General features: G+C 41.3%; 9 protein-coding genes, 2 long non-coding RNA genes, 1 other non-coding gene and 2 pseudogenes across 34 annotated transcripts; 8 read left to right on the top strand and 6 right to left on the bottom strand.

Moving 5' to 3' along the window:
- The first annotated feature begins 27,282 nt into the window (after positions 1 to 27,282).
- Positions 27,283 to 30,504, top strand: LOC109698912 (tubulin beta-2B chain). The gene is made up of 4 exons (XM_020183351.2): positions 27,283 to 27,556; positions 28,381 to 28,489; positions 28,759 to 28,869; positions 29,186 to 30,504. Exons 1-4 carry the CDS (start codon positions 27,500 to 27,502, stop codon positions 30,244 to 30,246), a joined length of 1,338 nt encoding a protein of 445 aa, XP_020038940.1. The 5' UTR covers positions 27,283 to 27,499; the 3' UTR covers positions 30,247 to 30,504.
- A 32,304-nt stretch (positions 30,505 to 62,808) lies between these two features.
- LOC109698918 (tubulin beta-2A chain-like) lies at positions 62,809 to 66,057 on the top strand. The gene is made up of 6 exons (XM_074084839.1): positions 62,809 to 62,895; positions 62,953 to 63,061; positions 63,370 to 63,480; positions 63,663 to 63,772; positions 64,360 to 65,331; positions 66,043 to 66,057. The coding sequence occupies exons 1-6, from the start codon at positions 62,809 to 62,811 to the stop codon at positions 66,055 to 66,057; spliced, it is 1,404 nt and encodes a 467-aa protein (XP_073940940.1).
- Positions 66,058 to 69,258: 3,201 nt separating this feature from the next.
- On the bottom strand, positions 69,259 to 71,505 carry LOC141425704 (uncharacterized). Its single transcript, XR_012450768.1, has 3 exons — positions 71,330 to 71,505; positions 70,213 to 70,297; positions 69,259 to 69,764 (listed from the first exon to the last, which is right to left on the bottom strand). It is a non-coding gene; the product is annotated as an uncharacterized lncRNA (long non-coding RNA).
- Positions 71,506 to 71,606: 101 nt separating this feature from the next.
- LOC141425703 (tubulin beta-2A chain) lies at positions 71,607 to 76,017 on the top strand. Its single transcript, XM_074082976.1, has 4 exons — positions 71,607 to 71,766; positions 73,327 to 73,435; positions 73,744 to 73,854; positions 74,765 to 76,017. The coding sequence occupies exons 1-4, from the start codon at positions 71,710 to 71,712 to the stop codon at positions 75,823 to 75,825; spliced, it is 1,338 nt and encodes a 445-aa protein (XP_073939077.1). The 5' UTR covers positions 71,607 to 71,709; the 3' UTR covers positions 75,826 to 76,017.
- A 437-nt stretch (positions 76,018 to 76,454) lies between these two features.
- Bphl (biphenyl hydrolase like) lies at positions 76,455 to 109,096 on the bottom strand. 3 transcript variants are annotated; one of them, XM_074082978.1, is made up of 8 exons: positions 108,952 to 109,096; positions 103,782 to 103,885; positions 96,482 to 96,648; positions 94,194 to 94,347; positions 88,424 to 88,555; positions 84,778 to 84,901; positions 80,141 to 80,251; positions 76,455 to 76,837 (listed from the first exon to the last, which is right to left on the bottom strand). In XM_074082978.1, exons 1-7 carry the CDS (start codon positions 109,056 to 109,058, stop codon positions 80,149 to 80,151), a joined length of 891 nt encoding a protein of 296 aa, XP_073939079.1. In that variant the 5' UTR covers positions 109,059 to 109,096; the 3' UTR covers positions 76,455 to 76,837; positions 80,141 to 80,148. The 3 variants fall into 3 exon arrangements, with proteins under 3 accessions (XP_073939079.1, XP_020038976.1, XP_073939080.1); XM_020183387.2 differs by lacking the exon at positions 80,141 to 80,251; XM_074082979.1 differs by lacking the exons at positions 80,141 to 80,251; positions 84,778 to 84,901.
- Positions 96,959 to 100,367, top strand: LOC109698926 (importin-5 pseudogene; annotated as a pseudogene).
- Positions 109,097 to 110,967: 1,871 nt separating the features above from the next.
- On the top strand, positions 110,968 to 127,877 carry LOC109698850 (activity-dependent neuroprotector homeobox protein 2-like; annotated as a pseudogene).
- Positions 127,878 to 147,958: 20,081 nt separating this feature from the next.
- Positions 147,959 to 179,449, bottom strand: LOC109698943 (ribonuclease P protein subunit p40). Of its 5 annotated transcripts, none has more exons than XR_012450766.1 (9): positions 156,421 to 156,611; positions 155,214 to 155,358; positions 153,926 to 153,994; positions 153,054 to 153,149; positions 152,240 to 152,365; positions 149,861 to 150,059; positions 149,600 to 149,734; positions 149,023 to 149,167; positions 147,959 to 148,177 (listed from the first exon to the last, which is right to left on the bottom strand). XR_012450766.1 is itself a non-coding variant. In XM_074082973.1 (9 exons), the coding sequence occupies exons 2-9, from the start codon at positions 169,556 to 169,558 to the stop codon at positions 147,979 to 147,981; spliced, it is 1,002 nt and encodes a 333-aa protein (XP_073939074.1). In that variant the 5' UTR covers positions 169,559 to 169,598; positions 179,309 to 179,449; the 3' UTR covers positions 147,959 to 147,978. The 5 variants fall into 5 exon arrangements, 4 of the variants coding, with proteins under 4 accessions (XP_073939074.1, XP_073939072.1, XP_073939073.1 ...); XM_074082973.1 differs by lacking the exons at positions 149,023 to 149,167; positions 156,421 to 156,611 and adding exons at positions 169,526 to 169,598; positions 179,309 to 179,449; XM_074082971.1 differs by lacking the exon at positions 149,023 to 149,167.
- On the bottom strand, positions 165,895 to 169,516 carry LOC141425702 (uncharacterized). The gene is made up of 2 exons (XR_012450767.1): positions 167,599 to 169,516; positions 165,895 to 167,203 (listed from the first exon to the last, which is right to left on the bottom strand). It is a non-coding gene; the product is annotated as an uncharacterized lncRNA (long non-coding RNA).
- Positions 179,450 to 179,848: 399 nt separating the features above from the next.
- Positions 179,849 to 181,514, top strand: Ppp1r3g (protein phosphatase 1 regulatory subunit 3G). The gene has a single exon (XM_020183406.2). The coding sequence runs from the start codon at positions 179,849 to 179,851 to the stop codon at positions 180,902 to 180,904; it is 1,056 nt and encodes a 351-aa protein (XP_020038995.2). The 3' UTR covers positions 180,905 to 181,514.
- Positions 181,515 to 186,108: 4,594 nt separating this feature from the next.
- Positions 186,109 to 186,216, top strand: LOC141426060 (U6 spliceosomal RNA). Its single transcript, XR_012451169.1, has one exon. It is a non-coding gene; the product is annotated as a U6 spliceosomal RNA (small nuclear RNA).
- An 11,960-nt stretch (positions 186,217 to 198,176) lies between these two features.
- Positions 198,177 to 351,777, bottom strand: Lyrm4 (LYR motif containing 4). Of its 3 annotated transcripts, none has more exons than XM_074082975.1 (3): positions 351,184 to 351,721; positions 311,751 to 311,871; positions 198,177 to 198,584 (listed from the first exon to the last, which is right to left on the bottom strand). In XM_074082975.1, the coding sequence occupies exons 1-3, from the start codon at positions 351,267 to 351,269 to the stop codon at positions 198,516 to 198,518; spliced, it is 276 nt and encodes a 91-aa protein (XP_073939076.1). In that variant the 5' UTR covers positions 351,270 to 351,721; the 3' UTR covers positions 198,177 to 198,515. The 3 variants fall into 3 exon arrangements, with proteins under 3 accessions (XP_073939076.1, XP_020007010.1, XP_020007013.1); XM_020151421.2 differs by lacking the exon at positions 198,177 to 198,584 and adding an exon at positions 238,610 to 243,373 and having other exon boundaries at positions 351,184 to 351,777; XM_020151424.2 differs by lacking the exon at positions 198,177 to 198,584 and adding an exon at positions 280,828 to 311,646 and having other exon boundaries at positions 351,184 to 351,770.
- Positions 351,778 to 351,899: 122 nt separating this feature from the next.
- On the top strand, positions 351,900 to 861,756 carry Fars2 (phenylalanyl-tRNA synthetase 2, mitochondrial). Of its 12 annotated transcripts, XR_012450764.1 has the most exons (9): positions 352,037 to 352,192; positions 468,164 to 468,796; positions 502,710 to 502,869; positions 518,081 to 518,212; positions 639,041 to 639,201; positions 684,438 to 684,589; positions 794,121 to 794,165; positions 798,249 to 798,449; positions 825,224 to 825,340. XR_012450764.1 is itself a non-coding variant. In XM_074082963.1 (8 exons), exons 2-8 carry the CDS (start codon positions 468,185 to 468,187, stop codon positions 715,738 to 715,740), a joined length of 1,386 nt encoding a protein of 461 aa, XP_073939064.1. In that variant the 5' UTR covers positions 352,033 to 352,192; positions 468,164 to 468,184; the 3' UTR covers positions 715,741 to 730,509. The 12 variants fall into 12 exon arrangements, 10 of the variants coding, with proteins under 10 accessions (XP_073939062.1, XP_073939064.1, XP_073939063.1 ...); XM_074082963.1 differs by lacking the exons at positions 794,121 to 794,165; positions 798,249 to 798,449; positions 825,224 to 825,340 and adding exons at positions 714,993 to 715,027; positions 715,607 to 730,509 and having other exon boundaries at positions 352,033 to 352,192; XR_012450765.1 differs by lacking the exons at positions 794,121 to 794,165; positions 798,249 to 798,449 and adding an exon at positions 706,888 to 706,958 and having other exon boundaries at positions 825,224 to 825,352.
- A 156,725-nt stretch (positions 861,757 to 1,018,481) lies between these two features.
- Positions 1,018,482 to 1,027,382, bottom strand: Nrn1 (neuritin 1). Of its 4 annotated transcripts, none has more exons than XM_020185021.2 (3): positions 1,027,143 to 1,027,382; positions 1,022,824 to 1,022,968; positions 1,018,482 to 1,019,688 (listed from the first exon to the last, which is right to left on the bottom strand). In XM_020185021.2, exons 1-3 carry the CDS (start codon positions 1,027,195 to 1,027,197, stop codon positions 1,019,460 to 1,019,462), a joined length of 429 nt encoding a protein of 142 aa, XP_020040610.1. In that variant the 5' UTR covers positions 1,027,198 to 1,027,382; the 3' UTR covers positions 1,018,482 to 1,019,459. The 4 variants fall into 4 exon arrangements, with proteins under 4 accessions (XP_020040610.1, XP_073939061.1, XP_073939060.1 ...); XM_074082960.1 differs by lacking the exon at positions 1,027,143 to 1,027,382 and adding an exon at positions 1,025,180 to 1,025,249; XM_074082959.1 differs by lacking the exon at positions 1,027,143 to 1,027,382 and adding an exon at positions 1,023,678 to 1,023,780.
- Positions 1,027,383 to 1,051,112: the final 23,730 nt, after the last annotated feature.

Below are 1,051,112 nucleotides of genomic sequence, written 5' to 3'. Positions count from 1 at the left end.
CTTGTCCTGAAGTGCTCCCCAATGCCACCCTCTTAGGGAAACCTTGTCAGGCTCCAGGCAGGTTGGCAGATGGTGTCCTGGCCTTCATTTTGACCTCCCATAGAGCAAACCTTTTAGGAACCTTCTCCCTCCCAACAAACAGTGCCACCTGCTCACATCTCCCACACTCATCCCTGCCATCCTCCCCTCCTACACTGCTGCTGCCCTGTTCCATACCTGGCCAAACTCTGGACATGTACCAACCCTTCTGCATATCTGTCTTCTCTCCTCTAAGAGAGCTCTAAAGGAAAGGGACAGAGTGTTTCATCTGCAATGCAGTGCACAACCTGGGACCCTGTTGGTAATAGGAATAAAGCAAATATTGATTAAATGTTTAAGTGGGTAGACAGGCCTGATCAGAGCCTCAGGACTCCAGTCCTGACTCCTAATTAGCTTCCTGCCTCTATCTAGTTCTCTGCTACCTTAGCAGTAAATTGAGAAGGTTGGCTCAGGTAGTCTCTAAAGCTCACCTCCCAGGGCTAATATCTTATGAAAATCAGATAAGAATGTAGACTGGAACAAGATCCTCATTCTACCCAGCCCTGAACAGTAGAGTGTGATTCTGCAGGAGGCCACTAGATGGCATGTGGGAAGGAAGAAGGCTAGATGACAGAGTTGCTTTTGATTTCAGAAAGCCAGCTTTGAGTCCATGGATTCCTATTCTTAACTGGGAGCTCCGTCAGTCTTTTCTCTAGGCTCTGCAATTGTCATACAAGCAGCGCGTCCTGTTGCCCCAGTCGGGCACAGCCCACAAATGCAAAATCACCCACAGCACAAAGCAAAAGAAGCAAGTTTGAAGAGAGGGTAAACTGATCGCGGGAGTTCTGATTCATCTCTGTGCTCTCTCCACCAACAGTTTGAATTGTGAGCCTTTGTGTGGTGTGCATTTCATTAGGAAACAAAAATCACAGGACTTTTTTTTTCTCTCAGTGCTGGGGATGACACCCAGGGCCTCATGCATGCTAAGCACATGCTGTACCACTGAGCTATACCAACCCCAGTAAAAGGATTTTAGATGGTGGATAAGAAAACTGCTCTGTGCAGACAACCCCTGTCAGTGTCCTTTAAAGTCTAGAAAGTGAGTCTGGCTTTATTATGAGGCCGTCCACAGATGGAGCTGATCTGCTGGGTGAACATCTGCTCACAGTGAACCATGGAACTTTCAGGATGTTGACAGCATCTGGGAATCACTCATGAGTTGAGCCCTCTGGACCTTTAAGCCAAAATCAAACCCAAACTTGGTTAAATTTCAAGGTTGGTAATGTGGTGTTTGGGTTAATAATAAACTAGTTTATGCTATGGTAAACATTTTAACCTTGATGTGTCAATGGCCTGATGTGGCAGTCTCTTTTTAGCTTATGTTGAATGTCTAGCTTAGGGTGGGAGAAGAGGGGTGGGGGGAGGGGCTCTGCTTCCTGTTTTCCTTCAGGACCCTAGGCTGATAGAGCCCCTGCCACCGCCACCAGGGATCCCAGCAGCAGAGGCCAGCGCTGGAGTGTCAGATCTGGCTTTTTATGCTCTGACCTACAAGTGACACATCCTATTCATTCATAGCCAACCAGCTAGAAGCCATTGTCTTGCTGCCTACCTGTAAAGTGTGGGGGCCTGTAAAATGAGGGGAGCAGACGGAATGCTTGATGAACACCACTGTGTGCCTGCCACAGTAACAAAAATCACGATTTCAGGTGGAGCTCAGAGGACGAGCATGTACTTAGCATACACAAAGCCCTGAGGTCAATCCCCAGGACTGAAAAAAAAAAATTTTTTTTTAATGACTGAGGGTTACTGTATCTGCCAAACAATGTTTCTTCAGATTTTTCCATGAGGAACCCCTAATGGCCTGGGGCCAAAAAATGTTACCCAAAGCTGTGTTTACCCCTCTAAATATTCAAACTATTTTAAGTCTTTTTGTAATCTTAAGTGCATATATTAACATACATTCTGATCCAAATCTGTTCCTACCACCAAGCCCACCAAGTGACGGGCAGGACACCTTGGAGTGCCCTTCTACTCCTGCTATTACCAGCTGGAAGGTAACACCTCCACTCAGGCATGAGTCCCCATCTCCTCTCATCTCAGGGACAGACATTTCTCCAGCATTGTTGATTTTCACTTCTCTACTAGGCACTCTGTTATTTTTCCCATCCTAAAAAAAAAATAATCTTCCTTTGGCTCTTCATTTACTCTGACTACCTCTTCATATCTGTTTCCCTCTTGTTTTGGAAAAACCCTTTTCTGGTGTAGGAGACCCAGCTGCCAAAGACAAAAGGGGCCAAGAGACTAAAAAAAGAGGCAGAATGGATCCAGGATTGCAGAATGGGTAATTTCTTAGGGCTTATGGACAGAATGTGTCCAAGACAGGAAGATCCCCACATCCCAAGGCAGGAGGAAGGGATTTACCTGCTAAATTAGACAAAGGTGGCCATGATCTGTCCACAGCTCCTGGCTTTTCTCAGAAACTATTACCATGTCAAACATCAGTTGAGAAACAGCACAGCAACAGTGGCATTTTAACTACTATGTTTATCCTATAGGGTTTGGAATGCATGCTAGGGTCACCTGGCCAGCAAGATGGCAGTTACAGTGAAGATGGCTATAGTCAGGAAAAGCTGGGTCCCTATACCTCTCTATCAAAACTCCTGGGCAAAGGTTTTCTGTGTGCTGTCTCCTATTCCTGTGTTCTCATTGTCTCTCTCTGTCTTTCTCTGTCTCTATCTGTGTCTCTGTCTCTGTCTCTCTCTCTCTCTCTCCCTTTTGGGTTTTCTCATTTTTGGTTTTTGAACTTTTTGATGCAGCGTCTGACTATATATCCAAAGCTGACCTGGAACTCACATCTTCCTGCCTCAGTCTCCTGAGTGCTGAGATTATAGGTGTGAACCACTGTGCCCAGCCCCTTTCTTTCTTAAACTCACTTCAGTTGAGTTCCCTACCCCATACTTCACTAAACTGCTTCTGCCAAGTTCACCACCAAAGTCCTCCAGGTTCCAAAGTCTATAACCAAGTCTTAGTCCCTTCCTCACCAGATGAGTCACAATGACTCGCAGGACTGTGTTGCCTTGGTGTCCTTGTCCCTTCTGGCCCCTCCTTTTCAGGCTTCTGGGCTGGCTCTTCATCACATGCCTCTCAACATCTCTGTTCCCTCCTGGAGCTGCTGTCCTGCTGGGTGACCTCCCCAGCACGTAGCTTAATGCTTTCTTCATGCAGCTGACTTCCAAATTTGTGCCCCTGAAGCCAGCTTCCAAACCCCAATGCTATATAGTCATTTGCTTGTCTGACATTACCTTTTGGTATGCTTGAGATCTCTCTCTTAAAGTGGGGTTCCCCATAAAGCCTGCTTTTTCCACTGTCTCCCCATCTCCAAAAGCAGCACCTGCCTTTTTCCAGGTGTTGATGCCAACATCCTCAGCATCTTCACTAACTTTTCATCTTCTGTCATACCCTACCTTCCATTCATCAGGAAATCCTGTTGGCTCTGAACAAACTCACCTCTCTCATCACCTGGACTTGTGGGCTAGCCATCTAACCGGTCTCCCTATTTCTGACTATTAACTCTCAATATAAGAGAACAACTTTTTTAAAGTTGCTTTTCTTCTTTCCTCATTTTTGACACAGAAAGATTGAATTCTTATACCACAATGTCCTACCCTGAGTTTCTTTGGAGGGCTTCTAGGATGTTAGACTTTTTTGTGGCATAAGAACCTTAAACAGACCTATCAGTCTTTGTTAGCCATCTCCCCCCTGCAGCCACCAAGTTGCTCTTGCTGGAAACCTTCTTCTGCCTGGGTGTGTGAATCCACAGATGGGTCTTGTTGGCAATAATGGTGCTGACAGGTTTCAGTTCTTACTGCACCCTTAAGCTCCTGTTTTCCAGGGTCACAGTCCTGCCTCCCAGGGTCACAGTCCAGCCTCAAGTCTAGCTTGAATCCTCCTTCTGCCCCAACCTCCAATCAGCATGAACCATAAGATCCTAACCAATCAGATCATGCTGAGTCCCACTGAGGGGTATTTAAGCCCCTGCCCCTCTCTCCCTTTCTTGGCTCTCTGCTCTCTTCCTCTCCCACCTGGCAATAAAGAATCTCTTGGCCAGATCACTCCTCTCCACGTGGTCATTTTGTGGCCTATATTTCCTTACAGGTCTTGTTACCCCTGTCCCTCAAACAAGTGGCTGTTAAGGCCAGGTTCCCAGCCCCACTGAGGAGGACCCTTTTTATTCATCATTGTAGTTCATTACAGTGAGGGCAGGAGGGGGAGAATTGGGGCTTCTGCCACCTCTGCCTTTGCAGCAGCCAAGGTCAGGGTAGAGTGAAGTGCCACAATGTGGATGGGTAGAGGCTGAGCTGAGAACCAAGGTGTCAGCCAGGTAAGTCAGGGCCATCTTGATACTTCATTGGTTAAGAAAACTGTATCCCAGACTTACAATGGTTCAGCTTAATGATGCAAAAATAATTGGCATGTAATAGATAACATACTTGAGATTCTGAATTTTCATCTTTTCCCAGGCTAGCGACATGTGGTCCTATCCTCTGTGGAGCTAGCCATAGCCGGGCAATCACAAGGGAAAACAGTGGACACACTACAGTGTGCTGTGACGCTAAATGTGTGTGGTATGTTATGTATTGTAACTCAAGTTCCACTAATAATTAGTTTCAAATTGTGATGGGTCTATTGGAAAGTAACCCCATCATAAATCATAGAAAATGCCCACTGTGGTTGATTGTGTCTATAATAAGTGATCCTTGGACTAACTTGCTTCCATCCACTTTAAACTTTTCCCCCCTCTGGATCAAACTGATAAAATCATTATGCTTTTATTTTGTGACAGGGCCTGATGACATCACAACTTGAGGCTTTCCTTTCATGCTAAGTGGTGGCTGCTGTTCCTCACAGTCTTTTGTGCGTACTTGTGAAGCCTGAGCCCAGACAGCTGGGATGAGGAGGGGGTCAGGAAGAGGCAGATGTGCATGGAGATGAGGCAGGCTAGAGTTAAGGAAAATGCATGCCTTAATATTATATTTTAGATTGAACATTCCTTTCTTTCTCTGAGCGTTCCATTCAATTGCAGGTGTGTTAAGTTGCCCATGCAGAAGCAGGCCTGGGGAGCAGGAGACACAGCACTCAGGAGTGAAAGGTAGCTGGGCCTGGAGTTACCAGGTAAGAGTCAGGTAGGCTGGACAAGGGAAGCAGATGTGAGCAGAGCTCCCCACAGAATCCCAGGAGGTAGGCACGGAGAGAACAGATAGAGCAGGGTAGACAGATGCAGAGACAGGGAAATTATGTTTATCATTTAAATATTAACAGAGCCAGACTCAGACATTAGAACCAGGAAGAAAAACTGAACAACCAGAGCAGCAAGCTCCCCTTTCACCTCTTTTTAAATGTTAGGTTAGGAGAATAAGGAGACAAAAAAGGGCTACCTGTACCTGCCTTTCTCTTTGAGATGTAAAGAGTTGCAAACTCTCCCACTAATGGGCAAAGAGACAAAACAATCTGGCAAAGGGAAGTCCTATAACTCACCTGTTGCCCCTGCCTATGTTTCAGGTAGGCCTAGATCACATCCCCATGTTTTAAAATAGTAAACATCACCCATCTTAACCACCCAGAACCATCGCCTAATGATTAGGAGCTGTTAAACAATATGATAAGACATGATCACATGTGTTCTCCCAGCTCAAAAAATAAAGGCATAAATAAATAAATGACAAATAAGAACCACCTACCTGGGAAGCAGGAAATGTTTCCACATTTCCCCCCCCCCCACTTCTCCCCACTTTATCTTGTTATTTTAATAAACATATCCTTGCTAAAACTTCCACCTTGTAAGACTCCTTGTTGTGAGACACCTTGAAATGATTTCACATGTGGATCACAAGTACCTGTGATTTTGCATGGAAACCAGAAGCTGAGGGAACCCCCTCATTCCTCCTTATGCAATGACAAGAGAGATGTCCTAAAGCATTCAGAAGCAGAGCCTTGGATCCCACATAGCACTCAGGGCCTCCCCTCCTGCAAGGGGCAGACTAAAGGATGTGAGGAAGCCTAGGGGTGCAGCGAGGACAGGGTGGGGAGGCGAGGCCAGAGGAAGGTGTGAGGAATGAAGCACACAGCCTGGTTCAGGGAACTCAGAGGTTTCCAGACAAGGTGGGCCACATGCCTTCAGTAGCTTGAGAAGTGACCATCATCTCCTCCAAATCAGTTCTGAAGAGGGAGATGTTTACCACAGCAGACCCCAAAGATGGACAGTGGCCCTGGGGCCGTGTAACTGATACTGCATTGCTGATCCTGAGTTTTTGTGCAAGCGAAGTCAATGATTGAAGATGCCAGACCAAGAGTTAAAAGTAAAGCCATCTGTGTACCAGCAAAGCTCCCACACTCATGGGAGGAGCTAAAGTTAAGCCACAGTATAGCTGAAGTCTAGGAGTTATATAGGGCTCTGCCTGGCTTAAGTCCAACTATTTTTGAAACTATATTTGTGATTGGTTGGCATCAAGTCAACTCTGTTGAACCTGACCATCTGCTTATCCCCATCCTTACTGAACAGAACAGTCTAAGATCTGATCAGTTCATCCTGGCCTTGGGGCCTACTAACCACATCTTACAGCTGCATTCTGCTATCTTGGTAAGAGGCTTGTTATTTTATTTCTCTGAGAAGCCTGCTTTTCATGCTTCTTTAGATGTCTGTTTCTAGAAATGTCTCCCTCTTCCAAAATGGAGTCACCTCTGTCATTGCTCCCCATATACTACACAAAGCCTGTGGGAGCTGTATTCCACCCTCTCACTTTAGGTTTTTAATCTGATACCTTGGAATTCCCGGTACAATCCTAGTGTTTAGTATTTTAATTAAGTGTAGGTCCCCTTATGATCTTATTTTATGGCCATTCATGTTTTTCAGACGAGCAAATGCATGCATATTGGAAGAGAGGATCCTTTCTCTGATAGGCACCTTTATTTGGACTGGGAAATATGTGGTCATACCTATGTGGTTGGGGGGGAGGAGAAAGTGATTGAGGCTCTGGAGCAGACATACAAGTAAGGCACAGTGGCACCCAGGAAAAGTAAAAAGACACAAAAACCATCTATCCCATGAAAGGTGGAATTTATAGCCCTAAGTCCAAGCCAGGGCCCAAGATCATCCTGTCTCCTGGGTAACTGATGTTTCGTTAGAATCCTCAGCCTGACTTCAGAGCATTGTGCTAGAGATGTGTACTCATGGAAGGTAGCAGAACAAAAAGCTCTCGTGCTCTCTCTCTCTCTCTCTCCCCCCTCCCTCTTCCCTCCCTCCTGCTGAGCCAATCATGTGATGCAGAGGCAGAGATTCATCACAAGGCTTTGCAAGGGGGGAAGGGGGCAGGTGAGCTGGCTGCTCAGCACAATTTGGGTTTTTTTCTGAGAATGTCAAAGCCTTTTTCCAGCATCGGTGCACAGACGCTGCATGAGTCACAGCCTGTCTGCAAGCCCAGTCACTTGCCCTGCCCCTCTGACTCTCCACACAGGGCCCTTTGAGTCCCAGTGGATTCTAAACCTCCACCAAGCTGTGGATGATTCTTGACACAAAAGAGGCTCCTTTGCCGAGACTGTGGCTGCCCTGGAGGAGCTATTTCTGTGCTTGTTTTTTCTTTCTGGCAATGAAAACAAGCATATCCACCCAATAAATAGACAAGGCCCATGAAAGCAGCTGTATTTCAAGGAGAATCGGGGAAAAAGCCAAGGAATAAATGAAAAGATCCAGTGACAAAATGCCCATTCGCTGGGTTCACTCACAAACATTTACTGAAGCCATCTGTGCATCAAGCACTGTACTGAGTGCTGTGAAGATACAAAGATGCCCTCAAGAACAGTGACTACAGACGCCCCTCCACTGAAAGGAGAGGCAGACACCCAGACATAAAATGCAGCACAGTTAAGCATCCTCAGTTCCATGACATCTAAGGAACCAAGGATGCCTGGGACGTGTATGTAATCTGCAATAACACGAAGGAATCTTCCATATGAATGCTGGGAAAAGCCTCTCTGTAAATTCCCTGACCCCATGGGACTCATGTCATACAAGACAGTGGTTACTCTTCGGAATGGGACTGTCCACTGTGACGTTCATCTGGCTGTACACCTAGCCTCTGAGCAGTTTTTAAAATCTATCCTTCAGGGCTGACAGTGTGACTCAGCCAAACACAGGAAATCCCCAACATGGCCCCAAATTAAAAACCTATCCAGCATTTAAGAATCTATTTATATATGTCTATAGTAATCACTTCAAACTTTAATACCTCTCCACCTGAAAGTTCCTCTGAGTCGCTAACCTCAGTCTATAAAATGTGGCGGTCAATCTTAATGATTCTAACGATGACAACTGGTTTTGTTCAGAAAACCAGTCTTTGAAATCTGAGTTGCCAAGCAGTCTTTCATTTTTTCTCATACATATGTTTATCCTACAATTATTGAGTGCCTACTGTGTGCTAGGTCCTGGGACACTCAAAAATGAAGCAGACAAACCTTTTTTAGTAAAAGAAATGGACGAGCAAATAACTATAATACAATGTTAGAAATAAACATGACCTAAGAGGCTCACAGAGGGAGTGCAGAGCTGTTAGGAGGGCTTCCTGGACAGGGAGAGGGGAGGGCCAATTAGGAGATGAGGAGTCAAAGGAAAAAAGTAGGCGGCACGGGCATCCAGGCAACATGATGAGGACAGTTCTGGAAACTGCAAGAAGAGAAGATGGATGCACAACTGAGCAAAGCCAGAAACACAGAATGGAGCAGCTTAGGAAGCCATTCCAGAAAACAAGAGAGAGATGGCCAGGTTAGCTAGGCCAGCAGGGAGAGGAACAAAGCAGAACTGAATTCAGAAAAACACTACCAGTTGACTGGATCCCATGAAAAACCCCCGGGGCACCCACTTAGACAGGCAACCTTATCCTACAAAGGAAGGAAATTCTGACACCTGCCACAACACAGATGACACTTGAGGACATTATGCTAAGTGAAGGAAGCCAGTCACAAAAGGATAGATGTTACATGAGTCCATTTACATGGGTACAGTCATCAAATTTCCAGACACAGAGAGTAGAATGGAGGGTGGGAGCTGGAAGGAGGGGGAGTGGTGAATTAGTACTTCATGGGAACAGAGTTTCAATTTTGCAAGACTAAAAAGTTCAAGAGATGGATGGTGGTGATGGTTGTACAATATGAACGTACTTAACGGTACACCTAAAATGTCTAAGATGATAGATTCATGTACATGTATTTTATCACAACTAAATATAAAAGATGAAATGAGGGTCACTTTGGCTTAGAAAGTGAGTCATCTTAAGAATGTATGTGTTTAACTTTGAAGTCCCACACCTTAATGTGGTTCTATGTACTTACTGCCCAAAATGTAACATCCTCCTCCAAGATCCCAAAACAATTCACAATTTGTCATTGATTCTACAAAGATCTGATTTTGCAATTCTTTCAGTCTTCTAATGAGTTTTATTTCCAAGAACCCCATGAGGCCCAATTTCTCCACAGTCCCGTCTTGAAACTACTTGTAAGAACTCACCATTTGAAGCTTCTGTGTACAGTAAGAACTGTGACTTGGTAATTTGTGTTCTCTAAGCCAAGTCCCATCCTAAAGCTCCTCCTCTACAAACTTTTTATCCCTCGAGCAGCCCCCAGAAGGGGATGAGGGAGATGCTGTCCAGGGAGCAGGAAGCCAAGGGTCAGATCAGGTAGAAACCTGCCCCTCTCCTCCCCTCCCCCTCTCCCCCGGGGGCTGTGACCGGTGGAGACAAGAAACCAGGATTCCTAGCAAAAGCCTGAGGTTTTCTCACTCAGTGAACAGAGCTCCCTTGTTCTTCATTCCATACAGAGACAGCAGAATTGCAGACTTCTCTCAGTTCTGACTCTTCCATTTTTTCCTCCAACCATTTTGGCACATTATTGTGTGATCTGAATGTGGCCCCCAGATTCACATGTTGAAATCTTAATCTCCAAAGTGAGGGTACTAGGAGGTGGAGCTTTTAGGAAGTGATTAGGTCCTGATGAATCTGCCCTGGTGAATGGGATTAGTGCCTTTATAGAGGAGGACCCAGAGAGCTGCCTTCCCCTTCCAGCAAAGTAAGAACAACACAGTAAGAAGGCACCATCCATGACGTACAGTACCCTCGGCAGACACTGAATCTGCTGGACTTCCCACCTCCAGAACTGTAAGCAATACATTTTATTTATAAGTTACCCAGCCTAAAGCATTCTGCTACAGAAGCCCTCATAGACTAAGATGGTCTCCCAGCCTATCACATATCAGTTTGATAATAGTTATATAGTTGATAATCATATATAGTTGATAATAGTTGATAATCATCAGGCACCTGCCACATGGCTGGAGCTGCATAAGATTTAGGTGTTCCCATCAAAACTGTGGAGGAGTGTGAATATTCCTTGGTTTCACCACTTAATTTGTCATTTGATTTCAAATGCAATGTTCTTCCTACATGGCTCTTCTGCCTCATTTCTATAATCCACGTTGATTTAGGAAGGGTATTTAAGGCTTCCCTCTGGGTTAAAGTGGATGTGACAACATGCCTGTCGGTGTCACATCCTGCTTCTCTTGTATACCTCTAGGCTTCTTCCCTCTGGACCTACCATAGGAGGAAAAACCAGGTTTCTAGTCTAACAATATCAATACAAGTAACAGCATCATCACACAGCACTTCTTGTATAATATGTGCCAGCCCCTTCCCCATCTCCCCCTCCTCCCCACTCACCCACTGGTCCTGCTACCCTCCCCCACCAGCCTCCCAGATGTTGCACTGTGCCTGGTTCAAAGCCATCAGAGGCTGAAGAATGAGCAAGAAACTACCTCCAGCAGGCTCCCTCTAGCAAAAATCCACTGCCATGGAAATTCTTGCCTGTAATTGGAAGGAAACCTGCTCTTTTATCTTTCAAATCTGCAGGGCTGACATAGGACTGAGCACAGAGAGAATGCTGCTCATTAAAATCCTAGTAGAATCTTCAGACTACCAACTGCTAAAGGCAGAAGCTAAATGATGTATGGTCCAGTTTACATGGTAGAGTAAATTGTTTCCTCACAGCTGGAAATGAAATCCTCCACAATAGTTAAAGAGCTCCCTATTCTCTGGCATTCTACCCACCATACCCTAACCCTTTCTGCCCAACACACTGTTCTGGAATGGGCCCCTCTGTCCACCTGCATGTTTATCATAGGGGGCTCTATGGTCTGCACATGCAGCAGACTCTAAAGACTTAGACTCCGGCCCAGAGTTGGAGTCAAGCAGGATTCCTTTCCTGGAATTTGGGATCCAGAGAGATTCTACCTGCCTCAGGGAATACCTGGGCTGTAGCCAAGAGGACAGACTGGGGGAGGTACATGAAGATTTTCAGGGGGTTCAGAGTCATGGGCAGCTTTAAGGAATTCATTCCCAGATCTGAAACCTACACATGGGCTCTTTCCTATAGAGTGGTTTTGGGAAGACAGCATTCTGCAAGCTCCCCTTTTCCAGTCACCCTTCATGCTCACAAACTCACCATGGGCATTGCTCCAGAGAGTGGAAACTCACTGACACCAAACAAGGAACAATTTAAGAATAAATCACTCCTTTATGCCAAGAAAGTCAAGCAGAGAGAATTTGGTGAGTGACACAGAAGGGCATGGCCCATCTCATCCCAGAGTCCAGCCCTTAGCAAAACTCTCTCTCTCTCTCTCTCTCTGTCCTCTTGTGAATGGATTTGGGTTTGGGTTTAGGTTTGAACAGAACAGATCCTGAAAGTATCATAAAGGAAAAAAATATATACATACTGTGTAGGGGAGCAGAAGAAGCACAGTAGATGGAAATCGTATATAACAGAAATTAAATTATGTGTGGAAACAATGGTTTAGGGTTTTACCTTCACTTCTTATAGCAATATAGCTTAAGATGACAATAGCTTATGAGAAAGAAGGGCTGGGGGCTGGGGCTGTAGCTCAGTGGTACAGCTCCTGCTTAGCATTCTTAAGGCATTGGATTCAATCCCAGAAAGACAGAAAAGAAAAAAACGTGAAGATTCACACATAAAAGGAGAATGATGGAAGAGACATGTCAATGACAGAGAACAGGCCTGGGGAGCAAACAGAATGAAAGATACATGCAGCTCGCTTGTTACACACACATGCACATACATGTGCACACACCAGCACATCCACATCCACACAAATACACACGTGCATCCATCTACACATCCATCTATACATAAATTGTTCCCCAAAGGCCCCAAAGTTCTCCAAAGGTTGAAGGCCTGGTCCCAATCTGTTGTGCTATTGGACGGTAGTGGAAGGAACCTTTAGGATGTAGGGTTTAGTGGGGCAATGTTTGAGCATGTGTCCTTGAAGGGTATACTGGGACCTCAGCCCCTTCCTGTCTCTCTCTCTCTTTTGCTTCCTGACCACCATGAGGCAAGCAGTTTCCTCTGCCATGCACTTCCACCATGATGTACTATCTCATCACAGGCCCAAAAGCAAGAGCCAACCAACCATGGACTGAAACCCACTATGAGTCCAAAACAACCCTTTCCTCCATCAAGTCACTTATCTCAGGTATTTTGTCACAGTGACAGCAAACAGACTAACAAACACAAATGCACACACATGTATACATGTATGTGCATACATTCATATACATACATGCATGCATGTGTGCATATATGTACACACATGCATACACATACAAATGCATGTGCACATACTTGAGTACTGGCAAAGGAGAAATGAGCCTTCAACTATACTCAGCCTTATTTGTGGATTTCTAGAGTACTTTTGTTGTTGTTTTGTGGGTTGTTTTTTATTTGTTTGTTTATTTGTTTGTTTTTGGCAGCTCTGGGGTTTGAACTCAGGGCCTCACACTTGCTAGACAGGTGCTCTACCACCTGAGCCCCTCAGCCAGCCCTGGAGTCCTTTTGATAGTTAGGCTGACCACACTTGAGAATAATTTGGGGAGCTTTTTCAAAGAAAGAAGTAAAAATGGCCAAGAAATACATGAAGAAATGCTTACCATCCCTGACCATAAAGGAAATGCAAATCAAAACCACACTAAGATTCCACCTCACTTCTGTTAGAATAGCTAGCATCAAGAATACAAGCAACAGGGGGGCAGGGGGAAAGGGGGAGAGGTGGCCCAAACAATGTATACACATATGAATGAATGTAAAAACAATTTAAAAAAAGAATACAAATAACAAATGTTGACTAGCAAGGATGTGGGGGAAAAGAAGCCCTCACACACTGCCGGTGGGAATGTAAATTAGTGCAACCACTATGGAAAATAGTAGGGAGGCTCCTCATAAAACTAAAACTAGAACTGCCATATATCCAGCAATTCCACTCCTAGGGATATACCCAAAGGAATATAAGTCAGGTTACAACAAAGGCACCTGCACACCCATGTTTATTGCAGCACTAGTCACAATAACCAAGCTATGGAAAGAGCCAAGATGCCCCACTACTGATGAATGGATTAAGAAAATGTGGTATTTATACACAATGGAGTTTTATTCAACTATGAAGAAGAATGAAATTTTGTCATTTGTAGGTAAATGGATGGAACTGGAGAACATCATCTTAAGTGAAGTTAGCCAGGTTCAGAAGGCCAAAGGCCACATGTCTTCTCTTATATGTGGAATAAACATCCAATACAAACACAAGTGATATATATACATAGAAATATATAGAGAACGTGTACCCAAAGGTGGGACTGGTAGAGGAGACTAAGGAAGGAGGAAAAGAAGGAAAGAAAGTCAGTGAATGAGGATGAAATACATCACATCTGTGTAAGAACAAGACACAAGGAAACACACTGAAAGCTGTTAAACAAAAACACAGGATAGGGGGAAAGGGCAAGGAAGGCAGTGGGGTTACATTGACTTAAGCACAATGCAGGTACATGTATAATACCAAAGTGAAAACCCCACCGATGAACTAACAGACACCTAAACAATGAAGAACAAGAATGAAAATCAGTCAGGGTGCTGGTGGCCATGCCTGTAATCCTAGCTACTCAGGAAGCAGAGATCAGGAGGATCGTGCTTCAAAGCCAGCCCTGGGCAAATACTTTGCAAGACTCTATCTCAAAAACCCCAACACAAAAAAAGGTCTGGTAGGGTGGCTCAAGTGGTAGTGCCTTCCTAGAAAGCATGAGGCCCTGAGTTCAAACCCCAGTACCACCAATTAAAAAAAAAAAAAAAAGAAAGTCAGTCATGCCAAGGGGAAGGCACAAATGGGACAGGGAGGGTAAAAGAAGGAAGTAAAGGAGGTAAATATGGTTGATGTACTGTTTATATAAGAATGAATACAGAAATTTTAAACTTGTTGAAATCACCATAAGAAGGGGACTAAAGTAGAAAGAAGAAAAATGGTGAGGATGTGCCAATTCCAGATAAAATATATACATACATGGAAATGTCATAGTGAAACCCCCTATATATCTTAGACAAACAAAAATGTCTTTTTTTCAAAGACAAAAGACAGGAAGATAAAACAGGTCCTGTCTTGGGGTAGGTACCAGTAAGAGAGGGGAGGATATAAGGAAAGGGTTAAGGAGGGCAAATATGTGGAAATACTATGTACTCACGTATGAAAAAGGACAAATGAGAACTACTCAAACCATTCAATAGTGGGGGAGAAGGAGTATGATGGAGGGGGAAATTTTAACTAAGATATATTGTAAGTACTTCTGTAAATGTCACAATGTACCCTCAGTACAACAATAATAAGAACATTTTAAAATAAAATAAAGTAAAGAAAATGATTTTGGAGAAAACCGGATAGGTTCAAAAATGGGGAAGAGGAAGCAAGGCAAGAAAAAGAGGGTCAAATAAGTAAGGTCAAATAAGTTACCCAGGAGAGAACAAGGAAGGTTATGGAGGTAACAACTATGTCCCTAAAGATAGAATATTTACCAAGTCTGTCACTGCTGATTTTAAATATTAGGAATCTGAAAAGTGGAACATAATTGAAAGGTCATCCTGGGACTGGGAAACTGAGGCAAGAGCACTTCCATGCTTGCTCCTGGCCCCACAGACACTGGCACACAGGCATTGGTCCCAGGCCTCCACACTCCCAGGCCTGTGTTTCCTTCCCCACAATCACATCCTGGGTTCCTCCAGAAAACAGAATAAGACCAGCAGTTGGAGATTCCAAGAGGCAGATTTGGGGTCACCTTGAACAACAGAGTCATTTTGCCATCTTCAGTCAGTAAGTGGTGTCTGGAAGCACCTGCCTTCCTTCAGGTAGGAGTTTGGATGAAGTGCTTTCTGGTGCTCATTCCGAGTCTAAGACCCCATGCTTTGTGACTAAGAGTGCTTTTATACAGAGAGTCTCCACAGATTGTTTAAGAAGGTAGTCAAAGTTTTTGTTCTTGGTGCCTACTATGACTTGAATGTGTCCCCCAAAGTTCAAGTGCTGAAAACTTCAAGCCCAGTGCAACAGTGTTGAGAAGTGGAGCTTTTCTGGGGTCATTAGACCACGAGTGCACTATTCTTGAAAACGGATTGATGTCATTCACATGGAAATGGGTTCCTTACCAAAAGAGTTCAGGACACCTCCATCCCTTCCTCTGTTTCCTGTGACCTCCTGCCTTCCACCACTGGATGGCACAACAAGAAGTCCCTCACCAGCTAGCAGAGTAGCTCAAGTGGTAGAGTGTAAGGCCCTGAGTTAAAAGCCCAATACCACCAAAAAAATGTATACTAAGAAACCTCTCACCAGGTGTGGCCCCTTGATCTTGGACTTCCCAACCTCTAGAACAGTGGAAAAATAAATTTTTGTTCCTTATGAATTACCTAGTCCATGTGATCCCATTTTAGCAGCACAAAACGAATAAGACAAAGCATTTGAAAGTAACTTTCAGACCCAAGCATGCCTCTGTGTACATCCTATAGACAACTTACTGAAACAGTTGACTGTACCCCTAAAATCTCCAAACACAAGCCCACAGCCAATGCTTCCATGTGAGAACAGCAAAGATCTTTACAATGACCACAGTGAAAAGCATGTGTCCTCTAATTGGTACAAACAGGCCTGGGGTCTTACACTTTTTATGCATAGAAACATGGCAAACCTAGGATGGTGTTAAGCTCTGTAATTTGTTTATTATTAATTTACTTAGGGTTAAATTTTAAATAAATTAAAATAAGAACACCACCCTCCCCAAAATAAAATGGACACTTAAAGATGAAGCCTTTGCAGAGGACTTGGCCCAGTGTATCTCAGCAAGAACTCACCAGTATGTAGCCATTTCAAGTCAACACCATGAAAAAAGTTGAGCGCATAATAGAACAAAGGCAAACTTTGGTGTGAGTGTAACCAGCAAGCCCCAGCTCCTACTGTGACGCAGGGATGCAAAGTGTGGATTATTGCAGCCTTAGTCTTAGAAGGAGCTAGATGAGAGTCCTAGCAAGACGGACTCAAGAGAGACCCACATGTTAAACACGAGGGATGAAGTGGCAAAGATGCTTTTCTTGGAAACAAAACTCCAGTTATACGTGGTCAATACTAGTGAATAGTAAGTCCAAGCGTCTAAATTCAAATACAAAAGAAAAAAAGACTTACCTTCCAAGCTCCATCTCCACTTAAAAACACCACAGCGCATCCTCTGATTGGAGAATGAAGTATTGGCAATAGCGCAGCTAGTGTGATGAGATAACATGGTTACATTCTTCCTCCCATACGAGTCCCTCAGTAACTAACGGTAAAGAATTAAGGGAAGAAACAGACAAAGCAAGGTCAATAACACTCTCTGAACAAATTCTGGTTCAATACTATGTACCGCTCATGCAGGCAAGGGGCATGGAAGCAACAGGATCTTCAGAAAGTCAAGTTCAGAGTAGAGCCACACACACCATTCTAGTCCACTTTGATGTATTCCACCAGCTCCATAATAACAGCCTGGGCTCTCGTGGTGCCAGCCTCAGAAGAGTTCAAAGCACCTTGCATCCGTGCTATCTCATCTCTTCCCACCGTCCTCCGTGGAGTGAGAGAGCAGGCAGGACGTTATGATTCCCATTTCCAGATGAAGAATGCAAGGCAGGCATGTGTTGGGTGAGTTGTCCAAGGCCTTATGACTGGAGTCTGTGAAAGCTGAGAAAGTAAATCTGAGTGGACAACTCTTAGTGAAGCAACTCAACTGCCTCTTGCTACATTCTACAATCAAATTATCATAGTAAAAATAGTAGCCTGCTCAGACTGCCTACCTAACCTTCCCCTAGCTAACTTAGCAATGAGGCACCTTTGTCTTTCTCTGCAGCAGTATTTTTTGGGGGGCAGGGACAGTACTGTGGTTTGAACTTTGCATTTGCTAGGCAGGTGCTCTACCACTTCAGCCCCTTTTTCTCTAGTTATTTGGAAGATACAGTCTTGCTTTCTGCTCAGGCTGGCACTTTCCACCATTGCTGGGAATGACAGGCATGTGCCACTGCACTCAGCTATTAGTTGAGATGGCGTCTCTCAAAGTTTTTGCTTGGGCTGGCCTCAAACTGTGATCCACTGATCTCAGCCTCCCAAGTAGCTAGGATTATAGGAATGAGCCACCTGTACCTTGCTTCTCTGTGGAGTATTTCTGTGGTATGATGACATACGGAAGAATCCAGAGGGTAGAACTTCACTTTTTCCTAGCTATAGCTATGGAATAAAGGAATAATTTCTTGTTGTCATTACAGATGGCAAGCACTGTTTACTTTGAGTTTTCCAACCCAGTTTGGCTTTTGACTAAGTGAAGATCCTAAAATGATAAAGACAACAATTCTTAGGCCAAGATCTTCCTTTGTTTTCTCCCCAGAATCAGTCACTTAATTTTCCTAGCCCAGGTCATCTCTAGTAATTTGAAGAAAGAAAGAATGAGAAAACAGAAAAGAGGGGATGGAAAACCAGCCTGTGGATGGAAGAGTATTATTATTGAATGTGTGAGTGTGACTCAGATAACCGGGTTGCACCTAATCTAACATGGCATCACAGACACTGTGTTATAGTACCATCAAAGTCATCTTACCCTTTAATTATGAAGTCTCACCACACACTCTAGTTAGCAGAGAAAAGAGGAAGGTATGGAAAAGAATAGCACCATGTTAAAAAAAAAAGTCTAATAAAGAGGAAAATAAATAAAGAAGAACCATCAAAGGCAGGAAACCTCAGCCCTAAGGAATCATGCTTTTCTAATTTTACAACTTCATCTTCAGGGTTAGCTCCAGGAGAGAACAGACGTTTCATCTGTCCACTGCTAACTTTCTGAGGTCTTAGACAGAGCCTAACACACAATAAATATTTGTCAGGTGAATTTCATGGCCTCTAACACCATGTGCAAGGCTGAAAACTAGATATGCCTGCCCAGAAGCCCCCAAGGTTTAGGAAGTCCTCTCTCAACAGGGCTCTTCCTTCTGTCCATCTAGGAAGGCACCAATACCAATATGACATGCTCTGTTTTCTGTTGCTGTGAGTAAACACCACAGACTGGGTGGTATAAAGAAAAGGTTTATTTGGTTCAAGGTTCTAAGACTGGAAACCCTAGACCATGGCGTGGGCATCTCAGCATCTGGTGATCGCCTTCCTGCTGGGTGGTAACAAGGTAGAGGGCATCACTTTGTGACACAGAGAAAGTGTGCCAGTTCCAGTCTGTCTTCCTCTTCTTATAAAGCCACTAAAGTCATCATGGCACCCTACGCTTATGTCCTCCTTAACCCTGATTTCTTCCAGAGGCTCCAACACAGGAATTTGGGGATTAAGTTTCCAAGTGAGTTTTGAAGGGACATTCAAACCATAACATTGTGCTTGGTCCTGAACCTCCAGTCACAGTAGCTTTGGGGGCATCATGAACAAGCCCTGGTCTCTCATCCTCACCTCCCATTTCAGGAGGGCCCACTCCCCCACTCCCCAGACTCTGTGGTCTTAAAGAGATCTGAGCAGTCCACATGCCTCTAAGGGTGCTTGCTCATGCAGTGTGTTGCCACACTCACAAATGTACATGATTCAAGGAAGTTTCCAGGACAAAGGATGGAGGATGAATGGTGGTACTCCGGATCACCTGATTCCAGAGTGAGGAAATTAGTATGACGTGGAGGTGAGGATGTCCTCACTACACTTCAAATTACAACAAGGCTGTGCAGTTTTCCCTCCATTTTGAGGTACCTTGACAATTTCTTTTGAACTTTAAAAATATGGATTAAAGGTTTTCTTTTTCTTTCCTATTTTTTTGGGGCGGAGGGGGCTGTACTAGGGTTTTAACTCAGGATCTCATGCTTGCTAGGCAGGTGCTCTGATGCTTGAGCCGCTCTGCCAGCCCTGTTTTGTGATGGGTTTTTTTGAGACAGGGTCTTGCTAACTGGGCTGCCCAGGCTGGCTTCAAACCTTGATCCTCCTGATCTCTGCCTCCTGAGTAGCTAGGATTACAGGTGTGAGCCACCAGCACTTGGCTTATTTTCTTACAAATCTAGTATTTTGCTAATTACTGGAATAATTGTCACTAAAATAAAACAGGCAGATAATACTACAGATTCTTCAGAATCTTCATTGGTGACTCAAAATGCACAATTTCAGGTCAGTTGAAGCAAAAAAAAAGAAAAACAATAAAATGGCAAAATGGAAATGGATTTGATTTGTAGGATATCTGTACATTTTCTGTTACTATAACAAAATATCTGAGCCTAGGGATTTTGTGTGGAAAGAGATTTACTTAGCTCATGGTTCTTGAGGGCCAAGAACATGGTACCAGCAACTGCTCGGCTCTAAGAGAACTAGATTAATTTCTTCCACTCATGATGCTCCCAATGACTTTATCCCTTACACCTCTTAAGCTTCCATTATCTGAGCACCACCACCTGGAGGACCAAGCCTCCCACACATGAGCCTTCAGGACACATGCTCAAACTGTAGCATCCCCATAGCAATAGGGGATGAACCCTTTGTTTACCCACTGTCACACTCAAGGTCTGTGAGGCACCATGAGGGAAGTGGTAGCTCCAGAGCCTGACGAGATTCTTAGTGCAAAAAGTGAGACTAATAGGCCAGTGCTGGGATAGGATGAAGGTGGAGTGGTAATCTCCTTTCAGAAAGCAAAGTATCTGATTCTAAAAGGCAACCTCTCTAGGGCCAGGAAACACATCCTTGTTCCACATGGAGGCCTGTGTCACATGGCCGGTATCTTAAGTGTGAGGCCCAGAGGGAATGAGAGGCAAGGAGAATGAGAGGGAATGAGAGGGAAAGGAACAAGGAGGCCTAGAAGCCCCCATGATGAGAATGTCCTGGGAATCTCCTCACTGAGGAGTCTTGTACACATTTTTAAAAGTCCAGGATCTCTACTACCTTTGGCATTCATCAGTGTAAGGGGAAGGCTGACTTTCTCAGGTTTATTGCTGAAGCCTCCCAGAACCCTTGTCCTAGGCAGACCTTGTTTTAGACTCCCCAGGAGTCTAAAACATACTGGTCCTGGGGAGTCTGAAACAGGACCTTTTGGAGCACCTGTCTTCCATAAGAGAAGAGAAATTCAGAACTGTGGCACTTCACTCACATGAGTGGTGGGCAGAGCAGAGCTGCATGGTGACCAGGAGCTCTCTCTGGAAGTCACTGGTGTACCTGTATTCATTTCTGTCCCAAGCTGGCATGTTTCACCTTCCATTCCAGCAAGGACAGCGGGCCAGCTGACAGAAGCTTTCTTGTCACGAGGAGCAATCCTGTAGCTCAAATTCATTCAGTTTCTTCACTTTGCTGCTTCTGTTTCCACAACCTCTGCAGCTGGTTCCTTCTGCCATTTTTTTTCCCTATTTAAATCAGTTCTGAATCAGCTTCTTTTTCAAAACCATATTTCGTTCCATTGAGGTCATTAAGGATCTGGGCGTTCCACTGATGGTTCTGTCTTTAGTTTTTCCAGCAGACTTTTGGCTGAATGTCATGCCCAAATATCCCTTATCAGCCAGGCTTATGTTGGAAACAAAGGATGTAGCAACATTTATCTCTGAGTGCTTTGTGTCTTATTCCTCCTCTGATTTCTTTCTTTTTCCCTTTGGCTTTTTTTTTTTTTCCGGCAGTACTAGGGTTTGCACTCAGGGCCTCACACTTGCTAGGCAGGTTCTTTACCACTTAAGCCATACTCCTAGCCCTTTCTCTGATTTCTTTTTTTTAAAAATTATGTCTATGCTGAACATGTACAAACTTTTTCCCTAAAAAATAAAAACAACTATTGACATAGCACTTACACTGTATTAAATATTATAAGTTATCTAGAGGTGATTTAAAGTATACATGAGGATATCTGTAGATTCTATGAAAATAGTATCCTATTTCAGGCTGGGCGAAGTGTCTCACACCTATAATTACAGCTACTCAGGCATAGGTAGGAGGATCAAAGTTCCAGTTCAACCTGGGCAAAAACAGGAAATCCTACCTGAAAAATAACTAAAGCAAAAAAGGGCCTTAGGCATGGCTCAAATGGTTCAAAATGAGTTCAGGATCCAGTACTGCCAAAAAAAAAAAAGGAAAGAGAGAGAGAGAGAGAGAGAGAGTGGTACTGCACTTTATAAAAAGGACTGTGCATCTGAGGATTTTGGTGTCTGTAAGGTGACACCTTGGAATCACCCAGAAGTGACTGATACATTATCGTGCAACCATTGCCACTCTCCAACTTCAGACTTCGATTCAGCTTGTAAAACTGAAATTCTGAGTCATTCACTCTCCATTCCCCTTCCCCAATGCCTGGCAGCCCTCATTCTACTTTCTGTATCTGTGAACTTGACTCCTCTGTACACCACATATGAATGGAACCATATAGTATTGTCTTATTGTCACTGGCTAATTTCACTTAACTTAATGTCTTCAACATGCAACCAGGTTGTGCATGCATCAACATTTCCTATCTTTTTTTTAAAGGCTGAGAAATATTTCATTGTATTCACAGACTGTGTTGTGTTCATCCATTTATCTATCCCACCTGGGTAGCTTCTACCTTTAGGCTGCTGTGAATAATGTTACTATAAACAAAGATGTATTTATATTTTTGCTGAAAAGCACTGACTCCTTACTTGGGAGGAAAGCTTGGCATCTCTGCCTCCACTTTGCTCGTGTTGTCCTTTGTTCTGAGCCATTCTTTCCAGCAGCCACCTTGGAATCAAGAAGGGCAGAACTGGTAACACTTCATGAAAAGGGACTAAAGCTACCCCTATGGCTAGAACACCCCTCCTGTATTTATAACGATGAGGCTTCACCTGGAGCAAGAGTAATCATGTGTTGGGAACCACATTGCTCCCCCCAAATGATGACAGTGATACCAACTTCTCCAGAACCCTAGAAGAACAGGGACTGAGATAATGGTCGACCAGTTCCCACCTGACCAATTCCGACCACCAGAACACACCTGTGACTGGGACTGTTTATACCTTTTGTCTCCTGCACTAATTTTTTAACTATTTAAAGCTAAAGCCCATGTCTGTACCCTGAAGATGGCTGAAAATGGGCTGAGTGCTTACCCTGCCTCTTCCCAGGGCATGTTCCAGAGCGGTGTAATAAATCTCCTTTCTCTGACCTTCAACATGTTTCTTTATTTGGCATATAGGGGCAAGTGGCCAGACCTGACATGTGGAAGCCCAGGTGTTTGGGCCTGGTGTCCAAAATTCTGGTTTCAGGTGAACAAACAGGAATTTGAGGTCCTGCTTTCAGTGATTTTGGATGTACATGTGAGGCTAAACCTTTGCTAAGTTTCCTTTCCTACAAGCTATTTTGAAAGAGGCAAGTTCTTCCAGACGTTTTTCTTAATGCATTACTTTCTTGACTATATGGTTGCCAAATAACTTCTAAGGTAGGCAGGGCAAGCCGACCAAGAACAGTTTTTGTTTTTGCAGGGAGGTAGTCTTAGTGAATAGGACTAATTTGCTCAGGCAAAGAGCAGGGGTTGGGGTGTGTAGGTGTGTGTGTAGCCATCTGAATACACATTTTATTTAATTAGCAAGCAAAAGTCTAGGGAAGCTTTGGAAGAGAAGGGGTGAGTCCTGGAGACACGGCCAAGCTCAGTTGCTAGTGAAACACAGTTCCTAAGCTTTCTAATGTGGGTGACAGCCTACACTGATATTACAGCAATCTGCCCCCTTTAACTTAAAATGGCTCCCCCATCCTATCTTCCGTGTGGGTACTCATTCATTTCATAAAGGGATTTATTTGTATGCCTGTCGCCTTCACAGACAGCACCTTGCAAGGGCACACTGTCTTATATTTTAATACTTTCTTCTCTGTTTTGGTTTTCTTCAATCTGGCTCTGCACCAAGAAACGCCATTTAGCGAGGCTGCACGGAGTCAGCATTCAGTGAGGCTGGCCCTCCCCCATCCTGTCTGAGAATCTTACAAATCATTGATGGGGTGGGGGAGGGAGGCTGCCCACGAGGGCCAAACGGCGTCCTGGAGAGTCGGGGTTCTACTCCCTCAGCCGATTTGTGTGGCCGGGAAGGCAAATCTCTTCCGTGAAAGCTCGGCACTCTGCGACTGGCTCAAGGCCATTTCCATCCAAATTCACGACCACCACCGGCAATAGGAAAAACCCCAGCCTTAGGTGAAACAAAGGGGAAACGGTCCCGCACTGCGCTGCATTCCTAGACTCGGCATTTTCTCTGCTTATTCTAGTCTTTTGTTACCCGGGTGGCTGGTCCCCTACAGAACTCCACGACTGCGGACTGCGGAAGGACAGGGGTTGGTTCTGCGGCTTGCGCCCAAACAGCACCTTGGACAAAGAGCACCAGGGCAGCTCTGCTCTGCCAGTCGCTTCTCACCCGAGCAGGGAAGGCGGGAGAGGGAAGGGGGAGGGCAGTGGGAGATAAACAACCCGAGTGAGAAAACAGATCCCAGGAGGTCCTCCCCGACCCCTCCCACGGTTACAATGTGGGGCTGCGACCCCTTTCTAGCCCCAGTTCCCTGGGAATTTTACTCCCCTGCATAAATGTTAGGATTGGTAGCGTTCCAGTATTTCTAACTCTCAGAGAGCATTGAGAAGGGGGGTGGGGGGGTTAGGAAATAATGACGGATTTGCAGTCTTTGCAGTCTCTTTCAATTCCTTTTCATTCATAGGCAAGTGTGCGTTGCCTAGGAAACCGCGGGCATCCAGGCTGGCGGAGACTAGGCTAAGTGGGGTGCGAACTTGTGCTTTAAGCCGCAGACGCGAGTCCGCCGTGGGGAGAAATCCTAAAGTAAATATCTTGTAATTTCAATAACCGTGTTAAAACATATTTTGCAGCAAGAAACTAGTGCTCCCAAAATCTACTATGCATTTACGTATCAGAATTTTTCAATTGCTTAAAATAATGATTCTTGTGTGCAGAATGCACAGTTGAGGATTTACTGAAAATTCTAAAAGCAAATGTAACTTTAATAGTTTAGGAGCCATCTTGCTCATCTCAGCCACACAAATCAGTTACGCATAAAAACGAATGTTGGGTTTTATTTTACACAGCAGGATTTCTATGACTGTCTGTAGAAGGGGAAAAACTTAAATATCAGCACATCATTAAAAACTGATTGTACGTGATCTTGAAATACATTGTCCCGAAATCTTCATGTCAGATACAAAATGACCTAAATTGCCAGGAACTGTGTATAATGAACAGACAAAAGGAAATACTGCGGACCCAACTGAGAGCAATTTTTTTCTTTAATTCCCAGTAGCTCTTCCTGCAAGCTACATGAAACAGGGTTGATTAAAAAGGGGCGTAGGGGAGCCGTAGCTCCAGCAGTAGAGCGCCTGGTAGCAGGTGTGAAGCCCTGACTTCAAACGCCAGTAGCAGTGCCATCAAAAACAACAACAAAAAGTTAGCAGATAAACTGAAAGACTTTGGAGTAAGACGTGGTTGTTATGAACATTTCAACACAAAAAAACCCCTAGCTCTTTGTGAAAGTAAAAATGTGCAGCAGCATACTTCCAATGGCGAGTGGGGGTGGGGCACGGAATGCCTGCTCCGAAGGGGTTGGGGGTGGGAAACACTGCCGCATAAAGCACGAAAGAAAAGCACCTCTTGGGCCAAGAAGGCTGGATCTCCAAAGACATACGGGCTTTCAGAAGGATGATTTCAAAGCTCTTTCTATCCCAAACCTCTCCTAAAAGAAATCCGAGAAGAAAGAGTCTGTCCTTTCATCTCTACAATCTTGAGCACAGGCACTCCACGAAGATCTGACTCCGAAACAAGCTGAGAAGTGAACCTTAAGACCGGCTCAGTTTACTGGCGAGGAGCCGAGCCCCCAGAGCCCCTAGAACTCTGCGCATTTGGGGGCTGCTTCTTGGCTCTGGTCGCGAGGCGCTGACCGCTCCACGCCTAGTCTACACTCGCAGCGCGGGTGCCGCCCTCTCTCTGTTACTTCCAGGGCAGCTCGGTCCCATAGGAGCCGCCACCTCCGAGTTGACACCTGCTACAGCCCTTTCAAGTCACCTTCCCTGAGGGCTTGGGCGCCCTTTGTAATTCCATCCTGTGCCCTATCTTTAACTTGTTGGGTGGCCTCCGTAATTGTTCGCCCTTTCTACATCTGTAGGATCCGGATTAGAAAATTGGGGTTCAGGGCCCAGGTCCTTGGAACCCCGCTAGTGGGGCATATGTAGGCAGATTTTCTGCTGCTCTGCCTTTCGCCGGTTCCCACCTGACCTGGTCACCCGCAATCGCGTCATAGGAACTCTGATCCTCGAGCTCCAGTCTGAGCCCCCTGGATATTTGGGGACAACTGGGTTTTTGTTCTTGCTATTTCTCTTTGTACATTAGAAATGAGTTTAAGGTTCCCTCCTATCCCCCAGCAGAAAAGAGAGGCGATGACAGCTTGCTGATAGTTCTGGGAGGGCCTCACTCAACAGCTGCGAGCTCCGCTCCGCAGCGGGACCCCGGATCATTTGGCCTCTCTCGTTAGAGGATGGAAAAGGGGTCACGTAACCTCGCAAACCACCCGTCCCAGCTGGGGGTGGGGACTCCCTTCAACCATGGAATTACAGGGAACAGGTTCAGCAATGAACGTTTCTGCCATCCTTTTCTCTCCCTTCCTCAAACGCGCGCGGTTTAACTTCTACACACACGCGCGCGAACACGAAGTGTAACAAAGAGACCTGCTCCTTCTTCGAACACTTAGAGAATGCGGATGGGAAAGGAGTGTAAGTGCTTCGCGTCTGCGCACGCGTCCGTGTGAGCGCGCCTGGGTCTGGGGTGGCCTTTCCTTCCCGGTGCTGCAGTTTTTAGGCGTATCCCTCACCCCACCCCATCCCCCATCCGCAGCACAAAGGCAGCGGCGAAGGAAGATAATGTTCGCCGCGCCATACACCCCCTTACTTGACAACAGGGGAACCGAACCCTAAGAAGAAGAGCACCAACAGAGTTATTTTCCATACTCAGTTTGGAAACATATCCCACGCTTTTGTGCCCTTTGTTCCACTGACAGACCCGCCCCTAGGGCAGTCCACGCTGCTGCGCGCGGCCAGCCACACCCACTCCATCACTTGCTAGGAAAAGCCAACCCGCAGGGTGGAGGGGTCGTTGGTATCAGCCTAGGCACCAAGTACTCTTGGGTGGGGTCGGGCAGAGCTGGAGGGGACTCAGAAGTCACCCCACCCCTTGACCGCTGTGGCCGTGGCGGAGGAACTAACAACCCTCCACAAAGACAAAGACGAAAACAGCTGATGAAGGGGGCGGGGTCGGCACCCTGGTGCTCTGGAACCACGAGTGTCTGTAGTCGAGGCCCTTCGGATCCCTAGCTCCCGATGACACACAACTGCCTGCTGGGATCACCTGTCTTCCCCTAAGGGTCTCTGTAACGAGGCATCAGAGCCTGGGCAGTCGTTGGCCTCCAGGGAGGGGGAAAGGGGCAGTAATCTCACCAGGTGCGAGGCGAACTCTGGCGGGCGGCAGCAGAAGAGCCCCAATTTGCGCTGACAGCGCAGCCTGCGACACTTAAATCCTCCCACTTGCCCGCACCGGGCGTACCTGACGGCCTGTCCACCTGCTCCAGCTCTCCCTCCTCCCCGCCCAGTGCCAGCTCTCCTCCCACCCCGGGCCCCAGAGCTAGTCACCCCAGTCTCCCCACTCTCCAGCCCTCAGCTTCTTCACGTACACCCCCACCCCACGTTCAGCCCTTCCCCAATCCCTAGACAATGCTCACTTCCCCACCCTACTCCCAGGAGCCCCCACCCCTCTCCCGGTCTTCCCGCCGGCGCTGATTGGCCGTAGGTCCGTAGTCCAGCCCCCTGGACTGTCCCTAGGGCTCTGAGCATTACGTCAGCCAGGCCTGGAGAGCGCCAGCTTGAAGGGGACTGGGGGGCTTGGGCTGGGGGCGCGGCCTGCACGGGCCGCCCCACCCTCCCTATATAAAAGCCGGAGCCCGCTGGGCCGAAGCTCTCAGCCCGTCGATTCCCGAGCGCAATCCTGTTGACCCGAAGTGGGTGTGGAGGGAGAGAACCGACAGACCCACAGACACACACCGGAGCCAGGAAGAAGCTAGCGAGGCACCATGCGCGAGATCGTGCACATCCAGGCCGGCCAGTGCGGCAATCAGATCGGCGCCAAGGTGGGCGCCCCGCTGGGGAGAGGGTTGGGCCCCCGAAAGAGCCGAGCTCAGCGTCCCTCTGGGTCCCTGGGCGCGGTGCGGTCCTAGCTAGGCCAGGAGCTCGCCAAATGCAACCCTGGGAGCTGTTTTGTGCAACCGAGTGGGGCGTGGACTCGGACTTTCAGGGAGGGAGTATCTTACTCATTTTTACTGCAACTCACTTGGAATCCCGGTTGGTTCCTTTCCTGCCCCTTCGCCACTTGGACTGGTTTGCGTGCTTTAGGAAAGGATGAGGGTGTGTCTGTGAGGCAGTGCTCGCGCCTTTCTTCGGGAGGGGCCGGGACACGAGGACAATTGATTTTACTCGCTTGAACACTAGGCGAGCTGCGGGGGAGGGGAGGAGAGTGATTGTCTCGCGGTCACAGAACGTGCTTTGAATCTAAAACCACCCTTCTTCAGCAACCTTGCCTCCCGGTTCCCCCGCACCTCCCCCCTCTCCGCCGACTGGGGGCCCTCTGCACTCCGCCTCCTGCCACAACCCCAGATTGTCACCAAGAGCGCTGAGCTTTGCAGCTGCGGTTGACCCGCAGTGTCTGTCTTTGGCTGGACCCTCCCTGCATAACTCCTACCTCCCCTTATCAGCAGCTGTTTGCCTGAGAAACGCCCAGTTTTAACTTTCTGACCCTGAAAAATACAAGCCCTAAAGCTGTGCTTGGGTTGCACAGACCTTTAAAGCTCCTGAAATGTTGAGTCGTCAGAACGAGGAGGGGGGTGCTTTTCATTGTGAATGGTGGCCTCTCTAGGGGCGGACGTACATGGTTAAATACAGCCTTTTTGTGTCTCAGTTTTGGGAGGTCATCAGTGATGAACATGGTATCGACCCCACTGGCAGTTACCATGGAGACAGTGATTTGCAGCTGGAAAGAATCAATGTATACTACAATGAAGCCACTGGTAATACTTTTAAATGCCCTCCCCCACTTCAGTTTTCTACCCTTCACTCCTTTTCCGTGGTCTGGCTCCCAAAAAAGGGTGGAGTAGCCATTTTAGGATAACCACTCTTTGACTGGGGTGGACTCTTCTGTGCCAACCAAGCCCTTAGAAAACCTGTAGTGCGTCCTTCTTTGTTTGGGAACATCACTGCCTGCAAGAAGGGCTGTTACCAAGCCCTTCTCCACAAAGCTCTCTGCCTGCAAGTTGAAATCAACTTTTGTCCCCTGCAGGTAACAAATATGTACCTCGGGCCATCCTGGTGGACCTGGAGCCAGGCACAATGGACTCGGTCAGATCTGGACCATTTGGCCAGATCTTCAGGCCAGACAACTTCGTGTTTGGTGAGTGCCTGGTATGGCTGATGGCATGAGGGGTTCATTTTATACTGGGCACCTCAGGGTGGAGAAATATGACTGCCAGATGAAGACTGAGTCTCAGTGTACATTTACAAATTAATGCTTGCTTGTACCTTCAAAAGCCAGGCGTCCTAGGCTTCCTTATTTATAATTATATGTGTGGTCAAGTATTTTACATTTGTTCATTTGGTGATGACCTGAAGTCATCTTCCTGAGCAGTGATTCATTGATCTGTATTAAGGGGTTTAAGGTAAGGAATTTAATACGACAGTGGCTGACATAAGAATTCTTTCTCTGGCAGGCCAGAGCGGTGCAGGAAACAACTGGGCAAAAGGCCACTACACAGAGGGAGCTGAGCTGGTGGACTCGGTCCTGGACGTGGTGAGGAAGGAGTCAGAAAGCTGTGACTGTCTCCAGGGCTTCCAGCTGACCCACTCGCTGGGAGGCGGCACCGGGTCCGGCATGGGCACCCTGCTCATCAGCAAGATCCGTGAGGAGTACCCAGACCGCATCATGAACACCTTCAGCGTCATGCCCTCGCCCAAGGTGTCCGACACCGTGGTAGAGCCCTACAACGCCACCCTCTCTGTCCACCAGCTGGTGGAAAACACGGATGAAACCTACTGCATCGACAACGAGGCCCTCTATGACATCTGCTTCCGCACGCTGAAGCTGACCACGCCCACCTACGGAGACCTCAACCACCTGGTGTCGGCCACCATGAGCGGGGTCACCACCTGCCTGCGCTTCCCGGGCCAACTGAACGCAGACCTGCGCAAGCTGGCCGTGAACATGGTGCCCTTCCCGCGCCTGCACTTCTTCATGCCTGGTTTCGCACCCTTGACCAGCAGGGGCAGCCAGCAGTACCGCGCCCTGACAGTGCCCGAGCTCACCCAGCAGATGTTCGACTCCAAGAACATGATGGCCGCCTGCGACCCCCGCCACGGCCGCTACCTGACGGTGGCCGCCATCTTCCGAGGCCGCATGTCCATGAAGGAGGTGGACGAGCAGATGCTCAACGTGCAGAACAAGAACAGCAGCTACTTCGTGGAGTGGATCCCCAACAACGTCAAGACCGCCGTGTGCGACATCCCGCCCCGCGGCCTCAAGATGTCGGCCACCTTCATCGGCAACAGCACGGCCATCCAGGAGCTGTTCAAGCGCATCTCGGAGCAGTTTACCGCCATGTTCCGGCGCAAGGCCTTCCTGCACTGGTACACCGGCGAGGGCATGGATGAGATGGAGTTCACCGAGGCCGAGAGCAACATGAACGACCTGGTGTCCGAGTACCAGCAGTACCAAGACGCCACAGCTGATGAACAGGGGGAGTTTGAGGAGGAGGAGGGGGAGGATGAGGCTTAAATAAACCACCCGAAGCAGGTTAGGGAAATGTGAGAAGGAAGGCGAGGGGGTGGGGGGCTTACCTGTGAAGATATCTTGGCAGTTGAAGGAAGGAAGCATGGTCTACCTTAGGTGTGTGCGCTGGGTCTCTGGTGCTCTTCACTGTTGCCTGTCACTTTTTTTTCTCCTTTTGTAATATTGACGACATAGATGTAACATTTGAGATATTTCTGAACTGTTGTTGTAATGGCTAAAATCACATAAACGTTTGTGTCCTGATGGTGTCCTCTTTTTCTCTTTTTTCTCTTTATTGAAGACTTCATTATCGATTTAAATGCAGCTTTCTGAACACATTGATTTCTTCCTTGAAAAAAAAGGAAGGATAAGTAAAACCCCAAATGTATTTACTTGTTCAGTATGGTAAAAATTAAGCCAACGATAAACTTATCCAATTTAATAGGTGAGAGCAACCTGGTTTTTAAAATTCCATTAAGAACATATTTTGTTAGTTGAAAGTGTACTAACTTGAAAGCACATTAAATATGTTTTTCTGTAGAAATCCTACCATGCCTTTACAAGATAAAAATTTTTTGAGTAGTTACTACATGGTCACAGCACTAACTGCTAAAAGACAGTGGAAAGTTAGTTTCCCTTCCTCCTGTGTTCCTTGAGATACTGTTTGCCTCCCTTGAAGCAATGTTAGTAACGATATTATCTTAATCTATATCTTTCTTATATCCTTGCAGAAAAATTCCATAGTTTTTCATACCTTTGTAGTTTCTTCACATTCAAACACACTTTTTTGCAGCCTCTTTCTTCAATTTTTATCTTGTATGTGTGTGTAGAGGATCAAACCCAGCAGCTCTGCACATGCTAGACAGGTGCTCTGCCACTGAGCCACATCTCCAGCTAAAACCATGTTGAAGAGATGCTAGCTTCCCTCCTTTACATGGATTCATAGCATTCATCATGTAGTTGTGCAGTGTTTTATTCAGCCAATTCCTTACAATGACATTTAGGTTGTGAGTACTTTGTTAACCTATAGGGTCACAATGAATAATATGGGCACCTGTCATTATGCAGGTGAGAGTACTATCCTATGAATTTCTGTAAATGACTATGCCTTTTTAAGTTAATGAAGTCATCTGTACTTAAGAACAGATGTAGTTAATTCTCAAGTAGTTTTTTCTCCCAGCAATCATGCCTATACACATCACAAACTTTATACTTAAGTTAACTTCATTTGAGTTTGCATGGAAATAGAAATTTGGGATAAGTAGGCAAGCAATAATAATTTTCATAGTTTATTGCATTCTTATCATGAAGTCCTGGGATATAGGACTGGGATTTGAACTCAAGCCTGACTCTAAATAGTCAAAACTTAACAATGACTCCATGAATTTTCAGTTAAGGTGCTTCTATGGAATAAATTAATGGTAAGACTGGTGATGGTGGTGTTGTTAGTGATGGTGGTGCTGAGATTGTCAAAATGGTGCTCATACTCCACTGTTATCTGGGCCAGTTTCTCATTTGGGGAGAGAAATGGAGTATAAGTAATAAACATAGAAAGCTTAATTATATACTCCTATAAGAAGAAAACATTCAGTTTTTAGACATTCAAAATTAGGAAAAATGTTTAAATCTGAACATATCTTTTTTCCTTTTTGCATGGTTGTACTACTTAAAGAAGATGAGTGTAAAGAATTTTCATTTTAAAAGAGGCTGAAATGTATTTGAAAACAGTTCCAAGAAAAGTGTGAGCAGTATCATTCTAAATAGTGTAAAAATAAGTTCATTGTACCAGAGGGCTCCCTGAAAGGGAAAGAGCAAGTGTTATGTATCACAAAAGCGGGACTGAGGGGGGGACTGAGGGGTGAGTAGGGTCAAACAGGTCAGGCGCTTCAGCTTCAATTTTCTATATTTAACAGGAAACTGGCAGGTGTCATTCCTGGCTGAGCAGGTGTAAAGCTTCCAACAACCTCATCGAAGCATGGCATTGGTTTTAAATGCCCTGAACATTTGGGGCAGCTGCCAAGGCTCCCTGGACCTGTCCTTGGCCATGAGTTCCCTACAACCTGTCAGACCCATGATAAGTAGCTTTGGAAAAGTGAGGGATGGCTGCCAAGTGCCTCTTGGCTTACTGGAAGTGTGCTTTCATTCCCACCTTATGAGAAAAGGACAGGCAGGCACCAGCCAGCTACCCTGTCAGCATACCCACGCCTGCACACTGCGATGGCTTATTGTGGCATGATTGGAACACTGGGTGCCAACTGACCATTCAAACTGGTGCTCTGGGATCTAACATCAACTTCAAGTGCATACGTAAGAAAACAGCTCAAAAATTAGTAAAATTTTCAGATACCTGGATTAAGAGAGACTACTTTGGAAACATTTGTTTCCTTTGTTAGGTTACCATTATGTGATGAGATTTGGTGGTGGTGACAGTGATAATGGTTCTGCTGGTGATGTTAGTGATGTGGTGAGATTGGTGATGATAGTGATGGCAGTAGCAGTGGTGGTCGTAGTCATGACAGAGATGCTGGTATTATGATATAATGCTGTGTGTTTTCAACAACTCCCCCCTCCAAAAATAATGTTCTGTTCCTCCCCAATATGCCTACAAGAGCTTATTCACTTATGCATAAACACAATATCCAAATTATGAAATCCACATTAAGGTTAAGAGGTTAGGATTGGGCAGGGGGAGTTGAAATCATCTTGAGGTCCACCTAAGGACAAGTGAGAAGGCACTAAACTCCATGTGCTCCAAATTGTTCTCTGACTACTTCAGCCCAGGGATGGCCTAAGACTATGTGGGATTTCCCAGTTTGTCACTAAAAGTGTCTTAGATTAACCATCCTTTTGTTTAATTGGGTTACTGTTTGAAGGATGATGTTGAATTTCCTGGTTCTAAAATTCCACATATACATGCTCTAATGTAATTATGGTTGCATGTTAGCATGGTAGACTGCCTGCCTGGCAAGCTTCAGGTCTTCAGTTCAAATCCCAGTACAGCCAACAACAATATTCTATTGGGGGTTGTGATTGTGGAAGCAAGTAGAAGTTAAGGAAAGCTGGAGTACCACCTTTTACTTACTCATTTTAGTTAGTATGTAACTTGTATGTTAGACAAAGCTGTTTGAGGACGCCTATAATGCTGCTTTCTTTTTAATGTGAAATAAAAACACATTTTACATTCTTATTACGAGTTCCCAATTTTCTAAATTTGCCTCAAAGTCAAGCCATTCACTTGGAAACACCCATTTGTGACTTTTTCTTAACCTCCCGACTCCCAGCTTCCCTGACCTTCTACCTTCCCCTGAAGTTTCTTTAAAGGCATCCTGGCTGACACACAGCAAAAGAAGCTAATTTGGGTGAAGTCTACTTCACTCAAAATGCTTCATAGTCATTCTTTTTTAAAAACTGAGATGTAATTCACATACCATGAAATGTCACCACTTAAGAAGACACAGGTCAGCATTTTTTAGTATACTCACACAGTTGTGCAACCATCCCCAGGGTAATTCCAGAATATTTTCATCACCCCAAAAACAAACCCCATCTTTTGGCAGGCATGGCCCATTGCCCTCTCCTGACTCCACCTCTCAGTTCCTGGCAATCACTAACATTTCTGTCTGTGGATTGGCCTGTTGTGGACATTTCATATAAATGGAATTATTATGTTACAAGTTAGTATGTAACTTGTATGTTAGACAAACATACAAGTCTTTACGGTCTTTTGTGTCTGGCCTTTTTTCACTTAGCATAGTGTTTTCAAGGTTCATCCATGTTGTAGCGTGCATGAGAGCTTCATTCTTCTGGTTGAATGGGAACATGCCATGGTATGACTAGACCACATTTCCTTTATACTTTCATCTTGAAACAGGAGTTTTAGGTACCAGGCCCAAACTCCTGGGGTTTTACATATGAGGTCTAGCCACTTTCCCCAACATGCCAAATAAAGAGGTGAGTGTGGTGAAGGGCAGAGAAAAGAGATTGATGTGACTTGTGCGCATCACGGGAAGAGGCAGAGTAAGCACTCAGTTGACTTTAGTCAACTTTAGGGTACAGTCATGCGCTTCAGGTTTAAATAAACAAAGAGAGCAGGGGGCAAAACGTACGCATAGTCAAACAGTCCTGATCAGTGGTTTTGCCTGGTTGATCACTATCTCAGTCCTTGTTTAGGGAAGTTCCAGAGAAGTTGATATCACTGTCATCACTTGAGGAGAACAATCTGGTCAGGATAAGTAAGCCATCAGTGCCTGACAGGTGGTCTGTCCTGTGGGGGTTTTGCTGTTCCTTTTTTTTTTTTTTTTGGAAACATGTTTTTGATCAGTCCTATTCTTATTGGATTCCAAGGTGGCTACAAGATGAATGGCTTAGAACAAAGGACACAGATACAAAAATGGAGGCAGGAATGCCAAGCTTTCAGTTAGTTCATGCACTCAAGTAAGGAGTCAGTGATTTTCAGCAAAAGTAGTTTAAGTAGTTACCTCTGTGGTGAGCATTTGGATCATTTCCACCTTTTGCTGCTATGAACATTTCTGTATAAGTCTTTGTGTGTTTTTTCATTTATGCTTGGTATATATCCAGGAGTGTAATTACTGGGTGGTATGGTAACTATGGCCATAATTATTTTGACTTCTACCTAATGATGCACACGTTTTGGGATTTGCCCTGAGATGGAATACAGAATAGATAAGCCTTGGACATTTTGTACTTGTACATCATAAATAGTCTTAGGGACTGGAGGTGTGGTTCAAGAGGTAGAGCGCCTACCATGTGAGCACCTGATTTGCAAGCATGAAGCCCTCAGTTCAAAGCCCAGACCCACCAAAAAAAAAAAAAAAAATAGTCTTAAAGTCATAGAATTTTGGAAATTGAGGGAACTTTTGAGATCTTTTAGTAGGACCCTGTCAGCTTACAAATGAGGAAACTAAGGTCTCAGGTAAGCAATGTTTCCAAGTTACTGTATCAGTTGGGCTGATGTTCAGTTGCTAGTGTTGCTAGTATTGGAGTATTTTTTCCTTTCATTAAAAAACTGTAGCTGCATCATATCCTCAGGGTCCTGGATGTCTCTTTCTACTCTCTTATCATGGCTGGTGCCTGTCACCCTCAAGTTCTCTGGCCCCAGCATGTCCATGCAGCTCTCTTCTGGGAAAGAAGGAGTAGGGAGAGGGAGGGTAAAAAGGCCCCTTCCAGCTGAGTCTGCCTCCTTCAAAGATCTGTGCCAGGACTCCTCACTGACTTCTGCTTGCAGTTCATTGGCTGCCCGTTTTTCACAGGGGGCTGAGCAAAGTAGTCCTTTAGCTGGGCTAACTAGCTCTCCAACAATTTCAAGCTCATTAGGAAGGAAGCAGTGCAGAAAGGACCCTGGATAGGTAACCAGCGACTTCTTCCATAATTAGAGTGACTAAGAAATAATAGATACTGTGAAAGATGTGTTTGATCTTCCTCCATATATCCTGGCATACCACTCCCCAAATCCTGGGAATCTTTAAAGTGTCTTTTTTGTATGCATACTAGTGAGTTGATTGAAAGCTGGGATCCCTAGATAGGGGCCCCTAGATAGCTTCAGGATGGGGGTGACCACTGGAAAAACCAAGATATAATTAGAATGTTAAGACTTTCTGTCTCATCTTCCAACCTCCAGGGAGTTGGTCAATGATACAATCAATCATGCCCCCTGTGTGATGAAACCTCCATAAAAGCCCAAAAGACAGGTTTGGAGGGCTTCCAGAGGATGTGAGGAGAGTCCTGGAGGGTGTGTGCCAGGTGAGATGCAGCAGCTCTGCATGCCTTCCCACACGCCTTGCCCTGTGCATCTCTTCCTCAGATGCTCAGCAGTATCCCTTACAATCTCCTTTACAACAAACCAGTAAACGAGTGCTTTCCTGAGTTCTGTAAGCTGCCCTAGCAAATTAGTCGAATCTGAGGAGGGAATAATAGGAACCCATTACCTGACATAAGTCAGAAGTATCGGTCGTAACCTTTTGCTTGCAATTGTCATCTGCAGTGGGGCATGCTGGGGAACTGAATTCTCAGCCTGTGTGAGCTGACGCTATCTCCAGGTGGTTGGTGTCAGAACTGAGTTGAATTAGAAGTTCCCTAGCTGGTTTCTATTGTCAAATTGATTGTTTGCTTGCTAGTGGGGAGCAATCACAAGTTTGGGGGTCACAGAAGTATTCTGTATTAATAGAGGTAAGAGAACAGAGGGAAAAGAGTTTATTTTTACAGAGTAATGTCGTCAGGACTGCTGAGCTTTTCCAGTCTCTGTAAATGTAAGTTTGTAAGTGTTTCATGTTAAGGAGAACCTTCATTTTCTGAAGCAGTCAATTCAGTATTTCTTGGTCCACATTTCTGGATTAAAAAACTTATTCTCCTCACCTTTAGGTCTTTCTAATTGTTATTCAACTGTCGCAATGCATGTACATGACTTCTAGGGAAATCCCTTTCAATGTCCCACACCAAAATGTTCACGTCAGATTATGCTGGTCATAAACATTCATCAGCTAAAGCAATGGGATTTTTTTCACAAACGTGTTTGCTGTGACTTGAATGCCTGGTCGCCAAGGAGAAAGGAGCAAAAGTACCTTGTTGAATTGGCTGGGAGGAAAGGGAACCAGGGTACACATAAGGCACGAGCAGCTGTGGCCACTGTGGTCACATGGAGGATGTTCCCAGGAAGAAAGTGGTAGATGACCTGGACTAATGTATATCAAAGAACTGAAAGTAAGTGGCACAGAATGTATGGGATGCCCACAACCAGAATCTGGGTGGCCAAGAATCTGGCAGGTGAACTGAGAGAGACTAGCCTTCAAGTGACAACAAGATGATACAGCAGGCAACAGGTCAAGTTATTCGAAGTATAGTTCTGAAGAGCAAAGTCTACCTGTGTGAGCCAAGATCTAGAGTAGACCCTTCAACTTCTGGGTTTGTTTTTTTTTTTTAAGCTCTCTGACTAGATACACATATGGCATGGTTTGGATGTTGTCTATCCCCACCAAAATTCATGTAGAGGTTTAATTTTTTGATGTTATGAGAGGTGAGGTGGTGGGATCTTTAAGAAAAATACCTAGGTCACAGGGGCACTGCCCTGGGAAGATATTAATGGGATTCTCATGGGGTAGGTTATTTCCCTCCAAAGACTGAACCTAACCCTTCCCCATCTATGGCTTCTCCTCTCTGCCTCCTGAGTGTTGTGAGTTTAGGCATGTGCCATCACAGACCTTTTCTATTTATAAGTGATTATCTTGGGTATTTGTTACAGTAATGGAAAACTGATAACACACCCATCTCCCACCTTCATCTTGGCATATATTATTTTCCTGCTTCTGTCTCCTTCCCAAGTGCTTCTTAGCTCTCAAGGTTAAGTTAAGTTTCACCTTTTCTGAGAAATCTTTCTTTACCCTGATGCTTTATGTGGCAAATTCTTTGCACTTTTGCTATCATAAGAGCACTGCCTAAGAGTCATGCAATTTCAGTGCTGGTCCATATTTTTGCTTCAATTTGGCTATTGTTTATTCTTTTCCTACTATTTTTTCAAATTCCATTTATACCTCCACTACTAGTTTAAGTATGTTTGTTTCTCAGTGGTTGCTCGGGAGTTTTATGTGTGTGTATGTGTATCTTTAATTTATTGCAATGTTCCTTTAAATAATACTAGACACCTCTCATGGAATGTGAGACCCTTACAACAGTTTACTTCCATTTGCTCTTGCCTTTCATGTTCTTGTAGCATATTTTATTTCCACATATTTTGAAAACATATTGTTACTGCTCTTGCTTTAAATAGCTATCATTTTAAGAGATTAAAAACAGAATAATGTATTCATCCACATATTTACCATTTAAGATCTCTTGGTTTCTTCAGGTGGATCCAGTTTCTTCCTTCTGCAGAACTTCTTTTAGCTTTCTTATAGTGCAGATCTGTTGGCAACAAATCTCTCAACTTTTATTTGGCTTTAAAAGTCTTTATTATTCATCATTTTTTGATATAGAATTTTAAGTGGACAACTTGTTTTCTGTCAGATCTTCCAAGATGCCTTTCTATTATCTCCTGATTTGTGTGATGATGAGAAGTCACCAGTAATTAACAATTTTGTTTTCCACTATAAAATGGTTTATTTTTCTGTCTGGTTGTTTTGAGTATTACCTCATTATCATTATCTTTCCAGCAGTTTTAATATGATGTATCTTGGTGGGTTTTTTTCTCTATGTTTATTCTATTTGGACTTCTTAAATCTGTGAGTCTTCATCAAATTCATAAAATTTTCTACCATAATTTCTCCAGGTATTTTTCTGTTGCCCCACTTTCTTCTGGAATTCCAATTACATGCATTTATGCTTTTTAGCTTTATGTTACAGTTTACTGATGATCTATCCATGTTGACCTACGGATCATTTAACCTCACTATAAAGCAATGCCCCATGCATCAGGAGTTGTTTCCATTCCAACGGTCGAGAACAAATCCTATTTCAGCCCTGTCGGAGCTCTAGGAATTACTTTCCAGCTGTTCTTTCCTTCTTCTCATCTTCCTACGTTGCATGTGCACATCAGTTCCTGCTGATCTCTAGCTCTCTTCATGAAGTTCCTTCCAGTCTGTGCTCTTCCCTGTGATTCTAGCTGACTTGAGCTCTTTGAATTCTGATCTTTGTCTTTTCAACTCAGTGAGATCATAAAGCTCTATTTGAGTTCCTTCTTACTGCTCTGCAGCCTGGACACTGCCTCAGATAGTATCCTAGGGAAATCTTCTGGCAACCTCATTTATTTTCCTTTTCTCAGGGGTGGTGTCATCCATTGCCTGATGTCCAGTGACCTGAGAACCATCATGGCATATATTTTTCTCAGTTTATTAGTTGCTTCTGTCAGGAGAGTTTTTCTTTCTCTCCCTCTCCCCTTCCCCCTCCTCCTCTCTCCATCCCCCTCCTCCTCTCCCCCTTCCTCTCCTCCTTTCCCCCTTCCCCCTTTTCTCCCCCTCCCCCCCTTCCCCCCACCCCTCTCTCTCAGCCTAGGGCCTAAAACATGCTTGCGATAATGGCTTGTCCTCACCATCATCTCCACTCTTCCACTGGGCCAGGCTCCTAACCTACTTTGAAGGGTGTGTTTAATTCCTGTTGCTCTATCTTGGCAGAAATCAAAAGTCTTCTCTTCATTTCCTTTTGATGGGAAGATTTTTATTTTCATCTACTAATTCTTTTATTGCAGCATCTATATAATTTATTTTCTCTTGTATGTCTTTTAGTTTTTTAGTTTAGGCTTCACTTAGAGTTTTTTTTTTTAACCTCTTTTCCAGGTTCTTTCACCTTTTTTACAGATCTTTTTTCCTCAAAGAATCTTATTTCAGAGTTTTCTAATTTCATTTTTCTTTCATATCTGTTTTCTTTTCCTTGATTTTTAAAAAAATTTATTTATTTTGGCCATACTAGGGTTTGAATTCAAGGCCTCCTGTATGCTAGGCAAGTATTCAACCACTTGGGTCATGCTCCTAGCCCTCCCTTGACTTTAAAAAGCTATTTAGGTTATCATTTTCATTGGTTTTGGATTTATTGTGTCTTTGACTTACTTTTTATCATCTAAATACACATCATTCTGCTCCTAATTTTTCTTGTATTTTAAAGCAATTTTGTATTGAATTTGATCACAATTCTCTTTCGGTTTTTTGTTTGTTTTTTGTTGTTGTTTTGTTTTGTGAGGTTAGAGCTTCACACTTGCAAAGTAGGCCCTCTACCACTTGAACCACACCTCCAGTCCATTTTGCTCTAATTATTTTGGATATGTGGGTCTCTCGAACTACTTCCCTGAGCTGGCTTTGATCTCAGCCTCCCAAGTAGCTAGGATTACAGGTATAAGCCACTGACACCCAGCTTCTGTTGCTTTTTTAAAAAAAACTGAGTTAAATTAAATTTTTTGGAGCTGGAGATCAAACCTAGGACCTCTCACAAGCTTTGCAAATGCTCTATCATTGAGCCCACCCCCAACCTGATCCTCATTTTTAATTGAAATGAATTTTCCCACAGTTTTAGGAGGAAAAGACCTCCAGAATTTATGAACCCCATGATGCTATAGTTCCCCCTTCTGTGGTTTTCAGAAAATGATTTTTTTTTTTATATTGCTTGCTTTCAAGATCTGTATCAGTACTCCCTCCCTCATTTTTACCTGGATCTTTCCTTTGTCCTTTTTTTTTTTACCTCTTTCCTTTGCTGCATTCAATCCTGTACAATTTATGCTGGGAATCTGCTTCCAGCATTTTCCCCGTCATTGTGACCCTTGTTCTGAAAGGAATCTTGGTTGTTTAGTTTGAGAGTTTACAGAATTTGTTTCCTGTTCTACTTGGAGGATGAGTTGGTGAGAGGAGACAGGTGAAGGGAGATTTGGACCTATGACCCCACTGCCTCTTTCTCCATGCATTCCAGACCAGGCCATTTCCCAACTCTCCTGTCTCTTGTACTTCCAGCTTTCATGTTTCTATCTCATTACCCATTTATGTTAACAAGTATTTGCTGGCTAGCTGCTGTGTGTGTGTGTGACATTGTGCTAATGACATTAGAGTGAATAAATATATTCTAGCCTTCTTGGAGTTTCCAAGCTAGTCAAGGAGAAAAACATAAGCACAGTTAAGTACAATCAGGCTACAATGCTGCGAAGATGCTACGGAAACCCAAAGAAGACATCAGCTTGCTCTTACTGCCTTGCAATCGGACAATTTTCATAGGGGAAGCAACAGTCACATTCCTCAAGCTAGAAGGTCTGATGGGGCTCTCTTATGAACAGGAGTTCTTATAGGAGGGTGGACTTAAACAACAGCTCTTGAAATGGCCAGCATATGTTATTAAAGAAACTGGAGCTAGATAATTAGGGCTGTCTCCTTTGTAGCACTTCTTGCTTCTCATCATCATCATTAGCCTGGCCTTTTGTGTGTGTGTGCTGCTGGGGATCAAAGCCAAGGCCTAGTGCATACTAAGCACACACTCTACACTGAGTGCATCTGTCCTTTTTTGTTGTTGTTGTTGTTGTTGTTTGTTTTGCTCTTCCCCTAGCAATTTTGATAGGCCCCTGAGAGGAAAACAGTACAAGTCCATTTTTTCCTCTTTGAGAATGACACATCAGATTATAGTTTTCCATTCTGCTGAAAAGGGGCCTGCTAGGAACCTTTTTCTGCATTCTTGACTTGTGACATCCATACCCAACTCTTTACCATCCCATCCCCTGGGTAGCTCACAGGCTGGCATTTCCCACTATCATGCCCCTTCATCTGGATAAAAGGCTAAGGGGCTGATGTGTGTGCTGGCATGGGGAAAAAGCAGGCCATCTTCTGCCCAGCTTTCCCCATAGTGATCTTTGTGGGTAGTGCACCATGAAAGAGCACCAAAGTGTGGGTCTTGCTTCTATTCATCAAAATGCTAATTGTTTTTGAGTATTGACTACTATATGTTTTGAGTATTGACTTCAAGAGTTCAGTTGGAAGTTTCAGAAAGACAGACGATGTGTTCTCTTTAAGATATAAAATATTTCCTCAATGCATTATGCTATGGCTTCCTATAGAACCAGAAACTCAAAATTAACCCAGAGGCCAGCACATGGGAGAGACATGTGTGAGTTAAAGGGCCTCCTTAAATCAGCCCCAGTAAAGGCCACCCAGAAGGGGGACCATGCTAAGGGCAAACACTGCCTGAAAGCAGTGACTAAGAGGAGGAGGAGGAGAAGGCCAGTGGAGAAAGGCTCCCAGGTATTCACCCCTGCCTTCTGGGCTTGCTGTCCCCCTTACTCAGGTTCTTTAGGTCATGCCCAGGCCTTGAGGCAAATCCTGTAGAATCACTATCGTTTCTAGCCTCTAGGAATTCACTCACACCCCCAATGCCCTTTGCAAGCAAGAGGTTAGAAACTTGAAGGAGTTAGAGATGTTTTCTTCTCCTTCTCCTTCTCCTTCTCCTACTCCTTCTCCATCTCCTTCTCCTTCTTCCCCCTTCCCCCTTCCCCCTTCCTTCTTCTTTCTTCTTCTTCTTTTGCTGTACTAGGGTTTGAACTCAGGGCCTATACCCTAAGGCACTCCCTCTTTTGTGAGGTTTTTTTTTTTTTTCCGAGATATGGTCTGGGCTGGCTTTGAACCATGATCCTGCTGATCTCTGCCTCCTGAGTAGCTAGGATTACAGGCGTGAGCCATCAGCATATTCTAAAGCCAAAAGCAAAGAACTTCCAAGCCACAAGGTTCTCATTCTAACTCAACCATCCTATAGACTGGCACAGCATGTCTAGCTCCCAGGGTTCCTCTCCCACTTCTTGCTTTTCACCCTGAGTGTGGTGCCAAACAGAGCGACTCAGAGGTCAGTCTACAGTGGGCCTGGGATGGAGCCTTTGACCCTCTGGGTTTATTTATTTTTTTTATCATAAATTTTTTATTAGGATATACTCATTATAGGGGGGGGATTCACAGTAACAATTCCGAAGTGTCTTGTATTGCACATTATCTACATTGCCCCCATCGTCTCTCCCCCTCTGCCCCCTCCACCCCACTTAAAGCAATTGGAAGAGGTTTCTTAGTTTTTTCCTATAGGTGTATGAAGTCCATCTTACCTTAATCTTCTTCCTTCACCCGCCACCCTCCCACTAGTACCCCATCACCCCCCACACACTGTGCCTGTTTTATCATCCTGGTTTTCATAATTAAGATTTGAGTTGACATTCAAAGGGGTGTTTCAGTGTATGCCCTCTGTGGGTGTGCTTTACTTTGGTCTGCTCAATCCCTTGGAATACTCTCTCTTACCCCTTTTCCTCCCGCCCCTCCCTCTCCCCCCTCCCATTTTCAACAGCATTTAATTTACATCCTTATATCCTCTACTATCACATCTGGTGGTTTGCGATATTACCGATGCTCTTATCTTTCTCTTCTCCTTTCCCTCTTTCCCCGAGTTCCATAAGGAGTTCCACTGTAACAAACATGTTCTATAACTGAGTTTGCCAGTTGCCCTCTGGTTTAGACTTACTCCTTTCTCTCAACCCTGGACACAGCTCCTGGCTAGTCTGCTGGCCTCAAACTGCCCAAGGGGTTCTGTTTTTCTCCCTCAGGCTGATCTTGGGCCAAGGTGATGACTGCACTTCCACATTTAGACATTCAGTATTTGTCTTTGAGTTGTTAAGTCATGTGAACAGACTTGACTTAAGGCTTCTCTTCTTAGTCAGCTATCACAAATACCTGAGATAACCAACTTAAAGGAGGAAAGATTCATTTTGGCTGATGGTTTCAGTCCATGGTCACTTGTTCTGTTGCTTTGGGCCTGTGACAGCATAGTACATCATGGCAAGAGCACATGTTGGAGGAGGCTGCTTATCCAAGATGACCATAAAACAAAAAGAGAGAGAATAAAGAGGAACTGGGGCCTAATATCTCCTTCCAGGGCCCATCCCGAATGACCTGCTAGGCCCCACCTCCCAAAGGTTCCACCATTTCCAAATAGTGCCAAGCTGTAGATCAAACCTTCAACACAGGCCTTGGATCTTGGACATTCAAGATCCAAACTCTGGCACTATGTCCTGAAGGTCTCTGTGGTCCTGGCCCAGCAGTCCTTACCTGCTGTGGCCCTGCCCTGCCCTGTCAGGCCACTCAAGCAAAGCTGCTTGTCCAGGATTGCTCTGTCCTTCAGTGAAGCCCCCATCTGCCCCTGTAGCATGGCTTGAGTTGGGTCCTGAATGATGTACTAGAGGTTATGGGACTCAGTGGAAGCCCCTGAGCTTTCTTACCTCTTTTTTTTTTTTTTTTAAATTTTCTTTAAGATAGAGTCTCACTATGTACCCCTGGCTTTCCTTGAACTTTGCTACATAGCTCAAACTCGCTCTGAACTTGTGATCTTCCTGCCTTGGCCTACTGAGTGCTGGGATTACAAGTATGCCACATCAAGTTTGGCCATCTTAACTCATTTTTAAATCTCTCACTAAGTCTCTAATTCCTCTGAGTGGTCTCTTTAATGATAAGAAAAAAAAGCTCTTTTTGTTTGATGCAATACCCAGAGGATCAAGAAGTTCTGCCCTCTGACCAAAATAGTAAGCAGGTAGCACTTGTCTTACAAGCTGTATGACATCAGCCAATTATTTAACCTCTCTGGGCTTTAGTTTGTTCACCTGTAAAACGCAAACGTCATTATGCCTACTTAGTAAGGTTAAACACAATAGAGCACACTTGGTAAACAGCAGTGCTTACTGTTATTATGGACTGTTGTCAGCATCCTTGTTGATGACATTGAAGAATCCTCACTCCTAAGCAGAGTCCTGAGAAGGAAGCCTCCTGCCCAGTCCTCCTCAGGAGCCATGGTCAGTACCCAGGTTAGAGAGCAGGAACTCGGTGATGTCACATAGTAACTAAGGGAGTAGGGGCATGAGTCACACTCTGGCCTCTCCCCACAATATTGTGTTAAATCATACGAAATTGTTGGAGCTGGGGAGAAAACCATAGGTTTCTTATTAGTGTGACCCTACTTTCCTTCAAAAGCAGAGAAGTCTGGGAAAATAAGGGTCTCTCAGTCCTCCAGCTCTTCTCTCTTGTCCCCAGCTCTCAGTCTGACTCATGACCTAGGGCAGAGCTTCCCAGCCTGTGCCTGCCTCCTCAAACTTTCAACTATCTACTTATCATCTGGGGAGCTCATTAAATGCAGGTTCTGACTCCGTGGGTCTAGGGTGAGGCCAGAAGTCCTTCCCTTCTAGCAAGTACCGGGTAGATGCTAGATGGCATGCGGCCAGCTGTCCTGTGAGCACTGGCACTCCAGAGTGTTGTCTGTACAGCTTAACTCATTCCAGCTCCAGAGAACCTGAGTTGATCCCTTCCCTTGCAACATCAGCATATTAAACACACAATAAAGCAAAGCATCAGTAGGGCAGTGACATCAAATTCCCCCAACCCACCTGTTGCTGCCTGCCATTAAGTCTGTTAAGAATTTTTTCCCCTTTCTTCACTGAGCATTTATTCAACAGCCATTTGCTGAGCATCTACCATGTGGCAGACACTGTGCATGAAGCGAAATTCCAATCTATGCTTTGTGCTGCTGCCAGTGATTATCCAAAATAAAAATCTGGACCTCTTACTCCTTAAATCTTCCATTTCCCACAGAACAAGTACAAGTGTTCTAATATGGAGGGCTTTGGTTTTTGTTGTTGTTGTTGTTGTTTTGGTGCTAAGTGCACAGTTTACTCCTGAGCCACAGCGCTAGTCCTTACCATCTGACAGTAAGATGTTTCATACCATCTGACGGTAGACTTAATCCTCAACGACAAATCCTATCTCAGGTTCTGTCTTGGACTAGAAATATTTTCCTGGTCTCTGCTGCCTGATTGCCAGCTGGCCAGAGTCCAAGCTTTGGCTTTGATTCCCTCCCTCTGCCTTACACCCCTCTGAGAGGGAGGGAACCTGTTGTCGACTCACTGATCACTTATCTTGTTCAAGGTAAAGCTCCCCACCATCCTTTCAGAGAATCTACCTCGATTCCTTCCATTTTACATGGAAATTCTACCAGTTTCTTACTCCACTAAACTTGAAGCTTCCAAGTGTAGAAAATGTCTCCATCATTTCCCCTTCAACAAATTTGTGATGAGCTGCATTGTGGTCTAAGGGCCACGCCACCTGGTAAGAACTCTGGCCCGCAGGTTTTTCCATCTGAGATGCTGATGGACTTGACCTGCTTCCAAAGCATTAGCTCTGGCTGCACAGCAGCTGATGAAGGGCTAGGTTACAGACTGCTGAGGAGTGAAAAATGTTCCAGGGTGGATGTGCGTCATCTGTGGTATGTAACATTCTACAGCCCAGCTGTTGGGACACCATCAATAAAGACTCTAATAGGACAGGGTAAGGAGAACACCAAGGAGCCAAGAGAAGGGGGCAGGGATGTGTAACCAGTGTCTACCAAGAGCCAAGCCATCCTCAGAAACAGAATGTGCTGGAACCTTAGCTCTACTCTGCCCTGAAAATCTCTTCACTTTGGATATAACGAGTTAAAAAGGAAAATCAAGCTGTTTGCTGCCTCTAAAGCTAGTTCTGTCTTGCTTCACCTAAGGCTTGGAACGGCTAATCTTTCCTAACTTAACAGCTGTTGTAATCATTTCACTTTTATGTCACTGAATTGCTAAAAATCCATTCTTTCTTTTTATGAGGGAAGTATTTTAGAATATATTTGATTTTCTTGTTCTTTTGAAATCACATCTCCCATTCAAAAGTCACACACAACAACAACAGAAAACAATGGAATTTTTCTAAGTCACAAAACAAAATCCACAAAGATGTAACATAATGAAGTCATCAGCTTTGTAGTAAAAACTCATAAACATTCATGAAGCCATCTTTCCAGGGTCTTGAAGAAGGGATACACATGTTGTGGTGGTGGGATAAAGAGGGAAAAAGAGATTATTAAATCTACTTTTGACATTTTTGTCAAAATTTTGTCAAAAATTGCATTGATTTTTGTAATTCTGATGCCTGAAATAAAGAATTACACTTTAATTTTGCAGCAAAAATATGCCAGGCTTTCAGCCTCTCCAAGTACACTGGCCATTTATCTCACCCACTGGCCCACTGCCAATTTGGATCCTAGCTCTTTCCTTTGTTCACCTACCCTGGACCCTCAGTGCAAACACTATGGCCATCACTCTACCGGGGTAAAAGCAATGGTAAATTCAAAGACAGTTCTGATTTTGAACAGGGTGGGAACCAAGTCCAGAGTTGAGCATCCCTACTTCAAACATCCAAAATCCAAATGCTCCAAAGCCTGAGACTTTTTAAGTGTCCACATGATGCCATCAAGTGGAAAATTCCACGCCATGAAACTTTGTTTCATGCACAAAATTATTTAAAAATATTCTATAGAATTACCTTCAGTCAATGTGTGTAAGTATATACAAAACAAAAAATGAATTTCATGGGTGCACTTGGATCCCATCCCCAAGATAGCTCATTAATGTTAATATTCCAGAATCTAAAACCCAATACGTTTCTGATCCTAAGCATTTTGGATCCAGATACTTGTCCTGTATCTTTGAGTGTCTTTGTTCAACTTGGGCTACTATAACAAAGCACCACAGGCTGGATGACTCATAAACCACAGAAATTTATTCCTCATAGTTCTCAAAGGTCAGGGTGCCAGCATAGTTAGTTCTGGTAAGGGATCTCCCACTTTCAGGTTGTGGACTGCTGTCTATCTTGTATCCTCACATAACAGAAAGAAGATGCGGGAGCTCTCCCGGGTCTCGCTTACAAGGGCATGAATCCCATTCACGAGGGCTCCACCCTCATGACCCAACTACCTCCCGAAGACCCCACCTCCTGCATCACTTTGGGGATTAGGATTTCAACAGATGAACTTTGTAGAGACACGACAATCAGCCCACAACAGAGAGTGCTTTCTTGCCAAGTACTGACTGGTAATAATGGGAAGGACAGACAACAGGGGAAGACACTGCCCTCACATAGACTAACTGGTTCTGCCAACTTTCTAGGTCATATGTGAGTCACCTTGGGTGGCAGTACTGAGCTAGCACCTTCCTACTCATGCTTCATTCACCATGACATGTTTTCTTAGGACTCCCAGGGCAGCCAAGTGAAGGGAGAAAGCAAAAGCTAGCAGTCTGAAGTTGCATAGGTATTATGCAACGTAGAGGGAAAGTAGCCTAAAGAAGGAATGGGGCTCAATGTCATAATCCCCAGGAGGCCTAAATGCTGCAGTGCAGGAACGCTGTCCGGTCCTTCTCTTCTTCCTCCATGACTAAGCAAAAGCCTCTGGGCCTGTGTCTAAATTATGGGGCAGGGCAAGAGTGAGCTTGTAAACCCCAAATCTGATTAGAATAAGAGCCAAAGTTAAGGTCAAGTGTTGTCAAGCAGGCTGGGGAGAGGACACATGGTCCAGCATGTGGTCCAGAAGTTAGCTGGAGTTTTTAGCTCCCACAAACTTGGACTGAGTCTTCAGAGGTGGCTGGGGTCCCTGGAGGGCTCATTCTCAATCTTGCCTTTAAAGTTGCTCATCTCTCCAGCCACTTGGCAGCTCTGGAGTGGCTGAGGGGTCAGCTATACTCTTAAAATATGATCTAGCCAAACTTGGTGGTGGCTCACATCTAGCTACTGGGGGAGGGAGTGGCAATCAGGAGAATTGCAGTTCGAGGCCAGCCTCAGCAAAATGTTTGTGAGACTCCATCTCAACCAATAAAAAGCTGGGTGTGTACCTCAAAATAATAATAAATGAGTGTCACTCAATAGAATGAAAGTCTTTCCAGAAATCGTATTTAAAGGAAACACTTTCTAATAAAATATGGTAATTAAGGTAGTCAGGCATCCTGGCTCATACCTGTAATCCCAGCACTAAGAAGGCACAGGCAGGAGGATTTTGAGCTTGAGGCTATTAAATACACATACATATACATGTATATATGTATAAAGTCACAAAATACATTCCTTGGGACTCAACCTGGTTGTAAGACATTTACCCACTCACAGAACAGAAACCTAGGAGAAGGGGGGTAAACCAGGGTGGCTGATTCAAAGCAGGTAGAATCTACAGTGAATGTACAGTGAGCATGTGTCATGTCCCTGAGATGGATAAGGGGGTGGGGTAAGTTATAACTGATTGTCTTGAAAATACTGTCTTAGGGGAACAGCTCACAGAAAACCTAATGGAACTCTAAAATGTGGCTCTATAGAGCAGAAGTTGCTCCATTTTCCCATATCTAGACACTGGATGTTTTATGCTTATAAGATATCCCTTGTAGAATTTCAAAGCTTGTTTTTCATAAGTAATGCTCAGTAAATATTCATTACTTGATCATTCTTGAGCATTTTTGTATACATTTCCAATTATATTTATATAAAGATGCAGTAACCATAGGTCATGCAGGTTGTATGAGCGCATGTAGTGTACGTGAATAGACTTGTGACTGCTATGAATCCACAGCTGCTTAAAGCATAGTAGGTAATATTACCGTTTTACTTGGCATTTGTTACTGTATAATTGAAATTTCTTTCTCTAAGCATAGTATGCATGTGATACCATAATAGCTTAAAACGTATTCAACATAGGAAAACAATGTGTGTGTGTTTAGAATTTTCCAGATACTTCATGTAACTCTTTGTTACTTGGAAAAATACTAGTAATCATGTTACATCTGCTTGAGTATTTCTTGCCACAAGAGTATATACAGTGGTCAACAACGGTTAAAATTTGACTTTCAGTGATTGTAATAAAGATTATTGGTGGTTTTGATTTAAAAAAAAAAAGCTGGGTGTGGTGGTACAAGCCTGTTATCCCAGCTACTCAGGAAGCAACAGGAAGATCACCATCTAGGCCAGCCTACGCATAAATGCAAAGACCATATCTCAAAAATAACCAAAGCAAAAAAGGCAGGGGTGTGTGGCTCAAGTGGCAGAGTACCTGCCTAGCAAGTGTGAGGCCCTGAGTTCAAATCCCAAAAAAAATGTGATCAATATCCTATGTGACCATGTGCATGAAGATGTGTGTCTTACTTCCCCTCTTTCCTCATGCTCACTTTTAAGTTAACTCATCTGTTTACCATTCCCAGTGATCTTCATTCTTTTGTGTAGATCTGACTTTTACTCTGCTTTCATTTTTCTCTAGCCTGAAAAATTTAATGTGGCTCATAGCTAAGGTTGAAAAGTTCCACAGTAGGCTGTAAGCTGGAGGGCCAGTGAAGATGGTGGCAGTGACTCAACCCAAGGAGCCTGAAGCCACAGAGCAGGAAGATCATTGCTACAGACTCCAATTCCCAAGAGTCTCCAAGACTCTCTGAGTTTTGGACACTAAAGCACCTGGAGTCTGATGTTGGAGGGCAGCAGAGGGAAAAAGTCACTCTACACAGGGAAGGAAGAACAAGAGAGAGCGGGTTTTCCTCTGCTACCACTTTTCTGTTCCATTTGGGCCTCCAGTGATGGAATGGTAACCAGACCACATTCAGGGCAGGTCTTCCCCACTCAGTTCCCTTACCAATCTTCTAAAACCCTTCACAGACACAATCAGAAGCAATGTGTTGCCAGATCTCTAAGTACCCCTACATCCAGTCCTGCGGACACTCCAAATCAACCAGGTCCAGACTGAGAGGTTCTGAGACAGCCTCACAGAGCCTCACTGGGTCCCAAAACCTTGTGGGAGCTCTTTAGAAAGTTGTCCACGTTTTTCACTTGGAAGGGCACAGAGGTAGCTGAGAGAGAGCCAGTAGAACAAAACAGGCCCCGTAGTCTAGACAATGAGCCAGGGCAGGATAAGCCCAAAGGAACTTTACAACGGGGGACTCAGGGGACAGTGGGCATCTCAGCCAGGAGCCAGCATGGACAGAAGATATTAAAGGGAACTCAAGTCCCCATGCTCTACAGTTGCCCTTCTCTAGCTTAGAATCAACCTCAAAGATTAACCTCCATCAACTGTGTTGAAGTTACTACTTCTACAAAAAAGAATAAGAGCTTGTGAGATAAAAATGAAGGTAAATTTTAAGAAAACATTTAAAAAATTTTAAACAACTGTGTCTGGGTACTAAAAATTCATGGACATTGTCAAATTTAAAAACATTGCCAATTTCATGAAATATTACATTTGATTTGTATGTTTAACCATCAATGAGAATGAGAATCATATGTCATTGAAGAAGCATTGCACCACAGTACAATGAACAGAATTGTGCCAGTGCAACAAAACATTCACAGTGTCAGATACGCTTAAATCTGCAAACTCGTGGGTGCTGCCATTTTTGCCTTTCAAGTGTGCATATTTACAGAGGTCAAGCACTAAATAGACTACTTAAGAGACGTGCTCTTCTAATTCAGGCTGAGCATGGCATATGTGTATATTATTTATTGAAGTTACTCTATTTTCATGTGTATTCCTGCCCACCCAAGCCTCCTGCCCATACTGTTGACTGGCTGCTGGAAATAAGACCACAGCACTAGGCTCAACCTAGTTCCAACCCTCCTTACTATCGACGTCTCTCTTCTCCTGCCTAACCATCTATGAAATCAACAGACACTTCCTTAAATCTAGACTCCACATGAACAGAGGCAAGTAATTCTCCATGTTATGCTATTTCTTTTACATATTAAAACAGCCTCTGTTTGCTTCCCTGCAGGTGTGACATCCATTTTTAAAATAACTTTCATTAAGAAACAGTTACACAGGATAAAGAATGCTATCCCAAATTCTATCACTCTAACGTAACTGCTAGTTTCATATGTTATCATTTGATCCTTGCTTAACTACATAGATATTCTACATAATTTTATAATTCTGTATCATTTACTAAGCATTCCCCCCAGCACGGTATATCGGTTTGCAATATTTAATCTACAAACATCATAAGTCATGAAAACAATGACTTGGCTGCTATAGAATTCAAATATCATCTCATTTCTATTTTCTACTTTTGTCATTTATTTATTCCTTCACTCACTTATTCAATAAATATTTATGGTGTATAAATATAGATAACATGGTTCTTCTGTCCTTAAGTTCTTACAGTCTTCAAGAAGACATCAATACCATGATGTACTTTGCATGTGTTTATCCATTTGGGCCCTGTATTCAGGTTATATTTGCACAAGAGTCAAAATAGAAACAGGTTTTTAACGTTAATTGTGCACAAGTGGCCAGGTATGTGTGTGTTGGTTGATTGAGATTACTCCCTCAGGCTTTCAAAGCAGACCCATGCTAAGGTCTGGAAAACTTGCCGTCCACTTTGGTGCTGTAATCTCCAGACAGCACATGCTTCCACTTCCGGCCACAGGACAGGTCATCAGATGAAAATGTTCTTTTGAATGAGAAAAACAATTAGGCACTGAAAATGTGAGAATAAGAAACCACAAGCTAAAAATAGAACTCAGCAGCCTGCTTAATGAAATGTTATTTTAACTGGCGAATTTGAAGGTAGCATTTTTACCATCTTTCACCCTTTCTGCACTGCTTGGTATTTGTAATGAAGATGCTCTGCTCACTAACTATGCCACTTTAGTCTTACACTCTAGGCTGCCTATGAGGAAATTCTGTTTTATGCTTCAGGCTAAAACTTTTTTTTTTGGCGATACTGGGGTTTAAACTCGGCCTCCTGCTTGTGCCCTACACTTGAGCCATAGCTCCGGTGACTTTTGCTTTAGTTTATTTTTCAGGTAGAGTCTCACACTTCTGGCCAATCTCAGACTGTGATTTTCCTACCTTAACCTCCATGAACCTTGGATTATACACATGAGCCGCTGTGCCTGGCTTGTTTTTGAGCTGGGTCTTGCTAACTTTTGCCCAGACTGGCCTTGAATTTTGATCCTCCTGTCTGTACCTCCTGAATAGCTGGGATTATAGGTATGAGCCACCAGGCCTGGCTTCTACTTTTTTAAAAAAATTAAATATAAAAAAACACAAGTTGAAAAGATAGCAGAGTCAATCCTTCCTCTAACTTCAATAGTTATTAACATTTTGCCATGTTTGCTGGTATATAAGTATATGTGTGTGTATATTTATTTTTTACTGAATTATTTGAAAGTAGATTATAGACATCACAGCACTTGACTGCTAAATGTTCCAGCCCACACCTCCTAAGGACAAAAACTTTATATTATGTCACTACAATGCCATTACCACACCCAAGAAATGTATCATTGGTATTCAACAGGATCGTCTAATATCCAGCGGCCTGTTCTGGTGTCCCAAGTATGGCACCGCCCTGCTGCCTGGGTTTGAGTCCTGTCCCTGTCTGCCCCTTCCCTGTTCAGAATGCAAAGCCTGCCTGGGTGACTGTCAAGTCTGGAGGCTGTGCTGGGCCCTTTCACCCAGCGGCTCAGGCCCCTGGCAGCTAATGCCTTCCCACACCTCTAGAATTGAGTCCACAATTCCCCATCCCTACTGGCCAGACCATAGTGAGGCTGATGCTTTGTGAACTTGACCTGTGGCCATGCTGCAGCTGACCACTGCAATTTGAAATGGCAAGTGAAGATGTAATAGGCTGGGCCACACACCTTTCCAATTTGTTCTTTGTGCATCATGTTACCAAGAAAAATGGCTTTTAGCAACACCGTGAACTTGAATTTCATTAATATTTATGTCAGAAGAGAGCTGCTCACAAAAGTGAAGTGCGTTTCAGTTTCTCATAAAGGGCAAAGGAAATGCTCTGGATGAACAACGATCAAATTGTCAAAGGTGTGGAGGGATTGGGCTTCTATGACTCGAACTCTTTGCTTATGTCACCTCTCAGGCTAAGCCTGCCTCTTCCAACAGAGCCAGAGAACCAAATTCTTTAATCCAGGGGCCATCCGCAGTGACCATCATGCATCATAAGCAAAGACCCTGCACCAGGACAAGCAGGTCATGTGATACATGCCAGAGACAAGCCAGTCCTAGTCCCTGTCCTGGCTACACACAGTTCCAAGGACTGGCAAGGACTATGCAGGACCCTTTGCCCATGGGCAGGGGTGGAGGCAGGGCCCTGGCATTTCTCAAGGGTCACCAGTTCAGGTGAATAAGGAGGACTCATTTCAGGGACAAAAAGCTTGAGAGAGAAAGAAATGCAAGCGTGTGAATAAAAATTGAATGGTCTGGATGTTCTGACATGGGAGCTGCTCAATGAATCAGGACGGACCTTCAGTGAGTGGAAATACCACCTTTGAAATAGAGTCCCATGGACAAGCCGTTGGGCTTTCTGTTTTCACCACATTAACATCCAGCAAAGAGCTGCAGCATTGTTAATGCAGGAAGTGAGGGGGTGAGTAGATGTTCGCTGCATTCTCCCTTCCTCCCTGTTTATGCAGACAGTCCTGGAGGTGGAGTGCTGGTTGCCTAGGAAACAGCTTGGATGTGAAACTCCAGAATATGTGCTGTTGGTGGCTAGAGATGCAATTACTGATTTTTTGCTGGCATCGTGTGATGAGGGGGGTGGCATTTTCTTAACCCCTCTGAGCCTGTTTCCTCACATGTAAGGAGGAGATAATTGTGTGTGTGTGTGTGTGTGTGTGTGTGTGTGTGTGTGAGAGAGAGAGAGAGAGAGAGAGAGAGAGAGCAAGAGAGAGAAATACTATAGCTAGCTGTAGCACCAGCAGGCATTCAGTGTCTTTCCTCCCTTATTTTCTACCCACCTCACCATAATGCTGCAATTAATAGACTCCAACTGGATAAAAAGGAGTATACACGATATAGAAATGATTTGGGTAGTAAACAAGAGGTTAACTCAATGCTTGCAGCTGGAATGATATATAAAGCTTAAGATGTTAGATGATCAATCTTTTGTAAATTGAAAAATCATTTAAGCTGCAAATACTTCCAACTTATCACTTGCATAAATTTGAAAAAAATAAATTTAACATTTTAGCTTTTCTTTCAATAAACATAGTTGCATAGTAGGGGTTAAATTTCCTCTTACAGAGCACTTGCTTTTTCTCTGCTCCAGTTCAGACCCAAATGAGAAATGACAGAAGGCAACAGTAATACGTCCGCGTGATTATTGATTACATGTATGTTACCGACCAGTGTAGCAACAAAGAGTCTTTTAATACCATCCCTCCGTATTGGCAAGGATCTACACTCCAATCATAGGCAGAGCTGAACAACCTCTGCCACCCTCAGTATTAGCCTCTCCATGGAGGCTGAATCCCCCCATCAAGCTTGCGGTGTGTCATAGACATTGCAGAGCACATCCTGTCTGTAAGCAGACCACCATCAAAGTCATGTAGTACAATTAAAGGTTGCTAATCAAAGTGGGCCAAAGACCAGAGAGTTAAAAGTAGAGGTTTCCAGTTTAGTTAACAAAGTGGATAAATGATACCCCCTGCCGGAGCCCACTTTCAGGGTTATGGGCTCTCATCTCCCCTGGGGCTGGGAGCTAGGGCTCTCAAGGTACTCCTCTTAGAGTTGTCTTCAGCTAAAGAGAGTAGCACTTCCAAAGTCACAACCCCCTCTTTGGGGATGGCTTGCATACAAGGAATGGTCAATGGAGGGAGTACGCAAAGGGGTATCTCCTTGCCTCAATTTGGGCCCTCTCTGGAGGGTCATCTGAGTTCCAGATCACCCCTTGGGATTAGCTGAAACTGTTATGGGACTGCACAATTCAACTCCTGTTTTCCCCAATCCTATTCCCTTCCATTTCTAACATGCTTCACGTGGAAATCTCTCTCTGAGTCTGTTTCCTAAAGAACTGACTTGAGAAAATTAATTTGAAAGCAACCACATCACACATTTGGATTGTGAGAAGATGATAGACTCCACGACAGAGAACTATCCCTGAAATTCATGTTCTTTAGTCATTTTTCTTGATATAGCTATATAATCAGGTTTCTCTCCAGCTTTCATTTTTTAAACTCACTTTGTAGAGTTCCTGTTCATCTGATGTTGGACTTTCCAGGGTATTCTTATAAATTCTCTCCTGTTTCCCAACCCCTTATCTTCTTACGATACTTTCTAGATTTGTTTAACTTATCTTCTAATGTCTCCACTAAGCTTTCATTTGTGCTATTACATTTGCAATTCCCAAAAACTATTTTATTTTCAAAATTTTATTTTTTATATCATTCTATTCTTATTTCATAGATTCACTGTTGTATCTTATCTGAGGAGATTCATGGTTTTAAAAGAACTTTGTTCTCCATACATAATATCCTGGTTTTTTTTTTCTCTGTTTGTTTGTTTAGATTTCTGTCTTTCATGATAGAGGCTTTCTTCAGGTGTCTTGCAATTTTTGGTAGTCAGCTCATTTTGAAGAGAGAAGCACTAAGAAGTTAACTGAAATCTGTGAGCCCATGGGCAGATTTATTGACTGTAGGCATCACTGAGTGAATTACAAGTGATCTTCCTGATTATTTTCTTATGGAACCATCCTGTGGTTGGTGTATAAGTCCTCCCATCCCTGAATATTCACTATCATGATCAAATTCTACTTGTCAACTTGATGAAGGTATGGCGCCCAGAGGTCTGGTCAAATAGTAGTCTATGTGTTGTTGTGAAAGTACTTTGTAGACATGATTGACATTTATAGCCAACTTGATTTAAATAAAACATTAATCTCCATGATGTCATCCAATCTGCTCAAGACCTAAGAGCGAAAACTGAAGTTTCATGAAAAAGAATTCCTTCAGGATTGTATCACAGAACTCTTGCCCAAATTTCTAGCCCATTGTCATGCCCTTCAAACTTTGGCTCCATTGGTTCTGTTTCTGGAGAAACCTGACCAATAGTCTTGTGCAGTAAGTCTTTGCCATTCTGTCAATCAAGAGATGGTACGTACTTTGCTCTCTCTTGAATCTGGGTTTAGCTAAGAAAATGGCACATTAGCAAATGTCCAAGCAAGGGTAAGAAAACCATTTGTGAATTGGGGCTTGCCTTGTCCTGCAGCTGGAGACCCATAAACACATAGACTAATCTAGAAGATAATTGCCAGACATGACAGCGAGGTTTTCCTAGAACATCAAGCCCCAACCAAACTGATCCAGAACAGAGAAACCACTCAAGGCCTGGCAGAGTGGCTCAAGTGGTAGAGTGCCTGCCTAATAAGCATAAATCCCTGGGCTCAAACCCCAGTACTGCCAAAAAGACCAAAAACCAAAACCCAAAAAACCAACACTTGGTCAAACTGCAAAGTTCTAATCACCAAATATGGGAGTGTCTTTTATGCAGCAAAAGCTAACTAATATAGTCACTATCACCAAGTCTTTCTTCTTGAGCTGACCATATTCCTCAGAGAAGAACTCACCAGCATCCTGAGTTTCCTTCCTGGCTGCTGGCATTCAGAAATCTGGGGGTTTGGCATTCAGTGTAAATACTCCCTTCATCCCCTGAATAAGTAGGGCCAAATATAAAGTTTTAGAGGGGCACAGTGTTATCAGAGCAGACTCCCTCACTTCTGATACCAAGTGCAAGTTTGAGTGATTCTCAAAGCCAACTTGAGTTGAGAGTCAATGATTTGCTAGAAGGGCTCACAGAACTCCCTGAAAGCTGTACTCTCAGTCGTGGAAGGTGAAAAATACATATTAAGATCAGCCAAAGGGAGATACACATACACATGAGGTGAAGTCCAAGAGGGGTCCAAATGTAGCGGTTCCAGTTGTCCTCTCCATGTGGAGTGCTGCATGGTGTTAACTCCTCCCCTCTTGTGACAGTGAAGTGTGACAACACACATAGAGTACTTCCAACCAGGGTGTCCTGGTTTTTACTGAGGTTTCACAACATATTGCTCATATGACTGGTCTTTGGTGCCCAGCCCTGCCTAGAGGTTGGGCTAATATCTGTAGTCCAAGTTGCTGGGAAATAGGAAATGATAACACGTGGTCTAAAGCCCCCATCATAAATTGCATTCTTATACTGTCCAGTAGCCAAAGCTCCCAAGCAAACAAAGATTCCCCTGAGGCCTAGAGATCACCTCCCAGAATCCAAGGGCAAAGGCCAGACCTCCTTTTGGATAACACTAAGTCTTCATGCCACAGGTTACTCCCTGGCATTTGGCCAAGGCTTTCTTCCAGCGAAACAACCATCTTTTTTGGTGTCTACGTTTGGTATAGTATTTATTAGATGGAGCAATAGCAAACAACTATTCCATCCTATAAAGGCTTTACATGTATTTTCATATTTTAGTACTAATGTGAGTATATTCTTTTCCTCTTGCTATGGTCTGTGTGTGTCCCCTGGAATTCACGTGTTGGAAAATTGGTTCCCAGTGTGACAGAGTTGGAAGATAAGGCTTAATGGGAAGCATTTGGATCATGGGGGTTCCACCCTCATAAATCAATTAATGTCTTTCTCATGAGAGTGAGTGAGTTCTCATGGGAGGGGTAAGTTATCTCTAGAATGGGTTCAATTTCCTTGGCTTTCTCTTGCTCCCTCTCTTGTCATATGACTCCTTTGAACTTAGACCATGTTATTATGCACTACATGTTACTAAGCTGGGTTGATGCTCTTTGACTTCTCAGTCTCCAAAATAAGCCTCTGCTGTTTTTCAGCTCACTCAGCCTCAGGTATTATAGCAAAAGAAAACCCCTTCCCATGACCTACTACCATTTGTAGCTTATGATAAACTTGTGCAGAACTATTTGGTTCTGAAATTAAATGATGGTTAGCTAAATCCAGTTCTTCCTCAAGTCAGTCATTTTATTACATCTTGAACAGGCTTTAACTCAATCTATTTGATCATTGGTGTCAGTATTATCACAAGGCCTGTTTATATAAGGTAATTGAATCTTATTGGAGATAAGACCAGTGTTATACTATATCTCAGTACAGTAACTTAAAAAGTAGGAACCAAAATATGCTGCCATATTACCATAGTCCCACCTGGTCATTAACAATCATTCTAGTCCATTGCCATATTGTATGGTCAAAATATCTCCCCAAGTGATGACACGACGCTCACTCAGGCTTGCAGGTTTCCATTTAACTCTGGTTTCAAAAGCATATGATCTAGCAGAATATGGCTCAAACCTTCCAGGCATCTGTTATAAATGAGCTAAGAGACAATACAGTCTCTTTCTCTGAGTCTCTTAAGGCACAAATGTAAATAATGACTTTCCTTCATTGCATCAACCACTATTCATCCTTTTACTCTCAGCTACCTTCTTCCTACTCTCCAGTGATCACTTTATTTTTACCAAATGTTTTTCTTTGGAAAGGATGTGAGGTTTGACCCCTGTGTTGAAATAGCGCACAAGCCATCAGTGCAGCACATGCTTCTCCTTCTGTCCACCCTCATTCATACAGGGTATGAATATGTATTCCTTGGCCCAAAGAAATGTGACTCAGTGGCCCACAATGGTGCGAAAAATCTTCTATTTTAATCCTTTTTGAGTCTCTTAAACATTTGTATCTGCCACCAGTTAACACCTAATCCATAGTTAGTATGCTTCCAACAGAACCCGTTCATAGCCTCCAGGGGTCACCAGCATCAGCCCAACTTGGCAGCTGTGTACATAGCTCTTCCCTGAAGGATCTGGTCCATAGCCATCCACAGACTCCTCTCTTGTGGCAGACTGAACAGCTGGCATTTTCTGCCTCAGAGGGTGAAAGAAGAATATATCTAAATTAAGCCCACACATACTGGGCTGAGTGTACACACAGTCACTTATTTCATGGATCCACGTGGCTACCTCAACTAAGGGATACCTACTTGCCAGTTCTACATGCTTTCTGATCCTGCAAGAGGGTTATTTAAATAGGCATTGACATTTCTTACTTTAAAGTATCCCTCAAATTCCAGTGATTTCCAAAGAGCTATGCTCCATATGGGCATCCCTTTGGTAGGCCAGTTTTCCATCACCCATCTTGACTGTATGGCCAGGTCATTGGCCACTGCCCACAAGTTAGCAAAGACCTAAACATAGAGACAAACAGCCCACCAAGCTATTTGTTTTTACCTTCTTTGGTCAGAATGGCAGTCTTTCCAACATGATTCTGTCTCTTCACCTTGGAACCGTCATCCATTCTTTGTTGGCCAACAGAGAGTTGTGTATAAGATAGCTATATGGTTCTTAGCTCTATGGTAGACAGTGCTCCTTGCATTCCCCATGTACCATAATCCCGTGTGAAACATTTCTATTTTATTATGGAGCTCTTCTGAGCACTCTCCTCCCCATCCCAGCTTCCCTCTGACATAGCCCAAGTTGTCATGGGTATTTCAGGTTTCAAGATTATTCTGTGCCTTCAGTCACAGGGCAACTTCAGTTAATTGCTAGTAGAAGGAAAGGCCCAGTGGTCATCACTTAGGGACACTCACAGGCTTTTGCCAGAAGTCCCATCTGCATTCCACACAAGGATAGTGTACAGACAACTTGTCTATTATGGTTTGGATATGAAGTATTCCCCCACAAAAGGCTCATGTGTTGAAGGCTAAGGGCTGTGACCTAAGCAAGGAATTAATCCACTAACAGATTCAAAATTTGATGACATTATTGGGAAATGGTGGTGACTGTGGGAGATGAGGCCAGATTGGAGAAAGTGGGTCAACATGAGTGTGACTTTGAAGGGTATATCTTGTGCCCGACCTCTCAACTCTCTCTACTTCTTAACTACCATGAGGTGAGCAGCTTTGCTCTAATCTCGTCTCCACCAAGATATTCTGCCTCACCTAAGTGAGGCATCCACCACTTCATTTTCATATCCTCCCCAGCCGGATGGCAACCCCTGATAACTTCAATAGGCTTTCGAATCATGGTGTTCTTATGCCAGGGAGTTCAGAAGCATCTCTCTTTCCCTTCCTGATGGTTGTACTCACATATGTGCATTTGCGCTAGGTAGCCAGCCAAAGACCTGGGTCCCTTTGCTAATGCATATCCTGATTACATTGTGGGCCTATTATTTCAGGTAATTCCAAATCGGATTTCTCCGATTTCTTTGCTTTCTATATTTAAAAATTCCTATCAGCCAGGTGTGGTAGTACACACCTGTAGTCCCAGCTACTGAAAGAGGCTGAGGCCAGCAGATCACTTCAGCCTATGAGTTTGAAACCAGCCTGGACAGTTTAGCAGGACATCCTCTCAAAGTAAGTTCTCCAAACCAGAGTGAATAAAGCAGATGTTTTAAAACCTTCAATGTTGGGGGACCAGCAGAGGCTCTTATCAGTGCACCGCATTTCTGAAAGTGCTGCATCAAGATCTTTGTTTCACCGGGCGCTGGTAGCTCACACCTGTAATCCTAGCTACTCACAAAGCAGAAATCAGGAGGATTGTGGTTCAAAGCCATCCCAAGGCAAAGAGTTTGGAAGCTCCTACCTGGAAAAAACCCGACACACAAAAAAAGGGCTGGTGGAGAGGCTCAAGTGGTAAAGCACCTGCCTAGCAAGTGTAAGGCCCTGAGATTAAACCACAGTGCCACAGACACATTTAAAAAAAAAGCAATCTTTGTTTCCACTCCACCATGTCTGCTTTATTCATCCCATTAATAATCTTTGAGAGACTTCTGTCTTACTGGGCCAAGTCCTCTGACTTTCCACTCTTAATGGGTTCTTTTTGGCAGCACTGGGGTTTGAACTCAGGGCCTCACACTTGCTAGGCAGGCATTCTACCACTTGGGCCATTCCTTAGCCCTCAACTTTCACTCTTTCCCATTCCCTTGCATATTTTAGTTCTCTGTTGTTTCAGCTTCTCTATGCTTTTTTGATAGAAGCATGGAGATTTGTGACTTTTGCTTGGACCAGCTTGAATCAGCCTCAGGATCCATCCCAACACTCTCTTACCTTTACTTTGACTATTACAAAATAATGATAGCCAAGGAATTGGTATTAGCTTGTTTCTGGTTGCTTTTCATTTCCTTATGTAGCAATTGAACCAACTGCTTAAGGATGTATAGCAATCATTTTGCCTCCAGTGACAGCACGGCAGCACAGCTCTATTTCTATACCATAGGTGGCCCTGAAGCCATCCAGAAATCAAAGATTCATCACCTCCCACATTTTCATGCTTCTTCCTTTCAAAGCACATGTTTTAGTAAGTTTGGATGAGTCTGGTGAATCCTACTTCTGATGCCAACGCTGTGAAACATTTTAGCCAACTGTGAAGTTAGAGAGAATAGGTCTCAAGACCATCCTTACTTCTAACAACAACTGCAAGTTCAAGGGTCCCCATGATCACTCTTGGTTTAATAATTTGCTAGAAGATTTCACAGAATTTTTGGAAAACTGCCACACTCACAGTTATGGTGTATGTGTGTTTTGCAGGGATTGAACCCAGGGCCTCAAGCATGCTAGGCCAGCACTATACACACAGCCTCAGTGACAGTTTTTATAGGGAAAGGATCAAAGTCAGTTACTAAAATTTAAAGAAGAGCATAAAACCAAGATTTGAGGGTTGAAAAGAAGTAAAGAGCAGCCCTGCAATGCTGCACCTGGGCATCCGTAAGAGAGGAGTTAGGGTGAGAGTAGCAATTTGACAGATTTTCCAGTTTGCAGTCTGAATACTTTGGTGATGCCAGAGACATCAGAGAGGTCTAAGGGAACATATACATTAAAGAAAACCCTTATCTGTGTGATTTTGGATGCTTGCAGATTCTTGAGACCAGAGCATTCTCTCAATTGCCATAGTTAAATTAAATTAGTTAATTAGTTTCAATCTAGGTCTGGATTGTTTTTATTTGTTTATGACCATAGGGTCATACCAATGAGGGTCTTAGATAAATTCACACATGTATTATGTAAATGTGATGACATATAACATCATGGTCTTTCTTCCATCTATGAGGCAGCAAGGAGACCCCCCCGCCCCACACACATACACACATGCACCAGAGACAACAGCGGATGTGGTAGCCACCTATACAAGGACATCTCCCAGTCCCTGTTCCTGAAGGAACTTCACAATGGAATCTGCATCTTTGTGACAGCCAGAAAATTCTACTACTGCTCATGTGTCCTCCCAGACCCCTTCCCTCTTAGGGCCATTCTTCCTTGGTCAGGGCCTGGAGGCAAAGATATATGACAGTGATATAAATCTGTGCAGTGTGAGGACTGCCTGGGATCAGTGCCAGGGCCAGGACTAAAGCCCCTGGAGTCAGCAACATTCAGCTCTACTTAGAGAGGGAGAGACTCACTGCATCCTAGCCTCTAGAAGATCAGCCACGCCCCTCCTCCTCAGGGCCCCTCCCGGTCTTCCAGCCTGTGGCCACAATATGGCTGATGCTCTGCGGAATTCCAAGCCCCTCTGCAGCAGCTGCTTCAGAAAATGGAGGCAGACGCTCTCTGAGCTCTTGTCTGCGGTCTGGGCACGATGACTGCTGTTCCAGACCGTGATGTGATTCTCTTTTTCATCTCAGTTTTGGGAGGTCATCAGCGATGAGCATGGCATCGACCCCACTGGCAGTTACCATGGCGACAGTGACTTGCAGCTGGAGAGAATCAACGTGTACTACAATGAAGCTGCTGGTGAGTATGAGGATGGCACCTTGCTTTCCACACTGTGCCAGAGGAAAGGCCTAGGAAAGTACGGATTCAAGGAGATGCTGTCTGCACTTAAAATGCCAACTACGAACAAAACGCTTTGTAGTTGCTGAGGACACCTGCATGTCTGACATGATGAGGCATGCTCAGTATGTCATTTTCTTTTTCCTCCTTTTGTCTCAAATGCTGGCATTTTCTGTAGTGAATTGTGCTGTGAGAGCCACATAGAATCACGAGCCCTGCCCAGGATTTCTTTGCTGAGTTCAGGTCTAAGTCAGCTCTTGTTCCCACAGGCAACAAATATGTACCTCGGGCCATCCTGGTGGACCTGGAGCCAGGCACCATGGACTCAGTGAGGTCAGGACCATTCGGCCAGATCTTCAGGCCAGACAACTTCGTGTTCGGTATGTCGTCATGTCATCATGGTGCAGGGAGCTGGCCAGATGACTCAGCTTCCTAACAGCTATGCACCCCACAGTTCCCAATTCTCAGTAACCTGGTGAGCCTGTGTGCATGCGTAGCCCCAGTCCTGGCCTAACTCCACCCAGTCCATAGGGTGCTGACTCTGGCCACCCTCTACCCTCAGACATCAGTGTCAGCGTGATAGTGCTGACCAAGCCCTCCATGACTGGGCAGACTCTGAAGGGAAAGAACAGAGAGCAAGCACTTCTACACATAGAGACTCACAGGCTACAGGTAACTTCAAAGACCAGGAACTACAGATAACCACATCAGGGCACCAGTGCAGCTTATGACCAAGGTTTACCATGGGCTTAGTGCCTATCTTCTCCTCTGAAGGAAAATGTGCTTACCTGACCTTTTTTTTTTGGCAGTACTGGTGTTTGAATTCAGAGCCTTGCACATGCTAGGCAGGAACTCTACCACTTTAGCTATGCCCCCAGCCCTTATTTCTTTAGTTTATTTTTCATATATAGTCTTGGTCTTTTGCCTAGCATAGTCTCAGACAGCAGTCCTCCTACCTCCACCTCTCGGGAATTATAGACTTGTGTGACCACACCCAGTCCTTCCAATGCCTGCTCAATTGCATCTAACTAGAGCATTTGCAGAATGTTCTTTGTTCATTTTAGGAGAACCTTGGTTTTGTTAAAACATATCCTTTTTCTCAACTTGGTTTTTTACTTTGTTATGATCCCCAAGGTTTTTGAGGGTAGCTGAGACATTGAAAATGTGGAACAAAAGCATATCTAAAAAAAATGGAAGTTTTTCTAAGACTAGTTCTGCCTTCTGCACTGTCCAACTGACATAAGCCACGCCCCTTATAGGTCTGCATCTACCATTCTCTTTCTCTGGCAGGCCAGAGCGGTGCAGGAAACAACTGGGCAAAAGGCCACTACACAGAGGGAGCCGAGCTGGTGGACTCGGTCCTGGACGTGGTGAGGAAGGAGTCAGAAAGCTGTGACTGTCTCCAGGGCTTCCAGCTGACCCACTCGCTGGGAGGCGGCACCGGGTCCGGCATGGGCACCCTGCTCATCAGCAAGATCCGTGAGGAGTACCCAGACCGCATCATGAACACCTTCAGCGTCATGCCCTCGCCCAAGGTGTCCGACACCGTGGTAGAGCCCTACAACGCCACCCTCTCTGTCCACCAGCTGGTGGAAAACACGGATGAAACCTATTCCATCGACAATGAGGCCCTCTATGACATCTGCTTCCGCACGCTGAAGCTGACCACGCCCACCTACGGAGACCTCAACCACCTGGTGTCGGCCACCATGAGCGGGGTCACCACCTGCCTGCGCTTCCCGGGCCAACTGAACGCAGACCTGCGCAAGCTGGCCGTGAACATGGTGCCCTTCCCGCGCCTGCACTTCTTCATGCCTGGTTTCGCACCCTTGACCAGCAGGGGCAGCCAGCAGTACCGCGCCCTGACAGTGCCCGAGCTCACCCAGCAGATGTTCGACTCCAAGAACATGATGGCCGCCTGCGACCCCCGCCACGGCCGCTACCTGACGGTGGCCGCCATCTTCCGAGGCCGCATGTCCATGAAGGAGGTGGACGAGCAGATGCTCAACGTGCAGAACAAGAACAGCAGCTACTTCGTGGAGTGGATCCCCAACAACGTCAAGACCGCCGTGTGCGACATCCCGCCCCGCGGCCTCAAGATGTCGGCCACCTTCATCGGCAACAGCACGGCCATCCAGGAGCTGTTCAAGCGCATCTCGGAGCAGTTCACGGCTATGTTCCGACGCAAGGCCTTCCTGCACGGGTACATGAGGACATGGAAAGCACCTGAAGTACTCGGGATGATTTGGGACTTCTCTGAAGATCAGGACTGCACAGCTAAGGAGACCCTCAACACTGAAATCTCCCCTATCTTAAATGGTCTAGGCCCAATAAACCCCTTTTTAAAATTGCACTTTAATGATCTTTGTGTGTGTGTGTGTGTGTGTGTGTGTGTGTGTGTGTGTGTGTGGTGCTGGGGTTTGAACTCAGGGCCTACACTTTGACTCACTCCATCAGCCCTTTTTTGTGAAGGGTGTTTTTTTTTTTTTTTTTTTTGAGACAGGGTATTGAGAACTATTTTCCCAGGCTGGCTTTGAACCATTATCCTTCTGATCTCTACCTCCTGAATAGCTAGGATTATAGGCTTGAGCCACTGTCACTGGCCTTAATTATCCTTTATCACTAGCTAAAAGAAGGGCTTTCATGTGGGAGGGCCTTCCCCCAAAGTATTCCTTCGGTTTTGTGGTGATTGTTTCCCTCACTCTAGACTGCTCTTGAAAAAGCACAGAGCATGGTGTGGGGACAGGGAGAAGCCATTTCTGCCTCAGAGGCTAAAATACCACCAGTGTGGTGTGGGGCTCTGATGGGGCATGGCATGCTGGGAAGGGGCCTCACAGAAGAGCCAACCAGGCAACGGCCCCTGGGCCATGCTCCCTGGCACAGCTCTCCTCCTCCTCCTGCCACCTGTTTACTCTAAACTCTCCCCTGCACACTCTGAGCAGAGGCCTAAGTATTAGACTCAGTACAACCCACTGGTTCCTCACCACCAGGAGGAAAATGTTGACATCACCTTTTCTGTAATTGCTATTTGCCTTGAAAGTGAAACAGAACAGATCTTGGGCTCTGGAGCTTCTGAGACAAATGACCAGGGCTCATTCTGCACTGGTGTGGCCTCTGCACTGAAATTCCTTGGCAACCCAGAACTTGGTGAAGTATAAATGAGCTTGTGTTCAGAAAACAGGTGACGAGGGAACCAGAAAGCTGGAAAGTGATAGGAACAGGCTCTCTGGGATTCTTGGTCCCTCACAGAACCAGGCAGACTACTGTCCTGGGAGTCCTAGGGCCCAGATCCTCTCTGCACGGAATCATCCATGGATCTACAGATCCTTGGGGTGGGGGTGGGAGAGAAGCATCCAAATGATGCCTCAACTCCCTGCTGAGGAGTACTGCTGCTTTTCCTAGGAAAAGGTGCACCACCTTCCTCCTCATGAAGTATCACAGGGAGGTGTGCACACAACAGGATTGGCACAGAGGTTGGAGCAGTTTTGCCTAACAGGAGCACCATACAGAAAGTGACTGTGTTTAGTAAGCTTTCTGTCACTGTAACGTAATACCTGGGGATAACCAACTTATAAGGAGAAAAGTTTATTTTGGTTCAGTATTGGAGGTTTCAGACCATGGTCAGCCAGCCTTTGCTTTTGGACCTGTGGCAGCATGGTACGTTATAGTGGGAGTCCATGGTAAAAGAAGTTATTCACTTTATGGCAGCCAGGATGTGAAAGGGTGGGGCAGGATCCCAGTATCCCCTTCAAGGGCACACTCCCAATACCTAACAGGACCACTGGGCCCTATCTTCTAAGGGTTCCACCACCTCCCAGTAAAGCCACAGACTGGGGACCAAGCTTTTAGTATATGGGTCTTTGGGGGACATCCAAGATCCAAAATACAGCAGGACACTAGAAGTATGGGAAAGATGGAGGAAGGAAATATTGATCCCAATGTCAATAGTTACTGCTTACATAACATTTACTATGAAGCAGGTGGTATTGTAAGGGCTTCCACATTCAGTCCTTATTCCTTCAGTCCTTGTAACAACCCCAGGGTATAGGTACAGTTGACCCTTGGTATCCATGATGATTGATGACAGGCCCCTTTCAGATACCCCAATCCTCAGATGCTCCAGTCTCTTACATGAAAATGGCATAGCATTTGCCTAGAACCTATACACATCCTCCTAAATACTTTAAATCATCTCTAGCCAGGCACTGGTGGCTCACACCTGTAATCCTAGTGACTCAGGAGGCAGAGATCAGGAGGATCATGGTTCAAAGCCAGCCCAGGCAAATAGTTCCATGAGACCCTATCTCGAAAAACCCTTCACAAAAAAGGGCTGGTTGAGTGGCTCAAGGTGAAGGCCCTGAGTTCAAGCCCCAGAGCTGCAAAAAAAAAAAAAAATCATCTCTAGATTACTTAACTAATACAATGTAAATACTATGTAGGTCATATTGTATGTTTAGACAATAATGACAAGAACAAAGTCTGTACAGGTTCAGTAAGAGGCATTTTTTCCCAAATATTTTTGATTCACAAAAACATGGGCAGATGAATCCACAGATTCAGAGGGCTGACAGTATTATTATTATTCATATTTACAGATGAGGTGATGGAAGCCCAGAAAAGTTAGGTAATTGGCCCAGGTTACACAGCTAGTAAGTCACAGAATCAGGATTTGCACCCACTCCATCAACCTCTATACTGGTGCTCTCTACCAGTCAAAGAACGGAGAGGGATTCATTCCAGTCATGTGAAACAGAATTTGCCCAGAGAATTCAGTTCTATCTAGATGCTCTAGATTAAGGGAAGAGAGGTAGCAATTGGCAGAAGTTACATGAATCTGAGAACTTGTGAGATTATGTCTGATTTAAGTCATGACATAAGAAGATACACTATTTACTTATTTTTAATATCAAGGCAAAAACATTTAAACTGTGTTAAAAATTAACAAACAAAAACACCTAAATAGCTCATAAGCAGGAAGAAAAAGGAAGGTAATACATCACACATGAATGGTGGGAGTAAATACTATTTAGAAAATAGTAGAAAGACATACTTGTACTCTTTAGTACTTCCTACATTTTTAAGTCTTATGACCAGAAAATATGTATATAAAATATATGGGTATATAATTCATGTGTATGTAATATATATATATTTGAGGGGGAACAGATTAATAAGAACTTGACATCTGACCAGGAATAGCACCTTCTGTTTTTAAAGAACCAGATCAGCACTCGTAATAAAAATAGACACAACACATTCTAGAAGTGGTGGAAAAACATTACCATATATTTATTCTAAATTATGACTATCATCTAATGCACAAATTTGTAAACTGTGGTGGGGTTAACACTGATACCAATGTTTCTAAGTTCCAGAACACTGGTGATTGGACTAACTAAACCTATTTCAAGTAGATTCTGTCTGACACTGATGAGAGGGCATCAGTTAATAATATGATCATACTTAACATGCCACGCACCCTTTGGGCACCAGTCACTAGGAAATTCTCACCAGAACTCTTACTTCTAGAGCCATCTGCATGAGGCATGGACAGACAGACAGAAGGGTAAGAACCTTCTTAAAAAGAACCTTTGTAAAAGACACACTTGCTAAGCCTTCCAGGTGGAACCCACTCTCTAGTCTGAATTTTGTCATCACCACCCCACAAGGCCTTCAAAGTGGGGGTGAATGAGCTCAAACACTGTTGGTGGCATCAGATCTACAGCAAGAAATGACCTGTGACTGGAGAACATCAGTGTCCCTTGCCATCACCTATCCAACAGCCAGCAGAACTGCTCCCTTTTAGACAACAAAAATAGATAAAATGGGGGAGTGAGCCAATCACCCCCAAACTCCTCATAACAAGTCTGTTCTAGGGAAGGGGGAGAATGGCTTGCTCCATTTTAAACTCCTGTTGTTCTGTCAGTGCCGTACAAAACAGCATTGCTTTGTGACAGTGTGGGGGCTTTGGATATTTACACTGGAGAGGAGAGCAGGAACTCACAGCCCTCAGATGAGTCACCTTGGGCAGGGCAACATTACTTCAAATCCATGTGTGTTTCCCTGATTGGACTGTAACAGACATCAGGGGCAGGCACTGGGTAGCAGGCAACAGCACAGTGGGAAGAACACCTGCTGCCAATAATGCACAACGTAGATCGTCCACAGGAGCCTGGGCATGCCCAGGTTGTTTATTCATTTACTGTGTGCCCACTCAGTGTCCAGGGCACACTCTGTGCCTCTCATCCTCACAGTGTAACAAAACAGATTTCCACCTTCCAGACATGGTAAGACAGAGAGGTGAAGAGACTTGCTGAAGGACCCAAATAGGAAGCACAGATCCAGCCCTGGGGTGATCTAATGCCCACCTATAAAAGGACCCCCACATCCCCAGGGTCATCACTTCCAAGTCACATTCTCTGTTCCTCTTGGCCTTAAACGTCTACCTTGAATGAAGCAGCAAAGGCCAATGGGTAATTATCACCAGAAAATCCCTGTGTAATCACTGATGTTACCCAGACCAGGGCCATTTTGGAGGGGTCTGGAAGGTTCCAACTGATCCTGAGGAGCCCAGAGTTGGAGGCAGATGCAGAAGTTGTAGGCCAAGTCCTGAATCCCTGGCCATAGTATGAGTGGGACAAGCTGGCCAGTGGGGACCAAGAACCTGGGGAGGGAGAGAAGAGGAGAGAATCTCAGACATTCGCCTGAGAGGAGGCACCAGGCACCCTCCTGCCTGCTCAGAGGACCCTAGAGGGCTGGCTTCCTGGGAGACTAGACTTAGCCCAAGAGACTGCTCATTCCTATCTGGCTTTTCACTTCCACCTGTGATACAGACTATTACTATGGCAAGTAGAATTCAGATTTTAATGACAGCATCACCTTGGGCTTGATGGAGGCATTTTTGCTCCATAAACTCAACCTGCTTTCATATATAGCTTCCCATTTCCTGCTCACAAAGGACACCTATAATCATCATCGTTTTATGTTTGGAGAAACTGGCTCCAGACAGGCAAAAGGTGGAGGCTCCTGTTCACCTGCCCTCTGGTTTTGATCATCTTGAAGAATAACTCAGGTTGGTCCTAAGCTCATCCTGCCTAGCCTTTGAAACTCACCTGGGCTTTTCTCCTTATAGAGAGAATGAAGATCCTGCTCTTCCTAGCATTGTGGCTGCGCAGGTCATTCAGTCTCCTTTCTGCCCTGTAAAATTGGGGGAGTATTAATGCTTACTCTACAACAGTGCTTGTCAGTAGAAATATAATGTGAGCCCTGGATTTGAGCCATGTCTGTATTTTTATTTTTCCTACTTTTCATATTTTTAACAACTGAAATTGATTTAAAAATATTTCACACAATATACCCAAAACATCATTTTGATTTTTAGTCAATATTTAGAAATAAGCAATGGAGTATCTTACATCGTTTTAATTTATTAAGCCCATGAAAGTCAGCAGTATCTCAATTCAGACCTCTATGTTTCAGCTGCTGAATGGCCACAGCACAGGATTTTGCAGGTCTGTAAGGTTCTCTTGTGATTGGGTGACTGAACATATAAGGCTCACTGAATCACTGAGACATCCATTTGGCTATTCCGTTATTCCTCCTCTTTCTAACCTCCCTCTTCTCTCTCTCTCTCTCTCTCTCTCTCTCTCTCTCTCTCTCTCTCTCTCTCTCTCACACACACACACACACACACACACACACACACACACACACACGACACGCCAACAGAATTTTCCACAGTGAAGGAGCTTTTGCAAAGATTCAAGGACTCAAGAGACCCAAGCTGACTTGTGACAAACCCAACATCAAGCGCTTTTCCTAGCCCCTCCCCACCCACCCAGCTTAACTTGCAGAGGTGCAAAATCCCTCTCCCACCACCTTCTATCCTCACTGTCCTTGAAGATAGCTGCCCACCACCTCCCCGGGAGTCCCCTACTTCTCCCCACACTGCTCCCGGTTTGGCGTTCACCTCGCCGCGAATTCCCACCCAGAATATAAAGAGGACGAAGCACGGTCCCCAAGACCCTGTCCAGACGCGGGAGCCCTTGGCTCACAGCTGAAAACCCCCTAAATGAAACGCGTCTGGGCTCCCCACTGCAAAAGGGAACTCCACACCTGTCCCCCATCCCGGGGAGGCCAGGACAGTGTTTGCAGGCAGTTCCTCCCCCTGGGCTCTAGCCCCTCAGGGGATTCAGAGTGAGCGGGATGGGAGGGGGATTGCAGCCCCACCGAAGGATACAGCTAGGGTTGCGACCGCGCCCTCGGATGGGGAAGGGGCGGCTGGAGGCCTGGGCCCGGGCCCCGGGCACCGCCCTTGGCCGTTGGATGCCAGGGCTGGGCACCCTGCCCGGATCCAGTGGCGGCGGCGACGGGCCAGAGCGCCCAGCATCTCGCACCGCGCCCTGGCTCCCCCTCGCGGTGCCGCAGTCCCAGCCGCACCGCCCCCGCAGCTCCGCCCACCATTACGTCAGCGCGGGCCAGGCGGGTCTGAGGTTATAAAAGGCTAGGCTGGGGAGTCACCACAGGTCCCCGCTGTACAGATCCTTCCAGTCCTCGCCACGTGCACAGCTCCGAGGGAGTGCGCATCCACCTGCTCCGCAGCCGGCACCATGCGGGAGATCGTGCACATCCAGGCGGGCCAGTGTGGCAACCAGATCGGCGCCAAGGTGGGTGCACCTTAGGGAAGTGGGCAAACGGGGTCTCTGGCCCCTGCCACAGGTCACGAGGTCTGGGGCGGGGAACAGCCTGACATGGCCTTTGGCTTCCCAGGGGCGCATTCCACTTTGAGGCCACTGGGTGGGGCCCAGGAGGCCGCTCCACCTGCCAGGATGCCCGCGGTGACATGTGTATGTTTTTAATCAGGGTCCTTTAAAGTGCGTTGCGACGTAATCCTTGTACAGGGCGCAGTTAGCATTCCTCTGGATGTATTAGTCTCTGAAATTTGGCTGGGACTGTCATCCTATGTATCCATAGGCTCCTGTGTCTGTAACTTGTACATTTTTGACGTCGTTTGAATGAAAGATATGCAGTGTTACTAGGCTGACCAATGTTATAAAGGCTTCTCTTTTGGCTAATAGACCCGTGTCAGATCCTTGAGAACAATTCTTCCACATTAATGCAAAATTCTCAGCATGAGCTTTAAGATGGGTCCCGTCTTCATTAAGATGGTTGTTTTCTAGCACAGGGCTTCTCAGCGAGTGCTCTGAGGACCCCTGGAATCGTGGAGAGCTGGGGGTGGGGAGAGGGGGGATCTGCGAGGCCCTCCTTTTCCAACATTATATCTGTGTGAAGACATACTCTCTTCATATAATTCAACCAGAATGTCCCACTGCGATAGATTGCAGAGCCAGAGATTTACAAAACTGTAAAACAATTCTCATATTTGTTAGAAAGTATAATTATTTTTCAGATGTGGGTTTCTTATTAAATGAATTAAGTTTTAAATTTAGCTTCTGATGTGGTAAATGTCAGTACATACAAACCATACAAGCTATCAAGACACGATATAAAAGGTGGCAGTGGGCTTTCCCATCTGTGAGGGTAGATGACTGCATTGGGTGGGGGCTGTAAATTCCTGACGCAGTGGGGAGGCAGCAGCGGGCATGGTGCATGGTGCATGGGTGTGGGCGGGCCTCTGTACAAGGACATGGTCTCTTTCAAAACCGCCATATTGCAGACCCCAACCTCCACGCCCCCTTTCCTGCTGCTAATTCATCATGCCTCCTCATGATGGAGGGTGTTTTCCACTGCAGCCCAGGCACCCTGGGCTGTGCCTGCGATCCCTCCTCCTCCATTCCAAGTCGGGGGTCAGGGCCCAGATGCCAATATATAGGTCGTAGGCATAAAACTCCTCTGCTAAAAGCAGAGTGGATATGTGCCAGGACCCATTGATCCCTGGAGACTGCTCCAGGGTGGGGTCACCTGAACCTCCCTTCTACCTGCACCAAATTATCAGCGTGGATTTAACCTCACTCAGCAATGCTTAGAGTGAAAGAGCCCGGCTCCTGTCACAGCCTTCAGAGGAGATCTGTGCCCCCTCCTCCTCCCAGGCCCCTCCCGGTCTTCCAGCCTGTGGCCACAATATGGCTGATGCTCTGCGGAATTCCAAGCCCCTCTGCAGCAGCTGCTTCAGAAAATGGAGGCAGACGCTCTCTGAGCTCTTGTCTGCGGTCTGGGCACGATGACTGCTGTTCCAGACCGTGATGTGATTCTCTTTTTCATCTCAGTTTTGGGAGGTCATCAGTGATGAGCATGGCATCGACCCCACTGGCAGTTACCATGGCGACAGTGACTTGCAGCTGGAGAGAATCAACGTGTACTACAATGAAGCTGCTGGTGAGTATGAGGATGGCACCTTGCTTTCCACACTGTGCCAGAGGAAAGGCCTAGGAAAGTACGGATTCAAGGAGATGCTGTCTGCACTTAAAATGCCAACTACGAACAAAACGCTTTGTAGTTGCTGAGGACACCTGCATGTCTGACATGATGAGGCATGCTCAGTATGTCATTTTCTTTTTCCTCCTTTTGTCTCAAATGCTGGCATTTTCTGTAGTGAATTGTGCTGTGAGAGCCACATAGAATCACGAGCCCTGCCCAGGATTTCTTTGCTGAGTTCAGGTCTAAGTCAGCTCTTGTTCCCACAGGCAACAAATATGTACCTCGGGCCATCCTGGTGGACCTGGAGCCAGGCACCATGGACTCAGTGAGGTCAGGACCATTCGGCCAGATCTTCAGGCCAGACAACTTCGTGTTCGGTATGTCGTCATGTCATCATGGTGCAGGGAGCTGGCCAGATGACTCAGCTTCCTAACAGCCATGCACCCCACAGTTTCCAATTCTCAGTAACCTGGTGAGCCTGTGTGCATGCGTAGCCCCAGTCCTGGCCTAACTCCACCCAGTCCATAGGGTGCTGACTCTGGCCACCCTCTACCCTCAGACATCAGTGTCAGCGTGATAGTGCTGAGCAAGCCCTCCATGACTGGGCAGACTCTGAAGGGAAAGAACAGAGAGCAAGCACTTCTACACATAGAGACTCACAGGCTACAAGTAACTTCAAAGACCAGGAACTACAGATAACCACATCAGGGCACCAGTGCAGCTTATGACCAAGGTTTACCATGGGCTTAGTGCCTATCTTCTCCTCTGAAGGAAAATGTGCTTACCTGACCTTTTTTTTTTGGCAGTACTGGTGTTTGAATTCAGAGCCTTGCACATGCTAGGCAGGAACTCTACCACTTTAGCTATGCCCCCAGCCCTTATTTCTTTAGTTTATTTTTCATATATAGTCTTGGTCTTTTGCCTAGCATAGTCTCAGACAGCAGTCCTCCTACCTCCACCTCTCGGGAATTATAGACTTGTGTGACCACACCCAGTCCTTCCAATGCCTGCTCAATTGCATCTAACTAGAGCATTTGCAGAATGTTCTTTGTTCATTTTAGGAGAACCTTGGTTTTGTTAAAACATATCCTTTTTCTCAACTTGGTTTTTTACTTTGTTATGATCCCCAAGGTTTTTGAGGGTAGCTGAGACATTGAAAATGTGGAACAAAAGCATATCTAAAAAAAATGGAAGTTTTTCTAAGACTAGTTCTGCCTTCTGCACTGTCCAACTGACATAAGCCACGCTCCTTATAGGTCTGCATCCACCATTCTCTTTCTCTGGCAGGCCAGAGTGGTGCAGGAAACAACTGGGCAAAAGGCCACTACACAGAGGGAGCCGAGCTGGTGGACTCGGTCCTGGACGTGGTGAGGAAGGAGTCAGAAAGCTGTGACTGTCTCCAGGGCTTCCAGCTGACCCACTCGCTGGGAGGCGGCACGGGGTCCGGCATGGGCACCCTGCTCATCAGCAAGATCCGTGAGGAGTACCCAGACCGCATCATGAACACCTTCAGCGTCATGCCCTCGCCCAAGGTGTCCGACACCGTGGTAGAGCCCTACAACGCCACCCTCTCTGTCCACCAGCTGGTGGAAAACACGGATGAAACCTATTCCATCGACAACGAGGCCCTCTATGACATCTGCTTCCGCACGCTGAAGCTGACCACGCCCACCTACGGAGACCTCAACCACCTGGTGTCGGCCACCATGAGCGGGGTCACCACCTGCCTGCGCTTCCCGGGCCAACTGAACGCAGACCTGCGCAAGCTGGCCGTGAACATGGTGCCCTTCCCGCGCCTGCACTTCTTCATGCCTGGTTTCGCACCCTTGACCAGCAGGGGCAGCCAGCAGTACCGCGCCCTGACAGTGCCCGAGCTCACCCAGCAGATGTTCGACTCCAAGAACATGATGGCCGCCTGCGACCCCCGCCACGGCCGCTACCTGACGGTGGCCGCCATCTTCCGAGGCCGCATGTCCATGAAGGAGGTGGACGAGCAGATGCTCAACGTGCAGAACAAGAACAGCAGCTACTTCGTGGAGTGGATCCCCAACAACGTCAAGACCGCCGTGTGCGACATCCCGCCCCGCGGCCTCAAGATGTCGGCCACCTTCATCGGCAACAGCACGGCCATCCAGGAGCTGTTCAAGCGCATCTCGGAGCAGTTTACCGCCATGTTCCGGCGCAAGGCCTTCCTGCACTGGTACACCGGCGAGGGCATGGATGAGATGGAGTTCACCGAGGCCGAGAGCAACATGAACGACCTGGTGTCCGAGTACCAGCAGTACCAAGACGCCACAGCTGATGAACAGGGGGAGTTTGAGGAGGAGGAGGGGGAGGATGAGGCTTAAGAACTTCTAAATAAATCATGCATCTTTAGTGAACTTTATTGTCCTGCAGCATGGTCTTTTATTTGTATACCACGGTGCTCAGTTTTGCCTCTGTCAGAAATTTACTGTTGATGTAATCATGTGGATCTCCTTTAAAGATTACAGTATTGTCTTTTAACATATCTATACTAATAAAGAAGCATGTGTATTATACCTGTGATCCTTATTTCCCTGTGAATGCTTTTTATTTCACTAAATGTTTCTGAAGTACCAAGGTTCATGGTTCAATCTTAGCAATGTAGGATTTCTGCTTCCATGTGTTTTAATGGCATTTCTGCTGTTTTATTAAAGAGATGAAAAGTATGTATTTTTTTCATTTGCCCTGTCCCAAAGTATTAAAATAAAGGAATCTCTCCAAAGTGAGTCAGCACTGAAGAGCAGTTTGGGGACAAAGAAAACCTTCTTCCCTTCTTTGCTGTCCAGATACCCTATGAGTTTGTTGAAGTGAAGACTTATGTAAGAAATGCCTTCTACTTCTCTACTTCTTTTGGACAATGTGATAAATACAAATAACGATTAAGTGCACCTTTACCTCTCAGATAAAAGGTATGCTGTAAATTCCAGATCCCCTAAAATAGCAGACACCCAAATGTTTCATGTAAAATTTACTTGAAAATAAATTACACTAGGAATTTATTGTAAGAGAATGGTAGAATCTCACAATTCAATGTTAAGTGTTCATCCTTGTAGCTGGAGGTTGTTTCAACATGTCATGATGCCCACTTGATTACGATCAGCATTATAGGGTGGAGAGAAGGCCTGGGAAGGCCTGGAACTGAGGCATGATGTAAGGGAGAGAGCTGCTGAGTGAGGGGTCTTGGTATCAGTAGCAACAAGATCAAGGCCCTCTCTATAGAACTACCAAGACAACAGTCCTCAGTGTTTTCATTGCAGGAAGTCTTCTACTAACTCATTGAACTCATTTGCAAAGCGTAAATGCAAGTTGTGTTTACCTTCTGGCATCAGATGCAACCTAAAAAATAAAAATAAGTATTTTGATCAATGGTACTGCACTTAAAAGTCTTCTTCTCTCTCCAACATTTCATAAAACTCTAAAAAACTGTCATATTTCCCTATGACTAGCATTGGAAAGGTGTGTACAGAAGCAATGTAAGCTTTCAGTGAAAATGGACATGGGGAGCCCTGCAGATCTGAGCACCATGGAGCTGACTGTAAGGTGTTCATGTTATGGTGACAGACACATTGTGTTTGGAATCACATCAGGTAACAAATGGTTTGAATGGACAAGAGTGCAGGAAGTGATTTAGTAGTTATTTTAAAAAATCCAATTTAGCAAAGTTGATTTTGGAAGAGAAGGTTGAAAAGGATTAAAAGCAAGACGTGTCCAGAATCCACTGGGGTTGGCAGGTGAGTTTCTTGTGTTACCTGCCTAGGGGAAAGCACAAATCATCTACAGAAGCCTGCTGTTCAAGTTTCTCAGTCATCCTACTGTGTCTGGAGTATGGAGCAAATAAGCCTGAACGCAACCACCAGACAGATGCAAGATTCCTCAGAACAGTCAGGGTGAATGGCAGGGCCCTATCAACAAGCCTGTGCTCAGAGCCACTTCTGCAGCTGTCACAGCTTGTCTTGGGGGCACCCTCTGGAATTTAGTCAAAGGGGACAGTTAGTAGTTTCTTTAATAATAAAGACAACTTTCTCTAAGTTCTATATTAGCTACCAAAGTATACCAATAGAGAAAAAAATAAATTAAAACTTGGAGGATGCAAGCACAAGTTCAAGCTGCTGACAAGTGGATGTTAAAAGGATGACACTGGGGCAAAATTCTAGTGACCACATTGTGTACATCTCTGATCTTTCAGAGAAGCTGGGGCTCAATCTCTCAAGAACCTCAGTGGCTCTAGAGAGGACTCCTGGGGAAGGAAGCTGTCATTGGAAGATGTCAGGCCTCTTACAACTCAGCCATGTTGGTGGCAGGGGTGGCGACCAAAATAAACAATTTGAAAGAACATCTTTTGGAGACCTTTGAAAGGTTAATAATCAGATCATTCTAAGTTCAACTTTTGTTATTCAGAAAAGACATGCTGCAGCAACCCCAAAGACAGGAGCCCAGTTCCTCTGCACAAGTCTTGGGGCTTCTACAGATGCTCAGGAAGACAGAAAAGAACCAGCTGCCAAGAGAAGCAATAGAAGGGCATATCCAGGCTAAAATGCACCCCCTGACCTGAGCTATGTGGGATTCTGAAGCAGAGGCCAGGGCCTGACCAACTTGAAGTCCTCTGGACAGAGCCAGTCTGACTATCCCTAGCTCTACCCTGTTTCTATAATTTGCTGGTTCCCAATATGGAGGGAAAGAGACACCAGCTGTGAATCCCTTCTTTATAGCCATTCAGTATTGCCTGTAGTCTTTCTATTGAATCTCTAGTACTTGTGGAAAATGAAAATTGGTCCTCTTTACAAAAAAAGTAAGAGACCCGCCCTGGATGCCAGATGGGTAGGTGAACAGACACACAAAGAGTATGAAGAAAACTGTTCTCCTAATACCTTTTGAGGGTGATTTGAAGACCTTAGCACACCTTCCTCCTTCAGTTCTGACACAGGATTCACTGTATCATACCACCTAGCATATGTTCCTCTTTAGGAACAGGACAACAGACAGGCATACTGGCTATCAAGGCCATGCAGTGACTCTGCTCTTGACCTAATTCTCACCCAGACAGCAAAAGGATCTAATCAATGCCCCAAGAGAGTAGTTTTCCACGAACATTAGGACTCCTCCCCTCAAACACATGGCTCAGTTGGCGATGAGGGTGTACATAAGTGCCTATTTGCCAGGTGGGTTCCTTGTGGCATCTAGCACCTTTAGGAAGAGACATGACTCTAGGTCTTTTGGGCAATAAGAAGCTATGTAGTGTAAATCTAGTGGTCACCTCAGCTCTGCTTGATCTAGTCCTTCCAGGTCAAAGTGGTATAGGGGAAACATTGAACTCACCATGCTACATTTCCATCCTCACTTTCTCTTTTTCCAGCTTTCAGACCAGACTCTTTAGTGACAAGGCCATAAGGAATGTGCTGCTGCATAGCCCTTGTATGTCTTCACTTTGGATAAATGTGACAGAACACTCATTTGTTTGTAAACCTATAAAATGGCCAGAATAGAGTGAACGCTTCTGTTTTCAATGGAAACCAGAGAAGCTGCTGTTCTTTGTGCCAGGATATCTTCCATCATGAATATGGATGGCAGCATGACTATAGGGAGGCCCTGTCCTCATGAGGCATTCCTTCCAGAACCATTGTCCTCATGAGGCATTCCTTCCAGAACCATGCAAACCTGATGGCCCTTAACAGCCCCTTTTCATTTAGAAATGAAGCTTTTTCTTTTCTCATTCTGCCTCTAGTTCTAAACCCTTTAAGAAAAGGTAATGATGGGTGAGGCGTAAGCTCCTTCCAGCTGGTAAAGCTGGGAGAGGGCCTGGACCCCAACCTTTACCCCATAAGGCATTTGGAAGTCAGGACATCTCACTGAGAAACTCCTTTTCTTAAGTCCAACCAGGTCTCACACAACTGCCACAGAGGCTGCTTTCTCAGCCATGCCACAACAGAGTAGACCACTTCTGCCAGCTCTACCAGACTGATGCTCTGCTAACGTGTGTGGAGGACAAAGCCTTTCCAAACCCACTGGGGCCCTAGGGATCTGGCTAGGGTCTTCCAAGTGTGGTGATAGCTTTTTTCCCTGGCATCTGGACATAAACCATCAATGGGTTAAATGTATGGGCTCTATGGAGTCAGGACAAGTCCGATTTCACCATCATGGACTCTATTTTGGCAGGTTCTATCATCTCCCTAAGCCACCATTCCTCATATGGAAAATGGGGATAGTGACACTATCTACCCCATGGGATTATTCTGAGGATGAAATGAGACCATGCATGTAAGATAGGTAGCACAGAGTCTGTAGGCACACAGTAAGCATTTAGTAAGTGTCTTCTATGTTTTTATTATACACTGTACTTGATAAAAAGCCTTAGGAATGTTCTAATTGTGTGCAGCATATTAAAGAGATCCTCCAACTCAGGGGAGCACAATTAATTTACATTTGTTCACTGACAGAAGACCTTTTCTTAAGAAAGATTAAGAAGATTGCAAGAGTCTTCTCTTAAGAAAGGCTTTGCAACCATGGGTAAGAGTTGTCTAGAGTCAGACTTAATTTTGTAAGCACTGGCTACTTGTTTGAAGTGAATCCCATCTGATCACAAATGAAGTCTAGAGCTGACTGCCTCCCATCCACCTGAGCCATCCGGGTAGGGAAAGTCACCTGGGACATTAAGAGCAGGAGCCCCCAGGCAGTACATGATCCAGAAGTAGACATTGCAGCAGGCACCCTTCCCATGGTATATACCTCCTCCAGTAAACTGGCCTTGCTTTTCTACAGAGCAGAAAAAGGACCTTAGTCACTGGTGTGAACCTGGTTTTCCCAGGTCAACTGCTGTCGCTCCAGCTAGTATACAACTCCCATAATCTGCTCCAGAGGGTTGGGGCATCTTATCATTGGAAGCCACTTTTGAAGATCCCAGGAGGCTTCAGAAAGAGGCCCTTTCCTCCCTTCTGCCACCCAGAGAGAGGACAGCACCTAGCCTACTACCTAGATGTCCCTCACTGCCAAGCTGCCAGCACACCATCCAGTAAACCCCAAGACCAAAACCTCTAGAGAGAGGTTTTGTACTACTCATTCCTTCCTCACTATGATAGTAAATATCTAACAACTTGACCGGGCTTCAGTGTGCCCAGAAATTTGGTCAAACAGTATTCTGGTTGTGTTTCTGGTTGATATTAGTATTTGAATCAGTAGACCAAGTAAAGCAATTGCCCTCCCTGATATGGGTGTGGGTGGGGCTGGGCCAATCTGTTGAAGGTCTAAATAGAACAAAAAGGCTAAGAGAGAGAATTCCTCCTGCCTGATAGCCTTCAACCTGGAACATCAGCTTTTCCCAGACTTTGAACTTGAGCAGAATCAGTGGCTCTTCTTGGTCTTGAGTTGGCCAGCTTACACCATCATCTCTCCTGGTTCTTAGGTCTTTGGACTCAGATTATAGCCCTGCCATTGGCTCTCCTGGGTCTCCAGCTTGCTAATTCACCCTGTAGATCTTGGAATTTTGCAGTTTCCATAACTCCAAGTGTCAATTCCTCGTAAGTTTTTGTACACACACACACACACACACACACATTGATAGTTCCGTTTCTCTGGAGAATTTGAATATTATGGTTTGGATATGAAGTGTCTCCCAAAAGGGCTCCTGTATTGGGGGTTTAATTCCTAGCTGGTGGCACTATCTTGGGAGGTTCTGGAGACTTTGGGAGATGCAGTGTAACTAAAAAGAAGTGGGATACTGTGGGGGAGGGGTATATCCTTGGTGGCTAAATCTTTTCCCAGGCCCTTCTCTTTTTCTATGCTTCCTGTCCACCATGAGGTGAAGAAACTCCTCTACCACAAGATCCCACAACCATCACGTTCTGCCCAAGTGCATGGGGCCAAGAGGGCATGGAATGAACCCTCTGAAACTGTGAGCCAAAATAAATCTTTCTTCCCTTGAGTTGTTCCTGTCAGGTATTTGGTCACTGAGACAAAAAAAAGCTAACTGACACACCTAAATACTCATCTACTAATATTCATAATGTGCTAAAGTTGGGGCAGAGGGCAGGATATTTCACAGGATGCTCCCTAAGAACAGTATAATTGACCTAGCTGTGCAGTCACAACCCCTTCTGAGCTAGCCCAGTCCTACTGCCTCCCAGGGCCTATCCACCCTGACCCAAAGATATAATGAGTGCCAACCTCTGCTAAGGAGAATGCTCTGAGAGCAAGCTGGGGCTGGTCACACAGGGATGCTGTGCCGGTAACAGGGGCGCCCACAAGAAGCTGATGAGCTACACAGGTAAGAAGCCCCATCAGTACTCTGAACATGAAGAGGCCCCGAGGTGGGGGCCAGAGCAGAAGGACCCAAAGAGCAGGGCCTGTTCTTGTCACTGCTGAAATCAAAGCAGCTCTCATTGTGTGTTTCATATCCCAGATGTCTACACAAGAGTTTCTTAGGGGGAAGGATTCAGCTGCCTGAAAATAGTTTGAAAACCACTGAACTTGAATGATCTGCAAGGCCTCTTTGCTTCCAAGTGACTCTATGATTTCTCTCCCACAATGAGAGAAAACAGAAAGGAAGGAGACAAATCAACATAAGCTGGAAGTAGGTCTCCTACTGAGGAAGGAAAGGCAGGTTGGTGCTTGTGTTATACATGATATGTCAAGTTCATCAGAAGCTTGCCACACTGAGCTGCTTCCCTATTGTCAGATGGCATGGTGTACGAATCACAGTATGATTTTGGAACTATAGGAATCCAGCTTCCTTTTTCACATAAGAGGATAAGCCAATCATGTTCTAGGTAGGTTCCTCCTCAACATACAGGGTCTTTTAGCAGAGGAAGTGGAAAATACAGGCCAGTTTTAGACAATCATTGGTAATAACAATTTACCTTCAACCCACTTGTTCCAAGAAGACTGTTGTAAGAAAATGATCTTCCATAAAATAGTCTTCTGGAATGATTAATATGCGCATTTCTCCCATATTGATGTATTCTGTTGCTAGGAAATGGATCTGGGACAGAATTCCTAAACTAAACATTCCTGCAGATTGACTTTTTTTTTTTTTTTTTTTTTTGGTGGGACTGGAGTTTGAACTCAGGGTTTTGCGCTTGCAAAGCAGGCACTCTACCACTTGAGCCACAACTCCAGTCAGATTGACTTTTATTGAATTATTCCCTTTAAGGGAGCACAGTGTACAAAAACCTGTCACTTCTGAGATGTAAGATGAGTAACCAGGCCACCTAGCATATTATTCCAGGCATCAAACCATCACACTAGGAGCCTATTTGTGAGAGGCAGCTGTGCTGCAGTGTAAATGCATGATAGGAGGACGAAACAATCCAGGATTTGTGGTTTACAGCTATCCAACCTGAAAGATCACCTGACATCGAGAAGCCTTGATTTCTCATCTGTAAAAAGCATATGTTTTTCATAAGTTTTCAGTGAAGTATAATTAGGTATTTTATGTAAAATGCTTTTTAAAATATAAAATGTTGTATGGAAAACCACATTGTACAAAAATATATAAAAGTAAATTAAAACACAAAGACTGAGATTATATAGAACTTTTGGAATGATTAATAAAAAGTAATTTTTAATTTTGTGCCACAAAATTATAATGTTTGGATTTTGTAGCACAACCATGAAGTAGTATTCTAGTTTCATTAAGGTATAGTATAAATAGTATAAATCAATTTATAAACTTCTAGCAAAAACCTCTGTGTCCATCCACAGTGCATTTTTGTGCGTGTGTGTTTGGTACAGGGGTTTGAATGCAGGGCTTTGTATTTGCTAGGCAGGCACGCTACTACTTGAGCCACATCTCCAGACCCACAGTGTAACCCACTTTTCAGTGTAATCCATGTGTTCTAGCCACATGGATTATGTGCTATGTATGCTGTGTATATTTTTTGATTGATGGTTGAATTGGTACAGGAGGCAAAGTATGGAATAGAGATGCCTTTTAATTTAAAGAATGCTCTCTTTACACACACACATACACAAATTGAGAAGGTTTACAGTAATTATATCTTGCCAGAGAATAAGAAACATCCCCCTATGTTTAAATACTCTTAGAGAAACCCACTGTTAAAATGTACTGTGGAAAAGAATCATTGGGAGGCAGTAGAACTGTCTGGGAGCTGCCTTCCCTGCTACATAGCACAGCTTTAAGGATAGGGACTACAAAGAAGGGTGCTGAGCAGTCCTGGCCCTCAACAGGCACCAGGAACAGGCACAAGGGGTGAAGGAGGGAGGGAGGATTTTCTTAAATTGCTAAGAAGTCCAATTTCAAAAGAATTCCATAGAATTCCAAAGACTTCTGAGTAATTTAGAGATGTTGGGAATTAACATGCAGTCTCTGAAGGGTCAAGGCTTATTTGGATGTTCATTTTCTAATATATTTGTTTAATAATAAAAATCAGGCCACTGATCTCCCCATAATACCTCATTCTCATCTCCAGGATATGCATCCGTGGCATGTGAAGGAAAAAGGAGCTTATTCAATTCTGAATTTCTATCCTGATAAAAAGTACTAGAAAAGTTGGCTCCAAAGTATTTAAAACATAAATTTCTATTTCATACAAAAACTGATGAGATTGAATGAATAACAGAAGTTCTGCTGACATATCATATAAGGTTTTCTGATGTCCAAGGATGGCTGGCAGAAATAAGGATAAAAAGAGCTAGTGAGATGAACCTACCATTTAATCTAGTGAGCCATCCCTACGGCTGGGTACTACTTTGGTGTGTACACATTTTAGGCTGAAACAACATGAAAAATTTACAGCTTAATTTTAAGTGAGAAGAACTAAAATGATTTAGAGTTGAATGTAGAAGATGAGTATATCCATGCACAAAAATGCAAATGATGCTAGTATTTAAGTGGGTGGCAAGCAATGGAAAATTTGTTTTCCTGTCCTGATTTTATATTTTTTGTTTTTTTGTTTTTGGGCTGGGCAGGTAAAAACCAAAAAAAAAAAACTAAAAATTCCCAAATTACATGAAATTGCTTCAGTTAATAACGGCTGGTACAAATCTAAACTGTCATCATGTTATAGACCTTAGTACCCATTATGCATTTGTCCTTCATAATAGTAAGACATTTATCAGAGTAGCCCTTGCCTTCTAGCCACTGGTTTCCCACAGATCAGGGTTCCTGTCCTCCATGTTACTACAGTACCCTAAACACAGTGATACAATTGGCCCAATGGGGGTATGCACCCTAGAATCCCCACTTCTACTTCTTTTCCCTCATGTGGCTTCTCTCATTCATTCCAAAGCTTTGGGGACAGGGGTGCTGAGGTGACTGGATTTACCGTGAATCTTTCACATGCTTGTGTATGAAGTCAGCATGAAAACGCGGGACTAGAGGATCCTTCTCTCCGTGTACAATTAGGGTGGGGCACTGAATCAGGGGCAGCAAGTGCCGACAGATGTTACCTAAAAGACAAACAGCACGGAAATCTACCTTAGCATAACCCTTCCACAGGGTGACAAAGAAACAGAGCTCACAGGGTTACACTGATAGTTTGGATCTGTAATGTGTCCCAACTGCCATGAGTTAAAGGCTTGGTTCTCAGAGAGGTGCCATTAGGAAGTAGTAGAACCTTTAAGAGGGGGTCTTGTGGGAAGTCCTTAGGTCACAGGGCATGCCCTTCAAGGGGATTGTGGGATGGCAGCCTTCTTCCCTTTTGTTCTGCATTGTATGTTGTAAGCAGTTTTGTTCAGTCACTTGTTCCCACCAGTAACACCAAGCAATGGGACCACTTGATTATAGACTGGAACTTCCAGAACTATGAGCCAAAATAAATCTTCTATCTTATAATTTAATTATCTTAGATAATTTAGTGAGATGGAAAGCTCACTAAAATATGCCCCTCTCTAGATCTCAATTTCCCTGTCTGTGAAAACAGGTTTGGGTTTGGGGTTCCTTCCAGCTCCCAACCTTCTTGGGGTTTTCATCTCCATATCTGTGCTCTTTTTTATTTTTAAGCTCTACTAGTAAACAAAAGCTTTGATTCAAATTCATAATTCATGTAAAATGGTAGGAAAATCAAACAAAGAAAACCCCACAACTCTTTATATCACACAGGGGCAGCCCATCAGCCACTGGGAAGACACCTGACACTGGAAAGCTTTTCCCTGAGGTCACATCGCAAATGGTCATGAAGCCCAGCCCACCCTCAAGGTACATGGTCCTCACAATGGCTGCTTTTCACTGCTAGCACTCCTTTTCACTCCTGACTAACACACCTCTGAGAGACACTGAGAACAGCACTTCTGAGGCACTGATAAGAGTCTAGGTTCCAGGCTCCTGGCTCTGAAATCTTGGTGGCTCCTTAACCACTAGAGCTTCAGTCTCGAACAGGAATAGTCATAGTTCCCAGCAGTTGTTTCAAGGCTAAACAGAGCACCACAAGGGTTCTGGGCATCCATGAGGCAGGCTCCTTCCTCCACCCTCCTCCCATCTCTGTCCTGTATCAAAAGAAAAGTGGTGTAGCAGCACTAGCTGGGAGGCAGACATGCAGGGCTGCCCACTGGGCACCAGGCCTCTGTCCTCCTCTTAGGCTGGTGGTGGTTCCCCACCAAATAAGCAGTGACTCGTTGACCAGGGAAATACTTCTCTAGGTCTCTGAAGCTTCCGTCTCCTGTCCCTGGAACAGCATGCACCTACCAGTTGTATAATTAAATGATGATTACAAAAGCCAGCATTCCTGAATGCTCACTGTGCACCAGGAACTATTTAAAGCACCGCATAAACCCTTATAGTACTTACACATTTTACCTCACTTGGTACCAGCAATCATTTGTAAGGAGTGCTTCTGTAATAACTGTAACAGCAATCATTCATGAAACTTTACGTGGCACTACACCACAACTGCACATCTATCACCCACTTAAGCCCTCCACAACTATATGAGGTAGGTATTAGCATGTTCAGGTCACAGACAAGAAAGTGAAGTGCAGAACACTGATAGCAAGCTACATGGCAGAGCCAAACTTCAAATCCAGACCATCCTGATTCCAAAACTGCAATTAATCCCTATGCTAAACCAAGTATATATGAACTTCAGTATACAATTATGAAAAAGGACTCCTGACAAATTAATTAGCATGGGAGGGGGATAAATTGTTCAGTCTTGCTGTGAGATGATTTCTACACGGCTAGATCGTCTACATTGTGACGTAATTTTTTTTGTTTTTTTTTTTGGAGGGAGCACTGGGGCTTGAACTCAGGGCCTCACACATACTATGCAAGCACTCTACCTCTTGAGCCACTCCACCAGCTGATGACATAGTTTTGAAATGCTGATTAAACTAATTTTGTCTTCGGTCTTCCTATCCCTTTGTTGCCCTCTTCAGTGAAGTATAAAAGTCTGCATTTTTCAGTGTAAATTCTTTAATAGAGAACTGTCTCAAAGATCACTTTGTTTTAGAGTAGAGGCAAGCAGGTTTCAAGAACTTGTTTCTATGGGCAAATAATTGCATTTGAACAGGATCACAGTAAGGCATATATATACTATTTTGAACTTAAAGTCCTTTTTGTTGTGAAAGTTTTGTTTGTTTTTAGTAAGGGAAGTAATGGAGTTTATTAAAGATTATGGAAAAAGTTACAGACAGCCATGATGGGACAGGTATTTGGAGGAAGCAGAGAGAGAAAAAAAAGGGCTCATTGTGAAAGTTTTGATATGACAGATGATGTGTGCTAGAAATGACTACCAGATAGATTAAATTAGTCCTTCACTCACAAGCATTCTGTAATGAATGTCTCCAAGAGTGAATCATCTATTCCTTCTGTTATTATTAAAAAAAGAAAAGAAAGAAAACTGAGAGATTCTAAACATAGCTTGCTACAGTTTGGATCTTAAATGTCCCCCAAAGGTCCATGTATTGAAGGTCTGTATACTGGAGTGGCTCTTTTGGGAGGTAGTGAAACCTTTAAGACATGGGGTCTAACAGAGGTCTTCAGATTACTGGGGGTGTGCTCTTGAAGGAGACTATGGAACCTCAGCCCCTTCCTCTTTCTCTCTTTCACTTCTGCCATCAGGAAAGTCGTTTTACTATGTGCTCCTCACATGATGTATTGCCTCACTACTGGCCTGAAAGCAATGCACCTCCCTAATCATGGACTGGCACCTCCAATACTATGAAGCAAAATAAACCTTTTCTCTTATTAAGTCGGTTATCCAGGGTACTTGTTATCCAGGATACTACCAGAAAGCTAACTGACACTGAGCTATATAAAACCAGACTTTAATTCAGAAGTATCTTTAATCATCCCAAGTCTTAAGAATCTTGCTGATTCTTCAGATAAAGAAAGAGAGATAGGCTAGCAGAGTGGCTCAAATGGTAGAGTGCCTGTTTAGCAAGCATGAGGCTCTGAGTTCAAACTCCAGTACTGAAAAAAAAAAAGAAAAGAAAAAGAAAAAAGAAGAGAGAAATGGAGATATGTATTCATGGCTAAGGTCACATAACTTGGTTCTGAAGATGGGAAAGAATTCAATGCTCTCTTCTCCACACTAATTCTGCTGGGGTTGAAGATCATAACAGACAGGGACTTCCTCTTGCTTTGTTCTAGTGAGAGAAGATGAGTAGTGGGGTGACACATCTAAATGGTAAAAAGGGAAAAAGTACTGTCTATATTGCAGTTCATTTGTTTTCTAGTTACCCATTCTTAAATTACAAAGTAGAAACGCAGGCTTCTGAAGAAGAGTTTTGTCATCACACACACACACACACACACACACACACACAGAAAGGCCTGAAGGAAGAAAGAACAGACTACTATCAAAGGCTCAAAAATGTTAATACAAGCCTCAAGTTGAAGGCAGGTTTGCTACACAAAGCACTCGTGCTGCATGCAACACACATCAGTATGTGAGGACAACAGTGGGCTCACTGATCACTGCGGATGCTACAACATCAGGGCGAGGGAACCATTAAATAGTCCATGCCACCTACCATCTGGCAGGTGTTTAAACTGTTTTATGCCATCCACCCACTTTTCACAGGTTTTGGCAAAGTAGTCATACCCATACAGGGTTTCTAGAGGCTTTCTTGCTTTCTCACTCCATTTAGAAACGTCTCGGATACCTGAAAAACAGAAGTGTGGACAAGAATGGGTTTAGTTTCATTATAAGGTACTAACTTTACATATCCCAGGTACAGGGCACCTCTAAGCTTCATGCTCCCTGTCCCATCTGCTTGGAAGGCCTCCCCGTCCCTGCAAGGCTCACTCCTCACATCTTCCAGATATCTGCTCACAAGTCAGACACCCCCTGACCTTAGTACTCACTACTGCTTTGCAGAGTTTCCTACATTCATGGCTCACTTGTCCTGAAGTGCACCCAGGACAAGGGCTTTTGCTTTGTGCCCTGCTATACACTGGGGATAGGCCGGTGTCTCCCACAAAACAGACATACAGAAAACAGTAAGAGGATGAAATCAGACCTACACTGAATACTTTCTGTTAAAGGTGTAAGATAAAAGAAAATATTCCTCTCATGGGGGTCATCTGAGTAGCAGTGGCATTACAGTTATCCCTTGGTGTAGAAGGACCTGGATCCAGGAACCCCCATTGATTCTAAAATCTTGGATACTCAAGTCCCTTCTATAAAATGTAGTATTTGCAGAAAACTGACACACAGCTTCCCACATATTTTAAATAATCTCTAAATATTTACCCAATATAATTTAAATGCCATATAAATAGATTACTGAATTGTTTAAGGTATAATGACAAAAAAACTCAGTAAATATTCAGGCATAATTATTTTTTCAAATATTTTCAACCATGGCTTCTTGAATCCACAAATGCAGAATCTCACAGATACAGATATAGGTACAGACTTCTGGTACATTAAGAAAAATATGCAGATCATTTATTAGAAGTTCTGCTACTGAAGAAATAGGGTGTTTAAACTAACTACTAACTTCAAACTATATTATAGATGATTCATTAGTAGGAAAGAAACGATAGCTAAAAAGTACCTTGAAAATGGTCCGTAAGTTTGAATATAACCGCTTTATTTAAAAGGTTTTTTTTAATTTAAATGAAATGGGGTTGAAGTGAACATAATTTTGTTGACCATGTTGTGACTTATAGATAAAACATGCATTGGTAGAATTCGTGTGATAGTCTTTTGTGATACTTAATTTTTACATATCCCAGTCTCCGTATGTATCTGCATAAACAAAGTGAAAAACAAACTCCTGCTTTGCTCTTATTGAAGGGTTTCTAGGACTATATGTCTTCTCCTAAGATTTAAGTATGTTCATCCTTTGCTTGTATTTTGTATTTAAAAAAAAAAAGAATAAGAACCCCTTACTGTTGAGCATGTTGGTTATTATTTTTTTCTTTTAGGGATATACAAAGCAAGTTATTCTTTTTTCTGTATCTTTTTTCTTTTGTAAACTTGTTTTGTCTAAAAATGGCTTTTATAACCCAAAAAAGCATCCCAAAAATGTGATTACTTAGCTCAATCTTTTCCATACTTCTTTAAGCACTGTGATAAAGATTCCAGTGCTCTTGAGCATATTAACTATTGCTTATTGAGAGTCCTCAATAGGGTGCTAAAGGACACACCTGAAAGACAAGACAACACTGACCAACATGAACTCACATCAAACAACAATCCACACAGAGCTCTGGATGGGGCTCAGTGCCTGGCAGGCACTCAGAGTGTACTCTTGGACAGAAATAACTGAATGGACATAGAGAATCAGCCTGAAATAAAAAACAGAGAGTTGTCCTAGCTATTCAGGAGCTGGAGGTTGGGAGGATTGTGCTTTGAGCAAGCCTGGGAAAAAGTTTTGAGACCTTCATCTCAAACAATTCAAAAAAAAAAAGCTGAGTGCAGTGACACAGCCACCTGTCATTCCAGCTACATGGGGAGCATAAACAGGAGGCTCATGGTCCAGGCCAGCTGAGACATAAATGTGAGACTCTATCTCAAAAATAATCAAAGCATGACTCAAGTGGTAGAGTGCCTGCCTAGCAAGTGTGAGGCCCTGACTTCAAACCTCAATACCACCAAAAAAGCAAAAAACAAACAAGAAAAAACCCAGAATGTTGGGAGAGGGGAAGAGAGAGAGAAGCTGGCAAGATGGTGTGAAGAAAGCCAGTAAAAAAAACATTCCCTATAGAGGTGCCGGGGCAGCTCAGTGGTAAATCACGTGCATGTGTGAGGCTCAATCCCTAGCACCTCTTTCCCCGTGAGATAATGAAATTCCCTGTAGACAATTCTACTTGGGCTATCAGGCAGACCATGCCCATCTGTGAAGGGCCCTCTTGCAGGAGAACTGGATCTTTTTTAAAAAAGCATTCTGATGCCTTGATGGAAGGGAAGAAAGAGAGCTCTGAACACAGAGCAAAGGCAGGAGAGTGACTCCACAGCAACGCTGCTCGAGGGGAAATGCAACCATCAGCAGAGGAGCAACCACAGATCTTCTCAGTTATGCCCACTGTTCAGTTTGTCTTCAGATTCACGTGAGGTGTCTGCACACATGACAGTCAGCAACTTCACTGTGGGGTCCTACTCTGGAGATACTGTTATTCTTGTGCTAAGGAGGCAGTAGGAGGATGTTCACTATTCAAAGCAACACTGGAGATAAACCAGCTGTCAGCAGTAAAAGAATGCACAGTTAAACCCGCCATACTTGTCTAGGAGTGTCTTTGAACTACAATACAGCAATGAAAACTAATGCACTGCAGCTACAAGAAGTATGATGAATGTAAAGTGGAAAAGGCAAGTCAGAACAGACAATAAAGAGCATGAAAGCATTTCCGCAAAGCTCAAAACAAACTGTAGGTTGTTTAGAAATATAAACACATGTGATAAAACTGCTTTCACAAAGGCATAAGGAGGATGTGGAGGGCGCCGTGGCGTAGAGGGTGAGCGGAGAGGAAGCACACGGACACAGCAAGGGTGTTAGTGTGAGCAGTCCTGGGCTCCATGGTGGCTCCATGCACATCACAAATCACATATGCCACATGGGCTGAAGCACACCTGTCAAAATTATACAGGAACTAAGAACAGTTAGGAAAAGAAGTTCTCTCTGATGTGTAGGCCCAGACATCTAAGAACCAAGTTGGGAGCTGGTGGAGTGGCTCAAGTGGTAGAGCGCCTGCCTAACAAGCACAATGTCCTTAGTTCAAACCCCAGTACTGCCAAAAACAAAAGTTAGCCAATGTTCAACATGATTTTTTTTTTTATGGTGATACTAGGGTGTCACCAATATCTGGAGTAAAGAGTAAAAGAGTTAATACATGAAATGTGCTACCTACAGCTCCTCGCATGTAACACACACTTGAAAATATTCTTTGTATTTATATATTTACTTCTGCTGGTTTATTTCAAGAAGATAATTTTGCCCCCAACCATAATTACCACCAAAAATTATGTAGTAATTATGCTTCATAGTTAAGTTCCCAAAATAACTATCTGAATCAAACCGTATACTGATGCAAAAACAGAATTTGGATTCCAAAAGAAACTGATATATTTCTCTTTTTTTGAGCACAGACTCTGTGCTAAACACTGGAAATGTAATGAAGCAAACTTGCTCACTCATCATTATTTAGTGAATGAATCCAGTAAACATTATGGACTAGTTACCACTAATGTGAACTTGGAAGAGAGATGAACTTTGTCTTCAAATGCCTGAAACCATGGATAGTACTGAACTCTACATATATATTTTGTTTTCTATACATCCCTACTATGATAAAGTTTAATATATACATTGGAATGCCTCATGACAATCCTAACCTCCTCAATGGGTTAATCTATTGATTAATTCATAGCTATTAAGAGGCACGGCTTGATTAGAAGAAGTAGGCCATTGTGTCTTTGAAGAGTGTATCTCTTCCCTGGCCTCTTCTTGTCTCTCTACTTCCTGTCTGCCATGAGGTGAGCAGCTGGGCTGTGCCACAAACTCCCATAGCCATGATGTTCTGCCTCACCAGACTCAGCAATGGAGCCAGCTGACCATGGGCTGAAACCTCTGAAACTATGAGCCAAAATCAATCTTCCTTTAAGTTGATTTGCTCAGGTATTTTTTCACAGCAAAAGAAAACTAACACAAAGGGTATGACTACAAGCCCTGCAAATGTTTAGAAGGAAATGAGAGAATACTATAAACTCTAAAAGTATCCACCATCTTTGACAAGAAGTTATAGTAAAAACTGATTCAGTAGAGTGAAGCAAAGAAAGCAGAAGTTTCTTTCAGTAAGTCCAGGGAAAGGACAGAATGGTAATGTAGTAACTACAGGGAAGAGGGGCAACATTTGGAAGGAGGAACCATGCCCACCTTCACAGTCTGAGAGAAAGGGTCCAGTAGAGGGGAGTCACTGGTTCAGGAGAAGTAAAGGCATTCTGGGCCAGAAGCAGTGGATGGCCTGGACAGCAACACAAGTAGAAGGGCTTACTCTGCACAAAAGAGATGTGAAGCAAGGAAAGAGGACAATGACAACAATTAAGAGGACAGACAAGGATTGGTAACTAAATCGCACTTAGTATTTCTCTAAAACATAGGAAGACTATGAAGAACTGAGATTCTTCAACAAGACATGATCACCAAGTAGCTCACTAAGTCATGTGAACTGCAAAACAGCAGGAAAAGACTAGGTTTGTGGTAGCCAGTCCAACTTTTCTGTACAGGACTAGAGAAAAAATTTTCTGGCTTTGCAGGCCAAGAGGCTAGTAACACACATGATAAAGATGCTTGTACCTATGAGGAAAGAAAATGCCTGATCCACCTAGATCCAATTGCCTGAGATGGGCCATCTGTGTTCTGTTGAAACACACCTGGGATGCAAAGCTACCAGCCTCAAGGGGCCCCTGGTGGGTCAGGCTGGCAAGTGGAGGTGGCAGAGCAACTAAGGTCAGTTTCACTTTTTGCTCTAGTAGCCCCAGATCCTGGAGCAATCTTCTCTCCTGAGAGCCTGGCCATCTCAATTTGGGTAGCTTGCTGGAGGCTGAGCAATTCCATGGCTGGGCACCACTGCAGGCTCTGCACAGCAATGCTGGCAGTGGAAAAGAAATGAAAAGGGGGAGTGAGTAGACACCCCAGCTTGGTGTCCATGGCTTACAGAACTGGCTTTTTCAATTTGTGCAAGGCTGCATTTGACCCACAGGCTGCAGTTTGCTGGTTCCTGCTCTAGTGCCTCTAAAGATCTCAAGGAGAAGCTTGAAGGACACCTTAAAAATGCAAGTTGCACAGAAATTCTTTTAACCAAAATACAATGTTTTGTATTTGAATTCAATGCTCCTATTTACATTCACATTTACTTTTTCTTTATTGTTATTATTCTTTGAGAGAGGGTGTCACTATGTAACCCAGGCTGGTCTCAAGTTCATGATCCTCCTGCCTCAGCCTCCAGAGTTCTAGGATTTCAGATGCAGGCCACCACACCCAGCTTTTATATTATTTTAAATGAGATTATGAATAACACTTTACATAGCTCCCTCCTTCCCTCAAGTTCACTATCAGTGGTGTAAAGGTAACTACTGCTTTTCCTGAATCGTACAAGTTTCACTTCTAGAAATAGAATGCCATCTAATTCCAGACTGGTTAAATTATATGACTTTCTTGAGAACTCATTATTCTTTCAACCTGAGAGATAAGAACTGTGTGGATGAGATATGACTTGTCAACACTTATCACAGTAAGAGATGAGAAGAGGAAGAAGAAGGATTGTCATCATACATCTCTGGTTTGCAGAACTTACCCTGATAAATCCTGTCATCTTCATCAGTGACATAGGCATTCGCTCCCCAAATCACCATCTTGCTGATGTAAGATGGGTATTTTGCAGCAGCAATGAGAGCAGTGATGCCACCGTCACTCCAGCCCAGCAGAGAGACCTGCTTAAACTGCAGTGCCTGGGATACACAGCAGAGATTACTACTTGCACTGCTAAAGGAACCAAGTCAGTAATGATCCAAATAAATACAGGTGCAGGGTCTGGAGAATCAATTAGTAATAAAAGAAAAACCCTAGAGTCTTCCACTTGAGACGATGCTGCTTTCCCTCAATTAGCTGTGGTATAAAAATAATAGTCATAAAAACTTCAGTACATAGCATTGTTTTGAATTACGTGGGAACTATTCCTTCTAGTTGGATTAAATGACAAGGAACAGAATCAGTGGGGATCAGCTATACTTTGAAATGACAAGCACTGTGTGTCTGTGTGTGTGTGTGTGTGTGTGTGCATACATGTTCCCATGCAGGCCTGAACAAGGCTTTGAGAGAGATTCTGTGGAGGAAGACATAAGGGAGGGCATCTGGTGAAGTCACTGACTGCAAATGTGGGAAGAGATGGCTGGAGATAAGGCAGAGGAGAGTGGCAGCATGGGGAGGCTGGGTAAGACCTCAGGTGAATTAACCAGGGTTCTCAAAATGTGTTTGGCAGTGAAAACGGACATAGCATCTGGGAGAAACTGCCTAGAGGTAAAATAAAATGACTGAGAAGATTAAAGCAGTAACAAGTACTAGTCCAAGGCACTTGCTGATGGGATATATGCTGACATAACTACTATGGACAATGATGTGGCACTAAGTTATAAAATGGACATGTGTATCTTCTGTAACCCAGAACACTGTCTCCTAAATTCATGCAAAACTTTGGCTCATGTTTACTAGGAGCTATGTCCAGAATGACAGCATTGTTCATAATATCCACAAAAAAAGAGAGCTAAAATGTCCATGAGCAACAGAGTGTTCACTACACTCCTATTTGTGATTAAAAAAACTTTAATTATGTAACATCGATGATAAGTAAATGAGGCACAGTACATCCACACAATGAATTATCCCCTTCTTATGTACAAGGGCACATTCCAAGTTCCTCAGTGGATGTCTGACAACATAGGTAGTAATAAAACCCATGTGTACTATATTTTTTCCCTGCATATACATATAGTACAAAGTAGATACACTGGACAAAGGATAATTCAGATCCTACATGGGATGGAGGGACAAAGAGTGAGATTTCATCACACTACTCAAAATGAGAGAAGGTGGCTGTAGATAACAAACAATAAACTTACATTTCAAAAATCTAGATGAAAGTATTATGAAAGTTTTCACTATGAAGAAATGATAAATGAGCCAGGCCTTGGTGCCTCATGCCTGTAATCCTAGATACTTGGAAGGCTGAGATCAGGAGGACTGCAATTCCAACACAGGGCAAATTTGTGAAACGCCCATCTCAGCAGAAAAAGGGCAGGCATTGTGGCATGCACCTGTTATCTCAGCAACAGTGGGAGGAGTAAAATGGGAGGATCACAGTCCAGGCAAACCTGGGCAAAAAGTGGTATCTCCAAAATAACCAGAACGAAAGGAAAATATAATGGGAAAGAAAAAAACAAAAACAAAAAAAGAACTGAAGGTATGGCTCAAGCAGTAGAGCACCTGCCTCACAAGCATGAAGCCCTGAGTTCAAACTCCACTACCACCAAAAAAGAAAAAAAAAAAAGATAAATTTTGAGTAAATATGTTTAGCTTGAACATTACACATTGTATACATGTGTCAAAATATCATATTATCCCATTAATGTGTAATTTTTATGTTTCAATGTATCAGTTAAAAAACAAACTTAAATTTTAAAAAAGACTAAAAACTTTATTTCTAGAATTTTCCACTTAATAGCTAGACTGTAAGACTTATGTACTTCCTTTTTTTTTTTTGCAGCACTGGGGCTTGAACTCAGGGCCTATACCTTGAGCCACTCCACCAGCCCTTTTTTGTGGTGGGTTTTTTCCAGATAGGATCTCACAGACTATTTGCCCTACCTGGCTTTGAACCTTGATCCTCCTGATCTCTGCCTCCTGAGTAGCTAGGATTACAGGCCTGAGTCTGGCTTGTACTTCCTTCTTTAGATCTATTTGAACTCTTTGGCCTTTCTATAGGAATCGTATGGTATTGCCTTTGCATTGAGAAATAATGACAAAATTAAAATAAACAAATACAGGCCCAGCCACTCTCCCTCCCCTTAGCACTTTTCTGGGACTCACCTTCATCAAGTCAACAGCATCTTTTGCATCTCTTTCAAAAAAGTCCATTGGGAAGTCTCGATCTGGGGGTCTGGAATGCCCATATCCCCGAGGATCCCAGGCAACTACTGTGAAGAGCGTCTTACTTAGGCTCTTAAGCTGGGGTGCAAAATCAGTCTCTCCACTTCCTGAAAACAGACACTTAGCTAGACTCTGCTTTCATTGTACCAAATATACTGTTTTCCACAGAGTGGAAACAAAAGCACTAACCATCTCAAAGCTTTTGGTTTCTACTGAAAGTTAACCATCAGAACATAATCAGGAAAATAGTCTTGGAATGGTTGAATCCATTCATCCAGAGGTCAACTTCCTTTCCTAGTGGAGTCAGACTTGTCTCCGATCTCCCTCCAGTGGCTATTTTGAGAAGTACAGGGGCCCTGAGTCTTAATTTGGTCCAGTATTTTAAGCTTTTAAGAATTAATGGGGCCGGCCCGCCAGCACGCCTCACGGCTCCTGCTTCCCCTCCCTCCTTCTCTCTCTCACGCCTAGCACAATGGCGACGGCCGCGGCGGAGCAGCAACAGTTCTACCTGCTCCTGGGAAACCTGCTCAGCCCCGACAATGTGGTCCGGAAACAGACGGAGGAAACCTATGAGAATATCCCAGGCCAGTCAAAGATCACATTCCTCTTACAAGCCATCAGAAATACAACAACTGCTGAGGAGGCTATACAAATGGCTGCCGTTCTCCTAAGACGTCTTTTGTCCTCTGCATTTGATGAAGTCTATCCAACTCTGCCATCGGATGTACAGACTGCCATCAAGAGTGAACTACTAATGATTATTCAGATGGAAACACAATCTAGCATGAGGAAAAAAATTTGTGATATTGCTGCTGAATTGGCCAGGAATTTAATAGATGAGGATGGCAACAACCAGTGGCCTGAAGGCTTGAAGTTCCTTTTTGATTCAGTCAGCTCTCAAAACATGGGACTGCGGGAAGCTGCTCTTCACATATTCTGGAATTTCCCTGGAATTTTTGGGAACCAACAGCAGCACTATTTAGACATCATCAAACGGATGTTAGTTCAATGTATGCAAGATCAGGAACATCCATCGATCAGGACATTATCTGCAAGAGCTACAGCTGCATTCATACTTGCAAATGAGCACAATGTTGCGCTGTTCAAACATTTTGCAGACTTGTTACCTGGGTTCTTGCAGGCTGTAAATGACTCATGCTATCAGAATGATGACTCAGTCCTAAAATCCCTTGTTGAGATTGCAGATACTGTCCCAAAGTATTTGCGTCCTCATTTGGAAGCAACTCTACAGCTAAGTCTAAAGTTATGTGGAGACACTAGCCTCAACAATATGCAACGCCAGCTTGCCCTTGAAGTGATGGTGACTCTCTCTGAGACTGCAGCTGCTATGTTAAGGAAGCATACTAATATTGTTGCACAAACTATTCCTCAGATGTTAGCAATGATGGTTGATCTGGAAGAGGATGAGGACTGGGCGAATGCTGATGAACTAGAAGATGATGACTTTGATAGCAATGCGGTTGCTGGCGAGAGTGCGTTAGACCGAATGGCTTGTGGCCTTGGTGGAAAGCTTGTGCTACCAATGATCAAGGAACGCATTATGCAGATGCTTCAGAATCCTGACTGGAAATACCGGCATGCAGGATTGATGGCCTTATCTGCCATTGGTGAAGGGTGCCACCAGCAGATGGAAGGAATTTTAAATGAAATAGTGAATTTTGTTTTGCTTTTCCTTCAGGATCCTCATCCCCGAGTAAGGTATGCAGCCTGCAATGCTGTGGGGCAGATGGCCACGGACTTTGCACCTGGTTTCCAGAAGAAATTTCATGAGAAGGTGATTGCAGCTCTGCTCCAGACCATGGAAGACCAGGGCAACCAGCGGGTGCAGGCGCATTCTGCTGCTGCTCTCATCAACTTCACTGAAGACTGCCCCAAGTTGCTGCTCACTCCATACTTAGATGACTTGGTGAAACACCTGCACTCCATCATGGCGCTCAAACTTCAAGAGTTGATTCAGAAAGGCACCAAGTTAGTTTTGGAGCAAGTTGTGACGTCCATTGCATCAGTTGCAGATACTGCAGAAGAAAAATTTGTCCCCTACTATGATTTATTTATGCCATCACTGAAGCACATTGTTGAGAATGCAGTTCAGAAAGAGCTCAGACTTCTGAGAGGAAAAACTATTGAATGCATCAGCCTTATTGGTCTGGCTGTTGGGAAGGAAAAGTTCATGCAGGATGCATCAGATGTGATGCAGCTGTTGTTGAAGACGCAAACAGACTTCAATGATAAGGAAGATGATGATCCTCAGATCTCTTACATGATCTCAGCATGGGCCAGAATGTGCAAAATCCTTGGAAAAGAATTTCAGCAATACCTTCCAGTGGTTATGGGCCCTTTGATGAAGACTGCTTCAATCAAGCCTGAAGTAGCCCTTTTAGACACCCAAGACATGGAGAATATGAGTGATGATGATGGCTGGGAATTTGTGAACCTTGGAGATCAGCAAAGCTTTGGTATTAAAACTGCAGGACTGGAAGAAAAATCAACTGCTTGCCAGATGTTGGTTTGCTATGCTAAGGAGTTAAAGGAAGGTTTTGTGGAATACACTGAACAGGTTGTCAAACTGATGGTCCCTTTACTGAAATTTTACTTCCATGATGGTGTTCGAGTGGCAGCAGCAGAATCTATGCCTCTTCTTCTGGAGTGTGCAAGAGTCCGGGGTCCTGAATATCTCACACAGATGTGGCATTTCATGTGTGATGCTCTAATCAAGGCCACAGGCACAAAGCCGGATTCAGACGTCCTCTCAAAAATCATGCATTCTTTCGCAAAGTGCATTGAGGTCATGGGAGACGGATGCCTTAATAATGAACACTTTGAAGAACTGGGTGGTATATTGAAAGCAAAACTCGAAGAACATTTTAAAAATCAAGAGTTGCGGCAAGTTAAAAGACAAGATGAAGACTATGATGAACAGGTTGAAGAGTCACTACAAGATGAGGATGATAATGATGTTTATATTCTGACCAAAGCGTCAGATATTTTACACTCAATATTCAGTAGTTACAAGGAAAAGGTGTTACCGTGGTTTGAGCAGCTGCTTCCATTAATTGTCAACCTAATTTGTCCACATAGACCATGGCCAGACAGGCAATGGGGATTGTGTATCTTTGATGATGTCATAGAACACTGTAGTCCAGCCTCATTTAAGTATGCAGAATATTTCTTAAGGCCTATGCTGCAGTATGTATGTGACAACAGCCCAGAAGTCAGACAAGCAGCAGCATATGGCCTGGGCGTCATGGCACAGTATGGTGGAGATAACTATCGTCCTTTTTGTACAGAAGCCCTTCCACTGCTTGTAAGGGTTATTCAGTCTGCTGATTCTAAGACCAAAGAAAATGTCAATGCTACAGAGAACTGCATCTCAGCAGTAGGGAAGATTATGAAGTTTAAGCCTGACTGTGTAAACGTTGAAGAAGTCCTGCCACACTGGCTATCTTGGCTTCCACTACATGAAGATAAAGAAGAAGCTGTTCAGACTTTCAATTATCTGTGTGACCTGATCGAAAGTAACCACCCAATTGTTCTTGGCCCAAACAATTCCAATTTGCCCAAAATATTCAGTATAATTGCAGAAGGAGAAATGCATGAGGCCATTAAACACGAAGATCCTTGTGCCAAACGTCTGGCTAATGTAGTTCGCCAAGTACAGACTTCTGGAGGACTGTGGACTGAATGCATAGCACAGCTCAGTCCTGAGCAGCAGGCAGCCACGCAAGAGCTCCTGAACTCTGCTTGAAGGGCCTTAATACCACCCACCAGAAAACTAACTCCAAATAAACGTTTACCCTTTTGTTTAGGTTTCTTTGTTTTGTTTCTGAGCAAGAGAGAGCGTAGTGTTGTGTGTAGGCCATTCTTCTGGAGAGCCACAAGCAGGAGGAGCAGCCCTTTGTGCAGAGTGGAATTGCAATGGATTTCTATCAGACTACTGAGGGAGTTCCTGTAAGCCCTACGGTAGCACTGAAGAGTATTTTTCTATTGGTATATGCACCCACATGACGGGAAGGGGAAATAAAATTAAATTTTTCTCAGTAGAAATAAGGACATTTAAAAACAGCTTTAAGATCAGTTAATCAGCATAGATGTGTGTTAAAACAAATTGCTATACACCTAGTGTTCATTCTACTTAGAAATTGGAGTGTGAGTCTTTTTGTGGGATAAAAAGGAGCCTTCTGCCCAGCAAACCAGTAAGTGCAAAGATTGAAAAAAGAACAAGCATGAGGATGTCATATTTGATGTCACTTTGGTTCTTTTTCCCAACAGGCTTATGCAGTGACTCAGTTTGGAGGCTTTTCTGCTTCCAGCCCTTGAATGTGAAGTGTTGTTGGCATGTCTGGCAGTAGTCTCATTGACTCCTCAATAAATGGCGTCGAAATACAAAAGAGGCTTGTGTAAAAATTCAGTACTGTCTGGCTTGGATTCATTTTAATGTTTTTAATATAAGAATGATCTAATATTTTTTAAAAATAATATCTGTGGCTCTGAATGTTTTTCCCCTAATATTTTCCTCGTGCAATCCAGTCTTAAGCATCTAGATTTTACTGTCTTCCGCATTAATTTAAGCTAAGTTATTATACTTCTGTTCCCTTCACAATTGGTATCCTCCTTAAGGTTTGCAAATTCAGCCAGTAGTTTTTTTAAACTAGGATTGTTCTGGTTACATCAAAAAGATTGGCTTAGTGTTTTCATTGCAAATTGTAACTGCTGTAGAGCCACACACAACGTTTGAATTTTTAATTTTGCAATGAATATTATGGCTAAAACTTACTGAAAATTTCAGTAAAATGTGTGAATGTTCTTTCTTTATGTATTAACTTCATAGCAGTAACTGATTTGGTGTTGTTTCTTTAGTTTTCTTAGGGATCTTAAATAGATTTCTGTTGGAAACTTCAGTGTTAACGTTTTTATAGTTTGTACTAAATTTAACTGTGATATAAAAATGGATTTTATGCATAGATCAGAATTTAAAATTAAAGTTTTCTTTAAAAAAAAAAAAGAATTAATGGAATCTATGGAATCCTATAGAAACAAATCTACAGAGTATGGAGGCACTGCTCAAGCAGGAAAGAGCCTGCCTAGCAAGCATAAAGTCTTGAGTTCAAAACCCAGTACAAAAGAATGAAGGAAGGAAGGGAGGGAGGGAGAGAGGAAGACACCTACAGATACATTTCTGAGTTATTTTTCTTCTTATTAAAGAAATTACCAACAAATGAAACAAAACCCAATAACATACGTATACAAGTTATTAGGTTTGGTATAAGTTATTCCAAGTAGAATTCTAAAATCTCAGATGGCTTTTTACTAAGCTAATATGAATAGTCCTGAAGACTGGATTTTGTAATTATAATTTAAAAAAAAACAGAAAATAAGTAAAGCAGTAAAGTTGGGAGGGGGTGGAATAAATAAAATTAGGGGTTTTTTTTCATCAAAACAGTATAAAAAGCCACACTAACAAGAAAAACTATATTCTTGAATCTATGGTGGCCTTGACTGGCAGTCCCCAGCAGGCCACACGGTCACTAGATCTGTGGTACACTTATATCCACAGGACAGCATGGGAGGCCACTCTCCAAGAGCTCAGTCCAGTAACAGGTCAGCATTTACCTGTAAGTCAACTTGATTTCTGAGGACTCAGAGCTCAGGCCATGAATGGACACTAAACACTATGTCTGGTAGACTCGCTATACTAGAAAGGGTCTTTCCAGTGGTATGGGATCACCTAACATTATCAAGGTCCTCCTTGGAAGGTACTCCTCTCTCAAAAATCAGGTGAATCATTCAGGATACCTCCCTCCCCCCACCCAAAAAAAATCAATGGATTTCCAGCCTGTATCTACTGCTCTCACACACGAGTTTTTCTTGTGTCCCCAAGCCAGAGGGACTTGTGTAAGGAACTACTCTGAAAGAGTGGCAAGAGGTAGAGAGATGGAGAAAAAGAACAGACTGAAGGGCCAACTTCCCAAACAACAAGACATTTGTTTTCTGTATACATTGGACTTGAAAAATCAAAGCCAAGAATACTAAAACCTTACACAAGTGTTTAAGGAATACATTAGTTACTAGTATGTGATACCTGAGTGGCCTAACAGGGAGGGAAACTGGGTACTGGAGAACAGGATAGGAGACTCACTTTTACATTTTTTTAAATTTCTGAATCATGCTAACATAACAAAATTTAAATTTAAATTGGTAACATAACAAAATTCAAATTGATAAACGTTTTATACATGGCTAGTGATTACAATACTAAAATCATGAAAATCTAACTTTCTAAATTGTTCTCACAGATGACTTCAGTTGGGACACTGCCTACTAAAGTAACTGTACTCCTCCATTACAATAGCTTCAGGAAAAAGGGGTAACAAATGCCATCCAGACAAAGACGCCTCACTGCTGCTGCATCAGCTGACACCTGCTCAAGTAGAACTACCAATTAACTGAAAAAGTTAGCACTTTACTTTTAGAACAAAGAAGCAAGTCACAAGGAAGTAGGTATGGACTGGGATTATTTAGCTAAATAATAATTTTAAAAAGCAACAATCCTAAACTCCTTAAACTAAGGTTTAGATGTCCAGGGCTTTTCCCCCTGGACTTTCTACATCTGATCCATTGTTCTGTAAAAAAAGGTTGAGATCTAGTGGGCTTTACTATGCCCTACACATTGAGAAAGGGTAATATGCTAATTTGATTTTCAGAAAGACTTTACACCACTGAGTATGGTAGTACACTTCTGTAATCCCAGCACTCAGGAAGCTGAGGTCACAAGTGTGAGGCCAGTACATCTCTCTACATAGAGAGATCTTGTTTCAAAAAAAGGACTTTAAGCTTTTTTTTTTTTAACCTCTTATTTCAAGCGACCATGTTAACACTCAAAGTCCCAAACTGGGATGGCTGGTCATTAACTTTCCTTTGTCTCTCATCTTCCCCTTCTTCCCACACCCCTTTCCTTGACCCCATCACCCTCCTAAATTATAGGAAACTGGGTGATATGCAATGTACTCACAGGGGAAAAAAACTGGGTACTTAGTGGAATAAAAAGTACACACAAAAAGTGGTCTACTTTTCTAAATCATTCAAGTGTGATTGTAGCAAATATCCCTTAAAATATTTCAGCAAAGCACTAAGATAAATAATCAATACTTGGCATCTGGTATTGTGACTGCATAAGAGAGAATATGAGCATGAAAACACATTCCATTAAAAACATTCAGACCTAGCATCCCAGGAAGCAGCAGGACTGCGTGACTGCCATCTCCGGTCAGCTGATAATGCAGGTGGACACCATTTACAGCCACTTTGCCAGAGGTTACCGCTGTGCTGGAAGAAAAAACAATCCTGAAAGAAACTCACTTAGCATGCCAAACTTACAAGTTGAACATGGCAGACTGCCCTTACATGCAAGCCAGCTCCAGTGCCCCTCAAGCTTCCACATTGTTGTGATTTATACCTCAGCCTTCTGATCCTGCACAGTGACATGTTGCATCTTTTGCAACAGACTGCAACGGTGAACTGTGTCTTCCTGTTTGAATCGGAGGCACCCAGCCCGGGGCTCACCCGTCAAAAGCACTGAGATACTTGCTGAAGTCAGTAGTCATCCATTATAGGCCCAGGGCCCTGGGAGTGGGAAGTTAACAGTACCCATGTGCAATGAAATGTGAGAGCCAACACTGTGAGAGCCTGGAGCCATTTCTCTGCACCCAGAAGATCTAGAGCAGCTACAAGGACCTTCAGCAGCCTTGGTGATACCCCAAGGATGAGCCTGAACCTCGGTAGGACCCTGGTCCTGAGGGAAGGACCTGATCTCAGGCTGTTCTTTAGGTGCACGGTTTCTTGAGTCACCTGGTCAGCTGCAGAGGACTCTAGCAGGAACACCCACTGCACTGACACGGCCTTGCTGGTTAATAGGCAGATATATTCCTGTGTGGACTGGTAAGGAGTCACGTCCATAAGGCCCCCCTCTCAAGAGCCTCTCGCCATCCAGAATCTACAGGACACTGCTTGGCCCAGCACAAGGACAGTGCTATTGCCAGTGTTTATCCTGTCTGAGGGGTGTGTGTGCTATGCAGGTGTTCTCTCCTAGCTGCTCATTTGGAAGCTCCAGAAGAGACTGTCCAAGGAGATGCACCAATATGGCCTGCACCGGGGCTCCAACAGCCTCCCTACTTATCTGCCAGACAGAGGACAGTGATCCATCAGGACACAGTCACGGTGGCATGCCAGGACAGATGCTAGTAGGAAACACATGACTACCTCTGTCCTTGGTCTAAATGATAATTGAGAGGCAGTACTTTTGAAAAAACAAGGTCCTGTTCCTCTGTCAGTTTCATCTGATTTGCCAACTTCAAGTAAAGAGCACAGGGAAAAAATTGTGCTGAATATCAGTACATCGAATCTTAACACAGGACTTCTGGGAAACTAACATGGAATTGGCAAGTAAGAAGGCCTGAAATAATATAAGCTTATTATCTACAGAAATAGTCCTAGAGGAGCAATAGTAAAGCCATTATGCAAATAAAGATTCTAGGAATAAAGACTCATTTCAGCACGCTCCATTGATTGGTGCACCTGCTTCGCTCTACTCTTAGCAGGAAGGACAGAGGATTTGCTCTGCAAACCCTCGGGGCGGGGGAGGGGCTGAGTTATGACTGAGGGAAAGAGCTTGAAGCCTGGATGGGATGAAGGTGCCCACTGGCACAGACAAGGCTCACAAGAGCAGCAAGGCGCCCAGTACCACCGATTCCCTTCATTACTCCTCGTGCGCTAGAGACCTGGCAGGGGCTTCTGTTCCTGCAGACCAAGTGCATGCTGGTAAAAGTCATCTCACACTCTGGACCTAACACGTGATGGGAAACTCACCCCTGAACTCAATGCACAAAGCCCTCTGCTTTTGGAACCAGGCGCTGCTGCCAGAGCTCTCTGCAAGTCTACATCTCCCTGGGCACTGCTAGCAGGCTTCTTTCCTGTGGCTTCCATGTCCATTTCCAAGTCTCTTCTGTGAAGAACCTAACTTCCCTCTGCACTCACTGTACCTATTTGATTTCCCCTTCCAAATGTCCTTTTTCAATTCTCACCATCCCATATTCACTTGACTGCCTAAAAGGAGGATAGGGACAAAATTGGGTGTCTAGAGTTGGGCTTAATGGGAACTTGTGTTGGGGAAGGGTTTTCAAAGGCAGAGGACCTGGAGGGTGGCTTCAGAGGAGAGACAAAAAAAGATGATGTCAGGGTTGCATATGTATCTGAGAGGGAAGGAAAAGTAATTTTTGTGGTGAACATCTGACAAAAGATCAGGGGAGAGCATTTCTGTCAGATAATCTGTCATGACCAAAGGCCCATGCTCAACAGGGCAGGTATGATGGCAGTGAGCCAGGATTGGCAAACAGTGAAACTTGGCTAAGGGGAAAGAAAACTCCACAGTTCTTTGTCATCTCATACTGCAGCTGTCCCACCAAAGGGACCTGCACCATCCCTTGGGGTTAATGGAGGCTGCCATACCTTTCATGAATCTGCAGGGGGTGGGGTGTGAGTGGGAATCTGCAGGGGGCGGGGATAGAGGACCATTTATGAACAAAAGCAAATCAATTTCAAACATAAGGGAAAGGTTAATTTGAAAAATAACAGTGTTTCTAAAAGATGATTTATTTCCACAGAAATACAAGAGCCCAAATGAGCAAAGAGCTTTTGCTCCAGCTTAATGAGGTGTCTTAGAGCAGCACTCAGGCTTGGACTTAATTGTGGGTAGGCCCTGCAGACCAGAGCTGCCATGACCTAACGTGCTTCCTTCTGGAAGCAGGCAAGGAACACCACAAGGGTCCTGGGGGTGCGGAGCTGCTCCCCTTAAAGAGGGAAAGACTATGTGGGGGCGGAGGGAGGCAAGGACATCACAACTTGGGGAAAATAATTAAACTAAATCCAGTGTTTGTCGCTAGCTGTCAGCACTCTGTCTGCTGAGACCTTTCCATGCCATTACTTTCACTGAGGTGCACATTAGGTTTGATCTAATGTTACCATGGAGGAAGTGAAGACCAAAGATCAGGTAGTCTGCCGTGCCAAGAGGAGCACCTGAAGTCAGCCTCACACTTCGCTTACTGATAAAAATGGGGCTACTGAACAAGACACACTGTTGCTTTGAAAGTCCTCAAGTTTATGCTCAGCTATTTTTTATAAAGTAAGCATTAACTCTAATACTGTGCTAGCTAGCCCCAAGGCTTGAATTTGTATGAGTTTTGATGACTTATTTTTATCTATTTTATTTTATTTTGGCAGGACTGGGGTTTGAACTCCACTTCAGGCTTGCAAAACAGGTGCTCTATGACTTGAGCCACACCTCCAGCCCATTTTGCTCTGGTTATTTTGGAGAGAACTATTTGCCCTGGCTGGTCTCGAACTGCAACCCTCCTGATCTCAGCCTCCCAAGTAGCTAGGACTATAGGTGTAAGCCACCAGCACCCAGCTTATTTTTATTTCTTGAATATATTATACTCTTACTTATATATCCACTATTTCACACCTGCTAATTACTTAAATTTATTATGTTTTAGGCCTTTCATTCATGGTTTCAAATCCTCAAACTCTGCAAGACAGGAGGCTCAGAAATGTTAAATAACTTGTCCACATTCACACAGCTAGGAAGTAGCATTAGTACAGATAATAATTCAAATAGAACTCCAGAGGCCAAGCTTTCTCTCTAATCTCACGGCTGAACAGAGTCCCCAAAGGGGCTCAGGAAATGGGGTGCCATTCAGTCTGACTGACAGATAGGACATGGTGGCAGGCATGGGGAGAAGGATGGGATCTGATTCTCTGACAGGGTATCTCGGGATTGCACTCAGAAAAAATTTTCAGACAAACTGTTAGATTCTGTAAATTATTAATATTGTAACTCCATATACCATACTTCAGCGGGAAAAACTTTTTTTGACCTGACACAGGAAAAAAAATCACCTTTGAGATTATGAAACAATAAAAGGGTCAAAGTTCTAAACTGCAGACTTAGAAGTTTTACCACACAATTTGGTCATAGGTTGGACACTGGCTGTGCTGAAGCAAAGATTTTTTTCAGGGCTGCTTTTACCTACTGTCACCTCATTTCAAGATTAACCAACAGCACTGCTTGTTTTCAGATTACATGGCACATCCATTTCCAAGTGTATTTATAACATGCCAGTACAAAATCCAGAGAAACCTGTTTCTCCAAGAGGTTCTAGGAAGAATGGTCTATAGTGCAGCTAAGTGAGTACCGCCTTCCTGCAACCAATAAATAGCCGATGAGAGTGCCACATGGGTACAATCCCTTCCTGCCAACAGAACACTGGATAAAATACCCATTTTTCACTGCTGACTTATGTAACTGCAGCCACTGATATGTTTTCCCACCTGCATCAAAGTCCTGAAAAATCTCCTAACAAAAGTAATGAAAGAACCCCAAACCAATTACAAAACGCAAAAGCTGGTCAATCACATTATGAAAATTTAAAAAGCTGGTCGCATCAGTCCTCTCGTGTTCTTCCAACTTAGGTTAGACATTTCTTCATTAGCTCAAGTTCTAAACGCCAGGTAGCTATCTAGCATTTCAGTTTTTTCCCTGGTCATTAATGGAAATGACCCATCCACAGTTAGCTGCATACACGCATTGTGTTTGTGTGTGAATGTGTATAAGTATGTGTAGGCATGTTATGTAAAGAATGAATAACTGCAAACTTCAGGCTGCTCTATCCACATTTTCTGCCCCAAAACTCTTAGGACCACGACACAGCAGGTCAAAGATGAATCTAGTTTTTTGTTGCTGCTGTTGTTTTATCTGAAGTGGGGGAGGAGGGGAAGGGAGAAGAGAAAAATGCAGATTTCTGGACATATCCACGAGCTAAGTGAGAGCCATCAGGCTCGGGATTTTGAGTTTTCACAGGTGATGCTCTCACACATTAATATTATAAAAGCACAGGGATCTGGGATCCCGCCGCTTAAAGCGGGATCCACAGGTCCCCAGGGCGATTCTCTCGTGCATTACTGTTACAATGGCCACGAGACTTGGAACTAGCCACTTAAAACGGGACTCCAGAGCTAACAGGACATTCTCGGGCTGACTTCTGATACGGACGGGAGGCAGGGTAGATTACGGCCTCGCGCCCCTCTGGTGTGCAGTCTGGACAAAGCGCCCCGCAGAACAGCGAGTCAGGAGCGCGTCCGAGATTAAGGGCAAGTTTATCCCTGGGTCGCTTTCGTCCGCACTGACGAGGCTGAACGACGGCCCTAGGGCTCTTAGGTTCCAGGGTCACACAACCCCGGCCAGGCGCACCCGCGCCCACCGCCCATCTGGGCCGACGCCCCTCCCGTCATCCCCGAGCGCGCGACGCAGGGGCTCCCCGATCGGGGGGTGCCATTACCCGAAGGCGGCCGCCGGCCGAGCCCGGGTCACGTGGATTCCGGGCTTCAGGGGCGAGAAGAGTACCCGCAGTGGCCGCGCACCGCGACAGCACACCACAGCCGCCATCGTCCCAGGTCTCGCCGCCAGGAACGCGCATGCGCTGACCCCAGGGTCACCTCGAAGCCCCGCCTCACCCGAAATCTAGCCCCGCCCCCCGGAAGTCACGCCACGCCCTCGGCCCCCTCCAACGCTGTGCTCAGTCCCCGGCCTTCCTTGCCTTGCTAGCAATTGCCAAGGTGACCAAAGGCATGGGAAAGTGAGGCTGTCTTGCCATCCTGCCCTCCTCAGACAGCATCTTAGAAGGAACTGTGACGATGTTATCCACCCACCCCCATCCTGCTAAAAGTGAAATGGAGTACATTTGCATTTTTCTGTATCATTCATTTGTACCCCTTAGGATAGTTACTATAAAAAATCCCAGAAGTTAGTGTTGGCCAGGTTGTGGAAAAATTGGAATTCTTGTACACTGTTAGTACACACCTGTCATTCCAGTGATGCGAACCATAGCACCACCAAAAAAAAAAAAAATGAAGTTCACAAAAGGCATCCCCCAGTGACCTACTTCCTCCAACCAGACCCCATCTCCCACCGCCTCCCAATAAAGCCATCAAAGTGTGAATCAATGCTTGGGCCACACAGCTGAAGAGTAGCATTTGCACTGCTTAATTTCACGATATTGTCTTGGACTATCACAAATTACAGATCTCACTGTCAGCCCTTTGGTTTCTTTGTAATCAGCTGCTTCCAGAATCTTGGACATTTAAACTACTTTTATTTACACTAGTACTATAATCAGAAAAACCTTTCTTTATAAATAACACACTAAGATGTACTTCAAAGTATTGTTTAAAACCTTCTGTGAGAAGAGCTCCTTTTCTTATTCCTGAAGTCCTGACTTCACGACAGACTAAAGGCAAAGACTATGGCCACAGCAAGAGGAAAATCTGTGCTTAGAACCAGGTGGGGACCATCTGCTCTCGCACGTTCCAGTCTGAGTCTCCCTGCTTACTCGGTTTCTGCCCAAGGCTAGTAGTGGGGCTCTGGCTCTGTATGGAAACTCCTCAGTGGAAAATCTGGCTCTTTTTGGGCGGTGCTTAGAGTGGGGGTGAATGAAAGGTTCTGAGCCTCGTTGGAGGGACAGCAATGCTGAGGCCTCTCATCCCCAGGAGCCAAGGCGCAGTCTGGGAGCCTCTTTTCATCACCAGCTTCCCCTCTTCTGCCAGCAGCAGAAGAGTGAAGGGGGTTTGCGCAGAACATGCCAACCTGAGCGGCAGAGGCAGGCAGGCTGCCTCATTTATGCAAATGCACACATCATTTCAATGGCCTGTATCTGAAGTATAAACCTTTATTTTAAAAAATCCATTAACAACACCTTCCAATGTGTCTCTAACATTGATTATTCAGCCTCTCTGGGATCTCAGAGAATTTAGGATGTGTTAGAATGGGGGTACAGGAACCCGTTTAAAAATACCCAGACTCCTCCAGCAAAGTCTGGACACCTCCCCGCTACAGTTTGTCATCGACTGCGTGCACAAAGGCTGTGTGGCAGCTAAACTGAGGCTGGCCTGTTACATACAGAACTCCTCCCTGCTGGCAACAGTGCCCTTTCGAGGAATTGCGTGGCAATGTGCAGAGACATTTTTGTCTGAGGGTGGGAGGAGAAGGAAATGACACTAGAGGCCAGGGAGCTTCCAAATGTCCTACGAGCACAGCTCGGCCCCCACAGCAAGGAATATCCGACTCGAGATACCAATGGAGCCCAAGTGGAGAAACCTCCTTTGCAGCCCTACTTTAGCTCTATCAGGCTGTTGTGTCAGAGTTCCTCCTGCAGGAGCACTGGTTGCCCCTGGCAATGCTGCAGCTCAGCCTGTGGCACCAGCATCCTGCCTGTGAGCCAGTCTGAGCTGGAACTTCGCTAAAGCTCCTCACATCTGGCCCTAATCTCAAGCAGTTTATCCCAGCAGGATGACTGGGATCTCCACCTACACCTACACATTGGTCCCATGTCTGTCACTCTGCCCATGCCACAGGCAGAGGCCTCCAGACTATTGCTCTGCCCCAGGTGCCTGACCAGTTCCCACCCTCTGGCACCTGTATGCAGATGGCCAGCTGCCTGCCCAGCCTGCCCTCCCTGCAGGGTGCTGGCGAGTGCTGCCCAGGGTCTATTTGTTGGAGCCACTTTTCCTGCAGCGAATGAGAATCAGGTATTCAAGTCAAGCAGTGGAAAACCTGCCAGGTTTACAATGAGCTCTTCCAGTATCTACCAGGTTCCCATGGAAATGGCTCACAAGCAGAGTGAGTCCATGTCCAGCAGGAAACTTGCACCTGAAAAGCTGGTGGTGTGGGCACCATTTCTGAAGTGGATGAGGGAGAAGACCCTGTGCTGCCTTTCCTGCAGTGCTTGGTCTTGAAGGAGGAGCTGATACACTACTTGCTCATGCATGACTTGGGTGCCTCTTTGTGAACTTTCCAGGGTGTCCGGGATCTCTTGCAGCACAGCAGAAGAGACTGTCTGTGGATGATAGTAAGAGAAATTTCCAGCTGGACCCAGATGCTAACAGCAACCTGTTGTTCCTCCATCTCGCTTTATCACTATACTGCCAAGGGAGAAGCTTAGGGAGCCAGAGGTTCCCCTGGCTGTCCTCACTGGGATACACTCCAAGTCCTTGGTGATAAGATGAGGTCTCAGCCCCAAGTTGCTCCCAAGATCCCCAGCAAACAGAAGCTGACTGGCTCCTTCTGTTTGGGCACATTGGTAACAGCTGACACCCAAGAGCTGCACCTGAACGAAAGGTACCACACGTCAGGCCCACAGTCCACACGATGCTCAGGCCTCTGGTCTTCGAGTGCATGCACTGCTGTGTGGTCTACACTGGCAACACGACTCTGGCAGCCATTGTGATCCATTTGCTGTGTGGTAGAAGAGCTCCCAAGTCCAAGTCCTGCAAGTCCAGTGGGTTTTATTGAGAGCAGTGATCTACTGCTAGTCAGCAGGAAGTGATTCTTGATTCCACCTTTCCTAGAGAAAGCTGCAGGAGGGCCATTTGGGGGCATTTACACTAGAGAGATGGGGAGGAGCCCTCACTCCTCCTAAATGCTGATAGGACGCCAGGTCCAGAGAAAGGGACAATCACTTGCCTTTGAAGAGACAAAGAAATGAAAGCAAGACACAGGGACTGGTAGCCAGTGATGACTTGCTCCAGGTCTTAGCATGGATCCTAGAAAATACAAAGGCCATTAATATAAGGGAAAAACAAAACAAAACAAAACAAAACTGTTTCTTAAAGGTTAAAGAAATGGGATATTGTCTTCATTCTTAAGGGTGTAGAAAATTGATGTGGCTTGCTTTTTTGGAAAAAGAAGGTGTGTTTGCATGACACCAATAATACCCACAAGTTCTTTGTATTTCTAGTCTTTGATGTATTTGAACTTAAATATTAAGCACAGATTGTACCACAAAACCTGTGAAAAAGTCTAGGGTCCTAGGCTTTGGTTTCCAGCTGACTTTGGAGGCCCTCTAGTGCTCTGGAAGCTGCCAATGCTCTGCAAGAGTTCCTGGTAGTCAGAAAGATCCTGGTAAGGAAGCAAGCAGATTTACTGCAGTTCCATTTGTAACACTTATTCTCAGTCATGTAAACTAAGTCTTTTGTTAGTCCATGCACACCTTGTTTTTCTAGTAGTGTCAGTATCGAATTTTTTTTAAGTTAATCAATAATTTATACAGTAGTCACAGTTACAAGCAGTTCTTTGCAACAGCTACCAGGAAAGTTTGATGATTTTCTCACCCTATATGTTCTTCTCCTTCTAAGAAGTCCTCAGTTAATTTATAACTTGAAATAATGGAATTGCACATAATTATTATGTGACTCATAGAGTATCTGATACTGAACTCAACAGATGCTATAATTTTGAGAACTATGATTATCATCTAAGAACTCTGAGCAGAACTTAGAATTTTACTGTACAAAATAAGAAAGTTGGTTTATTTCACATTCTTTGAATTTTCTTCTCAAATAAAACCCCAGGAAATTGAATAATTAGCACAATTGAAGGTTATGGCATGAACTGGAAGAAAAGTCCTTCTGAAAAAGTAAAAAATACAAAGCTACACAGAGTATGTCATTCCCTCCAAACCTCCCTGTCCCATTCAGAGGTGATCCTTATCAGAGCGGGGCCTGCAGCCTATTCTGGAAATACATATTCCATATTCTGGAGGTATACAGATACATATCACATCAAAAGGATCACAGTGTACTGTAAGTATCACTTTGTGACTTAGTTTTTCACTAACAACAAGTATCAAAGATCTTTCGGAGTCACTACACACGAGCTTCTACTTCTCTTTGAGAGTGGCTGTACAGTACTGTGTAGTTTAGATGAGTCATACTTTAGCTGGACACTTCAGCTGGACACTTCAGCTTTTCACTCTTACCAACTCAAGTGCAAACAACTTCTGAAGCTCCATCTTTGAGCATGTGTGTGAGGATGGATAACTAAGAGTAGAACTGCAGCCTAAGTCAGGTGTTTTCCATGGTGGTGGGCAGCTCACCTTCCACCAGTGTCCTCAGTTTATACTCTCGCCAGAACTGCATGAGATGCATGATTCTGCCTTGTGTCAACGTCTGTTATTACCAGTCTTTCAAAAATGTCAGTCTAACGGATGAGAAATTATAATCAGCTCATTTTGATTTTTCTCTGTTAGTGAGGCCAAGTATATTTTCCCAAGTTTGCTGACTGGTTGTACTGCATTTCTTCTTTACATTCCTTGTCTAATTTCTTTGCCTTCCCCCTCCCTTTTGTGTTTTATGTTTTGTTTCAAATTTGTATGCTTTCATTATATATTCTGGATGTTAATCCTTATTTATTGAGAAAAATTTCTCCTTTTCAAGTTCCTTTTCATTTCCAAGAAGTCAAACACAGCCTTTTTCTTTGTATCTTGTGACTTTTGTGTCTAAAGAAATATTCCTGGATCTGATTTGGGACTCTGCAGACAACAGATTCCCCTCCAAGGAGAGGATTTGCTGCCCAGGCAGGAGCAGAGTCAGGAAGGAGTCCCAGCCTCAGCCCTTTCAGCTGCTCAGCTGTTGGGAGATGCCATGCTTAAGGTGCTCCCTCCCAGGCCACCTGCACCCGACTGAGAGAGGCAGGGTGGAAGCCCTGGCCATTTCAGATGGACAGGGACAAGTCTGAGGGGCATCTGCTAGACACTCCCAGTTTTCTCAAGCTCTTTGTTGGGCTTGACTATTCCCTCTGACTTCTGCTTTTTCCTGCTTCCTACTGCTTTCCTGGGCCTCAGCCTCCAACTCATCTGCTGCTTCTGAAGAAACCAACTTGCAAGACTCTTCTCCTCTCTTTCTCCAAACTTCCCTCCTCCTCCTCCTTCTTCCTCTTCTTCTTTCCTTTTTTGGCATGGGAGTGAACCCAAATTCTCTTCTGTTAATCTACTTGACAATCCTTGCTCAAATACTGCCTTGTTTTAAACTCTTTCATCCTCGGCTATCTTTTTACATTTCGTTTTTTTCACACAAATTTAACAATGACCTTGTTGAATTCCATAAAGAATCTGATTGGGCCAGGTACCAGTGGCTAACACCTGTAATCCTAGTTACTCAGGAGGTAGAGATCAAGAGGGATCGTGGTTCAAAGCCAGCCCAGGCAAATAATTCTAGAGAGCCTATCTCGAGAAAACCCAACACAAAAGTAGGATTGTGCAGTAGCTCAAGTGGTAGAGTGCCTGCCTAGCAGGTGGGGGGCCCTGAGTTCAAACCCCAGTACCACTAAAAAAAAAAAAAAAAGAAAGAAAAAGAACCTGATTGGAATTTTATTGTTTTGTTTTTTGTTTTTGGCAGCACTGGGGTTTGAACGCAGGGGCTCACACCTGCTAGGCAGGTGCTCTTAATGCTTGAGCCATTCCACCAGCTGGAATTTTAATTAGGATTGCACTCCACTTAGGAGACCGGGCAGCACTCACGGCTTTAGTGTAGCACGTCTTTCTTTCCATCCACAAACACGTTTCAGCACTTTAGATTTCTTTCATGCTCTTGAGAAAATTTTACCATGCTTGACAATCCAGACATCTAACATCACCTCATTATGATTTTAATTTGTATTTCCCCATTATTAGAAACATTGAACAATTTTTTGGCCTATTTATTGGCTATTTGAATATTCTCCTTGGTGAAATATTTGTCCAAATATTTTGTCCATGTTTTAAGAGACTGCCTGTCTTTTTGAGTTGTAAGGTTTCTCTAAAGTATCCGCATTCAAATCCCTTGTCAGAGCTGACAGAATGGCTCAAGTGGTAGAGCACCTGCCTAGCAGCATGAAGCCTTAATTTCAAACCCCAGGGCTGTCAGAACAAAACCAAAACAAAACAAAAATCCTTTGTCAGGTACATGTGTTACAGCTTTTTTTTCTTTCCTTTTTTTGTGGTCCTGGGGACTGAACCCAAGGCCTCCCACTTGCTAGGCAAGTGCGCTATCACTTGGGACACACCCAGCCCATTTTCTCTATTCTGTGGCTATCTTTCCACTTTCTTAATGGTTTCTTTTGATGAATAGAAGTTCCCTAAAGAATTTTCCAATTTTTACCCTTAAAGTTAATGCTTTTGTATCTTGTTGAAGATTACTTACCCTTAAAGACATGAAGAAGTTCTCCTACGATATTTTCTAATACCTTTATAATTTTGTCTTTCATGTTTATATCAGTTATGTACCCAGAGTTGATTTTTTTGGTATGGTGGAAGGTAGGAGTCCAGTCTCACTTTTTACCACAGTATACCACCTGTTGAAAAGACCATTATTTCTTCACTGTACACCAATCTCTATCAAAATTAGGGTTTTTATATATGTGTCAATCCTAAGGAAAAATCTTTACTGATCTTCTTTATATAGCTTTATAATAGTTTCTGATAAGAATCTCATAATGGGTCAGGCTCCGTGGCTCAAGCCTGTAATTCTAGCTACTCAGGAGATGGAGATTGGGAGGATCATGGTTTGAGTCCAGACCAGGCAAAAAGTTTCCGAGACCCCATCTCAACCAATGGCTAGGCATGGTGGAACACATCTGTCACCTCAGCTAATCAGGGCATCACAAATAGGAAGATCATGGTCCAGGCAAGCCCAGGCATAAAAAGAGGCCCTATCTCAAAAATAACAAAAACAAAAAAGGGGGCATGGCTCAAGTGGTAGGGTACTTGCCTAGCAACCATGAGGCCCTGAGTTCAAGCCTCAATACTGAAAAAAAAAAAAAAAAAGAATCCAATAAGGCAAGGCCAGCCCTTCCCTACCACGAGTCAGGTCTCCTTCAAGAGCATCTTGTTCCTGCCTCCTCTTTGCCTTTTCATACGGAAATGGCAAGTTCTGCTTCCCACATGCACTCTCCACACCCCCTCTCAACCTAACTAAGTGGAACTCTGGGTGGGACTGCAGTGATTCTATAGAACAATTTGAGAAGAACTGACATCTTTATGATATCATGACTACCAAATCACAAAGCAAATGGTACATTTCTTCATTAGCTCTTACTTCATGTCTCTCAGTGAAGGTTTATACTTTGAGTTGCTCCTATCTTTTGTGAGATTTATTACTACTAACTGATTTTTAGGCTACTTTAAATGGCATCTTTTTTAAAAAGCTCCCTTTCTTATGATTTTTGGTAGGACAGACAGATACAATTTATTTTTCATATATTGATTTGTAACTAAATCATACACTATTACTGATTCAAGAAGATTCTTTTGAATTTCCTGTGTACATATCCCATCACCTGTGAATAATGGCAGCTTTGTTTCTTCTTTCTCTTGCTCTCAATAAAAGCTAGGGCCTCCAGAACCATTCTGACCAGACATGGTGGTATAAGCTTCCTTGTCCTGCATGTTATTCTCAAAGAAAAGCAGTTAGCATTTTGTTTAGAAATATATCTGCTCTGGTTGTTTCAAGGTACCTTATTGGATAAGGAATTTCTTTTCCAGGTTGCTAGTATTTTTAACAATGAAAAAATATATTTTATCAATTGATTTTCTGCATCTATTGAAAAGATACAATTTTTTCTCCTTTAATAAAATAATGGGATGAGTTATTATGAAAGTTTTCCAACAGTTAAACTGATTTTGCATTCTTAAAATAAACCCAACTTTTTTTTTTCATTGATAGATTCAGATTGTGTTTTATTTTGGATTTTTTCATCTTTGCTGTTATTTGAGATTGCCTGTAATGTTATTTTCTTACAGCTTGTTTTTCAGGTTTAGGAATCAAGGTGATGCTAGCATAAAATAGATTTGGGAGAGTTCTCCCTCTTCCAATTCTTGGACAAATCTTTATAAGACTGAGATAATTTCTTCATTCAATATTTGGTAGAAATCATGATTAAGCAATTTGATTATGAGGTTTTTCTCTGTGGGAAGATTTGCTTGATCACTGATTTAATATCTTTTAATGGTTCTAGGAATATTCAGGTCTATCTCTATTTGAGTCAGTTTTTTAAAAATACTTTTTCTCCTAGAAATTTGTCCATTTTGTCTAAATCTTATGATAGTTAGCAAAAAGTTGTTCCTAGTATTTTTACCTACTACTTGATATCTGCAAGACTGATAGTGACGCCTCCTTATTCATTATTTCACACTTGTCTCCATATTTTTTCCTTTCTTTTTTTTTTTTTTTTTTTTTGGCAGTACTTGGGGTTTGAACTCAGGCCTCATGCTTGCTAGGCAGGTGCCCTACCATTTGAGCCACACCCCAGCCTTCTGTTTTCTTGACCAGGCTTACTTACTCAATTTCACTAGCCTTTTAAAAGAACCACCACTAGCTTTATGTTCTATGTTTTATTTTCTGTGTTACTAATCTATGTTCTTTTCCTTATAACTTACTTCTTTCTATTTTTGTTATGTCTATTTTGTTACTGTCTTCAGATAAATGTTTGGCTAATTAATTTTAGGCTAATTTCTAGACTTTCTTTTAATACACACACACACACACAAGGCTGTACTAATAAGTATTCCTTAACAAAGTACACCTTATAATTTTTAATCTGTAGTGTTTTTGTTAGGCTTCTATTAAAAATACTTTTTAAATTCCATTTTGACTTCTGTTTTGACCCAAAGGGTATTGAAAAGTATGTTTGTTACCTTTTAATTTCAAAACTAGAAAAGAGACCATTCTTTATATTATAATCCTTTAAATCTGCTTATACATAGTTAATTTTGAAAGTGTTCTGTGTCGTTTTTCATTTATTTATTTGTTTTTTGTTTTGGGGGTGCAATACTGGGGTTTGAACTCAGGGCTTCAGGCTTGTTGGGCAAGTGTTCTACTGTTTTAGTTATACTTCCAGCCCTCTTTGCACGGGTTGTTTTTGGAGATAGAGTCTCGATCCTCCTACTTTAAATTTCCCACAGTAACTGGAAAGACAGATGTGCACCATCACACCCAACTTGAGATGGGATCTGGCAAATTTTTTTTTTTTTTTTTTTTTTTGCCTAAGCTGGCCTCAAACCATGATTCTCCCCATATCAGCCTACCAAGAAGCTAGGATTACAGGCATGCATCACTGGTACCCAATTTGTTCTGCCTGTTTTTGAAATGTGTTTAAAGGCAGGTGTTGGGTAGTCACTTGCTACAGTGTACTGTTTCCATCAGTCAGCGTGTTAAACACGCTCTCCAGTTCCTCTCTATCCGTGCAAATGTTTTTGGTCTGTTCTCTATCGATTAAAGAGAGATGTGTACTAATATCTCGAGGTTTTGAGCTCTGTTGATTTGTTGCTTTATATATTTTAAGACCATGTTAATAGGGGTATGTCCATATTTAAAACATTCTGGTAAAATGAACTTTTAATCATAAATATTCCTCACTGTTTGAGGTGATGCTTTTTTGCTTTAATGTCTATCTTGTCTCTTTGTTTCTTGCTTCCTCTGGTGTAGGTGTCCCTTAAAGTCTGGCAATTCTTGCCTGCTTGATTTTTATTTTTATCTTTGATTTTGAAATCTTTCTTTGAAATAAATTTTTGTTTTTTGAAGTCTCCATGATTTGGGGCATATGATGCTGAGAAAGTTGTGGGGTAGGTTGATTCCTCTGTGTGTCGGGGTGTGTGTGTGTGTGTGCACGCACGTGTGCTTGTGCATGCTTTCTGGTTCTCTTTATTGGTCAGCTAGTGATGGGGTTTTGACATACCTCTCTGACTCTGGACACCAAACTTCCTGCTTCAGCTTTAGATGTGCCTGCATCAGTCAGTCAGCAGAAAGGAAGTACAGGAGGAGCCATCATTTCTATTCAGCATAAATGAGGCTCCCAAATGACCGTCCCCAACAGTGCCTATGTGCTCACAGTACTTCCTCAGCATTATGTTTTAGGTTATCATTTTGTTCTGTTGTATGTCTCCAAAGGTATAATTCTGCTAGCTTTTTGATTGGTTCATTGATTTATTGATTTATTTTGCACTACCAGGGATTGAACTTAAGGCCTCAGACAGGCTAGGCGAGTTTCCATTTTTCTGTTTTTTTAAGACTTCCTCAAAATAACATTAATATAATACTTTTTAATGATCTTGTGTTTTGTTTATCCATTGCTATATGTATTTTCTCATTTCATGCATTCTGATGAAGGAGTCAGTTCAGTTTACCAATATCATAATATATGTGTGTAATTGCTCATTTTGTTTTCTGTGTTCACCAAGCTAGTTTACTCCAAATCTCAGAAGCAAATTACACTGCTTTGGTTTTTGTGATTCATGATATTTGTTTTGATATGTTGATATTTTGAGCAGCTGCTGTATTACCTACCTTCAAAGTCTCCACATCCTCTTCTACATTCTTTCTTACAAACAAAGACCTACATTTTTCTTCAATATGTGTATGAAGAAAATAAAATAAAATTTCTTATTTTCTAAAATAAAATTAACATATTTTCAACCTGATATCTTAGAATTACTTCCCTGAATCTGTGGGCAGAGCAGTAAAATAACGTTTGCAACTCCAAATCACCGACCCTGACTTAGGCCAGCACCAGGAAGACAGAACAAGGTTAGAGAACTGGATACCGAGGGCCCAATCTAACAGCGTACACTTGCTCTGGCTGCCCGCACCAAGGCCTAGTCATATTCAAGAGAACATGGATGAGTGGACTCCAAATTTCTGTCCCTCGGGCATCAAATTTATGAGAGTGGATACTAAGGTTAAGGATAAGTGTAAAGGTTATAGCAGGCAGCCTTGAAAGGAAAAGGAAACTTCCGGTTCCAGGAAGATGGAATAAACATGCTTTGCTTATTTCTCCTGCTAAGGACAACAGTCAAATACATCGATCCCTGGGAAGGAGGAAAAAGGAAGGCAGACCAGCTGGAACTTCAGGGTCTGAGCAAACGCAGGATCATGACTTTCTGTTTACCTCATATATCTCAGAGTTGGAGCTGAAAAGCTAGCAAGTCAAAAACATCAGCAAGCACAGACAACAACAAAAGCCTGTTCTTTATAGGCAAAGGACCAAGCAAGGGGCAACCTACCAACATAGAAACCTTTGGTCAGTGCCCATTGTATTCCAGCCAAACACCATAGGAAGAAATGCATCCTCACCAGCACAGGCCAGTGGACAACCTGGACTTCCAACCTTGTGAAAGGTGTTGAAACAAGCCAGCAGGGTGATGTCAGAAATCACCAAACAGGAAGCCAAGACCTTCCTACCTGACAGCTGGAAATGAGCTCCTCCACTCCCAGGCTTAGTAGGCCAAAGGGTTGCTTGTATTTGTATACCACATGGCAGTAATAAGATACTCACTTCCCCTCCCCACTGGGGAAGTGTCGAGGAAGCCTCGTGGAAAGCTGAGACATTCACTGCTGTCCAGTGGACATGAGGCACCTCCACCTCACGTTCATGTGGACGTGAAGATACGTTTTGGGCTGGGAAAGTAGACAGCTTCAGAATAGGAGATGGTCACCAGAAAAACTGAGCCATGATTAGAAAGGCAGAACCTTTGACAACCTTTCACTAGGAAGGAGAGAGGGACCAAAATTACATTCAATCACTAATGTGATTTAGTCCATTGTGCTAATATAATGAAACTTCCATAAGAACCCATAAATGGTGGGGCTAGGAGAGTTCTGGGTTGGTGAAAACCAGAAGCACTAGAGGGAGGTGTGCCTCAAGAGGGTCAGGAGGGTCAACACTCCTCCCCTGTACTTTGCTTTAGGCATCTCTTCCATTTTGCTGTTTCTGAGTTTAATGAACTATAATAAATGGGTAAATCCAAATGAAATATTTTTCTTAGTTCTGTAAGTCTTTCTTATGCATAACCAAATCTCAGTGGGTAGGGGGAGGGCATGGGACACTTTAATTTGTAGTTGGCTGGGCCAGCCTGCATTTGCAGCTGGTATCTGAAAATGAGGACAGTCATATATGACTAAGCCCTTAAACCTGTGGAGTTTGATGATAGCCTGTGTAGTTAGTATCAGAATTGAAATGAATTTTGGGCACATCAAGTTGGGGACACATTTGGTACCAGAAGTGGAAAAAAGTTGTGTCAGAAAAAGATACCACACAGTAATCAAAACCGTGACAAATGCAATAGGATTTCCTTCTCCTCTTGAGTTTCCTCAACTATGATAATTGAAACAAAAGTAACATTGTCTGATGTGTTCTAAATTATGAAGAGGAAATGTTTAAGATTATATACAGGAGAGGGTAAAGAGAGGGTTTCTATACGTCTCCCAAACTGGTAAAATGAACCATCAGTAGACCATGATAAACTATGTACAGATAATGTAATACCTAGAATATCCATATTTAAAACCAAAGAGAAACTCAAAAACATTACAGAATGAATCAAAGCAGAATTCTAAAACATGTTTTAGAACCCACAAGAAGGCAGGAAAGAGGCAATTGTGTGTTGAAGGCTTACTCCTCAGCCTCTGGCACTATTGGAGGGTGTGGAACACCTTTAGGAGGTGGGGCCTAGTAGAAGAAAGTAAGGTCATTGGCCCATGAAGGGAATATTGGGACCCTGGCTTTCCTCTTCCTTTCTTTTGTATGTCCTGGCCATGAAGTGAGTGGTTTTGTTATGTCTTGTGCTCCCTGCCATTGTCACCAGAACTGAAAGCAATGGAGCCAACCAACCATGAATCAAAAGTTCTAAAGCTATAAGCCAAAATATACCTTTTCTCTTTATAATTTGATTATCTCAGATATTTTGTAATAGCACTACCATTATCACCTAGAGTTGTATTCTCAGTCCCTAGAACAGTGCCTAGAATGTGCGAATGAATGAACAAAAGACAGACAAATGTTTCATGGCATATTCATATGGTATGATGTGGTTACTTACATTAAATACATGAATTATGTCAGGAAACTGTGCATGCGAAATAATGTTAGAGGAAAAAAAATACAAGCAAGTAAGTTCTACATGATTACAAACATGTAGAAATCCATGCCACAGGCATGAATCTAAAACTATGTTGAAGTAAGCCATTGTCTATTTATCTGGTGTCAGACACTTTAGGTCTTTGTAGTTCTCAGGTCACTCTTACAGTATTCTAGTTATATCAATTCCAATGTTAGTATAAACAATTGCATTTCTATTTTAGTGGTCAATTTTTAGTTTTTCTTAACACTGAGAAAACAGTTTAAAAACAAATGATTCCTAAAAATCTATGTATATGTTGGTTGTTGGTCAACAGGAAAAATTTAAATGTTAGATTTCCAAGTTCACCCCTCAAACCATACTTACCCTGTAACACAGCTAAACTACAGCATCAATAGCTTAACCACAATGCAAAAATAGCAGAAGGCTAGGTGTGGTGGCACATGCCTGTAGTCCTAGCTACTTGGCAGGCTGAGGTAGGAGGACCACTTAAGCCTATGAGTTTGTGGCCAACCTGGGAAATCAGCATAGCAAGACCTTATTTCCAAAATCAAGTAAATAAATAAAAAGTTTTCAAAACAGCAAAAGAGATTTGTTTCCTTGTTCCATGGTACATTTTTGGACTTGTGAAAATTATTAGCAAATCAAATTATCCCCTTCCTATCCACCTCCCACCCTGTTTCCATTCCTACCTCTTTCTTGGGTCCTGCTAACTTTTTTTTTTTTTTGAGCCCCAACCCAAGCACCTTATGATTGTCTAGAAATGTGGGAAGTGTGTGTGTGCACGGCTTTTCTTTAGCTCTCATCGGACTCTTAATGGCTCCTGGGTCACACGTGATAAAGATGTCCTGGTCCCAGCCTCTCCTAGGGTTCCGCAGCATCCTTGTGGGCAGTCTTCAGCACTCGTAGCTCAGTGACAGGGCTTTGTGCGCATGCTCAGTGTCGATAATTCCTGGTAAGGCGGCTCACAGAGACCAGGGAGATTGGTGCTCAGAGGCCTGGGAGCCAATTCCACGCAGGCTCCAGAGCCAGGAGCGTTTGGACTTGGACTGCACCTTGCCAAAGCTTTAAGTTCTGCATTGCTTTTTTCCACTGTGCACAGCTGGGCTAGTTGTTTCCATGAGTAAAAACCAAACACAGAAAGCCTGTGTTGGCCAGGGTCACACAGCAAGCACTCAGGGCTGCTCCTCGTACAGCTGCAGACTGCAGACCCCTCGCTGCTCGTTTCCCAGGTCTCCACGGATTTGATGATTCCGTGCCCTTCTGCATTTGTCCTCCCAGGCCGCTGGGCTTCTGCTAGTGCACTGCAGGTCTCTGTCCCATGTGAGGTAGGCAGGTTTTTATAAACTGATCAGTAAATAAAATGAAACTGAACTCAGTTGCTGAGCTGGGTGAATGTGCTACCTGCTGTCCACACTGTAGAAAACCCAGGGGATAAGTAAGGAGCTTGGCTAGCCACCGAGAGCCGTGATGGTCGCAGAACACTCAGGTGATGTAGATTCACAGGCCTCTGTAACAATCCTCTGTTCAGAATGCCAGGTGGTTGTACTCACACTGTGTCCCCAGCACCCTGATCTCTGGTTCCAGAAAAGAAGTACTGTGCAATTATTCACAGTCCAGTGGGTGAAGCAAGCCCCACAAGGCTGGAGTGAGTTTCCTGTAGGTCTCAACTGGCTGGTCACAGAAAGATGTCTACCCCTGACCTTGTGGTGACTTCTAGGTGATGAAAGAAGTCCAGAGCGCCCTGAACACAGCTGCCGCCGATGACAGCAAGCTGGTGCTGCTCAGCGCTGTGGGCAGCGTCTTCTGCTGCGGCCTGGACTTCATTTATTTCATACGGCGGCTCACGGACGACAGGAAGCGAGAAAGCACTAAGATGGCAGACGCAATCAGGTAGGCAGAACCGGGGTGTCTGAACCCTGGACTTGGGGTCTGGTGTTCAGCTACCAGTCCTGAATAGAATAAAGGTGCTAGTGGCAAAGTCCTTGATCACCTAGGTGCCTGGCATAAATTCCTGCTCACCTTGTGCAAAGGGTTTTCAAGAGCTGGCTTGAATTTACCCAGCAGTGCTGGGGCTGTTCTGTGTGTGACACAGCACTGGGTCTGTGAACAGTTCCAGGCGAAGCCACCAGAGAATGTTAAGATGAGTAAGACTGTGATGAAGAAGAAGAAGGGTATCCACCTCCTCAGTGCGGGCAGAGGGCCAGAGTAACTGCAGTGAGAAAGCTAGCTGGCACAGCCTCACTGAGCGGGCAGGGTGCAGAAGTAAGGTTTGTTGACCTTAGTGTCCCCTGATGAGGTACACTGAGATGGTCATAGCCTCCATCGCTCATGGGACTCCTGCCAGAGAGCAACCCTCAGTCTAGTCACCAGGAAGCCTCAGACCAGCTCCAACTAGGGAGGGGGGCAGTCTGCAAGTGCCGAGCAGTGCCCCTCAGGAGCACCAAGGATGGAGGAGATCAGGGTGTGATGGGACCCTGGCTGGGATACTGTGTCAGAGGAGGGCAGAGTGGGGAAATGGCAAGATTGGTTCAGGGTTTGTGATCTACTGAATAATGTGGTATCAGTGATAATTTCATAATATATATAATGGTATATGGCATGTTAACCTAGGGAGATGGGGAAGAGTTAATGGGAACTCTCTTTGGTACACTTTTTGTGATTTTTCCACAAGTCTAGTCTCATTCTTAAAATTTTTAATTTTTTTAAAAACTGAAATGTGGAGGAAGAAGGCTCAAGTAGAACACACTGCAGCTCCATCTGGTATCGGTGCCCCTCTCTTCTCTGCTGGATGTGCCCTCCCATCTGTGGGCCTCCATGGCTGCTCTGGTGGTGGAGCTTGTCCTAAGGGGCCTGAGACCCCATCACTATGTACTGATCAGACCAGAGTGGCCGCCATTGTACAAATCAAGAGACTCTGCTTTACCCATGTCCCAGGCCTTGCATCCTTCCTGGGGGAGAGGGGACATGACAGTAGAAAAGTCTTTGGTGCCTTATAGGTACCATGAATGGAAGGAGGTGCCTATCCTCAGGAGTGAGCCTCTGCACTGGCACTCTGCCTCAGGAACCCCATACCACCAGGCCTTAGCTTCTGCAGGCGCCATGGCAGACTCAGTCAGAGGCCCCCAAGGTCCTCGTTCCTCCTGCACCTGGGGAATGAGCCATGCAAGCAGATCAGCCTTGATTGTCTCCCTTCAGCAGACTGGACATTCAGGGAACAGTAGCTAAGTCACCCTTGATAGGTCGGAGTCCATGCTGTAGGGCTCCATCCCTCAAGCCATGCCACTTGGCTCATGTGTCAGTTGTGCCAGGACAGGGGTGGCCAACAGTCAAGACTGGCCAATGTCAGGGGTCTCACGTAGTTGTTGGGTATCCTGTCCCTGGTGGGTGTTCCGTGGCAGATGTGAGAAGATACAGCGGACTGCACTCTGTCTCATCATCCATCCCTCTGTCCATCCACACACCACCACCCCAGATCTCCTCGTCCCCAATCTTCCAGGCTCCTGGCCATCCATCCAGGCCACCACTGCCGTCTGCTAGTACTCTTCTAACTTTGACCTGCTGCTTCTTTTCCAGATGGATGGCAGCCTCCATTTGGTTGGGGCGTTTTCCTTTCTGCTTCTTTTATAGTCACTGTCCGGGTGAGGCTCCAGGGAAGTAGCGAAGTTGACACCCACACACTGACCACTCAGATTCAGTCACAGGAAGCCCCTCTATATGACCACAGATTTGGGTGACACAGGCTACTTGTTCAGCAGATGATGGGGTCCTGGCTCCTGAACCCCTTGGGATGTCCACATCTGCTGCTTACCTTACTAGTTGCCCAACTGTGGGTCTGATAACTCAACTCACTGTAGAGTTTCCAATGTGTAGTCACTTGATGTCCCCTGGCTATATACTCTGTCTCCAGCAGAACCCAGTCAGTTCTTCACTGAGGACAGTTGGCTTTGCTTTAGGCCCCAAGGGCTGCACTAGGACCCCTGTGTGCTCCTCACAGCTCCACATGGCATCTTGTCCCACTCTCTCCGTGGTCAGAGACCTCTGGCTCCACCATCCAGTGGCTTCTGTCCTGACCTCTGTTTCTGCTTAGCAGGGGCTACTTTCTCTTTCCCAGAGCTCCTGGGAGCGAGGTGACCTATTGCCTGGGGAACCAGCTAGGGGGTTAAATTGGTGTCTTGGGAGTGCTCCCAAGTCAGTGGCTGCCCTGTCCAGAACTACAGTCAGGTCCTGGAACAGGTGTCCCAAGAATTCCAGCCCTTGAGTCGTCCAAAGTCCCACCAGCACTGTCTGACTGTTCCTCCCAATCCTTTAGGGGAGGAGATGGAGGCCCCGGGAATGTTGTCATCTTGTAGTAAGAGAACATCCACGCTGTCTTCCAGCCATGACATTCTATGTGGGCCATTTCTATGGCAAACAAGGTTGGAGTGTGAGGTTCAAAGTTTGAGGGCATCTGCCCAGATGTCCCTGTGGCAAGTTTTAAGACCCCCTGCCTCCTCTCACCACAGCCTGATAGACCTTCCTGGGCAGATGGTTCACTCCGCCTGGAGCTTGGCCACTCCAGCTGAGAAGTCCTAGGGCCGGGTGGGGTCTTAGTCCTCTGTGATCTCATAGTTGCTCAAGGCACCCCACTGCATGTGGCTGTTGGGCACAGGGGCCTCCAAAAGCCATGCCCAGGTCAAGCCACCCAAAGAGCTCCCAGTTAACTGCCACCAGCACTCCCACATCCTGGGCAGTGAGCAATTCCTGGGCTGGGGGCAGATCTGTGTCTGCCCCACACAGTGCTTCACACTGTCCAGATAAAGATGTGGAGGCCACATCTGTTTTGTTTTGTCCTTGCTGAGCTGTGCCACCTGACACTACCTACCTCCAGGTAGTCGTTGTCGGGAAACGCACTTCTGAGTTCCTTGTGAGTTATCACTGAAGTAGGTTGTTGGCTAACAGTTACTGCCAAATCTGGCAGTGCAGAACCCTTTTCACCAGGACAGCTAAGTGCGTTGTTAGTTACTTGTCCAGTTCTCTCCTGCTGTAGGATCTGTGTAGATGTATGGTGATCAGGGCAGGAGGGGCTGACCTGAGGGAAATAGTAAGTAAACTTGGACAGTCAGACACCTTTTGGGCAAAGGCGTCTTGGAAATGGAGCTCTTGGGCCAAGTGCTATCGGCAATGGAACTCTTTTAAAGACTCATAAATGGCTTGAGGTCATTGCAGGATGGTCGCCTACGCCTTGGTCAGTCCTGTCCCCGTAGACAAGTCCTGAGTAGTCATTGGAACCTACTGTGCAGCTCTTCCCAACTGGGTGGTTTTGCCCCACAGCCAGGGGACATGTGAAATGTGGGTCAGTAGAGACCAGAGCACCCTCCGCATCCTCCAGCACACAGGACAGTCCCACACCACTTACCTGGCCCAGATGTCCCCCACGCTGGAAGCCTCCTGTCCACAGGAGTGAGATGCTGCACTGCACACGACATAAATCTGCACTGTGTGAGCAGGTGTTTGCTAACCCCAAAGACCTATACTGTGACAGCTCTTGTGGAAAGCGATGACCCAAACAATGCCCTTCCTTTCATGAGCTTCTGGTGTATTTGAGCCTTCGACAGCTGGAGGCAAGACTGGAATGAGTTTGTTTTTCCCACTTGGGTGTGCAGAACTCTGCCAGGAGAGTCAGCTGGAGGGGTGGTGATACCAAATAAAAGCACCTGTAAGGAGACAATCTGTGCGAGCTTTTTGTCCCCAGTGGACATTCACAGATCACCTGCTGTGCACCAGGCACCCTACAAATCATGGTCCCATCTCAAGGACTCCTCCAACCCTCGCACCACAAGCCAACACTCTCGGAAAGGATTCTGGTCATTGCATCTGAGCCCTGGGGAGCCTCAGTGGACGCAAAGGGTGGTGCAGACTGACAAAAACCCTAATCTATGAACCTTGTTGCTCTCACATCCTGCTCAGGTATGTGGCCAAAGTGCCCGGCAAATGACTGATGTCCTTCCCAGAATTCACCCACAAGAGCTTCTCTCCTGCAGAACATGGAGACCCCAGGGAGCAAGTGGCAGAGCCCCTGACATGGCTGCCACCCCCAACCCCCTTCAGGACATCTTTTTGACTGAACTAAGAGATCTCCACTTCAGTTTCCTCTGACATTTCTTATGTGCCCATATAGTTTCATGCTAACTTTTTAAAAACATTTAGACAATTTTGTAGTGAATCTCCCAGAGACTGCCTCTTGCAAGTCAGTTATTTGTGTAGAAGTTCAAAATCCCCATTTAAAAACTTGATAATTGTATGCACAGGAACGGGCTCCAGTTAAGCATGTTTAATCCTGCTCATCTGACCAAGGAAATGTTTTCCTTAGCAGTAGTTTTGTTTTGTTTTGTTTTTTGATGCCTCTGGTTTAAACCCACCCACTGTCTGTGTTTAAGCAGGAAAGCATTACAGCCTTAGGTCAGTCCTGTCATTCACACCATTGGGTAAATTCAGAAGTGCCCTTGGTTGTTCTGCACATCCAGTCATCTGGAAGAGAGAAACCCCAGTCCAGAAAGACTCCAGTAATAAGGAGGTGTGGAGCCAGCAAGGCTGGGAGGAGGAAGATGGGCACCACGACTGTGTGCTGACCAGAGGAAGAGCTGCTCTGATTGGCCCATGTGGAGAGAGCGAGGAAAAGGAATAAAAGGGAGGTAAATGGAAGAGAGTAGTGTTGAGGCTGTCAACTGACCTCCAAAGGACAGAAAATAACGTGCAAAGAGTGACTGAGGCTGGGTGTGGTGGTTCATACCTGTAATCTTTGGTACTTGGGAGGTTGAAGAAGAAAAATCATGACTTTCAAGTCAAGTTGGACTACTTGGCAAAACCCTGTCTCAGGAAAACCAAAAAGAAAAAAAATAAGTGACTAGGCCTCCAGTAGGGAGGCCAGAGATAGAGAGAAGCAATGCCCAGGAATGCTGGCTCTTCCCTACTTACCTGGCTCAATGGGCCTAAGAAGGTCATTGGCCCTCACTGCCTTGAGGACGTGCTTCATGCTTGATGAGAGGGACAGGTGTGGTGTGGTGTGCAGTGTGTATCAAGAAGGAAAGAGGCCTACTACAGGAAGATGGAGTTGTTCTAGAGCACTTCGCACTGCACAGGCACCAGGCCCCTGTTCAGTCATCCTCCTCACTGCCTTCAAATCTGCCTTAAAGAGCCATTAACAGCCCACAGCAAGGCTGTGATCCTAAACTCCTGTTATTTATGGACCAAACTTTCATTGAGAAGGGGCTGCTCGTTCAGCCTGGAGTTCAACAGAACATTCCAGACTCTACCTGCTCATGGCCTTGACCGGAGCTGTGCTCAAATAGCTGGCTGCACTTTGGGTGATGATTCAGAACAGATGCCTGTCTCCCACCTCTGCTCTCTATCTCTGCCTCTGTTACAAGGGTGGTGAATCTGGTGCTAGCTTGCCTGTGTGCTCTGAAATCCGGTTGTATGGCTAATTGGTTCTTTCACGTGTTACCTTTTTAAAAACATCACCTTTTCCTCTCAGCAGAGCCACCTTCACAAACAGCACCTTCCTCCACATCTACTCACCTGGTCCTCCTCTGTGCATACCTAAGAATTAGAGGAGTGGACTCCAGGATGAAATTCAGTAGCTTAACACTCCCTGTGAGGGTCTATAACACCAGCACTGAAACCACTCTTTACTGTTTGCACAGCCCCTTCATGTCACCACGAGTTTAGTTCCCACATGTTCAGTGGGCCTTGTTTTTTTTTTTGTTTAGTAGATGTGTTGAATAATCAGTCTTCTAACAAAATTGCATTCAGCAAGCTACAGGATGAAATGCTGTTTCATATTAACTGATACAACTCTCACCTAACCTTTGCCAACATGTGAACAACTTTCATGAGTAATACTAAATTTGTGTAGATAATAACCTCGAAGTTTTTGTTGAGTATCAGTGAAGTGGATGTTCAGCTCAGGCCTCCACACCAGCCCATGAAATGTGCTGGGTCCAAGGCTGGTCCAGTGGTGGGTGAGGGCAGTGTGTAACCCCTAAGCTCACTTGAAATAGCTTATGAGCAATTTTGAAGTTAAGAATGTGTGAAATACACAGCCATCCCTCCGGATCCATTGCGGGGTGTGGGGGTGGGAGTGGTTCCAGGGACTGCCCCAATGCGTACCAGAATCCATGATGCTCATTTACACCCCTTATGTAAAGCAGTATGGTATTTGCATCCTCCACACGCCCTCTCTATATTTCGACTCATCTCTACATGCCTCATCTCTACATGCCTAGTACGATGTAAATGCTGTGTAAATGCTGTATTGTTTGGAGAATAATGACCAGAAATAAAACCTATGCAGGTTCAGTACAGACAAAGGGTTTTTTTGTTTTGTTTTTCTGAATATTTGCAATCCAAGTTTGGTTGAATCCACAGATACAGAAGCCACAGATAGGAAGAGCCAACTGTACTTTAAGTGTGACACACAACTATAACCAACTTATCTTTGACAAAGGAGCTAAAAATATACGATGGAGAAATAGCAGCCTCTTCAACAAAAACTGCTGGGAAAACTGGTTAGCAGTCTGCAAAAAACTGAAACTAGATCCATGTATATCACCCTATACCAAGATTAACTCAAAATGGATCAAGGATCTTAATATCAGACCCCAAACTCTAAAGTTGATACAGGAAAGAGTAGGAAATACTCTGGAATTAGTAGGTATAGGTAAGAACTTTCTCAATGAAACCCCAGCAGCACAGCAACTAAGAGATAGCATAGATAAATGGGACCTCATAAAGCTAAAAAGTTTCTGTTCATCAAAAGAAATGGTCTCTAAACTGAAGAGAACACCCACAGAGTGGGAGAAAATATTTGCCAACTATACATTAGACAAAGGACTGATAACCAGAATATATAGGGAACTTAAAAAACTAAATTCTCCCAAAACTAATGAACCAATAAAGAAATGGGCAAGTGAACTAAACAGAACTTTCTCAAAAGAAATTCAAATGGCCAGAAAACACATGAAAAAATGCTCACCATCTCTAGCAATAAAGGAAATGCAAATTAAAACTATGCTAAGATTCCACCTCACCCCTGTTAGAATAGCCATCATTAGCAACACCACCAACAACAGGTGTTGGCGAGGATTCAGGGAAAAAAGGAACCCTCTTACACTGTTGGTGGGAATGTAGACTAGTACAACCACTCTGGAAAAAAATTTGGAGGCTACTTAAAAAGCTAGACATTGATCTACCATTTGATCCAGCAATACCACTCTTGGGGATACACCCAAAAGACTGTGACACAGGTTACTCCAGAGGCACCCGCACACCCATGTTTATTGCGGCACTATTCACAATAGCCAAGTTATGGAAACAGCCAAGATGCCCCACCACTGACGAATGGATTAAGAAAATGTGGTATCTGTACACAATGGAATTTTATGCAGCCATGAAGAAGAACGAAATGTTATCATTTGCTGGTAAATGGATGGAATTGGAGAACATCATTCTGAGTGAGGTTAGCTTGGCCCAAAAGACCAAAAATCATATGTTCTCCCTTATATGTGGACATTAGATCAAGGGCAAACACAACAAGAGGATTGGACTTTGAGCACATGATAAAAGCGAGAGCACACAAGGAAGGGGTGAGGATAGGTAAGACACCTAAAAACTAGCTAGCATTTGTTGCCCTTAACGCAGAGAAACTAAAGCAGATACCTTAAAAGCAACTGAGGCCAATAGGAAAAGGGGAACAGGTACTAGAGAAAAGGTTAGATCAAAAAGAATTAACCTAGAAGGTAACACCCACGCACAGGAAATCAATGTGAGTCAATGCCCTGTATAGCTATCCTTATCTCAACCAGCAAAAATCCTTGTCCCTTCCTGTTATTGCTTATACTCTCTCTACAACAAAATTAGAAATAAGGGCAAAATAGTTTCTGCTGGGTATTGGGGGGGAGAGGGAGGTGGCGGAGTGGGTGGTAAGGGAGGGGGTGGGGGCAGGGGGAAGAAATGAACCAAGCCTTATATGCACATATGAATAATAAAAGAAAAAGGAAAAAAAAAGTGTGACAGACCTGACATGAGTTGTGGAAAAAGATCTGTTGACCATTTTAATGGGTTGCAATTCAAATTTGTTTGTGGCTTCCATGACTGTTGGGAGAAGCAGACAAGTGCCGAGACTGGCTGTAGATGTGCACGAGGTTGTCTATTTTCCCTGTGTATTAGAATCCCTTGGAGGGCTTTAAAAAAAAAGGGGTGCCCTGGCCACATGAAACCCATTTAATCACACATAGCCTTTGGGGTCTGGAATCCAGGCATCTGGGGTCCTTGACCCAAGCGCAAGTGGATTGACTTGTCTGTTCCCTGGAGGGCTGGTGTCTCCAAGGCCTCTGTCCTTGTCCTAGATCTTCTGCTGTACCCTTACCGGTCACTTCTGGATCTGTGGGTCTGTTTCCTAGTCTACTTTTTTTTTTTCAGTACTGAGTCTTGAACTCAGGACCTACACTTTGAGCCACTCCACCAGCCCTTTTTTGTGATGGGTTTTTTTGAGATAGGTCTCTCAAACTATTTGCCTGGACTGGCTTTGAACCTTGACCCTCCTGATTTCTGCCTTGTCAATAGCTAGGATTACAGGAGTGAGCCACTGGTGCCCAGCTCTGTCCTATTCTCTTCTGAGATACCACCAAACTGCATCAGGTCCTACTCCAGGGACCTCACTCTAACTTCTTCACCTCTAGAGAGGCCCTGCCTCCAAATATGTCTCATTTTGAGGCACTAGAAGTGAGGAATTCAATATGTAAATCTGGGGGAGGGGTGTCACAATTCAGTTCCCAACAGCCTGTTGAATGTGGCCATTATGAAGTCACTGACAAACTTGGCAACAGATTGCAGGCCATGAAGAAGAGAGGAGAGAGAGGAGAGGAGAGGAGAGGGAAGGGGGAGGCGGGCTGGAAACAATGGGCAAGAGCTGGGAGAAGAAGGAGCCTCCAGGTTCAGGAGGGACTTGAACAGGTCCCTGGACTGAAGAAGGGAAGGGATACAGGTGAGGGTCGCAGATCCCTGGGGGAAGGGAGGGCTGCAGAATAGATGGTCTCAGCCTTGGGTTCAGTAGCTCTGGGACTGTTTCAGACCCTGACACATCTTGGCTCCACCCTCTCAGGAATAGCAACTTGCCTTCAGAAACAAAAACCAAAAAACCAAGCTGGTGAAGGTGGTGAAGGGGGACACTAGGTGACTGACCCTGTGACTTAATGCAACAGAAATGTCAATTGTGATGATTCAAAGATTATTCCCTCCTTAGCCACAAAATGTTTTCTGTATTAAAAAAAGTTTAATTTCCACTTACCTGAGGTACTTAGAGTGGTTAGATTCAGAGACACAGAGGTAGAATGGTGGTTGCCAGGGCCTGGGGGAAGAGAGGGTGTTAATGGATACAAGGTTCAGTTTGGGAAGATGAGAAAGTTCTGGAGATGAATGGGGCAATGGCTGTACAAATGTGACTACACACACACACATACACACATGCACACACAGCTTTTGCTTTATTGTACTTCATAGATTTTGTTTTGTTTCTGTGGTACTGGGAATGAACCCAGGGTCTTGCTCATGCCAGGCACTCACAATGTCACTGAGCCACACTCCCAGCCTTGTGGCTATATTTAGTATCACTGAAATGTGTACACTTAAAATGATGAAAACGATAAATTTCATGTTGTATGTTTTACCACAATTTAAATACACAAATTGTTTTAAAGAAAAGTTTTCATAGTTTATGTTCTTAACTTGTGTTCATATTTGAATACTGGAGACAAAACATCTCTAATGTTTTGTTCAACAAAATCTTGTTTTTAAAAACAAAACAAAAACATCAAGAGGAACATTGCCCTGCAAAGTCTACACAGTACAAAAACTCCTTTCCAAAGTGTGGAAAGGACTCTGGACTTCAGCAAGGCAATCTTTTCAACCCACGATTCCAGGTGCCTATGGGGGCACCTGCCACGGGCCAGGCATGGGTGGCAGGAAGGAGATTTGTTTGTGTTATTACGTCGCTCGTGTTCTGCTTTGCTTTGTCACAAATGCTATCTGATACGAGAGGCAGATGATCCTATAATTTGTGGTGTTCCCTGCCCTTTGATGCAGAGCCCAGCCCATCCCCTGAAGAAGCTTGAAATGCTCCATCTGGCACTCTGGTAGGTCCTCTGTGTCTTGGTTCTTCTTCCCACATGGGGAAGAGGATATCACCATGTGCTTGTCTCAGAAGTGCCTTCCAAGATGATTGGGGGGTGGGTAGGGTTGAAGGGAAACTGGGATTCCAGAAAATTCTGAAGGAACACTGCATTGGCAGATTGGAATGGCATTGCACACTGTAGTGAATTATCCATTGCTGTCTTGGGTTTTGGCAGAAGCACTGGAAAAACTGCTGCTGAAGGATCCAGAAAGTGGGAGAAAGCAAGGAGGGATCAGGAAAATGGCAGAGTGTGGGAAAATTGAGCCAAGCTGCTGCACCCCAGCTCCCAGCCTCAGGTTTCATTTTTCTGTGACAGAGGAAGCTCAGGCCCCCATGCCAGGAGAATGTGGCCTTGTGGTTTCAGCTGGCCTGGACCACGTGTGATTGTGGGATGGGGCCACTGATGTCCACTGCTCAGAGCAGTTATGGCTCTTGGTGCCACCAGTGTCCTGGGGAGCCAAGACTACTTTCCAGGCACACTAGAGATGTCTGCACTCTTTCTCAAGTGGGGCAATTGAATGTTGTGGGTACCAGGTCTTTGATGGAATGAATTTGTATACAAATCAAATGTTTCAGTGGATGTTCCCTCTCTGGCAAGCCCATTCCAGCTACCCGTGGGCTTGTTTTTCTTCAAGATCTGGAGTCCTTTTAAAGTGCCAGGTGGCTGCAGCAGAGGGCTCCAAGGCTACGTCAGGCCCTGGAGAAGGCAGCAGGCCACCCAGCTCCCCTTTGGGCTGCAAGTGCAGGTATTAGAAAACCAGTTCATTTGTCCATTGGCTCCATGTGGTTCTGAGTGATTTCATCGTGGGGTCTTGGGTTTGTGCCAATCAGCAGAGTGTCTCTGCCACCTTTCCAGAAGGAGAAATAGGGTAACTCATTTGGTTCTTCCTCACTCTCTGGGCTAAGTGAGGCCAGGAGCTGTTTCTGAACATCCTAGAGTGCTGTGAAAGCTGTCTTGGTGAAAATGGACACTCTGGTTCCTTTTGAGAAATGGTATTTTATGAAAGGGTTTTTACCACCAATTTACCTGAGATACTTCTAGGTATTTCAGAGGGCTCCCCTTCCTCCCTCCACTTTATACACAGACACTGAGAGGGGGAGGTGTTGCTTTCTCCACACACTTGTCCTGGGACCTGCTGTGGCACTGAGTCTCCTGCCTGGCTGTCACTGCTGACTCTGGACACAGTGAAGAATAGTCAGGAAGGGACAGAAATTTGGGAACTCTCATCCCACAGGTCCAAGGAGCCCATGGCCAAAGCTTCCCTGTGTCACCTGGAAAGGCAGGTGGGATTTGATCCAAGAGGGGCTTTGCTGCTCTCCGCCACCATCCAGGTGGCTTCTCTACTACCCTGTGGAGGGCTGAGGGCCCAGCTCAGCAGCAGAGCCCAGCTCACCAGCCCTCTGCGTGTCTTTCATCTCATGCCCCTTCTTCCACCCCTGTGCAGTCCTGCAGGGGTCACACCTTCCTAGGTCACTTTCTCTGCACCACTGTTGCCAACACTCCTTTGCTACACTTCCATGGAACCGCAGCTGCACAGCTGTGTACACAGGAACACCAGGCTGGGGACTGGCCGCTGCTAGGTCCACAGTAAAGGTTTCTGTCCTGGCACAGCCACACATCCGCATCACTCTGGCTCTGCAGAGGCACAGTTCAAAGTAAAGGGACACAGGTGCTTCCTGTGCACCCACCCTCCACAGAGACCACAATAATGGATCTGTGTCCATGGAAACCAAAGTGAAGGTGAGGTTCACTGCACAGATTTCTGGGAAGCAGGGGCACGGGCGTGCCGACCTCATGGGCTCCTAGAGAACTAAATGAGTCAATGCCTGCAGTTGCACAGTACTGCCCAGCCCGAGGTAAGCTGTGTATACTTTATCCCCTTGTGTGTGGGCACTGGCCAGAATTCAGGCCTCAGTCATCGTGTGTGCATCTGCACACATGTGCCAAGCAAAGTGCAAGCTTCTCCAGCCAGGCGATTTCTGGGCTCAGCAAGTTTTCCCTTGAAGATCTGAGACACCCGACAAACACTACATCCACCAGATGACCAGGACCAACATCAGCAGTCACAAGAGGCTGTGCACCTTGACAAAATGTGATGATGGAGGCACTGCACCTCCATGATCTTCCTCCCCACTACCCTGACTGTAGTCTAATAGTAAAGAAAACATCCAATTCCCATAGAGGGGCTTCCTACCATACACTTGACCAGTTCTCTTCAACACTGTCAAGGTCATCAAAAACAAGGAAAGCCTGAGACGCTATCACAGCCAAAAGGAGCCTAAGAAGACAGAAGGACAAAAAGTCATGTAGTATTCTGGCTGTGAGCCTAGTTTAAGAAAAGGACATTAGGGAAAAAGTAAGAAAGTCTCAGGGCAATGCATGCAATGCGAACTACTCTAGAGGCAGAGATGGGGAGGCTATTGGTTTGAAGCCAGCCTGGACAAAAAATGAGATCTCATCTCAATAAACAAGCTATATGTGGTGGGCCACATCTGTAATCCCTGATATGTAGGAGACATGGTTACAAGGATCATGGTTGGAAGCACAAGACCCTATCTGAGAAATACCTAAAGCAAAAAGGGCTGAAGGCTTGGTTCAAGTTACAGAGCACTTGCCTAGCAATCACAAGGCCCTGAGTTTAAACCCTAACACCAGAAAAAAGTCTGAATAAATTATGAGCCCAAGTTAACAATAATATGTTGATATTGATTCATTAATTGTAATGAATGTACCATACTGAAGAAAAGGACACTGAGGGGTGATGAGGCTCACTGTATCTATGAAGACAGCATAATGAAACCCACTAAAAAGGGGCAAGTGTGGGGGAAATAAAAATATAATGGAGGGGTGAACTTATTTAAAGTACACTGTGATATGTATGAAAGTATCACGATGAAATTCTTCCAGATTATCAATGTATGCTAATTAAAAAATAAAATGTACCATACTGAGTTGGGAACCTGGCTCAAGCACAAGGCCCTGAGTTCAAAACCCCAGTACTGCCAAAGTACCATACTAGTAAAATAATAGGAGAAATTCTGTGTGTGTGCGTGTGTGTGTGTGAGCACGCATGTACTAGGGAGAACCTGTTGCAATTTCTTCCAGCGTGTTCTCAGTGGCAACGCTCCTACCTTCCCATCTCCAGGAAATCCATGCTTAACTCTGACCTATGGATGTCATCCACCCCACCCCCCACTCCCTTCCACCCTTGTGGACTTTTCCTCCCAGTCTTCAGTGCACAGAATTGCAATAACCATCATCATCGACCCCCTCTATCATTAGGACCTGGCACGACCACACTTATTTTGAACTTGCTCAACAGGCGTCCTACCATTTCAGTCATGCCCTGGCCCTTACTTATTTCTCTAAATGTATAACCCCCAGGAAAGAGCCATTCAGCAAGGAATTAGAATCATGACAAGTGACACCTACCTATATGGTCCTCCCCACTATCCCAAATTCATGTTTACTTTTCTCATTTTTTTTTTTGGCAGTACTTGGTTTGAACTCAGGGCTGCAGGTTTGGTAGGAAGGCGCTCTACCACTGAAGCCACTCCACGAGTCCCCATTTTTGTATAGATTTATCAGTATGTCTTTCTAAAAAAGCATTTATTTTTATTAGCATGTATCAATTGTACAAAGGGGTTTCATTGTGATATTTTCACACATGCATGGGCTTTGATCAGATTCATTTCCTCTAGTACTTTCTTATTCTCCTTGCCCCCCCCTTTTTATGATGTTAATGGATTTAATTATTCTATTTTCACACATAGAAGTACACACTTTTTAGTTCTGCTTTAATTTTTATTTCTAAAGAATGATAGGTTCTAGGGAACAGAAAAACACGGTATGTGTGCTACATCTTATCACCCAATGGCAACATTTTCTATAACTACAACACACTGTCAAAACAATTGACATTTGTACAATCCACTGGCATGACTGAAATCCCCAAGACTCTCCTGGTGCGTGTGTGCAGACTATAATTTTATTACATGTGCAGGTCCAGGACTGACCACAGGATAGGTACAGAACTGTTTCATACCACAAAGACCCCCACCACCCCTTGACAGCCACCCCCACCCCCTCAACAATACTGTCTTCTGACCCAAGAACATGACACACCTTCAAATTTATGCAAGTCTTTTTTAAAACTTCATTTTAATTAGTATATATTCATTCCACAGGGGCAAGTCTTCTTCTTCTTTTCTTTATTCATATATTCGTATGTGCATACATTGGGTCATTTCTCTCCCCTGTCCCCTCCCTCTCCCCCCCACCCCCCTCACTTTCAGGCAGAACCTGTTCTGCCCTCTTCTCCATTTTGTTGAAGAGAAGACATAAGCAATAATAAGAAAGACATAGTGGTTTTGGCAGTTTGAGATAAGGATAGCTATACAGAGAGATTCCTAGCATTGCTTCCATGCACAAGTGTATTACAACCCGAATTGATTCATCTCTACCTGACCTCTTCACTATTTCCCGGTCATCTTCCCATATTGACCTCAGTCACTTTAAGGTTACTGTATTAGCTCCTTGCAGTGGGAAAATCAAACATTTTCCAGTTTTGGGTGTTGTATCTATCCCCATTTCTCCCGTAAGTGCTCTCCCCTTATCATGTGACCCAAGTCCAACAATATTACTGCCTTTGCCCTAGATCTAAAGTCCACATATGAAGGAGAACATATGATTTTTGGTCTTCTGAACCTGGCTAACCTCATTCAGGATGATGTTCTCCAATTCCATCCATTCACTTGAGAATGATAAGATTTCATACTTCTTCATGGCTGAGTAGAATTCCATTGTGTATAAATACCACATTTTCTTAACCCATTCATCAGTAGTGGGGCATCTTGGCTGTTTCCATAACTTGGCTATTGTGAATAGCACTGCAATAAACATGGGTGTGCAGGTGCCTCTGGAGTAACCTGTGTCACATTCTTTTGGGTATATCCCCAAGAGTGGTATTGCTGGATCATATGGTAGATCTATGTTTAGTTTTTTAAGAAGCCTCCATATTGTTTTCCTGAGTGGATGCACTAGCTTGCATGCCCACCAGCAGTGTACGAAGGTTCCTTTTTCTCCACATCCTCGTCAACACCTGGTGGTGGTGGTGTTGGCTGTTCTAACAGGGGTGAGGTAGAATCTTAGTGTGGTTTTGATTTGCATTTCCTTTATGGCCAGAGATGGTAAGAATTTTTTCATGTGTTTTTTATGCCATTTGAATTTCTTCTTTTGAAAACGTTCTGTTTAGTTCAGTTGCCCATTTCTTTATTGGTTCATTGATTTTAGGAGAGTTCAGTTTTTTGAGATCCCTGTATATTCTGGTTATCAGTCCTTTGATGTGTAGCTGGCAAATAAATTCTCCCACTCTGTGGGTGGTCTCTTCAATTTAGAGACCATTTCTTTTGTTGTGCAGAAGCTTTTAATTTTATGTAGTCCCATTTCTCCATCCTTTCTCTTAGTTGTTAAGCTTCTGGGGTCCTATTGTGGAAGTCCTTGCCTATACCTATTGCTTCCAGAGTATTCCCTATTCTTTCCTGTACTAACTTTAGAGTTTTGGGTCTGATATTAAGGTCCTTGATCGATGTTGAGTTGATACTAGTTCAGGGTGATAAACATGGATCTAGTTTCAGTTTTTTGCAGGCAGATAACCACTTTTCCCAGCAACATTTGTTGAAGAGCTGTCTTCAACAAAGGGTGTCTTTGGCACCCTTGTCAAAAATAAGGTGGGCATAGCTTTGTGGATTCATATCCAGGTCCTCTATTCTGTTCCACTGGTCTTCATATCTGTTTTTGTGCCAGTGCTATGCTGTTTTTATTGCTGTTGCTTTGTAATATAGTTTGAAGTCGGGTATTGTGATACCTCCAGCATTGATCTTTTTGCTGAGTATTGCCTTGGCTATTCGTGGTCTCTTGTGTTTCCAAATGAACTTTATGGTAGATTCTTCAATCTCTGTGATGAATGTCACTAGGATTTTGATGGGAATTGCATTAAACATGTAGACTGCTTTTGGTAGAATAGCCATTTTTACTATGTTGATTCTACCAATTCACAAGCACGGGAGATCTTACCACCTTCTGTAGGCTTCCTTGATCTCTTTCTTCAGGGGTTTATAGTTCTACTTATAGAGCTCATTCACATCCTTTTTTAAGTTTACTCCTAGGTGTGTTTTTTTTTTTTCCCGAGGCTATTGTAAATGGAATTGTTTCCATATATTCTTTCTCAATTTGTTTGTTGTTGGTGTATAGAAAAGCTAATGATTTTTGTAAGTTGATTTTGTATCCTGCCACCTTGCTGTAGCTATTTATGGTGTTTTAAGAGTTTTTGGGAAAGAGTTTTTTGGGTCTTTAAGGATCATGTCATCTGCAAACATGGATATTTTGACAGTTTCTTTACCTTTTATTCCTTTTATTTTTTCTTCTTGCCTAATTGCTCTGGCTATGAATTCCAGGACTATGTTGAACAGGAGTGGGCACCCTTGTCTCATTCCTGATTTTAGGGGAAATAGTTTCAGTTTCTCTCCATTTAGTATGATGCTGGCTATAGTTTGTCATAAATAGCCTTTACAATGTTGAGGTACATTCCTTCTATTCCTAGTTTTCTTAGAGCTTTTATCATGAAGTGGTGTTGGATCTTATCAAAGGCTTTTTCTGCATCTATTGAGATGATCAAGTGGTTTTGTCTTTGCTTCTATTAATGTATTACATTTGTAGATTTTTGTATGTTGAACCACTCCTGCATCCCAGGGATAAAGCCAACTTGGCCATGGTGAATGATCTTCCTGATATGTTGTTGGATTTGTTTTTTGCCATTATCTTGTTGGGGATTTTTGCATCGATGTTTGTTAAGGAGATTGGCCTATAGTTCTCCTTTTCGGAGGTGTCTTTTTCTGGTTTGAGGATGAGTGTAATGTTAGTTTCATAAAATGAGTGATGCAGTGTTCCTTCCCTATTTTGTGGAAAAGTTTAAGGAAAGTTGGTATTAGTTCTTCTTTAAAGGTCTGATAGAATTCAGCTGAGAATCCATCAGGTCCTGGACTTTTCTTTTTTGGGAGACTCTTTATTGCTGCTTCAATTTCATTTCGTGTTATAGATTTGTTTAAGTTGTTAATAATCTCTGGGTTCCATTTTTGATGGTCATACGTAACTAGAAATTTGTCCATTTCTTCAAGATTTTCAAATTCATTGGAATATAGGATCTCATAGTAGTTTCTGATAATTCCCTGGATTTCTGTGGTGTTAGTTGTTATCTCCCCTTTTGCATTTCTGATTTTACTCATTTGGGTTTTTTCCTCTCCTTGTTTTAGTCAGATTTGCCAGGGTTCTGTCAATCTTGTTTTTTTTTTTTTCAAAGAACCAGCTTTTTGTTTCCTTGATTATGTTATGTTTTTTTGTTTCTATTTCATTAATTTCAGCCCTTATTTTTATTATTTCTCTCCTTCTGCTTGTTTTAGGTTTTGCTTGTTGTTTTTCTAGGAGTTTAAAATGCAGCATTAGGTCATTGATTTGAGATCTTTCTGTCCTTTTAATATATGCACTCATGGCTATAAAATTTCCTCTTAGGACTGCCTTTGCTGTGTCCCATAGGTTCTGGTTTCATTTTCATTAACTCCCAGGAACCTTTTAATTTCCTCTTTTATTTCATCATGATCCACTGACCATTGGGCATTGTGTTGTTCAGCTTCCAATTGTTTGCATGTTTTCTACTGTTGTTTTTGTTGTTGAGTTCTAGTTTTAATGTATTGTGATCAGACAGACACATGGGATTATTTCTATTTTCTTATATTTGTTGAGGATTGCTTTGTGTTCTAAGATATGATCAATGTTGGAGAAAGTTCCAAGGGCTGGTGAGAAGAATGTATATTTTGTGGAAGTTGGATGAAATATTCTGTAGACATCAGCTAGGTCTATTTGATCTATGGTGTGATTTAGTTCTAGAATTTCTTTATTGATGACCCATCTATTGGTGATAGGGGGTATTAAAGTCTCCCATTATTACTGTGTTGGAGTCTATATATGCTTTTAGGTCCTTCGGAGTATGTTTGATGAAATTTGGTGCACTGATGTTGGGTGCATATAGGTTGATAATTGTTATTTCTTTTTTATGTATTTCGCCTTTTATTAGTATGGAGTGTCCTTTATCTCATTTGATCAATGTAAGATTGAAGTCTACTTTGTCTAAGCATTGCTACTCCTTCTTGTTTTGGGGGGCATTGGTTTGGTAAATCTTCTTCCCAGCCTTTCACAATAGACTGTGCTTGTTTCTGTAAATGAGATAGGTCTCCTGTAAACAACAAATTGTTGGATCTTCCTTTTGAATCCTGTTTGCCAGATGGGTTCTTCTGATGGGGGAGTTAAGTCCATTAACATTCAGTGTTAATATTGGTAGGTATGTGGTGATTCCTGTCATTTAGTTGTTTAAGGGTTTGATTGTGTGCAACTGAATTAATGTTACTCTCTGATTTCTTGTCTTTTCTTCTCCTGTGGTTTGGTGTTGCCTGTCCTCTCATGGTTTTGTTTGCTTTCATTTTTTGTGTGCAGAATTCCTTGAAGAATTTTTTGTGGTTGGGTTCATATATTGCTTTAGTTTCTGCTTATTGTGAAAGACTTTTATTGCTCCATCTATTTTGAATGATAGTTTTGCTGGGTAGAGTATCCTAGGGTTGAAGCTGTTTTCATGCAGTGCCTGGAATACCTCACTCCATGCCCTTCTTGCTTTTAAGGTTGCCTTTGAGAATCTGCTGTGATTTTGATGGGTTTATCTTGTATGTTTTTTGTTTTTTCTCTCTTATAGCTTTCAATATTCTTTCTCTATTCTCTGTGCTTGTTGTTTTAATGATAATATGTCATGGGGTAGTTCTATTTTGGTCAAGTCTGTTTGGTGTCCTGGAGGCTTCCTGTACTTGAATGGTCATAGCTTTCTCTAGGTTTGGGAAATTTTCTGTTATTATTTTGTTGAATATATATGAATCCCTTCTTCAGTGCCCATGATTCTCAGGTTTGGTCTTTTGATGGAGTCAGTGAGTTCTTGCATTTTCCTTTCACAGGTCCTGAGCTGTTTGACTAATAGCTCTTCAGTTTCTCCTTTAATTTCCATTTTATCTTCAAGTACTGAGATTCTGTCTTCTGCTTGTTCTAGTCTGCTGGAGTGGCCTTCCACTGTGTTTTGTATTTCTGTTTCATTCTTTTTTCTGAGATTTTTCATATCATGGGCCACTTCCTCTTTAATATTATTTTCATCTTTAATTCATCTGTCTCTCTATTTATAGTGTTCTCTGTTTCACTTTGGTGTTTCCTTAGGGCTCCTATGAATTCATTTATTTGTTTTTGTGTCTTCTCATATTCTTTATTTTTGGTGTCTTGAAATTTCTTGAGTGCCTCTTGTAAGTTTTGGTTAACCATGTCTAGTAACATCTCCATGAAATTCTCAGTGATTACTTACAGGATTTCTCCTTTGAGGCTGTTCTTGTGGGCATCATTGGGTTCCTTGGCATTATTTATCTTTGTTTTGTTGGAATCCGGAACTGGGTATCCATTTTCTTCATTTCCCTCTGAATCCTGTATTAAATTATTTTTTGGGGAAAATGGTCTCTATCCCTTTTTTCTTGCCATCACTCCACTTGGTACTGTGCAACTATGCTCTTAATAGGCTAGTTGGTGGTTTCAGTCACCTGTTTTCTTTCCCTTGGTTTAATTTTGTTTTGTGGCCGTATTGGGTTTGCATGTAAGTGTGTGTGTGTTATTTCTGTCCTTGGTCTAGGTGTAATTTAGTATTTGCTAATTCACAATAGTAAAACTAACAGCAATAACAAAAATCCCAAAGAAATCAACGTGGAGAGATGAACAAACACAAATAAACAAACACAAATAAACAAGAAACAGAACAAACAGACAAACAAAAATTCCAGGTTCAGGAACAATAGAATTTCAGTCTTATTTTGAGTTCTGGTGTTATTCCTCCAGCATCCAATCCTAGTGTTGGTATTTAAGCAGAAGCTCTGTCATAGTCTCGCCAGGTGGTTGGGTAGTGTTGGTTTTTTTTCTTCTGTCTTTCAGAGGCAGCTGCTTGGTCAGCTCCTCCCTCAGTGGGGTGTGGCAGTTTAAGTTTATATGTTGTCCTCAGGTTCCAGAATCAGCTCTGTAGCCTCCAGCTGTCCAGATTTGGAGTTAGGTTTTCACTGTGCTTGATTACTGGGGGCTTGTTTCTTTGCCTCACCCCCTTTCTCTGGGGCAAGGTCAGTGACCCATCAGCCAGCCCCCTGCTGTCAGAGTGTTGTGATGGTTTGTTGATTATTTTCCAATTTTGCAATGTCATTTGACTTTGCATGTTGCTCACTGGCTCAGGAGATGAGCTTTGTGGACTGCTACCTGCCCTATTTCAGGCAGCGGCTTATCACCCACCTGCTGTCAGCCCTTCTGCCTTTCCAGCCTTTGTTTACTGAAAGTTTGCAGGGAGATCAGCTCCTTGCTCCTCCCCCTTCTCCAGTGTGCTTTCAGCAACTCTGTCTCTCCGCTGTTAGTTTTCAGTTCTTGTTTATTGTCATTTTTGGGGTTTTTTTTTTTGGGTGTGGGCATGGGTCAGTCTGCCCAGGGGGCTATGCTCATTTATCCTAGGGGTTTCTGGGGGGAATACTGCGTGATGCTTGGTGCTCACCTGTTGGTCTGCTGAATGTCTCCCAAGCAGGTTTGGAGCCAGAGTCTGGCAACATGGCAGCCCTGCTGTTTTCTCAGTGTAATGTGATATGGAGAAGCTTTCCATGGCCTAGGGGTTCAGGGTGTTGAAGTTTTGATTCTCTTTGCTGCTTTATTTCCACCAAGTGTGGCTCAAGTGCCTCAGTGAGGTTTTGGAATCAAAGAGCTCATGCCATCTGGTTCTGCACCCTAGTCTCCATTTTGGATCTCTGTAAGTCATCTTTATCGAGCAAATTTTGTAGTTTTTGCTGTAAAGGCTTCTTGATTTTTGTCAGATTTATTCCTAAGTACTTGGTATTTTTTTTATGCTACTGCATGTTTTCAATTTCACTTTATTTCTGTTTCTTGCCTTATTGCACAGTGAGAGCAGACATCCTGATTTTGCTGGCCTTATTTTTATTTGCTTGTTTTTGCCATTTGGGGAACAGTTTTAATCAACTGTCATGTGACACAGCTGAGTTTTGCACAGAAATTACAGTGACCACTTCGGCCACTTCCTTGTATACCTGAATAACATTTAGTGCACAGCAGAATTCAGTAACACCTGTACCATGGCTGTAATATAGCCAAAACAAGTCACATGTAGCTGGGAGTTTTCAAAATGTATGATGTGTCATGAGTGAGAATGTTAATAAAACAAGGGGATGACATTTCAGTTGGGTGTCCTTTATTTCTGTTTCTTACCTGACTGCAGAGTCTAGAACCTCCTATGAGGTGGTAAGAACAGATATCTTGCTGGCCTTTAACTTGAGATTTTCCTGCTGGGATTATAAGCACGAGTCACCTACCTGCATCCCCTGCTTGCTCTTGCCATTAGGGAAAAATATTCTGCCTTTCACAATTAGTTATGTTATATGTAGGGTTCTTGCAGAACCCTTAGCCTTCATCAGATGGAGGAAGTTCCCTGTATTCATTTGCTGGAGTTCTTGAAATGAATGTGGGATTTTTTCAAGTGCCTTTTCTCTACTGAGGTGACTCTGTAGTTATTTCTCAGTTTATATGATGAATTACATTGGTTAATTATGAATGTTAACTCAATCTTGTATTCCTTGGATAAATTCCATTTATTATATGTTACTCTCGTCCTGTATTGCAGATATCAAATTGCTAAACTTTTGCTTAGCATTTCACTCTATATTTTGTTTGGACAACTATCTTTTAAAGAGACTTGGGTAAGAATAAATCCTGCGTTTATGAACATTATTATTACTGCTTCCTTGCTCTTCATTCTCGTGCCTTGTCTGTCTGCCTGAAGGATTTCCTTCACCTTTCCTTGTAGTGCAGGCTGCTGGTAACGTCTTTCAGCTCATGCAAAGCTGAAATGTCTGTTCTCCTCTCTTCAGTGTGTCTAGTCTGCTGTATGAATCAACTCTACTTTCAACTTCAATTGTAGTATTTTTCATTCCTCAACTTCTATTTGGTGGTTCCCCCAATCTGCTTGGTTATTTTTGTAAACATGCTCTTTAATCATCTTTTTAAAAAATATTAATATCCTTTAAATTGCATTCAATAACATTTTGAGCCTTTGTAGGCCTGCTTCTGGTCATTGTTTCTGCTGTCTCTTGCTGATTTAATGTGCCTGTGATTTTGATTACAAGCTTATATTGCTTGAAACCCTCGCTGAGTTCCCCCAAAGGCAAGAGGAACTTGTATACATATATTTATGTACACTTTCCTTTTTTTTTTCAGTACTGGGGTTTGAACTTGCACTTGCTAGGCAGGTGCTCAGCCACTCGAGCCATGTCTCCAGCCCTATTTCAGTATACTCATGGGTTATGGTTCCCTCAGCACAGGCAAACTTCCTTGCAATTCCAGGGCTATGGGATAAACATGGGAGGGAAGCAGACAGATTTGTTCACAGACTGCCCTTACACTAGGTCTACCCTTTTGGGCTGTTGACTCTTGAGGTCCCCTCCTGGTTCTCCTACCTTGGGCCCTAAGCTTTGTCAGCCATTCTGCTGTCCTTTCCTTACCCTAGGCTCTGAGAAGCAAAGTTCTGGTTGGCACGTAGCAAGTCTACTAAGGGTAAAAAATCATCATCAATACTCTAATTCCTCTGAGTTTCTGCTTTCATTAAAAATTACTTTGCCTTTGGGAACTGTTGCTCAATGTTTAGCTCAGACATATTTAAAAGGCATTTTCCAGATGTGTCCTAGAATCTATTGTTTTCAGCTGCTTCCCTTCAGCCATGCCAGAAACTCAACTTGTTCCTTAACAACTCACAGTATCCAGTGTGTCCTGACTCAGAGGCAATAAAGTCAGATCGCACACATGTAGGACCCAGGATGGCTGGGGTCATCTCAGACCCACTAGCAGCGTGAACGTGGAAGCTTATTTAGCACTCAGTGCCTCAGTTTCCTTCTGAGTCCACATGAGAATGTGATGAGGTAATTTATGAACAGCCCTTACCACAGACTGGCCCTGGTAAGGACCTGAAGAAGCTGTAATGATCAACAGCTCACCCCTCACCAAATGGCAAATACCTCTGGTCTTTGCCATTCCAGTTTATGCTACAGTGCAGCAGGCATGACTCTGTGCTTGCACTGATGGACAGAAATCATCCAGGAGTTAGTCACAGACAGACAGCCCAGCTGCCCACACAGACGGCAGAGCAGAAGGCAAGTGAATATCAAGCTGAGAATGTCATCACTACACAGGCCTGAGTGCACACACAGCCCTTTACAGTTAATCTGAAAACAAGCACTGATAAACAAACATGATTTTCAATTCTGTATTCTCATGGTGGACAGTCATCATGTGCTCCAACAGCCATCTGAAGCCAATAGTCCTGGTTATTAAAAATCACGAAGTTGTACAAATGTTCTCCTCCTCTGTGAAAACCATGTTCATTCTCCCTCCAGGAAACAGGGCTGTCTGCAAAGCCTTGAACTGACAAGGTAGCCCACGGAGCCAACTTTGGTTCATCAAAGTAGTGACTGAAAAAGAAAGATAATTCTTAATAGGGAGTTAGGAATGTCCATATTTTAAAAATTGACTCAAGATAAGTGGTACTTCTGATATTCTAATGAAGCTTAGACTTTAGCTTTATTTATAAAAACTGGGAGATGGCAGATTAAATTCCTGATGCTATACTGTGAGTTCCATAAAGGTCAACCAGTATACCATGCACAAAACAAACTCCAGCAGGTTCAACACTTCCAACCCTTATTCTGGAAGATTATTTAAGAATCATAGAACCAGGCTGGGGTGTGTGATCAGTGTAGAGCACTTGTCTAGTGTGTGCTAGTGTGTACAAGATGCTGGGCTAGATCCCTAGCACTGCAAAAAAAAAAAAAGAATCAAAACCAAAAAACCCTACAAAATTTGTAAGAATTTCCCTCACCTGGCACCAGTGGCTCACATATGTAATCCTAGCTACATGGGAGACTGAAATCAGGAGGACTGCAGAATGAGGTTAGCCCAGGAAACTAGTTCATGAGACCCCATCTCCAAAAAATAGCTACAGCAAAAACAGACTAGAGGTGTGGCTCAAGCAGAAGAGCACCTGCTTTGCAAGTGCGAAGCCCTGAGTTAAAACAATAATCCCACCAAAAAGGAGAAAAAAAGAATGTTCCCCCCCTCCATTAAGAGTGATGTTCTTGTTCTTATTTGTTTAATGAAACTACAGAATAATGCACCAGATTTTTTTAAAACCCAAACTTCTTATTGAAGAAAATCATAATACTAAACTAATAATTGTGAAAAGGGATGTTAGATTTTAAAAAGGAAAACATTGAAAACTTAGATATTTTAAAGGAAAAGATTGAGAGCATATGCTTACTAAATGGGATTCTGCTCCAGTTGGTCTTTAAATATGGGACTTGAGTGTCCTCGAATTAGGTACAATGGCACACTGTAGTTATCTAGAACCTCACCAAATGACATCTGTGCCCAGCGATTCGCAGAATTTCAGCACTGGAACACATCTAGGAATGACTCAGATTCAGAGATGATCAACTTTTCCTCCCTATTTCTTCCCACCCCATTTCAGAATGAAACATTTTGCAGAACTCTGATACTAAAAAATAAACCCTAATTTGCCCACAGAATACTGCTGTTTTCAAGTGATGCTACAACTTGGACTGCATCAGAACAGCCCAGGGAGCCGAACCAGGAAGGAGCAGCTGCCTTTCAAGAAGCAAACCCAGCCTCTGCTCTTCTCGTAGGGACAAGTGCGTAGTAATAGCATTTTCCTATCAGCACGGATAATTATGCTGCCTAAAATGATAATGTTACTTTACTTTGGGCCCAAGCAAGAAAGAAAGGGAACTACGTGAAGGACCCTGCCTCGTGCAACACTAGCAATGTCCTGGCATGGCACCAACAAGCGAGACATAAAAGGCAAAAAGAGTTCTCACCTCAGTTGTTCCAGGAGGACACCAATCTTCTCCGGAAGTATGAAGCCAGTGATTGTACACAAGTAAGCTGTGGCCACCACTGTGCTCGGCTGAGGACAGCAATAGGTTGATATGAAATTATTAGGCTCGTTATTTCTGTCACACAAAAAGGAAAGAAAGCATATTTAGAACCACTACATAATCACATCTGAAGTATTAACACGTATTGAAAACAAGCAGCAAGCCAGAGCCCCGCACAATCCTGGGAGTTCAGATACCCACAAGTCGGCATTACAGAAGACAGCACCCAGCCAGTCGAAGAGCTCCGGGGCGCTGCAGGATGTCTCTGGCTGTCCCCCGAGCTCACTGCTCTGCAGCACTGGGCACTGCACATCTCTCACTGTACTCAGGGCTACTTTTGGCCAGTGCTCCTGAATCTGGTATTTGGAGAAGTATGACATCATCGTTGATTCTTCTGTACCTGAAAACATACCAGGTAAGACCATGTGAACATTGTGTACAACTTCAGTGAATCCCTGAAATAACTCCATTCCCATGGAATTATGAGAATCAGGTAAGATTAAGTAAAATGAGAGCTGTGCAAAGCACTAATCAAATTAAAACCATTTAAAGCTGGTTTCAGCTCCATGTGTCAAAGCTCTCCACACTTTTCCTGTAAATGCACAATGCTTTTACAAATATTAGCCCCATATTTGTTTCATTTACTCTAATCAGAAAATTTTGGGCTGGCAGAGTGGCTCAAACAGTAAGAGCACCTGCCTAGCAAGCATGAGGCCCTGAATTCAAACCCCAGTGCTGCCAATAAAAGAAAAAAGAAAGGAAATTTTAACTTAAAACATAAAACCCAGAGTATACTCTATATACAAATGTTAGTGAACTCTACAGAGAGGAACATATACAAGAAACAGAAAAGGAACTGAATGATGATAGAATCTCATTTTAAGCTTTCCTTTGAAAATCCAGTTTTCAGGGAAGTTTGCATAGCTAACAACCTTGGAAGATAGAAACAGGGCCCCTGCTCCAGAGCACAGGGCAGGACTGCTTACTGTCTGGTACAGTAGAAATACCATTTCCCTCCCTCTTGGTCAAAAGTCAGGAGGCTTACTGCCCATTATAAAAAGTTACATTTCCTTAAGATCTGGGTTCTGTCCCTGTCATGCAACCCACTGCATGTGCCAGCACCACTGGACCAAATTTGTGTCACTCTTGGGAACCGAGACTTGGTGAACTGGTGCAAATGCTGATTCTATATGTGATGGTTAATTTTAGGTGTTGACTTAACTGGATAGAAGGGAAAGCAGTTTCTGGGTGTGTCTGTGAGGTATTTCCAGAGGCAAGTGGCCTGTGAGTGGGTAGAGTAAGTAGGGAAGATCCATCCTCAGTATAGCAGTTCACCATCCAACTGGTGAATTCATGCTCTCCTGGAGCTGGGACATGCAGCTTCTCCTGCCCTTGGATATCAAAATTCCAGGTTCCCTCCCCTTGGGACTCCAGGACTTGCACCACAGGCTCTGCAGGTTCTCAGGCCTTTGGCCTTGGCTTAAGTGACACCATCCTGGGTCTCCAGCTTTTAGGTGGCCATGATGGGACTTTTCAGCTCCACAAATGCATGAACTATTCCCCCTAATCCCTGCCTATCTATTTTTCAGTCTCCCCCCAACCCCCTTCCTTCCTTCTCTCCCTCCTTCCTGGCTTTCTGGAGAGCCCTGACTAATGCACGACAGCTACTGATCCTGCTGTGAGGAATGAAGTCCTTTGTCTCTGATCCAGTAGTTACTCCTTTTCTGCCAGCATCTATAAGACTGTAGCAGGCCACTGTGTTAGCTGGCAAGCAGAGTAAATCTCAAACTTTTCATAGTCCCTAAAAATCTCTTATAGCAATTAGCAGTTGTAGGAACAGAATGCTACATAGAGCCCACTGCATGGATGGTCCTCATGGAAGACTTCACAGGACCAACTTCAGGAAGTTTCTCTGCCCTCATGTAGGGGGAAAAAATGGCACAAAAGCCAGGACCCAGGAAAGCAATCTGGAACACCCCATGACCAAAAGTCTCTCATGGGGGCATTTCCACAATGGACTCACGTGCTTCCCTATCCTGAAAAGGAGGGTGCTACACCACCACAACTCCTAACGATCGGTTCACTGTAATCTTCCACAGATACGCTTGTAAGAGGAGCAATGCATGTGGCAGTTGTAAGCAGGTTAACACACCTGATGACATAAAACTCTGAACTAAATTTAGTGTTAAGTCACAACAAATTTAAACTGATACTTAATGGTATACCTGAGTTACTACGATCAATAATGACAGAGAGATCACATGCTGTTATAATTGGTGTTAATTTAAAATATTCTAGCCAAGGACGTTTTAGGTAAGCTGGAAGGGGAGAAGCAGACAAAAGTTAGCTTCTCTGAAGTCACTCTCAAGATCCTGGGATCTACATGTACCCAAGAAGATTGAGGCAGATGGCTTCAGACCTAGATTATCCCCAGCTGTGGTTCTCAGTGTGTCAGAAGGTTCAAGCAGCTTCCTGAATGTTGATGCACTTATGCACACATATCAATCCCCCATTACTCCTCTTTAATTAGTAATTAGATTTCAAAATCATCACATCATTACAATCATTTATCCTTCATACCTGTACGATGCCACGCCAAAAGAAAATCAAATTTCAATGGCTTCTTTTCTTTGAAGGACCAAGATACTCTTTCATACTTCTTAGAATCCGGGTTAGAGGATAAATCCATCAAATCAATGGAAACAACTTTAAAAATGGAAAAAGGAAGAGATATTCCATTCATATACACAAAGCTTGCACTGTGAATAAAGTGTTATGCTTAAGAAGTCAGAATTTGGGGGAAGTTTACAAATAGCACAAATTACTTTCTTCTTCACTCCTTTTGATTCATCAAGTCAAAACTATCCTTCAGTGGGCATTCCTAGCAGTGAGCGCTGCTAACAACAGTTGTTTTAAGTTCTTCTCTTTCTGAGGTCAAAGATCAAGGGCAGAGGTGCTCAGGCGTCAACTCTAATCTACTTAGGAATGCAGCAGCCTTAACTACTGATGCCCACAGCAGACACCATCAGCAGAATCACATCTCTCCACCCCTGGGTGAGTTTCTACTAGTCATCATAAAGGCCTGGGGAAATTCTTTATAAGAACTAGTTGTTGACTTCAACACTGGGTTCATTACTTTGAACTTTTGGCCCCAAACATATCTAATGACTAGCCTGATCCTATGTGCTTTATAAAATGCAGCAGACAATGGAAGAGAAGTACAGTCCACAGACTCCTGAAGCCCAACCCACAGCTCCTGGAGTCAAAAGTTTCAAAGGCAAGAAACAGCTGCACTTTCCCAACAGAGATCAGAGTGGCTCAAACATTTAGGTTCCGGCTGTGGCAGGAAGATATCGGGCTTGCTAGACACTGATGGAGCACACATAATACTTACTAAACTTCATGGCTTTTTTGCCAGAATACCGAGATGGACGACCTTGAAGTCCAGCTTCTTCATAAGTGTCTTTATCCAGAGATAAAATTAACTTCCCTATAAATCAAGCAACAGTTCCCATAAAAGAGATGCTAAAAACATCACTTATGTTCTCTTACTAAGAAAGCAAGATAACTGAGCAGTTAGAAATCAGTGTAGTGACTGCATGAGGACCTTGTTTATAATACATGGATATTATCTACACATATACTCATGCATGTATATTATTTATAGTAGTGAAACTAGAAATAATTTAAATTTCCATTGAGAAAGGAATTTTCAAACAAATCATGGTATACCCATTTTTTCAAATATCTTTAAGACATTAAAAACTAAATTAGGGTCAGGCATGGGAATACACATTTATAATACCAGCACTTGGAAGGCTGAGGCAGGAGGATTGAGAGCTAGAGGCCAGCTTGGGCTACACAGAGAATTCCAGGCCAATGAGTACTATGTGGCAGGGCCCTGTCTCAAAACCAAATAAATAAACAAAGCTAAAAAAATAAATAAATAAATAAACAAAATTTGTAAGTTAGAACTATATGCACTGTTATGTAAAGATGTCTCTGATATGTAGCTTGGACAAAAATAACATTGAGAAACAATGTAGTATTATATAACATACATTTTAAAAAATGTGTTTATAAATGCATAGAAAATTCTGGAAGAATTAATACCAAACTATTCCATCTAAGAAGGGAAGTAAGTTTGGAGGAAGCAGAGACCTTCATTTTGTTCTATATACATCTCAATGATTTGACCTTTCTTTTTTTTTTTTTTAAACAGTAGGCATTTCTTTTACAATTAAAAAGAAAAAAGAATTTTGTTACCATTTGGTAGCAGGGCAACAGTGTTATCCTCATCAATATTGGTATTGTATGTGAGTGCATAGCACGAGCCTGTAAGAGAAAAGTCCAAGGATATCAAGGTAAAGACCACACACCTTCAAAATGTCAATGGATTACTTTCACAAGACAACAAACCTTCCAGGGAGGCACGGTCAGTCCCTGGCACTGCCCCACCTCACTCAGTAGCCCCAACACACAGCGTGGGTGTGTGAATCACACAGGAGGCCAAGCTCCAGCTAGTTCACTCACTAGGGTCTCATTTTCTGTAAGTTTACTATTATCAGGCAGAAAATGGACACAGAACGGAACCTGAACCCTCGGGGATGCTGACAGAAAGGCACAAAGTAAAACACCAGGTACATGAACACAACTTAGAGGCAGAGTTCTAGGTTAATATTCAAAAGCTTCTCAGCCTTTCCTCATCTGTTACTCGGGGATCGAAGACCTAGTTCACAGATGCAGGATGTAAGGTATTTAACAGTGCCTGCCAAAAGTGTCCATGCCATTAACAAAATAGTCTTGGACTTCACAGTGGATGAAAACAGTAACGTTGATGAAAACGAAGACAGGCTGTCCAGTTCCATCTGCAGCCCCAGCAGCGTTTGACTGAGTAGCACTGATGTAACTACAATTCTTCACAGGTCAACTGGAGAGGACAAACGTAGGAGCTACAATGAGGCTAGTCCGTGGCCCGTGTACAGTGGCTCAGGAGGTGAGGGTGGAACCCCTAATGACACTCTGAAATACAACTTCAAACAATGGCTCCTAGAAACGACTGAACAAACCTGTCAATCTAGCAGATGTGAGACACAAAATCTAAGAAGACACTGAACCGAAAGGAGCACCTGGCCCAGTAACCAGCAGCTGTGGCTGCATCTGACACAGCCACTGTGGGGACAGCTGAGAGCACAGTCTCTTTGCAGTGACATCCCCAAGATCAGCACATGTGAACAGAGATGGCAGACTTTCCTCTCTGTGGATCCTTGTTTTATGATGACAGACATTACATTACAGCACCTCCATCCTAGGCTTGGAGACAAGTGTAATAAAAAACTGCCACCTAACGAGGATGCAGGAAAGAGTAAGATGGGATGCAGGAAAGAGTAAGATGGGATGCAGGAAAGGAGATGGGAACGAAGCACTCACTTGACCACACCACTATCCCCACAGGCTCTTTTTAAAACAAGAGGAACCCTCTTACAGTGCTGTGGTCTCCCTGTAGTTCCTCACTTTGACTGTTCATTACATGACAGTACAAGGTTTTTCTTACCTTTCTTTACAAAGGTGTTGATGAACTCCTGTGTTATTAATTCATGAAGAGGCAAATTCTTCACAAAGTAATAGGGTCCAGTTTCCATGACCAGGCTTTTCAGTTCTTTCGGTAGCACCCCACATTCAGGAATGAAAAATGAAACCTATTGGAATGCATAATCCAAACAAGGTTTTAGTGAACTTTTATGCAAATCACTCACTATTTCTCCACAGGTTTTACTGGAACATGCAAACACACCCAACAAGTCTCTTAAGTTAACCAACCAAACTCAGGCAAAGAGAAATTTGAAAATTCAAGTTTTTCATTTCTGCAATGCAACACACGGTACTGGAAAGACACTAGGCAGAAACATTTTAACTGAAAGGTCTTGCTTGCATTTTACCTTTTTCAAATGAGCAATGTATTTTACGTTCTGTTCCTCTCTTTTTTTTTTTTAAGGAAATAGCCCTTGAATAGGGCTAGATTTGTGTACCCTGGTAGGAACTTCTCCTGGCAGTATAAAGAATGAAGGAGCATTTAATCACTAAGAGGCTGCCCAGAAGCAGAAGTGCTTCTGGAGGTTTCCATTCTAGACAGAGAAATTCAACAGGTCAGACCCGACAACTTAAGGCATCTATCCCTAACATGCCTCCTGGGATGCGCTTGCCAACCAAACCAGAGCTGTCAAACCGAGCAGATTCAAATGCGGCCCAAGGGCTGGCAGCTTCAAAGACCCTCTCCTGAAGCTCCAACACATCCGTTCCTGAGGGATCTCAGAAATCAATCCGGCCGGTCAACTTGAAGGGTAAAATGCTCAAGTTCTTATCGTTGAATTTCCCTGGAGTTTCTGGAATATCAGTTTATAAAAGCGGGCAGCATGCGGGGGCTGGTTCAGTTCTGGAAAGATGCGCAGGTGGGAGAGGGAATCCAGCAGCGGAGGGACGGGGTGGTGGGGAGAAGACCCAACCACCTAAGAGAGCACTAGAGCTGCACCTCACCGCCTCGCAATTCCCGGGACTCGCGCCCCGTGGGCGGGTACAGAATTGGAGTAAGTAGCCAACCGAAGGACAAGCCCCGTCCCGTCTGTTCCTGGGCCCCGCCCTGCGCTACAGACAAGAGCACTGAGACTACATCTCCCAGCATGCACCGCGAGGGTCCCGCCACGCGAAGCCGAGCGCAGCTCCCACCATCCTCTCCACCGGCGACCTAGCGCGGCCTGCCTCACCCGGTAGTTATGATAGTGCGTCTCCACAAGATGCCGGTGGCGCGACTTGTCGTGGCCGAAGTTGGATTTCTCGCAGACCAGTAAGTGCCGAGGCGTCTCTCGCAGTCTGCGCAGCGTGGCCATCCTCACCACGACGCCTGGCGCTCTGTCCCGCCGCGAGCTCGGCGCGCCCCGCCCCTACTGTCTGCTCCGCCCCTGCTCTCCGCTCCGCCCCCACCCGGGCATGCGCAGTGCGCGGCCGCTCGAAGCATGGGATACCTGCGATAGGTGGAGGTTAGGTGAGCATTGCGGGGCTTCTGAGTTCCTTACGCGGTGAAGAACTCACGCAGAAGCTCTTTGGTGGGTGTCTAGAGCCGCAACTGCAGTCTCAGAAGGAAGCTGGCCCTTGCCTTTTCAAAGCCGCTTTTCCTTTATCCCTTCCATCCCTCGGGGCTGTGGTCACTTCTCCCCAGGACCCCCAGGACCTGGGCGGGACTCCCCGAGGAGCTGCGGCTGCGGCCGTTGTAAGAAGCAGGGAACGTCACAGCGCAGAGTGCAACGCAGGCGGGAAATGCAGCCCACAGTTACGGGACCCCAGCCCACGTTGGGGGGTGCACGCCAACGCTGCTTCTCTGACTCCGCACGGTCTGGTTATGCAGGACCTTGTCATCCTGCAGTGGACCTTTTGGCTTTATTAACACACTGCTCCTTTCCAAAACGTAAGGAAGTTTGTGTGGGAAGACAATACACAATTTATGCAATAGGACGCCTTCGGAGCCACTTTCAAAAGCCCTTTTAAATATCCCTTAAACCACTTTCAAAATTTGTTGCAGTGGTAAATCTCGTGTCATTTCCCCACTGTTTTTAAAATTAACTCCAAGTATTACATTGCTCCATGCTTCAACTGGAGATTCACAGCTCCAGTTCTGCACAAAGGTTCTGCCGCCTATTAATACTGCCCCAGGCTGGTGACCAAGCCTTTAGCATTTGAGCATAATAAATTGAGCCTGGTGACAAATTGTACCTTATATTCACAGACACGTGCATTACCAAAACTGGGCATGACTTTCAACAATTTGGTACGTTAGTCCTAAAACACAGGCCACACCAGATATTAAATTACAATGGTGCCCACGTACCAGTAGGTTGAAAAGAGACTCTGCTACCCACACGGTGATTGGGCTCAGCCTATGAACTGGGGAAGGAGAGGGGTGCAAGACATTGAGGCCTCTGCAGGGGTCATTGTTTCCATTGCTGCTGCTGGTGTCAGTTTCCTCTCTGCTGTCTGAGGATAATTTGGGCTGTGAGGTCAAGTTCAGGCTCAGCAGGAGGGAGTCCTCCATTCATACCAGGGCCTGTAATGGCTCCATCTCCCAGCACTGCTGCTGCTCAGTGTAATGAGATGGTGGTAAAGGACTCCCTGGCAGGGTTCCAAATAGCACAGCCTGGTCACTATGGTGCTTCTGGGTCTGAGAACACTTGCTTTCCTTTCACAAACCATACATCTCAAGATAGGATATTTTTGCAAGTATGTAGATACTATAACTGGGTTATGGATTTGTGCGTTGACCCCTGCAAGCATTAGTTTATTTAAAAGCCTAAAGGAGCTCAATTAATACGTGCATAAATTAAGATCTCTCTGGCTCCAGTATTCAGTAATTATATGAGCTCAGTAAAAGCTGATTAATTCAGACCACTTCTTCCATATTTCTAATTATTCCATTTGGACTAAGCTAAACTTTATATTATATAGCAAAATTTTAATATAGATAACTCAAATTTTAAAAAACTCGAATCCAGGCACTGGTGACTCATGCCTGTCACCCAGCTACTTGGGAGGCTGAGATAGGGAAGATTGCAGTTCAGGGCCAGCCTGGGCAAATTGTTTGAAAGACTCCCATCTCCAAAATAACCAGAGCACTGGAGATATGGCTCAAGCTTTAGAGAGCACCTCCTTTGCAAGTGCAAACCCCTGAGTTCAAATGCCAGTCCCATTAAAAAAAAAAAAAAGAAAGAAAAATACTTTAAGGAACAAAATTAATTTAATATGCTAATTTGAAACTATTTTATCTATTTAGTAAAAGTTTATGACCCAAGGAACTTCAATTAGGCAAAATAGGATAAATAGTGCTAACCATTTTGCTACTTATTTATTTATTTGTGGTACTGGGGCTTGAACTCAGGGCCTACACCTTGAGCCACTCCACCAGCCCTTTTTTGTGAATGTTTTTTTTTTGAGATAGGGTCTGTTGGAAATATTTGCCTGGGCTGGCTTTGAACCGTGATCCTCCTGATCTGTGCCTTCTGAGTAACTAGGATTACAGGTATGAGCCACCGGCATCCGACCTGTTTTGCTTTTTTCAACAAGTATTTACTGATCCCTTCTATGGTCTAGGCTCTGTGCTAAGTGCTGGAACATAGCAACAACATACAATCTGTCAAATAGGCATGGCATGGTATGTTAATTTAAGAATAAAATAAAACTGGGAGTAGTGGGGCACACCTGTAATCCCTGCACTGGGGAGGCTGAGGCAGGAGGATCACAGGTTTTAGGCCAGTCTGGGCTACATAACAAGTTAGAGTCTGTCCAGGGCTATACTCAAAAAGTGGGGCTGGGACGGTAGCTCAGTGGTAGAGTGCTTGCCTAGCATGTGCAAGGCTCTGGGTTCAATCACCAGCACCACAAAAATTAATAAGATAAAATGAAAGTGAAACATAAGTTTCTTGTAGTGTTGGTTTTTGCCTTATTTTTCCACACACTTCAAATATGTATGCCTTATATGTATATACATATATATACAATATATATGCAAATATATACCCGTGTTTATGTAAATGGGTGATAGACAGATAGATGGAAAGAAGTTTTTAGTTTTTCATGTTAATTTCAGGCTTTTATGTATCTATTGGAAAGGAGAAAAGGAAGGGGGGAGGGAGGGAGGGAGGGAAGGCCCTGCCTCCAGCAGCTCAGAGGCTGATGAGGGAGGTGGACAGATGTGTGATGACTGCAGTGCTATGGTCGATGCTGAGGCAGAGTTTGCACTCTGCGTTAAGCACAGCGGAGGACAGCCTCGGTATCCCGAGGTCCAGAGAGATAAGATGCCCAGGGCATGACTGGCTGAGGTTTCGGGATGAACCTGGGTGGGCTGATGAAGAAGGGAGGCAGCCCAGGAAAAGTGTCTTCGGGAACTACAGAGAGCTCCGTGGGACCAGAGTCCGCACAGCGGGCAGAGTGGAAAGCACTGTGGGTTCTCGTTATTCACAGTAGTTAGGTGCCGTGACCTTGACTCAAACCCAAAGTAGTGAATATGGAGCTGTTCCTCCTAGTTAAGATCCTCCGAACTGCTGGTCACAAAACTTAAGCCAACCAAAGCACCATTGTGTTATTTAGGTACATTTACCAAACCTACTAGTCTCAAAGTTGAAAACCTCTTCTATGTAACCCCTCCTGTTGAGCACCTAGCAAGCATTTTTAAATATTCTTCCACAGCCTCCTGATCTACAGAATCTGCCTTGCCTGCAGGTTTAATGTTTGTCATGTCAAATCATCTTTGACACAGGTGAGCCAGCTTTCTGCTTCACAGTAATGCTGCCTACAACATTTGTAAAAAATCAGATGCCAGCTCATGAATCCACAAATGTAGCCACTTTTCTGTACTTTTTTTGTGCACTATAGATGCTACTTCAGCATGTTCTTGAGAGGCCTCATGCATAAGGGGCCAATTTCCCCTTCTTTCTTTGGGATGTACTGCTTTATAGCTTCATCAACATCGACTTGCCAACAGCCCTGAACCTTCCACCTGGAGGAAGCTTATCTAACACACGTCTGCCACAGACACCAGAGCCCCTTGCTCTTAGGGACGCCAGACAGAGCTTCAGCACAACTCTGAGGGGCCATTTAAAACAGCAAGATCAGCAACAAAAACCTGAAAGATGAGAAAAGCATGGCTGAATAGACCACGGAAAGACACTTGTGTAGAGGCTGAGAATGAGAAGGTCTTGCTCACCCTCTGCTGGGGACACCTACATCCCGTGACTCAAAATTCTTCCCCCTGCCTCAGGCATGTCTGTGAGTGATGGTGAAAATGATGGGAATTCTGACTTGGTTGCAAACCAAGTGTAGTGGGAATTTGCACACACAAATTCTGTGAATAACGAGGACCAATTATAAGGCTAGAGAAGAGGGGGGAGGTGGGCCAAGGGAAGAGGCTTGCTTTTGTCCCAAGAGCTGTGGATGACCAGTGATAGCACTTCCAGTAGGGGAGTGGCATGTTCTGTGTTTTGGGAAAAGCACTTTTGCTGAGTTAAAGTGTGGCTTAAGGAGAGGAAGACAGGTCAGGAGGGAGCAGTGTCTGGGCAATGGTGAGTGTGAATGAACTGGGCCAGGCACCTGTCAGAGGAGCAGGAGCCTTCAGGTCCTGGCAGTGGGATGGACTTGAGAGGTAGAAGGAGAGAAAGAGGACAGGGAGTGCCCAGGACAGGGAGTGGCTGGCTGGCTATGTGGTGGGTGTAGGGCCATAGTAGAGAGACCTGGCCTGGGCATTAGAGACTTGGGTCTAAGTTCAAGCTCCATGTCTTAGATTTGTTCCGTAACTTCTATTCCAGATTCTCATCTTAATATATAGATTCCATATATTGGAATAATAGATGGACAGTCCCTTAGAGTGACTTTGAAATTGGATGAGCGCTGATACCTTTTACCTAAATTAGCAAAGTAGCATTTGGGGTAGGAGGGGAAAGGAAGAGTCCATTTGGATGTGGTATGTTGGACTTGCCCATGGTCACCTGTGTACAAATATCCCATAGCCATCAGGTACATTCCCCTGAGGCAGGAGGAGAAGCTGGGTAGGGACACATGGACTTGGGATCAGGAGCAGACAAGTGGCTGCCATAGTCAGAGATGAATAGTTCTAGGATCACAGGGCCACAGAAAAGCCTGGGGAGTTCCAGCATTTAAGATCAAGAGAGCAGCAGCAGGGGCAGAAGGAAAATCGAGAGTGATAGGGGAAGTGATGGGGGAGTCACAGGGGGAGTAATGGGGAGAATCATGGGGGGAGTCAAGAGAGGGTGTCCAGGAGAAAGTGATTGGTGTTGGGCTCTGGAAGCATAAAATGACAGTCACAGAACTCAACCCAGGAGATCTTTCCATCTTTCCCAGCATCTATTCAGATGAAGAGATCAAAATTCAACCAGCTACAGTGAGTAGCTTGAGGTCCTCGTGTGATTCCATAGCAGGACACCCTAATTTCTAATGAGCAATAAAATTATATTTCTTTAACAAATACTCTAAAATTCAAATTTGTTCCTGTTCAGCCACACTGGAATTTCTCCCAATTTGATGAAATTAGTGAGATTTCTGCTGGGTAAGAACCGTTAACCTCTCTGTGCACTAGGATACTGCAGTCAAACTCTGCATCTTGAAATCATTTTTGCCATCCACACAGATCCACTCTTCTAGGGCTGATCTCTCATCCTACATCCAGCCTGTCACCACCCCTTTTCTCTGAAAGTTCTAGGATCTGCCCTACCCCATTACCATTTTGTCCCTACTCCCATCATCTCCTTCTTTTTCTCTCTCCCTGTTTAGAATTGTTTTAATTGAGATATAATTCATAACCTTTAAAGTATAAAATTCAGTAGTTTTTAGTATATTTGTCACTGGAGGTGAATGGCAGGCTCTTGGTGTCACTGAAGACACTGTGGACACACAGAGGAGTTTTAACAGAGCAAGGTTTAGTGAAGCAAGGCAATATACACCTCCATAGGAGATTGAGGGCAGGCAGCTCGACTGAGCAGTCAAGTGTCAATAGGAAACACAAGTCCACCCTCCCAACGGAATGAGGTCCGGCCACCCGACCAACCAGCCGAGTGCACTGAGCTCTCCGGCCTTGGGCACTTTTATGGATAAAGTTACGTTAAGGCTATGTACATACCTGCGGCGATTTCTGAGAAATGGAAGGGCTTTCCCAAGAACAGGATAACGGGAAGTGGTTTACCTAATTAGGTGTCCGTATAGCCAAGATGGCTGCTGGGGGACTGTTGACCACTATAGCAAGAAGTCTCAAACTGGTCAGCCCTAACTCCAGGATAATGATGGCGCACAATGTTTAGCAAATGTACCCGGATACAGTGTTGCACTCTAGTTCCATGTTGGCACTAGGAGGGTAAGCACAAGGTCCATGCCACTTTGTCATCCCTTAGGAAGAATTGTGACTAATCTATGGCCAAAAGCTCTGAAAGGACTCTAAATTAACATGCTTGTTTATATGTGTTATTTTTGTAAATACGTAAAAGCAATTGTCTCTTCACATTTAGATGTTATCTCAGTCACCTCTAACTAAAAATGCAGGCATTCAAAAATTAACTCTCACGCTCTGTATTAAAAAAAAAAAGTTGGCCATTTTAAAACTCAAGCAGCTGTTTTGGTTGTCTAATTGGGGACTTGTAAATGGGACCTTAAAGTTTGGTTATTTAGATCATGGATCTTAATCTGTTTCACTCTGTCGTAAATATAATTTGGATTTAACTCTTTTACAATATATTGATCCATTAACAGATGTGTTCTTGTAAATTGTTATATAAGAAAGTTTAAGATCACTTTTATTCCACAAAGCTTCAGTGAAATATGAGGATACTAACAAAATAATAAGCATATTTTATTAAAAAAAATTTTCTCTAAGTTAAAAATTTTGCAAAAGTTATTCCAAAGTACAAAATTTTGAAAAAAATCAACAAGTAGGTCTATCAAATGCTGAATTGTTTTTCAGTACTTTAACTACAGCTATTCTAAGTCTTTGCCATTATAGTTTTGATCCTTCCCTGGAGCATTTGCGGTTGGGCTCATAGAGAATGACTCTTAACAAGTACTGATCTGTCAAATGAGTTAGGTTTTAAGTACTTGCTTCTGTTGAGTTTTGTTTTGTATTTTCCTTGTAAAATTTTGTGACTGTTGTCTGTTGATATTCTACGGAAGTACAACTTCTAATAACAACATCTTGAGCAACATTGTTTTTGAGATACTAAGATGTCACTTATAAAAAATTAAAGTTAATGGACTCCAGATAAGCCCAGCCTAAGAGTCACTTCTTCTACACCTCTTTGTTTTGGCTAAAAAGGGTCTTATTGGCACTGCGTCCCACATGACCTGTCTGTCACTTCTCCTCCAATGCAGAATCAGATCGGACTTAACTGGGACATCTTATCCCAGCAACAAGAAAAGACTTACCAGGACAAAGCTTAATCTGGGTGATAAGAGACTATCCAGGGACAGTCCCTCCCTCTTGCTCAGAAAAGAAGTTCTCAGATTCCAAATGGAGTCACTTATGCCAGACCTCTTTCCAAAGTAACTAAAGCCAAAAGGTTGTAAAGAAATGGATCATAAGCATGGTTACCTGACTCTAAAGCCAATGCTTTGGATGGAATTGGAGAACATCATTCTGAGTGAGGTTAGCCTGGCCCGAAAGACCAAAAATCTTATGTTCTCCCTCATATGTGGACATTAGATCAAGGGCAAGCACAACAAGGGGATTGGACTATGAGCACATGATAAAAGCGAGAGCACACAAGGGAGGGGTGAGGATAGGTAAGACACCTAAAAAACTAGCTAGCATTTGTTGCCCTTAATGCAGAGAAACTAAAGCAGATACCTTAAAGCAACTGAGGCCAATAGGAAAAGGGGAACAGATACTAGAGAAAAGGTTAGATCAAAAAGAATTAACCTAGAAGGTAACACCCACGCACAGGAAATCAATGTGAGTCAATGCCCTGTATAGCTATCCTTATCTCAACCAGCAAAAACCCTTGCTCCTTCCTATTATTGCTTATACTCTCTCTACAACAAAATTAGAAATAAGGGCAAAATAGATTCTGCTGGGTATTGGGGGGGGGGAGAGGGAGGGGGCGGAGTGGGTGGTAAGGGAGGGGGTGGGGGCATGGGGGAGAAATGAACCAAGCCTTGTATGCACATATGAATAATAAAAGAAAAAAGAAAAAAAAAACCCACAAAAAAAAAAATAAAGCCAATGCTTGTCTACCTTCCACCTGGACAAAAATTAGACTTTCTATTACTGGCTATTCCTATAACTCTATGCCCCTTTCTGTGTATGGATATTAACAACCTCTTAAAAACATGTGGGCTATCCAACTCATGCCTCAGCTAAGAGGCCTCAAAATTACATCAGACATAGGAATGGGGAGCAGGGAGGAATTATTTATTTCTCCCTAATCTGCAAAATCCTGTCACTAGAGGTGGCTGATGCTCTAGACATCATAGCCCCAATCCTCATGGATTTTCAGGGACAAATCATTCTACTAACAGTAGTGGTCCTAAAAAACAAAAAGGCTTTAGATATGCTCACTACTGCACAAGAGGGATCTACTCTATTCTTGGGAAAGACTGCTGCCTTTGGGTTAATAGATCACGACAAGTTCAAACTAACATTCATAAACAAACCCACCAAACCTCTCAACTTAGAGAATGAGCCAACTGAGGAAAGCTGTCATGGGAAAACATGTGGTCATGGTTATCCTGGCTTCTCCTTCTTGGAACCTTCAATGTCTATTTCACTTCTTTTAGCCACTGGGCCTTGCTTTATTAATGTTCTAACCAGATTTGTTTCTTCTCGTCTGTAAGCCATAAAGCTAAATGATGCTACAACCTGGGTTTTATTCCCTTCAGTGTGGCCCTCCACTGCCTCTTAGCCCCCTGGATCAGGTTTTTGCACAATTTTATTGCAGTATTCAGTTGGGCCCCACCGTGCACCCACAGACTGCTCCATACCCCTCTGCCACAGCAACAAATGTGTAGGCAGGGATTGGTTTGTTGTTCTGTCAGGGAGGAATGTAGAGGAAAGCCCCTCACTTACAGAGGCATGGCAGAAACAAAATACCAAGAGCCAGGTGCAATAAGGAAGGAGGGGCTGAGTGTGTGAGATGGTTCTGCATGTGGAATTCAAATCATGATCTGAGAAAGAAACAACCAATCAGTGAAATTCCAGGTCAATGCTATGAAAATCTGTATCCAACCCTGTATCAGCACAGTAGCAGCACTATGCAACTTAGTCTTGCTGCAGGGTAAGACCAATCCTCCAGCAGAATAGTAAACTGCTCAGGGACTGAGATTTACTGCATCATTTCATTGATTTATCTGGGATCACTGTTAAGTAATGCTTGCAGAGCTTTATTTAATACTCCTCCCATGACTTTTACAATGCTAGTGCACATGTTCAGAGCTCAGAAAAGCAGATAATGAATTAGCACTGCTGTAAAAACGGTTTCAACCTCACAAGCTGCACCCCTTCCCTAGGGAGTCTTTTGGATCCTAGGGGGTCCAGGCACCTCACCTGGAGAACAATTGTCCGGTCCTATATAAGACTTGCTAAAATTGCACACACTTTAACCTGAAGGGGGCGCTCAAGGCCTTCCCCCTCATCCCTGCCCTCCCATTCCCAACCTTGGGCCAAAAGATGCCGGAATGGAAGACAAAGGACCCCTTAGTTTTGCTTATTCAGTTATTTATGTGACCTCACCCTCTACCGTAAGTCCCTGATACAACCGCATCATCTTTATTCCATTTACTCAGGGCTCTGGCCCTCTCAGGAGTACAAATAGGGCCCTCTGTTACTGGAGACAGCATGAATCTGATAGGACCACTGCAGCCACCCGGGCCTTTCTGTGCCTTACGGGTCACTGGTGAACACGGTCCTGCACAGTGCCTCGTGGATGCTGTTCCAAGCTGTTAGCCCTCCCTGGATGCTGTCAATGGCACACCCAGATCTGTGCCCTCAACAACCTGGTCAAGCCCACTGTCCCATGGCCCTGGGAGCAGGACGCACCAGGTCACCTCTTTAACCTCCCTCCCATACTTAGCCTCGTGCTCCCAAGTCACAGCCCATGCCAGGGAATTGCCACACACCAGTCCTCCCCACCAGCCTGGACCTCTTTGTCTTTGTTGTCTTTTTTCACCTCTGAGCCCAGGCTGTGCTCAGCTTGGGCATCCCTAGGGAGACTCAGTGGGCACTGGTGTCCTGACTTTGAATTCACTGAGGACTCTGATTTGTTTGCCTCCAGCTGCTGCCTTTCCCTTTCCACCCATTATTTTCCCTGTTTTACCAGTGATTTATGCATTGCTTCAGCTTTACATCTCTGCACCATTCAAGTCTGTCAAGTCCATCAAATTGTTTTAATGCCTGCTATTTGTTTTCCATTTTTTCTTTTTCTCCTTGAATTTCCTTCATATTCCTTTAAGGTAAAAGTTTCTTGCTGCCAAGTTATTTTCTGTGATTTTTTATTAAATGGTTTTAATTTAAAAAATAAAAGCACATGGTGAAAATTGAAAATGATAAAAGTATACATATGGAAAAACAAGCAAGACCTCTAATCTCTGTCTCTAGAAGGAATGGTGACAGTGGCTTCCCATATTTCCTTCCGGAAGTTCTCTGTGCACATAACAAGCAGCCCTGACTTTGGTTGCACCCGTAGGGGCTTGCTCTGCACAGTCCTGGACCTTTTGTTTTCTTCTTAACCCTGTATCTTGGGGGATTGTTTCATGCCAGGACATGAAGAGCTAGCCCAGCATTTGTAAGAGCTCCACTGTAACATAAATCAAGCTGTGTCTGGTCTTTTCCAATTATAACCAGTGCATCAGTGAAATATGTATGTACACAAGAAGTACGGGATCAAATTGGAGAAAAAGAGTTGTTAGGTCAAAACTATTTACTATTTAGTCAACACTGGGGCTGGGGATGTAGCACAGTGTTACAGCACTTGTCTTGCATGCATGAGGCCCTGAGTTCGATACCAAGCACTGCAAATAAAGAAAAAAGAAAAGGTTAATAGATACTGTCATAATGCCCTCCAACGAGGAGAATGTTGGGAAAATTGTTCCCTGTGTGTTCCTTGTCTTTTGGTTTTATTGTAATTTTTACCATGAAGAAATATTGGAATTTTATGTGGATAAATTCACGTTTGGCTTCTGGTTTTTGTTTCTTCCTTAACTCAGCTCTACTCCAGTTCAAGATTTTCTTCCTCTCCTGTGCTTTCTTCTAGTCCCTTTGGGTTTTAATTTTGGCATAAAAATTTTAACCTATCTACCATTTGAGAATTAGAATGGAGGGAGAACTCCCCCCATAGCCAAGTAGTTATAAGATTTATCAGATGATTCGTATTTTCCCGAGTTTGGATGTCTCCTCTGTCACTTACCTTTCTGTGTTCTTCTAGGTAAAGAACAGTCAGGTGCAGTCACAAGAGGAGACACAGGAGAGGCTCAGGAAAGAAAGGTTTATTATCTTCACAGGTCCTAGAGGCATGGCATGCAACACGCCCATGTGAGGAGGCCTCAAGGTGACCAGAGGCAGAAAGCAGCAACAGCCAGGGAAGAGCCCAGGCCAGAAGCCTAAACTGAAGTGTCCGGGAAAGGCACAGCATGGCAGGGTAAGCAGCGTAGGGCTGGCTGGTGTGAGCACTCTTGGTGGACTCTGAGTGGCAGGAGAGGTCTCCAGGCACCTGGCACCTGCCCTAGGGTGATTAGGGCAGAAGAATATGGTCGTTGTGGGGACAGGGGCCAATCAGGGGAGAACAGATTCATACCAGTTAGTTCTGTACCAAAGGCATGCTCCAGCTGAGCCCTTGCTGTCTCTAAGAATTGGCTAGACCCAGGAGGGGCAGTGCAATGGTTTGGCTAAGTGGCTCCCCATGGTTATATGGGGATGCTGTAGAACCTTTAAGAGGTGGGAACTGCCACATGCCAGGAGAGAAAAGGAAAGAGGAGGTCCCACTGGGAGAGTCCTCAGCAGGACCCATGTAGTGCTGCCTGACCCAGGGTGGAAGGGACTGTGTACTAGCTGGGCAGAGGTCATCCACAGCACTCCAGAACTGGAACTGCTTGTTCCCAGCTAAGCCTCTCATGGGTTCATTTCTTCTCTCCCTCTCTTCTCAACAGACATAGGAATTGCTTAGGGACATTTTCCCCCAGTACCCAGTCAGCCTGAATGGGATTTTTGAAGCTGGGGTGAATTGGGCGGCAAGCCTAGGTTTTTTAGGGAGGCATTTAGAATGCCAGAATCTAAGAGATGGGAGAGCCCGTTTCATCTATTGACTCAAACCTTGGTCCCATGAGTCACTCAGTGCAGCACCAGAGGCCCAGGCTGGGTTTTACGGGGTCCCTGTTCCCCTCAGGGAGACCCAGAGGAAGGTGATGAGAGTCAATCTTCCATTTTCCACCCAACCCAGCAAGCACCTCCCCTCAGCCCATACTCCCGTCCTCCCTGCCCCCTTCACAGCAGTTATCATCATCCAGTGTCATTTACAGCCTGTGGTTGTTTGGGCAGGATCTGAGCCGACTAAAAGATAAACTCATGACCAGTGGACTCTGCCTGCTCCTTCTGTGTCCTGCACCAGCTGTGGCCCATGCAGATATCTGAGCAGCCAGTGAGGACAGTGCTCCTGATGTGTGTGGTTTCCTCTCCAGACAGACTTCATGTGGGCACCACTGTGCACCGCGATGGGGCGGCTACGTCCCAGACCAGACCTAGCCCTTTCCAGGCTGGACATCTCTAATCTGAAAATGTGAAATGCTCCAAAATCCAAAGCTTTTTGAGAAATGACTTAATGACACGAGGCTACAAGTGGACAGTTCCACACCAGGAAACTTTGTTTCATGCACAAAATTATTAAAAATATTGTCTGAGATGACCTTCAGGCTGTGTGCATAAGATGAATGTGAAGCATTAATAAATTTGTGTTTAGACTTGGGTCCCATCTCAAGATACCTCATTATGAATATGAAAATACTGCAAAATCTGAAAAAAAATCTGAAATCTGAAACACTTCTGCTCCCAAGCATTTTGGATAAGGGATCCTGAACCTGTACCATTGGCCACCCTGACCTTGCCCACCCCTCTAAGTGGCTGCTCCCCTGGCCCTCGTCAGATGAGGGAAGGGCTGAATTTTTTTCCATCTGTAGGACTCTCTCCTGCCTGGACCATCATGGAACCATTCTCCATCTGTGTTGGGCTTTTAACAATAGCTAAGGCAGAGGATTGCGAGTTTGAGGCCAGTCTGGGATCACAGGAGACACTGTCTCAAAACACAAATGGGACCAAACAACAATAACATAAACAAAACATACCTTAAGGAACACAAGTTTTAGAATATTCCTCATTCAAAGTCAAGGTTTTTGAACATTTATCCAATCTGTTTGGCTGGAAAAAAAAAAGGCAGAGACAAATGAATCAGTCTTTCCATCTGGCTCAGAGAAGTGACTTGTCCACCTGGAACTGATTTGGCTCACTAGAAAACTGGATGTGATATCTGTGTTTGTATATTTGTCTTTATTCTTCTTTTAAAAACTACTTTATTTTTAAAAAGGTTCATAGACTTTATTTTTTAGTTTTACAGAAAAACTGAATGGAAAGGACGCACACACTTCCCATACACCCTCTTTCCCCTGACGCTCACCCACCTCACTGCCTCCTCTGCTAACCTCATATGCTAGTATGGCCGGTTCTCCCAGTTGATGAACCTCATTGGAAGGCCACAGTTCACATTAGGATTCACTCTTGGTGGCGTACATTCTATGGGTCTGGACAAAAGTGTATGACATGTATCCACCAATAGAGTATCACAATAATTTCTCTGCCCTAAAAGTCCCCTGTGCTCTCCTGTTTACCCCCCTTTCCTGTGGTCTGCACTCTCATCCCTCCTTTCCAACCCCTGATCTTTTTATGGCTCCTATAGTTTTGCCTTTAGAGTTTGAATCATGAAGTCATTTCAGATTGGTTTCTTTCATGTAATAATATGCATTTAAGTTTCCTCCATGTTTTTGATGTCTTAATAACTTGCCATCCTTTCTTTCCCTCTTTCTCTTTCTTTCCTTCCTCCTTCACTCCCTCCCTCTCTCCCTTCTCTCTCTCTCTCTCTCTCTCTCTCTCTCTCTCTTTCTTTCTTTCTTTTTGAGACAGAGTTTTGCTCTGCAGCCCAGGTTGGCTGATAGCCCATTTCTTTGATGGATAATATTCCATTGTTGGGATGTACCATAGTTCATTTGAAGGGCATCCTGGTTGGCTAATTTAGGTTTCAAATTAATTTTTATTTTATCATTGAAACATACATATATGCATCTGAAGAAAAAAGCAAAACAATACAGATAAACTTGATAATTCCCTCGTCACTACTCAGCTTCCTCCAATTTCCTCACATTCCTCAATGTACGGAGTGAATTATGGGTCTGTCGCTGTGTAACACATTGTCTCAGTAAGCACTTTGTATCCTACAGTTTCCAAGACCTGGGAATTTGGGAGTGTTTGATTAGGGTGCTAATGGCTTGGTTTTTCAGGAGGCTCCAGTCACCCAGGGCTACGTCACCTGAGGGCTCAGGTCGGCTGGAGCAGCCCCTCCACTGCTCACTCATGTGCTTGGTGTGGGGATGAGGAGGCCCCAAGCTTGCCTGAGTCCTCACCTCGTGGCGTCCACCAAGCCCGTGAGAGCTGAGAGAATCCTCACTCAGCTTCTTCTATGACTGTCCTGGGAAGTCACACACTATCACTTCTACAGTCTAGTCTGACGCAGGTCACAGGAGGGGTGTGAACACAGGAGGTAAGAATCTCTGGCGACTGTTGTGGACACTGACCACCATAAAGAGAAATTCATGGATTTTTTTGTGGCTTTTGTGGGAAAGTTTATATTTAGAAAAGGGAAAAATGACAATCTCATAAGTCTTAAAGTAGTATTTAAGCTTTACTGATACACACAATATAAGCAGTATTAAAACAAATCTTAGGCAGGTGTGGTTACACATGTCTCTAATTCCAGAACTCACAAGGTGGAGGCAAGAGGATAATAAGTCTGAGGCCAGTTTGGTGCTATCTAATGAGACCTTATCTCAAATGACCCAAATAAATGAATAAATAAATACATGAAAATAAAACAAATATGATGCCACTTCATAGCAAACAATTTGTGTTCAGGAATTTCAAACATCATAATAATAGGAAAATTAAATTTTTAAATATTACTATATCATATGAGGACCAATCTGTTAATGCCTGGATACAAGAAGATTGCAGGAGTCAATTAATTTTCACAGATTTAAAATCTCCCCACTGCTACCACAGTGCTGGATGTGTGAAGGAAGGTCTGTATTTTTATGTGGCACTAAGTTTTACTTCTCTTTCTAAAAGATCTATTTCCCTCTTGCCCATGCTCTGATTCGTGCTGGGTGTGGGCTCACATGTCTGACCTGAGCTTTGGCTGTCTCTGATTTATAAACAGATATTTGCCTTATAGTACTGTGATCCCTTCACTCCCACTCCACAGGAGGTCAAAGTTGAAGTTCTAGTCTGTTTTGAAATATGACAAAAACACGGTCCCTGGAGAGAAAGAGGTAAACAGGGTGAAAGGTTCCGGCAGCAGCAGAGGTGCAGACACACCTGAAACAGAAGACACCCTTGGGATCATAACACTGCAGAGCCACTGTTTACTGTCCTGATTCAGGGCCTTTTGACCCTGTGCAAGGGTAAACTTTGGAGTACAACAGTGTGATCATTCGGAAGAAAACTCACGTCAAAACTCTTGTTGGTGTCTCCTGCTGTCACAGGTACAAATGTCCCATGACTTCTGGGCACTCGTCCTCTGCACTATGGTCCAGTTTGGTCATAAACCTGGGGTCCTCTGGGTGATGTTTAAGCTAATCTCAAGAGTTTAGATGCCATGGGACATTATTTAATCACATTGGGAATACTTAATAAACATTACTGAGTATATAGTATGTGCACAGATTTATATTTCCCGTGACAAGTCAAATCAGTTATATGATGTATTTACTAGTGTATCATTGGTCTCCCAGTCCCAGACACTAGGATGTCAGCTCCCTGAAGACAAGGATTGGTGCCTGTTTTATTGACTGCTTTGTCCCCAGTACCTGGAAGAATGTCTGGTATATACTTAGCATGTAATAAATATGTGTTGGATGAATGAATGAAGAAGGCACAATGCTAGTAGGTACTAGCAGCAACACACAGGCTCCATGGAAAGCAATCTGCATGGGTTTTCTGATTTTAATGTCCACAGCAACTCCACAAAGTAGGCACTGACATACCAACTTAGAGATGAGGAAGCTGTAGCTCAGGGAGGTTATGTAATTGGCAGAAATGCAGGCGCTGGGATACAAATGCAGACTCACCATGGTTGTTAAAGGTCTTATAATGCAAAGGGGAGCCCATCTCAACAAAGAACCATTCTGCTCCAGATTCCTGTGGCAGCAGGGCATGGTGGCTCACACCTGTAATCTCAGCACTTGGGAGTCTAAAGCAGGAGGATCACGAGTTAGAGCCCAGCTTGGGCTACATAAGGGCCCAGAAGGAAGGAAAGGCCAATGGCTGTCTTTCCGGGAAGCATCCACTTAGCAGCTCAATTACACAATCACCTCAAGGACTCCCAGTTTTGTTGGTGGTAGTTGAGATGCTCCTCAGTTCTTGGGGACAACATTTAAGATTAGGACACTGTCCCAGGTGCAGCAAAAGAACCACAAAGTGTAGGAAGATAGCAAAGAGTGACCTATTAGCAAAGCATAAAGGGTGAAGTGGGAAGGTCAGCCAGGGACCCAGTGGCATGGAAGCTAACAGGGCTTGAGACCCTATCCAATAGGGTGGGGTTATTAGATAGTCTGAAATCAGGGCCCTCCGTGTGGGCCTCCCCAGATGATTTGCCCACTGTACAGAGGCTGCCAGGTGTTGGAAGGCTTGGTGCCCTATGCTACCATAGCACTGGGCCACTACATCAATTCATCCCTTCCTAAGCACTAAGCTTCCAAGACCTATTATTAGGCATAACTTCATGATCATCCCATAGGGCTGTGTGAAGGTGATAAGTGCCATTTGCTGTGTGTGTGACAGGTAGGTGTCAGCTATAGCAGATATTCTAGTCCTGGCTCTTCTGGGTTGGCTGAATGATTTGGTTAAATAAATCATCTGGATCTTGCCCAGCTTTATTTTCCAAGCTCTTAACATTCTTCCTTTCTATTAGAAGTCACATATGTGAGAGAAAAATGATCCTGGAAAGCAGGGTCATGTTTTTCTTTTCCTAATTCATTGCAAGTTTATTCTTTGCCCTACTTCAGTTATGTTGACAAATAGGGCCTAAGGAGCTATAGAATTTGGTTCCCTTAAGTTATAAGGCTTTTTTTTGGAAGTTTCCATTGCTGCATTTAAGTCCCTGAACTATCACTGTGATTTTAATGTAAACAAGCTAATTTGTTTGAAAAAGCTAACCAAGAGCTAAAGAAATTCTTTCTAAAATGTTTCTGTTCTTTTAAAATACTTAAAACTTTAAAATATCTTAAAATACTTTGACATATTATATATAGTAAAGGATGGGAGGTTTTTCATCTGCTCTTTTGGATTCTGTGGCTGGGCCTAAGAATTAAATTTACAAGGCCTCAAGTTTGCTAGGCAGGTGCTCCACCACCTGAACCACACCCCCGCCCTTATTTTTATGTGTACTCAGAGTCCTTCATGTATAAGAAATAAGGACCCAGAGAAGTGGATGGGGCTGAGAACTTACGCACCTTGTTAACAAAGAATGGCAATAAGTATTACAGTCAAGCCCACATCATCCTGGCCATTTAGCCTGAGCTCTTTATATACCTTATTGTCATATAATATGACAAGGTCAGAGTGGAACCTGAAATTCTCCAGGTCTGGGTTCTTTCAAGACCTTTGTCATTGTTCACATTGGCATGTGTTCATGTGTGTTCGTTTTGTGCCCTTTTATTTGTAAGATGAGGTCAGGTTGTGATCTGATGTAAGTCTGTAGTCTGGCTTTGGCAGCTAGAAGGCTTGGTTTGTCACTTGACCAAGTTAATCCAGATTTTTGGTGTTGGGCAGCCTAATTAAGTGAGCAGCTGAACTATTCCAGGTTACACAAGGGAGGCTTGTGAGCCGGCTGAAACATCTGGTGATTTTACAAGTATTTGTGCCAGAACCTTCAGGTGGAGGCCTGGGAGAGAAGTCATGTGCCAGAGCAGAAATGTGGGATGGGGGCCAAAGACCACCGATGGCTTACACTAAGCATGCTGGAGGCAAGGCAGGAGATCCCAAAGTGAGGTGCTTAGTGACTCCTGCTATTGGAGTCTCTCCCTGGCTTCTGAGGACCCTCACTTCTGTTTCCTCCAGCCCTTTGGGCTACCCTTTCTCAATTGCCTTTGCAGGCTCATCTGTCTTGCCAGTAATTGTCAAAGTTGGTCAAAACTCAGTTATAGGCCCTCTCTTCCTCTTCTGAACTCTAGACCTACTGTGCCATAATAAAAATATGTGTAGCTTAGGGAAAACCCAGCCTCTAGCTTCACTTACTTTTAGCTAAAATTTTCTTGGAGGGTGTGTGGTCCTGGGGTTTGAACTCAGGGCCTTGTGTTAGGCAGATGCTCTAACACTTGAGCCATGCCCTCAGCCCTAATACTTGTTTTTAGTTGACTTTAAAAGCACTGATTTTGGAGGATGTGTTTTCTGCGTTTTTAGTCTTTCACCAGCTCTAGTGTAGATAACGCCTCTGACATGGGCAGCTCGTTTATAGCTGTTGCCTAGGTGACTTTTCAGGGACTTTTAAGGACATTTTTGTCAAGACCATCAACTCTTCACTTTGGGCCTGTGCAGATGTCCAGTGGTTAACATTTGGGCATCAGGAAGCCAAAAACCCCACCCTCATATTATGCTATACCACCGTCTATACCACATGTGTCCTATGAAGAATTGGGAAGGCTGATTACGTACGGGCAAACGACTGATTACTTCTCCTCCAGTCATCTTCTCCCATGCCTTAAACCACTCCTCCCCCTTCTCCTTCTTCTTCCTCTGCCCCTTCCTCCTCCTCCTCCTTTTTAGACAGGGACTCACTGTATACCCTGAATGACCTGAATTCTCTATGTAGCCCAGGCTGGCCTCAAACTCAAGATCCTCTTGTCTCAGCCTCCTGAGTGCTGAATTTTCAGATCCGGGCCACCATTGCTGGCTCCACTCTGCTTCTTTATCTCATAAATCCTAAACTTTATCCTCAGGGAGCAAGATTTGAGACTTGGGTCTCTTAATTCATGCTTGACAGCCCTGTGAATAAACTCTTTCTTGCTCAAAACTCATCATTTCAGAGATTGGCATGCTGCACACAGGGCAAAATTGGCCCCGTTAAATTTCGTGTACATTTGGTCCTGTCCCCAATTCCTGGCGCAGAGATCGTAAAAGTCTTGGAATCTCTGAGTGACAGGAAATTTGTCATCTCTTGTGTGGTTTTTGTTATTTCGTAAACACCAAATCTTTTGTAATTTATAAAGAGCCCATCCTTGGTTTATGTTAATGAAGTGACTTAGCCTGTGATCTGAATCCCTGGTCCAGATCCTCAGAGAATACCTAGGCCCTAGATAATCTCAGATGTGCTGATTACCAGAAAGAACAAGTGATTAGAAGACAGAACCTCAGCCCCACCCCCTGACCTCCAGGAAGGGGAGAGGGGCTGGAGGCTCCTAAACCCTTGAACAACAAGGTATGTGGCACTTCCTAGGTTGGTGAACACACAGGTACTGGGAAGAGGTACACCTGGAGTGCTCAGGAGAGTCATTGCTATGGTTTGAATATGAAATGTCCCCCACATCATAAAGTATTAGAATGCTTGATTCTCAGCTGGCGACAATATTTGAGAGGTTCTGGAAACTTTGGGAGGTGGCACCTAGATGGAGGAAGTAGGTTTCTGGGGATGCGTCCTGGGGTAGCCCCTTCCTGTCTTTCTCTGCTGCCTCTCCACAATAGGTGAAGATGCTTGTGCCATAAACTCCCACCATCATGATATTCTACTCAAACCCATGGGGACAAATGACTGTTGACTGAATCCTCTGAGACCATAAGCCAAAATATATGCTTCCTCCCTTAGGTTGGTCACACACAAAAAACTAACTAATAATCAAACCTGATTGGTGGGGGGAGACCCTGAATTTGCAGTTAGCCAGGCAGAAATGTGGTAGTCTGGATGCCTCATTTGTATCTGGCATCTAAAGTGGAGGTTATTTTGTGAGACTGAGCCTTGTGGAATCTGACACTAACTTCAGGTAGTTACTGTAAGAATTAAATTGTTGGACATCCAGTTGGAAAATCAGAGAACTGATGTGAGCTAAGTGCAGCGGTCAATCTTGATCGTCAGCTTGACTGGATTGAGAGGTGCCTAGGAGATTAGTAAAGCACAGCTCTGTGTCTTTGAGGGATTTCTAGAGACAATTAGATCATCAGAGCTCTGACCTAATGAGTGGTTTAATCCACTGATGAATTTCAGTTTTGGAAAAGACTATTGGGAGGTGGTGAACTGTGGAAGCTGGGGCCTAGTTGGAGGAAGTGGGTCACTGAGCACCTGCCTTTGAAGGATATATCTTGGCTCTGGTCCTTTTCTGTTCCTCCTCTCTGCTTATTGGTTGCCATAAGATGAGCGGTCTCTGCCACACACTGCCACCACCCTAATATTCTGCCTCAGGCCCAAAGCAATAGATCCAGCTAGCCTTGGACTAAAATTTCTGGAAGTACAAACCAAAATAAATCTTTCTTCCCTTAAGTTGTTTATTCAGATATTTTGTCACTGTGAAAAAATATCTGGCTAACACAACAAAGCACCATTTGGAGTCAGTAAGAACCTGAAGACCTATCCAACCTGTTCCCAAATGCAATTCTAATCTTTTCTTTCCTGCATTCTTCTCTTGGTGCCTTAGCCCCACTGATCTCTACTGCTCCTACCCAATAGCTCAATCCAAATCCTAAGAGCCCCTGCCTCTGTCCCCACTTGGGTCCATGGTGTGTCACGTTAGTTTTCCCTTCTACATAGCTGTCAAATCTATCTACCCCACAACCATCTATCAACTTAGGTATGATCACCAGTCACTTCAATGATTGTGATAGCCTTTTATCCCATTGTTTCTATCCCCAGCAATCTACTCTTCATTCTGTGTCCAAAATGATTTCTTCAAAACTTAAGTTTATTTTTTTATACCCACATTTTAAACACCGCAATGACTTCTCACTGCTTGAGACTGAATGGCTGCCCCCTCCCTCCCTGCCCAGCTTGGCCATGTTGCCCTGGTGCTATAAGGATCTTCTTTCAGTCCCACCCTTCCATATAGCCTCCAACAGAGCCTTTAAATGGGCTGGAATGGTGTCCCCTTCAGTCCTATATGTTAACTCCCAACATCCCATCTTAGCATTTGCCAGAGTGGCTGGGTTTGTATCAGTGTTGCTCTTCTCCAGTATACTGAGGACACCATGAACATGGGCACACCTAATAACATTTCACCAAAGACAGGAGTGTGGGTTGGGACTGGGACCAGGGCACTTGCACGGCCCTGAAAGTGATGCCTCTTTAAATTCTGTGTTTCAGGTACCTCTCTTGCCTCCTCTAGTCCTGGCCCTGGAGTGGAGTGAACATGTCTCCAAAGTGTCAACCCAACTTCAAAATCTTTTAGAAGTCCTATTTTATCTTTAACTTAGTTTATGAATTTTGTGTTTAACTGAATAATACATCAATGTTTATTTAAATGTAAAAACTATGTGTTCTTCCCAAATGTTGATGTTGCTCCCGGAAGACCCACCAGTGGATCTGGGCCTTCTTGTAAGCCCATGCCCAAGTTGAGATGCATTTGTGGAGTTCCACACTGGGCAATGGAGCCAGCAGGACCTCTTTCTCACAACACACCCAGCTCAGGCTTATTAGCAGTGGGCAAAATCTTCCTTCTAACTGCCAGGGTTCAAATCCTACTACAACCTAGCTGTGGGTCCTCAGCTAATGGTCTTTTAGGTCTTTCTAGGTCTTTATGTTCCACGTGTAGAGTAGAGATAACATGATTCCTGCTCCACAGGATTATTCTGCAAAGATTACTCAAGAAGAACCATTGACTCTGATGAATGCTCAGTAATATTAGTCATTAATACAGCCCTACTCTCTGCTCACCATCTCTGTATATTCCCCCAACCCCCCCCCCACACACATGGGCCTAAAGACCTGGCCCCTTTAAATTCTGCCAAACCAGAATATAAGCCCCAGTTTTAAAAGTATGGGTAAATTAGTCTTAATTTAGTGGATCCATGTTTCCAGGATCTCCAAGTTTTTATATAAGTTTCTGTACACACATCCTCATAGGTTAATTATCAGTTTCCAAAATGTGGGTCTCTAGAGCCCAAGATCAGCATCTCCTTGTAAAAAGTATTTTCAGGCCCCACTCCAGACTTACTGAATCCCACACTTGGTATGGGGTCACAGCAATCCGATTCCGCTAGAGATGCTGATGGCCCTAAAAGCAAAACCAAAGCAATCCACCACTTTTGGAAGTCTTCCAAAGCCCTAAATACCGCCAGACACTCCTCTACCCCTTCTTGGCCCTGGTTTGGCTTTGGCCCCTTGCAAGGCCTGAGCGGTCTTTCTGGGCCTGGGATCCGACGGCAGGGGGTTGGGAGCCCTGGCTAAGGCGTCCTGCAGCAGAGGGAGGCTGTGCGCGCCGCGTGGGTGTCAGCCACCGCAGGGCCCCCTCTTCTTCCCCACCCAACCCGGAGCGCAGACCCGCAGGCGGGACAAGGGGAGGGGCTGGGACGTGCTCGCAGGCCTGGCGAGAATGGCCTCCGGCTGCTCTGGGCTGGCAGCAGTGCAGGCTCTCGGCGGGTCCCCGCGCGATCCCCGCCCCCAAGTCCACCCGCACCGCCACTGGGCAGGTGGGTGAGGGCTACATATCCAGCCTCCTGGCTTTCGGGAGCTGCAGGGGAAAACGGCCTGAAGTTTGCGAAAGGTAGGAATACGAGGAAGGGGTTGCAACTCCATACTCTCGGGCAGAGCAAGACCGACCTCCTTCCAGGCTTCCGGTAAGCAAGTTTTCCTCAACTGCGCTGCTGCACTGGGGACTCACCTAGGAGGAGACTGCTGGACGACGACTCTCCTCGTGAAGACGGACCAACTTCTCGGGCAGGAAGACTTTGTCCACGCTCTGGTCTACGAAAGTTGAGCGCAAGCTTTCTTTCCATCGGTGACACTCCAGAGGTGGGACAGCCCCGAGCCCTACGCGGAGTGTGTGGGTAGGGGGTGGGGTATCAGGGAGCCTGCGACCTTCAGAAAGTCTCTCACTTTCTACCCCAGTACTCGGGAACTCGCCCCCAGGTGTTGCGGCGGCTGCGCCTCCCCGCCCCTGACCCTGCCCTGCGGTCAGGTTCAACTTCGGAGCCGGCCCCAGGCCCGCACCCTCCTCCCACTCGGTCCTGGGCAGCAGCAGCTAAAAGCTGGAGGCTCCGGAGCGGAACTGCCTTCTCTCCCCGAGCCGGATCGACTGCGGGCAGGAGGACGAGCCCCAGCGGGCGCTATGCGCTCCTTCCACCTCCCAAAGAAATAAGTTTCCCGAGGAGTCTTAAGCCAGGGCTTCTTGGCAGGACAAGTCCCAGGGCTGGATGGTGTCATGGAGCCCCCCGGGGCGCAGCTGCCAAATTCATATGCGCCGAGACATGCGCCCTTGGGAGACCCCCCGACCTCCGAGGAGCTGCCAGCCCCGGAGGTCTTCTGCGTGGAGGGTGACACTTCGGCCCTGAGCCCTGACGCTCAGCTCAGGAACAGGCCTCTGTTCCCGAAGGAAGAGGCCGATCTCCCAGAGCAGGAAGAGCTGCCATGCCGCCGCCCCCGCGCTCGCTCCTTCTCCTTGCCGGCCGACCCCATCCTGCAGGCGGCCAAGTTGCTGCAGCAGCACGCCCTGCGGCCTAACGCGGAGGGCGGGGAGCGAGCTGAGGACGCGCGGCACAGCCCGGGCGACTGCTGCGCCAAGTGCAAGAAGCGGGTTCAGTTCGCCGACTCGCTGGGGCTGAGCCTGGCCAGCGTGAAGCACTTCAGCCAGGCCGAGGAGCCGCGGGTGCCGCCCGCCGTGCTCTCGCGCCTCCGCAGCTTCCCCATGAGCGCCGAGGACCTGGAGCATTTCGGGGGGCTGTTGGCGGCGGCAAAGGCGTCCGCACCACTCCTGGCGCGACTTCCCCAGCTCCGACCTCTCTTCCAGCTCCCGGGGCCGAGCGCCGCGGCCGAGCGCCTGCGGCGACAGCGCGTGTGTCTGGAGCGCTTGCAGTGCACCGCGTCGTCCGGCGCCGAGGTGACCGGTTCTGGTAGGGTGATCATTTGCCCTGGACCCAGGACTGTGACCGTGCGCTACACCTTCACGGAGTGGCGCACCTTCCTAGACGTGCCGACCGAGCTGCAGCCTGAGCCACTGGAGCCACGGTCACCAGAGCTGCCGTCGTGGGTCCCTGGACCAGGGTCTGGGGATGCCGAGGAGGAGCCGGCCGTCGAGCGCTTCCACTTCTCCCTGAGCCTGCCCCCCGGCCTGCAATCCAAGGAAGGGGAGGACGGAGACGCGCGGGACGTCGCTGTCCACTTCGCCATCTGCTACCGATGCCAGCAGGGCGAGTACTGGGACAACAACGACGGGGCCAACTACACGTTGCGCTATGAGTGCTCCACCGACCGGCTTTGAGCCAGAGGCGCTTCCGGGGACTGTGGAGGGTAGGAGCTGACCAGGGAAGGGCTCCACAGGGACTTGCTGGGACGCTTAGATGGGCATAGTGGATCTGGCGTGAATTTGAAGACAGCAGGAAGGAACCGTTGAAGTATAAACGCTCAGCACAAGCAGAGCCACAAGAGCAAGCATTGTGGGTCTGGGTAGTGCTCTGAACCTCTCTGGTCTGTCTTCTTCCTAGACGACCTCCAGAATCCCCAGACTCCGTCAGAATGGGAAGAAATCCCCAGGGCCCCCACGCAGAAGCTCCCACCAAGGAAAAGGCTCCCCACCCCGAGCACGGCTCTATGACCTCGGGTTTTGTTTTTAACTCGGGATTTTGTATTTTCATCCTTGTAACTTGATGGAGACGTCTGGAAAGGACAAAACACTTCATCCACTAAGGGAAGGCGCAGGCATGGGACCTTCCCACCCAGGCTTGTTTCTAGGAGAAAACTGGGTGGGAGGCTGGGTCAGGCTGTCCTTTTCTTTTTATTGGGAACTTAAAATGTTTACCCAGACTTGACATTATTGACTTGTGAGATTGTGTACAAACGTCTTTTTAAAAAGTAAAGGCCACTTGCACACATTTTTCTGCTGTGGGGTACTTTATATTTTACTTCCCCAGCATTTGGGGAGGCCTTGGCAGTCAGGCGATCATTGGCTGACAACATGGTCACTTTAACAATTGTTTAACAGAATATTTACAGATTTCCCTCCTTCAGTCTCTCCTCTTGGTGTGGAAAGGCCAGATTCCCCATTAAAAGTGTTCTTTACTATGTTTTGTAGAAAGCGTCCTGTCCCCTGCCATCACAGGATGTTTAATGAATTAAAATGCCTACTGTATTAGTAGGTCTTGGCTGTGAGCTGCAAGAGTAAGTCCCAGGTGTCTAAGTCCCTTTTGTGCACACCAAGCACATAGCTTCTGGACTGGGCTATTAGTAGTCAGAGAAGCTGTGCTCTTAGAGGCTGGACTCCCAAGTGCAGGGGGTGGGGATGGAGGGTGGGAAGATGACTTTTTGTCCCTCTCAGAGCCACAAGGAGGAGTGGTAGTTTGATGGATAATGAAGCATTCTTGGCAAGTAAATGCTGCTCAGAAATGGGCACTCTGCACAGCAGGACCAGAGCCACAGGGTCAAGACCACCTTCTTCACTCACTGCTGGTGGCTGTGGATGCCAAAAGGACTTGGCCATGTGAGAATCAACAGCTGGGCATCCTGGGTGTAAGAACTTCACTCCTTCACACCTTGGTCATCCCTTCCTTGATAATTTACTTTTTAAAAAGTTTTCCTATTTTCTAGCCCAAGGCTAATATAATCATTTTGGGGATGGTGGCCAGGAGGGAGTTTTGCATTGTTGCTCTGTACCATGGACCAAATTTGGCCAAAAGTCTGTTTTTGTAGGGCCAGAGACCTATGAATGATTTTTAAATTTTTAGATAGTTGAAAAAAATTTAAATAGGAACACTGTTTTGTGACATAGGAGAATTTCATGAAATTTAAACTTGAGTTTTATTGGAACACAGCCCTGCTGACTCAATTATGAATCCTCTTCCGCTGCTCTCAGGTTACCATGGCAGAGTTAGGAAGATGGAACAGAGACCGTATGCAAAGTGTACAATACTTACTGACAGCTCTTTTATTGAAAGTAAGCTAACCTTGATTTTTTTTTAACACTACATGCTGAGAGTTATAGTTAATAAGGCACTTAACCTTTTAGTGAATTTTACCACTTGAAACAAATATCCTTTGGCTAAAGGTAAAACCTTCCATTACTGACACTAATCTTGGTTAGAATAAACACGAAGACATTAAAAGAACAATTATTACTTCAAACTTTAAAATATGACCAAGCACTAGTGATTTAACATAGCTTTGCTTAGTGATTTAATGACCTGTCACACTAAAGAGATTCTTAGCTGCTTCTTATAAGCAAGTGTGTCTGCAAATCATTGGATCATGTATTCCCATTTAAAGTGTTTCAGAAGCCTGGCAATTTGTATGGAACAAAATTTCTCCTTGGAAAACCCCAAGTTTATGAAGCCAGGTGGGCAGCCTGTTGTCAGACCAATCTGGGAGGCCAGTATCCTGCTCTGAGAGTGGGCAGTGGACTCTGGGGACAGAGAATCTGTCCAGCAGCAGTGAGGGCCCTGGCTCAGGTGGCCTTCTTAGAACAGTCGTTACTCACAAACTTCCATTCAAGGGCAGGGGAACTTCCTCCTAGGATCTCATGTGTGTAGACGGCTTTCATTCTGATCATTCCTCCACCTGCTATGTCATTCCTTCTGCTCTGACCCAGGGCAAAGGCTTCCCGGGAACACGGTGGCTTCAACTTCAGCTTGTCTATATGGTATCTGATCACAGAGAGGCAGGGCTTTCTCTGCATTTCATTTTTGGAGCATTTTAGTGTTGGACCCTCATACATTATTTCACAGGTTTTCCAAATTTCAGCTTTCCAGCCCAACAACTGTTGTACATCTTAGTAGCGAAGACTCATTCCCTGACTCAGTTGTACCTTGAAGCCACTTATCTTAGCATGACCTGTGTCACCTGTTCTTTGTCAGAACTGTAAGGAGGAGCCCAAGGGAGGAAATATGAATTTTTTTTCTTTTTGTGGCATCATGGACTGAACCAAGTGTGCCTTTCTGGTTCACACTATGGATCCAGTTTTGTAGGTTTGTGGTAAATTAACAAAAGACACTGATAAGCGGTAAGCTGTTTGTAGTTCAGTCTTTGTCAGTCAGTTTCCAAGATGCTGGGACCTGATGGGCTGGACCAGAGATGTGCTGCTAGAAGTCATTAGGGCTAGGGGTTGGGAGCAGAAGGCTGATAAGCTAGGTTCACCCTGGTGGTCTGGATTGCCGCTCCTGCAGAGCCATTCTGGCTTCTTGTAGATCAGTGGGCAGGCAGGACCCTGCCCAGTGGGTGAGACTGTCATAATGCAGCTTTATATTAATCTCCCAGAGTTGGTTCTTCGAGGATAAGTACTATTGCTTCAGACTCATTCATATCTAAACTCCCTGAACCTTTCTAGTGCACATTGCACTTGAATTTTGTAGAGTTCTTTGACATTTACTGTATGTGAGCAGGCAAATTTTGGGAAGGAAAAACAGTCTCTGTTAAGCTGAATGTAGATTTTTGACATGGCAAAAGTCGAAGGCTTCCTTTTAAAACGTGCTAGAAGATTTGCCTAGTGAATCTCATAGAAGAGTAGAAGTCTGTTTAGCTTACCACAGCAGAGCCAGTTTAACCGGAAAGTCTACATATATGTAAACCATACATCCATATTTGCAAACCTCTCTAGTATAAGACATTTAAGAACATTGAGCCAGTATTCTTTTTCCCTGACTGTAGTCACACATCCATGCATAGTACTGGCATTGCTTAGGTCCTGTCCTTTGAAACTTGTTACCTGAAGTCATTTCCCAAGGAGAGTCAAGAGCATCCTGATATAGACTGAAATGGGAAATTCAGTCTGAAAAGTCTGAATTAAATAGAGAGTGAGGTCAGGAGGATTTCATAAACTAAGCTTGAAACTTAATCTCCAAGATGAAAACTTCCTTTTTTTGGGGGGGGGGGTTGGTACTGGGGTTTGAACTCAGGGCCTGATGCTTGCTAGGCAGGCACTCTACCACTTGAGCCACTCCACCAACCCTGAAAACTTCCTGAACTCATCCTGCAGATGACTTTTCTTAAAGTGTCATGTCAAGGAAGCATTCATGATAGCATGTGAGGATTGATACTACTTTTAGTTACAATAGTGTCATAGGACACTAAAATTCTCCATGATTTCACCTCCTTTGATGGCTGTGTTAGATTTTCATCTCTGAGATGCACATGATAATCAATTTATCCAGTTGATTGGCCCCCAGTTTGGGAGGTTTCAGTCCATTGTTTGCCCTGTTGTCTTCTGTGGTCTTGCGGTCAGGTGGCACATAATTGTGGACAGTGTGTGGTGGAGTAAAGCCTTACCTCATGGCTAGGAGGGGAAAGAAAGAGAAGAGTTAGACCATCCTTTTCAAGGTCATGCCCCCAATGATCTAAAGACCTCCCACTAGGCCCCACCTCTTAAAGTTTACATCATTTTTCAATAGCACCAGCTGAGAACCAAGCTAGTAACATAGGGCCTTTTGGGACATTCAAGATCCAAACTATAGCAAAGGCATTTTGTTTATCAGCAGGCTGTTCTGGAGAAGTTACATTGGCATCTTTTTGTATCCTGAGTACATGAAAGAGGCCGCTATTCCCCAAGGAAATTTAGGCCTTTTTCCTAGGTTTTATATTATTTAAAAATAAATGTGTGACTTTATGTTTAAAATCCCTTTAAATAGTTCAGAGCATTCATTCTATTTGTCTTCCTTTCAGTCTGGTGGCATATCTTTTTTGATGTTGCATAAACCAACAAAACCAGAAGCCTGTGTGACGCTCAGGTCACAATTTGGTGCGGACTTCAAGATGAGTGAGGTTCTGTTTGCTGAATCAGCAATGTAATGCATAGAACCAACTGAGTTTGGAGGTCCCTAGGATATCTGAATATATTTTGGATATTAAATTGCAGATAAGTGCTTGATAAAATATTGCAGGCAAGTGCTTAATAAAATAAAATACACAATATGTTCTTTTGAAAAATATAACAGTGCACATTTAGAAACATCTGTGATCTTCCTCACACCAACAAAAATGATCTGAATAAGATACTGGTCCTTTTACCCAGAATTCTGAGTTATTTTGGACTTTGCTGTTCACAGAGACATTAAGAATGAATTTATGTATTAGTGCATCATGCCCTGAAAGACTGGTTTTTCTGGCAGAGGAAACAATACAGTCAAGATGGATAGAAAAACACTGAGTTTTGAGGCCTGCCTGCCATGACTCGCCACTATTTAGAACTGTGAGCAGGTGTGTGAATGGATTCAACGCCTGCTTGGGCCTGTCTCCCCCACGTCCTGGCCAATAGGATGCTGATGGCCACTCTGAAGTCTAAGGCACAGCTTTTTTGAGATTTTTATGACAAATTTTAATTTTGAAAAAGTTTTAACTTGAAATTTGTTTTATGAAATAAATGTCTATGGTGCAATATTAGAATAACGTATAAAATTTTACAACTAGTTTTATGAAATAAACATGTATGGTACAATGTCATAGTAATGTAAACAATTTTACAGACCTGTGTGACCATTAAAAATGATCACTGCGGCAGCACATATACTAAAATTGTAAACAATACAGAGAAGACTAGCATGGCCCTTGCACAAGGATGACGCACAAATTCGTGAAGCGTTCCATTTAAAAAACAGAACAAAACATTGATGGAGGCAGGAAGATCATGCGTTTGAGGCCAGCCTGGGCTCTGTAGTGAGACCCTCTCAAAGAAAACTTCATTGGTGATAAATAGCTTCAAAAGAGGACAAACCAGTGCATGGGTACGCATGCACTGATTAAAATTTCTTTTAATTTACTTTTAATGGGCACATAATAATTGCGCATGTTGATGGGTGTAGTGTGATATTTTGATACATGCATCCAATGTGCAATGATAGAGTTTAGGGTGATTAGCATTTCCATCTTCTTCAGTGTTTATCATTTGTCTGTGTTTGGTGGCCATGAATTCCCTTCTATTTTTTTGTTGTTGTTGTTTTGTTTTGAGGAGGGTCTTACTCTGTAGCCCAAGCTGACCTTGGATTCTTGATCCTTGATTTTCCTGTTTCTGCAACCTGAGGCCTGGGATTAAAGAGAGCTTTTTGATCCTTGGCTTTTGATGTTAACCACATCTAGATGGTTCAGAAGATCTTACACAAAGCCTGCTATATACAATTATAAATTGTCAATTTACAAAATAAATAAATAAATAAAAAAGGAGCCTGTGCTCTAGCCAAGCTTGTTAGAACTAAGATTTCTATGACAACCATCACTCTCTCTGTAGGCACCAGCATGAGGGTCCAGGGACACCGGGGATCAGTTGTCTTCATGTGACAGCAGAGGTGGGAGTGGAAGGTAAGGGAGGCCCAGGTTAACGTGCAGTGATGACCCTGCAGCATTTCTGAGTTTGACTGTCAAGTTAGCACAGGGCATGGTGTTGAGGCTGACCACCACTGTCATGTCACTGAAATGTCCAAGCCATTTCTTTAGGGTCTAACAGTGCCACTTTGCATGATCAGGTGCTTTACTGGCATTTACTGGCATTTACTGGCTTTACCTGGGCATTTTGGAGATGGCCTGTGGAGGGTTCCTACTTGCTGATGGACGTGGCCCCAACTGGGGATTGAAGGGGAGGGTGGTCTCAGAACTGGCTGGGTGTCTGCCCTCTTCACTGATACCCAATGGTTGAGTGCTCCTTTGTCAGATATGCAGCAGGCAGCAAGAGCAGTCCACTGCATTGAATTGCTGTATTTCTATGTAATTACATGGAATTTTATACAGTGCCGTCTAAAAAGGTGACAGAAAAAAACCTCATGAGCTTACATTTTAACAGAAATATGCCCAATGGAAGACTAGTGAAGAGCAGCAGATTTCTAAGGATGTGTTTTTGGGAGCATTCTTCAAACTGAGAACCATGGCAGTCAAAACTCAGCTCTTACTCCTCCTCAAGTTGTAATAGTTATAGCCTAGTAGTTTAAAATGTCTTTTCAATCATGAGGATTTTTTGTTGTTGTACTTTCTATTCGCTGCAAGGCAGCATAACTATTTCTGTTTGTGTCACACCTAAAACCTACTTAGCCAAAGCCCTGATTAGATGAAGAATGGAAAGCAACTTGGTACTTTAAAGGCAATCATTGGAGGGCTGGGGATGTAGCTCAATGGCTGATTGTTTGCCTACCAGGCATGAGGTTCTGGGTTTTATCACCAGTACCACACACACACGCATACACACACACACACACACACACACACACACACACACACACAAAGGCAATCACTGGGGCTGGACATGGTTCAAGCTTCAGCCCTGTCTAGCAAGTGACCTGACTTTTAAACTCCAGTACTGCCAAAAAAAAAATATCATTGAGTCTGGAAATGTGTGTGGTGGTCACAACTGAAGAAGGTATGAGGTATAGGTTGGGCATCCCTAATCTGAAAATACAAAGTGCTCCAAAATCTGTAATTTTTGGAAGACTGGTATGATAGAAAATTCTACACACATCTAGGACGTCATATGATACTTCATGGTCAAAACACGGAGGGAATTAAAAATATTGCATGAAATTATCTTCAGGCTATGTGTCTATGGTATATATGAAATATCAGTAAATTCTCTGTTTACACTTGGGTCTCATCCCCAAGATAAATTCTATGTATAGGCCGACATCCCAAAATCTGAAAAAATATGATTTCTGGTCCCAAGCATTTTATGTAAGGGATACTCAATCTGTACTGGAGTTTGGTGGATAGGGCCTGCAGGTGCTGTTACCATTCTATGACAGACATCCAGAGAGCTCATGATAATACATTATCAGCCTAAAACCTCAGGGCTGAGACTGGAAACCCCCAAGTTCATAGCATGCCCACATTGACTTCCTGGTTTTGACTGCTGTGACTGTGGAAGACAGCTTCATTGAGGAAAGCTGTGTGAAGGGTGCAAGGGACTCTCTAAGCTACTTCTGCAATTTCTTGTGTTTCAAACCATTCTGAAATATGAAGTTACAATAATAACAACAAAATTAAATGAAACCTTAAAAAAAGCCCTTACTCTTGTGCAGTGGGGAAGTGTATACAGCAGTGCCAATCACTGTGCTGCTGCAGTGGTGCCTTTAGCTGGGGGGCAGTGACCCAGTGTGGGGATGATACATGTTCTAGGGCATCCATACCTGCAGTTGACATCTGTGCCCTTGGCTAGCTGTGGGCTTTGAACAAGTTTCTTAACCCAGTGAGGGTGAGTTTTCACACTTGCAAAATGGGGACATTAATTCCCACCTAACTTAGATTGTTGTGAGCCCTGAGGGAAATGAGTTGCGAAGTGTCAAGCACAGAGCTGATCTCAACACCTTTCTCTCCCTCCCTTGGCTTTGCATGTTGCTTTTTACTGATTTCATTCTGAGAACAGACATTGTCTGACTTCATCTGAGTATGGGAAACAAAAATGAATCTTCCAGTTTGGGGAACAAATGACAGTTAGCCCCACCAAATGCTAACTAGAGAAACTGCTCAAGTTCCCCGGTCAGAAAACGTGCCGTTTTCTCCTTGTTCATACCATGGTATGCATACTGTGCACACGTCGTTATGATGCTATATAACATATAATACATATATAATATATACATATACATATGCCAATCTGCATAAAGAAAATTGTTGCATTTTCTTTAAAGATTTTCTGCCTTCTCTTAAGAAGACACTCTGGGGCCTCTTGTTTGTTGACTGCTCATTGTCACTGTGGGCCACCCTTTCCTGGCAATGCCCAGCTCGCCAGAAATGTATTGTTCTTTTTGCTCTTTCCCTGTGGCAGGAGTGGCGTGACCCTGGGATATGGTGGAGACAGAACCGGGCTTGGCCAATAGGTCGCTTGCAGGTGGGCAAGTGGGACCTCCACGTGGATACTGCTTCATCTGCATCCACAGCTACATCCTCTGCACTCACTCTCCCTTCTTACTTTCTCTCCAAATCCCAGCCAACTCCACATGCCAGGAAATGTGTTTCCTCAGTAAAACCAGCAGTGAACACCTGGGGCTGGCCCTGTGAGACTGGCAGGGGAGGGCTGGTAGGCTATGTGCTCTGTCTGTTTCTCCTTGGTGAGCTTTCCTTGTGGTGGGGGCAGGGATGGTGTCCAGTTCTAGGCTGCTGCCTCCCACAGCCCAGAGCTGCTTCTCCGTGCAGAGCTTGGCCCATCTCTTCCCTCTTCACATCACACTGGCTCTCTCAGAGAGAGGTGGACAGGAATTCCCCGTGTACAGGGTTTACAGAGGTGTGGCTTGTGATAGAACCCTGGCACTGATGAATTTGGAATCTTACCCAGCATGTGGAGATCCAGGTGTCCCATCTCATATCACCCTGAGGTAGGCGTCCATCAGATCAATGGTGGCAAAGTTCCAGGGTCCTAATGTGCCCACGATGTCTCTTGCTTGCTGAGGGGAATGGCTGATTTCAAGATGGCTAGACACACACAAGTCTCTTGCCTCACTCCTCACTAGGCCCAGTGACCCACTGGGTAGGCGGCAATATTCACAGTGACTGGTGACATGAGGTCATCTGTCAGATACCTCAAGGGGGTGGGTCATGGCTTCTTCCTTCTCCTCTTGGGCCAGCAGGAGGCCACAACCTAGGCACCGCACTTGCTTTGTGGATTTACCCTGATATGCTTTGAATATGATTTGTCCCTTTGAAACTCACATTGAAATTTAATCTCCTTTATGAGACAATAAGAGGTGGGACCAGGTGGGGTCTTTATGAGGTGATTGGGGTTCTGTCCTCATGACTAGGTTCATGCAAGAGTATCTTGAGAATGGCTCTGCTATGAAAGCAGTTTGGCTAGGTGTCTTGTATGTTACTTGTCTGTTGCCATGTGATATCCTGAGCTGCTTCAGGACTCTGCCATCACCAGACATGGCCCCTGGAGCATGGACTAGAAGTGTTAGAACTGTGAGCCAAAATAAATCTAATTTAGAACTGTGAGCCAAAATAAATCTATTTTTTCAATTTACCCAGTCTGGGGCGTTGTGTTCTTAACAACAGGAAATGGACTATGATAGATAGGAAGGGTCCATCCTGACTGTCACACTCAGCAACACCGTTCCACAGGAGCCAACACCAATTTTCAGGCGACACTGTTTCTACTGATCTTCCTATTTCTTATTTCTTACATGGCACAAACCCTGGGTTAGGAAGAGGGGTAAATGCCCCTTGGAGACTCAAGGTATCACTCCTACTTTACAACTGAGATAATGTGCCCTTAATGAAAAAGACTGAGCTCAAATTTGAACTCAGGTCAATCTGACCCAGGCTGATCGCTTCTAACCACAACCAATAAATACAACTCAGTGATGATGACACATACAGAGTTCACCCATAGGAAGGACATTTTGCTTGGCTCCTCCTGTCCTCCCTGGTCTCTCCTATAGGTATAGCCCTAGACATTTAGGTGCTCACATTCTGGAACAGATGCCAAACTCCCCTCCCCTGCCTCTTTCTCTCTCATTTATCTATTTATCTGTCTGCCCTCAAAGTCCTAGTTACCTATCTTTTCTATAGGAGTGATACCATGAGCAAGTCCCTTGCTCATTGGGGAACTTACCTATTAAAAAAGGTGAACTTAGTTCTTGTAGGCCTCAGCATGGCTTCATATTTCAATGAAACACAGCATGCATCAATGTTGCAAACTGCAAATTGCAGAATGAACTCAACCAGCTTGAGCAAACAGTAGAGTTGGTTTGAAGGATACTGGGGTACCAGGTGAAGTGGGGCTTCATACTTCTTAGAAGTGTGAATCAGCAGGGACTCTGCTCATCTCTTTTTTCCTCTGCAGCATTCTCTTCTCCTGCAGTCTGGATTTCTCCTTTTCCCTGTGGATGACAGGTGGCTGTCCCATACCTCCCTAGACCACATTGCTTGAGTTCTAGCAAGCAGTCCAGAGCAACTCTCTTGGGGAAGGGGGGTGGTAAAAGGAGAATGATGGGAGGGGAGTGAATTCAAGTATGATATATTTGATATATTGTAAGAACTCCTATAAATACCACAATGTATCCCCACCCAGCACAATGATAATAAAAATAAAAACAGCAACTCTCACTGCTAATTCTGAGTTTCTAAGCAAAGCTATGTGGCCCACTTTGGGTCAGGTGTCCATACCTATTCCATTAGCTGTGGTTAGAAGTGATGTTGGGGACATGATGCAGAGTAGTTATTGGAGCTAACTCCTGTTGGGAGGCAGCAACAGGGACCCAATGAGATGGGCTGATAACCCATAGTGCCTCTACTGCAAATAAAACACGGTGAAATACAGACAGAAAGGGATGCATTCTTACCCCACATCTAATTTCAGTGAGGGGGAGCCCATCTTGTCAGTCTTTCAGGATCAAAACATTGTCAGTTATCCCTCCTTCACCCTCATTCTTTATCCTACATAGCAACCACACATCGGGGCCACATTTGGAAATGACTTTTCATTCATTCTTTTCTCTACACCCAATCCACACTGCCACCGTCCTCTGCCAGACCTTAGTCCCCTGTTCAAGTGACTGCAACAATTTACTGGCTGTCTCTCCTTGAGGCCATTCTGTTTCTACCTGTGGTCCACAGCACACACACAGTTCCCTTGCTCAGCAGCTCCTTTTCCATCCAGAGCAACTCCTGGTTCCTAGCCTAGTGACTTCTTCAGAATCTCACTCTCTTCCCTTCTTAGCCCTAGGTAATTTATCTCTGTGGACCTTGTGAAGCTATTTACATACATGCCTTAAGTATAGTGCTAAATGTATTGTAATTAAGGGAAGAATCTATGTCTGGTCCCTTTCTATGTCCCCTATGGTGTTTGGCAGATTCTAGAATGATCGACATTAAGGCAGTGAATAGTTATTGCTCACTTGTCTGTATCAAATTCAGTGGAAGAACTTTGTGTTATGTATTAAAATCCTTACAGCAACCCTGTCAGGTAGATAGGATTTAGCTCCAGTTTATGGATGGGAAAGCAGAATTTTAGACACTTCTTACTCAGGATCTTGCTGCCAGGAAGAAGCAGGACTGGAAGGTGAAGGGACAGATGACTTCCTAGGCCATCCATAACTGGGAGTTACTTTACCATCTGTCCCTATTTATGAGAAGGCTCTGTGAACCAGGATTTGGGGCATACCCACAGTCCTCCAATGGTATGTTCTCCATTTCCCTGCTGTAACCTTGGAGGCTGAGACTGGGAGGATTGCAGTTTTGAGGCCAGTCCGGGGAAACAGTTCAAGAGGTCCCATCTCCAAAATAACCAGAACAAAATGGACTGGAGGTGTGGCTCAAGTGGTAGAGAACCTGCTTTGTAAGCATGAAGCCCTGAGTTCAAAAACCCCAGTTCCACCAAAAATAAGTTAAAAAAGAATACATTCCTGCCAGGCATGGTGGTATATGTCTGTAAAAGAATACATTCCTGCCAGGCATGGTGGTACATGTCTATAATCCCCACACTCAGAAGGCAGGAGAATTGTGAGTTTGAGGCCAGCCTGGGCTATAGACTCTTTCTCAAAAAACAAACAAAACAAAAAACTAAACAAAAGATCCATATTCCTGTTGGAAAGACATGCAAGTGAAGGGTAACTGCTGGGAAAGAAGAGGTAGATGCCCTTCTTTTCTGTAGGTATAAATTTTGCGTTGGTAATGGCAGAGTCTAGAGGAAGACAGGGGGAAAAGTTTTAAGTTTAGAAAAAACTGGAAACACACTTTCTGGGTCAGATGCTGGCCCAGAGACTGCTGAGGATTCTAAGGTCAAGGGCCCTCCAGAAAGGCTGCTTTTCCAAGGGCCAGGCTGGTTTCTTTGCCCACTTCAATCCCAGGCGTGGGTTCTCATTCCTAGTGACTTTTTCCTCCACCAGTCTCACAACTCCCACCATGCTCTATTACCTTTTCTGAGGTTTTCAAGAGACAGGGTATCCCTATGTTGCCCAGTTTGGCCCCACCTTTTGGATTCCAGTGATCATCCCGTCTCAGCCTCCTGAGTAGCTGGGACTACACACATACACCACCATGTCTGACACTGACATAGAATTTTTTTTTTTGGCAGTACTGGGGTTTGAACTTAGGGACTCTTGCTTACTAAGCAGGTGCTCTACCACTTGAGCCATTCTGCCAGCCCCACACTTTGTTTTTTTTTTTAAAGATAAGTTTTGATTTAGTATCCTGTGCTACTGAGATACCCCTTCTGCATTTTGGACAAGCTTCAATTTGTATAATACCACAAGGAAGTATAAGGTTATGCTTTAAATATTTTGATGCATGCTAAACCTGACAAATAATCTGAAACATTTGAAGTATGAATGTACTTGAGTGGAGTCTTAGCTTTAGCATTATAGTCCTTGGTCATATATCTTGTGTGCTGTATATACCACGTATATGCGCAGAACAAAATGTTAAAACATCAAGAACCACTTATATTGCTATTAATCTGTCTCTGGTTAAGATAAATGAAATCACATGAACTCACTAAGCAATCTAGATGAACTTCTAGTGAAATGCTTTAACAGTATATAAGACAGTTAAGAGATAACCCCAAAGTAAAGAAAGTAACTTTCTGGCTGATGGGAAGCTTCTTTTTAGTACCACTGATGTTTCTAAGAAAGCTGATTTCTCTGGTAGGAAGCAGGCACAGGTTGTTTCTTGGAAGTTTTTCCTGTGGAACCAGCTTCTCACAGAATCCTCCACACCCTGGGGAGGTGCAGTCAGGTGCCTGATGATGCACACGGGCCACGCTGGTCAGTACAGATGCATCCGGTGTGAGACTAGCTGGTCACAAAGACTCCAACACGTCCAATTCCAGCTCTACTGGAGTTAGCAACTCTTGTGATTGAATTTTAAGACAGCAAAACATTGTTTGCTATCACTGCTGTGGTGGCAACAGTCCCCCCAGGTAAAGAACAATAAGGTTCATCACTGAGCAATCTCCTCTGGTTCTCTTCAGGGTCTTTGCAAAAGCAATCACATCTATCCTACTCCCTCCCCATGTGGACATCAACATGAGAAGCAATTTCCATCAATGGCTCCCTGAAGTACAACTAAGGCTGCAAAGATTGAAAAGTGAAGGTCTTATTGTTTTCAGAGGGGAGGTGAACCACTGTCCATATAGCTTCTAGGTAAACTCTCAGGAAAAACAAAATCTACGTCATCATTCACTGCTTTCTCCTAAGTTTTTCTCCAGATCCTTTGGTTACAATTGGCAAACATTAGGTTACAGGGAGCCACTGTGGACTTGGGATACACACAGAACTTCCTGTTGGCTGCTCCCTTTTGTCTGTAATGAGCATCTGTGCGAGCTTCGCCAGCTTCACCTGTGAGATCTCACTGGATGTGCTTGTCCAATGATCCAGGCAACGCACTGCTCTGAGTGGCTTCTGAATCATACCCTGGGCCACTGACATAGGTTACAGGTTAGCATATTCAATATTTACAAATGTTGTTCAGACTGTATGGCTGTTGAGAGTTAATCATCTGAGTTCAAGCCCCAGTATGGAGTTGGGGTAGAGATCTGATCATCTGGGTTGAGGCCGTATTTATCAAGGGATTTCTTGTCCCTGACTGTGGGTTAGGCCCCAAAGAATTCCCAAATTCAAAGAGAACATTAACCTGAGTGTAGGAAAGCTTCCATCTTCTGCTTTGTGTTGAGCCCTTGACTTTTCTTTGGCTTCTGCTTTATTTATATCTTTGCCTCAGTATCTAAGATGTCCTTTAATCTAGAAAGCTAGTGGTAGTTTTGTGAGGTGCAGTGGTCCCTTGGTATCTGTGGGGAACTGGTTCCAGGACCCACCATGGACACCGAAATCTGTGATGCTCCAGTTCCTTGTATAATAAGGCGTAGAATTTGCATAGAACTTTCACAGTCCTCCTGTATATTTTAAATAATCTCTAGATTACTTATACTACCTACTACATTGTAAGTGCCATGTGAGCAGGTTATGCTGTATTGGTTAGAAAATAACAAGGAAAAAAAATTACATGTTTATACATGTAATTTTTCCTGAATATATTTTGGCTGGAGCTAGTGGCTCAGTGGTAGAATGTTTGCCTAGCAGGCATAAGGCAAACTGTTTTTGCAGTGCTGGATTTGATCCCCAGCACTGCAAAAACAAACAAAAAAAAAAGCTGAATATTTTTGGTCTGTTGTTGATTGAATCTACAGCTGTGGAACCTAAGAGTACAGAGGGCTGATTGTACTTAACAAAAAAAGCAGCTCATTCTGTCACAAAATGTATCTTTGCACTTTCTTGTTAACTTTACTTCTTAGAACCACTGTAGCTCAGTGGCAGAGTGCTTGCCTAGCATGCTTGAGGGTAGCAGGGCAGAGTGTACAGAAACCAGTGTATATCAATTCCATAATGCCCCTTTCAGTTACACAATCCAGACAGCAAGAGCCATCAGTATGACATTCATGTACTTCATCATATAAAGTTTCCCAAGTACTAAATCATTATACCCAGGCCAACCCAATGTCTTTGAAGGTCTAGGGATTGGTTCTTGTCTAGGCCAATGTTCCCCCCGCTCCCCAGTGGGTTTTGAACTCAGGACCTTACACTTGCTAGGCAAGGCTCTTCCACTTGAGCCACACGCTCAGTTCTTTTGCTTTTAGTTTGTTTTTCAGATGGGATCTTGTGCTAACTTTGCCTGGATTAGCCTTAGACCATGATGAGTACAACATCCAGCCTTGGCCAAAGTTTTTTGCCTCTGGAAAGGTGAACTCATTTACTAGTTGCTGATACTGAAAGTGATCTGTAGACTTCAGCCTGAGTTCTACCTTCAGAGTAGTCATACTCTGGAGAGTTCTAAGGCCACCTGTGGTGGGTGGCACAGCTCTCATTCCCTTACCCCAAGCCCTGGAGCTGGGTAGAACGCTTCATTATACAAACACCACTTTATCCAAAGCTCTGGAATTAAGCTGGGGGCCTCTGCATTCAGTGAATACTCAATGTGAGGCTCTGCCTGGCAGACTTGCATCTGCAGTGTGTGTGGGGGGCAAACATGACTTCTCTTTGTGGCTTTTCCTGTCACAGAATTCTCCTTCATATCTTTCTGCAGAATCCAAATGCAGTTCATTTTATCTGAGTTACAAAAACTAGCTCTGTATTTACCAAGGCTTGGCCATGTCAAACCCACTTACGTGGTTTAATTAATACAAAAGCAGCCTTCTGGTAAAAGTCTGTGGAACAAGTTAAGTTTGCTCTGTGACTGCCTTTGCCGCCAAACCTGGAGGAAAGTCTCCCACAGAACTGTCATTCTGCTTGCAATTTGACTTTTTTAGGGGAGAGGTTCAAACCTGGACTTTGGTTTCTAAGTAGCAGTTGCCTAAATTAAGTGTAAATCAGAAGTGTCATCCATTACCATCCCTGTTGGATGGCAGGTACCATGTACTCTGATGCAGAGTGGAAAAGGAGGGCCACAACCACCAGGGCAAGTGACAGTCATCGAGGGATGAGACTGCCTTTTCCGCATCACCTGTGTTCACCCAGGCCAAAACCCCAGCCATTCTAGCACTGCATCTTTGAGGAGTGCCTCATTTGGAGGGTAAAAGACCTGGAACCCACTGTGATCTTCATCAGTCTTGCAGGTGCACAAGACTATGCTGAAATCCAAAGTTGCATTGACAAACAGAATGGTTACACACTTCACCTACTTAAAATGCATCACCATGACAAAATCTACACTGTATCGAGGTCATGAGCACCTGTGACTTTTAAGGTGAGGGTGACAAGGGTGTGGGCCCAGACTGCTCATGCTCAAATAACTATTCATGAATGACCATGAAAACTGAAATAAGGTGGCACTGTAGCAGGTGTTGCAGGACCTGCGCTATTTATGAGCCTGTTCAAACTTTAATATGATGTCTGACTCCACTTAGCACTGTACACAAAGGGAAATCAGAAACCACTCCATCTGGGTCCCTTGTAAACTCCCTAGAAGTCAAGAAAGTGATGCAACATACTCCTATGTTTGAAACCTGCTTCCCAGGATCAAGTGGTACAAATGCCCTCTTTATTGTCTATAACATACTCAGAGCAATGGTTCCCCAAACCAGCTCATCACTGTAAACACTTTCAGAATGCATGTTAACTGCTATGTCTCACCCCTCACTTACTGACTCAGAATCCCCAGGGAGGGAAGTACCAGAGATTTGTCTGTTTAAAAACACTCTGATGACCAGTTATACCTATACTTGCATACAGCAAGTCCTAGGTTTCGCTCAGTGTGTATCTCTCCCCTCTTCCCACCCTGGGAATTGTCAGACTCAAGATTCTCATGTGCAAGGGGAGGGAGGAGGGCTTGGGTGTCTGCAGTTGCAGATCCTGCACCTCACTCCGAGTGGCCAGGCTGTACAGGACTCCATCCTAGTGTGCACCCACATGCCCGCCACCTTTGCTGTTGTTTTGAGTTCAACATAAGTCATAGTGTATCCTGAACCCCTTCATCCTAACCTACTCCCCACTGTCCCCAAAATTTCAGCTGGTACTTGGACTTGCCTTCATAAAAGGAATCTTCAGTTCCAGGTGGGACCCTCCGTTTGGGTTCCCTCTTCTGAAGGCCCTGCCTAGGCAGGAAATGAATGTGCATTAATCATAATGGGTCCAATTGTTCCAAAACAATAGGGAAGCAATTCTGTTTATTGTTAAGGATCAAGAAACAACGTTTGCAAATGCTTCACACAAATGTGGATGAGCTGCAAGATGGGATGGGGTGAAGAGAACACACAATAATACATAGCATTATTCTGAGTAACTTCCAGCATTTCATTCTAACCCCTGACAGCCATCCTTTTACACTAAGGCTGCAATAGGATGGAAACGTGACTCAGTTATCTGTACTCCTGTAGGGCAGGCAGATCAAGAGGCTAAGTTCAGCCAGTGTTGGAAGTCCCCAGCTTGCACACAGAATGGATGCTAAAGATGGTCCACAGCTGCTGTTAGTGGCTAGTCCCTGGCTCCCTAGGTCCTGGGCTTCTCTTGATTCTCAATGATAAGCTTGTCAGTTGAATATAGTTGGCCAATATGGACCTGAAAGGCAAAGAAAAGGCACAGGTCAAGCACTGTGGGACTATGAGCCGTGAATGATTAGAAAGACCATTTCTTTGTTTTTTGGTGGTACTGGGGTTTGACCCTAATGGCCTTGTACTTGCTAGGCAGGTGCTCTACTATTCTTGAGTCATACCTCCAACCCTAGAAAGAGCATTCCTAACTTCTTTTTTTTTTTTGAGACAGGATCATGCTATGTAGTCCAGGCTGGCCTTCAACTCTAAGCTTGATCCCTAACATTTAGAAGCAAACTCCTGTCATGGCAGGGATGCTCCCTTCTGAAACTGAACTGTGGGGCAAAGTAAATCACCAGATATGCTTTTTCTAGTTCCCTGCACCCACCCCACCGCCCTATCCCATTTTCCTTGCTGTGGGAAGTTAGAGATCCACACAACCATTCCCTGTTTCTAAAAGGGCACTGGTGACCAGCCTTGGTGTTCGAGGCTTTCTTGAGCCCCTTAGCACATTCGTGCACGTATGTGCACAAAGCCCCTCACCTGACAAGACTGTTTTCCCCTACAATGGCTTCTCCCATCAGAAAAGGCTTGCTGCAAAATCCTCAACAAAATAATGGCAAACCAAATTCAACAACACATCAAAAAGATTATTCACCGCAACCAAGTGGGCTTCATCCCAGGAAAGCAGGGGTGGTTCAACATATGAAAATCAATAAACGTAATAAACCACATTAACAGAAGCAAAGTCAAAAACCACTTGATCATCTCAATAGATGCAGAAAAAGGCTTTGATGAGATCCAACACCATTTCATGATAAAAGCTCTAAGAAAACTAGGAACAGAAGGAGAGTACCTCAACATATAAAAGCTATATATGACAAACCTACAGCCAGCATTATACTTAACGGAGAAAAACTGAAACCATTCCCTCTAAAATCAGGAACCAGGCAAGGATGCCCACTATCTCCACTCCTATTCAACACAGTACTGGAATTCCTAGCCAGAGCAATTAGGCAAGAAGAAGAAATAAAAGGAATACAAATAGGTAAAGAAACTGTCAAAATATCCCTATTTGCAGATGACATGATCCTATACCTTAAAGACCCAAAAAAACTCTACTCAAAAGCTCCTAGACCCCATCAACAGCTATAGCAAGGTAGCAGGATATAAAATCAACCTAGAAAAATCATTAGCATTTCTATGCACTAATAATGAACAAACTGAAAAAGAATGTATGAAAACAATTCCATTTACAATGCCTCAAAGAAAATCAAATACCTAGGTGTAAACCTAACAAAAGATGTGAACGACCTCTACAAGGAAAACTATACACTTCTGAAGAAAGAGATTGAGGAAGACTATAGAAAGTGGAGAGATCTCCCATGCTCATGGATTGGTAGAATCAACATAGTAAAAATGTCGATACTCCCAAAAGTAATCTACATGTTTAATGCAATTCCCATCAAAATTCCAATGACATTCATTAAAGAGATTAAAAAATCTACTGTGAAATTTATATGGAAACACAAGAGGCCACGAATAGCCAAGGCAATACTCAGTCAAAAGAACAATGCTGGAGGTATCATATACCTGACTTCAAACTATATTACAAAGCAGTAACAATAAAAACAGCATGGTACTGGCACAAAAACAGACATGAAGACCAGTGGAACAGAATAGAGCACCCAGACATGAAGCCACACAACTATAACCAACTTGTCTTTGACAAAGGCACTAAAAATATATGATGAGAAAAGACAGCCTCTTCAACAAAAACTGCCCGGAAAACTGGTTAGCCATCTGCAAAAAACTGAAACTAGATCCATGTATATCACCCTATACCAAGATTAACTCAAAATGGATCAAGGATCTTAATATCAGACTACAAACTCTAAAGTTGATACAGGAAAGAGTAGGAAATACTCTGGAATTAGTAGGTATAGGTAAGAACTTTCTCAATGGAATCCCAGCAGCACAGCAACTAAGAGATAGCACAGATAAATGGGACCTCATAAAACTAAAAAGCTAGGGCTCAACAAAAGAAATGGTCTCTAAACTGAAGAGAACACCCACAGAGTGGGAGAAAATATTTGCCAGCTACACATCAGACAAAGGACTGATAACCAGAATATACAGGGAACTTACAAAACTAAATTCTCCCAAAACTAATGAACCAATAAAGAAATGGGCACGTGAACTAAACAGAACTTTCTCAAAAGAAGAAATTCAAATGGCCAGAAAACACATGAAAAAATGCTCACCATCTCTAGCAATAAAGGAAATGCAAATTAAAACCACACTAAGATTCCACCTCACCCCTGTTAGAATAGCCATCATCAGCAACACCACCAACAACAGATGTTGGCGAGGATGCGGGGAAAAAGGAACCCTCTTACACTGTTGGTGGGAATGTAGACTAGTACAACCACTCTGGAAAAAAATTTGGAGGCTACTTAAAAAGCTGGACATCGATCTACCATTTGATCCAGCAATACCACTCTTGGGGATATACCCAAAAGACTGTTACTCCAAAGGCACCTGCACATCCATGTTTATTGCGGCACTATTCACAATAGCCAAGTTATGGAAACAGCCAAGATGCCCCAGCACTGACGAATGGATCAAGAAAATGTGGTATCTATACACAATGGAATTTTATGCAGCCATGAAGAAGAACGAAATGTTATCATTCGCTGGTAAATGGATGGAACTGAAGAACATCATTCTGAGTGAGGTTAGCCTGGCCCAAAAGACCAAAAATCGTATGTTCTCCGTCATATGTGGACATTAGATCAAGGGCAAACACAACAAGGGGATTGGACTATGAGCACATGATAAAAGCGAGAGCACACAAGGGAGGGGTGAGGATAGGTAAGACACCTAAAAAACTAGCTAGCATTTGTTGCCCTTAACGCAGAGAAACTAAAGCAGATACCTTAAAGCAACTGAGGCCAATAGGAAAAGGGGACCAGGAACTAGAGAAAAGGTTAGATGAAAAAGAAATAACCTAGAAGGTAACACCCACGCACAGGAAATCAATGTGAGTCAATGCCATGTATAGCTATCCTTATCTCAACCAGCAAAACCCCTTGTTCCTTCCTATTACTGCTTATACTCTCTCTACAACAAAATTAGAGATAAGGGCAAAATAGTTTCTGCTGGGTATTGAGGGGTGGGGAGCGGGAGGGGGTGGAGTGGGTGGTAAGGGAGGGGGTGGGGGCAGGGGATAGAAATGAACCAAGCCTTGTATGCACATATGAATAATAAAAGAAAAATGAAAAAAAAAAAAAAAGAAATGGGCAAGTGAACTAAACAGAACTTTCTCAAATGAAGAAACTCTAATGGCCAAAAAACACATGAAAAAATGCTCACCATCTCTAGCAATAAAGGAAATGCAAATTAAACCACACTAAGATTCCACCTCACCCCTGTTAGAATAGCCATCTTCAGCAACACCACCAACAACAGGTGTTGGCGAGGATGCGGGGAAAAAGGAACCCTCTTACATTGCTGGTGGGAATGTAAACTAGTACAACCACTCTGGAAAAAAATTTGGAGGCTACTTAAAAAGCTAAACATTGATCTACCATTTGCTCCAGCAATACCACTCTTGGGGATATACCCAAAAGACTGTGACACAGGTTACTCCAGAGGCACCTGCACATCCATGTTTATTGCGGCACTATTCACAATAGCCAAGTTATGGAAACAGCCAAGATGCCCCACCACTGACAAATGGATCAAGAAAATGTGGTATCTGTACACAATGGAATTTTATGCAGCCATGAAGAAGACAAAATGTTATCATTTTCTGGTAAATGGATGGAATTGGAGAACATCATTCTGAGTGAGGTTAGCCTGGCCCAAAAGACCAAAAATCGTATGTTCTCCCTCATATGTGGACATTAGATCAAGGACAAACACAACAAGGGGATTGGACTTTGATCTCAAAATAAAAGCGGGAGAGCACACAAGGGAGATACGAGAATAGGTAAGACACCTAAAAAATTAGCTAGCATTTGTTGCCCTCAATGCAGAGAAACTAAAGCCGATACCTTAAAAGCAACTGAGGCCAATCGGAGAAGGGGACCAGGAACTAGAGAAAAGGTTAGATCAAAAAGAATTAACCTAGAAGGTAACACACATGCACAGGAAATCAATGCGAGTCAACTCCCTGTATAGCTATCCTTATCTCAACTAGCAAAAACCCTTGGTCCTTCCTATTATTGCTTATACTCTCTCTTCAACAAAATTAGATAAGGGCAAAATAGTTTTTGCTGGGTATCGAGGGGGTAGGGGGGAGAAGGAGGGGGCAAGGTGGGTGGTAAGGGAGGGGTTGGGGGAAGGTGGGAGAAATGACCCAAACATTGTATGCACATATGAATAAAAAAAATAAAGATAACCATGGTATTTGTTTATCTACCCTCCCCCTCCCCCAAAAAAAGGCTTGCTGTATAAAGCAGACGTGCTTTGTCTATGCTGGGGTGGAAAGGGTGTTACATTAAGAGTAATGCAAATAAAGTTAGCTGCTGTCCCTGGTGGGGTTAAAGACAGGGTGGACCTGGGATGATGTGTCTCCCAGAAGCTGCAGATATTGTGGCCGCTGCTGGTCTGCAGACCACATTTTGTCCTGGCATTAGCTGGATAGGGTTTCTTGTCTTTACTTTTTACTTTGTGATACGGCTTTTGACACAATCCTAATGAGTGGAGGCAGGGATTAGTTGGGGCTCCCTTCTTGACAACCTGAAATAGCTGCTGGGTGAGCTGGAGCCTATGTCCCCTACTAAAGAAGGCCAGAGATTTTACCCACCCTGAATATTATATGGTTTTCATTTTCATAGTATCCTTAACAGACCTATGGGCCACTGTCAAATGGTTTCCAGTAAAGAAAGGATAAAGTAGCAATGATTCCTTAAAAAATAACCTATACCAGTATTTTGGGGGAAATGTCCCCATAATTAAACTAGGCTATATGAGCTTTTTATCTAGCAGTGCAAATGGTTTGATTACCTGGGAGCTTGTTTTATACTTAATGTTGTTGTTGTTTTATACTTAATGTTGTTTTATACTTAATGATGTTGTGGGGGGTTCTTCAAGTACCCTTCATAGAAGTGTCAACAGTTACTGTTCCCTGAGCACTTGGCTGGGTTTACCATCATTCTTTTTAAGGTTCCAATGCAGGCAGAAGTATGAGATGGTGTAAGGAAGAGCTCTTTTAACAGAGCTCTTCTAAAACAGATGGGTTACTTGGGGCAGCAGTAAGTTGTCCTTGTGAGCAGCAGAAAATGAGGACTGAGGAGGAGTTTATATGTTGGATGGTTTTGGACCAGCTGAGCACCTTCAGACTCTCAGCTTTTGCAACTAAAAGCACTGTCCATACCTCCAGGATCCACCTTGGACACATCTCCTAACAGCTATGTGGACTCTGAATGATTCAGTGTTGATCTACTTCTGACACTGGAAGAAAAGGTGGATCCTCACAAAGTGCCTTGGCATGAGAATGAGGACTCTCTGCTACCTACCAGGTAAACTACCTACCAGGTAACATTCTCCTCATGCTCTCTCTGGTTTCAATCTTCATTATAAAATGAGAGGCCTGGACACTACTAGGTGATCGTTACAGTTCTTTGCTGGTCCAATAATCTGGGCTCTTAACTAAGTTGGTAAAAAGCCAATGTGGTATGCCTATGGGATGAGGTTCCTGAACCAGTGTGGTGCCTCTTTGGTGTGAGTACCTGAGCCAGTGGAGCGCCTCTTTGGTGTAGGTACCTGAGCCACTGTGATACCTCTGTGGTGAGTCTATGAGCCAGTGTGGCACCTCCTTGGTGTGAGTCCCTGAGCAGCTGGTGGGAATCTGGTTATGGAATCATCACTGCACAAAGAAGGGAGAGTGAATGTGCTACAGCAACTGGAGGTGTGACTGGCTTCCTGCCCACTCCAGAAAGGGCGGCTTTCTACCTCTTCACCATCTGCTACCCATAGGTGAGGTAACTTACCAGGTGTAAGTTAGTGAAGCCTGCTCTCCTCTCTGTGCAGCCTGTCTGGACCATGTGTGGTCTATGCATATGGCCTATATGAGACATATTCTCAAATTCATGTCTGTCTTCTCTTTTTCATGCCCACCACCACCAACTGCTTTGGGGCTCCTTAAAGGCAGGGCTAGTAAACTGTGCCCTGTGTACTTAGGTCTGGGACAATCTGGGCAGATAACAGCATCCAGTAGATCACAGAGCAGAAGGTGAGCAAGGAACCAAGAGCAGGTAGCTTTGCAGTGCAGATGGAGACAGGCAGGGGTCTTCCTTCCAGGTGGAAAGCTGGTCACCTTTAGCACAAAGTGAAAGGTGTTGGTTGAATCAGAGACCCAGCAAACCATGGAGGAGCCCTGGGTGCTCAGTGCCAGCTGGTCACTCAGCACTGAGCAGTGAGCACCTCCAGTACCAGGCATTGGGTCAGGGGAGCCTTGATGTATGATTCTTGCCTGCAGCAAGCTCAGTGTCCTGGAGAAGGATAGAAGAGGAATGAGAGACCTGCCCTATGATCTAAAAAGTGCTGGCCAATGTGGATCACAGGGTATAAGGAAACAGAAGGGGTGACAGCCCCACAGAGTTAGTACAGGTTTCTCAGAGGAGGTGGCTGGGTAAGGAAGGTCTCAGAGGGGTACAAGCTATAGGTGAGAAGGTGGAGCTGAGAGAGGGGCAAGAAGCACATGATGGGTTTAGGCTTCCAAGACTGTCAAAGACCGTAGGGTCTGCAAGCCTGACAGTGGAGGGGTGGGCAGGGGCAGACTAGAGCTACATCATGGATGCCAACTCATCTTTGGGGAAATGAAGGTCATTAAAATGTTACCAATAGAGGGTTGCCTGACTCATCTATGTCTGAAAAGATCCTTTTATCTTGGCACCAAAGTGAACAAGACGGGGACAAGGCTGTAGCCAGGGGTCCAGGTAAGAGGACAGTGAAAGTGTAGGTGTAGGTGACATGATTTTGGTTGAAAAGAGAGGTGGCAGCAGGTGTTGTGGGAGCGGGTCAGAGGTCCACATGGTAAAGCACAGAAGGTGAAATCAATAACAAGATTGAGACCAAAATGCGGAGAGACTCTAAGGATCAATGTCTTCACTTTGTAGTAAGGAATGGTGGCCCAGAGAAGTCAATGTAAGGAGGAACAAAACCTTGAGCCAGGATCTCCTGATCTCTGCACCCAGTGCCTTTTTCAAAATGCTGCTGCTGCTGCTTTGCTTGTTCCCCAAGCAATGCTAACTTCTTTATAGCACCAATACACATCACTGTAGTAAAGTTGCAGTTACTGCAAAAATCATGAACTGTATTATTAAAACTTGAGAATTATGGCTTACCTAGTATGCTCCTCTCCTAGAAGGAGAGGTCAATGTGTATAGCTATAAATCTATACCGTTCAGCCTCCTTTGCAGCTAGAGGTGTTCACTGAGATGTTAGCTGCCATCATGAGTGGAGTATCTGGAGTCCACCCCAGTGCCCTGTAATGGGGAAATGGGCATCAAACTCAGGGCCTTGCACATGCTGTGTAAGGCAAGTTTTATACTATCATCTCTCCCCACTTTTGCCTCTTTTTTCCCTGGAATATGAATTAGGTGGCTGGAACACCAGCAGCCACCTAGAGTGATGAGATAAAGTTTGATATATGAGTCAAGAATTGGGACAGATGAGGTAACTGAATGACCACAAAGCCACTATTTTAGCCCTGATACCTTACAGTTTATGTGGAAGAAAAACAAACCCTTGCTGGTGGCTCATGCCTGTAATCTTAGCTGTTCAGTAGACAGAGATCAGGAAGATTGTGGATGGAAGCCAGCTTGAGGCAAACACACCCTATCTTGAAAAAACCCCATACAAAATAGGACTGGCGGAGTGGCTCAAGTGGTAGTGTGCTTTCCTAACAAGTGTGGAGCCCTGAGTTCAAACCCTAGTACCAAAAATAAATAATTAAATAAATAAAAATAAAAACTGAACCTTCTGCTTTTTAAAGCTATTGCTATTTGGGTTACTTGTTATACAAGTAAACTAACTAATTGATTTGAATGTACACTGTGAACTTTAGTTTTTGAGCATATGACTACTGAAAACAAAAGTTGAGTGCTAAGGTAAGATATAGTCTGTAATGAATGGAAACAATGTCCCTATTACTAGAAGATGCTATTAACATACTATCAAAGTTTCCAAGTTTTAAACTGCAGAGATTTAAGATTCTTTTCTTTTCCTGCCCAGATATTTAATTGCTTTATGGGCTGTGGCTGTTAATATTTTGGATTTTTCCTATCTAGTCTATTAATTCATATATAGGTTTAAAATGTGTGTGTATACAAACACAGTATTTAAATTTGCAACTTGCTTTTTCCATTTAACTTCATATCATGATATTAATATCGCATTATGGAGATGCATTACGTGTTATTTAGCTCTCATAAGATGAACATTTACATTATTTCTACTTAATGCTAGGACTGGCACATTCCTATTGCATCTGACTTTCTGTTATGCAAGTTTCTATATATGTAGCATTACTAGGTAAGTGTAAATACATCCAGGCTCCTGATGGCTATTACAAAGTGGTTCAATTGTCTGCTCAACTGGCAGTACCTCAAGTGGCCCATCTGAGGCTTCAGCAGCATGTGTCCTGCGACAGAACCAATGTGTCTCACCCCACACAACATGCTGTGTGAACCTGGGCTTGCTAAAGGCCAGTCTCTGTGCATAAGATAGAACAAGGACACTGATTATTTGGCTGTGTTCCAAATAAAAGCGCTTAGTGCGATAGTGCACCCGACACTTGCCTTTTTATAAATGCCACCAACCTGGAGGACAGACCTCTGTGGGACAGGTGCTCTCTTGCCCCACACAGCTGTGAGGTGGGTTCAGCCCATGCAAAAGCCTCCATAGAAAATCCTGCAGAATGAAGGGACCTGACCTGAAAACAAACCAAACCTACAGTTCACCTTCACTGAAGGGTGAAGTAGATCTTTTAAAAACAATCCTGTCATTTAAAAAAAAATTTTTTTTGTAATGCTAGAGATGGAACCCAGAAGTTTACACATGCTAGCATTCTGTCGCTAAGTTATATTCTGAGTCCTTAAAAAAATCCACTCAGATACACCAATTTTATGGCTTTTGGGGCAAAAAATGAATCAGATCTTGATGTTAGTGGTGTTAAGAGGGCATAAAGATGAATATGCTTCTTTCTGTTCAAAAATCTGCTCTTCAAAGTCCTCCCTGAGGTTGTCCACCCTCTGTCACCCAGACAGCTTCTTACAACTGCCTCTAGATTGTGGGTTTCCAACTTCAGTGTCTTTGCCTAATCTACCAAAAAGGCTCACTCCATGTCTACCCTACAAAAGCTTGCCAGTGTCAAAACTTCCCTGGTCCCCTCTCTATAAGGGGCTCTTTCCCCCTCAGAACATTTAATGCACACATGATGCTCATGTGACCCTGTACTGCAAATGCAAGTGAGCACTGGGACTGATGGGAGGAGGTGGGAGGGTGGATTGCACTGTTGGACTGAGCTGCCTTCACAACACAGGTTAGGACAGTGCCAGGCTGTGGACAGCAGAGTATGAGACCCCTATGAGAACTTGACATGAGCACAGCTATGTCAGATAACCTGCAGGCTGGGATGGACACGGCCCCCAAACGCAGAAGAGGGCAAGGGCAAAATGCAGCATGGCTGCTTTTCCTAAGATGTTTACATCCAGAGAGTATCAATCGCAGGTTCCCCCTGTTGATAACTACAGTGTCACGCCCCCACTCCAGAACTGTTGCTCTACCTCCCTGCTTGTCACTGTATATAATAAACTCACTGGAGGTAGATGAGGCTGTTGTGTGTCTCCATCAGCGTGCCCAGCCCACCTGACTCCCACTTTCTGCATGTTTGTCTTCTGTCTTCTGTCCTTTCTTAATCTCCCGTCGTTCCCAGTTAGGTTTCTAGGATGAGCTCATGCAGGCTGCGAGACCAGGCACAGGAAAGCTGCTCAGAACATACAGTCATGTGCTGCAGAATGATATTTAGCATGAAGATGGACTATATATATGATGTTGGTCCCATAAGTTCATATTGCCTGGTGATATGATAGCATATGGTAATTTGTGTAAGTGCACTCTACAATCTTCTCACAGTACAAAATTGGTTAGTGACATTTCATTAGCCAATGAATGATATATAGCCTGTCATTAAGTGATGTGCAATTCTTCCTGATAACTAAAAACACCATTTTCTTGCACTCTATGGTTAAATGGTCTGCTACTTTTAAATCCCCCATCTACTGGGGATTATAGGATGCTTTGGTAGTGAGCTTCTAGTAGAAATATGGAATCGGTGAAGGCAAATCAACAAAAAATAGCAACAGGACCATTTTCTGCAACAAGAATGTTCACTGACTGTTAAACAGAACCAAATGATTCAAAATGGACTGAGCAGGGGTTTTAGGCCATAATCCAGTGCTATAAGGGATTAAACCAGAGCAATTACAGAGGCAGCAAGGGAAATACTCAGTTCACACAGGGAGGAAATACTAAAAAGGTATCTCAATGAGGGCTATGGAGTGGAGGCCATAAGCGTGTGTAACTTCTGTTGCATTTATTTGGCCTGTAAAATGTGTCAGCACACATTGGGAGGCCAGACAGGATCAGAGTATGCTGCTTTCGAGCTGCGGGTGACAGCGTCTGGTGAAGGGAAGAGAGGAAGTGCAATGAATAGCTCCAATTTACAGTCCCTGCAGAACCCCAAACTGACTTACATGGCCACAGTAGACCGTTACTGTGCATAAACTGGTCATTAAAGCCAATCACACTTTTATTCTATATACTTTAGGAACTGGTATTCGTGTCCATTAAAAACATGCAGATTATTCACTGAAAGTGGGTGGGATGACTGCTTGGCCCACAAACACTTATGAGCCACGAGATTCATTCGACAAAAAAGAACCTGCTGGCAAGAAAGGAGCAGGATCCAAAAAAATATGGAATCTTCATTGCAATCCATACCTGAGACCTGAGAGGGAAATGGACCCAGACTGGAGCTGGTGTTCCGATTCAACCTCTGCTACTTCCTTGCTCATTTAACAGGGTGGCTACGTGAGTCAAATGAGACACTAGATATGAAGAAAACTTACAAACTGCCCCAGCTGCTTCCACGGCCCAAATACACGAACTGTTTAAATGCTGCTGGAGGATTAAAGAAAAAGTGCCAGGAAATGCTGGGCAATGGCTCACATCTGTAATCCTAGCTAGTTGGGAGGCTGAGATAGGAAGGATTGTGGTCTGAGGCTAACCTGAGCAAAAATAGCTCACGAGACCTCATCTCAATCAATGACTGGGTGCAGTTGTATGCCTGTCATCCTAAACTACAAGGGATGCTGAGATGGGAGGACTGCGGTCCAGGATGGTCTGGGCAAAAGTGAGACTGTATCTCCAAAATAACCAGAGCAAAGCTTTAAGTTCAAACTCAAGTACCACCAAACCAAAACAATAACAACGAAACAAACAACCCCCCCTGCCCGAAAACCCGAAATCAAACAAAGGTGCCAGGCACATGGCAAAGGCTTGTTATTAAGTATTATTTACACGCACAGTATTGTGCAAGGCCTGTCTCATTCAAGATGCGTTTCATGGGGCTCCAGATCCTGACCTCAAGGACCTCACAGGCTCCTCACCCTCAAGCTCTAAGGGTCTGTGAGTCTGTAATAATCAAACCCGCACTGTGGAGAGACAGCATCAGTGATGCCTGCCACCATAACTTTTTTTTTTTTTTTGGTGTGGTGGAGGTGTGAACTCAGAGCTTTGTGCTTGCAAAGCAGCAAAGCACTCTACCACTTGAGCCACATCTCCAGTTCATTTTGCTCCAGTTATTTTGGAAATGGGGTTTCGAGGACTATTTGCCAAGGCTGTCCTCAAACTATGATCCTCTCAATCTCAGTCTCCCAAGTAGCTAGGATTATAGGTGTGAGCCATTGGTGTCCAATGAACCACTTGGTTTTGAACGTCAGTTTTCTGGTTTGGACCTTAAAGACTGCTGAGTTGATTCCTTCCTTCTCTCTCCTGCGGGGAGATGGTTTTCCTACCCAGGGAGGGCCCATAATTCTTCCAGCTAGCACAGCAGTCTAGCCTGGTATGGAAAGGAAGAACACTGATACTGCGAAGTTACAGGACAGAGCAGGATGTCTGGTTTTGCTGGTAAAGTCAAGGGATTGACTCTCACTGCTCTTTTACCCAGGCAGGGACAGTTCCTGGGGTAATGGGGGATGGTTAAAAATTCTGCCCTTGGCATTGTGATGATACTATTATTATTAATGATGAGGAAATGCTCACTTAATTAGCATTTGCTATGTACCAGGCACTGTTCTTTTTTTTTCTTTTATTATTCATATGTGCATACAAGGCTTGGGTCATTTCTCCCCCCTGCCCCCATCCCCTCCCTTACCACCCACTCCACCCCCTCCCTCCCTCTCCCCCCCACCCCCTCAATACCGGCAGAAACTATTTTGCCCTTATGTCTAATTTTGTTGTAGAGAGAGTATAAGCAATAATAAGAAGGAACAAGGGTTTTTGCTAGTTGAGATAAGGATAGCTACACAGGGAGTTGACTCACATTAATTTCCTGTGCGTGTGTGTTACCTTCTAGGCTAATTCTTTTTGATCTCACCTTTTCTCTAGTTCCTAGTCCTCTTTTCCTATTGGCCTCAGTTGCTTTAAGGTATCTGCTTAAGTTTCTCTGCGTTAAGGGCAACAAATGCTAGCTAGTTTTTTAGGTGTCTTACCTATCCTCACCCCTCCCTTGTGTGCTCTCGCTTTTATCATGTGCTCAAAGTCCAATCCCATTGTTGTGTTTGCCCTTGATCTAATGTCCGAATATGAGGGAGAACATACGATTTTTGGTCTTTTGGGCCAAGCTAACCTCACTCAGAATGATGTTCTCCAATTCTATCCATTTACCAGCAAATGATAACATTTCGTTCTTCTTCATGGCTGCATAAAATTCCATTGTGTATAGATACCACATTTTCTTAATCCATTCGTCAGTGCTGGGGCATCTTGGCTGTTTCCATAACTTGGCTATTGTGAATAGTGCCGCAATAAACATGGATGTGCAGGTGCCTCTGGAGTAACAGTCTTTTGGGTATATCCCCAAGAGTGGTATTGCTGGATCAAAAGGTAGATCAATGTCTAGCTTTTTAAGTAGCCTCCAAATTTTTTTCCAGAGTGGTTGTACTAGTTTACATTCCCACCAACAGTGTAAGAGGGTTCCTTTTTCCCCGCATCCTCGCCAACACCTGTTGTTGGTGGTGTTGCTGATGACGGCTATTCTAACAGGGGTGAGGTGGAATCTTAGTGTGGTTTTAATTTGCATTTCCTTTATTGCTAGAGATGGCGAGCATTTTTTCATGTGTTTTTTGGCCATTTGAATTTCTTCTTTTGAGAAAGTTCTGTTTAGTTCACTTGCCCATTTCTTTATTGGTTCATTAGTTTTGGGAGAATTTAGTTTTTTAAGTTCCCTATATATTCTGGTTATCAGTCCTTTGTCTGATGTATAGTTGGCAAATATTTTCTCCCACTCTGTGGGTGTTCTCTTCAGTTTAGAGACCATTTCTTTTGATGAACAGAAGCTTTTTAGCTTTATGAGGTCCCATTTATCTATGCTATCTCTTAGTTGCTGTGCTGCTGGGGTTTCGTTGAGAAAGTTCTTACCTATACCTAGTAATTCCAGAGTATTTCCTACTCTTTCCTGTATCAACTTTAGAGTTTGTAGTCTGATATTAAGATCCTTGATCCATTCTGAGTTAATCTTGGTATAGGGTGATATACATGGATCTAGTTTCAGTTTTTTGCAGATGGCTAACCAGTTTTCCCAGCAGTTTTTGTTGAAGAGGCTGCTATTTCTCCATCGTATATTTTTAGCTCCTTTGTCAAAGACAAATTGGTTATAGTTGTGTGGCTTCATATCTGGGTCCTCTATTCTGTTCCACTGGTCTTCATGTCTGTTTTTGTGCCAGTACCATGCTGTTTTTATTGTTACTGCTTTGTAATATAGTTTGAAGTCAGGTATCGTGATACCTCCTGCATTGTTCTTTTGACTGAGTATTGCCTTGGCTATTCATGGCCTCTTGTGTTTCCATATAAATTTAACAGTAGATTTTTCAATCTCTTTAATGAATGTCATTGGAATTTTGATGGGAATTGCATTAAACATGTAGATTACTTTTGGGAGTATCGACATTTTTACTATGTTGATTCTACCAATCCATGAACATGGGAGATCTCTCCACTTTCTATAGTCTTCCTCAATCTCTTTCTTCAGAAGTGTATAGTTCTCCTTGTAGAGGTCTTTCACATCTTTTGTTAGGTTTACACCTAGGTTTTTGATTTTTTTTGAGGCTATTGTAAATGGAATTGTTTTCATATATTCTTTTTCAGTTTGCTTATTGTTAATGTATAGAAATGCTATTGGTTTTTCTATGTTGATTTTATATCCTGCTACCTTGCTATAGCTATTGATGATGTCTAGAAGCTTCTGAGTAGAGTTTTTTGGGTCTTTAACGTATAGGATCATGTCGTTTGCAAATAGGGATATTCTGACGGTTTCTTTACCTATTTATATTCATTTTATTTCTTCTTCTTGCCTAATTGCTCTGGCTAGGAATTCCAGTACTATGTTGAATAGGAGTGGAGATGGTGGGTATCCTTGTCTGGTTCCTGATTTTAGAGGGAATGGTTTCAGTTTTTCTCCGTTAAGTATAATGCTGGCTGTAGGTTTGTCATATATAGCTTTTATAATGTTGAGGAACTTTCCTTCTATTCCTAGTTTTCTTAGAGCTTTTATCATGAAATGATGTTGGATCTTATCAAAGGCTTTTTCTGCATCTATTGAGATGATCAAGTGGTTTTTGTCTTTGCTTCTGTTAATGTGGTTTATTACGTTTATTGATTTTCGCATGTTGAACCACCACTGCATCCCTGGGATGAAGCCTACTTGGTCGTGGTGAATAATCTTTTTGTTGTGTTGTTGAATTCGGTTTGCCATTATTTTGTTGAGGATTTTTGCTTCAATGTTCATTAAGGAGATTGGCCTATAGTTCTCCTTTTTGGAGGTCCAGGCACTGTTCTGAGTACTTTTACAGGCATATAGAGGCACGTTCTGCCTTCCTTGTTTTGCCTTAATCTCCATCTTTGGAAGGCATGTGCTTGCTCTGATGGGCATGTGCTTCCCTTTCTTGTATGAGAAGCCAGGTAGAGCACTTGCCTACCAAGTGTGAAGCCTTTAGCTCAGTCCTGGTACCACAAAACAAAACAAAACAAACAAACACTCGGTGATGTTGAACATTAATGAAAAAGATAGTAGCAAGTCATAGCAACAAAAAACACACCTGGACATAACCTTAGTAAGAAATACCTGGGATGTTCAGAAAGAAACCAGAAAACTTAGAAATCAAAAACAAGTTTTAATGAAATGAGATATACTATGTTATGTCCCATTTCAGAGTTAATAATCTCGTGTGTAGGGACAAGAGAAACCAGATGCAAGAGTGCACTCTCATTAGCATGACTGTGGGTCTGGTTTACACCAAGTATTCCAGCACAATTAGAAGTAGGGATCTCTTTCATTGTCAGGTGTTCTGTTTGGATGAGGACTTAGATGGTTTCCCAACTCTTCATCCTGTGCTCTTCATGTCTGATGTCAATTATAGAAGGAAGCCCTCCTTATGATGTCCTGATGATCTGATTTGAATTCTAGACATTATTGTCAAGGAACTGAATCCACTTTAAGGGACCTCCGAGAACTGTGGCTTCCAAGGCTGTGGGAGTTGGTTGAGGCTCCCATTTCAACCAAGCTTCTTGTTCTGTCCACAGGAATGAGTCCATTCTGAATGGACTGACCTTCGAAGGCAGAAGCTCCCAACAAAATCAATGCACCAGAACCACAGGGGCCAGCTTTTCAGGGCACGCACAATCTAACCCTCGCTGTGGATTCTCACGAAGGGAGCGTTCCATTGCTCCCTTCTTCTTTTTCAGTACTGGGATTTGAACTCAGGGCTTCACTTAGGCTCTACCACTTGAGTCACACTTCTGCCCACTGTTGCCTTCTTGGTTGACATCCCTGCATGAAAGTTACAAGGATGGCTAACCTAAGGGGAGTCATGCTATTATTTTTGAACCATTATCAGTTTTTTTTCCCAGTGAGAAAATACTATTAAAAACAAACACCAGAGTAACTTCCCCACTAGGTGTACTTTGGGCATAGTCTTTCCAGATGACAAAATCAAATGGAGATGGGGCCTGTCTTTGTATCTTATGGTGTTGCAATAATAAGCTACTGCCTGCTACACTGCCAGCAGAGAGGGAGGGAGTGTGTCTCCCTGTCTTCCACACATCAACCTGCTATTAAGAAGAGACATGTGCTGGTCTAGACTACAGCTCGGGGTGGGGAGACAGTTATAAAACAGGAGATAGGCACTTGCTCTCCCAGTATATTTCCCCACTTCTGCTGGGGCAGGACAGGGTGGGTCATTTGGGGACAGTGGACATAGACAGAGCCACTGCTGGCCAAGAGTCCCTGGCCAGTGGAGCATTACATAACTGAGATGAAAGCATCCAAACAAATAAGCACTCGGTGCTGCGTGTCAACACTAGGCAACTCCATCACCCATCCCTTCCTGGAACTTGGCAGAACTCAGAGTAAAACCTGGTACTTCCCCAGCATGGTGACAACAGAGCACAGGCAAACCGCCAGGGAAAATGTCCCTTCAGAGCTCACATTCCTGCACTCAGGGCAAGACCCAAGCTGGGTTGCACATCAGCTTCAGGTCACCAACAGCAGAGCAACAAGGCCAGAATTCTGGCTCCACTATAATTAGTGACAAGGCAATGCAAATGCTTGGGCCAGCCCTTCCTGGGATGTGTGCCCAAATAAACAAATTCCTGACTGTGTATGTTCTGAGGAATATCTTTGACAACCACTGGGACAACCAGGCTGCCTTTTGTTATTTTATTTCTTCAGAAGGACATCTTTTTTCAGAGTCAATGAGCTGTGACGTATTTCCTTCCTCCCTCCCTCAATTGGAGATCAAACCTAGGGCCTTGCACATTGTAGGCAAGTGCATTGCTACTGAGCTACAGCCCCAGCCAGTATTTCCATTTGATGAATATAACTGAGATGGCAATCCCAATGAAACCCTTGGAGAGCAAGGCAAATACTGCATTAGGTGAGCACCACTCCTGATGCTCTGTTTGGGAACAGGAGGCCTGAATGTGCTTAATGCAGTAATGGCTCACAGCACCCTACTCAGCTGGACACTGCACAGCCCTGCCACTCACACTGCTTTGTGTGACTCTCCAAGTTCTTCACTTTGTGGGCTACCAGATTTGGGGACACCGACTTCGAGATGTCATCACTGTGAGAGTTACAATATCCAGAGCACTGAACCCAAGCCAAGGTTATAGCACCAGAGAAGTGAGACTCAGTGAAAAACAGTTTCCAAAGAAGGAATCAAAAGTCTTGCTTGTTATTATTTTTAGCTTTTCTAAATCTTCTCTTCATTATTTATTTATTTTTAATTTTTGTTTTTGGATTTTTTTAGTCACATATTCCTATGTGCATACACTGTTTGGGTCATTTCTCTGCCCTGTCCCTTGCCCCTTCCCTCTCCCCTCAACTGCCCTTGCTTTGAGGCAGAACCTGTTCTGCCATTTTCTCCAATTTTGATGAAGAGAAGACATAAGCAATAATAAGAAACACAAAGCATTTTTGCTAGTTGAGATAAGGATAGCTATACAGACAGATTCCTAGCATTGCTTCCATGCACAAGTGTATTACAACCTGAACCGATTCATCTCTACCTGACCTCTTTACTACTTCCTGGTCACCTTCCCATATTGACCTCTGATGCTTTAAGGTTATTGTATTAGCTCCTTGCAGTGGGAAAATCAAACATTTTCCAGTTTTGGGTGTTGTATCTATCCCCATTTCTCCCGTAAGTGCTCTCCCCTTAGCATGTGACCCAAGTCCAACAATATTACTGCCTTTGCCCTAGATCTAAAGTCCACATGTGAAGGAGAACATATGATTTTTGGTCTTCTGAAGCTGGTTAACCTCATTCAGGATGATGTTCTTCAGTTCCATCCATTCACTTGAGAATGATAAGATTTCATACTTCTTCATGGCTGAGTAGAATTCCATTGTGTATAAATACCACATTTTCTTAACCCATTCATCAGTAGTGGGGCATCTTGGCTGTTTCCATAACTTGGCTATTGTGAATAGCACTGCAATAAACATGGGTGTGCAGGTGCCTCTGGAGTAACCTGTGTCAATTCTTTTGGGTATATCCCCAAGAGTGGCATTGCTGGATCATATGGCAGATCTATGTTTTAGTTTTTAAAGAAGCCTCCATATTGTTTTCCTGAGTGGATGCACTAGCTTGCATGCCCACCAGCAGTGTACGAAGGTTCTTTTTTCTCCACATCCTCGTCAACACCTGGTGGTGGTGGTGTTGGCTGTTCTAACAGGGGTGAGGTAGAATCTTAGTGTGGTTTTGATTTGCATTTCCTTTATGGCCAGAGATGGTAAGAATTTTTTCATGTGTTTTTTTATGCCATTTGAATTTCTTCTTTTGAAAACGTTCTGTTTAGTTTAGTTGCCCATTTCTTTATTGGTTCATTGATTTTGGGAGAGTTTGGTTTTTTGGGCCCCCTGTATATTCTGGTTATCAGTCCTTTGTCTGATGTATAGCTGGCAAATATTTTCTCCCACTCTGTGGGTGGTCTCTTCAGTTTAGAGATCATTACTTTCGTTGTGCAGCTTTTTAATTTTATGTAGTCCCATTTGTTTATCCTTTCTCTTAGTTGCTGAGCTGCTGGGGTTCTATTGAGGAAGTCCTTGCCTATACCTATTCCTTCCAGAGAATATTCCCTGCTCTTCCCTGTACTAACTTCAGAGTTTTGGGTCTGAAATTAAGGTCCTTGATCCATTTTGAGTGGATACTAGTACAGGGTGATAAACAAGGATCTAGTTTCAGTTTTTTGCAGGCAGATAACCACTTTTTCCGGCAACATTTGTTGAAGAGGCTGTCATTTCTCCATCGTATGTCTTTTGCACCCTTGTCAAAAATAAGGCGGGCATAGCTGTGTGGATTCATACCCCGGTCCTCTATTCTGTTCCACTGGTCTTCATATCTGTTTTTGTGCCAGTACCATGCTGTTTTTATTGCTATTGCTTTGTAATATAGTTTGAAGTTGGGTATTGTGATACCTCCAGCATTGCTCTTTTTGCTGAGTATTGCCTTGGCTATTCGTGGTGTCTTGTGTTTCTAAATGAACTTTAAGGTAGATTTTTCAATCTCTGTGATGAATGTCATTGGGATTTTGGTAGGAACTGCATTAAACATGTAGATTGCTTTTGGTAGAATAGTCATTTTTACTATGTTGATTCTACCAATCCACAAGCACGGGAGATCTTTCCACCTTCTGTAGTCTTCCTCGATCTTTCTTCAGGTTTGTAGTTCTCCTTGTAGAAGTCACTCACATCTTTTGTTAAGTTTACTCCTAAGTATCTGTTTTTTTTTTGAAGCTATTGTAAATGGAATTGTTTCCATATATTCTTTCTCAATTTGTTCGTTGCTGATGTATAGAAAACATGATTTTTGTAAATTGATTTTGTATCCTGCCACCATGCTGTAGCTGTTTATGGTGTTTTAGGAGTTTTTGGGTGAGCGGTTTTTGGTCTTTAAGATATAGGATCATGTCATCTGCAAATAAGGATATTTTGACAATTTCTTTACCTATTTCTATTCCATTATTTCTTCTTGCCTAATTGCTCTGGCTATGAATTCCAGGACGATGTTGATAGGAATGGGGATAGTAGACACCCTTGTCTCATTCCTGATTTTAGGGGAAATAGTTTAAGTTGTTTTCCATTTAGTATGATGCTGGCTATAGGTTTGTAATATATAGTCTTTACAATGTTGAGTTACATTCCTTCTATTCCTAGTGTTCTTAGATATTTATCATGAAGTGGTACTGGATCATATCAAAGGCTTTTTCTGAATCTATTGAGATGATCAGGTGGTTTTTGTCTTTGCTTCTATAGACAATGTATTACGTTTATAGATTTGCGTATGTTGAACCACCCCTGCATCTCTGGGATGAAGCCGACTTGGTTGTGGTGAATGATCTTTCTGATATGTTGTTGGATTCGGTTTGCCATTATTTTGTTGAGGATTTTTGCATCGATGTTCATTAAGGTGATTGGCCTATAGTTCTCCTTTTTGGAGATGTCTGTCTGGTTTTGGGCTGAGTGTAATGCTGGCTTCATAAAATGAGTTAGGCAGTGTTCCTTCCCTTTTTATCTCGTGGAAGTTTAAGGAGAGTTGGTACTAGTTCCTCTGATCGAAACTGAGAATCCATCAGGTCCCAGACTTTTGTTTTTTGGGAGACTCTTTATTGCTGCTTCAATTTCATTTTGTGTTATAGATTTATTCAGGAGATTAATATCCTCTTGGTTCAATTTTAGGTGGTCGTAATTATTTAGAAATTTGTCCACTTCTTCAAGATTTTCAAATTTATTGGAATATAGGTTCTCAAAGTAATCTTTGAAGAGTCCCTGGACTTTTGTGGTGTTTGTTGTTATCTCCCCTTTTGCATTCCTGAATTTACTCATTTGGGTTTTTTCTCTCCTCATTTTAGTCAGATTTGCAGGGGTCTGTCAATCTTGTTTATTTTTTTCAAAGAACCAGCTTTTTGTTTCATTGATTCTTTGCATGGTTTTTTGTTTCTATTTCATTAATTTCAGCGCTTATTTTTATTATTTCTCTCCTTCTGCTTATTTTGGGTTTTGCTTGTTCTTGTTTTCTAGGAGTCTGATATGTAGCAGACTCATTGATTTGAGATCTTTCTGTCCTTTTAATATGTGCACTCATGGCTATAAAATTTCCTCCTAGGATTGCCTTTGCTGTGTCCCATAGGTTCTGGTAGGTCGTGTTTTCATTTTCATTAACTTCCAGAAACCCTTCAATTTCCTCTTTTATTTCATCATGACCCACTGACAATTGGGCAATGTGTTGTTCAGCTTCCAATTGTTTGCATGTTTTCTACTGTTGTTTTTGTTGTTGAGCTCTAGTTTTAATGCATTGTGATCAGACCGAAGGCATGGGATTATTTCTATTTTCTTATATTTGTTGAGGATTGCTTTGTGTCCTGCATGGGTTGCTGAGAAGAATGTACATTGTGTGGAAGTCTGATGAAATATTCTGTAGACATCAGCTAGGTCCATTTGTTCAATGGTATGATTTAGTTCTAGAATTTCCTTATTGATGACCCATCTATTGGTGACAGGGGGTATTAAAGTCTCCCACTACCACTGTGTTGGAGTCTAAATATGCTTTTCGGTCCTTCAGAGTATGTTTTATGAAATTTGGTGCACTGACGTTGTATGCTTACAGGTTGGTAACTGTTACTTCCTTTTGGTGTATTTCCCCTTTTATTAGTATGGAGTGTCCTTCTTTATCTTGTTTGATCAGTGTAAGATTGAAGTCTACTTTGTGTGAGATAGGTATTGCTACTCCTGCCTGTTTTCGGGGGCTAGTGGCTTAGTAAATATTCTTCCAGCCTTTCACCCTAAGCCAGTGCTTGTTTCTGTAAATGAGATAGGTCTCCTGTAAACAACGGAGTGTTGGATCTTCCTTTTGAATCCTGTTTGCCAGATGGTGTCTTCTGATGGGGGAGTTAAGTCCATTAACATTCAGTGTTAATATTGGTAGGTATGTGGTGATTCCTGTCATTTAGTTGTTTAAGGGTTTGATTGTGTGCAGCTGAATTAATGTTACCCTCTGATTTCTTGTCTTTTCTTCTCCTGTGGTTTGGTGTTGCCTGTCCTCTCATGGTTTTGTTTGCTTTCATTTTTTGTGTGCACAATTCCTTGAAGAATCTTTTGTGGTGGTGGCTTTGTGTTCATACATTGCTTTAGTTTCTGTTTATAGTGGAAGGCTTTTATTGCTCCATCTATTTTGAATGATAGTTTTGCCGGGTAAAGTATGCTAGGGTTGAAGATGTTTTCATGCAGTGCCTGGAATACCTCACTCCATGCCCTTCTTGCTTTTAAGGTTGCCTTTGAGAAATCTGCTGTGATTTTGATGGGTTTACCTTTGCATATTTTTTTTCCCTCTCTTACAGCCTTCAATATTCTTTCTCTATTCTTTGTGCTTGTTGTTTTAATGATAATATGTCATGGAGTAGTTCTATTTTGGTCAAGTCTACTTGGCGTCCTGGAGGCTTCCTGTACTTGAATGGGCATAGCTTTCTCTAGGTTTGGGAAATTTTCTGTTATTATTTTGTTGAATATATACGAATCCCTTTTGCTTGCACCTCTTCTTCTTCAATGCCCATGATTCTCAGGTTTGGTCTTTTCATGGAGTCAGTGAGTTCTTGAATTTTCTTTTCACAGGTGTTGAGCTGTTTGACTAATAGCTCTTCAGTTTCTCCTTTAATTTCCATTTTATCTTCAAGTTCTGAGATACTGTCTTCTGCTTGTTCTAGTCTGCTGGATTGGCTTTCCATTGTGTTTTGTATTTCCGTTTTATTCTTTTTTCTGAGCTTTTCCATATCATAGGTCACTTCCTCTTTAATATTATCTATTTTCGTCTCTAATTCATCTATCTCTATTTATAGTGTTCTCTGTTTCACTTTGGTGTTTATTTAGGGCTCCTATGAGTTTATTTATTTGTTTCTGTGCCTTCTCATATTCTTTATTTTTGGCATCTTGAAATTTCTTGAGTGCCTCTTATATGTTTTGGTTAACCATGTCTAGTAACATCTCCATGAAATTCTCAGTGATCACTTGCAGGATTTCTTCTTTGAGGCTGTTCTTGTGGGCATCGTTGGATTCCTTGGCATCATTTACTTTTGTTTTTGCTGGAGTTTGGAACTGGGTATCCATTTTCTTCATTTCCCTCTGAATACTGTATTAAACTATTTTTTGGGGAAAATGGTTTCCATCCCTTTTTCGTCTTCCCATCACTCCACTTTGTACTGTGCAACTATGTTCTTGATAGGCTAGTTGTTGGTTTCAGTCACCTGTTTTCTTTCCCTTGGTTTAATTTTGTTTTGTGGCTGTATTGGGTTTGCAGCTAAGTGTGTGTGTATTTCTGTCCTTGGTCTAGGTGTAATTTAGTATTTGCTAATTCACAATAGTAAAACTAACAGCAACCACAACAAAAACCCCAAAGAAATCAATGCGGAAAGATGAACAAACAAACAAGAAACAGAACAAACAAACAGACAAACAAAAATTCCAGATTCAGGAACAATAGAATTTCAGTCTTATTTTAAGTTCTGGTGTTATTCCTCCAGCATCCAATCCTGGTGTTGGTATTTAAGCAGAAGCTCTGTCATGGTCTCGCCTGGTAGTTGGGTAGTGTTGTTTTTTTTTCTTCTGTCTTTCAGAGGCAGCTGCTTGGTCAGCTCCTCCCTCAGTGGGATGTGGCAGTTTAAGTTTGTATGTTGTCCTCAGGTTCCAGAATCAGCTCTGTAGCCCACCAGCTGTCCTGTTTTGAGTTGGGTTTTCACTGTGCTTGATTACTGGGGGCTTGTTTCTTTGCCTCATCCCCTTTCTTTGGGGCAAGGTCAGTAATTCATCAGCTAGCCCCCTGTTGTCAGCATGTTGTGATGGTTTGCTGATTATTTTTCAATTTTGCATTGTCATTTGACTTTGCAGGTTGCTCACTGGCTCAGGAGATGAGTTTTGTGGACCACTACCTGCCCTATTTCAGGCAGTGGCCTATCACCCGCCTGCTGACGGCCCTTCTGCCTTTCCTGCCTTTGTTTACTGAAAGTTTGCAGGGAGATCAGCTCCTTGCTCCCCCCCCTTCTCCAGTGTGCTTTCAGCAACTCTTCCCTTCTGCTGTGTGTTAGTTTTCAATTCCTGTTTTATTTTTCAGTTTTTTTTTTTTTGTCTGGGGGATGGGTGTCAGTCTGCCCTGGAGGCCATGCTGGTTTATCTTAGGGGTGGCTGGGAGAATACCATGTGACGCTTGGTGCTCACCTGTTGGTCTGCTGAATGTTTCCCAAGCAGGTTTGGAGCCAGCGACTGGTGGTGCAGGAGCCCTCCTGGTTTCTCAGTGTAACGTGGCATTGAGAAGCTTTTCACAGGTTAGGGATTCAGGGTGTTGAAGTTTTGATTCTCCTTACTGCTTTATTTCTGCCAAGTGTGGCTCCAGCATCTCAGTGAGGTTTTGGAGTCATGGAGCTCATGCTGTCTGCTTCTGAGCCCTAGATGCCATCTTGGATCTCCTCCTCTTCATTTTTTAAAAACAATTTTGTGAGCATATATTATTTGTACAGGGGGTTTCACTGTGACATATCTATCCATATATGCTTACAATGTACCCTGGTTAGGTTCATTCCCACCATCTTTCTCCTTCACACCCTACTTAAAACGATTTACACGTTTCACTGTTGTATTTTCATACAAGTACATAAAGTACATTGACCATATTCACCCTTCTCCACCCCATAACAGGACCTGTTTCACATTCCTGTCCTTTATTTTTAAAGTGTATATTCATTGTTCAAAGGGGTTTCATGATGATATGTACTTTAATCAGATTAACCCCCTCTATTAGCCCCCTTAATCCCTATTAAACAGCTTTCAGTGCATTTTGTTATGCCATCTTCCTACACAAATGCAATGTTGTTCACTCTCTATCATTCTCTTCCTCTCCCTTTTCCCCTAGTTCCATTGAATAGTCCCACTATTGTAAACATGGTCTCTCTCTCTCTGTATGTATATGCATAAATATATGATCATGTTTGCATTTGCATATACATTTATCTTTTGAATCTATCTTCCACATATGAGAGAAAACATACAGTCTTTTGTCTTTCTGAACCTGGCTTACTTTGCTTAATATATTTTCCAGTTCCACATATTTACCTGCAAATAACAAAATTCCATTCTTCTTTATGGTTGAATAATATTCCATTGTATGTACGTACCACATTTTCTTAATCCATTCATCATCTGTAAGGCATCTGGGCTATTTCCATAGCTTGGCTATTGTGAATAGTGCGGCAATAAACATGGGTGTACAAATATCTCCATTGTATCCTGACTTACATTCCCTGGAGTGGTATCACTGGATCATATGCTAGTTGTTTTTTGAGGAACCCCCATACCGGTTTCCAAAGTGGCTGTACTAACATATATTCCTACCAAAAGTGTATGAGTGTTCCTTTTTTCCTGCATCCTTACCAACATTTGTCATTTGTTGTTGTGTTCTGGATAATCGCCATTCTGACTGGAGGTGAAATCTTAATGTAGTTTTTTTCTTTGTCTTTGAATGGTGATTCTTCTGATCTTTGCCCTGAGTAGCTAGATCACAGGCGTGAGCCACTGATGCCTGGTTCTTAATGTAGTTTTGATTTGCGTTTCCTTTATAGCCAAAGATGTTAAGCATTTCTTTGTATATTTATTGCCCATTCGTACTTGTTCCTTTGAAAAATGTTTATGCAGTTTATTTGCCCATTTCTTCATTGGGTTGTTGAACCTTTGGGAGTTTTTTGAGCATCTTGTATATTCTGTTTATTAATCCCTTTTCAGATGTATAGTTGGCAACAATTTTCTCCCATTCTGTGTACTGTGTCTTCAGTATGGTGACTGTTTCCTTTGCTGGGCAGAAGCTTTCTAGTGTGATGATGTCAATCCCTTTCCTTGCTGAGCTACTGGAGCTCTATTCAGGAAGTTATTGACCATGCATATGTGTTTCAGTGTTTTCCCTATTCTTTCCTACAGTAGTTTCAAAGTTTTAAATCTTACATTAAGATCTTTGATCCACTTTTTTTTTTTTTGGTGACACTAGGGATTGAACTCAGGAACTTACACTTGCTAGGCAGGCACTCTTACTACTTGAGCCACTTTTTATTTTATTTTTTTAATTTTAATCAGGCTTGTGAAAGGTGCCTATTTATTGCCTGGTTTAAAAAAACTCTCTGGAGTGAATTTGATGCTTTCTGGGTTTAAGTCACCAGGAATAAACATGAGGAATGAGAAACAATGAGAGTCCCTCTCCCTAGCTGTGTTTGTTCCTCTTGTTGAACCAGAGCTCTCTGGAAGTTTCTCATGGGCAATTCTACACACACTTCCTGACTGGATGCCACTGCTGGTGCCAGCTGACCTACCTCTGCTTTCACAAGCTGACATCAGTCAACATCATGCAAGAAATGGTAGTAAAAGCAAGCAGGATCTAATTCACAGTTTTCTACAACTTGCTCTGTCTCACACTTAACATCCTGAGCAGCTTTCTATGTTGGGATGCACAGGTCTACTTCTTTCCAACAGCTGCACTGAATTCCTTTGCTCATGGCCCACAGGGAGCTTTGGCAGAATACCCAGGATTTTATAGGAAGGTTTAACATGACACCTTCTCACTTCCTCAGGCTTGAAAGCCTGCCAGGACATCACATCTCAAATAATACTGGGCTCACACAGAGAGGACATCTGATTATTTGGGTTTTCTCTTCTTCCCCCAGCCCCAGCACTGAGGTTGAAGAGGGTACCAAAATGGTCACTGGAAAAAAAGAAAAATACCAGTGAAAACCAGACTGCCTGGCAGGCCTCAGAGGCTGTAGAGGCAGCTCAACATATGGGATCCCATCCCACCCCAGCCATAAGGAGACAACAGCCATCAGGGCTCTGCTCTAGGAAGCTCTCAGAAAGAGGTGATCATGGGAGATGCAGGAAGTGGGGACAATGGATGTCAGCAGAGATGGACACTTGGCAGTCCCTCTACTTAACACTACTACTCTCCACAGTCCCAAACACTTCCACAGAACCCAAATTCCACAATCTAGGAGACGCTAAAGTACATGTATAAGCACTCAAGCTTCTCAGAAATGCCTAGTGGAAGAGGACCCTTGGCCAAGGTATAGGGCAAGGCTGTATTTACCAGAACTGCTATAGTAAACTACTCCATACCCTCAGTAGACAGCTGTTCCACAGGACCCTTTGCATTACCATGATCCATTCCCCTCCCAGGTGCCCTGGTCCTCATACTTAGGGTCCTCCCTGCCTCCCTGTTCCTCACACTTACAAAGTTCTCCTCTTGCATATAGCAGGAGAACCTCCTGGATCCTGCCCCAGCCGGGTAGCTATGATTCTGAGTCTCATATGATTCTGGGCTATGCTCTGTCTCTTGGATGGTTCAGTGTAGTGCATGTCATTCGTGGGTGGGCAGGTGCTCTGGAGGATGAGTCTGGCCATTATTGAAAAGGTTTGTGTTACAGGCTGCTGCTCTTAATACTCGTGTTTCATTATTATTATTTTTTGTAGGGGAAATAATGCAGGGAAGATGCAAAACACCTGAACCAAGTGACTTACATTTGCTCTGGGAAGTTATTCAGCATGAGGGTGAAACAGAAGGCAAAAATGGAGCCTGAAAGGACCTCAGGGGTCCCATGAGTCTGGAAGGAGGATCTTCTTCTTCTAGTGTCTGTCCAGTGTTGGTGGCTCTTTGGCACTGCTCAGCCATCACAGGGCAGAGAAGCAGGCAGAGAAGTTCTCTCTCCTGCAAAGCCCATTCCAATCCTTGATCCCCAGAGCTGGCTTAGGATGTGGGGAATTTGCTGTGGGTTCAGTAGCCTTACCGATGTCCTTGAGGCCATTGCTGAGTATCCCTTCCAATTAGACAATGAGGAAGAGGCTATTTTCCCTTTCTTTTGGTTTTTATTTTGGAAAAAAGATATTTTTTCCCTAGAAGATATGTGATATTTGCAAGTTCATATGTCTTTAGTCTCTTCTCCTCTCTTCTTTTTTCCCCTTTACCAAGGCTTCTGAATGGGTTTAAAGTATGGCTTCACACATAAGCTTCACCCATGGGGTGGAATCTTCAATCACCTCCATTAGGGAAAGGGCATGCGTTTTAACCATGACTTCAAGAAGGCAGCCATTTAATGAGGAATAAACAGTGTGTGGACTTCATGCTGACACCAGATGGCCCTCTGCGAGGAAGCCTTCCTGGGTCCACCTTCAGTTTAGCTCCCATGGGCACAGTACAAGAAGTACTAAAGCCCTTTGTCAATACTCAAAGATTGTAATTGAGTACGTCTAGGATGAGGCCACCAACTGTGGTTTGGGAAGCTGCTCTGCATATTCTTGACTGTCAGCACTCTCCCTGTCCCCAGCACTTGACAGACTGCTGTCATTTTCTTTTTTGGCAGTACTGGGATTAGAACTGAGGATCTTGACCTTGCTAGACAAGCTCTCCATCACTTGAGCCACACTCCAAACAAACCCTTTTTGCTGTAGATTATTTTCCAGGCTAGCCTCACATAGGATCCTCCTACCTATGCTTCCTATGTAGCTGGTATTACAGATGTGTGCCACACGCCTGACTTGTTGGTTCAGATTTTGCAAATCTGTAGAGCTTAATATAGTGGGTTAGTGATTAGAAGTGAATAGGGGAGTTGGAGAAAATGTGGAGTGACTGTGAATGGGTATGGGGTTTCTTTGTGTGGCACTGGAAATGTTTTAAAATTGGTTCTGGTGATGACTGCAGTCTTTGAATATACTAAAACAGTAATACACTTTAAATGGGAACATTTCATGCCACATAAATCTCAAAAAAGATGTTAAAAGACTTGCAATTCTAGCCTCAATACTGACTATACTTGTGTTGTTCTACGGAATATGTGTCAATTTGGCACTTGAAATATGGCTAGTCTAAACTGAGACGTTGTATAAGTGTAAAATAAACATGGAGTTTCAAAAGAAGAATGCAAAGTATCTCATTAATATTTTTTGTATTGTTTACCTGTTGAAATGACAATATTTTTGATATACTGGGTTAAAGAAAATGTATTATTAGAATTACATTTGCCTCTTTATTCTTAAAAATGTGGGTACTGGGTAACTTAAAATTATACATCTATCCTTGCACTTATACCTAGTGTTATAGCTCTAATGGACAGTGTTGATGCATTATCATCCCTTTATGTTTGTTTATTTTTAGAAGGTCTTTAATATATGACAAAATATACATGGTTAAATTAAAATTTAACATTTCAAGGTTGGCTTTTGTAAAAACTGTATGTTATCAGGAAAATGCCAAAAGTGGTACAGAGAGGCCCGCATCCTCTTCACCCTCTATCTCTGATGGTAACAACCTGCAGAACTGCAGTACAACATTAACCAGGAGTCTGAGCTGGGCATGGTGACACAGTCTGGAGGCAGTGGCAGGAGGATCACGAGTAAAAGGCTAGCCTGGGGCATACACTGAGAGCCTGTATTAAAAAAACAAAATACAAACCCCCAGAAAACTAACATTTTCTGGTGGAGCACTAATCATGCTTTGGTGAGGTCCTAGGAATCTGGGGATGCACTGGGAAATGGTGTCTTAAAAGCTGTTGATCCTCTATAAAGTAAATATTGCTCCTACTAGAATAATAAAAATTAACTAGAAGTAGAAATGTAGGTTTCCTGCTGTCTGCAAAGCAATATTTTACAGAACCTGTAAGTGTACAGAGCACTGCTCATACCCCTAACTCCTGGTGTCACAGAGTTGCAGATGACGGTCACGCTGTGGCCTAGAGATACAAGTCACTTCTCCAGTGCACAGCGATGTGAAGCAGTCAGGCTTGGTGGTGGTGGAGCACACTCCCCTGGGGAAAGTTATAGTGAGAAGGCTGCTGGGCTACTGGACAGCCAATGGAAAGAGACACCTTTAACTTTTGCCTCTTGGAGAAACAAATCATCTCTGAAGACCTTAGGGGCCAGGTTCAACAACCTGACAGTTACAAATAAGAGGATTTCAAGATTGTGCCTCCCTCCTCACCACCATCCCATGAACCGGTCTTCTGAACCAACTTACTGTTCTTTTTCCACACATCTGATGCTCACATGACCTTAGTTATTATGTGGGAGAAGACCACATCCATCAATTCTACTTTCCCTCACATCTTCTGAGGGAGCCCTCACTTCACCTGCAGGACAAGGTGTGGCTGCCAGTACCAGGTTGAGAGGGGTGCTCCACCAGATACAGGGCCTGAGGATCTCCGGGGCAGCGTGCTCGGCTTCGTATCTTCCAATTCCTGCTGTGCCTCCCCAGAATCTCTGACGTGCTGCTCAAATTGAACTTGTTCAAAGCCGCCTGAATCGCAATAAAGGTGACCTCCATGTGCCTGCTGTCTCTGAGGGATGAGGGGCAGGAAGCAGCCACCACGTTACCCACCCCTCAGCCATAACTCTAGGTCATCAAGGGTCATTGCATATTGATGTGTAGTTTCAGGACTGTGTCTGCCTCATTCCTTGCTAGGGGCAGGGAACACAGGAGGTAAGTGGCATCTGGCTCCAGGGCTGTGCTGAGCTAACCCTGGGCTTCTCATGAGGATTACTTGTGCAAAGTCCTATTGCTGCTGTAACAATTTTACCTAAGGTGAGTGCTTTAGAACAATGCAGACTTATTCTCTCGCTGTTCTGGAGGTCAGGAATCAAAACTCTTGATTCATTGGGCTAAAGTCAAGGTGTTAGTAGGACCGACTCCTTCTGCAAGTTCTAGAGGAGAATGTGTTTTCTTCTCTTTTCCAGGTTTCAGTGGCTAACTATTTCCCTTGGCTTATGGCTCCTTCCTCCATCTTCCAAGGATAATCACTCCTCTGTGCTTCTGTCACCATGTCCTAGTCTCCTGCTCTGTAGTCAAAACTCCCCTCTCCCTCCTCTTACTAGGACATCTGTGATTACAAAAGGGCCACATGGATAATGCAGGCTAATCTGCCCACCTTGAGGCCCTTGGATTCCATCTGCTAAGTTCCTTTTGCCAAGAAAGGTAACATTCACAGGCATAATAATGTAGGCATTACTCAGCTTACCAAACCTAACTTTATAGTTTTGTTGAAAACAATAACTTTAAAACACAAACATACCTTACTGTAAAAAATGGGAAACTATATAGCTCTAGGATCATCCTTATCCTGCTAGCCACACTGAAGGGAGAGAATGGGAGATAAAGCAGCCCCACAAGGCCAAGTCAAGGAGACCAAGCACCACGGAGAAAGTGTGGAAGGGTGGGAAGGCAGTTGTGTTACTGAAGGACTCTATTTCTCTGGCTGTTATATTCTTGGAATATGCCTTTCTTATAAATTACATTTTATTTATTTTTTAATTTTTATTTTTTTATTATTCATATCTACATACAATGCTTGGGTCATTTCTGCCCCCTGCCCCCACCCCCATAAATTACATTTTAAATATGGATTAGGTTCCCAAGCTCTGACTACTCTCCAGTAAGAAGTACTGACTTTGAGGGATTCTAGGAATGAGGATCCCTTCTACCTCCAAATCCATCTCTCTGTTTCTCTGAGGTAGATGGAGCAGCTGATGTGAGGAGGTCCTGGGCTTGGAGGAAGATGCTGTAAGGGAGTTCATAAGAGCTTTCTTCCTTGGGGGCCATGCAGGGCCTGGACACCAGTCCTGGGGATTCTGGGATGAGCGTGGCTATAGGCGAATATGCAGATCTTTACAATGGCCTCTCCTAAATGAGCTCTATCAGCCAAGAAAGGGCTGGAGAGCAAAGCTGCTGCTCCCTGCTCCAGAGGCTGGGATTATTCAAGGGGACCCAGGGTAGGGAGACTGGCACTGCAGCTGCTATCCCACTGGACCTCAGGGCTGGGAACCCTTTACTTTGACCATCTACTGACCAAGGCTAATGAGAGTCTGCTAACAACCAGACCTGTGCAGGTACTGACAAAAGAAAATAGAAAAATGCCTAAGGGAATGGAGGAGTTGGGAAGAGAAGAGAATATACTGGCTGCAGAAGGCTGAAGTTGCCAAGAGATGCAGATGACAGATAAGAGCACTCAGATGTAGGAAGAAACAACTAGGGAGCAATGGACTTACAAATTTTATATTTTAGAGGGAAATAGGAGGTCTTGGCAAGAAAAATTATTTTTACAACAGTAAAAATGTGTTCTTTTAGTTATAAGCATCAGGCAACTATTAAGGGCATAGAAAAGTAGAGGTCAATATAATTCTCTTTTTTTTTGATGGTACTGGGGAATGAACTCAGGGCCTTGAGCTTGCTCTAACTGCTTGAGCCATACCCCTAGCCCAGAAAAGTAGAAGAGAATTTCTAAATAAGCAAAAAGAATGAAGGAATAGTGACTTGATAAAGACAACAAAAATAAGGAAATGAAAAAGAGAAAATAACAAAAGTAAATGAATACAACAGAAGGAGTAAAATCAACCCTATTGGCTATTATAGGAAATATGAATAGAGGAACTGTGGCAGGTTGAGAAAACAAAACAAAAGTGACAGAGATGGAAACCTAAGAGCTGAGTGAAGATATACTAGGTACTTTTTTTGGATGGCATTTCTATTAATAGTAGACAAGGCATATTTGTAAAATGAATGATGAGCAACATTTACAAAAAAATATCATATTCATACACATTTCTAAATCTGTACTAAATACATGGTAGCTTAGTATAGTTAGGAGCCACACAACATTTTTTTTTTTCATTTATTTATTTATTACTTTTAAATTGGGTTGTCTTTTTTTTTTCATTTTTCTTTTATTATTCATATGTGCATACAAGGCTTGGTTCATTTCTCCCCCCTGCCCCCACCCCCTCCCTTACCACCCACTCCGCCCCCTCCCTCTCAACCCCCGCTCAATACCCAGCAGAAACTATTTTGCCCTTATTTCTAATTTTGTTGTAGAGAGAGTATAAGCAATAATAGGAAGGAACAAGGGTTTTTGCTGGTTCAGATAAGGATAGCTATACAGGGCATTGACTCACATTGATTTTCTGTGCGTGGGTGTTACCTTCTAGGTTAATTCTTTTTGATCTAACCTTTTCTCTAGTACCTGTTCCCTTTTTCCTATTGGCCTCAGTTGCTTTAAGGTATCTGCTTTAGTTTCTCTGCATTAAGGGCAACAAATGCTAGCTAGATTTTTAGGTGTCTTACCTATCCTCACCCCTTACTCACACAACAGTTTTTAGTCAATGAGAGTTTGTCCCTGCCCCCACGTTTGTGTACACAGTATGATGAAGTTCACACAATGATAAAAATCACCTAATGACACAGTTCTTACAGCGTGTCCCCACTGTTAATACATGCAGTGAAGGTGGACTATGGGAGGTCCACGTGTTCCTAAAAGGTGACAATTAGCCAAGGGGAAAAAAACGCCCCTTCTCCTTCCCAGGAAACATCTGTTCATACCAGGGAGACATTTCTCCTTTGAAATGCCAACAACTCCGTCCTCGGGCAATAAAACAGGCTATAAAACCCAATTTCCAACATGACCCATGGGACCACCGGTGTCCTTCCCACCACATTCATGTGCACACAGTATGATGAAGTTCATACAATGACAAAAATCACCTAATGACACAGTTCTTACAGTGTGTCCCCACTGTTAATCCATGCACAACTACACATAAAACCTGAACTATTAGAAATGAAAGGAGAAATGGTAAGGTAAAATTATCATAGGGAATAGTGAAGTTCCTCTTTCAAAACTGGACAGAGCTGGCATTTTAAACAAGGGAACAACAAAGGATTTGAATACAATGAAAAAACGACAAATACACCTCAAGAAAAACGTATTTATAACCATTTATGAAAACTGATCAAGGAGCTGGCCAAAAGAAAGTGTTAAAAAATTCAAATGAGCTGGTGAAGTAGCTCATGTGGTACAGTGCCTGCCTAACAAGCATGAGTCCCTGAGTTCAAACCCCAGTACCACAAAAAAGAAAATAAAAAGGTTCAATTGAGGAGCTAGTTCAATTTCTTCTATAATTGATTTGTTCAAGTTTACTCCTTGTTATTTTTAATTACATCTTGAAATTCTTTGCCACACTGTCCTATAGTTTTCTCTACATAAATCATTACAATGTAGTTGCTGCAAATGACAGTGCATAAGGATATTTAGACCCAGAGAATTTACCGTGTGAAAAGGAAGAATAGGATATAAGCCATAATTGTAGGACATTAATCGTATTCCTCAGACTCATAGCTTTATCCTCAATTTAGACCTTTATCTTCAAGTCCACGAGTTTAACTAAAGCAAGTTTCCATGACTACACCTAAGTCCTTGTGGCTTTCGCAACATATGCACAGCAAAGGAAGAAGGCAATCTGCACCAGTCTTTATCCTCCTTGCCCCTCAGGGGCTCTGTATGAGGGCCACTTGCCTGGCCTACAAAGCAATACATATTCAAGACAGTAATGTTTACTAGGCAAGTACTAGCCCAGATGCTTTGCTTATTTCTCATGCTTGCCCCTACCCTGTGCAGTATGTAATATTTTTATATACTTTGGGCTGGGGGGTGTATCTTAGTGGTAGAGTGCCTAGCTCTGGGTTCCATCCCCAGCACTGCAAAACCAAATGAATGAACAAACCAACCAACCCAACCCAAGAGAAAACACCTTATGGGTAAACAGAGTCAGAGAAATTTAGCAACTTGTGCACATTTGGTAAATGAATCACGGCGCTGAGATACTCTGTTTTAGGTATTCTGAGTCCAAAATCTTGTTTTCATTATAGCACATGTCCTCTGAAAGTGTGTCTTCTATTCTCTCTATTTAACATTTTAAATGAACAACATGTTATTCAAAGAGAAGAATCCTCTGGTCACTTAGGCTGGCCAGCAAGGGCTAAGAGTGAAAGATGGAGATGTGGTGTCTAAGCATAACTTGGAGGAGCACATTTCAGCCCCAGCTGCTTTCAGAAATGGAAGTTTGGGATATTACATGAGTAATGCTGAGTAACGAAAACAAAAGGCTATCCATGTCTTGGGTCACATAAATAAGAGCTTATTTTTGTGAAGATCCATGGGGAACAGCAAGCCATGTGCCCAGGTTTTTCTGAATTTATTCAGATTTGGCCATAAAAGAAAGCTGGCAGAAGCAAAGGAGAAGTATAAGACTCATGAAATGGTAATTAAAGGAAAAACTGAAGAACTATTAATTAAACAACTCAAGACCTGTGAAAAGAAAATGCAAGAACTCACTGACTCCATCAAAAGACCAAACTTGAGAATCATGGGCATCGAAGAAGGAGAAGAGGTGCAAGCGAAGGGAATGCGTAATCTATTCAACAAAATAATAACGGAAAATTTCCCAAATCTAGAGAAAGATATTCCCATACAGATGCAAGAGGCCTCCAGGACACCAAACAGACCAGATCAAAATAGAACTACTCCACGACATATCATCATTAAAACAATAAGTTCAGAAACTAAGGAAAGAATATTTAAGGTTGTAAGAGAGAAAAAACAAGTAACATACAAAGGTAAACCCATCAAAATCACAGCAGACTTCTCAACAGAAACATTAAAAGCAAGAAGAGTGGGTGAGATCTTCCGGGCACTGAATGAAAATAACTTCAACCCCAGGATACTCTACCCAGCAAAGCTATCATTCAAAATAGATGGAGCAATAAAAGTGTTCCATGATAAGCAGAAACTCAAACAATATGTGACCACAAAGCCACCATTACAAAAGATTCTGCAAGGGATCCTGCACACAGAAAGTGACACCCAACTTAACCATGAAAAGGCAGGCAGCACCAAACCACAGGATAAGAAAAAGCAAGACAGTAGAGAGTAACATCAAGTTAGGTACACACAATCAAACCTTCAAACAACTAAGACAACTAAATGGCAGGAATCACCACACAACTATCAGTACTAACACTTAATGTTAATGGACTTAATTCACCATCAAAAGACACCGTTTGACAAAAGGGATTAAAAAAGAAGATCCAACAATTTGTTGCTTACAGGAGACTCATCTCACCGACAGAAATAAGCATACGCTTAGGATGAAAGGCTGGAAGAAGATTTACCAAGCCAATGGCCCCCGAAAACAAGCAGGAGTAGCAATACTTATCTCTGACAAAGTAGACTTCAAACCTACATTGATCAAACGAGGAATTGTTTTATTCCTCGTTTATTATTTATTAGTATGGAATGTCAAAGAAGGACATTCCATACTAATAAAAGGGGAAATAGACCAAAAGGAAATAATAATCATCAATCTGTACGCACCCAATGTCAACGCACCCAATTTCATCAAACATACCCTGAAAGACCTAAAAGCATATATAAACACCAACACAGTGGTTGTGGGAGACTTTAACACTCCATTATCATCAATAGATAGGTCATCCAAACAAAAACTCAATAAAGAAATCCAAGATCTAAAATATGCAATAGATCAAGTGGACCTAGTAGATGTCTACAGAACATTTCATCCAACCTCTACACAATATACATTCTTCTCAGCAGCCCATGGAACCTTCTCCAAAATAGATCATATCCTAGGGCACAAAGCAAGCCTCAGCAAATATAAGAAAACAGAAATAATACCGTGCATACTATCTGACTACAATGCAGTAAAAGTAGAACTCAACAACAAAAGTAAAGACAAAAAACATGCAAACAGCTGGAAACTAAATAACTCATTACTTAATGAAGAATGGATCATCGATGAAATTAAACAGGAAATTAAAAAGTTCCTGGAACTCAATGAAAATGAAAACACAACCTACCGGAACCTATGGGACATGGCTAAGGCAGTCTTGAGAGGAAAGTTTATAGCCATGAGTGCATATATTAAAAAGATTGAAAGATCCCAAATCAATGACCTACTGATACATCTCAAACTCCTAGAAAAACAAGAACAAGCAAATCCCAAAACAAATAGAAGGAGAGAAATAATAAAAATAAGACCTGAAATCAATGAAATAGAAACCAAAAAAACCATACACAGAGTTAATGAAACAAAAAGTTGGTTCTTTGAAAAAATAAACAAGATCGATAGACCCCTGGCAAACCTGACTAAAATGAGGAGAGAAAAAACCCAAATTAGTAGAATTAGGAATGCAAAAGGGGAGATAACAACAAACACCATGGAAGTCCAGGAAATCATCACAGACTACTTTGCGAACCTATATTCAAATAAATTTGAAAATCTAAAAGAAATGGACAGATTTCTAGATACATATGATCATCCAAAACTGAACCAAGAGGAAATTAATCACCTGAATAGACCTATAACACAAAATGAAATTGAAGCAGCAATCAAGAGTCTCCCCAAAAAGAAAAGTCCAGGACCTGATGGATTCTCTGCTGAATTCTATCAGACCTTTAAAGAAGAACTGATACCAACCCTCCTTAAATTGTTCCACGAAATAGAAAGGGAAGGAAAACTGCCAAACACATTTTATGAAGCCAGTATTACACTTATCCCAAAACCAGGCAAAGACACCTCCAAAAAGGAGAACTATAGGCCAATCTCCTTAATGAACATTGATGCAAAAATCCTCAACAAAATAATGGCAAACCGAATTCAGCAACACATCAAAAAGATTATTCACCATGACCAAGTAGGCTTCATCCCAGGGATGCAGGGGTGGTTCAACATGCGAAAATCAATAAACGTAATAAACCACATTAACAGAAGCAAAGACAAAAACCACTTGATCATCTCAATAGATGCAGAAAAAGCCTTTGATAAGATCCAACATCATTTCATGATAAAAGCTCTAAGAAAACTAGGAATAGAAGGAAAGTTCCTCAACATTATAAAAGCTATATATGACAAACTTACAGCCAGCATTATACTTAATGGAGAAAAACTAAAACCATTCCCTCTAAAATCAGGAACCAGACAAGGATGCCCACTATCTCCACTCCTATTCAACATAGTACTGGAATTCCTAACCAGAGCAATTAGGCAAGAAGAAGGAATAAAAGGAATACAAATAGGTAAAGAAACTGTCAAAATATCCCTATTTGCAGACGACATGATCCTATACCTTAAAGACCCAAAAAATTCTACTCAGAAGCTTCTAGACATCATCAATAGCTATAGCAAGATAGCAGGATATAAAATCAACATAGAAAAATCATTAGCATTTCTATACACTAACAATGAGCAAATGGAAAAAGAATGTATGAAAACAATTCCATTTACAATAGCCTCAAAAAAATCAAATACCTAGGTGTAAACCTAACAAAAGATGTGAAAGACCTCTACAAGGAAAACTATACACTTCTGAAGAAAGAGATTGAGGAAGACTATAGAAAGTGGAGAGATCTCCCATGCTCATGGATTGGTAGAAACAACATAGTAAAAATGTCGATACTCCCAAAAGTAATCTACATGTTTAATGCAATTCCCATCAAAATTCCAATGACATTCATTAAAGAGATTGAAAAATCTACTGTTAAATTTATATGGAAACACAAGAGGCCATGAATAGCCAAGGCAATACTCAGTCAAAAGAACAATGCAGGAGGTATCACAATACCTGACTTCAAACTATATTACAAAGCAATAACAATAAAAACAGGATGGTACTGGCACAAAAACAGACATGAAGACCAGTGGAACAGAATAGAGGACCCAGATATGAAGCCACACAACTATAACCAACTTGTCTTTGACAAAGGAGCTAAAAATATACAATGGAGAAATAGCAGCCTCTTCAACAAAAACTGCTGGGAAAACTGGTTAGCCATCTGCAAAAAACTGAAACTAGATTCATGTATATCACCCTATACCAAGATTAACTCAAAATGGATCAAGGATTTTAATATCAGACCCCAAACTCTTAAGTTGATACAGGAAAGAGTAGGAAATACTCTGGAATTAGTAGGTATAGGTAAGAACTTTCTCAATTAAGCCCCAGCAGCACAGCAACTAAGAGATAGCATAGATAAATGGGACCTCATAAAACTAAAAAGCTTCTGTTCATCAAAAGAAATGGTCTCTAAACTGAAGAGAACACCCACAGAGTGGGAGAAAATATTTGCCAGCTACACATCAGACAAAGGACTGATAACCAGAATATACAGGGAACTTAAAAAACTATATTCTCCCAAAACTAATGAACCAATAAAGAAATGGGCACATGAACTAAACAGAACTTTCTCAAAAGAAGAAATTCAAATGGCCAGAAAACACATGAAAAAATGCTCACCATCTCTAGCAATAAAGGAAATGCAAATTAAAACCACACTAAGATTCCACCTCACCCCTGTTAGAATAGCCATCATCAGCAACACCACCAACAACAGGTGTTGGCGAGGATGCGGGGAAAAAGGAACCCTCTTACACTGTTGGTGGGAATGTAAACTAGTACAACCACTCTGGAAAAAAATTTGGAGGCTACTTAAAAAGCTAGACATTGATCTACCATTTGATCCAGCAATACCACTCTTGGGGATATACCCAAAAGACTGTGACACAGGTTACTCCAGAGGCACCTGCACATCCATGTTTATTGCGGCACTATTCACAATAGCCAAGTTATGGGAACAGCCAAGATGCCCCAGCACTGACGAATGGATTAAGAAAATGTGTTATCTATACACAATGGAATTTTATGCAGCCATGAAGAAGAACAAAATGTTATCATTCGCTGGTAAATGGATGGAATTGGAGAACATCATTCTGAGTGAGGTTAGCCTGGCCCAAAAGACCAAAAATCGTATGTTCTCCCTCATATGTGGACATTAGATCAAGGGCAAACACAACAACTGGATTGGACTATGAGCACATGATAAAAGTGAGAGCACACAAGGAAGGGGTGAGGATAGGTAAGACACCTAAAAAACTAGCTAGCATTTGTTGCCCTTAATGCAGAGAAACTAAAGCAGATACCTTAAAGCAACTGAAGCCAATAGGAAAAGGGGAACAGGTACTAGAGAAAAGGTTAGATCAAAAAGAATTAACCTAGAAGGTAACACCCATGCACAGGAAATCAATGTGAGTCAATGCCCTGTATAGCTATCCTTATCTCAACCAGCAAAAACCCTTGTTCCTTCCTATTATTGCTTATACTCTCTCTACAACAAAATTAGAAATAAGGGCAAAATAGTTTCTGCTGGGTATTGGGGGGGGAGAGGGAGGGGGCGGAGTGGGTAGTAAGGGAGGGGGTGGGGGCAGGGGGGAGAAATGAACCAAGCCTTGTATGCACATATGAATAATAAAAGAAAAATGAAAAAAAAAGAAAAAAAAGAAAAAAACCCCAAAAAACCAAAAAAACAAACAACCACTTGGGAGGCAGAGACAGGAGGACTGCGGTTCAGGGCCAGTACAGGTAAAAGTTAGTGGTGAGACCTTATTTCAAAAACAAGCCAGGCATGGTGGTGTGTGCCTGTAGTCCTAGTTAGGTGGGAAGCAGACTGAGGTAAGAGGATCACAGTGTGAGGTCACATCTAAAAACCAAAAAGCAAAAGGACTGGGGGAGCGGCTCAGTGGTAGAGTAATTGCCTACCATGCATAAGGTCCTGGCTTCCATCCCTCATACTGGGATTGTGGGTACAGATCATGACTGATTCAGTTAGCCTTTCTTTGAGGGCTTTAGAATATTCTGATGTTTGAGTCATGCTTCAGACATTTTAATAAAACTGTGGCAAATACACATAACCCTTAATCTACTTTGTCTCTACAGATATCACTGTTCTGGACATTTCCTATCAACGCAATCATTCAATATGTGGCTTTTGTGTCAGACTTCTCTCATTTAGTATGTTTTCATGGTTCTTCAGGGCAGTTCTTTACTTTTAAGGCTGAATGACATTCTGTGGTTTGCAGACACCACATTTTATTTGTCCTTCCCTCAGCTGAAGGACATCTGGGTCTTTTCCATCTTTGGGTCATTTTAAATAGTGCTGCTATGCACATTTGCAAACAAGTCTTTACTTGAGCATGTGTTTCAGTCCTTTTGGAATGGACTGCTGGGTCATACAGTAATTCTATGTTAACTTATTTAGGAAGCCACAAGCTGTTTTCTACAGGATTGTAAACGCTGTCAGGACTGTAAATGCTCCACAGGTGAATCTAATGTCTGGCCAAGGTTAAGAACCAGGTTAGCTAGGATACAACTATCATTTTTCTTTTAAGTGTTTTGAGACAGGATCTCGCTATGTAACCCAGGTTGGCCTAGAACTTACTATGGTAGCCCAGTCTGGCCTCAAACTCTCTCTTTTGGTGGTACTGGGGTTTGAACTAAGGCCTTTGCACTTGCAAAGCAGACACTCTACCTCTTGAGTCACATTTCCAGTACATTTTGGTTGGTTATTTTGGAGACAGGGTTTTATTTTTTGCCTGGGCTGGCCTCAAATGGTGATCCTCCAGATCTCTGTCTCCAAAATAGCTAGGATTACAGGCATGAGCCAGTGCCTGGCCTGGCTTGAAACTCTTGATCATTCTGCCTTAGTCTCAAATGCTAGGATTCCAAGTGTGACCATACCTGGCCTCAGCTATCAATTTTAATAAGTGTCCAAAAAAGATGAAATCAGCAAAATCCAGAAATAAAAAATGACTTCCTTCCAAACTAATTACAAAGAAAAACAGTAAGGGAAATAAAAAATAGGCCTGGCATGGTGGCTCATGCCTATAATCCTAGCTACTGAGAGTGGAAATTGGGAGGACCATGGTTTGAGGCCAGCCCAGGCAAAAAGTTTGCAAGAGCCCATCTCAACTAATTAGCTGGGCACAGTTGTATGTGCCTAACATCCCAGCTCTGCAGGAAGCATAAATAGGAGGATCATGGTCCAAGTTGGCCCTGACACAAACATAAGACCTTATTTTAAAAATAACTAAAGCAAAAAAAAAAAAAAATAAAGAGAACACATATCATCTAGAATCCCAATTCAAGCACGCATACCCTTGGAAAATTTTTCTACAATAAAAAGTTAAGAAACAGAAAGTGTCAGCCCCTGCAAACTAACAGAGGAGAATGCAGTCAAGTGAGTACTTGTGAAATCTCCCCCTACTCACTCTCTGCCCCTCCCTGACCACTCTCCAGGACTGGGAAAAGTGCAGGTCCCTTCCAGGTGCTTGTTTATGGTAAGAGAATTTGGCTCCCTAGGTGGGAAATTCACTCTGCATGCCTCAGGCCTTGGCTCCTTCAAAGACAAGAATTTTCTTTTAAGTTTTTGTACTGAATCCACTCAAAAGAGCTTTCCAGCTCTAGAATATGAAACAAACCAGTATTTCTCTTCTGTGTTTATATGTATTGTCTTAGCCAATTTTAAGGATACAGTTGTGTGGCATTGAGTACATTCACATTGTTGTGCAAGCATCACCACCATTCACATCCAGGACCTTTTCACCTTTTCCAACTGATATACTACCCATCAAATACTAACTCCCATTTCTCACTCCCATTCCCTGGCAACCATCATTCACTTTCCTCTATAAGTTTGGCTACTCAAGAAACCTCATAAAATTAGAATAACACAGTATTTGTCCTTCTGTGACTGGCTTAGTTCATTTGGCATAACATCTTCAAGGTTGATCCAAGTTATATCATGTGTCAGAATTTCCTTTTTTTTTTTGGTGGGACTGGGATTTGAACTCAGAGCTTTTTGCTTGCAAAGCAGGAGCTCTAATACTTGAGCCACATCTCCAGTCCATTTTACTTTGGTTATTTTGGAGATGGGGGTCTCATGTACTATTTGCCTGGACTGGCCTTGAACCTTGATCCTCTTGATCTCAGCCTCCCAAGTAACTAGGATTATAGGTGTGAGGCAGCAGCATGGCAGAATTTCCTTTCTTTTAAGGCAGATTAATATTCCATTGTGTGAACATGGCATTTTGCTTAGGCATTCATCTGCTGATGTATGCCTCCTGGCTACTGTGAATAGTGCTCCTACAGACATTGGTGTTCTCTGGGGTGTATATCCAGAGATGGAATTGTGGACTCACATGGTAATTCTATTCCACACTTTTAAACCAAGTCTATATTCTTCAAAATGGTAAGTCACCTAGTATCCAGGTGCCTTCTAGAATGGGGCTGGGTGGGGCTGGAGAAGGGGGAAGGCAGGATAAGCAAAGAAAACCCCAAATGCAACAGAAAATAAATATGATGCTAGCCATGACCATGGACTTTATTGTGAGTGTGGGGGATGTCAGAAGAGGAAAAAGTAAAACGAAGTTTAAGTGAGTTAAGCAGAGGGGAGGTTTTCAGATTTCAAATAGAAGTACTAGAGATGTTTAAGAATAGTTAAAAGTTAGCAATAAGATTAATCCTTCAGACATACAAATTTTGCTCTCCACAATCATGTAAGTCCTTTAAAGTCTCAAGTCTTTTGAGCAATCAGATAAGGCTTCAAAGTGGGTGCTATAGATAAATTCTGAAAATTTAATCTCAAAAGAAAAATATTATTGTTCACTAAGCACCTCTTATGTTCCAGGCACTTAGCCTAAGCACTTCATATATGTATTAAATCTTATCCTTGTTAATGCTCTCAGAATACAGGAATTAAAATCTCTGCTATATGTATACTATGTTTTCTTTATCCGTTCATCTGATTTAGAAACCTAGGTCAAGTCCACAGTTTGGCTATAAAATGTGCAGGCATCACTTTGACATTCTGGTTTCACTTCCTTTGGACATATAAATAGTAGTGGGATTTCTGGGTCATATGGAAGACACTTCATACTGTTTCTTATAATGGTTGTCCTAATTTACATTCCTACCAACATAGTGCACGAGTTCTACTTTCTTTGCTTTCTTACCAGCATCTGTGATGTCTTTTGGGTCTTTTTGATGATAAGCATTCTATGTTTTGATTTGGATTTCCCAGATGATTACTGAAGTTGAACATTATTGTAACTGTTGGCCACTTGTATGTACACAATGAAATACTATTTAGCCATAAAAAGAATAAAATCCTGTCATTGTAGCAACATAGATAGAACTGGAGGACATTGTGCTAAGTGAAATAAGCCAGCTTAGAAAGACAAACACCACATATTTCCATTCTTGTGCAGAAGCTAAAAAAGTCAATGTTTCAGAACAAGAGTAGAATAGTGGTTATCAAAGGTGGCGGGGGGCAGGAGATAGTCAGAGGTTGGATAATGGATGCCAAAATACAGATAGGTAGGAATAAGTTATAGTGTTCTATAGCACACTAGGGAGGGTCGATATAGTTTACAATAATTTATCATTTAAAAGTAACCAGTGAGGAATCTGAAGGTCCCAACACAAAGCCTGATCTGATAATTATACACATTACATACATGTATCAAAGTATCACACTGTATCTCACAGGAATGTACAAGTATGTGTTGACTAAAAACTTTAAACAAACCCAAAACTCCCTAGGCAACAAAGCCCTTGCTAGGGAGCATTAGTATGTCCTAAGTGACAATAGTGAGTGACCTGGAGAGCTGGCTTAGCCATGCTGCTAGCCCAGTGCTAAGACCTTTCTGGGCACCACATTGCCCTTTCACCTCATTCAATGGAGAATGGAGTCAAAGTTCAAACCATCTCACCTCTGGCCTTCTAGAAATACTTCAGGTAGGCAACAGAATATCAAGTTCTACTCATGTATTTATCAAAAATACAAAATGCAATAGGAGACTGAGAGCATGAGGAAAGTATATATTTGGTTGGTTTTGAAATTTTGGTCTTGACTGATACTTTTGCTACAATTATGTCTAATAAAACACAAAATTTCTTTTTAAAAAAAATAAAGCTTAACTAAACTTTGGTGAGATTTACAATATACATTTATAGGAAGAGGAATTCATATGTATATCATGAATATATCCAAACTACACAGGTGTTAGTGAGGAGACCAATCTGAAGGTTTTGATACACTAGGATGTAGATTGAGCAGTTCAGGGTTTTGACAGGATTTATGCTATGTGGCTGAGGACCTTGGGTCTGGAGCATGAAGGTGAGCTTGACTGCCTTTGTATATATGAAAGGCCTAGCATTAGCTTGCTGGTCACTTCTCGGATGCTCATCCATTCAATGGAAGTGTGATAACATGACACACGCCCTATAAGACAAAAAGTAACACAAACTGAAACCAAAATGTAGATCCTTTCTTTTTTTTAATGCTTTTTCTTACTTGGCAGGACAGCTCCTCATGCTGTCTTCCACCTCTTGCAAAATTAACATAATAGATTAAAAGCCTATCAGCATGTTTTAAAAATGTCTACTTCTACGTTTAAACATTGTTGGTCTTCATAGAAATCATGCCAAGAATCTCCCTGTGGGATCATGATTACTTTTAGTTATAATTACGTTGGACTTTGTTTTTCAATCCAGAGTTTTCGTGTCTGAAAACCTGTATTTTTATAAAACTTAATTGAGTATTTATTATTTTTTGGAATTAAAAAAAGCAGATTGCACTGTTGAGAACTCTAGCCCTTCCTAGGAACAGTGGAGATGGGAAAGGAAGCATGGCAATGTAGCTGGGAGTCCTCATGGTTCCATATCTTTTATTAAAAGGATGATGTCACAGAAACAGTAAAGTATACTGGCCTAAGCAATGAGATTTTAGCTTGATTTGCCATTAATTTGCCTTCTGACCTTGGCAAATCACTTGGGCTTTGTGCCTTGTTTTTTTCATCTGTAAAATGGAGAGTGTGATGATTTTCAATGCCTCTTCTTACCACAAAAGCCACTCTATGGGCCTACCACTCCACATAAATGAAGATGTGTCAAACAGCCTAGGCGAGAACTTGTACACACAGGAATAATTCTTCTGTAGTCTTGTATGTCCACAGCAGCAACACAGTACTAGTGTGGGAGGAAATCTCATTATGTCAGAATGAATGCTAACATCGGTCATTTGAGGGCTGAAAAAAAGTCTTACTGGTTACTTAGCAGGGCCTTCATCTTATACAGCAAGAAACTGAAATTCGAAATGGTGAAGGATCATGTCCAAGATCTCAATGCTCAAGGGAGGAATTTTAGAGACCATCTCACTCAGGACTCTCAAGAATCTGAGGTAGGCTTTTCAACCTTTGAAGCCCTCTCCACCCCTTTACCCCCAAATGTGCACCTCACTACCACTGGGGCATATATATCAGGGTATAAAGAAAGACCACAATTAATATTGGTTTAGAGCTCGGTCTTTTAAAATTTCTGTTTTGCTAAAAAGCTTCTGCTCAACAAAACAAATGGTCTCTAAACTGAAGAGACCACCCACAGAGTGGGAGAAAATATTTGCCAGCTACACATCAGACAAAGGACCGATAACCAGAATATATAGGGAACTCAAAAAACTAAACTTTCCCAAAATTAATGAACCAATAAAGAAATGGGCAAGTGAACTAAACAGAACTTTCTCAAAAGAAGAAATGCAAATGGCCAAAAAAACACATGAAAAAAGGCTCACCATCTCTAGCAATAAAGGAAATGCAAATTAAAACCACACTAAGATTTCACCTCACCCCCATTAGAATAGACATCATTAGCAACACCACTAACAACAGGTGTTGGCGAGGATGCGGGGATAAAGGAACCCTCTTACACTGCTGGTGGGAATGTAAACTAGTACAACCACTCTGGAAAAAAATTTGGAGGCTACTTAAAAATCTAAACATGATCTACCATATGATCCAGCAATACCACTCTTGGGGATATACCCAAAAGACTGTGACACAGGTTACTCCAGAGGCACCTGCACACCCATGTTTATTGCAGCACTATTCACAATAGCCAAGTTATGGAAACAGCCAAGATGCCCCACTACTGATGAATGGATTAAGAAAATGTGGTATTTATCCACAGTGGAATTTTATGCAGCCATGAAGAAGAATGAAATGTTATCATTTGCAGGTAAATGGACGGAACTGGAGAACATCATTCTGAGTGAGGTTAGCCTGGCCCAAAAGACCAAAAATTGTATGTTCTCCCTCATATGCGGACATTAGATCAAAGGCAAACACAAGGGGATTGGACTTTGATCACATGATAAAGCAAGAACACACAAGGAAGGTATGAGGATAGGTAAAACACCCAAAAAACTAGCTAGCATTTGTTGCCCTCAATGCAGAGAAACTAAAGCAGATACTTTAAAGCAACTGCGGCCAATAGAAGGGGACCAGGAACTAGAGAAAAGGTTAGTTCGAGGAGAATTAACTTAGAAGGCAACACACATGTACAGGAAAGCAATGGGAGTCAACTCCCTGTATAGCTATCCTTATCTGAACTAGCAAAAACCCTTGGTTCTTCCTATTATTGCTTATACTCTCTCTTCAACAAAACTAGAAATAAGGGCAAAATAGTTTCTGCCTGGTAGCGAGGGGTTGGGGGGGTAAGGGAGGGAGCGGGAGGAAGGGGGGAGAAATGACCCAAACATTGTATGCACATATGAATATAATAAAAAAAGAAAAAAAATTCTGTTTTGGTGCTGGGGGTAAAATCCAGCTCCCTGCATGTGCCAGGCATGTGCTCTGCCACTGAGCTACACCTGCAGCATGAGCTCAGTCTCTCTGTTTCCACAAAGAAACTGAGACCAGAGAGATGAGTACCAGGTCAAACTGGAAACCAGAGAGAGATCTGAACAGTAGCTCCACTGGTCTCCCAGGTCACTCATCACAAATCACTGAGGGTCTGTGGCATGCTCCCTGTGGCCATACAAGTATGATGGATTCAGAGCAATGAATGAAACAAGTATGGCAGATGGTTTTTACCAATGACAGCCCTGTACCTGACATGCTTCTCTTATAATGAGACTTGATACTTTTCCATGGAGAGTTTAGGTCTGCTCTCCTTGAACTGGGAAGTTCTATGACCTTGAGCAATATATCCTGACAGTAGAAGTGATACTGTAGGATTTCTGAGGCTACATCCTAGAAGTGAGATGACTTCTGCCTGGGTTTTTTCTTGGGATTCTTGCTCCAGGAACCCAGCTATCATGTTGTGAAGCTCAGGCTCCATGGAGAGGCTGTGTATGCATGTTCTGGCTGACAGTAAGTGAATGAGATGATTTCAGCTCCCAGTTTTTAGGTCTTCTAGCTGAGACTTGGTTGCTATAGAGTAACAAGGGGCATCTTTGCCATGGCCTGCCTGAATTCCTGACCTGCAGAAGTGGAATGGGTAATACATGAAGATTGCTGGGAAGTAACTTATTATGTAGCCATAACAGCTATATGAGATTAATTGTTAGATTTCTTGATTTTCATTTCATACACCCCTTCCACAGTTTATAGTTAGAGTTAAAGGCCATCTACTTTAAAATTTTTCCCTGTAAGTCTGACCTAGCATCTGTATTAGGAGATAATGTAAACTGATGACATCTCTTTAGGGCTAACAACCATGCTCAGATTTGAAGAGCCCAGTATGCTTTATTAACTCTGCCACTTAACTTTAGTTTATGACTACCTTTACCTAAAAAGAACTTGAGCATCTCTATTTATGACTCCTCAGTATCTCAGTCTTCCAGATATCTCACAGACTATATTGTAGACGTGGTCTATGGCCTTTTCCCAGCATTCCTATTCCCTTGGCTCTACCCTGACTCACCCTAGGGCTACATTTAGGACATTCCAGCCTTTCCTCTTCCAGGAGCTGAATGCCATGTGCATTGTTTTGGAGCCGGTGTGGGGACCACCACTATGCCACTTCATGCTCAGAATGATTCAAGAATGATGCTGATAATTCATTTGAAAGGATCAAGTGGTATCTATTGGTGCTCAAAGGCCATATGGAAGAGCCTAAGAACTGCATCACCAGCAGATCTACAGTTTGAAGTGGAGCCTGACATCTTAGCACACCACTATCATTTTGGATAGAATGCCATCCTTGCATAAATGACCAAATTTGCCTGCTGGCTCTAGTGGCTCCTGGAAGCTTCTGGGGCAAGATTTTGCTACTGGAGACAATTTTCAGGCCTGTAATTGTATGAGCCCATGTGAATTATAGGCAGGTTCTTATAGGTGATGTTAATAATTCCTACTTCTTCAATGTAATGTGTTGGTGACTGTTATACAAAGACACTGACAGTTTGACAATTACAACAACAGTACTGAGTCCTTGGCTTTGAGATGCAGCTGGCATGGGTCTACATGTAGAGGGCCCAGAAAGTATACACAGCGAGTGTATAGTCAAGAAGAAATTGGCTTTACTGTCTTTCTATCCTGTTTTGTCTGTTCTTTCAGCATTTTTAGAGTGATAAGGGTTTCCCCTGCAATCCTGAAAGCACAGGCAATTTGGTGGAGGCAAATTTTACCCCAGAAAAAAATGAATATTGAAGAACTGTGGGGTGGATAAAAAATCAGGCCCAAGAATTTATCAGCAGAATAAATGTTCACCAGCAGATGGCAGTAGAGGACCATGGGAAATAATTCTGGCAGCTGGTTCTGAAATGCTGGCAGGTAGCTCTTAACAGCTATTGTATAAGTGATTTATGTATTTGGATTCTGCTCAATGTTATATATGCATTACTGAATAAAACATTCACAGTGTACTTTCCACCAGCAGCTGAGCTTCAATTCCAAGCTTCTGAGGTCCAATTCCCAAGGCTCAAAGGAACCCCTGACATTAAATTGCTTTTCTTTCTCAAAGAGCTGCTTCATACCCCAGAAAAAGAAATACTTAGAGAGGGAGAGAGAGAGATTTGATGTGACCACATTGTCAGAATGGCTTACATAGTATATGTGAGGAAAACCAAATGCCTGTCAGAGGGCTTCCTCAAGGCCAGGCTGTCTGGGGCCCTCCCACCCTGCCTGCTGCTCCCACTTCCTTCTGGTTGTGCCTTGCTCAGCATTCACACCCTTGCGCTGACATGCGGCTGGCCCTGGGTGATGGCTCACTTCAGCTTGCACAGGGAAAGGTGTAGCTTATTTGGGAGAACTATGTCAACTGAGGTATATTTCTGATGGGGGGAAAAAACTCAGCTTCCCATAGCTCTGGGAGCTGGGAAATCTCTTTCACATTGTAAACAACACAGAGCTAGAACTATCTGGAAGCTGAACTGTCTCGGAGCTGTGTGGCACTCCAAGATGCTGAGCCTTTCCTTCCAGGCCTCTGTAACCTCTTCCTGGCAAAGCTCAGCAAAGCTCCGCTGGATGGCTTCTCAGGTCTCCTCCAATTCTGATGGGTTGGATATTCCAAAGTGCCACAGTGAGCAGGTACAGACTGCAGAATTTCTAGCACAAGCTCCAGGATGGAGCGGCCCCCAGAGAAGGAACTATCTCTCACTGAGAACAGGTCTGGGAGACAGAAAGGCAGCCTTTCTCACCTGCTGGGAGCTGGAAGATACCTTCAGAGAGCAAAATCAGATGGGTACATACCTCTGGCAAATGCCAACCCATTATTTCAAGCACACAGTTGGTATGGAGGTATTCTGTCTTCTTAGTTGGAGTCTGAGGCAAGTCTTTCCTGCCCTTTCCATATACATTTTGTTTCTTTATTTGGATAAAGCAAAGATAACGCAGCTATGGTTCATAGAGATAATGGCTTGCATTTACTGACTGTTTCCTCTGGGTCAGATGGAATGTCAACCACTTAAGCACACTATTTCTTGTATGTTGCACAACTGGTTTTGAAGGAGAGGAAGCTGAGGTCTATAAAAATGAGAAGATGTGCTTAATTTTACATGGCTAATTCCCTGTGGAGCCAGGACTGAAATCTGAAATGAAGTGAGAACTAGGACAGAGTGTCTATCTGTCTCCTAAGCCAACAGTCTTCATCACTAGGACAGTGAAGGCAGTGGCTGTGGTACTTTTCTTTGACAGCTAAGGCCCTCCTGACCCACAAAGTAAAAAGAAGAAAGCTTTATCTAAAGGGAGAGCAACAGGACCCTAGCCATTATCAGGATGTGGGGGAGGAGAATCTCAGGAGAGATTCTTGCCAATGAGTAGACAAATCATTTCATTTCTTCATTTCTCATGCATATTGACAAGTAAAACATGAGGAAGAGCACCAATATGTCATTAGTAAATACTACTACTGCTGGTGGAGTGGCTCAAGTGGTAGAGTATCTGCTTAGCAAGCGCTGAGGCCCTGAGTTCAAGCCCCAGTGCTACTTCAAGTCTCATTTATACCCATGGCTTCATTATCAATGTTCTAATAATATTGGCTGTTAAACCTACATTGCTATACCAGACCTATCTCTTGACTCCCAAACCAGCATATTCAACCTATAGATTATCCCTTGAGTTCATGTATCCTTTTCATTCCCATGGTTATTCCTTTCTGCCAGCACTCAAATGATCTCTTGCTTGAATTAGGTCTTCTTCCTGGACACAATGCTTCTATGGTCAACTCTCTATCTCTTTTCTGCTGGGAGCCTGTAATCTTAGCTACTTGGAAGGCTGAGATTGAGAGGATTCAGGTTTGAGGCCAACCCAGGCAAACAGGACTGGAGGTGTGGCTCAAAGCAAGCTCAAGAGCACTGAACCCTGAGTTCAAACCCAAGCTCCCCCCGCAAAAAATCGGTAATTTTTTTCTCAGTATTGCAATTCCTTTAACACAGTTTATATTATCACTTCATTATTTAAAATACTACAGTCCCCTCTCACTGCATATGGTGCTTACAACACTGTACTCAGACCTGCCTGCCCTGGCAGTCTACAGGATATAGGACATTCACTCACCCACATGTCACTAGCCTGTAAGTTTAGTGCCTTTCCTCTTCAGTTATAGTACATAAATGCATGTGAACAGAATGAACTGTGTGAAGTGCTGACAGATCCCTTATTGATGCCCTTGGCCTTACAGAGATTAGATTTTACTGGAAACAAGGAATAGGCCAGGCCTACAGCAGATATTTACATTCACGTTACATCTCATGTCATCTTAGGAGGGAGATAACATTATTATAATTTTTAGTGGTGTGAAAACTGAAATGCAGATTAATTAAATGTGGGAACTTGTCCAGGGTCACAGATGGCCAAGGGAGAGCCAGGATTCAAACTCAATTGTTTGCTTCTCCAGTACCGCCAGGCTATACCTGCTGTTTGTATGGGATATAGGTTCCCATCTTTCACGGTGGACCCACTGTGGTGGATGCTTCTCTTGATCCATTCCATTGCTGCCCCCCTTCTCTTCCTGTCTCCCCAAAAAGCACCAGGCTGTTCATCCCCAGAGATTGGCATCTGCAGCCTATAGCATCAATCATACATCACAACAATGCCAATGTGACCAGCAAGCAGTGTAGCTGGGGCCTTCGGGAAAAGGTTTCCTTGCTCTTAAAAAGCCACATGTAGTATACATTATTAAAATGTCACACTATATTCCACATATAAGAACAATTAATAAAAAGTTAAAAAGAAAGAGGAAGATAGAAGTCAGGAACTTTTCCTTTTTTTTGACTGATAAACATTGCCAAGTTGAAGCCAGGGGTCTCTGCACCACTGAATTAACCATTCCAGGGCTTGTTATTAGATAAAATAATTCTAAAACAATTCTTACATCAAGCATTTGAGGGAGGTGGGAGGTAGAGGCAATACCAAAGGTGGCCATTTTGGACCAGTTTACAGAAAAGCAGAAGAGCATGAAAGAACACAGAACTGAGATCAACAGAATATTTTTGCCTTCATTTGTCCTCCCAGAGGAAGGGACTCTTCCTAATCAGGACACAAACCCCAAAAGCTGGCAAGAAACCATTGCCACTGGTATTACTTGACTAGATTTTGGGATTTTACGCTTTAATGATGCCCCTAATTTGGTAACAAGAAAACTTTGTTGTGATGTTTGTGTTTCAGTTAAAAAAAAAAAAAAAAACTTGTTAGCAATTTAAACATCTACTTCTGTTCTATGTGAATTCATTTTATTTCCATAACAGAACAAGGGTGTGCTTGGTTAACTATATTAGAATTCAAACGTGTATCCCTGGTCTAGCTGATGTCACAGATACCACAACATTTTAATCTACCAAGAAACAATCACTTTGGAACTTCACCTCAAGTGTCAAGACCAGAAGAGGCTAAGTGTCCCCTTTCCCTGACAATTAATGTGAGATTATGGTCGAAATTGTGGGTTATCAGTGTCTACAACATACTGTCCTAGGCCAAGCAAGAAAGCAAACAAACAAAACAAAAATTAAAAAAAATCCTTGGATTTGCTTAACCAAATTTTATACGTTAATATAACTGTTTAAATTTTTGTTTGAACAAAGACAGGAAACATAAAAATTTCCCAGTGGCAAAATGTTCTGGTGTAGATAAGTCTGTTGTTCTCCTTTCTCCCCATCTCACCTTCTCTGGTGTTAGGGAGCCAAGTGAGGCACTAACTGAGGATGGAATTAGGCTCTTCTGTCTCACACCTTTCTTTCCTCTTTTGTTTTCCCAGGGAAGTAACAATGTGTTACTTTGTTAAACCTAATTTTCCTGGAAGCTCTAGGCCTAATTAACAGCTGTACTGATGAGCAAGAGATTATTGTTCAACCTTTCCTTTGTAAATTAGTTGGCAGCTGCAGTTGGAGAGACTTCCCTTCCATGTGGAATGGGAAAACAATCCCAGTTTTCTTTCAGTTCCTCGATCAGAACAAGCTCTTTAGCATCCAGATTTCCTATGTTCCTAGTCTGACTCTCTCAGGACACCTGCTTTCTACTCTTCTCTTCACCTACTTGTACTCATTGCCAGTCCAAGACTACTTGTCACTAGCTTGGAGAAGACACCTTAGCCTAGTGTCCCTGCCATGGTCTCAGGTAGCCCTCCTTAACAGCATTTATTAGTGGTTGTGATAGAGCTGCCATTGTGTTTGCTAGTTTAACATGTGTTTGTCCACACTGTGCTCCTGGGAGCAGAGACCTACTTGGCACTGTTCAACATTTGGTGCTCCAACACTGAAAATGTGAAGTAGAAGCAGAGGCCTTTACAAGTCCCAAGGTTATCAGATGCCTGCAGTTTAACAGGGTTGTGACTTCATGGTGCTGTGGGGGAGAGTGCAATCTCAACTCACACCTTGCCATGTCTCCTAAATAGTTTTTTTTTTTTTTTTGGTGGTAATGGGGTTTGAACTCAGGGCTTCATGCTTGCTGGGCAGGCACTCTACCTCTTGAGCCACTCCACCAGGTGTTTTGTGTTGGGTTTTTTCTAGTTAGGACCTTGTGAGCTATTTGTTCAGGATGGCTTCAAAGTGCATTCCTCCTGATCTCTGTCTCCTGCGTAGCTGGATTACAGGCATGAGCCACAGGTGCCTGGTTTCTAAATATTCTTAAGAGTAGGAGAAGGATGAAAAAAAGGTTATTAACAACATTTTCTAATGAAAGAAAAAATTTCAGATTAGGTGATAGGTAATAATCTTTTATCTAGTGAGGAGACAGAAGACACATGTACACAGTTTTTTTTTGGTTGTGGTGCTGGGGTTTGATCTCAGGGCTTTATGCTGGCTAGGCAGGCGCTCTACTGCTTGAGCCATGCTGTGATTATTTTGGAGATATGGTCTTGTTTTTTGCCCAGGCCTGCCTAGACTACCATCCTTCTCTTTTATCCTTCCTACTGTTATGGGATGATAGGCACACACTACCATGCCCATTTTTCCATTAAGATGTGGGTCCAGCAAACTTTTTTTGCCTGGCTGGCCTGGAACTCTCAACCACCTGGGTACTTTGGGATAACAGGCATATGTCACTTGGCACAACTACTTTGAGACAGGGGTCTCGCTAACATTTTTGCCCAGACCTGCCTTAACCCATGATCCTCCCAGTCTCAGCTTCCCACTATATCAGTAACAATTTTTGAAACTGCTTTCCATTTATAGGTACGTGAAACATATATACTGAAAAATGCCAATTAAACCTATAAATACACATGTAAAATTTACCTTGTCATTTATAATGCACCTACCAGGCTGAAATTAAATATGAGTTTTAGATTTTCCTTTTCTGAACTTGGGTTTTAATTTCTTGATTACCTAGAATAGTTCCTTTAACAAAAATTCACTTTTTGACATAATGCTTATTTGATATTTCAAAACTACTTTAAACCGAAACTCCCCATTAATTACTGTATTTGTAGGGTTGTAGGATGACACTGTATTTCAGATGAATGACCGGATGAATAATATTTAGGCAATTTACTTTTTGTTGGAGGTACAGTTCTGGGTGCTCATTAATAACTCAAGAAACTTCCCTTAATAGGTATGATATTTTACGTTTTTCAAAAATGTAAGTGAAACAGGTACTGTGGTGATGATCATGAAGAAGGCCTGCAAGAGAGTAGGATGTGTGGGAAGAACATGATAACAAAGAAGCCATGCCACAGGAAGACTGCATCCAACACTCTCCAGGTGTTTTATGGCATCACCTCATTATTTCTTTCAGGTCCTGAAGACACAGGGATCAAAGATGGCATATAGCTCATTACCTCAGTAGCTGTAGAGTTTGAGATTCAAACCTTCTTAGATGAAGCTTCCAGAGTCACAGCTCAAACCACTGGTCCTTACTGTTATTCCACAGAGACACTCTCTACATTACATTAACACCAGGGGAAAAATTAATCTGAAAACCTTGGCATATCTTCTAGGGAAAAAAATAGCAGCAAATACTTTTTCATGGGCATTATGTTTGTTTTTACAAATACACTGGATAATCATGCAATACTGCCTGCGATGAATGTAATCCAGGGCATACTCCTTCGTACCTGGTCCTGTGATTGCAGAACCTTTCATCTTGCCTTTACTGTACTGTTTGCTCATGCTTGCTAGGCAGGCACTCTACCACTTTAGTCACTTTGCCAGTCCTGGTGTGCCTTTTTTGACTGTGACCATCACCATGGCACCTATACGAGAAGCAGAAAGTCTGTTCAGCTATCCCTTGATCCCCTTCACTAACATGATGATGTACAGATTTTTAGCTCTGGTGTTATCTGTATAGTTGATCACTATTCCTACCAGAAGATCCAGGGAAATCTTGAATTTCACACTGGAGGATCCACCATATCACTGCTTCAACATCTTGGATGCCCAGAAAGGCAGGAGTTTCTTCTTCTTCTTTATTTTATTATTTCTTTTCTGGGACTGGGGTTTGAACTCAGGGCTTCGCACTTGCAAAGCAGGTGCTTTACCACTTGAGCCATACCCCTACCTCATTTTGCTGGTTATTTTGGAGATATGGGGGGGCGGTTCACAAACTATTTGCCCAACTGGCCTCAAACCTGATTCTCCCAATTTCTGTCACTCAAGTAGCTAAGATTACAGGCGTAAGCCACTAGGTGGGAGCTTCTTATGTCTTAAAAATCTTTGGGGTGAGTGGCCAGGGCTTCGAATAACTCCTCCCCTGAGCTATGACTGAAATAATAAAATGATGAGATAATGGAAGATCTACAGCAATTTATATGTAGTATAAATTATTTACATATGTGTAAAAATAAGGCACACAGTTCCATTTAAAACCATAATCAAGTACACGTGTGCTTATTCATACACATGTGCACAACACAAAGATGTAGGAGCCATTCCAAGGACATATCTTGCCAGCTCATCATGGAACTAAGTTTGTTACTCCTATGAATCATTTCCTACAAATAAAACATCTGTCTCTTAAAAATAATGTCAACAAACTCTAGGAAAACTGTAAAAAAAAAAAAAAGACAAAGGCTAAATGCTAAATCTTTATGCACAGAAACAGATGAGCCACCAGTGTGCCTCTGGCATCAGGTCCTCACTGGCATTCAGATGGTCACCTTTGTCTCAGGCTAAATGAAATGGGATATTAAGAGCCAGTAATGTACCACAGTCCATCTGTTTCATAAAAGCTCAGCATGTGAGTTTTGTGGAGGGCAGGTAATTATTAATGGTGGTGAACAAGGCACCTATCATTTAAAGCAATTACATTCTTTATTTTTATTCTCAAAGTTTTGAATGGAAGAACCAATATACAGACAAATCAACCAAACCTCCTGTCTTTGCTATTCTTTCTTCTTTTCCAGTCTTATTTTCCCCTATCACTGCATCTCATTTCTTTCTGTGTAACAAAGCCTAGGTACTTAAAGGCCATCAGATTTGGGTTCAAGACCCAACTTTGCGATCTTCTGTGTGACCTTCTTCCTATGTAAAATGCAGGAAATAATACGGCTTCCGCCTAGGGATGAGAGGTCTGAGGCATGTCAAACCCTGAGCACAGTGCCTGGTATACAGTAGGCACTCATTAATTGTCAGCTGTTCTGTCTTGTGGGCTCTCCTTCAGCACCTTGCAAAGTATGTGAGTTATCAAATGTACTTGAGTTTTGGGGACAGCAGAATGCCAGGTGTTTATCAAATTATCTGAATTTCCAGCTTCGAGTCTCCCCTACAAGCCCATGACTCTGTCTTGTAGGGTCCCTTAGAAAGAAAACATTCTAAACAAATGCTAAATTGTAGCAAGAAAGCCTGAGATCATTATATACAAGGATATACAGAATCCTCTGATTCTAAGTTACTGGCTCTTCTCTAAATCTATATTATAGAGAAATACCTGCTGAATGTTATAAATGATGGGGCAACTATTTACCTAAGCTATAGAATAAACCAAGAAGGTAAAAGAAAGAAAGAAAAAAAAAATCCAAACATCCCTGCAAATTAGTGTTCTAAATCTTCAAACCATTAATTTTAATCAATATCAGACTGGAAGTTTTAAATGATTTTCTACTGAACCTCCCCACCTCCATCATGTAATTATCAGAAATACTGATTTCATTCCATACATTCAATCTTAGAATACATTCTGTACATTCATAGAATATTAGCTGATTAAGTTAACATAAAAATGAGACTCAGTGAAATTAAATAGCAGAGGGACTTCCATCCACATAAGACCCACAAATTGGTTCTATATAAGGTAAACTTTTAATGTATCACCAACACCCCCCTCAATAGCCCCACAGCCCCAGGGGAGGTAAGAAAGGAGGTCACAAAGGGAGAAAATATATAAGATAGAGACTAAATAGCATGTAGGAACTTACATTACACAGGAGAAAGATAAAAAACCAAAACAAAACCCTTAATAATTTTATGGATCGAAAAAAAAGTCAAGCTCACAGGGTAAACCTAAATTACATCATGTTAGAGGAGGGCTATCAGAATGCAGATCCCTTCATACCAGTTTGGGACTTCTATAAACAATGTCATTTTAACAGGATGCTCAGTTCAACTGGTGTATGGAAGGAAGAATGGTACAGAAACCTGCTTCATTCTGTACAGAGTCAGCAAGCCCAACCTTGCCTATTATTAAAACTGGCTATTCATAAATAGTATTACAGAAACATAGGGCAGGCATTCAGACTTCATCATTACTAGGCTAATAATGAAATTCTTGGCTACCAGGATCATATACACAGAAAGGCATTTACTGATGCTGGTAACTTCTGTTGTCTCAGTAACTGGTTTTCAATGGCTATGTGTGTACGTGTGGTAGACAATCATGTAGATGTTCAAGGCCATACATTTTTGTGTCAAGATACTGGAGAACCTACTAGAAAGTGGTATCTGCTACTGGTCCTGCCATTATCTTGTTGCATAGTGTTGGCCTGTGTTCTCAGTGGCAAAAGGTAATAACCACCTCTCCCAGCTACTTTGAAGGTTAAAAGGATAATGAACATGAACACATTCAGAAAGGTTTAAAGCATTAAGCAAAGCAAATGCTTAACTGGTATTTTACAGCTCTCAAAATTATGTGTGCCCCGAAGAGTCATACATGATCCAATCCCTATGAACATATCAATTGATTTCTATGGCTAAAAAGGGCAGAGAGAAAAGTCTTAAGATGTATTTGGAAGCAGGCTGGACAAAACTCACTTTTTTACTTCACATGCCATTCTCTGGAGGTAATCATACAGATTTATAACCTTAATTGCTCAATAGTGAATTTTTCTCTTGCTTCCTTGTATTTTTGTTTTGAGACAGGCAGTCCTTATGCAGCCCAGGCTGTCCTTGAACTTGTGATCCTCATGCTCCAGCCTCCTGAGTGCTGGGATTATAAGCTTGCACCACCATACCCAGCTAATGCTGAACTTCTCAATGGGAATGTGAATTATCCATCTTCTAGAATGTTTGCCAAGGCAGGAGGCAAATAAAAATGAACAGCTCCTTACTGTACTAGCTGTGAGAAAGATGACTGTGCCCCACAGATACAGTGTGAACTCAAGAGGAAAGGCAGCCATCCACAGAGTTAGGCTAATAGCCCCTTTTCTGGTGATGTGCTTTCATACACAAGGCCCAAGCTTCAGGTGGAGAGCACCTAAGCCCTGGGAAGGGTGCAGGAACAGAGTTATGTGCTAATGGTCCAGGTCTCTGCAGGGGCCTGGGGCAGGCAGATATTGAGTGACAGCTCTCAACACAGAAAAATATTTCCTTTAGATCAACAAGTATGACCTAGTATGGCAAAAATCACCACTTACTGCCTTAATTTATTTTATGAGTGGTAGTTTCACTTAAAAACACACATTTAAATGAGGAAGGACCAAGGTGTCTGCTTGAGACACTGGTAATTGCCAGGTTCCGACTGTACTTCTTTCACCTGAGAAGGGAGATTCACAGCAACAGCTTCTCACACAATTAGATTTCACAGCCAGTGAACATTTTCAAATGTTCTCAGTATGAGCTCTGCAAAATGAAGCAACTAAATGGTGTCTAAAGCTAAAAACAAAAAAGCACACTGAAATTTTATATTTTCAACAGTATGCCTTAACTAAAGAAGAAATCATGTAGGTTACTTTAAAATAGAAACAACATAGCAGAATTCCCAGGGGTGGCTTCAGATGTGAGATTTCATTTTTATTTCACCTGGCTTAATAATGAAAACATGAAAGGCGGTTCCCAATTTCTCCAAGATCAACATATTAGTCCATTTAAAGAAATGCCATAGGAGGCTGTTCCTACTTTTATTTAGAAGACAGGTTTCATTGGCTCTTGCTTAAAATCAAATGCATCCCTCAATTTTAACAGTGCCTGAGCCACAGCGGGATAACATGAGTGGAGTTTAAATGAAACCTGTAGGTAAAAACTGCAATGGGGACATCTAGCAACTGGCTGCCAGTCACCACTCATCCCCATGGGCACTGTTGGTGGGCCAGCCAGGTCTGATGAAGAAGACACAGGCCTTTGAGAGGAGGGTGGTATTTAATGCTAAGGCAACACAAAGCACAAACCCCTCTGTTTGCTAATGGGGCACAATCAAACAGAAGGAAAAAACCAAAAAAGTAAGAACAGCCCTCCCTCCAAGTTACATGTGTTTACGTAAGCATGTACATGTGTATGGTTGAATTACACATTATGTATGTACATGCATGTACAGATCTATGGATTGTAAATGTACATACAGATGTAACAATAACAAATCAGCTTCCAAAATATTTCAAGAAGTACAATCTGGCCAGGTGTGTTGGTGCAGGCCTGTAATCCTAGATGTTGAGAGGCAGAGCAGGATGACTGTAATTTTTTTTTTTCCTTTTTGTGGGACTGAGGTTTGAACAGAGCTATGTGCTTACAAAGCAGGCACTCTACCACTTGAGCCACACCTCCAGTCCATTTTGCTTTGGTTATTTTGGAGATGGGGGTCTCAAGAACTACTTGTCTGAACCTTGAACAACAATTCTGCCAATTTCAGCTTCCCAAATAGCTAGGATTATAAGCTTGAGCTACCAGTTTCTGGCCAGGAATACTGTGACTTTGAGGACAGCCTGGGCTACATGGTGAGATCCTGTATCAAAAAAAAAATTAATCAAATATGCATAAAAACCAATGGCAAGTCATACTGGCAATGAAAACCAAATGTTACATCACAATCCTGCAGTGATAACCATATTAATTCCCAAAGCACTGGCCATATAGTGAGCTAAGTGGCTGCATGGCCACTATAGCACTGAGGTCCTGCTGGGGAAGCAGAAGTCCACAGAGTCAGTGTGCTTGCACTGCCTTTGCTAGGTTTGGAGAGGGGCAAATCCAGAAGAAAAAAGATTTCTAAGGACCACATGTCCATTAGTTTGAGCAAGAGTATTTTAAAGGTTCATTAAGTTTACTGCCATATAGGTGGGAAGAACTTGGTACCTTCATGATGTAGACAGGATCAGAACTGTGACCTCAAATGGGCCACATGAGGCTGGGGTTAGGGTGAAGAACACAGAAGTTCTAAAGCCTTTGTATGGGAAAGTTATGGAAAGGCTTCAACAGGTCTGTGACTTGGGTAGAGCCACAGTGATACTACCTGCTGTTCTTTCCAGGGGAAATGGGTAGCAGATAGGCAGGTCAGTCAACATGACAGATGGGCCTTAGACACATATTTGGGTGCAACCACCTCTAGGGTGGTCCACAAAGAAGAGGAAGGCGGGAGGAGGTGGGGGAGAGAACCAGACTGTACTAAATGCTCGAACAAAGAGATGTGTGAAAACAAGGGCTTACAGAGGAGACTGGGCAATGGTGGGAGGGAGGCTGAGAGCCACGTGTTTCAAAAACTAGACAGAGGGTTTTCAAAAGAGAATGTTCAACATATTATTAAGACCAAAGAGAGGTTATGTATGACACTATTTCACTATAATTTATCCATTGTATTTACAACAAAGATGACACTTATAACCTTGGCACGTGCAGCATTTGAATGAAAACACCTCAGTGGTTCTTTACTGCCTCCATGAGTACTATCCCAAACTCATCTCAAGCTTTCTCTTAAAGGAAATCTACCTTCTAGCCTCCAATGGAGAAAACACATACATTAATGAGGTCTTGGGTCTTCTCAACTGATACCTGGTTCAAGAATTTTCTTGCTGGGCATCAGTGGCTCACAACTATAATCCTATATACTGAGGAGGATCGTAGCTCGAAGCCAGCCCAGGCAAATAGCTTGTGAGAACCTATCTTGAAAAAAATCCATCACCAAAAAGGGCTGGTGGAGTGGTTCAAGTATAGGCCCTGAGTTCAAACTCCAGAACTGCAAGTACCCCAGTACCTTACAGGTTGGGTGTGAAGATGTATGTCTATAATCTCAGCTATTTGGGAGGTGGAGGTAGGAAGATCACTCTCTGGGGCTAAAGTGCAAGACCCTATCTGGAAACAAAAACGGCTGTGGGTGTGGCTTGAGTGGTAGACCTAGGTAAGCACAAGGCCCTGAGTTCAAATCCCAATTGGACCCAAAATAATTTTTTTCTCTTACATGTCATACCTAAGTTGCATGTATCAAATGTAGCCATGTCCACTTGACACATGTTGCACTGGTTAGGGATCTGCTATATTTCTCCTGATCCTCATTTCCCTATGCCTGTGCCTTTCTCATTAGAAGCCATCATCTCTTCCTGGAATGTTTTCCTTTCTTTCCTTCCTAAAATTGCCTCTGTCTTTTTTTTTTTTTTTAAGATGAAAGTTTATTTTGCCTTTTGCCTAGAAGCAAAACTAGTGAAAATCAAAGTATAAAAATAAATACAATTTACATTAATGGACATCTGCTCAAAGTAAAAATAACAGTAAAAATAATGATATAAATAAAAGATCAGAAGCACAAAACATGTCAGGCACTTTTTGAAACATAGCTGTGTCTCAAAATATATGAGACACATATATATGTTAAAAAACATATACAATAAATTACACATCTCTAAAAACTGCACTCAAGTCTCTTTCATTAATCTAAAACTAATTAGAACTTTTCCCAAAACATAATATTTCTTTTAGCTAATTTGCATTAGGACACACAAAACTTTTAGCTTGTACTTTCTTACTGAAGAGGCTTGATATGAGTAAGCTGTAGCCTGAGTTTCCAAAATGATAAAGCAGTTTATCATAAAAAGATCAGAATCTGGTAAGACATGGCCTGTAAAAGAAACGATTGATAACTTGGGCTTTTTAGGCTTATTATAATATGTTTTTTCTGGGCTCACTCATTCAAGGAATTATGAGTGTCAATAAAGTCAAGTTTATAGCCAGAGTAGGTCACCATTTCTTGCCTACAGCTAGAAAGGAAAGTGGTATCTTAAGTGGAACAGAAAGCTGGAGAAAATCTGGACTCCACCTTGCTAAAAGGCATTAAGGAGAGAGAGAGGCTGCATTTTCAAAACACCAGTATTTAAGATTAAAGTTAGAAGGATTTAATATACCTAGTCCTGATTCTTTGCTAGAAGCACAAAGCCCTTTTGGAAAGTGTGATAAAGTGACAGTGACAATGTCTCCTGGTAACATCTGCTGGTCCGTATTTCTTGAGAATGTCAGTGATGGAAAAGCCTTAGCACCAGGGCCTCGCAGTAGTCCAGGTTTCCACGAGCAATGGTTCTATGCTACATGGAATCCTGGTTTCTCTCCAAAATCAAGCATGCTACAAAAAGACTGGCAAAATCAAATCCTCTGACTGACTGGAAGCCTGTCTGCAATGTGTACTTCCAACCACAGAGATGGGTGTTACCATGCATTCCTAGGTTCAGGAAGCCAGTGCTGTCTTCTCCAAGTCTGCTGCCTCCACAGGACCATCTTGAAACCTACAGTCTGCTCATAACAGCGACAGTGAAGGTCTAGGTGGTTGCTGTCTGTGCGGGCACCTGCTTTAAGTCAGAGCACATGGGAACATGGGAACATGGGAAAACATACTTCTGCAGTAATTTCTCTTTGTATAGAACAGTATCTAATTTGCTTCTCAAATTCAGAAATCAATATATAGACCTGAATATAGAAATGTATGTTTTAGTACTTATTTACAATGTGTAAATATTTGTAAGTTTTCAATATTTTGTAAAAATAAATCCCAATGTCCTTTTAAGTTTACAAAAAGGGTTTCTGTAGACATATGGGAACATAAAACACATTGGTGCAACTTGAGCACAGAGATGAGACAAACACTACCACTAACTTGTTTCACCCAAACCAAGTTTCCGAGAAGAGAGCAGAGCAGGAGCGTCCAGATCTTTTAAACATCAGCCTATAGCTGATACTTTCAATGTAGATGTAGCTCTGGAGTCTACCTGTGATCTCTCATTTCTCTGGATTCCTTTAGCTTAGTGACTGCTATTTTTGCAACTCATAAGGTGAATGGTGCTTTTTTCGTGTGTGTGTGTGTGTGTGTGTGTGTGTGTGTGTGTGTGTGTGTGTGTGTACTATTCCTTCTTGCCCAACAAACTGGATTCTAAGCTCCTGGAAAAGCATCAAACTGGAGGAATTTCAGTCTGGCAGACCTGGCTTCAACTCCCTTGGCCACTATCTTCTCTGGACTGCCATCAGCTTGGCTGAGAGCTAGAGGGTAGACACTGACACTGTATGGGTGTTGGTCTCAACTCAGATGAGGTGTGGGAAGGCACCCTGCTCAGGATTGGCTCCAGGGTCCTTCACTGACCACTATATTCTTCTCTTCCCTCTGCCTGTTCCTCCCTTCGCCTCCAAGTCAACTACTGGTCCATACATAGCTGGCCTTCTGTATCTGCAGGTTCTACATTAAAGGATTCATCCAACAACAATGGAAAAAAACACCCTTTAAAAATTGCTTCCGGACTGCCATTATTCCCTAAGCAATATAGTATAAAGGTATTACACTGTATTAGGTGTTACGAGTAATCTAGAGATTTAAAGTATATAGGAAATACAGCATTTTATACAAGGGACTTGAGTACCTGTGGGTTTTGAATCTGTGTGTATTGTATGTGGGGGGATGTCCAAGGATTGACTCTATGCCTAGAGATGAAAATGTACTGAAAATATGATAGGAAGAAAATGATTTAGATAAGAAAAATGGAATTTCAGGAATGGCTGTGTTAACAGCACATAAAATTATGGCCTAATATCTCTGGACTTGGCCTTCCTTTTCCCACTAGACAAAGGAATATACTACTGATCTTGTCCTAACCTAGTAAGCTTGTTGAAAACTTAACACTGATAATATGTCTAAAACCAGAAGTTGATAAATTACAGAATTATCAGAATGCTCTAAACTGTGATTAATGGCATATGAATTTAGTTCTTTTATTAAACAACAATATTCTGATCTAGTGAATGAAAAACTATGTAAATTAGAACCAGGTTAGAGGAACTCTTATTTCCTGTTTGTTCTTTGGTTGGCAGAAGAAATAGATTTCCTTTCTTTGCTTTATTTAGACTTTTTTATCGCATTGTCTTACCTGTCGCAACTTTATATAGATTATTAGATGAGTATAAAACAGCCATACTGGCAATCATTTGGAGTAACTCATGACATCCACTCAAGTGGGATAGTATAATATTAAAATATAGTAGTATATTAATTATTTTTGTTACTGCAGGGGAAGGCAAATAAGGTTTCAATCAGTGAAGAAAGCAGCTTACAAGGAGCTGTATAAAACATGTAAATATTTTAGTGATGTATATTCATTATAATACAGCTGGATTCAAATGACATTTTAAAAATAAAAAAACCCTTCATGTTTCCCATTGAAAGGAGTGCAGGAGCTCTGTACAAGCAGGAGCTTAGCATTGTATAAGATATTTATGACAAGTGTGTGCCATGAATTCTCCATCAATGTTGGGGGCAGAGAATAGGCCAGGCCAGGGGAAGGTGGCCAGGTGCAAGCACTGGAGGCCCTTCTGGTTGGAGGTGGCTCTCTGTGCAGACAGTACTGGGTGTCCATAATGTCAGGGAGGTGATCATGGGGTTAAATTAGAAAGGGGCCAAAATTTATCTTTAGAGAATCTGAACCTGCTCTTAAAAAGACAGTTTTACCACTTCCTGTTCAACATTCTCAGGATTTATAAACCCTGAAAAGATTGTTAAAAGAACAAGGGCTCCTGTACCCCAATCAAACCTAAACACAAATCTTACAGCCACACAGGGCTGCTTTGTGGGGTGGTCCTGGAACTTAAGTTGTAAGTGTGAGGAGACTCTGTAGTGTGTCCATGAAGTAGCTCTGAAAGCTCTCCAAATGATTTCACTCAATCAACAGGCATCACAGCTGAGCATTTAATGTGGTCTTTGTGTCCCCTCTACATCTATTTTATTTATTTAAAACCCAAACCGCCAAATGCTCCAGCTTTGTAAAATTTCCAAGCAGATAGCAAATGAGTCTTATTTCATTTATCTGTCCCATTTATGTGTCCCTTCATTATTTCCATAGGGATGACACTGTTGACCCGCAACAGTGAGCCTTGGTGTAGATCTGAGTCAGGGATAAGACATGTTAGCTCAGAGTTTTTTTTTTTTTGTATGTGTGTGTACATACAACTGTGCGCACATGAAATGAAAAACAGAGAAGGAGAAGGTGCAGGTGGTGGGGGAGATCTGTTTGCTCACATTTCATGGTACTGGAAAAGGTTAAGGGTTAAAGCTTGTATGAAACTATCTGTCTTGTCCTGCTGTTGCATCCTTTAGATTCTGCTTGTTTATGTCTATGGCATCAAAACATCATGAGGCTAAACAGCAATATCTAAACAACATTGCATTTTAATAGAACCATATATAATGCTGATGTTTCATAAACATTCTATTTTAGAATGTCAAAGTAGAGAAATATTTGAATTACATACCTATTCTGTTGTTACAAAGAGAAAAAAGATGGAATTTTCACTTGTTAATTAGCCCTCTGGATATTTCGATTTATAAACAGTGTTCATGTCCTTTACCCATTCTTAAAGGTTGATCTGTAGGAGTTACTTATATATTATGGATGTGAATCTTTCTTCATATTATCTTCTTTCATTCTGTATTACCATTCTTTAAATAATGGTGCATGTGATACTACAATTTTAATATGGTTCAATGTATTATGGTTTTATAGTTCACACTTTTGGTGTCCTATTTGAGAAATCTTTACCTGCTCCAAACTAATGAAATGTTCTCTGTTTTCCTCTAAAACTTAGTATCTTACCCACTGAAATCTACAATCTATTTTCATGCTTGTTACGAGGAAGGGGTCAAGACACTTTCTCTTCCAAATAGCTACTCAATTGCTTGAACCCATTTATTATTGCAAAGTTCATGCCATGCTCACTGCATTGCTATGTACTACTGCCATAAGTCAGGTGAATGCATGTACGTGTCTAATCTGTTTCACTATCAGTTTGCCTATCCGTGTACAGATGCCACACTATCTCAATCACCAGAGCTTTTGAATAGTTTTGACATTTGGAACCAGTGGAAATATTTCAGCTTTGTTCTTTTTCTTTAAAAATGCTTGGCTATTCTTGGCCCTTTATATTTTCATTTGAATTTTTGAATGAGTGTCTCAAATTTCTACAAAAGAAAATTTGCTACTAATTAGACAGGGACTGCATTAAATCTACATATTAATTTGGGAACCACAAAAACCTTGCAATATTGAGTATTCCAATCTACAAACATGGGACATCCCTCCATCTATATACAAATACATGAAAAAGTGCCTATTTTCATGAGTCCAAAGGGAAAGTCAAAAGAAAATCATAGTATCTATTAGAATGGTTAAAACAAGCATACAAACAAAAGTGAGAAAACACTGTGTGCTGGAAAGGATGTGGAAAAACTGGGATGCACATTGTTAATAGGAATGCAAACTGATGCATTCCGTTTGGAAAACTACATGGAAGTATCATCTAAAGCTGAATATATGCAAACCTGCAACCTGGCAGTTCTTTTTAAAAAAGGGGAATAAACCAGTTCTTAAAATCATAATAACATGTCAAAAATGCGCATCATACTATGTGACCTACTAATTTTACTCCTAGGATGACAGTACACTAAAAGACATGAAGGTTCTTATGGGCACTCTTTGAAATAGACCCAAATTGGAAACAACACAAATGCTCATCAAGGCTAGAAAGGATGAGAAAAGTACAGTGTATTTGTGAAATGAAAATGTACTATTCGCACCCACATGCAACATTGTGGAGGAATCTCACAATACTCAGCCAGAACTCATTCACAGAAAAGACAAGAGGAGAAAAACCAGTCTACGTTAGAAGTCAGGATTGTGGTTATTCTTAGGGTAGAGTGTCTACAAGGAAACTGTAGGTATTCCTTGGGTGTTGGTGACTTTAATATATAAAAATACACTGAGCTATAGTTTGATGATATTATATACATTTTTATGTGTACATGGTTTAACTAAAGTGTTTCTAAGGGAAAACAATTGGGCTTTTCATTTAGAAACCAACTCACTTTCAAGCAATTTTCCCTACCTTGGCTCCTCCCTTCTCTAGAACAGGTATACAACCAATTATCTAAAGAAAATCCTCAAAAAAATTGACAAGCACCAAGTAAGTTCTATGGAATTTTTCCAAATTGGAAATTAAAAATTTTAATGCAGTACTTTTTAATATTATTTCTTCTAGCATATCAAACTCTTCATCACCATCTAATTAGAACCACTTTTTAAGCCTTTTTAGATAAGAAAAATGGACAAATAAAAGTTTAGAAGACACTCCCAATTTCAATGAGTTTGCCTTAATCACCCATTAAAATGATCACTTATCATTCTTTTCTGTTATAGTGATTTACCAATAGTGTTAAAATGGGCATAAATGTATATCTGTGTTTATTTTCTAATGAAATGCAATATTATGGAAAAGGCACAGCATCTTTAAGGGCACTTTCTGTCATGTTTTTGCAGATTAGCTACATTAACATCTTTTGTCCTAATTTGTTTTTTTCAAGTTTTGTGTCAATAAGAAAGTGGATACAATTATAGAGCTCCAATAAATTCATTTTTAGGTAGATACAACCCAATTTCCTTGTAAATTTTTAACAAATGTTAGTTTATTTCCTTTCAGTCTGCTTCTAGGAAATATGCCTCTGTGACTGAGCTTCATAGTTCTATAATTTACCAAATGGAAAGATGAAATGAAATTAAGAATTATGGAAAAGGCTTGAGACTTTAGAAAAAGGTGCACACTGAATTGCTGGATGGATAATTTTAGCATTTAAAAAATTATAAAATTGTAATAGAACTGAGTCAATTTTCAATAAAAATAATTTTAAAAAAGTCCATATATATCAGAATAGCTGGTGCTGTGAAAGAGCTATCTGAGGAATATTTTGTTCTGTGTTTATATTAACCCTGGTTTAGGTAATGCACTGGAAAAATAGAAGTTAAAAAAAAAAAGAGTTTTTAAGGGAATACATTACAATACCACACAGAGAGATTTGTGGAAGTCCTGAAAGCCATTCATGGAAAAATTTTAGCTACATTAAATATTTAGATGTTTCATTTAAGAAAGTATAGAGGTTACCCACTATGGTCACATCATGATCTAAACAGCACAGAGCTGAGAGAATGTTTGATACTTGCTTTAAAAAGCCACATATCACACAGTATTAGGGCCTCCTTTTAAACTGAATATATCATACATTAGTTTTACTCCTTCCAAGGTGTGCGTTTGATGGCTGATTTCGGGGGTTGTGGAGGAAGGGAGGTAGCTGCGGTAGTAAGCCTTTTTCTACCTGTCCCTCTTTGTTTCAGGACATAGATCAGAGAATAGAAGAGAGAAAAGTCACTTTACCCCAAATAACCCATACTGGGACATACACTACCATCACTACTACCAGATCAGACTTAAGTACAGAGAAAGCAAAATGTTGGTCTGAGCTTCATATACTTAACTTTTGGAGACAGAGGAAAATGACATATAATTTCTTTACAATGAGGAATGAAATATTCTTTAAAAAGAAACTCATTTAAATGAATGAATATTGAAAACTGGGACCACTTGTAATTGACTGAATGAAAGTTGAATTATTCTGAGAGTCTGATAATTTTCTTTTGATATAACTTGTTATATTCAAGGGACAGGAACACACACACACACACACACACACACACACACACACACACACACACACACACACACACACACACACCCCTCTCAAAAAACAAACATCTTAAACCATCCTGGAGCTGGAAACAGTTGGGTTTCTAGAAAGGGCAGGAGCTGGGTCACATTTGCATTTAAGTCCCTTTCCATTTACTGCATATATGATGACAGTATTGTCGGAGGAATACACACACACACACACACACACACACACACACACACACACACACACACACACACACCCTCAAAAAACAAACATCTTAAACCATCCTGGAGCTGGAAACAGTTGGGTTTCTAGAAAGGGCAGGAGCTGGGTCACATTTGCATTTAAGTCCCTTTCCATTTACTGCATATATGATGACAGTATTGTCGGAGGAATGAAGGGAAAACACTGAAAGCAGCCCAATATTTAAGCCCAAGGCTGATGAACCTGCAGAAAGCATTTGGGGGCATCCTGTCCAAATGATAATACAATTAGAATTTGACAAAAAGTACTGTTGACCCTCTAGAAGTGATTACTTCCTAAAATAAATGTATGACCATTTAGTTTTGGGGTTACTTAAAAAAATGGCAGTGGTAGAAGCCAAGATGCTAATTCTTGAGAATTACAAATGGTAGATTAAAATAAACTGCTCTAAAGGAGTCCACAACTATGCCTTTCCTTATTCAAAAGACATATTCCAATGACACTGCTTATAAAATTACGGCTAGGGCTAGAGGTGTGGCTTAAGCTGTAGAGCACCTGCCTCACAAGTGTGAGTTCAAACTCCAGTACCTGCAAAAAAAAATTACAAGAGGTGCTATTTTCCCCTTAGACAAATTACCAAGGATAAATATTTTTGGACTGGAGGTATGGTTGACATGGTAGACCGCCTACTTTGTGAGCAAAAGGTCCTAAGGTCAAACCTCAGTCCCACTCAAAAACAAACAAAAAACCCCAACGTGTATTTTAAATAAACTAGAATTAAGCTTCATATTAAAAATCATATTGTGATTCTCCTGTATAACAGCAAAGCAACTTTTTGGTGTATGTTTAAGTTGTTTTTCTCTAAGTTCATATTCCTAAAATACACCTACTTTTACCACAAGGTTAGAGCAGTCCCTGTTGTCTGAAAGATCAGTTAACTCTACTCTCACTATCCAATCCAACCAGCCTATGCTGGGGCTTGATGCCTTTTATTTAGTTGACATAGACACCCTTTTACATTGGTTCAAACATTTTTAATAAGACAAATCTTAAATTAGTCTTTTTGTTGCAAAAGTAACATATGGACAAGGTAAAAAATTTAAAGCACAGAAAAGTATACAATAAAAAGTTTAAGTTTCCTTTTCTCATATCTCTCTGGTTCTCCTTTCTAAAGACAGTCACCGTTAGCAAGAACATTCATTCTTGTTCTATGAATGTGTTGTCCCGACCTATAAAAACACAGAGGTCAATGCTGCATCCACTTGAATTTGACTCACTGCTCCACATTCTATGCCCTTTCTCTTCCCCTAATAGTTCTTGTAGCCCTAGTAAGTACATTATCATGTATTTACTTTTTAAAAATAGGTATTTTTCAACTTGTTTCACCTTCTTTTGCCATTTTAACAGCATCTTCTCCTTTTATAGCTATAATAGCACTTAGTGTGCAGCATAAATTATAAAAACACTTGTCTGATGAATGTTTTTACATTCTAAATCAAACATATAATTCACTTTGCTTTTCCTGCTATCATGGAAAAGGATCTCATATACTAACAATCCAAGTCACAGATTTCTTTTTTTTTTTTTTCATTTTTCTTTTATTATTCATATGTGCATACAAGGCTTGGTTCACTTCTCCCCCCTGCCCCCACCCCCTCCCTTACCACCCACTCCACCCCCTCCCGCTCCCCCCCTCAATACCCAGCAGAAACTATTTTGCCCTTATCTCTAATTTTGTTGTAGAGAGAGTATAAGCAATAATAGGAAGGAACAAGGGGTTTTGCTGGTTGAGATAAGGATAGCTATACAGGGCATTGACTCACATTGATTTCCTGTGCGTGGGTGTTACCTTCTAGGTTAATTCTTTTTGATCTAACCTTTTCTCTAGTTCCTGGTCCCCTTTTCCTATTGGCCTCAGTTGCTTTCAGGTATCTGCTTTAGTTTCTCTGCGTTAAGGGCAACAAATGCTAGCTAGTTTTTTAGGTGTCTTACCTATCCTCACCCCTCCCTTGTGTGCTCTCGCTTTTATCATGTGCTCATAGTCCAATCCCCTTGTTGTGTTTGCCCTTGATCTAATGTCCACATATGAGGGAGAACATACGATTTTTGGTCTTTTGGGCCAGGCTAACCTCACTCAGAATGATGTTCTCCAGTTCCATCCATTTACCAGCGAATGATAACATTTCGTTCTTCTTCATGACTGCATAAAATTCCATTGTGTATAGATACCACATTTTCTTAATCCATTCGTCAGTGCTGGGACATCTTGGCTGTTTCCATAACTTGGCTATTGTGAATAGTGCCGCAATAAACATGGATGTGCAGGTGCCTCTGGAGTAACAGTCTTTTGGGTATATCCCCAAGAGTGGTATTGCTGGATCAAATGGTAGATCGATGTCCAGCTTTTTAAGTAGCCTCCAAATTTTTTTCCAGAGTGGTTGTACTAGTCTACATTCCCACCAACAGTGTAAAAGGGTTCCTTTTTCCCCGCATCCTCGCCAACACCTGTTGTTGGTGGTGTTGCTGATGATGGCTATTCTAACAGGGGTGAGGTGGAATCTTAGTGTGGTTTTAATTTGCATTTCCTTTATTGCTAGAGATGGTGAGCATTTTTTCATGTGTTTTCTGGCCATTTGAATTTCTTCTTTTGAGAAAGTTCTGTTTAGTTCACATGCCCATTTCTTTATTGGTTCATTAGTTTTGGGAGAATTTAGTTTTTTAAGTTCCCTGTATATTCTGGTTATCAGTCCTTTGTCTGATGTATAATTGGCAAATATTTTCTCCCACTCTGTGGGTGTTCTCTTCAGTTTAGAGACCATTTCTTTTGATGAACAGAAGCTTTTTAGTTTTATGAGGTCCCATTTATCTATGCTATCTCTTAGTTGCTGTGCTGCTGGGGTTTCATTGAGAAAGTTTTTACCTATACCTACTAACTCCAGAGTATTTCCTACTCTTTCTTGTATCAACTTAAGAGTTTGGGGTCTGATATTAAGATCCTTGATCCATTTTGAGTTAATCTTGGTATAGGGTGATATACATGGATCTAGTTTCAGTTTTTTGCAGACTGCTAACCAGTTTTCCCAGCAGTTTTTGTTGAAGAGGCTGCTATTTCTCCATCGTATATTTTTAGCTCCTTTGTCAAAGATAAGTTGCTCATAGTTGTGTGGCTTCATATCTGGATCCTCTATTCTGTTCCACTGGTCTTCATGTCTGTTTTTGTGCCAGTACCATGCTGTTTTTATTGTTATTGCTTTGTAATATAGTTTGAAGTCAGGTATTGTGATACCTCCTGCATTGTTCTTTTGACTGAGTATTGCCTTGGCTATTCATGGCCTCTTGTGTTTCCATATAAATTTCACAGTAGATTTTTCAATCTCTTTAATGAATGTCATTGGAATTTTGATGGGAATTGCATTAAACATGTAGATTACTTTGGGGAGTATCGACATTTTTACTATGTTGATTCTACCAATCCATGAGCATGGGAGATCTCTCCACTTTCTATAGTCTTCCTCAATCTCTTTCTTCAGAAGTGTATAGTTTTCCTTGTAGAGGTCTTTCACATCTTTTGTTAGGTTTACACCTAGGTATTTGATTTTTTTTTAGGCTATTGTAAATGGAATTGTTTTCATACATTCTTTTTCCGTTTGCTCATTGTTAGTGTATAGAAATGCTAATGATTTTTCTATGTTGATTTTATATCCTGCTACTTTGCTATAGCTATTGATGATGTCTAGAAGCTTCTGAGTAGAGTTTTTTGGGTCTTTAAGGTATAGGATCATGTCGTCTGCAAATAGGGATATTTTGACAGTTTCTTTACCTATTTGTATTCCTTTTATTCCTTCTTGCCTAATTGCTCTGGCTAGGAATTCCAGTACTATGTTGAATAGGAGTGGAGATAGTGGGCATCCTTGTCTGGTTCCTGATTTTAGAGGGAACGGTTTTAATTTTTCTCCGTTAAGTATAATGCTGGCTGTAGGTTTGTCATATATAGCTTTTATAATGTTGAGGAACTTTCCTTCTATTCCTAGTTTTCTTAGAGCTTTTATCATGAAATGATGTTGGATCTTATCAAAGGCTTTTTCTGCATCTATTGAGATGATCAAGTGGTTTTTGTCTTCCAAGTCACAGATTTCTTAATGGCTCTCTCTTTATTGGCAGGAATGCCTGTTTATTTGGATTATTAGCAGCTGGGTTCTAATCAAGAAATCTATTTCTGCAGAAATACACTGCATTTTATTTTTAGCTAGGAATTGAGTATACCTTTTTTGTATGCCTGTTTAAAATACTTAGCTCTTCTGAAACATTATAGCCATTGATAGAATATGACAGATAATTTTATCATGGAAAGAGATAAAGGAAAAAAAGATTTGTGCCATAAACCAAGGAGGTTCTCAAAAACTAATGGGGCCATGACAAAGGGACACAGGAATTGGATGAAAGGGTTCCCACTGGCAAATGTGGGACAATGTGAACACAGAAAGGAATAATGAATAATGGTTTATACTTGAATAAAAAAAGAAATTCGTGAGTCTCCACAAAAACAAAACCAAAAAAGCAAGAAGGTTGAGGGAGAAAAGGGACTGGGGTTTGAATTCAGGGCATTGTACTTGCAAAGCAGGTGCTCTACTGCTTGGGCCACACCTCCAGTCCCTTTTGTTTTTTTCTTGCTTTGATATCAAACCTTATCACTTATAGGACAACAGTCAGATCTAGTCATTTTGGAATTCTATGGGGAGGTCAAACTTGCCAGAACAAACCACAAGGAATCTACTGACACAAGAACAAAAAGCATAGGCAAAAAACTCTTCTGAGGGCTGGGCTGCAGTTCAGTGGCAAGGCATTTGCCTAGCATGTGCAAGGCCTTGGGTTCAACCCCCAACCCTGAAAACAGAAACCCAAAACACCCCAAACTACTCTAAGTCACTCATATTAAGCCACAAAACAAATACCATCAGGTTAGTAGAAAAAAAAGTCTTAAGACAAGGGTTGGGATTGTAGCTCTGTGGTCTTGCTAGCACATGTGAGGTCCTCGGTTCCAAGCCTAGCACTGGAAAAACAACAATGATGATAACAATCCCTAAAACATTCTGATTCTTTGCAGAGCATAGTGGTGCATACCTATAATCTCAGTACTCAGGAGAATCAGAAGGATCAGGAGTTCAAGGCCAGCTTGTGCTACATAATAGCAAGACTGTTTCAACCAAACCAAACTATCTCATCTGGGCACAGAAGAGCATCTTCAAGCAGGTCGCCCTTTTAAAAACAAGAAATTTTAATGGTACTTGTAATGGCATAGCCATGAGTATAACTATACAGTAGAACTGAGGTTACAAATAAATTTTAGTGGGTAAATTCCTAAATAGGAAACTTGCACATACTGATGACTGGATATGAAATACACACCTATTTTCTTACCTCCACACTATACCCATTTTCTCTGCTAACTAAAACCTTGAAAAAGTGTTTCCTATCTAGGGTTGTAATTTGTAATGTACAATTATATGCATGACTATTTGCTGATTTCTGCCACCATTCTGAAAGCCTCAAGGCATTTGTTCATCCATTAATAAGTAAAAGGCTGGATGTGTTGGTGAATTTTATTTGTCCTCTTAATGGGCCATGGGGCATCAATGTATTTGGACAAGGATTATTTTGGGTTTTTCTGAGAAAAGAAGATGGCCCTCTCTGACATGGGTGGGCCTCATCCAATCAATTCAAAGCCTAAATAAAACCAAAAGGCTGATCTACTAAGAGAGAAATCTTCTTGCCTAACACATTCTAAGAGCATTGACTTTTTCTTTGTATGTTTGGACTTAAACAGAAACACTGGCATCTTCTGGGTATTGAGTGTCCCGATTAACTTGCCCTATAGGTCTTGGCAGCCAATTCCTTAACTCTCATCTCTACCCTCTGCCCATGTGCATGCACACCCCTTCTACTGGTTCTGTTTCTCCGGAGAATCTAATGTTGAATCTAACGTGTCCACCATGAGTGACTGGGAATACAGTGGTATTAGTAACAGCTATTTGGATGCAAGGAGGTAGGCTATGTTTTGAAAGAAAACTGATGAGTTTGGCTTTGGCCATACCAAGGAGGTCAGTGGTATTCAACAGCATAAATTCTCAAAGCAGAGAAAACACATAAACAGATTCAGTTAAGTGAAAGATGTGACCATCACATTCTATATAGTTGAAATCACCTCACTCAAATGGCTCCAATAAATCTTGGATAGATCTCTACTTTTTGTTGTTGGAGGTCGGTGCTGGGGATGGAACCCAGGACAAGTGTTCTTCCACTGAGATACATTCCCAGCCCGTTACAGCCAATTTAACAGAGACATTCTATTTCTTTGCAGAATGATTTCATTCTCAGTATCAATACTACTTTATAAGAGTCTAATACACTCTATAAAGAAAGGAGTCTAAAATATTTACTAGAGTGGAACAGAAGTAATACTTTATTATAACAGTCTAATATAATCTATAAACAAAAGTCTAAAATGGCATGAAGGTAATAATACTTAAAAAGAAAAAACAATAATCAGGAAGAAGGTACAACTCAAAGAGTCCATGGATCAGGTTTAGGAATTAGCAAATTCCTTGAAATACACTTATGTGCATTTTTCAAGAGACTATGCAATGCTTAAGTGAGATTCATGAAAGGTCTTTGAGTCAACATACTACTAGGCATGGAAAAAATTTTTCTTTTTCTTTCCTTATTTCTTTTCAATATGGCCATGTAAGTAACAGTATTTCATCCAATCACCTTCAGACTGCCAATTACTTCATTTCCCTTATTCCAACCACCTTTTTTCCATGCCTCAGATCATCTTGTTTCTTTATTCCATCAATTTTTCACAGGATTTCACCTAATCTCTTACGTAGCTTAGCTATCCGTAACATCTCTGGTGTGGTCATTGTGGTAAAGACTGTCAAAGTTGTGTTTCAGGGGACCAAATACAAAAATGATGGTTAGCATACTAAGCAGTACCACGTGTAGAATATTAAAATCAAACACATGCCCCTTTCTTCCAAATCGGGCAAGTGTAAAATCTTTTTATATTGGATATATATGTTCACCTACCAATTCTATTTCCAGCAATCTATCTTAAATGAACAGGCAGGTAAGTGACCAAAGCTATATTACTGACAAAAATGTTCATCACAGCATTGTTTAAAGTAGCAAAAACTGGAGTCTAAAGTTTGATACTAGGAGATTTGTTACATAATTAATGGCTAGTGTGCTGAGCAGTAAGTACCCTGTGTGTCCTCTTAAAAATGATGATATAGTTATATTAATTACTGACTTGGAAATGTTAACTTTAAATGAGGAATTCATAAAGCTAAGTTATCAATGATAAGTAGGACTCCCCATTCAATGAAAAAACATGCATTCTTATGCATCTGTCTGTAGAAGCTAACATTCTTGAAGGAAATAGAAGAAAATAATATTATTTCATGATTAAAAGAGTAGGAACAATTTTTTGCCTTCAAATATTATTACAAAGGTTATGGATTATTTGTGTAATAAAAAGGCAACATTTCCCTTAAACCAATCCTCCCAATGCCAACAAAATCCCTCACCATCCATCAACATGATTATATCCCTGTCTTGTTTCCACTCTAACTCTCCTTTCCTGTCAAGAAAACATTGAAACGCTGTTTCACAAAAGTCTTCCATCCTTTCCATTTCTGCATCTACCAGTACGAATCATTAAAGCCATTCAGCATCTGGTATTTGGAAGATCTATTCCAGTCCATAGATATGCCTCTCAGCTGAGAAACAAAGCAAGGATGATTGGGTGGCTAGGTTGGGGTGGAAGGAGGAATACTGAAGGCTAAAACACATCCAGGAGATGTTTGAAAAATCAAAAATAAATGAAGAAGTTTAAACTCTCCAGTCTTGGTATGAGAATCAATAAATAGTTGTTATCATCTTCTGATGCTTGTTAAGTACCTGTACGAACATTTTAGGAGTCAAGAATTGTGACAAAGAGCTGGGCACCGGTGGCTCATGCCTGTAATCCTAGCTACTCAGGAGGCAGAGATAAGGAGGATCAAGGTTTGAAGTCAGCCTTGGGCAAATAGTTCGCAAGACCCTATCTCAAAAAAACAAAACAAAACAAAAAAAAAACCATCCTAAATAAAAGGGCTGGTGGAATGGCTCAAAGTGACAAAGTACCTCTGAGTGATGGAAACTCATGGGCAAACTGTCAAGCTTTTAATGCCACTGTCATTGCAGGTGCTGAGATCAAACATGGAAGGTTTACACAGCATCTTTAAATTGTTATTATTATTGTAGGTTGAAAGGATAAGGGAAGAGTAAGTGGGACAAGCCTACCTCAGGAGTCATCCGTTTTTAGTAGAGAACACTGTAAACTGCCACTCCAAAGGAAGAGAGTCCAAAAAGCTAACAATGACACCCATGCCAACTGTGTGGTGTGTGCGCAGGCCTGCTGAGCCTGTGGCTCTGGCCATGTCCTTTAAGAGCATTTCTGGCAGCAAAATACAGAGTCCTCTCCACACACACACCATAGGCTGCAGATAGGAGCCTCCCTATCTCCAAATGGTACTCTGGAGACACACAGACAACCCAGTCACAGGCCTACCTAGAAGGGTGGCAAGTGATCTGAAAGCTAACAGTGGAAACATGCTGGGAAAGTATGCCAAGACACAGACTACTACTGTATGGGAGATGATTACTTGAAGAACAATAACTTCTAGAAAGCCTACAAACAAAAAAGCAGAAGACAAAGGATTTGCTAGTGCATTTCTAAATGCTTTTGAGGGAGATGGAGCCCTGGACTATCAAAAAGGATGAGCATACAACTAGCAAAAACCCTTGGTCCTTCCTATTATTGCTTATACTTTCTCTTCAACAAAATTAGAGATAAGGGCAGAATAGTTTCTGCCGGGTAGAGGGGGGGGGGGGGAGAGGGAGGAGGCCGGGGGGAAGAGGGGAAGAAATGACCTCAAACATTGTATGCACATATGAATAAAATAAATAAATAAATAAATAAATAAATGAATGAATAAATTAAAAAAAAAAAAGGATGAGAATAGTTCCATGAGTAGTGTTTTTACTTGGAAGCTAGAATCAGTCACTGCCTAGCTCTTACCTTATTGTGCAAGGCAAGACATGCAAGGAAAGTCTCTCTCCCCTAGGATTGAGCAGCTCATGATCCTGATCTTCTGGCTTTGTGAGGTTGAAAGCCCCCTCTGTGAAGTGAGCTGAAGGACTCTTCAACGTCACTGATACCAGGCTGCCTATCACATAGGCAACAAATGTGTGCACCTGAGAGTAACCCTGGATAAACCTTCCAGCTTCATGTGCTTATAGTTCCTTGCTTTCATCAATGATTTTTTTTAGAAGTTGCTTAGTTGATAAGAAGTTATAGACAACATCACTGATGTATGGTCACTGTGGTAAAGACTGTTTAAGCTGCTTTTCAGGAATCTGGTGATAGCCTTGTCTAGCTCAAGCAGATTAGAACCAACAACTGTGCACTGGGAACTGCTGAGATAGCCTTTTGACATCAGAGGGCCAAAACAGTTACCCTGAGATCATGTTAGTGCCACCCTTTTTGGAACACATATCCTAGGAAGAGCTGTGAACTTTGATTACATGTGCATAGTTATTTACTTCAGTTTCCTTACCTCCAACCACCTTTCCCCACAACTCACACCACCTTGTTTCTTTATTCTATAAATAGCCCCAAAGTCGTATTTTTGGGGAGGTGCATTTGTGAGTTGGGGATTCTATCGCCACCTTGTGAATAAACTGTCATTTTTAAAAGCTCATGGCTCTAGATTGGCATATTGTGTAGTTGGCAAAACAGGCCTCATCTGTTTAATAACACATGCACCAGAAATCATTCTCATGCTTAAAGTAAAAACCCCGACATTGATTCTAAAGAGACACGTTAAAGCACTTGTGAGATTAAAATTATTCCTGCAGAGTTTGCAAACTAGTTAGCTACCCATGGTTATTTAACAATGGAATTTTGATGATTTTTCAGAATCACTTCACCCCTTCCCCAGAGCTCTCCAAAATATACCAAATAAAACAATATGACATCACTTCAGAGACCTATAGGGTAACATCCGTTATGTTTTACTCTTCAATGTGACAAGATAAAAACTTCCACAAGTGATTTAGAGTCAAGCTGGATAGCTTCTTTACTGCCAATAAATCCATTTTCTAATTATGCAGAAAGACATGTTTGGTTTTGGCCCTGATTACATTAAAAATACCATTTTTAATGGTATCATTGCCTTAATGTGCATTATAGAAACATGACTCACTCCCCAAGTGAATCAAGCCATTAATAACAACTCTTTAATTGCTGCCTAATGATTTCTGCAGACATGTAATAGAGTATTTTATGGCTGTTTTCAACCATTTGCCCTTGTTTCTTTCACTATGAATTTGCTCAAGATATAATGAAATTTCTCTTGCTTTGTGCCATAACATGTTTGTTAATATCAACATACCAATTAGATATCTCCACACTGTTACACATGCTGTCTATCAAGGAACTAAAACCTTCTGTTTGCAAGATTCTCTCTGGCTACCTTTTAGCTAGCCCAAAGTTCTAACCTGTGTAGTGGCACATTCAAGTACGTTCTCAAGATGTGTAGGGCTAATGAACCATGAGGTGTGAATCAGTCATAGAATAAGAACAAATAACTACATTAAAGATGCCACATTTAAAAAAGTTAAATATAATGTGTAAAATCACAATCTTTTTCTTTTAAATGAGTGGTAACATATTAACACATTTGAAATTCAACTAAATTATGCTATTGAACAGAATGGCTAGTGACTATAAATGTATATTATTTTGAATTTTCAGCCTTTTCTATTTACAAAGTTCCTAGTTACTGAGTGCTAACTGTATGCTTATCACTTTTATGGTCAATTTTCCTGAGTGTAGGGATCTTTAAATATGTATACAAAAGATGAATTTATTTGATAAAAAGTCATCCAGTAAAGCATCAATTTTGAAAATATAGTAGCAACCTGCTTTAATGCAGGTTAGACAGAATTGCTTTCAATATGAAGTTGTCTTAGATTGTCCTCAGCCTTAATTGCTGAGGAATAAGCACACATGGGAAGTGTGCTGTTCCAAGGGCAGGGTAGGTGGGGGATCATGACTACTAATACCTGTTTTTGTCTTGAGTTCCAGGATTCTCTGAGAAGAGAACTGTGACCCAGTATGCAAACTGTTGTCTCCTATGTAGCTCTCCATTGTTGTCGGGCCCCATGGCTCCCCTAGAAGATTCTCTTAGAAATATTCTCTACTGTTCACCACCTCCTCTGCCCCAAGTTAGGGTAAAGGAGAAATAAACAGTCTTCTACAGCAGGTGATCGTGTTTAGATCTTATAGTGAGAGCATAGCAGAGTATTGAAAAATTATTACAATATCACCTCCACAGAGAAAACCCACTAATTTTACTCCTATGTGGCATCTGCCATGTTACTAAGGATAATGTCACCTTTAAAATCAGTTACTGTGGTTAAAATAGGGAATATATTAATTTCTCCCCACTCCTGGCTTCACCCAGAGGTGATAATGAATAGAACTAGAGGCAGGGACATTTTCACAAAGACTCAAATTTCAAAAATGAAAATGAAGGGTTTCTTTTTTTAGTGTGTTTCATCCTGTCTGGTGTCACTGGGACATTCTTTGTTAGAAGGAAGGGGTTATTTAAAAATTAGTGATTAGTTCAAGGACACAGGAGGAAAAATAAATCTTGATGATTTCTTAAATCTTATCTTGGGCAACTACTCGCTTTATTTTCTTTGTTATTTTGTCTTTACAAAATAAAGGTTGTAATTGATTGTTGGAAGGTACACAATACTAAATTAAGGGGAATAAAAATATTTATTATCTCATTTCTCTTTTAAACAGATGTAATGCTTTAGACAGTTTTGAATTCTAAAAAATATTGAGAAAAGTTGAGAATATAAAATATAAGCCAGCATTAGCTTCAAATTGGAAACTTTCATTTTATACAGCTAATCATGAAAGGTCTGCTCCTCAACCAATTAAGCTTAAAGAGATCATACACATAATTAATGCACTAAAATGTAGCTGTTCATTCATGTGCAGGTGAAGGATGCCTTGCACTTATTGAGAAGCTAGATTCTCAGACCCTTGCTTTGCAAATTCTTTAAAGCAAGCAGTAAAGGAGTGGCATTCCAGACCCTAGTGTGCAGATTTTTGTGGAAAAATATAAATACATGATCTTAAATATTGTCTTGTTTTATGAGTTCTGGCCCTGTGCAAGAGGAGCTCAGGGCCAGTACAAAGACAGAAAGGTCCACAGGACAAATGTCTTTGGCTGGGCCATGGCATACTTTTAATAGTGCGTTGCTAATTTTAAACAAAAATCTAGTTTCACACTAAAATGGGAAGATCTGGAAACAGTCTTCATTTCTATCTTTGGTTGAACTAACAGCCATTCTCTTTAAAACACACAAAAGCCATCCAGTCAGTCTCAACTCCACTCACTTGCATTTCTACCTATGCTGATGTCACTCTTCTCTTTCCTGCCTGACTGATGGATTCGAGAGGTAATGGGTGGGAAGGAACTCCTTGACTCTTATTCTTCAACTGGATAGTGATGGTGGCAGTGGAGAAAAAGAATTAAGAAAGACCATTTTTCTGAGGATTTCAGGACAAAAGGATTAGTGCCACTCTAAGGAGGGGGATCTGCTCCTGTTTTTTATTTTTGGTGGTACTAGAGTTTGAACTCAGGGCCTTATGCTTGCTAGGCAGGCACTACTCCACTTGGGCAACACCCTCAGCATTTTTTTGTTTTTTGTTTTTGCTTTAGTTATTTTTCAGATAGGGTCTTACATTTTTTTTAGAGCTGGCCTAGACCCCATCCTCCTACCTAAGGCTCCTGCATAGCTGGGATTACAGGCATGAACAATCATGCCTGGGCCCTGTAATGGTTTTAAAACATGACTACAAACTTTTGTGATGGTCCTCCCATTGAAAGGAGATAGTCTATGTTCCAACTACTTTAATATCAACTTGTGATTGCTTTGATCGGTAGAATATAGCAGAAACAACACTTTGTAACTACCAAAGCTACATGACAAAAGGTCATCCAGCTCTACCTTGTCTTCTAGCATACTCTCCTCTGGAGTTCTGACTACCCTATAAGAGTGATTACTCTGGGGCTGCCATGATGTGAGGAAGCCTAAGCCACAAGAAGAGACCATATGTGGATGCTCTGGTCAGCAGTTGCAGCTGTTCCTGGCCTAGGCAACAGACTTATGTGAGGGCTCCAGGGGAGTCCCAAACCCAGCCAGATGAGTTACCACAGGGGTTTGGTCTCTCCAACTGAGGCTAACATTCTATATTGTCACTACCAAGTCAAGGTCACAATTCCTGAACCACAAAAATTACACAGATTTTTGACTGTGGAATGCTAAGAAAGTTCCTGAAATGGCTTCTTTTAGGCTATCAATTCCATTGTCTGTTAGCCCCTCCTGGGTACGCTTTACCTGCGCTACAAGAACAGAGCACTCACATGTCTGTAGCCTGTTCCGCAGCTCCTCAGATTATGGAGCTGCTTTTATTGTATTCTGACAAGCAGCATGGCTTGGAAATACTTCTAGCTATTACTTGCCTAAGGGTTGAAGCACCAAAGAAGTGTACTTATGTTATCATCTGACAGAATTGCTTTTGAAAAGAAATTTCCCCTTCATCATGGAAAGAAGGATAGTGACAGCTGATTACAAATTTCTTTTGCAACAGTTCAAAGTTTTGCTGAAAGTGAATCTCAGAACTCCAAAAGTGGGAGAATCTAATTTTATCTATATTGGCATGGAGGCTATGGTATTCCTCCTGAAAGATTCACGTATTTCCTCCAGCTGCCCATCACATAATAGGAGCTGTGTTGCACAAAGAAGCACATTTCTTTCAATACTTTAAAAAAAACTTATTTTTAATAGCATTCATTCTATTTAGGGTTGCTGGCTCTTTGAGAATATCTCAATGTATAAATGTCACAAATATGTAAGAAACTTGAGAATGACAGGATGAAGGGGAAATATATTAAAGTGTTAACTTGATGACTCCATCAAGAACTGAAGGACTACCAAACTCTCCCATCTTTTTCTTGTGTGTTTAAAAGAACTCTTCTCTTAACAGGTGCAACCGCTGCTGAAGTCACAGATGAGTGTAGTAAATTCCTCAACCTTACATTTCTTTATTATTTAGCATCTTTCTTCTTTTGGCAGTACTGGAGATTGAACCCAGGGCCTTGGGCATTACTAGGTAAATTTAGCACTACCACTGAGCTGCATTTTCAGTCCTTTATTATTAGAGATTTTTTTTCAGGTGACACAAGTTGATGGGCTCTTAAGGATGGAAGACAGGAGTTTTCCTAGTAATGCAAGGGAGGTCAGGGATAATCATGTTTTAGAGGAGTCCTACTTCTAAACCTTTTTATTACTTGGAACTAGATCAACTGACCAGAAATCCTACCCTGGCTCTCCAGGATGGTCCCTTCCCAGTACTGACTATTGTGTGCACAAGCTCCTGTACAATGATCACTTGAGTGAAGGATGCTTGGTTAGGGCTTATTTTTGTCTTGCTGGTCTGGCTTGAGGAATTTTATTTAAGATGCTTCTTTAATTCTTTTAGCCACAGCTGTCAAATATGTTCATATGGCAGGTAATTTCAATGACTAACCAAAATTCAAGATGCAACGAGAGTCACAAAATACTCTGATTTACTATTTTCTCTGTACAGTTTTGAGAGGTGAAAGAATAAGTTATCGCACTGTCATAGTGTCATTTTGGACTCTTACACACAAGTCAGATCAGATGCATTTATACAGAGACCAGAAGTGATTATTATGAAACGAAGAGAGAGTTTTCTAGTAGTAGGCCTCACATAGTCCTCAAGGTTGTCACTTGCGGGGCTGGGGACATGGCTCAAGTGGTAGAGTGCCTGCCTAGTAATTGCAAGGTCCTGAATTCAAACCCTAGTGTTGCAAAAAAAAAAAAAAAAAGAGTCTGCTCTTCATCCTGACTCCCACTATACCCACACATGCCACCACTTCTTTTTCTTATGTAATTAATTAATGTGAGTATCTGTCTCTCCCACCAAGATTGTCTGTAGCTAAAGAGCAGGGACTACTGTTGTCTCTTTGTTTTAATATCCTTGGTGTCTAGGAGAACACTTGGCAATATTTACTGAATGAGTAACTCACATATTCATTTGCATATTGTCTCTGTTGGCAGAGTTTCATCCTTTGAAGGTCAATTTATTTTTTGGAATCATCAAAAGTTTTTTAGAGTAAAGTATGAAGAAAAGCCTTGATACTACTCAATTTTCTTCTTAAACTAAACTAAACTAAAGGCCATTCTGGAAAGGAGGGTTACTGGAGTAAATAGATAGGCCCTCCAAGGCAAGGAAGTTGAAGTCACCTGGATGTAGAAATTCTCATATGGTTCTTAATCATAACATACAGATTGGAGAACATTATACAGAATGTAGAACTGTGGAGCAATGCAATAATGGGGATAGTGTCAAAAAGATAATCTGGATCAACTAAGAGCCTGCCAAGAGCAGGTTGAAAATGAAATTTCCTTAGGATAAAAGCATGACTGTGAATTAGCAGAAGCAGACAGCCAGACCCCATGTGGAACGGAACACGGGGCCTCCCTCTATACTAGTGTTCTTTGAGTGTGCTGTAGTTAAAGTATTTAAGTGAAAACTTCTAATCTAAATGAATATATATGTAAGGCTGGTCTATCTAGTTTATTTTTTTGCAGTGCTGAGGTCTGAACCCAGGACCTTGCACATGCTAAGCCAAGTGTTTTACCACTGAGTTATACTCCAGTCTCCTCTTTTCAACTGTGCTGTAATTTATACACAGTCAAAGACACACATTATCAGTGAAACGATTAACTTTTTAATGCCTCATAATTCCCTTCACATAACTTCCAAAAGGTTAAAATGAATTTCCTCTGAATTAATGTCAATCATGTCAAAAATGAGAAGAAAAATCCAAACTAGTGTAATCAACAAAATGATTTTCAGTTAAGTCCAATGAAGTTTTATAATTTCAAAAGTTTTTTATTTTTTAAAAAAGATTATATACAAAAATATGAGGGTTGATTTTATGTAGTTCCTGTGAATGGCAGGGACCAAAGAATCAATACTGCGTAAACCATAGTAAGTCACATTCTGTATCTAATACAAATGATTCTGAAAGTGAACTTTAAGGACCACTTGACCAGTAGCCTGTCTCTACTTCTTAACTGTCATGGGAACTGTGATAGTTTGGATCGAGAATGTTCCCTAAAGGCCTATGTGTTGAAGGCTTGGTCCTAGTGTTTTTGGGAGTGGAGGGATCTTCAGGAGGTGGGGCCTAGTGTGAGGAAGTCAGGTCACTGGAAGTGTGCCCTTGAAGGGGATATAGGTACACTGACTTTCTCTAGTTTTTGGCTGACATGAGTTGACCTGCTTCCATGAGGTACTGGTCTACCACAGGCTCAAAGCAATAGGGCTCAGTGACCATGGACTGAAACCTCTGAAACCATGAGCTAAAATAAACCCTTTTCTCATTTTAAGATGATTATATCAGGTAATTTTTCATAGTAATGGAATGCTGACTAACACAGAAACAAAACATTTTTAACCACCATAAAGATAGCTAACTACTGAATAACCCACTCTAAGTATCTAAAAGCACAGGGACTGCTACAGACATTCTTATACATGCTCAGCCAAGTCTATATCAAATCTTCCTACCAGAGTCACCTTCTCACTGGTTTACTTTTCATGGATTTACCTACCTAATGCTACCTAATAAACACTTGTATTTTTCTGTTCTGCCTTAGAGGCTTCTGTTGATGATGCTCCTGTAATTACAGTGAAAACCCAGAGGTACTCACGCATGCTTACTTAGGACTTTCTACACACACAGGACAAGACAATGTTCTAGACAAGACAACTGTTCACATGAACATGGTATATGATAGTTTATCATACACTTTCAAACACTTAGAACATACCCCAACAAGAAGCCAACTAAAGATTTTATGAGATCTGCTGGCAATCCCCACAGATACCTAGGATCCTGGTTTATCAGTCATGGCTTACCCGAGTAACACTTCAGCAAAGTGAGCATTTAACTGAAATTTATAAAACCTGTTCCCATCAAGTGTACCCCCCTCACTTCCCCACCTCGGAACACTTATTGCTATCTAGGCATCATGCCCAAAACTCCAACAGAGGAGCAGACAGGTTTCAGAGGGAATGAAAAGAGAGCCCAGGACAGGTTGGGGAATCAGGTAATTTGGCAACAGAAAGGAGACCTGTATCAGTCAGTTTACTACATATTTTATAGCCCCAGGAGGAAAATGCTGTTCTCCAAACAGTACTGAGTCTGTGGCAAAGTTATGAAGACAACATAGGGAGGGAAGCTGTGTTCTTTCTGCAGCAGGTCATACTGCGGTCCTATTTCTGAGGCTGGCCTATATTACAATGTTGCTGAGGAGACAGACAGAGGTCTCAGAGGTTTGCTCCCTTTGGATATGTTTCTGACCCAGACCAAAGGGAAGTCTATGACAGAGTAGAAAAAGAGGAAAAAACTGTTGGAGCTAATTGTGTTACTCTCAGCTTTCAAGTTACAAAAAGAAATGGTTTATTTTGGCTAATGATTTTAGAGGTTTTTAGTCCATATTTGCTTCGGCCTATAAAGCTGTATCATGGAGGGAGTGTATGGTGGAACAAAACCACTCACCTTATGGCAGCTGAGAAGAGAAAAAATAAGAGGAAGAAGAGTAGTGTTCCACTATCCTCTTTAAGGCATGCCCCCAGTGATCAGAAGATCTCTCTCTTGGCCCTACCTCCTGAAGTTTCTAACATCTCCCAATAGTATCAAGCTGGGGCCAAGCCTCTACCACATGGGCTTCTGGAGGACATTCAAGAGCCTAATCTCTACAGTAGTATTGGAAATTTCCTCTTCAAATTGTTCTGCTGAGTAGGAAAATGGACAGGGCAGTGCCTTAGTCCCAAAATTGCTTGGTTGTGTTTGGATGTTGTTAGGCCTCAGTGGCACAGCCATTAAAGAGGAGGCTGGAAAACATGCAACCACAATTTGCTAGGTCACCTCATGGTTAAGAGAGCGCTATAGTTTTGAAAGATTTTTTTATATACATGACCTTTACAGAACCAGAGAGAAGGAGGAGAAATGAATAAAATGGGTAGGATGAAAGAGGTCCTTTTGGTATACCTCTCTGATACAAAGGGGTAAAAGAAAGTGAATTCTTTTAAAGGAAGTTTTGTTGGAAGTTTAAGCTTGCTGTTCCAAAACTAAATAAAGCACAAATTTGCACACGTACACACATGTGTCTGTGCATGGGTACATGATCTTGTAAGATTAGAAAATGATATACAAATCATGCTTTCACTGATTTTCTTTCACCTGATAGTAAATGCTGACTCTAATAATTTAGAGTCAGGACTAAGTTGGTTTTATCTTTATTGTGATAAAATATAAAAAACAAAATTTACTGCTTAAATTGTTATTAGGCATAAGTTCAGTGACACTAAATATATTCACATTACTCTGCTACTATCACCACCATCCATCTCCAGAACAATTTCATCAACCAAAACTGAAGCTCTGTCTTCATTAAAAACCAACTCATCATTCCCTTCTACCTGTAGCCCCTGACAACACCATTCTATTTCTTTGTCTTTGTGAATTTGATGATTCTAGGTACCTCATATAATTAGAAACAGTACAGTAGTTGTCCTTTTGTGACTGGCTTATTTTACATGGCAGAATGTCCTCACAGTTCATTCACATTGTAGGATATGCTAGAATTTCTCTACCATTTGACTATATAAAACATCTTGCTATGCACATAGGAATAAAAATATCGGCTCATGACCCTATTTTCAATTCTTATAGGTATATAACTTGAAGTGGAGCTGCTGGATTATATAGGAATCCTATGTATAATGTCTTGAGAAGTAGCCTAAGTTGGTTTTATAATATTGTGCTCCCTCATACTTATAATACATCTTAGGCTATGGCTCTGCTTACCAATAATTTCTTACTGTGCTTAATCACAGGAGATACAACTATTGCAGATGAAGCCTTATTATGCCAGACATACAGGTTAATTCATTTCCTTTATTTTCAGCCACACACCAGTTTTTATTAGGTGGAAAAAAATAAGGTAAGTCTCAACATAGAACCACAAATTATGACTCAGCTACATAAGCAGATCTGTTTAGTGGACTAAACTATGTTAGCATCTCATGGGAGTTAGTTATGAATGAAATCTAAGGAGCTAGCAATCCTAGTTGCTTCTACTGAACTTCTGGATTTTTCTGAAGTAATTCCCTTCAGTACACAGCTCAGTGTTCCTGTTCACACATTCTCTGCTTGCAGTTTTAGGCTCTTCAGCAACTGTGTTAATGATCTTTCCAACACCTGGCTTAGACCCAGCACCTAGCATGCTCAAATTGGATTTGCTCGCCTCCCTAATGTCCCTTATGAAAGTTGTGGCTTGGATCTCATTGTCATTTAGAAAATGTCCAAGCCCAACTGTGACTCAATCTCCTATCCTGCTTTTCTCAGACTGTCATTGCTGGCCTTGTTCTTCCTCTTCAATGACTTTTATTCAATGGTCCCAATGGCCTCTGCCAGCTTGGCCTTAGTGACCTATCACTGCTGTGACACTCTCGAGGGTGTATCTTACTCCTACTGCTGTCTTATCTTTGCTGCTCCCTGTTTGGGGAAGATGGCACCAACCTCTCTCTCTCTTTTCCAGCCTGCTGTGGAACACTGCAAAACAGCACTGATGGTTCTTGCTACTGAAGCCTGTGATTGAACTTTAACTGCATTATCCCTGCTGCACAGCTATCCCTCCACCCAATTTCTCAAATATCCATTACTACAAACCCCTTTCACTGCTCTAATGCATCACATTTCACTTCCACAACCCAGATGTTCTACAGTTTTCTCTTACATTTTTTGAAAGGATTAGGACCATTTACAATGAATTCTCAAAAAAAAAAAAAAAAGAGAGAGATGAATTCTCATGCCAAGAAAAACAAAAGCATTAAAGAAAATACTGTTACATCTAATAATTACAAGTTCACATAATTTCATAAACTAGGGTGAAAACTGAATGACAATGTAAGAGAAAGAAAGTATGAGCATCTTCAACTTCTTTGCCTCAGATTTTTTCTGTATGTCTTTTTATCTGTTCTCTCCCCTCCTCCTTCCCTGGCAGTCATTTAGGAAATCTTACTTCCCCCAGGTAGCTTTAAGACCATGCTCTATGTCCTGTGAATTATTTTCTATTCATTATCATAACTTCACTGATCATTTCTGCATTAGTTTTTTCCACTTAACGTAGGCAACAAATATCATACATCCTCAGACACTTGCTCTGTCCTTTCCTGTTCTCCTATACCAAACTGCTCTTTTCCACTTGGTACCTCTGCATCCTTACCACTCCCTACATCTCTGACAGGTGACTGTTACAAATGTTCTCCTGACTACCCCCTTCACACACCTCTGTACTGAGTTACCTGTAAGCAGTGGACATGGCCAAACACCATGCTTTGCCTCTCTTCTCCTTGCTGTTCTTCTTGGCCTCTTTGCTCATTCCTTCTAGGCAACAGAGCCCACTTTTACCTCTCTTCAAATGACTGAGTAGCCTCTAAGCTGACAGCTGGCATTTTTAATTGCCTGGGATGCACCAGTACATTGCTGGCATCTGACTCAACCTGTCTCCAGAACTTTCTCTTCCTTCATATGGATCTCTTTTGTTCCGTACTGCTGTTAGCAGCATTCACTGAACAAAGTCTCTCTCTCTCTCTCTCTCTCTCTCACACACACACACACACACACACACACACACACACACACACACACACACACACAAAGTTATACTGATGTAACAAGTCATCTTGGCCTCTAGGGAGGCAGCTCAGATTGTTGACCAGTGCTATGTTTGCAATCAGGCAGAACTGCCTTCAGGTTCTGTTACTATGGATTATTAAATCCAGACAGGTATTAATTAATGAGACACTTCTGAAACTTTTTGACATCCTGTAGAAATAATGAAGACTAAAATCAAACCAAATGTGTTAACATTTAGAATAGATTTAAGTGTAAATGTGGTAACTGGTTTTGTAACAACTATTTCTGTATTGTTTTAGCTATTCTTTAAGGTGTTTGAAGCATTTAAAAGCAGCAGCTTTATTAGATTAGCAACTGCTTTTTAAATTGGTTAAGGAAACATAAATTTGCTTTTAATCAATGCTTAAATGTTTACCAAAGATCCATTTTAAAGTTTCATTTATTGGATATGTAAGATTAATAAACTGATCATTAAATTGAGAACAAACTTATCCATGGCCATTAGCCCTCTAGATATTAAAAACCATCTAACATCAAGATGTTAGATGTACATCGTGCATGTATCTTTTTTTTGTCTCAATAGGGTTTAGGACCATGGCTTTAAATAGAAGAGGCTAGCTGATTAGGATGAGCTTGAACATGTGTATTTTAAAAAGGTAGCTCTCCTTTTCAAGAAAACTGCTCAGGTCATCTTATAATCAGGATAGAGAACAGAATAACCATTGTGTCTGTGCATACCATTAAATTATCAGTCAACTCTCATTTTGCTTGGTATCAGCAGATGTTCTATACTCTCTAGATAAAATGCATTGAATTTCAAGAAGGCTATAATTTGACGGTGTAGAAAATTTTATGTTGCAGAGAGATTTTTATTGTAAAAAGTTTTAACCTGTAAACATGCTTTTTTATTTTTAATGATTTACCATTTACCACAAACAATGATAGAAATTATAATGAAAAGATAAATCTTAGATTTTAAATGAGAATATTTGGAGCACATACTATTTAATTACTAAAGGATTTTATTCCTTTCTGATTCCTTTCTACCATCCCCGGGGTTTTTTCTGTGTGTAGAGAAGCTTACAGAAATTGACCTGTAGCCCATGAGAATTTATTTAGAAAGGCACTCAGGAATTGGGTCTCTAGCTGGTTAAGTCAGAGCTTGTGGGCCAGTGGTTGCAGGAAAGAAAGAAAATCAGATGTGCTGCACTGTGATTTTTTCCCTTTCCTATGATATGCCCTCTACTTCTGTAGGGCACTCTCCTGTTGTTGGGACACAATCGTAAATATTTAAGCACGCAATTCTGCACCTTAGGAATGAATTTTTATTTTTTACCTTAGCGAAAACAGGTTATCTAGTATCTGGTAACACAGTACGTGATAGGTATTAATTATTGTATTCATACAACTATTCAGTGAAAAAAGATTCTTCTTTCAAAAGGGACCACACACCAATTCAGTAATTCTAAGACCCAAGCTGGTAAAAAAATTTTTGTAGAATAAACTTACTATTGAGTAATTCTGCTGTGCCTGTACCCAATTTCCCATATGGAGTTTCACATCCAACTTATTTCTCTACTCCCACACTCCTCCCCACTCAGATCCATGGAACCCGATGTTGGCATACTGTTGGTCATTTCTCATCTTTTGGCTGTGGGGCTAGAAATACAATGGGGAAAGATGAGCATGACAATTGAGTAAGAAACTCCAGATCTTAATCGTTAAGAATAAGAAGTGTAAAAAAATCTATTGTACAAGATGGTGACTATTGTTAACAATAATGTAGTACTGTACACTTGAAAACTGCTCAGAGAGTAGATCTCAAATGTTCTGCTTTTTTTTTAAACAAAGTCTTTGTGTTTTATTAAGACAATTTGCTTCCTTTGGTTCATTTTGTCTTTATTAGGTTTTTCTTGGCCACACTGGAGCTTGAACTCAGGGCTTCATGCTTGCTAGATAGGCACTCTACCACTTGAGCCACAGCTTCAGCTCTCAAATGTTTTTAAAGCCACAAAAAAAAAAAAAAAGGGTGTGTGGTGATAGTAACTGGATTAATTAAATCATTTTACAACATACACTTATATAAAAATATCATGTTGTAAACTAAGTGTACACAATTTGAATCTGTCAATTCAAAAAGAAAAAAACAAGAAACACTTGGCTGTCTTGGTGCATACCTGTAACCCTAGCGCTTAGGAGGCTGAGGGAGGAGAATTGTGAGTTAGAGGTCAGCTTGAGTACATACAAATACACATATGGGGGAGGGGGTAGGAAGGGAAGGAGAGAAAGAAGGAAGTAGGGACGGTGGGAGGGAGGGAGGAAAGGAGGAAGGGAACAAGAGACCCTGTCTCAAACACCAAAAAGAACTAGAGTTGTATTTTTCCCTTGTGCCTCAAAGCTTTTATGTAAAGGACTAAGGGTAACCTATTTTTTTTTTTAACTTCAGACTTGCTTTCAATGAAGACAGGTGATTTTTCATATATACTTCTTCCTTTTTTGTGGTGCTGGGGATGAACCCAGGGCTTTGAACATGTCAGGAAAGTGCTCTACCACTGAGTGACACCCCTTTACATATATCCTTAAAAATAATGGTCTTGAAATGTCTTCATTGTAGGTGCTAGGTATTAAAATAAATACACCCTGAAATCAAAAGCAAGGTATAAATGGTGTATAGCATGGAATTTCACAATTCCCTTCCTTCTTCAAAAGAGCTGTTCCCTTAAAAGAAAAAGTTGTATTTTTCTTTTCCCGCTTTGGAAGGTAAAAGATATTAAATGAGCTAGGGTTCAGATGGGACCTACTGCAACAGGCATGAGTCCATAAGGTTTGATTTTGCTCTATGGAAATGCTGTTAAAAGCATATTAAAAAAAAGGATTTGCTTATATTTTATACAGATCAAACTTATTACCATTCAGAAAATGGATCTTGTTCTCTAAAGAAAGTAAGTGTATAGAATATAAATAGCTGGAGTTCATGGTTTTGAGTTGAGGACAAGGTGATGCCCACTAATTCATACAGCAAACCCTTGCTGAGTGCCTACTGCAAATCAGGCACTGTTTAGGGTCTGGTGCTAGCAGTCCTTAATCTCAAGGCACCTCTAGAAGGTGGCAATGAACAGGAATCCTGCAGATATCAGTATAGAAAAACAGGGAGCAGTGGAACAAATGCTCACGTCACACCTCCAATTAAATCCTAAACACAGCTCCCTCAGAGCAGGATCAACCAAGGATGTGCAAGGTCCCTGGCTCTTGCTCACAGCAAAGGACGCTGATCTCACAGGCTCTGCTTTTTGTCACTTATGACCCTAACTTTAGCTGGCAAAGTACTATCTGAGCCTATGCTTATGGATATTCCTTCTTCCCTGCCCAGAGTGTTTCCGTGCTCCTGTACATATGCTATTTTATTACAATCATCTCCTAAGTTCCTTGAGGGCCGAGTCTGTGTTCCATCACAGACTTAGATGAAAGTCTGGCACAAAGATAAATCTTGGTTTAATGAATGAACAAGTTATCAAGTGAATTAAGGAAGCTGTGTTCAGGGCTAAGGACAGACAACCTAATGGTTGCAAAGAAAAATTACCCAAGAAACAGGTTGTCTTCGTGATAGCTTCTAGAGACAACTGAAAAATATTGGGAAGCAATGGGCTTTGGGTTCAAGTTGCTTGTATTGAAATGAAAAGGGAAGACAAATACACACTTACCTTATCAGAGATGGGCAATATAAAGTGCACAGTACAATACCTGACACAAAGCAGGCACCTAACAGGGTAAAAGCTAGCCCAAAATAATGTAGGACAGGGTAAAAGCTAGCCCAACATAATCTAATCTCTGCCCATGAGAACTCCACAGTTCAAGAGGAGAGACTGACCCACAGGGAAGGTGATAGTAAGTGGCTTCCTCAGGGTCATGCAGCTGCTTAGTAGTAGAATTGAGACTTTAACCAGGTTTGTCTGGTTTCCATATCTGTGTTCTGAACTACCACACTCAGGCTACATGTCAAGACTAGAGACAGACTAGAGAGCTGTCTGTGCAGGAGGCAGATGTGTCACGGTGGTGGGCGTGACCTTAGGGAAAAGAAAAGGGCCAATGAAGGAAGCATGGGCCATGCCTAGTTCTTACAGGGAGAGAAGAAGAGGGCCAGCAAAGGAAACTGGGACAGAAGTGACAGGAGGGGAGTCCTCATACCAAACAATGTGTGGAATTAATGGAGCCATGTGTGATTCTGGAAAACTGAAAACTCCAAGATTAAGAATTCATAATGGGTTATGACGGAGTGTTTTCAATGAGTCTTGGGGTAAGATCATGAGTTTGTTCAACTGGGAATGAGAAATGAGAAATGAGATAAGATTAGTGAGAAATGTGCCTGATTATATTTAGGATTTATTCTTATTAAAGGGGGGGGGCTCCACTGTGGGATGTACAAGTTAGCTAGGTGATAAGGGAATGAGAAAGATTACCATTTTGCAACCATTAATTCGAGAATTGACTCAGTCAATGCACACTGATAGGTCTGAAAACCACTGGATGAAAAGCTGCTGGGGGAACACATTATTTATGAGTTACGAAGGGTAACAGGACATTTACAGTGGAAATATCTGGTTGATTCCACTCTAACAAATGACCCAAGCTAGAATGAACCAATAATGGTATTAGTGACACTCTGGGCCTCTTGATATAATGCAACGGAAAGAAGGCCATTTTACCTGTGGTACTTTCCTGCCAAGTGCTTACTCAGAGAACATCATCAGACAACAACCTGACAAATTAAGACTGAACATTTTGAATTGAATGTCAGTGTCATGAAAGTTAATAAAAATTGCAGAGAATTCTTCTATGTTAAAGACTACAGAGACATGACTACAAAATGCAACGTCTGATCTTGCACAGATCATGGATTAGGGAAAAAATAAAGACAAGCCAAACACCCCAGAGCCTTCATTTGCTTAATAAATGATGCACATTCATTCTTTCTGACACCTGGGTGTCTCTCTCCTCTAGGATTGGGTGTCCTTTTAAAGAGCCCTGCAAAGTCACTGTTTGACTTCGGGCAAGTCATTTCAGCTCACCAAGCCTTCTCAGTTTCCTCTGTGAAAATGATGGGTTATTTCTTCCTGAGTGCTCACTGCTCTTTGTCCTAGTTTCCTTCCTTAGAAGCTCAGCAAAGCAAATCTCTCAGGGGAAACATACTTGCATTAATGTGAATGGTGATGCTGACTTTATGGGAACATATTGTCCAGGCTTTGGAAATAGCTTTCTTCTATTTCCTCTGGAATGATCTGGCTCTGTAGCTTAATTTTATAAGGTGACTCTGACTCAATTCTCAGTCTTTTACTGTGCAGTTCCTCCTTTCTCAAAGGAAAAAAAAAATCCTCATAAAAACAATTTACAATACATCACAATATTGACAGAAATCTTAAGTCCTTATGTCTGAAGTTATCTGTGGGCTTGATTTATTATAGAAGTTTCACTATTATAACCAGGCAATTAGGAAATATTGATAAATGCAAATGTATTATTGATGTCAATTAAAAAAGCCCAAGATTGATGAGCCTCCCACAGTGCTCTGACACAAGCTGTTAAGAGAGTAATGCCCATCAATACACATCTAGCCACTATAAGTGCAGAGAAATGTTATGCTACCCAGGAACAAAGAGTGCTTTCACATGAAAGTGAGATTATTTAAACAGATGCGCAGGTGGTCGACAGGAATATCTAACAGAACCTCAATGATTGGCCTACAGAAAAAAATGCAGAATGCTCACTGGTGATTCGTGAAGTAGGCAAGGAAATTATTTAAGAGGAGTCAAAGAGTATGACACATTGACTTAGCTACAAAGTGGGCCAAAGGCCTGAGCTGTGGCATATCAGTACATAAGTGAAGAGCATATGCCATCCCAAAACCTCAACAGGGCAGTTTTTAGGACATTACATTAGAATGTACTTTAATACTCTATGCACACTATATTTTGGAGAACCCATACAAAGTCTTGAATTTATTTTAACATGAATAACATAATCAAGGATCATTTTGTGTGCATAGAAAAGAGAAAGGACTTGGGCCTGAGTTACTAAGAAAAATGGAGGTGTTGGGAATTTGGAAGGAAAATTTGTTCAAGAAAGGAAGAGAAACCAGTTGTAGTGATCCATGCTTATAATCCCAGCTACTCAGGAGGTGGAATGAGGAGGATATTGAGTTTGAGGCCAGTCAAGGCAAAGTTAGTGAGACTTTCTAAATAAAAAACAAAATAAAAACAGAAGGGCTGGGGGCAGGGTTCTAGTGGCATGTTCAAAGTTGTGGATTTACTCTATAGTCTTGCTCCCCCAACCCCAAAGGAAAGGAAGTTAACAATTCAGTTTTGGTCATGACAATGGGTAAAGCACCCAAGTGTGAGCATTTCCTAGTCCAGAGGCCAATATTTTGAGGGATAAGGACCAAAAATGAAGTTTCAAAACAGGAGGTATGGAGAATTGCACACAGAGACTTGTACATGAATGTTCACAGCAGCATCATTTATAAGAGCAAAAAAGTAGCAACAAGCCATATGATCATCAATGGATGAACAGATAAATAAAATGTGGTATATCCATACAGTAAAACATTATTTGACCTTTACTAGAAATGAAATACTGGCACATTGCAACACTGATGGATCTTGAAGACATTGTGCTAAGTTGAAAGAAGCTGGTCACAAACATAAATTCCACTTATATGCAATGTCCAGAATAGGAGAATCCAGAGACAGAAAGTAGACTGATAGTTGGTTAGGGTTAGTGGAGCGTGGACTTGGTGGGAGTGGCGGGGGAGGGGATGAGTGATAAAAACATTCTAAAATTAATTGTGATAAATGCATAATTCTTTGACCATTCTAAAACACACAGAATTGTGTTTTAAATGGATGATGGCATGTGAATTTTATTTCAATAAAATCGTTATTAAAAACTGTTCTACAGCCAGGTGTGATGGTAAAAACCTGTAATTCCAGATACTTGGGAGAGATAGGAAGACAGAAGATAGAGGGAAGCCTGGGCAAAAGTTAGTGAGGATCTATTTCAAAAAACCAATCCAGGCTTGGTAGTACATCTCAAATGTGAGAGTGCTTGCCTAGCTAAGTGTAGGCCCTGAGTTCAATCCCCAGTACTGACTCCATTCCCCCCACAAAAAAGTTCAGTAAATTGTGAAAAATATGCTCTTGTGAAATTCACATGGTACTGTTCTTTCATCCCCAGAATGAAACTATCCCAGAGCTTTTGTTAACATACCAGACCCTGAGTGGTTTTGAAATTGAGAAAAATCGTATTTGGAAATTTTCAGACTATTCCCCTGGAAAAGCTTGCTGCCCTAGTCTGGTCAACCCACTCCAATTTAAGCCCTGGACATATCTTTGGGTGCTATGACACTTGACCCAGTGCATTAGCATTTGCCACAAGGTTGCCTCCAAAAAGTCATTGCTTTTTTCTGCTTTCCAGGTGTCCTTGCTACTCTCTAGGTGATCTGAGACTTGATAAAGAGAATAAGGTGTGCAGCCGATGCCTGTAGATAGTTCCAAAATAGACCAGAGTTCACAGCACACTTATAACAACAATCTTGAACAAATTTTATCAATATCTTTACTGGTGTATTGCAATCTTCTTTTCCTCCCACATAATATTCCTGAGAGAAAAGTATGTGCCTCCCCTAGTAATTTCACCTGCACTTGGAATTTTATTTGGGAAAATACTTCCTAAGAAGACAAAGGACAGTGGACAAGCCTGCTCCCAGAAGTGCAGGACGAATGAGCTACAATTTATATGGGCAGCAAACTCATAGCTGTACTAATTAAGAAAAAAATCCCAAAAAACCCAAAAACCTCCCAAAAGAACTTTAAATAACTTCTTGAAATGAAGAGTCCATTCTTGAGGACATGTCTCTGTGGTTCTTTTGACAGTAAATCTTGTTATTCTACTGTTTAAAATACTATCATGCAACCACACCCTGAATCCCAAAGAGCATTGTATCAGGAGGATGCACTCTACCCTACTGGGTGGAAGCATATGGAATTTTCAGTTGCTATGTGTTTAACTTATAAAACTTAAAACAGTCTGAATCTCTAAAAATACACAGAATAAAATAATCACTGGAACAAAGTTTGTTTAGAGCTCTAGAGATCAGGGCAGTCATTATATTATCAAAAATAACCTGCCCACAAACTACTCTTCTGGAAAGCAGGCTCTTTGTGCAGGGCTTACAGGCTGAGTAGCCCTGGTCAGGGTCTCTTCCCAGCTCTGTGTGAGTTACTGGTTCCCAACAGTGGCTGCACTCTAGTCTCGTGGAGAACTTCAGAAATACTGATGCCCGAGTCTTACCCCCAGAGTTTCAAGTCCAATTGGTCTAGAGTGACTCAGTCACCAGGAGCTGGAAAAGCATCCCAGATGGTTCTAATGTACAGACAAGGCTGAGAACTGCCAGTATAAGGTGAAAAGTCTTGTCTTTGAAGATCTCATTAAAGGCCAGTCAGCTTTTGGTCCTCCCACTAAGACAGTGTAAAAGAGAAAGTTGAACTAAACATTATGTGCATTATAACATATAGGAGAAACACATTTAAACTTAAGAATAGTATTTTTTCTTTTCTTGGGGTTAATCTATCATGGTTATTTGGAGAGTGGTTATGGCTTTTCTTTTCAAATGTTATAAAGTGCTTAGGTCGGGCTGGAGGCCTGGCTCAAGTAATAGAGCACCTCCTAGCAAACTAAAAGCCCTGAGTTCAAATCCCATATCACAAAACAAAAAAAGAAAAAAACAAATTATAAAAAATTAACATGTTTACGTAGTAGAAAACTCTACTTGTGTAGGAGCTAAGTGATCTGAGGAGAGGACAAGTAACCAGGCAAGCCCTGGTCCTGCATTCCTAAAGGGTTCTGGGAGTGCTGGGATGGGGGGGAAGGCTCTTTTCTATATGCTCTTTCCTGTCAAGACAAAACTTTAGATCCCTGATATTGGCCTGGAAACATGCTAAAGCCTCCAACTGTCATCAACTGGGGGTTGACCTGCTCATGTCACAAATTCTTTTTCTTTACTTTGAGTGGGTCATTTCATTGGTCAGACACAATTCTCTTGCAGCCTGTTGTTCCACTCTGGGGCTGGCCTCCTGGATTACCTCCTTAATCTGTTTGATATCTTTCTGATATCACTGGCAGTGACCCTCTGAGGGCCTGGAGTGACTGTACCTTATTTCACTGAATGCTACTGAGGACCTAGGACATAGGAAAAGGATAGTCAGGATTCATAAGCGGGGCTGTGGGTTCCTTCCTTAGAGACCCATTGACTGGAAAAGTTGCTAATTCTCAATAGAAAGGAGTTAGCTGAGGTTATAAAGTCTACCTAATTTTAATTTTTATAAAATTCATCCTGCTAAAATGCAACTGAAAATGCTGGGGGTGTAGTTTAGCAGTAGAGCACATGTAAAGCATGTGTAAGATCCAAGGTTTCATTTTCAGCACCATGAGGCAACACAGTGGTGATGGAGACCTGAAGCCTCATCTCTCTGAGGGGGCTCTAAACTGCCCTGAGCTTCAGTTTCTTACCTATAAAACGAAGACCTGTTGCAGGGAGGGTTGTGTGCATGAAACTGTCCATGCTTGCAGCACTGATACATAGGGGGAGGTCAGTAAAGAGTTAAGTTAACCCCTTCCACCTCCAAAGTCACTGAATGGTCATAACCAGAATCTACTTTTACAGGCTCTCAATCAACCTCTAATTACATTTTTCTGATAAATCTGAATTTTTATAATGAACTTGTGTAGACAAAGTATTGTGGCAAAAACATTAGTCCAAAAATCACATCTGTGATCTTTCATATGATTTTCGGGTATGTCTGCATTCACATAAAGGATTCTCTGGCAGGTAGGGGTAGATCACAGTGTTGAAGATCTTTGTGTTTACACCAGTGTATTCCATGAAGCTCCAGAGAGGCAAGGGAAGTCTGGCTCAGTATGCAGTGCTTGGATTCTGGACTTGCCTTTGATGCTCCACCTATCACAGGCAGGCTGACTTCACAACCCCAACATCCTTGTGTACAAATAAGAGGAATATGAACTTTGTATACCAATCCAAGAGGCTGCTGAAGGATGATCTGGGCACTGAAAGGGTCATGTAGTCTGACTCAGCAAACTGTCTTTTCCATTCAGATCTTTTGCCACTAATTACTTGTTATAACAAGATTTTCCAGAATGGCTCTGGCCATCCCAATCTCCTAATTTCTAACTGATTTCCCAAGAAAATATGAACAGATTACGGTTTAGCCAGCTTCTCTTACTGTAACAAACACCTGAGAAAATCAACTTAAAAACATAAAATGTTTATTTCGGCTCAGTTTTGGAGATTTCAATCATGGTTGGTTGACTTGTTACTTGTAGGCCTGTGGTGAGGTAGTAAATCACGGAAGGAGTGCACAGTGGAGCAAAATCCTTAACTCTTGGGTGCCAAGAAGTGAGTAAGAGAGGCATAGGAACCCACAATCCTTTTTGAGGGTATATCCCCAGTGCAACTTCCACTTGGCCCCACTTCTTAGGTTCTACCATATCTCCAAAGACCAAGCTGGGGACTAAGTCCCCACAGGCCTTTGGGGGACATTCAAGATCCAAACCACAGCAAACTGCCATAAGTTTGCACGCATGTCATGGTTGCTAACTGCCTCCAAAGAGAGAACTGTTATAATTAGCTATGGTTCTAATTATTTTATGGTGTGGATGAAATGCTATTAGTCTAACACTTTGTACTTTGCTGATAAGTTATCCCATAAATAAAATGAATGACGAGCTACTATTATGAAATTTAAGTATGGATAATTCAGTCCTTTAGCATGCAATTCACTTGGCAATATGTTCTAAGCATGATCAATGTGTAGGGTACAGTGATAAGTGTGAGGACAGACAGTAGAGTCCCTGTTCCCAAGGAGACAATTCTATCAAACTAAAATTCTATTGAACTTTTTTTTTCAATGCTGGGGATGGAACCCAGACCTTATGTGTTTCAGACAAGTGCTGCACCACCGAGCTCCACTCATAGCCCAACACTAATAATCTAAGAAGCCACATGGTCAACTCTTATTACTTGTCCACATCTATGGATCCTTGCTTGAACTTGTGTACCCAAGGCTTGTTCTTCATCTGCCAGCAGAAAACAATGTGATGAGAACATTTAAAGTAAGAAAGATTATGTGAATTGAATTTCTGCTTTGTCCTCTGGATTCTATCAGGCGAATACATGTTTATCAGCATGTGATAAGTATTTCATAGTGAAACTGTCACTGGTAATTTAGTCTTCCCAGCTTTACCCAAAGTACTGAAAAGCATCTGGGAAAGCTGGACCTTTATTACAAGTGCCTTATGCCAAGAGCCCACAGACTGGTAGAGCTTCTAGTGTGGTTGGCGTGGCCACAACTGCAGAGCAGAACCATCTGAAAGACAAGTGATGGCTGCCTTCCTGCACACTTAGAAGTCTGAAAATAAACTGGGAATGTCTCCATTGGGACTGACTTTGCACTTAGGTTTTGAAGGACATGCAGAAACAATGACTTGAGGCACTGATGAAGCTGTGACTGTGTTCACTTACAGAATATTGCCATGGGCCAAGCACTGTGTTGCAAGCTTCACAAAGGCACTGTCATTCAGTCTCCCTAATATCCCCTCAACAGTGTGGACAATTATGCCTATTTTACAAAACAGGAAAGTGAGTCCCACAGAAATTCATGTGCCTGCATGTCAGAAGACTTGTGATCAAGAGGCTGAGCCTCAGTTCACATGGCCAAGTAGAACTTTGACTAGAACCAGCCCTGAGCTCCAGCTGAACATTCTTCTTTCTGTGTCTTTCCATCCAGCCAGTCTGCTCTTATTAAGCATTAATGGAGTACTTACTACATCTATGAGGCACTAAGAGTACACAGTGAATAAGAAAACAATCCTGTCTCTCTGCAAGCTCATAGGCAATGCCACTGCAAAATCATGTGATAAGTGCTATAGGGTAAAGACACATTTGAGAGCTTTGGTGGCCCAGAGGACAACCAGGTAAAAAATGGCACTAAATGTCTCCCTAGGGAGCTGGCAATGGCAGGGAGCTCACTAGGTGTGCACTATGTGCCTTGTGTGCTGCTTAGGCCAGTGGACATGGAAGACCCTGTCTGCAAGGATCGTGCAATCAGCTGAAGAAAGACTCACTGTTATGAAGCAACTGGCAGAGGCTCGAATGAAACAGGACTGTCATGAGACAGGCTGCACATAGTACAGAAACAGACAGGAGCAAGCCATTTTCCTAATGGCTCCCTCAACTGCTGGGAGAGAAAAAAAGCCTGGTCATTGATTGACTTGCCAGAAAAAATGGGCTGAGTTTCAAAAATCATTTTCTGCAAGAAAACAACTATATTATGAAACACATGAACACCTATACAGACAGCTGCAAACTAAATACCAGCTAAGAGTTATTTAAAAAAAAAAAATTAAAACACCAAGTTTGGCTTTGCTAATAGAACCTGTTCAAAACAAGAACAAACTTCATTTTTGTCCTTTCTCCCCCACTATACTCCTTCTAGAAGCCCTGCTGAGGCCCAGGGAGGGCAAGCTCATGAGGAAATGAGTTATCCCACTCTATCACCTGTAGGAGAAGGCAGCTTCTGTTTCATAGCTCACAGCTCCCTGAAGTCACCATGATCCACAGAACCTTCCAGCCATCACTGAGTGTTAAAAAGCTTGCCTTTTCTCAATTAGGCCCTGCTGCTGCAGACTGTGAAGAGCCAAATTATATAAGCCGGCATTATGTAACCCAGTTACTCCCCCATGCACAACATGGGTACTGTTTGTGAGTGCTGAGCAGTCAGTAACAGCTGTGGCCAGAGGCACAGCCTACCCTTCACCCATTCACAAGGGTGATGTCTCTGGGATTAACAGGCATTATCATTTATCTTCAGAATCAGAAAGTATCAGGCATGAAGGAATCTTTGAAATCCATGGAGCAACCTTTTCCATACCACTGGAGGAAGCTGGTATGTGAGGGTTGGCTGTCAGCCAGTAGGGTGGGAACAGGACCCTGGTCTCCTGGTTCCTGGGCCAGCAGTCAGTAACTGAGTATTGAGCTGTTGTGGCTCTTCTATATCTGTGAAGGCAACTCTGGAATGTACTTACTCATGAAAGGGAATAACCTGTTGAAAGAAACCCAAGTCTAATTTCAACTCTGCTGTTCAACTTAGGTTGTTACGGGCTATTAGAGGTCTTAGAAACCAATGTGCCTAATTCCTTACTTTTTCTAAGTGTGGCCTAGAGGGCTGTAGTCTTCCTGGTGCTGTTACTTCTAATTTGTGGTAGACTACGAAAGGGAATCCTTATGACCTTACTTTTGCTCAACTGTGCTGAGAAGCAGGGGGAAGGGGAGAAGTACTTTCTAGGCTGCATGAAGACAAAATGCAGCTGAGCGTGTGGTTCAAATGGGGTGTGGGGGGAGAAGGGAGGGAGAAAGGGAGAGGGAGAGAAAGAGATATGAATGGAGAAGAGAAAAATACTGAAAATACTGATTCAAATCCATATTATGAATTATATGGAACATCTTAGAGAAGTTTTAGAGCTTTTAATATTCATAATTGATGAATCCATGAAACAATGGCCTTAATTACCAGATTAGGGATGAGGTAAAATTTCTGACACACCATTTGGCACTGATATTTCAAAAATATTTCAAGTACAAAAGTAATACTAACTTAAGAATGGTAGGGCTTAGGATGTGGTTCAGTGGTAAAGCACATGCCTTGGTATGTGAGGCTCAGAGTTCAATCCCAGAACCATAAAAAAATGGCAATGGTAGTCCTTTGCTTTTAATAAAAATCTGAATGGTTATGTTTTTTAGAGAGATTAAGTATCACGACCAAGGAAAGAGAACTACCAAATAAGTGTTTCAATGAGGTGTATCTTGCTCAAAAATTCTGTTCTTCTCTTACTCATCCCTCAAGGGGAAAAAAAAGTAAAACAAAACAAGCCAGTTTTTTAGACTAAGAGATGTCTGATTTGTAGAAATCCTCCCAACAGCACCAAGGACCCTATCTTTCATACACACACAGGCAACATCCATCCCATCTGAAAAGAAAATTCAACTGCAGACAGTAGTGCTCAGGAAGTGAGCACATCTCCTCATATGCACACCAGGCAGGTGTGAGGGAGGTCATTACTTCCCAGAATCTCTGAGAACCACAAATTAACATAAACCCCTTTTGTTGCCCTCCCTAAAAAATGTGACACTGCTCCTTTGTCATCCTGTAGGAGTATCTTCTACATAAACACTGGCATCAACTTTGATTACTTGAAAGGACAAGCCAAGCAGAGAAGGCATCAAAAGGTTTCTACTGAAGGGTCCTTCAGTGGTGCTTGTCAAGAAAAGCACAATTGGAGCTGCCGCCTTCAGATCTGTGGGGAGATTCTGAGCAAACATTTCTTAAATAAGGTTGCTGAACTTTAATGTTTCCAGAGTGTGGTTTTTGTACTTTTTGTTTTCAAGGCAAAAAGAGTTTTTTTTAGGATAAAGGAGACTAGCCTCTAGAAATCAAGCATTCATGAACGTACAGAGAGTAAATTGCTACCTTCTAATAAGAATGCTCAATGAGAGCTTAGACAAAGGAAAAAGGGAACACACATCTTGTTGCCTTCTCTCATCTTCAATGCCTTCTGTCATCACAAGGCCACTTAACAGTGAAACAGTCTCCTTAGAGCCAGGCTCACATGTGGGAATGGATATGGGTCCACCATTCTCCTAATTGTGTGTCCTTGGAAAATTATTAACATGACAAATCTCCATTTCCTCACTTAAAAGGGAGGATAACAGTGTGTTTCTCAGAAGGCCTGTTGTGAGAAACAAGACGACGTATCCAGGAGCTTAGTATAGTCTTGGTACATGGAATGGTACAGGATGTGCTGACACACGTCACTGCCACGATCACTATCACTACCCCCCTCCTCCTCAATATAGCTGTCTCTTTATGGATGTAAGTTAGGCAAGTAAGCAACTCACCCCAGAACCTGAGGTAATGACTACTTGAGCTGAGATCAGTACTTCTGCAGATTCTTGCCTAAGAGACTAATGTGCTTTCTATGGCAGAGTTGATAATGTGCTTCCAAGGGGCCTCAGCACAAGAAGTTCTTCAAGGAATTCCATAGTCACCATGGCTATGGTGACTAAATGGGAGATGGATGGATACCATAATAGAAATTCCCCAATGAAACTCCTACAGTTTTTAATACATGGCATCACTGCAGTCTTCCTTGTGAGCTTTTCTGCACATAAGAATATACTAGAGAACTATGTAATATACAAAAGAGGCAGAAGTAAAGGAGGTTTCTTCTGAAAAGGAAATGGAATCTTGTTTTATGCACATCAATCTTGGAGGAATCAAGCAAATTTAATGGGTAATCTCCAACTAAATGAGAGGCTTCCCTTCAACAATAGAACTCCCTCCATGGGAATGCTATTGCCCCAGACTTGAGGTCTTACTAGAATTTCTAGAAAAAGGGAGAGGAAAGAAATTACTTAAAATTCTTGTATGAAGAGGCCTTTTAGTTTCAGAGGAGCTATCAGACTGAAAAAAATATGAATGTCTTACATAGGACAAGCTGTAAAACTAAATAGTCCTTTTCACTGGCTAGACCTGAATAAGAAAATAAGAAAGAACTAACTTCCACAATGATAATGGACCTCATCCCAATTCTGCCTTCGAAGAGTTTATCATATCATTCCACAAATAGATGGCACAGAGTGGGTACTCAATAAAATGTGTGTGTGGAGTTGCAAAATACAGTGTTGCTGAGGGATCTAGTAGATTGCACTTAATGTGGCTGAGAAGCCAGCCAAGGAGTAGGAAAAGGCCAACAAGAAAGCAGCATTAACATTCAGCAGGGGTCTGGGGGAAAGTAATTTAATCTTTCTCTTGCCTTTAAGTTATCCTATTACTGGTCAACAACTACCATTTCATTTTCTGGTGACCACAGATTTGCACCAGTCCTCATAACCTACCTTCTGAGGAACAAAGAAAACTAACAGCAGAGATGCTAGCAACATAAATGAAATAAACTGAAAAAGATATAAATTCACCAGCTCAAGCTTCAAATGACTTGAAACTTCCCACCCTTAAACACAAGTATACAAAGCATTTAATTTTATTTTTTCCAATTAAAAAAAATCAATAAACAAGCTATACTTCATTATGGGGGTGGTAGTAGGTATATTTTTTTTAATTTTGAGAAAACATATAACCATAAAATTTACCATCTTAATCATTTTCAAGTATGTAGTTCACATATATATACATTCACATTTTTGTGAAAGAGAGCTCTAGAACTTTTTCATCTTCCCAAATTGAATCTCTACCCACTGAACAACTTCCCTTTTTCCTTTAGTCCCTGGAAATAACCATTCTACTTTCTATTTCTATGAATTTGATTATTTAGATACTTCACATAAGTGGAATCAAATAGTGTTTGTCCTTTTATGTCTGGCTTACCTAATTTAGCATACTGCCCTCAAGGTTAATTCATGTTTAGCTAAATGTAAGATGATTTCTTCTCCTTTCTCTTTAAAGGTGAGTAATATTCCATTGTATGTATAGATCACATTTTATGTATCCATTTATCTATCAACAGACACTTAAAGTGCTTCCATGTTTTGGTTTTTGTGAATAGCATATAATTCTGTTCATTTGTTTTTAATGCCCCTAGACACTGACTTCCCTTTATTCCATCCAAACAACTGCCAAGTACACTTAGAAGTGTCCCCAAGGTATCAAATTAGTACTTAAATTGAATGTATACATGGAGGGTTCACTGTCTCTTACCCTACAAAACCTAAAAACAAGCCCTGGATGAGAATTGTGGGGAAGATTGCCCTTTTATTCAGGTTTTAATCACCACTGAGTGTGCTGGCAGTGACAGGCAGGAACAGAAGGCATCACTGCTTACAATTAATTGGTGGATAGTTCTCTTGGTCATTTTTTTTTTTTATGGTACTGGGGTTGAATGGTCATTTAAAGATGATCATGAAATAGCAAAAAGAACAAATAATAGTTTCAGACTCACACCTACCACCACCCAAAATACTAATAAACTGAGCAAATTATTTTGTTTTTAGAGACCTAAAAATATTTAATAAGCTAAGAAACACTGAAAATACTTCATGTATGAACTGTCTCAGATTAATAAGACTATTTACATATAATAGTATCAACCCCTTTTATCTTAAATGGCTATATATACATACTATCTGCTCTTCTCTTCTCTCCCTTATTGGGTTTTGAACTCAGGGCTTCATGCTTGATAGACAGGTGCTCTAACACTTGAGCCACACCCTTCGTTCATACTAGCTACTCCTAATTGCTTACAACTGGTTTGTAATACTTCCACTATTTGGGCTGCCTAAAGAAAGCACTAGCTTAAGAACAGTCACTGGGTTATAAAACACTGAGCATGGGGAAGTTGACACAAGATTAGTGTCATTCCACAATCCTGACACTATCTACAATTAGAACATAAACACTTTATCTCTCTTACTGTAAATTCACACAGTAACAATGTGTTTCTTTATCCAAATGCCTGAATTATAGAGAAATCTTGTTTTGCTGAATGCAGTCCTTCTATAAATGCTTATTTTAGCAACCTCTTATCTTTGATAGGGTAACCAAATAGTATTCAGATGCAAATTTAGTGCTAAATCAGTAGCCTACTTAAGATGGTGGCCTGGAACCTCTCAATATGGCTGCCAATCATAAATTCACCTGATTAACTATGAAAAAGGTCGGTGAAATATGCTCTCTTTACAACCACTGCACTCCAAACAATTTCTGTTATCTATGTTTGCTGCTGTATGAGAACTTAGAAGAACTGAAGGGTCACTTCACTCTAATGATCCCAGTGGTAAGATATAATGGTAAATACATGTAAATCTTGCATAGCTGTATTATTTTTATACTATAGTTCAAGAAGAATTGCTGTTTAGGACTTAGCTGAATATTACTGAAGTTGTGATAGTAATTCATATGCTCAAGGGAATCTCATCAAAACACAGACACCTAGTTTGGTGATCACTACACTTCTGTATTCCTATCCCATCCTGTTCAGTGTTCCATTCTTAACAGTTTCCTCTATTTCTTGCTCTCCTACAGATATGTGATGATTAAGTGAGATATACAACAAAGATTACAACTCTAGTTCAGAATCCTTGGAAAATAATTTCTCTTGATGAACACAAAATCACCATGAGTTACACAGGAAAGGAAGGTTCCCAGATGCTGGAGATGGTATAGATCTTTAGAAGTCACCTGGAATAGCAACGGAAGCAGAACTACAAAACAAGATGCATTTTGGCTTAAAAACCAATGGAGTATGGCAAACTACAGAGTTATAATAAATTGGAGCTATTAACTGATACCAATTCTAACTAATCCTTTATTAGTAGGAATCAGAGGAAATTCCTTTAGACAGCAAAATGGAACAAAGGACAAAGACAAAAGCAAAATCTGCATGACTTTCTTATTCTTCTAATGAGAAAGATCTAAGGAACTTGTTTCTTGTCTAAGGTAGAAACATTCTATTCTGGGTACTTCTTTGTTGCCTACTTTGAGAGTTATTAGCCCAAACCCCCACATAGGCAGGGTTCTGTCCATTCTGTCTATCTCCACCTGGCCCATACACAAAAAGCCTCCCCAACCTCTCTGACTGGGAGCTAGGTTTAGTGAAGGCTAGACTAGAACTTGCTTTTGGCAAAGAGAATAAATCCATAAAAGCTGCCAGGGTCAGTCAGTCTTTCTAGAGCCCTTTTGTACAGAAGTAACAGTAGGTTATTGAAAGTTAGAAGAATGGAGCCAGGTGCTGGTAGCTCAAACCTTTAATCCTAGCTATTTGGGAGATTGACATGGGGAGAATTGAGGTTTGAGAGCAGCCTTGGAGAAAAGTTTGGGAGACCTTATCTCAATGAAAAAAGCCTGGTATGGTGGTACAAGCCTGTCTCCCAGCTACGGCAGTTAATTTAAAATGGGAGGATCAAGGTCCAGGTCAGCCTGGGCAAAAAGCAAGACCCCATCCTATCTCCAAAATAACCAGAGCAAGAAGGGCTGGAAGCATGACTCAAATGGTAGAATACCTGCCTAGCAAGTGTGAGGCCCTGAGTTCAAACCCCAGTACCACTTTAATAAAAGGTGATACTTCTGTTGGTGTTGGATATGATGTGTATAGCTGGAAAGAGATTTGAGATTGACCAGACTACAATTTTCAGGGGGGAGAGCTGGTCCCAGAACATCAAGAGAAGAACAAGTGCATGTCTGGCCATAATTATGGAGAATGAGCAAGAGGCTGACTTGCTCACTAGGAAAGAAAAACAACCTGCCACTTCTTGAAATAAGAGTAATCCTTAAGAGCTAAGGGAAGGCTAATAAGAAATGCTATCTAGAATCCCTCAGGGTTGCCACAATAAGGACTAAACATCTTGTACATATAAGGATGGATGGGAGAAATGAATGGCGTCTGATGCTGAGATGCCGAGCTAGGTTGATGAAGTCCTTAAAATATCTTGGGAACAAAATGGCAGGATGACTTAGAATATATTTGCCCTTCACTTTTCCACTGATTCAGGAGCTCATGTTCTAGAACTTTTGAGTTTGTGCTAAGGAATTAGGAGACAGGAGCTCATGTCCAGCCATGAGGTCTTAAATAACGCATCCAGCTTTCCTGCATCTTATTTTTTTTTAACCCTCTAAAGTACACAATTTTTGCTTAGAGACTTTTTAAAAAACTGCAAAATCTTCCCAGGTGGTCTCAGCACCAGAGATGACTAAGTTAATGAGAAAGCTGCACTCTGAAGAGTAACCAGAAGGCAAGTTGCAGGGTGAAGAATGGGGGATTTCATGTGGGACACTGTCTTTACAATGAGTGTGTTTGGTGGCTGGCAAGTAGCTGTGGGCTTCCTGTGTACAAAACCATGAGGCAGAGATTGGTGAGCACCTTGGTGGACAGAGCTTGAGTCAGACTGCTTCAGTGGAAGAGGGACTTGATGGGAAAGCAGGGTTATCCCAGAGCCCATGTTCTTGCCCACCAGTTAGTGGTGACCATGACAGGTCAGATCCCTCTCCTCATGGCCCCTACTGTCTCATGGGGATGGAAGAAAAATAGATAAGGTAATAAGTAGTTTTATTTTAGGCACTGATAAGTGCTGTAAGGAATAAGAGAAGGGTGGCTGTTTCAGATAGTATTGTCAGGGAGGCCTTGTGAGCAGGTGAAATCTGAGTGCATGCCTGGTGAAAAGGGGAAGACTCATGGGAGTCTGGGAAGGGACTGCTTGAGGCAAAGAAGTTGAAGGGAATGAGCTTGGTGTGCACCAGGATCAGCAAGAAGGTAATGGAAACAGTGTGAGGGAGACGAGAGCTTTGAGGGCCTTGAAGGACCTCAGAGACACTTCAGGTTTTATTGCCAGGGTGTTATGGTGCCCCTGGAGGGGGCTGGGTAGGGAGGTAACCTGATCTGATTCTTTCTTTGAAAAAAGATTACTCTGGCTGTGTGTGAACAGAACACAGGGGACACAGGGAGGCAAGTGAAATAGCAACCACAGCAGTCAGGGCAGAGGCCAGTGTGAAAGAATACTGACTCTCAACCTCATTTTAGGCTTCTGGTCTAAGGTCAACTTACACCAGCTTACAGCGGGGTCATCCTGCTGGATGGTACACTTGGATCAGGAAGACTTGATATGAAAGTGGGTAAGCAGAAAGCAGCCAGCTACTGAGGCAGCTGGCTAAGTATTTCTACTCTGGAATGAGCATGCTGTCTTTTGCCAGACCTCTCTGAGGTGGTGAAAACATGCTGTTCTACTAGGTTATTAAGGAAGCCCTGCCCCTGGAAGTAGGCAGGGTGCATCCCTGTCAGGATGGTGCAGTTGCAAGGCTGTCCTAGGGAGGCACTCTCACCTTGCTTATTATCTACCTGCTCCAAGGATGCTCCTCTTAAGTTTTTCAGTGTGGATTTGCTGGGGATAGTAGCTCAGTGCCCAGACTGGTGTGTGTGTGTGTGTGTGTGTGTGTGTATGTGTGTGTGTGTTTAAGTTTATTTATTTATTTATTTATGGTGCTGCGAATCGAACTAAGGGCCTTGTGCATGGCCAGGCAAATATTCGACCAGAGAGTCATCCCTCAGCACTGGTCTTTTTTTGGAAGAGTAGTTATAACATTTCAAACCAAGATGTGACACAGAAAATTAGATATAACACAAGAAATTGTGGCAGTGGTTATTTACAGGCACTGTTTTCTAAGCATTTTATACTCTGAGCAATTTTATACCAAAGAAAAACCAGCCTGGTTTGGGAATGCTTGCCAATTTCTACATAAAATGGAATCTTTGAGTTTATGTAAAATACAGACTCAGGATGTTTGCTTTTCTAAGTTCTACTGCTAATGTATCCTTTGAAATTCAACTGCAAAATGCCACCATTCCAGAGTGGCAACTCATTTATCTGCCACTCTCAAAGTACATGTGTATGCGCAGACCAGACTTTTTCTGACTACCCTATTATATTTTCATGCCTTTAGTTAATAATCATTACATAGGCCTTTCTGAATGTGGTACAATTATTTTATTGCTAGATAAATGCAGAATTCAAGGAGGATTACCAGAATTTGAAATATCCTGGAAGGGAATGTTCCATTATGTAGGCAATAAAACCAGCCTTAATCTTGATATAAAATTCAAGCTACAGTTTTTAATGTTGTTTCCTGTTTGAGTTCTGTTCCAAGTCAGGCAAGAAGGGTCAAGAAAAGATCAGATCTGACGAAATGTCAGCCAAGCACTCATCTCCTGAGTATACCAAGGAAGGCCTTCACAAAGCAATATGGCAGAACTCTGAAAATGGTAAGTGATTCATCTCCGCACTTTACAAACAAATTTACTGCAAATAAGAAAGGAAAAACAGATAACAGCTGAAACGGAGCTTATGGTGTGACTGCTGCTAAAGTAAAGAACAGCAGTGAAAAGAGCAATTTTCTCAGAGAGTGAAAAAACCAATCGGTTACTTTAGCATGTGACACTCGAATTCCTTCTGCAGAGGAATCACACCACCTAGGAGACCATGCTGCCCCAGATGCTCCAATACTTTATGAGTGAGAAAAGCATGATCCTTGGTACAGAATGAAAACAAAACACCTTTCAGGGTTCTATAACGGGTCAGCATCCAAGCAGTTGTGCTTTCTACCATCTGTATCCAGACAGACCTTCCATGTGGCAACTTAATTCAGGTTCATCACCCATACTACTCATCTTGAATTTTGATGAAAAAAATACTTGGAAAAGGAGAATACATTTATACTCCAACATATGTTCACATATGCACATGCGGTACATCTTACAAAGATATAGATTGAAAACCAGTCATTATCTTGAATTCTCTCACACTGAACGCATCAACATTTAGGAAACCATGAAAGCTCAGCTTCCCAGAAGGATTAGTTCCTGGAAATTCTGAAAAACTGGTATTTTCTTTTATGTTGTCCTTGAATTCGAATATATGATAGTTCATCTTTCTATGTCTGTGTAAATCATAAACACCAAAATCAGTGATGTCCAATCAAGGGGAAAATGTCAATGTTGAAGGCCATTAATGAAAAACAGTACAGCACTGAAGTCTTCTTACCTGTCGACGGATTACTCCAAGGTCTCTTTTGGCTTTATTCACTAGAGCTTGAATTTCTATAGGATCCTTTACATTTTTATTTTCTCTGAAGGCATCTCTTATCCTCCTGACAGCATAAGTTCTAAATGAATTCAGAGAAAGAAAAGGTGTCAGCAGGTCTGAGACTATGCTTTTAAGTGGATTTAAAAGCTATCCCTCTAAAAATAACTGCCAAATATTCCCCTATCAATAAACCACTTTGATCTTTGCTCATGGGACAGGCAAACAGATTTTAGGAAAATAAATCTATCCCAAACAAGTCACATACAAATGGCTAAATGCCACTGAAATCGTCCTTAGGTTACTGGCTCTATGGAGTTATTCACATCTGGTTTGCCTTCATTAACATGGATAATTAAACCTCTAATGTGCAGAGACAAATCAAGAATTCAGAGGTTAAATGATGCACCTCATCATCATGCACTGAAATAATGGGAAGCTTTCCAACCCCTGTCTCTTCTGGTTCTATTTCTCTTTCTGTAATATAATATGTAAGGCTGTGGTCCACATCAGGATGCTAGTAAAATATTGGGATTATGCCAAAGTTCTTTTCTCCGTCTTGAAAGTGCTCACATCTGTTTGCATGTATGTATACACACACACGAATGCATGCACACTTCTCCCTTTTCCCCCAGATAAGGGGCATTTGCTGTATAGGAAAAGAGTTTAAGGGCAAGGCTTTTGACTCAGACAGGCTTAGGCTGATAACCTTGCTTCAGCTTCTATTGTTTGTGTGAACTTGGGCCAGCCTCTTAACATAAGGCCAGGCTCCTCACCTGTCAAAGACGTATAACATGGCTCAGGGAGGTCAGAAGAATTAGGCTTTATTAGGAGCGTTTGGATTTTGACACAGAGGCTAATACTTAGAGAGACTCAATAAATGAAAGCCACTCTTCCTATTATTATTCTAGTTAGACTCGAATGCAATCAGTATTACCTTTTTGGTACAGTTTGGGTAAGAGGGTAGAGTGGTCTGGAAAATTACCACAGAAAAGAATCAAGCGTCCTTAACCAGACATGCTCCCCATACTCAGACAGTCATGACTTTACCAGTCATCTATTACAGATTGGACTGCATCACACCAGACACTGTTTTCCCTAGTCTTTTTATGATTTGAGACTTTTAAAACACCAGCTAAAGAATCAATGAGATACTATTAGTAACATTTAGCAATAGAATGGAAACAGAGGCAAAGCAAGGAGGAAAAGGAAATACCAAAGCCCTTGATTTCAGAGCACAAATTTTGTTCTAGATAAACATTTCCAAAATAAAACAAAAATTCACATTAAAATGCAAATGGTAGGGCTTTATACATTTAAAAGCAAGAGTCTTATAAATCTTGCAACATTAGGAACCACAAGGAGAAAGGCAGAGTTTAGGAACCTGCCTTTCAGAATGACTCTAATCTCAACCCTCTGAGAATCAGCTGGAGAATTTGAGGAGCTTCTGCGTGCTCAGTATCAATGTTAGGGGCTGTAGTGATTGGAGAGGGAATCTATTTACAGCAGCTACCGGGCAACTTAAATGAGGATCATTTACTTATAAAGGGATATGAGAAAATTTTCCCAAGAGATATATGGCACACAGAGTTTTCTTATGTGGAACTGCTAATCTAACAAGATTTTAGATAGCAGCCATGTAAGTAAGTGCACATCAATTCTGATGCTCTTTTTTTGCACAATTTAACGGCTATTTATATAACACAGTATTTCTGTTCTTCTACTTACTCCAAAAGTTGCAAGGTAGGATTTTTGTTTGTGATGATAGGAGCAGACCCAAGTGTAAAATTATTTTTGTAACATGAATTGACCTCCAGGAATTATCTTTATTTTACTTTATTTTTTGGTGCTAGGGATTGAACCCAAGGCCTTGGGCATGTTAAGCCTGTGCTCTACTGTCGGAGCCAGTAGTGGGACCTTGCCTGTGTGAGTTGGTATCTGGCCTTGTGAGAAAGCTCCAAGGAACTGAGGCAAAAGCCTCGGAACCAGACTGTGTGTGTGTGAGTTGGCATCTGGCCTTGTGAGAAAGCTCCAAGGAACTGAGGCAAAAGTCTCAGACCAGACCTTGCCTGTGTGAGTTGGTATCTGGCCTTGTGAGAAAGCCAGACATCCAGAAAAACAGTATTCAAGGTTCCCAGATGGCTTCGTGTCCTTCAGATGTAAATAAGAAAGTTATGCTGATGGTGTGCTTCTGCTTCTCTGTTCCCATTTTAAAGGAGACATAACAAAGAGTTAATTTTAACTGTGCTTCCCTGTACTAATGTAACCTTCACATGTAATACTTGGCATGCTTTTTTTGACCATATGCTCTCTGTATAAAAGGAGTTTATAAAAAGCAAAGTATACTTCATTAAAGTGGCTATTGAGCAGGATTCAGTAGTTCACCCATTCTTTTATGGCTTCAGTCACCCAGGTCCAGCCGGTAAACAGCTTACACTCTACCACTGGAACTACATCACAGATCCTATCCATTGGTTTAACTTCATTCAGTTATGCAGCATAACTGCATTCAGGACACAGCATGGGCTTTTGAAAAAACAACATGAGTTACAGTAGCCATCACTATCTTGATTTCTTTAGAGTGACTAGTCCAGAATAGCAAAAAAAAAAAAGAGAACTGAGTAAGTTCTCCAAAGTTTTAAAAAATCAGAAAACAGTTTCAGACTCAACAAGTTTAAGGTTCAGAGTTCAGAAAGTTTTGTTCTACATTCTTATTTGTCTCCTGTTTTCCAAAGTCCTTACCTAAAGAAATGCAGCTCTAGATTTTGGGATTAAAAACATTTAAAGCAATCAATGGTTGTGTCAATTCCAGATGCACCTATGAAATGATGATATAATGGTGCCCCTCCTATTTGTTCCTCTGTCTTGAAACAATTTAATATGCAGGAGAAGACATTTCACTGGCTCAGAACCACAAAGATGTTATTGCATGAACAGTGTATTTCTCAGTTATGTGAATTTACATCAAATGATAACAATTTTGTGAAGGTGAGCACAAATATGGGTGAAACCTCGTATTTTATGAGAGGGCTAACCATCAACTATTTCAATCCTGCCTCTGCCTTGCTTTTATCACTGGCGTTTTTTCTTCATTTTTACTGGTTAGCAATGTAAATCATTCATTCTCAAGCAGCCGCTTGGCCATATCACTGAGCAAGAACTTTCCAAAGAAAAATGTACTGATGCTGTAATGAAAAGGGTGACCAGCTGCTACATGATAATGCTTTGTGTGAATATGATCCTCAAAGTGCTATTTGAAATAAGGCATGAAACATACTTAACAAATGAAATACATTTACATGGTGCAGTCCTGCTGAGTGTTAAAGGTCATTATAATTTCTTCATTTTAGCAGGCCACGGATGAAATCCCCAGCACTGCAAAAACACAAAATAACAAAAACCGAGAAAGGGCAACAGGACCAAACAGGAGAAGCAGTGGGCACTCACAGGAGAGTAGCACAATGCTGTTCCACCAAAGTCACTCTCCCTCCACCCTCCTGAAATCTGGCAGTTTCCTAGTGCACCTTCTGTGGTGTTTTCCTTTTCTACCCCTTCCATTATTACCCTTTGGTCTACCAGCAGATTTCAAGTGTTCACAGGTTCTTGTAACTGGCTCTTTTCATTACTGCAAGATTCAAAACTTCGGAGGTTCTTTCATTCACTCCAAAGCTTTGCAGCAGGAAGTAATGAAAGCTCTTCAGTGCCTGAGGTATTGCTTCTCTCCTTCCAGAACCACTTTGGGTCAAATGCAGGCCATAACAACAGCCTCCAGAAGTAGGAGGCTCACATCAGCTTTAGCAACCAAAGTGGGATGTGACCAGTTAATGAAATGTCCCTCATTCTTATTATTCTTCATTAGGATCCCGAATGCTGGCTTCTTTGCTGATTCATCCTGCAAACACACCTATGCCTCTTCTTGTACCTCTCCAAACCTAAAACAAGCTTCCAAGAAAACAAAACAAAACATGCCATCTGATTATACCATGCTGAATGTCTTTGTGTGACTATCTGTTCACTTCTGGAGATCTAGTCACAAGATTCAAGCCTGAATACTCAAAGGGCAACAGTGGTTTAAAACTGGACCACTAATTTTAAATTATTTTAAAAATATTGCAATTTTACCCAAGTGTAGTGGTTGATGCATGTAATCCCAGCACTCAGAAGGCTGAGGCAGTTTAAGGCAAGTGTGGGCTACATGGCAAGATCTCTAAATAAATACATACATACCACATTTTTCATAATGAGAGAAATTATTTGCAATCTTGTACTGAGGTATCATTTGCAATCTTTTCTTTTTGGTGTTGGAGAATGAACCAAAGGTCTATGCATGCTAAGCACATGCTAGACCACTGAACTACACATTCCATCCAATCCAGCCCCATGTTCTTCTTTTGTTTTTTCTTGGTGGTACTAGATTTTGAACTTAGTGCTTTGAGCTAGTGAAGCAGGTGCTACCACCTGAACCACACCTCCAGCCCAATAATTTTCTTTTGCAGTATTGGGGTTTGAACTCAGGGTCTCACACTTGTTAGACAGGTGTTCTACCACTTGAGCAACATTCCAGTCCATTTGCAAATTTTTAACTGAGATATCTACATTTTCTGGATAGAGGGCTTCACAGTTAGTTTAGGCTTCTCCTCTTGGTCTTCTTAGTCTCTTCTTTCTGTGGGCTCATCTTTTTCTGTTGTCTCTTGTATACTGTGTTTTCTAAGGTTGGTATGTGAACCTCTCTTTAATAAGACCTCTGCAATAATTGTGTCTGTGTCCTAGGTATCAACGATCACATATGTGCCACTGACATTTTGGTGTAAACTGTCATACACGTGCCACTGACATTTTCTACTATTTCTCCAGCCCAGACCTCTTTTCTGAGGTCTAAATCCATATTATCCACTTGCCTTTTTGATTTCAATGAAATATTCAGTAAAAATACAGATGCTTCTTCTGAGCATATTCAAAACTGAAGTCACCATTTTCCTTTCCTTTTGCTCCCAACAACCAAAAAAAGGAGCATTTTTGTGTAGCCAACTGCCCAAGTCAGACACTGGGAGATTTATTCCAAATCCCTATATTCCTTTATTCAACTCCCTATATTCAACTAATCACAAGACCTTACTATTTCAACCTTCCAAATCCCTTCTGAATCACCTTCCACTTTTTCAAACCCCTCGGCCCTGATCTTGGTTCAAGCTCTTATCGCTCAGACTAATGCACTAGCTTTGGGATTAGGATGTGTATCTGTGCAGAGTTTAAGCAGATGGATGCCAATGCCTACAAAGAGAAAGCTCAAAGACCATTTGAAGGTCATAAGCATCCTGGTAGGGATAGGGTGAAGATGAGAGGTGAAAACTTCCTTCTTATAAATGTGAGTTCCCACTAAAATGTAAGCCCACAGAGCAGGGTGTTTAGTGTTTCTTGTTCACCACTGTATATAAAATGCTTGGCTCAAAGAAGGTGCTCAATAAATGTGTATTGAATCAGTTAGCTTCAAAATATTATGAGCAGAATCACAAAGACCTTCAAAAGCTACCAATAACCAATGAGGAAAAAATAACAAAATATGAGAAACTGCCTAAGAGAGAATGAAAAGAGTTTGCAGCACAGATTAAAATATGCTGTGAAAGGTAGTGATACAGAATCCATAATTAGAATTCATTTAAGAAACACCTATCACAGGCTTGTTATGTCAGTGCTATGGTAGGTGCTGGGTACACAGAGAACAACAAGATTATTGGCCTCAGGGTCTGAGATATATTCAAAGAGATGAAATATGAAAGAAGCCATTCAAAGTGGACTCAAAGCGGCCTCTGAGAATTGCGGGGGTAATGAAATGGTTCTCCTCTTGATTGAGGTGGTGTTTCCACAGTCATCTGTGGCAAAACACTTAACCGTACACTTAAAATGTACACATTTTATTGTATCTAAATTATTCCTCAAGAAGTTGACTTTATGTCAGGTGCAGTGGCATATGTCTGTAATCCCAGCTACCCAGAAGGTGTATGTAGGAGGACTATTGTCGGAGGCTGGCCTGGGTAAAAATGCAAGATCCTATCTGCAAAATATCTAAAGCAAAAAGGGCTGAAGGTGTAGCTCAAGTGGTACAGTTCAAGACTCAGTACCACCACCAAAAAAAAAGTAATCTAGGGCTAGAGGAATGGCTCAAGCAGTAGAGCACCTGCCCGGCAAAACAAAACAAAACCCCCAGAAATCATATATTAAGAAAAAGCAAAGAAATTAAATACAAAACAAAGATTGCAACACAAGAGAGTATGTATATAGCCGAACAAATAGAAATTAGCACTGAATTACAGAAAGTAGATGCAAACTCAAATTCAAACCTAAAATATAGAAAAATGAAGTAAGCTGAAACGAAGTATGTAAGAAGAAAATTAACCTTCAAAATAAGGCAAAGGTATATAACCTTTGAATAGTAAGTGTGAACAAACTGAATTTCATAGATAATTATAATGGAATTGAATGTCCCAGTAGTGATTATAAAAAATTGAGAAGACTCATTTGAGATTTAATAACCAGAAGACAATGTCAATATTTTTACTTATAAAACCCTGAACTCCAAGGTTGGGAAAAAAACTTAAAAGAAGGACCAAGAAAGAGCCTTAAAGAGATTATAATCAATGGAAAATAGGTAACTATATCCTCAAATGCATATTTTCAAAACCCTCCAGGAAAAGCCACAGTCATCTAAAGTTCTGTTTTGAGGCCCCAAAAGGATAACAAAATAATAGCTTATGGTACAGATAACTTGTGGAGAGTTCTGTGGTAAATACCTAGTATACCTTATCTCACATGATGCTCACACAGTGAGATTATAAAAAATTTAGGGCAAGATCACAAGTCTAGTAAGTGGCAGAGCTGAGTTCTTTCTGAATCCAGCTGACTCCACAGAGTTTGTGAGTTTTCAGTCCTATGCTGTTTTTCCTCCAGAGGTCTATCCAATCTTCCATAAGTACTTGGTCCAAGCTAAGTTGTTTTTCATTTGAAAAGGCATTAAAAAAAAAACTGTCTCTGGCATCAAAGCTTAAAAAGGCATCTTATCTCTCAACACTGCTTTGAGTGTTCCTACAAATAGCTCAAGTGCCAGGCCTGTCTTAAGAAAAGACAAGTAGGTGAGAGCTTTAGAGGGAAGGATCTATTGATATAAGCACTAAGAGTACGTGAAATAATTGTGTTTAATTGTTTTAAAAAGGAAGACAGTGACCAATGAAGGGTAGTGGAGATGATATTACTATGAGAAAACCCACTATGGAGATCAAAGCTTCTGAGTTTTGGGGCAGCTGGAGATAAAACCTGCTACATACTTCCTAGTTTAAAATTCCCCAATGGTTTGCCATTGTCTTGAGACAAGGGTCAGATTCATTACAATGGATGTAATACAGGACTCAGCAGACTCCTGTTCATTTCTGCTACTCCACCTAGCATCTTCCACAAGGCCAAGCCAACCCAGTGGCATGGGAAGGCCTGTCTTTCCTCAGGTTTCTTCCTCTAAGGCTCACTATCCCTGCATACATGGAGCATACATCTCCAGTGGGAGTTTGTGGCTATTTCTTACTTGTTCTTAAAGGATTAGTCCGGTTAGAAACAAACATGACAAAAGATTGAAGTCCTTAGCATATAAATAATTCATATAAATCAAGAAGAAAGATATTAAGACCGAGAGCCATGAAAGATCATTCACAAGAGAGCACAAAGAATAACTAAAGTTAGAACAACAGGTATAAGAATGTTCTGCCTCAGTCATAATCAAAGAAATGCGAACTTAAGATACAATTCATGTCCATTCAACTAACAGCACTGTTTTTGGGTGGAGCCTGGGTGAACTCAGGGCCTTCCTCTTGCGGGTTGCACCCGCTGCCCTTTTTGCTTTAGTTATTTTTTCAGGTAAGGTCTCACATTATTCCCTGGGAGAGCATGGACTGTGATCCTCTTAATTATGACTCCTGTGTAGCTGGGATAACAGGACAGGTGCATGAGACCACAGCCAGCTAACTTTTTGCTGGCTTCGAACTGTGATTTTACAGATCTCTGCCCCACCGCCCCCCACGCCCAGTATCTGGGATTGTATGTGTGAGGCACCGCACCCAGCATTTTTAAAAAAGACAAAGGGACAGGTACATTCTGCTGGTAGGAAAATAAATTGGTACTTTCTGTGGGCAAAATAGCATACTAATGGGCAAAAATTTTCATAATCTTTTACCTATAAGCTCCAGTTTTAGCAATCTATCCTACAGACATAATCTGGATTGTTTACAAAGATAAATGCAGAACGGTGTTCATTACAGAATTATTTATAAGCATTAAAAATAGAATAAACCTACATGTTCAACACTGAAGTGGCAGTGTTCTAAACATATGTGCAGCTTTAAGTTGTTCAGTAAAGTATCTTATTATCACTTGACAGCAAAACAAACAGGACTTGCTTTTTAAAAATGGTTGTAGTATAGTATTTCATTGTATAGATATTAGAATTCATTTTTAGCCAGTCCTTTACTAACAGATATTTAGGTGGCTTCCTATCTTGCTCTTAATTGACACCCCTCTCTACTGCAGTGTCACATGCATTACATCTGAGGGAACAATTCTTAGAAATGGAGTTGGTCAAAAATATTTATTTTTGTAGCTCTGATAAAGTATTACCGATATTCTCTCTATAAAGGCTGTGTGAATCCATTTATCCACCAGTAATGTATGTGTGCCTCTTTCTCTAACATCTTTGCCGATACAACATATCATTAAATTTTTAGATATTTGCCAATGGCTGAAACATAATATTTTATTTTACTTTTAATTACGTTTTCTTATTATGAACAATACTGACCACATTTCTGTAAGTTTAAGGTCATTTGTATTTTTCTGTTTATATCCTTTGTCTTTTCTTAGCTGAGTGGTCTTTCTGCCTGATTTACAAGACTTATTTTAGAAGCTAAGAAGTTAGTCCTCTGTGCAAAGTTGCAGGATTCTTCCTAGTTTGTTGTCATTTGGCTTTATGTTTTTGCCATGTAGAAATGTTTACTTTTTATGTAGTCAAGTGTACTAGTTTTTATGTTAGGCTTCTGGAGCATCCATCACATACATAAAAGCCTTCTGTAATGGGAGATTAAAAAAAAAATTTGCTCATGTTCTTGGTAACTTTCCGGGTTTGGCTTTTCATGTTTAATTCTTTGCTATTCCTGGGATTTATTTTTGTGGAAAGTGTTGAATATGCATCTAATTTTACCATCTAATATTAAGTTTTTTTTAAAGTGAAGGATATAATTTTTTTTGTTCAGGATTATGTCAATTATGGAAAGCATACAGGCATAGGAAAAATCAGAAGGAAATAAGAAAGAAAGCATATTAGCAATAATTACTGGAGATTAGCCTTCCTAAATTATTACAATAACCATTATTTCTTTCTAACTGCCAAGTGTCCTGGTGACATAATGAAATTAGTAGTATACTATAATAAAGAAAAATAAAAAAATAAAGTTACAGGGAATGAAATAAAAATGAAAATGATGTACTAGGAAGTATGAGGCAAACTTGTTTGTTCCCATGAATGTAGCAGAATAGGAGAGACTGGCCTTGGACAGAGCCGTGGAGATATCAGACCAATACTTAAGAGCAGACAGAGAAGGGAGAAAAAAGGGTAAACATGGGGGCAAGAAAGCCAGAATTACTAATAGGGAATAAGAAGGCAACCTTTACATACAGGAGTAAGACTGCCAGGAGGCTATTAGCCACTTCAATGCGAATGGAATCAGCACACACTTGCTGAATGCAGTGTTAAACACAGTAGCAAAAACCTAATTCTTGGGAAAACATACAAAAACAGTAATTTGGTCTAAGAGGAAATTCATACCACAATTAAGAAAATGTATAATGAAATATACAATACATAAAAATCTTATGGAGTCAAAATAACAACAAAAAAAAATCTTGTGTAGTCAAAGCAATATGCAGATAAAAATTAATGATTTTCATATTGTAATACTAAAATAGCTAAATTTAATAAATTATTTCCTTATAGTCTAGCAAAGCAAGGTAGTAGAGTCCCATGAGCAAAAAGGAAACAAAGCTTTTAGAAAATTTGATAAAAATTAAAAAAAAATCAGTAAAATTAGTTAAGGCACTAACATTTAATGTTTTAAATATTATGGTATTTGGCTTATACATCTGGAAACAAAATAACAAGGAAAAAGGTGAAGAGATTTGGAAGTTTGAAGAGAATCATCTCAGAAATATTGTGTATAGATTCTAGAAGTTGCCAAGAATGAGAAAGGGCCATTTGAGTTTGGTTAACATCCAATATGATGGAACCAATTTGCCAAAATACGTGATGTTTTCCCAGCTGTGTTTGGCTGCCTAGGTGTAGTTAGCGAAAAGATAGATGTGTGAGTAAACCCACAGATGCAGTTTTGACAGAAGGATATAACAGAAGGGCAAAGAGGGAAAGAACACTTTCCAGGGCTCAAAGAGGGCAGTACTAGCTATTTTACCCTCATAGTTGCAAAATTCTCAAACAGCCAGTTCTTAAGACAAAGGTTACCCTCTGACTCAGTCCCCTCAAAAAAACCCAATAATCCTCCAGAAATTACAGTAAATTAATGTCTATTAAAACAATAAAATTACTGTGCAAGGAAAATTATGCAAAAATAAGAAAAAGTATATTCAAAATAATGACAAAAAATTCATGTAACTACAGATTTTAGATAAGTTTCTATGAGGATTATTTAAAATAACATTCTCTTAAAAATATTGTGAACTAGTGAAAAAAAGAAAGCAGATGCTCTTCTCTGTTCCTAGGGGAAGAATTTAGGGGCATTTCTGTCTAGGTGTCCTTTGTGTTACTTAAAAATATTTAAGATCTTTAATCTATAATTCATCAAAATTAAAACACATTATCAGTTTTATCTATCTTCACAGCCACTGACATTTTGTTGTCAACAAGATTTTTCTCAATATAAAGTAAAGGCCACCAATAAAATGTGCTTACCTTGTTTGCAGTAAGGCATATAGATCAAGCAGTGAGGAACCTGGCTGCTATTTCATTTGAGTTTTGATGTGGCTATTTAGTATGAAAGCTGGAATCCCAGAGGTGGCAGTTCTGGCTAAGTTGTCTCCCACTAGAAGCTGAGCCTGTACTTCCTTCATGGTGTCCTGCAAACTGCTCTCTTAAGGGGAAGGACAGAGGGAGATTCCAGGACTCATTTTTTCCACATCTACAAATTCTATTATGGAATTGGCCACGTTCTTTTAAAAGTACTATGACATAGATATGCCCCCTACACTCCACCAGACCTAGCTTGACCTACTATCAGAGAAGCAAGTTCAAGCTTTCATTATGTAATACGGTTAAACGCTAGGTTATCAAACACAATTCCCTCAAATTTATTTTAAAATTACAGTGTGAATTAGACAAAGTAAGATATGACCTTTAAATTATTTAAAATTTATGATGAATACCACCAACCTACAGTTTAATAAATTCTGGATTTCTAATTTATGAGAGGAAAAAAAAACAAGTATGAACAATGGGAATGGAAATACCTCCTGGTCAATATGAGGCAGATTAGAAATAGGGAAGCAACTGGGACTCAGGCAGGCTCAAACAGACTAAGGCATTTCAGATTAGACACTCCCTGAGTCTTTTTTCCATTGCAAAATTTCTGCCTGTCACAGAGCTAGGCCAAAAAAGCAAACCAAACCAAACCAAGGCACACAAAGAAAAAACACTATGGAAACTTCCATCCATGTGAAGTACCTGAGAATTAGCATAAATGCATGCTCAGAATAACTGTCAATCACGCTAGCTTGACCCACAGGAACCACCCACTCTTTCCCACACAAAAAGAAGTGGAGCGAAAACTGGTAAAATTTGAATGAAATCTGTAGATTAGCTAATAATATTGTATTAATGGTGATTTCATTGTTTTAACAGTTGTACAATGATTGTGTAAAATGTCAACCATAATGCAAATCTAAGCGAAGAGACTATTATTTGTACAAGTTATACAGGTGTCGCAACTTTTAAGCGTAAACTTATTTTAAAAAGTTTAAAAAAATTGTCAAAGAAAAAAATAAATAAAAGGGCCATGAAACAGAGAGCCATGCAGCAAACATGTTTCCATTCCACCTGGCCCACATGGCCAGGTGAGACCACCATTGCTTTTTGTGATGCCTTCCCCTTACCTTTACTAAACTCTATAACCTTTCTACTTCCACGTGTTCTGCTTGGATTCTTTCATGCTGGACACAAAGAATCTAGGCATCTTCTTATTAGAGATTAACAGAGACTACAAATGAATTTAAACCTCCTTCTTAGTATTTCCTATCGACGCTTCTAAGAAGGAGCCTTTCCTTCCCCCCCACCCCCAAATCCTTTCTGCTGCCATTAGTCACTAGCAACAATAAATGACCAAGGAAGGAGGGAAAAAGGGTAAACATTAAAACAAAGGGTAATGAAATGCAGAATAATTCTCCCTCACTCTTCCTGCACTGGAAGAACAGCAGAATTTTTATTGGGCTATTCAACAATGAAGAAGGCAAAACAAAACAAAAAACTATCAACAACAAACCTAACCCAACCAAAAATTCTAAATAAAAATAATTTGGGTATACAGTAACCTCATCCATTTGGCAAGACAGAAAGCAAGAAGAAAGTAAAAAAGGCCTCTGGACCCGAAGGTCATGAAGGCTAGAGAGTATGGTCAAAATCTAAGTGAGTGTCCTAGCTCAAAAGAACTGCAGGGAACTTAAATATGGGGAGTTAGACATGTCTGCTGCTGAAGACTACTTGCTTAGCAAGTGCAGAGTACTGGGTTCTCAATCCCAGCACTAACAAGCCTACTTGGAGTTCAAGAACTCTGAATTCTACATGTACATTTATGTAAATGCAAACATTAATCACATCCCTGGATTTATTGACAAAATCTGGTAGTCCCTTCTTCCTTTGAGGGGCTTTAATTTTATGTTTCATAGAGAAGGGGCATTTGTAAAGTCTTGTCCAGCATAAAATTCCTCTTCATCTATTGGGATGCCCCAGCAGTATGAGATGTGGAACACAAATCTCTGTACTCTCAGGTCAGGTACCAAATGACAAAACTCATTTTATCTCACTGGATTGTTCTTTTGATATTCTTCTAAGTGCTTAGCCCCAACAATTGCTGTTTCAACTCCATTGAAACAGTTTACCTATTTATTTATTGAAACAGTACTACTTGACTACTTACAATAGCAACTTGCTATTGTGTCTTTCTTATAAGTAGGTCCAAATATTTCACGCATAACATCCTTGCGAATCATCTCATACGTGTTGTGTGTTGGGATCTAATTTCATTTAAAATTTTTATTAGGATATATTGATGATGGGGGGGTTCATAGTGACAATTCTGATTAGACTTATCTTGTACATCAGTTACACTGACCCCATCGTCTCTCCTCCTCAGCCCCCTCTCCACCCCACTTAAAGCAATTACAGGAGGTTTTCTAGTTCTGTTTCATAAAGGTATATGAAGTCCATATACCGTCACCTTAATCTCCTTAGTTCACCCTCCCCCCTCCCACTATTACCCCTCCTACACATTGTGCATATTTTACAGTCCTGAATTTCATAATTAATATCTGAGTTGACATTCAGAGGGTGTCTCAACATATGCACTCTGTAGGCATGCTTTACTTTGCTCTTTCAATCCCTTAGAATACTCTCCCTTACCCCTTTACCTCCCACCTCCCCCTTTTTCAACATCTTTCAGTACACATTCATATATCCTCTACCTTCACATCTTGTGGTATGCAATGTTGGCAATAATGGTGCCAATAGGTTTTGGTTCTTACTGCGCCCTTAAGCTTCTGTTTCCCAGGGTCACAGTCCTGCCTCAAGTCTAGCTTGAATTCCCCTTCTGCCCCAATCTCCAATCGGCATGAACCATAAGATCCTAACCAATCAGATCATGCCAAGTCTCACTGAGGGGTATTTAAGCACCTGCCCTTCACTCTCTCTCGGCTCTCTCCCTCTCCCACCTGGCAATAAAGAATCTCTTGGCCAGATCACTCCTCTCCACATGGTCACTTTGGGGCCTACATTTGGTGCCATGACTCGGATCGGGTTTCCCCACTAATCCTGGTGGGACCCCGATTCCAACTCACCCCACAACCACCCTGAGGACATGACTGGCCAGGACTCATCCTCCCGATCACCCTTGATCGCATCCAACACCAGACATCCTTTTGGTGAGTCCACATACCGTTATCGGGCTCCCTTTGCGGCCTCTCCCTTCGGTTTCTCTGGGGTTTCAGCGTTCCCCCTTTCTGATCATCTCTGGGGCTCAGACGGTAGAGGAAAGACCTCTTTCCCAATCAGCCTCGGCTTGGGTCTATTTCTTTCGTATCGGTCTTAGAGACCGCACTCTGAAAATCCCGGCGCCGGGGGACCCACAGCCCCCTTGGCCTTTTGGCCCTACAAGCCACTAGAACGCAGTGATGACTGCTTCTCATACGCCTTGTACCGTTCTCGGATATTTGAGCTGCGTGGGGATGCCCCACGATTCATAATATCCTCCCAACCCCTTTTTCAGGACCAGGTCCCAAAATGGGGGCCTCCTCCTCTTTGCCATCTGACTCCCCACTGAGATGCCTCCTCGATAATTTAGACACCTTGGGTTTGACCCCAGATATAAAACCAAAAACTTTAACCTGCTTTGCACTCAAATCTGGCCCATTCATCCTTTAGACAACCAAAGTCACTGGCCCCTTTTTGGGTCTTTATCCCAACCTTTTACAGGACATATAACTACTGTGAAAGATCGGGATGATGGGGAGAGTTTCCATTATGTCGAAGCCTTTTCACACCTCTGTCTAAATCTGGCTCTCTGCACCACTTGCAAGCCAAAACATGTGCTTCTTGCCCTCAAACCCTCCCTCTGTACTTTCTGTTCCCCTGCGCAGATTCTATTAGCCTGTAAACCAGTTTCTAAATCAGCCAATTCCTCTCCAAAACCTCCTCCTTCCCCATGTAAACATACTTCTTGCACTGCTTACCATACCTATCTCCTCCTATCTTCCTGAAAAACCTTCCCCGTCATGGAGTTAAGCAAGCCACTCCTTGCCAATTCTGGCCCCAAGACGATTCCAGCTCTGGGAGAGCTCATGCTCCCTTCCTGTGGACTGAGACCAAGCCTCGGATTTATTTGGGTACACCTCATGCTACATTGGTGGAGTCCTGTTTGATTATGGCATCTGACGACTGCTTCTCTTCCCCTGCCCCCACATCTAATGTCCCTTTTTCCTAAGACAGTGACCAGAGAGTGGAGGTTTCGTTTGGCTGAAAGCCTGCTAGTACCAATGAATGGGAGCAACCTAGAGGCATAGATGATGGGTAATCCCATAGGCGTGTGTCATGCCTCCAGGCTCTGCCTTCCCCTCCCTTACCTAAGATGTCAGCACACCTTTTCTGCCTCCTCCATGTTCTCACCACGTGTCCTTTGTTTCTGTCTGCTTTCCCCTTCTTGGGCTTACTGGGACCCTGCCTCCCATGAAAAACTTGTAACATGGTACTTTATGACTTAAGTTATTCCAACTAGTTTGCCAGACCTCTCAGTCTAAAGTAACGTTAAGTCAGCTGCTTTACAAAAGCACTTACAAAAAACTGCAGCTTCCATACTCACGCCATAACTCCGCCCCCACAAGGGGAGGAGGGAAAGCAAACAGGTGCACCTGTGCACAGGATGCCAGCTTCTGTCTACAGCAAAAATGCCTGCCATAGCTAAGAAAATCCATAGAGAGGACCCAGTATATCCTGGGTTGCCAGCCACACATGGTGATGGCTGTGGCCCGCCGCCACTTCCCCTAGAATAAATGCGTACAGAGTACACAGGAAGGTGGAAACGGCGACAGGCCACAGGATCAGGCCTAGGCAGTCAGGGTCATTTGTCCCAGCTGTGTGTGGAGGGAGTGGTGCCTTGCACAAGTCCTGCTCCTAGGCCCACCTCACACCTCAGGTTATCAGACCCAGCCCTTGTAAGCCAATTGTTAGCTCAAGATTATAGTTCCAGAAATAACAAAACCGACATTACTGTGGTCTCTAAACTTCTCATTTAGAATTTTCTATACCTTTGGCCTCAGCATAAATTTTTCCCTCCAGATATTAACACTAATTGTCCTGTATGGTACTGTTATTGGCCCGAAATGCCCTCTGAATGCCGTTCTCTAACTTTACAAATGATTTCTTTGTTAAAAAGGTAGCCTTTATTAAAGAGGTGGCCTGCTGTTAGCTAAAAGACAGGATCCTAACGTTCTGTTCTTTCTAGATGGGACCTGCATCGTCCAGTCTTCTGGCTGGTAGATGTTGGAAGCTTTGTACTGAGGTCGGCCTCAGTATGTCTCGGGTGACCAAGAGAAGTGGCTTTCACAGGGTTCCTTAAATTACAATACCATACTCCAATTAGACCTTTTCTATAAAAGTAAAAATGTAAACTGAGGTCCCCTATACAAATTTCTACCTTCTAAGCCACCCAATACTCAGAACATCTTAAAGAGTGCTTCCCTCTTCAACAGGCAATGGTAGGAAGAGGGCAAGTCGTATGTCCCCTTCCAGTTAAAAACATCTAAACAGCTGTACTGATGCCCAGACAAATACATTCAAGCCTTTATCTCTGTGATCCAAACCTTCAAACTGACATGAAAGGATATCATGCTTCTACCAGACCAGACTCTTATCTCATTAGAGAAGCAATGGGTTCTGGCCCAGGCCACTCAGGTTGGAAATGATTATGTGGCTCAAACAGTAGAGTGCCACTTTACAAGCATAAAGTCCTGAGTTCAAGCCCAGTACAGCCAAAGTAAAAAAAAAAAAATAATAATAACAATAATATTTGGGGCTGAGGAAGTAGTTCAAAGGGAGAATGTCTGCCCAGCATGTGCAAAGCCCTGGGTTCAATTCCCCAGCATTACTAAAAAAAAAAAAAAAAAAAAAAAAAAGGTAAAGAAGATAAGTGGCATTAATGTCACTTCAGCCATCTCATAGTAGAAAAATGTAGTTTAACATAGGCCAGATCCCTCATTCTTCAAGTGAGGAAACTGAGGCCCAGAACAGTTCAGAGACCTGCTCTCCAGAGTGTCAGGTGTCAATGTAAAATAACAACTTTACTTTACAGCAACAATCTAAAAAAAAATAAAGAAATCCTCTTACCTTTCTACAGCATCTTAAGGATGCTATCAGAAAGCATACCACAGTGGACTCAGAGTCACAGGTGAGAGAGGTTATCCCAAAGATAAATTTCTAACAGTCAGTCCCAGATATTCATAAAAACTCAGACTGTGGCTGAAGGGAAAAGTCATTGAACCAAGTAATACAGCTAGTCATGTCTGTATTTATAGCCATGTCTGTATGTCCGGGACCTTACTAACAGGAGAGAAAAAGATAAGAGACACCATGGCCTCACTGCTGCTCTCAGAGAGGGCCCCACCCGACTGGGGCCTGTGTCCTGAACTTGCTACCGTGGTGGACAGGAGGGGCACTTCTGCAGAGAATGCTTAAGGGGGGACAGCCCGGGAGACAGCCCCACCCCCAACCAGGACCCTGCCCTCTGCAAGGGTTACTACTGGAGGTATAAGTGCCCCCATCTCCAGATGGAAGGTGAGGTGCCTCCTCCTATGGATTGATGGGTCCAAGCCTCCTGTCCACACTCCACTTCTTGGCATCAATGTTAAGGAGCCATAATGGCAGAAAAACAAAAGGTCATTTTCCTCCTAGACAGTGGAGCCTGTTTCTCTCTTTTACCTTTTTCTCCTGGTCGCCGGTCCAATGACAAAAGTTATCGTTTGGGGCAAATCTGGCCAGCCCCTAGAGCGCTAGTGTACCTAGCCTCTGGCCTGCTCTTGGGGAGACCTCCTCTTCTGTCACTCTTTCTTCATAATACCCAAAACTCCAGTGTCCTTGCTGGAACAGGATTTACTATCTCAATTAAAAGCTCAAATTCTCCTTCCCCCAGGCAGCCATCTCTGCTGCCCCCTCCTTCAGGAACAAAGAGATTCTACAGTGTGGACTGATGAGATGAGTGTAGGGTGAGCCAGGACGGCCCTCCCTATTCAAATAAAACTCAAAAATCCCTCACAGTTTCCACACCCAAAACAATATCCCCTCAAGCCTGAGGGCTGATGAGGCCTTATGCCTATCATAAGTTCCTTAAAACAACAAGGGCTACTAGTTAGTTGCTCCAGTCCCTATAATAAATTTAATTCTTATAAAAGTTAATTTTAAAATACAAGTTACAAAGTAAACAACTGGAAAGGACATAGATAGGTAATAAATGTATTGTTTGGGAAGTTAAAGGAAAAAGGAATGGTTTTTTGGATGAGAAGGAATTTTGTAAAGAAGGATTTGTCCTAAAGATTGTTTTAAATAGGAAGGATAAGGACAAACCATCAAAGGGTTTAGTATGTTGTATGAAGGTCTAAGTAAGTTTGAAAAGTGTATAATAAAAACTTCAGTGTGTGATAAAGTTAAAGTTGAATATAATCTAAGAGTTGCCTAAAAGATATGTAGGGTCATGTCAAACTAAAATCAAATCCTCTATGTCTATGAAATAACAAGGTTATTTTAATATTGTTCTGCTCTGAGTAACGTCTACAAAAAACCATTACAGAGAAAGATTTTATCAAAGAAATTATTTGTGTTTTCTGCTGATCTTGTTAAGCTTTAAGTACTACAAAATCAGAATTCATTTACATATTTGCTTATGTGTCTTAAATGACCACCTTGTAACAGTGTTATGTTATACTTTATCTAAATATGGTACAAACATTTAAAAGTTAAAGGTGTCAATTTATATAAAATAATGAGCAAAAGCTCTCTTTTATCCAAGAGTGTTACATTTAAATCCTGACAGCCCCTGCCTCCCACAGGTCACCTACCTAGGTGTAGCCTTAAAGGGACAGACTCACTCTGAGTCATAAATGCATCAACCCAATCTTCCATTTCCCAACCCCCACACCATAAGACAGCTTACAGCTTTCCTGGCAGTTATAGGATTTTGCAGAATTTAGATCCCTAGGTAAACAGACACCTTTTTATGCTCCTCCTAATATTCCTATTTGGGTCATAGATAATGTATGGCCACCCATTTCTCTTAGAAAACTTGCCTCCAACGGACTCTGCTCCTCTGGCTGACTACCTGCCTTCTCAGGGAACTTCTCAGAGAGCATGCAAACCAGATCCTGCCCCACCCTATAACAATTTCTGCTAAACCAGGGCATCTTGTTCTCCAAAAACAATCTTCTACCCTTTCCATTGGGACTTCGATGGACCAGCCCTCATCTGGTCATTCTCATGACACCCACTGCTGTCAAGCTCAATGGGTTCCCCCAATGGCGGCACCTCTCAAGAAACAATTAGAAAAATGGAGAAGGGAATTGGAGGACTCTTAAAATTGTCTAGGGAACATTTCACAGTGGTTCTCCTGGCCAATGCCCACCCTAAAGCCTATGTTTCTTGCTCTGCTATTCTTAACCTTCCTCCCTTATATCACACTGCATGTCTGCTATTGCTGATCAAAAGTTTAACCAGTTGTACATCCAGGGATACCAACCACTCCAAAACTGTCCAAACCTGAGGCTCCCCACCAGGTTATAAACATCAAGACCCCCTTACAGGACACCTGCTACAATTCCTTGACTCCCTACATGAGGATAGTTGGCTGATACCCACCATGCAGAGGTCGGAGGATTGGCTCAAGACTCTTTACGACCTATGGCTACAAGTGACCTTCATCAACTTCAGGGAAGAGGAAATTTTCATTTTCGGAGCCTGGGTGTATGCCATCATGTGGCTCACCACCCCAACACTGTTTGCTAACTAACCCTCCCTTCCCCTATGCTGCCCCTTGCCAGCTCAAAGAAGCCAGAACGAACACAACACCCCCCTTCCTTAACAAACAAAAAAGGGAGGAATGTTAGCAATAATGGCACTGATAGGTTTCAGTTCTTACTGCACCCTTAAGCTTGTTTCCCAGGGTCACAGTCCTGCCTCAAGTCTAGCTTGAATTCCCCTTCTGCCCCAACCTCCAATCAGCATGAACCATAAGATCCTAACCAATCAGATCATGCCAAGTCTCACTGAGGGGTATTTAAGCACCTGCCCTTTTCTCTCTCTCTCGGCTCTCTCCCTCTCCCACCCGGCAATAAAGAATCTCTTGGCCAGATCACTCCTCTCTGTGTGGTCACTTTGGGGCCTACATGCAATATTACTGTTGCTCTATCATTCTCTTCTTTCTCTCTTTCCCCAAGTTCCACAGAGTAGTTACACTGTTACAAACATGTTCTATAACTGAGTTTGTATATGATTAAGTTTGTTTTGTATATATGTTTATCTTTGGATCTACCAGGTATGAGAGAAAATATGCATCTTTTGTGTTTCTGATTCTGGCTAACTTCATTTAACATGATGTCCTCCAATTGCATCCATTTCCCTTCAAACCCCATGTCATTATTCCTTGTGGCTGAGTAATATTCCATTGTATATATACCATAATTTCACAATCCATTCATCAGTTGTAGGGCATCTGGGTTGTTTCCATAGCTTAACTATTGTGAATAGTGTTGCAATGAACATCGGTGTGCACGTGTCTCTACTGTATCCTATTTTACATTGTTTGGGTCAATGCCCAGGAGTGGTATCACTGGATTGCATGGCAGTTCTATTTCTACTTTTTTGAGAAATCTCCATATTGTTTTCTATAATGGTTGTACTAATTTGCATTCTCACCAGCAGTGTATAAGGGTTCCTGTTTTGCCACATCCGTTTGTTGTTATTACTCTTGATTCCTTGAAGGAAACTGAGCAAACATTTGCATTTGACAATTCTGTTACTGTTTGACATACCACTTTTTTCATAGAAATAGTAAATACATTTGGCATTCATCTGCCAAAATGTACAAATACATTGGTATGTCAAGTAAAAACTGCCTTCTCAAAATCTGAAGATCAATACAACCTATTCTCTTCATTCTTTTATGGGATTGGCGAAAGTTTACCTGCAGAATCTGCCACCTCTTACTTCAGAGAATATCAGGCTTCAGAGCTTGAGGGAACCTGGCCCCTGGCAGTCCCTGCAACCTTCCAAAAGTCTATAGTCCCTACATGGAGCTCCCAAGCCCAGACTGCCTACTAACCTGGGCAGCCCAGTTCTTGGAAATTCTCTTGGGATATACATGATTTTCAAATGTACCACCACTTCTGGACACATAGGAGCATGCCTTGTTTAAGAAGAAGATGTGAACAAAACAGGCAACTAAACGTTGTTACATGAAGGGAGCCTGTGTGCTTTATGTGAAGAAACATAGGGGAGGAAATCACTGCACTGCAAATAAAACCTATCCCATCTCACTGGATTTTTCTTTTAATGTGATATTCTTCTAAGTGCTTAGCCCCAGTAACTGCTGTCTTTAGATGAAGACCATAACTATGTATACTAGGCTGCAAATGGAAAAATATGACTCCTCACTTGTCTCTTAATATTGAAAACCTCAGAGATAAGAAATCTGCAACACACTTTCATTTTGTGTTGTCATTATTTGACCTAAATCCAAGGCCAACTTTTCAAAATACAACAATGCTGAGAGCAAGAAGGCACTTGGTTCCAATATTGTTTTTAATGCTATGAACAGTAAGTCCTGTCCAGAATTAACAAACAGCAGGTTTCAAGTCGGTGTTCAGCTGGAGGCATGGCTCAAGCAGGATAAAGACCTGAGTTCATATCCCATAGCATTAAAAAAAAAAAAAAAAGGTGGTGCTCAATAATCATTTTAATGTAGGATAGAACAACTTAACTGAGCTCCATCTTAACTACCCCAAATTTAAAAGTATCTACCTTGCATTAAAAGTTACACAGTATGATCAACTATCAGAGTAGTAAAGCAGGTGAAAATCAGAGCTGACATATAGACTGGCATTTTTCAGCATTTGTGGTATGGAAATGCTAGTCATGATGGAAGGGTTAGAAACATTCACAAAGAACATTTGCATATTAAACAGTGAAGAAGCCTGGGAGCAGGAAAAGACAAAGTAAGGTTTCTGGATCCATTGACTGAACCTCTCACCACCCACCATAAAACTTATTTTAGGAAGTGCTGATCTGGACAAAACTTCTGCCCAGGCAGTATTTTCAAGCTTCAGAGGTTGGAGATGAAGGGGCAGGTACAAGGGCCAGTAGTAGCAGTTCTTACTGTCAAGTCCTAAACATTCATTACAGGCTACTGGCAGAGCACCATAACAACTTCAAATCTTCTCTCCACAATAGCTAACTGATCCACTAGGCTTCCTGAGAATCAGGAACATCTTCACCTACTATACTTCTGTCTCATTCAACCCTAGATGATCTTACATGTTTGCCAGTTCCATTTGCCAGCTCTTCAGTATCATCCCCACTACTTCTCCCAAAAGGTCTTCTAATCAAAACAGATTCCAAAGGCAGGTCATGGTAGTCTTTGGGACTGCTCGGGATCAAGGGCAGTCCTGGCTTTGAGATGGTTACTCTGGGATATGAAGCCTAGTCTTGATAAGTGTCCTTTACCCACTGCTATTCTAGACCTCTTTCCCTAGCTTTCTCCAACACTCTGGTACCAAAACCAACCATTTTGCTTTGCTTAAGAAGGATGACACATGAATAGCAAAATATAGTGAGTAGGATTCTGTGTAATACTGTAGTGGTTGACACAAGGCATCTTGCATTTTTCAAAAGTCACAGAGCTGTCCAAGTAATGAGCCATCATGTAAATCGTAAACTTTAGTTAACAATGTATCAGTATTGGTTCAACATTTATCACAAATGTACCACAGTGATGAAAGATAATAGTAACTGGTAATGCTGTGGTATATGGTATTTCTATATACCACTGGGGTATATGGAAATTCTCTGTACTCCCAGTCAATATATCTATAAATGTGAGACTGTTTATAGATTTCATTTATTCATTTGGGATGAAGTGTTATAGAATACTTATTCTGAGTGTATCAAACATCCCTAAGATGTACTTTTGCTGGATGTACCCCTCATGTGCTCATCATCCAAAGGCATGCCACTGGCTCACAGGTTTGACCACTTACATGTGGAGGTCCCAGGTGCTGATGGTTACTAACAATTCAAAAGAAAACTAGACAAGGTCTTGCAATTCTTCTGATCCTGGGAAATTACAAATTGCTCTAAGAACAGAGAGGAAGGAGAAAGTAACTCAGCCTGGGAGCTTTCCAGGGACATCTTTGAAGGCTGAAGAGAATTTTGTGGCAGAGGGGAAGCCATTCTGCAAAGGGCGGCCAGTAACAAATTTAGAAGTCAAAATCCCAATTTCTATTCAAGTGGAAAAATGTACAGAAAAGAAGGAGGAAAGGAAAGTTTTGGAAAAAGGAGAGAGGGACTGTTAAGGAAAAGATAAAGACTACCTTTTTCCCTTAACATGGGGATTTGAATACGGGATGGAATTCTCTGGTGAAATTGATAGGCTGAGGAATAAGGAAACCAACAGTCAGGTTATAGTTTTAGAATTATAGGTTGCAAGCTAAATGCAGTTTCCACTAATGAAAATATTAAATTCCTGAGCTCCCACCATAGGTGATAGTTAGCCCTACTCCCAGACCACATTGGAGCCCCAGGGTTCCTGCAGAGCTTTGTCTCTGGCATTCCTGCTTACCCCACCATATACCACAGGTATGCACTCTCCATGAGGCTCTTCATCTCTCATAATCAGGAGCCCAGTCTCTAGTCATCATTGCTACCTCATAAAATGTACTATGCTTTGTCATAACTACTTATTTAAATAAACAACAACAACAACAAAAAATCCCACAAAACCTGAGACCTGGTAGCGAATGCAATGTTTCTAGTCCATTGTAAATCAAATTTTAGCTATATTTGGCTAGAAGAATTATATTCATCACAGGCTAAACTAAAATCCATCGACTATTTTCCTAATAAGCAATTTGGGTAATATTTTTATGTTTTGCCTACTAAGTACATGTTTATATCTTTTCTTCATTGCAAATTGTTACTATTAGACAGTTCTGGGAATAATTTACATATACCTCCAACTGTTGTTAGACATAAGGTCAATGAACTTATCCCCAACATTAAATACAAAGCCTATTCTTTTAGTTCTGTGTCCAGACTCTACTGAATTATGAAGTGGTTCCATCAGAAAACAGTGTGTTCACAGATAGACTGCCACTGGAAAAAATGTGGAAACAGAAAATGTTCTCACTAGTTTGAAACACACACATACACACACACCTATTTAGAGTAAGAAAAATATATTATTACCACGTGAAATGCTAAACTCTATTTTTTAAAATAATATTTGAGAGGGAATTATATGGCAACAAAACCATGATCGCTTTTTAAGAACAAAGCATAGTCAAGTATCTCTTCTTCAGCACAGAGGGAAAACCACTTGCCTTATGCAGATATTGAGGTTTTAAAGTGAGAGGTCTTCACAGAAAATGTCTCCGAGCTTAAAATATTGTAAAATTTAAGATAAAATTTTCTCAAACAAAAGTTTTATTTTTCAGTACATGTTTAATGGCTCCTAACTCATACTGACCTTATAGACTTACTTAGTTACCAGAGGTCTACTTTATAACTTACTTTAAGGTCTCAAGTGTAAGTTAAAAACAAACAAACAAAAGATCCACAATAATAGTTCATTAAAAAATTTCCCAGTACAAAACTGGAGGGGATCTAAAAGGTCTTAGGGACCTCTGGCTCTGTCCAGGGTGAATTCCTCAAGTGAGTCAATTCTTGGCTTTCCACTCAGCCTAGGTTTTGTACAGGAGTTTAATTTCACATCCAATGTGTTTAAAATATATCAACAGTTAAACTGAAATAAAAACTATGTATGGAATACTGGCTACAAGGCAAGTCCTCTACTCCTCTAGCTACTTTAAGATGTATCTACAGTGTGTGCCAGAGACCTGAATCTTGGGTCTTTGCAAAATGTTTCACTACTGTGGCCTTGTGCCACCATTATAGGATGCAGAAGAAATTGCATTTGAAACTGCTGTGGAGTCATGTGCCGAAAAATGACATTTTAGTCAAGGAGGGCTAAGGTTGTATTGCCTGGTGATATAGCAGCACCTTAGCTTGTAAAAGCACATTCTATGATGTTCCTGCTACAAAACTGCTTAATAACCCATTCATTAGAAGGATCCTTGCCGTTAAGCAACACATGACCATTTTTAGAAAGAGGCTGTAATTCTAAGCAGCTGGTTGCTTCTATGTCATAGCCACTCATGTCCTCTCTTTGAACAGGTTATTGGTAAGCTCAGAGCCACACCTGAGACCCTAATCCTAGTCACCAACCATCCTGTCTTCTAAATATCCCATTTACAAAATAAGGCCTCATTCCAGGTTTTATTTTAGTTTACCTATTCTTATTTTACTGATGTTCTTGCTTAAAATCACACATATACAATTGTGATTCACTGGTTAACAAAAGCAAATCAAACCAAATTAAGAATAAGATTAAATGCAGCTTGATTTCAGTTTATGAGAGAAAAGATGGGGTCTTGAGGATTGAATGCAGGGATTCACATATGCTACACAAGGTCTCTAACCACTGAGCTTCATCTTCAAAATCTCTTATTTACTGAGAATTTAAAACAACACTAAAAAAGATGGTTTTACCACAATACAGCAAAAACGATATTGTCAAGAGAAGCCAGAATCATGCAGTATGTGTTCTACAGAACAATTCTATATTCATATTTTAAAAAGAAAAATTTCAGCTGGCCCACATGGTAGGGTAGGGTATCTGCCTAGCAAGCATGAAGCCCTGAGGTCAAACCCAAGTCCCACCAAAAAAGAAAAAAAAAAAAAATTCTCATTAGAGGATTTGTGTTTAAAGACATCATTGATTACCCAAACACACATACAAGATACCTAAATTAAGTCAGATCCACAGGCATTTAAATAAGAGAAGGTTCAAGAGCTTTGTAAATAATCCATATTTGTTCAGTCAAGTTGACTTACTCTTTTTTTTCCTTATATAAATAAGTAACTTAATTTAATTCAGTGAGAATAGTGAAGTGAATACAGATCTTTGAAAAACAATAAAATGTTAACTTTATGATCCTACTTATTTTGCTGTAACTTCCACATGATAGAAAAGAAATTCAAATTTTGACCCAGGGTCAATTCTTAATATTCCCGGTAGCAGAAAACTAATCCATTAGACTACCTGAATTTTACAAGCAAATTCAACATAGTTCATGCAGCTAAACATAAAACCACTGTGGTTATAGTTATTCATACTCCCAGCTTATTTATTGGGTTTCCCTTCAGCACGTATTTTATTTGTATTCTGCATACCCAAATTTTGACAAATTTTAGCTCCTTTAGGCAGAACTAAAGGAACTGTGCTTCTTTTAACCCTTTATGTTTCTTTCACACATGAGTTCAGGGAACGGTACAGCAGACTTGGGATGTAAGACATTCTGGTGGCTGTAGGAAGGATGCCTGGCACAACAAATAACTGCTGGCAAAGAGATCAGCAAGAGACTGTTACAAAATCCAGACAAGAACTGATGAGCTAGAGGCCATTATTGGAGGAAGGAAGGAAGACCATGTCAAAAGCTACAGATAGACCAAGTGGGCCAAAGAGAAAAAGTAACAGGAGGAATAAGTGGTAAGACTTCAGGAAGGTGGGGTGGAAATGGGGGGAGAAAATGCTGACAGTGGAGAATGTGAAGCCCATCCCCACTTCAGGCAGTCTGTTAGGGTACCCAAACCACACCACCCACACTGGTCTTTCTTCTAGAGGGTTAGAGGCTCTTTCAGAGTAATGACATATCCCAACAGAACCTGACTTTTTGTTCTATGGAGCTCACAGAGCACAGAGCCTGTGACATTCCTACCATCCCCATAAAGAACATCTGGACACGAGTAGACAGAGCTATGAAGGGAAACTGATTGCCTCTGCAGGGATGATGCTCACACAGCACTGCTCTGGCTGATAAGGTAGAAGCCTGTGGCCCAGCACCATTTCTTTCCATTAAGATAAACAGGGCCCAAAGGTACTCAAAACACCAAAGGAAGATCACCTTTCAAGGCTGCGCCTGTTCTGCTCTGCCAAACCTGGCCTCACCCGAACTCTGCTGCTGAAAAGCTTTCCTTCTTATGCTGTATGAACCAAACTTTAGTTTCCTGTCTTCTTGGTCTCTCTCTACACCCACTCTCTCTCAGATATAATCTGGCCTCTTATCTTTACCTTTTTTCTACCTTTTGGTCTCCTAAAAGTGGATACTATCTGCTTGCAGGAACATTATTTCTCATTAACACTGCCCTTGTCCCTCTGCTGTTATTTTGGAACATGGCATTGTAACCAAGTTAATTTACTTCCAATTTCTAAAACTGCACCCTTTGTGATAATGCTGCCACAGGGTATACATACATAATACAAAACATTTACTTAGGCACTCTAAATTAGAAGAGCAGCTGGGAGCAGTATCTATTAAAATATCAATAGTGAAATGACAGTTTTTAATTATCTGCTTTACCCTCTGTCTCACAAAGGTGAATATAGGAAGGGCCAAGGCAACCTGAGGGGAGAAGAGTTCCAAAGTCAAGATGCCTCTGGGCACAGTGCTCACTGGGCTTACCTATCTCCAGACAGGACCATGAGCACTCAGCAGTAGTACAGTGTTCAGTGTGGGTTTTAGCTTTGTGAGCAAGGCCGGGGAAAGGATGAACTGTCAAAAAATTAATTAGTTAGGAAATAACAACTAGAGTCCAAATTCTGACACATACACTGAAGACAAGGGGCATCAAATACAGTTGCCCCTCTTTATCTTCAGGTTCTTCATTTGCAGATTAATCAACTGCAGACTGAAGAGAAATAAAATTGTGTGTGTACTGAACTTGTATACATTTTTCCTTGTTGCTACTCCCTACAACACCACAGATCAGCTATTTACATAGCATTTATATTATATTAGGTATTGTAAGTAATCTGGAGATGATTTAAGGCACAAGAGGATGTATACAGGTTCTACGTAAACACTATACCACTTTATATTAGAGATGTGGACATCAGGATTTTGGTATCTAAGGCAGGTCCTGGAGCACACACTGGTGGACATCCAGGCATGACTGTATAGAAATGAAACTCTAGAAGACTGTGTTGCGATATAAAATTCCAATATTTCTGTTTACTAAATCCACTGAAGATATTAGTCTCATAAATGCCTTTGCTGTGTCAAATTCTGTACCTTACTAAGGCTACCTACAGTAGGAAAAGGAAATAGGACTTTGGTACATTTTATTCCCTGCTATATCTCCCAGTGTTCAGACCAGTGAAACACACAGCATATGTTTTATAACAATGTCTTTGTTACCATGCACAAGAATGAGAAGAAGATAGGCACTGGAGATCATTGGAATCTACTGTGTTTGTGACAGACAACTGCCATGCTATAAAGATGACACATGGCACAGTCTGATTCAGGCATTTTGAAGGCTCCAGAGGCTTTCATCTTCTTTAGTAAGTCCATAAAATAAGATTACTTCAGCTTAAATAAGAAAGTCCTAAGCGCTTCCATTTGTTTTACCAATGCCTTAATTTCTAAGTGCTTTAAGAGTAAAGTTTCACACACAAATTTTCTGATTTATAATTTACAGCCTTACCTTACACTTTTTATAACCAGTCCTGCTATAGCCAAAGCCTGTGGCAGGGAAAAAAAAATGAACATGCAAGATTTCTGCTCTTAAAGAACTCAAAATATAGCACGAGTCAGCGATTCCTTCAAGTTCGAATTCTGCTCAGTTCCTCTGTGTCTGCTTTACCCGCACTTGACCCCAGTGTTGGACCTCCACTCTGGACTTCCCTTTTACTTACTGAGTCAGTCAGTCATTGACTCCAGAAATGCTCACGACCAGGATGCACAGCGAGCTGCTCTCAAATCCTGTCATCCACAGTCCCCCACTGTCTTGCACATGGCAAAATCTCTAAGAATAGATTATATTAAGGATATGTGTGAGTGTATGGGAATACATGTATACTCATATGTATGTATATATACATATGTATACACATACACATATATAGTATATATAGTATACTATATACACGTATATGGCACTGGGCTTTGAACTCAGGGCCTTGCACTTGCTAGGCAAACCCTCTACCACTTGAATCATACCCCCAGCTTTAGATTCTTAGAAAATAAAGAGGCTCTCTTTTTTAACATTCCAATATTCTGAATACATTTTTCTCTATGCTGGCAAATGAAAATATAAAGGAAATGCGAAATGAAAGCAGGCTGTGCTGCAAAGTCTACCACTTTCCTCCATTCTTCAACAAGAAAAAAAAAAAAAAAAGCAAGCGAGGACACAGCAAAAATAAGCACTGAATTCTTTGTTCTTCCCAATGGTCAGGAGGATGCAAGGAAACAATTCCCTGCGATAATAATTACATGCCTGAAGGAAGAAAGCTTTAAGAGACTGTGGATCAAAGTTAATTACTATGGAAATAATATTATTGCCAGATGACTATATACAGTAGCAATAGAGGTTATGAAAGTAGTTTTTCATTTCAGTTATTTTAAATTAATTACACATAGAGGCTTATTTTTCCATACATAATCTTACACACTGGTCCTTCTAACCTTAAATCATCAGTGAAACAGATGGTGGCATGTTAATAAAACTCAACTACAATCATTAAGCAGACATTTCTCAAGGACAAGGCCTTTCTTCCCCCACTAGATTGTGCTTATCATCTGAGATGTCTCAAGATTTACTGTTTTTTTTTTTTTTCCTCTTTAAAAAGACAGGGATTTTTTGAGGGGTAGGAGGTGCTAAGGTTTTATCCCAGGACTCCAAAACATGCTAAGAGGATGCTCTACCTCTGAGCTATACCCCAGCCCAGGAAATTATTTTAAGAAACTACATTTCTAACACATCTAACTTTAGTCTACTTCCTTTTTAGAAAGAAAAAATGCTAGTAGTAGCTGGGCACTGGTGGCTCACATCTATAATTAGCCACTTGGGAGGCAAAGATCAGAAGGGTCACAGATCGAAGCAGCTGGGCAAAATAGTTTGTGAGACCCTAGCTCAAAAAACCCAACACAAAAACAGCTGGAGGAGTGGCTCAGGTGGTGGAGTGCCTGCCTAGCAAGAATACTGCTCAAAACAACAACAAAACACTACTAGTATGCCACATCTGCAGTACAGCCCCCTCCTGCATCTCTGCCCCCCTTATAAACTGTCTAAATCTGAAGTCCTCACAGGATGGGAGCTAAAGGTAGGAGGGCAGGAATGTCTGGGGTAGCTTGTGAGTTCATCCACAACACACAGAGGCAGAAACCTGAGGGGTTTTGAAGGCCCCTAAACTCAAGATTTTCACTCTGGGGTGAGAAGCAGTTCTGCTCTACCTTGGGGTAGAGGGCTGGGACCTGTTGTCTCCACATCCACTAGCATGAGTCCCTGAGAGGGCTACAGCAATAGCAGCAGCGTAGATAGGCAGTTAAAAGTGGTAGTGTGTACAAATGGAGATTCAAAATACAAGGCACGAAGCAGTTTGTGCTGAGTGTGGGTTGCAGAGCAGGAAGTGCCAGAGTGATCCTACCTGGAGCATTCTGGGACCAGTGCTCAGAGAACTCTGAGGTAGGGTGAGACCAATGCAAGGGACATTCTCCTACTGCTGCTGCTGCCCTGCTAATGGTCCTCTCAAGGTCAGTGACATGTGACTGTGTGTTAGCTCTTTGCTTGCTCACATACATTGCCCACGATGATGAAGAAATCATTCTGACTTAATTTGCGGTTTGGATGAATTTCTGGGAAAGGAAAGAGATGGAGATAAATTTGGTTTGCAAAAACTGAATCCCATCTTAAAATTGAGAGATCCAACTGTATTCAGCTACATGAAGAGGAATGAAGAAAAACAAATAATGTGACTATCTGGGCTCTAAATAAGCCACCCTGGTGGTTTAGCAGTCTCTCTCATGTCCACGTGTTAAAAAGGTGTTATCATATGCATGATGGTCACCCATCCAGTGCCACCACTATGAAAACAAAGTTGACTCAAACGTGGTCTTTTTTTTTTTTTTTTAACTCTCATATATATTTCACTTTATTACATAATGCTGTATTGTTTCTCAAAATGGTTGCACCAATTTACATTTCCACTAGTGGTGCATAAGAGATCTTGTTGCTCTATAACACTAGCTGGCATTGTTACACTTTAAATTTTTTTTCCTATCTACTGCTATATAATGTATTTCATTTTTTTTAAATCTTACTCATTTTTGTATTGTCATCTTATCTAAAAAGAAATTGAGTTTTGTTCAAAAGAGCAATGTTATTTGCCCAGGGTCACAGTGAGTAAACAGAACACTTATTTTCTACTTTCAAATTCAATCTATTTCCACTCATCAGTGTTTCTTTATGACCCAGTGTCCCTAATTTTCACCCAGCAACTAAAGACTTTGTTTTCAGGCCTCCTTCCCTTTTCCCACGTCAAACATGGTTTTTATGCTGGGGAAGGTGATGGGTTAGTATACGAGTGGCAGATGTGGTGGGGAAACATAATGGCAGGACTATGCACAAGGAAGGGACACCATAAATGTGATTTATAAGGTTGTCACATACTTGTGCCCCTCCCCTACATTCACCTGGTACTGATGCTGGGGTGATAGTAGTGAACAAGACACACACAGTCCTTGACCTCCTGAAGTGTATGGCCAGACCAGTAAGGGAAACATTACTCAGTCACAGAAAAATGTCAGGCTACAACTGATGACTCCTGTGGAGAAGTGCACAGGGCAGGAAGGCACCTTTACTGAGCCCCAGGTGAGTGAGCAGGGCAGACAGGCATGGGCATGAGTCTAAGAAAAGCCAGGGTGATGAGAGCACCTGGACAGGAAGGTGGTATGACACATGGCTAGAGAGGCAGGGGGATGTAGGACTTATGGCTGTACACTGCAGTCAAGGATCTGGACATCAAGAGCAATGAGAAGCAACTACAGGGTTTTGTTTTCCTTTTCTTCCTTTCTTTTAAAATATTTTTCATAAGCGAACAGGTGGGGTTGGAAGGTTGCAGAAAGCTTACCCAGAATTAGTCTGTTCTACAAGCTGAATTTTGAAGGATGAGCAGAAATTTGCTATAAAAAGGGGAAAAAATGTGTGCCAAACGCAGGGATTAGTATGTGATCACGAGTCCTTTACAAAAAAACAAAACAAAAAAAGCCATGAGCATCATTAGGAAAACAGTGGAGTTTGTTTGGAAAGAGGGCATATCTTTTGTAGGGGTTCCTCCTACTCATTAAAAAAAAAAAATGGACTAGAAACAGTGATGCCTACAGCAACCTCATCCATTTCAGGCTCACTGCATCACATGACTGTATCCAGAGGCCATGTGGGTGACTGTTCTGGAGCACCGTGGGTTTGAGTATGTGCACTCTGTGATGTTTGCAAACCAAAAGCATCTAAGGAACATTTATCAGAACATGTCATAGCAAGAGGGGCATGGCTGTGCGTGCTTTAAGGTCAAACCCAAAACATCCAGATGCTTTCTTGAAATGTCACTGCACACAAAGGTACTCATAGAAAATGTTTTCCTTATAACCAGAGGCACTGTCCTCTGCATATGATGCTCTGCTTGGAATGAGTTTTCTTCGTCCAATTTTACTCTCCTAACAAGTTCAAACCTTTCTCTTTAATCCAACATCTTCAACCAGTTACTAGAACAGCCAATTCTATTAATCAAAATTTCTCAACACCAGCCATCAGACCCCACCCCCCATACACATTCCATGGGTGCTTAAACTTGAGTTTCTTATATGAAATGTAGAGTTTTTGCATAGAACCTATGTACATCCTCCCATACACTTTAAATCACCTCTAGATGACTTATAATGCCTAATACAATGTAAATATTATATAAATAGCTGTTTTACTGTATTGCTTAGGGAATGACCACTCTACATGTTCAACACATTAAAGATTGCCTCATTCATAATACTCATTCATAGAACTGAAAGGAATAATAAGGCAAAATTAATCAAGAGTCAAAATTTCAGTAAGTTTTAAGTTCATTTTTTGTTGTTTTACCAAAATACCTGAGGCTGGGAACTCTTTAAAGAAAAGAAGTTTATTTAGGCACAGTGGCTCCAACTGTTTGGTCACTAGTAAAGGTGCCCTTGGCTACATCACAACATAGCAGAGAAATGGTAAGAGAACCAGCTGTTGAGAAGGGGCCAAGTGTGTGGTGGCTTTCCTTCATAACAACCCAGTCATGTAAGAACTAATGCATCCGACAAGATCAGCAATAATCCCTTCCAGGCAGTGCTCCCTTGACCTAATTATCTTTCATAGGCCTCAACATTGCCACATTGGGTGCCAAGTTTCCAGCACATCTCCCTTGGGGATGTCCTTGGGAGACACGTTCAAACCATACCCAAAACATAGTACAAGCAGAGAAGGCAGAAAGAAAAGTAAGAGGGAAATTTTACTATCAAGTCACTGTGGCTTTCACTTTTCTTGTATTTTTTATAAAAGATCATTTCTGTGAGGTGTTTTTTAACCTCAAAATATCTGAATTAAAAAACGATTATACTGTCACACAGAATTCCAATGAGTACCTATGAAGCCATACAGGTAATTAATATGCTACAGTGATATATTACATCATGAGCTTTATAGCTTTTAATCTGCTGCTTAAAATGAGAGGTAGAGAGCAGCAGAAAGAATCCTTTTCTGAGCATTCCTATTACTCAGACAACAGTCCAGAGGACCTGCCTGAACTTAGCTAAGCACAGCTAAATCTACAAATACACAGCTTGGTTCATGCAACTTACGTAGCTTTTTTTTTTTTTTTTTGGTAGAGTAGAAGTGTGGTTTGAACTCTGGGCCTCATGCTTGCTACGCAGGCGCTCTACTACTTGAGCCACTCTGTCACCTTGCAACTTATCTAGCTTTATTACTTAATTTGGTTTTAAATGTTAGAACTTTCCTAAATTAGCGAAGTACCAGTTCATTGAGGAAATTAATGCTATGACAAATGTGAAGACCTATGGCTGATGAAGTGAGAGTCAGTGTCAGGAATGGGGTCGTAGAGAAGAAACATGACATGAAATACCTTTCATCCTCAGAAAGTCTGAATATGGCTACTGATGGGAATCATTAAGAGGTAGTCAATTTTCTATATGCTCCTTAAAGTCATTTTCAAACACAATGCTCTGTGATCACACTTTAAATTAAGAATATCCTATTTGCTTATACTTGCTTTTTGTGACCTAACTTGACCTTTCTTACATTCTCAACCTTTATTTTCTCTTTGCTTTGATTTCCTCATTTATCAGTTTTAATTGTAAGAATTATTTCATTTTATTGTATTTTTATAAGTTTTAAAAATATTTTAGAGGCCAAGGAAGTATAGATAGAATAACTACAATTTGGAAACTCTTGTAAACTAAAAAAAAGTCAGCAATGACATGCAGATCCAATAGCATAATTCTTCCCACTATAATCTACAGTAAAAAAAAAAAAACTACTACTTTTCACATCAAAAATACAATTTTCTCAACTTGAATGTCTTAAATGTTTTCTTCTCTAGGTTAACTATACAATTTTTACTTATTTTTCAACATCATTATCATCCAGACATGGCAGACATTAGTTACCATACATTTAAAAGCTTGTTTTTGAAATTCTAAGCCTAATTAGTGATAACATACAGTCACTCAAAACTCTGAGTAACTATGTTCAGGCCTACAGAAATCCTTCTAGCTGCCTGTGGGGCACTATGGAAGGGCTCAGGAACAGAGGTTCTTTCTAACACAGTGCTCCAGGCTGCATATGCGCCCACTGGCATAAATTCAGATCAAATGTTAAGACTTAATTTGTGAAGAACTAGGAAGATTTAGCAAAGTAGTCTTCTTCTCTTTTGTTTTTCCCTTCCTGTAATGTGTCCTTAACTATCATGCAATAAAAAGTTAAATCGATTCTCACATTTCATAGTGAGGAAAATTTGTTTGGCCATTTAAAACAAAATTCTATGGGTTTGTCAGTATCTTATAATATACATATACATCAAAAAGTATTACTCGAAAGTTCAAAAGAGGGAAAACTGGTTTTTCTTTAAACTGAGGAAAAATACCTAATAATCTTGTTAAGAACATACCAGTGGACTGAGGGTGTAGTTCAGTGCTAGAGTGTGCTTATCATGTGTGTAGACAGTTTGATATCCCTAACACCACAGAAGGGGGCGGGGAAAGAAAAATACACCAGCAAGCAAAGTGTCTCAAGTGACATGACAGCTGTCCCAGGTGATGTGTCTGGGTAGCTCTAAATTCAATCAGGGGATAAAAGGTGAAAAAGAATGGGAGGAAGGAATTCCCCACATAGCAGCAATTTCTGGTTAGTATGAGCTTCTAGTTTGAGACCAGATCAAAGATTATCTGGAGGGGAGGTTGAAGTTACATTTTTTGAAATGAAGGATAAGTTGAAGAATTTTAAATTTCTAAATGAGAAGAGATATAAAGAATTACAAGTGATATGGAAGGTAGGACTACAGGGTTGAAATAATCATTATGATGTTATTGAAAATATTTTTATAGTATTGTAATATGTAACAGCTAAACTAGGAAACATCTCCTGCAACCCAGTACATTATGCAAATCTCCTTGATTTGGGTACTATTTCAATTTGCATGTTTCCCCGTAAGTTACATACACAGACATACATTGTGGGCTTCCAAGAAATATTAGGACCAAACTGATCTGTCCATTTGTCCCAAAGAGGAAGAACACTTGGGATTAAGGTTTTCCATGCAGCTGTCCTGCTTAGAAAGTGAAAGCTGCTTGGTGTTAATTACTATTCACATTGGGAGCAGTGGCACATGGGGCAGAAGAGGCAGCAAATTATGCTTTCCGTTTTGCAGAGTAAGAAACCACAGGTGCTGAGCAGCCAGCTCCACAGCTTGTGAGTTTCAGACTTGGGACTTACTGTATCTGCAGGGTGAATAGTTACACTTACGACATCCCCCGAAAAAAGCTCAAAATCTTTTCTTTTTAGGACCAGCTACTTCTGTATCTCTAAATCACTTAATGGCACAGCTCCAGTATTCATTTACCCTTTCTGTGCCTTGGCTTAGCCTGGGTGGTTTTGTGTCTGTAGTCTGGCACCCAAGTATTAGCATTCTAACAATGGCCATTATTTGTCAGATGTTATCTATCAGATATGTGTTTCCCTCTACCTTCCTGACTCCTGTCTTGATTAGGGGTCTGATTTCTCCTCTGCATTGTCCTATCAACTCCCATTTGGAGTCCTTATTTCTAGCCCCTTAAAATCATCTTCTCTGCAGCTGGAGACTGATCTTACCTAAAATGCAAATCTGGCCATGTCACTGTCCATTCCATAGGTTCTTGGTGGCTGCTTGTCAGCTAAGAATAAAGTCGAGGTTCCCCAGCATAGCCCCTTTCCGTACAGCTCTGTGTCATTCAGCTCTCCAGCAACATTCAACTTTTGCCTGTTATTGAGTCTCATGCTACTTCATGTCTTTGATCCAATGTCAGCTTTTGGGAGATCTTCATTCTACAACTGGTGTTTATTTCTATCACAGCACTTAACACAGACTGCAAAAACTATCCTACACATGCTTATGAAGTGACTCATGGTGGCACCTTGCTGAGCTCAAAGCTCTCACCCTTCTAGCTCCAGGGCTTGGTAAAACACCCGGCAAAGTAGGCTTTAGAAGTTTTTTTGAAGTTCTTATTTAGAAGGACATCTAAGAATGGGGCCTATCTAGGTGAGGGAAAAGCAGAGGTGGGGATTGTGGGATGGGAAAAATGGAAAAAAATTATCCAAAGGAGGTCAGGATTGAACCGAATCTTGAAGGAAGGGGAGGCAGTCTGGACGAGGGAGAGCAAGGACATACCAGGTAGAGAAGTACTTACAAAGGTCTGAGGACCAAGAGGACACTGCACATTTAAGAAATTGTCAATGACGATGCCAGATGGCTGCATGTTTGAGGCTTGTCTGGCTGCAGAGTGGCGAAGCACACGAGGCCCACGCTACTAAATTGTAGTCTTGCAAGAGAATTCCAAAATACTTATTTCATTATTGCAATTACTTTAGGCATCAACATTTTCAGGTTGTTTCAAAATGTGTAGTCTACTTTTGATTACTTATTCAGCAGTAGCTGTTGACTTTTTTAATAGTTTACTTAATCTCTCTGAGTCTCATTTTCCTTACTGGGTCATAAAAATAAGACTTTCATAAGGTTGTTGTAAAAAATGTATTAATAAATGTATAGAGCATAAAATAATGGTGGTGTATAGACGTGATCAATGGATATTGCAGTTACTGATTTACTACCAGTGACAAATACTGGCTGAGATGAGAAGAGAGAATGGGTTACCCTTGAAAGCTATAGGATACAGTCTTACTATTAAACACATACTTTCTAACAAGAAAGTTTATTATCATGGAAGACAGTAAACCTCAAGTTTTAGGTACATGGTTTCAGACAACAGTGAAAAATGACTACCAGATTACTGCGGATATATTTATAGTAGACAATAAATTTAGTCTGAAAGCGTATACTCAAAGTGTAATATTAGCAATTACTTTCTAGTGTTACTATCTTATTGTTGCTTATGCTGAAACTTTTCTGCCTACTAGGCATGGCTTCATCTTCTGGCTTTTACTCCTGCTGACTCAGAATTTAGTCACTTGAAAAAATTTTGCCTTTTTGGCTTCTCTGTCACTTCTAGATGGAGTTTTCAAAATGGAAGGGTCCTTAGAGATTGTCTAGTTTTACAAACAAGGAAACAGAAACACAAGAAGTTGAGTGATTTAGCCAAGCTTAGGGATTCTGTGAGGGCTGTTACTTGTCTTTCCCACAATGTGCTTTCAGATGTACCCTTCCTTTTTCAGTGTGAACTTCCCGCTGACTCCCAGTTCTTTTATTCTGGGTAAACTTAAAATAACAACATATCTTCTAGACTGTGATGAAAATGATTAGTTTCCACTTATTTGCATGCATATTTTGTATATTCCCTTAATAATACGTACTTAGTACGAAATGTCTGTGAATTCCTTCATTATGCTGTTTATACCTATATATCCTTCAAAGCCAGTCATTAAATTAAACCATGCTCTCCCATTAATGTTTCTTCTAGCCATGTGGCCAGGTGGATATGCTCTCACTAGTATGACCTAGATGCTGTTCTCAAATTTATACGATGAGTATATTTTTTAGGAGGGTTTCTAAAAATAGAGTTACTGCTTGTGAGGTTTAGTGTTACTGTCAGAGACAGAAGTTGTATAGAGCAGCTGGAGGGTGGGGTAGGGTGATGGCGAGTGGGGACCTATAACTAGGTCTTTCCAGAGGTAGGCTCTGTTCCTAAGATACTCAACCCATAGCCCAGCCAGTCGCCTAAAGTGAGGTATGATGAGCCGGTCTTATCAGATTCTTGCTCTGGGAATGTGGCTCAAAGTCAAACTCAGGTAGAATGCAGAAAGACAATGAACAAGCTACATACAGAAACAATGGCTCAGAAGTTACAAGGAAGCAGAAATATGTGGAAGGAGGGGCTCTGACATAGAGAAAAAATACACAAAGAGGAAGTATAAGGAACTCAAGCAATCAGGGGAACTAGGCAGGCATAGAAAGTGTGGACCGTATTGGAAATGTAAGTTTATTGTTTGAAGGAATCACACTAGTATACTATCACAAGTACTCCATTAGTATGTATAATCTTTGTGTTTTTACGTATCCTTCAAAAATCAATCGAATTAAACAAAAACATTTTTTGAAAGGAAGAATTCAGGCTCATTCTGCTGGTAAAGGTCCAGTGGGTGCGACCTTGGTCTGCTGAGTCAGGATAAAACTACCCTTTTAGCTCCTGGAAACCTGTGACACCCTTTCCTCTCGACACTTAAGGTACGCACCCCCTGCCCCCCATCCCGAGTAGAACGGAGGATACCTGGGAATGAAAAGGAGCGCTAGCGCAGGCTTTGGGCTTTGTGGCCGCGGATTACCGACTGGCCCCTTGCGCTCTCAACTCCTCTTGTTCTCACGGGAAGCTTCACGTAGACAACACGCGGGTCCGAACCTTACCACTCGTATCGTCGCGTGCATCGTTCCGTACCGCGGACACGCGACACTATTCAGTGCTCCTGGAGTTGGAACCAAGGTGTCCAACGTGGGGGAAAAGTCATAGCATTTAAATGTCTCCCCTTGTATAATGAAGGGCAAATGCTCTGTTCATCCCCACGAGGTTTTTGAGGACCAGACCTGTGGGCAGGACACGCTTTTTGGCGGCGCATCCGCAGTACCTGACCGAGGTTCCCCGCCCCCTGGCGACATTCGCGGGCAACCAGCGTCCCCAGCCTTCCCGGTCCCCGGGTCACCTGTAATTGTAGGCGCTGAAATGCTTGCTCTCTCTCAGCATCGCCCGGTACAGATCTAACACTTGTGCGCGGCTGGAGGCTGCCATTTTGGAAGGGCGGGGGGAAATACCAAAAAAACCCCCACAAAAACAACAACAAAAAAATCCAAACCAAAACCAAATGGGTCCTCTTCCCGGAGGTCCCAAGTTTAACCCAACTCTAATTTCAACCTATGCAAAACCCACGCACTACACTAAACGCAGCGGCTCTGCCGCACTAATGGGCTGGGATGCGGCCCAGGTGTGCGCAGCGCGGGCTGCGGACGGCGCTCGGCGTCCCGCGGCGCTGGGGAGGCGGGCGCAGGCAGGGCTGCCGGCAGGCAGGACACGGGCAGCTAAGGGGGCGGTGCCCGCGACCCGTCGGGGAGGCGCCCGGGCTTACGTTGGAGGCGGGGGGCCACCGCCACCTCAGAACTGGGCCTGGGAACTGGAGAGTTGGGACCACCCCTGATCACAAACTATGCTCTTTAAGGATTAAAATCTGAGGGCCAAAGACCAGCAGTCCAGTCATCAACCACCTTCGCGAACCACCCGGGGGCGTGTCGGAGACAATGGTCTTTGGCGCCTGCCCTGAGGCCGCGTTGCTCCGGTTACCAAGCGCGCTCCGCTAGGACGCCCCGCCTCCTCCAGCTATGGTCGCCCTCGGCGTTGCCTGAGACGCCGTGAGCGATTGAAAGGATAAATTTATTTTGACTGAGCTCGCTCGGCGGGTCGGTTTTTTTAGTGTCCTTCTGGATGCGGATTGCAGAGTGACAGGTGCGGAGGTGTCCGACCAGTGGCTTCCTGGAGTTCCGTCTTTGTTCAGGGCAACTATCTCTGGGGCTTTCGGTGAAGGGCCAGCTTTCTCAAAATGGTAGCGCCCAGCTGTCTTGGGTCCCTGTAAAGCGAGAGCTTTGTCAGTGAGAGCGAGCCAGCTTGCCGCCCTTCGGAGTTTGAAAACCCCCGAGTCTGGGCTTCCCGGGCGAGCGGTGGTGAGTGTTGGCTGTGCTGCAGCGTGGGGGTCTGACGTAGGCGGTTGACGTAGGCGGTTTGCATTTGACTTTGAATTTCCCCATTTCTGGGATGTATCTTCAGGTTCTGGAGTTTTTACTTTAAAATCAAGAGTCCCCACAGTCCTGTAGGCTAAATAAGTGCGTAGAGGACGCGGGAAGCCCGAGGTGAAGACGTCGTCATTAATTGGAGGGAACTTCAGGGAGTTAGGGGCCCTTGTGGGATCATTTCAGACTCAGGAAGCTAAGCAAGTTTTCTCCCACAGTTTTTCTCGGAAAACTTAGATTTTCCAGCTCACCTAAAGTGGTGAATAAAGTTTCTCGTCTGGTCCTTGAGCGTGGGACTGGACTCCGGGAAGCTCTAGATAGTTCTGATTACTGTGTTTAGAAAGCGCTTTTAAAAAATACTGCTTTATATAATCGCCCGTGGGAAGAGCTGTAGTTTTCTGTCCCAAACAGCATTACCTTATGTTCTCATCAGTTCTGGTATTACCTGGTTTTGAACTGACATTTGCTCTGCACTGACGCAGCTTTGTATTTTCAGAAATTTTAAGGGCAGGAAAAACACGTCTCTGACTCTACCATACTGTAGTGTACTTGCTACCCGATGGGTTTACATCCAATTCATGATGCGGTAGTACTTAAAAATATCTTGAAGATAAAATGCTTTTATGAAGACCTTTTTAAGTCTCCTGTCTGATTTTTTTTTAAGGCTTTCGACATCTGTGGATCTCAAAATAGGTTTTTTGATTTTGCAGGGTTTAGAACTTGTGTCAGCCTTGTTGGTTGGATAGGTCATTGCCTCAGCTTTCCTGGAAATGCTTTTAATACTTGTTCTTTCTTTAGGATTTCTTAAAGGATCCAAGATTAAGGTACTTTTACATTACTGTAGAGCAGTATTCAGTGCTGCGTTCTTGTGAGCTAATACCTGGGTATATGTGTTACTGGAAACACCACATTAACACAAGTTACAGGTAGAGAAAGCTACCAGAGTGAGAAGTAAAACATGGAAAAAATTTAATTGGCTTAAAAATAGTAGAGATTACATTTTTATTGTATTTTGCTTTCATCTTGAAAGTGAAATTAAAATGATTACTATATAAATTGTTTATGCCTCATTATAAAGGAGTTTTTGTTGTAATCAAATGAAACTTTCTAAAGTAAATATGTATAAAATACATATAAAAATATGTATTTTTTTTTTTTAGAAAGATAAGCTCTGCTTTATTTCATTTTATTTATTTATTTTTTTAAATTGTTTTATTATTCATATGTGCATACAAGGCTTGGGTCATTTCTCCCTCCTGTCCCCACTCCCTCCTTCTCCCCCCACCCCCTCAATACCCAGTAGAAACTATTTTGCCATTATTTCTAATTTTGTGGAAGAGAGAGTATAAGCAAAAAAAGGAAGGAACAAGGGTTTTTGCTAGTTGAGATAAGGATAGCTATACAGGGAGTTGACTCACATTAATTTCCTGTGCCTGTCTGTTACCTTCTAAGTTAATTCGCTCTTTTTTTCTTTTATTATTCATATGTGCATACAAAGCTTGGGTCATTTCACCCCCCTGCCCCCACCCCCTCCCTTACCACCCACTCCGCCCCCTCCCTCTTCCCCCCACCCCCTCAATACCCAGCAAAAACTATTTTGCCCTTATTTCTAATTTTGTTGTAGAGACAGTATAAGCAATAATAGGAAGGAACAAGGGTTTTTGCTAGTTGAGATAAGGGTAGCTATACAGGGAGTTGACTCACATTAATTTCCTGTACGTGTGTGTTACCTTCTAGGTTAATTCTTTTTGATCTCACCTTTTCTCTAGTTCCTGGTCCCCTTTTCCTATTGGCCTCAGTTGCTTTTAAGGTATCTGCTTTAGTTTCTCTGCATTAAGGGCAACAAATGCTAGCTAATTTTTTAGGTGCCTTACCTATCCTCAACCCTCCCTTCTGTGCTCTCGCTTTCATCATGTGCTCAAAGTCCAATCTCCTTGTTGTGTTTGCCCTTGATCTAATGTCCACATATGAGAGAGAACATATGATTTTTGGTCTTTTGGGCCAGGCTAACCTCACTAAGAATGATGTTCTCCAATTCCATCCATTTACCAGCGAATGATAACATTTCATTCTTCTTCATGGCTGCATAAAATTCCATTGTGTATAATACCACATTTTCTTAATCCATTCATCAGTGGTGGGGCATCTTGGCTGTTTCCATAACTTGGCTATTGTGAATAGTGCCGCAATAAACATGGGTGTGCAGGTGCCTCTGGAGTAACCTGTGTCACAGTCTTTTGGGTATATCCCCAAGAGTGGTATTGCTGGATCAAATGGTAGATCAATGTCTAGCTTTTTAAGTAGCCTCCAAATTTTTTTCCAGAGTGGTTGTACTAGTCTACATACCCACCAGCAGTGTAAGAGGGTTCCTTCCCCCCCCCCCAATCCTCGCCAACACCTGTTGGTGGTGTTGCTAATGATGGCTATTCTAACAGGGGTGAGGTGGAATCTTAGTGTGGTTTAATTTGCATTTCCTTTATTGCTAGAGATGGTGAGCATTTTTTCATGTGTTTTTTGGCCATTTGAATTTCTTCTTTTGAGAAAGTTCTGTTTAGTTCACGTGCCCATTTCTTTATTGGTTCATTAGTTTTGGGAGAATTTAGTTTTTTAAGTTCCCTATATATTCTGGTTATCAGTCCTTTGTCTGATGTGTAGCTGGCAAGTATTTTCTCCCACTCTGTGGATGTTCTCTTCAGTTTAGAGACCATTTCTTTTGCTGAAAAGAAGCCTTTTAGTTTTATGAGGTCCCATTTACCTATGCTATCTCTTAGTTGCTGTGCTGCTGGGGTTTCGTTGAGAAAGTTCTTACCTATACCTACTAACTCCAGAGTATTTCCTACTCTTTCCTGTATCAACTTAAGAGTTTGGGGTCTGATATTAAGATCCTTGATCCATTTTGAGTTAATCTTGGTATAGGGTGATATACATGGATCCAGTTTCAGTTTTTTGCAGACTGCTAACCAGTTTTCCCAGCAGTTTTTGTTGAAGAGGCTGCTATTTCTCCATCGTATATTTTTAGCTCCTTTGTCAAAGACAAGTTGGTTATAGTTGTGTGGCTTCATATCTGGGTCCTCTATTCTGTTCCACTGGTCTTCATGTCTGTTTTTGTGCCACTACCATGCTGTTTTTATTGTTATTGCTTTGTAATATAGTATGAAGTCAGGTATCGTGATATCTCCAGCATTGTTCTTTTGACTGAGTATTGGTTGCCTTGGCTATTTGTGGCCTCTTATATTTCCATATAAATTTCATGGTAGATTTTTCGATCTCTTTAATGAATGTCATTGGAATTTTGATGGGAATTGCATTAAACATGTAGATTACTTTTGGGAGTATTGACATATTTACTATGTTGATTCTACCAATCCATGAGCATGGGAGATATCTCCACTTTCTATAGTCTTCCTCAATCTGTTTCTTCAGAAGTTTATAGTTTTCCTTATAGAGGTCATTTACATCTTTTGTTAGGTTTACACCTAGGTATTTGATTTTTTTTGAGGTTATTATAAATGGAATTGTTTTCATAAGTTCTTTTTCAGTTTGCTCATTGTTAGTGTATAGAAATGCTAATGATTTTTGTATGTTGATTTTATATCCTGCTACCTTGCTGTAGCTATTGATGATGTCTAGAAGCTTCTGAGTAGAGTTTTTTGGGTCTTTAAAGTGTAGGATCATGTCATCTGCAAATAGGGATATTTTGACAGTTTCTTTACCTATTTGTATTCCTTTTATTCCTTCTTCTTGCCTACCTGCTCTGGCTAGGAATTCCAGTACTATGTTGAATAGGAGTGGGGATAGTGGGCATCCTTGTCAGGTTCCTGATTTTAGAGGGAATGGTTTCAGTTTTTCTCCGTTAAGTATAATGCTGGCTGTAGGTTTGTCATATATAGCTTTTATAATGTTGAGGTACTTTCCTTCTATTCCTAGTTTTCTTAGCGCTTTTATCATGAAATGGAATCGATCTTATCAAAGGCTTTTTCTGCATCTATTGAGATGATCAAGTGGTTTTTGTCTTTGCTGCTGTTAATGTGGTTTATTACATTTATTGATTTTAGTATGTTGAAGCACCCCTGCATCCCTGGGATGAAGCCTACTTGGTCGTGGTGAATGATCTTTTTGATGTGTTGTTGAATTCGGTTTGCCATTATTTTGTTGAGGTTTTTTGCATCACTGTTCATTATGGAGATTGGTCTATAGTTCTCCTTTTTGGAGGTGTCTTTGCCTGGTTTTGGGATAAGTGTAATACTGGCTTCATAAAATGTGTTAGGCAGTTTTCCTTCCCTTCCTATTTCGTGGAAGAGTTTAAGGAAGGTTGGTATCAGTTCTTCTTTAAAGGTCTGATAGAATTCAGCAGAGAATCCATCAGGTCCTGGACTTTTCTTTTTGGGAAGACTCTTGATTGCTGCTTCAGTTTCATTTTGTGTTTTAGGTCTATTCAAGTGATTGATTTCCTCTGGTTCAGTTTTGGATGCTCATATGTATCTAGAAATCTGTCCATTTCTTTACGATTTTCAAATTTATTTGAATATAGGTTCTCGAAGTAGTCTCTGATGATTTCCTGGACTTCCATGGTGTTTGTTATTATCTCCCCTTTTGCATTTCTGATTCTACTAATTTGGGTTTTTTCTCTCCTCATTTTAGTCAGGTTTGCGTGGGGTCTGTCGATCTTGTTTATTTTTTGAAAGAACCAACTTTTTGTTTCATTAATTCTTTGTATGGTTTTTTTGGTTTCTATTTCGTTGATTTCAGGTCTTATGTTTATTATTTCTCTCCTTCTATTTGTTTTGGAATTTGCTTGTTCTTATTTTTCTAGGAGTTTGAGATGTATCAGTAGGTCATTGATTTGGGATCTTTCAGTCTTTTTAATATATGCACTCATGGCTATAAACTTTCCTCTCAGGACTCCCTTTGCCGTGTTCAATAGGTTCCGGTAGGTTGTGTTTTCATTTTCATTGAGTTCCAGGAACTTTTTAATTTCCTCTTTTATTTCATCGGTGATCCATTGTTCATTAAGTAATGAGTTATTTAGTTTCCAGTTGTTTGCATGTTTTTGGTCTTTACTTTTGTTGTTGAGTTCTAGTTTTGCTGCATTGTGATCAGATAGTATGCACGGTAAAATTTCTGTTTTCTTATATTTGCTGAGACTTGCTTTGTGCCCTAGCATATGATCTATTTTGGAGAAGGTTCCATGGGCTGCTGAGAAGAATGTATATTGTGTAGAGGTTGGATGAAATGTTCTGTAGACATCAAGTAGGTCCATTTGATCTATTGTATATTTTAGATCTTGGATTTCTTTATTGATTTTTTGTTTGGATGACGTATCTATTGATGATAATGGAGTGCTAAAGTCTCCCACAACCACTGTGTTGGCGTTTATATATGCTTTTAGGTCTTTCAGGGTATGTTTGATGAAATTGGGTGCATTGACATTGGGTGCATATAGGTTGATGATTATTATTTCCTTTTGGTCTATTTCCCCTTTTATTAGTATGGAATGTCCTTCTTTATCTCGTTTGATCAACGTAGGTTTGAAGTCTACTTTGTCAGAGATAAGTATTGCTACTCCTGCCTGTTTTCGGGAGACATTGGCTTGGTAAATCTTCTTCCAACCTTTCATCCTAAGTCTATGCTTATTTCTGTCGGTGAGATGGGTCTCCTGTAAGCAACAAATTGTTAGATTTTCCTTTTTAATCCATTTCATCAAACGGTGCCTTTTGATGGGGGAGTTAAGTCTGTTAACATTAAGTATTAGTACTGATAGGTATGTGGTAATTCCTGTCATTTAGTTGTGTTAGTTGTTTGAAGGTTTGATCGTGTGTACTAAGTTGAGGTTATGCTGTACTTTCTTGCTTTTTCTTTTCTTGTGGTTTGGTGCTGCTTGTCTTTTCATGGTTAAGTTGGGTTCACTTTCTGTGTGCAGAATCCCTTGCAGGATCTTTTGTAATGGTGGCTTTGTGGTCACATATTGTTTTAGTTTCTGCTTATCATGGAAGCCTTTTATTGTTCCATCTATTTTTAATGATAGTTTTGCTGGGTAGAGTATGCTGGGGTTGAAGTTATTTTCATTCAGTGCCCGGAAGATCTCACCCCACGCTGTTCTTGCTTTTATGTTTCTGATGAGAAGTTTGCTGTGATTTTGATGGGTTTCCCTTTGTGTGTTACTTGTTTTTTCTCTCTTACAGCCTTCGATATTCTTTCCCTAGCTTCTGAGCTTGTTGTTTTAATGATAATATGCCGTGAGGTAGTTCTATTTTTATCTGGTCTGTTTGGTGTCCTAGAGGCCTCTTGGATCTGTATAGGAATATCTTTCTCTAGATTTGGGAAATTTTCTGTTACTATTTTGTTGAATATATTACGCATTCCCTTTGCTTGTACCTCTTCTCCTTCTTCGATGCCCATGATTCTCAAGTTTGGTCTTTTGATGGAGTCGGTGAGTTCTTGCATTTTCTTTTCACAGGTCTTGAGTTGTTTAATTAATAGTTCTTCAGTTTTTCCTTTAATTACCATTTCATCTTCAAGTTCTGAGATTCTATCTTCTGTTTGTTCTATGTAAAGTTAAAATTGCTGGGTTAGTGTACTCATCTGTTAGTACAAAGAATGGTTGAGGTTAGGAAAGTGATAGCTTTCTAGAGTTATATAGTATTTGTATGAGGGCATGATTTGGACTGGGGTCTTGCTATGGAACCAACAGTCTAAACCAGTCTAGAGTTTAATCACAGTAACTGAGCATTCGTTAGTTTCAGGAGATCCTATAGCCAATTTATTAAGCTCTAATCCACTGTCTGGTTGATTGATTGGTTTATTTTATCTTTAATGTATCATGCATTAATAATAGGAAGGGATTTCATTTCTATAATTCCATATATGCAACAGAGTACCTTGAATAAGTCACCCCCCTCCATTATATTGCCATTCTTTCTCCCTCCTCTTTTAAACAGTGTTTGGTGAGTTCATTATGCTGTCTTCATATGTACATATGTAGCATACATTATTCTGATCCTTAGTATTCTTCTTTTTCCCCTCCCCTCTCCTAATGAAGTTTTCTATGCTTTGCTTGCCTTTTGCTTTAAATGTGTTTAAGTCACATTATTGGTTGGATTTCTCAGAATCTCCTTTGAATTTATAAGTTGTCTGATTCTCATGTCATTTTATTTTCCTTTGCTCACATAAACTAGTGTTTATTTGATTTAAGGAATTTCTGTTTTAATACCAGTTAATGCTAAGGTGAGTGTCCACAAAAATATTTTACGTGAAGTGATTTCTCAGTGTGTTGGATATTATTGCCTTGAACGTCTAATGAAAAAATCATATTCTAGAGCTAAATCTCCATTTTACACATCGTCATTGGAGAGATAACTTTTTTTTTAAACCAATAACCGTATTTGGAATTGTAAGTAGAATTGGTTTAGAAGTTGTGAATGAACCTTACCCATATGTCCTTGAGTATGCATTCTATTCCAGGCCTAGGTTTTTCTTAGGTAAAAGCTATTAATTAGGGGGTATGTATCTACTATCACTTAGTTCTTAAGATATAAATATTTTCTTAATCACTTATCCATAGTTATCAGCACCTATGTAAAATCAGGTATTACCTTGTGTTAAAATTAGGGTTGTCTTTCAGTACTTAATTTTTGTGAGGTAAAATTTCTCTTACCATAATAAGTGGTATGAAAGCCATTTACTATCCTTAAGCTTAAATATCAAAATGTGTAATAAAAATCTTGTTTGGAAGAAGTAATTTATTATGTACAAGTTACTCTCTTGCATGCATGGATCTAAATCTTTGTCACACAAGCTTTTGTTTCTTATTGATCAGTCCAGTAGAATACAAAAATGGAAGAGATAATAGACATGAACACACTGCAACCCTTTTCCAAACTCATTCCTTAACACGTATGGAGTATTGGTCATGTGCCATACCTTATATAAGATGACAAAGTAACAGTGATGAGAGAACTGTATGGGAGTAGATAAATAATTTGATACTTTATTTTTGATAGGTGCAGTGATATGCATAATATTACCATATGCCAGGGGACTACAGAAGAGGGATATTCACCTAGGACTGACCTAAGGGAAGACTTTCAATGGTAGAAGATAGTTTCACAATGAGTAGTAATGAATGTGGTAAGTTAGAGGTTGCAGATTGTATTTAAGGCATGGAATCAGGGAACACAATTTATTTAGACAACTCTTAAGTAATTTGTAGGTTTGGGAGGTGGAAAGGGCAGGGGCTATCAGAACACAAAAGTGGATATCCCTGAATTAGCTTTATTTTTGTGACGCTTCCTCCTGTGTGTGTGTGCTTTTTTAATAAACTGTTTCTTCCTGTGTGCAGTGGTTAAGACATAAAGGAAGTAGAATTTAACAGTTGACCTATTGAAATGGAGCTTAGTTACCCAAGTGTTGGTAGTTTTTTGTTTCAAACCATGATTTTGAATCCTAGATTTCAGGAGCACTGAAATTTTTTCTGTATATCTGTGCATTCAGCAGGTTGCAGAGCAGTCTGGTTCTTCCAAGTCTTTGTTCTTAAGGTAACTTGAGGGCTGTCAATCAAAAAGGAGATTACAGCTTGAATACATTTGCATGTAATTACCATGTGGGATAGGAAGTACAAGGTGCTGAGGAAGTACTGGTCAAGTGATGTGGGTACTCAGTGCAGGGACAGGTCGTAACTGTACCTGATGCCTGGACCCACCTCAGACAGCATGGCTTTAATATTCTGTGGCTGACTGGACACAAAAAGCAATGAATTAGGGGGCTTTAAGGAAGAGGTAGTATTTGTGTGGGGTTGGAAAGAATTTAGATTTGAGCTGACTCTTGAGAATAACTGGAGGATCTGAATGTGTGGGTGTGGTGCTAAGATGGCTCCCACAGGAGAAAAACTTATTTTTTACCTTGGAAAGGGTGGAAGAGAGGCTGTGAGTGAGGACTAGGGAGCATATAATCATGGCATAGAGAATACCTTGGTGGGAGTGGGGTGGGAAGGGTCTGTTCAGTGCTGGATGGTTCCCGAAGGAAGTAAGGGTATCTACTGGGAAGGTACTACATCAGCTCCCACATGTGCTAGGCAGGAGTTGAGGTGAGGCCTTATGTGACCTCAGTCATTCTTCCATGAGCTGACAGGAAGCTGAGAGGTTGGGTGACTTAGCCAGAGTTCCAGAGCTGAGAAGCCTCTGGGGTGGACATTGGCCTAAGATGTGAACTGTCTAGCCGTGTTGCTGTCCTGCTTCAAATATGGTCTTCACTGCCTGTTCATTAATTTTTCTTGGATAGCATGGGTAAATTTTAGTCATATTTGTTAATTTAGTTGGGTTGTCACTTATTTGTAAAGAAATATGTATAAGAAATAGGATACGTATTCAGAGACTTTCAAATGTTGATTTTTGTACTAGCCTTTTAGTCTTTTAGGATAAATTTGCACTTTTTTCCTATTAACATCTCGTTGAAAAGACTTTGTACTGTTTTTAGGTTGCCTATATTTGTGAAACATTTCCTCTTGGGATTTTCTGAGACTCACATTTCTGTAGAAGCTCTTTTTCAAATAGGTGGGAGAAAATATATTCTCCATCTTTGAGAAATTTTGAAAGCCATGATATGTTGCACTGAGATACTCTGCTTCATTGATTGGAGTCCCTTACTTGTGGGCAGCAATGATAAAATTGACAATTATTTGTGGAGGGAGTATCAAATGTCACTTGGTTCTAGAAGCTCTTATATTTACTTATTTTTTATTTTTATTTGTGTATTTCATAGGACTGGGGTTTGAACTCAGGGCTTCCTGCTTGCAAAGCAGGTGCTCTTCCATTTGAGGCACACCTCCAGTCCATTTTGCTTTGGTTATATTGGAGATAAGGTTTTAGGAAATATGTTCCTGGGCTGGCTACAAATCATGATCCTCCCCATCTCAGCCTCTCAAGTAAACAAACCAAAGCCTCCACCAGCCTGGGAATTCTGTCACCCTGTGACTTATAGTAATGTTCTGTTACAGAATACCTTCATCTTGTTCTTCTTAGTACATAATTATTGTGTTTCCTATCATCCATGTATTTTAGAATGGTGTGTTCATTAGACTACTGTAATGATAATTGATAACTTATTTATTTAGCATTTCTTTTTCAGGATCTTTGCCAGGTGTTTTACCAGCCTCATGCTTGCTAGGCAGGTGCTTTACTACATGAACCACTCTGCCAGTCCTATATTTTATTAATTTTTCTAAAGAAAAATTTGATGTTCTGGGTGACTTCTTTGAATGGGGAGTAATAGCTGCCTTGGTTCAGATCAGTTGGTTGCTTACAGATAGCACTTAGGGTTTGCACTGCTGATATTTTGTTTAAAACAACAGTGTCTTAAGGTATGCAGTTATGTAGTACTTAGTCCTGTGGGTGTTTGTGTGTGTGTGTGTGTGTGTGTGTGTGTATGTGCACGTGTGTGCGTGTGTTGCTAGGGATGGAAACCTGGCAGCTTCCATGCTAGACAAGACCTCTGATACTGAATTACATCCCCAGCATGTAGTTCTGTGATGTTAAGTGATTTTTCAGAAGGATAATATGTCTTCAAAATTATGCTAGAGACTTATCAACAGTATAGATAGCATGATGTCTTTCCAATTACAAAAGATACTTTTATATGATTTAATATCTTATAACTTTTTAATGTAAAAATTTATTTGTTGAGTACAATGGGAACAATTAAACTTGGCCAACCTGGAATCTGAATGTGTATTTGTGGGCTGGAATTTACTAATAATATTTCAGAGTAATAAGAGCCTGGTTTATATGAAATGGATTACAGTAATATTGGCAGACAGTAGAACAGAGTTAGCTTCAGTTAATGAGGATAAGTTTATTGTAAGAATTATCTTTATAACAGATCCTGGAATTCTGTAGTGCAGAAGAAAGTAAAATGGAGAAATTGTAAGAAGCTTAGCAGGCAGCATACTCTCTTCCATCCTTTTTGACATTTTTGAGATAAGGACATGGTGTTAACATTCTGCTACTGTAACAGAATATCTGAGATAATTTGTAAAGAGAAAGGGCTTATTTTAGCATATACTTTGGATATTTCAGTCTGTGACAGATTGGCTCTATGGTAGAGTATCATGGTGGGAACCCATTGTGGTATAGATCTGTTCACCTCATGACTGGGATGTGAAAAAGATCTGAGAAAGAAGAGACTGGGATCCTGCAGTCCTGGGTACACATCTAAAACCTCCCACTAGGTCCCACCTCTGAAGGTTCTACCACCTCTCAGTAGCACCAAGGTAGGGACCAAGCCTTTAGCACATGGGCCTTTGGAGATGCTCCATATCCAAACTCTGACAGATATGTCTCTGTTTCAAATCGTTGAAAGAAGTGCCTGTGCCTGATTGTTTATAACTTTAAACCTGTTAGAGATCTCATTCTCATGCTTGACTTCCGTGTGCTCTAAGATGGTGGATCTGATGGTAAAGTGGTGGAACTCTCCTTTGCAGAGCCCCTAAAGTCCCTACTTTTAAAAGCTTCCAAGTTAGCTATCCCAGATTGATGCATTTCACAACATGCATGGTGACCACTAGACCTATCCAAACTGCTTCTTTTTTTTTTTTTCATGGTGGTACTAAGCTTTGAACTCAGGGCCTTGTGCTTGCTAGGCAGATACTCCTCCATTTAAGCACACCCTACACTTTATGCTTTAGGTATTTTTTGCTCAGAGTCTCACCATTCATACTCAGGCTGGACTGGATTGACATTCTCCTGTTTATATTTTCCACCTAGCTGGGATGACAGGTACATACCACAATGCCAGCTTTTATTGATTTATATGGGGTCTCCTGACCTTTTTAGCCTGGGTTGGATAGAATTACAGGCATGAGCCATTGTGCTCATGCTTGCTAGGCAGGTGCTTTACTACATGAATCACTCTGCCAGCCCTATATTTTATTAATATAGGCTGATTTTTTGATGCCCCTCAGCTAAGAACCTTGCTTAGAAGATTCTGAGGGTGCCCAGTTGCACTGTTTGCTAAATGTCCTTTCTTATGCTCTTGAAAGCTATTTGAAAATAAAATGTTTATCATACTACTGGTCCTCAGTGTGTACTTTAGATGTATATGAATCAATGTCTCCACACTATAGATAGTAATTTCTATGCTACCTCCCCCCTCCAAAATTCTCCAGCACTTTTAGGATAAAGTCTAAACTCCCTGCACAGCATGTAAGCCCCTTCATATGGCCCCTGTCTACTTCTCAGCCCCATACTTTTCCTTATTCCTTTATTTTTCACTTGTGGTTTTCCACTTCTTCAGTATTTCTTTCCCCTCTCCTCTGAGGACCTTTGTCAGTGCTAATCTAGTTGTCTGCAGTGCACTTCCTTCTCTTCCTAATTATTTATCAGGTCTCAGTTTAAGAGAACTTACTTGAAGATATCTTCTTAACTTGAGCAACTCTCCCTCTTTTATGTTTCCTTTTTTTTTGAAGAAGGATCTGGCTATGTATGTAGCCCAGGCTGGTCTTGAACTTGCCATCTTCCTGCCTCAGTCTCCTCAGTGCTGGGATTACAGGCCTTTACCACCACAACTGGCTGTGAATTGCTTTTCAACTAAGACTGATTGAAATTGTAACAGGAAACCCCAGTGGCTTTATTGTCTCCTGTTCAGAATCCAGAAGGGAGTTAGAGTTGGTTGGCTTGAATGATGTTGCCAAAGACCTGGTTTTATTCTGTTCTCTATCTTGTCTTCTAGTGTCAACTATATCTTTAGGGTGAACTCCTTTTGATTGTGGAGGCTACCGATGATTCTCAAGATGTTTGCTTACTGAACCTTAGGGAAGGAAGAAGGCTGTTGAACTAGGAGTTCCCATTCACACCATTAGTCCTCATCAAATTGCATAGTCATCCATTTCTGAACTAATACCTGGCCAAGCAGGGAGGAGCTGATGATTATTTTATATTTGAGTTGTCTACCTAACTCTTAGAGGTTGGGGGTAGCTGCCGCTAAAGTGAATAGACTGTGAAAATTGGGGGATGGATGTGTATGCACACAATGAGATGGAGGTAGTTATGAAGAGAAAGGGGAATTATTTTTTGTAAAAAACAACAAAATTCGCTAGAGCAGTTTGTCCAGAGATATGCATTTCTTTGTGTGATTATTTGGTAAATGTTTTTCTCTGATAACGCCTTAGATTTCACAAGAACAGGGACTATGTCTGTTTCTGATTACCATTGTTTCCCCAATACTTTCCATCTAGCTTTGCATATGGTAGTAGATGATTAATGCACATCTCTGGTTGAATGAACCAATCAATCACATAAGCTTAAGTAACTCACCTGTGAAAATTATTGGATGACTTTAACAGATAGTGTTAATTGCCTACGCTTCAACCGTACTTCTTCCTGGCCATCAGAACCCTGGCTTTGTTTGAGTGGTCATGTGTATAGGTTCTGAAAATAAATGATCTTAGGCAGTTGTAGTGATTTAGTTGATACTTGGTTCCAATAGCCAGGGATAGCCATAAGATGGATTTGGCTAATGAGACTAAAAGGGAGTTGGTGGGAAGGTTTCTGGGAAAGGTTTTGCTTTTCATTAAAAGTTGGATATCCACCAAAGGGGGCTTGCTTTATGTCACCTTTTCTCTCATGCTTATGATACTTGTATGTTGAATGCTAGAAGCTTAGCAGCTGTCCTGCAGCCACAGTTAAAAGCATGAGGGAGAGAACAAATCTACAGGAGATTCGCCTAAATTCTTGGCTTTTCTGAGCTGCCTAATGAACCATGGAACTGCATGCCTATAGAGCTCTTGTTGACTTGGCAAGAAATGTCTTTCTGTTTTAAGCTGTGATTACTTGGACTTGCTATTCCTTGCAATTCAACATATCATGATATAGTCCCCAAAATAAAATAGAGCCTGCTTTGGTCTTGCCTAACATATTTATTTGGAATTTATTGTTATATAATTTGGTATTACCTTTGCTACTTAGGATGTTTTGGGATAATTATTATTTATTTTACAGAAATCTGTTACCCATACACCCAGACCAAGCTTTTTGTCACTAAGGAATAAGGATAAGTTATTGCTGTCAACCTTTAGAGACTCTCTAAAAATAACATTTTAGAGAAGCTTTGCAATGCAGAATACTCATGCTATGGAAAGCAGAAGTGTTTTCAAAGGGGACAGGACAAAGGGTTGATTTTTAAGATAAAATGGGGATTACATAAGTTATTTTGAAACAATAATCCCTTGCCAGGGGACTAATAAGGGTGTTCTAGGATCAGTAACAAGGGTGGCAACAGTCCATGGTTGATTAGTTATTGGACTGATGCCCTTGAAGAAATTTTCTTTGTGAAAGTTAGCTGTTTTGGCAGTTATCATGTGGTAGTTCTTGTTATCTAGCATATGTGCTTGAAATCCTTTCTTTCTAACCACTTTGCCTTAGTAATTTAATCTTATTTGTTGTTAGGGCTTGACACAGTAACACCATTTTGGTTTTGTCAGTTTTTACATCGGTTGAATGTTGATTTCTTTCACCAGAATGTCAGTTTCATGAGGTTAGGACTCCCTGTTTTGTTCATCTCTATAGGCAATAATACATAGGAAGTGCCCAGTAAATATTTGTTGAATGAGCAGATGAAGGAAAGTAAGACTGAAATTCTTAGATTTCTGTACCTTCCATCCTTCTTACCCATCTCCACTGTTACTTTTTAGGTAACAAGGGGTGTTTTACCATGGCATAGATTCTTTTGACATTTGTTCCTATTGCACTGCTCTCTGTGGGTCAGGGTTTAGGTTTTGATTTTATACTGGTAGGCTTTAATTTGCCTTATCTCACTCAAGTGAAAATATAAATGGGAGTAGCATTGTCACTTAGCATATTAACTGAGCAAGCATCATGTTAGTTTCTTTAGAAGAGCGATGCATATTTAAATATTTCTCTCTGATGATTTATTTGCCAAGAATTTTGTGTTATATTAAATGAGTGCATATATTAAAAAGACTGAAAGATCCCAAATCAATGACCTACTGATACATCTCAAACTCCTACAAAAACAAGAATAAGCAAATCCCAAAACAAGTAGAAGGAGAGAAATAATAAAAATAAGACCTGAAATCAATGAAATAAAAACGAAAAAAACCATACAAAAAATTAATTAAACAAAAACTTGGTTCTTTGAAAAAATAAACAAGATCGATAGACCCCTGGCAAACCTGACTAAAATGAGGAGAGAAAAAAAACCCAAATTAGTAGAATTAGGAATGCAAAAGGGGACATAACAACAAATACCATGGAAGTCCAGGAAATCATCAGAGACTACTTTGAGAACCTATATTCATATAATTTGAAAATCTAAAAGAAATGGACAGATTTCTAGATACATATGATCATCCAAAACTGAACCAAGAGGAAATTAATCACCTGAATAGACCTATAACACAAAATGAAATTGAAGCAGCAATCAAGAGTCTCCCCAAAAAGAAAAGTCCAGGACCTGATGGATTCTCTGCTGAATTCTACCAGACCTTTAAAGAAGAACTGATACCAACACTTCTTAAACTGTTCCATGAAATAGAAAGGGAAGGAAAACTGCCAAACACATTTTATGAAGCCAGTATTACACTTATCCCAAAACCAGGCAAAGACACCTCCAAAAAGGAGAACTATAGGCCAATCTCCTTAATGAACATTGATGCAAAAATCCTCAACAAAATAATGGCAAACCGAATTCAGCAACACATCAAAAAGATCATTCACTATGACCAAGTAGGCTTCATCCCAGGGATGCAGGTGTGGTTCAACATACGAAAATCAATAAACGTAATAAACCACATTAACAGAAGCAAAGACAAAAACCACTTGATCATCTCAATAGATGCAGAAAAAGCCTTTGATAAGATCCAACATCATTTCATGATAAAAGCTCTAAGAAAACTAGGAATAGAAGGAAAGTACCTCAACATTATAAAAGCTATATATGACAAGCCTACAGCCAGCATTATACTTAACGGAGAAAAACTGAAACCATTCCCTCTAAAATCAGGAACCTGACAAGGATGCCCACTATCTCCACTCCTATTCAACATAGTACTGGAATTCCTAGCCAGAGCAATTAGGCAAGAAGAAGGAAGAAAGGAATACAAATAGGTAAAGAAACTGTCAAAATATCCCTATTTGCAGACGACATGATCTTATACCTTAAATACCCAAAAAATTCTACTCAGAAGCTTCTAGACATCATCAATAGCTATAGCAAGGTAGAATATAAAATCAACATAGAAAAATCATTAGCATTTCTATACACTAACAATGAGCAAAAGGAAAAAGAATGTATGAAAACAATTCCATTTACAATAGCCTCAAAAAAAAATCAAATACCTAGGTGTAAACCTAACAAAAGATGTGAAAGACCTCTACAAGGAAAACTATACACTTCTGAAGAAAGAGATTGAGGAAGGCTATAGAAAGTAGAGATATCTCCCATGCTCATGGATTGGTAGAATCAACATAGTAAAAATGTCGATACTCCCAAAAGTAATCTACATGTTTAATGCAATTCCCATCAAAATTCCAATGACATTCATTAAAGAGATTGAAAAATCTGCTGTGAAATTTATATGGAAACACAAGAGTCCACGAATAGCCAAGGCAATACTCAGTCAAAAGAACAATGCAGGAAGTATCACGATACCTGACTTCAAACTATATTACAAAGCAATAATGATAAAAATAGCATGGTACTGGCACAAAAACAGACATGAAGACCAATGGAACAGAATAGAGGACCCAGATATGAAGCCACACAACTATAACCAACTTATCATTGACAAAGGAGCTAAAAATATACGATGGAGAAATAGCAGCCTCTTCAACAAAAACTGCTGGGAAAACTGGTTAGCAGTCTGCAAAAAACTGAAACTGGATCCATGTATATCACCCTATACAAATATTAACTCAAAATGGATCAAGGATCTTAATATCAGACCCCAAACTCTTAAGTTGATACAGGAAAGAGTAGGAAATACTCTGGATTTAGTAGGTATAGGTAAGAACTTTTTCAACGAAACCCCAGCCGCACAGCAACTAAGAGATAGCATAGATAAATGGGACCTCATAAAGCTAAAAATCTTCTGTTCATCAAAAGAAATGGTCTCTAAACTGAAGAGAACACCCACAGAGTGGGAGAAAATATTTGCCAGCTACACATCAGACAAAGGACTGATAACCAGAATATATAGGGAACTTAAAAAACTAAATTCTCCCAAAACTAATGAACCAATAAAGAAATGGGCAAGTGAACTAAACAGAACTTTCTCAAAAGAAGAAATTCAAATGGCCAGAAAACACATGAAAAAATGCTCACCATCTCTAGCAATAAAGGAAATGCAAATTAAAACCATGCTAAGATTCCACCTCACCCCTGTGAGAATAGCCATCATCAGCAACACCACCAACAACAGGTGTTGGCGAGGATGCGGGGAAAAAGGAACCCTCTTACACTGTTGGTGGGAATGTAGACTAGTACAACCACTCTGGAAAAAAATTTGGAGGCTACTTAAAAAGCTAGACATCGATCTACCATTTGATCCAGCAATACCACTCTTGGGGATATACCCAAAAGACTGTGACACAGGTTACTCCAGAGGCACCTGCACACCCATGTTTATTGTGGCACTATTCACAATAGCCAAGTTATGGAAACAGCCAAGATGCCCCACCACTTATGAATGGATTAAGAAAATGTGGTATCTATACACAATGGAATTCTATGCAGCCATGAAGAAGAATGAAATGTTATCATTTGCTGGTAAATGGATGGAATTGGAGAACATCATTCTTAGTGAGGTTAGCCTGGCCTAAAAGACCAAAAATCGTATGTTCTCTCTCATATGTGGACATTAGATCAAGGGAAAACACAACAATGGGATTGGACTTTGAGCACATGATAAAAGCGAGAGCACACAAGTGAGGGGTTAGGATAGGTAAGACACCTAAAAAACTAGCTAGCATTTGTTGCACTTAACGCAGAGAAACTAAAGCAGATACCTTGAAAGCAACTGAGGCCAATAGGAAAAGGGGACCAGGAACTAGAGAAAAGGTGAGATCAAAAAGAATTAACCTAGAAGGTAACAACCCCACACAGGAAATCAATGTGAGTCAACTCCCTGTATAGCTATCCTTATCTCAACCAGCAAAAACCCTTGTTCCTTCCTATTATTGCTTATATTCTCTCTACAACAAAAGTAGAAATAAGGGCAAAATAGTTTCTGCTGGGTATTGAGGGGGGGGAAGAGGGAGGGGACTGAGTGGGTGGTAAGGGGGGGGAAGAGGGAGGGGGCGGAGTGGGTTTTAAGGGAGGGGGTGGGAGCAGGGGGGAGAAATGAACCAAGCCTTGTATGCACATATGAATAATAAAAGAAAAATGAAAAAAAAACTAGCTTTATTGGCACTATTTTAACAATTTCAAGTGAAGAGCCTCTGGTAGTGAATAAAGTTTTTGTTTTATATTTTTGGATAATGCTGGAGGGATGGAAATGATAATTTTAGCAGATTATTGTGCTTGGTTACTAAGCACATTATTTAGAATTCATTTGGAATCCATATTTTCTTTCTAAAATAGTAGCCTCAGGAAGGGTTATATGAATTATTGACACAAGTTATTGATTTAATTGGAGATACTTTTAAATAAATATTTTAATTTCATCCTGCTGTAATCTTAGGTTTTGATATTTGGTTTTACTGTATCTAGGGAGATTTATTTTGCATTTATGAAATGATTGTCAACACTGTATCTGTGAAAGTAAGAGAGAAAACTGGACTAGAATTTTGTTGATTTGGTTGCATTTCACAGCTATATCAGATTTTCCGTATCATTTTAGGAAAATCGGATTCATTTCCTAAATCTTGAGATTGGTGAGAATGAGTGCCATTAAATAATTATGCTGGGACAACAGGCATAAACATGAACTATCTTTGGGGACACTGAGACATTTGGCCGTGGAGTTTGATACACCAATGTATAATGACTGTTAATCTATATGCCCTTGTGTTTTAGGGCTGTAATCAGGGAGACTTGTCCTAGATTGTTTTGTTTGCAAGGAGGTAATAATTTCAAGAAACAACAATTGGAACCTAATAATTGACCTCAGTTCCCTTTTTATTCCCCATAGAATGGCTGCATCCTTGCCACTCTCTGCCTAGAGGTGTAGTTCTTTGATTGTATGGATTGTTCTGGATCTCCAAACTGCTGCAGCTTCATGGGTAATAGGAAAGTCAGGGTGAGGGGTGTATTTAAAGGGTGTTCATTGCTTTAGGGTTGAATTCACTTTGTGCATGACTAGTTGGCTGCACCGAGTTGAAGGAAGGGAAGTGTTCTATTTCTTTTTTCATTTTACCTAGTTCAGAAGTTGTGGCTACATAGTTATGTCTAATCATGATCTTATTTTATATTGCTTGAACTTCTAAAGCTTCTAAATATTAACTGGAGCATAAGAAAAAACAATCAGGCATTTTAGTACTGGTACTGTTAGCAGGAGATTTGCAGACTTTTCAGGTCTATATCCTCTGTAGCTCTGCGGCCTGAGTTGGAAGCAGCTTATAGTCTTTCCTGGGTTGAGATAGTCCTTGTCTGTGAATTCCATAAGATAGTCCTTGTCTGTGCCTCCCATAGGAAGGAAAAATGATTGTGTGTCAGCATAATGTAGGAATTTTCCTGAAGGTGACAGACAACTCAGAATTCCCTTTCTTCTCAAACAATTTTTAACTGATTTCCAGGCATTGCTTAGGGAGTCTGATATACATTCTTACTTGGTTCTCATGCTAGCTGAATGAATTAGACATTGTTATTCATATTTTGCCAAAAATAAAACCAGAAGCCCACCCTGAAACTTGTAGAATTTAAATAGTAGCACAGTTCATATGGATTTGATATTTGAACTGAGGACTTTTAATTCTAAAATGTTTGCATTTTCCAACTGTCAAGCCATATTTGATTTGGTAGAATGAAGGCCCAAAATAGCGTTGAAAAACTAAAACCTAGTTTATATTTAATTCTTATTTTTTGTGAAAGGCATCCTCCTACACTGGGCAAACTTTTTTTTTTTTTTAAAGAGCTCTGGGTAAATATTCTTTTTCAAGACCTTAGTTGCTTAAGACTTAGGTTATTCTGCTTTCTCTTTGGTTCTATACTTGAAAACATACAATTGTTACATAGATGCTTAAATATAATTACACTGAATGATCATTGTTGTGCATACAATATGCATTCAATGAATGTTTGCTACTTGATCAGCAATTAACTGAAACTTGAGCTCCAGTTTTGTATTTTTGTAGGATTCTCTCCCAATCTCTTTTTTTCAACTTCAGTATGTTTTTTTTTTTTTTTTGCTATATGTAGGTTCTATAATTTTAGGTGGAGGAATGTGAATTCTAATGATTCATGGTACTGACAGCTCAATCAGTTACAAGTATAATTTCCAACCTGCATGCTAGACAGCTAGGGGAGCCAAAGAAAGAGGGGTTATGAATCCTTGTTCCCCCAACATCATCTATGCCCCCACCATCAAAGTTTCTAACACATTTATGTCCTCCCATTTTTTCAAACATAAGCAGATTAAGAAGTGATTGTGAAAATATGCAGGACCAATAGCTCATTAGTGCTCTCAGGTCACTTTGAATTATACAGTGGACATTTTATATCTCATCTCTGGGAGGTTGTGTAATTTTTCAAAGTTAAACTTACTTTCTGAATCAAATAGCTTGGGAACCGCTGGTGAGGTTGTAGTCAGTCCAAGCTGTTTATACCATGTTCACCATCTAGTTTCCTCTCTTGGTTATAACACTTACTCTTTTCTGCCTGCACTCTGTTGTGGCAGAAGCATGTACTATTGTCAAGCTATGATGATCTTGGTCAGGCCATCCTTGGTTCCCATCCTCTTTGTAAGTACAATCAATAACTTTAATGTAGCTTCAATTTTGTTTATGTTTTGAACAACATATTATTAGTAGGTAGATGCTGAAATAAAATTTTAAATTGGCTATACTTTGCATTGGATTCAATAATTATTTGCATAGGATTCCATAAATATTTGCCAGTTGACTGGTCCAAAAATCAGTGGAAAAACCCTCTAGTGCTCTAGTTGAATGATTTACTTATATCCCTTGGTTTCCTTATTTCTTTTCTCCTCAAAATTGGATTTCTTTCATTCTGCAGTATTCTTATATTTGAGGCTAAGTACTATGAACTTTGAAATGTGTGTGCTTGTGTTCTGATAGTTCAGCTGTTTTTGCTTCTCCCCTCTTATGGTCCTGCTTCAAGTGTTCATCAGTTCCCTTTGACATTGATGAGATCATCTTGTCAGCTTATTATGCACTAGGTGCTGGGCATTAATAAGTTCCTTGTTTAATACTCACAACAGTCTTATAGAAGGAGAAAACAGGTAGTAAGTGGCCTGGTTTGAATTTAGAGTCAAACATATTTTATTGTCTGAGCTTCCTCCAAAGTCTCAACTTTGAGCATTTCTTTTACTCTTCCTATATTTCATCTGATTCCTGTGCTCCTACTATTCCAGTAGGACTTAAGATCTTTTGCCTTCCCAGTTCTGCATTGTCATATCCCTCTCTTAGCCTTTTCCCCTCCTTACCTAGCCCAGATTCTGTGTTCCCTACTTTTAAGTATCATCCCGATAGCTCTGGTTAGGCTATAGTTCACAGTCCTAATTATTCCTCTACTGTGCTTTGTTAATGTGCTTTTACTAGCAGGACTGCTATGCAGTATAAGGTAGAAACCTTGCCGGTACGTGTGTATCTGGCTATCCCCACCCTGGAAATTACATTTCCGCTTGTGATTTGATGATATTGCATATGTAATCATACGACCCATGGGATGTATGTCAAGTACAACCCTCTCCATCCCTCAGTGTCCCTTTAAAATTGTGTCGACCAGGAGCAGTCCTCTTCTGCCTCTGGTTGAGAATGTCTTCCTTTACATACTGTGCCTGCAGAGGTCCCAGCCATGGAAAGGGTGGTGTTCTGGTGTTTTTTTTTTTTTTTTTTCTCCTCTCACAGCATATCCTTTTCTCTTGAACAGGCAGTCTACCACTTAGACCTCTGCCAAGACTTGGGGGGAGAAGAGTAAAGGTATAGAATGGTTCTATGTTGCTGCCTGACTTAGTACTCTAGATTGTCTAACAGGCCTTTTTCTGGGTTCTTCAGAAACTCCTAACTCCAGTTTCCTTGAATTAGGCAATTCTTCTTTGGCTTGCTATGTGCCCCCTTTGTCCCTGGCTCTTTTCTGAGGTCCTTCCACAGAAGAAAAGTTACTGTTGTCTTTCACCTGCCCACATGCTTTCTTAGGAAGACTTACAGTGGCTCAGGGCAGGTGCTCTGCTGTATTCCCTCTGGCCTATGAGACATAGAAGTTCCCATTGCTTCCCACAAGGAATCCCCTGCTCTTGCTGTGAGCCTGCCTCAGGGTTCCAGTGCTGACCTGGTGCACATGCATGGTCTACCTTACTGTGTAGAATATACATCAGCCTCACTTTCAGGGGAGTCAAGTGAAGTTCCTGCTCTTTGAGCTAAGGAGGTAGCTACCATCCCCCTTTCAAGGAGGGAGGGAAGCCAGAAACTTCATCAACTTTCCTCTGAAGGAGTTCTTGTAAAATCCCTCTCCTTCTCCACTCTGTTCCCTTTGTTTGGATTTGCCCTAGTCTTAGAGTTGCAGAAATGATTTTTACCCACATCTTTTCTAAATTGTACATTTTGGCATGTGGCATTTATTCATGTTTGCCTAGTTCAGAACTTCAGCTTAATGTGCTCTGATAGGTTTTCTGAAAATGATACGTTCATTATTTGAAAATCCCAGCATATTAGAAAAGTAAAGACAATTAAAACACCCCAAGTTTTATCATCTAGAGATTATGGTGGTTAATATTTGGTACATTCTGATCACCTCCCTATATATTTTTATGTAGATAATTGGAAGGACAGATGGCTAGAAAGTCTTACAAAGATAGGCTCATACCACACCAGGTATTATCAGTTTTTAAAAAACATGTTTAATTTCACTTACATATAATAGAAGAACGAGGAATTATAAAACTGAAGAGATTGCTAAACTTCAGGCCAATGATGGAATGCTGATACTGTTAGGGTATGAGGCCGGCCACCTTCTGAGAGGACAAAGGACACTCGAGACAAAGGAGGTCACACAGCGAGGTTTATTTCTAGCCAGCTAGGGTCCGAGCATCCGCCTGGCGCAGCAGGTTTCAGCAAGGACCCTGAGAGAAAAGTTTAAGCAGATCTTATACTCTTTAAAGCATCAGTCATCATCATATAGGAATTCCTCATGCCCCTGGGGTCACATTTTCCTGATCTTGCCCACATCCTGATCTTGCCCACATCCTGATCTTGCCCATATCCTGGTGGTGGGGTAATATTATTTATTGGGAACTCAGGAAACACCAGAGGCTTACTTATCAGGTTACAAGGAATGTGTTCTCCCATAAATTAGGGGCTCGTAGGGGAATAGAAACCTAAGGTTTAGATAAGAACAGCCCAGAGTCCTGCTTTGGAAAGTTTATTTACAAGTGGAGACAAAGAAAGGCAGGAATGGGTGCTTATCTCTGCATGGTGCCTTTCATCTCGGTCCCGAACTTGTGCATGGCTCTAATGAGCAATTCCTCACAGCTCTGTCCGAGGTTACAGCTTTTAATTGACAGTTTACCATATTTTACAACCCTGTTTCAAGGCTATCTTCCTCTTCATGAGGTTACCCAAGGGTCATGCCGGTTATAGCTGATTTCTAGGCTAGGTGGGCTGCAAGTTAAAGTACCCCAAAAATACTTGGGTCATTATGACTTTTTTGACAGGATGTTTCAATTTTTTCTGGTGTATATATTGCTTTAAAAGATGGAAGAAAAGGAACACCCCTCACTTCCTCCTGCCTGCCTTTCCTGTGCTCCCCTTTGGTTTGCTGTATTTTACTTTTAGGTTGTTAAGATCCTTAACTTGACCTTTCCATCTATACCAGTAATTTCACTGTTTTAAACGGTTTTAGTGCTAATCAGCTACTTCTTTTATCGCATTTTTTTTATTTCTTGGATATGTATTTTGATCAGTCTGTTCCTGTTCCTCTCCCCCTCCCATGGCAAAGTTTATCAGTATTGTATTCTTGAGTTCTTGCATTTTGACAATATGTGTTACGTTTATACTGAAAGAAACCTTGACCATCCTTAAAATTTATGTCATGACTTTTCTCTATCCTTGGTGACTTGCTCTTTCTTCCCCATAATATGGAATCTGTTTCCATACTTTGAACAACCCAATTACCTTTTAGAGCCTGCATGTTGAATTACTCATCTGTGAAGTTCAATAACTTCTCTAGGATGTTAGTGTTGATCATTACATATTGTCTTGGAGCATGTCTGTTCTTTTGATTTGTAGACTCAGCTAGGTCTTAATTTTAGAAAAGATCTCTCTTGTATGATGTCTTTGGATATTTTTCTATTTGTTTGATTTTGGTTCTTGAATGCCAGTGGTATGTGTGATGTGAAGTTAGATCTCCTTTGTCTTATGTATCTAGCATCTTCTTTCTTGTTACTTCTGTATTTGTATTCTTTTTCATTTCTTCTTTTGAGACTTTTCCCTGTTTTCCCTTCCTGCCTATGTTTTTATTTATTTATTTATTTAATTTTTTCTATAGTTTTTTTCTTAACGTATATTAGTTGTATAGGTGAATTTCATTGTGACATTTACATATATGCTTACAATATATTTTGATTAGATTTACCCCTCCACCATTCTCTCATTCCCCACTGTCCCTTCAACAATTTCATAAGATTTCACTGTTCTATTTTCATTCTGATAACACACTCATTTTATATTAGTTTCATGTTTTTCTTCTATTTTTTTGAGCTGTACCAACTGGTTTCTTTTTCTCTCATTTTTATTTTCAGTTGTCTTGTAGTCTGTTCCCTTTATTTTGTTCTTGAGGTGCTGGGGTGGATCCCAAGGCCAGCCTTGTGTATGCTAGGTGGGTGCTTTTACACTGAGCTATCCTCCTAACCCTATATTCTCTCTCTCTCTTCATCTCTTATATGTCTTTTTTGACTTGCTCCTCCCCAAGACTACTTTATTTATTTATTTATTTATTTTTTATGGTATTGGGGTTTGAACCCAGTGCCTTGCACTTTACTAGGCAGGCATTCTACTACTTGTGCCGTGACCCTAGCCCTTTTTGCTTCAGTTATTTTTCAGGTAGTGTCTCAAATTTGCCCAGGCCAGCCTTGGACCACGATCCTTCTACCTTTGCCTCCTGCATAACTGGAATAACAGGCATGTATCACTATACCCAACTTGTTTTTGAAATAGGGTTCCAGTAACTTTTATGCCCAGGCTGGCCTTGGGCCTCAATTCTTCTATTTCTGCTTCCCAATTAGCTGGAATTTTAAGCTCCAAATGTGACTTAACTTTATCTTTAATTCCTTATATTGTACAGAACAATTTCTCTGATCATTTTATTTCCTAGAGCAATTTCTCTTGGAGCATTTCTCCGTTTCTTTATTTTTATTTTTATTTTTTTGTTTGTTTTCCATCTACCAGTGTCTATGAATTGTTTTCTCAGCTCTGGATCAAAACTCTCTCTGCTGAAAAATAGTCACTGTACAGCTTCCATTCTGGGCTCTTCAGTTTTTATATTTGGGTCAGTATGGCTTTATGTTAAAAGGTTATGTTGTAATGTAGTGACTTTTTTTTTTTTAAGCACCCATACCCCACCTAACATTTGTAATGAGTCAAGATAGGTTCTGGATTTTAAGGATGGCATGTCTTTGCTGTTTCTTTGTCAGTTTTGCCTCCCCTGCAAGCTCCTGGGTAGTGTGTATAATACATACATAAGTCATTATATTGTTGCTCTAATTATATTGCGGCTAAACATCAGGTCCTGAACTCTTCTTAAGAATATGGCCCACTTTATTCCTGTGCATTACCACTCCCTCATTTGTTATCTGCATTTTTTCATCCTGAAATGCTCGTTCAAAATCTTCATACCTCCAGGCCCAGCCTTTTGCACAGGAGGCCTCCACTGAGTAGAACTTTGCCATCAAGACCAATGATATGCTGGTAGGTGAACAAAAACTGGCTTTTATTAGGAGGGGTGGCTGATTTATAGTGTTTGATCATGGTGTGTTTATGACCAATTTCAGGCTATCATCATGAAGCCAGTGAGTGAAGAATTGGGAAGAAATGTCCACAGTCTCTGAGAAGAGTCACTCTGAAATCTGTTTGATTTTAGCTATGTCTTCTCTTCCCCCAGGTGGAGCACTCACTTCCTCCACTGTTTCCCAATAGTCTTATTGTCTTATGTTGTAGTGGGCACCTATGAATTTCTCATTTTCAGTAGTCTGTAAGCTCCTTGAATGGATATGCCCAGTTCTTTTTAAATTGCCAAATAATCAGTTTGTCCTTAAATAATCACCATCAGTGCAATGGTGATGTCAACTGTGAGGTTTCAGATTAGAGCATGCCCATAGATCTTTTGATGTTTATATGCTATTTTCTTATATACCTCTGTTTCTCACACTTCTCATTTAACAATAATTATATAAAAGCATTTGTTAAGTTGCTGGTTTTAATAGCTGTATAAATCAGATGGTCAACTAGCTAGTATTTTTCTTTCTGTCAATCAATGACCATTGTTTGTTAATTGATCATATAGTTCATTTTCCATTTCACTAGTTGCAAACACGTTTGATACAGATTTCCTATATGAATCTCACTGAAATTTAATAGTATTTGTTTGCTACTCAATAATCCACTGTACCTCCATCAAGTGCCTCTTAGAGTCTTGGTCAGATGATGGCAGCCCCAAGATTTGGAGCTGTTTATACACAAAGAGCAGGAAATAACTGTGTGATGCTATTTATACTCTTTTTTTCCTCAATATTTTTGCAATAGTTTCTCAGTTCATTAACATGGGGAATGTTATCTTTGATTGAAGTCAATATTTAGTAGACTTAAATAATCTCTCAATTCGTATCTTGCCTGTTTTTTCACTTTCTAATTTCCCACCATACAAAAGATGCCTTTCCAGTGTCTTTGAGTTGGGTTGTCTAAAGTTTTGCTCTGTTTTAGAGTTGTTTCATTCATGAGGAGGACACCAGAGATAAAAATACAGGCAGGGGACTGGAGGTGTGGCTTAAGCTGTAGAGTGCTTGCTTTGTAAGCACAAAGCCCTGGGTTCAAACTCCAATCATGCCAGAAAAAAAAAAAAGAAGAAAAATATTTTGGGTGCCACCTGTAATCCTAGCTACTAAGTAGACTGAGATTGGGAGGATCTCAGTTCAAGGCCACCCTGGGGAAATAGTTCTTGAGACTCCCATCTGCAGAATAACCAGAGAAAAACATGGGCTGGAGAAGCAGCTCAAACTGTAGAGTACCTGCCTTACAAGCACAAAGCCCTGAGTTCAACACCCTTTAGTCTCACAACAAAACAAAACAAAACAAAAACCCAACCCCCCCCCCAAAAAAACTACACACATGTAGGGTTAGGGACAGGGGACAGCTTTGTTTAGCTTCCACCTTGTGTTGTATACTTTACTTACATAATACTTTTACTTTTTAGTGGAAACTCTGAGAAAGCCAGCACATCCTTCCTGCCTAATATTATGAATAAATGAAAGCATGCAGTGAAGCTGAATTTACTGAGTCATTGAAGGTAGTCTTTGAATCCAAGGCCATAGGACTCTAAAGCCATGTCATATGCTTTATCTGGGATTCATATTCCTTCTTTGCCCCTCAGCTAAGTATTCCCTTCTTCCCTAGAACTGGGGGATTGAGACTTTTGAACGTTTCTCTTTTACCTTGATTTTCAGATTAATTCTTTTAGATTCATGTTTTCTGTCTGTCTTCAGCGTTTGGCATTATGGCAATTGTAAGTTAAAAGCTATTTTTTTTTTATAATTTTCATCAGAGATCTTTTGTTATTAGCTTTAGAAAATTATGGATTTTGTTCTATAACTGTGAAATTTTGACAAATAATTTATTGGTTGCTTTTCTTGTGGGTGGAGAAACAAACTAAAGAATGCTTCTCTGCTTTCTTGCCAACAACTCATTTGGATTGTTCACAGGTTGACACAGCTCTATTTATTGAGTACCTGCTGTATACCTGATTCCCTTAAATACTGGTAAGATGCTGATGAGCTTTACTTAGTTCATTTTACATATGGAAAAACTGAGGCCAAAAGAATTCTCCTGAATAAGCCAGGATTACATAGCTAATCAATGGTAAAGCTGGAATTTGAACTCTACGGTCTTCTCTCTCAGCAGCTGCCTTCTCCTTATATTTCTGTGTCAGAGAGCATTTGAGTAACCTAACCAAGCTTTGAGGGGCAGACTTAATCTTTGTCTGATCCTGTATTGCTTGAGTTATCCCCAGCCACATTAGCTGACAGAAAACCACTTGGTTTCATTTGCCCACTGGTTCTCTACCCTGGCCTCACATTAGACAGCTATTAGCCTTTGAAAAACTACTGATACCTGTGTTCTACTTGTACCAAGTCATTAAAAACTTTAGAGGTTCTGGCATCCTGGCAGTTATGTTTTTAAAAAGCTTTAGGAGCTGAGCATGGTGGCATTTGAGAGGATAAAGTGGGAGGATTGCTTGGGTTTAGGAGTTCAAGACCAGGCTGGGCATCTTGACTCTTAAAAACAAACAAGCAAACCAAAAGTGTTAGGGACTGTTGTGTGCCACCAGGATCAAGGACCAATGTCAGCAGGCCCAAGTCAGACAGCTGCCTGAAATTGTTCCTGTGCAGGTATGCCCTTGCCATTTCTTATCAGCCTTGTGGTAATGAACCCCTTAATTCAGTAGAAAATGTAAGTAACACAAGGAAGAATAATCATCACCTCCACCTCCCCATCCAGCATTCCTGGTACAACTCTGAGGACTGGCTAGGTGCTTTCAGAGCTTCCCTTCGTAAGCTGCTTTGATATAAAAGAAGCTACTCATGAGGTTAAGTAAGTCCTTTACTTGAACTTTCCTTTCCTTAAGCAGTTTGAGAATTGACCTGTCTGTACTCTTGGAATATCTGGCAGTGAATATCACACCAGGACTTCTTGCTACCTGATTTAACCAGTCTTCTCATGATGTATGTGCCTTATTCTTTCAAACTTTTAACAGCAAGTCTATACAGCTAACTCTAATGTTGTATACACAACAGCCTGAATTTATATCCTAGCTTGGTCTTCAGCAAACCTTTAGGAACTTTCTGAAAAGGCCAGTATTTCTTGCTTCTCACTTCTTTTCAAAATAGTTTTATTTTTGTTTGGCTGGTGGGCAGCCACCCCATGGCTATCAGGGACTCTCCCCTTGACTTTCCACTCCACCCCCTCCTTTCATGGTTACCATGGCAACTCCCATGCACGGCGATTGTAGACTTCCAGTTTCACCCTCCTCCTTCCTCTTCCCCTCTAGTTACCATGGCAACTCCCGCTGGCAGGCAATGGGTCCTGACCTATCCTACGGATCCATATTACCCTGAGCTCCTCCCCACCAAACCTCGACCTATCCCAACGTCCCATAATACCTTAAGCGCTTGACTTCACCCAGGCTATAAAAACTGGGCTGCCATTTCTCAGGAGACTTCTCTGACCCTGCTCTTTGGGGACGGTGAACCTTGCCCGAGAGCATGCTCTCAATAAAGCGTGCTTTAAGCCTGTTTGCTTTGTTATTTGTCTCCAACTTGGCCTTCCCATCCACGTTGACCTAACATTTGGTGCCAAAACCCGGGAGGAAGCGAGCCTCACCTGACTACAGGCAGTCGTGGCCCTGGGCCAGGTCCTGGCTTGAGGCCCTTCCTCCTCTCCAGATCCACGCTCTGGCTCAGGCTTGGGTGAGTCTCCTACCCCGTTTTGTTCCTCCTCAGGCCCCTGGCCTAGTCATGGCTGCGCCAGGATCAGCCCCTCCATTTCTCCTCGCACCTGGGCACCTGGCGAGACATCTCCCCTGCTCAGGCTGCCTCCTCCGAACCAGGTCTCCTCTTTTAGTGAGGGACGCTTCTCTAAAGGTTGAGACTCTCCGACAATTCGGGGATGGGGTCCTCCCAATCCAAGCCGGACTCAGGGACTCCTTTGGTCCTGTCTCCTCTCAAACTTCAAAATTTGGAACTCTCTCCAGACCTCTGCCACAAGCAGCTCATTTTCTACTGCACCATGGTATGGCCACAATACACCTTAAACAGCAACTCAAAATGGCCTCCACAGTGCACTTTTTATTTTAATATCCTCACTGATCTTGACAATTTTTGCCGTCAAACCCATAGATGGTCTGAGGTCCCCTATGTACAGGCCTCCTGGGAATTGTGCTCTCACCCCTCTGTGCCTCCAATGTTCCCATTCCCAGATCCTTCTCCCCAGAACACCCAATTCCTCTGGGTCCCCTCCCCCATACCCCAACCCTTCTCCTTTATCTGAATCCACTGAATTCCTCCCCCCTACCCCCACTGACCACAGCCACCCTCATCATCACATCCGGCTTCCCCTTCCCCTTCCCCTTCCCCTCCCCCACCCACAGAACCTTCCCCACCCAAGCAGCCATCTCCTTTGGCCTTGCCTCCCACACCCTCTGCTGCACCTACTCCCTGCCCTCCTACATCCCCAATAGCCTCCCACACTAGCTCACACTGTCATTCCCCACTCCCTCTCCTTTGTCCTCTCCAAGAGGTGAGAACATGTCCATGTCCAAGTCCCTGTTCCTTTCTCCCTCCAGGACCTATCACAGATAGAAAAGTGCCTGGGGGTCCTTCTCCGCCAACCCCTCTGCTTATGCCAAAGAGTTCCGCTACCTATCTCAGGCCTATGACTTAACTTGGCATGACATATTCGTCATTATGGCCTCCACCCTTACCCCTTAGGAGTGGGAATGCATTAAGGTGGCTGCCCGACACTATGCTGATCAAACCCACTTAGCTGACCCCACAGTCCCAGTTGGGGAAGACGCAATTTCGGACCACAACCCTAACCGGGACTATCAACCCAAAGCTCCAGGACACCGCTGGAGAGGCATAATGATTTGATGCCTCCTACAGAGCATGGACACAGTGTCCAACAAAATTGTAAATTTTGACAAACTCCATGAGATAACCCAGGGAGCTGATGAAAATCCGGCCCTTTTTCTTAACCGCCTCCAGGAGGCCCTCACCCAATATACCTGATTAGACCCTACCTCCTCTGCTGGGGCAGCAATCCTGGCTGGACATTTTATATCTCAGCCCACACCAGATATTAGAGCTAAACTAAAAAAGGCCAAAGATGGCCCTCAAACCCCTATACAGGATTTGATGAAAATGGCATTTAAAGTTTTAATGCCCGAAAAGAGGCAGCAGAATCAACCCGCCAAAAACATCCCCAACAAAAGGTGGCCCTCCAAACCCAAGCCTTGGTGGCAGCCCTGCGGCCGGCTGGATTACAGCCCCGAGTTAAAGGAGGAACCTGAAACCTCCCATCAGCCCCTCCAGGAGCCTGCTTCAAATGTGGCAAGGTAGGCCACTGGGCTCACCCGTGCCCCAAACTGAGATCTCCAACTAAACCCTGCCCAAAATGCAAACAGGTGTGTCACTGGGGATCAGATTGTCCTGGACAGGGCTTACCCCCTATGGCTCCTCGTGGAGGCTCAGCCCTACCAGCTATCCAGATCCCTGACTTTCTCGGACTGTCAGAAGATTGACAATGCCTTGACTTGGGGACCCCAATCACCCTCGCCGAGCCCAGGGTCATGCTCCAGGTAGCGGGTAAGTCCATCTCCTTCCTCTTGGACATGGGGCCTACCTATTCTCTGCTGCCTGCCCACTCAGGTTTAACAGTTTCTTCATCAGTCTCTGTTATGGGAATTGAAGGCTCTCCCTTCTGCCCAAATAAAACTCTGCCCCTTCCTTGCTCTGCTAGAGGTATAATATTTCCACACTCTTTCCTTATCATCCCATCCTGCCCTGCCCCACTTCTAGGTCAAGATATTGTAACAAAGCTTGGGGCCTCCATAACCATCCCTCCCCACTTACCAGAACCTCTAGCTTCCCACTTACTCCTTCTGGCCTCTGCCAGCCACCTAGCCTCTTCGCCTCCTGGGCCTGCTCTGCCCACCTTTCCTCTTCCGGTCAACCCCATTGTCTGGGACATCTCAGTCCTGGTTATGGCTACACGCCACCCGCCCATCCACATTTCTCTTAAGGACCCTAACCAATATCCCTGTAGACCCAATTCCCTATTTCAGAAACTCATCAAAAAAGGCATAAAAACAATAATTACCAAACTCCTAAATCAAGGTCTTCTTATACCTATAAATTCCCCATGTAACACACCTATCCTTCCAATAAAAAAGCCTTCTGGGTCCTATAGATTAATCCAAGATCTGCACATTGTAAATGAAGCTATTATCCCCATCCACCCATTGGTCCCAAATCCTTATACAGTCCTCTCGAATGTCCCCCCCTGATACTACTCACTTTTCTGTCCTCAATCTCAAGGATGCCTTTTTCACTATCCCCCTCCGTCTGGACTCCTACTTCCTCTTTGCCTTTACCTGGGAAGACCCGGATACTCACCTTACCCAACAGCTAACTTGGACAGTTCTTCCCCAAGGCTTCCGTGATAGCCCCCACCTCTTTAGTCAGGCTCTGGCTTGAGACCTGGTCATGTGTAATACAAAACCCAGTACACTTCTACAATATGTTGATGACCTCCTTCTGTGCTCCCCCTCCCAGCAGGACTCTGAAACAGGAACAGCCAACCTCCATAACTTTCTAGCCTCTAAGGGATACTGGGTCTCCCCAGCCAAGGCTCAACTCTGCTTACAAGCTGTTTCTTTCCTGGGCTTCTGTCTCACCCCCACCTCAAAGGCACTTACCATGGACCAGGTCCAAACCTTAAAGGACCTCCCTCCTCCTAATGATGCCCAAGAAATTTTATCCTTCTTGGGCTTCATTGGGTTTTTAGACACTGGATTCCTAATTTTGCCTCGTTGGCCTGCCCACTGTACCAGGCTGCCAAGGAGACTCCCACTGGTCCACTCACCTCTCCGTCCATGGTCCGTCACTGTTTTTCTTCTCTCAGGGACACCCTCCTTCAGGCTCCAGCCTTGGCCCTTCCAAACCCTTCCAAACCCTTCCAAACCATGCCACCTATTTACAGATGAAACTTCTGGAATAGCCAAAGGGGTCCTTACCCAACTATCAGGCCCTATTCACCAACCAATTGCTTACCTCTCCAGGCAGCTAGATACCACTGTCAGGGGCTGGCAGCCGTGCCTCTGAGCCCTTGCAGCAGCGGCCACTGTCACCAGGGAGGCTCTTAAGCTATCCCAACTACAACCAGTAACTGTATATTCCCCACACAGACTTTTGACCTCTTCACCCATTCCTCTCTCTCTCTCATTGGAGCTTCCTGCCTACAGACATTTCAACTCCTGTTCATTGACAATCTTGATATAACTCTCACTACTTGCTCCCCACTCAACCCTGTTTCACTGCTTCCCACCCCCCCACCAGTAGCCTCTAACCCAACCCATTCCTGTCCTGAAACAGTGGAGAGTCTCATGACCCCCAGGCAGGATCTTACCAACTCTCCCTTACCTTCTCCTGACCTCACTATGTTTGTTGACGGGAGCTCCATCCTAGATGACCAGGGAGGCCGCTGAGCCACCTATGCTGTAGTCACCATCGACCCTCCTCGGGTACTGACTGCTCTCCTCAAAGAAGGGGGAATTATGTACCCCAATGGGTGGATCTTCAAAGACAACCGTCTGATCCTCCTCTTGGGCCAGACAACAGAAGTCATCACTGTCGTCCACAACTCACTACACATAGGCCCCAAGGCCCTTTTCTCCTTCCTGGAACCCTTGTTTCACCCCAGGGTCCTCCAATCCACCATCCTTCAGGTCCAGGAGGCCTGCTCCGTTTGCTCTCAAGGAAACGTACATGGCGGACTCCATCTCCTCCAATCCCTCCACTAACTCCGTGGTAGCCAGTCTGGTGAAGATTGGCAGATCGATTTCACTCACATGCCTAAGCACAAAAAACTCCGATACCTTCTTATTTTTAAGAAGGATCGAATGGATCGAAGCCATTCCTACGGCCACAGAAGGGGCTAAAATCGTAGCAGACACTCTCATCCATCACATCATTCCCCATTTTGGTCTTCCACAAAGTGTCCAGTTGGACAACGGCCCCGCCTTCATCTCCAAGGTCACTCAACTAGTCTGTAAACACCTGGCCATCACGTGGAGACTCCACACCCCATACCATCCCCAATCCTCAGAACTGCCTACGCCAATTAACTCGGGTAACCTTCAGCCAGATGATGCTCCAGGTTCATGACTAACAGCTCCTCCCCATGGGGTCCAGCTGCACCGGTCAAGTGGCCCAAGACACACCTAGCCCCTAACTTTGCCCCCTTTCAGCAGGAAGTAGCCAGAACCGATTCTGTGCTCCTATACCAAAGAGCCTGGGATGTTTGGCCGGTGGGCAGCCACCCCATGGTGATCAGGGACTCTCCGCTCGACTTTCCACTCCACCCCCTCCTTCCTTTCATGGTTACCATGGCAACTCCCGCGCATGGTGATTAGAGACTTCCCGTTTCACCCTCCTCCTTCCTCTTCCCCTCTAGTTACCATGGCAACTCCTGCAGGCAGGCAATGGGTCCTGACCTATTCTACAGATCCATATTACCCTGAGCTCCTCCCCACCAAACCTCGACCTATCCCGATGTCCCATAATACCTTAAGCACTTGACTTCACCCAGGCTATAAAAACTGGGCTGCCATTTCTCGGGCGCACCTTCTCCGGCCCTGTTCTTTGGGGATGGTGAACCTTGCCTGAGAGCACCCTCTCAATATAGCCTGCTTTAAGCCTGTTTGCTTTGTTATTTGTCTCCAATTTGGCCTTCCCATCCGTGTCGACCTAACAATTTTGGACTCATATCAACAGTTAACTTAAAATGAAATTTTCACGTGATATTATTGGGAAATGTAGGCAATTTGAAAAATGATTATTAAAGGCACTTACAGTCTCCTATATTATGTTATAAACTAGCCAAAGTCCAAATTATAATTAGTGTTTTGGGACATAAAGTAGAAAAAGAGAAATTTGTGGGTAGGATGGTAGGTATTTCATGAAGTCATGGCAAATTGAACAAACAAGGGCCACTTGAGAACTAATTTGAGGGCTCTTGGGCCTCAAGAGTGTTGGGAATGTGTGAATTGTCTGGAGTGGTGGTTCTTCACCCTGGCTGTGTAGAATCATCAGAAGTATATAAAATTACAAATGTCAGGGAAAACCCCCTATTCTCCCATCAATCAAATAAACGTCTTTGGAGGTGGTGCCTTGGCAGAGATAATTTTCAATAGCTTCCCAGGTAATTCTACTGTTCAGCCAGTAATGAAACCTGCTGGTCCTAGTGTTGCCCTGAGGATATGTGCCTCTGATAAAATCATAGAAATTGACCACTCCAATTTGGGAGTCTTGAGAGGAAGGTCCTTTTCTTACTGTTCTTAGTTTCTCCAGTAGATGATAAGATTCATTTCTTTTAAAATTACAGACAGTCCTTGACTTTACTATGGTGGGAAAGCAGTACACTTTCAGTGCATTCAGTAGAAATGGAACTTAGAATTTTGAATTTGGATCTCTTCCCTGGCTAAGGACATGTGGTAAGATCCTCTGTCTGTGGTGAGTTGATGGTTTAGCCCAGCCATCACCCTGGGGAACAACTCAGGATCTGCAGTGTGCTGCTGCATTATTAAGCTAGGATGTACTGTAGGTTAGGTGCGTTAAAAGCAGTTTCAAATTTCAGTGTTTTCAACTTGCCATAGGTTTATGTGGCTGTAACCCCAGCATGAGTTGGAGAGCATCTGCACTCCAGAATTCAAGCTGCTCTTTAGTTCAGATTGATTTTATCTCCCCAAATAAACACTGGCCAGTGTGCACAACTGCTAAAATAAAGATGAGCAAGAACCCCAGTCTGCTTTTAGGAGATGTTGACAGGGAGATGAGGCTCATTATGCTAGGGGTAGCTGTTGGTGAGTGGAGGTGTCCAGGAGGAGCAATGGCTGGGTGTTAAGGTTTCTGTCTCCTGACTGTATCTGTATAAATCAGGCAGCATAGGAACAAGTACTAAAGATTGTTACACCTTGAAATAAAATCTACTTGTGCTACCTCAGTTCAGAACAGCTAACCTCAGAATGCTGTGGTGCAAGGAGAAATCATTTTTCCTAATGTGTTGTTGAAACCTTATTCAGCTAGATGCTGCTCTGTAGTTAACACCACCTTTTAGTCATTTCTTGATCACTTGGTGACTGAGGAGCAGGATAAGGTATAGGGAGTGAGTGCCATGCAGTGTCACTTAAAGTCTCTGTGTTTTCAGATGGGGCTGGTCAACAATATTTTCTTAAGATAAATTGGTACTTGTCAGATGTAGATATTTGTTTGTGTGAGAGACTTAAAAAATCAAAACATGAAATAAAGTGGCAGCTTATAATTGAAAAATGGCTTGCTTTTAAAACAAAGTAAATTGACCCCAGAGGTTTCAGAATAATTACAGTTTTCAGTTACCTTGAAAAAAGATGAGCATCAATTCCAAATGTGTGGTTGTAGACTTTTTTCAAGTTACAATAATACAAATCTGTTTACCAGAGGGGTACAAGTTGAGAAGCAAAGAAAATACAGTAAAACTTGTTTAAAATGCCAACTTTCAAATGCCTTATATTTTTGTTCTTAAAGAGATTATTTCCCAAATAATCTTTGTAGGGTATAAAGAGTACTGGAAATACTGAAGCTGATCTCTGTTTTTGTTTTTAGACAGGGTGCTATTATGTAACCCAGACTGACCTGGAATCCAAGGTCCTCCTGCCATAGCCTCTCAAGTGTAGGGATTATATAGGTAGGTATCACCATACTTGGCTTAAAATCTGTTTTTATTGCATCAGAAATACCAGGTTTTGTGTGAATGTAATTAAGATTTGAAAGGTATTTATAGGATTTTTTTTTTTTTTTTTTTTTGCAGCACAGGTGTTTGAACACAGGGCCTCATGCTTGGTAGGCAGGCACTCTTGTTAGAGCCACTCTATCAGCCTGTAGTTTTTAATTTTTATTGAATCTGTATTATAACTTATTCATAATATAGAAGAATATTGGCCATTTTCACTTGTTCAGTGTTAGTCATTCTTTTTGTATTAAAGTCCTAATACTGTGTTGTGAATTTCACAACCTTTATTTTAAGAATATCACTGTGTGCAACCTGCTTAATATCCCTGCTTAATAAATGAGGGAATTGATGAACAGAATTAATGCTTATGAGTTGATATCTTACTCTTGCTCTGTTTATAATATAACATTAATTTAAAAAATATTTTCTCCTTAAAGCTATACTTCATGTGGATTCTTTTTTTTTTGTCTTTTTTTTTTTGGTGCTGGGATTGAACCTAGGTCCTCATGTCGTGCATGCAAGGCAAGTGCTCTACCACTGAGCTACATCCCAGCTCTTCAGGTGTAAAGTGTAAATTACAACTCAAATAAAGCAGCTAGTGGTTGGCATTTCCAGTTATTATTGTGTGTTTCTGAAATGCAGAACAATTGAACATAGCCTGAAAGGTCAGAACTCACCTGGGCTCTTCCCCAGCTTATGTGATTCATGTTCAGATCTGTTTTCTCCTTATTCCAGGGGTACTGTAAAGATTGGGAATGTAGTCTCATTACTCTGCTTTCATTTTCTGAAATAGAGTATATGGGCTTGGTATTGTTGCCATGAGCATAGTCTGATACTTTACTTGAATGTCTACCATAGTGACATTGTTTTAAAAAGAAGCTTAATTTTTATTACTGAAATATGTTTGGAGCAAAAATTTCTCTAACCAGTAGATATTTTGATGTGTGAACTTAAAATACATTCCTTAATATTATCTCCCATAACTATTTGATCTCATTAGGTTTTTTTGTTTACTTGGCTTTGGTCCTTTCTTCATTAAGGCCTTAAAAAAAAAGTCAAAGCCTGACATAAACTCACATGATTTTCACATTTGACTAAAGTAATTTGGTAAGAGACATAGCATTGATATCTGTTCTAAAAACTTCAGCTCTTTCCAGCAAAAGGGTCTACTTTTCTCCCTCTGAAAAAAGTGCAGTCTGAAGGGAAATGCCTAGGTAATTTGGCTCCGTCTGAGGAGAGAGAAAGATAGATTATGTCTTCAGTCATCTTCAGGAGGCCTTGTGTTCATAAGAGGACATGGCTTCAGCTTTTCTTTGTGACCCTCCTGCCTTTTGTCCATTCAGAGGTCTTTAGTATGTACCCTATAGATGTTTTGTGTAGGTCTTCAAAAGAAAACTTGGCGTGAGGATGATGGGGGTCTAATGAGCAGTGAGGGATGTGATATTAGAAAGCAACAAGTTGAAAAGAGAATGAGAAAAAGAATAAAAGATAACAGAATGTGAAGGTGCATGTAAATAGAGTTCAGTGAGTGTCTGGGTATATCATCTGGAGCAGTTTCTTTATGTAAGTAGACATGTATATATAGTAATAAATTGGCTTATATTGCTGCAGAGGCTGAAAAACCCTAATCTGCAGTTGGACCTGGAGACCCAGAACCTATTTAAGTTTCACTTTTTAAGTCCAAAGACTTGAGAACCAGGAGAGCCAATGGTGTAAATTTCAGCCCAATTCTTAAGACCTGAGAACCTGGAGTGCTGATGGGATAAGTTCTTGTCCAAGCTGCAGTCTGAAGGCAAAAGAAGACTGATGTCCCTGCTTAAAGACAGGCACAGAGAGAGAATTCTGGAATGTTGTTTTTGTTCTCTTCAGGCCCTCAGTGAATTGGATGATGACCACCACTTTGGGGAGCACAATCGGCTTTACTGTCTACTGATTAAAATGCTAATCTGACTGAAATGCTAATGCTCTCTACTTACTGAAATGCTGATGTACCTTCATAGTCACACCAACAATAGTTTGTGACCCAAAAATCTGCACACCCCAAGGTGCAGTCTTGACATATGAAATTAACTACAATACTGGGCAAAGAAGGCACTCATATCACCTGGGTGTATGTACTCCAGGTCTGGAGTTTCTTCTCAATCCTGTCTTCTGAGGACTGAGCATGTTTCATTCTTCTACCTGTGAGCTACCTGGCACCCAACTATGTTTTCTGGAAAAGGATTCTCCAGGTTGCTGTCATTCCTAGTTGCTGGATGTTGCTCTTGAAGTCTTTGGGGTTGTTTGCCTTGGAATGTATTCAACCTGTGATGAAAATTCTTCAGTTACCCATGTTAATAGTGGATGGAAGGACCTAGCTAGTTAAAATTCACAGTAATTCAGAAACTCATTTAAAGCTATCTTTCCTCTGCTAAGAAGTAACAAAATTAATAGCTTTTCCTGTATCTGCCCACTCAGAAGTTGGTACTTCAAGAAATGAAATTATAAAAAAGGCAGGTTATTTAGAGGCAGCAGGAGAACTACCTTGGGTGATATATGAACTGTTGTCTAACTTCCCCATTGGAATATATTTGGGTGTCAGTTAAATACTTTGCTTGGTGTTTCAAGTTAATGAGACAGCTGCAGAATGCACTGAAATCAGTTTTTAGAACATGCTTAGCCCATTCCATCTGAGCACCTTGGTACTTCAGTTCCCTTTAGCTTGAAACTCTGGTTTCTGTCTTTTAGAATGACTTATCTTTCTAATCTTGCCTTAAATATTATTTCGCTAGACAGACCTCTCCAGCCATTTTTCTTTATTTAGAATTGCGGTTTCCACCCCCTATTTATTAGGTTTCTAATGATCTTTACTTGAATCCTTAATTTTGTTTTCTGCCTGTGCCCACAACTACCATAGTGCCTATCACATAAAAGGAACTCAGCAAACATTTGTTAATGAATGAATGAATGAATGAGTGAAAATTCTGTGATTATTTCAGAAAAAAAGTATCTAGAACAGTTCTTTCCAGGAGACAGTCTGTGGTGAAGGAAGAATATTATTTCCGTGATGTCCAGTATGGCAGCCACTATGCATATATGGCTTATGAGTGCCTGCAATGTGGCTAGTGCAACTGAGGAGCCAAATTTTTAATTTTATTTAGTTTTTAATTCATTTAAGCAGCCAATGTGACTAGCGCTACTATATTGTATAGCATGTTTTCAGAATGAGATTTAATTAATTTCTGACTTACAAATAATATTGACTGCTATGCCATTGAACATAGATAATTTCTGAAGCTGAAAAGGCCTTTTTAAAGTAGTATGTGTACAATTCATTTTACAATATATCATAGGTATGTTTTATGGTTTACTTTAGAAATATGTAGGGGTAGAAGATCTTAAATCCTTAGTGTCAGTTTATGATTTAGTGTTATTATTATATTTTTTCTATTGTTATAATTTTAATGACATATTAAATTTACTGGAGCCATCCTGGGCTTAAGTTTGAGGGAAAAGTCATTAAGGAATAAGGTTGGGTTTTCTTCGTATTCAAGCCTTCTGAGGTTTCCTTGCTAATCATTGTCAGTAAGTATTTATATACATTACCTTGTGACTACGTAGCATGGCTTAGTCCTGGAGGATAAAAGCATGCAAGTGAAGAGTAGGATTTAAGAAAAGAATTACCACATTAAATTTGAATAATGGCACTTTCCAAGTGAAGGTAAGATTTAATAATTAATAGAATAAACTTTAATAATATATTAAAACTGTCAGACTTAAGCTACTGTTTTGTTTGTATTGTCTTACTAAAGTGAGTAAAACATACAAAGAACCTGTAGTTGCCCCACGCACAGGAAATCAATGTGAGTCAATGCCCTGTATAGCTATCCTTATCTCAACCAGCAAAAACCCTTGTTCCTTCCTATTATTGCTTATACTCTCTCTACAACCAAATTAGAAATAAGGGCAAAATAGTTTCTGCTGGGTATTGGGGGGGGAGAGGGAGGGGGTGGAGTTGGTGGTAAGGGAGGGGGTGGGGGCAGGGGGGAGAAATGAACCAAGCCTTGTATGCACATATGAATAAAAAAAAAAAAAAAGAACCTGTAGTTGCACCTTTTACTTTGTTAAAAATAAAATGTTTAAAAATCATGTTTCATGATGGATTTTTTTATTGTGGTAAAGTAAAACAGAAACATTTTAACCACTTTTATGCATACAGTTTATTGACATTAAGTACATTCACATTATTGTGTAACTGTCATCACTGTCCATTCTCCGGAACTTTTCCATCATCTGAAACTGAAACTCTGATCCATTCTCTCCATTCTCTGCACTCTCTGCCCTGGGTAATCACTAATCTACTTTCTGTCTCTGAATTTGATCACAGAGTTTTAGATTCCTGTCCAAGCCAATATCTAATACTGATATCTATGTGTCTGCAGAGGTCATCTCTTTAGTGACAATATCTCGCTAAATGCATGAGAAATGATGAACATTTCTTTTTAGGAACTTGAAACCATTGCAATTTAGTCACTGCTCTTAGCTATCCTACCTTACATGCCTAACTTAAGTGTAATCATTTCTCTCATTTAAAAAAACAGTAATTCTAGAAAATTACCTTCAAGTGACAGATGTTAAGATTGACTTTCTTAATGTGGTATCTATACACAATGGAATTTTATGCAGCCATGAAGAAGAACGAAATGTTATCATTCGCTGGTAAATGGATGGAATTGGAGAACATCATTCTGAGTGAGGTTAGCCTGGCCCAAAAGACCAAAAATCGTATGTTCTCCCTCATATGTGGACATTAGATCAAGGGCAAACACAACAATGGGACTGGACTTTGAGTACATGATAAAAGCTTTAGCACACAAGGAAGGGGTGAGGATAGGTAAGACATCTAAAAAATTAGCTAGCATTTGTTGCCCTTAACGCAGAGAAACTAAAGCAGATACCTTAAAAGCAACTGAGGCCAATAGGAAAAGGGGACCAGGAACTAGAGAAAAGGTGAGATCAAAAAGAATTAACCTAGAAGGTAACACACACGCACAGGAAATTAATGTGAGTCAACTCCCTGTATAGCTATCCTTATCTCAACCAGCAAAAACCCTTGTTCCTTCCTATTATTGCTTATATTCTCTCTACAACAAAATTAGAAATAGGGGCAAAATAGTTTCTGCTGGGTATTGAGAGGATAGGGGGGAGAGGGAGGGGACAGAGTGGGTGGTAAGGGAGGGGGTGGGGGCAGGGGGGAGAAATGACCCATGCCTTGTATGCACATAAGAATAATAAAAGAAAAAAAAAGATTGACTTTCTTTCATATGTGCTTAATATTCAAACCTTTTATCAGTTTCCACTGAGAAAGGCAAAAAAAAAATCAGTGATAGTTTTTAGTGTGACCTAGCTTATCAGTATAATGTCATTGTGTGCACTGGGCCATGTGAATTAAGTACATTTGAAGAAACTAATTCAAGATGGCTTTTTAGTCATGCAGTGAGCAACAGGAATTTTGAGAATTTGAAACAAAGTATTCCCTTCACCAGATGACTTGCTCTGGATTGCTGTGGGTGCATCTCTGTGCTCAGAAGACCAAGGAGCAGAGCAGGAATTGAATTGGCATGGGTGCTTTGGAGAAAGCAGTAGCGAGTGGTCAGGACAAGAAGCCTGAGTTAAGGACCATGGAAACAGTCTGTGGCATTTGGGGGAAGGAGCAGTCATTGTGAATGGACACAAGGGAAAGCTTTCTGAGGCAGGGGGTGTTTGTGGTAGGTGCTGAAGGCTACAAACTGTTTTAACTGGTGCTAGTGGGGAAGGAAGATCACCAGGAACTGATGCAGTCATGATGGAGAAAACCTGGAGAGTTTAGGCTTAGAGTTGGGGAAGCACTTAGGGCTGGAGTGTGAGATGCAGTCCCTGGGAGAAAAAAGGAGCTTGTGCTCACATGCAGCACTTTGATAGGCCAAGTGGAAGGAACCCTGACCTTTCACAAAAACTTGTGTTTTTGAAAGGTAGGTCTGGGAATGGAGCATAAGGTGAATTGGAGAGGGTAATTATCTTATTTACTTTTTATATGAACAGTTTTTCTTTTTTAATGGTCTCACTTTCCTTTTTTTAAAATTTTATTTTTATTAGCATATTATTGTTGTACTGGGGGTACATTGTGAAATTTACTAAAGTGTTTACAGCATAACTGAGAGTCACCCCTCCATCATTCTCCTTTATTCCTCTTCCTCCCATACTTAGAACATTTCAGCAGGTTTCATTTTTCCATTTTTGTACATAGTATTTCTACCATATTCACCCTCTACCCTTTCCTTATATCACCCTACACACACTGGTACCAACTCCCAGGCAGGACCTGTTTTACCTTCCTGTCCTTTGTAAATAGACATTTTTGTTTGTTTAAGATATCTGAACAGGGAGTTTCACTATGACATTTCCAAGTATGTATGTATTATATCCCCAATTAGTTCATCCATTTTTTTCCTTTTTAGAAAAGGTAATTATGTAAGAAGAAAGTGGTTAAGGTTATTTAATTGTCTAGGAGGAAGATGTTGAGGATTTCCACATTATATCAGAGAGAGTGGAATGGAGGACCAAAGTGACAGAGAAATTATAAAGATAAAGTCCTTGTCAGCTGTATCAGAACAAGGGAAGAGGAAAGGGGGAGGTCAGGAATGACCATAAAGTCATTAGGTTGTAATGTACGTAGCAAAAAAATCCAAAAGACATAAATGCATGTATGATGACAAGTGAGCCTCCTATTTCTGTTTTTATAGATGATAAATTTTGTTATGTCTGTGCCTAAACTGTGTTTATATTCTTTACACAGATGTTAGCTACCTTGAACAATAATCAATGCCTCACTTTTTTTTTCTCTCATTTAATAATATGTTTTGGAGATATCCCATATAACCACATAGAGAACTGCCTTATTCTTATTTTACTTAGGCAGTCCCTAAATATACAATTATGTATTTCTTATCTTTGGCTCTTCCAAGTCATTTAGTGAATATCATTAATGCATTATTTGGCACATATGAATATGTGTATCTATAGGTTCAAATTACTGCAAGTGGGATTGCTGAATTAGATAGGTGCATTTAAGATGCTGCTAGATTTTACCACGTTGTCTTCCATGAAAGTCTTACCAGCAGTGCTTCTTTCTTAGATAGTAGTTATCAAGCAGTTTAGTCTTTCCCAATCTATAAAAAATGTTTTAAAAGATCTCATTGTCCTTTTAATATGCATTTATCTAAGTGAGATTGAGCATCTTTTCATAACTTTTAGATGCATTTGTAGTTCCTTATTGGGGAACTTTCCCTGTGTGATTTGTATTTCTCTATTCAGAAGTTGGACTCTATAGAATGCTTATAGTGTTTTTTTTTTCTTATAAGTCATAGTTCTGGAAGATGTATTGACATCAGATTATGGCAGGAATCATCTATTCATATTTTATTGAAGTTTGTTTATTTTAGTCACCAGTGTTTGTCGACTTCTCACATACATTTGGAGTGTCTGGGGCTGGTTATACCACTTCCTGTTTGTGTTTTAGGATGAACTGAAAAAATAGACTTCCTATTTGAATTAGTCCTACATTCTACATGTCACTGTCACTCAACCCCACCTCTGACCATGGCATGGTATCCTTTAGTGACCTCTTGGTTCTTATTAATGTTTTACTTGGGATTTTGGCATAGAGTTTTTAAATAACATTTATGAACTTGTGGATCTTATTCCTCATTGAAACAGTTTTTTAGAGATAATTGATAGCCTCCTTATAATTAAATTAATACTCTTCCACCTTTCAAAGTCTTTTACCCTCTTCAATTCATCTGTGGCTCTTCACATGCTGACCAGTGTTCTTTCTTCCTCTTACTGAAATTTTCTCCTTCCTAAGCTTCTGTGACATTGAGAACTGAGCTCTGCACTCCTTGGTATTCTTCTTTACAGTGTCTTGTCTCTCTGTGGCCTTCCTCCTTGATCTCCCTACTTCCAGTGTTATGTTATCACTAGTGTGTTCCTCCCCTTCACACATCACTTAACTTGTGCATCTGCATGTCTAGCTGTCACTCCAAATACAGTATGTCTGAAATAAAATTCTTCACGCCACTGAAAAGCCAGCTTTTTCACTGGATGTACTTGCTTCCACTTACTGGTGTCAGCACACATTGAGTGCCTGATGTGTAGCAAGGAGGGAAAATGGGAGCAGGAAAGCAGGAAGAAAATGTAGATTTCTTTTTTCAGGAAACTTGTAGAGAAGAAAGCCATAGTTTAAAGAGGGCCAGGTGTGATTATGCACACCTGTGACCCCAGAATCAGTACCAACAAGGAATTCTATGAGATGAGAAACTCTTGAAGCTACCCGAACCGTGTGCATCTTTACTCCCTATTTTCAAGAGGCCATTCATCTTTGTAGCTGCACTTTTGGGAAACTTGAAGTTGTTTATGCTATAGAAGGCAGAGGATAGAGATGAGTAGACAGGAGACCACAAAGTACTCTGCTTACTAGAATTTCTAGCTCACCAAGTGTAGGTGTCTGTCAGGTTCTCCTCTCTTTTTCTACTCTGTTGTTGTCTTCCATCTTCTTCCTACTCTGCCTTGTTCCCAGAACACTCCCCATGTTTATCAGGTGTTGTCACTGCATCCAAGATGTTCTTTTCCATAACTTATTGGCAATGTCACCGTTGTGACTGGATGAGAGATTTTCTCCTCTGGGTTTTGCTTTCCACCTGTGATGAGCCCAGTGCTTAGCCATCCTATCTTGTCTAACCGTCTGTCCCGAGTGTTTGCTGCTGTCTTTTTTTGAAGTCTCTAGTCAAGAGTTTGAACCAACATCTGATGCCTTATTGTAAGGTCAAGGTTATCTTTACCTCTTTTGCTCTGTGCCCTTCTTACCACATATGCTTTCTCACACTATGGAATTAGATGGCAACTGTTGGGACACACCCATGGCCTTAGGTTTTGAATATAAGCAGGTCAGTTTCCCTATTTGCTTAGCAAGTACTTGTGTGCTGTGCTTGGCACTGTTCTAGATGCTGGCAGTTTGTAGGTATAGAGGGCTTGGAGGCAGTCATATGTCCCTTGTCTCATGCAGCCTACCTTCTCCTCCATGGAGTTCAAGAACATACTCTTCAAAGATAGTGGAAGAAAAATCCCACTGAATTGTCTTTTCAATACATAGGTGAAAATAGCTACTTATCAGTATGTACCATTACTTCACTAATTCTGATTTTAAGTAGCATAGTTATTGAGTCTGTGTTTTTCATGTTAAAGTAGTGCTAATTTTAGGATTCTTATAAGCCATACATACATACACACATGCTACATGCAGGAAGCATTCAAGATGAATTCAAGATACTGCTCTTACAGATTTAAGTAAGCATCTACTATATGTATTTAGTGTCTTCTATACTAACTTAAAATATTCAGTATTTTAAAGTTGTACATTTTATATGGTTTTCATAAAATTGCATTTTCCCAAATACAAATGGCAATATGTGTTCTATTTACATTAAAATATACAAGGACACATTTTGACAGCTACATACATAGCCTGAAAAGACTTAACTGACATATGAAAATTCTTGTCTTAAACCCTGTGAATGTAGCAAAAGCATCAAGTTATTTATTTTAAGTTGAACTTACAAAGTGTTTAACACAATATTGAAAAGAGTGTATTTCTCCCATTTGCTACATTTTTTTCACAATCGACGTGCCTTTCAAGTGGGAGAATTTTGATGGTTGATTCAATTTAACAGCAATAACTGAAATAAACTATAGAATACATTCTATTCTTAAAAACATTGAAAAATGTTAATAAGGTATTTTGACACTTTTAACATATGACATGAATCCATTTCCAGATTTCAGCCCAAACTAAAGGGATTTCATCTCAATTTTAATAATTTAAAGTTTGAGTATTCTGTAGTTTCTTTTCCTCTGCCTTAAAGACTGAAAATAATAGAACTCTTGTATATTTACCATATTGGACACTGGTTTGAATGCTTGCATTAGAGAAAATCTAAAATGAAAGGAATGCCACTTTTTTTGTGGTTAGAGTCCTTCTTGGAAATTAGTAAGAAAGTATAAATTGGATTGCTATTAAATATTGATGGTTTTATGTGTTAAATTGTTTTGAAAATTGTAGGAAATAGACATTACATATTACATTTCTTACAGCTATAAGAAGGCTGACTTTGGGTATATCTCTTATTATATTTAGGAATCTGGAATCTTCAACAGAAGTGTTAGGGTCAGATATTTTTTAACTCCCCATTTATCTGCTTTGTACTGACTATTATGGCCAATGACCTCGTGTATGTTGGGGGGTGGGGCAGTGACACTTGATAGCTTGTTTTCTCATACAGAGTTCTCAGTAGAGCACATTCCAGACAAAGCTGACAAGCTCTTTGGACAAAATATGTGATTTCTCACTGATTGCCTTTAACTTACCACTGTGGCTTACAAATTTCATCAGACCAAAGATTGCCAAGGTAATTTGGATGTGTATCTTATTTTTTATTTAATTTTGCAAGGCTGGGGTTTGAACTCAGGGCCTCATGCTTGCTAAGACTTGCTAGGCAGGTGTGCTACCACTTGTGCAACTTCGCCAGCATGGATATGCGTCTTATTGACAGTTTAAAATCCACAATATTTTATTTCTAAAGCTTTAAGGTTTGAAAATAAGACAACCTAGATGAAATAGTGTGGAGATTTGGAGGTAGAATTTGCTAATGTAGAAAGTAGCTCAGTTTTTTAAGCTGGACACAGTGATTCAGCCTGTAATCCCATCACCTGAGAAGCTGAGACAGGAGGATCTTGAGTTCTAGGATAGCCTAGGCTACATAATAAGACCCTGCCTCAAAAGAAAAAAACAAGCAAACAAGCAAATGAGCACAACAACAGCAGCAACACAAAGTAGCTCAGTTTTCCTACTTGAACTCCAGACAATGTAGGTTGATAATATTCCTGTTCTGCTGACTTGCAATTGGTTAAGTCTTACATGGAAAATTTATTTCCAAATGTCTCCTTAGCAGAAAATATATGAGAATCCACCATCATCCTTCTCAGTCTTTTACACTTTAGAAGTAGGTATACCAATCTACATGGTGTGGTGTTTGTTCACCATTAGGAACAAGACTTGATTAGTCTTTAACTGCCTGGTGCCTAGTTATTTTTATTATTTCACGCTTGCTGACATGGTCTCATACAAGGAACCTGCTTTTATTTGGCACAGGAAACTGCCTCAGCCTTCATTCTTTCATTTCTTGTTAGGAGTGGAATGGGGTGCTGCTTTCAGATAAGTTGAGTATCTTTTAATTATTGTTCCACAATCCAGTGCTGCTTGAAGAGCCACAGGCTTGCGTAGGAGGTAAATGAAGAGGTCGAAGAGGTTGGATGATCTCATTTTCTTATGAAAAATAACCATTTATTCTCTTTGGTACTCCTAATGAATTAAGAGATTTATCTTTTTTTTTTCTTACCCATAGCATTAAATATTTAATATATTTGAAAAATAAGGGTTTTTTTAAAAATAAGTATTTATTTTACTATTATCTGGTGTTATGTATCTAAAATCTAATAAGGTACATTTCCTTCCTCCAAAGAGTATATAGTTTAGTGGGAGACATGAATAAGGCAACAACTACAAAACACATAATATGGATGTCACACAGGTGCTGTGAGGTCAGAAAGCAGGTTTACCTAACCCAGACAGAGGGGTTGTCACAATGAGCAGGGGTTAAGCAAGTGAAAAGGGTGGGCTTTCTTTGACCAAGGATGCTCTGTTGGCATGGATATGTGCTGTGTGGTTGATTTGGGGAGAGGGAGTTAATGGCAAAACATGAGGTTTGTCAGAAAATGCATTGTGAAGGTAAAAAGACTAGTTTTTTTTTTTCTAGAGAAATTTTAGTAGAAAAGTGACCTTGTAAAATTTAGATCATGTTGACTGCAGCATGAATTACTGGTCAGAGGCAAATGTGTTGCTTGACAGTAAAGAACTATATTCCTGGTATGTTCTGTTAATCTAGGAGAGAAATAATGAAGGCTTGAACTAACAGCAATGGAAGAGATGGAGAGATGGACAAATGCCCAAGAAAGGTGGGATTAGAAGTAGTAGGGCCAGAAAACTGACTGGATATGAGGGATAAAGAACAACCACTAAGGACTGCCTCTCAGTTTTCTGGATGGGGTTATCAGTTGGTGGATGGTAATGTTCATCCACGTAGTACCTGCATGAGGTTCTGATGGGTTTTGGAGGTGTTGAGGTTAAGATCCCTGAGAGATACCCAAGAGTTCTTCCTGCAGAGAGGTTTCCTAAGGAGACTGGAATTGGAAAGACAGAGATCGAAGGACCTTGACATGTAATTAGCAGTAGCAACCAGTTGTCTCTGAACATACATAAGACTAAAAAGGGTTGTAGTAGAGGGAGCAGAGAACATAGCCAAAGATGGAAGTATGGGGTTACTGACTGATATGTTGAGTGGTTAGGATATGGGTCCTTGCAGGAGCCTGAGTTGGAGTGTTCAGAGAGATAAGAGGAAGGCAAGAAGGGAGGCCCCTAAACACAGAGTGAAGGTTCAGTTTCAGAGGGTGCAACCACTAGTGTCAAACCTGACAGAGTTACGGTAAGATCAGTGCTGACAAGTACCTATTGGATTGAGCACATAGGAAGCCACTGACAACACTGTTGGCAATAGCTGCAGTGGAGAGTGTGCTGGCTGGGTTGAGAAATAGATGGGTTGGGGAATCGATGACAAGAAGTGTTTTAGTGTTGAAGTCTTGGCACCTTCTTGGGAAAGAAAGAGGTAAAGTCTGTGAAGGGGGTCGGGGCCCTGTGGCTGGATGTGCTTGTCAGGAGGGAGGGTGCTTGTTGTTTTAGAGGGAGACATTTGTGCTTAGGCAAGAGGCAAGGTTCCTATTGCACTGGCTTAGGATAAAGAAGGAAAGATGGGTTCACATGTAGTTGTATGCATGAGTGCCGGGGTAGGGAGTGGGGAAGATTGTGATGTGAATGCTCAATCTCTGGGTAAGGAAAGATAAGTTATTTAAGTTCCAAACTGGGCCATGTGATTTTTGTGGTAATGAGACTAGATTCACTGTATAGAAACTCAGTTATTTAGGTCTTTAAGCCCCAGCAAAGGAAAAGTTATTACTTAATGATATCGTAGATAGCCACTTTCATTAAAGAGTTTTGGTTGAAGACAATTTAGAAACTCCATATGCTATTTTTCATCCATCAGAGAGCTCACTCAAATTTTATTCATGTCATTGGCATTTGGAACTGGAGGACAACAGAGCTGTTGCAACATGAATTTTTGGTGCCAATTTTGGCCATAGTGAAGTGGCTGTGAAGACTGAAGGTCAAGAGTTTGATTGGGTGATGAAAATTCCTTTTAAAACAAATTAGAGGTGACAGGTTTGCCTCAGGTGAGAAGTACTACAAGGAAATGCATCTCATTAGCAGATAAAGCTTCTTGGATCATCAAAAATAAGTTTAATGTTACACACTCACACACACACACACAGAGGTGGAAGGGGGAGCTAGCCCATGCAAGGAATGTCTTACATTGGATTTGCTCTTTGATAGTTTACAGTTTAGTGTCTACCATGACTTCTGTGTACATTTATACATAATTATGCAGGTACTAGTTGCTTTTATTTTTACTTTAGAAACTGGTACCCTAAAAATGCTTCAGTTTAGCCACTTGATATATATGCCTTTATATTTGGGGTCTTTGTCTTGATTAGATTTGTGATCAGGCATTTGTATTTGGCATCCCTGACTTAATAGGTGGATGGGGCAGGAAGGAAGTGAGGACCAGTGGTTAGAAAGGAAAGGAGAGTAAAGGACAAAGAATGGAGGAAGGTGTGTGTGGTGGTGTATATATTTGCCTGTCTTGATAAGGCAGTAGTCTATGGATGACTTTGCCATGCCAGACTTCATATATTGCATTTTTACAATAACCTTGACAAGATAGATATTGAAATTATTTATAGTTTCAAAGGAAGAACTAAAGGGATGTGAGAAGAAATACAAAAAGGCCTAAAAGTAAACAAAAATTGATGAAGAACATGGTAGATGATGGAAACTGTTGCTACAGGTGAAAATTGTTTCTTTAATTTTGTTTTAAAATTTTCACCTTTAGATGTATACATCAAAAGGCTTAAGTTTTGTGATGCTAGTTACCTGGTTGGGGGGGTGAGGGTCAGTTGAATTCTACTTTTATGCATGCTTGGAAATTTTATAAGTTTTTTTTTTTTTTTGGTACTGGATGTTGAACTCTGGGCCTCAAGCTTGCTAGGCAGAAGCTCTATTACTTGAGTCATGCTTCCAGCCCATTTTGCTTTTGCTGTTTTTTGAGGTGTGGTCTTTTTTTTTTTCATTTTGGCTGACCATTGTCCTATTTGTTTTCCACCTTAGGGAGGATAGTACCATCATGCTCAGCTATTGGTTGAGATGGGGGTTTTTGTTTGTTTGTTTTTGGCAATACTAGGGTTTAAACTCAAGACCTCAAGTTTGTTAGGTGAGTGCTTGCCTCAATTCACTTTCTGGGTTTTGATAGCAGTTTCATTTTATAAGCTAGACTTACGGCATTTGTGCTGATGATCCTGATAGCTCCCAGAGGCATGTCAATTAAACCTCCTCAGGTGAACATAGTTACAGTGCTTTCTGCTTTCTGCTCTCTTGTATGTGGAAACACTTAGCTATACCATTAAACCAGGAAATCTGGCTGCTTGTTTGCTTGACATAGTTTATTCCTTCAGTTTGGGGTTTTGTTTTGTATAAGCATTTCCTGGGCCCCTGGAATTTGTTTTTAAAGATAGTGGTGAGGCTGGGGTGTAGCTCATTGGCAGAGCACATTCTTATCATGCACCTGACCCTAGGGTTCAATCCCCAGAAATAAAATAAAAGAAACAAAAAAAGACAATCATTTATTTGGCATTGTCCTGTCTTCTCTAAGGGCAGTCAGTATGTTGGACTGTGATTTTAAGATTATATGGTGGAAAGTTCATCATAGTTTAGAGATGAGTAAGACATGTTCTCTCCTTGATGATATTGTTTTAAAAATTATAAGCACAGGTCTGTAATCCCAGTGTCTCGGAGATAGAGTCAGATTGATTTCTACTTTGAGGTCAGTCTGGGGTACATAGCTCAAACAAAACAAAACAAAACAAAACAAAAAATACAAGGAATGTTTAGATGTAATATTTTAAAAATTGGTAATTGTTTTCTGTTTCTCTATAAGAGTAAGCAGAAAGGATGCATGATACATTGTGGACTTGCTGCTGTGTATGTCTTCAGACTTAGAACCTTCACTGAGTGGCAGAAAATGAGGGGTTACTTGAGGAGTTGAGGATGAAAACTTCCATACTCACTCTGAACCCATTTTTATTTTCATATTTTTTGGTTTTTTGAGACTTCCCCAAGCTGGCCTTGAATTCACAATTCTTCTGACTTAGCCTTTTGAATGCTAGCATTGAAGAAATGCACCACCAGCCCAACCTTTTTAGGACTACCCTGAACATCCCTTTCGGTGGTGCTGGGAATGGAACCCAGGGTGTCGCGCATGCTAGGTAAGCACTCTATCACTGAAGTACCTCTCTGGCACCCCAAATTTTTTAATATAGTTAGAATATATATACACATATATATAATTCTTATAACTATATTAAAATACATATTTTATAAAAATGTGTGTGTGTGTATGTAGTCTTTTTAAATTTTTTGCTGTCTAGGAAATTGATTCTAGGACCCTGGCAGATATTAAAGTTCACAGATACTCAAGTCCCTCATACAAAAGTTATTTATATATACCTTATGTCCATCTTCCTAAAGACTTTAAATCATCTGTAGATTAATTATAATACCTTGCAATATAATAATGCAATGCTTTAATATGTTGTTTGGGGGAAAATGACAAAAAAAATCTGTGTATATGTTGTACAGATAGTTTTTTTCTGAGTTATTTTTGACCCATCCATGGATGCAGTATCCCGGGACTGTGTGTGTGTATTATTTACTTTTGTTTAACTGTAACCAAAATACGTGACAGAAACAACCTATATTTTACCCTTAGTACACTCACACTTGTAGCTAGCAGGTGTTGAATTCTGGAAGCCACAATTGAAAATAATTCATTGTTGAGCCAGGTGTGCTAGTGTACATTTGAAATCCCAACACTAAGGAGGCTGAGGCAGGAGGACAAGTTCCAGGCCAGCCTGGACTACATAATGGGACCCTGTCTCAAAAGAAGCAAGGAAAGAATTTGTAAAGAAAAGTCATTGCTAACTATTTAGCCTCCAATCATTCACTCATCAAATAGGTTACCAGTGTGTAGCATGTTAGGGGTTGGAGACACAAGGACATGACTGGCTTCAAAACTTAAAGTCTAGAGAGGGAGAGAGCAAAACAAAGAGATTAAAAAGTGATGCCTGTGCTTTTCTTTTCTTTTCTTTTATTATTTATTTTTTTTTTTTTCCTTTTTCTTTTATTATTCATATGTGCATACAAGGCTTGGTTCATTTCTCCACCCTGCCCCCACCCCCTCCCTTACCACCTACTCCGCCCCCTCCCTCTCCCCCCCCCCAATACCCAGCAGAAACTATTTTGCCCTTATTTCTAATTTTGTTGTAGAGAGAGTATAAGCAATAATAGGAAGGAACAGGGTTTTTGCTGGTTGAGATAAGGATAGCTATACAGGGCATTGACTCACATTGATTTCCTGTGCGTGGGTTTACCTTCTAGGTTAATTCTTTTTGATCTAACCTTTTCTCTAGTACCTGTTCCCCTTTTCCTATTGGCTTCAGTTGCTTTAAGGTATCTGCTTTAGTTTCTCTGCATTAAGGGCAACAAATGCTAGCTAGTTTTTTAGGTGTCTTACCTATCCTCACCCCTTACTTGTGTGCTCTCGCTTTTATCATGTGCTCATAGTCCAATCCACTTGTTGTGTTTGCCCTTGATCTAATGTCCACATATGAGGGAGAACATACGATTTTTGGTCTTTTGGGCCAGGCTAACTTCACTCAGAATGATGTTCTCCAATTCCATCCATTTACCAGTGAATGATAACATTTTGTTCTTCTTCATGGCTGCATAAAATTCCATTGTGTATAGATACCACATTTTCTTAATCCATTCGTCAGTGGTGGGGCATCTTGGCTGTTTCCATAACTTGGCTATTGTGAATAGTGCTGCAATAAACATGGGTATGCAGGTGACTCTAGAGTAACCTGTGTCACAGTCTTTTGGGTGTATCCCCAAGAGTGGTATTGCTGGATCAAATGGTAGATCGATGTCTAGCTTTTTAAGTAGCCTCCAAATTTTTTTCAGAGTGGTTGTACTAGTCTACATTCCCACCAACAGTATAAGAGGGTTCCATTTTCCCCGCATCCTCGCCAACACCTGTTGTTGGTGGTGTTGCTGATGATGGCTATTCTAACAGGGGTGAGGTGGAATCTTAGCGTGGTTTTAATTTGCATTTCCTTTATTGCTAGGGATGGTGAGCATTTTTTCATGTGTTTTCTGGCCATTTGAATTTCTTCTTTTGAGAAAGTTCTGTTTAGTTCACTTGCCCATTTCTTTATTGGCTCATTAGTTTTGGGAGAATTTAGTTTTTTAAGTTCCCTGTATATTCTGGTTATCAGTCCTTTGTCTGATGTATAGTTGGCAAATATTTTCTCCCACTCTGTGGGTGTTCTCTTCAGTTTAGAGACCATTTCTTTTGATGAACAGAAGCTTTTTAGCTTTATGAGGTCCCATTTATCTATGCTATCTCTTAGTTGCTGTGCGGCTGGGGTTTCATTGAGAAAGTTCTTACCTATACCTACTAACTCCAGAGTATTTCCTACTCTTTCCTGTATCAACTTAAGAGTTTGGGGTCTGATATTAAGATCCTTGATCCATTTTGAGTTAATCTTGGTATAGGGAGATATACATGGATCTAGTTTCAGTTTTTTGCAGACTGCTAACCAGTTTTCCCAGCAGTTTTTGTTGAAGAGGCTGCTATTTCTCCATCGTATATTTTTAGCTTCTTTGTCAAAGATAAGTTGCTTATAGTTGTGTGGCTTCATATCTGGGTCCTCTATTCTGTTCCACTGGTCTTCATGTCTGTTTTTGTGCCAGTACCATGCTATTTTTATCATTATTGCTTTGTAATATAGTTTGAAGTCAGGTATTGTGATACCTCCTGCATTGTTCTTTTGACTGAGTATTGCCTTGGCTATTCGTGGCCTCTTGTGTTTCCATATAAATTTAACAGTAGATTTTTCAATCTCTTTAATGAATGTCATTGGAATTTTGATGGGAATTGCATTAAACATGTAGATTACTTTTGGGAGTATCGATATTTTTACTATGTTGATTCTACCAATCCATGAGCATGGGAGATCTCTCCACTTTCTATAGTCTTCCTCAATCTCTTTCTTTAGAAGTGTGTAGTTTTCCTTGTAGAGGTCTTTCACATCTTTTGTTAGGTTTACACCTAGGTATTTGATTTTTTTTTAGGCTATTGTAAATGGAATTGTTTTCATACATTCTTTTTCCATTTGCTCATTGTTAGTTTATAGAAATGCTAATGATTTTTCTATGTTGATTTTATATCCTGCTACCGTGCTATAGCTATTGATGATGTCTAGAAGCTTCTGAGTAGAGTTTTTTGGGTCTTTAAGGTATAGGATCATGTCGTCTGCAAATAGGGATATTTTGACAGTTTCTTTACCTATTTGTATTCTTTTTATTCCTTCTTCTTGCCTAATTGCTCTGGCTAGGAATTCCAGTACTGTGTTGAATAGGAGTGGAGATAGTGGGCATCCTTGTCTGGTTCCTGATTTTAGAGGGAATGGTTTTAGTTTTTCTCTGTTAAGTATAATGCTGGCTGTAAGTTTGTCATATATAGCTTTTGTAATGTTGAGGTACTTTCCTTCTAGTCCTAGTTTTCTTAGAGCTTTTATCATGAAATGATGTTGGATCTTATCAAAGGCTTTTTCTGCATCTATTGAGATGATCAAGTGGTTTTTGTCTTTGCTTCTGTTAATGTGGTTTATTACGTTTACTGATTTTCGTATGTTGAACCACCCCTGCATCCCTGGGATGAAGCCTTCTTGGTCGTGGTGAATAATCTTTTTGATGTGTTGCTGAATTCGGTTTGCCATTATTTTGTTGAGGATTTTTGCATCAATGTTCATTAAGGAGATTGGCCTATAGTTCTCCTTTTTGGAGGTGTCTTTGCCTGGTTTTGGGATAAGTGTAATACTGGCTTCATAAAATGTGTTTGGCAGTTTTCCTTCCCTTTCTATTTCATGGAACAGTTTAAGAAGTGTTGGTATCAGTTCTTCTTTAAAGGTCTGATAGAATTCAGCAGAGAATCCATCAGGTCCTGGACTTTTCTTTTTGGGGAGACTCTTGATTGCTGCTTCAATTTCATTTTGTGTTATAGGTCTATTCAGGTGATTAATTTCCTCTTGGTTCAGTTTTGGATGCTCATATGTATCTAGAAATCTGTCCATTTCTTTTAGATTTTCAAATTTTTTTGAATATAGGTTCTCAAAGTAGTCTCTGATGATTTCCTGGACTTCCATGGTATTTGTTGTCATCTCCCCTTTTGCATTCCTAATTTTACTAATTTGGGTTTTTTCTCTCCTCATTTTAGTCAGGTTTGCCAGGGGTCTATCGATCTTGTTTATTTTTTCAAAGAACCAACTTTTTGTTTCATTAATTCTTTGTATGGTTTTTTTGGTTTCTATTTCGTTGATTTCAGGTCTTATTTTTATTATTTCTCTCCTTCTATTTGTTTTGGGATCTGCTTGTTCTTGTTTTTCTAGGAGTTTGAGATGTATCATTAGGCCATTGATTTGGGATCTTTCAATCTTTTTTCATATATGCACTCATGGCTATAAACTTTCCTCTCAAGACTGCCTTAGCTGTGTCCCATAGGTTACGGTAGGTTGTGTTTTCATTTTCATTGAGTTCCAGGAAATTTTTAATTTCCTGTTTTATTTCATCGATGACCCATTCTTCATTAAGTAATGAGTTATTTAGTTTCCAGCAGTTTGCATGTTTTTTGTCTTTACTTTTGTTGTTGAGTTCTACTTTTACTGCATTGTGGTCAGATAGTATGCACGGTATTATTTCTATTTTCTTATATTTGCTGAGGCTTGCTTTGTGCCCTAGGATATGATCTATTTTGGAGCAGGTTCCATGGGCTGCTGAGATGAATGTATATCGTGTAGAGGTTGGATGAAATGTTCTGTAGACATCTAGTAGGTCCATTTGATCTATTGCATATTTTAGATCTTGGATTTCTTTATTGATTTTTTGTTTGGGTGACCTATCTATTGATGATAATGGGGTGTTAAGGTCTCCCACAACCACTGTGTTGGCGTTTATATATGCTTTTAGGTCTTTCAGGGTATGTTTGATGAAATTGGGTGCATTGACATTGGGTGCATACAGATTGATGATTATTATTTCCTTTTGGTCTATTTCCCCTTTTATTAGTATGGAATGTCCTTCTTTATCTCGTTTGATCAATGTAGGTTTGAAGTCTACTTTGTCAGAGATAAGTATTGCTACTCCTGCTTGTTTTCGGGGGCCATTGGCTTGGTAAATCTTCTTCCAGCCTTTCATCCTAAGCATATGCTGATTTCTGTCGGTGAGATGAGTCTCCTGTAAGCAACAAATTGTTGGATCTTCTTTTTTAATCCATTTCATCAAACGGTGTCTTTTGATGGGTGAATTAAGTCCATTAACATTAAGCGTTAGTACTGATAGGTATGTGGTGATTCCTGCCATTTAGTTGTCTTAGTTGTTTGAAGGTTTGATTGTGTGTACCTAACTTGATGTTACTCTCTACTGTCTTGCTTTTTCTTTTCTTGTGGTTTGGTGCTGCCTGCCTTTTCATGGTTAAGTTGGGTGTCACTTTCTGTGTGCAGAATCCCTTGCAGAATCTTTTGTAATGGTGGCTTTGTGGTCACATATTGTTTTAGTTTCTGCTTATCATGGAAGACTTTTATTGCTCCATCTATTTTGAATGATAGCTTTGCTGGGTAGAGTATCCTGGGGTTGAAGTTATTTTCATTCAGTTCCCGGAAGATCTCACCCCATGCTCTTCTTGCTGTTATTTTAAAAGAAAAAACAAACAAAGGGAAAAAGTTGAGAACTGTATTAATTACTTTTCCTGTAGCTGTGACAAAGTACCTGACACAAGCAACTTCAAAGGAGGAGGAATTTATTTTAGCTCATGGTTTCAGAGATTTCAGCCCATAGTCCTTGGCTATGTTGATTCCAGGATTATGGTGTGGCAGAACATAATGGTGGTGCGAATAGGTGCCAGAACCTTCTTGCCTCATGGTTGATGGCAAGCAGAGAGGGAATAAAGGACTGGGGACCAGTCCCTTCAAAGGCATGCTGCCAGTGACCTACTTCCTCCAACTAGGCCCCACCTCCTAAAGTTTCCCCCATCTCTCAAAATACTGCCATCAGCTGGGGCAGCATTCAACACGTAAGTCTGCGGGGGGCATTTCATATTCAAACCACAAATGCACATATATACTTAAGTATGTGTACTGTAAGCAAATCCAAATGTTGTGCCTATGTGTTTTTATATACAGCTGCTGATTGAGAGTGACATAGTGGAAACTCTCTCTCACCTTTGACTTATTAGACTGAGAAGATCATGTGCTAGAGATCTTCCTTAGTCTTTTCAAGGAGAACCACACTGGGTTTGACATGACATTCCCATTTAGGTAATTTCTTAAACAGTTGAGGAGACTGTGAAAATCACTCTCTTCTCAACTTTATGCAGATTTCTTCCCTTAGTTAATTATGGAGGTGATGCTCTGTGTGGAGGAGGCGGGATGGGATGGGGGCACCTTTGGGTTGGAGACAGATTGCTTAGATAACAGGCAGGGGCATCTGGCCATTTCCATGGTCTTAGATAATGAAGGCTATGTTTCTGGGGCTGGGGAAGGGGGAGAATTTAAGGGGGCTGTTCGATCTGTTGGTGTGACTTTGCTAGTCCCTACTCCTTCATCTTCCCTGCATCCTTCTCTGTAATTATTCCCAGGTTGTTAACCTCCAGGGACTGGTTAGTTATAGATGCCAGAAAGAATGCTTAGATGCCTTGGTTTTTAACACCCTAGAACTTTGAAATAAAAATAGCAGCAAAGTGTTACCAGGTTCTTTTAAAAAACCCAGTCCATTGTTTTTTGAGATAGTTTGCCGTTACTTCTTTCTTCCTTACCCTACCCCACCTCCTGGGTCTTTCAAAGACAGCATCATTTCTGGGAAAAAAATTTTAGTAATCATTCTGTCATGGCTGCTTTGTTTTGTATCATCTTCATATATGGTGAATAGAATCAGGTATTGTACAGGTTGGGGTCTCTTATCTGAAATGCTTGGGACCAGAGGTTTTTTTTTTTTTTTTTTTTTTCCTTTTATTCTTTTTGTGGTACTGGAGTTTGAAATCAGGGCCTTGGCCTTACTAGGCAGGTGCTCTAACACTTCAGTCACATATGCCCCTGATCTTTTTTTTTTTCCTTTTAGTAGTTTTTCTGGTAAGGTCTTGTGTTTTTGCCTGGGGCCAGCTTCTGACCATTATCATTCTAACTGTAGCTTTCTGGAATTATAGGTGCACACCACTAGCCCAGCTTATTGGTTGAGATGGGATCTTGCTAACTTTTTGCCCAGACTAGCCTTGAACTATGATACTCCAGATGTCTGCCTCCTGATTAGCTGAGGGTTACAGCCACTGAATCTGGCTGACCAGTTTGTTTTGGGCTTCATTTTTTTCCCAGGTTTTGGAGTATTTACATATACATAATTCAGTATCTTGGGATGAGACCCAAGTATAAACATGAAATTCACATGTTTCTTATGTACCATTTACATATAGCTCAAAGATCATTTCATACAGTGTTTTTAGTGCATTTGTGTTTTGACTGCCACCTGTTGCATGAAGCCATGGAGTTTCCCACTCCATTACTCTCCAGTCTTCCCACTGGAAGACTGAGCTTTGAACTCAAAACTAGGTATGCACTCTACCACTTGAGCCGTGTCTCTCTTTCTCCCCTCCCCCATCACTTTTTAAAAATAGAGTATTGTGCTTTTTGGCCCAGAGCCTGCCTCAGACAGTTATCCTCCTGCTTCTGCCTGCCCTGTATCTGGGATTATATAATGCACCATACCTTGGTGATTTATTAAGATGGGGTTGTTGAAGTCACTGATGATTCTAATCAGAATAGTTTTGTTCTTAAGCTCTGACAAGGGTGGATTCAAGCAGAACACATGGATGAAGCTAGGGAAATAAGTGAGTTTTATTATAGGGGAAAGGGCATTACAGGTTTTTACCAGGTGGAATGGAGGTGCCACATGAAACAAAGAAGGGAAGGATTTTAGTTTAGTTCGTTTTTATGTTGTCGTTAACTTGGATATGGGGAGGAAAATTCTAATCACTCCCTGTCTCCAATGGGAGAAGATGTGCAGACTCATGCATACACCTATGCTAACTCTCAGGTTCCCTAAATCTATGTGGGAGGAAATTTCCACTGTCATTTAACAAAGGATTTGCAATTGGAATGGAGCTTTCTGGGCTCAGAGATGATGGGTCAGGAAGGGGCTAGCGAGGTGCTTTAAATCAGGCTGTATGGGTTGTAAACTTTCTGTAACATCTAGCCTGCCTCAGGGTCTCCCTACCTTTTTGCCTGGAATGGCCTCAAACTTGGTCCTCTCATCTCTGCCTCCTGAGTAGTTGGGATTACATGTTTCTGCCACCACACCTGGCCTCTTACCATATCTTGGTGCACTTTATCTTTGGCATGATCCATACTGGCTTCTCCAAGTATGGGCCTAGGAATAGTAGAGTCTGAGGCATCAGTCAGGCCTGTGTTGTTGAACAAGAACCCAAGTGAGTGTGGCTATAAACCACTAAGATGCACTTTCTGTTTCTGCCAGGCCAGATGAAGCCTGAAACTCTAATGGTCTTCCAGGTGGTACTCATACTGGTGTGTGGATCATTAGAAGGCTTGCATCCCTGGTGTTGGGTTTTTTCACCATAAGGGATGGCATGGTCTAGTCAAGTAATTATGGCCTGAATATTTGCTTGGGTAGTTGGAATTGAAACAAAATGTGCCTAGCTGTTGTGTTCCAGACTAGTTCTCAGAGCTTTGCCAGAACACTTAATTTTTACCCAGTCTTAGGAGGTGGACTGTGAGGAGCGGAATAGGAGAAGCCTATGAGGACATAAGCACAGTTCAATGTTCTGCAGGCTGAGTTGCAGCCCCAGCAGCAGAATAGGGTGAGAATAGCATGCAGAGCAGCTGCTTTTCCTAAGATGTTTATGTCACATAATCTGTAGGCTGAGATTTGGCACAGCCCCAGCTGTAGAAATGAGTGAGAAGACAAGATGCAGCTCAGCTGATTTTCTTAAATTGTTTAATGCAGGTTTCTTCCATTACAAATGTCATGCCCCTCCCCGAGAACCATTGCTCCACTTCCTTGTTTATCACTGGATATAAAATACTCCCTGAAGGAGGATGTGAGGCTTTTTGGATGAAGTAACGCTTTTGGATGGGAGAGGTTTTTTGATGAGGGGTTTTGGCTGAAGGGAAATTGCTGGAGGGAGGATTGTTGAAGGGAAAAGAATTGCTGAAGGAGAAATGCTAAAGGGGAATTGCTAAAGAAGGATTGATAGAATTGGTTGGCAGCTTGTGAGGGAACGGCCGCTGTTGGTTTTCTGCAAGTCTGAGGGCTGAGACGTTAAGAAATCTAAAGAGAGAACATGGGACAGTGCAGATCTGCACCCAGAACTTTATACATAGGCTTTAGAAAAGCTAAAGAGAACATGGGAACATGGGACAGTGCAAGTCTGAGCACCAAGGCTTTAGAAAGCTAAAGATAGAACATGGGACAGTGCAAGTCTGAGGGCAAGGTCTTTAGGAGACATTATGCTAAATAAAAGCTAAAGAAAACATGGGACAGAGCGAGTCTAAGGAAAGAGACTTTAAAGAATAGAAAAGAAGACTTTTACAAGCAAGGTTTTAAAAAATTGTAAAGGAGTAAGGCCTTAAAGAATAAAGATAGAGAAAAGAAGCAGAGTAAAGAGAAGAGATTAATAGAGATAAGAAGCAATGAGGCTGTTGTGCGTCTCCACCTTAGCGTCTAGCACACCTGGCCCCAACTTTCTGTCTGTCTGTCTATCCTTGTCCTTTATGCATCTCATGTTGCCACCAGTTAGGTTCAGTAGTAACAGGAGAAAGAGAAAGCTTGCTTTAGTGGACACTGTTAGTATCTTTGTTTTACAGTTGGGGAAATGAAACAGATTGACCAAGGTCACACAACTAACCAATGAATGAATAGGGCCCCTATTCCAGGCAGGATGGCCTGGGTCCTCAAGCTTTGAAATAGTGATGTATATTTCAAGGTGTAATGGCAAGTGGAGCTGTGTCACAGTTCAGAAATGAGAGGGCCTTGGTTGGCCAGGGGGTTGGGTGTAGAAGGCAAGCTGAGTGCAGGTGTGTGCCCACTGGAAAGGTGGCTTAGTAATAGTGGGGCCATACTGTTCACCAGCAGTGGACAGGGGTAGTTAAGGAAGAAGGCACCCAGGTGTCAGCTGCTGAGAAAGAACCATTGTACATCGCAACCTTTTGCTAAACATTAATAAGTGTCAGGTACTGGGGTTGTTTGCAGTTATTTCATTTAAACCTTATACTGATCCTATGGTACAGGTACAAATTTTACGGCAGAGGAAAGCAAGGTTTGGAGATGTTTGGTATTTTTTTCCTAGGCCACAGAGAGGAGGGTAACATAACTTAGATTTCTGTCAGTTTTGTCTGACTTCAAAACCTGTGTCTGAACTTTCTTTGTTGTGCTGCCTTCTGGGGCAGGGACTCAGGGAAGAAGTTAAGGTATAGACGAGAAATAATACCTTGGTAATAGAGGTTCTTGGGCACAGGGATGGGGAGAGAACATAGGAGAAGCACTTTGCTGACTGGCTAGAACTGGCTACCATCACCCTGGATAAGGTTGGTCTCTGAGATGGGCACTGGGCTCATTGTGCCTTTGGGGTTGGGTGGCCCCAAGCTAAAGTCCATTTCCATCTGGAATAAGGTTTGTTAGAACTGAAGACATGTCCTGACTCACCAGGTCTCATTCCTATATCACCCTGGGAGAGAGGCCAGTTCTGCACATGCACACACTCACAGCTCAACCTTTTGCTTCACTGGAAAGGACATTGGTTTGGGTTTGGCTCACCCCATCTTTGTGATTATTGTGTTTCTTCATTGTTCCATGTGTGAAAATCAGGACTTGTTTCTTTAAACAAATGACTGTACAGCTCTGTGTGACCCCATATAAATTTTTTTAAATGTATAACTAAACATGCAAGGTATGTCTGGGGAATTCTCTGCCTCAGTATGATCATAACAAGGGATTGGACTGGGGTGAGCAGATGGATGATGCTTGTGTTTTAGCAATCATTGACTGGTATACAACACCTCCAGGTAGCTCTCCATGAAGCTGTTCTATGTGACCCAGCCCCCATGCCCTGTTTAGCTTTGCTTTGGTGGAATGCTGATAGCCCACTTCTTCACAGGGTGAGTTAGCTCACTGCAACTTGGCCCCAGGGCTCTTCATCCTAGAGATGAAGAGTGTAAAGGTGGCTTTTTCATGCATTAGAGAAGCATATAGCAGTATTACATAAGGCTTAGAAATAGCAAAACACACCCACATTCACCATCCTTAAAAAATTACCTAAATCTATTGTTTTGTATTTGCATTTCCCTTATTGCAACATAATCTCCATAGTTACCATCTCAATGGCTGCATAATATTCTGTTGTGATGCCACTCCATAAATTGTTTAGTTCTGTTGTTGAATTGTGCATGGCCCCCAGCTTTCACAGCCATTAATAATGATGCTGCCTAGCAACTGTGGTGGGCCTGTTTCCCTCTGTCGATAAAAGAATAAAAGACAGGAGACCAGAAAGTAGCAGGACAGAGAAAGTCTTTATTGCAAAGTGAAAGTTAAGACTTCTGGAGATTGAGAAGCTGGAGCAGAAACTGGTGGTCTGCTAAAGTCTCAGGGATTTCCCCTTTTATGAGTCCCATTAGCTTTTCCTATTACCCCTTCCCTGTGTCTGGGTGGTCTTTCTGGCATTTGCACCAGGATTTTCTTCACCTGTGTTGGGTTAGATTTGGCCCTGAAGGGCTTATTGGGAATTGATTGGGGGAGAGTGTAAAGGTGGCTTTTTCATGCATGGTCAGGCACTTTCTCCCATCGCCATCTTTAGAGTGGCTCTGGCAGTTCCCCTTTTAGTAACACTGTGAGGGATATCTTTGTGTGTGTAGCAATTTCTGTATGTTGAATCAGTTTCTTATGAATTGAATCTCAGATGTAGCATTATTGGGTCAAAGTGTATGACTATTTAATAGATTATGAAACATATTGCCAGATTGCTTTTCAGAAGAATGGTGTCAGTTTCCATTGACATCACAAAGGCATTTGTTCCCCAGATGATCAAGTAGATTAGGTTAGGAATACAGCCTCTCACAGTAGGAGAAAGAGGAACTGTGTGTGTGTGTTTGTAACACTCATTGGTTCTTCTGGCATTGATGTAAACCCCAGTAACACCATGCATTGTCCTTGGTAATTGGAATATACCAGGTGTCTAATATCAATATAATAGTTATCCAATTCAGCATGCAGTAGAGCAGTGTGCTAGATATGGGATGAAAGAAGTTATTTATGTTTTCTGTTTTCCCTGAAATTTGGTCTTTTTATGAAGTCAACATAGGTGAATTGACAAGAACTTCCTTTCATTGTGACTAGGTTCTTAATGGAGCCTTGCTTTTTAGGAATACCTAATGATTTGCAGGTGAGGGTGCTGGTCATAGTGTTGTCAGGTCATGTATTCTCTGATCAGAAGATTTACAAATTCTTTGTGTCCATTATGCATCCATCCAAGTAAGTCACATGGATGTAGAAAGGGAGCTAATAGAGTTTATTGAAGATGAAGGGAAGGCATTGCAACAGGCAGTGGCAAGGCAACATCTCCCTAGGTGGCCCAGGTGGGAGGGAAGCAGGAAGGGGAGTAGAAAGAGTGCTCTGTCTCAAGGCTTTTAAAAGGGAGATAACCTGTGGGAGGGGAAAGATTGGGGGGTTCTGGTGAGTCAGGCTAGGGTGATTGACTGTTACTCTGCCCATTTACTTAAGTTAGCTCTTAGGTATTTTAATAATATGCATGGGGTGTGACCAATATTCATATTTTTACCTGAGAGTTAATGAAGGGTGGAATCACCCCAAGGCTTCTTGTTTTAAAATTTACAATAGCAAAAGGTAGATTTGGGCTTATATAGGGAGTTCAGCCTGAAATGTGCCCAGAATAAGTTACCTGGGGTCTGAGGAGTCCCATGGCATCTTTTCTTATTTTCTAGCCTGCCTCCATAGGAGGTTGGTAGGACCAGCACGGGGAGCATGCTGGATGTATCTGGGCTAGTGCCTAGCCTGGCTACAGAGATCACCTAATCTCACTCACCTGCTAAGGACCTGGGTTTGCCTACTTACTGAATGGAGTGCTTATGTTGACAAGGATTTCAAAGTCACACCTTGGCTCTGTCGAAAAGGTACTTGATTTAGTAGCAATTTGTTCTGTTTTTTGTCACTGCAATTTTCTTTAATTTGTTATCTTTTCCGTTGGATCATAAACACTAAATGCTTTAAAATAGGGACCGTAACTTTTAAAGTTATTATTAAATTATTAATTCAATTTCATCAAGTGTCTGACACATTGTTTTGTAGATGGTGTACGAATGTGGTGGCTTTGTGTCTCTTGAATGAATGAGGGAAATTATTACTTTATCCTCATGGTCCTGAGCATTTTACCAATGCCCTGGGTAAGTGACAGTTCTTGTGTTTATAGGACGTGAAGTCCAGCAGACTTCACAGATGGAAGAAATAATGCCTGAAAAAACCTCTGAGTCCTTTGTGTAACTTCCCACCCCATCTGATGGGACCTCCTTGCTCTTCAGATAAGGAAACAGCCTGGTAGAATGAGGGTCTCCCCCAGGGGCCCACACATGGTGGGTGCCTGTGAACTCCATGTGGGGCTTCTCCATCCCTACTGTGGTGTCCTTTCATTGTTTGGGACCAGTCAGATAGAGACCCAGAGCACTGTAGGCCTGGAGATTTGTGTCAGGCACTGAGAGACTATGTGGGATCAACATTAAATCCTATACAAAATTACAGCTTTGCATTATTTCTGGTGTGAATAGCAACTTTTTTTATTTTCAAGGGAGAATTGTACAGTGTTAGGTGTGGTTCATGATTTGAGTTGTGTATTTTCCACAATTGTGATCCTAATAAAATTCTCATTACGATCCATATGCCCTCAGAAGAGATTTAAGGTTGTCAAGGGAGCATTAACTTTGAGCTTCTTGATTTCTCTTCTGTGACTGAAATCTAAACTTTAATATTGCATCCACTGTGCACTTGCTTTTCTTCGTTTCTTTCCATAACCCCTTGCCCCCAATATGATGTGCACGTCTGGCTGTGTAGTTAAAAATTTAAAGCTAATCACATTGATAGCGAGGGAAGTATTCATGGTGAATGTCAAGTGAAATGACTGAGGAAACCAAGCAAGAAAGAGAATTAGCAGTCTTCTGGCTCTTTTAACAGCCCCTAGGATGTCTGCTCTGGGATTTGAATGATTTGTAGATGACTAGAACCTGACCATCCCACCCGGCCTGAGGCCCCTTTAGATGGATGGTAAGGCCCTATGCTGTTGGCAGTTACAGCTACTGGATAATCAGGTTTGGAATTGGTTGGTATTTACAATTCTGAGGGCTTTCACTGTGTTTCTATAACTTTGGTCTTTGCCCTTGATTTGACTGGATAGCTTATTTGATACATGGTGATAGGGTGTATAAATCTGAAACCACCCCAGTGCTCCCAGTGTGTGAGCATGTTCTTCCTGGGATAGCTCACAGATGATCCAATTACTCCTCCTGCTAGTGAACTTGCAGATAGTGTGATCTCTTTCTGACCCCCCAAAACTCTCATTCCACTCCAGGTAGCACAGTTATTCTGGAAAGAGATGTTAGGGTCTCTGTGTATAAATCTGCCGCATGCAGGGTTGGCATTCCTTGACTTTGCTTGGTTTGAAGGGATTAACATTGTTTTCATGAAATATAAACTTGTTCTCAAAAACTTAAAAAAAATGGAAAAATTGAAAGAAGAAAACTTATCTGAGACTCCTCTAACATGTTAAAATTTTATTTTTTCTATTTTTAATTTCTATGTGGTTGTAATCAGACTAGGAGAATTTTACATTCAAAAATTAATACGTATGTTCTTTGTTATTATTTACTGTCCTTTACAGGAGTATGGTTGTCTAGTGAGAGGTACTCAGTAAAAATTGACTTGGTCTTTTAACGTGTGGGTCAGTGGCTCAGTGGCCAAAAGTGGCTGATTGTCACCTGTTCATTTCTATGTCACCAGTAGCCTGGCTTCCTTTCATTCTCATTCCCAGGCTTTGATGGCAGCTGCTCCTCTATCTGCCTCCTGCATTGTAACTGATCCTCCAGAGAGCCTTTTGTGTGTAAAGCTTTGTATGTTTTTAGAATTAGTTCTTTAGGGTGTTTCCCCAGAGTGGATAATCAGTTTGATATTTTAATTAAACACACACACTTTTATGTTGTATTATATTGTATATGTTGCTGTCTAGAAGTTGATACAAGTACTATCATAAATATATGAGCCTAACAACACAGAATAGTGGGTATTACTGCTGTTTAACCTTATTGACTTTGAAATGGAAATCTTGTGAGATCTGGCCTGCTATGCTGACTAGGCTCACAGCTCTCTTAGCTCAGTGTCAGAAAGTTCTCTATTCACAGACAACTGAGGCTTGAGAGTATAGACAAGAAGCTTATGAAGAGAAAGAACAAAGCTCCCACATGAGGCAGGAGGGGTCCTGAGTGGGGTGCCAGAAAAGTTTTGGTTTGGGGATTTTTAACCTGTTTCCTCCTGGGCCATGTAGCCCATTTTCCATGCTAATTAGGTGTGCAGAAAGATGCATTTTGGTTAGCTGTGTCCACAACCTTCTAATCAGACCACAGTTCACCTGTTCTCTCTCTCTCTCTTTTTTTTTTTTTTTTTTTGGTGGTACTAGAGTTTGAACTCAGGGCCTCATGCTTGCTAGGCAGGTGCTCCTACCACTTGGTGTCACTCTGCCAGCCCTCACCTGTTCTCATTTAGGTCCTTCCCATCTTCCCCTGTTCCCACCTGTTAGAAAAGAAAACACAAAGAAGAAAAAGAGACCAAAACTTCTACAACCAGACCATGCTTTATTTCACAGTGGTGAGGGGCGTCCTGCAGTCTTGACAGGCTGAGATGCAAGCTGTGCCAGGGGCTAGGGGTGAGGAGCTCTTATGGGGTAGGCAGCCAGGGAGCAATAAAGGGAAGTGTCTTTGTGGTCTCAGGCACCTGTGCCTTTGGTTACTTCAGAGGTTACTTAGGCAGCATGGGTGTCTCCGCTTGGGACTTCTGGGACCCTGGAGAGTTAACCCTTTACCACCCACTTGAATTCTTGTATGTGTTGTGGGTGGGTGGGGGCTGTTTGCAAGGGATGTGGGATGTTTGTGGACAGTTCAGGTTATAAAGGAAGTTTCCTGGGCCCTTTGTCCTAACTACACCTGCCTAATTTCAGCTAACTACCTACTTGTTCTCTAAACTTGATAGGCATTAAGTTTTAAATTTCTTTGTACAGCAGTAAGTTCGGGTATTTCAGCAAATGGACTGCTTGATTCCCTGGCTCATGAATGACCTCATCTTGCCTTAAATTGTAGTTGGTAGGCAAGAGTGGCAAGTGGTACCCCTCAGACCCTGGCTGGGGTTGGGGAAATATTAGCATGCAGAGTGCCCTTGCAACCTTGATCTTGAAGGGAGTTAAGTAACAGGCAAGCACTTACCCAGCCCCCAGTGCTTTAGGAGGTGAGTACCATTTAAGACTGAAGTAAATGTTCCTTTGTTTCTGACCTTACTGGTGCTTCCGTTTGAATTGGTAATGATTTGTAATTTATATAGTGAGGGATTTAAAAAATTTATTTCGTTTTTGTACTGGCGTTTGAACTCAGGGCCTTGTGCTTGCTAGGCAAGCACTAAACCATCCCTTTTTGCTTTAATTTAGCCTTGCATCACTTTCTTCCTACCTATTTCTCCCATGGAGCTGGGGTTAGAGGTGTGAAATTATCACACCTGGCTTGTACTTTGAGATGGGATCTCCTAACTTTTTTTGCCTAGGCTGCCCTTAAGACAGATTCTTCTCATCTCTGCCCCCTACATAGTTGTGATTACAGGTGTGCTCCACCACTCCTGGCCCTGTATGGAGGATTCTAGTGAGAGTAGAAAATGTGTGAGATATTTATGGTTAAAAAGTAAAACAGAAATAATGTGGCAAGGATGTAAAGAGTTTTTCAATTTTAAATGATGTATTCTATAGTAGGCATTGTGCTATGCATGAAATAAATAATGGGAAATAGAAAAAAAAACCCAAATCCATTGTTTCTGGCATTCATATTCTATAGTCTAATTTGGAGATCATTGGGTGAATTTGAGGAATATATTCCAGTAGACTCTCTAGAACTTATTGACAGTTGGGTGTGGAATAAAGAAAAGGTCAACTTAAGTTTGACGGGCAGGTTGCTGTTAACTGAGGGTTGAAAGACTTATTTTTAGACTTGGTTCCCTTGAGTGAGATTTGTTTTAGCCTTGAACTTTTATGGTTTAGAGAGATGATTTGCTAATTTTTAAATGCTAACTAATTTATATTCTGATGGCAATTTGAAATTGATTTCCCCGCCAAGAGATGCCATTCCTAGGGAAGAAATCCAAGTGGCTGAGGACAGGGGTGGGAGGGAATTTTGAATTTTGTACTGTGTATGTTTTATCTGTTTAACAAAATGTGTTTTAAAATAGGTTTCTTATGATAGTTGAAAATGACAAAATACCACCAGGTGCCAGTGACTCATGCCTGTAATCCTCTGCTTAGGAGGCAGAGATGAAGAGCATCGAGGTTGGAAGCCAGCCACGGGCAGAAATAGTTCTGAGACCCTGTCTTGAAAAAATCCAACACAAAAAAAGGGCTGGAGGAGTAGCTCAAGTAATAGGGTACCTGCCTAGCAAGTGTGAGGTCCTGAGTTCAAACCCTAGCACTGCCAAAAAAAAAAAAAAACCTATGATAGACTTGACATAAGAAACATGAAAGACATGAAACTTTTGATAGAAGAGTTGAAGAAGTGGAAAAAGGAAGAGGCTTAGGAATATACAATATTGAAAGTACCAGTTCTTTCAATCTGTAAGATCAATGCAATTCTAATTAAAAGAGCAACAGAATTTTTATTGCTATTGTGATAAGAGATTTGGAAAAATGATATAAAGTCTATCTGTAAAAATAAAATTGTTATACTAACCTAGGAAATTCTTAAAATGATAAGTTATGGTGCAACTAAATATGCTGGGTGTTAGGTACATTATGAAGCTATACTTATTTAAACGTTAGAACTGAACAATCTTGCTACTGAAGAAAGGCAAACAGATCAATGGAATAAAATAGTGTTTAGAAATAAAACTGAAATTAGATTATAAGTGATGGTTTTCAAATCACTACTAGAAAAATCTGTTTTTCCCAATTTAAATACTTAGGGAAACAAGAGTAAACAAAATGTATTTTAGCTATTAAAATTTTTTTTTCATGGTACTGGGGTTTGAACTTGGGGCATTATGCTTGCTAGGCAGGTGCTCTCTTTTTGCTTTAGTTATATTTTGAATAGTGTCTTGCTTGTATGCCCAGACAGTCCTGAACCGTGATCTTCCTATTTATGTTTCCCATATAGCTGGGGTGACAATCATGTACCACTACACCCAGCTTTTATTGTTTGAGATGTGGTCTCACTAATTTTTTGCGTGGGCTGGCCTCAAAGTGTGATCCTTCTGATTTCCACCTCCAATGAAGCTAGAATTACAGTTGTGAGCCACCTTGCCTGGCCTTCTATTTCATTCTTTATACTGAACTAAATTTCAGAGAGATAAAAAGAGTTGAGCATAATATCATGAAAACTAAAACCTCTATAAGAAAACAGGTAGATTTTATCATAATTTTGGAATGCTGGAGACCTTTTGCTTAAGCAGGATGTGAATCTCGAAGGTCATGAAGTTACGATTGATGAAGTTTGATTATATAAAGTTTAGCTTTGTTTAAGAAAAAGAAAATCTATATGAACAGCATCAAAAGATTGGTCACAAATAGGTAATTTTTTTCTAACACACATGACCAAGAAAAGAGCTACCAGTAATAATACTTAAAGAATTCGAAGAAATAAGTAATGAAAAAGCTATTAATCCAATAGGTTTTTTGTGTACTCTCTGTGTGTGTGTATGTGTGTGTGTGTGTGAGAGAGAGTTCTTAGTTGAAGAAAAAAGTGCAAATCTTGTTGAAAAAAGTTTCTTCTAAGTGCTCACGAGAGTTTAACAATTTTAATTTACCATCAAAATGAAAGATCTACAAAAGGAGATTTTTTTTTAAATCTAATTTTTAGTGTTATATTCTGAAAGTATAGAAATATTAAGGCTCAAGAAATTTTTGTTGAATGAGTGAAGGAAAAATTGTCCTTGGTAGGGTAAGTTGAGTAATCTCTTGAGTGGAGTTTGACAATCAAATAAAATACATGTTCCCTTTCCTGTAGCAATTCTTCCATTTACAAGTTACACTTTGTCTATACTTAACAAAACTTTACTAAGAGATGTAGGCATCACCATTTGCCATACCAAAGTCCTGGGAATAGTCAGAATCCATCAGCGAACATTGCTTAAATAAATCATGGCACATCTATATGATGTTGTCATTGTCATTGTGGGGAGTGACAGGGCCTGAAAGTGCTGACTGAGAGTGAATTCCAGGGCATGTTGTTATTAAATGAAAAGTGAGATGTGGTATATGACCCCAATGTGTCATGAATCAAAAGGAATGTTTTACTGTACATTTCATAGATGCTCAGGGGTTTTTTTCTACTCTGTCAGAAAGGATCACGGGAAGCTGTTTTAGGAAAAGTGACAAAAGTGACTGAACTGGGATGCTTGGGGGGGGGGTCTCTTTTTTGCATCACATGTGTGTATATGAGTGTGGATAAAGTAGTTTATTCTTTTATGTATGTGGGGGTTTTTTTGTTTGTTTTGTAGTAATGGGATCAAGCTCAGGGCCTCTTGCATGCAAGGCAAATGCTGCACCAGCCTCCTTTACTATTTTTTTTTCCTCAATAGGGCTTATCTGAGTATAAGATTAGAGGACTTTTTCTTTCTTTTCATTTCTCCATATTAAAGCATAATGCATATGTATAAAACCTTATCAAATTTTACTTAGCAAAAAATTCCTAGATATTTTCTTTGTTGATTATGTTTTTGGACTCAGCTCTACTTAATGTATTTATCCTGTCCTCATTAGAGTTTCTTGCCTTTGATGGTTTAATTAGCTACAAAGTTTATCTCTTTTTATCTATAGGTTTAGAGGGTGGGTGAGAACATGATGCTTTATACAGAGGAGAACAAGCGGCTCATTGTTAGAAATGAGAGACTAATAACTGTCCAGATTGCTTTTTTCCATAACTGTAATGTATTTCTGATTCATATCAATTTGCCCATTGTGGTCCCATGTGAATTTACCAGTTATAGATTTTTTGAGGGTATAAGTTTAAATCATTTTCCATGCATCAAAATCTTTTAAATGTTTATAGGTTTTATTTAATAGAAACCATCCACAAACTAAACTTAGCTACATAAAACTCCTTGACTTCTAATGAACTTTGTAAATGTGTACAATATCTGAAGTTTTGTAGATAATTTGGAAATAAGGAAATGCCTTGAGATCATCTTCTGGAAGCAATTCAGACTGTGAATGAATGTGCACTCTTTGTAAATGTGCCCTTAATTCAAAAGGATGGCAATTTCATTCATAGCATTCACTTACTCCCAGAAATTAAAGTATAAAAACTTCAATGAAAATTTCTCTGGGCTTTTCTATCAATCTATAGTGAGTCTCATTAACTCACATTTGTATTCTTTGTGTTTCAGAAGAGTTTTTATTTATTTTTTATCATACACTCTCACTTAAGTTTCATGAAAACCCTGAGAGGTAAGACAGGGAATTGTCTTTATTATCTGATGGCTTATTATTTGATATGTGAAGACATTATTGCCTACTAGAAGAGACATTAACAGTGGTGCAGAATATAAGAGTAAGACAGCAGAAAAATTAAGAGAATAGCAAAGCTTCAAAGGTTTAGCTTATTTCTGGGTCACTGGGAAAATGCCCATTGAGGAGAATTTGAAAAATACCGTTATTCTCAGGATGTGCTACAAAACATGGAGCTGTCCATTCTTGCCCTCTGTTCTGTTCTTTTGTTCCCTAAAGAATCATCTCTCAGATTTTTAAGACAGCACGTGCCCCACAATGCCCACCCTGGTAGAGGTGTTTGAACTCAGGCCTCATTCTTGCTTGGCAGGCACTCTACTACTTGAGCCATGCCTCCAGTCCAAGACAACAGTTCAGATAACAATTTCAAGGGCTCCAACTTGGGCTCAAAGAAAAATTTGAGTGTCTGCTATTTTCAGAAAGTATGGAAGTAAGTACTAGAGACCCAGTGTTTAACACCAAGACATGGTCCCTTTCTGTATGCCCTTACATCTGGAATTTCCCACTGGGGATTCATGGTCACTATACTAGACATGTCCCTGCTTCAGGAACCTTAGGTTTCATGGGTGCATAACATCAGGTCAACAGTCATTTCTAATAGCTTATGTTCATTGGAAGTACAACTTGCCAGAAAGCAATAGATGTGGCATTTAACCCAGATTTGAGGATTCTGGAATGAGTGAGTATGGGTTGATATATCTGAATGGTGATGGGGAGGAAAAACAAATTGATCAACAATAAGCAAAGAACTCACCAAAAGTAATCTTCAATGTTTTTTTTTATACTGGTGATGGTTTAGTGAAGCATCTGAGTCCAGTGTTAGAAATTCACCCACTCCTTATCCCCAGGCTGGAATATGCCACAGTGTCCTTCAGCAGGTCCCAGATTGCCTGTCTGCTGAGACCTGCACATACCCAGAGAGACTGTTGTCAGCTACATCTGGTTTCCTGGGCACTTCCTAAATTGCTGGCAAGTTTATACTGTATACTTTGCTCTTTAACTCATCCATGAACAGCTTGTTGAATAAAGGCCAGTTGATGTGGGTCCATACTTTATCATTTTATCTGATTCCCAGTTGTGTTCACATTATAAATCACAGCTTTTGCAACACAGATCTGCTTGCATTACCACTTAACATGTGTTTGTCTTGTTGGTAACTTGATTAGCTGGCAATTTCTCTTAGGTTTTTAAAAATTTTGGAAGCTCTATTGTAAGTTGAGTTGAGGTGAAGTGTTCTGGAAGGTAGAATTGCACAAGCCTTAATGGGGGCAAGGGATGCCAGAGAGAGAGAGCAACCTAGACAAAGCCTTGCATACAAAAGATCAGGAGAATCTATTGAAAAAAATGGAAGACAGTTCTGTTGGAGCTGATGATGTGGTGGAGGAGAGTAAGGGGATGAGTCTAGAGAGGTACGCAGTGTGGTTAGTTCAGTGGTTCCCAAAGTTTACTGCATACTGGAATCATCTGAAATTAAAAAAAAAATACTGATGCTTCCTGCCCTCCAGACATCTTGTCTTAATTGGTACGGAGTATGATCCATTGAGAACTGTTAAAGGGTTCCCAGATTTCAATATGTAACAAAATTTGGGAACCTCTGAGCCTCTTTTTATAGGGCCTTAGAAATTATGCTAAGGCAATTGGGTTTTTTCTATGCAGAGATTTATGGCATTGGTGAGCTACAGAAAGATTTTAACTAGTGTATTTATAGACTAGGAAGATCATTTTTGTTTATTTGGAGAAGATTGGAAGCAGTAAGGCCTGCCATAAGATAAAGGTGGTGGAGAAAGGGAGGTAGAGAAGGAGCTGGAACCCTGAGTTAATGAAGAGATGACTCAGCACAATGAGTGGTGGATAGGATGAGTTGTGTGGAAGAAGGGCCAGGCAGAGTCCAGGGAAGTGGGGCAGGGTGGAGAGAGTTCTTTTTTCAGTGGATTGCCCTAACAGCCATGCTGAACCATTATTACCAGCTGAACTGGTTTCTCCTTCCCAGAGCTAACTGAGGAAATCCATCAGCTCTTTGCTAATCACTTATCTCACTTACCATGGATATCATAAACTACCTGTAGTGTTTTTGCCTCAGGCTGAGGTGGTCAGTCCTCACGTATATCTCATTTACATAATGTATCTGTGACTCCCTCCCTGTACTGAGATTTGAACTCAAAGCTTCTGGATTCCTAGACAGGCCCTCCACTCTTTGAGCCACATCTACAGCCTTTTTACTTGTTATTTTTGTGATAAGATCCCTATAGTCTGTCCCAGTCCTCCCCTACCCCAGCCATCTTCCTGTTTTTGCTTCTCTCCGTAGCTGGAATGACAGGTGTGTGCCACTGAAACTGGAATGTTGTTTCCTGAGTATGTGTCCTGGCATAGTCAGTGATTGAAGACACTGGACCAGGAGTTCAGAGTTAAAGCAAATGCAAAGTTTATTGAAAGGATAGCAAAGCACCCTTAGGGGTGGGACTTAGTGAAAGAGCTAAACCAACGAAAGGCTGAAGTCCAGCAGATGATATAGGGCATTAACTGGCTTATGTCCAACTATTCTATATTTGTGATTGGTAGGTGCCTAGCCAACTTCTCATTAAATCTAACCACCTGTCACTCCCTCTCCGTATCAAACTGGACATTCTGGGAGGGTCTGGTCAGCTTGTCCTGGCCTGGGAAGTCTGCCCAGCTTGTCCTGGCCTTGGGGCCCACCTCCCACATTGTGCATCTGCATCATGTTACTTTGGTGAGCGACTTGTTATTTCTCTGAGAAGCCTGTTATTTCCCACACTTTACATGTCTGCTTTTAAAGTGCCTCTCATCCAAAATGAAGTCACCTCTGTCATTATTCCCCTTATACCATCATGCCCAGCTGTTTCTGTTGAGAGCAGGTATCTTGTAAGCTTTTTGCCTGGGCAGGCCTTGAACTGCAGTCCTCCCAACTTCTGTCTCTGGAGTAGCTAGGATTACAGTCATGAGCTACTGCACCTGGCCTACGACCCTTTTGCAGAGAAATTCTCACACTTGTGATTCATGGGGGTCTTGGTGGATAAAGGGGTTACCAATGATTTCATGATATCTAAAGAGCTTCTGTTTTCTTTTGCAGAAAAAAGAGAGATGGTTGAGGAACTATAGATCTCCTTATATTACTCTTTCATATAATTGAATTGAAAATTTATATCACTATTAGTTGAAAACTTTTTGTAGAAGTGTGAGGCAAATTTTGCATAGCAATCTAGAGTGTTCTTTGAGAAAGAAATGCAACCTGTAATAAAAGTTCAATGGTGTTCTAGTTTAAGAAAATCCAGTGTATAAAATCTGGATTTACAAAGCAGGCACATCCTGGGTGGAGGGAATTGTTGATGATTTTAATAGTGAATTCTTTGCTTTGTGAAAATACAGTCTTTTAGTAATCTTTTTGTAAGGTTAGGTTTCTGTGTACATTAAATGACCTAGATTTCAGGAATAATCTTTTGGAGTAAGTACCAGCCTATCTGGATATTATATAATCTTCTATGTGTTGTTTTGAGAATCCTGGATGAACACCAGTTAGGATTAAGACTGCTTTGTTTGCATGTAATGCTAGATAATGTCTGGTAAAGGGAATCTGATTTTTTTCCCAGGACCATGGACCCTGGCTTTGGTTTTCCATCCCATTCTTTGCATGCAGCTCCTGTAGAACCTCATAGTGAGATCAAAACCATGTGTGCCATTTTGGTCTTCTGCCATTGTTAGAAATAATGAGGTGCTGTCATGATCTCAAATCCAACACATGCTCAAAGCTGATAGACAATGCAAAATTTACTTCTGCAGAAGGGCGTGTGTGTGTGTCTATAAGTCTACCTATTTAGGTAGAAGGGTAAGAATTACACTAGACTTCTTTTCAGAAACCATGTAAGCAAGAATGAACAAAGCTACCAACCTAGGATTCTCTACCTAGAGAAATTACCTGTCAAAAGTGACAAGTCCAGTAGACTTGTCTATCACAGGATGTTTAGAGAAATTCTTCAAAGAGAAGAAAAAGAGGCCAGAGACCTACACAAGGAGAAGAGTGAAGGACTGAATAATGTGACTACTTGGTTCCCTCCTCAGAGATACTGTGCCATTCTGGACACAGGCATGATAGAGTATTAGAGCTGCAACCTGTACATTTAAGGATAGCTAAAGTGGGTATAGCAAGTTCTCTGGCTCATGAAGGGGAGAAATCATTCCAAAGAAACTGAGCAATACTGTTAAAGAAAAAAGAGAAAATATGAAAGCTATCTCCCCTTCACCTTTAGATATAATAATGCAACTTATACAAAGCAGTCATTTTCATTATAGTATTATTGTGCCAGTTCTGGCATCATTTTGAGATTAATTCAGTTTAATTGTAGATATTACTAGTTCTTAGAAAAGCAAAAATTATTACAGCTTATCAAACTAGAAATGAAACATCTTACTGGTTTGACCTTCTTAGATGGTAATATTGATTGCTATAATCCAAGTAAAAAGACCCTTGGGGTCCCCAACCCCTATTTAATTATTGAGAAGAAAAAGAATTCTTTGACCACTGTGGATGATCTCTAACTTTGATTGGGCCAACATTGCTTAGACCCCTATAGGACCATGGTTCTGGAATTCCCAGTGTTCTTGTAAGTCCAGTTTTGATGATCAGAGGGACTTTGACCACAGTTATCTTTTTTTTAATCTTTGGCTGTTTGTCTATTTTATTTTCTCTACTCTTTTTTTTCTTTGTGTTTTAACTTTTCCCTTATTTTTCTCATTTTTATTTTCTTAGTTTACTTCATGCCTTTCACTTTTTCTTCTTTGTTCTTCAATTTTAAATTCTCACCTCTTTTCTTTCAGTTTTGCTATTCACTTTTCCCTTGTTTCCTTATTTTTCTCTTTGTATTTAATTTGTTAGGATCAAAATGAAACAAATGTAGGGACAAGTCTCTAATAAAGGAAATTTAATTTGGGAATAATAATTTGCAATCTAGGATACACGCACAGGCCAGAATGGTCTCTAGAATGTCTGGAGACAGAGGAAAGGTTGGGGATTCTCTTAGGTCAGAACTTACCCAGGTTGTCTTGAACAGAAGTTCATGGGCACTTTTGGTGCTGCAGGATGGTGGGATTGATCGGCGAGGTGGCAGTTACAGTGCCAAGCTAGCCTCCTTCAGCAGAGTTGGCAGTTCTGTTTTCAGTTGCTAGGAAAAAGATAGGGCAAGTTATAAACAATTTTGACATTAGTGTACTAGCAGGTCACATGTAACACAACATTGTGACCATCTCTACTGGGGAGGAGATCAATACCAACTACCGGCTTCCCAAATCCATCAGCTAGGGCAATCTCCTCAAGGCAAGGTGGCCCTGCATGTCCTTACTGGGACTGAGGTAGCTGTGTAGGTCCTTAACAGTCAGCAAAGCTCCTTTAGCCTCCACAGACCAGCCCTTAATCCCAGATCATGAAGGCCAGGAGTAACCCTGACACTAGGAAACTTTGAGATGATAAAGACCCAGGGAACACTCCATCTGGTCATGCTATGCTTGTGAAGGGGAGATGTTTATTACCTACTGTGGCTGCATGAAAGAGAAGGAGACTCAGGACATGTTCTACTTGATATTGCCACTGTGCAGAACTTTCACTAGAAGGATGATTTAGAGATGATTGAATATGCAGTCAATGTATTACTTAATGATAAGGATGTATTCTAAGAAATGTTTCCTTAGGTGGTGATGTCATTGTGGGAACATCATAGCGCCTGTTTAAATAAGCTAAGATGGCTATGATGTCACTAGGTGGTGAAATCTTGTGGGCCCAACATATTCAGTCTGTTGACTAATACATCATGCAGCACATGACTATATATAGGAGGATATGTATAGGTTATGTGAAAATACTGCATGATTTTATATTTGGGTCTTGAGAGTATGAATTTTGGCTTTCTCAGGGTGTCTTGGAACTAATCCTCCATGAACATGAGGGGGGTGGCTACTCTTTCTGACATGGATAACTCAAAGCCACATGAGAGATGAGATAATCTACTACTTTTTGTGTCAGTCTTCAGTACTCTTTGTGAATAATTTTTTTCCATTTTCCCTAATTCCTTCTCTACCTGAGCAGGACGCAGTGTCTCAAGTACAGATTCTACCTTGTTGAACACAAATGAAGATGTCCAGAGTGCTGGGAGCACTGAGGGTGCATGGAACCTGACACAGTCTGAGGGATGGGGCCTCAGGGCCTTTGGTGGACACTGGGTATTGCCACTTTAGGAGGAACCTGATGCACATCCAAATTGGAGGGTGGTGACTGGCAAAGCATTCTCCATCTTCCTCCCCTGACTCGTGTCAAAGTCTTATGAGCTGGAGTGCAACTGTGGTGTGATGCAATCAGGAAGAACATGTTTTGTGTATTTAGAATTTACTTAGTAGAGTAGAAGAGCCCATTCTTCTATGCTTATGATTTTTAAAATCAATTTACAAGTTAATTTATCTGAGTATATAATATTTTGACTCTGAGAATGTGTTAGAAACTGGGTGTGTCTATAATATGTATAAGAAGTATTTGCTAAAAACGTTTATTGGGAAGCTTTTATATTACATGGTGCTAGAGCTGAAAGATTAAGTAAAATATAGCGCTGTCCTTCTGGATTAACATGCTAGTTGGAAATTCATTCACAAGTATTTATTCCACACTCTTTGTGTGCCTAGCACCAAGCAAATAATGAAGAAGATCTTTGACTTGTTGAATGGTGGGGTAAGTATGCAGGTGGGACACTGAACTCAGCCTGGGCTGTGGGAGTGTCTTAGCTCATTCCAGATGCTATGTTAAAAATACCCTAAGTTGGATGGCTTAAAAACTACAGAATTTTGTTTCTCACAGTTTTGAAGGCCAGGATGTCCAAGATCAAAGTGTTAGAAGATTAGGTGTCTGGTGAAGGCCCATTTCTCTTTGATGGTACCTTGTAGGAAATTCCCGTGGTGGAAGGGGCAAGTTAAGGTCTCTGAATCCTCTTTTATATGAACACACTAATCCCACTCATTAGAGCTATGTCTTCAGGACCTATTTACCTCCCAGAAGGTCCACTTAATACTGTCACCTTGCAGGTTGGATTTCAGCATAATTTTGTTTGTTTGGGAGCAGGTTCAAAGATTCTGACCAAAACAGAGAAATGAGTCAAGTTTTAAGGCAAAGTCTACATAGGAGTCATCTTTTCTTGAAATAGGGGATGCCAGGCTTACCAGTGAGAACAGTTCACTTGGACGTTAAAGGAATAAAAAAGAATGGATTTTTCTTGCTTCCACAGAGCCTCTGCTCTTGGATCCCCTGAACAAAGTGATCATTGTTCCAGTTACTCTCTGGAAATGACTGAGTATGTTTCCTAAGTATTAATTCTGGTAAACTAATTGATCTGTATTTTTCATGGTGCTCATGGACTTAAAATTTGGTAGATTAAAATGGTCTTTCAGATAATGTCAGAAGGTGCTTTGGGCTTCATGTATTGTATTGTTTATAGAAGTAACCTTTGCAGTATATGAGAGGTAGGAAATCTTAGTCATGAGAAGAGGGCAGAAAACTGACTGGAGATGGAGTTGGAATGTGGGGTGTGTTTGGGAGTTGCGTTATAGTAATTAATCATGCACTCTTTATTGTACAAGACAAGGTTAAGACTGCAGGGGTGAAGAGGAGGGAACATTCAAATATGGAAATGGATATGGAGCAGGATTTTATACTGTGTTTTGGTGTATCTACTTTCATCCCTCTTGCTACGTTTTTCTGAGTTTAGTTAATTCTCTCCAATCATTTTTATATCATATAGAAATCTATTGTATAAATTGCTTAACTTGGTGAAGTTTATGTGTTTTTAAAATGCAGGCTGGTTGGATCTTTGGGCCTCTATTTACATCTTCTTGGGAGATGACACTGAGGTTACAGTATGCTGTTTTGGCAGTCACATGGCTCTCTGCTGAGAACTGATCACATGCCTCCTTTGTCACTCCCTGGCTCCTGAGACTGTCATGTTGAGAGACATGCCATCTTGCTGTAGGAAGGAGTTTGTTAGCAGGCACCCGCAAACATCTGCTTCCTTGTCTTTCCTCTGTACCTCACAGTTGTAGGTTGTGAGAAATTCAGGCATTTATCAAAAATGGTTTTCACTGTTGAAATGTTTTTAGTGTTGGATGTTCTTTTTAGATTAAAAGAGCGTTTGAACATTGCTTGTCTCTTCCATGGAGACATGGCGTTGCAGTTTTTCTTGGAACCGCATCCCCTTCCAAGCTGGTGGCTGTGGTGGATGCTTTTCAAATATTTCTTCTTTTCCTCAGTCAGAAGGGGGAGCGATTGCTGGCATACAGTATGCCAGAGCCCTTGAAGCAAATCTGTTTTTGTTCTGAATGGCACAGCCAAGGAACTTGCCAATGAGGTGCATCAGTAGCTTTGCTCCCTGATGCTGAGTGTACCTGGCATGAACTGAGCCCCTCCCTTTCTCTGCTATCCAGTGGCAGGAAGGGCCTGGCTTGGGTCACACCCCTGAGCCTGCCTGGGTGCCCACCGGTGCAGGACTATTTCAGCTGCAGATGGCCTTTTGCTGTTAGACTCCAGCTGGTCACCCTGCCACTGTAGAGCAGGAGCCATAAGCACTTCTGGTAGTTTCTTACAGGCCACAGTCTCTTCGTGTTATCAGGCCATTGTTTAGAAGAGGGACACTATTTAGGAAGGTGCCATGATTGAGGTGCCTTGATGAAAAATTTAAATGAAAAAATTTCCTCTTCTTAATTCTTAAGCACCATCAGGAAGAATGAAACACAAGTGGCCAAACTTCTGCAATGTGAGTGATGAACAAATGATTAAGAAAACAATGAACTTCCCAGTAGTAAAATGTTAAGTTTAGGCCATTAAGAAAAAAAAAAAAAAAGAATGCAAGTCTAATAAAAACACGAAGAGATTCTACACGTCACTAATAATAAAAGAAATAAATATAAGAGCATGCATTTTTAAGTATCAGGTTGTCAGAGGTGAACTAACTTACTGTACTCCACATCAGAGCAAAGCTGGGAAAGAACCTTTCATGTGTCATTGTGGGAGCACTCACAGGATCAGTGTTGATGAAAATCTGTTCAGTAATATATGATGACAGTTTAAAGTATGCATTCATATTGTCCCATGTGATGATTCTCCACTTCCTCCCTTACATTGACATAATAGGACAGACCCCAGAGAAGACCAGCCCAGGTTGTTCAGTGCAGTGTCATTTACTTCTGGTGACTGTCCATGGAATGTGTGCTGTGCCTTCCCTCCTCTCTGAGGGGTACCTCTGTGGAGTTGAGGCTAAGATTAGCTCTGAAGCAAGCCCAGGATGGCCTGATGGGGACAGAATAATCCTGACAGAACAACTGCATAGGTTCTGGAGCAGGGCCCTGATTTGAGGTCAGGAGGACCTACTTTTCATTTTCTTGAATCAAATTTTTAACAACTCTTTGGTCATTGAAGCAACTCAGCCTTGCCTACGTGGCTCTTGTGTGATCCACAGTAGGCCTGTATCTGGAGCAGGTGGTGTCTTTCACCCTCATTGGCTGCAGCAGGGGCAGACTGGATGGGCCACTGGTCCTTCTCTTCTCATTCCCCACACCACCTTTGCTAAAGCTTCCAGTTCTCTGAACAGCAGTCTTTCCCTCCCCTGCCTTTACAAATGTAGGCCTGGAGAGCACTTTCCACATGGAGCCCCTGTGGGAGTCCTCATCAGGTTGGCTTTGATCCTAAGGTAAGGGATATTATAATTGTGTGGTGGCTTTATTCTTTCAAGAGGCAGCATTTGGAATAATCTGTTTACATAGAGTTTATCTGAATTTGCATATTAACCTCTGGTAACTAATTGCAAACCCTCTTTTATGAACTCAATTAATTAGTACAGTTAATCCCAGTTGCCATTAAGGGCATTACACTCATTGGTTATTAAATAGGTTTGTAAAACCATCCTGATAATGGCAAATCAGCTTAGGCTGCTTACAAATGCAAGCACCATGTTGCTCCTTAGCTTGATTCTTTATGCTGGAGTGATATCTCAGTTTCCACATTTCAGGGAAATTGTACCTTCATAAATTTCTGCTAAATTAGCTCTCTTTCCCTAGTATAAGGAAAGAAAAGCAACTAACATTAATTTATTATATTTCATTTTATAGGTAGTGTGCTAATGCTGGTGTAGTTATTCCACATTTATTAATAAGTCTGCATTGTCTGTCAATTTGTTTTATGAAATCAATTTGATTTGAAACACAGAGAACTCCACACTGTTGATTTTGTACATTATTATGTGAAGATTGCCCTTAGGCTTTGCAGTGGAGCATGTGTGTAATTCCATGCTACAATTATGAATTTATCTTCTTCTTGTCTCCTTTTTTTATACTTTTCTTGGAATGATTGGACTATGGAACCTGCCTCAGTTGAGAATACAGAGTCTCTGGAATTGGCAGCTGAACCCTCACTGCGTTCGCCTTGTGTTGATCCCACTTTATTAGTTCCACTCAGCATCATTGCTGTCCTGAGCTTTAATGAAATTGCATACTGACCACTGATTTGTGCATCTTTCTTTTAGGAGTCTTTGGGTAAATATTAACCCTTAGGATATCATATTAATAAATACAATTCATGCTATTCTTTGTAGTCACCTTAAATATTGATTTTAATAGATCTTAAAAATCACTAAATATATGCCTTATGTTTTTGTCAAATCAGATATCCATGTTTTACTAGATTCAAATATAGGCCCGCCTTAGTAAGTGTCCACTTTTCACCTTAAACTAAGCAAGAAAATGTACTGAGAAGATTCTTTATATTGGTTTTCTTTTTAAGGACATGGGTAATAGTTTAATTTTATCCAGAAACTGCTTAGTGTCACTCCTCATTACTCTTGCTTCCCCAGTCCCAAATGGACCATGTTGAGAATGATTTCCTGGGAAATTATTGTATGGCCTTTTACAGTACTCCTGCCCCATGAATTTTAAGCATGAATGATTAAAAAGTAGGAGACTTTTTTTCCCCTTAATAAACATGGAGGTAGGTTTGAGTATGCTGGCCCAAACCTCAGTTACACTGGGGGAGTGGTGTGGCATTCAGGAGGTTTGTGGTTTGAGGCCAGCCAGGACAAAAAGCTCATAATACCCCATCTCAACCACTAAGTTGGGCCTGGTGACATGTGCCTACAACCCAGCTAGGTAGAAAGATTGCTTTTGGCTTGGGGCAAAAATGTGAGATCTACTAAAGAAAAAAAGGGCTGGGGGCTTGGCTCAAGTGGTAGATAGTCTGCCTAGGAAGCATGAGGCCCTTAGTTCAAGCCCCAGTAACCACCGAAAAATGAAAACAAACAAGGGGAGCCTTCAGTTAACCTCTCATTCACAGTGTCATGACATGGAAGAAGAAATAGCTCGAGAGTGAAGATACCCAGGTTCTGACTGAGCTATGTTCCCAAAAGCTTCCTTATGTTAATTAGACAATTTCTTTTTCCATTTCCTCAGTGGATCCCTGTGGTCCATCACACCTCTGAAATACATCAAGCCCACATCTTTTTAGTAGTGTTACTTTATAGTAATGTAAAGGAGGAAAAAATGATGATAATGTATTTATGGTGTCCTAGTTCCTCTGCTGGCTTTCAGAATATTATGGTATATTGACTTAGAAATCCTTTCCTAATAATACCTTGTAAGCCATTCTCCTGGTGAATCCTTCCCTCTCCTTCCCGTTTTCCTTGCAGTGATTATAGTGTATGTATATACAGTACACACATCAGAGTGCAGTGTGGTATTCTCTCCTCAACTACATCTTGTCTATTTCTTACATCCTCTAGACTTCTAAATATTATCCATCCTTATTTTTCTTCTTTTGTGATCTTTGAACATTTCTGGGAGGACCTTCTCGGGAAGGTACTGCCTAGCCATGTAGATTTTTGTTTTTTTTTCAGCTTTATATCTTGAAATAAGTTATATGTCCCATGAGGGAGGAGATGTATCTTACATTGTTTTTGTATTGGTAGCTACATTTGGCTCAGCATTATGTATCCACATAGGAAGCTGTGTTTCTTAAGATGTGTCATAGGTAACCTCAGGGGCAGTCAGGGTAGTATGTGCAGTTACCTCCTTTACAGTACAGTACATCATAGTGGGATAACTATAGCATGTGCTCTCTGAGTTTTAATTTCTCTCAAGGCTTTGAAGGAAATCATTTATACTAGAACAAATATAGGAATATTATAGAATGGAAAATAAGTTCACACATCAGTGGCATTAATGAAATTTCATGCCATTAAATGATACCTTTGGAATATGCCCCATAGCTGGCTTCATTCACCGCACTTTAATAGAGTAAGTTAGATTTGAATTGTTGGAATATGTATGTACTTGAGCATATTTTGTGAGCTCCAAAAAACTTAGTGTTAGTTTGGTAAATATTAAGTCAATGATTATTTATAATAGATTTCTCTTTGATATTTTCAGGTTTATGCTTCGGTGATATTTTGTTAAAAGAGTAAATTTTTTATTTTGCTTGGCTGCCTTAATCATGGCCCTCTTAATGTCACTTCTTTCAAGGTGTGGTTTTTTTTTTTTTTTTTTTTTTGTGATAATGGGGCTTGAACTCATGGCCTACACTTGGAGCCTCTCCACCAGACCTTCTTTGTGATGGATTTTTTTGAGATAGGGTCTCTGAACTCTTTGCCCAGGCTGGCTTCACACTGAGATCCCCCTGATCTCTGCCTCCTTAGTACCTAGGATTACAAATGTGAGGCACTGGCACCTGGCTTTCTTTAAACCTGTCTAATGAGTTCCAATTTTAAGGTGCTGTGTATTTAGATACTCATAGTGAGTCAGTGACCAGAGCCATGGTTCACATTTCTGGGAGTATCCAAATGTCCCTGCCTCCCCCCATGTCCATAAGAAATAATTCAATGAACAAGTGTTTTGCAGGTGGTTGGGATTTTTACTTCTTTGACCATGCAAATTACTATACATCTTGTCTACGTTCATTTCTACTTTCCTTTGTAATGTTAGGGACAATAGTTTAATAGCAAAGATTAGATAGTAAGAAGGACATCTGTAGGAAAACAAGGGTTAGCTGGCCGAGTACTCAGCTGGCATTGTTACTAGGTTATATATAAGATGGAATCTAAAAGGCAGAGTAACACCATTGACAAAACTGGGCCGTATCTTAGGTGTGGGAAATATTCTAACTGGTCACAGCTATTGTTGCTTCCAAGGGTCTGGGGCCACCCCTCTGTTGTCAGTGGTGTTAAAGAGAGCATTACTCTGAACCTATTTTCTCACATTGTCCAGGTCATTTGTGATCTCCATGAGAGCTCAAGTGAGGATATGTGCATGTTTTAGTGAAAGTCAGCTTCAATTTACTACTCACTATAAATATTATTTCATTTAGTTTTCAGAGAAACTCTGAAACAGATTTTCTTTTTAACAGGGTCTCAGGCTATTGTCCAGGATGTCCTGGAACTCTGAAATAGATATTTTGATTCTCTCTGTTCAGACAAGAAACTATTGCCCTGAGATGTAACATGTTTTGCTCAGGCCTCAGGTTACATTTGGAAAGTACCAGAGCTGAGATTCAAGCCCAAGACCGGTGAATTTGGAGACATGCTCTCATCTCACAGCAGTGACAGACACTGAATGCCTAGTATGTAGCAAGCAATGGGTACGTTGGTAGAAATACAAAGGAACACTAAGCCATCCACACTCCAGGAGGACCATACATCCTTTTCATCAGAATGCTAAGGAGTTTCCAAAATGACTTTACTGAAAGCACCGCATAAATGCATGGTATTATATTAGATTGGCAATGGTTTCCTGCCAATATATGAAGTGCTAAGAATCAATAGGAAGAAGTAGATAGTTTTAAAAAAGAAATGAGCAGAGCCATAGAAAAGCTATTGAAAGCATGGAATGTTAAGAAACTAGCAGACTTATTTATGTGCCATTTGGAAGATGCTACTCTAGCAGTTTTGGCTGATTTGATGATTGATGATAAACCTGAAGTAGCTGAGCCACTCAGATTAACATCAGTTTCTTTATTCAAAACTCTGCTCATTCAGACAACCCTAGTTTTAATGTACCTTATGGTATATACCTGTGTTACATCAGATAGAAGGTGTTAAAGAGTCTCGTGGGCAGCACATTAAATAAGGGCAATATTATATTGTTTCAACCCCACTGGTCAGTATATTGCATGTCATATTGGGCCCAATAGAGTAGTGATAGTGCATGAAGGGCAAATAGAGCAACCACTTACCTGGAAGACTCACTATTAAGGGATAGAGAAATGCAGATACCAGAAATTTTTTTATGTAGCAAATTGATTTTTCTTAGCTGACTCAGCTTTTAGGTTTGCACATAGGCCAAATCAAAAATGTTATATTTATTTTATTATATGATCTTTTGAATTTTACCTAAACTCTTTTCTTGGATTGATAACCTCAATTTACTTTCTAAATTGTCTTTGCACTTCTCATCACCAAGTTTGTTTAATGCAATTATATCAGAGAAAATAGAAAAGTGAAAAATCTGGTTGACAATTGAGTGATGCTAAGTATTTTGGTATTATTTGAAGTTGGTTGAGATAAGAGAACTCAAGCATTGTGTGTCAACTACACTCTTGTAGGTTATGCGTATAATTTCATTTCATCTTCACAGCATTCAGAGGAGCAAATTAAGGTTTCAACAGGTTAGGTGACTTTCTAGTTGAGATAGTGTCATAACTTGATCATTTGACTTTCTTTGAAAACTCTTGATGGAGTATGCCACTGTCTGTTTTGAAATGACTAAACTATAATTATCAGCACTAATACAAAATATGAAATGAGAAGGTGTGGTTTGTTTTTTCTTTGCTTATTTTGAGCACCCCAATCATTTTAAGTTAGTGTTTTCAAGAGTCTAGAACAAGTCAGAGGAAGGTTTTTCCTTGCTAGATAACTAGCCCTCTATTGATGATGTATTCACCTAGAACAGAGGTAAGTGTGTTTCTGAATTGTTAGTCCCTGAGTATAACTGGTTTTTTTAAAAAGAGGTTGTTTTTTGCTAACTATTACTTGTTAAACTTTGCTCTCACAAAATTTTGCTTCTGTTGTCTGATTGGCCCATTGATAAGTCAGATAAGACTTAATCAGTCACTAGCCAGTCCAGTCCCTAGCCAGGTGTTAGACCAAGAGCATATCATATACTTTTGAACTCTGTTGATATAGTAATCTATTGTATCTTCCTCTTATTTTGGGTTCTTTAGACCTGATTCGTCATTGAATACCTAGTGGGAGCCTCACCTCTTCCATGAACGTACTCCCTTACCCTCTCTGCTGCTCTCCCACTTGAAATTCTAAGAGACATGATGACTTGTTAATCACATGCTCTTTTTGAAATGTGTTAGTTCCCTAGGTATACCATGGGACTCCAGCCACATACATTTTAAACTCTTTGAGGTCAGGTGCTGTGATTTAAACAATAGCACTTTGCACAAAGTAGGCTTTTGTATTTTTTTGAGCCCTTTCTCACTTCACTTAGTGTAATTCTATTTTAGTAAAACTACATGGCAGTGCAGAGGTATAAAGTTGGTTACACAAGGTGTCACAAAGGGCATAAAGATGTGATTCTCTTATGTTGTTGGTGTGGGTTCTAACCGGTACACTTCCTCTCCTGTGATCCATTTGTCCTTCTGTTAAAATTTAATACATATAAACCTTTAGACTAGCAATTCAACTTTCAGGAGGTTAGCCTAAAACTAATTACATGTACATGCAAAAATTTGTATACAGTATGCATTTTACAGAGGGGTGTGTGTGTGTTTGTGCTGGGATTGAATTGAGGGCCTTGCACATGCAAGGCAAGTGCTTTGCCACTGAGTTGCACACCCAGCCTAAGTTATTTGTTGTAACAAAAATAATGGAATCAACTTGTGTTCTGCAGTACGGAAATGACAAAATAAATGTGGAGCTCTCATGTGATAGGATACTTTAGATCTTTAAAAGAATGAGTTAGGTCTATATGCACCACTGTACTACCATGGAACATTGTCAATATAAATTCTCAACTGACAAGAACAGATGCAGAGCAGTATGCTAACATTGTTTAAAAATAAGTCTGGGGGAGATGGGGATATATGCACATGTGTGTATGCACATGAATACATACACTTTTGCCATGGTAACATACCTATAAAGAATGAAGTGCAAGTTTACTTTTTTTTTTTTTGGCAGTACTGGGGTTTGAACTCGGGGCCTTATACTTGCTAGGCAAGTGGTCTGCCACTTGAGCCACTCCACCAGCCCTTTGTTGTGTTGGGTATTTTTGAGATAGGGGCTTGCAAACTATTTTCCTGGGTTGGCTTTGAACTGTGATCCTCATATTCTCTTGTCTCCTGAGTAGCTAGGATTATAGGCATGAGTCACTGGCGACCAGCTGCAAGTTTACTTTTCAATATTTGTCTTTTCATTTGAATTTTATTTCCATGTATATGAAAAATATTATATTTTTTAAAATCTAATACTTTTAAGTGTATAATTAAAAATCCCAGGCCTATCGATGTAGCAATGGGAAGGTGAGATAATATGTGTGAAGAGCTAAGCATAGTCATAGGTGTCTGTTGAGTATTCAATAAATGGCATGAACCATGCTCATGGTGGCGATGTAATGGTGGTGGAGCAGTAACTATGATGTCAGGATTTTACCATGAGTGGCAGAGAATGACTATTCTGTCTCACATCCCACCCTAGCCCACCTATGTGAGCAATCTTAAAGATGGTGCTCTAAAGTATGAAATGGTTAATGGTTCTCGTGCTTTGGTTCAAACATTGTGATTTTTAAATTTGGTCTCCTCTGTAATATTTCCCCATTTGTTTTTAGCATAAAATAATTGTAATTCATTTACTATTAGGGAAACAATTCATATTTTTTTGCCAGGGAATAAAAAAATATCCAATCAAATTAGGTGCTCTTGCAGATGAGCTGTATTCAACAATGGTGGTGTAGAACCTCTGCCCATTCCAGGTGTATGCATGCTCTACTTGAAGAGCAAGCCTTTTTATCTGTAAATTAAGATTACAATCTGAGGATCTGATACGGACTTTTGATGACTCCTGGTGATCTGATGACTTCTATGAAGTTGATGGAACTAAATTTGGTTTCTTAGGCATATTGACCTTTGAATTATGAGAGCATCAGTTACCAGTCAGGTGTGTCCATCTTCTAGTAAGGAGTAGTTGTCCTGAATTCCCTCGGTTTAGGGATTTTCATTGCTTTAGGTAATTGGTATATTTGCAAAAGTACTTGTCCATTTTAGTTCTGCCTCACTCTGATCCTTCATGATTTGTTAGACTGCCTAAGTCTCAAAGAGGAACAAGTGCTATCCTGGAGACCTGGGGGGAGAGGAAATGGGAATCAGAAATGAGTAAGTGCCAGCTAAAGATCCATAATTAACTGTACAGGTGCTTTATGCTGACATTTCATCTTCAGAGTGCTGGAAGCCCTCTGGAGGAATGGACTGTATCCATAAAGCTATTAATAGATGTGATTTTATTCTCTTTGTCTTGCACTTACATATTGATGTTATTTTTGAGCATTATTGAAATTTGGAATTAATTACATTCACAGACTGCATGTAAAGTTTCTGGCTGTTTCTTCTGAACACATAGTCTTAGGTAAAAATTAACATGTTACTGAGCAACTAGTAACTGGTTATAATTTGAACCACTTTCTACAATGCTTTATCATTGCTGCTAGGTGAAATCAAGTTATATTGGTTACTCAGTGTGTAAAAGTGTCATGAGTGAGTTTTTCACTATTATTTTTGCTGTTTTTTTTAAGAAATCATGTGACCAGTAACCAAAGGGTATATAAAAAGTTAGCAAGTAGAAAGTGAGACATCATTAACATTCACTATGCAAACATAGACCTCATTTTGATATTGTGATAGAACTTAATCTGCACGACAAATATAGTAGGTAATAGATACTTGTGCTTCTCACTCAGTTGTTTTCCCATTTCTGAGGTATATATTTTGGCTGTTATATAGAAGAGAGGGCCAGGAATAGATTTTTTTATTGGGATTGTGCTGACCTCTGAGGTGCTGGCTCCACTCAATTTGTGTCTTTCCAGTCCGTGCAGACTTAGAAGAACTGTGAACCTATTTTTTTTAGCTCAGTTCTTTCAAGATTTCATATGAAAAATGGCAGAGGCATGTACGTAGTTTAACCATTAATTTCCAGCTTTTTTTTTTCTTTTTGTGTTTTATTTATCAGATTCTATCTCCTTTGGGTTTAAAATTAACCAAAAAGTAAAATTGTTTGGTAAGATCACTCTGAGAGGAGCCAGGATTCCTAGTTCTAAATATAGCAGTTTAGAGTTACAAAATTAAGACAGCCTATTTTTCTCTGGAAGAACAAAGATAGGGCAATCTTGTTTTAAAAATCTGGAGGCCTTTTTCATGTGCATGTAACTGGAAGCTCTTAGTCTTTCAAACTATTTCTAAAACCAAAGATATTTCTTCACATAGGTGGCATCTCATGAAATCTATGAGTAAATTAAACTACTTTCAAAAGCCTAGATTTGTGGTTCTTTTTTTTTTTTTTTTTTTTGAGATAAAGTGTAAGTATGTCTGTGTCTCCCAGATCTGTGTGGAAAATGATGCAAAAGACTATTTGTGTGGTATAGGATATTGAAGAAGCCATTAGCATTTCAAAGCTAATATTCTCTCCAGAGCTCAAGTAAACAACTGCTGGCTCTTTTTCATTTGCTACAGATATTTTCCCCAATTTCTTTTACAATCCTTCAATTTTTCATTTTTATGAACAGTCAGAGTTTTAAATTTTCGTGTTAAATTTGTGCATCTTCTGATTTCATTTATTTATATTGTAGGATAGTCATTCCTAATCTAAAATCAGTTAAAGAATTGCCAATATGAGGCAGGCAGCAGTGGCTTATGCCTATAATCCTAGCTAAGTGTAAGACTGAGATTAGAGGCAAAAAGTTTAGGAGACCCCATTTCAGCCAATAGCTGGGTGTGGTTGCATGTACCTGTCATCTCAGCTACGGTAGTAATCATAAAATAGGAGGCTGGCTTGGCAAAAAACAAGCCAGCCTGGGCAAAAAGTGAGACACCTCTTCTTGAACCCTTTTTGAGCAAAAAGGGCTGAAGTATGGCTCAAGGGGTAGAGCGCTTGCCTAGTAAATGTGAAGCTCTGAGCTGAAACCCCAGTACCGCCAAAAAAAAAAAAAATGAAAAAAAATTAAGGATTACTGTTTCCTGAGTTTTTTCCTTTCCCTTTTTAATTTAGAATTATCTGTAGTCTATTTTGACACATGGCATGAAGCAAAGATCACTTCACTTTTCACTTATTTTCTCAATATTATATATATATATATATAATATAAATGTGTATATATGTATGTTTAAGACTGTTCATTGTGTCAATTCTTGTGCCAATTTCCATTATTGTTTTCTTGTATATTATTTCAAAAAAATTACTAGCTCATATCATTTGTTCAGTCTTCCAAATGAACTTGAGGGTCATTCTTACAGTGTCCTTTCCCTTACTTTCCTTTTCCCCTGTTAAAAATTTCCACTGTAATTGTGCATCTTTACATGAAATTAATTCGGATAGAGCTAGCATTTTATGCTGCTCAGTTTTCCCACATAAGGTATATTTATTCAGATCTTATTTCATAGTCATTCATAAAGTTTTATGATTTGTTTCATATAAGCCCTTTTATATATTATAAAATGTTTTGTAAATTACATCTTTATTTCCTGTTATTGCTGGGATTTAAGAATGCTATTGATTTATCAAAAATTTAAATCCTTTTTTGGGACATGGTCTCACTATTGTAGGAAGTGGCTGGTTGTAAGGTGTTTGCTCTTTAGGAATGATTGTTTAACTCATCCAGAGACCACAGCTTACTGTGAAGAAAGGCTTCTGAGAAGTTATTGACATTGATTTGCCCATGGTCAATGATGACTTCTCATATTTTTTGGTAGGAAAATTAGAATTTTAGGGAAAAATTAAGATAGTCTTGAAAACTTCTCTTAAGCAGATTTTTAAAAAGATTATTGCACATTTTTATCCTTTTTATATTTTTGCCTGGAAACTTGCTGAGAAAGAGAAACATTTAAAAATAGTATGAGTTCAGTACTTCTAAAGTAAAATTCAATAAGTATGTCTTATTGTTTTCCTGGGCTTATTGCTACATAGAATAAAAAAGCTTGAATTTTCTTACTGGATTCATTCAGCCCTCCTTTTCTTTCCCCCCATCTCCCTTCCATCCCTCCATCTTATTTTGGTAATATGGGGGATAGAACTTCCAGGCCTCCCACCACTTCAACCAGTGCCCCAAGCCTTTTGCTTTTAGTTTGTTTTTCAGATAGGGTCTTGTGCTGTCTTTGCCTAGGCTGGCCTTGAACTGTAGTTTTTCTGCCTCCCATTCTCCTATGTAGCTGGGACAGGTATATGCCACCAAGCCTGTGTTTTCTTTTTTTGTTTTTTTTAATGTTTTTTAATTCCTCCTTCCCTCCCTTCCTTTTCTTTTTTTTAAATTATCCCTATGGTTTACCTGCTAATGAACTTCTTTGGTTGTATGCTGTTTCCTATTTCATGAAGATAAAAGATGCATTTTGTTTTTACTCCTAACAGAAAGCAGTATCTACCAGATTCCTTTCTTTACCTTTATCTGAAGGCAGATGTGTGTCTTCTTCCCTTTTTCCTCAGCCATCTTTTGCTCTAGCCTTTCAGATGTCCTGCAGTCCCGAGCAGAATCTGTGCAGAACTGGCTGGAGCCTTACTTAGGTGGCTTCTGTAGTAGCACCTTCTCTCATGCTCTGTCCTGTACTCTAAAATGTCCCTTCTCACCCACCCTTTCCACATGCTCCAAAGGTCACCTGTTGATCATCTCAGGCCAACAGTTCCTGAATCCCCATCTTTGTGCTATTCTTTATGATATTTGCCACTTTGTACCTTGTGTTCTGTGTTGTTGAGATATGTGTGTGCCATTTTTCATGGTGAGATCCTGTTCACTATGTGTGTGAATCTCTTGTGTGTTGAATAAATGAGTGCAGGACTGCCTGCACTGCGCTCAGTGTCCTTCCATGCACAGTTTTTCTGCTTAGTTTCCAGTTTTACCAATGTCTCTGAATATGCTGTTACTCAGAAATATTACCTTAACAATGGTAATGATACATGCAGAATACATACTTTTTGGATTTATTGTGCTTTGTTGCTTTTGGAAAAATGAGTTGGAATGAAAGTGAGTTTGAGGACATTCAGGGCTATATACTGAGACCCTGTCTAAAAACAATAATAAAAAAAATATATTTATATATACATAAATAAGGAAGTACATTGATCTCAGTTGCAATTGGTCATTATAAACTTCCATTGTTTTTAGGGAAAGTAAAACTGTATGTTTCTTTGTTGCTGACTGGTTCAATTTTATCAGGCTGAGAAGAAAAAAAAGCTTAAGTTTCACTGATAGCCAGAAATAGTTTTTTAGTGAATTCAGGATAGGTTAAGTTAGGTTAGCTTAAGGATATGCCCCAACTGTGGCCTCCATTTGATTTTTCTTTTATAAGAACAACAATATTAATAACAGCTAAAAACTTTCACAATAATCCAGAGCTTTAATTGAATCTGTGTTGCTATTTAATGACAAGGCCATACCTTGTGGTAAGGTATTTTGCTCTGGTAACAAGTAATCATGAATAATCAAGAATGAGATGATTTTTCACGTGGTTTATTTCTATCAAATAACCCAAGCATGCAGGAAGCCTGCTTGGGGTGTTAGTTAGCATGTGTTCCTGGAAGATGAATATGCATCTTAGCTAGATATAGCCTAAGCTTGCTGTGTTTTATTATGTCAAGAAGAACATCCTAATTAAGATCTGCTTTGGTGAAAGATTAATCCTACTATATTCTTATTCCTAAGGTCTCAGAATGCTTTATGGGCATTCTCACTGTTTCCCTTTCGTATGCATGATTTTCATGAAAATAAGTGAACCTATTGGTTTGAAACAGTTTTCCTTAAAAACAAAAAGTTGGAATTTTCTGTATCATTTTTAGCTTACATTTCTCAAATACTAGGTACCATTAGAGAACTGACAGTGCCATAGCCTTACAACAAAGGTAGAAGTGGGTCTCAGCGAAGTGGCTCTGTCAAGCCTCTCCTGTACAATAGAAGCTCTTGGAAGAACATCATGAGCACTGGGCCTTTCCCTGGGGTTGATGGATCCCAGTTGTTTCAAGGCTAAGCCCTGTCTACCTGCTCTGTCTGGGAAGGTGTTACTACAGCTGTATATTAACCGGACATTGGGAGAGGAGTTGCTCTCTGCTTGGGGGCTTGAGAGGAAATACAACACACAAAATGGAGGGAGGAATATGTTTATTGTTTCGGTATTTATCTGTGTTGTTGCACTTCATTTTCATGCTCTGGGGCCATGGGGAGAGATTTTCTGTCCTGTAAGAGAAGCCGTTTTGTGGGGACCTGTGAGAAACTTTTCCTGGTAGATAGTAGTGGGCAGAGTGTAGTTGTCTGCTAGAGGGTTGTTCCCACAGGAACTGTCACAGTCATTTTATTTTCATATTTTTGTCATGGATATCTTCTATATGACCTCCCAACATTCGACTTTGATGTTGACTTTATTCATTTGTGTAATCTCTATCTAGCATTATGTTTTAGGTTATCCAAAGTGAAAATGTTATTTGATCAAAGGCAAACTATTTACAAATTCTAAAAATGGTTCAGGGAAGTTTCTTCCGTCATTTATCATCACCTCACATCTTCAATCTGGCACAATTCTCAATGATGATATTTTTTTTCCTTTTTTTTGAATTGGTACTGTGGCACTCATAATGTAGTTGTTTATTTAGAATACATTCATTTGGAATGTATTCTAAATAAACAACTGCGATTCTCTTTTTCTTTTTTTTTTTCAGGCTTTATTTTTTCTGACCTTTCTATTCTTTTTTTTTAATTTTAATTTTAATTTTTTTATTCATATGTGCATACAATGCTTGGGTCAAGTTTGATTTTCACTGTTCTGAGCTATTTGAAATGATTATGCCCTTTTCCATTGCTTTTTTTTTTTTTAGGATAGCAAATATGAATTAGAGATAAAGTAACCTTTTAGCTGGATAATGAAGAATTTCAGTTATGTCCAGAAACCTTGAAACATGAAGCTTTTGGTTTTCAAAGCATCTCAAATGTGCAGGAAACCATTTCCTCAAATGGTATCTATTGACTGTACACCCTGTTACTACGTAATAATTAACACACACTTATCAGCTTAACCCAATACCCATCTGTTGTATCAAAGTTTCCATAGGTGTCCAGCCATAGCTCAGATGGGTTTTCTCTACAGGGTCTTACAGGACTGAAGTCAGGTTGTCAGTTGGGCTACAGTCTCATCTGAAACCAGGATCTTCATCCAAATTCTCATGGTGGTAGGAAAAATTCAGTTCCTAGCAGCTGTAATATAGTGATCCTCAGCTCCTAGAGACTTCCCACAGTCCTTGTCACATAGGTCTCACCACCAATAGCTCAAATAATAGTCTAGCAGAAAATTCTCTGATGCATCCCATCTGAGTCTGGGGAAATGTGATTGAGATAGACTCACTTAGGATAATCTTGCCTTTGATTTACTCATAGTCACTTGATAAGGGGTCTGAATTGCATCTGCAAAATCCTTTCACCTCTGTCATGCAATGCATCATAATTATCAGAGTTAGAGCCATCATAACTCAAGAGGTGGGACTATACATGGATGTGGGTCATCAGAGATCCTTTAGAGTTCTGCCTTTGTAATGTGTTAGGAAGAGATTTGGGAGCTGAAGATATTTAGTAGATTTTAAATGATCACTCTTGCAGCTGTGCACAAAGTAGAGTATAGGGGAGTAAAGATGGAAACAGGGAGATCAGGTAGGAGACAATTGTAAAAATCCAGATAATTTGTAAGATCTGAGTGGTACCAGTAGAGATAAGGGAAAGAAGTTAGAATTAAGATGTGATTTGAAGATAGGGCTAATAAATTTGCTTATGAATTCAATATGGGATATGAGCAAAAGAGGAATCAAGGATGACTCCAGGATTTTTGACTTGATCCACTGGAATAGTAAGATGGGGAAGAGCAAATTGGAGTGAGCTGTGCAAAACCAAGAGCTCAGAAGTGGGTGTGTTAGGTTCGAAATGCTTTTTAGATCCAACTATAGATGCTGCTGATAGTTCAGGTTGGGTTTACTAATGTGGAGGTTATTGGTGATCTAAACCAGAGTATTTTCTTATTATGTTGGGAAGAAATGCCTTATTGGAATGCAAGAACAGAGAGGAATTAGAGATATCAACATAGAAACTTTGAAAGAGTAGAGATTAATAGAGTTGTAGCTGAAGAGGAGGTGGATTAAGAGAGGATTTTTATTTTTAAGATAGGAAATACAGCAATTTATCTGACTTTAGGAATCATCAGCAATGAGGCATGATTAAAAAAAAAAACAGTAGAAAGTCTGTGTCTAGTTCATTAGACTATCGAAAAAGGGGGTGTTGATAAGGTATGTTTTCATCTTCTATTTATTAGCCTCATTGTGAATTTGTGATATTGCTGATTTTATTGTACTTATTTAACCAAATTATTTCTTAGGAATAGAAATCTTAGTCATTTTTCTGGCTTCTGTGCAGATTCCAGTAATCATACATATCCTTTCTTGGAGGAAAATTCCATCTTCCTCCTCCTCATTTGCCTTCTTTCTTGCAGTTAGGAGCTTATAAGTGAGGCTGACAGTGGCAATGATTATTTGTGATTTGATCTATTTCCTTCTTCACCCCATGAATTTTCATTTATGATTCAAAACTAATTTCCTTGGATGTACTTTAGTTAAAAATGGTTATTGAATGTGGAATGTGAATGGCTTTAAACCGTTCTTTCTTCAGGTACGGATGGAATGGAAGAACCAGAGCTTCACTTATTTGTATCCTCAGGGATTTGGGAATTCAGTGCTAATAACTGTGAGCTATTAAAAACAGTTCACCAGTGTCCAGAGCAGGGCCCCAGAAAGTCCACGCTGTCCACTCCTAGGAGCTAGCCTTGGAGAAGACACATGAGCAATGTCCTGTCCAAGGGTTCTGGTGTCTAGTTTTTTCTCTGTCTCCACATGCTGTTCTTCACTTTCATTCACAACATGTTCCTAGAAAAGATGATACAACTTTATTGTACAGAAGTTAGACATTCGGTTTATTTGCTCTTGAAGAACTAGAAAAAGTATAAAATTTCTAATTATAAATCTGTATATTTATGCCCAACTGTTATGCAATGTATTTACATGTTATTTTAAAATGTTAAAAGTATGTTAAACTGAAATGTAGATAGTTTTACAAACTCGTTATTTTGTAGCTCAACTTTTGCTTCTGTAGTAATGCCTACAGTAGTAATGCCTACAATCAGTAATACAAATTGTTAGTACAGTTGTAAGTAAGGAATTATTGGTGGTGACCTTGTAAAGGGCAGAACAGGAGCACATAGGATAAGTTGTGATGCTAGTTTTACCTTGTCCTTTTTTTTTTTTTCTTGTAAGATCCTGGCTGCCCTCTCTTGATAAGTGAGTCTGTTGTAAGCCATATTCCTAATGAACAGACTCAGGAACAGCCCTCTATACTTGAGTTTGTGCAATGTTCTGTTGTTGTTTTCATTTGGTATTTTAGTGGATCCTTTCAGATTTCTCTTCACTTTCCCTTATTGCTTGGATAATCTTTAAAAATTGTAGACTTGTTGTTTATGGTATGTCTGCACAGAGTTGATCAGCTAATATCCTACAAGTGTCCAGTTCACTGTGAATGGCTACTTTCATACACTTAGTTATGTCTACTTTATCTCTGTTTGTATTCTTGTTGGCATTCGCACTTACAGTTTTCCATGCACACTCATTTTTAAAAAAATTTTTTTTATTCATATGTGCATACAATGTTTGGGTCATTTCTCCCTCCTGCCCCCACCCCCTCCCTTACCACCCAACCCGCCCCCTCCCTCTCCCTCCCACCCCCTCGATACCTGGCAGAAACTATTTTGCCCTTATCTCTAATTTTGTTGAGGAGAGAGTATAAGCAATAATAGGAAGGAACAAGGGTTTTTGCTGGTTGAGATAAGGATAGCTATACAGGGAGTTGATTCACATTAATTTCCTGTGCATGTGTGTTACCTTCTAGGTTAATTCTTCTTGATCTAACCTTTTCTCTAGTTCCTGGTCCCGTTCTCCTATTGGCCTCAGTTGCTTTTAAGGTATCTGCTTTAGTTTCTCTGCGTTGAGGGCAACAAATGCTAACTAATATTTTAGGTGTCGTTACCTATCCTCATGTCTCCCTTGGCACACTCATTTTTGAAAACTAAAGTAAATAAATGTGCCACCTTATTCAAATCATTGTGCAAATAAGCATTACTTGGCAAAAGAACTGTTGATTACTCTGCTTCACTGTGTGACATGGCGGGCTGTTTTTGTTCATTAACTAATGCTTGAAAGTTCCAGTTTAGCCTAGACAGGGTCCTCTGAAAGTGCTGACTGCACAGAATTCATGCTGTACAGTTGTAGAGGCCTTGTATAGCTAGCATTATACACTAAGTTGAATTTGTAAGATAACCAATTGGTCTTTAAGATCTTTAAGATGTTTTCCAATATGATGATATGATTCTACTTGGGTTGTTGTTCATGTTCTTACACAGAAACTCAGCATTCTTACTTTCACTTTAATTTGAACAAGTTTATTTTTTTTCAAGCCCACTATAGATAAGACCTAGAATTATTTCTTACCTTCCTCTTCATTCAAATAATTGAAGGCAACTTACAAGGTATAAAATTATGATAAACAGAGAGTCCATTGTAGGGAAATGGAAATGGAAAGAAAAATAAGAAACATAGAGAGCATTCCTGAAACATTGAACATTAGGGGCCTGTAGATGCCAAGGGAGGTGGGCAGAAAAAGGCTGGCAGGGACTCTGGGAGGGAAGGAGTGAGCACTGGAAGGAGCTCCTGTAACAACAGGAGCCCTGTGTGGGGAATAGCCTGTGGAAGGGAGACAGCCCTTCTACCCTGCAGATCTCATGCCTCTGGTTGCACATCTCTGCCATCGGTTTGACTTTTTAAAAATTTCAACAATGAAATTACCCCCACCCCCAGTTCCTGAAAGTAATTTATTATCTCAGATCTTAAAGACTTACATAAGTGGTCCTTGTTCATGGTGATGGCTGAGAATATGTATTGCTGCATTTGGAAGTGCCCTCTGATTCTTTGCTGTGAGCAGTTTGGCAGCCATGCCCTTCTTTACCTTCCTTTCAGAGATCATGCTGCTTGTTTGGGGGTATGTGGTCCCCCAAATAGATGCATATATTTCAGCTCACAGAGGTTATTGCATTTGATGTGGCCTAGTTTATGTAAGTGCCAAGAGTGATTCAGAAAGGCTACTGCAGCTGCTTCCTGTGGAGAGGCTGGTTACCGCCCAGGACATTCCCTGTGAGGAGGGCTTGTTCCTTAGTGTCATTGCTATATGGGATTGGGCTCATGGAGGCGAAGGCAGGAAGGGACATACAACAGATAACATAGACTCAGAGAAGAAGCGGCAGAGATTCGTAATATCAAACTAACTTGAGGAAGGCCTTGCAATAGATTATGTCTCATTTTCATATGCAGAGCAGCTCTCTGCCCTTCTTATGTCTAAGGAGCCTGAGTTTCCTCTTGCCTACACTGTAACTCCCTAGTCTGCTGAACAGAAAGACCACAGAGAGCCTGGGAAGCAGGTGGTCTAGGGAGCAGGCTGTATATTGTTAGAGTGAGCAACGTGTCTCCTGAATGCTTTCATCTATATTACAGAATACATTGCCCCAAATGATTAACTCTGCTCTTTTACCCAGAAATAATGAAATCGGTGAGCAGACTTGGCCTGGGTAACTGAAATTCACCCGTCATCTAAAATCAGTGGAGAAAGTTTGTACCTTGTCATTACATTTGGACTTATGATTCTTTCCAGTCTCGCTTTTTTGCTTTGCAATGGCAGTCTTGTTTCCTTTTCTATAAAATAGTATGAATCTTGAGTTAGGATGATGACTAAATGATTATTATGAGATAATGTATGTGAAGTGCTTGGTTAGTGACTCAAGCAATGATAATAATATCATTATTATTTTAATTATTCATCCTTACTTTCACCAGTCATTTTGCTGGAGGTGATCATAAGAAGGTAACTGCCTTTTAGAGATGTTCTTTGGTTTTCTATAGAGGTGAAAATATCCTAAAGAAAGCTGCTCTTTTGATACTCTGGATTATCAGAAAGATACAGGACTGCATAGATTGTAAACCCAATAGCTGCTGTCGTTTGAATAAGTTGAGTATCTCCAAGGGTTTATGTGTTAGAATTTAATTCCCATCATGAGGTAGTAAGAAACTGGAAACTTAATTAGTGTTTAAAAGGGGGCTTTTGGTCAGTCATTAGGATTAGATAAGGTCATCAGGGTAGAACCCTTATGATTGAATATTGGTAGCTTTATAAGAAGAGAGAGATCAGAAGTGACACACCCACACATGGTCTCTTGTCATATGGTACTCTGTGTTGCCTCAGGACTCTGTCAACAAGAATGCTGTCACCACTGCCAGCCCTTAAACTACCAGAACTGTGAGCCACATAAATCTCTATTCTTTTGAAGTTGCTGAGCCTCAGGTATTTTGTTACACTAACTCAAAATGGAGTAATACATAGCTTACCAGAGTATGTTTGATAGGGCATCACCTCATCCTTAGGTAAACTAAATTATAAAAGGCATCTTGATTATCAACTCTCGGTCTCCTTTAAGTAGCAATTTACCCATAGCTTCTTAGACAGCATGTGTAACATGATTCTTTGTTCAGAATAGGCTTATAGAGATTCAGAAAGGAGAAAGAACTTAGGAGAGTAGTTTCAGCTTAGTTTTTGAATTTTGTGTTTGAGAATAGCGGGCAATTAAATGCCATAAAGTGACACAGGAAAGTGGTTTGAACTTTAAAATGCTCCCTTTATTTCATTCTCCTACTTTACCCTAAAATTTTCACATTTATATTAATTATTTCCACAGCTCATATTAGGTTATACTGAGGAAGCTGAATTTCAAATGTCAAAAATCAGAAAATGGGTCTGTAATCTCTCATATGCATTTATGAAGAAAATGGATTTTCAGTTGTTGAAGCATTTTGTCATAAGAAGCACAGATCTTGTTTTTCAAATGCTTTATCACCAAAATCACTAGAGAAAATTCACTAAAAGTCTCTTGAGGGGTGCTGGTGATGGTGGCATGACATTCTGGTAAGGGATAGCAGCATTGGTTCAGCAGTGCCTCCTGAGCCTGGAGGCCCTGTCCACCTCATTTCTGATACCCAGGATGAGCAGAGGTCCAGAAGTTCCTTCCTTGCTGGACCCAACTTTCCTATTTGTAAAGCTGAGGTATGAAGCCAGATGATCATTAAAAACCTTTCCTTTCTTCTAGCTCTGTGTGTATGAGACACCACTCCGTATCTCTAATTCAACCATTCATGAAGCCGACATGCTTATTTTGTTAATTACTGAGGCCCTTGACATTCCTGTGGATAAATTCATCATCACCTCTAGCAACAATTTTTCATTGTATGTATGTTTGTGTTGCTTTGTATTATTGGAGCCTGTAACTATGTTTTGTGAAATGCTAGTTTATAAAATGAGCCAAGTAGAATTGCTATGGTTTCGTCTGGGCCTGAGCCCTGTTTTCCTGTCACTTTTCATCCCCCGACCCCCTTCCATCAGGTCCTAGGATTTACAGTGTACACATACAGGGTAGGATCCATATATCCAGCCTATACTTCTATTCCCATCAATATTTTATAATGAAAACTATCAGGTATTCAGAAGAAGTTGAAATAATTTTATGGTGGACCATCATATAACCACTACCTGGATTTTACAGTTTACCTAATATTGTACTTGTTATAGAACATATTTATCTGTTTATCCCTCTACCCATCATCAAATCCATCTTTTTTGTAAGTAAGTTGCTGACTTCTCCCTAAATGCAGATAACTAGTTAAATAGAAGAGCTCAGTATTTGTATATAATGATGATTTTTTAGGTAAAATTCACATACAAGGTATATCATTCATTGAGTTCTGACAAATGTATATACCTGTGTAATTCAAACCTATCAAGCTACTAGTCATTACCATCATCCCAAGAAGTCTTCTCTGGCTCCTTTACAGTTAATTTGCACCATTATCTGCCACAAGAATGTATTATTCTGATTTTTTTCACCAAGTATTAGTTTTATCTCCTGTTACCTAAATAGAATCATATAGTGTATATTCTCTTATGTATTATTGCACAGAATAGCCATAGATTTTCCTAACAGATGACCATTGTCAATGCGAAAGTTTATTGTGTTTATAGCTTCTCATAGTGTAGCAATATTTCAGTATATTTCTATGCTAGTGGCTCTCAGACTTCAGCTGGCATCAGAATTACCCAGCAGGTTTGTTAGGGTACAGATTGGCCACTCCCCAGCTCTTATTTCTTAGGCCTAGGATGAAGTCCAGCTCAGAGCGCTGGTGATGCTGATGTTGAGGTGGTTGGTCTTGGGAACATACTTGGAGATTCCCTGTTGTGTACAAAATTGTTTTAAGTGTTATACAAAGTACAAAGTTTAAATTTCTTGGGAAAAATAGTTCCTATTACATAGTTATTTTTAAAGTATTTTCATTTTGTATCTTATTTTCTGTGGGATTGCTGGGAATTGAGGTCTTGTGGTCATGGGATTCTTTGCTTTTAAATTATTTTCTATGCCGTTCCCTCCCACGAGTCTGCTTACAGTTTCCTCAATAAAGACTCCAAATACCTGTGATTTTCCATTTTTAATTCATTTGCTTCTGCTTTTGTTATTTCTCATTCTTAGTTTAGTTTCATGCATTTTTTTCTATTTAAACACAAAGCTCAATTTTTACTTTCCAAGATTATTAACATGTTTAATCCTGTTTTTTTTCTGAGCACAGGTCATAAGATTCACATATGCATGCATACACATACATAATACATCCCCAAATTGAAAGAATAAAAAGTCATATAATAAAACCAAGTATCTCTTCTTCTATGTCCCAGCCACTCATTCCCCTTCCTTGTAGGCATCCATTGTTACCACTTTCTAACTGGATTTTATATTTGTGAGCTTGCCTACTAACTAAAATTTATTTGTACCTAAAGTCAATACCCAAGGCACTTCCATGGTCATGTGCAGATGTGCAGAATAGGGGAAAACCTTTGAGTTGCCTGAAATGGGATCATTGCTTCAGCATTTACTAATTCAGTAGTCACAGTGAGTTTGTAAAGAGGAACTAATGAATCTGTTTGTATATGTATTATTTCTATATACTTGGCATTTTCAAATAATTGCTTTCATATATTAATTAATCCTTACCAAAGACCTGTAAGGTTATAGAGAACTATGAGATGACTTCTTGTTGTTGGTTTTTTGTTTTTTTTACCTGGTAGTTAGAGAATATGATGTGGCTGGTTGGGGTTGATGAGGGCTGATAGTATTCTGATGTATGGGCTGAAATTCTACTCTTCTCCAATCTAGCTACTCTGTTCAGAATATAATTTCCCATATAAGTAATAACCTTCTCTGAAATATGAATTAAAGTATTGTTTGATTTCTGTTTTTATAAATGGCTAGCTAATTGAACTTTGCTTTGGTTTTTCAAGTACTTTGTCATTAGATCTGTTATGGATAATGGATGGAGTTGTGGAAATGTCCTTGTGAGTTACAGAAATAAATAAAATTAGATAGTCATAATAGGTTTACTCCTTTGTACTTAAAAAATTTCTTTTAAGGACAAATACATTGTCCTTATTCTAAAGTCACTTAAGATCTAATAGTCTAGCACCATACCTGATAAGTTTAGTGAATGAAGTGTTCAAAACAGTTGAGAAGATTAAGGAGATGACTCGGGTTTCCCTGAGGCAAATGTGAGGATAAGACATGGCTTTTATGAAGAGACACATTTCTGGAATTCTCTGACATTAATGGTAAGATATTTCAGTATGAACAGGAATTTTGCAGAGACCTTGATAGGACTGTGTGTTGAATGAAGCATGGCAGGCTGCTATTTGTTGGGTGAGAGTAGGCAGGGGGAATAGGAACAGCAGGATGGACTGGACTCAGGAAGAGTTATCACCTGATTCCACCATCTCAGTACTTTATTGTCAGTAGACATGACTTTGCATAAGTTAATGTCTTTCATGTGTTATTTTGAGGATTAAATGAAATAATTTGTTTTTTTGGTGGCATTAGGGTTTGAACTTGTGACCTCATGCTTGCTAGGAAAGCATGCTTACCACTTAAGCCACTCTGGGTTTTTTCAAGATAGGGTCTTACAAACTATTTGCCCAGAGCTGGCGTGGAAAGGTGATCTTTCTTATCTCTGCCTTCTGAGTAGGTAGGATTACAGGTGTGAGCCACAGGCACTATGCTAAGAAATACTTTAAAAAGTGAGACAGAAAGGTTTCTAGAGAAGATTATGTTAAGTTACCATTTGTAGGAAGAAAACTTTCAGGATGGTAGCCTCTACTTAGTAATTGTGGCTTATGAACTGGCATAGCCTTTGTGTTCTACAATTTACTCTTTCCTTAGTCAAGACTCTAGGATTTTATATGTGATGACTTTATTTGAGAATCTTAGATAAACTAAATCAGTTTATTTAGAAGTCTTAGGAGAAAAATAAACTGAAAGCTATTTTTTCTGTATAAAAGCAGCATTTGTAATTGTTTGAAATACTTAAAAATATACAATTAGTTGACTAAAAATTTTTAAATTTTATTTGCCATTGTGATTCTGCTTGTTAAATTATTTCTGGATATAAAACTTGTTCTTTTTCATTAGCTGAATATTTTTAATTTTGAAACTTATCTACATGATATTAATAGTATTATTATAAAACTCTTTTAAATGATGAATTTTGTGTATAATTAATGACATTGTCATTCCCCAAGTATTGAATATGTAGAACTACAGTTCTGTTAATACTTCCCCATCCCCCACTTTAGCAGTAATGGAGTTTGAACTCTGGGCCATGTGTTAGTAGATATGTGCTCTACCACTTGAGCATACTTCCAACCCCAGTTAATTTTTTGTAAAAGAACAAAAATAACTGATGAGTAGTAGGTTGCTTTAAGCTGAGGTTAACTACCATCTTTGATATTTCACATGACTTTATTGAGATACTAAAGAACATTAGGGATAATTGTTTTACAGTGTATGGACATGTTGTGAGGTGTGTATGTGCACGGAGAAGATTTTTTCTCTGGCATATTTAGGAAAGCATCTGTACTAGTCGATATGGATAAAATGATTTTAACTTTAAGAGATAACTTTTGAAGTAAAAATAGTGAAAGAGTAATTGGGAATCACTTCAGTTCCAAACATGGTGATATGTTTAGATGCTTATTAATAATATCTTCAACTTAATTTTGTAGGTTCTTTATTCTGCATTCTCTCATGACTTCATTTAATTAAAGATTTTAACCTTTGACTTATTATAGCAAAACTCATTTCTTTTGGAACTGAATACTGTGATTTGTGTTAAAAAAATTTTTTAAAACTATTTTCCATTTTTTTGTATATATCATAAGACACTTTTCTCATCAGTACTCTTCTATTTTTGAATAGTTTAGAAATCCCCAGTGTGACAGAACATCTTCAATTTTTCATTATTGAAAATATGGCATTTATTAGCAAAGATGATATTGATAGTCATTTCTCAGATAAATTATAGTGATGAAAAGACTTCTGAATGGTGTTGTTTATTATTTGGATAATAATTGTGTTTACATTTGCTTCTCCAGAACATTACTTTTTTTTAATCCTTTAGGCCTAGTTTTTTGCTGTTGTTTTTAGAAAAGACACTATCTACACAAAAGATAACTATTATAAAAGATGAAGTGTCAAGGGATTTCTTGGGCTCTCTGATCCATATGCCCTGGTACTGTCTCTCACAGGGCTTGCCTGCTTTGTACAACTGCCAAGTTCATGCATAATTGTCTTGAAAAATTGCATACTCACTTATATTGTAATGGGCCTTTGATAACTAGTGGAAGCCCCAGGCAGCAACATCTAGTGCCAATTTCTTGCTGATGGGTTATAAACCATGCCTTAAACATGTATTGAAACCAATGATAGGTAAATAACTATTTAAGGTAAAATTTACTTAACATTTGCCATGCAAGCCAGGAGTTCTTGTGAATGGCAAGGAGCTGCTGTTATTTCTGAGATGTGCACCCTCTTGTGTGGTAGAGCTTCAGTTTCTTGGCTTAGTCCCCCTCTTTTAATACCTGCCTGCTCCAGAATCAATCAGAAATACAAATTGTAATGAATTGTTACAGAAAAGCGTTTATTCACTACATGCTCGTCAAGGCTTTTGAAGTGTCCTGGGTAGGAGCAAGTTCATTGTTAATCAGAATGTGTAATCATTTCTAGGAATTAGGTGTATATATATTCTGTATTAAATAATAATTGAGTCTAAATGGATAAAACTCAAAGATATGACATGCTGTTTGTGCACCTGTGTGTTAATATGTCCTCCCTGGCATTTCATGTTACTACAAGTTAATGATTTCAAAACCCACTGCCCATTTGGCATCTATTGATTGGTTGTTCCTCTTGTCCAAGTTGTTTAATCACTAGAAACAGTGTAGAAGATCTTTTCATTCATTTGTCCATCCATTTGTCCGTCTGTCCATCTGTCCATCCATCCATCCATCCATCCATCCATCCATCGAACAAGCTCTTCCTTTGTTCAGGTTCTTCGTGTGCCTGACTATGTTATATAAACAATAATAGGAGTGATTTTTGTCCTCAACATGTTAGAAATATACATGGTCATTTGACATGAAGTGTGACTATTTCTATGTTAAGCATGCAGGTTATTTATATTGATTTTAACCAAGCCAGTGGGTTGGTGCTCAGCTAGTTCCAGAATTTGGAGATTCAGCATGTTCTGCACATCAAAACTAGCCTCTGGATAATCTTCCCAGAATAACCTCCAAGTTACTCTCCAAGCTAGTTATCTAGATACCCAGTGTGGCCTTGTCCCTGTTGAGGGGCTTCATTTGCATGCCCACTCCCACTCCTCAGAAAGCAGCCTTGGGCATGGTGACCAGGGCCAGGAGCAGCTTAATCTTTAAGACCTCGTTTGTTTTTGACCAAATTTCCATGTGCTCTTGACTTCTCCAACTCCTTTGGTTCAGGTAATGTAAAGTATTCTGTAGCTGATCTTGTCAGTTTATCTAAAAATAGATTGAGTACTGCGATTGCTTCTCCTGCATTCAGAATATATTCTGTCTACCAACATAACTTTTTAAAATTTTTTCATTGGTATTAATTATATTTCCCTTTTGACTAATGTCACCGTAGGTAGGTAAGGTGAAATTACTTCAATTGAGGTCTATTACTGTTTTGCCACTTAACTAAAATTCTAATACTGCTGTTATTGTAGCTATGTTGATACATGAGAATGAACGAAATTGCTGTTTGTGAAACATGATCATATACAAACGCCTATGTAGAACATGTTTGTAATAGTGGAACCACTCTATGGAACTTGGGGAGGGAGGGGAAGAAAAAGAGTGATAAAGCATCAACAATATTGTAAAACATAACAACTGTAAAGGTAGAGGATATAAGGATATTTATTGAAAGCTGTTGAAAAATGGGAGGTGGGAGGTAAAAGGGTAAGGGAGAGAGCAATGGAATAGGTTGAACAGACCAAAGTAAAGCACACTCACGGTGTGGATACATTGAGAAACCCCTTGGAACATCAACTTAAATATTATTAATGAAAGGACCGTAAAATAGGTACAGTGTGTGCATGTATGTGGGGGGAGATGAATGAAGAAGATTAAGGTGATAGTGTATGGCTGATGGACTTCATATACTTATATGAAATAGAACAAAGAAATCTTTTATAATTGCTTTAAGTGGGGTGGGGAGGGGGTTGAGAGGGAGAGACGGTGGGGGTGATCTAAGCAATGTATAATAGAAGCCTACTTGGAATTGTCACAATGAATTTTCCCCTGTAGGATTAGAATATATCCTAATTAAAAAAAAGAGATCCCAAATTCTGGAAAATAAAAATTTAATTAGAATATTTAAAAATAAAATTCTTAGCAATGTCTGATTTTTTTTTTTTAAAAAAGAAAATGCTGTTTATGGAAAGACTTAAATTCTCAGCTCATTCCCCAAACATATAGGTGTTAAAGAGTAAAAATGTGTATGTGGGAAAGAGCCCACGAGGAGGCAGGAAAGGTAGTTTAGGATTAGGCTAAAGACTTAATATTGGGGGTTATTATGGGTTTCTTAGTAAAGAAATGCTATGGTCTTATGTGTTTTAGATGGGCCTTCTGTCATGCCCAGTGTGGAATAGAGGGAAAGGTAAAAAAGCAGAGGGGCCAGGCTAGATTGAGGGCCAGCTGCCATGTGGAATTAGGACCAAGGGAAACCTGGTCCTGTAGTCTCTGTATTTTTAATTCTAAAATCTGAAGAAAGAGTTGAAAACAAAGTTGGTTTTTTTTCTCATAAATGTGATACTAAAACTTATTTTGTTGCCAAATCTGAACTGATTTGATTTGTGAGTTGTTTTAATGCTGGGAACTATTATGCTGATCTCTGCTGTTTTCTGATATGTATGTATGTGTGTATGTATATGACTTTGAATTTAATTGTGCTATGAAGATGTAAGAAGTGCTGGAGACAACCTGTGTTTAGCAGTCAGAGGACTGAAAAGATCTCTTATTATCAGTAGTGCAGAAAATAAGAGTTGGAAATCTGATTGTGATGTGACTATGAGGTATCTTTTATATGGGGAACTCCACTCACCACATATAACCTAAGGAAAATAAACAAGTTTTAGAATTTTTGCAGTGACAGTGATTATTAGGAAATATTGGAAAATAAGCAAACATTATATAACTACAAACAGCTACTGTGCATTAATAGACTTGATTAGTGCAGAATTGAAAGTGTCCAGTAAAGGACTTATAGGTTATGAAATAACTTAGAATATACCATTCACACTGAATGTCCAAGGTGAATAAGAAATTTAAGAAGCTTTGTAGTTTAATGGTATCTAAAAGTCTGTGGTGAAGATTTTTGCTTATCAGAACTAGCTAAAATCTCATTGATGAGTTTGTTATCAAATAATTCTTTGAAAATCGTTATCCTGAATAAATTTGCTATTTTGATGAGATAGAATTGTCCTGGTACTAGGCTTTAAAAACAGTAATGATGATTATTGAAAAAGCACCAGTTAGTTTTAAGGGTGCTAACCAGAAACTGACTGTTCTGTTATCTGGGACTGCAGGCACACTGAAGACAAAGTTGGTAGGGAACAGGACAAAAATAAACCTACTTCAGGATGTCTGGAAGGGGCGTGGAATTTATTTAGTCTTTATTCCTTATATATGAAAGGGTAGGTGGCTGGAGACATATTTTCTGACCAGTTCAGTAGTACTTTGTGCAAGAATACAAGCTCACTAAAGATAAGCTGGACTGGAAGAAAAGTAAAATTTGTTGTTCTTAGGCAACTGATCCATAGAGCCTCCTTTTCAACTTCTCATGAAAAGTAATTTTTTTGGCATTTGATTTCATGACAGTGGATAGCTGTACTACAGCTCTGTGATCAAGGAATTTTAATGCATCCTGAAGAATAGGTCTGCACATATTAATAAACAATTAACTTGCCATAGTTAATAAATTCCCAGTATTCTAAGACCTTCTGATAGAGTTCAGCCTTAAAAAAAGCTGTTTATGCAGTTACTATGCTTGAAATGAGACTGATTAATCAACATTAATAAATTCTTGATGCTGACTGGGCTACAGTGATATTCAGAAGTGAAACTGCAAGAAGACATTAACGGTTTTCATATCACCAATGGCACTTCTCTTCTTCTACCAAAAGTTGGCCAGCCAAAATAATAAGTTGGATAAAAGGTAAACTTTCTAATGATGTACCTCTTGTATGTTCCTCGAATGATGAGGAGATCATTGGAAAGATACTACATTCTGATAAGTATAAGGAGAGGTGATAGTGATGACAATCACATCATGATCATGTGTGAAAAATACCCACAAACCATACAGTGTGAAAAATGTATTATCAGTGAAGTACTGACCTTGAACCATGCATAATAATAACTTGAGCTAGTGGTTAGAAGTGCAGATTAAGGCTAGTGATTACCAGTATGGTAGGGACCCCAACATACCCATTTCCTTAATATCCTTGAGAAGACCCATATAATGAACCACATATATCACATAGGTATTATGTTAGTTTGAACTGAGTTTTAATAAATATTTTTCCTAGAAATAAGAAACATTTTTTCTGACTAAGATGTAACATAACATTTTAGCATTAACATGTATTAAGGCTTTCCTTCATGGGTATAGTTGAAAAACATACATATGTAAGTGAATCAGGTACTATTAATTTCGTAGAAAATCTGAGTGTTTTGGGAAAGTGGGTGGAGTGATTGGCATTGATTTATAGGTAGGGAAAGAAAATTGGAAACGCAAAGAAGTTTTGTAAGCCAAGCATTCTACCTGTTTTCTTATTAAAAATAATTGCATATACTGGGTGCCATGGCTTATGCCAGCTATTGAAGAGGCAGAGATTGGGAAGATTCCAGTTCGAGGAAGCGTAGCCAGAGAAAAGCTCATGTGATCCCATCTGAACCAATAAAAGTTGGATATGGTGGTATGTATGCATCTGCCCTTCTAGCTATGTGGGGAGTGTAAGTAGGGGAGAATTGAGGTCCAGGCAAGTCTAGGCATAAAAGTGAGATCTTGTTAGAAAAATAACTAAAGCTGGAGGTGTGGCTCAAGTGGTAGAGTGCCTGTCTCACAAAGTGCAAATCTATGTGTGCATCTCTGCATTCTGGTCTAATGTATTGACTTTTCTCAAGATTGTCTGTTTCCTTTATGCCAATGCCAAAATACTTAATATCCACATTTATACTCTTCTATGTTTTGTGGCTCTGTAGTCTACATATATTTGTAGCCTGGAAGATTTCATGAATTAGGCAAACATTTTTCATAAAGGACCAGACAGTAAGTGTTTTAGGTTTTGTGTGCCGTATTGTCTGTTGTCTGCATGTAACTACTCAATCCTGTCTTTGTGTCAAAAAAAGCCAGTAGCCAATATACAAACAAATGGCTTTTACTGTGTTCCAACAAAATTTATTTACAAACACAGACTGTGGACAGATTTCGCCCTTGGGACACATATTTTCTTTACTTAAATTTTTATCTCATTTCTAACATCTAAGGTAATTAATTTTATTGAGTTTTTTATTCATGCATTGCATTTATGTATGTATTTAAGATGCATTGATATATGGTCTAAATTACTCATATAAAACAAGTTAAGGGGGAGGAATGAATTGAACAGCCTTTGGCCTTTGAGAAGTTCTTGGACTGCTCACTGTTTTAAACTTTGTCTAATGGGTAGGCACAGGAGTGTGTACAAATTACTTTGGGCTTTAATTTTCTTGTTGGTAAATGTTTAGTCATTTATTTTTAACAATAATATCTCCCTCATGGAGTTAATGAAAGGATGAAATGGAAGATAACTGTACCATAGGAAGTATTACTATTGTTAGGATTGCTGTCCTTCTGAGTCTCTTGTGTATTCCCAGATGATATATTTCTTATAGAGAAATTTGATAGAGGCAGAAGGAAGGGACTTCACTTCTAAGATAGGGGTATACTTGTTATTAATTTTTTATGTAAGAGTTGATAATAGAAAAACAAGTGATTATTTGAATGGAAAGACTTACAGTAGGAATATAAGTAGTGGCTGGTTGAGTGGATGAAAGGTCTGAAAATGTAGACAAGAAAATAAACTTTCATTAGCAAGCTATGGATTATATGAGGATGTCAGCAATGGGATCTCTGAGTGGGGCACATTTGTGGGAACCTAGAATTGGGCTGTGTGTGTAAAGTTTAGAAACTGAGAAGGAAAAGCATAGTCAGAAACCATAAATAATTGCTTAAATGCCCCTTTTCCAGAACAATTCTGAACTTCATACAACAGCATATGCCTTTGGAAGGAAGAATAGTTTCTGTGTCTCTCCAAGGGTACTGAGTTAAGTAATAACTAACTGTGCTTTTGGCTCAGATGTATAAGGTTGCTTATGCATATTTAAAATTCCTATCCACTGCAGTGACAGCTGCTGAACAATGTAGATGAGAAGATAAATTTCAGTTGAATCCCAAAACACTTTTGAAGCAACTCTGACAAAATAATGCCATAAACCATTAAGTCCAGATTTCCTGGATATCTTTGAAAACCTGTCATATAATCATTTTAGACAAAGGAGCTATGTATGGGCTTCTAATAAGTAGCCCCACACATCCCAACAATTTAGCTTGGGGTTAGTTATTCTCTGTTCTAATTTTGAATTGGTATGCTTTGAGTAGTCACTTGGAGCAACAGAGTTCTTACCTAATGCAGCTTAATACTATGAGGTTATGTATCTACTAGGCATGGTGGCATGACCTTCAAGCAAAATAATCACATCATTGTATGTTTTAAAGTAGCTTAGTAGATAAAAATTCCAAATGCTAGAAGATAGCTCTGAGTGGTTTAGGTGTATGACCTTAAATTATTTATGAGCATTTGGGATATAATATCTAATGACTCTCATTATTGAGATCCCTGAGGGATTTAAAACTGGCTTCTGTGGTAGTGGGGAAAGAACACTGTATTTTAGTGGTCTAGAATTCTTTGCTATTATCTTAACTATCCTGCTTGCAGGTTTAGAATTTGGACAGCCACACTTGGGTCTTTGTCACCTCATCTGAAAGGTGAAGGTTCTGTACTCAATGACTTCCAGCTGTGAAATTTGTTAAATTAAATTCTAGGCCTGCCTTCCTTCCTCCCTCCCTTCTTCCCTTCTCCTCTTCCTCATTTTTCTTCTTCCTTATTTCTCTTCTTTCTTTTATTTGTCAGTGCTTTGTCTTTTGGAAGATCTATGTCCCTTCTCTAGTTTGTTCCATCCTGGGTCTAGTTTATTGTGGATAGGTATTAGAATTTTTCTCTTGTACAAAACAAAGATGCCATTGAAAATGACACGACCATGATAAAGCGAGAGCACACAAGGGAGATACGAGGATAGGTAAGACACCTACAAAACTAGACAGCATTTGTTGCCCTCAACGCAGAGAAACTAAAGCAGATACTTTAAAGCAACTGAGGCCAGTAGGAGAAGGGAACCAGGAACTAGGGAAAAGGTTAGTTCAAGAAGAATTAACCTAGAAGGTAACACACATGCACAGGAAATCCATGCGAGTCAACTCCCTGTATAGCTATCCTTATTGTAACTAGTAAAAACCCTTGGTCCTTCCTATTATTGCTTATATTCTCTCTTCAACAAAATTAGAGATAAGGGCAAAATAGTTTCTGCTGGGTAAGGGGGGGATAAGGGATGGAGTGGGGGGGATTAGGGAGGGGATGGGGGAAGGGGGGGAGAAATGACCCAAACATTGTATGCGCATATGAATAAAATAAAAATAAAAAAAAATAAAAAACTAAACAAAAAGAAAAAAAATAATGACATCACCAGATTTAAGGATAGGGAAGATTTGCATTTCTAAAAATATATCCAGTAGTTCACTGGTATAGTCAGTCACTTTGTACTACATTTGAGTTTTCCATTTATTCTTTTAAGATCACTACCTCCTTAAGTGGTAAACTTTATTTAAAATATTTTAAAAAAGATATTGTTAATGTCCTTTTATGATCTTGTTAAATAATCCAGAAGCCAGAAGTCAATCTCTGTCAAAGGCAAACAAAAATTTGTAGTTATGAGGACAGAAAGCAGAAATATTAAGTATGGTTATTTAATGTATTTTCTCTCCTAATATACTTCAAATGCCTGTATGTGATCATGTGTTCTTAAAAATTAATTAGACTCTTACTAGAGTTCAAGTAGGTGGATTTAAGCTTTTAGGTGATCCTTCTGAAGCTGTTTGGTTTTAGAATGTAGTAAAAAAAAAAAAAAAAGGAAGTCGTCACACTTGAAGTATTGTTCCACATTCAAAATGAAAGCATTATGAAGGAAAATTTCCACAAAGCCAAGCATCTAAATGACAAGAGAAGGACAACTAGAAATTAGGGATCTTAAAAGTGACTTTCAAGATTCTTTTGATTTAGTGCAGTGAACATTATAGGCCTTGATCTTAGTCTGTTTTCTGTTGCTCTAACAGAATCCCACATACTGGGAAATGTATAAAGAAAAGAAATATATTACATTACTGGGGAGTCTGGGAGTCTAACATGAAGGTGCTGGTATTGGGTGAGGGCCTTCCATTGATGTCATCCCATGGCAGAAAAGAGAGGATGGGGGTCCAAGATTTTTTTTATCTGGAGTAGGTTCCCAACATAACTAAATACCCCACTCTTATAATAACAGGTTAATATTCATAAGGCAGAGCCCTTAATGGTCCCACCTTGTAATACTGTCAGATGTCTGTTCAACTTCATCTCATGTTTTGGAGGGGACCTTCACACTAAAGCAGCTTCTGTCGTATTTTCTTAATTGTTTTTCTGGTTGTGTGGAGGTGATGCTAGGGACACATATATGTCAGCAGGAAAATGGGGAGCTGGTTGGAGACACAAAAGACACACTTGCTGCCTGCAGAGTGAAACTTGACATGTATTTTGTATGTGTCCTCTTTCCAGAATCTGTGAGAAGTTTCTACGATGGTTTGCTCAGCTCTAAGGAGGGTCATCCATGTACACATTTGCTTGGCGAGGAAGGCCAGCCATGCCCGCAGAGGCTATCAGCATCAGGCAAGGGACTCCAGGCCAGCTGCATCAGTATTGCCTGCCCAAGTGGCTCCTGGCAGTGTGGTAGAGCTGTTGGGCAAATCCTACCCTCAGGATGACCACACCAACCTCACTCAGAAGGTCCTTTCCAAAGTGGGCCGGAATCTGCATAACCAGCAGCACCACCCTCTGTGGCTGATCAAGGAGAGGGTGAAGGAGCACTTCTACAGGCAGTATGTGGGCCGCTCTGGTACACCACTGTTCTCTGTCTATGACCACCTTTCCCCAGTGGTCACCACCTGGCAGAACTTTGATAGCCTACTCATCCCAGCTGATCACCCCAGCAGGAAGAAGGGGGACAACTATTACCTGAATCAGACTCACATGCTGAGGGCACACACATCTGCACACCAGTGGGACTTGCTGCATGCAGGGCTGAATGCCTTCCTGGTGGTAGGCGACGTCTACCGGCGTGACCAGATCGACTCCCAACACTACCCAGTTTTCCACCAGCTGGAGGGTGTCCGGCTCTTCTCCAAGCACGAGGTGAGTCACAGGACACTTCTAATCATTGAAGTATATCAGGAACATTTTGTGTTGATGTCACTGGTGGTTATCTTAGTAATACCAGTAGTATTGTCCTTGCTCTTATTTTGATTTTATGAATCATCCTTCTTTTATGATATTCCTTGTGTGCGCTGTTGTCCCCCGATACGTGTCAGAAATGTATCTAACTTGATTTGTTGTGTTAGTAACTCCAGAAATTGGTAGACCTTTGTTTTCACTTGCGTGTTCTCATCCTTTCAGTACTACCTGCCTTTCTCTGGGCTACTTCTTGGGAATGGATAGTCCTTGGCTCAAATTCAGCCTTAACCCAAGATGACTAAGTCCATAGTGCTCAGGTTGATGCAGTTCTCAATTTGTAGAAGTTAATTGTGTTTTCGTGCCATCCGAGTAATGAGCTTCTTAAACACTGGGGAACTGGAGACTTATTGGCTCGACCGTAAATTGTTCTTGGCCCTGAGCTCTTTTCTCCTCCACTCCTGCTTTGCGTGATGGTGTAGAATCTCTTAATTGCCAGTGTCCATCAAGTGTGTGTTTGGATGCTTGGAGCCTTTTTTGATTAGAAAGTCTGATATTTTGGTCATTCTCAAAAGCATCAAATTCTTACATCTGTTAGATGCTATCTTAATACATTATGTGTATCTTTTTGTTTTCTTTGCAAATTATGAAAATTGTTAAAAAGCTTGAATCTAGTTCCTAAAACATTTCAACACCACTTTTCCTTCATTCAAATATTTTAAAGACCATTTCCGTTTTTTATGGTAAGGAACAGATGGAATTACAGTAGACTCAGGAAATATTTCACTTATGCCTTTAAGCAGTTTCCTCCCAAACATTGGAACAGTAGGAGTTATTGTAGTCACAAAACTCCCTTCTGCAAACACAAGCTAAATTGGCTGTTAATAAGAAAACAAACAGCATAGTATCCTTAGGCTAATAAATAAGCATTGTTTTAGTCTATTAAATAAGTCATTTAGCTGTTGACAATTGAGGGAGACTGTGTCCTCTCATTCTCTCCTTTTCTTTCCATTTGTTTTAGGAGTGCAGTTACCCTGTGAGTCTATGATAATGCAGCAGTAGGTTGACCTTTCCACAGAAAGGTCAGCAGAGCTGGATCTCAGGGGTGCTTAGATGAGCAGTCTTATTGTTTGGAACAGCCAACTATTTTCTAAGTTAGTAATAATAACTATTTATAAGGATACAAATGTATGAGGAAACTTAAAGGAAATGAACAAAGATAGGTCAGAATCTGGGAAATATGGTGAAATGATAGAATGCCATTTTCAGTATCTGCCAGAACAGCTGCGATGCCAGGGACATGATGTTCAGGTCATGAAATTGGACAGATGTTCAGTCCATCTTATCTTGTTAAAGAAGTAAAGAAGGAACAAGTCTGCATGCCATGAAAGAGGCCTTGAAGGTGGTGAGATACACACTACTGGTTAATGGAAAGAAAATCCAGGCTCCAGGAGAGGGAAGGAAGGTAATTAGCCCTTGTCTCAGTTCATATTTGTTTTGGGTTCAGTCCAATTTAATAGGTAGCATGAATGACTTACCTAGTCTGATAGTGTTACTGTATGTTGTGATTTATAGTTTGAAGACTTATGCACACACATGTATATGAATCTGACCTCCTTATGATTTGATAAGGTGCTTCCACATTCATTGTTTCATTTACTTCTCTCATTAAAACCAGTGAAATGTATTATTTCCTCTTCACCCTGAGAGGTTTGAGGTCTTGACCCTTCAGTGTCAGAGCTAAAAGTGGAGCACAGGTCTTATTCTATTGCCCAGTAGACTAAATTCTGCTGATTTCCATGGAACTGCTTGCTAGTAGTGCCTGTTTATGACCCTTGGAAAGCTTCTCTTTCAAGAATGGTGGGGGAAAAGAAAAAGGGTGTTGGTTTCTGAATTGCTGCCTTCAACTGAAATGTTGGTACTAAGTCTGATCTAATCTTAGCCCTTAAAGTACTTTTCCTTCTGTTTATTCAAGAAAAGGACAATTATAGATTAGGGATCTAAAAGTGGCATTGTTAGTTAGGATTTTATATATAGTTGTAATCCTGCTACATATGTATTTTTAAAAATCTCTTGTTGCTGTTTTTGTATTATTTAATAATTATAATTGTTTTAGTCACTATACAATACACTTCAGCAAGAAGAAAAGTGATTGCAGAGTTCTAGGGCAAAAGAACCAATGATAAGCATAGAAATGGATCTACAGTAACAGTATACTCACTTAACTTTTTGTGTTTTTTTGGTGCTAGGACTTGGACTCAGAGCTTCCTGCTTACTGGACACATGCTCTTAACACTTGAGTGTCATCCTTTTTAATTTTTTTGGTTATTTTTCAGATAGGACATTGTGTTTCTGCCTGGGGCCAATTGCAGACCACAATCCTCCTACCTATGCCTTATGCATAGCTGGGATTATAGGAGTGAACTTCCACGCCCAGCTTCTTTGTTGAGACAGACTCTGTTTCTTTTCTTTTCTTTTTTTTTTTTTTTTTTGTTAAGATGTGCTCCAAAAGTTAGAGGCCAATCTCCTAAAGTTTGCTAGCCTTGAACCACAATCTTCCTGATCTCCACCTTCAAAGTACCTGTGATTACAGGTGTGGCTCACCATGCTTGGCTCCTTGTTTAACTATTAATTGTGGAGAAAAACCCTTGAGTGCTTTGAAAAGAGCAGACATCTCAAATCTGCAAACAACTCTAATATATCAGAGAGTGTTATCAATAGGTAAAGTCTGTAGAGGTTTTTATTTAGGGAAAGGATGGAAACACTAACTCAGATTTAGATTGCAATATAATCTTTACCTTCAAAACTGATGAAGTGAAATAGGAAGAATGTAGAAAATGATCTAAGTTCAATAGAAGTCAGGATAAAGGAAAGAAAATTATGGTAAGTCGACCATGATTTTCAAATTGAGACTGTATACCTAAGTCTAAGTATATCAGTATTCACAAATTTAAATGGGTTAAAGTCAGCAATTAAGAAACTAATTATCAGATTGGACATTTAGAGAACTGGAAACAAAAGCACATCACAGGTGGGAAATGAAGGTGCCCAGCAACAGCCTACCAAAAGAAAGTGGTACAGCAGTATTAATTAGATAACATAGGAAGAAAGGATACAAATTATGAGCATTTATGCACTCACTATTATAATCTTGATACATAAAGCCAGGATGAAGAATTATAAGTTGAATTTGACACATTCATGATCATGTTCGAAGGTTTTAAATGACTTCAATCAGAAACCAACAGATTAAGCAGACAAAATGAGTAAAGGTAGAGAAAATCTGAAAAAGATGATCAACAATTTTTACTTATATTTTTCTTAAAATTCTCTGTGTTATATATCTGTATGTATGAAGATCAATTAATTCAATTTAAAATGTTTAAAGCAGGTCACATTGTTATTAAAACAAGTAGAAGAGAGGTAAGTGAATAGTTTGTGGACATCCCCAAGTCTTTATTCTAAAGAGTAGAGCAAGTGGAACAGCAAAACCAAAATCCATACACAAAATCCATAACACAACTAGGTGGCAAGATCTTCCTGGGATCCACACAAATGTGTGGAAAGTCACAACTGTCAGCTTGAAGTTCTGCACTGTGTCAGAACACAGTGGTGCCTAAGAAAAGGAGACCTTTCTTAGGAATTTGTCAGGACAATCTTTGGACAACCAAATATAATAGAGACACTTTGAAGTGAAGCAGTAGTTAGACCATTTGTTAATGTTTATTAACATCAAAGAAAGAGGATTGATCAGAGTTACATGTCTCCTGTTAAAAGGATGTAATACCAACTATAAAGACTTTCCAAAACAGTTGGACTTGAATTTGATCAAGTTCTAGATTCAATTGCTACTCAAGATGTGATCTGCAGAAATAGGAATTGAAAGTAAGTACTTAGAATGTCTAACACCACAAATGTTTAAAAGTGCTTAAGCCATCTTATTCCAGCATGTTATTAGTGTACTTCTTTTGTTCTTAAGCACTCTTGGTGAGTTACATATGTGGAGCCTATGTACTTGTGTGTGCAGCTGTCCCATGTCTCCATTCATGACTGATTGGTAATCTAAAACTGTCCTTTTATCACAGTTTGAAATACACTACTCTACCTGATAAATGACCCAATTTCTTCAAGTAAACTGCAAGATAAACAAGATAGGAAGAAATAGCATCTAGAAATGAAAAGAGAGATCAGCCAATCACAATATATAGATCCTACCAAGACAAAACATGTTAAGGTAAAAAGATAACATTTAAGACCACTGGAATTTGAATCCCAACTAAATATTGCAAAATAAGTAGCTCATTTTTGTTTTTATTTATTTTACCTGTGATTCTAGTATTATCTTCTTGTAAAGTCCTTTCCTTCAGAGATACATTTTGAAATACCAGTGGCAAAATGCTATAATCTCTTGGATGTTCTTCAAAATAATGTGGTAAGTGCGAGTAAGCATTGGAGGATGGATGTGAAAGGACTGGCTATTAATTGTAATTTAGCTAGGTGTTGGTACGTGAGGATTCATTACCATAACTATGTTTGTAATTTTTCTAGTGCATGATTAAAAAACAAAAAAGGAAGGAAAGCATTAGGATCAGTCAATTAAAAAACACAGGCTGAGCATGTAACATAAGAAGATAAGAAACAACCTTGAGATGGTCCCTGTGCTCATAGGGAAGACAAATCTCAAGACCCTGTCTGGGGATGGAGGGGGGATTGGTACCAGTGGGAGGGTAGAGGATGTGGGGAAAGGGTGTAGGAGGGTGAATATAGGGCAAATACTGTATACACATGTATGTAAATGGAAAAATGACCTGTTGAAACTATTCTAGGAAATGGGAGGAGGGAGGAATGAAGGAGAATGGTGGGAGGAGTGAATTCAGGTATGATATATTCAATATATTGTGAGAAATTTTGTAAATGACACAATGTACCCCTAGCACAACATTAAAAAAAGGCAGTAGAAATGAAAAAAAATTTAAAGTTAGGACATATTAAAGTTAAGAGTATAGATTATACACAATAGGAACAAATAGCATCTTCTGCATTAATCCAAGGTTATTTTATATATGTTTTTACCAAATTGTGAATGACTTGTGTAGTCTGTTTCATAAAACAGAAATGGATATCTATTAGGCTCATTTTATGGGATTAGGTGTGTTAATATCCAAAATAGATAAAGAAATGTTTAGAAGTTTCATCTTCCTGAATATTGTTCTCTTTTTTAATGAGCAGATGGAGAATTATTGAATGAAATATTTGCAAATTTGATTCATTGTTGTGTCCTACCCCATTATTATACAAATATTACTTCTACCATATTAGCTGACAAAAGGAGAAAAAGCATGTGATTATCTCAATAAATGTATAAAAAGAAAATTTGACATTTAATTATCTTATGATATTAAATATCATATCTTATGATATGAGGATGTTAATGACTCATGATAAAAACTTCAGGAAACTAGGAATAGAAAGGAACTTCCTAAACTTTGTAAATGATCCCTGTTAGCATTTAGCAACCATGACAACTAATGGTGACTCATTATAAACATTTCTATCAAAATCAGTCACCATTTAGAGTCACCTGCTGTACCCAGTCCAGTTCATTTCATCACTGTGTGGGAAATTCTACTTCATGTAGTAAAGTAGAATTTGAAAAGGTAAGTCCTGGAAAACATGATCTAAAACTGCTTTACTTTCATATGATATGATGGTTTACCAAGAAAAGTCAATAGAATATCCATACTAATAAGATAAATTGGAAAAGTTATTGGGTACAGGGAAATACAGAAAACTAATGTGTTTTTTATCCACAAGTGATAACCTATTAGAAACTGTAAGAGCCAGGCATGGTGGCTTATGCTTGCAATCCTGTACCTGGGAGGTAGAGATTTGGAGGGTCATAGTTTAGTCCAGGTGTAAAGTTAGGTAGACTCTATCTCAACAAAAATAGCTGGGCATGATGGTACATGGGTGGCTTAGTTAAAAGGCCCAGGGTCCATGTCTACACCTGGCCGAAGCACAAGGCCCTATAACTAAAAAGCAATAAGGGCTACGTTTGTGGTTCAAATGGCAGGAGTTCAAACCCCAGTAGTGCCACAAAAATAAAAAAGAAAGAACATGATTTTATACACACTAGCAACTAGAACTTTGAGGTACCAAGTGTAAATCTTGCATAAGATGTTCAAGATATTTATGGATGAAAATTTGAAATATTACTAAAAGCCATAGAAATAAGAGAAAAATGTTGTACCATATCCAGTTTCATAGCCAGGAAAACATATCACGAAGGTGATAATTCTCTCCAATTAATGTATAAGTGTAGTACAAATCTGATCAGTTTCTGTGTTATATTTTGGAAAAGTAGAAGGACTGAATTTGAACGCTATTCTTAGTAAGATGGTTTAGTAATGGCAGAATGTCAATCAAATAGAGAACTTTGAAATAATTCTACTGCATTTGGGAACTTATTTTAAAATAGAAGTGATGTTAAATTAAAAGGTGATGGAGTCTACATTAGTCGTTCTGAGGTAGCTATCTAGGGAAGATTGACCTCTATTTCACACAAAATCCAAAATTTATTTTTATATGAGTTAGCAATCCATTGATGAAAAGAAAGTCTTTAAAATTTTGGGAGAAAATATAGGAGATTGTCATTATAACCTTGGTAGAATATAATATCTGAAATAGGAGAATCTTTTAACAAGAAAAGTCCTCGAGGGAAAAAAGTTTGAAATTTGACACTACGTTAAGGTAAAACTTTGCCTAACAATATCCATAAATGAAGTTAAGAGACAAGCTAAAATCAGTCAACTAATTAATAAATGAATAAATAAATAAGCTCCATTTTGATTGGGGATATTTGCCTTCTGTATAATTGACAGAAGATTGGTGTTGATCATATTAAAAAGTTTCAGTATGAATATAAAGAATACAGTAGGAAAATATCAGACAATACCAGGCACTGGTGGAGCTCTGGGAGGTATAAAAACTCACACCTGAGATCCTACAGTCATGTACAGATTTTGGAGACACCCTTGAGTGTTTCTCATCTATCAAGAAATAGATGAGAATGCTGAAACACTATTAGTATTAGCTGAAAATTGCAGCAACCCAAATGCCTACCCAAAACATTAACAGACAAATTATGACATTTATATGATGGCATATAGTGTTATGTATCTGTTTAGATGAATAAATCAACATGAATGAATACTAAAAAGCAGTGTTCTGCAATAAAAGAAAGCAGCACTGTTTATATTGTATGATTACATTTATGGAAATTTGAAAAATGGTTAAAATTAGCCAGTATATTATTTAGGGGCTCATTGTATATATGGAGAAGTTATAAAGGAAAACAAGAAAATAATCCACAATAAATTCATTTGTTCCCCTTGTGAGGATGAACTAATGCGATCAGGTAGGGAAGAAAGTGACTTCTAAGATTTTTACCATTTCTCTTTCTAGAAATGGATATGGATGGTGAACATGTATGTACGTAGCTTAGTTATTCTTTAAACCTGATATACTTACACATTTTTTCCTTGGCATATATTAATTGTACAAAGGGATTGATATTTCTATACATGCATATAATGTACTTTGATCAAATTCACCCCCTCTATTACTCTTTTTTATCCCACTTCCCCTCTTTAAAGGTTTTTAATAGTTTCCATTTTTTTGTTTTCATACATGCATGTTAAGTACTTCAGTATGTCCACCCCTACCTTCTCTTCTAGTCCTCCCTCCCCACTAGTTTCTACCCTTAAGCTTATGTGCTTCTGTATATATGATTTACTGTGCTTTTTTAGAAAAGAAAAATGGGCAGATGTCATAAATGTCAATAAACAAGGGCCTGCTTTATCAGTAAATAATAAACCACAATTAAAACAACCAGATATTATTTTAAAACCATCAGATTAATAACATTTAATAATCTTGACACTCTCAAATCTTGAGAGAATTCACAAATCTTATAACCTTCTCTTGGGAATATATATAGTTACTACAGAGTTACTGCAGAGTAATTTGGTAGTTACTAATGAAAAGAAAAATTGTGTGCTATGTGATCTGATATTTTAAAAAAATTTTGTAAAAGATTCGAATATTCATCAAGAGGTGCAAAGATGAATAAAACAGGTACATGTGTTAACATGCATAAGGTTTTAATACAAATACATTGTTGAGAGAATCAAATAAATTGAGTGATACTAAACTATGATGACCTTTTTATAGGCATTCAGAATATGCCCAACAATGTATGCTGTTATGTAGTTGCCTGTGTGCTCTGTCTCTGTCTTTTCACACACTGACACAGCTTTTTAATTACATCAGTATTTAAATAGGGTTGAAAAATACCCAGGACTGTTGAACACAATCAGGGTAATGATTACTTATGAGGCAGCGGAGTGTATGAGTGAGATAAGTCATCATATTCGTTGCTGATTATACAAAATAGTTATGATGGTTAGAGTGCACTATTGTATAGCTTCAAAACTAAATTTTTACAAGACATTTATTGAGACCTTATTTGGGGAAGAATGAGATTTCATGTATTTGATAGACCCACCAGAGGCAGCCAATACAAATCCTGTGTCTGTCTATTCTGATGAAAAAGTGCATTCCTGGGCCAGTGCTTAAAGAAGCTGTTTTCCTCCTGTGCTGAAAGTGCCCTGTTCCATGCTCCCATTCTGTGGTCCTTGTAGATGAACTGAGGAGCTAAATAGACATGTTCTACAGTTTGTTCTTCAATCATGTCTGTGGAGTCCCTGATTCCTGAGTTTGACTGCATCCCCCTTTGATTCAGTCATCTGGGTTATGTCCACAGGACCCTGACAGAACTGCCTCCCCAGTTTAAGGTGCTTTATGAAGAGCCTCCCTTCCTTACTGCTTCTGTCTTCATTATTATTTAAAAAAATTCTAAATGTCTCTGCTTTTAAAAGCTTTATGTAAGAATGTGTGTTTATATTTTTAAAGTCATCTCTATAGTTATTACTCAAACTGAAGTTTGTTGCCTACTCCTGGCACAGATTTTATCTTACAGGAAAATTGGAACTAACTTTGTAGCAAGTTTTATAAAGGTATATTTATTTATTCATTTTATAGGACTCTTCTTTGTCCTAAGATGATTTCCTTGTTACTTTCTTGGCTGTTAGAATATTCTTTTCCTTTATGAAATGTTGAACATAATATTCTGAACATATGTCTGTACTTGGTAAAGTAAAGCATTGCTTGCTTATTCATCAATAAGGACATACTTACCTAGTCCCTGGGAGTTTTTGAAATTTATATTGTCTATGAAATACAAAACTTTAGGTTTTAATAAGTGAAGATGTAGTTATGAAGAACTTACTGATATAATATGGTAAATGTATAATTCATGACTATTCACACAGAAACAAAAAGAAATGTTTTAATAGAAATGAGTGAAGGTATACAGATATAAGCTCTTGATAATAATTTCGACTGCAACATCATGAAGTGATGTTGCATGAAAGTATCTGTCATATATCACCACCACACACCCCTCCCCTTTTAAAATAATCATGGTCATTTACCATTTATTCATTTGGCAGTGTCAGAGAGGTTTCTCCTATTGATTGTGCTCCTCGCCTGTCATTATTCCTCGTGGATGGGTATCCTTCATTTTGAAGAACTCTTTTAGTATACTTTGTGGATTCCTTCCTAGAAACTGCTCTTATTTATCATTAGAAAATTTCTCTTTCGCTCCCTCTGACATTCTCTCCCACTTTCCAGATGGTTCATTAGAACCCTACTGTTCTTGGGCTTCTCTTTCCGAGCTTCCCCACTGTCTCTCTTACAGTGAGCCAAAGGTAGTCTCTTTATTACTGCTCTCAGCCCCGAATCACTTTTCTATCATTCAGTGAATGACAGGGTTTTATTTTCCACCATATGGTTATTGGGTTTCTTTAATAGCCTCATGTGGAGGAGCTTTTTTGAGGGTGTTTTTATTTGGCCTTGATAGATTATGTCACCATGTTTCACTAATCTCTTCATTAAAATCTTTTAGATGGGACTCCACTTTTCAAAGACACACTTTAAATTTTTTCCCTCTGTCCAAATGTTTACTTAGTTATATCTCTTGACAGTGAAGTAAAAAGCAACTTCACAGTTAGGAATCCATGGTCCATTGGATTTGAGTAATACCCCATATTGGAAGACCATTTGAAGAGAGACCTTCTTTCCTGAGGCACAGGGCTTTGGCAGATAATTAGTTGTTGCTTTCAGTAAGGTAGAAACTATTAGCCTGTTAGTCTGAGACCCATTACTAACATAAAGCATTATTGCCCGTGACCCTCACTGTTGCTTTCAGCAAGTCACTGTCTTGAAATGTTTGTGTGTTCATGTTGTCTACAACTGGTTAGTCAACTCTTGAGTCTGTTGTGCTATTTTCTTTGTGCTTCCTCTATCTAACCCAGGATCCTGCATGGAGTAGCAGTTAATAAATGTGGCCCTTGGATGTCTCAATCATTCTGGACTTCTATTGTGAGCCTTTCAAAAGATGGCAGCTAACACACTTACCTGTGTGGCAGATCACCTGTCTTCCTTTCTGTTTGGACATTCTCAATGCTATTTCTCATACTTAAGCCCCTGAAAGAGCAGGTGTATCAGAAAGGGCCTGATCAGGAGAAATCTCGCACTAATTTGATCAGGGAAAGCATGTATTTGGAGCTATTAACTATAAGACAGCATTGATATAATTAGGTACTGGCTAGTAATAAAATAAAGAGAGCTCTGTAAAGAGCACAGGACTAGCATAAAAAGAGCAGCTGTCATTTGAGGATTGCTAACAGTCAAGGTAGAGCCCCTTCCTGATTCTTCTAGTTGTAGCTCACGAATGGCTCAGAAATGGTAGTGGTAACATGCCTGCTAGGGTATTGGCTAAGACCGTCCTGGAAGAGGTGCTGTGCAGGAAGTACTGTGCTATGAAAATGGCAAGAGGAAGCCTGGAGGAAGAAGGTGACCGCTTTGGGAACCACTGAGGGGGCAGAGTGCTGCCACCTGCGTTGTAGGACCTGGAAAATTTGCCCAGGGGAGGCAGGGAGAGAATTCCTTCCTTTGCAGTGTCTCTGCAGTGACCTCTACTGACAGAACTTCGTAATGTGTCACTTGGGAAAGGAAAACCTAGCTCAATTAGGTTTTCACAGAGCAGTCAATGAAGTATCGGTTTGTAGCCTAGAAACAATAAATTTATAACTAGCAATGTCAGCTCAGAGAAGCCTTGAAGGAGATAGGCTGTTATTTTTCCAACAAATGGGTTGGTAGAGAAAGTGACATTTAGGGAAGAAAAATGTTCTTTTTTTATGTCTAATTTAATATTTCTGAATACAAGTAGGTAGGAGGAAGCTCCCTAATTATTGGTTCTTAGTACATGAAATGCATAAAGGATAAATGTTGTTTGGAAGGGTAAAGGCCAGTGCTCCTGAATCAGTAATAGCATCCAGAGAAAAACAGATGAATATTCTTTAAATCTCATTCCTCCAAGATCGCAATTACTATCATTTACATTCTACATTTTCTATTGAAGTCTAAGAAGGCCTCATTAGGTTTTACTGAATTCACATAATTACAGTAACAATGTCTTTTTTTTACTAGCGTAAGTGATGTGTGAAAGTAGCAAAAATATTTTCACAGCAATATTACGCTTTTTCACAGTAGACTTCACACCTCACTAGGGACTGCATTTCTTGGCTTGGTACATATTATGCAATGCTGCTTGTGTAGATTGAAGGGCATGATTTCACATTTGTCGCTTGGGAGGCACGGGTGTGAGTGGTAGGTGAGAGGCTTTATCAGCCAGCCTCAGAACCAGTTAGCATCCTGTAATGCTCACATCTCACTGAACTGACGTTTAGACCCCTGAGTCTACGCATATACGTAGAAGCCTCCTCTGCTGTTTGACTGACACTGCACCCTTTACCAAATACTTTCAGTGTCCTCTTTCCTGAACCTCTCAAATGTCATCCTCTTGACTCATCCTGAGGTAGGGCCCTGTTAAATTGCAAACTTTTATAAATTCAAATTAACTTGAGCGATAAAATATTTTTTCCATAAGTTAGACTCATCATCTAAACACAGTGTTACTTTTTAGCTATATTTTTCAGTTACATAGAGACTTTATATAATACTTTTAGAATTTACATAATTTTATATGTGATTGATAGCATCGTATCAGCAATAATTTCTAGTTTGTCTCTTGTTATTTCAGAATGCAGTGAATGATTTGGACAGACCTCACAAATATACATGCACATACACCAACAAACATATACATACAGTATTGTGTATAGTGTAAGGGGTTTTATAGGATCCTAGGCTAGATTATGTAACTTGTAGTCAGTTTCCATTTCTATGTTGGGTGATTTTCACCCTAAGTCTATAGTAGCTTGTAAAAGCCACTCTTTTCCTTCCTACTTACAGGATGGCAGAGAGTGCTGCTTAACTTGAAAATGACCAGATGTCAGAGATGTCAAGGTTGATTGGAGGTTCAGAATCCAAGTCAGGAGTTTAGATTATAAGATTGTGTAGGAACAAGATAGAGAGTTGAATATGTTTTTGAAAGCCCAGGGAACATTTTCTGCCTAAGTGTGAAAGACTTTCCTAGGGTAGGGAGCATTGTTGAGTAGTAGCCGTTTCAGAGTGAAGTGTTTAGAGTTGGTAAGACATAGTGTTTTCAATGTCAGTCTCAGGCACAGAGTTGGATAGAATGGATCCTGTGAGGAGCACAGCTTATACACATCCAACAAAAGGTATTGTTATATGTTGGAGTTTAGTTAACTTGTTGTATTATTTAAGTTTTATGAGTTAAGCTCAAAGCAGACAAAAATTTATGTTAGACAAATGGGAGGAATAACCATAATAATTCAGTAAGAGAAATGAGGCTTGGGGCACGGTCAAGAGTATGATTCAGTTCAGTCAGTGATCTCATCTTCATAGCTCGTGCATGGCAAGTAGCAACAAAAGATGATGGGAATCTTTTGCACCTTTCATGGCAGTGAACAAAGCATCTGTCTTCCCTCCAGCTGTACCATTCCAGGGGCACACGTGTGATATGGAGGGCTTGGGAGCCCAGCACCTGAGTTCACTCACACTTGGTCATGTACTGGGTGGTAATTTGCTTCGGGTTGGCCTGTGGTCACTCGCCAGAGCCCAGGCTCTGGAAATTTTCCTGACTCTCCTTCTGGACATTCTCCACATCATCTAGCCCTTCATCTTCCTCCACATCATCAAAGTCATCACCATCAAAATTGTTCTCATTGTCTGAGATGAGTCTCTTGCCACAGCAACCGGGCTTAGCACCCCAGACATACATGTGTACCCTGAGGAGGAGTTTTAAGGGAATTTGGATTACCTTCTCCAGGTGGATGGTTCTTAATTCTCAATATTTTTAGGCCTTGGAATCCTAAGTAAGGTAAAGAGCCTTTCAGTTCAGAATCTTACCCTTTTCAGTGAAAAAGAAACTCAGTGATAGTAATAATGTGTAATTTCATGGGTGAATTTTGTTGTTGGACAATGTGAAGTTAATTTCCATCTACTTTGGCAATAGTGGTAGGAATGATTCTTACTTCAACAATTGTGTCTTAAATGTAAATTTAGAATGTAGATATTGATTTCATCATACATTAATATATGCTTGTAGTGTTTACCAAGCAGCCCACAATAATCCCTAATGCAGCTATAGTAATAATGATTTATTATTAAAAGACTATCAGTATTTGAAACCTACACCCAACCCAGATCACTGAAGATCTATCTGCTAATAGTTTCCTTCTCAAGAATTTTGGTGATTCCAACTTTTCAAATGTCTTCTAAGATTTAGGAGCTTTGTTTGGTGTTGTCTGTTTGTATTAGTCAGGGTTATCTAGGGCAAATATCAAAAGATATGTACGAGATTTATAATAAGGAAATGACTCATTTGGGGGGGGGGCGGGGGGCTGTTATTCTAGCTTGACTCTGAAGGCCTAAGAAGAAGAAGAGCCAGTTGAACCGGAGAACCAGGAGAGCCTGTGGTGTTAGTTTCAGTCCAAATCCAAGTAAGAATGCTAGAGGAAACCAATGTCCCCACTTGAATATAGTCAGGCAGAGAGAAAATTCTTTCTTCCTCTGCCTGTATTCTATTTAGGTATTCTGTGGATTAGATGAGGCCCACCACATAAAGGCAATCTGCTTTATTCATTCTGCCAATTCGCATCTAAATTTCATTTAGAAACACCCTTGACAGATGCTTCTAGAATAATTTTGACACTAACATTTACCATCACAACATTCTTGGGCATTCAGACCTCAAAGTGGGACACTGAGTGTCCCCAGTGAATTCTAATAACTACTTAATAGATGCTATACTTCAGTAACTCCTAGTATGCTAGTTAGTTATTAGTGAATAGCCTTTATTATACCCTTATTACCCTTTAGGACTGAATAAAGAACATGAAATTTTGGTTCTTGGCTCTTGCAGCAGCTGTGGGTCTTAATTTGGCGTCTTAAAAATATATCTAATATCAGTGGTTTTTATTCTGGGAAAAAAATACCAGCTTTTTACCTGCTGAAAGGGATATCAAATTCTGTCTCTGTAGCTCACTCTCTGGTGACCTTAGACGATTAAAATGAGAACAGCTCCTGAGGTGTGGTGAAAGAGCCTAGCTGATTGCCTGATGAGTGGAAGGTGCTCAGCAGATAATACCTGCCCTACCCATATACTCATCTTAACAATAAACGTGTCCTCTTTCTATGTTAAGTGTAGAGATACCTGAATGTTGTCACTGTCAACCAGGTATCTGATCCTTTTTAGTTCTGATGTACTTTTATTTTTTTAAGCCATTGCTATCTTTCCTTCCCCTGGTTGACATAGTCATATAATATCTCTTCTGTTGTCTTCTTTTGGAGTAGGTGATAGAACTTAGATGGGGCCTTGTTGCTGTTATATTTCACCCACTGGCGTCATGATTGACCTGTTTAACCCCCTAAAGAAGAAAATGCAATCTTTATTTCTCTCTGTTTTATCTGTCATCATGGCCTGGGAAGAGGATGGTGCGAGATCATAATTTTAAATAGACAGCAGAATGGATGGAGTTTTCTTTTCCTCTAAATAGTGTTTGTTGTTGAGAACCAGTTCACACTAGGATGTGCTGGGGTTTTTGTTATTGTTGTTGCCACTGTTGTATTTGGCCTCAATATCGTCCACATTGTTAGGAAAAACGCCGCTCTCAAAGAAAGCTCACGAGAAAACTCACGTCCATAGAGCAAAGTTTAATGGCAGGCCCAAACTGCCAGGCTGGCCAAGGAAAAGATGGCGCAGCCCTGAGTCTGGGTGAGCAGTGGCTTTTATAGAAGGGGGAGGGTAAGGAAGTTAGTACAGGTGCAGTAGTCTCTGGTAGAGGTGGGGCTATCTTAGAGCGCGGGAATTTGTTTAAGGGCGGGGCTGCCATTTTGGCTGATTCACAAAATGGTGACATTATTCTATCACACATGTTTAATCTGTACTTTATGTACAGCTCCATGTAACTTTGTTGTAACTTCGTTGCTTGGATGGACTGAAGCTTCTGGTGTTTTCTCTGTCCAGGCAGAGCTTGGCAGAATATTAATCTACTTTCTTCTCCCATGGTATCCCTAGGAAAACCCCCAAGGGAAGAAAGGTACTGAAAAGAATACTTGTCTTCAAATGTCAGGGTGAATAAAAACAGGCAAAACTACACTACAGATTTTTGAAGTACAGAGAAGCATTGGTTTCTTTGAGGAGCCTGAGGGTTCAGGCAACTGTCTGATGCTGTACTGACAAAGCCTTGGAAGGTGGCCTTGGTTCATGCCAAGAAAATGTCTGTGTAGAGTCATGTGGGATGGAACTTGCCTCCCTGAGGAGTTTTGTTTGCCCTCACTTCTTAAGAACATGGGTTTCAGTTACTAATCATAGAGCTGAACAGCCTCTGTAATCAACTTGAGTTTTCTGTCATGGAGGCTAGGAGACCTATATAGGCCATGTGGTCTTGTGTGGATCTGTTTGAGTTTGAAGCTGAAGATCATTTCACATGAAGGAGGGTGCTTTCCTGAAGACATTTTGACTGAAAACAGAAGAATTTATCATTTGGAAGATTGGGCATCTTATCTAGTCTGCACCCAGATAGTCAATATTTTGTTTAGATGCTTGGCAGAAGTTGCTTCTCTGCCACCACTTTAGTTTTGCAGCATCTTTCACTAGAAAACATTGACTTCTTTCAGATCTCTTCCCCTCACTCCACTGGCACCAAAGTCTCAGTGCAAGAAAGGAAATGAGACAAGCAGCAGGGAGAAAATAAAGTCTGCTTCTTGTAGTACACAGCTTTAATGCATTCCCTCCCCTGTGCTAATCTCTGTAATTTGATTAATAGGTATCTGGTGCGTTACAGAAATCCAGGGAATGACAAAGCTGGTTCAATATAAATTAGCTGAAACAGGAGTGGACTTCCCACAGAGACCTGAGGACAGAGCTGTATTTAACTGGCCTTTTCAAACACAAGTCTTCTTAAATGAGGAACAGTAGAAGATCCCACTTAGGGTCCTGTTGTTTAAAGAAATTAAAAACTGTGGAAATTATAAACCAAAATCCACTTGAATGAGTCTGCTATCTCTTTAATTTGTCTGTTTGTTCATCTCACTAAGATATCCCAATCCTTCCTCCAAAGTGATTTGAATACTTAATATTTGCTGAAATGCCTTAGTTGGATTTGAATAAGATAATTGAATTTGCTTGTTGCATTCATGGGAAATGAAGGCTTGGGAGTTCCTATAGTAAGATATGTGAATGAGCTCATGTTTTGAAGAGATTCTTATTTCTCTGTCTGCAAACCAAAGATTAATAAACAGTGAGTCTGCCAAATATGTGAGGCAGTATTCTTCACAGTTCCAGGCTATATCTGCCACTTTCTAGATGACTGGCTTGTCCCTGGGGCTTGGCGGTCATCTGCTTAGTCACAGGATTTGGTTCAGCCAAATTGGGTATAGATTGCCTTTGAGTTTGAATGCCATGTGTTCTTGTGAACCACATCCTAAACAGGTTGTATAAAAGAAGATCTTGACTTAGTACTGTTTCTTTTGTCAATAGCTTAGTGAAAGAAGATAAATAAGGTACAAACTATACATAACATAGATAGTATAGTGAGAGAGAGACAGCCAATACACAGAAATGAGAAATCTGTACTTGTAGGTAGTATCAGATGGTGTCCCAAAGAATCTTGAACAAAGCATTATGGTTCCATAGACAGAAAAGAGGGGCATGTGTTTCTAAGATTAGCAGATTTGGGGTAGAGTGTGTTGAGTGTCTGGAATGTGTGATTTAATTGGCTCATGGGGAGGTGATAGGAGATGAAGTTAGAGAGGGAGGCATGAACTGCTGCTTCATGAAGGGCCTCCTATATAACTTCTTTTGTGTTTGAACTCTATTTTGAAATAAATGAGAAGTCATCAGTTTTTAAGCATAAGAATGATGCAATCAAATTGGCTTTTGAAGAATAAAAATTCTGGAAATTAGCTTCTGTGATGTCATACAAGATTGGAGCTGGACAGAGTAGTTAGGATATGATTATAATTCAAAAGAACAATGCAGGTCAATTGAAAGAGATGGCAAGATGACAAATTCAAAAGCATGGCAGGGAGGTAGAATTTACTGGACAATGTTGCTATATGTGGGGTAAAGCAGTTAAAGCTAAACTCTCAGCTTGTTTTCCTGGTCTCATTTGCAGAGTAGAGCTCACAGGAAGAGAAGTGTGTTCTGCTGTGGGGTTAGGGGGAGAGCGTTGAGTGTGGGTTCTGTTTAGATGGAGGATTTGCACATGGAGATGTCCATGAGGCTCCAATACAGCTGGCTAGTGGGGAGATGGAGATTTATGTCACATAACACTAGATGATATTGATTCTAAATTTAGCTGCATTCATCTAGGGGATGTATGCAAAGTAAGGAATGGGGAGGGCCAAAATGAGGCTTGCATATCACAAATATTTAGTGATAGTGGAAGGAAAGGAAACCTGTGGAAAAGACCAAAAAAGAGTTTCCACCTTAATTGTGAACATGAGAGGGGATTGTTACAGCATGATCTTGGAGTTAGAGGGAATTTCATTTGCTGTTGTGTTTGTTTAAAGGGAAGAATCAAATGGCTTCATTGAAGAGAAAGAGCCACAGGAGAGATGACAGGTATAGGAGAGATGGGTGATTTCTAAGGAAGAACTTTGAAGACACAAAGATGGAATAGGATGTTTTCAAGACATAGGGAGAGGGGTTTGTGAGGCCTAGAGCCCAGTCAGAGGAAGGTATGGTTTTAAAAAATTTTTTTTTACTAAGGTGGAAGTGAAGGATTGAAGCCTGGCTACAGTAAATATGATTGTTTATGAAAGGGAATGGAGGAATTTGGGAGGTTTCTTATGGTTTCTTTGGTCTCAGTAAGGAAGAAGTCAAAGCCAATGTTTTTCCCAAGTAGTGGGGATGGGGGGATATATATTTTATGAAGTAAGTTACATGATTAGTGTAGTCTTTGATGTTGATTGGGGAGAACAGTTAATACTTCCTACTCCAGACTTGGGTCTTGACTCAGCATGTGGCTATGGAAGTTGTTGTCAATTAATCAAGTAATTAAGAAGGAGCTTATGAAGTGCCTGAACTATGGAAGGCACTGTGATGATAGTTCCCAACCCTGGGGTCTTGCTGGTACCCAGAGCCCTTTCCTAGTGCTCTTAAGTTGGTTAAAAATTACCTGTCTTTGCTCACAGTGACAGTTTGATGTTACTCTTAGGGCTTTGATCATTCTATTAGCATACTGAATTCATTCAGAGGAGTACATAGTATATATATATTAAAATTTAATAAACCTTTTTATTTTAGAATAATTTTAGGCTTATCAAATTTTGCAAACCAGGTGCTGGTGGCTCACGCCTATAATCCTAGCTACTCAGGAGGCAGAGATCAGAAGGATTGTGGTTTGAAGTCAGTCCAGGCAAATAGTTCACGAGACCCTATCTTGAAAAATCCATTACAAAAAAAGGGCTGGTGGAGTGGCTCAAGGTGTATGCCCTGAGTTCAAACTCCAGTACTGAAAAAAAAATTGCAGACAACAGAGAGAGTTCTTGGACATTTCACACTTGGTTAGTTAATGTGGTAGTCAACTTTTCATAACAACAAATTCCTGAGATAAATAAAATCTTGAGGAAAGGTTTATTTTGGCTTATAATTGCAGTTTTGACCTCCTTGGCTCTGGGCCTGTGAATACACAGTATATCATGGTGGGAGCATGTGGTGAAGAAAAATGATCATCTCCTATTGACTGGGAACCAGAGAGATAAGAAGGGTTGGGGTTTCACATCAAAGACATCACTCTCAATGACTCAACTTCGCCTTTTAGTCCTCACCTCTTAAAGGAACACTACCTCCCAATAGTGCCTCAGGCTGGGGACCAAGCATTTGACACACAGCCTTTGGGTGATGCATTTTGTTTTCTTTTGAGATGGAATCTCACTGTGTTGCCCAGACTGGCAGTATATTCCTCCTGCCAATCCTCCTGCCTCAGCCTTCCAAGTAACTGGGACCACCATGCCTGACTTGAACCAATCTATACATTATTACCTACATTTGATTTTGTTTCTTTATTTCAAAACCTTGCTGTAGACTCTTTTTGTGGTACTGGAGGTTGAACTTTGGGTCTTGTGCATGCTAGGCAGGTAATGTACCACTTAAGCTACTCCACTATCCCTTTTTGCATTAGTTATTTTTGAGATGGGGTCTTGCTTTATGCCTGGACTGGCCTGGACAACAATCCTTCTGTTTGTGCTTCCCTGCAATAGTTGGGGTGGCTTTTTTTGTTGTTGTTGGTATTGGAGTTTGAACTTAGGGCTTCATACTTGGGAGGCTGGCACTCTACCACTTGAGCCACATAGTCAGCCCTTCACCTCCAGTGGCCAGGATGACAGGCATGCATCATCCTATGCAGCCATTGGTTGAGATGGGGATCTCCTGAATTTTTTGCCTAGGCAGGCCTGGAACTACAATCCTCCCAATCTTACCTGTCAAGTAACTGGGATTATAGACTTGAGTCCCTGTACATGGCCACTGTAGAGTTTTTGATTATTTTTTGGCAGTGTAAGTAGCTGATAATTCCTTCCCTTCCTGTTCCCTCCCTTCCTCTTCCCTCCCTCCCTCCCTCCCTCTCTTTTCTTTTTCCTTTTCCTTTTCTTTTCGCAGTACTGGAATGGCTAGGCAAGTGCTCTACCACTAGCTATTAGCTGTGCCTCTAGCCCTTTTGTTGGTTTTGGTTTTGTTGTTGTAGTGGTGGTTTGTTGGTTTTGTTGTTGAGGTAAGGTCTCACTAATTTTTCCCAGTCTGGGCTTTAACTAATAATCCTCCTGCCTCAACTTCCTGGGTAGGTAGGTTTGCAGGCTTGTGCCACCATGCCCAGCTAGAAGCTGATAATTTCAGAAACCAGAGTGAAACCAATAATTTGGATTGTCTCTCTTCATGTTTCTTTGGGGTTCTCTTGTCTGAAACTCTCCCTACCTGTCTCTTTCAGAAATCATAAAATTGAGGGGAAAAAAGTGCAGAAAAAATATAAAAATCAACTGGGGTTTTATCAAGTTAACATACACTGATGTCAGTTATATATGTGTCTTTAAAATGTACTGTGGAGTCAGTTCATCTTGTTAGACATAAGTCTTAAAAACGAGGCTCATGGAGAATGAACAGTGCAGAGTGTTTCTTTGGTGATATGATCATGTACTGTGACCAGTGATGCTGCAGTTCCCTCTCTTCTTTTGCCTCTAGGTGGCACTGATTTTATGCTGGCTTGTAATATTTGTTCTGTACAATTTGGAGCTAGAAAAATCTTTCTGGTTAGTATTGTGTCTGTTCAACTGTGTACTCTGTTTTCACTTCTCTCTCAGCAGAATATGGAGCTAGGAACTTCTGAGTCACTGTTAAGTGTTCAGTTGTTACAGAATCTTGAATGAGTGATGTAGAACTTGTTGATAATGTGATAAGATGTTGCATCTGTATCATGTAACCTGCAGTAAAATTGTTCAGGAAAATCTGTTGTGGATCTCTCTTCTCTTCGAGTCTTTTTTTTTCAGTTGTCAATAGACAGTTGTTCTAAGAAATTCCTTCTCTTCCAAGATCTATAAAATTTCAAAATCATTAATCCTCACACCCCCTAAAAAACTCACCTCATTGTCATATAGAAATGTTTAGCAACTACCTCATATTTCACGGGCCCCTTTGGGTTTCCACTTCTAAACATCGATCCTTATTATGATCTATAAAATGCCCCTTTATGCCCCTGGTTGCCAAAGAACTTGTCTTTTTGTTCAGAAACTAACTTTTTTCCTAATTAAGCTATTAATCTTTTCAGTCAGGGTCTTTCTAATAGAATCAAGTGACTAAATTGAACTATTAAACAAAATAACTTGAGAAATGCTCTATGATGTGGGCAAAGCACAGTAGCCAACCAAAATGTCACTTAATTACTATTGTCTTGTTTGTAAAGCAGTTCCTTTTCTCTCTCCTCCTTTTCCTGCTTCCCCTCTCTTTATTAAAATGCTGATTTGCACAACCTGAATACATAGTTATGCCCTCATCCCTTTCATGTATGCAGTTGGTCTACTTAAACCATTTTGTTTGACTTCATTACCCAGCTGTATTTCCCATTAATGCTATCTTGGATTGTGTCTTCATTACTTGTATCACTTTTCCTTGCATGCAATATCAGGCAGTGCAAGAATGCTATGTGATCTGACCTATAGGACTATAGCCTTTGTACTTTATTACCTCAGATATTGACTTATGAACCTCAAATTAACTAAGTTGGGCTTGTGCCAATGACTCATGCCTGTAATCTTAGCTACTCAGGAGGCAGAGATCAGGAGGATCAGGTTTGAAGCCAGCCTGGGCAAATAGTTTATGAGACTCTATTTCGAAAACAGCCATCACAAAAAGTGTTGGTGGAGTGGCTCAAGGTGAAGGTCCTGAATTCAAACCCCAGTAATGCAAAACAAAAAAACAAAACAAAACAAAAAAATTAAGTTGGTGATATAATAGTGGCTGACTGCCTGCTTAAAAATTTCAAATGTGTACAAGGGAATTGGACTTTGATCACATGATAAAGCGAGAACACACAAGGAAAGTATGAGGATAGGTAAGACACCCAAAAAACTAGATAGCATTTTTTGCCCTCAATGCAGAGAAACTAAAGCAGATACTTTAAAGCAACTGAGGCCAATAGGAGGAGGGGACCAGAAGCTAGAGAAAAGGTTAGTTAGTTTGAGAAGAATTAACTTAGAAGTTAACACACATGTACAGGAAATCAATGCATGTCAACTCCCTGTATAGCTATTCTTATCTCAACTAGCAAAAACCCTTGGTCCTTTCTATTATTGCTTATACTTTCTCTTCAACAAAATTAGAGATAAGGGCAGAATAGTTTCTGCCTGGTAGCAAGGGGCAATGGGGGGGGGCAAGGGAGGGGGCGGGGGGAAGGAGGGAGAAATGACCCAAACAATGTATGAACATATGAATAAAATAAAATAAAAATTTCAAATGTGTTTGAAATGATTTTGCCATGTATTTTAATGTTATAATACAGAAATGCCTTCACATTGAAACTTATGCCTGTTTTGTTTCCTTTCCCAAACATTATCTTAAGTCTGTTGCTCCCAGAAATTCCAGTACTTCCCTGGTCTGTGTAGGTTATTCATGAAGAGGGCACTAATGCTTACTTTCTTTGTGATTTTCAATTAGCCTTCTGTCCCCAAACCTGGGCCTGGCCTTCAACCCCTTAATCAGGAAAGGCAGATATATTTCCCTAACACACTAGGATTAACATAGAATTCAGTGAACATATGTTCTTGTAAATCTCACAGTTTCAAAATACCCTTGTTGAATATGGGACCCTGTGCTGTTTTGAGTTTACATCTACCCTAGGGACAATTTGTGTTAAGGTACATTTTGAATATTTTCTATAACACATCATTATTCAGAGTTTTATAAACCCAACAACAATGTCATAAACTTGGGTCTTCTGTTTCTGGAGAATTCCTTCTGCAAAACACTTGGATTTGAGAAATATTTCTTGACCCTTATCTCTATATTATTTACTTGTTCAACTCATGCATTCCTTTCCTCCACTTCTTCTGTTTTTCTTAGGTTATCTTTTGTTCCTTTAGTTTAGGAAGAAAGGGCCGAAATAATACTTTCAGGATGGCAAATATTTAGCATTAATTTGCAAGGCACACTGTGTAGATGAAGCCAGTGATCAGTAGATATTTAAATGATCAAATATAAAATAAAAAATAACTCTTTGGGAACCACAGAGTGGTCTTAAATAACTCCTCAAATCCTGATATTTTTGTGAGGCAGACTAGAATTAGGGAAAGTTTGGGACTCTTAGAACATATATTACTTAATATTGTATTTTGGGTTGAACATTTTTCTCTTTTTCTGAGCCTTCTTTTCAATTGCAAATGTGTGTAGGTTATCTACACTCTGACTCAGGGACAACTCCAACAACCATTACCTAGACCAGGACTACCCATGTCCCTTCCCACTCATAGATTATTAGTGCTTAGGAATCAGCAGATTCTTCCCTTCCCATAGGTTGGCACCTGAGAAGAGAAAGATTCTCTCTCTCTCTCTCTCTCTCTCTCTCTCTCTCTCTCTCTCTCTCTCTCTCTCTCTCTCTCCTTCCATCTTCCACCTGGTCTCTTCACACCCCTTATGTAATTCCTTTCCCTAACTTTAATAAACTCTATTACCCCATGTATTCTGCCTGGATGCTTCCACATGGGACACAAAAGAATTTGGAAATCTTCTGATCAGAGAGACTGCATCACTACTTTTAACAGTCTGAGCCCCGTTTCCCCTTCACCACTCACAGAATTTTGCATAGGTATGTATTATTATTATTATTATGACCATTTTTATTTGCTTTTAAAGTGTGTGCTTAAAATCTAGGCCTTTTTGAAAAATCCTTTTGGCTGTCTAAATTTTAAATGTAATTGTCTTTTGCCAATCTACTTTTGTTCTTAAGCTCAGTTAGAATTAATTCCTTGCAAATGTTCTTTTTTCATTAGTGAACTACTTTCCCTGGCTTCTGTAGTTAAGGTAGAATTTGTGTTCTGGGTCATTTTGATTTGTACAAGGACACTTAAGAAAATGTCAGAAATAGAAGAAGTCCTACTGGAGAAACAAATGACACAGCCTATTGTGTGCAGCTAATGGAAATTTAATTTCATCACCACTATAGTGTCTCTCAAACATAAAGCTAAGTGAGAAATGTCTATTTAAAAGACCCTGGAATCAGAGTGAGATCATTAGTTTGGTCTTAACTTGTTATCTAATTAGCCAAGTGGTCTCGCCCTTTCTGGATCTTCATCATCTGGATTTTATTTCCTTATTTGGGTTGGCTTAGTTGATCTTTAAAACCCCTTCTAGCTTCAGTATTCTATTTCAATTGGAAATAATAGCTTTCATTGATTACATTGTGGTCGTCTTCTGGGTTGTATTGTGCAGATAGCCTTATTAGTTTTCCTTATTTTAGAGTTTTTCCAGACTTTAATATTTAGGGTATGTTGCAGGTACATTTTGGTCATACTCATATATATATATATATAAATATTAGAAGGTCTTAGTTCTTAAAATTAGCCTTGGTATTGTCCTAAGTTATCATATCTGTGAAATCATGGGCTTAATATGGGAATTATATGCTCTCCTAGTATACATTCAAATTAATACATAACCCATTAAAATAAAGCATTTATCTCTCTGCCTCACTATATTTCAATGGAAAGTTGTACTGAATTTTTGAGAATCATCAGTGGGTTTTGGATTTGTTGTTTCAACCATGCCTTCCCCCTCAAAACTTTTGGCATGTTTTATGTACCTACATGGGCATGCTGGTGGCTTCTGCTCTGTTGAAACTAGCGTGGCATGATTGGACTCCCAGGATTATCATATGGATCCTAGAGAAGACACTGCAATATGTAGATTCCATATACATGTGTAAAGTGGTGTTGATGTGGTGACAGAATCAGCAGTGGGAGAGCTGAACATGACAGTGGAAAGTATTGTATAGAGGACAGAAAGTATTTTTTAAATAATAATACACTGAAATATTAATGTGAGGCATAATTAATATTACCAGGCAAGCACATCATGTTTGGAGATAGGCACCCAGAGTGACCATGGGTACTAGAGCTCTTTCCTTGTGTGAGGACTGAGAACTGCCCTGATGTCACTTGTCATCTACTCCATGCTTTGTTTATGTAGGTAGGGGCAGAATGAATAAATCTTCTTCAAGCATTGTGTTAGGCTTTTAGGCTGAATGAGTGTTGACTTTAGTTATTGTTGCTGGAAGTGCTCATATGTTTTGGCTCACAAAAATTAGGCAAATGATTAAGTTACTGTTTAAGACTCTGACTTCTTAATCACATTTTTCTCCTTGGCTTGAGTGGAAATTTGAGAGAGGATTCAAATTTTTCTATGCTAACAATGTAATGACATTGGTTCCAAAGAGGAGACTATTTAAGCTTCAGAATGCAGAGGAGCATAAAGCTGATTGAATACGCTAATATATATGTTAAAATTACACACATTATATATACCTTATTTTGTATATGTTTATATTATATATATGCACACATACACTTAAAGATGATCATGAAGGTTTTATTGTTTTCATACAATGTTAGAATCAAGGTGTCCAAGTAGGAAATGTCTACCTGGATGGCATCCAATGGGAAATCTGTTGTTTTTCTTGTGCCTTGTGTAAGTGACTTAGAGTACTGTGAAATAGCCATGTTGTTAATACATGATAGTTTTTTTCCTTATTAGTCCTTATATAACAACAGTGTAGTAGGATGCTTTTTTTTTTTTGGTGCTCATTAACTTTTCACACTACTATTGTTTTAACATTGAAATAGTACAAGAACCATATTCTATCATGCAAAAAGGTGATCTATATCTTTTGCAGTAGATAGTGGGCTTTCACTCTATGGGCCATCTTGCTACCTTTTGTTGGTGATTCTAGGTATATTCTGCAAGACCACATTCTAGACCCTTTTTCTAGTTGAATGAGCTTCCACATTGTGCTGGTGGTTCTTTTAAATGTATAATTGTGTGCTTTGGTCCAGGTCAAGTAACAAGCCTTTTGAGTTACCTTTGATCACAGGGGATTTCTCTTGGAACCTTAGAGTTCTGTAACCCTGATAGATTCTTCATTTATTATTGGTTATGGATGACAACTTCTATTTCAATCCACATTTTAACCAGGGTCACTTCATTCTACTATTCTCTGTACAACTACTAATGAAATATTCCCTTCCATTTAATTGTACTAGTTTGCCTCTCCTTATTTCTCACTAACTAACATGTCTTGGGTATAGTTCTCATTCCATGAAAAAACAGCTTTATCTTTCTCTGTAGGTATATAAAAACACTGTGTGCTGTAACAAGTTTAGAATTTGCATTAGGAGATACTGATATTTAAACCTTTTCCCAATCTTCCTTTTATCCTTCGAATAACATTATTGTTTTCTGTATAACTCCTTTATTTATTTTTGTTTTTGACTTGGGGTAGGACCTAGGGGCTTGCACATACTAGTCAAGCACTTTACCAGTGAGCTACCACAAAACTTATAAATTCAAATTTGTAATCTTGTTTATTGGGGAAATGTATAAAATATATGGAAACATCAAAAAGAAGAAAAATTTGAGTAATCTTAGCACCTAGATATGATAAAATTTTCTAATGTTATGGTTTTTTAAATCTTGATTTTTAATCTTAATGTGATGGTCCAATAACATTCTAGTAATGGAAAAACATTGTTTTACACATAACTGTACTATAAAGGAAAATTGGTTTTGCTTACTAATTTAATCTGTTACATTTATTAAATTCATTGCTATTAAAGGAGAATAATGTTCATGAAACCTAGATCCATACATGCTTTTCCCCAAGTACATATTTATTTTATTTAAAAGACATTGAGGTTTTTTTTTCAAATGCATTGTAGTACTGTTACTGTCTTTTATCTAATTTTTCTCAAGAGACATTAATTCCAGCAGTGCTAAAGTTGTTCACTTGTCTTCAATTCTATCATTATATCTTCTCATTGCTACTTAGACTTCATCTCTTGAGAGATTTGGTTTTTGGATACAGTAAAAAGTCCTTTGAACATAAGACTAGAATTTTGAGTGATCAAGATGAGTAATAACACCTTTTAAATTAAGAATCAGGTGTAACGTGGGTCTGGCTTGAATCCCCAACAAAACAAACACACACACACACACACACACACACACACACACACACACACACACGGTATAAAGTATAAATCACCCCTGGGTGATTTATAATAAGATTCAGGAAGTAGTTTGTAAAGTCAAGTTTTAGAAACTTCTATTGTAGACTACATGTGCTGGCTGAAAAAACCAACTAAACATACATAAAGTAATTTGTTACATTCTTAAAGTTTACAGAAAGTGAGAGAATTCCCAAGGAGGCAAAAGTAGACTGAAGTGAGAGCGTGGAACAGGACACACACATGAAATATATTGGGTTTCTGCAGTCACCTGCCTTCCTCAGCTGGACAACCAGAGACCAGGTTTTATAGCAGTGACAAGGGAAGGGGGTTGTCAATTCTGAGATTATATCTGATACCTCTGGAAGCAAGCAAATTTGTCCTAAAATTGTAAGGGTTCTGGCCACACACAATCTTTGAAGGAAAGCATCCTTAACCTAGGCCGTCCAGCTTCCCTACTATTAACGTCCACCAATCTAAGTTCACCACACACACAAGGAACAGAGTGTCTTGTGTGAGTGACAGCAGAAACAACATTCCATTGCTTTTAGTTATTGGAATTTCTGGGCATACAGTTTAAAGAAGTAAAAAAATGAAATCTCAAAAATGTATAAACAGTAACAATATCTTGTTCAAAAGACTGTACATGAACTATTAAGCCATGAAAAGACTTAGTGAAAACTTGAATGAATATTACTAAGTGAAAAAAGCCCATTTGAATAACCTATACACTATACGATTCCAATTACGACATTCTGGGAAAGTAAAGGTATAGAGACAATAAAAAGATCAGTGTATTCTCCATTCAAAAATGAATATGGAATTTTTAAAAACCTGCTGAAATCAACGTAAGAAAGGAATAAGGTAGAAAAAAGAAAAATAGAGGAGATGTACCAATTCAGGGTATAATACATACATACATTGAAATGTCACAAAGAGACTCCCTGTATAACTATCTTAATTTTTACAAAATTGGAGAACAGGAGAGCGGAACAGGTCCTGTCTGGGGAGGTTGATACTAGTGGGAGGCAGGGAGGATGTGGAGAGAGGGGTACAGGAGGATGAATATGGTGCAAATACTGTGTACACATGTATGTAAATGGAAAATGATACCTGTTGAAACTATTCCAGGAATGGGGGAAGAAGGGGATAAAGGAGAATGATGGAGGGGGTAAGTTCAAGTATGATATATTTGATACACTAAGAACTTTTGGAAATGCCACAATGTAACCCCAGCACAACAATTTTAAAGAGTACCCTTAGGTCCTGTTAAATCTACAAAATGCCTTAAATTTAAGGAATAAAATAGCACAGAAAGGGAAGTATGTATAATTTATAGGAAATAAAAATCACTTAAGTTTGAAAGGCAGTATATATTAGGTTTCTCTATATTATTTTTCCTTTGTATTACCTATTATTTTTTCCCTTTGTAATGAATAACTTTATTGTGGCAAGCTATATTTTGGATGGTACAAATGCATGTGCTCTACCATTTGAGTCATACCCCCCTCCCAGTCCTTGTGAGAAAATATTTTGAGGCCATAAGTATCAAATTTCTCATCACATTTTGCCCCATTAACTCTAGAATTCATTAACAATTCTTTGAAATCACTGTGGTATTTGCCAACTGATTATTTTCTTTATCCATCATTTTTTCTAAATACATGAATTAGAATTTCACTGTAAGGAAAGTATCTTTTCAGCATATATTTATTCAATTATTTATATCATTATGGCTTATTGGATACTTATTTCTCTATACGGGATGTAATCTGTTGCTAAACTTACTTTATTATTGTTTGTATTGCTCACATGGACTCAGATTTGGCTATTGGGAACCCCTTTGGTAGTCTCCTGTATCTTCTGACATACTTTTTTTGGTTCAGCCAGATATCCCCAGTTCATCTTTTACTTTCTCTGCTCTAGCTCTGGAACCAGCTATTTCTGTAAGGAATTCTTCTTTTATGAAAGAATTGTATTTAGAAACCCAGACCTAAGTATACTTATTGCTACTAGGCATGTCATTACTCCTAGGTCCTCTCAATGGGCAAAGCTAAGAAATCTATGTACATCTATTTCTATTTCTATATTGAGCTATTTATATTTGTGTTAAGAATGCATTCTTATGGGTAGCTCCAATGCCAAGCCAGCACCACATAACTCCTCCCTTCATAATGCCTCTTTTCTTTTTCTTTCCCCCTACTCTTTTTGCAGTAGTGGGCTTTTTGCTTTACTGGGGCTTGAACACAGGGCCTCACACTTGCTAGACAGGTGATCTGTCACTTGAGCCACACCTCCAGCCCTCCCCATTATCTTTGACAGTGACAGTGAGAATGTGCGTGATTCTTCTAACCACATACATTTATTCACTTGATCCTTCCTAGGATACACTTAAGTTAGTTTTGGAATTGTTAACGCATACCTCTGAAGAAAAAAAAATATTATTATGCAGTGTTTCTATTGTTATTTTGTTCATAACCTTAGAAAAATGAGTTAAACTATTGTTTTACAAAGTTGTTTTAGCTAATTCTTTACTCTGTTCTATGTGGCTGTCATTTATTTAGAATAATGTCTGTTGTTATTTTTCTATATTTTACTTTGGTTTCTCCCCAGCTCTGGACGGATTTTATTTTTCATGTTTTGAGTGGATTAAATATTAACATGCTAGGAGTCAGAACTGTATAAAAAGTTTCACTTAGAGAATTATCACTGCTATTACCCTAACATTCTTTATATCCCATTCCCATTCATACAATTTTAATTATTAATTAAATATGCTTGAGCATATTTAGTTTAGTTTCCAAGTATTATTTTGCATTTTTTCTTTTGCTTCTTAGTTTTCTTTTTAGCTGATAGGATGGTGGATTTTCGTCAGTTGAGCTGTTTTGAATTGGCCTTTTGATTTTGGGATAATAATTCTCTATTGTCTTAGTGAATTTTCTTGTTAATTTTTGTTGATTTTTGGTTGGGTGAAAGATTTCTTAGTTCTTGGGTGCCCTCTTCTGTTGGTGTAGCAAAGTATAAATTCTTGTGAAAATTTTTTAGGTATATTTTTATCTTGTACAACTCTGAATTTTAATTTTGTATTTTTTACTCCTTTCTACTGAATTACAAAGGTTTTCTTTCATTTTCTTCTACCCTTTCTGTACCACTACAATCCTGCTTTTTTACTATTGTCACTTTGAATTGAGCACTCTTACATCTCTTTTCTGTAGTCCCTGAAATGGTCTATGGGGACTTTTTTTTTTTCACATTGAGTGTGACTTACTCTTTTTTTTTTTTTTTAAATTATGATATATTCCTTGTATGGGGGGATTCATTGTGACAATTCCAAGTAGGATTATATTGTACATTGGTTAGATCACCCCCACTCTCTCCCCCTTGATCCCTCCCCTGCCCCACTTAAAGCAATTGCAAGAAGTTTCTTTGTTCTGTTTCATATAAGTGTATGAAGTCCATCCACCATATACCCCACCGTAATCTCCTTCCTTCACTCTCTTCCCACACACACTGTACCTATTTTACAGTCCTGTCTTTCATTATTAATATTTAAGTTGATGTTCCAAGGGGTTTCTCAAATGTTCCCCGCTGTGAGTGTACTTTAAATTGGTTCCTTCATCCCCTTCCACTGCTTACCCTTTTACTCCCCACCCTCCAGTTTTTCAATAGCTTTCAATACATGTCTTTATATCCTCTACCCAACACAGATGTTTTGTTTTATAATGTTGTGATGCTATTTTCCTTTCCTTTCTTCCCCAAGATATATAAAGTAGTTCACTGCTGCAAACATGTTCTACATATGAGTTTGTTTATGATCATGTTTGTTTTTGTGTATATGTTTATCTTTTGGATCTATCTTCCACATTTGAGAGAAAACATGCGGCATTTGTCTTTCTGTGCCTGGCTTACTTCAATTAACATGATGGCCCCCAATTGTGTCCTTATACTTTCCAACCATGTGCCATTATTCCTATAGCTGAGTAAAACTCCATTCTATGTATGTGTGTACACACACACACACACACACACACACACACCCCGTCATTATCACATTTTCTTTATCCATTCATCAGTTGTAGGACATCTGGTTTGTTTCTATAGCTTGGCTATTGTGAATAGTGCTGCAGTAAACATAGATATACAGGTGTCTCTATTATATCTTGACTTACGTTCCTTTGGGTAGATGCTCAGGAGCAGTATCACTGGATTATACGGCAGTTCTAGCTTTAGCTTTTTGAGAAATCTCCATACTGCTTTCCGTAACGGTTGTACTAATTTGTATTACCACCAACAGTGTATACGATTTCCTGTTTCACTGCATCCTCGCCAGCATTTGTTGTTATTGTCCTTGAATATGGTCATTGTAACTACGGTGAGATGAAATATTGTGTAGTTTTGATTTGTACTTCTTTTTATCCAGGGAAGTTGAATGCTTCATGTATTTACTGGCCATTTTTACCACTTCCTTTGAAAAGTTCTCTGTTTAATCCATATGTGCATTTCTTCATTAGGGTGTTGATTCTTTGGGGGTTGAGTTTTTTGAATTCACTGTAGATTCTGAATATTAGTCCCTTATCAGATGAATAGCTAGCAAAGACTACTTATTGGTAGGAATTTTAGATCAAACTTAGAACCTACCTCGCTCATTTTCCTGTTCTCTTTCCTTCATTTTTTCTCATCTTTTCCTTGCTCACCTCAAAGGTTTATAGTGTATTAGAATGTCATATCTCTCCTTATCCTTGGAACTTTGCCTGTTTTTCTGTCTTTTTATACAGTTATTTTGATGTTTGGTCATTCTGCTTTCAAGTTAAGCTTAGGGCATTGTATTTAATAGTTTTTAAAAAATTTGTTCTTTTTGCCATAAATTATTTTTACAAGAAGCACTAGGACCTTGCAGCTGTCATTGTTTCCAGCCCTTGTAAGAATCACTTGAGGTTTGAATTACTTAGGACTGCAGGGTGTTTTTTCTGAAAAGCCGTGGTTGATTTTGTTGGGCATTTAGAGGCACTTTCAGTCTGTGATTGCCTTAGTCCACTTTCAGAGCCCAGTGGTGTTCTTTTTGCCTAGGAATTGTGACACCTGACCACAAGACTGGTTTATGTTTGTGTTCATCCTTGTCACGAGGATGGGTCCTTCAGCACTGTGTATCAGATACTCCATCTTGGTCAGATTCTGGGCTTTCATTTTTGTCTCACTGGCTGTGGTAAATTGTCACAATCCATGTTCTCATTTTCACTTGATGTGTTGGGAAAGCAGAGACTGTCAGTGGCTTTGTGTTGGACATTTTTTTTTCTGGCTTGATCCTTTATTGTAGACTTTGGTTTAGTAATTTCTTCTGGTTTTGTTGTTTTTTTGATGCATTTACAGTTTTTCTGCTTTTTAGTAGTTCTTATCAGGAGTTTGTTCTAATCCAACTCAACATTACTAGAAATAATGATAGTTTGATTCATTCATTAAATAAAATATTTTTTTATTTTGTGGGACTCAGGTGAAAAGAATGATAGAGTCATTTGCTCATTATCTGCTGTGTTGCCAAAGATGGGAATGCTTCATTTTATTGGCAAAGTGCCTTATGACTAAATAAAGATGATGAAATTTGCCTGGTGCTGTGGCTCATGCCTATAATTCCTACTCCAGAGGCAGAGATTGGGAGAATCACAGGTTGAGGCCAGACCAGGCAAATAATTAGAGAGACTTTATCTCAACTAGCACCTTGGTCATGGTGGGGGCTCTTGTCATTCTAGTGATGTGGGAGACATAAATAGGAGGACTGTAGTTCAGGCCATACCAGGCAAAAATGTGAGACTCTACCCTAAAATTAAAGCAAATAGGTCTGGAGGCATGGATCAACTGACAGACCACCTGCCTTACATGTGTTAAGCCTCTGAGTTCAAAGCCCAGTAGCACAAAAAAAGAAAATTTTATTTAATCATTGCACTGTGCCAACTACTTTGTATTTTCATGCATTATTTTTTGTCATAAAATCTCTTAATTTTGTATTATTCTATTTTATAAATTGTTACTTTAGGCTTAGCTACTTTATCATTTGCCTGAGTTTACATAGATAGTAAATAGCAGAAATATGTGTCAGCCCCTGTGCTAAGCCTTGGAGGTAGAGTGTTTAATTCTAACACCTTTCCTATTGTCCTGGACTTTATTAGAATTTAATTCCTAGACTATACTTAGTCACCTAGTCTCAGGTAATACTATAAAGATCCTGTGGGATGGTTTCGAGATATTATTTTACATTCTGAACATCTGACTCACTTATATTTCCAGTAGAGTTGAGAATAATGTCTCTGATTAGGAAATGACTACAGGTTCATGCAAATTAAAACAGAGAGATCAACAAAGTGTCTTAATTCCCTAGAGGCCTTCCATATCAGAGCTTTCCTCAAAGGTGGTTCAACATGCACGTAATTTCAGTATGTTTGTTAACTATAAGATATAATTCTTCTTTCCACATTATAACTCAGAAGAAAATTTGTTTTAATGTTGTTTGGTATAGACTGACTAGAATTCTGTTTTATGTATTTATTTTATTCCTTTTGGTTTATAGTTATTTGCTGGTATACAGGATGGAGAAAGCCTGCAGCTCTTTGAACAAAGCTCTCGTTCTGGCCATAAACAAGAGACACATACCATGGAGGCCACAAAGCTCATGGAGTTTGACCTTAAGCAGACACTTACCAGGCTTGTGACACATCTTTTTGGAGATGGTAGGTACTCAGATATCTTTGTCTTTGCTAACAGTTAGCATATTCTTAATTATTGAGGTTGGTTATATCCTGATAATTTTTGGTATAAGATATGGTTTAGTGGTTTAGTTCTTTGTGGGATGAAACCTATGGACTTTTTGTTTTCGGTTTATTTTAGTTGAGGACTAGGAACATGAAAGTAGAATTAGCTAGAGAAATAAAAATGATTAAATCCTTGCGTAAGAGTGATGAGTGATTAGTGTGATTGGGTTACTTTATTATCAGGTCAGACTTGATTGATGGGGCAAATTTCTTTTTTTGTTGTTTTTTAAAAAAATTATTACCATAAAACATTTGTACAGGGGGGTACATTGTGATATTTACATATGTGCTTACAATATATCCTAGTTAGATTTATCCCCTCCATCATTTTCCTTTTCACCCCACCGCCTTTTTACAACAATTTTAACAGGTTTCATTCTTTTTTTCATATATGAAAAAATACTCATCCTCATTCCCCCTTTCCTTATGGATGGGCAGGTTTCTTAATCATGTGAATAGGTCCAGTGGAAAATTTTATTTATTTACACATGGATGGATTACTTCCATCAACAACAAAAATATTAGCGGTGAGTTTCCTGTATAGGAACAATAGTTATGGTCTCATTTTAGTTACTTGCCTTCAATTATTTTTCTAAGAAAGTTTTTCATTGGTTTTACCCACTTTTACCCCAACTATCTGTAAGTTAACTTGAGATGATAGTTTTGTTTTTAGAACGATGTGAAGCAAAGGTTAGGGTTTTTCCTGCATTGTAACCTGCATTTAAGAAATGCCTCAGAGAATGGGGTGTAGTTTTGTGGTAGAGCGTCTGCCTGTTGTATGTGGGGCTGTGGGTTCAACACCTCAGCACTGCCCAAAAAAGAAAAAGAAAATGCTTGAAGATGGAAACCCAGCATGGTTTTGGCTCTCCTTTTTCTTTTTTTTCTTAAAAGATTTTAAAAACTCAGTATTACTGAGGTGTAATTGGCATAAAATAGACTTTAAAATAGTTTTTAAAGTTTGCAATTTATATAATGATATTCAGTAATCTGAACATATCTGCATAGTCTTTAAGTTTTGGTGTTTTAAGCGCATCTTTGAAATCACCAGCAAGATTGAGATAATAAACATATACCTTACCCCTAAAGGTTTCTTCCTGCCTTTCCTACATCTTACTGAGGCAACCAGTGGTATGCTTTTGTCACTATTAGTTAGTTTGCATTTTCTAAGTCTATATGAGTGGACTCATATGTTTGCACTCTTTTGTCTGTGGGTTCACTGAGTATAATTGTGGGAGTCATCCATTCTGTGATGTGTGTCAGTAGTCCAGTCCTTGTAATTGCTTAGCAGTATTCTAATCCACAGGCAATCCATTAACCCATTGGTAGACAATTTGTTTGTTTTAAGTTTGGGGCTTATTACTAGTAAAGCTTTTGTGAATATTCATATATGAATCTTTTTATGTATGATTTTACTCCTCTTAGAATGTCATTAGAATGAACAGATCACATGTTAGGTGCTAATTTTCCAAGAAAATTAAGTATACTGAATTGTTTTCTGAAGTGGGTATACCATTTTACATTCCTACCAGTAATATATGAAGATTCTACTTGCTTTAGCAACATTTAAGATGGCCAGTCATTTCAATTTAAAAGGAATGTAGTATTCTATTAAATGAGCATTCAGTATATATAAAATAACTCTTCCAAATAAGCAAGCAAAAAGCAACCTAAGAGATAAATGGCTCATCATGCTAATATTTGATATGTCTGGAATAACCAATGAATTTATGAAATGATGCTTACCCTTTGAAACAGGGAAGAGCCAATGAAACCACCTGGAATATTTTTTGTCATTCTTCACAGGGGAAGTAATTGTAAAGTCTAACATTTGTGGTGCTTGCCTGTAATCCCAGCTACTCAAGAGGATTGTGGCTCTAGGCCAGCCCAGGCAAAAAGCCAGATCTGATCTTAAAAATAATCTGGGTGTGGTAGTGCCTGTCCCTTGTTACGTGGGAGGCATGGGGAGGACGATCACAGCCCAAGGCTGTCCCTGAGCAAAAGACCTCCATCTGAAAAAATAACTAAAAGCCAAAAGGGCTAGAGGCATAACTCAAGTGATTCCCTTAGTTTAAGTCCCAGAACTCCTACCCCTGCAAAATCTAATATTTGTAAGTATTGAGATAGTGAAAAAATAGGGTCTAATACTAAGTTCTGGCTTTCTGTGGGAGTCACAGTCACCGTTCCTAGCCTGGACATTAATACTAACTGCTCTTTATTCATCTCTAGATTTCCCCTATTTGCACATGAACTCAAATATGTATTTAGAATAGCTGACTGCCATAATGTCAAATGCACAGTTCATGCAATATTTAAGAAACCACTAAATAATCCTATATATTCTTTATATGCATACGTTTAAAAAAGGATATTACCAACTTTAGAATGCTATCTTTTCTAGAAGGTGGGGAAGGGTATTAGGGAGGGTATAGAGAACAGACTTCCAGAATGTTCATAATGTTTGATTTTTTTCCAAAAAGGTATGAAGTTAAATATGAAAAAATATTATGATTTGATAAAATGTAATAATGGGGGCATGGATGGTTGCTATTTTCTATTCCTGTCTCCAGATTTGAAATATTTCATATTAGAATGGTGTAATGTAATAGTGAACAGGTTTCAGACAGAGATTGGTGATGTAAAAATCCTGTTATAACCAGGCTCTCTTACTTTATGATAAAGGAAAGGAATTGTGATATTTTTAACAGTAATCTACTTAACACTGAAATACAGGGAGATGGATTGTGTTGTTCAGACTGTTTTAGAGGCAGGGTAGGATAGACGAGGTTATAGTATTTTCAGGATGTAGTGTTCTCTTGCTAGTAGATTTGCAGAAAGATTCAGGTTCATCTGAGGGTTTCCCTTGTCACTACAGAGGGATATTTTGGGGCCCACCTTATTCGTGTCTTTCTACACATTTCTGTAATCAAATGATTTGATGTTTGTGAAATTTAGAAACTGGTTTTCCACTGGGTTGCAGGCATCATGATACGGAATAAACCAGATACAATCCCTGTTTTCTAGGAGATACAGATTTTTTAAATCCTGTGCTAAAGAAGCAGGAAGAGCCTGTTAGTGCACAAGGGCTTCCTGCAGGGGGAGCTGTGCTCCAAGGGGGCTCCTGGTGGAGGACAACCCAGGTTATTTGCAGAGGATGAATGAGAATTAGCAGTAAAGGGGCTGGGGGACCAAATAAGGAAGAAAGGAAGGAAGGATAACAAAATAAGTGAGACATAATGTTAGTCATTGAAAACAAGTATAATGCAGTATAACACTGAAGAAAGAAGAAAAGAGACTGAAAGGAAAATAGTCAATAGCAAATCTCATGCTCATTGAGAAATCACAGTGTGGATTGAGAAATATTACTATGAATATCTCTTTTATCCTCTTATTCTGAAAATATTCATCTGGTCATTTAATATTTTAGGTTTCAGTTTGTAACTTTTAAGTTAAAATAATATTTCACTCAAAAATAAAATGAGATAACATGTGAAAGTTACCTTATAAGTTGAAAATGTTAACTAAATGTGTAAATATGATAAAATGAAGGGAAGGAAGGGAAATTAAGGTAGTTAAAGCCGGGAGCCTCTGAGGAATGAGTAAAACAAATCAGGCTGATAGTTATGGTTGCTTTGTCTTTGTTGTGTCTAACAGGGTGAGATTTTACCCCAGACTGGCCTAGCAGTCATATTGGTGTTGAGAGTGGCTTTAACATCCTCACTGAGCACTGGCAAGTGTTTTTAGAAAGAAAACACTGTGCTAGATCTTGTGGAGATAGAGGATATGCATTCGTCTGAATCTGGTCCTGAACTTGCTTTGGTGTTAATGTTTTTAATTCTTGTATTTGTATAGCTTTCAAAACCATGCTTTGAAATGAGAATTTCCAGTTAGCACATTTCCTTATAAAAAACCATTTCTGTGATACATGGTTTTTCTGACTGCGATGTCTGTCTTGATGTAGTAGGCATGCTCATGTCAAAGATTAGGAAAAATAGCAATGGAATTGTAGCTTTTTTTCCTCAGGCATACATTTGCTTTATTACTTTAAAATATTGTTTACCTGGACTTTTTAGATTTCATTACAGATCAGTGTTGCTATTTTTATGAATCTTCAAATTCACTTTTTGTTTGTAAGATGGAGTTAGCAGTGCTGTGGAGTGGAATTTAGTAAAAAATTCACCTGCTTGGAAATTATGTGGTGTTCATGTTGCACTAAAGTCTGTGGGAAAAGCCTGTAGGAAAAGCCTGTAGCTTTTTCTTTCCTTCCAGCGATGATCAGTTTTGACTCCATTCACACCATCACCCTGAAAATGCTGCCCACACACCTTTGCCTTGTCCTGGTGTGTCTTTGCTGTGCGTACTGCTGAGAGCCATGCTAGAAAGGGTGTGTGAGCCTGTTCCTTGGTGTGTTTGCCAGGCTTGTTACATCTGTTGTGCTATTTCTCAGGGCACGTACTGAGCAGCGTGGGAAGATGACCCAAACTCAGGGCTGTTAATGAACTTGAAGAGTCAGGGGGTCTGTATTGTAGAAAACAGACTGTGCTGTGTGTTTTTTCAATGCTTATACTGAATTGTACCAATCTTTTGATGTTTTTTTGGCTGTTTCTCCTGATCGCTCAATAAAAGTGTCTTGTTCCTATTTTAGGCATTTCAGAGGCACCATTTAATTGTTTGTTTGTTTTATTTTTTGGTGGTCTGTTTTTGTTTGTTTGTGCTTATTTATTTATCTATTTTGCAAGCTTCTGAAAAATGTTTTGGTAAACCTGCCTAGGTACCATCAATCTGATTGTCATTTAGATTAATAATAGCAATAATAGTGAAGACAATTGCAGAATAGAGATAATAGTTGATAGAATCAAACACTGTGCTGAGCCTTTTTATAAGGAGTGTTTTCTTTTGACCTACATCTATAATGCAGGCATAATAATCTCTGTATTTCAGATAAGGGAAACTGACAGCATCAGAGACACAGTTTTAGCTCACGCATTCTGACTCCTGAGCCCATGGTAAAGATTGCTTTTTTTGAAAATAGGAACAAATCATTTTAATAATATTCCTGAAACACTAAGGCCTATGAAAACCATGACATGAAAGCAAACTAACTAAAAATGGGGCCTATCTCTAGGTATTGCTTCTGGCTGTTTCCTTCCCCGTCTCTCCTGGTCTCTGACTCCTGGTGGCAAAGCCTCTGCATCATATCCAATTGCATTTTGGGTATCAATATCACTTAAAAACCTCAACTTCAGTCTTTCTGTAATTAATGAATGGGAACTGCTTTTGTGTGAATATTTGTGCTCAAATATATTTGTTTTTATTGTCTAGGCTTTTCACCTTTTATTATTATTATTGAGTTCCTTTGTTCTTGAAAAGCAAAATTAAAAATTAGAACACGTTATTTCCTTGTGGCAGTTTGTTGTTATTACAGGTACTTTAGATTCAGTTTTTTTTCTTTCCCTCAAATGTTTATTATTTTCTGCTAACATTTCAATTGTACCAGCATCCTAAGGCTATTATAAGAGAGGTTATCATTTTAGATTGGAAAGAAATAAAATAATTCTTTAGACTGTTTTTATGCCTGTGGAATTCATTGTCATTTTTCATATTTCTCAAATGTTTTCTGTATATTTCGGACTCTGTTTGGCCAATATCTCCTTCAGAGCAACTAAGGTGAGGATTTAGAGTTCCTAACATTTTAACTTCTCTTTCTATCCTTTAGGGTTTACAACCCTTCTTTGGCACCATGTTTTTGCCAAACATTGGAGTTTCCTTTCATAATGCATTGGCCCTCAGTACAGTTTAGATTAACTAGTCTGAATGAGAGGTGGATTGTACCATTCCCCTGCTGACTAGTTATGTGCCTTCTGGGAGAGACGTCTCTCTCTCCTTATTTAAAAGAAAAGGGCCTATGGTGGTCATTGAAATGTACCTCCCAGCATCTTCTCCAAGAGTTCAGGTTGGCGTGACATTCTTGGGCCAGCTTCTTGAAGTATAGGCTCAGCTTCCAGGAGCCTCCTTGCCCTGGGACATGTCCTTCTCAGGCCTTCCTACAGAATGTGGAAGACTGAATGTGACATGAACAGAAAGGCCTTCTGTAGGGCAATTACGATTACTGTCCATTCCAGAGCTCTAGCAACCATAAGGCTTTGTTGTACCTGATTGCAGTTGGTCTCTCTGCCCAACCTTCTTTCGCTTACCACTTCTGCCTTCCATAGGAGCTAATTCCTCCAAAATTACCTGCTTGCCAACCCGACCTGCATAGGGACCAAAACACGGTGCCATCTCACCAAAACTCCTAGGGTCCTGTGTTGTCAATGGTGTCCTGGTCAGGAGTGAGATCAGGAGGTAATGGTAATGAAGACCCCATGACTTGCATATACACTTACTTTTATATGTTTTTATTTATGAATCCTTCATTCTTTTTGGTGGAGATGTTACTGGAGTTTGAACTCAGGACCTTGCACTTGCTAGGCTGGCACTCTACCACTTGAGCCACTCTGCCAGCCCTTGAATCCTTCTTAATGTAAATAAAGTGAAAGTGATTGAGATTAACATGTTTATAATTGTTAGTTCTATTTTGTTCCTAAAATTGAATCTATTTTAAAATATTTTAAGCTTATCACTTTTAATAATTTTAAATCAGTTCTTTTGGGCTGGCTGATGCTATCTGATTTGGATAGGATTGTCTTTCTGAGAGAACTCTTAGACAGTGAAGTAGCAAAACACTCATTGCCATCATGTAATTTTGACTTGCCTGTGCTCACTGTAGCTAGGATGTAATTCATAGCAGCGTGCTCTTTCTGGGGAGTACTGCAGTGTGTTAACTTTTGTGAGGCTTGGGATCTGTGGAATGGAGATGTGAAGTGTCTTGAGTTATAAGTGGAGGTGTTTGATGGACACAGAACATGACCTTAGGAATCAGATAATGTTTTTAATTACTTCCTTCCTTTGGAGTCTCTAATTATATGTTCAAGTGACCACTTGAAACTCTTCCTTTTAGTTCACTTATGCTCTTTTTTTCTTGCCCTGTTTTTTTTTTTTCCCGTCTGCTTTTTATATTGGATAGTCTCATTTGCTATATCTTCAAGTTCACCAATCTTTTCTTTTGCAGTATCTAACTTGCTGTTAATCCCATTATTATGTTTTTCTTCTCATTCCTGTGCTTTAATTAATATCTTTTTTATATCTTTTCTAGGTCTACTTAACATTTTTAGTTTTCAATGCCATTATAATATGTATTTAATGTCTTTTTTCCTACTAATACTGTTACCTGTTGTTTGTTTGTTTCTTTTTTAATTTGGTGGTATTGGGGTTTGAACTCAGGGCCCCCCCTCCACTTGCTAGGCAGGCACTCTATCACTTGAACCACTCTGCCAGTCCCTTTTTGTGTTGGGTATTTTTTTTCTTTTGTTTTTGAGGTACTGGGGTTTAAACTTGGGGCCTACATCTTGCGCTACTCTACCAGCCTTCTTTTGTGATGAATTTTTCGACATGGGTCTTGCAAACTGTTTGCCTGGGCTGGCTTAGAACTGTGATCCTCCTGATCTGTCTCTTACAGGTATAAACAACCAGCACCAGTTGGTGTTGGTTATTTTCAAGATAAAGTCGGCATACTATTTGCCTGGGCTGGCCTTGAACTGTGATCCTTCTGATTTAGCTACCTGGGAGGTAGCTAGGATTCCAGGCATGAGCCACCAGTGCTTGGCCCTGTTGTTTCTTTTAAGTTGCTATTGATTTTTCTCTACTGAATACTTTTTTCTTCTTTGCATCCCTGATAATTGTCTACAGGATGCTAATATTAATTTTACCAGGTGCTGCCTTGGGTCTTTTGTATTCCTAATAACATCCATGAACTTTTTGAGTCTTCTCACACATTGAGAAACACAATGAGTTTTTTGAGTCTTCTTTCTAAGTCTTCTTAGGCAGGACCTATATAGTGTTTAACATGGAGTTGGTTTCCCCACAACTGATGCAATGTTTTTCCTGGTACTGTAACTGATAACCTGCAAATTATGAGGTTTCTCACTTGGTGATTGGAACCAGCACTATTCCTAGTACTAGGGGAGCTCCCACCATTATTCCCTCTAATTCTTTTGTGGTGCGTTTCCTGGGCAAGGGTAATTTCTCCATGCATACACTGATTAGTATTCCAGTGAATTCTGAAGGGGATCTTCTACAGAGCTACAGAGCTCTCTCCCTATGCATCTCCCTTTTCTCTGTTACTTTGTCCTATGCACTCCTGCCATCCTGACTTGTCCAGGCTCCTAGCTCTCTCTCTCAGCTCAGGTTGATCATTGGGTGCTTTGTATATTCTCTTTTTTTCCTGAAGTGATGTAAAGTCTCATTTCTCAGAGATCAGTGTCCTTGGTCATTGTATGGCTAGATTGATGGAGACTGTGAGCTTTTTGTCTACAAGGCTTCTTTGTATACTCCATAGATATATGAAGATAATTTCCCTTGAGCATACATTGGGGAGTAGGATTGGGGCCCACAGGATCTGTGCTGTGTCTCTCCCAAAAACTGGAGTACTGCTAGACTATCCTCTCTGCTACTTAATAATAGCAGGGGAATGTCACTTTTTCTAGTTTCTCCTAGCCCAGACCAAATTTTTGAATGAGGGGGCTCAAGAAGTTGTGCTGGTGGCCATTTCTAACTTCATTGTGAGGTGGATAAATGATACTGCTTTAAGATCCAAGCCCTAATCAAAAGGATTCTTGTGGAGGGGTCCCAAGGCAATAGTTAGAAGCGCTGCTGTCTCTACCAAACAGGAGACTGACAGCTGCAGTACCAGTTATACCATCACGAGTGGTGGGGGAAGTTGCTAGCCTTTTATTTTTCTCCTATTACTCTGTATATGTCTTAGCAGAGGGAGTTGTTGTGACTGAAACAGTACTAAGGTTTTCTAGTGTATGCTTGGAAAGTCCCACACTAGAGGATTTTATTATCCTCTGGAAGAAGGACAAAATGGTGTTTAGCATTAACTTTGTAGTAGGAATGATTTTATTCTACTTAGCAGTCTGTAGCACTGGACTCGAGTATGTGGCTATGTGGACATATAAGATATATATGGTACACTAAAGAGTCACAGTGGTGGCATTGCCAGGTTTGTAAGGCCCTGGATGGGAATGAAGTGCAAGTCATGAATGACTTTGTGCTGCCTGTGAGGTGGGTTTTGGAAATGGCATCAACATCCATATTATTCCCACATGGATGCTTCAGATACTAAATGTGCCTCCTCTTCCTTATAACCACCAGTGGCATGTTTGCCAAATCTGGAGGACACTGTTTTTCTTTGCTAGGAGAGAGACAGGATGAAACTTGCAGCAAGGGTTGATTAAGAAAGGCAGAAAGACCTGAGAATCTTGTCTGTGGGTACTCAGCTGTCTCACTGACAACAGTAGCGGCTTAAGGGGGCCAAGTTGGTAGCCTTATGAGCAGCATCCTGGATCTTCTTCTAGAACCTGAGCTCTAGTTTGACTCCAATTAATTAGTCATTTGCCATGGCCTCTGTGAAAAGCATTGAACGGATGTTTGTGCAAAATGTTATGTAACACCTATAGAGAACAGTTCAATATTTATTACAATTATAAAAGCATTTACTCTTTGGCCCAACAGGGTATTTTGTTACAGCATTGTTTTTTAATAATAAAATATTGGGCATGTTACAAGTATGTAAGAAGCAGAAGTAGACATTTGTATTCACTTCTGATAATAAAAAGGAAACTAAATTTACTAGAAGGGTTCAAGAGAGGGAGGGCAGACAAAATCAGGGGCTGGAAGTTAAACCTTTCACCAATGCCTTATTATATAGTGAGATGTATCTTGTTAAAGTGCTTTGATTTTTGAACCTTGTGAACATATTACTGTTCAAAAATATTTTAAAGGAAGTCAGTAAAATAAAGCAATACTGAGAAATCTGAAAAAAAAAAGACATGTCACATGTGCTGCTTACTAGATACTTAGTTCAAAGGGTTGTAGGTTTTACACAGAAGCAGAAGAGATCGAATTGTCAGGTGCCTTTCACGGTGTTGGCTGGATAATTTCCCTGGTTAGATTGTATCTTCTAAGATGATGCCATTTTTAAAAAATTTATTTCAGCCAGGGAGTAACTTTCTTCCTTTTTCTTTCCACTCTTCTTTCCTTCCTTGACTACATACCGTCTGCTGTTCAGAAAGCATGAGGATCCAACCTGGTTTCAGATTGCTGTATTCTACTCTTTCTTTGTTACCACTTGAAGGAAAACCTATTGAAATGTTAATGCCTAACAGCAATGGTTAATAGCATATGTGTGTGGTCAGTTTTAAAGTTATTTGCTTCAGTGGAGGGTAGCCCTGGAAGGATTTAACCATGCAAAATTTGTATTCTCTTGCCTGTGGAAGGTGGTTCTGATGGCAGAGTTCCATCTTTAAATATATGGGGTCTAGGAAGCAGCAGCAAAGTCTCTTTAATTAGTCTTAAATCAGGGAAATGAAATGTCATATTGTGTTCATTAACTATGACATCTAGTAAAGTGAATGGGAGGTAGAATGGAATGATAACTATTTGATATTCAGATGGACTGCTCAGGAAGTGAAGATTGGTGGGAAGTGACCACATGCCCACATACTCTGTGTTGTATCCTCAGATGGTTTTGCCATGGATATTGGAAGGCTGGTACACAGAGTAGTCAGGATGCTGTAAAACCTTTCCCGTGTTCCTGGTGTCTTGTGGCAGATAGGGGTAGGTAGTGTTCTGCCAGAATTGAGAAAGAATTAGAGTTCTTTATCACTCCTCCAATGGGCTTATATCACCATCCTGAAGGAGTTTCTGCTTACCATTTCAGAGGTCCCACTTGAGGGATTGCTTCGAGGTTTTGGGCTGTCTTCAGCCTTGTACAAGCTCAGTGTTCTCATTCAGAAGAGCAAGTAGTCAGCATGCAGTTCTCCCAAGAGACTCCTCTATCTCCTGGGAAAGCTGGGCTCTTGTAGGGTCTTGTCTAAAAACCAGTGTATGAAGTAGCTATCCTTTTACACTGTGTGGAGATGAGGCAGCTGAGGTGCAGATAGGTGAATTAACTTAGCATACAGTTTCACAGGACATACGGTAGAATTCTGAGGCTGGAACTAAGATTTGCATTCTAAGATGTACTTTCTTCTGGGGTAAAAATTTAAGTATGTATTTTTTGGCAGTTGCTGTAATCTCACAGAGTTCTGAAGCCATTTATAAAAGTTCTGAACTGCATTTATAAATGTGGTTTAATAAATTTTATCCTTGCCCTTTCCCTCCAAAAAAGAAGGAAAAAGAAAAATCCTGGGCCTTATTTTCCATTAGATATATAACACATATGGATTTTATTTTGATCTATAACTAATAAGAACTTAGTCTAATATACTATGGAGCCATATGATTTGGATTTGCCAACTAAAAATTCTCCACTATTAATGTTCAGTTCAGAGTACATAGTTTTTATTAGTATTTTTACTGATTCCTGATATATGACATCTGAACGAAGCCATAATTTTGACCTAATTATTTAGTATTGCATCTTTTAATAGAAAAAGCATGTCAAGATGCTTTTTCAACTAGGTATAATACAGTGATATTGAGGTCATGAAGCAAATACCAAGAAGAAAGTGTATTTTGGAACTAAGTGTTCAATAAATGATTCCAGTATTAGTGATTTTTTAAAGATCACTGTTCATGTGTCAAGGTGACTTTAAATTGTTAGGATATAAAAGAGAATATATAAAATTTATACATTAATTAATATTATTTGCTTTAAATAATTGCAGTTTGTATTTGAAGTAAAACGAAAGACTGCTCATGTGTGGCATTTGTCAGATTGCAGCTTTTGTCTGTTTATGTAAAGATGGCAAAGGACAAGCTCCATAAGGTAGTGGAACAAAGGAAATGGAGGGTGTGTGGATCTGGCATTCTTTGCTGGGTGGTACTAATTTTAAAAGAGAAACTTAGCAAAGGATCTGAGTTGGTGGGAGGGACTAAAATTGCACAGTCTCATGAGACACAACTTTTGCCAACCTGCTTTTTCTAAAGTTTTTGTATTACTGCCTGTGGATTCTGTTCTAGAAATCACTAATAGTTGCTCATGAATTCTGAGAAACTTTGGCTAGCTTCTCTGACTTTCCATGGTTTGCTGTGGGTGGTTTTCAGTATGGAACAAATACTTGTCATTGTTATCAAAACAGACACCCATACGGTGATTGAGAAAGAAGAAACTTGGCCATAGTGGCCAAGATGTTAAACTCCAAAGAGCAAGAGGTGGCGATGCAAGGTATGGACATGTTTTTTAAGAATTTGCTCAATATTACAGACATTTAAAGCCAAGTCACACCGTTTTTCTAATGACAAAAGTAGTAAAGCAGTAGCCCTTCAGTAAAAGAAGGTTTCTCTTCACTCTGTAGTTCATCCTTTGCAGAGATGCTGTCAGCCCCACAGATGGGTACCAGTAAGCCGAACCATCTCTGTGGAAGCCCAGCTTCCCATGAGATTGTGTGCAGGAGGTGTTTACCTTAGGTTTACAAACACTGATCATGGAATGCTGCTCATCAACATGTGATTATTTTGAGTGCTTACCAGTGTCTTTGAAAATTCTCTCTCTGACTAGCAGAAGTCTGAAGACATTGCAGATATGAGATATAAGTCAATATCAACTAAACTCTTTGATTAGCCTGCCCAAAAGCATTTTTAAAAGGTCATTCAAGAAAATTGTGCAGAATTCACCTAGTATTTCCAAGCACTTAGATAATATTTAACTATATGATGAAGAAATCAGGACATTAACCCTGAATGCTGTCACTGTTTGTGGTAAAATTCAAGTCAAGTATAAAAAAGTCACATAACAAAATTTGTTTTTCTAAATTATTTTTGTAAAATGACTTGTGGTTACCTGCCAGGAGTTACAAAAAGGAATGATAAAAATGGTTTTGTCTGCCTGTTCTTGTGTCCTTGTTTTTTGTCCCAAGGCTTCACACATTTGTTTTTGCTAGCAACATTCTCTCTGGTGCTTTTTTTAATAGGAATATTGCTAGGGTTTTTTTTGTCCCAAGGAAGGGCCAGCACACAGGTGTACAAATACCTTCCTCTCAGAATACACTCACAAATAAGTGACTGATCTTCACATCTGAATATCAACACAGACAAACATGGGCTACTCAGGCAACTTGTGGACATTTTCCCAATGGTCTGCTATGGCAGGGTGAGCTTTTATTCCTTGTTAGAAAAAGATGAGATCTACTCAGCAATAAAAAGGAATGAACTATTGCTATGTACAGCAGTATCGATGAATTTTAAAATAATTAGGCTGCATGAATGAAGCCAGATGAAAGGAGAGTAACCTCTGTATGTTTCTACTTCTGTAAAATTCTAGGGAATGCAAACTAGCCTGTAGTGACAGGAGATCAGAAGGCTGTCTAAAATGTGTTTGTATGTGTGGGATGGGCAGGAGAAGAGGTAGCGACTGTGGTCGAGTGGGGAAGACTAGAAGGAGCATGAGGAAACTTTTGGAACTATGGGTACATTCAGTATCTTTTTTGTAGTTATACAGGGGATTGAACTTAGATCGTTGCACATGCTAGATAAGTGTTCTACCACTGAGCTACATCCCCAATACTTTTTTTAATTTTTACTTTTATTTATGTATGTATATATGTATTTTTTTAGTGGTCCTCGGATTTGAACTCAGGGCCTTGCATTTGCTAGGCAAGCACTCTACCACTTGAGCCACACTCCCAGGCCTTTCTGCTTTACATATTTTTCAGTATTTAAGATTTGCAGCATGTTGATATGGGAAATGGGGTCCTTTAGTAAGACTGTGCATAGTGTTGCCTGAAAGAAGAGAAGAATCATCCCAGAAGGGAAAGGAGCAAAGTGATTTTTCAACTCTTAGCCTTTTTCTGAGTTCCTGACAGTCAGTGGGCACCAAGCTGCTAGGTTACCATCATCTTTTTTCTCTGCTTAAATTTGGCAGATGTTTTATTAACTTCCTGTTAGCTTTAATAAATTTAAAAATAAAACATGCATCTCTGATACTGAAAGTTGGTCATGTTTTCCTAAAGTAGTCTATTTTTGTATTAAAACTGTTGAAACTGAGGGATCTCTGAAATTAAGAGTTGCTATAGTCATCACAGAAAAAGGACCAGATTCTGGGACAAGTTCCTAAAACCACCAGCCGCAAGGCCAGGTAGCAACTGGAAATAGATCCATCAGACCAGAAGGAAGAGTATTTTTATCTATTTATTTTTTGCAAAATACTAGAAGAGTTTTATTGAGAGTAAGAGAGTGAGTGGAAGGAGGAAAGTCCACTCCTCAAGAAACGGAGGGGAGCGTGCTCTGTGCAAGGGCTCTCAAGAGCAGTACCTGTAGCTGAAGAGCCCAAGAACATGTTTTAATAAGGAAAATTTGGTAACGGCAGGCATAAATTGTTTCTAATCTATAACATTAGAGGGGAAGGGCCATGCCTATCAGGGGAAGCTTTAGAATGGGAGGCATTCTGGTCCATAAGTAGAAATGACTGTTGCTTCTTCCGTATTAACTGCTGTTAACATTCCAGAAAGTTTTTATGTAACAGGGTACAGCAAGACCACAAAATCCTGGTAGTCACCCTGATGCGTTTTAAGAAAATAGTCTTTTGTGATTTGCCTATGGCTATTAAATGATTAACTTCCCTTGTCTCCTGATCACTCAGTCCTTGGGCCTTTGTAGTTATACTAGGAGCATATCAGAATTTTTCTTTTGTGAATAATACACAAGTTTGAGGGATAGTATAGTAAAAATATAGTTTCTTTAGCTGTGAAACAATGTCATCGTCACATAGAAACTAACAGAATCACCTGCTCTCTCATGATCTCAGCCTAATATTTCCCTCTGCCATGTGGTTTCAGGGAATTAACAGGTGATTAATTTGGTTTTAGAGGGTCTTAGAACTACACCAAGTGTTTTTCATATTGGAAAAGACATGCCCAGTTTTTCACAAGTTTTAAGATTTATTACCTCACTCTAGTATGTTCTAAATTAGTTTGTTTGCTATTTATTTCACTTAGAATGTAGTAATTGCTATCATTAACTGAAGGGCAAATTTGATCTCAAGAAAGGGTATGCTGCCTTGTAACCTATTTGTTTTTCTTTGGCATTTCTGCAGGGTTGGAGATAAGATGGGTGGACTGCTACTTTCCTTTTACTCATCCTTCCTTCGAGATGGAGATCAACTTTCATGGAGAATGGCTAGAAGTTCTTGGCTGTGGGGTGATGGAACAGCAACTGGTCAATTCAGGTAAAAAAGAACTCCACATTTTATTTTCAGGTTTTCTAAAGGGAAGCTCACTTCCCTTACATCCTCATTTGCATAGTCATTTACAGCATATCTGTACTCTTCCAGGGATGGTCTACTGGTTTCTCTTCATTGTCCACTAGACTTGTGTCTGACACTCAGCTCTAGAAGAACATACCTGTCACATCTCATTTAGAAAAGGCTTCATGTCTTTGAAGCTCTTCCTTCTGGGCTACTGGATTTGTACATTGTGGTTTTATATTTGTTCATATGTTGCTTTGTAATTACCCCAAAGCTGTTTGATGCATGTCACTGAGTGCAGTTTGTCTTCTAAACTATTTGAGGACAAAACTAATGTCATAATCCTATGAAATACAGTTCATAAATACACTAAAATACAATGTGAAGACACCTTGGCTTAGTTGTTCACCGTTCTCAGCATGGGCCATGCCATCAACTACAGGTAAGTGGAAAGACAAAGTACAGGCTAAGTTCTACCCTTATCTATACAGGTATTTGAGAAAGCTCTTTCCAGCTCTTTTCTGCAGGACTACTGGTCAATAAAAACTAAAATGATAGCATCTAAACTGTGCTGTGAGTTTTTCTTTTTCTTTTTTTCTTTTTTTTTGGTGGTACTGGGGTTTGAACTCAAGGCTTCATCCTTGTATAGCTAGGGCACTCTTCCTCTTGAACCACAGCTTCAGCCTTTTTTGCCCTGGTGAAATTGGAGATAATGGTCTCATTTTTTGCACAAGCCATAATCCTCTTAGGTTTCCTGCCATAGCTGGGATGACAGGCATGTACCACAACACTCAGCCTTTTCTGTTGAGATTGGGTCTCCTGAACCTTTTTTTTTTGAGGACTGGCCTAAAATAACCATCGTCCAGATCTTAGCCTCCCTAATACCTGGGATGACAGTCACTCAAATGCTACCTTGCTCAGCTGTTGGTTGAGATAGGGTCTTGAGCCACGATCCTCCTGATCTCAGCTTCTGAAGTAGCTAGGATTATAGGCATGAGCTATGAATTTCTTAAAACATCACTATCTGAATTTAATTAAAACATTCGTTTGGAGGTATAAAATCTCTAGGAAAATTGGAGGGATTTGGCAGTTGAGCTCAGTGCATAAGTGGTAAACACCTAGTGGAGAAGAATGGATGTATACTGTCCTGGGGACTCCTCTGCCCTCTTCCTGAAGAAGGCCATTTGCTATGTGGGTATGGAGGGTAGCTCTGACTGGGATTGGGCACAGAGCCTTCTGCCACCAGATGGATAAGAGAGGTCCTTCCTGTTGACCAGTGCATGTGGATAGACTGTGGGCCAGGTGTGGTACACAGTCAAGGATTGGGAAGTGAGGCTGAGGTGAAACCAAAGAGACAGGGTGGCATGAAGTATAGGAGCTATTAGCTGGGTTGTTGAGACTGGATGTCTGGCCTCTTCTGGGTGACTGTTGTTACCCAGCAAGTCCTACTTTGCCTGCTTCACAGCATGCCAGTCAATTACCTAAACTATTAGTTTTGCAAAAGAGCTTATTCTTAAGGTGCTAAAATGTAAGGAGGGAGGAGCTCCAATCTCAAAACCACCTCCCTGAGGATGGGGCTTAGGGATTTTATGGTGTAAAGAAGCTGGAAGATTTGAAGTGTGGGGATAGGTGTTTGGAGGGATAAGTGTTGTGATCAGTGTTCTGCTCATGTATTGTCAGACTTCATAGCTCTTCATGTTCAGAAAGTGGTGGTGTTAGCTTATCTGAGGGCAGAGTTTTGACCCTCAGAAAGTGCTCTGACCTCAGAAAGTCACCCATTAGACAATTGCATAGGCCCAAGTGAAGGGTTAGTGTTTCAGCTGGTTGAGTACCAGGCAAATTCCTGAAACTAGTTATGCAAATTTTATGATAGAAATTATACATCAGAGGGGTTACCACTAGCAAAACTGGTAGGAGTGAACTGTTTCACTGTGTTGTCTTTAAAAAGGGTGATGTAAGTGAACTAAAAGCAAGTGGAGCTGGAGGCTTACTCAGATTTTCCCTTCGTTTTACTTGTAGGTCCCTTCATAGATTCCTCTCCATTCTGCTGAGGAAGATTGGGGGAGCCCACCATAGGGTCAAATGCTTAATGGACAGTTTTATTTTATTTTATTTTTTCAGGTTTTTAAAATAACCTTTATTAAGTTAACATGTGCATTACAGGAAACAAACACATGAAGCAAAGAACAAAATCATCCATAGCCACAAGCAGTATTAATGGCCAGTTTTAAATATGTGAAGGGCTGACCTAGAGGAGAGAGATGACAGAGACTGAGAAAGGTGATCTGAATCAGTTAGTATCCATAAGAGTTGTGAGACTTGCATTTGAAAGTCCAGAAATCCAGGGGTTTTGTTACAACTCTGTCAACTAACAGCTGTGTGTCCTCAGGCAAGTTGTTTATTTCCTGTGATATTTGGTTTTATCAGAGATAGAGTGGCCACAGTGATGCCATCCTCAAAGTTCCATTATGAAGATTAATTGAGGTGATGCATATAAAGTGCTTAACAAAGGCCAGATGCCAGTGGCTCATGCCTGTAATTCTAGCTACTTGGGAGACTGAGATAAGAGAGGATCTCTGTTCGAGGCCAGCCAAGCAAATAGTTTGTGAGATCCCATATCCAAAAATAACCAGAGCAAAATGGGCCTGGAGGTGTGGCTCAAGTAGTAGAGTGCTTGGTTTTACAAGTCTGAAGCCCTGAATTCAAACCCCAGTCCCACCAAAAATAAGTAAATAAATAAAATATAAGGTGTTTAGGAAAGGGTCTAGCACAGAGTAAGAATTCAGTAAAAATTAATTGCTGATGTTGCAATATTTAAAATTTTTCTAAATTGTTAAAGCCATTTTAAACAGAGGGTCTCCCTTAATAGGAAATGTTTAAACAGAGGCTATCCTGTGTTCTCATAGAATCTGTTTTTAAAATGGAACTAGTTACCTTATTGATCTGTAGCAACTTCTGTATTCATAATTCTAGATTGAGTGATTGATTTTAGAGGGAAAACAAAAACAATAAAAAAAATCTAAAGGAAAAGCCATCCTATAGATGTGTATGCATTTCAACACAAAGTCCTGAGGGGAAAATATGTAAGATTTAATCCTTCCTAAGATGTACCTATTGTCTTTTGCTTGTTTTTTGTTTTTTACACAACAGAGTTACATGAGTTCTAGGTTTCTTCACTGAAGTAATGTGGGAGTCAGAGCTAAGAAGAAAACAGGGCTAGTCAACTTTTAGTATCAGTTATAATGTGGAATCCTGTATTCCTACCTATTTTTCAGTGTCTTCCATGAGTTTTTGTGAGGTTTATTTGCACAGTTTTGGCTGACTATTGTTATCTGAAACTAGTTTTCATTATTGCACATTAATGAGAGTTATTTTCTATAATTAGATCAGCCATGTCAGGTATTCTTGAAGAGAATGACAAAGTAACAAACAAACAGGGAGCTAAAATGCAAAATGTTTCAGTGATTCATAGTGATGCTAGGATCTGCTTCAAGTTGTTGAGGAATTGTATGCATAAAATTTAAATGAAATATCTTGAAGGGGGACTAAAGAAATAGAAGAAGGGATGATTTTATAAAAGGAATTCTGTGTAGGTTTTCCTATTTGAAATTATTATGACCAAATTTTGCTCTGTCTTCTTAGACTTGAATATGTTTTGACTTACGTAGCTAAAAATTTTAAATTCTGTGTCTACAGTCACTAACCACAGACATTATTTGTCAAGTACAAACACTTTTCTGCTTTCTAAGTTCTTATACCTGAAAAAGGACTGGCTACATATATTTCATCCCTCTAGTTCAGCTTTGTCATTCCTTCTGTCTTTTCTCCCACATTTTCTTCCCTCTCCCTTCTTCTCCTCACCTCTTCTTCCTAATCCTTTCTCTTCTAAAGACAGAACTTCTTAGAAACAGTGTGATTAATGGCTTAGATTCTCCTCCTTAAAGGTTTTTATAGAGGATCAGGTAAGTGTTGAAATCACCAGAACCAAAGAAGCTGATTATGGAGCAATGGAAATAACAGGCATCATTTGAGCCTTTATAGTATGCCAGCACCTCACAATGCATGCTTTTCCTGCTGCTCCCTTTAACCTTGATGACAAGGCTCTGAGGTAGATGTTGGCATTATCCCCATTAAGTATGAGAAACATATTGGATCCAATAGCTAGATAATGCTAGTGAAATTTGCTCAAATCTTTGTAATAGTAGTTAACCATGATGCAGTGCTACTTAATAGTAAATTGCAAGATTTTGAAGTGGTTACAAATTGATTTTAAATAAATCATTGTACCTAACATAGACGAAGAACTGAAACAAAATGAAATAAGCAGCAAACAAAACATGACTTATTCTGTAATTAGTTCTCTTTTAAGAAGGGCTAGTCTACCTCCTATGTTATCCCTGTGATACATTGTGACACATTGAATTAAAGTACAAAATTAGATTTCTGATTTAAATAGCCAGTGAAAAACTTTTATATGTTGAAGTTATTGTGGCATATTAATGTGTTTTTTGTGTGTGGGATAAGGGTCTTCCAAATGGTTTATAGAATTTTAGTGTATTTCTTCTTCCTTAAATTACATATCTTCTTCACCATTACTCTCAGGCTCCTTAGACTTTGCAATTTTGATATGAGTAGTGGCCATTTTCCTGATGATTTGGTTGTTTTCTTTTCCTTGGGGAAGTGTTTTGAGTTCTGAGTCACATCACCCACTTGGGGTGACTTAAACTGCTTAGGTTTTTTTGTGTGGTGTATGGAGCATAAACATCTAAAACCATCACCAGGGATGACTATGGGCTGTGGTCATGCCAGAAAAGAGTTTATTATTTATTGATCCCCATGAACTTTAAAAGATTGTACATAGGCCAAGGGGGAGAAGAAGCTCTATAATAGAAAATAACTTTCATAAAAATATAAAACAGAATCTACTTCCTTACATCTTCATTAAAATTTTTTTTAAAAAGTTGACTCTTGGGAAGCCTTCTAAATACATTGATGAATAGTCCCTGTTTTTAAACAGTCATTGTTTGCCTCCTTGCTTGTCATCTCTTTCTTGAAGTCCTTCTAAGGATATAGGAAACTGAATAATCATTGTCCCTCTCGTAGAGATTATCATAGCATGCAGACACAGAAACAATGATTACAGTAACGTGGTTAAATATTTTTTTTGTATGTTTTTTTATTGAGCTTACCTGTTGCCATATTGGCATGCCAAGCACATCTCTTATGGCCTTGAACTGCATTTCTTTATTCATTTATTCATATGTGCATACATTGTTTGGGCCATTTCTCCCCCCTACCCCCAGCCCCTTCCCTCTCCCCCCTACCCCCTCCCATCTAGGCAGAACCTGTTCTGCCCTTTTATCCAGTTTTGTTGAGGAGAAGACATAAGCAATAATAAGAAAGACAAAGTGTTTTTGCTAGTTGAGATAAGGATAGCTATGCAGAGAGATTCCTAGCATTGCTTCCATGTACAAATGTATTACAACCCAAATTGATTGATCTCTACCAGACCTCTTCACTACTTCCAGGTCACCTTCCCACATTGATCTCTGTTGTTTTAAGGTTATTGTATTAGCGCCTCTGCAATGGGGACATCAAACACTTTCAAGTTTTGGGTTTTCTACATTTCCCTATTCCTCCTGTATATGTTCTCCCCTTAGCGTGTGACCCAAGTCTAATAATATTACTGTATTTATTTTAGATCTAAAGTCCACATATGAGGGAGAACATAACGATTTTTGGTTTTCTGAGCCTGGCTAACCTCTCTTAAGATGATGTTCTCCAGTTCCATTCATTTACTTGCGAATGATAAGATTTCATTCTTCTTCATGGCTGAGCAAAATTCCATTGTGTATAAATACATTTTCTTAATCCATTCATCAGTAGTGAGGCATCTTGGCTGTTTCCATAACTTGGCTATTGTGAATAGTGCTGCAGTAAACATAGGTGTGCACGTGCTTCTGGAGTAACCTGAGTCACATTCCTTTGGGTATATCCCTAGGAGTGGGATTGCTGGATCATATGGCAGATCTATGTTTAGTTTTTAAAGAAGCTTCCATATTATTTTCTAGAGTGGTTGTATGAGCTTGCATTCCTACTAGAAGTGTATGAGGGTTCCTTTTCCCCCACATCCTCACCCACATTTGTTGTTGGTGGTGTTTTTGAGGATGGTTATTCTAACGGGGTGAGGGAGAATTTTAGTGTGGTTTTGATTTGCATTTCCTTTGTGGCCAGAGCTGGTGAGTATTTTTTCATGTGTTTTTTGGCCATTTGAATTTCTTCTTTTGAAAAAGTTTTGTTTAGTTCAGTTGTCCATTTTTTTATTAGTTCATTGATTTTGGGGGAGTTTAGTTTTTTGAGCACCCTGTATATTCTGGTTATCAGTCCTTTGTCTGATATATAGCTGGCAAATTTTTTCTCCCCTTCTGTGGGTGGTCTCTTCATTTTAGAGACCATTTCTTTTGTTGTGCAGAAGTTTTTTAATTTTATGTAGTCCCATTTGTCTATCCTTTCTCTTAGATGCTGAGCTGCTGGGGTTCTATTGAGGAAGTCCTTGCCTATACCTATTGGTTCCAGAGTATTCCCTGCTCTTTCCCATACTAACTTCTGAGTTTTGGGTCTGATATTAAGGTCCTTGATCCATTTTGAGTTGATACTACTACAGGGTGATAAACATGGATCTAGTTTCAGTTTTTCTGTGGTTAAGTATTTGTAACAGAGGGATATTGGTTAGACTGAGAGGGAAGAGGAGAGATTAGAGAAAATTGTGTCTGAAGATTTCTCTGGTTATGTTCAGGATGGAATATTGCTGACATAGGTGTTTGAAATGTGTATCTCAGATTAAATTAAGTTCCTTTTTGCGTAGTTGCTCTGTGGCATACCCGGAGCTTCTTTTTCTATATCAATGTGATCCTATTTCTAGTCTCTTTTCTTTGGTAACTGATTGGTATGTAGTTTCTACATGCACTTACATGGTGTAATGTTATTGATCTAAGTTGGTTGACTTTTAAAAGTCAAGGACCAAGGCTACACTAAGTCATGGTTTGGATAAAAGTAGTCCTCTATTTATGTAGTTCTCATGTTTTGTATGCAAGGCAGTGTGCTGGATAAAGGAGAATCTACAAAAATGGATAAGATATGCCTTTTCCCTAAGAAAACGTGTAAAGGTAGTAGGGCAGTGCTATAGTTTAGATCTGGAATATTTCCTTTAAAAACCCATATGTCAAAAATCTGGTCCTAATCTCGGCACTTTTGAAAGGTGTTGGAATCTTTAAGAGGTGGGCTTCTTAAAAAGAAGGAATTTAGGTCACTGGGGCATGCCCTTGAATTGGATATTCTTTTTATCTTTTTATCTTTCTGTCTTTTTATCCTTTTTATCTTCCTGTCTTTGATTTTCTGCCAACATAAGAACACATGTACTCCCAACCTGAGATACTCTATCTCACCACAGGCCCAGAAACAATCAGCCAACTGACCATTGACAGAGACCTCCAAAACTTTTCCTTTTTTTAAGTTGATTTTCCTTGGTACCTTGTGACAATAATGGGAAACTGGCTAACACAGGCAGATAAGATTATATCATCAGAGCCTTGTCATACATTTAAGTGCCATTTATGAGAGTGAGCTTTGTGAGAGGGTAAAACACCACCAACAACAAATATGGGTGAGGATGTGGGGGAAAAGGAACCCTCATTCACTGCTGGTCAGTAAAAGCTTGCTAGCAGATGTGGTTGTGAACTTGGCCTAAACAGTGGTTTTCAGATGTACGATTAGTAATCATGTAGAGAACATACGTAACATATCTACTCATAGAATATCAAAGTCTGTAGGTCTGCTGTTGGAACTGGGATGTATACTTTAAACAAATAACCTACATAATTCTTGTGAAGGGCTTCCACTCATGGGGTTTCATGCTTTGAAACCCCATGTTTAGGATAGTTTGAATATCTTCCCTAATATGGGGGGAGGTTATAATTAAATTATAGTGAGCTGCATGTTTAAAAAGCATGGTGCTATCAGTTTTTAACACTCACATACAGCTTTGAAGCCATAACTACAATGAAGATGATGAACAATTTTATCACCAGCCAGTACTTCCTCATCTTTTTTGTAATCTGTCCCTCCCTCTAATTCTGTCTTCCAGTCACTGCTGATATCTGCTGGCATTTTAGATTGGTTTCCCTTTTCCACTGAAATCATAAGAGTATACATTTTATTTTTTTTGGCATTACTGGGGTTTGAACCAAGGGCCTCATGTGTGCCGAGTAAGCATTTTACTACTTGAGCCACACCCCCCATCCCCATTTGCTTTAGTAATTTTTTAGATAGGATCTCATGCTATTGTCTGGGATTGGCCACTGATGATCATCCTCCTATCTCCAGTTCCGCATATCTGAGATTACAGGTTTGTACCACCATGCTTAGCTTATTCTTTGAGCCTTCTATCTCTGTCTCTCTGGTAGCTGAGATTACAGGTGTGAGCACTGTGCTCAGTCCTGTATGCTTTACGTATGTCTTCTTTCAGTCAGTATACAGTGATTTTGAGATTTTTTTCCATTGTTTTCTGTGTCAATGTTGTACCATGTGCATTACTTTTTGAATAGTGTTCCATTGTATAGACATTCCCCAGTTTGTCTATCCTTTCTTTGATGGCTTTGTTGTTTCTAGTTTTTAGTTAATAAATCCAAAGCTGCTGCTAGTATTTGTGTAAAAGCCTTTGTATGGACATCTTTCCATTCTCTTGAGAAGAAATCTGTAAGTGGAATGTTCTATAAATGTCAATTACATCAAAGTAATTCCCAAGTGCTATTCAGTAGCTCTTCCATGCTTACTGATGTTTTTAGTCTTCATATTCTATGATTGCTCCGAAAAGAGTGTTTTCTACTATGATTAGGAAGTTGTCTGTTTTGCCCTTTTATTTTGTCAAATTTTCTTCTGTTTTTGAAGCTGTATTATTATGTGCATACATTTTTATAGCTGGTATATTTATTCCAGATGAATTACCCCTTTTATTATTATGAAATAACCAACATTATACCTGATAATTCTCTTTTTGAAGTAAGTTTTATTCACATTAGATGTCCATTCCAGCCTTACCTTCCCCATTTACCTTTATATTGTTTACATATACTATGTCTATACACATTGAAAAGCCTCATGGTCCAGTGTTACACTTTTTCCTTTAAATACTCATAAGCATTTTAATGACCTTGAGATTAATGCAATATTCTTTTTATATTATCTAGCTATTTACCACTTTCTTGCTCTTCCTTCACTTTTGAAGATCCGTATTTCATTCTAGTATTTTTTCCCCTTTGGTATGAAAATTTCCCTTGGCATTTTTTTTATAGATCATGTCTGCAGGTGATGAATTCTTTCATGTTCCTTTATCTGAGAATGTCTTTATTTTCTCTTTATCATGAAGGATATTTTGTTGAATATAAAATTATGGGTTGACGGATCTTTCTTTTTTTTCTTAGCAATTTAAGATGTTGTTTCATTGTTTCCTTGCCTCTGGTTTCTGAAGAAAAAACAATCTCAGTATTTCTTTACTTCTATATAGTGGTACGATATTTGTAGGTGTGGTTCTTTCTGTTCTTCTAATTCTCATGTTAGATTTTTTTTTTCTGGCAGTACTGGTTATGAACTCACAGCCTCATGCTTACTTGGCAGGCACTCTGCCACCTGAACCTGTCCTCATGTTAGATCTTTTGATTTTTGTCTCAGAAGACTGAAGTTCTGCTCAATTTTTTTCTTCACTCTCTATTTTTCATATGGGTAGGTTTTATTGATCATCTTCCTGTTCTTTGACTGTTATCTCCATTCTGTTGCCTTGGTTGTAACATTTTTTTTTTTATTTCAGAAACTTTTTTTTTTTCTAAATTGGTATTTGGTTTTGTTTCATGGTTTCTATTTTCGTGTTGAGAATGCCTGTATTTTCTTTGGTACCATGTGTGTTTTTCTTTACTTACTGCTAAGGTATACCCCTCCAAAAAATGTTTTAACTTACCTGGATCATATTGGAATGGACTTCTGTGGAGGTCACATCTTCCTGGTTCTTGCTCAAATAATTCTGTATTGTGTACTGAACAATGTGAAGAGTGAGATGTGTGTACTCTGAGTCTGATTATAATCCTGTGGTGACCATGTGACGGTTATTTTTAGTAGGTGATCAACCTGGTATGACTTGCTTCAGTGTTTCAAATCTTGGATGTAAGTCTTCATTGAACTTATTTGTGAGCTTTAGACAAATGTTAGCTACTTTTCTCATATAACTTACTTTTCTGTCAGGTAAAATACCTGACAGAACAACTTAAAGAAGGAAGGATTTATTTTGGTTTACAGTTTTAGAGCATTTAGTCCACATCACTTGCATCCATGTGCTTGAGCAGAATATCAGCATGATGGGAGCATGTGGCAGAGGAGAGCTGTTTACCTTATCGTGGGCAGGAAGCAGAATGAGACAGGAACGGGCCACAGACAAGATACCACCTAGTACCTACCCCCAGTGACCTACTTCCTCCAGCTAAGTCCCACCTCCTAAAGTTTCCAGAGCCTCCCAAAATACCACCACCAGCTGAAGACCAGGTATTCAAAACATGAGCCTGTGAGTTACATTTCATATTTAAGTCATAGCAGGGGGCTCATCTGAAACTTATGGAACTAGCTCATATCTTAGTTCAGTTTCCTCAGCTTCTGTTGGGTTGGCCTGAGCTGTGCTATACATGTGTTGCCCAGGAGTTATGCCCATTCTTGGGGTGGGTGGAGGGCTTCACACATAGAATTAGGGAATCTTCTTCTGGGCTTTCTTCACCCTCAGATTATCCCCTCATTCTTCAGTTCTCAGAAACCCTCATCTCACATAGAGACAGGTTTTGCTCTGAGTGTTGGTTGCCTATGTCATTGCAGCTCTGCAAGGGGGACCCACCTTTGGTGCAAAATCATGTGAGGGGAAAACCCCAGAGGAAATTCACCCTGTGGATTAACTCTCCAGGTTTGGGCTGTTCATAGTTTTCCTATTCATTTACTTTGTAGAGTCCTTTATTAGTTGTTTTGGGTACATGCACAGAGATTTTAGTTGTAATTTGAATGGAGTCAGACTGTAGTTCCCTTGTAGGAACTGACTATAGATTGGATTGAGAAGACACTCCAGGTGGAGGAATAATTGGATGACAGATATGTGCTACTGGAAACATGGTTGTTTTGGCTCCACTTGTATATTAAATCCATCAACTTTATGAATCAAATTAAACCTAGTGTACTGCTGAAGCAAAACAGCACGTTGATACTGTCCAAGGTCCGCTAGATTCTGCCTTCTTCCCTTCCTTCTTCCCTCCCTTTCGTCTCCTGTCCCTTTCTTTCACCTTCCTTTCTCCCTTCTCAAGTCAACCATGGCCCTTTCATTGGCCTTTCAAAGCAGCAAACACATCTGTATCAGCCCTATGTGCAGGTTTTGCTTGGTAATTCCTCCTCCTTGTGACCTTTTCAAGCTGTCAGAATAGAGATATCTGTTCAAATATTGACTCAGCATTTGAGGTTTTTCCCCTTTCTTTTTTTTTTTCCTATAAAAGCTATTTGCAATAATTGAAAAATTAAGGAAATAAACTGTAAAAAAGAAAGTGAAAATATTTCCACAGTCACTTATTTAACTTTTAAAATCTTGTATACATACATGATTCTACATATGTATGATAGAATCATATCTATTTTATAAAGATAGAATCACACTTTGAATTTTTTTTATATTTTCCCACAATGAATATGATGCATGTCTTTTCCTATTGCCACATATCCATTTCCATCATCATTATAAATGGCCACATAACCATTGTGGTTTCATCCCTCTGGTAACTCCTATATAATGGGTTGTTCACTTGAGCACTTGACTTAGTATTTGTCTGGATAAGCTTATGAAAATGGAATTACTGGCTTTTTCTTTCCATGGTTTATGATGCATGTGGCCGTGTGCACATGGAGAAACACTACCTATGTATTTGAAAGTGCTTCATCCTCCACACCCTCAGAAGCAACACTGAACACTGTCAGTTTCCTTACCCTCTACTTTTAATGGGGAAGGAATTTTATACTGGTATTGTTTTGATTTACTTTTTTTTCTTGTCACTATTGTAGTTGAATATGTTTCCAGAAGTTTTGTGACCCAGTGTATTTTCTAATGGCACTTGACAAGATGCTAGGATATATTCTACATGTATCCTTTTTTATTTTCTCACCTAAAATTATAACCTTATTCTCATATCTGTTAAGTCCCCCATATGCCCTTCCCTGACGTATCAAAGATCTTGAAATCATTTATGTTGCCATGTATAGAGTTTCAGTACTTGAATTCTATTGGATGAATGTGTCATAGTTTATTCATCCAGTATTTTTTTTTCTTTTTTATTGCTGGTACTAGGTGTTGAACTCAGGGCCTGGGCTATGCTAGGCAAGTGCTCTGTCACTTGAGCCACTTTGCCAGCCCTTTTTGTGTTAGTTTTGAGTTAGGGTCTTGCTTTATGCCCGGGCTGGCCTGGATCTCCAATTTGTGCTTCCCTTTGTAGCTGGGATGACAGACTTGAATCACCTCACCTGCCATTGGTTGAGTTGGGGTCTTGCAAACTTTTTGCCTGAGCTGGACTGGATCTACAACTCTCACAATCTTGCCTCCAGAGTAAACTGGTATTACAGGCTTGAGCCACAGCACCCAGCCTATTTATCCATTCTTTAATGGATGTATGATTGTTTCCAGTTTTGCTGCTCTTGCTGTGTAATACTTTCTCTAAGGCATATTTTATCTAGCAGAAGAACTGTTAAGTCAGTATTTAGGAGCATATTTAATATGGATATCCTCAAGTTGTTTCCCAAAGTAGTTTGCCTGTTTTACACTCTCTTGAGTCTTTGAATGAAAGTTCTTTTTGCTCTACATCCTGTTAAACACTTGACCTGTTTTAAAAACTTATTTTGCCAGTCTGGTGAGTTTAAAATCATAACACTGATTTTCATTTTCATCTGTATTTATCTGATTACTATTAAGGCTAAACATACATCTACATATTTATTTGACATTTTTAGTTTCTCTTTTACTCATTTCCCACTGGGCCCCATTCTTCCCCCACCCCTTCCAGGGTCTTCCTGCATTACCTAGGATGGTCTTGAACTTGAGATCTTCCTGCTTCAGCCTTGCAAGTGCTGGCATTACAGGCATGTGGCATCATGCCCAGCTATTATTTCTCTCTCTTTTTTAATTGGTAGGAATTTTATACTCATATTGGATATTAATCATTTGCCATTTCTATGTATTACAATTCTCCAAGTTTATGACTTTTTTTCCCTCTCTTTCTAAGTTGCTCTTTCTCTCTTGAGTAGCATTAGGTTTCTTTATACTACATCATTCTCCAAAACAGTCACTTCGTCAGGAAATGTGAGTGGGTGTGAGTTGACAAGTTCCATGAAGATAACCCTTCTGCTTGTCATACTTGATTCTGGTATTTTAAACCTCTGATGTTATTGCTATATCATTCATAGTATCAGCATTGGGATTCTAAATATTTAATGACTTTCAGGAATCTACCTTTTCTGTTAGTGTTCTGTCAGATTTGGTCCCACCCTCTGTGACAGTTTCTTTTGGCTGTGAAGGTATGTTCTAGGATGAACCTTGAGGTTGTTTGACTAGAAACTATAGTTTGGAGCTTGCCTGGGGATCCCAATTATACCATTTGTTCAGAATTGGATGTATTTCCTGGTATTGTTTTTTCATTCTCCCTAATCCTGCTGCTAACCCATGTCACCCTCCACTATTCCTTTTCCTATCATAAAAGTAAGGATTTAGTACTTGTTTCAAATTGTGGTGTGGTTCTATACTTCTGATGTTTTTGCAGCTGTTATGGTATTTGTTGCCAGCTGTTAGATACATATTTCTATATATATGAAATTTTTGGATACAAATCTGTCCTCCAGGAATTTCTTTTCAAAGTCTAAAATTTTATTTATTTGATGACTACATAAAGTCATTTCCATTTAATTCTTTAGTCCTTTCTCCTTGTATGTAGACTAAAATTTACATTTCCAGTTGTTCTTTTCCTGTATTTGCCTCACTCCTGGAACTGTAAATGACACAATCTAACTATTGGCCTTGACACCTTGAAACTGATGAGGTTGACTATGAGTGTCCAAATAAGAGCTGTGTAAATTTGGCCAGTTTAGATTGCTGAAAATGGCCATTTCTTTCATCAGGCTCTGGAATTGTTCCCAGTTCTACACTTCTCTCTGAATCCATGCACTTAGCCACTTGACTGTGAAATACTTCCACTGTGGGAGGTGCATACTTCTCTGCTCTGTTGATTTGTGGCTTGCCCTGTGACTGCTTTGGCTAAGGGGATGTTAGCAGATGAAGAGATTGAAGTGTACTTTGCATGGTTTTGCCTTTTTTCACTTCGCTTGTTAGGAGCTGAATATGCCTTGTGTGGTGTGCTAGTTTCAGAATGGTGAGAAGCATGTGGCTTGCTCTTGAGTCCAACCCCCAGGTCTGAAGCCCAGCAAGTCTGGACCAGCTGGACCCAAGTCCCAACCCCACAGATGCCTGGTGGTTGTTGCATGCCACTGAAATTTTGTAGTGGTTTGTCCATTTGCTGCAGCTGAATCATAAAATGTACATTGTGGTTGTCTTGGGTATCGTGCTCAGCTTACCAAGAGGGGATAGGTGTGCTTGAGATTCTCTACAACATCATTTTACAGAAAATTCAGGTGAATTCATTTATTTCTTTCAGACATTTGCTGTCCACCTCTCTTTGTAGCTTAGTGGAAAAGGTAATTGAAAAATCTTAACTTTTTCTACTTCCTTCTCAATGTAGAGAAGCCATTGAAATAGTCAGTCAGTATTTTCACCTGGCATTGTGGTAGTCCCATAAGCCAGACAGGAATTAGGGATGGGGTTTAGTTGCAAAGTTCCCCTCATGTGGGTTTTTGAAATACTACTGATACAAAGAAGATTGTGTTGTGTGCTCATGTGTGTGTGTGTGTGTGTGTGTATATGCATGTACAGGTACACATATGTATGCTAAGGTTTGGATAAGTGTCCTACAATGGCCAATGTATTAAAAGGTTTGGTTTTCATTGCATGGTGCTATTGAGAGATGGAACTTTTTAGGGTGGATTCTAGTTTGAGGTTTTCTGGTCATTGTGAGGCATGCCTTTGAAAGGGATATTGGAACCCTGGCCTCTCTTCCTTTGTCTGTCTTTTCTTCCCAGCTGTCGTCAGATGAACAGATTCCATATTACATGATCCCTATCATGATGTCCTGCCTTGTCCAAAAGCAATGGAATCAGCCAACCATAGGTCTGAAACTGCCAAACTATGAACCAAAATAAACCTTTCCTCTTTTTAACTTGATTATCTCAATTAATTGTTACAGTAATTGTTATAGTAAAAATGGCTAACACAGTATGTTTCCAATATAATCTTACTTAAATTGTTTCAGATGTCTGAATTTAACATCTATAATCACTAGAATACCTAGAATCATAGAATATAAGCTCTATTCTTAAATAGGGACTCTTTTGATTTGTATCACTGTTGTGCACCCAGTTCCTAGAACAATGCCTCTCACATAGTAGGCTCTCATAACACATATACAAGATAAATGGTTGAGAAGTTGAGTGGGGGCTCCTCCCTGCTCATGCCAATGTTTGTTGTTCTTTCTCAGGCTCACAGAAATAGTAAAATATGGAGGAAAGCTTACCTGTTTTTCCAGGCTTGCCCTTGGGTCTTTCTGTCTTCAGCTGCTCCTTTAGTTAAGGAGGACAGTGGAGTGAAAGTACAAGGGCCTTAAAGCAAAGCTGTACTGGAGATCTTGGGCAAGTCCTGTGGGACTCAGTTTCTTTATTTATAAAATGAGTGGCCTAAAATGAAATTTCCAGATTTTCTTTTAACTCTCAAATCCTAGGATTTGGCCTCCTAAGCAACAAAGAGATTTTTAATATTAATCAAACCCACAGGAAATTGTGTTTTGTTTTATAACACTGCATGGAAAATTGCATACCAGCAGGATTTTGCTATATATGGTTGGCTAATCAGGTTTTTTTTCCTCCCTTAAAGAAATTTTGAGACCAAAATTAAAAAAAAAAAAAAAAAACCAGATGCTCATATAATTGAATTTTATTTAAACTATTTATGAAACTTTTGCTTCATGGGATCACTGTAGCTTTGCAGGCAGGTAGTGATGTGCTCCCAATGGCTCAATTTTATTTTCTCTCTTGCAAAAAGGCAATTTAGAAGTTTAGGAATTATTTATGGTACTGTGGGGATAAACACAATCTGCTAAGTTATTTTTCTTGTGTCATTTTTTTCAAGGTTCATTTCTATATTTCAGGCTGAAAGCAATGTCTTCATGAAACGACCATGTTATTATGCTCACAGAAAAAATGATGTAGTGTCATTAGGCATAAGTTATGCCAGATTTTTCAGTTGATCTTAACCAAAAGGCCAAGAAGCTATATGCCAGACTTTTAAATTGTGACTTTTAATTGTCATAATTCAGGAATTGAATATCATTAGGTGTTTCAAAATATCAGTAAGAAAAGAAAAATTTGATATTTCTAGGTGTGGAAAATGATGAGTTGCAGAAGTTGGACAGTTTACTTTGTTGGAGAACATCTGAATTAGGAAGAATTAGTTCCACTTGAGGAATGGAGTATGCAGCAGTCCCCAAACTTACTTGACCAGAGAATCCCTGTACAAACAATCTACATCCCAAGAAGGAAATGTTGATCCATTGACTGTTAGGGTGACAGTAAATTAAGGGGCCCTAATAGAAGTGTATTTGGGAAAGTAGTGACAAAATATAATGAAATGATTTTAAGCAGTTTTACCTTGAGGTATGTCTTCAATATGAAAGGAAGCAGCTGACATCAACATCAGTAAGTTAGAACCCTTATTTGGCACTTTAGACTATTTGTCTGTAGAGCTCTGGCAGTTGTGGATTTATGGGCTTAGAAGGCATTAGGAAGGAAAAGCTCTCAAAATCCATTATGTGTATTTGAAACTTCTGTTTATTAGAAGCAGCCTTCCCTTTTAACTTCCAGGACTTCAACAGTGCTTTATTAAGCATCTGTGTGCAGGCCCTGTGCCAGGTGCTGTGCATATAGAGGTAGTTATGCCTTTGAGATATGTTCAGTCCAGTAATGCAGACTGACAGGTAAGCTACTATGTCCAGTGCTCTGTGGTAACAGTGTAAGGAGGAAGCAGTTCCTTGAGAAATTGTGTAAGGAGGGTGCTCCTTGGATGCCATACTTGAGCTGAACAATAAAAGTTGAGTAAGTTAGATGACAGAGGTAGAGTGAGAGGAGATATTTTCCCTGTGCAGCTAGCTCTGTGTTCTGGGAGGAATAACTCCAAAGAACTTCTGGAACACACTAGCAGGCACAGGAATCAAGCCCAGGAGATCAGAATTGAAAAACAGACTGTTCTTGAAGCACATGGAATATAAAATAAAAGACCTTAAATCTCATTCTTCTACTACTAGTAGTAAGCCATTAAAGTATTTTAAATAGAATGATGTGATCAGATTGATGTCTAGGAGACTGGCATTACTGTGGAGTGAGTAGAATAATGACAGATTCAGTACACACATGTGTAAATGGAAAAATGAGACCTGTTGAAATTATTCCAGGAATGGGGGGAGGAGAGATAAAGGAGAATCATGGAGAGGGTGAATTCAACCATAATATATTTTAAGAACTTTTGTAAATGTCACAGTGTACCCCCAGTACAATAATATAAGGAAAAAATAAAGAATGGCGTGTTCAAAGGGTAAGTGAGGAGATGAATAGTCCAGAATCTACATGATGGGATCAGGCACTAAAGCAGGATGGTGGAGGGGAATAACTGACAGCAGGACACGTAGGTGAACTGAGAGCAAACAACAGGACGCCAGGTGGCAGTGCCTTGTAGGAGTGGTCATCATGCTTTGTATGCATGGTCACATTTCAAATGTATATGAGAAATGAAATTATATCTATGACATTTATTTTTTTGAAGTGGAATTGCTACATCATACAGCACATGTCTTTATAAATTGTATAGACATCATGCCCATGAAGTAGATCTGAGTTGAGCCAGCCATATTTGATACATGGGTTGAATGGGGATGAAAGGGAGATGTTGGGGATGGTGCTAAGGTTAGCCTCAGTGGCTCAGGCAGGAGACCATTTCACAAGATGACATAGAAAAAGTATGTAGTTTCTACCCAGGCTTTGGACTCTTGAATCTAAATACTTATAAGACATCCTGTGTAGAAATATCTGGAAGATAGTGGAGCATGAAAGATTGGGGAGTATAAGAGAACTCAGTAAGAGTTTTTGAGGTCATAGATGTAACTATGATCTTAAGATGTAAAATCTTAAGATGATGTTGGAAAAAATCATCATAGAGAAAGAAGGGCCAAGGAGTATAAAATTCAGGAAAGTAAACATTCTCTGGAGTTCTTTATCTATTGAATTTACTAGAATTCATTGGCGTAAGGAGAGAGTGCTACATAATTAAGATCTTTACCTCATTCATGCATTCTTTCACTCAATATTTACTGAATTCCTGGTCCTACTAACTTGAGATAGAAATGTAAGGCTAAAGATTGTTCTTGCCCTTCGGAAAGCTTGTAGTCAGGTGAGGCATTTGGACAGGTCAATGTCCAAATGACATTGAGGAGGGCAGAACACTGTTCTTTGGGGACAGTAGAAATGGCATCTAGTGTGACCTAGGGAAGTCTTCAGAAAGGCTCTTTACATGAGACTTGAGGGATGAGCGAGAGTTGGTGGTGAAGAGAGTGGGAAAGAGAAAGTGTGCTCTGAGCCAGCTATAGGCAGGCATGTTTGATGAGCACTGGAGCCTGCGCTGGTCTTCTGGCCTCTGTTGAAGCAATGTCCCTCTACCGTGGGAGTACAGGAGCAGCCATAGACATGGGGAACAGAGGAGTGTGGCTGGTTTCCACTACTCATTTATTTACACTGAAAACTTCACGTAGTTTCTCTGTGTCATGAAATATGATTCTTTTGCTATTTTCAACCATTTAAAGTTAAAATTCATTCTTAGCTTGCTAGACACATATGACAGAGGGATTGGGTCCTCTGGTCTGTGGGCTATAGTTTGCTGATTTCTCTTCTGGGAAGAGGAGAAGTATGTCAAGGTTATAGAGAAGAAAGGAAGCCCCTGGAACTCTATCCTGCCTTGGTGCTTTCCTGGCCTCCAGTCTACTTTATGACCAATCACCAGATACTGCCTCCTCAGCCATTCTGGTTACCTCTTCATTATTTCTGTGCTTTTCTGAAAAGCCTTTAGTGATTCCCCATGAAGGAATTCAAGGTCGCCCACTGTTTTTATGTTTGTTTGTTTGTTTTGGTTTTGGTTGATTTTTGTTTTGTTTTTTGATGTTGTTTTTGCCTCAATTTCCCTTTGAGAGGGATTTGGGGAGCATTTTGCTCCAGTGATGGTAATGTATTTAGGTCTGATTTAATGTGGCACAAACACTTCTGAGATTTTTAGGCCCCTGCTCATTCGGCATTTGCATATACAGTTTGCTTTCATTCTGAGTTTTTTGTATGTTTCTGAAAGAGTTACTTTCAGAATAATTTACATATGAAAGTTCTGTATTTTCATCTCATTTTTATCCTGCCACTTGAGGTATAGGAAATAAATGAAAAAGTCATCAAATGTTGACTTCCAAGGCTTTATTACCTCAGACAGCTTCATTATGTTTGTGGAAATCTAGTGTGCTTTGAAGGAATTAATCTAGCCTTACTTGCAGTCTGTATATGTTTACATAAAATGAACAAACATTGCATTACGTTTCATGAAAATTCAATTATTCTTGTCCCCAGGAAACATATTTTGCTTACTGTTTAACTCTCAAGTAAGTCAGTATGATGGTTCTTGAACTGTCACACGAATTGGGGATTTTGAGCTCACTGCCCATTTTTATAAGCAATGGAAAAATGGTCAGGGGTGACATTTCATTGTTATGCCTCCAACCCTATATTTGAAGTTACATCTGTCTCACTGGGCTGATATAAAGTCCTCTCTAGGTTTTTCCTAAAATTAAGAGAGATTTAAGGATATTGTTCTACATGATTAATATTTTATCTTGGAATTTACTATGGTAAATATGTGGCTTATTTATTTAGCAGACTTTTTTTTAGTTTATACTATGGACAAAGTATAATAAGAGAGGTAAATGGTAGCACTGGGATGAAGTTCAATAGTAGAGTACTTGGCTAGCACCACAAGGTCCTGGGTTCAGAGAACACACTTCAGGATTTGCAGTGAAATGGAGCATTGCTGAAGATTTTTAGGGAGAAATGATGTCGTGAGATCAGCATAACCTGTCAGGTCCTTCCTGCCCTGGCCTCTGTCTGCCTCTCTGGTATTCTCTGTCTTGTAGTTACTTCATCCTCTGAGGAACTCTTGAGTGTGCCATGTGTGCTGCCTTCATCGTCTCTGAGGGGAGCCCAGGCATTCCTAGCACTCATCTGTCAAACTGTGCTGAGGTTTGTTTATTGCTTTGCTTTTTCACTGTTCATGAGCTATTTAAGGGAGGTGATCAGTTTCTTTATTTCTTTGTCACCAGGGCTTCTCATGTGCCTAAACTTTAGCAGGTGCTCAGTAGATACTTATTCAATGAATGCATTTTGGCAAAAAACTCCACTTCTAGGCTGAAAGATTGGATGGAGCAGGGATGAGAGATAATTCAAAGGAGGATGAGAAAAAGAAATTAAAAGGAGAAAATAGGTTATGGAGACCTGGGAAGTAGAACTGACAGGATCTAGTGATCAACAGATGAAATGGATGAAATGAATGAAATGAATGTTGTCAAGGGAAGCAGAACCATTGAAGATAGGCTCCTGAAGCCACCTGACCATGTCACTCTGTAGAAGCTTTGCTGAGGAGCAGGAATGCCATTCCACGTAAGTCTGACAGGTGGTTCTTCTCCCTTCTCCCCCCTCCCTCCTCCCTTCTTCCTTTTCTTCTTCTTCTTCTTTTTTTTTTTTTTTTGAGATGGGGCCTTGCTGTGTAGCCAGGCTGGCCTTGAACTCTTGATCCTCCTTCCTTAGTCTCCTGAGTGTTGGAGCTAGAAAATCAGCTTGAGGATTAACTGCCTTGGTTTGAAAAACTCTTAGTACCAAAAGTTGTACCAGAGAGTCAATTGTGAGACTCTAAAGCATTCTTTACTTAACTATTTTGCCTAGAGATTTATTTATAACAGTTCAAGAAAGGCTCCAAGAGAATGACATCCATTTATATAGATATGTCTGAATAAAATGGAGGCAAAAGATAAAGGGAAAAATAATAAAGCTGGAATAAGGTTGCAACGAAGAAATATGTTTCTCTCAGTTACATAGATTTGCTTCTGGTTAAAAAGATAGAAACGTAATTAGCTGATGCTGCCTACAGTGTTTGCAAGATAAGAACATACTTATTTCTTTCACAATGTTCTTGAACAGAAAGCTAAGAGAACCCCCCACCCCCATTTATGAGACAGAACATCTTCAAAAATAATAGAAATTCCAAATGGTCCTGACATTCCTTAGTCTCTTCCTACTAGTGTGATAGGATTTGATTTACTCTATTTGACATATGATGAAGCTAATTGTGAGACATTTCTCTAACCAAATCTGCAAGTATTTCCAAACCGCATCGTGTTTGGCTTTTACCACTTGCTCCCTCCTTGAGTCAATACTTGGTGAGTTTTGTATGCATGGCAGGTTGCCAGGTGCCCCAGGTGGTACCAAGGTGTGTAGGAATTTCCAAAGGAGCTGGTGGCCAGTCTGGGCATAAACACATGGATAATATATTAGATTCAAGAGTTGCATGATAACGTAAACAACACAGGAAAACCAGCAAAGTGCTTTGTTCTTTGCTATGCATTGCTTAGACATTAGATGGTGTCTGAACTCAGAAGATGGTGAAACTAGTCTGGGCTGGAAGGGCCCAGGGAGATTTGAGAAGGAATAATATGCTTTTTGAGGAAACATCAATGTTTTTATTATTTAATTTTATGTTGGAAATTGAGTCATTAGTTCATCATCTTAATGAATCTTGAATTTTAGTACATTTAGAAGCATAATATTCCATTTTTTTTCCCAAGGAAGTGTGCTTAGTAATTTTAACAGTACCATTGGTGTTACTAGATATGCCCTCTATTCCTTGGGTCTGTTCCTTGGCTTTTTTGCTGTCATTCCCAATTGCTAAATTGCCAAGTAATTCTTACATTCCTAGTTTACTTTGTATTATTTCAAGCCTTTTGTACTATTCTGAAGACATAAACACTTGTTTTCCAATGAAAGATCTTTATCAGTTACTCTGTATGATCTTTGGATTTTTACTGCTTTGAGGGTGAAATCTACAATCCTCAGTTAATGTGCCTTCAGGTGTGGTCCCTGTTTTGCTCTGTACTGACCACCACATAGCTGCAAAAGCCTACTTACTCCCTGGCACTTGACCTGTCCACTGTGCAGCCTTTCAGTTTTCCATTCCTTCCTTTTGCAGAGATGACCTGTGGGATATTCCCATAGCACCTGTGTGTATTCTCTATGGTGAGCATCACCATCATAACTTATTGTGATTGTGTCTTTATTTAGTGTTTCTGATTCTAGTCTCCCTTTCACGAGACTGTATGTGCCATGAGGACAAGGGTCTTGTGGGTTGTTCTCCACTGACTCCCCAGCAGCTTCCACAGTACCTGGCACAGAGGTTCCCTTTTCCAGTCTTCTTTCAGAACAGCCTTATTTGTTATTTGATTCTTACCCTGTAGATGGTTACCAAGCAGCTTTTTGATTTTTAAATTTTTGCAGAAGAGTCCAAAAAGCCTCTCCAAAGATGACACAAACCTATTTATTGCCTTTCAAAATATATCCATTTTTAGTGCCAAAGGAAGATTCTTGAAGCTTGGGTATGTGTTAGTCTCCAGGAAAGGCCAGACTATGAGAGTGTTAGTTGAGTAATGTCTGATGTAGTTTACTGAGCAACTTCAAAGCAAAGTCATGGAGGCAGTCTCAGAAATTCTAAGCAGCAGCTTTGTAAAAGCCGAGAATGTGGCTTTCATTTCATTGACTTGAAATCAGATTGTTTTCCCCATCCTTCTCCCAATTTGTTTTTATTACTTAATATTCTGTGTCATGCAGATTCTAAACATTTTTAGGAAAAAAGTTCATGAGAGATCTATAAACATCTGCCTTCTAATTTCATTGTTCTTAATTATAGAGCAATGAAAAATGCAAAAGACAGAGGGAATGTGGAATAGAGGAAGGTACTTTATGTGTAGCATAAGGAGATGTGGACAATAGTTTTTCTACTAATGAGCAACTTGACTGCTGTGTGACCTTAAAGGAGGTCTAGGCTCACTTTCTCATCTGTTAAAAGAAACAATTAGAAATGGCATTTGTCTCAGATCACCCTGTCTCTATATATCATGCTTTGTACATTTAACAAGTATATTTTGCATACCTACTATGTGCTAGATACTCTCCCAGGTCCTTGATAAGATCAGAATGCAGAGAGCATTCTTGCCCTTCTCACTTGTGTTCTTGGAGCATTTGAAGAGTTTAACGGTATTTAATCAGTATCAGTTTATTATGAATGTGTTTGTATGTCAGTGATTAAGGAGTGTGGCTAGAGAACATTATGAGTGAAGAGATGGACAAAGGTATTAGCAGGCAGGATTGAAAAGTGGCTGATGGGAAGGGTATTGCTCATGGCCCTTGAGGGATCATCAGGGGAGACAAGATATTCGTAATCCCTGTCTCTGTCTCTGTCTGTCCCCAGTATGTGGTATCTAGGCTGCCAGCATAGTAGCTAAAGGAAGGGTAAGAGCAACCTGCTAGTTGGCCTCGGTAAGAGTTTTCATTGTTGTTTAACTTAACTTTCATTTGTGAGATTTCAAATGCTTGCGATTCTCCTTGTCTTTAAAATGAAATTCAAATCCCTGCTTTTCCAACAAGAGTTGGAACCACCCTTCTCCCTTTCTGCTACATGTATCCACAACACTGGGCAAGCTGGTGGCTCAGTGTCCCCAGCACACAAAGAGCCTGCTGTCCATCTCTAGACCACTGTGTGTATGTGTATTCTCAGCTCAGAAGCTAGATTTTCATTTCTGCCCACCAGCATGGGTGTGTGTGCTAGGTTGCAGTGCCACCAGAGCCACTGGATTCCACTTACTCTGTTTGCCAGCTAGGATCAGAGATAGTTTGTCCTCTCCAAGCCTTCACTATTTTGAGGCACTGTCCACACCTGGAAGGTAAGGGTTGACTAACTTTTACTGATTTTTATCTTTCATGCCTAATACAATGCTAGGGACAAACCTCTGTCCTTCCAATTCACTGAAGTTGTTTAAGTAGACTGTTGCTATAGTCTCCTACGAGATTAATTGTATTTTACCTTTTGGTTTGATTATTTGAGGATTTTTTTTTTTTAACTTTCTGGATCTGAGTTCCTTGACGGAAGGACCCATGTATTATTTATTTCTTTTTTAATCCCCTGAAGTAACTGGTTCCTGGACTCTATGAATGTTTAATGACCTGAAATAAAAAGAACTGAATTCTTGGATTGTTGAATTTCAGAAGTGGGAATAAGTGCATGGTTTTCATTCTGTTGTTTTTTTGGGGGAGGACAGAGTGAAAGAAAAATAAAACATGCATGAACTGAGTTTTTAGCCCAGGCTAAAAATTGAAGTATATAGAAGAGATCAGAGCAAAATTGAGCAGTGAGAGCATTATAGTTTTTAAAGGTTTCTATATCCCTCCCTTCATTCAGAAGTGTTTCCTTCCTACTTTCATATGCAGACCTGTCATACAAATTGTGCTTTGTTTGCTAGAAGCCTTCTGACACTGAAGGGTTTGCTTTGGCATCCTCAGAAGCCAGACTGAAAGTGGAGATAGAATGTTGTGTCATTGTTGGTGGCTTCCCCATGGCTACCATAGTTCCTCTGCCCATGCCTTTCTTATGTGAGCTGATCAGCTCCAGGGCACAGCTTGTGTGTCTGCTCCTGTGGCCAAGTCCCTTTGGCTCTCTTCCCCTTGGCTCAGATTGGCCTGACTCTGCCTTCTGCTCCTAGGATCTGTCTAGGTTTTGTCTCCTGTAATCATTTGGAATGAGGCTTATCCATGGCTGGACATAGAGTCCTGGCTTTGTGGGAAAGGGGTTTGGACAAGAACTGGCTTACCTTATCTTAATCACTCAAGGCCTTGTTAGGGACAGGAAGGCCAGGATCCTGGGTAGCTCAAGCTGGCCTTCCTGCCCAGGGCTGAGGAGCACTGTAGTCCAAGTAGGAGAGTATCTTCCAGCTTCTTGACTAGCCAGACCTAGGCCTCTGCAGTCTAAGATAGCATATTAACTCACAAATGGAAAGAGGAGGAGGTGATCACTATCCCATATATCTGCTAGTAATAGTGAATTATTAAGAGCATAAAATTAGTACCTTTTTTTCCACATAGAGATCAGACCCATAAGACCTGAGCAGTTAGTTATGCAACCCAGTTCATGGAATACTATTGAGGTGGGCATTTCCAACCAGAAACCTGCTAAATGAGGACATTTTTATTGTTTCTTCTTTCTCGCCAAAATGTCTGTTGTTTCCTATTCCCTAGAATGGCAGGGAGTAAAGGATTATTTATTTCCCCTGATATTTTTCATTTCAAGAATCAACATGGGCAGATTTATAGTGTTCACAAAGCATGCTGGTAGCTATTTGATTGCAGGAAGAATGAGATTTTGCTCAGGCAAGTGCACATTTATCTGTTGTGGTAAAAAAGGGGGCCAGGCCTGCATAAATGGTTCAGTTCTACCCTATAGATAAATTTTAACATGGGTGGAGGTGGGAGTTTTCACTCTCTTTTTGTTCTCTCAGATGCATTAGCATCATTCTCACAGATTGCTTTAAAAATCAAAGCAGGGAATATATTAATTTCACTACATGGTGTCTATTCCCACGTGATTTGTTGCTTTATAAAAATTTAATATCCACTCATCACCTATGAGATTTAATAGAACTGGTGACCCTGGATCATGTGGACAGAATGGAGGGAAACAGGATTCCCCTGAGAGCAGATGGCAGATCTGATTCTTAGACATACACTATTTCCAAGAAAAACAAATTAGTTTTATGTATTTCTGGAAATGGTGACTCTTGAATACTTCAGAAATAAATTTGAATTCAGGTTATCTAATTAACCTTTAGCTCAAAACATTGGTATTTTTCACTGCTGTTTTAAACAGAGGCTGTTGGTGGTGATTGCCTCAAAATTATTCTGATCCTTTATCTTTGAAAACAATTCACGAGTTTTTATTTGACCAAGCCCCCATCCCCAGTATATTAGAATGCTCCTTTTATATCTGATCTTCCTGTATCACTTTAGCCACAGTTTTGTTTTTTTACCTTTTTCACTCTGTAGTACTTTTTTCCTCTTGGCTCACAGTGATGTGGCCATCATCACAGGCAAGAGTGGAATGCACCTAGAACAGGAGATATGGCTGTACCCAGAGTACCTAGGTCTTAGAATGATCCAGAAGATTCATGTCACTGCCTTTTTTTCTTCCTTTACTTTTATTTTTAGATTTTTTTTGCTTTTTGTTAAAATTTATTCACAGTCTAATTTATAGAGTCAAATAGTTCTGTGAGGTTTACTACCAAATCCCAGCAATCCTCCATATACCCCTCCAAACCCTGCCTTCTCATTTTCACCTTCCTAGAGGCCACCAGCTTCAACTCTTACAGTCTACTCTTTGCATATTCCAGTGAGTGTATAGAGGTAAAAAATTAAAACTTACATTTTCCTCAAGAAGAATGGCATTAATCGTCTTTTCATGTGCTTATAGGGCATTTATATATCTTCTGTGGTGAAATGTCAATTCAAATATTTTGCTCATTTTTAATTGGATTGATAGTCCTATATTTTAGTTGTAGGAGTTTTAAGTGGCTATAATATCTTTACGGTGTATATGATTTGCACATGTTTTCTCCTTGTCTATGGTTTGTATTTATTTTCTTAATGATGTGTGTTGAAGTACAATATTTTTAAATTTTGATGAAATTCAACTTATCAGGTTTTTTTCTTTTCTCGATTATGTTTTTGGTGCTATACCTAAGAACTCTTTGATTAGCCCAAGTCACAAAGATTATTTTCCAGTATTTTATTCTAGAAACTTAATGTTTTATATCTTGCATTTAGGTATATGACCCATTTTAATTTAAATATGTTTGATGTAAGGAAAGGTTTTAAATTCATCTTTTTGTGGTTATCCATTTGTCACAGAGCCACTCACTTAAAAGAGTATTTCTTTCCCATCTAATTACCTTGGTATTTGTATTTAAAAATCTATGTAGTATATGCAACAGTATCATGCAGTTGGTTACTGGGGATTGAACCCAGGGCCTCATGCTTTCTCAGAAGGCAAAAGCTCTACCACTTGAGCCATGCTCCCAGCACTCATGTGTTCTTGATTATTGTGTTGTAACATTTAAAATTGACTAGTGAAACTTCTCAAACTTTGTTCTCTTTTTTTTTTTCTTCAAAAAATTGTGGGGCATTTGAAGCTTCTTTGTGTTTCAATACAAGTTTTAGAATCAGCTTGTCAGTTTTAGAAAAAAAACTTGTCGAGATTTAACAGGGCATGCATTGAATCTGTTGATTATGTTGGGGAAATTTTCCATCGTAATAGTATGGAGTTAACATGGATAGTCTCTGCATTGACTTAGATCAGAAGTTTGCAAACTTTTTCTTAATGGGCTGTCTAGTAATTATTTTATTCTTGTGGGCCATACAGTCCTGTCATAGCTATTCAGCTCTGCATGGACAACCAGTGAGGCTGTGTTCTAGTAATACTTTATTTGCAAAAACTGGAGATTGGATTGGGGAGATCTGATTTGAACATCTCTTAATTTGCTCACCAGTGTGTTTTGCTTTCCAATCTGGAGGACTTATATTTATTTTATGAAGCTTATTTCTATCTATTTTATTTCTTCTAATGATGTTGGGAGTGGGGTTGCTTTTTTAATTTCATTTTCTAAGTTTTCGTTGCTAGTGCACAGTAATATGATTGATTTTTATATATTTTATATCTTGTATCCTCTAACCTTGGCAAACTTCTTTATTTGTTCTAGAATGTTTTGTAGTCTTCTGGGACTTTTTAGGAATTGTTTTGTCCCCAGTTTCTGAAATTTCACATTATAGACCCTGGCATGGGCCACTTTCATTCATTATGTTGAACTGACCTTCTTGTCAACCATGCAAAAACTAATAGGAAAATTCCTTTCTTGAATTTGGACTTTTTTTTTTTTTTTTGGTTTGCTTTGTTTTGTAAGGGAAAAAGAAAAGAACACTGTTATGTTATTATGTTCCTACTGAAAATATTATAGGAGAAATTTATAATAATAGGTATGATGAAACTTTAATAATGCATATTATCTGTAGATTACATTTCTTGTGCCTGTGGCATAAATATATAAAAGCATTGCAGGGGTTGCTTAGGTATGTGTTATTTATGAACAGATTTCTTTTCTAAAAACATGGTGGATTAAGGCACATCACACGTGTCATTTTCTATTGCTTCTTTGCACAAAAACTGCATTATTGATTCTGCATAGTAGAGTCCCTTAATACCATGTTCAACCCTAGATTGCTCTCATTTTCTTTTTGTTTTATAATACTGATTTCTTCCCCAATCCCACCCCTAATCACCCCCAATAGTGGCAAATTGAGAAAGGCCTTAGAAGGGCCATGTAAAGAGAAGGAACAGAAAAGTCTTTACTAAGGTATTGCAGATGTGCCAATATCTTCTATCACAAAAGGTGTCATAAGGGGTTTTCTTAGTGCAGGGAACTCATGCCAGGCACTGGAGTGGGCAAAGATTCAGCCTTCGACTTTAAGCGTATACATTTGGTTGTTCTTCTCTACTTTTCTCTAAAGAAGTGTGATAGAAATATGGGCTGAAGAGATCTCTTGGAGCTTTAGTGATTGTTTTAGTGATTATTGTTCATTTATTCACTCTTTAACTTATAAACCAATTTATTTGTTTATTCAGACACTTATTGAGCACCTATTGTGTGCAGTTTCCTAGAAATGCAAAGAAAAGTTAGCCTTATTAAGGGGACAGGGTTCCATTTGGGATAGACAGAAATAGTTTGTGTGCTGCTACCCTACTGAACTGAGGAACAAGTTGTGACCTCAGAGCAACTGGCTTGGCCAGCAACTGGTTCCATTATATGTGCAGGACTCACGTTTCCCTGATGGATAGTCATAACTTTGACTGGTTCTTAGGTCAGTGTCTTCATACTCAATAGGGCAGTCTGGGGGGAGTCATTAGAAATCCTGGGTGGGCTTCCAGTTTATTACTGTGTCTCCTCACTTTTGGGAATATTTTGGAGAAGAAAGAATTGCCACCAGAGGCAGGCTTTTCTGAAGATTGCTTTGTCATTTTGTCCCTTCTAAATTTCCAGTATCCTCCCTACATTTATTATTGCCATTGATGAAAACATTCCTTTATAGTGGCTCAACTTTTTCTCAGTCTACCAAATATTCTATTTTCTTCTTTTGTTTATAAGCTCTTATAATACTGGGACTGTATGAAGTTTTTTTTTTTTTCATGTAATTGTGAAATCAGCAGCAGAACCAGTATCTCTCACCTTATATAATGCTTAAAAGTTGAAATGCCCAGGATCCCCAATCAGAGGTATGCACCTCTTCTATATAGATTAAAGAAGAGTTAAATGACTTTGTTTCAGGTGGCTCAATGATTTACTCATGTGTTCACATGATTTGTCCTGAACAAACTGAAATAACAATTTGACCATCTTGCTCTGAAGAGGATGTCTCCTTTTAAGTATCCTTGAAGATACAACTAGAAGATTCAGGTAGGTGCAGTGTGATGCGGTTAGGTTAAGTATGTATCTAGCCTGTGGAGACTGGGAGTTTTAGAGGCATGGCTCTTAATAGGAGCAGGTTTGACTTCAGGTTTGACTAGCAAGGGGAAGAACTCTGAGACAACAGAATTTGCCAAGTGTGTAGTGGTGCTTCATGCACACTTTGTTTTATGCTAACTAACATTTACTTAAAATTAACTTGGTCTGGACACCTACAGATTATAGTTTCAGGTGAGTTTGCTCATTGGCTTCTAACTAAAGTAGACCAGATCAGCCCTGTGCTACTATAGCAGTTTTCCTACTGGCTTCAGACTAGTCTCCAGTTGACCTTCTGTTCTTACTAATGACAGTCCAAAGACCCCTGGTAAGTCTTTGCATTTAGGTTTTATGCTTATTAACTCTGCACAGATGAACACATATTTACTTCTACATTCACTGACCCCTTCTGTAGTCTTCTGGCTTCCTTGGAAGCCAACCTTTTGCCTTTGTATGTGTCAAAAGTCATGTGACAAGCACTAAGGAGATGTCTGTTTTTTCTCTCATAAGTCTAAAAAAATCTATTTTTGGAGGATTTGTAGTATGAATAACATTAGCTTTTTACATTTTTTTTCACTTTTAACTTATTTGTCATAAGGACCTCTTCATAACCACATTCTTTAAAAGGTGTTTACTTCTGTCCTGAAATCTGTAATGCTTCCATTGTTGAGGACTCTATTTTGTCTTTATTTTTAATGTATCTTAATAACTCTATCACAAATAACCCTTTGCAGATGTACCTACATCTTTTTCCAGACTTTCACACACCCCCCCCCTTTTTTTTTAAAGAGATGGGATCTTGTTATGTTGCCTAGATTAGCCTTGAACTCCTGGCATAAGTTATCCTTCTATTTCAGCCAGTGACTGAGACTACAGATACACACCACTGCAAAGGATCAAATACTTCTAAAAACTCATTTCTGACACAACTTCTGCTATGTAGTTCTTCTCTTTTAAGAATGATGGAGAATAGGCAGCTCTGTGAATGCTTCTTTCTCTTTGCCTCTCTGCTTTTTCACAGGCCACTCTGTATGCCCATAGTCCCTTTTCCTTTTCTCCTCTTAATTTCTGCTCATCCTTAAAAGATGTAACCTGCTTCTCACCTCCAGTCTTCATAATCCTGTGTTTGCTCCTTCATTTCCATTCCTCTTCTCACACCAGACCAAGATGGAGCCTGCATCCCCAGTATGTCTAAACTGCCCGGTTTACATCTCACTAGTGCCACTTGCCATACCTATGTGACTGCTGAGTTTCTTTCTTGTCTCCCCCACTGGTTTTTTGAGCTCCTTAAGGGCAAGGACATGTTTTCATCAACTCTGTGCTTCAGTGCTTAGCTCTGAAGCATATTCAACAATTGTTTGGTAGAACAAGGGAGGGTGGTATATTCTATACTTTTTGGGAGGTTCTCTTTGCTTGTTCTGTCAGTTTCTCATTAATCCAGAAGACATGTGATTCCTAATGTTCCTGATGACCCCTATGTATTCAGTGAGAGTTCGTTCTCAGGCCTGCTGGCAAAGGCACCCAGCCATTAGTACCATCATCCTCAAACCTGGAGAGCTTGATGATGACGCAGGTCCCCTAGAGATTCAGATTCACCTGTTGTGGAGAATCTGGCATCAGCTGTGAAACAGCTCTCTAGTGGTATGGAGAGTTGTCAGCCACCCTCCAAGAAACACTAGGTTTGGGAATGGAGCCACTTGGAGTCACTAACTGGCACTGGCCCTTCTCTGGGTTCTTTGAGGTTGAGAGCACATGGACACCTCAGCCATATGCTACAGAGACCTCTTTCTTTACTTGCACAGCCTGTGACCTTCTTGGCAGGAATGGTGAGAGGCACATATTCTTCAGTTCATATAACAGATGTCTTCCAGAAGGCTGACTACAAATGAAAGTTTTATAAGGGGATAAAGGGTACTGGTAATAAATTCTTTTTGTTAAGGCCTATGTTTTGTAAGAATTAGTGTGTCTAAATTAGATGTTTCCATTTGTGGTAAATATTCATTGACTGCATGAATAATGTAATAATTCTTTTCTGAGGGAGTCACCAATTAGCAATCAATCCTTAAGTGGACATTTTGAACTAAAAGTAGCAATGTTTTATTGTAGTTAAATTACTTTAGAGGCTTCAGAAGCTCTGATTCAGGTGATTTCATTCCTGAGAAGTTCTTCATAATTTTTGCCTGAGTAGTTTCTCATAGTAGTATCTGCAAGACCTGCACACTTGTGAGCTAATAATATTTGCCCATAAAGTAGTCTTAGGTGCTGAATTAAGACACAGTAGCTTTGAGATGTTAATGAAATATTTATCAGTGATCTATTTCAAAATGTGCGTGTTTTATATTGCCCCCCTCCTTCCTCATAATGCTCTAGCTAAACATTGTATTTTCCAATCGCTTCAACTTTTTCTCATGGAGGCATCTGGCAAATCACATAACTATCAGACTTTCTCATTGTAAGATAATGACAGTGAACATTGCTCTTTACTTTTATGTTGGTAGTGGTGAATGTTCATGGCATTCTGGGCTCAGTGAGAGGAAATACACGAAGAAAAAATGTCTCATTTTGGTAAAACAGTAGCTATCAAATAAACACAACTTTCCTCTTTCTTCCTTCCAGCCTCCTAAGCACAGACCACCAGTTCTCTCTATGGATAAGTCATTTTATAACTATTACTAAACTATGGTGACTGTTGAGGCACAGATTCTGCCTAGTTTTTAAGAGTATGCTTCTTGGTGTGGGATTGGTATCCATGCTCTGCAGGACTTACTGTGTATGTCTTTCTCTAGACTTTCACAATCCTTGGCTGGGCTCCATTTTAGCTCCTTGTTCAAAAGACAGTCTTCTTAAAGGCAGTGTACCTCTCTTAAACCTCCAGGTACTTCTAGTACCTAGCACGCCTAAGGTACTAAAAATATGGGCATGGGAACCCTGAAACAGTCAATATAAAATTAGTTAATAATATGACTTTAATTGCATTGTATTCATCTGTATTAGCTTGGTCAATTTTTTTGGAAAGATATAGTTTCCTATGGAACTTTGGAGTCACACTGCTAGCTTCATCTTTGCTTTGTCATTTGTTGTCTGTGGATGATGGATGAAGATGAATAAGTGATTTAACCTCCCTATTGCCTTAGTTTCCTTATCTAGTAAAATGGAGATGGTAATACAGTTTTTTTTAGAGCTCTTGAGATTAAAGGAGACTATACATATAAACCAGTATAGTTTCTGCAAATAATTACTTTTTGGTAAATATCAGTTTGGTATTACAATATCACAATAATAACTCTCTGGTCCTTTGTATTTCCTCATCGGGAATGGGATTGGACTAAAGACCTGTTTCTAAGATACCTTATACTTTGCTATTTTACAGTTCTATAATTTTTAGATATGCATTTTGATGACCGCATATATTCATTACCTGAAGAAAGTTATCAGAGGTAAATGATGAACTATATTTCAAGACATTTATTTTCTCAGTAATATGGTAAACCTCAGAATACCATTAAATAGTGTATGTACTTGTGTAATGCTTATTATTCACTTTTTGCCCTGAGAGACTGAGGCTAGTAGAAAATGCCCATAGCCACCAAATATCTTAGCTGGGAGGGACCTCAGAAAGCATCTATCTGTTCCTGTAGACAGTCTATGCTGTTCTCACCCCAAGAGTTCTGGTGATAAGTTACACACTTCCAGATAAGCTGTTTTAAGTGCTAGGATGTCGTGAAGCCCAATGTGTCAGCAGCATCAAAGTTTGTAATTTTTGGAGTGGCATTTCTCATTCTGCCATGCACTTCAAAATAATATTCTTAAACTGGAAACATCACACATCTGTAGTACCAGGGTTAGTTTAAGATTTGAGGGTATGCCAAGTAGATTCTTTATCCCTTGACTGGTGGCAGAGGGGGAAAAAACAGTGAAAACAGAGGAAGATTTGTGTGGTAAAGTAATGTTCTTATCTTATTAGGATAATTGAAGTCCTGTTCATAGTCTCATCAAGTGTTTCATAAAGAGAGAAAACTATTTAAGGAGAATTGATAATATTTTAGAAAGAATACTTATTTTCTAAAATGCATTTTGATCAGAAATCTTTAGATCTGCTTCAAAGAGAGCCATTCATTCACAAAATGTAATGTCATTCTGAATATCAGCACTTGATCTGTCATCTTTTTCCTGTATCTGCAGGATATGTTACAGATTCTGTGCATATCAGTGATCCATTTTATTTCCTAACAACAAATTATTCATATTTTGGGCAAGAATCGGATGCCCAGGATACTATGGTCAGTTCCTAATCTTAAATAGGAAAATGATAGCAAGATAAGAGTAAAACAATAATTTCATTTGTCTTTTTAGGGTAAGGCATAGATGAGGTACCTATCAGAATGAAGAAAGTTAAGAATTTCTGTTTTTGGAATTTGTACCTGTAAAATGTAGATGTATGTATGACTTGGCATTCCATTGCCTTCTTTTCCAGCTGTCATGTGACAAGAAGAGCTGGAAAATCCATCTTCCTGCCAGTCTGGTTGCTGGATTCTAGTCATTTCAAGCCTGAGGTGTTCTGGGTCCATGAAAAGGGCCCCTGCCCGACATGAGTTCCTTACAGGAATGTCTTGATAGAAGTTTTTTAGCCATTGCTGCTCTCATTCTGACCATTCCTCGGGTCCCTTGGTGTCAGGCTCACAGCAAGCTCTCCAGCTGGTGTCCTCTGTTGTTCTCCCACATGCGGCCATCGGTGCCCCATTTCTCAATGTTGCCCCCTCTCCTCAGTGTGGTGCTGTCCTGATCCTACTGTATTCCCACCAGCACATGGTGGGACTACTCCTCTCCACATCATGGAGCCCCACACATACTCAGACTCCTATTCTACCTCTTGCTGGCATCTGCTAGAGAGACTCTGGGGCACGGGGCAGCAGCTCATCCTTTTACTGGATACTGTCTTGGTATGCTGCCTAGACAAATGCTCAGAGCCTAGAAAATCTCTCTCCTTACTCTTGTATGTCATATCAGAATCCAGCAGCTCATTGCTAATTGCTGTTCCAGCAACTCACAGACCATCTGCTGGGCTCTCGAATATTCTGCACGCTAGACGCAGTGTCTCATCGTGGAGCCAGGTTTCAGTGAGTGATGCTGACTCAGGATGGGTACACTGATGATGCTCCATGAAAAAATTACAGACGATAGAAAGAAGTATATGAAATGAGCATCTTACTTTTAACTAGATATCATGATCAGCTTCTCTGAGCCCAGTCTCCTCAGAACTTGATGTTGCTCAGTGTTCTTCAAAATGACTTAATGGCTAACTTGTGGGTTAAGGATTTAGAGGGCCTGTATTTGAATTCTGTCTTTGTCACTCTCAATTGTATGATCTTATATAAGTCACTTACCTGACTGAGTCTCTCAATCTTTTTAACTCAAAAATGAAGAGGGATAATATTGGATCTGACCTCAAAGAGTTGCAAAAATTTAAGATTCATGGAGCTCTTGGAAAGGTTTCTGACACACAATAAGAGTTCACTGTGTGTTACACTTAGATGTGTTACTATTTAGTATATTATTACTATTGTTATCTGTACCTTTTCCAAATGAATTCATTTTTAGTCAAGAAGCAGAATTGTTTTAATTCCCTGCCCAATTTCAACTCTAAACTGAACTTGTATTTGCAGTTGTATAAATGTTATTTTTCATCATTTGCATAGAGAAGATTAAAAGTAATGTTTATATTGTTTTTCTCCTGTGTCCATTTGTATTTATTATGTTAACTAAAAAGTGTACAGCTCAAAAATGAATTTGTTCTATGTAGTTTATATATTTTGTTTATATATTTTGAATCTGAATTTGTTCTAACTAAATTCAGAAATAAAGTTGGTGACTAGTACTGTGACTGTTAAAATTTCTAAGAAAAATAAGTTTTGTTTTTTTTTTTTGGTTGGTTGGTTGGTTTGTTTTTTTTCCCTCCCATCTGACTTTTCTAGTAAACAGACTCATCAATAAGATCTTATAGGTATCCTGTCCTGGAAGAATGTGAGCACAAAATGAGACCTATTTTTTATTCTTTTTAAATGTGGGTTCATGATGCAAAATTGAGCACTTCAAATTTTCTCTCACCTGTCTTACTATGCTATAAATAACTTTGGGTACCATTGAGTAGTCTAGGTATAGCACTATTATATTTCTAACAGTTATCTGTTGTTATCTGCCAGTTCTCTCCTACTTCCCTTGCTCCTTTCTTGATGCTCTCACTGATCAGTAAATGCCTTCAAAGCCAGAGTGTAAGAGTCCATGGTAACTGTAAGTGAACCCTAGCAGGAGTTCTCTATACTCACTGACTGACCAGGAAGTGGCAGTAGAGGGCGCTCAGTCCCTCGTTTCAAAATAAAGGAGTCTGCACCAAACATCTTTCATTTGAGAAGCTAAAAATGACTTGCACATATTAATTAAGTTTTGCTGGGGCCTTGTTTAGTGATCCAGTGCTAGGTGCCTAAAATAAGTAGGTCTTATTTTAATCTTAGGGAAACTGGATATAAAAGGGAATTTCCTGAGAATCCATAGAAGAGGCAGAATTTCAGTAAAAACCTGAAGAATCCTTCTCTTAACTTTCCATACACTGGATAATATCCCAAATGTCCCTTCACTTAAGAAGAACAAAAAGGAAACCCCGGGAGCTTTAATTTCCTCTTGAATAGCTCCTTTGTATGAGATACATGGATTAAATAAATCAGTTCTTTGCTACAGTATACCATGCATGTACTTTAAAATCAGTCCTTTTTGTTAGATTACTATTCTAGTGGTTCCTTTCTTTTAACCAATAAAGATCCTCAAGAAAAGGAAAATAATAAAATAAATGCACCCTTAGAATCCTATTTCCTAGTGCAGGCAAATCATATTCCATGTGATCTTGTCTGCTCATATTATGTGGTGATTAGAGTGGGGCTTCAATCAAATAGAGGATTCCCCAAGGCAGGGTCTTGTCCCACCAGTGCACATGGCATGCCCTGTCTGACACCCGGGTGACTTGAGAATTGAGCCACAGAAGCTGCAGTGTGGTGCAGCAGATGTGCACTGGTGGTTGCCATGGAGATTGCTAATACTGCTGAAACTCAAAGAAAGGGCACTTGCCTAAGCTCAGGAGCCTGCCTGAAAATGAATGAAAAACAAGCGGAGTTCAGAATAGGCCCTCAGCTACTTGTCCCACATGGAGTTTTAATTTCCTTTCCTCTTCCTCCGTCTTTTTCAAAGAATAGATTGAAAATGAGGCAGTATCATAAAGCATGCTCAGCTCCTCCAAACTCATTGCAGTCTGACATATCCCTAGGATAGATGTATATTAATGATGAGGCATGACTAATAGGATTGGGGTGGGGGCTGGGGTGAAATATGTGGCGGCCCTTCTGGAGCCTGTGGACCTCTTGTCACTGGGGCTTACTAGGCACCTTGGGATTTGTCTGCAGCATATGCACTGCTGTTAATGATTGAAAAATTACCACAACAATTAGTCATGGATCACTGAAGGCAGGGCCCCCAAATGTGATGGACAATGTGATTAAATCCATGTATGTGACAATTAACTCTCCTGCAGGTTTATCCACCAAGGAGAGTGCCCTAGGGGTGAAAGCAAAGGAGAATGAGAAGAAGGAAAAACAGGAGAACAAAAAGGAGCAGGAGAGAATATTGCTGCAGCATGGATCTGATACAGCTGGCACTATTGGTTTTAATCTGATCCTGAATTAATCATGGTTTGATTAATCTTAGTTTTATTGCACCTTTCTATTGCCCATTTATTTATATCTGCCTTAATTTTATGGAGGCATGACTGATTAAATTCTGCCCCTTCCATGTTTTAAAATTTTTTAAATCGGGTCTCTCCATTTAATGTGATGTTCTAGGTGGTCCAAGGTGCAATTATCTTGTAAAAGCTAAGCAGGCACCAGACATAGTATGTCATGAATCCCCTTATGTATCACAGCTGAGTAACCCAGAATAAATATTTGTTTGCTCAATATTCTGCCTAAGTGAAAAGCTCTGTGAGGTCAGTCTGATTGTTTATTTGGGTGAAAGAAATAAAAATGTAAACCCTCCAACATTGTTAAGTATGAGGGACATGTAGAAAATTTTGTGCAAAAGACAAAAGTGTTAATATTTGGATGAACTGTTTGCAGATATACATTCATAGCATAAAAGGTAATGTTTGACGTCCATAGACATGTTCGTACGTGGAATTATTTTTAACCAGTATGTGCTGTACTCATTTTAGATGTTACTTTTGGTGTTATCCATATTTACATATCAAACACTGCATTTAAATAATGCCAAGTAGGTTGTGTCACTAACAGCCCAGGCAAAGACCTCAGACTTTGTACCTCATGCACTCTGGATATACCATATGAGTGAAGAATTCTTCATTCCTAATTCATGAGAGGGCACCTGAAGCTTTAGAAAGCATTGAATTATATACACATGCATGGTTTTTCTTCTTTCAGCATTCCTTACAGTTATTCTGTTGCGTTTGTTTAAATGAAATTTGGTAGAAGACTCAGGTTTTTTTATTTGCAAATTAAGTTGGATTATCTTTCTTACTTGCATTTTAGCTTCATCTACCTAGGCATATAAAGATAGAAGATTTATTTGTAATATGGACAGCCGTGTCTTCCAACAAAATGTTAAAAAAAAATTTAAAAAGGAAAGAATTGGCACAAACCAAGAGAGCTGCATACATAGCACACAGAACACATGCTGCCCTCTCAGATCCCTCTAGAGAACAGCATCCCTAAATGCGGAGAGTGCCACTTATTAGAGCACCAAACAAGCAACCCAGGTTAGCTTTGGTTGACTTGGCAACCTGAGCAGCTGCCCTCCTGTAATCAAATGTGTGCTCTTTATGTCAGCTCCATCACCCCCGCCCCCCGCCCCCTTTCTCCCTCTTCAGTTCTGCCCAGGTTTAAAACAAAGATTGGAAAGTATTTCATTCATGAAATGTGTCCTTCATTACCACTGAACTCAAGAATTCTTCTTGGCCAACTGTTACAGTTCTGTATCCACTAATGGCAGATGCCACTGTCCACCCGTGTTAATTTTTGCTACATGTTTAATGATCAGAACTGGCTGACACTTTGTTCATTTGTTTGTTCATCACTGTATTATTTCATTTATTTATTATTTACTCATCAAGTGACATATGCCTGAGTACATGAAGTGGACATGAAGGCAGATGATGGAGAGGCTCACAGACACTTTTGTTTTATGCTGAAGGCATAGTGTAGAGATAAGATAAAGGCAAAAAGGAACCATATACAAATTGGAATGGCAAGTACCACAAGAGGATATGATTGCAGACAGGAGAAATGACTTTCCTTTGGATATTGGGGAAGGTTTTCTAGTGTTTGAGTTAGTCTTTGAAGAGATTCTCAATTCATACATAGTCACTGGTTAAAAGACTAGATTGTTTCTCAATTCTTGAAAGTCCTGAGTTGGATGTACAAGATGGAAGAAAAGTATATTCTAGGTATTTCAGATATAACCAAGGAGGAGGTTTGATTTGAGTGTGTGATGTAGAAACCATTGTTGAGCCAGATCGTGAAGGACCTTAAGTACTCAGCCAAAGAATTTGTATGTTCTTCATTTTATAGTCAGTGAGTTGAGTCACAATAAAAGGACAAATAAGCGGATGTGTCTTGAAGCATGCATACTTCAAACCAAGTTTATTCCTCTGCCTGGAATCCAGAGGCTTCCTGTGAAGCTTCAGGTAGAATCCCACCTCCAGCCCATGGCCTTCAGTACCCTGCATAATGAGCTGCTGCCTTCTGCTCTGACAGTGCCCAACAGCCACTCTTACCTGCCCTTCCTGTTTTCTGTGTCTGTTAGTAGGCTGACCTTTCTTGGCCTAGAATCTGTGTTGTGAACTGGTCTCTATAACTGTGGCACTCCTGTGCCAGGTCTTTTCGCGAACACCTTTCTCCTTATTCAGGTTCATTTCAGAGTCTTTTTTCCACTGTTTGCCTAGCTTCCTACTCTACTTCCCTCCTCTATTCCCTCTGCCCCAGTGGTCCTGCAGTGGTGGTCACTGTTGGTTGCTCCCTTGGTTTTGTTTTCTCCCCTCATTTTTCTCAGGTTGCCATTCTGACCCTTGGTTTTTTAGAGGAAGCTGCTCCTATCCCTTGTCCAGGAACAGACTGAGTTAAATCTAACCATGGTCATTCTCTTCATATCGGATATTGGTTTAAGTCCTGGCTTTGTGATCCAGCACTCTGGACCAGGGAGACGTGAGGTTGAGTGAGTCAACCAAGGGCTTCGGGGAAAAGTGCCCTCACTTCTGAGACAGTGTCAGGATGAGGTGGGCTCCTCTTCATGTCCTGAAAGTTGAAGATTGTGTAGGCAGGTGTGGGGGTGTGGGGACAGGTCTGAGTCTGCTGCCTAAGGATAAAGCCAACACCTAGAAGAAGGTAGCCCTAGGAGAACTATGAAGGGCCAAGTTTCCAATGGAATCTTGTTCAGAGCCCTTTCAAGACTCCTGGTTTTGCAGATGGTATTTCCTTCTCAACTTCTTCCAGTCAGGTTTCCTGTTACCTGAGTTGAAAGCATTCTGATCAGTGTGTTTTCTTTTATATCACACTGCTTTATTTTCTTCATGGCTATTATCAATATGTGAATTGTCCTATTTTTTTCATATTTATTGTCTGTCTTCCTTACCAGAATTTAAGCTTCATTTGGACAAGTTCTTACCTGTGTTGTTGACTATTTAATCAACAGTTCCTACCACAGGGTGAAGGTGGCTGATCAATAAATACTCTTTGGTGAATGGATGAAAGAATGGGATGAGTGAGAAGATAATGTAGCCTTATATCAAATACCATAGAGGGAGCTTGGAGAAGGCTGGTAGACAGAGGGTAGTTACTATTGCAGAGAAGTTCTGAAGGAGACTGCCTAATGGTGGTGGCAGTGCACTGCATGCAAGACCAAACAAGAGGAATCTGATGACCTATTAAAACAATTGCAAAAGTCCTACGCACTGCCCAAGTTTAGGTGGTATTGTATATATAAAATTCCAGAATAGTTTCAACTATAATTCTTGGCTACATTTCAACCTAATTTTTAAGGTCAAGTAACAACTTTGGAGCAGTTAAGCAAAAACCTGCCTAGTTACATCTGCATATGCTAGTCCTAGGGAGACTCCAGCCAGCCTTACTCATGGAGCCCATCCGCTGCAGAACTGTGGTTCTTAACAGGAGGAGAAGGTGAGACAATTGAAAGAATTAGGGATCAGGTATCTTGTTCTCTGTCTGTGGATCCTCCATCTCCTTACTGTAATAAGAACACACACCAACACAGGGTATGCACAGGCAAGTGCACATGTGTGTGCACATTCATATATACTCTACTGAAATTTCCTTGTCCTTGCAGGTTAGACCCCAGTCCTCACACCTAAAAAAGGGATGAGCTAAATAAAGCCAGTAATTGAGGAGGGCCTATAACTGGACTCCCAAAGACAGATACCTCTTTTTACAGATGAGGAATGATGTACCTACAAGACAGATGGCATTTGCTGGCCATCTAGGCACAAGTGTTCTGAGCCCAGTTCAGTGCCCTTTCTTTCAGGACAGTGCCACATGCTACTCACTGATGAGAGAGATTGCCATCGGCTCAGATTTTATGCTTTCACTGCTTGAGGAAGACTTTTTAATTTCAGGTTTTGCATTTAATTTACTTCTGAAGATGAAACCTCAGGTTTTTAACCCGCCAATATGCAAAACTCTGCTACTGACATCTATAAGCCACATGATTCTTGTTTCCTGATATAAAGAGGAAGTTTTGGGTCAGAAGGAAGTATGGCAGTTTCAATTGCCAGGGTCAGCTAGTGTGCAAAATTACTAAATGGAAAATTCCAGAAATACTCATAGTTTTAAGTTACATACCATAATGTCTAGAATAAAGAAATTTCAAGTGGTCTTACTCTGTCCCACTAGGATATGAATCTCCCTTTTTCCTACAGTCCATGCCATCCACTGTCCCTGCTGTTAGTAACTTAGCAGCCATCTCCTCACGTAGGCATTGTCATTGCAGGTCATCATCATCATCATAAGAGTGAGTGCAGTACAATAAGCTATGTGGAGAGGGAGAAAGACCACGTTCATACTATAACTTGGTTGTAGTATATAATTACAATTGCTGTTTTAATTATTTTTTATCTCTTGCTATACCTAATTTATAAATTAGTCTTTTTCATAAGTGTGTATGTATAGGAAAAAGCATAGTATATGTAGAATTCGGTACTGTGCATGGTTTCAGACATCCATTGGGGCTCTTGGAACGTGTTCCTTAAGGATAAGGGGAGACACCTGTACTTCCCTGGGACTGAGGGAGGCTGGGGCAGGTGTGACTGTGTTGTCATAGTCACTGTGCTGCTGAGACTTACCTGCAAAATCCTCTTGCCTCTCCACCTCCCCTCTGAGCTCAGAACCTTGTTTGTCTAACAATAGATCAAACCACTTAGTATATTGTACATGCAGATATCCACAAGGCATATGATAAAACCTCCCCAGAGGCCTTGAGAGTAACACAGAGAAATGTGGGCTGGGAGAAGAATAATGCGTTTAGTTATGTTTGTCTTTATTCAAGCAGATCACTCCAAAGTGTGGATTATTGGTTTAATGTTAACCTGGAGGAATCTTTCTAAGGGGGCAGTGCAGAGCCTGACCTCGACTTGTGTTGCTTATGATTTTTATCAGTGACTGTGATGAAGACATGTTTTATCAAATTGGCAGAAGGCACCAGGCTGGGAGGGACAGCTAATGTGATTAGTGATTTGATCCTGAGTCAAAATCTTAATGGTCTCAAATGAGGCACCAGAAATAACCCAGTGAAAAATTGTGAAGTTAAATATATTCTTCAAATTAAGTTTCCTTGCAAAGCAAGGCATGGTGGTACATTGCTTGTAATCCCAGCACTTGGGAGACTGAGTCCAGAGGATCATGAGTTTGAGGACTGCCTTGGCTACATAGTGAGAGACCCTTTCTCAAAACACACACACACACACACACACACATATATAATTGTGCAAATCCAGGGTGGAGAGAAGTGGAGGATGTAATTTGTCACAAATTTACTTTGAGTTAACTTATGATAAGGCTGTTGAAAAAATGTAGATAATATTATAGAATTACCGAAGTAGTTTCATGAAAAGTAATAGGACAAAGCAGACCCCATCTGACCATTGTCTGGCATGTTTTTCTTTCCTTCTGTACCTAAGATACACTAAAATTTAGATTACCAATTGATATGACATACCTATTTTAAGGAGTTAAGGGAAAATATTCTCATTACAAGTTGAGATATATAGCTTATGGATAAATTATTTGAAATGGAAATGACCATTTCAAAACATATTTTGGGGGCTAGAGAGGAGTATAACTCCTGCCTAGCAACTGTGAAGCCTTGAGTTCAAACTCCAGTACTACCAAAAAGGAAATACTGTTTTTGTGAAATTATCTGGGGCAAGCCCTGCCCTTTATTCTCTGCCTCCTGGTTCTCTACCATTCTAGGCCCTACCTCTGCTAATTGAAAGAAAGCTACCATTTGGGCATCTTCTTTCCAAAGTGACTAAACTCTTTATCCTACCTTGGTCCTCCTGAGTTTAAATGCATGGTGAATTTAAAGTGTTTTGAGGTCCTCTCTGTTAAACAGATTCTACATAATTTATGAAACACTTAAAAATAAAACAACATTGTGTGCTTACATTTGTGGACACATACATTTGTGTGTGGTCTAATGGTTCATTTTGCAAAATTGAAAATGAAAGTACTCTTTCAAACTCTCTTTGCACTTAGCCCGCAGCACAGTGTTGACTGGCAGCAGGCAATGGCAGTTGGTCCTTTATGTGTGTCTTACACCTCTCTTTCAGTTCCCCATCTCTTCCCCCTGGAAGAGAAATATTCTGGCACTAGCATCTCTTGGTCTTAGTTCAGAATGAGTGCCACCTGCCTCCAGAGCCCAAGGGAGTCCTCCCTGTGTTCCTCCCAGGCATACCACATGGAAATGTGGACACAATGCCAGGATAATATGCTAAGAGGGGGGAGGTGGGGCGGGGAAGGGGAGCTCCTTGCTGGAGCTAAGCAAAGCTATAGCCACAGCCACCTATTTATTAGCTAGTTAAGGCTGTCCATGGTGTTGTGAAGGAGGAATAAAAGGCATAGGGCATTTTGCAAGCTGTCAACTGGATAAGAAGCAAATGCTAATTACTACCATGATTTCTTTCCCTTCTTTGTCTCCTTTGGGTCCCCCTGAGTTCATTGTAGTTAGACTTGGGAAGGTGGGAAGCTGTCTGCAACCATTCAGTAGTTAAGGTTTGGTACCCATTAAGTTGACTCTTCAAAGGTAAACAAAAATTTGGTATAATTTTGCATCACCATCACATCCATAATTTTTCAGAATCTTAGTCTTATTTGTTGCTTGTTTTTGCCATGCAGAGCATTGTGAGAACTTCCTGTTATGTTTCTGACTGGTCATTTGAGCTTATCCAAACCTCTTCCTTTCCCTGGTAGCTGGAGTGTGGTTCCCATCCTGGTAAGGGTGCTTGGGCAGGCTATGGTAGGAAGACTCCTCTGCTTCCAAATGCTTTCTCCAGGCTGACTCCACAATGTCTGAGTTTTCAGAGATGCAGCTCTCAGTGGCGGCTTCTTGTTCTTTTGTAAGTATCCACAGATAACTATTCTTGGAAGTCCTTTCTCATCATCAAAAATTTTATCAGAAGCTTAACAGAGAGGCTACTGAACCTGCAATGTGGAGGAAGGAAAGTCACAAAAGCATAGGCCATTTTTCTTATAAACCTTCATTTCTTACTGGTAGAGTGATTAGTATTTCTGCCTCATAGTTTTGCATCCTTACATCTTCTTTGGAATGAAGTGGGAAATGTTGTATTTCAAAAATTCTAGAAAGTACAGTTTCCCCCCCGACCACCACCACCATTTTTATATTTCTGATGTCAGTGTTCATCTTACAATACATAAAATTTTCTCATTATATTGGAAGAATTTTCTTTCTTAATGATAAATAAAATAATGGAATATCTTGTAATCAGTGATGTCTCGGCTTTAGTGAAATATAGATGTATGAGCCAGGACCCTTGCTGGATTTAGTGAAGGGAGATGAGATATGCAAAATTCAACAGTTCCTAGTTAACATTGTGTACCTGGGCTCTTTCCCCTGTGATTCGTTATTGGAAAGCATCAGCCTGGTCAGATATTTGGGATCTTACTTAGTTGATTTCTAGGGATGCTTGTGTCTTTCTTTCTTCTTTCCTTCACCTGAGTAACAGGCACTAAACATTGTGGTGCCAGCCACTGTTCTTACTGCAGGTTCCTGGAGGTAAAGGGTGGTCCACGCCTACAGAGAGTTCAGCATCCACCTAAGAGACAGAATTGTGTGCATGCTTACCATTGACTGTGCAGGCACAGGCAGAAACTATCATAAGTGTAAAAGTGTAGGAAATGCCCAGCATAACAACAAACGGACTAAGTTTGTTATTTTGGCAGAGAATTGAGATGTAAGGTAATGAACTGGGGACTTTACTTTTTGCTTCCCCTCCTAATATTTTCCCTGATCTTTTATTACTTTTGCCTGCTCCCCCAGTCCTTCAATGCCCCATCCTTTCCACAGGATATTTTCTGAGATGCCCTTTCCTTTTTCTAAAAGCAAAATGAAGATACTTGCTGTAGGAAGTAGAGATCCAGGTAAACTTTTCAAAGGAAGAAAAGGAGATGGAGCTTTAAAGAGACCTCTCTGCCCAACCCAGGGATTTCTTACCCATTGTCGCACTGTAACTCCTTTTGTCCCATACCTTTCTACTGACTTGAGACAGAGAGGTCACCTCCATTTTCCTCAATGCCAGCCTTGAATAAACCTGTTTCCTTCCACCAAAAAATAGTTACTGTGATTATTGTTGCAAAGTGCTGGGTAGTGAAAAGAGGAAGCACCCAACCTGGCTCAATGAGGGTAGTGTAGTGGGAAAGCTTCAAGGAAAGAACCACTCTGTCTGAGTCCTCAAGGATGAGGATGGTTTAGCTAGAGAAGTTCAGAATTGGCATTTTGAAAAAAATCAGTCAGGAAAATCATGCTTGTTCTTATTTGTAGAGAATCTTTCATAACCTCTTCTTGGTCTAGCTGATAGCCACCATGGCTGCTGTTGAAGGAATTATATAAGCACATACTTACTTTTGCTGCTGTGGCTCACCTTGAGCCATGCTCGCATCTTTCCAGCTCTGCCTGAGTTCATGAGGCCCTAACACAAGAGCACTCTTGAAGGGCAGCCTTTGGAGGCAGGAACCACCAGATACATACTCTGAACTCCCAAGGTTTTCTGACTGACCATTCCACCAAGTATTCTGTGTGGTAGATTGAGCCTGTGCTCCTCATAGCCATAGTCTCAAAACACCTTGACTGTACTTTTGCTCCTCTCATCACTATCTCTGCTCCAAGTCTCCATCCTCCCAGGATTGACTCCCCCACCGAATCACCTGCAACAAACTCCATGTCACAGGCTCTGGAATCCAAACTAATTCACGTGCATAAAATTGCCATTGTAACTTTTTAAAGCTTGCGCTGAGGAGATTTGGAACTTGCTGTAAAACTGGCTCCACAAAGTGGATCGGGAGATGGCAATGGAGAAGGGGATGGTAGTCCAAGGCGTTAAGACAACCAGTAACTAGCTAGATAGAAGGGAAGTGCACTTCTAAGCCTTTGGTGGTTTGTGCAATCAGATAGAATTGGGATAGACTCAGTGCAAGCCACCAAGGCCAGAATGCTGCAGGGGAGAAAGGACATTTGAAAGTTTAAAATGCCTAGTAAAACTTCCAGACACATAAATAATTCAGTTGTTGGATGGGCAAAGTGAAACACATAGAGAATGTTCAAAAATAATCATGATAATGAGTTGAATTTATAATGCTATAAAAGAATTATATTGGTATAGGTAATGATGAAATGTGGCATTCATTAGTGTAGGACCAGTCAGAAGCTACAAGGAATGGCTACTCTTCCTTGTCAGGTATTTGCTTCTAATCAGAATTGTGTGACTGTTAGGTTTTAGGTTGCAGCATTGTCCAATAGAAGCTGTGGTAGTAATAGGAATGATCTGTATCTGTCTTGCCCCATGTGGCAGTCACAGCCACAACCACATGTGTCTGTTGACCTTGAATTGCATGTGCGTGCAACTGCAGAACTGAATTTTTAATTTTATTTAATTTACTTATAGTAGCCTGTGGCTACTTTATTGGACTGTGAAGGTTAGGGCATTAACAAAGACTCACATGTAACCTCTGGGAATACCTGGGAACAGTCAGTAGGTCCAGGGCAGTAAAGGATAGTTTGCTTCAAACTGTAAGTGCCAGAGGCTCCTCACCTCAAGAAATCACAAGAGTGGCATGGAGGTGTTGTACAAAATACTCACTAGTGTTTTAAGGATATAGCAAGCTTCCAAAACTTAAGAGTGGCATACTTAATTCTGCATCCACCTGAGGGCCAGGGAGAAGGGAGAAAGCTGCTCACCCTTGTCAGAGGGCCTGGATTCCTGGGAACTGTGTTCCTTTTCATTTTCAGGACCCCCTGTGAAAGGCTCCTTAGCATTCAGAGACTGTAGGTGATCTGAGAAAAAGATGTGGCCCTGGAGTACCCTGGCCCACCTCTCTCTCACTGCAGCTCCACTTACTTGGTGGAAACAATAGCAACTGTTTTTTCCACAGAGCGAGAGAACCTGTGGCCTCAGCTGAATCTGTCAAACTTACTTGGTGTCCAGCTCAGGTGAGTGTGGTATTCATACCATATTCTTTGGCTTCTGCAGAAATCTCATTTCATGTTTGTTCATGGACTTGGAGTAGCTGTTTTTTCAATATAGTCTTGAGCATTGTGTCTCAATTTTCTCCTTTGTGAACTGGTCATAGGTGCTTATGAAGTTGTTTTAAATAAAACACTAGATAGTGAATGCAACAGCAGTTTGTAAACATGAAATGTTATTTAGGAGGATGACAAAAGAGAACTTAATTAAGGACATATCTTGGTCAGCATTTTTTGTCTTTGCTCAGGCTTGGATCACATAAATATAGTAAAGGAAAATAAGAAAATGTTCACATTGCAATAGTTTTTATTATCCTTGCGTTATTAAGATTTAATCATGGAAACTGGGTTTGAAATCTCTTCCCAGGAGCAGTGATTGTGGTGGCTAACACCATGACTTTTGGGCAGGACTTAGCAGATTTTCTGTAAAGGGCCTGATAGTAAATAGTTTAGACTTTGTAGGCTATCTATTGCCTCTGTTTGCTGCTGCTGCTGCTTTTATTTTCTCCCTCCCCTCCCCTCCCCTCCCCTCCCCCTTCTCCTCTTCCCCTCTTCCCCCAACTTTTAAACAATACAAACAACATTCTGAACTCAGAACCAAACAAAAACAGGCCTCTGGCCAGATTTGGACAGCAGCAGACTTTTTTTTTTAATTTTCATTTTTTATTATTCATATGTGCATACAATGCTTGGGTCATTTCTCCCCCCTGCCCCCACCCCTTCCCTTACCACCCACTCCGCCCCCTCCCTCTCCCCCCCACCCCCTCGGTACCTGGCAGAAACTATTTTGCTCTTATCTCTAATTTTGTTGAAGAAAGAGTATAAGCAATAATAGGAAGGAACAACGGTTTTTGCTAGTTGAGATAAGGATAGCTATACAGGGAGTTGACTCACATTAATTTCCTGTGCGTGTGTGTTACCTTCTAGGTTAATTCTTTTTGATCTAACCTTTTCTCTAGTTCCTGGTTCCCTTCTCCTGTTGGCCTCAGTTGCTTTTAAGGTATCTGCTTTAGTTTCTCTGCGTTGAGGGCAACAAATGCTAGCTAATTTTTTAGGTGTCTTACCTATCCTCACACCTCCCTTGTGTGTTCTCTCTTTTATCATGTGCTCAAAGTCCAATCGCCTTGTTGTGTTTGCCCTTGATCTAATGTCTGCATATGAGGGAAAACATATGATTTTTGGTCTTTTGGGCCAGGCTAACCTCACTCAGAATGATGTTCTCCAATTCCATCCATTTACCAGCGAATGATAACATTTCATTCTTCTTCATGGCTGCATAAAATTCCATTGTGTATAGATACCACATTTTCTTGATCCATTCATCAGTGGTGGGGAACAGCAGCAGACTTTAGTTTGCCAGCCACTGCTCTAGAGCTTCAGTGTCAAGCACAGTAGCCGCTAGCCATATGTAGCAATGTAAATTTAAATTCCATATCATTAAGTAGAAATGAAAATTCAGTTTTATAGTCACATTAGCCACATTTCAATAGTGCCTGGTGCCATGTGTGGCTGGTGGCCACAGAGTTGTACAGCACAAATATACAACATTTCTAGAACACAGAGAGTGCTACTGGGCAACCCTGCTCTGGAGTCTGGTAGAATCTTAACTTTATCACTAACTAGCCTTGTGGACTTAGACTAGTTATGTATTCTTTCTGAGCCATTGTGTCCTCAGCTGTAAAATGGAAATTATTACATTACCTCTCTCAAGGATGTGGTCAGAATTTAATGAGTTATACATTAGCAGAAGGCCATTTACACTCAGTAAATGTTGACTGTTAATATTATAGATGCAGACATTTCACTTGCTGTTAATTTTAGTAAAGCTTAATTTTGAAAAATGTTATAATTGGGAAAATGGATTATCATCCAGAGGTTATGTTTTAACTTTGGTTTTTAATAGTTGAGTACTGACAGAGAAGTATTCCTGTAAACCTTGACCTGTGTTACCACTCAGAATAAGAACATTCTTATTGCCTGACATTTTTATGACTCATTTTCCTTTTAACCTTTTTAGGTTAGTGGTAAAGGTAAAGGATATTTCACAAGAGAGAATGCGCTGCCATCAGAATTTCAGAGTAAAACACTATGGTTTTTTTTTGGCTTATGAAGGCATCATAGCCAATGCTGTATTCATTGACTTTTTCAATGCTACTGTATTACTTGTTGTTAAGCAACAATACTTCTATTATATATGTAATGAGCCAAATGTGATTTCAGTTGGCCAACATGTTGGGTGCAGTAAGCTTGGAATTGTTTTCCTTCATTCACATGTGTTTTTATCATGTGAATGTACGAGTGGATTACTTAAGACCTAATCCTGCATCCATTCCCACTGAAGAAAAATCTTGGTATAATATTGTCAGCCAATAGTGGCAGTATTAATAGCAATTCCAAATGAACCATTGGTCATTGGATTTTATGATTTAAATATTCAAGTCAAGTGTTTGCTTTTTTTTCATGCTGTGTACATCATACTATTAGAATCTTAGATAGCTCCCATCATAGACAGAAATGGTTGTATATTGGCTGCTCCTGTCTAAAAGTGTTGCTGTTTATTTCAAATGTGTTACAGTGTGTAGTGTATATAAAAAGACAGTGTTCAGCTACAGTAACACTGCTTACTCAGAGAAGGCCTTTTGTTTCTTTGTTTCCCCATTTGCACAGGGTCTGGGCCTCTGGGATAACCATACCTATGGATTCCTTGTCACCATGAACTTGTGGGGACTCGGGCCCTACTGGATTGAGCCTCAGGTTTAGCAGATGGTGCACTCTGCCTAGTGAGTATAGGATAGTGAAGGGCCAAATGCTGATAGTAAGTAGAGAGGTAGAGAACAGCCTCTCATTGAAGGACACCTTGTGGGGTGCTGAAACTTCTTGAGTAAGCTCTATATAGACAAGCTTATGAAGGTGAGTTCATTAGAACCCATCGTCTCAACTTCCTGGAAGAGAGTTAGTAAGAGCCATTCTATAACCATTGGCTAACCTCAGCAAGCATGTGCCAGATAACAAGTCAAAAAAAATTGCCTCAGTGGTCTCATTTAATTCCTGTAACCACCTGATGTAGATATTTGAGATATTTGACACTATTGTTGCTATTCGCACGTCTCTGATGGTAGAACACAGGCTTAAGAGAAGGTGACTCGCCTAAAGTCCCATGTTTTTATCAGTGCCAGGAATGAATTCAACTCAGGTCATTTGATGACAAATCCAGCAATCTTGCCCACCCAGGTTGGTTCTCTGACTGTCTTTGCCACTTGCTGGCTGATGACATAGGCAAAGGTTTAACATTGTGAGCCTTCTCTGGAAAATGAGTGGTTTGACTAGACTTTTGCCTTCTCTTTAGTTATTAACTTGCTATGATTGCTTTAAAAATCCTTGAGTCATGAGCCCTTTCTCAGCACCATTACTTGTTTATAGCAGTTGAGTTCCCTCCAGGACCATGCAATGTGTACTGCTCCATAAATACCAAATGAGCAAACCAAACTCCATGTGCTCCACATTGGCACAGGTATGTGAGCTAGCCTCTGGAGGAGGTGCTTTCCTGGATCCTTTCTCCCCCTGAAGAAGTGCCCTTTATTTGAGGATTATTTCTTTAAGACTTTATTCTTCAGTAGAAAGTAAGGGTTATGGTCAGCTATGTCCTCAGACAAATGTGTTCTTATGTCCTAGAGTTAACCTTTTGCTTTTGTGTTAGGCACTGACCCTTTCTTTACCTCTTCCTCTGAATCTTTTCCCAGCTTTCCCCTGAACAATAGTGATGTAAACACTCAAGCTTCAAGGAAAAACATGCAGATGTCCATTTGTGAGGGTTTAACTGTCCTGTTCCCTGTGCAGAGCTTTGTCATTGGTTCTATAAGAAGGATTCATGCTTCTCCCACTGCCATTTGTACCTGAGGATTTACGAGTGCTGATGTCTACCATCAAACTGCCTGAACTGAGTGTTTCTAACCTAATGTCCCTATATTTGGATTCAGGGCCAGAATTATTTGCAGCACACAGAGCCATTATTTTAACATGTTCACATTAACCTGTTCAGAGGAGTAGAGTACTGAAAAAAGTGTAGAATTTGTTTGTTTTCCATAGATCCCTTTGTTGAGTTTAATGGAGCATAAGAGTTTAGTTGTGATGTGTTGAATTGGAGGTGCCTCTTGAAGGTCTGATGTTTTTGCAGAGCTTCATCCATTATCTTTGGGAACAACCCCAACTTCCATTGCATCCTTTGGCCCTTCTTTGGCTGTTAAACATTTCATACACTGTCTATCTAAGTCTAAACCCCTCATTTCTTTCTGTTCTCTTCACACACACACAGATACACACCCACTTATTTTCCTGGTGTTATGATTTCTTTTAATGTTGTCATTCAGCTCATTTAGTAAATATGTATTGAGCTCTTCTCACATACCAGGTATTTGTACATACTTTTCTCCAGCAATGAGTAAAATAGGATAAAACTGTATCTTTCTGGTGGAGGTTGAAAAGCAACAAAGTAGTAAGTAAATTATATTCTGTTGTGTCACTAGATTATAGATGATACAGTGAAAAATGAGTCAGGGAAGGATAGGAAGTTCTGAGTGTGGGGTTAGGGTGAGGATATTTCAGCCTAAAATAGGACAGTCAACAGATACCTTATGGGGAAATTATGCTTGATATTTCAATGATATCATGATATTTGACTGTCTCCTTTGATTCTCCATCTTCAATCAATTGACAAAGTCAGTTCAACTGGTGTAAAATGGCTTCCATCTGTTCTTTCTTTCTGTTCACAATGCCATTAATTCCAATTCAGGGTTCCCTAATTCTTCCTTGTGCAGGTATATTAGTCTCCAGGCGGGTCACCAGTCACTAGTCTCTTTTTAATTTGATTGTTTTAATTATTCATTCCTGTCATATAGTAATTCTTTTTCATTTTAATGTATAGTCAACTTATATTTGAGTAAGTACATTATGAATGTTTTGTACATTTTAATACATTCCCATCATTTACTTTGGTGTTAAAAATCTTATAAAAATGTCATTTACATAATGTAATTTTTATTAAGTTATTATTTACATAAAAGAAAGTCTATTTCTAGTGTGCAGTTTAATCAGTTTTGGTAAGAATATAAATCACATCGTCTCTACGGTATGTATTGTTCATATCTTGGCATAGAAAATAAAAAGTTCTCTCATCTTCAAAAGCTTCCTTATGGTCCTTGAATTGTTTTCTCTCTCCACCTTAACTACAAGCAGTCATTGATGTGCTTTCTATCATTGCAGTTTGCCTTTTCTAGAATTTCATATAAGTAGAATTTGTTTGATTTCCTTCACTGACAAACTTTTTGAGAGTCATCCTTGTTATGTGTATTAATATTTTGTTCTTTATAATTCTGAGTAGTATTCAGTAGTGTGAATGAGTCATAATTTGTTTATCTATTCATCAGCTGATAGACTTTTGGGTTACTTCCAGCTTAGGGATATTGTGGATGATGTTATTGTGAATACTCATGTACACATCTTCACGTGGATATTTGTTTCTCTTGTGTCAATACTTACGACTATTTGAGTATGCCTTGTCCTCTCCAAAACTCATGTTAGAATTTAATTCACATTGTGAGATCTTAAGAGGGTTGAAACCTATTTTAATTATGGTGTATAGAGGTAGAGCCTGTGTAATCTTAGCACTCTGCCAGCAAGAAGACCATCCCCAGATGCAGCCCCTCAGCTTTTGACCAGAATGGTGACCCAAAATAAACTTCTTTTCTATATAACTTACCCAGTATTGTAAGCAATGGAAATTAGACCAAGGGCTGTATGCTTAATTTTTTTATACAATATTGTTTACTTACTTCTCAAAATGTTTGTTCCATTTTGCATTTCCACTAGCAGTGAATCACCAGAGAGTGGTAGCCAAGATTCCTGCTTTCTGGGGCTCAGACCTATATAGAGTCTCCTAGCATGTTGTATCAGAGTTTGTTTTTATGATCAGTAACATACAGCAGAAGCAATGGTCTGTTACTTCGGAGCTTAAATTATCAAATACACTGAAACTTTCATCTTGGTTGCTTGCTTACTCTTTCTTAAATCATTTATTGGGAAAGCCAGCTGCCATGTTGCGAGTCTCTCTGCACTTGCTTAGGTACTGAGGCTTCTGGCCAACAGCCAGCGAGAATCTGGATCTCCTTGTTACAACTGTGAAAAATGAACATGGAAGCAGATCTCCCCACCTAGTCCTCTATCCAGATAACTGCAGCCTTGGGGAGATCTTGATGGCAACCTCAAAAGAGTCAAAACTACAGCTAAGCAGCTTTTTGAAATCCTGACCATTGAAAACTGAGATAATTAATGTTTGTTGTTTTAAACTGCTAAGTTTTAGAGATAATTTGTGTATATATCAATCCCTAACTAATACAACTGAGAGTTTCATTTTCTCCTCATCTTATGCAGCATTTGATAGCCTTAGTTCTTTTAGCTTATGGATTCTGTTAGAAGTATAGTGGTATCTCACTGTGCTTATAATGTGTATTTTCTCTGATTACTACAGTTGGCGGGCCTATATTCATGTTTTTAGCAGTCATTTGTATTTTGTTTTGGGAAGTCTCTTCAAATCTTTTGCTCATTTAAAAAATTGGATTATTCATATTTTTGTTTTTGTGGTTCTGAGGCTTGAACTCAGGGTTGTCACCTTGAGCCACTCTATCAGGCCTATTTTTGCAAAGGGTTTTTTGAGATAGGGTCTCATGAACTATTTGCCCAGTCTGGCTCTGAACCTCGATCTTCCTGATCTCTGCCTCCTGAGTAGCTAGGATTACAGGCCTGAGCCACCAGCACCTGGCTTTTGTTTTGTTTTATCGTCACCAAAAATCTGTTGTACCATCTGCACAGAACATGAGGATCCATACCAGACATGGCTTCCATAATTGTAAGCATGGCAGTGACAGTTTTAGCAGGATTTTGATTGCCTTAGCCCCAGTTTCTCAATCTCTCTCCTCTCCTGAAGTGACACGGAGGTAATAATCATGTACAATGAATGCTAATCCTCCATTCACCACTCAGAAGCTTTTCCATGTCATTCATTAGTCATTTTTCCTTGTCTCTTGCCAATTCCTAAGAGTTGCATACATCATAGTACTTGGGACAATTCCTTCTGTTCCCTTAGGGAACAATCTCCTGGCATCTGCCTCACCATCGAGCGTTTTTTCACCTGTTCCATATTTATTTAAAGTCACCCCTAATTTTTGTTCCTATCAAAATCTTATTGTGTTTATCACTAAATCACTTTAATGCCTACTGTTTTTTAACTTACCAGGTGTCATGGAGCTAATATTATTCTTATAATATCTCAAAATTTAAGTATAAATCATGATGAATTCTACTGGAGTGGCATTCAGTTAGATTAGCAGAATTTTCACAGTATCCACCTCACAGCATTATTGTAAAGATTTAATAAGATAGTGTATGTCTTGACTTTCCTAACTCTAGAGATGAGTTACAGGACAGACATCGAAAAAGAAAAATGTATCATTCAAACATTGGTATATTACTATAGACTGCTGGGTTTCTTAAAATAGGATTTCCTCACAACTTTACTGTAAGCACAGATTTTTAAATTCTATCAGCAATGAAACCCTATCAGCAAATATTTATTAACTGCTATGCATTAATAAGCTTTGTGGTAGGTCTGTAAATGCTGATGTTGATAGTTAGCATATTCTCTATGAATTTTATTTTCTATTCAACATGTATTTATTGAGCTTTTACTATGTTTAACATGTTTTACTATGTTAGTGAATGGTTATATTCACTAAGTAAATATATATCAATGAGTAAGCTAAGGATCTTATAGTCTAAGAACTCCACGTCTGAGAGGCAGATATGGAAGCTGGGTCTGTCTTTGTGGCAGTATTGATACAGTAGAAATGGTTTATGCAAAGCACATAGGTGGCCCCAAGGGACACTAGGTTTGTTCTGCCCAGGAATGCTAGAAACGGTTTCTGGAGAAGTGAGACTGGGCAGAATTTTGAAGGCATAATGGAAGTTCATTAGATGCAAGCATAAGGAAAGGATGAAGGAAGTGCACAGAGGTACCTTCAGAACTAAAGTACAAAATTATAGCACAGGCTGGATTAGAACGTTTGATCCTCCTGCCTCAGCCTCCTGAATGCTGGGATTACAAGTGTGTATTACCATGCCTGGCTTTCTAAAGTACAAAAGGTTCTGTGTGCTCACCCATCTGTATGTGGAAGACAGGGTAGTGCTGGAACAATACCTGACAGATTTTAGTGGGACAGGACTTTATCTGATATTGACCTATGTTATTTTTGTGACTCTCTTCTTTAGTTCAGCATTGAACCAGGTTATTTATGCTAAGTTTATTGGTGCTTTTGCTTCTTTTTTGGTGATTATCAAATGTATTTGTTACTGTATAATTTGATTATCTAAGTGTCTTTGTTATATAATCACAGCCCAAATTAATGTAGCCTGAAAAAAATACTATACTCTACCTTGACAGGTTCTACATTGCCAAACCTGTGTTCTTTTTCTCTGCAACCTTTTGTGTATGTGGTTTGCTCAGGGACTGTATGTAGCCAGGTTGTGCTGCACTGGACTCAGCACAACTTGTCCCAATCCAGTCACTCACATTTGGAGCTCTTGACTTTAAAAGTGTGCCAGCTGGGCTATTCTCAGTGCCTCCTCTTGCCTTCCTGTGTTGCTGTCTCAGTGGGTCCCAAAGGCACCTACAAACACCTTTTTGGACTCTTCTCCTATGGACTTAATGTTCTGTATCTTTTATACAAATGAGCCACCTGTAGCACTGTGGTTGTCACCCTTATCCAATGTCTTACTTTCCACTCTTTCAGGTACTCATAATCAACTTTGGGCCAAACAAACAGGGTCTAACCTGGAACTTGTTATATAGCCCAAGCTGACCTGGAACTTGCAGTCCTCCTCCTTTACCTCCCAAGGGGAGGCATGTACTACTATGCCTGGCTGAATAATTTTTAAATTTTAAATTGTACACCATTCTAAGCAGTGGGAGAAGTCTCTTTTAACAGTTTATTAATTTATTTGTCCTAGTTTATTATCGTTGTTAATTTCTTACTTGCCAGGTATTGAGGGGGGTAGCGGGAGGGGGTGGAGTGGGTGGTAAGGGAGGGGGTGGGGGCAGGGGGGAGAAATGAACCAAGCCTTGTATGCACATATGAATAATAAAAGAAAAATGAAAAAAAAACAAAAACAAAAAAAACACAGAACAGCAAAAAAATAAATAAATAAAAATAAAAAAAAATAAAATTGGAAATAAATACTCAAAAAAAAAAATTTCTTACTTGCCTAACTTATGAATTAAACTTTTTCATAGGTATGTATCCATAGGAAAAAACACAGTGTGGTACTATTCATGTTTGCAGGCATTCAGGGGTCTGGGAACATATCCATTGTGGATAAGGGGTGACTATCATATATTGCTCTCTGCTTATTTAACTATTTGATAGTTGGTTTTAATTCTCATTTGCTTCTCATCGCTCCAGGTAGATTTTAATACTTTTGAAAGTATGGATTGCTACATCTCTAGTAGTATAGGAGTTGGTACAGAACAACATTTAAGAAATACTTTTGAATAAGCTATTTTTGTGCTTAAGATACTGAATGGAAAATTCCATTATGTGTTGCTGGACTCCTTTGGAAATATTTGGTCAAATGTGTGTTAATTTGGCTGTAATGTCATTTAAAGCAAACAAATAAACAAAAAGCTGTGAAAATGGCCTTGGACCATTACCTTTTGTTACGTGAAGAGTTTCTAGTTTTTTTAAAATATAGTTTACATAATTTTTATTAATTTAGAGATGACAGTATCTGTGAGAAAATGGACTTTCTGTGGTCAATGTTAGTGATTGCTTTTCCCTTAGTTTTGCATGCTTCCTTTGTTCTAAAACATAGACTGACATCTAGCTTTGATAATCATAATATATTTTACATTCCTGAGGGGGGGAATAACAGAATGCTCTTTAGTTTTGTACTATTGGTGAATTTTTAAACTGTGTGCTAACTGCAATCAATTATATAAACTGAGGGAAAAAACATTGTTTGAGATGGAAGATCTGATAGAGTGTTGATAGAATAAAGCCTTTTGTTGTGTGGTTACATCAAGATTGTGTTAGCTTGACCTTAGAAGGGAATAAATAGTCATAGTTTTCAGAGAGAAATTTATGTTTCCACCAGATCACCCACTAGTTAGGGTCTGACTACCTGTATTGCTAACTAGCTCATACCTTAGATCACTTGATGTCTCTTAGCCTTGGTTTACCCATCTATGAATGGGGATAATATATTAGCTATCCATAGAATTGTTTTGAAGATTAAAAAAATAATACACAGAAAGCACACAGAATTGAGTATCTCTTATATAGCAGATGCTCACATTTAAACATTTAAAATAATTTCCAACAATTTTTCTTATGAAGTACTAAGGATATAATGACAATTACTTTATGAAGTACAGAGTGTTATGCAATATCCTATTGCCATTTGCTTTTATCTGTGTCTTGCATTAGTGACATATGCCTTTGTATCATGCTGGTGCTATTGCATTTGGAAAGTAGACTGGCCAGTATTGTCTTAAATAGTGACATTGTGAGTGACTGGAAGGCCAAGGCATGGGAAAAATTATTGGAACTTGTCACAGCGTTCATCCTGAGCCACTCTTGGGAGCATTTCTGTAGTCCTTGCATTGCTTGTTTATCTTTAGCTCCTGTTTTCTATTTCTCCTTTTCTTTATCTATGGTGTTAGGTGGCCTTCAGGAGGATGGTTGAGTTTGGGCTACATACCCAGAGTTTAAATAGTGATTACATTTTGAGGCAGGTTTGCTTCTACAGACTAAAAATCCTAATTTTGGTACCATAATTTTTTTGGCGGGACAATCCCAAAGTTTTGAATTTAGGGCCTTGCGCTTGCTAGACAGGTACTCTACCATATGAGCCACTCCACCAGCCCTTTTTATATGTTAGATTTTTTGAGATAGAGTCTTGCAGACTATTTGCTCAGGCTGGCTCTTTATCTTTGCTTCTCAAGTAGCTGGGATTGTAGGTATTGGACAATGGCACCTTGCAACCATAATATTTTTTAAATGAAGTAGAAACCTTGGTGATCCTACTGTCCAGCCATTCTGAATTTGACAAACATGGCTCCAAAACTTCAGGAAGCCTCGGGAGGTTGCCCAGCAACAGGAATGGAGTCCTGTCTGTGTTGTCTGATGCTCTAGGCTGCTTTACTTCTCAGTGAGCTTTACAGACTAAAAACTGTAGTATATTTGAGGTCCTTGGCATGTTCTCACTGCTTTTGTGTCTCCTCAGTACTAATATGAGCAAAGCACTTTGGTTTGCATTGTAGATGCTTCCTTTTTGTGTGGGGGAACAGCAGATCTTGGATTGGACAACCCCCATTCTTAAGGCCATGCCTGCTAATCCTCTTCTATCTTCCCACTGCCCTGCTTTCCTACTTTGTCTTTGGTTGTATCTCTCACATCTTCTTCTCTTTACCTTTCTTGTTTCTGCCTTTCCAAACTGCCTGCGTGTGTTCACATGTTTGTTAAACAAAATTTCAAAGAGTGTGTATGCTGAGAGGCCTTATTTTCATTTTACTCTTTCTCCTTTCCCCCTAGAGCTACTTCAAGGTGTTCTAAAAGTCTAAAATGTCAAAAGAAAACTAGATGAGGAAATAGCATTGAGAAGTAACTCTATTACAAGCTTCTGTATAGCTCAGATTAATCTCTTTCTTTTTGACCCTCTTAAACAAATGCAGTGCTGAATCATTGATGTGGTAATTGCTCTTCTCAGAAAACACTCCCTAAAATGACTAGCTGCGGGAGATTGTACATTTGGTGACACAGGTCAGCCAGAGTGGAGAACTTTGTTGTTTTCCATACCTACTTCTCATCACCTTAGTTTTCTACCCACTCAAATAATAAAATCCTTTTCCATCTATAGAAACTGCAGAGGTCAACAGTGTGACTTGGGTTAAACCAAGTAAAAGTTGTAGCAAACTTAATTAGAATACACATGTTTTTGCTTTTGAACCAAGATCCTGTGCCAACTGGAAGATGTATATTTGTCATTGTTTTCTGCATTTGTTTCATCTTTCTTTTTCTGCATTGTCATAACTCCCAAATTTTATTGTTTTTCTCTGTTATTCTCTCCCCTTGGTAAGCCCCTATGCTCCCAGTGGAACCAGATGAAATTGTACATGGGGCTTTGATATTTTGCCAACTGTTTTCTGTAATTAAAAGTGAATTGGAAATGGGATTGCTGCCTCTGTTCTGCTGGTGCTTCTGTGGTATAGTCTAATAGAAACACAAAAAGGTGAAAAAAAAAAAGATTTGGCAGGTAAGCAGAGAAAATGGAAGCATGCTTTTCAGGGTAAAGGGCTCCTAATTGAACATAAAGTCTTAAACCTTTGAGTTGTCTCCTCCAAATTTGCTGTTATTTGGGTCAGAAGATTGTTTAGTTAAGTTTTATCTAAAACTATAGTAGTAAACTTGAGGTGGTCATTCATGCAGCTCATCCACACTAATTATCTTCCCATTTGAAGTAATCAAGAGCAGAGATCATAATAGAGCAATTTGGAATCTGAAAGAGATTTTTATTTAAATTTTAATGCTGTAAGCAGGAATAGTAAATAGATCACAACTCATGGATCAGATGTAACTGACTGGTTGCCCAAAGCACAGGGCTAAGAAATTCAAGGACTAGACTGTCAATCCTGTTAAAATATTGCAGCATTGTGAGGCCCTGCCTGAGCAATAACCAACTACTGTCTTCATATGACAGAAAACTTGTCTTGTTAAAATCATATGAAATTTCTAGGACCTGGTTTTCCATTAGGTTCTCCTTTCCCCACTCCCAACTAATTGTTCTGATAACTTTTTTCCCAATTACTTTGTCTGCATAAACCATGCATTTCTTTCCCTCTCATCTCCACCAACACTACCCCCCCTCCACCAACCAGGAGGCTTAGTGCCCAGTTTTTGAATGTTTTACATCTTTCTCTAGTTGCTCCAAGCACAGCTTGTTGCTTAAGTGGGTCATTTGTTACTTCATTGTTTTTAGATGATAACTCTGGTGCTGGTTTATAGGAGTCAGCATAAAATTATTTTAAATGAGACCTTATGAGATGCTCTGTGGCAGGAAGGCAGGGAAGGGGAAGGGAGATAATGAGAGACAATGAAGGAGATAATTAGAGATAATGAGTGCAACAGTGAAACACACAAACAAACAAAAACCCGAATTTGAGGAATGTCAAGTAGCACCCAAGGCGAGACCAGTGAAGGGTCACCTCACCCTAGAGATTAAAATGGCCAATGAAATAATACATGACTATATGGAACAAGCTGTACCCCCATTTCTGTAGTATACTCTAAATGGTATATAAAGAAAGTCCCCTTTGTTCTTGGGGCTCAGCCTTTGTACTTGAGTCTGCTGAGTCACTGCCAGCTTGCTTAATAAACTTGCTTCCCAAAAGCTTTGGTGCCCTGTCTCTCTGTCTGAGCTGTCCTACAACATTTCTGGGTGCTTGTCTGGGAGTGGTGTTTTCACCTCCTTGTCACTGGCTCTCTCCCAGCCAACTGAGGAGGTGACTTCCTGTTACAAAAAGGAACCCAGAAAGGCTCAGGAACCAACTTGGGAGCCTTTCATCAGACTGGTAAAGAAACCAGGTTTGAATTCAGGCCCATCTCAGGAGGCAGAAAGGGAGTGTGATCAACTCCCAGCAGAGACATCCTTATAACCGCCTTTAGGGGTAAAACCATGTTTCTCAAGTTCAGGGAGTGGGGTGGAAGTACTGTGCTATGTTAGAGTGTGTGAAGGTGCAAGCCTGAGACACAGCCCAGCTGCAATGCAGAGTCTGGATTTGCAGGTCCATGGCGAACTCATATGGTCCAGGGTGAGCCCTAACAGGGCCTCCAGTCTGGGGCTTATACACAATCACTACAGCTAAGATACGCCTAAATCCCCCTATGGGGAGCAGCCAGAGATGGACGAAGTGAGTGGTGTTATTTGTTTTCCCCTGTGTGCTGTAAAGGAGACTCCCTTACCTCTGCTCCACAATCCTCACCCCTTCCGTTTCTGTCTCTGTCTGGATGTCTGGCAATAGGAGGAATGGGAGGAGGTCAGAGTAAGAACATCCCCCCTTTTGGTGCATGCTTAAGAACTTTGAAAAGGGATTTATTGGAAATTATGGAGTCAAGCTGACTCTTGACAAGCTTAGGACCTTCTGGGAAATAGACTGGTCTGCTTTTGGGATAGGATGGCCCTTGGAGGGGTCATTAGATAAGGTCATAGTCAATAGAGTTTTTGGAGAGGTTGTAGGAGAGCCTGGACACCCAGATCAGTTTCCTTATATTGACTGCTGGCAGGATGCAGTCCTCAGTTGGCCCACATGGCTTAAGCCCCACCTACAGAAAGCATATAGGGTCATGGTGGACAGGGTGGTAGAAGTTTTCAAGCGCAGGGAAAAATGTAAAAAGCCAGAGAAACCCATATTAGCAGGGAACCCCGAGGAGATCCCTTCCCTTATGCCACTGTATCCCCTCCTTCACAGAAAAGCCTCAGGCTCTCATTGATCTAATGCAGCCCATCACCCAAACTCATAAGCCCACCTAGACAGACTGCTGACAGCGTCTTCGACTCTACATACAGTCTTGGAAAGCATGAAGTAAGGCATGAGTTCTTCCACCTTCCTAATTGCCCTGTGGCCTTGATGGGCAGAGAATTGTTGTGCAAACTAAGGGCACAGACAACTTTTGACTCTGATGGCACAGCAGCCTTAAAGCTGAGAAGATCTGAAGCCAAGATTCAAACTCTCACAGTTGCTCAGGAGGAGGAATGGCAACTCTGTGCCTCTAGGAAAGAGATTCCTGAGATGCCTAAGCTTCCCTTTAAGATTCCAGGAGTATGGACTGAGGACAACCCCTCCAGACTGGCTTGGAACATACCTCCAGTGGTGGTAGTTAAAGCTGGGAGCCATTCCTGTTATCCAGAGGCAATGCTACATTCCTTGCAAGGACCAAGTTGGGATCCAAAAGCATCTTCACAGACTCCTAAAGTATGGATCCTTCAGCCTGTCAGTTTCCCTGGAACACTCCATTACTGCCTGTCTAAAAACCAGGGGCTAAAGACTTTAGGCTAGTCCAGGACCTCTGTTCAGTCAACTCAGCAACTGTCACTGAACACCCTGTAGTCCCAAACCCATACACACTTTGGGGCCTTATCCCGGCTGGGGCAAAGTTCTTTACCTGCCTGGACCTTAAGGACACATTTTTCTGCATTTGCCTGGCCCCACAGAGCCAACTTTTCTTTGATTTCAAATGGGAAAGCCCTAGTACTGGAGAGAAGGGACAATTGACTTAGATTCGGTTGCCACAGGCTTCAGAAACTCTCCCACTATCTTTGGGACTGCCTTGGCATCTGACCTAAAAGCTTTCTTGGCTGACTAGCATAGCTGCTGCACACTCCTCCTGTGCGTAGATGACCTTCTTTTGGCTGGACCAACTCAGGAGGATTGTATGGAAGGAACTCACTTCCTTCTCTCCCTTTTGTGGAAGGCAGGATATAAGGTTTCCTGAAAGAAAGCTCAGATTTGCCAGGATACTGTCAAACACCTCAGGTTTCACCTGTCACAAGGACAACATAGACTGGGTCCTGAGAGGAAACAGGCCATCTGTTCCATTCTGGTCCCCAAGACCTATTGACAGAGAATTTCTAGGGGCTTTCTGCTAGATCTGCAGGTTTCTGCTGGATCTGGATCCCCAGTTACTCTCTCTCGTCAAAACCCCTTTATGAAGCCACAAAGTGGGGAGAACAGGAACCCATGATATGGGGAAAGGAACAAGAAAAATCTTATAAAGAAATTAAGAGGGCACTTACAAACACCCCTGCCTCTGGGCCTGCTAGATGTGATGAAGCCCTTCTTCCTATATGTACATGAGAGATTGGAGACAGCTGTAGGGTTCTTGACCCAGCTGCTAGGTTCCTGGCACTGCCTGGTGGCCTATTTATCACAGCAACTTGATGCACTTTCCCAAGGCTGGCTGCCATGCCTGCGCTCCCTGGCAGCCACTGCCATCTTGGTGGCAGAAGCAGACAACCTTACTTTGGGACAAGAACTCACAGTCTGAGTTCCCCACTCTGTTTTGACTCTTATGGAATATAAAGGAAATTATTGGCTGACATATTCCCAAATAGTCATATATCAAATATGTGAAAACCCGTTTATCCAATTAGAGGTTATTAAGACTATAAACCCAGCCACGCTATTGCCGATTGATTCAGGACCCCTGGAGCATGACTGTTTAGAGGTTATGGATGAGGTGTTCTCCAGCCAGCTGGATTTAACTGATCAGCCCATTAGTCATCTGGACATTGAGTATTTCACAGATGGCAGCAGCTTTGTCCCGGATGGCACACGTTTTGCCAGATATGCAGTAGTGACTCTTGACGCTGTCATTGATGCACATCCGCTGCCAGTCTGGACCTCTGCACAAAAGGCTGAGCTCATTGCTCCCACCTGGGTGCTCCAGCTCGCTGCAGGAGTGCAGGTAAACATCTATATGGACTCTAAATATGTCTTTACTATTATTAATATGCATGGAGCCCTATATAAAGAAAGGGGGCTCATTACTTGGGAGGAAAAAGTGTTAAGTATGGACAAGAAATTCTGGGATTGCTAGAAGCTGTATGGGCCCGTAAGCAAGTGGTGGTCATGCACTACGAGGGCACCAGAAGAGGGAAACAACAGCTGTTTGGGAAAACCAAAAAGCTAATAGGGAAGCCAAGTCAGCAGCCCTCACAGGAAGACACACTTCAGCCTCACTGACAGCTGCCTTGTTCCCTTTATCTGAATGGGACCCATGGTACACACCACAAAAACAGGGTTGGTTTAAGACTGAGGAGGGAAATTTTCTACTGAGCAGATGGTGGAAATTTGCCGATGGTCATATTGCAATTCCAGAGTCACTGGCTCCCATATTTGTCAAGCAGTTCCATGATGGAACTCACTCAGGAAGAATAGCTCTTGAGACCACCTTGACCCAACATTTTTATGTCCCCAAGCTCTCCAGCATAAGTAAAACAGTATGTGAAAGGTGCAGTCTGTGTGCCAAAAACAATCCCCAACAAGGGCCAAGAGCACCACCCGAGGTACAAAGTGTTGGTGGAGCTCCTTTTGAAAACCTGATTGTGTACTTTACTGAGATGCCATGGCCAGAGGATGTAAATATTTTCGGGTGTTTGTCTGTACCTTCTCAGGATGGGTGAAAGCCTTCCCTACTCAGAATGAGAAAGCCTGGGAAGTGACCACATGCCTGTTAAATGAAATCATCCCTCAGTTTGAAATACCTGTGTCTCTTGGATCAGACATGGGCTGGCCTTCATGGCTGAGGTGGTATAGTTGGTGATCAAGGGCTTAAGAATTACTTAGAAACTACACATGGCCATCCATCCCCAGAGTTCAGGGGAAGTAGGACATGTGAACAGGACTCTAAAATTGCAATTGGGAAAACTATGCCAGGAGACCCACTTACAATGGATCAGTTACTGCCTATAGCCTTGCTCAGGATTAGGTCTAGCCCCACCAAGTGGATGGGCCTCTCTCCTTTTGAAATTATTTTTGGGTGCCAACCCCCTTTAGTCAAGTGCTTGCGAAGGGGACCTTAAGGAAATAATTGACCTCACCCTGAGACAGCAGATACAGGCCCGCAATTGACTCCCTCGAAAACCAATGACTGGGTAAGAGAGACTCCTTATTAGCCTGACAACTCCCACACACCCTTATAAACCAGGGGATGCTGTTTGGGTAAAGGAATGGAATGTTCAGTCGCTAAAGCCCCACTGGAGGGGCACTTTTGTTGTTGTTTTATTCTCCCCCACCACTGTTAAGGTAGCAGAGATCATTCCCTGATCCACAACAGCCTAGTGAAGCTAGCTTCCCTTGAGTGGGAGTTCATACCTGAATCAGCTTCACCATGTAAGATCACCCTCTGGAATGCCCGTGACCTTCCGCTGCAGGACCCTGCTTCTCAGGACACCATGAATGAAGAGATGTCACTCCGGAAGCTGACTAATTTACGGACAGCAGAAGCTTGAGGAGTCACCCATTTCACCTTTGAGGATGAATCCCTTCAGTGTTTTCTTCTTGCTAATCTTGGTCAGCTCTCTGCCTGGAGACCCACAAACCTTGGACTGTGACTCATGTATGCAAACTACCCAAGCAGGAAGTGTTACCCAAACTCTGGTTTTCCATACTTAGTATTCTTGTGCAGACACAGTTGTTGGGTCATGCACCCCAGCCATACCACCTACTCAGTGCTCAGTGTGCAGTCATAATGGTCAGTATATCTGTTTTAACCCCATCTATTGCCCTCGGGAGCAATGGCTAGAGGTCCGAAGCTTCACCAGCACTGGGAAGCTTATTAGCCAGACATAGGTTTACAACCCCAAAAGGCCAGTATCTGTATACTTTGATGTGTGTGCTATAAACCAAAAATTCCATCTGTTGACCTCAGGATATTGAAAACACCTGCAGAGGCCTAGCCTGGGAGAAAACTTATATGTCAAATGTTAAGTATATGTGCCAGGAAGACAGCTAGTCATGGAATGACACTGTGAAAATATAAACCCCTAGATCAAGATGATGCTCTTTGACCCCAAAGCGGGTCTGAGCATCAAAGCGGAGAATGTGGCGGAAAAACAGGGAGGGGGAAGGGAGATAATGAGTGCAACAGTTTAAGAAACAAAAGAAACAGATTTGAGGAATATCAAGTAGCACCTGGGTGAGACTAGTGAAGGGTCACCTCACCCCAGAGGTTAAACTAGCCAATGAAATAATATGTGAACATGTATAGAATAAGCTGTACCCCCATTTCTGTAACCTCTAAATGGTACATAAGGAAAGTCCCCCTTGTTCTTGGGGTTCAGCCTTTGTATGTGAGTCCTCTGAGTCGCTGCTGGCCTGCTTAATATACTTGCTTCCTGAAAGCTTTGGTGTCGTGTCTCTCTGTCTGAGCCATCCTACAACAGTTCGGCCTCCAGAATGTTTGTTAGCAAGATAAGTTTTGAGAAATTAGTGGATTTTCTCTCCCTAAAAGCTGGACAGCTGCATAGAATATGCAAGAAATGGAATATGTGCATGCATTAATGTGCTGTGAACTGCAGCAACACAGACACTACAGATTAGGGACAGTTTGGGACACTAGAAGTCTGAGATCAAAGTTTGCAGGGCTGGTTCCTCCTAAAGCCTCTTTTCTTGGCTTGTAGATTATGTCTCCTTTCTGTGACATCTCATGGTCTCCCTCTATGTATGTCTTATGTCCTAGTCTCTTCTTATAAAGGCACCAAAATGGATTATGATCCACCTTAATGGCCTCATTTTAATGAATTACTTCTTTAAAGGCCCTATCTCCATGTGTAGTTTCATTTTGAGGTACTGGGGGGCTAGACTTCAATATGAGTTTCAAAGCTCATACAGGTGGTGGATAAGCTCTAATCCTGTGACCATGAGCCACATTCAGTGGAAAAAATAAGATGAAGAATAACCTCCTTATTCAAATAGGATGGTACTGAGACTTACATAAAATTTTGTGTATGATAATTTTGAAAACTCCACATCTATAAGAATGGTGGCATTATATAAAACATAATGGTAAATATGAAGCTATTAGTGTTATTTGAAATGACTGAGTTCATATAAGGAAAGAGTTCGGTTGCTTGTTCCCAGAGTCCAGAAAAACTGGTTCACACAGAAAAGGACATCAGTGTTGGGACTGGACAACTCCACTGAGGATAGAGCAGTTCTGAAAGAGTGGATCTTTTTGCTTGACCTGTTAAGTATGAAATGTTTAATGAAGGATGAAGGACAAGCTGAACAGTATCTGAAATGATTGACTGTCATGGATTAAATGTCAGAAAAATGAGTACAAGGAACATTGTGTGCTTATTTCATTTAACAATAGAAATCAAGATGTTTCACCAAATATCATTTCATACCTTCAGTTAAACGCCTATGTCAATGATTATCAGTATGAAATAGAAGATATTACCATGGAAAATGAATGCCAGTGACATCATTGGAACTTCTTACAGTTCCCTAAACATATTTTAAATGTTTTCCTCAATGTTACTCTGATTGAGAGCTAGAATGTGGATCATTTTGTTATTCACAGTTTCATCTTAAGTAGAGTTTCCAAAATGTCTCTTTTAAAAATTTAATTCCTGAATTTATTCTCCTTTACCCTAAATTAGTAATTCATTAACCTTTCATTGTAATAGGAGCTGGAGCATCTGAAGGCAATTAAGTGTTTTACATTATTGTTCATTATGAATAAACAAATAGTTTTAGTCCTCTTTCCCTAGGCTGCTATAATTTAGCAATTGTAGCTAATTATACAACTCTCAAGCCAGTTTTGAGAGGGATAAATATCTCCACATAGCTCCACTTAGCTGCCTGTGCTGGGAGTCCAGAGGATGGGGCCCTCAGGGAGTTTAGAACTTACCTTTCTGTCGAACCCTATAGGCAATTTATGCTACTTGTAGTTTAACTAAATGGAATATAGGACATTCCATTAAAAAAAGCTGAAAGTGATTAATATTTTTTATAGTTCAGAGTTCTAGATTGAGAGTATGACCTCTTCTGATGATATAGTAGTAGATTCTGGATTATCTTAGAAGGTACGATTATTTGAGGGATGGTATTTTCCAGTTCTTTTTTTTTTTTTCCCTCTCTCTCCTCACCTATCCTTGTCACCAGACGTTTGGCTGTTTGAGTTTTTAGTCATTGTTCAAAAATGTCAGCAGGGTAAAAGAAATGCCAAGGTGAATGAGATCAGCCAAGTCAACTATTTGACAAAAGAAGTCTGATGGAGCTTATTACTTACCATAAAGCTAAAGGTGTTTTTATTTCTGTGTTTCTCCTCTACATTGTGGGTTGTTTGCAGGCAGAATCTGTTCATTGCTGTGTCCCTAACACCAGCAGAGTGATTGCACACACAAGGCATTCAGAAGATTTTGGCTAAGTTGAATTATTGAATCAGATTAATGATTTTTTTTTGATAGTTTCCATAGGGAGTATAGTTTGCTTTAGCTTGCCTGTGACTAAGTCCTCCAAGCCTCTAAAAGCATCTATCACTTTAACTACCACCATTGTTTAGTCACTGCTCAGCTTGAAACCTGTCTCTTCACATGATAGCATAAAGAGAAGGTCAAGATTGCTGAGTTAAGAAGGAGTCCTTGATTAAACTGAGAAAACCTGAGTGATCCAGGGTGGTAGGAATTGAAATATGGCTGTTGCCTTTCTGTTAAAACAAGTAGTGCTCTTCTCATTGAAGGGGTGTTGGGTGAGGTAGGCATTAAGACTGAGTTCCACTTCACATTGGAAGTTGGATCACAAGGAATGCAAGAAATCAGAACCAACACCTTTTGTGTGAGAGAAGTATGTTGGGAGTTGAAGGGAAGCAAATCAGACGTGTGGGGCCTCCCTGGTGTTTTTATTAGGGAGGTCTTATCAAACCTTTACTTCCTGAGATGAAGGCTGCACTTTAGTGTCCTTTAGTCCAAGATAGATAAATTGTGCAACATGACGAAAAGGAAGAATGGTAAAGGATGGATTCAGAAAGCTTGATTTCTAATCTTACACCTACTGCTGATTAGGTCTGTGACCTTGGTGTAAGTCAAGTTGTCTCTCTGGACCTCAATATCACATATATGAGGTGAGTTCAGCGGATTAATGGCTAATTGTTCCTTTGTATATGCATTTAGAAGATTCAGAATTCTATTGAATTCTGAACAGAGTCCTCGCTGTTGGCTGTAGTTTCAACTTGGGAATCATTTTTCCCAGTTTGCTCCCCTTTGGCTTGTTGATGTCATTGCAGTCAGAAATAGAAAATCAGCACAAAGCCATTTTATCCAGTTCTGTGTGCCAAAATATCTTTGATGAGATCATATTTTGCTCTTTTACTTTTTAAAACTAAATCTGACTCAAATAGTAGTTGCTAACTACTTCAACTTTGGGGATAGCTGTGGCCTACATTTCCTATTCCTTTGGTGCTGGTTTTCAACTTTCCTTGTGCCCTTACTTCCTTTGCAGTGCCTTCTCTTCCCTTCGCATAAATTAATATAAGGGGCATCTGAAATTTTGGTAGAAGTAAATGCTAGTTGTGCCAAGCAGAGGCAGCAGTTCTGAGGGCAGTGTCCCCTGCAAATATGTTGTTTTATGAAGATGTAATTGTTACATGGTTCTACCCATCAGCAATTTTTCCACTTGACATCATTTCAAAAGCTTGTTGAGTATCTGATCCAATTCTCTATTATTCATTTGTGCTTCCTCCCTTTCTCCCTCCCCAGGAAGCTGCTTTCTTTAGCTTGGAAAAGCATGTATGGCTCAGAGAGGAATTCTGGTTATTTGATAATACTGTATTTTCATCATCTTGAGAGGAAGGCTAATGTGGAGGCTAGGGAAGTATTCATAGCGCATAGAAATGCTGCTTATCTTAAGGCTGCCAATAGCCCCTATGATCCTGCTGAAGCAGAATATAGACTAAATAAGAACTGAGGAGGAAGAAAGGGTCTCTTCAGTACAACTCAATGTAAATCAAGGCAGCTGAACCAACTGAAGGTGGGGCCAAACAGGGGGCCTCAGATGGAGACTTGTCACTACAAGATCTGTGCAGTGTCCTTCCAGTGTTTCCCATCAGAGCAAGATAAGGTGCTGGCCTATCTGGCACCAAAGGTTGGCTGAGGAAGATACCCAGCAGCTGTGGTTAAGAGCACAGTCCCTGGAGTCATACAGTCCTGGGTTTATGAGCGAGTTAGGGTGCTTTAGCTGTAAATCTTAGAAATTGATTTTGGCTAACTTACATTGGAAAACAATGGAAAGAGTGGAATTACTGAGTAATTCTCTGATTTGCTGAAAGAGTTGAACCAATAGGCCTCAAAAAGAATGAGAACCAGGGTAACACTGATATCTAGGACAACCAGTTCAAGGAGGTGCCATTGGAATGACTTGAAACAGTACATTTTCTGTCTTTGTGACATTTCATACAAGATCCAAATCCCTGAGAGAAATGATTGGTTTGGCCTTGTTCTTTTTAAGTAAGATGGAGGTTGGAAGGGGTAACTGTTGTAGGCTGGTGTCGAGGGTTCTTGCTTTCGCAGGCCAAAGAATTGGCTCATGAGGCAGCGGATTGACTCGTGGGACAACAAGGTCAGCACACAAAGTGGGGTTTATTAGAGAAAGAAAAGGCAGACTCTGGCAGTGCAGCAGAGTCTGGAAACTGGTAGCTCCCTGCTCTGGTGAAGGCTGGGGCTTTTTATGGATGCTTTAACTCTGGATTAGGGTTGAGGGTTAGGTGGATTCTTTCCATTAGCTGTGGATTTACACACATGGGCTCTGTTCGATGAACTGGTCTGTTTGCTCCTTTTGTGGGGAAATAAGCTTGAGAGCATTCTGCTTATCAGCCCCATGGCAGATTTATGAGGCGTGTTCTTCTCAGGGTGCAGGGCTCATAGTGCTCTCCATCGGGGATGGGATACTGCTCATTCATCTGTTCTCTAGGTTCCCAGACCTAGCAGTGACATAATGTTTAACACAGTTAGCTCATAAAAGAAAATTGGGTCACCCTTATGAAAAGAAGGGGCTAGGGTTGCTAGAAAGACCAAACCAACAGATGAATATAAGTCAATTTGGTCACTTGGCATTTTATTATCTAAACCTCAAAGACTTTGAGTAATGCTTCCAGTACCTCAGCTTTGTATCCAAGAAAACCAAAGGATAAGTAAGTCTGTTGAAGAAATAATACCCATTTTATAGGTCTGGGATGGGGGGGGGGTCATTAAAAAAGACAAAGGTTGTAAACCCCTTAACATGTGCCTTGCAGCAGTAAGAGTGTGGTGATTTCTAATGATCCTAATTGCATTCTGTTAGCAGTCATTAACTGAAAGGGTAAATGCCAGTTCATGCCTTTATTCCTGTCAAATTAGCATTGTCTTGAGTTTCTCACCTTTTAGATAAAGACTCATGATTACTGATTGCTTTACAGTAAGTCAGGATGGGCTTGATGGACTGTCACTTGTCCATCCTGTTATATATACCAGGGCGTCCTCTTGGAGTTGGGAAGGTTCATGTACAGAGAGGTCTACTCTCTGCCCAGCAACACCTTCTTCCAGTACAGGATGAGGCAGCTGAGCCATACCTCCTCTAATGACAGCCTGCAGGTGTCCTCCATGGAGTACTGTGTTGAGATACTAGGGTTGGGGCAGGTAAGCTTTCCACCCCCATTCACTCCTGATGTAGAAGTACTTGATAACGCCATTCATTCTAGCTATCAGCCAGCAGAGCCATGCCTACTCCTTACCTTCCAAGGTAACTGAGCCTCTGGCCTTCAGTCAGGTATAATCAAGAACATTTTCAAACATGTTGTGTGGGAAAGAGGCCAGGCAGTTTTTCAGTAGAACCTATAGATATAGAAAACAGTCTATATACTCTTGCTGTAGGATTTTTCACATTTTATAGGATGTACTGAAACTATTCATTTGTTATGTTTTTAAAACTTACTTTTCAATAGCCCTTTGATAACAATTCCTCCCCAAGAGTTTCTTTCTAAGGAAAAAGGAATTAGTGGATTTCTCAAGAAAGTTAATATTGAATGTGTAACCTTTGCCATTCATATGAAGGCTATAGCCGTATCACTGACTATATTTCAAAGCAAAGTAAATCTGAAGAAGCATTAGCATCTACCTTTAAAATGCCGATATGAAAGTTTTCTAAGGATTGATTTTTGAAGAATGGCTTTTCATTTAGATAAGTAATTGTCATTCTAAGTTAATTTCATTCTCCTTGAAGTTCAAGTTTTCTTATACAAATATAAAAAATGTAGTTATACCTGTTAATATCTTGGCTCTACAAGCAGTAGATCTTTGCAAACAGTGAAAGGATCATGCTGACTTTATGTCACTATCATTTCATTGGTTACTTTCAAATACAAAATTATTTAAATTAATTTCAATATTTTCTCATGGTTTTTTCCATCCATGTCATGAGATCAAAGGAAAACTTTTGGAAGTTCATTCTGTCAACGGTAACACATTTGCTGTGATGGTAAATATATTCAAAAAGGTCAACATTTATGATTGAACTGTTTTTTCAATAATGTAGTAAAAACTTTTGTGGAGTTAAGTATCTTAATGAAAACAACATTCTTACAAAATGAAGAAAAGTACAGCATAAATGTACTTGAATTGATTGTGACATAAAATATTTTAAAAAATTTTAGTATAGTTTAGTAAAATATTAAATAAATATGCATTTTATAATTCATAATATATAACTTGTAATCATATCCAAATAAGCTGTGATCTTCTACTACTTGAATTTGAAGCTGTAGTTGTAAGAATTTGAAGCTACTTACTTATTTACACACAGTAATTGAACTATAAAATTTTTGTGACAGGGCTAAAATTAAATACAAAAATGTTCTTCAGTGTGGCAAGAGCACACTTGCTGTCCTTGCTGCCTGTCAACAGTGGAATGTTAGAAGTGTGTCATCTTTTAAAACCTTTGTATCTCATCCCATCCTACAGTGTTATTGAGCATACAGGTCCTTTAACTTTTGATTGTAGTTTTTTTCCCCAAAATCAGCTTGAAACCTGAAATCTACATATTTACTTAGTGAAGGACCTAAGACTTCAGTATACAAAGCTTTTAGAAAGCCAGATGGGCGTGGTAGTGGTAACTCATACCTATAATCCTAGCTACTTGGGAGGCTCCCAATTCCAGGCCAGCCCTGGCAAAAAGTTCTTGAAAACCCCATCTCACCCAATAGAAGCTGGGCATGATGGAGCCCATCTGTCATCCAGGCTATATATATGGAAGGCAAATGAGAGAATCATGGTCCAGGCTGGCCTAAGCATAAACAGCAAAACCCTTTTGAAAAATACCCACAGATGGAAGGGGCTGGGAACATGGCTCAAGTGGTATTGTGCCTGCCTAGCAAGCACACAGCCCTGAGTTCAAACTCCAGTGCCTCCCCCTCCCCCAAATAAAGCTTTTAGAGAATTGTAATTATTAAAAATAAAATCTGCAAACCAGAAAATACTGTCATGTATTCTCACAGAAACAACAAATAATTCTGCTATGCTTCAACCTTAAAGGTATACCAAAGCTATTAATGATTAAAATGTGCATATAATTTATTGTTCAAAGATATTTGTGAGTGTCAAAGTGGGTGCTACAAATAGTCAAAGTATTGCTTTTTGAAATATTTAGTTATTGACTAATAAACTGGTTTTCTTATATTGATGAATGTAAAGAATCTAAAAAATTGCTCTTTATCAGTTTTGTAACTCTTTTCAGAAGAGTTACATTTGCAACCAGAAGAGTCTTTTTTCCCCATCCTTTGTTTAAAGCAAATTAAGACTAATCCATGGAAACAGTATGTCAATTTTTTTCCTCCAAATCAGAGGTGGAGAACTTGGGGAAAACAGATGCTCAGATTTTGAGGTCTTTTAATAGGTTAGCCAATCAGGATACTTTATTCCTCCCACTGGGAGGAGGAGGAATAAGAAGTCAAAAGTGCCATTCTACTGGATGTTTCTCTACAGATGAGAATGCAAGGCCAGCAAAAAGGAGAACACACCATCATAAAAATCCAGCCTCATACCTGGACCTAACTCTCAAGATTGGGAAATGCCCCATTATTGGTCCACTACATGCAACATTCAGGTGGAGTGCCTACAGTGTAGAAATGGCTTGGACTGAGGATGCCACAATCTTAACAGCCATGTTTCCATGTTTTTGATTGGGATGATCAGCAAATAAGTTTTCATGGATCGATGCTAGCTTCTCCCACCACAGAATCAGATTCTCAGTGTATATCAGCACAGTGAAGTATGACATTTGCCAGTGTTAATAACATGGGTCTGGCAAGGATCTGCTTTGGGAGGGCAGAGAAGATTTAGCTAGCAGAAAGAAAATCATAGATTGCAGTGGTTGATCATTTAGGCATTCCTGGAAAACAGTCAGATGGGAAGTCATTCTGAAGTCTGTGAACAATAAGATAACAGGGGAAATCTGATTATAACAATAATCTTCAGTATTGTTCTTGACTCTCCACAGATAGAGGCTGAAAGTCTAACTATATATTTAAAGACTGCCCTTTTTCCTGGGTATGGGTATACTGTAAGTGGCCTTGATTTTCCAACATGAGATGACTTTCTTCTGGTTTTGCACATTTGAGTGCATACACACCCACTGCTGTCTTAAATTTGAGATCTTTCTAAAAACCCATTCACACAAACATCTAACCTTACCAGCCCCTTTCTGACACCTGCCTTTCCTGTGAATACAGTACACACAGCCTTTCAAAAACAGTAGTTTCAGAATTTGGCAGCCTAGAATGGATGGCTCCAAACACATTAACACTGTGGTTGACAGTCACAGTCATTTAGCTCTGCTACATGTGTCACTTTCACTAACATTTGCCTAGAAACTGGGCACACAACTTAAATATTTATGCTCCCAACCCATTCAGGGTTTTAAGTATTATTTCCTATTACCAGGCCACAACAAAAAGCAGCTCTTTATGTGTTAAAATTCTGGCATTTAGTACCTCTTGACTTTTAACAGCTAAAAATTAGTTTGAAGCATATTCTTTTTCATTTCCTTTCAGCTATTAATTTTCCATACTTTCACTTTTTACTGCTTTTTCAAACAAAAATAAAAGTTCCCAGATAAGAGTGAGTAATTGACAGGCTGGGGTAGAAGGCCAAGGCTCATGATGGTTTTAAGAGAATATAAAGGGAAGGCAAAGGTGTTAATTTTCATTGTTAATAGCTTTCAAGAGAGACAGAGATGGTAACTTGAGCTTAATTTCTAAATGAGGCTCATATTTCAGTAGCCTAGCCTGGCAGGCAGTGACCTCCTGTATGGTAGGTCAGAGTCTGTGGAGTGAGGTGGGCATATCATGATGGCCCATGGCAGGAAGACCAAAGAGAGAGCAGGGGACAAAGGAAAAGCAGAAGGCAGGGAAGGAACATCCCCAGCCTGTCTTTCTTAGAAGTTTTACAGGAAGCATTTGTTATTTTGTTAGGAGTGCAGAAGTTTATTTATGAATGTGTTCAGCCTGATAAAGACCTGGCCATCTAAGTGGGTTATCTAGAATCAGAGTAGAAGTCTGCTAGAAAAGTTTCCTTTTTCTTCCCAAGTTCAGAGAGTTCAGTGAGAAGTGATTGGCATTCTGGGTTTCCATGTGCTGCTATGAAAACTAAGCAAGTTATTAGCCTTTAGTAAAGAGGGGTATACATGTACATCTCACAGTCAGTTACTTTTTCAGTCCCTCTAATTACCTAGCACTGCAGCATGTATCACATTTTCCAGTAGAGTCTTATTAAACTTTGATGAGATAAAAGGCAAAAATGTTAATTATCTTGAACATATTTGAGTCTTTGATATAAACCATAATGCACTGTGCACTGAGCTAGAATTTTTGACTGAAGTGTGGGCGGTCCACCTGTGGAGATATAATATAATTTTGGATACCACATCTAAGAGGGGCTCATCCCCAGGTGAATTCCTCTCACAGAATCTTTCTGTAGTCCTAGTCCTAATTTGTTTTCGTTCCCATTGATGAAAGATGAACAGATAATGTAGGAAGAATTGACTGTGAGTGACCAAGTCTTGGCACCAGGGACTGAACCAAAGGGCAGAATGTGGAGATACCAGAGGGAAGCTGTGGAACAGAGATCCATAGAGGAAACTGAAGCCTCAGCTGGCAGGGAAGCAGGAGAAGGCAGCAGGGCAGTGGAGGAAACTTGGGTGTAATCAATGGTGACAGTACCAGCTGGATGGGGCTGAGGTCAGAAGCAAGGCTGAAAGTCCTGAGGCCTTGAATGGGATGATTTGGAAATTAGCTGTGGTGGTGACTAAACGTATAGAGATTCTTGGGCATGGGTATGAGAATATTCAGCAGTGAAGTCAGGAAGAAAACTGGGCAGACAGTGAGATACAGGATGAATTAGACAGGGACATGAACCATAGTGCTATCATTGGAAATGAGGGGGCATTAAGATTTGAGAGGCTTTGGAGAAAGAAGTGACAATATTTAGTGATAAATATAAGGCAGAAGCCAGCAGACATTTTCTGTAAAGGACCTGATAGTAAATATTTTCAGCTCTGCAGGCTGGTCTCCAGCTGGTCCTCTTCCCTACTCAGCACTGCCGTTAGCAATGTGAACAACCATGGATAGCACATATATATATATGTATAGGCATTGGCACACTTGACTAGAAGGCCATAGTTTGCCAACCTTGATAAAAGGGATTGAAAAACACTTTTTAGCTTTAGAGAAAATTGCCATGAACACTTTCTTCCTAGGCTAATAAACATCCACCATTGACCAGTTCTGTCTGCTCTAGTCTTCCTTAGCACAGAGCTCCAGGATGTCCCACACAGACTTCCAGCTAGACCTCCATCTGATGAATGGTTCTATAAATTTATAAAATTTGTAAGTTTATAACATTTTAGAAATTAGATGACTTTAAGGATATAAGGAGAATAATAGGAGCCAGGTCCATTGGTTCACACCTGTAATACTAGCTACATGGGAGGCAGAAGTAGGAAGATAGTGGTTCAAGGCTGACCCTAGTTCAAGTGTGATTTTCTATCTGAAAAATAACTTAAAAGCAAAAAGTTCTGGGAGGGTGGCTCAAGTGGTAGAGTGCCTATTTAGTAATTGTAAGACCCTGAGCTCAAACCCCAGAAGCCCCCCCAAAAAAATAAAGAGAATAATTAGAAATAAGTGATACAGATATACATTTAAAGAAAATGATCCTAAGGCTGAAGAGCATGTGACAGATATCAGTAGAGTGTGCTTTTCCTTTCTTATATTGGGTGGGTCCCTGGATACATTTTTCACTTTGGAAACTGGGGATTAATATCATTTGGAAATTTTATACATGGTTCTTTCTCTAAATGGGAATCCTCTGATGCATCAGAGCCACCTTCTATAATTTGGCTTCTTAGGGGATTGTCTGATGGGTTCATACTTTACTCCTTCAGAAGAACTCCTTTTCTCCAAAGAATGGACACAAAAGAGGTGATCTTGCCTGTTTCCACGCCATCACTAGAAAGTGGCCAAGCAACCCAGTATCTATGCTTTGGTCATGGCATCAATCCTGAAGCACCCACTGCTTCTTTTTCTTTTGAAAAAACATTGCCTCATTTCAGAAATAGGTTTTTAATCTTGGTAACTCTATGGCTATTTATGTAGTAGAAGGCTATCAATCTGCCAACAGCGATGGTAGATGAGTAGATGGTAGATGGTAATCTCACTGCAGGACATCATCTTGTCTAGGCAACCTTGTCAGAACTGTGGAGCTTGAGCAGTTTGTCCCCTTTCTGACCTAAAAGAGCACTTTTTTTGAATCTTTATCTTGCCAGAACATGACCTGTCTTCCCTCTAGTCTTTAATGTTTCTAAGGCCCCCAAGCAGTATCTGCTGCCTTGTATGTCATGGGTATGTAATGTCCTATTAATGACTGTAGGGCTTTTGATCTGAGTGCAGAGCCTTTGTCTTATTCTTCTTTGTAATCCCTGTGCCTAGTAGAAGGCTTAGCACACTAACCACATTCAAATGAATGTGTATATGAGGAAACAAAACGAGAACTTGACCACATATATAGTAGAATAGGTTCCACGTTTTGTTCATAAGCCCCACTACCATCCTCTTGTCCTTTGGGAAACTCATTGTCAGGGGAGCTGAACTCACAAAAGTAGCAAGCAAGTGAGAAATGAGTTCTCCTTCTCCTCCTCCTCTCCCTGGTGGGGAGGACTTGATGAGTGCCATGAGGATCACTTTACCCTAAGGAAACAGCAGGAAAAGAAGAGCTAGATGGTACAAGTGAGCAGCAGCCCTACCTCAAATTGGATGGATTTTTAATCAAACCAGCAAACTAGGAAATAGAAGGGAAGACAGAGATGCAGAGCAATAACAACAAAGAATAATAGTTGTCTAGATGAGAATTTTGTACCTGAGGAGGGATTTGAAGAATATTGAAATTTCCCTGCAGGTAAAAATGAAGAGAATGAAAGCAGTTGTGCTGGTGAGAAATAAACTATAAATTACACTTAAATAACTTGTGGAATAAATATAAATCTTGCACTTACATAAAATCATTTTAATTTCATTATGTTAATGTTAACAAATTTTAATTTTTAGGTGTACATTCCTAAAGCCCCAGAGGCTCTTAAACACACAATAATAAAAAGGCTAATTAATCACAAACAGGCAACTTTGCCAAATAACTATAGGAACAATCACCATTAAGGAATAATATCTGTCCATAAAGTAGAATGAATAAAAATACATGCATAGACAAAAAAACCCTTCATTATAAGTTATAAAACCCCAAAAGAAAAACAGAAGAATCTCATTATCTTAGGTTAGGTAACTTTTCCAAATGTATTGGGGATGGGGAGGGGGCAACTAAGGGAGAGGATCATTTCAGAGACTTATGCCCCTAAATGACCTTTTCTCTGTCTTTCTTACTAAACTTGTCCTCTTCATCAGACCATTGAATCTGAACTTGTGCATCTGTTCTGTTAACTATTCCAGCTTTTAGAGATCTAAAAGTCAGATAGGCGCATATTTTCTTTTTCCAAGGACATGCTGAGAACCCTAAATAGAATAGAAACAGGGCCTACATGATGAGACCTGTGTCCATGCATGCATGCTCATTAGTCAGTCCCTTTGTAAACATTGGTCCTACAAGTTTCAGGTCCACTTAAGTGAATAATTGAGCTCTCTTTTCCTTTTTTGAGTATATCATAAGAGACTTTAGCCAAGTTCTTTGCTATAACAAAGTATACTTTATCTGTAGAGCCTTTTGAGTTTACTCACATAGTAATGTAATTGTTAAGAGACAATGAGAAAGGGTTGTTAGTACTCTTTAGTTTCAAGAGTCAGAAATTCAACAAACAAGAAAATGGATTTCAGTTACTCAAAAGGTTACTGGAGTTGGCTGGTGTCTGATACCGCTGAATCCAAGTCACACAGCTAGTTAGAGCCAGTACTAAAATTTACGTCAGGTAATGGCCCCTGACTCCCAGAGCAATTCTGCTTCCATTACATGGTGCTACCTTTATGCTACTTCAATTAGTATCAGCTGATTTAAAAACAAAATGAGACAAGAAGGGATGTCTCCTTCGGATTCACTATAGTAATTGATTCTGATTTTGTCTCTCAAAACTTGCATGCTTCACATATCTGAAGGAAACTAACAAATACTTTTGGACTTCTTCGTGAAGGAGTAAGTCATTCTTTCCACCTCCTCTTATTCTATTTCGTGTCCTCGTCTAAGGCATATATGATTTGTCCATCCATTCTGAAAACATTATTTAGCATTTCCTAGGTTACAGATGCTCGGCTAAAAATTTGGGATACAAATGTGTTGAAAACTGTAGGTAATAATCAATTCAAGGGTTGGGGTTATGGCTCGAATGATAGGGCACCTGCCTAGTAGGCCTGAGGCCCTGAGTCTAAACCCCAGTAATTAAATGAGTGAATGAGTGAGTGAATAAATAAATAAGTCCAAATAGAAGGCCTAGGAAATGTTTAAAACATGAATACCTTCATTTTTTCATGCTTTTCAGCAAGCACATAGTGGTTATTAGGAACCATAGTAGGTATTACTGGTGGGCATAAGAAAGAAAACGTGGTAAACCTCAAACAGTTCAATGTGGTAGAAGCACAGGATTCACTTGAGAGGATATGGGTGCCAAGGTGAGAAGGTAGGCTGGTGTCCAGTCATCAGGCATGTTGGGGAAAGTCCCCAGGCATGTTTGATTCAAGACAGCACCATGTTCTAATTGCATTCTTGGAGCTCTGGCTGCAGAGATAGATTGTGGTTAGGGACTGGAGACAAGAAAATCATGGAAAGATTATGTGATATTGTTCTGGGGGAAAAGGATAGACTGTACTAAGCAGTAGTTATTAGAGTGGAGGGAAGCTAGATTCAAGATAGAATCCACTCATTTAATGAGAAGCAAGGGAGGGAGTAGAGTTCAGAGAGATTCTGGGCAACCATCTGGGTAGACACTGGCTGAGATTGGAACTGTGAGAAAAGGGAGGAGAATTTGTGTTATATTCACATTATTTACCTGAAGCAGTGCCTGGCACAGAGGAGGGGCTTGGTAAGTGTTGTTGAGTGATTACACACTTACAAAAAAGAACAGTACACAGTTTGAGGAAGTACTGGTGAGAGAATTCATTCTAATCAAGAAGGTCATGGAAGGCCTCTCTGAGGAGCTGAGTTTGGCCAGAAGTTGAAGAATGATTTAAAGTTAGGGAAGAGGAAGTGGAAGCTTGTAATATGTTTGCATGTGTCTAAAATTCCATCCTAGGATGCACTGTCTTTTTGTTCTGGGTGTTGTCTCCTCCACACCCCCACCACTCTGGGCTTTGCCTCTTAGCCTTCTGTTCCAGAGCCTCTTCTCTGTATCTAGGGAGTCAGTGGGTTGAGATTGTTACAGTAACTACTGCTTATTAAGCACTGTTGTTTACCAGTCTTTGTAGCAGCCTTCAACTGTAGAAAACCTAAGTCCCTGGGGTATGTTGCATGTTCCTAAGTAGGCACTTAACCTTGGCCAGGGTCCTACCAGTTTGCAGGCTAAGAAAGGCTTTATGCACCATTATACAGTCAGAGTTCAAAAAAGAAATAAAAAAGTAATAAAATAAAAAAGTAATAATAAATTACTTTTTTATGAAATAAAAAAGTAATAATAAATTACTTTTTTATGAAATAAAAAAGTAATAAACAAAATTCAGTCTACCTGCCTTGAATTTAAAAATGTTTGATTAGTTAAAATAAACGTGCTGTTTTATCCTTTCCTTTGGTTAGTTATGTTCTCTTATTGTACACAAAGTTTGAGGTTGCTTACAGGAAAACTCACACTACAGTAAAGTAGAAAAACAGAAAATAAATGTAAAAATCAGGACAGGAAAAAATATAAGATAAAATGAATCTAGGTATGTTGTGATTTTTAAAAAGCATTCTGCATACTGCATAATCACAAAATATCAGCCGAACTCTTAAATGAAGTATAAATAATCTGCCAGCCCTCTAGTTAAAACAAGTGTGATTTATAGTGAAATTCTTTCCAACCTAGTACACATTTTAATGGAAGGAAATGTGCTTTAGAGGAACATTAAAAAGGCAAAATTCTTGATTGTTTTAGAGATGTGGGTGACTTTGTCTTGTGCATTCTGTAATAGTAATCGGGAATTTTGTAGTTTAATGTATTATTTAGAATGACTTGGCTACATTTAAAAGTAAATATCTATGAAAATATATTTGAAATGTCTAAATTTTCTCAGTATGAATTTAAAATTTGGACATTCTGGCTCAAAGAATTTACCCCACGTTTTGGCTGAATCTCTGCTTATTGAAACACAAAGTAATCATGATTTTGTTAAAGGCACTGGTGCATTCTGTGATCAGAGACTTTAAGTTCTTTGTCCTGTGTGGAAGAATCCATGGCAGGACATGTGGGTGTAAAGGGAGTTTATTAAAAGTTAGGGAAGGGAAATACAAAGGGGAGCATGGTGGGGCCCAGGTCAGAGAGCATGCTTCTCTTGTCCATGTGCTTTTAAAACTTACACTAATCTATGGGAAGGGGAGAACCAGGTGATTCCTACCCAGTAATCAATGAGTGGGGAGGGACTAGGTGGTCCCTGAACCATAGCGTGGTGAATTTTAAATGTAGTATTTTTCTGTGAGTCTCAAACTTTCCCTAATTTTAGCCTGCCTCAATTTCAGTTTGCAAAATCACTATTGCTGTGAGCAGCTCTACCTGACAGTATTTTCTCTAAAACCAACGTTAGTTCTTTACATATGTTCCAATACAGGCTCATGTTGATATCCCTGTGTGTACATTTATGAGATCAAATTGTACATCATTGGTTCTCCCCCAAATGGCATGAGTGGTTTTTAATTAAGGTTATAGTGTAACATATATGAAGATAGGGAAGTAATTTGCAAATTTAAAAATTTTGAGAGATATGCCAGACATTAATAGTAACATTTTTGTAGTTTCAGAAATAAGGTGCAACAGCATTGCTACTCACAGATGATGAATGAAGCGAACTTTGAATTCCAGGGTACTCTTGTCAGTGGGAATTCCTCCTGGAATGAAATCTCCTCAGGGAAGAAAACTGTAGGTTCCACTCAGACAATGACATTGGTACATCCATTGCTTGGGGATATTGCCAGTTTTAGAAGAAGTTAAAAAACCTGATTCGGCATTCAGTTTTGTCTGTGTGCATTCTACGTTGACAGTTTTGTGACTTCAACCAGATTTTACACCTGAAACAAATTTAATGTATAAGTTAGCATACCATTTTAAAATAAAATAGTAGCAGAAAAATATTTTAAAGTGGATTTGTATTTAGTAACTTGAGTCATATTAATTACATTTGGCAAAAAATTCAACTTGGAGATGCACAGCTTTATGTATATAATTTACTTTGCTGTCTGGGTAATTAAGCATAAGTTGCTGCAACAGGAGAAAAACTAAAACCTCAGAATCTCAGTCACTTAGCACAACAAAAGTTTGTCTTGCTCTTGTAAATGCTAGGCTAGTCAGCAGGAGCCAACTGGGAACTGAGCACTGCAGGCCCATTCCAGCCAGTCAGTGACAGGAAGAGAAACAAGTAAGTGGCACATAGTTCTTGAGTGCCTCACCTTGGAAGTGACACATGCCACTTTCATACATATTTCATGGGCTAGAGCTAGTCACATGGCCCTTGTAAATCTAAGAGGATCAGAGGGTAGCACCAGGAAGATTTACTGAGCAGGATGTTCTCTGATGGACCATCCTGGAAGAGGTTGATAGCAATAACAACAAGGGTTCTGAGTTGTGCAGGGTTTCTTTAATTTTTAAATGGATTTTAAGTGCAAATGTTACATGAAGTTAACATAACCATAATAACAGAGTGGTATAGTGAAAGCAATAGAGACCTGCATGTCTGACTATGGTGCTAGCTTATGTTCATTAATTTCGTAAATTTGTATTTATCACTTAAGCTCTTTCACCTATCTTCTTATTTGTAAAATAGCTAGATCATGTCTAAAATCCCTTAGAATTCCAAAATTTAAATTTCTTTGTTGTGATCTATCTTTCCTCATAGGTACAATGTTATCATAGGGATAATTGAAAGAGTGCTGTAAAAGAACTGTGTATGTTAATAATATAACCTTGCATTTTTTTGGTTAACCAGGTAATTCACTTAGGAATCCAAAAGTAATAGTGAAAACCCTGATTACAGTGGTGCACATGCAACTCTGAATCTGTTAAATATAACAGATTCATTTGTCCACTGCTATACACAAGATTTTGCAAGATGCATAGAGTATAAAAATGAGTTGATCTGGTAGGATTTTGCTTTGGAGAAAGTAGTGGTTTTTTTGTTTTTTTTTTCCCTTGGGAGGTGCTCTGATGGTGGTGTGCACAAGCATTGGGTAGAACAGGGAGGCATGAAGGACTGACTGAGCTGAAAATCCAACAATGAGCACGAATAAGTTTGGAAAACAAGATCAAAGGCATAAAAGAGTTTGGTATATGCTTGGTGTATGTGGAAATGTATGAAGCATTTTGTTAGTGTTAGGACTGCCCTAGTCAGCCAGGTAACAACTTGGCCACATCTGGCTGCTGAGCACTTGTAATGGAGCTAGTTCAGACTGAGATTTGCTTTAAATAAAACATACAGTGAGTTTCAAAACTTAGTTCAAAAAAGGAATGCAAAAAATCTCATTTACAGTTCTTACATTGATTAGATAGATTAGGTTAAATAAAGTACATTAACAATCAATTTCACTATTTCTTTTCACTTAAGTAATGTAGTTACTATAAATTTTAAATTACGTATTTGACTTGCATTCAGTTTGTATTGGGCTGGTCTTTGCTAAAGTGTAACTTACAAATGAAGAATTGGCAAGAGCTAATGATTCAGAGGGTGGCAGAGAAGAGGATGTGGAGAGTCCTAGGGGTTAGTCCCTAAACAGATGGGTCTTTAGCTTTTTAAACTGGAGAATGTTAATTACGAGAGTCACAAGGTAACACGCTTTAGCTAGTTCTGGTTTGTGTGGATGATAGTATGTCAGGCTCTGGACGCAGGCTGCAAAACTGGTCTGAAGACTTGTAGTATTGGGGGCAAATGCAAAGGATCACATAAGGGCAGTGTATAGTCCATGGCTGTCTGGAGGAGGAGGAGCAGGGACGACCCTTTGATTTCTGTCTTGGGTGACTGATAGACCATTGTGTTACTAACAGAGACTTTTGAGTTTGCAAAAGAAGGCTACACATTGGAGAGGATGACATAATGGAGTTTCCTTTTGGCAATGTGCTAGGTCTTGATTGTGATTTATGCAAAAGAGGTTAGAGTACATGAGTCTGTGCAGCTCTTACAAGAGATCAGGGCTAAAACAATGTATTGGAAGTGATCAGGCAGAGGCTACAAGAGTGGGCTTCTGCATGATTACCTACAGAGATATGATATAAGAGGTACAGGAAGCAGAAATGACTAACGGGCTGGGAATGTCACTTAGTTGCAGAGTACTGAGCTAGTCCCTGAGTTCCACCCACAGCACTACCAAAAAAAAAAATAATAATAATAATAAAAAATGACTGCCTGAGCAGCATCAACATTTCAGGAAAGGCCAGAGGAAAACATATTAATATATTTATTCCATCAAGGATCACTCATTTTAATTATAATTAATTTTTTAAAAGTATATGATTTCTATTAATACTAATATGAATGTTGGCATCAATCAAGAATAAGTACTCAAAATTTTTAAAATTGTAATATTTGACTAATAATTTCTAACAAAAGAATTTCTGAAGCAATCAGGAGCTTTGTAGCACTTGTAATTTTGTTGGATATTTAGAAGACTTTCAAATTAATGTGGGCTAATATAATACTTTCAATATTTTAAGGAACTATTTTTTTCTCAAAGAATTATTTCAAGATAAATTTTTACCTTTAAAAGATAATATTCAATATGGTAGATTATCTACAGCATTGTACATCATATGGGAAATCATGATAGAAAAATTGGCCAAGGATACAAATGGGTGGTTTCCTAGGAAAACAAAGCAAAACAAAATTTGCCAGTGTGACCACATTGGGTGGCTGAGTTGTGACTTGTGTAAACAAAGCCAGGGGAACAATGTTGTTATATTAGAGCAGCAAAGAATGTATTCTAGGGGTGTCTTTGGATTTGGCAGCTGGGGGCTTTGGTCAACATACGTGAAAGTAGGACTGCCTCAAGTAGTAATGTGCTTATCTAGCAAGTTTCGGCCCTGCATTTAATCCCTCGTACTGCCAAATATTAAAAAAAATTTTTTTGTTAATTTTTCTGGGTGTTACAGGTTCACACCTGTAAACCCAGCACTTGGGAGCAGAGGCAGGAAGATTGAAAGTTGAAGGCCAGCTTGGGTTATGGAGAGAGACCCTGTCTCAAAAAAACAAAAACAAAAGTATGAAAGTAATTTTAATGGAATGGTATGATAGAAGCCAGATAGCATTTAAATTTAATCGTACTGAGGTATAAATGATAATTGAGAATGTAGAAACAGTGAAAATAGAATACTCTTTCAAGATGCTTGTATAGAAAAGAAGTGAACCAAGCTAGACATCTCACATGTCATGGAGGGCTTTGTTGTGACAGGACATTTTTCAACATGTTGGCTGGTTGAAGAAAGGTATCCTGATTTCAGACAATTTGCTGGGTGAAGATCAAAATTAATGGTGTTAATTTCTCTTTAAAGCTGGTACTGACAACATGGCCAAGGAAGACGATATATCTAATAAAAGAGAAGTGCTGTATTCCAAGTATCCTTTTTGTTTTCAGTATACTTAAAGACAGTATGAGTCTCTCTCTGAATCTAATACCCAATGGGCTCAATTAAAAATAAAATAAAGAAGGTTTCCTTTACATTATGAAATTTAGTTGTCTAGTTATGGATACCAGTACAGTGTTTGTTCCATTGTGACTCACTGGATGGATCTAGGTGGGTCTTCATATTGACCTATGTTGAAAAAGTGGATGCTGTATCTCTTCATAATATTGCTTTAAACAGGAAAATGAAATTAGAAGAGGTAATTCAATATTGGATGTTTTAGCCGTGACCTTTGGTGACTTCCTTGAAACTGCTCAACAGTCCTGGCCATTTCCCCACAATAGCAAGCTAATAGCAATTTTCAGGGGAGGTGATGACACTACTCCCTCTGCACCCTAAACAGAACTTTGCCAGAGGTCCCTGCTGTCCCCAAGGTGAATAAAACCAAGGTGGACATCATGGTGTTTTTAAAAATTTTTATAATTGTTATTATTTCAAGGTCATGAAGCCTGTAGACAGGCATTTAAGAAGATGCTGGTGTGACAGCTGTTATCCACATGCATAGTTATACTTGCTGCCTGGATTCTGTATCTTATTGGAAATAGCTTCATGCAGTTTACAGCTGCCCTAGTAGGCTAAACTTGCATGGTTAATTATTTGGCAATGTGTGAAAGAAATGACCTGTCTCATCCCTACTCTGGAGAACATGTTTTAAAAATGATTGTTAAATCATTAAAATACAGAGAATAATAGACACCCAATTCACATCACCAGCTTCTGAAGGAAGACTTTATACGTACAGCTGCACCCTGTTGTGCATCCCTTCTTTCCCTAGCAGCAATTTATGAAAGGTAGTTATCTACTGTCTTGCCAACATTTTTCACTGTCAAACTGAAGTGTCTGCCAATCTGATGAGTGAAAAATGATGGAACATATTTTTCAAATTACCCAGTAGAGTTTCTGAGAGTGGATAACACATGGAGGATAAGTTCTCAGAGAAATACATCTCCCAATGGAGGTAAAATGTTGATTAAAATTCATGGTAAATTTATTAAAATGGAAAATGAAAAAATATCAATATGTATGTATGTTAGTGAATCAGAATATCTTGAACATCCTATCCTGTTGCCTTTTGATTGGTCACTGAATGAAGTATTTAGTTGCTAGCCCCTCAGGAATCATGGTAGGCTTCTTTGACAGGTGTTATTTAGCAACAAGAGCAATAGCACTGTACCTGCCTCTTTCACATTTAAGAACCACACTAGGGATGAACTCTGGTGCTTAGGAGCTTTTTTAAAAAAATGTACTTATACGACTTCTCAGAAGTCCTCCTTCCTCTTTGTAATTACTTTTGTTTTTCTATTTTGCTTGCTTCTCTTTTTTAACTTTTAAGAGACTAATTTCTGAAATGACTGAGTGAGCCCTAGAGGATTGAGGACAGATCTGATATTTTGAGCTTTTATCTAAGATTTGGTGCTACCAGGCAGTGAGAAGTTATGTATGCACTGCCATTTGATTGCATATGGTAGGCAGAGTAACCCTTGGCAGTTGACAGTGAGGTTGAGCATACATGTTCAATATATGATACTGGTCTTGCCTACCAGAAACAACAACAAAAACATCCCAAACAACAGTGGCTATCTTGTAAAGCAACCTGAATATGAATTCATGAATGGAGAGGCAGGGTCTCTTTATTCCCTGGTATACCCTTGCACCTCATGTAGTTTTGCCAGAGGTGTACTCACTGAGCAGCTGCTGGATGATTGCAAATCTGATCTCCATTTATTTTCTTCCTACAACAGAAATCTGTTGTTGAACAAAGACTTATGTAGCTAGAAAAGCTCTTTAGGCTGGATGATTACCAGTCTCCGTTATAGAGATTTTTAGAACTCCTAAATTGCATAGCCTGTGTGAGTAACCTGTTTCAATGCATAGTTCCTTAGACATTGAGAAATTTCTTTTCTTACATTTTAGCCAAGTGCTTGCTTATTAACTTTTACAAAGTTGAGGAGCATCATCTTCTTAATTATTTTTTGTGGTTGGTCTCTATAAATCTCCTTCAGAGCTTAAGTGAAAAGTTTATGTTGAATTAGAAAGATTATTTGTAAAGGACAAGGACAAAGTGGTATTAACCTTAAGAGTTTGGTTCCATTCAAAGGTTATGCAACCCCTCAGTGACTCCAGATTCCTCTATTATAATACCAGAATGTGAAGGCTGATTTATAGTCAGGATAGATCATTGCTGCACTAACAAATAAACACCCTTAAATCTAATTGACTTAAATTCATTGAGTTTATTTCTCAATTAGCAATAAACCAGTATGGAGTTCTCCACCCAACGTGATAACATCTGGTACTTTTACATCCCCATGGTCCCTAAAGCAAGGTAAGAGAGAACTGGAGGGTCTCCAAGGGCCAGACCCGAAAGGGCTTATATGCTGTCTGCTTAGATACCAATAAAAAGACTACAGTCACATGGGCTCAGTCTGACTACAGGGTTTTGGGACATATAGTGTGTCCAGGAATGAGACTAAAGCAGAGTCTTAGTATTACTTTTAGTGGATTATTCTTACTGGCCTTGGTGGGACTTGACAAAGTTTGTTAATGAAACGGACATTCTGCAGTGGATTCTACAGATTAAGCTCTACCAATTTGGGCAGCCTCATTAACACATTTGTTATCGAAGTTTCATGTGCTTAGACTGGCAGAAATGTGGTTTTGACATCACAACAGATACCTTATTTTTATCCAACTCTATTCCAATGTCCTTTAAGTCCCCCTCCTTCTGATTCCCCTCTTACATTTCATACCCAATGGCTAAAAGATACATTGGACTTACTTGGGGAGTGTGAGCTGTTTTCTCGACTTAAAGGGTGAATTTTTGGCAAAATTTAACATTGGAAAATAGAAGGAATAAGAACAGAAAAATGAGACCCATTTAACCCACTGTCTTGGGGCTGGCTCATTGGCTCAAGTAATAGAGCGCCTGCTTAGCAAGGTGAAGCCCAGTACCACCAAAAAAAAAAACCAAAAAACCCCTAGCCTTATTTCTTTTTTCTTTCCCTACATTTCTACTCAGTTTACCATGTGATATTCTAATTTAGGCCAGGAGTAAAATATTGAAATATTTACCTGTTACCATGAGGCAAGACCAGGTACGAGGCAGAGGAAAGCAGAAAGGAAGAGAAAAACGAACAAGGCCTTTTGGGATGATATGCCATTCAGAGGTTATGCAGCTCTTCAGATTCTTCTGTTGAACCAGAATGTGTAGGCTGATTAATAATCAAAATAGGTTAGGTCATTGCTAACATGTAAACCCTCTTAAATCTAAGTGATTTAATTCATTGAAAAGGAATGGGGAGAAGGAAGGTTAAAGTAAAACATTTATCACCATTGCAGTAAGCTGGACTTTGTAAAGATAAACTTCTAGAATAGTTTCATTTTTCATGCCATGGCCTTCAACAAGTCTGTCAAATTTTTCCTCCTTCAAAATGAAATTATGAGGGAATCCTATAGCTTTCCTGGTCATTTTCAAGTTCAGTCCAGTATACTGGGAAAGCGTCCATCTTCTATCCAAGTTAAAGCATTTTGTCACCCTCAGAAACAGGGGCACGGATAAAGAATGGAAGCTTGAAGCATGGTGATGGTGGAGCAAGGGTTAAAGAGAGATGGTTAATAAGGGCAGAAGTAAGCCAAGGAACAAAGGACTTCTTTCACTGGTGGTAGAGTAGTTGTTTTTTTGCTGATTTCGTGAATTCCTTGGAGATTGCCCACTAGTGACTTTTAAGGCAAAGGAATGGTTGATATTGTATCTGGATGGTGATTGGATCCTACTCAAGATCTCTGTATTTGGTGGTGTACCTCTAGGCTCTTTCTGCTGATGTCAGCTTATCCACTGCCGGGTGTCTCTTGGATGGGGGGGGTAATTATAAATTTATATACAGTTATAAGAACTAATACAAAGAGTTTCCCTGTTTACCTTATTTAATTTCCCTCAGTGGTAATATTTTGCCACAAATATAATGCTGTGTCATACCTGGTTATTGACATTAATAGAATTCATTGGTCTTATGCAGATTTCTCCTATTTTTCTTGAAGTGATTTGTGTATGTATTTAGTTCTACACAGTTTTATCACTGCTAAAGTCAAGATGCAAAGCATTCTCATCACCACAAGGATCCTTCTTGTCATCCTTTCAAAACCACCCCACTCTACCTAATCCCTAACAATACTAATCTGTTCTCCATTTCTAAAATTTCATTATTTCACAACATTTATGAAAATGGAATCATAGAGTATATGTAGCCTTTTGGAATTTTTTTTCATTCAGCATGAATCCTTAGAGATTCATTCAAGCTGTTATATGTACCAATAGCTCATTCCCTTTTATTTTTGAGTAGTGTTCCATGGTATATGTATATTAGAGTTACTCTAACCATTTATTGTTGAAGGATATCTGGTATACTTTCTTTTGATCTCTTGGTCATGGATGGTTTGTCTTGTAGGGGTTAGTTCACAACTCATTTTCTTACCAAATTTATAGGTTAAAAAATCTGGGTTGATGTATACAAAGTGTTTATAGAAAAAGTCCATTTGGTATGTTTTAGTACCATTAATTACTTATTATTGTTATGCTTAAATTCCTATTGCATCCTTGACTTTCCTATGGTGGGAAACCAGTATACTAGCTAATACTGAGTAATGCTGCAGAGCAAATGGAAAATGCCCCTTTTAGACTGTCTTAGGTAGTAAGCCAGGTGTTTTCAGGTTTTGTTGTAAATAGTTGCAGAAAAATGTCACAGGCCCTGGAGAATTCCAGGGTAACATTGGTCATATTCCTCCAATCAACTCTGATTACTTGGCTTTATATATAACTCTTTTAGAGAGTTACATCCTATAAAGAAAACTTGGTGAGTGTGAGGAGGAAAACAGAAATAATTAACTTGGCTTTGGTCAAGAAGTTATGGAGGCCATTGAAGTCTGTGTTTGGACTAACATTGAATGCCATTTCTCTTAGTGTAAATAGTTGTAGGAATCAGATAGTCTGATAGGAAGGACCACATATATGCAACTCAGTAAATTTTATAATACTGGATCAAACCCAAGAAGAAAACAGAAGTCTTTACAAGATACTCCTATTGATTTGTTTTCTTTTTGGAAAGGCCAAAGAATATTTCTACAGCAGTGAAACAATACAATTAATATCTGTCCAATAACATTCAATAATAATATCATCCAGTGTTTCCTGAATTGACAAGGGAGATTGATGCTCCAAGGTGATGGCCAGAAAACATGGTTAGATTGAGTTATTGATGAGATTTTTCTCAGAAATTCCTCTCAGCACTAGAGTAGAAGGCAAGCATTGTTACTCACATTTCTTTTGAGAGTGGGATGCAGTTGTTTTTTTTTTTAGGTTTGTTTTTAAACGTCATCTTTTAATTATGTCTTGGGTTATGATGAGAGATGCAGTTTGGTTATGAGAATAAATTTTAAAAGGCTCAGTGACTCCTTTATCTGTTGCTTAAAACAACTCCCACTAGTAAAGAGTATTTCATTAATTATAATTACTTGGGAATTATGGAATTAAAACACCTGACATTCCTTTATCATTCATATATTTAAGTGACAGTGGCATTACTTACTCTAAGTTAAGTTCCTTTCCTGGTTAAAAAATTATAACATTGTGACAAGAAATACAGCACTATTAACTTGTATTTTGGAAGGCTATTTTTCTAGTGGGGATATGAATGCAACTATTTCAGGTTTCTTAACAGAGAGAAAGCAAGTATTAAGCAATGAGTTAAAATGCTTAAAAGTGCATTAGTGAGCTTTCATGTTCTCCATACCCATACTCTATATATTCTGTGTGTGTGTGTGTGTCTGTGTATGTGTGAGTGTATCCAAGTACATTGGCTAGTGTGTTTTTCCTCTGGCAGCTCCTGGGCTTTATTTTTGTTCAGAAAAGGGCTGGACCAAGTGCCTCCAGTTGGAGCTGACCTTATAAAATGTGTTTTATGATAACTGGGATCAGAGCAACAAAGGGCTATTGTCTCTGTCACAAGGACAGTGTTGACCCTGCTGTCCAAAGTCATGTCTCCTAGGATCTAGTGTTCCTATAATTTGGGCTCCAGAGATTTTTTTTTTCCCATTTCTGCTCTGTTCTTTCTGAATGATATATTTTTCCCCATAGTGAGATCACTGAGATCTAGCTAGTTTTATCCTGTGCCACAGTATTGATAACTTGTTAGTATGGAAACTTAGTGATGCATGTGAGAGGAAACATTTGCCAGTGTCAGCAATGTTGGACGGTATTTCCTCAAACACTACTCATGGATGTGAGTCACCTTGTAAAAATTGTTATGTGAACAATCCATATTTAGTTGAAAGTGATTATTTATGGTCATCCTAGTGTGCTTAAATATGACACAATTTGTAAAAGTCTCACCTACAAATTTTGGGCAGTATATTATTGCCTGAAGCTGAGTCAGAAGGGCCTCTGGAAACCTCTATTATGACCTCCCTGTGACTATGGTCATAAAGGGTAGAAAGGAGAAAAAGCAGGATAGACTAGACTAAGGACAGTGTGAAAATTATGACCATCCAATCAGAATGTTGTAAGCACAACCAACCAGGATGCTGCTTCTACACACCTAATTAGCATAGAAATTGAGCAAAGCCCTGCAGAAAATGAATAAAAACCTTATAGTTTATCACTTCTGAGGGACCCTCTCTGTTTTTTTAATACTTTTTTTTAAGAGTTTATCTTTTTTTTTTTAATTTTTATTTTATTCATATGTGCATACAATGTTTGGGTTATTTCTCCCCCCTTCCCCCTGCCCCCTTCCTTTCCCCTCCCCCCCACCCCCCCTTATCCCTGGCTACCTGGCAGAAACTATTTTGCCCTTATCTCTAATTTTGTTGAAGAGAGAGTATAAGCAATAATAGGAAAGACCAAGGGTTTTTACTAGTTGAGATAAGGATAGCTATACAGGGAGTTGACTTGCATTGATTTCCTATACATGTGTGTTACCTTCTAAATTAATTCTTCTTGAACTAACCTTTTCTCTAGTTCCTGGTCCCCTTCTCCTATTGGCCTCAGTTGCCTTAAAGTATCTGGTTTAGTTTGAGGGAAGCTCTCTTGAGACTTTCTCCTTACCCCAACTTTGGGGGCTGTATTCTCCCACTTTATACTTCTGTATCTCAGTAAACTTTACTTGATCTTGTTGCCCCTGAAATTCGTATTTCAGCTTCCCGAGACAAGAACCCGGAGCTCCAGCCTTCCTTCTGGCTAAAGACCTAAACCAGCAAAGTTGAATTTCAAAGTGTGTATGTAGTGGTAGATGGTTCAAGCAGTAGGAGTGCCTGCCTAGCAAGTGTGATGCCCTGAGTTCAAAGTGTATATGCAATTCAGACAATTTAATACAATATAAAACAGATAAACAATCAAAAATAACTTGTATCTGAACTGGGTTATTATTCCAGCTACTCAGGAGGCTGAGGTAGGAGAATGGAGTTTTGGAGGCCAGCCTGAGCTATATAGGGAGGCACTGTTTTAAAATAAAAACAAATCCCTTCTATCTCAAAAAATGGAAAATGTCCAAAGCTCTTACACTATTAGGAAAGCTAACTTTTTTGTTGTTGTTCTTGGAAGAATCTTTTTTAATTCAGAAAAAAAAGTTTTCCAATCACATACAGGGAGGGTATGAGTAGGAGGAGGTATCTGTCCATCCAGCCCTGGCCCCCAGCCCATGTGGTTTTGGCAGCAGTAAGGGATATGGGGTAATGGCCCAAAAAATAAAAATGGGTTGTGTGTATGGAATGAGGGGGTGCAAAAGCTGTGGGGAGTGGTGAGGGAAAGGGACAGATGAGGTCAGTACTGGGCACACTGCAGGTGGAAGGCCATTTCATAACATTTCTTGTTGATCAAACCACTGTGGACACCTTCTTTGCCCATCAGCAGGACTAGCGTCTTGGCAGTCATGGTGACAGTAATGTTGAAGGTGGGGGCTCTACCAGTGCTTTTGATATGAAGATCCACCTTAAATTCCCCGTCCTGCAGCAGTGAGTCCTGGATCACAGAACATTTCTGGCCCCAAAGTGTCAGCCCATTCACAGAAAACCTTGACTGGTCTTTGCCAACCAGGATATCAACTTTAGCTGGTGTGATGTTGAGGAAGGTTTTCCCAGGGAAGGCGGCCCAGATGGAGGGCAAGTCCTTGTAGCCTATGATGGCTGCATCCTGACAGGGTTAGGGCTGCCTCAGGATGGCAGGCGGGGGAAGGCAAGGAGTTCAGAGCACATGCTGGCGTCCGGACCGCGGCTCTGCTAGCTGTGCAGCAAGCAGCCCTCACACTGCCACTTAGGAAAGCTAACTTGCTGAATGAAAGCTGTTATTTGTAATGAGTTACTTAAGGATACATAATTCTTTTGACTTCTAGCATCTCAGGTTGAAATTTGAGGGAAAAGGCTAAAAGATAAATACTATATTTAGGGCTGGTTAAAGGAAGATATAAGATGTAGTATGAGTCATTGGTTGCATATGAAAGTCAATGTTTAACCTTTAATTCTCAATGAATGCTTTATTTTTTCCAGAGACTCTGAATTACCCAGTACTGTACTAAGTTTGATCCGCTCACTTCATTTTGTTAGGTTGTGTTGGCACCAGTGCTCAGTGATCAGAAGATTTCCAAATTCTTTGTATCCAACCTGGAAGAATCCATGATTGGACATGTGGGTGTTAATGGAGTTTATTAAAAGTTAGGGAAGGGAAGGGAAGGGAAAGGAAAAGGGTGTATGGTAGGGACCAGGTGGAATCTGGAGGCAGACAGAGTGAGCATCTCTTCTCCAGGTGCTTTTAAAACCTATGTTGATCTATGGGAAGGGAAGAGCCAAGTGATTCCCATCCAATAATCAGTGAGTGGGGAGGAGCATGGGCAGTTCCTGGGGTAGGTGAGGGCAGTCACAGAGCTAAGTGGTGGTTTACCACCTTAAAGTTGGAGGTGGGGAGAGATTATGTGTCATCACCAGGCTCCATTGACCTTTGAGCCAGAGGGAGGAGCTGAGGGGACTCCCTGTATACACCTATGTTAATTTTCAGGTGCCCTACCCTTGAGGGAGGAAATTCCCATTCTTCCTAACTTATTTTAATTAAAATGGAGCTCTTATTGTGAGTCAGGAAGGGGTCTCACTCCCAAACTTTCCCTAATTCTAATTTACCTCTGTAGCAGTTAGCCATGAGTGATGGGTGAAGCAGGATATGTGAGGAGATAGGGAAATTATGTTATTTTTAATAAATATTAAAGGGGCCAGCCTCCTGCATTGAAACAGGAAAGTAAAAACTAAAAAGCTGTAGCAGCTAGCCCCTCCCCACCTCCTTTTTGATGTTAAGTTAGAAGAACAAGGAGAAATAAAGGGGCTATCTGTATCTCCCTTCCTCTTTGAGATGTTAACAAGTTTCATGGCTCCTTGAATAGGCAGAGAATTAATCTTGTCTGCTTAAAGGAAGTCCTAAAACTCACCTATTGTCCCTTTGTTTTGGGTAGGCCTGGATGAAGTATGGTTTTAACATTCATTGTAGACACCTAGATCCATTATCTTAATGATGAGAGGTTTCCAGACATGTCAAGTGTATTCCAACTGGCAAAGTATAAAACTAAGAGATGAGGACTACCATTTTGAGTGTCTACTCCCATATCCTGCACTGGGAGCAGGAAATGTTTTTCCCTTTTCCCCCCATTTCTTCCCACTTTTATCTTACTATACTAAATTCCTTTCCTAATAAACTTCACTATTACTTTTCATTACTTTCATATCTTAATCTGAATTCTTCTCTTGCTTGATGCCAGAACTGAGGTATACACTGTCGCTAACCTTTCCAGTAATAATTTTATGTTTCTGCCTCTGTGAGTTTGCTTTTTGTTTTCCTCTTGTTGGAAGATACTTTACCTTTTAAAGTCCTACATGTTCTTTAAGATCATAACTTTCCAAGACCTTGACATTTCCAAACATCTTTGTTCAATCTACTTTAAAGTGACCCCTTCTTCCTCTGTGGCCCTGTAGAATCTCATTTCTGTCATTCATAAAATGTGCACATATGTATTTATAGGTCTTTCTCTGCTTTGAAAACGTACATTCCTTTGGGGCATGAACTATGGAGCTACACCTGCCTGCACTCACATCTTACTTCTAACACTTACTAGCTGTCACCCACATTAGAGTTTGAGAATTCAGGCAGTCATATGCTGCATAGCCCTTAAATCCAGGGTGTTGGCAATAATGGTGCCGATAGGTTTCAGTTCGTACTGCACGCTTAAGCTTCTGTTTTCCAGGGTCATGGTCTTGCCTCCCAGGGTCACAGTCCTGCCTCAAGTCTAGCTTGAACCCTCCTTCTGCCCCAACCTCCAATCAGCATGAACCATAAGATCCTAACCAATCAGATCATGCTGAGTCCCACTGAGGGATATTTAAGCCCCTGCCCCTCTCTCTCTCCCTCTCTTGGCTCTCTCTGCTCTCTCCCTCTCCCACCCGGCAATAAAGAATCTCTTGGCCAGATCATTCCTCTCCACGTGGTCACTTTGGGGCCTATATTTCCTTACAAAGAGTACGTGGTGGCATCCTTGAGCTGCTGTATAGAACCAAGAAATGACTTGCTCCAGAATCCTTGTTATGGAAATTAAATGTTTATGATGGAGGGCACTTTTAATAGGATTTTCTACTACCTGCAGCCCAAAGTTGCAGATAGTTGTGTAACTTTGGACAAATTGGCCAAGCTCTCTAAACTTTGGTTTTTCTTATCTGTAAAGTGGAACTAGTAATAGTGACCAAATAGAGTTGATGTGAGGATTAATGAGATCATATATAGCGACTCATGGTAAGAGGATAATCGCTCCTTCCTTTATCCTTTCTTTATATGCTGTTGTTAACCAGAAAGCACCTACCACATTGTTTTATACAAAAATAAGTCAGAATAAATAGCTTTTGAATGAGTCAGTAAATATTTGAATAAAGCAGTTCAGCAGACTTTGCAAGGTAAGCTGCTATAATAGCTTCCCACAGATTTAATAAGTGAGGGGACAGTCTTTCTGTATCCTTCCATTTGACTTGGCCCTGTGGCTTTTGCCAGCCAGGAAGGCAACAAAACAGGGTCTAACCAGATACTTGCAAAGTGTTTGCATGCTGAGACTTACCTCCTTAATGCAGTTTAGAATCCTGAGCCCATCATGTGAATGAGCCCAAACCAGTTTCCTCTGGGTAATTTGAGAGAACTAATGTGCCCCAGCCAACACCAGCCTTGTGAGTGAGTCCTCCTGAGCATATGTGCATGAGTGAACCCTGTTAGAATGGAAGAACCATCTATTTGAGCCCAAGAATCAATCAGTATTGCCCTAAATGAATAGTTGTTGTAAACCACTAAGTTTTGGGGTGATTCTTTAATGCAGGAAAAAATAAATGATATATGTGATGGCACATCTCTCTCTCTCTCTCTCTCTCTCTCTCTCTCTCTCTCTCTCTCTCTCTCTCTTTCTTTCCTTCTTTTTTTCTTCTTTCCTTTTTTGGTCAGGGTGGGGGGTCCTGAAACAGTGGTCAGTGGGCATTAGGAGTCTCAGATGTGATACGAGGAAAGGATGCCTTATTGCTTTTGTAGTATTCCAGGTTGGTTCCACAATGTGAGTCCAGTCATGAAGAAATATCAGGCATTCTCAAATTGAGCAATATTCTAAAAACAATTGGCCTGAATTCTCTAAAATGCCAGTGTCATGCAAGACAAGTGAAAGTTAAGGAGTCTTTCTAGGTTAATAGATGCTAAAGAGACATGATACCTAAGTGTAATAGGTGATCCTCACTTTATGCCGAATTAAAGGGAAAAAAATGCTACAAGATGACAGAGACATTTGACAAAATTTGAGTGTGGATTACAGATTAGGTGAGGCTATGTATCAATGTGAAATTCCTGAATTTGAAAACTGTGCCATGAAAACATAAGAAAATATCTGTGTTCTTGGGAAATATACACAAAATATCAAGAGCTAAAGGAGCACAATATATGCAACCTACTCTTAGATGGCTCAGTAAATTATTATGATAGGTCATAAATATTTACAAATATTAAAATAAATTTTATAATTATGTCAATAAGTATAAATCTAATATATTATTGAAATATTTGTAAATGTATCAGTAGATATACAAAAGGATAGCAGATATAGCTGCTGTCATATTCTTTTAACTGAGGGAAATTTTTGCTCATGTCTGTTTACAGAGTATGTTCACTATTTTGTAGATTGCATCCTTGAGTGTGCTCAGATAAAATGAGTGTCACATGTGAACCCTTGAAGATGTAAGAGTAAAACCAAAATTGTTATTGCTAATTCTTAGTCCATAATATCAAGGCTCTGACCACCTGAACTGTTCTTTTCTCCTTCTAGGGTGGAAATTTATGGTTCCTCCACTTTGGCTTTTGATTGGTGTCTCTTTTTTGCTGACCCCATTAATTTCTTATGCCCTTTATGGATTGAGGTGTAACACATGCATCATTGAGACCTGTGCATATCAGTCCCCTTCCTTAAAGATGTTTGTTACTAAGTGTAGCTGTGTTCATATCCTTCTTGACTTAAGTAGTAATACTGACTTTGTAGGTGGAGATGTCTACCTTATTTCTGTAGGACTCCACTTCTGAGTTGTTGGACATACTGAAGAAACAGCTAAAGTAAAGACTGTCTTCTTGGGTTATCCTCCTTAATATGAAGTGAGCTAAGTGATGCTTATTTCTCTGCCAGTAGTGCCATGGAGGTGTATCTGAGTCTTCCTATACTTTTGGTATAAATTTCTACAGCATCTTTTTGGGTTAGTTTTTTCAGAATTCTCTAAATTGTTCCCCATCCACTTTCACTGTTATTTATATGGGATGCTCATAACCTGATTAACACTTTAAGTTCCATATCTGGTACTACTGAGGCCCTGACACTTGGATCTATACATCTCCCACTAATGAATGATAGGTAGACTTTATAGAAAGCCATTTGAGACCTAGGAAAAGCTAAAATTTGATATTTAGTAATACAATAAAAAGCTTTAAGAAGGCCAGACTTTATGCCTTGAAATTGTCCTGCCTCCCCAACAGGGCCTTTCTTCCAAATATATTGCTCTATATGTTTCTTTCCCTGTTCCTTGGCATATCAAGTTTTATGCACCTGGCAGCACAGCACCGAAACCATAGCTAATGGTGGTTTAAGTCATGTAGACTTTCACTGATCATTTGAAAGACCAAGAATTTCTAATGTAGAGGCTACTGGCCTCGTTTAGAGGCAACAGGCTATTTGCACTCAGCTACTCTCCTCTACTCTGTACACTAGCTTCCAACTAGTGATTTGTTGCCTCCTTGGTATGTGTTGACTGCTGCTACTCTATTTATATTCCCATGTGATAGCATCTAACATGGTAAGGAAGAGGGGAAGAGTTCCAAAGGATCCTTACCTGAGAGGAAATTCTCACGAATGAGTAGATTTCCATTTACATCCCACTGGTCACATATTCCACTAGACCAGACATTGGAAAATGGACATTCAGCTCCTCTTAGTTAGTAAATCACTATCCAAACTGCAGAGAGAGGAAAGATGGCTGCTGGGAAGGCAATTAACACTATTTACCACATCTAGATTAAAGTCTAAAGGTGCAGAAGGATGAAAATCCCTACATCACACTGGACAAGGATTCTCACTGGATAAGACCACTAGGGATTTTTTCATGTAGTATTGACTAGTGTGGCCCTAGAAACTGCTGTTTCTATAAGTACAGAAACCCAATGTCTAGGACCAGGAAGGAAAGGGAATGAGTCAAGTGAGCTTTTAAAGGGTGATATTACTTATGACTGGATTAGAATGCAGTCTAATTCACAATCTATTAAGGATCACTGCTGTCATGGCCTGTAGAACCTAATCTACACTCTGTTTCATACCACAGAAAACATCTTTTAAAAGAAAGGTTTGCCTTCGGATCATGTGAAGGACTTATTGACAAAGTGTATGGGGCCAAGGATACATAGAAACAGAGAAATTTTTCTTGCAGGAGATTGATCTTTGGGCTCAGCTCAAGAAGTCAATCATCTGGTGGCGAACCTCTTAGGAAACAGTTCAAGAACTGTAGCAGGAAAAAATAAGGGACCAGAGACTATGTCTATGGTAAAAAAAAAAAAATCAGTTGCTCTGGCCTTTGCTAGGCCTGACTCTGCATGTACAGTGTATCACCGGGATACTGGGGTGCTTCTATTCCTGTGTGATTGTCATCATAACAAATTATCAAGGGAAGCAGAGACTTTTGTCCAATACTGATGCTAATTCTAGTCTGGTGAGTTCACTCAGAAGGACTGTGTTTGTATTACAGTGAAATCCAGCATGAGAGGCCTTTCTGGAGTGACCAAACCCAACATTTAGTGGAGAATTCTACTGATACATTTAAGTGCCTCATGATGCAAGCCATTTTACCAGCTTTCATGCAGTATGATAAAGTCATAGTTTAGATACTGGCATTTCCAAAGTAGAAAGCACTCAGATGTAAACAGCACTTCTGATATTTTTAAAAACCTTAAACATAGTTCCTCTAAGTTACTATTTCAAAGTAAATCTGGGGAAGCAATCACTGGGTATATATAATTGAAGTCAAAATGCATAGATTTGAGTCCCACTATCTGTTAAACATAGATGATTCTAATCTGGCATTCCCCTTAGGATCATTGTGAAGATCAAAATCCAGATAATATTAGGTGAAACCTGAAGTGGTGATGCAGACCTGTAACCCCAGAATTTGGGAGGTGAAACCAGGAGGATCAAGAATTCAAGGCCAGCCTGGGCTACAGAATGACACCCTGTCTCTAAAACATTCAAACAAACAAACAAACAGGTGATGTGCCCTCTAATTGTTAAAGTTTCATAAAGCATATAAATTTTAAGGAGTAGGTTGTTGCAGTGTTAAGTGTAGCACTTACCTGGGAAAACTATCATTAAGTTGAGGAATTCCTCAGAATTTGTGCCTTTTGACAAGGAAGGAAAAATATACTTAATATGATATAAACCCTTTTTTTCAGTAGGTATCAGTTTAACCATTTCACTTGACCCTGGTCTTCTGAGAAAACAGTCTATGAGGGTATGCTCAGGATGAAGGGCTGTTTACATTTCCACAACCTAGTTGCTGGGAAGGAAATAAAATAGAAAGGTGACTGTTAGCAGAAGGTGAGAGGCTTACACCCCATGCTGCTGCTATGCACTGCATACAGTGGGGTTTGGTGAGCAGTGGGGAGGGAGGGAAAGGAGGATGAAGGTCACTTTTTCCTCTTGTTCCTTTTTCATGTCTCACTTCTCTCCTTTCTGCCATGTCTTTTTGGAAATGGAATCTCTAAGATCGCTTCTGGTTAGGTGCGGTAGTTTGCACCCATCTTCTGGCTACCCAGAAGGCTGAGGCAGGAGCATTACTGAAGCTCAGGAGTTCAAGGACAGCCTGGGCCACAGAGCAAGGCCTTATCTCAAAAGTAAATAAATAAAATCACTTCTGTTAAACTATCATCTCATAGTATGATAAATAAAATCTGTTGTTATGGATGCAAAATACAAAAAAGCCACTGATTATATTGAAAAGTTCATTCTGAGTATGAAATTCTTCATAATACTATCCATTTAAATGAAGCAAGTGAACTAAAAAGTAGAAAAGTCTTGAAACCTTTCCTTCCATACCATCTTGTCATTGCTTTGCAAATGTTTACTTAGCACTTGTCATGTGCCAAAAACTGTTGGAGCCCCTCAAGCTGTATCAGTGATTAAAACAAGCAAAGATGCTACACTTGTGGAGTACAGGCTAGCATGTGGTCTGATGATAAACAATAAGTAAGATAAAGATGAACAGTTGGGTAAGATGTCATTTTCTAAAGAGGGCAGAATAACAAGTTTGGGATATTGGTTGATAGAGGGGTTTACTCCTCTCCATCATGGAGTATTAGGGGAAGCCTCACTGAGAAGGGGACATTTAAATAGACCTGAAACAGAGTGGGGAAAGATCTTTCCCACTGGACACCACTGACTCAGCAAGTACACAGAAGTGTACCCACATCTTTCAAGGTGCACAAAGACGAGGAACCCACAGGAGAGGCACCAGTTGCCATATGTCTAGTTTTACTGTTAAATAATAATCAGAATTATTTTGCTGTGGTTTGTATTTCATTGAGAGTTTATCTAGAATAGAACCTTAACTCCTTCTAAACTGAGATGAGTCATAGACCTTTGGAGCTTGAATTGAGAAATGCTATTATTGTTCTTTCATTTTGTGCTTTTATTTGTGAGCAAGAAAGTGGAGGTTCACTGCAACAACTGGTCACATAACGGCCCAACTAGTAGATCTTAGTGCTGTCAGAGATGCATGTGGAATTGAGAAAAGAAATACATTGTTTACCTTTCACCAATTAAGAACACAAAAAATTTCCTCAAACTTTGTAAAGGTTTAGCCAATCTGAAAATTTTATGTGATAAAATATTATGCAAAATTTAACATAATTAAAAGATATATAAATATTTTTAATCATGGATTTTTAGAAATTTTATATGTGATTTAATATAAAATATTTATTTTATATAGGTACAATATTCTAAAATTTAGTATTTGAGTCATTTTTAAGTATACAATTCAGTGGCATCAATTATAGTCACTTGTTATGTAATAATCAACACCATTTATTTCCAAAATATTTTTATCACTTCAGCCAAAAATCTGTACCAATGAAGTAACTCCCTGTTCCTCTTCATCTCTAGCTCTTGGTACCTTCTAATCTACGTGGTATCTTCATGAATTTGTGTATTCTACATATTTCATACAAGTGAAACCGTATATATTGTTCTTGGCTTATTTCTCTTAACATATTATTCTCATCCATGTTGTAGCATGCATCATAATTTCATTCCTTTTTAGGGCTGGACAAAACTCTGTCATATATAGATAATCATTCTATTTATCCATTCATCTATTGACATACACTTGAGACATTTCCAACATTTGGCTATTGTGAATAATGCTGCTATGAACATCGGTGTGCAGTTGGTCCCTAAAAGAATGTGGGGGAAGGGGTCAGAGGGAGGGTGGAGAGAGAGAATGAATTACTGTGTCATGGTAAATCTATAATATTTCTGTGCTATTGAAAATCAAACCCAGGGCCTGTGCATTCTAGGCAGGTATTTTGCTTCTGAGCTATATATCTTCAGCCCTACATAACTTTGAGGCACCACCAAAACTTGTTTCCACAAGTTGCTTCATTTTACACTCCCAACAGCAATACATAAAAGTTTCAATTCCTGTATGTCCTTCCCAACATTTGTTTTTATTATTACTATTGTACATGTGAAGTGGAATGTAATTGTGTCTTTAATTTGCATTTCCCTAATTACTAATGATGTTGAGCATCTTATGTTGGCCATTTGTATATTTTCTTTGGAGAAATGTCTGTTCAAATTTTTGCCCCCATTTTAATAGAGCTGTTTGTTGAGTTGTAGGGGTTCCTTATATATCTTGAATGGTAACCCTTATCAGATATGTGGTTTGCAGATACTTTCTCCCATCCTTAGGTTGTATTTTCACTCTCTTAGTAATATCTTTGATACAGTTTTTAAAAATTTTGGTGAAGCTCAATTTATCTATTTTTCTTTAGTTTCCTAGACCTTTAGTGTCATGTGAAGATTTTTCTGTTTTCTTCTAAGAATTTTGCAGTTTTTTAACTCCTAAATTTAGATCCTTGTTCTAGTTTCAATTTTTTCTTTAAAGTGTAAGATAAAATTCTAACTTTATTCTTTTGCCTATTGATATACAATATTCCTAGCACCATTTGTTGAAGAGAATGTTCTTCCTCCATACAATGGTCTTATTACTTTTGTCACAAATCAGTTTACTGTTGATGTGAGGATTTATATCTGTGCCCTCTATTGTATTCCATTGTTTATGTGTGTTTTCTTAGCTGGAATTGAGCTGTTTTAACTACTATGGCTTTACAAGTAGGTTTAGAAATTGGGAGATACATGTCTTCCGTTTTTGTTCTTCATTTTCAATATTGTTTTGGTGATTCAGAGTTTTTTGAAATTCCATTTCTGCAAAAAATTCCATTGGTATTTTGGTTTGATTGAGATCCCAGTGAATCTGTTTGTTGCTTTGAATTACATTGTCATCTTCACATTAAATCTTCCAGTCCATGAACTCAGGATGTCTTTCCATTTATTAGTGTAGTCTTCCAGTTCATTTAGTAATGTTCTGTAGTGTTCAGTGTATAAATCTTTTGCTTCTTTGGTTTTCCTAAGTAATTTATTCTTTCTCATGCTTTTGTAAATAAAATTAAAAAAAATTTTTTTTCAAATTGTTCATTGTCAGTATATGGTAATGTAATTGATTTGGGAGTGCTGATTTTATACTGTGCAACTGTGCTAAATTTGTAAGTTCAAATAGTTTTTATTTTGATTTTTTGGCAGTACTTTGTTTGAATTTATGGTCTCCTGCTTGCTAAGCAGGGACTCTATAACTTGAGCTTTTTGGCTCAAGTTATAGAGCCAAACCGTTTTCAAACAGTTATACTTTTTGCCCAAGACCATCCTCAGACTGCAGTCTTTCTACCTATGTCTCCCATATAGCTGGGATTACAGATGTACCACTATACCCAGCTTCATTGTTGAGCTTCTTTTGCCTGAGCTGGCCTGGAACCACAATCCTCCCAATCTTTGCCTTCCAAGTATCTGAGATTACAGGTATTCACCACTATGTATGCCTGGCCTTATTAGGGTTTTCCACGTATAAATTCATGTCATATGCAAATACAATTAATTTTATTTCTTCATTTCCAATTGGATGTCTTTTACCTTTTTCTTGCCTAGTCTCATTAGAATTTATAGCACTGTGTTGAATAGAAGTGTGAATAGTGAGCATCCTTATCTTTTTCCTAATCTTAGACAAAGTGTTTTCAACTTTTCACCACTGAGTAGGATGTTAGCTGTGGGAGTTTCATCACAATCTTTTTTGTGTTGAGGAAGTTCCCCTTTGTTCCTAGTTTTGTAAGTACTTTTCATCATGAAAAGATGTTGCTTTTTGTCAAATGCTGTTACTACATTGGTTGAGATGACCATGTGGGTTTTCCCTTTATGCTGTTAATATGGTATGTTATACTGATCATTTCTTTTATTTTTAAACTCCCCTGCTGTATTCCTGTAATAAGTCCCATTTGATCATGCTGTACAGCCCTTCTAGTATGCTTCTGAATTTGATTTTCTAGTAATTTATTGAAGATTTACTCATCTGTGTTCATAAGGGTTATTGCTCTGTGGTTTTCTTTCAGTGACCACTCTGAAATTGTATATTACTTTAATTCTTATCTTTAGTTTTAATTAATCTTCTTTCATTGTCTATTATAACATCTGGAAAAATATCAGCATTCCCTTCCTTTTTTATAAGTTGAACCAAGAATATACTCTGTCATTTATTAATATGGTGAGGAATAAGAAGGAGAGGTGTGTAAGGAGACCAAGAAAGCAGAACACTAGTGTGTTAATATTCTAACACCTTTATACTTACCAATAGCAAAAACCTAGTGAAATACTATATTTCATCTCTGAAAAATTGATGTATTTGAATGAGTTTCAACATGAAGTCTGCTTAAATTATGCTCTGAATGAGAATTTACTTAGTCTCAACCAGCTGAAATAGGTTATTAATCAAGAATTGTAGATAAAAGAGTAACTGTCCTTCTCTGCTCTTCTCAAGAGAATAGGAGTGATATTTTCACTGTAGTAGTGTCTTTGAATAGATACTAGGAGTTACATCTGACTTCATTTTAATACCACCTGTTTTCCAGGGTAGTTACTCTAAACCTTCAGAAAGAATTAGCTGGAAAATCTGTGTTTTCTTAAAAGTTAAAGAATAATCACACATAAGACAGTATTTCAGTTTGACTCTTTTCCTTAAATCACTCTCCTTCCAGCACTGACTGGCAGAAGTAGAATGGTGTACTTAGCCTGTTTTTCTGTGGCTCGGGATCCTCACATACTTTTAGATGAAGGCCTGAAGCTGCACCTGCCATACTAAGATGCTACAATTTGGCTGCTTGTGTGCACACACCCGTCTCATATCCTTTCCCGGGCCATTCTCAGCCCTTTGTTAGGTTGATGATGGGTACCTTTTCTGCATGACATAGTACAGGACCAAGGTCTTTGGTGTTGGAGGTGTGAGAAGTCTCTTCACCCCATCCTGAGTGCCTTCCATAGACATAGACATATAGAACATATGTTCTATATCTTGCATCGTCTAAGGTGTGGTATTAAGCAGTAGCATTCATTTTTTATCTTTCCACAGTGCCCTTTGCCCTCTGCCCCAGACCCAGCATAGCCATGCTTTCTGGAGGGGTCCCATCTCCATAGGGTCTCCATGTGAGATGGAAGTACAGACAAGAGGCTGTTTGCAGTCTTCTTGCATTTGGGTGTCTTTGCTAGTACTTCTCTCACTATACCTATATTGGCAGGGCCTGTAGGACCAGCTACTGGAAAGGGACACCTATGGGATTAGAATCTTTTAAGCTTTAAGACCAATTTTGTTTCCTTACTTTCAGACTGATGACTTCTTACTGTCCACTTTTGTTGTTGTTGCTCTTTAAAACTTTCTAGTTTCTGGACTCTCCCCCACATTATTTTCATCTGTGCTGAGGCTGGCCTTCTTAGAAAGATCTTCAGCAACAACAATATAAATAAAATTTTTCTTTCATAGAATGTTCAGTCCAGTGCAGAATGGCCCTTGTCAGAATATCCAACATTTTCCTATCCTGGATGTTCTGTTTAACTGAAGATGCTTATCTGCAGGAAGTCATATTGCTCTGATGACTGTAGTTTACTGGGACCCTCTATTTCTAGAATGAGGGAAAAACATCACCTTAACCCCACTTGCCCTTGAGCATCTGCCAACACATTACAACTTAGAAGTGCCAAAGACCTGAAAATTATGCCTACCTCGGTTGGCAATATCTTTAAGTATCTATTTCTTTATGGCTTACTTTTCTTCCATGAAGAATTTGAAGTACCTTATAAAAGGACATGCAAGAGGACAAACTAAATAGTTTGAATGATCAGGGCAAAGAGGAAAAAAGGATAAAAAATTAAACTGGGGCAAGAATTACACAGAGCATTGCACTGGACACTTTTTTATTGTTTTATTATTCATATGTGCATACAACGCTTGGGTCATTTCTCCCCCCTGCCCCAACCCCCTCCTTTACCACCCACCCCACCCCCTCCCTCTACCCCCCACCCCCTCAATACCCAGCAGAAACTATTTTGCCCTTATCTCTAATTTCAGTGAAGAGATAGTATAAGCAACAATAGGAAGGAACAAGGGTTTTTGCTGGTTGAGATAAGGATAACTATACAGGGAGTTGACTCACATTAATTTCCTATGCATGTGTGTTGCCTCTAGGTTAATTCTTTTTTCTCTAGTTCCTGGTCCCCTTTTCCTATTGGCCTCAGTTGCTTTTAAGGTATCTGCTTTAGTTTCTCTGCATTGAGGGCAACAAATGCTAGCTTATTTTTTAGGTGTCTTACCTATTCTCGTATCTCCCTTGTGTGCTCTCCCTTCTATTTTGTGATCAAACTCCAATCCCCTTGTTGTGTTTGCCTTGATCTAATGTCCACATATGAGGGAGAACATACGATTTTTGGTCTTTTGGGCTAGGCTAACCTCACTCAGAATGATGTTCTCCAATTCCATCCATTCAGCAGCGAATGATAACATTTCGTTCTTCTTCATGGCTGCATAAAATTCCATTGTGTATAGATACCACATTTTCTTAATCCATTCGTCAGTGGTGGGGCATGTTGGCTGTTTCCATAACTTGGCTATTGAATAGTGCCGCAATAAACATGGGTGTGTGGGTGCCTCTGGAGTAACCTGTGTCACAGTCTTTTGGGTATATCCCCAAGAGTGGTATTGCTGGATCAAATGGTAGATCAATGTTTAGCTCTTTAAGTAGCCTCCAAATTTTTTTCGAGAGTGGTTGTACTAGTTTACATTCCCACCAACAATGCAAGAGGATTCCTTTTTCCCCACATCCTCGCCAACACCTGTTGTTGGTGGTGTTGCTAATGATGGCTATTCTAACAGGGGTAAAGTGGAATCTTACTGTGGTTTTAATTTGCATTTCCTTTATTGCTAGAGGTGTTGAGCATTTTTTTCATGTGTTTTTTGGCCATTTGAATTTCTTCTTTTGAGAAAGTTCTGTTTAGTTCACTTGCCCATTTCTTTATTGGTTCATTAGTTTTGGGAGAATTTAGTTTTTTAAGTTCCCTATATATTCTGATTATCAGTCCTTTGTCTGATGTGTAGGGGGAAAATATTTTCTCCCACTCTGAGGGTGTTAGAGACCATTTCTTTGATGAACAGAAGCTTTTTAGTTTTATGAGGTCCCATTTATCTATGCTATCTCTTAGTTGCTGTGCTGCTGGGGTTTCGTTGAGAAAGTTCTTACCTATACCTACTAACTCCAGAGTATTTCCTACTCTTTCCTGTATCAACTTTAGAGTTTGTGGTCTGATATTAAGATCCTTGATCCATTTTGAGTTAATCTTGGTATAGGGTGATATACATGGATCTAGTTTCAGTTTTTTGCAGACTGCTAACCAGTTTTCCCAGCAGTTTTTGTTGAAGAGGCTGTCTTTTCTCCATCGTATATTTTTAGCTCCTTTATCAAGGACAAGTTGGTTACAGTTGTGTGGCTTCATATCTGGGTCCTCTATTCTGTTCCACTGGTCTTCATGTCTGTTTTTGTGCCAGTACCATGCTGTTTTTATCGTTATTGCTTTGTAATATAGCTTGAAGTCAGGTATCATGATACCTCCTGCATTTTTCTTTTGACTGAGTATTGCCTTGGCTATTCGTGGCCTCTTGTGTTTCCATATAAATTTCATGGTAGATTTTTCGATCTCTTTAATGAATGTCATTGGAATTTTGATGGGAATTGCATTAAACATGTAGATTACTTTTGGGAGTATAGACATTTTCACTATGTTGATTCTACCAATCCATGAGCATGGGAGATCTCTCCACTTTCTATAGTCTTCCTCAATCTCTTTCTTCAGAAGTTTATAGTTTTCCTTGTAGAGGTCATTCATGTCTTTTGTTAGGTTTACACCTAGGTATTTGATTTTTTGTTGAGGCTATTGTAAATGGAATTGTTTTCATATATTCTTTTTCAATTTGCTCATTGTTAGTGTATAGAAATGCTAATGATTTTTCTATGTTGATTTTATATCCTGCTACCTTGCTATAACTACTGATGATGTCTAGAAGCTTCTAAGTAGAGTTTTTTGGGTCTTTAAGGTATAGGATCATGTCGTCTGCAAATAGGGATATTTTGACAGTTTCTTTACCTATTTGTATTCCTTTTATTCCTTCTTCTTGCCTAATTGCTCTGGCTAGGAATTCCAGTACTATGTTGAATAGGAGTGGAGATAGTGGGCATCCTTGTCTGGTTCCTGATTTTAGAGGGAATGGTTTCAGTTTTTCTCCATTCAGTATAATGCTGGCTGTAGGTTTGTCATATATAGCTTTTATAATGTTGAGGTACTTTCCTTCTATTCCTAGTTTTCTTAGAGCTTTCATCATGAAATGGTGTTGGATCTTATCAAAGGCTTTTTCTGCCTCTATTGAGATGATCAAGTGGTTTTTGTCTTTGCTTCTGTTAATGTGGTTTATTACATTTATTGATTTTCGTATGTTGAACCACCCCTGCATCCCTGGGATGAAGCCTACTTGGTTGTGGTGAATAATCTTTTTGATGTGTTGTTGAATTCGGTTTGCCATTATTATATTGAGGATTTTTGCATCAATGTTCGTTAAGGAGATTGGCCTATAGTTCTCCTTTTTGGAGGTGTCCTTGCCATGGTTTTGGGATAAGTGTAATACTGGCTTCATAAAATGTGTTAGGCAGTTTTCCTTCCCTTTCTATTTCGTGGAACAGTTTAAGGAGCGTTGGTATCAGTTCTTCTTTAAAGGTCTGATAGAATTCAGCAGAGAATCCATCAAGTCCTGGACTTTTCTTATTAGGGAGATTCTTGATTGCTGCTTCAATTTCATTTTGTGTTTTAGATCTATTCAGGTGATTAATTTCCTCTTGGTTCAGTTTTGGATGATCATATGTATCTAGAAATCTGTCCATTTCTTTAAGATTTTCAAATTTATTTGAATATAGGTTCTTGAAGTAGTCTTTGATGATTTCCTGGACTTCCATGGTGTTTGTTGTTATCGCCCCTTTTGCATTCCTGATTCTACTAATTTGGGTTTTTTCTCTCCTCATTTTAGTCAGGTTTGCCAGGGGTCTGTTGAAGTTGTTTATTTTTTCAAAGAACCAACTTTTTGTTTCATCAATTCTTTGTATGTTTTTTTTGGTTTCTATTTTGTTGATTTCAGCCCTTATTTTTATTATTTCTCTCCGTTTGTTTTGGGATTTGCTTGTTCTTGTTTTTCTAGGAGTTTGAGGTGTATCATTAGGTCATTGATTTGGGATCTTTCAGTATTTTTAATTTATGCACTCATGGCTACAAACTTTCCTCTCAGGACTGCCTTTGCTGTGTCCCATAGGTTCCAGTAGGTTGTGTTTTCATTTTCATTGACTTCCAGGAACTTTTTAATTTCCTGTTTTATTTCATCGATGATCCATTTTTCATTAAGTAATGAGTTACTTAGTTTCCAGCTGTTTGCATGTTTTTTGTCTTTACTTTTGTTGTTGAGTTCTAGTTTTACTGCATTGTGATCAGATAGTATACACAGTATAATTTCTATTTTCTTATATTTGCTGAGGCTTGCTTTGTGCCCTAGGTTATGGTCTATTTTGGAGAAGGTTGCATGGGCTGCTGAGAAGAATGTATATTGTGTAGAAGTTGGATGAAATGTTCTGTAGACATCAAGTAGGTCCATTTGATCTATTGTATGTTTTAGATCTTGGATTTCTTTATTGAGTTTTTGTTTGGATGACCTATCTATTGATGGTAATGGGGTGTTAAAGTCTCCCACAACCACTGTGTTGGCGTTTATATATGCTTTTAGGTCTTTCAGGGTATGTTTGATGAAATTGGGTGCGTTGACGTTGGGTGCATACAGGTTTATGATTATTATTTCCTTTTGGTCTATTTCCCCTTTTATTAGTATGGAATGTCCTTCTTTATCTCGTTTGATCAATGTAGGTTTGAAGTCTACTTTGTCAGAGGTAAGTATTGGTACTTCTGCTGTTTTCGGGGGCCATTGGCTTGGTAAATCTTCTTTCAAACTTTCATCCTAAGCCTATGCTTATTTCTGTCGGTGTGATGGGTCTCCTGTAAGGAACAAATTGTTGGATCTTCCTTTTTAATCCATTTTGTCAAGGGGTGCCTTTTGATGGGGGAGTTAAGTCCGTTAACATTAAGTGTTAGTACTGATAGGTGTGTGGTGATTCCTGTCATTTAGTTGTGTTAGTTGTTTGAAGGTTTGATTGTGTGTACCTAAGTTAAGGTTATGCTGTACTTTCTTGCTTTTTCTTTTCCTGTGGTTTGGTGCTGCCTGTCTTTTCATGGTTAAGTTGGGTTTCACTTTCTGTGTGCAGAATCCCTTGAAGAATCTTCTGTAGTGGTGGCTTTGTGGTCATATATTGTTTTAGTTTCTGCTTATCATGGAAGCCTTTTATTGCTCCATCTATTTTGAATGATAGTTTTGCTGGGTAGAGTATCCTGGGGTTGAAGTTATTTTCATTCAGTGCCCGGAAGATCTCACCCCATGCTGTTCTTGCTTTTAATGTTTCTGTTGAGAAGTTTGCTGTGATTTTGATGGGTTTACCTTTGTATGTTAGTTGTTTTTTCTCTTACAGCCTTCAATATTCTTTCCCTAGTTTCTGAACTTGTTTTAATGATGATATGCCGTGGGGTAGTTCTATTTTGATCTGGTCTGTTTCGTGTCCTGGAGGCCTGTTGCATTTGTATGAGAATATCTTTCTCTAGATTTGGGAAATTTTCCGTTATTTTTTTGTTGAATATATTACGCATTCCCTTCGCTTGCACCTCTTCTCCTTCTTCGATGCCCATGATTCTCAAGTTTGGTCTTTTGATGAAGTTGGTGAGTTCTTGCATTTTCTTTTTACAGGTCTTGAGTTGTGTAATTAATAGTTTTTCAGTTTTTCCTTTAATTACCATTTCATCTTCAGGTTCTGAGATTCTGTTTCTGTTTGTTCTATTCTGCTAGATTGGCCTTCTGGTTTATTTTGCAGTTCTGTTTCGTTCTTTTTTCTGAGGTTTTCCATATCCTGGGTGGTTTCCTCTTTAATGTTGTCTATTTTTGTCCTGAGTTCATTTATCTCTTTATTAATCGTGTTCTTTGTTTCACTTTGGTGTTTATATAGTGCTTCTATGGTTTCCTTTATTTCTTCTTTTGCTTTTTCAAATTCTCTATTTTTGTTGTCTTGGAATTTCTTGAGTGTCTCCTGCACATTTTGGTTGACCCTATCCAGTATCATCTCTATAAAATTCTCATTGAGTACCTGTAGTATTTTTTCTTTTAGATTATTGTTGTGGGCTTCATTGGGTTCTTTGTCATAGTATATCTTCATTTTGTTGGAGTCTGGATCTGAATGTCTCTTTTCTTCATTTCCCTCTGGTTCCTGTACTAATTTTTTGCTGTGGGGAAACTGGTTTCCCTGTTTTTTCTGTCTTCCTGTCATTGCCCTTGGTGTTGTTACTGTCCCTGTACTGTTGCACTGGAAACTTTTGCAATTGTAGAGGTTACCTGCACATTTGGCTCCAAGCTTCCATGGTACCAAAGTAAAAAGTGCATTATTATGATCAAATGTACATTGCTTGGCACCCTTAACATTTGAAGCAATCTAGCCATTCTGGAAGCCCTTTCTCTTTCCAAGACTCAAAAGACATCAATTCATGTGAATAATCACTTCATTTCCCAAAGCTGCCTGTGGAAGGCCATGTGATATAGTAACCATCATCTGGTGCTGTCTTCCTAATGTAATGGGTCAATGACATGGTACAGGACTGTGACTCAGAAGAAGCGTGTCAAGATGGGACAAAGAAAAGTGTTGTAAAGGTAAAATTTGGTACTGATCAGCAAATGGACACCATGTCCTTTCTTGCAACCTTCCATGGTGATTGTCACAGGCAAGCTTTTTGATTAGATCATAATTATTACATTGCTGTAGGCAATACCTACATTGCTGCAGGTATTTGGACTCCAGATTCTCCCTCTTCCAAATAGAGGCCTGTACCCTATTCTTTAACAGACATGGTGGTTGGGATTTCAGGGCCTGATGGAGGTGCCCTCCCTGTTTCCCTTACTATGAACTCTCTCAGACAGAGCCAGTCTCCTGTGTTCAGAAGAGGTCTCAACCTGTCCCACTGACAGCCAGGGGGGACTAAGCCCATGAGTTGTGCATTTCCCTTGAACAACCTTAAATACTTCAAAGTAGTCCTGCCAGTCATTCACCAAGGCCATTGAACTTTTCCAATAAAACAGCTCTAGACCACCCGACTTCCCGCAAGACAACTTTCTAGTTACCCTTCTAAAAGAAGTGACTTGACATTATATGTGCAGGTAGGTGACTGTTTTGATCTTTCGGATGGAGTTATTGAATATTGGCCAATTTGTGTGATGGCTTAAACTTTAGATTACTTGATGTTAAGGCAGTCATTGTGATAACAATTAAATAGGAGAACCAACTATTTTATTGCCATTTTGAATTCAAAAAATTTAAATTGACTCATCAGCATTCTTTCAAGCATTCATCTCACCTCTACACAAAGGCTGGCTCAGCCTCCCCTTGTAGTGTGTTGGAGATGTAGTTTCCAGCTAATGATGTTTTCTCTGTCATCCCTGCCCTTTCAGAATGGAGCCACATCAGGTTGATAAATAGGTCTCCCTCAACTCTGCAACATGTTGCTGCTCAGCCTAGATTGCCGTCTCAGTGAAGTTATGTACCTCCCTCTTTCCTTACTCATGCTTTTGGGCAGTACAACTGATTGCATCCAGGCCTGGCTTCTTAAGGCCTATTATGCTCCTCAGCTCCCTGCTAATTTCTGATGAAGGGAGGAAATAGGAATTGTGCCATTTTCCCCCCATAACTTTTGGTTACTTGATTTTGAACTCATACTTTTATTTTGTATTGTTTCTGGTACTTCTGTTCTGACAAATATCTAATATTTAGCTTCAATTTTTAAATAGTATTTATTCCTTTTTATTTTTTTATTGCTAAGCATCTTGTGACCATCTACATTTTCTGTCTGAGATTGTTATGAAATATCAAGCAGTAAGTCAATCTTTTATCTTCCTCTTTCTCCTCTTTTATCCTTTCAGCCCCTAATTGTTAATATTGTGCAAACTTCATTTTTTAAAACTCTGAAACTTCACTTACTCTTGTTCTGCTCTTCAGCTCTGGGCTATGAGAATTACTCACAGAATGTACTACATGGGAAGTATTTGTTCTTCTCATTAGTGCAGGCCTATGTCTAAAACCATTTATTGTGTAGTTAGTGATGCACATGAGATAGTGTTGGCACTCTTAAGTTTAGGTAGGAAAAGAGATTCATCAATATGATAGTTGCTGAAAGAAGTGTATACAGTGTCCTTGTGAGAAGAGAGATGAAGGCAAACTTAATCTATCCTTGAGGGTCAGAGGAAGAATCTCTCAAGGATATTTCATTTGAGCTTTATGGGATGATGGAAGGAAAGTTAAGTATAAGAAAGACAAAATATATTATGTCAAGAGTATATCATGCTGCTTGGATGACTGAATAATCTGAGGAGGTGCCAACTGATAAACAAGGGTGCTAATATTAAACTTTAATGAAGTTTTTTCCCACCCGGACTCTACACATTTCATCTTGTGGCTTTTTGAATGTTCAAGTTCAGCTAGAATGAATGGTAATATATGAAACAGTTATGTTTCAGAAAGATGCTGAATGCAAAATTAAAACAATACAAGATATTAAATGTGGCTCCCTTGGTATCATTCACTGCCCTGTGCTCCACATACATCTGCTGGTGACAGTGTCCAGATTCATGTTTTAGGAAGAAAGTTGATGGGACTCTCACAGATGGATTGGGCAAGGAGACTGGGTGTGTACTTGGCTGTTTTCCTGAAAAAAGTTTAGGAGAGAAAAGTGTTCTGAAGGCTCAAGTGTGAAGGTACAGTAGGACTAGAGTGAGGGATGGTGTTGAGAGAAATTCTGAGACATAATTGAAAGACCTGCATATGAAATGAGACAGGATTGAGGATTACTCCTAGATTATGCCTCAGGTAACTGGATGGGTGATGGTGCTGTTCAACAAGTTCCAGAAATAAAATGAAAAGCAGTGGTTGGTTTGGAGACTGGGGAAATCTTGGTTAAGCCAGTTTGGTTTATTTCTAGAAAGAGCAATGTTGTGAATAAAATTGGGTGGTGTGGCCTTTGGAGAGATGGAAAGATATTGTGGCATGAATGAGGTTGTACCATATAGTTGGCTTATTTCAAGCTTGTAACTCCTGCCTTTCCTAGTTGAATCCTTACTTAGTTTTTATCTGCAGCATTCTTATACTCAAAAAAGAAGAGCCTCTTGTTGCAGTTTAGTTAGCTTTCTTTAGCTTTAGCGTAATGGGATATGTTTGTAACAGAAAGTGAAACCTATGACTTAAGAGTAATGCTGTGATGAGTTCTTGTTGAATAACACATCACTCCAAACTCTGTGATCATGGATCCAAACAGCACATAATGGGGGTGATCTGTCTCTCATCCACAGTGTTTGCAGGCTCATCTGGGCAGATAAAACAATTGGAGTGAGTCTTTTTCCCTCAGAAGCCTGTTGCCGTGACTAGGGGTACCTGGCGACTGGGTCCAGTTGAAACTTCAGTGGAGTGCCTACATAGGCCTCTCTGTGTTGCTGAGCCTTTTCACAATGTGGCAGCCGAGTTCCATGAGAAAAGCTTCTAGAGGGAAAATCCTGAGAAGTAAGCATTTCAAGAAAACTAGATTTTTCCTAATGTTACGTGGCATTACTACTCCTTACATAATGGCTAAAGTGTTTCAACTCACCAGGATTCAAGATGGAGAAGTATTAGCAATTTGCTGATCATTTTGTATCTCCCCCTACCACATTATAATTTCCCATAAGTAGAACTGTATTAGCTTCTATAAAGAGAGGAAGACCGAAATAGGCTGTAGGGAGACAAAGGCATTCGTTTTTACTAAACACATGACTTTCCTGAAAGCTTGATATACATGTGACAAAGGAAGGTTTCTTTGTTGTTCTCATAGCCTCTTAGAAGAATAATAGTCAAAAAAAGAAATTATTGCATTTTAGCTAGTCCTGAAAATTCCTATTACAACTTTAGTATCCCTATTCAGAAAATTAGAAATCCAAAACTTCCCAAAATCCAAAACACTTCTGGTCCAAAGCTATTTCATATAAAGGAGACTCAACCTGTATCTAAAACTATGTCTTGTTACTCTTGTACCTGTTGTAAAGCCTCCCTCACCTTTGTCCCTCATTTGCCCTATTCTTCCCCTCCCCAAATAAAAAATAAACAACGAATGGCTACTTTTAGTTCTTTAAATCTGTCATAGGCTATTATAGTAATATTCCATTGTGTGGACATAGAATGAGATGTTTAATGAATTCCCTGTGGAATTGGGGTCTATATGGTTTTTTACTATTATAAACTATACTGTAGTCACCTAATTTTCCAGGAGTAGGATACATTATAGAAGTTAAAGCAATGATACATTTGCAGTTTGGATACCTCTGCTCTATTATATTCCTTGGGTTAAATGATTTCAAACCTACTTGTATCTCACCAGCAATGTGTAAGAGTGCTTGCTTCCCTTTAGCTTTGCCACCAAGTGTGTGATCAGATGTTACTATTTTTACCACTCTGGTAAGTAAAAAGTTGGAACTTGGTTCAGTATTATCTTACATTTTTCTTAAGTAAGCTATTTTACTTTCCTTGTCTATAAATGTTTTCATTTTCTTTGCCCATTTTAAACATTAAATTGTTGCTCTTTCTTTTGCTTACATTTAGGGTCTCTTTCTTACTTTTTGAGGAATGGGAAAAAGTTTCTGAAGAATGGAGAAACAAGTGTGGAGTAATGGATGAAAAGGAGTAAATAAACAATTATTAGTTGTTAAAATCAAGTAGCCTAAGCCCACTGCTTGTTCAGTTATAGATACTGCTCTCTGTATAGTTGGATTTATCTAACATTTGACAATATGATCTAAAGTATTTAATGATTAAGGAAAAAGCCTGAGTTATAAAGCAGCATTAACACTCCCACCTACCTTTGTTTATATATATTTTTTACTTGAAAGGAGTTATAGAAAAATGTTTTAGAGTTTTAGTCAAAACAAAATTTTCAGTTAGATAAAAGAAATGAACTCAGGAGACCTATTATGGAACAGGTGATTATAGTTAACAATGTATCGTTTATTGGAAAGTTGCTTAAAGGAGTACATTTTAAATATTTCCACCCCCAAAATATTGGCATGTGAAGAAATGATTATGTTAATTGACTTGATTTAGTTAATCCACAGTGTACACATAAGACATCGTGTTGTATACCACGAATAAGCATGACTTTTATTTGTCAAAGTTGTAGCATGGAGCTGGCGGCTCATGTCTGTAATCCTATCTACTCAGGAGGCAGAGATCAGGAGGATCACAGTTCAAAGCCAGCCCTAGGCAAACAGTTCAAGAGACCCTATATCAAAAATACCCAGCACAAAGCAGGGTTGGCAAGTGGCTCAAGTGGTAGAGCACCTGCCAAGAAGCATAAGGCTCTGAGTTCAAGCCCCAGTACCGCCAAAATAAAATAAAAATAAAGTTTGCACTGTAATCCTTGAACATCACTTTTTATTTTCTCACATTGTGACCCTCATTGGCACCTGGATTAAGTAGTAGTACTGTAAATATTCATTTTATCATGGCTGTTTCTTATTTCCTTTGTCTATCATTTAATGAACATTTGCAAAAATATGAGTTTTTAATGACAGCATTAAAATGTGCTATAGTATTTGAGCATTTCCCTAATTTTGGACACTTATGTTGAGGTATATTGCAAATAATACTGCTCCAATTATCTTCCTTTATATATCTTTTTGCTTTTGTTGAATTATTTCCTCAGGATAAATTCCCCACTGAAATTATCAGATAAAATCTATGAGCATTTTTATAGATCTTTGTATGAATTGCTATTTTCCAAAGTGTTTTAAAAATATATAGTGTAGCCAGTAATAAATGAGACTATTGGAACCAAGTAGACCACCACGATGGAGAATATCATTTTTCAAAATTATTCTTCTTTCAGTAGTATAAAAAGTCCTATCACTGCTGTTAGTTTTTATGTCAAGTAAAGTTGGTCACCAGCCTCTCTTTAAGGTTTTCAGGCATCTACTTAGTCAGGTGTTTGCACTGTCCCATGACCCTGTTGGTCCCGTGGCTGATTATCTACTCATTGCTTAAAGGATCCTTCGTAATCAGTAAAGCATTTAGCTGGCCACTTTTCTTAACACTTCCTGTTGACAGAGCCCTTCCCTCTATCATTTTCTTTTTGTGATGGCATTTTGAATACTTTTTATTCATTCTCCCCTTAAACAAATCTTTTGATGCGGCTCACATTCTTTGAGGTTTCTCTTTTCCTTCTCATGTCATTTGTGAATGGCTCTGTGGCAAAAGTAGACAAAGCAGATTTTTCCTGCTCTACACGTCTTACCTGCTCAACCCCGCCCTGTAGGATCTCCAAATCTCCAAATGCCACTCCTCAGCTTTCCTGTGCTGCACCCCTCTCCTTTTGCTGTTGAAGAGCTTCCCTTGGTCTAGAATTTCCTGTTACCTTTCTCCACCTTTCTAATCTGGATTACCGCCCCCCCCACCCCCCACCAGTGACAAGTTTTCTCACTCTTAGTAACTTACTGTCTTTGTTTCCTTGTACCTGGAATCTGGATATGGATTGGTGTAGTCCCCAGTTTACAGTCTCACCAGGTTGAAAACAAGATGTCAGCGGGTCTATGTTCTCATCTCTACTGAGTTCCTTATCAGCAGGCTGTTAGGAGGATTTATTCCTTATTGTTGTAGGAGCAAGTTTCCAATTTCCTTACTGACTGCTGGTGCCTCTCTAGCACCTCATGGCCTCCCTGAGGTCCTAGCCACTTGGCCTTCTCTGTGGCCCCTCACTGCTTCACAGCCAGCAGGGCTCTCTCCAGTCTGCCAAGATGGAGTCTTATATAAAGCAAGCTAATCACTGGAAGGAATTTCCATCCTTTTCATGTGTCCCAGCCATATTCCAATGCAGGGGTTTCCACAGGCCATGTGGGTAGGATTCTTGGGACCATCTCAGCCAACCGCAGGGTACTGCTCATTCTTCAGTGTCCATTTGGAATAATGTGCTATTTATGAGCTCTTTTTATAGCTTTCCCAGCATTGTGAACTGCTCCCTTGCTTCTTCCCTACAGCACTTTATATCTTCTCTCTTAGTCTCCCTCTTGTATGAGAAGCACAGCCTTAGAATTCCTGGCCCTGAAATAATCTGAACAGGACACTTTACCTTTTGGAGGAAATGGTGCTAGATAGATATGCCTTCTAGGTTTGCTTTCTCTCTGTGCGTTTTTAAGAATAAACACTATGCTATTTTAATAAAGTTTAGGTTCTTAATGCCCAAGAGACTCTGAATATTAATGATCTACTATCTCATGTTTTGAACATGTGTCCCTATTTAGCAAGCCATTTAAATACAGAGGCTATCTTTCTTTCTGTTCTGTAACCTGTACCTCGTGGGCTAAATATTTGAATCAGAGCAAGCAAAGATCACAGAAAAATCACAATTCAGAGTCAGGAACCAGGGCTTAAAAGGGTCTGGACTTTATTCCGAAATAAGAGCCACTACTCCAGAGTGGACTCTAGAAGGCTTCTCTGGGGAAAGTAAGGGACAGGGAGAAGGAAAAGGTAAGATTGGGCACCCACTTAAATGTGTCCATGACTGCTTTCCATTGTGTTGCCATTAGTATGCACCACATCGGTGTAGCTGGTAACTATAAGGGAGTGTTGTACATCTGTCTTTGTGCTTTCATAAATGCTTGTTGTATTTGATTTTCTAATTGTAGCTGGTGCTCAAGATCAAATCGGCTGGGCTTTTGGCCTAGGCTTAGAAAGACTGGCCATGATCCTCTACGACATTCCCGATATCCGTCTCTTCTGGAGTGAAGATGAGCGCTTCCTGAAGCAGTTCTGTGTTTCAGACATTAATCAGAAGGTGAAGTTTCAGGTAAGATGACCTACAAAAACTAAGTAATTAACAATAAAAATGGTCATCAAGGATTGAAAGGATCATGTACTTAGAAAGGAAACTGTTGGGTTTTAAAATAATGGTTTAAAATAGGGGTCCATAAACACTCAGAGGGTTCATAAACCATTGGAAATTATATACACAATAAAGATTTGTCAGTCTTCTTAGTCTAAGCACAGAACTAACTTTGGGCTTTATTAATGACCATTTTGTCATAGTGTAATACCCATCTTTATCACTGACGGTACTTTTTTAAAGTTTACCTTTTCTGATACTAAAATAGACACTCTGGTTTATGAGTACTGTTTGCAGTGTATATCTTTTTATCACTTTACTTTCATTTTATGTCTTTCTATGTAAGAGTCTGTCTTTTATGAACAATATAAAGTTGGGGCTATTTTTTAGCCCAAATTTAAAGTCTCTGTCTTCTAGTTGGAGTGCTGAATACACTTACATTTAACATAATTACTTATCTGATTGGCATTGAGTCTCTCATCTTTGTGTTTCTTCTCCAATATTCCCATCTATTCTTTATTTCTTTATTCCTTTGCTTGGGAAGTGAAGTTTATTGTTTTTGTTTAAGGCTTCCATTTTTTTTTCTCTGTTGGTATTTGATTTCACCACTATATATGATTTTAAATAGTTACCCTAGATTGTTATATGTATAATTGATTCATCACACTTCACCACAGATAAATATTATACAACTTCATGTAATATTTAACAACTTTGTAATAGTATAATTCTGTTGGCTTCTATTTTTATTATTGTTAGATTATTTTCATATATATTATAATCCCATAATATTGCAGTATGTGCTTCAAAAATTCAATTATCTTTGAAAGAAAATTAAACTCTGTTGCTATAATTTCCTTTGATATTTACCCACTGATCATTGTCCTTTTCTGTAGATCTTAGTTTTCTCTGTGGTCATTTCCCTTTGGTCTGAAGAACTTCCTCTTACAATTAAGGATCAGTTTTCTCAGCTTTGATTTGTGTGGAAATGCCTCTGTTTCACTTGTATTTGGGGGGAATATTTTCCATGGGTGTAGGTGTCTAGTTTGCCACATGCTTTTTTTTTTTCACTTCCCTTCATCTCTTTAAACATGTTATTTCATTGCATTTCTCTTTTTACTCTGGTTTTCAGCAGTTTGGCCTTTGTGTGATTTCCTTCTGTTATCTTGCTTGGGAGTTCACTGTGTTAGGTTAATGTCCTTTTTTTTTCCCCCTTTTATTATTCATATGTGCATACAAGGCTTGGGTCATTTCTCCTCCCTGCCCCCACCCCCTCCCTTACCACCCACTCCACCCCCTCCCTCTACCCCCCACCCCCTCAATACCCAGCAGAAACTATTTTGCCCCTATTTCTAATTTTGTTGTAGAGAGAGTATAAGCAATAATAGGAAGGAACAAGGGGTTTTGCTGGTTGAGATAAGGATAACTATACAGGGCATTGACTCACATTGATTTCCTGTGCGTGTGTGTTACCTTCTAGGTTAATTCTTTTTGATCTAACCTTTTCTCTAGTTCCTGTTCCCCTTTTCCTATTGGCCTCAGTTGCTTTTAAGGTATCTGCTTTAGTTTCTCTGCGTTAAGGGCAACAAATGCTAGCTAACTTTTTAGGTGTCTTACCTATCCTCACCCCTCCCTTGTGTGCTCTCGCTTTTATTATGTGCTCATAGTCCAATCCCATTGTTGTGTTTGCCCTTGATCTAATGTCCACATATGAGGGAGAACATACGATTTTTGGTCTTTTGGGCCAGGCTAACCTCACTCAGAATGATGTTCTCCAATTCCATCCATTTACCAGTGAATGATAACATTTCATTCTTCTTCATGGCTGCATAAAATTCCATTGTGTATAGATACCACATTTTCTTAATCCATTCGTCAGTGGTGGGGCATCTTGGCTGTTTCTATTCACAATAGGTTAATGTCTTTCGAACACTTGGAAAATTGTCATCTAGTCTCTTTTCCAACAAATCTACTCCATGTAACAATGATCCCTTTCCTCCAGTTTCCATTAACATGGTCCTCCTCTCTTTCAAAGACCCCATAAGCAGGGCTTTTGGTATTCATATTTGTATAATCACCACGTTTTTAATGAGTTAGATATTCTCAGACTGTATAGATTTTCTCTGTCATGCTCCTCACTTCCTCCTTAACATCTACATTTCTACAACGATGTGTTCAAGGCAAACTAGCCTTTTTATGTCATGGTGCTTAAAATTCTCTAACCATTGACCAATACCAACCACTTCCACATTTTTAGTTATTTGTTACAAACAGTACCTTACTTCCAGATATCAAAATATGTATTAGCTTTCTCTTCCTGCTGTGAGAAATTAAGCCCAATGACTTAAAACAACATAGATTTAGTACCTTACCAAAATCAGTGGGACCAGCCTAACGTGCCAGTGTCTGCAGGACTGGTTCCTTCTGGTGGCTCCAGGGGAGGCTGTTTTCTTGCCTTTGCAGGCTCTAGAGGCTGCTCCCATCCCTTGGCTCATGACTACACATCACATGGCCTTTTTTGCCTTCTACTTCCCGCTGGGATATCATCACCTGTCAGAATGTTTGCCTTTCCCTTACAAGGACTCTTGTGATTATGTAGAGCCCAGCAAGAGAGTTCAGGATAATCTTCCCACCTGAAGACCCTTTTCTAATGTCTTCTCTGAAGACTTTTTTGAGTGTAAGGTAACCTATTCACAGGTTCCAAGGATAAGGACATCTTGGGGAGTATTATTTCACCTGTTACTTCTTCCTTTTTATGCTCAGTTTTATCACAGCAAGCTACTTGGCTATAGGTACAGTAAGAGGGGACTAAGAGACTCATGTCACTTAATGCAGATGTCCTGAAATCCTAGTCAAGACTGTTGCCCCAAGAGAGAGATAGGAGACATGGAAACAAAATCTTGCTACCAGCTGCAAGCTTGTGGCTACTGTGGCCAGTAAACTCTGGGTATCTTTTGGGAATCCTATTGTGTGGAGGCAGAGATTCCTCTTCCTTCATCTCCATCAGGCCCTTCAACATTAAGCATTATGCTTCAGGTTCTCTTGGCGTCTGGGTTAGTGTCCTCTGTAGTCTTCATGGTCTTGTAAATCCATCCCTCCATCTGGGAGGGCAGTCTTCTCAGGGCTGTGAGCCATCTCTCATTTAGAGTACCCTGAGTCCTCATCTAGGCATCTCTGTTGCTAAATATCTTGAAAGCCATTGTTTAGATCCAGTGTGTAGGAACTTCATGGTATTATGTGATTTTAATTTTTGGTTATCATTTTACATATTTTTAGTCAAGGACATTGCCTCTGAAGGCTTTCTTATGCCACCTGGATCATGCTTGAGATGAGTGCATAAGCAGTAACATTGTTTTATCATTACGAGTGTCCTCTTGCACTGTAGGAGAGTTTATTGTCTACCACTTCAGTTTCCCATGCTGTGTTCTCTCTGGGTGAACTTCATTTATTACATTTCTGTCCATAGTAGCTCACCAATAATTCATCAGTATTGCCAGTTTCTCTTCTCTTTCTTGAGGTGTCTTCCAGGCTCTGTTCTGTGACCATGGACTATATTATTCCTCATCTTGGAAACTGTCTCAGTATTTGTTACTCCAACAAGAGTGGTTGAAAACGAGTGGGTGATGCATGCAAACCTTTTGGACTTACTCCATGACAGACATTGTTCTGAAGGCTTTACATGTCTCAATCATATCAACTCTGAGTTGAATTATAATTATTCTCCTCATTTTACAGATGAGGTAACTAGCCAAGTAGTAATCTCAGTAGCAGCATTTGCTCACGCAGCACTTCAAAGAGCTGTTCAGCTACTCAGAAGGCAGAAATAGGAGGATCTCAGATTGAGGCCAGCCAGTACACAAAGTTAGAGAGACCCAGTCTTAAAAACAAGCCATAAGTGTTGCACATGTCTGTAATTCCATCTACTAAGGAGGTAGAGGTAGGATTGTGGTCCAAGGCCAGCCTTGCAAAAGCTTGAGACCGTCTCTGTAAAGCAAACTAAAAGCAAAAGGACTGAGGGTGTAGGGGTGACTTAAGAGGTAGAATGCTTGCTAAGCAAGGCAAGGCCCTGGAGTTCAGTCCTCAGTGCTGCCAAAATACAAAGAGCCATTTCCTAAACTATATCCTGACTTAAAACTCATAGGCAGATTATTTAGAGCCAAAGGATTTAAATTTTTCTAATAATCCAATAATTACTATATGACTTACAGAAAGATAAAATAAAATATTGAGTTTAAATCCCCTACGTTATGAATTTATTAGCAATAAGCTACATGTTAGTGGCTCTAATTTAGTATGTCGGGGCTGGGACCTGAGATTCTGCATTTCTAACAAACTTTCAAGTGTTGCTGGTCCACAAATCACACTTTAAATTGAAATAATGATGAACAAAATTAGTAAGCTTGTGAGAGCCTCAAAATGAGGTCAGATCTTCTGCCCAGGTGACAAAATTCACTTCCTCCTCTGGTGTACTCCCATTTTAAGTTTAGAATTAACTGTTCTGAAAGTAGATCTGTAATTTATGATTCCTTTTACATTTCATCTTGAAAATCTTTTCTTGCCCTAAATTTTGTTACCTTGAATTCCAAACAGAGTTTGCAATACTTTTACAATTTTTAAATTTTTGATGAACTACCTAGATTCCCACCTCCCTTCTTTCCCTGACTCCCTTCCTCCTTTCCTTCCTTCCTATTTGTATCTGCCAGAATGAGATACAGGGATGAGGGGACTCATACAGTTTAAAAGCTTTTGAAAACTTATACTTAAGTCAGTGCACTTATAAGCAATATGCGAAAGGAAGGTGTTATTATTTAAATCAATAAAATACACTAGCAATGATGAAACAGAAAGTTGAAAGGGCAAAGTTTGGTAGGTATTAACAGGACAGCAACTACACATTTCTCCTGCCAACTCATGTCTGAGGTCAGTCATGCCTAGATGCCCAGGGAAAAGTGTATCAGATTTTATCTGAGCCCTTCCTTTGGCAGCAAGCATCAGTACTGAGTACTGTATTGTGTGAGGACCGGGAGCTAATGAAGGCTAGGGTTGGCTCTTTTCCCTTATTTATTTATGCCTCCTGGCAGTCACAATTCAATTTGCTATTCATCTGTACATTAGTTTATTGAGAGCTTGAAATACTTACCATTTGTTAAATGTTACCTGCAAGACACTGAACTAAATAGTTTGCCTATTATTATAGCTTTTATGCATAACAATGGATGGATTGGGTATTATACATCCATTTTATAGATGATTAAACTGAGGTTTGGTACCACCAAGGAAAGTAATCTTAACTCTACTAGTGTCAGAACCAAGGTTTTACTCAAGTTGACCCAAGAGAGCTCCTACTATTGAATCAATAACTATTATTGCCTTCACTAAGGTGCTATGTTAGAAGCTGGAGTCAGTCAGGTGAAATTAACAGCTCTTAACTTCAAGTTGTTTCTAATTTAGAGCAGGAGACAGATTTATCATTATTTATAAAATAATATATATACATATTTATCATTATTTATAAAATAATATGAAACAATGGTGAAGGTAAATATAGGTGATTGTAGATTTTCAATGATACTGACCAATGAATGTGGAGGCCAAAAATTCCTTCTTCCTTTCTTTAACCCTTTTTTACTTGTTAATTCTCCAAATCCTCCCATGTCTCTCCAGAATTGTATTAGAGTTTGAGCCTGATTACTTGCTAACCTCCTTGGCTTGGAATAGCTCCTAGATCTTGTTTTGCTGTCATTATCATAAATGGTATCTGATAGAGACTTAATGCAGAATTTTGCAGTGTTTCTTCATTCTATTCCCATGTAGATCCAGCTGTGAGAATCCTATGAGCTTCATTGTGCTGCAATGAAATTAATGGATCTCAATTGTTTTTTACTTTTTCTGTGTGCATTTTTTCATCTCACTAAAATTTAAAGTATATTAAATATTTTCTTTTGCTGAAAAAGAGGTGCTTATCCTAGAAGAAACTGATAGAAAGAGATAGAGAAAGAAATGGCAAGTTGATCCACCTATAGGACCTTTTATGTGTTCAATAAGCATCCTTGGCTTATTAGTGAGGACAGATGCAGTAATAAGAAAATACACTCATTTGTACTGGGAATGGTTATAGTGCTTGTATATAAGCCATTTACAACAGAGCCTATCATATTGTCTTTAATCCATGTTAACTCTTATTCTCATCTTCACCAGAACCATTCACATTATCACTGTGGTCATCACCACCACAACTACTACAGAACAGACTGTTTTGCGAGTAGCAGCCTCAGTCCTTGTGATTCTATCTTTAGTTTGTTTTTCCAGCACTGGTGTTCTATAACTCGAGCAGTACGACAGTAGCATTTTTAATTGGTCTATAGTCTATGTATCCTATGAGATGAAGCTCCATGTTTATATTAGAGATATAATATGTTATAGCTCTAAACATGTTAGAAGCCTGTGGATTTATGACTGCTTTTGATTTTTGTCAAAATAGGAGATCTCATTATAATTTACATATTCAGAAAATTGCAACCACAATTTTTTTATTAAACTACTTTTTAAAAAAGAATCCTCAGCATCATCTTGCACAGTTTTCTTGTAGTGAAGATTTGCAATGATGTGGTTTTTGTGACTTCTTTGTACACATATGTGATACCCTAGTGTATAGTTTCCTGGTTTTTAACCTAATAGAAATATACAAGAACTTCCTGTTGATAGACAACATGTTAAACCTTAAATCTTGCCAACATCTATAAAACTGACAAATCATGGACAATATATTTTAAGAATTATCTATCAAGTTTGAAATTTGGGTATTTCTATTGTTGAAATAAGAGAGATATTTCCATGTCATACAGAATCATCTAAACTGTATACTAATAATTGATGGATCATAAAAATGTAAAGGAGTTTTAGAATGAGATTATCAGAATAGGCAGGAACTTACAGAAATAAATAATTAACATGCCACTTAGGTGTCAATGGGCAGGTCAGTGTTTTTTCCTTAGGTGTGACTATGAGAAGGAATTACACAGAATGGAATTGCATAGTGGGGATGCTTTCAGCTTCAACCAAAAGAAGACACAATAAAAAATGGCATAAGTAAGAAGAACAATAGTAGCAACTTTCAGTGATGCTATGGCTCTAGAACCCTGCACATTTTTTGGCTCACATTCATTAAAATTGGCAGCAGGAACAGCAGGCTCCTAAAGTGATTTACCTTACTAAGAATAATTATTCAAGAAAGGTAAGTATATTTGTGAAGTGTCTACCTTTTCCTACACAAATGAACAAATACGTCTCTTCACTGTTTCAAATAGGGGATGTTCTGCCCCTGTACTTAGAGGATGGCAGGAGCATTTTGGGTTCATTCATCTGAAGTGGTAGAACTTAAAGGTAATCCATGTTTTGACAGAAAAATGAGAATTACTCTGTGGCTACAATGTGGCACAGCTTTTCAAACTGTACATTTATGTTGTCATTGTTATATGTAATCTTGTGGTCTTGAAAATGAAGAATGTGGTTAAAGAAAGCAGTAATTCAAATAGTGGATAGCTTAATTATTTCTATCACTTGGCTACGTAATGAATCAAATGTTTTCTTTCAGTATGAGGGAAGAATTTATTTTCTTGAGGACTTCCCTCTGTGATGTATAAATTATAATTGTAAGATACAATTCGCTTCCAAGAATAAGGAATTATAAAGAGGTAACCCTTGCAGGAGTCCATCTGTAGGTGTTTGAACTTCAGGTTAACTGCTGGTTGAGAAGCAGTTTTATAATCTTTTCACTCTTTTCTAAAATGATGAAATATCTTAAACAGGAGTTTCTGGGTTTTTTTGCTTATAACAAGGTGGAACTGTGATCCCACCATCTTGCTATCTATCTCTGTGAAATCCTTAGATTTGTGCCATGGATTTTTTTAAAGAGTAAAAAATATTAGAAGTACAGTTGTAACACTTCTGCCTCCCTGGTACAATCCAGTTCCCCTCCATGCTCTCCTTCCTAGAGATTTCCACTCACTTCCATTTGATTCAGTGTTTTACATTCTCATGTTTCTGCACTGTTTACATGTGTACAAAACCAATTTGTAGTATTGCTTCAAATTTCAAATCACTTGGCCAATGTAGTTAAAAAGGAGAAACCCTAAGAGGTTTAGGTAGAAATTTGATAAGCAGATTCTAAACTTTGTAAATGCAGAGAGCCAGTCATCACTAAGTAACCAAGTTGAAGGATTTGCCTAATCTGATGTTAAGCCTTTTTAAAAATCTACAAGAATTGTGAAGATGTGGAACTCATGCAAAGATAAACACATAGGCCCTTAAAGTGCAATGAGGAACCAAGAAGCACACCTGTCCACATTATGCTAGATTTGTGTCAACACTGACACTGCTAGCAATGGTCAGAGGAAACATCATCTTTGAGCACATGGTACAGGGATAACTGAGTATCTATATGGTAAAAGTGAAACTTGACCCCATTGTCCTCATTGTTAAAAGATGAACTCCAGGAGAGGGGTCATAGATCTAAACTCAAAAGGGAATTTATTAGCTTACTACCTTTGAAAAAAGGATTTACCATGAATGATTCTTTGATTCTTAGTCTAGTAAATTGAATTGAGGAGATTGAACTAAATGAACTATGCTTATGTAAAATTAAAACCTAATTAAATGTCTCATCTCAAAAGTCTTGAAATGAATATTTATTTCAAGTGGTTGCTGTAAGGTTGCATTTTATCTAACTGGGAATGTTTATTTCTAGTTTGCTAAGAATTTGTATCATTGATGACTATTAAAATTTATCAAATCCTTCTATATGTTTTGAGATTTTGTCATGATTTTTTGATTTTATTTTGTTATTGTAATAACATTCAGAACTTGTTTTTTGAATGTTATACCAGTCTTCTATTCTTGAAGGGTGTGTGTGTGTGTGTGTGTGTGTGTGTGTGTGTGCACACGTGTGCGTGCGCGCACACACGTGTTAATTTGGTCATACTATATTATCTTTTTTATATAGTTGTTGATTTGATTTGCTAATATTTGTTTAGGATTCCTAAATCTGTGTTTAGGGATAAATTAGCCTATAATTTTCTGTCTGTTATATTCCTCTCAGGTTTTGGTGTTAATATTATGCTATACTGAAAATTAGTTTAGAAGTAGTTCCTTTTTGTAGCTGCTAGAAGAGTATTTTGAAGGTTGGTGAGATTTCTTATGTGTTTGATCAAATTTGCCAGTGAAATCATCTGGGGCTGGAGTTTCCTTTATGGGAAGTTTTTAATCACAAATTAAATTTCTTAATAGTTTTTAAGCTATTCAGTTTTTCAGTTTAATTTTGTGTTAGTTTAATAAATTATATATTTCTAGAGATTTTCCATTTCATGTAATTTTCAGAAGTGTTGGTATAAAGTTGTTTAGAATATTCTTTTTATTAATCTGACATTAAAAAAATTTATTTCTAGTTAGTTAAAAACTGAAACTTTGTGTCCAATATGTAACTGACCGCTCTACCACCACCACCACAAACACACACAGCTCCTAGAAACCACCATTCTGATTTCTGATCTGAATTTGATTCTCTGGATACCCCATATAAATGACTTGTGGCTAACTTGCTTCACTTAGCATTATTTCCTCAAGGATTACTCATGATGTAACATGTATCAAAGTTTCCCTTGTTTGTAAGGCTGAATAATAATCCATTGTAGTTATGTACCACATTTTGTTTGTCTGTCAGTAATTACTGTGAATACTAATGTTGTAGACATGTACAGAAATCTCTCCTCTTTATTTTTATAATTAATACATAAAAGTTGCACGTATTTATGGAGCACCATGTAATGTTTATTGATGTACACATTGTGTAATGTTCAAGTTAGGATAAGCATCTCTCCTCATACATTTGTCATTTTGTTGTGGTGAAATACAAATATCTCTTTTAACTCTATTTTCCATTCTTTTAGCTATATTTATGGAAGTAGAATTGCTGGTTTATGTGGCAATTCAAGTTTTAGTTCTTGTGCAGAACTACCTTTCCATTTTTCATAGTGTCTGAACCTTTTTACATTCTTCCAAACAGTATGGAGGGTTCCAGTATTCTTGTCAAAATCTCTTTTCTTTTTTATCTTTTTTGGTAAGTCATCCTAGTGAGTGTGAAGTGAACTGTCATTATGATTGCATTTTGCTAATGATTAGTGATGCTAAACATCTTTGTGTGTACTTACTGCCATTTGTGTATCTTTGGATAAATGTCTGCATAAGTCTTTGGCACAATTTTTAATTGAATTACTTGGGTTTTTAAAATTGTTTTTGCATAATTGTTAAGGAAATCATTTTCAAATGTTGCTATAGTATTCCTAGAAACAAATTACTAGCAGTACAGATCTGTCAAGTCTCAGGGTTGAACTCTTAGATACCGCATTTAGACTATTACTAGCTACAAGGGAATTGTTATCCTCTGTGATTTTCAAGCTCCATTTTAAAATTATCTCTGCTTTCTAGATATGTCATTTGTTGAGAATAGCCTCACCTAATCAACCCACCTCTTATAAGTTAAGGTTTCTGAGGTTCAGAGGCAGCTCGAGGAGAAACAACTGATTCTGTCTGGCTTTTAAAATTAGGTGTACGTTTATGCACACATGTGACACACCAGTCAGATCTACCCCTGACGTCATCTTTGTGTGGTGGGAAAGAATTGATCTGGGATTTAGAAGCCTTGGCCTGTGGAACTATTTAGCTAGCTACCAACTATTTGCCCTAGGCTGTTCACCTACCACTTTGTCACTGTTCTTTCTCTGGTAAATGCATAGGCCATTTTATTTTCTGTGATCCTATGAGAGCAAGTGGGATTTCCTTGTCTTCTCTACCATCCACTTCAGATTTTAGTGTTAACTCCTGCCATTTGTTTTAAATTACTTTGGCCAGCTTTTAACAAAGACAATTTTGGTTAGGAAAAGAAATCATGACTGTTTCTGGGCCCTTATCCTTCTGGAAAAGTCATGCCACGTGATGGAAATGCCTCAAACTGATTTTGGATTTAAGATCAAGAAGAACCAACAGGAGATGGTAATATGGCATCAGAAAGGATGACTAATAACTTTATAAGTCACCTTCTCTAGAATTACCACTTTCTTTCTTTTTTGTGTGGTACTAGGGTTTGAATCCAGGACCTCATTCTTACTAGGCAGATGCTGTATCACATTTTATGTTATTTTTCAAATAGGGTTTGAAAAATAAGTGAGGGCCTACCTGGTCTGCAGTCTTCCTATTTGTGCTTCCCTGCACAAATAGGTACAGATCTGTCATTCCAACAGCATATGGAGCATATGGCTGCAGATAAGACTGGGCCCAGTGACTGCTCAGGCCAAGGCAGAAGTGAGATTTTGAACAGGGTTGTTTCTTGTGGAGAATGAGTCAGAGTTGAGCCCCTGTGAAAAAGTGGTCCAGGGCAGAGCAGGTGTGGAGGTGTGCATGTCACTGCCTGTGGTGGTGACATTGGGGAGCAGGTAGTATAGCACCAACTGGTGCTGGGGAATTGCTAGAAGGAGAACAGAATGCAAAGACCAGACAGTAGAGTAAGGCCTCCTCCAGACCACATGAACAGTGGTGTAGGGAAGACGAGGCATTATATGACAGGCATCCATTTCTCCCCCTCCGGCTGGCTGCTCAGCTCACAGGACCTGCAGCTGTGGCCCTCTAAAGATGCTCCATGCCCTTGAGCCTTGCTTCAGGATGGTTACCAAAATGATAATTACCATGGAAGACCAATCTCACATTATTAAAAAAGATTTTAAAAATCACACTTGCTCTGAGCTTTTAGTGATCTCTTTTCCCAGATATTTCTGTATGTTAAACAGAAAATGATTTTTCCTTGATCAAGAACTGAAAAGTGAAGAAAAACCAATTAGAATTTAGATATATTATAAGCACTTTTGCAAATGTCACAATGTACCCCAATGCAACAACATAATAAAATTTTTTAGGAATAAAATATTGTAGTACATTCTGTCCACATTTGGAAGATTTTCCTAATGTGTTTGTTTTGGTAGGGATGATATTGCAAGTTGACCTGCATTATTTATTTAAAGTTTTGACAATTGTGAATATTAATGTATACCCTTTGCATTCTGGTGCAGTGATAAAGGCTATAACATTTTCTCTTTATTTCATTCTTCTGGACTTACATTAACATTCTTAACATTGTATTGCCATAGGATTGTATATTCTAAAGGTAATTCAGTTTCCCTCTTTCCACCATTTAGATTTCTAGTTTTGTGTGGGTTTTTTTTTTTTCCTTCTCACCCGGTTTCCCAATTAGCACCTTGTTAACTACACATCTGCTGCACAGAAATCATATTGTGCCGTTTAACCTTTTTAAAGAAAAAGGACAAAATGAAAAAGCACATTCTTGTTAGTAGCTTGATTCAGCTTCAAGAAGTGCCTCTGGGAAGAATCTGGTTACTTAACAGAGTCTGAGCTGGAAAAAGAAAGACCCATGGCAGCAGGGGTAACACATGCAGTATTGCCAAAGCTGTACAGGCATTTCCAGTGCCAAGCCTCAGGGGCACAGTCTGACAGGTAAACTGTACTCATCAGCTTCTACCCCTTTCTTTAGAAAGAGGCACTGAGCTACTTCCATTGCTATGCAACTCTGAAATAATTTTCATTTACTTTCTCATCCTGTGGTTAGCTTTATTTCCTACTAAAGAATCAATAAATAGATTCACTGGCTATTCCTATTTTCAGATTTTTCATGAAGATATGTCAACTTTATGCTCAATGGTTATTCATTTATTATACTTACTTTCACATACTGAATCTATTAAAGGCAAATATGCAACCATTAGTATGTAAATTGAACTTGGGCACTGAACAAATGAGGTAGAGCCTCAAATGTTATTTATTGACTAATCAGTTTTTACTGTAATCAGAAGAGAGCCTATAGAAATGAGTAAAACTATGCACAGTGGGCCTGCATGGATATAAGCAGATGTCAGTTTTACTTTAGTATGACTTAATTCATGTTTCCTTTGTGACTTATGGGTGTAATACCTTCATTTCAAAATGATTTCGATGCTTACTTAGCTATTAAATAATAATAGATAATTTACCAGGAAAGATGGTTGATTCGTGTAAAAAAAAAAAAAAGAATGTCTCTTGGAGCACATAGAGAATCCTACCCTCTTTAACAGTACACAATGTATGAAAACATCACATGGTACCTTCCCCATTAATACTTACAATTTTTATCCTTTTATATATCAGTTAAAAAGTAAAGGGACTGGTAGTATAGCTGAGTAGTAGAGCACATACTCAGCATGCACAAGGCTCATCCCTAGCCCACATAAATAATAATAATAAAAGAATTCTTCTCTCCACCAGCAACACAATTTGGGCTGAGATGGGATGGGCTATAACTCCATGGTAGATGCTTATCTAGCATTTGCAAAACTCTGGATTCTATCCCCAGCATTTAAAGTATAATAATAGAAATAAATAAAATAAATACAGAAGCTGGAATGAAGGCATAGGGAGACCTTTTCTTAATATTCTCCAATTTGGCATTTTCAGATATAGTGTTCTTCCTCCTAGCCCTCTGGTGGTAACACCCCTGCCCACGTTCCACATTCTCACCTGTGGCCTCCTAATCACCTCATAAGTGACCTAGTGGCTCTAGTCCCTGGCTGAGTCTTTCTCCCCACTAGTCTGGGGACAGTGCCCAGTGACACAGTTACTTGACCTTCTCTAAACCAAGAATAAAGGCATTTCTAACTGACTTTACAAATTAGCTTCACAGTCACACCTGGACCAGCCAAGGCACCGTTCTTTAGGTACAGGCCCATTCTCACACCACAATCCTCCATCCTCCTATGTGTACCAACTTCCATGCCATTTCCACCAAGTCCTCTTTGGCTTTCTTGCCCCCTCTGCTGTATTCTCCAAGCCTCCCTTCTGCTCCAACACGCCCAAACCAAGCCCATGGTCAACTGCTCCTACATTTTTCTCCACTAGCACCCTCAACTCTTTCACCTTTTTCATTTTTGCCAGCCTAGTAAGGCCTCTCCTATGTCAATCCCCAAATTAGTCTTTTTCCTGGTTGAAGTTGTTGGCTCTGTGTTGAGCATGACTTAAAAATAGTAAGACGGAACTTACTATATGAGTTCTAGGTTGTTCCTCAGCCTCTTCACCCCTCTCCATTCCCACCCTTAACAACCTCATCTTATCACTGGAAAAATCTGAGGCCATCTGGCATGAATGCCTCCTCTTTTGACTCCTAGTTTGGATGTTTTCCTGTATTCCTCTATCCATTGAGATCTACCCATTGCAAGTCTTTGGGGATGGGATTCAGAAATCTGCTTCTTTACATGCTCCCAGTGATTCTTATGAACACCTAGCCACCCTGCTGTCATAACCACTTAACTGGTTCCCCTGAACCTGCTTCTTTCCATTTCCTACCATTTCCCCCAAGCATGATGACCCTGTCTTGTTTTGACCTTTACGATAGCTCATGTTACTTAAAAGAAGGGATCTTGAACTCCTTAGCATTTTATCCATTCTATTTGTTAGCTAAATATCTCTTCTTATTCAAGTCTTTCTCACCTCTGTTTCCCTTATGCCCACTTCTTGATGACACACAAGATGTGTTTTTTTGAAGCAAAGTATTTATTAATTTATTGATTCCGCATAGTGTCTATTGTGACTTTTACTCTGTGCTCAGCTGTGTCCTACCGTCCTTCAAGAGTTAAGTTGAAATAGATACTTACGAATTGTGTATTTCACTGTATATAGATTTTTATCCACTCCCCCAAAACTGATTATATATATACTGGTTATATATATATTATATATATACTGATTATATATATAATCCATGTATGTGTATATATTTTTCTAGTTATAAGGATCTTTCTTTTTAACAAAGGTATATGTGATGTTCTGAAACCATCTTTTATTTATTCTAACTTGAGCAAAGGCATAAATATTTTGAGAATAATGGGAGTGATATTTCTTACTGTTTAAGAAGGGAATTATGGAAAAAAGAAAGACAAGAATAAATAAATCCTGGTTGTTAGGTTAGAATGAAAGGTATCGATATAAACTCATGACTTTTTAGATAAAGAAAGTATCAGTATGGTAACATACATCTGTATTACCAGCAATCAGGAGGCTTAGGTAGGAGGATCTTATGTTCAAGGTGAGTCTGAGACCTTGTCTGAAAGAAAGTGGAGGGAGGGAGGAAGCAAGGAACGAAGGAAGGAAGGAAATAAATGTGTGTGTGGGGGGAGGGGGGATGTGGTGTGGTGTTTTTCCCCTTCTTACCCTCTGTGCACTCTGAGGGCCTAGAAACAACAATAGTAGTAAGCAACTTTGCTTGTATCTTGGTCTCTAAATACCATTTCCCAGGACTGGTGGAGTGGCTCAAGTGGTAGAGCACCTGTCTATCATGCATGAGGCCCTGAGTTTAAGCTCCAGTGCCTCCAAAAAAAAAAGCCCAAATCTATGACTAGGACAGGAAAAGAAGAAGATTATGAGCCCAAATTCAATATTTTGTTGAACTTGATATGATTTTATGTTATCTTTTTATTTCTTTCTTCACAATCATTTTTAAAGGATTTAATTGCATTCACTTTTTCCTTTAACTATTTCCTAAACTATAGGGTGCAAGAACACATGCACCCTATAGTTTTGGTTCCAGAAAGTAGGCTATATCAAAAAAAACAAAATAGCTTTTATTCATATGTGCATACAAGGCTTGGTTCATTTCTCCCCCTTGCCCCCACCCCCTCCCTTACCACCCACTCTGCCCCCTCCCTCTCCCCCCCCCAATACCCAGCAGAAACTATTTTGCCCTTATTTCTAATTTTGTTGTAGGGAGAGTATAAGCAATAATAGGAAGGAACAAGGGTTTTTGCTGGTTGAGATAAGGATAGCTATACAGGGCATTGACTCACATTGATTTCCTGTGCGTGGGTGTTACCTTTTAGGTTAATTCTTTTTGATCTAACCTTTTCTCTAGTACCTGTTCCCCTTTTCCTATTGGCCTCAGTTGCTTTAAGGTATCTGCTTTAGTTTCTCTGCATTAAGGGCAACAAATGCTAGCTAGTTTTTTAGGTGTCTTATCTATCCTCACCCCTTCCTTGTGTGCTCTCGCTTTTATCATGTGCTCATAGTCCAATCCCCTTGTTGTGTTTGCCCTTGATCTAATGTCCACATATGAGGGAGAACATACGATTTTTGGTCTTTTGGGCCAGGCTAACCTCACTCAGAATGATGTTCTCCAATTCCATCCATTTACCAGCGAATGATAATATTTCGTTCTTCTTCATGGCTGCATAAAATTCCATTGTGTATAGATACCACATTTTCTTAATCCATTCGTCAGTGGTGGGACATCTTGGCTGTTTCCATAACTTGGCTATTGTGAATAGTGCCGCAATAAACATGGATGCTCAGCACCTTTTGATGCCAGTTTCAGATAACACGTGCTCAGCCAGGGCCCCAGATCCCTGCTTCCTCACACATCCACAGCAGCTCAGGAATGGTGTTTTTTAGTGGGTCTGAGCCAATGACCACCCTGGGAGGGAACTCTGAGCTGCACTGAGGTTGTGTTCAACCTAGCTTACCTTCACAGCACCCCAACCTGCAAATAGCCACAAAGAAGCCTAGGGACTTCAGTGCCTTTTGTGTTTTAAAAGAAAAAAGGTTACTTAAAAGAGAAATACAAAGATAAGTAACCAAAAATGGTAGTAGAGCATAAGCTCTGGAGTAAATTACCTAAATTCAGGTCCCAGCTCTACTGTCTTACTAGCTTTAAAATTTCTTGGGGCCCATATTCTCATCTGTAAAATGAGAATAATATTAATTCCTACATGTAGGATAAGGTTGTTGTGAGGATTAGGGTGTTTAAATTACACTTAAAATCCTTAGCACAGTGCCCAACATACAGAGAATGTTAAATAAATCTTAACTCTTACTGCCATAAATGTCTAGGTCCAAATAAATACCCATACTTCAATGAGTATATTAAGGGCTTGCACATAAAATCTCTTCCTGCCCTACCATAAAAGTTACTATATAAATTTAAAGGTAAGAGTAAATGTGTCAAAACATTTTTGACAGCTCTTTTCACAAGAATGACTTTCCCCGCTATGTAACATTTTAATGCCTATTCTCTAGGTTTAGCAGAAAGACCAAGTTGTATTTTCCCAAATCTGATATTTTTCTTTTGTCCATTAAGAGAGACTTTGCATAATATGTGGAATGTGTGCACCTGACAGCCTGTTAACTAGCACCTTTTATCCTGTTGAATCACTGATTTCTCTGATTATCTCTTAAACAAAGAAGTAATCACCATGGCAACATTGCCACTCATTGATTGATGCTGTAAGTAAGACTTCCTCATTCCTGAAACTCTACGCAAAGATAAAATGGCTTTTTTTTTAAACATCATCCTCCATTTGGGATTCAGTACCCATCCTATCCTTTGTTGTTGTTGTTGTTGCTTTTTCTGCCTTTAGTTTCATCTGGGTTTTCTTTGTCAGAACAAAAGGCCTATAGAAGGAAAATGTGGATTTTAAGACAATTTGGCTGTCTGCATTGTTACCCTTGTTTTTCATTTGAAGAAACTGAGGTTCAAAAGTACTTTTACCTTACCGTAGCCTTGTCAAGCAAAACGACAATCATACAGAAACAAATTATCCCCGTTTTAACAGCTTCACCCCTCTAAAGCCAAGGTACCCAAGTGGACTGCAACACTGACCACCATGTGACTCTGCAGCCACATAAGCCTCAGCTTCTCTGTGAGGGGCATAATGCCTCCTACTTACAACATGAAAGTTTCTGAGACCTTGCTTGTGAAATCACCTTGTAAACAGGGATGGAACCAGATGTGCTAACAAGGTGTGAATTATTCTTCTACAGATCAGTCATGTTATAAAGGTTAGGAAAGTCATTCTCCTTAACTTCCCTGTTACAGGTGGCCTTGTTCCATATAGGATCCTGGCTTCTCACTCTGTTCTTAGCTGTAGCTATAAATATATATAGCTGTTGGTAAGTGTAATTAGTGAAAAGTGCAGGTTGCCAAAAACTGCATTTGTTTAGCATGAAGGATAAACAGAACCATTGGGAAAGTTGTCTATTCATTGGTGCTGGAAAATTATCCCTCTAAGTGCATAAAATTAAGTCAAGGATTTGGAATTCACGCCACATGGTAGAGAATAAAGAAAGCCAAAAGACCACAGTTTCTGTAAGGGTTTTAGCCTGCACAGAAGAGCCAGGCACCATTTTCACTGCTGGGCCTGCAGCATCTGCTCTTCAGCCTGTTTACTGAGAGCCTGGTGTATGCCAGCACTAGGGATGGCTCTGGCCTTAAAGAGCACCCCAAGCAGTCGGGGAAAGGAAATCAGTACATAGGTAGCAGTTTCAGAACATTTAGTGCTCTTTTAACTAGCAATACAGAAGGTAATTTAAAACAAAAAATATAATGTACACACATGAAGAAATTAAGGGAGGCCATGGTGGGCAGAAAGTAGATTTCAGAAAGCCTTTAAATGGGTTATTTTGCCTTTTGATAAAAGCCAAAATCAGTCACATGGTTAGCTTGTCAGTACTGCTGCTGAAGCTACCAGTGTGTTGCTGAACATGTTCCCACAGGGTGCCATAATTCTGGGCATCTCCCATACACAGTTTTCAGCCAGGTGTGTGCAAGGTGTTGGGTATACTTATTATTTGCTCTGAGCTCTGAGAGCTTCCACCTGTCGACAGCTGCTTCGTTGAAACTGCTGTTAATGCTGAAGAGGGAAAGAGATGGAAGAAGGGCTTGGTAAGGTGCCCTGTGCACATCTGGGCATGGTGAGGTTTTTCCTGAAGGTGTGAGGCTATTTTCCCACATGCTTTTAAAAGTCATCATGGTGAGATACTTCCCACTCAGATCTACTACAAGTCAGTCTCAGAACCAGATGCCAATATTACTACTATAAATCATAACTAACCTTTGTTTAGCACTTTTGTACTCACAGTAACTGCTAAGTATCTTTCATATATTTTCTGTAATCTTTACAATAATGTCATAAAGAAAGTACTACGAGTAATCTCATTTTGCTCATGGGGACTGAGACTTGGAGAATTTAGAAACTTGTACAACCGTCAGGTAGAATCACAGGAAATAGCCTTGTGTGTGATCAAAAAACAGTGATTTATAAGCATTTTCATATGGTTCAGTCTGACAACTTGTGGCTGAGCCCTTGCGGCTGGATAACTAAGTTTCTGTGCATACTGTCTGTCAGCAAAATAGAATATTCCTTCATATTTGTTAAAAGTCCAAAACACAAAAATGAAGTTTCTGTTGTTATTGCACCCATAACAGAGTTCAACCTTGCAGATCCATGATGGACTTTGTTGACTTGTTTTTGACAGTTGAGTATTTTTAAGGCAAGGTTAACTGAAACTGGAGTAGAGCCTTTTGAGATATATTAAATGAGTGCTTAGCCAAGGTCTAGAAGGCTTTAAGAAATAGTTGTGCTGCAGTGTCTGGTTCATTTCAGCCCTATTTCATTCTTTAGACCAGCAATACTCTACACAAACATCTCACCAGTGAATGAGTGTTCCCATGCTTAAAATTGTGAAAACAAAATAGTTCCGTATGCCAAATATATCACTGTTCTTCCTTAGCATCTGCAAAAAGGAATGAAGTGAGAATAAAGAACATTTCTGTCTTGGTTACATTCACAGATAGCTCTTAGGCCACCACTGTTTATTGAGCACCTGCTGTGTATGCAGCCAGGTGAGCAGTGTTTGTTGAAGAATCATGCATGCTTAAGTATACCCTCTTGGTGTCTCAGTTTCCCTATCTATAAAATTAATAGAAATGACTCTACTTCCAATTGATTTTATTATATGACAGCTTTAAAAGTCCCAGAGAAACATGAATGCAGTTTAAATTATTAATAAACCAAATTGTTCAGTAGCAGAAACCAGCTCACTCCCTCTATATTTACAATTAGAGTTGTTTATTTGTTTACAGATCTTTATATCTTGCTTCCAGGCACTATTCTAAGTATTTTTTGTTAACACTCAACTGCATAGAAACCGTTGCATTAATATTCCTATTTCACAGATAAGGAAACTACTATTCCACTAGGGGAGCCTAGATTGGAAGAGTTCCCTTTTGTGTCCTTAATCATGAGACATTTTACACTTCCTAGAAAATTATTGCTGCTGCCTTAGGCCTGAATGTTTTCTCATTCAATTCTAGTGGAATTCACAGATGAAAGAGGGAGTTTTCCAGGAGGCATCTGTTTCTGTTAGGAACAGCCACAGCCCTAGTTCACCCCCAATCCTTACCTTTCCTAACACATGCATTCACCGCACACCCACACCCATAATCACGCTTGCCTTGTGGCCTTGAACTGGTGATGAAGGACCTACAGGCTGAGTTCCTTCTGAGCAGGTGAGTTATTGGAGCAGAGCCTGTCCATACTAGTCCCTGATCAGAATACTACTTTCCTTCTTCCTTTTACTTTCATAAGCCACTCATCTGAGCCGCAAAACAAATATTCAGAATTCACCAGACTCTCTGAAGGAATTGGGTCATTTCTCTCTGTCCTCCACCGTGAAAACAAACAAGAAAACAAGCAAACCTCAGTCATCCATTTTTCACATGTTGATTACTCTGCATAGGAATTTCATGTATTTTAAAAGTGGCTTTAAGGGTGTTTTTTGAAATAAGTCCTCTCTCCCTTCTTTTTCCTTCCCTCCCATGTTTGCACAAGTTTTGTGTGTGTGTGTGTGTGTGTGTGTGTGTGTGTGTGTGTAATGGATCCTTTGGTAAAAGACCATGTTAGGTTCTGTCGTTGCTATATTTCTTTGGTGCCTATTTTATTAGCTTGTTGGGTTTTTTTTCCCTAACCTTCCATAGGCATGTATCTGCCCTGAAATAGCACTTAATGAAGATGTCTTCAACATAAATCTCTGAAAACAAAGCTACTTACATCATGTGCATGGAAAACATCCAGGGAAGCTCATGTGTGAGGTGCATAATTAGAAAGCAGAGGGCTGTGTTTGTGCATGTGGCTGAGTAGGGAGGTAGCAGGGGTGTTAATAAAATCCTGATTTTCAATTCCTTCTTCTCTGATCAGAATAAGAATTAGGTTATGCAGAAACTGAATGACAATAGCAGCACAGAGAAGAAAAATGCTTTATTTTTATTACTGTAATATCCTTCTTCCCATGTTCTTTATCATACAAAAACATAGTGCTAGAGATTTTTAGGAATGACTGTATATAAAATGAAAACAAAATTGCATGAGGCAAATAAAGATTTACTCTTTGTAGGCTAAAAATAAAAACTTTCCAGATTTCTGATATATATTATTTTAAATTTTTATTTAAAATATTTCATTGAAATAAAAATGTATGTATTCAAGGTATAGAATATGATGATTTCATATACATAAGTGTCATGTAATGATTACTACAAATTAACACATCCACTACCACTCATAGTTATCATTTGTCTCTGTGTGTGTGATACTAAGAATCTGCTTATTTTTTAACCACATTTCAATTAAGCAGAACAGTGTTTTAATTATAATCATCATCCATTTGATTTCCAGAACTTAGTGTCTTATAACTGAAAGTTTGTACTCTTTGACCAACATCATGACTATTTCTCCCTCCCAACACTTATGCGCAACAACCATCTTTCTACTAAGTTCTACTGTTTTAGATTCCACGTATGGGTGAGAATGTGCACTATTTGTCTTTTTTGGTGTGGCTAGTTTCTCTTAGCATAGTGTCCTTCAGGTTCATCCATGTTAATCACAAATATCAGGATTTCCATCTTTTTGTAACTAGATAATATTTTATTGTATACACACATATACACATTTCTTTATCCATTCATCTATTGATGACAAATTGTTTCCATAACTTGGCAACTGTGAATAATGCTATAATTATCAAGATACCTTTCTACATCCTAATTTGCACACATGCTTAAAGGTGAGATTCATTGTTTGTGGAAAAGAATCCCTTTAAAAAGGTGCATAAAATTAAGGCAAGGAGTTATGTTACTCTTTCTAATTTTGGGAGGACCCTCCATACTCTTTTGTGTAATGACTGTAACAGTTTACACTCCTACCAAGAGTGAACAAGGTTTTCTTTTCCTCTACACCCTCTCCAACACTTTTCTCTTGATGACATCTATGTAATAGGTGTGAGGTGCTACCTCGTGGCTTGAATTTTCAGTTCCCTGATGATTACTAATGTTAAGTACCCTTTTAAATACCTGTTGGTCATGTATCTGCCTTCTCGGAAAAGTGTTTCAGTTTCTTTGCCCATTTTTAATTGAGTTATTTTGGTTTTTTACTGTTGAGCTATATGAGTTCCTTATGTATTCTCCATATGAACACCTTATCAGCTATATGGTGATAAAAGAAAAATTCTGAGATTTCCTAAATTACAAAGACCAGAGAATGAAGTGAAGAACAGATAAGTTAATCACTTACAGTTGCTAAAAGGACTGTTTATGTTGGAACCTTCACTTTAAACCCCATCATGACCACCATGGCCACTGTGCCAGGCATGAACGTTTTAGACTTCTAACCCTAACCAAACCAGAAGAAATAAGTGCTTCTCTTTATAGACTATCCTCCCGTCCTAAATATGTCTACTTTCCCTTATTCTGCTCCTCTTACCTATAGCCACCTGCTTTTCTTGTTAAAGATAAAGATATGGTTAAAATAAAAAAATAAAAAAAAGTTCTTAGCTGTGGTCTAGTGGACATCTTCCAGCTGCTGCTGGTATTTGTGGGAACTCATCCCAGGACCTGGTCCTTTCTTTTCTTTGGTTATCATCTGCAGTGGCTCAAAAACCCCTTTTATTTTTGTGATTCCTTGATGTTAAGTGTTTTGATTTAACAGTAGTTTGCAAATATTTTCTCCTATGCTATCGATTGCCTTTCAGTTTTGCTGATTTTTCCTTTACTGTTCAGAAGCTTTTAAATTTCATGTAGTTACAACTGTCTGTTCTTTTGTTTGTGCTTTTGGTGTCCTATACAAAAAAATGATTGCTAAGCCTTAGGTAAGATTTTTTTATTTCTGTGTTCTCTTAGAGGAAGTTTATGATTTCAAATCTTACATTTAAATCTTTAATCCATTTCCACTTGATTTTTATATAGCATAAGACAAGTGTTCAAGTTCATTTTTTTACATGTGACTGTCCAGTCATTTCAATTGAAGAAAACTTTGCCTATATTCTTGGCACTCTTGTCAAAGATTAATTTACCATAGATGCAGGCTTATTTCTGGGCTCTTTATTTTGTTCCATTGATCTATGTTTCTGTTTCTATGCCAGTACCATACTTTTTAGATTACTGTAGCCTTGTAATGTAATTTGAAATCATATAGTGTGATGACTCTAGCTTTGTTCCTTTTATTTAAAAAATGTTTTGTATTTGCAGTCTTTTGTATTTGCATATGAATTTTAGTATTTTTTCTATTTATTTACGAAGTGTTATAATTTTGATGGGGGACTTTATTAACTATAGATCACTTTTGGTAATATGAACATTTTAAAAATATTAATGTTTCTATTCCATGTAAACAGGATAAATTTCTGTTTATTTGTGTCTTCAATTAGTTTGATCATTGTTTTATAGTTTTCAGAGTACAGATCTTTCACTTTCTTCATTAGTTTTAGTCTTGAATGTTTTATTGCTATTTATGCGTTGTAGATAGGAATGTTTTTCTGATTTCTTTTTTGATAATTCATTATTAGTGTACAGAAACACAACTGATTTTGCATATTGATTTTGTATCCTCCTGTTTTACTGAATTTGTTTACTGGCTTGAATAGGTTTTTTTTAAAAGGAAAATCCTCTCATCTGCAAACAAAGACAATTTAACTTCTTTCTTTCCAATTTGGGTGCCTTTTATTTCTTTTTTTCTTACTTAATTGCTTTAGTGAGGACATCTAGTACTCTGTAGAATGAAAGTGAGAGAAGATGCTCCTCTCTTGTTCCTGATCTTGTCCCTGATCTTGGCTTTTCACCATTGAGTATGGTGGACTTGTCATATATGGCAAGCATATGTGGCTTATATGTGTTGAAGTATATTACATGTTAATGTATTTTCCTTCTATACCTAATTTGTAGCGCTTTTATCCTGAAGAGATGATTAATTTTGTCAAATGCTTTTTCTGCATCTTTTGAGATGACCAGATGATTTTTATCCTTCATTCTGTTAATGCAGAATGTTCATCAATTTGAACCATTGTTGCTTCCCAAGGGGAAAAATCCTACTTAATCAGCCTAGGAGTTTTTTTCATGTGCTACTGAATTTGTTTTGTTAGCATTTTGTTTAGCATTTTTGTGTCAATGTTCATCAGAAATACTAACCTGTAATTTTCTTTTTGGTAGTGTCCTTATCAGTCTTTGGTTTTGAGGGCTATTCTAGCCTTGTAAAAATGAGTTTGGAAGTAGATTTTTTTCTCTTTGATTATTCTGGCAGAGTTTGAGAAGGAATGGCATTAATTCTTCTTTAAATGATGAGTGATACTTAGGATTGGCTCTTTGACATATTAAAATCCTAGCAATTCTAAGTTGGTTAAGCCACATTGTTTAGAAGCTTTGTTATAATGTCACTGAAAACCACCATGATGGAGAAGTGATATTCTTTTAAAAATGTGGCTAACTGGTAACTTTATGAATTCCCACATGGAAAACTTCAGATAATAATAGGAAAAACAAATACTTTTAATATTAAAATTTACTTAATTAACGCTTAATTGGTACATTAATCTCTGACAACACTTAAGGATATCTTTTAGTGGAAAGAGAGTAAGTTAACGTACCAGCATTTACTTGGTAGCTCTTTGATCTTTGTGAGTTCATTTGACCTTCTTTGGACTTCATTTTGTTCATCTTTAAAATGAGAACATGCTATTAATGATATGTATAACAGTAAACAACAAAATATATATGTGTATGGTTTTTTTTTTTACTTTCTTGCTATTATGGAAATGTTTCAGACTAATAGGATTTATTCAGACACAGGATTTATTTTAATTGAGGATATTTCAAGTTAGGAAAAGGTGGAATCATAAGCTGATAGATTTCTATCAATGAAATATTACTTTCAGAAATGCAAGGTTTGCAAATAATTTGATTCATTTCAGGAAATCTGTATTTCTCAACCTATAACTGGAAGTTTTTGTTCTGTTTGTTCCTAACCCCATCCTTTGCACCATACTATATTCTATGAAGATTTCATGACTAAATTTGGTAATGTGGCTGGCCTTACTTGAAGATTCACAAAACTTTAATTCTGAGAAGAATTAAAGTTAGAAGCCTGAAACTAGTATTTCTTAGACTTACTTGACTATGGAAACCCCTTTTAAGGAAAACTCTATTTGACACTCATTAGGTTGAATGACCCATACTGCCTTAAGTTCATGTATTCTAGAGGTAGACTTCCCTGTTCAAATCTCTGTTGTATAACATTGGGATAATTACTTAACTTCCTAAGCCTCAGTATTTTCATTTGTAAAAAGGAGCTGATGATATTTGTTTAGAATTATTAAATGGGATAATAAACATATTTAGTGCATGATGTTAAATGGTGTGTATAAATGATGACGTAACACATTTAAATACCACATAACTCTGATTTTCGTAGACAGAGAGACTGGAAGCACTTGAGGCCAGTGAAGGCCACTGGCCATTATTCTCCAATGAAAAAGATAGTCAGGCCTCTTTGGGATGAGTTTCTCCTTACTCATGGACCCTGATTCTTCCCAGAGCAGCCTTATTCTCTCCTGTTCTTAGCATCTGAGCTCAGGGGTCCAGGGTGACGGGTATAGGGAAGCAGTAGGGTCATGGGCAACAGGGCATTGCCAGCTTCTTTTTAAATTGGGCCACTGCATAGAAAGTCCATGCCCAGTGCTGCCTCCTCTTCTACTTCTAAAACATGAGTTTGAAATCCAGATAATGTTAAACCTCCTGATTTTCAAGTGTAAGCAATCATACATATGAAAATGCAATGGCTATGCCTGTCACAGAGCCTTAGAACAGACAGCTCCCAACTTACTGTGGTTTGCCCTATGATCTTTGGACATTGTGAAGATGCTTTATATTCAGTCAGTCAAAATCCTTGGGTTAGGGTGGCAGAACATGCCTATGATCCCAGCACTTGAGAGGCTGAGGCAGGAGGATCATGAGTTTGAGGCCAGCCCAGGCTACATAGTGAGTTCAAGATTGACCTGGGCTATATAGCAAGACCCTGTTTAAAACAACAGATTCAAGGCTGGGTGCAGTGTCTCAAGCCTGTAATACTAGCTTCTTGGGAAGTGGAGATGAGGAGGATCACAGTTCAAGGCCAGCCCAAACAAAAGTTCATGAGACCCCATCTCAATCAATAGCTGGGTATGCTAGTGTGTGCCTGTCATCCCAGACATACAGGGAACCTATATAAAAAAATAATGAGTGCAAAAAGAGCTGATGACAAGGCTTAGTGGTAGAATACCTACCTAGCAAGTGCAAGGCCCCAAGTTCAGCCCCTAGTACCACCAAAACACACACACAAAACACACTTGTAACACACACACATATATCCTCCCAGAGCCTCATACACTAGGCCAGTGCTCTGCCACTGGGCTGTATATCCAGCTGTGGAATTTTTAATTTGGAACTGTTCCCAGACTAACAGTATTCAGTCAGATCCTCTCCTTCTCTGCTGGACAGCGGCAGTGGGCCACATGATCATGAGGGGAAACAACCAACACTCTACAGTGGACAGTATTGCCAGATTCTTTTGGATCCCGTGTTGCATTTTGAATCCTTTCATGTCTATAAAATGCCCATTTGTGTGTGTAAGTGAGATAGTCACCATTTTATTTACTAGGATTTGTGTTGAACGTCTTTATTATAGGTTGTTGTAAATGTTCTGAGCATGTGTAAGCTAGGTGAGGCTAAGCTATGATGCTCCATAGGTTGGTGTGTTCAGTGCATTATTGACTTACAATACTCTCAGAATGTAATGGGGCACAGGAACATAGTCCCATTGTAGTGTGAGGAACTCCTCAAGTGAGGGTGTGGTAAAGAGCCCAAGAACTTGGACCAGCTTGCCTAGTGCCCACTCCAGCTCCACTGCTGCTTTATCATAACCCCAAAACTTTCTCAGCCTTTATGCCTCTGTGTCTATGTAATGAGGGGTTGGCATGAGGCTTAGTGGAAAGCACTAGGGTAGCACTTACCACAAGGTAAGAGCTCCATCTTTAGTTTGGGGGTTAGTATTTGTATGGCCTTGTAAAACGTGCTTAGCAGAGGACAGCTCAGAAAACTACTTTGTCTGTGGCAGTAATCTTTCTACAGCAATAGAAGAATTGTGTTTTACTTTGGAAGCAGCAAAAACCCTGTAGCTTTGCTCAGCAGTGTCATGTTTTTTGGCGTCTGCTCAATTTGTAGGCTGACTGCGGTCACCTCTGCAGATGCGCTGGACTACAGCAGTCCTGCAGTGACTGCCTAAGTGTTAGATCAGTGAGGCATGCTGGGACCAACCATAGCTGAAAACACCAGTGGGCTGCTGTCCCAGTCTGGATGCTGATATCGGACATACATTATCAGAAAAATGTTCAGTGAAAATGGATTATGAATATATATCCTCTTGGCAAATCATTTCAAAATCAATATTTTTCTCCATTTTATGGATAAATATGTATCAAATAGCCTTCTGTACATAGATGCAGAACACACTTGAAAAATTTGAATATTCCATACATATAAATAAGCTGGTGAATCTTAGCAATTAAAAACATAACTCTGATGAAAGCAGACAGGTTCACATTTCAGCCCCCACCTTAGATAGCTGTGAGACTTTGGACAAGTTACTTAACTCCTCCAAGCTGTGGTTTCTCTATAAACTGAGAAACCAGTAGTACTTATCTCCTAAACTTGTTTTTTAAGATTATATGTCAAAATGTATGTAAGCTCCTCACCTCAGTACCTGGAACATCATAAGGCTCAGTATATGTTAAGTAATGCATTTAAGGTTGATAGTACAGTTGTATCTCAGGGCAGGCTGATGTGATGGTAAAGAATGATGCGTGCGTAATCAGCAGCCCTTTGAACAGTGATGAGCCTATTGCATTAGCCTTGAACAGTGGTTCCTAATGCAGCAGGGTTCCCCAAGCAGCTTTCAGAAGAGATGGTGCCAGATGCTCTCCCTAAAAATGGAGACTCAGTTGGTTAGGGTCCTGGGCACCCAGACAGCCCAGTTGAGAACTCATAAGCCCCAACTCATGCTCCACATTCATGGAATCATATTCACAGTCTGCACTTTGGTGTCATCTCGCATAGAGAGGTGCCATTTGTGGGGAGTGGGCAGGCCAAGGGTGTGAGTACTCATTTAAGATCCATCCCCACCGCTGAGAAAAATATTCCCTGCATGTAGTCCACTGATAGGAGATGGGATCATTACACTATACACATACTTCTCTGAACCCAAAATCCCATGTATATAGTACCCATACCATTAGATTTTATATCATTCAGCAGACATAGAGCTATGTAAATTGTACTGACCTGGTCAACATTTTGATTTTTTGAAGGGGAAAAAGATTTTTCTTCACTTTTGCATATGGCCTATTGTGTTTTATGTTATGAGCATTTCTAGAAGACCTTTCTCTTTCACTGAATTTTAAGCTCCTATTGTATATATCTTAAATTTGTTGACGACTAACCTATGACCTTGTACATTATAAGCAAAGATCGGATTTCTTGGGGAATTGAATAAATCATGAGAAATTACTAATCAGTCATCAAGATCACTTTTGAGGATGTATTCTAATGTCATTAAATTGTCCATATCAACCACATATTAAAAATTATAGATCTAGGAAAACAAGTACTAAGGCAACAATACACTTGATAATCAGCCCAGACTTCTGTTCACTGAAAATCTGGGAATGGATGAGGGGACTTGTTGATGTTAATGACATTGAAGCTTAAATAAGAAAGCCCCACCCTCCTTCCTTTTTTGCAGTCATAAATTAATTTCCTAGAACTTGAGGAACAGAATACAATACTTAAATGAAGTCTGGATATCCGAAAGTCACACTTAAGAGACCCAAGGCCAAGCAGCAGAGGAAGGAGAGAACACAAGAGACTGAGGGATCCTGGACTAAGTGGTCAGTTTGTTGTATTTGACAGTTAATTGAATCTGACAGTAAATCTTAGATTATATCAACAAGTCCAATTAACTTCTCTGGAAGGCCACAGAAACACAAGATGTGACTTCTCTCTCAGGCTAGGCAATCCAGGTTCCCAGTAGCCATGTCTACTCAGATGTATTCAGCATACTAAACATAGCTCATCTGTGCCACAGATGAAGCTTGAAGGAGCCTTAGATATTATCTTTAGATTTGGTTTTTAGAATATCTTTTCTGGATCCCCTTTTTTAAAAAGCCCTGAGGACCTTTTCTTCTGGCCCACTCATGCCATGACATAAACTTCAGATTCACATACCCCCTCCTTTTACCAGTGTCCCAACTGGTCATGTTTCTAATGAATTCCTGTAATAGTGTTTGTGCTTTGTTTCTAAAATTAACTGTGGTCTAAATTAATTATTTAAATTAATTTAGCCTATATTTACCTCCCCTAGCAGTTTGTACTTTTCTTGTGAAAAGAATTATTTTCCTAATCTTGGGTGCCTTTTATGGGTTTTTTGTTGTTGTTGTTGTTGTTTTTTTGCACATAGTAGGTAATAAATATTTGTTGAATGAATGAAGAAAAAAGAAAACACAAGATGAAGCCAAAGTATCTGCAGACAACTCATTTTTTTGTAGACATAGTATATTTTTCTATCCCTGCTCAACCCTTTCAGAATGTGGCATATTTGCTTCTGTTGGCTCAAATCCTTAAGAAATCTTACATCTACTATCACTTGCAATATTTTAAATCCAGCGAGTCGGGCCCATTAGCGCATGCCTGTTATTCCAGCACTCAGGAGGTAGAAAGATGAGGATTATGATTTCATGGCCAGCCTGGGCTACATACCCTGCCTTAAAATTAATTAATTAACTAATCTATTGAAAACAATAGAGAAATCTTACATTGGAAGATTCACCAACATGTCAACCCTAAAAGTAGACTGAGTCCCTGTACCAGACTCTTTATTAGCTGTATTTAGTGCCTTTGCTTTAGAGCTAAGAGGGCATTCACCAGTTACCTGAAGGTAGATATATCTATGTGTCTGTCTGTCTATCTACTATCTATCTATCTATCTTTTTTTTTCTTACTTAAATAGTGTCTCACTGTGTAGCCGAGACTGGCCTGGAACTTGTGATCCATGTAGGCCTCCCAAGTGCTGGAATTCATAGGCACACGCCACCATGTCTGGCTCTGCCATTTGCCTTCAGCAGCCAATGAGAATGTGGAGGCAGAGCACACCCTGCCACTGATGCTGACATATCCTGCTTATGTCTTCCCTCCCTTTCCCTTAGGAAGGAAATAGTTTATATTCAAAAGAGTCAGTATTCCTGGTCAGTCACAGCTGGCCCCCAAGTGGTCAAGGCCCAGAAAGGAGAGCATGGCAGGTACATGGGCTTCTTAAAGGCAGCAACTGACATTCAGAGGACATCCGGCACACTGACCAACGCAGCTGCTACTGGAGTCCTGTTTAGAGCCAACTCTTTATGCCACCAGCAGCTCTTCCTCACCTTCTTCGTCAGCTCTCAAATCTTCCTCCTGGCCTTTCTCCGCCTTCTGTCTGAGCTTTCTGTCTCATCTCCTTGTCACACTCTAAGAAAAGGTGAGCCAACCACAGCTTTCCTGAGCACTGACACAGTCAGTATCAGAGCAGTGACACAGTCCTGGTTTATTAGCAACACACAGACACATGAGCAGGGTAGACAGCATACACAGAAGCCACCTGACAGTGAGCAAGTAACAAGTTTATCAACTCATGGGAAGTTCAGAGCTCTTCATCTCACTCCTCTGCTGTTGCTTTGGAAGGTCTACCACCATGGCATCTCCATGCAGGAACTGCATCTCTCTGCCCAGATACACAGTTACCTTTGTTAACTCAGGGACTGGGTGGTAACAGGTAAGAAAGTAGACACAGCAAAGAAAAGCTAGAGAAAATACTGAGGATTCAGTTCTCAAAGTGAAATGAGGAGGTGGTTTTCTTCCTTTCTACTCACCATTTTCAACCTCCCTCTCCCAAAAAAGAAATTGAGAAAGAAATCCATCTTAGAAAACTCTGCCAAGAAGAAATTATATCTTATCTGCCTTGTTAAATCCAGGTTCTTAGGAGCAAAGGTTCTCTCTGTATTACCTCTCAGAGTTGATGACAGCAAGGCATTGAAAACTGTTTTCAATCCTCAGGTTATTTGAGGAGGAAGCTATTAAACAATAGAGAAAACATTTGAGTCCATCTTATGCATGCTCAAGCTAAATTTCTTATGACATTGTAGGGCAACCAAGGGGCAGTAGGACCAGGAGACAGTGGAAAGGTCCTGGGGTGTTCAGAGTATAGGGATACACATTCTCTCAGTACTGTCAGTCAGACAGTGTTAACTGTGGCCCCATACTGTAGCAGTTGGCTATACTCCCAGCAGCTAAACTTGTGGCTAAGGACCTGTGGAAGGGAGTCAGTACCATGTGGCAGGCATAAGTGACTTTCCCCTCCTGCCTGTTCCCCACCTTGATGGAGAGTCTGTTACAACACTGTGTTTTATCTGAGAAAGAAGTAGAAAGAAGTTTGAAGGCTCACAGGTTCATGTTTTGTCTTTTGTAGGGATAGGGGTACTCTAGTGTTGAGTACAGTACCTGGAGAGTGTTTATTGAGTACTATAAGAAAAGGAGATGGACTGGGGGCATGGCTCAAGTGGTAGAACACCGCCTAACAAGTGCTGGACCCTGAGTCCAATCTGCAATGCAGAAAGGAAAAGGAAGGGAAAAGTGATGGAAGGAAAAGGAAAGAAGAAAAGGACACAGATTGGTACTTTGAAGTTTCCCTAAATCACTAGAGGATTTCTTGGAAGCAATGTGGCCATTAGCTGTACAACTTATCAGCACCGTTTTCCCTTCACTTCTTTCTTTAGAGTTATATTGTGAATTGGGTTTTGTAGTTCTTACTTCAATAGTTGATTAGAGTCTGCATCGTAACAGGGATAGAGACCACAGACTCTTCTAGGTCACTCTCTTTCTCTCTTCCTTTTTAGGTGTGCCAGTCAGAGTTCATGCAGAAGACAGAAACCAGATCAGCATTTATGACATTTTAGTGTGAAGAATTGAATCTAAAGAAATGTCAGCCTTTGAGGGAGGGAGCTGAGAAGTCAAAAGTAGAACAGGGAAAGGAATCACAGGGGCAAAAACAGGAAGCCACTCCCCTCCAGGCCTGAGGGAATGAAGGAAGAGGCTGGAATTAAGGCATATCAGCAACTGGATGGAGGGGTCCCTAGAAGCAGAGGCCCGGACCTCTGGAGGAAGAAGAGTGGGTATCTGTGCTCTGAGGAGGGACTTCAGAAGGGGTGCCAGTCACTGGCTGTGTTGGTATCTTTGGGAGGGGTATAGTGTTCTATAGCTACTGGGAAAGTGCAGTGCGATTCAACCATTGCTACTGGTCACACCAGTGTTGCTAATGGAAGGCAGGGTGCTTTAGGAACCTTGAAAGGAACAGGCAACCAGCAGGGATGAGTGGGCCCTTCTTTCTCCTCCAGCTTGCAACCTCCCTCTAGAGACAATTGACAGAGCTCATTGGAGCCTCAGAGTAAACCTCAAGGCTCTTGTCCCTCACTTTGCTGAGCCCAGAGCTTTCTAATCTGCTTCTTCCTCTGCAGCTTGATGTTTGACCCTTGAGCTCTCCAGAACAAGTCTAAAAGACCCTGGGCATTTGCAAGTTTCCAATTCATAATCCCTTCATCCCTTCCTCCAGAAGAGATCTATCCCTTAATCTTCTGTTATATGTACTTAGGAGGGAAATGTGTCCCAGCTCTACTTCTACTTGTGTGCTCTTTCCAATAGGCTTTCACTATTGTCAGCACTTCTCAGATGACCCGTTTCCACTTCCCCACTCACAATGCCAGCTTTCTTAGAACCACAGCCACATCAAGGCTGGTGAAGCTAGGAGGCTAGAAGAGAGCCTTAGGCTTTTTAATTCAATCCACAGAAGTGGTTATTTCCATTGTATGCTGGTCACCCTGCTCAACAGAAAGAGGGATAAAATGTAGCCTTGGTACTTGAAACATGCAAGCAAATATGTAAACTTGCTATACATTTCAGGCCATAATGATAAGTGGCACTACACAAGGAGGTGGGAGAAGCAGCTAGCTCTGAATTCAGTAGTGGTTAGGCCACAGAAGAGCGAGAAAAAGAATAGTAAATGCGTATGTGTTTACTGTATGTTTTACACACACTAACACCTTTACTCCTCATAGCAACCTTATAAGAGGTGCCTGGAATAACCCCCCTTTTGGAGATGCGGAACTGAGCATATAGGGAACTGCTCAAGGTCACAAACTCTAGCAAGTTGTAATAGCTAAGTAACCTCCCTGTGGGCCTGGTTTGAAGATGAAATGAAGTAAGTGTGCCTGGCATAGGGCAAGCACTAAATGGTGACCAGCATTGGGCTGTTAATCTAATACATTTTTAAAAGCTTACACAATGAAGAGTTATCTTGTATTTTCCAATTTATAAGAGTTTTTAATAGATTGTCTCCAATTTACAATGGTTTGGCTTATGACCATTTTGACTTTCTTCTGATGGTGTAAAAGTGGTAGCATTCAGTAGAAACGCTGCTTTGAATTTGGAATGTGCATCTCTTCCTAAGCTAGGTATACATGGTCCAGTCCTCTTAGTGATGCTTGACAGTGCAGCCAGCCGCAACTCCCCAGTCAACCCCGCCATCACGAGGGAAAGCCACCACTGCTCCATGCGCACTATGCCACTGAGCTTGGATGCTCCATGGGTCCTGCATGTTAAATGCGTTTTCCACTTCTGAAAATTTCAATTTACACTGTTGTGTCAGGATATAAACTCATCAGAAATAGAGGAGCATCTGTATATATCCCACTTAACTGTTCTCATAATTCGATGAGTTTAGCATATTATTCTGATTTTATGGAGGTGTTTACTATTTCTACAGGATTGAGGGGTCCTAAGAGACAGGACCCCTGCAGTGGGTTCATCGTATTCAGAGAGGCCTCCAGGAAGGGAGGGGCGCTTTGGTGATTTATGGATGCAGGAGACTGAGGAATCACATGCTGCGCTCAGAGTCCCCTTTCCTCTCACTCCTTACCCTGCACCCTGGAGCACAGTGGCTTCCGCACTTCCCTTTCCCCATCCGCAAAATCTGGATAGCACCATCTGCCTTTCTGTGCTCCAACGATGAGGAATGAAAGTTGAAAAGCCTTTTCATATATGCAGGTAGGCAGTTTATTAGGCAGGTTTTGGAAAGTAGAAAAAAATCTGAAAGTATAACTTTGTAGTTGGTCCTGTGTACAGAAATGCTAATACTTGTTTTGCAGAAGGAAGCTTAATCATCAGTGGCCTGCTATATTACCTGTTGGTTGATGATCAGGCTTACCTCGGTACTGCTGACAACGGTTTATACAATGAAGCTCTAAAAAGCTCTTTTTCTGGCTTGAAATAGGAATAGTTAAAATTCTTAACTGGAAAGAAGCCAAGGGCCATTGGAGAGGCAAGAATTGTGATTTGAGAAGAGGTGAGACCTGGGCAGTTTTTTATTTCTAAATGAAAAGATGGAATTAAAGAAAGAGATGTTAGACATTTAGATATAATAAAACCAAGCAATTGATAGCACATACTATCTTAGAAGTAAAAGTGGTTTCTAAGTTAATTTTGATAAGAACATAATCACATGGGCTGTAAACAAACCAGAAGTGCTTGCATATTAAGATAATTAGTCAAAGAGCTAAACGAATCATTTGAAAAGGAAATGTCATGGAAGGTACCATAGAGATAAATCTTAGATTTGGTCTTATTTACATAATTGTTAAGTAGGCTGAATAGATCACTTCTGGAAACAGTAGTAAAAAACAAGTCATTTCTTATGATCCTGTGATAGACTAAGTGTTTGTGTTCCCACTGAATTGTTGAAATCCCAAGTTGGTTAGAAGATGGGGTCTTTGGGGGGTGATTATGTCCTAGGGGTGGAAACCTCAGGAATGTAAGTGGAGCCCTACTTTATAAGGAGAGAAGAAATAAGGGAGCTTGCACAAGTAGACCTACAGTTTGTTCTCTCTCTCTCTCTCTCTCTCTCTCCCCCCCCCCCTTTTCCCTCTCCCTCCGCCCATCTTCATGTGAGGAGTCAGAAGGCTCTGAGTATCTGACCATGCTGGCATCCAGAATTGTAACAAGAAAGTGTTTTTTGTTTAGGCTGTTGTAACAGCCCAAACTCAGAGCCCTTAATTTTAAGCAAGAGGACCTACAACATAGTTAACAGCACAGTCTGGCCTGAGAAGATCCCATCTACTATTAGATCTTGGCCCTGCTACTTACTGGCTGTTTGGCCACTTTTCTTAGTAACACAGGGCGAATAGCAGTAGTGGCTTCCCTTTGGCAAGCTTACAGTTCATAACTGTATCATGGATAACGATCAATCTTACATTTATTGAACTGCCCAAATCAATGTTTTAGGCAGAAACTACTTCATGTGTGCTCATAAATTTTACTTTGCATCATCTTTACCACAGGTACTAAGCAGATACTGTCCCCATTTCATAAATGAACAAACCATGCAGCAAGCTGGCCTCAGTCAGGTGTCAAGACCTGACCAATCTGGCTGGTGAAGGTACACAAGCCACCTTTAAATTTAGATAGTTCATTACTTACATAGGCACAGAAAGAAGAGAAGCCAAAGGTGCCAGTTCCCACACTCTGGAAAGGGGCCTCACTGAAACAAAAGAGGGCATGTGGGTTTGGTAGGGATGCTTCAACCAGACATCACAGACAGGGTGACTGGAGAATCAGAGATGTATTGTCTCACAGCTCTGGAGATCACAGGGTTGGCGGCCCCTGAGGATCTGTTTCATGCCTCTCTTCTCACTCCTGCTGCTTTATTTGCAATCCTGCTGTTCCTTTGCTTGGCCACATATCATTCTAATCTCCGATTTCATCTGCATGTTGTGTTCCATCTGAGTCTGTGTCCAAAGTTCCCCTTCTTATAAGACACTAGTCATATTTGGTTAGGGGCCATCTCAGTGGCTTCATTTTTACTTGATCACCTCTGTAAAAGACCCTCTCTTCAGATAAGGTCACATTCCAAGGTAATGGGGATTCCTACACCGTTTTTTTGTGGGTAACACAATTCAGTCTATAACAAGGCAAATGATTACAGCCTACACTGTAAAATACTCTGTTGCACAGAGATTATATATTCTGCAGTTTGGTTGTGAATAAGGTGAGGTGGGAAGCCTCATACCTTGTCAGAACCTGGGAAATGATAAGAAACTGCCTCATGAAAGCGTCCTAGGGGACAGGAGGACAAGTAGGAGATGGCCTCATAGTAGCTTCTCACAACTCCAAATACAAGAGGGCAACAGGGCTCCTGTCATGGTGCAAATGAGCTATGGCCTAAGACTTTGCCCTGTGACCAAATAGGATGTGTGCAAGATTCTCAGGACACCATGTTGAAGACATTGCATTATATCATTGGGCTGGTAGTGGGAAAGTAGACTACTATCCAAGTCTGACTTACTTTGTGGATGCTCCTCAAGGCTTACCATCCTCTGGGCACACCAAATTCTTTTGTCAAGAGATTACTGGTTTTGCAGCCAGGTGTGATGGTGCATGCCTGTAAATCTTGCAAATTAGAAAGCAGAGATAGAAATATGGCAGTTTGAAGCAGCCTAGGCAAAAACACAAGATCCTATCTGAAAAAAAAGAAAAAGGGCTGGGGGTATGGCTCAAGTAGCAAATGTGTGGCCCTGAGTTCAAACCCCCAGTACTACAAAAAAGAAAGAAAGAAAATGCAGATATTGACTGATATCTACTGGTCAAGGTCAGTTTCCCCTTCAGAAGCAGACTTTGAGGTGGGGACTAGCATGTCATCCAGTACCCTCAGAATCCACACCTAGGGAAGACAGGATGGGGTGGCAGCAGGACTGTGAGGCTAGAGTAGTTGGGCTGTGACACGTAGCAAAGGCCAAAGCTGACCCACAAGTAGGTCAGAAACTAGAATGGCCTAAACTATTGTCCAAGTTTAGGAGGAGTTTCTAAGTCCAGTCCATAAAAAGAAGGACTTTTAAAGTTTAAATAACTATGACTGCATTGTAAATAGCTTCCACGAGACAAATGATGCTTTTGTGTATGGTTTTAGCATCATAAAGTGCATTCTTTACCATGTAGATATATGTAAAATACAGGTATATAGTGTAAATATGATTTGCTAGTAAAGTATGAGTTTGGTGTGTTTTAACTCTCTTACTAGAGTCATCTTAACTGTGAACTTTTGAATTGCATAACACAGTTTTGAGCATGGCTCATAGACTAGCCCTTATTCTGACTCATTGAAGTGACTTTCACTGGGTTTGTGAATCCTAGAAATTCTAGGCAAAAATCTGCATTTATGAAAATATGTACTTTTCTGGAACAAAAAAAGTCTTGTATTGTTTTCAGAGCTCTGTATCCTCCTCCCTAAAAAAGTTAAGAGCTGTTGTGTAAAGAAATAGAGTTGTTGATTTTCCCATGTAGCATCTTGCCTGCTCCAAGCACACAGGAATGACAGATGCAAAGTAATTAACCATACCTTCCCCAAAAAAAGACATATTGTTGCAAGTAACAGACCAATATCAAACACAAAGCATGGTGTGAGAATGAAAACTGTGGGTTCCTGGATTGTTATGGGTGGGGGAATGGGAGTAGCTTTAGGACTGAAGGATTTAGGACTGTAACATGCAAGGCAGAGCCTATGCTGTGCTTGAAGATGGGTAGTGTGGTGATCATGCCCTCTGAGCTAGAAGAGAGGCCCACAACTGCTGACATCTAAGACCTCTAGCTTGTATGAAGCTTTGATCCCAGGAAGAGAGCTGGGCAGAGACAAAGCCTCCTTATTTGTGAGATGAGCCATTCCAGCCTCATCATCAGCAACCATTTGACAAAAACACAGACCACCACTGTCACCTCCATTTAGGGCCAAGGGTTCAGATGGAAGAACCACAAGAACCTTTAGGAGAAACAGGGTGAAAGAGTATTTGTGGTTATTTCCTAAACAAGAGCCAGCATGTACAAGTTCCAAGCCGCATGAAGAAAACTGACCTTGCTTACAAGTGTCACCATCCACATCAACAGTCAGAATCTAAATCCACTGCAGATTAAAGTAAAATCAAAAAGAAAGCTTTAAAAAAATGCCTCAGACAGAGCAACTGTGACTCACATCTGTAGTCCTACTCAGGAGGCTGAGATCTGGAGGATCATAGTTCAGGGCTAGCCCTGGCAAAAAGTTCATGAGACACCCCCCATCTCAACCAATAGCTGAATGTGGTAGTGCACACCTGTCATCCCAACTATGTGGAAGGCTGAGATCAGTAGGGCTGTGGTTGCAGGTTGGCCTGGAAAAAAATTCCTGAGACACCATGTCCATCAATATATGGCCATGCTGGTATACACCTGTCATCCACCTACTGCAGGAAGCATAAGTAGGAAGATCATGGTCTAGGTGTGCCTGAGCAAAAAGTGAGACCCTGTCTCAAAAATATCTAGAGCTCAAAGTCCTAGAGGCATGGCTCAAGCAATAGAACGCCTTCCTAGCAAGCACAAAACCCTGAGTTCTGAGTTCAAAACCCAGTACTGAAGAAAACCCCAGTACTCCCACCCCTCCCAGTCCCTCAAAGAGATGAGTAGAGGAATAACTGTAAAACAAATCAGGAAATTCTAAATAATAGGCAAAAACAGGCAGAAATGGAATATAAGTAGATACAGAAAGCAGTTGGATCTCAGAAATGAGTAATAAATTCACTGAGATAAAAAAGAAAACAGATGAAACTAATCCCAGTTAAAGGGAGAATGAGTGGGTAAATGCTGTTAATGGAGAATTCACCCAGAATGCAGCAGAAAGACACAGAATAAAAACCTAAAATAGGTCAGTTAACAGAAATGGAAGACAGATTCAGGTACTGCACGATTTGTATTATTACATTTCCAGAAGAAAATAAAAGGAATTGCAGAAAGTAGTGACTAGAATTTTTCAGAATGGGAACAAGATGTGCACCCTCTGATTGAAAGCACACTCTGTTTACTGAGCAGAATAAATAAAGATAAATGCATACCCAGCTTCATCAGAGTCAAACTGCAGAACTTCAGAGATAAAGGCACAAGGCTTCCAAAATGCCAAGAGGAAGACAGATTACCTGTCTGACAGCAGACTTGTCATCATTACTAATAGGTTCCAGGAAAAAATTTCTAAGTGCTCCAGTGAAAAATACCTATAAACCCACAATTTTGTGCACTGCTAAATTATTTAAGTGTGTGGAGCTTCAGACCTGAAAATACCAAGAGTTTGCCACCCACAGACTTTCACTGAAAAAACTGTGAAAGGATTTTCATTGGCCAGAGCAAAAGTTAAAAGGAAATGCTATTGTTTGGATTGTGAGTGTCCCTCAAAGGTCCATGTGTTATAGGCTTGGTCCCCAGCAGATGTCACTGTGGAGAGGTAATGGAAGCTTTAAGAGGTGGGACCCGGTGAAAGGAAGTTATGCCCTTGGGGGAGTGTTCTAAAGGGACAACCCCTTCCTGTTTCTCTCCTTGCTTCCTAGCTGTCAAGAGGGGAGCAGCTTCCTCTGCCACATTCTCTCACAATGTTGTTTCTGCCTTGCCAGAGGTCCAAAGGCAGTGGGTCCCAGGGACTAAGGGCTGAAACCTCTGAAATCTTGTAAGTTGTTTATGTCAACACAGGAAGGAAGGGTATTGGTACTGGGAAAGGCTCAAAATTTTATCCCACTTGTAGCTTAACTAAGTAACTTGCTCTACAGCTTCATGGATGCAGACAGTGACAGGAGATTTCTGCCTCAGAGATAAAGGACTTTGTTACAGAGGTAGTGGAAGTTTCCTCTTCAGGGCCATTCTCCTGACCCCAATCCCATGGTGAACTAGGAGCTGCTGGGAGATGGCTGTATACACACAGGACTAGTGACATAGCTAAAAACCCTCACACTTAGGTACCTCTCAATATTTTGTTTCTTCTTTTATGTTTGTTAGATTTCCTCCCAATCATTTGAAGAGCTATTAGTAAAATTTCCTGGTCTTAGTTTCTGCAGAAGATATTAACTTTGTCATTCTGTTGAGGAAATGAATGAATCTGCCTACCCCACAAAATACTACCTATGTGTTCCAAGGCTGTTTGCTGTACAAACCATTATAAGTTGTATGAAGATCCCATGGGGGAATTGCCTGTCAGCAAAGACACAGAACGCAAGAATCAAATGTAGAATAGAACTTTAAAAAAAAAATTGTTTTGACGATATGGAGTTCGAACTCAGGGCTTCATGAAGCAGAGCATCAGCTCGAGCCACACTTCCAGTCCATTTTGCTCTGGTTATTTTGGAGATGGGGGTCTCATGAACTATTTGTATGGGCTGGCCTTGAACCTTGATCCTCCTGATCTCAGCTTTCCAAGTAGCTAGGATTATAGGCATAACCCTAGCACCTGGCTTATAATTTAAAATACTGTAATTTAAAATTAACTGTTGACTTAAACAACTTCATATGTGCTTATTTTAAGATAGAACTCTAGACAACAATAATAAGGAAGATAGTTGGAAAGAGGGGTTGTTGAAGAAAAAGAAGTTTCTTGTTTATTTAGTAGGTGAACTGAGACATTAATTTTATGCTTTATAATAATTTACATATATAGATACATATTTTTACATATATATACACATATATATTCACACATACATGTATGCATACATGTAAAATAGAAATGCAATTTACAGCTTCTTACACCAGAGTAGTGTAAAATCTGATTAGATAGAATGAAGAAGGAGAAAATTTGCGGAAAGAAAAAGACTGATTATCAGAAAACACAAATAAAGATTATGTGTATGAAACACATCAAAGTGAAAGTAAATAGATTAAACTAGCCTACTAAAAATATTAACCTGCTGCAGTGACCATGACCTTGTTTGAGCATCTCAAATGGGAAGAAATGGTCAAGACAAAAAAGCTATCCTCACTAAAGTCTGACTTTTTGCTCCTAGTACAGATACTGTTCCATCTCACTGATGAAAAGAGAGATCATGCCTACACCATGACTGGCTATGAGGCATAAATGACCATGACTCTTTTATACTAGTTTTTAAATTTGTCAAAAAAAATTAATTAGGACTGGAGGTGTGGCTCAAGCAGTAGAGTGCCTGCTTTGCGAGCACAAAACCCTGAGTTCAAATTCCAGTTCCACCAAAAAAATTATTTGACACACAATAATTGTGTACACTTACAGGCTACAAAGTGATATTTTAATCCATGACTGTTATACCAGTTTTGATTAACCAGTCATGACTTTTATTGCCTAGAACTAAGGAGTCTGTTCCTGTAATCAAGGGATCCACCCACTTCCTAAACCAAATCTGGAGTTCTCTAGCTAGGAAAAGCAGGTTTCAGGTGAGCAAAGACCAGTATCTGCCTCAGTGCTCCATCTCTTGCCAGACCAAAATGAAATATAATAGTATACAGTTGATGTTTCTAAATTTATTCAATTATGTATCAAAATTAAGAATACTCTGCTCACCAAATAAAGAAAAAATAGTGCTAGAAGATACAAATATTTTAAACTGAACAATGAAATACTGCATTTTAAAGATTTAGGATATATCTCTAAAGACATATATAGAGGAACTTCTACATCCTTGCATGCTTTTACTTAAAAGCAAGAAAGTCTCCAAACATGAGTTAATCTTTCACATAAATAAGCTAGAGGAAAAAACAAGAAAACCAGTTAAATGAAAAGTAAGAATGTGTGCACATCCACACCTGGCTTACTCTTGACTTTGACTGGAATGCCCCCAAAATTTTAGAGTTAAATTGGATGTATACTGTCAGTTAAGGAAGTTGCCTTCTATTTCTAGTGTGCCAAGATTTTTTCCCTCATACTGAACAAATGATATATTTACCAAATTCTTCTTCCCTATGAACTAATGGCAGGGTTTTCATATTAATTAGTACATTATTTTGGGTTTGAAACCACTATAATAATTCTAGAATAGACCCTACTTGGCCATTTCGTAATATTATATTAGTATGCTATTGAGTTGTGTTTGCTAAAGTTACACTTAGGGTTTTTCATGTAGGTTATAATATGAAATTGGTCTACAATATTTTAAAAATAGTACCATGCTTGTCTAGTTTTGTCTTTGAACCTCATAAAATTAGTTGAGTTTCACTCCTTTGTGGTTTCACGAAACATTTTAAACACAAGAAGAACAACACTTACCTTAAACATCTGATAAAGTTATACTGTGCATCTTCTGTATAAAATTGTTATTGTAAAGAGAGTTGAAAAGTCATTCCATTCGGTGCAGTCATTGGTTTTCTGTTTTAAGCAAAAATTATTCACTTAATCAAGTTTTCAAATGTATTGTTATGAAAGGTTCATAATATTCACTGTGACTTTGAAAGTCTCTTTTGTATCTATAGTTTGATTCCCTTTTCAATTCTTTAAAAACAAACAAATATAAAAAAGGGCAAACAAAAGAACTAATCAATATGTGTTTATCCAATAAAACTAATTAAATAGGCACATCTCTGTCTAGGTCAAAACACAAATAATATTAGATAGCATTTAAGGTTATGACTCTATGATTGTGGATTATCAGGTCTCTGCCAGACCAGTTTGCCCATTCAGGCCAGTGTCATTTTGCATGGTTGTTAAGCTCAGGGTAGAGGTGTCTCCATGCCTTATTTGCCTGGTATGTCCATTAGCTGTCATTGCTAGAAAAGGAAGAACAGGTAAGTTGATGGACTCTGTAGCCAATACTCACACAAAGCTATGCTATGATGTGCTCTGTTGAACACCTACAGTGTAATAGGGACTGTATAGACAATGGAGATTCAGGTGAACGGAAGAGGTGATATGTGCCCTGCCCTCAAAAACATGAAGAGACATGAAGTAAATACATGAATATGATACTGATGAAAAGTCCTACACAAGAGAAGGACCAGGTGCCATAAGAAGGTGCTGATATCATCTTGGAGGACACGAAGTGAATGTTGTGGCTAAGGCCCAGAAGGGGGGTAGGAAGGGCAAGAAATGGCATATGGAGGAAGTACCCTAAAGTGTTCAAGAAACAGAGTAAACCAAGCTCGCCTGAGCCTGGAGAACCTTGGAAAGAACTAGAAACTTTTAGGAATCAGTTTCAAACTTTCCGGAATCAGTCCTAGGAGCAATAGGAAGCCACTGGATGGCTTTTAACACCACCAGTGGTTTAATCTTTTGTGTGTATGTGTGTTGTGCTAGGAATTGAACCCAGGACTTTGTGCCTGAGCTACATCCCCAGACTCCACCAGTGGATAAACTCCTGTCAGCCTACATCTCAGTAATCATGTGTCTGTAATTATTTTCTAGTTCTCAAAACAAAACTGGATTTCTCCTGCTAAAAAGAGCAAGGGCAACTAGTAGGTATGTCACGTGTGACACCAATCAGTGGAGTTAATGTATCCTTTAGTTTAACCATTACTGTAGACTTGTTACATTTGCTAGTTTAGACTAGATTGCAATATAATAAATTGTGTGAGTTTTTCTTTTTAACTCTGTTTTTTGAAGCCATGTACCATGGTATAATTTTAAACTGTTGGCGGGGGAGGATGTATTATGGCTGGCTGCCTTATTATCATATTGATTGTTGTCCGTGAATTACTGACACAGAAGCTCCATTGGGATATCATCTCCCTTTTCTCTGTGATCTTGCCTCCCATCTATGCTTAGAAAGTGTGGGGCCTCAGCCTAGATTCATGGAAGAGAAAATTTCATATTAATTCTTGGTAATCTCCATCTCTTACTAATCTCCCTAAATGCCCATATTCCTTAAGGGACACAAATGTACCATCAAAAGGAAAAGCCCTGTGTATAAGTCACCAAAGTGTCATTTTCTGTGGTTCATTAACCCAGGTTATATATCACAAAATCAGTTTCCTGATTTTGCTCTAGCAGAGAAACATACGATGCTTCTCAGGAGCTGAGGTATTATTGTTAAGAACCCCTAGATGGTAGCTTTGTTGCACTTGTTTCAAATGTGTGTTCTAAACAGATTGACAACTTTATTGGTATTTCAAGTTCAATAATCATTTACGTGTATTTTAGTTCTTAAGAGACTTTGTTCCTTAAAAGTTTTATACTTTTTGTGATCAGTGGTTCAGCAAAGGATTTATAGTGACCATATTTAGCATAAGTCAATGTATATATTTGTCTTTCTAGAAAATGTACAGCTTTAGCAGATATTCCCTTAGGATTTCATAGTCACATAATGGAGCATTTTTCATTGTGGCAATAACTATATTAGAGTTCATGACCTGTGTATGTGTGTGTATTTGTGATAGACATATACATAGGGGTATATACAAGCACAGTAACTTCTAAGCATATCTAATTTTAATGTATGAATGTATGTCCAATATAGTTATGAACTTCTGAGCAGTAAATGAGGAAAAGAGGAATTAAATTGGGGAAATGGCTATGTTGCATTTATCATATTCTTAAGGCGTAATTTGAAAAATAACCCCAAATGACTACTTATCAACCTAGTTCCTTATTTTAATAATTAGAAATGCTAACAAATAATGACATTAGTAACTGAATATCAGTTTTGACAATCTCTTACTAATTTCTCTATTAAAATGGCTTCCTGAAAGTATCATAAGAAGTTAATGAATTGCATGTTAATTAAATTTGAACTTTTCTCCTCTAGTATTCAAATGGGAAAATGTGAAATATGATATATTCAGATTGCTTTATACTAAATTGAACAATAATGGCAATATACATATAACATGATAATGTTACAAATATGTGGTAAGAATCTGTAGCATTCATAATGGAATTTGCTAATTTTGAATATTGGTTTATGTCTTAAGTTCATTTTGTTCCCCAAAATTCAAATGTTTAAATAATGTTTTATCACATTTTCTAATTAGCCAACTGAAACTTTCCATGAAAAATTTATTCTCATCCACCTAACAAATCCATCTATCTTTTCTTCTCTTGTTTTGTTAGCCTCTTAGCAGATACCCTGCTTTGATAAATGATATTTCATTCTGGTTGCCCTCTGAGAATTACGCAGAGAACGACTTCTATGATTTAGTCCGAACAATTGGAGGAGACCTGGTGGAAAAGGTTGATCTTATAGACAAATTTGAACATCCAAAGTAAGTGAAATGCTTCCTGATTTTATCCTTTACTGTGTCTGTGTGACAAATGGTATATGGAAACATACAATAGAAGCCCAATGCACTGGAGGCAAAAATGCCTTCAGAATTCAAAGGGAGCATATAGTTTATGAGAAAACTCTCATTAGTCCTCTCTGAAAATCTTTCTAAAATGCATTTTTATTCTTTCCTACCCTAGTAAAGTAATTATATGAAACAATGTCTTAAAAATCTTCCAATTTTTTAGTATTGCTTTTGGAAGTGATTTCTTACCATATCACATTGCAGATAACAGAAGAGATGATGCAGAGAAAGAGTGATTTGTGGAAGAAAAGTTGTTTTGTTAGTAGCTTCTCATGCAATAATGCCTCTCTTTGATCCTAGTACTTAAGTGTGTTCCAGACTTAGCTATACCTTCTTGGAGTTTAAAGTCTTAATAGGAGGAGCATATATTAAATAAGTAATTCCACAGATGTGGAGCATAGTGAAGGGAAATGCATTGAACATAATTATAGAACTGATTTCAGTTGGGGAGTCAGGGCAGGCCTCTTGGAGACATTGATGCTCAGTGTAAAAGTATGATTGAGTAATGAAGGAACGGGGAAGGAATATTCTCGAAGGCAGATGTGAATCCTCGGGTGGGGGGACAATGGCACATGCAAAATATGGAAAACAGTAAAGAACATGCAGCTCAAAAGACTAAGGGGAAGTAGATGAAAAGAGATGCTGTTGGGTGGAGACATGTCTGTGGGGTTAGGCAGGGCCAGAACATGCCAGGTCTGAGATGGGATTTTACTCCAGTTGCAGTTGGAAGCACAAGAAGGTAGGAGTGGGAGAGAGGAGTGGTGTGATCTGACTAGTCTCCTTTAAATGACCCCCTTTCACCTCCACCTGTTGGAGGAGGGGCAGTCACCAACTCTGGTTGGACTCTTATCTTCACTCTGCCCCCTCCCTCCTGATTTTCACAGGTATGCCAGGCACATTATCAGGGCATAGACCTTCACATTTCACTTCTTTCTTTCTTCGCTTTTTTTTTTTTAAACAAATCCTGCCTTAGATGAAGATTTTCAGTATTCACTGCTGTTCCTTTGCCTTTGTTTTCTCAGTTATCTGATAGCAAGTTTGCTCAAGCACTTGTGGAAACAATATCCCCTGACTCCATGCATGTTCAGAACTGTCTGTACTGAATGAATGATAGTTTGTTGGACATAAAATCCTTGGCTATCCCTTTCTTTTTTTAAGCATCTTATAATTGTTGCTGTGTTGTCTTCTTGAATGTAACTTGATGTAAAGAAATCTGAGGCCAGTCTTCATCTTTTTGCTTTTTGCCCTAAAGGATTCCTTCTTTGTCTTAAAAGTTGAATAACTTTACAAGGATACTTTTCAGTGTTGACCTCTTCTCCCTGACTGTCACAAATCATATTTGACTCTGCTTTTGTTTTAGGAATTGTATCTTTAAGGATTTGTTCTGACCCATTTCATTCACTCTTCAGGGATCCCAGTAATGTTCAATATCTGCTTCTATACCTATTGTTTTCTCTCTGATGTTTTAAATCTCCACTTCCTTTGGATGCATTCTTACCTGTTATCTTTTCTGCCTCTGACTATTTACACTAACTGTTCTCTTTTCGTCACATTTTTTCCATCTTCACTTCTCCTCCTTTTCTGAGTTCTGAGCCCACATTCCAGCTCCACCTAAGTTCTTGCTATCTCGTTTTTGTTTTATTTCTGTTTTGTGGTCTTCCTTCACAGAGAAATTGTTTCACTTAGTTTCAACAATTCATTGCAAAGAATTTAACCAGAAACTTCATGTGCTCCAATGGCAGTATTTCTCTATGACTTTCTATTAGTAAGTTTTCTTCCATTGTCCTCATTTTTTCCTTAACTCTTTTTTAATTGATATATAACTGGCACCCTTGTGATTATGCTTTGAATGCATTCGGCTTTCTGGACCTGCTGTTTGCACAGGTTTGCCTGGCAGGGAAGGACTGAGGACATCATTTTCACTAGCTTCTTTTACAACCTTAGGATTTCTTATTCTTTACTGATAGGAAGCCAATTCTTTCTTTAAATATGGCTTATCTCTTTGAATCTTCTGCTTCCCACCCAAATCTACACTTGTTAAAAATACACTTTTTCCTTGCTTATTCCAGTATAACACTTAGTGGTAGAAAATTTCTTTGCGCTTTACATCATAACTCCCAGCTCTGAAAATAAAATGCATTTTGTTGGGTCTTCTGCGTTGTGCCACTCTCGGTTTCTCCTCTTCACTACTCATCTTCTACTAAATTGCTATGGCTTTTGGAAGCCTGTAAATACACTGTGAACTTGCATATGGCATCTGTCTCCTAACTTGACAGAGAATGCATGGGTAGCCTGAGTCCCTGACACTACAAAGTGCCAATTTAATCTCACATTATTATGTGAGAGATTTCCAGGGCTTTCCAGACTAAAATTCTGGTTTTTACTTTTGTAGTGAAGACAAAAATATTGGAACAAAACTAATTCCCACCTGGCACTTATGGCTCAGGCCTATAATCCTAACTAGATGGAGGCTGAGATTGGGAGGATCATCGTTTGGGGCCAGCCTGGGCAAATAGTTAGCAAGACCCCATCTCCAAAATAACCAGTGTCAAATGGACTGGAGGTGTGGCTCAAGCCCTGATTTCAAACCCCAGTCCCACCAAAAAAAAAAAAAAAATTAGTTGCCAAGTAGTAACCAATATGCCAAAAGAAGTGACTTATGCTATTTTTTCCACTCTTGTCAGTACTCAGAAAATGTTCCGAATCAAAATTTATGCTTAGTTTTGACTTTATAGTCTCTTGATCCCTGATCTGACCTTAATTCTGTCCCTGACTCTTCACACCCTTTGTTTCAAAAGTGAGGCAAGCAGCCCTTTCTAATTGGAAATATCAGAACCTACTAGGTTGCATAGAGATGTTGAAAATCTAGGAAGTTGAGAGAAAATTCTCTTGTGCTGGGTGTGGGTTAGATATGGCTTTGGGGAGAGGTAATCCCAAGTTTTTCTGATCTGTAGTTGATTGTCATGATGGAGGCAAATGCCATATGGTATGGGAATTAGAGAATAGGTATTAGTGGGCATATGGACCCTGATAACACCAAACAGGCAGAGTCTATTTAAAAAATAGAATTTCAATGGACTATATTAGAAATACTCTATTCATACAGGCCTGCGTGCACAGCTCCATACTCGATACTAAAAGGTGAATTTATCCAGATCCTTCGAAGGAGACAGCTCTTCTGAGTGCAAATTGGGAAGCAATCAACCAAAAATCACTTCTCACTGGCACTGGGCTCACCATCTTTTGGATAATAATTATATACATATTTAAAGACTATCATTTTGGAGCTATGCACAAAATGATTATCCTGCCCAGGGCATACACCATTAATAAGGGGTTTGGTGACTGGAATATGGTTCCAATGGGAGACATGGCTTATTATCCCTTAATATATTCTGTTACTCTCCTTTTTTAAAATAACATAATCCTGATTTTTTTAGCTGAGCAACTTTCTACTCAACTAAAACTACACTTTTGAGACTCCACTATAACAGGATAGCTAAATTATGCCAATGATTATAAGTGCAAGTATCTAATGGTATTTCTAGTAGTTCCTTAAAAGTTGAGTTGAGGCTGTTCTTTTTCTTTCTTGCTGCCTGAGTACAAATGTAATGGCTGATATTTTGGCATTATCCTTTTGGACAATGGTGTGACCTTGGCAATGGAAACTGTAGAGAGAAGAGCAGTGGTGTAGAAGTTGTCTGGATCCCTGACTCTAGGGAGTGTCAGATCAGCACTAGACTTTTAGGTGAAAGAAAAGAGAGCTTGTTTAAGTCACTATTTTCCAGATCTTTATTATTGACATCCAAAGCTAAACCTAGCCATTATAGCCCAGAAGACCATCTCTAAGAAATGGGATACATTATTTAGTAATGATGGCTCACTGGGTAATGATTCTCAAGAAGTATGTAAGGCAGGGTTGGCAAAGTGTTTCTACTAAGGGCAAAGTTGTTGAGAGTTTTTATACTGAGAATCATGCAATCTCTCCTGCCTACTCTGCCATTGCAAAAGCAGCCACAGTTGAAACATGAATGGCTGGGCCGAGCTGTGCTGCACTGCACCCTGAAAGCTAGATTGAGTCTGCCGACCTCAGTCTAGGGAAAGGAGACACAGGTAATTTTTTTAAAGTTCCCCTCCCCTCACCCCCACACACATTAGCCCTCCTTCCTTCCTTCCCTGAGCGTCCTACACTCTCCCTTCCTCCTCACTCCAAGAGTCCCTGGCCTGGATTGTAGCAGTGAATGATCACCTGAACTTGTACTTGTGGTGCATATATTGGCCCCAAGAATTATTTTCTCTAAACAAATAAATGAAATATGGCTACATAATTCAAAAGGGCTTGGACCCCTTCTTTGGCTAACATCAAAAATGTGACATATACTAGGATCAAGTGGAGCATGAAGGATGTGCTCTGATAAACAAGTTATCAAACAGTTTGGGTATTATTTTTTGAACGAGAAAGCATCCCAGCATGTTTCAGAGAATCATCAACTATTGAATATGTACCCAATTTCATAATGTTAGAAAATGGAGAAATTTTGTCTTGTTTACAGATTGCAGTCTGTGCCCTGAGGAGGATGGATGCTCAGGTTAGGAGAAAATGGTATCTTGTTCTAGCTAATCATTCAGAACCTTCTCCCAGAGGATCTCTGTCACTTAATCTGTGGGCCACTTAATACACAGAAGAGTTCTCATAGTACAAAAGATTAATGTAACATCAAAGGTAAGAGTGGTCACCTCTGGGGAAGGATGTAGGTCACTATCTATATATATGTGCTTCTGCACTTTTGGATTATTGTCCTCTGTGCATGGGTTCATAATGAGGAAACTTAAGAAGGTAAATCGGAGTGCCCACATGTGCACCTGATGTCCCTTAGCTCTCATCTAAAGATGATACATTGATCATCTTTAGTCTCTAAATTCGTGAAAATAAGGAATTGTGGTGGAGAGTGTTTTCTTCTATAACACAATTGCTCAAAATGTTTCTAGCCTGAGGCATGGCAAGAGTACAGAGGAGCACAGGGCTACCTAATCATTGTCTCTAACTGCTCACACTTCATTCAAGGTTGCAGCCAGTTTTTATGAATTGTGGAGACAGACTATAAAATAAAGTGGACTTAAATGGGACAGATTTGGGTTGTGTTTAAGACAGACCTTTTTGAAAGTTAGAATTGTGTTATTTTTAAGTGGTTGACTTGACACCAAGAAGGAGCTGGTGGTTAAAAATGTCCCAGGTGTCTGCTGCACTAGGGTCTGGCTTGAGAGATAAGCTACCCTGATGTCCTTGTATGTGAAATCCTTTGAAGACTTTAGAGTTCTAAAACAATGGTTAGCCACTGGAGTAAAAAATAACTTCCCCGATCAATCTAACTTGTTCTTTAAAATAAAAAATAACCTTGGTACAGCTAGGATTCTTGGATTTTGTGGCCAAATACATGACTGGAAGTTCTGGTAATGAAGGGAAGCAGAATGAGACTTCGAATAAAACTGTCATTCTAAAAATGATGTATGTTCTTCCTGAGACTTAAGGAGTACATTTTTAATCAGAAAAAATATATAAATACTTTGCAAAATAGCATTGACGCTGGTCAGCAGAACTCTGCAGCCAAAATGTGACAGTTCTCTGGGTCCTGAGTTGGGAAAATGCTGTGGACAATGGAGGTGGGATGACAACTCTGGTTTGCAAATCATTCCTGGTATTATTTCTCACTGATAAGTGTAGTTACCTGAATATAAAGATTGCCCAGCACTGAAAAGCCAACCACAGCTAATCTTGGGAGTGCTCAGGATGCAGGGAGCTTGTCAGAAGTTGTGTCCCCTTGAAATTGACAGTATGCAATACCAAGGAGATGGCCAGAGGCAGCCAGGTCTGCTTTTAACACTCCTGGCTCCTTCCCTTTCCTTTTCCGTTATTATTGCAACACTGGTGGCAGGAGTAGAAGAACTTTTGTCATGGTTCAGACAGCCCAGAAAGCAATTCTAAAGAACTATTTTTAGCCTGTACTTTGGTTTTTCCCTCCCTTCCCTTTCTCTAAGCCTTTTTACAGCTTTCCATGAGGGGTGATCTCATTACTGCCACATGGCATCCCTGTTTGCTACCAATGTTAGACAAATTGAAACACAATTAGTTAAGTTCCTGAACTCCTTGTTCCCCCTGGTGCCCCAGTGCATCACCATTTGCTGAAGGATTCTTTAGGATTACTTTCAGCACTGCACTGGCTGGTCCCCAAGAGAAGCATCCCTTCTCAAGCAGGAAAGGGGCGGGGAGACTGCTGACTGACAAGGAGACAGGGAGGAAGGCCAGGTGCTTAATCAGCTGCATCTGTACTGATCTGCTCCATCACACTTTTGTGAAAAATGACAGCAAAGCCATCCTTTTCTCTTTGGCTTTCAGTTAGTGAATTTCACAGAGTTCTTTGTGTATTGGTTTTGCTTGGCATTTCATGTACCTTTTCCTAATGTGGAGATCAGACCACCATCTTTCCAAGATACAAGGTACTCTACCTTGATTATGGTTTGTCCTTGCTGAAACTTGTGTTGAGACTTAATTCTTCTATATAGCAGTGTTGGGAGGTGAGACCTAGCAGAAGGCATTTGGGTCATGGGACTACAGCACTCATGCATAAAGGAATACCATCTGGGAGGGCTGAGTTCTCACTCTTTCGGGACTGAGTTCTTCATAGCCACAGTGGATTGTTAGGAAGCAAGACATGCTTCCTTTCTTGCCATGTGATTTCTTCCACAAGGGCTTCCCTCAGCCCTTTTTCATTTTTCTGCTGTGCATGTAGCATAATGTGACCCTCACAAGATATAGCTGCTCAATCTTGAGCTTCCCAGCTTGCAGAGCCATGAGCCAAAATAAATCTCTTTTTTTTTAAAATAAGTTATCCAGTCTGAGATATGCTGTTGCAGCAAGAGGAAACAGACTAAGTCACAACATAAGAGTAACTCATATGTTTTGATGTTTCCCTGTCCCTTGCTCTGACAATTGACTAGATGAAAGCAAGCTAAAATGCTTGCCAAGAGCAACCTGTGTGGGGGAATAAGTCACAGAATTGCCAGCAGAAGTTGGAGGAACAGCCCTATCCTTTCATTTTGGGGAATTATGAGTGTGATGCTAAATTATTTTAGGGTTGTGAGTTTGTTGCTCCAGTTCATAAAGTGACTTATTTTCTCTAACCTACCTCTCATGTTTGATGTCCAGTGCCAGCAATGGAAATCTTTCCCAGTCCTCATACCCTCCCTACTGTCTTTAACGTCAGTGATCTTGTTCTTCACATCCCACAGACAGCTCAGCCTCAAATGTGTCACAGCCCTCACAGATAATGATACTGTCTTAGGATCTGAGAAGTTTGTGAATTCACATACAGCCCAACCCTGTACTAACAGAGGAACCATTATGCTAATTATGGATATTGGAGTTCAGTCTCTAAAACGATCTGTAAGGCAGTTTCAAGGCTGTACAGATGAGACCTACTAAAGTCACTCTTGAACAATTCAAATTTCTGAATAGCAAATATGGGCCTGGAAGACTTGGGCCTTACCTTGCTGGTCTTCTTGAGCAAAAAATAAGCTGGGCTCCAGCATAAAACAAGATCAGGTCCACAACTTACACAGCAATGAAGGCTGGGAAGCCCCTTTTAGGAATCTTGGGCTGGTTATTTTCCTTTAATTGGTCATAATTGAGGTGTAGGAAGCAACCAAGAGGGTGTGTCAAGGATGGCAGGAAACAGGCACATATGGGATTGAGAGTTCAACTTCAGGGTGGGAATGATGGTGTGCATGCAGCACCCAAGCCCCAGGGCACCTGTTTTCTTAGGGGTGTGTTGTAGAGGGCCAGGTGATTAGTGAATACTGTGAAGGCATAAGGGGCAGACAAGAGGTCACAGAGAAAGTGGGCTGCAGGGACAGCCCCTACTGACTTCCCTAGGTAAGACAGGGGAGTGTGGGAGAGGCCAAGTTAGTTTCTTGTGAATCTTGACATTGCAGCAGAATCATCCACAAGACTGTGGAATGTTCTATTAGGAGCTGCTGGCCTGGGCTCCTAATTGTCTCCTTGGAGTGCTTATTGGATTTGGAGTCCAAAATGAGGCTGAATCTAAGGTGAGGGGCTAGTAGGGCGGTTAATTTGAAAATCCATGATCCATTCTATGGCCATACCACCCTGAACGTGCCCCATCTAGTCTGAAAATCCATGATCCAGCATGTCTTTTCAGGATCTTCCATGTGTTTTCTGTTTTCCCTTGCTTGGTAGCCCATGGCTTCATAATAACCTACTATCCACATGTAGTTTGGAGCTGGAAAAGGTTTTGTCATGAGTAAAAATTTGTTGTGTGTCTAGTGAGAAAAAAATCAAGGCAGAATGTTCCATGAGATTTATTATAGGAAGCAGAGAAGGATACCTCCAGGCAATCTAAGACAAATAAGGGATCTCTCTTTTTCTGTGGGAAATACCTGAGACATGTGATAGGCCTTAGTCAGACACTTGGGAAATGAATTCACAGACTCAGACATCATCAGCTGGTGGGTACAAATGAGCATAATTTACATCCATGCTCAGATAGTCAATGTGTTACCACTTAACGTACTCTCAAGGATCCCAGTCTCCTGCAGTATACTTACCTCACCGAAAGTATTTCTGGAAGCCCCAGACGGTTCCTCAAAAAAGCCTACTTCTCCTGCATATGACAATGACTCTAACTGGGTTCCTGAGACATACCACTGAGGCTTTGGAGCCCTTCTGGTATCCTGTAGTATTCCAGGTTTGCGCAGAGCTGTGCCTTCTCCCACTGGTGTCACCTTGTCAGTGGGACTCAAATAGCTGGGGTTTGAACCCCATCTTCCTACCTACATGACTAAGTCCCTCCCTTAAGTCTTCCCTTAGACTTCCTACCAAGTGAAAGATGCAAATAAAGGTTTGAAACTCTCACTTCTGACCTTTCTGAGTCTCAGTTTAGGCAAAGTCTTTTCCATGGACATGCAGTTCAGAAAATCAACAAAATTTGCTAGGCACCAGTGGCTCACACCTGTAATCCTAGCTACTCAGGAGGCAGAGATCAGGAGGATGCTGGTTCAAAGCCAGCCCTGGCAAGAAGTTTGCAAGATCCTATCTCAAAAAAACCCCTCTGACTCCAGGTGTGGCTCAAGTGGCAGAGCGCCTACTTTGCAAGCCTTGGGTTCAAACCCCAGTCCCACCAAAAAGCAAAACAAAACAAAACAAAAACCCTTCACAAAAAAGGGCTGGTGGAGTGGCTCAAGATGTAGGGCCCTGAGTTCAAACCTCAGTACCACAGGAAAAAAAAAAAAACAGAAAATCAACAAAGCCAGTGTCTTTATAATCTTCTATAACCATAACTATTATACAAGATGAGTCTTCTCTGTGTTACATTCTTTGGGGAGAAAAAAAATCCACAATTGTTTTTGACAGATATGGCTATTTTCTTTACCTACACTTTCTCCTGAAGGAAACTGACAATAGTAAGACAAGGAGAAAGGAAACTAACAGCAAAAATTAAGCAGACGAAATACTTGTAAGACATGACAGCTGTGGTCTAGACATTTACCAAGAATTTTATTAGAATAATTGTTTAACCCAGCATTCATTAACTATGGTAATTTCTCCTAGCAGCTTATCTGTCCAGCAGTACATATGGTATGCAGTTTTGAAATTCTGCAGTGGTGATGAGATAAACATTTATAATACATTCCTCTGTAAGAGTGATTGCCACACTGCCTTGTATTTATACCTATTTCTACCCTTGCAGTGTGAGTTACCATCAAGTACAGGTCCTTAGCATTCTACTGTATTTGTGACAAATAACAGGAAGTACTCAGTACACATTTTTTATGATTGAATGATAAACACATTTCACAGCAGCACAATACATATATTTTCTTAGGATGCGACTGGCCTAACATGCCATACAGGTCATAAGTTACTTCAGTAGGCAACATTTTCCATGTGGGTGGGTAGCCAGGCTCTACTGCCAGTTGTGATGAGAGGAGAAGCAGAGTAGTATGAGAGGAAAGTATTCTCTGGAAACAGGTCTTGCATATGTGATAAGTTGGAGTCTTAGTAAACTGCTGCTCTCAAAATTGTTTGGTACAGGCCAAATGGTCAGATGGGGAAAAGTAACTAAACAGGAAAAAGAAAAAAGAAAAATGATTTTAAGAAGGTTGTTATATCCCATACAAAATATAGTTTAGAGCCAGACACTGGTGGCTCATGTCTATAATCCTAGCTACTAAGGAGGCAGAGTTCAGGAGGATCAAGGGAAAACAGTTTGCAAGCTCCTATCTCGAAAAAACCCATCACAAAAAAGAGTGGCTTATGGTGTAGGTCCTGAATTCAAACTCTAGTACCACATACACACACACAAACACACACACACAAATATAGTTTAGGGCTGAGGGTTGTAACTCTTGTAGAGCAATTTTCCAACATATACAAGGCCCTAGGTTTGACCTCCAACACCACATAAATAATGATGATAATAATTAATAATAATACAGTTGAAAACCCCAAGTTTCCAGGAGAAAAACCTGTAGTAATTATAAAATTATTCATGGATACTTGGGAAATCCTTTTCTGATTAGAAGGGGGGAAATTACAAGGTTGACTGGAAATGCATAGAGTCAGACTATAAAATATTTGTGTGTATGTTTCTTTGTTAATTTTAGGTAAACATGTACAGTAAATCTCAGATGAGGAGCAAGAAAAAATTTCAAAGGAAGGAAACATGAATTTGCAAAAATCTTGTCTGTACAGGAAAGGCAAAGAAACCTTGGGTCTCTTGAGCGTGATGTTTCCATTTTACTATGTACCCAAGTCATCCTGCTTACAGTAATAGCAAGAGTGGTCCCTGACATGAGCTGCCAATATCCTCTTCTAGGAGCAGTTTCTTCTCCCATATACATACTGAATGGGAAGCCTCCATATTGGCAGAATGGGACTATCTACCCTTTGGCCAAGTTGATTGATCCAATGGTGGGCACCTAGCAAATTGGGCATTTAAGACCTTCTCTCTGTGATATTTGCATAGAAAACCACAAAGAGCTTGGGTTCTTCCTCTGGTGGTAAAAGCTTTAAGAACCTAGGAACCATCTCTGGCCATAAGAGAGAAGAGATGAGGAAGCAGAAGAACAGGGAGGAAAGATGGAAAGAAAGTACAAAAATGTCTGAATCCCTGGTTTCATTGTGTTTTGAGCCTCAGCTACATCCTTCCTTCCCTGTATTTGTTTCTCTAGTCCTTCTTCAGGTTCCATATGCCAGGGATCATCTTCCTGTTTAAGCTTGTTTGATGTGGATCTCCATCACCTAGGCCAAGTGAGTTCTGCATGCAATTGCAGACTTTTGGCATGGAAGTGGAGAAGAAGGAAGAAGTAGTAGAGTGATGTAGTCAACTTCCATGTTAAAGTACCCTGGAGAAGCATAGGGCTGAGGCTCAGGTGGCCCTGGCATCAAATGTTCAGGATGAATTGAAACCAGGTCTTTCCCCTGAGCTGAAATAGCTAAAAATCCCATGACATTCGGCTTTAGCCCATCTATTCCAGTGAACCTGTACTGAACCTTTGCCACAGTGAGTTACTATGTATCAGTGATACTTAATGGTCAGAAGATACAAAAAATAACTTTTAAAAATGAGCGCTCCTCCTCAAGGAGCTCACAGTTGCATGGGAGGCAGAGACACAAATACTTGCAATCCAGTGTCGAAAGTGTCTTAAATGAGAGCTACAACACTACTATTTCAAATAGAAGTAGCACCTTATTTTTGCCTTAAGTACTCAGCAATTTTGATAGATCATGGTTCAGCTGAATCTTGAAAGACAAATAGAGATTCAATGTGGAAGGAGCCAAGAAATTTCAGGCAGATTGGGCATGTATAAGACAGAAAAACAAATGTAAGAATGTGTCTGGCATGAGTGGAGGAAATGAAGCTGGGGAGTTGAAAGGGATTGTTGCCTGTCCTAGTTCTTTTTTTTTTTTTTTCCTGCTATAATAGAATACCTGAGACTAGGTCATTTATAATGACCAGAGATTTATTTCTTACAGTTCAGGAGGCTGGGAAATTCAAGAGTATGGTGCCAGCATCTGGCCAGGGTCGTTTTATTGCATTATAACACGGTAGAGGCATGATTTGGTGAGACAGAGCAAGTGTGCCATCTCCAGTATTTTCCTCTTCTTCTAGAGCTTCTCAGTGCCATTATGGGGGCTCTCTCTTCTGACCAAATCTTACCCTCAAAAATCCCACCTCCAAATACTATCAACATACAAATTTGGGAATTAAGTTTCCAACACATGAATTTTTGTGGGTGGGTTTTTTTGTTATCGTTGTTTGTTTGTTTCAAACAGCATCTTGCTATGTCGCTCAGGCTGGCCTTGTTTTCACAATCCTTCTGCCTCTACCTCCCTAGTGTTGGGATTTATAGTGTGCATCATCCTAGCCTGCACATGAACATTTAAAAGACACTTTAAACCACAGCAGGCTTGTATTCTCTTATTAAGCTACTTGGTAGAAAGTGTGTAGTTACTGAACTGATTCAACTATTTCAAGGATTGCCTATGGAGACCATGTTGGCCAGAGGTAAGGCTGGAGGCTGGAAAATAAGGTGAGGCATATCTTTATAGTCTGAATGAGAGGAGAGGAGGATCTGAGCTGAGATAGTGCCAAGACCTTTTGGGAAGAAGATGCTTGGTGGAAAAGATATTTAGGAGTTAAAATCCATAAGAAAAGTGGCCCATTCAAGAGAGAGATTGTGGAGCTGAAGAATCTAAATATTGTCCAGAGCCTGATTGTGTGACCAAGAGAGTAGTGTTTGAAATTGAGGTAGGGATGGAGGGAGTGCTGCTCTAGTGAAAAGAGCTTTAGCTTACTTTTGGACTTCCTGAGTTTGAGGTGGAACACATGAAAATGTTACTCTATAGCTCATGAGAGAGCTAGGGTTAGAATGAATACTTGGGTGGGTGAAGCTCCAGAGAGGACAGAGGCCTTGTGAGTTTCTAGAGCAGGGAAGAGGAAAATGAGGAAAGAACTGAGGGAATACTGAGGCTTAAGGAATGGCAAAGAGAAAGAATGAGTGAAGGAACTAAGAAGTGAAGGAGGAGTAGAGTCTGGGGACAAGCACCCTGGAAGGCCCAGTCCTTTGCAGGAGCAAAACTGCACAGTACAATCAGAGCAGGCCCAGACCATAGGACTCTGACCATGAGACATTTTCAGCAGTCAGTTCAGTGATAGAAAATACTTTGAATCATCTTATTTCTTCACAATTTCACCCCTGCTGTCCCTTCACTGTCATGAAACCTAGTGAGCAGAGAATTCTTGAGTTAATGGATATACATAAAGGATCAGGAAAAATGTAAGTGTCCTGACTCTGGAAACTAGACCTATCTCTTAGCTCTTTGTCCACCAATTATGATTTGGAATAATGCTGTAGGGAACTTTCACTTCCTGTCATTTACCTGTTTTTGTTTTCCATTCTTGTATAGCTCATTTAAAGGATGGAATCAGACAACTGACAGGTCTCTTATCAACCCGTTCTGAGGAGGAGTTATTCAGATGTATGATTGGAGATCAGAGCTCACTGGCACAGGGGTGGCCTACTTAAGACAAGCCTCATTAAATTCACTTTAGAAAGCATAGCCAGTGTATCTAACTTAAGAAAGACGTAGCATGCAAATTAAGACCTGAAAATGTGAATGGAATTTGAACCATACTTTGATCAGCATTTCTTAAAATGATTTGGGAGGGAAAAAAATCTTTAAAATCACACGCATACACTTTCCTTCTGTACTGTATGGTGGGGGAATCCATTCTTCTGCTGCATGGAATTGTCACTTCAAAGGATGGATCCACTCCTTGGGAACCAAAGTTCAATACAATAAAAGTACACACAGTTCTTGAAATTAGACTCGACCTCTGCTCTTAAGCCAAAAACAACTCCCCAAGATGAGAGAAAGTGGGCCAGAAAAGGGAGGTGTGAGGAACAGACTGCAGGGAAAACAGAAGAGTTGGTTATATTTAGAAAAAATTTAGCCTAGATTGAATCAGGGAATACGTGTCCACTGAATATCTTACTTTTGGGATCCCTTCTGCTTAGAGAACCTATATAAATAAATATGAGTCCCAAATAATGTTATACCATGTCTGGTGCAGGAATATACCTGGCAATATTAAACAGATCAAGTTCTTGCAAAGATTAATCTCAAAAGAAGCTATTCTTAGCATAGAGTAAGCAAAGGAGATCAATGTACATATTCAAGATGGAAAAATCCTCGGAGTTAATAGAAACCAAAATTCAAGGTCCCTCTAACCTTCAGAGCAGAGCCAGGGCTCTCTAAGGCAGGCTTGCTCTGCCACCTCCTTTCTGAGTAGAAACCTGCCTCCATGCCTGGACATCCCTTAAGGTCTAGGTACCCTCCTGCCCAGCAGGCCAGGGACAGAACCAAGTGGAATCTTGGTCTATGCATTTATAAACTATAATTATACTGTTTCACTGTTTTAAATAATACTTTTACTTATATTTCATCCTTATTACAGTAAGTGGAGGATTTTTTTTCTTGTACTTCATGCTATAATTTAAAATGGCAAGGCAGTTATACTCACAATTGCAAATTGATGTAATTAAGATTCCGTTCAACCATTCTGACACACTTTTTTCAAATAAATTTTATTGTGTTTAAGGTATACAACATGATGTTATAAAATACATGTATAATAAAACGGTTACTATAGTGAAAGAAATTAAAATATCTATCGTCTCACGTAGTTACCCATTTTCTCCTGTGGCAAAAGCAGTTACAATCTATTCATTTAGCAAAAATCCTTAACACAATGTATTATTATCTAAGGTCCTCCTGGTATGTATTAGCTCTTTCCAGTTGTTCATCCTGTATATTTGCTACTTTGTACCAAGTAGCAAAAGTATATTTGTACTTTATACTTTCTACCTACATCTCCCCCCATTTTCAAAACTTTGTATTTGTTTATAAATTGGATTTTTGTATTGTGTTTTTAAAAGTAGTTTTCTACCTGTCCTCCCAATAAAAAATTGAAACTTTACATGTTAAGATACCATGTGGGTGTATTGTGTGAGAAAAGATCCAAGCAAGGCTCTCCATGAACAGGACTTGCCCCACTGCATGTTGCCCCTGCATCCAATCTTAGACAAGGAATATATTGCCAGTCTCTTTTACATTGTTGTTCACTAAGAAGCTGTCACCACAGAAGGCCCGTTCCAATTCTTTTTTTTTTTTTTAAGGTGACATTCACTCTATAAAAAATTCAGTATTTTCAAATGAGCATGTCAGTGGTATTTAGTACATTCACAAGATTGTACAACCATGACCACTGTGTAGTTATAAAATATTTTCATTACCCCAGAGAAATGCCATACCATTAAGTAATTGTTCCCTATTTACTGACCACCCAGGTCCTGGCACCCAACAATCTTTGTTCTGTCTTAATGGATTCCATTCTCTCTTACATTTGTTATAAATCTCTTTTTAGCTTGTTTTCTAGGATTTATTGTCCATTATAATGTATAAGAAATAGAGATAGTTTATGTTTTTGTATTGTCTTGGCTAACATTTTTCACTGACTTATTGCATTACTGCTACATATAAAAAGTCCTATCTACAACAATATCATAAAATAATTACAGATTCTCTTATTACTAAAATTTTTATTTCTAGTTCCATCTTGAATCTACCATGGCATTATGAGAGGATCAAATTTTGATTTTTCTAAACAGTTAACCAACTTTCTGATACTCTTTATAAGATGAATAATTTATAATTAATGTATTTCTTACAGAATGCATCAAACTAATTGCGTTGCACAATTTTTTATAAAGATACTTGAAACACAGCTTGTTCGTGAGGTAGACTGTGTTACCTGTGCTCCCTTTCTTACCAAAAAGTGACCTCACTCTCATTTCAGACCAGAGTAGCCCCTGTGACAATCCTCAGTCCATTTGACTTGTTGAGGCCGTGGTGCCACCAGGGCTAACTGGAAAACAAAGCCTGAGTGCATCTCAGGGACTCCTTCCAGGTCGAATGGATATGCTCCCAAGACTTTGCTGTGGTTTCTGGAGTTCATTTAGCCCACAGATGCTACACATGTGTTTTTTCTCATCTTGTCTTATCAACATATCCTGGAAAGATTGGAATATGCTGTTAATGAGGACTGTGAAACCTTGGCAGAGTGGTGGCTACAGTGTGTGCCTGGAGGTCACCTGAGCCGAGATCCTGGATTTGCCTCTTCTTGCCTGCTGGACTTTGAGCATGTGGTTTCTTTGTCTTTAAATTGGGTTTAATAGCAAACCTATCTTAAAAGGCATTTTGCAGTGCATGGCACATAGTAAATATACAATAAGCGCTAAGTACAGGCAAATGTTAGTGGTGATACTATACTAGTGGAGTGTTTCTTCTGGGAAAAACCTGTTGTAATTAAGGGGCAAGCATTAAATACTTACCAAGAACTGCAAGAGTCTAATGAGAAAGCTTTGTGGGCTGTACTGACTGTAGTGATGCACACTAAAGCCGCCTTTTCAGTTGTTGGGATAGAACGGGAGGAAATAATAACGTTGGACAAGGACAGGACAAGGGACTAAAACACGGCAGGTTTAAGATCAGTAAAAGGAATTTATATTACGCTTTCAGAAAATGTGCATTTGTTCTTTTCTGGAGGCATGGTAAGTGCTTTGGGATGTAGGTGGTACTGTGTCCCCATGGGAAAGTTCCACAGAAGAGTGGTGTAGGATGCTAGGGTGAGTGAGAAATGGCAGAACTGCCATCCACAGCCAGTGTCCATGTGTTCAGGGCCCTGTTTGGTGGTACTTGGAGCCTGGGCAGGCCCTGTGTCTTTGTTTATCAAGGGTTCAATTTAAACCCTGAGTCCACTCCCTAGAGTCTAAATAGCAGAGGGACTCTGGCAACACTCTGTGCTCTGATTTGGAATTCTGTGAGCCGATCATCTGATGCTGTGAGTAAATACCAAGTAGGTGCCATCCCTGTCCATGATTCCCATCATCAATCATTTTTACAAAATGCCATTATTTTGCCATCATCTATTTGTGTTTCTAGACTCAACTGTTCTCCATGTGTTTTCTCACTTGTTTTGGGTTTTTTGTTTTTGTTTTTATTATTTTTCGGTGATACTGGGATTTGAACTCAGGGCTTTGCTAGGCAAGTGCTCTACCATTTGAGCCACACCTCCAGCCCTTGGCATCTGGTTTAAAATAACATTGCAATACCAATTTACAAAAAGCAACCATTTCTTTTGGGGGTAGGATTTTAAACAAGTGTGATTGGGGCTTCGTTTTGTTTTTTGTTTTATTTTTTGAAATACTAGTGTTTGAACTCAGGGCCTCACACTTTCTAGGCAGGCACTCTACTACTTGAACCAGGCATGCAGTCCCTTTTGCTTTTAGTTATATTTCAAATAGGGTTTTGCCTTTATATATAAGTAGGGCTGGACTGTGATCCTTCTATTTACTCTTCCTTCATAGCTGGGATGACTGGTGCACCACCATGACCAGGTTTTATTGGTTGAGACAGGGTCTTGCGAACTTTTTGCCATGGCCAGCCGCAACCCACAATCCTCTCAGTCTCTACCTCCAAGTAGCTAGGATTTCAAGTGATTACAGGCATGAGCCACCCTGATGGCCAAGCTTGTTTGTTTTTTGAATCAGCTTTACTGTTTGGGGGTGTCTAATAAGCATTCCAATACTTAAAATCATATCTGAACTTCTAATACTAGATGTAGCTAAGAAAAAGACAACATTTAAAAGAGTAAAAGTAAAATGTGAAGGAAAGCCATCTATGGGATAGTAGGGTTGAGGTAATCATAGGTGAGCAGCAAAAGCAAGGAGAGCCTCTAGGAACAGGATCTTCGGCCTGGAGATGCCCTGATTGTACAGGGACAGGGTGTCCCCTGGCCACTCTTTTATCCTCATTCTAATACAAGACTCTACAGTCATCCATCCTTTGCTCTTTTAAGTTACGACAAGAAGAGCTACTTAGGTACTAAAGGTTTCCTGGGTGGATACACCAGCTATAAGGCAAAATGGTCTCCTCAGAGCAGGTTTCATTGGCACTGATCTCTTCAGATGGTGCCCCTAGCCTCCTAGCAGGCTCTCCTGATGCCTCCTGCTCAGGCCCTACCCACCATGATGCCACCACTTTTGCCTCTTTCTGTTGCCCCTGCCCACTCTTTCTGTTAATGCTGGGGCCAGCCCCCTCGATGCCAAACATGAGGTCTTTTGGCAGGGAAGCAATAGACAATAGACTGAGGCAAGTATTGCAAACACACAAGCAAAACCTTAATAAGAGTGTGGAAGTTGGGAGGTCTCCTGTGGAGTAGAGAGATCAGATTACCCCCAGCAAAAGAAGGGGCAGGCTTTTTATCCACTTGCTGAGGTGGACCGGAGCCTGGTAATTTCCCACTGGCGTAAGCATGGCATTCTTAAAAAGAAATGTCTTCCTCTGATATGGATTAGTAGTCAGTTTCTCAGACATTATAGTGCCACCCTGGTCCCTAAGATGCACGTGATTGATCTGGACACTGCTATAAAGAGTAGAAGGTAGGAAAGACACATACTATACATTGTTGGAAGAGGAAGGAACACATACAATACCTTGTTGAAGGAGTAAGAAGGTAGGGAAAATTTATAGATTTAAGCTTTGTCCTCAAGTGGTCCCTGTTTGCTCTAGGAGAGAGAACTCAATTTGCCCACAGAGTCACCCCCAGGATAAGGGCCTCTGTTCGGCCAAGCTTAGGTGACTCATGACTGAATGACTAGTACCCAGCTTTGGTCCAGTCAGTAGACTTGGTAATGGGGAATGTGCCCAAGCTTGGTGACTTGTACCAAGGCACGATGAGACTTCTTACAGTGGAACTCATAACTGGCAGGCAGCATGTTTAGCCTTGACATGATAACATCTGCATCTCTAAGAGGCTTTTCCAATCAAATAAAATTATTTATATTCTCCTTCTCTCTTATCCCCCAAGTCAGTTCTCCATTCTGGTAGAGTAACCCTACCTTGAAGGCAGTAATATAAGCCTAAAATGATATGAAGTGCTTAAAATATACATCAGATACTTTATAGCAAGGTGATTTATTGACTGATTGTGATGCTGGGAACCAAACCCAGGGTCTGGAACATGCTGCTCTACCGCTGAGCTATACCTTCGGCCCCAGCTTTTTCATCTTAACCTTCTGTGGGTGTGTATTCTTAGAGCCCTTTCATTCCCTGTCCTGTCCTGGGAGCTGTATAGCAATATAACCAGAGTCATGTTGTTCTCAGTGATTATTTTAAGTTTGCATATAAAATATTATGTTTACACTATAGTAGAAGACTCCCAAAGACATGCAGTCTCAACAACCCTTTAGGGATTTTCAAGAACAAAAAGTAGATTTGCCTAAATAAAGGGAAATTTTCCTCCCTTGGGTCATTTGCATAAATGCCCTTTGGGAAATTCTGTGGTACCTGGAAAGGCCACTTTTTTGTTGAGAAGCTAGACTTACTTTCCTCTCTGTTTTAATCTACATTTAGTTCTTTATTTACAAAGAGGTCATGTGAGAACAGTGCCTTGGGAAGGCTCTCAAAGTGTAGGGTATTGTATGATGCTCATGGATAGAGCATTAGTGCTTTACATGGCTATAATACTTTGCCTAAGCTAAGTGGTTTCTTATCAATTCTCAACTCACCTGGTGATTTTCTGAATATTTTTTTTTTCAAAATTAGGCTCCATTTTGCCATATCTGATCCATTACTGGGCTGAATTGTTTTCTGTTGTTACCGTTTTTATTAGTTGTTTTGTTTGTTCCTTTGTTTAAGATAGTGTTTTACCATATAGCCTAGGCTGGCCTCAAATTCAATATCCTCTTGCTTCTTCCTCTTGAGTGCTGGGATTATAGGTATGTGTCACTACACCAGGCTGGTCTAAGGTCTTCTTGGTTTGAGATTTGTTTGGGGGCTTTTGTTTGTTTTTGTTGTCGTTGTTGTTTTTGAGACAGGGTCCTGCTATGTAGCCCAGGCTGGTTTCAATCTTGTCATCCTTCTGCCTCAGCCTCTTGAGTGCTGGGATTACAGCCGTATACCACCACACCCAGATGGACTAAGTTTTTAAAGACTGTGTTCCTAAGGTATGTTTAAGTTTTTCATGAGTGCCTCTCAAGCCTCTTTTTGCTGTTATCATATGAGGACACTTTTGTCAGCTGCGTGTATGTGTTAAGTGAGAGAGTGTGTGTACATGTACACATGCATGCCACTGAGTGCCTGTTCCGTGCTGTTATATACTGGCACAATGGGAGCACTGTAGCCAGAGTAACTCACTGACCCAAGGTCACTCAGCTATTGATAGCCATGGCAGAACTTAAAAGGCAACAAGGTGACTCTCTCTCCTCTTAAAAAACACTCAGGTTAAACCAGACAGCCAGCATCCCAGCCAATAAAGCATCTGGATTTCTTTCTTTCCATCAATGTGATAACAGCTCTCACTGCTCTGCTCCCCACACAGGCTAGAGATTAACTCCCCACACAGGCTAGAGATTAACCACCTTCTGTATGAGAAACTAAGGAAAGCTCCCTCCCGGGTATGTTTCCTTGCCACCAAGCGCAGATGAGGAAACTCAGGATTGGTGTTAGCCCAGTGAACTAATAGAGCAGATGCATGCTTATAGGAAATGATAATCTTCGAGTTACTGCACTTACCAAGCATGGGTATCAAAGATCTCTCATACAGAGGCCACTGCACAAACTTTGTCAAGTGCAGCTCAAAGCTACTCTTTAGACCACCGCCCCCCCCCTTTTTTTTTTTTTTGCAGTGTAGGAATGGTACCCAAGCCTTGCACATGCTAGGCAGGTGTGTACTACTGAGGTACATCTCCAGCCCTACAACACCTTTCTTAATATCCTTGTCCTCCAGAGAGAGTCATTATCCTTATTGTGCTCTGTACCTACATGTAGGTACATCAAAAGACCATTGGCTATCAGGATACTTATGTTCTCTGGTCTCTCTCCCTAGAGTATAAGCCCCTGGAACACAGGAAACCTGGTGGTCTGTCATCCTTGATGCTCCCAGCATTATGGAATATTTACTGAATGTATAAGATCTCAGGACTTATACCAGTATTACATACACATATGTGTTTGCCTGTGTGTTGATGTGTTCTAACACATGCAGTGCACATGGCACATTTTAGCCATCTAAAGCTTCTCATTTGTGGGGATAAGTTAATCACTGTAGAGACTTAAGCTGGAACTCCATTGGTTAAGACAGTCCATGGAAGTGCTTTTCTGCGTATTCTAAATCCCCAATATGTCTTTAAAGTTACTTGTCCATTGCTGAAGCCTTTTGGTTGCTTGGATGAAAGACCAATGATAGCTTCCTCAAAGGCAAAACTGTTACTCTGGGAGGGAAAAATCTCAAGTTTAAAGCTTTCTGGAATATCTTGTTATTCCTTTCCCATCTAAAGTGGGAGCTGAGAGGTGACATTATGGCACATCCTGTCTCCCCTGCATGTGGAAATCCAACCCAGCATTTCAGGAAGAATAAGAGATGTTTTTTAAATGTCAAAAAAAAAAAAAAAGCCACGAACTTCCTCCTATGCATCTCACTCTAGCTTCTGTTGCAGACCTTGGAGACTGCTCTTCAGTATCATCAGTATCCGATAAGCAAAATTTGTACAGCTACAAACACCTGCAAAGTGGACATATCTGGCATGCTTTGTCCTGCTGTAGGTGCCCATTGTTTTAGAGCCCAGTATGCTCATAAGGCAGACACAGAAAGAAGAGTCTTGTGAGTCAACTCACTGGAGGCCTCAAACTTTCCACACCCTATGTTATGTCATAAAAGATCCCCCTGAGTTCTGATAGCCCAGTGCCTGGCAGCCTCGATGAAGCATGTTCTCATTAGCAGGTGTGTTCTCACTGACTCTGGTTGGATCTGGCCCTGCAGCACACATCATCTTGGTATGAGCACAGCCTCATCCCAGTGAGGTGAGACAAAAGAAAATGACATCAAGGGCTGAGAGCATGAGCTCCAGGAAGAAGCTTGATTGATTCAAAGTTTGTTTTCTAGAAATATTTACTTGAGATTAAGGAAATCACTCCATTCTAAAAAGTTAAAAAGTTTAAAAAAGACAAAAACAATAAAACAACTTTAACTCCCCCATGATCTATCTTCTGACAAACACAAAATTTCTTCCAGGTGAGAGAGAGAAACAGAGAGAAGAGAGGAGAGGAGAGAGAGACAGAGACAGAGACAGAATATGTATGTGGGTAAGACAAAGAACTGAAATAATAATCTAGCTTTGATCAAAACTCCTTGTTAAGGTATTCCCTTTGAAAATGATGTTTAATCAATAAACTCTACCACAGTGCATTGAGGAGTAATTATCTTACACGTGTTTCAATTGAAGCTGTGATTAGAATAAGAGGGGAGGTAAGAGGGGCATAAAACAAATATAAGAAGGAAAATTCTCAAATAGGAGCTGAAATGTGCAGACTGTGGGATATTTAATAAGCATGAGGCTTGTTCCAGATAGTGATGTTGGTACTCCTGCTTTTGCTTGGTACACTTTTTCCCTACTTGGGGCAGCATTAATGGCACTAACAGTGATGTCAAGGTAACTTATCATATGCTTATAGCCATATACCTTTATATCCAAATCCTTATATCCTTATCCATATATCCTTATATCAAAAAATGGAGCTGGTGCTGGCACTTAGATGTTCTGGTCCCAGGTAGGTTGGAGAAGCTATACCTGGTCACCAGAAGTTTCTTCTCCATAGTAGTTAGAAGCCAATCTTCAAGCATGGCCTGCCTGGCACAGTCTATAAGTCCAACCAATAGTTGAACCTGGGTTTTACTAATTCAAGATGAGATACCAGCATCCTGTAAAAGAGAATAGAAGACTTTGGATAATCCCACCAGTGACAAAAATAACTTGAAGAGAGGAGAAGGGTCAAGTGTGTGCTGGTGAAGATCACTCAGTCTCTGTACAGGAGGCAAGAGTGTTTACTGGGGACCCCTGAAAAAGTATTTCCAAACTCTTAGGAACACTGGATGAAAGTGTTATGAACACATCCATAGTGTTCTTTAGAATGCCTTCCTGCTGCAAGGCCACACCAGGGAGAGGTGGTTTGCTTTATTTGCCATTAAGACCAGGGATGCTGTCACTTAAAGCTTAGCACAGCAGCTACATCCTGTTATGCTCTTTCCTTTCCTCTTGGACTTCCCATTATGCCTTGGTTCCTTTTAACCAGAGAACAGAAAGAATTCCACAGATATGCTCAGGTGATCTTAAAAACTCTCGTAGGGGCATGATTCCCTTGAAAGCATTCTTGCTAGGTGATGCTCCCCAGTGCCAAGCTCCGAGGTACCCAACTTGATCTGCCTGTTCTAAATTCAGTATCTCTGGCTGCTTACTTATCATACCATGTTGCTAAGGCTTCAGCCTTTATTCCTACTCCCAGTAGGTAAGGATACAGTTTTTAAATTTTTTATCCTCTGCAAAAGGATTGAGAAAAGCTAGAATGATTGGTAGCTTAATACAGCAGTTGCTCTCTGAATAGGTTTACAAATGGGAATAGCTACATACTCAGCATCACTGAGAATTTGCCTAAATGCAACCTAGAAAATTAAACAATCCCCATAGTGGACTCAGCTCTGATGGTTCTCAAGAAGTGATACTTAGGCAAAAACTATATCTTATCCAATATCTTTGGGTTAAAAGCTAACTAACCAATGAGGACAAGGATATCCTCCCTACCTTTAAGGATGCTTCAATTTGCCTTAGATTCTTTCCTGCAAAGCTTTCACTCATCAGTAAATATTAGCTACCTCAGAAACAGTGAGTGGCAGAAATTGTGCCTCTGGGGCAAAATTAGGGACTGGGCAGAGTGCAGCTACCTGAATGTAGGCAGAATTAAACCAGCCAGAATGTGCTCCAAGTGTCCAAGGAGGAATTTGGCCACAGCTGTGGGCCAATGCGCCTGTTGTTACTTTAGGTTTATTCAGTTAGAGTCACAAGCAAAGTAAATTGAGCAGCATGTTTTGTTTGAATATTACCTTGGAAGAATGTGTAAATAGATTAACAAACCCTAAAGGACCAGTGATGAGCACCAGGCTCCTCCTTTATCCCCATGCTCAGGCTGGGTTTTAAAAATTCATTTCAGAATGATAAGAATAAAAGCAGAAGAGTGGATACACCTTTTGTTTGATGCCACAGAAATGTTTTCCTGCTTCTCCATCCTGGACAGACCTACTGTGTGTGGACTACAATGAAAACAAAAACAAAAACTGCATGTAGTGGCTGTCAAGTTGTAGAAGGGCCTGCCTGAGAAGTGGTGGTTTTGGTGCACTTGAATCTTACTTTTGTCTTGACCAACATGTTGTCTGACACTGTCACTGCGTTCAGTTGACCTGGTGCTTCAGAAGATTGGCATGGATGAACTATTGCAATTGATTGCACAGGCCTCATATTTCTGGAGGCTGCAGGATAAATAAGCCATGCCTTTCAGAAAGACTTCTCAGTTCTACCATTTTTAGTGCCATGTAGTGATTGATCATCTCACACTCCATTCAGAGTGAGGCATTTTGACAAGTTTTCACTCACAGTTAAACAGAGGGGGATGAGGATGATGTCAGGGCACCCTGTTTTCAGGAAGAAGCTGATATTTTTCCATGTAAGTCTTGTGCTTTGGCTGAATGGCAGATGAGTTTTCCAATAGTATAAGAAGCTAGAAGTAAGAGGCCAGAGAAGGAGTAGAGGGAGATGCAGTATAAAAATGGAATGGTTTCCTGGGAAGGGGGTCATGTATCCTTAATCAGAACTTTTAAGTGACATCCATATCTATGGCTTCTCACTGTTAGGAGAGTACATCTAATGCTCCCCCTAACATCCAGGCTATAAGACTGCAATAAGGACTTTATTAAAGAGGTTTACCACATCCAGGCTGCAGTAGCTATGCTGCTGATCAGCCCTGTGACCTAACCTGTTCAGTGAGGGGATCTCATGGCCCACTCCAGCATGACCAGTCTGGGGTCTGTGTCTCACGACCTTGAACATCAGTCAGTAATCCTACTCCAAAAAAAGAGAAGAGGTTTGAAAAAAAAAAAGAATGTCCAAGAGGGTTTTAAGTGGAAATTGTGTACTATGACAGAGTTCCTTGTAAATATTTTCATCAGAGAGAAACTAGGGAAGTGACAGGAGCACCTCCATATCTCATTTGCTTGTCATTTGGCCTGACTCTGAATGGTGGCCCAGATGTATCTTTGGTTTTATTTGTTTGCTGCATTCTTCACCCACAGTTGGTAAAGGCAGAATTGTCCACTATTGCTAACTACTCTTTTGCCAGGGAAGTTCTTCACTTTCTTCCCTTTCCAAATAGGAGACTGACTTTCACCCTTTTCCTGCTTCTTCCTTCCTTCCCTCCCTTCCTGGTAGGGATCTATGTCTCATTCAAATCTGTCCTCTTAGCATGGTGTTTGGTACATAGCAGATGATCAAAATGTATTAGTCAACTGCATTGGTTAAAAACTAGATTGAGAAAATGAGAAGGAAGACATGGGATTAAAACTAGAGTTTAACATAATCAGCCATGTTTTATTAAAATAGAAATTAGTCTGACACTGATGGCTCGCATCTATAATCCTAGCTATGCCAGAGGCAGTGATCAGGAGAATCTCTTTCCGAAGCCACCCTAGGTAAATAGTTCTCGAGACCCCATCTCAAAAATACCCAACTCAACAAAAGGACAGGCAGAGTGGCTCAAGTGGTCGAGAGCCTGCCTTGCAAGCTAGAAGCCCTGAGTTCAAACCCCAGTACCACCAAAATAAAGGAAATTAACATTATAAGCTAGGAAAAGTAGAAAGGCACACATATTTACCAGCCTAGACCTAGAAGATACCTTTCCAGCATATGTCTTGACTAGTGTTATCCAAAAGTGCTGGTGAATAATCCCTTATGTTTTCTATGTCATCACAGAGAATATATAACTTGCACTGTCAGACTCTCCCAAAGCACTGCTTTCTTCATTCAGAAAGTGAGAGGAGCTTGTCTTTTATTTAGCAGCATCACACTTTGAATTCAGCAGAACAAAGACAGGTTCAAAATAGTGGTATGTGTCATCAAAGGGTCAAGTGGAGGAAGGACAAGGATTAGATCCAGGTGAAGCACAAACATGTGCTTTAACTCCCACAGAATAATCAGTGAATGACACCACACACTCAGTGACCCAAACAACCTTCTAGATTCTCCCCATTTTCAGTTCCAACAGTGAGCATGTAACCTGAAGGTTAAGCCATGGAACCTGCTGCCAGATTACCAACGTTTCAATCTCTTTGTGCCTCCATATCCTGATCCACAACATGGAGGCAATGATATATTCTACTGCATTCAGATTGCTATGAGAACTGAATGAATTAATATACACGAAGTATGAGGCTCACTGCCTTCTGATCTCAGTAACAACCGTGTTTCTTATTGTAAGCAAATATACTACTGTTTGATTTATACATAATCTAAGAGATTCAGGAAAATTTCAGAGAAGTTCTCTTCGAGAAAGTCTTATGTGCCTAATGGAAGTGAATTCCCCAAGCTAAAAACTATAACCCGACATCACTTAACAGCCAACCAGACTCTTTGGCAATGTACGAATGTCAGAGACAGGACCAGCATCCTAAGTGGAGCCTCCCATCCCTGCTTCCACTTGCTAGGAAGAATACAAGGTCCTCCAAGTCTATGTCTTCTGTTGTCTGTATCTGTTCAAGCTTCCAGTCCCTCATACCATCTAATTCCCTTTGGATAGCTGGTTTCTTTCCTTATCTGGGTGCTGTGTGCTGAGACTGTATCCTGTGAGGTTCCCAGAGGTAGCCTTGTTCTGCCTATGGCTCTGGGTCCATTCACTGCAGGTTGAAGGATTTGGACCCTGGGGCTAAGATAGATGTCTGATTTTCTGAATCCCAGAGCTCCTTTACCTCCTTTCTGGTGATTTATTCTTTTTTGCCCTCTCCTTTTTTTCCTTCTTTCTCTCTATTCTTCAAAGAATTCAAATCCAAAGCCTAGTTTTTCTTTTTACCCATGTGTACATGAAGTATTGTATTATTCAAGTTCACTATTTTTAAATTTTTTTTCTGAGACAGGGTCTCACCATGTAGCCCAGACTAGCCTCAAACTCAAGATTCTCCTTCCTCTCAGTAACAACCTGAGTTGACACTGCAGGCATGGTCTACCACACTCTGCTTAAATTTCTTTATTCAAATTTTTAGTTATAGCAAAACATTATGTGTGACCATATTTAGTGTCCATCTCATTTACTAGCAAACACTCTGTGGAGACCAGAATTTTGCCTCCACTGCTTATGCTCTATCACAAGCACAGACAACACCTGGCACCTGGTAGACACTTAGTAAATAGCTATTCAATAATCAAATACTATATTAAACAACATTGCCCTGTATATTTATAGTGTCTGTGGATCACCAAAACACCCCAAACCTCAGTTTTTCAGAGGTTCATTTTTGTAATTACAATGACTCTTGGTAAATCTCCTTGAATTAATGGGTCTTGCAGAGTTATGGCTGATGTGAAAAGGTATCTAGTCAGCATCTGTTTGTTCTATGCATTTCTCTCATTCATGCTGTACATATATTTTAAGGAACATTTCTTTGGGTGCTGTGTTTTTTTCTATTTATGTCTTCACCATAAAAATATAAATAGATCATTTATCTCCGGTATCCTTAAAGTAGCTCACATCGTCTCCCTGTTTTAAACTTTTACATAACCAAAGTATCTATCCACAGTATGCGTTGTTTGGAAGATGAGAGGTTGGGAACAACCCTGGAACTTTAAAGCCAGCTTCTAGAGGCCCAAGAGGTTGCATGTAGAGCCAGGAGCTATGTGTTGGCTGCTGGGTCCAGTCCCCGTTACACCATACAGGACACCTCTGCTCTTTGCTCTGCCTGGCATCAGCCTGATAGTACGCTAATGTTCATTCAGATAGATGACAACTCTGTAAAGGGAATGTCTTAGCTATTATCATCTAATACAGAAGCAAACCAAGGCATACAGAGCTTAAGTAACCTGTCCAAACTCCACAGAAGTAGTAAGTGACAAAGCTAGGATTTGAACTCCTGCCCCTGTGATCTTATTTTCTAGGCTCTCCTCAATAAGTCACTCCTGATGGGGAGCCACAGGACAGGGTAGGCAGGGACAGTCTAGGCTACTCATGAGTTGAAGGCAATGGCTGTTGGTGAGTGAGGCCTAAAATGTATCCCTTCTATTGACTTTCTAAGAAAGGGTTTCTTAGATTTCCCACAAGTACTTTGATCATTGGGGATGGTTTCAGTTAACAGCCATATTATTGGGCAAGCAAGAGAAAATGCTCCTCTCTTGCACCCATTCCTTTCACTGTTGGAAGCTCTTTCAAAGTAAAGTCAAGAAACTGAGCCTGGGTTTGGATAGAATCTCTGAAACAAAAGTAATGGGACATTCAGGAAAGGTAGAGAATGGGGTGAGGTAGCCAAGTAGTCTGAAAGATGTCGCCCATGTCTTGAAGGTTGATGATATTTACCCTGGCACTGATTTCAAAGTGAGACCCATCTCTAACAGATGTCTCCTGCTGGAAGAGACCCTGGAGAGGTAGTGTGCTCTAACAGAAAGTGTTGGGCTTTAGGACCAGGTTTTGTGAACTTCAACAAATTACTTCGGCTCTCCTGGCACCTCAGTTTCCTTACCTGTGAGAAGTAAGGTTAATGGACTGTTGATTAAAGATGGCAGATTGAATGCAAGCATTAACCTCAGTTGCCTTCAGTGAAGGTGTTTTTTTTTTCTAGCATAAATTAATTAAGGACTAAGTGAAAGTGTGGGGTGACATCAGCAACAAAATTTGGATGGAGAAGTGGTAGCCACTTTAAGCAGTCCCCAGAAAGCTGAAACTCGAATTGGCAGTGGGAAAAGCCAAGAAGCAGCCCAGCTTAACCTGTACCCTTGCCCCACTCCAGCCATCCCAAAATTCCTATCAGCTGAAAATGTCAGCAAAACCTGAAATGTCAGATTTTTTCCTCAATCCTGGGTAGTAAAAGGACCACTTAGCCCAAGAACCAAAGCCTTCATCTTGATAGAAATCTGAAGATTTCTCCCCTGGAGAAAATAAAGGGGTATTTAATAAGAAGTAAGCCAGGGTAAGGTCTCTGAGGTAGGAGATCCAACAGAAGAGAAAGGCAGAGTGACCCCAAAGCAACAGGTGCCCAGTCCTCTGTATAGACAAAGCAGATCGGAAGGCACCAGTGAGACTTGAGAGAATAGAATAATTGAATACTGAGTGACAGTCCTCACCACTTATACTTACTGAGTGTTCACTGTATGTCATGTACAATAAAATCCTGTTTCTATCCCTATTGGATAGGCAATCATTATCCCTCTTTTACAAATGAAGGTATTGATATGCTCATTGCTTAATCATTTACCCAGAATGATATAGCTAAGGTAAGTGGCAAAATGGAGATGTAAACGCAGGCAGTCCACAGTTATAACTCCATGACCATGCCCGCCCCTCTACCAATAGGGGAAGCAAAGCAATGACACAGCAAGGCAGTGATTACAGCTGGGGAACAAAGGCCTGCATAGAAAAGGGAAAGCAATTCTATCTGCCATGTGGCTCAGCTGTGAACTCAACACAAAACAATATGAATGGTGATCTGACAAAAGTCCAACACATCTATACTGGGAAGATGGGACAGGTGCTCTGGATGGTAAGTGTCAAAGAGCTGAGTACCTTTCTTCTACAATGCAGAAAAAATATATACCATCGAAAGACACATAATAGCTCAGCCAGTGATGTAAGATGGGGGTCCTATAAGGTTACGCTGCCTAGTGATGTCATAGCTGTCTTGAGTTTTGTAACTTGTTCACACAACAAAATCACTGAATGACATGTTACACAGAAAGCATCCCATTGTTAAGCAAAGCATGACTGTAAATACCTAAAATGAAAAAAACCAAAACAAGAAGGAGCAATAAATGTATCTCCTATAAAGATGTAATACCTACTAAAAGAATCTACTAGAAGGATTACAAACAAGCTGCCTTTGGGGAACTGACCGGCAGGAGAGGGGATGGGCTACTGTCTTTTAGAATAAGTTCTTAGAATTATTTGACCCTTCTAATATGTATAAATACAACTTTGATAAAAAAATGAAAAGTAAATATTAGGAATAAATACCTTGCAGTAATGTTATAAAATAAAATAAATCTGTTTTATATTTCTGGGAACTCAGTGTTAGTTTTCCTCCTTCCTTTTTCTTTCAAGGACAAGTTCATATTCTGCACAGGAATTAAAGACAGGTGAGACTGCATTGACTGACCCTCACTTCTCAAAAAGTCCACTGAAAGAAAAGGAAGAGAAGTGGGGAAATACGTTTGCAAGAACCTTTGAAGAGTGCTCATTAGCATCCATGGGCCTTCATGGGTATCTGATTGAGACATAGCCAGAGGCCAGGTTTAGGGTGTTGCCAGTGTGTTTGGGCACCTCAGCAGTGATGGGAAGGGGCAGTGAAGGTGTCTGGTCACATTCTGAGGATCCAGCATTTGGTGGATCGACAAACTCCCCACATACAGTCCAGTATCTCAAAGGGACCTGTTTAACACCTCAACTACAGCAAGAAGCCAGTACCTTGAAAGGCAGAGTTTGGGGTTTATGTATGTAAAAGAGAAAGAAGAGACAAAGTGTGCGTATTTATAAAGCATACCATATGCCACTTGCTGAATGCAATATGCAATTTTATTTTTATCTCTTCTTACTTCAAAGACAAGGAAGGCCTATTAATTAGTAAATCTAGTCAAATGTATACCTATGCATCTATGTTAACATCAAAGGTTCATGTATTGAGAAATTGATTTAAAAATGTTTCTCATTTCTTTCAGAACCTCAACTATTAATGAACCTGGATCCTTTTATTGAAGTATCTTTTATTATTTCACAACATAGGTTGAGTATTTCTTATCCAAAATGCTTGGGACCAGAGGTGTTTTGGATTTTGAAATATTTGCAAGCATAATGAGATGTCTTAGGGATGGAACCAAATCTAAACAAAAAAATCACTTATGTTTCATTTACCTCTTGTACCCGAAGCCTGAAGGTAATTTTATACAATATTTTTAGTTTGCTTGTGTTTTGACTATAACTCATTCCATGAGATCAGGTGTAGAATTTTCCACTTGTGGCTAAATCTTGGTGCTCACAAAGTTTTTTATTTGGCAGCATTTTGGATTTTTTAATTAAGGATGGCTAACCTATAATTCTTCCTATTAACAGAGTAATTGCGAGTTTGATTTTTTAAAAAGAATATATTGATATACTATAATCTTCCACTCAATAATGCAAGTTATCTTCTTATATAAACTCTACTACTCCAAAAATATTAGAGAAAAAAATGCTTTACTGATTCAAATCCACTGATTTATTGAGCACCTATTACATGGAAAGCTTTGCCAAGTGGGATGAAATGACAGACTCCAATCCTTACCCTTGTACGATATATTTTGGAGAGGATAGTCATAATAACTAAGTGACAGCAACACAAGTCTGACAAGAATTCCATGTGAGAACTATAAGTGGGCCCCTCCTGGGGGCTCAGAGAGGGAGAGATCTCATTTTAGGGGTCAGAAATAGACAGAAATGAATTGAGTCCTAGGGATTTGCACTGTTGTATTCATAAAATAGATACATCTCCAGTCTCCTTTCATTTGTTTGCTTTCCTGTTCAATATTCGTGTGTGCCTATGATGTGTCAGGAATCTACGCTGGGGATGTATCAATGAACAAAACAGTAAGTTCTGTCTTCACTGCCCAGAAAACAATGTGGAAAAAGGACAAGCTACATCTCCTTTGCTCTGACTTTACCTCGCTTTCCATGACCATGCAGACATCTTCTGCTTAATCACATATGGCACTAACCTTCAGCAAGGCTGGGTAGTTCTTGGTGGTCTAAGGGTTCAACTGGTTAGGTGCTGGTGTAGGCACAGTATCACTGGTTTCTCTGCAGCATTCATGACATCACTGGTGATTGAGAAGCTCTTTCCCAGACCCTTTGGCATAGAATCCAAGGCCCTCAGGCCTTAGGGAGGAGAGCAGGTGCAGTCCTACTGAGAAAGTCAGGACTGGAAGCCCAGCTATGTTAGAAGCCAATGATGTACCTTGATGGGTCGTGACCTCTTTACCTTGACCACCTTACCTGCCACATCCACATGACTTCTGGCAGATCACTGGGTCAGCTGATTCTCCCCAATCACTCTGTTCTAGTGCTAGCCAATAACAATTTCAGAGAAATCCAAATTTTTGGTATGTTCCTGGAGTTAGTTAATGTTTAAAATATTTATCCTGAAAAGAAAATCAGACTGAACCATCCTGTGTGAGTAAGAGCTCAGGCTTTGTTAGTTGCCCTGAGAATGAAGATTCTGCCTTGCCCCTTAGGATTAGCTGAATGTTTTGTAAGGATCATCCTAACACTCAAGACCTGGAGCTCTGCAGGGGTGGACGTGCAGGCATTGTCAGACTGTGAGAGGCGTTTACATATTCCTATCCCACAGTGTGTCAGAAGCTTCCAACTTCCCTATGCCAGAAAGCAGTCAGTGGGTCCATTTTGGCATCTGTCCTTTTGGGAAGTGTCACTGTTTAGTTTTATGCTTTTTCTCTCACTGTGTCTTTCTAGCCAAATTTTGTCTTTGTTTAAACCCAGAAGACCATGAGCTCCCAAAATGCGATCTGAACTCTCTTTCCTTAATGCTTGAATAATAATCCTTTTCAACTTTATTCATTTTTTTCATTTATTTTTGTGTCCAGGATTCCACCTTTCACTACAGTGGATATCTTTGTTAGTTTCCCTTGGGCATTGTCACAAATCACCTCAAACTTAGTGGCTTAAAACAACACAGATTTGTTAATATTTTTTCGCTGTGGTGCTCAGATCGCTGGGCTGTGGTTAGCATGTGACAGGATTTCGTTCCTTTTGGAGGCTATGAGAGAAGCCTGGTTCTTCTATGGTAGTTAGATGCCACCTACCCACCTTGGCTTATGGCCCCTTCCTCGTGTCACTCCAACCCCTGTTCCTGGCATCACATCGTCTCCCCTGACTCTGACCTTCCTGCCTCCCTCTTATAAATAAGGACTCTTGTTATTATATCGTACCCACTCAAATAGCCCACATTTCCCCATTTTAAGATCCTTAAACTTAAAAAGATTGCAAAGTCCCTTTTGTCATGTAAGAAAATCTACTCATTGGTTTCAGGAATTCAGATATAGGTATCTTTAGGGACCATTCTTTTGTTTCCACAGGAACTAACTAACATTTTTATAATTCAGTTATTATTTCTCTTCCTCATCTTTGTCCCTAGGTATTTATGGGCCAGATTTCCAAAATGTTTAACTTACTTAGCCTGTCATAAATTAAGAAATTTTAGAAAATTTCTGTTACTACTTTAAAATGGGTTGGAAATGATTAAGTTGTCTTCGCAATGGTTGTGAATTATCTCTGAAAACTGGACTTGAATTTCAAGTGTATTGGATATAACCCTAGGAGTCATTAACATTCTAGGAAAACCAGTATCTCTATTTTTCTTGGAAATTATCCTTTTGCCTCCAAATAAAACAAAGTATGAGGAAGAGAATAGTCCTGTGGTTATGGACTTGTGCTTTCCACATCCCCTACTCAGGAGCTCTCATTTGTACCGTGACATCACTGCTCTTCCCTGTGGACACCTTGGGCCCTCTCTCACACACATCATCTCTGTACAACTCGCTTATCTCCCATCTGCCACACAATCACAGTCAGGTGGCCTCACCTGTGAGAGATGTTTGTAGATAAGAGTAAATAAGGTGCTTGAGCTTTCATACACAGTTCACTTTTCATTTTTTTACATTCTAATGCTTGCCCACATCCCAGAGCAATGACATTTTAAAACCAACCCTGGACCAGTAGCATGTTTCTCCTTAACCTTATTCTCAAATAGAGCTGTTTTAAAAATTCATGTGGGATGTCCCAATGAAAATGAAAAACCTGTGATGATCAACCATACCATGTGTATTATAGTTGTCCCAGCAGTGTTACATAATTGTCTTTTGATGGACACTGTAATATTAGATATTTTCCAGGTACTAAATTTGGCATACATAATGCATATATATGTACATTGTGTCTGTGTGGCCAGGTGTTATGGTACATCTATAATCCCAGTACATGGGAGTCAGAGGCAGGAGGATTGTGAGTTTCAAACCAGCCTGAGCTACACAGAGGGGACATGTCTCAAAAAAATGTGTTTGGTATATGTGCATATGTATATGTGTATGTATATGCATATAATGTGCATAATGTACAAAATGATAAAATGAAAAAGCCTTGAGAATTCTTTTCAGATGTTATCCCTTTCTCTTCTTTTTGTAGGGTGTGTATTAAAAAATAGGAAATACCCTTAATGATTATTCAGCTATGAGTTTCCTCACAGCTTTGAAGACTAATCCCTCTATCTTTTAAGAGGAAAGCCTTTATCTAAATGAGGGCCCTCAAGCTTAAATCCCTCTGGATAAACCAAAATTAAGGATTGCTTAATGCAATGAAGCCATCTCTTCCACTTTGTGGTGTTGATCATATTGCCCAATCAAGCCTAGACTAGGACGTGACATGGAAAATCCTATTCAGGAAATCATTTAATTGTTTGCCTTTCTGTCCAAGATTACTGACATCCACTTGATCCGGGACCTGGAGCTGACACCATTGTGATGTGGGAAGGTGATGACTCTGAAACTGGTCCTGGAGGCCCATTCTAGCTTCCTCTGTCCTTGCTAAGTAAGGCGCTGGCTTCAAGGGCCTTGGCTGATCAGTACTGTATTGAGGTTTACACATGTTTACTTACATGAGCCTGGATTGCATTAAAGTTCTTGAAAGGGAGGAAAGAACCTTATCCAAAAATTGATGGTCAAAACCATACTGAGCTGTGATTCAGTGTGGGCACAGAGGCAGACAGCTGAGGTTCAAGGCTTCGGTCCACTACTTTCCTGTCATGTTGCCATGGACAAGTTATTTACCTTCGGTTTCCACCTCTGTGAAATGAAGGACAATAATAAATAATGACTTCCTCTTAGTTGTTGTGAAGAATAAAAATAAGATCTATCAAAAGCACTTAGAACAGTGCCTGGCACAAAATAATGACTCAATATATATTGGTGGTTGTTACTGTTGTTAATTGTTTTTGTTACTTGGCAGAGATGGGAAGCATTAGCACATCTTTCAAAGGTTGTCATCCCTAGTAGTAAGCCCATAATAACATTTGGGTGACCATTGTACTGTTCCCATGTGTCCTTCTGGGGTCTCAGACCATCTTTAATATATACTAACTAGTATATACTCTAGTACATATCAGGTACCCTAACTACATTACCTACAGTACCTATCTACTTGTACCCTTGCTTCTTTAAGAAATGTATATTGCACAGCATTATGTTGCCACAGCCATAATGGCATTTGCATTATATATTCTGAAGGGAAGCTACCAAAAATTTTCCATTTGAAGATCTGTGTTTTGGTGGAGGTATAGCCCAAATGGTAGAATGCTTGCCTAGTATTTGCGAGGCCCTGAGTTCAAATCCCAGTACCAAAAAGCACTGAGTTTTTCCAAAATGAGGTAGATTGTTAGCAAAATATATGGCTGGATTTCTGTCACAGAAAGTTTTGAGGAAGTAAATTTTCTGAAAAATTAAGCATTTGCCCCCCCAGATAAAACCAAGTATTAGATAATTTAAAATTCACTTCAAATTGTTTAATCATCCTTTCTGTTGACTCTGATCATAAAAATATTTTATATATGCTTATGTCCAACTTCAGATGTTGAATTACTGTCTTCTTTGCTGCCAGCTACCCAACACTGATGTTTCTTCACTCCTGGGTTTCATAATTGCTGCCTATAGCACTTTGTAATATATTAAGAGACTTCTATGCAGTATCCATAATGGGTTAGTTGTTTCTTTACCATGATCCTTACTAACAATTCCTGAAGTGGTTAAAAATATGGAGGATTTTTTAGAGTCATACACAGTCCATTGTGATTAGTGCAGTTGTTTAGGCGTTAGCTGTCCCCAGCTTTTCCCTGCTTATTCAGGTGGTTAATTATGGATTCATCAAATGTGAGAGCTAAGAGAAAACCTTTGACACTGTCCAGTCCTACTGTCCCATTTTAAGTCAAGAGAGAGAAGACTTTTCCAACCACTACTAACCCAACTAGTCAATTCAAGAGCTGGAATTAGACTTTGATTCATTTGGTAGCTGACTGAGGAAGAGAAGAGAACTCATGTTTTCTCTACACTAGAACAAATACTTGGCCCTGCCATCCCTGGAGGAACTCACAGTTGAGTGAGATGACCATCAAGTGAGTAGATGATTAGAAAACTGTGTTCCAGTTCCCAGACCATTGCTCATGCCCCTCTGCTGGGATGATGTAAAGACTCAGAGGATACTGCGTCAGCTTGTCCATCCACAGAGTTATAAAGTAAACCACTCCAGTTTTTGATGCCTGTCTTTCCATTTATCCATTCATTTATGTTTCTATCTATGAGTCATTCATCAAAAACACTTATGAGTCCCTAAGCAATGCTGGATGCTGTAGTCACTTATGTATGCAGCTACATACTAGGTGGGCGTCTAGTAATTTGTAGTCTACTTGAAGGAGACAGGCACATAAAGAATGAGGTACAGAGATGTGTTAGAGGAACTGTGATATAAATATGGCAGGGCACATAGAAGACAGTTTAATTCCTGCTGAATCCTCTTGAGGTTTTCACAGGTATTTTGTGTTAGCCAATAGAGTGAACTCTAACATGCACCTAAAATCCTACTTTGCTACTTTCCTCTCCCCTCCCTTGTTTACTTCCTCCCTCTGACCTTGGAGATTGTGTCACTTCTGAAAGCAGTCCTGCTGGTGTGTTGTGTGCCCAAGAATGGAGCACAAAGAGAATGCCAGCCCAGTGCACAATCTGGTTGCTCCCTTCATCCATTTGTTTATTCAGCTGAGTGTCTACAGGGTGCCAGGTGCTGCAGATAGAATGGAAAGTGATGACAGACATGGTTGATGTTCCCTAAGTCCTGATAGTCTATACCAGAGGGAGAAACCAAATTTAATCAAGTAACACATACAAATATGAAATGACAGTTGGGAAAAATGCTGTCACCATGATACTTCGAGAACAGGGAACAGTGGATTCAAGGTTGAGTATGAGGTAGGAGAGAGCAGAGCATTCAACACTGAGGAACAGCCTAAGCAGGGCTCTCTGGCGAGAAGAAACTTGATTCATTAGAGGCCTGGAGGAAGAGTAAACCCAGCTCTAAGGCTGAAGAGATGGGTAAAATCAGACTATTTTGGGCCTCTCAGGCTAGGTAAGGATCTTTCATTTTATGCAGACAATAGGAATCCCCAATTTGAAACAAGATATGTGTATAGTCAGCATTCTGTCACTGTACCAAGATACCTGAGATAATCAACTTAAAGGAGAAAAGGGAGGTTTTTTGCTCACAATCTCAAAGATTTCGTTCCATGGTAACTTGGCCATGTTGTTTTTGAGACTGGTAAACTCAGAAGCACATGCAGGAGCATGTTGCAGAGGAAGCTACTCATTCATGAGAACCAAAGAGAGAGGAAGAGCCCAGAGACACACAATCCTCTTCAAGGGAACAACCCCATTTACCTACTTACTTCCACTAGGCCCTGCCTCCCAACAGCACCACACACTGGCAATCAAGCCTTTAGCACATGGGCCTTAGGAGCAACTTATTCAGGCAATAGCAGAATGTGACATGATCAGATTTGATTTTCAAAATGATGATTGACTACTCTGTAGAGATTTAGAGGGGAAAGTGGGGCTGCAGTACCAAGAGGAGTCACTTCAGAGATGGAGAAGATGATAGTGGCTCACACTAAGGTTGTGTTGCGGGGATGGAGCTAAGTTAATAAAGTTTAAGGTAAATAAAACCTAAAATTTCAGAACTTGCCACTTGGTTGAATTTGAGGGATGACACCAAGTATCTGGCTGGTAGAACTGCAATTCACTGATAAAAAGGACACAACTGAGTAAGATTTGTGTTTGAGCACATTGACCTTGAGGTTTAGTGGAGATCCTGAGGTAAACATGTCACACAGGTAGTTTGAAATCATGTGGAACTTACAGGAGACCTGACGTGTAGTATATAAACTTCTTGGCAATCTTCATTCGGAATGTGTCTGCAGCTGAAGACATGGAGAATAATGACAGGAAAGTGTATGAGAAGAGTGAGGCCTTTGGTGAGTCTTGAGGAACCTGAGCATTTAGTGGCAGATAATAAAACTAAATTGAACATGGGAAAGCCAGGAAAGTGAGAAAGAGTTAAGACTGTAAGTGATGGAAGCCAGGGGAAGGTAGACTTCAAGATGGTCAGAGTAGCTAGCATATCAAAAACTACCTAAAGACTGATGAAATGATGAACAGAGAGTCATTGTGCTTAGCAACATGAGTGTAACTGGTGACTGGTGGTAAATGATCATTCTTGAGGATAGAAGCAAGGTTAGAGTGGGTTGAGGAAAAAAGTAGAAGGAGAAGAAATGGAAATAATGAATAGAGTCAACTTGAGAGGAGAGAGAGACAAAGTCATAGTTGAAGTGGATAGCTGGATCCAGAGAAGTTTCATAAAAATATAATAAACTTCAGTGTGTTTAAGTAGGTGGAAGGAGCCAGGCATGGTGGCATATGCCTATAATTCCAGCACTTGGAAGGCTATGGCAGGAGGATCATGAGTTCAGAGCCAGCCTAGGTTATATAGCAAGACCTTGCCTCAAAAAAAGAAAAGTGGGAAAGTCCAGAAAATTAGAAGAGGTTGACTATATAGGGAAGGAGTACACTGTAATGCAGTGTTCCTGAGAAGGCAAGACAGCTTTCGATCCAAAGCTGAAGAAGGTGAATGGTGGCACTCGGAAGGAAGGACTGACAACTGGATTGGTGCTGATGCTGCAGGTCTCTCAGTTTGGTAGCTAGCAGGTAATGGAGCTCCCATCTGGTAGTTTCTATTTTCTCTGTGAAGTAATGAATGAAGGGAGGCTGGGGTGATTGGGGTCTCTTGAAGAATGTCTGAAATCATTTGTGAGAGAAAATGGAGAAGTGGGCTGAGCAGAGAAGCAGGCCATTGGAGGTGGGTGCGGGAAATAAGGGGTGGACCTACCTACAGCTTGACCTGTTTTGGCACAAATCCTTCCATGGTCCCCGGTGGTTCTGCTTCATGTCATCAACCTTCCTTCACTAGGAAAGTTCATATTGAACTAACCTAACTTCTTGAGGAGTCAGTGTATTCAACTGGACACAATGATGTCTTACCCTGAATGAAAAAGAAATGGAAACATCATTTTTGCTAGTTTGCTTAAATCTTCTTCTCAAACATATCTTTGACATAGATCTAGGCCACTGGTCAATTTTTTTTGACTTCTAACATTGTTTTACTTTACAAAGTTGGTTTTTCATTTGTCTTTTCATCTCTGCCAGCTCTTTTATTATGGATTTACTTTTTATTTGTTATGCTTTCCTCATCTTTGCAATGCATCACTGTTAAACAGCATTCTTATTGCTGTTCTGTATGTGTATTATTACTTTAGCTTTGCAAGGACTTCCCTGTGAAGAGCAAAGTTTAGTTTATGAAATCTGACAATCATTCTCATAATACCCCGTGCTGTGTTAAACCCACTCAAACAGCAGCGTGGCAGGGGTCACCATACTGCCCACTCCCAAAGCTCTACCTGGCCCTCACATTTGGAAAGCACCTCGCTCTCCCTGCCCTTGTCTAGACTGCAGCCTGCAAGGAGCATTGCTTACCCACACTGCACCTACTGCTGGCTTTCTCCATTGGAACTAACTCAGGAATAGCTAGTTCAGATGTGTGGAGATGTAATTCTTCAGTTACCAAAACTAATTATCTAAGAAAAGGGTGCTAAGTAGTCATTTCTCAGGCCCTTCAGTAAGAAGCTAGCACAGTACACACAATTGATGTGTGTAGGGATCAGAGGGAAGATTCTTGGGTCACACTGGCTAGATTTGGTTTCAATGTTGGGGTGCCACTGGCTGGCCCTTTCTGATGCTAAGAAGTTTATACTTCTTTTTACCCCAGTTTTCTTCTCTATAAAATAGATATAATACTTCTCATCTCATATGATGAAAATAAGGATTAAATGAGTTGATTTACATCAAGCTCTTGAACAGTGCCTGGTGCATAAAAAAGTACTTAAGTCCTAAATTTACATCAGCTTAGATACAGTGGTGGTGCTTCCAAAGACTGTTATCCTGTATTGCTGCCACTTGTTGACAGTTCCATGTAGGAAACTCTTTGTTTCAGTCACATACAATTCTAGTAGATTATTTCATACCTAGTTTTAATTAATAGGGTACACAATAATAAGACTATAGTATGTGAAAGTTTATATATCATCTGCCACGTACGTTATAACCAGTATCTATTCCTTTGCATTAAAAACAAATCCCCATGGCCTAATCACCTTTTAAAGATTCCAGATCTCAGTATTTTTAGTGCAGGTAGTCCTCTAAATCCTAGCCAGAGTAACTCTGTCTTGCAGCAAGCTGCCATTTTAACTCTTCCATGTGCCAGAGTACAGCAAAATAAATCCATTCTTCCTCTGGTCAGACAATGTTTACTGACACCATCACAATCCCTGATAAGAGAAAGATGGAGTGCACATAAACATACAAATTTCCCAGAGTCTGGTTTTGTTTGCCTGGGTTATTGGAGACTGTAGTCACCTCTGCCACTTTAACATGAGGTTGGGGCTCTACGTGCAGTTTTGCATTAATTCTATTGTAGGCTTACATAGAGCAGGCAACTTTGGGGTAATGCAAAATTGTTGACCACTCTGTGAGTAATTCCTATTAAACTCTTTTTACTTATCAAAAAAAAAAAATCCTCCTGGGCCTAGAACACCTCTTTGATGTAGGTAGTGTCTTCACCAGCTTGGCACAGATGCTGAAAACACTTCGTGTTTCAGCTGTTTTAAACCATTTAACAGAATCAGGTGACTGAACTTTCAAAACACACATTCTTCTTATAGTCTGTTTGGATGGACTCTTTTGCTGTGAAGATTCAGCATTACTCAAAGCCACCCTATGCTCCCTTGATTAGAGAGCCCAGCATGGGCACTGGAGAGGGCCTGCCTTTGGGCCCCAGCAGATGGCCTTCTGTAGAGTCTGATATCACTAATGACTCAGAGGATGTTTTCCCTGAGATCAAAAGAAAGCCACTGAAGAAGAGGTGGGGAGAACCCTAACGCTTAAAAGAGCAGAGAGGAGGCATGTGAGAAAACCTAAAAAAGACAGAAGTTGGTGTGGAAGAAGGGATGGTGCAGGCGTGAGGCAAATTTGTCATTCCTCCCAGCCCAGCCACTTAGAAGCTTCTTTCCAGAGGCAAGAGGGATGATGAGGTGAAGTTCTGGCAAAAGAACACGAAGATGTCTTTGAAGTGGTTTGAGACATAGAGCTGAGTTGGCCCCGGTCCTGCCCAGGAATCTCTAGGAATGATTTCTCCAAGGCTGTTTGCCCCCAGACTATATTGGCATGTTTCCTGGAGGTGCAGAGGATGGACTGTCCCGATGCTACTCAGTAGCCTGTCAGTGGGCCCTCCATAGATGACTATGTGCATAACCAATAGCTGCCATCCTCTTCACCACCCTCCATCCTCTTTAACCCTCCTTAGTGTCCACCACGGCCTCCTCAGTGCCCATCAGCCCCTGGCAAATCCCTCAACCCAGCCTCTCTCAGCTCTCTGCAACCCTCTTGAGCCCTCATCTGCCCTTCCAACCCTCCTCAGCCCTCTTCAGCCCTCCTCAGTCCCCCTCAGCTTCTCTCCGCTCTCCTCAACACCCTCTTTAGCCCCCTGCAGACCTCCTCAGCTCCCTTCAACTTTCTCTCAGTCCTCCTTATCCATTTTTGCTCCCCTTATCCCCTCTCTCCCCTCCTCTGCTCCTTTCAGCCCCCATCATCCTTCTCAACCCTCCCCAGCCCCCAGGCCTCCTCAGCACCCCCAGCTCCTCCAAGTCCCCCTGTGCCCCCTACTCTTGGCAGCTTGGCCGTGGAAACAATCTGAACACAAATTAAGTGGCAGCTTTGGGGTTCTGGGAAAAAAAGACAAACTTTTTCATTTTAGAAATGGAAAACTTAATGTCTCCTGTGTCAATTCACTTTAATTTCCCTGAAATGGTTTCATCTCTATGCTAATTTTATGCTGGAAATAGGAGCTCCCCTGTGCCTGAGAGCAGAAAAAGGGTCGGAAAGTCAAAAACGATCTGAGTGCCTGAGAGTCAGGTGGACCCTCCCCCAGTCCCATGGACAAAATGTCCTCCATACAGGTAATGCTGCACTGAGACTCTGGGTCCAAGGGTCAGAGCCTGGGAACAAAGGCCTTCCATCCCCACCATGAAGCTGCTGCGAGCCTGGAAAGTCTACACACATCCCATATGACTTGTACCGCTGGTTTCCTTGCTTTAGATCCCAAGGTTGACTCCCCTGATGTCCTCCACTCTGTTTTAAATGAATAATTGGTTCATAAAACGCATCTTCTCAATAGCACAAAGTAAGTCCTTTGACTAAGTGGATGATGTTTTATGTTTGGTCTCAGGTTTGTCTGTTTCTTAGTAGAACCTGCTGTGGAGGGTGGAACCCTCTTCTCAAGCCACTGTGTGCTGTCAGCACCAACTCATGCTTCCTCAGAGAAGGCCCTTAGGATCCTGAGGAGTTTTGTAACTGTTATCCCTGGGGATTCCCAGGGTCTACCATCCGGAAGCCCCAGAGAACTTGGACAAAGAAGGAGTTAGAAGGGTCTCCTCACCTCTTTAAGAGTCACAAAGATTCTTTGTCCTTATTAACTTGGTCCAGCCATCCTTAGTTTTCTGTGTCCTCATTACACCATAGTGCTGGATTTTGCATGTTTTGTTTAGTGTTAAAGAGACAGGTCTGTCTTCTTGTTGCTTCAGAGCCAGAACAAGGACCAGCAAGAGTGAAAGGATAGAAGATTGCTTTCATCTCCAGAGAAAGCTTTCTATGCAAGGGGTTTAAGTATGAGGGAGCAGGTCCCATCACTGAATGTGCTTAAACAAAACCAAGTGGTCACTCAGAGGCTGATTCCCACCCAAAACTCAGCTGGCCAGGATTCCCTTGGAGACTACAGCCCACCTCCCCACGACCCCACACACACACACACACACACACACTTTGGGTCTGTCATCTGGACCCTCATTTAACAAATGGCAGAGAGGGAGATGTAGCATGGTAGATACATGGGAGAACACTCTTTGACCATCTCTGGAGCTGCCGGGCTCTCAGCCCATTGCAGTGCTTGAGCTCATGGGGCACAGCTATGAGAATGCTGGCCAGTAGACATGTGGGGGCCACGATGCAGCTGTCTTCAAAATGAAAGAATTGAGATTCAGTGCTCACATCCTCCCGGGTGGTTTTGGAGGAGACTGTCGAGATACAGAGGTGTGGGTATATGTGGGTGACATGTATTCTGTCTGCTTATGAGAAGGCAGTAAGCTTGTGATTCCTTAACACTCTTTCCCCTCACATGGCAAGACTGAGCTACAATAACATTGCTTAGGGCAGCCACATTAGTGACCCAGAAGAGAAAAGTACATGGTAAAAAGTTTTTGCAAACCTAAGGGGCCAAAATGTGTTAGCCAAAGAATTCCAAGATGTCGGCTAGAGGTAGGAAGCAGAAAGCGACCCTCCCATAGTGAAATCTTGGAGAGACGCTGGAGACACACTTTGCAGGCATAATCACCGAGAAAAGGCATAACTTTGACTCCTCCACATCTCCAGCCTGCGCAGAGAATCTCCACTTCACGTTAAACGGAGAAACGAGGAGGGCCCCCGGGGCCACCAGTGGCCGGCGCCCATACGGCGTGGGAAGACGCGGACCAGGTGAGCTTCGCGGTACCAAAGACAAGCCTGGGCCAGAGCAGCATAGCCCCCTGGACAGACTGACCTCCACCCGGGAAAAAAAGAGAAACTGAGTACTAAACAATAAGAACAGTTAAGACACGCTGGAAAGAGGGTGGGGCGCCCTGAGCGCTGAAGATTGGGGGAAGGGAATCCTTCCTGGGACTGTAAATAAACGAGCCGGGCGGGCCGGAAGAGGCTCTGGCGGGAGCGGGGCGCGCGCCCAGCAACCAGGAGGAGCGGGGACGCTTGTGAGAGGAGGGAAGACCCACTTCCCACGTGAGCTGTAAATAAACACGCAGGCCTGACAACACGGGGCAGTGTCACCTTTCCCAGTGCTTGGAAAGGGGAAAGCCTGTGGCAGAGGCCGCCACACAGGAGAACTCTGAGCAAACAAAGCCTGTGGGACCAGGTGAGTGCTAGCTCACCCCAGAGATCTGCATAAATAACGCCGCCAGCTACAGGCTGAGAGCAGCAGGCAGGCAAGACACAGTTGCAGATACCACTCTCAGAACTGCCTCCAGACGCTTTTTTTTCTTTTTCTCCCTACCTTTGATGAGAGAACAACCGAATTACACCTGCAAGCCGAAAAACTTACTGAAACTGTATTGCATTTGAACTGGGGGCACTTGGTGGGGCTTTTTTTTTTTTTATCTTCTGTGTGTGTGTGAGTGTAGTTTTGTTCTACTTTATGCATCCCCTTTGATGAGACAACTACAGAACAACATCTGAGGCACCAACTCCAGGACTGGAGATTGAGACGGACATCCAAATTATTAAGACTGAAATTGCATGGCATATAAACTTGGAAGTTTTTTGTTTTTTTGTTTTTTTGTTTTTTTTTTAATTTTCTATTTTCCATTTTATTTTAATTCATTTTTATAAATAGATATTACTTTCATATACTTATTTTTTATTTTTTTTATCTTTGATTTTCAATCCTCTCTCTGTCACTCTATTGTCTGTTCAGCTTACTGTCGATTAGTACACTAACACTCCCTGTTTATACCTTTAAAACTCTCTTGTCTGATACCTTGTTCTGCTTTCTCCCTCTTGTCTGTATATTTGTTTTCCCCTTTTCTTTAACTTCTTGCTTTCCATCTCAGCTCACTCTTCCATTCTCAATATTACCATTGTTATTATTACAAGCTAGAAAATACTTAATTACACACAGTACAGGGACAGTAACAACACCAAGGACAATGACAGGAAGACAGAAAAAACAAGGAAACCAGTTTCCCCACAGCAAAAAATTAGTACAGGAACCAGAGGGGAATGAAGAGAACAGAAACTCAGAGCCAGACTCCAACAAAATGAAGATAAACTATGCCAAAGGACCCAATGAAGCCTACAAGAATAATTTAAAAGAAGACATACTACAAGTACTCAATGAGAATTTTATAGAGATGATACTGGATAGGGTCAACCAAAATGTACAGGAGACACTCAAGAAATTCCAAGACAATAAAAATAGAGAATTTGAAAAAGCAAAAGAAGAAATAAAGGAAACCATAGAAGCACTGTATAAACACCAAAGTGAAAGAGAGAACACAATGAATAAATGGATAAATGAACTCAGGACAAAAATAGACAACAATAAAGAAGAAACTGCCAGGATATGGAAAACCTCAGAAAAAAGAACGAAACAGAACTGCAAAACAAAACGGAAGGCCAATCCAGCAGAATAGAACAAACAGAAGACAGAATCTCAGAACTTGAAGATGAAATGGTAATTAAAGGAAAAACCGAAGAACTATTAATTAAACAACTCAAGACCTGTGAAAAGAAAATGCAAGAACTCACCGACTCCATCAAAAGACCAAACTTGAGAATCATGGGCATCGAAGAAGGAGAAGAGGTGCAAGCGAAGGGAATGCATAATATATTCAACAAAATAATAACGGAAAATTTCCCAAATCTAGAGAAAGATATTCCCATACAAATGCAAGAGGCCTCCAGGACACCAAACAGACCAGATCAAAATAGAACTACTCCACGACATATCATCATTAAAACAACAAGTTCAGAAACTAAGGAAAGAATATTGAAGGCTGCAAGAGAGAAAAAACAAGTAACATACAAAGGTAAACCCATCAAAATCACAGCAGACTTCTCAACAGAAACATTAAAAGCAAGAAGAGCGTGGGGTGAGATCTTCCGGGCACTGAATGAAAATAACTTCAACCCCAGGATACTCTACCCAGCAAAGCTATCATTCAAAATAGATGGAGCAATAAAAGTCTTCCATGATAAGCAGAAACTAAAACAATATGTGACCACAAAGCCACCATTACAAAAGATTCTGCAAGGGATCCTGCACACAGAAAGTGACACCCAACTTAACCATGAAAAGGCAGGCAGCACCAAACCACAGGATAAGAAAAAGCAAGACAGTAGAGAGTAACATCAAGTTAGGTACACACAATCAAACCTTCAAACAACTAAGATAACTAAATGGCAGGAATCACCACATACCTATCAGTACTAACACTTAATGTTAATGGACTTAATTCAACCATCAAAAGACACCGTTTGACAAAATGGATTAAAAAAGAAGATCCAACAATTTGGTGCTTACAGGAGACTCATCTCACCGACAGAAATAAGCATATGCTTAGGATGAAAGGATGGAAGAAGATTTACCAAGCCAATGGCCCCCGAAAACAGACAGGAGTAGCAATACTTATCTCTGACAAAGTAGACTTCAAACCTACATTGATCAAACGAGACAAAGAAGGACATTCCATACTAATAAAAGGGGAAATAGACCAAAAGGAAATAATAATCATCAATCTGTACGCACCCAATGTCAACGCACCCAATTTCATCAAACATACCCTGAAAGACCTAAAAGCATATATAAACACCAACACAGTGGTTGTGGGAGACTTTAACACTCCATTATCATCAATAGATAGGTCATCCAAACAAAAACTCAATAAAGAAATCCAAGATCTGAAATATGCAATAGATCAAGTGGACCTAGTAGATGTCTACAGAACATTTCATCCAACCTCTACACAATATACATTCTTCTCAGCAGCCCATGGAACCTTCTCCAAAATAGATCATATCCTAGGGCACAAAGCAAGCCTCAGCAAATATAAGAAAATAGAAATAATACCATGCATACTATCTGACCACAATGCAGTAAAAGTAGAACTCAACAACAAAAGTAAAGACAAAAAACATGCAAACAGCTGGAAACTAAATAACTCATTACTTAATGAAGAATGGGTCATCGATGCAATAAAAGAGGAAATTAAAAAGTTCCTAGAAGTCAATGAAAATGAAAGCACAACCTACCGGAACCTATGGGACACAGCTAAGGCAGTCTTGAGAGGAAAGTTTATAGCCATGAGTGCATATATTAAAAAGATTGAAAGATCCCAAATCAATGACCTAATGATACATCTCAAACTCCTAGAAAAACAAGAACAAGCAACTCCCAAAACAAATAGAAGGAGAGAAATAATAAAAATAAGAGCTGAAATCAACGAAATAGAAACCAAAAAAACCATACAAAGAATTAATGAAACAAAAAGTTGGTTCTTTGAAAAAATAAACAAGATCGATAGACCCCTGGCAAACCTGACTAAAATGAGGAGAGAAAAAACCCAAATTAGTAGAATCAGGAATGCAAAAGGGGAGATAACAACAAACACCATGGAAGTCCAGGAAATCATCAGAGACTACTTTGAGAACCTATATTCAAATAAATTTGAAAATCTAAAAGAAATGGACAGATTTCTAGATACATATGATCATCCAAAACTGAACCAAGAGGAAATTAATCACCTGAATAGACCTATAACACAAAATGAAATTGAAGCAGCAATCAAGAGTCTCCCCAAAAAGAAAAGTCCAGGACCTGATGGATTCTCTGCTGAATTCTATCAGACCTTTAAAGAAGAACTGATACCAACCCTCCTTAAACTGTTCCATGAAATAGAAAGGGAAGGAAAACTGCCAAACACATTTTATGAAGCCAGTATTACACTTATCCCAAAACCAGGCAAAGACACCTCCAAAAAGGAGAACTATAGGCCAATCTCCTTAATGAACATTGATGCAAAAATCCTCAACAAAATAATGGCAAATCGAATTCAGCAACACATCAAAAAGATTATTCACCACGACCAGGTAGGCTTCATCCCAGGGATGCAGGGGTGGTTCAACATACGAAAATCAATAAACGTAATAAACCACATTAACAGAAGCAAAGACAAAAACCACTTGATCATCTCAATAGATGCAGAAAAAGCCTTTGATAAGATCCAACATCATTTCATGATAAAAGCTCTAAGAAAACTAGGAATAGAAGGAAAGTTCCTCAACATTATAAAAGCTATATATGACAAACCTACAGCCAGCATTATACTTAACGGAGAAAAATTAAAACCATTCCCTCTAAAATCAGGAACCAGACAAGGATGCCCACTATCTCCACTCCTATTCAACATAGTACTGGAATTCCTAGCCAGAGCAATTAGGCAAGAAGAAGGAATAAAAGGAATACAAATAGGTAAAGAAACTGTCAAAATATCCCTATTTGCAGACGACATGATCCTATACCTTAAAGACCCAAAAAACTCTACTCAGAAGCTTCTAGACATCATCAATAGCTATAGCAAAGTAGCAGGATATAAAATCAACATAGAAAAATCATTAGCATTTCTATACACTAACAATGAGCAAACGGAAAAAGAATGTATGAAAATAATTCCATTTACAATAGCCTCAAACAAAATCAAATACCTAGGTGTAAACCTAACAAAAGATGTGAAAGACCTCTACAAGGAAAACTATACACTTCTGAAGAAAGAGATTGAGGAAGACTATAGAAAGTGGAGAGATCTCCCATGCTCATGGATTGGTAGAATCAACATAGTAAAAATGTTGATACTCCCCAAAGTAATCTACATGTTTAATGCAATTCCCATCAAAATTCCAATGACATTCATTAAAGAGATTGAAAAATCTACTGTTAAATTTATATGGAAACACAAGAGGCCACGAATAGCCAAGGCAATACTCAGTCAAAAGAACAATGCAGGAGGTATCACAATACCTGACTTCAAACTCTATTACAAAGCAATAACAATAAAAACAGCATGGTACTGGCACAAAAACAGACATGAAGACCAGTGGAACAGAATAGAGGATCCAGATATGAAGCCACACAACTATGAGCAACTTATCTTTGACAAAGGAGCTAAAAATATACGATGGAGAAATAGCAGCCTCTTCAACAAAAACTGCTGGGAAAACTGGTTAGCAGTCTGTAAAAAACTGAAACTAGATCCATGTATATCACCCTATACCAAGATTAACTCAAAATGGATCAAGGATCTTAATATCAGACCCCAAACTCTTAAGTTGATACAAGAAAGAGTAGGAAATACTCTGGAGTTAGTAGGTATAGGTAAGAACTTTCTCAATGAAACCCCAGCAGCACAGCAACTAAGAGATAGCATAGATAAATGGGACCTCATAAAACTAAAAAGCTTCTGTTCATCAAAAGAAATGGTCTCTAAACTGAAGAGAACACCCACAGAGTGGGAGAAAATATTTGCCAATTATACATCAGACAAAGGACTGATAACCAGAATATACAGGGAACTTAAAAAACTAAATTCTCCCAAAACTAATGAACCAATAAAGAAATGGGCAAGTGAACTAAACAGAACTTTCTCAAAAGAAGAAATTCAAATGGACAGAAAACACATGAAAAAATGCTCACCATCTCTAGCAATAAAGGAAATGCAAATTAAAACCACACTAAGATTCCACCTCACCCCTGTTAGAATAGCCATCATCAGCAACACCACCAACAACAGGTGTTGGCGAGGATGCGGGGGAAAAAGGAACCCTCTTACACTGTTGGTGGGAATGTAGACTAGTACAACCACTCTGGAAAAAAATTTGGAGGCTACTTAAAAATCTGGACATCGATCTACCATTTGATCCAGCAATACCACTCTTTGGGATATACCCAAAAGACTGTTACTCCAGAGGCACCTGCACATCCATGTTTATTGTGGCACTATTCACAATAGCCAAGTTATGGAAACAGCCAAGATGCCCCAGCACTGACGAATGGATTAAGAAAATGTGGTATCTATACACAATGGAATTTTATGCAGTCATGAAGAAGAACGAAATGTTATCATTCGCTGCTGAATGGATGGAATTGGAGAACATCATTCTGAGTGAGGTTAGCCTGGCTCAAAAGACCAAAAATCGTATGTTCTCCCTCATATGTGGACATTAGATCAAGGGCAAACACAACAAGGGGATTGGACTTTGAGCACATGATAAAAGCGAGAGCACACAAGGGAGGGGTGAGGATAGGTAAGACACCTAAAAAACTAGCTAGCATTTGTTGCCCTTAATGCAGAGAAACTAAAGCAGATACCTTAAAGCAACTGAGGCCAATAGGAAAAGGGGACCAGGAACTAGAGAAAAGGTTAGATCAAAAAGAATTAACCTAGAAGGTAACACCCACGCACAGGAAATCAATGTGAGTCAATGCCCTGTATAGCTATCCTTATCTCAACCAGCAAAACCCCTTGTTCCTTCCTATTATTGCTTATACTCTCTCTACAGCAAAATTAGAGATAAGGGCAAAATAGTTTCTGCTGGGTATTGAGGGGGGGAGCGGGAGGGGGTGGAGTGGGTGGTAAGGGAGGGGGTGGGGGCAGGGGGGAGAAATAAACCAAGCCTTGTATGCACATATGAATAATAAAAGAAAAATGAAAAAAAAAAACAAAACAAAATGTGTTAGCCATTTGGAAAGATAATAGAAATTGTGTTTCTTTCTTTTATGTGTTTCCTTTGAAGTTTAACTGTAGTATTATCTTTTTTAATTCTTTCACAAAATGATTCTGGCAGAACTCAAATGGGTAAGTGAAAAGCCAGTCACTATTCAGCCACTGGATGGCAACATGGCAGCAGATGAGTGCTTCCTGTTTCCTTTCTCTGGTAATTCTGCTCTTCCTTGAGTAGGAGGAACTGGTGATATGGCTAAATGTCTTGAGGGATTTGGAGAGGAGGTGGCTATAATCACAGAGGCATTGGCATTGAAGAAACCCGGGAGGTGCATCATGCCCCATGATAGGATCTGGAAGGAGCAAAGGAGGGTTCATGGCCACAGAAGGTCTAGCATGCTGTACTTGAAAGAGCTATGGTGTTTCATTTATTGCATTCAACTCACCATGCAGTACAATGTGGGGTTCTTCCTACATGAGATGTGCTATGCTAGATATGGTGGGTTGAACAAAAAAGAATCGAATAACTGCCTTAACTTAGAACACTTATCTCTTACTGAAAAGGAACTCAATGAAAAATCATCTATTTTTGTTTGTTTATTTACTTGCTTTACTATTTATACAAAGTAAGGTACATAACTGCTTAGCAAACACTTGCTGGTTAATGGCCACTGCAGGTCCTCAAATGTGCTTTGTGTTAAAGAGGCACCACCTAGATATACCCATGAATTCACATCAGGAGAGCAATCAGCCTGATTGTATCAGAACAATATTGAATCCTTTCCTCTACAGTATATGGAGCTTCAGGAAACTGGCCAGTTGCAAGGAGAGAGAGCAATTTAATTAATATTTAGTATATGATAGGCTTGCAATGTAGCAGACATATACAGTGCTAGAAAGACAAAGAAACAAAAATAATTAAAGTGTGATGAAGATTGTATCCAACACAATTTGGAAAAGAAAAGGAAGTGTCATTTGACATTAAAAATAGCCCCCTTAAAAAAACTATCAAATACCAAATGTAGAGCTAGCAGCTAAATTCATAGAGTCATAGAATGTCAGAGCAAGACAAGCCCATAGAACATTGATTTCCTGTGCGTGTGTTACCTTCTAGGTTAGTTCTTTTTGATCTAACCTTTTCTCTAGTACCTGTTCCCCTTTTCCTATTGGCCTCAGTTGCTTTTAAGGTATCTGCTGCTAATGACCTTTGAAAGGGAAAGGAGAAGAAGTGTGCAAAAGTGAGCCTGGTTTCAGAGAAGTGTCAGTACCACTCCCCTTCTGTTGATTCTTTGTTCATGCTCAAACATATATTTTCTTTTGTAAGCCTCTTTAAATCCATTGTAGAATGAGACAAGATATAAACAGAGATAAGTAAATTAAATGCAACATGTTAATGGTATATGCACCCAAGCATGATTATGCCTAAAATGCACAAGTACACAAAAGGCTTTCAGCGGTTGGGGCTGGCCATAGGTAGTTTGTCATTGGCCAAGGCCAAGTTATACTTGGATTTTTTCACCCCCCACAATTCAGTCCCAACCAATTAATTTATACACAGCAAGCAATATACCCTAGGATTCGTTGCTGATATTATACTTGAGGAAATCACTTATTCACAAGGCCACGTCCCCTTCTAAAGTTTTAGCTTCCAGAGAGCAGAGAGCATGACTTACTGGTCTTTATACTTATAGTACATGGCCGCCAACTGATACACAAATGTGTAAGGGATGACTGGGTAAACAAGAATTTTTAATGGGGAGATTATTCAGAATAAATGAAATGTAGAATCATAATATTTTATAAGAAATGGCATGTTGGACAAGTTGTTATTACTTTTCAGAAACAGAAACTGTTCCCCTAGCCAAATGAAGAAACTGTTCCCCTAGCTATGAAGATCCTGCTTTCATGGATTGATAAATATGATTCCTCATTAGCACTCACAGTACTAAAGCCTGATTCCTTTCTTTTCTTAATGAATACACTTTGTGTTTCCATTTGGCCTTTTCTTTCAAAACCTTATTATCTGATTTACAAATCCATTTTTTCAGTAGACCCTTTTCTACTCATGGTATAAAGCTTCAACTGGGAACCTTCATAATTGTTACTTAAGACGTAGTCAGGCAGCTTTACTGAATTCATACCTGGAATGTACCTGGAACATTTGATTTTTCATGTCCTTATTATGCCTTCCCAAGACTACATATTTGGAAGACTGTAGTCTGTGCCTGACTATATAAAATATTGGAGTGTTCCTACACCATAATAAATAATGAGTGTCAGCGAACTCATTATGGTAAATCCTTAGGTAATTACTCTCTGCCTTAGGTAGAGGACTTAGGGTAGCATAAGCTAAAATTATTCCATCTCAAGACAAACCCTGAGGTGACTGTTAGAGTTAAATATAATTCATTTGCAGCGTGTTTATTATAGTTAAGTTTAACTAATTTAGAGCCTGTTGCTGGCTAACAGCTGAGGAGGAGGAAGTTTCAGCATCCATGAGTTCCTCAGAAAGAAAAATGAGGCTCCATGGTCGAGTTTACAGAACATGACGCAAGAGTTACTCCCACTCTATCTCCGTCCTTCCTGCCCCCAGAGTTGGATGTGTTTTCTGAACATGGTTGGCTAATGAGTTGTTGAGATATCAGCTTAATGAGTTATGGCAAGAGGAAATTTCAGCATCGGACAGGGGCTCTGCTCAGCTCTCTCCTCTGTTTCTGTTGGAACCTCCTGAAATCACAGAAAGAACCCTTCATGGTGATGTGAATGATTTCTCAGCAGATTGTAGCACCTTCCCCACTTCCTCTCAACATCACAGTGCCAATTTGAATGTTATTTTTTCTAGGCCTTCCAGTTTGGAAGAGGGTTTGCTCTGAAGCAAAGGTAAAAGGACTTCCTCAAAGAACCAGATGCGTGTGCAGTCTTTTTTAAATGTTTCTGCAGAGTAAATGCTCTTTAGGATAGCTTTTTAGAAAGAGTGTTTCTGAGTTAGATGGCTTACTCTACCAGAAACACTGCAGGGGCACCCATGGGAGAAATTATAGTGCTTTGTACAATGGTGACTTCTGAGCTGTCATTGTTTGTCCAAGAGCAAAAGCCAGGAGTCACTGCAAATAGACTGTTTCTGTGAAGGCAGGGGCCATACCAGGAGAAGAAACAAATTTTGAATCATCATCAGGAATGTGGATTGAAGGAAAGCATTTCCCTACTTTTCCACAAAGAAATGGTGTTTTTGCTCTGGAAATAGGTGCACTGTTATACTTGCTCAAGAGAAGGTAGTTTGAAGGAGGAGAAGTAAATGAACTTAGGAATCGGTCTGTAGCTAATAAGAAAGTGGAGTTGGGAAACAGCAAGTCCTCTTCAGTGGGGGAGGGGGGGGCGAGGAAAAAAAGAAGACAGCATTGGAGTCTGTAGAATACACAGCAGGTTCAATAATTTCCTTCACCCAATCCAAAGTGCACAGTTGCAGGGTAGGCATCCCTGTGCCCAGAGGCCACCTGAGACACTATCTAGGGCAGCTACCCCTCCTCAACATACGCTGGTCACATCCTGGCCATTCAGTCCTGTGGGCCCACAGTTTACCCTGACAGTGCCTTCTGACTCTCTAAACCACACCTGCTTCTTCTAAAAATGCCCCTTTTCCATTTTACTCAAACAAATTTGATTGTAGAAATGGTTTGTGATTTCAATGGGCAAGATCCGATAGAAAAACTGAACTGTACGGACTGTGTAATTTCAGGAAGTTAACTTTTCTAGAATTCGGGTCTCAAAACAAAGAGTTGCTGAAGCTATGAAAATTGAGGAATAATTAAGCTTCTCACTACCCCCTTCCCTCCTGCAACACCCCTGTACCCACCTTAAAAATAGCATCTTGAGTTTTACTTAGCTGAGTCACTGCTCAGTGTGATCCAGGGTTGGCTTCAACTTGACCTGTTAGAATGAGGCCACAGTGATTCATGATGAAAGCTAACTTTGGTTGCCTCCAGTGACATATGTTCCTCTCAGGTCTTGCCCTGGAGTTTGGAGACACCATATTTTGCCTTTGGAGCAAGAACACCTTTCTGTAGTGATAGTAATGGAATGAGGTAGGCCACTGCAATTAACGTGTCCCTGTGGGTGCTCTTGCTGTGACACAGAATTCCTGGCCATTTATCAAGGAAAGGTGTGATTAATTAATATAACCACACCTATGGAGCCTGTAACTGAAGGAACTTTACCTCATCTATGTTTTGCAACTTAATATCAAGTCAGTCTACCAACCAAGTGTCCCACCTCTTTGCATCTTCCCATGTCCCAAACTATGCTTTCTACCCAGGAGACAACTGACTGAATACATCCCAAAGGAACTTGAGCAAATACAAACATATTAAAGATGCACCCTGAACTGTCCAGGTTGATTAGAATCGTGTGTGTGTCAGTTTCCAAACAAGTTTGCACCATGAGGGCAGAAGCCACATCTCCTTTTGCTGGGTTCATGATGCCTGGTACTTGTGGGGAGGATCCCTTGTGACTATGAAGCAGAAATGAACTGGTTCTACCTCCAACCCCTACTTCCCAATTTCTGCCATCAAAAGGCTTGGTCAGGACAACATTCTTTCATCTCCTTCCCACAGCACCATAGTAACAAGGCCACATGTTTGGGCCTGTTCATCACAGTGCAAGTGTCTGGGGAAGCAAGAGGTGATCTGTGTTAGCAAGACTGCAATTACAATGGCTTTCTTTTTTTTCAATGGGATTTGGGCAGCAAAAAATTCTATGCTCCCTGCCTGGCATTTGTGAAAAATTCAGCTATACTTATGCTAGTTGAGCTTGTGCCAGCTCTGTGGGAGGGAAGGGCAGGCAGAAGAAATATGAGGACTTTCCAAAAAGTGAAGCTGTTTTGTTGCCATTCTGTTGATGCTTGTTTATAAGCAGTATAGGGCAGAGCTTCCCAAATAGGTGACTTAGTGCACCGACATACATACACAGGCATGTCAACATGATTATCTCCCCAGTACTTTGAACACTTGGGTATGTCTGGGTGATGGGGTGGATTTTAGATGCAAATATAGATATTCTATATATTGATACATATGTCATCCCAAGAAATTAGAAGGTTACATACAACAAGATGTTAATTTGCTCATCTCTGAATGGTAAGATTATGGTCTTCTTTTAATTATTTTATCTATTTAACTTTAAGTCATCTCTTTGAATTATATAGTTTTTCAGCTGAACCAATACTGACCAAAATGTTGAAGTGAGGCCAAGGTTTGGCATCTGCTATATTGAAACACTCTCTTAAAAACCATTCACCCTCAAGAAATGTCCTCTTTTTTTTTTTTTTGTCAGTTTTAAAATGACTATTTTCAGTTGGTGCATTCTTGTCCAAAAAAAGAAATAGGAAAACAGATGTCACAAATCAGAAAAATTGTTACATCTTGATACAATCACAACCATTTATTTTCTTTTCCTCTAAACCTAATATTGGTAACAGCCCAAATAACCAACTTTCATTTCTAGATATTCTCATATAGTTGTAACTTCCTGTAAAGGATGTATTTAGTGGAAATATTAGGATAAATTATACTGATCATATGTGAGTTCTAATTGGCCAACTATAAAGGAAATTGACAGTTGAACCGTTGGAGGTACAGACTCACACTGAAGCAACAGATTTGAAATTGCGATTTTTTGTTTCCCAACAACTGTGATAAGGAGGAATAATTTGATAATTGTCTTTTACATTTGCAAATGCTTATGGTCATTCTTTTTTTTGGAACAATTCTGTAAATGTCTAATTTCTTTTTGCCTAGGCTCTGATTCTTAAGGGGGTGAGTGTGGGCAGGAGGTGATATTTATCTTCTTCTCACATAGGAGTGCCTATAACCTACATGAGATCGATATTGTTCAGCTCTTCTGGGAGAACTATTTTTGCCAGTTTCCAACGTTATAAAACACTTCCATATTTGGAACTGTGGCATTTTGTACTCAGAGGGATTTTTTAAAAAAGAAATTGCCTGGTCTAGTTCCTTCTTTATGCAAATGAAAACTTGAGACCAACACAGGCAAGGGAAGTACCCAAAGTCTCAAGGAGTGGCTAGTGGCAGAGCTGGACCAGAGCCACTTCCCTTTTATTTCTGATGCTTGGTGCTTTTTTACCTAACATTTCCCATTAATTATGGAAAAAAATTTTTTTAATGTTTTCTAAGATTAGGTATATGGCTCTGTGGTAGAGTACATGCCTAGCATGGACAAGGCTCTGGACTCAATGCACAGCTCAGGGGAAAAAAGTTTTCTAATCTGCATTTTTTGGGGAAAAGAAATTTAGAATATACAGTGCCTGCCATAGCATAGATGCTCAGTAAATATTTGCTAAAGAAGGTATTTGATAAACTTACATATATTCATCTGTCAAGTCAATAAAAAATATATCAGTCTGTGGGCTCTGTTCAAAAGAAGAATCTCTCCAGAGTAGCAGAGAATTTTAGGAGACAGGGAAAATATACCCCTTTTCAGTGACAACCTACCAGCATTGTGGTGAGAAAACCATACACATCTATATGCATGTGTTTTGATATCATTATAGTACTGTGTATAGTAATTGTTTAGTCATGAAGAATGTTACTTACTATTCTATGTGTACTAAATTTAGTGTTAAAGAATCTGTTAAATTAGGATAAATCATATGAAAGTGTAATTTAAAAAAAGAAAGTGTAATAAGGCATCACCTAGTAATTGTATAATAATGCTTTTGCTTTAGAATCTTGTGTCTAAGCTTCTCATGTTTCGTTTTGAAAGAACAATTTAGAAGAACAGTGTAAGTACCTGAGAGAGCTGATCTTTACCCAAATAGAATGAAAAGTTCAGAGATAAATAAAAGGCACCTGGACTAATTCATAAGTAACCTATGAAAGGCACACTGTTTTCCATTGATTGACATACATCTCCAGCAGGACGTTAGATTTCATTTTGTTTTGCCTGTTGCATTCCAGCACATGTTGTCCGAATTGCCTCTCCTCCACATAGTGAACAACATCCTGATTGTGATCGTGGCATATGCTGCATTGAACCTCTGGTGAGAATCATTCTTTCTTTCCCACCTAAGGGAAATTTCACTTTTTTCTTCACTGAAGGAGGCATTTAAAGTATAAATTAAAATAAAGACAACCACTGTTAAATTTGGTTAGGCTTATATAAAAAATAATAAAATAGCAATCAACATATTTCAACTCAACTTTGTGACCGCTTTAATTTCAACTAGCCCATGCTTTATGCAAGGAACTTTTCTTAAAGGCACCTAAAGACAAAGGTTCAGTTATCAAAGAAACTCGCTTCCTCAGGGTATTAGCTGGATGAGGGCCTTCTGTCCCTTCTTTTATTGGTGATTTTATTTATTTAATTCTTTTCTTTCTCTCCTACATTCTGTTGCATTTTGTATTCTCTAGATACAGTATACATATTACACTGAGTTCATATTCAGAAATTCAGGTTTTTGTACTCTTCCATTGTCAAATCATGACACTAACAATATGTTTTATTACACATGCTTGTGGTATCCTACTTTGGGATCTTCTTTGATTCTCAATAACATTCTAATAAGACTGTTGCAGAAAGCAGAGCTAGCCATAAGGACATTCACAATGTCACATTAAGGTAGTGTATGCCATTTGCCTTGCGATAATATATTAAATGATTGCAAGTAGGATTTGAAATGGAAAGTCTCAAGGCAATTTAAAAATTCTATATGGAATCATATTTCTGAATGTGAAAGTTTTATTTTGTTCAATTATCTATTAAATGCTCCCAAAGTTAATAGGGCTTTGCCTGTGCTTTTATTCCATATTGGGGAAAGAAAATCTTATAGTCAACCTTGAATGTATGCCCCATCTTATTACTACAAGACTGCCTTCCTCGCTCTGGGATTGTCCCACGATATTTGCTGCTTCCTGTAGTCAATATGGACAGACTTGAGCTTACTTAAATGTTGTCTCAATATTTACCTAGAACATAGAAAATTCCATTTGAGAAAACCACAGGGTACAGTCATTCCTGGAACAACCAAGAGATGGTTATTACTGTTGGCAAGAATTATTTTAAAAATCAATCTCAAATTCAGAGGCATATGTATATATATTTAAAGTGCTCACACATCTAAGATTCTTCTCAATGAATTTCACAAAATGATATTTTTCATAAAAAACATTTAAAATAGCCTAAATTTTAAGCAAACATAGGGTGATGAACTTGTATATAACTAAAGGTGGTTAATGCAAATTTGAATTAGAACAAATTATTAAACCATGTGTCTTGCTTTCTTTTTATATGAGCATGCTCTATATGCTGCAAATGAAAATAACCTTAATTTTAAAGGCCTGGTACATAGAGACCTGTAAGTAAGTAAGCTTTGTATTTAGCATTCTTTTATCTCCTTGTCACTCCTTTCCTACCTTTCTCCCCTACAGGGCACAACCTCCCTGCCTCTGCCTTGCCCTCCACAACAGCTGTCAAAAACTTGACAGTGAGCCAACACAATCAAATTCTCTTAGCCAGACTTCCAACAAAAGAGTATTTAGGTCCCACATTCCAAATACTTTCTAAGTACTGGAGCATAGTACAAAGTCACCTGTGGGGGAGCAAGTCCTGCAGATACTGGGTAGATCCTCTTAGGTACAGTGGCCTCGCAAAGCTTCTTTGAGAAGCTAACCCAGCTTTAGTGGGGACAGAGAATGGTAGGTGCCAACTTAAGGGGAGCAGAGCAAGAAGTTAGTGTCACTGTTCTTTTCCTATGAGTTTGTGTCTAATACAGGGTGTGGGCATTGCTCACACTTCTAGTTTTGTCTGGAAGTTACTTGAAATGACTGTTTCACTCACTTGGTTGAAAAATTCCCAAGGGCAGGCATTCTGCTGTAGGCCTGGCACAAAGGAGACACAAAGTAGATGGGCACTGGTTGAAAGAGGCAGCCAGGTAAGCCAGGCAACCACAATGAGACCATGGATTCAAATGGAGACCTTGAGAATTGCAAGAAACAGATGGATATGGAAAACAGGATGATAAAACCAAGAGAAAAGTAGCCAACGGGGACCAAGGAACTAACATCTCCAAGGTTTTGAGCTGAGCTTTGGGGAAAACCCAAGGGGCAGAGGTAGGAATAGGGGAATCCATCAGAGAATTTTCCAGAGGAAGGTGACAGATGCAATTTTAGATTAGTGGGATGCAAGTTTGAGAAGTTCATCAGTGTTTTTCTCAGAGAAGCCAGGATCTTGAATATGCTCTGTGTCTGACCTCGCACATCCCCTGCTCTTTACCATGCCCACCCAAATAACCCAGATTTCTGGAGATCTCATTGCTGGTAAGTTGCTTTGTAGCAAAGAAAATAAAAAATCTTAAAAGCCACTTTTATAGATCTAACAATGTACCTGTTTTAAAGAACATTCCCATCATCTCTTAAAGGTCACTGTCCTCTGTAGACTTGAGAGGAGAGAAGGATGGGAGGGAGGCAGGAAATCTGAGACAGGCGCCTTGGAAGATGACTCTCCCATCCTGTAGGAGAGTACCTGCCAGCAAAGATCAGCCCACCAGGCCTTGACATCTCTCAGAGGTGCCAGGTTCACATGGAGAAGAGACACTTTTATAACCCATGCCACCTGTTCTGCACCCTAAGCCACCATCCCGGCTAACCTCTTCCTTCTACATAGGTAAGATCTGAGAGAAGATTCACCACATTTCACATGCGAGTCACCCTTCGCAATCTGGGGGCTGCTTGGACATCAGTTTTCTTTCTCATTGGCCTCTGGGACTTCAAGCATCTCTTATTCCTTCATCCTTCTGGAGACTGGAATAAGGAGCTACTTAGTTGAGTGGTGCATAAGCCAGAGGAAATGACTCTGGCATGTGCTCCATAAGGCCTGCAAGTTACAAAGAGAATAATCCATTTCCAGCCCTCATTCTCCAAAGTTTTGGAATGAGCTCTTTGAATTTCTCAAGGACTTCTCTGAAACTTCTACCAGATGATGAAATGCAGGGCTGTCTGCCCGTTTGTTTGATAACTCGGTGAATTACACTGCAGCTTTGTCTCCATCCACAAGTGTCGCTCCTTGGATCAAAAGGAATATCTAAAAGACATTGATTTGTGGTTGGAATAGTAGGCTAAGCTCTAGGAACATCCTGCCAGAGGCCTGTCCTTAGGAAATAGCCTCACAGATTTTTTGCTTGTGAAGAGGTGACATGCTGCAACTGACCTTCTGTTGAAGGCCAGAAAACAGATGACAAAGCAGGCCTCTTACTTTCTAATGTTTCCTTCAGCTATACTTCTTAAGGGTGGTACCCTCTGTCTCCTGGAGACTGTATCTGTGCAAGACATTAAAACTAGGGCCAACATGCAGAATGTCACCGTGATCACAGTGTGCCATGGGGTGACCAGCCTCCTCCACCCTGGCCTTTAAGCTCCAAAGAACAACAATACACCCTCCTTCCCAGTGTTTTCCCACATTGCCTGGGGCTGTTTTTGTTCTCTGCCTCCCCAGCTCTAAATTCTTATGTCTGTTCCCTCTTCCATCACCCCCGCTTTTCAACCCCTCCCTAGGCTGTTGACTTCTCTACAACACTGATCACTTCAGTCCCTCTCTTTCCCCTAGGGACTCCTAAACAGTGCAGTGGCTTTCAAAAGTTTGGAAATAATGGACAGGAATCTATTTACAGTTGAGTTTCTGCATGGCAGTTGTGACAGCTTGTCAGTGATTTGTCACCATGGAGACAGAGCCATCCCTGCTCTGTGGCTAGTGTAAGTCCAGGGCACAGCCTCTCTTTAGAGGAAAGACTCACATTTCCTGGAGCCCCTGAGTGCTTGGGCTCCCTAAAACTCCTATTTCTTTAGCATGACTCCACTCAAATGGGTTTCCTTTATGACAATCTCCTACAATGTTATCCTTGTACTCAGTTATGTAGAATATAACTTCTTTGTTTCAACTGCTCAGATCCTTGGACAGCCTTACTTTTCATAATAATAAAAAAAAAATTTTCATGGAAGCGTTTTCCTAAACTGAACAGTGGCTCTCTTGCTAAAGCTGAAGTTCATCCTCCAGCATAATATGGAAACAGCTGCAACCAGTTGTATGTTAACAGCAGTTTTTCCTTCCTGATACATAATGGAACTTTGATTTTGGCGCACTCTGGTGTAGCACTAATGCTGTTAGGGCCTCCATGAAATCCTTAGAAACAGCAGTGATTGTACACAGAAAATTTGTGTGTGCTTAGGCCTTGACTAAATGTGTTGTGAAAAGTAGTGTTTCAGTCCATGGCCTTAAGTAAAAATGCCCTGCAACACATAACCAGGGAAACAAGGCCACAAGTGGTGGTAGAAGGAGCCATGGGTTATGCAGAACTGTCCACATCACCCACTGCTCCAGGTTTCACTTGCCAGTGTTTGCCCAGAGCAGCAAATGCAAAAGGATTTCTGGGTGGTATCTCCATCCACAAAAGAGCAAATATAGGGAAAGCATTGGATGAGAGTGATGGCAAACTGAATAAAAAATGAACAGTCCTCCCTATGTCTCCCACATATCTGCTCTCTGCCCCGTGTTTCTGCATTGTCCCTCACAGAGCTCACATGGACAATGGTCCACCTTTCATTTATTGCTACCTTTTTAATTACACTTTTAGAAAATTCAGCAAGTACCCATACTCCTACCACCTAACCCACAGCACAGGGTTAATATTTCAGAGTATTTCATCTATTCTTGTTTCCATGCACATCATTTTACTTTTGCAATGTTGCATTAAAACTGTATATACATTTCTTTTTTTTTTTTTCCAGTAGTGGGAGTTAAGCTCAGAGCTTCTAGACAAGTGCTCTACCACTTGAGCCATGTCCCTAATCCTTTCACTTTTAGTTTGTGTTTTTTTGTGGGGGGTTTTTTGTTTGTTTGTTTTCAGATGGGGTCTCACTAACTTTGCCTGAGCCAACCTCAACCCACAAATCTATCTCCACATTATAGGTATGTGCCACATGCCCAACTCATTTTTGAGATAGAGTCTCACTAACTTTAGCCAGGGCTGGTTTCCAACTGCAATCCTCCTGTCTCTATCTCCCAAATAGCTGGAATTTAAATTGCATACACATTTTAATTTGGGGTTTTTTTTTTCTACAAAGTTATATTTTAATAGCTCAAACAATCAGGGAAAAAATTCCTTGTTCTAATAGGAAAAAGAGCAATAAAATAAAAGACTCACTGAACAGTTTATTGAATGCACAGCCAGAAAACAAAATTTAAAAGTTCAACATCTCTAATGATCAACGAAATACAATTTCAGCTAATACCATTTTTCCTGTACAGTTAAAAACAATAGTATCTGTATCCCGTGAGGAAGTCAGGACCTTTACTGCTCTCATGCACAGCTGGGTTGGGTGCAAGTCTCCAGGGGTACATCTTGGAAGTGTCTGTCAGCCCCGAATCACCCGGACCCTTGAGCCAGCAGTTCTGCTTGTAAAAGCCTGTGCTGAAGAGTTTTCTCAGAACGGTTCAAAGACTTTTGCATTGTTGTTTCTTAGAGTGAAAATTTGGAAGCAACCTGAATGTTACCTGTTGAGAAACAAGTACATTATTGTTTATTGATTTGAACAATGAACTATTTTGCTGATATTTAAAACATCTTAAAAGGGTCGCACTATAACAGCAGGTTTAGAGGGTGGAAAAGAGTGTATGTTCTAGTCTCAATTAGGAATATTGATGGGCGTGTCCACAACGGAGAGCCAGATGGCAAATGTAGTTTTCACCGTGGCCATCCCTGGCTCACAGGCCTACAGGTGGCTTTTGCTTTTGTTATACTTTCCCATATGTCCTAAGTTATGTTCCAGGAGTAGTTCATTTGTATAAGGAGGAAAAGGTGCTTAAAAAAGGAAAATGAAGAAAGGTTCACTCTCTTCCAGCAGCATGTAAATCACCTTCACAGCACTGGACAGGGAAAACCATCAGCTTACACACTGCTGGAGGCTTTCTCCCGTGACTGGAGGAAGAAAACAGGCACTGGCCAGCCCTTGTTAAAGTTTCCCCAGCTTCCTTCCAGCTGCCACTTTCACCTTTCCCCTTCGTCCCCCCATCAGTGCCTTGTCCTGAGGCTGGGACACACTGGGTCAGTAGTTGAAGTCATTCTTTCATAAATAATTTGTAAAGTGATTTAGAGCTTTCTGATAGCAGCCTATGGTTTGGTCTAATAAACTAACATGATAAAGAGTTGGAATTAGGACTGCTCATTGCAGACCATGTGCAGTTTTAGTCAGCTCTGGTCAGAATGTAACTTCGGTTCTGTTGAAAGGAGACTTCCCATACTACCATACACCTCAATTTATGCAGCAGTGTTACTTTGAGGGAATCAAAGGCCCCAAAAGAAGAATGCTTGAGTAATTCACAATATAACACATTGATGGAATATAACATGGTCATTAAAAATGGCAGGGACTAGGTTGCAAGTATCAAAAAGTGTTCCAAAGGAAAACCAGGAAACACACTAATATGGTAATAGCAGTGTGAAAGTACACATTTGTATTGAAAGGAAATAGAGGAAGCATAGAAAATGAAAATAATTTGATGGCAGATGAAAAATTGTTTGAATTCAGCAATAAACATTGAATGCTCACCTTATGATAGACCGTGGATATTCTAGTATGACTTTTTAATATGTTAAAGTATAAACAAGTGTAAGGTAGGGGTGGTAGGATTCGTTATCTTTTCTTGTTTGTTTAGTTGTTTGGGTTGTTTCATTTTTGTTTTGTTTTTGAGACAGGGACTCACATATAGCCCAGGCTGACCTTGATCTCAAGGTCCTCCAGCCTCAACCTCCCAAGTGCTGAGATTATAGGCATGATCCATCAAGGCTAATTTAGAATTCAATTTCAAAGATGTTTCTAAGCTGAATGCAGTGGTTCACACCTGTAAACCTAGCTACACAGAGGCAGAGTTGGGAGGATCAGTGTTTGAGGCCAGCCCAGGCAAAATAATTAATGAGACTCTTAATAAAAACAAGCTAGATGTGGTGGTACATATGTGTAATCTCAGATATGTGGGTGGCAGAGTAGGAGGATTGTTTGAGGCTGGCATGGGCAAAAAGCACAAGACTCTAATGAAAAATAGCTAAAGTAAGATGGGCATGGTGGCTAAATCCTGTAATCCTAGCTACTTGGGAAGTGCAAATCTGGGCCAGCCCAGGCAAAAAGTTCTCAAAACCCTGTCTCAACCAATGGCTGGGCGTAGTGTGCTTGACTGTCATGCTACCTATGAAGCAAAGCACAAATAGCAGGATGGAAGTCCAGGCCAGTCTGGGGATAAAGTGAGACCCTATCTCAAAAATAACCAAACTGAGAAGGGCTGAGGGCATGGCTCAAGTGGCAGAGCACCTGCCTATCAAACACAAGGCCCTGAGTTCAAACTGCTATACCACCAAATAAATAAATAAATAAATAAATAAATAAATAAATAAATAAATAAAAAGTGTTGGGGGCATACCTCAAGTGGAGGTCCTGAGTTCAAATCCAAGCACCACAAAAAAAAAAGATATTTCTAAGGGCAAAATTGCTGTACCTAAAAGGAGTATATAATACATTTTTTGGCAAGTGGATTTGTGTAGAATATGGACAGGACCCCAGTGTGACTTACAGTTCTCAGTGAGCCAGATGTGGTTTTTCTGCCCCTGGCCTTACATGTTATCCTCTCATCCATGCACTTGACAGATGCTGAGCCTGCTGTGGACTAGGATGGCAAGGCTGTCTCCTCATGGAGCTTCTAGGATATTGGGGAAGATGGGCACTAAGTAAGAAATGAAGTTCATTTATGGTTCAGTTTCAAGTAGAGACAACTGCAGTGAAGAAAAGGAAAGGAAAGGAGTGGAAATAAGCAGTAGCTTATTTTAAGTAGATTCCTCTGAGCAAGCCAGGGCAGGGGGGAGCAAGCCATGAAGCCTGGGGAGGAAGCAGGAACAGTGTACACAAAGCCACTGAGGTATGGACAAGTAAGTTGAGAGATGAGGGCATGAGCTGGAAAGTGCAGGGCTCTGCAGGCCAAGGCAGGGGAGGTGTGCTGTAAGTGGCAGCGTGGGCAGATTTACTTTTGGAATGTGATCTGGCAATCGAGAATGGGCTGCAGAGATGGGAGGTGGGGGCCAATTGCAGGCTTCTCAGCAGCACAGGTAAGAGGTGAAGATGGCTGGTCTTCAGAGTGAGCAGAGAAATTAGTCAGTCTGTTCTATAGGCAGGATACACAGGACATGCTGATGGGGGTGGTGAGGAAGAGCCAGGAAAGAAGAGGTGCTGGGTTTGCCTGAGGACCAAAGGAGTAGAGAAGGAGTGAGTTTTATTATTTCTTGGTGAACAGTTGCCTAGTCTGACCCTGATGTGCTAACTCAGTCTGGAAGCCACTGCTACCGTCCCAAATTCCCTGGCTGTGTCTTCAGGGCAGAAACAAGGCTTGTTTAGCTAGCAGAGAGATGTGTGCTTAGGATCCAGCCACACAAGTGCACCCCTGCCACACAGAGCAGTTTGATGGAGGCCACCTCACTTCACTTTTCCATGAAGCTTTCTGTGTGTCTGTTTGCCTGTCTTTAGCTCTGTGACCTAGAGTTGAATCCAGTTACCTAATGGTGTCATCATTGCTACCTGCATTCTTGTGTTTAGAATCATGACCCACATCCTCAAAGGATCACCCTAATTTACAACTCTATTACATTCTACCATCTACAGTTTGCCCTGGCACCTGGCCAAGAGCTGCCACCACCCTTTGCCTGCCAAGTACTGTGCACCAGCATGCAAAGCCAAGGAGAAAGATGTCCTCCAGGAATGAAACCAGTGGTGTTCTGGACAGTCTTCCATATCCAGAACCTTACAACTGTGGGGGTTTCTCTGCTGTGATCTTCCTCATGATCACCCCTTTTGTGTAAGCAAATGCTGTGCCTGTCTTCACCTTGCTGTAGGGGAAGCCACCATATAAAGAAGTCACAACCAGAACTTTCATTACCTCTCCCAGCACAGCTCAGACTACAGCCAGCAAACTTCTTTCTTTACTCTAGATAATCCTAGACATCCCATACATTAGAGAAGAGGCAGGATGGATTTTGAAAGGTCAATTTAGTGATCTGATCTAAGCCATCAGATGTTTTTTTGCTAGCAGGAGTCTAATTGTATTCTCTGTGAAGGTATCAAAGATGAGTGGCTGACACTCCCAGCACCCTATCGAAACTTTTGTTTTTTTCTTGTTTTGTTTTTTGAGGAAGGGTCTCTCTGCGAAGTAGCCCATGCTATCCTCAAATTCACAATCCTCAGCCTCCTAAGTGCTGGGATTAAAAGCCCATACCAGGCTTTCTATTTTAACTGAAGTCATCCAAATTGTAAGTTCAGTAACTAAGGGAAAATACCTAAGTCTTTCCCTATACCAGTCTTTAAAAAATTAAGTGAAGCCAGAGAACAGTTTCTTCTTGTGATTTCTTTTTCTATATGAAGAAACTCAGAACTCTTGACCCCAAACACTGTTCTTAGCAGCTCCAGCTGGGCATTAGTTCATCTGGGGCACTGGGGCATGGGGTGGTCATGTATAGGCTGAAACACTGTACTGTTCCCCAGGAAGGAAACAAAGAACCTCATTTGGGAACAAACTAATCAGTAGTTTATTCCTGAGGAGGGTTTCTCCCTCTTGTAAATATCATCGCCTGGGGAGTCAGGTACAAGACTTGAGATTCCCCCTTGGTTTCCTGAGAACCCCTTCTCTTTTTTGCCCAGACTGAGTAATGAACAGAGTTGTACTCACTCAATGGCTAGCCTCAAGCCTGCTCTGTGCAGTGCTTCCAGCCCAGCCTGCCAGAGGGAAGCCTCTTGCAGTACCCTCCAGGCCACTGTTTCAGTGGGAGCAGCTCTATTACAGAGGTGAATGATACTATTTTATGGCTGTGGTATGACAAGTGACATGTTTAGGAGCCTGGCCTATTTGGCCACAGAGTAGGATGAGTCTGGTTTGGGGCGCAGTATAAGCTGGTTACTCTGAGCCAAGGAGGCATTTCAGGTTCTACTTGTAGATTTGGCTTTGGCTGTGGGAGCAGGAGGTGGAGCCTGGGTGGGTGGGACAGGCCATACCCTCTCTCAAACTGGTGCCCAGACTGGCACTTTGGGTGTCAGCTCAGAGCTGGAAGATACTCATTTTGAGTGACTCCCTATTCAGGTCTAGGCCTAACAATAACTACCCTGTCTCAAGGAGAGAAAACGCTCCTTACCTAAGCAAGAAAGGAGACTATCATTTTTAAAGCCTTGTGTTTAGATTGTAAATATTTAGGAAACAATTCCCACAGGGCCATGGGACTCCTATGTGAGTGACTTCTGGGCTGGGAAGCCCACCAAGGAGACAAGTAGCCTATGACATTGGTCTCTGCTTCCCCCCTTCCCCATCCCCACTCCTTGCTCAGCACCTGGGACACAGTGGGCTGTCAATTGGTGTCTGCCAGAGTCACGAAGGTTCAGTGTCATTGATGCTTCCATGACCTTCTTGGGCTGTTTAAAATTGGTCTCAGTCTCAACTTTGAATGTAGCAACTCATCCTCTGTGTACCATTTGGCAGCCACACACTCCCTTGGCTCAGGTTTCCCTTTCTGTCCTTCAAAAACTATTGACAAAGTATTCACCGGGTTAGGCTCTGAATTCAGAATTGACTTAGTAATGGGATTCTTTCCTTCCTTTTTTTCTTTCCAAGTATTGGGGTTTGAACTCAGGGACTGGTGCTTGCTAGGCAGGCACTCTACCACTTGAGCCATGCCCTCAGTCCTTTTTTTGCTTTAGTTATTTTTCAGATAGGGACTTACACTTTTTGCATGGAGTTGCCTCAAACTGTGATCCTCTTAACCTCCTGCATAGCTGAATTTATAGGTGTATGCCATCACACCCAGCTTATTTGTTAAGATGGCGGAGGGTCTCACTAATTTTTTCCTGAGTTGGCCTTGAGCTGCTCTCCTCGCTATGCCCAACCTCTCCCCATCGTCAGTGATTATAGGGATGAACCAACGTGCCAGGCCCGTCATAATGGGACTCTTGAAAACTTTAAAATAAAATATGCAAGCAGAAGCAAATGAGCTTTAAAATGTGCTATTGCTTAATGGTTAGAAATGGTAACACCATGATAGATTGTAGCGTGAAATATATCTTTTTTTAATACACCACGAATATTCATATATTGATTTTATGTCATATGAACATGTGGTATATGTGTTTTGTCCTTGTATGTTGGTCCCAATGTTTAATACCTGTCATAAGAACCTGTCAGTAGAACTGTCACCAGGCCTGCCAGATTGCTGCCACCCCACCCAAGCCTTACAGAGTAATCCAAACCCTTTATTCTCCTCCCTTTTCTGCCATCAAAAACAAGGATCCTTATAGACTCGAGTTAATCAATGCCATATTCCCCTTCCCCAATATGTTCATGTTAGACCCTGTGAAAGAATTTGTCTTTCATCTGTTTCAAAAAATAAATGTTAACAAGTTTTTTGTGCTCTTTGACACAGTACCACTGCATTCATTTACTTTTACACACAGCAAACCCAATCTAGTATTCCTCTTTAACCGTCTTGGGAAAAATGATTTTAAACTTAAAAGATAACTGTCAAATTTCAGCTGAAACCTACCAAAGACAGAAATGTGGCATCTGAAAAGCCCCTTGCAAGGGGCTTTTTGATCTAAATATTTCCTCCTCTTTTGGGAAACCCTCTGCAGACCTGCCTTTGACCCTGGAGCAACCTCTGATTTCAGTGAATCTACTGCTTAGCTGTTATGGAGGGAGGGAGCAAGGAAGTCCTGCTTCCCAGTGTTGCTGTTGAGCAGGATATTAATGAACAAGGTGGCTAATGTGCTCATGCTGTTCCTGAGGACATTTTGCAGTGTTTTGGGGAGTCATCCATCCCCAGCAGTCACACAGTACCCAGTTTTGAAAAAAATTTACAGTAAAAATCTAGTTATCTGTTGTGTAGCAAACCACCCTCAAACTTGAAATGTCAAGTGCTGATTTTACTGTGCTCGTGTATCCTTGCTTCCATTCTGTGATGCAGGGTCTTGTGTGGGGAACCTCAGCCTGGGAGTGACTGGGTGGCTGGGCTACACTAAGGAATGTTTCTCATATGGCCAGCAATGGACACCATCTCTTGGCACTCTCTGGGACTTGGGCTGGATAACCCATGACCTTTCCAGGTGGCCCGAACTTCTCCTTACAGTGGCATCTAGATTGTTAGAACTCTTTATATGTGGTTGATGGCTTCAAGAGTGAGGGAATTTATTACTGTTTTTGTCACCAAGCCTTGAATGTCATGTAGCAGCACTTGTATTGTCCTCTATTTGTGGGAACAATCATTAAGACCACTTATTTTCCAGAAGAAAGGACGCAGCCTGTGCCTCTCAAAGGCAAGATTGTCAAAGTCCCATTGAAAGAGAGTCAGGTAGGGTGGAATACTGTGGCCACCATATCCCAGAAAGAGATTGTACTGCTGTGCTGTAGGAGATAGTAGGCTGGGTACTGTGGCTAAAGCATACCTGAAAATGTGTGCAGGTAGTGGCTGATTCTATAGCTCTCCCAGTAGCTAAGGTCAATGGTACCTGAACAATACACCTGGACACTAAGTTAACACTGTGTAATCAAACCAGTGTTTTCTAGCTGCTTGGAAATTGAAATGTAACTAAAAAAGCTACTGCCAATGTGAGTCAATTATATCATAGCACCTTACATCTAGGCTGGCTTTTTTTCTGACTTAATAGGGATATTACAGTGATGAGAATTTATGGAAAAAGTAGATCCCTTCAGATAAAAATTGTTTCAACTTTGACTACATTGTTAATGTAGGACTTTTTAAAATAATAGTTCTTTGAAGGAATTTTATTTTTCATTCTCTTGATCTGTTTGGCCATGGTAAATAAAATCAGGTAAGTGACTGAGTGTAAATATTCAGCATATTCCTTGAGTCAAGTGTGTATGTGTACATTTTTCTCCATTTTCTAACGGCCTTGCCAATGTGTAGTACTTACGAGTTCTCGATTAACCGAGGAGAGCTCCTTTGTGAAACGCTATGTTAAGTTTTATATTTTACATCTTCTTTCAGTCCCATTTTTTGCAATTACTTTGAACAATTCCTTCTTTTAATTCTTGTGAAAGTTAAGGTAAAGACACTACACTCCCAAGAGCCATGTGCTCCTGTGGCCTTCCCTGGCATCTACTCTGAGCAAGCTCAGATGCCCAAATGATCAAAACATCTCTTAGATCCCAAAGAAGGGCTGCAGACTTGTGTTAGGATGTACTCCTCCTTCAAGGGAAGCTGCTCAGCTTAAGCTGTGGCAGCAGCACTGTAAGCTGGGCACTGACAGTGATAAGCTGCTGTTACCTCCACCCTCCAAGAGCTGCGAGCTCACCACAGGCCCAGCCCTCATGACTGCATGGTAAGTGATGATGGCATTTAGAGTCTATGGAAGAAAGCCACCATACTGCATGCTTCCTATGTGTGGTGTGCCAAGTCCTAACTACATGGTTTTATTTGGTCTTGGTGATAACCTTTAGGGTAGCTATTATTACCACAGTTTTACAGATGAGGAAATTGAAGTTGTGGGAGGATGAGTGACTTGTGGAAGGTCACCTGCATGTAGGTAATATGGCCAGCCTCTTCAACTTCTCTATGCTGTTGATAGAGATTAAATTAGAAGTAGTTCTTCCTTTCTCAGAGTAATAATCCTGGTAGGAAACTAAGAAGCTATAATGGAAAAGTGATGGATTTAACCACATAAAAAGTTAAGGCTTCTGCTCAACAAAACATGCCAAAAAATTGCATCAAGGTTGTATGCCAAACTAGTAGAGTGGGGAGGGAGTATTACCAGGCTGTGATAAAAGGCTAATTTTTTTTTTTCAAAGAACTCCTGTCAGCTGGTGGGAGTGTGAAATACAGAGAGCTAGTGAACGTAGGAGAGGGTAGTCAGTCTCAGGTATGACTGAACAAACACAGTTAGATAGCCACAAATTATACTTTTCCAACTGTTGCATTGGTAAGGCCTTAAATGGTTGGTAGTGCACCTGTCACTCCATATCTGTGAATTCCAAAACTGAACTCAACCACCACAGATTAAAAATATCTGAGAAAAACATTATATCTGTACTAAACATGCACAAACCTTTTTTCTTCTTGTTATTCCCTAAACAATGAAGTATAACAACTATTTATGTAGCATTTGCACTGGATTAGATATAAGTCATCTAGAGATGATTTAAAGTATATAGAAGGCTATCCATGGGTGCTGTGCATATATAACACCATTTTATAGAAGTAACTTGAACATCTGTTAATTCTGCTATCTGTGGAGGTCTTGGAACTAATCCCCAATAAATACTGAGGAATGACTCCTAAGTGCCATTAAATGTAGGGGTAGCAAGTGCTTTCCTTCTTTGTCATCATCAGTACAGATTTGTGGAAAGCAGTTTGCAATATATATCAAAATTGAAGATACATGTACTCTTTTATCCAGAATTTATGTATCCCACAGATACTTAACATAGATATTCAGAGATGTATGTGCTGGCTTATTCATCACAGTGCACATGCAATGGCAAAAACTACTCACGGGAAGGGGTGCTGACTGCTGTCTGTTCCTTGGGATGCTAGCAGTTATGAATGTTTTATACACCAATAAGTAAAGAGTACACATGTGTTGAAAGGATCAAGTTACAGAACACTCTAGATTATTGTCCTATTTTGTCTTTGTGGAAACAAACTTTTTGTGCATAGGATATATCTAAAAAGATACAAAGGCAATTGTTAATAATTATCTCTGCAAGTAAGAACTGAAATTGGGGAGGGTATCTTCCACTTTTCAGCTCATCTTCACACAATTTAAAATTTTTACTATAACACATTTTTATTATAAAACACTAATTATTAAAAATCTAGTATGGAAGATATTATTTATTAGGACTATATTCAGGAAGCTTCCTAAATAAATGGATCATTCCATGATGAAGAACGCATTCAGCCAGAGAGAACAGATATCAACAGCTTAATAAATAATAAAAATTTAAATATTTTGACAAAACCAACTAAAATCTCCTGGGAGTAAGTCTCTGGATAGATGACATTTCACTTAGCAGAACTAGGAAAGAATAAGTTTTTTTTTAAAAGACACTTTCTGAGATCTTGTCTTATTCTGTGTTTGTTAATCCCTGATTTTTTCTATTTACCATTCATTATCAAAGAAATACCAAATCATTGGAAATACCAATAAGTTCACATGCGCTTTCTTTCTAATGACTGCAAAATTAGACACATAGCAATTATAAGATTGTATCTAAGCAATGAGAAAAATTAATGGCTAAATATTAGAATGAATTCTGAATTGACTTACATTATTGTTTGGATACAAGTGTCTCTCCAAAAGGCTCATGTACTGAAAGGCTGGTTCCAGCTGGTGACACTATTTTGGGAGATTTGGGAAACTTTAAGAGATGGGGCCTTGCTGGAGTAACTAGATCACTGCAGGTGATCTTTTGGAGCTCTGTGTGTGTGTGTGTGTGTTTCTCTCTCTCTCTCTCTTTTCTGTCTGGAGGTGAACAGCCTCTTCCTCCACACACTCCCACCACCCTGATGTCCTTGCCCCAACTACACAGGGCCAAGTGACCATGGACTGAACTGCCTGAAACTGTGACATGAGTAGAATAAATCCTACCTTCAAGTTGCTTTTCTCAGGCATTTGACACAAAGCTGACTCACACAAGTCATATGAGAAAAAAGAACTGATGAATGGAGAATTGGGCATTCTGAGAGAGTAATTTAAGCCATTCTTTGAAAGGTACTCAGATTTCTAGGCAAGATAGAGTCACACCCCCTACTGAGGGGAATTATAAACCAGCACTACATAAAACTAGGGAGATGAAAACAATTCTAAGCTGGGAATGTACCTCTGTGGTAGAGTGCTCACCTAGTATGTGTAAGGCCCTGGGTTCCATTCTTAACTCGGAGGGGTGGTGTTTGAAGAAAAGCCCTCAAAGCCTGTGGGCATGGGGGTACACACCTATAATACCAGCTCTCAGGAAGCTGAGGCAAGAGGATCAGCAAATTTGAGGCCAGCCTGGGCTACTTAGCAAGACCCTGTCTCAAAAAACAAAAAGACTTCTAACTCCTTCACATGTTAAGAATGAGAAATGTGGGTCCAGTTTGTTAATTCTATTTAAAAATATCAAGTATTAAAAGCAGTATCCTTTCTACTTCCTGATACTGCGGAATGCATGAAGAATACTTTCCTAGAGCATTGTTCATTATTCACTAGAGAAATGGGTATGACTTTCAACAAAGACAAGTCATGAGATAAGACTAGAATTGAAGATCTTTGAAGTGGTTTCAGGTCATTATTTTAATACTGTGTTCACACAGAATCTGCTTTACATTCATTTGCAAACTTCAAATATCTAATTTCAGGGTGAAGTTTAGTGGAATGGCATTAGAGCCCTCTGAACTGTCTTTGGTTTGATGCGAAGTGAGAGGTCTGAAAAGAATATCAAGCTAAATCCTCAACTTAAAAGCAACACTTATTTTTTTTAATTAAAAAATCATCTGATATTACTTGAATTTTCTTAACAGATTCATGCCATGCTCCTTAGTTCGAAGTCTAGATGTGGAACACAGAGACTGGCTTGCAGAAGAGCAGAATCAAAAGTCCAGCAGTAGTATAACAGTCATGATTTTCACCAGCCCTGATCCAGGGTGACCAGAGAAGAAAGACAAATATGCTGGAAACATTAGCTTTGGAGTGTCTTCCTAACTCAGGAGTGGAAACTCTGCCCTTGCCAACTGTCCCTAGGACCTGGGGGTCAGGGGAGTTATTAGTGTCTGAATCTTTAAACAGCACCCTCCCATACACACACCCCTGTTTAAATGAAATTTGGCCTTAGGGACCTCAAATCACATCTGCCAGGTTCCTGGGACCAGCCTATGGGTTGCAGACCCACCTGATGAGCAGATCAGTAAGGACCAGCCAGGATTATGTTGCAGTGGCAAATAACCTGAAGCGCTCCATGATTAACCCAACAAGTTTGTTTCTCACTAGGCTCACTAGGTACCCTGTGGCTGGGGCCCTCCTCACCGTATTACATAGCAGGCTAGGCTATGGAGGCTCTATTCTTTTTGTGGCAGAGGAGGCCACACTACCCTGGTCAAAAGCAATCAGAGGGCTGCCTAATTGCAAGGTGGTAGGGGTGTTGAGAGCACAAGCAATGCCCTGTGTGCCTGAAAAGAGAAGTGATACGGGGAAGTAACAGGTCTTTTCAGCAAGGACCATAGAAATCATCAGCACTGACATATGTGCCTTGTGCTGTGTGATAACTCAGATTGCTGGGAGGGGCCACAGAACAAAGTCAACTACTGTTATAGGGTCCTTTGGACCCTCATAGGGCCTCTTACCAGGCCACCCCATAGCAATAGCCCCTTACAGGGTAGCATTGAATATGACAGTGTTACTTCTCAGGGATCATTACAGGCTACTGTAATCCTGCTTTCTAATTAGCTTCCTTCTCCTGCCTCATTCCTTCCCTTCAAGTCTACTCATGCTAAGGGATGCTTGACTGATATTTTGAATGCTAGCTTTGCTTACACTACTCCTTCACACAGAAATTGTTGGAGGTTTCCAACTATTTGTAGTTTTTCTGCTCAAGCTCATACATGTATCCTGGAACCTGATGAAATGCAGCCACCCAGACCTTCTGAATCGTGGTCTGTACCTTAAAAGTCACCCAGGAGATGGGCATGCACATTAGAGTTTGAATAGCACATATCCACAGCATTGGTGCTCAAATGTGGCCACACTTTGAATTACCTGGAAAGCTGAAAAGGTGCTACTACCCAGTCCTCAAATCTGGAGCAAGACCTTGTACCAAGATGGTTCCTTTTCTGTTTTATTCTTTATTGAATATTAAAATGTGGCTGGTAAATGGAAGAATGTGCTTGGCTTTGTGTAGCTGACTTTGAGAGGCCTTTATGTATAGTGATGCACTGGTCATCTACTTTTAGTTACTCTCACTGTATCAACTCACCTTGCAGCCAGTGACATAGTTAACAGACACTTGAATTGGGGACAGACGTGAAGACTCTTGACCTATTTAGCCCCTTTCTTGTAGGCATGTGGTTGCCACACCCAAGCTGGGCCAGTTCACATGCAGGCCCCCATCTTTCTGGAGAGGACTTGTTTGTCACCACAGCACCTATTGTCCTAGAACTTCACTCCTGTGGATAGTATTTCATTTCCCAAATGACTTCAAAAAGGATAAATACTTACCTTAATGTTTTCACTCACACAAGCTGTTAATTTTCTACAAGATGTTTATAAGCACAGCAGTAGCAGTTGCTTTTTCATGTGAACATTAAATAAGATTCAAGGTATGAAGGACTTACTGCAAAGGGCCCAGAAGGATCCATGGGATTTGGTGGGCTGTAGCAGACAAATGGCCTGCCAGTTTGTCACTGCAGGCGCCAGCACTGGGAGGCACAGATCAACTAACTCTTTGAGATTACCCAGGCTCTGCCTCTGGCAGCCCTCAGAGAGTTAGAGCCCCACATGTGCCTCTGTCTGCAAAGACTGTTGGTCAAACATGTAGAAACCTGGTATTACTGGTGTGCACCTGAGCCCCATAAGTCATCTCTCTCGTGCTGCCACTGCACCTTGCCTTTGTACAGCCTAGAGGTCTGTGGGGTACATGCCACTGCATAAGTGTGTAGATCAGGAGTCGTGTCATGTCAGCATGAGTGCCAGTGAAGCTGTGCCGGAATCTCTGTGCTGGGCTCTTACTGGGAACAGGATATCACACACACACACACAGCTTTGAGTGCTAAAGAATGGAGGATTCTAATGAAAGGTCAAAGGCAGGTAGCAGGCTCCATCTTACAGTGTCTCAGTGCGCAATATCAAGGGTCCATAGTTTCAGGGCCAGCCATCCTTTTGTTGTTCTTTATCCCCAAAGAACAATAGAGATAAAGGGGAAATTGTTCTTAGAAGGAAATTAATTAAGAGTGGGGAATGTCAACTCTAAGACAATGTCAGTAATAAAAAGTCTGATTGAAATTCTTAGAATGTTTTATTCTTGTGCCTTAGTGGGGTACTCAAGGGTCTGGCTGAGTTGTGGTTTTCTTCATTGCTTGTCTTCATTAACATGTGCAGTAAATATTAAAATAGACCTTGGAGCAATAATGTAGGTAGAAAGTAGATGATGACTTGTCAGATACAAAATTGGAGCAGTTTATGTATGTATGTGTTTTTCTGCCTTTTTGAAATTTATGTTGGCTATTTTTTTTTAACCTAGCCTAACGCTTCTCTGGTTTTTGTTTTATTGTACCATTATTCTTAACATCACCTAAACTTGAGTTTTGATATAATTTCTAAAAGCAGGGTCTTTGAAAGGCAATGCTGTAGGTCATTTTTTAAAGTTTCATAAAGGGTAAGCAAATGAATAACAACAACGTAAAAGGCACTTTAGCATTTTTCTCCTTATTAGCAGTTGCTTTATGCTTTTTAACTGAAATACAGAAAGTGTATTATTTCAGAGTGTTGTGTTGGCAAAATAGATATTCAATCCCATTTCTAGTAGTATTGTTATTCAATGCTAAAATAAATTTTATGGGCAAGCAGTGATTGTAGAGGTAATAACAGTTCTTTTGGTCAGCCTCAGTTAATTGGAGTATTCTATGACATGTAGTATACTCTGACTAGGCTGATTTTTTTTTTTTAATGAGAGCTAACACAGAAAATCCTGTGTTTCTATTCTTATTGCTTATCTTTGTATAGTGATATGCTGTCCATTTTGCCTTAATAAGTAGAGTGGATAAAATATAGCTATAATCTGTCCTTGATAATAGAAATCTTTTCTAATGGGCTATAATGATGAATTTTTCTAGAATTTGGTGGAAAAGTCATTCACTAATTTAATGCAGTGTAGATGGTTCTTGCAGTAAATTTTAGAAAGTATAGATCTCAACCACCATCAGACTGTCCTGAGCTATATTTGGGAAGGTTTTGTTTTACTCATTTGAAAATGCTCAGTCTGACATCTCCTAAAAATGATGCAAAGCAACACCATAAAGCTTGTCTGAGGATCCTGGTTACTTAGATTTTATAGTTAAGAATGTTGATGAATTTACTTTGCGTTTCCTTGGACTTCCATGTCTCAAACATTTGGGACTGAGGGATGACAAGCCCAGGTTGAAGGGGTCCTGGTCAGTGTCCTGGGAGTGGATCAGCAGGTCAGAGAGGACCAAAGAGCCGCCTGTCCCTTCTTTTCCCCTCTGAATGTCACTCACTTCACAGTCATCCCTTGGGGGCACTAGAAAGTTTCACAGAGTGGGATGTTGGCAGAACTCCCATCTATACCTGTTTGACTTTATAGACAGCAGCTTTTCAGGGTTTTTGCATTCTTCTTGCTTCAGAGGAAAATTTCAGGCAAAATTTCATATGGAAACAAAGTGTTTTCCTTCAAATTCTTAATAAGTAAAATTCAGGTAGCTATCAAAAGCCAGCACATCTGTAGAGTCTATGTTAATGGTTCCAAAGGATGACAGACTTCTGACAGCCCCTGAGATGGGAGATTTTCATCTGCGTTATGATTCTGAAGCTATAAACTTCACAATTGCCAAACATCACACATTTTTATATATGTTTACTGTCTGTTAGGAGCTAAAAGGTCCCTGCCCTTTTATTGCTTAAGATTCAAAACATTATTTTATAAAACAAAGTTCATGGGCCCCTGGAGTTCGCTGGGAGGCTCACTAGGAATCTGTCTGCAGTTTGATAATTTTAGAGGAGTGCAAAACAGAAGACTGGTTGCATTTCATGGAACTTTCCCATTGTGTTTTCAGTTTACAGCTGCTATACTTTCTGCCACCACTCTTGGTGTAAGAAATGTCACCTTCCTCTCTTTGTCTAAATTTGGTTTTGTCTAAAGTTGGTTTTGTCTATTTCCCATGACTTCACTCTCCCTTAACCACACCAAGTTGGGTGACCATTTGGGAAAGGCTTTTCAGTTGTCCTACCTGGGCCATACCTTGGTGCAAACCAAGCCTGAGAGTCCCTTAAAGGTAGACACCTCTTCTGTACCCATGTAAAACTGGCCTCAAGGGCCTGTCACCAGAACTCCCGAGGCTTCAGACCCTGGTGTTCACCAGTCTTCCAGAGCTCCCCACAGAGGGCTGCATCCTCAGCCAATGCCACATAGGTGTGGGCCTCTGAAAACCTCTGTTGCCTTCCTGGCCTGTGTCTCCTAGTCTGCCTGATGCCCAACTCTTTCCTTGCCCTCTGTCATTTCCCCCTTCTTGCCCTGGGCACTCCCTTTGATGGATCTTAGAAGCACAATGTGGTACTCTCCTTCCTGCACATGGTGTGGGTAGAGTGACATGCTAACACTCACCAGACTTTTCAAGATGAGTATCTTACTCTGTTGGGCCTGCTATGTCAAAGTGCCATGGACTAGGTAGCTTCTAAATAACATTTTTTTGGGGGGGGTGGTAGAGGGGTTTGAACTCAGGACCTTGCTAGGCAGGCGCTCTACCACTTAAGCCATATTCCCAGCCCCAGAAATTTATTTCTGATAGTTCTGGAGACTGGGAAATTCAAGGTTAAGATATTAGAGGATTTTGTGTCTGGTGAAAGCCTTCTTCCTAATTCTTTGATGGCTGTCATTTTGCTGTAACTTAAAATGGCAAAAGGACAAGGGATCTCTTTAGGGTCTCTTTTATAAGGACCCTATGCCATTCATGTTCTAGTCATCTCCCAAAGGCCATACCTCCTAATACTATCACCTTGGTGTTTAAGGATTTAGCATATGAATTTAGGGAGGGACAAAAACTTTCAGTCCATTGTGATGAGACAAAGAGTATTAAATATTACACTTATACTACAATGGCTGTCTTTGTTACCATTCAACTAACATTAATTAAAAAGGCATAATTCTCTGCAAATGCATTTTGTTTTATTTACATGTTAATAAGTTATATATGCTAAATTTACCTTTTTCATCAGTGATTGGACCAGGTTTTCAGAATAGTTCATTGAACTCCAAAAAAGTGAAACTAATATGTAAATTTTAGCACTCAAATCAACATGTAAGTGGTAGTAGTTAACAGGCCTCTGAGGTGATTCCAAGTTGTAAATTTGTGAACATGATTGTTTTTCAAAAGCAGCCAAAAAAGAAAAATGTAAATAAGAGGGGTGATAAGAAACATCTGAAAACTTAAATTTATTTGCACTGGGAAGTCATCAGTTCCAGCTCTTGGTAATTGTTATAGAATTCTGCTAAACAATTTTCTCATCTGTAAATGGAGATAATAAAAGAGCTCACCCTCAGAGTTGTTGTGAGGATAAATGAGTTAAATGTGTATAGAATGCTATGTGCACATTTATTGTATTGATACAATTACTGTCATTATTAGCACAAAACACAGTGACTTCTTTGTAAACCTATTGGGTTTTCCTAGAACAAATTGAACTGATACTGCACTTGTACGAAAGTAATAAACGCTATCATTAATTGTGGAGAAATGAACAAAACTGTAGCAGTATCACTTGTAGTTGCAAAAGTTGGCCCAAGTTACAGTCCAACAAAATAAACCACAAATAATAAATTAGATGAAAACATGAAATGCCATTTTGAAGAAACTAAAAAGCAGAGCAAGCTATTGGCAAAATTCTTTGCTAAGTGATACACAGAGGCCACACAATATGAGCTGCATATAGAGCAACTCTGAACAGTAGAGTGTTAGTAGACACTCTGCTTTGCACTCTGCTGAAGCAGCTAAGCATACCTCTTCACATAGGTGGGGTAAGTATCCTGAGAGCTACTCGATAGCCTCCTGTTACGTTTATACCCAAAACCTAAGCTGTTAAGTACCTCCAACGTTTAAGTCTTCATTATTTCCAGGTATGCTGTAGGTTGGAAGGAGTACACAGAATCATTTCCAACAGTTGGACTATATAAGCAGAAAAAAGGGGCCAGATATATTTCTGTGGGGCAGTGACCATGCCAGTAGAGAGCCTCTCTGTGATTTTAAGACCTTAGTTAACAAGTTCTTGAATACCCCCCACCCCCTCCTCCTCTTGAACAAAAGGCTACACACCAGCAAAAAAAGGTTGATCATATGTTCCCCAGCCCCACTCAGGTGCTGAAAAGAAAGTGGGACAGTGAGACATACCTATCCAGTGCCTGTGCAGAGGGGCAGTGGGTCCTACACTTCTCTAGTCTACATCAAGGCTTGTGGTTACAGAAGGGAACAATACTCACATGAAATTTTGTTTTTTAGTTCTTTTCATTTTTATTGACATATAACTTCTGTATTATAAAATGCACCAGTCTTACTAATTGAGTTCTGTGAATTCCAACAGTTGTGTATGCCTGGCTAGCCACCATTCAAAACAAGTTAAAAATACTTCTGCCACTCCAGATAGTTCCCTCCTGCCCATTTCTTGTCAGTCCCTTTTCCCACCCCACAGGCAACAAATGACTTTCTGACTTCCAACAGTCCATTAGCATTGCCTGTTCTTGTGTTTCATGGAAGCGAAATCATATTTATTAACCCCCGTGAGTTCTGAAATGAGGGGTGAGATAATATTTCCTTGGGACAGTGACCATGCTGGTAGAGAGCTTCTCCACCATTTCGAGGATTTACTTAAGCATTTTGAGTAGTTGGAACTTCTCATGGAAAGAATCACTTTTTAATTTTGAGGGAAGAATAACACAATTTCATCCAAAGAAGCCAAACAACTGAACTGCAGTGCATACAGCTTGACCTCTGAAAGTTTGCACCTTTCCCTATGTTTCTCTTTGCTCATTTGAGAGAAAATCAAGACACATTCAAGGTCAGAGTTGCTACCAACATCCAAACACAACTATCACATATGAAGAAACAAAGGCAATTGTGGAAAAGATTAGGAATTCACCCAGTGCTGTCAGACATGGATCACCTTTCACACATTCTCTGCCCATGAACTTGAGATCTGACTGACTCCAGATGTAGCTTCCAGTGAGGAATCTTGCCATGACCTGAGTATTGATCCCCATGCCTACCACTGTCTCACCAAGCGTGCTGCCACACACTTGCCTTTGGGCCAAATGATGGTAATAGCTTTTTAGAGTCCCAAGGGAGTGGTTCTAACAATGGGAGTCTGCCCAGCATAGCAAAACCATGATGTGCTCCATCTCAGGGACTCCAAGGTCTGCTACTATGTCTTGACCCTGAAGTAAGTATAGAAATCAGAAGGAGCCACAAGGCAAGGTCACCAATATAGTCACCTCAATGCAAGGTAATAGTCACTTTACAAATGGATGCATTTTTGTTATCCATTGTGCCTCAACTTTTTAAAACCACCAGATATTAGCTCATGTGTATGACAAATGCCTTTCAAGTGGTCCTTGCCTGCCAAGAATGCTGGTCTAGCCTAAGACCTTGTGAACTGATTTAGCTGGAACTGAAAAGTGATAAAAAAAAAAAAAACAGAAAACATTTTCCTCCTCTTTTTTAAAATTGAAATGCTGGATGTGGTGGCACTGTAATTCCAGCATTCAGGAGGCTGAAGCAGGAGGATCATTGAGTTCGAGGCCAGCCTGGGCTATATAGTAAGACCCTGTCTCAAAAAAAAAAAAAGATAAAAAAGAAATTCCAAGGGCCTCCATCTTGAACCACTAGGGAACATCTCCTCCACCTACTTCTGCTCTCCTTGCTTGCTCCTTTTCACACATGCCAAGGAGTCACTTGGATGTGTAGGGCCCAGCAGTAGTTATTCTCCTCCTTGGTAGATGTCAGTGCCTGGCATTCTGCTGGTACTCTTCTGTTTCCCCTGCCTCTCCCAGTGCTTATTTCTCTTCTCTACTGCCCACTGAACATGGCTTCCTTGGTGCACTTGCTCTGGTTTTCCTTCCCTCCTCCTTACCCATGAGGACAGCTCCTAGCTCTGTGTTTCTGAAACCAACTTTTCTGACTGCAGGTCCCACATCTCCAGCCATCTTCCCTGGCCTGGATAATCCACCTGCACCCTGGATTGGGTATAGATACAGTGGGGCTCGTTGTGCCCATGTGGTTCTCTCTCTAACCTAGGCATGAGACCTTACCATCACCTTCCCATTCCATTCTGCACTGCTTGCTTTCATCTTTTCCTCCTTTACCTAGGCAGTCAGCCTTGGACAAGTTCTTACTGCCTCCTTTTTAAGCCACTGTTACCTTGATCTGCAGCTACTTTCCCCATGCTTATGTCCTCTAATTCATTCTAAATATGGCTGTTCAGCTAGTTGTCCTAGAGAGCAGACTAACACCTCCCTGCACAAATGCATATTGCTTCTCCATTCCCTCTACTAAATCAGGTGGTTTGGATCAGTGTGTGAGGCCGTGGTGATCCCCTCTTATTCTCAAAGTTATTTCCTCCTGCTTTCCTTCTTACATAGTCTCTGCTTGACCCATCCAGCATGTTCCCTGTATGAAGGTGTATGGACAACCTTCATACATCTCAAACTTGAGCTCACACCTGTCCCCCAGCTTCTCATTTCTGCATTTTGAGTTCTTGTTCATCTGTCTGGAGAACACTGTCAAAGCCACTCATTATTTCCCAGACTTTTGGGCTTGATCCCTCTTCTAGACCTCAATCACACTTTGCAATTTCTCCCAATTAATAATCGTTCAGCAGTGACATGTTTTTCTTCCTCCCTCGATTAGATGGCAGCTCTCTGAGGCCAGGGACTGTGTAGTGATTGCCATCATAACCCTCCCACACCCTAAGCCAGTATTGATGGTTCTTGAATTAAACCTGGTCAGTGCCATCCCCATTTCTTCAGGTCCCCTTTCCAACCCACTTTTGTGATCTGGCTTTTTAAGGATCACTGGGCCTAGCTGTCAGCCTGTACTACTCACCCTGCACCAGTCCTTATGGTCACCAAAGGAGGGATGACATTAAGCCCAGCACAGAACAGACTGTTGATTTCCAATAATGAAGACTATGTTTAGCTTGCTTTTGAATGAGGCCTTTGGCTACTAACCACAACAAGCCAGTTGCTAATGGCAGACCATGTTTTAACTCTCTGTGCCATTCCTTGCCTAAGGCAGAGAAACACATTCAGCAGCTCCTATGACTTCTGTCACTAGGTCTCCAGCCTTAGATTTACCAAGTATTACTAGATGGAACAACCAAAGGGCTTTTCAAAACAGCTTTCGTGAGACTTGAATGCAGCAGTCTCCCCATCCATTTATGAAGCTCCCGTTATTTCTGAGGCACAGTCAACAAAGCTGTAATAGAACCTGAGCAGCTACAGATCAGCTTCTCCAGCATGCCTTAATGAACCAAATACCTTGTTTTTGTTTTAACTGAGGCACAATCAGTCCAGAACCTGTAAGTCCTTGCTTGTTCTTACCTATTCTTGTTCCTTCGTGTGTCCTTTTTCCCATTCTCTTTTATTAGAGACCTGCTGGATATCATCACCTTGTTGCCATATTTGCTGAAAGAAATGAATGTGTCCATGTAGTTTCCTGCAGGTCCCTGTCTGGAGTTAGCAGCATGGGCCGACCCCATGCCATGCTAATAATGCGGGTGTCACTCATAAAAGCACCTTTTCATTACCAGCTGGGGAATAGCTATTATCCCCATATTATGTGAATTTGAAAAACACATCTGAGAATGAAGTGGAATGAGAACCTCACCACTTACAACCACAAGACCTGAGGGGAGGCATAGATAGGTACAATGAGATTGGAGATAATTTAATTTCTCTTATAGCCCAGGACCACAGACTTGTTCAAAGTCACCCACAACACTTGGTGGGAAAGCCCAGGCTAGGACCTGGGCCTTCTTGATGTAGTCCAGGCCTTTAGCAGACATCAGCATCCCTGGGAGTAGACCATGAGTAATACCTTCCCTCCTCTCAAGGAAGGGAAGAGCATGCAAAAGAGCATTTTCCACTCTGCCTCAAAGTGATGTCCTATTAATGCTGAGAAGCTTATTTTTCCTTCCTTTTGTGTGTCTATCCCTAGTACACCTCTCACAGAGTCCTTACCATATCCCTTGTTAGGCTGGGTTGCCCAGAGAAGCATTGCACACAGCCCCTGACCCAAGCACCTCACATTCAAAACCAGAAGACAGACATTTAACAGGTAATTGGGGTGCAGCCATGGGAGCCCAAAGAAGGGGGGCTTTGGCTGTGAACTCCATGTTGCTGTAATGAATGCTGTGGGATATCACGAGTGCCTCACAGGGAGGGCGACCTGGGAATTGAGCCTAAGGGAATAAATGAGAGTTTCCACATGGAGCACATAGGGAGGATGTTTAGGGTAAAATGAAAATAGGCTTAAGAGTGTATGGCATGCTTGTAGAACAATGAACAGTCTGGCATGGTGGTAAAAATACCCACATAGAAGAGGCTTTTATACATTATCCTGAAGGTAATAATCATTGTAGTAAATAGCATCTTAGTTTTGTGAGAAACTTTCATCCCCTGGATTTGCCCACAACACAAGATTTCCTTGTGGTTTGAGCCTAAATCTACGTCTGCATTGGATGGATTTTTGTTGTGATGGTTTCTGGCCTAATTTCACTTTGTCATAGTATAAGGTCGGGGCCAACTGGGGTGGGGGGTGGTCAATTAGGTACTAAGTGCTCAGTGAGCTTCTGTTTGTCCTGTGGTCCTTTGGGAGTGGGAATCTACAACTGTGACTCTGGCAATCATCCTGAAGGGCATGTTGTGAAGAGGAGCCTTGTCATTGAAAGGACCTCAATTTCATTCAACAGAGATGTGTGGCTACCAGCTGGACAGAACCTCTGCACAAACTCAAAGCAGACATCCTGCTAAAGCTGAGTGCACAGCACCCTCAGTCCTCTGTACCCCAGCAGCCCTGTGCTTTTAAAGACAAGCCTATCAGCTAACTCTAACACCAGGCCGCAAGCCTTCACTTACCTTAATGGGGGCACTTCCTCATTGGTTGAGAAGTAGACAACTCTTGAAGAAACTCCATGTCAGAAGTCAGGAATTACATGGCCATTCATGGTTGCTTCATTACCTAGGGTACTTCTATGAGGAGGAACAGTTTCACTTCTCTGAGTGCTTTCTTCATTGGCTGGGCACTCAGGTGTGGGTGGTGTGAACTGCGGAATGGAACAGAAGTTGAGCATTAGGCCAGAGATCCTGAGAGAAAACCCCAGCAGGGGAGATGGGGGGAGGCCCAGCAAGTGAGTCTTGAGCAGTGGGGAAGGGGATTGTGCTCCTTGGAAGATTTTCCACCCCAGTTGCAACTGTCCCTACACCTGGGTGAAAGAAGATACAGAGTGGTGGTATTAACTGGGCTTCTGTGTTGTAAACTACAGGACTATCTTCTATGTGGAGGGACTCACCTGTGCACAACAGATATTCCTCTGCAGTATTTCTGATTTGCAGTGATTAGGAGTCACATTGGAAGAATTTCCTTCCTTTGGTTTAAGATTCCTAGATTAAAAAAAAAATTTTCTTTCTTAGAAATTTGAAAGCATGCCTATTTTGGAAGTCATCCTGAATGGGATCTGGAACAAACAAAAAAAAAGGACCTTAGGGAAAAGTGAATAAGATTTGAACAAAGCATGTACTTTAGTTAAATGAGTGTGTTGATTAAATGTGGTTCACTAGTGAGAAATTTGCCAACTGATGTGACATGTTAATAATAGAGAAAACCACGTGGGGGCAAGGATATGGTGACCATCTTTCCAAGTATTCTGTAAATCTAAAACTCTTCTAAAATGAAATTTTTATTAAGAAGTAACTGTACAAACTTACAATTAAATAACATATTTAAAACACAGATGAGAAAGACTAAAAAACGTTTTTAAGTATCCACCAGATTGGTTTTTTTCTCCCCCCAACCAGGTTGTTTTAAGTATTAACAAGGCACTGAAACAAAATCTCCAGCACAGTTGAAGTAGCTCTCGCTCTCTCTTTCTTTCTTTCTCTCTCTCTCTCTCTCTCTCTCTCTCCTCTCCTCTCCTCTCCTCTTCCCTTTTTCTCCCCCACTCTGGTTATTTAACTCCAGGCCTTGTACTTGCTAGGCAAGCACTGTACCTCCTGAGCCATACCCCCAGTCCTTTTGCTTTTAGTTTTTCAGGTAGGGTCTTGAACTTTTACCTAAGCCAGCATTGAATGGTGATCCTCCTACCTCTGCCTCCTAAGTAGCTGGGATTACACATGCGTACCACCATGCCCATCTGAAGTAGCCATCTCTTTTCCTTCTTCCTTCCTTCCCTCTTCTTCCCATTCTCACCATGATAGGCATGCCTGACATTGCAGGCGATGTTAATGGCTCCCTAGAGTTCTATACTTGAAAAAACTGATTTATTTAATTACAAAAACAAATCAGGCCAACCCATGTTTTAAGATTGAGCTATCCCTTGAGGTGAGTACTTAGTGCCTCAGAGACCCTGTAGACTTCTTGGCCTCCCAGTCTTCTGAGGGAGAGGCTGGGGGCTGGAAATCCAGCATGGGCCTCTATGGCTGCCTCATCTGTTGCTACCACTGTTGCCCCTACTGAGCACCTGCAGTTGACTTTCCATCTCCTCAGCTCTGAAATATGGACCATTCCTCCCATGAGACACTTGGGACTCTGGGAATTGAATTTACGCCCCTACTTACTCAGCCAGAAAGTAGTAGAGCCAAGATTTAAACAAAAATCATGTCTAGCTGGAGAGGCCACAGTCTCTCCACTATAGTATCTGCCTCTCCTCCAGCTTACTGCCTACCTGTTTGAGTCCTTGCGTTATAATGCTGACCAGCTTGACTGGCCTGGGAAGAGTCCCAGCACTCACTTTGCTGTTCACTGCCCCACAGCTGTGGAGGTCAGATGGTCACCCTGGAAGGCATGCACTAAAGTGTCTGCCACTAACAATGTTCAGATGTACTTTCCTGTACCTATACTATGCCTATGGCCTAAGTATAGGCAATACCTGTATATGCCAAAACCTTTATATACCTGCACCTAGACCTAAAATGGAGCAGCCAAAAAATGTACCTATAGAACTTTCACTATCACCATTGTGACACTTCTACCCAAATAATATTCTGGAAATAAGAGAAAAGGCCAAGTTATAACAGATAACCTGTTCCCTGGCTTATCCTGACCTTAGTCTCTAATGAATAAGGGTAGAAGGCAAGCTATATTATTGCATAGGTGAGGATACACTGTGTACCCAGAAGTGTTAGCACTTTGGTTATAAAATATTAATGCCAATATTATATCTGAGCAAAGTATTACAGTACACAGTTCTATTCCAATTACCAAAACAGAGGAAGCCATGGAGAGAATACAAGTGAATTAGAAGAACACTGTTCATTTGGCCAACTGATAAAAATGTGTACATTATAGATGTTATAGCAGTAAAATAAAGTTTATTTTTGGCTTATTCTTTGTAGGACATACTTGCTCATCTTACAAATTGAATGGAGGTCTAGAGACATCAACACTTAGAAAAATAAATTTACTTAACATATTTATTTTTCATTATCAAATGCATGCACCTGCAGAAATTCATTATTACTGATAGCCTTGCCAATCCCATGTCCATAGGGAGGTCTTGCCCATAAATGACCATTTTTCTAGGTAGCACTGTTCTAAGATAGCTTTCACAGGAACTTTTGTTTGTTTGGTTGTTTGGCTGGTTGGCTGGTTGGCTGGTTGGCTGGTTGGTTGACTGTATGTTTGTTTGGAGATTAAACCCAGCAGGTAGAGCTTGACGCATATTAGGCAAACATTCTACTCCTGAGTTGCACTCTCAGCCCACAGGAAACTTTGCATGGTTGCACAGGCCATTACAGATATGGGGTGACCCTATGACCGCATGGCCCAGGATGATTTGCCCACATGGACGGCTGAGTGTTAGTCCCCTAGAGCAAAGCTGAAAAGCATATTGCTGTCTTGCTCTGTTGGATTTTCCAAAACATATGAAATTTAGTCCATATGTTGAAATCCCTCCTTGGCTGATTGCCTTGTGCAGTTCATACATACGGTACAGCAAAATAAAATTAAAAAAAAAATGTATTTGGGGAGCAAACTTGAATGGGAGAAAGTAGTGCAGTTCTGTGTTGAGAGCATATGTGAGCTGTGTGTGTGTGTGTATGGTATACTGTTCTGTTCTTTCAGAATGCCATTTATAAAATATTTATCATAGCTTTGCTGATTAGGTTCATGTAGAGCCTTTGTTACTGAAAAGGAGCAAAGCACTTTGCTAATGTAGGAGGCCATTGTTGGGGTACAAGAGTGAAGACCAAGGTAGATGACCATGTTAGAATTAAAGTGGGCAGGTCCATCAAAGTTAACAATAACACACAGCTACCTCTGGATTGAACTAGTCTTTCAAAGCCTCCACCAAAGTAAAGGGGTTAGGGAGGGTCATCTGTGGGGTTTATAACTTTTGCCATTGGTGGCTACTGCATAGGGGAATCAGGGGCCTTCTGGAATAGTTGGTCCATCTGACTACTATTGGTCTTCTTCTTATAACTCTTGTAACCTAAAACCAAAAAGAAAACTAATTAACTAAGTTACACACACACACACACATACAGGACGTTTTGAAGATAATGCCTTGGTAAGGAGCACCATAAAAATTGAAAAGGATAAAGCCAACAAAAAGAAAAATCAGGAAGTCTCATGAGCCTCCACTGGGTATCCATCCTGTCTCTGGCTGCTGAGGAAGTGGTCCTCCTGCAGGAACCATATGGAGACAGCAGGGAGAGTAACACTCAGTATGCACTGAGCATCTCGTGCCACATGCTGTTCTCAGTGCTTTCAAAGTATTGGTCTACAAGCCTATATTATCTCCCCATTTAACATTTGTGGAACCTGAGGTTCAAACAGGTTAAATATTTTGCCCAAGGTCACACAGCTAGGATTTTAGATAAGTGTATAATTCAGTGGTTTCTAGTATAGTCATAGTTATGCATTCATCAAATAATCAATTTTGGAACATTGCACCCCCCCCAACCTGGAAACCCTTATCTATCACCCCTCTCATCTCCTCTTTACTCAATGCCCCTTCCCTCAGTAACCACTAAAGTCCTTTCTGTCTCTATGGATTTGCCAGTTTGGACATTATATATATAAGAAGTCATATAATATGTAGTCCCTTGTGACTGGCCCCTTTTACTTAGCATAACACTCTCAAGGTAGCATGTGTCTGTACTTTATTCTTTTTTATGACTATTTCATTATATCGATATGCCATATTTTATCTATCATTGGATGGACATTTGTACTGCTCCTGTATTTCAGCTATTATGGATAATGTTATGAACATTTATTTGTGTGTAAGTTTTTCTGTAGACTTTTTTTTTCATTTCTCTTGGGCATGTATCTAGGAGTTGAATTACTGAATTGTCACATTTTATCTTTATGTTTAGCCATTGGAGGAACTACCCAACTATTTTCCAAATTGGTTGCATCAGTGTACATTCTCACTAGAGTGTATATAGTTCAAATTGCTCCACATCCTCAACAAAACTTATTATCTGACTTTTTCACATAGCCATTCTAGTGGGTGTAGTGTCATCTCATTCTTATTTAGATTTGTATTTCCCTGGTTGCTAATCATGTTGAGTTTTTTTCATGTGCTAATTTCCTCCAGCATTCTTTTGAAATGAATCTCAGATATCACTTCATTCACAAAACCCATGGATGTACCTGTAACAGGAAAAAAGCACTTTCAAAAAAGTATTGCTGTCTATCTTTTAAAAATTCTTAATGATCACATATGTATCTGATAATTCAATATGTATGTGATAATTTTCCTGTTTTCCCTATTTGTTTTATACTTAAAAAATAGTTGATTGAATTCAGATCCAAACAAGGCCCACATTTGCATTTGCTGGTAATGCCTCTTGGGGCTTTGGATCTGTAACTTTCCTCCCCTACCCTCTTTTGCATAATTCTGTTATTGTCAAAGAAACCCAGTTGTTTGCCCTTGGAAGTTTCCCAGTCCTGAAGTTTGCACCTTGCATCCTTGTGGTGTCATCTAACTTGTTCTCAAGTCTGTGATATTTCCCATAAATCAGTAGCTGCATAAATTGGTCAGATAGATTTAAATTAGTTTGTATTGTTAACAAGACCTCCTGGTGGAATCAGTACTTCCCTGTCTCTCTTTTTGTGCCATTAAGATTGGTCACTACATTCAAGTGTTGTCAGCTTAATATAGCTATTATAAAATCCCCATGTTAGTCAGGGTTTTCCAGAGTAACAAAACCAACAGAATATGCGTCATTATAAGAGGGGATTTATTAGATTGACTCACAGGATCAGAGGCTGGATAGTCCCACGATAGCTGTCTACAGGCTGGAAAGCCGTGTGAACTGGTAGCTGCTCAATCCAGGAAGGTGGAAGCCTCAGGACAGGAAAGAGATCCATGATGCACTCCAGCCCTAGGTCAAAGGCCTATTTTTAAGAAGAATTTTTAACCACATATCAGTGGCTCACACCTATAATACAGCTACTTGGGAGGATGAGCTCTAGAATCATGGTTCCAGGCCAGCCCAGTCAAAAAACTTTACGAGGCCCCCTACTCAAGGGAGAAAATCTGGGCATGGTGGCATGTGCCTGTCATGCCAGTGACAGCAGGAAGCCTAAAATGGTAGAATTGCATTCCAGGACAACAAAAGGAAAAAAAAAAAAAAGACCCTATCTTTCCCCCCACACCTCCCAAAAAAATGACCAGAGGAAAAAGGGCTAGAGGTATGACTGAAGCAGTAAAGTGCCTACCTCATAAGCGCAAAGTCCTGAATTCAAAAGTCAGCACTGCCAAACAACAGATTTTTAAAATTATTCTTTTTCCCTCATATTAACTGGGTAAAACTTTGTGGTTTTTTTCCCTGCAAGTATGAGGTAATTAAAAAAAAATCAATTAACTGCTAGTACATGCTCCCATTACCTTAATCTAAGCTAAAGCACCATGAGTTTTATCCACTTGTTGCTTGTGCACCAACTATGTGAATATCAACATGGTGAAACATATGAATAAATATACTTGTGAATAAATGACTGTATGATGCCTGAAGAAGGGCCTTGGGCTCCTCTGAGGTCACAGAACATTTCAGAAAATTCTATACTAAATGCACAGTTTGACATGTCTTCTTATAGTGGGGGAACTCAGATAATAAACAGTAAATATTAAGAGTGCTGAAGCAGGGCACTGTGACAGAGGGGCTATTTCAGGTTGGATGTTCATGAAAGGCTCTTCAGGGAAGTTCAGCTCTTAAGCTGAACTTAAAAGCAGGCAGCATGAGACAGGTAGGCTCAGGCTCCAAGGTAAGAGGACGGCAAAGAGTACCTCTGTTCTGAGCCCCCTGAGGAGGGGGTATGATGGGGAGAAGAGTGGTGAGGCACTCACAGGCCTCAGAAACAAAGGTCAGAGCAGGGCATTATTCTAAGTGCCATGAAGATTCTCTTGGGAAGGTTTGGTCAAAGTGAAAGATGATCATCACCTTGTGTGTCCCCCTTGCCTTCCCAGCAGCCTGTGTCTCTCCCCTTCCACATCCTTTCTTCTGTAAGTGGCCATAGCTGGATTCGAAATTATAAAACCTGGCTGCAAAGTTGTAAATATAAGTGAAAAGGAAACTTCAAAAGATCATATGTAGCATGATACTTGTTTTATAAAATAGAAAACAACTCATAAATTATCAACTAGGATAAAGCTATAGAAAAAAAGGAAAATAGGTGAGTTAGTTAACATTCAGAATGTGATTACCTCAAAGAAGGAAATCCAGAGGATGGGTTGGGTTGGGGAGACCCCATAGTTCAATGTAAGTCATTGTGGTGACCAGTGATGTTTTGTGGTTATATAATATCTTATGAAAAGCAGTGAATGAGTGAACAAGGATATGCAGTGGTCCAGTTTATAAGGATATGTTAGGAACCATGGATCATGATTAGTGCAAGTATGTGCTCCTGGGGTCTAGTATAAAAAGAAGGTCTGGGATGTAGCTCAGTGGCAGAGCACTTACTAGCATGCACAAGGCCCTGGGTTCCATCCCTAGCACTGCACAAAAGATTCTAAGAAACCAATCTGATATCTACATCTGGTTCATTTCTTCATGTACTGAGTCAGCTTCCTAGCTTGTTCATACTGCACCTATATGCAAATGCCATGCATACCATGATGGGTAAGAACTTGGGTTGTGGGGTAATGCTGCTTGAGTTTAAAATTGTGTGGGACCAACTGCACCCCTGGACACCTTGCTGACCCCTCAAGGCCTCAGTGTGTTCATCTGCAATGTGGACTAGTGGCAGCATCACCTCTAAAGCTGTTGGGAACACTCCCTATGCTAAAGCTGTGAACTGTTGCTCCTGAGCCTCTCCTCTGCATTTGTCAAGCAGGAGGAAATTCTCTCTCCTGTTTCTCCTTGCTTCCATCCATTTTTTTTCTTTCTTTATGTAGCTAGGGAAAACCAAGAATGAAGCAGCTTTGTTTTTTTGTTTTGTTTATGAGGAAAAGGTTGTTGAATCTGTTCCTAAGAATGTTTGAATTAAATTCTCTCTGCCCGAGGATGGTATTTTTATCTTAGATGATTGTTCTTTGAACAAGCAGTAAAAAGTAAAATGAAATTGGGAGGCCTCATGCTTTCTTCCTGAAAAGAGGCTTCAGGGCTTTGGGCCAAAATGTGGCTTGAAATGAATTTTAGAAGCAGCCACAGCAGGTGGCTTCTGTTGAAGGGCCTGCTGGTGACAGGCACAATTCCCCCAGGACTGCGGAAACACCCTGCAGAGCAGTGGCCATGCTGGGCTGCCCACTGCACAGGGACCTGTTGGAGGCAGAGGGACTTGGTGGGAATTGAAGGGCACCCCAGAGGGTCACACGGAGACTGCTGTAGGCAAGGGCTTTCCATTTCACTGCACGTTTCTCTCTTTCCGTTTCTCTGCAAGTTTCACATACTCGAAGCTTGGATGGATATGGAATCTGCTCAAATAGGCAACTTCCACAACTGAGAGCCTTTTCTTAAGGAAGGGCTGGGCCCAGGGTTGTCAGCCAACAGAGGCCAGAGGTGGCAGCCATCAGCACCTTCCTTGCTGGATTCAAGAGGTGCAGATTCTCAGGAGCAAACACAACATTTCCATGTAGGACATGCCGGGGAACTCCATTGCTGAACCAGCACTTTTCCTTTGTGGTCATGGGGAAAAGGCCTTTGTGACATGAGTTTCAGGATTGTGCCCATGAGGTATGTAGAAGTCAAGCTCCGGTTCTTCAGGCTGGTCCACAAGTCAAGGATAAGAGTTCCTTGGGATGGGGAATCTTCCTGGTGACAGAGTCTGGCAGGAGCCCATGTCATCCTGCAACCTGGGAGCATGGTGCTCTCCTGGGGATTGACCAGGACTCTGACTGCCTTCGATGGAAGGATCTGAGAGTACCCCACATATGCCTTACTGGCCTCTGTCAACTCTCGTGTGTAGCCGCCCAGAGCCTTTTAGGTCAACTCTGTCATTAGGGAAGTCTCATATTGGGCCAAAGTGCGCCTCCCATAATTTTCACTAATCAGCCCACATTCAGCTCTCTGTAGTAACACAAGATATATGCTTGTCCCCTTCTGAAATTTGTGCCTTCATTGATTCAGCAGGTAACTTACTAAGAACTACCTATGGCAGGCATTGCTCTGGGGGCCATGCAGAGAGCTTAGATAAGAAAACCCCATGTATTGAGCTGGACTTGACACCTTTGTCAGGGTTAGCACCTTCATCCGAGCCCCAGTTTCCTTATTGATAAAATGGGAATTTGTAGTCTCTACTCATCTTGCTGGGAAGTTGTAAGGGGTACCAAATGTAGGGTGTAAAATGCCTGGGCTCACCAGTCACGGGGTGGGTGTTTGTTAATACATCCTCTGATGTCTTCATGTTAGTACTATCTGGAGAGGAGAGGTGTGGGCAGAACTCATGTGCCATGGGCAGAGCCTCACTATGTGGTGGTGCCTCAGAGGCAGTGTGATGCCTCAAGTTGCATGCATGGGACACCAAGCTGCAGCCCACAGTGGAATTGAGGCAATTCAGGCAGGACTGTGGGGGCTAGAGAGGAGAAGACTGTTTGAGAGCCAGAGTCAAGTAGGCAAATTCACACTGTGTGGGATGAACAAAAGAGAGAGGAAACTAGTTCTGGGAGCTTCCATGGGTAGCTGAAAATTGGGGCTCAGGTGAATGGAACAAAGTATATTGTTTTGAAATGACAAGGTGGACCAAGGGCAAGACAGAAAGTGGAATTATTTCTCAGATTCCCAAAGAACTTAAATTTTTCTTCAACTTCCTTAAGTTTTCTTCTGTTTTAAAATTAAAGTATATTTATGTGCAATAAAAATCATCCTTTTTATGCATAGCTCTATGAGTTTGACAAACATAATCATGTAGTCTCCACCAACCTTAATGTAAAACAGTTTGCCTCACCCTAAGATTCCCCTTAAGAACCCTGCCTCCCACTCCCAACCTGTGCAACCACGGGTCTGTTTTCTGTCCCTGTTCTTTTGCCAGAATGCCTCTTATACCTATTCCATAGATGGAATCCTACGGTATGTAAATTGTTCATCCTAGTTTCTTTCATTTAGCATGAGGCCTTAGAGATTCATCACATTCCATTTTGATGCTATTCCACTGTGTGAATGAACCACAGCTTGTTTATCTGTGTCCCAGTTGAGGAGCATTTGACTGTTAGGAGTTTTGGGGCAAGTGTGGGTAAAACTGCTATCAACATTCACATGCAGATATTTGAGTTGACATAAATTTTCACTGCACTTGGGTGAACACCCAAGAGTGGAGATTGCTGTGGAGATTGCTGGGGACACATGGTAAGTGCATATATAACTTTTTTAATCTGTTCGCTTGCTTGCTTGTTTTTAGCTAGCCTAATAGGTATAATGATAATTTTATAGTTTTAATTTGCAATGTGCTAATATCAAATAATGTTGAATATCTTTTCATATGCCTTTTAGCCACCTGTACATCTTTGTGGTATTATCTGTTCATATCTTTTGTCAATTTTTAAATTGAATTTTTTCTTTTTACTGAATTCTAAGAGGTTTTTCATATATTATAAATACAAGTTTATCATGAGAAATATGATTTTCAGATATTTGTGCCCAGTGGGTAGCTTTTTAAAAATTTTACCAGGGTCATTTAAAGAACAGAATTTCTTAATTTCAATGAAGTTCAATTTATCAAATTTTTTTCTTTCTTGAATGATATGTTCTGTCTTATATCCAAGAAATCTCTCCCTAATCCTAAGAAAAATCACAAAGATTTTCTTCCTTAGTGAAGAGGTCAGGTAGAGATGAATCAATTCAGGTTGTAATACACTTGTGCATGGAAGCAATGCTAGGACTCTCTCTGTATAGCTATCCTTATCTCAACTAGCAAAACACTATGACTTTCTTATTATTGCTTATGTCTTCTCTTCAACAAAATTGGAGAAAAGGGCAGAACAGGTTCTGCCTGGAAGCGAGGGGGGTGGGGGGAACAGGGAGGAGGCAGGGGGGAGAAATGACCCAAACAATGTATGCACATATGAATATATGAATAAAGAAAAAAAAGGAAAAAATTTTATAGTTTGAGGTTTATACTTAAATCCAATTTAACTTTGTTTTCAGTACAAGATATGAGTTCAGGTGGGGTTGTTTGATTGGTTGCTTTTGCATATAAATATTCAGTTATTTCAGCATAATGTTGAAAAGATTCCTTTCTCATTCAAGTACATTTTCACCTGTGACAGAAATCAATTGACCATATGCACATGAGTCTGTTTCTGAATTTTCCATTCTATGTGTTTATCTTTTCTTTAGTACTACAGTGACTTGATTACTATTGCTTCATATCATATCTTCCAAACCCTCTAACATTGTTCTTTTTCAAAACTGTTTTAAGCATTAGAGTTCCTTTGCCTTTCCATATAAAATTTAGAGTCAGCTTATTGATTTCTACAAAAAAAAAAAAAAACAACCCTCCTGCTCAAATTATTTTGAAATTGTATTGACTCTGTATACCTATTGACCCCAGACTAATATCTGGGAAGAATTGACATCAAAATACTAAGGCTTTCAATCTATGGTCACAATATATCTCACCATTTATGTAGGTCTTTTTTGATTTGTTTCATCAAGGTTTGCACTTTTTACCATATAAATCTTTATTTAACTTTCTAAGCTTTACAATTAACATATTTCATATTTTGAAATATTACAAATAGTTCTTTTATTATTTCAGTTTCCAAATAAATACAATTGAATTTTGAATATCCACCTTATATTTTACAATCTAAATTCTAGTGACTTTAAAAAAAATTAATTCATTGGAGACATCCATGTCCTTACTTCTTTTTCCTGCCTTATTACATTGGCTAGTACTGCCAGTATTATATTTATTATTTGGTATTAATCAGTTCTTCATGAATTTGTAATCTTGACCATGTTGGGGAAAGTCATTTCTTCATTCATCAGGCATTGACTATCTGCCAAGTGACATGGATTATATAAGGCATTGTAGGGAATATAATGAAAAATAGATATTAAACTTGCTTCTAAGAAGCTGAGAGTATAAGGAACATAAGGTAGCTTCCCAAATGAGAATAATATCAGGGTCATGCCTCAGTTCCTTGGGATCAGGTCCTAAGTGAATGCAGCCATGGGTTGGTGCTGAGGAAGAGACAGGCAGTTTTGCTATCCATTTCAGAGGCCTTCTCAGAACTGCCAAGAGGTCAGAGACAGCCCCTAACTTATTCCCAGTGTTGCCAAGGAGGTGTGGCTTGCATTCAGTAATAAATAAAGCCTGGCCAGGCCTAGGGAGATAGACATACAGTTTATTTTGGTTCTGATAGTAAGAAAAATTTGTAACAACTGTACCTATGAGAAAAATGCTTAGCCAGCCCACTTTTCTCCCCTTCAGAGACTCAGGGACCCTAGAAGGAAGTGGTGGCAGGCATAAAGCCTTCCCCAAACTGCTCTTCCCAAGACTTTGAGGGTCATTCAGAAATACAGGATGGGCCTGAACTCCAAGAAAGGGCAGGAACAATGTGAGATGGGAAATGAGTGGGAGAGATGCAGGGACTAAGGTGAAAATAAATCATGTCCAGCTATGTAGTGGGCAGTAGAAGCCTCTTCTCCTTTCCTGTGTGAAATTTTAATATTGGGGGGGAGGAGAGGTCAGAGGAAGTTATTTCTTGGGTTCAGAGAAGCGGGAGAAGAAGGATGGGGAAGAGGAAGCTCCTGGAACAGAAAAGCAGGTAATGTGGATATGCAAATAGAGAGGATATTCCAGGCCAACAGATGAGACTGGGGGTGCCAACTGAGAGCACTAGTGCTTTGGACCTGGGCAGAGTGGAGCGATTGAAGACACTGGTGGGGAAAAGTCAGAGAGGAGCTTTGTGGGGGCCCAAGCACCAGGCCAGTGAACAGGAAGCAAGAAAGGCCTTGAGCAGGGAGGGAAATGAGATATCAGTTTTGAAGACAGCTTTTAAGGCAGCTGCTGTTAAATGATTCTGAGTGTGACCTCTGTAGCCTGGCTTCCTGGGTTCAAATCCTGCCCAGTAGCTCTGGGAACTGCTGCCTAGCCTTTCTGTGCCTGTGCCTCAGTTTCCACATGTAGACAGTACTTACTTGTAAAGATAGGACAAGTTGATACACGTGAAGCTCTTGGAACCATGCCTGGCAGGTGGGAAAGCACTATAAAAGTGTTAGCTGGTATTAGTTATTATCATTATCATCACTATTTTAGGAACATCCATTGGAAGGAAGGTGGGTAAATTTGAGCAGTTGTTGTAGTAGGACACCCCAGCATTTCAAGCCTGACTAAAAGACTAGGTATACCCTGCCTCCCCCACCATGGCCCCCACTCCATGTTCACTCACTCAAACAGAAACTACTCTGTTTTTCTTTTTAAGATGCACTAGAAGGTGCATATATGATGGCTGGGGCAAACCACCACAATGGTAATCATGGTGACTATAGCAGCATGGGGAAGTATCTAAGCTGTTATGGTAAAGGAAATAAAACCTAAAATCATACATACATGGTGGTCAAAGCAATAAAAAATATGGACTTCTCTGGGGAAGAGTCAGAGACAAATGCAGACAAATGGCAGCACTGTGGCAGGGTGGTGAGTGTATGAATACATAGCTTGTTTTCCATGTATGTTTTTGTAATAGGTAAACAATAGACTAAAGGAGGAAGCACATGCTAAGGAGGCCCCTGGTTCTGAACAGCTGTGGTTTGGCAAAGATTAGGTGTGAGTGGAGGATGCCATCAATTCCAAATCCAACATGGTTTGCAAAGCTGAGGTCCCTTCTGCCCTCCATGGCCCCAGAACTCACCATCTTATCTGTGAGTGGAAATTCCTAGGCAATGACTCCCACATCAGCTCCCAGAGACAGTAGGCCCTTCCCTTCTACATAGTTAGCCCTTCCCAGGGAACTTGGGATAACAGTAGTATCCGTAGGTTGCCTTGGTGATGGCGTCAGTTAAAACAAGTCCAATTCAAATTCCAAGTGCCAATGGTATAACCTTAGGTAAGATTCTTGGCCTCACTGAGCCTTGCTTTTACCAATGTACAATGGAGTGATAATATCCCCTTCTTTTGGGATATGACTAGTAGGTAAAGCAAGAATACATTGGTTGGCCTCCAGGAAACTGCTCAGTGAAGAGTCATGGTCTCTGTAACTGCTGCTGTGGGATGAGGGCAAGGTATTGGTATCATCATTAGTATTATCGGACAGAGCCCTCATCCAATGGCCAGCTCCAGTTCAGCCTTCTCCCTAAGGTCAGACCCCATTCCTCTACCACGGCTTTCTGTCCCCTCCTGACCACTCAGGTCATTGTGTTCATGCCTCTCCCAGGGCATCTGCTACTCCCTCTGTGGCAGTGGTATCACTTATATCCATTACCACACTCACCAATAGCTGTGTGGTGAGAACCCATCCTGCTCAGCCCAGTATTTTCTGGTCCTTTTGGTGTATACCCACCCACGGAGGCAATGCCTGGTGCCTCATGGGCACTCGTTAGCATATTTAATAAATTCCCCCAATTAATTAATTAAGTCCAGATTTAGTGGGTCTGAGGAGTTACTAGATTGAGGGACCCCCGGATCTTATTTTCAGGTATATTTCCTTCCAGTGCACTGCAACAACCAAGAAACTCCCATGGGTTTCTCTCACGTCCTGCTTATTGCCACATGTCCTCAGCAGCTGGAAATGTAAGGCAGGGGCTGCTAACCAAGAGTGACTTCTAAATGAGCTTCCTGGCTTAAGGCAAAGGTCAGTTTTTCTGTGCAGTTACAATGGCTGCCAGGTGAATGAAGCCAGTAGAAGGGACATGGTGGGGGTGAAAGGTGGCTAGGCACTTAGCTTACCATGGGTACTTAATGGATGTTAAATAATTGAAAGAATAAAGTAAGAGATGGGCGAATACCGCACTGATGAACCCAAGGTGAACTGAGGGCCTGGGAACATTTGCAAATTGGTCATTAATGTTTCATCAGCAGTGTGGTGTTCTTTGTTCATTTCAAATGGCAGCAGTTTCCGGTCACAGGCAACTTAAATGGAGGAATTGTGCCTGGCTTACAATTCCATCTCATAATTCCAGTGTCTTTCAAAATAATCTAACAGCTAGCAATGGCCTGATATGGTTTGAGACATGCTTAGAAGGGATTCAGTGCTTTCACTTAGTGACATTTGGAGGGAAATTATGAATTTCCAAGTATTACGGCTTTATTGGGGTTTTTATTTGCTCTTTTTTTTTTTTTGCTGTTGTTTTTGTTTTTTGCTTTGCCTGTTTTTGAAATGATGTTCGCAAAAGCTGAAATGACTGTTTATTCATGATGAAGAGGGGGCGAGGAGGTATAGGGAATAATTCTACTCAGACGCCTTCTTCAAAATGATTTTTGCTGTTGGCAAAGCTCAGAACATACTCACATGATTCTCTGCCTTTAGTAAGTGACAGGAAAAACACATTGTGCAGTGTGGATAGCTATAACTAGCAGTTGATGGTTTAAATCTCAGAGGCTCAGTGTACACAGCTCACTATATTTTATGACAACCTCATTTAGGGAAGATGAGGAACTGAAAGCATGGTGTAGAGGACTAGAAATGGCACTTCCTCTAGGGAGTTCCCCATTTCTGAGTTTCCCCAGAAAATAGCCAGGTACTTGTCCAGGATGAGCTGTGCTTTTGGCAAAATTTTCCACTCTCTGCCATTGTCCTGGCCCTCCATCTGGCCACCCTGTGCTATAAGGTTTGTGTGCCTACTGTGTTGAGACTGTGCCCCCTCCCCAAACCCTGTACCTCTCTTCAGTTCTTCCAGTGACTTTGGAGGTGGTAGGACAGAGACTATCCCTTGTTTCCAGCAGTGGCTGGCATGCCTTTGACAGTGGCCTGACCTGTATGTAGCATGCTAAGCCACCACTCTCCCCAGAAAGCTGGCAGTAGATTACAGTGACTTTGGGCATCTGTGGTGCTCACTCATAATGCAGGTTAGCTGTTACTTCCATTTTTCACAAGTTAACAAAAGGGCACTTAAGCAAAGCAGGCATTTAGTCCCAAGCAGAATCAATCTTCCTGCTGCAGTAAAAAGCCAGGCCCCAGGCAGCTGGTGTTTGGAGTTGATTTTGAGTGTGTGTTGACTTGCCTTTCTCTCAGGGTAACTGGAATGAACAGTTTGTGCTAATGAATGAGCCCAGGAGGCACCAGTTACTCCAGGTGACTGTCCCAGCCCTGCTGCAGGGCAGGGAGATCTGAGCAGCCTGCCCCTGGGGCTGGAGCAGGGTCCTCCCAGAGAGTGTGTGCTGAGAACACTGAAGAGGATCATTGCTGCAATAGGCAGGGCAGCCAGGCACAGACATACAACCTCAGAGTCTGGGAGTTTGCTCAGAAAAGGCAACATGCATCCACCCATACATGCCTTCACAGGTGAAGTTCGTGCCCGTACTGCTTTTGTCTTGGGGAGTTTTTAGACCTGTGCAAAATGCCTTGGACTTCTCTGCATGCAGAGCTCTGCTATGCACTTCTCAGCCTCTTTTCCTTGAGGGGTAGGCATTCAGTTACCCACAGTGCCTCTGTATTTGAGCCCTCCTTTTTTTTTAAATACTGGCTTCCCTGCTTGGTTCTTGACTTTTGTCTGCTTGCTTTTCAGGCACAGGTTTTCAAATATAAAATAACTCACTCTATTCCTTCACTTACCCTCCACACACCTGTCTATCTCCCAAGGGCAACTTCTGAGTCCTCGTGAATCCATAGTAGGGTCCTCAACTCAGTCAGCACACTGACCTGTTGAAGCAGACTATTCTTTATGTGAGGCTCTCCTGTACCTTATAGGATGTTTAGCAGCAGCCCTGATCTCTACCGACTACATGGCCAGAAGCAACACCCCTCACCTCCAGACCACCAAATGTCCCCTGGTGACAATATTTCACTCTGTTAAAAACTACTGGTCTACAGGAATCATGCCAAGGCAGCTGCCCTTTTTAAACATGCCAAACTGAATGACTATGTGGAATATTCTTAGTTATCACACTCTAATATGTACTAGTCAGCTTTCCATCACTGTGACAAAATGCCTGAGATAAACAACTTAAATGAAGAATGATTTATTTAGGCTTACAGTTTCAGAAGTTGAGTCCATAGTCACTTGTTCCTGTTGCTTTTGGGCCTGTGGTGACACAATATATCATGGTGGGAACACATGATAGAGTAGATCTGTTCACTTCATGATGGTTGGGAAGCAAAAAGAGAGGCAGGAAGGTTCTGGGGTCCTATAATCTGCTTCAAGAGCACAATCCTCAGGGCCTCACTTACTCCCACTAGGCACCAAACCTTTAGCACATGGGACTTTGGGGGACATTGCAAACCCAACCAATAGCATATTATTTCTCCACTTACCTGTCTGTTTACCCATTGATCCACCTGTCTGTCTGTGTAACTAACCAGCCAACCAACTAGCTGTAGGTAAATGCCAGTGCACTGGAGCTGGATATATTCAAATTTAAAGTCTGTCTCCGTAATTATTTATAGGATCATGGATTTAATCCCACTGAACTTCACTCTCCCCATCTATAGAGAAGGAGAAAAGCAATGCCCACCTAGTAGTAAATGAAGCAAGAACATAATTAGACTGATCTTGGTGGAGCTGTTTGTTGGATTGGAATAAGAAAAGACTGATTGAATGGCAGAGATTCTGAATAGAAGGCAAAGGCTAAAAACTAGTCAAGATAAGCTGCATTAGGTACATTTAGTAATGACTGAGGTGAGAGGTATTCTGGGGATGGCAGACTTGATAAGATCTAGATATGGGAGCCATAGAGAGTGAAGGACTGTGAGACTATATGAGTGACTAAGAAAATGATGCATTGTGATAACAGTAATGGAACCAGGGAAATGAACAGGCAGGAGAGAAGAGAGCTCAGTTTGGGCCAACTTAAGTCTGTGCCTATGGACATGGTGTCTCAGGAGGTGTTTGGTAGGTGTATAGAAACATGGGCCCCTGGGGTAGGTCAGCACTGACTGACCATTGGAACAATGTGTTTGGACAAAACAAAGTGCATACACAGACAAAGGGTGAAAGGCTGATCCTGTGGGAGTGCCCACATTTAGGTAAGGTGGGCTGTACATGGGAGTCAATGGGTTGATAAGGATGGAAGAAAAAGCAGAGTCTGAGCCCACGAAGCAGCAGTCCAGGGTGACTGGGATTCTCAGCAGGTCTCTGAAGAAGAGAAGACTGAGAGAAAAGAGGTTCAACAGAAAGTTGGGGCCAACTTTCACATACTCACAAAGGTCTAGATGGATGAAGATGGAGAAACCACTCTGAAGAGTTACAAAAGGCCTTTACTTATGTAATCACAAGGAAATAGCAGTAAGAGAGCCCCATTTCTTAGGGATTAAGAATAGAGGCAAGAAGTATAATATGCCATTTCAAGAAGTTGCTCAGCAAATATGAGAGAAATAGGACAGTAGGCTTTAAATGTGTATATAAATATGAATTGTTTTAGGGAAATGCCAGCTATTTTCAGAGGGAGGGGAAGAGATTGAAGAGAGAGGCGTTAATTACTGAGGAAACAGGATGAGTTCCAAGGCACTAAATGTTCAAGGAAGATACTTGGGAGATAGAATGATGCCTTTCTTTTGAGACCACAGGGAAGGAAGGATGGAAAAGAAAGAAGGAAATGTTTTGATGGAAAGATTTCTTCATTTAACCTCAGTCCTGGGTCTGTGTATATAGAAAGGAGAATTATTAGATTGTACATGATCTTTGTCCAGCTAGAATTTGGGGGGTTTTGAGATTTATTTCCCAAAGATGTCAGGGGGAAGTAACGTGTTTTCATCAGTGAATATGTCCAAGCCAGGGCAGGAAAAGAATTAGCCTTCTTCTAAGAGCCTCTGTTTGTTCCAAGTGATAAAAATATTTATTACAAAGGACAGTTTGTACAAGAGTTGACAGTCTTTCATAGGACATGAGTTAAGTCTTCACTTACTCTTATAAAGTGGTTCTCTGGTTTGCAGTAATCTTACCTCTTCTGATCATTGGGAATCAATATTGGTTGTTGTCAATTTTATTATGTGCTTATCATGTATCAAGTACTGTTCTAAGAGGTTTCCGTGGATTAACTCTGATGATCCTCTCAGTCCTAAGTGGTCATTTAAAGATGAGGAACTGTACATAACAAGAAGAAGTTGGCCAAAATCATGGAGCTGCTAAGTGATAGAGCTGAGACCCAAACCCACACCACTGACTCTGAAAACCTCAGCACTAACCACTACACTTTCCCATGTCTGGAGAAAACTTGGGCCTAGAGCCCATGCATGGGAACCTGTGCCACCCAAATGGACTGATGAATCTCAGAAAGTTAGCTGATGTGAGGAGTAAGATCTGAGAATGTGGCAAACCTGGGGCATTTCAGAGAATCTGGGGACTGGGTTTTTAAGGAGGCAAGAAGAGCCTGGGGAACAATACTGATTAGATTGGATAGATCTCAGGGACAACCACCCAGATGAAGATAATCTCTTCCTTCCTCTCTTCTCTACTTCCCCTTCCTTCCTGCCTCTCTCCATAGAGCCCTCAAAACCTACATGCTCTGCTGGGCTGCATCCTGGGCTCACAGGAAGTGTGAGCCCAGTGCTTCCCATGCCTCTCACTTGGGCTTCTGCCCACTTAGAAGCCAGAGGTCCCATACGTATTTTCACATGATTGGGAGATCACAGGGTAAGACAACAAATTTTAGCAGGAAAGGATGTTGGAGAGGACAGACAGAGATCAAGTAGCACACCAAACTGAAAGTTCCACAACCTAGGATGGAATGTCACTGCAAAGCTCAGTGTGACTTTGAGCTCCAAGTACACATTGACCTATATCCCTCTCCACTCCTGACATCAAATGGCAACTCTCATTTTCCCACACTGGGGTATGGCTTTTAATGAACAGATGTGCATAACATGAGAGAGGTGCAGGTCATGTGGCAAAAACTCTCAGAAGGCGTTTCTGAATAGACGCTCTTAGAAGGAGGCTTAATTCCTCTCCTGGCCCCAGCCATATTCACTGATGAAAACATATTACTGCCCCTTGACATCTTTGGGAAATTAGTTTTAAAAAATCCCCAATTCTACTTGAACAAAGATCCCTTTATAATCTAGTGAGCCACCTGTCTACATATATAGACCTATGACTGGGGTTAAATGAAGTCATCTTTCCAACCAAAACATTTCCTGCTCTCTGTGCACATGTTGATGTCAGACAGACCACCCCGTGCCCCAGGATAGGGACCCCTTTGTGGGGATTCAGTGGGTTAAGACTTGGGAGACTCTTGCAGTCGTGCCTGGCATGTAGTGAGCACTCAACAATAATTAGCTGTCATTCTCATCTTCCTCCAGCTTCCAATGTCAGGCCATACATCTTGTGTTCAGAAATTCTTTGTAATTAAATACAGTGGATAAATGACTGTTGAGTTCATCAAAGAGAATTTGAGAAGTTGGAGAGAAGAGCAGACATTGTTGATGGGAAGAAAAAGATGGCACAGTCAGGCAGGGAGCATCTGAGAGGAAGAGGCCAGATCTGTGGGCACATGGAGCTTCCTTCCCATGCATCAGCCAGACTCCTCCAGCTGCCATTTTGAGTCCCTTTATGTCCTCTAATGAGTCTCCTGGTTGCTTCCCTCTTTTTTTTTTTTCTCTAGAAATAGAACTGTATAGCTGGCTGTGGTAGCATGTTCCTGTAAACCCAGCTTCTCAGGAGGCAGAGCCCTGGCAAAGTTAGCACAGACTGTATCTGAAAAACAAGCTAAAAGCAAAAGGACTGGGGGGCATGGCTCAAATGGTAGAACATTTGCAAGTGCCAGGCCCTGAGTTCAACCCCAGTACTGCCAAAGAAAAAGAAGAGGAGGGAGGGAGAGAAGGAAGGAGGGAGAGAGGGAGGGAGGAAGACTATATCATGTACTTAAGTAAGAAAAATTCAAAGTGTTTCAAGGCCTATTCTTCCCTTAACTCTCCCTTGGATTCACATCATTTCCACAAATAGTTATCAAATTCTTCTTCCCATGTGCCAGGTTGAAAAACATGCCACGAACGAGGTAGTCCTGTATTCTGCCCAGCCCCATCCTGCAGGATGGATGAGGAGCTGGCAGGTTGCCTCCCACACTTCCATGGTCAGAAGCACAGGTAACATGAAGGGCTAGCCTTGGATTCTCTGCTTCCAGGATGAGGTTTTGTGTGATTTTAACTTATTTGCACATAATTAACCCTAGGGTCAAAAAATGCTGCCCTTCTGCCTCTGCAGAGATTGAAATCAGAGTTTTGAAGAGAAGCAATTCCTGGGTAGAATTAAAAGCTTCTTGATGAATGTTGCCATCGTGACATGGGGAGGAAATTACAGTCACACTTTCTGTGATGTAATTAAAAAAGCTAAAAAGCAAAGATGAATGAAATACCCACCAGTGGAAATGGGATTTGGTTTTCAACAGAGGAAATTGGAGTTCTGTCGCTCACGGGTGGCGTGGGCCTGACTCATTGCAGATTTCAGCAGGGAGCCACACAGCGTATTTACCTTAACCTGTGCAGCATCATGGCCCCAAAACAGTAGTTATTACTGTAAAAGATGTGACTTTCTTCTCTCCATCCTAACCATTGACTCTTTCCAAAATGCCAAAAATATTTCCCTGACCCTGGTGTGGTCTCAACTACTTTGCTTTCCCTCTTCCCCACTGGCATGTCTTGATTTTAGTAGTAACCCTGATTCTCTGGTCTTCAACTACCTTCACCCAAGAACATAAAAAGATTAGTGGCCCAGAGTTGAGCTTCTTGTTAAGAGCATGGAGTCCATGCTATACTCCCCCATCTGGTTTTTCCTCAATCATAAAACCAAGCCACAGAGCCATAGTTGACATATACTGATGGGTTACCCTAGCAGCAGGACCCCAGTTGTGAAACAACTGGTCGTCTGCTCCCAGCCTAGTTCCTTGCTGTGTCACCCTATGAAGTTCTCTGGGCTTCATTTTCTGCATCTATTAATAGGAATTGGAATAGTATCATCAGAGTTATTAATTAATAACTAATTAATTAATTAATGTGCGTAAGTTTTGCATAAGCCCACAAGAAATACCAGTTCTTAAAACCACCATTGCCATCAGATAATCAGTCATGGGATCCAAGAAAGATAAGCTGGTATGCTAGCAAGGATTTATATGTAACAAGCAACAGGAACACAGCCCCACTTCATTCTCACTAGGATTCTGGAAAGGTGGACTGGAACAGGTGACCTGTCCTGGAGGCCTACATGACCTCTTTCACCCTCAAGCCAGCCTTGGGGTCCTACCTGAAGGTCATGAGCCAAAGGTCTGGAATGTCTGTTTTTCTGGGAAAGGAAGATCTGGCCAGTGCCTTCCCTTAGGGAGAAGAGCTGACCTCTCTGGTACTTGGAAGAAGGAAGCAGGCCGTGGGCCCTTAGTCTGCTTTGCACTGTACGATAAACCAAGGAGGGCATCCAGGAGACTCAGTCCTCTGTTGGGGGGAAGGGCTCCTGGATCTGACCGATGAGATCAGAATTCCTCTTCTGTGAGGGAGAACCAGAAGAAGGCAATGATACTAACCACTTACATAGCACTTAACAGAGCAGGGAGTATGGCTCAGTGGTAGAGCATGTACTTAGTATGTGCAAGGCCCTGGGTTCAGTCACTGGCACCACAAGCGAAACCATAGCCCTTAATATGACCAGAGAATATTGTAACTGCCTCATAGAGATAATCTTAATCTTCATAATAGCCCTTTAATGCTGGTGATCTGCTATTCTCATCTTTTTATATATGAAAATTGGCATGAAGAGAGGATAGCTCATTAGAGCTTGGAGGGTCTCTATAAGTAAGAGAGGAAGAGGTAGATGATAGATAGATAGATAGATAGATAGCAAACTGTATCTATCTATAACATAGGATACTATATGCATCTAAGAATAGATGTTTCTTCTTATTGTTGCCTCAAAAAAGACCAACTCAATGAACTAAATGAACTAAACAGGCTTCCAGAAGATTCAGTCCACATTATTCTAAAACGCGTTGCTTGGTTATTTTGCAGATTATCTTAAAACCCAAAAGGCATTATTAGTTTTTAAACAAAAGTTAGAAATGTATGTTTTCAGAGTAATTCAAGGGTTGTTTTTTTTTAATCACATTATCCCTGCTATTTATCATGTAATTGTTGTCTATATCTATTATCTAACTCAGAGAGGTTAAGTAACTTACTCAACTTGACAGAGCTAGTTAGTAGTAGAACTGTAATCCAATGCCAGACCCTGTGGTTCTGTCAGGTGCCATTTCCACATGTTTCCCCGACAACTCTCCATTTGATGTGGGCTGCTCACCAGATCAATCAGTGGATTAGACCAGGTAAAATATGGGAAGTTCAATGATTGAAGACTTGGTGCTTTTGATTAGGTCAACTTCAAGCCCAGGTTCTGGCTCTATCAGGTGCATTGTTTCTTGCTCTCTATTTCTTGACCTCTTGGAACCCCATTTCTCTTAGGGCTGTTGCAAGGATTGGATGAGATGAAGGCACACAATGCCAGCATGTAAGTGGTGTGTGGCTGTATACACCCCTGGCTGTTTTCTCCCAGGAATTCTTCTGCCTAGTACAGGTCGAGTGTCCCTTGTCTGAAATGCTCAGGACTAGAAGTGTTTCAGATTTGAGATTCTTTCAGATTTTGTAATATTTGCATAAACATAATGCGATATCTTGGGGTTGAGACCCAAGTCTAAACATGAAAGTCATCATATTTCATATATACCACATATGCATGGCCTGAAGGCAATTTTTGCACAGTATTTTAAAGAATAATTTTGTGCATGAAACAGTTTCTATACATTGAATTCTCAGGCTGTGGCATCATGTTTGTGCTCAGAAAGTTTTGGATTTGGGATTTCAGGTTTTTGGATTAAGGATGCTCAGCTGGTAGTGTGACAGTGTAAATTAAAAGGCCATTGCACAGCTGTGAATCTTGTCGCTCTCAATGGCTGTAGTCAATAGCAGAGATGTCCTAGACCTTAAAATGCACTGTTTGGCAAGTGTGCTCCACCCCAGCCTATGGAACACACCCTGTGGGTCTGTCCCCATTTGTGACACCATGCTCTGTGTGGTCTTGTGTTGACATACAAAAAAATTTCAAAGAAAGTTGGGTATCCTAACAGCTGCTGATATTTTTTGCAGGAGAATATTCTCAGGAAGACTGAAGCACCTGACTTGAACCATATGGTAAGGGGAAGGGTGGTAGGTTAGTGTCTGTTGGTACATGGTGAATTATCTCAATACAGAGTAGCTTACCCCAGCAGACACCTTCCACAGTCTCTGCACTCTGGAAGATTCTGGCACTGCTCTCAAGAGATTGCAGTCAAGGTGTCAGCAGAAGTAGAAGCATTTGATAGCTCAACTGGGGCCAGAGGACCCACTTGTAAACTGCACTTAGCTGTGCCAGAACTCAGCCTTCCACCATCAGGCTCCTCATCGGGAAGTACGGCTGCTGGCTTCCATAAAGGAGTGACCCAAAAGACAGAGCAAGGCAGAGGCACAGTGCTGTTCACAGCCTAGCTTGGAGGTTGCAAACCATCACTTCTGCCCTATTCTACTGATGGCACAGACCTGGTGCTGTATGAGAGGATCAACACAAGGCAGGAACCCAGGAGGTGGGGATTCTCAGGGACCACCCTGGCAACTGGCTAGCACAGGTGGAACATTCTTATTTCTGGAGAGCTGACAGTGTTGTCCTCTTCCTCCTCCTTTTCTTCCTCCTTCTGCTCCCAATTGGTTGCCTCTGAAAAGGTCTGCAGCCTTTTTGAAGATCCAATCCACATGTACTGAAGCATCTACCTGGTTATTTTGTGGATTAAAGTGCAAAAAAGCCCAGCTGATGATATTTAAAACAAAACGTTTTTCTAGAAATGTGTATCTCCAGTTTAACCTCAAGGGATCTCTTATTATTTTTTTTTAGTTATATACACCCCTGCTATTTATCATAGAAATGGCTACAGATCTTTAAATAGACCAGCATGAATTCAACTTTTATAAATGTAAAGCTATCATAGGTGCTAGAACACTTCTTTTTTTAATCCAGAAGGATAAGTTATCTAAGAGAGATGGCTAAATACCTAGCAAACCAATCTACTGCTTCAGCTTCTGCAATGTAGAAAAATTGCACCCCACCTCCTTCATCCCTTTTCTGTATTTACCACTCCCATTTGTATAAGGAGGGCTCTGCTTACTCTCCCTTTACGCTAAGCCAGATTATGTTGGATTCAGACATTGATTTAAACTGATGCCATTTTCATTTTTCCCAGTGACTTAAAGGAAAGGAAGAAAACCAAGTATTATAGGATTCAGACATCAGGAACAGAATTTTGGTAGAATTGAGGGGAGACCACATAGTTACTTCACACAGAAGTAAAACTGAGCAGCCAAAACCTCATACACATACATTAGAAACCATTTGAAGAGATCTTAAAAAGCAGTGAGGGAAAACAAGAAACGAAATCTCCTTCAGAAGTCAGATCTGAGGAGAAGGCAAGTAGGCTCTCCCTCCCTTTCTGTAGTGTTTGTGGAGGATGGTAGTAACTGGCTGACCTACCCTCATCTGCAACTCCTTATTCCTGACTCAGACGTGGTCAGGAGGCATAGTTTTGGCCAATGAGAATAAGCAGAAGTTTCTGGGTGAGGTTTCCTGGGGGCTTTTTGCCTGACACACCCTTTGTCCTTTTCCCATGCAGCCCTTCTTCTGTCTTATCTGTGCAATGTTGATGTAAGACCATCTTGCAGGTATTAGACAACACACATGAATGCTAAGGGTGATGGAACAGAAAAAAGGAAGAGCCCAGATCCCTCACAGCAATGTTAACAGCTGCTTTACCTCCACAACTTTTAAATTTTTTAAAAATTTTAGAAAATTTTTAAATTGTTTAAGCCAGGTCAGTTTTTATTATTGTTGCTGAATATAGCCCAACTGATCAGGGCTCTGAAAGGTAGACTCTGTTGTTCTATTGCACATTGTAAAAGGAGATGGGATCCCAAAATGTCTCTGAGTAGAACAGGATCCTGAATGTACATGACTGCAGCCTAAAGTGAGGTCAGTGAATAAGAGAATCAGAATATGTGCACAGATGAATGACAAACATTGTACATCACTGCTGCTTAGAAGACGGCCGCAAGGAGAACAGAGGTTTTCCTGTTTACCAGATACAAAGTTATCTACATCATTGTAAGGGGTGTTTTTGTTGCCAAAAACCTCTAACTTTTATAAGAGCTTAAAGTAATTTTTATCATTATTGCTGCAAAATGTTTTTTATTAAAGGAAACACCATATGGTAACAGCGAGAAGAGTTGGTTACAAGTCACGAAGCTAGTCACAGATTTCTTTCCAGCAGTTAAATTCAAAATACTTTATCACAGACCCTACATTTTGAAAAAAAAAAAAATATCCAAGTTTCAAGACTCCTGAAAACATAAAACTTTCATCAAAGAGTTGTGGAGTTGTTGTTAGTGGTGGTGGTGTTGTTTTCACTTCTTAGAATACAAAACAAAATCTTGTAAAACTAAGAGTTATATTCAAAATATTCAAGAACCAGTAGGGCCTGAGCATGCACTTGTCAGAACAGATGTCAGCTGTTGCAGGTTCCATCAGGAAAAGTATCTCCCTCTAGCCACCCCATTGATTATCTCTACCCTTCTTCTATCCATAGTGGCACCCACTATCTGTTTTCCATCTGACTTTTTTTGTTTTATATACACGGAACTGAGATAGGTTTTCATCACTAACGTTGAGATCCACCCAAGATGTCGTATGTATAGAAACAAGAACCCTCAGTCATTGCCAACTTTGCAACTAGGAGCACTGGCCTATTGTTTGAACATCCCATCTACCCCACCACTACCTTCTGGGAGGCCATAATTAAAACCAAATCAGTAGGCTGTTACTTGCATTTAAAAAATTAAAATTGCTTAGGAGAAGGATCCCAGGCCCTTGGGATTCATGAGGGTCTGAACACAGCATTTTGGATCAGCTCAATGAGAAACATCTGTGACAGTAGCTGTGCTCTCTTTACTCATAGCAGAATGCTGGAGCATTAATCAAAAAGAATGTCCCTGCTGCTGTTGTCCTTGCTTGGATTCAGGAGAGCAGTGAGTGAGTTTCCCTACGCAGAGCCTGAGTCAAGGCAGGAGGGCTCCCCTCACTGCCACTCAGAGACACAGCATTTTCAAGCAATAGCAAGTAAAGTGACCTAGGTTGAGATCTTTCTCTGTTTTCCTCTTCTTGGGGCCTATGTCCCAGTCCTCTTGCATCATTTTATGTCATCTTCTCAATAGCTCTATAAGATACATAGTGTTACTGACACCTTTTTACAGGCAAAGCAATTAAGGCCTAGAAAAATTAACCCCTCTAAGGTCAGATAGCAAAGCCAGGACTTAAGGTTTAAAGGCCCCCTGAATCCATGCTGACAACCACCACATTACATTACTTTAGTTCAAAGTGAAAGGCAGGCCAGTTATAGAGCTCTTGCCCAACATACATAAGACCCTGGGTTTGATTCTCAGCATCCCTAAGTCAAACATAAAAAACAGTAAAGAAACTTAAAAATAAGTTTTCTGGGAGCCTCATGCTAGAGGGTCCTGACTCAGTAGTTGTTTTTTTTTTTTTTTCTTTTGAAGCACACTGACCCTTGAGGCCATTTAAATTTTTCCCTATGAGGTAAGTAAGGAGTAGAGACTTTTTTCAAACTTTGAAAGCAGAAAACTATCCTAATGTGTTTTATAAAAATAAAACTCAGAGTGTTGGTTACAAATTTCAAAATTAGTGACCACAGGATGAAGCAAAGTATTATAGAATTTTAAAATCTTTCTCCCCTACTCCTTCTCCATTGCTTTTTCAAAAAATGCAAAATCCTTCTGCTTGGATTAAGCAACCCCACTGAATCTATTTGCAAAGCTCTCACAAGATGGTTATGGAGTCACAAAGACCTCCCACTCCAGATGCTGTGTTCCCTGGGTTCTTGTGCTGCCCTGCAGTAAGAGAGGGCATCACCCACCTCCACCTAGGCAGAGAGAAGCCTTTGGAGACAAGCCTGTTATCCCAGAAAGCAAGCAACACAGTATTAAAACTTGAAAGGCAAAATCACAACTGAATAGTCTCTAACACAGGGAGCAGGAAGGAGCCCTCCCAGAGACTTTGGCACTCCAAAGACCATATTGCATTTCTTTCCTGTGCTTTGTATTTTCCATACCATGACTTGGAGAAAATAAGTGTTGACATGCTCCGGCCTTCTTGACTTTGTTGCCTGCTCTTCTTACTAGGAGCCTTGTGGAGCCAGAAGATACACAACCACCTACAGGATTTGGTAAAAGGAAAGCCAACTAGCTCCTAACCAGCACATTTTTCTACCAAGCTGGTCCTCTCAGAGGCCCCCGCATGGTTCTCCAGAGATACTTGCTAAGTGGCTACTCTGCTCATCTTCAAAGCATCCCAAGACAGTTGATGTACTGCTTCCTCACTCTGTAAGAACCAAAGCTCACTTTAATTTTTGAGGAGAAAGAGTTTAACAAAGTATAGGAAGAACAGAATCTCTTGTCAGTTTTTTCTCTACCACCTTGCTCTGTGCTGCGCCCTCAGTTACATGGAAAATTACCCTGCACTGACTGTGTGGTTGGTACTCAGGGCTTGAAGATGATTAGATAATGACAAGCATTCATAGCACAGCAGCTTTGGCTTTAGCATTCGTCTCTCTCTGCCCTTCTGCATGTTCTGCTTGTGTTCCCAGGTCTCCTGTTGATTCATCCTTATCATGCATAGGATTAGGATGCCAGACAGCTGGAGAGCATCTCTCCAGAATCATGGCTCAGCTCACATCATCATAAGCACCTAGACTGTGTGTTTGCTCCATGAGGGCCATGGGTCTGTGATTCCCTATGGCTATACACCAGCATTGGGGACCTATGACAGCTTCCTCGCTGGCCACACTGGGTGACTTCTCTCTAGATGTCAGGCTCTCCATGCTCAACAGGCTTCTGGGCTATTTCTCAGATCTCTGGTTCTGAATTTAGCCTTGATTAGCATCTGTTTTTTCTGCTTGGGACAGAAAGTATCTCTGTAGATTTGGCCTTAGAAAAGACAGACCCAAGTCTTTTAATTCTAAGATTAATGGGTACCTTGCATCCAGCCTTGTCCCCCAGGTTTCCTCAAAACTCACCCAAGTTTTCTAGCTCCCGAGGCCTCTCCTGCTGTTTGTTATCAAGAAGCTCACATGCAGTGGGCTCATGGGGCATTTGCTTGGGTTGCAGGATTTCACTCGCCCGCAACTTGGTGTCTAACCATCATGTTTTCCTCTTGTCTCCTATTTTGTTATTTTCTTCCTGTATTGCTACTTTCCTCTATTTCTTATCCCTTTGATACAAAACATGGTTTCTATAAAAGACCAAAGTCTGAAGGGTGAGAGTGGGAAGAGGGATGATTATTCTCAAGAATTCCAATAGGTTGTTGTTATTAAGAACATTTTATTTTTCCCTATAGATTTTGTACCTTCTAAACGCTGACTTCAAGGAGAATTTTGCTGGTGAAATTCTTTTCCCATACAAAGCTTCTTCTTATTTTTTCTTTAGTAGGATTTTTTGTTTTCTTGGTGTGATTAGTTGGTCGGTTGTTTTTTCTTACCCTCCCACAGCCTCCCCTATGTTTTCAGTGTTTATGAAGAAGAGGGCTTGCCTGAGAATATTGTGGTCAAGGGACAGGAATCTGGTAACATTTTCTAAACAGGCAAATTTCCTACCCCATAGAGTTACTTTAAATATCAAAAACAAAGAAAAGAAGAAGCCATACATAGTCTTTGACGGAATTCCTGGATATAAAGAATCTGAGAAATGTGGTCATAGTACTACTGAGAGAATTTTTGCTTTTGCCTGATGGCCAGAGAATTGCTTCCGGGTATATTTGTGTTTGTTTCTATGCATGCATATCATGACTAAGTTTAATTTGTAAGTCAGGCACAGTAAAGGATTAACAATAATAGTGAACTAGAACAATTGTAACAATGTGCTATAATAAAAGTTACTCAAAATTTCTTTCTAGAATTTTCTACTTAGTGTTTTCAGAGTGTGGGTAACTGAGACCTCAGGAAGCAGATAAGAGAGAACCACTGTATAAGAATCATGAGACAGGAGCCAAATATGTAGGACTGATAGAGCAATAACAATATTGGTTATTACTGCCTTGTAGGTTACACCTAGTGATGAGATTTTTGAAAATTTCTCCCAGCTGTAATCTCACTTTCCCTAAGAACCTTGAGGCAAATCCTTTAGGAATTCCAGTATAGTGTTGAATGACAGCTTAGGCTCCTTTTGAACCTTGAATACTTCTCCTCTCTAAAATTCCTGTGGGAGGACACAGGTGACTTTTATCCTTCAAACTGCTACATTGGAAACCATGCACACTGGAATGTGCAGTCCACAAGCTCTAAAGGACAGCAGATGAGCCAAGCACATCACCTTTCTTGCAATGACTGAAAGGCCAGAGAAACACATCAGCACTGCTTCTAGTTTTGTTGTCTGTTTGCAACTATACAAAATAGCTTGAATATTAGAAGGTGAAGTCATGCTTTCTAATGACCTTATGAAAGTTTCATGTTAGCATTTGATCGGTTACAAGCTGATGGGTTAGAACAAAGCCGCATTCTTTCTAATGCAGTTGTTGAGGGTTTATACTTGCACTGAAATTATTTTCATGTTAATATGACTTCATAAAGGAGATCATTGTTGGTAGATACCAGGGAGACATAGAAAGCATATTCATTGAGAACCTGCTAAGTTTAAAGTTAGCTGTCTAACTCTTATGCTAGTCCGCTTTCTGGGACTATAACAAAATATCTGAGCTAATCAGTTTATAAAGAGGAAGGATTTATTTCGGCTTACGTTTGGTGGTTTCAGCCCATGGTCAGTTTGGCTCTGTTGCTTTAGGACTATAATATGGCTGTGCATCATGGCAGGGAGTGCATATGGCAGAACAAAGTTGTTCACCTCATGGCCAGAACAAAAAGAGAAGAGGCCAGTGTCCTATAATCCCTTTTGAGAACACACACCCCCAGTGACCATAACATCTTCCAGGAGGCTCCATCTCTTCAAGTTTCCACAATCTTCCAGTAATGCCACAGCCTGGGGAGTAGGCCTTCAATATATGAGTCTTTGGGGGGACATTTAAGATCAAAACCATAACAACTGTCCTTGGAAGAAGTAAAAAACAAGAGTATTCTATCAATAGGCAATAGGCAGGCATTTAATAAATGCCAGTTGTTTACATTGTTATGCAGTAATGAGTGTTAGATACTAGGAGGATTATATGACTGGGTAACACTTACTGTGCATCCCCTCGGCATCCTTCCACCTCTGCCTGTGGTATAGCAGCACCATAATTTGGGGCATTGGTCTTTGCTCCTCTACCAGGTCAAAACCAATCTGTATACAGCACTCATGACATGACAGGCTGGTTTAGGAACAGGCCATGATGTGAGGGGATCTCACACATGTGGGATCTCCCAGAGCTTCTAGTAATGTTCCTTCTCTCCCAAGAGAGAAGGTCAGGGAAGATGTTTACCCATGGTTGGGAGGCTGGGCCCACTGACACGAATCTGGAAACCACATTGCCCTGTCTAGGACAGCAAAGTTGAAAACGAGGCAGCAAGTCTGAGGCAGAGCCACTGCTGTGGGATGACTTCTCACCTACTCTGCTATCACCAAAACAAGTTTGACCCAGCACCCTTCTGCACCCTTTGAGGCTATTGGATTTAGAAGTTTTGTTACCCACACCCAACAGTATGTCAGCGTCAATGCTGTAGCAAATGGCCTGTTCCAGGATCCTCGGAGATCCACACTGTCATTGTCTCCATTCATAGAAGAAACAGAGGCTTTGCAGGACTCAGGGACATCCCTGGATCATGGAATTAGTAGGTAGTCGAGCTAGGGTACAAACTCATTCCTGTCTTGATTCTTACCCCCTGCCAGAGGTTTTCATCCATTCCCATATCCTGAACAGCATGCAGTCTGGAAGGCACTAGCTTTTCTGGGAGGCAGAAGAAGCACACCATTGGTCTGCCTTTGAGCCCGAGTGCATGAAGGCCAGAGCACTGTGCTTAATAGACTCTGCCTTGTGTCTCAAGCTCCAGGGCAGCCATGGACACCACATGGGATGCAGCATATTAAATCTTTAGCCTCTTTTATTGTCAAATATAACACAGGTGCAAAAAGGGGCATAAAACATAAATATAGTGTGTAAGGAAGAGCTATAAAGATAATGCCTCCAGTCAAGATCTGTTTGGATTTGGCATTTACATGTGGGAGGCAAAGGACATAGCGATGATCATCAGCTGTTCTCCCAGCCCAGTCACATCATTGTCTGCATCTGTAGCATTTGTGCTTTTTAAGGAAATAATGGGCTCATGCCATAGACCATACCATTTATGCCAGAACAAGCAGCCACAAATACACCCATGAAGTGCTGGCCAAAGAAAGAACAATTAAAAACATAAAACTGAGTTAGAACTATGGCAGCTCTGCTCTATTTTCTAGATATTGTGATTTTCCCAAATTCTCAGGGAAAATGGCCTCTAGAGAGATTTCCTGGAAATTCAAGGTTAAGGAGTACCTTCCAGAGTCCTTGGACACAGGGGATAACTATCTCCCTGCCCCTCACCCCTGACCCTTCTCCTATATGGAACACAAGCCCACACCCTTCCTGGGTGGACCACGGCACACCTGCATTTGTGGTAGGCCATCTGAAGTAGATGTGTATTACTGTTTGCCTGTGCCTCAGTGATCTTTTCATCTTTCATAGAGATCCCACATAGATAAATGCCAATTTCTGTTTGTGTGTGTTTCTTATAATTGATTCTTTATTAGTTTCAAAGACAGTAGAACAAAGAGATGTGTTTGAAGAAATCACAGAATGTCCATTTGCTGCAAATATGAGGACAAGTACATCATTGGGCCATGAAAGTCACCTTTGTACCAAAGTGAGCCCTGTGACCCCATATGTAACAGTCAGAGAAGCTAGGGAAAGCTCAGCCTTGAAAGGAACTGATGCCTATGATGTGGTCAGTCAGGCCTGCACCAGGCTGCCTGTAACTATGAGAGGAATTAATCAGGGTAGTCCTCTCCAATTCGTTTGTTAGCCCTTCTTTAGGGTCTTCTATTTAAAAGACAAAAAGATGTCTTCCAGCCCAGATGACTCCTTTCATTATTTTAGTTACTAAAGTAATATATTTCATGCCTTACATTCCCAGGCAGCCAGCACATAATTATCTTTTTACACTGCTGAGAGCAGCCCAAAGCCAGACTTTCTAGTAGGTACAGCCAGAGCCTGCCCTAGTGAACAAAGACAGTGGTGAGATTGCCAAGGGGTCCTTAGATGATGGTGCATGGCAGAGGAGATTTAAAAGTGTGTACATGGGGGAGGTGTGTGCATGTGCGCACACTCTCTCTTATCTCCAATACCGATGATACAGTTAATGTGTTTGACTCTGGCAAGTTCGTGTCTGCTTGCCGTAGTTCATGTGCACTTTAAGTGTAATGCAGACAGTGGCTTTCTGTCCCCCTTGTCATTGAGGCCAGAGTCTTCCAGCCTAGTAAAGTGGCAGAGTATTTAGGGTTTTTTTTCAAACCAAACTTATTTGCAAACAGCTTTTACTCAGACCTGCAGTGACCATTTCTTAAGATCAAACATTTATCTGAAATCTGTCTGTAAGCCATTTTAAGCCCTATCCTGGGAAAACTCCCATTGCTATCCCCCCTCCCCAACTACCACTGCCCTTCATCTCCTTCTCTGTCCCTGCCTAGGGGCAGCAGTCTGCCTCCCAAAGCTCTGGCCCACTCCCCCTCCACCGGCATCTGATGGCCAGGAAGAAAACACCTCTCACTTTGAGCAAAGGCTAGAAAAAAGTGTGCCTCAGGACTCCGATCTAGTGGAAAATGGCATATTTGATATAAAGGGAAGCCAGCCTAAATGGAAAAAATATAAAGAGAAAATAACCTTGAGAGCCTTGGAGCTCTCAGGCCCCCTGGTTAACATGCTGGAGGATCTAGTATGAATGGTGAATGCCAGCACAAGTCCAGCCACGCATCATAGTTACAGGCAAGAACGAGGAATAAAAGTCAAAACTGGTAAGAAAAGGGCAAGCATTTATTTTTAGTGTATACCAGACAATCTGCTAGGTGTATTATGCACACTGCGTGGCTTTGTCCAAATAACATGACCAAAGTTCAGAGAGGTTGAGTAGCTTGTTCAGAGACATCTTACTAGTCACTGGCAGTAACACAAGTAAGTTCCACTATGAGCAGCCAGTCCTTCCGCATTCACCAGTGAAAGTGCTGCCAATGAAGTACTAATACCAGTGAGGTGATGCCAAGGGTCAAACACTGCGTCTTCAACACTTGCCTTCTAATTTATATATGGCTAGCCTGAAATGGTGGCATATTGGGTTTGTTGGTGTTCTGAGGGACCAGTAAATCGCATCCCTTTCCCTTTGCCAAGTTCAGGTGTAACTGAGTAGAAATAGGAATCAGATAGGTGAAGAGCAAAGCACAGCTTTATTATGACAAGGTGAAATGAGAGGATGAGGTTCACTTTATAGCCACAGTCTGGCTCCCTAATGGAGCTTCCCTAGAATCCACTCCCCGCTCTCTGTAGAATAACTATGTGTCCTATGTAACTAGGTCCCTCTTCACCTCCCCTTCATACTCTTCTCTAAAGAATAGGAGCAGTATGAAAGAATGCTTTGAAGAACAGAAGGTTGTTGACCCTAATTGCAGGAGCAAGGGGAGGGGGCAATGGGCCAGGACCAGACCTGAAGGGACTTCTTTGTCTTTTTTGTAGTGGTGGTGGCAGCCTAATGAAGCTTTTTAAGCAGATATGTGAGATTATCAGAATTATATTCTTAAAAGATTATACCAGCTATGGTGGGTAGGGGGAAGAATGTGCTGGAGGAAGCCAACTGTGAGGATGGGCAGGACCAGAAACAGGGAGACTGTAGTGGCTGTCTAAGCCTCGTATCAGCCTGGATGGAAGTGCTAACAGGCCAGCGAGGGTCCTATGTGTTACATCCTGATCCTGCTCCCCGCTACTCCTACGGACAGGTGCTGACCCAGTTTGGAGCAGATACAGCTGCCAGGAGGAGGTGGCCTGAGCTCTTTGAGATGTGCATTCATGCTGTGCTGGGGTCTCAGACCTTGGCCTAACCAAGGCTTTCTGAACAGAAGGTCCTGGGAACAGGTGTTTTCTCTTCAAGGTTCATTCCCAGCATGAAAACATCTTCCTTCTGGCATTTTTACAGTTTACAAAGCAAAATGGCCATAAGGAGATCTGTCTTCCATGTCCCAAAGCTGTGACCTAGGTGCAGCTGTTGGCAGGTTGCCACTGCCTCCCCCTCCTGTACTAGAAAGACATGATTGTGAACAAGAGAACACAAAACACACATTTGTGTGCTAATCCAGCTGTCTGAGGTGGCAGTGGAGGGCATGAGAAGCCTGTGGTGACCTTGCTCCTTGTAGACTTTCAACCAAGTATGAAGATCCATTCATCTGCCATCCAGCAAACATCTACTGAGCTTTCCTATGGGCAGAGCTTTGTGCTGGGTGCTAGGGACACAACAGTAAACAAAGGAGGTGAGCCAGAGTCCTGATGCATTGGTTATGACATTTTTGTGAAGCTTGGCTTGATGAAACATACATCATAAGCCAAACTCAATCTTATAAATGATATTTTCAAACATAATTCTTCATGGAGAGCCTTGCCTCTGTGATTTTAACTGTTTTGGGAAATAATAGAAGTTGAATTCCTTGGTGTGTCAGTCTAGGGAGGAAGGGCAGTGGTGGCCAATGAATTGACTCAAACGAGTAGACTGGGAATTTCTTTTTTGTTGTTGTTGTTTTTTTTGTTTTTTTTCATTTTTCTTTTATTATTCATATGTGCATACAAGGCTTGGGTCATTTCTCCCCCCTGCCCCCACCGCCTCCCTTACCACCCAGTCCACCCCCTCCCTCTCCCCACCTCAATACCCAGCAGAAACTATTTTGCCCTTATTTCTAATTTTGTTGTAGAGAGAGTATAAGCAATAATAGGAAGGAACAAGGGGTTTTGCTGGTTGAGATAAGGATAGCTATACAGGGCATTGACTCACATTGATTTCCTGTGCGTGGGTGTTACCTTCTAGGTTAATTCTTCATGAACTAACCTTTTCTCTAGTACCTGTTCCCCTTTTCCTATTGGCCTCAGTTGCTTTTAAGGTCTCTGCTTTAGTTTCTCTGCGTTGAGGGCAACAAATGCTAGCTAATTTTTTAGGTGTCTTACCTATCCTCACCCCTCTCTTGTGTGCTCTCGCTTTTATCATGTGCTCATAGTCCAATCCCCTTGTTGTGTTTGCCCTTGATCTAATGTCCACATATGAGGGAGAACATACTATTTTTGGTCTTTTGGGCCAGGCTAACCTCACTCAGAATGATGTTCTCCAATTCCATCCATTTACCAGCGAATGATAACATTTCGTTCTTCTTCATGGCTGCATAAAATTCCATTGTGTATAGATACCACATTTTCTTAATCCATTCGTCAGTGGTGGGGCATCTTGGCTGTTTCCATAACTTGGCTATTGTGAATAGTGCCGCAATAAACATGGATGTGCAGGTGCCTCTGGAGTAACATAGACTGGGAATTTCTATTCCTGCTTTTAGTTTATCAGGCAAATGACATCTTCTAGCCTAGGAGTTAGGCACTGTTGTCCTGGGCACTACTTGTTGGGTGATGAGATAGTAAAAATGCCGTAGTTCCCAGCAAGCAACAGACAACTTTTTTCTTTTTGGAAAAAAGCTCAACAATAAGCCTTCAACACTGCATTCACCAACATTCGTTCTGGTGAGAAACCCTTTAAGAGATGGCACACAAATTCAGTTCCAGTTTGGATCCTTCAAAGGCTGCTAGAGTGGAACATCTACCCATGTCCACCTCTAAATAGTCAGAACAGATGAGCAGAGACTTGTCTTCTGCCTGTCTCTAGCTCCATGGTGGGCCTGATGGGAGCTATGCTAGCCTGGAGCACCCCTGAGCTATGCACAAGAAGACAGGTCCTCCCCAAAGACCCTCACTCCCCACCTCCATGTTCCATGGCTGTGAGTCTACATGGTGACCTTGATCATACCGAGTACTACTCATCTGTTGTAAATCCTCGATAACATGAAAAGGGACTCTGAATTTCTTTCCATTTAAAAATTATTTCCTCCACCAAGTTTACTCCAGAGTGCCCTAGTAAATGTTTCTTTTTTATGACATAATGGTGCATTTCTCCCACTGAATACCTTGTAAGTGCTAGAAAACCTAAAAACATCCTCCCATTGGCTGTGCCCTAGCTCTGCTCTTTAGGGCTCCCCTGAATGCATCCTGAGCCCATGGTCATGTTATGAAGGACCGGCCTCACTTAATATCTCCCTTGTGATGTGCAAAGATCCAAGAAGGGAAAGATCAGTGATTTATATGAAACACTTAGCTTCGGCTCTCTACTCTCCTCTTCCAAGAATATGTCATAACCAATGATCAGAGTGCCGGCTTTCTGTGCAGTTAGAGCTAAATCATGGGACGTATTTAATTAAAAGACAAATGGCAAAATAAGGTTGCGGTGGATGCTGTCTAATTGTGGTCTGTTAGATTTTAATTACTTGTTATAAATTGTGAGAACTGATCTGCAGTACAGCTCTGTACACCCCTGTTCTTAATCACAAAGTCACGTTCTCAGCTGCTGACAGGACGAGCCTCACTGTCAGCACAGAGCGACTTGATCTTATACGACAGTGACTCAGCAACTTGCCGAATCCAATTAGCAGCTTTGTGGCTGCTTATTCAGAAGGTCTGCAGCAGTCCTTGGGATGCCTCGCGCAGCCAGGCCTCCCAGGCTGTGGTCTGCTTGTTTGTTATTAGCAATGACCGTGACCAGGGAGGAGAGAACAGACCTGGGGTTCCATGTTGAGTTAGGAAGGTGCTCTCTCCCAGGTACCATCTTTTGCTCTGTTTTTACCAAAGATTGGCATGGGGGCACATAGAGACTCTAGAACTGAAGCCAGAGATCTTCGTGATTGATCATCTAGTCCTGGTGAAGGAATGAGGCCCAGAGCTGTTAGGCACTTGCTCAAGATAACATAGGTGGCTAGGAGAAGGTCCATATCACAGAAACCCAAACCTCCTTCCTTATACCACATGTTCCTCATCCAGGGCAAGTGTGGCAGCCTGGAAGATGGGCAGACCCTGCCCACCCAGCCAGGGAAGATGGGCAACTCGCCCAGCCACTCCCATTGTGTTTCCTCATGTGACCGTGAGCATAATGCCACATAACAGAGCTTGAGAAATGTATGAGACAGCTATGTGAAAGTGCCCAGAACAAAGCAGCCCTCTCTTTTAGGCACTTAAAAGTCCCTTGATTCAGGACATTGAGGCAGAGGAAGGAGGAAAGTAAGGGAAAGAGAGAAAACATATATGTTATATGAAAATGTTATGGATTAAAGTGACTTTTACAAACATTAGAAAAAAGTGGTGATCAGAGAGGCCATTACTTTGGACATCAATTTATTTGGTAGATGACAAAGAGAAAGGGGACCCTCTCGGACATTGGTGCTGGGGGGCCCAGAATTTCTATTTAAACTACTATTCCAACTGTAGAATTATGCTCAGTGTCTGCCAACAGGTATAGATCCCTTCATAGCAGCTTTCTCCTTGGACAGTGCCTATGTTTTGCAAGTTGCTGTTTTTATCTTTAGAATAGATGTGTAGTTTTACCTAAAGACTACAGTAAGTGGCATCTTTTACTGAATTGTAGAAATAATGCACTATGGGACAGAGCTGGCAGCAGTCCAGTCTTTCTTTGGCCACCCAGTACCTACCCATGTGACCTCCCTTTCCTGACTATATCCTGGCTATTGCAAAGGGAGAGGAAGATCCATTTTCTCTTTCTGCCCTTTTGATTTTTCTTGTGGCCAGACTGCAGAGAGTGATTTACAAAAGCAAACTCAACCAAGGGTATATTTTCTACTTCCAACCTGGCCAACACAGTCTCTCAGGGAGATTCTTCAGCCACTTCCCAGAAGTGCTACTGAAGAGCAACAGTCAGGTAGAAACAGACGTGTGGTGCCAACAGAGGGCTACGCAGGTGTCCTGCACAGAGAGGGTTCACAGACAGGGGTGCAGGAGGTGTGCAGTGTTGGCAAATGGCACCCAAACCTCAGTTAACATCAATACACTTTTTTATGTTTTTTTCTTTTTAAGTAAATCCAGGAAAGCAGAAGTTCTTATTAAAGTAAATATATGCATTGTTCATTAAATAAATTAACATAGCTTATAATGTTAATGGTTATAGTAACTGCACTCCCTTTTAAGTATTTGTTTTGTGTCAAGTACTGTGTTAGAATCTTATACACATACAATCATGCACTACACAATGATGTCTCTGTCAAGATGGGCCAATATATGAAAGTGATCCCATAAGACTGTCACCTAGCAACGTCATAGCCATCTTAGTTTGTGTAGCTACACTTTGATGTTCACATAACATCAAGGATGTGTGATGCATTTCTCAGAATCTATCCCATCATTAAGCAATGCGTCACTTTATAAAGTATGTTTCCTGATCCCATTTAAAAGTGTCAAAACTGAAGCTTAGAAAGCTTTAATAACTTGTGCTGAGAGCTGGTCCATGTGACCCCAGAGCTGGGTTCTCAGCCCTGCAGCTTTGTTGCTTACAGGTTGTTGCAGTGACCAACATCCTGGGAAGCTAGGGACTGACAGTAATAGCCAGGACAACAGATCATCTTCCTGAGCTATTTATAACAACATAGGGCAGTTTTAGGAGTTTCATCTAAGAAGGAGTCTACCCCCAGAAAACTGGGACATCTAAAACCATAGTGTTAGAACAGTCCTGATGAAGAGTAAAGCAGGCTTTCATTGGGTTGTGATCTAAATCATCACATTGTAGCTGTCAACTTCTTGCTTCTACTCCTTTTTTGTTCCTTCTTCCTGAAATATACTTTTCATATGCCTTTCACTAAAGGTATGCAAATCATAAACTTCATCATTTTGTCCAAAAATATTTTTATTTTGCCATTATTCCAGAATGACAGCTTAGCTGGATATAATATATAGTGACATTTTGTTGGTGTTATGCCATTACTGCCTGACCTTTTGGAAGCTATTGGAAAGTCTGTTTCCCTGTTAATCCTGTAAATCCTGGTTTTCCTCTCTAGTTATTTTCAATGTGATCTCTTTCTCTGGGGTGTTCTGTAGTTTCATTACAATGTGTGTAATGCAGTGTTATTGGTTTTTTTTATCCCATTAAGGGCTTATTATGCTTCCTGAGTCTGCAAATTTCATTAATTCTAGAAAATTCTCAGATATTGTCTCTTCAGATAGTGCCAAGAGAGAGAGAGAGAGAGAGAGAGAGGGTCTTGCTACCTTGCTATGTAGCCCAAGTGGCCTCATACTCACAATTCTCCTGCCTCTGCCTCTGAAGTGCTGGGATTACAGGTGTGGATCTGACTTCTCTCTCCTATTTTTCATTCCTTTTCTTCTCCCTACTACATTCCAAACAGTTCCTCCTGTCTGTCTCCCAATTTATTAATTCTCCATTCAGCTGTGTCTAATCTGTTAATTAACCAGTCCATTCATTTTAAAATTACAATTATAGTTTTGTTTCTCTATTTTTGTGTAGGTCTTTTTCAGATCTGCTGAGTTTTTTAAATGTTCTTTCATTTGGTAACGTTATATCTTTAAACATTTGAAGCATTTTTGAATGTTTGACTTAATTATTTTAAACATTTTTAGATTACTCTAATATCTGAAAAACTTCTATCTTTTATGTCTAATCACAGTGGCATATGATGGATTATTTCCTCATGTATTTTATAATTCTGGGCTGTGAGGTTATGTTCATTAGGTCATTTCCTGAGCTGATCACTTTCCCGTGTTAGCTATCCTAAGGTTAGAACCTCCCCAGGACCAATTTTCTGTTCATTTCTCAGGTTTCTCTTCCTACCAGGACAGTGTGTCCCAATACCCCTGGAACCCACAACTGAGGCATCTGATCACTTTACTTTTGAAGTTCATCCACAGGCAGTCTTACTGAATTTCACCAAAACATATATAATGAACAAAATTCAACTTGAGAAAATTGATTGTGTTTCTCTCTAGCACACCAGAAATCTAAGCCTAAAATCCTTACATTTCTTGAAGTAAGAAAATACCAAAAAGTGAACACTTCTTTCTCTGAAACTGAAAATGGACAACTGCAACTCAGTAATGTTGCAAAATGTCTTGTTGACTCTGTCCCAAGTTGCTGGTAGTGCTTTATTCACATGCTTCAATTTTCCTAACTGAGGGAGAAGTTAAGAACAAATAGCATAACTCGAGACCTGGAGATGTCTATAGAGTCAACCAAATATCAAAGATAACCACACCACTAGAAAAACTTGCCCCAGTCCCCTTGACCCCAAGCAAAATTGCTTTTTGTGGAATCACATTTTAAAGCTATCCCTCAGGTATCATCAAGGGAACAGACCTGTGAAACAACTACTGGTGTTTTGAGATAAGAACATAGTGGGAACACTGGCCACTAACATCCATGACATAACCACTCAGGATGAGGAGCACAGCTTTGGGGTTGGTAGGACAATTGTACTGCAATCATACCTAAAACTTGAGTAACCTCAAGCAAGTCACTTACAACCATCAGTGAGCTACTATTTTTCTTACCTGCAAAATAGGGGCATAATTCCTGTTATGACAGAACTGTACTAAAAATTAAATGGAATAATGTGTGTAAATTCAGCTCACTGCCTCAGTAACACAGGAAGTGATCCATAAATCATAGCAACCATTAATCATAACGTTCCTGTATGAGGCACAACCCAAGAACTCTTTTTAGAAGATGATGCTGGGATACATTTTGCCTCCTGAGGGCCATGGATTCCTCTCCTCACAGGCAGTCTGAACCATGGAACTCATTACTCTTTCCTCTCCTTCTGTTGCAAGTTCTAAGCCACGCTGATACCTTCACTGATTCAGCTCACTGCCTGCTGATCCACATTCTGTGTTTTCCAGGTCTGACTTCCTGCCTTCATCAACCTCATGTTTCCCCACATTCTGGCTTCTTATCTCATTCATATTTTCTATGAATTATAAGAATAAAATATGTGAAAGACCTAGTACTTAATACATAATAAATCGTTTATTTAAAATACTTTTCTTCTTTGATGTTTTCTTTTTACTCCCTATACTTTCTCAGCTGAGTAATATTTCATATTGAATTCATTATTTTTATGATAAAGTTATAGTCATATTTCTAGAAGCATCTTAAAATTTACTTATCAAGTAACCGTAACTGTATTAGTCCCATTAATACTCAGTTGATGGTAACTATAGTGGATATTAATAAACTGAACAGAACAGACCTGGGACAAGACCATGAGCAGAGTTTAGTGACAAGGAAGCAAGTAAAGTCCCAGCCAGGCCATATTTTATCTGTGGCCTTCACTAAGTCACTTTGTCCCCCTGGGCTGCTCCCTGCTCTGCAGAAGACAGCAACAGACTGTCTGCTTCTCAGCATTTTTGTGTGGATCATAGTCAGCAAGATCATGAATGTGAGTGTTCAGGAAGCTGAATCACTTTATCACTGTTACAATCCTTATTGTATTACTGGTGTTATTAATAAAATATCTGCAATTTTGTAAATCCCATGTAAGTGTTGGAAGGCTTAGAACTTTCTGAAAATCTGTCCATATTTGGAATTTCAAAGTGATTTTCATACATAAGTTGTATATGGTTCTAAGGGAAATTTCCATTGGTGTGGTTTCGTTTTCTTGGTTCTTCAGGTGACCAGGCAGTCTGTACTCCCTAGATAGCATAACGTATTCATTGGGAATATGCCATAACTATGGTAATGTCTATAGTATAGTGAGCATAAGAATTCTAGAAAATTTCTGAATTCAAAGTGAACACTATACCCTCACATGATCTGTGCTAAGTTTCAATTAAATGTGTCCAGTTCTAAAATGCTATTTCAAATTAGTTTTTTACCCCAAGAGTTTTTGCAGGACCAATAATGATCCACATTAGGAAATATGTCTTATTACATGTGGTCATGTTTTCTCTTAACACACATGGGCTGTTATTCAATAGATTGCTTTTCCAAAACAATTAATGTTGTTTGACCATTTACAAAAAAGAAGTCTTCTTGTTATAATAGTAAATAGTCATTTATAATCATAAAGTGCTTTAAAAACTTGTTAGCCCTCAGAAACTCTGCAAGGCAGCTGTACCACCCACTGTAAAACAGGGAAACTGAGGCTTGGAGCCATCAAGGGACTTGCACTAAGTCACTTGTCTCGTAAAGAAGAGCTGTAGGGTAAGAACGCAGGAGTCTCCCTCACCCAACTGCTTACTGCTGCATCTTGTTGCCTTGTGCCATATAAGAGCAGGGATTTCTCTTTCTTTATAAGAATGCCCTGCATCCCCCAGAATTTCAGGGATTCTGACCAGCTGCTGGGGTAGGGGCTGCCAAAGTGGGAGTCAGAGGTTGAGTGGGCACTTCAGCTGCTCTGCTGCATGCACTGTGTAATTTACGGGACACAACTTGAGTGTGACATGTGACAGAGAGATTGGATTTCCATTGCTTAAAAAAAAAAAAACCTAAACCAAGGGCCTCTCAATCAGTGGAATTCAACCAAGACCATATAGCTCAGAGGAGGAGGAGAACTTAGGATTTGAACTTGCTTCCCAGGGCCTTTGTACATGCCATGCCATCTGTCAGGGCTACTGCCCACCACTCTTTTATCTTCTGTCACCTTGGTTCCTACTCTCTTGCAGGTCCAAGCTCACTGATACTTCCATGGGGAACATTCTCTGACCTTTAAACTAATGGCCTTTCTATATAGCCTCAGAGCACCATGTACCTCTTCTTCATAACCTTTCACACATTTGAAACTTATGTTTCTTTGTAATTCTTTAATTAGTACTATCTCCTGTGCTAGACTGTGAGCTCCACAGGGCTAGGATATACATCCATTTTGTTTTGATGCACTTTGTAGATGTAGAGTGAGTGTTCACTATTTATGCGCTGCATGAATAAATAAACTAATTGGATGGATGGATGGATGTCTGACTCTGGAGACAGTGATGTTTAGCTTGACATATGCTGTCTCCAATGTCCTTTCCCACTCTAACCACTTCTGGTCCTGACATTCCCTAGCCAGGGCCATTATGCTGTTCTGCTGCTGGTAGTGAGAGAAAGACTGGAGTGAATCTATGACCAACAAAGAGAAATTCAGGGCACATGTCTAGTCAGGAGTTCTCTCTTTCAGCCCACACTGCGGAAACCCAGACTGGGCTGCCCCAGAAGCCCTCCAACATAAGAGTTTGTAGAGAGAATTCAAGCATAGACCAAAAGCTCTCTAGGGTCCCCATCTTATATCCTATGAGTTCATAAAACATGTTGTCTGTGTGATGATACTTAATGAAGTATCACTGCACTGCTATATTCCAGCCTAGAATGGCATGCATAAAGGAAACTCAACCCCACCAGGCAAAGTCCTATTTTGTCCCCTTCCCTTAATCTCTCATTCACTATTTTTTAAGAGGTGGCCATCAGATTAGACACAAGAGTCCCTCCTCAAAGGTATTTGCAAAATAAGAATGTCACAGGAAATACATATATTATAATTTATATATGTATATATGTTTATATATATATATAAATTTCTCTTTGATAGTGTATAGTTCTTTCAAAATTAACTGACACAGTATTAAACTAATTAGACTATTCAACATATCACATTTGTGGTTATTCTCTCTCGAGTAATGGAGATCAGGATGGATCTATAGCAACACTAGGTGGTGACAGGGCAGCCTCTTCAAGCAGTGAAGCTGCCCAGAACAAGGGCCTCCCATTCTCTCTGAGGATTCCTGAGGAAGCTGAACCTGGACCCGGTTGCTTAATGATGGATTTTGGCCAAGGCTTCTTAGTCAGAAATATCAGACCCCCTTAGGGACCCAACTCGCCCTGCAGCCTCCACCCCATCATTTTGTACTCTACCATCCCTATACCCCAACCAGCCACTATGAACTACTATCTTCTCCTTGAACTTATACATGCATACTGAAAATTATGTCTGTACAATTTGAAGAAATGGCCTTTCCCCATTCCCACTTATCCATGTGTCAAACTCATTTGTTATCCTTCCAACCCCAGCTCACTAGGCACCAGTGTGAAACTGTCTCAATGTTTCCTGGGTAGGTTAACCACCCTGTGCACATGCCATAATCAAACCCAGCTTCACCGTGTGAGCAACCTGCCCTGTCCTGGTAAAGCGTTCATCTGCTGTATGGGTTCTCACTGGGCCATTTATACCTGCAATATACCCTGAATATCTCTGTTGCAATGGAATGGGGGTGGGATACAGTGGCAGCCTCTGCCACCAGTTCCACTTGTAGACTTTTCCCAACTAGAATGAGCATCTTGACTTTCACCCATCACAATCCTACTTGTACTTTAAGATCTAGATTTAATCTCATCTCTTCTGCCATTTATTTAACATTTAGCATTGGTTTCATCGTCTTAACTGTCTTTTCATGATGAGTGTCTTAACAGCCAAATAGATTATGATAGAGTGGTGCATCTCAACAATGGGGTTGCCTTCTGAGAAATGTATCTCAGGTAGTTTTGTCATTGTACAAATATGGCACAGTGTACTTCTACGAGTGCAGATGGCTATGATGTCACTTTTGATATAATCTCCTGGGAGCACTGTCACATATGTGACCTGTCACTGACCAAAACATCATTATGTGGCGTGTTATAGTATAGGCTAGTCCTTTCTGTTACTTTTGGATGCCCTCCCCCTACATTGCCAGTGTGTCATTTACAGACTGGCCACTCTGAATATTCATGTATACCTGGTTTATCTCTCACAGTGCCTACCTCAGCACAGAATAAATAGTTGCTGATCAATTGACTAAGTTGGAACTGTAACACTTCATCTGACACAAATGTTCATTTTGTAATCTGACTCATTCTCAGTGTTAACAGGGTTGGAAAGTTGCCTTGTAATAGCACACAATTAGTTAGTTCTGTTGACTTTAGCACCATAGAGCTAAGCCAGAGAGAAAAATAAAATCCTCTCCTAAATTTTACAAACAGCCAAAAAGCACAGAGCTTTGGAAATCAGTGCACAGGGAGCCATTACTTCAATTTTGTTAGAAATGTAAGAGAATGGTTTGAAAGACAATGGAACAGTTGAAAAGAAATTTGTGAAATATGGTCAAACCCTGCCTTAGCATTACAAGAGGAGATCTGCAAAAAAATAATTTGTATAAAATGCAGGGCATCTTAAGTGCTGAATTAATAGAACCATGGAGATGCTCCACCCAGGGAGGACAGAAAGCCTTACACCATCATCCTGCCATGTGTACAGCCATGGTCTGCTGTTTCTTTGGTGTTGGTTTTCGATACAATGCAAGTTCCCAGCTTTCATTTGTAATAATAGTCTACCAGGTTATTGGGGCCAACACTTCTCCTTGAATTTCTTTTTTTTATTGTGGTAAAATATGTGTGACAAAGTTTACCATTTCAGCCATTTTTGAGAGCACAAATCAGTGGCACTAAGCACAGTCACCTCCATCCATCTTCAGACCTTCTCACCTCCCCTTCAACACCACATCCCATTCTTCACCCACCCTTTGGCCCATGGCAGTCCCTGTTCTACTTTCCATCTCTCTGAGTTTGACTTTTCTGGATATCTCATGCAAGTGGAGTCAGGCAGCATCTGTCCATTGTGTCTAGTTTGTTTCATTGAGCGCAAAGACCTCTGGGTTCATCCATGTTGTTGCATGTGTCATATCAGTGATAATTTTCACACATAAGGAAGTTCAAACTCAGATCATTTGGCTGTGGTCATTCACTTCTTTCTCTGTGGGTCAAAATAGAGGCTGTATAATTTTTAGGTACATAAATAATAATAGCAATTGCTAACTATAAGCCTAAATTGTGCTAAACTACTTTCCTATATTTTTTTATTCAGTCCTTTCAAAAACCCTGAGTCTATTATCTATATCATAGAATGAGAACCTGGATCAGGGATTACAGGCCCAAGATCTATAGCTAGAAAGTAGTAGTGCAAGGCTAGACTACACCCCACACCTCTGTAAGAGAGGCCATAAGACTTTCCCAAATTGGTTATTTTCATACACACAGGCATATGAAGACACTCTACTTGGCCATCCTGCTGGAGGTCAGGATAGGAACTCCTGCCACTGCCAGGCTTGGCAGGAGATATACACTCAGAATACCAGAAGATAGAGAGAGTGATGGGAATAAAAAAAGGGGTGCTTTGAAACTTCCCTGAGGACTTGGCAAGTGTTTGATGTTAAAAAGTACTTCTTGCCTGCAAAACGTGTGTCTCTAAGGAACTCTTAAGTTGCCGACTGAGGCCGACTAGGAGCTAGCCAGGTGGGGGTGGCCCAGCTAGTTTCCTCTCCCAGCACTTGGTCCTGCCTTCTTCAAGGCCTGGACTGGAGTTGTCTCTCCCGGGGCAGAAACTGTCAGAGGAACCATCTGGTCTGGTTTCTTACAACTGACTCCAAGGAACAGAATCCCTCTGGGAGGACTCGCAGACGCGACAGCAGCCGTGAGAAGCAGCTCTGAGGCTCCCTGACTGCTGGCTGTGGACCAGGGGGAGGCAGGGGCAGGATGAGCAGGCAGAGTATCTGAGAATGAGACTGTGAACCTCTTAGTTGTGGCCAAGTATATGCACGGGGGCAGGGATGAGGGACCAAAGACATCCAGAGTGTCTGCTTTGCACAGCTAGAAATCCCCGGCTGCGAGATGTTTCCCTTAGTGGGCCCACCAAACCGCATCTGCCCTGTGAAGCCAGCTTACCTCCCCCCTGTTACCATGTTCATGGGGAGTACACCTTTGCCTCGGCTGGCTGAGGGCTGGCTAATACCCTGTACCTGGATATTTCCTTCAGCAGAGATGCTAGAGCCAGAAGATGTCCCAGAGCCCACTCAGTCCAGTCCTCTAACAAGGCCAGGCAAAGGGACTTGCCCAGACTCGCCTAGTCACATCCGGGGCTTGGACTCCTGCCTCCCACACCTGCATTCTTTCCTTATACAAAGCCACCATCCTGTCTTTCGTAGAAGCCCTAGAAAATATTTTCTCCCACTAACAGTATATCAGAGTTCCTTTTTCTCCATAATCTTGCCAGCATTTATTTTTTTTGCGGGGGTGGGGGAGTTGATAGCTGCCATTATAACTGGGGTGAGATGGTATCTCACTGTAGTTTTGATTCGCATTTCTTGGATGGCTAGTGATGTTGAGCATTTTTTCATGTATTCGTTGGCCATATGAGTTTTGGTGTTAACTTTTCAGAGTTCCTTACATATTCTGAATATTCTGGAAATAATTTAGTGTTAACCAAAACCAAAATAAAATAATTATTTTTTTAAAAAGAAGGGAAAGCTGGGTGTGGTGGCTCACCTCACTGTAATCTAGGCTACTTGGGAGGCAGAGATAGGGTTCAAAGCCAGCCTAGGCAAAAAGTTAATGAGACCCTAGCTTAATCGATAGCTGGGCATCAAGGCACATGCTTACCATCCCAAACTGGGCAGGATCATGGGCCAGGGCGCCAGGGCAAAACCACAAGACCCTATTTGGAAAATAGCTAAAGCTAAAGGGCTGGGGACTTGGCTCAAATGGTAGAGCACCTCCCTAGGAAGCACAACACCCTGGGTTCAAATCTCAGTATTGTCCCCCCCAAAAGAAATGTGGGACCAGGCATGATGGGACACACCTATAATTATAGCACTAAGGAGGCTGAGGCATGAGGGTCTCAAATCTGAAACCAACCTGGGCTACATGGCAAGTTTCACAATAGCCTGGACTATGTAGTGAGTCCTTATGTCAAAAATTAACTAGTGCATTAAAAAGAAAACTCCAGAGCATTACATTAGGAAAAGTGATAAAGAATCATCAGACCCTAAGTCTTACCAGAATTTCATCTTCTCCCCTTCCCTTTTGGCTTTTTAAAAATAAAAATAGGAGAGGAAAAACTTATTGACTTTGTTTTCAAATCCTTTGTTGAAATCCTGCCCAGTTCTGAGCAATACTTCATCACCCTCCTTAGCCTCCCTTTTCACGTGATGCTTGCAGCCAGTTCTCTATAGGAAGGAAGTTCTTGCTGTCTTTAAACCCAGGTCATTTCACAAGACTGTAAAAGATGGGTAAAAAAAAAAAAAACAAAACCCGCCATGGTTACATTCTTCTCTCTTGTCTGCCGCACAGTAATGGAGGCAGACAATCCCCTTGATCTGCAGTTCTGCTTTGGGCAGTTTCTATTGTCCAAGGTCAGCCACAGTCCAGACATGAACAATTCATAAACGGTCAATTGCACCTTGTTCTGAGTAGTGATCCAAGGTCTCATGCCACTCCACTGTCCCACCAGGATGTGGATCATCCTTTATCCTGCGTATCTGCAGTGTACACTACCTGCCTGTTAGCTGACATAAAGATCAACTGTGCAGTGCCACAGTGACTGTGTTCAGCTAGACCTGACTTACTTAATGATGGCCCCAAAGCTCAAGAGTTTTGACACTGGAAAGTTTTTGAATATTCTTTGGCAGTACTCGGCTTTAACTTGGCCTCATGCTTGAGCCACACCCCAACCCCCCTCCTTTTTTTTTTTCTTGCTTTAGTTATTTTTCAGATAGAGTCTTGCATTTTTAGTTATTTTTTAGATAGACCCTGATCTTCCTTCCTGTACATGGATCCTGCATAGCTGAGACTATAGGCTTTTACTATTGCACCTATCTTATCTGTTGAAAGGAGAGTTTCACTAACTCTGCCTGGACTGGCCTTGAACTGGAATCCTCCTGATCTCCACCTCCTGAGTAGCTGGGATTGCAGTCATGAGCCACTACACTTAGCCACAAGTTTTTAATTATATAGTTGTTAATTTTTCTATTTTGTTATTGTTGTTAATCTTCTATTGTGCCTAATTTGTAAGTCAAAATTCATCATAGGTATGTATGCATAGGAAAAAATATAATGTCTAGTCAGGTACATAATCAGCTCACATCTGTCATCCTAGCTACTTGGGAGGCTGAGATCCTGAGGATTGCAGTTCAAGGCCAGCCCAGGCAAATAGCTCCCTAGATCCCATCTCCAAAATAACCCAAGAAAAATGGACTGGAGGTGTGCCTCAAGCAGTACAGTACCTGCTTTGCAAGCATGAAGCCCTCAGTTCAAACCCTAGTCCCAAGTCCACTGGGACTCTTGGACTGTGTCACCCACAGACAAAGGAAGATGGCTGTATTGAGTGTCTAACTCTCCATATCTCTCTCATTGGGTCCTCACAAACCCTGGAAAGCAAGTGTTGGTGGTCTTGCCATACAGGTGAGGTCACTGAGGCACCAGGGTTACATAATTGCCCCCAGATCTTGCAGATAGCCAAGTATGGAGTAGGAACTGGAATCAAGTCTGTCATAACTATAAAGTCAGGTTCTTCTCTGTCCTACCATACCCCATTCACCTCTGTAATTTCAGGAGTGACATGGAACTAGTTCCCCTCCATCCCCTTGTCTTCGTGCCCTTGCCTGAGTCCAGCCCTGCCCATGAAAGTGATGCAAGAAGTGACCTCCCACCATGCACAGTGTGCTGATGTGGACTCCAGACCAAGCTTCTGCATGACACAAGCCGGAGGCAGGTGAAGAGCGAGCTGGGGAAGCCCAGTTTTGTAACTCTGTAAGAGGCACACCCCGCGATGGCATCTTCTCTCCTGTTGAGCCATCCCTGCATGGATAGGTGGTATCTGCAGTGCCTACTGACCATGCATGGTCTATTCTTGGAGGTGTCGAGCACGCCATCCAAGAACACAAAGAAGCTGCTCTGTCGCAGATGGAAAAGCAGACTAATGTGGATACAGTAGGAGCTGGGCTTGGGCTAGATCTCAAAGAAGGAATTTATTTCAAGTTCAGAGCCTACGTGGTTGCCAGGGTAAAACAAGTGGTTGGGTAAAAGAAGTATTCCCTCCGTCACTAGCACTCTGACCCATTGTTCCTTCTTTCCAGTGAGGCTCCATAGCCCCGAGTCCTTTTAGAAAGTCCCCCATTGGCACACTCTGAACTGAGGAGTGCTGATACCCTTCACAATACTTTTGGTAATTGTTAGTTTTATCATGTAGGAAGAAAAACAAGAAAGAACTGGAAAGGGATCCTTTTTTTCTTTTTTTTTTTTTGTTTTGTTTTAAGATATTTATTGCTGAGTTCTTATTAAAAAATGACACATAAATGTGTAGATTTGTGGGCTACCATGTAACGCTGTGATACATGTATGTTTTGTGTGGTCTTCAGATTACCCCAGTTATCATTTCTTTGTGGTGAGAGCATTTAAAGTCTTCTCCTCTAGCTACTGTGAAATATTTAATCCAGTATTGTTAACCACTGTCACACTACTACCTAGTGAGACACCAGAACTTATCCCTCCTATCTGACTGTAAATTTGTATCTGTTGACCATTCTTTGCCTTTCATCCCCTCCCCAACCTAGTAGACACCCCTCTACTCTTACTTCTTTAGATTCCAAATATGGGAGAGAACATATGACTTCTGTCTTTCTGTGCCTGCTTTATTTCACTTACTATGATGTCCTCCACATTCAGTTCATCCGTGTTGCTAGAATTCATCTTCCTTGAACTAAATATTATTCCATTGAGTATGTATATACACCACATTTTCCATCCATTCGCCCACTGAGGGGTGCTTTGGTTGATTCCATATCCTGGCAGTTGTGAATAGTGTTGCAGGGAACATGGAGTGCAGGTGTCTTTCAACATGCTGATCTCTTTCCCTTTAGATTCATAGTAGTGGGATGGCTGGATGACTTTTAAACATTTATACTTTTGACAGCCCTTTACTGATCCAGACTTGACAATTCTCAGCACCTACACATTCTTGTCTTTGGTCTAAAGTTAGGGGTTTAGGAGGAGGAGGCATCAAAACACAGGATCCTTCCCTGCTGGCTTGTCCCACTGTCCTGCCAGCTGTCCCATTATTCCACACAGGGCTGCTCATCAGTCCTGGCTCAGTTTCTTCTTTAGAAAGAGTTGCATGGACCTTGGCAATCACATTGCAGCAGGGATCAGGATCCATGAGAAAATAAGTTCCAGAAAAGACTGAGTCATGTGTCTGGGTTCATGCACCAGGCTTGACCTATCAGAGGAGGGAAAACTAGGCTAGGCAGGACAGTGAAAGGGGGCACAACTCGTTCAGAAGCAGCCAAGAGTGGCAAATATGGCTACCTCTGTCCTATGTTCCCCTCATTGGAGGTTAAGCCCTCAGCAGGCAGGATGGTCAGAATACCTTTTGTGGAATCTGTAGTACCCAGCAGTGTATTAGACAAACAGCACCATCTCAATGCCCACAGGAAGTATGAGAAGAAAAACTGCTGAAAGCATATTTCAGATGTTCTCAAGGTAATACGTGGAGTGTGACTGGCCGACTTCACTGCCAAGCAGGACAAACCCCCTCATGTTTTCGATCCTCACTGGCCCTGGCTATGAGATAGTCAAGGGCAGATCCTAGATTCTCTCCATTTGCTCACCTGTGTCCTGGACTGTACAGTTCAACGCCATTTAGCACACGTGTGAAATCACATGACCAGTGCCTTACTCTGGTTCCAGAACAATTTCATCAACCCAAAGAAGACCTCATTACCCAGTAAGCAGTTTCTCCTGTTCTTCCGGTCCCTGGCAACCTCCAATTTGTTCTCTGTCTCTGTGGGTTTCCCTTTTCTAGATATTTCGCATAAATGGAATCCTACATGTTTTTGAAGTTCATCTGCATGATCTCTTGTTTCCACACATGTATCAGTACTTCATTCCGTTTTATGGCCCAACAATGCTCCATCATAGGTATATAACACATTTTGTTTATGCGCATTCATCTCTTGATGGGCATTTCCACATTTTGGTGATTGTGTATAGAGCTGCTTGTAAATTCTTGTATAAGTTTTTGTTTGAGCACCTACTGTCAATTCTTTAGGGTATAAAACTAGGTATTAGGGGTCAAACCGAAGTACCATGTTTAATATTTTGAGGAGCAAATATAAAAGCTCCTCAAATATAATAGAATAGGAGCTTGTGCTATTTTATATTGCACCAAATTACCTGGCTTCAAATCCAGCCCTACGAGGTTAGACAAGTTACTTGTGCCTCTGTTTCCTTGGCTCTGTAACAGGACAGTAATGCTATTTACCCAGTGGGGCTGTAATGCCGAAATGAATTAATGTGTGTAAAGGGCTCGGAACAGTCCCTAGTAGATAATACGGCTCTGTTGTTTTTTGCTGTGGCACTGCATCATCATGGGGGCATGTGGTCAGGACAGGTGGAAGACCAAGGAGCATTTGGGCTAAAAAGGACTGCATTGGGGTATGCAAAAGCTAGAGAACTGTGATCAGCATGGAGTTGGCCACTGAGGGCATCTGTCCCTTTGAGGAACCCTTTTTCTTACCTGGTCAGTGATACGCTGCAAGAGCCCTCAACTCCAGGAGTCTGTGGTTTTCATGGTAAGCCATTCCTTGACACCAAGGAGACCTGAATTTTCTGTTCATGACCTGAGCTGAGTGGAGAAAGAAAGAGGCGGGTGATGAGGAGATTCATTTTCTGCCTTCACCTGGAGCTGGCAACCGAACTTGGCAAGGGGATGGAACATGCTGTCCCAATCACTATGGTCTTTGTGACCTCTGGGTCACTTCCTCCCTTGGCTCCATGCAGGCAGGCACTGTGTGAGGCTAAGATGCAGCAAGTCCTATGAGGCCCAGTACCCTGCATCCTTGGATCCCATCCTTCCTGGAACTGTGCTCTAGGTAGGAGGGAGAAAGAGCAAGATAAGATGACCAAAGCAGGGTAGTGAAGAGAAGGGAGGAAGCACCAAAAGAGGAAATGAGAAAGATATTGGGGCTGGGACCAAGTAGAGGTTTAACTCCCTGGGCACATTCTACTCATCCAAGAGTGTGACATTACAATTGGGTGTAGGAGGAAAGAAATGAGAGAACCCCAATGAGAGCAATCCAGGAAGTATCAAGAGGCCCTGGAAACAAAGGCTCTGAGCTCAGGTGGTACATAGGAACTGTCAGGTCCTATTGTGCATGGGTGGGGGGTGAGTTGAGCAGGTGCCAGCCCACCTGAAACCCACTCATTTAAGGCTCTAGAGTGAGCAAAGACACAGTCCTACCTCACCTGTCAGAGAACGTGTGGCCTCTCCTGGTCAGGTATAGGGCTGGATGATGTCATCCAGAGAGGCTCTGCCTGGGGTCCACTCACTTTGTTTCAGCTTCTTCACCTGAGAGGTAGAAGGGCTTGAGGTGACTCTGCATAACAGGGGCTGGAGAAATGGAATTCTCATAGAAGAGAAATGTGAGCAGCCAAGCAGAGGAGGTATCAAACTCCACCACACACCCAAAAAGTCAGCTCAGGCAGAAGGTGGGTCAGCCAGCTCACTACCCTGTGGTCTTTTGAATGAGGGCAACAATACCAGTGTGTTGTAGCAACTACCATGCAAACATTAGGCACTGCTGCTGTCTTTGATCACATTCCAGAATTATCCATGGATCATGAGAGCCAAACTGCCACCCCAGAGTAAAGCAGGAGATAAAAGCCATTATACCACATGTATGACACATGTGGTGTGTATATGACTTTCATAGTGTGTATAGCATAATGGTTACATACTTCCTGTGGCCTGCAGGCATGCTATCCTGCAGGCTCCCCAGCCTTGCCTCAGGCTACCCTATTACTGCCCTGCAAACATGGTCAGTTTCCAGGTCATGGAGGTTCTGGCATCAACTCTCAACCCTGTCTACTTGACAGAATCACCTGGGGAGCCCAAAGAAAGCCCAGAAAGCCAGGTTTCACCTTGAGCTGCTGAATCAAACTCCCAGGGCTCAGCGCAGTACATAAATCTGTGGAAAGCTCCTTTCCAGGGGCCTGGGACCAGCAGCCTTGATTATCCAAGTTAACGTTTGTCTAATCATCACCGATCCCCCCACCACCAGCATTTAAAAGATGTGGGTCATTATTATAAGTGACAGTTCTGCAATGAAGTATGGGTAGTGCCTGAATATGAGTTCAGTTCTCCACTGCAGCTGGGTATATTTTGTCCTAGTGCCAGCACAGTCATGTTTGTTACTACCCACCTGCTTCTCTCCCCCTCTCCAGAACACTCAGGACCAGCCACTGTTACCGAATCACTTATCGCCACATGGAGCGCACCCTATCCCAGAAAGAGGTCAAACATGTCCACCAGGCTGTGCAGGAAGCTGCAGTACAGCTGCTGGGTGTTGAGGGCCGCTTCTGATGTCACCACTTGTCACCACTTCATCCAGGCTGTGACCTCCTAGGGGCTCCAGGATTTGCTGAAAGAGGAAGAAACACTGTTTGTAAGCTGAAGTATCAGTCATCTTTTGATAAATGGCTGGTTTCAGGACTTTTAGGAAATAAAGGCTCACTTTTAGAAAATGTTGACATAACATTTGTCTTATTTGGGGGATAGGGGAAGAGAGAAATAACATAAGAGCTCCCTCCTGTTTCTTTTAGAACTGCTTTGCCCATTGGCTCTCAGTGTGGTTAATTGGTCCCTGGGTTCCATTAAGCACCAGGCATGATTTCTCATCTGACAGGCTCTTCCACCCATGTAATGAGTGAAGCCACACTGAGGAGCATCAGAAACTGGATATGGGACAAGCATGCCCCATTTTCATGTGCTCTGCTTTAGTGCTTTTGGAATATAACTGCATTATTACAAATTGGCAGGTTGTGGCAACCCCACACTCAGCAAGTCTATCAGCCCTGGTTTACTAACAGCTCAGATGGTCCTTAGTATTTCCTAGCAGTATTTTTTAAGTAAGGTAAGTACATGACTTCTTAAGCATAATGCTTTTGTACACTGACTAGACTACAATACAGCATAAACATAACTACTATATGCACTGGGAAAACAAAAATTGCATGAGACTTGCTTCATGGCAGTATTCACTTTATTGCTGTAGCCTGGAACCAAACCTGCTCTGTCTGCCTGGACAGAAAGCTTTTGAATTGGCTACCATTCCTTTCTCCCTTCTCTTCTTTGTTTTGCAAAGGGCAAGCTTCAAACTGGCCACTAATGAAATGCCAGGGCTTCCCTTGAAAGTGAAGGGAGTCACTTTCTGAGACAGGCAAGGAGTCTATTTGCTTTTCATAGACCCAGGGTTTAGAGTAAGGGTCCTGGCCCAGGACTTGGGTCTTGCTGTCTTCTGCCCTATCACAGAGGAAAGAAAGAAGCAAGAGCTGCCCCGATTCTAGGAGGCACACAGAGAGCTAGGTCCTCCAGCTCCAGTCCAGTTTGTCTCTGCAGGAGCCCCACCTTCTCCCCCCGCTTCCAGAAGGTGACCTTTAAGGGAGAATCTGGCCTTTGATGTCCCTCCTTTCCATCCTGGGCACTTTGTAGTCTGCCTGCTTCACTCATGACCAGTTTTCATAATCAGATTCGTTCCCTGGCAAGATGCTGGAGGCTGATGGAGGACTGTGAGTGCTGGGATAAATATTTGATGAGGGGAAGCCATTATCAGTGAGCACATGGGGGGGTGGGCAGCTGCTTTCCAAAGGGAAGCAATGGCTTTAATGGCATCTTTCTGTATTGCTAATGTAGACTCTGTCCTTGGATTTTCAAGGGAATTAGGGAAGCCATACTCCAGGTCTGGAACCAAAGCCCTGTCTGAGGTCCTAGGGCCCCTGGGTGAGCTACTTCCAGACGATGAACCTAAGCAGGAACCAGTGGTGCCGTCAGTCATTTCTCTATCAACAGCCATTTCTGTCCCAGCCTTGAGCTGCATTTCCAGACAACCCTTCATCCCTATGACCAGTGGGTACCCTCCAGAAACTACAGTGCTCTAGGTGATAGCCTACACCTGAGCAAATATTTTTTAACTACCATACTTGTATTAGGCTCTTTCCTGGAGCCTGGAGGGTTCTAAGAGGCCTGTCTTGAATATTCCCCTAAACATTTTGTGAGGCATAATTGTTATCTAAATTTTACAAGTAAGGGAATACAGAGCGAAGGAAGTCATAGGACTTGGGCAGGAACACATCCAAGAGGTCACAGGCCTTGTGCTGAAACCCATGACCTCCACATTAAGACCATCTGTCAGAACAGAAGTCCATGGGATACAGGGTTTGTACCTGTCTCTGCTCCCTGAGCCTTTATTCTGCTTCTGTGAAAACCTCAGCTTCAAGGGCTTACACAGAACCCCCAACAGGGTCTGCTCCAGCCCACTGGCACTTTGCCAGAAGTAGACCTGCCCTGCCATAAGTAAACCCAAGGGATATGTAGCTCTTTATGTTTTCATGTAATTCACATAGAAACGTAATGAAAAAGAAAAAAAAGAAGGAACAATAAATTAATCCATGATATGAACAGCCACTTTGCAGTTCAAGAAACATGATTCCCATATGCAGTAGAGCATGGTAACTGATACCAGCACCATCCCTGTGGCCCCCAGGGACACCGTTTCCTCCTTTGCCTAACAGGAGTCATAACAGTGCCTGCAGTGAGGACTGATGAGACATTGCACACACCACACTGAGGGCAGAGCCCAGCCCCTAACAAGCCATCAATAAGGGACCCTTTTCTAAGGAATACTCAGGAAGAGAAAGGAAGCCATGATCCAAAGGAACCAAAACAGATACCGAGGGCATCCACATCTCTGCATCTATACACAATGGCCCTGAAGTCCAGAGGGGCAAGAAACTTGGCCAGGACATAGTAACAGGACATTAGCATTGGCAGCTGACTCACCAGGGCCCTCAGCCCTGTACCATCTGCATGTCACATGCAGGCGGCCTTCTGGATCCTCAGATTCAGAATCCGTTCATTCATATCCATGTGTAGAAAATGTTCAGGAAAAAAATTGCATCTGTACTGAATGGGTACTGACTTTTTTCCTTGTTATTCCCTAAACAATACAGCGTAACAATTTACGTAGTATTTGCACTGTGTCAGGTATTACAAGTAATCTAGGGATGATTTAAAGTATAAGGGAGGGTGCCTGGGGAGTCTATGCAAATAGGATGCCTTTTCACGTAGGGACTTGAGCATCTGTGGGGGATCCAGGAACCACTTTCCCTCAGATACCAAGATGACTGTCATTCTAGCAGTAGAAGCAGTGCCAGCACCAATCAGAGTGGCTGCCAGTCATGATGTCCAGGTGTGGTGCTCTGCATTCCTGCACCCTTTCGGGAGTAGAGGCCACTGTTCCCTGCATGAGAGATGGAGTGCACTGAATAATCTCAATCCATCCTCATACCCCCAACCCAGTACCTCTCCCCATTCTCCAGGTGAGAAATGAACATACTCAAGGGTTCATTTAAAGTCAGGACTGGAGACGGCCTCTGCCCTTGAGCCCAGCTCTTACCTTTACCTCCTGTTCCTCCCATGTACTTGCTTGACCCTGGCAACCCTGGCAAAGGCAGGTTGTCACCACTAGCACAAGCTTCAACCTCCAGACCAGCAGCAGCAGCAGCCAGACAAGCCACAGGACCCTCTCATTAAGGTATGAAGCCATGTGATGTGTGTGTGGGGATCAGTGTGGGTTTTATGTGGAACCATTAGAAGCCTCTCTATCCTCAGATGGGCAGAATGGTCCACAGGCTTGCACTTAGATGTCAGAACACAGAGTTGGAAAGGCCAGCCAAACTCTTTTGTGACAGAGGAAACCCCAAAGAGGAGCAACCTGAGGACCTCTAGGTGTAATCTGAATTCCCTAAAGACTGTAATATGTAGTACCTGCAAGGAGGGAGGATAGGAGGGAGGACCAAGCTTGCTCTGAACTTGGCGATCACTCAGGAGCACTTTGGCTGCAAGTTTTCTAAGTGGCTTCTATACCCAGAAATGCCTCCTTCAAAAGCAAAGAAAGTTAACAACAAAATAAACAAGGCCGTATCACATTCCAAGATGGAGGCTACAGGTGGATTTGCAGCTCAGGCTATAGTGAAGGGGGATCCAAACCCAACTCTGCTGTAAATGTCCCTAACCTCAAGCCCTCCTCTCAACTTTAAAACTGAGATAAGCATGTTTGCCTTTCTTACCTTGACTCAGTGTGAACAGCCAGTAAGGAACAAGAAAACCAATGAGGCTAACTCAATGTTAGCCTCACCAAAACTCTGAGGAAAGAAGCCACCTATCCCACTTAAGAACATGAGGCCTGTCCTCTGTCCAGGCCCAGGGTCCTCCCATTGGTGGGTGGTGGAGGTGCAATTCAGGACCACCTTGTGAGGTTGAAGACCTGGAGCCATCATGCCAAGTGTCTGCCTAGAATGGAGATGGCTCAGAAGGCATGAACCAGCCATCACCCTCTGCAGTCTCGAGCAGAAAACAGTAAGTGCCTTCCACAGTCTTTATCTGGCCTTAGACAGGGCTTGTCAATCTCATACATCAAAGTGATAAAGAGAACATTAAGGTCAACAGAAGAAATCAAGGCAGGCACTTGAGGCTGCTGAAGCAAGCATGACTGATCTGAACAAGAAGTCAGTGAGTAATGCTTTCTGGTTGGCACTTCCCAGCTGTGGTCCTGCTGCAGCTTGTATTAGAGGTTCACAGGCAGGACACCAGGGCTGTGTGCAGGTCACAGCCTGCAGGCTGTAGTGCCTCTCCTTCTGTCCCAATCAAGAATGAATTTTAGTGTTATCATTCGCAGGTAAATGGATGGAATTGGAGAACATCATTCTGAGTGAGGTTAGCCTGGCCCAAAAGACCAAAAATCGTGTGTTCTCCCTCATATGTGGACATTAGTCAAGGGCAAACCCAACAAGGGGATTGGACTTCGATCACATGATAAAGCGAGAGCACACAAGGGAGGGGTGAGGATAGGTAAGACACCCAAAAAACTAGGTAGCATTTATTGCCCCAATGCAGAGAAACTAATGCAGATACTTTAAAGCGACAGAGGCCAATAGAAGAAGGGGACCAGGAACTAGAGAAAAGGTTAGTTCGAGAAGAATTAACTTAGAAGGTAACACACATGCACAGGAAAGCAATGCAAGTCAACTCCCTGTATAGCTATCCTTATCTCAACTAGCAAAAACCCTTGTTCCTTCCTATTATTGCTTATACTCTCTCTTCAACAAAATTAGAGATAAGGGCAAAATAGTTTCTGCTGGGTAGCGAGGGGGTAGTGGGGGAGCGGGAGGTGGTGGGGGGGTAAGGGAGGGGTCGAGGGGAAGGGGGGAGAAATGACCCAAACATTGTATGCACATATAAATTAAAAAAAAGAATTTTAGAATGTCTGCATGTGGGCTGGACATTATTGTAAAGGAATCCATGAAATCTGTTTTTACAGAACTTCTATTGAGAGTGAATCATTGAATATCATCCATTCAAGCCACCCTTCATTTCTATGGGCTCTGCATCCTCCAATTCAACTATCAGAGGTTTAGAAATTTTCTAAAAGCAACTAACCTGTACTGAACATGTACAGGGTGTTTTCTTGTTTCCCTGAGCAATCCAGTGTAACAAGTATCTACATAGCCTTTGCATGGTGTTCCGTATTGTAAAACATCTAGAGATGGCTTACAGTACATGGGAAGCTATGTGTAGGTTTTTGCAAATGCTACACCATTTTATATAAGAAACTTGAGCATCCTCAGACTTCAGGATCCAAGGTGGGCAGAGCAGAGACCTGGGACAAATCCCCTGCCTACACTGAAGGATGACTACACCTTATTAATTAATAAATAGCTAAGTTATCAAAGCAATTCAATGGAGAAACTTTTCAACAAATGGTACTGGTTATTTACCTAAGAAAAATTGAAAGAAAACAACAAAAGAATCTGAACTCCTACTTCACATAAAATTAATTTGAATTGTTACACAGACTTCAATACAAAAGTCAAAAACTTAATGCAAAGCCTACAGAAAATATAGGCACTATCGTTGCAATGTCAGATAGGTAAAGATTTCTTAGGATCAACAAAGCATTAGTAAAGAAAAAATGATGAAAGGTTTAGGCAAACCATAGATTGGGGGAAAATACCTGTAATACATAGAGTTGACAAAGGACTTATATCCAGAATATACAAAGAATTCCTACAACCCAGTAACAATTTTTTAAATTTTTTTTAAAGAAATAGGTAGGCTTGAGAAAAACACTTGACAAAAAAAGATTTATGAATGACCCATAAGATGAAAATGTGCTCGGCACCGTTAGTCATCAGGGAGCTGCATTTATGAAGTTGGAGAAGACAAAGCTAATCCAGTGGATGAGTGCCTGGCTGGGGAGCAAGTGAGTACAAGTGACACAAGGGGCAGGGGCTGTTAGATGATGGAAATGCTCTATAGCTTGAGAGGAGTAGGGTAACATGGATGAGTGCATTTGTCAAAACTCCTCAAATTATAGGCTTTGAGATCTGTGCCCTTCACTGTATGTAAATTATACCACAATAAAAAGACAGAGAGATTACTCATGCTACATCTCACAACCAAATGAACACTACAGCTCCACGGCTCCGTGCCAAGGGAGCAGGGCTTCCAGAAGAGACAAGCAGAGAAGTGGCTCTGAAAGGACCCTGGAGACAAGCTCATCCTGAGTTAACGAGCAGACTGAGATGTGGTGCTCTCCAGGAGGATGGCAACCTCCAGGAGAGAGCTACAGAGTAGAGCAGGCAAGCAGAGGACACAGGTGTAGAAACCATGGGCCCCATGGGTAGCATCTTTCTGGTGCTGCTCACATTGTCCAGCTGGGCTGCATCCTGGGGACAGTGGCTCAGTGGTGGGGAAGGGTGGAGCCAGCACCAAGATGAAGTCTCTGGTTTATCCGCGTTGCTTCTCCCCAAAGTCCTAAGTCCTAAGCTGGAGCAGCAGGGTGATATGAACCTAAGCTGCACCCCCTGCTCCAGCTAGTGTGGGGGGGTCCAGCTTGTAATGGATCATGTCACTGTGACACCTTAGCTGTCACAAGTCATTGTGTCTCCAGGTGGGCCCGGGAAACTGAAGTCTTGATTGTCACAGGGAATTCAGGATAATCTGAGTAACATCTTCAAAAAGAAAAAGAAACCCATTTTGCCTGTCCCCCAAAGCCCTGGCTTTAGACAGCAGGGCACTTCTTCCCTTCCTTCCTCCTCCCTCTGCCTTCTCCCTCCCTCCTTCCCTTCCTCCTTTCCTCCTTTCCTCCCTCCTTCCCTCTCTCTTTGCATCCCTCCCTTCCTCCCCTCTCTTCTTCCCTCCCTTCTCTTCCTGCAGCCTGTTCAGCCCCGTGGAGGAGCCTGCCCTGGCCTAGGAGATGGAATAAAGCCACAGACCCTGCCAGAGGAAAACACTTTGGACCTGCTCACCTGGTCACCTCTTTAATGAGGAAAACAGTGCCTGGCAAATCACTGCTCCCTGGCCAGGGCAGCAGCCAATGCTCCTGTCACTATGTATTAATCACCTCCACAACCTGGCGGGCACAAGCCACAGGGCCTCTTAACAGCTAACAGAGCTTCTCTGTCCCCACAGACCTGCCACCAGAGAACCGTGAAGAAGGAAGCTAAACAGTGCTGGCCTTCTGGCCTCATGCCTCAGTGCTGACTTGCCTTACAGGTCTTGCTGCTCTGTTCCAGCCTGGGCCTCTCTGCCTCTGACCAGCCACCCAGCAGGCTCTAACTGGTGTTTGCTGGCGTCTCGCCCCAGTCCAGGAAAGGAGCTGTGAACTCTTGCAATTCTTGTCCTGTGTGAGCTTTGGGCTTAGAAGAACTTCTTACAAGGGTCACCTAACAGGTTCAAGATGAATTTCACAGGCAGTTTACAAAGTAGCTAAGAGACTGGACTTTGGAGTTGGGCAGATGCAAGTTCAAATGCAGTGACCTTGGACGCAAGTACAGCCTTGACCTCACAGCTGTACTTGCAGGAGGGGGCACTAACACAAGCTGCTACCATGTAGACAGTGAATCAGAGAAAGGACATCTATTGTGGATTCCTAGAGGCCACCACTCCCACTGAAGGGATTTGTAAATTTGAGAAGTTTCAGAAAAATGTCCTGGAAGAATCCCAGGTCTGACCTGATTGGAACGTTAGAGACCATCTTGTCCATCACCCCAATTTTAGCTGCTGAGGTTCATGGGTGTAACATGGCTTACGATTTAGTGGATGGGTTTGATTATAAAATCTGAGTCCCCAACCTAGACTTATTCAAACAATGATCTCCGGAACCAGAAGTCTGAGGGAGCCAGGGCTATGGTTCTACAGTCCCATACTGTCACTGAGACCCAGGCCCTTCCCATGTTTTTACTCTGCCACCTGCAGTGTGTTGACCACATCTTCCCCTCATGGTTTCATTGGGGCTGCATGAGCACCAAGCAGAACATCCTCACACAATGACCTCCAAAATCTGGAAGGGAGAAAGCAAGGGGTCTCCACTTCTCTACATGAATTTCTTTTTGCCATAGGAAAAACATTTCTTATTCTTCCCCTCTAGTCCCTTGGGCCAGAACTGGGCCCCATACATTCATTCCAAGCCTGGGGCTATTTCTAGATGTTAACCCCTCTTGTGTGCCTCCTCTGTTCAACAACCCCTCCTTGTTGAACAGAACCTTTAAAATGGAGGGTGGTGCATGAGAGGGGAGGGGACTTATCCCTGGCCAGGGGACTCATCAAATCAAAGCCTGGAGCCCAAAGAGAACAGTGTCAGAAGCCAGGACAGCTCAGGACTCCTCTCTGGGCCTAGGTTTCCCAGAGCCCATGGACAGGTGAGGGAGTAGAGACAGCCCAGGGCCCAAGGAAGGGACTCAGTTTAGCGGCAATGGGCTTCCCACACTCATCCCTTGGGGCCTTTCTGCCGTGGGCTTGGTTGAAGAGGGTGGCTGGTGTGCCTCAGTGATTAATTGGTCCAAGACATTGGTATTCATGACAAGAATGACTGCCCTCCAGAGCTGGCACCGGGACCCTGTGTACTTGCTGCCGGGTGCCTTTCCTGTGAGTTTTTTCAAGCTCTTCACAATGCTAATTATTTTTGTCCATAACTGGTGGTTAGGTCTGTGGCAAATATTCTTTGCAGAGCTGAGTGACTTCAGTACCCAGAGAGATGAAGACTGGTCCAAACTCCCCCGAACCCCACAGGGCTTGCTGCAGTGTTCTCAGGGACAGGATGTGTCACCAGAAATCAAAATACTAAGCCCTTTTGTCACTTTTTCAAGCCAAATGTCAAGAAAGCAATTATGGGTAACCCAAAGGCTTGGAGGCATGGAATAGCTGGGCCTTCCGGGAGATTGTGTGCAGCTCTTTATGGCTGGGGCCCAGGTTTTAGGAAAAGAGAGCAAGAGGTAGTGAGAGATGGATGGAGAGGTCACAAGAGGGCACAGCTGCTTTGGACATGGGCCACACAAGGGCCAAGGTGTCCAGGGCTGAACCCAGGCCAGCCCCGAACCCAGGCCAGCCCCAAGCCCCGGGTGCCAGCCAAGGATGTGTTTTTATTGCTTCCGCAATTTTTAACACCAACAAAATTCATATGCAGTTTCTCTCCCCAAGGACCTTAGATTTTAAAAGATTTTTATCAACCAAACAGCTGCATTTGTCAAGTAATAATTTATTCATCTTCCTGGTTCAAAAATTATTCAAAAATATACACAACGGCCTTCCAGAGTCTCTCATCAGCAGACAATAGTCCTATAACCATCCGGGTGAAGAAACTTGGCATTTTAGGGAGCCAGAGCAGATTTGTTGTGGATTTTTCATTACACTTTATGACATAGTCACTAATTCATGGACCCTAGGGGCCACCAGTGGGAATCGTCACACCATGCCACACAGGAAGTGAGACACAAAAGTAATTGCTCTGTCCTAGAGCCCTATCAATAAACGGTCAAAAGATTGTAGCCAGGATAAAGCCCCTGCCAGTCAAGAGCCTTGGGCCACGTGCCTCAGTTTCCCCATCAGTGAGATGTTATACTCCTCAGGGTTCTTTGTTGCAAACCTTAAGAACAAGTTCTGCCCATATTAAGGAGAAAATAATGTGTTGAAAGGACACTGGGGAAAAGCTTTGGCATTTTCTCAATAAGTAAGACATAGAACAGCCATGTGGCCGAGCAACATCCCTCATTGAGAGTTGAAACTGGGTGTCCAAATAAAATCTGGACACCAGTATTCATAGTGGCTCCTTCACAATCATCAAAAGCAAGATAGCCAATGTCCACCAACAGATGGACAGATCGACAAAACATGGTGTGTACATATAATGGAACATTCAGCCATAAAAAGGAATGCAACACCAATGCATGCTACAACATGGGTGAGCATTTGCTGAGTGAGGGAAGCCAGACCACAGAATGTATGATACCATTCTTGAGAAAGGTCCAGACGGGCAAATCTTCAGACTGAGAATGCTGATTAGAGTTGGCCAGAGGTCTGGGGGAGGGGGAATGGAAAGTGGCTGTTTAGTGGGCACCGGGGGCAATAAAGGACTGATGATGAGGATGCGGTATCCCATTGAGAAGATACTGTAATGCCCCTGGATGGTGACCCATTCGAAATGGCTAAGATGGAGAGTTTTAGTTTATGTGTACTTTATTACAATAATTAAAAAGCAGACACACAGAGAGATACCAACAACAAAACATTAAAAAGGATGCTAGGCAAGTCACAAAGTGGCTGGGCAAATGAGAGCCACTCCCAGACCCAGTCCTTGAGAACAGGGCTGCAGCAGCCACTGGAGGTGCTATGGGCCCTGATGGCAGGGGCAGTGCCCGCAGTGCTGCCCTGGGGCTCCCTTCCCTCCCCTGTGACTGCCCCAGGTGGATCTAGGGCAGGGTCATGCCTATCCATGGTGCAGGGAAAGCTGAGCCCAGCCTGCCGGTCCCTGTATTTTCATGGGAGGAATGGGAGGGGGGTATCTTTCCCTAACACAGGAGGGCAGGAGAGGCAGTTCAGGATGACCAGGATAAGGGGGAACACACTCTCTGAGACAGGGAGACCACTTGCGAAGTGTCTGGTGCATGGAAATTTAGAAATATTGGCACTCAAGTCACCTCCTGTGAAATGCAGTAGTGAGGGAGGCAGATCACAAGCAAATACTGTTCTCTGAAGAGTTCTTAGAACAGGGGTCACCTTTTCCACCCCTGTTCGTCCTCCTTGGAACACTCTACACGCCTGTACCACATGCAAATCCATTATTCAAAGACGGAGTTGCTCCCTCATCTTCAGTCTAGAAGTTTCTAGACTTTGCCAAGAAGACAGCAGCCACTGCTTGTTTGTCCTGTAGACACAGCCCTTGCCTGTGGCTCCACCATCTGCTTTGCAGTTAAACTCCAGCCCAAACACTGTAAGATGGTGCCAGCAGTAGGCGGCAGCTGTGTGAACCTGGTCTGCCCTCCATGCTGGTGACAGAACCCAAACTCTCCATTCACCATACCTGAGGTGGGTGACAAAAGTCACATGCTTATTTCTAATCTCTAAAACAGACCATCCCAAAGGAAGCAGAAGCAAATAAGGTGATAAGATCAGAATTAGGGTTTTGTTTTTAAGTTTTATGTTGATGTAATTTTATTTTTATTTATATATTTTCATTATCATTGTACTGGGGGTGCATTGTAACATTTATCAAAGTTCTTATAATATATCATAGATGATATCATCTATCATGCTCCCTTACCCCCCCATTCCTGGAATAGCTTCAACAGTTCTCATTAATATAATTTTAAACATTCAGAGAACTTGCAAAAAATAATAGAAGAATCTCCCATCTACCCTTCACCCAGACTCATCACCTGCTTAACCTCGAATCCGTTTGCTTTGTCTTTTTCTTCCCTTTCCCTCTTATCTGTCTCTCCCCTCACCTGTCTTTGTCTTTCCCAGACTGTGCCATTTTGCCTTAAACACTCAATGACCTGGGGGATTTATACACTTGTTTTAGGGCTCCCCTCCTGGCGCCCTGTGATCTGACATCCTCTCCCCCATTTTAAAGGCCCTCAGGAATGCATCCCCCAACCTCTGAGTGCTTAAGGGACCTGCTGAAAAACCACACGCATGCCATTCCCACAGAGTCAGCGGATTACCCTCCTGCCTTCAACTGTGCCTATTCACTCTCCAGGGCCTCAAATACTTCCTGAACAATTTTTTTTGTCCAGAATTTTTATGTCAGTGTACGCATGTACACACAAACACACGTACACACAAGCATACATACCGATGCAGGACTATCTCTTGCTTATGCCCTCTGGAAAAAATAGCCTTGACCCAACACCATGAATTTTCAATCTCAGTTGTATTCAATTATCCATTTATCTAATTTAATTATTTCACAATCTCTTCTTAACATTACATGAAGATAAAAGAATTCAGCAACTTGATTCTAAACACATACATGAAATGAGCCAGATACCATATGCTCGAACTTGCGAATATGTCAAACAGCAACTTGCTGGCACATAAATGTACAAACGAGGAAACTTTGTTGGAACACCTCAGGTTGTATTTTATAAAACAGCATTTAAATATTTGATGTAGTTTTATTTGATATAGTAATATCGTGAAATAAAAGAGCTGCTCTACTCTCTTTTTCACTTTTTTTTGCAGTACTGGGGTTTGAACTTGGGCCTTCACACTTCATAGGCAGGCGCTGTACCAGTTGAGCCACGCCCCCAGCCTTTTTCTGTGGTCTCACGCTTTTGCCCAAGCTGGCCCAAACCTCAGTCCTTCTACCTGCACCTCCTGAGGAGCTGAGATTAACGGCATGAGCCACCACACCTGCCCCCAAATGTACTCACGTTCTGAGGTACTGGTTAGGGTTTCAGCACATGAACTAGGGCCCATAACAGCCCACAGCAGATGGAAGCCTCCCCATCCTTGGTGACTTTGCCATAGTAATACATGTTTGCCTAACAAAGACTGGAGTGATCCCTTCCTAAGAGTGGGAGCCAGGCCCTAGAAAGCCACAAACTCTGTCAAGAAAACCTAGTCCAAGCTGCCACGGGCCCAGGGGTGGGGGTTATCCTCACTCCCTGTTTGCTGGTGATGCCTAACTGGGAGAAGCAGCTCCCAGTGAGGAGGATGACGCACCCTTGCTTCCTCTTGGCCTCTCTGGATCAGCTCAGTCTTAATCTGAACAACACCTACTTTACTCTTTTTTTGTTGTTTTGTTCTGTTCAGGCAGGATCTCACTTTATAACCCAGGCTGGCTTTGAACTTCTGGTCCTCCTATTTCTCCCTCCCCAGTGCTGGGATTACAGTCATGCTCTACCATACCTCTTTTTTCCCTAGTTAACAACATTAGCAAATTTGGACATTGTAACCAATCAAATGGCATAAAAGAACTTAATGATGAAAAGACCCCATTATTCCATCATCTAAAAAATTATTGGAACCAGGTGTGGTGATGCATGCCTGGAATCCTACCACTTGGGAGGTTAAGGCAGAAGGATTGTTAATTTGAGGACATCCTGGGCTACACAGTGAAACTCTGTCTCAAGAACACAAATAATGAAATAATGCTGAGTAATATTGCATTGTGCACGCGTATGTATATGCTACTTTTTTTCTGATAATGGACAATTAGGCTGATTCTGTATCTTTTTCTTTTTTTATTCATATGTGCATACAAGGCTTGGGTCATTTCTCCCCCCTGCCCCCACCCCCTCCCTTACCACCCACTCCGCCCCCTCCCTCTCCCCCCACACCCCCAATACCCAGCAGAAACTATTTTGCCCTTATTTCTAATTTTGTTGTAGAGAGAGTATAAGCAATAATAGGAAGGAACAAGGGTTTTTGCTGGTTGAGATAAGATAGCTATACAGGGAGTTGACTCACATTAATTTCCTGTGCGTGTGTGTTACCTTCTAGGTTAATTCTTTTTGATCTCACCTTTTCTCTAGTTCCTGGTCCCCTTCTCCTATTGGCCTCAGTTGCTTTTAAGGTATCTGCTTTAGTTTCTCTGCATTAAGGGCAACAAATGCTAGCTAATTTTTTAGGTGTCTCACCTATCCTCATCCCTCCCTTGTGTGCTCTCGCTTTTATCATGTGCTCATAGTCCAATCCCCTTGTTGTGTTTGCCCTTGATCTAATGTCCACATATGAGGGAGAATATATGATTTTTGGTCTTTTGGGCCAGGCTAACCTCACTCAGAATGATGTTCTCCAATTCCATCCATTTACCAGCGAATGATAACATTTCGTTCTTTTTCATGGCTGCATAAAATTCCATTGTGTATAAATACCACATTTTCTTAATCCATTCGTCAGTGGTGGGGCATCTTGGCTGTTTCCATAACTTGGCTATTGTGAATAGTGCCGCAATAAACATGGGTGTGCAGGTGCCTCTGGAGTAACCTGTGTCACAGTCTTTTGGGTATATCCCCAAGAGTGGTATTGCTGGATCAAATGGTAGATCAATGTCTAGCTTTTTAAGTAGCCTCCAAATTTTTTTCCAGAGTCGTTGTACTAGTCTACATTCCCACCAACAGTGTAAGAGGGTTCCTTTTTCCCCGCATCCTCACCAACACCTGTTGTTAGTGGTGTTGCTGATGATGGCTATTCTAACAGGGGTGAGGTGGAATCTTAGCATGGTTTTAATTTGCATTTCCTTTATTGCTAGAGATGGTGAGCATTTTTTCATGTGTTTTTTGGCCATTTGAATTTCTTCTTTTGAGAAAGTTCTGTTTAGTTCACGTGCCCATTTCTTTATTGGTTCATTAGTTTTGGGAGAATTTAGTTTTTTAAGTTCCCTATATATTCTGGTTATCAGTCCTTTGTCTGATGTGTAGCTGGCAAATATTTTCTCCCACTCTGTGGGTGTTCTCTTCAGTTTAGAGACCATTTCTTTTGATGAACAGAAGCTTTTTAGTTTTATGAGGTCCCATTTATCTATGCTATCTCTTAGTTGCTGTGCTGCTGGGGTTTCGTTGAGAAAGTTCTTACCTATACCTACTAACTCCAGAGTATTTCCTACTCTTTCCTGTATCAACTTTAGAGTTTGTGGTCTGATATTAAGATCCTTGATCCATTTTGAGTTAATCTTGGTATAGGGTGATAAATGTGGATCTAGTTTCAGTTTTTTACAGACTGCTAACCAGTTTTCCCAGCAGTTTTTGTTGAAGAGGCTGCTATTTCTCCATCGTATATTTTTAGCTCCTTTGTCAAAGACAAGTTGGTTATAGTTGTGTGGCTTCATATCTGGGTCTTCTATTCTGTTCCACTGGTCTTCATGTCTGTTTTTGTGCCAGTACCATGCTGTTTTTATTGTTATTGCTTTGTAATATAGTTTGAAGTCAGGTATTGTGATAGCTCCTGCATTGTTCTTTTGACTGAGTATTGCCTTGGCTATTTGTGGCTTCCCTGTGTTTCCATATAAATTTCATGGTAGATTTTTCAATCTCTTTAATGAATGTCATTGGAATTTTGATGGGAATTGCATTAAACATGTAGATTACTTTTGGGAGTACAGACATTTTTACTATGTTGATTCTACCAATCCATGAGCATGAGAGATCTCTCCACTTTCTATAGTCTTCCTCAATCTCTTTCTTCAGAAGTGTATAGTTTTCCTTGTAGAGGTCTTTCACATCTTTTGTTAGGTTTACACCTAGGTATTTGATTTTTTTTGAGGCTATTGTAAATGGAATTGTTTTCATACATTCTTTTTCAGTTTGCTCATTGTTAGTGTATAGAAATGCTAATGATTTTTCTATGTTGATTTTATATCCTGCTACCTTGCTATAGCTATTGATGATGTCTAGAAGCTTCTGAGTAGTGTTTTTTGGGTCTTTAAGGTATAGGATCATGTCATCTGCAAATAGGGATATTTTGACAGTTTCTTTACCTATTTGTATTCCTTTTATTCCTTCTTCTTGCCTTATTGCTCTGGCTAGGAATTCCAGTACTATGTTGAATAGGAGTGGAGATAGTGGGCATCCTTGTCTGGTTCCTGATTTTAGAGGGAATGGTTTTAATTTTTCTCCGTTAAGTATAATGCTGGCTGTAGGTTTGTCATATATAGCTTTTAGAATGTTGAGGTACTTTCCTTCTATTCCTAGTTTTCTTAGCGCTTTTATCATGAAATGGTGTTGGATCTTATCAAAGGCTTTTTCTGCATCTATTGAGATGATCAAGTGGTTTTTGTCTTTGCTTCTGTTAATGTGGTTTATTACATTTATTGATTTTCATATGTTGAACCACCCCTACATCCCTGGGATGAAGCCTACTTGGTTGTGGTGAATAATCTTTTTGATGTGTTGTTGAATTTAGTTTGTCATTATTTTGTTGAGGATTTTTGCGTCAATGTTCATTAAGATAAGAATAAAAGTAAAAAATAAATAAATGAAAGAAAAATCTATATATAAAAATGTATTAAAATAAAATGAAAAAATAGAAAATTTTAAAAAACCAAAAAAACCAAAAAACCTCCAAGTTCAAATGCAATGAAGTTTCAGTCTTAATAATTTGGGTGTCCATCTCAGTCTCCAATCCTGGAGATGGTGCCTCAGATGTTTTTCTGTAATTGTCTCATCAAAGGGGACGCATAAAGTAGAACAAAAGTACACACACATATGCACAAAAAAAACCCCACCAAGTGTCCCAAGTTCAAATGCAATACAGTTTCAGTACGTTTTTCAGCTTGCAGGTGTAATTCGGTTGTTCTCTCATCAAAGGTAGGGAGACAAAGAAAAAAAAAGAGTCTGGAGACAGTTCTGAGAATGGTATCTGCAGCTGTGGCTTGCCTGCCCGCTGCTGTCAGCCTGCTGTTGCTGGAGGCATTATTTATGCAGATCTCAGGGGTGAGCTTAGCACTCATCTGCCCTGCAGGCTTTGTTTGTTCAGAGTTCTCCTGTGTGGGAGCCTCTAGTACAAGCTTTCCCCTTTCCAAGCACACTGGGCAAAGTGACACTGCACCCGCGTTGTCAGGCCTGCGTGTTTATTTACAGTTCATGTGGGAGGTGGGTCTTCCCCCCTCTCCTGTGCAGTTTTCCTCCCACCGCCACTTTCACAAGCTTTCCCGCTCCTGGTTGCTGGGCGCGCACCCCTGCTCCCACCAGAGGCTCTCCGGCCTGCCCGGCTTGTTTATTTACAGTCCCGGGAAGGATTCCCTTCCCCCAATCTTTGGCGCTCAGTGCACCCCACCCTCTTTCCCGTGTCTTTATTGCTCTTATTGCTTATTACTCAGTTTCTCTTTTTTTCCCCGGGTGGAGGTTGGTCTGTCCAGGGGGCTATGCTGCTCTGGCCCAGGCTTGTCTGTGGGAGTACCACATACTGTGAAGCTCACCTGGTCCGCGTCTTCCCAAGCCATCTGGGCACCAGCGACTGGCAGCCTGGGGGCCCTCCTGGTTTCTCCATTTATCATGAAGTGGAGATTCTCTGCACCAGCTGGAGGTGTGGAGGGGTCAAAGTTATGCCTCTTCTCAGTGATTATGCCTGCAAAGTGTGTCTCCAGCATCTCTCCAAGATTTCACTATAGGAGGCTCGCTTTCTGCTTCCTCCCTCTAGCCGCCATCTTGGAATCTTCCCTGATTCCATATCTTAACTGTGGTGAATGATGTTTCAGTGATCACAAGAGTTCAGATATCTCTTTAAAATGCTGACTTCCCTTTTCTTTGATGTTTATCTAAAAGGTGGGTCTGCTGGACCCTGTGGTAGAGTAGACCCTTGGTATGGGTGGGTACATGGTCCAAGCAGACCGCCATTGAGGAAAATCAGCCCATGCTCAGATGCACACATGCTGTACTGAGAGTGCTTGGTCATTTTTCCCATAGTGCCACCCAACTTCTGCTAAAGACAGGCTGCCTTTTCAACAAATCTCAAATTTTCGCTTTATTGTTTCAATTAAACACACTTGCTTTTACCTTGTTTTTGGGGACCATTTGCTTTGGGGGAGGCAGATTGTCACAAAATGAAGGGCAGAGAAATATTCAGCAAATCACACAATGATTTAAACACAGCTGACTATCGCAGGACTGGATGGAAGCTTTTCCAGTCAACCCAGCTGCAGAAGGTGTGCAAAGGAATTTAAAACTTTTTTGAAATTTCTTTTGACTTTTAACACCTACTATTTTCCAATGGTGTTTGTTCAAAACCATGTGTAATAAGTCATCAAATAAGGAGTGCTTACTGTAGTTCTATTTTGAATTTTTTGGAGGAGCCTCCATGCTGTTTTTCCAATGTGGAAAAACGTGCAAAGGCTCCCTTTGGCAACACCTGTCACCTCTTCTCCTAGCTGATGTAAGATGATACCTCATTGTGATTTTACTTTGCATTGTCAGTGAGGTGTAGCATTTTTCATGGACCCATTGGCCATTTGTAAGTCTTCTTTTGAGAATGTCTATTCAGGTTAATGTCTAGCTTTTAATTGAGTTATTTGTTCTCTTGCTATTTAGCTGTTTGTTTGCTGTTTAGAGTATGCTCTATATTTTGGTTTGTAGCCCCTTAGAGGGTCTATGGTTTTCAGATATGTTCTCTCACTCAGTAGCTTTTCTCTTGGCAGTGGTTGGAAAAGTGTCTAGGCATGTTGACCTTGAAACTGAGACCTGAAAGATGAGAAGGTGCCAGTTGAGTGAAAGGCACTGTGTTGGTCAAGGGCAGTGCCTGGAAAAGGCAGCCAGATCAGGAAGACATGGGGCAATGGGGGAACTGTGGAGTCCAGGACAGCCTGTGGAGCTAGGGTTTAGGGAGAGACCATGCCATGAAGCTGAGGACAAGGACTCGAACCCATCATCTGTGGCCTTGTGTCCAGGTGAGGAGTCTGGATTTCAAGCTGAGGGAAATTGGGAGCCTTTGAAAGGTTTAGGCAGGAGGGAGCCATCACCTAATTTCTCCCCTGAGAAATCCCTCATGCCACCTTATGTAGAATGGAGTAGAGAGCTGGGCAACAGCAGGAGTGAGAGACCAGCAGGATGAGGCTGCAGTCAGGGAAGCAGGAAGTCACAGGGACCTGGACGAGGAGAGTGGGAGAAGTGAGCTGGTTGAGATGGGTCAACTGGGAATGAAGAACAAAGAGAGGATGCCATCGAGGATGGCACCTGGATTGAGTGGCTCATGGCTTGAGCAGCTGGGCAGCTGGTGGATGTACACACATTTGGGATAGAGGCATATGGATGATCTCATAGAAAAATTACAGAGTTGTTAAACTGTTATAATGGGGGGAGAGATTGAACCCAACCCAAAATGCAACTGTGGCATTTGGGTATTTATAGCCTGTAACAGGCAGGATGAGGGGTTCCAGGCATAGAGAGTTACTAATGGGGTGTGGTTAAGTATCGAGAGTGGGGGAGTCTTGCTGAAATGGTTTGGCAGGGTTCTTGCCAACCTGGACCAAAAAGGGGCCGTGGAAGGATTTGACTATGGTTTGGTAAAGTTCGTCAGTGAGAAGTGAAGGACTTCTGAAGGCTTTGGCCTCAGAACAGTAGAAATTTATCTCTTACAGTTCTAGTGACTGCAATCACATGACTGCACAGCTGGGTTCAGGCACTTTCTGGCTGCACATGGCTTCCTTTTCTCTATGTTTTCATGTGACCAAGAGCAATCAACTCTCTCAAGTCTCTTCTCATACACATGGTATTTAGGTTCATTTGTGCTGCTAAAGCAGAATACCTAACCCTGGGTAACTGACAAAGAACAGAGGTTCATTTTCTCACCATTCTAGAGGCTGAGGAAGTCCAAAATTGAGGTCCTTGCAGGTCTGGTGTTGGGTGGGGGTCCAGTCTCTGTTTCCAAGATGGCGCCTTGATGCTGCATCCTCCAGAGGGCACCCTGTGTTCTCACAGGGAAGAAGGCAGGAGGGCAATTAGGATGCACTCCCTTTTCAAACCCTTTTATAAACAGCACCTAATCCCAGTCATGAGTGATGGCCTAATCACCTGTTAAAGGCCCCAACACACTGACAATACCTGAGTTCCCGAAAGGACACATTCAAATCATAGACCTCCTCTACTGTCCCCTCAAATCGATGTCCTTTTCACATGAAAAATACATTTACATTCCCTCCATCCCAATAGCTCCCAAAGTTTTAAATCATTTCAGCATTGACTTAAAGTCAAGTGTAGAGTCTCATCAAAATCAGAGAAATCAAGGCATGATTCATCTAAGGCAAACTTCCCTCCAGCTGTGTACTTGTGAAATCAGACAAGTAACAGGCCTCCAAAATGCAACAGTGGGACAGGCACAGGATACATGCTTCCATTCCCTAAGGGAGAAAGAGCAAAGAGGAAACAGGGAATGAGTCCCAGGTCCAAAACCCAACAGGGTAAGCAACATTAAATCTTAAGGCTAGAGTACATGTCTTGATTTCCAGCCTTACTAGGGTCCCCAAGGTCTCAAGAGCCCCCATGTCTGTGCTTTTGCTGGCTTCAGCCCACCCACAGCAGTCGGGGTGCCTGTTGCTCTCTCCGGTTGGTGTTGCTTGCTAGGTAAGTCCTGGGGTGCAAGGCCAGAGAACTCGCAGTTCTGATGCCGAAGGGCAGAGGAGGGGGAACCTTTCTGTGAGAGAGAAAAAGCAAGAAATTCTCTCTTGCTCAGCCTATGCTATGCTGACTGGACAGTGCCTGCCACACCAGGGGTGGATTTTCTTCATTTAATGCCCCAGATCTCGTGCCAGTCTCTGTGGAAGTACCCTCACAGACATACGTGGGCAGCTGGATCATTCTAATCAAAACAAACCCAAATTTCTGGGGTAGGATTCCCTACCCCAGAAGAGTGAAAATAAATGATGTGTGCCAGCTGAATGGCCCTCAATCCAGTCATATTAACCTCCAAAACCAACCATCTCAAGCCCTAATCTTATTGTGACCTCCCCCTCATGACCTAGTCACTTCTCAAAGGTTTCACCTTCTGATACCGTCACCCTGGGGGGGTGGGTTTTCCACACAGGAATTTTGGAGTGCTGGTGCCCTGCAGTCTAATGTGTGTAGTTGTACAATTATCAATCCAAGGTAAACTGAAGAAGAAACAACAAAGTCTCCCACCTCCCACCCCCCACATCCCACCCCCACCCCCAGCTGACCTTATGTGAGACACTGGACAGGTTAGTTGTAAGATCATTTGTGGTTCTAACCGCCATGATAGTCTGAGCCTGCAGTGGTCGGAGAGAAGGGTAAGGGAAGGAAATGAGGACTCAAAGGTTTCACAGGAGGCAGCATTTAAAAAACGAGAGAGAGAAGAAAAATTATCATTTTCCCTAAAGAAACAGAAACAAAATGGAACTAGGAGAGCAGTTTTATAGTTTTTCAAACAGGAAAAAGCTCAACTTTTAATCTTTTTGAACTTCACTTGACCACATACTTAATAGGCTTAGTAGGAAAAAAAAAAAAGCCTGGTAAGAAATCTTTTTAATGTCAGTCATGCACCAAATAACGTTTTAGTTAGCAGTGGATCACATGCATGGCGGTGGTCTCATAAGATTACAGGGGAGCTGAAAACCTTTCTTTTGTTCAAATACGGTCAGATGCACAGATACGTGCCATGGGTGACGATTCGCTGCAGTATTCAGAACAGTAATGTGCCCAACGCCGTTGGTATCCTAGGAGGTTATCCCACACAGCCCAGTGCTCTCCAGGCTGCTCGCACAGCACAAAATCGCCCATCAGTGCAGTTCCAGAAAGAGCCCTTAAGTGACACATGCCTCTCATAATGATGTCGGCTTATATTTGAAAAGACTAAGGACGCTAGACATTATGCTAATTGCCAAAGCAGAAAGGAAGTCCTGCTTCAAGCTACTCACCTAACACAATAGCTGGTGTCTTGGGCACTCCCTTCTAGCCTTTTGTCACATACATATTTTTTACTTAATCTATGTATTGGTCAGCTTTCTGTTACTGTGATAAATACCTGAGATAAGTCAACTCAATTAGAGAAAAGGTTTCTTTGACTCACAGATCTGGAGCTATCAGTCCATGGACGGTTGGCACACTGCTTTTGGGACTGTGGCCAAAGAGGATATTGGTGGGAGGGGGTGGTAGAGAGAGCTGCTTACCTCATAATGGCCAGGAAGCCAAATGAGAGAAAGGAGACAGGATCCCAATATCCCCTTCAAGGGCACACATCCTTCCACTAAGCTCTGCCTCGTAAAGGCTCCACCGTCTCCCAATGGCAGCACGGGCAAGGGACCAAGCCTTTCACACACAGGCCTTTGGGGAACACTTATCCAAATCATAGCACTATATATAATTTTGTATTCTTTTAAAATTTAAGATTATGTATTTTTCTCTGTTCTCACTTGGTTACAACTTTGTTGACTATGTGATAATACATTGCCTGGATACACCACAATCTACGTAACCATCCTCCCATTATGTCACATGTCACCAGTGTAAGAAATGCTGCAGTGAACGTCTTCATGCATGTGGCTTTTCTCATCTTATGAGTTTGTTTCAGCTAGATTCCTAGGTGGATATTTCAGGGTTGAAGGGCACTATTTTCTTTAAAACAAAAATGTTTCTGATGAGCTAAACAGATACTAGAGGATAAAATGGGGGGCAGATTTGTGCAGACACTAATGAGCCAATTTTAAAATCCTGAGTGACAAGCAGGGCCGTGTCAGCGGGTGTACCTTGTCCTCTGCACACAGGGGTGTTGGGTACTCATCTTTCTGAGCCTGTCTTGATGGCCCCAGGCAGCGCTGCTGAGGGCTGAGCAGAAAGAGGAAGTCAGGTGCTCAAGCTCCAATCCACTGCGAACAGACGAGTTTCCAAGGAGACCTCCCTGCGCCCCTCTTTTCCAGGCGAACAGCCCCGTATCTGAGCGGGTGGCTGGATAGAATTGGTTCAAAATGTGGAGAAAAAAGAAAATGGTTTTAAAAGACAATTTAAGTGCTAACCTCAGGGATAGGCGACAAGCACAACACAGAGAACACTCTGGCCCATTCCTTTTCTGTACCACTTCATGGTCTGATCTTTTCTCTGCAGTACATTTATTTCCATTTTGCTTTAATAAAATAGAAGCGCCCGTGTGCTCCCTGGTGTCTAATTGTATACAGTCTGTGGAGTGTCAAATGTCCCTGCCACACACCCACGAGGCCCTGATGGGAATGCTGCTGAGGCATAATAGGGTGATTACAGAAACAAGAAATGAGGGTCTCAAACTCACAGGCTGAATCCCGGCACAGCTCCATCACCATCAAACTTATCACTGGGGGACTTTCAGAAGCTAGAAGCATGTCACCCTTCACTGCTCACAGGAAGCTCAGAAGTCTCCATCACTCTCCTTTTTCTGGGTTTCCTACCAAGGGTGTTGTCTGTAGGGTGCAGCCACAAACCAGTAACAGCCTTCCTGACAGCTTTGGGCTAATGAGACAGAATGGCAGAATTTATGGCCCAATAATCTGTGTGACTCATAGCCCACAAACTGGGTGTGCAAAAATACATGCCTTTTCTCACTTTCTAAAATGCATTTCCAACTCTAAACTTCCATTCAGGCAGATTGTAACCATCATGGCGGGAGTTCCCAGGGCCTTGCTCCTTCCTGAGTTGGGCTAGAATTACAGGGTTTAGCAAAGTACTATCAGGCAGGATGGTGTCCATCTGGCCTTTCGTCATCAGAACACCCAAGATGTGGCTGAGATACTTATGGTAGGCATCTGGCTACTGCCACTCCTGTGCCCTACCAGGGACAAGGTAGTCCTTCTGTCTGCCTCTGGTCCTATCAGATAGGACACTTCATGTGGCTATTTCCTTTCTGAAGTTTATTCGCCTCCTTGAGACTTGGGGAATGGCAGAAATGGCAGGGGCTTTTCTTAGAAGCTATTGTGTCAGTTAGCTTTCCATTACCATAACAAATACCTAAGATAAATCAACTTAAGGAGAGAAAGGGTTGCCTGTGGCTCACAGTTTTGCAAGTTTCAGCCATAGCTGGTTGGCCCATTGCTTTTGGGCCTGTGGTGAGGCAGAGCATCATGATAGGACTGTGGTGGAGGAAGCTGCTCATGACAGCCAGGAATTGAGAGAGAGAGGGAGAGAGAGAGGGAGAGAGAGAGCGAGAGAGAGAGAGAGAGAGAGAGAGAAGCATCTGAATATCCCCTTCAAGGGCACATCCCAATCACCTAATTCTTCCTTCCACTTAGCCCCACCTCCTAAGGTTCCACCACCTCCCAATATCACATGGGCTATGGATCAAGCCCTTAGCATGTGGGTCTCAGATGTGGGGGGAGTTTTCCAATCATTGTACCTATGCACTTCTTCAAGGTGCCCTATGAATTCCACTTTCCCAGTGTTTAGGGGTTCCTACAAGGTAAAGAAACCAGAAGTGAGTTACTAGGTTATTTGGGTTGTAGATCCTACCTATATCATTATACACAGCTGTTCACTCTCCGTCCCTCTCCCTGTCTCTCTTCTTTCCCTCCCCTGCCCCATTAACCTTAAAATAGCACTCTACCAATTTGTCCCCCTTGCAAGCCTTGTGTCCCATAAAAAAAGGCACTTCTCATCCAAGTGTCCACCATTTCTCAATAAGATGGGACCTGTATCTCTCCCAAATTAAATTCCCAATATAGCAATGAAGATACTGTAATGCCACACCTGGCAGAGTAGGTGGTACTTTCTCCCACTGTGCTGTTGTGGAGAGGTGAACATGCACACAGGATGGATTGTGGTTTTAGGAGATGACCAAAGAGCAAGTAAGGGACATGTGGAGAGGGACATGTGTGCAGGTAAGGCCATGACCCAGATGGGAAAGGGAAGGGCTAGCCTCCTGCACTCAGGATCCCTCCTGTTCTATCCCACATGTGACCAAACACAGTCAGCAGTGGAGCTGGGTGGGATGTGTCTCTGAGGAGGAGCACAAGGCAGGTTTGGGTTGGGGGCCAACAGGCAGGACAGGCTGCTTCTATTGATGCCTGACTTTATAATATGAGGCCCTTTGAGAAGTTTCTTGACTCATGGGAAAGGCCACCTGCCACTTGTGATTGCAGGTCTCTGCATTAAACTTTCAATGGAATTCAGTAATTTATAAAAATAAAAATACAACATGACTAGAATGAGTTTATCCCAGGAAGGCAAAGATGACTTAACATGAAACAATCTAAGAGGGGGCCCCATCATTGAAAGAGGAAAGAAAACTGATTCTAAGATGTTCATAGCAGCATTTCTTGAATAAAAAAGTCAAACATTTTAAATATTCATTAGTAAGATAACGGGAACATGAATCATGATACAGCCATCTATGTAGAGCTACGAGCGCATGTACTAACACGATGAAGAGCAGCATGTGATTATCAAGTGTAATTCTACAGTTGTGTTCCTCTATTTGTGGGGAAATGTGCCAGGCTCTGCACCCAGAGAGTTTCACATGTGTTGCTCTTGCTTTATTTCATCCACTGGGCGGTGGCTGCTTGGTAGCTCACTAAATTCTATTCATTGTGCATATCATTAATATTTTCAAATAAATATTGAATTAGCTATGAAATGAAAAGCAAAAATAGGAAGCAGTAAGGGGAACTATTACCTGGATTTACTTTTGATCTACAAAGATACATTAGGCAAAAGTCTTTGTAGAAAGGAAAATGACATTTTAGGATTCATGGTGCTGAGGATATATGCATATACCCTAGATTTGGGGCAGGGGACTTTTAAACAAAGAAAATATATAAAGAGTTACATTGACAGAGAATCATATTTCAATTCAGAAAACTCAAGTTTAGGTTAAGTAAAATCCAACCAAGCAGCAGACATGCATTCCTTCCCCAACCCCACTGAGCGGGAGGCTGTCAGCAGGAAGATGTCACTGTTAACAGCTCAGAGTTTTGATCTGGCTCTGATTTTATAAGCTCCTCTTTAGAAAATGGAACTAGAGGTGCTATGGTTTGGGTGTGGTTTCTTTCCCCCAAAGGTTCATGTGCAGGAAGCTTGGTCTTTAGTGAACAGACCTTAAGAGGAGGAGGGTGTTTATTTATTTTTTTTATTGTTATACTGGGTGGAGGTACATTGTGGCATTTATGAAAGTTATTGCATTATATCAAATATATCATAGTTGAATTCACCCCCTCCACTATTCTCCTTTATCCCCCCTTCCCAATTCCTGGAATAGTTGCATTTTTCTATTTACATACATGTGTACACAGTATTTGAACTATATTCTCCCTCCCACACCCTTTCCCCACCTCCTCCCCGATCCCACTGGTACCAGCCCTCCAGACAGGACCTGTTCTGCCCTTCTGCTCTCCAATTTTGTAAAAGAAAAAAAAGACATTTTTGTTTGTTTAAGATAGCTATACAGGGAGTTCCCGGGTGATATTTTCATATATATCTGTATAATAACCTGAATTGGTTCATCTCCTCTATATTTATTCTTTCTACTTTAGTCCCCTTCTTCTGGTGGTTTCAACAGGCTTAAAAATTCCATATTCATTCTTGTATAGAGAGTACATCAACCATATTCACCTGCTTAACTTCCTTCTTTTACTCTTGAGGGGGTGGGTTTTTAAGAGGTGGGGCCCAGCAGTTGGTGGGTAGGTGGTGGTGTAAAGGGAGAAATGACAGAGGTGACTCCATTTTGGGTGAGGGAGACACTTTAGAAGCAGACATCTAAAGGGGCGTGGGAAACAACAGCTTTCTCACAGAAATAACAAGACTCACCAAAATAACAAAAGGCAGCTGCAAGATGTGGGCCCGGAGGCCAGGACGAGCTGACCAGGCTCTTCCCAGGATGTTGTTTGATAAGGAGGGGGACAGGCAAGTGGCCGAGTACAGTGAGAAGTTGATTTGGCTCCAACCAGTCACAAATGTAGTTAGAATAGTTGGACCTAAGCCAGGCAGAGCCCAGTATCACTCCTAGACTCCAGCTATTCTATGGCGTAGCTTTTTCACTAACTTCGCCATCCTTTCGATAAACTGCTTGCTTTACTCTTAACTCCTGGTCTGGTGTCTTCAATCATCAATTTCACCAGAACAGGGACTCAGGATCAGCAGTCCATTGTCAGTGGGAGCTCCACCCTGCGTGGGGAGGCAGCCAGGGAGTCCTGATGGAGGGATGCCTTCTCTGCTGCTGGGCAGGGGTGAGTGACCAAACACTTAGGAATGGCCTCTTTTTTGGATGACAAAGACGTAGATCCCTTTTGCTACAGCTTGGATGTCCCTCCAGGATGCAAGCTGGAATTTAATGGCCAGGTGGAGTGTTGCACTGCAGGATTTTTAGGAGGTGATGGGGTAATGTCACCATTGGGAGCTCACAACTCTTGCTAAAAGGATGAGTTCAACCCACTGCCTTTCATTCCGTGAGCTCGTTTGTTCTTCTGCCATGCTGTGACACAACACGAAGACCCTCTCCAGATTGCCACCACCATGCTCTTAAACTTTCCAGCCTCCAGAACCGTCACCAAAATGACATTCTGTGCTTGTTTGTAAATTACCCAGTCTGTTTGAGCAGTAGAAAATGGGCTGTGATACTTTCCCTTGGGACACTGGCTTCCCAGAGGGCTCCACTCTGGCTCTGTACCTCTGTAGTTCGGAGGGTGGACCCTGAAGGTCACAGGAGAGGAGGAGTTGCCCAATGAGCTCACATCCATCACCAGGAGGCCCTGGCTCTCACTGGGCGAGGGTAGTGAGGCCCGTGCCTTGATAGACCAATCAGGACTCCTCCTTTTGGTCCTGCTCTGGCCTCGTCTTCAGACTAGGCTAGACAGATTAATAGATAGGAAAACAGATCCATTCATTCAGTCTTTCACTCAACCCATTTGTCTAGCAGCCATTGTAATAACTGAGTCAGGGAAGACCTATAGGGTCTTTACCACTTTTGATACCTCAGGAACTTTCCATACCTTTCTAGCTTTTTCCTCTCACCCACTTACAATATATTTGCACCCCTCCAAGATGCCCCCTAAATGAAAGCTTATTGGTACTACTTAGTCACACCCACGAATACATAGACAAATTATCGCCAAGTTGGCTCCAAGGAGACTTGCATTCTGTTACCGCTGCCTCTGGGGAGACACTTCAGGCCAGCACTCCCAGGAGACCTGGGCACGCAGGGTATGGGGAGAAGGGCAAAGAGTTTGGCCACTGGCCCTGCAGCGGATACCTGGTGGCTGGTACCTCAGAAACGGCAGGCACATCTGGGAGATGCTGGACCATGCTGAGAAACCCATGGAAGGCAGGCGGCATTGCTGCCTCTGGGCTCTAAATGAGCAAGTGTTTAAGAACTAGGAGTGCCAGAAGAAAACTGCCTGTGCTGTTGTCCTGGTCCCTGTTCAGCTCAAGTCACACATGCACTAAGAGGCTCTTGGCTCCAGGCAGCTGGTAGACATCGGCTGACAGATTTGGGATCTATAAGAGCTGTTGATTTCTCTCGTTTGTGCAATGTCGGAGATGAATTTTAACAGTTAAAATTGGGAAGGAAAAAAGAGAAAGCCGGAGAACTTTGCCAGCATTGCAACACTGGCTGTTTCTTTTAAGGATTTCTTGAAGCTGTCAAGTGCCTGGGCTGAAGGAACCTATTAATGAGACCTTGTCATGTACCTTCTGCAGAACCAAGAAGTACACAGAGCAGAAGCAAAGGGAGGTGGCTGCCAGGACGCTGGCCCTTTGGAGCTCTGAGAGCCACTGCCTTCAGGTCCCTCTTTCCTCTTGGTCACCAGTGGTCCTCCTGGATAGGCCAGGAGCTTCCAAGCTGTGCTGGGTTCTGTCCTGAGGGCAACAGCCTCAGGTGACTCATTAGATCCTGCAGTGATCTGTGAGCCCAGTGCAGTGGGCCCACCCACAGACTGGAACCAGGGGTGATGACGCTAATGGTTAGTAATTGTCCTCTGCAGAAATAGACATGGAAATACAAAGCTCCCTTGCTCAGGAACTCTGACAAGAGATTTAAATTAAAAAAAAAAAAAAAACCCGAAGGATGTGTTGTTTTGGAAGCCACTAAAACTCTTGTCTGCAACCCAAAAGAATTACTACACCTGTGATTTGAAGGCTGACCCAGATGTCCTCTAAAACCAATTGTCCTGTGTCTTCACATCTCTCTCTGTTATTTGTTTTTCTGTGACTGTGACAAAATACCTGAGATGGTCAACTTAAAGGAGGGAAAATTTATTTGGCTCATGGTTTCAGAATATGATTTTTTGGCTCTGTTGCTTTGGATCTGTGGCAGCCGAGTACATCATGGTGAGAGCATGTGGCAGAGGAACCTGTTCAAAAAAGTCGGGGAGGGGCTGCGGCCTAATGTCCCCTTCCAGGATAAGCCTCAGTGGCGCAATTCCTTCTGGTGGGCTACTTTACAACATGGTTGTTAAGGGCGCTGTTAACCCTGGCATCGAAGGCAAAAGTTGCAAAAGACTTTGGAAGGCCTCCGATGCCTGCTTTACCACCTTGTTGATGCCATCATATCTGGCAGCTTTCTCAGGATGGTCAGATCTGTGGCTGACACAGTGGGACAGGGACACAAAAAGCCATGCCCACAGCCTTCCGGTTCAGCTCACCATGACCTCGCCACAGCTATGGCAGCAATGGCATGGAATGTGGTCCTCGTCAATGACCTTGGCCAGGAGGTCCAAGCAGTTAATGGTGCAGGAGCATTGCTGATGATCTTGATGGAGTCAAAACCCTTCTCGTGTTCATACCAACGTGAATACGGGCACCAGTGAGACGGGCAGATGACGGCCTTGCTCCAGGGGAGCCCTAGCTTTTCAAGGCATTGATGATGCCAGTGAATGCCACCCATCACAGTCAGCATCAGCATCACCTGTTTGCTGCTGGAGGAGGGAGAAGGGCGTCTCATTGAGGGGGAGCTTCCCGTTGTCGCCTTGGTGGTGCCATGGCAATTGCCGCAGGAGAAATCACACTGGAACGGGCACACCATGGAGTTGAGGTGGAAGGCTGCAGTGTTGGTAGGTGCTGCTGCTTTGCTGCAGTTAAAGGAAGCCCTGCAATCAGCTGTTGGCCTTGTGTTTACTCTGACCTTCACCTTCATGTCTCAGGATGGCAGCTGGTCCTGCACGAGAAGATGAGAAGATGCAGCTGTCTATGAAATCACACCCCATCCTCACACAGGCACAGCCTCCTCCACCATTACCATTTCCTGCAGAGTGCTACGTCTGTTACACGCGATGAACCTATGTTGACACATCATTGTCACCCAAGTCCACAGTGTGCTTTGGCTCTTGGGGTGGGTTTGAATGAATGTAAGACACATAAGCACCATTACAGTGTCATATGAAGTAGGTTCACTGCCCTAAAAATCCTCTGTGCTCTGCCTGTTCATTCCTCCCTCTTCCTTGACCCCTGGCAACTATCATCTCCACAGTTTTGCTTTTTATGGGATGTTATATAGTTGAACTCATACAGTACTTAGCCATTTTAGATTGGCTTCTTTCTCTTAGTAACGTGCGTTTCATTGCCTGAGAGCTCATTTCTGTTTAGTGCTAAATAACCTTCTGGATATACCACAGTTTACTTATCAACTCACTTCATGAAGGCCATCATGGTTGCTTCCAAGGTTTGGCAATTATGAACAAGGCTGCTGCTGGGTGTCCAGACACATGCCTGTAATCCTGGCTATGTGGGAGGGGTAGGTTGGAGAATTAAGGTCCCAGGCCACCCAGGGCAAAATTGTAAGACCCAACATGAAAAATAACTAAAGCAAGAAGAACTGAGGGTGTGGTATGTCTCAAGTGGTAGAGCACCTGCCTAGCAAGTGCAAAGCCCTGAATTTAACTCCCCATTCCCAACAACCCCCAGAAAAACCAACCAACCAATCAAACAAACAAACAAACAAACCCACAAGGCTGCTGTAAGCACCTGTGTACTGCTTTGTGCATGGACAGAAGTTTCCTTCTTTTTTGGGTAAATAACAAGGAGTGCGGCTGCTGGAAGTGATGCAGCTTTTATTTAGATTTGTGCTTTCAAGCCTGGCCACCCACTTTCATTTAAATCAGACTTGGTGAGAGGAGGGCTTGCACACCAGTGTTACACAGCCCATCAGGTGGTCCTAGGGTGCAGCCAGGGTTGGGAAACACCCCTCTCAAGCTGAAACCACATTCCCAGGTTTCTATGGATTTCTAGCAGCTTCTCTACCCAGAGAAAGACATTTAGACTTGGAGAGCAATAGGAAATGGTTAAATGACCAGCTATTTGTTATGTTTTGTGACACATTTCTATTAGTGGTCTTCATTTGACCAAAAATCAATCTCATTTTTCTAGAAAGTCTCTCATATGACGCTAACCACTGCCCCTTTCTGCTCCCAGGTTGACAGCAGGACCTAGAAGTCTTTCACTGAATTCTAGCATCCCTGGCCCACCTGGGCCACCTGCGCATTCTCACCAAGCTTCAGGGGCAACAGGTCGTGGTGTGACGACTACTGGCTTGCTCTCTGCAGGAAGGGAATATGGCCCAGCAACCTCCCTTCTTGTAACCCCTCATACCCGGCCAGCTCCTTGGGCTAAAACAGATGGCAGGCACCTGCCCCTCTGCCTGTGGCAGTGTGGACATGACAGGATGTGGAGGGTCTCCAGGATGGTAGTTTGCAACTTGTGTTTAACACTGCTACGTTCTGAATGTGTTCCCTGAAGTCCACGCGTTGGAATTTTGATTCCCATGGTGGCGTGTCATGGGCCTAGGGTCATGGCTCTGCCCTTGTGAACTGAGTAAGGACCCTACAGGGCTGAGTGCCCCCCTGCCCTTCCACTCTTCCACGTGGGAAAGCTGCATCCTGCTATGCATTCCAAACTGTGAGCCAATACACTTCTATTCATTAAAACTTACCAGCTTGTCACAGCAGGACTGAGTAAGATGACATCCTTCTAGTGCATGTGCTGCCCTGGACAGCCCTCCTTCCACCAGCCAGCAACACCCCTTCTTGACAACCTGGTCACTGAGGTGCCTCTGAGAAACTTGCAAAGTTCTAAAGGCCACACACTGGTGGGGTGTCTGATGATGAGTGCTCGGTAGGCAAACCTTATAGAAGAAGCACTGTGCTGGCTGGTGTTCCCCTCTGTGTTCCTTATTTGTGCTCTGTTCCTTGCCTCCCCCTAACTGCCCTCCCCAGCCAGTCCCAGGCCAGCTCTGAAGGGCACATGCCTTCCTGGGAAGTAGCTGCTCCTTATGGCAGAGCCACCCTACAAATGCATCGGATAGCCAAGTGTCCAGTCAGAACTGAGTGTTGGTCAGGCTCACTTGTCCTCCCTGCTCTAGTGCACACCTGGAGGGAGCAGGCGTCAGGTGCCCGAGCAGAAGATCTGTTCAAGACAATGAGTGTAGGGTGGGGTTGCTCCTCAGTGTGGAAGGTGACAAAGACAACATTTCCTCCTTCACCTGCCTCTCCTCCTACTTTCTCATGGAGCTGGTGGTACTGAGCGTGTTCACGTGTCTGGGCCTCCATCTCATCATGCTTCTCTGAACGCTCCTCTCATCCACCCAAACTGAAACTGTGTCCATCAAACAAAGACTTTCCAGCCCTTCCTTCCCCCAGCCCCTGGGGGCCACCGTCCTGTTTTCTGTCCATGAAGTTCACATCTCTGTGTACCTCATGTAAGTGGAATCATACAGAATCTGACTTTTTGTGACTGGCTAATTTCATGCAGTGTAATGCCCTCAACTTTCATCCTCGTAGCATGTGTTGGAATTTCTTTCCCTTTACAGGCTGAATAATGCACACACACACACACACACACACACCACACCACACACACACACATACACCATACCACACCCCCCCACACACACACCACACACACACACACACCCCCCACACACACCACCACACACACACACACACCACACACACACACACACACCACACCACACACACACACATACACCATACCACACCCCCCCACACACACACCACACACACACACACACACCCCACACACACCACCACACACACACACACACCACACACACACACACCACACACACACACACACACACACACACACCACACCACACACACACACATACACCATACCACACCCCCCACACACACACCACACACACACACACACCACACACACACACACACCACACACACACACACCACACACACACACACACACACACACCACACCACACACACATACACACACCACACACACACACACACACACCACACCACACACACATACACACACCACACCACACCACACACACATACACACACCACACCATACCACACACACACACCACACCACACACACACAATACCACACACACACACACACACACACACACACACAGCAATTTCGTTCATCCATTCGGCCCTCAGTGTCACGTAGGTGGCTGGACATGTCACCACTGCTGGTATATATCCAAAGTAATTGAAAACAGTGTGTTAAAGACAGTCCTGCAAATTCATGTTTATTGCAGCACTGTTCATAATAGCCAAGATATGGAATCAAATAGATGTCCATCAAGGAATGAATGGCTACAAGTGTGTGTGTGTACACACACACATGTACACACACATGTACACACATACACATGTACATACACATATGTACACACACATATACATGCATATACACATATGTATATATGTTGCCCTTTTTAAAGTCTGGACAGTGTTTGGACACACAATGGGATATTATTTTTTCAGCCTTCTAAAAGACAATCCTGTCATTTGTGACACACAGATGAACCTGCAGGATATTATGCTAAGTGATATAAGCCAGGCAAAGGCAAAGAAAGACAAATGCCACACGACCTCATTTATTTGTGGGTTCCACAATGTTGAACTTACAGAGAGGATGATAGTGGCTTCCAGGGGCTGGGGGAAGGGGCGGGGGAGATGCTGGGCAAAAGATTAAAAATTTCGGTTAGACAGGAGGAATAAATGCAAGAGGTATACTGTGCGACATGGCGAGTTAGGTTAATAACTGTAGATTGCATACTTGAAAATTACTGAGATAGGTTTTAAGTGTTCTCACCACAAAGAGCAAGGTATATGAGGCAGTGCATATGTTAATTAGCTTGATTTAGTCATTCCATAATGTATATATATCAAAACATTATGTTGTATACCATAAATATGTGCAGTTTTTATTTGTTAATTTAAAAGTGTGGGTGTTATTTCATCTAGACAGAACCAAGAAGTCTGGGAGAACAAACCAGCTCCAGCTACCACCAGCACCACCACCAGTACCACCAGCACCACCGTGTGGGTCCATCTGCAGGAGGGCCAGTGCATCGTACCCAGTCCCAGCCTCTCTGCATCCCTGCAGGGCAGTGGCCTCTCTGCTGCAGAACCCAGTTCCCAAAGGCCAGTGTCTCATGAGGACTCCATGGAAGTGAGCGCAGGGAGGGTGTCAGGACCCAGGCAGAGCGATGGGTCTGAGCAGGGAAGGCCTGCTCAGCCTTTCAGCAAGGAAGACAGGCCCTGGAAATAGCTGTCCAGTACCTGGAAAAAAAGCCCCACTGGAGACTGCCCTTCTGAGTTTGGGACTGTAAGGAACTTCAAACCAGACAAATGCAGACTGCAGAAGAGAGGAAGAAATGGAACGGTTCTGGGATAGGACGCCATGAATCTGGCAAGGGGTGGATCAGGCCCCGTGTGATGGTGGTGATGAAATGCAGCAGCCAGGGGTCATGAAATATTTATGAATGAGGAGGAATGCTGCATTCTGCAGTGCAGCACAGGGGAAAGCGAAGTTTCCAGAATACTGTAATAGCAAAACCCTCCATTAATTATCGGAAGCAAGCTGGAACGCTAGTTCCTATGGCAACCGGTCCCAGATGGATTTCATGCTTTTTTTTTTTTTAAGCTGCTCCCATTTACTGTGGAACACTGCATTTGTTTTCCCCTGCAGAATCTGTGCTTGTCCTTTGCAAATGAATTCATCCTGTCCTCACCGTGGCTGGAGTGGAGACAGACAGGCCACAAGGCTGGGGCCTGAGCAAGTTCCAGATTATGCTAAACTAAATGTTCTGTGAGGACACTGATGGTGTTGTGGGTACCTCCACTTCTGGGGTGGAAAAGCAGGCCAGGCAGGGCCAGAGTGCCAAAGGAAAGAAGTAGAGGGCATGGGTGATGCGGGGAGCTACTCCAGCAATCTGCCCCAAGGCCTCTGCAAGCCAGGCTTGCACCAGGCAGGAGTCCTTGGACCCAAGCAATGGACCTGCCACAGCCACAGTGGAATCTAAAACTTGCACATGAAGCAGAGCCTCGAACCCTCTGGGGCAGGGATAGTGGGGAACAGTGGCTTGTGTCCTGGGGTGCAGAACACAGAACTCAGCAGCCACGCAGTCCCCCCGGGGCCCAGTTCTTCCCTGCTCCACCACCAAATATCACATCCCCCAAGGTTGAAAGGAGAGTTTTATTTGATGCTCTCTGAAGCATCTCTTCCAGGACAGTCATTCCTGTGACTGCCTGGCTGTGTGGCCTGCAATTCAGGAACATTCTGTCCCAGCCACTCTGGGGCAGATGGGGAGGTTGGTGATGTGTCCTGGTCTTTTTCCGGGTGACAAATGGTTCTGATCAGTCCTGGCTGGAGCATCTGCTATGCATACAGAAGGAAAGCCCCTCATTTCCTCTCATGGCTGCAGCATGCTTAGGGGCTCTGTTTTCCCTCTGGTGGCCTCAGGAGTAATGTAGTCTTGCTTGATGGCACAGAGCTGAGTCTGCCATAACAGGGCAGACAATAGCGGCCTCCGCTCCATGGGCTATCCCAAGCCCAAATAAATGGCTCCAGCTCCAGAAGTCTATTTTTCTGGCCCTACCAAGCTTTCTAAGTTGCCAGAGGACTTACAAGTGGCATTTGTATGTAGAACTTGGAAGAAACCAGAAGACAGATCACATCAAAATTTCATGTGGTGCTTCTGTCTGTGACTTTCACCTGGAGCCATGGGAACGCAGCTTCTCTCTGGGGATAGGGTGTATCCTAGAGCCAGAGGACTTGGAGACATTTGTCCACACTGTGTGGCCTCCCACTTGGACTCCATCCTCAGGACTGAACCTCATAAAGGCCACTTACTGACCCACCAGTGTGGGTGGGACAGGGGATGTTGGTAAGCAGGAACACTGATGGACTCCTCATGTCACACACCATGCCATGCCTTTGTGGCCTCCGCCTTACCTTCTATGTCTGAGGATCATCTCCCACTTTGCAAGGAGGGGCCAGAGGCTCCAGGAGAGGAAGTCATTTTTGGGCATCAGGGCTCCTCCAGAGCAGAGCAGAGCTCAAAATCCACCAGTGTCAGCCCTACAGCCTGTGCCAGCCCCACACTTGACAGCCACCATCCTGTTACAGCCAGGCATAACACAGTCCCAGGCCCAAGTGGGCTCCCCATCAATGTCCAGGTGTCCAGAGGGGGTATACCATGACCTGTGGGGTGTGCAGGGAAGAACAATGGAAATTCTTCCTTCACAAGTTCAAGTGTTACGCTGATTTTTAAGAAATCATTTAAAAAACCCTCCATGTTTTGGAAACTTAGTTCTGAATTCATATCTTTTTAAAATAAATTTTTCTTTTGGCTGGTGCTGGGGATTGAAACTTCTGCATGCCAAGAACACATTCTGCCACTGAGCAACAGTCCTAGCCCCCAAATTCATATTTCAATGGTAATTGGAGGTGGGCCTTTGGAAGACAATTGGGGTTAGATGGTGTCATGAGAGTGGGGCCCAAATGATGGGATTAGTTGCCTTATAAGAAGAGGAAGAACGACCTGGGTTTGTACCTTCTGTTTCCTTACTACGTGATCCCTCCACAGGTTATGATGCAACAAGAAGTGCCTTGCCAGATGCAGGCCATGCACGTGGACTTCCCAGCCCCCAGAACCATAAGAAATGAATCTCTGTTCTTTATAAAGTACCTGACTCAGGTGTTTTGTGATAGCAGTAGAAAATGGATTAAGTCAGTGTTTCCTCTTATCCCCTCAAATATGAACATTCATGTCTGCTTTATGGTACTTTTATAAGCTCAGCAGCACATTTGCAGACTTTATAAATCAATATGCACTAGCATGTTGGAGTACATGTCCAAATTTATTTTACTGATTTTGAAAGTGAGCAGAAAGACTACAGTCTGCTGTTGGAGATGAAAACTGGCATCTACCCCAGGCTCCTTGGGCCAGGCAGGACAGCTTGTTGCAGCTGTTCTCAGTGTTCCCTGGTGGCTTTGTTTCCTCCTCAGGTTCAGAGTGTAATTATGTGATCCCAGCTTCACTTTCTCTGCCTGTAAACAAAGACACTATTAAAAAGACCTTTGTGGGGTAGGTGTGGGAAGTCAATGAAATTCTAACTTCTCCTAAAAATACCCAGCAGTATCCAAAAGTATCCTGGGATATTCAATCAGCAGTGTTTGGCACACAGTAGGCGCTCATGACTGCTGGTTACCTTCCACTCTCTTTTAGTTAGCTGTGTGTTACTTAATTTCCTAATTCTGCAGCTTCTGCAATTTGAAAGTGAAAGGCGATGCCTACCGTAGACCTGAACGCAGCCTCATCCCTGTCCAGTGACACAATCATGAAAGGGCAGGGCCACAGTGGCTGCCCCATGGCTATGGCTTCTCACTTGCTCCCTGCACCCTTGTGTAGTTATTCAGGTCAGTTACTTGGCTTTTTGGTAAGATGGGGGTGTTAAGAAGGCTGTGTCTCATTAAATTTTAAGGAGGACTAAATGGGTGATCTGTACACCTGCTCAGCCTAGACCTTACTCTGTAGTCCGGCTCAGTAAATGTCAGCCATGGAGAGTGGCCTCTGTCATACAATCCTCATGTCTCCAGGCTCTTAGGGAGATAGCTGTTGCCTCCTTTACACAGGTAAGGAACTAAGATTCCGAGAGGCTGAGCAACTCCTTCAAGGTCACACGGAGCACGGTAATGGAGCAGAGTCTCTGTGCTTCCCCAGGGGCTGTGCTCACTCTCCTACACTACCTACCTTAGCCCACGCTACTGGCCCTGGGATGGCTGCAGGAGGCTGTATTATGCCTCTAACCACAGCGTGGCAGTCATAGGAGACCAAGGAATAGGGGTAACTGGGCTCGCCAATGGGTGTGGTTTCTTGTTGCCTTGGGCTGCCTGGGACCCACAGGGCATGGGAATCAGCAACTTTCTTGCCCAGATCCTAGCTTCAGGGTAGGCCAGACAGCAGGAAGGAGTTGCCCTCATGTCTTGCCCTAGGTCCCCCAAAACTCTGCCAGAAGCCCACCAGGAGCCAGAGGGAGCACAGTGACTGCCTTCTTGGGGTTCCCTTGACTACACTTTGACTTTCTGCTTTGAAGGAAAGATGAGACCAGAGGCCGGTGTCCCTGGAGGCTCTGCTGGACCCCAGACTGACCAGAACTTGGCTGCAAGGCTGCTTCCTGAGTGAATTGGGAACCAAGCCAAGGACTGAGAACCACTCTGTGCACACCCTGGGCCTTTCTCTCACTCCATCCCCTTATGCCACACTGGTGTGAATAAAGGAATCATGGCACATACATATCTAAACTCACACTTTATAAAACCAGACTCAAGAGCTTGGCTCAATCAAAGCCCAGGATGAGAAATTCAGGAGCCCCCAAAAGGTCAGGAAGGGGCAGAGATGCAGTTCAGCCATAGAGCACTAGCCTAGCATGCATGAGGAGTGGAACCAAGGTGTTCCATCCCCAGCACCAATTAAGAACAAAAACAAAGCAAGAAACCCAGGACAAAAAGGACAAAGCCACATGACTAGGACAAGAACAGCTACCTTAAAAGCGGTGTGATTTTGCCACCTGACTTAACCTCTCTGAGCCTCAACTCTCATCTGTAAAGAGAGAATGAGACTATTGTACAAGTTTGTTGCAAGACTCATTAGTAATATGACAGACTCCTGACCTCCTTGGATGTGAGGTTAAGCGTAGAAGTGGCTGCAATGGTGAGACCTGTGATGATATGACAATTGTCGGGTGGGTTCTTCACCACAAGTGCCCTTCATGCAAGGCTCTGAGCTCCTGCATTGGGAGGGATTTCCTGAGTTTTCAAGCATCCTGGCGTCAGAGCCAAATGGATCTGGGTTCAGGTCCTCAGGATTGGCTGTGTGACCTTGGGGACTGTGAGCAGACCTGTCTAGGCCATGCTCCTCTGTAAATTGGAGCTGCTGGTGCTAACAGGAGCCCATGAATGGGGGCTGTGAGTGCCCAGCATGAACTAGCTCTGTAACCATTGTCTTTACTTAAAATAGAACAGCCCCCAGAGGCGTGGTGAGTATTTGCTGAGGGGAGACCAGGTGACCGCCAAAGAGAGCAAGGCCCTGATAACAGAACACTAGGGTTGGGGACAGTGAGGGGCTGAGATCAGGGCATGGGAAGCTGGGGAGACATGGTGGGGGAGGCTGAGACCTTCCCCCTTCTTCTGTGGAGGAGGAAACAGCTAGGACTTCTCTCACAATTCAGAGTGCAAGACACACAATCCATTTTCCAAGTCGACAAAACACACGTGTCAGGCTCTGACCCTATCACAGTCTTCTCAAAGAGGAGCCTTTGTCATGTGGACAGTCCAGGAAGACATGAAAACACCATTTGTGGGTGTTTTCTTTAGTTGATGCATAAAAATTGTACATAATTATGGGGCAAAGTGATACTTTATTATATTATATAATGCTCAAATCAGAGTAAACAGATCTATCACCTCAAACAGTTATCATTCCTGCCTGGTGAAAAAATTCCAAACTCTGTCTTCTAGCTTTTTTTTGCTTGCTTTTTTGAAATAGGGTCTCACCTATGAAGCCCAGCTGGCCTCAAACCCTTGATCCTCATGCCTTAGCCTCATCAATTCTGGGATTACAGGCATGTACCACCATACCCAGCTCTGTTTTAGTTTCTAGAAATGCACAGTGTATTGTCATTATCCATCATCACTCTGTGTGCAGTGAGGACAGAGGCGCACCTGAACTTATCTCTCCTTTCTAACTGTTGGCCACTGGGAACATTGACCAACCTCCCTGCCACCAGCCTCTGGTAACCACCATTCTACTCTTGACCCCATGAGACCCACTTTTTTAGACTCCATGATGCAATGGCAAGGTGCTTATCTTTCTGTGCTGACTGAGATCACATAACACAGTGTTTACAGGTCCATCCATGTTGTCACAGTGACAGAATTTCATGCTTTTTAATTTCATGACATCAGCGGTGTCCCATCAGCTGAAACCCTGCAGAGGCAGCTGGCCCCTTCTGCCTAAAGATGTCTCTAGCCAAGAAGAGCACTTGTGAAGCTGCCAGCAGCATTGCTACCTGGGCTCCCAAGATGCCGGGCCTCCCACTCTGACTTCCTAAGTCAGTCCCGATGGGCATTTGCTGTCAGAGGCTGAGCAGAGCCACTTCTCTACCCAGGGTGTCTTGTGAAGACAGCAAGTGGAAAATAGTGTTCAGGTTACAGGAGTTATTGGAAGTCAGCAGGGAAGGGAAGGCAGGGAAGGAGGACCAGAGCGGGAGGCAGGAGTCACCCGGGTTCCACCATTGCTGTGTTTAATGGGGAAACGGGATTTCCCAGGCAATTACTTTTAAGTGATTATTGAAATTAATGCCTCTCCCAGCAGTGCATCTCTGTGAGGAAATTTGCCTCTCAGAAGGAGCAAAAGAGTGAGGGAAAAAAAGTTAAACATAAGAGCTATAAAAGTGGCAGGGACAGTGTGCTAGGGGCAGCAGGACCGTGGCAGTGACGAAGTGCCTGAGCACAGAGGATCCACAGGACGTGTGGGTCAGGAGGAACCAGCTAGGCAGTGGGCATGTCCAGCCCAGGGCCGCCCTCTCTGTCACAGCACCCCCAGGTGACCAGATTGATGACAACTGGGGACCCACAGCATGGTGCCCAGCTGATGTCCTCTCTCAGGAGGAGAGGTCAGCCAGGAGCCTGGGGACCTCAGCATGGTCTCCCGCTGGCTGTGGTCACATTCAGGGCTCCTTCATCTCCTCACATTTGTGGGTTCCCTGAAATGTTAGGGGACTCACATGGTAAAACACATGTGACTTATGAGCTTCTCCTGTAGGAGGAACCATTTACAGCAGGGGACTGTAATGGTGGCTGGAGCTGTTGGAACCAGATTCCTACCAGCATGAGGGTTATGCGACCCTGAGAAGGCTGTGATGGATTGCCAAGTAGCATGGGTGGTAATTCCTCTGGGTGAGATGCAGGCCTTCCTTCACTTGACACTTGAAAACACTGGGGTTTGTTGCCTGAACATCAGAGTTGGACCCCTGAGTTCCCCATCTTCAAAAGCACCCCCCACCCTCCAGCCGCAGATATTCCTTCCCCTGCAGGCTCAGGTGAGAGAAACCTCTCAGCCTTCTTCTCTTTCCAGTCTGGGTTTGATAATGCTGAGCATCACATTCTCGGAAACATGGACTGGGAGCCAGCAAGAGGCCACCCCTGCAGGACGCCTGTGCAGCATGTGGATCCAAGGGGATGCTCGAACACCTGTCCAGTCCCTGAATCCCTGCACCAGCATTTAGGGAGGAAGGCAGCACAGCTCACCAAGTGGACAAGGAAGCTGCTGGCTGTGGCTCCAGCTAGTCCACCTGCAGGGGACTGTCACCTTGCTGTGCTGCAATGGAATGTGTTGGTGCTTTGTATGGCCCCTTATAGGCTGCATGCTGCCTGGATGAGCCAAGTCCTGGTCCCACCTGCCAGTGGCCCTCTCTGTGGCCTTTCCCTTACTCTAGTCCTTTGGGGATAGGATGGATAGGCTCTTTTTGGCCCAAGGAAAGGATCAGCCACTGGACATCCTGAGCTGCGTGGAAACTAGAAATGAGGGTTGAGCAGGGTGAAGACTGTGGATTTGGGAGAAGGGAAAGAAGCCTGGACCCAATGCAGCTGGGGAGGGTCTCCGTGCCCCTGAGGGTCAGGGATACAAGGTCCCTGAGTGCTCCCAACTCCAGGACTCTGTGAGTGAGCCAGCCAAGAAGAGCGAAACAACAGAGGCTCCAGGCCTGTGTCACGAGGGACAGCTCAGGGCATGGAAGTGAGTGGGTAAGGGGAACGTGGAATGCCTCCTCACACGTGGCCTAAATCTTCACCCATAAAATAAATCCTCAGGCAAATTCTGCAGAATGATTTGGTTTCAAGATTCTTGCATGCAGTTGGGTCTGTGTGAGCAAGGAGGAGTTCCTCTCTGTGTTTCCCCAATGAGCCCCAGAGACCAGAAGAGGACAGATTAGAGACAGGGACACTGAGGAAGCAGGGCCACAAGCCTCTTTGGGTCCTTTGTTGGTGTGGCCTTGGCTCCCTGATTCTTTGTGGGATTCCACGTACACACAGTGTCATTTTGGTGAGAGACCATGTCCTACCTACTTCATAGAGGAGCAAATACTGAGTACCTATTGTATGCCAGCGATCATATTAGAAGACAAAGAAATAGACAACACAGGGTTTTTCCTGCAAGATAATAAAAATTAAAAAGTAAATAGTTAATTTCATGATAACGTACTGGCTATCAGACAGAGGTTTACAGAAAGTTAACAGAGAAGGGACCTATCTAGGGGCCAAGGACAGGCACAGGGAGGGGTGAGAAGTCCTGGGAGAGGCTTCCTGACAGTCTAAATGCCTTCAAGCCTGTTTCTTCCTATCATCTACAATGGGATAGGGTTGAGAAAAGCCAGGTATGACAAAACTCCACCATGCATCACAGCGAGAGGAAAAGATTTCCAATTTCCTGTTCTGTTCAATAGTCGGTGCTATTATACTTAGGGCCTTGTGACTTGTACTAATGAACATTTTTTCTTTCTCATTTTGAACATAAACTCAATAAAAGTTAATTAAAATGATGTAAAGTTCATAAATGACCTTGTGTGAATTAATTAATGTTGATAAAACAAGGTTCTTTTCTTTTCTTTCTTCTTCCTCATCTCTGAAAACCCAAGAAAACAGTTTACAAAACAAGTGGGCTCATGCGTTCAACACTGTTCTCCTGCTGGGACCCACAAGAACTGGCACTGGGCAATAGGGGAGGGGGTTTGCTGAGAATTTGTTACACTGGAACTCAGCAGAGACCCCCCTCTAACAGGTGGAGGGCTAAGATGCAGGGAGTCAGGAGTAATGAGAGTGGGAAGGGGGTGTAAGTTATCAGTCTGTCTAGAAAGCTGTGAGTTCCTGTGTAACGGGCTGCGGACAGTTAGAGCATTTATCTGTGTTCTTTTTGCAGAGCAGATGACAAAATATCAGTTGAATCAGTTGGGATGCAATTGGTTACAAGTAGTGGAACCCCTAACTCATCCTGATTGGAACAATTGTGTGGTTTGTTGTCTCAGCTAATAAGAAGTCCAGCAGGATGGCAGTTCCAGAACTGATTAGCTCGCCAGTGTCTCAAAGACCCAGATTATTTGCAGCTTTCTACTGTGCCAACTTAGATGTTTTGGCTTCTCCTTGTGTAGGCTGCTCTGCTAATGAAGCCAAGTTGACTGCTTTGGTTTCAGGAATGACACACCTGCCCCAAGTACAAAGGAAGTACAAAGGAAGTCTTATCTTGTTTTCGTCTTTTGCTGTTTTGTTTTTGAGCAAGGAAAACCTTTATAGAAGCCACATCTGCAAATCTTTTTTAGCTCCATGGTCCAAATTGTATCCCACGCTCATGCCCAAAGGCAGTCATTCCACCACATCTGACTTTGACCGTGAACTCTCAGGGGTGTAGCCTCACCTCCCTGAAGGACTTGGTAAGTTGGATAAAGATGAACAAAATCAGTATTCTATTTATGAAGAAACAGTGAATGATGGGAAGGCAAGCAGTCTGTCCACACCACACAAGAGCTCTATGTGTACTCTGCATGGACCCGAGGAGCTCAGCATCAGGATTTGGAGACTGTTCATTTGGTCATTTCATTTCTTCTTGCTAGCAAGCAGTCAATAGGTTCATGTCAGATAATTGATAAAAACGAATAACTTTATTATAGTGACAATGGTGGGGAACAGACCACACATGAACAGGTAGAGAAGCCCTTAGAAAAACTATGGAGTGCTCAAAGCTTGGCTGCGGATATGGGAGCCTTGCCTTTCTGTGTCCTTCCTTCCCGCTCAGGGTCCACCCAAGGGATCTGGTATTTCTGTTTCCTCCTCTCTGCCCCTCTCAGATGAGCAGTGAACACAGGACAGAGATTAAAAAGTAGACTTTGTATCCCAGCTCTGCCTCCCTCTTCCAGCTTTTTAACCATCTGAGCCTCAACTTCCTCACCTATAAAATGAGGATGACACTATCCAACAGGGCATTGCTGCTATGGTTATTATTGTCCATTTTATCAGAATGACATACAATAACTTTAAAAATCTCACTGAGAGTGTACATGACTCTGGTCAGGTGGCTCTCCTGCCAACCCAAGGACTCAAGAACCCCATCCTTCCATTTTGTGACGCCATTGCCTTTGACCTACATTTTTTAAGGTCCCTGAAGGATAGTTTAGTCATGGCTGCCTTAGCTTGACTTGGAACCACTTCATTGTTGAAAAGGGGCTGGAACAGGCAACTCTGCAGTGTTCCCGGTAGGGGTGTGGTGCACATAAGCTGGTCTCTGCCTGCACCAGCATCACTGTCATCATTGTTGTTGATAGATCATTATCAATGCCATGTGTTGAAAGGCAGTCACTTTCCAGATGGAATTATGACCATACCCCAGGGAACCATTTCTGACAGACAATGGACTTGCTGGTTTGAGGTGTTGAGGGAACAGCCGTGTCATCCATTATAAAGAGAAGCCTGATTTCTGACTTCCCCACAGTCTCTAGCACAGTGTTGGACACGACAGGTGCCAGCTCAGAAACCGTGGAACTTACTTATGGCAGATGCTGTACTTGGTCTTCTTGGTCCCTTTCCTATTTTCGTGCCCCTTGGCTCCCAGTTTGCTTTTACTCCCAGAATCTAGAATGTGTGTCTTTGTTAGATGGTTCTGGCACGCTTTACCTGTGAGCAATGGGAGTGTGAAGTGCCTGAACCTTGCATCCTTCTGCGATAGCTCTTGTTATTATTAGTCTGCTTTTCATTACTACAATGAAGCACTGGAGGCAAGCTAACTTAATAAAGGCATGAAGTTTGGGTAGCTCACCATCCTGAAGATTGGGGGGCATAGCGCCAGCGTATGTTCAGTGCTAATGAGTCCTTCTTGGTAGATGGCAGCAGTACACAAGAGAGGGAACAATTACATCCACAGGAAGCCAGAGCACCTGGGGTCTCACAGTCCTTTCTGAGGGCAACTGACCAAAGGGCTTCCCACTAGGCCTTACCTCTCAAAGTTCCTGCCTCCCAACACTGCCACACTGAGAACTTTTGGGGGACACACTCAAGTGTCCAGACCATAGCAGCCCTTAACTAGTGGATGGGGGACTCGCCTCCAGACTTCTCCTGTGGGACAAGCCAGTCACGCTCAAGCCCAGGGCCTTCCTGATACTGCATCCTTGCCTGGTTTCCTTGTCCTCCCTGTCCTGTTTCTTTAGTTCCCTTCAGAGGACACTGCCCAACAAATCACTTTCTCATGAATCCTCAACTTGGGGTCAGCTCTGTACAACCAACCTGAGGCAGCAAGTAAATCGAAGAATCAGAATTTCTGAGATCCTATCCCTGTGAACCAAATAGCTGAGAGGGTCTTTGGGAAGACCATTTTTTGCCCCCACCTTGGTGGCGTATAGATCAAAAGATCACAAAGTCCCAGTGCTGGTGGCTCACACCTGTAGAGATTAGGAGGATCGAAGTTCAAAGCCAGCCCCAACCAAATAGTTCCTGAAACCCTATCTTGAAAAAAAAAAAAAAAACCCATCACAAAAAGGAGCTGGAAGAGTGATACCTAGCAAGCATGAGACCCTGGGTTCAAACCCCAGTGCCATCAAAAAAAAAAAAAAAAAAGAGAGAGAGAGAGAGAGTGATTCCAAAGACAGAGTCTGGTATGACATGGGATCTTGGGTGGCATGGGGACTCAAAGGTGTTCTCTAGCAGCTCATCATCCCACATCTACAGCATCAGAAGGTTCTGAGCTCATGGCCAGCTGGTCGTTGAACACTGAATTTCAATCAGCAGACAGGGTCTTGTCCATCAACCACGTTAGACTCACTTTTCTCAACAGGAGATTTATGCTGTGAACTCAGAGAATTTGGATTGCAGAGTATGAACTTCCAAACATTCTTCCTGAGATGAAAGTCAGCCCCAGGTGGGGCACTTCCAGCTGTATGCTGATCATGTAGAAAGCTAACCCTTTCTCTTCTACCCTAAGAGAATAAGATCAGCTATTTGTTCACCCAGACACTGTCCCCAAATGCTTCTTCTCCCTCACTGTCTCACCCTGACCCTCAGAAAGGTAGCAAGTCCTGCAGACTCTGCATTCAAAAGTATTTGAACCTTCCTACTTTCTCTGGTCCCTCTGCCTCCGCCCTAACCAAGGCCATGGGTGTCACTTTCCTGAATTCTATCTCCTGTCATTTTGCTGCTCACCATCCACACCATGGCCAGAATGACTTTGAATAATTGTATTTTCCTAAGATCTCTCATCGGTTCATTTAATAATTATTAGATTTGATTCATAACTACTTTTGCTTGTTTGATATCTTTTATCTCTCCAATACATTAAACATATAAATTTAAAATTTTCTGTTGATTAGACGGTTAGCTCAGTTTCCTCAGTCATCAGTTCTTGCTTCTGTTGAGTTTTTTCATGTCCTTTTTGGGGTTAAGTGTCTTTAAATGTTCGATGTGCTTAGATTGAGTGTAAATCTCCATATTTGCCCTTGAGTGTGGAATTATAGCTGGCTTTTAGCAAGCCTCTGGGATGAGGACAGAAGCTATCGCTTTGGCTTGCATTGTGGGGAATGTCAATACATGCCCATTCCTCTTGGATGTTGTGACCTGGCCCTGTCCCCAGCTTTCACACTGACAGACCCTGTCTAGAGGCAGGAGCATCCCTCCTTACAGTGCAAGCTAAAGGCCATCTTCACAGTCTTCTTCTTCATTGCCCTGATCATACAGTCCTTTAAATACTTACTTGTCTACAGCCAGCCTCTCTTACTAATCCAGGCTCAGTGGAGCAGAGGTTGGTCCGCCTGCTCCACATTTGTACCCAGTTCTTAACACTGTCCTTGACCCATGTTTATTTCACGAAATAAATATCGAATACGCTGTTTTTGCTTCCACATCAAATTTCAGTTAAAGAAAAGGTTCTTAGCTAATCATAGTTGCTGCTATGCAACTATGCAAACAGCTGCTAGAGAGTGCATGCTATCAAATGAGGAGTAAAGGACCTTGTGTTTTCCTTCCAGTCTGTGGGGCAAAGGACTCAGCAAGGTTTCCTGTGCATAGTCCCTGCTTCCCGAGCCTGACTTCCGCTTTCCAGAGCAGGGAGCTCATTTCCCCTTGAACTCTGCTGCCTGCTGCCAGCAGAGAGAGGCAGAGCCTGCAGAAACTGCTGCAGGACCATTATGGAGCATTTGAGATGACACGTTAGTCACTGGGTCCTGGGGTCTCAGCAGGCAGGAGATGGAAGGAAGGAGAGAGCGAGAGCTTCATGCTGCGCCACTTTTGAGTCATCCCTGGGTGCCAGCATCCCACTACTCCCACAGTACAACTGAGCCATCTGTACCCATCTGCCCATCCTCTTCACAGTGGGAACAGCTGCAGTAGGAAAGGGACCTTCTAGAAAAGAGGATGCTAGGGCACTCAAGGAGGAGTTGCTTTAGAGATCACAGCTCCTGTTTTAGAGGTAAGGGACTGGGCCACAGCAGACACTGGCCCAAGGTCATACAGGCAGTAAGAAGGAGAGCTGGAGCCAGAATGCAAAGCTCCTGATCCCCAAGGCACCACCAAGTCTCTCTCTTTCTCTCTCTCTCACCTTTTCTCTGCTTCATCTTGTCCCCAGCCTCTGCACCACAGCTGCCAAGATTTCCATTACACAGTCTCCCTGCCTTCCCCAGCCCCACCACCATGCAACTTGCTCAGCTGTGCCTGGGACTGAAGGTCTTCTGGCCTCTGATCATGTGGCTGTCACTTGGGCAAAGCTCCCAGTATGGAAGCAAGTTACAGTCTGCAGACCAGGAGCAGGCTTTGGTCAGGGCAGGTCCCAGCCCAGGCCCTGAGTTTCTCCACCTGTACTGGGCCTTTGTTTCATTACCAGGAGAATGAGAGTCTGATTCTCAGGTTCCAACACTGCATCCGGGGATAAGCGCACTTTGGAGGCCCCTGGACTAGCGCAAAATTTGTCTTGGCCATTCTTGTCCCCTTTCCTCCCTGGTGATGCATCTCTTCCACTCTCATTCCCCCAAACAAGACCACCACTCCCTTCTTTCCAGTCATCCCCATACCTGGCTTCACCTGGACTCTCGTACCCATGACAGTGTAGGGTAACGACTTGCTTGTTTCTCTGTCTCTTGGTCCTCCCAGGGGGCATCTTCTGCAGAACCTGTCTCCCCACCTGGTGATGCTGTTGCTAAGAAGGGCTCTGTCCTCAGTGCTTTGCTGGCATCTGGCCCCTGGGTGCCCAAGTCAGTGCAAAGGACAGCATGGGAAGCACAGCAAGGCTCCTCCACCCCCAGCTGAGGCCAAGGGCGACAAAGGGGCAGCTGCTCATGCCTTGTTACATCACAGAAGCCCAGCTAACCAGGGCCTGGCGAGGGCCGGCCTCAAGGTAGGTGTGAGAACGGCTGGGCAGAGAGGCCCTTGCCGGACAGGTGACCAGCAGGGGCCGGTATGTGACCTGTCCTTCGGGAAAGTTTTCGAGTGTGGTCTGTGGAACCGTGGTGTCATGATAGGCTTTGGGAATAAAAGGTTCAGAGATGAGCCAAGTTTGAGAAACGCTACTTCCTACAAATCTGTCCCTTTTGTCACTTCGCTGCACTCTTTGGCGTGTTAAAGTCTCTGAGCGACTCAACAGTAAGAAGCATGAATTGTAAAACGGTTTAAAAAAAAAACAAACCATAAACAGCAGAGGGGACCTCCCTTGGCTGACCCCAAGTCCAGCAGGTGCGCGGGACTCAGAGCCGTGGCCTCCGCGGGCCTGCCTCCCATCACCACCGTCTGCGCCAGGCGTCCCTCCGCTCGTCTGGATTTTGTTTACGTCGATTTGCAATTTCTAAAAAAGCTAATAACTAGTGGGGGCCGCGGGCGGGGAGCTGGCCAATGAGACGCCGAGCTGGAGCATTACCGCATCGGCGAGGCCGCCCATTGGCTGGCTTGCCCTGAGGCGATGGCTGCGGCTCCCCGCCCCTCCTCCCGTGGCGCTGGGTCATCTCGCCCGGCGCGCTGGACCTCGGGCCTGGCCGGCAGCCGCCTTGCAGCCCGGTGCGGAGCGAGCCCCGCGGCGCGCGATCCCGGCTCCCCGCACTCATCCGGAGCAAGCGGGCAGGGATGCTCCGCGCTTGGCGGGTTAGCACTTCCCGCCAGTCCGCCCGGTCCTCCTGCACTTGGAGCCTTCCCCAGCTCAGACGAGGCCCACCCTGACATCTAAAACGCTAGAGTCTCAGTGCCACCACCCAGACTAAGGCTGTCTCCAGTCCCCTTTCCGCCGCTGAATAAAAGCTCCCGGTTATTAGCCGGGCACATGGTTCTGGAATGAAGACCACATTTACACTTCCATCACGACTAGATGTGACGAAGTTACATCAGTGGGATGTTTGCGTTCAACCTCCAGCAAGTGTCTTTAAACAGGGAGGACGTGAGTGTGAGTGTGTCTGCGCTCTTTTATGCCCCGTCTCTTCCCGACTACAGTGGAGTCGTGATATCTGGAGCTCAAGCAGCCAGATTGGCCCATGAGGTAGTACACTGAAGATTGTGAGGGAGCAAGGTGGAAGTAGCCTGAGTCCCTGACGATTTTGAGGACATAACCCCAGCCAGCCCTGGATTGCCTGGCTCTGGACAGGCTTTATTTATTTATTTATTTATTTATTTATTTATATTCTTATGTGCTTACAATGTTTGAGTCATTTCTCCCCCTTCCCCCCTGCCTCACCCCACCCCCTCAATACCCAGCAGAAACTATTTTGCCCTTATCTCTAATTTTGTTGTAGAGAGAGTATAAGCAATAATAGGAAGGAACAAGGGTTTTTGCTGGTTGAGATAAGAATAGCTATACAGGGCATTGATTCACATTGATTTCCTGTGCGTGGGTGTTACCTTCTAGGTTAATTCTTTTTTATCTCACCTTTTCTCTAGTTCCTGGTCCCCTTCTCCTATTGGCCTCAGTTGCTTTTAAGTTATCTGCTTTAGTTTCTCTGCGTTAAGGGCAACAAATGCTAGCTAGTTTTTTAGGTGTCTTACCTATCCTCACCCCTCCCTTGTGTGCTCTCGCTTTTATCATGTGCTCAAAGTCCAGTCCCATTGTTGTGTTTGCCTTTGACCTGATGTCCACATATGAGGGAGAACATATACGATTTTTGGTCTTTTGGGCCAGGCTAACCTCACTCAGAATGATGTTCTCCAATTCCATCCATTTACCAGCAAATGATAACATTTCATTCTTCTTCATGGCTGCATAAAATTACATTGTGTATAGATACCACATTTTCTTAATCCATTCGTCAGTGCTGGGGCATCTTGGCTGTTTCCATAACTTGGCTATTGTGAATAGTGCTGCAATAAACATGGGTGTGCAGGTGCCTCTGGAGTAACCTGTGTCGCATTCCTTTGGGTATATCCCCAAGAGTGGTATTGCTGGATCATATGGTAGATCAATGTTTAGATTTTTAAGTAGCCTCCAAATTTTTTTCCAGATCTAGACAGACTTTTTAATGGGCTGCTGAGATCTTCTTTAGTGTTGTCAGATGTCTTTTCTGGTATATATGGTTGTATTATTTCTAGGATCCTCCAGAAAAACAGAACCAATTTGTGTATATGTATGTGTGTGTGCATTTTCTTTCTCAGACGACCCTCAGTCTTTCTTCTTAAGGACTGCAACTGATTAAACGAGGCCCACCTACATTATGACAGGTCATCTGCTTTATTTAAGAGTTTACTGATTCAAATATTAATCTTATCTGAAAAATACTTTCACAACAATGTCTAGACTGGTTTTGGGGAAAAACTGGCACCACCACTATTATGAAATGAATTTTGTCGTCCCCCCACCCCATCCATATGTTAAAGTCCAAACCCTCAGGATTTCAGAATGTGACTGCATTGGAGACAGGGCTCTTAAGGAGGTAACTAAAGTAAAATGAAGCTGTTAGGATGGACCCTAATCCAATCTGTGTCCTTTGAAAGAGAGATTAGGACATAGAGGCACCAGGGGTACCTGGGCACAAACGGACAACCATGTGAAGAGGCAACAAGATGGTGGAAGCACGTTAAGTGGCCTTAGGAGAAACCAGCCTGCTAGCACCATCCTCTCGCACCGTGAGAAAATAAATTGTGGGGTGCAAGTCATCATCTGTGGTATTTCGCATGGCGTGATCTAGCCGAGGTGACACGGTCAGTGGTGCTGCTGTGACCGAACAACACAGGCTCCTGCAGGTTTTAATTCCATGCTGAAGAGCCGGGGCTGTAAAACCCCAGTGCTGGCCATTGAAGGTGGTGGGGAGGGGCAAGGTCAAATTTGGAATTTAGAACGATCTCTCTGAAGCCAGTGATCTGCAGAGAGCGAGGCTGCCAGGAGGGAGGGCAGTTTGAGGACCCATGCATAAGAACAAAAGAAAGACGGGAAGGGGCAGTGCTGGTGGCAAGAGGTGAACTCAGCCGCCTGCCCCGCGGGATAAGGTGGGGAAGGTCGTGGGTCCCCAAGTCTAGTCTGGGAGGCTGAGTGGATGATGATGCTCGTGTCTAACCTAGAGGCAGAGGAGATTTCCTCTTTTGTGGTGGTGGGTGTGAGCTCAGCGTCAAGCAACGAGTTTGCTTTTGTGCATGTTGAATTGGGACATCCCACAGGCATCCTTTGCTATGCTAGCATGGAGCTTGAATCTGGCCGGAAACTGGGTCTCCATGTCCCTGCCTGTCTGGCAAGTAAATTTTTTCCTTCTGTATTTGCGGCTGTCTCAGTCCCAAATTTTCCAATGTGCAGTGCGTGACTTCCTTCCTTCCTCCCCTCTCTCTCCCCCATTACCATTGTCATAATAGGATAAATTTCAGAAAGGACTCAGGTACAGTTGAGCATTGAGGACCTCCCACCACAAGAGGAAGACCCACATGTAATTCACAGCAGACCTGATTTATTGGCTTGGGGTTTTTCTATGTTTTTAAAATTCAGAATCTTTGACTCTCTCCCCCATATATCTGAGACTAGTTTGAATGTTTAGAGGACTGTGCAGCTGTGTGGAGAAATCTGACTGCCGTCTTAAGGGCAGATTTGCTTGGAAAAAAATTCCCCACCCCCCAATCTGGAACCTACTCCCGTGAGTTCAGACCCATTCCCAATCAGGGTCCACCCAGTGTCCTGCCTGGAGGAAGCAGGTAGGGAGAGAGCACAGGGCTTCAGGAGTGGCCGTGGTCCTTAAGATCCATGTTTGAATGCACCTCTTAGAGTGTGACCTTGGGCAAGTGTGCCAGTCTCTCATCACAGACCACCTGCTTACTGCTAGGCCCTGACCAGAGCCTCAGCATTGTCTCTGGACAAAAGGATACAGTGAAATAATAAATATGGAAGGGCCTCGTACAGTGCCCGCCTCCAAGAAAAGCAATAAATATCAGGGTCTCGTGCTTCTGCCGACCTCGCCTCTAACTGCTCTCTATCCCTCCCCAGTTAAATAGAGTGGGAGCAGCAGCAGGCAGCCACAAAGTTCTCTTTGAGGTACTTTCAACCATTTCCTGCTGGAGGAACGTGACATCCTCCGTTTGTTAAAACGTCCCTGCTCCTCCCTTGCCAGGAGCCCCTGGGTCTGGGGTAAAGTCATGCAGGCCCTGATTAGTTTTCTTCTGCCCCTCCCCGTCGTGTTCTGAAGGGGAGCTCAGACACAGCAGCAGGAAGACATGAGGACTTGGGTTTAATTGTGTTGGCTTTCACACCCTAGAGGAACAGCTCTCTGCCTATGAAGCTATGATCTGCCTTATAGGCAGGAGATTTCCTTTTTGGGGAGGTCTTTGTGTTTTTGGTTTCCCAGAGAGATGCAGCAATGTCCAGGAGTCACTACTGGGCTCCTTTCCTACCAGATGTTTGTCTACTCAGTAAAGCAAGGTCCTTGGCAGTGCTACCTGGGATGGCCTCCACCCGGTGGCCACGTGAAGCCTTCTGATGAGGACACTACAGTTTGCAAACACTGACGACAACCAATGAGCATCTCTGCCTGGTGAACCTGAGCTAGAAGCCAAAGGTCCTTGTCCCACACTGGTAGAGCCACCTGGGCTGGTTCCACTGCACTGGAAGCATCCTGTGCTGTTTTCTGTGCAGACTTCAACGTGACAAAGGCACTGCTGTTGCTAATGATGGCTGTAAAACCCCCGTGGCTCCCATTGATCTTCCTATTTGGCTTGTAAGAGCCGGCAGACCACCAATACCCTCCCTCTCCCCCCCCCCCCTGCATTACTTCTGTGTGTCCAGGACTGGACATGCAATATCACACTGACTATTGCCAGCAGTCCCAAAGGCAGGCACTGTCATCATCCCACTTTGTAAGTAGGAAGTTCAAGTTCAAAGTCATCAAGATCTTGCCAAGACCCTACAGCCTTCAGTGACAGAGCTAGATTTCATATCGAAGTCTGTCTGCACAAAACTGGCACTTCTAACCTGCACACTGCTATGTCCTTCTCCTGGGCTGTGACACCCTGCTGGCAGGACCCATCTTTCAATTGCTCTCTGTCACAATGGTCTGAGGGGTCTCCCTGGGCTTCTCCCACCTAGCTTCTCTTCCTGCCAGGGCTCCTGTGCGTGGGCAGCGACTGGAGGCCAGCTCTGCAGCTCTGGCCAGCTGGGAGGACTGGCTGGGAGGCAGGTTGTCTATTGATTGACTGAAATTGGATTTGTTGACACAAACTGCCAGCATTTCACCGTGATGAAAGGCTTGCTCATCGGCCTCATAACAAGCAGAGATTTCCCTGAGGGCCACCAGAGCTGCTGGTGTGGTTCTTTTGTGAGGAGAAGAAAGCAATTAGGAGAACGGGATGGTTATTAGGTCTTATTGCCTCCCTCAGCTCCTGCACACAGCGCATGCTGCATGGCGTGGGATTTCGGACTCCCAGTCCTACGGCTGTGTATTCTGTTTGCACCTCTCTCACTGCGTAAAGCCAGTCAGGGGACCAACACGACTCGTGCATGCTGACTATGAAGCATATGGCGAATGCACACACAGATTTGGGTCACCAAAAGAAACCAGCAGGTGGAACCAGCTTCAGCAGACTTTAAAAATAACAACATCATTGGGATATAAATACAAGTCCACAAATGCATGAGACGCACACATCTCTCTCTCTCCCTTAACTTCTCTATCCCTTTTCACCTGTTGTCACATTCAAAAACATTGAGACTGGTATGGTTTGAATATGCAGCTAAGGTGGCCAGCCCTCCACATCTGCAGATGGGCAGGGAAAGAAGGGAGGGGCGGTGCTCTGCAGAGATGCAGTGCTCTGGAGGTTATTTATTGGAATATGCACAGGAGTTGGGGCAGGTGTGTGAGGGGGAGTGGTGACAGAATACCAGAAATAATGCCACCTTATATTGTGCAAATGTTATTTTTGTTGTGGTAATATATACATATATAAAACATAAGATGTGTCATCAGAACCATTCTTAGCTGAACAGTTCAGGAGTAGTAATTACACTCACACTGTTGTACAGCTGTCACCTCCAGCCAGCTCTAGGACTGTCATTTTCTCCAGCTGAAACTCTGCACCCATTAAACATTAACTCTCTGTCTCTCTTCCCTCAGCGCCTGGGAAACCCATGACAACCGCCATGCTCCTTCCTGTGTCTGTAACTTTGGTGACTCCAGGAACCTCAAAGGAGTGGAATCACACAATTCTTGTCTTTTTGTGACTGGCTTATTTCACTTTGCATGATGTCCTCAAAGTGTGCCTATGTTGTAGCCTTTATAAGAATGTCCTCCCCTTTAAAGGCTGAATCATATTCCATTGTATATACAGCACACATTTTGTCTATCCGTCATCCCTCAATGGACACTTGAGTTGCTTCCGTCTTTTTGCTGTTGTGACTAACACTGCTGTGAACATGGATGTGCAGGTGTCTGATTGGGTGGATAGCCGGACGTGGAACTGCTGGATCACATGGGAGTGCTGGTTTATTTTGTGAGGAACTGACATACCTCTCCCACACCAGCTATACCAGCTTGCCATTTTACATTCCTACTAGCAAAGTACAAGAATTCCAATTTTTCCACAGTCTCTTTGGTACTTGCTGTTTCTTGATAGCCAGCCTCATGGGCATGAAGTGGTATCTCATTGTGCATTTGGTTTGCATTTCCCTCAAGATCAGTTATGATGTGCAGTCTTTTCATGGATCATTTGTATGTATTCTTTGGAGAAATGCCTGTTCATGTCCTTTGCCCATTTGTAACTGAGTTGTGTGGGTTTTTCTGTTGCTGTTACGGTGTTTTTATTTTGAGTTTTACAATGGAGAGGGCTAGAGTTACGGATTTATACTATATTATAGAACAGAAATGTGGGTCAGAGATGTTTGGGAACTTGGTGTAAGTTTCCCAGTTGGTGGGTGGGATAGAAAGACAGCTCTGGCTCCTAATATACTTCCTTTCTACTCTGCTACACTGTCTTCTCTGAGAAGATGAGGTGAGGTCCACACTCTTCCAGCCTTCACATTTCCATGATGACATAAAAGGTGTGTAAAATGAAGGTCACAGATGACAAATTATATGGATATCCAGTAAAGGGATAGGGTGGAGGGCTGAAGACTGTGCCATTTGGGGAAGACTCAGTGACAAAGGGGCAACCAGATCTGGAAGTTAAAGAGCAGAGTGATAGCAGCTAATCTCATCCTGAGTGGGGAGACCCCAAAAGCCAAGGCTGGGGTGCCCACTCTCACTATTTCTGTTCCACATAGTGCTGGAAGCTGTAACCAGAGCAATTAGACAAGAAAAAGAAATAGAAGACATGTGAATGGGAAAGAGAGGTTCAGGTGATAAAGAAATCCGTCTCTATTTGCATATGGCATGACCAAATGCATAGTAAACCCCAAAAACTCAAAGAGAAAAAACCTTCTAGAACTAAAGAACAAATTCAGTAAAGTTACAGGATCCAAAATTAACATAAAAATCAGTTACATTTCAATACATAAGCAATGAGCTATCTGAAAAGAAAACAGTCTCACCCCCAAAAGCAACAACAAAAAAATTAAATACTTTGGTTAATAAACTTAACTAAAGGCATGAAAGCCTTATACATTGAAAAGTATAAAACATTAAGGAAGGATGTTTAATAAGACACAAATCAATAACTGTTAAAATTATTAACATTGTTAATAAGTTATGTAATTAATATTGTTAATATGTACATACTACACAAAACAACCTATAGATTCAATGCAATCCCTGTTAAAATATCATGGTATTCCTTATGGAAACAGAAAAAAAGATCCTAAAATCCAATAGAAGTCCACATAGCCAAAGAAATCTTTAGCAAAACGAGCAGAACTCAAATTACGTAACAAAGCTATAATAAACAGTATGGTACTAGTATCAAAGTAGACACACAGGCCGATGGAACAAGGCGGAGAGCCCAGAAATCAAGGCCACATACATGGTCAGCTTCAACAGAGATGTGAGGGTTACACCAATACATTCAATAAATGCTGTTAGGAAGAATGGACAGGCACATCCAAAAATATATCTGGCTCCTTACTGATCTCATTCCATACACGCGATCAACTCTCACAATAGGTTAGAGTAACTGTCTAACCTAGGTAACTCTCACTTACCCACAAGACCTGAAACCACGCACTACCTTGAATAAAACCTAGGGGGAAATCTCCATGCCATTGGTCTTGGTGATGTTTTTGATATGACACCAAAAGCCAAAAGAAATCATTGAGACTGCACAGCAAAAGGAACAGCCAACGAAATGAAAAGACAAGGAACACAATGGGAGGAAATATCTGCAAACCATAAAAAAAGGGATTAAGGCACAAAATATATAAGGAATTAATGTAATTCAATAGAAAAACTGATTTGAAAAATGGACAAAGGACCTGAATAAACTCTTCCCAAAGAAGACATACAACTGGCCTCAGGAATAAGGAAAAGCTGCTAGATGTTAGTAAAAGTCAGGAAACTTCCGGGTGCCAGTGCTCGTGCCTGTAATCCTAGCTACTCAGGAAACAGAGATCAGGAGGATAGCAGTTTGAAAGTAGCCAGGGCAAATAGTTCACGAGACCCTACCTCAAAAAACCCTTCACAAAAATAGGGCTGGTGGAGTGGCTCAAGGTGAAGGCCTTGAGTTCAAACCTCAGTATCAAAAAAAAGAAAAGAAAGAAAGAAAGTCAGATAACTGAAAAAAATCAAAACAACAATGAAATGTCACCTTGCAGCCTGAGAGAGTGACCGTCATCTAACAGACAAGGAACAAGTGTAGATGGGAGGTGGAGAAGGGTTACTTTTGCACGATGTTGGCAGGAATGTAAATTGGCACAGCTATTTGGTAAACAGTGGAGATTCCTAAAAATATTAAAAATAGAACTTCCTTATAATCTAGCAGTCTCATTGGCAGGTGTCTATCTGAAGGAAATGAAAGCAGTGTCTTCACTGACATCTGCACTCCTGTGTTCATTGTAGCAGCATTCACAGCAGTCAGGTTACAAAACCAACCTCAGTGTGCACTGACAGATGAATGGATAAAGAGACTGTGACACACACACACATGCAGTGGAACATTACCTAGCCTTAAAAAAGAACAAAATCTTGCCATTTGCAACAACATTGATTACATTGAGTGAAATAGGTACAGAACAACAGACACTGCACGATATCACTTACATGCGGAATGTAAAAATGACACACTTGTAGAAACAGAGAGTAGAAGATGGTTACCAGAGGCTGGGGACAGATCAAGTTTTAGTTATCCAAGGTAAGTGAATTCTGTAGTACAGCACTGTGACTACAGTTAACAAGGCTGTATTGCATACGAACTTGTTCAGAGGGTGGTGCTGGAGTGTTCTCACCACATGGGAAAAATCAGCTTGACTGTGACATATTCACGGTGTAGACACATATCAAATCACCTGGCTGTACACTGCAAATGTATACAATTTTAAATTTTCGACTGTATCTCGATAAAGTTGGAAAAGAAAGGATAGTGCAATAGGAAGAAAAATGGCCCTTCAAGATGTCCACACCCTAATTCCTGGACCTATGAATATCTTCTGTTACTTGGCAAAGAGGGATTAGGTCACTTGTGGGTTTTCGGTTGCTATTCAAATGACTGTGACAGGGGTAGGTAATCCTGGGGTACCCAGGGGCAGCAGTGACATCCTAAAAGTCCTCATAAGCAGAAGAGGCAGACAGGACACTGAGAGATGTGAAAAGGGACTCAGAAAGTCAGGTGGCCATGGCTGGCTTGAAGGGTGGAGGAAGGAGACTACCAAAGGTAAGCCAGAGGCTGGGCATGCACTCAGCTATAGAGCACTGCATAGCGTGTGCAGGGCCTTGTCCCCAGCACCATGAACAAACAATGATGAGCCAGTGGATAGAAACGCAAGCAGTCAGGACAGCTTTAGGTCAGTAATGACTGTTACAGTATGGGGAGAAGATTCCACAGGGAGCTGAATTCAATTCTGATTTGTGCTGAGGTGAATGGGCACTTTGCAGGGGAAAGGAGGGAGTAGGTGGGGACACAGGGAAGGGAAAGTGGAAAGGTGACTGGGCCAGCTGTGTCTGTGAGATAGTAGTTCTAGAAGTTAGGCACTCCACGGACACTGGGAGACAGTGGTCCTTTCCTCAGGGGTTGGCTAGAACAAATGGTAAATTTGGGGGGCAGCTTCCAGTTTCCTCAGGCAGGCACTTTAAGAGGGGAAACGGGAGGCCTGAGTCATTTTATAAATTATGTTAGTGTTCACTCAAGATAAAGGCCTAGTTGAGAAGACGTGTCAATGGACTAGAAGAGGGCTAGAGTTTTATCAAGGGGAGCATCTTGTCAGGGCCTAGAGCCAAGGATACAGATGTCCTGTAGAAGCTGGACAGGCAGGAAGCTGGAAGGCCAGACTCTTTCCTAGAGCCTCCAGAATGAAGTGCAGCCCTGCAACACCCTGGTTTTAACCCAGTGGGGCCTGGTTTGGACTTCTAACCTCTGGAACAGTGAGATGATGTGTCAGCATTGTGTCAAGCTACCTAAGTTTAGGTTTGTGGTAACTTGTTATGGCAGCAATAGGAAGCTAATACAAGCAGCCAGAACTTAGAGGAATGGAGAATTAAGACCCCGGCTGTCAAGAAAGGATGGACACAGGAAGGGGACAGTCTCACTAGAATGCAGAGCTTGCTTTGAGCAGAAGTAATCGCTGATCCACATTCTGTACTTTCTTTGTCCTGGCTGTGTGACCTCTCAGGCATGCATTTCCCAGAATCCTCTGACATTGGTGGTGTTATTATCCCTGTTTACAGGTGAAATTCTTAGAGACAGAGAGCAGATTAGTGTTTGCCTGGGTCTGGAGGGAAGGGGTAGAAGAATGGTGACCAAAAGAGGGCTTGTATTTGTGTTCAGACATTGTCCTAATACCAACTTTGAAGATGTTTGCACACATCTGTAAATATTCAACCCAGTGAATTGTATGGTTTGTGACTTGCATCTCAATGAAGCTGTGAGAAAAAAGAATTTGTCCGGAGAGGCCTTAAGCCAGAAGACTGCTTTGGGCCACCCCAAAATATGACATTCGGGAAAAAGAGGACAGGACTGTGAGCCATGGCCAACGAACCAGGGGAGTAGGCTGGCACAAAGCTGTCATAGAAGAAGACAGACACACAGGCAGGTAGACTCTCATAGTCAGCCTCAGAGTCAAAGAGGATGCAGGCAGGAGTCTCACCCTTGATTTTTCTCATTCAAAAAGCATGAGATCAGAGGTCAGTATTCCTAACCCAAGTGCCACTGAAGACCTTTAAACTCTAGGGGAATCCACACTGGACCTCAGGATTGAGGGTGTGAGGCAGGGAGGGGGTGAGGAGAGAGTACCAGAGTCACGGAAAGTCTTGCCACTAAAGATGCCCATTGGTTGGGGCCACAAGACCAGGCTCCTTCTAAAGCTTTTGCAGTCCTCACAGTGAGTGTTATGAGAGCTGGCATGGATGCAGTACTCGGGACTGTGCTAAGCAACTGCTCCTTGCCATATATGTGGACACTTGGAGGATGGGATCCTGCTGCAGGGGAGGTGAGGAGCATGGGGGGAGCATGGGGAGAGCATGGACAGGGGAGAATCAAAAGCAAGTGATGCGTTTAACTTACTCTCTTCATGTATGTGTGCAACTGGCAAGGATCGCCAAGGGCTAGACTGTTCAGGGCACATTTAGAGAGCAGTGAGCAAGGAGGACAAAGCCCATGTCCCCATGGAACTTATGTTTTTGCTCCCCACTGTCCAACACAAGAAGACACGTGTATGTTGACACAATGTGGCCAGTATGGATGAGAAGAACCAAAAAGCAAAATATACATCCAATTTCAAAATTTAGACCAAAAGCACAAAATATCTTTGTAATGATCTTTCATATTGATTACACAGCAGTCTGGATATCTTGGTTTAAATAAGATAAGTCCTTTTTTTCTTTTTTGGTTGGTATTTGGAGTTTGAACTCAGGGCCTCAAATTTGCTAGGCAGCTGCTCTACCACTTGAGCCACTCCACCAGCCCTTTTTAGTGAAGGGTTTTTTCAAGATGGGGTCTCATGAACTATTTGCCCTGGCTGGCTTTAACCCACAATCCTTCTGATCTCTGCTTCCTGAGTAGCTAGGATTATAGGCAGGAGCCACAGGTGCCCAGCATAAATTCTTTTCTTTTTTTTTTAAGAACAAAATTTCTTGTCTTCTGTACCCATCAGGCCTTCAGAGGCCCTTGTGCTGTAGCATGGGCCTTGTGCTTTAACAGGAAGGCAAAGCTGGGTGGCACCTGTACCAGCAGCAGCTTGCTGTGGGTGGGCAGGACTGTAAGTAAAATAAATTCTTGAAATGAATTTTGCCTGTTTCTTTTGCCTTTTTAAATGTAACTACTGTAAATGTAAGCTTGTACACATGGTGGCAATCATAGTTCTATTGAATGGTACTGTTCTAGGTGGAGGTGGAGGCAGTAAGTTAACGGCAATGTCAATGACCGAGAAGATGGCGCCTGGGCAGAGACTTTGGCAGAGCAGCAGGGCAGTAGCTGGGTGGGTGGCAGGGGAAAGTGGCTGGGGAAGACTGGAGAGGCAGCAGACTGGGTACTTGAACAGCTGTGCAGGCTATTATGCCTAAGAATCTACAAGAATCTCACACGAGTGAGAACACAGGGACAGAGGTCACCTGAGGCTCTGAGCCAGTGTGGTTTGGTAAATCTTGGGTATTGCTGGTTTACCAAGTTTGAGATGGAAGCAGGAACTGTGATAAATTCTAAATTCTTTTTTTTGTTGTTGTTGTTTGGCAGTACTGGGACTTGAACTCAGAGCCTACACCTTGAGCCATTCCACCAGCCCTTTTTCATATTGGGTATTTTTGAGATAGGGTCTGGAGAAGTATTTTTCCAGGTTGACTTTGAACCCTGATCCTCTTGATCTCTGCCTCCTGAGTAGCTAGGATTAGAGGTGTGGGTCACCGGCTCCTGGCTGAGTTCTAAATTCTTGTTTTGTTCCCATAAGCCTGAGTTTCTGCCTAGAAATTCCAATGGAGATGAGCAGTTCCCATTTGGAGACAAAATTCTGGATCTTACAACAAAACTAGGGCTGAAAACAGAGTTGAAGTTCATCTTAGAGGAGATCCTGGATCCCTCTCTTTGAGGTCAGGAGAGGTGGGAAGGGAATGAGGGAGATCACATCTAGTGGGTCTCAGCTCTGTCACTTCCTGCGTTTTTATGCTGTGGGATGATGATGGTCATAGATCTGTTTGACGTTATTTCCAGTCCCTGTCTTTGAAGGTGACTGGTCCTAAAACTACCCCAACAAGTGGAATACAGAGGAAGGGGGCTCTACCAGCTCCAGGCCTTGACCTAAGAGCGGCAGCATCTGCCTCTCTCTCTTGGAACCCTGAGCCTCTGTGTAAGAAGTTCCTTTCTTAGGCCTCCATGTTGTGAGGAAGCCCACACATGGAGCAGCTGGGTGGGGGGGAGAGAGAGTAAGAGTTGTCTGAACAGCTTCGAGTCAGTCAAGACCTTCCAGCTGAGGCCCCAAGTACCCTGGAACAGAGACAAGCTGTTCTCCCTCTGCCCTGTCCATATTTCTAGCCCAAAAAATGGTGAGGCATAAGAATAATTGTTGTTTTAAGTTACTAAGTTTTGTAGTAATGTGCTATTCAGCAATAGATAAGTGGAACAGCAGGTGAAATGGGGCCGTCATTCTTGGGAGGATGACATGAAGTGCTAAGCCCAGTTTCTTGCGCCAGATGGCAGCTAACTCAATGTACCTTTCCTTTCCCTTTGGATGGCTTATACCGTAAAGTCAAATCTGTGTCTGGTTTTAGTGCAGCCTGTGAAATGACTTAGAATAAGCTGAAGTCCTATTTCATGTCTACTTTCTAAAATGTATGGAAATACCTATCAGGGACCACAGGCTGTCTTCCCCTGTGAGGCTGCACGCTTTTCCCTCAATTTCATTGCATTCAGAGCACATTCTCCTGGTCTCATCCTTCTCAGAATTTGCTTTATTTGATAATTTCCATTTGGAAGCACTGCCCTAGAAAGGCCCCTAAATGACCACACTGTCAGGAAGGCATCTGGGATTTTTCTTTTGAGTGTGTGGCACTGGGATTTGAACTCAGGGTCTTACGCTTGCTAGGCAGGCATGCTACTGCTTAAGCCACTCTGCCATCCCTTTTTTTGTGTTGGATATTTTTGGGATAGAGTCTCATGAACTATTCAATGATCCTCCTGAGTAGTTAGGATTACAGGTGTGAGTCATGGTTCCCAGCTACTTCTGGGATTCTGATTGTTATTCCCAGTTTTATGATATCACAGATTCAATCAATCTTCTTACCCAAATCTTTTATCAAAAGACTGAAGAAGCCTGTGGTGAGAATGGAGCCCATAGAGATCTCACTGCATGCAGACATCGTGCATTAAAAGCTGGGGTATCTGTTCAAACAGTTATGTGTGGATCACCCAATGCTTCTGCCGTCAGCCCTCATTCTTTCCCATCTGTTTGTGGAAATATCCAGTTTGGTCCTTTACTGTATATTATCCACTTCAATAGCTGGTGTTATTTGCCTAACTGTGTTAGGTGCCACTGAGGCAGGAGCCATGTCCTATTGACTTCACGTTGCACTGAAGACATCCTCCCCAAGGAGATCCTGGATGAGCTTTTTCATTCAATCGATTGGCCCTTTTTCTTACCCCTTCACCTATTTTTGTTCATTATATAATATGTAAAGTATGTGGTGAAAGTCAAATTTGATTTAAATTCTTGTTTTAAGTGAATCAATTATATTTAACCTGGGTTGAATCCTTAATAGTTGGATTAAGAAAATTATACAAGGCAGAGAAGAGCGGCTAAGAAAGGCTTGCCTTAGGCTCCTCCAAACGTGAGCTGTAACCACTGAGATAAGAAGCAGCTCCAAAAAGAGTGGCTGCTTCCTGGAGAGGGACTGCTGGTAAAGGCTGCCAGGCTGAGAAGCAAGAAGCAGGCCATTGGTGAGGATGCTTAGGAGCTGGAACCCTCCTTCAGTGGGAAGGGAATGGAAAATGGGGTCACCATGATGGAAAATAGCATGGAGGTTCCTCAAAAGCTAAAAAGCAGGCCAGGCACGTGGTTCATGCCTGTAATGCTCGCCACTACTATAATCCTAGCTACTCAAGGTGGCTCACACCTGTAATTCCAGCTACTCAGGAGGCAGATATTGGGAGGATCTTAGTTTGAGGCCAGCACAGGCAATAAAAATGCATGAGCCTCTATCTCACTCAATGACTGGCTGCAGTGATGTGTCTGTCATCCCAGCTATGTGGGGAAGCGCAAATAGGAGGATTGAGGTCTAGGTTGCCCCAGGCATAAAATGAGACCCTGTCTCAAAATAATAAGGCAAAAAGGGCTGATGGAGTGGCTTAAGTGGTAGAGTATCCACCTTGCAAGTGCAAGGCCCTGAGTTAGAGAGAGAGGGAGAGGGGGAGAAAGAGAGAGAGAGAGAGAGAGAGAGAGAGAGGAGAGAGAGAACTACTATGTGGTCAAGCAATCCACTTTGGGGTGTACATCCAAAGGAAGTGAAGTCACCATGTGGAAGAGTTATCTGCACTGTCACGCTCAGTACAACCTATTCACAATAGCCACAGTGTGCGAACTGCAGCTGAATGGATAAAGAAAATGTGATACTCTTTTCATGGATTTCCGTTAGTGAAATGGAATATTACTCAACCTTGAAAAGGAGGAAATTCTGCCATTGAAACAGGATGGACATCATGCTGTGTGGAAGCCAGGCACAGAAGAATAAATACTGCCTGATTCCACTTACTGAGATACCTAGAATAGTCAAAGTCACAGAAGTAGAGAATAGAACAGTGGTTGCCAGGGGCTGGCAGAAGGGAAATGGGGAGATGTTGCTCAATCAGTGTGAAGTTTGGATCATGCAAGAGGAATTAGTTAGATCTGCCAAGCAGCGTAGAGCCCATAGTCAACAACGCTGCACTGTGCACTTAAAATTTTGTTAAGAGGACGAATCTCATGCTAAGCGCTCTTACCAAAAACAAAACAAAACAAAGAGACACAAAGACTCTTTTGGAGGTGATGGATATGTCTATCGCCTTGACGTTGTGGTTTCATGGGTGTGTGCGTATGTCCAGAATCACAAACTGAATACATTGGACAACTGCAGTTTATTGATTAATGATTATTCCTCAATAAAGCTGTTCTTTAAGAAGAAAGAAAATGAGCCTGGCACATTCATGGGTGCTTAGCAGGAAACTTCTGTTAACATGTTAGGCAGCAGATTGCTGGGACAGTCAAAGCAGACGTATGGGGCCCAGTTAAAGAAGAGGACATTTAGTGGTTATAAATCTTACTTGTTTTGCTGTCTTTATTGCTTGGCTGATTCATGCTAAATGAAGCAAAGGTTTAAGTCTGTGTTTTGTCTGATTCGTCAATATTCACCAAGACAGTACTGAGAAGCAATCAAAGTATGAAGTGCACCCGTGTTCAAATTGCTGCGATGGCTGGGTTACTTAAGTTGTTTTTTGTTTTGAAGTACTAGGGGTTGATCTCAGGGCCTCCTTTTGGGCTCCTTCCCCCAGTCCTTTTGCTTTTAGTTTGTTTTTTAGATAGGGTCCCCTACTTTTGCCTGAGCTGGCCTCAGACTGAGATCCTCCCATCTCTGCCTCCCAAGCAGCTGGGATTAAGGGGTGTACCACCATGCCAAGAGTTGGGTTACTTCACATCTTGATGACTTGATTTCATCATTTCCAGTGTGGAGAGTTTGCAGGGTTTGTTGGGAGGGTTAAATGAGACTTGTAGAATGCTTAGATCAGTGCCTAAGTGTTAGGCACTGTTAGCTAAGTGATAACTGTTACTGTTTATTTTACAAACTCAGTTAATATTTTCTTGAGGCTGTAAATATTCACACCCTGAAATTGTCTGTTCTTAAACTGAAAAATCTGCTATGAAACTTTACGAAATATGTATAGAGACAAATAAATTGACAAAAAAAAAACTAGCTTAGAAGAAAAGAAACTTAGAATTTTTAGGACATGGCTCCCCAGTCTTTAAATAGCAAAGTCAAAGTCACTGGAAGTCACAGGAAGAGTAACCCTTTCTGATTTTGGACCTGCATTTTTTTTCTGCAATGTACAATTGTTAAATAAATCATGTATTTGTTTATTTTATTTTTATTTCTTTTATTCATATGTGTATACAATGTTTGGATCATTTCTCCCTCCTTCCCTTTCCCCCTGCCCTCTCCCTCCCCCCGACTTCCTCGCTACCAGGCAGAAACTATTTTGCCCTTATCTCTAATTTTGTTGAAGAGAGAGTATAAGCAATAATAGGAAGGAACAAGTGTTTTTGCTAGTTGAGATAAGGATAGCTATCCAGGGAGTTGACTCTCATTGCTTTCCTGTACATATGTGTTACATTCTAAATTAATTCTTCTCAAACTAACCTTTTCTCTAGTTCCTGGTTCCCTTCTTCTATTGGCCTCTGTCACTTTAAGGTTTCTGCATTAGTTCCTTTGCATTGAGAACATCAAATGCTATCTTGTTTTTTGGGGGTTTCTTGCCAATCCTCATACCTCCTTTGTGTGCTCTCACTTTTATCATGTGATCAAAGTCCAATCCCCTTGTGGTGTTTGCCCTTGATCTAATGTCCACATATGAGGGAGAACATACACTTTTTGGTCTTCTAGGCCTGGCTAACCTCGCTCAGAATGGTGTTCTCCAATTCCATCCATTTACCTGCAAATGATAAGATTTCATTCTTCTTCATGGCTGACTAGTATTACATTGTGTTTAAACACCACATTTTCTTAATCCATTCGTCAGTAGTCGGGCATCTTAGCTGTTTCCATAACTTGGCTATTGTGAATAGTGCCGCAATAAACATGGGTGTGCAGGTGCCTGTGGAGTAACCTGTGTCACAGTCTTTTGGGTATATCCCCAAGAGTGGTATTGCTGGATCAAATGGTAGATCAATGTCTAGCTTTTTAAGTAGCCTCCAAATTTTTTCCAGAGTGGTTGTACTAGTTTACATTCCCACCAGCAGTGTAAGAGGGTTCCTTTTTCCCCCACATCCTTGCCAACACCTGTTGTTGGTGGTGTTGCTGATGATGGCTATTCTAACAGGGGTGAGGTGGAATCTTAGCGTGGTTTTAATTTGCATTTCCTTTATGGCTAGAGATGGTGAGCATTTTTTCTTGTGTTTTTTGGCCATTTGAATTTCTTCTTTTGAGAAAGTTCTGTTTAGTTCACTTGCCCATTTCTTTATTGGTTCATTAGTTTTGGGAGAATTTAGTTCTTTAAGTTCCCTATATATTCTGGTTATCAGTCCTTTGTCTGATGTATAGCTGGCAAATATTTTCTCCCACTCTGTGGGTGTTCTCTTCAGTTTAGAGACCATTTCTTTTGTTGAGCAGAAGCTTTTTAGTTATATGAAGTCCCATTTGTCTCTTAGTTGCTGAGCTGCTGGGGTTCCATTGAGAAAGTCTTTGCCTATACCTATTAGTTCCAAAGTATTTCCTACTCTTTCCTGTACCAACTTTAGAGTTTTGGGTCTGATATTAAGATCCTTGATCCAATTTGAGTTAATATTGGTATAGGGTGATATACATGGATCTAGTTTCAGTTTTTTGCAGACTGCTAACCAGTTTTCCAAGAAGTTTTTGTTGAAGAGGCTGTTTTTTCTCCATCGTATATTTTGAGTGCCTTTGTCAAAGACAAGTTGGTTATAGTCGTGTGGCTTCATATCCAGGTCCTCTATTCTGTTCCACTGGTCTTCATGTCTGTTTTTGTGCCAGTACCATGCTGTTTTTATTGCTATTGCTTTGTAATATAGTTTGAAGTCAGGTATTGTGATACCTCCAGCATTGTTCTTTTTGCTGAGTATTGCCTTGGCTATTTGTGGTCTCTTGTGTTTCCAAATAAATTTGATGGTAGATTTTTCAATCTCTTTGATGAATGTCATTGGGATTTTGATGGGAATTGCATTAAACATGTAGATTACTTTTGGGAGTGTAGACATTTTTACTATGTTGATTCTACTAATCCATGAGCATGGGAGAGATCTCTACTTTCTATAGTCTTCCTCAATCTCTTTCTTCAGGAGTTTATAGTAGAACTGCATTATTTATGACAGCCATTCTAAAGCTTAAAATATCACTTGTGGTACAAATTAGATAAATGGACAACTTCACTTCCCCTCCCTCACTAGATTTAGTTAGAGATTTGGATTCAGGAGTCTTGGAGAGTTTAGAAGCTAGAATTTAAAAAAATTGATTTTAAGAATTAGATAATTGTTTTAACTGATACATAATGATCATACATATTTACAGGGTACCCTGTGATGTTTTGATGCATGCGTACATTATATGAAGTCAAGGTGAGCTTACTTGTCATTTCTTCATGGTAAAACATTCAAAATCCTTTTTTCTAGCTTTTTACAAATATGCAGTGTATTATCACCATCTATAGTTGCCCTACTGTACAACATATAAAACTTCTTTCTCTGTTGAAGTATAACTTAGTAATTATGAATTGACTTTTTCCTCCTCCTATCCCTCCTCCCCCCTGGTCTGCCCAGTCTCTGGTAACCACCATTCTATGCTCAGCCTCTAGAAGGTCAACGTTTTTAGGTTCCACATAAGAGTGAGATCATGCAGTACTTGTCTTTCTGTGCCAGCACCGTGCACTTGCCATAGTGATCTCCAGTTCCATCCAGGTTGTCACAAATGGCAGGACTGCATTCTTTTTAATGGTAGAAATGGTATTCCACTGGGCAATGGTTCCACATCTTCTTTACCCATTCATTCAGTGATGGATACTTGAGTTGTTGCCATTTGTGGGACATTGTGAATAGAGCTGTCATGAACACGTGTGTGCAAACATCCCTTCTACATAGGATTTTGTGTTCTTTGGGCATATTCCTAGGAGTGGGATGGCTGGGTCATATGGAAGTTCTTTTTTAGTTTTTGAGGAACTGCCACCATGTTCTTTTCTGTAAGGTCTGTACTCATTCACATTCCCACTGACAGCATGCAACCGTTTTCTTTTCTTCACATCTCTGCCAGCACGTGTCTTTGGTCTTTTTGATGACAGCCATTCTTACCAGAGTGAGGTGATATCTTACTGTGGTTTTGATTTGCACTTTCTGATGATTAGCAAAGCTGAGCATTTTTTCATGTACTTGTTGGCCATTTGTGTGTCTTCCTTGGAAGGAAGTCTTACTCAAGTCGATTGCTGAGCTTTCTTTTTTTTTTAATTTTTATTTTATTCATATGTTCATACAATGTTTGGGTCATTTATCCCCCCTTGCCCCTGGCCCTCTCACTTACCCCCCCTTACCCCTCACTACCAGGCAGAAACTATTTTGCCCTTATTTCTAATTTTGTTGTAGAGAGAGTATAAACAATAATAGGAAGGAACAAGGGTTTTTGCTGGTTGAGATAAGGATAGCTATACAGGGCATTGACTCACATTGATTTCCTGTGCATGTGTGTTACCTTCTAGGTTAATTCTTTTTGATCTAACCTTTTCTCTAGTTCCTGGTCCCCTTCTCCTATTGGCCTCAGTTGCTTTAAAGTATCTGCTTTAGTTTCTCTGCGTTGAGGGCAACAAATGCTATCTAGTTTTTTAGGTGTCTAACCTATCCTCATACCTCCCTTGTGTGATTGCTGAGCTTTCAGTTGGATCATTTGTGTTTCTATTACTGTTGAGTTGTTTGAAGTCTGGTTATTCACTCTTTGTCTGATGCATGGCTCACAAATATTTTTTCTCAGTCTGTAAGCTGCCTCCTTGCTCTATTGTTTCCCTTGTTATGTAGAAGCTTTTTGGTTTGATGAAATCCTATTTGTCTGTGTTTGCTTTTGTTTCCTGCACATGTGGGGTCTTACCTAGCAAAGCCTTTCCCATTCCAATGTCTGAATCATTTCCCCTATATTATTTTCTAGTAGCTTCATAGTTTCAGGTCTTCTGTTGAAGACTATAGTCATTTTGAGGTGGTTTTTGTATATGGTGAGAGATAGGGATCTACTCTCGTGCTTTTGCACATGGATGTCCAGTTTTCCAGCACACTTATTGAAAAGATCCTCCGTTGTCAGTCATGTTCTTAGCGCCGCTGTCAAAGATTGGTTGGCCAGAAACTCTCAATTCTGTTTCTGTTTTAATGCCACTACCATACTGCTTTAATTTTCATAGCTTTGGAGTATGTCTGATGGTACAGAAGCCAGGATTCTTTATCAGTATTGCAGGTAAGTTTTATCCTCCTCCCTTCTGTCTATAGTTCCTCTCTCCCTCCCTTTCTTTCTATCTACCCATCCTTCTGGAATATCTGTCAGTTGAATTCTTTTCCTAAGTTTATGGACTCCAGAGTGAGATTAGATATTTGTTCACTTTGAGTCTTGCAGCAAAGAAGATATATGACTACCTCTGGAATTTAGAGTAAGGGGGTGAGGACAAGGGTGATGTAGGGACAGTTAGGCTTTGTGGCAATGGGGGCAGTGGTAGCTGTAGTAGAAGGACCCTAACTGGCTACCAGCTGGGACATGACCTTCACCAGCCTCCATTGGCCATGTCTGTTTTGAAGCCTGGCTTTCCAGGCTTTGTATCCCCCAGGGCCATGAGTGACATCAGTGATCTGAGAAACTCATCCTTTCTTTGGTTAAGCAATGCTTGTTCCTTGATTACAACCAAGAATCCTGAGTTGCTCATACATACTCACACAGAAGGGGAGGTACAGCCTTATGGCATATTCTCAAGGTTATTGATCTTGATTATTTTGAAATTTATTAATTGTAGCATTAATCAAGTCCAGTGACAGTGGGAACACTGTCTAGATTAAGTTCCCCTAGGTCCTTACAGATCTTATGGTATTACCAAATATGAGAGAGAACATGCTTCTTGTAGAATCTCCTCCATGCTCTTTCTACTCTACTCACTTAAAAATGTACACCTCACAACACCCACTGGGATTTTTGGTCATTCTAGAATAGATGTTACTTAGGAATGCATCAGCAGCAGAATGAATGGATAAATTTTTAGGATAGCATTTTCCTAAAAAAACAAACAAACTGCAGGACTAAAAAAAAAAGCATGGCTTATGAAAATGTAAACAATGAAAGTAAAATAATACTCATGTACTCACCTCCAACCTAGGAACTAGAGAGCTAGCAATATCATTGAAGGATATTTATATTTGTCATTATGCTTTTCTCACATACACATGTATCTTAAAATAACAAATTGTCTAGTTTTTCTTTTTAGGGAGCACTGTATAAATTTCTTCATTCCATGTTTTACTTCTGAGATTAATCCATTCTAGTGTCCATACCTATGGCTCATTTTCATGACTGTGTTGTATTTCATGGACTAAATATAACCAGTAGGTACGTATGGCTGAGATATAAAAAGTTGTACATACTTAATGTGTGGAACTTGATGAGCTCAGGGATAAGTTACGTACCTGTGAACCATCACCACCATCAAGGCCACGACCTTACAAAGTTTCCTCTCACCTTCTGTGTTGTCATTATTGCATGACTCAACTTATTTCTCCATTTTTGTTGATGAGCATTTGATGGCTACTTGTTGCTGATGGCAGTTGTCTGCAAGTTCTGCCATTGCGAAGACACTATGAAGATTTCTGTGTGTTTATTTTGGTACATGCAATTGCTGGGTCTTAGATGTTTAACCTTATTGATAATGGTCCATTTCTACAACAACTTAATACAACCACCAGAAGTACCAAATTACCAGAAAGTTTAGCGTCGGTATATACCTCAGGTCTTAGAATTCAGGCAAGACATGAAAGTAGGGAAAATGGCAGCAAAGTTTATTAGGAAAGGAGTACATTTTGAATAGACTGAAAGTGGGTCTTCTCTTTGAAGCTGGAGTCTTTATGGAGGAATTCTTAACCACTGGTCCATTTGCCTCCCCACCCCCACTCCCTACAAGGGACTCCTGGGCCTGGGTCTTTGTCTCGTTCAGTTAAAGAGGTACTTGTGTGAAACTCCCAGCCTCAGGCCAGCTGATGTTCTGAGTGTGGCTTACTCTTGAGTAAAGAAAGGATTAAGCTTTAGATAGCTTCAAGGTATCCCCTGGCATCTATGCCTGCGCTGATCTTAACAGAGACTGGTCAACTGTGGCTTGGGAAGTTTAATTACAAGTGATTTTCTTCCTCTTGTGGCCACTCTTTTCTCTCCTTTGCTTATTTTCTTTTTTTGAATTTATTTATTTATTTTACTTATTTATTTATTTATTTTTTAAATTTATTTTTTATTTTTGAATTTACTTCCTTGTGTATACATTATTTGGGTGTGGCCACTGCTGTGTTTAATTGCTACCTAACATTAAGAAGTATTAAAATGTTTATCTGAAAGTTCTTTACTCTCTTGTTGTATTTATTCCCAGATACTTCATTTTTTGTTGCTGCTATAATTTTTAACTTTTAACCATTGTATACAATTGATTTCATATCTGGAAACCTTATGAAGTTCAGATTCATTTAAGGTTTTCTAGGGTAGAGAAGCATATTATTTAGAAATAATGCCAGATTTATTTTTAATTTATAGTCCTTATACCTTTTCTTTCTTTCTTTTTTTGGTCTTATTGCAGAATGTAGGACCTTCAGTAAACTGTTCATTGGCAGTGACACTGGCAGGCATTCTTGTTGCATTTGATTTTAAAGGGATTGCTTTTAATATTTCAGCATTTACTATGATGTATAAAAATAAGTTCAAGAAAAGCTTCTGTTTCAGTTTACGAAGTGATTTTAAGAATCATGAACAAGGTTTTGCTATTGATTTCTATTTTTCACATGCATCAAAGGGCTGAAAATATTTTCTGGGTTCTTTGTCTTCTTTTTCTTCTGGAAGTCTGGAACATTGTTTTCATAGTCAACTGTAAAGCATCCAGCCACACTCATGGTGCAATCATCCAGGCGTTTGCCCATCGAGACAACATGAAATGTCTACAGGAAAGTCCAGTGAGAAGGATCAGGAGAGCATCTGCACATAATGGACATTTCCACCAGCCTTTCATCACTCCTTTCAGGTTCGCCATTCCTCTTCAAAGCCAGAGTGGAAGGAATCAGCCAAAGAAATGATCAACGAACTGACCCTAGGATCATGGCAAGCAGAAGGAATTGCTGCTCTGTGGAGAGGTCTTTAGTAAACACAACAAATAATGAAACTGGGGGTCATGCATGACCTAGAATCAGCAAGCTTTAAAGCAAGAAGAGACTAAGGACCATTTGGTTAAACTTACACAGTGTGCTCATTGGCGGGTATGAAATATCCAGTCATTGCTTTCAGACTTCGCACAAAGGATGGAAAGTTCCACTGAACACCCTGGCCATCATTTGTCTGCTGTGATTGTTTAAACACTCTTTTCTGAAATGAAAGGCCTTCCATCCTGGTGGTCTTTCCCTGATGCCCTGTGTGCCCGCCTTCTCTTGCAGGTCTCTCCTTCTGGAATGCTGGCTCTCCACATAAGAGAGTGTAGGTGTCTTGGCTCCCAGAGACTTCTTCAATCCAGACTAAACATTCCCAGGTCCCTCAAGAGCTCCTCAGGAGACTTCTTTTCTATCTGCTCACCAGTTCCTCTTCTGGACACACCCATTCATTGACAGCGTTCCTCAAAGTTAATGCCAAACTCATGAAGTCTCAATGAGGGAGCCAATCAGTGGTCAGCATCCAGGGAAGCTGGCACCTTCTTGTCCTTCTCACTGCCACCCACTCCCTACCTTTCCCATCTTCATGGTCTGAAAGAAAGCTCACTTTCATCTTTTAAAATCAAGTACCTTGGAAAGACGTGGCAGTATAATCACAAGTAAAAGTGGCCCAGAAGAATACACCCATTTCCCTAGTGGGATGATAGGCTTTGTGAATAAGCAACTGCCCCAACACTCAGGACAGCAGATCACGTTGTGGTAAAGACATTAAGTTTCTTTCAGACCAGCCATGACAGCATATGCCTATAATCCCAGCACCAGGGAGGTAGAGGCAGGAGGATCAAGAGCTCAAGGTCAGTCTGGGCTACATGGAGAATTCTAAGCCAGCCTGAGATACATAGCAAAACCCTTTTTCAAAAACAAAAAACAAAAATAACAACAAGAGAGAGAAATTTCTCTCAGGCTTGGGAAGTAGCTTAGAGGCAGAATGTTTTAGCATGTGTGAAGCACTGAGTTCAATCCCTAGCACCACAAAAGAGAAGGAGGAAGAAGAGGAGGAGAGGAAGAGTTGGAACTCAGGACTTTGGGATTGCTAGGCAGGAACTCTACTGCTTGAGCCACACCTCCAGCTTCTTTTGCTCTGGTGATTTTAGAGACAGGGTCTTGCTTTGGACAGCTTTTTTTATTTTTAATCTGTTGAGATGGGGTCTTGCAGGCTTTTTTTTTTTTTTTTTGGCCTGGGCTGGCCTGAAACCTCAGTCCTCCCAATCTCTGCCTTCTGTGTAGCTTGGGATTACAGATGTGTACCACCACACCCAGTTATTGGTTGAGATGCGGTCTTACAAACTCCTTGCCTGGGCTGACCTCAAACCACAATTCTCCTTATCTCAACCTCCCAAGTAACTAGGATTACAGGCATGAGCTTCTGCTCTTGGTTCTGATTTTGTATTCTTAACTTGCTCCAAATGATTTGCCCAGAATTTTTAGATCAAGAATGCTTTAGAAGTTATTAAGACTCTCTGAACAACCTGCTGAATGTGGTCTCACTTCTCACTGTTCATCAAATATGGCCTCCCCGAAGCACATATTTAATTTTCTGTTTGGAACCAAACATCATTTCACCAATTATTCCATTAGTTACTCATCCACTGTCTTAGTTGGTTTTTCTGTTGCTATAAAAGAATAACTGAAACTGGGTAATTTATGAAGGAATGAAATTAATTTAGCTCAGGGTTCAGGGGCTGGAAATCCAAGATTGGGCTGCTGGATCTTCTTGGCTTCTCGTGAGGGCCTCAGGCCACATAATGACATGGAGGAAAAGCAGCAGGGCAAGTGCGTGCAGGTGGAAGAGGCAATGCATGAGGGTAACTCTCTTTATCACAACCCACCCTCCTGTAACTACGCCAGTCCTGCGTGACAGAATTCACTCACTACTGCAAGAAAAGCATTGATCTCTCTTAACCTAATCATGTCTTCAAGGCTCCACCTGATGTCTCCACAACAGCAAATTTCAACATGAGTTTTGGAGGGAACAATTCATAGTGAAACAATAGTGGCCCCTAGATGAGAACATGAAGCGGCCATCCAGCCAAGAAAGGTGACACTGCAGGCAGCAGAACCCTCTGTCCCCCACCGACCCAGGCTCTGCTGCTGAGGCATCCATTCGTACTTTGATTTCTTCTCCCTGCCAACTATTGGCTGCTCTGCCTTTCCCTATTTTCTTCTGACTGCACAAGAAGAATAAAAGGTACAAATACAGCCAGGGAGGACAAGGAATTACTAATATGGGCTAATCCAAGAGGGACTTTAACAGGAGCATACTAATTTTTTGAGAGTTATAAATAATGTAAATAATTTCCCCATGTTTTATGTAAGTAGAATTTTTTGGTGATAAACAGTGAGATTACATATATATATATATATATATATATATATATATATATACACACACATATATTTCCCATCCAAAACTGTATGCAATTAACATTTGGAAGATTGTAATTATAGCTGGCTGTACTTTTTTTTGTAGGTGTTAAAATTGATTTCTTGGCTGAATTATTTTGCGACAGACTTAAACCACTAATTGTACACCTAAAAGAAATTGAGTGTGAACAGATCGAATAACTTTTATTTTACCTTGGATAATAATTTATTGATGCAGATAAAACTCTGTAATTAAACCTGGCATTGCCAGGCCTATAGAGGCCCCACATAAAGGCATTCTGTCACCCAGCTTTGGCGATTATTTTAATTTTAGAATAATGTTCTGCTCTTCTTAGAGAGCATTGTGTACTTATTAAGACTGGCAGAGATAGTGAGTTGCTTCAGTTCAGTACTTCTTTGAATCCCAGATGGATTTAGGATAGATCTTTTTGTAAGAAAGAAGTACTACTCATTCATACATTATAATTAAACACATCCAAAATGGAAGCTCGCATTATTTCTGAAAACAGCTTCTTAATTCAGAAACTTCCAAACTGCCTCAAAAAGAGAAGAAATTGGGGAAAAATGGTGTCACATTTTTATTCTGACCAATACCTCCTAGGCACGTCATAAAAGATAAACCTTTTATGTAAATGGTGCTAAAACAAAAGCACCACAAAGTGGGTGACTTGAGACAACAGAAACTTATTGTCTCACAATTCTGGCAGCCAGAAGTACAAGATCAAGATATTGATGGGGCCAGTTTTAGAGGTAAAAATTGTGGGAGACTCTTCCTGCCTCTGGTGGCTTGTTGGCAGCCTTGGGCATTTCCTAGCTTGTGACTGCATCACTTCTCTGCCTTTGTTGTTACTTGGTATTTTCCCTGTGTGTGTCTCTGTCTTCACACAACTGCCTTCTCATGAGGACACCAGTCATTTTGGATTAGGACCTACCCTATAGAACCTCATTGTTATTTAAGTATACATTTTCAATAATCTTATTTCCAAATAAAGTCAAATCACGAGGGACTAGGAGTCAAGACTTCAATATCTTTGGGGAGGGAGGCACACAATTCATCCCCTAACAATAAGAAAGAAAGTTGCACCACATCTATACATCTACTCAGGAGGCAAACACAAATGTACAACTCACTGCAAGTAAGAATTGCTTTAGACACTCTCAGTTCCCTTTAATTCCTATTAGTCATCAACCTGATCCAAAATGAAAACTGTTAACTCTCTTAAGGGTTGTGAAAGGGTGATACAACATGATGGTAACTCTTTACAGTTTCCACCCAGATTGGAACAAGAAGGAGGAGGTCGAGCTGCCACCGGGAAGCACTGGGGCAGTAATCATTTGTGTCAGAGTGGTTCAGCCCTGCAGCATCCCTACAAGGTCTTCTGCTCTGCTGCTCTTCTCTCGGATGTTCAGCAAAGTGGAGGGGTCCTTTCTGCCAGAGACTACTGAGTGGAGAAATTTCTAGAAGACAGGAGGATGGATTAGCTCATGTTTTCAAACTATAGTTCATGAACACTTGAAGTGTCATGGAGCGTGTTCTATAGTGCCTCATTGTCTGCAGGGTACATAGCATGACTCCAGGGATGCTAGAAACCCAGAACAGTACTGAACTCTATGTGCTTTATCTATCTATCTATCTATCTATCTATCTATCTATCTATCTATCTATCTATCTATATATATATATAGAGAGAGAGAGAGAGAGTAAGAGAGAGAGAGAGAAAGAGGTGACACGATGTCTATGTGATGAAGTGAGGTGAGGTGAATGGTGAGGGCAGCACTAGCTACATAAGGATTACTTGAACACAAATAGTTGGGTACCATGATAGTCAATCTGATAACAAGGGCAGCTCCTAAGTGACTAATGGGCGGGTAGCATATACAGCATGGATACAGCTGAGCAAAGGGATGATTCACATCCCTAGAACAAGATTTCATTGTGCTACTCAGAATGCATTTAATTTAAAACAGGAATAATCTGTTTCTGGAGTTTTCCATTTAATATTTTAAATATTAAATTGGTTTGAAGTAAAAAAAATATCCCCCTCCATACCCAAACCTACTATAGCTTTCTGGATTACTCTCACTTGACTTTGGATAGGATCTTCCTTTCTGGGTAATATCAGGTATTAAAAAATAGTCTGTTTTTTTTTTTTTTTTTGCAGGTACAACTGTTGTCTCAGTGTTGGAATCCCTGAGAGCAAAGCTCCCAAACACTTGGGAGCAGTTACTTAATATGGGAGCTGAATCAGGAGCAGGACTGTGAGAGAAAGAGAAGTAGACGCTAATACAACAGTGTATTATTGCGGTTGCTATGAGCAATGGGTGAGTGATTGTGCTGGGACCCTGAGAAGGGCAGGGAATGCCCTTTAGTGCTACTAATCTGAGGGATGGCGGGTGGAGGGTTTATCCCTAAGCTCCTATCTCCTGCCCCTGGTGTAGGAGTGCCTCTGAATCTCTGGGCTGTGGTGCACATGGGTCAAATGAGTTCATAGGTCTCTGAGAAGGCCCTGAAGCAGAGAGCAGGGTCAGTTGAGTGTGAATTTGCATGGACCGGCCCAGAGCGGCTCTGTCTAGAATCAGAAATGGATGAGAGAGACGTGATGCACATCTCCTGCTGCTCCTGGAGCCGCTCAGATCAGCATGTTCCCTGTGTCAAGTCCACTGTCAGCAAGTCTCCAAGGCAGTGGCAGGTGGCACACCCTTAGAAGCAGATGTCCTAAGTGCAAGTACCAACAGAAGCAGCTGGCCCAGAGGTGGCAATTAGCATTCGCCTCCCCCCTCTACCCATCTGTTTTAGATTTCCCCTGCTCTGAGTGGTGCTTAAGCTGATCTAGTTTGTTTGCCTAGTAGAGTAACTCAGTAACTTGGTGAGAGGTTCGAGCCCTTTGGTGTGCTGCCATGACTGGCCCATGGTTGTGTGGTTGTATCACTTCTCCTGCTGTACAAAGCACACAAGCTCACAGTGCTGCCTTCTGGGAGATGTCTCAGAAGGTGTCCTTCAGGAATCCCTGAATGAAGCCGTATTGTTGATATCAGACCACTGTTGGTCAGCACCAGCTAGTTACACCAATCCATCCACAAGCCAGGAATGAGCTGCACTGTTTCTTCTTCACCAGGGAAGGAGGCCCTGACTCCTGCCCACATAGCTAGAGATGGAATCTGAGAGATGTGTCAGAACCACAAAGGTGGGTGACATGGAGACCTGGACCACTTTAAGCCCTGTGGACTTGATCTTCCCCGATCTGAAGTGCACCGCTTCCATCATACCTGACTAGCTTGGTAGATCCAACCGTGTCCACCTCATGATGTGTAGCTCCAGTTATGCCATCCTATGATGCTCTGATTTCAGGTAACCGATCTCTCTGAATCCATCAGGAGCATCGAAGGGTTGAGCAACTGTGCCATAAATAGTGCCTTGAATGTCATGGACATGATCTTGCCCCAGAACTCTGTGCATTCTGCATTGCAAACCTCCCATTGGATCTTAACCAAAACTTCCCACTGCATCCATTTCTGTAATGGGTTCCCTGAACAATATTGACTCTGCTGAAATATGTGACCTCAGCAGCAGGGTAGATTGGACTGGAACCTGTTTCTGTGGTGCCCTCTTATTCTCTGTGTCTCACTCAAAAATGGCAGACTTCAGATCACCCAAGAAATGGATTAAAGTAATAGTCTCAATTGCACTATAGGCTGTACCCAAAATCCACACACTGTTCTTTTTCCTAGGGCTACTTATATTTTTTTAACTTAGAGTACATGCTCCAAACCATGGGACTCCTAAAATCATCACCAATAAACAATATGGCAGGACTTTGATATTTTAAAGGGCTTATGTTCTACCCCCAGGCACACATATGTTACTGTGTCACCCAGAGTGCTAGCCACTTTCTGTTCACCATGTCCAATTAGCATAATGTCAATAATACAGTAGACTAGCATAAATATAACCAAGAGAAAGGCAATGAGTACTTGTATCCTTTCTATGTAAAAGAGAACTGCTTTGATGTGTCCTGAGGAGGTTTGGAAATGACTTGTTTGTCAAATGGATATTCACAACCCAGATATGAAAGGCTGTATTGATTTGCAACAGTAAAGATGGAGAACAACTCAACAGCTCTGCGATTGGAGCTACAGTTTAGATAAGGTTTTGCTAGTCTACTATTGCTTGTGAAACTCTGTCTGATTGTGGCAGAGACCATGCAGCTGCATTGAATGGGATTGTCCATCCCACATTTGTAGAGTTCCAAGTGGCCCCAGTCTCAGCCATTCCACCTGGAGTGAAGTATTGCCCTGACTTGCTAGCTTAGCTGGGGAAGGGCACTTCTGGATTTTCCTCTTGCTCCTTTCACTTCTTATACTCTTACTGCACAGGTCAAGGAGGCTGCTGAGTTTGCACATTTCTATGCATCCTGGAATGGAGGAAACAGCCACAGGATGGCCCTCAGACCCTCAGATGCACTGTTGAGCCTGTTTTGGCAAGGACTCTGTTCCATAGTCCCATCCTAACTATTGCCATCACGGTATCTTGGGTTTTACAGGCATTGGCATTAGTTTAGACCCTACATACCTTGACAACTCCATGGATTTCCCTTTTCCTAAGGCAAAATTACCCCATTCCTTTGGGGAAGGTTTATGATATTGTGGGGTCTTTTCTCATGGGGACTCAGTCTCCTCTTCAATCATTGGGTCATGGGTCTGAGGACCAGCTCAAATCAGGGAACTAGGAGAGAGATAATCATTTTTCCTTTTGTCAGTTGACATCAGCCTTCTGTTTACTTTCTCTAAATACGTTTTTCTGATTGCACAAGTGTGTCAATTCCTTCATTGGCCTCTCAGTCTATTATAGGGCCATTCTGGCCTTGCTTCTCATTGTGGTGAGATTATTCACTTTGTATCTCATTGTTGAATGCTGCTACCTGGCCCTTGCTTCTCCAAAATATTTTTATTTTCATTGATATGAGGGAGCTCAGTTCTGTCTCTTCTTAATCCCTCCTCTTCTTCCTTCTTTTACAATCCTGGGATTAAACTCCAGGCCTTGTACTTGCTAGGCAAATGCTCTACCATTGACTGATGCCCCCAGGCCTTTTTGCTTTTAGTTTGTTTTTGACATAGGATCTAACACTAACGTTGCTTGGACCATGGACAGTGATCCTCCTCCCTCTGTCTCCTGAGTAACTGGGATTACATGTGTGTACCACCACACCCAGCTTATTTTTGAGATACAGTCTTGTGCTTTTGTATGGGCTAGATTTGAATTGCAACCTTTCTCTGTCTCCCCAGTAGCTATGAACAGCTACATTATGTGGCAGCATTTCTTACTATAAACTATGAGCCGTAAAAGACAACCACTAGATGCCCAACAATACTGGTGACCCCCTCACAAGTGAGTTTCTTTTGTATAAAGGTATGTTCTCTAGACCTCCCAGGTAAGAAGATCAGGGTCTCTGGTCTTACACAGCAAACCATCCCTGGACCATCTTATCTCTTACCACAATGCTCAGCAGACATGGTATCTTTCCCTTATTAAATAGGCTATCCTTGTGTCCACCACCTCAGGGAGACTCTGAACTCTGACTGACACAACTTTCCTTTTGAGGACATTACGTTACAGGTGAGTGCCAGTAAACTTTCCCCTAGTCACTCTTCAGTGCCACTTGTGGGCCCAACACTTAAGATTCAATCCCATACTTGTTTCTCTGGCTTCCACTGGTTCATAGTAAGATCTTCAAGAACTCTGGTGAATTGTTTTCACCAATTGCATTAGCAATTGGATTGCATTTCCCTTCCTGGGGCCCTACTGAGAACTGATCCATTAGTAATCTAGAGACAATGAAGAGAGGTGAATGTGGAGCTTGGGAAGGACCAGGATGTTCTTGTAAGTACCCACATCCCCCACCATAAGGACTTTCTATGGGATCCAGGCTGCTGTCTTCTAGCAAGAAAGATGAGGTTGCTTCCATGGGTCAAGGATACCTGAGGGTTCCAGGTTCTCAGACTCAGTGGGAGCTCAAATTGCAGTGCTTAGAGTCTGTAGTATTTATATAGGTTACAGGATATTTTTGTTTGTTTGTTTATGAGTTCTCATTTAGAGCCAAGAGGGATGAGGAGATTTGGTACTAAAGATTGGGGCAGAATGAATTAGGTGGTTTAGGGTGGAAAAGGTAACCAGAGCTGTGAAGAATAGTGGATACCAGGTGACTTTAAGGTGACTTGGCTATGTAAAAGACTGCGAGGTCTCAATAGTACAATGAAGTGCATGAATGTGCAAGTACAAATGTGACATTGTTATTGGGAAAGAAACAGAAGATTTGATATCCATCTCTAACTACTAGACTAATGTATAACAGAGAAGCAGACAGCCCTCCTACTGAAAACAACTAGGACAGCTGAATAAAATACAAGAAGCCTTTGGAGGCATAAATGGGTACCAAGGCAGTCAGACTTGATGGTCCAACATCACAGAGAGGGGAAAAATGTGAGCCGAACATGTTTTATTGCTTTTCTGCTTGAGGCATTTGGTGATTCTTAAACTTGAACCAGGTCGAGAGGTGCAAAACTCCCTAGAGCTTTGAGTTTCAAGGCCTTGAGGGCAATTAAAACCCTTTGAGTTTCAAGGCCTTGAAGGCAATTAAAACTCAAGGTGCTAAGATCCTGAACAGAGGAAAGAACAGAGAAATGAGTTGGTGCAACACTATTGCTTTTCTCTTGAAGGATTGGTCAATTCATTTCCAGCAGAAAAGCTGAGGGAAGACAAGTAGAAAGTGGTGGCCATGAGCCCAAGAAGCTGGAAGATAACACTTCATGTCTGAGGGCTTCCAACATGGAAGGACCATGGAAGCACCAAGTGCAGTCATGTGGAAGCCTAGAGATAAGGGTGAATTAGAAATAGATCAACCCACTGAAGCCGAAACTGTGTTCCCAGTCAACTGGGTTGTAGGTTAGTTTAGGGTGCCCAGACCCAACTACATACTAGGAGGACAAATAAATCCTTTCAGAAGGAAAAAGCATCATTCAGAGCTTTCATAATATTTCAGCCACAAAGCTGGAGTTCAATTCAAAGAGAAAAAACAAACAATAGAAAAAGACCCACAGCCAACAAATAATGAAATTTATTAGACCTGGATCTTAAAGTAACTGTGACTGATAACAAAGTAAATTATGAGTTAAATGGCTGAAAACCTGCTGAAATGAGCAAGCTATTGCTGTCATTCATTATGATGTCATTGTAAAAAGGAAAATGCCACACACAAAAGAACACATGCAGTCTCACCTACATAAGTTTCAAAAACTGGTTAATGGTGTTAGAGGCCAGACAGTGAGTCAATGGGCGTGGTGACTAGGAGAAGGACAAGTGAGACAGATGTCTAAGATTCTTCTCTGATTAGTGTGTTCATTTTTTTAATGTTTGTCCAGCTGCACACTTAGGGTAGATGTACTTTTCAATAGAAGTTAACAGGGAGAGAACAAGTTGGATGCACTTGCAGCAATAACGAAGGTAGCAATAATTGTTAGGTTAGAAAATCAAACTTGTATGACTTTTACCCCTCTACAGCTACTCCTATAGTTCAGAGCACCACCATCTTCTCTTGCCTGGGTTACTGTGGGGCCTCCTACCTGGTCTCCCTGCTGCCATACCATTTTTGTTTTCTGAAGTCTATTTCCAAGGCAGCTGCGAGAGTGACCCTTTTAAGATTAAAGTTAATTATGTCACTTCTCTATTTTTCATCCTTCAGTGGTTTCTCATCTATCCCAGGATAAAAGTCAAAACAAGTCCCTAAAGGTAAACACAGCCTTGCAGGGTTAGCTCCATTACTTTCTTGACCATGATGGTTAGCTTTCTGTCATTGTCACAAAATAACTGAGGCAATCAGTTACAAAGAATAAAGATTTATTTTGGCTCATGGTTTCAGAGGTTCTATTCCATGTTCACTTGGCCTTAAGTCTTTGCTTAAGGCTCTGTTCTGTGACAAGGCAGAGCATTATGGTGAAAGCATTGGGAAAGGAGGCTGCTCACCTCATGAACTGAAAGAGAAAGAGGATGGGACTCCTATATCCCCTTCAAGGGCACACTCCAATGACCTACATTCTTCCCACCAGGCCCACCTCTTAAAAGTTCTGTCACCTTGCATAGCACCATAGGCTGTTAACCAAGTGTGTAACACATGGGGCTTGAGGGGACACTTACTTGAGCTAGAGTACTGCTTCTTTCTCTCTTACTTCTGTCCCCTTGATCACGCTATTGCATCCACACTGGTATCCTCCATTCTTAAACATGAAAGGCACACTTTTTTTTTTGAATTTTGGTGGTACTCAGAAGCTTGAGCTTGCTAGGCAGGTACTCTACTGCTTGAGCCATGCTTCTAGCTCTTTTTGTTTTAGTTATTTTTTGAATAGGGTCTTGCTTTTATACCCAAGCCATCCTGGACCACAGTCCTCCCAATCTCAGCCTCCTAAGTAGCTAGGATTATAGGTATGAGCCTCTGCACCTGGCTGTGACAGGCACACTTCTGAATTAGGTCTTTGACCTGACTGTTTCTTCTGTCTGAAACTTCATTCTCTGTGTGGCTCATACTTGCACATCCTTTCAGTCTTGGTCCAGTATTTTGTCCATTTACTTTTCTTGGTATTCTTGGCTCCCTTTACCTTGTTCAGCTCCCTACCTCAAATGGTATGTTTCTAGCATAATATGTAAAGGACTTAGTTTTTGTATTTATTGTTTATTGTGTCTCTCCCCTGCGAGATTACAGACTCCATGAATACAGGGTAGTTCTTGTTCACTGATGTATAACACTTGACACTTAATCAATGCTCAATAAATAATATTTATTACATTTTGATATGCAGAAGCAATCTGAGGATAAATAGGCAAATGCAAAAGAGAACCTGGACTAGGTCTTAGAGACTTTTTTCTTGAGGTTAGCAGTGTTTACAAGCTGTAATTAAATGTACATGTAAATATCAATAAATCTATGCATTCTCATTGGATCTGTTTCCAAATTCCTCATTAAGCAATTCTGTTCAGGATAGAATGATTATAAGTAAGAGTGCTGTACTTGATAGAACTGGCTTTTCTGCTTTTCTCCACTATTATCTATTCAGATAATCCTGAGCAAGCTACTGAATCCCTTTGATCTCCTTTTCCTTGTCCACAAATTTGGGGTAATAATACCTATCATGTAATGTTAAGCGAGATAAAATGTGTAAACCCTCCCATATTCAGCAAGTATTTATTGAGCGCCTACTGTGCTCTTGGTACTCTCATAGGCACTAGAGGACAATTCATTCATTCTTTACTAAATATTTACTGAGTGCTAGACAGTGTACTGGTAAGGAGTGTGGGAAGTGTAGGTAAAAAGTAGTTAAAAGTCTCTGCCTCTGTGGGGCTTGCGTATTGGATGAGGGAGACAAGCTTTAAGCAGGATAACATGAGTAAATATTAAGTAAATAGGTGGTGTGATTGTTAATTTTGTGTTAACTTGACTGGGCTAAGGGATGTCCAGCTAGCTGATAAAATGACATATATGTGTAAGTCTATGAGGATGTTTCTGTAAGAGATTAGCATCTGAATTGGTAAACTAAGTAAAGAATATCCACTTTCACCTATGTAACTGGGTGTCCCCCAACCATTGAGGATCTGAGTAGAACACAAAGATAGAGCAATGGTGAATTCTTCCTCTCTGTTCTTAAGCTGAGACACCCATCTTCTCTGATCCTTGGACATTACAGCTTCCAGTTCTCTGGCCATTGGACTTAAACCAAGCACCCCTCCCCACTAGGTCTTTGGCTTCAGACTGGGACTAATTCCACTATCCTCTTGTGGATCAGGACTTGAGGCTTAGACTGAGTTACACCACCAGCATTCCTGGTTCCTTCTCTTGCCGATGGCAGATCTTAGGACTTTTTGCTCTCCATAATTGTGTGAGCCAATTCCCATTGTTTTCCTCTTTCTTAGTTATCTCCTGTGGATTCTCCAGTGAGCCCTGATTAATACAGATGGTGAGAAAAGTATCCAGAGGGTGAAGGGGCTGAAAAGCATGCAGATGGGGGAGAAGAGGAGGTTTCCAATTCCCACCACATGCATTAGTTATATTGGTGACTTAGCCACTTTGTGTCCTCAAAGAGGTCACAGTTCAGCCTGCTTCTCCAATATGCAGTTGTCACCAATTGGCACTGCATGGATTGTGAATAGTGTTGGGTGATGCTGCTTGTGGCCACTGAGGGATAAGCTTTTGGACCAGATGTCCTTGAGAGCCAGTGTCACACCTGGAGGTAACTGGTCCCCAATGGCTCCAGAATGCATACATCCATGCAGACTTGCCAGAGAGCCAGGTGTTCGGTCTCACATGGAATATTTGTTTTCTGCTGCTGCACAGGCATTGACAAAAGCTGGAGAGTTACAGAATGGCAGAAAATTGTTCTCGTGCCTATTCCTAAATCTGCACAATTTGAGAACTTGGGTAGACCCAGGTCCAGTGTGTTTCAAATGCTCATTTTATGACTGTTGTAGGAGTTCAGACTTTCTAGAAAAGGAAAGAAATTCATTATCTCCTCTAATGGATATTATAGGAAGTTTCTACTAAATATTGCATAAAATAAACTTAAAACAATTCTCTGTGCTAGGTTTATGATGAAGTCTACGGCTCCCACAAGAGAATAAATGATAATGGAGAGGGAATTTTTTACCAAATCCAAAAGTAGGAGTCAGTTATTTAATCATTAACTGTGAGACTAGAAATGTTAAAATTGCTGTGCTGAAGGAATTCACTTCTTAAACATATAAATATCATCATGCACATAATCTAAAGATTTCATTTTAAACTGTTCATTTAAAAAAGAGAGAGAAAGATTAAATAATCCTAAAACTATATAGACTTTCATTTTAGGTAAGCAAAAAATTTTGATGGACAAAGAGAGGAGGAAGAGGGGGAGTATGGAGATGCATACGAAAAGGTTGAATGTTCCTAAGTGGATTTCTACAAAGAAGCTGTGTTGCAACCTGAAATGTTCTCCTCACTTCCCTGTGGGGACCCTCATCCTTCTCTTCTCTTCCTTCAGGGTTGAGAGTTGGGTAGGAATTGAAATGTCAAATATGACCCTATAATATTTTGTTGCTAAAGCTTTTGCATGCATCTGCTTGAGTTCCTGAGGTGCAGCCCACATCTACCTGATATTTTTTCTAGGAAATCGAACAAAAGAAAACCATGAAGAAGAAAAACCTAGAAGAAAGTCTGTACTGACAGACTTGGGTTGAGGAAGATGGGAGGGGAATTAAGTTTAAATCATTAATTTTATTTTTCTCAGTTAAAAAGCAATGCAGCCTGTAATCCACAGCTGGAAGCTGAGGCAGTTAGATTGTGAGTACAAGACCAGTCTGAGTTACATGGTGAGTTCAAGGCTGGCTAGGGATGCACAGAAAGACCCTATCTCAGAAAAAAACAACTAAGCAACCATAAACGTGGGGCACAGAGGTACACATCTGTAGTTCCAGCTGCTCAGGAGGCTAAGGTAAGAGATTGCTGGCATCTGATAGTTTAAGCCCAGCCCAGGCAACATAGTGAGACCCCCCCTTCAAAGCAATGCATATTCATGCTGGGAAAAATAAAAAGTAAATACAGTCAGTCATTGCCTAATGATGATATGTCCTGAAACATGCATTATTAGGTGATTTGGTCATTGTACAAAGATCATAACATGTGCTTACATGAATGAAAACAGCTACAATATTACTAGGTGACATAATTTTATGGGATGACTGTCACATATGCAGTCCACTGTTGACCCAAACGTAATTATGGGAGATGTAGATCCATAGGCAAAAGAAGAAACTGAAGTGCTCTGGTAATCCTATTCCAGAAATGACCACGATTCCCAGTTCAGTTGACCTCCTTCAGGACTTTTTGCATGTGTCCATCTGCATATTTATTTTTCCTTCCAAAAATAGAATCATTTTGAACACAGTGTTTATAATGTGCTTTCTCACTTAGAAATATATTGTGAATATTTTCTCAGGTGATTGCATTTTCCCCTGCCAGTCATTCAGAATGGTTGATTCTTCTTGACTTCTGTCTTTTCATCATACCATTTATCCAATATGGTGGCAAATCCTATGGGCCCAGCCTTCACAATGTAGCCAGAAGTATGCCGGTGCTTCCACCTAAGTCCCAGGCACCAAATTATTTCAATTTCACACTTCTCAGTGAGACCTTACCCACCTGCCTTATTTAACATTTTCCTCATCTTCCCAGGGCCCCTCTCCACAAGCATTCTCTATCTTCTTGCCCTGCTTTTTTCCCCTCTGTAGCCCAATGTCAGCCACCAATGTCCCACGTGTTGTACTTTTATAGAATGTGTGTGTTTGTGGCTTTCGTTCCCCATGGTGAGTGAGCCCGTGGTGGGATTCTGTCTGTTGGAGCTGTTGCATTTCTCTCTTCTCTAGAGCAGTGCCTGGCACAGAGCAAAGGCTTGATAAGCATTTGTTGAATGAAGGAAGAGTGAGTCACATGCAGATCGATTGTTTTAGATTTCTCCATGTCTTTTCATGGCTTAAAGGCTTGTTTCTCTTTAGTACTCAGCAACGTTTGGTGATCTGGACTTAATAGCTTGTTTATGCATTCATGTACTGCAGGACACCTTGGTAACTTCCAAGTTTTGACAATTGTGACAAGGCTGCTGTAAAGATCCGTGTGTAGACTTTTGTGTAGGCATAAGTTTTCAGCTCCATTGCATAAATCGCAAGGAGTATGACTACTGTATTCTATGATTAAAAAATTGTTTGTATTTAAAGAAAACCTGCCAAACTCTCCTCCAAAGTGGCCATAACATTTGTGTTCCTATCAGTGAAAAGTGAGAGCTCTCCTTGCTTGTGGTCATTTTTTTATAATTGTCACACTTCACAAAGCATGTGAAGCTTGAAAGGGCACTTGAGCTATGGATAAGTGGGTTTCAAAAGTGAAAAGAAGAGGGAGAAGGGATTCTAGGTCTGGAATTGTGTTTGAGAGACTGTGCAGTCCAAAAAGGACTTAGATATGAAAAGTGATAACCAGACAATTGCCAATTTGTCCTTTGAGGACATAAGCACACCTCTGGGATACCACTGTCCAGATCCTTCTGGCTTTAGTAAGCCCTCAAGCAAACCTGTTGGGGGTTTCTTTCTTATTCTCCATTGGAACCTGTGTAATAAGGTTTTTGGTCTCTCCAAAAGAGAGGTGTGTTATTTGTCCCCTACTGCTGTAAGAAACCTCTAAACCTTGGGATTTCCTAGTGGGAGGAGTGTCTTTGTTATTCATGATGAGCCACATGTGTGTGGAACTCTCTAGAATTTTCCTTCCTTCCTTCCTTCCTTCTCTCCCTTCTTGTTTTGGTGGTACTGGGGTTTGAACTCAGTGCCTCATACTTGCTAAGCAGGTATTCTACTACCATTTTACCATTTTAGCCATGCCTCCAGCCCTTTCTGTTTAGTTATTTTTCAAATAGGGTCTTGCTTTTGCTAGGGGATGTCCTTGGACCTTGAGCCTCCTATCTCTGTTTCCCAAGTAGCAGGGGTTACAGGTGTGTACCACCATACCTGGCCCTATGGCACTGTATATCTTCCTTTGCTTGGGCCTACACCTTCACAGTAATAAACTGTAGTTTGGATATAGCAGCTCCCAGTGAGTTCTATGAGTACTTTCAGTGAACTGTTAAAACTTGGTGGCTTTGGAAACCCCCTGAACTTGCTGGTGGTATCCAAGGAAGGGTAGCCTTGGGATGGTTCCCTCTGGCTAAGCTTCAGGGGGACTCTGCCTGTGTCTCCTCTAGATAACAGACAAACTTAAATGGTTCTGTAGACAAACTTAAATGGTTCTATCTTTCACTTGTTCCACTGAAATCCCAAGAAATAGCTACATGTTGTTGGGGCTTATTGCAGATACGGAAGCTGCTTCTGGGAGGAAATAACAGGGTTCTTATCATCAGCTATACATGTAAGAGTTCAGTCAATATCATAACATAGGTTACATACATATTAAGTGTTTGGACATGTGCGTGCAACTGTGTATCCTGAATTTCTTCTATAAGAGAGGGTCATTTCTGTACCACATAGCAAGGTTGTTCTGCTTGTCCTCAGAGCATTTATAAAACAAAGTCAACATCTATTTGTGCTTACTTTGGTCTTTTGGATTAAACAAATCCTTAACGTTGGCAAAGGGCCTGAGAAGCATTTAGTATTAATTAATTCTTGGGAGTCTCTGGGGAGAAGGTAAGTATTCTTGGGACCTGACAAAATGGATTATTTCATTAAGCAACCATTCTCCTAATTCCTGTGCCACTTTTACCTAAGAGTTCTCTCTGCACTGGGCTGGCCTGGGGCCCTTGTGCCAGGAGAGGTTTGAAGACAGGCACAATATATCAGCTGTATTTGCCCCTTTACCATTCACTGCCAGCTTCATTTCAGGCTTTTCAAATTCCAGGTTTTCTGCTACTTTTAGTAAAAAAAAAAAAATAACGTTATCTAGGATTTTTCTCCAAAGTTATATTGGGATATTCCAAATGAGGACCCACCTGGGGATAGAATTTACTTGAGTTGAATATGGGTCCTGGAGAGACTTCTACCATTTTCCTGGTAATTAGTTTATGTTTTAAATTTGTACTACTGGTTTTGCCCATTGGAAGGCTGTGTGTGCCCCCTTCTGGGTCATGCCCCAGAGGCCTTCCCTGTTGGCTGGAGGTGTGGGTAGACATGATCTGGCAAAGAAGATCAAGAGTTGCACTGCCTGTAGGAAGAATTGGGGTTCTCAGCCTCTGTCCTTGCATGTGCTGTGTTCTTATCTTTCTTATCATGCTTAGAATTGATTGTAAAGTTACTATAGCCTCTTCTAGCCTTTGGGTTGGCAAACTATGGCCCATGTGTCATATCTGGTCCTCTGCTTGTTGCTATAAATAAAGTTTTATTGGAAGACAACCATGCCCAATCACTTACCTGCTGTCTACAGCTGCATTCACGCTTGTTGTGACAGGTATTACATGGCCTGGAAAGTACAATACTGTACTATTTGGTTCTGCAGAGGGAAGGTTTGCCGATGCCTGCCTATCCTGACCGATATAATGAAAGCTTGCAGATTATTAAATTGACAATATAAAAGTAGAAGCCCAAAGCTGATTCTAAAACATCAGATATGTTACATGATAATCAAAGCTGCATAAGTGACCAGCATTGTGAGTGCCAGTTATGTGTCAGGTTGGGGGAATGCTTTTTCTTTAGGGCCCTGGGGATTTAGGGCTGGACAAGGTGCTCCTGTCTTTTGTAAGTTTGGGAAGTAAGCACTCAAGGTGGGAAGGAGGCTGTGACAAGAGACTGTATGAGCTCCGTCAAAATTCATTCATCTATCAGTCGTGTGAGCTGCTGTCACACAGCACATCCACAGCTGAAGAGATGGTACAGAGAACTTATTAGGCAATCACAACATAGCAGTACAAGATGTGGGAGAAAGCTCTTGCCTATTATCTACCCTACCCTTGATTCAGTCAAAGGTAATGCTCTGAGACTGAAGCCAGGTGCACACTAAGGCTTGGTGATTGACCTTCTGGAATGCTTAGGAATCTTCTTCCTTAGGGAGAGCACCTTGGAACAATATCTTCACAGCCCAGATTTGCACGGCAGGTCATAGATCCTTGCTTTCAGCAGAGCCTTGCTGCTTAATCTTGCAACACACTAAAGAGCACATTTTCCTTTGGAAAGAAGCATCTTCTTGACTGTGACAGCACAACTGCAACTCCTTCCTTTCTTTTGGGCTCTGGAGAAGAGAGGAAGGGACTGGTGGCATTTGGTGGGAGGTACATGAACTGAAATGCTGGCAAATGTCGGCGTTTGTAGTCTGCAGTTTGATGTGAACTTGCCTTCCCCACATTTGTATCTCCAACAAATGGATTTGGTTACTCAGTCCAAGCCATCATCTGATTTCAAGTTCTGTTACCTAGGAAACCCAGGGCACACTGCTGGGACAGTCAACCCGTGTTCTGTGCTGACTGAAGCTATTAAAACCCATCAAGTTGGTTTCTGAGAAGCACTGAACATGGACACTTTCAACTTCCCGCCAGGTACTTATTTATTTATTTTACTGCCTTAGCAGCAAAATGAGTTATTGAACCGTTCAGTCTATCGATTGGAGCAGCTTTTCCCCTGCATCTCAAGGATGCCCAAAGCCCCTGTGGAGCTGGTGGCAGCCTGGAGGCTCTTTGTTGATGGTGAGTCCTCACTGGGGAAGCCAGACAGCCATTAATCCTCCAGTCTGCAGGGCCTGGGGCTGGGGCTGTGGTAAGACACGGCACCCCATGCTGGTGGCTCTTGCAGTGTCTTTGAATGAATAAAGAAAGCTGTGTATGGGCCAGCTCACAGAAAAGTACACATGCACACAGAAGTTTGCGTGCAGCTTAATGGAGGAGCTAACCTCTCAGCTAAATACCTTTGAACTAAATAAATTCTGCTTGGAACTAGTTTCTTAAATTTTAGTTTAATCTTCAGATGTGTCCAAGACTCAGTAAACCACTGTCCTGAGGTTTTCTGACACAAAGGACCAAAGGAAGATGGTATTTCACTTTGCCTCTAGAGAGTCTTGCCATACTCATGCGCATTCAGGGTCAGCTCTAAAAAGGTGAACTTGACAGAGACCATACCATGTGTCTCTGGTCTGCTGTCTGATTTTGCACAGCCTGTGAACTAAGAATGATTCTTACATTTAAGTGGGGGCACTGGTTGCCCAAGGAGTTCCAGATGTTGCTTCCTGGCCCCAAACATCTAAAATATTTACTCTCTGGCCTTGCATGGAAAAAAATTCACCAGCCTTTTTCTGTTCATGCAGCTGGGGGAAGGGCAGTAATGTCAAAAGCTCCCACTTGGCTTTCTTTGCTGTGAGGGCTCTCACCCACAGGGTAAGGACCCAGTGCAGTGTGGGTACTAGGCCAACTGCCAAGAATGTCTACCTCAATTGTGATTCAGGGACCAGGGGGACGACTGTGAGGGGGGTTCATGAGCCCAGAGCATCCACTGTGAGCTGAGTCTAGACTAAAATCCCATGCATTATCTGGCCCTATGTGTTCCAAGGTGTGTGTGTGGTGAAGGTGAGGGTGTGTGTGTGGGGGGGGTCATGGCATTGCTTTGTGTGGCTGCAAATGACAACTTAAACCCTGTGTCCATTAGTCTTCAAAATGTTTGTGTGTTTGCCCTTTCCCCAGTGCACAGTTATCTAAGTAAATGTCTCCTTGGGAAAGACTGGGTGAATCATTACTATGTATACTTGCTATGGTAGTACTCCCTCTCTCCCTCCCTCCCCCTTCCCTCCCTCCCTTCCTCCCTCCCTTCTTCCTTCCTTCCTTCCTTCCTTCCTTCCTTCCTTCTTTCCCTCTCTCCCTCCTCCCTTCCTCTTTCCCTCACCCTGGCAATTCAGGCTTTCCTTTAGTCAATGGGTTCTGGATCCAAAATCTGAATCAGATCTGGAAACCAGCAAAGGCCTGTGGGTTGGGTCACAGCTCTCAGCCTCCACCCTTGCCTTCATCATTGATGGGATGATATCTTCACCGGCCACCCATCTTCCTTCTTCCCATAGGCACCATATTTGATGAATGCTTTCCTGAACTCCTGTGGGTCAGACCCCCTGGCCGCCTCTCTGACCTTGTCCTTGCTGTGATAATTGCCTCCACCGGGCTTAAAAAGGTGCCAGAAAGTAGCCTCTATTGCTGTGGGGTCCTTTCATCCCTCTAGTCAGCCTAGCTCTGTGGCAGCATCTCCTACACAGGCCACAAAAGTCCTTAGTGATAGTGGGACTCCTCTCAGCAGCACATTCCTTAGTGCTCAGGAAACATTGTGCCTCTGGACCCTTCTGGGGACCACAACACTCTATTTGTTGTCTCTTAGAGATGGTCAGAATGCATTTTGCATCGTGAGCCTTTGGAGGCCAGGGGCACAATGTTATAGTTTGGATCTTAACGGTCTTCTAAAGGCCAGGTTTCCAGTCTGTGGCACTATTGGGATGCTGTGAAACCTTTAGGAAGTGGGGCATAGTTAGAGGAAGTTAGGTCACTGGGACTGTGTGTCATTGGAGGAGATATTGGGATCCTGGCCCCTTCCTGTTTCTCTTTTTGTCTCCTGGCTTCCATGAAGTGAGCAGCTTCCTCACCATATACTCCATTCATGGTGAGCCAAAATAAACCTTTCTTCCTTTGTAAGTAGATAATCTCAGGTATTGTATCACAGAGCTAGAAAGCTGACTAGCACAGAAGGAATCCCATCTTAGACATAAGCACTGTTTTGGACTGTGCTTGCAAGGTGAATTTCCCTATTCCAGCTCACAATGGCATTTTTGTGTCATCAGATAGTTTCTAAAATTTCACCAATTAAGTAACTTCCCTGTTGGAATAGTATAGCGGTATGCAGAAGACTACTTTACTATATGTGTGTTGGTGTCTATCTCTGGCATGGTTTGAATATGGTGGTTCCTCAGATGTTCATGTGCTGGAAGCTTGGTCCCCAGTGTGGCAATGTGGAGAGGATACGGCTCTTCAAGAAGTAGGGCCAGCCCATGGGATGCCACACCTCTTAAATGGATTAATGTTACGGGGAGTTCTGGCTCCTATGGACTGCGTTAGTACTGTGAGAGTGGGTTGTTAAAAAGCAAGGCCACCCCTGTACTTTGTCCCTTCTGTACATGGCCAGTTCCTCTTCTGGTTCTTCACCAGGGGCCCCCAGCAGGATGCCAGAACTATGCTGTTTGAGCACTCTAGTCACCAGAATCGTGAGCCAAATAAACCTCTTTCTTATAAAGTATCCAACTTTAGTTGTTTTGTTACAGCTACAGAAATGGGTTAAGACAATGTCCATGTCTACCTCTATAAATATGTATGTAATTAACGAAGCAGATGTTCTATATTTTTAAAAGATAGAGACAAAGACAGAGACACAAAGAGATGTAGGTATATTGGAAATCCCTTCTAACTAATAATTACTAATATCAGTGTGGTTTCACACCTCTGAAAAGGATCGGGGAGTGTGACTTGTGCCATGGCAGTGAATGAACTGTCCCCAGGGAGCTATCTGCCTGTGGTCTGCAGTATTTGTGGACAGCACAATCCATGGTTCTCTGCGTCTGCTAATGCTATTCTTGTGGATCACATTCCTTTCCAGAGATCCAAATATTATAAATTTTCTAACCACACTTGCTTTTTACAACAGTCTTTTTTTTTTCTCTATTGGCAGTACTGGGTTTGAACTCAGGGCTTTGTGCTTACTAGCAAGTGCTCTACAGCTTGAGTCAGTCCTCCAGGACTCTATGCTCTGGTTATTTTGGAGATAGGGTCTTGCTTTTTGCCCAGGGTGATCTGGACCAAGAACCTCCTTTTTTAAGCTTCTTGCCATAGCTGGGATGCCAGGAATGCACCACCCCCCAGTGTTTTTCTGTTGAGATGGAGTCTCACAAACTTTTTTACCCAGCCTGGCCTGGAACTGCAGACTCCCAATCTCAGTCTCCCAAGTAACTAGGCTTATGGATGTGAACCCCTGGCCTCCAGCTTGCTTTGCCTTGTAATGATCTTCTCCAGTATTGTTCTTTGTGCTGAGAAGCATCAAATGAATCAGAATGACAATGAGTGTGTGATTGAAGATTAGACTTTGCTACTATTGTGTCATGCAACAGTTTTCATGTTTGCTTTAACTGTATTATAGTTAACATTTTAATTTTTTCATACTCTACCAGGTTTAGAATAGAGTGGGGTCCAAATACAGTGAAATTACTCTATGGCAAAGGTCACCAAAACCTGAAGTTGATGACACTGCAGAAATTGAACTGGTAGGCAAAAGTCCAACTTAGACTATCTCAGAATGGTTTTTTCACCAGCATATGCACAAAAATTCAAAACTTTAGTGCAGGGTTGTATTTAGCAGTTGACGTGTGTGGACTACATGATATGAGACACATACTGTTGGGGACAGGGAGCAGTGGCCACTTGATAAAACAAGAGCTGTATTCAGTGTAGTTTTGGGTAAGGCTAGTTTTTAGGTATTAAAAAAGTCTAAAAGGGCCAGTTAATAGAGTATATATTTACTTTTGTTTCTCTAAATTATATGGTCTTTTATATTAAAGAGTCCCTGTAGTCATACTCTATATTAAAAGAAATACAAATGCTAACTACAAATCAAGTGCTCCTGTCTTCTGCTTAACTCCTGAAAAGTCCACTTACTAAATCATTTTGTTGTTCAGGATGCTCACTGATGAACGGCGTCTACTCTGGGACACTCTCCCAGTCTCCAGCTCCCTCTGTTCAATCACTTCATCATCTCTCAGATAAAACATATTACTCTGGTCCTCTGTATCTGTGGGTTTTACACCACAGATTCAACAAACAGCAAGTGGAAAATACTGGGGACAAATTGCATCTATATTGGACATGTGCAGATTTTTCTTCTTGTCATTGTTCCCTAAACAATACAGTACAACAAGCAGACAGCACTTACGTTGTGTCAGGTGTTATAAGTCATCTGGAGGTGATTTAAGGTATGCAGGAGGGTATGTGTAGGTTCTGTACATACACCACTTTTCATGTAAGGGAGTTGAGCATCATGGATTTGGTATCCATGGGGTCCTGGCACCTGTTGCCCTGGGTTCTGAAGAACGATTGTAATTATCTCCACACTCTGTCTTCTCAGAATTACTTGCCTTACTTCCTCTATATGGGTCCAGTCCTTGGCCTTTTGAGCAAAAGTCTTGGCCCAGATGCACCATTTCTCTGTTCTCTGGTTCTCAAAGCTTCTGGAAAGCAAAGACACAAGTGTGACTATTGCTGCAAGAAGCTCCTACCTCAGTTTCCTCCTCGTGTAGGGCCTTCAAAGACAATGTGCCAGCTTTCACAAAGTATTAGGCTTTCTCCTTCACACAGCTTCCAGAACCACAAGGAAGACAGTTTCTACTTTGAAATATGGATCGCCTCTCATGTCTGTTTCACGAGAAACAGGTGATGTGGGCAGAGATGGTTCAAATTGGCCATCAGCCCATCAGTGCCCACCAGGGCAGATCCGCTCAAACATCAGCTGCTGGTCTCCTTACAGGGCTCCTTATCTGTTGTCATCCATGGTTTATTTATGTTCCACAATATTTACATTTCTTTGTAAGTGTCTAGAGGAATGGGTTCTGCTTTGGGAAGAAACCTGAGACATTCTTAGTAAAAGCTTTGTGTGATGTAGAAAGAATCCTCTTCTGTTTGTGCAATCAGAGGAAAGAGAATTACTACTGGTGCGTGACAATGATCATAAAAAAAGAGCTTGATTTGTGATGGTGAGTGAAGGCAAGCAAGACCTTGGCAAGATGGACTTCTCTGCAATATGGTGGTTGTCACATCCCTTGCTCCTTAAAAACACTGCCATGTCAGCCCCACTCCGTGGATGGGACTGCTCAGCATCCAGGCTGCCTCCTCAGTGTGTCTCTGTGCTGCAGAGCTGGAAGGGGCTGGGGGTGAGTAAATCCTCCCATCAGATGCTGTGGTGTTGATCTGTCACTGGGCAACAAAGTCCTCCAAAACTCAGCAAGCCTTTATTCTCTCTCCCAGTTCTGAGTTCCAAGTTCTGAGTTCTTAGCTGGGGAGGAAGGGTCTGGCTCAGGGTCTCTCTGGAGGGCGCATTCAGTTGTCTGCTGCTCCCACACTCCTGCAGTTATGGGCAGGAACTCTCAGCTCCGCACCACATGGGCTTCTCCACAGGGCTGCCGGGATGTCCCTAAGACAAGGCAACTTGTTGCCCCCAAGTAAAAGACATGAGAGAGAAAGAAAAAGAAGGTTCACAACCAAGGTGGAAGTCATGGAGCCTTCTATAATCTCTGAAAGTCATGTAAGTGACTTGGTATTTCTCCTGCATTCTGTTGCTCACCCAGGCCATCCCTGGTGCCACTTGAAAGGAGGTTATGCAAGGGTGTGGATACCAGAATACAGTGATGGTTGGGGCCATCTCAGAGGCTGGCAACCACATGCATATGGGTGCACATGAGTGCACACATACACACATGCTCCCATGGGAAGTAGCCATGTTTTGATTACATAGTCGTTTTTGCTAATAAGTTGGGATGGGAGGGATTTGTCTCAGCTTGTCTGGTTGTTAATCATGGATGTTGCATGGCTGTCACACAGCTCAGCACCATCTAGTCCCCAGCTTTCTGCTAGCTGAAGCACTAACTTCCTGCTATTTGCATCTTTGTTCTCTTGAACTCACCATTTCCACACACCATCCCCTGGAGAGGAGCTGAGAGCCGTCCCTCCAGCCCTTCATGTCCACCGCCTCTGCAGATGTCAATTCAACTAACTGCAGATCAAAAATATCTTTTTAAAAGTTGCATCCAGATGGAACATGTACAGTCTTTTTTCTTATCATTATTCCCTAAACAATAAAATATGGGAACTATTTCCATATCATTTACATTGCATTAAGTATTATAAGTAACCTAGAGATGATCTAAAGTATACGGAGGATGCACACAGGCTCTATGCAAACACCGTGCCATTTTATATAAGGATTTGGGCATCCAATGAATTTGGTATCCGAGATGTGTAGGTGGAATGTCTTGGAACCAATCCCCTATGGAAACCTAGGGACAACTGTATTACATTCCCTCTCCTTAAAAATAACAGCAGTATCTCTGGGCTTGGTGGCAAACACCTATCATTCCAGCTACTTGGGAGGCAGAGATCTGAAGGATTGCCATTCCAGGCTGACCCAAGCAAAAAAACTTCCCAAGACCCCATCTCAACAGAAAAAAACTCAGTGTGATTGCAAGTACCCATCATTCCAGCTACTATGAGAAGCAAACGTAGGAGGATCTAGATCCAGGCCCACCAGGGCAAAAAGTGAGACTGTCTCTCAAAACTAACCAGAGCAGAAAAAGTTGGAGGTGTGGCTCAAGCGGTACAGTGACTGCTGTATTAATTAATAATAGTAATCATACATATTTATGACATCTTGATACATGTACACAATATGTAATAGTCAGATCAGGGTAATTGGTATATCCATCATTTCAGACATTTATCATTTCTTTGTGGTGGGAACATTAAAAATCTTTTCTACTAGCTATTTTGAAATATATAAGGAATTGTTTTCAAATAGCAATCTTACTGTACTATAGAACATTAGATGTTATTTCTCTTATCCAAATGCATCTCTGTACCCATTAACCATCTCTCAATCCTTTCCCTCTCTCCCCTCCTCCCAGACTCAGAGTCATACTCTTAAAACTGTGCCACAGGGCTGGAAGCATGGCTCAGATGGTATATCTCCTGCCTAGCGAGCACGAAGCCCTGAGTTTAAACCCCAGTATTGGAACTAAAAAACAAAAACCAAAATTGTGCTACCCTGGGGCCACTCAGAAGGGCACATCTTGTGTGATCTTCCCTTAAAAGGATAGTGTTGGCTAAAAGGACTTTGATGCCTGTTCAAAACGCTGATGAAGTCTTGGGTCTCTTCATAGCATAAAGTGTTTATTTTTATGAGACATTTGGCAGGCAATAATTCACTGTCAAGAGTCTTAAGCTCCAGGCAAAATATAGCAGCAGGGTTCCAGCCAGGACCAGTGAGGAGAGGCCAGTGAGGCTGTGTTCTCTTCTTTCTCCTATTGATACCCGAATAAGTGCCCTGATAATAGGGAATATGTGTTTCATATTTAATGAAAAATTTTACTGAAGACCCAATTTTGTTCAGGCTTTGCATTGACAGTACCGACTCCAGCTCTGTACTAAATAGAACTTTCACAGCTATCCAGGATGATAGTGACGTCTCAATGAAGCCCACTTGTTCATGTAGTTTCCTTTATAGAAATCAAATCCATTGTTGAAACTCTGGCTGGCACACAGTATTATGCCATTCCCCAAATTTAGGGATCACCTATGAATTCATTCAAAGGTTTTCCTTAAGCACATTCTGTGCTCTGCACACCCAGCACAACAAGCTGATGTCTCTGTTGCCACCACCAGCAGGCCATGGACCCTATGTACAGTGACATTAGGCACCCACTTGTGTGAGCAGACAAGCTCTGGGTCCCTATCAGCTGTCCAGCAGGGTTTGGTCTGAGGGCCACTTTTCAGGAATGGGAGATAGGGTGAACTGTGGTTGGGAACATGGAATGGGCTATGAGAAACCCCGGTGGAGAAAAGGAGTCCTCATAATGACTCTTATATAAACAATGCCAAGCAGGCCATTAAGGCAAAAAGAGAATGAGGATGTCAACTATGATAACCAAGTGACTGTTTGTAGAGTGCTTCTTAATACCAGGAATAAATGCTTTGAGGGTATTCTCAAATTTAGCTTTCATGACACCTTTATGAAGTATACTCTGTTAGTACCTTCATTTTACAAATGAGGAATCAGGTGGCATGGTTTCATACCTGCAATTCCAGCTACTCTGGAAGTAGAGATCAGGAGGATTGAGGTTCGAGGTTTGAGGCTAACCTGAGCAAAAAGATAGTGAGACCCCTATCTCAACAAAAAATAGGGCATGGTGGCACATGTTTGTGATCTCAGCTACACAGGAGACATAAGTAGGAGGATCACGATACAAGGCCAGCTATGGACAAAAAAATACAGGACCCTATCTGAAAAATAACTAAAAGAAAGAACAGTTAAGGGTGTGGTTAATTGGCAGGCAAGCACGAGTCTCTGAGTTCAAACTGGTCCTGGTGGTACCCCAGTACCACACACAAAAAAAGACAGAGAGAAAAAATATATAAACTGGTCCTTATAATCAAAATTTTAAAAGATTTCTATTACTGGATGAATGAATAGACAAATAGACAAAGTTTTTTTTGCCTTAGAAAGCAAGAAAATTCTGAGACATTCTACAACATAAGTGAACCGATATTGTGCGAAGTCCAGGAAACCAATTACAAAAGGATAAAGACTGTATAGTTAGACTCACATGAAATACACAGACAAGTTAAATCAATAGAGCCAGAAGGTAGAATGGTTGTCTTTAGGGATTTGGGGTGAGGGAATATGGAAGAGTTATTATCTAGTGTGTACATAGATTAAGGTTTGGAATACAAAGAAAGTTCTGTAGATGGATGGTAGATGGTTGTACAACCATGTGAATGGTGTACTTAATGACACTGAACTATGCATTTAAAATGGTTAAAATAGTAAATTATTATGTGTATTTTACCACAATTTATAAATAAATAAATAATAAAAACATATTTTTAAAAAAAACAAACTGACAGAGGACCCAAATCTAGAGTACATAAGATCACTTACAGCTCAATAAGAAGATGACAAAAATTGAGTGTATATTTCCCCAAAGAAGATCTACAAATGGCCAATAAAGATGTGACAAGGTTGCCCATCAACCATGCTCAGGAAGATTCACACCAGAACCACAGTGGAATATAGTCTTGCATTCTAGGATGTCTGCAATCAAAAAGACCTCCATAACAAGCATTGGTGTGGATGGAGATATGGCTACCCTCACACATTGCTATTGGATTATAAAATGGTGTGATCATTTTGGAAAACAATTTGGCAGTTCCTCAAAATATTAAACATCGAGTTACTCTATTGGAATTTCTAAAAGCCCTTCTACTTTTAGAAATCTCATTTCAAGGATATGAAAACACCTGCCCACGAAAAAACTTGAACACAAATGTATGTCAACCTAAGAGGCAAGTTGGGGTTTATTTGGGCCAAAGTGAGCAAGACCAGTTAGGAAACACATTTACTTGTCCAGAGTAAGTGCTCTAAGGTTTTACAAAATGGCAGCTATATTTATAGCTTCAAACCACAAGGGGACTGGGTAATGACTTCCCTTGTTAGTCAGGCATTATGACTGGTGCTGGTGAAAGTTAACCTTGTCTTCTAAGAAGGAGATTGGGTGCAGTCTCAGTCTCTGGGTAATTTGGGAAGAGTCCATTGAGCAGAAGGTCAGTAGAGGTTAACAAGTGACGTTTCAGGAACGTGTGGATTGGCCCAGTCCAAAGGTCAGCTTGCATCTGAGGATGTGGCCCAGTTCAAAAATTCAGCATTGCTCCTGTCTGAGACCAAATTTAACTAGACCTCCCAACTCCATTTTAAGTGCCCCGTACCAATGCTACTCAGTTTTGATTTTGTCATACAGTGGGTAATTATTCAGTCTTAAAAGTAAATGAATTATTGATACATGCAACCACATAGTGAACCTTGAAAACATTGTGCTGTGTGAAAGAAGCCAGACATAAAAAACCATCTATTATATGATTCCATTATATAAAGTTTTTATAACAGCAAATGCATAGAAACAGAAAATATATCACTGCTAGTGAGTTTAAGATTTCTTTTTGGGGTGGTGGGAATATTTTAAACATAGATTATGTTGATGTTTACACAACTTAAGTGTACTAAAACTCATTGAATCATGCACTTAAGAAGCTGAATTTTATGGTATGAAAATTATATATCTCAATGAAGCTTTTTTTGTTATTGTTTGTTTTTTTAATAGGAAGTTCCATGAGGGCAGAAATTTGGTTTATCTGATGCATCCTCAGTGTTCAGAACCCTACCCAGAATAGGGGAGCTGTGTGGAATGACTGCTGTTTAGACCAGAGTGTGTCAATGTTTTTAAGGCTTATAAGATATAATAGGTTATTAATAAATGTTTGTTTACTAAAAGAAAGAAGAGAAAATGAGTTTAGAGAAGCTCCAGTTCATTTACCCAGAAGCTGAGGACGTTGGTACCTATGGCAGCATATCCTCCTTCTTGTATTTCCAGGCTACTATTATTCTGTTCTATCATAGGAGTAATGTAGGGTGATGGTCAAGTCCTTGATTTCTGCCTTCTTATTGGTGGACTTTAAATCTGCTTCCTCTGCTCAGCCTCCTCTTAATTGGTAATATTGGCTGATTCACTTAGCCTCTGTGCCTCAGATCCCTCACTGGCAAAATGAAAATAAAGTTATTTTTCTCATAGGGTTGTGAGGATTTGACAGTGCTATAGTTGGGGTATTGAATGTCTCCAAAGACCCATGTATTGAAGGCTTGGTTCCAACTGTGGTACTATTGTGATGGTAGAGGAGCCCTTAGGAGGTGGGGCCTAGTTGAAGGAAGTTAGGTCACTGGGCGTGTGCCTTTGAAGGGAATACTGGACCTGGGCCTCTCCTTTCATTCTTTGTTTCTGAGCTGCCCTGAGGTGAGCAGCCTCTTCCACCGTGCATTCTTGCCATGATGTACTGTGAAACCACAGGCCCAAAGCAACAAGGCCAAGTGACCACAGATTGAAACCTCTAAAACTGTGAGTCCAAATAAGCCTTTTCTCTTTATAAGTTTATTTTCCCAGGTATTTTTTCACAGTCATGGAAAGCTGACTAAATCAGATAGGATAATGAGATACAATTATCCTTGTCCCATCGTAGATGCTCAATAAATAGTAGTCATCATTACAATATGGTAAGTGACCAAAAAGTTTCTACAGTTTTCACTCTGACTCCTGCACTGGAATGGGGGTTTTCTTCTACACCCTCCCAGGCAGCTATTTTACAAACAAGTTTTCTAGGTAACCAAGTGTCAGAGATGCTAAGTGAAAGTCACCCAAGGCCACATGACTGGTAACTGCTTCTCAATGTGACCGTAAATCAAACAGGAGAGCCTTGTCCTCCTGTCAGCATTTAAGCTTTCAACCACTAGTATCCCCTTAACTCTCAGCAACTCTCTGTTTTAGGCTGAAACTGGAAACTGGTTTCAATTGCTTTGGAGTTACATATCAAAAATAGCCCAGTGCTTTCTGGGTAACAGTTGGTTAGGCTATATAGCAGCAACCCAATACTCTTTGGATTTAATGAAGTAGATGAATGTTTCAACCATGACTTCCTTTAAGGTCTGGTTTGTTTTTTAAGAAATCCCATTTTGGGACTGACACTTCCATCTGATTCTAGAATATCATTACAATATGAGAAGGAATGAGCACTTGCTTATAATAACTTAGGTGCCACGCCACCACGTGAAGTGGAATAGTTTATGTGTCATCTCATTTGTCTCTAACACAGTGTGAGCTTTCGCTTTCACAGCTATTTACATTGGTGCTAAAAGATTATCAAGTTAGGCTGATTTGCAACATTTTAAAAGCCTTCTTATTTTGTCTTGGTTTCTTTTACTAATAAAACAATTCAATTAGGATGATTATTATTGTGAGTCTTTAAAGTACGATGTAGCTATTCCCTTGTCTTCAACATTATAAAACAAACCATGTCCTATTTTCTCTCAATATTCTAGAATGATATCTTTAAATTGCAGATTTGTTTCTCATATCACACAGTACAAGCCTAATATTTTTCTTCAGAATCAGAAGAAAACTAAAATAATACTCCATGAAATAAAAAATATTTTATTTGCTCACTGAATTTTGGATTGTAATTATTTTTAACTATATTTTCTCAGCTGAAATCTAAAAGGACATAGATATAAAATGTACAATACACAGTGACTGAAAATCATCAGACTTCTCAAGACTTCTAATGCCTAAAAGAATTAGAAAATTAAATAAAACTTTTCTTTGGCTTTGACTTTATAGTACCTGACTTTACTTTCCACTGAATTAAAACACAATCCCAAATAAGAATTGAAATTAAAGTGTTCAGAGGTTATACAATGAACCTAAAAGAATACCCATGTTTCCAATCCCTATGAATGGTATGAATACTGGAAAAACAAATATGATTATAAAAATGAGGGAGAACCTCAGCATTCTCAGCATGCAACATTGGCACACAATGAACATGCTACCAATGTTAGCTGTAACCACCGCCATTACTACTGTGTCATCACCACCATGACCATAGTCATCGCACCACCTTCATCTCTACCACCACCATCCTCATGTTTCCAAAATCTCGTTTCCTTAAATAAGTGTCACGAGCCACCATGTTAAAGTTATTTTATCAATATGCTCAATCTCTATGAACTGGGAAAAGGAAATGTCAATCATTATGAACTAAAGTGTATTCACAGTGAAACAGTATAACCTAAGAAGTTTTTCTATTTTAAAAATGAAGTGCTTATATAGGGATGGAAAGCCTACACAAATGAAGATCTGAATTTCACAATCCTTTGGAAATCTTGCTGATATTATGCTTACAGACAGGTGGGAAAATATATGGCAGCCATGGCAGTCTTTGGGGCTCTGTCTTAGTCAATTTTTTTCATGCTTTGAATAAAGGAAGCTTCATAAAACATGGTTAAAAATGTATAGATAAGATAAAGTTAATATGCTGAATAAAATAAAATAGATACTAATTATCTAAAGACCTAGAATATTGGAATCAAATTCACAAAGTAATATTTAAGGGAGATAAATATTATATTTTATACTTGGGTCCAGGTCTCAAATGCACAAGCAAAATACATACAAACACACAAAATATTTCATGGTTTTACAGTAAGGCACACCAAACTTGACTGTGGATCTTGATAAAAAGTAGGTAGAAATCACTCTGGAAAACAGTTTTGTAATTTCCTTGAAAATTACACATATAGTTACCATATAGCCCAATATCTGGCATTTAGATGCAGAAACCAATGTTTGTGGCAGCTTTGTTACTCATCACTCCAAGATGGAAATCACCCAGTTATCTTCAATAGGTAGATAGTTAAATAGCTGTGGCACACCCATTCCATGGACTACAACTCATCAATTAAAAGGAATAAATGATTGAGACACATAACTTGGATAAAGTTCCAAGGAATTAGCTTGAGTAAAAACCAGTCAATCACAAAGGTTACCTACAATAGGATTCCATTTATAAAACATTGTTGAAAGAAAACAAAATTATAGAGATGGAGAACAGGTTTGCATTACTAGGGATTAAGGTTGGAGTGCCGGGGAAGGAAACGAGTGTAGCTATAAAAGGGCAATGTAAGGATCCTTGTGGTAATAGAAATGTCCTGTTTATTGACTGTAACAATCCTGGTTATGGTCCTGGTTGTTACATTGTCCTGTATATAGTTTTACAAGATAGCACTGAGAAAAACTGGGTGAAGTGGGTAAAGGCTATACAGGACCTCTGTGTATTGTTTATTATAATTTCATACGAACCTATAATTATCTCAAAATAGAATGAATTAAAATATATTCACATATAGGTGGAGTTGTTAACCAGTGTGCTAGCAACTGCATGACAAGAGTCACGCAGACTTGATGACTTTAACTGGACCCATCAAGAGAAGATGTGGTAATCTTCCATTTTTATTGGTAGACAATATCTGAATATCCTATTTAGTTCTAAGTCTCACATTTACAGACAGATGCTGAGAAATGGAGTAAATCCAGAAAAAGCTTGTCAGCAAGCAAAAAAAGAAAAAGAAGAAAATCCTGGAGGTTCCATCAAATGAAGAAGCGTTGAAAGAGGTATGAATAGTTAAGTTTGGAGAAGACCTCACTTAGGAAGCACACAGGAGTTGGGGGCAAAAATCTGAAAGATTGGATTGGTGGAATGATAAAAAGCACCTGTCTAGCAAGAGCCAGGCCCCAAGTTTAACCCCCAGTACAGGAAAAAAAAATCTGAAAGACTTTCATCCTGATGGCAGATTAGACTTTGCTTCCCTCTGGGAGGTAGAAGCACTAATGTATAGAAACCATCTCAAAACAGGTCACTTCACACAAGACTAACAAGACAGCACTTGGTTCCCATCTTGCCCTGGAACTATGAATCACCTCCTAAGAAGAAAATCATTTTTGGTTCTTCCTAGGTTTGGTTAGTGTGATTCAGGTTCCTTGAGCCCATTCAAGTCAAATACAGTCAACAGATTGAAATTATTATTATATGAATAATTATGAAATTAGGAATCTGCTCTTGAACCTTGGAGTGCTCATCATTTCATTGATGCCCTATGAATCCTGCCTTGGTGATGAAGATCTAACTCTAACAACTGCATCTCATTTGCAAACATTGTTCAGGATCTTCTAGTGGGTTCTCTCAGTCTAGAAAGCTTGGTTGAAGTGGTATACAGTTTTGGTCTAATAACACCTCCTACCAAAACTCATCGAAAAAGAATTTCTACTAAAAAGGAAGAAATGGTTGAAATGAAAGTGGGCACGTATGTGAAATGAGACCACACACTTTCCAAAATGGCACATGGTGACAAATAAAATACATATAGATGTCTTACCATAGTATTGTTTCTATGAGTTTATAGTTATAAAATCTCTCACTATCCCCACAACAAAATGCTGACTTCAGAATATACATATGTAATTTTATAGCATTCATAGAATAGAGATGAAAACTATTATAAATTATAGAGATTATAGTAGATTAAACTATTATAAATCTGACTCAGGGTCACAATATTAGCCAATAAAAGTATATCAGAAAGATGATTTAAATAAAGGATTAAGGGCTTAGACTTTTTTTTCTTTAAGTTCTGGATCTAGGCAAATTCTAAAAGACCTTCAACAATTCTTCAAGTGCAAGGTTCACATTATCTGTGTGCCTTGTGATTAACAGAATGACACAAGTTCCAGGGACCGAACTGGTTTTTAGGTGAGAAGTTTTACCCACCTCTGTGGCTGTGTGCCTTTGCCAGCAGTATGCCATTAAGGAAAGTAAATGATGTCAACAGAAGTCCTGAGTTGTGCTTTAGATTCACAGAGCATGATCTATCTTCAGTGAAGGGAAGGAAGCTTTCTTGTGATCCTAAACAGGCTTCCTTCCAGCTCTATAAATGACATCTGTCTGTCTGTCTAGACATTAATCTGTGTTTTAGTTGCACTAGCCAAAAGCCATCCTCTTCCACCTAAGACACAAGCAATTTTCTGCTAGCAGACTCTCTGCCTGGAGGAATTGGTAGAGTTTTAAGAAGTAATAGGAGATTCAGGCTTCTCTTCTGTTTCCTCTTCCATCATGAATGGTGCTATACTCCCTCCACTGCCCACAGAAAGCTCTGACTCTTCTGTGCCAGGAAGCTTGGGCGAGCCTGGGCTCTGTGTCTTCCCTTCTGCCCCCAGAGCCCCGGCATGCTGTCCCTGAAAGCAAAACCACTCTTGCAGCCACAGCCTCCCATGTCTGCTCCCCACTGCTTCCACTCCTATAAAATAAGGGTGAGCAGGAAAGCACGACAATGACATATGTGAAGAGCTAGGCAGAGAGTTCCCTTCATGCTTGAAACACTGTTCTCTGTTTTGGTCTCTCAATGAGCCACATGGGATAGGCCTCATGTCGAAATACCAGGGCTGATAGCTCTCATTGAGGGTTTGGTGTTCCCACAGGTTCTGTCTAGTATCTTTCGATCAATATTTATCTTTCCCTTTACTCTGATTCTATTAAAAATAAAAGCTTGTAAATGCAACCTACATACCAAAGTTTTCTTTATAAGTGAATTTATAAAGTCTAGGAAAGACTTTTTTCTGAGTTCTCTTGCTAGTTTCACTTGACAATGGGAACACTTTCCTGCCATCTTTTATAGGCCATCGCACTTGGCCATTATCTTCCCCAACGGTTGGTCACTTAGGAGTGGTTGGACACTCAGCTGAAGAGCCACATTGGAGCAGCACAAAACACAGCTCTCAATATCAAGGTATTCTATTCAACCCCCACTTATGGAGTCTCTACTACAAAGGTCTGTGCTTACACTCACCCAGGTGCAATTTCTGTCAACAGCTATGGATTCAGATAGTAGTGTCTTCTACTGCTGAGGAGGCCTCTAGTGGCCTTGAAAAGCCAGAAAGTCTCTTTAGTTTTTCAGGTGTAATTTAGGTACTATGATCAGGACTCAAATTCATTGATTGTGAACATTCTTGAAAAAGTGTTTGGGCCTCCCTGCAGAGAGAGGCTGTCCTTACAGGTTGATGAAGTGAGTGACTGTGTTGAGAAGACCATGTAACAAGGACTATGGCTGGCCTCTAGGAATTGTGGGTGGCCTGTTGGACTTGAGGGTGTCTGCCAGGCAACAGCCAGTGTAAAGTCAGGTCATCAGTCAATGCATCTGCAAAGAAGTGAGTTCTGCATCAACCCAAGTGATCTTGGGAGTGGAATCTTCCCCAGCTGAGCTTCAGATGAAAACACTGCCCACTGACACTTGATCACAGTCTTGTAGGACCTTGAGCAGGGAACCCAGGGAGTTAGGTCCAGATTGCCAACCCATGGACTCTGTGTGGCGGCTGCTAAGACTGCCATAATGTGACAACAGATAACTCTCACAGGGACTCTGGCTCCTGTGGCGTAAGTGGCTGGGTTCCTCTTTGGGAACTGTCCTTAACCAAAGATGGCCATATTTCCCAAAGCCATGCCTTTCCTCCTCAGGAACAGCTGGAATCAGTGCCTGTCACTGCCTGTCAAGGACTGCTCAGGAGGCCCAGGTCAGGACTCTGTGAAATTGGTAGTGACTGAAACGCAGTTCACCTCCTCCCTCCCTCTAACTCTGCTCTCTTTCTCACGTCATATGTTGATCAGAGACCACTCCAAACAAATTCTATGCCTGCAAATCTCTTCCTCAGATCTGTTCCCACGGAAACTGATTGTCAAGTCTGCAAGTCTGAAGGAAAAAACAATGGAGAGAGAAACAGGTGCCGGTGACCTTGTTTTAATTTGCTTTGTGTCTGTAAACACAGGTTTCTCTGTTATTTTTTCAATAACCTTTCAGAGAATCCTTCAAGAAAAATTAGTAAGAAGGCACTGGGATGCTCTCTAGACATTATTGAAATTCATTGCTTCTATTTTGCAGAACAGGAAATGGAATCACTGGGTGTGTGTGTGTGTGTGTGTGTGTGTGTGTGTGTGTGTGTCTGTGTCTGTGTCTGTCTGTCTGTCTGTCTGTGTGCAGTGTGACTTGCCCGGTGAATTTAGTCATTAAATCAACAGATATTTATGAGAACTGAAGGCAGTCCGTCTGTTAGCTGTGTAAAATGTGCTGACAGATGCATGGAGGGTCATTCCACAGCTATGTAGCTTCCTGATGTGACCTCACTGGTGGGTGAACTGGCTGCTCGGTGAGGCCATCTGGACACTTACCACCTCCCGCCCCAGTGCTGCCCTACATCCAGGAGGGAACTGGATCACTTTTATTCTCTTAGCCCAGAATCTTTGCAAACTTAAGTTGACCACCAAGTCATTCCTGAATGTCTGGCACGCCACTGTATAGATGGCAAGAGACAGGTTCTGTCTTTCTTCTTAGAGTTCTAAGTAAGATGACTTGGTGTGACTTAACATAATGATTGTGTCTCCTGCACACTGCCTACTATGGACCTGGCACCATCTGAAACACTGAATGAATATGAATTCAGTTAATCTTTACACCGATCCTATTTGGTAGCTAATATTAAACTTATTAACAGATAAAGTTATTAAGTGTCCATCAGTGTTTGAGTTGTCTACTGTTTGCACTTCAGAAAAAGGGTCTGGGCTAGAGAAATCATGCTTGGAAGACAAGTGATTCTTTTTTGAGTTATCCATGACCCCCTGGCACTTGCTAATAATTCTTTTTCCCTTTGGAAAATAATCCTTTTAGATGTGGGTATTATATAAAATACATGTCTATTCTTGACTATTCCGGGACCAATTACCAAAGGTTTAAAAATAGCCCAGGCTCATTGCCTCTCTCTCTCCTCTCTCTCCTGCCCACCCCCTGGTGTTCCTCTGTTCACAGGCTTGGCCCCTTGCAAACAGGGGAGGAGATGAGCAGAAACTTGAATGTCATACATGGTTACCTACTCCCACCTCTGCTGCAGACCAGGTGGGCAAAGAGCTGGGGACGAATGGAAAGCCTCATCAAAGGCACTTCCTTTACTAGCCTTGTCCCTCCCAACATGGAGGCCTGATGCTGCCTTTGAGATCTTGTGACCCCAAACCACCAGGTCACAGGACAGCATCATTTATATGATTATTTTATTTCCAGTTGCAAGGTTTCCCTTCAATTTAGCACCAGGACCTTCTTGGCAAAACATCAATTAATAGTTGTCATCCATTGTGTGTTTTAACCTATTGTTTATTGGGTAGCTACTGATATGTGGTATCATCCTGTGTTGAAGACTGAAAAAATGTGAGTTCCAATCTCTTCCAGGGAGGAGTGGTTTGCCAGAAAAAAAAATAAACCCAAGTGGACAAAATAAAAACAATAAATGTTTTATTCTATCTTTTTGGGATAAACTGTAAAATGCATCTTTACCAATTCTCTATTTTATTTCGAATCCCAAGTGTATGAGTTTTCTATGGCTGCTGTAACAAATTACAATAGCTTAGTGTTTTAGAGTGGCACAGATTTATTTCCTTAAAGAGGTCAGAAGTCCAAAATGGGTCTCAGGGCTCTCAGGGCTGTGTTCCTTCTGGAAGCTCTAGGGAGAATCTGTGTTCATATTTTTCCTAGCTTCTGGAAGCTTCCTGCATTCCTTGGCTTGTGGCCTCTTTTCCACCTTCACAACCAGCAGTGGCAGTGGAGTCATATGACATCGCTCTAACACTGACTCTTTGCCTTCTCTTCCATATTCCATTCCACCTTTAGGATGACATTGGGGCCACCTAAATAGTCCGGAATAATCTTACTCAAAGGCTGATTTGTCACCTTCATTACCCCTTACCATGTAACAGAACAGTCTCGCACCTTCTGGAGAGTTAGATATGGCCACTTTTGGTGAGTTGGTGGGGGGGGCACAATATGCTTAGCATGTATATTTTTCATAGAATGCCATGTAGACAAAATGTGGTATAGATTGGTGGATACTGCTGTTTAAAAATATATATATAAGAAGGAAAATGGAAATCTTAGCCATATTTCAATGCTCATTAATGCAAAAACCTGATTATCAGCCTTACTTATCTAGAGGGAAGCTGTCCTAGGCACTGTCATTTGTAATTACAACTCCCCCCACCCCAATAATAAATTTGAGCTAGAAATGTTATCACAGTGACACAAGGATGATGGCTCTCAGTACTAGCAAAATGAGAATCCAATGTAATTAATTGCTAAATTATATGGTAGAGATAATATGTATTTGGAGAAGAAGTTGAGTGACTTTCTCTTCCTTTCATGTCTTCCTGATAATTCACAGTTACCTGAGATGGGCTAAGGACTCCAAATTGATCCATTCGTTTGAAGCCATCAATTCTCCCAGCAATATTTTTAGGTGTCTGACAAATGCAAGGCACTGCACTAGATTCTGGGGAACTCACAGAGAACAAGCCAAAGGTTCTTTGTGCTCTTGGAAATTTCAACCCACTGAGGGTCCTTGTGGGAAAGCTTCTAAGCCTTAGAATCGAATTAGTGAACAAGGCCTCGAAGCATTAGGAAGATTTAGAATGGAGAAGAATGAAGAAGACATTTCAGGACCAGGAAAGAAAGCTGAAGAAAGTCACAAGGCAGAAATGCATGCAAGACCAGTCTCTGTTTTTTCACCTCTTCTCATTTCTAATTCTTCTCTTGGTTCCCACAAAATGATTTTCAAGGCCACAAACTCAAAACAAAGTCTGAAGTGCTGAGGGAAATACATTTTCTGGCTTCAGGGGAAGAGAATCAGAAACTCAACTTTAGGAAAAAGATGATTGTCTATCATGAACAAAGGCAGAGCCTTGCACTGAGTTTGAGAAATGTTGAATGTCAAGGGCAGTTTGTGACATTTCATCAGAAAAAAATGGGGGCACATGGGGATACACATTCCAAAGAGTTGATACAAAATGTTGGGCATCTGAAAGTGAAAACAAGAGGATGCAGAAGAGAACAAAGGATGCTTTTTGCTATCCTAAATTGTTAGATGGTCTTTTGAATCAAATCTCTATATTTTTACCCAGATTTGAGCATCAGGTCTAGAATGTCTAATATTTTATTTTGAGTGATTAACAACCAACTTGTATTGGTTTGGGCTTTTTTAATTGATTGACCATTAATAATTATTTTGATACAATGCTCTGTCTGATAAATTCATTGAAACCCAAAACCCAAAGAACAGCAACACAAACAAGCCTGATCTTTGCAAAGCTGCTAAAGACCTCAGTCGGGGAGGGAGGAGGTTTCCTGGATGTGGCTGTGCATCAATATTATTTAGTAGAAGTAACCTGCTGACTGCAGAAATAGACTAGCCTAAAACTCTCAGTGATTGGGCACAATACAAGTTATTGCTTGCTTTTGTCTCATTTTGATGTGGTCAGCAGGCTCTGTTCCATAGTCATTCAGGGATCCAAGCTTCCTCCATGATGAGGCACAGCTATGTTCAATGCATGGCCTTGTGGAAACTTTGACATTAGCTAGCCAACAGATGAGGGTCAATGCAGAGAGAGGCTGAGAAGGCACATCCACCCTAACTGCCTCAGAGTGGCAGGGACACGTGACAGCTGCTCACTTTCCATTGCTAAGAATACCTCAGATGGCTCCATCTAACTGTAAGAGGGCAGGGGGACATAGTACAATTGTGCACTTAGGAAAAGAAGTCAGTTCAGGAGCCATGTAGCCAGTGTCTACTTGGGTATGCTCCCCAGAACTGTGAATTCTGTTCTTCTGGTTGAAACTCCAGCACTGGGTCGACAGCTTTTCCTTACTTACATTTCTTGGTGTTTACACCTAGATTTGTTGCAAGGAGAGTGATGAGAAAAGGAAAGTAGAGGCCCTTAGAATTCCCAGGCAAGGCAGGTATGGTGGTACATGTCTATAATCCCAGCACTTGGGAGGCTGAGGAGAGAGAATCATGAGTTTGAGGCCAGCGTGGGCTACATAGTGAAATTCTGTCTCCAAAAACAAAAATGAGTCCCCCATGCAGATATCAGACACAGCATTTCAGGTGATTCCCACCTTGGGTTTATTCTACACCCTTATTCTCACTTGGGAAGTTTTACCCCAAGAGGCCTATAGAGAAGGTGGACAAAAAGGCTCTCTAAATATGTCAGTGTTTGTCACTCAGCCCTGTTCATTATATAATGCTGAGGTGCCACAATTTCAAACCATGGTTTGGAGATTGGTAGCCTGCTTGCCTACTGTTGCTACAGAATGAGGTTTTCACATCACAGATGTCATCGCTGAGACTCAAGGTAATGGACATTAGTGATAATCTGCATGAAAAAGCAACCTGGTCCAGCGACCATCATGTGCAGGGGTTCCTCTCCCCCCTGCACATGTGGTCAAAGCCATGGCCTGTCCTGCCTTATGGATCACAGCCATGTTCTTTCCTCACACTTCACCACCCCATCTCAAGGGCCAGAGACCAGAAATGGCACCTTTAGGCTCCATTTAGGAACATCTTTCCAAAGTGCTTATCACAAAGCAGCAGTACTTCCTGCAGGTAGTAGAGATGGGTGTTCCAGCTCCTGGGTCCTTAGCCCCTCCTCCTTCCCCACATTCTTCCCAGAGGCCCCTTTCTAAAGGGAATCTGGGCCACATTAGACAGCAGCTTCCTCCAGAGCAAGAGGAGCTAACAAGTGAGGCAGAGGAATAAATAGTCCTGTGCTCATTATCTCCACTGCCTGGCATTCCCATTAAAACAGAGCTATTGGAGGAGACTTCCCACTTGTAATTGCCACCAAAACGTCTATCACATCCCAGGTATTTCCACTAACGTCTAACCCACCGGGATCATTAAAGAAGGGAAAAGGAACAAATGTATTCCTGGTGTGTGGGGGGTCATCCATCAAGGTCATGTTTGCATGTCTGTTGTCAACCATTACTGCTTCTTGTTTACCCTGGCATCTTCCTCTGCCGGACCTGTTTTGCCTCACAGATAATACGCTTCCATTTCACTGGCACACGGGAGCTTCCTACAAGGGGCTGTTCTAGAAAAATATTTTCTAGCTAGATAGATGTAAATTGGAGATTTTTACTCTACTTATACAGCAAACTGCCTATGTGACTGCCCAAATTATTTCACTTGTATGAGCCTGTCGCCCCACTGTAAAATGGGACAGTAGTCCCCATTGGTACTAGATTGCAAGGAATAGACATAAGAAATGCTACAGAGAAGCAGCTCATCAATAAACATTGGCCTTTCTTTTTTGCCTTTACTTTCTCCCATTTCCTTCTTGGTCCTCCCTCTCTTCTCAGGAGCACTGAGTAGTTTCATAAACAGGACACTAATTAATGAGCTTACTGAGAGCTGTCTTAAAGTTACCCAAATGGAGAGGTGATGAGAAGGTGCAAATTCTATGTCAAAGCAGGTGAAATCGATCTTGTTAGAAGCAAATGACTTTACAGAGGAGGCAAAAGATACTGTGGAAATAGGAAAGAAGGCCCACTCAGGAGGGAGTCCTCTGAGGACTCACTGAGGAAACATCTCTGCTGGTCAGTGCTCACACTTTGCCTCTATGACACATGCACCTGGCTTTTCTTCTCGCAAGGGCTGTTGGCTGGCAGCTGTTGGGATCTGTTCATCTGTGTCTCTGCACACATCATGATACTACACTTGATCTTAGCTAAAAGGCCAAGAAGCAATTTTGCACAAGTCAACAGTAGTAGCATTAATGCTGGCAGGATGGAGGGTTAGAGGCATGGCTTAGTGGTACAGCCCTGAGTTCAAGCTTGTAGGATGGAGCCGTGGTTTGGCAGCAAATCCTGGAGACATTGTGGAGCACTCTTGTAACCCCTAGGAAGCAAATAGTTGTGGTGCGGGAGTGGGGAAGTGGTGGATCAGATCAATGGAGCAACGTTCGCCAAGCAGAAATCAAAAAGAGGTTAGCCCCACAAAATGGCACATTTGGCTTAGAGCACAGTCCCCAAGCAATAGCTTTGAGTTCTTTTGTGGATGCTTTTGAGAAATATCATATCACAATCTCTTAATGGCACAGAGAACAATATTGTGTGGCAAAGTGCAGACATCAACAGCAGGGTTGAGAGAGATGAAGAGATGGACTCAATGTGAAGAGATTCTAGGAATTCCTTAAGAACCTATCTACTGTGCTCATGTTTTCTCCCTTAGTTGTGGGCACATGATATTTAGTAAAAATCTATTTCAAATTAAAAGTGAATAGAATAGTCTAAATCCTAAGAAAGCCTTGAATCATACTTAATTGGAAGCATTTTTTCCTTTCTTAATGGTACAAACAATCATGATGTGTGGGAGAGTTGAGGACATCTTAGACTTAGTGAAATACAGCAGCTCCTAAGAGCAGCCTTTGCTGACACTTTAAATCAGTCCAGGCTGTCATTTTATAGGCTTTCTCATTTCCCAATGGCTCCATCTATCATGAATAATAGTTGTGATAAATAGTAAATGATCTAATTAGCTACTTAATGTCTGATAGACTATAAGTTTGATATGAAAATGGACTTATCTCTCATATTCACTGCTTTTTCCCAAAAACTGGAGAGTAGAGGTTGCTTAAGAAATATTTGTTTGAGCTAGAAGATGTAGCTCAGCAGTAGAGGGCTTGCCTACTATGCACAAAGCCCTGTATTTAAATCCCAGCACCACACACACACACACACACACACACACACACACACACACACACACAAGTATGTCTGATTAGGATGGTCCTCTTGCCCTCTGGGTGGCTCAGAAATAGACAGCTGTGCCAAAATGCCTCGTGATGGCCCAGGCCACAGAACTGGGAAATTGACTGGGTGGGGAAATGCCACATGCCTAGCAATAGGTCACCACTTCCTCCTCGGGCTCACAGCTCCAGTCTGCTTGTACCTCTGGGCATATTCACAATTTTTCTGGAAGCCACCCTATTCCTGACCCCGGATCCTCCCAGGCAGACTCATTGTGTGAAAACAGGCAGAAATAACAAAGCAATTCCCCACTTAATCTCACCATGGCTGACCTCTTCCGTCTGAACAATCTCTTTACAAAGAAATGTGTTTTGGTCAGCATTTCTGCAGGTGAGGCTGGAGTTTTGAGAAGGAAGGAAGGAAGGACATGAGGAGGACTTCACCACATGGTAGCTCTTGGACCCAAAGCCCTTGACAGATGCCTCATGAGGATCTGGGGACCCCGCTGGCTCATCAGCTCAGAGTACCCCTGAGAAAGATTGGCAGCGAGCCCTCGTGAATTGTCGCTTTCCACTTCTGTGTCTGAGAAAAGGGCTGGTCATGTCCCTGCCCTGGCAGTTCTTACTCAGAATGGAAGTCCGGGCAAGGAGTCGGATAGCGTGCTCCCTGCAGAACCCAGATTTCAGGAGAAGGCCTCTGCTTTGCGATTCCAATGACACCCTGCGCTCCTTCCAGCCCCTGCAGGGTGGGATCGGCAGGTGGGATGGCCACCTCACTCTTTCCTTACCACCCTGACCTACTTCCCAGAATGAGGAAGTTTGATTGCCTCCTAACCTGTGAGAGAGGCAACTTCAGTTGACCCTCTGTAGACACAACTTCTGCTTCTGAAGATGCAACTAACCATCAACCAAAAACATAGACTTTAAAAAATTCCAGAGAGTTCCAAAAAGCAGCGCTTGAATTCGTTGCGTGCTAGCACTGTGCTGCACACACTCAGATACTGTGATGCCCAGCCCACCCTGCTGCCGCCTCTGCATGTCACAGATGCAGCAGTCATGTTGTTGGGACATTTTTCTCACATCTGTCTGGGTATGTACGGACTTTCTCCTTGTTATTATTTAGAATACAGTTGAGAGGCTGTTTACGTAGTATGTACATTATATTCAATGTTGTGAGTGATCTAGAGATGATTTAAAGTATTTATGGCGATGAGTGTAGGTTGCATGCAAATACCACATCGTCTTGCATTAGGGACTTGGGCATCTGCAGATTTTGAAATTGTGTAGTTGGGGGCCCAGTGCTTCAGGGCCTGCCCCTTCCCTGCTCTCACTGTCTCTGCAAGGGGTTTCCTTACTCTCCAATATGATTATATATGGTCTTTCCCTCATGGTTCCCCTTAGAAGGAAAATTTACCCAAATTAGCTTGGATTTTAAATGATGCTTCCTTCTGGCTATAAACAGTGTGCAAATCAACCACCAGAGCAAGGTAGAGCCTTGGAACTTTTCTATACAATATCCTCTTTTCCTGATATTAAAAACTGAGGCTCAGGTTTGTTGAGGTGACTGTCCAAGGCCACAAGGTAGTAAATAGCTAAGTTAGGATTAGACACAAGTCAGTAGAGGTCTGTCAAAGCAGATCTTACAACCCAGCTCAAGTGCTTACCTGGAGCAGGGAGGTGGGACTGGTGGGGAGGCTCAAGTGGTAGAGCACCTGCCTAGCAAGCATGAGGCCCTGTGTTCAAACCCCAGAATCACCAAAAGATAAAAATAAAAATAAGTTAAAAAAATTAAAATGGAGCAGGCAGGTGATGCCTATGACTTCAGGGGACCAGGTGTGAGCTCATTCACATGGGTCGTGGCACAGTGGGGTTGTGTGAGCTAGAGACTGTGTGTTTACATGGTGATAGCCTTGGCTGAACTATAGCAGGTTTTTGCTGTGTGAGAATGCCTGCCTAGTGTTTCGACTTTTTCCATTTGATTTTCAAGGAAAACCAGAATCCTCTTATTAGATCAAATTTAAGACAAATACCACAAACAAGGCATTGTGGCACATACCTATTTTCCCAGTACTCTGGGGTATGAGATAGGAGGATTGCAAGTTTGAGGCCAGCCTGGACTACATAGTGAGACCCTGTCTCAAAAAACAAACAAAATAAATAAAAATAAAACAAATACCACACAGATCAACCAAGGCATATCTGTAGGCCAAGTTTAGTTCTGAGATAGCCGGTTTGAAATACGCATTTTTAAAATACATATTTCATTATTATTATTCATTTGTTTTTATTGACATAATAATTATGTGTCTTTGGGGGATAAAATGTGCTATTTCAGTATATGCATACATTGTGCATTGATCAACTCAGGTTACTTAGCTATCCATCCTTTCAAACATTTGTCATGTCTTTGAGAATATTCAAAAAATATTCTACCTATTTTGATTTATATGATAAAATATTATTAACAAAATCGTCATTCTGTATAATAGCACACCAGGACTTATTCCTCCAGTCTTTGTACAAGTTAACCAACCTCTCACCTCCCTCTCGCTCCTGCCCTGAACAGCATCTGGGCAGTGCTATTCTATTCTCTAATTCTATGGGATCAGAGCGCTTAGATCCACACAGGAGCCAGAACAGGTAGTATTTATCTCTCACTGCCTGGTTTATTTCATTTAACATTGCATTAATATAACAAGTATATAATAAGTGTACCACATTTTGTGCATTCATCTATTTGCAGCTTCTGCTATAAAAAAATCTTGTAGACTGGGGGTATGGTTCAGTAGGAGTGAGGGAGAGAGAGAAAGAGCAAGAGTGAGAGAGAGAGAGAGAGAGAGAGAGAGAGAGAGAGAGAGAGAGAGAGAGAAGAGAGAAGAGAGAAGAGAGAAGAGAGAAAGAGAGAGAGAGCCGCCCAAGGGCCCCTCCCTGACTGGTTCTGTTCTTTTTTCCACTACTTCAGGCCCCTCTTCTGCCTCCTCACACTGCAACTCCCCAGACTGTCGCCAAGCCCACAGGACAGGGCCTCCAGACTTGTGAGCCTGGAGCTCCTGCCTCAAGATCCCCAAGGTCCTGCCCACTTCATTTCTCCTCCAACCACCTTCACATTGCAGGTGAAGTTGAAAAATGGGGTTAAATCATGTACTGAGATTCACTGGGGACCGGACTAGAGCCAACACCATCAGCCAAATGCCTTGAACAGAGTCGTGTCTTAAACAAAAGGCTATGGAAGTGACTTTTGCTTTATGTAGAATTTACCTCTTTAGACAGTAATAAGAAGTAAAAAAACAAAACAAAACAAAAACACAAAACAAAAACAAAAACAAAAAAACCCACACACACATAGCTGGAGATCAGCTTTTGTTGGATTGTGAATGTACCTGGCATGCTTTGTTAAAAGCAGTTTCTAGAAAACAGTCTTATCTTTGCATCTTCCTCATGAGCTGGATTCCACGTGAGCACCCCACATCTGCAGCAACAAGTGAGTGGTCCTCCAGCAAGCTCTGTCTGAACCAGGGGTCACCCACCCAGGGGCTTGCAGGAATGTGGCAGGTATGCAGGGGGCTGGGAGGGGTGGTGCTGGACCAAGGAGCAGGCCTTGTCTGCAGGGCCAGCCGTACTTAGATCCAGTTGCTTATGGATTGGAGGTCCAATGTTGCCACACCTTCTGAATTTTCATTAGCAACCTTAAGTTTTATATGAATGCTTTGGCTTATTATTAAAGTTTGCAACTAGTTTAAATAAAAGCAAAACACCCTTCCACCATAAGAGCTCTCTGAGGCGTGGTTCATCACGGGTTGCCAGACAGCAACATCTAGGTTGAAGGACAGAGCCAAGAAATACTCAGATGCAGCCCAGGTAATTCAGAAGTCTGCTTCAAGAGGCATTCTAAAAGCTACTCACTCAGGATGGTAGATTCACACCGTCACATGGGGGCCCACTATTTGAGCCTCACACTGTTAACCCTCAGGCTAAATAAGGTGCTACTCACCACCTATGTCCATTCTTAATATGTGCCAAACTTGTTTGGACAAACCCATGAAGAAGGAAACCCACAAGTCCAGTTAGCATCCCTGGGCCCCATCACACTTGGTATCAACTACACCTCCCTCCCTCCTCTTCTACCTCCCCACCCTCCATTGTCTTAAAGCTGATTCTCTTTGAAGCTGACTTTAATCCCTTGTAGGTGTCAGGTGTGTCCTGGAGCAGAATTCCCCTTTCCTTGCATGGCATTGCAAGGCATATCTAATAAAGGTGAGGTCATTGTGTTTTGTAATTTGTGTTGTTTTGAATCTTGATGTAGCTGCCATGTTGAAGCTCACAATGAAGGAATTCTTTGCTCCTGAGTTGGGGAGCAGTAGCTCTTTCTACTGTCAGTCACATGAAGATAGGCTAGTCCTTGTTCAGGAAAGCAGAATGGAGAAGACAAGGCTTTGGTAAAAGGAAAAAGAACTCTGCTTGTCTCTAATCAAAATCTGGTTTAGTTCAACAGTATTGAGTATAACCTAGGTGTCAGGTACTCACTGTGTCATGCACTGGTCATTGCCTTCTTGAATTTATACTTGAAAGTAGACTTATCTTTCAGGTTGCTCCTGAGTGAAGGAGGAAGTATGGTCATGATGGAAAAAGGAAAACTGATTAGACCCCAAATGGAAGGTGAGGAAGTAAAAGTTCACAGGGCAGATCGTCAGCTTCTTTGTTAAGGAAAAGGTTTTATAGAATTCCAGTTCTATCTCAGCCATGTTGTTTGGTATGAATGGGAGGGTCACATTTCCTCATTTGGGAAATGTACTTACAAGGGACAGCAGAGTTTCTCCTAAGGCCATTCTGGTGGTGGTTGTTGGTGGTGTCAGCACTATGGAGAAGTCCAAAAGCAAAGGGATTTTAGAAGATTGAGACCAAGTTTTTAGAATCCAGCTTTCCCTTTATGGAAAGATTTTTTGCTCTAGTTAATAGTCCTGGAGGATGCAAGGTTTATTTTTTATTAAGTAAGTTGGAAATTTCCTGTGCAGAGATGAATGATTCCAGTAGGAAATATCAAAGAATCATTCTTCTTTTCAGCATCTTTATTTTCATGCCCTAAAGTGAATTGCTCATCCCCCCAAGCTTGCTACTCCTCTATGTTCCTGTCTCAATTTTGACATCACCATCCAGTTAATTGCTCAGGATAAGAACTTCAGAGTGTGGTGAACTCTTTTGTCTCTTCTCCTCATCCTTCCTATATCCCTAATACTATATTCAGATGTTTGCCATTTTGTTAGGTTGTATTTCTCTAACTGAAGCCTCAGGAAACACAGAAGATGTTATTGGAGATAATATAAGAACAGTATTTTTTTGGCCAATAAGTTTGAGAAATACTACATATTATATCCCCCTTATGGAGATTTTCAACATAGAGTAGCATATTAAAGATTCTGATAAGTTCTGTCATTTAGAAACCTGTCTATCTTCTCCAAAGGCAGAATTTTTCTAACCATATAACATCCCTTAGCATTCCTATTAGTCTTCTGCATAATGATGCTTCAGTACTAACTTTGAAGATTCTGTTAGGACTGGGTCCCTGAAAAGTCTCTCCCAAAAGTACCCATTGCCCATTTCTTCTATGATTTTACTCTTACCTGAATCATTGCTCTGGTATTTCAATTATTCTTTTGGCTTTCAGTGCCTACAAATTTTAGATCATTCTTTTCCCTGCATTCAGGATTACATCCTTCAAGGTACAATTGTGACTAAGTTTTCCCCCTACCCAAAGATCTTATGTAGTTCCTGTACTGCCAACAAAATAAAATGTATCTGCTTCCCTTTTGAGGGCTCGAGTCAATGTGGATTAACTGGCATCATTTTTCAAGTCCTGAAGAATGGATAGGCAGAGATAGTCCAACATAATAAACAAGGAGAAAACCCAGAGCATCCTTGAGATTAAAGGCATTGGAGCTGGGTGTGGTGGTTCACAACTATAATCCCAGATATTTGGGAGGCAGAGACAGGAGGACTGTGAATTCAAGGCCAACACAGGGAAAGTTAGTGAGGCCCTAGCTCAGAAACAAAATACAAAAGAAAGGGGGCTGGTGACTTGGCTCAAGAGGTAGTTTGCTTGCTAGCATGTATAAGGCTTTGACTTCAATCTCCAGTACCACAAAAGAAGAAAGAAGAAAGCTATTGGAATAATGACCAAGGATTTTCTGATATTGATGAATGATGACAAACCACAGATTCATGAAGCTCAGAAAATACCAAACTTCTAGGCATATCAAATTCAACCTACTGAAAGCACAATAGACATCAAAAATTTGGGCAAAGAGAGAGAGCAAAAAGACACATCGCCTGTAGAGGAACAAAGATGACGATTACAGCAGACCTCTGCACAGAAACCATGAAAACCAGAGGCAATGGAATGACACCAGAATTCTATACCCAGTGAAAATATCATTCAAAAATGCAGAGAAAATAAAGGTTTTCTCAGCAAACCCATGTTGAGAGAACTTGTTACCAGAAGACCTATTCTATAGGAAGCATTTAAAGGAAGCAGAGGGAATAAGATAGAAGACACAAGTGTGGTCTACCTGAGTGTTGTAGATGGAATACATTAAGGCTTAACAAATCCATTTTCTCATTATTTTAAAATATAATGGTCTTAAAGTGTTGAGGGAAGGGGGAGTGTGGAAAGAACACGTGGCTCTTCTTGGATAAGGCAAGAGATGAGGAATAGATCTGGAAGATGGGTATAAACTTGGGACAGTCCCTAGGTCTGGACTGAAGCTTCAAAAAATGCAGGGAGTTGGGGCTCAGAGGCCAAGGACTTCTGTGTGAGGACAGGTAAGCTGCTTTATGACCAGAGGGCCCTGTCTCTGGATTCTCCCTTTTTGGCCCCTGGCCTTTCTTTCCAGCTTTATTTCTCACTGCTTCTCTTCCTTTATCAACCCAAGACTTTAGACATAAGGGTCTCCTATGATGGCTACATTCCTTGTCCTTTTCTTGATGTGATTCTTCTAACTTCCATCCCTTCCTATTATATTCCCTTCATCCTCAAACATCCAATTAAAACAGAACTCCCTCTAAGCAGTCTTCCTAGTTACAGTGGGTTTCTCTCACCCTTGCAACCCACAACAACTTTATGATAATAGCTATAATAACATAACTTATGTGGCGCTTAGATATTTACAAGGCTATCTCAAGTCCATTGTAAGCGCCACAAAGGCAGCCACCATGGCCGAATCACGTTTGAATTCTCCCTCTTCTAACCATCCCCACCCCCCATGTCCATGGATCAAGTGATGCTGATGGTGGGTGGATTCTGACACACACAGGCTCAGCAAAAATTTGTTGAATGTAATAAAGGATCTTTAGCTTCTTTGGTGTTTCTGCTCTTTGAGGTAAAGAGTTGAATGCAGACATAGGGACTGTTTTCTCCAGGCTCTGACTAAAGCAGGATCTATTTTCTAAGAATGTTTTCAAAGCATCTGGAGACATTCCAACAAAGGAATTGGAGTGCCAGTTAGGAAGGAAGGGAGACCCTTTACAAAAAGGCCTGAGCTCTTCCCACATGCTGAGAGATGGAGAAATGTTGTGCCAGGCCATTCCCTCCAACTGCCCATCTTCTGCACTTGTAGCCACAGTGCAGAAGGAGACTTTCATGTGCTCCTTCCTGGGACTGTGTGAGTTCAGTCCTTTGACAACATGAAACCTAGTTTCATGTTGGCTTGTTTTCAGCAAATTTCACTCTACAACAGGAAAAAAAGACAAGATGAAACAGCAGTTAACCAAAGTGGTATCTTTCTGTTGCTATCACAAAGTACCCAAATCTGGGTTCTTTGTAAGGAAAACAGGTTTATTTTGCTCATAATTTTGGAGGTGGAGAAGTTCAAGATCATAGCACCAGCATTTGCTTGGCTTCTGGTATGGGGAACATGCTGTGACAAATCATGACAAGTAATGGATGCCTGTGAAGTGAGCATGTGTGTGAGAGGCAGGGAAGGTGCCAGGCTTGCTTTATCACAACTCACTCTCTTGGTAACTAATCTGTCTCATAAAATTTAATTCACACTGATAGGTCCCACCACTTCTCAGTTCTGTTACATTGGGTACCAAACTGCCAACATATGAACCTTAGGTGGAGAAATCACATCCAAACCATAACAAAAGGGGACCCTAAGTGAGGATAAGAATGGGGACAGAGAATTGGGCTCAAAGATAAATTAGATGGTGTAGGCAGAACATGTGAATTTTCTAGGAGCATGAGCCAAGCTGGGAGGTCAATAAACCTGATGTGTAGACCAGAGAAACGAGAATGGTGGGATGAGCTGTCCTGAGGTGGAGTTGTCAGAAAAGATAGTGGTCCTATGATGTGGAAGTGTTAGACCTGTACTAAAGGGGTCAGAGTTCCATGGGGGTGCTAAGAGGACCTTGGTCCTTGAATGAGCTTCCCTCTGGCCCTTGAATGAGCTTCCCTCTAGGAGGCTTGGACACTGGCGAACAAAGTCCTCCAATAAGTCAACTTTCACCGAGTGCTTAGAGATCTGAAAGGTCTATTTGGGCTATAAATGTGCCAGGAAAAAATATTTTTGGATTTCATTTCTGGCATGGTAGCCCAAGTACCCCCCATTTTCTGGTCAGAGTCATGAGTTTACACATCCCTGTTAGGACAGACTGGCAGTGTCACATGCTCCATGGAGCAGGCCATCATGGTGAGGACGGACATCTTCAGCAATTTGGTGCAAAATCTACGTGATACTTTGAAAAGTAAGGAAAAATTCTTTTCTACCTTGGATTGTTCTACAGGGGATTTTAATGTAAGCAGAATCTCAAAGTTTCCATTAATTACACTCTCCTTTCCTCATGAAAAAATGTGGTTTAAATAATCCCTATTTTGAAGAGTACCTCCAGAGTGATTATGGGGTGTTTGCCTCTTTGGCAAAGTGCTTGGTGATCATTGAGGTAGTTTGGCCATGGAATCTTCTAGCTGTAGCTTGGACCCTGGAGAGCAGAACCTCAATGGGGGCTGCCCCTCCCACATCCGGCAAGGACTGCAAAGATCCAATAAGTCAACTTTCATCAAATGCTTGGGGATCTGGAGTCTATTTGGGCTATAAATGTGCCAGGAAAAAATATCCTTGGTTGTTCATTACTAGTATGGTGGCCCAAAGTACCTCCATTTTCTACCTTGACACCTTATTAAAAAGTTGGAAAATCTTTATCTAGGTGAGACAGACAACTTTTACTTGTTCGGTGGGTGGTTTTAAAAGCCTGGGAGACTCATTCCTTACACAGTTCTATTCAAACATGTCAAAGGCATTTACCATTCACCCACACATGCTGAGAAGGCAGGAGACAGAACCTAGAAGAAATAAGGGCCCCCAGGGTGAAAGGAGGAATTTTTCTCTGTCGGAGGTAAGAGGTCTTCCACACACCACAGCTGGAGCAATGTGGAGGCAGAGCCACTGCCACCTCGTTTCACCCACTCAGCAGGGAGGGGACAATTCAACCTGGGATGTTCACACGCTCCAGTTTTCACCAAAAGTCTTTCTTAATGCCAAGCCCCCAGCAACTCAGAATGGCTTATGTGGAGCAATAATGGTCCACATTAATTTTTTTGAATCCCATCTTCTAGAGAATTCAAAACCTGCCATGCCAAACCAAAAAGACAAGGCAGTTAAATAACTAGGCAAAGTTACAGAAGGTCATTTGTCTCCAAACATCCACTCAGAGCTTGGACTCTTGGGACAGACACGATGTTCGCGTCCTATCTATGACAATGCCATGGGACATTTACGTCATAGAAAATGGTCTTTGAAATAATTTCTTTGTGTGGCTGGTGATAGTTTCGAAAACCAGTCTCAAACTTTGTACCTACTGACCAGCTCAGGGTAGCCCCTTCTACCCAGTCAACTCAAAACCCTTCACCAGCCCATGGTTTGTTCCTGTTTCATTCTCTCAAAATCTCAACTCTTGACTCCAGATTCCTGATCTTGGTCCTTTCCCTGGCCTCCTGGAGATGGTATCTGACCTTAACTTTTCTTCCTGTGTGTTTTCATTTAGCGAATACTTAAGCTCTGAACATCCCATGCTACCTCTAAGTGTAGAGGACCCTGCTTTCCCTCCGACCTTACAGAAAGCAGCCTTAAACCTTTCTGCCTGGTCTCCCACGCTCATGAGTGAGGCGCTCTGTGGAGACCTTAACACAGGGAGAGTCTCTCTTTCTCCCCGTCTTGGACCCTTCTCTCTCTTTCAGCTCACCACTGGATGAATAATAAGACCAACAATGAGACTGCAAATACTGAGGCTAACTAAATGGGGTTCCACCTTTACTTTGGCAATTAACAGCTGCTAGATTTTAGTGTAAGTCATCATTCCTTTCCTTTGTGCCTGTATTGCAGCCCACCAAAAGGAAAGATAGCCTGGATTTTGTCAGGCTTTCTGTACCAATTTACCTTTGTGTGGAGGAGAAATTTCATCCCCAAAGTGCAGTTTATACAAAAAACTGCAAGTGTCTAGGAAAAGGGACTTATAATGAATAATGAAAGTGCCTTTTTAGCCATAACTGTATCATGTCCTGACATTTATAATGAAACTGAGAGCCTGAAATAGATTCTTGAGGAGCACGGGATTTTCTAAACAGCTAAATTAAGTCTATTCTGCTAAAATTGTGCCCCTGCCTAGAGGAGTCTGGGGGTTCCATGTTGGTGTGATCAGTGGGCTTTGGGACTTGTCCAAAGCACCCTCTTCTATGGCAAGTGGAGGTCACAGGCATACTGCATTCTTTCATTGAGTAAAAATAATCATCTCCATTTCCAAGAAAGACAGAATGCTAACCTTTAGTTATCTGCTTTATTCTTCCTTAAAATTATATCAATTTGGTCTCTCACTTTGAGATTAAGAGACAATTTAGTTAGTAGCAAGATATGCCGCTCCTATATTTATCATTGTTCTTGAATCCACCTTGAAATCCTTGGGTACTGAGTTGGAACATTTTGGAAAATTAATTAAAGGAAGACTTAAAAGTTCTTGCAACTTGAGGAATCATGAAGGGTCACAAGAGGAAGATTGTAGGCCCTTTCGTATTCAGTAGGGAACTCTCTAGACATCTTCAGAGGGGAAAAAAACAACTTGTGAAGTAGGTGTGAAGAAAATTGTTGTATAATTTTGTTTAAAAATTGTGGCTTTCCAGAGGTTCCTAAAGACAACACGCCACTTTAAGAAGTCATTTAGTATGAACAGAAGAGAACCCTTGGAGACTTGAGTGTCTAATTGGAAACAAACTGGGATTTAGAGGCCGCAGAGAAGAGTGGGTGGGAGGATGGTGGACAGTGGCCAGGGTGATGTTTTCCTGGTTGGAAAGCAGCCACCACAGGCTCTTACACTGACACAGAGAGCAGCCTTCTCACCTCTGAGGATGGATGGGAGCAGTAGTGGGAGAGGTGGAGGGGAGAGACAGATCAATTTCACTCTCTTGGCAGAGATGAAGTTGTACCCAGAGAAAAATCTCTGGGGTTAGAGAGAGGCCATTGTTCATGCACAGATGGTGCAAAGATGGAAGGAACCACAGTGCCTCCCAGGGCCTAGCCTGGGAATTATGTGCTCAGCCTGCAGGGGGCACACTACTGGGTCCCCATCTGGAACCACAGCCTACAAATGCAGATCCTGGTCAACCAGGTCTGGTATTTCAAGAAAAGCCAGAAGTCTGGATTTGAAATCGCATCCACTTTAAAAGGTCAAAATATACCTCAGATCTTTTCAAAATCTTCTGAGGGCATCTCTGGGTTAGCACTTTGTAGCCACATAGAAACCGTGAAAGTGATGGAGGAAGGGCAGTGCTGTTATCCCAGAAGACAGAAGGAAATTGCAAGTGCAAGTCACTGGCTTTTATGAGAAAACTTCTCCAAAGTTTTGGAGTTATGGCCAAACACCGAGAGTTGTGAGTACGTCTCAGAAAGTTTCTATTCTCTAGACTGGAAGTTAAAACAAGGGTTGTATTAAATAGTGATTAATAATAGTCAAAGTTGAATGCAGAATCGCTTCTATACATCAAGATGCTAAATACTGATGCTGTTATCTGGATCAGAAATTATACTCTTGGAGGAACTTCATGAATGACCGAATGGTGCATTTTATGCCTCCTGTTTCTGTGGTTTGCATGCTTAAGCACTTAATCTACTTCATCATAAATCAAGGAGCACTGCTCACCTGGTAGCAGCTATGGGAACTTCAGTACAACATCTAGAAAGAAATAATGAGCCCTTCTAGGGCAAACTAGCAGCCTTTCCTTACACCCCATGGGAATTTTCACTGGTATTGGAAGTTCTTCCCACACTCTGAGTGGGAATGTTGTTTTAGATAGTATGCTTATGTCCTTATCTAGCTTCTCAGCCTACAATCACGTACCCTGTAGAGTTATCTGGGGAAGAAAACACTTCTATTGTGTCCTGTGGTGGATAAAATAATGGCCCATGATTCTTACTTCCTTCCACCTTCACCTTTTTGGGCAGAGTACGTTCCCTGCCCCTTGACTTCAGCCTTGGTCACAGGATTTGCTTCAGTCATGTAATGGTAATGATGGACTGTGATGAAAGGCTTGAAAAGACTTGTGTGGCTGGGCTTGTCTCTTGTTCTCCCATCTCCATGAGATGTGCTTTCACCACCTCTTCAGTCCTGAGTGAACAGCCACCCAGCCAAACCCAGCCAGCCCCACAGCTAAAGCAATATGCACAGTAGACTCAGTGTAGATGACCCGTTCCAGCAAGCTGAAGATCAAAGAGAGTACGCAAATGTTCTCTTAAGGAACTAGGTTTTTAGGGTGCCATGGTTTAGATGTTGAGTATCCTCCAGAGGTCCACATGCACATGCTTGGTCCCCCCCAAGCCATGGACCTTTAAGAGTTGAGTTGTGGGGCTTAGGGCCAGGCATGGTGGTTCATACCTATAATCCCAGCTACTTGGAAGGCAGAGATCCAGAGGATTATGGTTTGAGGCCAGCCCAGGCAAAAACTTAGTAAGACCCTATAACAAACAAGACAGAGTGCTAGTGCACACATATAATCCAAGCCATGTGAGAGTCATAGGTAGGAGGATTGTGGTCCCTGGGTGGCCCAATGGGAAAAAGGGAGACCCTAAAAAAGTAAAAAGAACTCAGAGCATGGCTCAATTGGCAGAGTGCTTGCCTGGACCCTGAGTTCAAATCACAGTATTACTGAAAAAAAATGGTGGGGCCTAGTGTGAGGTCTTTAGGTCATTGGCATTACATCCTCCAAGAGGATTATGGGATCCCAACCTGACTGTCTGCCTGCGACATGACAGTTTTGCTCCTATATGTTTTGCACCATGATGTGCCACTAATTACTGGCCTGGCCCCACACTAGTGGGGCTACCTAACCTTGGGCTTTGACCTCCAAAATGTGACTAAATAAACCTTTTCCTCTTTATAAATTAGCCACTTTGGGTAGTTCATTGTAGTAACACAGAGCTGACACTGTGTGTTACTTATTCTAGCACTAGTTCATTGATATAAAACCCTTCTCAAAAAGAATTAAGCATTTTGCCTTTGAACAGGAACTTACAATTGTGTGTAGCTGGGGTTTGAGCATTCCACTCAGGCCTGTGGGGAAGTAGGTGGCATTTGGACAGCCTGAGTTAAGCAACTGGTCTACTTTCAGTCAAGCTACTTTATGTCTACCTGCACTATCAACTAAAGATCAGGTAGAACAGAACCTGGGAACCATTCTCTCCTTAACCTTCTGTTTCATCTCACCCAGCATCCACCAGCCATCCATGGTACACCCTGCTCATTTTACTTCCTACATTCCTCAAATCTCTCCAATGCTTTCCATTCTCATTGCCAAAAGTGCTGGGCCACTCCATCATCTCTTCCTTAGAAGTGTGACAGCCTTATCTCCACTTTTTTCCAGGCCACATCTCATCTTGTACATCTCTCTTCCCTCTGTGAGATATTTCCAGGGCTTCCCATTTTCCTTACAGTAGCATCCATCTTCCCTATCATGGCTCCCAGGTCATTTATGATGTGGGCCCTGCTTGACTTGCTGGCATCTCTCACCATCTCTGCCCTGACACCCCCAACCCTCACATCCCACTTCCCAAAGGAGCCACACCCTCTCAGGACCTCCCCTAGGAGGATGCCACTCTTGTGACATCCTCTTCTCATTCTGTCACAATCCTCATACTCATGATGGCTTCTGAAGCCATCTGAAATCAGAAAAATGGGGACATGGGAAATTATTTTTTCCCATTCCTTCCCCAGTGGAGCTGTGCTGAATCTTCCTTTCCTTCTGCAGACTGACAAGCCGGGTTCAGGGTTTCAGTCTATGGTCAGCTGGCCCTGTTATGTTGGGCCTGTAGTGAGGAATCACACCATGATGGAGAGATTGAGGCAGAGGAGGTTCCAAGAAGTGAAGAAAGAGAAAGAGGAGGGACTGGGGTCCCAATATCCCTTTCAAGGGCATGCCTTCCATGACAAAACTTCTTCTCACTAGGCTCGACATCTTCAATGTCTAAGGCACTGTGAGTCCATGAGGCCCTGTAGGACAGGGTGCTCAAGCAGCCCTACAGTGGGTAGCCACCTATGTAACAAATAAGGCTGGATCTTTACCTCTTAGGTGGTGGCAGGTGAAACAAGATACAGTGAGTTTCTGGTGTTCTGTTCCATGTATAATTGGAATTTTGTCAGTATAGATTGCATACCATGATGCCAGGTCCCTCACCTGCAAGTTGAAGATCAGGTTCACCCAAACCTGTAAGAAATGATGGATCCAAATTCATCCATCTGCCAATCCACTCTTTTCTTCATCTTACAACCACCTCCTAGCTGCCTGCAGGCTGAGATGTGTCTTTTCAAAGTAGGAGCACATCGGAGGCTTTCCAGACACAAGGCATTTTGTCTTTATCCTTTGGTCCCCTTGGCTCTTTCAAAGTTACAGACTTGGGTGTCAACCACTCATCACTTGAGCATTCTTGTTGAGCCTGTTTCTTCACCTGAAAACAAGGAAGATAATAGTACCTGTCTCTTTGGGTTGCTGTGAGGATTAAATGAGTCTGTACAAGAAAATGACATAGATCATTGCCTGGGTCAAAGAAGGCATCACACATGATTGCCATGGCTATTATCCTGGTGCCCTGGGCCTGGGCCACCTTCCATACTTGGCCCTGACCTGTGTTCTTCCGTCTCTTGGCCACCAGTCTAGGTCTGACACCCAAGTGTCATAGGAGCCTACTGGCTGAACCCCACTGAAGCCAGGGGGCACCTTACATATTTGGGTATAAGTTTTGCAAATATGAGATATGAGTCCTGTGTCAATTCGAAGTTGAAACTGAGGTGAAAAGAAATTCATCAAATTTCTCAGAGCCTCACTTCCAGGAAGATGAGTATGGTGTTGGAGCCTGTGATGTCTAAACAGTTGCAGGATTTTTCCCAGAAAATGAAACAAATGAAATCTGCTTTTAAAATTGAACCATGGGTAGGTGGTGGATGGGGGGTGGGGGGGAGGTGGCACAAACAATATATACACATGTAAGTAAATGCAGAAATGATAAAATAAAAGGAGAAAAAATGCATTGAAGATTGGAAGATAAATTTAAGCATTCTTTCAATGAGGGCAATTTAGTAGCTTATCAAAAGTTAAATGCATGACGTCTTAAAGGTTTTTTAAATTTAAAACATTGACAAAAATTATATAAATCATAGGTCTACAACAGGATGATTTGATACACATAAACATTAGGTAATGGTTATCACACTCAAACTAAATAACACATCCACCACCAGAATGGGTTCATTTTATAACTTAAATTTTGTGCCATTTGACAAACATCTCTCCATACCCCAGCCCCCAGCCCCTGGTAACCACCACTCTAGTCTCTGCTTCTAGGAATTCAATTTTTTTCAGAATCTACAAATAAGTAAGATTGGGCCATATCTCTCTTTCATGTCTGGCTTATGTTACTTAGAATAATGTCCTCTGGGTTCTTCTGTGTTGTCACAAACGGCAGGGTTTCCTTCTTTTCCATGGCTGATTCCTAATACTGCTTTGGATGTACATAGGTGTGGCATATGTAAGTGTGTGTACATCACACTTTCCTTATCCATTCTTCTGCCAATGGATGCAGAATTTGTTTCCATAGTTCAGCTACTGTGAAAAACACTGTGGTGAATACAAGAGAGATGTGTCTTTGACTTGCCAGTTTCATTTCTTTGGGTATCCACACAGAAGTGGGGTTGCTGGAATGAGGATCGTCCATACTGTTTTCCACAATGGCTCTACCAGTTTACCTTCCTACCAATGGTGTGCAGGACTTCTTTTCTCCACACCCTCATTGACACTGGTTACTCTGGAAACAGCTGCCCTACCAGGTGTGAGGTGCTGTCTTGGTCCCCTGATGATGATGGATGCCGAGAGCATGTTCATACACTTACTGTCCATTTATACATCTTCCTTAAAAATCTTCTTATTCAGAGCCTTTGCCCATTTTTATTTATTTATTTATTTATTTATTTTTGCTTTGGAGTTGCATGAGTTCCTCATACATTTTTGATGTAAGGTTCGCAAATATGAGATTAAGTTGGCAAACATTTTCTCCCATTCTGTAGGTTATCGTTTCATTGTGCTGTTTTCTTTGCTGTGCAGAAACTTTTTAGTTTGATATAGTCCATTCTTTTATCTTTTTGTGGCCTGTGCTTTTGATATTGTATACAAGAGTCATTGCCTATACTAAAATCATAAAGCTTTTCTTCTGATTTTTTTCTTCAGGGGGTTTATGAATTAAGATCTTAAGTTTTTAATCCATTTCAAGATAATTTTTCTGTAGTACCATACAAGGGTCTAATTTCTCCTTTTTATGTGTAGATATTAAATTTTCCCAGCACCATTTATTAAAGAGGTTTGCCTTTCCTGGTTGTGTATTCTTGGTACCATTGTCAAGGATAAGTTGACCACATATGTGTGGGTTTGTTTTGGTTCCATTTGTCTATGTGCCCAGTTTTATAACCATACTATACTGTTCTGAGTACCATAGCTTTGAAATATAGTTTGAAATAATTTGTATTATAGTTTGGAATCAGGGAGCATGGTTTTGTTCTTTTTAAAAACTGCTTTGGCCATTAGGAATCTTTGTGGTTCCTTATGAATTTGAGGATTTTTTCCTATCTCTGTGAAAAATGCCATTGAAGTTTTGGTAGGGATTATATTGAGTCTGTAAATCATTTTTAGTAGTATAGACATTTTACCAATATTGTTCCTTTCAAATCATGAACATGAGATACCTTTTCATTTGTTTGTATCTCCTACAATTTCTCTCATCAGTTTTATCATTTTCTTCTTTTTTATTTATTTGTTTATTTATTCATTATTTTTTGGTGAGACCTGGGTTTGAATTCAGGGCCTCCTGCTTGCCTAGTGGGTGCTATACCTCTTGAAACACAATACCAGTCCTTATAAAGGTGGTAGTATAATGTAAGAGTCTCTTGTTTTCTTCCCCTTCTAATTGACATTTACTACTTTTTTGTCCTGGACCTGATATGCTTGGGGTGAAAAAAAAAAAAGCATATGCTTTACTTCAGGGAAAGGATTTGAAAAGTTTATGTTTCATTTCCACCATTGGTTGTAACTCTATGTATGGGACAATTCAACAGTCACCAAAAATGGTGTCATCTTCCAATATTTAATGTATTTCTCAAATTGAATGTAGAATAGAAACCTGAGCATCAAATATATGTTTTTCCAAGAACCGAAGTCTCCCTAGTGTCACATGATGGCCTATAGAATTTCCTCAGAGATCCTGTCTCAAAAAACCAAAACCAAACACCTCTTCCATAAAGTGACTCTAATTAATTGTGGTATCATGAAGGAAGGTACTTTGTCTCAGTATCCATGTCTTTTTTTTTTAATTTCTTTTATTCATATGTGCATACAATGTTTCGGTTATTTCTCCCCCCCCTTTCCCCCCACCCAGTTTTATCATTTTCAATGTTGCCTCCTTGGTTAAATTTATTCCTAAGTATTTTATTCTTTTTGGTATTGCTATAAATGTGATTTCTTTTTCTTTTTTTTTTTTTTTTTTGCAGTGCTGGGGTTTGAACTTGGGGTCTATACCATGAACCACTCCACGAGGAGCCACTCCTTTTTTGTGAAGAGTTTTTTCAAGATAGGGTCTGATGATCTATTTGCTTGGGCTGGCTTTGAACCATGCAATCTTCCTGATCTCTGCCTTCTAAGTAAATGTGATTTTATTCATTTCTTTTTGGACTGTTTTTTGGTTACTTAATAGAAATGCAAATATTTGTGTGTTTATTATAAGTTCTGTAACTTAACTGAACTTGTTTATTAGTTTTGACAGTTTTTTGGTGGATTCTTTAGAACTTTCTCCATTTTCGGTCATATCATACTCAGAATAAATTTTTTTCTTCCTTTCTGTTTTGGATTCTTTTATTTCTTTTTCTTGCCTGATTGCTCTGGCTACTTCCAACACTGTGTTGAATAGAAAGGATGAGAAAAGGAGCCCTTTTCTTGTTTCTGAGCTTGGAGGAGGAGATTTTAGTCTTTCTGGGTTGAGTATGATGTCAGCTATGAGTTTGTCACAGATAGCCTTCATGATGCTGAGACATGTTTCTCTGTTCCTAGTTTGGTTGAGAGTTGTTTTTATAATGATTTTGAATTTTTTCACATGCTTTTTCTGTATCTGTTAAGATAATTGTATGATTTTTATTGCAAATATGAGGAATTTATCTTATGTATAGATGTGAAAGTATAGAAATGACCTATGTATAAAGCAATTTGTTACTATAGCATCATTTATAATACCAAAAGTTTGCAAACAATCTAAATGTTTATCCAAGGACAATGTAAACCAACTAGGCTATAGTCATCTAATGATTGGCAGACATTAAGGAGAACAAAGCATCTCTTTGTAGTGATATGGATTGATCTTCAAAACATAGGCAGTACAACAAATAAAGAAATAATAGATGTGTTTTTGTTTATATGTATGTAATCCATCTCTGGCAGAAGATCAAACAATTGTAACCATTGTTTGTGGGGAAGAGACTGGGCCATGGTGTGAGAAGAAAAGTTTTTATAATATGCTTTTTACTTTTAATGTTTGGGTATATGAAATTTGTTCCAAATGCAAATAAATAAATAAGGAAGTAAATAGAAAAATAAATAAGTTGGTGCTAGAACCATGCAAGCACTTAAGCCTATGACCTTGATCAGTCAAGGTCTGAGGAGCCTTCTCCTGGCTCTGCCAACTCCATTTAAAGCTGGGCTAAACTGTTTAGTTGCCCTGAGATGTTTGACCTCTGTGTGAATTCGCCTGTTTATCATCTCGGTCAAATATTGTCCAGTGACCCACACAACAGGCACTGGTTAGTCGGAAAGCATGAGCGAGCAGTGAAGAGTACAATGGATGAGGAACATGAAAATGCTACTTGTGGTGCCAGTGTGCCTCCAGGCCTGACAAGGCATTTGTGTCATTGAAACCTCTCCCAATATTAAGATAGATCAGTGTTAAGCAAGAAACACTTAGTGATGCATTTCCTCTTGGATCCGGCTGGGTTCCTCAGGCTTTTTCATTGCAAAGTCAATAAATGCCTGACAATGGTCACCAAGAGCAACTCAGAGGTCCCTGGGTGAGAAGTGGCCCCACTGTAGATTCACTTTGACAACTGGGTGTGTCTGTCCCATTGATTGTTGATTTGGGGCTTATTTATAAAATCACTTCCTTTCCATTTTTCCAGTTGAATTCATCCTGATACATACAACATGTCACTCCTGACTGGTGGTCACAGGGTTCTCTAATTTCACATGTTTCTGCTGTCCACGAGGATGTCTGCTCTCTGTCTGTCTGTCTGGGCTTAAGTTTTAAGTGGAATTTTGTCCATATCATACAGTCAACATTTTAAGTTGTTATGCCAAACATATGCTCTACACTTGAAAAGTCATCCAACTGTCTTTATGTAATGCACTAGCAGAAAGCTTGTGAATGCAATCTCCATTTTTACGCATGTCCACCTTCCATCCTGCAATGCATGATTGCTGAGGAAGACCTCTAACCCTTTTTATTTTCTTGTCTTTTGGAAACAAAACAATAAAATTATATAAATAAACCTGTTTGCTATCACACATAGTTAAACTCCAGTGTATATGAATGTACACTCAATATAAAACCAAACACAACATGGCCATTGTGCAGTTGTTAACAAATCCTTGTGTAATTCAGTTAAAGACAGAAGTGCAGAAATTATTAAATGGGAAAAGACAATTATTTTAAAGATTGTAGCTAAAATCACATAACACATTAAAATTATTTACCAAGAAATTTTTAGCTTAAAATCATTTCATATGTTATTCTGTGAAAAATGACCAAAATTATGTTAAAATTCCTAAAGGACATTTTCTCGAGATTTACTCTTTTTTCCTCTGAAAAGAATTTGTGAATCCAAAACTAAGAGCACAGAGAGAGGAAACAAAAGGACATGCATAAATTCAGAGCGTTTGCAGACATCCAGGCAGGTGATAGGTTCCTTCTCCAGCCCTTCCCCACCGGCTTTCCCATCACCACCCACAGCCTCCAAATCCCAGGGCTCTTCCTGGGTAGCCATGTAAGTGTGTTGTTCTTCTGGTATAAGTTTTCATGAGTCCAGCTGCTTAGCAATGAAATCACAAGTATTATTAAGCATGTGTTTATGTGTGTCAAAACACTCAGTACTTGAGTGACAACTGTCACTTCCGTCACCCTCATAAACATCCCCTCTGCTAAACAGGTAAATATGAGGGGATTTATGGCCTAATGAATCAGCTAACATGTTGTAGGGGGATTAGCAGATTTCACAGAAGTGAAGCAAAGTGGTGTGTTTTCTACGCTTCCTATTCCGAGACAGTGGCCTGGCAGGTGCCCACATCCTCTGTCACAGCAGCTGTGGACCGACAGGAACATCTCTGGACCTGGCTGTGGATCTTCCTTCTAACCACTCCCTTTCCAGAAACTCTTCCTAAATAGCTGTGCAGTGTTTTGGGTATGGTTTGTTCCCACTAAAACTTAGGTTGCAATTTGATACTCAGCATAACAGTGTTGACAGGTGGTGGGACCGTTAAGAGATGATTTGGTCATTGGGGCTCCATCCTCAAGAATGGATTGACATCTTTTGTAGAGACTGGATTAGATCTTTTGGAGTGAGCTGCATCTCAAGGGCTGGGCTACTTACTGTGAAAGCAGGTTATTAGCAATAGAAAATGGACCTAGACAAAGTGTCACAAATGTGCTAAACAGCACTTCAGACAAATACAGACTACAGTTCTTAACTTGAACCTGGCTCATCTTCAGTCCCATAACTTCAGTGTGAGTTTTCAGGGGTCACATTTCTTGTATTGCTTAGAGGGAAGAACCTCTCCACCATGCCCTCAGGGAAATGAGCCCTGCCTTCATCCTCCCTGGGGCTCATGGAACACCTGGAGCAAGAATTCTGGGCCTGAGAGGAGATCTCTGTGCATCCACTAAGAGGTTAGGTGCTGCTGTTTCTGGAAGCAGAAAAGCCAGGAGTAGAAGTGTGCTCTGCAGATGAAGAAAACAAAACAAAACAGAACTTAAAAAATCTTTTAAAAATAGTTGTTTGCTAAGTTAATTATTTAGCTATTTAATTAAAAATTACTTAAGTTGTGTGCACAGACACAAAACAAAGGGGATATGTGAGCTAGTCCTTTGGAAATATTGGTCTGAATTCTGAACACTTAGAAATGGCCTTGTTTACTTTCAGTTATTTTCTTCAAGGGCGTGTGGGCCCCCAAAACAAAATTCTGCCAAATGTAATGTGACATCCTGGATAAGAAAAGACCCTAGTCAGGAAAAATAGAAACAAATACCAAAACCTATTTAAGGGAAAAATTAGAGAAACCCAAATAAGATCAGGACTTTAGTTAGAAGTAATACACCTATTATGTTCCACGGTAATGTAAGAAGTTAACATGACTGGGAACAGGCAAGGGACATCGGCAAACTTTGATAATATTGCAACTTTTCTGAAAATCTAAAAGAATTCCAAAAATTAAAAGTTTATTACTATAACGTCCCCAACAATGACAACAACAAAGCCAGCCACAGTAGCATATGTCTGTAGTCTCAGCTGCTCTGGAAACTGAAGCATGACAATTGCTTGAGCCTAGGAGTTTGGGACAACATAGTGAGACCATCTCAAAGAATCTTTTCAAAATTAAAAATAGTAAACAATTCTTGAAGGGAGTAGGTGTCCTGTGGCACCCACAGCAAAGGGAAGTGATCTGTGGGCCACCGAGTGGAGAAGTTAACCAGTGTGGGGAACCAGCCAGTCACTCAGTTTGGCACTGGGAAGGGGTAGCTTTTTAACCTCTTTTCCTCAAGTATAGAACTTGAGGTTGTGTGACTGCTGGGGACAGCTGCTCTAGGTCAAGAAGCCATGGCAGTGGGCATGGTGCTGGCACTCAGTAGGTTATCCATCAGTAGATGTTTGCTGAATACAGGGATAGAAGAACACACAGATTGATTTTTCTAGAGAGATTTAAAGACACTGTTTATTATTTCCCTGTACGTGCATCTCTCAGTCTTCTGTGCCTCCATCTTTCTCATGCTTTCTTCCTTCTCAGGTGTTTTTTCTCTTTGAGAGGTAAGAGGTGACCCCATCTTACTTACAAAAAAGGCTTGTTTGTGGCAACTGTAGCACTGGTGACCAGGGTACGTGGCCCTGATGTGACACCTAGGTACACTGTGAAAGTAGTTACTCTACTCCATTACTAAAGGCACACTGGGGAGAAGCCTAATGACTGAAGCAGGCACAACCCCACAGGAGGACAAGGTGACACAGTGGTATGAATTCAGTGGCAGAAGCAAAAGAAAATGTAGGCCATCCGAAGTGGGCATTAACAGATCCGCCTGTGACTATCTGCAGAGACTCAAGCTCACGTGTCCCAGGTGGGGAGTGTGGGGCCCAGAAGGTGACTCTGAGTTTGTCCTATTACTTAGGAGGAGTGGTCTGCTTGCAAGGGGCCCTTTACAGGGTGCTAGCATGGAGGGTACTGGATAAATATGAGACCATTAAGCTCAGTGGAGGCTGGGAAGTCACCATTCTCAGGCCCAGTCTCCAGTGAATGCAAGGGGTAGCAATGTTGGAAGGGTAAATCTTCCTGCCCTGCCTGGGCATCTGTAGAATGATGAGATCCTCTGTAAACAAAAATGGCACCGCTACCACCCGGGTGGGGGGTGAGGGGGGCTCCAGTGTGATGGGAGAAAGAGGGAGTGCCGTGAATGAATCCTGGGTTAGGGAGTTGGAGTTCTCAATTCAAGTTGTGACTGCTGCTGGAAACCTTAAGACTTTATTCCTCACTTGATCTCTCCAGGGACCTCAGAATTCTCATGTATAAAATGAGACGAATGCTGCCTCTCTTGAGTTCTAACATTTACAAATGAACGTGTTGGACTGGACTAGAAATGAAGTCACTTCGGTTTGTGTTTGAGATTTCCCATTAACCTGAGCAAGGCATTTCTTGTTTTCACTGCACATTGCCTCCCACAAAAATGAGCAGGTGAGTTTTTAATCTAAAAAAAGAGAGACCGTGTCAAGGTTGATTTGTCTTTGACCTTCATCTAGGGCAGTAAAAAGGCTGACTTTGAAGGGATGCTTCTGTTACTTTTTTCCTATTGTTTTTTCCTTCTGGTGTCAAATGAAATTGGGCAATGGCTTCAAGATAGCTATACCTTGAGGACACTGTAGAGGAACTGTTCAGAAAGGTTCGTTAATGTATTATTCTATGAATCTGAAGTTCTGGAACCGACTACACCGGTGAATCTCTTGGGTGGCACCAGCTCTGAATTTCCTGACCCTGACTTCTTTTGCTCTTCTCTCAGGTTCAGTTAGCCTTCTTGTACCCCTTCTCTGCTCACATTTTTCTTCATCTAGGAAAGCCTTTCTAGAACCTTTTTACTTGTGAATTCCTGGATAATCGCTCTGGACCCCTCAGTCCATTGGGAAGCATCAGGCCCTTCCTTGCCTCCTCCCTTTCCCATTCCAGGCCATCATGGCTTTGACCATCTGATATTATAACCAGTCCTTCTTGGTGCCTCTTCCACAGCTCCTCGGGTCTTTTGGGGACAGGTCTTTGTGTCCTATTTATCACAACACTCAGCCCTTTAAGTGAATTCAGACAGCCAGGATTGAAAATATTGGGGAAAAAGTCGTGAACTTGTGCAAAATTTCTGTCCTTCTCATGATTCCCTAAGAAGATGGTATGACAGCCATCTATGTAACATTTACATTGTGAGGTGTTATAAGTTGTCAGAGGTAATTTAGAGTATACAGGAGTGTTAGGTTATATGAAAAATACTGTGCCATTTTGTGTAAGGAATTTGAGTGTCTGAGGATTTTGGTAACCATGGGAGTCTTGGCATTTGTCTTTTCAAGATACCACGGAACAATTGTACCAAGCATCCACTTTGAATGAAGGAACTCATGAACACTTATAGTTCTGTTTCACAAAGCAAAGATAAGGGTGAGGATGCCAGGAGTTGGTCTCTGTCACATCGAGTGGGGCTGTGTGATGAGAGAGGCCTGTGTGGCGGGGGGAGATCTGGCCACACGCCATGCACTCTGGACTCCTTTCTGGACTTCTTTCAGTGCATTTTCAAAGGAACTGGGACGCCTACCCCAAACAGTGCATTTGGAGCAGAGTAGCCAATTAGATGTGTGTCTTCCACAACCCCATGTCAGGCAGGAAAACGTGGGGTAGCTGCCAGACACATCTCAGAAATGAGACATGTCACACAAAGGCTTCTCCATGTGGTGCCTTCCAGAGGCAGTGTCACTGCGTAGCTCATGGGTGACATGGCCCTGCCTGTCACCGTAGTCCCAAACGGCATGTACCTGATGACAGACGTGTATGTCAAACCACAAAAGGCTGCAGCCTGGGAGAGAGTGGGGCAGCTACAGCATATCTGAAATATGATGTCAAAATCAGGCCCTGCAGGCTAGGCAGGCCTCACCACCCTGTTCCTCCAGAAATTGGGCTCCCACTGGCACCATGTGGCCTGCTTTGGAAGCCCATTCCATCCACTAACAGAGCTCTAACCCATCAGTCCCAATCAGTGTGGAAAGGGCCTACACGAGGCCAGTGAGAGTGTCAAGATGAGGACTCCACACCCTCTAACACCTGGACATCTCATCTGGAGCTTCTGAAAGTCGATGGAAGGGTGAGGTGGAGGAGAGGAGCTATCTGCTTTGCCGTCATTCAGTCCGCATCATACCTAGGAAGGGCCTGACTCTTGGTACCTTCCCTTCTAATAGTAACTAGCATTTATATTTTAGTGGCTAACATGAGTGGAGAACACATTGTAAACCAGGATCTGTGCTAGGCCCTGTATAGGACTGTCCGATTTAATTCTCATGTAATCCTGTAGAGCAGGTGCTATGATTGTCCCTTTTCACAGAGGTGATGAAGCCCAAATTAGTGAATTAACCCACCAGTGTCCACTCAGTGCTGTGGTTTGAATGTGGCTTGCCTCCAAATGTTCATATGCTGGAAATCTGGTTGCCAATGTAGTCGTGCTGGAAGTTAGGGTCTCTAAGGGGATGAGTTCTCTTCTGGGGCTGGACTGGTTGCCAGGAGAGCAGTTGTGATGAATAGAGATTGGCTACCTTGGATCGCTTCCTCTCTTGCCATGACCTCCCTCCTGTTCCTGTTTGGTGAGGCTACCAGCCATGGGGCCTGTCTAGAAGATGATGCGGGTGCCATGTTTTTATTTCTCCAAAAATGACATCTAAATAAACCTCTCTTAAAAACCAGTTTAATAAAGTACTCAGCCTTGGTGTTTTGTCATTGTTATAACAACACAGAACAGATGAAGACGCCAACTCAAGCAAGACCTGAAGGGAAGATGGGGAGCAGAGCAAAGTGGGGCCAAGTGAGGCCAGGTGACTTCAAGGGCACATGTGGGAGGCATGTCAGAATTGTCTTGAGTTCCTCCCTCTACCCAGAGCCAAGTGACTGGGGAGACTTCACCATCCACTCTCTCAGAGTGAGGGTTTGCAGTTTCAACAGCCACCATCTGAGACCAAGAGAGGAGTAGGTAACCATGGCAACCAGGATCTACCTTCATCTCTACCCCATAGAAAGGAGAAAGGATAACTGATCATTGACATTCAACTTGGGTGTCCAAAAGTTAGTGGAGAAATTTGGTGTTTGAAATATTCCTGCCCCTTGATCATGCCGAGTCTGTAGGCCAAGGGGGACAGAGAGGTCAGGCCTCTTGCTGAGGAGCCAGGGCAGGGTCCTGGGGTCTGTGGGTTTGACACCTGTCAGTGTCACTCCACTTCCCAAGACCTACAGGAGGATTACCTTGTCATACCAGATTCCCTTCTGGTTACACGGCCTCGCTGACAATGTTAGTAAGCAATTTAAGAAGTGAACTATACTGATTTTGCTTATTTCTGAAGTGTGAAGTCTTAGAAGACGTTGCCAAATGAATGATCATGTATATTTCTCAGTTTGCTCCTGCCTTTTTTTTTTAAAGTGTGTTCATTCTTAAGGACTCATTTCTGCTGTGTAAATTTCACTGAGATGCAAAATGGAAAATGAAAACCATCTCCTCTAAACTTACCTAAAAGGACAGGTTTCAAGTGATGATAAGAAAGAATTTCCATGAACTAGTAACTAGATTTTTTTGGTCCACATAAATTCTAAGCTTATAATTTTACCTAAATGCCATAAAACCCAGCTAGAATAAGAGCTGCAACAAACTGGCCCAGCTTTTATTTATAAAACAAAGTTGTCAGTGAAGGCAGGGCAGAATCCCATCTTATGTGTGGATTTGAGGCCAATGTCAGTGCATTGATGATGGAAACAACATGGCCAAAGTTATCTTTGAAAATTCCTTAATTATTCCATAAAGAACAGTGTCTATGATATGATAGATGCAAACTGTATCAGATACCTATGGCCATGAATCCACTGTGTAACAAATAACCCCCAAATCTGAGTGGAAAACAATAGCATTTATTTACTGATATGTGCCTGTGGGTCAGTTGCATCTCTGTCCTACACTTTTTGTTTTGGTAGCCAGTCTTGATGTACCTTGGCTTCTTCCCACCTGGGTGACAGATGCACAGAGCATGAGTCCACCTGTGTAAGTGCTCTCTTAGCTGCTTCTTTATCAACGTTTGCTGGCATCCCTTTGGCCAAAGCAAGTCACATGGCCAAGCTCAAAATCAAGGGGCAGAGAAGTACATTTCCTACCTCCTGAGGCCATGGTCAAATGTGGCTGTTAAGTATGACTACAAAGAATGGAGAAATAAGAGAAATGAGTCAGTGCACCACAAATCCTTAAGGTTTCATATTTTTAACTATAAAAGACATAGCCCTAATTCAGCCAGGGCAAGTTAAATCTGAATGTGATGCTATTTCTCCATAAAGACAGTGCATTTCCTCATTTGGGGCCTGTTTCTTCGGTACTCATGACTTTTGATGGCCAGAGAAACAGCTTTGAGAGCTGACCCAGCTGCCCTGACCATCAACCTTGCCACCCACAGACTCGTGAGATCCCTACCACACATTGTTGGGGAACTTCCTGCCCTGCTGTATACCATGACCTGTTCCTTGCTGCCCATCCCTCCAGTCCCATTCTTGCTTTCTACCATTGCCTTGGGCCTCATATTTTGGGACAGTTCAGCTTAGGGTTTCTGTTTACCCCCAGGAACTAGAGAACATCCTCCTTCTCCCATTCCAAGGCTACCAGAACTGTGGGACTCAAGGTGATTTGGAAGTGAGGCCGGTGAAGAGCATTTCAAGCACAGATTTAGTACAAGTGAGGACACAGTGGCTGCGTGGGACTGGGAAGGTCAAGGTCAGGGAACCCACTCTCATGAGATCTGGAGGAGCATGAAATTGAGGCAAACTGCTTTCAAGTCCTAAAACAGGAGGGTCTGGGAAGGGCACCCCAAAGCCCAGGGCAGCTGCAACCAACACACCCAGCTGCCTACCCACAGGACATGGTTCTCCCCCAAGGCATCAGCAAATGGTCTCAGTTGCCTGGTAGAGTTGTTTTTTTCTGCTTTTCATTGGAAACCCCTGCCTCTGAACCATACTGCCGGGGAAATGTCAGGCTTCTCCAGCAATGCAGAAGAGTGTAGAGGAGGTGGGGGTGGGGGGCCGTTGGATTGACGCCCACAGTGCAGAATATTCATCACACTGTCCCACCATAAAACTTCCAAACAGCCACCACCAGCACACCATGCTTGCCTAACAGGACGCTGGTGAAGATGTACTCACCCTGTCCACCCAAGGGGAGTCACAAAGTCCCGTAAATTTGTCCTTCCCAAGTCAGAGGTGACTTTTAGAAGATCATCCGGGTAACCATGCCAGCTCTAGCTCTTTCGAAGATGCGTCTACATTCAGTCTTGTGTCACATAATGAAGTCTCGGTCAATGATGGACCACAGAGTGACGGTGCACTCGCAGGACTGTAACAGAGCTTAAAGGTTTCTATCTCCTAGTGACGTCATAGTCACCGTCACGTCATCACTTGATCTGCGTCTGTGGTCTGTGCTTGACCCAGAACAACCCACTTGGCATGAGCGACCCTAGGACACCGGCACACGGAAGAGGTACCGGCAGGACACGTCTCAGAACCGCCCCTGTTGTTAAGTCCCATGACTGTGTTCATTCATCTAAATGAAGAATCCTGTTCGCAGTTAAGGGATTATTTCACTTGAGTCGTATGTAGACTTTAAAAATTTGCTGGTCTTATATTATTTCAATGGAACCCAATAGAAAATCACACGGAAGTTTTTACAAGTCTCTTTCTTGCCATATTTTTTAAACTGCCTTATTTCAGGATAGGCGTGATAGATAATTTCTATAATCCCAGCACTGGAGGCTGAGGCAAGAGGATTGTGAATTTCAGGCCACCCTGGACAACATGGTGAGACCACGCCTCAAAAAACAAAACCTCTTTTTCAGTTCTACATAAATGAAGGTGGAAAATCCTTCTAATTTGTTTTACTCCTTTATGGATTTCTATTTTTGTTTACATCCTTTATATCAACCAAACCAAATTCTCTAACTGTAAATCTTAGTGGATACTCAGAAGTAGGGATGGGATGATAGTGGTTCAAGACCAGCCCTAGCAAAAACATTAGTGAAACTCTACCTCAACAAACAAGCTGGGTATGATGACTCATGCTGTAATCCCATCTACACAGGAGGTTTGGCAGGAGGACTGTGGTTTGAGGCTGGCCCTAGTCAAAAACATCAGAAAGCTATCTGAAAAATAACTAAAGCAAAAAGACATGAATGCTCAAGTGATAGGGCTCCTGCCTAACAAGCACAAGGTCTTAGGTTGAAAACCAAGTACCACCAAAATAAATAAGAAAAGAGAGAGAGAGAGAACAAGAGCTCACTTTTATAGCAACCTCATTCCCATGATATTGGCATTAATCTATTCACATGGCAAGTAGTTTGTGAGAGCCTATCTCAAAAAAACCCTTCACAAAAAAGTGTTGGTGGAGTGGCTCAAGGTGTGGGCTCTGAGTTCAAACCCCTGTACCCCATAATAAATAAATAAATCCTACTGAAAACAGCACTAGCCATAAAAAATTATTCTCATCCCACCCTCCTCGGTGTTAGAATAACCTATGAAATGTATAGAATATGTTGTGACATAAATGAGATACATGTATATAAAGCTCCCAAGTAAATACAGTGATTTTTACAAAGTAACAGCTAAGAATTTTGAATTCAAGCCCCCTTATATCCTGGAATTTAACCATTGATTCATTTATTCACTGACAGAGCCAGTCCAGGTGCATGGTGCCACAGGGAGCCCCCAGTCTAGCCAAGGAGCTCACAGTTCCAGCACCACATCTTAGAACCCCCATACTCAAATAACATCTCCCACACCAAAATTCTACCCCCAAAACTGAGTTGAGGAGCCTATCCATGTCACCAAACAGTAAGAAGCTTTCCTAAAGGAATCACTAAAATTCTTTTTCTTTCTTTCTTTTTTTTTTTTTTTGGCAGTACTGAGGTTTGAACTCAGGGCCTCACACTTGAACCACTCCACAATGCCATCCCTTTTCCAAACTGATAATGAGATTAGAATTCCCCCAATTAATGATACCTACTGGACTGGGAGTGTGGCTCAAGTATAGAGCGTCTAGCTAGCAAGCATGAAGCCCTGAGTTCAAATCTCCGTATACTGCCATATAATAATAATGCTGCTGGTGGTCCTGACAAAGCCATCTGATGGATGGGGTATCCAGTGTGCCATCCAGGATTTAATGCACTGGTGTCTCCTCCACATTGCCTGGCCTCTCATAGTGATTGTGGCTAGGTTCCCTATTCTCCTATGGCCATAAATGTCCGAGTTCTGATCCACCTCTTGTAGATCCTCTGATACTTCATTTTTATTAATAAGGTTTGGATGCTATCAGTATCATACACTAGGAAACATGGGCTCCGTAAAATATGGTGTTCAAGGTTCACTATACACATGTATGGAATTATCACTGTGAAATCCCCTCATATTATTAATGTATACTAACTTGAAAATGAAATTTTAAAGAATGGGAGAGAAAACATATAGATGGGGGTCCTGTTTTTAAGAGATGAAAATAGATCTGATAATGAAGCTATAAAACCATGAAGCCCAGGACTCTTCAGATTGCTGCTAATGTGTCACCAGGAACTGGCCAGAAGGCTGGAGCTGCAAGACGCCTGCACTGCAGAGCAGGAGCCAAGCCTGAGACAGGAAAGAGTTCACCTGTATGTGTCCCTCACTGAGTTGGAGGCTAAGTGAGCCCTAGGTTGGTGACAGCCCTCCCAGCAAATATCCATGAACCCCCCCACCATGTTGCTTTGCAAAGGCTAGGGTCCAATGGAGCTGTTACAATGCTATCTACAGGAAAAAACACTTTAGTGTAGTTCAAAAATGAAGTTTGGTGAAGTTGTAACAAATGCTATGTGTAAAATATGACCATTAATACACAAATTACACTATTTTTTTCCTTTTGGAGGTACTGGGGTTTGAACTCAGGGCTTTACACATGCCAGGCAGGTGCTCTACTGTTTGAACAACTCCACCAGCCCTTCTGGTTCTGGTTATTTTGGAGATGGGGGGAGTCTCACTTTTTGCCCAGACTGCCTGAACAGTGATCTTCCTAATCTCAGCCTCTCTGGTAGGGAGCCACTAGTGCCCAGTTAATTTTTTTTTCTATTGAGAATCCTAACAATGTAGATGATGGCTTTGAGCCTGGTGTTTGGGTTACATGGTGAAGTTTTGTGTAGCTTCTGTCACATAGCAATTTGGAAAGTTAGGCATGTTGCTCATCCTCTCTGAGCCTCAGCTTCCTCCTCTGGGTGATGGGGGTGTCACAATGAGATGACACAGGCAAAGCACTTAGCACTGCATCAATCAAACCATGAGATGTAGCACACGAGTAAAAGGTCACTGCTGAAACTGGCAGAGCCTTCTTAGAAGTTCGCTCCAATTATTGTGGTCAAAACTCCAGGCAGGAGATCCAAGATGACAACTAGGGGGCAGAAGCAGACAGCGTGAGCTCTGTAAATAAAAAATTTTGCTGAGATGCTGGAGCCACACTTGGCAGAAAAAAACAACAAAGAAGAATCAAAATTCTGACACCCTGAACCTCCAACCCATATAAAGCTTCTCCATGCCATATTACACTGAGAAAACAGGAGGACTCCTGCACTGCCAGACATCAGCTCCAAACATGCTTGGGAGACACAGACCAACAGGTGAGCAAATAAGCAGCAAGTGGTATTACCACAGCAACCCCTGGGATAAACCGCATAGGCCTCTTGGCAGACTGACCCCTGCCCCCCCCACAAAAAAACTGAATAATAAACAAGGAACTGAAAAGGAACATGCAGCAGAGGGGATGGGGTTCTCTGAGTGCACTGAAGAAGGGGGAAAGGTAAGGAGCTGATCTCTACATGAACTTTCAGTAAACAAAGACTGGAAAGGCATAAGGGCTGACAGTGGGAGGTGATAAGCCACTGCCTGAAATAAGGCAGATAGTGGTCCACAAAGCTCATCTCCTGAGCCAGTGAGCAACATCCAAAGTCATAAGATGTTGCAAAATTGAAAAATAGTCAGCAAACCAGCATAACACACTGACAGCAGAGAGCCAGCTCACAGATCTCAGACCTTGCCCCAGAGAAAGGGCGTGAGGCAAAGAAACAAGCCCCCAATAAACCAACACAGTGAAAAACACAACTCCAAAGCAGGATGGCTAGTGGGCCACAGAACTGATCTCTGGAACCTGAGGACAAGCCACGCCTCACTGAGGGAGGAGCTGACTAAGCAACTGCCTCTGAAAGACAGGAAAAAAAACCTGGTGAGTCTCCCCAACCACCTGGTGAGACTAAGACAGAGCTTCTGCTTAAATACCAACACCAGGACTTGGTGCAGAAAGAGTAACACCAGATCTACTAAGACTGAAATTCTATTGTTCCTGAACTTGGAATTTTGAAAAATTTCTTTGTTTGTCCACCATCTCTCCCTGTTGATTTCTTTGGTTCTCTTTCTTTTCTTTCTTTCTTTATTTGTTTTTCAGTTTTACTACTGTAAGTTAGCTAACACTAAATTACATATAGACCATGGACAGAAACAGCACCAGGTGGAACAATGGGAAGATGAAAAAGGGATGGAAACCATTCTCCCCCCAAAATAAATTAATACAGGATTCAGAGGGAAATGAAGAAAATGGATACCCAGTTCCAGACTCCAACAAAACAAAGATAAATTATGCCAAGGCACTCAATGAAGCCCACAAGAACAACCTGAAAGAAGAAATCTTGTAAGTAATCAATGAGAATTTCATAGAGATGTTACTAGACAAGGTCAACCAAAACGTACAGGAGGCACTCAAGAAATTCCAAGACAACAAAAATAAAGAATATGAGAAGACACAAAAACAAATAAATGAACTCATAGGAGCCCTAAATAATTACCAAAGTGAAACAGAGAATACCATAAATAGACAGATAAATGAATTAAGGACAAAAATTAATATTAAAGATGAAGGGACCCATGATATGGAAAATCTCAGAAAAAAGAATGAAACAAATACAAAGCACAATGGAAGGCCACTTCAGCAGTCTAGAACAAGCAGAAGACAGAATCTCAGAACTTGAAGATGAAATGGAAATTAAAGGAAAAACTGAAGAGCAATAAGTCAAGCAACTCAAGAACTCACTGACTCTGTCAAAAGACCAAAACTGAGAATGATGGGCACTGAAGAAGGAGAATAGGTGCAAGTAAAAGGAGTTCATAATATATTCAACAAAATAATAACAGAAAATTTCCCAAATCTAGAGAAAACTATGGCCATTCAGGTACAGGAAGCCTCCAAACACCAAACAGACTTGACCAAAATAGAACTACCCCATGACATATAGTCATTAAAACAAGCATAGAGAATAGAGAAAGAATATTGAAGGCTGTAAGAGAGAAAAAACAACAAACAAAGGTAAATTCATCAAAATCACAGCAGATTTCTCATGCTCTCAAAAGAGCTTGAGGTGAGATGTTTCGGGCACTGAGCAAAAATAACTTCAACACTAGAGTACTCTTCCCAGCAAAACTATCATTCAAAATAGATGGAGCAATAAAAATCTTCCATGATAAGCAGAAGTTAAAACAATATATGACCACCAAGCCACCACTACAAAAGATTCTTCAAGAAATTCTGCACACAGAAAATGAAAGCAAACAGAACCATGAAAGGACAGGCAGTACCAAACCAAAGGAGAAGAAAAGGAAAGAAAGTAGACAGTAACATTGATTCAGCTGCATACAATCAAACCTTTAAACAAAGACAACTAAATGACAGGATTCACTACATACCTGTCCATACTAACACTGAATGTTAATGGACTTAATTGTCCCATCAAAGGACACTGTTTGGCAAAATGGATTAAAAAGGAAGATCCAATGATCTGTTGCTTACAGGAGACCCATCTCGCTGACAGAAACAAGAACTGGCTTAGGGTGAAAAGCTGGAAGATTTACCAGGCCAATGGTCTCTGAAGACAAGCAGGAGTAGCAATACTTATCTTGGACAAAGTAGACTTCAAACTTACATTGATCAAACAAGATAAAGAAGGACACTCCATACTAATAAAAGGGGAAATACACCAAAAGGAAATAACAATTATCAACCTATACACACCCAAAGTCAATGCACCCAATTTCATCAAACATAATCTGAAAGACATAAAAACATACAGAGACTCCAACACGGTGGTAGTGGGAGACTTTAATACCCCCTATCACCAATAGATAGGTCATTCAAACAAAAAATCAATAAAGAAACCTTAGAACTAAATCACAACCATAGATCAAATGGACCTAGCTGATGTCTACAGAATATTTCATCCAACTTCTGCACAATATACATTCTTCTCAGCAGCCCATGGAACCTTCTCCAAAACTGATCATATCTTAGGGCACAAAGCAAGCCTCAGCAAATATAAGAAAATAGAAATAATCCCATGCATTCTATCTGATCACAGTGCATTAAAACTAGAAATCAATAACAAAAACAACAGCAGAAAATATGCAAGCTGAACAACAGCAGAAAATATGGAAGCTGAACAACACATTGCTCAATGAGCAGTGAGTCATTGATGAAATAAGAGAGGAAATTAAAAGATTCCTGGAAGTTAATGAAAATGAAAACATGATCTACCAGAACCTATGGGAGACAGCAAAGGCAGTCCTAAGAGGAAAGTTTATGGCCAGTAGTGCATATATTAAAAGGACAGAAAGATCTCAAATCAATGACCTAATGCTACATCTCAAATGCCTAGAAAAACAAGAACAAACAAATCCCAAAACAAGCAGAAGGAGAGAAATATAAAAATGAGGGCCAAAATCAATGAAATAGAAACAACAAAAAATATACAAAGAATCAATGAAATAAAAAGCTGGTTCTTACAGACCCCTGGCAAACCTGACTAAAATGAGGAGAGAAAAAACTCAAATCAGTAAAATCAGAAATGCAAAAGGTAAGATAAAAACAAACACCGCAGAAATCCAGGAAGTCATCAGAGACTACTTTGAGTACTTAATTTCTAATAAATTTGAAAATCTTGAAGAAATGGACAGTTTTCTAGATACTTATGACAATCCAAAATTGAACCAAGAGGATATTAATCACCTGAATAGATCTATAACATGAAATTGAAGCAGCAATAAAGAGTCTCCCAACAAAGAAAAGTCCAGGACCTGATGGATTCTCTGCTGAATCCTATCAGACTTTTAAAAAATTTTTTATTTTATTCATATGTGCATAGAATGTTTGGGTCATTTCTCTCCACTTCCCCTACCCTCCCCCTTACCTCCCACCCCCTCCCTCTTCCCCCTACCCCCTCATTACCTGGCAGAAACTATTTTGTCCTTATCTCTTATTTTGATGAAGAGAGAGTATAAGCAATAATAGGAAGGACCAAGGGTTTTTGCTAGTTGAGATAAAGATAGCTATACGGGGAGTTGACTCACATTGATTTCCTGTACATGTGTGTTACCTTCTAAGTTAATTCTTCTTTAGCTAACCTTTTCTCTAGTTCCTGGCCCCCTTCTCCTATTGGCTTCAGTTGCTTTAAAGTATCTGCTTTTGATTCTCTGCATTGAGGGCAACAAATGCTATCTAATTTTTTAGGTGTCTTACCTATCCTCATACATCCCTGGGTGCTCTTGCTTTATCATGTGATCACAGTCCAATCCCCTTGTTGTGTTTGCCCTTGATCTAACGTCTGCATATGAGGGAGAACATACAATTTTTGGTCTTTTCGGCCAGGCTAACCTCACTCAGAATGATGTTCTCCAATTCCATCTATTTACCAGTGAATGATAACATTTTGTTTTTTGTCATGGCTGCATAAAATTCCATTGTGTATAAATACCACATTTTCTTAATCCATTCGTCAGTGGTGGGGCATCTTGGCTGTTTCCATAACTTGGCTATTGTGAATAGTGCTGCAATAAACATGGGTGTGCAGGTGCCTCTGGAGTAACCTGTGTCACATTCTTTAGGGTATATCCCCAAGAGTGGTATTGCTGGATCATATGGTAGATCAATGTTTAGATTTTTAGATAGCCTCCAAATTTTTTTCCAGAGTAATTGTACTAGTTTACATTCCCACCAGCAGTGTAAGAGGGTTCCTTTTTCCCCGCATCCTCGCCAACACCTGTTGTTGGTGGTGTTGCTGATGATGGCTATTCTAACAGGAGTGAGGTGGAATCTTAGTGTGGTTTTAACTTGCATTTCATTTATTGCTAGAGATGGTGAACATTTTTTCATGTGTTTTTTGGCCATTTGAATTTCTTCTTTTGAGAAAGTTCTGTTTAGTTCACTTGCCCATTTCTTTATTGGTTCATTAGTTTTGGGAGAATTTAGTTTTTTAAGTTCCCTATATATTCTGGTTATCAGTTCTTTGTCTGATGTGTAGCTGGCAAATATTTTCTCCCACTCTGAAGGTGGTCTCTTCAGTTTAGAGACCATTTTTTGGTTGAGCAGAAGCTTTTTAGTTTTATGAAGTCCCATTTATCTCTGCTATCCCTTAGTTGGTGTGTTGCTGGAGTTCCATTGAGAAAGTTCTTGCCTATACCTATTAATTCCAGAGTATTTCCTACTCCTTCCTGTACCAGCTTTAGAGTTTGATATTAAGATCCTTGATCCATTTTGAGTTAATATTGGTATAAGGTGATATACATGGATCTAGCTTCAGTTTTTTCAGACTGCTAACCAGTTTTCCCAGCAGTTCTTGTTGAAGAGGCTATCTTTTCTCCATCATATATTTTTAGTTCATTTGTCAAAGACAAGTTTGTTGTAGTTGTGTGGCTTCATATCTGGGTCCTCTATTCTGTTCCACTGGTCTTCATGTCTGTTTTTGTGCCAGTACCATGCTGTTTTTATCGTTATTGCTTTGTAATATAGTTTGAAGTCAGGTATTGTGATACCCCCAGCATTGTTCTTTTGACTGAGTATTGCCTTGGCTATTAGTGGCCTCTTGTGTTTCCATATAAATTTAATGGTAGATTTTTTAATCCAATGAATGTCATTGGAATTTTGATGGGAATTGCATTACTTTTGGGAGTATAGACATTTTTACTATTTTGAGCCTACCAATCCATGCGCATGGGACATCTCTCCACTTCCTATAGTCTTCCTCAATCTCTTTCTTCAGAAGTGTATAGTTTTCCTTGTAGAGGTCATTCACATCCTTTGTTAGGTTTACACCTAGGTATTTGATTTTTTTGAGGCTATTGTAAATGGAATTGTTTTCATATATTCTTTCTCAGTTTGTTTATTATTAGTATATAGAAATGGTAATGATTTTTCTATGTTGATTTTATATCATGCAACCTTGCTATAGCTATTGATGGGTCTAGAGCTTTTGAGTAGAGTTTTTTGGGTCTTTAAGGTATAGGATCATATCATCTGCAAATAGGGATATTTTGACAGTTTCATTACCTATTTGTATTCCTTTTATTCCTTCTTTTTGCCTAATTGCTCTGGCTAGGAATTCCAGTGCTATGTTGAATAGGAGTGGAGATAATGGGCATCCTTGTCTGGTTCCTGATTTTAGAGAGGGAATGGTTTCACTTTTTCTTCATTGAGTATAATGCTGGCTATAGGTTTGTCATATATAGCTTTTATAATGTTGAAGAACTTTCCCTCTATTCCTAGTTTTCTTAGAGCTTTTATTGTGAAATGGTGGTGGATCTTATCAAAGGCTTTTTCTGCATCTATTGAGATGATCAAGTGGTTTTTAACTTTGCTTCTGTTAATGTGGTTTATTATGTTTATTGATTTTCATATGTTGAACCACCCCTGCATTCCTGGGATGAAGCCTACTTGGTCGTGGTGAATGATCTTTTTGATGTGTTGTTGAATTTGGTTTGCCATTATTTTATTGAGATTTTTGCATCAGTGTTCATTAAGGAAATTGGCCTATAGTTCTCCTTTTTGGAGGTGTCTTTGCCTGGTTTTGGGATAAGTGTAATACTGGCTTCATAAAATGTGTTAGGCAGTTTTCCTTCCCTTTCTATTTCATGGAACAGTTTAAGGAGGGTTGGTATCAGTTCTTCTTTAAAGGTCTGATAGAATTCAGCAGAGAATCCATCAGGTCCTGGACTTTTCTTTTTTGGGAGACTCTTGATTGGTGCTTCAATTTCACTTTGTGTTATAGATCTATTCAGGTGATTAATTTCCCCTTGGTTCAGTTATGGATGATCATATGTATCTAGGAATCTGTCCATTTCTTTAAGAGTTTCAAATTTATTTGAATATAGGTTCTCGAAGTAGTCTCTGATGATTTCCTGGACTTCCATGGTGTTTGTTGTTATCTCCCCTTTTGCATTCCTGATTCTACTAATTTGGGTTTTTTCCTCTCCTCATTTTAGTTAGGTTTGCCAGGGGTCTGTTGAAGTTGTTTATTTTTTCAAAGAACCAACTTTTTGTTTCATTAATTCTTTGTACAGTTTTTTTGGTTTCTATTTCACTGATTTCAGCTCTTATTTTTATTATTTCTCTCCTTCTATTTGTTCTGGGATTTGATTGTTCTTGTATTTCTAGGAGTTTGAGATGTATCATTAGGTCATTGATTTGGGATCTTTCAGTCTTCTTAATATATGCACTCATGGCTATAAACTTTCCTCTCAGGACTGCCTTTGCTATGTCCCATAGCTTCCAGTAGGTTGTGTTTTCATTTTCATCGAGTTCCAGGAACTTTTTAATTTCCTCTTTTATTTCATTAATGAACCATTGTTCATTAAATAACGAGTTATTCAGTTTCCAGTGGTTTGCATGTTTTTTGTCTTTACTTTTGTTGAGTTCTAGTTTTATTGCATTGTGATCAGATAGAATCCATGGTATAATTTCTATTTTCTTATATTTGCTGAGGCTTGCTTTGTTCCCTAGGATATGATCTGTTTTGGAGAAGGTTCCATGGGATGCTGAGAAGAATGTATATTGTGTAGAAGTTGGATGAAATGTTCTGTAGACATCAAGTAGGTCCATTTGATCTATTGAATATTTTAGATCTAGGATTTCTTGATTTTTTGTTTGGATGACCTATCTATTGATGATAATGGGGTGTTAAAGTCTCCCACAACCACTGTGTTGGAGTTAATATATGCTTTTAGGTCCTTCAGGGTATGTTTGATGAAATTGGGTGCGTTGACATTGGGTGCATATAGGTTGATCATTGTTATTTCCATTTGGTCTATTTCCCTTTTTATTTGTATGGAATGTCCTTCTTTATCTCATTTGATCAATGTAGGCTTGAAATCTACTTTGTCAGAGATAAATATTGCCACTCCTGCCTGTTTTTGGAGGCTATTGTCTTGGTAAATCTTCTTCCAGCCTTTCATCCTAAGCCTATGCTTAGTTCTGTCAGTGAATTGGGTCTCCTGTAAGTAACAAGTTGTTGGCTCTTCTTTTTAATCCATTTCATCAAATGGTGCCTTTTGATGAGGGAATTAAGTCCATTAACATTGTTAGTACTGATAGGTATGTGGTGATTCCTGTCATTTAGTTGTCTTAGTTGTTTGAAGGTTTGAGTGTGTGTACCTAAGTTGAGGTTACTCTCTACTTTCTTGCTTTTTCTTTTCCTGTAGTTTGGTGCTGCCTGCCCTTTCATGGTTATGTTGGGTTTCACTTTCTGTGTGCAGAATCCCTTGAAGAATCTTTTGTAGTGGTGGCTTTGTGGTCACATATTGTTTTAGTTTCTGCTTATCATGGAAGACTTTTATTGCTCCATCTATTTTTGAATGATAGTTTTGCTGGGTAGTGTATCCTGGGGTTGAAGTTATTTTCACTCAGTGCCCGGAAGATCTCACCCCAAGCTCTTCTTGCTTTTAATGTTTCTGTTGAGCCGTCTGGTGTGATTTTGATGCATTTACTTTGTATGTTATTTGTTTTTTCTCTCTTACAGCCTTCAATAGTCTTTCTCAGGTCTCTGTATTTGTTGTTTTAATGATAATATGTCGTGGGGTAGTTCTATTTTGGTCTGGTCTGTTTGGTGTTCTGGAGGTCTCTTGCATGTGTATGGGAATAGATTTCTCTAGATTTGGGAAATTTTCTGTTATTATTTTGTTGAATATATTAAGCATTCCCTTTGCTTGCACCTCTTCTCCTTCTTCAATGCCCATGATTCTCAGGTTTGGTCTTTTGATGGAGTCAGTGAGTTCTTGCATTTTCTTTTCACAGGTCTTGAGTTGTTTAACTAATAGTTCTTTGGTTTTTCCTTTAATTACCATTTCATCTTCAAGTTCTGAGATTCTGTCTTCTGTTTGTTCTATTTTGCTGGATTGGCCTTCCATTTTGTTTTGCAATTCTGTTTCATTCTTTTTTCTGAGGTTTTCCATATCCTGGGTCATTTCCTCTTTAATGTTGTCTATCTTTATCCTGAGTTTATTTATCTCTTTATTAATCGTGTTCTTTGTTTCACTTTGGTGTTTATGCAGTGCTTCTAAGGTTTCTTTTATTTCTTCTTGTGGTTTTTCAAATTCTCTATTTTTGTTGTCTTGGAATTTCTTGAGTGTCTCCTGTACATTTTTGTTGACCATATCCAATATCATCTCTATAAAATTCCCATTGATTACCTGTAGTATTCTTCTTTTAGATTATTCTTGTGGGCTTCATTGTGTTCTTTGGCATAGTTTATCTTCATTTTTTTGGACTCTGGATCTGAGTATCTGTTTTCTTCATTTCCCTCTGGTTCCTGTACTAATTTTTTTGCTGTGGGGAAACTGGTTTCCCTGTTTTTCCTGTCTTCCCGTCATTGCCCTTAGTGTTGTTATTGTCCTTGTACTGTGTGCAATTAAGTATATTCTAGCTTGTAATAATAACAATTGTTATATTTAGAATAGAAGGGTGAGAGGAGAGGGAAAGCAAAGAAGTTAAAGAAAGAGAGAAAAACAAAGAAGTAAAACAAACAAACAAACAAAAGTTTCAAAGATATAAACAGGGAGAGATAGTGTACTAATCAACAGTAACCTGAACAGGCATTAGAGAGACAGAGAGAGGATTGAGAAAAAAAAAAAATTAAAAAAATAATAATAATAAAAATTTAAAAAAATTTTTAAATGTCTAAGTTCAAATGCAATAAAGTTTCAGTCTTAATAATTTTGGTGTTAGTCCCTCAGCCTCCAGTCCTGGAGATGGTGTCTCAGAAGTAGTTGTGTTGTTGTCTCATCAAAGGGGAAAAAACCAAACCAAACCAAACAAAACAAAACACCATAAATTGTCCCAAGTTCAAATGCAATACAGTTTCAGTAAGTTTTTCAGCATGCAGGTGTAGTTCGGTTGTTGTCTCATCAAAGGAAGGGAGAAAAAAAAAGAGTCTGGAGACAGTTCTGTGAATGGCTATCTGAGGCTGTGGCTCACCTACCCACTGCTGTCAGCCTGCTGTTGCTGGAGACTTTATTTATGCAGATCTCAGGAGTGAGATTAGCACTCACCTGGACCCCCAGGCTTTCTTTACTCAGAGTTCTCCTGGGCAGGCCACCACTGCTACAAGCTTTCCCCTTTCCAAGCACACTGGGGGAGGTGACACTGCACCTGCTTTCTCAGGCCTGCATGTTTATTTACAGTTCACGTGGGAAGTGGGCCTTCCTTCCTCTCCTGTGGAGTTTTCCTCCCACCACCACTTTTACAAGTTTTCCTGCTCCTGGTTGCTGGGCGTGTGCTGCCGCTCCTGCCCTCTCCGGCCAGTGTGTTTATTTACAGTTCTGTGAGGAATTGCCCTTCCCCCATTCTTTGGTGCTCAGGGTGCCCCACCCTCTTTGCTATGTGTCTTTTTTGTTGTTACTGCTTATTATTTAGGTTTTTTTTCTTTTTTCCCTGGGTGGGGGTCAGTCTTTCCAGGGGGCTATGCTGATCTGGCCCAGGGTTGCCTGTGGGAGTACTGTGTACTGCTTAGCTCACCTTGTGGTCCGCATCTTCCCAAGCCATCTGGGTGCTGGCATCTGGTGGCAGTGCAGGAGCCCTCCTGGTTTCTCTGTTTAATGTGAAGTGGGGATGCTATGCGTGGGCTGGGGGTGTGGAGGAATCAAAGTTTTGTCTCTTCTTGGTGGCTTTTCCTGTAATGTGTATCTCCAGCATCTCTCCAAGATTTTACTTTAGGAAGCATGCTTTCTGCTTCCTCCCTCTAGCCTCCATCTTTGAATCCTCTCTATCACACGTTTAAAGAAGAACTAATACCAACCCTCCTTAAACTGTTCCATGAAATAGAAAGGGAAGAAAGACTGCCTTACTCATTTTATGAAGCCAGTATTACTCTCATCCCAAAACCAGACAAAGACACCTCCAAAAAGGAGAACTATAGACCAATCTCCTTAATGAACATTGATGCAAAAACCCTCAATAAAATAATGGCAAACTAAATCTAACAACAAATCAGAAAGATCATTTACCATGACCAAGTTGGCTTAATCTCAGGAATGGAGGGGTGGTTTAACATATGCAAATCTATAAATGTAATACAGCACATTAACAGAAGCAAAGACAAAAACCACTTGATCATCTCAATAAATGCAGAAAAAGCCTTTGACAAGATCCAACACCACTTCATGATAAAAGCTCTAAGAAAACTAGGAATAGAAGGAAAGTACCTCAACATTGTAAAGACTGTATATGACAAACCTACAGCCAACATAATACTTAATGGAGAAAACCTGAAACCATTTCCCCTGAAATCAGGAATGAGAAAAGGGTGCCTACTATCCCCATTCCTATTCAACATAGTCCTGGAATTCCTAGCCAGAGCAATTAGGCAAGAAGAAGAAATAAAAGGAATACAAAGGAATACAAATAGGTAAAACAACTGTCAAAATATCCTTATTTGCAGACTATATATATATATATATATATATATATATATATATATATATATGACCCAAAAAACTCTTCCCAAAAATTCTTAGACACCATATACAGCTACAGCAAGGTGGCAGGATATAAAATCAACTTATATAAATCATTAGCTTTTCTATAAACCAACGTTGAACAACCTGAGAAGGAATTATGGGAACAATTTCATTTACAACAGCCTCAAAAAAAATCAAATACCTAGGAGTAAACTTAACAAAGGCTGTGAATGAGCTCTACAAGGAGAACTACAAACCCCTAAAGAAAGAGATCTAGGAAGACTACAGAGGGTGGAAAGATCTCCTGTGCTCATGGATTGGTAGAATCAACATAGTAAAAATGGCTATACTACCAAAAGCAATATACATGTTTAATACAATTCCCATCAAAATCCTGATGACATTCATCACAGAGATTGAAAAATCTACTCTAAAGTTCATTTGGAAACATAAGAGACTGCGAATAGCCAAGGCAATACTCAGCAAAAAGAGCAATGCTGGAGGTATTGCTCTTCAAACTATATTTGTGACTTCAAACTATATTACCAATCCATAGCAATAAAAACACCATGGTACTGGCACAAAAACAGACATGAAGACTAGTCGAACAGAATAGAGGACCCAGATATGAAGCCACACAGCTATGCCCATCTTATTTTTGACAAAGGTGCCAAAACTATACGATGGAGAAAAGACAGCCTCTTTCAACAAATGTTGCTGGGAAAAGTGGTTATCTGCCTGCAAAAAACTGAAACTAGATCCATGTCTATCACCCTGTACTAGCATAAACTCAAAATGGATCAAGGACCTTAATATCTGACGCAAAACTCTGAAGTTAGTACAGGAAAGAGCAGGAAACACTCTAGAACTAACAGGTATAAGCAAGGACTTCCTCACTAGAACCCTAGCAGCTCAGCAACTAAGAGAAAGGATGGACAAATGGGACTTCATAAAATTAAAAAGCTTCTGTACAACAAAAGAAATGGTCTCTAAACTGAAGAGACCACCCACAGAGTGGGAGAAAATATTTCTGAACTATACATCAGACAAAGGACTGATAAACAGAATATACAGGGAACTTAAAAAACTAAACTCTCCCAAAATCAAATAACCAATAAAGAAATGAGCAACTGAATTAAACAGAACTTTCTCAAAAGAAGAAATTCAAATGGCCAAAAAACACATGAAAAAATGCTCACCATCTCTGACCATAAAGGAAATGCAAATCAAAACCACACTAAGATTCCACCTCACCCCTGTTAGAATAGCTAACACCACCACCAACAGGTGTTGGTGAGGATGTGGGGAGCCTTTGTACATTGCTGGTGGGAATGCAAGGTAGTGCAACCACTCTGGAAAACAATATGGAGGCTTCTTAAAAAACTAAATATAGACCTGCCATATGATCCAGCCATCCCTGGGGATATACCCAAAGGAACGTGACTCAGGTTACTCCAGAGGCACCTGCATACCCATGTTTATTGAGTGCTATTCACAATAGCCAAGTTATGGAAACAGCCAAGATGCCCCACTACTGACGAATGGATTAAGAAAATGTGGCACTTATACACAATAGAGTTTTACACAGCCATGAAGAAGAATGAAATCTTATCATTCGCTGGTAAGTGGATGGAACTGGAGAACGTCATTCTGAGTGAGGCTAGCCAGGCTCAGAAGACCAAAAATTGTATGTTCTCCCTCAAATGCGGACTTTAGATCAAGGGCAAATGCAGCAATGTTGTTGAGCTTGGGTCACATGATAAGGGGAGAGCACATACGGGAGGTGTGGAGATAGGTAGGAAACCCAAAACGTGAAAGCATTTGATGTCCCCACTCCAGAGGAGCTAATATAGAAACCTTAAAGTGGCAGAGGTCAATATGAGAAGGGGATCAGGAACTAATGAAAAGGTCAGGTAGAGATGAATCAATTCGGATTGTAATACACTTGTGCATGGAAGCAATGCTAGGAATCTCTCTGTATAGCTTTGTCTTTCTTATTATTCCTTATGTCTTCTCTTCAACAAAATTACAGATAAGGTAGAACAGGATCTGCCTGGAAGCGAAGGGGGATGGGGAGGAGAGGGAGGGGACGGAAGGCAGGGGTAGAAATGGCCCAAACAATGTATGCACATGTAAATAATGAATAATAAAAAAACAAAACAAAAAACTCCAGGCAGCATTTCCAAAGCGCTGGCACGGGGTCCTGATCTTGAATGCTCTCTTCCTTCCACATTTCTCCCTGTGTGCTAGGACCCTAAGCTCAAAGTCTTAATGTAGGAATTTCTGAATCTTTGCAAGGTTAAGTTTATTACCAATGTGATTTTCTAAGTTTCTGTTTCTAAGTTTCTAAGTTTCTGTTTTTGTGGTACTTGAGCCACTCCACCAGCCCTTGTCTGTGATGTTTTTTTTGAGATAGGGGCTCTCAAACTATTTGCCCAAGTTGGCTTCGAACCATGATCCTTTTGATTTCTGCCTCCTGAGTAGCTAGGAGTACAGGCTTGAACCACCAGAGCCCAGCTATTTTTCTGTTTTCAATGGGAAAAAAGCTGGAATTAAGTCGCTTCAGTGCTTTAGCAGGTGAAGAACATACATGACTAGAGGACGGTTTTAGTTAAAAGGAAGTAAATAGAACTATTTTAAGAGGTTGGTCAATCTAGCCAATGCAACCTTAAGTTGGATCCTGTTGTTCGTGTGGACACCAAGATTCCAAAGCCAGGAAAGACCAAGTTGGAAAGTCAGAGGCAGCTTGTGCGTGCCTCAGGTTCTGAGGCTCAATGTGAAAGGAGATGGCTCTGGTGGCGTTGGTGGTGGGGGGACCTGGAGCATCAGATACGAATTAAGAGATAAAGTGGTTACATTAGCTTCACTCCTACTGGCTGTGTGGGTTTGAGCAAGTCACTTAACCTCTCCAAGCTTCAGTTTTCTTAATGGAGAGTGAGAACTTCTTAGTCTCGTGCCTGAACTGCAGCAAAAGGATAACAAACATGAGTTATTACTATGACTAAGAGATAACTCAGCAAAGACACAGGCCTGCAAACAAAAGCTCCAGCAATAAAGAAGCACAGATCAGGTGGGCTCAGCACATTTAGGCCAGAAGTCCTGGGCCAGCACCAGAGGGAGGCACTGATGCCCCTCTGGCTATCAGCCTCGGCTCCTGCCTTGATGTCAGGCTCCCTTCTTCTCACCTGGGACCCCCCTCTCCCCCAGTCTCCTGACATCCCACAGCATTTTTACTGGTATATTTTTAAGCTCTTTTGGTCACCTGAGATGTAGCCACGGCTGAGATCACAGCTGTACACTCACTCTTGTCTTATAAAGAAAAAGAAAGGAAACTCTTATCACTTGTTTCAAGTCCAAGGCCTCAAGTTCTGGTTCAACCACCTGCTCCGTGAGGCTGCCTTGATCAGTTTCAGGACAAGGATGCCAGGGAGGTAAAATCCGTGATCCGTTAGGGAAGTGGGAGGTCAGCTGGTCTCCCATGACTGGTAGTGCTTCCAAACCCTCGTGAATGTCAATGAGCGCACGCCCTGGTGACTTGGGCAGCTCTTGGAGGAGCTGGCCCCTGGCCAGCCTAGCACAGAAGGACCAGCAGGGGGAGGGAGGAAGTGACTCAGGGCTATCCTCTCTCCGACAATGGGACAGAGCTGTAACCTTTTCTGAGAGGACAGGTAAAAATAGCAGTTATTCTTTAGAAGAGCCCAGGATTTTTATTTTCTGAATCTGATTGTGTAACTGAGGGCCAGGGACCCACAGAGGCCAGGACTATTACATATCATCTGTTTCTGTTCTGGGCCAAGTGCTCCATGTGGGTCCTCTCACCTGCTCCTCCCAAGGACCCAGTGAGGCCAGTGTCACTATCTCTGTTCTGTACTTAAGCCTGCAACCAGTCAGGGGCAATGACGTACTCAACTCATGCCACTAGAAAGGGCAGACTGGGGATCTGCCCTGGTGCCTGCAGGTCTGACCACTCACGATCTGGCCCAGGCCTCTGGCTCAGCTCCAGCAATGACTAAGGTGGATGGCCATGAACTCCACCAGGAGCCAGGACTACTGGGCTCTTTCTTGGAGTTCTGCAGAGCTGCACTGAGAGCAGAGCAGGGCCCCACACAGGAAACTGTGTGTTCAGGACTGACATGGATGGCTAATTTCCTGGTGGCAGCAAACGTTATTGAAAGTTATCGAACAGTGGAACAACATATACTACTGTATTTTGGGAAGAGAAGTCTGGCAATGTTACATGTGGTAGCTCTGAGAGGAAGCAGGTAGAATCTAGAACACAATCTGAAAGGCGTTACAATCTATAGACTGTCACCTGTAATGTCTACTGCCGCCAAAAGGATATCGAGACAAAAGAAAAGAAGTATCAAAGGCCAGACTAGATCATACTGTTTCATACATCTGTGACTGTATCTTACCTGCTTTATGATCCATAGTCATAACCGTGTTTTATCAGCTGTTTTTCATGATGTTACTCTAGAATGTTTTCTTCCCAGAGAATGACTGAGAAGATAATTTAAAAAATGGTGCACAACGGTTTCAAACTTTGCTGTTTTCTGGGGTTTTGTTTTTTACTTCTTTTCTTTTTCTTAATGGAGTGTGCTGGATGTCTCTACAGCTTTGTTGAGATGACTGCAGAACCTAAAAAAGCTATTGCTGCTATTGGTACATAACCTACTGCTATTAGTGGTCTTTTGGTATAAATATATAAACATATATACATAATCAGGATTTTTGGAAACTTTAGCAGCACTGTCAACTTTGGAAAAAGGCATCCCCGTTTACCATGTTGAGTTGGCATTGTGCAGAAATTAATAGCCACATTGGCCTAGAAACATTCAACTTAACTTTTTTCCCATTTGTACAGGGATAATGTGCTATATTAAATATGTAAGGTCTTATCTATGTGGGTTTGATTAAAGAAACTAATAAAGTATTCTCTAAATAATGAAAAAAAAAAAAAGACCACACTACAGGGGTTCTGTCAATAAGACATACGCATTACCTCCTTGACAGGGGTTCTGTCAATAAGACATACGCATCCTCCTTGACTGAGGATGAGACATTTGAATAAAGAGGAAAAGTGACTAAAATGAACTGAAACATACCAAATATATATATGTGTGTATATATCATATCAAATATATAATAACAGGCTACCCACCTTTCAGTAAAACAAACAACTACAAAACTCTACGCAACTCATTGGTTCATCACCCTTGGAGGTTGCCAGGATACCAATTCATTATCCTGGAGGTTGGCAAATAAAAGAAAAGAAAAAGGCACAGACTCACTCAACTGTACCTGTGCTAACTTATTTGGGAAAATCAAATAATTGGTGAGAAAAAGTTCTTTATTGAAAATCACAATCAATAATTAAAGGAGGAGGGATGTGAGAATTAGAAAATCACCAACTTGTAACCCTTATTGAAATCATGGAGCTAGGAAATGACCAGAAGTTGAACCCTCACTTAACACCATATATAGTAATTAACTCATGGATTAATGGATATGTGACTTAAATGTAAAATCTAAAACCTATATAAAACTCTTAGAAGAAAAATGTACTGTGAGACTGGGCTCGAGCTCATGCTTTGGGAAGCAGAGATAAGAGGATTGTGGTTCAGGGCCAGCCACAGGCAAAGCACAAGACCCTATCTCAAGAGGAAGCCAGGTATGATGGTTCATGCCCATAGTCCCAGCTAGACAGGAGGTGTAAGTAGGAGGATCACTGTTCAAGGCCAGTCCTGGGGAAGAGTGCAAGACACTATCCGAAAACTGAAGTAAAAAGGGCTGGAGGAGTGGCTTATGTGGTAGAGTGGTTGCCTAGCCAAACAAACAAATTCACAAACAAGCAAAACAAAAAACTTATTGCAAAAGCTTCACAACATTTGGGTTTAGTAATTTGTCAGATATGATAACACAAGTGGAGGCAATAAAAGAAAAACGAATGAATTAAACTTTGCGAAAATTTTAAAAATTTGTGTGTCAAAAGATAAGCATATGTCAACATGGCAAAAAGGCAACCGCAGAATGGTAGAAAATATTTTGAAATCATGTATTTGGTTAGGGATTAATATTCATATATAAAGAGAACTAAATCAAACAAAAACAGAAGCCAAAATAAACCACTTCAAAAATGGGCAAAGGACTTGCCTAGACAGTTCTCCAAATGACCAACACACATAGGAAAAGACACTTAGCTCACCAGCCATTAGCGAAATTCACATCAAAGCTATGAGTTCTCCCCTTGCACCCATCCTGATGGCTGCCGTTAAAGAAGGAGAATAACAAGTGTTGGAGAGGAAGATGTGAAGCTGGAGCCCTCCTTTGTGCCCTGTTGGCAGGGGTGCAAGTGACACAGTCTGTGGAGAAAAGGTCAAATTACCATAGGACCCAGAAATTCTACTCCTGGGTATAGACTCGGACGGACAGGCAGCAAGTATCTAAGAGATCCTTGTATGCCTGTGACCATGTCAACATTATTCAAAATAACCACAGCATGGAAGAAGCCATAGAGATGAGGGATCAGCAAAATGCAGTCTATAGCAATCATGGAATATTATTTAGTCTTTAAAAGGTGGTAAATTCTGACACATGGTACAACATGAATGAACCTTAAGGACAGTGTGCTAGGTGCCATAAGAAGCCACAAAAAGTCATGAACTATAGGATTCTACTTACATGATTTCTTTTTGCAGAACATGGATTGAACCTAGGGTCTTGTACATGTTGTATAAGTGCTCAACCTCTGAGCTGCAACCCCTCTCCCCTGCCAGTTCTTGTTTTTTCGGGTGTGTGTGTGTGTATGTATGTTTTATTTTGAGAAAGGATCTCACTTTGTAGCTCAGGCTGGCTTCAAACTCACTATGTAGCCCAAGTTGACCTCAGACGAGAGCTCCTCCTGCCTCTGCCTCTCAAGTGCTGGGATTACAGGACTGCACCACCATGCATGGCTTATATGAGATTCTTAGAGCAGTCAAATTCATAGAAACAGAGAGGAACTGGGGGGAGGGAGGAATGGGAGCCAATCTTAGTGGATGGATCCATCCTTCCATTTGCTCATGTTCTTCTAAGCATTAGTGTCTTTCTTTCATAATCCACACCCAGTCTTTCAGAAAATCCTTTTGGCTCAGCCAGCAGAATATGCCTAGAACTTGACCACTCATATTTCTTCCACTATCGCCACTCAGCTTCTTGCCCCCATGAGCTTACATCTAGGTATTTTGTGGCCAGAACAGACAAGGTCACAGAACCTGTTTCCTCTTCTTCCTGGGCATTTCTTTCTGGACTGTGTTCCCAGCCACCCTTGGGACCACCTGTGGCCATTGGACTGGGTTTTAGCCCTTGGAATTTGAGTGAGGGTAAGTTCGGATGTGCTGCTCCACACCTAGCTGTAACAATTCCCACCAGCTTGATGCAGTCCAACCTACCTTCTTTGGCCCTGTTCTCAATAGGGCAGCCAAAGTAAGCCTTTGTATACAACATAATATTTTGATATCTCTCCATGGTGAGCGATTACTAACGTGAGCAATTTAACGTATCCATCACCTTCCATAGGGTATGGAACACATGCTTAAAATCTCCTCTTATAAATTTTCAATATACAGTCCCATATATTATTAGCTATAGACCTCCTGCTGTGCACCGCAGCCCTTACAGAACAAGTCAGATCACTGTAGGAAATGCACAATCACCAATGACCACCAGTGCTGCCGTGTTTGGCCACCCTGACCATACTCCATCCTCCTTCTCTCACTCTCACCATCCACTTGGCGGCCACACTGTCCTTGTGATGATACACTGGGTGGTGCCACCCCTCCACTTTTCAGGACGCTTTCCCTGCCTGAAATTCTCTCTGGACTAGCTTCCTTGTCTCCTTCAAGTCTTTGCTCCAATGTCACCCTTTCCATGTTCATCCTAGCAGAAGTCACAACCCCTCCTCAGCTCTCCCACTCCTCCTGCGTCCACTCTATTTTTCCTTTCCTGGCACAGGAACTCACACCTTCTACTCTACCATGCAACTTACTTATTGTTTATTGTCTTTCTCCCCAACTACTCTAACAGTCCTTCTAGAATGGAGAGTCCACAGGGGTCAGAAAATCTGTATCTGTTTTGTACAGTGATGTATCCCAAGCACTTGGAAGAGCAGGTAGCAATAGTATAGGTCCTAGTAATGTAGGTAGCACTGATTGACCCTTAAGTATTATTGTGTAGGGCAGTATAAGATTATTTGTGTTATTTGTATCCCTATTCTTATAATTACTAGCACCTACTGTGTGGTGTTGTGGGCATACAAAAAGAGATATCCATATTCACTCCACTTCCACGCTTCCAATAAACATCCTGATCTACTCCAATTTGACTTCTTCCCAATGGTGAACAGAACTGACGCCTATCCAGGCCATCAGTGACCCCCAGGTTACTAAATTTTTTTTTTGCAGTACTGGAGTTTGAACTCAGGGCTTACACCTTGAGCCACTCCACCAGCCCTTTTTTCTGATGGGTTTTTTTTTTTTTTTTTTAGATAGAGCCTCAGGAACTATTTACCTGGGTTGGCTCAAACTATGATCCTCCTCCTGCTCTCTGCCTCCTGAATAGCTAGGATTACAGGTGTGAGCCACCATGCCCAGGTTCAGGTCACTAAATCTCGTGAGCATTTTCACGCTGTCCTCCTAACTAGACCTGTAAGACAATATTTGGCTGAATCTTTATCTTGCACTTAAAAGGCCTGGTCCTCTTGAGGTTCACTGTCATGGCAATGCTCCTGCTCTTGGCTTTTGAGTCACCACTGTCCTAACTTCCCCCTTCCTCAGCTTTTTCTTCCCAGCTCCTTTGCCACAGTGCAGCCTCTGTCACCTCTGCTTTAAGTTGTGGCTGTCCTCAAGGGACAGCTTGAAGTCCTCTTACTTTTTGGTTGATTTCATCATGCCCAAGGCTTTGATTGGCATTCTTTGCTAATGATCCTCAAACTTAGATTTGCTCTGTGCTTGGGACTCATATCCAACTGCCCTGTCAACAGAGGTGACTCTGAGACATCTTGAAGTCACTGCAGCCAAATGTGACCTCACATCTTCTCCATATCTGGTATTCTACTGAGAAAGTCCCACCATTGGCCAAGCTCAGAGACCTGAGAGGGAGTTGTGGATCAGGACTGTCCTCACTCTTTACTCCCACCTCTGCAGGCCCCTGCTTTGCATCTGATTCAGTCTGACTCCATCAGGACAAGAACCAACATAGTACATAACACAAAATATCTGACAAAGAGAAGAAAAGGGAATAAAAAAGGCAGGAGGGAGCTGTGTGGTGGCACACATGTAATCTTGGGGGGCTGAGTAGGAGGATTGGAAGTTTGAGGCCAGCCTGGGCTACATATTGAGAAACTGTCTAAAATAAAAAAAAACTAATAATCTTAACCAAACTTACTTTAGGCATAGATTGTTAAAAAAAAATCTGAATTTAGAAGTTAGGTCTAGCCTGATAATGTCTAACAAATGTGCTAATCAAAATATTTACAAAAGCAGCTACAAGCTGCTGAATTTAGATAATTTCGTATCTCCTAGTGTAGGCCAGGAAAAACACTCAAAAATGCAAGAAAAGATCAACAGCCAAGGCAAAAAAAAAAAAAAAAAAGATTAAGATTTCTGGAATTCGTGTTCTTTCTTTCATCCAGCAAAAGGAATGGTCGCACATTTTATTGGGAGGATGGAGAAGAGTCCTTAGGTGTTATCACAACCTCCAGCTTTGGATCAAAGGGGATGACATTGTTAGCAGAGCTTCCAGGGAAACTCTAGTCTCCCTGCAAAAACCAAGTGGAGTATCACCTTTGTGTGGGCAGAAAGTTCTGATAGGGGAACATTCAGGTTCCAAACTGCTGCAGGGACCCAGGAATAGAGCCGTCCTTATTTGTGATCAATCCAGAAAACAGTGCTGGGGTGTGGCTCAAGTGGTGGAACACCTGCCTACCAAGCTGAAGGCCTGAGAACAAACTCCAATGCTGCCAAAAAAAAAAAAAAGCCAGGCAAAAGCAGGCTGCCCACCACCACCCTCAACTTCCGCCTTTGACTCTTAACCTTTACGCTTGGCCCACAATTAAGTTTCTGCAGTTTTAAATGATTGATTCCTTTTATACTGGGGGATGGGCTCAAGTGGTAGAGCGCAAGGCCCTGAGTTCAATCCTCAGTACTGAAAAAAGAAGGAAAAATCTTTTACTGCAAGATGTCCATTTGTGGAAGATCTAAGTTGTAGCTATTTGACTTTCAGATATTCTCTACCTATTTGGTAGAGAATGATTGACAAAAGTAGTATTTGGTTTCTATTGCTGAACTAATAGATTACTACAAGCCTATTGGCGTCAACAACACCAACATATCTATCCTCTTAAACTTCTGACAGAAGACCAATACAAATCTGCCTGGCCAAAGCCAAGGTGTCAGCTGGTGGAGTGGCTCAAGTGGTAGGGTGCTTGCTCAGCAAGCGTGAGACCCTGAGCTCAAACACTAGCACCACCATAAATAAATAAACAAAACCAAAGCATCTGCAGACTGCCTTTCATTTTGGAGGGTTCTAGGGGAAAATCCAGTTCCTGATTGTTCTGGTTGCTGGCAGAATTCGCTTTCTTGTAGTTGTCAGCTGAGGGCCATTTTAGCTCCTTGTGGCCACTGCATGTGGCTTATGGTCCCCTCTCCGTCCTGAAAGCCTGTAATAGTGGATTGAGTCTCTCTCTTGCTTTGAATCTCCCTTTTTCCCTCTAATCTCTTTGGCTGTAGCTGGAAAGGTTCTCTACATTTAAGGAGTAGTGTTATTAGATTGGGCACACCTGGAGCATCATCTCCTGTCTGAAGGTCATTAACCTTAATCACACTTCATATTCCTGGGTTAGGAGGTAGCAATTTTTTGGGTCCATTGTTCTGCCTATCATAAGGATATTTGCTTGATTTGGATAGGGTGAGTGCTGAAGCGATTTTCTTTAGAACGTGAGCTCCTCTGTGACCCAAAACAACATCCTTATATTATAGTCTTTGCCCTGCACTCATGGTATTTAAGCTATTGGCTTAACATAAATTAATTAAAATATAAAATAATTAATATAAATTAATATTGGCTTGGAGAATTCCTCTGTATTTTAGTAAACTCGCAAAGGACGTGATACCTTTCCCACTGAGCTGAATGCACAGCGTTAATGTTATTTTAATTCCTTGCACTCTTTATTTCTGCCGTCAACCACACTGGAACGTCCTTTCCTTTGTTGTTCAGTATTTTCTTTCTGCTAGCTGGGTCTTTGGGAGGAGTTCAGGTCCTAAATTTTCACTATTTTTTTCAAAGGGGAAACATGTCTCCAGGAAAAGAGAAAGGGGTTCTCACTCACCTTCTATGTCCTTTCCCTACACAGTCAGCTTTTTATGTACTTCCATCCTGATTTTTCCACAAGGAAGTTGTTTTGTTTTGTTTTTTTTTAAAGAGATGTTCATGCAATTTCCTTATATCACACTTCATCTTATGAGTATAGGTGTAGATTTTTAAAAAAACCCAGTCTGAATGTTTGCCTTTGTAACACTGGATTCTTGCATAGTTGATGCAATTTGGCCGTTAAAAACCTGAAACAATGGTGTTAGGAAAAACGCTCCTCACAAAGAAAGTTTGGAAGAAAAGTTTCACGTCCAAGAGCAAAGTTTAATGGCAGGCTGGCCGGGGAAAGATGGCGCAGAGCAGACTCTGGCGAAGGCGTGGCTTTTATAGAAGGGGAAGGGTAAGGAAGTTAGCGCATGCGCAGTAGTCTCTGGTAGGGGTGGGGCTGTCTTAGAGTGCCGGAATTTCTGTTAAGGGGCGGGGCTGCCATTTTGGCCAAGATTCACAAAATGGCACGTTATTACTCTATCAAATGGAACTTCAAAACAGCTGCCTTAACAAATACATTGCAACCGGACCCCTTTTTGGTTGGGTAAGATCCAGGAGTTTTAAGATCTCACACTGAAGAAAGAAAAGGACATATGATGCGTTTATTAATACGGTTAATTACCAGACCTTGAATTTGGGTGTCCTCTTTTTGGTCACAGGCTATATTTATTCATCCATTGTCCTTTACATTGGAGAAAAATTCAATGAAGTCTTTCTATAGAAAAGTATTTTAAATATAACTTCAAGTGAAAAAGAGACCACAAAAATAACACATCACATATGATTACACACACATACACATACTACAGTACAGTTTTTCTACAGTATATACCAAATTTAAACTATAAAACAGATATATGTATGCTTATATAATATGTACATATGAATGAAGTTGGATCACGATGACATACTGAGTGCAATCTGTCACCTTCCCTCTAATTCTGAATCTATTAACATACAGAAGATGTGTTTTAAAAAGAAATAATTTACAGCAACCAAGAAAAACGTGAAATGCACCCATCATCGAAAAACCGGAAATGTTGAGACATTCCTAGAAAGAAGATAGAAAATGAATGAGGACAGAAAGCGACAGCCCAAAGCTCACAACAGAAGAGCCAATCCAGAGAAACTCCAAGCCCAGAGAGACTACGTGGGAGAGGAAAGGAGGCGCCCTGGGGCAATGGTTCTGGTGATTAATAAAGAGCTGAATTAAGACAGAGATGAGTCCAGCAATTAACTCTCTCGCTCTGGTGCTATTAGGCAGCCTACTCCCATGTTCGGTCTGGGTAGACTCTGGGAAGCATGCTTTGAAGTGAATATACTTCCTTTTCTCCTGACACATCCTGGGTTAGGAGCCTGGAGAATAGGAAAGCTGAGTTTGGGATGTTAACCACACTGTCCTGCAAGGAAGAATCCATGGCGGACTCATGGGTGTAAATGGAGTTTATTAAAAGTTAGGGAAGGGAAATATAAAGGGAAGCATGGTGGGCCCAGGTGGAAGCTGAGAAAGAGCATACTTCACTCTTCAGGTGTTTTTAAAACCTATGAAGGGAAGGGGAGAACAAGGTGATTCCCATTCAATAATCAATGAGTAGGGCCGGGCATGGGCGGTTCCTTGACCAGGTTAGGGCGTGTCATTACTTGGTTCCAATAACCTTAGGGCCAGGGGGAGGAGCTGGGCAGACATCCTGTATACACCTATGTTAATTCTCAGATGCCCCACACCAGAGGAAGGAGTTCCCATTCTTTCTAGCTTATTATAATTACAATGGAGTTCTTAAGGCTGTCAGGGAGGAGCCTTCCAAACTTTCCCTAATTCTAGCTTGCCTCAGGATGACCCCAGATGCCCACAGCAATGTGGTGGGGGTTGGGGGGAATGGGAAAGATGGCTCCATCCAGAAACTACAGCCATGTGACCTTACAGCATCAGTGTTGTGGTCAATTTGCTTCTCTTTTTTTGTAGGTAATTGCTAAGTTTCTTTATTTTTATTCCTTCCTTTCCTTCATTTTCTTTCTGTTTTAAACATGGTTATAGATCTGATAAACGGATAAAGAAAATGTGCTACATATACACCATGGAGTATTACTCAACTATAACAAAAATGAAATTATGTCATTTGCAGGAAAATGGATGGAATGTTGCTCAAGATAAGCCAAGCCCAGAAGACAAATATCACGTATTTCACTTATATGCAGAATCTTGACCTAATCAAGTCCCTCTTGATTGCAAAAGAGGGACTTTTTTGGGGGGTAGGGGACTAGCATGAGGGGGAAGGAGGAAAAAAGAGGGTAAGGGGGGTTGAATGGGTTGAATGTGATTGAAGGACATTATATGTATACACATAAATATATATATATGAAAACCATGAAATCCACTAAAAACTTTTTAATAAGAGGGAGAGGAGTGTTAGAAATGAAAGAACATAGGGCTGGTGGAGTGGCTTAAGTGGTAGAGCACCTGCATAGCAAGCATGAGACCTTGAGTTCAAACCCCAGTACCACCAAAAAAGAAAAAAGAAAGTAAATGGTGTATGCATAAATACAATGAAATAAATCACATGCCCCAAGAAATTAAGGAACGTGTGGAATGGATAGGGGACAGACAGCTCAATGCCAGTACAGGGTTTACTGTGGAGAAGTGGTGCTGTGGAGGGGTCCCAGCAAGAGAGTGGGAGCCCCCAGCCACTTACAGACTGGGGTTATTCATGAGGTGGGTGGAGAAGCCCCAGGAAGGTCACCAGGTGGGATAATCCTCAATGGCCCTCTGATCCTCCTAGATAATGGCTTAAGAGTGGGTCATTCCTTCTAGGCCAGGTGGGGAGTTTCTAGTAAATGGCTTACGGTGGATGTCTATGTTTCTTTAGGGCCAGGTGCAGAGTTTTCAGTAAGTCTTCTTTGAGCGGGAGGAGGTCCAGTTCTAACATGGCTTTCTTTTGTTCACCCTAACAAGAGGGAGGAAGGGTTAAGAAATAGTAATAGAGGTGTGAATTTGATCAAAGTACATTATATACATGTATGGAGATTGTACAAGGGAAACTCATTTGTATAATTAATTTATGTTACTAAAATGTCTTTAAAAAACCTAAAAATAAATAGAAATAAACAGTGATAGAATTTAATTTAAATCAGTCAAAAGTAAATCAACGTAAAATTAAAAACAAAACGTGTTTGAAAGCATGTATATGTCCACTTAATTCTGGGGATGGGTCTGATGAAGAGCACAAAACAGCTTTGTGTGTTTTTAAACCATTTAAGTTACTGTGTCACCAGAAGACAGATGAGGGGGTTCCTAGAGTTTCCCAGTTTCCAAGCAAAATCACAGGTTCTTGAGATCCACAAACATTGAAAAGCATTTCAAGGTGTCTTGCAACAAGGAGTCTCACAAGGTGAAAGTTTTGGCAACGATTTATTTTAATATAACAGAATAAAATATAGACAAGGGGGGAGGGGGAGGGGAAGAGAGAGAAACATTTCCCTGTTCCCCCCCCCGTAGGAAATGGCAGCAAAGACTCAAAATGGTCCTCAGTCTTAGTTTTATGGTGGAGAGCTGGGGGAATACACATGGCCAAAGACAGTGGGTCCAGTGGCTGAGATGGCTGACAGAGAGAGTCACACCCAAATCACACCCTAAATCAGACAAATAGGATGCTTTAGAACTTCCCTTTCTGAGACATTATTTTTCCACCCATCCAAGGATCCTTGCAGCTCCTTAACATCTATCTCAAACAGGAAAGCAGAAGCAGGTAGCTCCTCTTGGTTTCCCAGCTTCTGTAACTTAGCATCTAAAAGGAGATGGAGGGGGCCAGCTACTCTGCCAGTCCTTGTCCAGTCAGAGTCTGGCCTTTTAAATACTGATTAATATAATCTCCCTGTCTCCTCATCTATCTGTCCTGCCTCGACTGTGGAATTTCTGGTATTATTAGTCAGATCTGAGCCAGGCATGGTGGTGCATGTCTGTAAACCCAGCTCTACAGAGGCCTCATGAATTTGAGGCCAGCCTGAGCTACAGAGCAAGTTTGAGAATAGCTATATAGCAAGATTCTGCCTCAAAAAGCAAAACCAGAAACTCATATCTGAGAAAGAAAAGTAAATCTAGAAGAATAAAAATGCTGCACATAAAAAAAAAATTAGTTTCTTTGAGGCTTGTCAATGAATGCAATGTCAGCTTTTAAAGATTGTGAAGGTTTGGTGGTGTAGCATGTCTGAGGTCCTGAGTGCCATCCCCAGCACTGCAAAAATCAAAACAGAACAGAACAAAATTGTGGAATTCCTCTCTCTAGAGTGGTTCCTTTCCATGTCCTTTCAATCTGACAACTGGTACTTTTCTTCAGCTGGAAATTTTTTTCTTGAATTTCCTCAATTATATCCCCTGTTTCTTCTGTGGTCTCCCTTTGGAGCATCCATGGTGTGAATATGTGAGCTTGTGGATGAAGTCTCCATGTTTTTTAACTTTTTATCATATTTTTCTTTTAACTTTTGCTCTTTCTTCCTGGATCCTAGCAAGGGTGAGTTCTTAATTTTGTCTCTGTGATGGACTGGATATTTGTGTTTCCCTAAACTTGTATGTTGAACTAACTCTCAAGCTGATAGGATCAGGAGGTAAGGCCTCTGGGAGGTGATTAGGCCATGAGATTTGGGCTTTCTGAAAGAGGCCCCAGAGAGCTCTTTCACCCCATCCCCAGATGCATGGGGAGATGTTGGTTGTCCACGCAGCAGGAAGTAGGACCTCCACTGAGCCATGCTGACACCCTGATCTCACATTTCCAGTTTCCAAAACTGTAAGAAACAAATGTCTGTTGTTTATGAAATTTCTGTTGTTTACCCCCCCTCTGTGGTATACTTGTTTTAGGAACTGAATAGACTACATTACACTTGTGACCAAGGACATCTCAATGAGAAAGTGTGCAGAATGACTTCAGAATTGTCTACCCAAGGAAGAGAAGAGGGGAAAACTTACCACCGTCCTGGTCAACAGTCGTTCATGTAGTGTTAAGTTCCTCAAACTTCCAGACTCTTCATGGATGGGCTTTTAGAAAGTACCTCTCATTTGTTTTTGTTTTTTTTTAATTTATTTATTTGCAGTACTGGGGTTTGAACTTAGGGCCTCACGCTTGCTAGGTAGGTGCTCTACCACTTGAGCCACTCTCATTTCTGAGTCAGAGAAGCCGAGGGTAGAAGGGGGTGTGGGTTGGGGTGGCAGGGGCTGCAGGATGATGCCCATTTCTGTTTGGTTACCTCCAGCCCAGCACCTAGGTAGGATCCCAGCTTCAACTTCTGAGCCTCAGTGTGAACCCACTTGTTATCGGCATATCACAGATGTGCAAAGAATGACTACATTCTCAATCTTAACCAAAATCTGTTATTTGGCTTTAGTCTTAGCCCTTAGCAGGCAACATAATTGAATGTCTATCAAAATGTCATTACTCCAATCCCCTGTCCTGTGTATGATCAATGAGCATATGAGTCCCTGTGTGGTCACATGTAATCAACCTGTTGTGCAATTAGTATGGATAAGACAGCAACCAGTTATATTGTTGTCAAATCTGAAGAGTATAGGTAAGCATTCAAATATAGGTAAGCAGTCTAGATGTGATTTAGGGTGAAAAAAAATCTCAAGTATTTATTTATTTTTTGCAGTACTGGGATTTGAACTCAGGGTCTCACACTTGCTAGGCACTCTACCACTTGTACAATGTCCCCAGCCCTTTTTTGCTTTAGTTATTTTCCTGATAAGGTCTGCTATTTTTGCCTGGGGGTGGGGCAGCCTTGGACTTCAGTCCTCCTACCCATGCCTCCCAAGTAGCTGAGGCGACAGACAGATAACACCGTATCCAGCTTGTTGATTGAGATGGGGTCTCAGGCTGACTTTGAACCTCCATATTCCTGATCTTTTCCTCCTGAGTAGCTGGAATGGCAGGTATGTGCCATCATGTCTAACCCTCCCTATGCATTTTAAATGTTGAAATATCATTATCATTTGGTGTATAAACATTTATCATTGCAAAAAACACACTGACGCACCCAAAGAGTGCAAGCATTGCTTGACTGATACCTGTTGCAAAGATCTCCCTCTCAACAGTTTGAAACGACAAGTGACTGAAGAGACAAGACAATTGCGTGCAGCACACAATCCCGTGTTTGATCCTGGCTTGGAGGGAAAAATGCTAGGAGAGACATTTTGGGACAATTTGCAAAATTGATTCCTCTCTTGTGTTTAGTTCTCTGACCAGAAGTTGGCTGCATCTTTGCAGGGACCTCCAAGGTGACTTTAGTCTCTAATTAGAGACTTGCTAATCATGCAAAGGTTTATCACGGAGGGGAAAAAAAGGTTTGTTACTGCCCACAGGAGAGGAATTTGGGAACTACAGCATGTTAGTAATGGTTGACACCGATAAATCACTCTGGGAAGCAAGTTTATAAAATCTAACAGCTCTTTTAAAAAACACACTACCAATAGGAAAGAGAACTGTGCAACAAAGTCTTTTTTTTTTTTTTTTGGCTTCCTCTAAACTGATTGAATCATCAGATTCTCTGGATTACTAACTTCCACCACTTAAGGCATGGGTCCATTGATGGCGGGGAGACAAAAAAAGTGGTTTGGAAGGGAGAGGTATCAGCGGGTCCTCAATTTAGGTCCAGAGTTCTGCTAAGAGCCACTGCTCCTAACACTCAATCCATAATCATCCGTTTGTGTCTGGGGGGTTGGTTCCAGGACCCTCTGTGATAGCAAATTTTGCAGAGGCTCAAGTCCCTTATATAAAATGGCACCGTGTTTGCATACAACCTGCAGACCCTCCCAAATACTTTAAATAAGCTCTAGCTTACTTAAAATTCCTGTTGCTATGTACGTGCTGTGTCAATAGTTATACTGTATTTTTCAGGGAATAATAATAAAAAGCCGGTACACGTCCAGTACAGATGCAACTTTTTCACTTTTGGGATATGTTCAATCTGAGATTGAATCCACACCACAGGACCCACAGATATGCAGAATCAACTTCATCCTCCTCACCAACCCCACAGGGGATGTTCTAGAGAGGAGACTGTGGAGTGCAGAGCAACACGGTCCTTAAACCACCACGTCTTTTAAATATCCTCTCTGGTAGCATAGTTCACCACTTTTCACAGCAGGACACAGAGAAATTAGGTCCATTTGCCCATTCCTTGGTTCATTCATTCACTTTCATTGATTCATGCATTCAAGAATCAGCTAGTGCCTTTTATATACAAACACGTAGGCTGGGTGTTAGATGTGATGCACACAGGAAAGATGGCCTCTGCTCATCTGAGTTCATTAATTGAGCAAATATTTATTCAGCTTCTACGCTACATCAGGCAACGTTCTAGAAGCTTTCAGCCTAGTTGCAACAGATAGTCATTAATGAAACAAATAAACTGAAAGGGGTATTCCATTTTATGAAATGAGCAAGGTGGTATGTGTACCTACAATGTGTGACCAATGCAATCACTCTTATTTGACCAAAGGTTAAAATGCATTATCTCATGAAGATATATAAGAAGATATTAAACTCCCCTTTCAAAACCTACTTAAGCCACCATCACTAAGCTATTCAGCCAGATTACCATATATATCACTGGTCTGTGTCAGAGTTTCTCCACCTTGTCTTTGTTGTGGGACTGTTCTGTGCAGCATCCGTGGCTTCTGCCACTAGATGCCAGGAACAGCCCCTCCCTAGAGGTAATAATCAAATCTGTCTCCAGACAGTCCCAAATGTCTGTAGGGGGGAAGGTTACCCCTGGTTGAGAAATACTGGTCTATGGGGAAAAGTGGTCCACATTTCAACCAGGAAAACACATTTCTGCTCTCCCCAATGTCCTAACCCAGGTATCTCAGGGAGTTTCTTTTTCTTCCATGCTCTTGATTCATAATTCTCTACTCTCAGCCATGCTTTAGGGCTTCCTTCATTTTCTTCCCCTCTGAAGTTCCCTGAGGGGAGAAGACGAGAAGTGAAGGGGATCTGCTTCCAACGGAGGCAAGCCCATCCATTAGTGGGAGAAGAGATGTTGCCCCTAGAGACAAACTTTGCCTGGGAGAATCTGTTCTGCCATTAGTTCAGCTATGCTGGGCTAATGAGCCCACTGCAGACCATGAGAAAGGTGGTTTTGGGTTTACTTCCTTCTCTTCTGGATGGACAATTACTTGTAACAATTTTGTGTCTTAAGACAAAAACTTTTTTGTTACTGTACTGTGTGTGTCTCTAGAAGAGACCAGAGTCTCTGTGAACAATTGTCCCTCCATATTTTTGAGGGACTGGTTCTAAACACTTGTAGATACCAAAGTCCTTGGATGTTCAAGTCCCTTCTATAAAATGGTACAGTGTTTGCATAGAACCTGTGTGCATCCTTCTGTATACTTTAAATTATCTCTAGATGACTTGCAACACCTGACACAGTGAAATTGCTATATTAGTGGTATTCTCTGTATTGTTTAGGAAAAAATGACAAGAAAAAGTCTGTCCCCATTCAGTACCGAGGCAATTATTTTTCTGAATATTTTGATCTGTGGTTGGTTGATGAGGAATTTGTGGATACAGAGGGCCAATTGCACAACCTTCTGATAAACTGGCCTGAGCAGCAGCCTGTATTTAAAGGAATGTTTTGTTTGTTTGTTTCCAGTGCTGCAGATTGAACCCTCGGGCCTGACACATGGTGGGCCAGGTGGACTCCTACAGCCCTGTACACTTTGAGAGGCTCTAGAAGGGCTCTTTGTTATAGGGCTTCTGCAGTGAGGTAAATGTAAGAAACTGTGGGTTAACAAAATCTCAACGAGGTGTTTCCTGTAAGACTTCAAAATGCAAGGTACATGGCGACTGTCAAGACTGGGAGTAAGTAAGTATCGTGTCCCAAATTTGCCTGGGCGAGGGAATGTCTCTTGTATTTTAAGTTAACAGAGTTTCTCTAGGTTCTACTCCTTTCCAGCAAGTGCTGCTGGGGACCTTGGAGCAGAAGTTGTAAGCCCACTCATCCACTTGGACATTACTCACTGTATTCTTGTTCCTCTCCCCGGGGTTTTTAGAAACAGCTTTTCAAAATGTTCTTGTCTGTGCTGTTTAACAGGAAATCAAGGGATAAGTTAGCAGGCATTTCGTCCACATCTAGTTACCATCCACCCTGGTTCTTGCCCAGATCCTGTGGGGATTTTTCCAAACTCCATTTTCAAAGTCTTTCTCTTGACCTCTGGACTCAGTAGAATTGGATAGAACCCAGGCCAGGCTGCCTGGTGTTTGTAAAATTCAAACAAAACATTTGCAAGAGATTGGAAGTGCAACCATCATTAAGACTCCAGGGGGGGAGGGGCAGCAGCATCCCCTGAGGCCGGATGGGGAGTTGGAATTGTTGTCAGAAACAATTCTCAGAACGAATGGATTAAGAAAATGTGGTATCTATACACAATGGAATTTTATGCAGCCATGAAGAAGAACGAAATGTTATCATTCGCTGGTAAATGGATGGAATTGGAGAACATCCTCTGAGTGAGGTTAGCCTGGCCCAAAAGACCAAAAATTGTATGTTCTCCCTCATATGTGGACATTAGATCAAGGGCAAACACAACAAGGGGATTGGACTTTGAGCACATGTTAAAAGCTTTAGCACACAAGGGAGGGGTGAGGATAGGTAAGACACCTAAAAAATTAGCTAGCATTTGTTGCCCTTAACGCAGAGAAACTAAAGCAGATACCTTAAAAGTAACTGAGGCCAATAGGAAAAGGGGACCAGGAACTAGAGAAAAGGTGAGATCAAAAAGAATTAACCTAGAAGGTAACACCCACGCACAGGAAATCAATGTGAGTCAATGCCCTGTATAGCTATCCTTATCTCAACCAGCAAAACCCCTTGTTCCTTCCTATTATTGCTTATACTCTCTCTACAACAAAATTAGAGATAAGGGCAAAATAGTTTCTGCTGGGTATTGAGGGGGGGAGCGGGAGGGGGTGGAGTGGGTGGTAAGGGAGGGGGTGGGGGCAGGGGGGAGAAATGAACCAAGCCTTGTATGCACATATGAATAATAAAAGAAAAATGAAAAAAAAAAAAAAAAAGAAACAATTCTCAGAGACTCCCAAGGGAGTGATGAATCTCTTGGGACAGAGGATGGGGGAAGAGGAGATGAGGTGTTCCTCACGTGGAAATTCTCCCTTATTGCCAACTCTGAAGGGCCAGCATGTGATGGTTACTTAGAGGAGTGACTGTCTGTTATATGCATTTTATCACATTACAAAGAAAAAATATCTCGTTGGAATAAAGTTTGTTTTAAAATAACCATCTGAGTTTTTTGACTCAGATTTTGAAGTTTTTACTGCATTGAGATTTTGTTAACACCCATAGTTTCACATGAAATGAATATTAGCATTAGTTCTACTTTATCCTTGATGACTCTCTGTATTTGTGCAAATGGGTGGGGGCATTGGGCCAGTGGTGATTTGGGCTGTTTAGACAGTTCAACAGTAATGGGACATTAGTTACTGGGGGATGTTGACTGTGGCCAGGGTACAGACAGCAAGCAGAGCCCTGTGGTGATCAGACACCCACCTTTGCCCCCAGAGCCAAGCTTACCCAGCCTCACCACCACCTGTCAATGGCTGCCTGTGTAGGTGAGGGATGGCCACACTGGATCCTTTGGAGGGAGCCTAGCACTTGCTACTTGGTGTGAGAATAGTCTTTCCTTATCCTCAGTTTTGCTTTCCATTGGTTCCAATTATCTGTGGTCAACCACAATTCAAAGATATTAAATGGAAAATTCCAGAAATAAACAATTCATGAGTTTTAAATTACATGCTGTTCTGAGTAGCATGATGCAATCTCTTGTTGTCCTACTCCATCTAACCTGCAACATGATCGTCCCTCTGTCCAGTGTATTTACTCTGTATATGCTACTTACCCTTAGTCAATTACTAGCCACTTACGTTCTCACTGTCCATGGATCCCAGTGCTTGTGTTCAAGTAACATTTATTTTACTTAATAATGGCCCCAAACAGCAAGATAGTGATGGTGGCTATTCAGATACGCCTGAAAGAATGGAAAGTTACCTCCTTTAAGAGAAAAAGGTCAAAGTCCTCAACTTTATTACAGGTATGTATGTGTGTGTGTGCGTGTGCAAAAACATAGCATAGATAGGAAGGGGTACTATCTACAGTTTCAAGCATTCACTTGGGGTCTTGGAAGGTACCCCCATAGATAATGGGGAAACTATAGGTATACTGAAATCATTAAATCTAAGAGAGACCATGATGTGAGCTGAGTGGTGGAGATAAAATCTGGATGTTGAACTGCAGAGGTAAGAGTTGAGGCAAGAGCAGAGGAGAGGCCCAGAGAGAAATCAGGGGGATTGGGAGACAGTGAACTACATGGAAACTGTCTGTTCATCCAAGGCCTATGCCAAAGCATTGCCCAGGGCATCAAAACTTAGAGGATTCAATAATGCTAAACAGTGATTGTGCCCAATTGAGCAAATGTTAGGTGCTGTAAATGAAACAAAACCAGGCAATGTGATCATGCTTGTTTGTTGGGGAGCATTTGGGAGGAGGATGGGTATTACTTTTCAATGGAAGGTTAGAGAAAGTGTATCTGAAGAGGTGATGCTAAGATTGAGACTAAATGACAAGAAGGAGGTATCCATTCAAGATTTTGAGGAGAGGCAGAGGAAATCATGAGTACAAAGGCATAAAGGCTGAATAAGTTTGGGACATCCAAGACCTAGAAAGAGTTGGTAGGAAGTGAGGTAAGAGATAAGACAAGTAAGATCAAGTTGCAAGCATTAAAGAAACTATAATTTTTTAATAAAATTACAGAAGGAAGATGTATACCCTACCTGGCTCGGCTTTCTCTTTGCTTTTCCTCTCTTGCAGACTTTCATCTGTGATTTTCCACCCTGTTTCACCTGCTCTTAGGGAGTTCTTGGGCTCATGGACTTCCTTCTCTTCATAGTGATGGCTATGTTATGTAAAGGCCCTAAAGAGAGAAGGGACAGAAACCAAAAATCCTGCAACTCTGGGGTATGTAAGTGGGAGCTTTGGACTGACCACCTTCCTGAACTGAATGTTTGAAGGGCAGGGTTCACAGTGGTATGCCCTTTGAGCAAAAGTAGATGGCTCATTCACATTAAGTGTGCAAAGAATCAGCAGAGAGGGTTGTTTGCAGTTGTGCTGTACTTGCAAAGAAATAACATGTTTTCTAAAACAAGCCATTTATTTTGAGAAGGACTATTCTGTATCATTTCTTTCCTCAACCCTCTGTCCATAAACACACACAGGCACTTGGGAATCAAAATAATAAGTCATTTTTCTTGTGGAACCCCAATTACTCTCTGTGACCACGACCAAGGCAAAATGTAGCAGAGAGGACCCTGGTTAGTTTATTATGAAAGTCTGTAAGAGGGATAATTATAAGGCAATGAATCATTGTCTTCCATTATAGTCGCAAATACATAGTTCTTGGTTTTCATGTGAATGTTCTCCTTGGCTAGCTGTGTAAAGTGCAACCCAATACAATGGGATTCCCAAAAGTCCTTGGTGACAGCTTTGGATCAAGTGGAGCATGACCCTTCCACTCTCTGCTGGCTACTTATACCACACAAGAAGCAGTAATGCTCACTGGGACCTAGGTCTACCACCTAAAATTATAGTGGCCCTCTGTATTTGTGGGCTCTGCACCCATGGATTCAACCAACTTCAGATCTAAAATATTCAGAAAAAATTATGTCTTTCATGAACATGCATTGGTTTTTTTTCTTATAATTATCCTCTAAACAATACAGTATAACAACTATTTGTACAGCATTTATATCATGTTAGATGTTATAAGTAATCTAGTGATGATTTAAAGTACATAGGAGGATGTGTATAGGTTCTATGTGAAACTGTGCTATTTTACTGAAGGGTCTTGAATGTTGGTGGAGTTTCATATTGGAGGGAAGCCTGATTCCTGTGCCTGCTGCTTCCTGTTTGGGAGGCTCTGGCAGGAAACTGAAAGGTGGGAAGAAAGCTGAAATAAGCTTTCTCCCTCCAACTTCTTGAGGTATCTTCAGCTCTGCCAACAGTAGCTCAGTGTCACAGTGGTCATGTGCTCTGGATAATGGCACTTTTCCCACTTGTTCTTTCAGACGTAAGTCTTAATCCTTTATATAGACTTACCTCTGTTGGAAATATTGAGACCGCTTTCCTCCTTATATGCTTACTAGTCCATTCCCAAATCACTTAATGGTTGACAGGAATCATGGTTTAAAGAATTTAGATGTGCAAGGCATTGCTCTATCCACTACACTTTGTAAAGTGTGTCAAATAAAACACACAAAACCTACTCAAACTCATATGAACATATGTAGACAAATATTGAAGAATAAAGTGAAAGAATATGCCAGGTGCATTATATTAGTTATTTATTACTGTGTAAATCATCTTCAAATAGTAGCTTAAATGATAACAATCATTTTTCATGGCTCTTGTGGGCAAAAAATTTGAAAGCATCTTGACTGGCTGGTCTTGACCTGGGGTCTCCAGGAAGTTAAAGTCAGATGTGACCTGTGGCTGCAAGCACTTGAAATTTTGACTGGGGGTGAACAATCTACATAGCCTGAGTAAAACTGAAGCATAGAAAAATCTCTTCTTCAAAAAAGGAAGCAGGAAAGTTACATATTCTAAGAGTTTCTTGAATGAAAGGGAGGGAATGAGGGAAGGAACACAAGTCTTCCAGGTTCCCCATGGCTTATGAGAAAATAGAACAGGCTAATGAAATGCTGAGTAAGTTGTTCTGAAAGGCATGAAAAGAACATACCAAGGTGAAGTTACTTCTCACTCCCTCTCTCTTATTTTAGCTGTCATTTCATTTTCTCTTGTCTACATTGCTATGGATTCATCTATTGCATTATTTCAACCACTGGTATATATTCCATGACATACATCCAACAATTTTTTTTTTTTTTGGCAGTGCTGGGGTTTGAACTAAGGGCTTCCTGCTTGCTAGACAAGCACTCTACTGCTTGAGCCTAACCTCCAGCCCTTTTTGTGCTTGTTTATTTTGGAAATAGGGTCTCACTTTTTGCCAGGCTGGCCTGGATAGTTATCCTCCTATTTTCTGCTTCCTGCTGGAAGCATGCTAGAACAACAGGCATGCACCACCATGCACCACTTTTTTCCCCCTAGGCTGACCTGAAACTGCTAACCCCCTGATCTCAGCCTCCCAAGTAGGTAGTATTATAGGCAAGAGTTACCAGTGCCCAGCTTCATACATCCAACCATATTATACCTCCACTCTTTTAGGGATGCATACCATGGCTACCTAGAAAGAGTTTCTCGGGGGGAGAAAGGCATCAGCAAGAAGTAGCACAGAGAAGGTTGGCATCAGCAGTCCCTGAATTTGTCTTTTAAAAATTAGAATGTACAAATACATATGTGTAAGGCAGTAGGATTGGGAATGCTCTTTACTCAATAAACATCTGTGCCAGGCACAGTGCTAAGTGGGGGATTGAAGCTGAGTGAGATATAGTGTCTACTTCAGAGTTCTGGTTTACAGACAAAAGAGATCAGCAGATAGCTAATTATAATAAAGAATTTAGAACAAGGTCTGGAGGAATGGCTCAAGTGGTAGAGAGCCTGCCTCACAAGTGCAAAACCCAGAGTTCAAACCCAAGTAGTACTAAAAAATAAAAAAGAAAGTTGGTGATTAAAAAAAATAGAACAAGGGACAACAGAGGGGCTACCTAATAATTTTGGTTAGGAGATTAGATAAGGAATCTTGCAAGGTTGAATCTGAGCAGTCTTGAGGGACTAGAATAGGTGCAAGGGTTGATTGGGTAGAGGTGCAGAGCATTTTACCCCGGAAGAACTGAATAGGCAAAGGCATGAAATAAGGGAGAGATGTGTCAATTCAAGGAAGGCCAGTGAATTCAGTATGGCTATGGTGTATGGGTGAGGGTGCAGAGGGCTGTAGGTGGGAAGGAGGTTGGCAAGATGAGATGGGACCAGATCCTAGAGAGTCTTCAGTGCAGTTCAGAGAGTCGGGACTACTCAGCAATAATTCAGCCATGGACATAAGAGAAGAGAAGATTCTTGAAGAGAGAAAGGACATGATTACAGCCATGCAGAAAGGAGAGAAATCACGTAAGGGACACCAAAACCAAAATGCATATTTCTCTTTAAAGAAATTGGAACTATTTTAAATTTTCTTTTTGGGTGACCTGCAGTTTCTTATTTGCCCACAGTGAGTGTGAACTCTTGATAAAACTTTAAAAATGAGATACATAAGACAGTTTTTAAAAGGTAAGATAAAAATGGGGGAAAGGGAAAAGGCTAATGAGAATGGAGGATACAGCTTGTAGGGAAGAACTTCTCTGGAGGCCATAGGGGGATGGCAGAAAAGAAGTGAAAATGGTTTGTTCCTTCCAAAACTGACACTGAAATTTAATCCCCTTATGTAATACTAAGAGGTGAGACTTTTAAGAGGTACCCTCATGAATGGATTAATCCATTCATTTATAACTGAATTAATGGATTATCTCAAGAGTAGGTTTGGTTAGGTCTTTTGCATGATCTCTGCCTTTTGCCATGTGATGCCCTTGGGAATCTACCAACAAGAAGGCCATCACCAAATGCAGCCCCTAGACCTTGACCAGAACCATGAGCCAAAATAAACTTCCTTTCTTTATAATTTACCTAGTCTGTGGTACTGTGTTATTAACAGCAGAAATGGACTAAGACAGAATGGAAGGAGCAAATTTACACACACTTTCTCTGTGTCTTCATATATCTATATATATAGACATATAAAATATAAAAACCACAACAGTCCAAAGTGATGGGACCAGGAAACTATGGGCTGAAACCTCCGAAACCATGAGCCAAAATAAATATTTCTTCCTTACAAGTTGTTTATTTTGGCTGTTTTGTCACTGTGATGGAAAGCTGACTAATGTGGACAGGAAGAGGTACAAGAACATGAGCGTGTTCATAAGCTGAAGAAGGATGAAACACAGTGGCAAAGACATTTTAGAAGGTCAGAGGCAAATCCAAGAGTCAAACAGAGGGTATGAGGTTAGGGTTGTGAGGGGGCACTGAGTGTGTAGATCTTCATGTGTCCTTGAAAATACATATATTAGAGGATATATAATTATGACTATCTGTGTAAGTGGGTATATACAACTTTATTTTGGACTTTAATTTATAGCATCTCCTGGAAATAGAGATTTGGGGAAAGTAGAACCATTTTTCTTTGCTATCTGTGAAAGTGTTCAAGGGCTATTCAGAAATAGGAAAAAATATACAATAAATCCTATACAGAAAGTAATTGAGAAAATTCAGTCTCTACTACTCCCATTCTGTTCAAAAGTGCAGAAAATACTGCAAAAACTGAGGGAGAAGAATGGTTACTCAAGAAAGCACACTGCCCAAAGGCTGCTAAGTAGGTGGAAGGTGTGTGTAACCCAGTTTGCCCACCAGGTTCACTAAGTGGATATAAGTTCTGGGAGGCCCAGCTGGCACACCGGCCTGATTGTCACAGTCTACAGCGGTTGATGGATGTGCTTCCTCACACTCCGATTCTCTCCTTCCTCTTCAAAGTAGCTAATTTTGAAGAATTTGTGTTTGGCTGGAGTGAAATGAACCACTTTGCTTGGGGTTTCTCTCCCTGCCTAAGGGAGTGTGCTTCAGGTGACAGCCGGGCAGAGGTGACCAGAGGACCAAAACCATTTTTCAAAGTCATTCACTGAAGCTCATGATTCCGCCAAGGAAAGGGGAAGAGTGAAGCAGGCTGTGTACAGGAAATTATGGCAGCTTTGTCACAGGTGGAAGAAGTTAATTACCCGGTCTGCCCCTTCTTCTGCCACACACACTAGCTTGCTTGCTTGGTCTTGCCTCTTAATCAAGAAGAGGCTCCCACAGAGGTGACTTAATATAAACCAAGCAATTTATGAGTTGATTAATCCAGAATGGACAAACATATCCTTTTCCCTCCTTACTGAATTGGACTATTTTAATGAGTTTCTCTCAATGTGAAAAGGAGTAGTTAGTCCCTTGTGGTCTAGCTGGCTTTGGTTTTTCCTATACTTCTCTCTTACAGCATGCATAGCAAGAGAGTCATTCCAGTCATTCCATAAAGATGGGACCCTCCTCCTCCTGGTGCTCTGGATAATGTACAAAATTGGGAATGCCACCACCACTAAAAATCAATTCAACATATGATTTGTCCAGGCGATGAGGTATATAGCTAACATTAGACCCTGTGATTTATCAAGAGAACAACCACCCAGTGATGTATTTCATGAATGTATGATCAAGCCATCTATCACTGGATTGATGAGTTTTTCATATCGGCAGGCCTGTGACTGTTACAGAACCAAAGAACTCACAGCATGTCTATTAAATTACTGGTGGGAAAGGAAGAAAACATGGTCCCCTTGCAACTAAAGGGGGCAAAAAAAAAGAACATAATAAAAAATGTGCTGTGCAAGACACTGCAAAACATCAACACAACTTTTTGTTTGTTTGCCCTTAGAAATGTATTCCATAATGTCCTCTTTCTCTGCAGACACTAACACCCCAGGCTGACATGAAGTTGCTGCCTCCCCCAAGCACACACATGCACAAAGAAGGGGCTGAGAAATCCCCAGCATACTTCTATCTTGAATGTGTTGGTCTCTCTGATATAAGGCATTACTTCAACTACATTGGTGCAGTGCAATTTATGACTTGTTTTAATTTTCTAGTCACAACTGTAATGAATTACCACAAGCTTGGTGGGTAAATTAGTTAGTTCTGTAAATTGAAAGTCTGACATGGGTCTTACTGGGCTGAGATCAATGGGCCACATTCCTTCATGAAGGCTCTTTTCAAGAATTCATTTTCCTGTCTTTTCCAGTGTCTGAAGGCTGCCCAAGCTCCTTGGTTTGTGGCTGCTTTCCTTCGACTTCAATGCCAGTCATGGTGGGTTGGGACCTTCTATCTGACTGACATGTTGATTCCCTTTTCCACATATAAGTATTCTTGTGATTTCACTGGCCCCCGGAAGAATCCAGGAATAATCCAACAATCCTTGACCCTGTCTCAAGGTCAGCTGATAGCAACATAATTCCATCTGCAACCTCAGTTCTCCTTTGTCACATAGCTAATATACTTTCCTATTTCAAGACTCAATTAAGACATGCACATCTTTGTAAGGCTATGATTCTGCCTACTATGATACTTAAATTTCTTTGTTGTTACCTTTTTACTTCTGTTAGCTGTCTTGTGGCTCAAAATGGTGACAACAAGCAAAGTCAAGGAGGGGAGTAGTCTTAAAACAGGTTCCTGAAACAGATTAGGGCTCCGATTTTAGCTCCCTGTCTTGTACTACCTGTTGATCTTGGTTAATCTAACACTGTTTCTTATCTGCAAAATGGGGATAATCTAATCCTCCTGAAAATGGGATGATGTTTGCAAAATTCTAATGCCTAACATTTAGTACTCACTGAAACTTAAAATTTTAATGAAGTTAGGCAGAGTAGTGGAGTAGGGGATTAGGAGACAGAAGAGGGTCTGGATCTCTGTACTTTGACTCTCCCACAGGTGGTTCAGTCCTCCAGGTTACACATCCTAGGTTGGATTCCACCTGTGTAAGCCTCTGGTCCCATTGGTGAGGAAAAGAAAAATTCATCCGTCAGCACTGTTGCCCTTGCTCCAATGCTGCTGCTTTATTTTCCTGTGCTGTCCCTATCACCGCTGGCCTTCCACTGCAGACAGGCCATGAGATTGCAGGCTCACCACACAGAGACCCTTGGAGCTGGCATGCTGAGGGTAGGTGCCCCAATGGCAGCCCGGGTGGAGTGGGGAGGTCAGCTGTGCCCACCTCTGCCTGCCCACAATCACTTGCCAAGTTGGGTAGGGTTCCTTAGGCTGTTGGTTAGATTAGTGGTGATGAGCCAGGGTTGTCCAAAGCTAATTATTCTTTCTTTGAGTACAAGCACCAGTGCTGGGGTTCTTGACACACTTTGGGGAGGGGGACCCAAACTCTTGCTGGTCTTTCCCCACTCACATAGGAGCACACTCTGGCAGCCATCAGGATTAGAGAGGGAGCCACAGACCCAAAGCAAGTGCTAGAAAAGGCTGGCTTTCCAGAAAGCTGCAAGATTACCTGCTGGGTTGACAAAGACAACCATTGTTAAAATACAATATTGCTCCAAATGCAGGAAAATTGGTGCTCTAGATCCTTGGGAAAACAATCCAGTGTCTTTTCATATTAAAAGCACATTTTTCTGCCCAGCAATCCAACTTTGGGAGACTCTATTGTATAATGAAATAAAAATACTAGTACAGGATGTTGTTTGAACAGGAATATTTCTGAAAACAATATTTGTAGAGCCCTCCCCCGACCTTGAAAAAAACCTGTATGTCCATCAATAGGTGGAAAATTAAATAAATAGTAATACAACCACTCTACGAAATATTGTGTAACTATTTAAGAGAAAAGGCTATGTGTTTTGCTATTGGTCTTGAACAATTTGGTTGTAAAGAAATTTATATTCCATTGAACAAACTCACCCTCCCCATGGGTAGATGTCAGTGTTTATATGTCCATGGGGAGAGGTGAGGAAGAATGCACACTGGCTCCCTAATGTTTGTTAGTGGAAGGAGGATTAAATTCAATACCCTTGAATTGCTTCAGTGGCTACAGTAACTACTTTACTTTTTCATTTTTAATATTGGGAGAGGAATATGATATGAATGGCAGGAATGAGGGGATGGGGAAGAGAAGATATGAAGGAAGCCAAAGAGGAAATCTGGCTGGGAAAACCTTGGCTACTTGGGCTGGGGAAGTGAAGGTCAGTGTCTGCCTGGAAAACCTCTTGGGATGGAGATTGGGGCAGTACTTGTCTGGTGACTGACTTAAGGAGTTTGTCCAGTGCATCTGAGAGAAGGGGGATGCAGCTTGAAACTTAGCAAGAAGTTAAATTTGTACACCACAAAGAAAAACTGCACCAAAAAATTAAGTCAGAAAGAGGTTCTCTACTGGATGCTATTTTGAAGAATTCAGGGAGATCCAAGGATCAAGCCGAAGTCAAAGGAGGAAGAGAGTAAATTATTAATACCTAGCACTAGGAAATTGACATGTTGTAGAAAAGCACTCTTCCTGTACTGCCTTGGTATAGGGAAGGTAGGATTGTCTCCATTTTACAGAAGAGGAAATTGAGCTGTAGAAAAGTTCTGCAGCACACCCTAGTTATGCAGCTGCTAATGGAGCTTTTCTGGCTCCAGTCTTGGCTCGTGGAAGCCATACTTAAGGTGATCCTTCTTTCAGGGTACAAATCTGAACCCAAATTTACTTTCTTTTTCTTCTATCACCACCCATTCTAGGGGAGAAAGCCTCTTCCTGGTGTACGGGGCTGGGAGAGTCAGAGTCTGCTAGTGCTGATTCCCACAGCAGGGTTGGGCAGTGCTGGGCTGCATGTCCTTATGTGAGAATTGGGGTTTGGGGCTGAGGCTCCCCAGGCATTGACTTTAAGGAAGGTCCCTTGGGGGTTTCTCTACACTATTCTCTTTGGAGAAGGCAGGGAGGGACACAAGTTACAGCATTGCAAAGTTCCTGGACACTGGCCTAGGGACCTTGCTGAGTTGGAGTGGAGATAGGGGGATACATTGGGGACCAGCTGGGGTCCTCATTGCTCTTTTCCACACTGCTTCCACCATTTGGGACAGTGGTAGAAGGAAGACCATGGACACTTCTGAAGTCCTGAGGAAGGATGAGGAAGGCCCAGGGACTGGGGCAGTGACTGTTCCAGGAAGTGGACCACAGAAACCCAGCCAGGTGCCAGCCTTATTAGGGGGTGACAGAGAGAATGATTGAAGACCTTTCCAGAACCAGCTTTGCTGGCATTTGAGGAGGATTGGGAAAGGGGAAATTTGTGACCTCATTTCTTCCTGGCTCATCAGATTGCCAGGGGTGAACTCTGGTCCTCCTATTCCCCAGTCACGTTGGGGCCCATGGGGTTGTGGGCTGTTAGTCCAGCTGGGGAGGGTTCTCTGGTTAATCCCACCCACTATGAAGGAGTCACATCACCTTCCAGAGTGAAAATATCTCTGGATTTGCAGAAAGAAAATTTGTGTGGGGGTCCTGCTCATGGACAAGTCCTCCTTCCCACTTTTTTTTTTTCCTTCCTGAGTAGGGCTCTACAGTCTCCAGCTCACAGAATTGCCTCCCTCCCTCTCCTCTGATGACCCTACTTCTGGATCTGTTTTCCCTGCGCCTGCCTTTGTTTTTCACGCAGCAGTTTTCTTTCACCAGACTCCTCTTTCCCCTCAATTCTCCCTCCTATGGACCCTGGAATTCCTGGGCAGATGCTGGGGCTCTGGAATTGGCCTCTGTGACATTTGCAAGGTGATTGTCCAATGTCATACTCCAGTGAATTTTGGTGTCTAGAGTCTACTCAGATTGAGATGGAGAGGAGGTCCTCATCGCTTGAAGGGCTCCAAGCCAGTGCCAGTGGTCCATGAGGAGAGTGGTGGAAGGTGCAAAGAGCTGGCAAGGGTGCTCCAGGGTGGGACAAGGGCAGGTGAAGGTAGGTGTGCTGAGGTCCTTGGTGCCTGACTCCCACTCTTCCTCTCCCCCACTCAGCGATGGGACTTGCACGCCCGGGTTAATATCTCCCAGAACTGGCAACAGGATTTACCGAGTTGCTGCTTAAAAACAATAACATCAACTAACAAATGGAGATGTCATCATGATTAAACAGCAAATTACACTCGAAGACGGCGCTATAATAATCTAAACAATCACCACAAGAAGAAACATTGTCTAAAGAGCCAAGACACAGAAAAGCCTGCGTTTCTGAAACTCGCCCTGTCTTCCCTGGGGATCTTTCCAATGCACGTGAGCGTGGTACCTGGCCCTGAACAAAGACAGTCTCAAACAGGCGCCAGGGGTTCCAAACTCTTCAGGCGATCTGGGACTGGGTGGAGTGGGGGCGTTGGAGGGAATCGGTGGTGGGGCACCGTCCTTCTAGGGAAGTTCCATCTGGGAAGCAACTGGAACCATAGTAGGAACAGGGGGTCCTGGGAGAGAACCTTGTTGAGAGAGGCCTGCCCTCCCATTCCCCGCTCCCTGGTCCCTCTGTTTCCTCCTTCAGCCTGGACTTCTCCTAGATCTTCCAGGATTTCTAGGTGGGAAGCCCGCGCTGCGAGGGGAGGGGCGACTCCCTTTCTCCCCAAAACCCCAAGAGAACGAGGCGCGCGTTTCATTTCAGCAAGCGAGGGGCTCAGTTGTACGCGCTGAATTGCCCCCAATTTGCAGAGGAAAAGATACCGGTCGGAGGCGGCGCGCTATTGTAAAAAATGAACGAAGGAGACCCTCTCTTTCTCCTTGTTCCCCTCCCCGTCGTTAAATAGATTCATGTTTAAAGCAAGCTCGGACATTTTAATTTGAATTCTAGGGATTGAGCTCAGGTTAGAATCATCCTATTTATACGCAGATCGAAAATAACCATTGAAACGAAGCAAGCAAAACCCAACTATTTTCCAAAATAAGGAGCGTATCGGGGTGGGTGAGCACCCTGCCCAGGCAGCGTGGATCTCTTTTGGTTTTGGCTGAGACATGGGAATCCGCATAGGAGGGGTTGCCTGGGGGAGGGGGCGGAGGGGACAGCCGGTTAAACTATTCCCGGGAGTGGCCCCGAGCGGCGCGTGCGTGAACCGGAGGCCGTAATACATGCTGCCATTAAGAATCCGCGCAGCTTCTAGTGCTTGGGGCGCAAGGACGCATGTGTTGCTGGAGTCAATCCGTGGGGGGAATGCAGATTGGGCTGCGACCCACTGGGTTTGATTTATGAACTGTTACACTAGCGATTGTTTACACATTGCATTTCAGAGCCCGGGTGCACCCTCCCCGCGGCGGGCAGCGGTCTCACGGAGAGGGAACCTGCTGCAGCCACCAAGGTCTTGCTTCATCCTTCTCCCTCCCCCACACATACCCGGGGCTCCTGCACCTCCTTCCCACCTTCACCAAGAAATCAGATTTCGAGTTCGTGGAACCCATTGAACTACTTGCAGTTCTCCCTCCCCAGCCTACTCCATGCCTGCAGACCCCGTACCCCGGGTCGCCTCTGCCGGTGTTTACTCTGGAATGTTTACTTCTCTGTAAGGCCATGCGGAGCCTATAAATAGGAGAGATGGAAACAGCTCTACTGTCAGATCAATAGGGCCCGGTCTCCTCGCCCTTTCAGCTGTGCTGTCTTATTAATTATGAAAAGATCCACCTGATCCCTGCCAGGGAACACAGCCTCTGGGCCCCTCTTGCTGGAACCCTTAATGGCGGTTCTTTCACAATCTGCCCTGGCCACCGCAGAGGAAGAGGTGAACCATGGTTAGGGCCGGGCTTGCAGGGACCGTGGTTAGGGCTCAGACCCACCTGGGGCGAATGCAGCAGGCTGACCACTGGCATTGTGTCTGCGCGGGCTTTCTCTGCTGCAGTGCAAGCCGGCTTCCTCCAATCTTCACCAAGAAAGGACCTGTGCTTTTTTCATGAATTAATTTTAAAAACAGCCTTTAAAAAATTTTTTTCTTAAGTAGCCAGAATTTGGGGGAGGTAGCAAACTCGTAAGTATTGAGGGTCTACTCTTAAGACAGCAGGTTATCCAGCGGCTTTTTGAACAGGTGAATTTATCACCTGGCATCGGGCATCCTGAGTCACGCTGAGAACTTGGCAAAGGAAACACACTTAGGGCAGGAAACAAAACGACACCCCATTTCAAACAATAACTTTTATTTTATACTTCTCTATACTTTGTAGCAAATCTTTTTTTGCTGAATTTAATTTATAATAAACTTTTAAATTACATCTCTCTCTCTTTTTTAAAATCAAGGCTCTTTTATGTCAAAATCTTTTTAAACTATATTTTAGATTAACATTTAACACCCCCCCCCCCCGTGATCTATGCCGTTGGTTGGATATCGGGTATTACTGTATGTGTAACAGCTAAAACAAGAGAGAGGAGGGAAAATAAAGGCAGTGGACTCGAAAGATGCGTCAACAACAGCCGGGAAAGCCAAACTCTCAGTGACCTTAGCATCATTTCTTCTGACAGCTGTTACCTCTATTCCAGAGATGCCTCAACTGCTTTCCTCCCTCCCTCCTAGACTTAAAACGCAACGTCCACATCTGTCTTTTCGCTTTTCTGGAGGAGAAATATGCAGTGGAAATGATCAAAACAAGGTACTGTGGAAGAAAAGACGTGAGTGCGAATTATTCACCAGATGCTTCCCACGTGGACATCTCTCTTGAATTCATCCCCCTGGCCTTTTCCTCTCCTCGCTTACCTATTATTAGGAGGAGCCCATCATTTTTCATGTTATTAACATGATTAATATAGTAGGTGGCCCAGGGCCGTTCCTGAGATTCTTTTGCCAAAAAAATAAAAATTTAAAAATGGGGGTGGGTTTGCCGTTTTCTTGCTTTTATGTGAAGATGGACTAAAGCTGAGGTCCGATTTTGGCTGTGCTCGCTCGCTCACTGGTTGGTAACATTTGGCAAATAAAACACAAGGAATCAAACGAAATCAAAAAGAGAATCAGGATTTCCCACAATCCTATATGAATGTTTTCAGCGTCACCGAGAATCACAACGTCCCCAAAGAACGAATGGATCTTCCTCTCGGTTTCCGGGAGCATGGAGAGAGTGTGGGTGAGCGCGCGGGGGGGACAGAAGGGGGGAGCTGGCCCAGCACTCAGAAGGAAAGCCAGGTCGCTAAAGCTGCCGAGAGAGACACCAGAAGCACTGGGAGCGTCGGGAGCAGGGGCCCCGCCGCCCCGTTGCCGCTGCCGCAGAGTTCGAATAAGCTGCCTTGGATGTTGAGGTTTTTGGATTCTTTTCTCAGTTTATCCCACATATCTTTCGCCCCTTCCTGGCAATCCGTAAGGGCTGTGACCGTGCAGCTGTGGAAATCCTCCCAGTATCTGGCGAGGAACAGAACAAAACAGAAGAAGCAGATTCACTTTGGGCGCTGGAACACCTCGGATCTGCGTCCCTGCGCCTGCCCGGATTGTGGCTTCGCCAAACCTCCCAGGGCGCCTCCTCCCTACCTCGCCTCCACCACCCTGACGCCTGGGCTGCACGCGGTCGAGACTCGCTGGACTTTAGCCCATCCCAGAAGCGCCGTCCGAGGGGATGGGCTGCCCTGGCCCTGTCTGTTTAACCTCTTGGCTGCCAGGAGGGGTCCCGGCAGCCGGCAGCCGGATTGCACCCACTGCGTCACGCTGGCACCTCGGCCTGCGCAAACAGATTGCATGCCCTCCCGGGGAAAGCTAGGAAAAGCGCGCTAAGCCTTGCAAGCTGCAGCCCATTAATGCCTCTTAGCTTGCAAGATGGGTTACTTGCTCTGAGCGCGGCCCTCCCTCTTGGCTTCTCACATTCTCCTCCCCCTCGCCCCTTCTGTCTCCTTCCTTCTCCACGCCGCGGTACTCTCGCCCTCGCCCGCATTCTCGCCCTTCCTCACCCCACACCTTCCTTTTGTTTCCAGTTTCTCCTCGTTTTCCCTTTCTTTCCTTTCCCCTTTCCTCCGTTTTCCTCTCTTCCGTTCCTCAGTTCCTCTTTCTCCTCCTTTCCACTTGCTTCGGTCCTCCGAGGCCCTCCCGCCTTGCTCTCCACAGTCCCGCCGCACAGATTCCATCCGGAGAGTCCTGTCCGCCTCTCCCCGTCCCCAGGTCGGTAAGTGTTAGTGGTCGAGCATCTGCGGCCAGCTCTGTAGCCTTTTCAGGCTTTTGTAAACCTCAGTGCTCCAGGCCTGCGCGCTGGGTGTTTCCTCTATACCCCGCAATCCCCATCCCCCAGTCTTTTCCGCTGGCTTGAACCCCAGGAGGCCTCTGCCTCGGGGCCTCGGGGTGTAGCGCCCTCTTCTCCAAGACCGGGACTCTTGGGCGGGCGCGATGCCTACCCCTGTCAGCCCCGGAGGGCCCCGATCCCTATCCCCCATCTCGGGTCGCTTCCCAGAGCCTGGTGCTTAACTCAGCTACTTCCTCCTCCCTGGCGTAGCTCCTAGCCCCGCCCCCACAACCTTCATCCAACCTGTCCTTTTTTTATTGTCCCCCTTTCTTCTGGAAACCCAAAATAGATCCCAAGACTAAATATAATCCCAAGCCGTGATCGATTCCTGGGGCGCTGTCTCCTTTCGGAGCTGGGTCGATCTGTGTGTCTTGGTAACTCCGGGCTGCCTCCTACTTCACCCCCGCCAGCAGCCACCTTCTGAGTCATTTGGTCTTATTTTCTAGCTCTTCCTCCTGTTCACTGCCTGGATTGTATGTAAGCTTGTTGAAGGCAGGCATTAAGTTTAATTTATTCCTTGTTCCCATTCCCACCCCATCTTCTGACTAATGGTGTAGTTATAAATGCTTATTGTTCCTAATTTATGAGGACTAGGGACCTGGACACAAGACCTACAGGCTCCACAATTTGTAATAAATAGCAAGATTTAGAGACACCAAGAGGCCCAAGGGACAGTTCCTTTGCACAACTCCTGCCTAATTGCACCTCCCAAAGGATGTGTAAATTTCTTCTTTCTTTATATACCCCAGATGGGGATATAGCCTTCCTAGAAGAGAGAGATGGCTGGAAGACCAGACATCCATCTGGACTGGGAGAAGTGGGCTTCACTGTGGTGTTGGGCAGTCAGCACCATCAACTTAGTGGGGCCTCAGTACAGTTGTGGCCTGCAACCTTAGGGACTGGTCCTCTTCATTTCCCAGGACCAAAATCTTGCTAAAAATTTTAAATAGTGTGGAATAGTCAAGTTCTAGCGAATGATGGAGGATTTGGGAGCTGCTCTATATGTAACTTTATCGTGCCTTCTACATGCATTCTTACCTATCACCAGACATTTGGAACAAAATGCCTTTTGTTTCTTTCCTGATTGGAAGGTACCAGTCACTTGGCTGCTGTGGCTTCTAGTGGGTACTGGGGTATTTAGGAAAGTGCTTAGCAAGATGGTTCCTCATTTAATCATAATTAAATAAATGCCCGTTCCCCAATTAGAAAGAGAAGAAGAACCACACCATATATAAAGGGTGGCATGGAAAATGGTCACTTCAATCTTTAGGAACAAGGGACACCTCTTGTGTTTGCGTTATGGGAAGGAAGGATGGTTGTGTAGGTGGGGAAAGGAAGCTGGGTTAAAAAAAAGAGAGAGAACGTGTATTGCAGAGGATGGAGGCGTTCTAAGGTCTGCAGCAGCTATAATGTGGCAGGTACACCTCCTTGGGCTCTACTGGAGACCTCATTTGCTAGTGGGAGCAGGATTTCTAGCCAATATCTGTAAAAACACCACTGAGCCCAAAGAAGTCCTTTCTCTTCTCCGTGGGCCTCCAACTATCGGGATCTGGGGAGACCAAGCAGATACAGGAAAGGGGGTGGTAAAGCAAGAAGGGTGACTATCCCAAACCTCGGAATGGACTACAAGCTTAGCAGAGATGTTTACTGGATGACCCACCCCCCACCATTCCCGCGCATGCTCTTCTTAGACAAAGTCATTGATACAATGTTGTTTCAGTCTTTCTCCCAGAAACGGGGAGCCCTGGGTCCCCTTCTCTGCGCCTGCATTTTCTTGATGGAGAAGCGTGTATCACCAAAATTAGAGAGTACTATCCCTTTAAGTAAATATAGCATTAACCCAAAGGCCTCCAACCCAGACTAACTGTTCAGAGTATGGGGCAGGCCACTCATAGATTAGAAAGGAAAGTAGAAGATTGTCACAAAGCAGAGATTTTGCATAATGGGGAATTAGAAGCAGGGCCCCCCACCTCTGTGCTAGCCTATGAGAATGAGAAGGACTGGGACTGCAGCGCACAAGTGGATCCTCCTCTGTAGCCCACCCCTGGCTTTGGAGTCCCCCTAGGCAGTTCAGGTTCTAACCCTGGGGTGTGGGTTTCCGGCCAGAGGGCTTGTCGGCTGGCGTTGGCCTGCGGGTGAGAGGCAGCAGGCTAGAGTGCGAAGATTCGCTATGGCGCTGAACGCTGAGTGCAAGAGGGGTGGCCGCGGCACTCTTTGACCTCAGCAGCGCCCCCAGAAGAGAAACCCAGCAGGCCAGAGAGAACACTTACGTGCACACGGTCTTGATGTTCGTCTTGTCGTCCAGTCCCTGCGGATAGTTGGCCATGCTGTCGCCCAGTTTGAGCAAACAGTCCGAAAAGCCCTTAAAGACCGCATCACACTTGCCCGCTGCTCTCACGGCCTGCACCAGGTAAGCTGCAGGGAGGAGGGGACATCGGTCAGCAGCGCCCCGACCCCGTCCTGCCCCCCCACCCCAACGCTCCGCGCACCCGGGACTCTGAGCGCCCTCTCCTATTGCCCAATCCCCGGGCGCGCCAGGTTAAAGGTGACAAAGAGGTGGCCCAGGAGTGACCCATGGGTACCCTGCGCGCCTCTGCAGATGGTTGGTGTGTAGGTTGGTGGGAGGGAGGTGAGTTCGTTCCTTGCCTCCAGCTCCTTCCTCACTCGCGCTTGGTATCTTTTTCTGTTTCCCTCGCCCCCTCTTCTCACCTCCCTCATTTCTTTTATTTCTCTCTTTTCTCCTCACTCCCTCCTTCGTCTCCCAACACTTCCCCAGCAAGCCCTGTCACGTCTCTCGCAGTGCGATCTTCCATTTCTGAGGTGACGGGGGAGGGGGGGGGTCTCAGCAGCAGAGGCGAGGACGGCGTGTCAAGGTGTGGGGTCACTCTGAACCCAACGTCACACTGCGCGAATAACCCTCAGGCGCCTGATTCTTGGTGGGCGCTCAGCAAATAGTGATGAATCAATCAATTCATAAAGTCCTTGGAAGCCACCAACAGTCACCACAATGGATTGTTTTGTTATAAAACTGATTGCCTACTGTGAAGTCTGTGTTTCGCGTGAGACCGGTGGATGCATGCTCCTCCACCTCACTGGAAAGAGGGTAGTTTAGTTATTCAGAGACCTAGCTGGGGTGACGATTGATCCCGGGCGGTCAGGGCCAGTGCCGGTGCGGGTTCACGGGTGTGACTGTGGAGGTGACTGCGAGTCATCTCCGTCTCAGGCCCTCTGCCTCTTTCCGCCGCTCACCTCCTCACACAATCTTAACATCCCGGAAAAGTCCAATACCACTCAGTACTTCCCTCTCCCTCCAGGTCGCAAGCAGGCTGCTAAGCTGGGAGCTAGTGTCACCCCGGACTCAATGCCTCTAGCTCTTGGCTCCCTCCAGATGGTGGGTGAGTGGAGGGGCTGGATAGAAGCTGGGGGGGGGGGGGGAGGGAGAAGGAGGACAAAGTCCAGGCCGCCCCGAGGTCCAGGCTCTTTTAAGTCAGTCAAACCCCGAGGCAAGGGACAGGCGGTTCCAGGCCTGCGAGGGAGCCGCGGTGGTTATTTCTAGCCTGAGGCCAACCAACCCGGCTCGATAACTAGTAGCCAAAAGCACCTGGGACGCCAGGAGGGCGAGAGAGAGAGAGAGAGAGAGAGAGAGAGAGAGAGAGAGCGAGCGAGAGAGCGAGCGCAAATCTGCGCAGTAGGGGCGGAGAGAGGAATGAATGTAGACTGAATCTTAGAATCCAAATAGGCCTTCAACTCCCAGGACTTTGGGCCCAGGTCTCTTCCTCTGCCAGAGCCCCTGCTTGTGTGTGATGCCACCCGGGAGGACTGTACACCTCTCTCCCACGACCCCCCTGAGCCCCACGCAGCCAACGGTCCCTGCACGCAGGCCGGATGCAGACCAGGGGGAAGGTGACCGGGCGCGCCGCAGCCTCCGAGAGCGCGCCGTTTGCCAAGTGCTGCAGGAAGAGCTAGGCGGGTCTCGCGCAGTCTAATCCGGAACGGGAAGCGCTGGCAAAGGGACCAAGGTTAACTTCGATCTCAGTTGGGATAGATACGTAAAGCTTCATAATGCTCCTGGTTTCTCTTACACAAAAAATTAATTACCCTTGCGACTACAATAATACCAAATCGAACACTAGCATAGCATCCTCTGTATAAATGAATCTTTGTTCTAAAAGGACTGAATCAAAATGAAATCTTCCTTTATAATGCATGTTACAAATACAGCTTTGCGGCGAAGAAACAAACGAAATACAGACCACCCCACCTTACCCTGGTCTCTCCTCATCCCTTACCTCCACCCCCAAAACTCGATGTTGAAAAAGAAGTTCCTAGGATGCATTGACAATTTTTTAAAAAGGGGATTTGGAGCCCATGGGGGAGGGGGGTTACGGAAAGCGCTCCCATCACGTTATCCTACCAGGCGCAGCTGGAGAAGACCCTGCACACCGCGCATGTGCGAGTGTGTGCGTGTGTAAAATAAGAGCCATGAAAATTTCTGTATTTTGGAACTGTGACTCCTTGGGCTCTTGCCGGCATTGGGAGGCCGGAGCCTGTGCGCGGGACACGTTTTGCAGACACATGTGTCCCCAGCGGGTCGTAGCTGCACGCCCCTCTCTGTCCTTCCCGAACCTGGTTTCTGAAAGCCTCGAACGGGTGATCCAGGCTCCTCTGTCCTCTCTGGCATCCCAGTCTTGTGCGGTTTCTATTCGTTCATTCAGTCGTTCGACCTCTCATTCATTCCAAACTTCCTCCCGCCGCATCTTCATTCGTTCACCACCCTCTCCGCTTCCCCGCCCCTCCCCAACCCCCATTTCTCTTGCCAAAATGTCAGTGATTTGGGACAGCTCCCAGTCATGAATTAATACAGAGGCTCCGATGCAGGGAAAGTCAGACATTCGGGAAAAATACGCTCAATTTCAATTCCACAGCCAACAAGCGTTCATTTTAAGTGTGAGATTAATGTGTTCAAAACGCAAGTCTCATGTACAGGCGCTGTGTTAATTTTTTGTTTCACCTCTCAATGTAAGGTTATTTTCTAGGGGGAACCAGAGCCCCAAACCTTCCCTGGTTAAAATCCCTATCTCAGAAACAATCGCTGTGACTTTTTGTCTAAAAAACTGCAAGTTAATTGCAAAACACCTCATTCACTTATTTCCAACACTTAAAGGATTTGCTACCATTGGAAATGTTCTTTATTTATTGTAGTTCTTTGGACTAATGTCCAAGATTCAAAACAACTAGATTCAAAGCATTAAGTCATTTCTTAGAATTACAGGAAAACACTAGCATTCCACATCCATACATTCTAAAATCCCTACAATGCTTTTGCAAAAAAAAAAAAATATATCTATATAGATCCTAAAAATCTTGTAAAATGCATAAAAACTCTAATGCAAAGAACCCATTTTAGTGTTCAGACAACTCCAAAACCCTATTTCCTCCGCATTTCTTATGAAGAAAAAATGTTATGCATTCTCTCTTACTCCAAACCAATTCCCTAACCCCTCCTTCCCAATACTGCAAGGATTTGTCTGCAAAGAATGCTACAGCCTGAAATGATAGGAGCTAACAATTCCCTCCATCTCCAGAAAACTCGTTTGAAGAGTTTCTATTTTTCACTTGTCCATTCTATTAATAACCTGCTTCGCTTTCACTTTTAGGCTACATTAATTAATGTTCCGACCTGGCATCGGAGAAGGGGATTTTCTAGTACCTCCTCCCATAACGTTTTCTGTATTCTGGATAGGAAAAAAAATGTGAACTTTAAAAAGCCAGGGTAACTGCGACTCAACATTCCTTAACACAAATGGGGACGAAATAAATCCATCCACAATCCACCCCAAACAAACCAACACAACATACACACGACATGGCATATTGCAAACACTTTTTAACCCTCTCCTACGTATAAAATACAGATGCTGGTGCGTAAAGTCACAGACAAGCGTGCCTAAAAAGTAGATCCATGTATATTTGGCTGAATGTATGTTTCTCAATAGTAAGCATAATAAAATATGTGGTCCGGAGTTCCCCATCATTCTCAATTTGCTTCTCAGCCGGATCTGCGGTACCCGGTGCAAACGCTGCAGCTAGGATATGGGGGGAGGGGGGCGGGAGAATGACAAAGTTCTAAATGCAGCAGTTTGAGCGGAGCCCTGGAATATCTTTGCTTTCTGCTCATAAACTTTCCAATCCTAGCTACCTAGCCATCTTGTTCCTACATTCACCTTTCGACCCTTCAAAATAATATCTTGCAGTATGGCAGGGGCTAAATGCCCCAGAGCGCACGGAACCGGGTCTAACCCCAGAGAGCCAAGCAAAAATGAATGTGCGCTTTGGAAAAAAGAGAAAAACCCCCTTTGGAAAACAGGCGGCCACACACATTTCCTGGAGAACATTTGGAGTCTCTTTCTTTAGGAAAGCCAAACCGGGACGCCCCAAGTCCCCAGGAGTCGATGCCCCCACCCGCGGGGGTTTGCAGGGTTCTCCGCACCCCGGGACTGCGGGCAGCTAGCCCGTCCGCATCCGCGCCTCTGGCCGGGTCTGGCTCTCTCCGGCCGCCCGCCGAGAGCAGGGTCTGGAGGCTACTTACCTATTTGCACCGCGAGGATCAGTGAAATATATCTGCCGTTCAACTTAAGTCCCATCCTACGTTTAGTCAAACCATTTGCGACCGCAGACCTTTAAATAGTTAGTTTAGAGAACGCGGGGGAAAGCTGAAAAATAGGCATTGCCAACAAGTTCCGGGAGCGACAGAGACTTTATGCACCGGGAAGGCAGAGGGAGGAGAGAAAGAGAGGGAGCGAGGAAGAGACCGAAAGAGAGAGAGAGAGAGAGAGAGAGGCCGGGGGGGGGGGGGGGGGAGAGCTGGGAATGGTTCACTCCATTAGGAGGGGGCGGAGGAAGTACAGCCTCACGCCCACGAGCAGGCCTGACGTGGGGGATGACACGGAATGATTTTTTTTTTAATATAGACACCTTGGTAGAGAACCGCCATTTATAGTCATCAGAAGCTGGAATTAATCTGATATCTCCAATTAATGTGAGATCCGAACGAAATCTCGCCTCACGGGGGTGATCACTGCACCATTCCCGCGGCCACCTACCCCCGCCTCCTCCTGGTTCCTGGGGGCCCCCAACCCCGCCCCCTCCCTGCGCAGAACCGGGGCTCCCCCTCCCCTCCCTGCCGAGAGCCGGGGAGTCCTGGCGCGCCCACTCGATTGTTTCAACCTGCTCCCCCCTCCTTTAGTGCAGCAGCGAATCCAGACCCTTTCCTACGATGGCTGCAGCGAGGTTTAAAGAAGCTCAAGTCGAGAGGGAAAGCAGCTACGCCAACTCTACTAATTCAAAAGCCCCCCTCGGCCTGGCGACCCTCGCTCTTGCCTACCCTGTTTTTATCCAGCCCAGCAGCTGAGCTCTAGGCGCAGCCCGGAGCGAGTGAGCACACAGCCCGGCCCCCGGCACCCGCACACAGTCACACACACATGCGCACGCCCGGGAGCCGAGCCGAGCGCCCCCGTTCCCGCCTGCACACACTGCACCCGAGCGCGCTCATACGCCCAGGCCCGGGGGGTTTGGTCTGCACGCGTAGGGCCCCTGAAATATACACCGCGTGCCTTCTGTAAATTTCACTACCAGTCGTGCCAGCCGGGCGAGAGGCCGCATCAAAACACGCAGTGACACCTATTTGGGGGTGGGGAGGACACCCGGGAAGAGCCTCTGCTAAGACAGTTTTGGATACTGGCGATTTACAAATTCCCAGAGCTTTGGGAAATTTCCGAGGCAAGCGCCAGTGTGCACAAAGAATCTGGCTTCTTTCTGATTTTGATGAGCCTCTTGGGGTTATTTGTTGGGCCGCACTCACACGTACGCACACGCACACACGTACATCACGTACGCACACGCACACCGGGATCCACATACACCTGCACTGACTTTTGATGATCCGACACAGACCCTGTGTAGACGCAGCCGACTCTGCAACGAAATGCCTCTGCAGTAGTTTCTGTGCAAGGTGTAATGTGCTATAGAAGATTGAATTAAGAATAAAAAATAAACAAGGTTAAACAAACGCCACTAAGCGCTTTGGGTTTCTTTCTTTTTGCTACACTGCCCCCTCCCCCAGCTTAAATCCTAGCTTCTTTAATCACATGCCAAAGAAGACACTAGTTAACTTTATTCCTTAAGCGTGTGAAGAGAAAGAAAGAAAGAAAAACAACCTACAAACGACCCCCTGCCCCCATATCTTGCAAGAGTAACGGACCTCTCATATTTTGCAAGACTGCACGGGAGAATGTCAAGATATCAAATCAGCAGCAGGAACGCAAACTGATTCAGGAGATAGGACTTTAAATTTGCTTCTCCAGGCATCTTGCCACTGGAGCGCCCATCTACACTTCCTCATACACAACCATTTGGAGATGCATGGACTGTGAAAGGGAGAGAAAGATGCAAAATTGAGGGGGCACATTGGTCGTGAAACGTGAAGGGTTGAGAGTGAAACGTGGGTGTCCGGACTGCAGCACTTTGTGACGTGAAGCGCTTGAACTGGGTGGCCTCTTTCCCGCGTCCCGTGGGATCCGCAGACACCCCACCCCCAGGTGGCAACCTCAGTCCCGGGGGCGGAGCCACGTTGCCCTGCCCCTGATGATGTCACCCGTTGGCTGTGTGGGCGACTGGGGTGCTTGCCTTTGCAATGTCCAGGGGCACCGTCGTGGTACCTGGTGTTTCCTTTCCCGGCGCACGCAGACTGGGACTAGCTGAATAGGTGGGCGGGTAGAGGGCGGGGCGAGGACGGGTGGCGAGAGGGGGGCGTCCCTTGGACCCGCCCCCAGCGGCCTCCAATGGCAGGGCGGGAAGTTGGTCAGAGGCGGGGCTTACACAGTCTGGGAGTCCGCCCCGCCCCTGGGGTCCCGGGCGCAGAACCCGCTCACATTTTCCCTCTTGGGTTGGGCGCTCTCTCTCAGCGCGCAGGCAGTTGCTGAGCCTGGGCTAGGGGTGGCTTAAGATTTTTTTGCCCGCAATGTCCTTGTCTTCCTTCTGCTCACCCACCGGGATCTTCCAAACGTTCTCTGAGGTTGCCCTGAGATCCTCCCCACTCAATCCTCTCTCATTCTGAACTTAAGCGTTAGGGGTGTGGGAGGAGGCAGCACTGAAAGGCTAAATAAAGCAGAAGCGGGGTGTCTGCGGTCGCCCGCGCTGGCTCACAGTCCCGCACCCGCGCGCCCAGACGGGTCCCCAGTGTGCTGCTGGGACCCGCTGAGCTGAGCCACCTCTGGATTCTCGACTGGCCTTTTCCTCTCCACTTTTCTCCCCCTGCGTTCCGGGCTCTTTTGGCTGGTCTTTTTAAAAGTGAATCGAGAAGCGAGCTGAGTTAGTACTGTCTGTAAATGATTTGGGGGATGAATAGTTGAAAGCAGATGCTAACGATGTTTTCGTTTTAAAAATTTCCTTATCGTTTAAATTACAGGTCGTTCTGCAGCGTAGGCTGCAGATAGGCCTTTAGTTCTTTCTAGTTCCTTAATTAAAGGGTACAGCAATCCATAGTGCCAAGCCTTGGGGCAACATCCTTGGTGGGAACTGGCACTAGAGAACGTATCTCTTTTCTTTTATTAATTGGAGAAGCTCACACCATATCATATTTGACGTGAAAGATACTTTGGAGCTGAAGGAGAGAAGCACAGGTCCTAGTCCTTCTCTTCAGATGGCCTTTGTTGGCCCCACACTTCTCTGGGCTGTATTTTTCTAATCTGAACAGGGAAGAGGGCAGGTCTGGGACATAGTCTCCAAAGCTGTTTGCAAGTTTGACATTTGTCGAAGCAGGGCTTTTCTAGAAAATTAGGGATGAGTTGGAAAGTGAGAATATTTAACTCAAGAATGCTTGTTACAGGTTAGTGCCTCACAAAGCTTAATTCTTTTTGCTAAGCAAGTTTATTTAAAGTTTAAGAAACAAATACAGTTCAAGAAAGAGAGAGAGAAAAAAAAGCTATTGACGCTGTTTGAGTCTGGATATTGAACCGAGTCAAAGGAACCCCCCAAAGTAGGTCTGGATAATTAAGGGATATATGTACAAAACTCCTTATCTTTAAAGCTTCCGTAACGAGAGAGCATGCTTAATTTAAGCCTGGTTGGCACCAGCTTCCTTTCTCGGTTTCGGTTTCTCCAGCCCCAGTTTAGATGACAAATAGCCAGTTGATTACCAACTCCCTCTCCCTTTCCATCATAAGTGGACTTCCCTGAAGCTGCCATCTCAAGAAACGTCCCTTTGAAATTATTTGCAAGAACAGTTGCCAGGGCCACTAAGAAATTCCATCTCAATCTACTAGGTTAAAAAAAAAATCCGATGCTATATTAGAATAGATTGGTCTAGCAAGACATCTCTCCTAAATTCAGTCTGCCAGTTTTTACCTTCAACTTAAATCTTTAATCAAACTATGAACGTAAATGTATATAGCTCTTTTCATTGCTGTAAAGGGCTCAGAAAGGGAGTAGCTGTAACCGGGATAAATATGTACACAGCAGTGAAAGAAAGCAATAAAATGTAAACAGTTGGGGGAATATCTAAGTGAAGGAGAACTTGAGTTCTAGCATTGTTCTTGCATTTTTTTAAGTTTGAAGTCATTTCAAAATAAATTATTGAAAAGAAAACAACTCCAGGTGGGTTAAGAACTTTGCTATGGTTTGGATATGGTTTCAGTGTATGAAACTAGTATGTGAATGGTTCACATACTGGAATTTAATCTCTATTGTGAGGTTTTTAAAAGGTGGTAATTTAGTCCTTCTATAGTGTTTAGGGGGAGGGAGCTCTTTGGGAGGCCATCAGGGTGGAGCCCCCATGATCTAACACTGTTGGCTTTATAAAAAGAGAAAGACCAGAGGATATAGACACACACATATACACCACACTCCACATCTCTTGCCACCTGATGCTCTGCCTGCAATGCAACCCCTTGACCTTTCCACTCCATACTCTGAGTGGAAAGAAAATTCTTTTCTTATAAAGTCACCCAACCCCCAACCTCAGGTGTTATAGTAATGCAAAAACAGATCTAAAGGTCCAAAACAAAGCTTTTAAAATACTGGTTAGCCTATGGATGAAGATTTTTTTTTTTTGAGACAGGATTTCTTTATGTAGCAGAAACTGACCTGGAACTCAGTAGGCTTCTAACTTTTGCCACCCTCCTTCCTTAACCTCTCAAATGCTGTATTATGGACATGCGCCACCTTGCCTGGGAAAATGAAGATTTTTAATACTTAAGTAAGCATAAAAAATGTGAACTGGAAAAGACTGATAAATTTGACTATAATAAATGAGAACCTTTTGTTTGTCAAGTAACACCTTAAAGAAAATGACAAACTGTCACAAAAATTGGTGTCAAGAACTTAAAAAGTCCCCAATTTTTTGAAGGCACACACACACATACGCACCCTAAAATAAATTTCACAGAAGAATAGCTTAAAAACTTCCCAAATTAATTATTTTTAAAAAGCACCAGGTTTTATCATTATTCTTTCACAGTGAGTCTTGCTATTAGAGGACAGGCATTCCTTTCCTGTTTTACCCTTTTTTCTAGAAGTATTTTTGCTGTTTTATTACATGGAATTTGCTTAGAATCATTGTTTATTTTTCTTTTTTGTTTATTTAACTTTTTTTGAGATAGGGTCTTACTGTGCAGCCCAGGCTGTCCTTGAACTTCCTCAGCCTTCCTAGTGCTAGGATTATAGATGCTTAGCCCATACCCGACAGAATTCTTTCTGATGAAATTAATGTTTTTGTCATGAGGTGACAATCTTCTTCATCTGAGATAATGTTTCTACTAAAGTCTATTTTATATAATACTAACATAACTAGACAAACTCTTGCTTGATTTTCTTTGATGTTTATATTTCTAACATTTTTTTCTTTATGTTTTTCTTTTAACCTTGGCTTGTCTTTATGCTTTGGCTGTATCTCTTCTTGTAGGATATAAATAGATTTTAAAGCCCCAATTTGAAATATTTATCCATCTTTTAGTTAGTGTGCTCAATTTACTTACATTAATTGTAATTATTGGTTTATTTAGACTTATTTCTACTATCTTATTTATATTTTGGTTATCTCACCTTTAAGCTACATTTTAAAGAATCATTTCAAATATTTTGAAATGATACAGACATACTCTCCCAAATAAAATGTGACATTTAGTACATCCTTCCCTCCCTGGGTTCCCTTCTACTGCCAGCACTACCATGCTAATCTCATGTAGACTCTTAAAAATGTTTTATTTTTAAACATTTAAAACTAGGAAGTTAACTGACACAATACAACTACTAGGCTATAGATCTGAGATTGATTCCACTGGGTATTTAGTATTTTCTCATTTTTGGATGTATATGTGTGCATAACTCCATTACACTTATCATATATATAGATTTGGATAACCACCCACAATATAACACAGAGTCATGTATATTTCTAAGTTTTAGCTGTTCTGATAGATATGTAGTGATAACTCACCAGTCTTTTTAATTTCCTTGTTTCTAGTGTCAGACATGTTTTGATATGTTTATTATCTCGATATTTTTGGTGAAATGTCTGTTTAAATAATTTCCCCATTCTCATTACATTATTTTCTTCCTCTGAGTCTAGAAAGTTGTTTATACGTTCCACATACAGATCCTTTGTTGAATATTTGATTGGTAAATGTTCTCTCCCTGTTTGTAGCTTGTTTTGTCACCTTCTGAATAGTCTTTTATAGGACAAAATCTTAATTTTCATAATATGCAATTTATCTATTTTTTTTCTTTTTACAGATCATGCTTTTGGTATTATGTCCAAGATCTCTTCAGGTCACAAAGAATTTCTCTAAAAGCTTTATACTTTATATTGAGATATTATATGGGCTCTTTTTTTTTTTTTGTGGTACTGGGGCTTGAACTCAGGGCTTACACCTTGAGCCATTCCACCAACTTTTTTTTGTGATGGGTTTTTTTGAGATAGGGTCCCTTGAACTATTTGCCCAGGCTGTCTTCAAACAGCAATCCTCCTGAGTAGCTAGGATTACAGCATGAGCTACTGGTGCCCAGCTTATATAGGCTTTTAAGGTTTATAATTTATTTTAATTTTGGTTATAATGGGTATTCTATTTTCTTTCACTTTCATCTTAGCTTTCATTTTTGTTAGCTTATTTTAAAATAATACACTTAAGTGAGCCATTTAAACAATTTTAATTTGCCTATGGCTTGAATATTTCTTGAATGATTGTTAGAGACAATAAAACCCAAATTGTTCTTCTTACTCACTTGCAGAGTTACTCAATACAACACTTCTGGGACCTGAGCTGTGAGGTTTTTATTCCCTCATGCCAAACAATTCTCCAGTAGACACCAGCTGGGTGTCCTGTAATTTAATTCTATTATGACACTGCTTACCTGGAGATAGAATAGAATCCACAGGGGAAGAAGGGCTGAGTCCTGCAAGACTGCTCCCACTTCAGATGCCAGGAGCAGGAGGCAGGTTGTCACCTATTCTTCTGACTCACTGTCTATAAATTGAGGGTTAACTTGATCCCCCTTGATTTTTTTTTTTGCAAAAGTGGCTCACAGCACTCAGGGAACCACTTGCTCATGTTTACCTATTTACTATAAAGGATACTGTAAAGGGAACAGATGAATAGCCAGAGGGAGGAGACACATAGCATTATATGGGAAGGAGAGGAGCTTCCATGCCATCTCTGATACCACCCATAAGTCATCTCTATATGCTTAATCCAGAAACTCTCTGAACTCTGTTCTTTTAGGGTTTATAACTTTGACCACTGATGACCAACTCAATGTTTAACCCTTCTCTTTCCTCCACTCCCTGGTGGTTGGGGGATGGGGTCCTAGGCATCAGTCACCTCATTGGCACTTGAAAGACATTCTTATCACTTTGGAGTTCCCAGGGGTCTTAGGAGCTTTGTGCGAGGAAGCAGAAGCAAAGACCAAATGTATATTTCTAATCATACCACAGTGATCTTTCCTCTAAACTATTCATCTAAGACTTTTCATTATGTGTTTTAATGAGAAAAACCTCATGACATTTGTATGTCTCAGTATATTTTTATTGAGCTGAAATAACAAGTTGGCTTTTCCTTCAGAAACACTTTGAAAATGTCATTCCATCATCTTCCTGTATCCAGTGTTGTTGTCATAACATCTGATGTCTAACTACTTGATGTTCCTTTGTGTATAATTCATTGTCATTCGTATGAACTTTTAGATATGTTTCTTTATCCTTCTTAACTTTCCCTCGTTGGGGATTTTATTTATTGTATCTCTGGAACCCGGTGGTATTTTCAACATGAGATGTTTCTTTTCCAGTTTTTTAAATTCTGAGAAATTCACTTCCAGTTTCTTTTCTCTACTAAAATAGCTCTTTTCTCTCATTTTAGAACTCTTGTTATCTGGATGCTGAGATTATTTTTATACTTTTAATTTGCCATACTTGGAATTTTGGAAGCAGAGACTGAGAAAATGAATAAGCTATACTAGTTAGTCCCTTCAAGTTCTTCTCAGCTCTGAACTTTGCTTTCTTTTCTGCCCTTATTTTGCTTCTGTGGACACCTGGACCAGAAACCTGAGTTATAGCAGATGAGGGAGAGGTGTCTTTGCTCAAGGAAAGGCCAAGAGAGGCACAATAGCAAAACTTCTCAATGTCACCATTCCAGACTTGTCAGGACTTCTTGTCCACTGGTCAAAGGCATCACCCAGCCACCATACATTAAACCAACTCTTGTCACCTTAAGACTCTCATAGTTCTATTTTCTCTCTAATTTCTTCAGGGTTAGACTTGGGGTTGAATGCTAGCAGATTTGCTTGTTTAGGAGCAGAATATTTTTGTTGTCTTTTTAGTATTTATTTACTGCAGTATATTTAGAAAACCATACATTGCATGGTTCCAATCTTTTTTTCTAAACAACTCCCCCTTCCAGACTGCTTGGTGTCATTTTTCTAGCTTTTAAAGTATGCTTTAGTTCTAGCTTTTAAAGTATGCTTTAAGTCATGTTTTAGATAGGGTCTTGCATTTTTGCCCAGGCCAGTCTTAGACCACAGTCTTTCTATCTATGCCTCCTGCGTAGCTGAGGTTACAGGTATGTACCACTACACCCTACTTACTTGATGAGATGGGGATCACACTAACTTTTTGCCTGGACTGGCCTTGAACTTAGATCCTTCAAACCTCCAAATCCCAAGTAGCTGGGATTACAGGCATGAGACACCATATCCAGCCTCTATATATTTATTATGATGACTATGTATTTATTATGATGATATATATTTATTATATATATTTATTCTGATGATTTTAGGTTTTTCTATTTTTATTAATTTGTTCAACTTTCGGTTTGCATAAGAGTACATTAATAGAGTCTAATGAGTGAGGTGTGAAGTAAAACCTCATTGTGGTTTTAATTTTCATTTTTCTGAATATTAGTGTTGTTGAACATTTTTTCTTAGAGCTGTTGACCTGTATGTCATCTTTTGAGAGATGTCTGTTCAGGTCTTTACCTATTTTTAATGGTTTTTTTTTTTCTTGCTATTGACATTAGAGTTTCTTAGGTATTTTTCCTTATCAGATGTGTGGCTTGCAAATACTTTCTCCCACTGCATAGGCCATGTCTCTGCTTGATGCTGCTGTTACTGTGCAGAAGCTTAATGATTTGATGCAATCCTATTTGTCTAGTTTTGCTTTTATTTTTCTGTGTTTTGGGGTCATATTAAAAAATTCATTGTCTATGCCAATGTTAAATAACTTTTTCCTTATGTTTTATTCTAGTAGACTTACAGTTTCAGGTCTTATGTTTACATTTTTAATTCATTTTTGAGTTGATTTTTGCAGAAGGTATGAAAGAAAGGTTGAATTTCAATCTTCTGCATGTAGATAAACAATTCTAATACAATTTATAGAAGACACTATCTTTCCCCATTGTGTATTCTTGGCATCTTTGTCAAAAATCAGTAAATGTATTGGTTTATTTTGGGCTGTTGGTCTTTATGTGTGTTTCTATGCCAGTGCCATACTGTTTTGATTGCTATAGTTTTGTAGTAGATTTCAAAATCATGTAGTGGTGATGTCTTCACTTTTATTCTTCTCATTCAAGTCTGCTTTGGTTAGTCTGGGCATTTTGTTTTTCCTTCTCTCTGTATCTTCTGTACATCATTCCCTCTCTTTTATATTTTGCATTCTTTCGTTTTACCATGTCTCACTCTGAACATTTTTCAGCCTATGTTATTTCATAAATTATTTCTTTATGAAATAAAGTGCCTAACTGTTTTTAAAGGAACCCATTAAGTTTTTGTTTCATTGTTGTGGAAGGCACTTGTAGAAGAATTTCTATTTGGATCGTTAAGAAATAACTCCTTATTTCAGTTTTGAACAGATTTACAGAAAAATTATAAAGTTACCACAGAGCTCCCATAATACTCCACTCTAACTTTTTCCTTTTGTTAACACCATATTCATATTGTGCCTTTGCTATAATGCTAAAGTTTGGACTTTATTCAGGTTTCCTTTGTTTTTATGTTACAACCCTTTTCTATCCTAGGATCATGCTGGGATTTCACAGTGCATCTAGTTGTCTTCTTAGGATCCTCTTGGCTGTGGCTGTGGCTGTCTTTCAGACTTTCTTTGTTTCTAGTGGCCTCGGAGTTTCAAGGACAATGCTCATGTATTTTATTCAGTTCAGATTTGCCTTAGATTTTTCTCATGACTAGACTGTTGTGAGTTTTGGGAAAAAGATTCCATGGAGGTCTGTGGCATTCTCATCATACCACTATCAACATGGCCACTGTACACCAAATGTACACCAGCCTATAGTTTATACTTCTAGCATAGTGGTCCAGAACAGCCACAGTTCAAGTTCTCATTAGACACATTGGCTACTAGCCACCATATTGGATTGCCAAAGGTTTAAAGAGACCCTTATGTTCAGCAGTCTTATTTCAGACTGTGCTGACAATGAGGCCCAGGGTTTAATTTTAAGGTAGTAGAGCTGGCAAAATGAATGTGTTGATTTGACCAGTTTCCCATGCATGTCAAAGCTAAAGTCTTGGTAAGAAAAATGTGGTACCATGACATCTGAGATGGAAACCTTGGGGTGAATACCCTGATAACATTGAGATGACCCTGAACTCTCCTCTTAGTGCCGGATGCAAGAAGAGAAGACCTTCCCTTCAGAAATTTTAGAGGCCCTTCAAAAAGCCTGCTCAGTGCAGGTGTGTTATAAGACTTCTTATTTTTGACCTTTAGATCACTGCACTCACTCAGCTCAGCCTTCCCCTGGCTCACTTCAGGATGCTGAGCCCATAACATGCAGGCAGCCCTCTCACTTGTAGAGAGAAGACCCTGAAGGTGTCGACATTCATCTTTCTTTTGTTATTTTACCTGCAGAATGACCTGATTAGCTGTTTTCAGGGAATTTATTAACTTTGCAAGTCTTCTTTATTTATCTCAATGGAGTGTAGTTTGATTCCATCATTTGTTTTGTGCTAGAAGAAGATTTAAGAATGACAATTCTAATGTGGCTATTTGTCACTAGGGACTGAAAGTTTCTTCACCTGCCCATCAAGGTCTTGTGGCCACACAAAGAAAAGAGCACCACTTCCCCTCCCACCCTGCTTGGTTTCATCTTTCCTGCTTTTAATGTATGCCATGGCTGAAAAAAAAATCGATCCATCTGTTGGAATTGTGTTTTTATTACACGAACATTTTTCCAAACTGTAACTCTGAAAAATGTGATTATATCTTATAGAGTTTGTGCTGCTGAGACACCAAGACCATGCTGATATGAAAGTTTGGACACCACAAATGCCAACCATTACTTTGTGCAGAAACTGGGAAGAAAATGACAGTGAAGCAGCCAGTGCAAGGGTGTCCTGGGTCCCTTCTCCAGCCTGAAATGAGGCTGGACTCGTGTGCTACCTTTATGAAAACTTTTTGGATAAACTTCCTTTCTGTCTGTGGGTATAAAGAGGATTCTGGCAATATACTTTGAAGTTAATCTCTTTAGCTCTGGCAAGACAGAACATCTGACCTCACCAATCACAACCAATACATTCCTGGACGTCATGAATCATTCATTAGCATAAAGTGGAAATGATAAGCTTCCAGGTCACAGCTTGGAGTCAGACTGACCAACACAGGACTGAGTTCTGGCTTCCTCCCTAAACTTACTAGCTCTGGAAAAATGGTCCATTCATTGATAATAGACTTCAGTTTCCTTAAACAGGAAGAGAGGGGTTGTTGAGAAGGTTGTATGATATTGGAATGGAAGTGGTCATAGAAGTATGTTGAACTGAGAAGACAGTAACCTTCTTTTTCTTCTCAGGTTTCAATCTTTATCCACCCCAGGTTCTCCTCACTCAGGGAGGCCACAGCACAGCACCGTTAGTCTCTCTGCCACTCAGTTCCCTGCTGGTTTCTTGCAGCCTAGTATTTTCAGTTGTCACTGTTAAGAGGGTAAGGACACAATGCTACTGGTCAGTTCTCATGCTAGGACAAGTTGCTGTGCACCTGAGTTCAGAATCCGCTCTCCAGCTTGCTCACCTCTGATTTTCTTTCTAGAGATGGGTAGAGTAGGTGGGGGCTGGTGGTGGTGGTGTAGTGTGTTGGCCCCAAGGTTCAAATTTGGTACAGGAAGAGGGCGACCCACTGCTATGGCTTGGATGTGGTTTGTTCCCCAAAGGTTCATGTATTGGAAGCTTGGTCTCCAGAGTGGTGGTGTTGAGGTGGTGGAATCTTTAAGAGGTGGGGCCTAATTGTCATGGAAGCTCCACCTCATGCATGGATTAAGCTCATCTCATGGACTGGGTTAGATCTCAGAAAGGGATTAACTTCCAGGCTTGAGGTATAGCTCAAGTTGTAGAGTGCTGAGCAAGCTTGAGACCTTGAGTTCAAACCCCAGGATCAAAAAAAAAATTAATTTTCAAAACAGCAGGTTATCATAAAAGAGCAAGTCTGGCTCTTCCCACACTCTTGCTTCTTGTCTTGTCAGGTGACCTTTCTGTTTTGCAAGCCCTCCTGCCACATGATTCTATTGGCTGTGAGGCCCTTACCAGTGCCAGGCTGTTAGACTTCCAGAACTCTGTCACTTAAATCATACCCCCAGCCCTTTTTTGCTTCAGTTATTTTTTAGGTAGGATTTCCCATTTTTGCCCACAGCCTGCCTCAGACTGTGATTCTCCTACCTATGGCCTCCCATGCAGCTGGGCTCATAGGAGCACATCACCACACCAAGCTTATTCCAGATGGATTCTTGGCACATTTTAAAGTAGGTTGGCCTCTAACTGAAATTCTCTTGATTCCTACCTCCCAAATAGCTGGGATTACAGAAGTGGCCTAACTTCTTTTCTTATAATGTACCCAGCTTCAGGTATTTTGTTCTAACAATACAAAATGGATTAAGACACTACCTTTGGCCTTGAGCTTATGCCATCTCTCTCTATTCTAGTTTTTATTAGAATTTTGATATGAGGTATAGTGTTTGCCAAGATTGATGAAACTCCTCTTCATTTGTCATTCAGTTTTGTGTTATGTTTATTTGTTTTGTTGAGAACCTTAGACAAAGAGAGAGATAAACAGTACCCTCAAAACCCCAACCCCAATATATAATGCATAGTCACTGCTGAAAGCACTGTGTGTGTGTGTGTGTGTGTGTGTGTGTGTGTGTATAAAATGTAATTCTGGGTAAATCTGGAACCCCAAGTTTTTTTTTTTTTTGATGGCACTCAGGGCCTCATGCTTGCTAAGCAGCTGCACCACCAGTCAGAACCCTAAGGTTTATTGAGGGAGAGTTGAATCAAGAATTTGAATGAGATTGAAGCAGTTCAAGTAGGAATGGTGGTTGATGAGGTACTACTTAAAAATGAATAACTCAGATTTTGATACATTGATGTTAGACTATGGTGTAATTGTGTTGCCGGTGTTATAGGGAATTATGGGTTGAACTGTGTCTGACCTAAAGGATACATTGAAGTCCTACCTTCCCCTCCAGTACCTCAGGGTATGACCTTATTGAGAAAGGTCAATAAGGAGTAAACTCATCATAAGTTAAAGTTATTGTGAAGTCAAGAATGTGTTTAACACCCCTAACCTACTGAACATCCTAGCTTAGCCTGGACTACCTCAGATGTACTCAGAACACTTACATTAGTCTTCTGTGGAACACTGGGAGAGTATCAGAGCCACAGACCATTAGCCTGGGGAAAGGGTAACACTTAATTCAAAGTACACTTTTTCACAATGGTAAAGTTGGAAAATCCTAAGTGTAACTATCATAATTCAAGGACCATCTGGACTGTTTTCCATGGTGTATCACCCTTCTGTAATTACTGAAGCTTCAGGAAAGTCTCACTGAGAGTTTACAGTTGGGTATCTGCTATACTGTGGGGAATGATGCCCCATATTTAGGATGAAGTGGACAAGAAGTCAACAGAAGGATCCAGAAAAGAGTCAAGGACAAGGCTGGGCTGGAACTTTATAGGCTCTGCCAGCCCCAGGATGGTGTTATAAAGAGGAATCTGAAGGGCAAGTTCCCAGGTCATTGGAGGGGAACCAGAGGGAAATTCTCAGAAGTACTGGGGAACTCCCTGGAAGTGGTTAATTGGCTGATTTCCAGCCAATCAGTCTTGCCACACTTAAAGTGTCCATAACTTGAGATTTTCTTACTCAATTAGATGAAGAAATAAGTTACTCAGATGATGTCTAAGGACACTTCCAGGCTTAAAATTCTATTATTCTAATTAAGCAAAAATGCCATTGAGCAGTGAATAACTGTCAAAGTCATGTGCTTTTGTCTGCAGGGGAGGGAAAGCTGCCTCTGGACCCTCAGGCTAGGCAGCCGTAGCCAATATTAGGGCTGCTGCTCCGAAGGAGGATCGTACTGACAGCTGAAAGAAGTGACAGCTGGCAATGTGTTGAAAAGGCACAATTCTCTCATCTGAAGCACCAGTGGGGTTGATAGTAGGTGATTTCTTAGCTTCTTTTCAACACTACACTTCTGTGATTCCAGGAGGACAGAGGGACTAGTAAGTGTCAGGTCAGCAATCCAGTTAGGCCAACTAACTAAAACTAGTTAGTTTTAACATACCCACACATTTCAAGATCCCCAGGGTGTACAGATTAAAGCTTAGTTCACAGAACTAAGCCAGCCTTGATTGAGCATCCTCTGTAGGTAGATGGAGGAGGACAGAAAGTACATGGTTTCTGACCTCATGTTGCTAGTAAGAGAGACATACTTGATATAGCTAAGCACACCAAAAGGTAATTACAGATCATGAAAGGTGCTCACACTTTGGGACCTGCTTTCAATTGGGTGATCCTATCAATTTCCCAAAGCTTGCCATAGCAAACTGCCACCAGGATGGTGGCTTAAAAACAACAAAACACATTTCCTCACATTCCTGGAGAACAGAAGCCTGAAATTAATGTGTTGGTAGAACCATGCTCCCAGAAAAATCCTTTGCCTCTCTCCTAGCAAACAGCTGATGGTTGCTGACAATCCTGGGTGTGCCTTTGTTTATAGCTGCATTGCTCCAATTTCTGTCTTCACATGTCATCTTCCCTCTGTGTGTGTCTGCAGGTCTCCAAATCTTCGTTTCTTAAAAGGACATCAGTCATTGGGTTTAGGGCATGCCCCATTCCAGAATAACTTCTTGTCCCAATGACCCTGTTTCCAAATAGACTAGCATTTAGTTACCTGGAGTTAGGACTTCCTCATATCCTTTAGGGGACACAACCCAGCAAGCTATACAGGGCTCATGAGTGTTTTCCCCAAGGAGGTGATATTTGAAACCTGGAGGGTGAATAGGGATAGCTGGCCAAAGAGCCAGGGGATGAATATTCCAGGAAAATATAAAACCTATAACAGAGACTGCAGTGGGAAGGAACTTGTATATGTGAGTGTCTAAAAAGCCCAGACAGTGAAGGTAGAGTGAAGTGAAGGAGAGAGAAGGACAGAGGCAGAGACTTGCATGCCACCTTTAGGAGCTAGGAATTGATTCTGAAGGAATCAAGAGAAGTCAGGGTCACACGAGGGCAGGAAAGTTTCTGCAGCCATGAACTGATGAATCAGTGTAGAACATGGATTAAGAGGGGGCATGGAGGGTGGGGGTGGGGAACAGATGTCCCTTCGGGAAGCTATTGAGGTGGAAGGTAAAAAGTGATGGTGATGGCCATAGGTTTGGAGAGAAATAGGTGACTTCCTGAGACATTAGGAGGCTGAATCAATAGGACGGCTTTGGAATGATTCATTCCGAATACAGGTCTTGGTCCAGAGGCCCAGAGTGGAAGTTCTGGAGCTTGCACATGGTGTAACCCTGCTGATCAGTTTTGCTTACACAAACTAAGTAGCATCTACAGACGAGCTGCAGTCCATAGCCTTTTGCTAGGTATTGACCAAAGGTGGCCCTCAGTGCACCTTTGGCTTGAGACATCTTTGGTTTATTCTGCACAGTATTTTAATAACAAGGACAGGTCACATATAAACCCAGATTTCTAGCTGCTCTTGCAAAGTTGGAAAAGCTCATAATAGTGGGGGCTGCAATCTTACTTGGCCCCAGTTGGCTGAAATTGAGTGGCATTTTCCTGCTTCCCAAAGACAGCATCTTCTGCAGGTGGGCCCATCTGCATCCTTTCCTTGCACTACACCCAACAATTCCCTCATTTACTCTATCTGCCTGCTTCCTCCAGGGGCTTGAGTTTGCAACTCTGCTCAATTCTGATAAGCAGAGCCCTTTTCCTTTGTGTGAATCTTTTGCACGTGTCTTTGTGAGTGTATGTGGCAGTGGATGAGTCTTGCAGTAATTGAGACAGAGTCAATGTGTTTCTCTCCAGAGGTTGCATACACTTAAATCAGAAAGAGTATGACAAATCTAGAAGGTAGTCTGTGTGATTCCTATGGACTGGTTCAAGAATGAATTCAGTTAGTCTCTTCTTTTTAGTCCTTTCCGCTGGAACTGACAACAGTAAGTCATAGCATTCTTTCCAATAATTGAAGACAGTATTGTATGCACATCATTGTTTAAGAAAACAAGCAAATGTATAAGACATTTCTGAGAGATTCTCACCAACTTGGTGACATCCTAAAAAATAACACTTATGTACACTGGTTTCTCTTCAGATCATATAAATCTTTTACCTTTTACTAAAAAATAAAGCTTGTATTCAACTCCAGTGTTCAGGGAGTTTTAATCTTTGTAGGAAACTAGGCATTTCCTACTATTGTTGAAAAAGTGAGACATTTCAGTAATTAAAAATTGATTCAGGTATTTTCACCATGAACTGATCTCTAAATTATGAAACTGTGAGGAACTGTAAATTGCAAAAAAACAAAACAAAACAAAAAAAAACCCCCAAATAAAAACAACAACAAAAAACCTTTAGCATGGGAACAAATGTCTTCTTCTTAAAAGCTCCCCAAAGTCTAATGCTTATTTATTTAGATATATGACTAAGATAAAGTGAAATAATCTCTTACTTAGTTTTTTAGACGCATACCGGCTGCATGTCTAAGTGAGATTTTATTTACGAGCTAATAGTAGAAAGGAAATTTTCATTTCTGTCCATGGTGAACTGTCATTACTAGGATAGTCACAGAAAGAAAATTGCTATTTTCACTCACACATTCTCTAAATAATGATAAAATATCCATTGGCAACAAAATAAAAGGATAGATTATTGTGAGGACTCTCAGAGTTTACACAGCCCCACCCATATCCTTTGGCCTAATCATTTGGTGTTAAGTCACAAAACAGGATAGAATGTACCGAAAAACTTGTGGCAGGTTATTCCTAGTTGTAATCTGCCTTGATTGAGTCCAGTGGTGAGGTGACATTTACAGTTCCCTTCTGTGGTGGTGACAATGGTGTTTTGAAGGAAAAGCAGTAAGGTAGTTTTATTGATGTATACGTTTCATTCTTTCTTTGAAGTAGAACTCAATAATATTGGTATCAGACAATAGGATCTGTCTTGTTGGAGCCCCTTATGTTTCTCAAGGAATAAAATGTCGAGAAGTTGAGAATGATATTATTTGGCCAGTGGTTCATCCACGTTTCTGTCACTCTGTGAAATCCAACAAATTACTGCCAGTGCTCTTTCTGCCTGACCTTGGTCATAATGAAAATGTTTTCCATTCTTCCTTTCTTTAACATAATGCTTGAGTTTTATTATATGAGATAAATATATGTATAGATAAGTAAATATCAGCCATCAGGAAAACTGGGTATGTCCCAGAAATATGTCTTAAGCAATGTCTTATTATTCTATATTCCGTTGCTATACCTGAACACTCAGATAGGGTATTTTATAAAGAATAAAGGTTTATTCAGTGTGTGGCTCTAGAGGTTGGGATGTCCCCAATTATGGAGCCATAACTGGTGAGGGTCTTCTTGCTGATGGGGACTCTGCAGAGTCCTAAGGCATCACCTGGCAAGAGAGAAACATACAGGAGACTGAGCCCAACTGGCTTTTATAACATACTGAGTCTTGAGGTAATCCTTTAATCCATGAATGGATGACCCCAGCCCTCATGCCTTGATCACTTCTTAAAGTTCTCCTGTTAATCCCTCACAATGGAGATTAAATTTCAACAGGGGGTTCGGTGAAGGCATTCAAACCATATCCAGAAATATGTCATAAAGCTGGATGCTCCAGAAACAATTTTATAATGGAGGCAACCAATCAGTGAAGGTTCCACCTCAGGTTTGGCAGAGTGAGTACATTTTTGTCCACATTGGCAAGAAGCCAGAGTTCACATGACATCTAAATCAAAAGATCCACTTTGGTCACCATAGGCTCCCTTTCTTGCCCATAGTATGAAGTACAGACAATTTACTACTTTAGTGGTCTTTCTGTTTTCACCACTTCCTCTGCTTTCTGGAGGCCCAAAGAGCTGGGTTTGTAGCACAGTGCTCCTCCTGCCAGCAAACTGCTCCTCCAATTGAGCTGCTAAGCTGTGGTTAAAGGATGAGTTCTTGCTGTCCAAGGTTCTGCAACCCTGCACACTTAACTGAACAAGCAATCTCATCGATCTTCTCTCTGACCTTCCCCACTGGTTACAGAATAGTGTTAGAAATTCTTCACTCAAGCCAACTAGTGTAATGTTTGAGGAGCAGATTGGAGGTAGAGAGAGGAAAGCTACGGTGAAGGAAACGAGCCTTTTTCTTTTCCTGAGCTGAAGACAAATGGCATTTACCTCTACTTGGCAACGTAGGTGTGCAAATGTGTTAGATTGTTAAGTGATGTTTTGGGATGTTGGGAAAGCCTGGTAAATGAGCCTCTTGCTCATTTTCCTCTGCATTAATCAAAAATAGAAATGCTCATTTGCTTGCCTGAAAGTATTGACATTATACCATTGCCCTACTATTGAGCCTTGCTCAAAGGCCATTACAAAATAATTGGAAAATGGGTGTACATCCTCCATTCTAGGGGAACGAGATTGCTTGAACATGTGTATTTATTTTGAGCCTGTTTTATGTATCTCCCACTTGATCCAGCACTGTGAGAGTATAAAACAACGATGCTCTTTTCTCTTGATGATATAACAGATTCATGTTTTCCAATTTTTTTTAAAAAAACTTTTTGTCAACATCCTGGAAGAAATTAGCAAATAACATGAGATAGGAGATAATTGATTTCTTCACAGGTTGTATTCACTATAGGCCATGTAGAAAATTCTGATTTCTCCAGAATCTTTTCCCCTGATTTTTTTGCCACCTGCTGGGTAAGATGCTCATTCTCTGTGCCTAAGTGATGTCCTGGTCACATCTTACCCCTCTAGTTGCTGCATTTTATTGTGATTATAACTCAAATGATGGCATCCTGGTTTGCCCAGCACAGTCCTGGTTTATAACTTTCCAAAGTGTCCCAGCTTAGATGACAAATATAACACAAACCTAAACTGAGGATGGTTTAGCCTAATTAAGTGAGACCAACCTAGTCCCCACAAGTCATTACAAGTGTTTCTTGTGGGAGAATATTAAATCAGTTTAATTGATAACTTGCAGCAATGCTCTTCAGAGGTCTGGTTTTTATCCTTTTAGTGCCCCTGAGAAGGGCTGTCAGAAAGACTTTCAAATATAGCACCCCAAATCTCTCTGATACACACCCCACATCTTTTTTTGTTTCCCTTACTTCTCTTAACTCTTTCTTTTGTCTATGTGGCTTCTCTTTCTTATCCATTCTCTTAACCCTGCATTACAAAGTCTTGGAAATCAGCCTGCCTTCAGAGGGTGAGGGAAGAAGACAAAATTGCTCTAGGTGGGCTGAAATAGGAGGAAGAAAGGCTGGGAACTCCCATTGGTGACTAAATTTTGTCTTGGCCACAAGCTATTCAAGAGTGGGATGCTCACTATAAAACACAGGTCTTGGCACAAAGACATACCCAAAACTATTAATGAGTAGAAGTGAATTAAAAATGACTTTGATATGATTTTCCAGGAGTACAGGATTTGAATGGCTGTAGATGCAGTTGGGGGCATTCCAGGGAAAGAAGGACCAGAGTGTATGTATTTGTGAGTTTGTTTGTCTGTGGTGGGATGGGCATGAGGGTGGGTTGTGGCAATTGGAACTCTGGGGAGGGAAATGTGGAGGAACATCTATTTTCCACTTAATAATGGAAGCGATCTATTGGCTTCTAAAAGACTCAGCCTGAAAAGGGCTCTGAAAGTTTGGAAGAGGACTGTAAAGTTGAGAGGTAAGGTAGATTCCTGAAGTAGGGAGAATTGACAGAAGTGATATTTTAGAGAGAATAATCTGCTGACTTTGGGGTAGTACACTTGATACATTGGGTAATACTGCAATGGATAAAGAACATACAGAAGAAATAAATGGTGGCCAGCATCATCCCTGCCACTGTCATCACCATTTCTACTATGATCTCTATCACCATTATCACCACTACACCATCATTACCATTATCATTGCCATCAGAACTACACCATTGTCATTGCATCATCACTACAACTACCACCATCTCCACCATTGTCACCACCACTACCACCACCGCCATCACCACCACCATTATCATCTCCATTGTCATCATTATTTTCAGTAGTGGGAAAGTTCTGGGACAGAGAGTTAAGCTGATCATTTTTGGGAGGCACTGTGGAAAGAAATAGAGAAGCTTCTCTGGGAAGAAAGGAAACTGAATATTAGAAGGGCTGTGTGGTAGAAGACAGAGACATCTTCTATAGAGCTCCCTCAGGGAAGTTAGGTGAGAGGGGAAATCACAGGGAAGCTGACTCCAGCTCAGCATTAATAAACTTTCTCACATCCAAAATACCTAACCATGAACTAGATTATGTCACAAGGAAGCGAGCTCCCTTGGGTTGGGAGAGCCAAGCAGAGTCTGGATGATAGTTACTAGGTAAGTTCCAGATGCATTAATAAGCACACAGAAGAGTAGATTATTTCCTTAGAGATCTCGCCTAAGTGAAAGATGCAAAGACTTATGGAGCTTCAGGGCATGAGGTAATTGGGAGTGGATGGAATGGCAATTGTGCCATGGTCCATTCCAGTGGTTCTTAGCTGAGGGTGAACACTTGCCAATGCCTGGAGATAGCATTGGTTGTCACACTGGAGGAACAGTACTAATGGCATCTAATTGGGAGATGCTAAGGATCTACTGGATCTGCTAAGAATTCTGTAAAGCACAGGACAGATCCCTATAACCCAGAATTATCCAGTCCAGAATGTTGATAGTGGTGATGTTGAGAAACCCTGGTCTAGTCATGGGATGTCCACTATCTTCTTCTGGTGAAGAGTGGAAAGATTTGTCGCGTGGATGAATGTTGACTCACATTCAACAGTGTTTTCCTAACCAATAGGCCAGAAATCCTGCTGAATATGCCTTTACATTGTTGTTTTCACACACATCTTAAGGATTCCTCTTTTTTCTTCAGAGTGTCTTTAAAGTCAGTAAAATTGGGAAGAAATGCAGGAGGTAGTAAGGTCAAACTCACTCTTCAAATTTGTGTGATGCTTAATTCTGGCGGCTACGGAGTAGGCCCTGTGGAGTGCAGTCTTGCACACATCCTGCTTTCTGGATGCTAAGAATGTCTTGGAAAGAAGAGGATGAATAAAGTGGATTCACTTTAACCTGGACCATTAGCTCATTTTGTACACACTTATGAATAATTAAGGTGACTACATGACAAAGTTTGTCTGGATAGTCATGGCTGACCCATATTTTATAGTGGAAATTAGATATCTTTTACCATGAAAAGTGATTAGTGCCTTTTTTTTTTTTAACCAACCGAAATGTCTAAGCTTAGACAGTGGGTTATATAGCCAATCTACTATTTGGTTGGCACATAGGTATTTTGGTGATAAACCATTTAAGAAGATCTCTAACCTAAGTGGTACAGTTTAAAAGTAAGTCCTTAATAGTAGCTAATTTGATTTGTCATCACCACCATCATCATAAAAGCACATTTTGGGTGAGTTTGCCCAAATCAGGGATAACTTTTGTCTTCCAAGCCACATGTTGGCAATTTCCTCCTGTGTCCACAAGCCACATTTTTGACTTGCTTGGATAGGCCATGGAGATTGAACCTATGCCCACAGATAAAAGTAAATAATTTGTTCAGGACCTTTTAGACCTTACTCTGATCTGTTGCTCAACCCAGTAATACTTTTCTATAAGAGCCCTTTTCTAATCTCTCATGCAGATGCTTTTGAAAACATGACCAGTTACACACTAATTTTATATCCCTTTTTGTCTTTTCTATCACTTCTCAACTCTATTTCCTAAGACACTGCTCTTTCTTCAATTTAGGTCCCCAAAGGGATGATTTTGAAACAGTTTCATTTGCTTCCTGAAGGACATAAAGATGATAGATCTGTTTAGGTAAATCCATACTTTACAAATACGGGGTGTAGAGTCTCCTCATTGAATATGTTCACCAGAGAATGATATCTCCTCTATGAAACTGTCTGACCATAAAGACCACAAACCACCTCTGATTTGTCTCCAAGATGTTTTCTCCCACCCTGTGTTGTTCTGCATCATACTCTTCTTAGCTCTTTGGGGGAGTTGTTTATTCAGCCAGTGCTATATGTAGTAAATTGTCATATGCATTTATGTTCCTATATAAATAATGAACAATTCTGCATTCACAGACACTTTGATAGCCGCAATGATAATATATATCCTTTATTTTAGAACAAAAAAAATTTACATGAGTTTTACCTTGCTTCAGCAGATAAGACATATCAGCTTGGCACATGACCTTATTTTTCTTGTTTGAAACCATAGTGTAGCAGTTCATGAGATTGCTCATAAAATATGCCAGTTGCTAAGAATGCAAAAAAAAAAGAGTGACATTCACTACGCTCAATCCCAGAAATTATTGAATTTTTTCATCCCAGTTAAACCTCCTCCCCTTAAATTTGGGATTTGCAGGTTAAATAATTAGGAAATTACTTTCCTGTTTCTTCTCTCTATCCCCCAGCTTAATAAGTAGCACAAGTGTGGCAGAAACATGTGTTTGTGTGACCTCAGGCAAGTTACCTAATCTTTCTGGGCCTCAGTTGACATATGCTTATTTATTTATTTATTTATTTTGTGGAAGTTCTGGGGATCAAATCCAGGAACTTGTACATACTAGCAAGTACTCCCTCTCTGATTTGCACCCCTAGTCCCTCATATTTTTACAGGGATAATAGAACTTGTCCAAAAACGTCACTGTGGCAATAAAATGAGATAGCATATACATGTATAGCCCCTGGAATAGAGTAAGCCCAAGCCATATCTCCACCATTGCATATCCCATAACTCAACTGCCACCCTCTGTTTGAATGCCTGTTTTCATCCCTGAGTGATGAGCAACTCAAAGGCAAGGGCCAAAGTTTACTTATCCAAATAGTTCTAAAGTTGAGCTTAGCAAACATTAGATATCAAATATGGGATCATACCAGTACTAATACTAGAGACAAATCAGATTGATGGTTTTGTGGACGTGGTCAATCATGTGGGTGTCAATAATGGAGCAGTATGATTCAGGTCATGATCAATGTTCACATACAGGAAAAATCAGGACCTTCCTACAGGCCTAATAAAGGCCCTATTTGACCTGACTCTTCAGACTCATTATAAACTTCAGTGGTTAAATTTCCCATTTTCCATATTTTGTTCACATTAGGAAGATATAGATCATATTTTAGAATTTCTGATTTGAAGGTTATTGGACTTACTTGTATCTAACATTTTATAGCAAAAGATCAAAATGAGTTTCTTATGAATGTTTAATAATTCTTGACCTTTGACTAAAAAGGAATACTAACAAAATGTAGTCTTGAAAACAAAAGCCAGAGTGCCAGAATGTTCTGATTGTATCATGGATAGAAGCACAAGTTAATTTATGTGTGGTGAATTGTTTTCCGGGATAGTTGGAGTAAAGTGTTCTGATAAGATAGAGAGATAACAAATTGACATTCCAAAGACTATTTAAGTCTACCAAAACTAAAAATGCATTTCCCCTCTGATAATATTGGAATTTTGCAGCTTCAAATTGGAAATTCTGAACATCTGTGAACATTAGAGAT

Source organism: Castor canadensis, chromosome 8 (assembly GCF_047511655.1).
Source record: "Castor canadensis chromosome 8, mCasCan1.hap1v2, whole genome shotgun sequence".
In the NCBI taxonomy this organism is placed as follows: Eukaryota; Metazoa; Chordata; class Mammalia; order Rodentia; family Castoridae; genus Castor; species Castor canadensis.
The sequence above is the reverse complement of the archived record's forward strand: the minus strand, read 5'-3'. Positions and strand labels throughout refer to the sequence as shown.

Coding starts and splice junctions, on each gene's coding strand:
- LOC109698912 (XM_020183351.2), top strand. CDS start 27,500: ATGCGCGAGATCGTGCACATCCAGGCCGGCCAGTGCGGCAATCAGATC. Junction 27,557..28,380: donor GCAATCAGATCGGCGCCAAG/GTGGGCGCCCCG, acceptor TTTGTGTCTCAG/TTTTGGGAGGTCATCAGTGA. Junction 28,870..29,185: donor GCCAGACAACTTCGTGTTTG/GTGAGTGCCTGG, acceptor TTTCTCTGGCAG/GCCAGAGCGGTGCAGGAAAC.
- LOC109698918 (XM_074084839.1), top strand. CDS start 62,809: ATGGCTGATGCTCTGCGGAATTCCAAGCCCCTCTGCAGCAGCTGCTTC. Junction 62,896..62,952: donor TCTCTGAGCTCTTGTCTGCG/GTCTGGGCACGA, acceptor TTTTCATCTCAG/TTTTGGGAGGTCATCAGCGA. Junction 63,481..63,662: donor GCCAGACAACTTCGTGTTCG/GTATGTCGTCAT, acceptor CTCTACCCTCAG/ACATCAGTGTCAGCGTGATA.
- LOC141425703 (XM_074082976.1), top strand. CDS start 71,710: ATGCGGGAGATCGTGCACATCCAGGCGGGCCAGTGTGGCAACCAGATC. Junction 73,436..73,743: donor GTACTACAATGAAGCTGCTG/GTGAGTATGAGG, acceptor TTGTTCCCACAG/GCAACAAATATGTACCTCGG. Junction 73,855..74,764: donor GCCAGACAACTTCGTGTTCG/GTATGTCGTCAT, acceptor TTTCTCTGGCAG/GCCAGAGTGGTGCAGGAAAC.
- Bphl (XM_074082978.1), bottom strand. CDS start 109,058: ATGGCGGCTGTGGTGTGCTGTCGCGGTGCGCGGCCACTGCGGGTACTC. Junction 84,902..88,423: donor GTTTAAACACCTGCCAGATG/GTAGGTGGCATG, acceptor TTTGTCTTTTAG/GTAACATCTGTCGGCACTTG. Junction 80,252..84,777: donor AAGCATGTGAAAGATTCACG/GTAAATCCAGTC, acceptor TCTGCTCTGTAG/AAAAGCAAGGCCAGTTTACT.
- LOC109698943 (XM_074082971.1), bottom strand. CDS start 156,543: ATGGCCACGCTGCGCAGACTGCGAGAGACGCCTCGGCACTTACTGGTC. Junction 155,359..156,420: donor CGCACTATCATAACTACCGG/GTGAGGCAGGCC, acceptor GCATTCCAATAG/GTTTCATTTTTCATTCCTGA. Junction 153,995..155,213: donor CAACACCTTTGTAAAGAAAG/GTAAGAAAAACC, acceptor TTTCTCTTACAG/GCTCGTGCTATGCACTCACA.
- Ppp1r3g (XM_020183406.2), top strand. CDS start 179,849: ATGGAGCCCCCCGGGGCGCAGCTGCCAAATTCATATGCGCCGAGACAT.
- Lyrm4 (XM_074082975.1), bottom strand. CDS start 351,269: ATGGCAGCCTCCAGCCGCGCACAAGTGTTAGATCTGTACCGGGCGATG. Junction 311,872..351,183: donor TTCAGCGCCTACAATTACAG/GTGACCCGGGGA, acceptor GAATTCATTTAG/AACTTATGCTGTCAGGAGGA. Junction 198,585..311,750: donor TTGGAGTAATCCGTCGACAG/GTAAGAAGACTT, acceptor TTTGCCTTTCAG/GTCCATATTGGCCAACTATA.
- Fars2 (XM_074082961.1), top strand. CDS start 468,185: ATGGTTTGCTCAGCTCTAAGGAGGGTCATCCATGTACACATTTGCTTG. Junction 502,870..518,080: donor GACACATCTTTTTGGAGATG/GTAGGTACTCAG, acceptor GCATTTCTGCAG/GGTTGGAGATAAGATGGGTG. Junction 639,202..684,437: donor ATCAGAAGGTGAAGTTTCAG/GTAAGATGACCT, acceptor TTGTTTTGTTAG/CCTCTTAGCAGATACCCTGC.
- Nrn1 (XM_074082958.1), bottom strand. CDS start 1,023,271: ATGAGGGAGGTGAGAAGAGGGGGCGAGGGAAACAGAAAAAGATACCAA. Junction 1,022,969..1,023,135: donor CATCTGCAGAGGCGCGCAGG/GTACCCATGGGT, acceptor TCCTCCCTGCAG/CTTACCTGGTGCAGGCCGTG. Junction 1,019,689..1,022,823: donor AACATCAAGACCGTGTGCAC/GTAAGTGTTCTC, acceptor GTTCCTCGCCAG/ATACTGGGAGGATTTCCACA.